The 1153433-nt window shown below is 40.3% G+C and overlaps 9 protein-coding genes across 29 annotated transcripts; 6 read left to right on the forward strand and 3 right to left on the reverse strand.

The window, feature by feature from the left end:
* The first annotated feature begins 18135 nt into the window (after positions 1-18135).
* gcc2 (GRIP and coiled-coil domain containing 2) lies at positions 18136-87412 on the forward strand. The gene is made up of 23 exons (XM_043691765.2): positions 18136-18237; positions 29241-29297; positions 30266-30350; positions 32562-32629; positions 33329-33430; positions 34700-37168; positions 38394-38466; positions 46192-46292; positions 46384-46482; positions 47833-47952; positions 56479-56643; positions 57818-57922; positions 60065-60227; positions 62042-62142; positions 62829-62906; positions 67321-67458; positions 68743-68864; positions 71787-71963; positions 74058-74275; positions 78290-78484; positions 79624-79763; positions 81639-81840; positions 85775-87412. Exons 1-23 carry the CDS (start codon positions 18232-18234, stop codon positions 85840-85842), a joined length of 5052 nt encoding a protein of 1683 aa, XP_043547700.2. The 5' UTR covers positions 18136-18231; the 3' UTR covers positions 85843-87412.
* A 13543-nt stretch (positions 87413-100955) lies between these two features.
* On the forward strand, positions 100956-219379 carry LOC122550677 (LIM and senescent cell antigen-like-containing domain protein 1). 7 transcript variants are annotated; one of them, XM_043691770.2, is made up of 11 exons: positions 100956-101161; positions 172111-172270; positions 178477-178543; positions 181453-181573; positions 203246-203395; positions 205512-205662; positions 214448-214540; positions 215361-215409; positions 215827-215902; positions 216126-216269; positions 217334-219379. In XM_043691770.2, exons 1-11 carry the CDS (start codon positions 101133-101135, stop codon positions 217446-217448), a joined length of 1155 nt encoding a protein of 384 aa, XP_043547705.1. In that variant the 5' UTR covers positions 100956-101132; the 3' UTR covers positions 217449-219379. The 7 variants fall into 7 exon arrangements, with proteins under 7 accessions (XP_043547705.1, XP_043547706.1, XP_043547702.1 ...); XM_043691771.2 differs by lacking the exon at positions 100956-101161 and adding an exon at positions 139170-139263; XM_043691767.2 differs by lacking the exon at positions 100956-101161 and adding an exon at positions 157039-157515.
* Positions 196991-199447, reverse strand: LOC122550678 (uracil nucleotide/cysteinyl leukotriene receptor-like). The gene is made up of 2 exons (XM_043691776.2): positions 199308-199447; positions 196991-198751 (listed from the first exon to the last, which is right to left on the reverse strand). Exon 2 carries the CDS (start codon positions 198727-198729, stop codon positions 197707-197709), a length of 1023 nt encoding a protein of 340 aa, XP_043547711.1. The 5' UTR covers positions 198730-198751; positions 199308-199447; the 3' UTR covers positions 196991-197706.
* Positions 219380-236824: 17445 nt separating the features above from the next.
* ranbp2 (RAN binding protein 2) lies at positions 236825-307909 on the forward strand. 5 transcript variants are annotated; one of them, XM_043691777.2, is made up of 32 exons: positions 236825-236976; positions 237483-237550; positions 239813-239924; positions 243078-243233; positions 245071-245301; positions 245733-245878; positions 249443-249638; positions 249748-249838; positions 249966-250175; positions 250579-250760; positions 250849-251024; positions 251117-251240; positions 253033-253194; positions 257945-258082; positions 258165-258314; positions 260988-261197; positions 263164-263247; positions 264027-264168; positions 267106-267200; positions 267281-272132; positions 278226-278300; positions 287193-287333; positions 290831-290914; positions 290995-291084; positions 291303-291374; positions 292451-292650; positions 293155-293359; positions 298502-298594; positions 300020-300159; positions 300474-300747; positions 301845-302179; positions 306796-307909. In XM_043691777.2, exons 1-32 carry the CDS (start codon positions 236902-236904, stop codon positions 307102-307104), a joined length of 9618 nt encoding a protein of 3205 aa, XP_043547712.2. In that variant the 5' UTR covers positions 236825-236901; the 3' UTR covers positions 307105-307909. The 5 variants fall into 5 exon arrangements, with proteins under 5 accessions (XP_043547712.2, XP_043547714.2, XP_087844252.1 ...); XM_043691779.2 differs by lacking the exon at positions 278226-278300; XM_087988126.1 differs by lacking the exon at positions 278226-278300 and having other exon boundaries at positions 267118-267200.
* A 2040-nt stretch (positions 307910-309949) lies between these two features.
* ccdc138 (coiled-coil domain containing 138) lies at positions 309950-419431 on the forward strand. Its single transcript, XM_043691782.2, has 15 exons — positions 309950-310075; positions 318396-318450; positions 325750-325873; positions 348746-348867; positions 358423-358613; positions 361070-361228; positions 373471-373590; positions 374451-374528; positions 384325-384438; positions 388377-388538; positions 390991-391110; positions 401643-401835; positions 407166-407342; positions 416750-416888; positions 417887-419431. Exons 1-15 carry the CDS (start codon positions 309959-309961, stop codon positions 418065-418067), a joined length of 2052 nt encoding a protein of 683 aa, XP_043547717.2. The 5' UTR covers positions 309950-309958; the 3' UTR covers positions 418068-419431.
* A 10627-nt stretch (positions 419432-430058) lies between these two features.
* On the reverse strand, positions 430059-600817 carry edar (ectodysplasin A receptor). Of its 4 annotated transcripts, none has more exons than XM_087988134.1 (14): positions 600646-600817; positions 527709-527797; positions 490773-490922; positions 489703-489765; positions 477524-477649; positions 471219-471400; positions 452023-452108; positions 450700-450786; positions 449923-450051; positions 449754-449828; positions 443379-443454; positions 441543-441699; positions 436898-436958; positions 430059-434469 (listed from the first exon to the last, which is right to left on the reverse strand). In XM_087988134.1, exons 2-14 carry the CDS (start codon positions 527742-527744, stop codon positions 434135-434137), a joined length of 1563 nt encoding a protein of 520 aa, XP_087844260.1. In that variant the 5' UTR covers positions 527745-527797; positions 600646-600817; the 3' UTR covers positions 430059-434134. The 4 variants fall into 4 exon arrangements, with proteins under 4 accessions (XP_087844260.1, XP_087844261.1, XP_087844259.1 ...); XM_087988135.1 differs by lacking the exon at positions 600646-600817 and adding an exon at positions 531350-531512 and having other exon boundaries at positions 449923-450048; XM_087988133.1 differs by lacking the exon at positions 600646-600817 and adding an exon at positions 531350-531512.
* sh3rf3 (SH3 domain containing ring finger 3) lies at positions 581243-958927 on the forward strand. 4 transcript variants are annotated; one of them, XM_087988131.1, is made up of 11 exons: positions 581646-581744; positions 641420-641516; positions 855280-855555; positions 864912-865007; positions 902238-902591; positions 908789-908895; positions 917063-917233; positions 917690-917934; positions 920044-920369; positions 941119-941459; positions 953010-958927. In XM_087988131.1, exons 2-11 carry the CDS (start codon positions 641511-641513, stop codon positions 953176-953178), a joined length of 2091 nt encoding a protein of 696 aa, XP_087844257.1. In that variant the 5' UTR covers positions 581646-581744; positions 641420-641510; the 3' UTR covers positions 953179-958927. The 4 variants fall into 4 exon arrangements, 3 of the variants coding, with proteins under 3 accessions (XP_043547718.2, XP_087844256.1, XP_087844257.1); XR_015757438.1 differs by lacking the exons at positions 641420-641516; positions 953010-958927 and adding an exon at positions 935088-935233 and having other exon boundaries at positions 581243-581744; positions 941119-941202; XM_043691783.2 differs by lacking the exon at positions 641420-641516 and having other exon boundaries at positions 581244-581744.
* Positions 958928-1015287: 56360 nt separating this feature from the next.
* On the reverse strand, positions 1015288-1111106 carry septin10 (septin 10). Of its 5 annotated transcripts, none has more exons than XM_087988138.1 (11): positions 1110992-1111106; positions 1094185-1094299; positions 1066593-1066788; positions 1058716-1058902; positions 1038614-1038775; positions 1038250-1038346; positions 1036618-1036786; positions 1032928-1033060; positions 1031338-1031528; positions 1024119-1024165; positions 1015288-1016881 (listed from the first exon to the last, which is right to left on the reverse strand). In XM_087988138.1, the coding sequence occupies exons 3-10, from the start codon at positions 1066757-1066759 to the stop codon at positions 1024159-1024161; spliced, it is 1113 nt and encodes a 370-aa protein (XP_087844264.1). In that variant the 5' UTR covers positions 1066760-1066788; positions 1094185-1094299; positions 1110992-1111106; the 3' UTR covers positions 1015288-1016881; positions 1024119-1024158. The 5 variants fall into 5 exon arrangements, with proteins under 5 accessions (XP_087844264.1, XP_087844265.1, XP_043547721.1 ...); XM_087988139.1 differs by lacking the exon at positions 1110992-1111106 and adding an exon at positions 1110776-1110794; XM_043691786.2 differs by lacking the exon at positions 1110992-1111106 and adding an exon at positions 1109132-1109368.
* On the forward strand, positions 1109679-1112261 carry sowahca (sosondowah ankyrin repeat domain family Ca). The gene has a single exon (XM_087988132.1). It carries the CDS (start codon positions 1109845-1109847, stop codon positions 1111828-1111830), a length of 1986 nt encoding a protein of 661 aa, XP_087844258.1. The 5' UTR covers positions 1109679-1109844; the 3' UTR covers positions 1111831-1112261.
* Positions 1112262-1153433: the final 41172 nt, after the last annotated feature.

Consider the following 1153433-nt stretch of genomic DNA (forward strand, 5'->3'; position numbering starts at 1 on the left):
TATAACGTGAATAGTTGTAGTCCCAACCCTGACCCTTGCAGAACTCCACTAGTCACTGGTTGCCATCCTAAAAAAGCCCTGTCTATCCTCATTCTCTGCCTTACACCTGTAAGCCAATCTTTTATCCATGTCAGTACTTTGCCCCTAACACCATGGACTCTTATCTTATCTATCAGCCTCCTATGTGAAATGTTGTCAAAAGCTTCCGAAAAATCAAATAGATCACGCCCACTTGTTCTTTGTCAAACTTGCTCACTACTTTCTCAAAGAATTTTAACAGATTTGTCAGGCATGACCTCCCCTTGATGAAGCTGTGGTGACTCTGAAAAAGTGAGGACTGCAGATGCTGGAGATCAAGTATGGCACGGGAAAAGTATCCAAGGAGCAAGACAGCCAATATTTCGGGCATAAGCCCTTTTCCAGTGCCACACTTTTCGACAGTGATGACTCAGCCCTATTTTACCATTCATTTCAAGTACTCCTCCATCTCATCTTTAATAATGGTCCCTAAAGTCTTACTAACAACTAAGATAAGCCTAACCAGCCTATTATTTCCAATCTTCTGACTCCCTCCCTTCCTTCTTAAACAAAGGTGTAAAATTAGCCATTTTCCAGTCTTCTGGGATTCTCCCTGACTCCAGTGATTCCTGAAAGATCATTATTAATGCCTCTATAATTTCCACAGCTATCTCCTTTTGAACCTTTAGGATTAGTCCAACCAGTCCAGGTGATTTATCTAACTTTAGACATTTCATCTTCCCCGCACCTTCCCCTTAGTGATGGTCACTTCCTCTACCCCTTACTCTCTTGAAGTTCTGATATGCTACTGGTGTCTTCCACTGTGAAAACTCATGCAAAATGCGTATTCAGTTCCTTTGCCATTTCTTTGTTTTCCATTACCACTTCTCCAGCCTAATTTTTCATCAGTCAATATCACTTTTGTCTCTCTTTCTCTTGCCTTTTATAGATCAAAAAAACCTTTATTTTATATTACTAGCAAACTTACCATCGTATTTCATCTTCTCCCCACTACTGCTTCTTTAGATTAGATAAGATTACAGTGTGGAAACAGGCCCTTCGGCCCAACAAGTCCACACCGACCCGCCGAAGCGTAACCCACCCATACCCCTACATTTACCCCTTTCCTAACACTACGGGCAATTTAGCATGGCCAATTCACCTGACCTGCACATCTTTGGACTGTGGGAGGAAACCGGAGCACCCGGAGGAAACCCACGCAGACACGGGGAGAACGTGCAAACTCCACACAGTCAGTCGCCTGAGGCGGGAATAAGTTGTCCTCGACTGGTTTTTAAAGGCTTCTCACTAATCTTCCCTATATTGTGTACTTTCTCTTTTACTTTTATCTGTCCCTGACTTATCTTATCAGCCATGGTTGCCTCAAACTCCCCTTAATGTGTTTTTCTTTCTGGAATGAATTTCTGCCATGCCTCCCACATACTTCCAAAACTTCCTGCCATTGCTAGTCCACCATCTTCTCTTCTATGTCCCCTTGCCCCTTCCAATCAGTCCGCACATATCTTTGTTGTTAACTTTACTCAATTTTAATGACATCTGATTCAAACTTTACTCAATTGTAATAACACCTGATTATCCCTCTCAAACGCAGGGTGAATTCTATCATATAATGCTCACTGTCCCCTTAAGTTTACCTGAAGCTTCTTGATCAAGTATACCTCAATACCTATCACCACATCCAGACCTGCCTGTACCTGACTAGGGTCGACTACAAACTGCTCCAAAACACCCTCTTGTAGACATTCCATGAATTCCTTTTCTCTATGCTATAAACTTGATGTTCTGAGTCCACCTTCATATTGATGCCCCTGCCACGATTATTGTAATAGTGCCTTTCTTACATGCCTTTTCCGTCTTGTGATTTATTTTTTGCCCTTAAATGGATACAGACATAACTTGTCCAACCTTTCCTCATAAAATAATCCCTTCATCCCAGATATTAGTCAAATGAAACAAAACAGAAATCGCTGGGGAATTGCTGAAATTCTGAAGAAGGGTCAGTGAACACGAAACGTTAATGCTGTTTCCTCTCCAGATTCTGTTTGACCTGCTGAGTTTTTAATGCAATTTCTGCTTTTGTTTCATATTTCCTGCATCCACAATTGTTTTGATACTGGGCAAATGAACCTTCTCTGATCTGTTTCTAGTGCATTTTTATCCTTTCTTAAAGAAGGAAACCAAAACTACTCAGACTTCTCCAGATGTGATCTTCCCATCACCCTGTAGAACTGTAAGAAAACATCCCCGTTTTTATATTCCATTCGCTTTGTAATAAATAACATTTCATTTGTTTTAATAAACACTGCTGTATGTCCATATCAACTTTGTATGATTCATTTACCAGTAAACCTAGATCCCCTTGTATCTCAGAGTTCCACAACATCTTTCCATTTAAATAATATACTGTAGTTTTCCATTCATCCTGAACACATTTTCCCACATTGTAGTCCCTATACTAAAATAGTGATCACATTATTTCTGCCTAATTTATGCACACTCACATAACCTATTTCTATCTGTCTGTTACCCAGTGTAATAATCTTTATAATATGCAGCTTCACATTCAGTTTGAGGGAGGTGAAGAGAGATCTAAAACTAAAGCTTTAAACTTATATAAGAGAAATTATGAGTGCAGGAAGACGAAGTTGACTGTTCACAATTTATTTCCACTTTGAGTAATCAGTACATTTAGCAACCATACACTTGGCCCCTTCAGCCTAATCACTGATATAATTTTAAATAGTTGAGGTCCCAGCACTAAACCATATGATACTCCGTTCGTCACACCTTGGCAATCTGAAATGGCCCACTTAGGTCTACTCTCTGTTTCTTGTTAGTTAACCAATTTTGTACCCATGCCAATATGTTGCCCCATACACCATGAACTCTTATTTTGTGAAGTAACCTATGACTGGGGGCGATGATATATATGTTAATGTCACTGGACTAGGATCCAGCATGCCAGACTGATGTATCAGAATGTGGTTTTGAATCCCACCACAATAGATGGTGAAATTTGAATTCACTAGGAAGTCACGAATAAAATGCTAGGCTCCTGGTCACTATCTAACCATTACCAATTATCATAAAGGCCCACCAGGCTCACTAAAGTCATTTTTCAAAGGAATTGTTTCAATCTTATCTGGATTGGACTACATGTGACTCCAAATCCACTGCAATGTGGTTGGCTCTCAACTGTCGTTTGGACTATTAGGGATGGGCACGATATGCTGGCCAGGCCAACTATGCTCCTATGCATGAGTAAAAGAAAGGGGCAAGTCTTCTGCAAATCTAGTCGCAGTACAGTTTTCAGTTCCCCTTTATCCATGTTGCTTGTCACTTCCTCAAAGAGCTCCAATAAAGTAGTCAAACATGATTTCCTTTACATTCCAGCATTTACATCATGACCGATACGAAGGTCACTGGCCTTAAGTTTCTCACTTTCTGCCTCTACCCTTTCTTGAAAATAGGACTCACATATGATATTTTCCAATCTGACAGAGTATTTGCAGAATCTAGGGAATTTTGGAAAATTATCTACTAAAATATTATTTTAGCAGCCAATTAGAGTCATAGAGGCACAGAAATGTAAAGTACAAAAGCAGACCCTTTCGTCCAACTTGTCCATGCCAACCAGCTAGCCTAAAATTAATCTAGTCCCATTTGCCAGCATTTGGCCCATATCCCTCTAGACTCTACCTATTCGAATACCCAACTGAATACCTTTTGAATGTTGGAATGGAATTAATTTCCACTTCCTCTGGCAGCTCATTCCATATACACACCACCCTCTGTGTGAAAAAGTTGCCCCTTTGGTCCCATTTAAATCTTTCCCCTCTCATCTTAAACCTATGTCCTCTGGTTCTGGAAAAGACCTTGTCTATTTACCCTATCCATGCCCCTCATGATTTTATAAACTTCTATAAGGTCACCCTTCAGCCTCCGACACTCCAGGGAAAACAGACCCAGCCTATTCAGCCTCTCCCTGTCGCTCAAATCCTCCAACCCTGGCAACATCCTTGTAAATCTTTTCTGAACCCTTTCACATTTCACAACATCCTATCGAAGGGAGACTAGAATCGCACGCAATATTCCAAAAGTGGTTGAAATATCCTGTAAGCGGCAACATGGCCACCCTTTATTCAATGCTCTGACCATTAAAGGAAACTCCTTCTTCACTATCCTATCTAACTGTGACTCCACTTTCAAGGAAATATGAACCTGCACTCCAAGGTCACTTTGTTCAGCAACATTCCTCAGGACCTTACCATTGTGTATAAGTCCTGCTCTGATTTGCCTTTCTAAAATGCATTGCCTCACATTTATTTAAATTAAACTCCATCTACCATTCCTTGGCCCATTGGCCCATCTGATCAAAATCCCGTTGTACTCTGAGGTAACCTTTTCGCTGTCCACCACACCGCCAATTTTGGTGTGATCTGCAAACTTACTACCATATCTCCTGTGTTCACATCCAAATCATTTATGTAGAAAAACAGTGGACCCAGCACCGATCCTTGTGGTACACCACTGGTCACAGGGCTCCAGTCTGAAAAGCAATTCTCCACCACCACTCTCTTTTGTTTTAAGATTTAGGATGATGTCCACGAAGACCTGAGGATTTGTCAGCTTTTTCGTTCTAATATTTTTCTCAACAAATTGCAATTATTTTAAGCTTCTCCCTCTCTTTCACCTCCTGTTTCACAATTATTTCTGGTATGTTAGTTATATTCTCTGCAGTGAAGGTAGATGAAAAGTCTTTGTTCAATTCAACTGCCTGTTTTTATTTTTATGTTATTAATTCACCAGACACACATTCTAGAGGATCAAGTTAATTTTGCAAATTCTTTTCCTTTTCCAATACTTGTAGAAATTCTTACCATCTGTTGACATACTTTTAGCAAGCTTTCTCCCATACCCTAATATCTTCCTGTTTATTAATCTTGAAGTTATTCTTTGCTGCTTCCTTTATGTTTCCAGTCTTGTGACCTGTCACTAATTTCTGCTGAACACTGATTTTCTTTCAAATTGATTCTAGCTTTAATTTCCTTAGTTGGTGGTGGAAAGCTTATCCTTTCCTTAGAACCTTTCTTTCTCACTGGAATGTAACTTCTCAGTATTCTGAAAAATCTGTTTAAATGTCGGCTGCATCTCTACCATCTTACCTATTATGCTAATTAACCAGCTAACTCTGTCTTCATGCCCTCATTTCTATTTGTAATGTCAGTTTATCAGTTTTCTTATGAATGCTATATGTATGAAGATACAAAACATTTAGTTCTGTCTTTTTTCAGTTTAAAGCATTCTTCTAACTTTAGATTCACTCTGCTCCCCTACAAACTGAATGTGATTTTGAATCATATTAGGATCACTGTTACCTAAGCGATCATCACAGAGAGTTAATTAATTAGTCCTGTCTCAAGCACATTACCAACTCTAATATAGCCTGTGCTCTTTTGTTGGCTGTAGAACATTCTGCTTTGAGAAACTGTCCCAAATCCCTATATAAATTCATCATCCTGGCTACCTTTGACAATCTGATTCATCCAATCTATATTGAATTAAAATCACTCCTGATTATCACCATCCCTCTTGAAAAATCTCCTTTTATTACCTTGTATCACTGTCATATAGTATGGTTACTGTTTGAGGAACTATAAATCAAACTGATAAGTGATTTCTTAGCTTATCCATTTTTCACCTCTACCCGAATCAATTCTACATTTTGACCTCAGAAGCAAGATAGTTGCATTCTATTGTATCAATATCATCCATAATTAACAGATCTACCCATTCATCTTTGCCTATTTCTCAGTCCTTCCTAATTGTCATGGACCCGAGAACATTCAAGGTCCATATTTTGTCATCATCTTGCAGGCATGCCTCTATAATGGATATCAGATCATAAATATTTATTTCTATTTGTAATGTTAATTTATGTGTTTTCTTATGAATGCTATATGTATGAAGATACAAAACGTTTAGTTCTGTCTTTTTACTATTTTTGTAACCTCTATTCTTACCTCTGGGTGCATTCTGTCCCTTTGTGGCATTGATTGATTGTTTCCATTATTGTTACATTGCTCACTTGCCTTGCCTGCTCTATTTCCTACAAGTTCCCAAACTTGATCTTTCGCCCCACTATTTAGTTCTAAGCCCTCCCACCAGGCCTTAGCAGAACAACTGGTCCCTCCAAGGTTCAGGTGATGACTGTCCCAAAGATGCAACTTACACTTGTCCAGTACAAAGTGAGGTAATTACACGGCTTAACCAGTCTCTGATCTGCTCTTACAGCCAGCATGTTATTGGGGGGGATGGGGGGGAGGAAATCACTAATGGTACTGTTGAGCACTGAGTGTAGGTGGGAGGCATGTATTGCTTAGTACATGTGTTGCACAAATATTATTTGCCACTTCTAAGCCCAAGACATTGTAGGAACTTTCAGATTGTTTCTGAAGTGTTGCCATTTGTAGATAGGGTCATAAGAGTCATACAGCATGGAAACATCTGGCAGGGAAATGAGCATTTCATGAGCATTTAGTTTACTTACAATTATACAATCAAATCGCATTAATTGATTAATATAGTATCTTATTCTGCCTAACTGCCTAACTGTAAACAATCTAGATTTTAATACTCCAATATGATGACTCTGCTTAACAAAAGAATGCACCATGAGAATAACACCACACACTGATGTTACTTTCAAAATCAAGGAGTAATGCAAAAGCCCCTGGTTTAATGTATTTCCATTTCATAGAACCAGATTACAAGGATGTGCAATCCTCAATGTTGAATAAGGCAAGTTAACATCCTCCCAGCTCATTAAGTCCATATTGGGCAACAGAGAAAGCAGAAAGTCAGTTACTGGGGAAAGAAAATCATAATAACACTGTACTCTGTACTGGCTTTGTTTTGATTTGTAATAGAGAGTAGCAATTAGATTTGTAAATTAGAGTTAACCTTGAAACAATGTGTGTTTAAGTTTGTAACTACATATTGTTTTGAATTTTATTACTTGCATGTATGTGTTGTCAGAATGTATGAGGATATCTCATTATTTCAGCCTTTTTTAACATACTCTTATATATTTGTTTAGAGCTTTATGATTTCCTATATTTTATATAGTTTTGTAAGTTATTATCAACCTTTTACACTATAATCTTTATCTTTAAAAATCAATAAGAAACTCATTCCTGATATTCACAATCATAGGTTTTAAAAAACATTACCTAACAAATAGCTCCTAAATGCAAATGGTCAAACATTTATTTTAATGAGAAACTTGCAAAAATTGAGATGATGAACTCAAGAGTGTCAATCATGGGGCCTAACAGGATACATCTCTCTATCCTAAGTGAATGGCCTGATCTTAGTAAGGTATTATAAAAGCAGTAATAACTAATTATAATGAAGAGGATGGGCCAATGAATATTTGACACATTAAGGAAACAGTCAGGAGATATTTGGAGATTAGATTAGATTAGATTACTTGCAGTGTGGAAATAGGCCCTTCGGCCCAACAAGTCCACACCGACCCGCCGAAGCGCAACCCACCCATACCACTACATTTACCCCTTACGTAACACTACGGGCAATTTAGCATGGCCAATTCACCTGACCTGCACATCTTTGGACTGTGGGAGGAAACCGGAGCACCCGGAGGAAACCCACGCAGACACGGGGAGAACGTGCAAACTCCACACAGTCAATCACCTGAGTCGGGAATTGAACCCGGGTCTCTGGCACTGTGAGGCAGCAGTGCTAACCACTGTGCCACCGTGCCGCCCTGTGCCACCGTGCCACCCTCTGTGCCACCGTGCCGCCAATGTCTCAAATATAAACAAAATACTGTGGATGCTGGCAATCTTAAATAAAACAAAGTTCTGGAGAACATCAACATTTGTGGAGAGAGAAACACAAGTTTTAAGTAGAGTATGATTCTTCTTCAGAACTAAAACGAACTGGAAATTTATTTTTTAATGCCACTGACAGAGTGGGAAGAGAAGCAAGTGGAATAAATGAGTGCACCCAGTGCAAAAGACAAAAGCACCGATAACAGACTTATCGATCACTCCTTTACCACCATTAGTACTGCATTTATCTTTTACTCTGTGCATGTTCATTATTTGTTCCAATTACTCCTCCATCCCCTCTGTCATTAGAATAAAACCCATAACCCTGAAGATGTCATACATTTGAAACATTAACTCTGGGTGGGTTACTCTTCGGTGTGGACTGGTTGGGCCGAAGGGCCTGTTTCCGCACTGTAGGTAATCTAATCTAATTTTTGTTTCTCTCTCTATGCTAGGCCACAGGCAAACAAGAATTGTCATAGATGTAAAATGTCTTTGAAAAGCTTATTCCATATATCTCTGGATGGTGCCCATTCATTAAACAGGCAACACAAGCTCGGTTCTCCAGCACACTGTGGAGAATTTATTCCAGTTGACGTTTATCACCTTTGAAAGCCATTTAGAGACAGATCAAATACACCAATTTGAAATGAATCTTGTTTACTGAGGTCAATCAAAAAGCAACAACATTATTAATCATGCTATGGATTGTGGTTTGGATGGTGAATAATCTGCAGCTTGGGGTGGTTCATAAATGGAAAAGCACCATGGCTGATTTGGTGATGTTTAATTGTGTGTAAGAGCACTTCTGGACATACTAAAAAAAAGCTGCTGCTTTCAGTGACCAAAGCACATTCCAAGTTGAAGATATTAGAGCCTGCTATTCAATTGAAACTAGAAGACTCCAAGGTGTTGGTGAGGGAACAAAGACCCAATGTCAGCTCCATGTTCAAAGCCGATCTGGGAATCAAGAGGTGCAGTATGCCCATAAGGTCACTGTTTTGCTTTGATAAGTGTTATTTACAATGTAAGTAAAGTTTCCTCAGTTACTGCACCAGATTATCTATTGCCTTGTTGGTGAAATTCTCAAATGAACAAATAAGTATTGAGATTTGAGTTTAAACTGTAATCTAAGATTGACAAAATTAAATTGAACATGATATAATATCACTAAGCAATGTTAGTTTTGACCCCATGATGGATGAAATGTCATTGTTGAAGCAGTTACAATAATGTCCAGGAGATTATATATTTGGCTTCTATCAAACAGAACCTATTTCTCTCGTCTTCAACTTGAAACAATACTATGGTTTTAAGGGGTGTATTCTATCCATTTTTTAAAACTGAGATTTTAAGACAAGAGGCATAAAGCTATCTATTTGAGGCCAATGAAGTAAACAGCTTGTGAGATCTTGCAGTTTGTTTTTGTAAAGTTGGAATAATAGAAGCAGCATGAATGAATGGAGTGAGGCTCTTATAGAAGTAGGGTTTTAGTTTAGCTTTCAGCACTTGCTGGTGTTTTGAAGCTGTCTTTGATAGCTGTTATTTGTCTCTCTGCTCCAGCTAAAAAGCTTGAGTTTTCTCTTTCTCTACTAGAATTGCATGTGACACTATCTATTTTACTAAATTTGTTTTTGTCAAGGATGTTTATGGAATGTTACTATATTGGAACGGTTGCTGTTTAGATTAGATTAGAGTAGATTAGATTCCCTACAGTGTGGAAACAGGCCCTTATTTGTTAAATAATCTATTATTCTGTTAAATTTTTTCATACAGTTAAAGTTATACTAACTCTTCTTTCGTTTGTATTTTAACCTTAGGAGAACAATAAGATGCGATTTGCTTAAAGCAGAGAAGTGTAACCAATCGAATTACATCTGGAAACAGCACCTTATATTTGCTTTTGAATATAAGTTGGAGTCTAGGCTATCTCCTTGATAGAGTTGAATGGGGGTCTGGTCCATAACAAACAATACTAGCAGGACTTGTTGCTACACTGTCAAACACTGCCTTACATTCTCAGCTTGCACCCGGAGTTCAGAGTTCTTTTGTTCTTCTTTGGGCCAAGGCTGTAATGAGGTCTGGAGCAAAATGATTAATTCTGACTTCAAACCAAGCATTGGTGTGCAGATGACTGGTGAACAAGTGCCTGAGTAAGAATACTGTTGATGTCACCTTCCATCACTTTACTGATGATTGAGGATAGATTGATAAGATGGCAATTGGACACATTTGGTTTTTCCTGCTTAATTATGAAAAGTTTTTGACATTATCAATTAAATGATAGTGTTGTAGCTATACTGGAACAGCTTGGCTAGAGGTACAGCTAGTTCTGGACAATAGGTCTTCAGTATTATAACTGGAATGTGATTGGGATCCATAGCCTTTTCTGTATCCACTGGATACAAGCTTTTTTAATTCATGTTCATTCAATTAGATTAAACAATGAATTGCATCTATAATGAAAGGAACCTTTGGAAAAAGATCAGCTGGATCATCCACCTGGCACTTCTGGCTGAACATGATGGCAAACACTTCAGTTTTGTCATTAGCACTCAATTGCTGATCTCTCCACCACTGAAGATAGGATGCACAAAGGGACAGACTAACAAATGACCTTTTGCAGATAACCTGGAGAACCCACTAGCTCCACAACTGCTCTTTTCCTATGTTCTTTAAGGCCCTTATTGCAACAGCAAATACTATTTTTAAAACTCACAATTTATTTTGCCCCTCTACTCTTGGACAGTATGAAGCAGTTATAGATTTAATTAACTGACATAGCTGGAAGCCAACGCTCATAAAATCAACCCATATGGGATTCATGTATGAATGTTTAATTTTATAATGAAGTGCCAGCTGAAATTACATAATGATTGACAAAAGCAATTATATGTGAGAGAACATCAGGCACAGACTTTATCACTGATAAGATTGGAATAGAGGAAAGCTTGGGATGGTGCAACTAGGATGTTACTAAACTTGAGGGAGCGCTCATTTTCTATGTTCAAACTGAAGCTGGACTTCAACCCTTTTGCGTTCTTAATGTCAATTCTAGCTTTCTTTATGATCTTCTGCTGTTTGTCCAGATATACAACATTTACTTTTCTAAAGAAGGCTATTTAAGTTTCAATACATTATCATAGAAATGCAGCTTTGAACAAATGTCAAAAACGAAAGCTCTGAAGTTCACCGTCAATTTGACAGACAGGTAATTTACACAAGAAATGAAGCACTAGTTCTCTGAATGCATATCAAGTGTTTGTCTCATTCACTAATCTTTCGCATGGATTTCATGGCATGTCAATGTGACATATGGGCAAAATACTTTCTGAAACATTTATCCCAAATCATATCAAAATAAAGTTAAATGTCAATAGCCTGATAAGATTTGCAAGTCAAAAAACTTTTGGATTCCATTGCAAATGACAGTTTGTAAAGCAGACTTAAATTTGAAATCTACTTTGGAAATGCCAGTTCTTTTTGTCAATAAATCGAGACTAAAATAGTCCCTTGACTTCCATCATGAACTACAAGAGCTACAGAGATTTTAAGCTGTTACATTTAATAATACGAATGAAGCAATGTGCCCTATTCAGTGCTTTGCACACAGTTCAGTATTGACAGTCTGTTATTGATGAGGATAGATGACAAACTTAATGTGCACTAACAAAGCTCCATTGGTCACAGATAATTAGGAGCATATCATGATGTTTAGCTGATGTCTGAAAGCAACTCCATAGAGGCCAGTATCCTGTCAACAAATCACCCCTTACCTATATGTGGAGAGTTCTTGATACTGATCCAGCTCCCTCAAAGCTAGCTGTCAGAATGAACAGAACCCATAACACTCCTGTTTGTATCTGTCAGCCAGGGCTTCCTGATTTAACTCATATACTATGATTTCCACTTGTCTGATGTCATTACAATCACTACACCTCTCCACTGTGTCCAAGGACATGGGTCGGTTCTTTTGTTTGTAGCTGCTCCTGGAGTTTTAGCACCAGGTCCGGTTCCTCCAACTTTGCTTCTAATATGGACGACGAGTTACGCACAGTAGTTCGATTCCTGCCCCTGCAGAGTCTTGGAAGAAATTCATTCCCCTCTTCAGGTGGCAAGGGATCAAGTCAGCAACATCCACTGTGTCCACCTCAGATTCCAAGGTATTTTCAATGCTTGACACAGCGAGTGAACCCACAGTTTCCAGAACAGTCGGAAAGGAAGTCGAGAAGCCGAGCACATTTTCCTCCACACCATTTGCTAGTTTGCAGCTTTTATATGCTCCACGTGCTTGTTCAGGACCGTCGCACCTGCCCAAATTTTATACATCACTGGACCTGATCTCATGTTGATCGTGCATGTTACTCATGCAAGGCCATTCTCAAGGTCCCTACACCAGATTTCAAACCCTAAATAAACTATCCCTCTCACTTAGCGGAGACTTGTGTCTGGCATTGGCATTCCTAATGCCAATTTACACCCCCCCCAACCCCAGGTCCAGGAAGATCAGATTTAACCTGGTGAGGAGTCTTCTCCCCATTAGCTACTGGAGCTATCCCTGTCGTTGCATGAAAAGTGGTCCTTTAATCAAATGGAATCCAGGAGAATTTGGTGTCTAGTGAAGTCTATGAGATCTATGAGATTCTAACCTCGTTAGAATCACAATACTATCCATTTAGGATCTAGATATGGACTTCACAGGGATTCTTCACTGGTTCCAAAGGCTGCTGTTCAGAATGGCTGGAGGTGGGGACGTGAAGCAGGGGAGATTTTTTCTGGCCTCAGCTCTTCCAGGAGCTATCTGCTATGAAGGGATGAGATTTGTAGAGTTTAGTAGAAATTGGAACACTTAGAACAGCATAGAACAAGAGCAGACCATTCAGCTTTCTCCACCATTTACAACGATTATCACTGATTAAACACATCAATGCCTTTTGCCCACTTCATTCCCATAACCCTTCACACTATTTATCATCAGAAATCCAACAATCTCTAGATTAAATAAACCAAAGGACTGAGCTTCCACAATCCTCTTGGGGTTGGGGGGGGGGGGGGGAGTACTTCTCAAGATTCACAGCCTTGAGAGTAAAAACATTTATCTTTATCTTGGTCCTAAATGACATTTCCTTTATTTCTCAAACCAAGGAACCATCTTACTTGCATTTACCCTATCCAGCCTTTTAAGTATTTAGTAGATTTCAATAAGATGAGAAATGCTCAAGCAAAACCTGTAATATTATTCAAGTAACACAATGTGGAAAGGGTAATGCTCTTTTGCCACCTCAGAATCCAGTAAAGTGTCAGAACTATTCTTGTGGAAAGTTCCTTTCTCTTTTCTGCATTCCAATAATTCAAAAGATATTTAGTTGCACTTGGAATTCTGAATGCTATTACCAGTACAACCTACATACAACATGGTATCAGGATTTCAACACTCACCTTACAGGCTCCATTAGTTTGTTTAGTTTAAAAAATGATAAGCACTACATTGCCGCTTCAGGTGCATCTATTCATCTGTAGCGAATAGAAAACTGTTGACCAAAAATAAAACTAAATGTAAGTATGACTTCTGTGAATGGTAGTTTCCATGACTTTCTGTCATGACTTTCTGAATTTTACAGGATTGTGACATCACATCTGTGAGCTGGGAGCCTGTGATCTCACACATTTGTTTCTATCCAAATATAGGAGCATAAGAGGTACTGGGCAACATAGAGGTCCAGCACAATTAATCAATTCTTTGGAAAACTGAAATCCAAAGCTATCTTTTTTTAAATTATTCACTCATGGGACATGGGCATGTTGGCTGGGTCAGCATTTATTGCCCATCCCTAGTTGCCCTTGAGAAAGTGGTAGCAAGCTGCCTCTTGACTGTTTTGCATATGTTGTAGGTAGACCCACAATGTCATTAGGAAGAGAATTCCTGGATTTTGACGAAGCAGCACTGAAGCAGTGCATCTTGTAAATAACACACACTGGTGCTACTGAGTTTCGGTGGTGGAGGGAGTGGATGTTTGTGCATTTGGTGTCAACCATGTGGGCAGTTTTGTCATGGATGGCATCAAGCTTATAAAGTATTGTTAGAACTGTACTCATCCAGGGAGGTAGTGGGTGTTCCATCATACTCCTGACTTGTGCTGTGTAGGTGGTTCAGGTTTTGGGAGTCAGGATGTAAATTACTCAGTGCAGGATTACTAGCCTCTGACTTACTTTTGTAGCCACTATATTTATATGTTTCATCCTGTTCCATTTCAGGCCAATGGTAACCTCCAGGATTTTGATAGCAAAGGATTCAATGACGGTAACACCACTGAATGTCAAGAGACGGTGGCTAAATTGTCTCTTATTAGACATGGTTATTGCCTGGTATTTGGGTAGGGTGAATGTTACTTGCCACTTTTCAACCCAAGCCTGAAATATTTTCCAGGTCTTGTTCCATTTGAATATGGATTGCTTTAGTTTCTGAGGCGTCATGAATTAAATTAGATTTACAAAAACCACTGAATTAACTTGACACGTGAAATAGGACCAATGTGTTCTATTCACAAAGACACAACTTTACAAACTTTATTTTACTTTGGTAGTTGATAAGTATCTGCTCCTTCCATGAGTGTTCATTTCTTAACTACAAATACATGATGTTTATACTGTATCAAAATAATCACTTATTTTTGGATGGTGTAAAGTTTCTCATAAATCTACATATCTTCTTAACTGTACATGTTTTATGTGGCATGCCTAAGGAAGGAAGACTTAAGACATGCTGGGAGGCAAGTTCTGCCAGTTTTGTCAAACTGTTTAATAACTGTTGAATAATCCCAAGTGTGCAAAGAATTATGTTGATAATCAGTTTAGGATTGTTGGTCAGGCTCACAGTGTGACACACTTGCATGTGGAACTACTGACCTCTGTTCTTTGCAAGCAAAAGGAACATGTGCATGTACTCCATCTGTTTCAACTCAACAAAATAAGTAACTGCCATTTCTAAGACATGTTTCTTTGGAACTCCTTGCCACAGAGAGTTGTGTGGAAGAGTCCTTTTGTACATTTAAGGCAGAGATAGATAGATCCTTGATCAGTAGCGAAATCAAGGATTGGGGAAAGGCAAGGAATGTGGAGGCGAGAAATGTTTAGTCAACCATGATCCTTTTGAATAGCGGAGAGGCTTCAGGAGAAGAAGAAATTCCTCCTCACCTCAGTCTTAAATTGTGCCCCATTATTGTGCAACAATGCCATCTAGTCTAAGACTCTCCAATAATGAGAAACATCCTCTCAGAATTTACCAAGCCCCTGAAGAATCCTCTGATTCAATGCGAAACCTCTCATTCTTCTAAACTCCAATGAGTTCCAATTGTTTAGCCTTTGCTCATTTGACAAATCTCTCCATACCAGGGATTCCTGAAGAAGGGCTTATGCCCGAAACGTCGATTCTCCTGTTCCCTGGATGCTGCCTGACCTGCTGCGCTTTTCCAGCAACACATTTTCAGCTCTGATCTCCAGCATCTGCAGTCCTCACTTTCTCCCCATACCAGGGATCATCATACTGAACCTTCCCTGACTGCTTCCATTGAAATCATATCTTTCCTCATATAAGGAAAGCAAAACTACTCACAGTACCCAGATATGGTCTCACCAGCACCTTGTACAGTTGCTGTAAGACTTTTCCATTTTAGTACTCCAGTCTCCTTGAAATAATGGCCAACATTACATTAGCCTTCCTGATTACCCGCTATACCTGTGTGCTAGCTTTCTGTGTTTCATGCACAATTACTTGCTTTCTCTATTTCTATATTATTCTGTTCTGCCATTTAAGGATGGCATGGTGGCTCAGTGGTTAGCACTGCTGCCTCACAGTGCCAGGGATCCAGATTCTATTCCACTCCACAGTCTGTGTGGAGTTTGCATGTTCTCAGTGTCTGTGTGGATTTCCTCCCAAAGTCCAAAGTTCTGCAGGTTAGGTGGATTGGCCGTGATAAATTGCCCATAGTGTCCAGGGATGTGTAGGTTAGGTGGGGCTAACTATGGGAAATGTGGGGTTACAGGGATGTGTCTGGGTGAGCTGCCCTTCGGAGAGTTGGTGTGGACATGATGGGCCAAATGGCCTGCTTTCACATTGGAGGGATTCTATGGTATTCTCCTTTCCAAAATGAACAATGCCACATTTGGCAACTTTTTTCCATTTATTTAATCTATCAATAACTCTCTGTAACCTGTTTGTATCCCTCTCAAAAATTGTGTTACAATTTTTGTATTGTCTCCAAAATTCACTTCAATCCTTCAGGTCATTAATATATATTGTAAACAGCTGCAGTGCCAGCAATGATCCCTGTGAAACCCCACTGGTCACAGGTCACCCAAAAAAAACTTATCCGCACTCACTGTTTCCTGCCCATGTGCCGATTCTCCATCTAAGCCAAATACAACTTCCAACAGCATACGGTCTTATCTTATGACTTAACCTAATCCATTTCAACATGTCTGGATTAAAATTTTAACAAAACCTGGCAGCTAAGTGAATCAACATTAATGGGCACATTCTTCATGGTAATGCCTCTATCAATTACAGTCAATTTGCTAACCAATCAGCACTCTCCGCTCAGGAAGCATAAATGCTGATTTGCCCTAGAATTGGTATTCTTGCAAATTGTCCTGTTAAGTGCTGGATGAAAATCTTTGACAAAATGCGCCTTTTTTCCAGCGATAAAAAAGTTCAATTTGAGTCAAGGTCTTTTTGGGGAATCCAAAGCTCGGTTTCAGGTGAAAGGAGAGACACTTAAAAGGGATCCTAGACCTAAGGAGTAACTTTTTCACAAGAGGGTGGTGTGGGTATGGAATGAGCTGCAAGAGGACGGGGTGGCGGTTGATACAATTATGTTTCCACACTGTAGGGATTCTATATAAAAAACGTAAAAGGCATTTGGTTGGATGTATGAATAGAAAGAGTTGAGAGGGATATGGGACAAATGCTGGCAAATGGAACTAAATCAGTTTTGGATGTCTGGTTGATGCAGATGAGTTGTACCAAAGGGTGAGTTTCTGTTCTGTATAACTCTCTGTATTAACCATGATTAGGTTACTATAAATATATGGCTTAGTTTGAGGCATTCAGAAGCCTTTAATGATATATTTGTTTCAGTACTTATAATACAATGTTATACTTAACCATTAACTAGCGCAGTGTGTAGTGTAACCCTTGTATGTACGAACAGACAGTGGAAAAGTACTGAGTACATCTGACTTGTAAAGATATGCTGATGTAAACACACAATAGGAATGACTTTTAATAAAGAGCAGTGTGTACTGGCGGCCTTGGTAGCGGCTGGGAGAGCGAGGCAGACAGCGGGGGTGTTGCCGCCCTGTGAGTGCAGATGCAGGACATGTTGTAAGCTGTGGTAAAAAAAACAAGAACTATTTCGCGCCACCTCCTGCAGGAGGTCACATGGGGTCAGATATTCAGGAACGCGAGAAGGCGGAGAATGGAGTCAGGTCAACAGTCAATCAAGACGACAACCACACCTCATTACTTGCACAATGTTCTGTGATTACATGATGTTTTGTACTGTATAAAAGACTGGGTCAGGGGCAGGATAGGGGTCAGACTTCGTGAACTGACACACTCTGCTGTTTGTCAGGGACGGGAAGGTCTAGACCCAGAGCTCTGTATACTTTATCCACTTACTGCTAAAATAAACTAAAAGTGTGAGACCGAATATCTTCTCCTATTGCTTCATTTAAAGAACATGCAGGACTTGGCTCACACATAGAAGAAAGTAAGTTGGTAGATTGAGCCAAAGTCCAACATTACTCAAATTTTCCAGCTGGACAAGTGGAAATACCAAAATTATTCATCCTGGCCTGAAACTATCCATATTCCACAGCAGATGAGAGCTAGAAGATCTGGGTTCAAGCCCTGTTCCAGGATATGTGATAATATTCCTGAGTAGGTTGATTTAAAAAAAACCTACGCCAAATGTTTGATAGTAATTAACTAGGGGGTGTACAGGTTGAGCATCATCTGCGATTGTGCGTGAACCTCAAACGCCAGGGTGTCCGACGACGATCAGTTCAGTGAGCCCCCTCTGACGGAGGCTGGAAACACAGGAATGACAGTCCCACCATGTCATTCGTGCTGCGTTGTTCCATCGCTCCTCCCACCCCCTCAGGCACGGAGAGCAGGCCTCGTTACCATGGGAACTCCCACTTCCGGTCTTCACGTCAGCCGGAAGGGGGTGGTCGCGAGTGCGGGAGTGGGCTGGCGGCGGAATTCAGTGCTCGGCCTCCTTTAACGCAGTTTATTTGTTTACGGTGAGGTGGAGAAGACTGGAGCACTGCGAGCATGGAGGTGAGGGGGACGGGGGTGATAGCCAGTGTCGATGGAAGCGGCTCAGCGTGAGCCAGGGGTGATAGTATTCGAGACCGGTGAAAAATCAGTCATTCAGCTCTTTCATAAATGATGACCCAATGAGGGCTTTGGGTGAGAAGAAACTGAAAAACTAATCAAATAATTTGTCAATACTGTTGGTCTGCGGCAAAACCTCCCACACGAGCTATTTTATTATCGCCATTTAAGACTAGTTGCCAAAGCAGCAGTGTAACAGAGATTTCAAAGTAACTGCTAGTAAATATTTAATTTTTTTATTCATTCAGCCGGATATTTACATAGCAAATCCTGGTGGTTGCAAGCTATCAGATTGGAATAGCTAATCGAGGACTGTAATAAACAGGATGGTGTCACTGTCTTTTGTAGCATCCGAGGTAGTTTCTGCTGGTGATTCTCAAGATAGTTGTACCTCCTAAAACGAACCAAGCAAACCCGAGGATGAAATTATCTGTGGGATACACGTCTGCACTTCACACTGTATTTCACTTCCTGTTCAATTCATATTTCCTGGGCCGTTCAAAAGCCTCAAACTGAAAGAAAGCACTGCGTCTATTTTGCGTGGTTCAACGTGTTTCTGAAGTTTTAGATTAGATTCCCTGAAGTGCAGAAACAGGCCCTTCGGCCCAACCAGTCCATACCGACCGTCTGAAGAGTAATCCACCCAGACCCATTTCCCTCTAACTAATGCACCTAACACAATGGGCAATTTGGCATAGCACATGTTTGGACTGTGGGAGGAAACCGGAGCACCCGGAGGAAACCCACACAGACACTGGGAGAATGCACAAACTCCACACAGACAGTCACCCGAGGCTGGAATCAAACCTGGGACCATGGTGCTGTGAGGCAGCAGTGCTAACCACTGAGTCACCATGCCGCCCATAATAAACAATGATTTTCCCAGCTCTGGAACTGTGGTCATCCTTTACCAATGGTACTTGATTTGTACTAATGTTGCACATTATTGATTTTGGTGTTTACTGTGACCTGATCTCTAATTCTGCATTTAAGTTGTAGTATTAAAAGGAACTTGTATTTACATGATGGCAAAAGTCTAGATTAGAGTGGTGCTGGAAAAGCACAGCAGATCAGGCAGCATCCGAGGAGCAGGAAAATCAATGTTTCGGGCAAAAGCCCTTCGTCTAGGAATGAAGGGAGGGAGCACCAGGGTGGAGAGATAAATGGGAGGGGGGTGGGGCTGAGGAGAAGGTAGCAAAGACTACAATAGGTAGATGGGAGTGGGGATGAAAGTGATAGGTCAGGGAGGAGGGTGGAGCGGATAGATGGGAAGGAAGATTGGCAGGTAGGACAGGTCATTGGGATGGTGCTGAGCTGGAAGGTTGGAACTGGGGTAAGGTGGGAGGAGGGGAATTAGGAAACTGATGAAGTCCACATTGATGCCCTGGGGTTGAAGTGTGCCGAGGTGTTCTTCCTCCAGGTGTCGGGTGGTGAGGGAGTGGCGGAGGAGGAGATCCAGGACCTGCATGTCCTCAGCAGAGTGGGAGGGAGTGTTGAAATGTTGGGCCATGGGGCGGTGGGGTTGATTGGTGTGGGTTTCCTGGAGATTTCCCGAAAGCACTCTGCGAGAAGGTGTCCAGTCTCCCCAATGTAGAGGAGACCGCATCGGGAGCAATGGATACAGTAAATAATATGTGTGGAAATGCAGTTGAAACTTTGATGGATGTGAAAGGCTCCTTTGGGGCCTTGGATGGAGGTGAGTCGGGGGGGGGGGTGTGTGTGGGTGCAGGTTTTGTAATTCCTGCGATGGCAGGGGAAGGTGCCAGGAGGGGAGGGTGGGTTTTTGGGAAGCGTGGACCTGACCAGGTAGTCATGGAGGGAGAGTCTTTGTGGAAAGTGGAAAGGGATGGGGAGGGAAAAATATTCCTGGTGGTGCGGTCCATTTGAAGGTGGTGGAAATGTCGGCGGATGATCCGGTTTATGCAAAGGTTGGTAGGGTGGGCGGTGAGGACAGGGGTGTTCTGTGCTTGTTATTGTTGGAGGGGTGGGGTTTGAGGGCGGAGGTGCGGAATGTGGACAAGATGCGTTGGAGGGCACCTTTAACTACGTGGGAAGGAAAATTGCGGTCTTTAAAGAAGGAGGCCATCTGGTGTGTTCTGTGGTGGAATTGGTCCTCCTGGGAGTAGATGAGGTGGAGGAATTGGAAATACAGGATAGGGTGGGAAGAGATGTAATCCATGTAGTCGGTGGGTTTGTAAAAAATGTCAGTGTCAATTCGGTCGTCATTGATGGGGATGAAGAGGTCCAGGAAGGGGAGGGAGGTATCAGAGATGGTCCAGGTGAACTTAAGGTCAGAATGGAATGTGATGGTGAAGTTGATGAACTGCTCAGCCTCCTCACGGGAGCACGAGGTGGTGCCTATGCAGTCATCAATGTAGTGGAGGAAGAGGTGGGGAGTGGTGCTGATGTAACTACAGAAGATGAACTGTTCTACGTAGCCGACAAAGAGACAGGCATAGCTGGGGCCCATTGCCTTGCATTTACATGATGCCTTATCTTCAGGGCACATAGCACATAGCTAATTGCCTTTGCCTACATATAGTGTGCACTTCAGTCTTGGAGAGATACAGCACGAAATAGATCCTTTGGTACAACCTATCCATGCTGCCTGAGATATCCTAATCAAATGTAGTCTCATTTTCCAGCACTTGGTCCATATCCCTCTATTCATATTCATATTCCCATCCAAATGCCTTTTAAATGTTGTAATTGTACCAACCTCCACTTCCTCTGGCAGCTCATTCCATACACGCACCATCATCTGTGTGAAAAAGTTGCCCCCCAGGTCCCTTTTAAGTGCAGCCACTTGTTTGATATTTCCTTAGGAAAGAATATTATAATACTAGAAGAATTCCCATAGACTATTACTCCTGTTTAACTTTTTGGCCAACATTCATGAGCTGAGGATAATAGATGAGAGTCCTACTGAGGATGACATCAGATTGCTTCCACGGAAGGATACGTTGAATTATTTCTCAGTAGTAGTATTATTCAGATGCATGCTGACGGAGCTGACCTCTCTGGATTGAAGTAAAGGCACCAGTCTGGAAGTGACATTCCAATAGGTCCAGGCTGCTAATGATTGTTCTACAAGCCTTCTCTGGTATTAATGCATGCATAATCAGTGCTGTGTAATTGGCATTGTTGAGTTGCCAGGATTTGATGCAGAACAGTTCTACCACAAACCTATTGAAATGGGCCAGTGTGAGAACTGACACTCTGGCAAACCATCACTGAGAGCTCGTATTCAGTCAGTGTTATTACTAAAATGATATATAACCTACAGTGTTGATAAATCTAAGAGTTTTACAGCATTGAATGACAGATAAAAGCCTTTGCACCATGACTTTGTGTTGGTTTTATCTGCAAATAAGAAGTTCTACTCTCATTTGCTTCAACCTGACCACTAGTTCATTGTCAGTGCAGGGGCTATAATGATAACTCCCAGGATGTTAATAATCAGGGATTCAATTATGATAACTCCTTTAAATGTGAAGGGACGGTGGTTAAATTTCTATTGTTAATTGTCATTGCCTGGCATTTGTGACATGAATGTTAATTGCCACTTTTCAATCCAAGTCGAGATATTGTCTAGGTTTTATTGCATTTGCACACAAACTCCTTCAGTATCTGAGAAGTCATGAATGATGCAGAACATTACAAAATCATCAGCAAACATTCCCACTTCTGACTTAATGATGGAGGCAGCATTATTAATGAAGCAACTGAAGATGGTTAGGCTGAGGACACTACCTGAGGAACTCCTGCAGAGATGTCCTTGGGCTGAGATGGCTGATCCCCAACATCCACAAGCATTTTTATTTGTGCCAGGTATGACTCCAACCAGCAGAGAACTTGCCCGATTGCTAAGGCTCCATATTCTCGACTGAGTGTGGTGCTGGAAAAGCACAGCAGGTCAGGCGGCATCTGAGGAGCAGGAGAATCACCGTTTCGTGCATAAGCCCTTCATCAGGAATGAGGCTTGTGGGTCAGGTTTGAGAGATAAATGGGTGGGGTTGGGGGGGGAGGTAGCTGGGAAAGCAATAGGTGGATGAAGATGAAGGTCAGAAGGGGCAGTGATGGATGGGTCCAGAGGGTAGTGCCGAGTTGGAGGCTTGGGACTGGGATAATGTAGGGGGAGGGGAAATGAAGCTTTGAAATCCACATTTATCCCGTGTGGTTGCAGGGTTCCAAGGCGGAATATGAGGTGTTCCTTCTCCAGGCATCAGGTGGTAATGGTTTGCCGGTGCAGGAGGCCCAGGACCTGCATGCCTTTGACAGAGTGGGAGGGGGAGTTGAAGTGTTCGGCCACAGGGCGGTGGGGTTAGTGGGTGTGAGTTTCCCAGAGATGTTCTCTGAAACTATCCGCAAAGAGGCTTCCTATCTCCCCGATGTAGAGGAGACCACACTGGGTGCAACGGATGCAATAGATGATTCCTGCTCCTCGGATGCTGCCTGACCTGCTGTGCTTTTCTAGTATTAGACTCTCGACTCTGATCTCCAGCATCTGCAGCCTTGATATAAAGAGCTATCACACTCGCCACCTCTGGAATTCCACTCTTTGCCCATGTTTGAACCAAGGCTGTAGTGAGGTCAGCAGCTGAGTGACCCTGGTGAAATCCAAATTGGGCATCAGTGAGCTGATGTTTGATGAACAAGTGCTGCTTGGTTGCACTGTTGATAACTCTTTCCATCGTGTTACTGATGATTGGGATAAAACTGATGGGGTAGTAATTGGCTGGGTTGGATGTGACCTGCTTTTTATGTGCACGATATACCTGGGCAATTTTCCACATTGTTGGTTAATACCAATGTTGCAGCTGTACTGGAACAGCTTGGTTGTGGGTGCTGCAAGTTCTGGAGCACAAGTCTTGTGTATTATTGCTGGAATATGGTCAGGGCCTATAGCCTTTCCAGTATCCTGTGCTTCCAACTGTTTCTTGAGAGAGAGAGAGAGAGTGTCCAACTGTCTGAAGACTAGCATCTGTGATGCTGTAATCTCTGGAGGTCAGCATAACTGGGTGTTGAAGATTATTCAGAATGCTTCAGCCTTTTATTATGCCCTGATGTGATGTGACCTGCCTACTCCATAACTGGATGTGGCAGGACTGCAGACCTTAGATCTGACCCATTGGTTGTGAGATGGCTTAGCTCTGTGAACCATTTGTTCATGCTATTGGCACACAAGTAGTCCTATAACTTCACCAAGTTGACACCTCATTTTTTGGTATTTCTGAGGCTGCTTTTGGCATGCCCTCTTGCATTCTCCACTGAACCGGAGTTGATTACCTAGTTTGATGATAATGGTAGAGTGGGGGATATTCTGAACCATGAGGTTACAGATTGTGTTGAAGTACAGTTCTCCTGCTACTGATGACCCACAGTGCGTCTTGGATGCCAGTGTTGAGTTGCTCGATCTGTTTGAAGTTTAACCCATTTCGTACCACGTATCACAATGGAAAAATAAAATTTGAAGTTGGGACTTGTAACGATCAATTTTAAGACAAGGACTGTGCGGTGGTCACTGTTATAGAACAGATGCGTCTGCAGCAGGCAAATTGATGAGAGTGTGGCCAAGTATGGTTTTCCCTCTTGATTTTCCAGACCCAGTCTAGGAGCATTGTTCTTTAGGACCTGACTAGCTCAATTAGTTGTGCTGCTCCTTCCTATTGGAAAGATATTGTGAAACTTGAAAGGGTTGAGAAAAGATTTACAAGGATGTTGCTAGGATTGGAGGATTTGAGCTATAGGGAGAGGTTGAATAGGCTAGGGCTGTTTTTCCTGGAGCGTCGGAGGCTGAGGGGTGACCTCATAGAGGTTTAGAAAATCATGAGGGGCATGGATAGGATAAATCAATTCCCTGGTTTGGGGGAGTCCAAAATGAGAGGGCATAGGTTTAGGGTGAGAGGGGAAAGATATAAAAAAGACTTAAGGGGCAACTTTTTCATGCAGGGGATGGTACATATGGAATGAGCTGCCAGAGGAAGTGGTGGAGCCTAGTACAATTGCAACATTTAAAAGGGATCTGGATGGGTACATGAATAGGAAAGGTTTGGAGGGATATGGGCTGGGTGCTGGCAGGTGGGACTAGATTGGGTTGGGACATCTGGTCGGCATGGACAAGTTGGACTGAAGGGTCTGTTTCCGTGCTGTACATGTCTATGACTCTATGCTGCCAAGCCAAATACTCCCCACCTAGAGTGCATTCTGTGCCTGTGCCACCCTCACTGCTTTCTCTAAGTGTTCCTCAACTTTGATCAGCATGAGAGACATCCCTCTGAGGGAGGATGGTACGTGGTCATCAGCAAGAGGTATCCTTGCCCATTCTTGGCCTGATGCTATGAGACTTCATGGGGATCTGGAGTTAGTGTTGAGAGCTCCCAGGGTAACACCTCCCAACTGTATAGCTTTGGGCCACCACCTCTGCTCTTTCTATCCTGTGTGTAGGCAGAGTGTATACAGGGATGGTGATGGTACCCTTAGATATTCCGATTCTGTGGGTATGACTGTTTGTCTTTTGCTTGATCAGTCCATGGGTCAGCTGTTCTGATTTTGAAAGTGGTCACCAGAGGTTAGTAAGGAAGATTTCATAGTGTTGACAAGGTCTGTTCTGCCATTGTCATTTCCAGTGCCTCGGTCAGTGGTCTGACCAGTATCATTTGTTTCTTGAGTGTAGCGATTAATACAACTGAGTGGCTTGCTGGTCATTTCAAATGGCACTTGAGAGTCAAACACATTGCTATGGCTCTGGAGACACATAGAGATCAGAACAGGTAAGATTGGCAGTTTTCCTTCCCTGTACATTAGTGTACCAGATGGATTTTTCTGATAATCAACAGCTTTTCTACCACCTTCAACATTTTGCCTCATTGAGCAGGGAACGAAGCTTTATTGAATCTGCAAGTATGTCAAAGTCATTTAGAGTGAACAGTATTTTATAAAATAGAAATGAATGTACGTGACTAAGTGAGCTGTTATCCAGCATTGAATTTTATACGACTGCGCTTACAAGTGAATAAACTGAATTATGGTTGTCAGGGAAAATCTAATCATTTACTGTTTTTGTTAAATTTACAAAAATATAAATGGTATGTTAAATGATTGATGTAACAACTTCATATAAAACACTTAATTTATTAACCTCTGCTCTAACTTAAAATGATATGTTCAGTTTGGTTTCATTATAAAATTTAAGCATGTCTTTTAAAGACTATATTATGTTAAGTTCTGGGCTGAACAGAACTTCCTTGTATTTCCTCTGTAGACACTGCATCATCCTCCACCACTTCCGCCACCTACAAAGGGTCCCCTCCACCATAGTCATACTTCCCTTCCCACCCCTATCAGCGTTCCGGAGAGACCTTTCCCTCTGCAATCCCTCGTCAGATTCATGTCCCCCACCAACTCACATCCTGTTCCCGGCACCTTCCCCTGCCACCACAGGAAGTGCAAAACCTGCACCCACACCTCCACCCTCACCTCAGTCCAAGGCCCTCCAGGATCCTTCCACATCTGACAGAAATTTACCTGTACCTTCACGAATGTCATCTACTGTATCCGATGTGGTCTTCTCTACATCGGGGAGACAGGGTGGATCATTTCAGAGAACATCTCTGGGACACCTGCACCCACCAACCCCACCACCCTGTGGCTGAACACTTCAGATCTCCCTCCCACTTTGCTAAGGACATGCAGGTCATGGGCCTCCTCCATCGCCACCCAATTCCTGGAGGAAGAAAGCCTCATATTCTGCTTTGGGACCCTGCAACCACACAGGATCTATGTGGATTTCACCAGTTTCCTCATTCCCCCTCCCCCCACATTGTCCCAGTTCCAATTGTCCAACTTGGCACCGTCCTCTTGTCCTGTCCATCACCTTCCTATCTATCCACTCCACCCTCCTCTCCAACCTATCACCTTCTTCCCCACCTTCATTGACCTATTGCATTCTCAGCTGCTTTCCCTCCCATTTATCTCTCAGGCTACCCCCCACCCACCCCTCCCCCCAGAAGCCTCATTCCTGATGAAGAGCTTATGCCCAAAGCGTTGATGCTCCCTCTCCTCGGATGATGCCGGACTTGCACTAGCACCCCATACTTGACTTCCTTGTATTTAAAGCCTAGGTACATTTTGGAGCTGCCTAACTAACTTCAGGATGCAGTGTCAGCAATAATCAGATTTATTTCTGTCAGACGAAACCACAGTTAGCTGTACTTGAATCCTCGCAGGAGTTTAAAAAGGCATTTTATAGCCTTGAAGTGTATGGCTGCTTTAATAAACTAAATTATTTCAGGATGTGACAGAGTTGATTGAGGGAAGGGATCTGGATGTCATATACATGGACCTCAGTAAGGCATTTGATAAGGTTCCCTATGGTAGACTGATGGACAAAGTGAGGTCGCATGGTGTCCAGGGTGTACTGGCTAGATGTATGGAGAACTGGTTGGGCAACAGGAGACAGTAGTAGTGGAAAGGAGTTTCTCAAAATGAAGAACTGTGATCAGTGGTGTTCCACAGGGATCCGTGTTGGGATCACTGTTTGTGATATACATAAATGATTTGGAGGAAGGTATAGGTAGTCTGGTTAGTGAGTTTGCAGATGACAGTAAGATTGGTGGAGTAACAGATAGTGAAGGGGACTGTCAGAGAATGCAGCAGAATATTGATAGGTTGGAAAGTTGGGCAGAGAAATGGCAGTTGGAGTTCAATCTGGGCAAATGCGACGTGATGCATTTTGGAAGATCCAATTCAAGAACAAACTATATGTTAAATAGAAAAGCTCTGGGGAAAATTGATGGAGAAAGATCTGGTCCATTGTACCCTGAAGATGGCAGCACAGTTCGATAGAATGGTCAAGAAGGCATATGGCATGCATTCCTTCATCGGATGGGGTATTGAGTACAATAGTTGGCAGGTCATATTGTAGATGTATAGGACTTTGGTTGGCCAGATTTGGAAAACTGCGTACAGTTCTGGTCACCACATTCCCCAAACAATGTGGGTGCTTTGGAGAGAATGCAGAGAAAGTTCATCAGGATGTTGCCTGGTATGGAGGGCACGAGCTACGAAGAGAGGTTGAGTAGATTCCGATTATTTTCATTAGAAAAGTAGAGGTTGGGGGAATCCTGATTGAGGTCTACAAAATCATGAGAGGTATAGACATGGTGAATAGCAAGAAGCTTTTTCCCCAGAGTGGGGAACTTTAATTATTAGGGGTCATGCGTTCAAGGTGAGAGGGGAAAAGTTTAAGGGAAGAAACACATGGAAAGTTCTTTACGCAGAGGGTGGTAGGTGCCTGGAATGTGATGCCCACGGAGGTGGTAGAGGCGGGCACAGTAACATCATTTAAGATGTATCTAGACAGATACATCAATGGGCAGGGAGCAGAGGGACATAGATGCTGAGAAAATAGGCGACAGGTTTAGATAGAGGATCTCGATTGGCACAGGCTTGGAGGGCCAAAGGGTCTGTTCCTGTGCTGTAATTTTCTTTGTTCTAAATCAAATAACAGTACCGAAGGCAGAAAATGGTGTCATAGCAACTATCATTTAAATTTATTTTGCCTGAAATGAGCCATCTAAGTTTGTTTACATTATCAGCAGTAGAATGTATCAGAAAGCTCCTTAAGGTTTGGATCTCACAACAGAACAAAACTACCAGTACCTTCGCCATGATTCTTAATGAATTTTAAATATGCTGTGCAATAGAATGAATGCATTGCAAATGGAGACCCTTGTTGAATGGAGAAGTTTTATTTATTATTATTCAGGTGTCTGATATACATAGAAACTCGTTACCATTTTTAGGTATTTCCGAATAAATCACTGAAAATGCCATAAGTAGAAATTCATTTTGCAAGATAACTAAGTGCACGTTCTCTCTTTACCGAAATCTACATTTAAACCAAGGTTTCAGGGATCCCAGGTTCACATAGGGTAGTTCAGACAACTAACATAGAGTACCATTAACCTTACCAATATCTGTTTGCAGCCATCTCACTATTTTAAAAGTAATATATAAGTATACATTACCTAACCGTGAACCCCTGATCCATGATTACATTGATTTGCATAGTATTTAATTTCCAATGAGAAGAGTATTGTTCTGCTCATCAAGGTTCCATCTGTGAACCAGACTGGTGATTGAACCTGTCCCAGTGAAGATGGATGGAGTTAGTGTTTTTGCTGATGTTTGTTTGTCTTTTAGCAGTATGTCTAGAAAACTAAGGAATGGTATTCAGCAAAACCTGGCACATAGACGGCCTAAGAAGACCTGTTTAGATTTTGATGAATGTGTGGGCCTTGCTCTTGGAAATTTTTAATGAATTTCTTTACATTGGAAGATAGGATGAATTGATTTTTGTTAAAATGAAGAAGGTTAATCAAATTAGAATGTTAAATGTTTCCAGATGTTGTGAATTGTGTCCATTACGGAATTTTACAGCTGTCAAAGTGTGAGCAAAGTTTTCGGAGCAGGTTGTTTCAATGTGAATTGGTCTGGAACTATCTCAGTGAAATAGAAATGCTTAAATTATTTGTTTTCAGCTTCATTGTTATGGAGCATCAACCAAACAGGGAAAAGCTCTAAGGAAGAGCTGCATAAATATAACAATATTATGTGGTGATACTGTGTGCTTGAAGTGTTCTTCACTTGTAAAATATATGTTGGTGTGAGACACTGATCACTGGACAGAAATTAGGTTCTATAACAATTTTGGAGTGATATTTTTATTAGCAGGGAGTTACATTGTGGGGTAATTGAAATAAATATGATTTTTATGTGAATTTAAGTGAGTTATCACATTTGCTAATTATTTATTACTGTTGCAAGATAATGTGTGCACTGCAGTATTCATATTACTGTGGTTATTTTGCGTATTAATACCAAGTTTAAACAGTGCAAATAACTTCTAAATTCCAAAACTTCTGTTTGTTTTTGTTTGACAGGAGAGTGGTCAGGATGGTATGTCTTCACCAGCAGTCCCTGGAACAGGAAAATCTAAGGTTTGCATGAAAACAAATCTTAAATGTTAATTTGTAATTCCTATTGAGACTGATAACTTTTTTCAAAAAAACCAAAATATTTAAATTCCTGTTTAACTATTTAAGAGAATTGTATAAGATTTCAAATTTTAAGACTTCTACTATAACAAGTAAACTAAATAATTAATTGCACCTTACATAGTAGGCAGCTAATACTCTAAACAATAGAGTAGAGAAACCCAAAAAGATTCTTAAAATGACTAGATGGCCCTATATATCAAATGTAACATACACTTCTCAGTTCCATATTTACAGAAAATGGACCAAACCATCTCCCTTGTTCTTATGTTGTAATATCTGGTCACCAATATTCCTGGTCTTCAATATTCCGAGAATTTCTGGTCCATCTTCTAGCTGCAAGGTTTGTTCACATAATTGTTTCTCTTGGATTCATCATGGTAAATTTTCAACTGATATTAAAGCTCTGCAGGACCCTCTTCACTAAGAAGACAAGTTTTCATGAGCATTTTGTCTGGTAACTCACAAAGTGCAGCATTGTTTTTGCAGCAGTTTCCCTGTCTGTCAATAATTTGTTTTCAGGCTGCCTGTGAATCTGTAAGTCTCCATAAAGCAAGAACAGCTGTCTCAGAATTTGCATGCCTATCCATGCCAAAGCCAAATCAGCCATCCTTTTGTTTGCAGGTGTTAAACTCAGTATGTGGTTTTTCAACAATGTTTGACGTGGCTCCATCCCCGAGTTAACCTCGTCACATTGCGTTATCGCAGAAATAACAACAGGTCACACATCTCTTCCTGTTCTGACATTTTTCCTTGAAATTAAAAAGACAGTCTGACACACAATTATCTTGCATGACAAAGTACACCAGTATTTTAGAACTTGCTTTTAAAGAGCACCTATACATTAATCTCATCTAAATTAACAATGGAATATGTTGAATCCATACTCATTTATTTAACTGTGTTTACAGCTGGACACACTACCAAAGGAAGAGCTTATAAAATTTGCGAAGAAACAGGTTATGCTTTTGCAGAAGACAAAGTCAAAATGCACTGGTAATGTATATGACCAAAAGATCTTTAACCTACCAGCACCTTCTTTTAAAAGTAATTATAATGGGCCAGATTTAGAACATAAGACACAGCAGCGGAAGTGGACTACTCAGTCCGTCCAGTCTGCTCTGCCATTCAATGCATTCATGGCTGATCTGATCATCCTTAACTGCACTTTCCTGCCTTTTCCCCATAAGCTTGATTGCCTAACTGATTAAAAATCTATTGATCTTCAGCCTTGAATATACCTAATGACTCAACCTTCTGTGGTAAAGAAATCCACAGATTCACAACCCAATGAGTGATGAAATTCCTCCCCATCTCTGATTTAAATGTGTAATCCCCTATCCTGTGATGATGTCCTCTAGTCCTGGGCTCTTTCACAAGGAGAAACAACCTTTCTGCATTTATCCTGTTATTCTGTAAGAATCTTGTATGTTCAATAAACTTGCCTCTAGTTCTTCTATATTCCAATGAGTACAGGCCAATGGCATGAGAGATGGAAGGGTGTAGTACGTGCGGAGTGGGAGAAGGTGGGGATCAGATTGGGTCCAGAGTGAGGCAGGTACGTTGGCACCCTGGAGGAAGAAAAGGGGAAGCAGATAAGGATCTGGGGAGGATAAGTATGGGGTCAGTTAAATAATTACCCAGGATTTGTACTAAAAAGTCTTAACTTTTTCACCATCATAATTTACTTAATCAGATCTCCCTGAATTCTAACTTTTGGAGACTTTTGGAGCCTTCCAGGCATACCTGAATTGCCCAGCAGAATCTTCAGTTTCCCAGGCAATACCTTCAGAGTCTGCCGCAGGGCACTATGTACAACTCTCAGCTGCAATGCATTAATGACTGTCAAGCCATAGAAAAATCCAGGCTAGTCAGTGTTTTTGACACAAGAATCAGGGTCCTTAGTCAATAAATGTTTTACTCTATACTCCTAATTATGCTATGAATTACGCTGGAAAGCAATTTTAAATTATCAGTAGGTTGACAGTATGATTCGTTTGCATACACCAAAAACCTGTCCTTTGTAGGCAAAAAAGAATATGTCCACACATTGTACCTTTTTCTATGGAGACAGCTAATCCCTGCTACATTCTTCTGTGGTATTACCAAAAGTAATTATTTGTATTGTTTTCTCTATTTGCTTAAGAAAGGATTGTTGAACCCGTACAATACACAATAAGGTCTACTGAACCTGACTGCATGACGAAGTTGAAAATGGTCATTTCTTTTGTACTCATTCCTTTTTATCATATAGTTTAATTGTAAATAAGGAATTGATCATGTCGCTTTGGTCATTGCATCTCACGCCTTTTAACTGTCTTTCGTTTGTCATTGTGGCTGCATTAATAAGTTCAATTCTGTCTGGTAAAGTGCTAAAGTTGTAATGACTGGGGCACTCTAATCAACCTATCCAAAGGTTCATTGAACATCGTCTTGTAATCATTCCCCCCCTCTCGAAAAGCTGATCCTTTCTGAGGTTTTGTTTGCTGTGAGTAGTATCATGTACTGGTGTCTTGCACTTCCATTACTTAAAACATGTTCCATGACTACTGTTAAGGAAGGAAGTTAAAGTAGTTGTTCATGGATATCAATTCTTCCAACTAAGCTGCAGCAATCACTTGCATTTATAAAGCACATTAAAATGCAGACAATTAGAAACAATGAGAGACAATTAGGAGGGTTGACCAAAAGTATGATTAAACATAGGGTTTCAAGCAAAGCCTTAAAGGAAATTCGTTCCTAGATTCTGATTCTGTGAAATGCGTGTACATCCCAAGGCAGTTCACAGAATCAGAATCATGGAACCAATTTCCTTTAAGGGTTTGGTTAAAACCCTATGTTTAATCATACTGTTGGTCAACCCTCCTAATATCTCATTTTTTTGTAAATGTCTGCATTTTATTCAAATAATTATTCCAAAGGACTTTGGGACACTTTACTGCATTAAAACTGAATATAAATATAAGATATTGTGCATTGACATTATCTGACTGAATCATAGACCTTCTAAAATCTATGACAACAACCTGACCTGATACATTGTAGTATTCCAACTCAATTAAATATTATTTATTTCTTAAATTATGAAAAAGATGTAAAATTGTATTTCATTATTATGTATTCTAATTATTAAGTTTGCTTTGGCAAATTTAGATTTAATTGAGCAGTTTATTTTTTAAAGGTTTTATCTTACATATGTCATTTCAGCACTGGAAAATGAAATTGAACAGCTCAGAACAAAACCAGCTGTTGATACTAATGATGCAGTCATCCAGGTAATAGCCATGAAGCAGGTGTTAATCATTTGTAATTTTTGTATCACTTTCACAGATAACATTGCGTGTGCTTAATAATTTGCTTGACAAAAGCTAGCATAACTGAAGGAGTGAGTGCACAATTGTGCAAATATTTTCTTGGGCTCCTGAACACAAACAGAATGATCGTTGATATTTATTTAGTTGTCCAGCTATTACATTGGATTGTAATCCATTGTAACATTTTCTGGGTTATTGTACAAAGTTTAGGACTTCAAATCTGGGAACATTTGCAGAGTGTCTAGGGGAATTTCCCAGACAACTTCCACATAGGCCTGCGTATCATGATTTTAGCAGTCTCCTGCCATGCATTTTCATTGTACGTTGGTGTCCAAGATTTGTCCCACTATCATAGTTGGATGAGTTTAATGTTACTATTTGCATGGCAGTCAAATATATTTTTTGCTTGATGAGGATGAGGCTGATATTTTGAATGGAAGAAAATTTGAGTAATGAAATTGAAATACAACCAATTGTTGATCATATGTTGGTTTTTTTGAAGGTGTAAAATAACTATGTACAAACGTTGTATGTGGATAGTAAATTACTTAAGTTTACATGAACACAATAACAGACCAGAATCTTTATAACATTTTCTAACTTGTTCAAAATTAATTTGACATCTTAATGTAATTTGTACTTTTCTGCTTATTTGACTAGGAACTGACAACCAGGCTGGATTCAGTACTATTGGAAAAAGCAGAAGCTCAGCAAAGTGCACTTTCTCTTAGAAAGGAGCTTGAAAAAAATAAAGAGTTGAAGGTAATGACTAACTTGATTTAAAATAAATCTGCACCAGGTCCTCCCCACCCCAGTCCTATAATCTGCTTTTTGATCAATATTTTAGTTGTCCATTTTTAATGGCATTGCAAGTGTGCGGTACAGGGAACCCTGCCTTGTCAGTGTCCCCTCTTCCTCTTAGCCTGCCATTCTTTAATTCCCCTACCTTTCATTTACTGGTCACTTTATGCTTCAACCTATCAATGTTGCATAGTTAGCTGGTGGTCAAACAACAAATCGGGTCGGAGCAGTCGGATGGTTGAGGGGCTGTTGCATGTTCTATGGGTTGGTACATCGTTAGGTCAGGAGGTGGAGTGATCATTGGTGCTTAAGCTTGGGGGAAATGGGTCAGCTGTGAAATGATCTAACTGTATAACCAGGTATTAATCTAACATTTCCAAGGTAAGTAGGCCAGTAATCCCTTGTATCTAATTTAAGTCTCTACCTTCTCAGGGTTGTGAAATGTTCTGGGCTGCAGGAAATGAAACTACTGGAAGTTTAAACTTAAAAAGCCAGTGTCCACCATCTGCAAGATGCACTGCAGATATTCATCAAAACTCCTTAGAGACCACCTTCCAAATAATGTTCACTTTCATCCAGAAAACAAACTCAGCTGATATATGGGAACACCATCACTTGTAGGTTCCCCTCCAAGCCCATAACCATTCTGACTTTGCAGGAACTGAGATGTATTTCAATGTCATTGGGTCAAAATCTGGAAACTCCCTCCCTGATGGTATTGTTATGTGTATGTATAACAAATAGACCAAAACAGTTCAAAAAGGCAGCTCATCATCACTTTTCAAAGGAAACTAGGCCAAGGGCAATAAATGCTGGTCCAGCCCATGATGCTCACATCCCTTAAATGAATTTAAAAAAAGCTATTCTGCAGGATCCTGACCAGACATCTATGGACATGAGTCCCATCTCCAAAACTTCAGAGATATTAAGATTTATTTTGCCTTAAGGGAAAAAATCTTTACATTTTATTTGCGTTAAAAGCAAAGCTTTTATGCTTCTGATTGACTGTATTCAGAAGTCTACAATTGTTACTGACGTGTTGAAGCTTGTATCCATATTAGGAAGCTCCAATCTAGCGAGGATCATTGTAGCTTCCAAGTAATACTTTTTAAAAAGGCTGTTTTAGTCTTGCTAAGGTTCACCATCTACATTTGTAAACTGTTTCTATTAACATTGGTGTAACTCTTTTTGAGGTAAACAGAGCATTGTAAATTTTTTTTTACTTCTAAGGATGCACTGTCAAGAGAAATAGAATTCCAGGAGGAGATGAAGTTGTTAAAAAACCAGCATTTAAGCCAAATTGAAGCTTTGAATGGGGAATTGGAAGGTGTTCGAGCTAAACACACAAAGGAAGTCACCAGTTTGGAAAATGAACTTCAAGCATCAAATCAGAAACACAGTATCCACATTGGAAAACTAGAGCAGCAGCTTGAAATCTTCTCAGTTCGGCAAACTGAAGCAGAAAGATTAGAAGAAGAATTAAACGCAGTTAAAATTGCCTATGAGGATCAGATATCACAATTGAAACAACAGGTAGAAGCCGGTGTTGAGAAGCAGGAGGAAGAAATTACAAAGCTACAAGAAAGTCATAGGGATACTGTTGCAATAAAGGAAAGTAAAATGAAAGACCTCCAGAAAGAGCTTGAAATAATGGAAATTTCCCATCATGAGGAAGTGACAACATTGAAGCAACAGTTGGAATCTGCAATCAAAACACACGAGAAGGAAATTCAGGAGCTGGAACAAGATTTAACAGAAAAACATTCAATAAAAGAGAGAAGTCTTGAGAATGAACAGATCACTAATAAGACCAACTATGAATGTCAGTTGAATGAATTGAAGGAAGAGTTAAGAAAAATGACAGAAGAGCAAACTAAGGTCCCAAAACAAATCCCCAGTGAAGCTACTATTGAATCAAATGAGCAGATGAAGCATCTAGAGAACTATGTGAAAAAACTGGAATTGCAGGAAAGTTTGTCACAGGATAAACTTCTGTGTATGAAAGATGAAAAAGAAAAGCTGGAGTTAGAACTATACCACACAAAAGAGGAGTTCTTCCATGAGCGAGAGGACTGGGAGTTTAAGATAAATGAACTCCAATTATCCAAGGAAGAGTATATGAATACGGTTGCAAAGCTGACAGATGAACTTCAGTCTACTAATGACCGTTGTGAAATGGCGGTAGTCCAGCATTCCTATGAAATGCAAATCACAACAGAACAAAATAAAAAAGATATTTCAGCGCTCGAGCAAACTTTAAATGCTGCTGCTGAAAAAGAGAAATTGCAATCCCTTCTTGAAATAGATAATCTGAAGAAGCAATGCCAAACATTATTGGAGGAGAAAGAAGAGGTAGTACTTCAATATGAAAATTTGCGTAAAACCATGGAGAGCCTACAGACTGAATTAGGAGAATCTGCTTCAAAGATCAGTTATGAGTTTGAAGTTATGAAGCAGCAACAATCTGATGAAATTCATGACCTACAGCAGAAATTCAGAAAAGTTTTTAATGAAAAAGATTCTCTTCTGGAAACGATCAATAAGCTGCAGGCTGAAGTTGAGGAAGCTAAAGAACTGAAGCAAACTGTCAGCAATTTGCAAGAGATGAATCAAGAATTGGTGTCATCAATGCAGAAGAAGGAGGGAAACTTAAATGACTTGCAAGAACAAATGGGCACTTTAATCCGAGAGAAAGAGGAACTGGTCTCAGCAGTGAATGATTTTGAAGGATCAATAGGTAGTCTGAAACAATCTCTTGTGATAGAGGAAGGTAAATGTGCAGAACTTGAGCAGCAAATACAAGTCCTTGATAAGGACAAATGTGAGTTGAAGCAAAGATTGGATGAAATTGCACATCAATTGCTAACAGCAGTTTCGGAGAAGGAGTCTACTTGTCAAAAACTAAGAGCTATTATAACTGAGAAAGAACATTTAGACACTCAAACAAAAAATCTGAAAGGCTTTATTGCAAAATTAGAAAAAGAAAAGGAAGCTTTACAAAAAGAAACAGCAATGGCCAGTTTACAGAATGAAAATTTGGGAGCAAATGAAGAAAAACTTCAAGATCTCAGTAAACAGTTACAAATTCGGATTCAGGAAAGAGACAGTCTCCAACTAGCAGCGGGAATTGAAAAACAGAAGATTAATGATGTTAGACTTGCAATAAGTAGCATTCTGGAACAGGAAATCTTCAGTTTTACAAATGATGTTCCTGAGTTAGATGTACTTGAGGCAGTGCAATTACTGAAGGAAACTATAACAAAATTCAGAGAGGAAAAGCAGTCTGTAACATTACAGTGCAATGAACGCATACAACAATTGCAACAAGAATTAGAATTACAGTCTAATGCAAATAGAGATCAACAGGCTGAGCTCAGTTCTTTAATAGATGACCTTCAAAAAGAGAGAACCCTTTTGCAGAGGCATCTAGATGAAGCACAGTTTGACAAGGAAGGATTGCAAAGGGATTTGTTAGAGTTGCAGAACCTAAGTGAAAAAATCACTCAGGAAAATGAAGACCTGCTTGTTCAAATTCAGAATGTTACAGAGAAGCTTGAGAATCTGAAGACAGAAAAGCAAGAGCAAAATGAGAAAACTGAAAAAGAAACAACAGAAGAGAAAGAGGAACAATTAAAGTGCCAGCTGAATGAAAAAGAGTCTGAGCTATCAAAGTTTAAAGAGGAGCTTCAAAAATTGAAGGTAACCATTAATTGAAAATGTAAATTTATTAAATGAGATGTACAATTGTAGGCTAAATAGATTTAAATTCTTTCTGTTTCCTGTGAATCTGTGTTTAAGCTGAGCTTCCAGGAAGCGTGTTGAATATTTTTTCTTACATTCACTTCTAGTTCTCAGTGAGATATCATGTATTCACTGATGTCTCAAGAAATCTCCGCCTTGTATATCTATTATTATACTGAAGACCATGATGCAAGTAGATGACATTTGTTTAATTTCTCAATATCATCTAGTTTATTTTCTATGCATAAATTTTGTAGACCTGAAAATCTGCTTTGAAAGTAACATTAGGAAACCATCTTTCTGTACAATAGCCAAATTGACTTGGAATGAATGTTCATTTTTTTCTGTGTTCTTTCTAAAGTTTCAAGGTGAAAGAAATTTAACAGCTCTTCAATGATTCATCTTTGAGCAACAAAAAACTTTTGAATCTATGTCAGTTTCTATTGTTCTGAGAGTTTTTATGCGAGGCCCAAGTCTCCACCTACCCCTGCCACCAGTTTGCTTATCACAATTATATCAAAGAATTTAATCCCTCCAAAGAGGAAAGATGCAGCTTGTTGATAAACTTTAATATGAGCACTGAATTAGACAGGAACAAATTGATTGTAATAACCAGACAAAAGTTTTACAAATTTGTAAAAGAATTAATATCTTTAAGAGCTGTACTGGATTAAGAAGTTGAATTTACTGCAATTTATTATTTGTTTGTCTTCAACTCATTTATTGGTTTAAATACAAATGATCAGTTTTAATTTTTCATATTTGGAAAAAACATAAGCAGTTATTTTTATTTTTTATTTTTAAATTTTTACTTGGATCCTTGCAGTTTTATTGTAAAGGATTTTGTTTTCTGTCTCAAGGAACTTCATAATGTAAATAATACATTAAAATAATACAGAATAAAACATGAAACACCCAAAGATGGTGATAACCTTTGTTTCCTTGAATTAAAGCTGAAAAATGTGTTGCTGGAAAAGTGCAGCAGGTCAGGCAGCATCCAAGGAGCAGGAGAATCGACGTTTCGGGCATAAGCCCTTCTTCAGGAAGGCTTATGCCCGAAACGTCGATTCTCCTGCTCCTTGGATGCTGCCTGACCTGCTACGCTTTTCCAGCAACACATTTTTCAGCTCTGATCTCCAGCATCTGCAGTCCTCACTTTCTCCTTTCCTTGAATTAAATGCAGGATTTGATGCAGAAAACATCCAATGAAGAGAACATTTTACAAGGCACAATTGTGGAACTGAATAACAAAATGGGTATGGTTTACTTTTGGTTATCGTCACTTTAATTGAAATTTAAAGTATAATTATTCACTATTGTATTATATGGGAGTAGAACAACTTTTTTCCAGAAGTATTTTTAATAGATTGTTTTACATTAATAGCGAAGTTGACCTCTGGCAGTTTGTTCTCTAATTTGGCTCTGTGACATTAATTTGTGACAAGCTGCTACTACTGAATCACAGTCAACAATGAATATACCCAATATTGTTAAGGCAGTATTATTTTATCATATTATATGCATATACATTAATGTATTTTATTTTGAATAAAACTCTTTGATAATTTAAGGACTTTTCATAATCAAGTAGAATGCAGTATTTAGCAACTTGGTATGCTTTGTTCCATTTAAATGATGTAAGTCATTTAGTTTAATGCTTATCTTTTAGTTGTGACACTTCATTTCGTTAGGGATTTTTTTCCCCTTTTGAAGCAAGATTGACTTTTATAAAGTAATGTTACAGTTTTAATGCTGAGCTTCAGTATTTGGCTGAGTGATTTTGGATTAGTGGTGCTGGAAGAGCACAGCAATTCAGGCAGCATCCGAGGACAGGCAAAATCGACATTTCGGGCAAAAGCCCTTCATCAGGAATAAAGGCAGAGAGCCTGAAGCATGGAGAGATAAGCTAGAGGAGGGTGGGGGTGGGGAGAGAGTAGCATAGAGTACAATAGGTAGGTGGGGAAGGAGATGAAGGTGATAGGTCAGGGAAGAGAGGGTGGAGTGGATAGGTGGAAAAGGAGCTGGGCAGGTCGGACAAGTCCGGACAGGTCGAGTTACTGGAGGTTAGAAACTAGGATGAGGTGGGGGAAGGGGAAATGAGGAAACTGTTGAAATCCACATTGATGCCCTGGGGTTGAAGTGTTCCGAGGCGGAAGATGAGGCGTTCTTCCTCCAGGCATCTGGTGGTGAGGGAGCGGCGGTGGAGGAGGCCCAGCACCTCCATATCCTCGGCAGAGTGGGAGGGGGAGTTGAAATGTTGAGCCACTGGGCGATTTGGTTGATTGATGCGGGTGTCTCTGAGATGTTCCCTAAAGCGCTCTGCTAGGAGGCGTCCAGACTCCCCAATGTAGAGGAGACCGCATCGGGAGCAACGGATACAATAGATGATATTAGTGGATGTGCAGGTAAAACTTTGATGGATGTGGAAGGCTCCTTTAGGGCCTTGGATGGAGGTGAGGGAGGAGGTGTGGGCACAGGTTTTACAGTTCCTGCGGTGGCAGGGGAAAGTGCCAGGATGGGAGGGTGGGTCGTAGGGGGGCGTGGACCTGACCAGGTAGTCACGGAGGGAACGGTCTTTGCGGAAGGCGGAGAGGGGTGGGGAGGGAAATATATCCCTGGTGGTGGGGTCTGTTTGGAGGTGGCGGAAATGTCGGCGGATGATTTGGTTTATGCGAAGGTTGGTAGGGTGGAAGGTGAGCACCAGGGGCGTTCTGTCCTTGTTGCGGTTGGAGGGGTTGGGTCTGAGGGCGGAGGTGCGGGATGTGGATGAGATGCGTGGGAGGGCATCTTTAACCACGTGGGAAGGGAAATTGCAGTCTCTAAAGAAGGAGGCCATCTGGTGTGTTCTATGGTGGAACCGCTCCTCCTGGGAGCAGATACGGTGGAGGCGGAGGAATTGGGAATACGGGATGGCATTTTTGCAAGAGGTAGGGTGGGAAGAGGTGTAATCCAGGTAGCTGTGGGAATCGGTGGGTTTGTAGAAAATGTCAGTGTCAAGTCGCTGAGTGATTTTGTCTAGTGAGAATCAAACTGGGAAGATACTAGGTCTGTTGTCTAATAATAGCTAAGTCACGCAATAGGATTTCAATCACTTGTGACTGATCAACAACTTTATAAAACTGATAGTGCATTTGTCGGAAAATCATTTTTAAAGCCTAACTCTTAAGCAATCTGTTTTTTCGGCAAGTTCCACATTAAGCATAATTTTCCTGTTCCAGATAACTGTAGTAAAAGTACTTTAAACCTCTATCATGTTGCTTTCAAACTGATTAATTTCTTTTCTCATATTTCATCCATTCTTTCTTCAGCCCATAGTTTTTCATTTCCGTGGTATGTAGATGTTATGACAAAGGCAATATTTTTAGTTGACCTTAATTGCTTTTGACCAGGTGCTGGTGAGCTGCCTTCTTGAACACCTCCAGTCTGTGCGGTGTAGGTACACTGTACTGTTCAGTGGAGAATTCGAGATTGTCATAGGATCAATAATGAATGAATGAATGGTGATAAATTTCCCAGTCAGGATGACATGTGAGACTCGAAGGAGAAATTAAGGGTACTTTGATGCCTTTGTTCTTCTGAATACAGTGGGTTTAGAAAGTGCTGTTCAAGAAGAATTGCTGTAGTGTATCGTGTAAATGGTACATGCCACGGGTGCTGTATGTCATTGGTGGAGGACATGAATGTTTAGCTGATGGATTCTGTGCCAACCACGGAGGCTAATTGGTGTTCAAACCATTTGATTGTTGTTGCAGTTGAACTCAACCAGGCATGTGGAGGGCATTTCATCATATTGCTGATTTGTGTCTGAGTTGATGGAAAAGTGTTAGAATATCAGGAGATCAGTTACCTGCCACATATTGGAGAACCTCTGACTTGTTACAAGATTAATGTGGTAGTCCAGTTAAACTTTAGGCTAATTGTGACCTTTTGGTTGTTGATGGTGTAAGATTTAACAATGATAATTGAATGCCACTAGGAAATGATATGACTTCCTTGTTAGAAGCCATCATTGTCTGATATTTGAGTGCTGCAAATATTATCAGCCCAAGTGAATTTTGTCCCCATTTTGCTGTCTACAGAAAACTGATTTTCTTCAGGCTTACAAATGGAACTGAAAATAGTGTAGTCATCAGTTAACATCTCCTGTTAGATATTAGGAAGGATGGAAGGTCATTGCAGCAACAGAAGGATTTAGGAAACTTTCCTGAGCTGACATTTGACAGTTCCAAACATGGTCCTTTATGCTCTGTATGCTTTCAGTCTGTCAGGTTACACTGATTCCAGTGGACTTCAATTTTACTCGGTCACCTTGAGGCTACACTTGGTTAAATATTGCCTTAATTTAAAGGATAGGTACTCTTGTCTCATCTCCAGAATTCAGATCCTTTTTCCTTGTTTAATCAAAGCTGTAATGAAGTTTGGAACTGAGTGATGATTTTTATGGACCAGGCCAGACCCCTCAAAACATTTTAAGAAAGTAGGCCAGATCCTAACTTTGCTAGTTGTTTTAAGTAGGTGTAGTTTGAATATTCCAGGAGAGATGCAGCTGGCTCAGCTACTTAGTTTTAAATAAAACATAATTTATTTACACGATTACTGAATGAAACACAAAACATTGAGAACAGAATGTAGAATAATAACCTATCTGAAAACCCAACAGATTATCCCAACTTAATAATGCTGTTCCAAATACTTGCAACAATCCCCAGAAGCACCCTTTTGCAAAAAAAAGGAAATATCCAACCGTCAAAGAGAGGGGGGATCATCACGGACCTGTTTCCCTGGGTCCAACAGCTTCACCAATCTGCTTGCTCAAACCAAACCAGAGAAAAGCTGAGCTGGGAGAACTGGCCACTCCCCTTTCATTGTAAAAATGTTGTATTTAAAACTTGAAAGCCTGAGGCAGTATCTGCTAGCTATAATCAAATTGAACCGAACAGCCTTCAAACCTAGACCTCCCGGAGTCTCTATGTTAACACCAAGGACGACATAACCTTGTTAAAGGAGCAGCATCATTGCATGTACAAAATGAAAACTCCCAAGGAGTAGGTTATTAGTAAATGCTCTGGATAATACAGTACTTCAACAGTACCTCAAACTACTTTGTTGATGATTGAGCGTGCAATGTTAGATTTGTTCTCCCTTTTTCTTGGTAAAATGTACTCTAGCTTGATGACAGTAGGTATACTTGAGTTTCATTGAGGCTTTTGGTTGTAGTTTTTTCCTGGAAAAACTGGTCCTGAAAACAGTGAAAATAGGTATTACGATTAGAATAAAAACTTGGCTTGAAAAATCCTATCTTCAGTTTTTGCAATTAGTTACCATGGTGATTAATTACTGAAGCATATTGACATGAGGTTGCAGCTGATCTTTAACAACATAGATTTTTTGAGGGGGAAAAAAAACAAGCTAAATATAAAACAGAAAAACTTTAACACAGCTGCAAAATAAACAACCTGTTTCTCAATACTGTCCTTTCACAGATACTCAAATCTAGAGAAATATCACTCTTACCTCAAGTCCTTTATTTTTTACTTAACTGACTGTTCCCTTTTTTTTCTCCCTTGAACTGCTGAGATGGTTTTATGGTTACTTTCCAAGTCTGCTAGTATGAACTTCTCATGATTCCGAATGCCTAATCCTCTTTGGTTTTAACATTTTGAAGAACTCTCTCAGCTTGGAATCTCCGTGAACTAAAAACGTTTTTGCTAGGATGACTGAAATGAACTGAAAATCTTCATCCTCGTTCTAGTAGGAAGTTGTCAACCTTTGGCACTGAAGCCAAAAGCTAATCTAACAGCCTCAGATCTGCTGTAAAACTCTGCTGTATTACCATTTGATCCATTAATGATAGTGTTCTGCCAGATACTTGGCTAACATCACATGCCATATTGAAAAAGACGTATTTTGTTACATACTTACTCCCTGCATCTGATGTTACTTTGGTTTTCTAATTTTATTCACATCAGTCTTGAATTGCCTTTGTCCTGTGTTGTGCCAAATCTTGTATAGCCATTTACCCCTGTGATTGCTGACCAACACAGACTGTCAGTTAAATAATGTCACTTTTAAAAACACTCATCTTCGATGTCACATTCCTCCATTTCCTGTCTTGCCTCATCTCTGTCATTTATTCTAACCCTCCATAATGTCCGCAATCCTCTAACTTTGGCTGAATAGTCCCACCCCTCCCTCAGCCTCCCATTCTCATGAAGGTCGTAGTTAATGTTTTTCATCCTTCTCTTTTAAACTGATGAACAAATTTCAGTCACAATGTAGCCCAAGGAAAATCCTGGTTCTGGCTCTTTTTAAAGAATTGTTTAACCCTTTGAAGAGAGGCCAAATTAACCAATTTGGTGGCATGGGACAGTGGGCAGAGAGAAAGTGTTTCTTAATGTTCTGAATTTCATCATAAATATGGTGTAGTTTACCACTATCAAAAGATGAGTTTTCTGAGCTTGTTGATGTGTAGATTAATCATCCTTAGAGGAATAGAAATTCTTAATGAATTTTGTATTGTATTTTGTAGTTGAAAAGCATCAACTAGGCAGGGAAAAGCCTCAAGGAAGAATTGCTTTATGATAATAAGTGTGGCAGTATACATGCTGTACTGAATACTCTCTTTCCTTTTACAAATTTGTGGCATTCTAACAATACAAAGGACATTTGATAACCAACAACTAGTCCCGGAATTATATCCTAAGTTTTAAAAAAAGTTGCAGTGTTGTTCATGAGGCTTGCGTGTGATGTTTCTGATCATTTTGTTGATACGACTGTAGTATTATGGTTTTATTAAGTTTAAATTGAGCAGGAATTTCCACTGAAATTTGCTTACTGTTTGGTGTATTTTGGCTGCAGTTTGTCAAGCTGATATCTAACTTCAATATAAACTTAACAAAAACTATTCTAAGCCATTTACATAATCAGCAGTGAGTACCAACCTGAATGTCTATCTTTATCTGTACAGCAAAATGCTATTACAAATTCTTATAAAGAATGACAAATAAGTTCAGTAACTAATTCATCCTGCATCTGAGGGACAGTAGCCTTCACTCTTAATGTATCTCACATAATAATGAAATGAGGAGTGATTCACATCTCCATTGACACTTGTGCTTTCTTGCTCGCATTAAACGTCTTCAAGTTCAGATTTCTTCAAGAAAGATCTGCTCATCATGTACTGTTCCAGCCTGGTTCAGTAACCTCAGGATGTTAAGAATCTGATTCCTAAGACAGCAGTACTTGACAAATCCCCCAAAAGGGCAACCAAGTACAAGAGCTTTCTACTATTGGATCTGTTGGAAAACCTTTTAATATTCTGAAGTAGTATTATATGTATGCCCTTTGGTCAGTGCATCTATATACTCTTCCCTCCAATATAATTTATCATCTACTTTGACATTTAGATACTTACAATTAATAACCATTTCAATGTCCTGGTTGACCTATTCCACCTATTTCAGTTGTGGCTTCAACAGTCTTCATCCTTATCCTAACAGGTAGATCAGTTTTTTTCAATCAGATCAATTTTTGCCAGTCCATTTCTCTAACTCACCTCTACAGTGTATCATATAGATCATAACCAACCCCATTCTGATCCTGCATCTCGCTACAACTTGTGAGCAGCTGTCTGAATGTTTGTTCCCACCCTTTGTGTCAGCCTTTTTCCAACATAAAGCACAGAATGGCAATTCAGTCTCTCAAGCCTGCTCCACCAATCCATACACTCATGGCTCATCTTGTCCTGGCCTCAACTCCACTGTCCATTCCACTCCCCATAGCCCTTCAAAAATCTACCTATTTCCTCAAATTTCCTTGCTGTCTCAACATCCACTAACTCTGGGGTCATGAATTCCACAGATTCACAACCCTTTGAAATAAGTGATTTCTCTTTATTTCTGTTTTTAAAATCTGTTAATCCTTATCCTAAAGCAATGACATCTCATTCTAGATTTGTCCCACAAGAGGAAACATCCTCTCTACGTCTACTTTGTCAATCCCCTTTAGCATCTTATATACATGAATTAGATTTTTACTCATTCTTCTAAACTCTAGAGAGTATGGGCCTAAACTGCTCTCTTCATAAAACAAGTCCCTCATCAGTGAGTATCCATTTTAACTCAAATTTTCTGGGCCAGAGATTTGAGATGGAGACCTCACTACAGGCATATTTATTCAAGCGGTTTCACTGTTCACAAACTCACTCGTGCGACAGTCTAGATATGCAACTTGCTCTGCGATGTAGTCTACGTTCATTAATTATATGTTAAGTTTTTTTAAACTGCGCACTTAATTCCACAAGGGGGAGGCGATGGCCTAGTGGTATTATCGATAGATGGTTAGACCAGCGACCCTGGTAATGATCAGGGATCCCAGGTTTGAATCCCGCCCATGGTAGATGGTGGAATTTGAATTAAATAACAAAAAGAAAAATCTGGAACTCAGAGTCTAATGATGGCTATGAAGCTGTTGTTGACTGTTGGAAAACCCCATCTGATGCACTAACATCTTTGGGGAAAGAAACTGCTATCCTTACCTGGTCTGGCCTACATGTGACTCCAGACCCACAGCAATGTGGTTGATTCTTAAAAACTGTCCTTTAGGCAATCAGGGATAGGTAATAAATGCTGGCCCGGCCAGAGATGCCCTCATCCCACGAATAAATAAAAAGAAGTGATAAAACTCTGGCCAAAAACTTACATACTCACTTCCTCAAGTTTACTTTTTATCTCAAATATTTACATTGTAATATCTTCACCTATTGTAATGAATTCTAACCTCTACCAAGCATCTAACTTTGCATTCTTTTTACACTGCCTCTATATGACCACTCTGTATGAACCAAAGTGGATGTTCTTGAGCACCACCAGTGTTTAATCTGAGCAATGCCATGGAAGTAATATTCAAATAAAAATTTTTAAACATAGAATGGGAAGAAAAATTGGTGGTTGGCTTATTTGTAATGTTTTTATTTTAAACAGTTGCTCTAGAAAAAGTAAACAATGATAAGGAAAATAGAATAAACAAGCTTAAAGCTGTCGCGGTGAAAGCTAAAAAGGAGCTCGATGCCAGCAAGAAACAGGTAAGGTATCCAGCGAGAGTTTTCTCTTTCCATTTAAAAATTGTGCCAGCACATTGTTCTCATTATATAAAGGATATTTATTTTCATTTAGGTGCTACAGTTAACAGAAGAGATGGAGATTATGAAGTCTGAGCGAGACAGATTGTCGTCTTCTATGAAAGATATTATGCAAGGTGCAGAAAGCTACAAGGTACATAATTAAATAAAATTTGGGCGGTGAAAGATGACAAAAGGTCAGCGAAAGTATGACCTCTCTATAACTGTGTGTTCCCTTTTTATGAAAGTATTATTCAGAGTAGGTAATAGAAAGCCATACAATACATTTAACTTATCAGAAAGCTGTCTGTAAAGTTCCATATGTGATGCGTTTATGACAGCTGAAGGAAATCTATAAGTAATACTCTGGAGGTGGTTATGAAATTTACTGAAAAAGAGAAAGCTCAGGTAGTAGTTGGGCTGAGGAATATCTGAGAGGGATGCTCCTATTGCTTTTTAATGTAGATAAATTATGTAATGTTGAAAATTGACTTCATTTTCCCTTTTTAAATATCCCATGCCCTCTGCTGTATTTGAAATAGGAGAAGTTCCTGCTAATTCCATTGTGATAATTAATACAGGTAGATTCTTCTTCAAGATTCAAATCATATTTGGAATCCACATCAGTTAGTATCTCTCAGATGATGGTGATTTGATCCCCTCCTCACTCTATGAAATCTTTACTTGTAATCATTGCCAGGTAGACATTATTCACTATATGGAATCTTATAATAATGGCTAGTTTAATTTTTTTCTCATTTGTGGATAGATTTAATAATTGAGTAAATATCATGTTCATTTGAGCAATGTGGAAGACTCAATGGGCACAAAGTTATCACCTGTTCGAGTTGTTTCATTTAGTTCAATCAATTGAGTATATTTACGTTGTTTCCAAAAAAAACTTGATTTTAGTTTTACCCTGAATTGGATTGAAGGCTGATGATTGGGTTTGCAAATGGTAACACAAATGATCATTTGTTCTGTTTTGTTTTGCTCTTCTCCATTTAATGGAAATAGCATTTACAATTTTCGTTTCCCTGTTTTCACTTGTTCCCCCAATTTCCTTGTTAGTATTGGCTCCTTACTGGGCCACAATCCAACTGTTGCAGTTAGTCTCTGGTACCCCACCTGTATAATTACTAATTGTGTCTAAACCTTGAGTGGTAACTTATGTGAAGGCAGTAATTGCCAAACAGATTCTGTCCTTGTCCAAGTGCATGTCCAATGAAATAAGAAATAAAGTTGGAATGTATGCCTGTTTTTTTTCCCTGTTTGAATTTGTTTTCCCACTCCAGGGTCCTGAGACATTTTACCACTGTCCCACCAGGAAACCACCTTCACTCTGCCTCATCTATATGACTCAGCTACTTGTTAATAAAGCTTATTAAGCAATTAGTTGTATAAAATGGCAGATGAATTGGGAGAAAAAGCATTTATGGGACAGAGTAACATTTAATTTCTTCCAATGTTATAGTTTATTTAAGATCATGTTTCTTTGGTTTAGAATCTTTTGCTAGAATATGAAAAACAAGGAGAAAAACTGGATATGGAAAAATCACGAGCAAGTAACTCTGAACGTCAGGTGGAAGAGCTTACGCAACACTTGCATGCTTGCCTTCAACAGGTACCAAGCTGTCTTCCTGTGCTGCTGCCAACTGAGCAATATTGTTCCATTTATTCACAGTTCATCTTCATTTATTTAAACTGCATAATTACTAAGTTTAAGGAGCTACTGTGAAAATCTTGTAATAAGACCATGTTGAGATTGTGGTGCCAATGCCAATAGTATGCAATTCAATAACACTTTAATAAAGACAATAATGAAAATTAAACCAGAGGGAGCATAGCAATATGGGTTAAGAAAGGTGTCCAAAAGCTTCTTGGATATTTGAGATTTTTCTTAGTGTTTGTAGTTGCGTTCACGATGAAGTGAGTTTTGGATGTATTCTGGAGATTACGTCTTGGCAGGCCAATGTAGTGAGGAGATTTTGAGAAATTAATTCTGTATATAATGTAAACCTTGTATTTGGGTTTCAGTGGTGATCTATTGAGGTAAGAACAGTTGCAGTACATCTTGCATGAATGAAAATAAATGGCCTTTGTGAATGGTAGTCAAAGCTATTTGAAATAATTGGAAGGTTGGGGTCATTCCTATGGATGGAGTGGAGGTGTTTCACAAAGTGGCCACCCAGTCTCTGCCAACTCCAATATTATGCCAATCCCAAACACATATTTCCCTCCTCTATACTGTCAAGGTTTTCCTGGGACTATTCCTTCTGAAACATCCTCATCCACTCCTCCATCACTCCTAACATTTCATTGTTCCCCGTGGAAGTTCCCATGCAATCACAGAAGGTGTAATACCTGCCCACTCACCACTCCACCTTTACTGTCCAAAGCCCCTCCTATTCTTTCAGGTGTAGCAGCTTTTCATTTGTACTTTTTTCATTCTAGTCTACTACATTCACTACTCACAACCTGATCTCCAAAACAATGGAAAAGCCAAGCAAAAACTTAGTGAACTCTGAGGAGCACCTCCACTGTCAAGGAAATACAAGATGAACATAGGACCTTGGGAAGCACCAAGTATCCACTGTTCCCTTGAGGTAGCAGGTAAAATAGATAAAGTAATATAAGAAAGCATATGGGATACTTTCGCTTATTAGCTGAGGTGTAGGGTTTAAGAGCAGGGAGGTTATGCTGGAACTGTGTAAAAGGTTTATTAGGCTACAGCTGGAGTATTGTGTGCAGTTCTGCACAATAGACAGATGTGATTGCACTGGAGACGGTGCAGAGGAGATTTACTGGGATGTTAGCTCTGCCAGTGTTTTAGCTATGAGAGGAATTGGATATGCTAGGGTTGTTTTCCTGGAATGGGAGAGCCAGAAGGGGAGTCTGGACTATGAAGGGCATAGACAGGCTAGACAGGAAGAAACATGTTCCCCTTGGCAGAGGAATCAATGGGTGGGGAGAATATAATTTGAGGGAAGAGGCAGAATATTTAGAAGGGGTGTGAGGGAATGGTTTTTCATTTGAGGGAGGTTGGAATCTGGAACTCTGTCAGTTAGGGTGATACAAGCAGAAACTTTCAATATTTACAAAGTATTTAGATGTACACTGTGATGCCAATGTATACAAGAAGATAGGCCAAATGCTGGAAAACAGGATTAGGATTCTTCGGTGATTGAGCCCACACCAGTCAAAAGCAATGGTCCATTTTCAGTACTGGAGAGCTCCAAGTCCTTTAAAGGAAATCAACAAAATGGCTTTGGTTTTCTCAAAATTAATTGGGGAAGAATTATAATTGTTCGTGAATTAATTTAGATAAGTAACCTGACAACACAAAACAGTCACTAAATCAAGAGTTGTATGGGGAATTCAAGTTTGGTATTAATAGCAAATACCTAGATATCAAGAAAATCCCAACAGATATATTTGCTCAGGGACAGTTGTGGTGAAAGAGGGGTGAGAGGATGGAACCTTGGGATACTTAAATTATTTGAGGCCATGTGTAGATATGTTGACTAAAGTTGCAAGATGAGGGAACAAAGCCTGAATGGCATTGCTGCAGTTATAGGAGGAATGACATACAATTGCAGAAGGGACAGAAAATACAGATCTAAGAGCAAGTCAGCAGATATGACTAGAGATTATAAAAATATTTTTTAAAAATGACAAAACTTAATGTATGGTATTTGAATGCACATAACATACAAGACAAAACTGATGGATCAGTAGTACAAATTGACACAAATAAGCACAATCTAGTGTCATTTCTGAGATGTGGCTGTGGGATCATCTGGATTGGAACTAAAGAGTATGTGGCAGGATGGATAGGAAGCTAGCAAAGGTTGGAGGAGTGGCTCTGTTCAAATAAAGATAATTTCAGCAGAATAGAGAGAGAGATGACCTAAGTTCAGAAAACCAGGATGTAAAAGTCATCTAGTTAGCGATGAGGAATTATTAGCACGGGGGGGATTGTAGAAGTTGTTAGAGGCCCCCTGTCAGTAACCACAGGGGAGGACAAGTATCAAAGAAGGAATGATGGGAGCCAGTACTGCAGTTATCATATGGGATTTTAACATAAATATAGACTGGAAAAATCACGTAGGGGAGAAAGTTAACGAGATAAGGAATTTGTGGATGTTTACAGGACAGTTTCTTAAACCAGCATATTATCGCATCGACCAGAGAGCAGGATATACTAGACCTTGTTTTGACCAATGAGATTAATTACTGACCTCTGTGAAAGGATCCTGGGTAGCAGCAACCTAAACATGATTGAACTGTACAGTTTAGAGAAGTGTGAGTCTAAGGAGACTACTTGATTTTAAACCAGCACAATTGTGAGGGAATGAAAGCAGATCTAGTGAAAACGAGCTGGCAACTTAAGTAAAGGGATAGGTCAATAGGGATGCAGTGCCAAATATTTAGAGGGATATCCAGAAAGTGTATAATAGATACATTCCAACAATTAAGAAAAGTTAGAAATGGTGAACATACTATCAATGGTTAATTAAAGAAGGAAAAGGTACGATCAAAATCAAGCAAAGATATATGATTGCATTAAGTTGGTGGCAGGTTAAAAGATCCTATAGAAAATAGTGGAATTAATAATGGAGACTAAAGACATGCACAAACTGAACAGATAGCTTGCCTTGGTCTTCTTGAGAGAAGATAAAAGTAACATCCTGGGAGCAGCTGTAAATCAGGAGTTGAAATGGAGGGAGAAACTCAAAATCACAATTGCCAGGGAAGTAATACCGAGTAAATTTTGGAACTGCGAGTTGACAAATCCTAGGTCCTCGTGGATTTCATCCTAGGATCTTGAAAGAAGTAGCTAGTCAGCTAATTGTGTTGGTTTAATGTTGTAAAATTCATTGTATTCAGGGGAGGTTCCTTTAGACTGAAAAATAGCTAATGTAACCCCTTTAGTCTATAAGTGAAAGAGGCAAGAATCTGAATGCTACAGACCAGTTAGTTAAACATCTGTCAAAGAGAAAATGTTAGAAGCAATTTTTAAAGCTATTATAACAGGGGCCTTGGAATAGTTCAAAACCTTTTGTTCAAGGAACAGTCAGAACCAGCAAGGTCAAAGGTAAATGATGTTTAACTAATTTATTGGAGTTCTTTGAATAAGTAACTTGTGCTAAGGATAAAGGGAGCCATTAGATGTATTGTACTTAGATTTTGAGAGGGCATTTGATAAGATGCCACATTATTATGGAAAATAAAAACTCATGGTGTTGCGGCTAACACATTGGCGTAGATAGAAGATTGGTTGATTAACAGGAAGCACAGGGTAGGAGTAAATGGAGTTTACAAGCTGGCAAGATGCCATGAGTAGTGTACCACAAAGGTTGGTTTTGGGGCCTCAACTATTTCCAGTTTAGATGAAGGATTTGGAAGTGTGGTAACAAAATTTGTTGATGACGCAGAGCTAAGTAGGAAAGTGAATTGTGAAGTGGACATTAGAAGCCTACAAAGAGATATAGATTGGGTAAGAGATTGAGCAAAGATCTGGAGAATGGAATATAATGTCGAAAATGTGAAATTGACCACTTTGGCAAAAGGAGTAAGAAAGTTGCAAATTGTTTAGGTGGTGATTGAATGTAGAGATATCTGGGTGTCCTAGTACATGAAGATTAGAATGCAGGTACAGCAAGTAATCAGGAAAGTTAATAAAGTGCAATGCTTAATTGCAAGGGGAATTGAATGCTCGAGTAGAGAAGTTATGCTTCAATTATACAGAAGACAGGTGGATTCTTGATTACTAGGGGGATGAAAGATTATCTGGAATGTAGATGTTGAGTTTAAAATCAGATCAATCATGATCTTACTGAATAGTGGAGCAGTCTCGAAAGACTGGGTGGCCTACTCTTGTTCCTTGTTCATATGTTTGTGCAAACGTTTTGGTGACAGGCCACCCATGCCTATTTTTGGAGAGGGGAAATGTAGGGCTATGGTGTCATGATTGGAATCACAAAAGATCTTACTGTTAACTTTGTGCATGATGCTCTCATTGCTGTGGATATAGTAAAAGTCAGGCTTGAGGGATGATAACCAGGAATCATTGCAGCTATGAACATAAGTACAGTGGTAGTGATACATTCTGTGATTTAATGCTGTGGACTATTTAAACAGATCTTTACAAATGGAAAGTTTAGTTCATTTTTATACATTTTCTACTTTATATAATTGATTCATGGTTTTACTTGAAAGTAATCTATTAGGAATTAATGTGGTTCAGCATTTTTAAAACCGGTAACAGCTGTATATATAGTGTGTATAAATAGCAACATATTTGGGCGCATTCAAATTGCTTGTGGAAAAAATGAAAGTTGCCCTTTATTTACAAAAATAGCTGGTTGCTTTAAGTTTGTTTTGATTCATTCAGAATTGCTCTGATTATACCCTACCATCTCCAAATAACACAACTCACAAAAAAATTACTTCTCTCCATGAGACAGTGCAGTGACTTTTAACATTATTTATTTGTACAACTCAAAGAAAAATGTTTTGTGTAACCTCAAAATGATTCACATTTTAAGTGAACATGCCATTTTCATGTTTTTTTAACAGATGACTTGAGTTGTCTCTTTCAAAATGTATATAAATGCTGTAACAGCAGCAAATGTCTCCTGAAATTGTGTAACCACTAGTGAGCAGTTTGGTGCTTCAGTGGTTAGCACTGCTGTCTCACAGGGCCAAGGACCCGGGTTCAATTTCAGCCTCTGGTGACTGTCTGTGTGGAGTTTGCACATTCTCCCTGTGTCTGCGTGAGTTTCCTCCAGGTGCTCCGGTTTCCTTGCACAGTCCAAAGATGTGCTGGTTAGGTGAATTGGCCATGCTAAATTGCCCATAGAGTCCAGGGATGTGTAGGTTAGATGCATTAGTCAGGGGAAATATAGAGTATTATAGTATAGTATATATCTACTATAGAGTAATAGGGAAGGGGAATGGGTCTGGGTGGGTTACTCTTCAGAGTGCCTGTGTGGATTTGTTGGGCTAACTGACCTGTTTCCACACTATAGGAATTCTAGTTAACGGGTGAATAGTAGGATGTCAAAATTTATTATATAATTCCATCTCGATATCAGGAATAAACTATACAGCTTTTGCCAGTTCCCAGTTCTTTGGTTTTTTTGTTTTAGAGGGTGGGTATCTTACTGTTGCTTAAGTTTATAGAGTGAAATGAAGGTTGAAACTCAGTCTCATTCTTGTTTGTAGATACATTTTGTTTTTATTTTTGAGTAAATAGACATGCAGTTAAGATAACCTTTCTGAAAAGGATGTGAAACTGAATTAAGGTAGACAAAGTGATGTTTCTGGAATGATCTTTTCAAGAGCTGGATTATATGACCTCCAAACTTTAGGGAGGTGGGCAGTTCATTGTTTTGTTTCTCTTACACATAGGCAGCAGGTTGTGCAGAGCAGCCTCCCTAAACCTATGACATAAGGCTTGTGCTATGAAAAGGATCCCTCATTTCTTCTTTAAAATCCATGCTTTGATTGGGAGTGTATGCCATGTAACTGCAATTTCAACAGGTTTAGTATTGTTTGGAAAATAGCAAATTCACCATTGGTCACAATAGTTAATTTCTTCCAATTTTTAATTTAAGTCACAGTAATTTATAAATGTTTGAAATGATGAGGGAGGCATTTTTTTTTCTGATATTATGGCATATGATATGAAAATATTGTCCATTATTAGGATTTTCAAGGCCACTTTGCCAAACAAAAAGGATCCTGCTGTGCAACAAATTGATTTTCACACTTTCCTAAATAGTATCTTCTGTTACTGCAAGGAATATCAGTAAATTAGGTAAACTCAGTAAATTGTGTGGATGCTCTAGTACTACTTTGTGGGTAAGAGAAACAAAATATTATACAGCCCTTCTTGACTGAAGTTTGAAGCTATGATATGCAACTCAAGATGACTCCAGATCAGAAGGATCACCAGTGTATTTTAATCCTTCCAAATGACCCTCATCTATAGATTTATTTTTATACTTCTGTTCACTTAATACTTAATACAAAAAAACTGGACAAATCGAGTTTCTTTGAAGTAGCAGTTATATTAGACAGCATTAAAAGATGACGTTGATTTGATTTAAGACTTCCTTATTTAATTCAGTGCATAAAATGCTACTTGAATTAGATATTTTGGCTGCAAAGTGGAAAAATAAGTGGGAGTATTTCAAATGGCAGTTGATAAGAGTTCAAGAGCTCCTGTGAGAGTGAAGGATAGGCATGGCAAATTACGTGAACCTTGGATGACCAGGGATGTTATGAACTTGGTCAGAAAGAAAAGGGAAGCATATATAAGGCCCAGGAGGATGGGAACTGATGAAGCCCTTGAAATATATAAGGAAAATAGGAAAGAACTTAAACAAGGAATTAGAAGGGCTAAAAGGAGTCATGAAAAGTCGTTAGCAAACAGGATTAAGGACAATCCCAAGGCTTTTTGTCCATATATAAAAAGCAAGAGGGTAGCCAGAAAAAGGGTTGGCCCATTCCAAGACAAAGGAGAGAATCTATGTGTGGAACCAGAAGAGGTAGATGAGGTCCTAAATGAATGTTTTGTGTCGGTATTCAGAAAAGAGAAAGATTTGTTGGAGGGGCACATTTCTAAGCAAAGTTGCTATTAAAAAGGAAGAGGTGTTGTCCGTCTTAAAAAGTATTAAGGTTGTTAAGTCCCCAGGTCTTGATGGTATCTATCCTGGAATGTTGAGGGAGACAAGAGAGCAATTGCTGGAACATTGACAGAGATCTTTGTATCCTTTTTGGCCACAGGTGAGGTCCCAGAGGATTGGACAATAGCCAATGTTATCTCATTGTTTAAGAAGAGTAGCAGGGATAATCCAGGAAATTACAGACCCGTGAGTCTCTCATCAGTGGTATGGAAATTATTGGAAAAGATTCTCAGGAACAAGATGTATATGTATTTAGAAGCAAATTGACTTATTAGCGGTAGTTGGCATAGTTTTGTGTGAAGGAGGCCGTGCCTCACTACCTTGATTGTGTATTTTAAGGAGGTGGCGATGATGATTGAAGGAAAAGCAGGTGATGTTGTCTCTATGGACTTCAGTAAAGCCTTTGATAAGGTCCCTCATGGCAGACTGATACAAAAGGTGAAGTCACATGGTATCAGGGTGAGCTGGCAAGATGAATGCAAAACTGGCCCTGTCATTGGAGACAGGACAGAGGTGGAAGGATGCTTTTCGGAATGGAGGGTTGTGACTAGTGGTGTTTCACAGGGATCTGTCCTGAGACTTCTGCTTTTTGTGGTCTACATAAATGTTATGGAGGAAAACCTAGCTGGTCTGCTTAGTAAGTTTGCAGACGGTTCAAAGATTGGTGGATTGAGGATAGTGAGGAGGATATAGCAGGATAAAGGTTCGTTGGAGACATGGGCAGAAAAATGGCAGATGGAATTTAATCCAGACAAATATGATGCATTTTGGAAGGTCAAGTACAGTTGGAAATTATACAGGAACGGCAGAATTCTAAAGAGAATTGATATGTGGAGGGATCTAAAAGTTTAGTTAGGCCATACTTGGAATATTGCATACAGTTGTAGTCACCACACTATCAGAAGGGTGTGGATGCTTTGGAGAGGGTACGGAAAATGTTTACCATGATGTTGCCTCGTATGGGGAATTTTAGCTACGAAGAAAGGTTGGATAGACTGGGTTTGATTTCACTGGAAGGTTGAAGGGCGACCTAATAGAAGTTTATAAGATTGTAGTGAATGGCATGGATAAAGTGGAAAGAATGAGGCTTTTTCCTAGGGTGGAGGGGTCAATTGCTAGGGGACACAGGTTCGAGGTGCAAGAGGGAAGTTTAAAAGAGATATGCAAGGCACGTTTTCATACAAAGCGTGATGAGTGCCTGGAACGTGTTGCCAGAGGAGGTCGTGAAAGCAGATAAAATTGCAGCATTCAAGAAGCAACTGGACGAATATATGAATAGGATGGGAATAGAGAGTTATGGATCCTGTAAATGAAGATACTTTTAGTATGGAAAAGCAAAATGTGGTGGCATAGCCTTGACGGGCGGAAGGACCTGCTCCTGTGTTGTATTGTTCTTTGTTCTTATAACTTCTCTGGATTAATTTATAGTTATATTTCTAATATTTTCCTTTCAGCATAAACAATTGGCTTCAGATAAGGAAGATATGTTTGCTCATTTGGGAACGCTGCAGTCAAATGTAAAACAGCTGGAAGCAAAAGTTTTAGAATCTGAGAAAGCAAAGAATGCTGTTGAAAAGGAGCTTGAGGCCTTAAAACTTCTCAAGGAGCAGGTTTCCAAGGTAATGAACTCATAGAGATGCGTGCTCTGTTTTTAAATGAATTTTCTGGAATTTCTCATGTTTTCTCATTTTTCATTTATTTTTTCAACTTATTTATGTAAGTAAAATATATCTCCGATAGACAGGGTGGTTAAGAAGGCGTTAGCGCACATGCCTTCATTGCTCAGACCATTTGAGCATAGGAGTTGGGACGTCATGTTGCAGTTGTACAAGATGTTGATGAGGACACCTTTTTGGAGTACTGTGTACAGTTCTAATTGCCCTGCTATAGGAAGGATGATAATAAATTGGGGAGGGTTCAGATAATCATTACAAGGATATTGCCAGGACTGGAGGGTTTGAGTTGTCAGGAGAGATTGGATGGGCTAAGACTTCTTTCATTGAAGTGTGGGAGGTTGAGGTGACCTTATGGATGTTTATAAAATCTAAGGGGCAAAGATAAGGTGAATACCAAAAATCTTTTCCCTAGGGTAGGGAATTCAAAACTAGAGGGCATATTTTTAAGTCATAAGTCTCATGACACCATGTTATTGTCCAACAAGTTTGTTTGAAAATCACAAGCTTTCTGAGTGCTGCTCTTTAATCAGGTGACATGGACGGAAGAGCACGAATTCACAGGTTATAAATTGTGTGCCTGTGTGCTTCCCTCCACTTCACTTGATGAAGGAACAGTGCTCTGAAAGCTTGTGATTTCAAATAAACCTGTTAAGCTATAACCTTGTGTCGTATGACTTCTGACTTTGTCCACCCCAATCTTAACACCTGCATCTTCATATCATATTTTTAAGGTGAGAGGAAAAAGACTTAAAGGGGACCTGAGGGACAACTTTTTCCACACCGAAGGTGGTATGTGGAATGAATTGCCAGAGGAATTGATAGATGCTGACACAATTATAACATGTAAAAGACATTTGGACAGGTACATGAAAGTAAAGGTTTAGAGGTATATGGGCCAGACACAGACAAGTGGGACGAGTTTAGTTTGGTAAACTTGGTCAGCATGGACAAGTTAGACCGAAAATTCTGTTTCTGTGCTCTATGACTATCTACATCATATATGTAGCTAGTTCACCAACACCTTTTCAAGGGCAGTTAGGAATAGGGATTAAATGCTGGCTAGCCAGCAACACCTACATTCTGTGAATGAGTAAGTAAAAAAAACTGTATTCTTCAGGAGAATCATGCACTGTTGAAAGATGTTGAAGAACTTAAAAAGCAACTTCAAAATGAGAAACAACAGCTGCAGCAGACAGCACAGGAACTGGAACTTGTAAGAAAGGTAAGAAATTTCAATTGGTACAAATATATTGCTCTTGGTAGATAGACAAAATATTAATTATTTGGCCTTTGCTTGACTGCAGTTGAACTGCCATACTTAAGAGATAGCTTTATACGTGTCTGGGCAAGTGCATAGGTAGAGTTGCCACGCAAAACCTTTAATTGTAAATGTTAACAATGGTTATAATGTGTTTGTGCTTGTGTGTAAATTGAGTCATGTTAACATATTTCCTTTCTCCACACTTGCTACCTGAGTGCTTCCGGTAATTAGATTTCATTTTACAGCATACAGTTCTGTGATGTTCCCTGTCATTATGCCCAAAAGTGATAAATAGATTTAGAATAAAAGTGCATGCTTCCCAAATCTCTACCATGCTAGTCACCATTTAATATGAAACTGAGTGGCGAACCAGGTTTGGGACTGATGTGATTATAAAAGCAATTTGGCCGAAACCCCTGGAAGTAAAAGCTTGGTCGATGTTCAACACTCAACCTATTAGACTGGAACAGTGTCTAGTTTGCACCTTCTCATAAAGGATGATCTTGAGAGATGTTTGAAAGTAATCCAATTGCTAGCTACAACCAAGGGATGCATCTGGTGCAATTTAAAAGCTATACACCTGCTCGGTCACAAATTACAATTAGTTAATGTCCAACATTTGTGGCATAGAGTGTAATTGATATGAATAAAATAAATAGCAAATTGATTTTCATTTTTTTAAAAACCCTTAACTCAACATTACCAGTATTATTATGTATATTCTGACCATAGTGTTGAAAGTCAAATGTCAGGGGAAAAGTACAAATCAAATTTGTGTACTAAACTAAGAATGTGAACTTATGAGGATTGTACTTTGGACCAAACTGCCTACTTCTACTCCTTCAAGCCTGCTCCACCAATCACAAGATCATGGGCTGATTTGATTGTGGCCTCCTCTCCATTTTTCTATCTGTACCCCATAACCCTTGACTCCTGTATTGGGCAAATATCATGCACTTCATGTCCAAAAGAGTTCTCACAGCTGATGAAACTTTTTTTTGAAAATAGACAGTTAAATTAGATGAATTAAGCTGTAAAGGAAGACTTGAAGTTGGACAATCCTTTCCATAATCTAGGGGTATAACACAGTTTTCGTCAATCAAGTACTTTTGCAGGAAAAATGGTTGTCCGTTTTCATTGACCAAGCTTCCACCACAACCAGGAAGTCTATTTGTGATGTTGATCAAGATATTGGACAGGCTTCCAGCCATAACTTGCCTTGCTCCTCATAGAATTCCTACAGTATGGAAGCAAGCCATTCAATCCGTGGAGCCCATACCACCCCTCAAAAGGGCATCCCGCACAGATCCTCCCTGCCCCATCCCCATAATCCTGCACTTCCCATTGCTAATCCACCTAGCCTGCACTCTGAGCAATTTAGCATGGTCAATCCACCTAATCTACATATTTTTGGACTGAGAGGAAACCAGAGCCCTTGAAGAAAACCCACATGGGGAGAATGTGCAAACTTCACACAGATAGTAGCCTGAGGCTAGAATCAAATCCAGGCCCCTGATACTGTGAGGTAGCAGTGATAACCACCGGGTCACCATGTCACCCCTTTGAAATACTTTGTGGGATCTTTTATACCTATGCAAGAGGGCAGATGGGGCCCTGATTAAATGTCTCAAGTGAAAGTCAGCCCCTCCAATACTGCTTCATCTGTACAGCACTGGAATGTCAGCCCTAGTGTTTTATTCACTCATGTAATAAAATGAAACTGGAGTCCGCTGCCTTCTGATATGGAGGCAAGAGTGCGACAAACAGAGACTTGATGTCTATTTAATTTGTCCTTTTTGTGCTTTTGATTAACTAATGTGTAATGCTAAGGCAATGGGTGACTATTGTTCTTCAAGTACTGTAATTGGATCTTTTAAGCTGCGCATCTATTTAATACCTCATTCACAAAATGACACCTCTGGCAATATGGCAGTCCCATAGGCTGCACTAAAATGTTCATCTAGATAATGTGCTGAAATCTACTTGTGAGACAAAATCTAGTTTCACATCACCATTGGTGCATTTGCTTCATTTGAAATCTTAAAAGGCAATGTGGAAATCACATAGTCAAATTAAATATTATTGTCCTAAATGTGGTACTAGGATGCTCAAAAAAGCACGCTGATGGACATGGAGATTGCAGACTATGAACGTCTTGTGAAAGAACTGAACCAGAAAATTACCGATCGGGACAACCGGATTGTAGAAGTGGTAGATGAAATGACATCATGCAAGCAGAAACTAGAAACGATGGATTGTGAAATCAGTAAGTTCAGCAGTTTGAGTACTTGGGACACTTTTTTTGCTAATCAAACCAGGAAGCAGCAAGAAATCTTGAATGACTGCTACATTCCTATATTTTCTTTTGGTTTCCATTTGCAAAACATAGTAGAATACTTTCCCAGCTCTCGGCCATTTACTAGCCATTCCTAGATTGTGGTCCTTAGTAAAGTGATTAAAGCTACTGGTAAAGTCAGCTGTTTTTCACGATGATATCCTCAGAATTGTAGAATGGTTGTAACATAATTTACTCGTCATGTCCATGCTGACAACCTCTGAAATATCAGCTCAACTATTCCCACTTCCCTGCTTTTACCCCTAAAAGTCTTTTCACTTCATACAACTAAGCAATTCCTACTTGAAAACCATATTTGAATCATCTGCAATTAAAAAAAAGCTGTGTTCCAGATCTTAACTACTTCCTACTTTTTAAGAAGTTTTTCATCGTGCTGCCTTTGATTCTTTTGCCAGTTATCTTAAATCATTGTACTCGTGTTCAACCGTATAAAACTGTTCGCAATCTCTATCCAGACCTTTCATGATTTGAATGTATCTTTCAAAGCACCTTTTAACCTGTTCTAACGAGAACTTCCCCAACTTCTTCAATCTGTCCACATAACTGACATCTGTCATCCCTGGAACCATTCTATGAATCATTTCTGTACTGTGTCCAATTCCTTCACAAATAAAGTGTTCAGAATTAGACACTACTCAGATTGAGGCTGATCCTTTAACCACAGCCTTTATTTATAAAGCCCAGAAACCACTGAATTCTTGCTTTCTCAACCTGCCCTGCTACCTGCTCTGATTTCTAGAAGGGTAACTCCAGGAACTTTTGTTCCTGCACCTCCTTTAGAAATATATAAATTAGTTTAAATTGCCTTTCCTCATTTGTCTTGCTAAAATGTATCATTTTACGTTTCTCAGTGCTAAATGTTTTCTTCCATATGTCTTATCCATTCACTTGCCTATCGCTGACCTTTGAAGTCTAACATGATCACCACGGAATTCACAAAACCCCCAAGTTTGAAATTATGTGCCGGACACAATTTCAATGTCATTAATATTGATCAAGAAAAGCAGTGGATCTTGAGGGAACCTAGCTTTATATGTTACTTCAGTACAAGAAACAGCCATTTTCCATTACTTCCTGTTTCTTGTTATGCAGCCTACTTTGTATCCCTGTTTCCAATGTCACTTTTATCCATTAGCTAAAACTTGGACGCCTTTTCAAATGTTTTTTGTAAGCCCATGCTGACACGGGTGCAGCAAGATATTAGGAAGACAAATTGAATGTTACCCTTTATTGCAAAAGGATGAGATTATAAGAGTAGCTTCAATTGTATGGGAGCTTGGTTGGATTACACTTTCAGTAGTATGTGCAGTTTTGATCTCCTGTTCTTAAAAAAGATATTATTGGCTTAGGTGGAGTTAACCAAATTGGTTTTAGGGATTGCGGGATGAAGAGAGATTGGGCAGACCAGAACTCTGTTCTTTGGTGATTTGAAAAGTTGGAGCTGATCTCATTGAAACCTACAAAACATTTAAGGAATTAGACATGATAGACTTTAGCAAAGTCTAGAATATTGTTTTATTTAAGAAAGATGCTAAGATGTATTGTATATGTAATTTGACAGTAGATGTATAGTTTAATCCAAAGATTCTCTTACCTTGAAATTATATTACATAAATATATAGTAAATAAATTGTTGTCTAATAAAGTTCTGTATCAATCTTTTCAACAGATATTGTAACACTACCCTGTAAGAAAAATAACCTGTTTATATGGTTATGTTACAGAATCTCTTCATTTAGCTTTGGAGGAGTACAAAGAGAAAAATACCAAGATGAAACAAATCCTAGTGAAAACTAAGAAGGAGCTTACGGATTCAAAGAGAGCTGTGAGTAACATGAATAAGTCCAAAATTATCTTAACCATTGCAAATATATTTTGAATATAGATATTAATGTTATGAAAATGTATTCATAATTGAGTACAATGTATAAATGGCATATTCATTTCCTGTCAGTCATAGTTCAGGAAACAACACTTATTTCTCTGTAATGAGACCTAGTTGTGACAAATGTTTGTGAGATTTAAATATCTATAGTTCCAAGGGGATTCTTTCTTAAATATTGATTTTATTTTTATTTAAATGGGGTGTTTGAAAGAAATCAAGACTGGTCTTGCAGAAGAGTGAGGGGAAGGTGAGAGATAAGCAAAGGATAACAAAACACTAAGAAGAACCAAAGGGAAAAAATGGCAACAAACATTTTGCTTTTCAATTCAATCATAATTCCAAAATACTCGAACATATTCAAGTTGTCCACTTATTCTGCATCAGCAGTTTCCCTTTGTGTTTAAAAAAAATTTGAAAAAACTTGAGCAGGTTGTGGGGAGGAGTTGATAGAAAGAGGTTTCCACCAGATTTTGTGATCAATGAAATAATGCAGAATATCAAATGCAATAATACAGAATATTATGCAGACTTTACTAGATGCTTACTGATCGAAATATAATTTAACTCCTAAATTTGACCAGTGTCTGGCAGACAGTTTTAGAATTGACTTGATATTATGTTTTCAGGAAGGAGAGCAATTAGCTGTCCAAGCTTCTATCAAGGGAGAACTTGAAGCAAACCAGCAGCAAGTGGAAAATTACAAGGTACCTCTAATCTGTGATTTTTAACTCAATTATTTGAAATACATTCTTTGAAAAAAGTTTGTAATAGATACATACAGCACGGAAACAGACCTTTTGGTCCAACTTGTCCATGCCGACCAGATATCCTAACCTGATCAAGTCCCATTTGTCAGCACTTGGCCCATATCCATCTCAACCCTTCCTGTTCATATACCCACGCAGGTACCTTTTAAAGTGTTGAATGTTAACTAGTTTGGCCTTTTTGGATTTTTGTACGTTGAAATAGTTGATCTGCTTCAGGATTCACCAAGGACTTGGGAAGTGTGAATAACTTTGAACTTCTGTGTGCTGATATTTGTACAGTTCTTTTTGTTATTGTTTGATATTAAGGCTGTTCTTGTTTTTAATTTTTTTAATACAACGGAAAACAAATAATCCAGAGAATTACAGATCTGTTATGGCTAAAGGCCTTGGAAAAAGAACAAAATAAAACCTCTATTGAGATGTGTGACAAAGGCAGTTGGCATGGATTCACGGGAGGAAGTCTTGCCCAGCAGATAATTTGGTGTTCATAATGAAGCTTGGCTGACAGTCTTTTGGATACTGTATCTTTAAACTTCAACAAATGCTTTACTACATTGCAGTACATGCTATTATTATACAAGGCAGGAAACATAGAAGTTGCATATAATTTATGCATTGGATTAAAATACTAAACGAAGCAAAAGGTGATTGTGCATAGACCTACTTTTTTTTGTTCATTCATGGGATGTAGGTGTCACTGGCTGGTCCAGCATTTATTGCCCATTTCTAGATGCCTTCAAGGTGGTGGTGAGCTACGGTCCATTTTTAAAAGGTTTACCCACAGTGCTATAAGGAGGTTGGGGAAGGGTGGAAAGGGATAGAAAGAGTTTCACGATCTTGTCCTCGCGATGCTGAAGGAATAGGGCTGTGTATTTCCAAGTCAGGATGATGAAAGACTTGGAGGGGGTGGTGTTGCCATGTATCTGCTGCCCTTTTATAGATGGAAGTGGTTGCAGGTTGGAAGTTGCTATCTAAGAAGCCTTGATAAGTTTCATCTTGAAGGTGGTACACACTGCTGCTACTGCGCAACAGTGCTGGAGGCGGTGAACTTTTGTGAATGTGCTGAGAGTATGTTGCTGAAAAAGCACAGCAGGTCAAGCAGCATCCAAGGAGCAGGAAAATCGACGTTTCGGGCCGGAGCCCTTCATCAGGACACACTCTCAACTCTGATCTCTGGCATCTGCAGACCTCACTGACTCCCTTGTGAATGTGCTGCCAATCAAGTGAGCTGCTTTGTCCTAGATAGTGTCACACTTTTGATTTGTGCCTTGCATATGGTGGACAGGCTTTGGAGTATCAGGAGGTGAGTTAGTTACTGCCGGCTTCCAAGCATCTGATATGTTCTTAGCCACAGTACTTATATGGCTAGCCCAGTCCAGTTTCCAATCAGTGACAATCCCCTGAATGCTAATAATGGGAATTCAGCAAAGGTAATACCATTTAATATCACAGGATGATGATTAGTTTCTCCCTTGTTGGAGATAATTCTTGCCTGGCTCAGGTGGTCCAAATATTACATGGAAGAAATAGAACTTTGTTTTCTTTGAGGAATTATTGGGTTAAAATCGAGCTGCTAATGATAAAACATGTAGAACATGGTGTTTGTCATTGTTTGATGTGAATTGATCTAAAGTCCAAAACTCATACAGGAGTAGAGATCCATTGTTCTAAAGTTTCTTATCGCAACCAATCATTACTGAATTATTTTCTGGTTATACAGATTTTGTTATTTGCCATTATTCCATTGGCCAACTGTGTCAGCATGCTGTTTGCAGTACAACAAAGTAGCGGTTACTTAAAACTGGGTAGTCTGGTGAGGGATGCTTTGAGAATTTATGGGTAGCTGATGGGCACCTCGCCATATCCCTGGTGACATGTCTGTGGAAAAGATCTCTTTGTGGACTGAAATGCTGAGCACCATGTTCTTATAAGGACCTGCCTGAAAGACCTTGGTGATGCCAATCCCACTTTGGGCCTCCTGGTTGGTTGTTGCTCTGGGGCCTCCTGTTGTTCTAGCAGTGGCCATTGCTCTTAAGACAGTAATAGGAAGAACCAACAGCCTTCTGACACATCCTATCTTAATGGGGCTGAAGCCGTCATTGCAAGGAGTCATAAAATATGGTCACAGCTTTGATTGTCAGCAGAGGTAATGTTGTCATTGAAATTCTGGACAGGGACTTGTGGATCAAATGTGATGACCAATGATATTAATAGACTGGCTTAACTGCAGATTGCTGTCCAGAGAGCAGGATGGTGTCAATAGTTGGGGAACAGAGTTTGGAGCAGGAATGACAACAATGATTTTAATCTGTCTGATATTTAATTGGCAGAAATCCTTGCTCATCCAGTGTTGGATATTGGATAAGCAATCTAATAATTTTAGCAACAGTGGAGGAGTGAGAAAGTTGGTGATGAGATTGTGTTGGACTTCTGCACAGACAAAAATCCTTCAGATATTGTCATCAAAAGGCAGCATGTAGTTAATAAATAGAAAGGGGCCAAGAATAGATCATCTTTGGTGGAGTGGTGTCAGGGAGAACAGTGCAGGAGTAAGGAGAGAAAATTGTAACTAATTCCCTGGCTATGTTTTGTTTAATAAGAATGGAGCCAGGTGAGAGCAGGTCCACTCAGCTGATGAACGTGAAGAAGCTTTGCAGGGGAGATGGTGTGGTTAACTGTATCAAAAACTGTGGACACGTAAAGAACAAAATTTACTTTTGTATAGGATTTTATTGTGACTTTAATGAGAGTTGTTTTAGTATTGTGGCAAGGATGTTAACCTGATTGTATAGATTCATACATGAAGTTCCTGGAAAGATGGGAATGGATTTAGAAGGCGACAATGTGTTGGAATATTTTGGAGAGCAGTTAGACTTTAGAAATGGGCTGCTAGTTTGCAAAGGTGGTAGGGTCAAAGTTTTTTCTGTCAGAAAACCTGTCATAGCAGCCCAGTTTTGCCTGCATATGAATTTGTTACATAACATTGAACCAACTTTTAACTGTTCTTTACAGGAGCAATGCAAGCCAATGTATTGTAGCTAATCAAGAGTGAAACTAGGTGAGGGAAACCAGGGATGGAAAATAAATACTGCCTCACCAGCAATGTCCCATAACAAAAGAATTACTATGGAAGTGGCATTTCAATAAAATCAAGTACAGAGGACCCTCAATTATCTGAACGAGATGGGCGGGCACTATTTCATTCGGATAATCGATTAAATGCCTTTCCTCTGGGGCTTGGAGTTTACGTCTGCTCCCCATTCAGGAGACGAGGCAACAGCATATTTCACACAAGCCCCCCGTCCAACACTGCCTGCCCTCCAACCCCATCCAAAACCGCCCCCCGCCCACAACCCCAAAGCTGTTCAACACCGCCCCCTGTCTGCCCCCAACCCCATCCAACACTGCGCCCCCAACCCCATCCAACACTGCCCCCCCAACCCTGTCCAACACCTCCCCCTAACCATGTTCAACGCTGCCCCCCAACCCCATCCAACCCTGCCCCCCAACCCCATCCGTTGCCTCCCAACCCCGTCCAACATCACCTCCGATCCTCACCACCCTCTCCGTTGCAGCCGGATTGGACACCAACAACAAGACTGCTGCTGTTGCCTTTTTGGGGTAAGTCTCCAAATAGCGCACGCGCGCACACATAGCCCCACACACAACTTTTTACTGCAATTTTTTGACAGGTTTCACCTTTACCTGTACAGGACAATTTGGGAGAGATTATCTGGGGAAGGGGGAGTTTAGGGTACACCCCTCTGTGAAACTCCAGGGAAAGTGTGAGGAGAGAGAGAGGGCAGGAGGTCAGTCATTTGGATTCGGTGCCTGTTTAATCATTGTAAACAAAAGACACGATCACTGTTGGAAACACGTCTTTGATGTAATGTTTCTGTTGGGACCTAGAGATCTCCTTCGGCTAATCTGATTTTTGGATAATTGATATTCAGATAATCAAGGATCCTCTGTATACTCTAATCCAATATCCATATTTATGCAGTCTTAGTAAGCATCACTAAATAGAAATGAAAATTCTTCATCATTTTACTCTTCTCCCATACTCCAGAAGATGCCAGCAAATTCTGCACCTTCCAGGCTTTGACTCTGGAAAATCAATCCAACAATGAAACTCTAATCTTTAGGGTAACAATTCTTTCTCAAAAAACAAAAATTTACATTTTTTTTATTTAACCAGTGTAATTAATGTCGTGACTCTTGATTAAAATGTAATTTTTTTTTAAGTTCCTCTTTGTGCTTATAATTCAAAATACCAAGGCAGTAGTTATAAAATATAAAGATGTTTTTTTTGGAGAATCCATAATTGAGAAATTATTATTAAATGTTACAGATTCAAGTGGCAGAGTTAATCGCTGAAAACCACAAGCTTCAGGAACAATTGCGGCAAACAAATGAGCAGAATCATCGGACAGTGAATGCATTTACACAGAAGATAGCAGCTCTTCAGGAAGAGTGTAATGTTGCTAAGGTATAGTCAGAAGTGTATCTGGAGTAGACGAAACAAATTCAAAATACAATCTTTGTTGAAATGTAGAATAAATTTAAATGTTTCTTTTCAGAAATCAGGTGACTACAGTTTCGATTTGAAAAATAAATACAGCCTCTTTCCTGCCTCTGGCATGGATAATCAAGTGCCCATATCCATAACTATTGGTCGATTCTCAGCTTCTGATTTGCCTGTAGTTACTATAGCGGATTATTTGATGCAAAACTTAAATTGTAAAGATCGATGGATTTTCATTCAAGTTTAGCACCCTAGTTATCCAACGTTTGAAGTTAATGTGCTGAGATTTTCAAGTTGGTTACTGAGAATAGGAAAAGAGACACCTTATGAGAAGATTTAAATTGTTTTTAGGAAAATTAATCAATGAAAAATGAACAATTCCTGTTGTTGAAGACACTGGCCCGGGTTTTTGTAATGACAGAAGGTTTTTCCATCACACACAAAAATACCAAAAATGCCCGCAAATCAAAGTTTCACACTGCATATTTCATTTTCGATGTTCATGGGGCCAAGTTTTCACATCCTGGGCTTCTCCCATGTGGTTCTGAGCCAACTGGCTATGTAAATGACCAACTGTCCCTATTTAAATGGGATCATGTACACCCAACGTCTGGAGCCCCGGAGCAAAGCAGATCATATGCTGGTGGGGCCAGACTAGAAGTAAGTATGCCAGGTGAATGGGGTGGGATTTGCCTTTGGCATTCTATGGGATTGTGAAAAGTAGGCAACAATGTGCTTAAAATGTGCACAAACCCACTGGGCCTGTCAAAGCTATCAAAACAACTATCAAGCTGCCAACATGATCAAACAACTTAGAATGCAAATGTTTCTATTGATAAGAGATTGGTTTTAGTTGAAGGACTTTCAGTGTATTCAATGTTTTTTTAATTTGTGTTGTAATTATGTAATTATGTCATCAATAGATATACAATTTTATTTAATGTCAGTATGGCTCCTGATGCTATGCCATGTTGAGTACTTAGTTAGTTGACGTGGGGAGTAGGGCAAAAGATGATAGGTTGAGGGGTATGAATTGGTAACAAAAAGGTTAGTATAAGGGTTAGGGTGGTGGATGGAAATGCTGTATGGAGTATGAAAGGCCATTTGAGTCACCAAAATTTAATTAATCTTCATCAGAAAAAAAAGAAAAATAATGAGAATTATTTCTGAAAATTACTTATAAATGCTAGAAATTCATTCTTTTTAAATTGCATACTTGCACCAAAGTGATTTCTTGTTCTTTTACAGTCTGAACAGGCTGCAACTTCAATGGATTTTGAAAGTTACAAAGTTCGTGTACATAATGTCCTAAAACAGCAGAAGAGCCGATCGGTTGCTCAGAATGAACATGACTTGACCCAGGAAGAAAAGTGAGTTACAGAGCCTGAGATAATGTTCCTCAATACAGCATCTCTTAGTGCGATTTTTTTTTTGACTTGTAAAATTTACTCTAAGTTTAGTCATGATTTCACACTTATTTAAAATTAGTGGTTTAAGGACGATCAGAAAACTATTAAATACTGTATTCAGTTTATGGCTTAACTAGTTAAACGAATACTCTTTCAATCAGAGTAAATAGTAACAGTAAATACAAGGTATTAGCTGGATCCTTAAACAGGAAATATATTTTTTTCTTCTGGATGGCAATGAGCCCTGTTTCTTACAACTCCCACACATGATTTGGCGATGTCGGTGTTGGACTGGGGTGTACAAAGTTACAAGTCTCACAACACCAGGTTATAGTCCAAAAGGCTTAATTGGAAGCACTAGCTTTTGGAGTGCCACTCCTTCTAGTGCTTCCAGTTAAACCTGTTGGACTATAACCTGGTGTTGTGTGATTTGTAACTCCTACACAATGTGAGAATTTCTGAATGCTTGATAGTTCTTGGGGTTGAGGGCAAGGGGTCAAGTCCGTCTGAAGTGTCTGCACCATTTGAGCTCAAGTCACTGTGGACATCAGAAAGGATGTGAATTTCCTGGATCTTATATTCCAAGAGTAGGTCACCCCATAAGTATCAATATTCAGGGCAGTAGATGGATGGCTACCTGAAAAGTAAGAAGAGGCAGGAGGTGCAGATATATTTATACATGTGCTGCTGTCAAACCAGTTCTTAGCTTCGGAGATGACACCGTGAAGAAATGTAGTTCTGACCCTAATAGCACTGGTAAAGGAATGCACAGGAGGCAACAGGAAAGAGTAGAAAATTCATATTTCATGAACATACAGGTATTTGTGCAGCAATTATCATGAATCCCAAAATTGTTTTGCCTCTCTGATGTCAGAACACAGGACGTCATGGAGAGGGTATAGAAGATTCTACAAAGGCGGCACGGTGGCACAGTGGTTAGCACTGCTGCCTCACAGCGCTAGAGACCCGGGTTCTATTCCCGCCTCAGGCGACTGACTGTGTGGAGTTTGCACGGTTCTCCCCGTGTCTGCGTGGGTTTCCTCCGGGTGCTCCGGTTTCCTCCCACAGTCCAAAGATGTGCAGGTCAGGTGAATTGGCCATGCTAAATTGCCCGTAGTGTTAGGTAAGGGGTAAATGTAGGGGTATGGGTGGGTTGCGCTTCGGCGGGTCAGTGTGGACTTGTTGGGCCGAAGGGCCTGTTTCCACACTGTAAGTAATCTAATCTAAAAAAAAAGGGAGAAGGGAGTGCATCAGAAATTGTGATAACATCAGTACCCATGGCTGTTTGGGTTCAAACCTCATATAAAGGAAGATGTTGTGGTTGTTGGAGATCAGCGATCTCAGCCACAGGACATGATTGCAGAAGTTCTTCAGGGTAGTGCCTTAGGCGAAGCCTTTTTGCCACTTCAGATCTTATGATAATATTCACTGCTGTTGGCCATATGTTTAACACCATTTGCGAACCCTCAGACATTGAAGCCATCAGTTGAATTCTACCAGCTGTATAAATACTGTGGAAATAAGAACAGGTTAGATACTGAATTTTGTGGCAATTAGCTTACCACCTAATTCCATAAAGCTTGCGCATAACATAGAAGGCACCAGGAAAGAGTGTGATGGAATACTCTCCACTTTTTTTGGATGAGTGCAGCTCGAACAACACTCAAGAAGTTTGACACAATCCAAAAAAAGTATTCTGTTTGACTGCTAACCCATTCGGAACCATTAATATTTACTTCCTGCAACACCAATGCATGGTTATGGTTAGCAGCAGTGTGCACTAACTCCCCAATGCTCTTTAAACATTACCTTTCAAATCTGCAACTTCTATCACCTCAAAGGGTAAGGGCAGCAAATAATAGGAGCACTACTATTTGGAAGTTCTGCTTGAATTCCCACACCATCCTGACTTCGAACTATATTATTGTTCTGTTAGAATAGCTATGTCAAAATTAGAGCTCCTTTCCTAACTGACTGAGTGTACCTACAATATGTGCACCTCAGCAGTTCAAGCCTCTACTTGTGTCACTACTTTTTTCAGGATAATAAGGAATAGGCAATAAGCTCTGCAACACCCACCTCCTACAGATTAATTTTTAAAAATTGACAAATGTCAAGTAAGTGGCATGTTGGGGTATACAGTTGAATTATGTTAAGTCAAAGATTATTTTAAAGTAACGTAATGTCAGAGTGTATTTATGATTTTTTTAAATGTTAAATTTGCTACATCAACAAAATTGCATTGGGTTGGGTCCAGTAAAAGGACAACAAAGAATAACTACTTTTTAAGAGAAATAATGAAATAAATGTTTGTTAAATAGTATAGTGCCGAAGGTTATAGTGTATGTAGGAAGGGTATCAAGGTAAACATAGAAGTTGGACATAGAATATTACATAAAGGCGAATTTGACCAGTAAGATCAGAGAAGATAAATGTACTTAAAGTAATTTTAAAAGTTTTTAAAAATTTTCAAAGAGTGAAATCATTTGGAATTACATGTTTATTTTTATTATTTTCCTCTAAAATGACTCATTCGAGCCAATATGGAATAACAATTTGTTCAATTGAATGTATATTTTAAAGAAGTTTAAGATGTTCAAAGGCTAAGTTGTAATGGGCTGAATAGCCAGTTCTTGCCCTTAACTAGTTTGTACTTGTTGGGGAATAAAACTCTGGTGTCAGTTTTTCTCTAGTCGATTACTGTGTTGCCATTTTGAAGCAGTCCCCACTACAATCGCTAACCAAACAAAAAATGAAAATCTAACTCATTCCTCCTTTATGAAATTACATTGCATGCACTGTGGGATTGTTTGGTCATTAACATCCACTGATGTGCTAAAAGCACAGTTGTGCTGAATGAATGTATACATTTTGTCATTTTAGGGAACAGCTTCAAAAGGTGGTTGATCAGCTGAAGGCAAAGTTACAGGAGACTCATTGCAGTCTACAAGCCAATGCGGGTGAGTTACAGGCTCTACAATTGGAGCATGACCTGCTGCTGGAACGGCATAACAAGATTCTCCAAGAAACTGTGTCCAAGGAGGCTGAGATTCGAGAAAAGTATGTTTTCTTTTTGCATTTTCGAGCTTCTAAAACCAACAGCAGAAGATAGCCTTAATTGGTTATAAGTTATTCATTTTCTTAAAAGCAATCTCTTGGTGAATTAGTTTGACTAACTTGACTAACTGTTAAAATTTTATTTGTACTGTTGCCACGTGATATAACAAATATCTAATGTATTATTATGATATTGCATTTTTTCTACACCCTATAAGCCAGACATTTTTCCATTAGTATCATTCAGAACAGAAATTTTGACAACATCCATTCTTTAACCTGGAAAACAAATTGATGTTTTTGCATATTTGATATGAGATGAATGTTGAGTAGGTACATATCTGATAAATCTGGAGTTGCATCAAAGTAATAGTTCTGCAAATTGGGCACACCAAGAGATGTTTTTAAGCATTGAGGTCCTGTTATTCAAGACTTTTAAGATGTTGATTGAAATTTCTTCGTAAAGAATACTGGCTATTTTCACATACTTGATGTAAATAAATTAGAGGTGCTCTCTGAATTTTGTTGTTCACAAAGCAAATATTACATGTTTTCAGAAATAAAATCAGAAATTGCTGGAAAATGACGACAGGTCTGGTAGCATCTGTGGAGAGAAATCACAGTGTGACCCGAAATGTTAACTCTTAAAGGGTCACCGGACCCAAAATGTTAACTCTGATTTCTCTCCACAGATGCTGCTAGACCTGCTGAGATTTTCCAGCAAGCTCGGTTTTTTTGTTTCAGATTTTGAGTATCTGCAGTTTTTTTCAGGTTTTTATTAAATGTTCAGATCTGCTTCATGAAACTAATTTTCAATACATTTTGACGTCGCCCATTTTATTCCACTATAATTAAAATTCTAATAATCTTTGCATATGAATAGTCTGCTTTTAGTTGAAGTACAATGGACCATTTAATGATTTATTTATCTCAAAACATCAGCAACTTCTGTTATACAATCAGAACACCACAAAGCAATTGTGTTACAGAAATATAATTTGTAAATGTGATCTCATTCAGGAATGAGATGTATTATTGTTTACATGTAAGCTTGCACATGTACAGAATGATTTCTGTTGAGGGCAGTTAGTTCACTGTAATTCAGATCATAAATCAAATTGAGATGCTTGGTTAAGATTTTTACCCTCTATGGATTTTATGCTGTTTGACTAATGAAATACCTACCCATACGACAGATAACTTTACTAAACTCCAGACTTATAAATATGCTATATATAGAATAGGAACAGAAGTAGATATTCGGTCAATTAAGTCTGCTCTGCCATTCAGTAAGGTCCCCATGACTGAAGTGTTTGTATCAAATTCCTCATTTCCATCTACTCCTAACAAATCTTGATTCCCTTCATAACAAAAATATCTGTTTTAAAAATAATTTTATGACCCTGTCCCTACCTGAGGCAGAAGTTTCAAACCCTGACAAAAAAGAATTTTTCTCATCTCTGTTTTAAAAGGCAACACTAATTTTAAATTGGTGACCCAAGTTCTGGACTCACCCACAAGAGGCAACATCATTTTCAAGACCCATCAAAGTTTATGTACTTCAATCAAACCACCCCGCTCTTTCAAATGCCCCTGGAATCAAACCCAGTCTCTCCCACCCCTGTCCTCATGACAGTGCCCATTCATTCTAAGTAATTTAATAAACTTCTTCTGAACTGCCTCTGTTTCCATTCACATAAGGAGACTAAAACACTGTTCAATTTTCACCAATATTTTGTGTAACTGAGCAAAACATTCTCACTTTTATCGAGTTGGTGCAGGTATGATGTGCTGAGAGGGTATGAAATGCTGCTATAATCATGTGATATTGGAAAATCCAGATTTGTTGAAATCCTCAATTCAACTGAGTATTTCAAAACTGAACTATTTAATAAAAAGAGAAAACTGAGATGTTGCCATTGATGTAAATCTATTAAAACCAATTGTGGAAGAGCACGAACATAAACTAGCATAGTAATCTCTTATCTATTCACTTAATGCATGGGTGGGAAGGTGGAGTCCAGCATGAAATATTATAAGATTTACATTTTGTTTCATGATTGTGCTAAAATGAAGTTATATTTTTAAATATTGCAGACTTTGCTGTGTGCAGTCTGAAAATGCCTTGCTGAAATCAGAGCATGCTCAGACTGTGAGCCAGATGATTGCCCAGAATGAAGCAGCACAGAAAAGCTTCTGTGAGCAAATTCAGAACCTGCAGGAAGATCACAAGAAGACCGTTGAAATGTTACAGAAACAATTAACTAAAATGGAGGCACAGATCTTCCAGCTTAAAACTGAAAGCAGTTTAGCAAGTAAGTCTCAATGTAGAACCTGTAGAATAACCATCTGTCAGTGAGAGACTAAGTCTTTATACAGGGTATAATTTTAGATGAGGGCTGTTGTGGCATAGTGGTGTAGGGTCTGTCTCTCTTTGGGCTAGAATATCCAAGTTTAGTCGCACCTGCCCAGAGGTGTGACATCACATATGCAAACAAGTTGATTAAAATGACTATAATTTTAGATTTATTTAGATACCATACCACAATTTGTATTCTTGTTATCTCTAATTTATAAAGCACACTACAGTTTTTTATACAAGTTGTTAAAATGTTGTGAAATGTTGCAAATTAGATTAAAAACTGAAAGTACTGGAGAAACTCAACAGGTCTGGCACTATCTGTCTAGAGAGGAACAGAGTTAATGGTTCAAGTCCAATATGACTTCAGAACAGTTCTGTAGTTTTGACAGAGAGTCATATCGGACTCAATATTAATTTGTTTTCTCTGTTTACAAATGCTGCCAAACCTGCTGAGTTTCAGCAGCACTTTGTTTCAGATTTCTAGCATCTGCAGTATTTTGCTTTATTTTGAGTTACAAATTAGAGAGTTGTGTGTGTTCTTTTAAGTTAACAGAAATATATGATGTGTCCCTTTCAGTTTACCTATGGTTGCAATTGAAATAATGCTTCATTAATCTTCTGATTATTCTTAGGATGAGGGCATCGCTGGCTGAGCCAGCATTTGTTGCCCATCATTTAGTTGCCCTTGAAATGGTGGTGATCTTTCACCCACCTTGAATTGTTGCAGTCCATTTATTGTAGGAATCCACATTGGGGAATTCCAGGATTTTGACCCAGTAACACTGAAGGAGTGGTAATTTGTCATTGTTACATGCATTTCAAATTGACACTTCTGTGTCTGATATTTTCCCATTAAGAGTAAAATATTTCTCATTGCATGTAAGTATTTCTTAAAGAATCCTTTTTATTACAGTGTAATTAAATAACAGCATCATACCATCTATTTCAATAATGGTGATTGGGAGATTCTGTTCTTGATCTTATCTGCCATATGTAATGATCCCAGCTATTGTTAACACTGGACAAGTCAGATCACAGAGCAAAACCTGGCTTGACAGACCATAGGCTTTACTTTTGCAATTTAGTTAACTTGGTGGTCAATCACTGAGCAAATTCACAAGAGGCTACCAATGTACTTTTAACAGAACGTTAAAGTTTATACTAAAAAAGGGAAATTCGCAGAAAACAAAAAGAAACAACTTATTTTTGCACCATATAAGAATTATTTGCAACTGTTTTAGTACAAATAGCAGCAATAAAGATGTAACCATTCTTTTTCTCTTCAACAACTACCTTGCAGATACCTAAACCATGGTGAAGGAATACAGTGTTTCCACGCTAAAGTTCCTTCTTCAATTGACACAGCTATATGTGGTTTCTTTCTGACAAACTTAATTCATGTGTTGCTTGCTAGCTTCAATTAACATATCTTCATGAGGTTCTTAAAGTGCTAACACAACTCATTTGCTACTTAACCTATACTTCTTAAATTTATTTTCCATGGTCTTCTGTTCCTGGAGATTATCAGGACTTTTATCTCCTGCCCTGGCTGTTCTAGAGACTGCTAAACTGTATTGCTGCCCCTCCTTTTTCTGTCTCGCTCTGTCTCGCTCTGGGAAACCTTTCACAGTCACTTCAATGTCTTGATGGTTCTCTCTAAAAGAAAACTGTTTGTTTGTGTCCCTATGCTATTGGATATCTTGTCAATAAGCCAATTATACTTTTTGTCCTTCTAAGCAGTAAGCTATTTGCCTCGAGTGTTTTGAAAATCTCATTAAAATGAAAATAAAGTTCAGATAGCCCAACACAACTCAGTTCAAAGTGATATTAAAGCATCTTTCTCAACAAGCGTAATATAGAAATACAATTCAAACTTAAACCTAAAGCTTTCTCTGTCCATTTTAGAACCCAATTTTTCAAATAGTATGTCACAAGCCTTCATTTAAAAGTGATAATATCATAACTCTTCAGAGTGCATCGCAACTGATCAGTTGGAAAACCTAGTAATTCTTCTGGAAGTGAGTTATCTAGTGGGGGAAAGGAAGGTTTGTGGGGAAGACGTTTATTATTTGAGGCCGAAGGTGATCAGACAGTGGTAATGGTGTTAAAGTTAGAAGAAATGTTGAGAAGATTGTAATGCATATGACATAATTCAGTCCAGTTAGCCCATTGCAGTATTCTTGCTCCATAGAAGTCTGCTTCCAATTTCTTCACGTAGCTAAATCCATTCTCCTTTAGATAGTTGTGGTTTCCCTGAAAGGCATCCATAATAGTCTTTGACTGAATGAAATAATATAGTATAGTAGTAAAAGTTGAGGTGAGAATAAGTAGCTCATCAGCATAGCATTTAACCAAGTGTGAGATCAAGGGGAAAAGGAAAATTGATGTCAATAGATATCGGGGAAAACTCCTTGCTGAATGGAGTATTGTCGCAGGAAAAACGGTGATAGTGGTTGGAGACCAATCATCTCAGCTTGTGGACATTGTGCAGAAGTTCCTCATGGCAGTGTCTTGAGCCCAGTTAGCTTCAGATATATCAATTGTCCATCATAAGGTCAAAAATGAGCATGTTCACAAATGAATCCTCTGAAGTAGGGATATTCACTGATGACTACCTAATATTCAGAATCATTCGTAACTCCTCAGGTACTGAACCAATCTATGTTCAAATGTAGCAAGATCTGGACAATAATTTACATTTGTGCCAGAGATGCCTGACAAGACATGAGATAATTGAATCATTGTCCCTTGATGTTCAATGGAATTGCCATCGCTGAGTTCCTACTATCAATCTGCTGGGCTTTATCTTTGATTGAAACTTAACTAGAGCAGCAAAAGAATAGTGTGATTGCAAAAGCATATTAGAGACGAGGAATTCTGTGATGAGTTACTCACCACCTATCTCCTGTAAGCCTTTCCACCATCTGCAAGGCATACTTCAGGATTCCTGAAGAAGGGCCGGTGCCCGAAACGTCGAATCTCCTGTTCCCTGGATGCTGCCTGACCTGCTGTGCTGTTCCAGCAATAAAGTTTCATACTTCAGGATTGTGATGGAATACTGTCCACTTGTTAGATAGATATTACTCCAACAATACTTGAAGCTTAAGACTTGACAGGACAAAGGATTGATTGGTATGCCACTCTCGTCCTTCAACATACATTCCATTCAGCACTGATACTAACCAAGGCTCCTTTGACAGCAGCTTCCAAAGCAGCATCCTCAACCACCAAGAGGGAAAAATGCAGCGGGTACATGGGAACTCCACTACCTGCAAGTTGCTCCCCAAGCCCCACACCATCCTGACTCAGAACTCTACCACTGTTGTTTTATTGTGACTGGATCAAAATCATGGAACAGACTTCCTAACAGCAGTGTGCATGAGTACACAGTCGAAGGACTGCAGCAGTTGAAGAATACAGCTCACCTTCACATTTCCATTTCAATTAGGGATGGGCAATAAGTAATGGTCTCACCTCAACACCCCCATCCCATGAATGAACAAAAAATGCCCTTTTGAATTTTGTACTTAGACTTTGTAAGCACTGCAGTGGTTTCGAAAGGCAGCTCAACACGAGCTTCTTGTGAACAATCAGGGATGGGCAATAAGTGCTGGCTGTGATAGTAATGCTCATAATCCCATGGATGAATATTAAAAAGACAGTATTCAATGTCCAGACCCTGCAGAAAAATTTTACAAATACCATCAGGAAAAGAATGTGTAGTGATAGGTATTTAATATTTAAGTTCATATAAATGAGAATATTTACCCCATTGTTGATGTAGTTTATGATTTTATAAAGCTAATGTATTTTAGTAATATGTCTCTTTTCAAGATTATATGAATAGTTCTGATCAAAGCCTCTACAACACGTTGCATGAATTTCCATAGTATCCATTTACTGTTAAAGCACCAGTTTCATCACCACGAGGAAGTCTTATTTTTGTTTGCTTTTTTAATTGTGTAAGACCCTGCACCACTTGAGCCACCTGGGAAGATCCTACGTGACAGAAGAAATGTGGACACATCTGTGATAGATATCAATTCAATTGACCGTGGAGAAGGAGAAGGAATGGAGATGACTGAAACAGAATCGGTATCTTCTTCCAATACCCAAGTTGCCTCTCTTGAGCAATTACTCACTTCCCCTGAGACAGCATTAGGTTGGTTGAGTTTTAAATTTACAACAGCCTTGGAATGTTTAGCTAATTTGTCTGATATGGAAAGATAATGAAAATATTTGTAAAGCAATAAACTTTTCTTTCTTGGTGATTATTTTAAGAAAACTACTTTATTTTATGGGCAATTAAGGGCAATTATCCTCAAAACATAATAAGTCTTTTTTTTTAAATCTTAAAAATCGTTATTATGTGTTTGCAAAAATTGCTATGAAACATATTTTTGTAGTCTTCCTATTGGAAGGATGTTGTGAAACTTGAAAGGGTTCAGAAAAGATTTACAAAGATGTTGCCAGGGTTGGAGGATTTGAGTTATAGGGAGAGGTTGAATAAGCTGGGGCTGTTTTCCCTCGAGCTTCAAAGACTGACGGGTGACCTTATAGAGGTGTATAAAATCATGGGGGACATGGATAGGATAAATAGATAAAGTCTCTTCCCTGGAGTGGGCGAGTCCAGAATTAGAGGCCAGAGGTTTAGGGTGAGAGGAGAAAGATATAAGAAACCTAAGGGGAAACTTTTTCATGCAGAAGGTGGTACGTGTATGGAATGAGCTGCCAGAGGAAGTGATGGAGGCTAGTACAATTGCAACATTTAAAAGGCATCTGGATGGGTACATGGTTTAGAGGGATATGGGCCGGGTGCTGGCAAGTCGGACTAGATTGGGTTGGGATATCTGGTCAGCATGGACGAGTTGGACCAAAGGGTACATCTCTATGACTCTTGACTCTAAATTGTATTCTTTGTATATTGAAACTGACAAGGAAAATCTTGCAAATTAACAATTTCCCAACAAGGAAAGGCAGACCTGAGCATGAACCATTTTAGGACACCATTTCTATATTTTGTAAGTTTTTGGTTGAGAACAGTATTGTTACATATCTAGAAATACATCAGCTGCATTTCCCCTCAGTGTTGGTGGTTTATTTATGAAGGGAAAGAATTTGGGAAACAATTAAGAATGCAGATTTAAAATGTCTGCTAGTCCAGGAGTTTTTAAAAAAAAAACTAGGGAAGCTACTTTTGACTACTACTTCTAGAAAAAAAGCTTCAGAAAAGCAACTAAAATTCTTCTACACCGAGGTTAACCAGAGAACTGTTCTCCCTATTCCATTGATGATTTGCAGATGTTGCACAATGGCAGCCAGAGCCAACCAAGGAAGAAATAACACAGAAATTAAATACAGCTACGAAGAGTATTGACCATTTGAATGGCCTCTTGCGTGAGACTGAAGCTACTAATGCCATCCTTATGGAACAAATCACAGTAGGTATACGTTCAGTGGATGGAACACTTAATTAAGTAGTGCCAGATCTATTTATTTCTTCAAAGAATATAAGATAAAGTGTAGTTCGTAGTTCTTCAATAAATCTGATTCTTGTTAGATGTTATCTTCCTTGATACCAGGAGTAAGAATCATATGCAACTCATTTGACTTTTAGGATTATGTGATGAAATGTGTAGTCCTATATTGTTAGGTACTATGGTGTGTTACAATAGTCATCTTCTGATGTATGTCACAAGAACAGGTAAGAGGGAGGGAGGCCATCTATATGTTTTAAGCCATTCCTTACAAGGTATTATAGACATCTCTTTCTGTTAACTGAAATTCTGTGCCATATTTTCCTTCCTCCATTCCGTTTTAGTGACAACACGCATTCAGTCCTTCTCCAGCCTTGTCTTTTCTTTCCGGATGTTGCACCTCCTTGTTACCAACATTAGACTCTGTCTGCCTTTTCTAGTAGTTGTACTTTCTCAATTTCCCATTGGTGTCTTCAGGCATTTAGGAAAACCACAGTGAATACATGATTTGACTGATTCTTTTATCAATTATTCAATACAATTTATTAGTATTCTTTTAATCACAGGAAAACTTAATAAATTAAAGAGTCATCTAAACTCAACATTAGCTTGCTCTCTGTCCATGGATGATGCCTGACCCGCTGTGATCTCAGTATTTTTTGTTTTCAGTTCAGATTCCAGCATCTGCAGTAAATTGCTCCTACAAAGTAAATTGTATGTTTCATTACTTCATTTCCATTCACAAAAAATACTTTTCAGCAGTAGCCGTTGTAGCATTCGGGTTGGAAATCCTGTTCAATTCCTTCTGGGCTGTGAGCTTTGCTGGTTTGTCCTTCAGTAGGTGGTGGTGAGCCACTATTTTAATCACCTGTAGTTCATAGTCATTCATAGTGCTGTTGGGTAGGGAGTTGCAGGATTTTGCCTAGTGACCGTGGAGGCACTGCAATACATTTCCAAGTCAGGGTGGTATGTTGCTTGGAGGGGAACTTGCAGGTGATGGTATTCCAATGCATCTCCCACACTTTTCAGTGCTTTGGTCAATGACAGGCTGTATACCTTGATTCATTTAGGCTTTTAAGCAATTTTCAGGCAGTTAAAATCCAAACACAATGTTAAGATGCTATCACTGCATGTAGGTAACACTGTGAGGATAACAGATTTCCTTCTGTAAACAACATTAGTGAACAAGATGGCTCTTTATGACAATTGATAATGGTTTCCTGAATGCTGGTGTATTGGCTTTGTTAATTGAACTTAATTTCCACCAGCTGCATCAGTGAGTTTTAAACATCAGAGCAGTAGCTTGTGCATCTGGATTACAGATGTACCTCGATTACCCGATATTTGATTATCCGAACAAGATCACAAGGTCCTGATGCTTGGCTACATTATGTTATCTGGCATTCAATTAACCAAACAAAATGCTCCCCACCCATGTCCTTCGGATAATCAACGTTCCTCCGTACTAGTTTTGTGATATGACTACTATGTCACCACCTCTCATTTACATGTTCCAATCATTGCCCTGATGCAAATGAGCTGACTCGATTGTTTAATTAGTCACAATGTAAAAAGTTTTTTGTTTTAGTTTGAACTTTGTCCTGAATAAAAGTTGAATTACCCCTTTAAAATAATCAGCGAATAACCCCATTGCTTTCATTATAATTGAATTTCTGCCAATGTGGAAAAAAAAAGTCAGATGTGAAACTTGTGCTGGGGCTATGAAAGATGCCAGGAAATGTTATAACCCATAGAATGCTTAAGTTCAGTATATACTTCTTTCTGATCTTATGTCCTAACTCGATATACAAGTCACAAAGTGTTCTTTTCTCCACATAGCTGCTGAAGAATGAAGTGAGAAGACTAGAGAGAAACCAGGAACGTGAAAAATCTATCGCAAACCTGGAGTATTTGAAGAATGTTATATTGAAGTTCATATTCCTAAATGCAGGTAGTGAGAAGCAAAGCCTCCTTCCAGTAATTGACACAATGTTACAACTGAGCCCAGAGGAGCGAAGCAAGCTATCTGCAATAGCTCAAGGTAAAATTTGAAACTTAAAACTTGAAGCATGGACTTTTGTTCTCTTATTCAGGAATCCAATCAGCTTGTGAGCAATTCTTGAATATTAAGTTAGTGGGTTCCAAACTGTTGTTATTTATAGTGCCATTACAAATATTAGCTTAGTGGGTCTTGTCTAGTGGTAGTGTCCTTACCTCTGAGCCAGAAGATCTGGGTTTATGTCCCACCTGCCTAGGTGTGTCATAACATGTCTGAACAGGTTGACTAAAAAAAACCCATATTTTGGCCTGGACTTCAGTGACTGACTCTGTTCAATACACACATATGCACTCAGGCTCTCTATAGGTTTTTGTAATAGAACTTAAAGTCTGTAAAATAGGTCTCTACAATGGATGCTGTTGCTGTTGTGGCAATGTGGCAAAGGTTATGTTGTCCTTTTTCAAGGCGGGTCATTAAGGCAGAGTTTCCAATATATCTGAAAATATCCACTTGAAAAGGCTTTTAAATTAAAAAAAACACTTGTACAATGAAAGGCCAGTTCTCCCAGCTCAGGTTTCTTTTCTAGTTTGGTTTAGTTTCAGCTGGGGACCTGAAGAAACAGCTGCTGGGAAGAGACGTTCCATGCTGATTCTTTCTCTGACGTCTCTCCTATAAGAACCTGTGTTTGATTTTACCTTTTTTTTTGCCGAGCGGATTTAGCAAGTATTTGGAACAGCGCTAAGTTGCGATAAGAGTCAATTGGGTTTTCAGATAGGTTGTTATTCTAAATTCGGTTCTCCTTTGTTCATGTTTCATTCAGTAGTCTATAAATAAATTCTATTTTGTTTAAAACTGAGTGGTTGGGCAATTGCATCACTGCTGGAATATTCACTTTATACCTGCTTAAAACAACTAGAGAGGTTAGGGTCTGGGCTACCTTCTTGAAGTGTCTTCAGAAGACTGGCCTGGTCAACAATGCTGTGAGACCAGAACAAGCAAAGCTATGTTACTTTAGCCACCCCATAATGTTATCCTCATAATCCTACAAATTAGTGAACTTCAACCATATGCCCAATTGCCATTTGAAAACTCCTGTAGAATCTGATTTCACCATTTCACCTCATGTTTCAGCCCTCTATATAGAAATATGTTTCACTTGCCCTTTACTATTTTATCAGTTATTTAAACAGTGATCTCTGGTTATTGATTCACTTGTTAGAGGAAACAGTTTATCCTCCCACAGCTTGTTATTGGGTTGGAGTTTGAAATCCGCTCTCTTTAGTGAAAAGAGTGCCCCATTGCACTTACAGTTGCCCACAGATTTTCCAAGGGACCTTATACTTGAACTTGCAGTAATGAGAAAGCTGTTTGGATGCAGAACCCTCTACTGGAGATCATGGACCTGTGTGAACATCACAAGCGACTGTCTATCTCCTTCAGCAATCAAATTGAACTCTTATTACTGAGTGCATTTTGCTGCAAAATCAGAAATGGAAAGTATAAGTATGATTAATTTAACATACAAATGCCTTTCAAAAGGGGTATTAGAAAGTGTGGCCCTGAGCTGGGATAGGGCTGACTGCAGGGAGAGTAGGTGGAGAATCATTTCTGGAGGCTTTGTATTTGCCGTCGGTAGTGATTGTCTTGGTCAGGTCCAAATAATGATGGTCTGAATGTAGTCTTGAATCCATATGAGATAATTCTGTTGCATAGACAGATACTGAGGAAGGACATGTGGCTGTAGTAGCGGGTCTGCTTCAGGACATGGCTAAAGAGCTTCAGGGCAGAGGAGACAACATGGGTGGGTGCAGTGAGAGAGAGAGAAACTCGCTATGGTCCTTGTGGAGGGAAGAGGAGAACTTCGTCAAGGTGGGCATCCTTGGAAGGGGCATCGCAGTAAGATTACATTCCTGATGAAGAGCCTATGTCTGAAACGTCGACTCTTCTGCTCCTCGGATGCTACCTGACCTGCTGTGCTTTCCAGCATCACCCTTTTCAACTCTGATCTCCAGCATTTGCAGTCCTCACTTTCTCTTTATTTAGTGACTAGACACAACTACATAGGCTTTCTTATATTGTAATGTCAAGTCTTTCACAAGTTAGTTTATTGAAGCTACAGGAGGAGCAGGGCAATACAGACAGTAACTTTGATTCTCATGTTTGATAGCACAAGTATGGTTGTCACATGTTAATTGACTTACTTTTTTGTCTGAATGCTAACGCTCTTACTAGTCCGCGCACACCAAAAAGACCACTGCCCTGTGACCAACCACTTCATCTCCCTCTCTTACTCCCCCAAGGACATGCAAATCCTGGCTCCCCTCACCCCCCAACTGCCAAATCAAAGCCATCTGCCGACTGGAGGAAGAATGCCTCATCTTCCGCTTTGAGACCTGACAACCGCAAGGCATCAACATTGACTTCACCACTTTCCATATCTCCCCACCCTGCACCTCACCCCAGATCTAATCCTCCAACTCAGCAATGCCCTCTTAACCTGACCTACCTGTCCATCTTCCTTCCCACCTATCTGTTTCATCCTCTCCACTGACTTATCACTGTCATCTGCCTCCTGCTTCCACTTATAACCATACCATCAGCCCTTTTCTCCCCCTCCCCCCACCCACCACTTTCAGCCTCAGCCCCGTTTATTTCTCAGCACCTTCCCCCCCTCCACATTCCTATATGGAGGGCTTATACCTGAAACATTGACTCTACTGCTCCTTAGATGCTGCCTGACCTGTGTTTTTTCCGGGACACACTTTTAAACTCTAATCATGTCCATTAGTACATCATTGTCCAGTCAAATAATGTCAGCTATTACAAATGTTATTCAGAAAATCTGTTTTTATTATTTGTATAGCTTTTGCCCGAAACGTCGATTTTCCTGCTCCTCGGATGCTGCCCGAACTGTTGTGCTTTTCCAGCACCACTCTAATCTAGACTCTGGTTTCCAGCATCTGCAGTCATTGCTTTTACCTAGTATAAAGGAACATCCATATAAGGCAGAAATTTCATCATCCAGGCTCCCTTTGCAAACTCCATAACATTTCTCTTTAATATCTAATGCCTTAAAGGAGGCTGCCTTACAACTAAGCAACATTCTGTGCTTGGACTGATTTCCCAGAAAGTGAATTCCCAGTCTGTTACAGGAGAGATTTTTCTCCAAATGAAAAGTTACGAGAGGGAAATAGGCTTGTACTTTCCTCACCCATTGGCTGCAAGATAGAAGTGGTTCATGGGAGATTTTGGTCATTAGTGCAGCAGATTTGACAGGGAACAGCTAAAATTAAAATTTTTATTTCAAACCTGTACATCAGTAAATATTTTCCAATTTTGTTGCTTGCTCATTACCTTTCTGACATCTGTCAGTGACAGCGAAGCACCAAACATATGCCAGGAGTTTGCCCAAAAGTGTTGGGAGGGACCAGGTTAAAAGTCATTGAGTCCTATTTCTGCGTCTAACTGTGCCGTTTCAATTTGCCAGTATTAAAACAGTATCGGCGGTTTACAAATGTGTTGCTCTCTTGACCAGTCATTTTGCATGATATGGGGAGATGTGCAGTTTTTCTTGTTAGATTAGATTAGATTAATTACAGAGTGGAAACAGGCCCTTCGGCCCAACAAGTCCACACCGTCCCGCCGAAGCGCAACCTTACATTTACCCCTTACCTAACACTACGGGCAATTTAGCATGGCCAATTCACCTGACCTGCACATCTTTGGACTGTGGGAGGAAACCAGAGCACCCGGAGGAAACCCACACAGACACGGGGAGAACGTGCAAACTCCACACAGTCAGTCGCCTGAGGCGGGAATTGAACCCGGGTCTCTGGTGCTGTGAGGCAGCAGTGCTAACCACTGTACCACCGTGCCACCCACTAGTTGTTGAACAAAACAGTACTATGTGAAAGTTGTGCACCAAATTTCAAGGTATTATAATAAAATTCACTTTATTAATTTTGTTTTATTTTAGGAGAAGATGAAAGCACTTCACGGCCATCAGGTTGGGCCTCGTATTTTCACAACTGGTCTGGACTGTGATAAAGATCGATTGGGCAAGATACGTTTGCATTTCAGCCTTTTTAAAAAGAGAAGATGGTTGTTGAATTTATTGAGGAAAACTGCCTTATGACAAACTTGTTCTCAAGCCATTTGTTTAGTGTTTCTTATTTGGTTTGTAAGTTCATTGTATATTTGTTGTCTTGTGCATTGACTTTTTTTCATTCTTCTAAATTGTACAGCATAATTGGGAAGAACTGAAACTGGAAGGCAAAACCTGCACAGATGTTTATTGATCTTTAAATGTAAAGTAAATTTGTAATTAGCTTTATTCCAATAATGTGAAAGCAATGCTAGCATTCAGCTGATGACACTAAACATGACAAAAACCATTTATTTTGTATATTATTGTAAAGGGTCTACAGATGTTTGGTGTTTTCTAATGTAGAATCTACTTATGGATGCGATAATTTAGACATAGCAAGAACTAGTCAACTTAAGTCATAATCTCTAACAAAATATTTTAAAATATTTAAAAGGTGGATGGAATGTAGAATATATTTATATTCAAAATTCAGAGTTTATTGATTTTGTACATAATTGAAATTTGCAAATTTAAGTTTAAGCATTATACAAATGCATGGAAGCATTTATCCAGTAACAATGGAATTCTAGTTGTCATATAAAGCTCCTTAGCAAATCAGTCATGTGTTTATTGAGATTAGATGTATATTTAATTTATTTAACTTTGATGAGCAAATAGTAATCTTTGCAGAATAAATCAACAGCAAAAATAAACCATGCTGAAAAACGTAGAAAAATCAAAGTGATTCACGCTGAAAGACTGAAGGATTTGGACACTCTTAGGAAAGGTGAAGTTGGTTTATGGAACCTTGAATAATGAATATTTTTTTTTAACAAACTACATGATTTCTTTCAGCATTGTTTATGCATTACAGTGTACTGAGTTTTTCAATCAAGGGATCTAAATAATTATTTTACATGTACCATGTACATGCACTTTATTTCTTTGTTTTCTGGAAATATATACCTACGTATTGAGATATGATGATTCTTCTGTAAATTTTTATTTTTTTAAATCTCTGGATACAAAGGACCTTTCTGTTTCCTCCTTCCCTTCTCCAGATTTCCATTAGCCATTCACTAACAGTGACCAAAAGGCTATTTGTTTAGTTTGCTGTCTGCCATCTTCAGCATTACAGAACTTGGAATTGTGTGAGAGTGGTGAGATGATGGATGTCTTGATTTCCCATTCCTTCCTGAGAATATTCCCTAGTTAAATAATTTTTCACTTCTGATGTTCTACTTTTATTGTGACATTATTTACTTGCAGTTTATTACCAATAGCCTTATACTTTGTGATGAGCCCCTGATTATCTTCCACTGGAATAGGAAAAAGGGCTTCTATTTATTCATATAAAATAAGACCCATGAAGGTTAATCTCAAGGATCTGTTGCTTATGCAGGCTTGTAAGTAGATCTTCCACCTGTAATCAGCATCCATATTTTAGACTTATTACCAATAAGCAATCTCTGAGTCCAATTCATTATCAACTATTGCTTCTCTAATAAAACGATATTTCTGTTCTAATATATCAATATTTTTGCTACAGAGATATTTTGTGAAATGTTAGAACTGAATCACGTTTTAGCTTGGTAACAAGTGTTGAATGGAAAAGCGCAGCAGGTCAGGCAGCATCAAAGGAGAAGGAGAATCGACGTTTCGGGCATAAGCCCTTCTTCAGGAATGAGGAGGGTGTGCCAAGCAGGCTAAGATAAAAGGTAGGGAGGAGGGACTTAGGGGAGGGGCATTGGGAATGCGATAGGTGGAAGGAAGTGAGGGTGATAGGCCAGAGAGGGGGGTGGGGGCGGAGAGGTCGGGAAGAAGATTGCAGATCAAGAAGGCGGTGCTGAGTCTGAGGGTTGGGAGTGAGAAAAGGTGGGGGGGAGGGGAAATGAGGAAGCTGGAGAAATCCATATTCATCCCTTGTGGTTGGAGGGTTCCAAGGCGGAAGATGAGTCACTCTTCCTCCAGGTGTTGTGTTGCCATGGTCTGGCGATGGAGGAGGCCAAGGACCTGTATGTCCTTGGCAGAGTGGGAGGGGGAATTAAAGTGTTCAGCCACAGGGCGGTTGGGTTGGTTGGTGCGGGTGTCCCAGCGGTGTTCTCTGAAACGTTCCACAAGTAGGCGGCCTGTCTCCCCAATGTATAGGAGGCCACATCGGGACGTGCAGGTGAATTTCTGATGGATATTGAAGGATCCCTTGGGGCCTTGGAGGGAGGTGTGGGTGCAAGTTTTGCATTTTTTTGCGGTTGCAGGGGAAGGTGCCGCAATTTCCCCTCAGACGTGGTTGACAATGCTCTCCACCGCATCTCCTCCACTTCCCGCTCCTCCGCCCTTGAACCCCGCTCCTCCAATCGCCACCAGGACAGAACCCCACTAGTCCTCACCTACCACCCCACCAACCTCCAGATACATCAGATCATCCTTCGTCATTTCCGCCACCTCCAAACGGACCCCACCACCAAGGATATATTTCCCTCCCCACCCCTATCAGCGTTCCGGAAAGACCACTCCTTTCGCAACTCCCTTGTCAGGTCCACACCCCCCACTAACCTAACCTCCACTCCTGGCACCTTCCCCTGCAACCGCAAAAAATGCAAAACTTGCAGCCACACCTCCCCCCTCACTTCACTCCAACTTGCATTTCTGGACGTCACAGTAGAAAGAAAGGACAAGGGAGAATTACAAACCTGCGTATACAGAAAACCGACAAACACTGACTAAATACTCAACTACACCAGCAACCATCCCAACATACACAAACGAAGCTGTATCAGAACACTATTCCAACGAGCCACCACACACTGCAGCACAGACGAACTTCGAAAAACAGAGGAGAACCACCTATATGACGTATTCAAGAAGAACGGATATTCAAAAAACACTGCGCAGATTCCTCAAGAACAAACCACGACAAGCAGACAAAACACAGCCAGAAACCCTAACCACCTTGCCATATATCAAAGAAGTTTCAGAAATGACAGCCAGACTACTGAGACCCCTTGGAATCCTAGTAGCACACAAACCCACCAACACTCTCAAACAAAAACTAACAAACTTAAAAGACCCAGTACAATTCATGGACAAAACCAACGTCATCTATAAAATTCCATGCAAGGACTGCCACAAACACTACGTAGGACAAACAGGAAGAAAGTTAGCCACCAGGATTCATGAACACCAGCTAGCCACAAAAAGACACGACCCCCTCTCCCTCATTGCCCTACACACGGATGAAAAAAAACACCATTTTGACTGGGACAACACATCTATCCTGGGACAGGCTAAGCAAAGACATGCCAGAGAATTCCGAGAGGACTGGCATTCCAACCACAACGCCATAAACAAGCGCACAGATCTAGATGCCATCTATCAACCCCTCAGAAAACGAACAGGAAATGACATCACAAACCCCAGGAACCCCATCCAGGAGAAAGATATAAATAGAAAGCAGGAGACAACAGTTTCGCTTCACTTGGAGGTCACCACTGATGATGTTACCTAGCCAGGTAATGAAACGTCGGGATATCAAACCTACAGCTCAGCGAGCAAACTTACACCCTAAACCTCAACCTGAGCTACAAACCTTCACAAACCTTGCGACTTATTTGCTTAACTGTAGCATATCCCTCTGAATTCTCCAATTTTAAATGGATACTGTCAGAGGGTTCCCAGCAAAGGGGAGTTGCTCAGGAGAATCTTCAAGTTCCTGGGCATTTCTGCTCCAATGAGAATTTTGCAGGATCCCTATGTGCAACTCCCAACTATACTTTAGAAATTATCTGACCTTTGGAAAATCCAGACCAATGTCTATGAGGAAGATGTAGATAATTGGTCTTATCATTTCAAGATCTTAAACTGGTTTCCCACCAAATTGGTGTGATATATTAATCAGTGGGTGCTGTTTATATATCACTTTTCAGTACTAACCCTTTCAGACACTACACTCCATACAATTCATGTTGTCTGTAATTTGAAAATATTATAACAAGCTGAATATTCAAATCTAAATTCCATTTTTTAAAAGTAAAATTGTGTTTTTAATTAAGTGGTTGATTTGTTGATTGGCTAATAAGTCAAAAGAGAAAGATGGTCTGCAAAAAAGATTTTGTTTTGAGGGAAGACAGAGTTTATTAAACAAGGCAGGATCTGAGGTTCTGGCCAAAGTAGAATGGGAATAGCTATTTGAGAGTAAATCTGTAACAGAAAAGTGGGAGGAGTTCAAAAGGAATTGGGAGATTACAGGACTCATGAGGATCAAGCCCAGAGAACTCTGGATGTCTAGAAATATTCAAACTGGATTAAAGGGAAAGAGAGGCACTAACAGGGACAGAGGGAGCAAATCAACTAGGAACCCTAGTGTGAAAGGATCTTAAGAAAACAATTTCAAGAGCAAAGAGGGAGCAAGATTAGAGAAAATCCCAAAATATATGAAGGTGAAGAGAATAACCAGAGAAAGAGTAGGGACTATTAGAAACAAAGGGGGAAATGTGTGTATGAAACTGGAGAATATTAGTCGAATGTTCACATATTTCACATCTATCTTGGGAGATGTAGGTACAGAATTTCAGAAGATGAACTGAAAGGTTTTGAGCAGATTGATTGTAGGAGTGAGGGGATTTTAGAGGGCTTAAAAGTAGACAAATCCTGAAGTCTGGTGGAGTTATATTCCATCCTGCAGAGGGCGATGAGTCAGGAAATCGCCAGGCCCTAACCTAACCCAATTTTTAATTTGCTGGAAATGTGTTGCTGGAAAAGCGCAGCAGGTCAGGCAGCATCCAGGGAACAGGAGAATCGACGTTTAATTTGTCTCTTGCCACAGAAAATGGCTAGTATGGATCCACTTTTCAAGAACGATGAGAAATAAATGAGGGACTTACATAGCAGTGAATGTCTCATCAGTGGTAGGGGAACTTTTGGAGGAAGTTTTGAAGGAATGACTTAATGTCCATTTAGAGAAGCAAGATTTGATCAGTGATGGGTATGGGTTTATCAGAGGGAGGTTGTGCTTAACAAATTGAATTGAATTTTTTGAAATAACTGCAGAGGAGTGTTGTTCAGGTAATGTAATTTATGGATTTCAGCAAAACTTTTGACAAGTGCCACATGGGAGACTTAAAATAGGTAAGGCACATTGGATCCAGGCTAACTTGGCAAGTTGGATCCAAATTGGCTTTGTGGCAGGGGACAAGATTGTAATGAAAAGGCTGTTTGTGAGACTGGAGGTCAGGGTCCAGTGGCATATGACAGTCCCTTGTTGTTCGTGAAACATATTGATGATATAGATGAGTTTTTTTGGGGGGGTGGGGGTGATAAGATGATTGAGTTTGTTAATGACACAAATTTTGGCTGCGTAGTTGACAATGAGGAAGAAAACCTTTGCTTACAGGAACGTATAAACAGGTTGGTCAAATGGGCAGATGCGTGACAGATGGAATTTAATCCTGCTAAGTGTGAGGTGCTACACATTGGAAGAAGTAACAAGACAAGGGAGTACTCAATGAATGGTAGGACACTCAAGGATTTTGAGGTATTTATAAGCAAATTTCTGAAGGTGGCAGGGTAGGTTAATACAATAGTTAACGTGGGATATTTGTCTTTTATCAGTTGAGACATTTTATAAATATAGAGTGGTTATTTTGGACCTATACAGAACTTTGTTAAGGCCATAGATAATGTTTGAGGAGAAAGTGAGGTCTGCAGATGCTGGAGTCAGAGATGGAAATGTGTTGCTGGAAAAGCGCAGCAGGTCAGGCAGCATCTAGGGAACAGGAGAATCGACGTTTCGGGCATTAGCCCTTCTTCCTGAAGAAGGGCTAATGCCCGAAACGTCGATTCTCCTGTCCCCTAGATGCTGCCTGACCTGCTGCGCTTTTCCAGCAACACATTTCCATCATAGATAATGTTTGCAGTTCGAGTCGCCACGTTATAATGAAAGATTTGGTTGCACTGAAGGACTGCAATGGATATTTACTAAGCTGTTGCCTCAGACGAACTGCTTGAGGTATCGAGAGGGTGGAAATGCTCAGGTCCTTTTGGAACAGAGATGGTCGGGGGGAGTGGTGGAACCTGATAGACAGGTTGGACAGAAAGCAGTGTTCTTAATTAAAGGGTGAGTAATAAGGGGAACATTTTTAAGGTGCACGGCAGAATGTGTAGAGGGGTGGATGGTAAAATTTGAATTCAATTAAAAAGCAAATCTGGAATTAAGAACCTACTCATGACCATGAAATCATTGCCGATTATTGGAAAACTGTCATCCTTGCCTCGTCCGGCCTACGCATGACTGTAGACCCAGAACAATGTGGTTGATTCTCAACTGTCCTCTGAAATGACCTAGCAACTCACTCAGTTCAAGGGCAGCTAGCAATGGGCAATAAATGCTAGCTAGCCAGCAACACACACTTCTCACAAATAAATTTAAAAAGCCAAATTTAATAAGGAGCAGCAATTTATGTTGTGTAAAAACAGTTGCTGATCGGTTAACAAGCCAATTGTGTGGTGTTTAATTGTTTAAATTTTAAAACATGCCCAGTTTTCAAAAAATGCACAGACATGTTCCTTTTGCCTGCCTGTGTATATATTTCATTTCTACAAGTGTAAGTGAGCCATATTGCAAATTCAATTTATAATCTGAAATTTTTTGTATGTAATTATTAGTGCACATTGGATTATTTAGCAAATATTGTCCAACTGTAGAATCACTTATAACATTTGACAAAATTATTTGAGTTCTGCAAGTACTGATTAGTTGAGTGCAGTCAGTACTGTCACCAGTAAACAGGATGTGTTGTTCGATATGATCCGTAGGTTATAGAAACACAAAAACTAGGAGCAGGAGTCAGCAATTCAGCCGTTTAAGCTCTGCTACTCCATACAATCACAATGCTAGATTTCTGCTTTCTTTCTCCCATCTCTAAGTGCCTTGAGAATCTGAAAAGGTACTTACTTCTTGAATATATTCAGTGACTTGGCCACCATAGCTTTCTGCGTTAATGAATTGAATAGATTCAATACCTTTTGGGTGAAAAGATTTTTCTTCATCTCAGTCCTAAATAACTAACTCCACATCCTTAGATATTGACGTCTGGTTCAAGAACCCCAAATCAGAGAAAATATCATCACTGCTTCTGTCAATCAGATTCCTGTCATCTTTCCAGTTGCTGGAAGAATTCCAACTTTTGGAAAAGAGAATTGCACCCTTTTTCCATCCACTAGATGTCTCACAGCTCCTGTTCGTTAAATTTGAGCAACTTGACATACTGTTTGTGATCGAGAGCCATGCATCCAATCAGTGCTGTTGCTACATGATGCCTGAAGAGGACCTTGGACCAAATGATTCTGTTGGAACCATTGCCACCAGACAGGGATAGGAGTGGGAGCTGGCCAAGGTGGGGGTAACAAAAGGCTGAGAGTGGGGCTGGGAGGGAGCAGATGGAGTATGAGTAATTAAGGGAATGGGGCAGGTCTGGAGGAGGGGAAGAGCAGGGGACAGCAGAAGAAAATTATTCATTTTATAGAATCGACAGAAGGACAAAGCAGGAGCACCAATGAGAAATGTGTCTTTTAACACTGCTGCTATTAAAAAGTAGTGATTAGAAAATCAAATATCTACCTTAAAATTCTTGTATATAATGGATACTCTCTGCAGATTGGATCATTCATAATACTTTCCCAGTTTTGGTGCAACTCTTTAATGTACCTGTACCCCCTAATGCAGCTCAGTGGAAACCATGGGAATAGTTTTCAACAAACTAGTGGAGGGGTTGATGATTAATGGGTGATTACTAATGTAGAAAACTTGTGATCAACTTCACACGTGCATATTGCAGAGGATCAGTAGCTCTAACCAGATGATTATTAACATGGTTTGCCTCTCATTCTTCCAGACTGGTGAACTGATGTTTGAAAATAATTTGTATCTTAATTTGTGAAATTGTTTCCAAGTATTTTCTAGAGAATCATGACTATAAGGCAAAACTGTAAGGGGAAATAAAAGCAAAATCCAAAATTTAGATACCTTTTAATTCTAGTTCAGCCTCAGCTGGAGTATTGCATCAATTTCTGTGCTCCGTTTTAGTAAGAACATTTGAGGCGGTGAAGAAAATGCATCAAAAATTCATGAGCATGATTTCATGGATAAGCAACTCCAATTAAGAATATAAGTTGAAGTTAGGATGGTTTTCCTGCAAAAGGCAAGACAACAGTAGGGAGAACTAGCCATTTGGATACAGAACTGGCTCAAAGGTAGAAGACAGAGGGTGGTGGTGGAGGGTTGTTTTTCAGACTGGAGGCCTGTGACCAGTGGAGTGTGCCACAAGGATTAGTGCTGGGCCCTCTACTTTTTTCCATTTACATAAATGATTTGGATGCAAACATAAGAGGTACAGTTAGTAAGTTTGCAGATGACACCAAAATTGGAGGTGTAGTGGACAGCGAAGAGGGTTACCTCAGATTACAACAGGATCTTGAACAGATGGGCCAATGGGCTGAGAAGTGGCAGATGGAGTTTAATTTAGATAAATGTGAGGTGCTGCATTTTGGGAAAGCAAATCTTAGCAGGACTTAGACACTTAATGGTAAGGGCCTAGGGAGTGTTGCTGAACAAAGAGACCTTGGAGTGCAGGTTCATAGCTTCTTGAAAGTGGAGTCGCAGGTAGATAGGATAGTGAAGAAGGCATTTGGTATGCTTTCCTTTATTGGTCAGACTATTGAGTACAGGAGTTGGGAGGTCATGTTGCGGCTGTATAGGACATTGGTTAGGCCACTGTTGGAATATTGCGTGCAATTCTGGTCTCCTTCCTATCGGAAAGATGTTGTGAAACTTGAAAGGGTTTAGAAAAGATTTACAAGGATGTTGCCAGGGTTGGAGGATCTGAGCTACAGGGAGAGGCTGTACAGGCTGTGGCTGCTTTCCCTGGAGCATCGGAAGCTGAGGGGTGACCTTATAGAGGTTTACAAAATTATGAGGGGCATGGATAGGATAAATAAGCAAAGTCTTTTCCCTGGGGTCGGGGAGTCCAGAACTAGAGGGCATAGGTTTAGGGTAAGAGGGGAAAGATATAAAAGAGACCTAAGGGGCAACTTTTTCACGCAGAGGGTGGTATGGAATGAGCTGCCAGAGGATGTGGTGGAGGCTGATACAATTGCAACATTTAAGAGGCATTTGGATGGGTATATGAATAGGAAGGGTTTAGAGGGATATGGGCTAGGTGCTGGCAGGTGGGACTAGATTGGGTTGGGATATCTGGTCGGCATGGATGGGTTGGACCGAAGGGTCTGTTTCCATGCTGTACATTGAGTCTATGACTCAATGACTCTATAACAGTAGGTGGAGGCAGTTATGAGAAATCTGGACTAAATAAGCATGGAGAAACTGTTTCAACTCACGAAAGGAGCAAGAAAGAGAATACACAGGTTTAAATTAATTAGCAAATGATGGAATGGTGATATGAAGAAAGAAGTTTTGAGAAGATTTGGAGCTCAGGTTGAGGTTCTGGATCTAGGTTTGCTCCCTGAGCTGGAAAGTTCATTTTCAGATGTTTCGTCACCATACCAGGTAACATCATCAGTGAACCTTCGGGTGAAGCACTGGTGCTATAGCACGCTTTTTATATCTGTGTTTAGTTTTCCTTGGGTTGGTGACATAATTTCCAGTGGTGATGCCATTTCCTGTTCTTTTTCTCAGGCAGTGGTAAACGGGATCCAAGTCAGTTGTTAATAGAATTCCAGTTGGAATGCCATGCTTCTAGGAATTCGCACCTATGTGTCTGTTTGCCTTGTCCTAGGATGAATGTGTTGTCCTAGTTGAAGTGGTGTCCTTCCTCATCTGTATGTAAGGATACTAGTGAGGGGGGTCATGTCTTTTTGTGCTAGTTGATGTTCATGTGTCCTGGTGGCTAGTTTTCTGCCTGTTCGTCCAATGTAGTGTTTGTAACAAGCACTACATTGAACAAACAGGCAGAAAACTAGCCACTAGGATATATAAACATTAACTACCCATGAAAAGATATGACCCACTCTCACTAGTGCCTTTACATATAGATGAGGAAGGATATCATTTCAACTAGGACAACACATCCATCCTAGGACAAACCAAACAGAGACACACATGAGAATTCCTAGAAGCATGGCATTCCAACCAAAACTCTCAACAAACACATTGACTTGGATCCCATTTACCACCACCTGAGAAAAAGTACAGGAAATGATGTCACCAACCGAAGGAAATCTATTCTCAGAAATAAAAAGTGGGCCATACAACCAGTGCCTCATCTGGAGGCTCACTGATGATGATACCTGGTATGGTGACAAAATGTCTGAACATGAACCTTGCAGCTCAGTGAGCAAACCTACATCCAAAATAAAGCCTTTCTCACACAGTGAGTGGTTAAGGTCTGTAATGTCCTGTCTGAGAGTATGGTTTAGTTAGGCTTGATTGAAGCATTCTAAATGGAATTAGACTATCTGAGGAGGAGGAGGAACATGCAGGGTCGCGGGGAAGCAGGAGAATGGGACGAAGGGAATTAATCATTGAGAGAGCTGTTGCAGACACGTTGGGAGGACTGGTCTCCTCTACACTGTAATAAGGCTGTGCATTAAGAGAGCAGGGCCAAGACCAGCATGTGAGGCGGAAATAGTGATTACTAATGATACAGGATCCCAGAGATAGCAGAAAATATGCATACTAATATTGCATGCAAAGCTTGTTATAAAGGAGATAAAGGTTTATACTATGACTGGATTTTCTGTTATGGTGGATCCTCACTCACATTTTTTTGCATGCCCAATGATATTATCATTTTTTTGCTGCCAAAGTGTTCACATTAAAATTGACAGGTATATTTGGACAATGAAATTATCATGTTCTGTCATACAGCATATCTATGCTCCTTTCTACTCAGCTAATATGTGCATAGATCAGACATTAATTGTTTTATAAGTCCAATGTAAATTTCAACAGTGGAGATACCCTACCTGTTTTAAGTGCACTAACTGCATTGAATGTTGTAATGCTAAACTGACTTTGGTGATTTAATACAAACACATTGCTCCACAGTCTTAATGGTAATAAAACTTAAATAAAGAAAAAGAAAGTTTCTCTCCCCCTGCAGTCTAATAATTACATCCATTTGAAATACCTTAGAATCATTTGCAGTCAATCCAGGTCATGAAAGGTGCTAATAATTACATGATTCTGTATCACAAAATTTTAAGATCTTTTTGTTTTCACACACAACCCTGGTCATTGGAGCATGTAGCCTGCATTCTTGGCATCACACTGGCACTGAAATTTATATACAGTACGACAGTACTCATTTATATGATAGGAAGAACATTGCTTTGGTTTGATGGGAGTATTCTGTTAGTGGAAATATTACTCATGTTGCCACTGCATAACAATAGCATGATATGGCAAGCTTTAGCTGTTGCTCAGATTTCTGAGGTATCTTAGGCTTCCAGGGAAACTTGAAATTGACAGGGCGCTTTTCGGGTCTGAAAGTGGTGGTTTTAGCGTGTGATACATAAAAAGGGGGAGAAAAAGTGTTGCACCTTTATTGAATTAACCAAAAAGATTGGAGACTCCAGTTCGATGTAACCACTGGTTACATGTAACTGCTGTTGGCATCACACTGCTCTGTAAACCAACAATCCAGCCAACTGAGCTAAACTAATTCCCAACCTAAAGGTTAATGTATACAATTCTTTGAAGTTGACTTGTCAATGAATCAGCTCCATTGTCTCATGTGCTGTAGTATAAATTGTTTATGCCTTTAAAATTTGACGCTAATGAGTGCACAATGACAAACTTCAACAGCATGTCTCTTTCTCCAGCAACATTGAAGTTCGGTACCACTTTCCCAAAGAATACTGTACAAATTCTGCTATTGTGTGCCAGTTCTAATTTGTGCTGATTGGCAAGATGGTGTGGCTTTGTAAAATTACTATCATATCTATGACTGCCCACATCTTGCATCCACATTTGATTGTTTTCTAAGCATTTCACAATTGCATTGTCATTTCATAAATTAATCCCCAGAATTACTATTTAGAGTGAAATGTATCATGAACTAAAATTGAGATTTAAATGCATTGCTAGTAATACAAACAATCGTCTTTAAAAATCTGATCTGAGTGTAACAATCAGATCAGCCACAATCTTATTAAGTGGAGGACTTCACGTAACAGACTCAATGACCTATTCTTCGTTATTGTCATTATTCAATTTTTTAAAAAACCATGGTCATAGAATCTTTTCTATTTTCCTATATTCAGTTTCTTCTGAACATAATAATGCATATGGTTCCATTGGTGCTAATAGCATACAATAACTCGTGCAACTGGCTATTTTTTATTGGAGAACCTAAATTGTGAATGTCAGATATCTGCCTGTACTGATCATAGCAGATGAGACCAATTCTGTTTTGTGTAAGTCTATGATTAGTATAAAGGCTTTCTGGAATATCTTAAATAATTAACTACAATTATAGTCACCATATGTGAGTCACTGCAGTCCAAAGATTTAACAAGACATTACAGACAAATGACTCAGTCTCACAACAACAATTTCCTAACCTGTTTACAAGTAAGTTAAACAAACCTAGTGAAACGATACATTTCACTCTGATACTGCTAACTATTCACCAGTATTTAACTACATTTATGCCATACTTGTTGGCATAATTCCAGCTTTAACCAATGAAACTCATCCAGATGTATGACTGGCAAGGCCATGTTATTTAAAGTCAAGCTTCTGATTGGTTGAAGAAGCAGTTTTGAAATGGAATTTAGCCAGTTGATTCTAAGATTACAAAGAGATCTTGATCAATTGGGTCAATGAGCTGCGGAGCAGCAGATGGAGATTAATTTGGATGAATGTGAGGGAAAACATTTTGGTAAAACAAACAAAGGCAGGACGTATACAATTAAAAGTAATGCCTTGGATAGTGTAGAATAGAGTTGTTGTTGTCATCACCATAGTCTGACCAGACCATAGGCGCTGCTCTCTCATGAAAGAGAAGCAGCTGGTGGTGATTTAACCTGAGGGCCATCAGACCTCAGGCAAGGGAAGAGGTTCAGAAGGTGAGTCCTTGTATTTGCGCTGTATTGTACTCATGCTGTTGGCATCACACTGCTTTGAAAACCAACAATCCAGCCAACTGAGCCAAATTGATACCCAACCTAAGGGTTAATGTACATAATTCTTTGAAGTTTGCATCACATGTAGACGAGATGGTTAAGAAGATATTTGGCATGCTTGGCTTCATTGCTCCTTTGAGACTAAGAGCTGGGACGTCATGTTGAAGTTGCACAGGACTTTGGTGAAGCCTTTTCTGGAGTAGTTTGTCCAGTTCTGTTGCCTTTTTAAGGATACTGTCCAGCTGGACAGGTTTCAGAAAAGATTTACCAGGATGTTGTTGGGAATGGAAAATTTGATTTATAGGGAGAAGCTGGATAGGTTGAGACTTTTTTCACAGGAAATTAGGATGTTGAAGCTGGTGTATTTTCCCTATTGTGGGGGATTTAAAGACTAGGGCATTTTTTAAAGGTGAAAAGAGAAATATTTAAAAAGGACATGAGGGACAACCTCTTTTTTTACAGAGTGCTTCATGTGTGGAATGAAGTTCGAGGAAGTGGTGAATGTGGGTCCAGTCACAATGTTTAAAAGACATTTGGATAAATGCATGAATAAGAAAGGTTTGGCTGTATATGGTCCAAACACAGGCAGATGGGACTAATTTAGTTTGGGATTATGGTCGGCATGGAGTGATTGGACCATGATGCATGAATCTATTGACTCTAAATGACCTGATCAAATTAGAAAAACTGTCGGCCAAATACTGATACAATGCTGCTTGTCAGAAAATGGATTTTCCTGAATTCAGGTGCTTTGTTCCAACTTTCTCATTTTCCTTATGCCAAACTTTTTCTATGTAACTGTTATTCATTCCTCTTCAGAACTGAAAACTGGTTATTATCCAACATAAGGCAAAGTCACATAATACACAGGGCTGCTCTCTCATTAGAGGCAACTGGTGGTGGTTTTACCTGATGGTCACTATACCTCAGGAGAGGAGAGAGGTTGGGAAGGAGAGTCCTCCAAGGAAACCTCAGCCTGTGCAGGAGTTTGAACCCACACTTGTTGTCTCATTCTGTATTGCAGTCCATCCAATGTAATATATTGAATTAAGCATCCATTGGATTTTTAAATTCTCTGATAATGACTAAAAGTACAATTTTGAAGTTGCCATGAGGGTCCCATGTTTTCAACCTCACCCCTTCCCTGAGGTGTGTTGACTGTCAGGTTAAACTTTCTCTCGAGACAGTGGGACAAAGGCAACTTTATATTTCCATCCAAATACTGTATGTACTTTTGAATTTTTTCCTACTCCTGTAATTGAAGTTTACATGAAAATATAGTTTTGTTTGCCTTATGTTTATTTCAGAACTTTTATTATGTAAATTAATGTATTTATATGGTTGCAATATTTAACTGTGGATGACAAATTGTGATGAGTGGAGTGGACATTTAACTCTTCGTGCAAGATGACTAAATTTTAGGCACTTTTAATCTGCATTATTCAATACTGCATCAACTTTTCTGAAGCTGCCTATCAATTTAAAAATCCAGGTTTGCAAATGGATACACCGTGGTTTTAACACTAATTTATTGTGCAATGCATCATTGCTCATTACTTAGATTGCCACTATTTACAGTTCTTAGCATCCAAAATAGTCCCTTCGTGTTCAGGCATATAATATTTTGCTCAGTATATATTGATAGTGTACACCCAATTGCGTTCCCAAACACTAATCTGCGAAACATACATTTTTCAGCCAGTTTAACTAATATAAAATTAGAACTGTAACTTTTTTTCCTCCCACTGCAACATAAGGTATTTATCCTTTCCTCTCTGCATCGGTGTTCTGTAGAATAGCCCCTCACGTGTCTGTATGAGCGATTTAGCTCATTGCTACTCCGCCTCCTGTGTGTGTTTGTCGGTGCGTCCAGATACACGTACTTACCAATCACTGTTTCTCCCGCAATTATTGAGCGATGCAAGCAGTGGGAGTAAGCGAGTTTGAGAATGACTGACTGACTGACAGACAGAGAGAGAGAGGCTGGAGCCGAGTGGGAGGGAGTTTACAGCATCGCCATTGCTCCAGCCCGTCGCGGACAGCACTGACCACAGCAGCCGATACTGAGCCAGATACTGGGGTCAGTTTTGCAGCGCTCGAGCGGGTGATGTTCGCCGTCGCTGGAATGACTGGAAGGTGACCAGATTTTTTTTAAAACACTCTCTCTCTCTGTCTCTACTTTCGCATTGACTTGAGACTGTCTTCAGTTTTGCTGCATCCACCCGCCAATCCATGACTTCATTTAGTGTTTTTTTTCATATTCCCTTTTTGTATTTTTTTTGGTCCTCTTCATTCAATAAACAGGACGGGGGGTGGGGGACACTTCCTTCTGTTTGGTACTAAACTACAAGTTCTAGTCCCGGTAGCTCGTAGTTGAACATTTTAAAGTTAATTTTGGCGAGTATGTCAATTGTGCGGTCTGGGCGGGGGATTTGCTGAAAGTTGGCTGGAGCTGCTGAATTTAGGGTTACCCCACCCTGTAATGCCAGATTAGTCATGTTGACTTAAAAAGCTGCAATGTATCAGATTCTGTAACTTGAGGCCTAACTGGTGCAGACCTCGAGTACAATGAACAGCAGCAGGGATCCGCGGTTATTTTCTGTAGAAAGCTCCTTTCCAAAGTCCGGGACGTTGACCTGGGAAGGGAGTTTAACGGGAAGGCGAGGGGAGAGCAGACTGGAAAATGTTAACATAAGGGGCGGGCTGGGGGGGTAACTTGCATATGATGTAGCCAAGAAGTTACTCATCGACTTACCAGCAGTACAATGCAGGTTCTCATTTTCTAAGTTATGACCATATAAGTGTGTTCATTTTCACTTCCGGCTAAAATTCGGGATATGAACCGTTTTGAATTCAATAAATCATTTAATGATTCAACTGTAAATAGATGTATTTAGGAAGGCTGAGTTTATCGTACCCAAATGAAATATTTTGTGTGTTATCCTGTTTTGAGGTGACCATGTATATTAATCTGTAAACCTCATTGACATTTCTGAAAGCTTAAAAATTAGTTTCTAAGGATGAATTCCAATTGTGGCAGCAAAGCTTCAAACCAAAAAGTAAATCAATGTAACTGATTTGTTTACAGTTCAGTTTTAAACTCCGCCAAGGACATGCAGGTCCTTGGCCTCCTCCATCGCCTCCTCCATGGCAACACGACGCCTGGAGGAAGAGCGCCTCATCTTCCACCTAGGAACCCTCCAATCACAAGGGATGAATACAGATTTCTCCAGCTTTCTCATTTTCCCTCTCCCCACCTTTTCTTAGTCCCAACCCTCAGACTCCGCATCGCCTTCTTGACCTGCAATCTTCTTCCTGACCTCTCCACCCTTCCCCCTCTCTGGCCTATCACCCTCGTCTTAACATCCTTCCACCTATCGTATTCCCAACGCCCCTCCCTCAAGTCCCTCCTCCTTACCTTTTATCTTAGCCTGCTTGGCACACCCTCCTCATTCCTGAAGAAGGGCTTATGCCCGAAACGTCAATTCTCCTGTTCCTTTGATGCTGCCTGACCTGTGCTTTTCCAGCAACACATTTTTAAGCTCTGATCCCCAGCATCTGCAGTCCTCACTTTCTTCTAACAACTTAAATTTGTAGAGCATCTTTTATTAAAACATCTCTCAGATCAGTTAGTTTGGATGGCTGGTTTGCAATGCAGATTAATGCCAACAGCGTGGGTTCTGTTCCTGTATTGTTTGAGGTTACCATGAAGGTCTCTCCTTAACCTGAGGTGTGGTGACCCTTAGATTAAACTCACCAACAGTTGTGTCTCTAGTGAGTAAGATTATGGCAACCTTACTGTTTTTAAAATGTCTCTCAAATGTAATCGGACAAAAAAAGATTTACATGAAACCAAGTAAAAGATGTTGGATAGATGTAGGTTTTAAGGAAGCTATTTCAGGAGATCGATAGTTTTGTACTGCAAATTCCAGAACTAAATCTAGACTGCTGAAGGCCAACAGCCGATGAAGAAAGTAGAATGCATAAGGACTACAGTGCTGGAGAAGTGAGGATATGGAGGGAATTTAACATGAGAAAGAGAGGTTTTAAAATCAAGTTAGGGGACCAAGAGAATAGAAGCATGGAAACAGACCATTAGGTCCAACTAGCCCATGCTGACTGTGTTTCCAAAACTAGTCCAACCTGCTTTTGGTCTACATCCCTCCAGACCTTTCCTGTTCATGTACTTATCCAAATGTCTTTTAAACATTGTAACTCTACCTGCATCTGCCACTTCCTCTGGCAGTTCATTCCACACACGAGCCACTGTGTAAAACAAAAAAGTTGCCCCTCATGTTATTCTTAAAACTTTCTCCTCTCCCCTTCAAAATACGCCCTCGAGCTTTGAACTTCCCCACTCTGGGCAAAGACTTTTGCTATTGATCTTATCTATACCCCTTGTGATTTTATGGACCTCTACAAAGTCACCGCTTCACCTTCTACGCTCCAGTTGAAAGAAGTCCCAACCTATTACTATAGCTCAAACTCTACAGTCCCAACAACATTCTGGTACATCTTTTCTGAACCCTCTCCTAGTTTAATAATATCCTTCCTATAATGGGGCAATCAGAACTGGACATGGTACTCCAGAAGAGACCTCACTAAAGTCCTCTTCAACCACAACTTGACCTCCCAACTCCTATACTCAAAAGTGCTGAGCAGTGAAGGCAGGCATGCTGAATGCCACGCAACCGCCCTGTTTACCTGTGACGCAAATTTCAAAGAATTATGTGCCTGAGCCCCTAGGTCTCTCTGTTCTACAGCTCTACTTAGGGCCCTACTATTAATTGTATAGATCACACCCTTGTTGGTTTTTACCAAAATGCAATACCTCCCACTTATACAAATTAAACTCCATCTGCCACCACTCAGCCCATTGACTTAATTGATCAAGATTCCTTTGTAATTTTCAATAACCTTCACTGTATATTATACAACCAATTTGTCCTCTGCAAACTTGCTGACAATGCCACCTATATTCTCATCCAAAACAATTCATATAAACGACAAACAAAAGTGGACCCAGTACCAATCCCTGTGCAACACCGCTGATCACAGGCTTCCAGTCTGCAAAACAACCCAATTAGCAAGCTCACTCCAAGTCCCATGCGATCTAACTTTACCAATTCGTCTACTATGTGGAACCTTGTCGAAGGCTTTACCAAAGTCCAAGTAAACAATGTCTGCTGCTCTGCACTCATTAATCTTCTTTTTTGGGTACTTCAAAAACTCAGTTAAGTTTGAGATACAATCTCCCTCGCACAAAACCATGCTCACCATCACTAATCATCCTTTTGCCTTTCCAAATGCATGTAAATACTGCCTTTCAGAACCACCTTGAACAACTTACCCACTGCCGATGTCAGACTTATAGATCTATAGTTCCCAGGTTTCTCCTTTACAGCCTTTCTTAAAGGCACAACAACAGACATCCTCCAGTCCTCTGGCACCTAACCTGTGATTATAGATGATACAAATATTTCTGCTCTGGGTCCTGTAACTTCCTCCCTAACCTCCCACAGTATTCTGGAATGCACTTGATAAGGTTGTGGAGAGTTTATTGACCTTGATGTCTTCTAAGATCACTAGCAATACCTGTTCTGTAATGGAAACTGTTTTCAAAACATCAGTATTTATTTCCAAGTTGTCTAGCCTCCATTTTTCCACAGTAAAAATTGAAGCAAAATACTCATTATCTCTCCCATCTCTTGAGGTTCAATACAAAGATGACCTTTTGATATTTACACTCGCGTTGCTCTCTTGCTCTTAATATACTTGTAGAATCTCTTTGGATCATCCTTAACTTTATCTGCCAAGGCTATCTCATTTTCTCTCCTTTGCTTCCTGATTTCCCTCCTGAGAATGCTTCTACATTCTTTATGCTCTTCAAGACATTCATTTGGTTCATAGTTGATATGTGAACAGGACTTTGGGCGGGTTAGGATCTGGGTAGGAAAGTTCAAAATGAGATTAAGATCATGGAAGGTAGAAAATGGGAAGTGGGTCAGTGGAGTTCAGTTGAGTTTGAAAGTAAGAACAGCATGAATGAGCGTTTCAGCAGAAGATGGACTGAGGCAAACGCAGGGAGAATTAACTAGATTTACAAGTAGTTTAAACAGCACAACATCAAGTCTTTGTGACTGAGAAGATCGATTGGAAGATGAGTCATGCTCAAGTAGAATACTGAATCTCAATAACTTGCTATAGAAGTTAAATTTTAGGACAGCATCAATTGTTTTTGTTTGATTTCTGCACTTATTGGATATCAGCTGGTGATGCAAGGGTTTTTGGAAACCACTGAGTAAATTTGCTGAGCTCACTATTTGGCTGCCAAGAGAAGTGTCAATTATGAGATGAGCATCTGGAATGAATGTTTCAGTCCATTTACATTTGTAAATGTTTAAAATTTTTAAAATGTTTATGTTTGGATGCTTGTTCCTACAGAGTACTGTAGGTTAAAGTAAAAGTAAAATACTCTGGACGTCGGAGATATGTGACAAAATTGAAGTGCTGGAGAAAGAAAACATCAGATTTGGCAGCATCTTTAGAGTGAGCGTTTTGAGACCAAAGAGCCTTTTTGAACAGCCCCAGCCTGTTCAGCCTCACCTCATAGCTCAAATCCTCCAACCCTGGAAAAGATTTACAAGGATGTTGCCAGGGTTGGAGGATTTGAGCTATGGGGAGAGGCTGAACAGGCTGGGGCTGTTTTCCCTGGAGCGTCGGAGGCTGAGGGGTGACCTTATAGAGGTTTACAAAATCATGAGGGGTATGGATAGGATAAATAGGCAAAGTCTTTTCCCTAGGGTGGGGGAGTCCAGAACAAGAGGGCATAGGTTTAGGGTGAGAGGGGAAAGATATAAAAGAGACCTAAGGGGCAAAACTTTCATGCAGAGGGTAGCAGCATGAGCTGCTAGAGGAATTGGTGGAGGGTGGTACAATTGCGACATTTAAGAGGCATTTGGATGGGTATATGAATAGGAAGGGTTTGGAGGGATATGGACCAGGTGCTGGCGGTTGGGATATCTGGTCGGCATGGACAGGTTGGATCGAAGGGTCTGTTTCCATGCTGTATGAAAAGCTGTGGAAGAGCCACTATTCTTGTACCACGCCCTCTATCACTAAATGTAGAATCATACAATACAGAAGAGACCCTTCAGCCCATCAAGTCTGCACTGACAAAGAGTACTCTAAAACTGCGAGAACCACTTTCCAGCACTTTGCTCTTTAGCCTTGAATGTTCTGATATTTCAAGCGCTAATCCAAGTACGTTTTAAGAGTTGTTCAGATTTCATCCATGTTTGCTTTTAATTAATTGCTGAAGGTTCTGCAATATGCTTTATTTATCTCCATTTTGGTACAGACTTTCTGTGCTCTTATTCTTCCCAAGGGGTTTTTCTAACACTTTGAATAATTACCATGTATCTGCATTAACCCAGTTTCCCTTTTTTTTTTCTGATCACTGCAAGTAAATTTCATGAGCATGTGTTGACCATTACACTATCTGTTGGAAAATACAGTCTGGCTCTATTTAAGTATGACAAACATGTACAGTAACTGTAGAGCACTCTTCCAGCCCACCTAATACCCTAGTGGGACACAACGCCATGTGCAATGTTTTTGTGTTTGTAGTCAATACGTTGTTGGTGAAATTTATAATATGTAGAGAATAGTTGTGAAAACTGAACAGGTAATTGACCATAGTATTATTCTTGAATACCCAAGTCAGATACGTACAAGTGATTTTTTTTTGTATATCACCATTCCTAATATTTATTATGTTTACACAATTTGTATGTGTATTTGAAGTATTTTATTTTTAGTTTGCAATTTTCACATATACTTTACATTTTGATATCCTGTGATATATATGTTGCGAAAAACTGAAGTAGGAGCAATGTGGTAAATTAGAAATGCAAGCAACCAGAAACTCAGGATCTTGCTTGTGGATTGTGTGAAGGAGTTCTACAAAGCAGTCATCCAATCTGCATTTGGTTTTCCAAAGTAGAAGCCACATGTTGTGGAAGTACAATATACTAAATTGGAAGAAGTTCATCATTGTTTTACTAGAAGCCAGGTGAAGGCCCTTCCTGATGAAGGGCTTATGCCTGAAATGTCGATTCTCCTGCTCCTTGGGTGCTGCCTTTTCCAGCACCACACACTCTACTCTGATTTCCAGCATCTGTAGTCCTCACTTTCTCCTTATTAGAAGACATGTTTGGGGTTGGAGGGGCAAACAGAGAGGAGGTAAAAGAGCAGACGTTACACAACCTGTAATTGTGTGGGAAGAGGTTGAAGTGATTGAGGAATAGGGAAGGGTGCCAAGGAGGCAATGATCTCTTTGGAATTTTGATAGAGGGAAAGGAAATGTGTTTGATGGGGGCATTATGCTGGAGGTGGTGCAAATGACAACAAGTAATCCTTCAAATGTGGAGACTTGAGGTGGAAAATGAGCGCAAAGAAATCTGTTACAGTTCACAGGAGGAAAGGCAGGAATGAGAGCAAACATTTAGGAAATGTGTTTGAGGAGCAACACCTATCTTTTGATTAGGCACTGCACTGAGTTCAACATTAAGTTTTACAATTTCAGACCATGAACTTCAGTCATTATTGTGATTTTTTTTTTTGGTCACATGTGATTCTTAATCTTGTTATTTGTTTTTGCTTTCAGATTTAGCTATTCATTATTCTGTTCACATTCTGAGCAAATGTCTTTTTCTTTCCGACAATCATTAGCACTCCCTTTGCTGTGTGTTCCATGACATTTTTGGCATTTGATGTCTCCTACCCTTGACTCATTGGCAGACCTTTCTTTTTGTTGTTCCTCCAAACATCCCCCTCCACAACCAGCAGAAAAGCAGTTCTTCTTTGTTAGTAAGTCAAATTTGCAGTTATGGTGTAATAGTAACATTACATTTTGCTTTGAAAACCAATGTTTTTGTTCCTTCTAATTACATTGATTTATGCTGCGTGCACAAACTGGTAAGTTTGTGTGATATTGCATGAGTGGTGAAGCTGAGGCTTCTGGCCTGTTGTCTCAAGCCCTTGTAAGTGGCATTGCATATCTGTAACTTGCAATATGCCCAGTGCATGGATCACATTCTGAGAACCACCGGGTTAGCTGACTGACTTGTTTTTGTATGTTCTTATGCAATACTCCAATTTTATTATATTTATTTGTTACAGTTGTGAGTTGTAAGGTTTGTCATTTGGAACATGGGGAGAGCAAAAGGTGCTGATGTATTTTGAGTAAGAAACTTTCAAGTGGTTGTTATTTAAAAAAATCTTGAGCAAAATGGTCAATTAGTTATCTAATTAGACTTATTGCCACTATTTTATGATACCATGCATTTTGTTATCTTTCTGGAGTTATGTTTTGAGGAACCATTTCTTAGGCCATTTATGTGCAGTTTGCTGAATCATAATTGTGAATTACATTTAATGACTCACCGACCAGATCTCTGCTAAGGCTAGAGGAGGTGATATGGGTGAGCGTATTGCCACAGTGGTGCACTTTTATACTATGTAAGTAACGTCACCTCAGCTGTACTGATCAGGATTTACCAACTGCACATCCTGTCTTTTGGTTTCCAGTGAAATTCTTGAGTTTTGTGCCACGTGCTGATTATTATTGATCATTATCTGACATTGAATAGTATATTTATGCAGATATTACAAAACCCTGCCAGACTCATTACACACAGTAATCTTGATTCTGTTTGACTACTTTTATGTCCATAACTCTTGGTTTCCCTTTTCCCTGACCACCTGTCTAATTGACTCTTGCACACTGGTATAGTCTCTGCTTCAATTTTGCTAATCTGTTCCACAGTCAAATATTTGTTTATTTTAGTTTTAAATTATGGCTTTCTTAACTCACTTATATATTTGTCTCCCTCATTTTTGATGTCATAAGGAAACAATTTGTTTCTATCAACTCTTGTGTGTACTTTCATAATTTCAAAGACATCAATCAAGTTATCCTTTATTCTATTCTGTTCCAGCAAAAAACAGTCAAAGTATTGCGAATCTGTTTTCGTATTTTTGTTTTCTTGTGCCAGGTAGCATGCTCTTAATTTGTACTGTACACTGTCCCTTGCCTCATCCATGTGTTGCTAACTTGTGTAGGGATGTTGCATCTTTCCATACATCGTTTTCCCCTGAATTTAATCCCTCTCAGGTACACCTTCTCCTGTGATCACTGCATATATGTAAAAACAATGACTGCAGATGCTAGAAACCAGATTCTGGATTAGTAGTGCTGGAAAAGCACAGCAGTTCAGGCAGCATCCAAGGAGCAGTAAAATCGATGTTTTGGGCAAAAGTATTCCTGATGAAGGGCTTTTGCCCAAACGTCAATTTTACTGCTCCTCGATGCTGCCTGAACTGCTGTGCTTGCCAGTACAGTTTATAAAAATGATTTTTGTATACACGGTAACCACTAATCCAGAATCACTGCATGTATACCAAACCACATAATTCAGTGCTGTCAAATCCATGACACAACATAAATTAATTTTTGTGAACCTATTGAAATAGTTTTGCCAATGTAAATGCTCTTAAAGTTTACATTTCATGTTCCCAAATGCTATAATCCATAGAAACCTAACCCTTGAGTGCACAACTTCAATTGTAGACATGGGATGCTAAAGTGTACAATAAGTAACGAACTTGCCAGTACAGTTTATAAAAATGATTTTAGTATACACGGTAACCCTTAACAAGAACTGTCAAAATATTTTTCATACAGTAAACCAAAAAGGATGCTTTATTTCCTCTGTTAGATAAAACACAACTCTTGAGGAGTTGATCTATGCAAGGTACTTTTTTTTGTTGTTCCCAATTTTTTTCCCCTCATTGCTAAAGTCATTTATATCTGTCAGTTTTCTCCAGTATTCCATCAAGCAATCATTTCCATAATCGAATCTCACAATGGAGATATTGTTGCCAAGCCCAGTTCAGTGCTTGTCAAATATGTGTAACGTGCACAGCAATTGGGACTGAAACTTCAATGGTTAGAACTCTCGTTGACATTCCAGATGTGCTTCACCAATTCCTCATCTGTGGAGATGAAAGCTGCAATCTTAATGACTATCAGTGGCAAGAAACAAACAAATTTTGACATTTGAGTGCATATACATATGAACACTCCAGTTTGGAGCAAGAGTAGCCCATTCAGCTTACGTGTTCTGCCATTTAATAAAATCATGGCTGATCAAACCTATATCCCCACCTACCCAGATAAAACATTAATGCAGTTAAGAATTGATTTGCTGCTGACTTGAAAGCCTCCTCCATTGTCTGGGGAAGCGAGTTGAAAACATCTCAAAACCTTCTGAGATTGAAACAGAATCCTCCTCATCCTTTGTCTTCTATGCGAGCCCCCCTTTTTTTTTTACTTTTAAATGGTTTCCACTAGTCCTGGTCTTCCCCACAAGGGGAAAGGTTCTTTCAGCATCCACTCCATCTAATCCCCTTAAGATTTTATAATTTTCTGATAATATCAGCTCCCATTTTTCTAACGTCTGGTGGATAAAGAACCAATTTCTTTAACCTTTCATCACATTGTAACACCCCAACTTAGGTATGAATCAAATGATTCATTTTTGAATCTTTATTGATATTCTTCAATATTTTAAAATAGATAAGTATTCTCATGTATTAGAGACACTACTTGCATTGTCATTTATTCAAAAATGAATTCAAGGAGCACTTTGCTGACCCTTCCTATAAATACCTAGAATTTTAACTGAACAATAAACTACTTGTCAGCAAGCAAAGGCAATAAATAAGATATTTTGAACACATTCATGTTGGAGTCTGAACAGTAGCCATTATTGTGGCCCTCACGTCACATGTTTAGTATTTGGGCATGCCATTGTGAACTTTTTGAGGAATAACTTTGTGATGTTACTTGAAAAATATAATGATTATTATCTTACTGGACTCGTTTTAAACTTGTTAAAAAGTTACTGCAGTGAAAATTGTTTGCTCAGCTTTACATTAAATTGGGTAGCACATATTAAACATGGAATTGTTTTTGTGTTTATTTCTTTCTACAGGTATTAAGAATATATTCTTTATGTCCTGGAAAGTACTTGTATACATCCTGGATTTGATCTAAATAAATTAACTTGATCTTCAATGCCACACTTACCACTCAGTCTATTTGCTCCTATTAGTCACAATGCTGTGTTTTGGCCCAAGGATGATATGTTTCCAACTGAGGACCACATGGGATAGTTGATAGGTGGAGAGATGGTCACAGGCAATGTCTGTAATGATTGTGTCTGACTAGCGCAAAATAACTATCCAAATAAAGACCAAAATGGAATGCTGAACTGTTTGGAGTACAGATCAACTATTGTCCTCACTGGACCTCAGACCTCAAATACTGCATTAAACTCAGGTCACCAAGGTATGTAAGTGACCTTCAAGGATTGGTGATAGTTCAGTCAAGATTGATTTCCACAAGGCAGTCCCATCAGAGAGCTGGTTAGTAGAAAAGCCTGGACAAACTTGGGCTTTTCAGAATTTAAAGGAGGTAACCTTACAGAGATAAAGGACTGTAAATGGTGAAGCAAAGATTGAAAAAAATTGCTTCAAAGTAAACAGAAAATTGGACAAGGAAATACGCATTCAGATAACTAGGCAAATTTAGGACCGATGTTGAGAAATTAGTTACAGAATTAATTCTGGAATTAATTTCTAGATGGAACAGTGAATGTTGAAATCCTTGAATTATTTGAGAAAGCAGAGACCATGATGTGGAGGTGGACATGGAGGAACATATTGGATCTCTCTAAAATGAAGACCTAATCTGGACAGAAATAAGCATCTTTATCTGTGGAATTTGAGAAATTTGAAGTGGCCAATGGTTGTGGATATTCTACAAAGCTGTACAATTAGCTTTGGATTCTAAAAGCCTTTAAGTCAGAGTGTTCAAAGATAGATTGGCGTTCTTTTGCAATTTGACATTTATAATACTGGTGAATTTGTGGTTTCTCTTCACCCCTGCAAAGGTCACAATTTGAGACTAAGTATGCAGTGAGATAGATTATCAAATTGCAGTTACAGATTTGATATGATGCTATATCAGCAAGGCAACCATTACATGGGTAGTAACAACTTACTAAAATGTTCAGTGCACCCAATACTGAAATTCTGACTAAGTTTGTTTTGCTGAGTTTCCACTGAGCACGAAACAAAAACACCACTCAACAGTTTTATTCAAGTACCTGAAAGATGCTTCACTGAAGCTTAAAAAAAATTAATGAGTAGAGCTAGAAATTCTTTGTTGCAATGGATTAATTGATGGAAAATTAGTCTTCAGTATTCAATTACGTAACCATAAAATAGAGGCTTCTTAATGAAATTCTGAACTCATTTTCAAGAGTGGATTGCGATTCTGGTAATTTTCCAATTGTTGGTATTAGATTAAAGTGGGTTTAAATAGCAAATATAGGCTAAAGAGTTGAATTTCACAGTAATGCGAAGGTGACTGTCATTGGTCTTGGCAGCATTGGCCTAATCTGGATTCAAGAATCCCCAGCAGAATTGATATCAGTTGGACCAGATAGTGAGGATGGGTCTTGTGATTGTGGTGGAGGAGAACTGCCTTTGGGTAATACTTAACATGGGCGAATCATCTTAATTATCATGATGTATAGATTTTGATCTGAATGGTTTGCTGGAATGCTTGTCAAGGTGAGGTAAATATACAGTCAAATCTTTTACATATTCATTCCTATAGAATACTCAAATTGGTATCAATGCGACCAAACCTGGTTTAATAGAAGGAAATAACGATCTGCATTAACTAAGAAATTCTACAGTTTTGCGGATTATTGAGGTAAAAATTGAAGTTAACACAGAATTGAAAGGGAAAAACAATTATGTGTGGAGGGGAATTTTGTATTTGGGAGGAACAAAAATTAGACTAGTTCAGTGCTTGCCATAAAATAAAGGGAGACACAGACCTATGAGGGTGATGGAAAGAGAGAAGGATGGAAATTTAAACTAATAGTTGAATCTTTAAGTTGGTCTACTTGACAAAAGAAAAAAAAGAAATAGGAGAAATATTCCGCATGGATTTATTATAGTGAATTGAACTGTTGAAAGAAGTTTTTTTTGTGAAATAGAATGACCAGTTTCTGGAGGGAACTTAGATAGTGAAAAAACATCTTTCTCAGCAGATAATTAAGAATTTCTTAATAATGTCTTAATTAACCAAGCTGTGTCAAAAACCTAGAAAGCAATGGTACTTTGTTTAATTTTGCTTTTGATCTTGATCACTTTAATTTCTGTCACATTGTTGGCAGCAGTAAAATCCAACTTCTACTCCCCAGTGCCTGTGGTCCATTCCAGCATATCCGTTAAGGTGCGTCAAGGGTATCGATGTCTGATTCAGGGCAGAAAACCCTAATTCTGATTCTATAGGATTAAAACTTAGCTTTACATGTATTCTCCTAATATTCCTAAGCCGGGCCCCCCTGTAATGATCCTGTCATGGATTTGTAGATTCCCAATGAAGAAGATCTTTGTAGAAATCATGTTCCCTTTTACAGCAACGTGTGTTCTCTGATTTAAATGTTTAGGTACACAGTCAGCCTCATTCACAGTTCCAGTGAAAAGCTAAATGTATAACTCAAAGTGGAGGTTTAATATGACAGTTGCTTGAGAGTCTTAATGTGCCAGATGATGTTGATAGGGAAAGGTGAATGAAAACCATAAAGTAATAAGAAATGAGAACAGGCATAAGTCATTTGATCCTTCAAGCCTGCTCTGCCATTCAATAGCATCATGGCAGATCCGACATTTGTCACATCCACTTTCCAGCATCTTCCCCCCGTGTTTGGGGGTCTCCAATCTGACAGATGGTAGGTTTCATAACTCTGAGGGTGAGGTGGTGATCGGGAGTTACTGGGTCTTGGGTGACTGTTGCTACCAGTCAGGTGACTGAGTAGGGGATGGTGTGAATAGGTGGGATGGGACATCTGGTGATTGAACCAGGGGTGAAGGGTGTTGGGACCAGTAGGTGGGTGTTGGATAAGGGGTTCCTGTTCAGGGGCCATTTTACAAAGGCGTTGGGCATTGTTTAGTGGAGGATTCAGTGGTGAGTTGGGGTCACTTCAGTAATAATTACTTGAGAGTTAGAGTAGGTTTTTAATGCTGTAACTGCCTGAGTAATTATTGAGCTTAATCAAGTCATAACCTTCCATTTCTGACTTTAACTAGTTTTTATAGAAGGTTCCAGGCGTTAGCTCAGTTGGCTGAAAAGTTGGTTTTTACAAAACAGAATGAAGCCATCCACTTTCGGCTTTACCGGCTGGTGATTCTCAGGTTCAACTTCCACCAGTTGTCTCTAACAAGAGAACAGTCCTATGGACCTTTGGGATTATGGTGACTTTATCTTTTAGTCTCAAAGCTTGTCTTGTCACACAAAAGGGTAAATGGACTTGGAGTACACAAAAAAAATCAGGCAGCAAGTGACCATTTAGCCCAAACGATGCTACTTGTGCTTTCCCATTCAGTTTGAATATTTCTTCAACATCTTGTTCTTCATTCAGCTATCCACTCTAAGTTTGAATGTTGATTTTCCTTTTTTTTGTCTGAACTGCTCACTTGAAAGTTAACTCCATGGACATGTAGAGCTCCACATAAGGTTTCTTTTGCTCTCCATTCTAAAAGTCATGCATGCAATCTTGTAACTTTAACAATCTTATTCTAGACTCTGCTACTGTTTCTCTCTATCCTACTGTGTCCTTTCATAATTTTAAGCATTTGTGTCATATCACTCTGCAAACTCTATGATTGTAACTTTTTTTCACATGTAACTTTGCTTATCAAATACAATGTCCAATCAAATCTGTGCTGTACTTTGGGCTCTGATTAATAAGGAGGATATTTTGGCTCAATGCTGTGCACAGTATTCTGAGATCTTATTGCAGGTTTCTGTAGAATCCTCATTAGCTCATGGTCTTTATATTTACTTAGAATTCTATTGTATTTCTTCCTGCTATTTCAACGAGCTGTTGCCTTGAGTTTCCTATGATTGATCCTGAGCTCCCAAATCCCTTTTTTTTATCCCCAGTCTTGAGTTGACTAAGATTTTGGGGCTCAATTACATCTAGTTAAGTTAACTGTGTATTTCATAACCATCTTCTGCTTTATATTTCATGCCCCTATATGGTTCCTTTTCCTGCTAACCAAATAACTGATCACCCTTGAGGATGAGTCCTGTGGGACATCATTATCAACATATAACCATTTTGAAGACTGTCCAATTTCTCCTACAAACCAACCTTTCAATCTCTGTGCTCCATCTAACTTGCTGTTCTTTATGGTATCTTGTCAAAAGCTATTCAAAAGCCAGTGTGCCCTACATATGTCATATTTTTCCACTCTGAAGTGCTTTTATTCTTCTCCAAGAAGTCTGCATCAAAAGCAATTGTTCTTTTTGAAATGTTAGCAACTTGTAACTGTTTTCCCTTTTATTTAGACACATGGTAATTTCATTTTTAATTAGATACTCTTAAAATATCTCCAGCACAAATGTTAAGCTAACTGGAATGTATGTACCTGGATTAACTCTGTCTATTTACATAGAACATGGAACAATACAGCACAGAACAGACCCTTCGGCCCACGATGTTGTGCCGAACATTTGTCCTAGCTTAAGCACCTATCCAATTGCCGTTTAAAGGTCACCAAAGATTCTGACTCTACCACTCCCACAGGCAGCGCATTCCATGCCCCTACCACTCTCTGGGTAAAGAACCCACCCCTGACATCTCCCCTATACCTTCCACCCTTCACCTTAAATTTATGTCCCCTTGTAACACTCTGTTGTACCCGGGGAAAAAGTTTCTGACTGTCTACTCTATCTATTCCTCTGATCATCTTATAAACCTCTATCAAGTCACCCCTCATCCTTCGCCGTTCCAATGAGAAAAGGCCTAGCACTCTCAACCTATCCTCGTACGACCTATTCTCCATTCCAGGCAACATTCTGGCAAATCTTCTCTGCACCATCTCCAAAGCTTCCACATCTTTCCTAAAGTGAGGCGACCAGAACTGCACACAGTACTCCAAATGTGGCCTAACCAAAGTCCTGTACAGTTGCAACATCACTTCACGACTCTTGAATTCAATCCCTCTGCTAATGAACGCTAATACACCATAGGCCTTCTTACCAAGCTCTATCCACCTGAGTGGCAACTTTCAAAGACCTATGAACATAGACCCCAAGATCCCTCTGTTCCTCCACCTTACTAAGAACCCTACCGTTAACCCTGTATTCCGCATTCTTATTTGTCTTTCCAAAATGGACAACCTCACACTTGGCAGGTTTGAACTCCATCTGTCACTCCTCAGCCCAGCTCTGCATCATATCCAAGTCCCTTTGCAGCCGACAAGAGCCCTCCTCACTATCCACAACTCCACCAATCTTCGTATCATCTGCAAATTTACTGACCCACCCTTCGACTCCCTCATCCAAGTCATTAATAAAAATTACAAACAGCAGAGGACCCAGAACTGATCCCTGCGGAACTCCACTTGTAACTGGGCTCCAGGCTGAATATTTACCATCTACCACCACTCTCTGACTTCGACCGGTTAGCCAGTTTTCCATCCAATTGGCCAAATTTCCCTCTATCCCATGCCTCCTGACTTTCCGCATAAGCCTACCATGGGGAACCTTATCAAATGCCTTACTAAAATCCATGTATACTACATTCACTGCTCTACCCTCATCCACATGCTTGGTCACCTCCTCAAAGAATTCAATCAGACTTGTAAGGCAAGACCTACCCTTCACAAATCCGTGGTGGCTGTCCCTAATCAAGCAGTGCCTTTCCAGATACTCATAAATCCTATCCCTCAGTACCCTTTCCATTACTTTACCTACCACCGAAGTAAGACTAACTGGCCTGTAATTCCCGGGGTTATCCCTATTCCCTTTTTTGAACAGGGGCACAACATTCGCCATTCTCCAGTCCCCTGGTACCACCCCCGTTGACAGTGAAGATCATTGCCAACGGTACTGCAATTTCCTCTCTTGCTTCCCACATAATCCTAGGATATATCCCATCAGGCCCGGGGGACTTGTCTATCCTCAAGTTGTTCAAAATGTCCAACACATCTTCCTTCCTAACATGTATCTCCTCTAGCTTACCAGTCCGTTTCACACTCTCCTCTTCAACAATACGGTTCCTCTCATTCGTAAATATTGAAATAAAAAATAAAAATGGAAGCAACAATGGCCACACTCCAATTCAACAGTTTGCAACTACACTCCACACATGGAATGGCCAGGTTGATCCAAATCAGAGGAACATTTTTCCAGTTAATTGCATTTGTACAAAGAAATGTAAAAGCTGTCTTGCTACCTTACTATCTGTTTGCCAATAAAAAAAGAGGCGAGTGGATTAAAGGGTAAGAATGGGAACTATGCATGGAGATAGGGCATAACTGAGATACTAAATTGGTACTTTATATCTGTGAAGAGGTAAGTAAACTAAGTGGCTTAACTTGAGGGAATGGAGTGTCTTGGAGGTACATGTGCGCCAGTTGTTGAGGGTGGCAGGAAAAATTTTAAAAGTGTTCATTAAGACATATGGAATCCTAGGTTGTATAAATGGAGGCATTGAGTGTAAAAGCAGGAATGTCCATATGAACTTTTATAAATCACAGCAGTGGTCTCAACTGGAATATTGTGTCCAAATCTATGCACTATACCTTTGGAAGGACATGAAGGCCTGAGACAGAATGGAGAAGATTTATGTGAGTCATGCCAAGGACTTTAGTTCTGTGTATAGATTGGAGAAGCTGGGGTTTATCTCATTAGAAAGGTGATTTCATGATGTTTGGAAAATCATGATAGGTGTAAGTAGATTAGACAAAGAATTTCTTTCCTCCATTGGTGCAAGGTCTAGAATTAGTGAATCAGAGTGATGTAAATAGCAAAAGGGCCATTGGTCCTTGTAAAACTGAGAACAAACAGTCTCTGATAAGATTTAATGCTGCAACTGGCCAGCATTTGCTAAACAATGCTGCATGTATGGATAGCTACACTAACCACTAATTTAAGATAATCAGCTGAGTTTGTAACATGGTTCACTTATTACACTTGCTAGAAATGACATACATGCATTTGCAGTGAACAGTTCTCTCCAAACATAAAGAATATGTTCCAGCCTTTTTTTTTAATTACCAGAAGTTTATGGAGACCATAGTTCCCTGTTGCTTTCTCCACGATAATGTCTTGGACAATCGGACTCAATAGTGCTGAAACGTTGGCAAGTTATGGACTCCCCAGAGAGAGAGAGAGAGAGAGAGACACAATGGACCCATTTATTCTCCTCATCTGTCTATAAGCAGAGAGGCCTAATTTTGAATAGGTTGTGATATGTTTCCCAGCCCCCATTTGTGAAATCAATTTTTAAAATGAAATGCAGTAAATTCTCTAGGGTTTAAATCAAGAATGCTATTCATTTACGATCAAACCCAAAGAGTTTTATCAATGAATTTTAAAACCAAAAACGTCGATAAGACTTTGTCCGTTTTTTCAGTCCAATACAAGGTTTCTTAGGAATTAAAGTTCAAAGTGGTTTAGATTAGATTAGATTCTCTACAGTATGGAAACAGGCCCTTCAGCCCAACAAGTCCACACCGATCCTCCAAAGAGTAACCCATTCCCTGACCTTATGTTTATTCCTGACTAATGCATCTAACACTATGGGCAATTTAGCATAGCCAATTCACCTATCCTGCACACCTTTGTGGACTGTGGGAGGAAACCCACGCAAACACGGAGAATGTGCAAACTCCACACAGACAGTCGCCCGAGGCCGGGATCGAACCCGGGTCCCTGGTGCTGTGAGGCAGCAGTGCTAACCACTGAGCCACCATGCCGCCCTCATTTAGGCTTGAAACAGGCTTAGCTGTTAGCCTGTGTTCTGGTTTGTGTATTACCAACATTAGACTTATAGCAGATTGAGACAAGGTTTCTTCAGAAATGTATACATAAGGCTTTTCAAAGAACAGAGGAGTTTTGATCATGTGACAAGTCCATTAAGGATCCAGTTTCAACTTGTCAATTAGTTTCGATCTACCTTGGCCAAACATCAGTAGTTCACCAGGAGATACATGGGGCTATTACTGCTTCCAGAAGTATAACAAAACAAGTATTCTATGCCCTGCTCAAAAATCACTGTTCAATATATAAAATGCATGGGGTTGGGGTGGGGTGATGTTAGCATGTTTCTCAGACACTAATTTTGATAACTTTCAACCCAAATGTGGAATTATGTTTATTGTTCATTGGGTTCCTTGAATGCCCACATGATGCAGGGGTGTGATATTGCAGACAGACAGTGTCTAAGCTCTGTCCTGTTAATACCTTCCAGAGAATGTAGTCATCTTGCATTGTATGATTGCTAGTAACCAAGTCTTAGTCACAAATTATGTATTTTAAGCAATAATATTTAATTTCTCATTGACATGACGTCACCCATTTCTTCTGTAGTGCAAGATTAAAACCTATGGCACCATGTGTCTTTGGTAATATAAAATTTTTCTTTGTGTTTTTTTTATTTAAAAACTCTGGAGTGTACTGCCTGAGCATGTAGAAAAAGGAAATTCAATCAGACCTTCCAAAAAGGAATTGGAAGTGAGGAGAGAGAATTTGCAGGGCTACATGGGAAAGGCAGAGGAGTGAAATTAACTGAGTTGCTGTTGCAGAGAGACCACATAGACATGATGGTCCAAATGTTTGTAACGATCCATGTGAATCCAGCATTCCTCAGTAAAAGTGTTTTCTAACTCAGAGCTGAAAAGATTAATACAAAACATCTTTAAAACACGACTTCTACCAGCATGGTAATTCCATCTTATTTTAAATTTTTAACTAGAAGAACCCATGTATTGAGGTAAGTACATTAGAGCCTGTTTAACTTGTGTTCTTTTATGTCTGATATGTTGGAGAAAAAAAATTTCAAATCTGGTGTAGCTATTATTGACAAGCTGCAACATTCTAAAATCTGAGATACATTACTAACGACTTAGTGTTCGAAATGGTAAATTGTAGCCAGCTGTGGATTAATATGGAACCCTAAGAGAGAAAAAAGGCAGAAAAGATTTAAAGTAAAAGATAACTGCCATTGAGTTGTGAAAATAAAGTAGAAAATGACTAAAATTTTCAGTGTTTTTAACATTGATTCGATTATTAAGAGCGTCAATTAACATATACCAAATCTCAATTATAAAAGTAGGCATCTAAAGAGAGATTGAATTTGCAATAGATTTGGGAATCATTTAATAAAGATAATTTCAAAGTATCTCCACCCAAAATGTAGATCTCGCCATATCCTCAAGCTCTGTTTACAGTCATCATGCTTTCATAGTCTCAAATATAAACACAAACATACCCTTAAGCAAATAAAAAAAATGGAGCTGGTTGATTGGAGGGGGAAAAAGTAAGTAACTAAAATGAGGCCCTTTTTAAAAATTAATATTTCAATTAGTCAGTTACTGCAGAGTATTCAATAAGTAATATTTCAATAGAAGTTTTGCAAAACTGACATTATATAATGTCAACTACTAAAAGGGCTATCTTTGATCTAGTTATTTCGACTGAACTTTTTGCAAGTTTGCTTTTTTTCTTTTGTACACTTTCAACATGTTTTGAATAATTAGCCACAAATTGGATTGAAACTGATTTTTCTACATTTGAATAATGAAATACATAATTAAATGAGAGACATTATTAAACAGGTCAGTTATTAAGAAATTTTATATGCAGTCTTGGGACAAGACCATGCATTTTCTATATTTGGCTTAAAGCATGTTATTTATTGTATCTTAAGTCAGAGTCATACAGCACAGAAACAGGTCCATTGGCCCAACACCTCCATGCCCAACTAGTCCCATTTTCCTGCATTTAGCCAGTATTCCTCTAAACCTTTCCTGTCCATGTACCCGTCCAAATGTCTTTTAAATGTTGTATCCACCTCTACCACTTCCTCTGGCAGTTCATTCTATACACGCACCACCCTCCATATGAAAAGATTGTCTCTCAGGTCCACCTTAAAATCTTTCCTCTCTCACCTTAATATGCCCTCTAGATTTGGACACTCATACCCTGGGGAAAAGATATTGGCTATTCACCTTATCTATGGCCCTCATGATTTTATAAACTTCTACGGAGTCGCCCTTCAGCCTTCTATACTCCAGGGAAAAAAAATTCCAGTCTTCTAGCCTTCCGCTGTAACTCTAATCTTCCTGTCTCAATCGTGTTCACTCTTCAAGTGTAATTGATCGGTGTTTCACATCTGAAGTATTTGGTAGGTATTTATGTGACTGCTTTGGCCAATCTTGCTCAGAAGATACCACTACTAATAAGACAGGATACCACAGATGATTCAGTTTTGGGTGACTTGGTGGCTCAAGGTTTCCTCTCTTTGCACTTTCACTCTGCCTCTGCTGTGCTTTCTTTTGATCAAGGCTACGCCTTTTTGTTTTTATTTGGTTGCAGTGGGTTCTGAGATTCAGATTCTGGATCAGTGGTGCTGGAAGAGCACAGCAGTTCAGGCAGCATCCAACGAGCAGCGAAATCGACGTTTCGGGCAAAAGCCCTTTTTACCTCTGAGATTCAGGCCAGACTTCTCTCGGAATTCAATATCAATGTGAAAACTCCTATTAGAAGCCTTCAGTTTCTCCGTATGCTTCCTTTGACTACCTTAAAAGCATATTCCAGGTTCAAGCTCTCCATAGAACAGCAAGTGTTAACCAGCATGGATAGGTCTATTGCTCTGTTGACTTGCACTCTGGTAGAGAGTCTTACTCCCCTTGAAATCTACACTTGTTATTTAACATATATAGAACAGGGAAAGGAAATGGTACAGAGACCTATTAATGTGATGTATCATTGATGTGCTTAAGCATAAATTTATACTGGGTTCATTTGACAAATTTAACCTTGCTTTTTCTCCTTCTCCCATGACTTTACCCCAACCCCCACACACCAGGCCACTTATTACACACTACTCATTGTTAGCCATTAATAGTCCCCATTAGCAGCCATTCATTCTCCTTGGCTGACCACTATCTACTCCTTTGTCCAACTTCTTTTCTCTCTTTGGGCTCCACAATCTATCTTTTACTCCTTATCTATCCACCCACCCTATCTTCTGCATAAAAAACCAACTTTCTCCTAGCTACCATCAATTGTAAAAGGTCGCTGGACCTGAAATGTTAATTCTGATTCTTCTCCAAAGATGCTACCAGACCTGCTGAGACTTTCCAGCAATTTCAATTTTTGCATCTGCAGTTCTTTTGATTTTTAAATTCCAACTATCTTAAAACTAGTGAAGTTGTAGTTTTGGGACAAATTATATAGAAATAGGAGTAGATCATTTAGCCTTTGAGCCTGTTGGACCATGTCAATGAGTTTTGGAACCTTGATATCCTAGGCAAAAGTGAGGAATGCAGATGCTGGAGAAGCACAGGAGGTCAGGCAGCGTCAGAGGAGCAGGATAATCGACGTTTCTGGCAAAAGCCCTTTATCCGTAAGAATGGCTTTTGCCCAAAACGTCGATTCTCCTGCTCGTGGATGCTGCCTGACCACCTATGCTTTTCCAGCACCCCACACTCTATATACTGCCATTCTTCCATATTTGTTAATACGTTTTGTTAACCAAAGCCCTAGACTTAAAATTTAACAACAGTTGGTCTGCAATCAGCTATTTGTAAAAGAGAGATTTCCAAACATTTCCCATGACCGTGCGTGTGTCTGTGTATAAGTCTTTTCATATTTTTGCATCTGAAAGGTTTGACTGCAATTTTTAGTCCCTGCTCTGTCTTTGAATGAAAAATAGTGAGAAACTATCTATTCCCACCCAAACCCTGAAAACCTCATTCAAATCATGCCTTTTCTGTTTGAATTCCAGGGAATTCAATGTGTAATCTCCCTTTATAATTCGAGCAAATCCAAGTTGTATCCTTCCAAACATAGTATATTTGTTTTGATTTATTATTGTCACATGAACCGAGACACAGTGACAAGTATTGTTTTGCATGCTATCCAGGCATATCATACCTTACATAAGTACATCAGCAGAATACAGAATATGATGTCACAGCTACAGATAAGATGCAGAGCAAGATCAACTTTAATACGAGAAACAAAAACAGAAATTTGTCGAAATGCTCTGCACATCAGGCAGCATCTGTGGAGAGAAATTAGTTGACATTTTAGGTTCAACGGCCCTCCCTCAAACTTTAGTATTTAACTCCCTGCCACATCTAATATAGAACAATACAGCACAGAACTGGCCCATCAGCCCTCTGTTGTGCCAACCTGTGAACTAATCTAAGCCCATCCCCTACACTACCCCATCATCATCCATATGCTTATCCAAGGACTTGAAAGACCCTATTCAGACAATGAGAAAAACGAACAACATCTACAAAATACCGTGCAAGGACTGTAACAAGCACTACATTGGACAAACAGGCAGAAAACTAACCACCAAGATACATGAATACCAAGTAGCCACAAAGACATGACCCTCTCTCAGTAGTATCTTCACATACGGATGAGGAAGGACACCACTTTGACTGGGACTTCACATCCATCCTAGGACATGCCGAACAAAGAGACACACGAGAATTCCTAGAAGCATGGCATTCCATCCGGAACTCTATCAACAAACACATAGAGTTAGACCCCATCTACCACACCCTGAGAAAAGGAACAGGAAGTGACTTCACCACAGGAAATGATACCACCAACCCAAAGAAACCCAAACATATAAATAGAAAGCAGGAATTTTCAGCATTGTTTCTCCTGAGGCCCACTGAAGATGTTACCTCGGAGGGTAACGAAACGTCTGGAAATGAACCTTCCAGCTCAGCGAGCAAACCTACATCTAAAACCTCAACCTGAGCTACAAGTCTTCTCAAAACACGCTTATCCAAGGACTGTTTAAATGCCCCTAAAGTGGCTGAGTTAACAACATTGGCAGGCGGGCATTCCATGCCCTTACCACTCTGAGTAAAGAACCTGCCTCTCCCATCTGTCTTAAATCTATCACTCCTCAATTTGCAGCTATGCCCCCTCATACAAACTGATGCCGTCATCCTAGGAAAAAACTCTCTATGTCCACCCTATCTAATCCTCTGATCATCTTGTATGTCTCTATTTAAATCTAACCCCCCCCCCCCCAAAGCCGCCTTCTCTCCACTGAGAACAGACCCAAGTCTCTCAGCCTTTCATCATAAGACCTTCCCTCCAGACTATGCAACATCCTGGTAAATCTCCTCTGCACCTTTTCCAATGCTTCCACGTCCTACTTGTAATGGGGCGACCAGAACTGTACACAATATTCCAAATGAGGCTGCACTAGCGTTTTGTATAGTTGCAGCATGACATCACGTCTCTGGATGCTGCCTGAACAGCACTATCAACCTGGGTGGCAACTTTCAGGGGTCTATGTACATGGGCACTAAGATCCCTCTGCATATCCACACTACCAAAAACCTTTCCATTGACCCAGTATTCTGCCTTCCTGTTATTCTTCCCGAAGTGAATCACCTCTCACTTATCTGCACTGAACTCCATTTGCCACCTCTCAGCCCAATTCTGCAGTTTATCCAAGTCCCCCTGCAACCTGATGGGTCCATTCAAAAGTCTGATGACAATGGGGAATAAGTAATTTGTTTTTATCGGTAGGTGTTTTCAAACTTTAGTATCTTCTGCCCAATGGAAGAGGGTAGAAGAAAGTATAATTTGGGTGGGAGGGGTCTTTGATTATGTCGGCTGTTTCCCGAGGCAAAGGGAAGTGTAGACTGAGTCAATGGATGGAAGTCTAACCTGGGTCATGCATTGGGGTGCATTCACATCTCTGTAATTTCTGGGAGTCTTGGACAGAGCAGTTGCTATACCAAGCTGTGATATCCAGATAGGTGCTTTCTGTGATGCATCTATAAAAATTGATAAGTGTCATTGTGGATATGTCGAATTTCCTTTGCCTTCTGAGGGCGTAGAGGTGTTGGTGTGCATTCCTGACTGTAGTTCGACATGGTTGGACCAGAACAGATTATTGATGATATTTACTCATGGAACTTGAAACACTTGACAATCGCCACTTCAGCACCATTAATACTGATGAGCATGCCTCCACGCCGCTGCTTGAAATCGATGACCAGCTGCTTCATTTTGCTGATGTTAAGGGAGAGACTATTGTTTTTACATACTGTTCCTGAACTGTGGTATCTGTATACTCATGTTAGTACAGGTATGGTCTAGATAGAATATTATATGGCTCAGCATATCTTAAAGATGAGCATTTTATTAGTCTTGTTTATATTCTGTCCTTGTGTATAATATTTTTTAGAAACTATTGCAAAATGTCCATCAGATCTTTTTATCTCTGACTGACTATTCTGCCTTTCAAACTTCATAAAATCAGTAAGTTGTAATCATAATTTATGTTCATGATTGGCATGGCACTCAGGATATATTGTCATTTGTAAAATGTCGGTATGATATATCATAAGCACTTAACCAAGTACACACCTACTTTTGTGAAATATTTATTTGTACACGTTTTGTGAAAGAAAGAAATTCTTTTAAATGTTCCCTTAAAATTTCACCAGTAATTTGTTAAATATCCCCACAATGTTCCTTTTGTGGGAAGCGCATTACAATCCAGTCAGTTTGATTTAACAATGAGAACCTAGTTTGTTTCAATGAAAGTTGAACTCTCTCAAATGAATGCCAACCTCCCTGTGGAAACTTGAGTTGTATTGTTTCAAAAAAGTACATTTACGTAATCCTGATGATGAGCCAAACTGCCAATGGCTATGAATGGTACAGACTAGTTGGCAGAGTCTGGTTTAGTTGTTTCAATGATGTTCTGCAGAGATTAACTGACTGTAGCGAAGTTTCTGTAGAATTATGCTGAATAGCTTTCTCCAGTTTAATTTTTTCTGCCAACAATAATAATAGAATTTTATCATCTCTCAAGATCTTCATAATCTTATTATGAATGATTGCATCACTATCCTGACTTTTGCTGTAACTTGGCTTGCTAGCACCAATTACGTGCCTTCATTGATGCTTCTTTGCTTATACTTTCCAACAGCTTTCCTGACAAAATGTCATAGGACTGTGACTCAACTCTAAACCACACAATGATCTCTCTCCACTACTGACACATTTTCCTTTGAACACCTAGGGTTTTATTCCTTATTCGCAACACTGCTTCTGTAGTACTTGTCTGACATCCAGGGCTAAATTTTAGTAACCACATGTGAAAATTGGCAGGTGGGCCAGTAAGTGAAGGCATTTTGCAATCCGTGGTCTGCCTGCTGCTCTTCTCCACCATGATATGGGCGATGGGGGAGGCATTGCGTCAGCCACTGCCTGTGGCTCTTTTGAAGCTCTTTAAGTTGCATTTAAGTCCAATTAAATGCCTTAATCTGCCACTGCACTAGTGATGGGAGAACTATATTCAATTTGTAGTCTTTGGTATGTATTAAACCTGTGGGCTGGTTAGTAAGAGTGTGCTGCTTTGTTCTGTCACATGGGACACCCTCTTTCCATGGTTTTGTCTCCTGGATCTCTTCCCTGTGCCGCCCACCCCTGTCTAATATGTCCATCCCAAACATTCTTGCTGGGGCCTGCTATCCTGATCCCAGTCACCCCTAAAATGCCGGGTTCTAGTTCCAGTCAAGAACAAAAATCAAAACTTGAGTTCCAATGCAGTGCAGTGTGTGTTGGACTTTTGGAGGCAGTATCTTTTGAGTGACTCCTTCAGCCTGTTTGGCCATGTTACCCCAAGTTGTATTTTTCCTGTTGAGCAGATCTGCACAGTTGCAATTTCCACTTATGGAAATCAATACATTCGCATGTCAGTTGACACATGGGACCTCTTGGGCAACTGCACAATTATGTGGCTGCACACCTTCGAGGCAACTTTGCTGTTTCGGTGACAGTCAGAGGTCTCTGCCCTATGAAAACTTCTGCATTTTCCTAAATTGCCAAAGTATTTCATAGGCTGTAAAACGCTTTGACACACCAAGCAATTGTGGAAAAATAAAGTCACAATACAAGTCTTTGTTTCCTTCTTTATATAGTTGAATTTATTGTTTTCCCTCCATTATTTCCAGTTGAATCAGAGACTCATGTCTTTGACTATAGAGTCATAGAGATGTACAGCATGGAAACAGACCCTTCGGTCTAACCCATCCATGCCAACCAAATATCCCAACCCAAATAGTCCCACCTGCCAGCACCTGGCCCATATCCCTCCAAACCCTTCCTATTCATATACCCATCCAAATGCCTCTCAAATGTTGCAATTGTACCAGTCTCCACCACTTCCTCTGGCAGCTCATTTCATAAACGTACCACCCTCTGCGAGAAAGTTTCCCCTTGGGTCTCTTCTATATCTTTCCCCTCTCACCCTAAACCTATGCCCTCTAGTTCTGGACTCCCCGACCCCAGGGAAAAGACTTTGCCTATTTACCCTAATCATGCCCCTCATAAATTTGTAAACCTCTGTAAGGTCACCCCTCAGCCTCCGACGCTCCAGAGAAAACAGCCCCAGCCTGTTCAGCCTCTCCCTATAGCTTAAATCTTCCAACCCTGGCAACATCCTTGTAAATCTTTTCTGAACCCTTTCAAGTTTCACAGCATCTTTCCGATAATAAGGAGACCAAAATTGCACGCAATATTCCAACAGTGGCCTAACCAATGTCCTGTACAGCCGCAACATGACCTCCCAAATCTTGTACTCAATACTCTGAACAATAAAGGAAAGCATACCAAATGCCGCTTTCACTATCCTATCTACCTGTGACTCCACTTTCAAGGAGCTATGAAGCTGCACTCCAAGATCTCTTTGTTCAGCAACACTCCGTAGGACCTTACCATTAAGTATATAAGTCCTGCTAAGATTTGTTTTCCCAAAATGCAGCACCTCGCATTTATCTGAATTAAGCTCCATCTGCAACTTCTCAGCCCATTGGCCCATCTGGTCCAGATCCTGTTTTAATCTGAGGTAACCCTCTTCACTGTCCACTATACCTCCAATTTTGGTGTCATCTGCAAACTTACTAACTGTACCTCTTATGCTTGCATCCAAATCATTTATGTAAATGAACATCAAACTTTATTTACTCCATCACCAAGACTGCCTACTTTCACCTCCTGGTATTGGCCATTTCTGCTCCTCTCTCACTTTAGCTGCCGAAGAAATTCATTTATGTTCTTGTTACTTATAGGCTCAACAACATCGGAGTTTTCTTGGCCGGCTTCTAATTTTTTAATGCTTGGAAACTTAAACTCCTACAAAACTACTGCCTGCTTCACAGCTTCTTGTAAGTCCTGCACATCACGCCTAAGTGATCTAAATTATCTGCAGTCCAGCACTGCTTAAGTCCAAATCCTAATTTATTTTTTCAAATCCCTCCATGCCATTGGCCTCCCTATCACGAAAGTCTTGTCCAACTCTTCAGCTTAATCAAAAAACAATCCTTAATGAGTATTCCACGGTCAGCAGATACCATTCAAAACATACATGGCTTCTTGAATTTCTAAAGAAGAATTTTTGGCATTGCAGCAAAAGTATCCAATTTGCAGTTTCACATGATCCTGTTGTGATGCATATTCCTTTTATGCCAAAAAAATATAATCAAGGTGAGCTGCAGGAATTAAAATAGTGGATATTTTCTAATCAGTTGGTTCAGAGGTGTTATTACCCACCTTTTGGGCAGGTGGAGCTTGAACCTGGGCCTCCTGGCTCAGAGGTAGGGATGTTACCACTGTGCCACAAATGCTATAGTTAGAATGATAAACTATACCAGTGTCACATTCTGGATGAAAGATTTTGAATGTGACTCATTACAGCAAAGAATGGCGAACTGGACTGAGCATGATTTATTAAAGAGAATGAACTGGTAAGAATGGACAGAACAAATATGCGCTGCCTCCTGGCAATGGCACAGTGAAGGTAGGCATCTGTACAATCATCCGCCGACATTTCTGCCACCTCCAAACAGACCCCACCACCAGGGATATATTTCCCTCCCCACCCCTCTCCGCCTTCCGCAAAGACCGTTCCCTCCGTGACTACCTGGTCAGGTCCACGCCCCCCTACAACCCACCCTCCCATCCTGGCACTTTCCCCTGCCACCGCAGGAACTGTAAAACCTGCGCCCACACCTCCTCCCTCACCTCTATCCAAGGCCCCAAAGGAGCCTTCCACATCCATCAAAGCTTTACCTGCACATCCACTAATATCATCTATTGTATCCGTTGCTCCCGATGCGGTCTCCTCTACATTGGGGAGACTGGGCACCTCCTAGCAGAGCGCTTTAGGGAACATCTCCGAGACACCCGCACCAATCAACCAAATCGCCCCGTGGCTCAACATTTCAACTCCCCCTCCCACTCTGCCGAGGATATGGAGGTGCTGGGCCTCCTCCACCGCCGCTCCCTCACCACCAGACGCCTGGAGGAAGAACGCCTCATCTTCCGCCTCGGAACACTTCAACCCCAGGGCATCAATGTGGATTTCAACAGTTTCCTCATTTCCCCTTCCCCCACCTCATCCTAGCTTCTAACCTCCAGCAACTCGATCCCCTGACCTGTCCGAACTTGTCCGACCTGCCCAGCTCCTTTTCCACCTATCCACTCCACCCTCTCCTCCCTGACCTATCACCTTCATCTCCTTCCCCACTGACCTATTGTACTCTATGCCACTCTCTCCCCACCCCCACCCTCCTCTAGCTTATCTCTCCACGCTTCAGGCTCTCTGCCTTTATTCCTGATGAAGGGCTTTTGCCCGAAACGTCGATTTTGCCTGTCCTCGGATGCTGCCTGAATTGCTGTGCTCTTCCAGCACCACTGATCCAGAATCTGGTTTCCAGCATCTGCAGTCATTGTTTTTACCTATCTGTACAAACTATAAAGGCTGTTTATTTCCAAGTTGGTGTGTCAGTAGCCTTCTTTCCCAAGGTCAGCCCTGCAATGCTGTTAGGGAGGGAGTGCCAGGATTTTGAATGACACTGAAGCAACAGTGTTGGGTTTCAAAGCCCACGGAGTGTGCCTTGAGATGTTTGTGATTCGTGTCCAAGATGGAGATTTGGAGTTATCAGCATTGCGCTGAAGTTTCTAGCTAGCTGCTCAGACTTCCATGTCTGGAATTCCTTGTGTCTGGTTTCTATCTGATGGGTTGTAGGCTGGGTGAAAACGCATCTTTTTGATCTCGACATAGAGAAGGGCCTTGCTGAGCATTTCTCCTGTTTTTGCAAACTTGTCGCTGTAGCCCACTTTTTTTTTTCAGGGGTTTTGAAGATTTCACCCAATGGATAGAAACATTTTTTAATATAGTGATCCTAAAAGTGAATTAACAATTCTTCAAAAGATTGATTTTTAATGTGCCTTTTTTTCTCTTTCCAGAGCGTAAGAGCATACATTGCATTAGTGAAGGATCTAAATTTAAGATGTCCAGTGTTTGATGCACAGCATAAAATCAAAATCATGCTTCTATTAGTGATGATTGTTTACGATATTTAATTTATCTTCTAGTCTTAATGGTATTGAATTTCAGCTTTGTGCTGTGCACAAATGTCCTCAAAGTGGAGTTGTAAATATCTGCTAATTCTGTTGAGTTCAGATAGAACTTTGCAGTTGTTTATGTTTTTTCTGTTTATACTATGTTGCAGATGGCTTTACATAGCTGCCTGTCAATTATTAGTTCTCATACAAGTTGATTTTTTCACAATTTCAGATGGAATCTAATGCTCACTTTAATTCCATTTTTGGCTTCCTTTTGAGATTTGACATTCATTGTGGTTTCTGACTAATGGACTGATAAAGTTGACATGTTGTCAACTGTAGTATTTAAGCTGGAGAAAGCTTGCAGCTGTTCTAAAACTTCTCCTTTTCAACCACATCATTGTATTGCATATGAACATACAAAATGGAAACACAAGTAGAATATTTGGCCCTTTTAACCTACTGTGCTATTCAATAAAATCATGGATGATCTGTTTGTGTTTCAAATTCTGCATGCCTGTGTGCTCCCTATATATCTTGACTTCCACTGAAACTCTATCCATCTCTGTCTTAAAAATATCTAATGATACCACCTTCTCCACCTTCTGAGATGGAGAGTTTCAAAGATGCACAACGTTGAGGGAGTAGATTTCTCCTCATCTCTATTCTGAAAGGGTGCTCCCTCAGTTTAAAACCAATGCCCCCTTGTTCTGGACTAGTTCACAAGAAGCAGCATACAATCCATGTAGAGACATTTCCTGTTCTTATATTTTAGTCAAGTCATTCCTCACTTTCTTCTGAACTCTAATTGATTAAAAACTCAGCCTCTCCACCTCATAAGTCAACCTGCTCAATCTAGACAGCAATCTAGTAAAGCTTCTCTAAACTGCCTAAAATGCGTTTACATACTTTTGTAAGTAAGGAAGCCAAAACTGCATGTTGTTCAGAATATGGTCTCACCAGTGTCCTGTATAACTAAAGCATAATCTTATTCTTGTGCTTAATTCCTCTCATAATAGAGGAAAGCATCCCATGAGCTGCCTTGATTACATTCTGTACCTGTATGCTAACATTTTGTCTCTTTTTTTTCTTACAAATATTGAATACGCCATAGTTGTGGTGCTGCCCACATGATAGAGGAACCTCGATTATCCGGTAAAAGCACAAGGTCCCGATGCTTGACTAAACTGTTATCCGGCATTCAATTATCCAGAATTTGATTAAATAAACAAAATACTCCCCACCCATGTCCTTTGGATAATCAAGGTTCCTCTGTGTGTAGAAAGTGTCTTTTTTTTAAGTTAGTCTGAACTTAGGGTAACTTATCCCAAGGACAATTAGATTGATGATATAATTTGTTGTGGGATTGACTTGCTGTTGCCCATTTCTCCTTGATATTCTGCACCACAAATTGCTGCAAATGTAAAGTAGTAGTAGTGCAGTGAGGAAAACTAAATTCAGGACCTGAATGAGGAGGGCAAGTTTTCTGGTTTATAAATTTTTAAAAATTTTTCAGATTTTAAAAAAAGACTTTGCAGAAGTGGAACTCCACACTTGTAAAAGTTAACTTTCATGTTGCGAGAGAGGTTCATTGGTTCTAAATAAAATCAGTGCATTCAAATATTCAAGTAGCTAATTGTGTGGAGTTTAAGTAACACCAAATCAGACTAGCTTTTTGCATTGTTTCAGACCAGTTCAGACTTTCTGTAACAAGTATAGTTTGTACCAGGCATGCACAAAAATTTTAAATCACATAATGGATTTCACTGATGAAATGTTGAATCGTAACTTTTTTTTTCAAAGTCTAAGTCAGTACGCCATACCTCCTGAGAAACTGTTGGGTTTCCAACTTTAGTCATGCCCTCACTGTAGCCTTGCTGTTTTTCTGAAAGGAATAATTGAATCCAGTATTTTCTGTTTGCTGCATTTGAATGCTGTCTTGTCTAGCCTTTTCAACTTTTGTGCGTAGAATATGACAATCATTAATGTTTTAGAAACAGAGTCTCTTTGTGTATGATTTTAAAATGGTAATACCTCCCACAGCTTCAACAAGGTTGTGTTGTCCCATCTTGTCCTATGTTCAAACTTGTCGCTCTATTGTAATTTAGAACCCATCTTGATGAGAATCAGTGTTACAACATTTAGAACTTAGTTCTTTACACATTTGACCTTTTTAGATGCTAGAATTTGGCATCCATTCATGGCATTAAATAATTGTGTTTTGATAGCTTAATATTTTGTCTTAGGCACAATTGAAGTATATATATATTTCATAACATTACAACTCTTAGTGTTTAAGAGAAATTTAGTAGATGCTGGAATTCTGAAGCAAAAACAGTATGTTGAGAAACAGGATTTGGCAGCATCTATTGAAAGTAAAACCACTAATGTTCGAGGCCAGTGACTTTGTTTGTCAGACCTGCTGTGTTTCTCCAGCATTTGCTGTTTTTCTACCTTCTTTCACTTTGGCTGGTGAAGGCATTGGATGTGTTTTCCAGGTATTGAGCAATATGTTATTAATGCTAGTCACTAAAATGTACAGTAATGTAGGTTTTAAACTACATATTTGTTGAAGCCCAAGAGAAGCACATGAATGAAAAATTTTAGTTACATTGCTTGCTGATCTAGCACAAAGTGGAATAAAATTTAATCCATTTGGAAATTCCCTTTTCTAATTTATGTTCTTATTGATTATTTCTTTGCCAAAGTTATGCTTCATAATCTGAATCTGGAGTGTTTTACTTTTGACTGGTTTGTGTTCTGTCTTGGAGAAGAGAAAAAAAATTGGGGGCTTGTTAAGCATGTGTGGTTCAAATGGGGTTTCTTAAAAGCAATGGACACTAAACACCTGTCTTCTCCAAAATGTTGGCTTAGGCTAAACATGTTGTAAAATTCCTCCGTATGATCCAAAACTAATAACTTTTCAAGACTGGGAAACGAGGGAGAGACCCATTTAAAATGCTGCAGGCAATGTAAAGAAAACCCACAAGCCAGTATTACCTATTGAAGCTTCAGAGTTATGAAGAGATGTTGGAGATGTTTTGGGGTTGTAACCTAGAAAGGAAACGTCTGGAAATTGGTTAGTGTCAAGATAGTTAGGAGAATGGAAATGATATATCTACAATGTGTACACATTAAATGGTGGATGAGATGGCACAACATTTGTTCAAAACCATGAAACTTGAGATTCTTATTTCTTAAAGAAATCAATATTTCAAATGTAGTTATGAATCTGCAACTATCTTAAAAATCATTCATTACTGCAGTAGGTGTGCTGTGATACTTTTCTGCACAGAAATTAAGGTAGGCATTGCAGTGATTTCAAAACATTGGATATCGTTATCCCAAATCTGCTAAAGCAATACTGTACATTCCGTAGTAGATTCCTGGAAACCACGAATTACATAAATGCAAGTTTTGTAATGTCAGCAGATGTGTTCCCAAACAAAGATTTTGGCCCTAGTGCTTGACATAAACATGAAATAAGCAAAATGCAGTGCAGCTAGATCTTCTGTATTCCTAGAACCAAAAAGAACAGGTTTAAATTTCCTGATGGTTGTGTAACTGTTAACAAACTGCAGGTTACCACCTATGTATGTACTGCCAATCAGGATGTTGATTTCCTTATCCATTACCAGCCTACTTCTAGTCCTCTAACCTTTTTCTTCCTGTAGATCCAGACATTGCTTTCCCAAGTGATGTGAGTGCTGTTCAGTGCCATCTTCTTCTCACATTTTTTTATAACTTTGACATACTACTTGATCCTGAACAGAGTTTCCGATTGCATATCCCCTGTCGTCAAGAACCATAGAATAGAATCTGAGAACAATTAAAACATGGAGGCTATTTGACTCGTCAAATGCATATCAGCTCTCTACAAATTCTTTCCCCGCAAATATTTATCCAGTTCTTCCTTGAAAGCCGCAATTGAATTTGTCTGCACTTTTCTGTTCTGGCACAGCATTCCAGACTTGTAACCAGTTACTGAGGAAAGCACAAAGTCCTCATGTCACCTTTATTTCTTTTTCTATTTCCTTCAAATCTCTGCCCTTTGGTTTTCCAACCTACCTGCTAATGTGAGCAATTCAATTTTGTAATGTGGGCCGGCCTTGGTTCCTGCCTCAGCTCCCCTTCTATTGAAACCCTCACCCATAATAGGAACTCCGATAGATAGAATTCTGATCTCAGTATCTTAACTCACATAAAATATCTTTCTCACAATATCTATATGATCACATTGATTCACAATCTGATGCCTTGCATGTTTTAAAAAATTAATCTTTTGTTTTCAAATTGTACATGTGCCCATCCCCCATCTCTAATCTCCTTCAACCCTACAATCCTCCCTGCTTTTGATCTTTTGCACCTCTACTTTTTTTTAACCCTTTATTATTGGTGATCACGTATTCAGCTGCATTGGTTTTATGCTCTGGGTCTCCCTTGCCGGACCACTCCTTTAGTGGGCTCTGTAAAACCACACCCTGTGATGTGCTGTGTGACATTTTACTGCTTTAAAGGTGTGAGGAGAGTGCAAGTCATGAAAGAACTGAAAATAACAGCTATGAATCACAAAAGGAAATGAATATATGAAGAAGCTAGGAGATTCAGACAAACTGTTTTAATGAGCCTGTGCAGATGTGATGGACCTAATAGTCTCTTTATGGGCTATACTCTATATGTTTTTTAAAATAATATGTAAACTTAGATTAAATGTTTGGAATACTTGAAACAAATTCTCAATCCGCAATCATTGGGGTAAAGTCTTGAGTTCTCTGTCAATTTCAAATTGGATTTGATGTTAGAAATGTTGACATTTATTGTAGGCAGGAACTAAATGTTGGAAGTTGTAGCTTTCATCCTGCTTGAGGCTTATGAATAATAGAAACAGATCATCAGCCATTAGATTTACACTGATTATGTGCGGTAAGCAGTAATCTCCTGTGCTGTTTGTAAAGCTGTAAGCTAATAATATTAAAATGAAAAATATTTTTCTTTAATTGATGGCACTGCTTTTTCAATCAATTCTGTGCTCGGTCTTCAGTTCCGCTTCCACCAACAAGGCATGACTTTAGAATTCATTGCACTCTTCAACCAAGATGGATGTTAGAGCTGTATATCTGCGGAACGATGACCATTTTTACCCTCCACATATAACCAGTACTTGACTAAGTATGGTATGCAGTAATTATTACTTTGAGGCCAAAGGTGGTGTACTGGAAAATACTCTGAAATCTAATTTCTGACACAAAGGAAGATGGTAGTTGGAGAACAGTCTTTAGAACCACATGATAATGTTACAAGAATTTTTCACAATTGTATCTATTGTTTTTATTCATTATTTTCTCCATTGTTGAGTTCAGTTCACCACTTCTCTAACTAAATAGTCCATACCAGTTTTTGTTTTGCAGGACCTGAACTGCATTCATGCTTTGATAGATAACACATGTCATAAGTGTCAAACTATAATTTCTAGTAAAAAAAAAGGGCCAACCACCTATTTTAAAATCTTCAACTGCAAGGATACTACAGGTATCTGCTGTAAAGCACGTTTCGTTGACACATTCGCTATAACGCGATTGACAAATTGGGAACACTGTTTCTACAGCATGTATTGGTTATAATATGATTCCGGCCCATTAGTTTAAATGGTGCTGCTATTACACAATTTTATTATGACACTGATTGCAAGAGAACAGACCTACTGTGTTATGGCAGAGCTGACTATTTATTATATATCTCATCTTTAGCTTTAAGTTTACCTAAACTGACTGTTATTAATACTTGTGGCAAGAATAAAACAGGCACCTGATGCTTTGTAATTTTGTGTACAATGAGTGCAGTATATACTATCTGCAGATGCATTTCACAACTCATCACTGTTATGTTAATAACATTCACTTTGTGACCACTGTCACTAAAGAGGATAAGGATGATAATGTTGTACAAATACCAACATCTTTAAATTATGCATCATATGACATAATCTCGAGACTGGAATATTTGGACTGATATCACAAACTGATAGGAATCCTGGACTATACTATCAGGATCCTGTGGGTGTTTCAATATGCTGACCTGTGTCAGAGTTGTCTATGAAGTTTGAACTTCTAATGGCCAATCTCCTGCTCACTGGGACCCTCCAAGTCTGAGTTGGAGACTTTACACAATTTAAAACATATTTGGATTATTTGGAAGAGTTGGACTGGGACTTCTCTAAGTATTCCTGGTTAGCAATGCAAATGAGCCCCCCCCCCCCCCCCCCCCCACCCAAACTAACTCAGTTGCACTTACTGTCCAACCCCACCCTTGGCCTGACTTGACTAGCTTGCAGCACCTGACATCCCAGATAGACCCCTACCTCACCACTTTTTCCTTTTGTAGTGAGGGAGTTCGTTTTGCTCCTCCAATGGAGTTTGATTTTTTCCTAAAAATTGATCTATTATTATTTTTTTTTGTCCAATTTGTGACTAACATGACTTCCCACTCTACTCGGAAGATTTAGCCATTTTGTTAAATTTGCTCTGAGCTCTAAATTCCTGCCTACACTTTTTAATATGTTAAAAGCGCTATACAAATGTAACTTGTTATTGTGTTGTGAGATACTGTAGCCAGAAACAGAACTGGATTATCTGCATGAGTGCTGTAGTTACAAGAAGTCAGCGAGGAATCTAGCATTGAGTAATTCACTTCCTGACTCCCAAAGCCTGTCGACCGTCTGCAAGAGTCAGGAGTGTGATGGAATGCTTTCCACTTGGCTGGGTGGGTGCAGCTGCAATAACACTCAGGAATGACACCATCCAGGACAAAGGAGCCCACTTGTTTGGCACCTTATCCACAACTTTCAGCTCTTCCACCATTTGATGGTCAGTAAAGCAATGTGCATCATCTATAAGATACACTGCAGAAATTTCACCAAGTTTCCTATTTAGCACCTCCCAAACCATGACCAATTTCATCCAGAAGTACAAGTGCAACTAATACATGGGAACACCACTACCTGCAATTCCCTACATGCCTCTAACCATCCAGACTTGGAAATATATCATTGTTTCTTCAGTGATTGAGTCTATATCTTGGAACTCCCTGTCAGAAAGGTTTGCAGGTGTACGTACATCAAATAGACTGTAGCAGTTAAAGACGGCTCAGCATCAGCTTCTCGAGGGCAAATAGGGATGGACAATAAATGCAGGCAGAGTGAGGCCAACATCCCATCGATGAATTTTAAGATGTTACCAGTACATTAGTTGTAAAGGCTTTTCCATCATGCTGTACTCTGCTCTACCCCAGTAAAAATTGGTTGATGGTTCTTACTTGAAATTTGGCCAGAAACCTGCAGTTCAGAGTTTTGGAGCTCTAACCTGCCATGTTCTATTCCCTGAAAATGCCCAATCCAGCTATGCTTGGGTCTTCATTCCTTCGTCTTGAGTCAAGATGATATTGTCAATGATTGGTCAGATCAGCTATTGAATAGCATGCTGACAGGTACATGAAAGCACCCTGGCGTAACTCCTTTTCTTAAATGAGGTGAAGTGCTATATATGTCTGTGGTACATTTAAAAATATTTGTGTGCGGATTTATACCAAGATCAAGAAATGGCTTATATGGGTTACAGAGGATTTGAAACTGTGGCAATGAAACCAGGAAGCTTCATAGTGACATTATTCTGCCAGAAATAGAGTACCGCTGCTTGCCAATTTGTTCGATTGACAGTTTTGTTTCGCACTATGTGGTTCGCTGCATATTTCACTATGATAAATGCGTGGACATGTACACTTGAAACAAAGTTACTTGGAATAATGGTTTACAGATGAACAAATTCCAAACAGTGTTCTGTACAAAATCTGCACGACTTTCAAAAGAATGGAACCAAAATTTTAATTTTCCTGGTCTTCGCTTGCAATAAATTTCAATACATATATTTGAATTTGTTTAATTATTTGGATGCAGATTGTTGCTCTTCCGCGAATAGAGTGAGCTTGGCTGGTGTGTGATTACCAGCTATTCAATCCTGTATGTCTGTGGCAATAGAGTCTGTACAAGCAGCTGCAACAAAACCAAACATGGTGATGTAGTTCTCCAAGAAATATGTTACCACCATAAAGAGAAATGAAGAAGTGTTTTCATACATTTGTTTAAATAATGTCAAAGTTAGGAATGTGAGCTAAAAGCATAATTTTGGGCCTTGTAAATCGAAATAATGAAATTAAATTTTAAAGTTTTTAGCTTCAGTGAAAAGTTTGTGATCATTCTTGCAAAATGTAAGATATGTTGTTATTCCATGGTTCAGAGTAAAACTTATACACAACAGGAAGAAGATGTTTCTGTGGATAAGCAAATTTATGGTTAGAAGATTGATGTCCGGAAGGTAAAATGGTTTAGATTAAGCTTGTGTTTTTTGGTAGCGATAGTGTGACTTTTTAAATAAATTTGAATTGGGGTGGAGGAACACTCTTAAAGAGTAGATACCAGTTGACATTTTCCTTATTAGGTGGCAATGTCACAGGAGGTGGTGCTCAGTGAAGTAGGAAGTGGTTTGACCCATCAGACACTGAAGTCTTTTTTTTCAAAATAACTATATTAAGTCTCAAGATAAAACATATAAGTAGAGTTGGTACAATCATCAGACAGTGAGGAATTCTACTGATTAAACTTGAGCCTCTTCTTTGGATCGTAAGTAGTAGTATGATTTTCTTGCAACAATTCTGCCTACTTAATACTGTAAACGTGTAAAAGATGCGACAAGGTGAATGTCAGTAGTCTATTTGTTTATTTCTGATCTTAATGTGTTTAGAAATAGTGTTCAATTCTGGCTTCTCAGCCACACCTAACTACCAAGATTTTATGGAGCGTTTTTGAAATAATGTCACCACATTCATGTGGGATGAGAACTCCTGTCCCATGATACCTTGTCCTGAATTTTAATCAGTAGGAGGAACTAGGGCCATAACTGATCCTTTATTTGCAAGGTCGAAGGAAATTTAGAGTTATCCTGGACCCCTCCCTTTGTGCCTTTTAATCATTGCAAGTTTGAAGTGTGGAAAGATGCAACTTTTGCCACATTAACCAATCAGCATGAGGGGTTTTTTTTTGATGCATGATAAGAGTCCTGGAGTAGCCCCTCAAAGAAGGAATGTACGTTCTTGTAAATATTCAAAGATATTTTCTTGATGCAATTGCACTCTTTGAATTTCTACTTCTCATTAAAACAGGAAGCTAATTTTCTTTCTAATTGGAAGAGCACTGTATCCTTGAGAGGAAATCCTCTTATTTGTAAAGCTTATTATTGGTAAGGTCTTATTCGTTGATATAACTGTTTTACACTAATTTGGATTTTAAATTCCCTGCCTCATTAAATATTTTGTAAAGCTGTTCTGCACAATTGTTAGGTTTTCTGGCTGCAGATACTCATTATGTGAAAAAAGACCTTTGCCAAATAAACTTTGTGAGATGAGATATAGTTCCTCTCCTCCATTTTATACTTAAGATTTTCAAACTTTGCTGTTTTGTTTTTCTGCCTTGTGCATTGTATATTGTGGATTTATTAATAACTTCTATTGTATGCAATGGTGTGAACTTCAACTTTTGCTATACAAATTTAACTTGTTTGCCTAAATGTCTTTTTGTGCTTTCCTTAAATGTGGCAAGAAACCTTCTTTACCATCAAAACTTAAGACCTCCATAGACACCTGCATTTCAATACCAACAGACATTTATCCTTCCCCCTTCTAAATTTTAGTGAATGTTTCTTAGTTAAATTTCTTACTGAATTTTTGTTTTTATTAATCATCCTGATCTTTTTGATTATGGGTATTGTCCAAGATTTGAGTGTATCCCACACCTCTAACTGTGAATTGTTACAGCAGCATTATCAGTAAGCTGAATGCCTTAGATATTCATGCATCTTGTCAGAAAGCTTCAAATTTCCTGCTGATATAGAAGCAGAAAAGCAGTAAAATGTTTTGGCAGATTTTGTTTATTGGAGCAACCCAGTAGAGGAAGGAAATGTTAAATTTTTCTTTGATCTTAGAATGGAAGGCCATTTATGTAAAGTATAACATAATTGCTGGGATAGGCAAGATAAAGGATATCTGAATATCATACTCTGAATGTAACTTGTGTGCAAACCACTATATGGCTGTTGGGACTTCAGAAATAGTAGGCTGCCTCATTTTAATTTGATGGCTATTATTGAGGAAACAATCTCTCAAAATGATTTGAAGGAGGAAGAAAACCTTTTTAATATTTATCTAAATTTCAAAAAAGGTATTGAGTAATTATGCCACAGAGGTCATTTTGTGCCCATTGGCTAACTTTAGAGCAATCCAGTCAGTTCCATTGCCCTGCTCTATTCCTATGGCCCTGCTTGTTTATTTCTTTCAAGTGTCCATCCAGTTTCTTTTTGAAGTCATTGAAATATCTTTACTTGCACCACTCTGCATAGACCATTCTGGGTCATTATCACTCACTGTGTACCTGCCCAGACCTTTTAAATTTCTTCTTGTCCCATCTTCTAATGGGAACTGTTTTTTTTGACTGACTAGTAATTAGCAGAAGGGGAGAAAAGCAAGATATTAGTAAAATGGAGCTGGTTAAATATTAGAAAGTTGAATAAAATGTCTATAACAGGATAATAGCTCAATTCAGGATAACAATGTTTTAATTGAGTTTAGGCTTTGCTTAGTAAAGCACAAAAATACTTTTTATCTAGTATAATTGAATACCTTAACTAAATATACAAACACAAGATTTGTCTGAAGTGTTCTGCACTGTGAAGTGTTAGAACAATCAAAACAAAGGGTCCGGAAGAGAAGAGACAGTATGCAAAAAAGGAATGGATGTTATTCTAAACATCTGCCTGGAATCAGGCCTACGTGATCTGGTCATAATGGAGAAGAAACCCAAATTGAGGGTCACTTGATCTGAAATGTAAACTGATTTCTCTCCACAGATGCTGCCAGACCTGCTGAGCTTTTTTTAGCAATTCCTTTTTTTGTTGCATACTGTTCCTGTACCTGAATCTACACTGCTGAAGCAACTGTTCTACTTGCAAGAACTCAGTTATGGCAGTAGACTGCCACAGGAGGATAGCAGAGACACTTCAAGGGTGATCTCAAAGCATTTCTAAAAAGTTCAAAATCTTTGTCAACTTGCAGGAGTCTTGGGTTTGTGACCAGCCAGAATGAAGAAGATTTTATTTGGAAAGACAACCAGCACTTCAAAACATGTGCACAGGCAATGTCAAGTCATTCAATAGAGATAAAAATACTACAGATGCTGGATCCCAAAATAGACAAACAGGAGGCTGAAGCAACATACCAAGCCAGGCAGCATCAGGAGGAGGACATTGTTTTGGGTCATTTAATAGAGCATGCAAATCCTCTTTTTTGGGTTTGATAGTTACTTGTTTAGATGATAATTAGTCCAGTTTAGTTTATGGTCAACATTAATAATGATGTTGATTGTGGGGAGAATTCAGTGATGGTAATACTAGTGAATGTCAGGATGTAATGGCTAGAATATGCTTTTATAGAGATGGTCATTGCTTGGAAATTTTGGTTTTTTTTCCACTTCTCACTGAACTGCCCAAGTCTGAATATTGTCTTGCTGCATATGGACTCAAGACTTACACAGTATCTGATGAGTTGCAAATAGAATTGAACATTGTGCGATGATCATTGAACATCCCTACCTCTGACCATATGACAGTCAGACTTCATCTGATGAAGGGGTAGTTCCCTGAAAGCTTGTGATTTCAAATAAACCTGTAGGACTAAACCTGGGTGTCATGTGAGTTCTGACTTTGTCCATCTCAATCCAACACCAGCATTTCCATATGATGGAGAGAAAGGTCATTGATGGAGTAGCTTTGTTTGGTCCCAGAACACTACTCTGAGGAATTCCCACTCCATGTCCTGAGATTGATGTTCAACAATCACAAACATCTTCCTTTTGAACTTGGTACAATTCCAACCAGTGCAGAGGTTTTACTTTTGATCCCCATTGACTCAACTTTGCTCAGGCTCTTAGATACCACACTCTGTCAAGTGCTGCTTTGATGTTGAGGAGTCTTTCTGTCTTCACCATTAACTCTTTTGGCTATGCTTGGACCCAAGACTGTTGTATGAGCTCAGGAGAAGAGTGGTTTTGGTGGAATCCAAACACTGCATCAGTGAGCAGTTCATTGCTGAGAATGTGAGGCTTAATAGTACTGTCAAAAACCTCTTCCATTGCTTTGCTGATGATCAAGAGAAATTAAGAGGGGAACTGAACTTTTAACTTCTCAATGTTTAATTAGAGGAAATATCAACTTGTCTGAAATTAGATGTCAAATAAGCAGTCTGATTGTTTTGCTACAGTGGATAAGATTTTGCAGGGGAGGAACCTAGGCGGAAGTGGCTGACAGGACATCCTGGATTTTTAGTCCTGTGAATTCCTCCTACTTGAAATTCTTGTTGTACTATCACATGCCTCTCAAGTTTAAGTTTCAAGTTTAGGGAAACTTAATTGTGGAAGAGATAAATAGTGTTTGTAAAGTAATGATTTAAAATTGTGCTGTGTTTTCTGACAGACCATTTTGTTCATCTGTGCAATGTTTCAACAAAAGATCTATAAAAGACCTGAAATTTTAAGAAGGATATTTTTCCTCAATCAATGTTGATGAATGGTTTCACATGGCTTTTCACTCTGAGAATCATTCTCCTCACTAACTGAGGGATGGGAGTGAAAAAAATTATGGCAATGTTGTTGTTATTCCAAATGATTGAACCATCCCAGTCCCTGTGCATTCAAGATTTCTAAATATTTGGTTCCGGTTAATGTGTTGGTCAATAGACTGGTAATCGGGAATAAAACCTCAAGACACTGGAGAAGCTAAGCAGCTCTGGTAGCTTCTATGTCTCCTGTTCTGTTTTCTCTTCAAAGGAATCATATTGAACTCAACATTAACTCTTTCTCTCCCATAGATGTTGCCAGAGCTTTTGAGTTTCTCCAGCATTTCCTGTTTTATTTCCGATATCCAACATTTGCAGTATTTCGCTGTTAGGCCGGTATAATCAGTCTGTCTCTTCATCAGATTAACACATCATTTTCATAATTATTTCACAAACCATTTTAATTTGTTTTCAACTACAGAATGCAACCATTCGTTTTCTTGTTGACTTGTTAGAAAGAAAAACCCAATTTCTTTAATATCCTATCACACAATTTATCCACTACAGAATACTGCATGACAAATTAATTACTTTCTAAATACTTGTATTGTTTCATTGCCTGTGATCTACAAGAAGATTTTGGTTTATTTATACTGGGCTGGTGTGACAAGTGCCACAATTTGTGTCGTATGACATTTCATTCAACTCAATTTTTTTGCTGGAATTGAGTTGATCATCGTATGGAAAGGGCAACAAAACATTTGGGAGTTCTGTAAATTATGGGACAAATGGCATATGTCCTAAAACTGAAGGAAAGTAATCAGGCAATATAAATTGTTGTCATTCTGTGATGGAAAGGTCGCATATCATTGCCATTGCAATTAACATCTTAAAGGGAATTTGCACTTTCAATTGCAACATTATGTTGCCATGGTAAGTTTAATGACTATTTTAATATGGCAATCAAGCAAGTTATTAGGATGAGTGGAAGGCTAAGGATGAGCTGTTGTATGAGTGAAGTGATTTGTGGGGTGGTGTAAATTGACTAGCAATTTATGTAGATTCACAACATGCAGTATATCCCTTTAAAGAGTCTGTATCTGCTGCCTGACCTGTGCCTTACTGACAAGGTGCATTGTCAGATCAGTTATTTCTCAAGCCAAGCCTGGCACATTGAAGTTAGAACGATGTACATTTCATAGTTGTACTAGCACTGGGTATGGACATACTGTGGTTTATACAGCAGAGGGCACCCTGTCACAGTATTATATGCTTGGCTTTCTATTGACCAAGTTGTGTTTAAATAATAGCTGCAATTGTGTACACAGACCTGTTATCTCTTCTCAGAAATGGATGGTTTCTGCTTTGAGGATCAATGAGGATGGATTAATGTTTTCGGAATGGTTGAAGGCCAAGAAGAACTGGAATTAACGCAAAATGAGGATTTAGTTGTAGAACCCCAATGTAGGAACAGGCAAAGATTCAGCAGACAGTCGTGAAGTTGCTTGGTCAGCCATAGCTCAGGGTTTTCAGTCTTATTTTTGAACTAGGAGGTGGTGGTTTCAAATCTCTCTATACACATGTGCATACATAATCAAGGATGCTAACGTTAAAAAAAAAAGCAAATTTATGTGAAAACTTTCATGGGTCACTAATTGGTGGGCCTGAGCTGGGGAAGGGTTGTGTTGGGCTGTGGGGATAAAAGTGTAACAGGGATAATTGGTTTCCTCTTTCGAAAGAACTGGTCCAGGCTGAATGTCCCGTGTGATACTATTCCATCTCGCATTTGTGCAAAACTGAGCATATCCTGCACCGTGGGAGGCAAGAGGCCTTAGTATAAATTTCATTTAAAAACTCTCTGCCCATTTGGGTTCCTATTCAAGATCTTATGGGACTATTTTAAAAAGAGCAAGTGAGTTTTTCCCAGTGCCATAGAAATTATTAACCCATCAGCCGACCAGGTTCTATGTTTTTATCTCATGGTTGTGTGTGGGCTCTTGTTTATTAATAATTGGCTGCCATATTGCTAACTTACAGATGTAACTACGTTTCAAAGTGCTTTACTTAACCATGAAAGACATTCTACAAAAACATTATTTCCTTAAGATGCAAAGAAGCCATTATTTCAAAATCCTACTTGAAGCTTCTTGATTTTTAGAGAGAGTAAAATGAGATGAAATGGCAGCACAAAAATATTAATCCTGATGACCAGATTTTAAAATGAAGAAGGAAAGTGCTGCAGTAGATGCAGTGGCAGATTTTGGAGGGCAGAGGGTAAATCATTGCGCAGTCATTTATTATACTTGTGTTATTTCATGATCTGGCTATGATTAATTGGAATAAAACATCTTTGACAATAATCAGAAAACCTAGCATATAGGTTCAGCAGGTAATAGGGATGGCAAATGTAATGTCAGTCTTTATCTTACAGGGATTGCAGTATAAAAATAGAGAAGTCTCCCTGAAACTATACAAGGCACTAGTCAGGCTCGACGTGCCAGATGCTGTTCCTCCACTTTTGGATGGTCTTGGGCAAGTGATTCCCAGATGTCAATGGGAATGCTGCACTTCGTGAGTGAGGTCCTGAGGGTGTTCTTGAAGCATTTACTGGAATACTATGTACAGTTTTGGGCCACATATCTAAGGAAAGGTATACTGGCATTGGAGTCAAACATACTTCAATATTGATTGAAAGAGATTGTACGAATAATTAAACACTGATTGTATCAAGAAACATAGTTTCTTGGGACATAGTTAGCAATGCAATTATAGTGGCATAAATGTCCTGAACCTTTGAAGGATTGAAAATACTCAAATCCTTGACTTTAAACTCTGTCCCAAGGATGTATATTGTAAAAGTTGCCGTATGGCTATGTTGGCCTACCCTGGGGCTTAAGCTGAAATGTCAAGATGGCACTCCCCTCTGTACAGCACTCTTTCAGATGAATTATTAAACTTTAATCCCATTTGCCTGCTTTGGTACTATTTTGAAGAGGAGCAGGGAAGCTTTCCCTGTTATCCTAGCCAATATTTATCCTTCATTCAAAGATATTAATTGGTAATTTTTACAATGCTGTAAAATTATCCATCAGCATATGCTAACATAAAATAACTAAGTTCTGCACAACTATAAACCATCCATGGGTCAATGTCTTGGCTAGGAAGAAAAAGTTTATCAGTGAAATGTTTGTAATTGTATTTCTTAAAACCCTATCTTCTAACTTATTTAGTATGACTTCATTTAATGATAGAGCAGTATTTTCATACAAACTAAACTTGTTTTCCATGTGGAGCATTTTAAGATTGCAGTGTGGAAAGGTTAATATGATCAGAAATGGGCAAGTTTTAACACAGGGTGAAAATGACAGTAAATTGTATCTTACATATCATTAATTTTTCTTGTAAAAATCTATTGTTTTCCTTTGTTCTGTTATAGTCAAAGTTTAATTATACTGTTTGTTCTGTGAACATGTTGGATTTATGAGCAGATGGTTTATGTCATTAGTTACGTTGTCAATTATGCATTCTTAAGTTGCTTTGGAATGGAACTGACAAGTTTGGGCATAGCCTATATGACTGTTGATTTTGTTACGTTGTGTTTCTTTGGTATGTCAAGCGAAGTTGTACAGTGTTATAGAAGTATTTTAACATGATTAATCTTTTAATTACCTAGTGACAATGCAGGCAGCCGTACCTTTTTTAATGTCTGAAACCCTTTGGCTCCGCTTCAGTTGTGTTCTTGCAGGGTAACATTTGCATTCCATCAATATTTATATGGGCAGTACGAGCTAAACCTTCAGTGGTAGCCCTGATATTTTTTAAAAAACTTTTGAGAATTATCTGGAAATAAAGATTTCAGTAATGGGACAGTGAAAAATTTTTTGGTAGTTTGTTCTATTATGGGATCATTCTTGGAAAGAAAGATTGTTGACGTATTGTTTTGGAGTTTTTGTATTTTGTATTTACCTTTGCATTACAAGAGGCCATTGGGTAGTTTATTTAAGAAGAATTTCAGAAAGTCATCCTGAGGGATTTGAGATGATCTTGCGTTTTCCATGATGCATAGAACAGAGTATTGTCATCTGCATATCGCTAAACTCTACTTTTTAACTTGTTTGAGAGGGTTTATTTATGTCAAGAATAAAGGTCCCAACAGAGATTCTTCGGGAGCTCCCAGAAAGGACACCTTTTTTTAGATGATTCCATTTCTCTCACTATTCTTTGTCTTCTGCTGCTGAAGTAGTGATGAATTCAAATAGTGTAACAAATTGCTCCCCATCCAAACCACAGCCTGGCACTAAGGGAGTCCTAGACAATATGGGGAAAACTAAAATCACCCACCACAACAGCCCTATTATTTTCACATTTTTCCAGAATCTGATGACCTATCCCTTCCTCTGTCTCCTGCTGGCAGCTGAGAGATCTGTAGCACTGTGATTGTCCCCTTCCTGTGCCTGAGTTCCACCCATAATGCCTAACTGCAAGATCCCTCCAGGGTGTCCTCCCTCAACCCAGCTGTGATACACTACCCAACCAGTAAAGCAACTCCCCACCTCTGTTGCTACCTCTATTGTCTCATCTAAAACTTCAATAACCAGAATCATCAAGCTGCCAATCCTGTCGCTCTTTCAACTATGTCTCTGTGATAGCAACAATATCAAAGTTGTTTGCATTAATCTAGGCTCAAATTTCATCTGTTTTATCTGTTTATACTTCTTGCATAGAATCAATACAGTTCAAGCCTCCAGTTCTGCTGAGCTCAGTAACCACTCCCTGACTGCTCTTCCTTTTGGCTATATTTCCCTTCGACCCAAGCTGTTTCCCAATCTGTCTGCTTACTGATGTACAGTTCTGGTTCCCATCCTCTGACCACACTAGTTTAAATCCTCCTGAGTGGCGCTATCAAAACTCCCTGCCAGGATATTGGTGTCCATCAGTTTAGGCGCAACTGTCCTTCTTGTATAGGTTCCACTTTTCCTGGAAGACATGCCAATGATCCACATATCTGAAGCTTCCTCACCCCCCCCCCCCCCCACCCCACCTCAGACTAACTCATTAACCACATGTTCAAATATACATCTTTATTCCTCGCCTTAGTAGCAAATGGCATGGGGAGTAATCCTCAGATTACTACCCTAGAAGTCCTGTCTTTTAGTTTACTACCTAATACCCTGAATTGTCATTGCAGGACCTTGTCAAACTTCTTATCTTTGTCATTTGTGCCAATATGGACAATGACTTCTGTCTACTCTCTCATACAGGCTGCCTGGCACCAGGGAGGCAACTTACTATGCTGGAGTTTCTCTTGTGGCTTCAGATGTACCTATCTATGCCCCTGACTATCAAATCTCCAATTACTGTTGCTCTACTATGCTTTTTCCCTATCCTCTGTATAGCCAGAGCCACAGTGCCATTGTGCTGGCTCCTGCTGCTGTCACCTAATGGGCCTTCTCCACCCCCCACCGCCCCAAATCAGTATTCAAAAAGTAAAACTTGTTTGACAGGGGGTCAGTTGCAGGATGGTTGACTCCTTCATCTGAATTCTCTCAGCACTTTGGAGAACAGTGCAGGAAGGAGACTTATCTGCACGAGTTGTTCACCACATAGCTTGAAGATGCTGCTATGTAGAGAGCAGTTATTAAATGATGAGATTGCTTGATTATTTATTTTTTACTCACTCGTGGGGTGTGGGTGTCAATGAGTTTTGGGTACTGACCAAGGAAGGCTTACTGCAGCTGCACAAGGGCTTGATGAGACTGCATTTTAGAGTCATAGAGATGTACAGCATGGAAACAGACCCTTCGGTCCAACCCGTCCATGCCGACCAGATATCCCAACCCAATCTAGTCCCACCTGCCAGCACCCGGCCCATATCCCTCCAAACCCCTCCCACTCATCCAAATGCCCCTCAAATGTTGCAATTGTACCAGCCTCCACCACTTAGCCTGGCAGCTCATTCCACACATGTACCACCCTCTGCGTGAAAAATTTGACCCTTAGGTCCCTTTTATATCTTTCCCCTCTCGTTCTGGACTCCCAGACCCGAGGGAAAAGACTTTTTGTCTATTTATCCTATCCATGCCCCTCATGATTTTCTAAACCCCTACAAGGTCACCCATTAGCCTCAGACGCTCCAGGGAAAACAGCCCTATCATTGTGTAGCTTTAGTGTCAATAGCTAAAAGAAAATGTGCTTACTGTAGAGAAAATGCAGCAACGTTTCACCAGCCTGATTTTTGGGATAAAAGATTTGTAGTATGAGGAGAAGTTGGGTCACCTGGGTCTACATTCACTGCAGTTTAGAAGAATGAGACAGGATTCATTGAAACATCTAAAATTCTGACTGGGCTGGCCAAACTGGATGTAGCAATGATGTTTCCCTAGTGAGGCATCTAAAAGCAAGGGATCACATTCTCAGAATAAGTGGCATGCCATTATGGACTGACGTGAGAAGGAATTTCTTCACTGAGGGTGGTAAACCTGTGGAATTCTCAACCACAGAAAGCTGTGGAGGCCAATTATACAGTTCTGTGCCATATTTTAGAAGGGGTGCAAACACATTAGAGGGAGTACAGAAGAGGTTTATAACAATGGTTCCAATGATGAGAAATTTTCATTAAAAGGATAGATTGGAGAGGGTGGGATTCCTTGGAGTTAAGTGGAAGTTTTCAAAATCATGGTGGGCATTGACAGAGAATGAGGAGAAATTGTTCCTCGTTGTAAAAAAGATTGAGAACAAGTGGTCATGGTTTTCCAGTGTTTTGCAAAAGAAACAAATTTAATGTGAGAAAAGGCGCTGTCTGAAAATGTGGTGGAGGCAGATTTAACTGAGTCATTCAAGAGGGCATTGTTTCTATTTAAATCACAACTGGTGTGGGGAAGAGGCAGGAGACATGGCAAGAAGTCAATATGTTCAAAGAGCTTGTACACACATGATGGAATTTGAGAGACATAATCACAGCTGATACTGTTGAATGGCTGAGCATGCTCAATGGGTTGAATGGCCTGCTCTTGCTCCTGTTTTCTATGCTTTCTATTCCACCTAAAAATTAGAGATATACAGCATGGAGACAGACCCTTCGGTCCAACTTGTCATGTCGACTTATAGCCTCAATAAATTTAGACCCATTTGCTAGCATTTGGCCCATAACCCTGTAAAACCTTCGTATTCATATGCCTTTTTAAATGTTGTAATTATACTAATCTCTACCACTTCCTGTGGCAGCTCATTCTATACATTTATCACCTGTATATGAAAAAAATACCCCTTAGATCCCTTTTAGGTCTTTCCCTTCTCACCTCCAATCTATGCCCTTTAGTTTTGGACACACTCACCCTGGGGGAAAAAAAACCTTGTCTGTTTACCCTTTCCATGCCCCTCATGATTTTATAAACCTCTATAAAGCAACCCCTCAGCCTCTGTTGCTCCAGGGAAAATAGCCCCAACCTATTCAGCCTCTCCCTATAGCTCAAACCCTCCCAACCCTCGCAACACCTTTTGTAAATCTTTTCTGAGCCCTTCTAAGTTTCATAACGTCCTTCCTAATGCACAGCGACCAGAATTGCACACAATATTCCAAAAGTGGCCTGACCAAAGTTCTGTATAGTCACACCATGACCTCCAAACTTCTATACTCATACACTGACCAATAAAGGCAAGCATACTAAACGCCTCCTTCACTCTCCGATCGACCTGTGACTCCACTTTGAAGCAACTATGAGCCTGCACTTCAAGGTCTATTTGTTCAGCAACACCCCAGGATCTTGCCATTAAATGTTTGAGTAATGTCCTGATTTGCTTTTCCAAAATGCAGCACTTCACATTTATCTAAATTAAACTCCATCTGCCACTCCTTGGATCATTGACCCTTCTGTACTCTGAGGTAACCACTTCGTTGTCCACTACGCCTCATATTTTGGTGTCATCTGCAAACTTACTACCCTACCTCCTATGTTCATGTCCAAATCATTTACATAAATGACAAAAAGCAGTGAACCCAACAGTAATCCTTAAGGCACACCACTAGTCTCAGGTCTCCATTCTGAGAAGCAATACTCCACCACCACCCTCTGTCTTCTACTTTTGAGCCTGTTCTACATCCAAATAGCTAGCTCTTCTTTTATTCCGTATGAAATTTGGATCAATTCAATTTGAAAGTCAAGACAGGCATGAAAAGCAATGACTGCTCTTATGGCGTGGGTTCCGAAGCTCAAATGGCTGTAGAAAATTGCCATGCTGACCAAGTACTTTTTCTGAGATTTTCCCTGATTTATTTTTGATTTTCATAGACTATTCTCTTGGTTTTCAGTGATTCCTTTTTCATTATCTCCTTTGGAGGTGATGCAACCACCCAATAATGGAGGTAATGAAATCTGTTTCTGTGTTGGACATAGGATGTTGAGACATGTCCAGAAGCAGTTTTAGAAGAGTTCATGGATACCTTCAATTATCAGCACTCCATTAAGTTTAAAGCCCCAGCATACAAAAAGGCATTAATCACCCACATGACAGCAGGCATAAAATAAAAACAAAAGGATAATTTTTAAAAACAGTTATATTTCTGTGCAGAAAGAGTCGTAACCCTAAGCATGTTTTTCATGAAGTGGTGAGGTCCTGCCTAATTGCAAGTTTATTTCGAACACCTCCAATAGTAGTATATGAAATCCTTTTAGATGTGACAACAATGCCAATTGTCATGAAATAAAAATGTTCATTATTAAATTTTCTCGTAGATACAATGCTCATTACAATAACACCACAATGTATTAATTCCTATGTACTCTAAAGCTAGAGACTCTGAACTTCGTTTAGAAGGAGTTTGTTATGTCTGACTTCAGGTTTCTCTAGCTCCCTGGATATTTATTTGTTAAGTTTGAAACTATTCATTCCCCTTTGCAGCCCCTTGCCCCCAACCTCAATTTCCATACCCCTCCAGCCTTCAGCTTTGGGAGCCTGGCTTCCTGTCCAATCCCCTCCCCAGCCCTTGCCTTGGTAATCTCATCCTCTGTTTGGCTTCGGGGCCGTCTGGTCTCGATGACTATTCACAGTTGCCACTCACTTTCTCTACCATCACTCAGGCTTATAGTTGACACATGAGAAAGTCAATCAGTAGCAAATGCATCATAGAACCAGCCTGTTATTGGAGGAGAGATCCTCACAAATGCTGTTACTTCTGTTTAGGGGAGGTAACATTTCTCTGCCTCCCTGTTTGAATTTTCCCCAGGATGTTTTGGCATTTGTTAAAGGTGAATTTCGCACCACCCCTGTACAGCACCCTGCAAGAACTTGGTATTAAGAATTTTGTTCTGCCACTTGATGTTGCACGTAAATCTTAAGCAAGAGTGATGGAGTGTATCTAGATACTCTGTGTGACTCCAGTTAGGTGGTCCTTGCCTCATAACCACAGAATAGTAGTAAACTGAGTGCCTGTGGTAGGTAGACATTAATTGTTGTTTTCAAGTAAGCTTTGTATTCACAAATAAAGGCAAATGCAGGGCCTAATTCCTTTTATCAACCTTGATAATAAGCATTAGGTATTGGAATTAAATTTCATTTTTTTGCTAGAAAGGTGTTGTGAAAGATGTAATTGGGCAATCTCCATCTCAGATTTTAGGTACAGGGTTATAGTAACCCACTCTTTCAGTATCTTTCTGAATAAACGTATTTTACAGTTTTATTCAAGGATGCTCCCAGCTTGTAGAAAGCCATGAAAAAAAGAAATATTTATCAGTGGATCATCAGAATGAAACAAATTGAAATTTGCCATTGAAAACATGTGGGTCACTGAAGCAATTCTTTTAAGACACTTTTAAAGCAGACTAAGTGTATTTTCTTTAAAATTTCCTTCTTTGTCCCTCGTTGCATTCCTGTAATCCCTGAGGGAGAAATGTGTACACACAGTACACAAACAGCAATGAATGGCACAATTCTCTTAAAGAATAAATTAACCTTTTTGCTGCTGTTAATCTACCACACTGCCAACATCAAACCAACAATTTAACTGGCAATGAAAATTAGAACTGTTATTTATTGTACTTTAAACACAGCTTCCAGCATTGACTAATTCAACATAATCAGTGTCAATCGGTGGCATGAACCCACTATGTATATCATTCAAGCAGGTTTCCTTTTTACCTATGCCATATGCTTCCTTCAGCTCTAAGTTTTACAACAGAATTGATAAGGGGACTGAGCAATTCATTGAACTTGCCTATTTCAAGTAAACCAAATTTTGCCATCTAATGCATAAAAGGATAACCACCTAATAAGCAAGATAATTATACAGTAGTAAGTATGTAGTTATAATACTGCTCAGGAAGACATGTTAGTATTTCTCGTTGAGGCAAGAGAGAGAATCTGAAGGTATCTTAACTTGCAGCTGTGCAAGAAGGCAGCTCAAAAGCAACTAGGAATAGGAAATATACACTGGCCCAGCTCGCATTGTTAACATTTTCTGTGTGAATGAAACAAAAAATTAAAGTCCATCTTTGCAATGAGAGGCTTGAAATTGTTGATCCTCTGTAGCAGTCTATTCATAACCAGAAACAATCAACACATAGCATGTGATCGTATAAATATGCAATGATTAGAGAGTAATTTTTGCTATCAGCTCCAGATAACTGCAAACATTTGAGATGCTCTTGTGATTGTGGCAATGTCTGTACCTCCAAACCAGGAGGCTTAGGTTCAAATCCTGCCTGTTCCAGAGGTATGTAAAAACCTCTTTGAACAAGGTTGATTTGAAAATCTAACCTCCTTCGTGCAATAGAAAATGAGCAGAAAGCTTGGCAGCAGCCTGCGCTGCAAAGTAGTAAAATGTAAACTAACTGAACTCGAGCTCAGAGCTTCCCAAATTGCTGGGTCATTATCCCAGATGAGATGACAGAAACACTAAACCGGCTCATGAATGTTTTGGGGTTGACATCGTGCAGAACAAAGCAGCACCTGTTTTGTTGAAGCAGTTATTTCTGGATTGGCAGGTTTTTCAAAATTGATAAATAAATAATTTAAGCATCAGCTAGCTGAGTGTGTAGTTTTCAGCATTTCATTTTAATTCTGCCTGCTTCTAGACGGAATCCTCATTGCTCTCGACTGGCACTTCCTTTCTAAAGGCGATCCATAACTACCGAGTGGCTGACCCACTTTCAGTGCTTCTCAAAAGACCTGTTTCAGTATCTGGTAGAAGGGCCCTTCCTCTGAGGAAGACCTGTCAGATCTGCTGAGCTTTTCCATCAATTTCTGTTTTTGTTCCTGATTTACAGCATTTGCAGTTTTTTTTCGGTTTGTACATCTTTCAGTAAGTCAGTACAGACTTGAGCTTTCAGAGTGGAGCTGCCATCAAAGTTAATCTGGTGGGACTATTTGAGCACATGTACTTGAGATCTACACATTCCAAACGAGTCACCTTCATTCACATCCAAACATGCAACCTTGAGAGAGAGCTTAAAACCTGACCAGCAACAATAACTCACTTGAAGAGTCCCCAGATCAACACAAGAAAGAATTGTGATCTTCTGTAACCAGTGATCTGTTATCTGATATTGGTTGCACTGCAGAAGTTTAATTTAAATTTGCAATTCTGATACCAGATCTAGAATTCATTTTCAAAAAAAAAGAAAATGTCCAAATATTTATCAGCAGTGTTGCACAATAGTAAACTTCTGTGTCAATTACATGATTTGTCCATAACTTTCCAAAATTCAAGTTGTGAATTAGCACCTTTTGTCTCCCATTTACATTTAAACCTTTTTAGTTTTTACATAATATTATTCAGTGGCTCTATTACCTCTTATTGAAGCAGTATAGTTATAAAATCAAATAAACTGTCACTCAGTTGGCTGCATTCTCGCCTGAGTTGCGAAGTTGAACTCCCATTCCAGGGCTTTGACAGAAGAGCTCAATGTTGAATCTTCTGTGCAGTACTGAGGGGGTTTTATAGTGTTGGAAGTGGCATCTTTTGGATGAAGTATTAAACTGGGCAACCCTGCCCTTTCAGATGGATGCTGAAGATCCCATGGCAGTATTTATGAAGAGGAGAATGAGGGCCATGTCCTAGCCAATATTTATCCAACAATCAAAATCACAAAACAGATCATCTGGTCCTAACTATATTGGTGTTTGTTCTATCTAAAAAACGTTTCCTACATTACAACAGTGACTATATTTCTGTGAGTACTTCAGTATTAGTTACGCTCTTTCTGGTGATTATGAAAGTTGCAGTACAAGTGCAATGCTTGCCAGCTGAGAGGTAGAAACATTTTCTGGTGCTATAGATAAAGGCAATCCACACACTTGTGTCTGCAATGCTCCCTTCAGAAGACTTTTTTAAAAATGCAGTTCTTTGGTCTAGGATGGGCCTTAGTGCCAAGATAGCTGTAGGCTATGTTGTCTCACTACAACAGACTTCGGTATGTGCCACCATAGTGCCATCATGGATATTCACTTTAGATACAAGCCCAGAGATTGGGATGAGATTTATGCACATGTTTGGAGAAACAAAAGTTCTAATGTCCTGCACTTCTACTGGTGAACTTGAATTTGATGTCTAGCATATTTGTTCTCAAATCTTTTCTGAATATGTAATACTGTTTTCTTCAATATATGCTAATGGGCTTTTTAAGAACTTTTAATAACAGTAGTAGTGGCACACCACAACTGTGTTAATAATCTCAGATATATTTTTGTTTCTAATATGACTTGTGTTAGACAGTATGCTACATCTGACACATGTACAACAGAGCCTGGTTGACCTAAAGGTAGGTTTGTTATTATAACCTGCCATGAGACTAGTTTGGTAACTGTCTTCCAGGACATGTAGTCAGTGGTGGTATAATCAAGCCACTGTTGGATGAAGGACATTGAAGTCTTGCACCAAAGACCCTTTTGTGCCTGTGATACTCAGTCTTTCTACCAACTGGCATTCAACATGGGAGAGCTAGCTATCAGCTGAGAGCTGTGATTAGAACATGTTCAAGTTTGTGATGTCTGATACTTCCTGGGGTCCAGGATCCACACTGAGAAGACCCAAGATCCTATCCATTTTACTGGCTATTACTGGGCTCCTTCTTCTGGTGGATCTAACCTGCTGGTGCAACAGGATGCAAGTAATGATAAGGAGTTTGGATAGTTTGCTGTTAGGTGTGATTCTAGATGTCTGATTGTCACTATGTTGAACTGGGACAGTTCTTCCAATGCTAGCATGAATCTCCTTCAATAAAAGCATATATTATTTGGATGTTATTATCAGAAGTATTATATCTAAAGCTATCTCTCCATCCCCTGTTTTCACAAAAATATATTGAACTGCAATGCATGCTACTTGAATTCTAGTTCATTTTTTATTTGATTATGGTATGAAATCAGAAAGACTTTTTAATTCTCTAACTTTGGATTCTGCATTAAACATTTACAGACGTGTACATCAAACTGAAATCAATTTTGCTAAATGTTGAAAATTCCTCTTGGTAGGAAAAGAGTTAAACAGTGCATACAACACACCTTGGAGAGGGTTAGTCATGCAAAATTAACCTGTTCAGTCTTGTGTGCTTTCGTATTCGATTGGTTTGACCTTAACAAGACAAAGATAGCTGAGATGTAAACAGGACCTGGAGGAACTGAAAAGTTGCACAATGGTCTTGCGCAAAGGTGTTCTTTTGACTGTGTTTACAAATCAAATGCCTGCCAGCTGTGACGTATTCAAACTTGTTCAACTTCATTCAGGAAGGGAGGGGTAAGAGAATCATGTACTACTCGTAACTCCTAGCAGGGTGGAGACTTCTGTTCTTTTGTAACTTTGTTGGGATTGGAGGACTTGGGAGAGAGGTGGAAACTCACTGAATAGGACTATAATTAAAAATGTAGTTATCTATTTTGTGTGCAGATGACAGATTTCCCAGCATTTGTCCTCATTAGTTAAATTGATGCTATGTCCATGCAGTTTTCAAATGAAACGCTGTAACTTTTGAAGGGTGTGGAAAATCCGGAAGCAACTGATTGCATTGTAAAGTATGCCCACAGTATTACAGGTGTAAACGTCTATTAGGAGTTGCTTTTGTGATAACTAGCTCATCAACAACTGGGCTGGGCTCGTCCATATGGTGGTTTATGTAAAGACATACAGATATCGGAAATAACAGCCCTCCACCCTGCACACTGCGAACCTCACTATGAATTTACTGCAGTTGAAGGAACTTTCCCAGTCTGATTTGTATCGACGGCGCCAAGAGCGTCATGACAGCTTTGGATCTGCAGGTTTGGAAAAGAAAAGTTTGAGGTAAGTTTATTATTAACTACAACTATGTTGTATGAACTAGACCAAGAAACTCTTCCAAAAAAAAAATCCTACTTGCATTGATGCAGCTAATTTGGAATTCATGGAATTCATACCTTGAAGGTACAGACTTAAAATATACAAAAGGCATTTCCTTGCAAAGCGCAATTCGGTGTATGCGCATTTTAAAAGGCGTAGAGGTTTTTAAATTATTTTTATAGTCCTAGATTAATAGTCAATAGAAAGTAATGTGACAACTGATTTAAGCTTGATATTAGACTTATGATAGTCTGAGTATTTCAAGCCATGATGCCGCTTGTATATTTTAGTGAAGTACTTAAACTTTAATTCTGTGTATGATTTTAAGAATTAAAATTAAAATGATTTTGTACATGTTTAGACATTCCATTATAATTTTCATTTACTTTGTGGATTGGTGTTTATTGAGCTGAAAATTGTTTTGTTGACATTGGCAGAATCAAGAATACCTCATGACTTTCAACAGAGCACTGTGTTGAGACAGAGAATTAGAAATCTTATTGAAAGCAGCTCTGCCAGCAGAGTAATGAGAGAGTATTTTCTGAGTGTCTCTGCTTTTGTCTTTCACTTTTTTAATAAGCCAGTTCAACATGTACCTGGATACTGAATGTAATGCTTTCTGCAGATGTCCCCATTTCAGTCTTAAGGTGAAGCATGCCTGCAGGGATGTCAGGCAGCGCATAGTTTTCTTTTCTATACATAAGGTTGAAGGTCACTAGTTTATAAGACAATGCCTGATGACACTGAATGACTTGCTCCTCAATGTGATCCTTGGTCATTATAGATGTGCACAGTTTTAAAGTGACTATTAATGGAGGATTCATTTTTTACAACCATGTACACATTTATGAAGATCAATCATAAGAAATTCAACGGCTGCTTTTCTTCTGTCCATGGAATGGATACGTTGCTTAAGTAAAACCAAAAAGTTGCTGAGAATCTAAGCAAGCCAAATTTTGAAGATTGATGTTTCAATTCTGTGTGGTTATCATTCAGTAATTTGAGTGTTTTATCAAGCACTTGTGTTCATATTACCCAGGATTCATATCTCTTACTTTAGTTTCATCTTTTGTATCCTTCTATACAAATAGAAATGATGGAATTATTGTTGGCCTTGTGTGTGTGCCAGCGTAATAGAAGCAGAGATATTCAGAGGTTTTTAACAAACTTTCAAAATGATTTTTGCAAGTGAGCAGTTTGGAGAGCCTATTCTGAACTTCCAGGTTTTTAAGGAAAGTAGTCATTTTCATTTCTAATTTCACCAATGGTCTTGTACTCACGAGGGCTAGAATACAAGAAATTGACTTGGGATGCCATTTCAAATTAGCACTGGCTCATAGTGTGATGCATTCGCATGTAGCACTGCATCTGTTTTATGTAGGTGTAATCATTCAGATGCAGTGCGAATTGTCGATCTCTGCTGCATTCCTGCAGCAACACCCTAATGAATCAGTCTGCCTGCCCGGTCTGAGAGCTAAGATGGACAGTTAAGTCTCTGTTGCATTACCATGACAACAATAGCTCAACCAATCAGCAACCCCTCCTTATGCTGTAAAAATTGGTGGGTTTTTTTCAAATCTCTTTGCATCCTAATCCTAATGAGTGCAAGACAAACTACCGTTGATTTTTAGCAATGTTAATGTTCTCTACTCCCAAATAATAAATTAATCAAAGCCATTTGTAATGGATAGTGACATAAAATTCCTTAAATTAGACAATGAGTGCAACAGCGCATTAGATTTATACCATCCCAAAGTGATGAAACATCCCAAGAGGTGTTATAAAACAAAGTATGACCCTGAAACGCATGAGACATTAGGTCAGGTAACCATAAGTTTGATAGCGATAAGTTTTAAGAATTGTCTTAATGGAGGAAGGTAACTTAGAGAAGTATTGAGAGGGCATTCCAGAATTTTGAACACAGGTAACTTGGCCAACAATGGTGGAGCAACTATACCTGAGAATGCACATGCGCCCAAGGTTAGAGTGTAGATATTTTGAGAATTGTGGGCACTGTAGATTGAGTTAGGAAGGGGCAAAGTACTGGAAGGATTTTGAAAACAAGGATGGAACTTCTAAAATCAAAGCATTACTGGACTGGGAATTTTGAATGTAGGTAATTGAGCATAGGGCTGATAGAGGAATAGAACTTAGTACAAATTAAAACATCGGCAGCAGAATTTTGGAAGAACTTCTGTATATTTAAGGTTAGAATAAGGGAGACTAATCATGAATATATTGGAATAGATAATCTATAGGTTTATTAATTTAGCATGTATGTAATCAAAGAACTAAGCATAGCCCCTCAGTGGCTAGATGGAATTCTTTAATTCTACCATGAAGTTCAGCCAAGTTTAATCCTCAACAATGAATGCAATTTTTGGATTACACCACAGCTGCAACCTAAATGTTATTGGTGACTCCATTGATGCTGAGTGGCTGCATGGGACCTTTGACCAATTCAGAAATAGTTATAAAAGCCCACAATCGCTCTAGGTGATGAAAGCTGAGAGGGCGAGAGTGGGATATACAATAAGATGGCTATTTCAGGTGATTGTTGTTCTGCCAAAGGTCCTCATCTGTTACTTCCTGACATGGTGGCTTGAGCCAAGTAAAATATCATGAGGAAAGACATATTCCTGGGTAGGTGATGTGGTTGTTGAACAATTGGTTTGGTATAAACTTATTCAAGAGCTTGCCAAGGCAGTTATCCTTTTTGATGGGGAGGGATGGGATACAATGTTGCTTAGGACTGGAAATCATGGGAGTTGAGTTGGTCAAAGAATACTTTTATGTGCATTGTTGAGTTGTATATTGATACCAGATTGAAACATGGTATATTGCAGTTGAAACTACAGGATCAGTTAATTTTTAACCTGACAAAGGTAAATATTTGTTAAGTAAAGGTATTAAGGGATATGAACTAAAGACAGATGTATGGAGTTAAGCCACAGATCAGCTGTGAACTCACTGAATGGTAGAACAAGCTTGATGAGCTGAATGGCCTAATTTTTCTATGTTCCTAATATAGTGCGGCACACAAAAGTAATAAATAATCTGTAGTTTAAAATAAAAGACAGTTCTGTCCAAGGGATTTTTGAACCAAAATGATTTATCAAAGCTTTTGCAAATGCACATCCAATTTTGTGAAAAGATTCCTTAGAAGACAACCTTTTAATTTTAAAGTTAGTTCTTTTACATTTTAAATTTTTCCGAAGGAAGGATAGTTTTATGGTTGGTTTGAACATATAGCTCAATGCTAAGTTTACCTTAGTCTTTTGGGGATGTGGGCATTGCTAGCTAGGCCAACATTTGCTCTTTCGGAAGGCGATGGTAAGCTACCTTCCTGAACCATTATAGTTCAAGTGCTGGAGGGAGACCCACAGGAGGGACTTTGAGGTTTTTGACCTAGCGATAGTGAAGGAGCAGTACTTTATTTCCAAGTCAAGATGGTGAGTGGCTGCATTTTCTTGCTGTTTTTCAGCCTGGGCCTAGATATTGTCCAGATCTTTTTGCTTTTGAACATGGACTGCTTCAGTATCTGAGAAGTTGGGAATGGTATTTGAACATAGTACAGTTGTCAGTGAATTTATCCACTTCTGACCTTGTGATGGAAGAAAAGTCATTGAAGCAGCTGAAAATGCATAGGTCTAGGACACTACCCTGAGGAACTCTAGCTGAGATGACTGACCTTTAACAACTGCAACCATTTTGATATGTCTTCAACCACTCTTGTTTTCCCTGATTCCTAGTGACTCCTGTTGTGCTGGGACTCCTTGATGCCAAACTGAGTCAAATGTATCCTTGATGTCAAGGTCTGTCTCATTCACCTCATCCCTTGGTTAATTACATTGTCTGGAATGCCTGATTTGCAATGCAGAGAAATACTAGCAGCATGGGTTCAGTTCACACGCCAGCTGAGGTTACCATGGAAAACCTGTCCTTCTGATCTGTCCCCTTGCCTGGGACATGGAAACCCTCCCGGTTAAATCAACACCTGTCTCTTTATCTCCCTCGAGAGCAAGTCCTATGGTCATCGGAGACTATGGTAACTTTATTATAACCCTCTGAAACTGAATGGCTTGCTAAGCTGTTTCAGAGGGCAGTTGAGAGTCAACCACATTGCTGTGGACCTGGAGTCAGATGTAGACCAGACCAAGTAAGAATGACAGAGTTTATTTTCAGAAGCTGAAGAATCTTCATGAACCAAATGTCTTTTCGCCAATTGATGGTGGTTTCATGCTCTTCATTAGACTCTTCATTCCAGTTATGCCATGAATCCAGGTGCCCAGAATATTACATGAGTTTCCATATTAATAGTCTACTAGTAGTAGTTTCACAAGTCTGTGGCCTCCCCATTTTAACTTGTTCTATTCACATGAGAATATAAGAAGTGGGAGCAGGAGTAGACTGTCCGGCCTGTCAAGCCTGCTCTGCCATTCAATAAGATTATGGTTGATCTTTTTGTGGAATTGGCTCCACTTGCCATCCTGCTCACAACAGTCCTTAATTCCTTTACTGTTCAAAAATCTATATATCTTTGCCTTAAAAACATTTTTAACGAGATAGCCTGAAATGCTTCATTGGGCAGGGAATTTCACAGATTTAAAGCCCTTTGGGTGAAGAAGTTCCTCCTAAACTCAGTCCTAAATCTGCTTTATAATAGGCAAAACATGGTACCATAAGAATTAAAAACAGAAAATGCAACCAGCACTTTGAAGCATCTGGGAAGAGAAGCAGAATTGACATTCCAGATTAATGAGCATTCATCAGACTGGAAACTTTCAAGTTTTAACTGGTCTCAAGTAAACTCAAAGGGAGGGGAAGTGAGGGCAGGTGTGGGGACTGGGCAGAATCAAAAAGGGAATCTGCTGCAAAGCAAGAGTGATCAAATGACCAAAAGGATGATTGTGGGGCTGAATTAGTAGTGACGTGACAAGATAAAAAAGAATCTCGAGGAAGTGTAAATAAGAAAAGCAGATTCATTACCAACATTGGTGTACCAAAAATAAAATGCAATTATTAGGCATAATTGAACACACTTCTGAGATTGGAAGGCTTTAAAGCATCTCTTCAAAAGATAGGATGCTGTTCCTTCAGATCACATTGAGCTTGCTTGAACAGTAAAAGAGGTCAAGATCAAACTGGGATGAAACATTAAAATGACATGTTAATGGAAATTTGGGCTTGTGCAGATTCAACAGATGTTCATAAAACAGCATCATGATCTGTATTTGAATAAACGTAGAACAAACCACATTGAGAACAGTAGAAATGGCTTACAAAATTGATAAAACTACAAATAAATAATTATTCCAAGTATGTGAAGCATTTGGAACTCTCTACAATGAAGAGGTTTGCCACTTTTACCTTTCCCACCATCTGAGACATTTTATTATTTCATCACTTCTGCCTTCTACCCTATCACAGAAACCTCCTTTTGTACTCTCCCTTTCCCTTCCCCTTTCCTTTCCCTGCCTCTGTTTAAACCCTGTTACATTTCTAGTTACATTTCTACCTGCTTTCAGATCTGGCAAAGATCACCAACCTGAAACATTAACTCTGTCTCTGTTCACAAATGCTGTCTGATCTGCTGATCTGCCAACATATTCTGTTTATTCTTCATCACATGGAGTCCTTAGAATTACCAAGATTAGAAATACGAAACCATTTGGAAATGTGCATCTGCATTAGCCAGTATTAAAAACTAAACCTAGTGCAGAATTTATGCCGATATTCACTTCCTACCATTAGGGATTCCTAAAGATTGTTACTTTACTTTGCTTTGTAAAATGTGTTTCTTTCAAGGCTTGCACATCATAGAATTGCATTATTGGTTTGGTTAAAAATTGTTTGTGAGCTTGATGTGTTTAGTTTATTGTGGAAATGTATGAAATAAACTTGTTTTCAACTTATGTCTGAAGGTGTGGACCATGAGATATTTTGTAGTAGAGTGAGATGTTTATTTCCCTCGCGTTTTGCATTTTTTTGATTTGTATTTGCTCTTACGTAACAAAAATGATCCATGAAGCTATCTCCTACTATCAAGCCACTTATATTGCTGATGCTGAATGCAAATACAGAGTCAGGAAGTCTTAGCTTTTCAAACCAGATGGGTCTAGCTTCCACTGTGATATCACCATTCTGAGGAAAAAAGCTCTTATCAGTCCTTGAGTAATCACATTCTGACTGTCTTCGCTATTGACTAACATAAGTAAGCTTAAGATCTGACAAAGGTCTTACTCCAGATAAAAATCAGCAGATATCTGCGCTGCATCTTTCAGGCATAGTCAGAGTCTCAACCAGCATGGTGAAAATTTAAGAAAGGTCATGTCCTCGTGTTTTGATAGGAGGAGCAATGAGTATAGGAAATGAACTTGAAGTATCCCTTTTCTAATCTCTCATTGTTTCTTCCACTTTGCTGCAGTGGCTCTTCCAATCAGAGATTTCCTCTCCCCTGTGGTTTTTTTCCCCTAAATTTTGTCTTTTAACTCTGCACGGATGCCGCAGTTTCTTGGGGAGTATAGTACAGCCTGGAAATTGGGCAGGACACTGTCCTGGGCTTTGGTGAGTCTTGCCAGCAGCTTATTGAGCTCCTCTACATTGCAGATAGGAGGTAGAGAATGGTGTGAACTCCTTTTATTGTCATGGGTTGTATTATCAGGTAGCTTCAGGATCTTGTTGGCAGTGACTGAGATGGAACCTCCAGTCTCAAATGTGGCACACTGACCCTATTCACGAACGGTAACTGGTGCATGTGGCTGATGATGGGGAACTGGAAACTGGTTCTGGAAGATTTGGGTCTTTGCTTTGACCTGAGCTGCTTGTGCTATTTGTCTATCAGTGAAGCTGTGTATCAGGCTCCCTTCACACAATTCTGCTTTTGTTCAGCTGCTGGTGGAAGTTGAGGGGGTCTTGGTTCTGATCCTGTGGGATCTGTATGTAACTTGAGGCCTAGCTTCAACTGGAACAGATTTACAACTTGGGCAGCACTAGTGGGCAGCAGCTCAGACTCTGTATATGTATCACTTTGTGTGTGTGTGGTGGGTGAAGAAAGGTTTTTGAACATTATCTTGAGGTGCTTTTCTCTCAGTTTTGGAACAGTAACCTAGTGCTTTGAGCTGTTTCCAACAAAGTGCCATAAACCAGAATTGCTTTGCAAACATATTTATTCTGCAGACTGAGGAAGCTCAAGTAGAATTGAAAATCTTTATTAGATTACCACATTGAATCACATTCATCATGTTAAACCTTTTGTGGAGTCTTGCATCCATTTTTTTTTCTCCTGGAGCCCTCTGATTTCTGTTGTGATGTCAGATAGCTGAAATTTGAGATCATCTGGTCTTAGTTTATTATTGTAAATTAGGAATTGTGTTTGGAATCCAAAATTGAGCAAAAATATCAATGAAGGATTATATCCTGTGCTCCATGTGTAAAAACAAAAAAGTAGACCCAAAAAAAAACAAAAAAATCTCAAGACTCCTTGGAGTGGTGGAATTATTTAGATTCTTGGATCCAACACAATGAAAATTCATTGTTTCCTTTTAACAGGATACTTTGACAATTAATTTTTGCTGTGGGTTTGTGAAGAATCATTAAGAAAGACAATGAAATTTCCATCTCTTTTATTCTTCAGTATGCCTCATTTTGAGCATCCTGTGATCTCATTGTCCTTGTTTGCAATGATCTGTTTGCACTACTCACAAAACAAAGCTTTTCACTGTACTTCGGTATATGTGACTACAATAAATCAAATTAACACATCTTATTTGTTAATAAATCAGTGTTGTAATTTGTCTAAACGTCTGGTAAAATGTTTCAACTGCCTTTCTCCTTTTCTGTTCAAACCTTCGAAGTGAATATGTGCCACATCATCATTGATCAGAGTTGTTGGGTAAGTCTTTTTACCACTTGGAATTATGTTGTTCATCACATTGGAATGTTTGTGGCACATTTAGAGCCTCTTCACAGTTTCCCAAAGTATCAAGGAGGTGAGGGTTAATTTGCACACCAGCAAGGGATGCAAACGTTTATAACACTTTTTGCAGAATTTTTCTTAAATTAATTGGAACTCTCATTTATTCTTTGGAACTAAATCCTTAATATTTGAGATTTAACAGTTGCTGAAATCTATGTAGTAGTAATTACACAAAAGAATAAGCCTGGTATCTAAAAGCTGATTTCTGTCTTTCTAATGATTAAAGTTGCAGTTGTTTTGTTGCCTTCTCATATTGTCAGTATTCAGCTTATTTCCGCTCATAGATGCTATAATTACTTTTAAATCAGGAATGTAATGAATGGTCTCTACATATTAACTGTGCACTTACATGTGAAATGGTTGGAAAAGTGCTGATAAGTAAAACCATGCAGAGTTCTCAAGATGATTAGAAAACGTCATTTATAATCTCAGTACGTTAATTGAAAGTGCATTCTGCATTTAAACTTTTATGTACTGCATTTGTTGAATTGTGTGCGAGTCATTTAGATATCATCCTGATGAATCCGAATCCTAAGGTTGTGAATATCAATCTAAATCCTGTGATAGGAATGTGCAGGGAACTAGGTTTAGAGTTCTGGAATTTGCAAGTATGAATAGTTTTAAAAGCAGTTGTTATTTTAGCAGGGGCCTGATGTTTATCATCAGTGCAAGAAGAACTAAAGTATTCTCAATGTTTTGTTAGCTATTCAGTGAAATAGTGAGGACTGTTTAGAATGAGGTTGCGTTAGTAGTATGCTAGGTGTCCTGAGGGGAAAATGTGGGGGGTTTTTTGGATGCTGCTGGTATCTATATTTTCTTATAAAACCCAATTTGGATTTTGATTCCTGTAAAGACCACACTCTCAAAAAATGGGTTCTGCTCTTAAATCTAGTCCATATTTTCTGACATCAGTTGCTGTTCAAGTTGAACAGGCATTTTGTTTGCTCTTGGCTACATTATCATTGTGGGTAGAATGCAGCTTGAAACAGGAAGTCGCTGATCTCATTGGTTACACCCTAAATGGATTGATCAGATTTGTTATCAACCATTTAATTGAAACAATGATTCAGTCCCCTCGCCTTTAAAGTGTGGCACATGGCTTGTAAGAAAACAGCAAGAAGTTGTACAAAGTTTAATATTAATCTAGTATGAATTAATAATCAGTTACAATAAAAGTACAATACTTTATGGTATATTTGGATATAAAATTTAGCAAAAGAGAGGCTTCAGACAAGCAACATACTTTCAGATCTATGTCAATGCTATGATTCATTCCAAACATTTTTTAATCATTTATCTATCTTTTTCTCTGTGTATCCCTACAGACTGTATTATCATTTTTTTAAACTACCCTAATTAATAGCAACAGTGTGGGTTTTCATGAAGTCAGAAAGACTCTGTGGAAAGGTGAAAATGGCAACCAGGACGCAGTTCTGGAATTCCTGATCACATTCCTGGAGTTCTCAGGCTGGTTCAGGCCAGGAACCTGCACGAGGCATTTCCAGCCTAGCTGACCAGCTCCATTGCAACGCTCTAGGCCCCCACAATTCTCTTGGAGTTGAGCACTCCCCATCCTGCAGTACCCAACTGTCTCTAAAGGCATCAAGAGTAGAGGTGGGCATCATTTCCAAGGATACTATGGCATAAACATATACGGCTCACAAATTATGTATGTAGCTATTTTCTAATCCACCAGTGCAGAGATATTATGACACACCTGTGGCGCAGATGTAGAGACACTGCCACTGTACCACAAGAACCTTCTAAATTATGTTTCTATTGTCAAAGATATAAGAAACTGCAGCTGAATTCTCTTGTGATTGCTAGGTAAGCAATCTCAAGGAGGTTGAGGGGGTGGGGAAAAGCATAGGAGTGTCTTAGTGTTGGCTTTAAGCCCTAAAGTTGGGGATTTGACAACTCCGCTCAGCAGTCAGTTAGACCCAGGGCCGCTTTGTCAGTGGTCCCCAATCAATTTATCGCTGATTGTTCCCCTATCCACTCCCACAAACTGTTGATCAGAGAGCTGCAATTCAGCAGCGCAGCCAGGTATGCGAGCCCCTAGAATACCTTTACATATACCCGAGGGGCAAATCGGCATGGTCATATGAAGTATTAACCAAAAGACTGCACATTTGACATTTTGATATTTTAACACTGCTTTATACTTCCACATCAGATAACCATCAATTGTACTTCCATGGCTGTTGGGAAGGTTATGCATTGACAAAGAGAACTTCACAGTAACCAATATTTGGTTAATACTATATGGTAGTTCTATTCTAGTGAAGACCATAATGACGCCATATCTGTAAATATCTCTTTAAATCAGACCTGTAGGCAGTCTATTTCCAAATTAAACCATTTCGAGCAGCTGTTGTCATCAAGCACCTTGTTTGGAAATGAGACAACCATGTGTGCCTATTTGTGGAATTGGCGAAAATATTCGGAAGGCACGACTGCTTACATAATTTACTGTGTAAAAGTCCTCCTCCAGCAGAGTTTATAAACGTATGTAGAACTATTTGTAGGCCTCTAAGCGAACTCAAGATTCTGTTTTGTTTTTAAACTGAATGTTACATTGGTGATTAATGGGTGTTATTTTCCTGTGATACTTTCTTTGTATCTCAGAGAGCTCACATTGAATTTGTGATGTAGATATGTTTGTCATTTAAGTTACACTTTATTGTCTGACAATATTTAGAAATTGGACATCTGTTTATATCAGATCTCCAAACTTGCCATGGAAAAATTGTTAATTACTTAGATTTATTTACACCCTTCATTGTTATCAGATTTTAAAACTTATTTTAACTCCTATCGATCCTAAATTAATATTTCAACTTGCGGATAAACTTTTCAGAAGATAAAACTAAGCTTTTGACTGATTGCGTGATAACTTTGAACGTTTTTATTTCCATAAAATACATTTTATTCATAAAAATGCTTTAGTCACTGAAAGCAGTTCACTTCTGTATAGTAGCATATGAAAAAAAACAAGCATTGGTTTGTTTGTTGGATAGAGTCAAATTCCAAAGGCATTTCTTGTACAACATTATATTTACATACATTTTACTGAAGATAGCTTAGAGTTTTGTGGTCAGAAGTCAAATAAGGATGCTTGCTACTTTACAATCTTTAAGACCTAAATTTTCTCTCTATCATCAGTTTGAATCTAGTGCCAAGACTTACTATGCAGTAGCAGTGTTGCCACCAAGCAGAAAAGAGGCTGATTATTTTGAAGTATCCATGTATAGCAAAGTAGGAAGTTAAAAGCATTTTTGTCCTTCATTTTTAATTTAAAATTCAAATGACAAAAAAACTGACTATTGGATTAAGACCGCTAAAATGAACAATGTTTTTTAGAACAGGAGAGATAAGGATGTGGATATTTTCATATTGGACTTGCCACGAATTTCATCAAATTGGACTTGCCACGAATATTAAATTGGCCTCAGTGTCAGTCTTTGTTAAACAGTTAGTTGCACGTCATTCAATAATATACCTTCTCAGTAAGCCTTCAAAGCAATGGACAGTGGATGTCTTTGTCATCATGATTTAACAATAGAATTTGCATCCTATGAAAACTGCTACAGTACATCCCGTGGAGGAGCACAGACTCACCGAGAACAACTTATGGATTTTCTTATTCTGCATGTCTACAGATTTAAAGGTTCAGCAGAGCCATTGCTCAAAACATATCCAGAATTTTATTTTTGCGAGCAAAATATATACACAGGCAATTAAAGAAATCAGTGAAGTCACAGATTATTTATTAAATTTGCTGCACTTTTACAGTAAATTAGGATTTAAAATGTTTTGTACAAAAATGTTGTCTTAATCATCTTAGGTGGGTTTGTGTGGGTTGCTTTTCAGCGGGTTGGTGCAGACTTGATGGGCGAATAGCCTCTTTCTGCTTTGTAGAGATTTGTGATTCTGTGATTGAATGGATATAACAGCCTTTTTCTCATAAAATTGTTCAAACAGCTGTACCAAGCGCATGTGCTACTTTACATGTTTGCTATGAGATCCCATGCATCACATCAGAGAAGTTTTGACCTTTCTACTGGCAGAACTCTTAATTTGAAGCTGTAACTTATCTCCAAAAGGTTATGCTGACACTCCTCTCTCTGGGAGTTGGAAAAGTTTACACAGCTTTGGAAGAATGTGTTGCAGTAATCACCAGACGACTGTTAGTACCTCACAAAGCACAGAGTGTTTGTTCCGATTGTATTCTGTATCGGAGTGTTTGGATCATTTTAGCAATATACTATGGATCTTGGAGAAAAAGCACTGACCTATATTATTCCAGAGACAGAAGTAGTCATCCACAATGCCATCAATGGTGGCCCAGAAACTGTCGAAAACAATGAAGCTCAGAAAGCGGTGGCTAAGTTACAGAGAAGACGGAGTGATATAAAAATATATAAGGAATTCTGTGATTTTTATGCCAGATTGTAAGTTGGTTTCACTTGTTTTGAGTTTTGGTGTCATAATATCTTTTCCTGTATTTTTGCTGTCAGGTATGTTCTGTAGGGTTGCTTCCCTCAACAAAATTGTGTTGAGAGTTTATCAAACTCTTGCAAACTCTCATCTCTTCTGTTTTATGATCAAATTAATACCTTTAGTATGATGATCCCAGGTTTTGTACTTTGACAGGCTATCAATTATCAATATAGACAGCTGTATTTGGTGTAAATATTAGAAAACTGATGAGGCTGTTCGCACCATCTTGAAATGAACCATGCCACCAATTTGTCTAGATACATCTGAAAACAATATAATAAATTCTTGGCCTGGAAAATACCATGTTTGCTGATGTGCTTAGGGGCTTTAAAAGACTGTTACAACTTTTGAGGAAGTGCAGGGGTTTGGCTGAGTAGTTGGAATTTTGGATCTCTTTCACTTGGTATTGCTGAATATTCCAGCATTGTTATGCTACTCTATGATTCTGTGTTATCTTGAGTTTCCAACTATGTTCTCTCCTGCTCTGAATGAGAGCTGGGATTTTGTGCTGAAAATAATATGCTTATGTGGTTTAGGTATCTTCCATGTTTTAAACAAATCAGACCGCTTCACACATGGGCATAAAGGAGGAAATGGCTGCCAGTCAGAAAGGGAGAAATGAGGATTTACTGATTTGTTTTGAGAACAGTTTTTGATGGAGAGAACAAGAAGTATATGATTGAATTCCTATATCTAAGACCCTCCCAGATTGAGGCTCTTATTGCCAGGAGTAGAGCAAGGCATAATGAAATTTGTGCACAGCTTTATTATTTAGGAGAAAGGAAATAGTTAAAAATTGGTATTTTTCACTTCTACCATTTAGCTTGTCATTGCATTCAGATTTTCAGCAGTTATGATGGGTGCTTTGTTCCCCCTCGGATGAGACTCTGGAGAAGAATTTGATGTTGACAGCCTGGTTTTAAGCATTTTCTGGGCAAACAACAGAAAAGGTTTCACAAGGAAAATTGCACACTTGAGATATAATTAATCCTATTTTCCGTGCATTAAAATGAATGAAAAAATAGTCCACAGAGTTCTATAAATGCTGAGCTATCTGTTTTGGTGGATGTTTACTTTAGTCTAGTTCATAGCCTAGGTGGTAAATACCAGATTCTGGATTAGTGGTGCTGGAAGAGCACAGCAGTTCAGGCAGCATCCGAGGAGCAGTAAAATCGACGTTACGGGCAATAGCCCTTCATCAGGAATATACCAGAGTCTATCTTGTCTTTTTGGGGGAAGGAAGAAAAATCTTTTGCAAGTATTTTCATGGTAAAATCTGTGGGTATCTTCTCTCCTGTTATGCTTAATCTCAATTTACAGCCACATCGCTTGGAAATCCATGTATTTTCATAAATGGGAATGTCCATCTCATTCCAAACATTATAATTCACTTGTAACTTGTTTGCTGTATTATAGTTCCTTATTCCAAGGTGCACCAAAGCTCAAAGAACCTGAATTTTTTAATCTTTTCTCCTCAAACCTTCAAATGACCGATAAGCAGTCCTTCCTTGATCAGAGAAGCCAAGTAATTGTCAATTCAGAGAATTCCAGCAACATCAGTTAGGTATATATTAGCTCAACCTTCTTAGACTATCACACCACATAGGGAAAACTTGGGGAATGCCTTTGGCATGTTATTGGCTTAATATTCCAAATGTACACAAGATCTTGGTTTACGTGTGAACAATGTTACAGGACATCAGATTTTTAATTTATTTTTAGCATTGCGTACATTAAATTTTGATTTCATAATTTGCAATGGTGCTTTGAAATTAGCATTAGAAATTGATGCTTCAGATACAGCATTATTTCTGGAATTGATGCCTGTATCACCAGCTGATGAGAAGTAATAAGCTAGCAATGTGATATCGTCCTGTAACATTAATGGCAGGTCCATTGAATATGTGTGAATTCCTTTACACTTAGGAGGGTACAGGTGATTTAAATAAAAATGTAGATCATTCACGTTCAATCTGAAACTTGTTTTAAAATGATGTGCTTGACAAGTTAATTCTGGTGATTTAATGGTGCTTTATGTCAATCTAACTCTTTTTAATATTAAATCTCTTTTATTGCAGCAACATGGCAAATGCTCTGGCTAATGCCATGTGTGAGCGATGTAAAAGTGGCTTTGCACCTGCTGAGAGAATAGTGAACAGTAACGGAGAACTGTATCATGAGCAGTGTTTTGTATGTGCTCAGTGCTTCCAACAATTCCCAGAAGGACTCTTCTATGAGGTGAGTGGACAGTTGTGGGACAGCTGCACAGCCCATTAAGTCTTTGATAAATGAGTTATTCAATGCTGAAGGATGTTTCCTGTTTCATAACTATTTTCACCGATCATGACTTGTCTTTCATAATTTCTCCAGTCTTTACGTCAGGAAAGCTATCTAGGCAGCTTGGAGGAGAAAGTGCCATAAACATGCATCTGTTTGCATTCTTGCACAGCTGGTAATGATCCAGTAGCTGTTGAGCTCGGACACCATCTTACCGGAAAGAAATAAAATATGAATGCAACAATGGCAATGGTTACAAATTATCAGAAGAATTAGGAAAATTCTGCTAAAATCATTAGTTTGAGAAAGTAATGAAAATTAAAAATGATGCATGTTGAGGTATCCAAGTTGTGACTTTTTTGTCATACGTTCTTCTTACTAGGATCTGTATAAACCTATACTTTCCCTCTTTCTTTAGTCTAATTTGCCTTTTTCCAACCCGCATCAACATTCTTGCATCTTCTGTGTACAGTTGATCTTTGGGGAGGGTACTATCTGGCAAAAGCATCCTAAGAGCCAACTATTGGAAAAAGCATAAATTGTGTTTTGGGAGACGAGAAAAACGTGTCACATTATTTTGCCAAACAAAATAAATTGTACGTATGCAGCAACTTTTAACATAGTAAAACTTCTGGATGTAAGTTTGTTCACTGAGCTGGAAGGTTCGTTTTCAGACCTTTTGTCACCATACTAGCTAACATGATCAGTGAGCTCCGGTGAAGCACTGGTGTTAGTGACCCACTTTCTATTTGTGTTTAGGTTTCCTGGGATTGGTGATGTGATTTCCTGTGGTGATGTTGGTTCCTGTTCTTTTTCTTAAAGGGTGGTAAATGGGGTCCAGGTTGATGTGTTTGTTGAATAGAGTTGTGGTTGGAATGTCATGCTTCTAGGAATTCTCGTGCATGTCTCTGTTTGACATCCGAGGATGGATGTGCTGTCCCAATGAAAACGTTTGATAAAGTACCATAATACATATTTAAAATTAAATTAGTTCTTGGGATTGAAAAGGACATGACAATATTGAATTGGCTAAAGGTGTAGAAAACAAGTAATAGTGAATGGTCACTTTCAGATGGGAAAGTGGGATCCTTGTGAGTCTGTATTCAAATGACTGCTGTTTTAACTGTGTATAATGTGGTACTTTATCAAATGTTTTCATAATACACAATATCAATCTTGTTGCTGTCATCAATTCCATTTTTTTACAAAATTGCTTTAATCCAATTTGCCAAAAAGAATTGAAGTTTAGAAAATTTGAGCTGTTTATAATTTTCTGCATGCCAGTTAACTTTGTCTGAAATTATTATCTCAAAGTTTACAAACACCATTAAGCTGACTAAGCACGAATTGCCAAGTTTATTCCTCTTCCTCCTTTTTGAACAGGGGTGTAACATTTGCAAATTTTCTGGCACTTAGCCCATGTTAAGAAGGATTGATACCCTATGACTACAGAATATGTAGTTTCCACCCATGCATCTCAGTAACCGGGGATGCCTCCCATCTGCACCAAGTGACCTTTCTATGTTGACCACTATCAACCTTCTACGTAACTGCTATTTATTTTTATGCGATTAAATTATTGCTGTTACCTTGCGTATAACATTGATAGCAGTCCCTTGAATGAAGTCTGAATTGAGCCCTTTGCCTCCACAAGAAGTTTCTAGATTTCTCCAATGCCTCCTTTGTCCTTTTAGTCATAGAGATGTACAGCATGGAAACAGACCCTTCGGTCCAACCTGTGCATGCCGACCAGATATCCCAACCCAATCTCGTCCCAACTGCCAGCACCTATCCCATATCCCTCCAAACCCTTCCTATTCATATACCCATCTAAATGCCTCTTAAATGTTGCAATTGTACCAGCCTCCACCACTTCCTCTGGCAGCTCATTCCATACACGTACCACCCTCTGCATGAAAAAGTTTCCCCTTAGGTCTCTTTTATATCTTTCCCCTCTCATCCTAAACCTATGCCCTCTAGTTCTGGACTCCCCGACCCCAGGGAAAAGACTTTGTCTATTTATCCTATCCATGCCCCTCATAATTTTGTAAACCTCTATAAGGTCACCCCTCAGCCTCCGACGCTCCAGGGAAAACAGCCCCAGCCTGTTCAGCCTCTCCCTATAGCTCATATCCTCCAACCCTTGTAAATCTTTTCTGAACCCTTTCAAGTTTCACAGCATCTTTCCAATAGGAAGACCAGGATTGCACACAATATTCCAACAGTGGCCTAACCAATGTCCTGTACAGCTGCAACATGACCTGACTCCTGTACTCAATACTCTGACCAATAAAGGAAAGCATACCAAACGCCGCCTTCACTATTCTATCTACCTGCGACTCCACTTTCAAGGAGCTATGAAGCTGCACTCCAAGGTCTCTTTGTTCAGCAACACTCCGTAGGACCTTACCATTAAGTGCATAAGTCCTGCTAAGATTTGCTTTCCCAAAATGCAGCACCTCTCATTTATCTGAATTAAACTCCATCTGCCACTTCTCAGCCCATTGGCCCATTTGGTCTAGATCCTGTTGTAATCTGTGGTAACCCTCTTCGCTGTCCACTACACCTCTAATTTTGGTGTCATCTGCAAACTTACTAACTGTACCTTTTATACTCTCATCCAAGTCATTTATGTAAATTAATCATAAAATAAAAGCAAAGAATTATGAGTACTGAAAATCTGAAACAAAAACGAAGTGCAGGGACAAACTCAGCAAGTCTGGTGGCAACTTAGAGAAAAACAGATTTAACATTAAATCCAGTGACCCTTCGTCTGTGGATTCAATGTGAACTACTTTTCATGCTACAGGTGCTGACAGACCTGACTTTTTCCAGCAATTTAATGTTGACCCTGGTCCCTCTTATCATTCCTTTGTATAGCTTTTCTCTGTAGTTTCTACTTTCCCTGTTGTTTCTGCTAAATTATGCATATCACATTCAACATCAGTCTCTTCCTTTTTTGTTTTAATCTCTAGATGTTCAGTCATGCAGGAAGCCACAGCTTCAGGATTCCTTTCCTTTCCCTTTTCCCTCTCTCTTTTTCCCCACCAAATGGTGATTCTAACCTGTGGGGCTGAGCCCTTTTTCAATTAACTGTGATCATCACCTTTTTAACTTTGGTTTTTGTTACTTTCCTTAACTATTCCAATCCTGACAATGACATGATCACTATTCACCAATGCTTCCCATTGCTTTGTTTCATTTTCGTCAACTAGATCCAACATCACTTCCTTCCTCAATGCATTCAAAGTAAATAATCAAGAATTTTCTCTTGTACATGTTTCAAGAATTTCTCCTCCTCTTCATCCTTCACACTGTTTGTATGCATCTTGCTTCTTTATAACAGCCTACTGAAGTTCTCTTGCTGCTGTCAAAAATCCCTATACATGCAGGGCCAGGTATCTGGGCATGTAACTGTACCATCTGGTTAATGTTACATAGTATGGGGAACTTAGCAGTAAGATTGCCTTTTCTCAGTATTTCTCCAAAAACACATCACTTCTCATGTGTCTGCTCATTCAGCTAGTCGTCTTTCGTATTCTTATTTTTATTGCTAGAATGCAGGCATTACGGGCTAGGGTCTGCGTTTATTTCCCATCTGTAATGAGAAGATGAGTGATTTGTTGCCTTGAACTGCTGCAGTCCATTGATCCACAATGCTATGAGGAAGAGAGTTCTAGGATTTTGACCCAGTAACAGTGAAAGAATAGCAATACTGTTCTAAATCAGTGGCTTGGAGAGAAACATGTACGTGATGTTCCCATGCATTTGCTGCCCTTGTACTTCTAAAATGTTTGAGTTTATAAGATGCTATCAATAAAGCCATGGTGAATAGCTGCAGTGCATCTTTAGGTGATACACACTGTTGCCGTGTGTATTGGTGCTGGCTGTCCTGGATAAGGATGTTAATCCTGAATGTTGTTGGAGTTTCAATCATCCAGGCTGGTGGAGGGTATTCCATCATGTTCCTGGCCTTTGCTTTGTTTTGTTGATGGCTTACAGGCTTTGGGATATCAAAAGTTGAGTTACTTGCCACAAAGTCTTCCTATTCTTGAATGTTACTAGTCCAGTTCAGTTTATAATAAATCGTCAGGTTAGTGATAATGGGTGATTCACCATTGGTAATGCCATTGAATGTCAGAGGTTGTGGTGATTGGATTTTCTGTATTGTTGCAGATGGTTGTTGCCTGGTATTTGTGTGCCACACATCTTAGTTGCTACTTATTAGACTTCAGCTGGATGTTGTTCAAATCTAGCAGGCTAATGAGTAGGATTGGTTCAATATCTGAAGAGGGTGTGAATGGCAGTAAAATTGTGCAATCATCAGTGACCATCCTTTGTGATGGAGTGAAGGTCATCTGTGGCAGTTTAAGATTGTTGGGCCTAGGTCATAGGTGCTATCTTCCTTGCTGTTTATTGCATTTTCCAAAACTTTGATAATTGAAGCCTGCCGTTACTCTAGTTCTGTAATTTGCTTTCAATTTTGGTCCTCTGTCTTCTACCCATTAGGTCTTGGCCTATAGCATTCACCTAGAAATGTCCTATTCCTTGATTTGTTCCTTGGGTCTAACCAAATGGAATCTATTGAAAAACTCCACAACTTTACTATCCCTTTCCAATAGGATATTAGATTGATTAATTATGTTGTCACTGCCTTCACTGCCCACACCAGCCTTTTTTATTATGTTCCCTGCCTTTCTCGATCAAATGTAGTAGGAGAAAGTTCACAAAGATGCCCATCTTTTTACCAGGCCTCTTTTTCTTGTCCCGTTTGTGACAATATACACACTGCCATGTTTCTTACCATCTCAAATACTAGCATCTATATAATTTGATGCACTGTAGAATAATGAAATAATAGGATCCAGTGCAATATTACAATGTCTGATGCAGTAAAATAATAAAATAATTAATAAATCTTGAGTAAAGTATGTAAATAATTTACAAAATATCAGGGAAATAGTTTAAGCGGTTATCTTTCATAATTTGAGTAGTAAAATTGCAATAATATATTTAAAATTATTAAATGAAGTATGATTTATCTTTATTTACATGAATAAATATTTAGGACTGAAGTTATAAGTTAAATGGAGTGGATTAAGTATACTTTTTTTTGAGGATAAACAGTGGTATTGCGGTTGAGTTTTGATTTGAAAACATCCAGGAGGGGACCTTAACAGTCAGGGAAGGTGGGAATGGCCCAAAGAGCCCAGTCTCGGGAATATGTAGACATAAGCATTTCAAGAGATTTTAAACTGGAAATTCAATTTAATTATTGAATATATTACAAATGAATAAAAAGAGATGAATGAAGGAAGTTTGTGGAAGTGTGAAGTTAAGAAAGAGAGCACATTGGGAGCAGTCACATTGGATTCCAAGGCCCGATCTTGAAAAAATTTAAGCTGTAAAAAGCAGCGGAATATCTCTCCAATGTTCAGCGACCATTAATGGTGTAGAACATATGTCACAGTGCAGAGGCGCTACTTCGAAAACCCTCTGATTAATCAGACGAGGATGGAGAGTGCTGCAACAGAAAATGGTGGAAAAGCAGGCCACAAAAATAATTTTGCTGCAGAAATATTAGAGGGACTAAAAGTCAAGATGAGCAAGGGCATTCTACAAATTATACCATTTGAGACACCAGGTCAAGTACATTCAAGGCTCAGCAGGGTTTAGATGTAGTTTCCGTAGGGTGATCTGACATAAGAATTCACCTGGGGTGATTGCAAATCCAACTGATCATTGAGCTTATTCTGTACTGTTTATAAAACAAAGAAGGTAGAACTTTCAATTTAGCAATCATGTACTTCAGAAATTTGTATGTTAAAAGTTTAAATGTTTTAAACAACAATTTTAGTGTTTTAAAGCAAAGGAAGATCATTTTCTTGTATATCACAATATTTTCTGTTCATTATCACTTGCTGTTATTGAAAATTTACTGTGTGAAAATAGCTACTGCATTTCTTACATTACAACAGTGACTATGTTTCAAATGTACTTAATTGACTGTAAAGGGCTTTGTGCCCTCCATATCTTTCTAAATTTTTTTTCCTGTAATCTTGCTTTGTTAGTAAAGTTTAGTGTTTTTATTTGTTGGAAATATGCTTTTAAAATTAGGACTCATGCTTAGTTTAAAATAACTATTTTTCATGTATTTTTACTTACAGTTTGAAGGGAGAAAATACTGTGAGCATGACTTTCAGATGCTTTTTGCACCCTGTTGTCATCAGTGTGGTGAGTATTCAACATTAATTAACAGTTATATATCGAATAAACTCCTGTTTTCTGGTTTACAATTCTATAGCTCTAATTGTATCCTGTTAATCACTTGCTCTCTCTTATTTTAATTATCTCTTTATGCATAATCTTTTCCGTTATACTGCATGATTGGCTTTCCTTCAGTTGCTGCAGGGTACGGTCTTCAATTAGTCATACTGAACTAAGGTGTGAATCACACTCCATTTCTAACTTTGGGAGAGGTTTGCATTTATAAATGGCTTCAAGTTTTTAACATTTTGAAAGAGCTTCCGTTTCCTCTGAATACTTATCCACAAATGATCAGAGAGACTGTTTGTGTACTTATTATAAAAATTAAAGGTACAATGGTGAAAGCATTTTACTTCAATCAGCTTAAGCCTGTAGGGCAAAAGTACAAGTTCAGATGTACAGCTAATTTTAATATAAAGCTAAACTTGGATCACTTGCTCATCTCGTGGGGATGAGATTATTAGTTAGCACAATGGGGCGTCTTTGCTGCTGGTCACTGGGTTTTAATAGTTTTCAAATAGCCAGACTCTTGAATTGTAGGATATTTGAAATTTTACGTATTTTTTCTCAAATATCAGAACAAAATTTATAACAAAATAGTTGCCAAATTAATAATCAGATAAAGTTAGTTTACTGATATCCTTTGTTCTGATATGTGTTCGTAGAATTTAAAAATATCTTTGCTTTACTCCGTCAATGTATTTCAATCAAACGTAGTGGAAAGGTATGTTGGATTGGATAAGTGTGTTGGACACCCATGACGAAATGAACATAATTTGACTTTAGTCCTTTTGATAGCTTCGTAGCAAGTAGCCTCACACAGGATCAACTCCTTTAGTCCTGTGTCAAAATATAAGCACGTATCGATTTTCAGAAAGAATTTCTGGATTTCATGTGGAGAATAGTCAAGGTAATAATTACCACGAGCTGATATGATTTGGTACTGAATAGAGCTCATCCACTTGTACCATTGAAATTATTAGAAATAGTAGCCATTGCTTCATTAATTGAAAAATTGCATACAAAGTTGATGGACTCCCATATAAATAGAGGCTAAGAGTATTGCAGTAACTCGCCTCTTGGCTTCCCAAAGTCTATCCATCATCTAAAAGGCACAAGTGGGGAGTGTGATGAAATTACTTCCAGCTTTGCAGGATTGGTGCAACTTTAGCAACACAAGCTTGACACCATACAGAACAAAGTAGCCTGTTTGATTGGCACCATATCTACAAGCATCCACTTCCTCTGAGCACCAGTGCTCAGTAGCAGTGGTGTGCATTATTTGCAAGATGCACAGCAGAAATTCACCCAAGATCCTTTAGACAGTACCTTCCAAACCCAGGATCACTGTCACCTAGAAAGAAAAGGCATTGATACATGGGAACACCACCACCATCAAGTTCCCCTCCAAGCCACTCATCATCCTGACTTGGAAATATATTGCCATTCCTTTACTGTGACTCCTCCTTTTGTCACTCTTGGTCTTGCTTCCCTCATCCGAACTAAATAATTCTAGTTTTCATTTGCTCTGACTGTGTCTCTGCATTCTGTGATTCTCCTCCCCTTTCTCACTCTTTGCTTCTCTGTCTCTTTGTGTGTTCTTGCACTTTTTTTTTCATAGAGTCACAGAGATGTACAACATGGAAACAGACCCTTCGGTCCAACCTGTCCATGCTGACCAGATATCCCAACCCAATCTAGTCCCACCTGCCAGCACCTGGCCCATATCCCTCCAAACCCTTCCTATTCATATACCCATCCAGATGCCTTTTAAGTGTTGCAATTGTACCAACCTCCACCACTTCCTCTGGCAGCTCATTTCATACACGTACCACCCTCTGCGTGAAAACGTTGCCCCTTAGCTCTCTTTTATATCTTTCCCCTCTCACCCTAAACCTATGCCCTCTAGTTCTGGACTCCCCCATCCCAGAGAAAAGACTTTGTCTATTTATCCTATCCATGCCCCTCATAATTTTGTAAACCTCTTTCAGGTCACCCCTCAGCCTTTTATCCGTAATCAAACAGTTAGGATAAAGTCTGTAATTATCAGAGTCGAGTGCCCCTAGCACTTTTACCATTTTCATTTTTCTCTTTTCTCTACAGGTCTAAGACCTGTCCTCCCATTCCTGTGTGTTACTTTTCCATTTGCAATGCATTATAATCTACCCATTTTTGGTCCAGTAAATCTAACAGGGTTTCTAATGGCCCAAAACACTCCAATCTGCCTTAATTCAGGTCCCTGCTCCTATTTTGCTGTTGTACAGGAATTCAGTCTTAGTCATAACCATGGAAGCACAGCCTGCTAATGATACATTTCCCAGTTTCTACAATACCTGATCAGTTATAACTTATGCTTTCTCATGTTTAGCTGAATGATTTGAATTCTTAGCACAATTGCTTTGAGTCCTATAATATGAGTTTTTCTACTTCATATCGGTATTTTTTTAAAGCGGTGACTTACAGAGGGCAGGGGCTAGTCATCACACTTCGGATCCTTTATTTCAATTGTTGAATAGTTTCACAGTTTAATACAAGCTGTGAATGCTGGGAGTCTGAAAAACTGGCAATGTTTGTGGGACAGAGAAACAATGCTCCTAATGTTTCAGGTTGACCTTTCATCAAAATTAATATGAAGTTTGATATATGTAACATATAAAATGTCTGTCACAAGATTTGGGCTGCCATTTTAAAATCTTGTCTATCTCATAAACATAATCATGTCCTGTATTTCTACAAACTGATTTTTATGTTCTTCAAGACTTGCCCCGTTTAGTGTTCATGTGGTCAATATAACTAGAACCAAAGATCAAGTTAGGGTGAGGGATAGATGTTGTCTCAAAGTAAATTTTTTTTCAAAATGTGGCCTTTTGTTGCAGGTGAGTTCATCATTGGCCGTGTGATTAAAGCTATGAACAATAGCTGGCACCCAGAGTGTTTTTGCTGCGATCTCTGCCAACAGATTCTTGCTGATATTGGATTTGTGAAGAATGCTGGCAGGTTAGTATGTTTGATAGCCCTTTTTATGTTGCAGTGTATGTTTACATCCGGTTTTGCTACGTAGACCTGACTTTAACATGATTGTCACAGAAGTACAGAATTCTGCCACATGAGAAGATCATTTGGACCATCTTGTTATAATTGCTGCAATATTTCAAAATCAATCTTGCAAATTTGCATTCTCAACTTGCTTTGTATTTTCCCCTACTTTAAATATTGATTGGTCTTAACTCAGAGGTAACCCACTCACCTCTGAGTCAGGAGATTGTAAGTGTTCTATAGAAAACCAGATGGTGAACATTAGTACGGAATCTATCTTTGCCTATCTTTTATAAGCATTTATTTAACAATCTCAATTTCAATCTCACTTCTGTTCATCTAAATAGTACCTTCATTTGCATACAATTAATATGCACTGGATAATATATTCGTGACAGAAGTGCTGTTGAGACCCACTGGTAGTATCCCTACCTCTGAGCTTGGTGTTCCAGATTCAAGCCCCACCTGCCTCCAGAGGTATGTAATAACATCTCTGAATAGGTTGATTCAAAAAATCTACAACAATGATTGAACTAATTCTGGAATTGAAAGCTCATTTCATTTAAAAAAGATAGATTACTGGCAAGAGGATGTTTGTGGGTCCTATTCTGTCTCCCCACTAATAGTGTCCCTACCTCTCAGATAGGAAGCATGGGTTCATTTGTTCCCAAAGTATATAATAACAGCATCTCTGAACAGGTTACACAATAAAATGTCTAATAGATTCCTGACCCAACCAGTGATTTGGAGCATACAATCTCCGTTAACATATCCCTGCAATGCTGAAGCAGTGCTTCATTTTTAGAGGAACTATCATCTGGATCCAATGGTTAGCTGAAGCAGTGCATGCCCTCTTAAAACAACTATTTGCTGTATTTGAAAAAAAAGAGTATGGGAGTTCTGCTGGTGTCTTAACCAACACCAATACCACTAAATGAATTTGTCATTTATATTATATGTGTTAGTAGAACTTTGCAATAGTCAATTTTGTATGTAGACAGTTGACTCTACTATAATTCTGAATAGCCATCAAAAGTATTTAATTGGCTGTGAAAGACTTCAGGTTATCACAATGAACTGAAAGCACTGTATAAATGCATATTTCTTTTTCTTGTTTTCACCCTTTTGTGTTAAGTCCTGTTCCTGAGACGACACCATTATCAATGTCAGTGTCAAGCCATCTTGGAATACTCAACTAGCTATGAGGAAGCTATTGGGTGCACTGAACACAATAAAGATTATAGGCCCTGACAGCATGGTAACTGTAGTTCAGAAGATCTAGGAACCAGGTTACCTATTGTCCTTGCCCAGCTTTAGAGTATATTGAAGTGCGTAAAATTAATTTGATAAGATAGCTAGAGAAAAACTTTTCCTCTGGTGGAAGAGCCCAACGCAATTCCTAGATAACAACATAAGATTCCCAGGGTAATCTAACCTGTCCAATTGCAGTGTTTTGAGCCTTCTCTCAATCATCAGTGATGTGATGCAAGTCATCACCAATCGTGGCATGATGCCCTAACATAATAAATCAAACCCTGGTTTAGTGATAGCACTCCCCACCCATATAGAGTGTGGAATCATAGGAACAGAAGTAGGCTATTTAGTTATTTGAGGAGAAAGTGAGGTCTGCAGATGCTGGAGATCAGAGCTGAAAATGTGTTGCTGGAAAAGCACAGCAGGTCAGGCAGCATCCAGGGAACAGGAGAATCGACGTTTCGGGCATAAGCCCTTCTTCAGGAATTTAGTTATTTGAGTTGTTGTCGTCGCCGTCGTCATTATTGTATTTTATCTTGGCTAATCTGTATCTTAACTCCAACTACCTGTTTGCCAAACAGGCGTTAGTCAATCTCAGTTTTGAAGTTTTCAAAAAACCAGCATCTACAACTTTCTGGGGACGTGACTTCAAGACTCTCTTCCCCCAGCAGCTTCCCCCCACCCCCTCCAACTTATACATGGAGAAGTGCTAAATGGCATTATTCTTGAACCGCGTATTTCTAATTTGAAGGTTTTGGAATTCTGCTGGGCTCTTCCACCAAAGGAAAAGTTTCTCTCTAGCTATCTTATCAAAATAATTTTAAGCACTTCAATCTGATCACCTTTTATTCTTCAATATTCAACGTAGCACATTCTAAGTCTATGTAACCATCTGCAATAATTTGAAATGAACTTCAGTTCTGATGAAGTGTTATTGGGCTCTAAATGTTAATACTGTTTCTGTCTTTACAAATGCTGCTAGACATGCTGAGTTTTTTCAGCATTTTGTTTTTATTTTCAGATCTCCCACATTCACAGTATTTTGCTTTATAAGAGTCCTTAAGTTTGCCTGCTCACTGCAGTTACTTGCCATATAGGGAAAACTCTGTTCTCTGCATTCAAAGTGAATAATGTGACACTTTTCCATGTCGAACTCCATCTGCCATGGATCTGTGATCCATGAGCTGACCTTTGCAATTTTCTGCTCCTCTTCCCCCATCCTGTCAATTTGAAAAGTAACTATTGTCTTCCCAGCTAGCCAATTGCCCCTCCAAGCCAATGCAATTAATAAAAAATATTAAATTTAGTTAATATAAAAGTAGGGATTGCCCATTTAGGACAGATCATACGAATGTTTTTTTTCTGTCAGAAGGCAGTGAAGATGCCTGTCAGGCAGGGAGGAAAGGGTCGTGCGAGGGAGCCGTGGTTTAATAAGGAATTGGAATCCCTTGTTAAATGTAAGAGGGCGGCCTATCTTAAGATGAGACGTGAAGGTTCAATTGGGGCGATTGAGAGTTATAGGGTAGCCAGGAAGGACCTGAAGAGAGAGCTAAGAGCAGCAAGGAGGGGACATGAAAGGTCCTTAGTCGGTAGGATTAGGGAAAACCCTAAGGCTTTCTATAGGTATGTTAGGAATAAAAGAATGACTAGGGTAGGAATAGGTCCAGTCAAGGATAGTAGTGGGAAGTTGCGTGTGGAGGCGGAAGAGATTGGGGAGACACTGAATGAATACTTTTCTTCAGTATTTACTCAGGAACAGGGCATTGTCGTCGATGCGAATACTGAGTCACAAATAAGTAGAATGGATGGCTTTGAGGTATGTAGAGAAGAGGTGTTGGAAATCCTGGAAAAGGTGAAAATAGATAAGTCCCCTGGGCCTGATGGCATTTATCCTAGGATTCTCTGGGAAGCAAGGGAGGAGATTGCAGAGCCATTGGCCTTGATTTTTATGTCCTTTTTGTCTACAGGAGTAGTGCCAGAAGACTGGAGGATAGCAAATGTGGTTCCCTTGTTCAAAAAGGGGATTAGGGATAACCCTAGTAACTATAGGCCGGTGAGTCTCACTTCTGTTGTGGGCAAAGTCTTAGAGAGAATTGTAAGGGATAGGATTTATGCACATCTGGATAGGAATAATGTGATCAAGGATAGTCAGCATGGTTTTGTGAAGGGCAGGTCGTGCCTCACAAACCTTATTGAATTCTTTGAAAAGGTGACGAAGGAGGTTGATGAGGGGAAAGCGGTAGATGTGGTATATATGGATTTTAGTAAGGCGTTTGATAAGGTTCCCCATGGTAGGCTACTGCAGAAAATACGGAGATATGGCATTGAGGGTGAGTTGGAGGTTTGGATTAGGAATTGGCTGGATGGAAGAAGACAGAGGGTAGTTGTTGATGGCAAAGTTTCTTCATGGAGTGCCGTCACTAGCGGTGTTCCGCAAGGATCTGTTTTGGGACCAATGCTGTTTGTCATTTTTATAAATGACCTGGAAGAGGGGTTAGAAGGTTGGGTGAGCAAGTTTGCGGATGATACGAAAGTCGGAGGAGTTGTTGACAGTGAGGAAGGATGTGGCAGGTTACAGCAGGATATAGAGAAGCTGCAGAGCTGGGCAGAAAGGTGGCAAATGGAATTCAATGTAGCTAAGTGTGAGGTGATTCACTTTGGGAAGAATAACAAAAAGATGGGGTACTGGGCTAATGTCGGATACTTGGTAGTGTGGATGAGCAGAGGGATCTTGGTGTCCATGTACACAGATCTCTGAAAGTTGCCACCCAGGTAAATAGTGCGGTGAGGAAGGCATATGGCGTACTGGCTTTTATTGGTAGAGGAATTGAGTTCCGGAGTCCTGAGGTCATGATGCAGTTGTATACGACTCTGGTGCGGCCGCATCTGGAATATTGTGTGCAGTTTTGGTCGCCATACTATAGGAAGGATGTGGAGGCACTGGAACGGGTGCAGAGGAGGTTTACCAGGATGTTGCCTGGTATGGAAGGAAGATCGTATGAGGAAAGACTGAGACACTTGGGGCTGTTTTCATTAGAGAAAAGAAGGTTTAGGGGTGACTTGATTGAGGTGTACAAGATGATTAGGGGGTTAGATAGGGTTGACAGTGTGAACCTTTTCCCGCGTATGGAGTCGGGTATTACAAGGGGGCATAGCTTTAAATTAAGGGGGGGTAGATATAGGACTGAAGTTAGGGGTAGGTTCTTCACTCAGCGAGTCGTAAGTTCATGGAATGCCCTGCCAGTAGCAGTGGTGGACTCTCCCTCTTTATGGGCATTTAAGCGGGCATTGGATAGGTATATGGAGGATAGTGGGTTAGTATAGGTTAGGTGGGCTTAGATCGGCGCAACATCGAGGGCCAAAGGGCCTGTACTGCGCTGTATTCTTCTATGTTCTATGTTTTATGTTCTATGATGGGGTCATTGAATATTTATAAGACCGAGACAGGTGGATTTTTGTTAGGTAAGGAAATCAAAGGGGTAGATGGGAATGTGGAATTTGAAAAACTAACAGATCAGCCGAGATCGTATTGAATGGTGGAGTAGGCAAATTGCCACTCTGCCCCTAATTTGTATGTTCGCACATTAATCAGGTTTCACTGATTCAGTGTGCTTTTTTTTTAAGCTTTGTCTTGCCTTCTCAAGATCCATTTAACTAATATTGTTGGACACCCTTTTAATCTCCCACATCCCACTTCAGAAACCAGAGCACAAGATAAGAAACCAGAATATACAAACTAGGCTTTTACACCAGTGCTGCAATATTAAAGATGCAATTACAAGGTTATATTGACCCTTCTCTGGTGACTGAAAGATCCCACAAAATGCTTCAAAGGAGAGAAGAGCAGCTGTCTCTCCCGTGAGATGCATCTCTGACAAGGCTGATGTTTACTGCCCAACCCTGGTTGCCTTGAACTGAACATTCTCTGACCCAGCAAGAAAGATAGAAATTGGTGACGTTGTTTTGGGTCTGGTATCACATGTAGCTCTCTATCCTGTCTGTCAGATGAGCTAAAGATGCAGTTAGTGAATCGGATGTATTTTTACAGCAGTTACCAATGGTTAAGTGTTCATATACTAGCTTTTTTAAGTCCAGATTTTATTGAATTCTAGTTTCATTATCTGTCCGTTTTGGGACTTGAATTCATGTGTTCAGAACTTTATTTCTTACTACTAATCCAGTGGCCTGGTACTGCATTTCCATAATGTCCTGGTCAACATTTATCCTTCAACCAACATGACCAAAATAGCTAATCTATTCATTATTTAATTGCTGATTGTGGGCCAAGACGTGCATATCCTGGCCGCTTTTTGTTTTTAACTTTTTTTTTAAGTGACTACGTTTCAGAAGAGATTTTATTGTTAATGAGGTTTTGGGGGCTTTCGCAAATCAGGAATGGCACTATATAACATCCAAGTCTTTCTTTAACCTTCTCTGTTCAGATTCTGCTCAGACCCAAATGCCATTAAAATCTTGAAACAAATCTAGATGCGAGAGCTGAGGGAAAATGAGGGAAGCTATGCTTTGTATCAAGGCAGTATTTAATTGAGTATCCTCAGTCAGAACATGTTCTGCTGCTTTGTTAATATCCTTCCCTCCTCCTCAGAGTCGAGAGGTGGGAAGTGTTCACAGATGATCCACATTACTAAGTTCCATTCATTCCTTTGACTTGCTTACTTTGCTACGGCTGCAATATTATTTTCTTGGCAAACTTCCAGCAAGAATAAGCCCAGGCTTGAGCTGTTAATTGTCAAGTAATGTTTGCCCCTGAGTGAACTGGGCAACAACTCTGCCAAATAAGTGAAAGCAATGATCAGACTTTTTAGTTATTTTTGTGACAAAAGATTCCTAATCTATCAATAACAATTCTACCTACAATTCTCCACAAGTGTTTTGTCTTAGGTTTATTACATTAAACAATAACAGATCTACAATCTTGAATTAAATCCTAAAATGATTTGGAAGTCATATAATTGGTATTCTAGACCCAAAATAATTCCTCTCAAGGCTGCTACGTGTCTGTGGGTGTCTTTCAGCCTTGAGGTGTTCATCCAACAATGGAGGAAATGTAGTCTGATCTTGTTCTGATATCCTAATGACTTACAACTTAAAAATGGAGAATCTCTACTTTTCTAGGTGCTTATCCAGGCTATAAAGCTTTACTTCTAAGCTATAAGCTTTGTTCATAGCACAGTAACTGTGCAACTTGTCCTTTTATTTTAGAATGGACAATCTCAGAATAGAAACACAATTCTGTGGCTCCTTTAATTCCATGTTGATAGCTTTCCATTCTTATGCCTAAATGAAAAGATTTTGGACCAATTCAACTGTAATCCATAATAAATGATTTAAGTGGCAAGTACTCTTAAAGCATTCAGCAAGAGCCGAACCATTTTCTCTTGGCCTTCAGCTGGAATTAATATGCTGTTCCTCTACTGTCAACATATGTAAGGTCCATTTATCTAACTGCTGTATTCAAGCAGTAATACCAGCACTGTGGGTGCAAGGACAGGGTAGAGTCTGGTTCTTCTGAGTAGCTGTTTGCTGACAAAAACCTAGTTGACAGCAATGTGACGGATTGCATGCCACTCACCTGGATGATAGCACCCACAGCAATGTTTAACAAACCCAATAAGTTAGTTTTTCAGTTGAAACATGCCCTTGCCATTTTGTTTCAGTATCCACTACGACATAATACGGGGTAAATGATCACCAACGTTCCTTTGACAGAATTTTCCTTTTCTGGCACCTCAACCACCAATAATGCCTAAGGCAGCAGTGTTGTGGGGTCACCACCATTTTTTGAATTGCTATTCCAAATTTCTCAAGCATGTATCATTTTGACAGAAATTACTATTTCTTGGTGCTTGGGTGTAATTGTGGGATCCTTCATGGAACATCATTGTAGAAACATCATATCCATAGCTGTAGAAGTTGAAAGAGATCTGACCCACCACCTGCTTTTGGCAACTAAATGGAGACAGTAAATACACATCTCAGAAATTAACAAGTAAAAAAATGTGTTTTGATACCATGGTCCAATTATTGAGAATATAAGTAGACTCTGACCTTCTCCAGTTCAAACAAATCCCAGTTATCCTGATTCTTTGTTTACTGTTTGTCAACCAACTTTCTATCCTATTTTGAAAAAATTGCTTGTGATATTAACATCACTGACAAATCCAGTATTTATTGATCACCAATACCATTGCACTTAATGTGATTTGGTACAGTTTAGGAGGGAATCTCAGGATTTTAACCTGGTGTTAATGCAGGAGTGGCAGTATTGTTCCAAGTAAGAGTAGTGTATGTCTGGGAGAGAAACTTGCTTTGGTGGTATTCCTGTGCATTCTCTTCCTCTGTGACTTCTCTAGAATCTAAGTATTCTTGAGAGATTACAACCAGTTCATCCATTATGGCTGTAGTTAGTTTAATATCAGAGAATGCAGCCCACCAGATTCAGGGGACCTATCAGCCTTGGTTAACCATGTAAGTTAAAGGTAGCAACAGATTGAAAGAAAAAGTGGAAGGTATTATTGATAAGTCAGCAGATTGGGAAAGCTTTAAAAAGCAACAAAAGATGACCAAAAACAAAGAGCAGAAATTAACTTTGAGGGAAACTGGCAGGTAATAACAAAATGGACAGCAAAAGCTTTGTTAATCAAATTAAAAGGGCAGAGCAAGGTTAAAGTGAACTTTGGTCCCTAAAAGAATGAGGCTATGAATCAGTGTGTGTGAGAAGAATGAAATTGCTTAGTGATGAGGGATATTTAGACTTTGAAATAGTTACCATTTTCACATATAATCTATTACTTCAATTATAATTGGGAGTGAACTGCTTTTTGAGTGAGAACATACCTAGGCAATTTTGTATAGTGTTGGGTTACAAATTATGGCTTTGCTTTTAGTGGCTCATAACACGCCCAGGATGCCCAGTTTTGGTTGCTGGATCTGTTGGAAGTCTGACCTTTTGCCTGAAACATGATGGAGGGTATGCTCCATGTGAAGATGGGACTTTGGTCTCTCAAAAAACCTGGACTGCGGTATTCACTCCTACCAATACAGTCATGGACTGATGCATCTGTTCAGAGAGTAAGGCCAAGTGGATTTTTCTCTTGTTGGGAGATGGTGAGGGAACCAATCTAACAGCTGTGACCTTAAAGACTCAATCAGCTTGGTCAATACTGGAGCTGCTACTGTCCCACTCTTAGTGATGGACAAATGAAGTCCTGCGCCAAGAGTAAGTGCTGTGTCTCTGTCACCCTCATTACTTAGTCCAAGTGGTATTCAACATGGAGGAGCACAGATTTGGAGGTGGTGAGGTAATCAACAGGAGGTTCCTTTGCTCATTTTTAGCCTGATGCCATAGACCTCATGGAGTCTGGGTTCAATGTTGAGGATTCCCAGGGCAATCCTCGCCTGACAGCAAACCATTTTTCTGCCGCCACCACTAATGATGTCGGGAGCGTCATTTGTAAGTATCCTTCTGTAAGAATGACTGTGTCAGGCTGTTGTTTGACTAGTCTGTGAAACAGCTGTCCTAAGTTTGGAGCAAATTCGATGATATTAGGAAAGACAGCTTTATAGATTTGACAGAGCAGTGTTTGTGGTCATTGTTTCTGGTGCCTAGATCAATGCCAGGCAGCCCATCCAATTTCATTCATTTGTTTAAATTTTATAGTGATTTGGCATAACTAGGTGGCTTGCTTGGTCATTTCAGAGGGTAGTTATGATTCAATCACATTGCTGTGGGTATGGCATCACATGCAGACCAGACCAGGTGACTGGCAGATTTCCTTCCCTAAAGGACATTAGTCAACCAGAGGTTTTTACAACAATCATCAATAATGCACTTTGCCATTGGCCTAGCTTTTAATTCCAGTTCAAATTTCACCTTCTGTTGTGATGGGATTTGAGCCCATGTCCTTGAAACATTGGGATGGATTACTAGCCCAGTGACTACACCACTACATTACAGGTCCACCTTTTGGATTATTTTCTTCTATCCTTTGCAAGTTACATCCTGAAAGTTATACAGCATTACTTTGATCTCAGTCAGCTCAGAATTTGCTGTAGCATTGAACAGAATTATACCCAATGCGGTTGTTCTGATGCACATAGCCAGATTTGTAATCTGAATCAGTCCAAGACTTGGCATCAAAGGAACAAATTGTTTTAAGAGGCATCTTAGTTTCATCCCTTCCCTAGTTTATTCATTGCTTTTCCTGAAATGATTCATTTATGTTGGGATATAGTTCTGGTTAGCACTAACAATCCTTAACTCCTCAACCAAGAATCATTCTTTATCACCAAGTCTATTTGATGGGCTTTGGCAGACGACTTGACACTGTAGGTATATAACTGTACTTAGTCCTGTTATTGTCTGGTATCCAGCTTTTAATTATCCAGGAGGAGTGTCTGAATGGTAATCAGATATAGAAAATGGTATTAGCATTGTCTTGTCACCAGTTTTGAAATTTGCCTGACAATAAGTCTGAATGAACGGTTTCATTGTTATAGCATGCATATATGAAAGTATGAGTTAGGACATTCAGCCCCTCAATACCTGTCCACCAATCAAAAAGATCACATCTGATCTGATTGTAACATCAAATAAACATTCTCGCATATCCTAATAACCTTTATCCCTTTTCTCGACAAGAAGCTATCTACTTTTTAAAAAAAAAGTCAAGCACTCTCTTCCTTTAAAAGGTGATGGAAGCAGAGTTTCAAAGACTTGTCACCTTTTGAGAGAAAAAAAAAGTCAAAAAAATGTCACATCATCTTCTTTTGAGATGGACAACCCCTGATTTTTAACCATTGGCAGCTAGTTCTGGATTCTCCCAGAAAAGGAAACATCCTCTCCACATTCACCCTGTCAACATCCCTCAGAATTTTGTTTACTTCAATCAAGTTGCTTTTCTAAATTCCAGTGCATACAAGCACTGGAACCTTTCCTCAAAAAAAACCCTCTCATTTCCGGTATTACTCAGATAAACAAGATTCATTCCAGAGAGAAATCTCTTGTCAAATAAGAGATTGTGCAGTTGAGACCTGTACTTGCTAGAGGTCAAAAGGATGAGAGAGATCTAATTGAGGTATATAAGATGCTAAAGGGGATCAACAAAAGGGAAAATTAAAAGCAACCCACCAACTTTGTCACTCTTGCTTCTTTTAAGACTCTAAAATAAAGTCCATCAGTACTTGGGCACTTGTCAGCCTATCGGTCTCAAAAACTTGCTCTCGTAATTGTGATTTTTCTGAGTTCCTCCCCTTTCATTTTTTTGTCTTGTTGCTGCTTCTGGGCTGTAACTTGGATCTTCTATTGTGATGACTGATGCAAAATACCTGTTCAAGTTATATGTAATTTCCTTACTTTCCATTCTTAATTTTCCAGCCTCACTTTCTCCAGTTATTTACTTTGTTAACGCTTAAAATATTTATTAGAAACTCTACTGCCTGTGTTTATATTTCTGGTTGGCATTATTTTGTACACTAATTTCTCCCTCCTTATGATTTTGGTCATTCTTTGCTCTTTCATATTCTGCAAGCTGTCTTTATATGTTTTTAATTTTCATTTGATACTTCCTTTGACATTTCTAATTAATCATGGATGCTGGGTCTATCCCTTGGAATTCTTACTTATTTAAAAGGACCAATGCTGTGTATTCGCAAATAACCATTTTAAGTGACTGCCACTACCCCTCTACTGACTTCTCCTTTAATCTAATTTATCTATTCACTTTTTAGCCAGCTCTGCTTTCCTGTCCTCATAATGCCCCTTATTTAAATATAATAAAATAGTCTTGGACCCACTCCTCTGTCCCTCGAACTGAATTTATAATGCATTCCTATTTTGGAACCTTGGATTTCTTCATTATAATTTCATTCATTAATCATGTCTCTTTGTACATTATCAGGTCTATTATACCCTGCTCTCTGATCAGCTCCAGAATATTTTGTACTAAGAAACTAACCTGAAAATGTTCTTCATTAAGGCTACCTTTGCTCATTTGGCATTTCCAGTCAATATATAGATGAAAATCTCCTATGGTTATTGCTGTGCTATTCATTCAAGCTTTGTTTCTTTCTTTAAGCTGTACTTTACCATGTGGTTATTGCTAGGAGGCCTGTACACCATTCTCTCAACCACTTCTTGCCTTTATCATTACTCATCTGTACATAAACGTCATCCTCATTTTGGGCTCCTGAACTTGGGTCATATCTCTGAACTGCTAATCGTTTTAGTAACTAACCGAGCTACCTATTCACCTTCTCTTACTTTCCTACCATTCCTGGATGTGCTATATCTTTCAGTTCCAGGTCTCAATCCATTACGCAACTTTGTCTCTGTAATGGCTACCAGATCTCTCTCACTCATTTCTATTTGTGCTCTGGGTTCATGTTTGGAATGTTTATATGCATTCAGATACAGAACCTTTAGTTTTATCCTTTTTACCCTTTTTTGAAAACTCTAGCTTTATCTGATAGTTGATTCTTAGTTTTGTAATTTCTGTATTATGACCAAAGTTCCTGCTACAGGACAGATTCCAGGCTGAAAATTGTTCAATAGATCATGATTTATTTTGGTTTTAACAAGATCATCTCTCACTGAGACAGAAGCACTCAATATTGCAGAGTTGGTTTGAATAATAAGACATTTTTTCAGTAACACAAATGAAGATAAGATGGGATAAACCAGTTTATGTGCGAATAATAAAAATTCAAAGCATTTTAACATACAATAAAAGTATAATTCCATTAATTCCAAAGCACCTCTTTACAAGTTCAAACAGTAGCAACACCTTTTGTATAGTACTTGCACCAGAATCATTTTCTGTCACCTCAATATATTTAACTGTGATTTTATCTAGGGTGTAGGTTTGCTCGCTGAGCTGTAGGTTTGATATCCAGACGTTTCATTACCTGGCTAGGTAACATCATCAGTGGCGACCTCCAAGTAAAGCGAAGCTGTTGTCTTTTGCTTTCTATTTATATCTTTCTCCTGGATGGGGTTCCTGGGGTTTGTAGTGATGTCATTTCCTGTTCGTTTTCTGAGGGGTTGATAGATGGCATCTAGATTTATGTGTTTGTTTATGGCGTTGTGGTTGGAGTGCCAGGCCTCTAGGAATTCTCTGGCATACCTTTGCTTAGCTTATCCCAGGACAGATGTGTCGTCCCAGTCGAAATGGTGGCTTTTTTCATCCGTGTGTAGGGCTACGAGGGAGAGAGGGTCATGTCTTTTTGTGGCTAGCTGGTGTTCATGTATCCTGGTGGCTAACTTTCTTCCTGTTTGTCCTATGTAGTGCTTGTGGCAGTCCTTGCATGGAATTTTGCAGATGACATTGGTTTTGTCCATGGGATGTACTGGGTCTTTTAAGTTTTAGTTTTTGTTTGTCATCTACAAAATTCCTGGGACAGGCTAAGCAAAGACATGACAGAGAATTCCTAGAGGCCTGGCACTCCAACCGCAACACCATAAACAAGCACATAGATCTAGATGCCATCTATCAACCCCTCAGAAAATGAACAGGAAATGACATCACCACAAACCCCAGGAACCCCATCCAGGAGAAAGATATAAATAGAAAGCAGGAGACAACAGCTTTGCTTTACTTGGAGGTCGCCACTGATGATGTCACCTAGCCAGGTAATGAAATGTCTAGATATCAAATCTACAGCTCAGCGAGCAAACCTACACCCTAAATCTCAACCTGTGATTTTATCTGCTAGATTTGTACATCTGCTATTCCAGGAGCTATTGTACACTTGAGTTTAAACCAGCTCTGTTTCAAAACCTCTTCAGATAGTATGTCAACACTTTTTTGGTTTGAGACTGTCTAACTTCTCACTCAAATGTAATGTTTCTTTCCCTCCTTCCACATTTCTTAGACTGCCCGCTCTTCACATGTGTTTCCAAGCAATGACTTTACACAACTGCCTAAAACAAAGAGGAACTGAAACAAGCAATGGGCGTTCCCCCGAGTTTTAAAAAAAAAACACCTCCCAGTCCAGAACTTTCTATCAGACACCTTGAGGTATAGTTATCTATCTGCAATGTCATTAAAATCCTATAGCAAACAAAGATCCAGCAAGCTACCCAAAAGGTTCTCACGAACTATTGTAAAAGAAATCGCCATGCTACAGAAATACTTATTAATTTCAGCCACATAGAAAACCCGAACTTAAAATAAATGTCAAAATTATATACAAAATAACCTCAACCATCTGAACGAGGCGAAAGGGGATATTATGTTTGGATAGCGTTTTTACAGGACCTTGAGATCCTGTTTTGGATAATCCGAAATTCGGATAATTGACGTTTGGAAAACCGAGGTTGTTCTGTAAATCATATATAAAGAATATTACTTCTATCCCTTCCTGCTGCAGTCTATCATTTCCTGTACAGGTATTGATACACATTATTTCTCTTTGACATTGACACTACTTGTTGATTTAGCACATCTTCCCAAATTTGATGCCTTATCCCTCTTATTTCATTTATAAGCCCCACTACCTCCCCAATTGAGGTCAGCAAGAGCATGAAATGATTCAGGTGGAAAATATCCCACTTTCTCCAGGACTGAAGCCTATGCTCCACTGACAGGAATCCACTTCTCCCACTATAGTCTTTAAGCCATTTATCTCTCTAATCTAATTTTCGCTCTGCAAGTTTGAATGCGGCATAGGAAATTATGCAGAGATTATGATCTTTGTGGTTTTGCAGATTCCTTAAGTGCATAGCTCTTCATACTGACAAAGTAGAACTGCCTTCTTTCCCCTGCCTATGTTGTTGGTTCCCAGATGGAGGAAAATACAGGTTAAAATGGGCCCTTTTGTTTTACTGGGAGGACATGCAAGACTTTTGTGTTCAGTGACAGTGGAAAGTTTTCATGCTAACAATGGATGAAAATCCCAGAGAAGTGTTGAGAATGACGGATTGCAATGGCAGTGCTTCAAAATGCCAATCTTTCCGAGGTGAAGGAGAATTAGAAATACTTCATCAGCATCATAGAGGTTGTCGATGTGCTGATTCTCAGTCTTTCTTTCACTCGTCGAGGATTCATCCTTTCAGTGTCTCTGAAGGGGATTTTTTCCCCTTGCAACAGAAGGTTTGCAATAAGATCAGCTCAGAGAATGGTGAGGCAGAGTGGCTAACTACTAGGGATTTTCTTTCCCTTTTCCACACATAAGGGATAGAGTGAGAGATGGATGCTTTCTTTTCGCAGACTGGATGTTTCCATCAAATTATTCTCTCTGGTGCTATTTGAAAAGCCAATCAAAGCTTGTTACTGGGCAAAGTGCCTGGAACACACAGAAGCTGTACTATTTCGTCTGCAATTAACCTGCTCACTGCTCCAATAACTGTGTTCTAGTAACTTGTCTGTAAAACTATAAACACCATCTTACACTGCTTTCCTAATTTAGAGCATTATCTTTTCCAGTTCTTTGGTCAACAGTCCAAAAACGCAAGTAGATTTTGCAATGAACTTGGAGATTCGAAGGTTATAGAGAAAGCTGTTGTAATATAATAATATCACAGGCTTTCTTATTTTAAAAAAAACACTGGATGGATTAGGCTGCCATGGTTTGGGGGTGGGGATGAAGAACAGCCGGAGGGTAAAGGTCTCTGTGATTCATTGCGCCAGAATATGTATGGAAGCTCGCTCTGTGTCGGAAAGGACCATATTTGGATGGAGTTGAAACAAGACACCAGATTTGCCTGTCTTCAGTTGTATTTCGCTGTGAAGGACAGATGTGTGTTAGAAAGCTACCAAAAGAACAGTGTAATCTATACTGGATGATGGATTATTTTAAGTTGTGTTAGAAGTATTGTATGATTTAAATAAATGCTTACCTATAAAATAGGGTTTAGTTAGTAATGCCTTTAGTGTTTTTACAATGTACATCTTAAAACATTAAGTCATGTCATCCAGTCATCTATTAATTTCTAAAAAGAAATTTTAATTCCCAGTTGACAGCCACTCTGGGCATATTAAATGTATTAACTTTTTCACTGAAATGAAGTAAATTATTATTTTACATAATTAAGTGTACAAATTCAAAACTAAATTGGAAACCATATTCTGTGACTCAGTATCATAATAAAGAGGTGCACCAAGACATTGAAAGAAGAACGATTTTTAGATTTTTCAAGTGTGATTGAGTTTAAAATTGACCTAGAATATGACCAGATTTTCTATGTTACCCTGAGTAATAAGTTTTCAGGTTACATTTGGTGTTCTTTTTCCCATTTACTTATTTTTGTTATTCTGACTATTTTCTGCAAACTTGCTAATTCCTGCTCACTCCATTCTGCAAGTCAGTCTCAAATCTCCATTACAAATATAGAATGTACTAAAAATATTAGCAGACTTTATCACACAATATATTACAACAAAAAAATAAGTTTTGGAAAATCTGACTTGCGTTAGTCCAAGATTAATTTTGAGTTAGCTAATGTTTACCTCGCTATTAAATGTGGCTGCTCACTCAGAATTTTGAGTGTACGTCGATGAAAGCCTCAAAAAATTAGGTTCTTCCTTCACAGTGAGGAAGGTTGAGGAGCTGGCTTATTTGCCAAATCTTTTGTTTGGGAAGTGGACTGGATTTAATCTGAGAAAATGAAATCATTTGTCTGAGACAACGGTTACTAGTAGCTTGCGGTGATTTAAATTTAGCACGTGGGTATACTGTTTAACGATTTGTTTTTTTTTAAGTAGTTGCTTTCCCAAGCCTACTGCTGTAAATGGAGAGCAGTATCATTTTAGGTGAGGCCATAAAAGACAGCCTTTCCAAAAAATAAAGCTAGTCTCCGAATTTTTGATTAAATACTGTATTTATGTACCATCTATTGCAGTGGTGATAACAGTGGGGCGAGTTTCTCTGCTAATATATTCAGTTGTAGTCTTCCACTCTTCCTCTCTGCAAAGAGACTCCCTAAAATTCTCCCCTACAAAAAAGTAAACCACTGGATCCAAGCAACAGTTAATGCTGGCTAAACAAAAAAAAGCACGGTTAATGATGGCAAGACTCTGAAGTTTGGGCGTAGCCCCCAATTGCTGATTCGCCATAATAATGTACAGTAAGCGGGCAACGTGATATGGTAAGAAACAAACCAGAAAGACCGTTAATACTGTGAAAATCATTCTGGAGGCTTTGTGCTTATGGTCGAGTCTCCTGTATGACTGAAGATGTTTGATTATGCATAGGTAGCAACAGATAATGACTAGAAATGGAAAAAGAAACCCAACTATCAGAGCTCCAGAGGCATAGAGAGATGGCTTTTCTCTGTATAATTGCAGACACACAGTAGTGTTCTCTTGTGCCTGTACAGACTGAGTGGTCACTGCGAGTTGAAAAGTTCCAAGTATAGCAGTAACCCACACTGTTGCACTGATTATTTTTGCATAACGGACTTTTCGAAAGCTGAGTGATCGAACTGGATGCACTATTGCAAGGTAACGATCGATACTGATGCAGGTAAGAAAATAGACACTGCTGTACAAGTCAAGGTGAAAAAGAAAGCCAGTGATTCTGCAGGCCGTCTCACCAAAGGGCCAGTGACTTTGAAGTATATGATACGTAATACGTAATGGCAAGGTCAGAATGAGGCAGAGATCAGCAATTGCAAGATTTAACATATAAATGCTGGTTATAGTTTTTGTCTTCATGCGACTGCAGAAGACCCATACAGAGATGCTATTCTCAATTAGTCCAGCTGTGAATACAGTGCTGTAGATAACAATATAAATCATCCTCTCAATTGCAGCAACAGTTAGGTTGAATTTGGGCCCCGTTACCAACTGCAGCTTTGTCGTTCCTATAGTTGTGTTCGTCCAGTGCAGAGAATCGTAAGCCATGGTTCCGTCTAATGGTTGTAGACTGCAATTAAGAATAAGATTACTTTTATACCTGAAAATTCTAAAATTCATGCATTTTCCTTTTTTAAACTGAAAATGTTTTCCCCTTAATATCTTGCATTAAATGCTGTAAGAAATGGAAGAAGAAAATAGATTAACAAAATGTAGATTAAAAAGTATGTATTATAATTGTATGCATTTACAGGTTGTTCTGCTATGTATTTCGTTAACGTGAGTTTGATTTAACACAATCGATGGATTGGGGACATGGTTTCTAAAGTGTGGACTTTTGGCTGTCTGTTTGCTGTAACGCAATTACATGGCCAACACTAAATGCTGTTTCTAAAGTGCGATGTTTTTATAATGTGGGGTTGCACAAGAATGTAACCATCATGTTATAGAAGAACTACCTGGACATGTTTTCATAACATTTGAAAACATATAATTACATGCAAAATATATTAATCCATTTTACAACAAAACGAACTTCTGACATTATTGACAGTTAAATTTATTTGCAAAAATGATTACAAACATCAACTGAGAGGCTTTTCCCAGCTTTAGCATGATTTACTTACAGTTTTGCTCAGGTGTAGTCTGCAGCTGTATAAAGAGCAATCATTCCAGTAGTGTACAGCTCCTGCCCTTTTCTGTGAAAATAACTCTATCCTTTTATACAGCGGTGGTAAGATACTTAGCAGCTGTGAGATGTTGCACTAACAACTTATTCTGTGTATTATAATAAGGAAGCAATTTCAATGCCACCTTTTAAAAGCTGCTTTACAACAACAGTGTTAATTATGCAGGAAGCACTTCCTCTGGGAATACCGTTCCAAGTGATCCATTCACTGTCTTCACGTAAGAAAATAGAATCTCCGTCAAAAGTCACAAATAGAAGCTTCCTTTTCCTAACTGTAGACTATATCCTATCGCAGTTTGAGAGCATGTATTTTACAATATGTTTCCTTTTCTTTCTTTCTTGCGCAGTACCAAACAAAGCTTCAGGATAAGCTGGTATTTCTGTTGACTAAAATAGCTATTAATTACAAATCCTGTATTTATATTAAGATGAATATTTGGAACTTTTCAGTAAAGGCTATAGTTAAAGCCATATTCAAATTTCTGATCAACTAGTTGTTAATCCCTCGACTTTTCCTGGATAGGAATGAAGTGGGAGAAGCTCCTGAAAATATTACAATGAAATATGGAAAGCACAAACTCAGCCTTAATTTAAATATTTCCCAAAGCTGGAATTTGAGAGGAATAGAAAAGGGCTAAAGCTAAGGTATTTTTTTTTCTCTCAGATGATGCATCTATGTTTGATATGTTTTCCTCGGAGTTCATTAAGATTTATGCTGTAATGTTGTGCCTTAGGCTAACAGGTGTTTGAGGTGTTAATACAGGCGTTTAACATTATAAAATTTTGCTCTAATTTATGGTACTTTTCAGTGGGTATAACCATAATTGAGCCAAGATGTTAGGACACGTCATGACTCAGGAAACCAGATCAACATCATTTGGACTCCGTTATCTCTAGGAGAAAGTGAGGACTGCAGATGCTGGAGATCAGAGTCAAGAGTGTGGTAGGTCAGGCAGCATCCAAGGAACAGGAGAATCAACGTTTATGGCATAAGCCCTTCAGTAGGAATGAGGCTTGGGTCAGGGCTGACAGATAAATGGGAGGGGGGTGGGGTGAGGTAGCTGGGAGAGTGATAGATAAATGGAAGTGAGGTCAGAGGGGGCAGTGATGGACGGGTTCGGAGAGTGGTGCCAAGTTGGAGGCTTGGGACTGGGATAATGTGGAGGGAGGGGAAATGAGGAAGTTGTTGAAATCCACCTTTATTCAGTGTGGTTACAGGGTTCCAAGGCAGAATATGACTCGTTCCTCCTCCGGGCATCGGGTGGTAATGGTTTGGCGGTGGAGGCGGCCCAGGGCCTGCATGTCCTTGATTGTGTGGGAGAGGGAGTTGAAGTGTTCAGCCACAGGCGGCAGGGTTGGTGGGTGCGAGTGTCCCAGACATGTTCTCTGAAATGATCTGCAAGAAGGCGTCCTGTCTCCCTAATATAGAAGAGACCACACCGGGTGCATACCTGCCTGTATGTCGGATATGTGGAACAGTCCATCTTCCACAGTTACACCGGCAGCACTCCCCACCTGCATTGATGACTGTATCGGCACCACCTCATCCTCCCACGAGGAAGTTGAACAGTTCATCAAATGTACTAACGGCTTCCACTCAGACCTCAAATTCACCTGGACCATCTCAGCAATCTCCCTGCCCTTCCTGGACCTTTCCATCACTGTCTGTCGTAACCAACTAACCACAGACATATACTACAAGTCCACAGACTCCCACCGCTACCTACAGTGCACCTTCTCCCACCCCACCTCCTGTAAAAACACCATCCCTTATTCCCAATTCCTCTGCCTCCACCGCATTTGTTCCCAGGATGACCAAGTCCCAGATGGCCTCCTTCCATGACCGCAACTTCCCTTCCCATGTGGTTGATGCCCTCCAGCACTTCTCCTCCACTTCATGCACCACCACCCTTTAACACCACCCCCTCCCAATTCAACAAGGACAGAAGCCCCCCAGTACTCACCTTCCACCCCACCAACCTCCGCATACAACGTATCTTCCTCAGCCACATCCGCTACCTCCAAACGGACCCCACCACCAGAGAGAGATTTCCCTCCCCACCTCTATCAACATTCCGAAAAGACTATTCCTTCCGCAACTCCCTCGTCAGGTCCACACCCCACTCCCGGCACCTTCCCCTGCCATCGCAGGAAGTGCAAAAACTTCCCCCAAACCAAACCACTTCCCTCTCCTTTGTCCAAGGCCCCAAGGAATCCTTCCACATCCATCTGAAATTCACCTGTACCTCCACCGCTGCCATCTACTACATCCATTGCACCCAGTGTGGTCTCCCCTACATTGGGAGACAGGACACCTTCTTGAAGATTGTTTCAGAGAACATCGCTGGGACACCAGCACCCACCAACCCCGCTGCCCATAGCTGAATACTTCAACTCCCCCTCCCACTCCGTCAAGGACATGCAGGTCCTGGGCCGCTTCCACTGCCAAACCATTACCACCCGATTTTGCCTGGAGGAGGAATGCCTTGTTTTTCGCCTTGATCCAGTGTGGTTGCAGGGGTTCCAATGTGGATTCCAACAGCTTCCTCATTTCCCTTCCCCCCACATTATCCTACTCCCAAGCCCCCAACTCGGCACTGCCCTCCGGACCCATCCATCACTGCCCCCTCTGACCTATCACCTTCTCCCTCACTTTCGTCCACCTATCACTTTCCCAACTTCCTCAACCCACCCCACCCCCTTCCCATTTATCTCTCCACCCCAACCCACAAGCCTCCTCCTAGATGAAGGGCTTATGTCTGAAATGTCCTTGGATGCTGCCTGACCTGCTGTACTTTTCCAGCTCCACACTCTCGACTCGGTTATCTCTACACCAGTTCTTTGATTCACATGCTCCCCATTAAAAAGAATCTTTATCAAAAAAGCCTCCAAACACATCCCCACTCGTATTCCCTTGAACTAATTTGTTTTGGTTTGGATTTTTAATTGAAGTGGTTGATTTATGTTAAGCTATTCCTTATACATGTGCTAATGTGGATCTGCTGTACATTGTAATTTAGTCTTCATTTGATGTAATGCTATAAATGTGGAACTGGATTTTACTGCACTCCCTGTAGCAGTTCATACATATAGGTCAATTACACAGACTTTTAAATTTGATTGTGATTTATTTATTTGATTTGATTTATTTATTGTCACATGTATTTTGTTTTAAGTACAGTGAAAAGTGTCACCACTTTCCAGAGCCATCTTAAAACACAAAAATAAACCAAAACATAGAAGATAAATGCAGGAAACTAAAGTAATAGGGAAATAATTGAGAGGTGTGCCAAGTCAAATTCCAGGAGTTAATTTTTGATTTGCTCATTTGAAACCACTCTGATCATCCTAGAAAATGTTATCAACTTAGTAATATTGATTTAAGTTAAATTAATTCATATTTATGATCGTGCATTCAAATCACAAGGTTTCCTTGCAAATAATTTAGTCTTCCCTAAAGCTGTGAATTCAGTGGTACAGTAGGTATCTGATGTGGTTTTCACTTGTGATGGAAGTGTCTTGGAGACTGGGTGAAAATACCTTAGTCTATTTGACTTTCCCATATTCTCCATGCCTAGTTCCATCATGTACAGTCTTGGTGTAATGCCTTAATCACTGTCTTAGTAGAGATCAGCTAACCCAATACTGACTGGAGGTTGAGCTGGATTCTTACTGATCTGTATGCTTCAGCCTCTCAATCACTGTCAGTGGACCAGAGTAGAAATGATTTCAAGACTTAGTCTTTCTGCTTCAAAAACTTGTTATGGCGTCACCATGTTATTCCATTTGAGAAATATACATTTGCTTTGGAAGAGTGAGAGAAAACACTTCATTTCATGAGTAATCCTTTTCTATTTTCTAATTTTCTATTTTCAGACACCTTTGCCGTCCATGTCATAACCGTGAAAAGGCCAGAGGTCTGGGAAAATATATCTGTCAGAAATGTCATGCCATCATTGATGAACAGCCTCTTATATTCAAGAATGATCCTTACCACCCTGATCATTTCAACTGTGCCCATTGCGGGTGAGAAATTTTGAATTACTAATTCATGTTCCTTCAGTATATTTTCGTTTTAATTCTAAACCATGGGTACTTGTCTTGGAGAAATTATCATTCATGATTACAGAAGGAGACCATTCAGCCCATTATGCCTCACTAACTGTCTGAGCGCTTTACCCAAAAATGCATCTTCCTGCCTCCCCCCCCATAAGTCTGCATACTGTGATTGGAGTGTAAATACAAGGAAGTAGGATTTTCAATTGTTTTCAATAAATATACAATTCACATTCATTGATTCAACAATAAACATTTGTGTCTCTCCGTCCATCTTAGTCTGTTTCTCTTTTATATCACTTCCTTTGCATTTTTTTCCATTGCTTTTTTCCCTCAAATTTTATTTCCTTTATCTTTTTGTTTTCCCCTGACTCGCTTTTTTTTGTTTTTGCTTCTGTGTGTAAATTTTGTGTATTTTCTCTCTCTCTCTCTCTCTCTCTCTCTTTCTCTCTTTCTCTTTCTCTCCCCCCTCTCTCTCACTGTCTGTCGGTCTCTCACTTGCGCTGGCTCTGTTGCTGCACTACAGTTCTGGTATATTGTTTAAACTGTCATTCTGAAGTGAACTTACCCTTTGAGCATTGACAGACTATTCAGTCATGGATTGAGCATCACAGTTGATAATCTTTGATCATTTATTCCCTCAAGCAGTCCTTCCATAATCAGGAAATTGTCAATAATAAGCACTTGACTCACCTGGCTACTGGAGCTAACTACGGCATTCTTCCCCAGAATTTAGTTGTTTCTGTTTAGTTAATTAGCATCTCAAAATTTCCAAAGCTATAAGTTAATTGAATGTAGCTGATATTTGTTGCCTATTAACAAAACACTGATCAATATTAGTAAAACAAAACAGGATTTCTGAATTGCTGCAGTACTTATGTCTTTCATTAAAAGTTACATATGAGTCATTGTTGTATTTTGGAAGCGTAAACTTACATTGACTGAGACAGGATGACTCTTGTATGTATATGTATATTATTATAATGCATCTGAATAGCAATGGATCACTTTGGTATAATGTGAAAATGCTAAAAGACAGTTGTGAAAGGTTAGTGCGAAGCTCATATCTAAATACTGAAACTTAGTCTTGTTTCAAAACTTGTATTTTCAAACATGGGCCCAATAAATCAACCTCATGTTTGAAAAGATATTTCAAGGTCACTTTGCAATAGGATGTGGAATTCCATTTCTGCTGCCTTAATGATTCATACTGTGTTTAAACATCATCTGAGACATCAGAGTGAGCTGCTTGGCCTATAGACTGTGCTGGAATGTTATTTCCTAGATTATCTCCTTCGGTCCAGCCTTATCCTGTGCACCTCTGGTATTTCCTGTTCTTCCTTATCCTGTCCTACCTCTGTCATAAAGAAAGATAGGGAAGTGGCCACCTAATCTCATGGTAAGGAATCCATGATAGAAAATGGCAAGCAAAAGCTTTTCTTGCCTGAGGTTGCCGAATAGTCATTTGCCGAATAACTCTTCAGAATGTAGCTAAGAAAACATTTTTTAATATTAATTCAGTCAAACATGATAATTCAGATTTTGTCAATATTTCAAAGCTTCTGAACATAGTCATTCTTTGGTTTGGCATGGTGTACAAGAAACTTGTATAAATTCAGCAAAATTCAGTGAATGGCAGCATTTTGAGGACGGCAGTTTTTATGATGATTATCTTATTAGGAAAGGAGTATTTTTGGCAGGCGGTTGTGAGGGGGGAGAGAGAGAGTCTGCATCATCTGGCAGCACTCCCTTTCACTGTAACTTTGTGTGTATTTTAGAATGACTGTAACCCTGTGGCATTTGGTTTATGGTTCAAATTCAGTTCCTTGTCATAACTACATCTCTTAGGCAGCCCCAAAAAATTGGAATCTCAAGCCTACTGTCTTTTTAGACTGAACAATTAGATTCACTACACCTTCTGAGGTACACTTGGGAATGAGCCATAAATCATGGCCTAATATAAAACCTGTTATATAAAGAGGAAATGTAACTAATCCTTTCTTCAAACTTACTCTGTCATCAGTTGTGCAGAGGATATATGCACAACTGATTATTTAGTATGCTTTTGATATTCCTTTCTAACCAGGAAAGAATTGACTGCTGAAGCTCGAGAGCTGAAAGGAGAATTATACTGCCTGCCGTGCCACGATAAAATGGGTGTCCCTATTTGTGGTGCTTGCCGACGGCCAATTGAAGGACGTGTAGTTAATGCAATGGGAAAGCAGTGGCATGTGGAGGTAAACTAATCAACATCAAGTCAACTTCATTGCTTTGACTTTATATTTTTTTCTTTAAAATTTGGTGATGACTGCAAATATAAGGATTCAATGTTTTTAAAATATGTTTGTTTCTGAAAATTTGTTATTCTTTCCCAGTATTGTAACCGTCACTTTGAGTAGCCAAGATGAAGAAACCTTTGTTTTTTTTTCCGTTTTTTTAATATAGTCCAGAATGCGGTCTTTTCAGCACTGGTTGATGGATTTAAATCAGACGGAGAGTAGAGGGAATTGGGGTCACCTCCCTATAGCTGCTAAATGAGTTAATGTTGATCTATACTCTCCATTACCAATAAATGCAAAGTTATAATGCAAACATATCTTTAGAGTTGGGCAGTGTGGCCCAGATGATCTGATGGGATGATAGTCATTAAAGCAGCATACGTTGGAGTTGCACACCATGACCATGTGGAATTAATAATCTGTAATTCCTGTGTAACTATTAAACTGAAGCCTTGACTCACCACTGACCACCCCCCCTCCCCCCCGCCGTAAGCCATGTGACACTGCCACCTCCACCCCCCAAGCTGACCCTTCAACCAACCCTAAGCAATTATCCACTAGCAAGCCAGCCTACTCCCTTCACCCTACCCTCCTATCACTCTATCGCTCCCTCACCCAATTGGCACTCAACCCTCCTTCACCCACATTATCTGAAGCCCTCACCCACTTACCACTCATCACCAACACCCACCCACATAACTCCACACTTACCTTCTCAATAGCTTTCAAAGTGGTGACCAGATCTTTAAATCCCAGAATATGAAACCCACCACTGAAAAAGGGAGCCTCCCACTCCTGTTTTCCTGGATTTCTTTTGTCCAGTCGGAAAATAGGGTTTTTAATCCTGATTGCAAATTCTAGGCCTGTATGATTCTGAGAGATACGAACAGTTAATTTCACTGGTGAAGTTTCTTTTAGCTTGATGGATTCTTTGGATTGATGCTGAAAAATGGTTAGTGTGTGGCGGGAAACATTGCTCAAGAACAATGAGAGCCAAGAACCTGACTACCTAACCAATACTTGAATATTTATTTGTGCGTCCACAAGGTGTCCAACAAATGTGAAAATCTATCACTATATTTAAGATTATCCAAGTTACTGACAAATCTATAGTCACTGTTAGGGTTTAAATCCTCCATAGTGGAGTGCCCATGGATTCACTGGTACACATCCATTGGTTCAAGACCAGTCTCTGTTTCCTGTTGACCTCATGACATTAGAATAATTATGAAATTTCACAAGCTAAAAGGCAAAACCAGAACATATAATTGATTGACCTTACACTGCTGTCCATCAAAGATCACTATTGTTTTGCAAGAAAGGCTTTAAGTTGGGGAAGAATCTATGCCACTTCCATAAAGCAAGCTGACTAGTCAAAAGTCAGAGTTAAGCGTGTAGTGCTGCAAAAGCACAGCAGGTCAGGCAGTATCTGAGGAGCAGAAAAATTGATGTTCCGGGCAAAAGCTCTTCATTGGGAAAGAGGCCTGTGAGCCGACGGGGTGGAGAGATAAATGGGATGGTTGGTGGGGGGGAGGTGAGCGGTGTGGTGGGTCTAGGGGAAGAAGGTAGCTGAGAATGTGATTGGTAGATGAAGGTGGGGGTAATGGTGATAGGGTGGAGAGCAGGGTGGAGCGGATAGATGGGGAGGAAGATGGACACATCATGAGGGTGGTGCCAAGTTGGAAGGTTGGATCTCGGATAAGGTGGGGAGAGGGGAAATGAGGAAACTGGTGAAATCGAATGTCAGCTCTAATTCAAGTGTCTGCACCATTACCTTAATTTAGTTCCCGATCTCTGCCCAGAGGAGCTCTTTTATGCCCTAACAGACTCTACAATGCAGTCTCTTTTATTATCCCGATTACCAGAATGCGGCAATAATGATCCAACAGCAAAGCACTGCAAATGCTAAAGATCTGAAATACAGGCATTGTTTAAAAAATTCAGCAGGTCTGGCAGCATGTGCAAAACGAGAAACTAGTTAACGTGTCAATATGACTTTTCTCTGAAACACTGAAACTAGTTGACTTTTTTTGATAACTAACTGGCAGGGGTTTGAGTAAAGCACTTGGAAGATCCTTGTCCTTTAATAGTATAGCCAGCAGAATCACCATTCATACTCCTGACAACAGCATGAACACACATCATCCCATTATAATGGTTAGCATCTCTGCAGTCCAGTTGTGGTTGGTGCTGAGCAATGGATACAGAAGTGTGTGTTTCTATGCCTAGCCTCTGGGTGAGATCAGTTAGAAGCTTTGATTCTAAATCTGAAATCCCTCTTCAGCCGTATGCCTTCAGAAAGTTTGCATTGTGTCAATCACTTAGGTATACTAAACATCCAAACACAAGTTTTTTAATTGTTCTTGGATACTGAATAATGTGAACTTGGCCTTTGGCCTACTCGTTAGTACATTTTGGGATCAAATGTAGGCTGGATTGAGTCTCGGTGACCGCATCCGAAGTCCATTTATTTTTACTAAAACATCACTGTTGGCCTCAAGAACTCCCTTTTCACAACCATTTCCCATCATATTTTGTGACAGTTTACCTTGCAGCTTGACTCTAGATTTTGCATGTGGAAAAAACAATTCTATCACAGGGCGTGGGCATTACTGACTAAGGTGGCATTTGTTACCCAACCCTAACATGTATACATGTTTGATCAGATGCTGGTGCATTAAGATGCTCCCTCGAATACTTGTGCTTTGTGTAGTAGCAGCAGACTTGTTGATTATAAGTGGAAATCTTTTACTGGTGATCCACTCCAATCTACAGAAAAGCTTTTTGAAACCCATTATTCCCATTTTATTTCTTAGAGCAATTTTAGCCTCCCAACATGCTGCATCATAATCTAGCCGTGCAATAGCTCCCAACTGCTGCAGAAAGGCTTAAAATATCTTCTGGTTGTTTGTTTTCACAGATAGTTTTCCTTCCTTTTTCAGTTATCTTAATAGGGTGCTTGTAGACAGCAGTTGACATGCTCCAGTGATTTCCTTGACCCGGCAGCTGGAATCATAACAAACTCGTGATTTGAAAAGTGGTCACAATTGTATGTAGTTGTTTGGTCTAGGTATAAGCCTATTTTAAAACATTGCTTTTGCAGCTTGGCAGTCAAATTTTTACAAAATCATTATTATCTCTTGCTGTTTTCAGTTTGTCTCAAGTATTCAATTAATTCATACAATCCTATTTTTGGAATTGAAGAAAACTGTCTAGCAGGCTAATGTTTGTGAAATTCATTATTTGATTACACATTTCACTTCAAATTTTTTTCAACTGTCCTAATGTCACTTTTAATTCAAAGATTATGTAGTTAGAATGTTGTTTGTGTAATAGGGCTAGCTCTTGTACTAATTGAATCCCACAAAAGTAGCTAGAAAACATGTGTGCTATTTATCTTGTCAGGAATGAGAAAAGTGATGGGTGCAATGGCTTTTGAATTTTTTTTGTAATGAATGTACAAATGATTCACTTGTGTTGTAAACTTATGCTGCAGAGAGATTGTAGAAGAAAATATGTTTGAATCTAAATGAATACTGGAATTCTGCCTAAGCAAAAGCAAAGTACTGGAGAAATGTGGCAGCTCCAGCAACTTCTGTGTTGAAGAAAGTGTATTCAGGGAAATTATGATGCATGCAGATCAGCCTGTATATATGATCTCTGGATGGAGACAGTTGCGTTGTCGGAGTACCAGAAAGATGATGTGTCCTGTCCAGCTCTCGAGTCCTTCAGTAATTATGTCTAACAGGTTTGCATAATAGCACTAGGTACAGTTTATGTAATAAAAATCATTTATGTAAAGACTAAGTGCCTCTTAGAATTGTGGATTCATAGAGATGTGGCTGGCACAATGGCACAGTATTTAGCACTGCTGCCTCACAGCGCCAGAGACCCGGCTTCAATTCCCGCCTCAGGCAACTGTCTGTATGGAGTTTGCACGTTCTCCCCGTGTCTGCATGGGTTTCCTCCGGGTGCTCCGGTTTCCTCCCACAGTCCAAAAATGTGTAGGTTAGGTGAATTGGCCATGCTAAATTGCCCGTAGTGTTAGGTGAAGGGGTAAATGTAGGGGAATGGGTCTGGGTGCATTGCTGTTTGGACGGTCATTGTGGACTTGTTGGGCCGAAGGGCCTGTTTCCACACTGTAAGTAATCTAATCTAATCTAATGTATTAAAAAAACAGACCCTGTGGTCCAACTTGTCCTTGCCAATCAAATATCCTAAATAAATCTAGTCACATTTGCCAGCATTTGGTTCATATCCCTCTAAACCTTTTTAAATGTCCCAGCCTCTTCCTCTTCCACTTCCTCTGGCAGCTCATTCCATATATTCACCATCTTTTGCATGAAAAAGTTGCCTCTTAGGTCCCTTTTTAAATATTTTCCCCCCTCACCTTAAACCTATCCCCTCTAGTTTTGGACTCGCCTACCCTGGGGAAAGGACCCTGTCTATTCACCCTATCCGTGGCCCCCATGATTTTATAAACCTCTATAAGGTCACTCCTCAGCCTCTGATGGTCCAGGGAAAACAGCCCCAGTCCATTCAGCTTTTCCCTTTAGCTTAAATCTTCCAACCCTGGCAACACCCTTGTAAATCTTTTTCTGAACCCTTTCAAGTTTCACAACCCCACTTCTATAGCAACAAAATCGGAATTGAACGCAGTATTCCAATAGTGGTCTAACCAATGTTGTGCACAGTTGCAATGTGACCTCCCAACTCCTATACTCAATGCACTGACCAATAACGGGGTGTACCAAATGCTGCATTCACTATCCTATCTACCTGCAATCCCACTTTCAAGAAACTTTGAACCTGCACTCCAAGGTCTCTTTGTTTGGCAACACTCTCCCAGGACTTTACCTAGGCTAATACCGTTGATACAAAAACAGAAATTGCTAGAAAAGCTTAGCAGGTCTAGCAGCATCTGTGGAGAGAAATCAAAGTTAATGTTTTGGTGATGTCGAGGGTTGTTTTCTCTCCACAAATGCTGCCAGCCTGCTGAGCTTTTCCAGAAATTTTTGTTTATTGTTTGATTCACAGCATCTGCAGTTCTTTGCTTTCTCTACCATTTGATAATATGAGCTCTAGCTTCAGCGTAGAAAAAGGATATTGGCAGAAGATGGTAGTGTCATTGGACTAGCAATTCAAAGGCCCAGGCTAATTTTCTAGAGGCAGAGTTTCAAATTCTACCAACTCCTCCATCTGCTGGAATTTAATTAAGGTTTCTTGTGACACAATGATGGTGTCCCTGCCTCTAAGCCAGTAGGCCTGGGTAACGGTCCTCCTGCTGTAAAGGTGTATCATAATACATCTGAACAAATAATTTTTTAAAAATAGGAAAATGAGGATTGAAAACATGTACCATAATGTACCATAGTGATGGTATTTTTAAAATATAATATAGTGCTGGGGATGGTATTGTGAAGACTTTTACAGCCCAGAGACAACACTCCCATCTCCACATCCTGGTGAACCGTGCATTTGCACTGCTAAAGTCCTTTGTAGATCATTGTTGATGGTGGATCAAGGGATGTAACTTTAATCAATATTGAAAGTTATAAAAGGGTTCATCTTATCATGTTTCAAAAAAATCTCAAAATATGTTTTGTAATGTATTAAAATGGCATTCAGTGTGACCCTGAGCATCTTTTTCGCTTGGCCTTGAAAGTGGTGTCTCAGATTAGGATAGCGTGCCTCCAGACTAAAGATTTTATATAATTGTTTTGAATGTTATTTTGACGTTGTAGGAAATATGCTGCAGCACAACTACCCAAGCTTTTGTATTCATAACTATAGATATCTCCAGTTTCTACTAGTAACTGAGCTTTTAGTTGTGATATAAATGTTATCTAAAACTTTGGTGCTGGCGTTTAAAACAGACAGCTGTCACAGCCTTAGTTTTCCATCTGGACGAATAGGCAATTAGGTACAGGATGGGAAGTATGGCAGGCACATTTTTGCACCTGATGTTTTCCTCTTCCTCCCACATAAGTCAGCATGACCGCATTTGACCCAATATGGCATCAAGGAGCTCTATGATGAAATTGGAGCCTGTAGGAATCTGAAGGAAATTCTTTGGTTGTGAGATTAATCAATTCTGAACACTGACCTAGATCCAACTGCTTTCAGATGCTTCATCACTGACATTCCTTCCATTATAAGGTCAGATGTAGATGCTCACTGATAAATCATGCTGAACATTTAGTAGTTATTATTCCTCTGAAGATTGAAGAGTGATAGATGTCTATATGAAATTCAGCAAAGTATTTGACATGGTAGTCTGATTAGCAAGGTTAGATTACATGGGATCCAGGGAGAGTTAGCCAACTGGATACAAAATTGGCTTGAAATAGGAGAGACAAAGTGATGGTAGATGGTTGTTTTTTGGATTGGAAGCCTGTGACCAGCACTGTGCCACAAATATTGGTGCTGTGTTCATTGCCTTTTGTCACTTACATAAATGATTTTGATGTGAATATAGGAGGCATGGTTAGTAAGTTTGCAGGTGACACAGGTGGTGTAGTGGACAGTGAAGAAAATTACCTCAGAGTACAACAGGACCTTGATCAGATGGGCCAATGAGCCGAGGAGTGGCAGATGGAGTTTAATTTTAAAAATGTGAGGTGTTGCATTGAGATAAAGCAAACCATTACAACAGTTAATGGTAGCGTCCTGGGGAGTATTGCTGAACAAAAGGACCTGTAGGTGCAGGTGCGTAGTTCCTTCAGAAGTGGAGTCGCAGGTAGACGTGTTGGTGAAGAAGGCATTTTGCTGCTTGCCTTCATTGGCCAGACGTTGTGTGTAGGAGTTGGGACATCTAATTGTGGCTGCACAGGACATTGATGAGGCCACTTCTAGAATACAATTCTGATCGCCCTTCTGTAGGAAGGATGTTGTTCAACTTGAGAGGATGCAGTAAAGATTTACAAGGATGTTGCTGGGTTTGGAAGGTTTTGAGTATTAGTCAGAGGCTGAATAGACTGGGGCTTTTTCTCCCCGAATGTTGCAGGCGGAGGAGTGACCTTGTAGGAGTTTATAAAGTCATGAGGGGCGTAGAGTGAATAGCCAAGGTCTCTTTCATAGGCTAGTTGAGTCCAGAACTAAAAGGCATAGGTTTAAGGTGGGAGGGGAAAGATTTAAAAAAGATCCAAGGGGTAACTTTTTCACACAGAGAGTGGCGTATGTATGGAGCAAGCTGTCAGGTGGTGGTGGAGGTGGTTACAATTACAATATTTAAAAGACATCTGGAGGGGTATATGAATAAGAAGAGTTTAGAGGGATATGGGCCAAATGCTGGCAAATTGGACTAGGTCAGATTGGGATGTTTGATCTGTGCATGAGTTGGACTGAGAGGTTTGTTTCTTTGCTGTATGACTCTGTCTCAGCTTTTGCGTCAGTCAGGGTTTGGCGCGTGATATTCACATCACACCAGGCGATGACCATCTCCATCGTAAAAGAATCTAACCACTGCCCCTTTAATGTTTAATGGCATTGCCATCACTGAAGCCCCCTTTTCTCAACATCCTGGGGTAAATAATGACAAGAAACTCAACTCTATCAGCCATATAAATACTGCATTTTGGATTAGTGGTGCTGGAAGAGCACAGCAGTTCAGGCAGCATCCAAGGAGCTTCGAAATGCCTAAACTGCTGTGCTCTTCCAGCACCACTAATCCAGAATCTGGTTTCCAGCATCTGCAGTCATTGTTTTTACCATATAAATACTGCAGCAATACGAGCAAGTCAGAGGCTAGAAATTCTACAGTGCAATTCTTCATCTTCTTTCTCCCAAAGCCTGTCTGCCATCTAAGATGCACAGGTCAGGTGCAATGGAACACACTCCATTTCTTTGAGTGACAAGAGCTCCAACAATACTCAAGGAGCTTGGCCCCATCAGAACGAAGCCTCCAGCTTGACTGACAACCCATTCATGATCCTCACCATTTACCACCAAAGTGCAGTGGCTGCAATATGTAATATCTACAAGATGCCCGAAGGTAACTAGCCAAGGTTGCGCTGACAGCACTGTGACCAATACTACCTAGAAGCACTATGGCAGCAAATGCATGGGAACATCACACCAACAAGTGTCTCTCTGAGCTATCCATCCTCACTTTGAAATACATTGCTGTTCCTTCATTGTCACTTGGTCAAACTCCTGGAATGCACTACCAACATGGAGGGTGTCCTGACATCCCAAGGATTGCAACAGTTCAAGCAGACAGCTCATCACCACAACCAGCACCTCCAGGGCATTTAAGGATGAGTAATAAATACTGGGCTGGTCAGCAACACCTACCTGTCATGATTTTTATTTTTAAAACCCTCCTAACAAATTGTTCTAAAGATGTGGAGTAGTGTGCCTTCAAAGTATCCTAGGGACCTATGTAAGTAGCCAAAGTAACAGTGAGAGTTTCAAATGCTAATTTGTATTTTAGTCTGTTTCCCTGCATCACCAACTGGATCTCTCTAATTGTATCAATCAGAATTCTTTGGTTTAGCCCTCTGGCTTCCTTTCTGTATTTGACCCTGTTCAACAGTTTGCATGTAAGTTTGTAAAGTTATTTTTATACTTACTACATTATGAATGACAAGAGTAAAGAAAATACATGTACGTTTCATAATACTTTGCTCTGACAATTTGTTTGTTTATTTTTCCTGATCTTTGATAATCACAGTGATTGCATCTAATTACTTACTGTAGAAGGATCAGTCATCAAACTGAAACTGTTATCATCTAATTGCAGCATTTTGTATGTGCCAAATGCGAGAAACCTTTTCTGGGTCATCGCCACTATGAAAGGAAGGGTTTGGCTTATTGTGAAACTCACTATAATCAGGTAATGCTGCAAAACTCTGAGCACTTAATTTAGAAACAATGTATTTCCTATTTTGCACAATCATGGCAATATTACTTCATTTTAAATTTAATATTTATGTGGCATGTTTCTAATTCCAATGGTAAGAATATCATTTTTTTTGCTACTTTTGGAATACATTCACCTGCCATGTTCAATATTTTATTAATATCTAGGCTAATAGATTAAGTAGCCTTTTATGTTGCTTATCCTTGTTTTGTATTGAATCATAAATTCTGTTTTTTATTATATTTGCGTGTTTTAAAACAGTTATGTAAAATACCTATAGCAGCACTTTTTTTTCTAGTCCTGCATTTATTCGGAATAGATATGCCAAGAAGAAAGGTCCAACTTATGCAGAGCCTTTAGTGAAGTAGGTTATTTTAAAATGTAGACACTATTATTGAAAATAGACTTAGCAAGAAACTTGCAGACAGCGATGTCCCACAAATAGCTATGAGGTAACTGATTTGTCCCTGGCGGTGTTGATTTGAGAAATGAATATCGGTTAGGATATTCATGAACTTTTTTTGCCCACACAAACTGGCAGCACTTTCCTTAACATTTGTAAAGGATAGAACATGTGACTGTGCACTAAAGTGAGGTATTTTAAGTTTTCAAGATGAGTGCTAATTGCACCATGTTGATCTTGGAGGTGAGAATGCTACTGTTTACTTAAGTTGACTCTAACAAAGTTTTGACGGCAGTTTTAAAATAAAAGTTTGCATTGAAGGAGATGTGTTAGTCTTAATTGATATCTTTTGATGTCATGAACATGTTGAACACAAATTATCTTTTTCAGCTATTTGGTGATGTTTGTTACCACTGTAATCGTGTGATTGAAGGAGATGGTAAGTTTTTTAAGTAATTCCATGATTTACTTACTGAAAAATGTATGTGACATTTTTATATAACAAAAAAGCTCAATTTCTTGTGTTTTCTTCTGTTTGCTGACTTGATGCAGTTTCAGTGAAATGTATTATTTATTATTTTAAATGTAGCAAAAAAGGTTATAACCATTTTCTGCATGGTATTGAGTCTTCCTCTTCCTCCCCCTGGTGGCCCTGTACTTATTTAACAAATCTGTAATCCTAAGAATCTGGATTTATATGTTTAGTTTTCATGCCTTTTGAATTTTAAATCTGTCAAATGTTGGACCATTTGCTTTAGAACTGAATGTAATGCATTTCTAATGAATCAAGTGGATAAATAAATAAGATGCTAGTACTGTGATTTTATTATATATTTCACTTTTGTTTTCTGTACAGTTGTATCTGCTTTGAATAAGGCCTGGTGTGTTAACTGTTTTGCCTGTTCAACTTGCAACACCAAGCTGACACTGAAGTAAGCAATTTAATTCTTGTTACCTGATTAGTGTACTTTTTCAAACCATTTAACTTTTAATTAGTTTCTTTTTGTGACTAAGCTTTGGTTGTTTTCATCTTCAAAAATAACTGTCAGAAGTGCAACTCTCAATTTTTTTTCTGTGTGGTTCTATAGTTTCCTTGTTTCAAACATTACTCTATTTGTGTTCTATCCTTTTCTGTCTACTATTAATTATGTGAAGAGACAAATTTGTTGAAATTGATCTGAAACCAGTCTGTAAACATTGTTACGAACGATTGCCTGAAGAGTTAAAACGGCGACTTGCTAAACGAGAAAGAGATGCAAAAGAGAAACAGAAAAAGAAAAAAATGATGGATATCTGCCTGTAAGCAATCCCTCTATCTTCTCTTCTGTCCTTGGTTAGTATCTTTCCACGTGTCTTATATTTACATTAACTCATTCTGTATCGTTGAATCATTGTACTGTTTAACTGACTTCAATCATGTTTATATCTTCAAAATACTCCATTCCCTATGCCTTTCCAAGATCTCCAATACTGACCTCTCTCAGCCCAATTTGTATCATTTGATCAGTGGTGGCCATATGTTCAGCTACTTTGGATTAAAAATAACTGTGCAATTTCATCAATTAACCTCTCCAAGGCTCATCTAACCCTTTCTTTATTGTATTCTTTAAAATGAGTACATTGAGTCTTTACACGACACACATCTCCCACTTTCAAAGCTTTTAATAGAGGACATAGTTACAGAATAAAGGGACAGTTACTTAAAACTGAGATGTGCAGGAATTCCTTCTCCTTGAGGTAGTGAATGTGTGGAATTCTCTACCCCAGAGTTTTGCAGAAGTTAGATCACTGGAATTATTTAACAAAGTGGTCACTAGAGTGTTATGACTACCTATGAGTTGAGCATATGGGAAGCTGGCACAAAAGCTGAGCCAAGGCTTGGCACAGATCACCTATAATCGGGTAGATTGTCAGGTTGCGCTTGAGGAGCTCAATGTCTGTCTTATGTTCCTGTTTCTCATGTTCTTATTTAATTTCACATTTACGTTCAATTAGCAGCAATGATTATAAGATATTTCAAGTTAAAAACTAAATCAGATAGCAAAATAATCAAATTTTATCCATTGAATTATCCCAGATTTTTCGTTGTCATGCTCAGCTTTGTAGCATGAAGGGGTTTTGTTGGAACATGCTGACTGACTTTTCTTGTTATAGCTATGTTTAATTATTACATTTTGGTAATGGTTCCTGTTGAATTCTCATTACTTATATTTTAGTGCAGTTTAAAACCACCTTCATTGAATTGACAGAAAATATTTAAAGCTTCCTTACAAGACTAAAACAGGATAGGATCTGTGACAGAGTGCATGCTCACTGACCTTTTCCATTGAGGCGAATTAAAAAGTTCTTTCTTTGTTCGATAGAAACAAGTTTGTAGAGTTTGATATGAAACCAGTTTGCAAGAAATGCTATGAGAAGTTCCCTCTGGAGCTGAAGAAAAGACTGAAGAAATTGGCAGAAAGTACTGGACGGAAATAAGGAGCCTACTCGTGGTTTACAGTCAATATGTAAAGTAGCTCTTTTAAATTCAAACATTTTTCTAAAATCAAGTCAGCTGAGTACATCTGGAACAATATTCTCAATGCAAGTGATTTAAAGCCAAAAGACAGTGCTAAAGATTAATTTTGGGAACAAAACATGACTTTATCCTTACAGAAGCAGACCTATATGGTCAACATACTATCAAAAAGTAAACCCTATTGGAAAATCTTTGCCCTCGAGATGAAGTTTTCCTTGTTGCTTTTTTATTGCTCTCAACAGCTCGCTACGAGTTATGTCAGAGCAGTATTGTGATTCAGCACGAACAAGGTTTTTGTACATTGTACCTCTTCCTTCCAACAGGGAAGTGCCTTATCAATGGCCTGACTAATTTTGTGAATTCACTCAGAACCCAAATCGCACTATTCTGATGGCATGCTGGTCTGCATGCTACAACAGAGTTCCATCTAAAAGTGGAGAATTGTATAAATCTTTCCTCTAAAATGGTACTGTTTTATTGCATTTTCAGAAACATTTTGGTACATGCTGTTACATCTCCACGTGCACACCAAAATATGAAAATGTGAAGTGACACTGATTTTGTTCAAACCCATTACAACATAGGGAATTAGTGTCTAATCTGCTCATTTGTAGTAACTAAGAGTTTGGCAAATTATATCCTTATCTACTTAATACCTTTACCCACAGCAGTTTTGAGTATCACTCAAAGCTTAATGTTAAAATAGCTTTTACTTAATATGCTTCACGCTAAGCCTACACTACATAAAGTATTCAAGGCAAGGCTTCTTTACTCTTCTCATTGTATATGATTGTGAAGTTAGACACTTACAAAAAATTTAAATCAAAATTCACAGTTTCACATTTCTTCAGTCATTCTAATCTTTTTTCAATATATATGTTCTAATAATCTATATGCATAAACCTTTACTATTTTTATACAGTTTGTAACCACTATAGGGTGTTGATTGTAAGCTGCATTATTGCCAGATAAAATTCCATTAGGTAGAAAAATTGGTTAGGTCAAGCTAAATTACCAGTATCCATTCAAAAATAAAGGATTATAGACTAGGTGACTTTAATTTTTAATACTGTAATAAACTAAAACAGTTAGAGGTAAAGCAGGAAATTCTTACACCAAATGCTATGTGGTAGCTTATTTCTACATTTCTCTATTCATTTCCACCTTTATTCATCTTCACTGTAATAGCTACAATAATTAAATTTGACAAATTAGCTTTGATTGCATGAGCTATTTTTAAAAACCTGGTAAATCAATTTAGTATTGTTTTTCGTAATATATTTAGCATGGTAAATACTGTAATACAACACTTAATATGTGCTATGATTTCCCTACATGTACTTGAAAACAAAATGGATCAACTGCGATATTATTGATAGTCTGTGAAAAGTATAACATTGTCTCGAGAAACTTCTCACATCTTAAAGAAATCTGTGACTTTACAGTTACACCTTACAATTCAGCATAGATATTTTACAAGTCATCAATAACAGATGCAAGTTATGTAGTGTTTTATAAAGTTTAATTTAAATATTAAAACTCTTGGACACATTAATAGTATTCAGTAACGTTTTTTCCGAACAGTTTGCAGTTTAGCATTTTTCTTAATTCTTGTAATAAATGTTGGTGCTAAGTTTTGAGATGGGGTAAAATCTGAAAACAAGTTCATCTCAAATGTCAGTTCTATAATTACCCACTTGTATGTTCTCAAAGTAGTTAAATGGTAACATCTGCATTTAATTTCTTGAAAATTAATGATATTTTCCAGTGCGATGTAATGGGAAACATACTAAATTTGTGTTATCTTATTAAAGAATGTATTTCCCCCTGTATACCATACCTATACAGTACTCCAGTATTACATAATAAAATTTACATTATATGAACTATTCTACTTGGTCATGCCTACAATTTTGTATTTTCTTAGCACAGAACTGATTTTTCAAAATAGGCATGGTACATTCAAATTATTTCAGAGGTTATGTATTAGTAATATTTTCTGTCAAATGTATTCTTAAATATGTATATATTCTGCATATCAAAGGAAAATTTAATTCACAAAGTATTGAGCACTTAGGAAAATTTAATTCACAAAGTATTGAGCACTTAAGCTTCTCAGTTCAAATCTGCATAATTTTAATGATGTATTTCAGAAATCTCCGCTACTCATTCCACCCTCTTTTCATCACTGTTCCCTTGTGTATGTAAGTTTTGAGTGAAGTTACATCTCAGTTGTTTAGTCAAAGCTTAAGCAGTCTGTTGTGATATAGCGTGATAGTTCTGTGCAATCCCGTGTTAAGAAAATCATGTAATAACAGCATAATTTAAACCAATGGGAACAGAATAGTGTTATAGCCAATACAGGGAAGGAAAGTTTGTGTTCTACAAATAATGGTCTAAATTCTTAAATTGCATTATAGCCAATTCGCACTGAAGAAACGTGTGTTATAGCAAATCCAACTGTATTTGACAGAGGGCAGCAATTAATAGTAGCAATTCTCTGGGAATCTATAAATAAGTGTATAAACCTATGGGAGAGGTGATGACCTAGTGTTATTATCACTGGACTGTTATTTCTGAGATCCAGATAATGTTCTAGGAACCCAGATTCTAATCTCACCGTGGTAGAATTTGAATTAAACTTAAAAAATAATCTGGAATTAAGTATCATTTAATGATTACCATGAATCCATTGTCGATTGTTGGGAAAAGCCCATCTGGTTCACCATTGTTCTTTCAGGAAGGAGACTGCCATCCTTACCTGGTCTGTCTGACATGTGACTCCAGACTGACAGCAATGTGGTTGACTCTTAACTGCCAGCTGGGCAATTAGGGTTGGGCAATAAATGCTGGCTTAGCCAGTGACACCTTCATCCCATGATCAGCAAATTGATGGAAGTGATCATTGGCAGTGCTATTAAGTTTGGGTTTAGTCAAGGCCACTCCCTCCTCATTGCAACTTCGATTCAAAATAAACAAAAGAGCTGAATTCCAGAGGTGGTGAGAGAGTCTGCCCTTGATATCCCGACAGCATTTGATCATATTGGGCATCAAGGATCCCTAGCAAAACTAGAAACATTGGGGGTAGGGGGAGGGGTGTTGCTCACTACTGCATGGTTTCATATCTACAACAAAGGAAGATGGTTATGGTTGTTGGAAGCCAGTCCCCTCAGCTTCAGGACTTTACTGCAAGAGCTTCGAAAGGCATTATCTTTGGCCCACCATGTTCAGTTCCTTCATCAATGATCATCCTTCCATTATAAAGTAAGAAGTCGGGACACTCACTGCTGATTGCGTAATGTTCAGCAGCATTTACTAAAGTAGTCCATATTCACCAAGACCTGGACAAAATCCAAGTGTTGGGCTGATAAGTGGTAAGCAATATTCACATCACACAAGTGCCTGGCAATGACCATCTTCAACCAGAGAGAACTTAACCATCTCCCCTTGATATTCAATGGCGTATCGTCATCACTAAATCTCTTACTATTAACAACCTGGGGCTAACTTGACCATAAACTGACTGGACCAGATGTATAGATATTATGGCTACAAGAGCAGGTCAGAGGTGTGGAATTCTGTAACTTGGCTCGCATCTCCACCATCTAAAAGACACAACTTTAGAGAGTGTTAGAAAGTTACTGACTCACCAACGACCCTTAAGCTCAGCATCATGCAGGTCAAAGCATCCTGCTTGATTAACGTTCAATCCACCACTTTAACATACACTCATTTCATTCTCAAATGATTTATGGCAGCAGTGTGTAGAAGATATACTGTAACAACTCACCACGGCCCCTTTAACATCACCTTCCAATCACATAACCTCAACAGCCAGAAGAACAAGGGCAGCAGATTCATAGGTACACCACCTTACCCTCCAAGCCATACATTATACTGACATTGAAATCTATCACTACTACTTCACTGTCACTGAGTCAAAATTATGTAACTGATTCCTTAATGGTATTGAACCTACCCTCCATGGACAATAATAGTTCAAGTAGACATCATTACCACCACCTCATGAAGGATAATTCGGATTGGGCAATAAATGCTGGTCGAGACAGCGATGCCTGCACTTAACTATTTGTTGAAGACATTGAAATGAAAAAGAAGCTTTTAGAATCCTTAAAGTGTGGAAAAAGGCCATGCAGCTAATCAAGTCTGCACTGACCCTCTGAAGAATGTCCCACCCAGACCGTCACCCATAACCTGGCAATTTCCATTGCTAATCTACCTAGCCTACACATCCCTAGACACTATGGAGCAATTTAGCATGGCCAATTAACCCAACCTGTACATCTTTTGACTGTGGGAGGAAACCCATTCAACAGGTGGAGAATGTGCAAACTCCACAGAGTCACCCAACGCTGGAATTGAATCCAGGTGCCTTAGTGAGGTAGCAGTGCTATCCAGCTGTGCGACCATGCCGCCTTTTAAATTTAGACAAAATGTACAAAGTTGACACACAAGATCTTATCCTCTGGATTTTAATGTTTAAATCCTTCCTTTCCACTAAATCCTTATACTCGAATATGGAACCAAGATACACGTGGAGAACACTACAAATGTGGGAGATGCATTCAGTATTGTTAAATATAGTGTTGTCAGTTTCCCTAACTCCAGCCACAAATACAACACTCCCAAAAGCTTGGCCACCATCTACAGGGCACTAGTTTGCAGTGCAGCTCAATGACAGTAACTCAAGAAACTTAACATCCAGGACATGGCAGGCCACAAGGTGACACCCTATCCACTCACCAACTCTCATGTACAGTACTCTTCACCCTGATACACACTGGCAGTAATGTGCTTGAACAAGGTGCATGGCAGCAATTTATCAAGACTTTGCAAACTCTTACCATCTAGGAGAATAAAGGCAGAATGTTATTAGTTTCAATTAGGTCCCCAGCAGATGTCTCATAATTCTGACAATATCAGCATTCCTTCATTGTCACTGCGTCAAAAATTATCTCCCTTGCAGCACTGTGTGCATACTGCCACTACATTAAACCATAAGATGTAGGATTTAGGCCATTCAGCCCATCGAAGCTGCTAGGATTCCTGATACTTGGGAAAACTCAGCTGATCAGAGTTAAAGTTGAAAACTCCTCTGAGAATACCTCATTATAGTATTCAAAGTTGCAACCTATATCTTTGGAGAGAATTGGTTGCTGATACAATTTCCCTGCTCATTTTTGCCCAGAAATGGTTCATTTGGTAGAACAGTTAGATGAACAAACTTTCAGACTTTAACATCCAAACTTGACCCAAACCTTCCTGTTTTCTTTTAGGTTAAAATGTAATGCTAGGAATTTGGCGAATGGAAGGGCAGTCCCTGCAGTAGCTGATTTGTGTTCCTTTCTCATTCATAAAAGCTAATTCAATAGTTTGGCCTTCCACCAACATACTCTAGCTTCTTTCCCAGAACTTCATTATCTCTTCCTGAAGGAAATCAGGCTGTTGGCTGCACAAAATTGAAATGACTGTGTTATTGTGACAGAGAAATCTGGAAAAGGCTTGAAATATTTTCAAACCAATTTAATAAGCGATTCTGTGACTCCTCCCCCCACGACCAACACCTGAGGTGCAATCAAGACAAACTTTTATTTCAGGAAATCAAGAGGTCAGCATGGATTATCGCCCAGTTGTTTTAGGCTTTGCAAACCTACTAGTTTCCTAAGTTTGTCATTATACTGATAACCTTGTATCTCCTTTTAGCAAAATGGGGTTAAATCTTTTTGACCTGCACTTCGATAGCTAAGACACAACAAATAGGCTTGAAAAACCAGTTTGAAAAAGGATACGTTTCCTGACCTTAAGTGCGTTTAGCGCTATTCCTTATGAATTAATGCATGCCCAGATGTGGCTGTGAACAGGGAAGGGGTTGGGGAAGGATTGGATTTGGGGAGTTGGAAGAGATTGTGCAAGGGGATCATATTCAGTTTGGGGGAGAGGGAAAGAAAAAGAGAACAGAGTCTCTTCTCCCTCTACTCTCATGAGCCCAATCATCTCCCCATCCCTGTCTGCTCTCTCTGCTCCTCCTCCCCAGTCTGTCCGCTCTCCTCCAGCCCTGTTCAAATCCTTTTCAAACTTGTGCCTGTTTTGCGTAAGACACAATGACATGTAGGACCTGGAACTGGGCACATGTACGTTGTCAAGTGTAAATGTATCCCAGTCAGCCTAAAGTTCCGGTGTCACCAAATGCTGCCAATTCAAATATCCTTGCATCAGACAGTGTTCACTCAAGTATTGCGCAAGTTAAGAATTACTATGCTGACCAAATTTTTCAAGTGAAAACTGGGGCTTATTGACAATCTCTGTAATATCAAGTTTCAAATTGTAAGCTGAGTCAGTGTGACTGTGCCTCACTATGCTGTAGTCCTGAGCTTTGTCTCCCTGACCACCTTATCAAACACCTTTAGCTCGAGCAATGCTATTTATGCAGATCCTCCATCATTGTGAGCCAAAGACTCATGACCCACTGAGAGAAAAACACTTTGCTGCTTTAAATGGAAGACTTGATTTTTAAGCAGTGACAAATAGTTCCAGTTTCTCCCATAAGTGGAAACACCACTCCATATCTATCCTGTGAAATCCCTCAGATTTTATACAATTCAATCAAGTTGTCTCTTACTTTTCTGAACTCCAGCAGATACAAGCCTAGTTTGTCCGACCTTTCCACCCATTCCAGATATCAGTTGAGTAAACCTTCTGCACTGCTTCCAATACATTTATATCCATCATTAAATAAGATGACCAAGACACTGCACAGATGCAGTCTCGTCACTGTGTTGCATAACTGAAGCATATTTTTGCATTCAGTTTCCTTCACAATAAATAATGGCATTCTATTACCTTTCCTAATTACTTGTATCTGCATAGTAATTCACGAGGACACTCCAATCTTCCTGCATCTCAGAGCTTTGAAATCTTTTTCCCATTAGATAGTATGTCTCCATTTTTATTCTTCTGGCTAAAGTGGAAAATTTCACATTTTCCCACATCATACTTCATTTGCCAGATCTTTGCCTGCTCACTCAAATTTTTTAACATTTTTCAAACTCCCTTTTGTCCCCTTCACAACTTATTTCCCAAAGTATCTGTGTCAACAGCAAATTTGACAGCCACACCTTCTGTCTCTTAAGTGAAGTTATTTATACAAATTATAAACAACTGAAGTTCCAGCACCAGTCCCTGTGGTACACCATACACTACATCTTGCCAACCTTAAAAAAGATCCGTTTACACTTATCTCTATTTCATGTTACCCAATCAATCTTCTATCCTTGCCAATGTGCCATAACCTACACCAATGGTTTTTATTTTCCGCAAGAACCTTTGATGTGCCACCTTGCCAAATGTCTTAAGGAAATCTAAATACAGTGTATCTGCCAGTTCCCTTTTATCCACAGAATGTTTACCTCCTCAAAGAACTCCAACAAATTGGTCAAACATGAAATGCTTTTCACAAAATAATATTGGCTCTGATTATGTTCAACTTATCTAAGTTTCCCGCTACAACTCTTTTACTAATAGCTCTAAACATTTACCCTATGATTGATGTTAAACTAACTGACCAGTGGAATTGTACTTTGTCTTCCTCCCTCCATTTTTGAAAAGGGGAGTTAACATTCGCTATCTTCCAAATCAATGGGAGAGTCCCTCATCAAAAGAATTTTAGAAAATTAAAGCCAGTGTATCAACTTTGAGTAGCTATTTCTTTTAAGACACAAGGATCAAGTCCATCAGGACCCAAGCACTTGACAGATTGCAGCTCCCATGAATCACTCAGTATCACTTCACTACTAATTCTGATTTTCCTGAGATCTTCCCTTCCTTCTATTTCCTGATTTATTGCTGCTTCTGAGGTGTTCCTTGTGTCCTCTATGGTGAAGACTGATCCAAAATACCTATTCAATTCATTTGCCAATTGTTTTATTTTCATTCATTCTTCAGTCTCACTTTCTACATGAACAACACTGTTTTTATTAACTCTTCATTAACAGTTCATAAACGCTTACTTTCTGTGTTTATAATTTTATTAAATAGCTTTAGCTTTAAAAGTCTCATTTTTATGACCTATGGTTGTAGTGTGTGTAGCTACAATACAATTTTATTCTTCATTTCTCTAGTCTGTAACTAAGGATTATACCTAAGATGGCATCATATGTTGGTGACATTGTTATGCTGTAACTAAACTTGTAACTGAAGAAGCTGTACCCGGGTACCTGTACCTAACTAACATGGCGCTGTAAGTGGTGACTTACCAATTTTTCACTCTGCTCATATGATAATAAAGCTGATTCAATTTAAGAAAACCATGAGAGGTGGGTCTGTGCTTTGAAATTTATCATCTTTATTGGAATATATCTATTTTGTATATTCTGAAATAGCCCCTTAAGTGTCTGTGATTGCGTCTCTCTTGACCTAGCCTTCAATTTAATTTACCAATTTGCTTCGCCAGCTCTGCTTTCATGTCCCTGTAATTGACCTTATTTAAGATTTTACTCAAAACCCCTCACACTGAATGTAAAATTCAATCATTTTATGGTCACTGCTTCCTGGTGGCACTTTCACTATGACCTCATTAATTAATCTTCTCTCATTGCACAATACCAAATTTATTATAGTGTGCTCCCTGGTCAGCTCCAAGGTATGCAGGTCTAAGAAACTACCCTGAAAACATTCTATGAACTCCTCGTCTAAGCTACTTTTGCCCATTTGATATTTCTAGCAAACATATAGATTAAAATCTCCCATAATTATCACTGTGCTTTTTAAAACTTATTCATTCATGGGATGCAGGCATCACTGACTAGGACAGCATTTATTGCCCATTCCTAATTACTCAGAGGGCAGTTAAGAGTCAACCACATTGCTGTGGGTATGGAGTCACATGTAGGCCAGACCAGGTAAGGATGGCAGTTTCCTTCTCAAAAGGACATTCATGAACCAGATGAGTATTTTTCCCAACAATCGACAGTGGATGCATGGTCATCATTAGACTCTTAATTCCAGAGGTTTTTCTTTATTGAATTCAAACCACATCATCGTAGGAGGCAAACTGGAGTCCCCAGAATATTATGTGGGTGTGGGTCTCTGGATTAACAATCCAGCAATGATACTACTAGACCATTGCTTCCCCAAATGTGAAATTCTGAAAATCCCTTAAGTTTCTTCTTTTATGTACCACCCGATTGGCTCCTGTTAGGGGGCTTGTACACTATACTCACAAGTAACTTCTTGCCTTTATAATTTATCATCTCTACAAAAGTGTTTCAATATCCTGCTTTCCTCCATCAGGTTGCCCCACTGTACTGAGTTTCATCATCATTAACTAACCGAGCTAGTTGTCCACCTTTTCCTGGCTCCCTATCCTTCCTAACTATCATGTGCTCTTCAATTTTCAGGTATCAATGCAGGACATCCTTCAGCCACGTGTTCCAATGGCTAACAAATCATACTCATTGGTTTATATTTGCATTCTCATTTCGTCAGTTTTGTTTCAATTGTTGCATACATTCAGATACAGAGGCTTCAGTTTATCCTTTTACTCACTTTGTAAATTCTAGTCTTATCTCTTGATTGACTCTTAAATGCATATTTTGCATCCCTTCCTGTCACTATCATTTCCAGTATTAATACTTCGTCATTTGGCTTTGCTACTACGCTTTAATTAATTATTTTCCCAAACTTGATCCTTCAGCCCCAGTTAACAATCCTCTATCTACTTCCCTAATTTGTCAATCAGCAAGATCTTTGGCCTGAACATGGCTTAAGTGGAAACCTTTTTAGTACAGGACCTACTTTCCCCTACTAGTGCCAGCATTCACCTCTCCCACACCAGTCTTTGAGCCATCACTCTAATCTGATGTACTCAATACCAATTCACACGTGACTCAGGTAATAATCCAGAGATTATGGCATTTGAGATTCTACATCTTAAGTTAATGCCTATCTCCTCATACTGACTATGCAGCACCTCCTTCTATATTTTGTCGATGCTGGTACCTACATGGACTATGATGACTGGATCCATACTTTCCACTCCAAGTTCCTCTCCTGTCCTGGGCAATTATCCTAAACCCTGGCACTGACCGAGCAACATCATCTGAACACACACTCGTTTCTGCAGGGAGGTGTCAATTCCCCCTCACTATACTGTCTCCTCCTTGAATGGCTTCCTCTGTCATGGTGCTATCTGTGAGATAATTGCAAAAGCTGAGGCTCCTGCAAGCCTGCTCTTTGGGTCACCTTATGTGTCTCACTCTCAATCACACTCTCTTGTAATTTTAATACTGACCAAATCAGATCATCCAACTCAAAGGAATGGGTGTCTCATGGTACAATAAATCCAGGTAACCTTCCTATCCATGCATTGCAATGTTTTTATTGCCATAAAATCTGAATCAAAGCTTCTCTAACTTCAAACATTTGCCACAGATGAGGATTACTCTGAACCAAACTGATATTTAGGAACTGTGTCCTGTCAACCTTTATGTGGCTGAAGGAACGACTTAATTATTGTATTCAACTTTACATTTTGTCATGTTTTTATGTATTTTATTAACCTCAGTATCAGCTACTATCCTATTTTACAATTTAGGAAGAGAATAAACCTTCATCACTTACTAGATGCCTGCCAATTAACCAACATCTTCTCTCACAGCACAATAACAATTGCTTATTTGAGGCTTAGTAAAAACAATAGAACACCTTTTTTCCTCCATCCCTTTCACACACAGTTTGAAAGGGGTCCTAATATACAAAGGATCTGAATAGAGAATTTTATATTTAAAGAAAAATTGCATGAATGCAATTGTTTTCTTCAGAAGTGGAGCACAACCACCTGATGAAGGGGCAGCACTCTGAAAGCTACTGCTTCCAAAGAAACCTGTTGGATTATAATCTGGTGTTGTGTGATTTGTAATTTTATAAAATTATGAAGATCTTTGTTGGAAAGGAAGAATCTATTTCCCTTAGCATAGAGGTTAGCAGCCAGAAGGCTTGGATGTCCACTGGCTGGTAGAAGAAAGCATCTGGAACATACTATCTAAAATCAAATAGAGGTAGAAATTCTCATTATATGAGGGGCAGCACAGTGGCTAGCCCTACTGTCTCACAATGCCAGGGACCAGGGTTTTGACTCCAGTCTCAGGCAACTGTCTACATGGAGTTTGCACATTCTCCCAGTGTCTGCATGAATTTTCTCCAGGTGCTCTGGTTTCCTCCCAGTCCAAAGATGTGCAGGTTAGGTGGATTGGCCTTGCTAAATTGCCCATAGTGACCAGGGGTGTACAGGCTAGGTGAATTAGCCACAGGAAATATAGGGTAGAGGGGTAGGTCTGGATGAGATGTTCTTCAGAGGGTTAATATCGACTTGATGGGCCAAATGGCCTGTTTCCACACTTTAGGGATTCTATGATTCTATTTAAAAAAGCTAGGTTTATCTGCATAACTTATGTGCCTTTTTTAACTGCTCATAGGATGTGGGCCTCATTGGCTGAGCCAGTATTTATTGCCCATCTTTAATTGGCGGTTGAACTGAATGGATTGTTACAACTATTTCAGAGGGCAGGTTAACAATCAACCACATTGCTGAGGGGCTGGAGTCGTATGTAGGCCAGACCAGGTAACAGTGGTAGATTTTCCTCCCTTAAGGACATCAGTGAACCAAATTGGTTTTACAAACATTCTTACAATAGTTCCATGGTTACCATTAGGCTAGCAATTTAATTAAATTTGTCAGAGTCATATAACTCTTTGGAAAAAAAACTCTTTGGTCCAACTGATCCCAGCTGAACAAGTTTCCCAAACTATACTTACCCCATTTGCCTGCATTTGGCCCACATCCCTCAAAACGTTTCTGATTGATGTTTCTGTCCAAATGTTGTAACGGTACCTGCATCTACCACTTGCTTTGGCAGTTCATTCCACAAAAGCACCACCCTCTGTGTGAACATGCTGCCCGACAGGTCCCTTTTAAATCTTTTTTTTCTCACCTTAAAATTATGCCCACTCGTTTTGAACTTCCCTAGGGAAAAGACCTTTGCTATTCACCTTATCTATGCCCCTCATGGTTTCATAAACCTCTATAAGGTCACTCCAATCTCCTACACTCCATGGAAAATGTCCAAGCCTATGCAGCCTCTAACTCTCACTCTCGAATCCCAGTAACATCCTTGTAAATCTTTTCTCCACCCTCTCCAATTTAATAATATCCTTCCAATAGCAAGGCAACTGAAACTGTATACAGTACTCAAGGTGGCCTCACCAATGCCCTGCACTGCTGCAACATGACATCTCAAATCCTGTAGCCAATGATCTGAGCAATGAAGGTAAGCGTGCCAAACTCTTCCTTTACCACACTGTCTACCTGTGATGCTGCTTTCAAGGAATTAAGTATCTGAACCCAGGATGTCTCTGTTCAACAACAGTCCCCAGGGTCCTACTATTAACTGAGTAAGTCCTGCCCTTGTTTATTGTATCAAAATGCAACACCACATATTTATCCAAATTAAACTCCATCTGCCACTCCTTGCCCAATTGATCAAGATCCCTTTGCAATCTTAGATAGCCTTCTTCAATGTCTTCTATACCACCAATTTTTGTGTCATCCACAAACTTTATTAACCTTTCTTCCTATATTCTCATCTTGAATTCCATGCAAGGACTGCCACAAACACTACGTAGGACAAACAGGAAGAAAGTTAGCACCAGGATACATGAACACCAGCTAGCCACAAAAAGACACGACCCTGTCTCCCTCATAGCCCTACACACGGATGAAAAAAAACCACCATTTCGACTGGGACAACACATCTATCCTGGGACAGGCTAAGCAAAGGCATGGCAGAGAATTCCTAGAGGCCTGGCACTCCAACCACAACGCCATAAACAAGCATATAGATCTAGATGCCGTCTATCAACCCCTCAGAAAACGAACAGGAAATGACATCACCACAAACCCCAGGAACCCCATCCAGGAGAAAGATATAAATAGAAAGCAGGAGACGACAGTTTCGCTTCACTTGGAGGTCGACACTGATGATGTTACCTAGCCAGGTAATGAAACGTCTGGATGTCAAACCTAAGCTCAGCGAGCAAACCTACACCCTAAACCTCAACCTGAGCTACAAACCTTGCGGAAGAATAGTGTTATGACATGGGAGTGAACCCTTCTGTTAATTAAACCAAACACCCAGAAAAGCTCACCTCGCCTCATAATCTATTAAAATATGAGTGACGGAGAACTCACAAATTCCACTATTTAAAGAAAGTAATATCAATTTATTCTTTAACTCTAAAAGTGAACATTAAACAACAACTATTCACCACTCTAAGCCCCCCTTCCTCTTAACTGCTTATTACCCGCCTCATTGGTTCGATGTTGGCAAAACAATAAATTCAAACTCGATTGGGTTTTAGTATCCTGGGGCATAATTTAAACAGTTTGGTTAAATTTGAATTGTCAGAATAGCAACCAACTCGGGTATCTATTTCACAGCCAAATGTTACATATTTTCAATTTTCCAGTACACTCTGCAACTGTTATGCAGTCATATGACAGGTGCTTGTAAGCTCTCAATGGAGAACAGCATTCACTCTCTCTCAAAGGTACAGTACGTGCCTTCAACTTCATAACAACAGGAATGATAGATTCCAGTCTACCCTACAGGTTGCGTACCTGTAAGGAATCCCAAATCAAGCACCAAGCTGCAGTACCAGTGACTCAGATGCAGTGACTGACAATTAACACTTAGAGTTAATTAATACTTAGCCAACATTGTCTATCTTATACGCTGCAGGCAAGGAAGCCCTGAGGCACTGTACTTTGGTGAGACCAAGCAGAGGCTTTGGCAACAGATGAATGAACACCGCACAACAAACAACACAGGAGTGTTCCCTCCAAGTCAGAGAACACTTCAGCGGTCCGGGACATTCAACCTTAGACCTTCGGATGACTGTCCTCCAAGGCGGACTTCAGGACAGGCAACAAGGCAAAGTGGCCGAGCAGAGGACCTTGGTTTCATGTCACACTACAGCTGACCCCACTGCACTACACACAGTCAGATGTACACACACAAACACACACAGGCACAGACATTCCTACACACAGACACACGCACACCTACACACCCATACACTCACGCAGACCCTCTCTCATACACAAGCTCTCTCAAAAGCTCACACATAGCCTCCCATACACTCACACATACACTCCCACAATCACATGCACACACGCACCCTCTCACAGAAGCATATCCCTTTACACTCACTTACACACATACACTCTCTCACAGACACTCAATCCGCCAACCCCCACACACACCCAAATGCACACACACATTTAAGTTTGTGGGGTGAATTTATACTTGCAGAATTACATTTTATTTTGCTCAAAAACTTCATGAATCCATGTAAGATTCTGTAAATCCATTTTTTAGATTAGAATCAGTCTGACCGTTGTGGCACAGATAGTCTCACACAGGGCACTTCACACCTTCAATGCATTATCTGGGCCGACATGACACCAACATTTAAAGTTTACTTGAGAATGTAACTTTAAAAAAGTTCTGTGATTTTCATATGAAAGAACTAAAACCAATATGTTCATTCTAAAAGATGAGAGGCTTAACAAACAATCCAGGTCTTTTTTAATATATAATTTCAGTTACATCACACTGTAAACTTTTGCTGTAAATTCTGTGTCTTATGATCTTATACTCCACAACCCACCTGATGAAGGAGCAATGCTCCGAAAGCTAGGGCTTCCAAATAAATCTGTTGGACTATAAGCTGGTGTTGTGTGATTTTTTAACTTTGTTTTTTGTCGCAACTGAAGTTGGAACAAGTGCTGAGGTTTTCTGTAGTGCTGCACAATTTAGTGAAAATACCGTGGGATTTATATCACAGGATGAGTCAACCTGACCAATTGGGCCTTGATCAACCTTAGACCTTCGGGTGACTGTCCTCCAAGGTGGACTTCAGGACAGGCAACAAGGCAAAGTTGATGCTTGATCAACTGGAACTACACAATCCCATTTCTTACGATTGTGCATATTAAAACACATATCTCAATCAAATTTAAAAGATACTACAGTCATATTGTAAAGCATAATTATTCTCACATATTGTGATACCGGAGTAGAAAATGCATGGAGCTTTGAGTATTTTGTGTATTTGTGCGAGTATAAAATGATCTAATTAAAGATAAAATTGTATTAGGAATAACAGATCCCAAAATGCAAACATGTCCAATAAGAGATGAGAAAGCGATCCAGATGTGCAGAAGCGTGTAGGTTGTAAATCAGCAACTGGACTATTTTCATGGCAAAACAGATAGTCCTTGCAATACGTTGATTGACCTAAGGGCAGTAAGATCATAAACAAAGAATAGGATGCAAATTCAGAATTGCCAGTGTTATATTTAAAAGGCTGTCATGCATCCGTATAAACACTGTTAGTCCAAAGCTGCCCTGTACAGTTCCTGATATTTGCCTGAGAATTAGTAAACAAGAGGAATCTGAGGTCCCACTTTGTGGGCACAACCTGGAGGTCCTGCTTGATGGGGTTGTACAAAGGCAGGATGCCCTCTACCCCCAGGACACATGGTGGAAGTCATGACACCAGACGATGCCAGCTTGATCCAGAGTTGCTTACCACTTCGGTGCAGTCTCAGTCATCTTGATGAATCCATTGCAATGTAGGAAGAAGGTCAGTATTTCTCCAATCCACCAGGATAAGTGCTCTCAAATGACTCTATCTCTATACTGCACCCATCTGCCACTAAGGGATAATAGTAAAATCTGGAATTAAAATCTTGGCTCAGTAGTGACTATGAAACTATCACTGATCATCATCAAAAGTGTAATGTCCTTCAAGGAAGGAAATCAGTTTGCCTTACCTACTCTGGTTTACATGTGATTTCAGACAACAGCAACATGATTCACTCCTTAACTAGCCTCTGGAAGAGCAATTAGGGTTGGGCAACAAACGCTTGCCTTGCTGGCAATGTGTACATCTCTTGGAAGAAAAGCAAATAGATTATAAAAATATTGGATATAGCACTTGGGGTTAAAGGGATCAAAGGATATGGGAAAAAGGAGGAACAGGCTTTTGAGTTAAATGGGTAAAACGAGGACTGCAGATGCTGGAAACCAGAGTCTGGATTAGAGTGGTGCTGGAAAAGCACAGCCGGTCAGGCAGCATCCAAGGAGCAGGAAAACCGACATTTTGGGCAGAATATTCCTGACGAAGGGCTTATGCCCGAAACATCGATTTTCCTGCTCCTTGGATGCTGCCTGACCTGCTGTGCTTTTCCAGCACCACTCTAATCCAGACTATTGAGTTGAATGACCAGCCCAGATCATAATGAATGTCAGTGCGGGCTTGAAGGACCAAATGGCTTCTTCTAGAATTATAGAATCCCTGCAAAGCGGAAAGAGGCCATTCCGACCATCAACTCTGCACCGACCTTCCAAACAACATCCCACCCAGACCTAGCCCGTGACCCTATCCCTATAAGACCTAGCCCATGACCCTATCCCTATAAGCCTGCATTTCCCATGGCGAATCCACTTAGCCTGCAAATTCCTGGACACTATGGGGCAATTTAGCATGGTCAATCCACCTAACCTGCACATCTTTGGACTGTTGGAGGAAACCAAAATATCCGGACGAAACCTACACAGAAACAGAAGAATGTGCAAACTCCACACGGACAGTCGCCCAAGCCTGAATTGCATCCAGATCCCTGGCAGCGCTAACCACTGTGCCGCCCCATACCCATGCTCCTATTTTCTATGTTTCTACGTAAATCAAGCAAATTAAATACACACCCACAACAAATTCCTCAAGAGCAGAAACACAAGTACTGTAAGCATGGAAAGTACTTGAGTTCAAATATGATTGTCCCATTGCACCCAAATTACTCTTCCAATAGCAAAAAACACTACAAGCCAGAATTAATGACAGGTACAGATATGAGTAATGAAATCAAAGTGAAATAGCAGAAAGCCAAATTTAATTTTGACAAGACTACCAAACCATTGCCAGCGTAGAGCATTGCAGCGCCAGAAAACGTTAGCCTAAGCGGTAACCGAGGACTTGCTTAGAGCAGTTGTCATTTCAATTTTGGGAGAAAGTGAGGACTGCAGATGCTGGAGATCAGAGTCGAGAGTGTGGTGCTAGAAGAGCACATCAGGTCAGGCAGCATCCGAGGAGCAGGAGAATCGACGTTTCGATCACTTCAATTGTGTACAGTGAAACTGAATGCCTGAATATACGTTTGAAACCTCAGGAACATGACTTCATACAATGGAGCTGTTCTTTCACTGCAGGTGGCCATTCAAGATTTAACTTTTTGAGTCAAGTTGGCATTAATTAAAATAATTGTGATGGAGAGTCACTGCATGCGAAATGTTAACCGTTTTTCTCTTTACAGATACTGCCAGACCTGCTGAGATTTTCAGCAATTTTTGTTTTCTTTCTGATTTCCAACACTAACTTGATTGTTTTTTGAAGAAGTAACAAAGAGGATTGATGAGGGTAGAGAGGTGGACATGGTCGATATGGTCTTTAGTAAGGCATTCGACAAGGTTTCTCATGGTAGACTGGTTCGCAAGGTTGGATCACATGGAATACAGGGAGAACGAGCCATTTAGATACAGAACTGGTTCGAGGCAGAACACACAGGGTGGTGGTGGAGGGTTGGTTTTCAGACTGATGGGCTGAGGTGTGACAGATGGAGCTTGATTTAGATAAATGTGAGGTGCTACATTTTGGAAAGGCAAATCAGAGCATGACTTATACACTTGATGGTAAGGTCCGGTGAAGTGTTGCTAAGCAAAAAGACCTTGGAGTTCAGGTTCATAGTTCCTTGAAAATGGAGTCACAGGTAGATTATTATGAAGAAGGCATTTGGTGTGCTTGCCTTTATTAGTCAATGCATTGAGTAGAGGAGTTGGGAGGTCATGTTGTGGCTGTTCGCAACATTGGTTAGGTCACTTTTTGGAATGTTATGTGCAATCCTGGTCTCCATCTTATAGGAAGAATGTTGTGAAACTTCAAAGCGTTCAGAAAAAATTAACAAGATAGTTGCCAGAGTCAGAGTATTTGAGCTATAGGGAGAGTCTGAATAGGCTGGTGCTGTTTCTCTGGAGTGTTGGAGGCTGAGGGGTGACCTTATTATAGAGGTTTATAAAATCATGAGGGACATGGATACAGTAAATAGACAAGATCTATTCCCTGGGGTGGGAAGTCAAGAACTAGAGGGCGTAGGTTTAGGGTGAGAGGGGAAAACTTTAAAAGGGACCTAAGGGTCAACTATTTCATGCAGAGAGTGGTGCATGTCTGGTATGAGCTGCCAGAGGAAGTGGTGGAGGCTGGTACAATTACAACATTTAAAAGGCATCTGGGATGGGTATATGAATCAGATGGGTTTAGAGGGATGCAGACCAAGTTCTGGAAAATGGTACTAGATTAGGTTAGGGTATCTGGTGGGCATGGACGAGCTGGACTCAAAGGTCTGTTTCTGTGCTGTACATCTCTATGACTCAAGATTGGGATACAGACACTGTAACCTCACACCTTTAATGCATTGTCTGAGATGTCATCTTTTTAAAATAAAACCTTCAATTATGTAGGGAATATGACTTGAAAGAAGTTCTGGGATTTACATAATAATGAATCAAAACCTGCAACCCATTCTCAAAGATGAAAGACTTAACAGCAATCTAGGTTTGTTCAATATATTGTCTCAGTTACACGAAACTGACTTGTGCTATAAATTCTGTATCTTATGATCCTGCCCCACTATCAACCTGATGAAGGAGCAATGCTCCGAAAGCTAGTGCTTCCAAATAAACCAGTTGGACTATAACCTGGTGTTGTGTGATTTTTTAAAAAACTCTGTCCACCCCAGGCCAACCGGCATCTCCACTTCATGGCCTTCTGAAGAACTGAGTTCACTTATTAACCCTAATTTTTCTCCCCAGATGTTGCCAGACCTGCTGAGATTTTCCAGCATTTTCTCTTTTGGTTCCAGTTTTTCTGTGTGGGTAGATATGCAACAACCTGATTAAACACCATCAGATTAAAAATTTCATATTCGAATCGAAGACTTCAACCTCGCGACGTTTGGACATAATCCCACTTCTCGTTGTTTACGTCATCTGGGGGTTACTTCCTGTGTTCCTTGTGACGTCAGCGGCTGGCCTGTGATTGGAGGCCATCGGGCGAAGGCGCAGGCGCAGTATATGTCATTTTTGTCGTGCAGTGTCGGTGGAACTGGCCCTGAAAGCTCTGAGTTCAGGACGGAAGAGATGGTGTAGGACCGGAACTGGTTTGGGAGGAGGGCGTTTATCAAATCTTGTACACACAGCGGCCTGAGGCCGGCGGTTAGGCATGATGCGCAGTAAGGCCGACGTGGACAGGTACATTGCTTCGGTGCAGGGCGTCACGCCGCTCTCACCCCGCGAGGTGAGTGTCCATCGCCGCGGGCCATGTAGACAAACTGCGGCGACCAGGAAAGCGCGGGCAGTGCAGGTTGCGGCCTTGGTTACTAGGCCTTGCCTCTGTCAGGCCCAACGGTTTGTGTTGTGATTAAGCCAAGAATCTACCGATTTGTCAATCAGTTGCCGTTTAGCGCTGTGTTTCAAAGTGGAGGTGGCGGTGATCTGTATTATAGTTTTGGCGATGCTGGACTCATCATCTAAGCCCATCCAGAATTTCAATTTTGATCTCGTTTTTAAAGAATCGAAACTACTGATGAATGCTTAAGGAGTGATTATGTTACTACTATCGGTGTCACGTGAAATGTACGAATTGCTCTAAGTTATTCATTCTCAATTTTTAATTTGTTTGCAGAAGTAATGATGAATTTAATATAGTGAATTATTAACGTAATTTGTATGTATCCAGGAATTTTTTTGGGATGTCATTTTTAAAAATTTGTCTTTTATGCAACTTCCCAAATTTCTTTTCAGAAATCACTCAAAGGATTTTTATTTGCAAAACTCTATTATGAAGCCAAGGAGTATGAACTTGCGAAGAGGTAAATAATTTGCTCCCAGAATGTGCTGTTTTAAAATGAATCACTTTGGGTTATTCTGAAAGTTTTTCAAGCTTTCTAAACTGACTAAAATTGATTGAGTAATCAAAACAATGAAATCCATGCAGTGGTAATAAACAATATAAATGTGTAAATACTTTTAAATCATCCATTATCCATCTTACTGTATCCTGTTTTAAGCTTTTAACTCTTCAAATGTATTTTATTGCCAGGTTTTTTTTCCTTGATACAGATGCTAGTGTGTATATCACATTCAGAGGAGGAAATCAACCTGTACAGTTCTCCAAAGCAATGAAGTGTTATTTGCTTGAAGAGAGCATTGTAATACAGTATATGACACTGAACAACATGAGATATGAAGCTAGTTAATCAAAAACTTCATCATAGGAGCAGATTGATTGTGTTTTAATGGAGGAGAAAGTGAGGTCTGCAGATGCTGGAGATCAGAGCTGAAAATGTGTTGCTGGAAAAGTGCAGCAGGTCAGGCAGCATCCAGGGAACAGGAGAATTGACGTTTCGGGCATAAGCCCTTCTTCAGGGCTTATGCCCGAAACGTCGATTTTCCTGTTCCCTGGATGCTGCCTGACCTGCTGCGCATTTCCAGCAACACATTTTCAGCTGTGTTTTAATGGAGGAAGGCAAGGTAGAGAGGTATAGGGAAGGTGTTCCAGAGCATGCAAACCGAAAAACTGAAGTGATGGCAGCTAATGCTGGAGCAGTGAAAATTGGTGATTAAGAGCCCAGCATTCTTGACATGCAACTGTGCAATATTGTGGGGCTGGAGGAGATTACACATGGGAGCTGCAAGGCTGTGGTTAGGTTTGAAACGTGGGATTATAATTTTAAAAGCAACTGCTTTTAAAAGAAGTTGATCTGCGAGGAGAACTTTACTGTTTGGTTTCTTTATAAGTTGAAACAGCACCAACTTACTAATCTCGATTCTATTTTGTGTGCATTCTTGAAGATTTGCTTACTTGCTGCTGGTTCGTACAAGTACCAATACTGTTTGAATCATTCAGCACAGATCAAAATAATTTGTGGCACCTTTTGACCTATCCATTTAGGCCCATGTCCCTCTGCCAACTGTGGTTGCCGTTTCCACCTTTCAGAAGTTGTTTTCAAATCCCATTGCAGAATTTGAATGCAAAGTTAAGGCTGACTGAGATAGGACTGATTCTGGATCAATGGTGCTGGAAGAGCACAGCAGTTCAGGCAGCATCCGAGGAGCTTCAGCAACTGCTGTGCTCTTCCAGCACCATTGATCCAGAATCTGGTTTCCAGCATCTGCAGTCATTGTTTTCACCTTGAGGTAGGACTGAGATGAGTAATCCATTCACCTGGAGAATGGTGAACTTGTGGAATTTGCTACTCCAAAAAAAATTCTGGCCAAAACATTGATTTAAATGGTTTGGGAACAACACTTGGGGTTCAAAGTTTGTGAGAAGATTTGTAGCTCGGGTGCTCGTTGTTGTGGTCTGTTCGCCGAGCTGGGAATTTGTGTTGCAGGCGTTTCGTCCCCTGTCTAGGTGATATCCTCAGTGCTTGGGAGCCTCCTGTGAAGGAGCGCTTCACAAGAGGCTCCCAAGCACTGAGGATGCCACCTAGACAGGGGACGAAACGTCTGCAACACAAATTCCCAGCTCGGCGAACAGAACCACAACTTGGGGTTAAAGGGATCAAACGGTATGGGGGGGTAAAAGCAGGAACGGGCTCTTGAGTTGGATGGTCAGCCATTATTATAATGAATGTGGAGCAGGCTGAAAGGACCAAATGGCCTGCTGCTCCTATTTTCATTTTTCTATTCGGGGAGATTTTCTGTTTGCTGCCTTTGACTTTAAACTAGACTCTGTTTGCTGCTTCAGATACCTGTAAGTAGTCTCAGACCAATGAATAAAATGAGCTACTTTTGATCGTGGCTTTTCAAGTCAAAATTTATTCTTTAATATTTCAATTATATTGCTGTTTGTGGAAGTTTTGCGTGCAAGTTAATTGATTTCCAGCAATGCGTCATGACTGCACTTCTTTTGCTGTAAAGCACTTTGGGATGGCCTTTCTTGTGAAAATGCAAGCTATTTATCTTTTGCTGTTTTCCCACAATCATGCAAAGATTGTTCCTACTTTGAGTTGGTCTAACTCCGTGTTCACTGTCTCAACTTTAATTTTGGTATTTTGAAAAAGCACTTGATTAATTAGGAAGCGTGTGCTTTCAGTGGCCCTGCTATAATCTCTTCAGTTTTTTTACAGGCAAATATCCGCTTACATAACCGTACAGGAAAGGGATCCAAAAGCGCACAAGCTTCTTGGCCAGATCTATGAGTCTGAAGGCAACATTGAAAAAGCCATTGGTTGTTATAAGGTAAGGGCAGTTCTGCAAATATGGCAAATTTGAGATGTTTTGTGTTTAAACCAAATCAGCATATTTTTGGATAGCCATTAATTGAAAGCCTACAATGGTAGGTGTAGAATATTCTTAATAATTGACCAGGTAGAGGGCTACAATGCATTTTAAGTAGAAAAGAATGACATATATCATGCTGCCTTGCCAGTTAATTTGGCAGTGAGCATTAATAAAATGTTTCAAGTTAAATAAATTTGATTATAGTTCATCAGGTAAGTCATTTGTTGCTAAGTGCAGTTATTCCCATTGCAGTTATTCTTATTCCTGATGAAGGACTTTTGCCTGAAATAGCAATTTTCCTGCTCCTCGGATGCTGCCTGACCTGCTGTGCTTTTCCAGCACCACTATAATCTTGACTCTGATCTGCAGTCCTCACTTTTGTCTACTATTTTAGTGCCGTTGCTTGGCTTCAGGTGACAGGGCCAACAGGGATCAGGTTACATTGATAAAGCTTCAAGATATCTTGCAATCTCGTTATGATTAATATTATCTTTCAGGGTTTAAATGTTAAGTCAAGCTCTCATTCCATAAAAGAATGCTGCATGGAGGTCTGGAAGATTTTTTCCCTAGATTTCATGAGCAAATCAGCCATAACAACTGAAGTAGACATAGTGCCTTTAATGTAATGTAATTTAATTTAATGTAATAAAATGCCTCAAAGTGTCATAGAATCTTTACCCTTCAGCACAGGCCCTTCAGCACAACAAGTCTACACCGACCCTCTGAAGAGTAACCCACCCAGACCCATTCCCTTACCCTATTACTCTACATTTACCCCTGATGCACCTAACTTACACATCTCTGGATACCTTGGACAATGTAGTACAGCCAATTCATCTAACCTGCACATCTTTGGATTGTAGGAGGAAATCTACACAGACACGGGGAGTATGTGCAAATTCCACACAGACAGTTGCTCGAGGCTGGAATTAAACCCAAGTCTCTGGCACTGTGAGGCAGCAGTGCTAACCACTGAGCCACAGTGCCACCCGAAATGGAGCTTAAAACTTCAAGATCGTTATGAAACAAACAAAAATATGACAGAGCAATAACACATTTACACAAAGATGTGGATGCTGGAAATTTTAACTTAGACAGAAAACGCTGAAAATCCTCAGCCGGACTGGAAGCATCTGTTGAGAGAAAACGTTAGTTTTTTGAGTCTCACTTTTTTCAGAACAGGAAAATGTTTTCAAAAACTAATTCATCTTGATTCAATGAAATGCAGGAGGCAGGGTAAAAGAATAGTATAGTGTGGCAAGGTGGCTCAGTGGTTAACACTGCTGCCTTAGTGCACTAGGGATCTGGATTCCTTCGGGATTTTTTCTTCATTCACTGGATGAGGGCGTCACTGGACAGACCAGCAAGTATTGTTAATTTAAGAGCCATTGATGTTGCTGCAGGCTGAAGTCACACATAAGCCAGACTCGGTCAGAATGGCAATTTTCCGCCCTAAAGGACATCAGTGAACGAAATGGGTTTGGTTAACTGCTTAATTCCAGATTTATGTTGAATTCAAATTCCTCTGCTGTGGCGGGATTCAAATCCAGGTCCCCAGAGCATTATCTGGGTCTCTGGATTAACAGTTCAAAGATAATAACACCAGGTCATTGCCACCATTTGTCTGTGTCAGTTTCTTCCCACAGTCCAAAGAAGTGCGAATTAGGTGTATTAGCCATAGTAAATGCTGGGTTATGGGAATCAGGTGGGATGCTCTTTGAAGGGTTGGTGCAGACTAGGTTGGCTGAATGGACTCTTTCTGGAACGCAGCCATTCTTTGATTCAATTAATTTTTTTATTCATTCATAGGATGAGGATGGCACTAACAAGGCCAGCGTTCATTGCCCATCTGTATTGCCCAGCAGGCAGTTAAGAGTCAACTGTATTGCTTTGGGTTTGGAGTCACAAAAAGGCCAGACCGGGTAAAGATGCAGTTTCCTTCCCTAAAGGACATTAGTGAACCAAATGGGTTTTTCCAATCATCAATAATGGTTTCATGTCCTTTTTCGACTCTTAATTCCAGATATGGAGGACAGGAGAGATTCAGTAAAGTGCTGAAGGGAGTATAAATAGGACAAATAAAGGAATGGTCAGTTTGTGAACATTTGCCTTTCAAAAATAGCTTGTATAGCACCTTTTTAATCTAAAAACATCCAAAGGTGCTTCAAAGGGACATTGAGATAAAGTATGCCACTAAGTCACATTAGGTGATATAGAGTGAGATGTTATAAAGATTTAGTTAGACATTGATTTTAGATCTGTATTAAAGGAGGAAAGTGAGATAGAGTTGGAGATATTCAAAGTAAAGCTCACTGCTAACCGAAGCCCACCCACCTACTGTAAATTGATTTAAATCAGATGTTCAATTCCAAAACACAATGACCATGGATATTGTGGAACGTTGTGGTGTTCATGTGTATTAAAGATAGAGATAGTTGCTTGTCGGTTCAGAAGATACTATTCAACAGTGCAATTTGGGGATGAGACACACTGCTGCCCCTGTGCGTCATCTGGTGAAAGGAGTGAATGTTTAAAGGATGTGGATGATGTTGAAATTACATCGTACTGCTAGTGCTGCCCTCATCCAGTGAAGAGTATCCATCACACTCCTGATTTGTGCCTTGTAGATGGCTAACAAACTTAGGGTAATCAGAAGGGGAATTATTAGCTTCAGAATTCTCAGCCTTTTTACTATAGTAATGTGAGAGTCTTTATTTTGCTTGGCCAGTTCAGTCTCTAGTTGGTTAATCCCAGGATGTTGATATTGGGGTGTTTCATGATGTAATGAAGAGAGGAAAGAGGCATTTCCTGTCTCTTATATTAAACCATACATTCCACAGACAGATGACTGAATCATTTAAAAGGATTCAAAATTCTGTTTAATCATTTCTGATTTGTTCTAACTGCTTTCTCTTTCTCTTTATAAATAATAATTGTATGCTGTCCTTTGTTTAGTGGAAAACTGATGAGTGCAAGCAGTAATCTTCTACTGGAACATAACTCAGCCATTAATTCCAGAATTGCCAAGAGCCCATACAAATATTTACAAAATTGTGCCTGAAATATGTTTTGAAAGTGAAGTTGTCATTAATATTACTTATTGATTCTTAGCGGGTTGTGGAGCTGAATCCTGTTCAGAAAGATATGATCCTGAAAGTAGCTGCTTTGCTGTGTAGTAATGGAGACCTGCTTGATGGAAGAGCTGAATACTGGGTGGAGAAGGCAGCCAAGCATTTTCCTGATAATGGAATAGTTTACAAACTGAAGGTAAGCTAAAAACTTAAAGTACAAGTAAGTCAAAACTTGGGCTCTGATCCATGATGCAGTGTCATTTAAAAATGCAGTAGCTTTGACAGTTGTATCATTTACTTTGGCTGCATTAATGAGGTACAAACCTAACAGTAATAAAAGGTTTTGTTTTTAAAAATACTGATAGCCAAGATATTTATGCATTGTGATTGTAATCATGCTCTCGTGTTTAATATTCCCTCTGCATACAGAGTATTCACTTTGTCACATTCCTGCTATATTTGAATACTAACGTTTGGATTTGTGACCCATGTAAGATATTCTTGTTATTTCTGTAACTATCTGCATTAACTCATCATTTAGGAATATAGACATCTGGTCCAAAGACTGTGGGATATTAGAAAAGACAAGAGATGAGGTACTCATGGGTTTAGCAGCCTTATGTGGATAAATCAGCAGGCCTGCATGAGATACAGCTCAGGCTGTTGAGGGAGGAGATGTCAGCAGCCTTGGGAGTAATTTTCAAATCCCCTTCTGGCTAAAGGTGAGGTGCTAGACGGTTAGAGGACTGAATGTTTTCTCAATCTTCAAAACGGAGAAGAAACTATCAGGACATTTCGGCCAGTCGGTCTAACCTTGGTAATTGGCATTCGGTTCTTGCCAATGTATTACACTTGGAGAGGTGTGGATTTATTAAGGGCAAGTTACATTTTAATAAATTTGGTTGAATTTTTTTTAAGGTGCTGACCAAGAGTGTTGATTGAAGTAATGCGTTTAATGTGGTCTGCGTGGATTTTAACAAAGCTTTTGAGAAGTCTCTCATGGCAGGCTTGTTAAGATAACAGTCCATGGGTTCAAGGCAAAATGGCACAAACTTGGCAAAGAGACAGGAGCAGTGGGTGATGCTAGAGACATATTTCAGCGACTGGAAGTCTTGTATTCAGTAGGCTCAGTACTGAGGCCCTTGTTGTTTATGGTGTACGTTAATGATTTCTGCTTAAATGTCAGATATAATCGATAAGTTCATGGATGACACAAGTTGGCAGGGTGATTATACTTGAAAAGAATAGTCCTGAACTGCATGATGACATCAACAGACTGATCAGGTGGGAAATGCAATTTCAATTGAAATCAACCTGTAAAAGTGAGGTAATGTATTTGAAGAGGGCAAAAGATTGCACTATGAATGGTAGGCCCTGCAAAATACTGAAGATCAGAGGAAGCTTGGTGTGCATCTCCACAGATCCCTGAAGATAGTATGACAGGAAGATAAGGTATTGAGAGGCATGTGGAACACTGTCCTTTCAGCTGAGGCATGGAATGCAAGAGCAGGGAGTTTATGTTGGAACTGCATAAAATGTTGGTTAGCTACAGCAGGAGTACTGTGTGCATTTCTGGTCACAATTTAAAGGAAGGACGTGATTGCACTCGATACAGAGGAGATTTATTAGGATGCTGGAAGGTCTGAGCTATGAAGAAAGATTTGGTGTTCTCTTCCTTGGAGCAGCCAAGGTCGAGAGGGACTTTGATAAAAGTGTATTGGAAATGAGGGACAAAGATAGGGTGAGTATCGAAGCACTTTTTTTTTTCATGAGCGAACTCAATGACTAGGGGCAAAGAGGCTGAGAGAGTTAAAAGAAGTATTTTGCTTAGGTGCTGTTGGAAGTCTGGAAATTGCTGTCTGAACACGTGGTTGAGTCAGAAACTCACATACACAAAGTATTTAGGTGTTCATTAGCCTCTGTGGCTTTGGGCCAAAAACTGGAAAATGGGGTAATGGACCGCATGGATACAATGAACTGAATGCTCTCCTGTATTGTAAATGTCTGTGTGTGTCTCCTTTTCTTTTCTAAAGGAGAAGCTGCTGAGCACAAAAGGACAATTAGACCATTCTCAACTGTTCGACCTTATTCAGTCAGAATTGCATTCAAGGCCCAATGATCCTCATGCTAATATACGTTTGGTGGAATTTTACTGTTCTGTTGGGAAACTTGAAGAAGCAGTGAATTTCTGTATAAGTACAGAAAAGAAAAGAACCCTTTGTAAATGTCTGGAATGGTACACCTGCATGGTACAAACATTGAAGGTATGTAAAAGTTTTATGAATTGACATTGAATTGTTCCTGCAAGCAATATGCACTTTTTTAAAAAAAAATGGTGAAGTAGCAATCTACCAGAGTATGGCATATTAGCTGAATTTCACATTGACCTAAGTTTGTTCTCTAGGATCTGAAATCTTTTTAAATTAACCTTTATCTGCAAAGATAGTTACATATTTTGTAACTAACATATTATTTTGAAGAGACAATTGCTCTTACAATGCTAAATGGTTTTCTATCAGCGAGCGTGTCATTCAGTAAAGGAGGAAGAATTCTTTCCTCCTCAAATTGATTTTAGTGTCCAAAAAGCTGTAGCAGATTGTTACTTGCCCTCACAATATCTGGTATTTAAGAAATTAAAATTTTGAATGTTCTTGGGGAATGTCTGTGACATTCACTGTCTTTGTACTTCCTGCAGAACTATATCAGTTTGTCAAATATTTCATCAGATGATAAAAACAAATGGAGATTTTTGCAGAAGGAATTGCTCCTGGCGTCATCTAATCTTATGTTCCTGACATTATCGGCCAGAAATGTCCAAGATGTTGTTAATGCTCTAATGAGGTAACCTTATTCGAATTTTCTTTTTTTGTTCTTCTGATTACGTTGACTTTAGCTGAACTTCTATTGTTTGAGACCCTGGTCTTATTTCCACTTTTGGTGACTGACTTCCCCCCCTTGGGTCCATATTAGCTGATATTATAAACTCCTATCACATTCATAAATGCTATCCTTTGTTACTTTTACAAAGGTAAAGCTTCTCTTGTGATCCTTCGCAAACTTTTTTCAGCCTTTCACATGACTGACCACACTATCTTCCTCCAATGCTCTTTGTCCAGTTGAATTGGACTGCTGCAACATCGTATTAGCTTATACAATATAACACAGGAACAGAACCTTGTGCCCAATTCTTATTTCTTTCTTCTACCTGGGACTTATTGCGCATATGCTATTCACTTCCCGTTTGTGTCTTATCAAGATGCATCTTAAACATTGCTAACAGGACTGTTCCCACCATCTCCACTGGCAGTGCAATCCAAGCACCCTATGTCTGTATGAACATTTTTTCCCTGCACTTATCCCCTACACTTTCCACCTCTCTCACCTTGAACCTGTGCCCTGTTGTTGTTGACCTTTCCACCCTAGGAAGAAGTCTCTAATTATCCACCCTATCTATGCCTCATAATTTTGTAGATCTCGATAATATCACCCCTTAGCCTCTGTCTTTCCAGGGAAACCAGAGTTTATCCAACGTCTCCTCATAACTAAAACCCTCCAGACCAGGCAACAATGGGCGGCACGGTGGTACAGTGGTTAGCACTGCTGCCTCGCAGCGCCAGAGACCCGGGTTCCATTCCCGCCTCAGGCGACTGACTGTGTGGAGTTTGCACGTTCTCCCCGTGTCTGCGTGGGTTTCCTCCGGCTGGTCCGGTTTCCTCCCACAATCCAAAGATCAGGTGAATTGGCTATGCTAAATTGCCCGTAGTGTTAGATAAGGGTTAAATGTATGGGTGGGTTACGCTTCGGCGGGTCGGTGTGGACTTGTTGGGCCGAAGGGCCTGTTTCCACACTGTAATCTAATCTAAGTAATCTAATCTAATCTAATCCTGGTAAACCTTATCTGTACCCTCTTCAAAGTATCCATGTCCTTCTGGTCACACTATTCCAAATGTGGCCTAACTAAAGTTTGTGTAGAAGTAACATAACTTGCCAACTTTTATATTCAGTACCCCGGCAGATGAAGGCAAGCGTGTGAAGTGCTGCCTTCACTACCTTATACACCTGTGTTGTTACTTTCAGGGATATGTGGACCTGTACACCCAGGTTCCCTCTGTCTGTTAATGTCCCTAAGGCTTCTGCCATGTGTTGTATAATTCGCATCTGAATTTGATCTTCCAAGATGCATCACCTCGCTTTGTGTAGATTAAACTCCATTTGCCATTTTTGCTCAAATCTGTAATCTATCTGTATCCCACTGTATCCAATGACAATCCTCATTATCTCAGATCTTGCTGTAACCATTATCTCTATCCTTGACTGTGCCAGCACACTGGCCAGCACACTTGAAGTCATTTAAAACTCTGCCCATGCTTCAACTCTCACCAATCACATTCTCTTATCCTTATTATTGCTGACCTACATGACTTTTGTCAAATAATTTTTTTTTTAAATCAAAGACTTCCCTGACTCCACACTGTCTCTAGTCACTTCTAGCCCCACAACCCTTTGTATGAATATGCACTCCTTGAATTCTGACCTGTTGTTCATCTATAGTTATAATTACATCACCACCATAAGGTAGTTAGGCCTTCAGTAGGCCAGGCCCCAAGCTCTAGAATGTTTTCTACGCATCTTTTTGCCTCTGTCCTTCACTTTTCTTCTTAATGACACTCCTTGAATGACCTTTTTGTTATTTAACGTGATGCAGCTTAATGTCATACTTCACTTTGTAATGATCCTGTGAAGTTTCTTTATCCCTTTTTACAGTTATAGGTGCTATATAATTTATTTGATTTCACTGGTGTTTCCTTCCGTGTTACCACTTTCTATTTCACCAGTGATTATTGCTGTGTAAACCCAGTTGATTAGGATTGAGTCTCTGAAATTCTCCATCCCAGACTGTTATGGTGCTCCATTGTTTCTTCAAACCTGAGGACTTTTGGATTGTCAGGGAATTCAGTGATATGGGGAGCAGGCAAAAAATTAGAGTTGTGGTTGTGATCTACTCTTGTGAATTCAATGCGAATCAGTAAGGGAGTACTCCAAATTTGATCTGAACTTGAAGTCCTGTGGCTGTTAGGCAATTAAAATGAGACTAGGCAGTAAATCTAGTCAATTTCATTTGTGTGCAGTAGTGCGGGAGGAGGTGGCACAATGATAATGTCATTGGAGAGCAGTCTGGAGCTCTGGACCAATGTTCCTGGGACATCAATTCAATACCATGACAGGTGTGGTAATTGAATTCTATAGAAAAATCGAGATAAAAGCTAATCTGATGGTCACAATGAACTATTGTCAATTATCATTAAAATGCATCTGGTTTGCTTAACATCATTTTAGGGAAGGAAATCTGCTATCCTTAGCTCATCTACTACATGTGACTACAGACTGGTTGACTCTTAACTGCCTTTTGAAATGATCAGACCAATCAGCTCAATGGCAATCAGGAATGTGCAAGAAATGTTGCCATTGCAGTGACACCAACATCCCATGTAAGAATGAAAAGATGTTGACTGATTTCATGGTCAGAGTCAAAAAGTGTGGTGTTGGAAAAGCACAGCCAATCTGGCAGCATCCGAGGAGCATGTGAGTTGCCACTGAGTTAGAAACATCAACCCCTCCTGCTCCTTGGATGCTGTTTGACCAGCTGTATTTTTCCAGCACCACACATTTTGACTGTGATCTCCAACATCTGTGGTCCACACTTTGTCCTGGTTCCATGATCACTCCATTAGACTACCAATCCTGTTGATTTTAGTGCAGTAACACCTCGATTCAGTGGCAGCAGAGAGAGAGAAATTGTGCAGTTGAAATCAAATATACTTGCAGATGTTTTTCTGGAATTTCGTGAAGTAAACACTCCTGTGAAGTAAGTTTTTTGCAGATTATCACATCAAAAATGTTGAATAAGGGCAAGATTATTGGATAAAGTAGGAATGTAACTGAAAGCAGAGAAATAGAAGTTAAGGTAAACTTGGTATTGGCTTACTTTTGTTAGTGATGTTAGAAGATATTTTGCATCCAAAGTCCAAACCAGCGGGATATTATATATTTAGTGATGGGGATTGTGCTAGTTTGGATTAAGCTAAGTAAATAAGAGTCTACATTATTCTGGAGAATGGTAGGTAGTTTATTGTTAAATGTTATTGTAATATAATACTGCGATATTATTCCAACTTTTCTGTACTTTTGTACTTTGTTTTTTCCTTTTCTTTTGGTTTTGTGTTTTTGTGAAAAAAGGTAAAGTTTATTTTTTCCCAGTAAATATATATATTATTAAAATGGGGATATGCAGGTTCTACCAAATGCAAACACATTGGTATTTTAAGCACAAGTTTTTCCATAATGGTCAGTTGTTGTATGAACTCTTGACAATTCATGAATTTTTTTTTGTATGCTTTGCTGTAGCTTTGATTCTACAATGCATATTGCAAAGTCATACTTGACTGCACCAATGGATGATCTTTCGGCTACTTTCACTGAAATGCGAGGGCATTTGTACTTACATGCTGGAACATTACTTCTGAAAATGGCTCAACAGAATGCAATTCAATGGAAAGCAATTGTAGACCTTGCAGCACTGTGCTACTTAATTGCTTATCAGGTAGGCTTCACCAGTGCTTTGCAGTTGTTGATCAGTTGCCATGAAAACGTTGCAACTGAGGTAGTTTTCTCATAATATTGCTGTAGTAAAGAAATGTGTATGTTTTCAGGTTCCAAGACCTAGGCTGAAATGTGTAAAGGCAGAAGACGCAAACCAGGAAATGATTAATTGGTTAGCATCGGATAGGCAAAGTCAGTCAGGTAATATTTGAATGCTGTGTTTTTGTTTTTAAAATTACTCAGATTTGCGCAGCAGAGTTTTTGCTAGCTTTTTATTCCATAGCATTCCTGCTGATTGACATTCTAACAGTTTCCTCTGTTATTGTAGGGCATATGTTAATAAGCTTAATGTCAGGAAAGCCTGACTTTTACAAAGAAGTGGTGGAAACTTTTGCAAACAAAAGTGGCCAGGTTGCATTAATTGAAACATTGTTTGGAAGTCGGATATCTGTTGAGAAGTCTTTTCTTGCCAATGATGATATTAGGAATGTTACAGAAGAGCACCCAGATCGGAATGAACTCATAAAATGGGATGATGGTAAGAGCTTTTGATATTTAATATTCCTTTCTTTTTCATCCTTAAATTGTGCAGTCACTATTGAATGACCTGGTTCATTTATTTGGGGCATGATGTAGCAAAGGTATCTGACTTTTTTTGTGTGGTCTTCTATAGTTTTCTCTTTTGAAATGAAGGAGAATAAGTCATCTTGAATGTGTTCTGTTCGCTGTTCTGATGAGTGTTTGTCTGGCATATGTGTTTATAGAGTAAAAAGTAAACTTCAAATGAATCTGTGTGAAAAAGAAAATATTACAGTCTTCAGTTAAATTAATCCCCCCGTCAGATTTTAATTATCATTTACAGTTTAGACTAAATAATTAAGATGGACCTTGTCTTTAGTATGTAATTAATATGATAAACGTTTTTGGTTTTTGACTTCCAGCTTCTGTTAAACTGCATGGTGGAAATCTGCAGCATCTTGCTTGGCTTGGTTTACACCAGTTTTCAATGGAACAGTTACCTATGGTACGAAATTGGCTGAAGCAGTTGTTTCCTCGACTGCCCCAAGAAACCTCTCGACTTGAAACCAATGCTCCTGAGACTATTTGCATTTTAGATCTTGAGGTGGGAAGAGAGCAGTAATCATCTTTTAAAAGTTTTACCAAAAATGAATGATCTTGACCATATTAAAAAATTTTTTTTTAAATTTCAGGTTTTTCTTCTTGGAGTGATATATTCATGTCATACACAGTTACAGGATAAATCAGATCTTCACTACAGTATGCACCAACCAAAGTGTATGCCACTACCAATTAGTAAATTGCTGTATACAGATCGACAGAGAGCTTGGTGGGATGCTGTTTACAGCCTTGTCTACAAAAAAGCACAGTAAATATGTTCATGTTTTTTCAGTCTAACTGCATTTTTTAGAAAATTACTATTTTAAAGAACATTAAATTACACTGGCTTCTTTTTTTTAGACCGGGTACATCAGCTAAACTAAGACTAATGATTCAACGTGAACTTGGTACATTGAGGGTACTAGAAAAGCATGGACTTCAGCCTGCTCTAATTATACATTGGGCTCAAAGCCTCATTAACATTGTAAGTCTCAATTCCTGTATAATTTAAGGAAATTTGAAACACTGACACATTTTGGATGCTGAATTAGGAAAATATAATCCTTCATGTGACATCTGCACATTCACCTAACTGTCACTTAATTTGCACAGATGGTACATTGTGATTTTTGAGAAGATTCGTAGCTCAGGATGAGGTTCAGGTTGTAAGTTTGCTCACCAAGCTGGTAGGTTTGTTCTCAGCTGATAGTTTTTGTCACCATGCTAGATAACATCAGTGAGCCTCCAGTGAAGCACTTGTGTTCTGTCCCCCTTTCTATTTGCGTCTTGGCCTGTTTAAGGTGGGTGATATTATTTCTTGTTCTTTTTCTCAGAAGTTGGTAAATGGGGACCACATTGATGTGTTTATTGATGGAGTTCTGATTTGAATGCCAGGCCGCTAGGAATTCCCACGTGTCTCTGTTTAGCCTGTCCTAGGATAGTTGTGGTGGCCCAGTCGAAGTAGTGTTCTCCTTCGTCTGTGTGTAAGGATACCAGTGATAGCTGATCTTATCTTTTGGTGGCTAGTGGTGTACATGTATCCTGGTGGCTAGTTTCCTGCCTGAGTATCCGATATAGTGTTTGTTGTAGTCCTTGCAGGCTATTTTGTAAATGATATTTGTTTTGCTGGTTGTTGGTACAGAGTCCTTTAGATTCATCAATAGCTGTTTAAGTGTGTTGGTAGGTTTGTGGGCTCCCATGATGCCAGGCTAAACAGAGACACGCACAGGAATTCCTAGAGGCCTGACATTCAGACCAGAACTCCATCAATAAACACATCGATTTGGACCCCATTTACCAACCTCTTAGAAAAAGAACCAGAAGTGATATCACCCACCTTACAAGATCAAATGGAAAGTGGGGCATAACACCAGCGCTTCACCTGAGGCTAACTGATAATGATACCTAGCATGGTGACAAAATGTCTGAGAACAAACCCACCAGCTCAGCAAGCAAACTTACAACATGGTACATTATTTTGGGATGATTCTTGAACATGTTATTTTCCAACTCCCTTATGTGCTGGCTGGCATTTTCTTCGGGGCACCCTACCCCCTAAGGGCTGACAGTTCAAACCATCAGTCCATCTCCAAACAGTCTGTGTGATGGTTTCTCTCAAATTTATCATTCTTTCTACTCTTGTTCATTGGACAGAGAATCAAATCAGGTTTCTATTCTACCATAATGTTGAAATTATTCAGCAAAATTGTAAGTGACATCTAACACTGGGTTTTGCAGTACTCTTTCCTGAACTTTGTGTCCAGGATCTTCCTGAGGTACTCCTTTTATCTAACTGTCAGACTGCACATTTTTATTTTCACTTCACCGATCCAAACGTAGTGAGGACCTTTCCCAGCTCTATATTCTCTTCCTGCTACATCCATTATCAGTTAGAGTTTTGCTTTCTACCATGGCTCATTTCCATTTATAATCTATATCTGTATTTCAGGACATCACTTTTTGGTTACATCATTTACTGGCTCTTGTACACTACTCTGATCTTGTGTGGATGTGTCTGTATATGCAATTTTCTCTATTAAAATATGGGGGGAGCTGAAGACTTTGCCAGTATGATAGCCAGTTCAGTAATTGCACTTCTCACCTGATAACATTACCTCAGTGGTTGACTCAGTTTGTAGCCTGTGTTGTATTTTCTTTGGAAAGCATTGTTTAAAGTTTTTGTCCTGTTCTATTGTGACTTTATTGTTTCACCATTATAATTTCAAAACTACCGACGTGCAGTTCCTAACAGTTAAATTTTTGTTTTTGCCTTATAGGGAAGTGGATTAGATTCATACTATGATCAAAAAGAATACATTGGACGGAGTGTCTACTATTGGGGGAAAGTCCTGCCCTTATTACACAGCGTCAGAAAGAAAAGGAGCATTCCTGAACCTATTGATCCTTTATTTCAACATTTCCGTAGCAAAGATATCAAGGTAATGTACCTTACATGTAGTTTTATCACCTGGGAATTGGATACATTTATGATTTTGCATTTAACAAGAGATCATTATGGAGTATTTAAGACATTTGTTGCTGTATTAAACTGAACATTTGCAATTACGTTTCCATTGGCCGAATTAGTGCTTAAAAAGCAAATTAAGTTTATGCATTTGTAAGCTGTAATAACACTTGGAAATGACTTGCAGCCGTTTATAATGACTAGAATTTTATATGCATTTGTTTCACTGAAAAATTGCTGCAGATGTAAATACTGCAGAAAATATCTTTTGGAATAACTATTTGACTTTACTCTTTTAATCGATGTTGATTTCACTTTTATATAACTTTTGAAACAGTAAATATAGATTCAAGGTTTATGTAAAGATTTGTAGCTCGGGTGCTGGTTGCCATGATTGTGGGTATGTTTGCCGAGCTGGGAAGTTGATTTGCAGACGTTTCGCCGCCTGTGGAGGTGATGTCTCGATGGGGATGAAATATCTACAAATCCTCTTCCTAGCTCGGTGGACATACTCACAGCTGTGGTTGGTTTTACATTTGTCTGGAGCAGGTGGGATTTGAAGCAGGCCTCCTGTTAGGAATGCTAGTAGCAGGTACATACCATGTATTTTCTAATTTTTTGCAACTATAGTCATCAAGTTCAATATGATACAGCTGAGGAGAAACCAGTGATTAAGGTTTGAGGAGAACTTTGAGCAGGTCTTTGTTTTATCATGTGTTTTTGGCAGTAGCTTTAGATGTACATTTTTGTTTGTACGCAACTCTAACCAGTATTCATAAGCATAATGTTTACTTATTCAATTACGAATAATTTTGAATAATCTCATGGAAACAAAAATTTTCTCTCCTTTTGGTAAAACTAATTGAGGAGGTGTGTTTAAGGAGAAATGTGAACTGAATCACCTTAGCACATGCTTATAGCAAGCTGAAAATGTTTTTGCATATTACATGTAGAATTATATTTCAATTTGGCTATAGCGAATAAGAAAAATCTTCCATAAAATAATTGCATACTGCACTATTTTTTCCAAATTTAAATTAGGATTTTCACCATTCTCATCGCTCATAGTATTATGAGCGTTGCCAAATGTAATCTGTTATTGTTAATGAACCACATGATCTAAGTTTCTAAATTGAACATTTATCTAAAAATCCCATTTGATATCCATGCTTCAGAAGATAACTTTAGGGGCAAGCCATAATCCTTGGAGATGAAGCAAACTAAGTTGCTTACAAGTCCCTAGTGGGGGGGGGGGGGGATAACAGTAATAATGGAATTATGTGAATTCAGTCTGAAGTGTATTCAAAACTTTATTCAGCTGACTCCACAGCTCTTGTAATAAAGAAGTAAAAGTGATGTTTGAATAATTTTCATGGAAAAATGGATGAGTCTCTGAATGCTGTGGGTAAATAATAGTTGGAAGCAAAATTGGCAGAGCACTTAGGGCCTGATAGCTGATGAATAATTGAGAAAATGAGATTAAAGGTGAATTGAAAGGGGAGGGAAAATGAAAAGAAATATTTGACAAGGAAAACCAAGTGGGTTGTTCTATTTCTGTGGCATTATGGAATTCTGGGAACATAGAAACAATGAAAGGAGAGATCCAGATGTGAGGACTTGATGGAATACAACTAAAGAACAGAATGGATGAAGAGCTTCAGTTCTAAGGGAAGGTTGGGGAAAGGGGGACATGGGGGGAAGAAACTAAAATTGTTTCCCTCGGACTGCTGGGCCTCTTGCTGAGATATTTGTATCATTGATAGTCACAGGTGAGGTGCTGGAAGACTGGAGGTTGGCTAATGTGGTGCCACTGTGAAGGGTGGTAAGGACAAGCCAGGGAACTATAGACCAGTGAGCCTGACGTCTGTGGTGGGCAAGTTGTTGGAGGGAATCCTGAGGGACAGGATGTACATGTATTTGGAAAGGCAAGGACTTAGGGATAGTCAACATGGCTTTGTGTGTGGGAAATCATGCCTCACAAACTTGATTGATTTTTTTGAAGAGGTAACAGAGGATTGATGAGGGCAGAGAGGTAGATGTGAACTACATGGACTTAAGTAAAGCATTCAACAAGGTTTCCCATGGGAGACTGAATAGTAAGGTTAGATCTCACGGAATACTAGGAAAACTAGCCATTTGGATACAGAACTGGCTCAAAGGTAGAAGACCGAGGGTGGTGGTGGAGGGTTGTTTTTCAGACTGGAGGCCTATGACCAGTGGAGTGCCACAAGAATCGGTGCTGGGTCCTATACCTTTTGTCATTTAAATAAATGATTTGGATGTGAGCATAAGAGGTACAGTTAGTAAGTTTGCAGATGACACCAAAGTTGGAGGTGTCGTGGACAGCGAAGAGGGTTACCTCAGATTACAACAGGATCTGGACCAGATGGGCCAATGGGCTGAGAAGTGGCAGGTGGAGTTTAATTCCGATAAATGCGAGGTGCTGCATTTTGGGAAAGCAAATCTTAGCAGGATTTATACACTTAATGGTAAGATCCTAGGGAGTGTTGCTGAACAAAGAGACCTTGGTATGTAGGTTCATAGCTTCTTGAAAGTGGAGTCGCAGGTAGATAGGATAGTGAAGAAGGCGTTTGGTATGCTTTCCTTTATTGGTCAGAGTATTGAGTAAAGGAGTTGGGAGGTCATGTTGTGCAGTTCTGGCCTCCTTCCTACCGGAAAGATGTTGTGAAACTTGAAAGGGTTCAGAAAAGATTTACAAGGATGTTGCCAGGGTTGGAGGATTTGAGCTACAGGGAGAGGCTGTACAGGCTGGGGCTGTTTTCCCTGGAGCATCAGAGACTGAGGGGTGACCTTATCGAGGTTTACAAAATTGAGGGGCATGGATGGGGTAAATAGGCAAAGTCTTTTCCCTGGGGTCGAGGAGTCCAGAACTATAGAGCATAGATTTAGGCTGAGGGGGGAAAGATATAAAAGAGACCTAAGGGGCAACGTTTTCAAGCAGAGGGTGGTACGTATGTGTGTGGAATGAGCTGCCAGAGGAAATGATGGAGGCTGGTACAATAGCAATATTTAAGAGGCATTTGGATGGGTATATGAATAGGAAGGGTTTGGAGGGATATCTGGCAGGTGGGACTAGATTGGGTTGGGATATCTGGTCGACATAGCCTGGTTGAACCGAAGGGTCTGTTTTCATGCTGTACATCTGTATGACTAAAATTATTCCCTGATGACTTTAGATTTTCATAAGTTTGGAAAGAATAGAGAAATGTTATTCCCTCTGGCAGCAGATAAATGACAAAGGTCATTTGCAATCATTGGCAAAACTGTACAAGGAAGATAAAAAATTTTTTTTGATTGTTAGGGTCTGGCAAACTCAACTGAAAAATTGGTAGAAACTTTTTGAAATCTTAAAGGAGGTGAGGAATTTAGAGTTACCAGGAACTGGAGGTGTGATGTGCAAGCTAAATAAATGCCTTCTGCATTTTTCTCAGCATTCTTGCTGCAATTTGGCTGGTTTGGTTATGTCCCATCACCCAGTGCCATTTAAAGTGGAATTAAATTTATAATTCATACAGCTCATACTCTCTTCAAATGTAAGACCACACATATGTATTTTTTAAAAAAACTGGAAAATTCAGATTGGGCATTATCAGTGTACTATGTGATTGTTTGCTACCGGAGCTAGAGTTAAGTTGTTTAAAGAGGGAAAAATAAAACAGGAGAGTAAATCAGTCAGAAACATTCAAGCAAGTTGTAACAGTTTTTACAAGTATGCTGAAAAGGAGAGTAGTTCAAGTAAATGTTAATTTTTTGTAACAGAGGCAGCAGAAATTATTAGGAATAAGACAATGATAGAGATATTGGATAAATATGTTGTGTTGCTCTTCGTAAGAGACAACTTAAACAGCATCAATAGAGAGTAAATTAGCGGCTAATAAGTGAGGAAATTAAGGTAATTAATTTTGATAGAGGAAAAAGTATTGGAGAAAGCCAAGGGGTCTCAATTTAACAAAAACCTTGTGGTGTCTAATGGTTTATGCCTGGGTAATCCAAGTGCGGTTCTGATCTGAAATTTTTCGGTCCCACATTCTCAAGTGGCATTTTCCATTCTGGAGCTCTAACAGTGTTATAATAGCTCTGCATCATGTCTAACAAGTCTCTTATTTTCTCAGTTCTCACTGTGGAATCACAATTTTCAAATCTTAATGTGGTCACAGTGGGGAAGAATTTGGGAGGCCCTGGCTTACACCCATTAGTCATGAAAGTTTATGGATGCATTGGCTATAATTCTCCAACGTTCCCTCTCCTCTGTAATGGTCCCACCAGATAGAAAGTTAGCAAATGTAACATTTGTTAAAAGAAGGAGAGGGAAAATGAGGAGCAACAGGCCAGTAAATGTAGTATCGATCTGTTTCTATTACATGGGGTACTTGAATTTTACTTGTGCCGTGCAGTTGCATTTTGTGGCTCAGTTTTACTGTAAATGTCAAAGCTAATACTTTTTTTCAGCAAAAAAAGTGCTTATTCATGACATGTTAACCACAGAACAGAATATTACATGTTATAATTTCAAAACCTTATAGGGAAAGCATGGTTTGCTGTGAATTCACACAAAATATTATTTCTGCTGAATTTTCTGTGACTCTTAATTGGAACATTTAATAGGAGACATTAATGTGCAGAGGTTTTGTTTTGTTTGAAAATTAAACGTATATACTACAGTACTATATTGTAAATGTATGAATGAAGATCGTTTATTTTAGGTCACTGAAGTTGAGGATTATGAAAAGGAAGTGAAAAACGCTTTTGCAACACTTGATGTAGTTGATGGAAAAATTGATGAAGCAATTGCTGCTTTCGAATCTATCAATAATATTGTTGCACATTGGAATCTTGCTTTGGTAAGTTACTGCTATGTCGTTTTTAATCTCTAGGGCAAGTCTGCAAGTGCTGTTGTAACTTTGTTTTAATTGGTTTTGTTAGATATTTCACAGGAGATCGGAGGAATATGAAAATAGCAATGAGATGGCTTCTGATGAGCAAGAACAATGTAAAAATTGTTTGATCAGCAGCAAAGAATACCTCAGAAAGGTCTTAAATGAAGCTGAATCAAACATTGCAGCTATTCATAGTGTAAGTATAAATGAATTAGACAGTAAAAGGAAAGATGCTTTTATTTTGAATAAAATTGAGGTTATTTGAGACAATAATATACAATATCTTTTTATTGTCACGTGTATTCCTTTGCCAGAGTACAGTGAAAACTTTTCAATGTCTGCTGCCTTATGGCGAAGTCTTGGTACAAGTACCGAGGTACAGTTCTTGGAAAACAGCAGAGGAATAAAAGTAGTTGCATTACTAAGAGTTGAAAAATAAGTTAAGAACAACATTAAAGGGTTGATATTACAGTATGGTAGAAAACTTCAAATAAACATTACAGTGTAGCTGTTCAGCGCAGGGCCTCTGCATGTGGTCTGACCACCCGCGCCAAACCCTAGTCCAACAGCCTTCCCCGCTCCAAGACCTAGACCGCTCCTTACTGGCCCTCAGCTGCTCCAAGGTTAGTGCCGGCATTGTCTTCCCCATGTGCCGCTCTGGGGATCACAGCCTACTCGCTGTATCAGGGTTCGCAGCCACGGAACTTGCTGCCTGCTCCTGCTGCTGTGTTAATATTCACCTCCAATGCTGAGGGGAGAGAAGGGGGAAAAAAAAAAGAGGGAAAGGAAAGAAAAAGAACAACAGCGCAGAGGAGCTCTGACAGGAGTGTCCTACTCTGCCATCTCCAGTGTACTCTAAAAATTACAATATTTAGAAACCAATTCATATGAGGTAGACAGAACAATTGCTAAACCATTTTGGGTAAAACTGTGGCTAATTAGAATTTAATTCTGAACTTTATTAGTAATTGACATATGCAGGTTTGATTATTGATTCTGTTGCTCTTAAATTATTTATTCAGTGAAAGCTTGAGCAATACTGTCTTCAATCTGCAAGTTCATCACCTTTTGCTGGAGAAGGTGTCAACATTGATCTCTGCTCCCATAGTTAAAGTGGAAAAAAGTCTTTTAAGAGTTCTATTTTCCCTGTTCAATGACCCCTGCAAGTGTATTACTTGAAAACAAGTTCTGGCAACCTTGTGAATGGTCTACTGAATAGTGGGCAGTGACCTCCAGGCCCATAGAACCAGGGTAGCCTATTTTACTCCTTGAACGTGTTGCATTCTTAATGAGGTCATATGGCTGATTTTTTTAAATAAACCTTATCCTTTCATACCAATGGTTTTTAAAAAAAACCTCCAATTTAAATTAACAATTGAGATTTGAAGACGATTGTTCCAAACTACTACTATTCTTTGTATAGAAATGTTTACTGATCCACTCCTTAAAGATGTGGTTTTAATTTCTTAGACTATAAGTATTCCACCTTTCCCCTACTTATCAAACAGCAAAAATATTTTATGCCATATCCATTCCCTTTAACGTTTTGAACTTCAATAAAATTTCCCCACAAACTTATGAACTGAAGCTTGTATTTACCTTCATAATTTAATCTTGAAATCCAAGTATCATCTGGCTTATCTTTCCTACATTCTGATGCTCAGACTGTTCATAGTACTCTAAGTATGGTCTATGATTCTGAATAACTGATTTCTACCTACTATATTCTAGTCTTCTCAAGAACAACAAAAAATCTATTCGCCTTTTTTGTCTGATCATAACATTTTAAATAAGCTGCATAATTGTGCAGAAATCCTAAAACACCTGTGCAGGCCGTGCAGAATTTAGTCTGTTAATTTGCTGTGTATGCACAACCACACAAATTAAAGGAACTACATGCTTACATCACTTGCTCATGCATGCCCCTAAATTTAAAATAGATTGTTTGGCTCCTGGAGCTCCATGTCACGCTGTCTAGTTTTTTTCAGCAGAAGTACAATATTCCAACATTTGTTTGGGTTCAAAGTGAATGATATATTTGCCATAGATTTGTTTACTTAATCTATTAATTTTTTAAAAATGCTTACGCTGCTGGCTTTGCGTCATTACTGATTGGGAATATGTGACTTTCTCTCCCATCTTTTAAGGGAAAAGATAAGAAACAATGAATAAACCGTGAATAATTGAAGCTACAACACCAGACAATAATGTACCTATTAACTACATTTCAGCTAATTCTATTTATTCTCCTTCCACTCAACAATTTTCATAACCAAGGCAATAGTTTTCTTACATTTCATGAAGTTTAACTTCCGTTGTTTCTTCTTGGAACTCATCAGATGCTTTCTGGAATCTGCCTGGCTAATAGCTTTAACTTTATGGATGCTTTTTGGTAAAATGGAGAAGAAAATTGTTATTTATGCTTGATGTCCAAAAGTACTTGAAATATTAAACTGAGGCCAGATATTTGTGTTCAGCTGTATATCACAAAGACTGAAGACTGCTGTCAGTATTTCTGTCAATGCCATTAATTGTCCATTATCTCAGTTACTGGTCATAGCACCACATTCAGATTGCCTGTGGCTGCAGCTTACATTAGTTATACACTACAAAAGTCAGTGATTTGTCTTTCCTTGGTGTACTTCTGTCAGTTGCTTAAAGGAGGTGAATATATGCAAACTTTCTGAAGTTGCTTTAGGTTGGGCAATACCACTTATTTTGTTTTCAAGTGAGCACTTGGAGGAAGCAGTTATTTAGAAATAGACAGTGTTTAATGTTCATCCTCCGTTTTGAACCAGCTTGCAACTTTTATGGTTAAACAACCTCTTCCCCATTGTCTCAACTAAAAGCTTGCATGTTTTCCTACTAGTTGCCTGTGTCAATAGATACAGTGAAAGAAATGCTGGAGTTAGTAAATCAACATCTTCAAGAATATGATGGAGATGTGCTTGACCATGGAGAAGAAATAAATGACAGTTCTCAAACAGCTGAAAATGGCACCTCTGTGGAGTCATTACAAGTTAAACACTTGACCCCATCTCCAACAAAGCTTACTCCATCACCAACCAAGAGCTACAAGGTAAATTTGATAGTTATAAAGTATTTGATGTACTTGTACGGAAGTAACTTTTGGAGTGTTGATGTTACAACATGTAAATTTTCCTAATTCTCGCTGAGCTTCTTTGAAGATTGAGAACTGTGATCCCCAATCCCCAGCAAGCTGTGTACCAATTTGTATGACAGGCAACTATGTCTACGTTAGCCCTGTTTCCGTTTCCTTTTCCTTTTAAAGGACCCTGCAATCCTGGTCATGTGAGTTGTGCAGATGGTATATAGAGACTAATGGGACTGACTGGTATGAAAATCATACTTAGGATGGGCATAAAAGTCAAGACACATGATGGACAAGCCATGAGAGAGGTGGTTGACAGCAAGAAGAGGCTGCAGTCCAAGCAAGTGCTGCTGTAGCAGAGTCTGAGTCATGGAGTCATACTACATGGAAACAAACCCTTCAGTCCAGTCAATCCACACCAACCATGTTCCCAAACTAATCTTTTCTCTCTTGCCTGCGCTTGACCCATGTTCCTCTAAAACCTTCCTCTTGAACTTATCCAAATGTCTTTTAAATGTTATAATCGCATCTATAAAAGACATTTGGATAAATTAATGTATAGGAAGATTTGGGCTCAAAGAAGCCCTAGATACTGGCAGGTGCTGCTTGGATAATAAAACAAAGAAATGTGGATGCTGGAAACCTGAAAAAACAGAAATTGCTTGTCAAACTCGGCAGATCTGGTAATATCTGTGGTGAGAAAGCATAATTAATGTTTCGGGTCCAGTGACCCTCCTTTAGAGCCATATGCAGTTTGGAGTTAGGTTTTGAGCTCAGCAGAACCCCTGAGAGTTATTTCAGACCATTGGGGACTAGAAGGAAAACTTAGGAACTGGTAATATTCAGTGGAGTGCAATGGCAACCAAGAAAACTCTCAAATGCTAATTGCTTAGTGCGGATGAGATTTGGAACTCTGAGAAACTGGGTAATATCAGCTCAGTGGAACAAATGTCTGGAGGAATTGAAATTATGTCAGTGAGTTAAGTATTGAAATGCCTTCTAGGAAATTTAGTGGAACATGGTCTCTGGAAGAGATCAAATTTGAAGTAGTCTGCAACTGAGCAACCTCAGCATTCTAAAATTAAACCTTCAAAAGTGAAGAATTGGAATCCCTTGTCAGGGAGACAGTTTTTAATCTGAATTGTTGACCCACAGTACCACTACCATCTGGGGAGAAACTTCAGGAAAAAGTCGGATTTGTCTTGATTGCATTTGCTATTTAATATCTTTTATCGGTTGTTCAACCACAGTTTGTCTGTTACTTTGCAACATTAGAGTAAATGAGTTTGATTTTGTTCGTTCTAACATTGCAATGTATTGTTTGTTCAAAACTGAAGAATTTTTTGGCTTTATTATTAGTAACCTCCTGAACTATCAAGCATATTGTCTATTTTAAGTAAACAAGTGTTGCTCCCGAGCGAGATCATAGCATAAGTTTGGCTGCTTTGTGAGGGATTGTAGTAATGTTGATAGAAAAATACTCACTCCTCTCTCTTCTAACCACTTCCCTCTTTGTTTCATGCTGTATATTTTGGTATCAAGTGTTCCCAGATCAGTGATACTTCTGGTTTCTTCATTTATTTGAAGGTGTGAAATCAAATATGCAGTTCACGATTAAAAATTTAGATCAGTTAAAGATTTAAGACCAACTGAAAGCTAAATTGTTGATGCTTTACTCTAAATGACCAAGAAGTTAAATGATTATGCTAATATGAAAATTGTACATTCTTGCAATTGCCTAAAGTCGAAAAACTCCAAGAACAGGATGACTTAGTTTCACAGGAAAACAAAGATGTTACCTTGAATGTAATTTAAACAATGATAAACCAAAATAACAAATGTATGAAGTATTAAAACCATTCCATTCTGCATATTTTACTTTAAGTATTTTTGTATAAGGTGATATAAACCTTAATCCATGATCTCACTTTAGTGGTCTCCAAAGACTCCACCTCGTTGGGCTGAAGATCAGAAGCATTTATTGCAGATGCTTTGCCAGCAAGTAGAACAGCTGAAGGTATGTAATATATAGAAGTGAAGAAATTGTGTGGTTAGTCATGAAAAGTTGGTGCAGTATGTACGTTTTGGCCCTCTTTTATGATTGATGCTATTATTGGTACTTATACATCTCTTCCAGCCTAAGTATTTGTTACTTTTATCTAGTTTGCGTAAAGAATGTTACAATTGTTTTATGGAGACTAACATAATTAACGAATTTATGAAGTAGCAGTGAATTTAAAATTTGTTTAATGTGCTGAGCCACTTGGAGAAAATTATGTTAAACATGAAATCTGAAAATATGCATAGGAGTGGTTCATTAAAAGGATAAGCCAATTTTGTTGGCTGTTGTAATAAGAGAACTTATTGAAGTTCCTCAATTTGTTGCAATAAATGTCACTAATTCAGGTGTCCTATGTTTGGGGGGCGCGGGGGGGGGCGGTGGGTTACCATTGCAGAAACTTCTCATTCACTCTTCTCAGTTGTGATATGATTTTGTTAACTCTTCTTTCAATGAGTGTGAATTACATAATTCGAATGTATAGTCAGAGTACAGGGAGGTGAGCGCATGTTCCTAATAATTTCTTTCAGGTGTCCTTCAAAGCTAGTGGGTTCTCAAAGAAGCAATGCATGGAGTCTTAGTTTCACTATTTTCCTTTGGTTTTGAAACTAGATTTTACAATAAAAGCTGGAATATCAAGATTACAGTGCAAGTTTTAACTACTTACTTTTTAAAACCAATGTATTTATTAAATGTAAAATAAAACTGATTAATGAGTGATTTTCATAATGCTCCAGGATGAAGTGCGTGAACTCAAGCTAAATAATTCAAATACATCGGAATCACCACATCCTCGATGGCACACAGACCGTTATGGTGCAGATACCCATTCAGAAGGTTATCAGAGTGTGCACAATTTTCAGGGAGCACCATTAACGGGTAAGTTGAATGATAAGTGTGACTTCCATCTGTAAAACTTTACTGAAAGGTGAAACGTAGGAATGTATCTGAATTAGAAGCAGAAGTAGGCTGTTCGGATTTGTGAACCTGCTCCACAATTCAACAAAATCACAGCTGATTTTATTGGCGACAGCTACAATTTTCTGCCTAGTCCTGATAATCTTTGACGTCTGTGTTAGTCAAGAATCAGTCTACTTCTGTCTGAAATGTATTCAATAATTCTGCCTTGCCTGCTCTGGAGAAGATAGTTCCAAAGATTCATAACCCTCTCAGAGCAAACATGCTTCTTCAACTCAATTTTAAATGGAAGGTTTTTTTTAAACCCTATCCCCTTGTTTTAGTTTCTCCCACAAAGGGAAGTATCTTTTCAGTATATATAAAACCATCTCATTCATGTCTCTTTCTTTGCTCTGGATATAGACCCACTCTCGATTAAAAATCCACATCCCAGGTATTGGTCAAGTGAACAGTCTCTAAATTGCTTCAGCATTCTATCCTTTCTTACACAAGAGCAAAATTGTTCATTGTACTGTACATGTCTCAGCACAGCCTTGTTCACTGCTAGGGAATAAATTCCACTTGGAATAAATGACTATGTTCAATTTGCATTCTAATCACTGGCTGTACCTACATACTGATTCAAGTCAGAGTATTGAGATCTCTGTACACTTCCGAGTTCTGAAATTGCTCTGCATTTTAATACGCTACTTTTCTGTCTTGCTTTCAAAATAAATTAGGTTCTAATTCTTCTTCAGTGTATTCCATCCGCGAAATGTTTGCCTCCCCTTAACTAACCTATCTATATATCTTCCAAACACTGTATTCTGTTCAAAACTTAATCTCTTTATCTTTATCAACAAAGTTAGCAAGTATACATTCAGTTTTCAATCCTTGTCATGAATATAATCAACAATCAAAGATACCTTGTTCTAATCCACAAAATAACAAAGTTACTTCTATCATAAACTGCTATTGTAGTCAAATGTTCACCTGCATGCATTAATGTTAAATAATATGCATCTTAATTTGTGTTGACCATTTAAAATGGGGGCACTATTAAAATGATAACTCAGTTTGTGAGAAGATTGTAGCTCGGGTGCTCGTTGCTGTGGTTCTGTTCGCCGAGCTGGAAATTTTTGTTGCAAACGTTTCGTCCCCTGTCTAGGTGACATCCTCAGTGCTTGGGAGCCTCCTGTAAAGCGCTTCTGTGGTGTTTCCTCCGGCATTTATAGTGGCCTGTCCCTGCCGCTTCCGGTTGTCAGTTTCAGCTGTCCGCTGTAGTGGCCTGTATATTGGGTCCAGGTCGATGTGTTTGTTGATGGAGTTTGTGGATGAGTGCCATGCTTCTAGGAATTCCCTGGCTGTTCTTTGTTTGGCTTGCCCTATAATGGTAGTGTTGTCCCAGTCGAATTTATGTTGCTTGTCGTCTGCGTGTGTGGCTACTAGGGATAGCTGGTCGTGTCATTTCGTGGCTAGTTGATGTTCGTGGATGCGGATTGTTAGCTGTCTTCCTGTTTGTCCTATATAGTGTTTTGTGCAGTCCTTGCATGGTATTTTGTACACTACATAAGTTTTGCTCATGCTGGGTATCGGGTCCTTCGTTCTGGTGAGTTGTTGTCTGAGGGTGGCTGTTGGTTTGTGTGCTGTTATAAGTCCTAGTGGCTGCAGTGGTCTGGCTGTCATTTCAGAGATGTTCTTGATGTATGGTAGTGTGGCTAGTCCTTTGGGTTGCGGCATGTCCTCGTTCTGTTGTCTTTCCCTTAGGCATCTGTTGATGAAATTGCGAGGATAGCCAAAAACGGATATCCTCGCAATTTCATCAACAGATGCCTAAGGGAAAGACAACGGAACGAGGACATGCCGCAACCCAAAGGACTAGCCACACTACCATACATCAAGAACATCTCTGAAATGACAGCCAGACTACTGCGACCACTAGGACTTATAACAGCACACAAAACAACAGCCACCCTCAGACAACAACTCACCAGAACGAAGGACCCGATACCCAGCATGAGCAAAACTTATGTAGTGTACAAAATACCATGCAAGGACTGCACAAAACACTATATATAGGACAAACAGGAAGACAGCTAACAATCCGCATCCACGAACATCAACTAGCCACGAAATGACACGACCAGCTATCCCTAGTAGCCACACACGCAGACGACAAGCAACATAAATTCGACTGGGACAACACTACCATTATAGGGCAAGCCAAACAAAGAACAGCCAGGGAATTCCTAGAAGCATGGCACTCATCCACAAACTCCATCAACAAACACATCGACCTGGACCCAATATACCGGCCACTACAGCGGACAGCTGAAACTGACAACCGGAAGCGGCAGGGACAGGCCACTATAAATGCCGGAGGAAACAACACCGAAGCGCTTCACAGGAGGCTCCCAAGCACTGAGGATGTCACCTAGACGGGACGAAACGTTTGTAACAAAAATTTCCAGCTCGGCGAACAGAACCACAGTAAAATGATAACTGATCGCATTATATTCTAATTGGTTTACATGTATGCTTTTATTTTGGATATCTTGCAGATTTTTAATCAAAATACGAATTCTAAATAAATTGGTCATATGGCTGCTCTGAGAGTAGATATGAAGACTTAATGCTAATGGAGTAATAGTCATTAAAAATGCTTAGTTACTGAAGTTAAGTTGCCCAATTTTTTTTTTGGGGAACAATAGGTTCCAACTTACTTTGGTTAAAATAATCCCTTCAATATGGTGGTTTTTGGCTCAGGCTAATTTCAAAGACAGCTTATTGGAGTACTTGTATTAAGCTATTTAAAAGTAGTTTTTGTTTTGCTATTCAACTGGATATTTGTGTATTCTGTTAATAGCCATAGAGATATTTATGTTAAAAAAAAAACGAACTAATGTACAAGCTCTTTAGTTTCTACCTCAGGACCTTCTGTGTTCTACAATCAATCCCCAGCATATAACTCCCAATATCTTCTTGGAACAGCAGCCAATGGGACTCCAAACAAGGTACCACATAGCATGATCTCCTGCATTTGGAATGCGTATCTGTTGACTGTCTAATAATTTAGTTATTTTCCTTAAAACAGCCTCCTGCCTATGGAATGGGTCGGGTTCCACCACAACAGTCAATGTATGGTTATCAACAGCAGACTCACACACCACCTGTTCAGACCAAGGCTCCTTGTATGTATTCACAGGATATGTATAGAACACAGTTACGTTTTGAATCTCCTGCAACAGGGTTACTTTCCCCATTTGGTGAAGATTACTACAGTCATAGTGTTCCACAGACGAACACAAACCCACCATTGCCAGAGCCTGGTTACTTCACTAAACCATCAGTGAGAGTGCAAATGACAAAACCTACAGAAATGAAGGGGATAGAATTTGGAAAACTCAACCAACAAATGCAGCATGAAACCACAAAGGGTTCCTTGGGTACTGCCCTAATGCATTCCACTCCAGCAACAGCATTCAAATTTAACTCTAATTTCAAGAATAATGAGGGGGACTTTACATTTTCACCACCCCAGCTGAAGACTCAACCACCACCTTCATCTTCCAGTGATAGTCTTCTGGGCATTTTAACTGCAGGTAGATGTATAAAAAGTGACCAAATCATGGGACGCATGTTTACACAAGAAGCAATACCAAGTCGAGGAAACCTCTTTTCCTTAAAAGGGCAGGGTTCATTTGATGATTCTTCAGTTCAAAAGCAAAATAAGAATTCATTCAATAATATTTTGAGTAACCAGACATTTGGTTTCAAGGATGCTGGTGACATAATTGGAATGAGCGCAGCAGGGGAAAGTGATGGGGATAGTGTTCCTGATGAAGATGGTCCACATTTTGACCCAGTGATACCACTCCCGGATAAAGTAGATGTGAAAACTGGAGAAGAAGATGAGGAAGTGCTATTTTCCAACAGAGCTAAGCTGTTCCGTTTTGATACTGAGACCAAAGAATGGAAGGAACGAGGCATTGGCTATGTCAAGTTACTTCAACACAGGGCATCTGGCAAAATCCGACTCCTAATGAGACGAGATCAGGTTCTTAAAATCTGTGCAAATCATTACATAACAGCAGACATGAAATTGAAGCCAAATGCAGGATCTGATAAATCGTGGGTCTGGTGTGCTTTAGATTATTCTGATGAAAAGCCAAATCATGAGCAGCTTGCTGTTCGATTTAAAACTGCAGATGAGGCTGCATTGTTCAAAACAAAATTTGAAGAAGCTCAAAACTCAGTTAATGGTCAAAAGTTAAAATCGAGTAGCCCACCCAGCCAAGAAAAGAAAACTGGAATCAAAATTAAGACTGAGGACATGCAATTAGGTGCCATTAAATCTACTACTGAACAATCTGGATTTGGTGCTCAGTTTGCTAGGAAAGATGGCGAATGGGACTGTAGCTCATGTCTTATACGAAATTTTGCAGCTGCTTCTGTGTGTGCAGCCTGTCAAAATCCTAAAACCGTTACTGGAAATAACGGTTTTCCCTCCATTTATCGAAACTCTGAGCAAAATGGAAGTGAAGTTGGAACAACTGAGAAGATTGCTACAGCTTTTACTAAAACAATAGGATTTGGTGATAGGTTTCCTAAGGATGCCCAGTGGAATTGCAGTGCATGTTTTCTTCAAAATGAAGCTAACTCATCAAATTGTGTAGCTTGCCAGGCACCAAATTCCAGCAAGAATGACATTAGTTCAACCACCCAGGCATCTGCAAGCTTTCCATTTAGTGCTCAGAAAGACGCTACAAAGCCAAGTACATCTGCTAGTTTTGGTCCACTGTTTGGAAAAATGGATGGTCAATGGGATTGCATTGCATGTAATGTCAGAAATGAAGTGACTGCACAAAAGTGTGCCTCCTGCCAGGCACTATGTCCATCCTGTAAAGATTCTGGTGTGTCATACAACCAACCAGTAACTACCTTTAAGTTTGGTCTTGACTCTGTGTCTGCAAAAACACCAAAAGGATTTGATGCATTTCACAGAAAGGAAGGGCAGTGGGATTGTGAGACTTGTTTGGTAAGAAATGAACCAAATGTGGCAAAATGTGTAGCTTGCCAGATGCCCAAACCTGCTGGCCATGTTATAGTTGCACCCATGAGTCAATCAGCGTCAGCCTTCAAGTATGGTGAGAAAGCATGTGCCCCTGCACAGGCAGGATTTGGAGGATTGTTTGCAAAAAAGGAGGGACAGTGGGATTGCACCACTTGTCTTGTGAGAAATGAACCAAATGTGGCAAAATGTGTAGCTTGCCAGATGCCCAAACCTGCTGGCAATGTTATAGTTGCACCCATGAGTCAATCAGCGTCAGCCTTCAAGTCTGGTGAGAAAGCATGTGCCCCTGCACAGGCAGGATTTGGAGGATTGTTTGCGAAAAAGGAGGGACAGTGGGATTGCACCACTTGTCTTGTGAGAAATGAACCAAATGTGGCAAAATGCATAGCCTGTCAGGCACTTAACCCCAACAGTAAAACTGCTGATATTGCAACTGCTGCTGCCTCATTTGGCCTTGCCAATGCTTATTCTAAATCTGATCCACCTGAATCAGGGTTTAAACTTAATTTTCCAGCATGTGGCTTTAAATTTGGTCACAGTGATAACAACTCAACAGCTGTTGAGGCATCATCATGCCAACCCTCAAGACCATTTTCTAGCACGGCGTTTACATTTTCTTCTAATACAGATGGTGGATTTAAATTTGGACTGTCTGATACGAGCAAAGACTCAATTGATAAAGGTAACCAGCCAATGCAAGAAGGATCAGCTGCACTTTTCTTAAAATCCTTTGCTGAACAGCAAAAAGAGAGGGAGCGAATGAATTCAAAATCTGGTGCAGACACAAATCAAGCAACTGAGACTCCAAATCAAAATGATGATTTTTTTCTGGGCAAGAACTCCAATATTGCTACCTTTGCAGACCTTGCAAAAACTGCAGATAAAGAATTTCAGTTTGGTCACAAAGATCCTAATTTCAAAGGTTTTGAAGGAGTAGGTCAGCAGCTATTTTCATCATGCACTACTTCTGCTTCTGCAGAAAAGGAAGGTGATGAATTGTATAAAACTGAAGAGGGGGATAATATTCATTTTGATCCTGTTGTTCCTCTGCCTGAGAAAGCCGAACTCATTACAGGCGAAGAAGATGAAACAGTACTTTACTCGCAGAGAGTTAAGCTATTTAGGTTTGATACAGAAACCAGCCAGTGGAAGGAACGTGGTGTTGGAAATCTCAAAGTTCTTCAAAATAAAGCTAATGGCCGCCTTCGGATATTAATGCGTCGAGAACAAGTTTTCAAAGTGTGTGCAAATCACTGGATCACGACCACAATGAATCTCAAGCCCTTAATGGGTTCTGATAGAGCATGGATGTGGTTAGCTAGTGACTTTTCAGATGGTGAAGCCAAACCAGAGCAACTGGCAGCAAAGTTTAAAACACCTGAATTGGCTGAAGATTTTAAAGAGAAATTCGAAGAATTTCAAAGGCTGTTGCTAGATATTCCACTGCAGACTCCTCATAAGTTATTAGACAATGGTAGGACGGCTCGGCTAATACAGAAAGCTGAAGAAATGAAAAGTGGTTTAAAAGATTTGAAACATTTTTTGAAAGATGAGTCAGGAAGATTAAATGATGAAGGCAATATAGTAATAAATTCTGCTTCTGAAAGCAACAATGCCTCTGGTTTAGTAATTAAACCACATTCAGAAAGTACTGGCCCCACATTGGAGTGGGATAATTATGATCTCTGTGAAGAGGCATTGGATACAAGTGTATCTAGCACTGCATATGGGACTCCCGATACAAGTAGTCCAGTAAAGAAAAACCTCTTCCGCTTTGGTGATTCAACAACTGGGTTTAACTTTAGTTTCCAGCCAAGCTTGAGTCCATTAAGATCTCCTAAACTAAACCACAGTGGGTTATCAGTGGGTACAGATGAAGATTCTGATTTTGGGCAAGAGGAGGAGAAGGATGTTCAGCATTTTGAGCCAGTTATTCCAATGCCTGATTTAATTGATGTATTGACAGGGGAGGAAAACGAGCAGGTTATCTTTTGTCATAGAGCCAAACTTTATCGATATGACAAAGAATTGAGTCAATGGAAAGAGAGAGGAATAGGAGACCTGAAAATTTTACAAAATTATGATTCTAAAAAAGTTCGAATAGTTATGAGACGGGACCAGGTTTTAAAAATTTGTGCTAATCACTGGTTAACACCAGAGATAAGAATTGAGCCCATGAAAGGAACAGAGAAAGCCTTTATTTGGAGCGTTATGGATTTTGCAGACGATGTGGCAAAGATGGAACAGTTAGCTGTACGGTTCAAGCAGCAAGATATTGCTAACTCTTTCAGGGAGCTCTTTGAAGAAGCTAAGAAGGCTCAAGTGCAGGGAACATTAGTCACACCGTTGTCTTCAAGAGGGAATACACCAAGAGAATCTCCATGTGGTAAAATTGCAATATCATTCCTCGAAGAAACTATTAAGGAATCAACTGAACAAACGAATACATGTGTTGCATCTCCAAACAATGCCCTAAAGTCGCAGAGTACTTTATTGACAGAAACGCCATCATATACCTCAATATCTCCGCCAAAATTTGTATTTGGGTCTGATTCTGTGAAATCCATCTTCAGCAATGAGCAAGAGCGGCCTTTCGCTTTCGGTGGTTCAGCAGCTGGATCATTGTTTGGTTTCAGTTTTAAAAGTACTGATTCTGCATTAAAGGACCCAATACAAACTGGCTCCTCTGTCGTCAAGAACAAATTGCAAGAGTTAACAAGTGGTGGATTTGATTTTCGTAAAGCAGCTGCATCTCTATCAAAGTCTACAACGACTAGCTTGTTGCCTTCAAGCACAACAGCAGAATCTACCGTAACTACCTTTGCAACCAATGATAAACCCAGGCCCACTGCATTTAAAATGCCACAATCTGGTAAGTTGCTATTATATTTTAAAGCTGTTATGTTAGCACACTTACTTGCTTTAACTCATTATGGCTACAGGAAGGTCATTTTACCTCTTTCAAACTCTTCCCTTGTCAAAGCTATCTGACTTGCTTTTCTTCCAACCCCACCCCACCCCACCCGACCCTCAACTTGTATTAACACACACCCTTGTGCATGCGTAAGCTTTATTTTAAATTTCCACCTTGCCCAGTAGTCGTCTGGGATGTTCTCCATCATTTTGCATCTTGCCTCTTTACTCATCAATGCCATTCACTGCAGTAAATTCTCATGGCAATGACATCTTTATAGTCAACACTATAAAGATTCTTTTAGTTGTGACTACCTTGCATTGATACCTCCTTGTTCTGGACTTAACCACAAGTGAAATGAATGTTTCAGCGTTTATCTAACAAACCCCTTAATAACTTGAAAAATATGTCCTATTTCCACTCAGTCTTTTGAAGTGGTGACTCCTAGTTTTTCCTTCAGCTCAGTGCTAGTAACATTCTTGTAAGTGACTATTGCTTAAAAGAAGATACGTTTGAAGGTTTTGATTTTTAATTCACAAGACATGCCAGTATAAAGGGGAAGCAGCATTTAGACTGATGGTGATGATTGGTTGGCAAGTGGGTTCTAATTGTTAGAGCCTTTACCATGGAGAATGAATCAGTTAAATGATGACTAACTATGGAGCTTTATTTAAATTTTGAACCAGGCAGATTGACTCTGGTTGAAGGATTACCCTGAGAAATGAACCAGTAATGGCTATTGTCTCTTTTTCAGAGTTGAAACAGGTGAAATGTTTGTATGCAAAGAACAGGGCCATGTATATTAATATATATAAAGACTGGCATGCACAAGTGTGACAGAGTCTAGCTATCTTAAATTGGTTATGAACACTTTTTCATGTTGTTTTCTCTAAACTTGATATTTCTTGCAGATTGTCTAGAGTGCAAAATTGAAACCTTCACCGTGTTTGTTTTTGCAGCAATGCTGAAGCTCTGTACTGCCAAACAACTATATTTGTAAATCTCACTATTTCTCGTACACCAGTGTGTTTTTAGATTGTAGACCAGTGTTGCATGTAGTAATAAGAGTACAATTTAATCAAGATTTTTAAATTTAATCTTGCCTTTTTTTGTATTGCTCTTTGTCTTGGGGTAAGCCATAATATCTCGCACCTCTTGGTTCTTATCTCACTTAATTTCTTGCTTTACAAGAAATATGACCACCCCATTCCTTCAATCAAACTATCTCACAGTTTGCCTATACTGAAATAATGTTCCTATACTCCACTCATTTATAATTGTCTCCTGAAAACCTAGGTGTTAATGTTTGCGAGTAATACCACAAAAACCACCTCAGTGTTTCAATTATTTTTACTTTTGAATTAGTTTTAATATGCCAAAATCTGACCTGGAATTAATGAGTGAAAAACTGAATGCGGAAATAAAATTAAGCAGTAAATTGGTTAATGTAGCAAGCCATTGGGACCTGATGCTGAAACATATATAGCTTGGGGATTACCTAAGAGTGAGGGAAGGAAACTGCAGGGGTTGGGCACAATAGAAATGTGGAGCTTATTCAAGGACCAGCTACTGCAGCTCCTTGATAAGTATGTACCAATTAGGCAGGGAAGAAATTGTTGAGCGTGGGAGCCGTGGTTTACTAAGGAAGCTGAATCTTTCTTCAAGAGGAAGAAGGTGGCTTATGTTATGATGAGATGTGATGTTAGTTAGGGTGCTTGAGAGTTAAAAGTTAGCGAGTAAAGACCTAAACAGAGCTAAGAAGAGCCAGTGTGAAATCATTGGTAGATAGGATCAAGGAAACTCCCTAAGGCTTTCTATAGTTATATCAGGAATAAAAGAATGACTAGTGAGATTAGGGCCAATCAAGCATAGTAGTGGGATGTTATACGTGGAGTCAGAGGAGGAAGGGAAAGTGCTAAATGAATACTTTTTCATCAGTATTCTCACTAGAAAAAGACACTGGTCGAGGAGAATACTGAGAACAGGCTACTAGACTAGACTAGATTGGATTGAGATGCACAAGGAGAAGGTGTTAGAAATTTTGCAAAATTTAAAATAGATAAATCCCCTGGGCTGGATGGAATTTATCCTGGAATTCTCTGGGATGCCAGGGATGAGGTTGCTGAGCCTTTGGCCTTGATCTTTGTTGTCATTGTCGACAGGAATAGTGCCTGAAGACTGGAAGATAGCAAATGTTGTTCCCTTGTTCAAGAAGGGGAGTAGAGACTGCCTTGGGAATTATAGACCTGTGAGCCTTACTTCGGTTGTGGGTGAAATGTTGGAAAGGGTTGTGAGAGATAGGATTTATAATCATCTGCAAAGGAATAAGTTGATAAGGGATAGTCAGCACGGTTTTGTGAAGGGTAGGTCGTGCCTCACAAACCTTATTGTGTTCTCTGAGAAGGTGACCAAACAGGTGGATGAGAGAAAAGTTGTTGATGTGGTGTATGTGGATTTCAAAAGGCATTTGATAAGGTTTCCCATGTTAGGCTATTGCACAAAATAAGGAGGCAAGGGATTGAGGGTGATTTAGTGGTTTGGATCAGAAATTGGCGAGCTGAAAGAAGATGGTGGTGGTTGATGGGAAATATTCATCCTGGAGTTCATTTACTAGTGGAGTCCTGCAAGGATCTGTTTTGAGTCCACTTTTGTTTGTCATTTAAATGTCCTGGATTAGGACATAGAAGGATGGGTTAGTAAATTTGTGGATGACGCTAGGGTCTGTAGAGGTGTGGATAGTGACAAAGGATGTTGTAGGTTCTGGAGAGAATAGATAAGCTGCAGAACTGGGCTGAGCATTGGCAAATGGAGTCTAATGCAGAAAAATGCGAGGTGATTCATTTTGGAAGGAGTAACAAGAATGCACATTACTGGGCTAATTGTAAGACTCTGTGGATGAGCAGAGAGATCTTGGTGTCCATGTGCATATATCCTTGAAAGTTGCCACCCAGGTTATTAAGAAGGCATATATGGTGTGTTAGCTTTTGTTGGTAGAGGGATTGAGTTTCAGAACCATGACCATGCTGCAGCTGCACAAAACTCTACGGCCACATTCGGAGTATTGCGTACATTTCTGGTCACTGCATTATAAGAAGGGTGTGGAAGCTTTGGGAAGGGTTCAGAGGAGATTTACTAGGATGTTGCCTGGTATGGAGGGAAGGTCTTATGAGGAAGGGCTAAGGGACTTGAGGCTGTCTTTGTTGGAAGAAGGTTGAAAGATTACTTAATTGAGACACAAGATAATTGGAGGGTTAGATAGGGTGGGCACTGAGAGCCTTTTTCCTTCGATAGCGATAGCTAGCACAAGGGGATATAGCTTTAAATTGAGGGGTGATCGGTATAGGACAGATGTCAGATGTAGTTTCTTTATTCAGAGTAGTATGGGCATGGAACGCACTGCCTGTAACAGTAGTAGACTTGCCAACTTTAAGGGCATTTGAATGGTCATTGGATAGGCATATGGAAGAGAATGGAATAGTGTAGGATAGATGAGCTTCAGATTGGTTCTCAGGTCGGCGCAACATCAAGGGCCGAAGGGCGCTGTTATGTTCTATGTAACACAGGTAGAATCCTTTTACACTCACTTGGTAGAGAACTGACCAGAGCAGATTGTTTGCTCCTGCCTGCTTTTTCCCCTTTATATGAATGTTGGAATGTCAAGTCAACAGATGTGATCCCCTCATTTGTTTTACAAGTGCATTAGGTCAACTTCATCATAGATTTTCATATCCTTCACTTCTTCCTTCTCTTATATCTCCTATTTTACTTGACAGTGTTGATTGGAGATGTGTTCAGTTTTAGTTGTGCACCCCCAAAATGTGAACAGTAATCTGTATAAATGCATGATCCTGGCAAATAGGTGGACTGTTTAATAAAAGTTGAGATAATTTAGTCTGTTTAATATATAAATACTTAAATTGTTGTTGATTTACACTTCAAATGTTTGTTTCAAAATTTGAATTTGTAAAAATAAGTCTTAGAACAATAAGTTGTGTGGGAAACCACAACTGTGGCTGCATTGTGAGACTTGGCTCACTTAAAAGAGAAAGGTCAGTGGTACTATTCACAATGTTATATTTACGTTGATTCCAATAAATTGAATATTACCGAAGAGAAAGTAAAGTTCAAAGTTTGTGAGAAGGTTTGTAGCTCGGGTGCTCGTTGTTGTGGTTCTATTCGCCGAGCTGGGAATTTGTGTTGCAGACGTTTCGTCCCCTGTCTAGGTGACATCCTCAGTGCTTGGGTGCCTCCTGTGAAGTTTCCTCCGGCATTTATAGTGGTTTGTCTCTGCTGCTTCCAGTTGTCAGTTCCAGCTGTCCGCTGCGGTGGCCAGTATATTGGGTCCAGGTCGATGTGTTTGTTGATGGAATCTGTGGATGAGGGCCATGCCTCTAGGAATTCCCTGGCTGTTCTCTGTTTGACTTGTCCCATAAAAGTAGTGTTGACCCAGTTGAACTCATGTTGCTTGCCATTTGCGTGCGTGGCTACTAAGGATAGCTGGTCGTGTCGTTTCATGGCTAGTTGGTGTTCATGGATACAGATCGTTAGCTGTCTTCCAGTTTGTCCTATATAGTGTTTTGTGCAGTCCTTGCATGGGATTTTGTACACTACATTGGTTTTGCTCATGCTGGGTATCGGGTCTTTCGTCGTGGTGAGTTGTTGTCTGAGAGTGGCTGTTGCTTTGTGTGCTGTTATGAGTCCTAGTGGTCGTAGTAGTCTGGCTGTCAGTTCAGAAATGTTATTGATGTATGGTAATGTGGCTAGTCCTTTGGGTTGTGGCATGTCCTCATTCCGTTGTCTTTCCCTTAGACATCTGTTGATGAAATTGCGGGGGTATCCGTTTTTGGCGAATACATTGTAGAGGTGTTGTTCTTCCTCTTTTTGCAGTTCTGGTGTGCTGCAGTGTGTTGTGGCCCTTTTGAACAGTGTCTTGATGCAACTTCGTTTGTGTGTGTTGGGGTGGTTGCTTTCATAGAACAGGACTTGGTCTGTGTTTGTGGCTTTCCTGTATCTCCGTTCGGTGTTCTCTGTACCATCACATCTAGAATTGGGAGTTGGTTGTCCTTTTCTTCCTCTCTAGTGAATCTGATTCCTATGAGTGTGGCGTTGATGATCCAGTGTGTGTTTTTCTATTTCTGTGTTTTTAATGATTACAAAGGTGTCATCCACATATCTGACCCAGAGTTTGGGTTGAATTTGAATATATGAACAAATCAACGGCTCACCCATTTCTGGACTCATAGCAGAAGCTGTAATGCAAAGATTAGAACAAACAGTTTTACCGCAAATTCAGTCATTTACCCAGCATGAGCAAAACCAATGTAGTGTACAAAATCCCATGCAAGGACTGCACAAAACACTACATAGGACAAACAGGAAGACAGCTAACAATCCGTATCCATGAACACCAACTAGCCACGAAACGACACGACCAGCTATCCTTAGTAGCCACGCACGCAGATGACAGGCAACATGAGTTTGACTGGGTCAACACTACTATTATAGGACAAGTCAAACAGAGAACAGCCAGGGAATTCCTAGAGCCATGGCACTCATCCACCGATTCTATCAACAAACACATCGACCTGGACCCAATATACCAGCCACTGCAGCAGACAGCTGGAACTGACAACCAGAAGCGGCAGAGACAAACCACTATAAATGCCGGAGGAAACAACACCGAAGCGCTTCACAGGAGGCTCCCAAGCACTGAGGATGTCACCCAGACAGGGGACGAAACATCTGCAACAGAAATTCCCAGCTCGGCGAACAGAACCACAACAGAAAGTAAAGTTGCTAAGCAAATAATGGGATTATATTGGAAATTATCTTAAATCTAAGGAAATGTAGTACTTCTTCTATCAATTGCTTTGTATCCTATTTCTTGATCGCCTAATATTTATTTAAAATTAGCTTGTATGAATTATTAGATTGTAGGAAATTGCAGTCTGCCAGTACTGTTTTAGATTGGTATCTTACATTTGAAAAGGGTCCATTTCTTTGGGCTAACATTTTGCAACTAATTATTGACACCAGAATTCTTATTTTTAGGATTTAATTTTAGCCTTTTCAAATCTAATCCATCGGCTTTTTGGACCAGCACATCTGTCCCACAATCTGATAAAGGTATTTCTGGTATCTTGAGCAGCAACTTTGCATCACAATTGCAAAATGGTACTGCAACAGTGTGCTTTATTTTTTTTAAAGTACTGCTACAGCATTGTCATAACTTCTGCATGCGATACTTTTTTGACCTTTCTTTGCAAAATACCTCAGTGCGCATGTCTTTGAGAAAATGTAGTTCTGTGCTTAAGATGGCCACGGCAGGACAACTTTGCACTTTAGAACCTGTTATCCTTATTTGAATATGCTCAAATCAAATATTTTCTTTCAAATGTGATTCCTCTTTTCTCAAATGTGTCTTAACTTGCAATTTTGGATCAACCCTTTTCTACATTACTAAGATTTACAGGTTTCCCATCTAATATTCTCTGCCTACTATGGAGTAACACCTGGCCAGCTAAGGTAACGTTGCCAAAACTAGTTTAATCTAAATACTTAGAACTGCGAACAATTATGTGCTTAACTCCCCTTTTTCCTGTCTTGTCCATTTGCCTCTTCAATGCTATATTACCTCTGCTCTTCCACCCCTCACTATTCAGTGGTCTGTGTCAGCCACAATTTCCCCCTCAATCTGTTAATAATCAATTTTTGTGCCATGCTTTTAGATCTCTAGATTCTTCATTACTTGATCTCCTTTTGTGAGATTTAATAATTTCCACCATGTTGAGTGTGCAATTTCTGTGTTGCATCCAAGGAATTTTTTTTTTTTTTTTGCCTTACTCATTGTTGCTGGTCCCAGCTCCATGGTACCCCAAACAGTAAACTTGTATTTCCTCACTTGGCACAATTTTTCATTTCTTTATTCAGCAACAAATGTCTGACCCTTTGTCCAATCTGTTCCCTTTTTCTGCCAGTAAACTCCCCATCAGTGGTATCAGCTACCAGTATGGCTTTCACCCCTCAAACACATTTTGGTTGTGCTCCCAAATTCTCCAATCTGTGGTGTTTGTGCATGTAGTACCTTATCAAATGTACTGGCCACTTGTTCATCAAATTACTTCTCCGCTTGTTCTAAACTGTGTAATATAACTTCTCCCGTTTGGTTGTTCCAGTCTTAATCTAAATTGCATTTGGACAAAAATCCCCGACACTCCCTCAGTCATCAGTCTCGTTCATGTTCTCACTCAGAATTGGGCACTTTTTTTGCACACCACAACACAGAACTGCAATAGATTTGTTGGTGAAAAAGCCTGTCGTCCCTTACTCTATCACCATCATTCAGTAAGATCTTGTAAATCAGTTCAACAGATCCAGTCTATTCCTATTTCTTAGTTTTCCTTAACTTTCAAAAGTCTTAACTAAACTCTTTAATATTCTAATTGACTGTATTTCCACAATCCTCTGAAGAAATTTGTCATCTAGGTTCTAAATGACAGACCATCGTATCCTGCATGTACACCTCATTCTGGACTTTTTGCCCAGGGCGATGAGTCTTTCTGAATCTACCCTGTAAACCCTTTTAGAATCTTGTATTGAATCAGTTCACCTCATTCCTATAAATGTCAGTGAATATAAATCATTTTATTTGGTCTCTCTGCACCCACTCCAAGATGATAGATATTTTGTCATCACCCTGTTCAGAGATGGCATTATTAATTGCAGCAAGTACTCCTTGCTGTTTTATCCAACCTTTTTCAATAAAGGTTTAAGTACCATTTGCTTTCTTAGTTGCTTGCAGACTTTGATTCACGTGCAAGCATCACCCTCCCAAAAAGGATCACTTTCTGTAATGTCATTAACTACTGAGATTCTCCTTTTCAAACTAAATATTTTGTCCATCTTTCTATCACAGTTGGTCATTTGCCATTTTCTTGCCTATTATAAAATTTGATTTTTTGATTCAATTTTATCAGGCTATTTCCCATTGCAGCCTCTTTATGAACTTTATTTTCTTTGTAGTTTTGTGCCAGCAAACATGGATATATCCCATTCAGTTTCCTTCTCATGTATAAAAGAAATGTTTGAGTAGTTGTTTCAGTGAAAAAAGACAAAGCACCAGAACCTGAGGAAGATGAAGGAAGCTGCCCATGTCCAGAAATATTTCAGTTTTAATTGAGTCTTTAACAATGTGTAAAAATAATAAATAAAAGAAAATTCTTAAATGTGACCAGCCCGAGATTAAAAGGGAATAACGTTTAGTCAACTTCAGAACCTTTTTGAGGTGGTAACATATCTAGATGGGGAAAATACCTTGACTTTAGAAAGTGCTTTCTCAAAATAACATTGAATTGGCAGAGGATGAAGGAATAGGAGCTTGACATTTAACCCTGTGGACGTACTCGATCTTTCAGTTAGGTCATTGATTCACAAACACTCGAAGTGCCCTTGCTCCATATCCTTAACAAGACTTGTTAATTTCAGCCTGTAAATCTCCAGTTATATTGGAAATCACATCCTTGTCAAGTGCTTACAGTTTCTGTACAAAAGTACACGCTGAATTTTCTCCTAAATTACCTCGTTTAATTTTAAGAAGACATGCCCATGTACTTGTTTTTGTTCCCTCCAACTGAGGAAATAATTGTCTGTATTTATTGTGTTGAATTCAACATTTTAATTTTCTCAATCAGCTCACCATTAAATTGCTATACTTGAGGGAGCACAGCAGGGTGAAATAAACTGGACAGTGTTTTATTGTGTTTTGAATAGCAGGTAGTGATATTCTGTGGGGTTTTGGAGGGCTGAAGTTGGAGCTGATTGCTGAACAATGAATTTCTCAAACTTACCAATGAGATCAGGGTTCAGAGGGAGATGATGGTGTAAGTAACGTAGTCTGTGTTACAGAATCATACAGTGCTGAAGAGGTCTTTCAGCCCATCAACTCTGTACCACCAAAAATATACTGCTCCCTGCTGTAGTCTCACTTTTCCTTGATCTCCTCAATGTTTCCAACCTTATGAGAGATTCTGGTTTACTATTCTGTATCTAAATGTATTCTACCAGAACCAAGAATTTTTAATATGGACATTCTCTTCTTCACCCGCTCCATTTGCCTATCTTTCCCTCTTGCTTCAATGTACTTCTTAAAGTAGACCTCTGTGACCACACTTCTGGTCTCCTATCCCAATATGTACTTGTATGTTGTTTCTTTCATAGAATGTGGGCAACCCTGCCAAGGTCATCATTTGTTGCCTATCCTTGATTGGTTCTTTAGACCATTTCAGAGGGTAGTTATGGGTCAATTGAACCACAGGATCTGGGGTCACTTATCGACCAGGCAAGTGAAGGATTCTGGGTTTTCTTCCCTGAAGGGCAGAAGTAAGCAATTAACTTGATATTAGTTAAATGTTGACCCACTTCTCGATAGAAGCACTTCAGTGATCTGGTTTTATGATTAAAATAGCAAACCGTAAATTTGGATTTTAATTTGCAAAATTAACTACATACAAATTATTATAATTGTATTGACTGTTCAGATACAAGGCTGCCATGATGAAAGGGCAAGATTGCTGTAGCATTAATTATTTCATTCTCCCTTTCTACGTCATGTTCCACACTCTAACAATGTAAACGTTTTTCACTTTTCATACTCTGTATCCAGCATGGCCAAATTTGAAGTAAACCTTACTTTATTCTAATGCAACCTCTGTAATCAATCCCTTGAATGCCAACATGAAGTTCAAATATGTCATTTTTAAATTCCACAGTGAGAATTTGTGCTAAAACAGTTTGAGATGTAGACATGTCCAATAGGATATTTTAGAAATGGCCCATCCTAACTGAATATAGTTGCCCTTCATTTCTGTAGTAGGCATAGATTTATGTTGCACCTTGAATATTTTGAAACTTATAATGCCTGACTAAATAGTTTACAATGCTAAAATTCCATTTCTTGGATAATACGCATCCCATGGCTTAAAAGCTTTTTTATGTGACTGTTCATTTTTGTCCGAAAGACCAGAAGTTTCAAGTATATTGACTGAAATTTTTAAAACCACACTGAGTTAACAGTTGCAAAGATTGTCATGTTTTCAAACTGCTTGTGTGTGGAATGCTTTTGAGTTGGTTGGCTTCAGCTAACTGACTTTTTCTTCCAATTGAAGAATTGCTTCTGAGCTACTAACTAAATTAGATTAGCTCTGGAATTAAATGCACCAAGAATGTATCTTTTAAGTATGGGAAAGGAGTCTCTCAGTCATCCCACATTCCCACGTGGAATCATAGAGCTTGAAAGCTACCCATTGTTCTGTTATGGCTACTTCAATGTCTTAAAATAGTCTTGCCCTTGCGATTCCTTACTAGCTGTGCAAATTTTATTTTCTAATTACCTCTCCTTGAAAGTTACTGTTAAACGTGTTGCAAACACCCTGTCATGCGATACAATACAGAGCATTGAAAATGTGTACACCTCATCATTTTGAGCACCTGTTAAATCTTCCTTTGACCTTCTGAGTCAACAATCCCAGATTCTGTAGACTTGGCATATAGCCAAAATTTGTAATTGGTGAAATTTTGTTCGATCTGTATTCTACGCTTTTAAGAAAACTGCAATTCATTTCCTTTAAGTATGCTGTGCAGAATTGGACACAATTATTGTGGATGAAGTATCATCAGTGGTTTATTAAAGATTGCACACACATACCATTTATAAAATAGTGTTCCACAAGCTCTTTTAACCATTTATTAACTCTTTTCTACCACTTAAAGATTTACATATAAGAGCCCCATGGCCTCTTCCTCCAATCTGTTTTAAATTGTGTAATTTAGTTTATGTTGTCATTTAATGTCATTATTCTTCCTCCAAAAATACATTGACAACATTTGGCTTTACCAGTCTCTGTGACCACAACCTTGCTCTTCCAAGCTTTGTCATTTGCAAACTAATTTTTCTCCATTTCCAAGTCCATCTCAGTATATATCCAAAGAAATGATGATTTTTGTACACTTCATTGTTTTTCCAAATTGCCCATGAGCAAAGCGTAGCACATACTATCTTGAACTGCTGCAGTCTGGAGTCTATTCAGAATGATTGCAGCTCTGGAACAGTGATGGAGCAAAAGTATATTAGGTGTAGCTTTCTACTTTGTCTCCCTTTTGAAAAAGGAGTTACATTCGCTATTTCTCATGGCCCACCCCAACCCTTTATTGCCTCGTATTCTCTGAGATTCTATCCCAGAAATGGAAACAATTAATACTCCCTATGACCCAACTAACATTCTCAGCTACCACTGTGTGAAACCTGGCCCTCAAAATTCGTTTATTTAAAATCTGGTACATTCCTGGTTTCCTTGTCTAGGTGAACAGTCATTGACCTGAAATGTAACTCCAATTCTGTCTCTTGCTTCTTAGTTCTTCTAGCATTATCTTTTTTACTGTCGATAATTTTGTCTTTTTGTTTCCCACACCTTTCTTAAAACTTGTGTCAAATTTACAATCTCCGGTGTAAGTCTAAGAAATACTTTGGAATGTATGACTTTGTGTGTTCATATGATTTGAGCAACACTAACAAGCCAGCTTATCTCTAATAGCCCTTGAGGATATTGGTGAACTACCTTTCTTGAATTGCTGTAGTCTTTCTAGGTCATATGCAATGTTGCTTTAGGGAGAAAGTTCCTAAAGTATCCAGCCACCTAATCAATTTCCTTTTAAAGCCCCGGGAAGGAAGCATCAATTCTGAGGATTTGTTGGTCTTGGTGCAATTACCTATGCTATATTGTTTTTTGTTTCTGTTGGTTGTACTGAGCACAATGTTACTTCAGTTCTGCACGCTTTGCAGTGACACTTAAATCCTAGAACCTTCTAATTTTGAACTGCGATCACAAGTCACAATTAATATATTGCTATTGTGGTCACTGTTTCCCAAATGTTGCATCCCTGACACGTTTCTCTTGTTACACTGGAAATATGGTAACCGAGAAAGTTTCTTTGTGTGCATTGCAGCAATTTCTTACCTGTTCCAAATTGTTTTTGCTAGTTTGTAGTAGCCTTCCATTATCATCATTTACTTATCCTTTTTCAAACTTTGTTCCATTTTCTTCCCCTATTTGGTCTATAACATACAGCCTGTAGAATAAAGTTTTGAGATGTTTAACCTGAATAATCTGTTTTAAATCAATAGATTAAGTTATTGAGTATTGCTGGGGAAAAAACCCTATTCGTCAAAGGTTTTCATCTCTTCCTCGGGTCATTTCATAAGAATATAAATTTAAGTGAAAAATCAACATTTATATGACATGAGAGCAGAGATGCTAATTACTTGTCAAATGAACTCTGCTTGTGTTGCCATGGATTTGCAGTCAAGAGCCAGACTTTGTTAAAATTTAAAACAAGCTAGTTGACCAGAGTAATGCCCTCCGTTGGTGAATGGCTGTCACCTATTTTGAGTTGAAACAGGCACAGTGTATGTTCTTCCTCTCCACGAAGCAAAGAGCCATGTGTATTAATATGTAAGTGGTTGTCAGTGTACTACTTCATACACGTGATTATCCAGGAAATATCGTCCAGTTGCAGAATCAAATTTGAACACTGGTGTGTGTTCTGCAAGTATGGTTTTGTTGGGTAGTCGTACTTTGTGGCAAATAGCTGAAGCGATCTGTACATGATCCACCAGTCTTTGGAATGTATAGTCTAAGTACATGGCATTAGACCAGCGTGCACATTCATTCGTCACGTTACTAATTTGTGTAATAGGCTTAAATATCTTTTTGACTTGATTATTGTTATTGACAAACACCATTTGTGTTGTTACTGCATAGTAGCTCAAACTTTTGAGAAACCTTCCCCTTCTGAGACTCCTATAGTAATGATGAACTCTGAAATAATAATCATAACATAATTAAACCATTTTAATCTTTAATCTGTTTATAAATAATCAGCTCAATTTTAACTTAATCACTAAAATAGCTCCAGTATTGGAAAACATATTCTGCTTGTTTTAGCTTTTTATTGTTGACACAAATAAACTAAAATTGAAACAAAAGTGGAGATTGCTGGGAAAAACTCAACAGTTCTGAAATATTAATTTTAATTCTGCTTTCTCTCCACAGATACTGCTAGACCTGAATTTCTTCAGCAATTTCTGTTTTTGTTTGATTTACAGCATCCACAATTCTTTTCTTTTTTTTTGGATTGGATTAAATTCAGCCAGTATTAAGGATCAAAACTGGGCCTTGATTTTTGACTTTGTTATTACTAACTGCTGTGACTAATTGCAAAATCCACAGCCAGTTTTAACCACGTGAAGTGGGAAGTTATTAGTTTGCCGATATTCTATACAACATAATGTTCATGGGGTCTTTTGGGAGTAAATAACTAGCATCTGGTATGAGTAACCTTTAGTTGTTTGAAAACTATGCTCGAAAACTATAGCTGATATGTTCCTTAAATTACATTTTTAGTCTTACTGGAATTACCTAGATTGTTTTTGAGTTGATGGTCACTTTGGAAAAACCTGCAGAAGCAAAACGATACTACTCTCCCTTCTCCGAACCATAGCTGACATGTGACCAAGCAAAATGACATTTTGTTTCAAAGCTTTTTAAATATTGAACTGATGTTTAAGTAAACCATTATCTTGCAGCACTTTGAAGTGAGACTGGAGAAGTATCTGAGCAGCACATTGCAACTGAGGGAAATTGTAAACAGCGTTCAATTTTCATTCCAGTTTTGAAACATTAAAAAGTGGTGATTTGATTATGAAAATATGCTGTGGATTGGGTCAGCTTTTTGTTTGTAAATCAAACTGGCAGAAAATTTATTCAGGTGTATATGTTGCTTTCCTAGAATATCTTGTACGTTTGCGCTGAAGCCTGAGGGCGAGAAACTCTAGCATACCTAATACCTGACCTCTTGTGGTTTTAACCTCCACCTCCCCTCTCCCATATTTTATCTGTCAAAGTAACAGCCAGAATCACCATCTGGATTATCTTGGAGGGTAAACCCCCCCCCCCCCCCCCCCCCCCCCCCCCCCCAAAAAAGCTCTTCTGAAAACTCATACAAGAAACCTATTGGACTTAGTCTCCAATATTAATGTTTTCTATGAAGCTGTTTCAAAGACCACTGTACTTTCCTCATGTTCTATCACTCTAGTTTCTCCCCTTCCTCTGATCAGCTCATTTTCTTCAATCTTAGGAATGTTACCAAGCACTTGCTTCATTTTCACCCAAGCCAAAGTTGTAATTTATTGTACTAATGACTCTAGATTTCACTTATTAGTGTCTCCCTTGATTTCCCATGTTGTTTTCCATCAAGTTCAGTGTCTGAATTTGTACCCTCTGCACCATCCCCAACATATCACATACCTGCAATGAACTAATTTTCAATATATGTATCTTAATCTGCTCATGTCTTATCCTGTCACTTCAGGCCACCTTTTAGCCTGCTGACTTCCTTTTATTTGTTTATTCTGCCTTTACTTCTGCCCATTTCTCTCCTCCCTACACATTGCTATTGTTTTCAAAATGGCTTTTATGCCAATCTTTGTTTACCTGTCCTAACTTGTGTGCAATTCATTTTAGCTCTAAACTGCTTGGAATCATTTTTGATTTTAAAAGTACTATATAAATTCAAAACTTTGTTGTCTAGTAGTTGGTTATAACCTCATTCTAATTTATGTTTAAGTTAACATCTGAATCATATTAGATTTTAATTTGTTTTGCATTTGCAATTCAATGCTCTCATGCTTTGCTCCTGGATAAAATCATCCTAATTGTAGATGATATGCACAGTCTTTTATTAATAAATGCAAGATTAAATTTGTTTTTGTAGAATTAAAAAGTCAGTGTACATTAATTGTTGTTAAGACGATCTGAGATGAGTAAATATGGGTGAAAATATTGGAGTAAGTAGAAGGATGAGGCTTTTTTAATATAAATCCAAGCTCCTGCTTGTTGATTCAGCTCATTGTCATAAAGATCTTGCACTTGCAAAAACCCATTGACTCAACTGATTATTTTATAGTTGGCGATGAAGATGTGCAGATTGTTTTTGTATTGACACCCACACCTGAACAAGCAGCTCTTGCTAAGCAGCTGCAACTTCCTCAAACATTCTTCTGCTACAAGAACAAGCCTGATTATTTTAGTGATGACGATGAGGATGGTAAGTAATGCTTGGTGATTAAGTCTGTACTGATTGCTGTTTGTTCAGTTTATTTGTGTATCTATAATTTAAGGAAGATTAGCATATGAATTGAAAGATGTAGAATGAAGCAATTAGTTTTGTTTCCTCAAAACTGTCAATCTGGGGACCCCCAACTAGCACAAACTAATAAATTATCAGTTCTTTCAGTCTCTTTTGTTTAGGTTAAGATATGACAGGACAACTTTGTGATATGGTCACTGCTAGGATCCACAATTTCCTACATAAGACCATAAGAATAGGAGTGGAAGTAAGGCCATTCGGCCCATCGAGTCCACTCCGCCATTTAATCATGGCTGATGGGCATTTCAACTCCACTTACCCGCATACTCCCCGTAGCCCTTAATTCCTTGTGACATCAAGAATTTATCAATCTCTGCCTTGAAGACATTTAGCGTCGCAGCCTCCACTGCACTCTGTGGCAATGAATTCCACAGGCCCACCACTCTCTGGCTGAAGAAATGTCTCCGCATTTCTGTTCTGAATTTACCCCCTCTAATTCTAAGGCTGTGCCCACGGGTCCTAGTCTCCTCACCTAACGGAAACAATTTCTTAGCGTCCACCCTTTCCAAGCCATGTATTATCTTGTACGTTTCTATTAGATCTCCCCTTAACCTTCTGAACTCCAATGAGTACAATCCCAGGATCCTCAGCAGTTCCTCGTATGTTAGACCTACCATTCCAGGGATTATCCGTGTGAATCTCTGCTGGACACGCTCCAGTGCCAGTATGTCCCTCCTGTGGTGTGGGGCCCAAAGCTGGACACAGTACTCCAAATGGGGCATAACCAGAGCTTTATAAAGTCTCAGTAGCACAATGGTGCTTTTATATTCCAACCCTCTTGAGATAAATAGAAATTGAGATAGAAACGCTGTGTGTAGGAATTGACAACAACTTAAGAAACTTGAGTTCATGTGGTAGCTGGAGAGGGAAGATCCCTTCTTTCGTTTTGAAACAAAAGGGCTGGAGTGCCACACCTTAGAATATCTGGCCTGTTAAAACGGTGATGATCTTGGTCAAAGTAGATCGGATACTATTACTTGAAGAAAAGTCAGAAACAACTGTGAAAGTCATTTGAAAACAATAATCTACAGAGTAGGCATGTCAACACGGAAAGAGAGAGACTCTGGAGTAGGCTGATTATCCAAAGCATACACAGATGAAGCAGAACAAGCATGCTTCTGACAGCCACTCTGTGCTATTACAAGTCTGGAGGAGTACAGGAAGTGCAGAAGTGAAATAAAAAAAGGAAACTGAGAATGTAAAGTGAGGGAGGATGTGAAGAAAATATTGGCAGGTACAATCTGAAAAATCCCAAAGATGAAAGGTGGCTAACTAAGGAAAGGATAGAACCCAAAAGAGTTGTACAGGGTTATTTGTGTGTAGAAGTGGAAGATATGGACAAGGTTCTTAATGTGTACTTTTCACCTGTCTTCTCAAAGGAGTGGAAGTTGGAGTTATTCTAGTTAAAGAGGTGTGAAATATTAGATGTAAGGTGAGAGGAAGTACTGGAGGGCTGACCTTTTTAAAGCTGGATAAATCCTGAGGCTGGATAGTTTGAATCTGAGGCTGTTCAGGAAAGCCCGGGAGGGAAGAACAGTCCGAGTTCACTTTCTAATCCTCAGTAGATAGCAGGTGAATATCAGGGAACTAAGAGGGTCTGCAGACATTGTACTATTGTTTATAGAATGCAAGGGCTGCTGCACAATATAGAAACTTTGACCTGAAAGTGGCCTTTGTTCCCCATCATTGATCCAATGAGTGATTTTGCAAATGAAAAGCCTTTTCAACTGGCATTCCACAGTACAGTGTCCTGTTTATGTACATATATAAATGTTTTGGACGTAAATGTAGGAGGCATGATTGGGAAGTTTGCAGGTGACAAATTTTTGCCATGCCATTGATAGTGAGCACGATTAATTGTTGACTCCAGAATGATACCACTAGTTTAGTTGAGTTGGTCAAGAAGTGGAAAATGACAGTCAATCAGATTTGAGATAATGCATTTGGGAGGACAAATGAAACTGTAATACAAAATAGCGACTATTGAGAATGTAGGAGTAGTGACAGACTTTGGACTGCAGATCCCAGAGCAGGTGGATAAGATGGCAAAGAAAGCATATGTAATGCCTTTCTTGGATGAGATATAGAATACAAAAGTAGGGATATAAAGCCAGAATTATTTTTTTTTTAAATGGTTAGACCGCAGCTAGAATTCGGTGTACAGTTCTAGCCACTGCATTTCAAAAAAGGACAAAATTGCAGTGGAGAATTTAGGAGAATGTTGCCAGTGTTTGAAAATTGCAACTATTAGGAAAGATTGGACAGGCTGGGGTTGTTTCTCTTGGAACAGAGGATGCTGAGGGGTGATGTAATTGAGGTGCATTAAATTTAAGGGCATTGGGCAGAAAAGAACTGTTTCTCCTTGCAGAGAGGTGAGTTACCGGTGGGTACATAAGATAATTTATAGAGGATTAAAGGGGACACAGTTTAAAAGTCTATTCTGAGGTTAGTGATTTACTAGAATTCCCCAAGAGCAATAAAAAGGAGGAACAGGAGTAGATTATTTGGCTGATCCAATATTCCTCCGTCCACTTGGCTGCCTTGTCTCCATAATCCTTGTCTCCATAACCCTTGATTCTTGCTAAGATACTTAGCAAGAATCTACCTCCGCCTTAAATACACACAAGGACTCTTATTGTCTGTGGCATGAAGTTCCATAGACACTTAACCTTCTGAGAAAAGAAATTCCTCCTCTTCCTCTATCTTAAATTGGTGCCTCTATCTTAAATTGGTAAGATTGCTTTCTAGTCCTTCACTGTCATGTGAGGGGAAACATCTTTTCAGCATTTACCCTGTCAAGCCCCTATTTGTTTCATTGCGATCACCTCTCATTTTTCTAAACTCCAGTGAGTAGAGTCCCAATCTTTGCTCATAAGACATTCTCTCCATAGATCATCCTAGTGATCAGTGTTTGAGCTGCCTCCAATGAAATTTGCTGCCTGTTTGATGCTGAAGGCAGAAACCTTAACCTCAATAAGAAGTGTCAGGATCTGCACTGGAAGTGCTACAATATATAATGTATGCAGCAATGTTTTGGAATTGCAATTAGAAAGGGCAGCTGGTTTATTTTTTCACCCGAGAAATGCACAATGAGCTGAATGGCCACTTTCTGTGTCTTAGTTTTTTTATGCTTCTGTGATTCTCATTCAGCATGTCACATGCTATTTGCCTCATACTTCCCCATGCCACAGATAGAGAATTAAATTATTTGACTTATTTATGTATCTATTAACGGCCTTACTGATTGCATCATTGTATTCTGATCTGTAAAATGTGCTTAAAATTTTGAGGCAGAACAAAGTTTAAAAATAAACTCATAAATACTAGTCTAGCCAACAAGTTGTTTTTATTCTTCTTTGTAAATTACAAGTGTCAAATTAACCTTTCTGTTTAAGATGAAGATTATGAAACTGCTGTTAAAAAACTCCATGGAAAATTGTATGAAGATAAGCGAGAGCAACAGAAAACACCTAAGACAGGTACAGATTTTAAATTGTGGAGACAACTCTTTAGAAATACAATCTTTTGGCAGTTTTATTTAGGAGTCTTGTTATGCTAGGTGAAGTCTTCAGAACTGGTAAAAATTTTGATCCAGGTGAATCAAAGGAGCAATTGTGTCCTAATGAACCAGAAGACTTCTCTGATGCAGGTACATTTTTAATCTAAGCATTAGTTTTGAAACCAAAATAATTTTGTTTTGATTGTGTTTTTTTTTAAAAAAGCTTGAAAGTTCATATCCAGATTACCCAGTAAATATACCAATAAGAGTCATGGCAGCAAGGCTCTGGAATAGATACTGTTATGTACAGAGGATTTTATTGTAACTTAGTGTCAAAACTTTTAAAACCCATTGTTTTCCAATTCGAGGTACATCCTTACATCTTACTGATAGGAAGCTGCATGCAGAAGAACAAAAGAAGCACAAGTCCTGTGCAACAGGTATGCATATTAAAAGATTTAAAATTTTGAAGTTGTCCAGAGGTGTTTGGCACTTGCAAATGGAATTTCATGATTTATGGTTGACTGCAAGTTGGTGGCTTCATTGATCTTTAATCTTTGTGTTCATCTGGTGTTCCTATATTTTGAAATTGCCCAAAACTACATTACAGATGCTAGGTAAGGTTTTTATTCAGAACCTTGTTGCCTGAATAGATTGAAAACTATTTGTACTCAGGATCAAAGTCCAAGTAGATATAGTATTGCATGTGATGTGACCATTCTATTTTGAAGAAAGGCTATTGTAAAATTCTACAGAACAGATACTCAAGCATTTCGTGGAGACATAGTTTTTTTATCATCTTGTTTCATTTGAGGGACCTGGAATTTGTCCGAAGTAGTTTTAGTTATCACTTTGTACTTTGTCCACTCTGCTCCCAATTGAATGAGTAGTGCGTTCCTGTTCTGTCCTTGTCTGCACTGTACCCCCATACTTTACCTAACAATTGTTTATCTGTTGGAAGTAAAACTGCAAACTAAATAGCATGGGAGTCATGTTCAGTGCTATAATTTAACTATTCTAAATGCTTCAAAGTAATCCTTGAAACTATTCAGGGCTAGTTCCGTCACTTTTATTCCTTTGAGCATGACACCTTCTGGATCATTAATTCCAAACTTTACCAAAGCATTTTAAGCGTGGCTACTTGTTGGTATAAACCTTTTAAGCGTCTCAGTTTCTGACTTTTCAGATTACTGCAATGACTGGTGGCAATCATTCCTATGGTTGAAGAATTGATTAGAAAATATTTCTAATCTAATCTAATCTAGAAAAATGTGAATTCCATAATCTTGCAATAATATTTCTAATTGCAAGATTATGGAATTCACATTTTTCTTGGCAGCCTAAGCAAAAGAACAATTAGTCTTTTAGAATATCGTCCTAGTCCCCAGAAGGAACATGAGACTGACAGTTTGGTTATTGAGCTGCAGCTGACGCTGAAACTTTCTTTAAAGATTTGGGCAACTTTTATAATTTTTTTTTCCACGTATCCTTTTCATAAATTTACCTTTCATAATAGATTCCAGTGGGAATAATCCAATGGAAGATGGTGACAAAGACTGTATTCTTGTGTGGGAGAAGGTGCCGACCCCTGAAGAGAAGTCGAAGGCTGAAAAGTTGTTGCTTCCTTCCACGTTTTTTTGTGGTATAAACAGTGATACTGAAGAAGAGAAGGAGGATGACTTTGAAATTGAAGTTAGAAAAATCAAGGAATCACAGGTGAATTAAAAATATCTTTCTTTAACCAGTGGAGTCAAGGACACAGGCGATGTCCTTCAGGCAGTGCACTGTATTTGCAACATACATCGTCCTAATGAGGGTATTCAAGTATTGACCCAATTTGTCACAAAAATTACTGTTTTGAAAGTAGATATTGTTATTTATAATGAAGCAAAATAAAAGCTGACTTTTTTTATGCATTTGAAATTAGCACGTGATATAACTTGCTACTCCTCAAGTTGAGTTGCATTTTCCACCAGGGGCTTTATCAGTTAGTATTTAAATTTTATGCTGTTTGATTTAAAATGGTTTAGCATGTTCTTGTATGATTTAAAACAATTTTTTTCTTATTTTTTCTCTAAATCGATATACTACTGTTGTAGGAAAGTAGTCGGGGGAAGGAGTTGATTAGTTAAAAGGGCAATTACTTCTTTTTTAACATGTCATTTTTGGACTCTGCTTTTATTGCAGTTAATTTAAAATGGTAATTTGTTTTTGTTACAGATAGCACAAGAAGGAATAATCAGCAGCTCAACTTGTGTAGATTCAGCATTCCAGTTGAATGAACCAACAACTGCGCAGGTTAATGTTTCAGAAGCTGAAGCTGACTCGACAACACAATTTGAACTTAAGGAATTTTCAGCAGATGACAGCAGACCCATTGATTTAACAACAAAAAAAGAAATGGAGCTTGATTCTACTACTGAAGGTACTAAAACAGGAAGAATTTTTGTGAAGGTATTCCCATTAGATAATTTTGGTGAAAGTACAATGATTCTTTACTTTTTTGAAAAGGAAGGCTCCAGGGTGTGAATGAAAAGTAGAAGAGTTATGAAAGTCCAATCAGTTGAGCATCATAAGTTGGTATTTTTCCTAAATTTAAAAGATTGCAGTATGTATTGGACATGAGGATGGGTGCCTTCTTCAAAGGAAGTAGTTTTTTTTAAGGGTTTAAGGTCCTTCTTTTCAATTTTTTTTAAAAACACATCTAAGTAAGTTGGAAATTTTTAAAAATTAGCAATTAATGAAAGTGGCCAACTGAAAAGTGCCATGTAGCAAATTTAGATTAGATTAGATTCCCTACTGTGTGGAAACAGGCCCTTCGGCCCAACAACTCCACACCTACCCTCCGAAGATTAACCCATTTCCCTCTAACTAATGCACTTAACACTATGAGCAATTTAACATGACCAATTCACCTGAACTGCACATTTAAGTAATAAAATCCTGTCATTTTGCTTGAGATAACAAGAGACCAATTAATTCCCTAGTTCTAACCACTCAGGAAGGATGAAGAGGGCTGGTGCCATTCTAATGTGTTAGGTTTAACTGAGACTAACCTCTGCCGTACATTTTGAGCTGACGTCGCTGAATTCATGCATCAATTTGGGACAAGCTTGGGTTTTCCCCCTGTGCTAGCTTATGTACACATAGGTTTTCATACAGGGTTTTGAGAGTCCAACTCTCTCCTAGTCCCAGATTTATACTTGCTCATTTCTCACTCTGGCTGTCACATTCCTCCTCTTCTGTATGCATGGTCTCTCGTGGCACATTCTCATTATCCTCCTTCCTGCTTTCTGTCACCCTCCATATTAATGTGGGCTTGGAGGTCCAAGCATAGCAGATTTCCTCCCTTAAAGGACATTAATGAACCAGGTGGATTTAAGTATAGTCAATGATAGTTTCATCTTTACTATCACTGAGACAAGGTATTGATATCAGAATTATTAACTGAATTCAAATTTTACCCGATCCCAATGTGAGATGTGAACCTGTGTCCTTGAGCAATAGACTGGGGTGGTGGGTCATATGTTCAACGATATTATCACTACACCATCCCTAACGATCCCAGAAGTTTTTTTTAATTGAAAGGAGCTTCTGTTTTAGTGGCTAGTTTTAATTAAATAAAGTACAAATGCACTATCCTTTATCTGAAATGCTCTGGTTTTAGGAACCACCTGGTTTTAAGAATTAAGAATTTTACGAATTTCAGAATAAGTGACAATTTGGTGAAGTTTTTAAAAAGACTTCCCAAAGAACAGACTTGCTGTGAGTAAAATGGGCCCTGAAACAGTATTGAGGCCTGCCAGTGCGGGGCCACCACCCACTGCCCCCACCCTGCCCCACACACAGACGCAGAGAGACAGACACAGCCGCGCACACATGTCGCATCTGAGTGGTTCGCATCAAGTGGTGTGGAGTTGGGCTAACTGTTTGCACACCAAGCAACCTTGTTAATGAGAAAAAAAGCTTCACAAAAGAATGTTCGGACTTTGGAGCATTTCGGATAAAGGGTTGTCTACCTGTGCAATAATTCCATCCCCCTTGTCACATTAAATATTTACCAAAAGTACTTGATGTGTACTTTGGGCAATTTAGCATGGCCAATTCACCAAACCTGTACATTTTTGGACTATGGGAGGAAACCGGAGCACCAGGAGGAAACCCACGCAGACACGGGGAGAATGTGCAAACTCCACACTCAGTCGCCTGAGGCAGGAAATGAACCCGGGTCTCTGGCGCTGTGAGGCACCAGTATCATTTTAGGGGCCCACCTGACTCTTAACTACATTCTTTTTATCAGAATATTGATTCCTTTGGTTTTTATATCCCGTGCAAGTCTTTTGTACACCCCTTTTTGCCATTTTGTTATCCATTGTTGTTATCCATTGTTGTTCCTTGCATCTGCTATTCACTAAAATTAGCTACTTTTTGTTGCATTCTTGTATGCATTATTCTTCTCTGCTTCACTGCCATCTCCTACCTTGTTAAATTAAGTCTTCTCAAAGATAAATTGTATCCTTCCCCTTTCACCAATACCCTATACTTATGGACATTGTGATCTAGTATATTCGTTTCCCAGTTCTGGCCCAGTTTCCAATTGGCAGTAATAACTAATTAATGTCTAATTTGTTCAGTTTGTTTCTCATGCTGTTTGCATAAAGAGCTCTTACTTGATCCATAAGCATCAAACACAAATCACGCAAGTAATACAAAAAAAAATTATGTGCCTGTCCCCTTGGTGTTTTTGCATCGCTGAGTACTACATTGTAGTGGCCAAGTTGTGCACAAGTGTGCATGAACATTCAGCTACTGAGCCATTGTAGACATTGGCTGCCTCCCTTAACCTGTTCTTCATTAAAGTATACATTTGCTGTTTGTAGAACTGCACGTCAAAGAAGTAGCACTAAGGAATGTGCAAATGTTGCAAAATATCTTATTGATGCACATTTGTTTTTTATAGTAAACTTTTGGGAAAGGAAATCTGCTGCCTTAGTCCAATATATATGTGGCACCAGGCTCTTAGCAATGCAGTTGATTCAACTTTTTTTTTATTCATTCTGGAGATGTGGGCCTAACTGGGCCAGCATTAATTGCCCATCTCCAGTTCTCCTTAAGGTGATAATGAGCTGCATTTTTGAACCACAGCAGTCCATTTGGTGTAGGTTTGCCAACTATGCTTTAGGGAGGGAGTTTCAGAATTTTGACCTCCTGCCACTGAAGGAGTGGCACTACATTGCCAAGTTGGGATGGTGAGTGGCTGGGAGAAGAACCTGCAGGCAGTGGAGTTCTCATGTAACTGCTGCCTTTGCGATGTTCATTTAGTTTTGAAAAGATCTATCTAAAGAGCTTTGAATATATGCAGTGCAACTTGCTGATGGTAAACACTGCTACTGTTGGGGGTTATGTTGGAGGGAGTGGTTTTGAATTTGATGCCAATTAAATGGGCTGCTTAGTCTTGCATGGCATCAAGCTTCTTGTGTTGGAGGTGTGTTCGTTCAAGAGATGGTCACTACTCGCATGCAATTGCAGCAACTGATTCTGGAGACAAATGGGTGTTGACCTTTTGCAAGGGACATGGAGAGTAAAAGTAGGGGGAGGTCTTGCTATAATTGTATATTAGGTTTCTGACTGCATATAGAGTACCACTTACAATTAAATGTCAATACTTGGATTGAAGCTAGCCCAGAGAAGGTTCACAAGCATTACAATCCCTGTATTGTCACAGCTTTTGAAATTTTCAAGTGCCCAACAGAAATAAGCTGAGACGTTGCATTTTCAAACATTTACTGTTTTTGAGAAAAACAAATACAAATCAAACATTACTCAGCAGGGAATTATTTCAACAAATCAAAGAATAGCTAATTTTGCATTCATTTATTAAGGTGTCTTACCATTCCTTTTGCTGTGCATTGCACTTTTGTCAAATACATAGCAAAGCCAGTGCAGTCATCCTTAGGGGGCCCAAAACTGTTTGCAGTATTGTAAATGTGGCCTGACTAGAACCTTGAACAGCCTCAAGTCATCTCTGCACTTGTATTCTAGCCCCTCGAAATAAATATTAACATTGCATTTGCCTGCCTCACTGCCAACTGAACCTGTATGTTAACCTTAAGAGAATCTTGAACTAGGACTCCCAAGTGTCTTTGTGCTTCAGACTTCTGAAGCGTTTCCCCATTTAGAAAACTGTCTACACCTCTTCTTACCCAAGTACATAACCTCACATTTTCCCACATATTCCATCTGTTATTTCTTTGCCCACTCTCCTAGCCCATCCAAGTCTTTCTGCTGCCTCCATAATACTTCAAAGCCACTACTTGGCTTTCCACCTATCTTTTGTTCTCCATTCCTTCATCCTGATCATTAGTGAATCACATGAATAGTTGTGGTCCCAACACTGAGTGCTGTGGAAGTCTCCTACTCACCAGCTGCCATCCTACCTTCTGCCAGTCAGCCAGTCCTCTATCCTTGCCCCAAACACATGGGGTCTTACCTTATTCCGCAGTCTCTTGTGCAGCACATTATCAAAGGTCTTCTGGAAAATCAAAAAATCATATCACGGCTGGTCTTTATCAAAGTTGCTCATTACCTTCTCAAAGACTTCTAACAGATTTGTCATGCTTGCCCTCCTTGACGGTCATACTAACACACCCCTATTTTACCATGCTGTAATCTCCTCTTTAATAGTTGACTCTAAAGTCTTATCAATGACTGAGGTCAAGTTAACTGGCCTTTTAATTGCTTATCTCCTGTCTCCCTTTCTTCAACAGGGATGTTACATTAGCCATTTTCCATTTGGATCTAACTTGACTTCAGTGATTTCTCTGAAAGCTCACCACTAATGCCGCCACAATCTCCTCAGCCATTTCTTTCAGAATCCCAGGTTGTGGTCTGTCTGGTCCAGGTGATTTATTCACCTTTTAGACCTTTCAGCTTCGCCAGCACCTCCTTACTGATGGCAATTATACTTGTCTCTGGCCACTGACTCTCTTGAAGTTACTCTGAAGTTTTGTTATGCTGCTGATGTCTTCCACCATGAAGTATCTATTTAGTTCTTCCATTAATTTGTTCTCCATGATTACTTCTCCTAGCCTCATTTTTCAGTGGTCCATGTCCACTTCTACCTCTCATCTGTTTTTATAGAACTGATTTTAAAATTGCTATTATAATTATGAAAAGTCTCAGATGAAAATAAGCAGCAAAGAACTTCTATTCCCTCAGCAGCCTGAATGAAGTTCAAACAAAGTTCCAGTTTACAATGTAGTTGATCACATCCTACACTGGAATAATGAAATTGGTTCATTTTGTTCAGAAGGTGACTATGGCACCAATTTTAAGAACTGGTTTTAAGGGGATTCACTTGCAATTTGCTCCATATTTCAAATCTTTCCATACACCTTTTAAATAATTTTAAAATATGATCTAAATTTTTACAAATCGCAGTGAGATGCCGTGCCTTTTTGAGAATATTATTACTCTTGACATTGTTTCATGGTAAAGCTCATGGAAGAATGAGTATTTTGCTCCTAATGAATTTCTGTTTTCTAATACAATGTTTTCCATCTTCCAGTGAATGGCATATTTGGATTTGGTAACTCGAAAACAGTTTCTTTCGCAGATTTGGCTGCTCAGAGCACAGAAGGATATGCGTTTGCACCAAAAGGTAGCATTTGTTTTTTATCTTGCTGCTTGATAACTGAAAATACAATCTATTTTTGGATTAACAAGTTCCTGTTCATCAAGAATGCACAATGACCAACATTAGGTTTTCAAAAAAAAACAAATTTCTCTTTCTAGTCATAATTTACACTTCTGACAGTTGTTAACCACATAGTCAGTCATGCTAAATTAATTCTCTACTGGGTGGGTTGCCCTGTTCTGTACCTGAGTTGTAGCTACAACTTGCCCGTCATAAGCAGAGTCCTGCTTCTCTGTCTCCTATTGCCTTGAGTTGAGCTGTCTTGCTGATCAGTAAGTGTAATCTGAACTTTATTGTTATTTTAGCCATTGACAGTAAATTATTATTGATCCCTGTAGTCTAGTGAGTAGGTCAGGTTGGTTTGCCCATTTCCTTCAGGACAACTATGACCACAAATTGCAAGAAAAAGAACAAATACTAAAAGTAGAACTTGTGTCATCAACCTGAAACATCAGTTCTTATTTCTCTTCACATACACTTCTTGACCTATTGAGTATTTCCTGAAGGTTTGTTGTCATTTTGAATTTTCCTGCATTGGTGCTGTTGTGCTTGTATGTAGTCTGTATATTTGCTCATCTGTGGTGTGTTCCCCATTGCAAAACATTTTGATAGAGTTCAGGTGCCATTATAGCAGTTTGAAATTTAACTTGAATTTAAAAGTAAAAGTAATTATCAGTTAAAGAAGCCATGAAACTGCCAGATTGTTGTCTACTAACTGTTGCCATCTGACTGAGCTGCAAGAGTAAGGAATGAAAATAGGAAATTAAAATTGAATTGTAGATAAAACATTTCATTTTGAAATTAATGTCATTGGATCCTATTGTCTTGTAAATCCTTGGTTTTGACTAAATACCAAGTTCCTTTCTAAACTTGATTATTTACTTAAATATTTGCTTGATTTAGAACGGAAAAAGTAAATTGCTTTACTGAATCAAACCAGTAATAAAGTTTCTGATCATTTTCCCTACTCCAAACAAACAGCGCAACTACAAAAAGAAAACTTAAAAATGTCAATTACTTTTCAGGTTTCTTTAACTGATGAAGGCAACCTTTGAATTTTTAGATAAAGTTTTTAACATAATTCCTATTTTAATTCAGCAACAAATGTTTGAGTGGAATTTGGCCTTTAAAACATAAATAGCTATGTTTAGCTTGAATAGCCTGGGTATTTTGGTGATTTTTGTACTGCTGCAAATAGTGTGTATAGTTTTATCATACTTCAGCTTGGTAATCTCTTTTTTGTGTTTTATGTTTAAAAATGCTATTTTTAGTATTTTTTTGATGTGCTTTTAAAATCTGCAAAATCCCTGAGCGAGTTGTTGGAAGTGATAACCCAATGCTGTTTTATTTCTAATACTGAAAAATTTGACAACTGTTTTAAACCAACAGAAGCTAATTTCACTTGGGCAAATGCAGGAACAGCTGTGTTCACTTCGATGGTGTCCAGAAGTTCATGTGAAGAAGATGATGGCGCTGATGTAGTATCGAGCAATGACATCCACTTTGAGCCAATAGTTTCCTTACCTGAGGTAAATGTACTGTCCAACAATTTTAGCAACAGATAGAAACCTCTATTAAAACTATTTCCTCAAAATCAATATATAAACAATATACACACATTTGTGTAGTTACATTTAAAACTTGATTGTCTGTTTATCTTTTATACCCATCTAATCTGTGAATAGTTTGATCTTTATTGCCTAGAATTTAGTTTGGTAACTGATATTGTGATGCATTACTGGCCAATGTATTTTTTTTAAGTGTAGAAATTTTAAGAAAGTTGACTACTGTTGAATTTCAAATGATTATTCTTAAACTGAATCAATGCAATTCATGTCACTAGGTTAATACAAAATCTGGTGAAGAAGATGAGGAAATCATTTTTAAAGAAAGATGTAAACTGTATCGTTGGGACCGTGATATTTCTCAGTGGAAAGAACGTGGAGTTGGGGACCTAAAAATTCTGTATCACTCCCAAAAGCGATGTTACCGTATTCTGATGAGGCGAGAACAAGTTCTTAAGGTCTGTGCGAATCATGTTATTACTGAAGAAATGGAACTCAAACCGTTGAATACATCAAACAATGCATTTATTTGGACTGCAGCTGACTACACTGGTAAGATTTAAACCTGCATACATTGCATGCTGTTTGTGGGGGGTGGGGGGGGAGAAAGATTCAGTTGTCAATGCTACTGAGTGAAAAATGTTTTGTACTCTGCATAATCTTTAAGTCATTCAGACACCTGATGGAAAAGTCATGAAAAACTTTTTTGTCGTTCTTATTTGCTGAATTGTCATAAGTTACCCATCCCAACTAGGCAGAGAAATATCTTAAAACAGACCCCACCACCAGGGATATATTTCCCTCCCACCTCTACCTGCATTCCGTAGAGGCCATTCCTTCTGCGACATTCTTGTCAGGTCCACCATCCCCCCCCCCAGCACCTTCTCCTGCCACCACAAGATTTGCAAAACCTGTGGCCACAACCCCCCCACCCACCCAAAGGAACCTTCCACTTGCCCCACATGTCATTTACTGTATCGGTTGCTCCTGATGTGGTCTCCTCTACTGGGTGCCTACTTGCGGATCACTTCAGAGAACATCTCTGAGATACACACACTAAACAACCCACTGCCCCGTGGCCAAACACTTTAGCTTCCTCTCCTACTCCCAAGGATATGCAGTTCCTGAGCCGCCTCCATCGCCAAGCCTTTACCACCCGACGCCAGGAAGAAGAATGTTTCATCTTCTGTTTGGGACCTTCCAATCACATGGGATCAATGTGGGTTTCTTTAGTTTCCTGACTGCATCTCTCCCCCACCCCACCCCCCAAAAAAAAGAAAAGCGTTATCCCAGATTTAGCCTTCAAACTCAGCACCATCCTCTTGACCTGTCCACCTTTCTTCCCACCTATCTGCTCCACCCTCTATTCTCCAATGTATCACTTTCACCCCCACCTTCATCTACCTATTGCATTCCCAGCTACCTTGCCCCCAGCACGCTCACACCCCCCCCCCCCCAAAAAAAAGTCTCTCAGCCCTGACCCATAAGCCTCATTCCTGATGAAAGGCTTATGCTCGCAATGTTGATTCACCTGCTCCTCAGGATGTTGCCTGACCAGCTGTGCTTTTCCAGGACCGCACTCTTGACTCTGATGTCCAGATCTGCAGCCTTTTTCTCCCAGAGAAATATTCCTGTTTGTATTTTTTCAGATGGCGAAGCTAAAGTAGAACAGCTTGCAGTGCGATTCAAAACTCCAGAATTGGCGGCTGCCTACAAAAAGAAGTTTGAAGAATGTCGAGATGCATCTTCGCAACTACAGAAATCTGAGGAATCCCAAGTTTTAGCCCTGTCAAATAGCAGTAACCCTGTTGTTTATTTTGATGTGTCAGCTGATAAGGAGAGCATGGGACGAATTACCATGGAACTGCTATCAAATGAAGTTCCACGAACAGCTGAAAACTTTAGGGCCCTCTGCACCGGAGAGCATGGTTTTGGATTTAAAAATTCATTATTTCACAGGGTTATTCCAGAATTTGTTTGCCAGGTAATTATTTGCTTCCATTTGTGCAGTTGTTTTGGTGCATTGCATTTTGCTATGGCAGACATTATGAATTTTGTAACTTGGCAATACCTTCTTGCTTGTGCTAAAAGGTGGCTAAGGAGAGTAGTTGGTGTAGTAAACTGCAGATTGACCTGTACAATATAGCTGCTTCATACTCAGTGGATTCATTGTTCCTGCGGTCGCAGAAAAGCAATTGCTGGTCAGTTTCAAGTGAATTTACCTTCACAATGCAAATTATCACGACTCAACCCAAGGATTATTTCAAGCATATAGCACAGAACAGGCATTTTGGGTCACCCAAGTGTTATTGCTATCTATGGGGGATTCAGTTAGTTTAGTTGGCTGGACCGCTACCTGGCTGGATGTTTGTGATGCAGAGTGATACTAACAGCACGGGTTCAATCCTGTAATGGCTGAGGTTATCGTAAAGGTCCCTTCTTCTAGAACTTACCCCTCGCCTGAGGTGTCATGACCCCCATGTTAATCCACCACCAGTCATCTCTAATGGAAAAACATTTCTATGGTCCTCTGGAACGATAACACCATTACTTTTACTGCACAGTTTCTATACAAGTCACCTCCCATTCTATATACCTCATTCCATTCTTTAAACATTTTTTTTCTATTCATAGGAAGAGTAGTAGACCATTCTGCCCATTGAGTATGGTGACCATTCACTATGATGATGGATTATCAAACATTTTTACTCCCTTTTACTGACCTTGTTGCCATAGCTTTCGCATCTCGTGTAGCTTCCTGATGAAAACATCCAAGCTATTTGTCTCAACAACTGCTTGTGGCTGTAAAGCTCTTGTTTTGAGTACTGTGGCGAGAGAAATGTCTCCTTTTCCTACTGTATGTATTAGTTGTGTTTTGTGGATCCAAGTTTAAGATTTCCCATAAGTGAAAACATTTTTGCCATGTCTATCCTGTCTAACTTATTCCTTTTTAAATTCCTCTCTGCTTATCTAAACGTCTTTTGTCAACACAACAATATTCCAACCTGTTCAGTATTTCCTGGTAGTTCTGTGTCATCCTTGTAAATTCTTTTTTTGCAGTTTTTCTGATGCTTCTATGTCCTTTTTTTATTGTGCAGAGCTTAACTTGTGCACAGTACTGAGTGCATCCTGGTTGGGCCTAGATAAACTTAGCCTCTGCTTTTGAATTCTATAATCACAAATAATAACTTGTAATTTATTTTATTACTTTTATTTTTATTACTGACGTGCCATGCCATTTGTTGATGATTTCATTTTCTCTAATATATTCTGTTCCATTCAGTTTCATATTTTCTAAGATATATAGGCAATGTGTCTATTTTTCAAACAAAATGCATCACCCCCATTTAACAATGGTAATTTCATTTTGCACTTACTGCATCACTTGAAACATGGGCAGTTAAGTGCAAAAGCCAATTTGCACATGGCATTATTCTTGGTTGAGAAACACTGGCCCAGATTTTGAAGGCAGGGCATAAGGTACTCTCTCTGAAACTATGTTGACAGTTGCACACAGACTTGTGTGCATCTGAGCATAGGATAGTTGCCTGCTATGTGACCCAACATTGTACCATCCAGAAGTAGATTTTTCGTGTCTGAACAGGAACAGTTCCAGCAATCAGATTGAAGAATCTTTGAACTATGTGGAACCTGAACCAGGCAATCTATATCAGGGCAAGTCATATAGAAGAAATCAAAGATTTGCTAAGAAATGTGGAATTAAGATAGAAGAAAAAAGTAATAGTTGCTAAAAATTTCCAACACTAAGTTCTGTAGTATTGAGACACTGTGAAATTAAATTTTCACCTCTCAGCCCTGTAGGGTGATTGGCACTAATTAGTACTGATTGCACAATTAAAAATTGATTTGTACCCAAAATGCAGAGGCCCCAAGGTCTTCTGACATTCACACCCTGGCATTAATTTCAAAGCCAAATTGGTGAATAAGTGTCAAAGTATTATGAGGAGAGGGGCAAGTGACTGCTCAGTTCCCACTGCTTCCATCTGCCTTGCTTGTGCACTGCATTAGTCTGTACTCCTGTGCCAATTACAGTAACTTTCATTTGCCACTGCCTTCTCTTCCATTAATCTGCCATGCAGAGTCAGGGGACAGGTGAGTGTAGTGGCCCGCACTAAGGAGAAGCTGAAAAACCTGAAAATAGATAATCACCCACACTGCATGGTTCTAATGGAGATAGCTGAGGAGATTGTGGAGGTATCAATGATGATTTTCCCGGATTCACGAGTTAAAGAGGGATGTAAAGGACCGGAAAATGGTTAATGTAACACCCCTGTTTGCAAACTGGTAGAAATCAAAAGACAGGAAATTATAAGCAGTTAGCCTGATCTGAATTGTTGGTGACATTTAAGAATCCATTATTAATGTTCAGATTACAGAGCAATTGGAAGTGCATGGTAAAATAGGGCGGAGTCAGCATTGTTTATCAAGGTGAGGACATGCCTGACAAATCTCTTCGAATTTTTTGAAGAAATAGGTAGCAACTTTGACAAAGGAGAGGCATTGGACATGATCTATTTGAATTTCTAGAAGCCTTTGACAAGATGCCACACAGGAACCTGCTTACTCAGATAAGTGCGCATGGTCTTAGGGGCAAGGCTAAAGAATTGACTGTCTGGCAGAAGAGGAGTGGGTATATTCATGATAGCAACCAGTGACTAGTGCAGTTTCACAGGGGCCAGTGTTGGGACCACAACTACTCTCATACATTAACAATCTGTACGAAAGAACTTGGGTCACTCGCTGTGTTTGCAAATGAGACAGAGCTGAAGGGACAAGTAGTGTTGGGGAGGCGGAGATGCTGCAGAGGATTTGGGCAAGCTGAGCGAGAGGGCAAAGAAATGGTAGATGGAATGCAGTGGAAAATTTGAGGTTATGCACTTTAGTAGGAGGAATAAGGGGTGTAGACTACTCTCTCAATGGAGAAAGATTTTAGAAATCTGAAGCACCAAGGGACTTTGAGTTCTAGTTCAGGATTCTGTTAAGTTTAATGTGCAGGTTCAGCTGGCAGTTAGGCAGGCAAATGCAATGTTAACATTAATTTTGAGAGGGCTAATACAAGAGCAGGAATGTATTTCTGAGGCTGTATAAGGCTCTGGTCAGGCTGCATTTGGAATATTGTGAGCACTTTTGGGACCCATATCTAAGAAACCATATGCTGGCTTTGGTGCAGGGCCAGATGAAGTTTTCAAAAGTGGTCCCTGTGGTCCAGGGCTTGTCATTGAGTAGTGGTTGAAGATTCTGAAACTGTACTCAGTGGAGTTTAGAAGGATGCGGGGAATCTCATTGAGGCTTCTTAGCATTCTGAAAGCTTGGATAGAATGGATGTGGAGAAGATATTTCCACTAGTAGGAGAAACTAAGACCTGAGGGCACAGCCTCAGAGTGAAGGGATGACCTTTTAGAACTGAAATGAGGAATTTCTTAAGCCAGAGGGAATGTGAATCTTTCCTCAGAAGTATGTGGAGGCCAAATCACTGAGCATATTTAAGATAGATATGGGTCCTTGCTCAGTAGGGGATCACCTCTTAAAGGGAGAAGGCAGGAGAATGTGGTTGAGAGGCAAATCAGCCATTGTAGAATGAAGGAGAAAACTTGATGCACCAATTGGCTAATTCTGCTGCGATATCTTATTGTCTAGCACTTGCTCAAACATTTATTTTTATTCGTTCATGGGTTGTGGGTTTTTCTGGTTAGGGCAACATTTATCCATCCTAATTGCGCGGAAGGCAGTCGAAAATCAACTACATTGTTGTGAGTGGAGTTACCTGTAAGCTAGGCAAGGTAAGGATAGCTTGGAGGATATTAGTGAACAGGTTTTTTAAAAATTTAACCTACTTTTCCAAACAACCAGTTTAGAGAGATTATTACACACCTTGTGTAGGTGGGATTTGAACCTGGGCCTCTCAGAGGGCCCCTAAACACAGGTTGTTAGAAGCTTTGACAGTCATTTACATGGCTGCCAGTAAGACTAACTTTCTATTCAGTTTTTAATTGAGTTAAAATCCCACCATCTGCCACGGTGGGATTTGAACCCATGATCAGACTGGGATTCTGGATTACTAATGCAGACACTCTATTTCTTCATTGGTATACAAGTTTATATTTTAAAATAAATATTTGAGAAATATAGATGTACCATGGGATTTGCATTTAATCATTGTATCCATCTGAATTGCATTGTTTGGTTTAATGATTCCAAAACTATTGCAACTAGTCAGAATCTAAGAACTATTCCAGCACGTCGGCCCATTCAAATTCAGAATCTAAAACATCGGTTGCCTTGTGTTTCCTCCTGATAGAGCAATGTTTTCAACTAAATATCAGAGTCTCTAACAAGCTAGTTCATTTTCAGTTACTAATTTAAAATTTGAACGAGTTTTGAAAAATGGCTGAAGAGTGGCTGAGATTTTAAATCCGTAAGAACTAGTGTTATTTAAATAAGTTATTAAGCAGATGCAAACCGTTAAAATGAAAAAACAGAAGAAAGCATATTTCTGAGAGGGTGATGCTTAAGATTAAGGTGAAGAGTGACTTTGTAATGTTTTGTGTGTTGTGTAACATGAATTTCATTCTCTTTCAGGGTGGTGATATCACAAGCTTTGATGGATCTGGTGGGAAGTCTATTTATGGAGAAAAGTTTGATGATGAAAACTTCATTATACAGCACTCTTGTCCTGGTTTGTTGTCCATGGCAAATAGGGGCCAAAATACTAATAATTCACAGTTCTTCATTACTTTAAAGGAAGCCAAGCATTTAAATATGAAACATGTAGCATTTGGCTATGTAAAAGAAGGCATGGATGTTGTGAGAAAAATTGAAACCTTTGGTTCAAAAAGTGGCACCACCAGTCGAATCATTATGATTACTGATTGTGGGCAGATTAATTAAATGAAGGATGCCCAGTTTCTCTTTGGTCATGCTGTCTATTTAGAATTTGGAATGCTGTAATATTGGATATTGTTGGGATGTTAATTGTACTTGTGTGAACATTGGATGTACAAATTATATTGATGGCTAGTAGCTGTCAAAGTTTTTGGTGTTGAATATTGCATGTTTCAGAATAAAGATTTTGGCAAATAATGAGCAGTGGCATTTATCTTAAATGTAAACAACATGACATTTTGCAGTTCCACCCAAACTGTACAGAGCAGTTTAAATCTGGCAATCAAAGTTCAGAGAAATTGTCATTAAGTTGCAACTGTTCAAAGTGTGTAACATTTCAGAATTAAGGTGAGACTTAGTAACTGTATTCCAGGTCTAAAAGTGGTAATTGCCAAATAGGATTTGGTGATACCAAACAGACCTTCCATGTTTCTGTTTTTGGTTTAGTGCAACCAAAACACTAGATTTTTTTAAAAATCTAAAATCCTGGAATGAGGTTACATTTGTTGGTGATTCTGTTGCTAAGATTAAAGCTCTGCTGTTAAAATTACATATACTGAAACAGATTTGACACTATTGTAAAATGTAAAGTCTTTTTTACAATGATTTTCTAGTATTTGCAAATGTGATTGGCTCTGTAATTTTAAATTGGTAAATTTAATTAGTTAAAACTCAAACTTTATAAATATTTATAATAAAGGTATAATTCATCTACTAGTAGATTTAAGCAATTTCTTTCATTTGTTTCAAATACATACAGACTTGAATTGGAGGTACATGCCTTACCAACAATAAATTTTATTGTATCTTTCTGAATTGTGTATTTATTCTTTATTCATGGGAAGTTTCATTAGGTTACGGGAGACATGGAGTGTTAAAAGAAATGGATTTTTATATAATTCTTGTGTTGTGCTGTACAAGGTCATCCTTTCTCTGCAGCTGTCTTGGTTGCAGTATCAAAATGATTTTTTAATCTGTTTTGGTAACATTCAGAACTCCCATGATCTTTTTAAATTGTGCAACAGGCTCAAGGGGCCAAATGGCTTATTGCTGCTCCTAACTCATTAATTTGAGCTTTCAGCCTTCAGATATTTCTTTACCAGCATGAAGTATATGTTTTCCTTACATACATTCTTTGATAGTTTGCCTTCAGAGTTCTTCATGCCCTTCTCACTGAATGTGGACCTTGCAAGTATGTTTGTATAGTGATTACATTTTTGGGATACTGCCCTAACTTGTGCTTTTATTTTTATTTCTCTCCCTGTTTAAATTCTGTGTTCCCAGCACCACATGGACAAAAAAAAATTTTTGGCTTTTTCTTTTGTTTTCACTATTTATTTTACATCAGTCACCTTCTCCAAGGATGTTTGAAAAGGTCTTTCAAGAGTTTGCAGCAACCATAAAGGAATCTCTACAGTGTAGAAAGAGAACCATTTGGCCCATCATATATGCATCAATCCTGTGAAGAGCATCCTCCAGGTCCCATCCCTGTAATCTTGCAAGACGATTTTACTATTGCTAAAAATGTGTTGCTGGAAAAGCGCAGCAGGTCAGGCAGCATCCAAGGAGCAGGAGAATCGATGTTTCGGGCATACGCCCTTCTTCAGGAATGAGGAAAGTGTGCCAAGCAGGCTAAGATAAAAGGTAGGGAGGGGGGACTTCGGGGAGGGGCGTTGGAAATGCGATAGGTGGAAGGAGGTTAAGGTGAGGGTGATAGGCCGGAGTGGGGGTGGGGGCGGAGAGGTCAGGAAGAAGACTGCAGATTAGGGTTAGGAAGGTGGTGCTGAGTTCGAGGGTTGGGACTGAGACAAGGTGGGGGAAGGGAAATGAGGAAACTGGAGAAATCGGAGTTCATCCCTTGTGGTTGGAGGGTTCTGAGGCGCTCTTCCTCCAGCCGTCGTGTTGCTATGGTCTGGCGATGGAGGAGTCCAAGGACCTGCATGTCCTTGGTGGAGTAGGAGGTGGAGTTGAAGTGTTGAGCCAGGGGTGGTTGGGTTGGTTGGTCCGGGTGTTCTCTGAAACGTTCTGAAACATTTACTATTGCTAATCCAACTAACATACGCACTTTTAGAAACTGCAGGACAATTTGTATATGGCTAATCCACCTAACCTGCTCAGCTTTGGACTGTGGGAGGAAACCCACACAAATATTGTCCATGTGGAGTTGCACATTATCCTGGGTTGGAATTGATCCTGCGTCTCTGCCACTGAGACAGCAATGATAACCACTGTGCTGCCCCGGTCGGCATTTGACTGTAGGGATAAGTGTAGTGTAGTGTTAACTGGTAGTTCTATAGCCATGTTAAAGAATTTCAGATCTGCAAGTGTGCCGTAATTCTGCAGGGAATGATGTAGGTGGTTGTGAGATATACTTTTGCACATCAATGTATTGGTTTAAAGTGAATTTTATTTTTATCGGGATCATTATTTTCCCGTTCATTTTTTTTTAAAATGTTCATTTCTTCTGATTTATGTTGACCTCAATATAAATATGGAAATGTGTTGCTGGAGAAGCGCAGCAGGTCAGGCAGCATCTAGGGCTAATGCCCGAAACGTCGATTCTCCTGTTCCCTAGATGCTGCCTGACCTGCTGCGCTTCTCCAGCAACACATTTCCATCTCTGATCTCCAGCATCTGCAGACCTCATTTTCTCCTCAATATAAATATCTCAACGTAGTTGCTGGTTGTTTCAGAACAACAGACGAGGTTCAGCAGTTAGTGCGGGGTTGGTTAGAGTGCAGTTTGATCGCAACACCTGCACCGAAGCTCGTCGTCGCCATAGAGAGAAGCCTTCCCTTTGACCCGGAAGTTCCGGTAGCAGATTCGAATGGTTACCGCGGTGACGAGGTGCGGCATAGTCATGGCGAATAAGAAGGATTTGGCCCTAGAGTCCATCATCGAGCGTTTAAAACATCGTTATTGCAGAAATACGGAGGTGGAAATCAGGAACGGCGCCGTGGGACACTCTGAAGATCAGGTGAGAGGCTACTGCCCGCTCCAGATAATCTGGGCGGACACGACAGGGCGAAGGTGTTGTTAAATCAAGAATCACCATATCTATTAATGTGCATTAAAAATAACCTAGTTTGAACCGAGAGTCAACATTCCAATCTCAGCCAATAAAGAACATTCAGATTGCTGTTGTTCGTAGGATCTTGCTATGTTTGATAACTTCTACATAAACACTGAAGTCATTGCAGGGGCTAGGGGTGGAATAAAGAATGTTGGAGTGATGGTCATGCCAATGGACATGCAATCCAGAGGACTGTATTAAAACTTTGTATACACAGGTTCAACCCCGCTGTGGCCGCTGATGAAACTTGAATGTGGACAGTGCAGAAGATAAGTGTCTGAATTGGCCGAAGTCCAATTTCAATGACATTAGCATCTGGCAAACATGGACTGTGAGCAGCTAGTTGTAGGTAAATCTATATTTAGAAAGGAGAAGACTTTTGAAAATAGTAGGGTAAGACTTCAAGGCTAGCATACTCATCGAGAATGAAGGGCAGGGACAGCAAGTCCAGGGAATCCTGAATGTCGAGGTTTATTGAGAGTTTGTTTAAGAAAAAGAAATGCTAGGAACTAAAGTATAGAAAGTGTGGAGGGGGGCACTTAAAGAAATTGGAAGTCAAAGAGGGGCTGCAAAATATCTTTGGGAGATAGGATTAAGGAAAACCCCAAGGTATTTCTTTACATGTTTATTAAGTGCAAAAGGATTACCAGAGAAAGAGTAGGATCAATTCGAGACCAAAGGGGCAATCTACGCATGGAGCCAGAGGACATGGGTGAGGTCCAAAACAAAATATTTCTCATTTATATTCACAGGGAGAAAATCATCATAACTGGAGATTTCACTCTGGATGGTTGGGTTCTAGAGCATGTTGTGATTAGTAAGAAGGAGGTAATAGATGTTTAACAGACATAAAGGTGCATGAATGCTCCTGATGAGATGTGTCCCAGACTGCTGTGGGAAGCAAGGGCGGGATTGCTCGGGAAATGGGATGGGATTAATTAACACTTTGAAAGGCAGGGATTGATCAGGGATAGACCGCCCAGATTTGTTTGAAGGAGATCCTGCCTGATTAATTTAGTTGAGTGTTTGAAAAGTTAGTTAAATATATTGATGAGGGTAGTGTAGTTGATGTGGTTTACATGGACTTCGTTGAGGCCTTTGACAAGGTCTCACATGGAAGGCTGATCCAAAAGATAAGAGCCCATGGGATCCAAGGCATGTTGGCAAAAAGGATCCAAAATTGACTTGCAAATGGAATGCAAAGGGTGATGATGGAGTTTGTTTTTGTGATTGTATTTTATATAAAGCTTTGGTTAGTAAGTTTGCAGATAACACCAAAATTAGTGGTGTAGTGGACAGCAATACAAATCATCTCAGAGTACAACGGGACCTTGATCAGTTGGGACAATGGATCGACGAGTGGCTGACTGAGTTTAATTTAGATAAATGTGAAGTGTTGCATTTTGGAAAGGCAAATCAGGGCAGGACTTACACAATTAATGGTAAGGCCCTGGGTGGTGTTGCTGAATAAAGAGACCTTGGAGCACAGGTTCATAGTTTTTTGAAAATGGAGTTGCAGGTAGATAGGATAGTGAAGATGGTGTTTGGTATGCTTATCTTTATAGGTTAGTGCATTGAATATAGGAGTTAGGAGGTCATGTTGTGGCTGTACAAGGCATTAGTTAGGCCACTGTTGGAATACTGTGTGCAGTTCTGGTCTCCCTGCTATGGGAAGGATGTTGTGAAACTTGAAAGGGTTCAGAAAAGATTTACAAGCATGTTTCCAGAGTTGGGAGGTTTGATCTAAAGGGTGAGGCTGAATAGGCTATTTTCCCTGGACCTTCCGAGGCCGAGGGGCGAGCTTATAAAGGTTTATAAAATCATGAGAGACATGAATAAAGTAAATAGATAAGGTCATTACCCAGGATGGGGAAGCCCAAAATTTGAAGACATAGACTTAAGGTGAGAGGGAAAAGATTTGAGGGCCCTAAGGAGCAAAATTTCTCACAGGATGGTGTGTGTATGGAATGAGCTGCCAGAGGAAGTGGTGGAGACCGGTAAAATTTACACTATTTAAAAGGTATCTGAATGGGTATGTGAATAGGAAGGGTTTAGAGGGAATTGGGCCAAATACTGGCAAATGGGATTCGATTAAGTTAGGATATCTGGTCAGCATGGACAAGTTGGACGGGTTGTTTCCTCTACAACTCTGATTGGAAATCTGTTTGGCTGATTGGTGTACCAGTGCTACAACCATTGCTGTTTGTTATATTATGACTTGGATGTGAATGTGGAAGATATAATTAGTAAGTTTGCAGATGACTGAAAAAATGGTGGTGTTGATAGTGAGAAGGATGATCTCAGGCTGTAGTCTGATATTGATCAATTGGTAAATTGGGCCGAGCAATGGAAGATGGAATTTAATCCTGATAAGTACAAGGTGATGCATTTTGGGACGTCAGATAAGGGGAGGACATTAGCAATGAATGGTTAGGTCCCTAGGAAGTACTGAGTAACAAAGGGACCTTGGTCTGTAAGTTCATAGACCCCTGAGGTGTCAGCACAGGTAAACAGGGTGATGAAGAAGGTATATAGGATGCTTGCCTTCATGAGCTGGGGCATAGAATATAGGAGCAAGGGCATTTTATTGCAATTTTATAAAACCTTGCTTGGGCGGCACGGTGGCACAGTGGTTAGCACTGCTGCCTCACAGCGCCTGAGACCCGGGTTCAATTTCCGCCTCAGGCGACTGACTGTGTGGAGTTTGCACTTTCTCCCTGTGTCTGTGTGGGTTTCCTCCGGGTACTCCGGTTTCCTCCCACAGTCCAAAGATGTGCAGGTCAGGTGAATTGGCCATGTTAAGTTGCCCGTAGTGTTAGGTAAGGGGTAAATGTAGGGGTATGGGTGGGTTGCGCTTCGGCGGGTTGGTGTGGACTTGTAGGGCCGAAGGGCCTGTTTCCACACAGTAATGTAATGTAATGTAATGTAATCTAATGCTACAGACGGAATACTGTGTGTAGTTCTGGTCACCGCACAATTGAAGGACGTGAAGCACTGGAGAGGGTGGAGAAGAGATTCACTAGGATGTTGCCTGTGGTGGAATGTCTGTTATGAGGAGAGACAGGCCAGACTTGATGTGTTTTCTGTAGAGCTGAGGGGAGGATCTGACTTAGTAAACAAAATTATGAGAGGTATAGACAGCGTATATTATGGGACTCTTTTCCCCATGACAGCCGTGTCTCATACCAATGGGTATATGTTTATAGTGAGGAGTGAGTGGTTTAGAGGATATCAGGAAAGGCTTTTTCACCCAAGGGTGGTGCAAATGTGCAATGCACTGTCTGAGAGGGTGGTGGAGGCAGGTACTCTTAGAACATTCAAGAAGCATCTGGACTAGCATTTAAAATGCCAGGACAAATACAGGAAAATGTGATTAGAATAATTTGGTGTTTGTTGATCAGCATAGATATAGTGGGCCAAAGGGCCTGTTTCCGCACAGTATGACTCTCTGACTCTTGTTCCTTTTACTAGTTCTGGAATCCACATTATTGGAGGGATGTGAATGCACTAGAGATGGTGCAGAGGAAATTTACTAGAATGTTGCCTAGGATGGTGAATTTGGTCATGAAGAGATGTTCAAATTGTTTTTCTTTGAGTGCTGGAGATTGGGGGAGGCGGGGGGAGAACATAATTGAGATGTATCCAATTATGAGATAGAGTAGACAGAAATTTACTTTTCCCCTTGATGGAGGTATCATTGAACAGGTGCACAGACTTAAGATAGGGAGGAGGATGTTTAGAGGGGTGTGAGAAAGTTTTTTTTTCACCCAGAGTGTGGGAGAATCTGAAATTCACTGCCTGTGAAGGTGGTCGAGGCAGAAACCCTCAAAACACTTGGGAAGTATTTGGATGTGCACCTACAATGCCAAGGCGTGTAGGGCTATGTTCAAAGTTTGTGAGAAGATTTGTAGCTCAGGTGCTCGCTGTTGTGGTTCTGTTCGCTGAGCTGGGAATTTGTGTTGCAGACGTTTCGTCCCCTGTGTAGGTGACATCCTCAGTGCTTGGGAGCCTCCTGTGAAGCTTCACAGGAGGCTCCCAAGCACTGAGGATGTCACCTAGACAGGGGACGAATGTCTGCAACACAAATTCCCAGCTCAGCGAACAGAACCACAACAATATAGGGCTATGGTCCAAGTGTTGGAAAATGGGATTAGAATAGTTAGATGCTTTGTTTTTGACCTGTGTAGACTCAGTGGGTTGAAGGGCATTTTTCTGTACACTGGGCCTCTATGGCATATTAAAAAGAAGTGTAATCAGCCAAAATACATAATTGCCTGGAGCAGGAGTAGGATGTCTGGCATCTCAAGCTTGCTCCATTATTCAATAAGATCATTGCTGATCTGATTGTAATCTTGAATCCACATTCCCATCTACCCCGATTAACATTTCAACCCTTGCCTTACAAGAATCCATCTATCCTTTCTAAAAGTATTCAAGGATTCTGCTTCCAGCACATTTTCAGGGAGAAAGTTCCAAAGACTCAAAGCCCTCGAAGAGCTTTAAATGGGTGACTTACCAATTTTCAAACAGAAGGATTCTGTGTAATCCCAGATGGAGGACGGGAGAAAATTTCTGGCTTTAACTGGCTGCTCTTTTTTGAGGTATTTTAGGTGTTGAAGATGATTTCCTCGAATTCCAGGAGCAGCAATTACACTTTTATATGGTGTTGAATTGTTTTGGAACTTTGGGGGAAAAAAGTGGCACTTTTAAAAGAGAGAGGAACAGACAAAGGCAGCACGTGGTGAGGTCAGCGCAGGAGAGAGAGAGAGAAAGAAACACACACTGCTAACTGAGACAGCAGTGAGCCTGCACAGTTACTGTCTTTGCTGTTGAATCCATGCACTGTTGGATACGGAGTGCATGTGGGAAATTTGACAAACAGTGAAATTCACAACTGATCTTAGAGGAACCTGTCTGGGTGAGGTCACAGCATAGAGACAGATAAGTGAATAATTTTAAGTGTGGCGTTGGGGCCTTGCTGTAAGTCTGCAGTAGTAAATAGAGTGGTTCTTTCTTGATTAAATGTTTTATTGAGATATGTCTCTTGATTAAACTTAAAAATATAAGCCATAAGTATTAAGTTAGCCTGAAGTTTTGTAGAGGATTAAGACAGTGCTATTTCTGGGTCTGCAGATTGGATGAAACAAAAATGGCCCTTAGTAGAGTGATATGCTCTTCTTGTTGGATGTGGGAGTTTCGGGAGAGTTTACCTGTTACTTTGGATTATATCTGCAATAAATGCTGGTGGTCGCGAATCCTATCGGATTGAGTGGAATGGTTGGAGCGAACAGTTAGAGGCAATGAAGAATTTACAACATCAAGGGGATGTGATGTATGGCAGTTATCGGAAGGGAGAAAACTCGCAGATACAGTCACATAGATGGGTTAACTCCAGGCAAAGGAAGAGAGGTAGGCAGCTAGTACAGGAGGCGGAAGTGGGTACTGCAGTTGCTGGAGAGTAGAATCAAGATTAGAGTGGTGCTGGAAAAGCACAGCAGGTCAGGCAGCATCCAAGAAGCAGGAAAATCAACGTATCCGGCAAAAGCCCTTCATCAGGAATGTAGTGCAGGAGTCTTCTGTGGCTATCCCCATTTCAAACAGGTATGCTGTTTTGAAAAATGTAGGGGGTGATGGATTCTCAGGGAACGTAATACGAACAGCCAAGGTTCAGGTATTGAGACTGGCTGTAATGCAATGAAGGATGCGTCGGGTTCCAAGAGATCGATTGTGTTAGGGGACTCTCTAGTCCAAGGTACAGATAGACGTTTCTGTGGCCAGCAGCGAAAAATCAGAATGGTGTGTTGCTTCCCTGGTGCCAGGATCAAGGATGTCTCAGAGAGAATGCAGAATGTTATCAAGGGGAGGGGGCCAGCAGGAGGTCATTGTACACATTGGAACCAACGACATAGGAAGGGAAACGGTTGAGTTTCTGAAGGGACATTAGAGAGTTAGGCAGGAATTTAAAAAGGAGGTCCTTGAGAGTAGTAGTATCTGATTACTCCTGGTGATACAAGCTAGTGAGGGCAGGAATAGGAGGATAGAGCAATTGAATTCATGGCTGAGAAGCTGATGTATGGGAGAAGGATTCACATTTTTGGATCATTGGAATCTCTTTTAGGGTAGAAATGACCTGTACAAATAGGATGGACTGCACCTAAATTGGAAGGGGACTAATGTACTGGCAGGGAGATTTACTAAAGCTGCTCGGGAAGATTTAAATTGATAAGATGGGTGGGGTGCTGGGGGCTGGTGGTGGGACCCAGGGAGACAGTGAGGAAAGAGACCAATCTGAGACTGGTACAGTTGAGAACATAAGTGAGTCAAACAGTCAGGGCAGGCAGGGACAAAGCAGAGAACAAGGTAGGAGTGATAAATTATTTATTTCAATGCAAAAGGCCTAACAGGGAAGGCAGATGAACTCAGGGCATGGTTAGGAACATGGGACTGGGATATCATAGCAATTATAGAAACATGGTTCATGGATGGACAGAACTGGCAGCTTAATGTTCCAGGATACAAATGCTTCAGGAAGGACAGAAATGGAGGCAAGAGAGGAGGGGGAGTGGCATTTTTGAAAAACGATAGAATTACAACTGTACTGATGGAGGGTATTCCCAGAAATACATCGAGGGAAAGGATTTGGCTGGAACTGAGAAATAAGAAAGGGATGATCACCTTATTGGGATTGTATTATCGACCCCCTAATAGTCAGAGGGAAATTGAGAAACAAATTTGTAAGGAGATCTGAATCACCTGGAAGAATAATAGGGTGGTTATGGTAGGAGATTTTAACTTTCCAAACATAGACTGGCACTGCCATCGTGTTAAGGGTTTAGATGGAGAGGATAAGTGTATACAAGACAATTTTCTGATTCAGTATGTCGGCTTAAGAGACAACTTTTTCACACAGAGGGTGGTACGTGTATGGAATGAGCTGCCGGAGGAAGAGGTGGAGGCTAGTACAATTGCAACATTTAAGAGGCATTTGGGTGGATATATGAATAGGAAGAGTTTGGAGGGATATGGGCCAGGTGCTGGCAGGTGGGACTAATCCGTGCTGTACATCTCTGACTCTAAACCCTTAAGTCTAGTTTCTCCTATGCGGAAATGTTCTTTACACGTCTACTTTGTCAACACCTCTCAGGACCCTTTATGTTTCAATCAAGTTGCCTCTTAATCTTCTAAACTTCAGTTTAGACACTTCTACAACATTTTCTCATTCCACAGCCCAGTCATTCCAGGTATTAGCCTGCTGAAACTTTTCTAAACTGCTTTCAAAATATTTACAACTTCCTTTCAGCAAAGTGATTAACACTGTGCACAGTACTCCAGATATGGCCTCACCAGTGCCCTCCATAAGGGAAGCATAACTTCCCTATTTTAGTTGGATTGCAGCTAATATTCTCTTCATCTAACCATCCAATTTCACAATAGAAATCGATATGTTTCTGAAGACTAATTACATTGCATTGAGAGATGTGGAGGTAGTGCAAGAAAATGCAATGAGGATATGATCAGTTATGACTTAGTGGCAGGGCAGGTCTAATAGGCAAGACAGGTCTACTCCTGCTTTGATATTTTTTAACCTTTTTATTTTTGACTAACAAAAATGTAGTAACATCAGCTTTCAGGGAAGAAAGTTCTAGATTTCCACCATACTTTGTATTGGTGCCAGGTGAAGAATTGTATTTTGAGCTTTATTGTATTTCTTTGTTTTTGTTGCAATTGACCCATGAGTATACTGTAATAGTGACTGATTAAAAGCACCTTCTGATGTGAGGAAAATGAATTGAGGAAAAAAAAGGCCAAGAAAAATTAAATCAATTTTAGCCGAATCAGGTGTAACATTAAATATCAAAATAATAGCAAAAGGTGAGTTTCGTGCAATAGAAGATATTGATATTCATAACTATTATTGTACCATTGGTATTTCACCTCAAGTTTGTGTAGCTGGTAAGTTACTCAATGGAGGTTACTGAGGCACTAATTTAAAATATGACAGTATAGTAATGCATTCTAAGAAGTAGCTCCGTTTATGTTTTATGTGAGAGTAAATTACCAATAATCTTTTATTACTTGGCAAATAAATCCAGTGCTATTTTGCTGAGGCGCAGGCAATGTCGTATATATTTTCTCGACATTAAATACCATAAACTTGCCATGTTGTGCAGTATTTACTTTAAAAGTCAGAATGTTCCAATTTCAGAAATTTGTTTTATTTTAGGAGTCTACAATAGCCTCAATCAAAATTAATTCGAAAATCAACTCACCAATTAATGGTAAGGTTATATGTTTTTTAGAATTTTTTTTTGTCAGAATTAAAATAACAATTACACTTAATTTGTGAACTGGTGTATATATAGGTGTAAAAATGTCTCTCTTCTGGTCAGTAAAACATAAGTTTCTGAGATGGAAATATTGGGCTTGGATGTTGTTCAAAATGCTTTACCGAGTTAAAGTTAAACTGTTAGAACATCAACTTGATTCTATTCTTGACCGCTACCTCGTGCTCCCACGAGGAGGTTGAACAGTTCATCCACTACACTAACACCTTCCACCCCGACCTCAAATTCACCTGGACAGTCTCGGACTCCTCCCTCCCCTTCCTAGACCTTTCTGTTTCTATCTCAGGCGACCGAATCAACACGGACATCTACTACAAACCAACCGACTCCCACAGCTACCTGAACTACACCTCCTCCCATCCTGCCCCCTGTAAAAACGCCATCCCATTCTCCCAATTCCTTCGTCTCCGCCGCATCTGCTCCCAGGAGGACCAGTTCAAAATACGTACAACACAGATGGCCTCCTTCTTCAAGGACCGCAATTTCCCCCCCGACATGGTCGACGGTGCCCACCACCGCATCTCCTCCACTTCCCGCTCCTCCGCCCTTGAGCCCCGCCCCTCCAACCGCCACCAGGACAGAACCCCACTGGTCCTCACCTACCACCCCACCAATCTCCATGTACAGCGCATCATCCGCCGTCACTTCCGCCACCTCCAAACAGACCCCAGCACCAAGGATATATTTCCCTCCCCTCCCCTATCAGCTTTCCGTAGAGACCACTCCCTCCGCGACTCCCTTGTCAGATCCACACCCCCCACCGACCCAACCTCCACTCCCGGCACCTTCCCTTGCAACCGCAGGAGGTGCAACACTTGCGCCCACACCTCCCCCCTCACTTCTCTCCAAGGCCCCAAAGGAAACTTCCATATCCGCCACAGATTCACCTGCACCTCCACCCACATCATCTACTGCATCCGCTGCAGCCGGTGTGGCCTCCTCTATATTGGGGAGACAGGCCGCCTACTTGCGGAGCGATTCAGAGAGCACCTCTGGGCCACCCGGACGAACCAACCCAACCATCCTGTAGCACAGCATTTCAACTCCCCCTCCCACTCCACCGAGGATATGCAGGTCATTGGACTCATCCGCCGCCAAACCACAACAACGCGACGGTCGGAGGAGGAGCGTCTTATCTTCCGACTGGGAACCCTCCAACCACAGGGGATGAACTTGGACTTCACCAGTTTCTTCATCCCCCCTCCCCCCACCTTGTCTCAGCCGAATCCCTCCAGCCCGGCACCGCCTTCCTGACCTGCAGTCTTCTTCTTGACCTCTCCGCCTCCATCCTACTCCGACCTATCACCCTCACCTTGACCTCTTTCCACCTATCACATTTCCAACGCCCCTCCTCCAAGTCCCTCCTCCCTACCTTTTATCTTCTCCTGCTGAACACTCTCTGCTCATTCCTGAAGAAGGGCCTGTGCCCGAAACGTCGAATCTCCTGTTCCCTGGATGCTGCCTGACCTGCTGTGCTGTTCCAGCAATAAAGTTTCAACTTTGATCTCCAGCATCTGCAGACCTCACTTTCTCCTCTATTCTTGACCTCCAAGTTTAGAAAGTTAAGAGCTGATTAAGTTGAGATATTTAAAATGATAAAAGTAATTCAGTAGAGTGTAAATAAAGAAGCTATTTCCTCTGATGTGGAAATCCAGAATAAGGGAACATGGAACATGGTCTTTGAGGCAGGGATGGCTTAATGATTTTATCACTAGACTATTAATCCAGGAACTTGTTCTGAGGACCCAGGTTTGAATCCCACCATAGTGGATGATAGAATTTGAATTGAATTAAGAAAGCTGTAATTAAGAATCTACTGATTACCATGAAACTGTTGTCAATTGTTGGAAAAAAACGATCTGGCTGCCAAATTTCCCTTCAGAGTAGAAAAACTGCCATCATCACTTGGTCTGGCCTGCATGTGACTCCAGATCCACAGCAATGTGTTTGACTCTCAATTGCCCTCTGAAATGACCTATGAGCTACTCAGTTGTATCAATTGTTACAAAGTCTCAACAAAGAAATGAAAAAAGACAGACCATCTGGCATCAACCTAGGCACTGGAATGCAGAATGGCAGAAACAGCCCTTTTGACCCTGCAAAGTCATTCTTGTATCTGAAGTCTAGTGCCAAAATTGGAAGAGTTGTCTCAGACTTGTCAAACAACAATCTGACATGATCACGCTCACTGAATCATACATTAGAGACAATGCCCCAGACACCACCATCACCATCCATGGATGTCCTCTCCCACTGGCAGGGACAGACCCAGCAGAGATGGCAGCACGGTGGTATACAGTTGGGAGGGGCTTGTCCTAGGATTTGAGACTCAAATTTGACTCCAGACCCCACAAAGTCTCATGGCTTCACATTAAATGTGTGCAAGGAAACCTCCTGCTGATTACCACATACTGTTCTGTTAGCTGATGAATCAGTACTCGTCTATGTTGAACAACACTTGGAGGAAGTACTGAATGTGATAAGGGTGCAAAATGCACTCTGGGTGAGGGATTTCTTCATCCACCACCAAGAGTGGCTCTGCAGCAGTCCTATGATCAAGCTGGTCACATCCTAAAGGACATTGCTGCTAGACTGGGTCTGCGGCAGATGTTGAGAGAAAAACCTAATTGACCTTATCCTTACCAATCTGCCAGCTGCAGATGCATCTGTCCATGACAGTATTGGTAAGAATGATCACCACACAGTTCTTGTGGAAATGAAGTCCCACTTTCACATTAGATTAGATTCCCTACAGTGTGGAAACAGGCGTTTCGGCCCAACCAGTCCACGCCGACCCTCCGAAGAGTAACCCATTCAGACCCATTTCCCTCTGACTAATGCACCTAACATTATGGACAATTCAGCATGGCCAATTCATCTAACCTGCACATTTTTGGACTGTGGGAGGAAACCGGAGTACCCAGAGGAAACCCACGCAGACACAGGGAGAACGTGCAAATTCCACACAGACAGTTGCCCGAGGCTGGAATTGAACCAGGTCCCTGATGCTGTGAGGCTGCAGTGCTAACCACTGAGCCACCGTGCTGTCCCCATTGACAATATGTCCATTGTGTGATGTGGCAATATCACCATGCTAACTGGGACAGACTTCGAACCGCTCTAGCAACTCAAGACTGGGTATTCATGCATTGCTGTGGACCATCGACAGCAGCAGAATAAAATTCTCACACAATCAGCAACCTCATGACCTGGCATATATCCCACTCAACCATTACCATCAAACCTGGTTGAATGGTGAGTGCAGGAAGGCATGCCAGGAGCAACACCAGGCAATTCTAAAACTGAGGTGTCAAACTGGTGAAGCTACCAAGTAGGACTACTTGTGTGCCAAACAGTATAAGTGGTAAGTGATGGACAGAGCTATGCAATTGTACAACCAACAGATCAGATCTAAGCACTGTAGTGCTCCCACCCACAGTCATGAAAGGTGGTGGATGGTTAAAAAAACTCACTGGAGGAGGAGGTTTCACAAATATCCCCATAATCAATGATGGAAGACACCAACACATAAGGGCAAAAGATAAGGCTGAAGTGTTCGCAGCAGTCTTAAGCCAGAAGTACCAAGTGGATGATTCATCTCCGCCTTCTCTAGTTCATAGCATTGAAGATACCAGTCTTCAGCCAATTTGATTCATGCCATATGATATCAAGAAATGGCTAGAGGCACTGGATTCTGCAAATGCATTGTGCCCTGGCAACATTCCAGCAATAGTAATAAAGACTTGTGCTCCAGAATTGCTGCACCCCTAACCAAACTGTTCCACTGCAGCTACAATACTGACGCCAATGTGGAAAAGTGCCAAGGTATGTCCTGTACACAGAAGCAGGAATCCAACCAGCCAACTGCCCGGTCAACCCAGCCCCATCAATCTACTCTCGATCATCAGTCAAGTGATGGAAGGTATCAACAACAGTGCTATAAAGCAGCATCTGCTCAGCAATAACTGCTCATTGATGCCCAGTTTGTTGTCAACCAGGGTCATTCATTTCCTGACATCATTGCAACCATGGTTCAAACATGGACAAAAGAGCTGAATTCCAGAGATGAGGTGAGGGTGACAGCACTTGACATCAAAGCCATACTTGACCATCTAAATAGGATTCAGGGTACAAACTTTACCCTGTTGAAGTCAGATCTAGTATAGGAAGATGGTTGTGATTGTTGGACATCAGTCATCTCATCTCCAAGCTAACTCTGGAGGAGTTCCTCAGGTAATGGACCTAGACCCAACTATTTCAACTATTTTCAATGTTCTCCCTCCATCATAAGCTGAAAAGTAAAGATGATTGTACAATGTTCACCACATTTGCGACTCCTCGAATACTTTGCTGATGAAGCAATTCATGTTCAAATCAATAAGACTTGGACATTATCCAGACTTGGGCAATGGCCATCTCTAATAAGAGACGATCAAATCAAGTGCCATTTAACATTCCTGTTACTGAATTCCGCACTATCAACATCCTTGGGGATGCTATTAACTGGATTCAGCAATTAAATACAGTGGCTACAAAGGCAGGTCAGTGGCTAGGAATACTGCAGTGAATAACTCACCTCCTGACTCCCCAAATCCAAACCATCATTTACAAGGCACAAGTCAGGAGTATGATGAAGTACTCTGTACTTGCCTGGATAAGTGCAATGCAAAATCAAGAAGCTTAACACCTTCTAGGATAAAGCAGCCTGCTCAATTGGCACCACATCCACAAGCATCCAATCCCTCCACTACTGATAGCCAGGAGCAGCAGAGTGTGGGATCTACAAGATGCACTGCAGAAATTCACCAAAGGTTTTTAGACAGCAGCTTTCAAACCTTCCATCTATAAGGATGAAAGCAGCAGAAGCATGGCAACATCATCACCATGCAAGTTCTTCTCAAAAACCATTCAGTGTTCTGACTTGGAAGTTTTTATTGTTCCTTTATGTCGCTGGGTCAAAATCTTGGAATTCCTTCCCTCAGCGTATTGTGGATCCACCTATGCACATGGACAGCAATCATTCAAAAAGGTATCTCATCACTACCTTCTTAAGGGCAACTAGGGATAAGCAACAAATGATGGCTAGCCAGAAATGCACAAATCCAATGAGAGAATAAAAATAATCAGTTGTGCATGTAAGGCCCTGTCTTTAGCATCTTAGTTGAAACAACTTACTTTCGCATTCCTATTCAGAATCTGGACTTTTTTAGTGGAGTCCAATGGCTTTTTCTTCACTTCTTATTTGGAACGGGACTGGAGAATAGTGGTGAGGAGCAGAGTGGAAAGGCAACAATTTCCCTCCATGAATGTTGTTCAGTTAATTAATATTTACACTACCAGGTAGACCTTTTTCAGACTAGTTCCTATTCATGGTTATGACCAAGTCCAGAGGGGTGAATAATCTCCTCTCTTTTCATAATATAAACTATGAATGCTGGAAATCTGAAACAAAAACAGAATTTTTTGGAGAAACTCAGTATTTCTGGCAGCATCTGTGGATAGAAAGCAGAATTAACATTTTGATTCCAGTGACCCTTCTTCAGAACATTCTGAAGAAGCTGTAAGAATTGCTGAGTTTCTGCAGCAATATCTGTTTTCATTTCCTTCTTTTTCAGTCCTGGGATTTTGGAATAGAATCTGATTTTTTAAATAAAAATTGATTTTCTTCAATTTGGTGCGTATTTGACCATATATAAAACCATGAAAAAAAGCCATTCGGATTTTGAGTTAGCAGGTGAAGTGTCTGTTTTACTTGACACAAAACAGATTAAGAAAAAAGTAACTTCAGTATGTATCAAATATATATTTAATAATTGTTTACAAAATTATTAAGCAGCCCAATCAAGATGGCTGCTATAATTGTGTGACATAGTAATAACCTTCCAGAAGATTCTTGGAAGCCAATGACAGCCAGCCAATTAATGTTGCATGTACCTCCTGATGAGCCATGAAAGCTAACTCTTTGTTATAACCTGTGACAGATCATTGTTCCCAAGAAGGAAGTGATTGCTGACACCGATAACTGTGGGCAATTATATATGCGCACGTGGTTCCAAGCACTGATGTCATCCCTTACATTTTATGATTTTGGGTGATGTCTTGTGCAAATGTATTACTGTGCATGCCCAGGGAAGTGTGCATACATTTGAAGTGTACTTTAGTAATGGGATAGAGATGCTGGATATGGAATGGGAGTGGTGGGCAATTCCTGGTCTGGGAAGGAGAGCCCAGGAGCGGAGGGTGGTGGTGGAGAGACAAGCAGAACCCAAGAGCCAGGGATGGGGAGGAGGAAGCAACAAGGAGAACCTGGGGTACCTGAAGCCCTCTTCCCCTTCTTTTTCCCTTCCATGTTCTCACCTTTCTCTCCGCCCCCCCCAGCTCTGGGGACCTGCTCTGAATGCACATATTTCTCTCTCACCACAAAATATATGCTTTATAATCAAGGAATGAAAATTGAGCTCTTCCTGAGCCATTTTAGAATCTCATAAGAATTTTGCTGAATTTCATATTCCTACTTAAAGTTTCTATATGACAAAATTTTACATACATTTCTTTGGCTCCTTAAACATGGTAACTTACCAACAAACTTAACACTTGACAGACATATATAGTTGACAATGGTAAACAGATGTTCTGGGCTGATATGAGCGCTTCACCCGTCTTTCTCAATTGTAGAATTTGTACAGTGGACCAAAAATTTTTTCATAGCTAAGAGCCAGTGTTGCAAACTAAATCAAGGGCATACACCTCAGTTTGTTCTTGGAAGCAAATTAAATTCACGTGTCTTTTTGTTGATCACCTAAATATTATTTAGTACTCCAGATGCTGATCCACAAGTAAGGTAGCTCTTTCAAGAAATCTGATGGGAGTATGTATTTGATTTTTGTTTTTGTCTTGCATTCCAAATTTGAAAGAAAATTTTAATTATCCTTGCTACAAAAGCTGTATTTTACTTTCCTCCTGTCAACAGTGGTGACATTATGCAAATCTAATTTTTTTCCATTATGAATTAATTGATTAATATGTTCTGTTTATAGTACAGAATCAGTTGATGCATACCAATTGATTTTTTAAAAATGTGATTTGCTGGCCCTTGATGTCAAATTTTAACCATCAAACTGATACTTGCAATTTTTAAACTTGTTATGTAACGATTAGTTATAGTTTTTAGTCTTTGTGGTATACATTTGTCCATTCTATGTAATCTAAAACATGCTTTGTCCTGAATATTAGGTGCTCTGGATATATTGTCACTTCCTACTATGAAGTCACCTATGTCTGGTCTTACATACATTGGGAAAAAGCACTATCACAGAATGTTACGTAACCTGTACAAGACAAATCTTGACTCTGCATGGTAAGGCTGGGACGTATAGAAGTGTGGTTTACCTCACCAATAACTTTCTGCGTCATAATCTTTGTGAAAGAATGCAAATAATTTTAGAAATATTTAATTTATTCCTGTATAGAATTAAGGAGAATCCAAAGAGTTTTTACAAATACATTGAGGACAAAAGGGTAACTAGTGAGAGAATAGGGCCCCTCAAAGATCAGCACGGCGGCCTTTGTGTGGAGCCACGGAAGGTGGGGGAGATACTAAATGAGTATTTTGCATCAATATTTACTGTGGAAAAGGATATGGAAGGTATAGAATGTAGGGAAATAGATGATGACACCTTGCTAAATGTCCATATTACAGAGGAGGAAGTGTTGAATGTCTTGAAATGCATAAAGGTAGATAAATCCCCAGGACCTGATCAGGTGTACCCTAGAACTCTGTGGGAAGCTAGAGAAGTGATTGCTAGGCCTCTTGCTGAGATATTTGTATCATCGATAGTCACCGGTGAGGTGCCAGAAGACTGGAGGTTGGCAAACGTGGTGCCACTGTTTAAGAAAGGTGGTAAGGACAAGACAAGGAACTACAGACCAGTGAGCCTGATGTCGGTGGTGGGCAAATTGTTGGAGGGAATCCTGAGGGACAGGATGTACATGTATTTGGAAAGGAAAGGACTGATTAGGGATAGTCACCATGGCTTTTTGCGTGGGAAATCATGTCTCTCAAACTTGATTGAGTTTTTTGAAGAAGTAACAAAGAGGATTGCTGAGGGCAGAGCAGTAGATGTGATCTATATGGACTTCAGTAAGGCATTTGATAAGGTTCCCCATGAGAGACCCGTTAGCAAGGTTAGATCTCGCGGAATACAGGGAGAACTAGCCATTTGGATACAGAACTGGCTCAAAGGTAGAAGACAGAAGGTGGTGATGGAGAGTTGTTTTTCAGACTGGAGGCCTATGACCAGTGGAGTGCCACAAAGATCGTTGCTGGGTCCACTACTTTTTGTCATTTACATAATTTGGATACGAGCATAAGAGGTATAGTTTGTAAGTTTGCAGATGACACCAAAATTGGAGGTGTAGACAGAGAAGAGGGTTACCTCAGATTACAACAGGATCTTGATCAGAGGGACTGACATGTGGCAGGTGGAGATTAATTCAGAAAAATGCAAAGTGCTGCATTTTGGGAAAGCAAATCTTGGCAGGACTTATAATTTAATGGTAAGGCCCGACGGAGTGTTGCTGAACAAAGAGATCTTGGAGTGCAGGTTCATAGCTCCTTGAAAGTAGAGTCGCAGGTAGATAGGATAGTGAAGAGGTCGTTTGGTATGTTTGCTTTTATTGGTCAGAGTATTCAGTATAGGAGTTGGGAGGTCATGTTGCATCTGTAGAGGACATTGGTTAGGCCACTGTTGGAATATTGCAAGCAATTCTGGTCTCCTTCCTATTGGAAGGATGTTGTGAAACTTGAAAGGGTTCAGAAAAGATTTACAAAGATGTTGCCAGTGTTGGAGGATTTGAGCTATAGGGAGAGGCTGAACAGGCTGGGGCTGTTTTCCCTGGAGCGTCGGGGGCTGAGGGGTGACCTTATAGAGGTTTACAAAATTATGAGGGGCATGGAAAGGGTAAATAGACAGTCTTTTTCCTGGGCTCAGGGAGTCCAGAACTATAGGGCATAGGTTTAGGGTGAGAGGTGAAAGATATAAAAGAGACCTACGGGGCAACATTTTCACCCAGAGGGTGGTACGTGTATGGAATGAGCTGCCAGAGGAAGTTGTGGAGGCTGGTACATTTACGACATTTAAAAGGCATTTGGATGGGTATATGAATAGGAGGGGTTTGGAGGGATATGGGCCGAGTGCTGGCAGGTGGGACTAGATTGGGTTGGTTTATCTGGTCGGTATGGACAGGTTGTACCGAAAGGTCTGTTTCCACGCTGTACATCTCCATGACTCCGACCCTATTCAGCAGCAAACATGGATGAATTTGAAAATGGCAAAGAAAATTGTGCACTAACAAACTTAGCAATGTGAACTGATGAAAATTTGAGAGTCTGTGTGTATATCCAATGAAGTAAGGATGATCGCTTTTGAAAAGAAATGGAATACCTATTCTAATATTAATATTAGGATACAGTCTAAACTTAGTGGTTGCAGTTAAACTGGGGGAATGGATAAATTAAGTATTTACAAATCAATTGGTGTAATGTCACTTTGAGGCAAAATGTTAAAAATTATAATTTTAAAAAGGTGTAAAATCCCGCAAGTTAGTCAAAGTTTGTTGAGAAGTTTTAGACGTGAACTTAACAATAGAAACCCACACGTACAAAAAAAGACCTTGGTGCTGAAAATCTGAAATTAAACAGAAAAGGCAGGAAATACTTAGCAGATTAGGCAGCATCCGTGAAGAGATAAAATAGACACTAACAGGATTTTAATTGGAATGGATTTGAAGCAATATTGGAGATTAAAGTAATATCAGAACTATGTTACAACATACCATTTAACACAATAAAATATGTATTGTTGAAAAAAAAACACATTGTTGAAGCATTTCATGTTGCACCCATCAAGATAATTTGTAAAATACCAATTTAAGGACTAAACCATCATTTATACTTGAGAAGAATGCTGATTGTTTTGCATGTGAACTCGTTAGAGGCATTTCCAAGGAGAATGCTCTCTTTAATGCTGATGGACAGTTAACTTCCAGATCTTTGTTTAAATTTTAAACCAGACCGGTGGACTGATTGATCACAGCATTATCCTGAGAAATTAAACAAGTTGTCACCTATTTTTTGAGTTGAAACAGTTGCATGGTGTTTATTTGTTCTGTATGTGTACAAAGAATAGTGCCTAGTATATTAATATATGTAGCTTTCAACACATGCAAGTGTGCCATGCTTCAAGCCTGACTGATGATCTAAGTTGGTTGTCAACATAGTTCTTCACATTTCAGGATTGTCTAGAAAATGTTGTCCATTTACAGCATCACTTCTAATGTTGAACAGGCATGCAAGGTTGCAAGCATAAGCCTGAAACGTCGATTCTCCTCCTCTTCGGATGCTGCCTGTCCTGCTGTGTTTTTCCAGCACCACATTTTTCAACTCTGGTCTCCAGCAACTGCAGTCCTCACCTTCTCCTGCAAGCATAAGCCACTCGAGTACAGTCAGTACCTTATGTTTTTGGAACAATTCAAAGGATATGCTGTTTCATATGATCTGTTAGTCTTGGGAACATACAGTCTGCATACCTTGCAACACCTTGGCATTGCAACTGATATACCATATTACTCATTTCTGTGATAGGCAGAACACCATTTTGGCTTTTTGGCATTATCCTATTATTGGCAAACACCACTCAGATTGCTACAATAAGGTAGCTGCACAAAACAGTTAATTTCACCTGTCACACAACCTTTTGAGATATTTTATACTTCCTTGGTAATCATAGGTCGGCTGGACATGAGGTACCATTCATGAGTTAGCATGATATACAGCAAGAAATTACTAGATTTGCACGGTGATCAAGTGGCATGGGCCTATTTACAAGATGACTGATAATGCCAGTCTTATAATGAAGCAGTAGGAATCCCACCATTTATGGTTTCCAGCTGTAGGCTTGAAGTAGACAGCAGTAAAAAGCCCCAGGACATTGAAGAAAATCAATTGATAATAAAATTCCCAAGAATTTCACAGAAATTTACACTGGATACATTCTGAGCTTTAGGGCAAAGGCTAAACCTTCCTTGGTCAAAGAAGTAGTTTTAAATATCCTTTTAAAGGAGAGCTTTAGGATGGAAATTCTGGAGATTATGGCCTGGGCACCAGTGATAGAATAGTTGAAAGCAAGGATATTCACATGGCCAGAATTAGATGAGCACAGTTATTTTGGAGGGTCTACCGGAGATTACAGAAAGTCTGAGGTTCAGTAAGGTGAACATGTTTTATGTGTTTGACTTTTAAGGACAAGAGGTGATCGTATTGAAACATACAAAACTCTTAGGGATTTGATAGGATAGATATGGAAAGTTTGTTTCCCCTTGAGGGAGAGCTTAGGACCAGAGGACATAATCTCAGGATAAGCATCGCACATTAAAAACAGAATGTGGAGGATTTCTTTTTCTTTCAGAGCGTAGTAAATCTGTGGAATTCTCTAGGCTGAGTCACTAAATATATTCAAGACTGAGATAGACTGATTTTTAAACAGTATGGGGATCAGGGACATAGTAATGAGATGGGAAGGTTAAGTTAGGGATTATCTAATCAGACATGGTCTCATTGAATGGGCTAAATGACCTCCAGCCGATAAACTGAGCTAAGGATAGACTCGGTGGAGGTGCAAACGTGCTCTTGGCACTTGCGTGGGTATGTACTAGAAAGTCAATCTCGGGGTTAGAGATGACACACGCCATGAACAATCTGGTTTAGCCTCAGGCAGTTGCCTAGGAGAGGGATGAGGTCAATAGCAGAGGATGGAGTTTGTCACGGACTGAAATCAGTGAAAAATGCTCAGAGGTTAGAGATGAACAAAGAACTAGGAGTTCATCTACAGCTGAGTGCATAGTTTGTTCATATCATTATGAAGGTCAACAGCATTTTGGGTTTTGCCGCTGGAGCATATTGTATACTTGTTGACTTTTTGACTGTCCCAGCTTTAGATTCATTGAGGTCATAAGTTGTGAAAAGCAAGAACCATTGGGATGATGGTCAGAATTGGCAATTGTAAGCAGAACCTTAAAGTACTGGATATTTAGCAAGTTGAGCAAAGAATAAAGGTTTTAATTTTTTGTGAAAAATAAGATTTTAATAGATGAATGGAGAAAATACTTTCTCTGGTTTGCAAGTTAGAATTAATGGATTCATTAACTTAAAATGATCGTGAGAAAAGAGAGGTTTGGGAGCCATTGTGTTGTTGGAATAGCCAATGTATTGCTCTAAGAAATAGCTGAGGCAATGACAATGCATTTGTTAAGATAAAAGTTGAGTATATATTTGAAACAGAAGATGCTTTATGGAGAGAGCTAAGCTTGGAATTGATTTTGAATCGCTCTAACCAAGAGGCAGCGCAATAGGTTATATGATCATCATCTGTGCTTCTAAATGTGTTGTTGCACATCTTCCACTTTCACCACTTCCCCTCTCAGAACCATGAAGCATTTCTGTTGTCCTACAATCTCACCACCCTCCATATTCATAGGAACATACTCCCCCACTTTTGCCCATTGCAATGTGATGCCACCACCAAACCCAAATTCCCTCCTCTCTTTTTAGTGTTCTGAGGGGACAATGTTACTGTTTCTGGAGGTATCAAGTCGAGAGGTGTTAAGGGAACTTAATTAAGTGGATATTGATGTATCAGAACCTTGCCATCTATTCGGAATTAAGTTCAGTGTGGGAAGGCTGAAGCCCTACCTTACCTCCCCATTGCCATTAAAGACCCTTAGGATATCAGTTACTTGGACTGTAATTATTTCGACTCCAAATAGGAGGAGAAAGAGTCATCCTATCCAACTGCTTAACCAGTATGTACAAGTTGTCTCGATTTGCACTGATCTATGCATGATTGAATGACTGGATGTAGGGCAAGGAGGTGACTGATGAGAGTCTTCTAGTCTCTCTGACTTCTCTCTTATGAGAACTTTGTCTTTGTCGTTTCCCCATCCAAGAGTCTGGGCATGTTGTATCAGCATCCATTATGTCTCCTCCATGGGATTCAAGAGTTCTGAAGCTGCAGCTTCTGAGTGATCAGCAGTTCTTGGTGGCCATATCTTTGACTACAGGTGTCCTGATACCAGGTGAAAGCCACCGGCCAGAGGTCAGGAGCCTGATTGCTAGGTGATCCGGAAAACATTTGCATCCTGACAGGCAGTGGGTTTCTGTCTTCTAGTCTCTCCGACTTCTGGATTTCGAGATTCCGTCCGAAAATGGGAAGGCACCATCCACAGTTGTGCTTATTGTTTTTCATGTTTCAGTTACTTAAGTTGAAGTGATTATGCAGTTCTGAATCAAGCCAGATGATGGTGCTCTACTCAAATGCCAATACAGTAGTTTCTCACCATAGTTTTCTCAATTAAGTTTGAATGAACATTTGATTGCATATTTGTTTTTTTGATAATTTATTATTTAAATGTGATATTTCAGTATTGTGGGTGTTATATACAAAGAAGGAAATACCTTTTTGGTATTGTTGTCTTAGTTCTCCTGATTCAACTGCATTGGCAGTTAGTCGTAACACCTCGTTGTCTCTCTTGCCAGCTTGATTTCTCCTTCCTGTGTTAATTTAAACTTTAAAAAAAAATTTGCTGTAACTATTATAACTGACAACTTATCCTATCTTTCATGTTCTCTCTACTTTTATCTGTGGCCTCTTACTGCGCCATCTCATGTTTCATTCATTGTATTAATGGGCAAAGGGTATAGTCGGAATTGAAAGAGAACATATGAGAAATGTATATTGAATGTGGATAAAAAAATGGAAATCTACAGAGATATAGAAAGAGCAATTGGGGAAGAAAGTGAGGAGTGGACATGAGACAGATGTCGGGAGATAGGAGGCTCAGCAGAGTGCAAGAAATGTTGAGATAGTGAAGGACAAAGGGAGAGAAGTGCGGAGTGTCAGAGAGAACAGAGTGGCAGGATAGTTTCAAGAGATGCAGCAGGGTATAGTAAAATTGAGGGAGTGGAGAAGCCAATAGACAAGATTGCATCAAGAGATACAGAATGAGAAAGGGCAAGTGCATTTGTTACGCAAATCTGTTTTTCAGTAGGGAGAGCAGTTAATAACAAAGTTGCAGTTTTAATTTTTTTTAGAAATTAAAGTATTGAAGTTGATTTAAAGATGAACTTTGCATAACTGGGAAATGGTGAAGAGCAGTCGTGATATTTTTCCAGCATTGTAGAGCTAGCTGGATTGAGGCTGTGTGTTTCATTTGCCAGCCTGTTGAAAGGTAATTAATAATTTTTGAGAGGAGTCATGGAACTCCCAGACAATCTTTCCTCTATGGAGGAAATGATAATGTAGCAGGAAACCAGTGTGATATTGCTCAGGATGCTCTGTAAGAGGAGGAAGGCTCAGGAATCACCTTATGAATAGTCAAGCAGTGGCCAGTGGAATGTGACCTGCGAAATGGTGGTGTAGTTATGGAGTGGGGAGTGAGACTATGTGGATTGCAGGGACAGTGCATTGGATTTTCAGAAAATCATTACAGTGTAACTGGCATTAAGCACGGCCATTTTGGATATGGGGATTTGCTACTGTGAATTGGAGTTAATCAGCAGTGAGGAACAGCTTCTGGTATATATGCATATCCTTAGCCATGATGTAAGGCAAATGTGAGAAACAAGGGATTGGGAGACAGTGAAGGCAAAATTCTCCCTGTATAATATACCGACAAATAATAAGTTTCCTCGAGATGCCAGAGCCTAAGACTGTTGGGATATTGGCGCCTGCATTATGTGCCCTCATTGAGGATCACCTCAGGCCTCAAAGGCGTTATTGACATACATCACCAGTAGCGGTAAAGAACACAGTAACTCTGACCATCCTTACACTCAGGTCATTCCAATGATTGGCGGCAGGCTAGATAGTATTTCCCAAGTGGATATTCATCATTGCACAAGGCAATTCAGGAATGCACAATTCAGCAAGGCATCATAATGCAACATGGATAGAGTGACGTTAAAATTTGCCTTCATTGCTGAATTCAGGGGCAATTGATTATACTAATATGGCTATCAGGCTAGTGTTGACCAACCAGGGAGATTCCTCAATTGAAAAGGATTTCACTCTTTGTGTCAATCTGCTTTGCAACTGCAAAAACAACTTCATGCAAGCATTGGCACAGTACCCCACAGTTAGAATGACTCCTTCGTTCTTGGGAATTGCAGTTGCTGCAGCTCTCTGAGATCCAGAAGAGTTTGTGGATGGCTTTCAGGGCATGAGGAATAATCCTTTTAAAAGATAACACTGTCTCTTTCACATGACCCAGGAAGGAGGCATAGAGGTTCCTTAACTCATGTGGTCACACTTCAGAAAATGAGCAGTCATGGTGCCTTAAAAAATTTGGAGATACTGAAGACTGCAGGTGCTGGAAAGTTAGAGTTGATAAAATGTGGAGCTGGAAAAAGCACAGCAAATCAAACAGTATCAGAGAGCAGGAGAGTTGACGTTTCGGGCAGGACCCTTCATCAGGACGGGAGGGGGAAGGGGCGTGAGAAATAAATGGTGGAGGGTAGGGCTGGGAGAAAGGTAAGTAGGATGCTGATAGGTGGATGCAGATATGAGGTGAATCAGATTTATCAATGGGAAGAGTGGAGCCGATAGCTGGAAGATGAATGGGTTATGTCAGGTCAAGGAGGTGGGGTGGAGAGGGAACGCTGGACCTGGGATGAGTTGGGGGGTTGGGGAGATTTTGGAAGCTGGTGGATTCGATGCTGAGGCCATAAGGTTGTAAGCTTCTGCAGTGGAAAATGAGGTGTTCTTATTTTGATGGTGGAGGAGGCCCATATTGACATGTTATTGGAGGAGTGGGAGGGCGAGTTGAAATGGCTGGCAACAGGAGGTGAGATTGATTGGGGCGTGCAAACCATAGATGTTCTTTGAACAAGTTTGCGCTTGATCTCTCCGATGTAGAGGAGACCACATCAGGAGCAACGGATGTAGTAAATCAGGCTAGAGGAAATGCTGGCAAATCTATGCCAGACTTGGAATGATTCTTTGGGGCCTTGGATGGAGGTGAGGCGGCAGGTGTTGCATCTCCTGCAGCCGCAGGGAAAGATGCCAGATCTGGAAGAGAGGTTAGTGGGGAGTATGGACCTTACATGCCTTAAAAAAAATCCTCCCTCAAAGTGCTTTCTCAATGTGCTAGTCTGCTGTGCTCTTCATGACATGGCCCTCCTCTGAGGTGTGGGCCTTGAAGAGGCGATGTGCAGGAGTAGCACATTCTCTTGGAAGAAGAGGCAGAGGCAATGGAGGATGGTGCCAATGCTTTAGAAAACATTCCATGGGTCTGGACAAACAGTCGAAATATTAATTAGGCTGGCACGGAAGCTTAGGCAGCTCAAATTCCGGCATCTCATTCTGCAATGCACCGAACTCTGATACCCAGTCTCATCTGAGTGAAAGAGCATGCCCATAAATGCACACAACACAGAATACTTCAATTTTTCACTGCATGGAGTGATAAACGAGTTGCCACTGGTCACAAATATACTCTGAAAACATACCTTTGCATCACTCTCCCACTTCATTTTCCTTGATGACACCAAAAATTGGATTTATACCACGACATTTCCATTGTGTTTTGTCCTCGTTATTTAACTCAAATACAAAGTTTGCAAAAATTTAAATTTTGGTTTATATGATTTAAAATGTAATGTTGGGTTTAAAAAATGTTTTTGAGAAAAGATTTTTTAAATATTACAATAAACCAACAACAACACAACTCAAAACAAAATGCAAACTGAACAAGATTACGTCTATGTGCATATACAAAGAAAACAACAAAGTATATGAGTGGATAGAAGAAAAATGATCTTTGAGAGCATTAACTAATACACATTCATACATTCGTAGTTCTTCCTCTCAAGATATTAGATTCATTAGACAAGATCATCATGGCTACATAAAAGTGGCAGATAAATCTGTATCTAGGTAATCCAAAAAGGGCTGCCATGTCTTATAAAAGTCCTCAGTTTTTTGGTGCACCATACTCGTGAGAAAGTCTAAAGGAATCTGTGTTCTATGACTAGCTTCCGCCAGCCTAATAGACCTGGGGGTGGGGTTTCAGACACCCAGCACAACAGAATATTTTTCCTAGCACAAAAAATAAGGATATTAAAAGAGTTTTGACTATACATGTCTAAGTAAGGTATCCTGGCCAGACCCCGGAGAAGAAAAACTGGGTCCATATGATATTCTCTGTCTCACCTTATACAGCACCCCAATACGTACAAAACCTACAGCAGGCCCACAAGCAATGAGTAAGGGTGCCCATAGTCATTTGCATTTGGGACATATTGAAGATACTCCCACATTGAATTTTGAGAGACGATCTGGGGACAAATGGGCCCTGTGAATAATCTTCAGCTGCACGGTGTGGGTCCTATTATAGATCAAAATCCTTCTTGTTTGTTCACAAACATCCTCCCGTGTTTCCCAAGGAGATCTCAACCCCCAACTCTCTCTTCCAGACCTCACAAAGTCGCCAAGACTCATCTAAGGAGCCACTCTCCAACAAATGATAAAGGGCGCTGACAGACAGTGTTCTTAGCACTAAGCACCCTTTTCTCTGTGGAGACAGTGAGGTCTGCAGATGCTGGAGATCAGAGTGGAGAGTGCTGAAGTAAATTCCAACCTTCCAGCTCAGCAGCATCCTCATGACCTGTCCTACCTGTCCATCTTCCTTCCCACTTATCCGCTCCACCCTCCTCTCTGATCTATCACCTTTACCCCCACCTCCATCCACCTATCGTACTCTCAGCAACCTTCTCCCCAGCCCCACCCCCTCCCATTTATCTCTCCACCCCTCGAGGCTCCCAGCCTCATTCCTGATGAAGGGCTCCAGCCTGAAGTGTCGATTTTCCGGCTCCTCGGATGCTGCCTGACCTGCTGTGCTTTTCCAGCAACACACTCTCAACCCTCTACTCTACATCAGATCTCTAAGGGCCTGTTAAAAGTGTAGTTCTTTTGAATATAATCCATGATCTGAGAATAACGGAATCCCCCGATCAATGGGGCAGTTGCAATTTGGTTAGCTTGATAAGGGGTTGTTTATGGTGCCAAATAAAAGAGCTAAACCAGTCATTAAATATCCTGAATGTCTTTCTGGGAAAGATGAAAGAAAACATTCACATGGGGGATAGCAAACGAGGAAGGACATTCATTTTAATAAGAGCTATGCGACCTATCCAGGATGTAGGAAGTGCTTCCCACCTTCGAAGGTCTTGTTTAATTTTGTCAAACAAATTAACAAAGTTTGATCGAAGATGCGAGTAATGAATATACCAAAATAAAGCCCCCCCCCCCCCCCCCCCCGCGACCATTTAAAAGGAAATCGGGACTCGCCCTTGGCATCAGGTATTTCCCCTAAGACCTCCCATAGGCAAAGCCTCTGACTTTGGCAAATTGCTCTTATAGCCCGAAAAAGTGCCCAATTAATTGATACATTGTATCAGATGAGGTACCGCTGAAACTGCTGGATTTGACAAAAAGATAAGAACATCATCTGCAAACAATGTAATCTTATATGACTTTAATCCAACTTTTGGAACAGATATGCAGGGTCCCTATGGTTGGCCTCTGTCAGTGGCTCAATCGCCAACATAAACAACAGTGGTGAAAGAGGGGACAACCTTGTCAACTGCCGTAGAAATATTAAAATTACTGGATTGCACATCATTGTTAAGAACCACGGCCAGGAGATCGCTATAAAGGACCCTCAACCTATGCCCTCTAGTTCTGGACTCCCCAACCCCAGGGAAAAGACTTTGTTTATTTATCCTATGCATATCCCTCATAATTTTGTAAACCTCTATAAGGTCACCCCTCAGCCTCCGATGCTCCAGGGAAAACAGCCCCAGCCTGTTGAGCCTCTCCCTGTAGCTCAAATCCTCCAACCCTGGCAACATCCTTGTAAATCTTTTCTGAACCGTTTCAAGTTTCACAACATCTTTCCAGTAGGAAGGAGACCAGAATTGCATGCAATCTTCCAACAGTGACCTAACCAATGTCCTGTCCAGCCACAACATGACCTCCCAACTCCTGTACTCAATACTCTGACCAATAAAGGAAAGCATACCAAACGCCGCCTTCACTATCCTATCTACCTGCGACTCCACTTTCAAGGAGCAATGAACCTGCACTCCAAGGTCTCTTTGTTCAGCAACAATATTCATTTAGTGTATAAGTCCTGCTAAGATTTACTTTCCCAAAATGCAGCACCTCCATTTGGATGGGCACATTTATCTAAATTAAACTCCATTTGACACTTCTCAGCCCATTGGTCCATCTGATCAAGATCCTGTTGTAATCTGAGGTAACCTTCTTCGCTGTCTACTACACCTCCAATTTTGGTGTCATCTGCAAACTTACTAACTGTACCTCTTATGCTTGCATCCAAATTATGTAAATGACAAAAAGTATAGGATCCAGCACTGATCGTTGTGGCACTCCACTGGTCACAGGCCTCCAGTCTGAAAAACAACCCTCCACCACCACCGTCTGTCTTCTACCTTTGAGCCAGTTCTGTATCCAAATAGCTAGTTCTCCCCGTATTCCATGAGATCTAACCTTGCTAACCAGTCTCCCATGGGGAACCTTGTCGAACACCTTACTGAAGTCCATTTCAATCACATCTCCCACTCTGCCCTCATCAATCCTCTTTGTTACTTCTTCAAAAAACTCAATCAAGTTTGTGAGACATAATTTCCCATGCGCAAAGCCATGTTGACTATCCCTAATCAGTCCTTGCCTTTCCAAATACATGTACATCCTATCCCTCAGGATTCCCTCCAACAACTTGCCCACCACTGACGTCAGACTCACTGGCTTGACCTTACCACCCTTCTTAAAAAGTGGCACAACGTTAGCCAACCTCCAGTCTTCCGGCACCTCACCTGTGACTTTCGATGATACAAATATCTCAGGAAGGGGCTGAGCAATTACTTCCTTAGCTTCCCACAGAGTTTTACGGTACACCTGATTAGGTCCTGGGGATTTATCCACCTTTATGCGTTTCAAGACATTCAGCACTTCCTCCTCTATAATATGGACATTTTTCAAGATGTCATCATCTATTTCCCTACATTCTGTATCTTCCATGTCGTTATCCATAGTAAATACTGGTGTAAAATACTCGCTTAATATCTCCCCCATTTTCTGTGGCTCCACACAAAGGCTGCCTTGCTGATCTTTGAGGGGCCCTATTCTCTCCCTAGTTACCCTTTTGTTCTTAATGTATTTGTAAAAACTCTTTGGATTCTCCTTAATTCTATTTGCCAAAGCTATCTCATGTCCCCTTTTTGCCCTCCTGATTTCCCTCTTAAGTATACTCCTGCCGGCTTTATATTCTTCTAAGGATTCACTCGATCTCTTCTGTCTATACCTGACATTCTTTCTTCTTTTTCTGAACAAAATCCTCAATTTCTTTAGTCATCCAGCATTCCCTACCAGCCTTTCCTTTCGCCCTAACAGGAATATACTTTCAACAGAAATGGGGATAGCCACAGACGACTCCTGCACTACCTGCCTACCTCTCCTGCCTTTCCTGGAGTTAACCCATCTGTATGACTCTATCTGAGACTTTTCCCCCTTCCTATAACTGCCATCCATCATGTACCGTTGCTATTGCAAATTCCTCATTGCCTCTAACTATCTGTCCATTCGATCTAATAGGATTTGCAACCAACAGCATTTATTACAGATATACTCCGTAGTAACCCGTAAACTCTCCTTAAACTCCCACATCTGACTAGAAGCGCTTATCACGCTACTAAAGGCCATTCTTGCTTCTTCACAATCTACTGACCCAGAAAATAACACCGTCTTATTCCTCTACAAAACACTGCCAAAGGTGTTATTTCTGAAGGCTTCCCATTTTCCAGCTGTCCCTTTACCTGTGAACATCTGCCCCCATCAGCTTTTGAAAGTTCTTGCCTAATACCGTCAAAATTGGCCTTTCTCCAATTTAGAACTTCAACTTTTAGATCTGTCTACCCTTTTCCATCATTATTTTAAATAGAATAGAATTATGGTTACTGGCTCCAAAGTGCTCCTCCACTGACACCTCAGTCACCTGCCCTGCCTTATTTCCCAAGAGTAGGTCAAGTTTTGCACCTTCTCTAGTAGGTACATCCACATACTGAATCAGAAAATATTCTTGTACACACTTAACAAATTCCTCTCCATTCTAAACCCTTAACAGTATGGCAGTGCCAATCTATGTTTGGAAAGTTAAAATCCCCTACCATAACCACCCTGTTATTCTTACAGACAGCTGAGATCTGTAAGCTTACAAGTTTGTTTCTCGATTTCCTTCTTACTATTAGGGGGTCTATAATGCAGTCCCAATAATGTGATCATCCCTTTCTTATTTCTCAATTCCACCCAAATAACTTCCTTGGATGTATTTCCGGGAATATCCTCCCTCAGCACAGTTGTAATGCTCTCCCTTATCAAAAATTTCTCTCCCCCTCCTCTCTTGCCTCCCTTTCTATCCTTCCTGTAGCATTTGTATCCTGGAACATTAAGCTGCCAGTCATGCCCATCCCTGAGCCATGTTTCTGTGATTCCTATGATATCCCAGTCCCATGTTTGTAACCATGCCCTGAGTTTATCTGCTTTCCCTGTTAGGCCCCTTGCATCAAAATAAATGCAGTTTAACTTATTAATCCTACCTTGTCCTTGCCAGCCCTTTCTGTTTGACTCGCTTCTGTTCTCAACTGTACCAGTCTCAGATTGATCTCTTTCCTCACTATCTCCCTGGGTCCCAACCCACCCCCTCCTCCACCTTACTAGTTTAAATCCTCCCAAGCATCTCTCGCAAATTTCCCTGCAAGTATATTAGTCCCCTTCCAATTTAGGTGCAATCCATCCTTCTTGTACAGGTCACTTCTACCCCAAAAGAGATTCCAATGATCCAAAAGTGTGAATCTTTCTCCCATACACCAGCTCCTCAGCCATGCATTCTTCTGCTCTGTCCTCCTATTTCTGTCCTCACTAGCTTGTAGCACCGGGAATAATCCAGATATAACTACTCTCGAGGACCTCCTTTGTAAATTCCTGCCGAACTCTCTATAATCTCCCTTCAGAATCTCAACCTTTTCTCTTCCTATGTCATTGGTTCCAATGTGGACAATGACCTCTTGCTGGCCCCTCTCCCCCTTGAGAACATTCTGCACCCTCTCTGAGACATCCTTGATTCTGGCACCCAGGGAAGTATCACACCACTGCTGGCCACAGAAACATCTGTCTGTACCTCGGACTAGAGAGTCCCCTAACACAACTGATCTCTTGGAACCCAACATACTGCGCGTTGCATTAGAGCCAGTCATAATACCAGAAACTTGGCTGTTCGTGCTACGTTCCCATGTGAATCGATCACCCCCTACATTTTCCAAAACAGCATACTTGTTGAACTGGGAATAGCCACAGACGAGTCCTGCACTACCTGCCTACCTCTCCTGCCTTTCCTGGAGTTAACTCATCTCTATGACTATCTGAGACCCCCCCCCCCATAACTTCCATCCATCACGTACCGTTGCTGTTGCGAATTCCTCATTGCCTGTAACTGTCTGTCCATCCAATCCATTCAATCTGATAGGATTCGCAGCCAACAGCATTTATTGCAGATATACTCTGCAGTAACCCGTAAACTCTCCTTAAACTCCCACATCTGACAAGAAGCGCTTATCACTCTACTAAAGACCATTTTTGCTTCTTCACAATCTACTGACCCAGAAAATAACACTGTCTTATTCCTCTACAAAACACTGCCCCAGGTTAAATTAATAGTTATGGCTTATATTTGAAGTTTAATCAAGAGACATATCTCAAAAAATATATAATTGAGAAAAGAACTCTCTCTGCTCACTACGGCAGACTTTCTGTAGGCCACACTTAAAACAATTCATTTATCTGATTCTGTGCTGCGATTTCGTCCAAGCAGTTCCCTCAAGATCAGTTGTGAATTTCACTGTTTGTTAATTTTCACAGACGCACTCTTATGTCCAGCGATACATGAATTCAAACAGCAAAGGCAGTAACTCTGCAGGTTCACTGTGGTATCAGTTTCTTTCTCTCTCTCCTGCACTGTCCTCACCATGTGCTTCCTTTGTCTGTTCTTCTCCCTTTTAAAACTGCTGTTGTCTTGACTTTGTTTTGGAACTTTGGAAAACAAAATGCAACAGCATATAAAACAGTAATTGCTGCTCCTAGAATTCGAGGAAATCACCTCCAATACCTAAAATACCTCAAAAAAGGAGCAGCTCTTACCACCAGAAATTTTTCCTGTCCTCCATCTTGGATTAACCAGAATTCTGCTGGTCCTTTTTGACCATGGAAGGCAGCACAGTTGCCAGCCTTAATGCAAAGGTCTTAGACTGGATTTTGAAGTCAACATTTAAAAGTGAGATGGGCCTATAGGAAGCACAATCCTCTGGGGTCTTCCCTTTCTAAGAATAAGAGAGCTATTAATCTTGTTTAAGGTTGGTGGAAGGCAGTCGTGGCTGTATGAGTGGTTGAATATATTAACCATTGGCCCTGACAATGTTTATAAATTCTTTATAAAATTCAATAGGAAGGCCATCAGGACCGGGTGCCTTTCTGCTCTGAAACTGCTTCGCAGTGTCCTACACTGACAAAGGGGCATTAAGGCAAGATGCGTGTTCAGGGGTTACCCCTAGAAGATCCAGTTCTTGAAAAAAGACTCCAGCTTAACCCATTTATCCTCAAAACACTCAGTCTGATATAATTCGGAATAAAATCTCTGAAATGCTGCATTTATCTTTTTGGAATTGCAGGTAAGAGACCCAGTCCCTTCTCTGATTGAGGTAATGGCTTGGAGGGTGCTCTTTTTGCTGGCAATGTATGCAGATTACTTCCTCGGCTTATTACCATGCTCAAACAACCTTTGTTTTGCAAAAGCAAGTACCTTCTTGCTGTTTGTGTGAGCATGGAATTCAATGTGGACCAAATTGCTGTGATTCTCTAGCTTAGCCACCAAGGGTCTACTAAAGTATACCCTCTCAGCTGCTCTCAAATGTGTCTCCAGTAAGTATTGCCGCCCTCCCTTCTGTCACTTCCTACTGGTGGAGTAAGAAGTAATTATCCACCTGGCATAAGCTTTAGCAGTTTCCCAAAGAATGGATGGGTTACTGGCTGAATCTGAGTTAATGGCTAAGAAAGATCTGAATTCATTAAAGAAATACTCAATTAACTTACTATCTTTAAGAATAAAAAGAGCCATTCACCAATGTCTCAAACCTGTTATATTGCCCTTAATCTTAACCAATAAGTATACTGCTGCATGATCAGGGATGGTAATATTCCCAATTGTGCAGGATGCCACTGCAGAGGTAAGGAAAAGATCAATCCTAGTGTGGCACTTGTGCAGGTTAGAGAAGAAAGTAAATCCCTACCTGAGGGGTGGAGCTGTCTCCAAACATCCACCAACCCTAGTTCCACACCCAAATCCAGTAATTGCTCAGATTGCAAAGAAGGTATTGGGGAACCTTTGGGCATTCTGTTTACCATGGGATCCAAAAGACAGTTGAAATAATAATGTGCTTCGATGCAGGCTTACTCAATTTGGAAAATGCACCACCTGGGAATTTAAGTGGGTGTGCCAGGGGCAATAAGCATTCAAAATACGATATTCTTCTCCATGTATCAAAGGTTTGAGGATCATGAGCCTCCCATGAGTGTCTTTAGTACAATCTAGTAATTTACATAGAAGATTCTTCCGAACAAGTATGGCCACTCCCCTACTCCTAATATTAAAAGACGAAAAATAAACCCAATCAAACCAACCCTGCTGTAATCTCAAACATTCCTTGTCATTAAGGTGTTTCTTCTGCAATTGGACAATATCCACCCTCTCCTTTTTAAGACTGGAAAGTACCTTTTCCCTCTTGACTGGTGAATGGCTCCCCCTAATGTTCCAGGTACACTAGTTAAGCACATCATTAGCCATAATACTCTGTAACAACATCTGAACTGCAGAGAGGAAGAACTCGAATTACACATCACTGAGCATCAATGGAAAAAGATTCATTAACTAAAACTACTACAACTAACAAGCTCTCAACTTTCCAAACCTACATACATACAAAACCAAAAAGCTAAGCAAAATACAAAGCACCAGTGGCACTCAATAGGGGAATTTGCCCCCCACCCATTGGGTGCACTTACACGTCCCAAAACTTTGTCGTCTGCCCTGCTACCAATATGGCAGTCAGGGCAATTAACCACCAAAACCGGGCTTGAACTGCCCTTAGGTAGGCATTTAGCCATCACAACCACCTTCATAACTCCCTCCAGCTTAAGCTGCACCCAGACACAAGCAAAAATAAGAAAGAAAATAGTAATGTTAACGAAGAAGTTAAAAGTGAGTACTCTACCCATTCCCGAGTATCATGCGGGTAAATAACCGAAACAACAAACTTACTTTAAGAAAAAAGAAAAATTATTATCTATATCCATTAAAGCACCCAGCCTACTTTAATGTGTCCACAAAGTTATTCACTTTCTTTGGAGAGTCAAATCAGTGTGTTGGTCCATTGAAAGAAACTTGGAGCACCACTAGGTACCTCAAAGAATACTGAATTCCAAATTCCCTTAGTCTTCTCTTGATATCAAAAGACTTCCTTTACCAAATCACTGCTGCTGAAAAGTCCTGAAAGAACATAATCCTGGAGCCTTCATGAATTAAAGCCATTGGGTCTTTCCCCTGGGTTCCATAACTCTTTGTGTGTCCCCATAACTATGAAACCCTACAAGGACAGGGCGAGGGCACTGGTCCAAGCCTGACCTGCGCACTGTAACGGATTGAGCTCTCTCAATCTTCACAGGCTCCGCTTCAGCTTGTAAGTGAAGGAATCACGGCAGCCAGTTCTCAAAAAATCTCACTGGCTGACCACTTTCCATCTCCTCCGGCAGACCAACGATACAAATGTTCTTCCTCCTGCCCCTATTCTTGAGGTCGTCAACTTGTTCAGTTAAAATACGGACATGTTTTTCAAGGACTTGGATCTACTCCTTAGAGGAATCGATCATGGTCTCTGCCACTGTGGTTCGATACTTGACCTCATCCGTTCTCTTTCCAAGGCTTTCAAGTTGCTCATGTTTTTGAAGCACGGCTGAAAGCAGGTCCAACCTACTACTAAACTTCAATCATGGCTTCAATTTTTTTTTGCAAATTCGTGAATTCTGCGACCAGGACCTGGTGAGTAACCGGGTCCATTGAAGTAGCAGAGAGGGTCACAGCCGCGGCCTTGGGCATACTTGATGCTTCCGATGGGTGCCCCACATATTTGGACTTATTCGATGCTTTCCCATGTTTTGTCATTTCCACTTGACAAAACAGGATTAATAAACATTCTGTAGCTCTTTTAGTGTTGAACTTTAGATAAATTGCTTAGTTGGGGTGGGCGGGTGTTCACGCGCTTTGTGCTGGGGGTGGTGTTGGACCGGGTTGGGGGGCGGGCGAGGAGCAGTGCTGGACGGGTTTGGGGGGGGGGGCGATGTTGGACAGGTTTGGGGGGCAGGGGGCGGTGTTGGATGGGATTGGGGTCAGGGGGGCAGTGTTGGACAGGTTTAGGGAGCGGGCGGCGGTGTTGGGGGTGGGGGATGTTGGATGAGATTGGGGGTGTGGACGCGGTGTTGGGCGCGGGTGCAGTGTGGGACGGGGTTGGAAGGGTTTAGGGGAGCGGTGTTGGATGGGACTGGGGGGGGGCAGGGCGGTGTTGGGCCGGGGCGGTGTTGGATGGGATTGGGGTCAGGGGGGCAGTGTTGGACAGGTTTAGGGAGCGGGCGGCGGTGTTGGGGGTGGGGGATGTTGGATGAGATTGGGGGTGTGGACGCGGTGTTGGGCGCGGGTGCAGTGTGGGACGGGGTTGGAAGGGTTTAGGGGAGCGGTGTTGGATGGGACTGGGGGGGGCAGGGCGGTGTTGGGCCGGGGCGGTGTTGGATGGGACTGGGGGGTGAGGCATGTTGGGGGCGGGGCCACATGCACTGTGAGCTGCTGCAGTCTCTTGAACGAGGAGCAGACTTTAAAAACTCTAAGCCCCAGAGGAAAAGCATTTAATCGATTATCCGAACGAAATAGTGCCCGCCCATCTCGTTCAGATAATCGAGGTTCCCCTGTATTGGGGGCTCAACTTTTTATAATTTAGATCAATTACCTAAATGAGGGGAGAGAAGGGATAGTGGTTAAATTCACAAACGCCATAAAGGTAGGTTAGGATAGAATGTTGTGAAGAAGACATAAGGAGTTTGCAGATGGATAGAGATTGGAATACTACGTTAGAAACTATGAAGTTGCCTTTTAGACCTTTTGTTTCATATGACCCTTCTCCACCATTTAACAAGATTTTGACTGATCTGATTGTAGCCTTAACTGTATTCTCGCCTACCAGATATCCATTGACTCCCTTCTTAAAAAAAATTAATCTAATTCTGCATTATAAATATTCAATGATCCTGTCTCCAACTCTGGAGAAGAGAGTTCCAAAGACACTCAACCCTCAGAAAAAAATAATCTACACATCTCAGACTGAAATGGGTGATCCTATTTTTTAAATAGTGTCACCTAGTTCTAATCTTTCCACAGGGGGAGCATCCTTTCAGCAACCACCCTGTCAAATTCCCTCAGGGTCTTATATGCTTCATTGAGGTCATACCTCACTCTTCTAAACCCCAAAGGATACGTGAACAGCCTGTCCAACATTTCTGCGTAGGTCACCCATTGCCAGATATTACTTTGTGAACCTTTTGTTTTACTGCCTGTAATGCAGAGCTATTAATAGATTCTTAATTCAACCTGTAATTATAAACGTGAATGGCAGGTGTGGATCATAACAGTCAACAAAGTAAGTGGTGAGGTTGAGTCCTTCAAGCCAAATTAGAGTCGATGAGTTACAGAATGTCAGGCAGAATACTTGAATACAGTCACTCTTTTGCAGTTTTGTGGCATGAATATTACCTGCTAGCTTGATGGTATTACTAATTTCTTTGGCAAATGCAACTTCACAACTTCCTTTCAGAAGTAACAAATTTGCAGTATATTTATATAGTTCTTTTTATGTAGTAAGATGTTCCAAGGTTCTTCAAGGAATAGGATGAAACATAAATTAGATTCATAGTCACATTGGTGATATTAGGGGCTGATGGCTTAAAGCTTGATCAGTTATTCTTAAGGAGCATCTGTCTTAAAGAGAGGCACAGAGTTTTACACAGAATCCAGGGGTGATTTGCTAAAGGAAGCCATTCATTCCATTGTGCCCACAAGACTTGCTAAATGAACATCATTACCTAATGCCAATCTCCTGCTTTATCCCTTGCACATTATTTTTATCCAGTAATCATTCAGTGCTCTCTTAACTGCTTCAATTTTATGAAGGAAATACCAGAGCTTCAGGCCTAGGCAGCTGATCGCATGGTCACCAATGGTGGAATAATTAAAATTGCTCTTGCTTAAGAAGCCAGAATTATTTCAGCATAGACATCTAGGACGGTTTTGAGATGGGAAGGAATTATGAAAGATAGAGAAGGCAATATTATGGAGGGATTTGAAATTCAATTTCCAAATCAAGGTATTGTTTGACCAGGAATCGAAGTAGGTCAGTGATTACAGGAGTGCCTATCACTGCTTGTTCTTGTATGTATCTTATTGTCATGGCACAGTTTTATTTAGGTTATCCATGTGGACTTCATTCCATTCTGCCCAGGAGAAGCAACATCCGGGATCTGAGTAGATGTGTTTGAAACTGGTGACTGATAAATTAGAGAGTGTGTTGGGAAAGATGTCAGTAAGTCTCAAAAGTTGAGCATACCCTAATAAAATCTTGTTGAAATACATAAAATCAGAATATATCAATGGGAAGATTTTCTTCTGGCAATTACCTTCTACAGAAGATGCTGGGTTTGCTCACTGAAAGCTTAACTTAGAACAATTTAAATAATTTACTGCCATCACTGACTTAGTTTCAAACAATTTCCAACTCCCTCCTAAGCAGGACTGATGATGTCCATAGGATAAACATGCCTGATCTTTGGTCTTTGCTTTCTTGCAGTGACTTAGAACAATGTTAAAAATCACACAACACCAGGTGATAGTCCAACAGTTTTATTTGGAAGCACTACCTTTTGGAGAAGGAGCAGTGCCCCGAAAGCTAGTATTTCCAAATAAATCTGTTGCACTATAAGCTGGTGTTGTGTAATTTTTAACTTTGTCCTTCCCAGTCCAACACCGGCTCCTCCACATCTTAGAACAATGTGGCATTGTTTGGGCAGTGGAGATTTCAGAATTTTTTTTTTAGGTTGAGTAGTTTTCCAAATTTATATATTGTTTTTGTAGAGCTACTTAGTGTTAGATGTTAAAATAATATCCCCTTGGTTGTCAATTGCTGCAAACAAGTATGATCAGAGCTCAAAACATTGACAGGAAAACACAACTGGTGTAGTGAACTCCAACTGCAAATCCCAGAGATGGTATACAGATATGCAGAAAGCAGTATTTATAAGACAAATTAATCTAGTTTATGCATTGATTTAGCGATGTCTTTCAAAACTATTTAGTTTCTTTATTAAATCATAAAAGCAACCTATCCACTTGGAATAAATAGAAACAATTTTTTTGAACAAGTTGTTTAGCTATATATGTTTATTTGAAGTAGTTTTGAACAAAACTAATGTTATTGGTCTGGTTATATGCTGCGTTATCATTGTGGATTCGAATCCTTTTCTTTAACACGAACTTGTACATTTGGTCAAATCACATAATCAAAATAATAGATGGTTATTATTTGTTGCCTGACCAAATGTTTAAGTGTGATGCTGTAGATATAACTCTGGAATTCTAAGAACGTAATTTTGATAATGTTATCTTTACGACAAGCGCCATTATGATATTTTGTCAGAACAAATGGTGTGAACCTTCCAAACCACCTGAACAGTTATATAGTTACATTTGGAAGTATGGTCACTGTTATGTAGGCAAAGCAACATTGAATTTTTCCAGTAACTTTTAAACATGGACTCAAATCAGTTGTTGTATACCAAAGTGATACTCTAATTAGATGCACACCTGGTTTTCATGTTTGTCATGTATCAAGAAAATGTTGGCTAAATATTATAATTTGTATTTTAAACAGCTTATAACTTCATTAAATTTACAGGGTTAATGATCGTTATGACCATGCTTATAGCTCAGATCAAGTATTAGAAGGATACTTCAGTGAGGAAGAACCCACATTGCACACAAGACAAGATACTGAAACACTGTTTTTCACAGAAACTGGTTAGTACTGATGAGACATGAACTTGTTTTACATTGATGTCTGTCATGATGCTTTGTTTTTGTTCAGTTCTTGGTTTGGCAGAATGATGGGAACAATATGTTCTCAAAGGGCTTAAAGGAAAATGGCATACAAACAAACAATTTGCCATAAGTTTTTTTCCCTGTATGGTCAAACAATTTTTGTGGTGTACTCGATCTTTAATTCAGTTTCTACTGATTGCCAATGTCATGTTATTGGGTCGGTGTGACTCTAGACTTGATATTGAGCCAATTGCTGAACATGGGTGTGGCCTATATGAAGCAGAACATAGAATAGTTTTGCCAAGCTTCTGCAAACATCAAGAAAATATGTATTTCAAGTCGGTAGAGTAAAAACTTGTTATATCTTATAAGGTGGTCACATTGTGAAGGACATTGAGGAACTGCTGTAGATTCTTCTCTTAATAAATTTAGCCACTAAATTGGTGTGACTTTCATTGAACTTGTTGACATCAAAATAAATTTAAGTTCTGTGGCCTTTATTAGTGCAGGCTACTCATAAAAAGGCAAAGAATGGTCATGGTGCTGGGCCATTTATTTCAGTTTGAAGGAGAGGATCTGAAGCAATTTATAGGGTCAGACCATCTGGTCAGCAGCAGGGGGCGATGACTGTGTTGTAATTTGCACACTAACCATTTTACATTGCAGGCTTTTCCCCTTTGATGCTGAATCCAGCAAGGACTTAGTAACTAACAGTATTGGGATACCAAGTGGTGAGATAATTCCAGTAAATCCATATTCCTCTTTTCTCATGAAATGAAGACATGCTCTGTATTTAAATGGAGCCATTCCATCTGAAAAACAGGACAACCTTCCCTCACCAATTATGTTCACTCCATCTCTGACCTCAATACTCAACTTCTTCAACCCCCTGACAATACACATCCCATTCTCAGATCTGGCACTCTACCCCCATCAATGCGAGCGTTCCTTTAATACCTGACAATACTCTGACCCCTTTCTCACTCCAAAAATGTTAATTCACATCTTTAATCATGCTCACCTTTCGTCATTCCCACAGTTTCAACAATGCTGACTCTTCTGTTATGGGACAGGAGCAATCTGCTCTCAGTCATCTGAAGTGGAAAACCTATGTTGTTTCATGCTCCTATGAGTGTGAGTAGGCATCAGTGGACAGTAGCACATAGTCTGGCACAGTGTGCAGCAAATTATTTATTCTTTCGTGATCTGGAATCAGGGTGTCTCGAGCTGCCCACTAAACTCCAAACTGATGTCAGTCCAGGCTGTCTTTTTTGGTGGCATCCTGTTGGCATCCCTCGGAAACAGTCAGTCCCTTCTGTCCTGGTCAGCATAGAGGAGAACCTCAAGGAAATTAACACTCTAGTTTGGAGTCACTCTTTCTATAATCTCAGACATCTCCGGAGGTTACATGGAGTTGACCAGTAGAGTTGGGTGATGTGCCTGGCTCACAGAGTGAAGTGCTGTCTGGGTATCTTTTAAAAATAGCTCCTGGAAGTTGAAACCTGCAAGGTTCCAGCAGGCATCTGACTTCCAGACCATTTCCTTGTAAGATTGGCACTAATAGCACATCCATACGAAATAAGCTGAGAACAGGATAATTGTGCAAGAATACCTACCAGTTGGAGTGGCATGGTGGCTCAGTACTGCCTCACAGCGCCAGAGACTTGGATTCAGTTCCAGCCTAGGGAGTTTGCATAAACCTGCAGAGTTTGAACATTTTTCCCATGTCTGCATGCGTTTCCTCTGGTGCTCCCGTTTCCTCCCACAGTCCAAAGGTATGCTGGGTAGATGATTTAATCATGCTAAATTGTCCTGTAGTATCCAAGGTAGGTGGATCAGTCATAGTAAATGCAGGGTTACAGCGATAGACTGGCAGGGGCTGAGTCTGGGATGCTCTTTAGAGGGTGGTGTGGACTTGATAGGCCAAATGATCTCTTTCTGCTCTGTAGAAATTCCGATTCAGTGAATGGAGTACCTCTCGCTTTTAAGCCAGATGCCACATCAGGTCTGCAAAATGCAACATTTTACGTAAGGGATCAGAGTCTCAGAATAAGGGGTCAGTTAGGTAAGCCAGAGAAGAGGTTAAGTTCTGTCACTCAGACAATCGGGAATCTTTAGAAGTCAGTACCTCAGACAGCTTACGGGAACTTAGCCAAACTGCGTTGTCATGAAAGAGATGCATGGATTTTTGGATACTAGTGGAATTAAAGGATGTGCAGGAAGATGGAGTTGAGGTAAAAGATCAGTTCTTATTGAATGACAGAGGTGGCTCAAAGGTCAAATGATCAACTCATGCTCCTTTATTTTAATGTTCTTGTTTTGATGTTGTCAGTGATTCTGTGTTCGTTGCATATTGTTAAGAAGTTGAAGGCTTCTTGTGTACCTTTAAAGGAGAATGAATACTGTTCTGTAGGTGAGCAAAGAGAGAGAGAGAAGAAAGAGAGAACTTGAACTTCAGAAGTTGTGAATTAATCAGGAAAGTCGAGTTAACAGGATGGAGATGAAGAGAGAAGGTAATGGTGTATACAAATATGTTAAATCATTGCCACATTTTGATGAGAAAGATGTTGAAGCCTTCTTTATTTAATTTGAAAAATTGGCTAGGCCGATGGAGTTGCCAGAGAACTTGTGGATAATGCTAGTTCAGACTAAACTAGTAGGCAGAGCCAGTGAGGTATTTGCAACACTGTCAAATGAAAGGTCAAGAGATTATGCAGCTGTCAAAAAGACTATTTTGAGTTCTTATGAATTGGTACCGGAAGTGTATAGATAGTGGTTCAGAAACATAAAGAAGGAACCAGGTCAGACTTAAGTTGAGTTCGAAAGAATTAAACATAGTAATTTTGATAGATGGGTGTGGGCCTTAAAAATAGATAAGACCTATGAGGTTCTAAGAGAGATTATTCTGCTGGAGAAGTTTAAAAACTCACTTTCAGAGATGATAATTCATGTGGATGAACAGAAAGTTCAAGAAGTTAGAAGAGTGACAGAGATGGCAGATGAATAAGCATGGGCAAAATTTAGTTTCTGGCAGGAATTTCATCCTGTGAACGATAGAAATTGGGAGAAGAGGAGATCCAATACTACAAATCAAAAAGTAGAGCACACTGGTAATAGTTTACCACAGGTGAAAAAAGAAACCCAAGAAGGTGAAAGGCCTCTGGTGTTTCCACTATGGTAAAGTGGGACATATAAAGTCACAGTGCTGGTCATTGAAGAAAGGCAATGTGGGAAAAGATGTGGTTTAAAAAAAAGGCTAAGCCAGTAGCATGAGTAAAAGTAATAAAGGAAACCCCAAAAAAAGTTGAGGAACTGCAGGAGAGTGCCCAGCCTAGGCAGGGGCTGGGTATTGCGTTCGTTCCTGATCTCTATAAAGACTTCACCTCTGTGAGTAAAGTTTACGCAGGAAGAACAGGGGGAAAAGGAAAAGAAGTTATAATTTTGAGAGATATGGGATCTAATCATTGTCTAATAGTAAGAGATTAACGTATTTGTACTCTTTCTGATATGTTACCCGAGAGAGTGGCAATTTGTGGAATAGATGGACAGAAATTTAGCATTCCCTTGTGTAAGATCAAGTTGGAGAGTCAAATCAAGACTGGGGAAGTAACAGTGGGAGTGATTGACAGACTGTCAGTTCCAGGAGTACAGCTTATTCATGGGAATGGTTTAGCAGGATCCAAGGTAGGAGTGACACCCTTTGTTGTGGAGAAACCAAAGGAACACCAGGGAACTGAGGAGCTAAAAGAAAAATACCCTGGAATTTTTCCAGACTGTGTACTAACAAGATCCCACTGTTATAAGTCACAGCAAAAAGCAAAAACTAAAGAGAAAGATGAAGGAGTTCATGTTCAGTTAGCGGACACCCTGTTTGATGTATTGGTGCAGGAAAAACCTGAACAGGCAGAGGGTCAGGCAGAAGTGTTTCGTTCTGAAAGGCTAATAGACTTGCAATAGAAAGACGTGGCGATAAAAGACACATATATATTGATGCATATTCAGAAAAGGAATCAGAACGAATTCCTGAGGGTTATTATCTTAAACATCGAATCCTAAGATGAAAATGGAGACTATGGCAGGTTAGTGCAGAGGAGGAATTGACAGATGTGCATCAGATGTGTTGCTGGTAGCATACAGACAAGTGGTGTTATAGGTAGCACATGAATTACCAGTAGGAGGTCACCTAGGTGTGAGGAAGACTCAGGCTGAGGTACAAAAGTTTTTCTATTGGCCTGGACTGCACAAGGATGTGGTTAGATTTTTCCATCCATGTCAAAAGTGACAAATGGTGGGTAAGCCACAAACAGTAATAAAACCAGCACTTTTTTAGAACATTTCATGTGGATTATGATTGATTGTGTAGGTCCCCCACCCTAAAACAAAAAGTGAGAACCAGTACTTGCTAACCATAATGGATGTGTCTACCAGATTTCCAGAGACAATTCCATTATGGAGTATTAAGGCAAAAATTGTGGTGGAGGGGTTAGTAGCTTTCTTTACATGGTATGGGCTACCCAGAGAGATTCCTGAAGAAGGGCTTGTGCCCAAAACGTCGATTCTCCTGTTCCCTGGATGCTGCCTGACCTGCTGCGCTTTTCTAGCAACACATTTTCAGCCCAGAGAGATTCAGTCAAACCAAGGGTCTAATTTTACTGCTAGGCTGTTTAAGGACATCATGGACAGCTTAGGCATATAGCACTTTAAATCAAGTGCATACTATCCTGAATCCAAAGAAGGTTTGGAAGGTGGCATCAGACCCTTAGACCATGTTAAGAGTGTACTGTCAAGATTACCTGAATGATTGGGATAAAGGTTGTTTGCCATTAGAGATGCCACAAGCAAATCTATTCAGTTTACTCCCTTCGAGGTAATTTTCAGACAAGTGTGAGGGCCTTTGAAATTATTTAAAGAAAAATTGAAAAGACTGAAGTTGGATATCTCACACTTGGGTTATGTATCTGAAGTGAGGGAGAGATTAAATCAGGTAGGTGAGTTAGCTAAACAGCACCTGAAGAGGGCACAGCATAGAATGAAGCAGGTGGCAGATAAAAACTCTAAAACCTGTTTTCCCGTGGGGATGACATATTGGTATTGTTACCAATGGTGGAGATCCCTTCAAAGCCAGGTTTAGTGGTCCCTATCAAATTGAGAAAAAGTTAAGTCAGGTAAATTAACTAGTAAAGATGCCAAATAGGAAAACAAAGTGTATCAAGTATACCCTGTGAATATGTTGAAACCTTTCCGTAATAGAGACAGGGAACTGGAGAAACCGGTGTTAGTTTCTGCCCCACAGAGTGAGGAATCAAATCCAGATGTCGTGGAGTTTAATGTGCCTCAAAATACTATAAATAATGAAGTCCTTCAGGAGTGGGATAGGTTAGTGAACTATCTGTCTCAGGAGCAAAGAACCCAGGTTTGTTGCAGCAGTATGAGGATATATGCAGAAATACGATAGGGAGGCCAAATGCTGTTGTGCATAAGGTGAAAGTAGGGAATGCTATTCCAATAAAACAGCACCCCTCCAGACTTAATCCTCTAAAAGCCACACTGGTACAGAAGGAATTGGAAGCAATGCTGAACGAAGATATCATTGAACTGAGTCAGAATGAGTGGAGTTTGCCAATCGTGTTAGTTCTCAAACCTGATGGGACTCAAAAATTTTGTGTAGACTATCAAAAGGTCAATACCATAACAAAATTGGACTCCCATCCAATACCAAGATTGGCGGACTGCATAGAGAAAGATGGACAAGCCACTTACATCATAAAGTTGGACTTACTGTGTGGTTATTTGCAGGTACCTTTATCAGAGAAAGTGAAAGGAATTTCTGCATTTGTAACCCCAAATGGATAGGATAAGTAGGCAAAGTCTTTTCCCTGGGGTTTGGGAGTCCAGAACTAGAGAGCATAGGTTTAGGGTGAGAGGGGAAAGAGACTTAAGGGGCAACTTTTTCACGCAGAGGGTGGTAAGTGTATGGAATGAGCTGCCAGAGGATGTGGTGGAGGCTGGTACAATTGCAACATTTAAGAGGCATTTGAATGGGTATATGAATAGGAAGGGTTTGGAGGGATATGGGCCAGGTGCTGGCAGGGGTGGGACTAGATTGGGTTGGGATATCTGTTCGGCATGGACGGGTTGGACCGAAGGGTCTGTTTCCATGCTGTACATCTCTATGACTCTAAATGGGTTCTATCAATTCAAAGCATTTGGAATGAAGAACGTACCAGCCACATTCCAAAGACTCATGAACAGAGTTTTGGTCCGATTAACAAATTGTGCAGTTTATCTAGATGATGTAGTGATCTTTAGCAAATCATGGAAAGATCAGATGGTATAGTTGGCAGAGCTCTTTGAATGATTACGAGAAGCAAAACTGTTAATAAATGTAAAGAAAACAGAATTCGTAAAGGCAGAGGTGACATTCTTGGGGCATAGTATCCATCATGGAAGGTTGACCCCAAGGAACATGAAGATGAAGGCATCGAGGAATTTCCATGACCAAAAAAGAGGTGCTTTGATTTTTGATTTTTGAAACTAAGCGGATTCTACCGGAAGATTGTTCTAAAATTCAGCAGCTGGTGGCACCGCCAACAACTTTACTAAAGAATGTAAAGTTTCGGTGGACAGATCAATGCCAGGAGACAATTGAGAATTTAAAAGCACAATTAACCACCTTACCAGTTTTAGCTTCACCAAATTTTTTGAAACACTTTGAAGTTGCAATCGATGCTCGTGATATAGGAGTTGGAGCTGTACTGCTACTGGAAGATGATGATAGAATTGAATGGTCAGTTGGCTACTTTTCAAAGAAACAATACCTACCAGAGAAAATATTCTACCATCGAAAAAGAATTATTGAGATTGGTACTGGCCTTACAACATTTTAATGTTTATGTGACAAACAATGTATCGGAGACAGTTATGTGCACAGATCACAATCCTCTTACATTCTCGGAAAAATTTAAAGACAAAATTATGAGACTATTTCATTGGAGTTTTATGTTACGGACTTTTAACTTGCAAATTGTACATGTTGCGGGTTATAAAAATGTGATAGCAGATGCGTTATCGCGGATTTAAAGTTGGACAGATTCCAATGTTATATATATGTGTGCAGAAATTAATATGAAAGTATAATTAGATTAATGACCTATGTATTTCATTATAATGGGATTAAGAATTAGAAAAAAAAAGCCATCTTTTCAATATGATGGTTCATTTTTTTCTTAAGGGGGAAGGTGTTATGACGTTGAAGGCATGTACTGTACCTTTAAGAGAGAGTGAATGCTGTTCTGAACTGAGAGATTACAAACACCTGTATATATGACTAGATGGCAATCCCAGTGTGTACTGGAAAGTTGAAAATATGCAATATTTGGCTGTGAAATGGATACCTCAGTTGGTTACTGTTTTGACAACAATTCAAATTTAACCAATCAGATTAAATTATGCCGTAGGATACTAAAACCCAATGAAGTTTAAATTTATTGTTTTGTCAACATTGAACCACTGAGACAATCCAATGTTGGGGATATAAAAATGCGGATACCTTGAAAATTGCAGAGGGAGCAACTGCCCTCGAGAGAGAGAGAGAGACCCAAGAAATTAGGAAACACTGTCTATCCAAGGTACCTTTTCATATGAAACATATCAGCAGTAAAAGTAAAGATGACGACCCAGGGAAATCTTCAGCTGGACAAAGACTGACACCGTAGATGACAGCTGCTGTGTGGTTTTGAAATTAAGTTGATGTAATTTTAATAAGTGTTTTATTGGAACAGCATATTGTTATAGAGTTGGAGGCAGGTAATAAGCAGTTAAGAGAAAGGGAAGCTTAGATTTGTAAATAGTTGTTGTTTAATGTTCTCTTTTAGAGTTAAAAATAAATTGATGTTATTTTCTTTACATAGTGGAATTTAGAGGTTCTCTCACTCATATTTTAACAGATTATGAAGGGAAGTGAGCTTTTGAAATTTCTCAAAAATAGAGATCTTATTGCAATTCTTAATATTACAATTATTTCATAGCTTTAAGTGATGAGTAGCCTGAGAGTTATTACAAAGATGTTTCTGGTTTTTATAAAATTGGGTTAAACACTGGAAGTGTTGAACTTGATTTTCTTGCTAAACTATATGATTGGGATCGTGGGCCTGCTATGTGAATGACATCTTCATCATCACGAAAATGTGACAGACTAGAAGAAATCCACACACACACAAACCATTTCCTTACCATGTAAAGTTAGAATGGTAGAACGAAAAGCTAATGGAGAACTGCAGACCAGTGTTTACAGGAAAGCCACACATGCTGGTCCGATACTCAACTATAGAAACAACCATCCCAACACCCACAAACGGAACTGTATCAGGATACTATTCAAACAAGCCATAACACACTGCAGTACCCTGGAACTACAAGAAGCTGAGGAGGAATGCCTATGCATCATATCCAGGAACAAAAGCTACCTGATGAGCGCAGTCCGCCGATTCCTGCACAATGGACCTAAACAGGAAAACACAACTCACCCAGAGACTCTAGTCAGTCACCATACATCAAAGACATTTCAGAGATTATTACCAGATTACTCCAGCTCCCAGACATCATGGTAGCCCACAAACCTACAATTATGCTAAAACAACTACTGATGAATCTAAAGGACCCTGTACCCACAACCAGCAGAACGTGTAATGTGTAATGAAGGTGTCATTCACATAGCAGGCTCAAGATCTCAATCATATAGTTCAGCAAGAAAATCAAGTTAAACACTTCCAGTGTTGAACCCAATTTTATAAAAACCAGAAACAAAATACCCTGCACGGACTGCAATAAACATTACATTGGACAAACCGGTAGGAAATTAGCCATCAGGATACATGAACACCAACTCACCACCAAAAGACATGACCAACTATCACTGGTATTCATACACACAGATGAAGAAAAACACCAGTTTGACTGGGACAATACATTCAGCCTGGGACCGGTCAAACAAAGACATGTGCGGGAGTTCCAAGAGGCCTGACATTCAAACTGGAACTCCATTAACAAACCTATAGAATTGGACCCCATTTACCACCCTCTCAGAAACAGAATTCAAAATAATATCTCCTACCACAACAAACTAAGGCACATAAATAGCAAACAGGACAGAACACCAGCGCTTCACTGGAGGCTCACTGATGATGTTACCTACCATAGTGACAAAACTTCTGAAAACAAACCCACCAGCTCAATGAACAAACCGACAGCCCAAAATATATGATTTCTGACTTTTTTGAATATTGGTATTTGACCGTCTTGCAGATTGATCTTGATCTTTGACTTTTTCATCCAAATCAAACAATTCATAGCAACAGCAGCAAAGGTTCCTGTGTGACAGTTTAAATGATTAGTTTTCATATTTGATATGGTGACATTGGAATAGTTCATTATATGCTTGTATTTATATATGCATGAGAAATAGTTTACTTGTTACTGTAATATGTTTTTCAAATGTTCCCTGCTGATAGTTTCTTATCTTGATCTTATTTTCAGATGTTACTTTGCCTTCCAATCTAGCTGCTGCCAATTTTACATCAACTTCAGTTCCTCCTTATACAGATGACAACGTTATAGAATCAAAAAGGAAAGAATGCCTTTCAGAATCATGGGAAGATGGCTGCAATTTGCCAACTGATATAATGCAAATTTATAATGAGCTGACATTCGTACGGCAGCACTTACAGGTGCTATTGTATGAAATCATTATGGTGTCAAACTAAGTTAATAGTAAATCACTGCTAAGCAAATTTATAATTCTAAACATATATGGATTATCCAAAATCTTTGCCAAGTAGAGTTTTATTTCAGCTTTTATTTAATCACTTTTTCCTGCCTATGAATCTGTTGAAATATCACTTCCTGTGGGTTGATTTTGAATACTTGCACCAAAGGTTCTGAAGCAGTAACAAATTCTTACTCTACAGGTTCAGTGTACACCAGTAAAACTTTTAGAAATTGGAGGATAAAATACTTGGTTGAATTTAGCTCCTTTGGAGTTAACTTGCATGCGAATGTACATTGTGGTGGCTGCAATTCTGTTTAATGAAAACATGATGTACAGAGCCAAAAAGAATCTATTACGATTATACCAAAGTAGCTCACATTGCAACACACAAAATTAAGTATTTGGGAATATTGTTTAATTTTTAAATCTTTTTGCATATCTATCTGAAATTGCGGCTGCTCTTGGACTTGGATATTAACTAATGGTAAGATAAGATATAATATCAATTTTTTGAGTCTTTGAAACTCTCTTCCTGAAAAGATGGTGGAAGCAGAGTCTGAATACTTTTAAGGCAGATTTGAATGGAATTGTTTTAAACAAATGGATGAAAGGTTATCAGGTATAGACAGAAATGCAGATTTGAGATTCCAATCAGATCAGTAATGATCCTATTGAATGGTGAAGCAGGCTGAAGATGCTGAACGGCCTCCTCCTACTTTCTATTCATATATTCATCAAAAATAAATTATGAATTCAAGTTGACATTTAGTTACATTTTTACAGATTAATTTTTCTTTTGCAAGGTAGAATTGACTTAGAGAGAGATGAAATGCAAACAGTTTTTTTTACACATTCTGGTTTATTTCTTCCTTTCACAAAAGAAAGGACAGAGGGTTAATTTTCAAATAGAAAAGCTTTGAGCAGTGCCAATGTTGGAAAATGTAAACATTATAATTAGTGATAGTCGATTGAGAGAGGGGCACGCACAGAAAAACATCCAGGAAACACTGAATTCAGTATTTGCAGAGATCGCAGAGAAACTTAAAAACTTGTGTGGTCAGTTGGTTTTACCACAAACCCTACCCGCCTTGACTCCCCCACTGCTCAGTCTCCGCTGCTGATAGATCAGAGGAGTTCATCAGTGAATCAAATGCTATAATTCATCCCTCCATTGTGCCAAATCCAAGATCCCAAAATTCCTTTTCCTAAATGCGCTAGACCACAGGATCTCTCTCCATTCTGCCAAGCCCTAGCTACCTCCCACAGCGCAGACAAACTCTGTAACCTTGCACATAAATTCTATGAAATCCCAAGGCCATTCTCCAGTGCTACCAAGTTAATGAAATGACTTAACTTAGCTAAACACTAACAATTTACTAGGATCACGACATACCTATCTCTAACTGATACTATTGAACACCATCTTTCCATGTATGCTCACTTAAAATCGTAAGAAACAAATTAAACAGATTGAAATATGTATGAAACATGGAAAATTCATGTGCAAAAGGGCACCTTTGCAGAATTTGATCCTCAAAGCAGTAAGTTTCTCAAATGATTTTAAAAAGTGCTGTAAATGTGTTGTTAGTTTTTATAACCGAAAGACTAGAATATAAAGGGAGTGCTTTTTTCTGCATTAAAATCTCAATTTGGACCATGCAGAAGCTATGTTGACATTGGAAAGAATGCAGCTCATTCACCAAAATGTTACTAGTGATCCATGGATTAAGTTATGAATAGCAATAACATAAACTAGACAGTATTCCACAGGATAGAGAAGGTTAAAGGTCTTTTGATTGATGTTTTTGGCTTTTGAGAGTGTTTGTTTGAATGGATAGTGAAAAGCTTTTTCTTCCATTATGGACAGTGGTCAGTGAAAGAGGAAAACAACCAGAGCCATTCTGAAAGTAAGATTGGGAAATAGTTCATCCAAAGGATGATAGGCCTAGAACTGTCACAAAAAAATGTGTCAATTAAAAATGTTAAATGTGAGATTGATAAGGAATTTCTTGCCAAGGGTGTTTAGAGACATGGAACCAAGGTAGATTGATAGAGTCAGGATGGTCATTAGATACTATTTTGTTGAATTGTGGAACATGCTCAACGTGATGGTTATTTTCCTCTGTTTCTTTTAAATATCTTTCTCTTACTCTTATTTTTCCCAAAATGAAGCTGGTTATCCTTAAAAAGATTAATTATCAGTAATATTAATATTATATTATTTATTGAACTTGTTTAATCTTATCTTATGTTTGAGGTACTATAAAAGTGCACACATAAGCTTTTTGGTGGAGGGGTAGGACATTTATCTGCTATCTTTTAAGGTTTAATATATACTGATTTAGTGTAATTTTTTGTCTAATTAGTCTTATTGACTAATTGACTAATAAGTAACTTTTTTATATCATCATGCAGAAAGAAAGTATAGCACTACAGGAGTACAGACATCAGCTGCAATCACATGAACAACGCTTAGCAAACCGTGAGACATTGCTGTTCAAACATCAAGATGCATTAACAAAGTTAAGAGGAGTAGAGGAAGAAGTTCTTATTAAATTTCAGATTATGAAGGAGGTACTGTTAACTGTTGCATACTGTACTCAATTGGATAGTTAAAACTTCAATCTTTCTGGTTATCATTTGCCTTTACTGTTTATAAGATGTCCAACTATGTTACTAATATAGGTGTTAATCTCAGAAATATTTTCTTTTCTGTTATTACTTACACAGAATTTAATTTATTTAGTATGAGCATATTTCCTGAAAAAAAAAATCATAAATAATGCATCAGATCAATTAACTTTATGTCCTGTATATTGTGTATTCCCGTTGTCCTCCTCAACTTTCACTCAAGAATGAAAATACATCAATAATATGCAAATTATAGATACAAACTCTTTAATAGTTGGGATAACATATTACCTTGTTGTAAAATACTGCTGAATCCTTCTACTTATTTTAAAATAATGAAGACATAAAATGTCACAATTAGTCTGTCTTTATGCAGATCTGAGCAGATGTTGAATGGGTCATCAGTGAACTGGTAAGGATCTTGGATGCAATCGATGAGTTTATTATTCATTTTTCTCTTGAAAACCAGCCAAAAAAGTTCATAATTTCTGTTTCTTTATTTTGTAAAACGTGGACAGAATTAGCAAGCATTCTGGGAATGATTTTTGGGAATAAATTATTTTTAACATAAACACAATAGCTCAGCTTTAAAGGAGTAAAATGAATCCCTCAGCTATGTCTTATGAAATGAACATGGTGCTTTTCTGAAATGTTGAAAATGTAATTTCCACAGACAGCTCAAAACATATTTGGACGCTATAAATGCTTGCTTAAACAAAAATTTCTGCAGTTATCCCTGATAGAACAGACCCCTATAATGTGAGTAGTTGAGGCAGAACATTTAAATTGGATCTCCGATCAATTTGGAAGTTATTTGATCTCCCTCAAGTTAGTGATAACGATTCTATAAATCACTTTAAAATCCTTACTTTGTAATGATGAAAAAAGTTGTTCAGGAACTCCGTAGTACGTTGGCGTGTGAATACTGAATGAAGATATGTTTGGGCTGTTTTTCATTGGTCAGCTGCATGCCTGCCCGACTGGAAACACATTACTATACTTAATAGCAAATCAGAATAATTGAGTTTTCTTTTTGCTTGCTATGGGGTGCACATTATGACTTTTGAAGAATGCATAGTTCAAAGAGTTTGGTGAATTTAAAGAAAAAGCCAAGGCTAAGGGACACGTCAATGTGCATGGTGATACTTTTAGATTCTAAGTAACTTAAAGTTTACGTTTTACTAATATGGAATTTTTTGCTGTTAATGCAGCATTTTAGTCATTAGTTGAAGGGTTACCTTCAGCTAGGTGGGAAGAATCCAACCCATATTAACAAGGTTGGTCCTCATTGGATTGGCTTATTCCATGTTTCATCAGTAGTTACGCTTCAGCAGAATGCTAATGTGCAAAGACTCTGAAGTTTTATTTAGTTTAACTCTTAACTTTTACAATACTTCATTTCCAATCAACAAGATTTTATTCAACAAAGGAAGTCACCATGTTAGCCTTTCATCTCTGAGATATAATGGTCAGCACGGTGGCTTTGTGGTTAGCACTGCTGTTTTACAGCACCAGGAATCCAGGTTAGATTCCAACCTTGGGTGACTGTGTGGAGTTCCCATGTTCTTCCTGTATCTGCATGGGTTTCTGTCAGGTGCTCCAGTTTCCTTCCACAGTCTAAAGATGTCCAGATTAGGTGGATTGGCCATGTTACATTACCCTATAGTGTCCAGAAATGTGCAGGCTGTGTCTGTTAGCCATGGTATGTGTGGGATTATGGGGATAGGGTGAGATGATGGTTAGATGGTTGGTGCAGACACGATGAGCAGAATGGCCTCTTTCTGAACTGTGTTGGAAGTCTGTGATTCTATGAATGACATGTACATCTCTCTCACGAAACCCTTTTAATAATAAAATAAGTATAGCTGTATTATTCCATGGTAAAATTTCATCCAATCACCTCAATAAGTTGTGCTCGTTCTACTTTAAGAGTGTAGTTTGGTGATGCCTTGTTACACCCATGTAGTATGACATTAGTTTTAATTTTCAAGCTACTGAAATCAGAAATCAGAATCATTTTGTTTTAGCTTCTCTTCAGTCTATGTTAGTAAATTTCTTGAAAAATGACATGTTGTAATATTAATACAGAAATGCTTGTATGTCTAACTGTCATGTAATCAATGGTTATTATTTAAGCCACTTAGGTTTCATGATACCCATTAATAACATTTATAAACATCTTTTTTACGGTATGTTCTCAATGAATTGCAATTTATAACTATAGGTGAGGCGCCAGAGAATTGGAGGGTTGCTAATATTGTGCCTTCATTTAAGAAAGGCTGAAAGGAAAAGCTCGGGAACTATAGATCTGTAAGTTTGACATCAGTGATGAGTAGGTTGTTGGAGGTGATTCTGAAGGGTGAGAGAGGCAAGGAATGATTATGGATTGTCCACATGGGGTTTTGTGCAAGGGAAATAATGTCTCTCAAACTTGATTGTGTTATTTGAGGAAGTAACCAGGAGGATTGATGAAGGTAGAGTGGTAGATGTTATTTACTTGGACTTTAGTAAAGCCTTCGTTAAGGTTCCACGTGGTGGACTAATTAGTAAAGTTAGATCACATGGGATTCAGGGTGAGCTTGCCAGTTGGATACACAATTGGCTTAACTGGCGCCATTACAAATGCGGCTGCTACATCGCCCGCGGCAATAGCTGCCGCCGATGACGACGATGACGTCACTTCCGCCCCCACCGACTTCGCAGCCTCCGCGATCACCGCCCAAACAACCGCCTCCGCGATCGCCGCCCAGACAACCGCCTCCGCGATTGCCATGAAGACAATCGCCAACAGATTCGCGACCTCCGCGGCTATGGGGAATAACTCTGTCTCTGTGGTCGCCGCAGCCACTTCCGCCCCCAGTGACGTCACTAACCTACACGCCCACAACGCCGCATGTGTCTCCGCCCCCACGCCGATCTCCACGCCTATCTCCACGCCTAACCCCACCCCCCCCGGCGAGTTCTGTCACCACGCCTAACCCCGCCCCTTCGCCGATCTCCGACTGCATGCCTAACCCCGTCCCCACACCTATTTCCGTCACCACTTCTAACCCCACCCCTTCGCCATCACCACGCCCAACCCCGCCCCCACGCCGATCCCCGTCCCCGCCCCCAGACCTAACCCCGCCCCCACACCCAGCTCCAGCCCCACACCAGGTCCTAGCTCCCAGCCCTGCCGTGTTTTCACTATCCCTCCAGACCTACCCCTCTCTGAGGATGAAAGATCAGTCCTCAGCAGAGGCCTCACCTTCATTCCCCTACGCTCTCGGATTAATGAGTTCAACACGAGGCGTGACATCGAACAATTCTTCCGCCGCTTCGCCTCCGTGTCTACTTCTTTAACCAAGATTCTCGCCCACCCTCTGACGACCCCTTCTCCCGCCTCCAACACACCCCATCCACCTGGACACCCCGTGCTGGCCTCCTACCTGCCCTCGACCTCTTCATAGCCAACTGCCACCGCGATATTAACCGCCACCTGAACTCCCCCACCCCTCTCACCCACTCCAACCTCTCACCCTCGGAACGCGCAGCCCTCCACTCCCTCCGTTGCAACCCCAACCTCACTATCAAACCAGCAGACAAGGGAGGCGCGGTAGTAGTTTGGCGCACCGACCTCTACACCGCTGAGGCCAAACGCCAGCTCGTAGATACCTCCTCCTACTGCCCCCTTGACCATGACCCCACCACCAAACCATCATCTCCCAGACCATCCATAACCTCATCACCTCGGGGGATCTCCCATCCACCGCCTCCAACCTCATAGTCCCACAACCCCGCACCGCCCGCTTCTACCTCCTGCCCAAAATCCACAAACCTGACTGCCCCGGCCGACCTATTGTCTCCGCCTGCTCCTGCCCCACCGAACTCATCTCCGCATACCTTGACACCGTCCTTTCCCCCTTAGTCCAAGAACTCCCCACCTTCGGGACACCACCCATGCCCTCCACCTCCTCCATGATTTTCGCTTCCCCGGTCCCCAACGCCTTATTTTCACCATGGACATCCAGTCCCTGTACACCTCCATCCCCCATCACGAAGGACTCAAAGCCCTCCGCTTCTTTCTTTCCCGCCATACCGACCAGTACCCTTCCACCGACACCCTCCTTCGACTGACTGAACTGGTCCTCACCCTGAACAACTTCTCTTTCCAATCCTCCCACTTCCTCCAAACGAACGGAGTAGCCATGGGCACCCGCATGGGCCCCAGCTATGCCTGCCTCTTCGTAGGATATGTGGAACAATCCATCTTCCGCAACTACACTGGCCCCACCCCCCACCTTTTCCTCCGCTACATCGATGACTGTATCGGCGCCGCCTCGTGCTCCCACGAGGAGGTTGAACAGTTCATCCACTTCACCAACACCTTCCACCCTGACCTCAAATTCACCTGGACAGTCTCAGATTCCTCCCTCCCCTTCCTCGACCTTTCTATTTCTATCTCAGGCGACCGAATCAACACGGACATCTACTACAAACCGACCGACTCCCCCAGCTACCTGGACTACACCTCCTCCCATCCTGCCCCCTGTAAAAACGCCATCCCATTCTCCCAATTCCTTCGACTCCGCCGCATCTGCTCCCAGGAGGACCAGTTCCAAAAACGCACAACCCAGATGGCCTCCTTCTTCAAGGACCGCAATTTCCCCCCCGACGTGGTCGACGATGCCCTCCACCGCATCTCTTCCACTTCCCGCTCCTCCGCCCTTGAACCCTGCCCCTCCAACCGCCACAAGGACAGAACCCCACTGGTCCTCACCTACCACCCCACCAATCTCCATGTACAGCGCATCATCCGCCATCATTTCCGCCACCTCCAAACGGACCCCACCACCAAGGATATATTTCCCTCCCCTCCCCTATCAGCATTCCGTAAATACCACTCCCTCCGTGACTCCCTCGTCAGATCCACACTCCCCACCAACCCACCCTCCACTCCCGGCACCTTCCCCTGCAACCGCAGGAGGTGCAAGACTTGCGTCCACACCTCCCCCCCCACCTCTCTCCAAGGCCCCAAAGGAAACTTCCATATCCGCCACAGATTCACCTGCACCTCCACACACATTATCTATTGCATCCTCTGCACCCGATGTGGCCTCCTCTATATTGGGGAGACAGGCCGGCTACTTGCGGAGCATTTCAGAGAACACCTCTGGGACACCCGGACCAACCAACCAAACCACCCTGTGGCTCAACATTTCAATTCCCCCTCCTACTCCACCAAGGATATGCAGGTCTTTGGACTCCTCCATCGTCAGACCACAACAAAACGACGGTTGGAGAAAGAATGCCTCATCTTCCGCCTAGGAACCCTCCAACCACAAGGGATGAACTCGGATTTCACCAGTTTCCTCATTTCCCCTCTCCCCACCCTGTCTCAGTTAAATCCATCGAATTCAGCACCGCCTTCCTTATCTGCAATCTTCTTCCCGACCTCTCCGCCCCCACCCCAGTCTGACCTATCACCCTCACCTTGACCTCTTTCCACCTATCACATTTCCGACGCCCCTCCCCCAAGTCCCTCCTCCCTACCTTTTATCTTAGCCTGCTGGACAAACTTTCCTCATTCCTGAAGAAGGGCTTATGCCCGAAACGTCGATTCTCCTGTTCCCTGGATGCTGCCTGACCTGCTGCGCTTTTCCCGCAACACATTTTCAGCAGTTAACGATAAGAGCCAGTGTAATGGTAGAAGGTTGTTTTTCGGCCTAGAGGCCTGTTACCAGCAGTTTTCCACAGGAATCAGTGCTGGGTCTACTTTTGTTTGTTATTTATATAAATGATTTGGACGAGAATATAGGAGGCATGGTTGGTCAGTTTGCAGATGACACCAAAATTGGAGGCATAGTGGACAGTGAAAAAGGTTATCTAACATTTGAAAGAGATCAATTGAGTCAATGGGCTGAGGAATGACAGCTGGAGTTTAATTTGGATAAATGCGAGGGGTGACCTTATAGGGGTTTAGAAAATCATGAGGGTCATAGGTAAGGTGAATGGCAAAGATCTCTTCCCTAACATGGGGGAGTTCAAAACTAGGGGGCATATTTTTAAGGTGAGAGGAGAAAGGTTTAAAAATGGCTTGAGGGGCAACAGTTTTACACAGAGAGTGGTTGTTATGAGGAATGAACTACTGGAGGAAGTGGTGGATGCCGGTACAGTTATAACATTGAAAAGAGCACATGAATAGGAAAGGTCTGGGGGATATGGGCCAAGGGCAGGCAGGTATGACTAGTTTAGTTTGGGAACATGGTCGGCATGGACTGGTCAGACAAAAGGGCCTGTTGCCATGCTGTATGATTCCATGACACTCTAAATGACGACAAAACATATTTGTGCATCTTCTCTCTGCATATATTGTGTTTTCATGCATTATGCAGTCTTCCCCTGAACAAAAGACACACCCTGCCCAGGCAGTCCTGCAGAGTCCTCTAGGGTGTACAGACTCCTGCCAAAATTGGACGAACTGTCAAGACTAGTCAAGTAACATCCAAACATATTCATACTCACTGTTCGGTACAGTCAATGTCCAAGACTAATTCATCATCTTCCTTGGATATGTCATGTCCGACCAGCAGATTACACACAGTGGTGTACAGACAAGTGGAAATGGCTCTGGGAGACCTGGGAGAAATGTAATCAGGAAGGTCACTTAATAATTTTCCTGAAAGGAGGTTTTGGAAACAGTGATATAATCTGACATATTTTCACATTTAAATACTAATGTGATATAATCTGCCCTGAATTTAGAGTCTTAAAGTAGAATAAAGGTTACTATAAAGGTATGAGGTGCAAATGGCAATGGTGGATTCTGAGAAGTAGTAAAAAATTTGATGATTGTCAAACAATGGCTGTAAATACATGTTACATTGTCTGCACCAGGTATACATTCCCTTATGACACAAATACCCAATGATCAAGGTGAGTTAACCATGCCTGTCAAAAGATGTATCACATCTTCATTTACACTAATTTCACATCTCTATCATATCTTTATCACCATTAGTACTCCCTTTGTCTTTCTCTCTTGGCATGCTCACAACCTGTTCCACTTGGACATCCTTTCCCCAGTCAACAACATAGAAACCACAATTTCCAGCCCTTTTCAGTTGTGAAAAAGAATCATAGCAGACTTGTTTTTTTTATATAAAAGAAGTTAAAGATTATTTTAGCTCAGTTATATTAGTTATTACATAACTATTCATCAGGATGCCAACTGAAACGAGTATCATTTGTTGTTGAACACAAAATAGAGCCACTACTTACGGCATATAAAAGCTAGTTCCAGCCCTAGACTAGTGTTGCAGACCTACCTTTGGGTCTACTTTTTTTAACTTTTCCCTTTTGTTTTATTTTATCCAAAAGTGTTCGTGCACACAACTGAACGTTTTTTATTCTCATCACCAAATCACTGTGGTACTTTTATCCTCTATTAGTGATCACCAATAAATCCCCTGTCTAGGTCTGCTTTAACTTTGCTTTTTTAAATTAGCCTGTTCAGAGACATTTTTATACACCTCGGGAACAGGTGGAAGTTGGACAGAGGCCTCCACAGCCCAGAGGTAGGGACACTACTTCCCCACAAGGGCCCTGGGTCTGCATTATATTTTCTAGCCCTCCCAATTGAGACCACGCCGGTGTTAACTTTGAGGCCGAGAGCCCAAGTCCGTGCTGAGGCTGGGAGTCTGTGCTGGCTTTCACATTGGACATGGCCAATGCCACCTAAGGACGGGAGGTAAAAAAGAGAAGAAAAAATTGTGGAAAGAGAGAAAAGAAGTGGACAGAGTGGATGAACTTCAGTTCAGAAATCTTATTCCACTGCCATCTACCACTGCACCACAAGACCCCCAGGTCTGCTTTATTTTTGTCCACCCAGAAGTGCTACTACAAACAACTAAGCAATTTTCCCATCACCAAAATCGCTGGCACTTCTTTCATTTTTGAAAATATCACCAGTAATCATCTATGCAACCAATCAAACATTTACAAGCAAAACCCATTCCTGGGTCTTTTTTTGTTCACTACTATATTGCACAGCTGAGTGACTTTCCTACCACCAAGATTACTGTGGCATAGTTTTGTGTCCTGAAAATTAGTAAATTAGTAAAGATCTAAAGCTAAAACTTGTGGGAAACCACTATGAACCTCTGAGGAGAATTAAGCCACCATCACCTTTTGCTTCTAGTCACTGAATCAATTTTCTAACATATTCCCCTTAATCCCAAAGACTTCCATCTTTTCAGTAAGCCTCATTTTTGGCATTTTTGTTCAGTGCTTGCTGAAGTTCATACACACATCTATTAAACTACTTACTGAATCTTCTTTGTAACTTTGTCAACGATGTCAGTAAAGTTAGACCTGATTTCCCTTTAATAATTCGAAAAAATTGTTTGCAGTTTATATGCCCATGCAATATTTTGGCATTGATTTTAATTTTGCCTTTTCACATAATGTTTCTTTGCATCCTGTATTGATTTTTTTATTTCAATTTCCTCCTGTACTTCTCTAATCTTCCTAGTTATTAACTAAATCCATCTTCTAGTTTTCTGTTTTAGGAGTATAGAAAAGTTATAGCATGGAAAGAGATGATTCAGCCCACTCTGTCTGCACTAGCTGAATAAACTCGCCACCCACTTTAATCCCAACACCTGGTCTGTAGCCTTTTAGGTGCGATTCATGTTCTTTTTAAATGAGTAAAGGGTTTCCACGAATCTGGATAATGAATATCAGACACTCACTCACCCTTTGGGTGAAAATGTTTTTCCTCATGCCCCTGCTAATCCTTCTACAGTTCTCTTTAACTTTGTGTGTCCCGGTAGGTGATCTTTCTGATGGTGGAAGCCAGTATTCCCTGTCCACTTTATCCAAGCTGCTCATCATATATTGTCCCTTTCTGTAAAGATGCTAAACCTAACTCTATTATGATTATTGTCTCCAAAATGGTCACACACTGCTCCTTCATCCACTTGTCTCGCTTTATTTCATAAGACTACATCTAAAATTGAGCCCTCTCATTGGGTTTGTTACATGCTGGCTAAAAATAAGTTCCCATGAATGCAGTCCAAGAATTTTGCACACACTGTCCCCAACTATTATTGCAGTATTATTTTTGCTCTCAGAAATTTGCCAACATTTGTGCTCTTCTAACTCATTCACTGTTTAAGTTGTGTAGTATATAGTAGTGTGGTTGCCCTGTTTTCATTTGAACTCAACTCATATAGCCTCATTTGATGTTTATGATATTATCTTTTCTCTTAGCTGTTAATGATTCTTTAAACAATAATATTATGCCTGCACCTTTTTATCCCTTTCCCAACCCTGATTGAAAATTCTAGAGATGTTGAGTTGCCATTCTTGTCACTCTTCAATTCAAGTTTCCAGTATAGCAGTAGTATCATGCATTCTCTCTGGGTCGTAGTCCTCCAGGGTGTATGGATGCTCCTAAACTATCTTTCTTCCAAATGTTTTCCATTTCTCCCTTATTGGTTTGCCAGATAGTCAACTTTTACAATCTGCCAGTTCTTGGTGCACAGATATTATAAATAAAGTCCTTCCCAATTTATCATGTTCACTTATATTATTTAGTCTCTTTTCTTCAGTTTTTTTAAGCAAATTACATTGTAGCCACAGTTAACTAAATGATCACTGACTTTAATATACTACATGTGTCCTTTTCATTTTGAGAACCATTGTGTTCCTTGAGCCGGAGACATATGTATTGAAAATGTTTTCCACACAAGTCAGAGAAATTCTACTCTCTCTGTACACTTAGCACTGTGTCTTTCCTGGCAAGGTTATTGAGTAACTAATGTCTCCTAATAATACCAATCTCGTACTTTAGACCTTAGAAATTTGTTGACCAAAATGCCCATTTTTCTCCTTCTCAAGGTTGCACCTCACAATTTACTAATATTCTTTAAGATATTTCATGTTATTCCTGTTTATATTTATCTGTACTCTGATCTTAATTCTTAATGGTCTGCTCCATTTGCAAAATTACTTTAAGTTGAAACTTTATTGCTGGAACAGCAATTACTTTAAGCCCTAACTAACAGTTCTAGTTAACCTGTTATGCAGAGATATAAGAATAAATGACAGGAAGCTTAATCAAAAAATGAAGACTGTGGTGAGATTCAATATTATTTAGAAAATTGGATTCTAAAGCAAAGGTAAATGTTTTTTGATTGTTAGGGCTGTGAAGATGTTTTTAAGGAAATTTGTTTGAAACAGTGAACTAAAGACAACCTTTACAAGAAAATATGCGACAAATTAAATGATTCAACATGCTACCTGCTAAAGTAATTTCTGCTTATTGTTGAGTTGGTATGATCAGAGAGGCCATGGACTACAAGCAGGTTGAGTTCAGAATAAAAGATCCATTCCAATAGAGGGTTAGATTTTAGTTTGTCAAAGTCTTCAGACCATTGGATCTGGAAAGAAATCTTGAACTCTGGAACAGACTAAGAGGATCATATTTGGTGAATATACAAAATGTTACTGAAAGCAACTGCTTCTGGTCTCATCAGTTGAATAAGAACTTAAAGATTCAAAACAGGAATATAAGGTTTCTTTCTGTTTATTTATAGCTTTGCTTTTATTTCTATTTTGTGCAATACACTTCTGTTGTTTTGGTAAAGGTATATCGACATTCTTATGTGAATATGTTCAGTGACTGGCTACCATGGTAACTAAATAGGCAAAAATAAACCTTAAGGTACATTAAGCTAGATTTCCCTCTGGACTCTGACCTGTCCAGTAGTACTATCTGCTGGGATCGTAACTCCATACTTCAGAGTGTTTAGATATCTGCAAAGTGCTTTGGACCATCATGAGGCGTAAAAGGACTATATAAGTAAACATTCATTCCAACAGTCACATTTTTTTCTTTCTGCTGGAATCATTTACTTGATACTAAGTGAAGGATGAAAATCCTGAATGTCCTTCAATTTTTTGGGACCTGGAGAATTATCAGAATGAATAGGAACAACCGATTGGAAATCAGGAAGGGACCTGTAAATTTCAGATTGAATTTTCTTTGTCAGTTTTCTAAATGGAAGGTAAACATACACTTTCTGCATTCACATCTTTTCCCCCTCCCTCTTCACATCCATTCCCTTTGCTCATGGTGGAGACAAGTTTGCTGTGGCATAATGCAGTCTGATGGAATTGTCTCCATTTCTGTATTTGGTACTCTTTATCTACTATATTTGTATAATATAGACACATAGTTCTGTCAACTGGTAGAATTAATGTACGGTCCATTTGGGAAAGTTAATTTCTTCAAAGCAAAGTGACATCAGTCTTTTGCTAAAAGAACTACATTGTATTTCATATTTTTCTGTTCGCATATGTGTCCTCCATTGTTTTTCCTGCTACTAATATTCTGCATGCCATCAGGTGTTGGATCAGCAGTGCTGACTCTATAATGCTCCTCAGAAACAAACAAAAATCGCTGGAAAAGTTCAGCAGGTCTGAACTTGAACAGAGCACATAAGGAAATAGCATATGTGGAGAGAAATCAGAGTTAACGTTTCAGGTCAAGTGGCCCTTCCTCTGAACCATTCCGAGGAAGGGCCGCTGGACCCGAAACATTAAGTCTGAGTTCTCTCCAGAAATGTTGGCAGACCTGTTGAGCTTTTCTAGCAATTTCTGCTTTGGTTTCTGATTTACAGCATCCACTGTTCTTTCAATTTCTATAATTCTCTTCCTCTGCCATTTTACTGAATGCCCTCATCCTGGAGCGCAGAGGACTTGGGATGCTGGATTTAAGCCCCATTGCATGATGTTTATCGCAGTGAAGTATAAATGGGTCTTTTTTCTTTTTCAGCCATATTGTGGTCTGACTTAAATATCAAGAACAAGAGACTGAACTTGAACAGAGCACATAAGGAAATAGTTTTGGGAAAGTGAAAATTATGGAAACATACAATTGTTGCTATATACCTAAATTGAAAAGATTAGCATCATGCCATTTAGCATTACTGAAAATGTTCATACTTGGAGAGTTAGCTAATGAATTCAATGGAAGGTGGTTTCCATTTTCCGAAGTGGTAAAATTGAAACATTGAATTGGTCAACTAAATTGAAATAGGTGGAAATTAGGTGAGTTTTGCAATATCGGCTAATTCACAATGTCAACTTTGCATCAGGATGGTGATATGAAAACCTATCCCTTTTTTTGTTTTCCACAGCAACACGGTGCAGAAGTCAATCAACTCACAAATGCCTTAAAGGAGAAGATAAAAGAAAACAAGAGACTTAAATCCTCCTTTGACACATTAAAGGAATCAAATGACTCCTTGAAAAAACAGGCAAGAACAATTTTCTATAGCTTATTGTGCCATAATATGGTTGTGTCTCAACTAGTACAGCTGTGGAGAGTTACTTGCTCCAGGTCATTGAATAAAATAACTATTTCCTGAGCATGGAAAATCTTCAGTGTGCATTGAAATTGCAATCAAGTTAGAGAGATCTATCACAAGTCAGAACAGCATGTGAATAAAGCTTTTTAATGTCCTTTAAACTTAATTAGCCTTGTACTTTACGACAGTGCAATATTCTAAATTCAGAGGAAAAGCATGAACGTCTGTTAGAAGCTATGTCCTGTCGGAAGTTAAAATACAACAACATAGCTATAATTTACCTTTTTTCCTTTATAATATCTTGCGGAAAGAACAAATATAGTCAAATCGAAAAAAATCAGTAATATGTATTTCATTCATTATATGTGAAATCCTTCCCTGGTTAGTTGCTCCAACTGGACTAAATCATTGAAAAATGAATCTTCCAAACCATCAAATCCATCCACTTATTTTAACTTGCACTACCTCACCCTCCACTTTTTACTCACCTTCCAATGCTGATTCTTTGTGTTTGAAATACATCTTGTGCAGTTGAATGTATTTGTTCCAGACAAATTTAGTTGTACTTCATGCATACTTCTAATTAAAATGAAAGACCAGATTCAAGAGCAATATACGAAGTGGAAATTCTCGCCTTACTCCACAACACCTGCCATTGATATGCACTTTGTGTGGATTTAGTTGTTTCAAAACTAAGCATTACAAAGGAATGTTATCCACTCCAAAACTGCATAACCTTCGCTTCCAAAGCATTGTTATTTGTTTTGCACATATCTGTTAATGCAGTTGCTTCTGGTGATATTTTTCAGATTAATGATATAAAGCAGCACAATAAGAAGTTGGAAACTCAGGCCAAAAAGGTGCAAAATCGTTTAGAAAATCTACAAGTGAGTTTAAGATGATTATTAGAAAATATTACAAAATCAATGGAGGATATAAAGTATTAAAGAAAACATTCCGTCCTCTTTTCCCTCCGCTTTTTATTCTCTTTCCTTTTCCTGTTCCCTTACCCCAAACTACAAAGTCCTATTCTTTGAATAGTCAAAAGGAACTGTTATCTATGTTATCTGTCAAGTTATATGATATTAAAATTGTAACTAACATTTCATTGAGCGAGATCTCATCGGGTTTTGAGAGACGTGGGCTGTGATGAGATTTGTGGCAATATCGCATGAGAAATCGATCAAAGTCTAACTTGACATTGGGAGAAAGTCTGAGCTGGATGCAGAAGACCATTATGAGTTTTAGTCACTGGTAATGATGACAGCATTTGGTCTTAATTGTGTGTCATGTTTCCCAACTGGACAATATCACGATGCAGGTGTTCAGGGGGCATTGGGAACAGAGTAATTCGGATGTAGAGAGTGTTTAGATGGGATGTAGCAAAAGAAAGGTAAACTGTGATCATTTTATTTTTTCATTCATGGGTTTGGAGATTGCTGGCGAGTCAGTATTTATTGTCCATCCCTGCTAGCCCTTGAGAAGGTAGTAATGAAGTGCCTCTTGAACTGCTGCAGTCTACGAGCTGACATGGTTGTTAAACAGTGATGGGGGGGATAGAATTTGGTTATATGAGCAAGAGAGCATTAGTCATGAGCAGCATGGCTTTGTGGTTGCTTAGCCATGACTTAACCGGGGCTAGGGGGCAAAGCTAATTTGCCAACAGTTGTCTGGGTGTACAGCAGCACTTGAAAGGTGTCTGCGCAAAGGCTACTAATCTTTCGGTGGGTATTTACTGAGTGTCAATTTATTCTGGAATGGCACGTGGTAAAATGGCACTAGAATCAGACCTGAGGGATGCCATAGTGGTGGGGTATATAGTTAATGAGTCACGTTTGGTAAGATATGGCAAGGAATCCCGCTGGATCATGCAGCAAGATCCCTCTAAAAAAGCTCAATGGAATTCACACCTCGTCAATAAAGTGTAAAGTTCACCACGAACATTGTCTCTATTATTGGTTATTACAACACTTTTTTTCAACATTGTTCTTGACTGTAACTTGCTCTCAGAATTCAGCAAAATGGAAGAAATTGCCTGATCTCTGAACACTAATGTGTATGGTTTCATATTTATATATAATGCCCATAATATTTTTATTCAGAATAATAAAATGACACTGTTCCCCTATATAGCATTATGGATACAAAGGGGAAAATATTGAATCTCATCGAAATGTACAGACTTTAATCTGTGAGATGAACAGAGGGCAGTATTTTACAAATAAAATTCTTCTCTGCCTAGTTAGCTATTGACTAATCCATTACCTTTGCCCCTTTTCTGGGCTGAGCCAGTCAGATCGCTTGCCCCAGCTACTACAGGTTGTTAGGGTCACACCAGATGGAGCCAAGAATGTGGCAGGTGCAGGGGTTCCAGCATGTAGAACTAGCCCTTTGCTGGAGCTGAGTCTGGGCCAGAGAGATTCTACTCATCCGATCCTTGCATGTTGGGAAGCAGCTGCTGCTTCTAGCGACTGAGCTTCCTGTCCATGACTGGGCTGCATAGCAACCTCCACAGGATGGGCACATGTTGTGAGAGATGGCTAGATGGATGGTGGGCGGAGAGTGACGACACCATGGGAAGCCTCATTGATAATTGGTGTTTCCATTCCTACTATGCCACAGTAAATGCAAGTAAATATGGCAATCAATTCAGCTAAATAAGTGGGTGTGTCTTGGAATTGTTTCTGTTTGAAGTGTGCCTTGATACTGAAAAGGTTGGGAACTCAGTAGACAACTCAGTCTATCTTCCATAGTGAGGACTGACACTAAGTAATGTTTTAAAAGTTAACAATAAAAGATTCCCACAAAATTCATCTTGAAGAATTTTTCAATGCAATCTTTAATGGCCCTCTGACTGTTAAAAATCTAGCCCTTCGTGACTACTCTTCAAAAGCACTTAATTGACTGTAAAGATTTTGGGATATTCGGAGAACATAAAAGGTGCTGTATAATCATCAGCTCCAGTGTTCTGTTGGTTTTTTAATAATGACTTGACTCGTTACAGTTTAGTAGGCCTGATGCTTCTGTAAGAAGGAACCATTCACCTAGTGGCATTCCCCTGACTTTACCCCATAATGCTGCAATTATTTTTCTTTTCAGATAATAATCCAGTCCCCTTTAGAAAGACTCACTTGACCGTTACTCCACCACATTATCAGGCAATGTATTCTTCATCTTAACCGTAACTGCATGAAAACATTTTTCCTCCTGTTGCCATTGCCTCTCTCACTATGTTTTTCTTAATTTACTCATGAAATGTAATTATCAATGGATGGGCCACATTTTATTGCCCGTCCCTAGTTGTCCATAAGAAGGTAGTGGTAAACTGCCTTTTTGAAGCACTGTAATCCATGTGCTGTTGGTGTATCTACGGTGTCATTCAGGAGGGAATTTTGATCCGAAGGCACTGAAAAAATGACAATACTTTTTCAAATTGGGAAGATTACAGGGGAACTTGTAGGTGGCATGTTCCCAAAGTACTTGCTGCCTTTGTGTTTTGTGATGGAAGTGGTCATGAGTTTGAAAGTGCTGTCAAAGAAGCTTTGGTGAATTTCTCCGGTTCAGCTTGCAGACAGCACACGTTGCTGCTACTGAGCGTGGAGTGACTAAATGTTGTGGATATGATGCAGTCAAGCAGGCTGCTTTGTCCTGGATGATGTCAAGCTCCTTGAGTATTAGGGGAGCTGTAGTCATCCAGATAAGTGGGGAGTATTCCATCATGCTCCTGACTTGTGCCTTCTCGATGGTGGACAGTCTTTGGTGAGTCAGGAGGTGTGTTACGCACTGCAGGATTCCTTGCCCCTGACTTGGTCTTGTAGCCATTGTAGTTATGTGGCTAGTCAAATTCAGTTTCTGGTCAATGGTTAATCTCAGGATGTTTTGGTAGAGGATTCGGTGATGATAACACCCTTACATTTCAAGAGGTGATGGTTAAATTATCTCGTATTGGAGATTGTCATTGCCTAGCCTTTGTGTGGTGCAAATATAACTTGCCACTTTTCATCCCAAGCCTGGAAATTGTTCAGGTCTTGTTGCATTTGGACAAGGACTGCTCCAACATCTGAGGAATCAGGAATGTGCTGAATGTTGTGCAATCATCAGCTAACATCCCCACTTCTGATCTTACAATGGAGAGAAGATCATTGTTGAAACAGCTCAAAATTGTTTGGCCTCGGTCACTACCCTAAGTAACTCCTGCAGAGATGTCTTGGATCTGAGATGACTGCACTCCAATAACCACAATCTTTGCGTCAGGTATGACTGCAACTAGTGGAGAGTGTTCCTCCTGATATACATTGATTATATTTTTGTGAGGACTCCTTGATACCATACTCAATCAGATGAGGTCTTGATGTCAGTTACCTTAAATCTGTGCCCTCAATTGCTCCATGCATCCACCAATGGGAAGAGATTCGTTCAATCTACTCTGCTTAGACCTCAAGATTTCTGGCCCAATTTCCTCTTCTCGAGATCAGTCCCAATTTCTCCAATCTTTCAACCACACTGAAGTTCTCACCCAGTAACCACTCTTACGAATATTTTCTGCACCCTCGCCAATGCTTACACAAATTTTTCCTAAAGTATGATGCCCAGAATTAGACATTTGGACTTAATTTATTTTAGTTAACTGGGTCTTGTGTTAAGTTTTATGGAAGGATTCTTGCTTTGATACTCACCAAGATTTCTTGCCATATCTGAACAAATGCACCTTGTTAACTATCTACTCTGCCCCTGTGAAGTTTATCACATCTGATTCTAGTCTCATTTTAGCACATAACAATCCATGAACAAACATCATTCACTGGATATTTGCTGAACAACTGGCATCCTGTGCACCTACCTGGACACGCATTCTCAGTGCCTTAGACATGGCAGACGGAGAGAAAGTGGTCGCCTGCTTTCCAGACAAGGACTTGGAGGTCTTGCTGGACAGTTAGTGCAGACATGGGATGTCCTCTTCCCACAGGAACAGCAGTGGAGACCATAATACCAGACTATGGTTGCCTAGGCTGAAATTGTCACCTGGGTTCTTGCAGTCTCAGCCATCTGGAGGAATGACGAGCAATATAGGAAGAATCTCAATGAGCTTCCCCATTCTGCCACCAAACGTGCCACTGTCTTCTCTCTGATATGCTCATTCTACCGTACCTACCATCCACCAAGGCCCAAGCTCTACCACTCTCACGATGTAACATCTACAAAATTTTCATTCAGTCACTGTAACCCATCCCAACCCCTGACATGACTAACCCGGCATACCTTCTACAGTGCCTACTCACTTGCTTGGGGCAATCCCCTAACTGTACCAAAAACATCAGCTGTGTCACCTACTTTCATCTCCATCTGCCTAACTCAATCTCAATCTAGGAAGAAAACAGCGCACTGGAGAGCAGAAATAAGACAGTTGATGGGCTGCCACACATTTGACTCCTCAGGCCTTATGAGGAGAGTATTCTGATTGTGACCGCCCTGAGCAGCTGACTGACTGCATCCAAATCCTTGGGCTGGTTTTGGAGACTGCCTTTGGCTTACTGTGCTGGGATATCATGAGTGCCATCTGTCTGCCTTGACTGAGGGATGCAGTCCCGTCCATGAGCTGCGTGTATGTCCCTGAATACACAGTGTCCTTACAGCAGCTTTGCAATGATAGTTGCCAATGCAGTCTGAGGTGGAGTATTGAAGTTCAAAACATATGGTAAGCGGAGCAGAGATGTGGCATGAGGACTTCTGAAGCTTGGCACATGCTAGACACCACCGTCTCTCGATGTAGAGTGTGTATGGCCTGTCCATAGAGTATGCCTTTAAAGAACAGTATTCTCCACAGTGTGAAAACAGGCCATTCAGCCCAACAAGTCCACATCAGTACCATCCCACCGAGACCAATTCACCAACTCTGTCCCTGCATTTGTCATGGCTAATACATCTAACCCACACACCCCTGAACATTAAGGGTAATTTAGCATAGCCAATCCACCTAACTACATCTTTGGACAATGGGAGGAAACTGGAGCAACTGGCAGAAACCCACACAGATACAGGGAACATGCAAACTCCACCCAGACAGTCACCCAAGGCTGGAATTGAACCCGGGTCCCTGGCACTGTGAGGCAGCAGTGCTAACTACTGAGCCACCATGCCACCCTGAGATTTTGGTGTCTGGTGTCCAACATGAAAGATCATTACAGCCAGCAGCAAGCTGAAGTCATCAGCTGCCTGCTCTGACTTCCATGTTGAGAATTCTTCACACTGACTTGTTCGGTAAGAGGGTAGCTAGATATTAATAAGCTGCAGTGTTATTAACAAGCAATAATCCCCCTTAATTGGCATTTTGCCACTGCCTAGCAAAAACCTTACTGCACTACTCGGCAAAACCAGAAAAATGCTTTTAGATGCTCCCAGTATTGAAACATTTGTGCCAAACTTCTCATCCAATTCTGCCACAAATCCCACATAGTCCATGTTGCTCTCTGGCTCCTGTAAGATTCCACTCAGTACACCAGTTAAACCGAAGCAGTATTGTAAGTTTAAGATAACTTCTTTGCTTTAGTAGTGTATGCCTCTGATGATAAATGGTGCATGGATAATTAAAATATTATTATGATTAATATAAACATTTTTTCTTTGTGAAAAACTACCTGCCATCACTATTCTTTGTTTACTATCATTCAGCCAATTACGTATCCATGTTCCTACTCTCTCAGCCTGTCCTGCCACCTTTAATGATTTATTTACATGCCCATTCCAAATCCATTTTAGAATTGTGCTCTTCATTTTATGTTGCGTCCCTGTGTTCATCCAACCAAAGTGATTCACTTCTCAGTTCTCTGCACTAAATTTCATATGCTACTTGTCTGTTCATCATATCATCCTGTCATAGAGTCATAGAGATGTACAGCATGGAAACAGACCCTTCGGTCCAACCTGTCCATGCCGACAAGATATCCCAACTCAATCTAGTCCCACCTGCCAGCAACCGGCCCATATCCCTCCAAACCCTTCCTATTCATATACCCATCCAAATGCCTCTTAAATGTTGCAATTATACCAGCCCCTTAGGTCTCTTTTATATCTTTCCCCTCTCACCCTAAACCTATGCCATCTAGATCTGGATTCCCTGAACCCAGGGAAAAGACTTTGTCTATTTATCCTATCCATGCCTCTCATAATTTTCTAAACGTCTATAAGGTCACCCCTCAGCTTCCGACGCTCCAGGGAAAACAGCCCCCAAGCCTGTTCAGCCTCTCCCTGTAGCTCAAATCCTCCAACCCTGGCAACATCCTTGTAAATCTTTTCTGAACCCTTTCCTGTTTCACAACATCTTTCCGATAGTAAGGAGACCAGAATTGCATGCAATATTCCAACAGTGGCCGAACCAATGTCCTGTACAGCCGCAACATGACCTCCCAACTCCTGTACTCAATACTCTGACCAATAAAGGAAAGCATACCAAACGCCTTCTTCATTATCCTATCTACCTGCGACTCCACTTTCAAGGAGCTATGAACCTGCACTCCAAGGTCTCTTTGTTCAGCAACAGTTCCTAGGACCTTACCATTAAGTGTAGAAGTCCTGCTAAGATTTGCTTTCTCAACATGCAGCACCTCGCATTTATCTGAATTAAACTCCATCTGCCACTTCTCAGCCCATTGGCCCATCTGTTCACGATCCTGTTGTAATCTGAGGTAACCCTCTTCGCTGTCCACTGCACCTCCAATTTTGGTGTCATCTGCAAACTTACTAACTGTACCTCTTATGCTCGCCTCCAAATCATTTATGTAAATGACAAAAAGTAGAGGGCCCAGCACCGATCCTTGTGGCACTCCAATGGTCACAGGCCTCCAGTCTGAAAAACAACCCTCCACCACCACCCTATGTCTTCCAACTTGGAGCCACTTCTGTATCCAAATGGCTAGTTCTCCCTGTATTCCATGAGATCTAACCTTGCTAATCAGTCTCCCATGGGGAACCTTGTTGAACGCCTTACTGAAGTCCATATAGATCACATCACCTTTTGGCATTCTACAGTATTTTCTTTAAAGTTCAGTGTTTCCAAGTTTTGTATCATCCAAACACTTTGAAATTGTGCCTCTTACACCAGGGTCTAGGTTATTAGTATATTTCAAGAAAAGCGGGAGTCAGCACCAATCCTGGATAACCTACTATAAACCTTTCTCTATTGAATAAACTACCCTACACTGCTATTCTTTGTTTACTGTTATTCAGCCAATTTTGTATTCATGTTGCAACTGTCCTTTCCATACCATAAATTCTGATTTTTCTCACAAGTCAGTTGTGTAGCAATTTTATCAAATGGCTTTTGAAAATGTACAGGACATAAACACCCTTTTTTGAACTGGGTATAACATTTGGAATTCTTCAATCTTCTGAACTCATCTCTGCCTGAATATGAGCAAAGAATTCATCCATGCTGATCACAGGCACTTCTGATGCAAACATCCATTGTAGATGGAACTTCTGCACCCTCAGTCAGACAGAAGTCGTATGGTATTTTGAGTCATAGCTAGAACTGGAATTGCGAGTAGTCACCAGATGCTAAATCCTGGACCAGATTACCACATATTGCAGGGCTTTTATTTTATTTATTTTGTTCTGTTTGTTCGTGAGATATGGATGTGACTAGATATCATTAAGAATCTCTACTTATTTCAGTTAAGAGTCATTGTTGTGGGGTTGGGTTCACATGTAGGCCAGTCCAGGTAAAAATGGCAGACGTCCTTTCCTCAAGGACATGAGTGAAGCAGATGGGCGTTTACAACAATTGAAAGTGATTACGTGGTCACTATTACACTAGCTCTCCATTCCACATTTAAATTGAATTCAAATTTTAATATCTGCCATGTTGAACCCATGTCTGTAGAACATCAGCCTGGAGTTCTGCATTACTAATTCATTGTTGACATTACCACCACCTCCCCAGCTCATCGTGTGGAAGGGAGCTGAGACCTGGCAGTTGTGAGGGTCTTGATAGAGACACTGGAGTGAGGGGTGGAGTGCGGATTCCTATCTTGAGAAGGTGATCATGCAATATAGAAAGGATGCTGTCGGGAGAGGCATGCACAAGACCTAATAAGAGTGAATTGCTAGTTTGAACTCTTTCTTCCAGCTTCAAAATTGAGACAGTGTAGGAAGCAGCACACATGGCCAATATAAAATTGCAGACAGGTTGGATGAGAATGCCTGAGAGAGGAAGACCATGAGGGAATTTTACAACCACCCCTTGTCCCTCCCCAGCCATCTGCAAACTTGTTGGGAAATAGTAAACTTCTTCTCTTGTTAACATGCTGTTCTTTTAATTTGAATTATATGGCTTGCTTTATCAAGGGACGCAGAAGACAGTGTTTTACAGTATGTTAGCTACTAGGCACGTAATCCAAGTAATTTTTTTGATAAAGTTCATTCCACATCTGTAGAAAAGTTAACTGCATTATGTTAATGTATTTAAAGCATTTTTAAAATGAAATTAAAGGGTCTGGAATTATTCCCAAACTCCCAACAAACCATTTTGTGACAACTGCTGTGCATTACTGAAGCAGATTTAATGCACAAAGGAGTTGGCCCAAAATTGATGATTGGAACCTGTCATAAGCCTTCAATTCAAGTTTCACTGTGATGAGGCATAAGTTGATTGGCTAAACTACAAATTGAGTACTAATACCAGCTTTAAACACTTTCTACTTATTAATAATAGGGACATTGGAATGGTGTCATTGTTGCCATATTTGTGCCTAATTAGCATTTTTATTGGACAACATTAGTGAATGGATTTTTAAAACATCTTTCAAGAGATGTGGTATGTTGCGAGTTTTAAAGGTGTTGCCAAAGTGAACTTGCTAATTTGCTGTGCTGCATCTTGAATGTGGTATGTACACACTGGTTGGTAGTGAATGGGATGCGCATCAAGTGGACTGTGTTGTCCCCTGTATGGTTTTGAGCTCCATGAGTAATGGAGCTGTACTCATCCAGGCAATGAACAACATTCCAATATTTCCTGACTTATACCTTGTATGTGGTTTGATGAAGCTTTGATGAGTCAGAAAGTGAGTTACAGGCTGCAAAATTTCCAATCTCTGACCTGTTGTTGTAGCCACAGGATATATATGTGTGGTTTGATGAGTCAGGAGATGAGTTAGAAACTGCTAAATTTCCAGTCTCACACCTGTTGTAGCCACAATATGTATATGGGTGGTTGTAAAGACTTTTGAATTTATTCCAATGTCCCTATTATTTATAACTGGAAGGATTATGTATCCATTTAGTTCAATCACTTCTCAGGTTTAAAGCCTGGTACTAATACTCAATTTGTAGTTTAGCCAATCAACTTATGTCTCATCACAGTGAAACTTGAATTGAGGGCAAATGACAAGTTCCAGTCGTCAGTTTTAGGCCAACTCCTTTGTGCATTAAATCTGTTTCAGTAATGCATAGCAGTTGTCACAAAATGGTTTGTTGGGAGTTTGGGAATAATTCCATGATTGACAACTGGTGCTGAGTCTAATTTTGTAACATCTCTAAAGAAATTGAATTCATCAATGAATCTACACCCAGCATTTTTTCCTTAATCATAATTGATGAAACAGCTTTGTGTTATTTAATGTTCTGTTTTATCTCACTGTAATTTGTCATTATACTTTTAAAAACACCTCAAATGTTACCCTTTTGCAGAGAAAGCATGAGCTATGTGTGGCGCAGAAACATCATGAAAATGTTTCCACAGACATGAAAGAGATAAGTTTGGAAAAACAGGAAAAAATTCAGCCTCTTCGTAGAACCAATCGAGTAAGATATTTTGCTGCATTTGCTGGCTTCTTATGTGAAATTGTGCACAGATTGTATTTTACTGATTTTAAAATTCAATCATTTGTATCCTATCCATCATTACTCAGACCCCATCCTTTTTTCCAATAGCAGTACATTTTGAATAAATAATACAGCTACGTCATTTACTGCATTTTTCTCATCCTTACCATTTTTACAATTCTCGCCCTTGTTCTGAATTTATCCACAGCTTTCTTCATAAACCACCTAGCAGGCTTATCTCTGTGGGAAATATCGCAATCTCCTTTATCTCTTGAATATTCAAATATTTTAACATAATTATTAACTCCCATTAATAGGCACCATTCCCATCCTATTGAAATCTCATCATCAAGATCTCTCAAAATTCCAACCCTGCTACCATCTTATATCTAGACACCATCTCAATTCTAAGCTCTGTAATGCTGGTCCTAAAACTCCTTGTAACGTAGCTTCTGTTCTCGAACTTTTACTAATTGATAGGCACCAATGGCATCATTTTTATTAACTGTGGTGTGCTATACCTCCTGGTCATCAGTCTAGTGTTCAGTGTGATCAGTCACTCACTACTCTTTCACCTTCTTGTATCTGAGATCTAACTCTGTTGTGTGTTATAGATTGGTTTCACTGTTAGTTATCTCAATGATGCTAGTTTATCTTTAGTAATGACTTCTGCAATTAACTCACATAATAACATCTGGGATCCCCAAAATTTCCACCTTAGCTCACGTATTTTTTTCATTGATGTGGTATCCCTTGGAAACATTATTCAAACATATGGCTATTTTATAAAATACATTTTGATTTTTTTAATAGTCCTTCATTAAAATTTATTCTTAGCTTTCCTTTTTTTCAGTGGAACAAAGAATCTCAAGTCTCTCTATACAAGCCTAATATCCTATTTTTAACATAACTGTGGTTCCTGTAAATTGGTATATTAACCCATTTTCTGTGCACATGAACACCAATACAGTGTTTGTTTATTAGGACCAGGGATTTTTGAGAGAGGCAATAGGAATGAGTGAAATAATTAATAAGATGTCAGACTAATACACTATTCTGTTTTCTCAATGTTTTAATGAAAATCATTCTAGAAATATGTATCATATGTCAAGACTTGATCCTTAAGAATTATGTATTGGTGTTAATGTCACTTACTCCAAGAACAAAATTCAAATCAAACTTGGAAACTAGCATATACTTTCTGATGAAATCCTTTGCCAAAATCTGGGAGAATGTAATACATTTGGATCAAGTTGAAAATCACATGACACCAGTTTGTAGTCCACCAAGTTTATTTAAAAGTACAAGCTTTCGGACCGCTGTATTTTCAAATAAATCTGTTGGACTATAACCTGCTGTTGTGTGATTTTCCACTTTGTCCATCACAGTCCAACACCAGCACCTCCAAATTTGGATCAAGCAGTTCCAGAGTTGCTAGGTAGCAACATTCAATTCTGCCCATCAGAACCTTATTGCATTTTTTTCATAGATCACTGAGGACAGTTTGAGGGTCACTGGAAAGCAGTTCCAGGGGTGAATTTAAAAAAAAAAAACTGGCTCATTGCAGTAAATTGCAGTTCCAGGATCACAAGCAGTGAGAAAAAGACAGAGACTGGGCAGACTCATGTTCGAAGTGTGAACTTTTAGCTGTCCTGCAGGGAAGGTATCATGAGTAGTTGGATGGCTTGTATTGTTAGGACAAATTTAGGAGAAAGTTCCAGGAATTAGTAAGCAGCAAGAATTTGGAGTCAGGACTCGGAAGAAGTCCTGAGGAGCTGTGAAAGCGGGAAGATTGTTTCGTGTGTGTTGGAAGATGCTATGAAAGACTCCAAAAAAGCCTTTGAGCCTTCAAGTTTCAGTGTAGCTAAGAAGGTAAAGACTTTGGACAGACATACAAACATACGAAATTGGAGCACAAGAGAACCCATTCATTCCAGATGTAAATCTAGTCAACCTTCTCTGAATCATGTCCAATACATTTACATCCTTCCTTACATATGGAGACCATAACTGCATACAGTATTTGTGATTTAGTCTCACAAATGCCCTATGTAATGTAAGTGTATCATCATTACATGCTGCACTCACATACAAATGTTTTGTGACTTATGCTGTTGATACCTACACCATTCTACGCCTCAAAACTCTTTCTGCTAAAGTGAACAAATTCACATTTTTCCACATTATACTCCATCTGCCAGATTTTTATCTGCTCACTCAATATATCTGTACTCATCTGCAACTTCCTTATGTTGCTTCACAACATTCTTTACTACCAATGTTGGTGCTGTCTGCAAATTTACCATGCCTTTGTGTCCCTCGGCCAAGTCAATGATATAAATTAGCATCAGAGAGATGTAGAGCACAGAAACAGACCCTTCAATCCAACTCATCCATGCTAACCAGATATCCTAAATTAATCTAGTCCCATTTGCCAGCACTTGGCCCATATCCCTCCTAACCCTTCCTATTCATAAACCCATCCAGATGCCTTTTAAATGCTGTAATTGTACCAGCCTCCACCACTTCCTCTGGCAGTTCATTCCATACACGCACCACCCTCTCTGTGAAAAAATTGCCCCTTAAGTCCCTTTTAAATGTTTCCCCTCTCAACTTAAACCTACACTCTCTAGTTCTGGGCTCCCCCACCCCAGCGAAAAAATCTATTTACCCTATCTATGTCCCTCATGATTTTATAAACCTTTATAAGGTCACCCCTCAGCCTCTAGGGAAAATAGCCCCAGACTATTCAGCCTCTCCCTATAGTTCAAACCCTCCAATCCTGGCAACATGCTTGTAAATCTTTTATGAACTCTTCCAAGTTTCACAACATCTTTCCAATAGAAAGGAGACGAGAATTGCATACAATATTCCATACGTGGCCTAACCAATCTCCTGTACAGCACCAACTTTACCTCCCAACTCCAATACTCAATGCTCTGACCAATAAAGGCAAGAATACCATATGCTTTCTTCACTATCCTACCTACCTGTGACTCCACTTTCAAGAAACTATGAACCTGCACTCCAAGGTCACTTTGTTCAGCAACACTTCCTAAGGCCTTACCATTAAGTGTATAAGTCCTGCCTTGATTGCCTTTCCAAAATGCAGCACCTCACATAATTGAGCCCCCAGAATAGACATTTAGAGGAGTCCGCTAATCACATTCTGCTCATTGGAACCATTTATGCATCTGTTTTCTATTATTTATACTAGCCCACAAAACAGCATTTGACTGATGAAGCTGAGCAACATTGGGGCTCAGGGAATGGCCAGGAACAGATCTAGTTTAGTGAAGTTGACTATGGGTGAATAGCTGGAGTTGTGCCTGTGAGCAATTGCTGGAGTGCAGTTTTCAGAGTCCTCGGGGAGCAGGCATTGTGGTAGACCAGTACGGAACAGCTCTTGAGAAGGAGTTTCAAGGATGGATCATCAAGTGTAGAGAATTGAAATCCCTTGTGAAACTTAATACGATTTGATGACCCACCATGGTAATAATATCTGGTGGGGAGTTACCAAGAAATCCATGAGATCTGTTTTGATCATACTTATTATTTAATATGTGCTGTAGGGTTCAATTATAGTACGTTGCCCATCCTCAGCACATATTAATTCTGGGTGCTAGAAAAAGTTGTGTATTGTAGATTATTTTACACTTCTATTTTGTGTATTCAAGCATTGTTGTTTGTTCAAAGTTGTGAAATCGTATGGCTTTTTTTTAGTCGGCCTCCTGAATCTCACTTTCATCCATTTTAAAAGTTGATGTTAATCAGATCAAAATGTAATTTCATGATATCAAACAGGATCATAACAATAATGTGCATGGGTCTGACCTGAGATCATATCACAATGTAATTTCATGATATGTTGTTTAGTTCTTTAACTGTTTGTTTGATATTGCTTCTTTATTTTCTAGCCACCTTTAAATAACAATTTCTGTGAATTGTTTGGTATGCTGCTGGACTGGATCTCTGATGGTTACCTTTGTTATTTGACTCCAGAAGATGAAAATGATGTTCAGAAATCATTGGGTCCCAATTGTTTACCTAAAAAATCTATTCAAGAGAAGTGTGTAAAGGTATGCATTTTTCCCTTCTCAAATGTTTTTAGTGTTCCTTGGTATTAAATTATTTTGTGATAAAACTGCAAGCAGGAAATGGCAGTAATATTCAGCAGATCTTGGCAAAGGAGAATAACATTAACAATGAATCACGTATTTAAAAATCCTATGTTTATTATTTACTCACTATATAACTACGATGGTTTCAAGAGCAGGTCAGAGTCTAGAAATATTGCAGCAAGTGACTCACCTCCTGACTCCCCAAAGCCAGTCCACCATGTACAAGGCACAAATCAGGATTGTGTTGAAATATTCCCCACTTGCCTATAAGAGTCTTCTCAGTTGTCCTGCCTTCAAGGAGAACAGCCCCAACTTCTTCAATCTATCCTTGTAACTGAAATTTCTCCTTCCTGGAACCATTCTTGTCAATTGCTGTGCACTCTATGGTGCCCAGAACTATACACAATACACCAGCTAAGGCCTAGCCAGAGTTTTATAGAAGTTCAGCATTACCTCTTTACTCTTATACTCCATGTCTCTATTAATAAGGCTGAGAACACTGTATGCCTAATGAGCTGCTCTTACCACCTTCAATGGTCTATGTGCATGTACACCCAGGTGCCTGCGCTCCTGCACCTTATTTAGAATTGTTGTCTTATTTTCTATTGTCATGCAACCAGAATGCATCACTTCACACTTCTCCGTCTTGTGTCATCTGCAAATTTTGAAATTCTCCAACATGCACCAAGATCTAGATCATTAATATATATTGGGGAAAGCAAGGTTCCCAATGCTGACCCCTGAGGAACTCCAGTACAAATATTCCTGAAACCCAAAAAATGTCCATTGACCATTACTCTCTGTTTCTATCTTAGCCAATTTTGTATCCACATTGCTCTTGTCCCTTTTAAACCTTGACCTATAATTTCACATGCAGGTTTATTGTGTAGCATGAGAGCATACATCTGGAAATGTATGTATAATGAATCAGTGCTGTTATCCTGTCAACCCTTTCTGTTAGTTTTCAAAAAACTCCAGTGCACCAGCAAGACATGACAGAGTAGTGGTTAGATGTGGTGTACAATAAATGACAGCAAGGTTAAGTTGAGAGTTGTAGTGGAATGAAGAGTGTAACTGCATTAAGGGGAGTTGGATCTCTCTGCATTCCCATTGGAGTAGTCCCAGTCTACTCCAGTAAGGGCCAGGATTCGTTCCCCTTAGGGAGGTAAGGAGCCTAATGTCAGGCAACCCTTTACCCTAATAAAAGGGCTTCTATTTAATTTATTCATGGGTTGTGGACATCACTGGCTGGGCCAACAGGAAATCTCTAGTTGCCCCAGAAGGCAGTCCAGAGTCAACCACATTGCTGTGGTCTGCAATTACATAGGCCAGACTGAATAAATAGATAAGATTCCTGTCTAAAACCAGTAATTTTTCCGACAATCAAGAATGGTTTCATGGTCATCATTATTCTCTTAAATCAAGAGTTTTTTTTGTATTGAGTTTCCACCATCTGCATGGCAGTATTCAAAACCAGGTCCCCAGACATTAACTAGGCCTCTGAATTAGTAATCTAGCGATATTAGCACCAGACCATGGTGAAAGTGAGTGGCACAGTTGTTAGTCCTGGTGGTCAAAAGATGGTGTGGTGTTTGGAGGAAGTGAGGAGGCAGTGCAGGGTTAATGGTGAGGGGATTTTGTGTGGGTCAGAGCAAGTAAGCAAAGATGTTGCAGGCAATAGTGATAGTAGCAGAGATAACAGCAGATATCCAGGTCCCTGTTGAAGAATTGTGACGCCATCTTTGCTTTTTCCGACATCTTCCAGAAACATCTTTAGCTGAGCAGCCTCAGTATGCCAGTGCTTGTTCGCTTCTATAACAATCATTTAAAGAGTGCAAAAGCAAAAAGAATGCCAGTCTTTTGGCAGATATCTACCGAGCGGTGAGTTGTTTGAATGTGTGGCAAGGTGGAGCTGGAATTGAGCATGAGATATGCCATAGGGGTGGGTGAGCTATTTCGTGTGGCAAGTTTGCTAAGATATGTCAAAAACACTTGCATCATCTTACAGCCAAAAGCTCTCCAAAAACTCAACACAACTCGGACTTACCTTAAAAAAAATAAGATTCAGCTGCAGATAACAAAAAAACTGGAGGGATTTGAGGGGGGTAAATATATGGTTGTAGAGGTGGTGGAAGCAGAATCAAGAATGAGTTATAAAAGAGAACTGGTAAATACCTGTAAGTGAAAATGTTTCTGTGCGATGGGGAATGGGGCTCATTGAATAGAGCTTGCAAAGGTCTGGCACAGCAGTTTGGGCTGATCAGCCTCTTGTGTTATTATTTTATATTTCTAACTTAAGTGATTTTGAATGTACTTTAAATTGAATTGTATACTAAATTGCTCATTGCTTTGACAAAACAATGGTTGATTTTTTTTCCTTACCATACCTTCTGAATGTAATGTTTTTCAGATCTTACCCCTCATCACCACACAAATTCACTTGATCCCATCTGGGGATATCAAATTGCAGCTCTCACTGGTAAAGTTCATTTACTGGGCTTTAATTCATATAGACAGAGAAGGGATGCAAGTAAGTACAAAGACCTTTTCCTTCCCTTTCAGGGATTCAAGGTGGGCTTCAATATGTTCAATAAATGTGAGGCTTGAAAACAATATATTTAGAAATAAAACCTCAAAATAGCATGCCCTTCTGGAGATAGCAACATTTTATAAATCAATATTTATTGAAATACTTACTTCAAACATTAAGAATCATAATTAACTTTTCTTGCCATCTCTTATATGAAGCTAGTGTTCCAGGATTTTTTTAGTTTATTATCAGAGATTCGGTTTGAGTAAATAAGCAGAAACAGTTTATAGTGACAAAATAGCTTATTGATTAAAAGAACCAAACAGTATTGCAGTTACTTTGTGACTGTTGTGGTTCTGTTCGCTGAGCTGGGAATTTGTGTTGCAGACGTTTCGTCCCCTGTCCAGATGACATCCTCAGTGCTCGGGAGCCTCCTGTGAAACGCTTCTGTGATGTTTCCTCTGGCATTTATAGTGGTTTGTCTCTGCCGCTTCTCGTTGTCAGTTCCAGCTGTCCGCTGCAGTGGCCAGTATATTGGGTCCAGGTCGATGTGTTTGTTGATGGAATCTGTGGATGAGTGCTATGCCTCTAGGAATTCCCTGGCTGTTCTCTGTTTGGCTTGTCCTATAATAGTAGTGTTGTCCCAGTCAAACTCATGTTACTTATCATCTGCGTGTGTGGCTACTAAGAATAGCTGGTTGTGTCGTTTCGTGGCTAGTTGGTATTCATGGATATGGATCGTTAGCTGTCTTCCTGTTTGTTCTATGTAGTGTTTTGTGCAGTTCTTGCATGGGATTTTGTACACTACATTAGTTTTGCACATGCTGGGTATCAGGTCCTTTGTCCTGGTGAATTGCTGTCTGGACAACGGACCTGATACCCAGCATGAGCAAAACCAACGTAGTGTACAAAATCTCATGCAAGGACTGTACAAGACAAACAGGAAGACAGCTAACGATCCGCATCCATGAACACCAACTAGCCACGAAACGACACAACCAGCTATCCTTAGTAGCCACACACGCAGATGACAAGCAACATGAGTTCGACTGGGTCAACACTACTATTATAGGACAAGCCAAACAGAGAACAGCCAGGGAATTCCTGGAGGCATGGTACTCATCAACAGATTCCATCAACAAACGCATCGACCTGGACCCAATATACCGGCCACTACAGCGGACAGCTGGAACTGACAACCAGAAGCGGCAGAGACAAACCACTATGAGGAAACATCACAGAAGCACTTCACAGGAGGCTCCCAAGCACTGAGGATGTCACCTAGACAGGGGACGAAACGTCTGCAACACAAATTCCCAGCTTGGCGAACAGAACCACAACAAAGAGCACCCGAGCTACAAATTTTCTCACAAACTTTGAAAACTTACTTTGTGACTAGAATGCTTACTTAAACATTTACTTTTTAATTTCTGACTTATTTGCAAAATTTGTTGGTTTAAAAAAAAACCTGGTTCCATAGGTATTACATGACTTACACATAAAACTAAAGGTTGGAGCTCGAGCCTTTGCAATTGTCCAACAAATTTGGGATTCTTTCAGCTTTTCTGAATGAAACGGGAGGATGATATAGGCTGCTGCAGGATGGTAAAGGAAACCATTCAAATGGAGGAAGAGAAAAGGAATATAGTGCTAATAGGGGACAGTATAGTTAAAGGGATTGACTGTTCTCTGCAGTAAAGTGTATTATTCCACCTGGCTAAGTTGTCTGTGGTTCAGGACATCTGCTTAGAGCTGGAAAAGAACTTGTTTAGGAAGGGAAAGTTCCAGTTCTGGTGGTCCACTTGGTTAACAATGACATCGGCAGATCAAAGCAAAAAGGTTGTGCACAATCAGTTTGAGGAGCTAAACACCAAGTTACGAAGCAGAATCTCATCATCTCTGGATTATTACCTAAACCATGTGTAAACTTAACTTAGGGCAAATTAGAATGCATGGCTCGAAGACGGGAGAAGTTGGTTTTGATTTGTGGGTCACTGGCACCAGTATTGTGAAAAATGTGATCAGTACTATTGGAATGGTCTACACCTGGACTGTGCTGAGGCCAATGTCCTTGTGAGCCATATAACTAGAAAAGTAGAGAGAATTTTAAACTGAATAGTGGGAACAAGGGATCAAATTTGAGAACATGTGATAAACCAGAGTGGAACCACAACCAACGAGAAAGATCTTAATATGGGAATGTTAAAACGGACCATGAAAAAAGGGTTGGAGAGTAGACCAACAGATAAAATTCAAACAAATATTAGACTATGTATCTGAATGCATATAGCATTCGACAAAAAACGGACAAACTGAGAATGTAAAAAGAAATAAACAAATACTATCTGGAAACCATTACAGAGAAGTGGCTACACGATGAAATGGATTGGAACAGGGTATTTAGAGAGTACAGGGTGCTACATAGGAATATGTGGAAGGATGGCTCTGTTATTTAGTGATGGTATTAGCACAATAGAGAGGGATCACCTTAGTTCAGGAAACCAGGATTGGGGACAGTTTGAACATAGACAAGAAATGATAAAAGAAAGAAGTCATATGTGGAAGTAGTGTACTCTCTAACAGCAACAACTTGGTAGAGTGGAGCATACTGATTAGCAAGGTTAAATCTCACAGAATACAGGGAGAACTAGCCTTTTGGATACAGAACTGGCTCAAAGGTAGAAGACAGAGGGTAGTGGTGGAGGGTTGTTTTTCAGACTGGAGGCCTGTGACCAGTGGAGTGCCACAAGGATTGGTGCTGGGTCCTCTATTTTTTGTCATTTACATAAATGATTTGGATGCGAGCATAAGAGGTACATTTAGTAAGTTTGCAGATGACACCAAAATTGGAGATGTAGTGGACAGCGAAGAGGGTTACCTCAGATTACAACAGGATCTTGACCAGATGGGCCAATAGGCTGAGAAGTGGCAGATGGAGTTTAATTCAGATAAATGCCAGGTGCTGAACTTTGGGAAAGCAAATCCTAGCAAGACTTATACACTTAATGGTAAGGTCCCAGGGAGTGTTGCTGAACAAAATGGCCTTGGAGTGCAGGTTCATAGCTCTTTGAAAGTGGAGTCACAGGTAGATAGGATAGTGAAGAAGGGGTTTGGTATGCTTTCAGAGTATTGAGTACAGGAGTTGGGAGGTCATGTTGCGGCTGTACAGGACATTGGTTAGGCCACTGTTGGAATATTGCGTGCAGTTCTGGTCTCCTTCCTATCGGAAAGATGTTGTGAAACAGGAAAGGGTTCAGAAAAGATTTACAAGGATGTTGCCAGGGTTGGAGGATTTGAGCTATAGGGGCTATAGGGAGAGGCTGAACAGGCTTGGGGCTGTTTTCCGTGGAGCATCGGAGGCTGAGAGGTGACCTTATAGAGGTTTACAAAATTATGAGGGACATGGAAAGGGTAAATAGGCAAAGTCTTTTCCCTGGGGTCAGGGAGTCCAGAACTAGAGGGCATAGGTTTAGGGTGAGAGGGGAAAGATATAAAAGAGACCTACGGGGCAACCTTTTCACACAGAGAGTGGTACATGTATGGAATGAGCTGCCAGAGAAAGTGGTGGAGGCTGGTACAGTTGCAACATTAAAGAGGCATTGGGATGGGTATATGAATAGGAAGGATTTGGAGGGATATGGGCCGGGTGCTGGCAGGTGGGACTAGATTGGGTTGGGATATCTGGTCGGCATGGACGGGTTGGACCAAAGGGTCTGTTTCCATGCTGTATGTCTCTATAACTCTATAAAGGAATAAGTAATTAGACCTTGTCAGAAGGGCAATAATCATGGAAAATTTTAATTTATATATAGGTCAAAAAAGTGAAATGGGCAAAGATAACCTACACAAGGATTTTATATTTCCCTATAACTATTGCATTCCACACATTTTATACCTCCCCTGTGCAGCAGAGCCAACTGTGGTGCAACAAATTGGGCTGTTGCTTTCCTCTCAAGAGGGCATTCGCTTTAACAATAACAAAAGCGGTATATCTGTTTGCAGAGTAATAGCTACAGAGGACTCCCTCTCTGCCTGCCTAGCCATCTTGCTCTGTGTTGTGGTCACCACTCCCTGTAAAGTCTTAGCCTGCAGTGTGACATCTTTCTATATATTGGATTAGTGGTGCTGGAAGAGCACAGCAGTTCAGGCAGCATCCGAGGAGCAGCAAAATCGACGTTTCGGGCAAAAGCCCTTCATCACCTTTTACCATATTTCTATGTATCCTATCCCCAGAACTTTCTGTCTCATGGATGCTCCACAGTGTCCCCAGCTACTGCTCCCACTCTGAAACCCAGGTTTCAAAGAACTGCAACAAGGGACATTTCTTGAAATCATGCTCACCCTGGATAGTGGAAAGGTTCCCAGTTTCCCACAAAGAGTAGGAAGAGCACACAATGCCTTAGAGTTCTCCTACCATAACTTACTCCTTTAAAATTAAACATTTTAGAAGGTGCTTAATATCAAATAATATTAAACCCTGCACAGAATAATTTGAGAAAAAGTTTTATATCTCAGAGAACTAAAGTGAAATGAGCTTGAGAAGGTTCAATCCAATTCTTAGTGAACATGTTGAATCTGCTGCAGAAAACTGCACAAAATGCCACTGAAGCTAAGTCTTATTTAGACCATAATATTTCTGGAGCACTGCACTTTTTAGTATGAATTTCAGTGTTCTCTTTTCACATTTTCCCTTAAGTGTCCAACACATGTTAAGAGTCTAAGAAGTATGAGAACCAAATGAATGTCAGGTTTCAGAATCCAAAATGCATTAATCTTGTAAGGTTATGTTTCTGTACATTAAACAGAAAACCACATTTTGCAATTTTATTAATATATGCCTTTGATCTTTATGTTAATCCATTTAATTAATATCAACTTCCTTGTTGCTAAGATCAGAATGTCTACCTGCATCACTTGCTCTGGTAACATTTCTGAAAAGGCTGAAGTTGTCCTGTTACTGGTTGGCATGCTACTGGTATTGCAACTGTTAGTTGCTGGAAGGACTCCAGATCAGAATTGATGATCTGGAATCTGAGCTTCAAACACTATGGCACATCTGGGAGGGGGTGAGTTACCTGGATGCTTTGTTTCAAGAGGCAATCGCACCCGGTACATTAAGTAATTCAAATTCAGTTTGTGATCAGGAACAACAGGATGAGTGTAAGTGAGGCAGGTAGGGGAATTCTGAGTTCAGGAGTGGAGGAGCCTCAGCCCTTGACCTTGTCCAACAGGTATGAGATGTTTGCTCCCTGTAAGGATGAAAAAAAGGGCTGTGGACAGGATGAGCCAACTGACCACGGCACCATGGTGCAGAAGGCCATTAAAGAGGTCGGAGCAAAAAGATAAGTAGTTGTTATCGGGGATTCTATAATTAGGGGGAGAGATAGTATCCATTTTGAGCTGGATTGGGAGACCCGCATGATGTGTTGCCTGCCCAGTGCCAGGGTGCAGGACATCTCCGACCGACTTGAAAGCATATTGGAGCTGGAGGGAGAAGATCCAGTTGTTGTGGTCCACGTTGGTACAAACAACATAGGCAAGGCTGGGAAGGAGGACCTGTTTGGGGAGTATCAAGCAAATAGAGTGGTCAGTAGGACTTTAAACTTGTGAGTCAGGGGAAGGGAAAGGGAAAGCAACAGGGAGTATGGAGTCAAGTATAAAGATAAGCAGCAGGTTAGCCAGTGTGCAGGGCTTAAGTTCAAGACATACTAGGAATGAAGCAAAAAGGAAGCATAGCTTAGGACATATTACTAGAGATGTTGAAATCATGAGGATAAGACAATTAGCATTAAGGTGCTTTACCTGAATGCTTGTAGTATTCCTAACAAAGTAGATGAATTAACAGCACAAATCATCTTGAATGATTATGATGTGGTAGGCATCACAGAGACATGGTTGCAGGGGGTTCAGGACTGGTAGTTAAACATCCAAGGATTGAGAACCTATGAAAAAGGGAGGTGGGCAGAGGCGGTGGGGTTGCCTTATTAGTTAAGAATGAAGTTAAATCTAAATGACATCGGGTCAGATGATGTGGAGTCTGTGTGGATGGAGTTGAGGAACCACAAAGGCAAAAAAAACACAAAATAGGAGTTATGTACAGACCTCCCAGCAGTGGTCAGGACCAAGGGTGCAAGTGTACCATGAAATAGATAGGGCATGCCAGAAAGACAAGGTCACTGTGATCATGGAGGACTTCAATATGCAAATAGACTGGGTAAATAATGTTGCTGGTGGAACCAAAGAAAGGGAATTCATGGAGTATTTACAGCATGGCCTTTTTGGAACAGCTTGTGATAGAGCCCACAAGGGAGCAGGCTATTTTGGACGTAATGCTATATAATGAGCCAGACTTTATAAAAGATCTTAAAGTAAATGAACATCTAGGAGGCAGCGATCATAATATGATAGAGTTCAGTTTGCAGTTTGAAAGAGAGAACGCAAGATCTGATGTAATGGCGTTACAGTTAAAGAAAGGTAATTACAGGGGCATAAGAGAGGAACTGATGGAAATCTACTGGAAGCAGATCCTAGTGGGGAAGACAGTAAAGCAACAATGGCAGGAGTTTCTGGGTGTAATTGAGGACACAGTGCAGAGGTTCATCCCAAAGAAAAGAAAGATTATCTGGATGTGGCAGATTAGACAACCATGGTTGACAAAGGAAGTCAGGAAATATATCAAAAAAAAAAGAGAGAGCCTATAAAGTGGCTAAGGGCACTGGGAAATCAGAAGATTGGGAAGACTACAAAAACAAACAGAGGTTAACAGAGAAAGAAATACGGAAGGAGAGGATCAAATATGAAGGTAAGCTAGCCAGTAATATTCAAAATGATAGTAAAAGTTTCTTTCAATACATAAGAAACAGATGAGAGGCAAAATTAGAAATTGGGCTGCTTCAAATTGATGCAGGAAGGCTAGTGATGGGAGATAAGGAAATAGCTGGAGAATTTAATAAGAACTTTGCATCAGTCTTCACAGTGGAAGGCATGAGTAAAATCCCATCAATTAAGGAGAGTCAAGGAGCAGAGTTGAGTATGGTAGCCATTTCAAAAGAGAAAGTACTCGAAAAGCTAAAAGGTCTAAAAATTGATAAATCTCCTGGCCCAGATGGGCTACATCCTAGAGTTCTGAGGGGGGTGGCTGAAGAAATAGCAGAGGCATTGGTTGTAATCTTTCAAAGATCACTGGAGTCGGGGAAAGTTGCAGTTGTTGCTGTTGTAATCCCCTTGTTCAAGAAAGGGTCAAGACAAAAGATGGAAAATAATAGGCCATTTAGCCTAACCTCAGTTATAGGTAAAATTCTAGAATCCATCATTAAAGATGAGATTTCTAAATTCTTGGAAGCGCAGGGTCAGATTAGAACAAGTCAGCAGGGATTTAGTAATGGGAGGTCATGCCTGACAAACCTGTTAGAATTCTTTGAAGAGATAACAAGTAGGTTAGACCAGGGAAACCCAGTGGATGTTATCTATCTAGACTTCCAAAAGGCCTTTGATAAGGTGCCTCACAGGAGGGTGCTGAGCAAGGTGAGGGCCCATGGTGTTCAAGGTGAGCTACTGGCATGGATTGGGGATTGGCTGTCTGACAGAAGGCAGAGAGTTGGGATAAAAGGTTCTTTTTCGGAGTGGCAGCTGGTGACAAGTGGTGTCCCGCAGGGTTCAGTGTTGGGGCCACAGCTGTTCACTTTATATATTAGTGATCTTGATGAAGGGACTGGGGACATTCTGGCAAAATTCGCCGATGATACGAAGTTAGGTGGACAAGCAGGTAGTACTGAGGAGGTGGGGAGACTGCAGAAAGATTTAGACAGTTTAAGAGAGTGGTCCAGGAAATGGCTGATGAAATTCAATGTGAGCAAATGCGAGGTCTTGCACTTTGGAAAAAAGAAAACAGGCATGGACTATTTTCTAAACAATAAGAAAATTCATAAAGCCAAAGTACAAAGGAATCTGGGAGTGCTGGTCCAGAATTCTCTCAAGGTTGACTTGCAGGTTGAGTCTATGAAGAAAGCAAATGTAATGTTGTCATTTATATCAAGAGGGTTGAATATAAAAGCAGCAATGTACTTCTGAGACTTTATAAAGCTTTAGTTAGGCCCCATTTAGCATACTATGTCCAATTTTGGGCCCCACACCTCAGGAAGGACATAGTGACACTGGAACGTATCCAGCGGAGATTCACACGGATGATCCCTGGAATGGTAGGCCTAACATACAATGAAGGGTTGAGGGTCCTGGGATTGTATTCATTAGAGTTTAGAAGGTTGAGGGGCGATCTAATAAAAACACAAGACAATGCATGGATTAGAAAGGGTGGACGCTAGGAATATGTTTCCATTAGGCGGGGAGACTAGGACCCATGGGTACAGTCTTAGAATTAGTGGGGGTAAATTTAGAACGGAAATGAGGAGACATTTCTTCAGCCAGAGAGTGGTTGGCCTGTGGAATTCATTGCCGTGGAGTGCAGTGGACGCCGGGCGTTAAATGTCTTCAAGACAGAGATTGATAAATTCTTGATCTCGCAAGGAATTAAGGGCTTACGGTGAGAGTGCAGGTAAGTGGAGTTGAAATGCCCATCAGCCATGATTAAATGGTGGAGTGGACTTGATGGGCCGAATGGCCTTACTTCCACTCCTATGTCTTATGGTCTTGAGTACCAAATGTGAAAAGTATTTTAATCTTTGACATTGTGTTCCAAGTGAGTTGTTTAAAATATCATTATGTTTTGAGACGGTATTTATTTTAGGGTAAAATGAATGGGATCAAGAGACTTTTGAACCCTCTCTGACAAAAATGTCTACCAGTACTACCTTGCTTCCTTGCAAGAAAGGACTCCTGCAATGATGTCAACATTACCCATCATCTTGGCATTGGTTCACATATCCAGTGGACACTGAGTATGGTATTCCTGGCACATCCTGGCAATTGCCAAACTACCCATTGAGGCAGCCAGTGCTTACTTGGCAGAGGTAGAATATTACAGATAGCACTGACGGCTTCTTCCAACCTTAGAGTCAGTTTGCCCAGTAGCTCCAACAAATCTGCATGCTGCTCCTGTGTCTGCTTGTGCACATGCATGAAGTTTCTCATGACTAGCACCATGGGGTTACCTCCTGCCTGGGGTTGAGCAGCTGCCTGGTTTCCAGCTGTCCTCTGAGAACCAATGCCTTGGAATGTTACTTCCTTGACCACCTGTGGAGATATAATAGTGATGTGCTCACCAGACTCTCGTTCAGCTAAAGTAGCCATTGTCATTATCTGATCTGTTAGAGGGAGTCTTGCCAGTGAATCCTCGAAGGAATCTCTGGTTTCGTCCTCAGAGGTGTGAAAAATAATGAGGCCTTGTGGGCTGCTAACCTGAGAGCAGAGACTGTCCAGATGCTACTGGTATCAGCAGGAAATAAAAGAGAGAATGATTGGCACATTATGAGTAGACATTCATGCATGTTAAGAATACATTCACAGTGGCAGTAATGGGCAAACAGCTCAGCACTTGACAAAGAATGTTACTCGGTTACTGAGACCCGGAGGTTTTGGCATTACCACATGAGCAATCCTCTCCCACTGCGGCAAGGGAGCTCGACGGGAATAGGGTGAGGAAGAGGCTGTCAGACGTCCCACTACCTGTCTTGGTTCTCTCTGCCCTATTATGAGCCATTTTTTCCTGCAATGAGAAAAAAAATGAAGGGATTGAGTAAGATGAAAGTGACTGGCAGTGCAGTTAGTACGAGCACAGGTCAGGCCAAGTTGATTAGGTGGCCTGAGTGATTGAGTAAGCACTGCAAAGCGCATGCAGGATTATTAGTTGGGCAGAGAGAGAGAGAGAGAGTGCAGAAAGATGTTGCTGCAATAGTGAGAATGGTGGTCTGAGAACCTTGGTGAGAGCAGCATTAGAGTGAGTATAAAGTAGCAGAGAGAAGATGGTAGCACCTACCATCATGGAGCACAGAAAGTCATTCATGTTTTTGGCACATTGCTGAACATTTCCCAAAACTGTGGAAACAGCATTTATATGGATGGTATGTAGAGATACTGCTGGCATGATCTGGTGCCATGGTCTTCTCTGGCAGTCCTGAGAAAAGATGACATCCCTCCTCTTCACCACCTGATTCACCAGGGCCTCCAAGTCCTTGTCATCAAAGTGGAGAGCTAACTTGCTTTCCCCAGCCACCACTGGGTTAGTTCTCCATCCAAAGGAAATATGAACAGTAGCTTCACACTGACAGCATTTGACTGGCACACAATTGCATTTTAAATCTCTTGGCAGCGGCAGGAGATCCTGACAGGAGTAAGTACTTCCATTACTGGTGAGCAGACCACAGTCCAAGTGGGGTGCCATAGAAACATGGTGCATACCTAATGAGGAAAGCTGCAGAGAAGAGCATGAATTATGCTCACAATGAGAAATGCTCCATGAAACTCCTCAAAATTGACACAGCTAATTTCCAGTTGACATTTCGTCCATTGTTACTAACATTAATATTGGAATGTTTAATGTTTAACAGTGATTTGTAACAACTGCACCTTTACTCTAGAAGAGGATGATTCCTTCAACTTTGCGAAGAGTAGGAGAAGAATTATTCCGAGGAACAGTAACTCAGATAGAGCTGGAGGGTTTTTTGGAGTCTGCTGCAGAACCCAAACCTAAGGCTTCTGCTTTCTTCAGGAGCTCTGACCTTAATGTTCGATTTTTATCAGCCCTCAGCATCCTCAAAACAATTACTCAAGGTTTGCAGAAGCTTTTAATGACAGTGAAATTTGTTTTATTCTTATAACTTGGGAATCACAAATCAAAACATTGTTTTTGTCTTCTTTCATGGACAGCTGGATGATCCATAATACAGAGACAACGCTAGGAAGTTCAGGGTCTAATTTATTGTTATCATGCAAGACTTCATAAACTAATTTAAATTCAATGTTTAGAATATAATAGAAAAAAAATCACTTGGAACCATAAACATTTATAGTTTAGACAGGACGTGTCAAGTTTTTGCATGAGTAATCCAAAACAAATTCTCCCTTTCCACATAAATATGGATTTTTTTTCTGCTTCAAATATACATTACATTTTCTCTTAAAAATTGCAAACATCTCTGCCACAACCAGCCCCTGTGGAAAGAGTACTTTATGCTCAAACCACCTTCTACAGAAAGAAATTTGTCCCAACTCCTCTCCTCTCATTTTCTTTTAGTGATAGTTTTAAATTGATGATCCTTTGTTACTGGCTCCCAATTAAAGGAAATAGCCTTTTTTTATTCACTGCATAATTATTCATCATATCTTAAAAACCTACTCTAAAGCTTCTCAGCTCCAGTGAAAAAAACTTTCAATTTCTTCTGACGAAAGGTCACAGGACTTGAAGCATTAACTCTGTTTCTCTCTCTACAGGTATTGCCAGACCTGCTGAGTTTCTCCACTAATTTCTATTTTTGCTCCAGTATCATAAGTCTCTCTTAAAAAATACAGTTTCCCAATGACTTTGCTTCATGGCTTTAATGTCCTTTCAATCATAGGGTGCCCAAAACTGGACATTGCCCTTTAGTTGTGGCCTAACCAACTTTTGTGCATGAATATTGTGGGCAGGGAGCAGAAGCATACAGATCCATAGAAAATAGGCGACAGGTTTAGATAGAGGATCTGGATTGGCACAGGCTTGGAAGAACAAAGGGCCTGTTCCTGTGCTGTAATTTTCTTTGTTCTTTGTTGTATTATTATTTTACTCGTGTAGTCTGTGCTACTATTTGTTATATCTAAAATGTTACAGGCCTGCTGGCCTTTTTTATAGCTTTATTTATTTGCACATTCAAACCAATACAACAGCTGTTTGTCTTCATACAGTGTCTTTAGCTTAGAAACATCCTGCGAGTTGCTTTGTTAACATGGAAGAGAAATGAGCAGACTCAATAAAATTGAAATAAGAGATCTTGATGAAAGATTTGGGTTTTAAGGGACATTTTAAAAGAAGAGCATGAGGCACTATCATTTGTAAATAAATTTAAATAATTTTTTCAAGTTTTCTGTTACATCTTGCTATGACCTTTTCTGTTAATTAAATCAAACAACCAGAAAAACTCGCCTTGCCTCAACTCGTAATCTGTTAAAATATGAATGACAGAGAATTCCCAAATTCCACTATTTAAAGAACATAACATCAATTTATTTTCTAACTCTAAACGTGTACATTAAATAAAAACTATTCTTAAATCTAAGTCCCTCTTTCTCTTAACTGCTTACTATCTGTCTCCAACTCAATAACAACAATAAGCGGTTCCAAGAAGAACATAAGATCAGGGAGCAGGAGTAGACCACCTGGCCCTTCAAGCCTACTCTGCCATTCAATAAATTCATGACTGATCTTTTCGTGGCCTCAGCTCCATCACCCACCCTCTCACCATAACCCTTAATTCCTTAATTATTAAAAAAAAAATCTACCTTAGCTTTAAAGACATTTACTAAAGTAGCGTCAACTACTTCACTGGGCAGGGAATTCCATAGATTCACAACACTCTGAATGAGGAAATTCCTTTTCAATTCTCTAAATCTGGTCCCCCTAATTTTCAGGCCATGTCCTCGTGTCCCAGTTTCACCTGCCAGTGGAAGCATCCTCTCTACATCTATCTTATCTCTTCCTTTCATAATTTTGTACGTTTCTTTAAGATCCCCTCTCATTCTTCTAAATTCCAACAAATTGAATCCCAGTCTACTCAGTCTCTCCTCATAAGCCAACCCCCTCAACTCCAGAATCAACCTAGGGAACCTCCTCTGCATCCCCTCCAGGGCCAGTACTTCCTTTCTCAAGTAAGGAGATCAAAAGTGCACACAGTACTCCAGGCGTAGCTTCACTAGCACCTTATACAGCTGCAACATAAATTCCTTGCTTTTAAATTCAATCCCTTTAGCAGTGAAGGACAAAATTCCTTTTGCCTTCCTAATTACCTGTTGTATCTGCAGACACAGGTTCCTCTGCATAGCAGCATGCTGCAACTCTTTACCATTCAAGTAAAAGTCCATTTTACTATTACTTCTACGAAAATGGATGACTTCACATTTATTAACATTGTATTCCTTCTGCCAGATCTTTGCCCACTCGCTTAAAGCATCTATGTTCTTCTGCAAGGTTTCAAAGTCCTCTGCCACTCATCTTAGTGTCATCTGCAAACTTTGACACACTACATGTGTCAAATCATCTATGTAAATTGTGAATAGTTGTGATCCCAACACTGATACCTGAGGCACACCACTAGTTACTGATTGTCAACCAGAATACCACTCACTTCGCCCCACCCTTTGCTTCCTGTTAGTCAACCAATCCTCTGTTCATGCTAATACTTTACCTGTAACGCCATGAATCTTTATCTTATGTAGCAGTCTCTTGTGCGCGCCTTGTTGAAGGCCTGTTGGAAATCTAGGTACACCACATCTACTGGGTCCCCGTTGTCCACAGTGCTCGTAATGTCTTCATAGAATTCCAAAAGATTAGTTAAGCATGACCTGCTCAACAGCATAATTGCTATCTAGATGCTTTGCTATTTCTTCCTTGATAATATACTCAAGCATCTTCCCCACTACAGAAGTTAAAGTAATTGGTCTGTAATTCCCCATCTTTTATCTATCTCCCTTTTTAAACAGTGGCATCATATTTGCTGTTTTTAAATCTGCTGGAACTGCCCCAGAGGCCACCGAATTTTGGAAAATTACCACAAGTGCACTTGCTATTTCTCCCACCATCTCTTTTAGTATCTTGGATGCATTCCATCAGGGCCTGGAGACTTGTGTACTCTTAGCTCCATTAGCTTGCCCAACACTACCTCTTCCATAATTATGATTGTTTTCAGGTCCTCACCTACTTTCGTCTGCTTGGCAATTTCTGGCATGTTATTAATGTCCTCCACTGTGAAGACCGACACAAAATACCTTTTCAATGCCTCAGCCATTTCATCACATCCCATGACTAAATACCCCTTCTCATCCTCTGAAATAACAAAGTTTAGTTTGGCTACTATTTTTCATTTTATATATTTATGGAAACTTTTGATATCTGTGTTTATATTCTGTGCTAGTTTTTTTCTCATGTTGAATTTTACTTTTCTTTATAGTTCTTTTTATGGCTTTCTGTTTACATTTAAAGCTTTCCCAACCTTCTAGTTTCTGGCTAATCTTGGCCACTTTGTATGCCTTCTCTTTCAATCTGATAGCCTCTGTTATTTCGTTAGACATTCATGGCAGATTAGCTCTTTTTTTACAGTCCTTCCTTTTCACTGGAATATACTTTTGCTGGGCACTTTGAAAAATTGCTTTGAAAGTCCTCCACTGTTTGTCAACTGTCCCACCATAAAGTTTTTGTTTCCAGTCTATTTCATCCAAGTCCTCCTCATCTTAATGTTGTCTTCCTTGTTTAAACACAACACCCTGGGATTGGATTTTATCTTCACACTCTCCATCTGTATTCTAAAATAAATCATACTGTGATCACTCCTTCCAGGAGGATCCCTAACTATGAGGTCATTAATTATTCCTGTTTCATTACATAGGACCAGTTCTGGGATAGCTTGCTCCCTCGTCAGTTCCATTACATACTGTTCAAGAAAACTATCACGGATACACTCAATGAACTCCTCCTTAAGGGTACCCTGACCAATCTGGTTCGACCAATCGACATGTAAATTAAAATCCCCCATGATAATTGCCATACCATTTTTACAGGCATTAGTTATTTGTTTGTTTATTGCTCACCCCAATGTGATTTTGTTATTTGGTAGGCTACAGACTATGTCTATCAGTGACTTTTTCTTCTTAGAATTTCTAAATTCCACACAAATGGATTCAGCCTTATTCTCCATAGAACCTATATCATCTCTCAGCACCACCCTGATGTCCTTGCATATCAGAATGACACCACCTCCCTTACCTTCCTGTCTGTCCTTCCAAATATTCTGATACCCCTGGATATTTAACTCCCTGTCATGACCATCCTATAACCATGCCTCCATAATGGCTACTAAATCATATTCATTTGTGAATATTTGTACTGTTAACTCATCAACCATGTTACGAATGCGACAAGCATTCAGGTAAAGTGCCCTTCTGCTAGTTTTAATACCCTCATAAGATACATTAAAATTACATCAACTTAAATTCAAAATCACAGTCACGTCTTCTTCTGTGTCTTCACTCTTCCAGCTGTGGATCTCCCAGGGTTGGCTGCTTCGTTTTTAGTATGAGTATGTTTCATAGCTGATAGACAGTGTTTTGCTAATTTCTTGGTGAGCAAGATGTTAGATGGGCAATTAGCTCTCTCTCTCTCTCTCTCTCTCTGCAGCAGTTGCTTTCTGACCAATTTTCAAAATGTCCACATCTCTATACCCCTCAACACCGGATCATCTTGTTAGTTTGATGTTGGCAAAACAATAAATTGAAACTCAATTCAGTTTTAGTATCCTGGAGCATACGTTAAACTGATTAGTTAAATTTGAATTGTTGTCGGAACAGCAACCAAAGTTCAGGGATCCATTTCCCAGCCAGATGTTACATATTTTCAATTTTCCAGTACACTCTGGGACTGCCATCTAGTCATATACACAGCGTATAAGCTCTCAGTTCAGAACAGCATTTATTCTCACTTAAAGGTACAGTACACACCTTCAACTTTATAACAATTTTCATTTTCACTGTCAGACTTCCTCCTTCGTCCCTCAGCTGTTGCACCTTCTTTGACTTTAATCTACTTAAAAAAGCTGTTTTCTCAGTTGGAATCCTCTCATGTTCCCTATCAGTTCTTCTAATCTCATTTCTCCACTGTACTTTGCATTCCCTAATGATTTTCTTTGTTATCATTAGCCCTTTAATAATGCAACAGCCTTGAAGATTCAATGGTTAAACTGTTTACAGCAAAGGCAAGCTTATTCATCTGTGATATATTATTTTAGTTCACTTCATATTTGCTTTACTTTATTTATTTGTGTAATATTTCAGGTAGAGTACTTTTTTTCTAACAAATAATTTTCACCGGCATCGTAGGTAGAGAATAATATTTTTAATTAATATGTTTCTATTACTAGTTGATTATCTGGCTCAAGCATTTGACGTTATTTTTAACGACCTGAAGACAGATGATGGCAAAGCTTTGTTCTTGAAGTACCGGGCTATGCAGATTATTCTTTGTTACTTGAAACCTTCTAATAAGAGCCTGTTATACAATGCTGTTGATATCATTCTACAGATGACAGTGGAGTCAAGTGAGTATTTATATTTGAACATAAGACCTGCAGGTCTGTATTCTTTCTCTCTCCACAGATGATGGCATATTTGCTGAGTTTCACCAGCAGTCTTTTTTTTAATGTGTTTTTATTTAATAACATCTTCCACATAAAATTCAGAATAGATACCACAATATAAGGTATTTTAATAGATTTTCTGTCTCTCTTAGATATTTGCATTTAACAGTGCTGTCATTCCCCAAGTCTCGCGAGTCTTGTATTCAGGAATAGACACTTGTCTTGTGTGATAACATACTCTGGTTGTAACCTGAATTAGATATTGTTCCTTTTGTGTGTGTCTTTAAGTGTTATCTTTAATTATTTGTTCATGGGCTTTGCTGGCTGGACCAGCATTTATTGCCCACCCTTTCTGTGCCCATTGATCTGTGTGGCTTGCATTCTCAATTAAGAGTCAACCACATTTCTGTGGTCTGGAATCACATGTGGCTCAGACCTGGTAAAGATAAAAAGGTTTCATTCCCTAAAGGGGCTTAAATGAACCAGATAGGTTTTTGCAAAATCAACATTGGTTACAAGGTCACCATTGCTTTTTAATTTCAGATTTTTATTGAATTAGATTTCACCATCTACCATGATAGGATTTGAACCCATGTTCCCAGAGCATTAGCTTGAGACTTTGGACTGTTAGCCCAGTGAATGTAGCATAGTGCCACTGCCTCTCCAAATTGTTCTTCAATCTTTTGGTAGGCAATCTAATTACACCTGACCAGATATCAAAACTATCTGTGTTCCTTTGTTTTTACCCTTCCTTGTGAATAATAGCAAGGATCAACCATATTTCTTTGTCCTAGCTAGTAGGCAGAAAAATTTCAATTTTAGTCCATTGCAACCTACTGTCATGTTGAAAGATGAGACACTTGATGTACTAAAAAAAAGGCAACAAGATGGTAGAAAAGTGGTTGCATTTACAGCTTGTAAGTTTGCAGAATGAACTGGGATGTATCAAACAATATTTAGAGAAGTAAGAGAAGAAATTGAAGAGGCACTGGCCATAATCTTTGAATTCTCCTTAGATACAGGACTGGTGCCTGAAGATTGGAGAATTGCAAAGTTACACCCTGGTCAAAATAAGGTCTAAAGTTAGCTCATCAACCAAACGCCTGTCAATTTTGCCAGTTGAGGGGAAAGTTTTCAGAAATGCTGATGCAGGGCAAAGCATTCTAGCTGCATTTAGAACATACTCAAACTGAAACTGAAATTATGGAAAACCACCATGAAAATAATCAGCACTCTGACAATACACAGAATGCTGAAGTAATAAATCCAGATCTCAGGAAGGTTATACCATCTGAGAAGATTAGTAAGCAATCTCATATGGACGTTTACATCTCTGTTCATCATTTAAGAGTTCATATTTCACATAACTCAAAAACTGTTATGTCAATTTCAGAGAAGATGCAAACGTTTGCACATGTCATTGAGAAATCAGAATGTAAGGAAGCATGTGGTTAGCAGTCTACTAGGTGTAGATATTGTTAGACTGAGTTATTGAGCTGTACTGTATATTGAATTATCTTGTATAGGTAGCCCCCGCTATCCAAAAGTAGAGCATTCCCAGAAATCCTTTTGTAAGTCAAAAATAGCATCAAGCGGAAGTGTATGATTTATATGGGAAAACGTATCGCTGTTTTTCATAAAAGCAAAGATCCTCTTCGGATTTGTGAAAACAGGTACTAATGTAGATCTTTCATAAAAGCGAATTTGCGGAAAGTGAACGTTCGAAAAGCAGGGGATACCTGTATACGAATGTATATAAATTGCAGTTCTCAAAGTAATCAACCTACATAAAGTTTATTGTGCTTGTTTTGGATTGGCCTGTTTGCATAAAGAAGCTAGAAACGCAACAGATGTGTTCACAATCACAGGATTTGTAAATGTAAAGATCATGTCGCTAAAAAGCTAATGGAAGAACCCCACAGAATCTTAGCTTGGAGGAATAACTGGAATATGAAGGAAAAGTAAAGTAACTTCCAAATTGGGCATACTTTTTTGTGTTATTCCCAGGAAAAGTGAATTAACTTCAACATTTTGAAAGATAAGGGAACTCGTGAAAGGGAGGTAAGAAATAAAACGAGTGAAAACACAAGTCTTTTTAAGTTAATTTGTTAAGTTACTGGTATCTGCTTGTTTACTTTTTTCTATACAGTGAAGATTTTTAATTAAAAGTGTGAAATTGGGTGATATTGTTCTGCCGGTTAATTGCAGGATGTTTGGACTTTCTCTTTGTACTTCAATAGTCTGTAACAGGATCACAGCACTTTATGAAATGGAAGCGTAGAATACAAAAACCAGGAACTTGCACTAAACTTTGTTTCACTGCATAAGCTTCAGCTAGTGTCCCATTCTGTGCAGTATACTTTAGGGAAGATGTGAAGGCGTTGGATAGAGTACAGAGGAGATTTATCAGATACCAGGGAAGAGTTAATTGAAGCGGCTCGAGAAGCTGAGATTGTCTTTGAGGAGAAAAGATTGTGGAGGATTTGATAGTGTTCAAAATTAATTAAATGTTTTGTTAAAGTAAATAAGTAGCTGTTTGCAGAAAGGTTCATTGCCAGAGGGTATTATTTCAGATATTGAAAAAAACTACCAGAAAATTAATGATTATCTTTCAGAATATCCACTATCTGAATGCATGGTCAAGTAGATTAGTTTATAACTTTCAAAAGGGAATTGGAGAAATACTTGAAAGGGAGAAAGTTGTAAGCCATGGGGGAAGGGGAAAACCAATTAGATGACCCTTTCAAATATGATGGTAACCAAAATCTGAATAGCTGACATTATGGTTGAACAATGTGGGTAACCACCCACAGTGCCATCGCTTGGGAGAGTTTTGTGGTGAAAATGAGGTTTCGTGAAAAAGATTCCAAGTAGGAAATATAAATTTTGATGATCTTCGAATCTTCCCACTTCCTTCAAACCAAATGGGTAGGCACAGGTACCTGCATGAGCCACAGCTATGCCTACCTCTTGTCAGATACATGAAACGGTCCATCTTCCGCAGTTACACTGGCACCATCCCCACCTTTTTCTCTACTACATTGCTGACTGTATCAGGGCTACCTTATGCTCCCACGAGGAACTTGAGCAGTTCATGAATATCACAAGGACCTTCCACCCTGATGTCAAGTTCACCTGGACCATCTCGGACAACTCCCTCCCTTTCCTGGACCTCTAAGTCTCCTTCTCCGGCAACTGACTCAACACGGCCATCTCCTTCAAACCCACTGACTCCCACAGCTACCTGGACAACACCTCCTCCCCCAACTCTCACTCCCCCTCCGTAAAATCGCTATTCCTTGCTCCCATTTCATCCGCCTTCACTGCTCCCAGGAGGAGCAATTCTACTCCAGGACATCTCAGATGGCCTCCTTTTTCAACAAGAGCAATTTCCTCTCCCACATGATCAGCAATGCCCGCCGGTGCACCCCCCTCCACTTCCTGCATCTCCACCCTTGAACCCCACCCCTCCAACCGCACAAGGATAGATTACCCCTGGCCCTCACCTTCCACCCTCCAACCTCCAGATACATCGCATCATCCTCCTCCATTTCCGGCACCTCCAAACAGACCCCATCACCGGGGATATATTTCCTTCCCCACCCCTACCTATGATCCGGAGAGACCATTGCCTCAGCGACTCCCTTGTTAGGTCCACACCTCCCACCACCCCACTCTCCACTCCCAGCATCTTCACCTGCCACTGCAAGAAGTGCAAAACTTGTACCCACACCTCCCCCCTCCCCTCCGAGCAACACCCCAAAGGATCCTTCCACATCCAACTAAGATTTACCTGCACCTCCACACACGTTATCTTCTGTGTCTGTTGCTCTTGATGTGGTCTCCTGTACATTGGGGAGACAAGATGCCAACTTGCAGAACATTTCAGGGAACATCTCTGGGACACACACAAAACAACCCCACCGCCCTGTGGCTGAACACTTTAACTCCCTCTCCCACTCCGTCAAGGACATGCAAGTCCTGGGCCGCCTCCACCGCCAAACTCTAGCCACCCAACGCCTGGGGGAGGAATGCCTCATCTTCCGCCTTGGAACCCTCCAACCACATGGGATCAATGTGAATTTTACGAGTTTCCCTATTCCCCTCCCCCTATTTTTTCCCAGATCCAACCTTCCAATTTGGCACCACCCTCTGGAACTGTCCTACCTGTCCATCTTCCTTTCTACCTTTCTGCTCCACCCTCCTCTCCAACCTATCACCTTCACCCCCAGCTTCATCTACCTATCGCATACCAAGCTCCCTTCCCCCAGCCCCATCCACTTTCCATTTATCTCTCATCCCCCTTGGGGACCCACAAATTCCCGATGAAGGGCTTATTTTCAAAACGTCAACTCTCCTGCTTCTTAGATGCTGCCTGATTGGCTGTGCTTTTCCAGCTGAAAATGTGTTGCTGGAAAAGCGCAGCAGGTCAGGCAGCATCCAGGGAACAGGAGAATCGACGTTTCGGGCATAAGCCCTTCTTCAGGCATAAGCCCTTTTCCAGCACCACACTCTTCGACTCCGATCTCCAGCATCTGCAGTCCTCACTTTCTCCTCACCATGCTGGATGTCTGCTTCTGCCACACATCTCACTATAGGTCATATCACTCAGACCTCTAAAAGAATCAGCCCTACAAGTCTATTTTGTGAAATTTCCACAAATATAATCCTTGGAATCCAGGTAATACTTTGTTAAATCTACCTTCATTCCATCCAAGGCCAATATATCTTTCCTAAGGCGTGGTGCCCGGAACTGCTTACGAAACTTTAGATGCATGAAATCCAAATCCTCTTTGCAGCTTCAATGATTCCAACTCTTCACCATTTAAAAAGTACTCTGTTCTGATGATCACATTTGCCTGCACTGAAATCCACTTGTCACAGTTTTACCATTCTCCTAATCTTTTGCAATTTTATGCTCCCATATATATTGCTTACATTTTAAAGAGGCGTATAATTCATCATTTAAAAATAGCATGATTTTCCAAGCTCATCTGGCAGACTTCTCATAGTGAAGAACAAGAAGGTCCTGGGTTTGATGAAGTCACTGGCAAAAACATCAAAGTAGTGAAGGAACATTTGCAATGCATACTTTCCAGGGAGGTGACTGATCACCACTACAGAAGTACAATCCAGAATGAGGTAATTGCATTATTGGCAAAGGAAGTGCAGCAAGACATTCTTATAAGGGTGGGGATAGCCAAGAACAGTTCCTTGCATTAGACAGCATTCCTGATGTGAGCCATTCTAAAAAGATATCTTTCACTGTAAGGTTCCCTGACACTTTGAAGGCATGGTGATTATTAGAATTTACTGATTTCAAAACAGGGCATAAGTCCATGAGAGAAAGTTTCTGCAACAGTTCTGTTTTCTGCCTGAATTTACTGTTGGAAGATTCTTACCAGATCGTGTGAATTTCACATAAGTCATTATTTGATACATGCTGCAAGTGCAGAACTGACAGCATTAAAGCTCTTTTTACATGCAACAACAAGGTTTACAATGCCTTTGTTGCATTGACTGAATCAGAGAAAGTGGATGTTGATATACATCATGAAGTGCGCACCCTTGTATGTCAATTGACTGAATTCAAGTTTCTTATCATCAATGTGGTATGGTATGGTATGGAATCATTTTATTAGACAATGTGGCAAACAGAAGCATACAATACTGGAAAAATGCTGCAATTATTGTAGGAACCCACTTTAAAAATTTGCCTCGCAGCCGTAATGTAAACTGCAGAGAAGTTTAGAAAGCAGGAGCTCTGATGTTAACTAAGAAATACCTAAAAACCTTGGTGTTGGAAAAAAAAAGTCAAGAATATGCAGATGAAACAATTAAGAATCCAGAAATTAAGTTCAAAATTATTTTGTTGACTAGCTTATAAACATTCTGGGTATGTCCAGTGAAGAACAGTTTACACAAGTGAATCAATATGTGAACCTTTGAGGCCTTCGATATAACATGCACAATTTCCTGACAAACTTTAATCATGTATTGTAAGATCCTTGGTTGTGCATTGACATATGGCTCAAGCTTTGATAATGCTTTGACCTCGCAGGAAAACTTGGCTATCTCAACTGTGCCTCTAACAGGCATTTGATATGGTAGGCTCATTCAGAAATTTGGCTGTCTGGATATAGAATTGGCTGGCCGAAAGAAAACAGCAAGTAGTAGTGGATGGAAAGTATTCCGCCTGGAGATCGGTGACCAGTGGTGTCCCGCAGGGGTCTGTTCTTGGGCGCCTGCTCTTTATAGTTCTTATAAATGACTTGGATGAAGTAGTGGAAGGGTAGGTTAGTATGTTTGCCAATGATACAAAGGTCGGTGGTGTTGTAGATAGTGTTGAGGGCTGTTACAGGCTACAACACGACATTGGCAGGATGCAGAGCTGGGCTGAGAAGTGGCAAATGGAGTTCAATCTGGACAAATGCAAAGTGATTCATTTTGGAAGGTTGAATTTGGAAGCTGAATACAGGATTAAAGACAAGGTTCTTGGCAGTGTGGAGGAACAGTGAGATCTAGGGGTCCATGTACACAGATCCCTCAAAGTTGCTCCTCAAGTTGATAGGGTTATTAAGAAGGCTTATGGTGTTTTGGCTTTCATTAATAGGGGGATTGAGTTTAAGAGCCGCAAAGTTTTGCTGGAATTCAAACTGGACAAATGCGAAGTAAGTAATTTTGGAAGGTCAAATTTGAATGCTGGATACAGGGTTATAGACAGGATTCTTACGCAGAGAGTAGTGGGTGCTTAGAACGGATTGCCAGCAGTGGTAGTAGAGTCAGAGACATTAGGGACATTTAAGCGACTGCTGAACAAGCAAATGGATGGCAATAAATTGAGGGATGGGCAAGTTAGATTGATCTTAGATTGAGATAAATGCTGATCACAACATCGTGGGCCCAAGGGCTTGTACTGCGCTATACTGTCTAACAAATTCAGTTTTGCTCAAGAAGACCAACAGTGCCTGAACAACAACTAAATTAATTACAATTTCTGAAACATACACCACACATCTTGTTGGCAGCAGCAACCCAGTCCTTTCTAAGTTGATGTTCCATTTGCAGTTGACATGGGAGACAACAGGCTATCATTGCTGATCATGTTGTTGATCAAGAATGATGTTGGTGGAAATATAGATTTGTTACAAGCAATGTCAAAGTTTGTGGCAGCAAAGACTCACAAAGTCACCTCCTGTATTCTGAAACCTAGGTGAAACAAAGTACCATATATACTTGAGTAATAGTTAATTTTTTAAACTATTTTTTTAAAGTTAAATTTATGGGGTTGACTATTACATGGATACTACTTTTGAGGGGCTGAAATTCGTGCCCGTCAAAATTCATACCGTATCATTAGCAGAAGCCCAATTGACCTCTAAACGAATAAAGAAAAAGAAATAAATATGCTAATTCTGAAAACCCAGAGCAGAACACAACAGTCAGCAGACTGGAAGACCGGGAATGGAGCAGAACAACCGGAAGACTGGAAAGCTAGAGCAGGATGTGATGGCCGGCGCACTGGTTAATAAACGTTGATCTGTTATCTGTGAAGGACTAGTGTCAACTTTTACACAAGATATATGGAAAATTCCAGGTTATTTGGCCAAAACTAGGGTGTCGGGTTTTATGTGAGATCGACTATTACTTGAGTATAGATGGTATTTCATGTGTTATTTATTTAGTGTTTAATGTTCATGTTTTTTGTAACTTTGTGTTAAATTGTTATTTTGCTTAATGTCATATTAATGTTATTTAATGTTATTTTGTTGAATTCTATTGTTAATTATTAGTATAAAACTGAATTTTGTGCCTTTCCAACTTTTGCAATTTTTTTTAGTAATTATAAACAAAATTTCGAGAAAACATAAGTTCTGAAATTTTCGGTAATGCTGTAAGCTCACCGAAATGGCACCACAATACAATTTTTGTCCATAGTGGCACTTCTGTAAGTGTGGTCACGGCTGCTGACCTTTGATCATAGATACAGTTTTATTGTGGCTCTTGTGTTCATGTTTTTTTTTCTCTGTATAGCCTGGATCTCTTTCAGTTATGAAGGTGTCTTCACTACCAGTCTAGCTGATGCTACTTAATTCCTGATTTGTGCTAAATTAATTTCAGGAGAGTCATGAATCAATACCATTTACCCATTGAGATGTCAAATTTTTGAATTGTTAATAGGCTAGATTTTATGGAAGTGGCAGAGAACAAAAGCTGGAGGCAAACCTGCTGCAGTAGTCTGCAAACCAGCATTGCATTAATTAAGTGGCTGCTGCTGTGGCTGCCACCCCTATTAAGGACAGCCACGTTCCTCTGCTCCAAAACCTGTCAAAAATAGATCTGGTCACGCAGCAGTGCACTATTAGTGGTGACCATGGTTGGGCTGCATCTTCAGGAAGAGGTAAGTATGGTTTGTCACACTGGGGCAAGTCAATGCCTCAATATGTGGCAGTGATGGGCATCATTGAGGACAGAAGATGCTGCTCTGTGGAAGTAGCCATGGCTGATATTAGGCTTCATGAGACAGAGTGCTGAAAGACATCTGCTTGTTGGTCTCCCAATAGGCCACCCGAAGCACTGATAAAATGCCATTAGATGTTGGAAGGGGTAATGAATTGGCTGGTTAAATGGTTCAGTTAGTTTGGGTAGGTGGGCTATCTGCCACTTTTCCCAGACTGACAATATATGTGGCGAAAGGAAGATGCTGGGCATTCCACCCATTACCTACCCCTGTCCATTCCCAGCCTTCACAGCTCCTTGAAAGGGTCCGACCTGAAAAGTTGACTCCCCTGCTTCTCTGATGCTGCTTGACGTGCTGTGCTTTTTCTATCTCCACACTTTATCAATGCCAACAGTACCAAGAAAGGCCCATGACCTTAACTATTAACTCCCATTTCTTCTTCACAGATGTTGCCAGATTTGATGAGTACTTCCAGCATTTTCTCTTTAATTCAGATTTCCAGCATTTGCAGTACTTTGTTTTTAAATCTGGTTTAAGTTGGTTTGTAATATTTTACAGATGTACCAGAATCTTCGTAAGAACACTTGCAATACATTCAGCTATTTCCCTTCAATTATAAATCAAGTTTTTAAAATTATTTTGAATTCATGCAAATGCCATGCTTAATTTCATGGCAGACAGAAGAATTCAATTATGTACCATAAACCCAAAATAAGGAACTGGCACTAAATAGAAGCAGATGATTTAGCTGAAATAGTCAACTTGCACTACAAAAGAGAGAAGAAAGTTTTTGCAGATTTGCACAATTGAAAAATTGTAGAATCACTGCAACTAGAAATATTTGATGAAATGAAACAAGAAATGTGTTTCATTATTTAAATATCACATTCTCTTTGTTTTCACGCAGGGTATTTGCAGCATTTTCTTCAGGCATGCAGCAATGAAACCTGGTTCCTCACTTGTTCTATGCTTCTGAGAAACTCTAAACTGGAGGTACAATTAATAGAGAAACTCAGCGTCATCCTACAGAAACTCTCTAAAATAAAGTACGGAAAACTACATCCTGCTGACTTAACTGAAATGTTGCCAATGTACAAAATATAATTTCAAAATTAACTTTGGATGATTTAACTTGACTTTTATTTGTTCTTGAATACTTTTGAGATACTTAGCACTAACACTTAAATCTACGTCACTATAAATGAATTGCTTCTTGAATCCCCATGTGTGAAACAGCTTAGATATCTTGCTGCAGTTCGAGCCAACTCTGCCATTCAATATGATAATGGCTCATACTCTAACTCAATGTAATATTCTCACTTTGTCTCCATACCCCTTGATACATTTAAAATCTGAAAGACTATCTGTCTCTTCAATATGTTCAGTGACTTGGCCTCCACAGAGAATTCTACAGGTTTCCTCATCTCAGTCCTAAATGGTCTACCCCACATCCTGAGTCTGCGTCCCCAGGTGCTAGACTCACCAGTTAGGGAAACATTGCCTCAATGGCAAACATATCCTTTCTTATGTAGGCAGACCAAAATTTCATGCAGTATCCAGGTATGATCCTGCACTGGCTGAGTTTACCATGAAGGACTCTTCTTATCCTCTCCCCTTGCCTGTGGCAGAGTGACCCTCAGGTTAAGCTCACCACCAGTTCTCTCTCCCTCTCTCTCTGTGTAATGATAGAGCAGCTCTATGGACCTCTAAGACTATGGCAATTTTACCTTATATAACTGCAATAAGTCGTCCCTTGTTCTGAACTCAAGTCCTCTTGAAATGAAAACCAATATGCCGTTCACCTTTCTAATTGCTGCTTCACCTGCCCAGCTGCTTTCATTGACTGGTGTACAAATTTCTTTGTACCTCCACACTTCCCAATATTTCATCACTTAAATAATACTCTTTCTATTTGTCACACCAAAGTATATAATTTTGCACTTATTCATGTTGTATTCCATCTGCTATGTGTTTGCCCACTCACACAACTTGCTTAAATACTGTTAGACAGAGTGACTAATTGAAATGTATACTTTTTTTACAGGAGCAATAAGAAACTATTTGAATTGTTTACAATCCACATCCTGATTCAAGAGTTACATAGGACGACAGATCCAAAGCATACTTTCCTGGCTGTCAACTTGCAGTCCATTCTGTTTAACCTAGGCATGACTAAAGGCACTGCTTTAAGCAGTGATCTGGGCAACAGCCAATCAAATCAGTAAATAATTATCAATATAGTCTTAAAAACTGCTGATTTTTGTACTTTTATCATCATTCGTAAGTACTGTGGTTCTAAATTATCAATAAGTTACAAATATCGTAGTCAACATTTGACAAAACTATACTTTAGAGTAAGTTAGAGGTGGTTGGTTAGCTCAATTGGTTGGATGGCTGGTTTGCGATGCAGAGTAATACAAACAACCTGGTTTAATTTCCCACTCTGGCTGAGGTTACCAAGTAAGATTGTACTTCTGAACCTCTTCCCCTTGTCTGAGGTGTGGTGATCCCCAGGTTAAACCACTACCAGTCGACCCTCAAATAAGAGAGGAGCCCTGAGGTCCTGTAAGGCTTTGGCAACTTTACCTTTACCTTTATGTTAGAGTATGTATTTTTTAATGCAACTAAATCAGTAGGAAAAATTCTATTTTCCTGGGACAATGAAAACTTTACAACAAAGCCTTTGGAATGCAGCCCTTCTGTCTCAATTCTGCCCCAGTAAGAAAGTTGTTATCATTTATACCTCTTGAGTTCAACTGTAGATTTGATTCTCATTAGAAACACATCTGTGCTGACATGCAGTACCCACCAAATGAAGAGTTGTTACCTTTTCCATAGGGCATTAAATCACATTTCTGTTTGCCTGTTGAGGATGGAGGAGAGCATAATATTATCCTTGTCTACTGACCAACATGTCTCCCTCAACTAATGCAACAAAAACAAAAGTTTGATTATTTGTCAATGTTGCTGATGCAAAATGGCAGCTACATTAGTCTACATTATAGCCGTTATGATGCAACATGGTTCATATGTCGAACACATTAAAATGTTTCTGAAAGACATAGGAAGGCACATCACGGTATATGCGCATCACTAGCAAGGCAGCCATTTGTTGCACTTGAGAAAGTAAAAGTGAGCCACCTTCTTGAACTATTACAGTCAAAAGTAAAATCACTTCTTATTTCATTGCTCAAAATGTTTTAGTTAAATGTAGTTGCTGCATTAGGTTATTGTGTGTGAAATAAATTCTCAATATTGTATTAAAATTGGGGAATACATTTAAATTTTATTTTCCTGCTCTCCCTCTGGTTTTCATCATTTATGCCAGTTCACAGCTGCTTGAACAACAAAGAGCAATGTTTCATTGCTTTCCAGGCTAAAATCAGTTAACCAAATGCCAATCAAGAACTGGAAGTTTCTCCTTTTCAAAATCTATGTAATCAATGCTCTATTTGATGCAATTGCACTCTGAACCATTGGGAAGTTCAAAATAGATTTGCTTTTCAATTGTTTTCCAACCCAAAGTTTATAGATTTTTTAAATTGTAAAACACACAGTGTATTTTCAGTATCAATAAAAGTAAATTGGAAATATTTTGAATGTTTGTTTTTTTTGCTACAAATTTAAAATCAGTAAACAGCTGTCTAATTTGTCCCTCTGTCATTTTATGAAAGAAGACATGGTACATGTCTTGCTAATAATGTCAGCACTTCAATAGATGTAAAGTTTTGTAGGATGACTGTGAGAGAACATGTCTGCTTTGACATTATTTGCATTCACTTAATGCTGGTACTGCTGCCAAGATGATTCAGAACAGAATATGTTTGTAATTGTGCTCAGAAGTATTGTTGAGGAAAAAGTCAAGTTGTAATTTTCAGTCATGATTTCCAGGAATAAAATTTACAGCGACATTTAATCAAATTTGAATTAGGAGTTGAAACAGTCCGTAAACAAACTATAATTGTAATCTTGGATACAGATTTTATTCCAATATTCCAAGGTGCAAAGTAGCGTATCAGCAAACAGAAATAGTGGAAGTAAATATCATAAAGTGCTGTCTGAGAGTCATAATTTAAACATATGTTTATGCATGGCTGTCACATTCATCATGATTAACTAGCCACCTAACTCATAGAGTCATAGAGATGTATAGCATGGAAACAGACCCTTTGGTCCAACCCGTCCATGCCGACCAGATATCCCAACACAATCTAGTCCCACCTGCCAGCACCCGGCCCATATCCCTCCAAACTCTTCCTATTCATGTACCCATCCAAATGCCTTTTAAATGTTGCAGTTGTACCAGCCTCCACCACTTACTCTGGCAGCTCATTCCATACACGTACCACCCTCTGTGTGAAAAAGTTGCCCCTTAAGTCCCTTTTATATCTTTCCCCTCTCACCCTAAACCTATGCCCTCTAGTTCTGGATTCCCGCAACCCAGGGAAAAGACTTTGTCTATTTATCCTATCCATGCCCCTCATAATTTTGTAAACCTCTATAAGGTCACCTCTCAGCCTCCGACGCTCCAGGGAAAACAGCCCCAAGCCTGTTCAGCCTCTCCCTATAGCTCAAATGCTCCAACCCTGGCAACATCCTTGTAAATCTTTTCTGAACCCTTTCAAGTTTATAAACATCTTTCCGATAGGTAGGGGACTAGAATTGCACACAATATTCCAAAAGTGGCCTAACCAATGTCCTGTACAGCCACAACATGACCTCCCAACTCCTGTACTCAATACTCTGACCAATAAAGGAAAGCATACCAAACGCCTTCTTCACTATCCTATCTACCTGCAACTCTACTTTCAAGGAACTATGAACCTGTACTCCAAGGTCTCTTTGTTCAGCAAAACTCTCTAGGACCTTACCATTAAGTGTATAAGTCCTGCTAAGATTTGCTTTTCCAAAGTGCAGCACCTCGCATTTATCTGAATTAAACTCCATCTGCCACTTTTCAGCCCATTGGCCCATCTGTTCACGATCCTGTTGTAATCTGAGGTAATCTTCTTCGCTGAAAATGTGTTGCTGGAAAAGCACAGCAGGTCAGGCAGCATCCAAGGAACAGGAGAATCGACGTTTAGGGCAATCCTGAAGAAGGGCTTATGCCCGAAACGTCGATTCTCCTGTTCCTTGGATGCTGCCTGACCTGCGCTTTTCCAGCAACACATTTTCAGCTCTGATCTCCAGCATCTGCAGCCCTCACTTTCTCTCAAATAATCTTCTTCGCTGTCCACTAACTGTACCTCTTATGCTTGCATCCAAATAATTTATGTAAATGACAAAAAGTAGAGGACCCAGCACTGAACCTTGTGGCACTCCACTTGTCACAGGCCTCCAGTCTGAAAAACAACCCTCCACCACCACCCTCAGTATTCTACCTTTGAGCCAGTTCTGTATCCAAATGGCTAGTTCTCGCTTTATTCCGTGCGATCTAACCTTGCTAACCAGTCTCCCATGGGGAACCTTGTCGAACGCCTGACTGAAGTCCATATAGATCACATCTACCGCTCTGTCCTCATCAATCTTCTTTGTTACTTCTTCAAAAACTCAATCAAGTTTGTGAGACATGATTTTCCACGCACAAAGCCATGTTGACTATCCCTAATCAGTCCTTGCCTTTCCAAATACATGTACATCCTGTCCCTCAGGATTCCCTCCAACAACTTGCCCACCACTGACATCAGACTCACTGGTATAAAGCTCCCTGGCTTGACCTTACCACCCTTCTTAAACAGTGACACCACGTTAGCCAACCTCCAGTCTTCTGGCACTTCACCGTTGACTATCGATGATATAACTATCTCTGCAAGAGGCCCAGCAATCACTTCTCTAGCTTCCCACAAAGTTCTACAGTACACCTGATCAGGTCCTGGGGATTTATTCACCTTTATGCATTTTAAGACATCCAGCACTTCTTCCTCTGTAATATGGACATTTTGCAAGATGTAACCATCTATTTCGCTACTTTCTATATCTTCCAGATCCTTTTCCACAGTAAATACTGATGCAAAGTACTTGTTTAGTATCTCCCCATTTTCTGCGGCTCCACACAAAAGCAGCCTTGCTGATCTTTGAGGGGCCCTATTCTCTCTCTAGTTATCCTTTTGTCCTTAATGTCTTTGTAAAAACCCTTTAGATTCTCCTTGAGCATATTTGCCGAAGCTATCACATGTCCCCTGTTTTGCCCTCCTGATTTCCCTTTTAAGTATACTCCTACTGCCTTTATATTCTTCTAAGGATTCACTCGATCTATCCTGCCTATACCTGACTTATGCTTCCTTTTTCTTAACCAATCCCTCAATTTCTTTAGTCATCCAGCATTCCCTATACCTACCAGCCTTTCCTTTCACCCTAACAAGAATATACTTTCTCTGGATTCTCGTTATCTCATTTCTGAAGGCTTCCCATTTTCCAGCCGTCCCTTTGCCTGTGAACTTCTGCTCCCAATCAGCTTTTGAAAGTTCTTGCCTAAAACCGTCAAAATTCGCCTTTCTCCAATTTAGAACTTCAACTTTTAGATTTGGTCTATCCTTTTCCATCACTATTTTAAATCTAATAGAATTATGGTCGCTGGCCCTAAAGTGCTCTCCCATTGATATCTCAGTCACCTGCCCTGCCTTATTTCCCAAGTGTAGGTCAAGTTTAGCGCATTCTCTAGGAGGTACATCCACATACTGAATCAGAAAATTGTTTTGTACGCACTTAACAAATTCCTCTCCGTCTAAACCTTTAACACTATGGCAGTCCCAATCTATGTTTGGAAAGTTAAAATCCCCTACCACAAACACCCTATTATTCTTAGAGATAGCTGAGATCTCCTTACAAGTTTGTTTCTCAATTTCCTTCTGACTATTTGGGGGTCTATAATACAATCCCAATAAGGTGATCATCCCTTTCTTATTTCTCAGTTCCACCCAAATAACTTCCCTGGATGTATTTCCAGGAATATCCTCCCTCAGCACAGCTGTGATGCTATCCTTTATCAAAAATGCCACCCGCCCCCTCCTCTCTTGCCTCCCTTTCTATCCTTCCTGTAGGGGGAAGATGAGGTGGTGTTCCTCCAATTTGTGGTCTGATTCTGGGTAATCCAAGATGGAGGACGGGAAAAATTTCTGGCTGTATCAGCTGCTCCTTTATTGAGGTATTTTAGGTGTTGGAGGTTATTTCCTCGAATTCCAGACACAGCAATTACTGTTTTATACACTGTTGCATTGTTTTGGAACTTTGGCAAAAAAAAGTCAAAACAACAGCAGTTTTAAAAGGGAGAAAAACAGACAAAGGAAGCACATGGTGAGGTCAGTGCAGGAGAGAGAAAGAAACTGCACAGGTACTGCCTTTGCTGTTTGAATTCATGTATCGCTGGACATCGGAGTGCGTCTGGGAAAATTAACAAACAGTGAAATTCACAACTGATCTTGGAGGAACTGTTTGGGCGAAGTTCACAACACAGAAGCAGATAAATGTATTGTTTTTAAGTGGGACCTACGGAAAGTCTGCAGTAGTGAGTAGAGTGGTTCTTTCTTGATTTTTTTTGAGATATGTCTTTTGTTTAAACTTAAAATATAAGCCATAACTATTCATTTAACCTGGGGCAGTGTTATTTTCTGGGTCTGTAAATTGTGAAGGAGCAAAAATGGCCTTTAGTAGATGATATGCACTCTTTGTCAAATGTGGGAGTTTAAAGAGAGTTTAAGGGTTACTGCAGATTATATCTGCAATAAATGCTGTTGGTTGCGAATCTTATCAGATCGAATGGATCAGTTGGAGAGACAGTTTGAAGCGATGAGGAATTTGCCACAGCAACAGTATGTGATGGATGGCATTATAGGAAGGGGGAAAAGTCTCAGATACAGTCACATAGATGGGTTAACTCCAGGAAAGGTAAGACAGGTAGGCAGCTAGTGCAGGAGCCTCCTGTGGCTATACCCATTTCAAACAAGTATGCTGTTTTGGAAATTGTGGGGTGGGGGGGCGGGTGATGGATTCTCAGGGGAACATAGCACGAACAGCCAAGTTTGTGGTATTGTGACTGGCTCTACTACAATGAGGGTTACGTCGGGTTCCAAGAGATCAATTGTGCTAGGGGACTCTCTAGTCTGAGGCACAGACAAACGTTTCTGTGACCAGCAGCGAAAAGTCAGAATGGTGTGTTGCTTCCTGGTGCCAGGATCAAGGATGTCTCAGAGAGGGTGCAGAGTATTCTCAAGGGGGAAAGGGTCCAGAAAGAGGTCATTGTCCACATTGGAACCAACAGCATAAGAAGGGGAAAGATTGAGATTCTGAAGGGAGATTTCAGAGAGTTAGGCAGGAATTTAAAAAGAAGGTCCTCGAGAGTAGTAATATCTGGATATCTCCCGGTGCTGCGAGCTAGTGAGGGCAGGAATAGGAGGATAGAGCAGATGAATGCATGGCTGTGGAGCTGGTGTATGGGAGAAGGATTCACATTTTTGGACCATTGGAATCTCTTTTGGGGTAGAAGTGACCTGTATAAGAAGGACAGATTGCACCTAAATTGGAAGGGGACTAATATACTGGCAGGGAAATTTGCTAGAGCTGCTCAGGAGGATTTAAACTAGTAAAGAGGGAGGGTGGGACACTCGGAGGTAGTGAGAAAAGAAATCAATCTGAGTCTGGTACAGCTGAGAACAGAAGCGAGTCAAACAGTCAGGGCAGGCAGGGACAAAGCAGACAACAAGGTAAGACTGATGCATTGAAATAAATGCAATGTAATTTAAGGGGCCTAACAGGGAAGGCAGATGAACTCAGGGCATGGTTAGGAACTTGGGACTGGGATATCATAACAATTACAGAAACATGGCTCAGGGATGGGCAGGACTGGCAACTCACTAGGTAATCTGACATTTGAAGAAAGGTCAATGATATGATGCAGCATTCAAAGTTCTAACTGAATAAGTGAAATTGACTCTAAACAAGAGGCCTGGCCCAAGATTTTCATTTTTCACCTTTTGTCACATTCTGCCCAAACTACTTTTGTTCCATAATCTTCCCAGCCTCTGAATATCGTGGGTTTGTACAAGAAAATTGGGAAAGTCATATGAGATGTCCAGCATTAAGAGCAAAACATTCCTTCTTCCAACCAAATGTTGAATAGTGAAGAAGGGCCTATTTGCATGAATTATCACTTATAAACAGTTTTTTTTTATTATTACCTAATCTTGGCTCATTAATATGTAGTTTCTTTTTCTTACACCTACCAGATAGAAAGTCGATAATTTCTGATGTAAATGTCAGAGTGGCTACCTGGTGACTCCAGCTCAATGCTTGCACCTCTGGGCCTTCGTCGTTTGAGGCAGCCACTGTTAGGGTCCTATCCTCAGAGCCGGTGAGGAGCTGAATATCAAGTACTTCACAACCAGTCATGGTTCTTCCTGCCCTAATGTGAGCTCCTATGAGACAAAGGGAGAGATTGAGTGAAATGAAAGTGGCTGGCACAACTTAGTGCCAGCGCAGATGGGGGAAAGGAGAGGTGTTCAGAATGAGTGGTGTTCTATCTGGCAGGTGTTCAGAATGAGTGAGTAAAAGGTGCAAGAGACCATACAGTGTTAGTAGTCTATGGGGATTGGGTGGATGAGAGCAAATGAGGGAAGGTGTTACATGTGACCGGAGAACATGAGTATGGCTGCAGAATCAGAAAAATTGAGCATGAGGCAGAGAGAGAAAGGATGTGGTACTTACCCTGGCAGAGTCAATTAAGTTGTATTGCTGAGCATTTCTTCAGTTGATTGGCACCACTCTAACATGGGGGCAACCCCATATCAGGCTGGCAAAGTTTGGTCTCGTTTGCCAATTCTAGGGCTAAGGACAGCCCTTCACTGCACCAATCTGTCCACCAGGGTCCTGTCCATAAAGTGGGGCACCGATTTCCCCTTACTGGCCATAATGTCAAAAGAATCACAAACCATGCAGGGCTGCTCCAGACTACCAGTACTTGTTCAAGTGCACAACAGCTGTTTGAATATGGCATTGGTGCTAAGGATGTCCTGGACAGTGAAGAATGTTTCCATTTACAAGTAACTGAGAGTTATGGGTATCACCAAATTGACAAACATTCACTCTGTCCACCACCAGCACACAATTACGGTAGTGTATATCACCTACAAAAATGCACTAAAGCTGCTTAGACAAGACTTTCTAAATCCAAGATGATCACCATATGAAATGACAAAGGCAAAAGATACAACGCCATTCCTCACTGTCTCTGGGTCAGAATCCTGGAATTCCAGGAATGTTGGGGAGATTGTGACATAGTGATGTTGGTGTACTAGTGGTCCAGAGACACGCATAATGCTTTTGCAATTTATGTTCATGGTGAAATTTGAATTGTGAACAAATCTGAAATTAACAGTTAATGATGACAATAAAGCAACTGTCAATTGTGTAAAATCCCACCTAGCTGGCTGATGTCCTTTAGGGAGGAAACTCTGCCAACCTTACCCGGATACCTTACATATGACTGCAGACCCACTACAATGTGTTTGACCTTTAGTTGTCCTATGGACAGTTAAGGTTGAGCAATAAATGCTGGCCAAGCCAGCGATGCCTACATCCAGTGAATTTAAAAAGAACTGAACTGGTCCACCTATAAATACAAATAAGAGCAGGTCAGAGATTGCAAATTCTGTCGCAAGTAACTCACTTGCTGAATTCCCATAACCTGTCTGGACTGTGGAATGTTCTCCACTTTCCTGGATGAATTTAGCTCCAACAACAAGATACCTATTCAGCCTCTTCACCGTTCACTTCCTCCACCACTGACACAAAGTAGCAGCAGTGTGTACCATCTATAATGCAATGCAACAGCTCACCAATCCTCCATTCAATAGCATCTTCCAAACCTGGGTCTTCTATCATTTAGAAAGGTCAAAGGGAGCAGATAAATGGGAACACCATCACCTGCAAGTTCCCCTCCAAGTTGCTCATCATTCTGACTTGCAAATATGTCATTGTTTCTTCACTGTTACTGGATCAAATTTCTGGAGTTTGCAATTTTCCTCCTTATTGGTGTTATTTCACATAGTGCTAGAAATGTCTGAGGCATAGGGTTCATTTTCTTTTTATCCTGGAGTGGGAGTGTGATCCAGAGGCTTGCATAGAAATTCATCAAGGTTTGTTAATGTTGTGAGCTGGCATCGTTAGCCAGGTTTTTATTTTGCTGTGTGTTAGTGCTTGATGTGCAGCTGGGAGTAGCAGATTGGAGGCTTTTTCTCCTAGTGACTGTCGATCCATTCTCCTTTACAGCACAGCCATATTATCCTTGGTCTCCTGCCAACTCAGCAGAACTCCTCATGTAGAATCTTGATGTCAGAATTCTCTTTCCTCTCCCATCCTCACCTCTTTTCCTGCAGGAGAGGCATTATTGACATTATCATGTTCATAAGTGTGTGTGTGTGTTACTACTAAGAAAAATATGACATTGGGTGTAGAGTTAAATGGTTCTGAATGAATGGTAGATCATGTCATCAAAGAAGTACTGTGGATGAAAAGAAATAAAGCATCTTATGGTGCGTGTGCCTGAGATGCCTGTGAGATATTCATCCCAAAGTCATCCTTTATGGTTGTGTCCTTGTCCCACACAAGCCTTTGGTGAAAAGCTATCAGGTGGGCATATTCCTCATGGTTGTGAATGGTCAGTGAGCTGATCACGTGTAGCTGCTGAATGGGTGTCACTTCTATATATTAAGAGTACCCCTGGCAGATATGTGTGGTGCTGTACCACTGGGGTTAAAGTGGTGCTACATTGGTAGCAGCAATCATAAGATTATGCAAGTCATCAGTTGCACTGATTTCCTGTTGCCATCCCTCGGAAAAATAACTTCTTTTCTCTCTTGTACAGTCTTAAGGAGAACTTCGAGAGGGACTTTGCTAAAATGTGGCACTACTTGTTACTGGTCTCTGACATCTCCTGGGGTGGATGAAGGTAATGTGCAGAGATTGAATGATGGGTCTTGGGTTGCAGGCAGTGCAGTGCTGTCCAGGTGCCTTTTAAATATGGCACCCAGAAGTTGGAAGGCCCCTATGGAGAGTAGACCACCTGCCTGCCAGCCTACCGTTCAATTTTGTCAATTTACTTGCACATGCAGTTGCAATTAGATGAGAAGAATATCATCATTTAAGAAAATTTGACTCAGTCCTAAATAGAAGTTCCTCTCACATTTAGGCCTGATCCACACTTAATCTCAAATAAAAGATTCCCTTAGTGGTTTCCTTCACCTTCCTTTTGTAGATGGTGTGGCAACAGCAATTTTTCAGTCCGTTGTTACTAAGTGAACTCAAAATATTATGATTAATGCTTCTACAATTTGCTCTTCTATTCCTTTAAATGCCCAGTGGTGGAAAGCATCAGGAACTGGAGATTTGTCTATCCTAATTATCATTATATTCTCCCCCACCATTTTCTTCACTTAAATTGTACACAATCATTTGCTCTGCTTGATTGGCTTTTCAGTCTCCCTTGCATCACTTATATTTTAATCACTTCCTCTACTATCGAAAATGTTTTCAAAGTACTCGATAAATTATTATGGCTTACCTTTTATCTATTATCATACCAGCTGCAGCTGTCTTTAATAGGCCTACACCTCCTATAACCGTTGTCATACTTTTAATATATTTTTAGAACCTTTACAATGAACCTTCATATAAGTTGATTTTGCTTTGTATTCCCATTTTGAATTTTCATTCGCTGAAGCTGTTTTCTATATTTTCCCAATTCTGTATTTCTTAGCATTGATCTGAGTCACTTCTTTTAGCTTTATACTGTGCCTCAGCTGATCACCATGGTTGCTTGGATGAACGTGGAATACATACTCTTGTTGTGCACATGTGTGTCTTGTAATGAGGTGTTTCTTTGAATATCACCAATTGGTTTCCTTCAGGCCCATGCTGCTATTCTATAAGATCATGACCTCAGATCTCAACTCCTCTTTCATGCCAACTCCTCTTAAACCTCAACTCAATATTTCAAAAATAAATCTACTTTTGTGATCTACTCCTCCACAAGTTTCAGGAGTAGTGTTTAGTGCTTACTGTTTGAGAGTTCTATCCATAACAGGAGATTGCATCTTTATTCAGTACTGTGTGGTAGCTGAAAGTCTCAAGTCTTTAACATAAATATAGAGGTCAGGGTTAAGGTTCAGCTTGAATCATGAGTTAGTTATCATCCAAATCCCTTCAGTTTTGCAAAAGGTAGAATCAGATTTGTCTCAGCATATCTTACACTAGTGCACTACTTTTGGTTTAAACTGTAATAAGAAGAGAAAATGTTTTGCTTCTAAGTAAAACTGCACAGAACTTGAAAGTTCCCATGTAGGCTGAGCACAAGCCAGTCTCTTTTGTTTCCAAATTTTTTAAGGAGGCTGCACTCTGAAACAAATAAAGCTTTCAAATTCCAAAAGAAAAATCATCTATGTTAACAAGGAGTGAAAGATTAACAAGATTTGCATAGTATAGGCATGCAACTGTAAAACAATAACAAGATTTTCAGGAATCTAACTAACCTGTCTCGTTTTCACCATTTGTATGCCTAACGCTGTTTGGACTAACTTAGCAAATCAAGGCACTGAATGTTTAACTGGACCGACCTCAATATTTGTACTGTCGTATGTGGATTTGTCTGTCATCATTTCTCAACTAGCTATTCTCTGTTCCCTATGTCTTCCTTCATAAACTAATGTCCTGAATTTTGGAATCACCTTTATCACTCATTTGTAAGTCATCTTCAAATTGCCCATTCGTTTTGGAAGATACAAACGACCCAGAATATATAACAATGTAAATAGAAATTTCTGGTTGGATGTAAGTATTTAAAATATCCAATTTTGACTGAAATGTTCACTTTCAAAATTCTTCCCATTCCTCAAATGAATGGAAGGCAAGAATCCCAGGCAAATAATCACAAGAAGGAAACAACCAGTCTAAAATGTTAATCTTCTGCTTTCTTTTGTAATCTCAGTCATTTCAAGTTCATTACAGCTTTGCTTTGTTTAAAAATGTTAATATTACAAGCAGGTAAAGATTCAACTTATTATTACCATTATAAGATCACGTGAAACAAAGCAGCAAAGTTGGATTTTTTTGTGTGTGATTTGATTACTTCAGTGGTGATACTGAAATTAATTTTATTGGTTGACAGCCTGTTTCTATATTATCCAGGCAGCAATTGGAGATGGAATAAAAGATTAACCATTTGAATATTTATTTGGAAAATTTTATTACTGTTTCATAATACAATTTATGTACATTTGAATAAATTATAAATACAGTTCATTCCCAAAAAAACACGTTAAAATAAACATTAAGTATGTCTGCAGAATGTATTCCCCACTTACGTGGTTTACAAGAGACCAGCACATAAACTTCATCTCTATGGAATTTTCTACTGATAAAAAGGACTGGGAAAAAGTAAGAAAAATTAAATGTGTAATACTGATTGGTCCCTATGTAATGACAGGGGAAAAACAAAAGAAATTGCAACCTTGGTTTCAAATATACACTCTAATAATTGATAATAGATTTGTCCTATCTGTCATGTTTGAAATAGTATTTTAATGTACTTTATCTTAAAAATAAAACCAGTTTTATGAGTTTGACAACTGCCTACGAGTTTTTGATTAGTTTTCCCTCCTAACATTTCTTGGATAGCCTGTTCTGTTGATAGGTTTTGCCAGCTGACATATATTGAAATTTTGTATCCTCCTAAAATATTTGTGAATTTTCCAACATTTTTCAATTTGCATGCCCAAAACATAATTGAAGGGTGAAAAGACAAACACTACCATGCTGAGCTTAACACTAACTTTACAGCAACATTTGTAGTTTTAAATGAAATCTTTTACTTTGACTTTTCTTTTAATTGTATTTTGTTAAGAAGGCTTCAATATTATAAAGTAATGCTCCAGATTTGTGCTTTCCCAAATGATCTGATGCAAACTTTCATCACGTTGACCACACTTTCTTGCATATAACTTTTGTTGCTGTTACTTGAAATACAAAATTAATATAATTATTTATTCTATTTGATTATTATTCTATGAAACAAAGTAATGGTCAGTGAATATTTTTTGAGCTGCAGGAAGGTTTGTACTGGAGTTACCCGGGGTCAGTACTGGGACCCTTGCTTTTCCCAATATATATTAATGATCTGGATCACGGTGTGTAGGAGGAAATCTTAAGTTTGCAGATGACATGGAAATTTGAAGAATTGTAAACTGTTAGGTGGATAGTGTGGAACTCCAAAAAGGGTGGTGAGTGGTGGACAGTTGGTAGATGAGGTTCAATGCAGAGATGTGTGCAGTGACGCATTTTTGTCAGAAGAACATTTAAAAAACAGTATAAAATAAGGGGTACAACTCAAAAGGAATACAGGAGCAGAGGATATACATGTGTACAGATCACTGACGGTGGCAGGTCAGGTGGGGAGTGCAGTTCATAAAGTATACAGTGTTCTCAATTTTATTAATAGGGTCATGGTGTGGAAGAGTCCAGAAATTATGTTGAACATATGTAATACATTTATTAGACTTCAGCTGGAATATTTTATAAAGTTGTGGGCACCAACATTATAGGAAAAACATGAATGCATTGGAGAGAGTGCAGAAATGATTTACTAGAATGCTACCAGGAATGGGAAACTTCAGTTATTGATGAAGTTAGGACTGTTCATCTTGGAGGGATGAAGGCTGACAGGAAACTTGATAGAGGTTTTCAAAATGCTGAGTGTATTGTATGATGCAGATAGGGAGAAGCTGCTGCTGCTCCTTGTAAAAGAATGACCACCTTCTCAAGGGCAACTAGGGACAGGCAATAATTCCTGGCCCAGCCAGCAACACCTACATCCCACAAATGAATGAAACAGAGACAAGAGTGAGAGGGCAGACTTAAAGTGATGTGCAAACAAAGCAAGGGTGATGTAAGAATTTGTCTTCACACAGCCTGTCTGGAAATGTAAAAGCAGATTCAATTGAGGCATTCAAGGAGGGTTTGGAGTGGTTAATTGGGTAGAAATGACGTGCAGGAATATGGGGATAAGTCAGGAGATTGGCACCAGGTAATGGAGGTGGACTAGATAACAGAACTGTTGTGGGCACAATGGGCAGCACCATGTTAATGCTGTGATTTTGGTATTCATCAGTACTAAGGGAAAAAATTAAAACCTAGCATGCAGTGTTTCTATGGCCTTTCTATTGCATTAATTTAATGGAATGGGGGGCACAACAATTTGCTTTAGGGGTAGCCCATGAATAGAAGTCAAAGAATCATTTCATTATCATATATACCTCTCATTACTTTATAAACCTTCATAAGGTCACCTCTGAACCTCCTACACTGCAGTGAAAAAAGTCCTATCCTATCCAGCCTCTCATTCTAACTCAAACCCTCCATTCCCAGCAACATAATGGCAAATCTCTTCTGAACCCTCTCTAGCCTAATAATATCCTTCCTGTAACAGAGAGACCAGAAATAGATACAGTATTCCAGAAGAGGCCTCATCAATCTCCTGTACAACTTCAACATAATGTCTCCAATTCGTATATTCAAAGGTTTGAGTAATGAAGGCAAGCATGCTAAATGTCTTCTTAACTACTCTGTCTATATATGATGCAAATTTCACAGAATTATGTACCTGAACCCCTCGGTCTCTCTGTTCTACAACACTGTCCAAGACCCTATTTTTAATTGTATAAGTCTTACCTTTATTTGTTTTACCAAAATGCAATACCTCGCATTTATCCAAATGAACTCCTTTTGCCACACTTTAGCACATTAATCCAATTGATCAAGATCTCTTTGTAATTTTCAGCACCTTTTTCACTGTCCACTACACCACTAATCTTAATGTCATCCACATAATTACTAACCATGCTTTCTATATTGTCATCTAAATCATTTATATAAATGACAAACAAAAGTAGATCCAGCACTGATCCCTGTGGAACACTGCTGGGTAACAGGCCTCCTGTCTGAAAAAATATCCACCACCATTTTTCTCTGTCTCCAGCCACTAAGCCAATTTTGTATCCAACTGGAAAACTCACCCTGAGTGCCATGTGATCTAACTTTACTAATTGCTATGTGGGAACTTGTCATAGGCTTTACTAAAGTCCAAGTAAACAATGTCTAACCCTGTCTTCTTAGTTACTTGCTCAAGAAAACTCAGTCAAGTTTGTCAGACATGATTTCACTCGCATGCAACCATGCTGACTATCCCTAAACATTCCTTACCTCTCCAAATGCATAGAAATCCTATCTTTCAGAATCACTCCCAACAACTAACCTACCACTGAAGTCAGACTCACAGGTTTCTCCTCACATCCTTTCTTAAACAAAGGCACACCATTAGCCACTCTCCAGTCATTTGGCACCTCACCTGTAGTTATAGATGATACAAATATTTCTGCAAGGGGCCCCACAATTTCCTCCCTAACTTCCCACAAAGTCCTGGAATACACTAGATCAGATCCCGGAGATTTATACACCTTTATGTTTTCTAAGACCTCCAGCATTTCCTCTTCTGTAATGTGAACTGTTTTCAAAACACCAGTATTTATTTCTCTTAGTTCTCTAACCCCCATTTCTTTCTCCATGTTAAAAACTGATGCAAAATATTCATTTAGTATCTTTCCCATCTCATAGGTTTGCCAAACTGATTTCCCTCTTAGGAATGCCCTACACTCTTTTCACTCTTCAAGAGATTCATTTGAACACAGTTGTTTATATCTAATAATTTTTTTATTCTTGACTAGAGCCTCAATATCTTTATTCATCCATTGTTCTCTAATCTGAGCATCCTTATCTTTCACTCTAATAGGAACATAGTAACTTTGAACTCTCGTTACCACACTTTTGAAAGTCTCCCAGTTATCAGATGTCCCTTAATCTGCAAACAATCTAGGACCAGGTCAGGATGTTTGATAGTTCGATAATATTTGTATGTCAGCATGCTTCTGCTTAATTTTCATGTGTTTCATGGTTATTGCAGTACAAAATGAATAGGTATAAGTCTGCCATTTTGGTATTCTAAAGCTAACTTGTTCAAATTACTGCTGGTTGTTAACATTGTCCCTTAGCATAATGTCTCCTGAAAACAGGATACAACAAAGCATAACAGTCAGGATCCTGAATTAAAACTGAGAGGCATGAGTACAGAGCCTCCTTCTATAGTTTCACTATTATGTTTTGCCTCATTGGTCTTAGAACACTTAGTAAGCACTGACAAATTACATATTCTGGACTCAAACAATACTTCATGGTATTTGTTACAAGATGCTGACTACACATTTGCACATTTGGGTAAGATAACAGGATTAGCTATTGGTGCACATTGTGTGCACTCTAGAACATCCATACACAAGGCTTCTACAGCATCCATCCTTTCAATATGCACAAGTCTGGTAAGCAGTTCAGGGATGCTATAACCTGCTGTGCTTATACGATCAAAGAGTTGCATTCCATCTGTCATTCCACCTATTTCATCCCTCTTCAGCCCAAAGCTCTCTGCCAGATGACGCCATGTTTTCACAATAGCTTTATCCGTGCTGTAGGTAGAGCTCAGCATTCTGCTGGTTTTCTCAAGACAGTCAAAAGGTAGTTCTGTCGGGCTGAGCCCTGAAATTATAGATTATAGTAATCGATTAAAATAAAACATCACTTGTTACCATCAGGAACAAAGTATTGTTCTGCCACCCTCTCCTAAATCTAACATTGCTATTTTCTAGTACTTCAAGATGCGCACAAGCAGTTTGCAAAATTATTAAGTGATCCATAGAATTAAATGAAACAACCCTAAACATCAGAACCTCTCTTAAAGAAATAAAATTGTATCAAATAAAACTACTAGAGGGCAAACAAGAGTGTGGTGTTTTGCACTGAAAACAAAACGCTCAAAATCACAGTCGGTCAGGCAGCATCCGTGGAGAGAGAGCAACCTAACGTTTCAAGTCTACATGACTGGGATATCTGGTTGGCATGGATGGGTTGGACTGAAGGGTCTGTTTCCATGCTGTACATCTCTATGACTCTTCATCAGAGCTTTTCACTCCATGGATGCTATCTGACCCACTGTGATTTCCAGCACTTTTTGTTTTCAGTCCAGATTCCAGCATCTGCAGTAATTTGCTCCAATTCTGTTTTGTAACATGTTTAATTGTATACAAGATTCCTTTGCATGTCACTTCCCTTCAGAGAATGGGAGCACAAAAAGCAAACAATGAGGAAGGAATGTGATGAACTGTAACTTGGGAATTTAGTAGAATTGGGAATGAGGTGTGGAGGAGAAAGGAGATGTTTTTCAGTTTTCAGTAGTTGGTGAGTATTCAAAGGTATTAATTAGCTCAGCAGATTTGAGAGTTTTTGTTTAAAAAATCCCTCTCAAAGGTGGCAATAATTTAAACTAGTACCGGGGAGATTTAAGAATTACATTAAACTTATAGCATTACTTGTTAAAGTACGAGACGTTAGGCCACTTCTGGAATCTTGCGAGCAGTTATGGTCTCCTTCCTATCAGAAGGATGTTGTGAAACACGAAAGGGCTCAGAAAAGATTTACAAGGATATTGCCGGGGTTGGAAGATTTGAGCTATAAGGAGAGGTTGAATAGTCTGGGGCTGTTTTCCCTGGAGCATTGGAGGCTGAGGGGTGACTTTATAGAGATGTATAAAATTATTTGAATGTGAGCATAAGAGGTATAGTTAGTAAGTTTGCAGATGACACCAAAATTGGAGGTGAAGTGGACAGCGAAGAAGGTTACCTCAGGTTACAACGGGATCTTGATCAGATGGGCCAATGGGCTGAGAGGTGGCAGATGGAGTTTAATTGAGGTAAATGCGAGGTACTGCATTTTGGGAAAGCAAATCTTAGCAGGACTTATACACTTATGGTAAGGTCCTAGGGAGTGTTTCTGAACAAAGAGACCTTGGAGTGCAAGTTCATAGCTCCTTGAAAGTGGAATCGCAGGTAGATAGGATAGTGAAGAAGGCATTTGGTATGCTTTCCTTTATTGGTCAGAGTATTGAGTACAGGGGTTGGGAGGTCATGTTGCGCCTGTAGAGGACATTGGTTAGGCCACTGTTGGAATATTGCATGCAATTCTAGTCTCCTTCCTATTGGAAAGATGTTGTGAAACTTGAAAGGGTTCAGAAAAGATTTACAAGGATGTTGCTAGGGTTGGAGCATTTGAGCTAAAGAGAGAGGTTGAACAGGCTAGGGCTGTTTCCCCTGGAGCGTCGGAGGCTGAGGGGTGACCTTTATAGCGGTTTATAAAATCATGAGGGTCATGGATAGGATAAATAGACAAAGCCTCTTCCCTGGGGTGGGGGAGTCCAGAACTAGAGGGCATAGGTTTAGGGTGAGAGGGGAAAGATATAAAAGAGACCTAAGGGGCAACTTTTCACGTAGAGGTACGTGTATGGAATGAGCTGCCAGAGGAAGTGGTGGAGGCTGGTACAATTGCAACATTTAAAAGGCATCTGGATGGGTATATGAATAGGAAGGGTTTGGAGGGATATGGGCCGGGTGCTGGCAGGTGGGACTAGATTGGGTTGGGATATCTGGTCGGCATGGACGGGTTGGACCGAAGGGTCTGTTTCCATGCTGTAGGTCTCTGTGACTCTACTTAATATAAACCAGGACCTATATTCTAATATATTTGTATGGGTTATTGAAAGTTTCAGTTGTCAAAACTTTTCATCTCCGCCTATCTGCATGTGAATTTTTTTGTGACATGGAGAGGCTGTTGGACCACAGTGATCAGATGGTTCTGGCTGACCTAGAAAGGCCCTGCTCTTATCACATTGCACAGGAAAACAAGAAGGATTTACAGATTGAAAATCAATGCATTGGGCAATGTTATGTTACAGCTTCTGTGGCCATCAAGTCCTGAAGTGGGACTTCAATCTGAAGCTTCAGGCTTAGAGGTGCCCCCACCGTACCACAAAACCCCCTCTTAAATGGAAGCAGATTGGGTTTGGAAAGTTCACAGGCTAAAAATTATTTATTACTTGAAAAGGTTAGGAAACAGTAGATTCCTGATACATTACCTTCTGTGTAACTGCACACTTTCTTGCATAGCTCAAGTATCTTCTCCCTCCGCGTCTGTATCTGGAAAATTTACAAAATCCACATTCAACTTTTTAAAAAATCATTTTGATTAAGAATCAGATACTGGTCACATTTGTCTATATATGAAAGTACTATTCATCCTTGGCGGTGGTATAAAAGTGTTCGAGGAGTAAGTGAGGACTGCAGATGCTGGAGATCAGAGCTGAAAATGTGTTGCTGGAAAAGCGCAGCAGGTCAGGCAGCATCCAAGGAGCAGGAGAATCAACATTTCGGGCTCATGCCCGAAACGTCGATTCTCCTGCTCCTTGGATGCTGCCTGACCTGCTGCGCTTTTCCAGCAACACATTTTCAGCAGTGGTATAAAAGTGGTCAAGTTTGCATCACAGAGGCTTTTATGCAATAGTAGTCAATGCATCCCTTTATGCAATCTTAGTTGCCACACTACAGTAAGTGTCAAGCTTTTGCAGGCAATGCAGATAAGTCAACCAAACATATTCACATCATCGAAACTGTGAAGAATTTGGGATTCTTTACTTTGAAGAAAGTGACTCAGTAAAAATATTCAAGGTCCTTAAAAGAATGCAATAATCGAACCTCAATAATATGTTTGAATGCATCAAGTCCATTAACATTTTTTGAGGTAACAAGGGTTGGGTGACACATCGTTCATATCCTGAGATCTAATATATTTGAATAAGAGTCAAGGTTTCAGCCTTTCTTTAAATAATGCCTTGGAATCTTTAGATTCCACCTGAACTACAGAAATCCATTTGTTTTAATATGTCATCTGAAGGACAAAACCTCTGAGCATATATTATGCTCAAGTGGGGCTGATAAGGAACGTATAACTGATGCTAATAAAACACAAATAAGACAGCCTATTCAGGGCATTGCAACTGAACAGAAAACTAAGGAATTTAATTGAAATGGCGGTAGTGAGAGAAATAATGCACGCCCGTGATTCCAACAAATCATGAAAAGCTCTACACGTTTCTGCAGAGAGAGATAGCTGGTGAGTTTACCCTAAGGGTTAAAGTAAGGTTGAGTTGGCAGGACCTTCACAATGACCTAAGCTCATACAAGAGTTGAACCCATGCTGTTAGCATTATTCTGCATGTCAAACCAGCATCTAGGCTGAATATGTGTTGCTGGAAAAGCGCAGCAGGTCAGGCAGCATCCAGGGAACAGGAGAATCGACGTTTCGGGCATAAGCCCTTCTTCAGGAATGAGGAAAGTTTGTCCAGCAGGCTAAGATAAAAGGTAGGGAGGAGGGACTTGGGGGAGGGGCGTCGGAAATGTGATAGGTGGAAAGAGGTCAAGGTGAGGGTGATAGGTCAGACTGGGGTGGGGGCGGAGAGGTCAGGAAGAAGATTGCAGGTTAGGAAGGCGGTGCTGAATTCGATGGATTTGACTGAGACAAGGTGGGAGGAGGGGAAATGAGGAAACTGGTGAAATCGGAGTTCATCCCTTGTGGTTGGAGGGTTCCTAGGCGGAAGATGAGGCGCTCTTCCTCCAACCGTCGTGTTGTTGTTGTGATCTGGCGATGGAGGAGTCCAAAGACCTGCATATCCTTGGTGGAGTGGGTGGGGGAGTTGAAGTGTTGAGCCACAGGGTGGTTGGGTTGGTTGGTCCGGGTGTCCCAGAGGTGTTCTCTGAAACGGTCCGCAAGTAGGCGGCCTGTCTCCCCATATAGAGGAGGCCACATCGGGTGCAGAGGATGCAATAGATGATGTGTGTGGAGGTGCAGGTGAATCTGTGGCGGATATGGAAGTTTCCTTTGGGGCCTTGGAGGGAGGTGAGGGGGGAGGTGTGGGCGCAAGTCTTGCACCTTCTGCGGTTGCAGGGGAAGGTGCCGGGAGTGGAGGTTGGGTTGGTGGGGGGTGTGGATCTGACGAGGGAGTCACGGAGGGAGTGGTCTTTACGGAATGCTGATAGGGGAGGGAGGGAAATATATCCTTGGTGGTGGGGTCCGTTTGGAGGTGGAACAGCATCTAGCCAACTGAGCTCTATACAGATTTGTGTCCAATTGACTAATCAATACTCAACATGTATTTACCTTATTACATTCAATGATCAGGTACTTAATATCATCAAAAGAATCTGTAGATACTAATGTTAATATCAGGAAAAGTGCCTGTCATAAAAATCAATGCAGTTAGTAATGTCCTCAAGGGAAGGAAAGGTACAGTATTTACCAAAGCAATTTTACATATTTTGGTGTAGAAGGCCAATCAGTCCTTTTTATCTGTGCTATCTGTGCAAATTTTAACATTACGCCAGTCCTACCATAGTCCTGCATATTGTTTCCTTTTGGATAATCATTCAATATGGTCTGGAATGCTTCCACCACACTTCCATAGTGCATTCCAGACCCTAATTAGATGCTATGTTAAAATATTTTTCTTAATTATTTGCTTCTTTTACAAACATTAAAACTGTACTTTCTGGTTCTTGAACATTTATGAGTGGCAATAGTTTCACCCTATCTATTCTGTCCACAACTCTCAAGAATTTGAAAACTTCTATTCAACCTCCCTTTAGCGTCTCCTTCCCAATAAAAAACAGTCCCAATTTCTCCAATGTTTCTTCATTAGAAGTATCACATTCCTGGAACCATTTGCATAAAAAACTCCTCTGCACTATCTCCAATAAATTCACATCCTTATTATAACATGGCCAGGTTTGTACACAAAATTGTCACAACTTAACTGGGAAGAATGTACCAATGAACATGCCACTCTATTCCACAAGCCATCGCAGAATGTATAAAATTGCAAGAGCAATAAAAGACAAATAGATAATACATATATTATGAGTGGAAAAAAAATATAGACAGGGTAAACAAAATTGCAAAGATCAAAAGTCCAGACTTTCTCATGGTTGTTTTGAATTATGGAATGATGATAAACCATTGTCTGTAGGTTACTGGTTGTTCTTTGATTTGATGGTTTATCAGGTGCCCTTAGCTCTTTTCTTGTATGAATTGTTTCTTTTATGCTTTCTTGGTTTGTCTGTCTTTCCTCACATGGGAAGAGAGAGAGCTGGATGTTACTTCCACTCTATGTTCTTGACACCTTCAGCTTTTTAAAGTTCTGCAGCTCAACCAGTCTGAGAGCTGCTGTCAGGTGGAATTTTATTAACTCAAGAATTCTCAATGCCATTTAACCTCATATTCTCTGCCTTACTAGTTCCAAAATGAAACTTCCAATTGTGCAGCTCAGTAATATGCAACAACTGATTTTCAAATTGCAAAAACCTCCTGATATATCACTTATAACAATCCAGCTTCCAGTTCAGCTTACAGTCCCAAACATGAAAAATATGTAGTCACTTACAATATACCACATAAGGTCCAACCAGTGTTTCATATATGTTCATGATAACCTCCCTGCTCTAAGTCCCTGTTAATGAAGTCAAGAATACTGTATGGTTTATTTATAGCTTTCTCTACCTGTACTGGTAGCTTTAGCGTCCTAAGCATAAGTCTCTTTGTCCCTGTACATCCATTACTTTAGCACCTATGCTATACTTGCTCTCCATATTCTTTGTACCAAAATTTGTCACCTCACATTTCTTCACATTGACCTTCATCTGACATCTATCTATCAACTCACCAACTGTTATTGTCCTTCTGAAGTTCAACATTGTTCTCCTGACACATTACAATTCTGTCAAGTTTCGTGACATCTGCAATCTTTGAGTTATGAAAAGTCCGCAGAAAGTGAAAAAAAAAGGGTTGTATCTGGATAGAGGAATCTTGCATTGTCACCAGTAGGACAAAGAGGAGGGGTTGTAACTTACACAGGAGGGAAATCCAAACTTGATACGACCATTTCAATTTAATGCTGAGGTCAAACAGCATTATGAATAGAAGTCTGTTTGTATAAGCAATTTAAATGTTTTGAACAAGCTTTCACAAATGTAATGGTTTTTAGCATTTTTACCATAGTAAAGCCATAATACATATTTAGGCCTTATTCATTTCTTTCATCTTCATATGACTCACAAAGTCTGCTCATGGTGGAAATCGTTGAGTTAGGTTGCAGAGTTTAGACAAGGTCTTTTCCCCAGCCTCACGGGAGGTGAGAGGACAAAGATTTAAAAGGGACCTAAGGGGCAACTTTTTTATGCAGAGCATGGTGTGTGTATGGAATGAGCTGCCAGAGGAAGTGGTGGATGCTGGTACAATGACAACATTCAAAAGGCCGATATGTGAATGGGAAGGGGTTAGAGGGATCTGGGCCAAATGCTGGCAAATGGGATTAAATTACTTTAGCATGTCATGGGCAAGTTGTACTAAAGGGTCTGTTTCATGCTGTACATCTCTATGATTATGATTATCAGGGTTATTGATATGGTGGGGATTGAATGGCCGCCTCTTGTAATGCAAAAATTCTATGATTCCATCAGCAGTCAAGCTTCAGTATACAGTATCTATTGCCTGACAAAGATTAATGAGGCTTTCATCTTGTAGCTGATGAATGATTATAAGACAATTAGTCAGCCTGTTCAGATGATTGTTTTTACTGCTGTATTTTTTTCATAGATACTGTATATGAATCTAGAGTACTGCACAAGATTTTCAGATCCCACATACATTTTTTTTCTTGTAGAAAGTCTTACCCCACTTGCTTTGTTGTTTGCTGATTTATCTCTTGTTAAAGGAACCAATGATAAGAGGCATAAATCGGACATTCCCCGCTTGTCTAATGCAGCTTCCTCATCACTGTCCATGCTTCGACTCAAAAGCTGCTCATTTTCTGAGGAAGCATCATTTTCACTGGAAAACACATTGTTAACATGAATACAACTGGAAATACTGGAGCAAATACATATTTTCCATTCAGGCTTATCTGCGAACTGAAAATATTATTTAATCTGGACCTCAGTGTAGAAATTATGTACTATTCTTCAAAACAGCAACCTTCAAATGTATTCAAGTAGTGATAAAAGGAGAGTCAAGGCTAAAATATTGGAATTCTTCAAAATAGACTTAGATTCTAGCATGGAAGAGCTAGTGCAGTATGGTACTGAGCATAACTATGCCAGTTGAACTTCTCTCATTCATGAATAATGTTGTTACACCATTGTACGGCTAAAGACATATTAAGGGTCTTACAAAAGTTCCACCTCCACAGTTTTCATATATCCCAAATTGTGACTTACTCTTATAAATAATTAGTAGTTCTGACATTTTCATAATTATTGAATGCTCAATTATCTGAGTAGAAATATATGAAGGATGTAAATATTCAATGTTTCTTTATAGAAATATATTAACATTTATTTCACATGTTCAGGCAACATTGAAATTTCCCTTGCATTGGGGCCTACTTGTGGTGATATTGGATGAATACTAAATAAGCCTATGCACAAATGAACTGATCTCCCTATTAATGGGATTTCAGAGCATTCATCTCCAAAATGCTCATCAAGGGTTCATCCCCTTCAGATCTCAGCCACAAGACATCTATGCAGGAGTTCCTCAGGATAGTGTCCTAGCCCCATTACCTTCAGTTGCTTCATCAATTATTTTCACTCCATCATAAGATCAGAACTGGGAATGCTCACCGATAATTACTCATTGTTTAGCACCATTTGCAATGCGTCAGATACTGAAGTGGTCCATGTCCAAATGCAGCAAGAGATGGACAATATTCACACTTGGGCTGACAAATGATAAGTACAATTTGTATTACACCAGTTCCAGGTAAAGCCATTTCCAACAAAAGTGGATCTGAGTTGCTCCCTGACATCCAATGTCAGTACTACTGCTGAAACCCCACTATCAATATTCTGGGTGTTACTATTGACCAAAGATTAAAATGGATCTTCATTATAAATACATTATAAATATAAATATAAAACTGCAGGTCAGAGGTTAGTAATCCTGCAAGTAGTTCACCTCTTGATTCCCCAGTTTCTGTACACCATCTACAAAGCACAAGTTACTAGTGTGATGGAATACTCTCCACGTGTAAGGATGGATGTAGTTCCAAACTTATACAAGAAGTTTGGCACCATCCAGGACAAAACGGACAGCTTCACTGGCAACCCCTCCACCACCTTCAGCACTCACTCCCCTTACCAACATGTAGATGTACATATTGCAACTGTGCACATCTACAAGATATACTGCAGTTACTCACCAAGGCTCCTTCAACTGCACCTTAAAAACCCCCCACCTCTAAGCACAGGGGCAATAGATGCATAGGAACATTGCTCCCTGCAAGTTGCCTTCTAAATCACATACCATACTAACTTCTGTCACTTTTAAATTGGCATTTTATAATTGTTGATCAGTCAAAATCCCATATCTCCCTGTCACTCAGGTACTGCAGCAGTTCAAGAAGACAGCTCATCATCACCTTCTAGCCAAAGTTGCCAATAACCGATGAACAAATAAAGAAAATACTAATAAAAAGTACAGATCACAAAAATCAAAGCAAATTAACTTACTTTTTTTCAGTCTTAGGTGGAACTGCATTGAGTTTGTTATCAAATTCATCTTTCTCGGAGAATATTACAACATTTTCTGTGAAAAAAAATAAAACTTAAATTGATTGAAGATCTTAAAGATAACATATGAATGTAAATAATTAAAAAACAGAGAGCAAACTTTCTGCACAATTGTCAATCTAGACACAAAACTTATCACCAATATTATGCTTGTTTTACGAAGTAGATCTTTCACTTAAACCTTTGCTCAAATTCATTCCACATATCCCCAAAAGTCTGATGTACATTATTGTAATTTGGCATTGTTTTAGAACATACCATTTTTAAAAAGTATGTTTTAAGAATTATTCTTGTTCAGCAATGGTAACTTGCAGCAGTTTGATTAGTATTCATTTTTTTTAATCAAAGTCCTCCATCCCTGAGTAACCTGATTTTAAACAATTGAAAATGACCAGCATCAGTGGTGGTAAGAGTATGAGTCAAGATTAGAGTGGTGCTGGAAAAGTACAGCAGGTCAGGCAGCATCCGAGGAGCAGGAAAATCGACGTTTCAGGCAGGAGCCCTTCTTCACAGCAGGTCAGGCAGCATCCGAGGAGCAGGAAAATCGATGTTTCAGGCAGGAGCCCTTCATCAGGAATCTGATTTTCCTGCTCCTCGGATGCTGCCAGACCTGCTGTGCTTTTCCAGCACCACTCTAATCTTGACTCTAATCTCCAGCATCTGCAGTCCTCACTTTCACCCCATAAGTGTGTGAGCCAATCCAGGGATAAAAAGGAATGGTAAAGAAGAGAAAGTAGAATGAACGGCTGGTATATTTACTAATATTACAGAGCTCAAGAAAGAATATGGACTGACGAGGTAATGGGTAGAATATTTTTAACCACGAAGCAGTACAATTACTTTGCTGGCTTTGTCCAAGAGGCTGTCAGCTACTGGAAAAAACATGGAGGAGCAAAGCACAGAAAATGACAAATTCTAATAAACCTGATAATGTGACTTTAGTTATCCTAAAATAGACTGGGATAGTACTACCACAAAAGGAAAATAGAGGGAAGAGCTTCTGAGGAAATTTCTACATTGGTATGTTTCAGGCCCACTTAAGGAATGAGACATTGCTGGATCTGATTCTGGGGAATGAGGTAATTTATGGGTCATTAGGACAGCAAATATGATTTAGTGATGATTCTATGATTAAGTATGAAAAAGGCTGAGGAACAATCTAAAGTTAAAATACTCAATTTCAGTGGATCAGAATGGGTCAGTCTCAGTTCACTGGAATCAAATATTAGAAGGCAAAACTGGAATAAAACAATAGTTGAACTTTAAAGACCATAAGACCATAAGACACAGGAGCAGAAATTAGACAATTCAGCCCCTCTAATCTGCTCCACCATTCAATCATGGCTGCTAAGTTTCTCAACCCCATTCTCCCACTTCTACCGGTAAGCCCTGATCCCCTTGATACTCAAGAACCTATCTAATTCAGTCTTAAATAAATTCAATGACCTGGCCTCCACAACCTTCTGTGGCAATGAATTCCATAGATTCACCATAGAAGAGGTTTCTCCTTATCTTCATTCTGAAAAGTCTTCCCTTTAATCTAAGGCTTTGCCTTCAGGTCCTAGACTCTCCTACCAATGGAAACATCTTCCCAATATCTACTCTGTCCAGGCCATTCAGTATTCTGTATGTTTCATTTAGCTCCCCCAATCCTTCTAAATTCCATCGAGTATAAACCCAGAGTCCTCAAACATTCCTCATATGTTAAGCTTTTCATTCCTGATACGATTCTCATCATGCAGGCAATCATTCACATACAATCAAATGACAATCCCACAAAGAGGAAAGGTATGGTAAGCAGAGGCAGAGATACCTTCCTTATGAGTGATAGACAATAAGATGAAGAAGGCAAAGGAGGCATATGACATATGTCGGATTGGTAATGTAAATAAGAACCAGGCTATATAATTAAAGTTTAGAGGGTAAGCAAAAAGGAAATAAGAAAGGCAAAGAGAGATAGAGACTGGCAGCTAACATAAAAGGGAAAATAAAGAGTCTTTACATGCATACAAACAGTAAAAGGGTGGTAATAGATTAGGTAGGGTCTATTAACAATCAGATAGAGAATCGATACTTGATAAATGGAGAGTTACAAATGTTACATGTTGTTTGAAAATGGTATAAGGATCATGACAGCGACTAAATACCAACAAGTGTAACCCCAGTATTTACATATAACTTCAGAGATGGAAAACTTCCAGAGATAGTAATTTAGAAAAAAAAAAGGAGAAATTTGGAGAAATTAATTAAGGAGACCCAGCAAAAATTTGTTAAAGTCAAATTGCATTATTTTTAAAAGTTTACAGAAAGTGGATGATGATGGTTATACAGTTGATCTGCACGTGGGCATGCAAAGTATACTTGACTAAATTGCTCCTAATAGGGTTGACAGTACAGTTGAATCCTATGAAATAATAGGGAGCTTGTAAACAAAGGTGGAAGAGTGACTGGGACAGAATAGTGGTTGTCAGACTGGAAGATGGGATTCCTTTGGGATTGGTACTAATATCAATATTTTCCTTGATATATATTAAGAACATAGATTTAGATGTATAAGCATATTCCAAAATCTGCAAATGTCACAAAACCTGGAAGGATTATGAACTGTGACCTCGAGAATGATAGTCTATGACAACTGTTAAGGTAGTTGGTGAAATGGGTGGACCATGGTGGATGGAATTTAATGCAGAGAAATGTGAATTAATACATTGACTCTGGACCTGAAACGTTTGGCGTAGAGATGATTGGGGCTTAGGTATAGGCCTGCCAAGAATACAGAGTAGGATGTTTTGCAAAGATTGAGGATTATAAATGACTTCAAGGAGTCACAAAGAGACAAACTGAATGGGTAAACAGATAATGTATACCATACGCTCTCAAACAGGCCTCTGCAGCCTCCTAGACCAGTATGAGAATTAGTTAAGGAGGTCCATTCGCCAATGGCCTGTCTTAACACCCATTAACATCACCATTACCAACTGTTAATTGATGACTATTAAAGCCAACATTGTACTAGTCAGGTCACCCATCTGACCTCTCACATCTGTCATGAATTGCAGAATCAACTCCAAAGTTGAACAAAACTTTTTGAAATTTGCACGTACTTTCAGTGCGATTTCAGTGCAAGTGTGATGCTATATTTGTAGACTTTGTGGCAAACGATTAGCCAATCAATTTAAATAGCATATTCTTTCAGCTATTCACAACTAGTACTGATTACACACAACAAGCTTGCACTTGCAAAGATCACAATACAGTGTCCAACATTAGATATAATAAAACATTTGCTATTCAATCCAAGGGTGCTCATAATTAAACTGACAACTTGTGATTGCCAATTGGGCTTCCACCTGCTCATATTGGAAACTATACCTTGCTCTTTGAAACCAGAAAGAAAATGTATACCTATTGCATGTGTTTCAATTCAACAAAATCAGTGACACCCATTCTCTGGTTGATCTCTCAGGTCAATGCTTTGACTAACCAGTTAATCTGCCTGGTTTGAATTTAAACAGAGGTTAGAAGTTAACTGTCAGTCATCTAACTGGTATATTCTCCATGGCAACAGCTCCACAATCAAAGTATATTTTCCAATCAATCAGTACTGTCCACTCATAAAGTATAAATATGGTTTTCCATTTACACTGCTTTTTCTTGCAAATTGAGCTGATGAGTGCAAAGAATTTGACAAAATATGTCCTTTTTCAGTAAAAGTCGAGTTATGTATAACCAAATTTTGGTCATTTTTCACTTTGAAAACAGACTCACAAATCTCCAATTACCTGTTAGTCGAGGAGGTGACTATCTCAAGCCATCCCATGGGAAAATACACCGTGAAAGAAACAAATAAAATAATATAGAAGAGAAATTTAAGAGGTAATGCTTTAAAACTGTACTGTCCCACTCTTATGAAAAGTGCATCAGTGCAAGGTGCAGAGGTGTACAGCCATTTGCAAAATGTCATCAAGGAGACAGAAGCAAAGAGGTTCAAGGTCACAGTGACTTTGATGCTTATTGGCAAGGCATGGTGAGCAGTCTCAATTTTGTGCAGTCTTCAACAACAAGAGCACAAATAACTCTTTTTGACTGTCATAGTCTCCTACAGCACAGATTCAGTCATATATTGGAGAAAGAATCCTGTGATCAGATTAAAGTAGAGGTTCAGGTCTGTAAGGGAAGCCAGTAAGGTTTAGTTGAATACTTAGCCTGGTAATAAGAAAGGACCAAAAGAGGGTGTGCTAAATGGGTCACTGTGCCTTACTATTTCCATTATAACAAGAAGAAACTGAAATTAGTTTGTTGCCATAATTGTTATGTAAGTGCGGTACTAAGTATATTAGGTGCTCATACCCTTCCGAACTTTCTGACTATAGCAACGGTGGATGACCTTGTTGTGAGAGTTCCGACTAAGTTTTTTTTCTTAAAAAAACCCAATAAAACTTAAAAAAAGGTTGTCTGACAGAAGGCAGAAAGTGGTTGTAGATGGAAAGTATTCTGCCAGTGTTGAGTGGTGTTCCACAGGGCTGTGTTCTTGGGCTTCTGCTCTTTGTAGTTTTTATAAGTGACTTGGATGAGGAGGTTGAGGGGTGGGTTAGTAAATTTGTAGATAACACAAAGGTTGAAGGAGCCATCAATAGTATTGCGGGCTATTGCAGGCTGCAACGCGACATAGACAGGATGCAGACCTGGACTGAGAAATGGCAGATGGAGTTCAACCTGGATAAATGCAAAGTGATGCTTTTGGAAGGTCAAACTTGAAGGCTGAATAGAGGATTAAAGGCAGGATTCTTGGCAGTGTGGAGGAACAGAGGAATCTGGGTGTGCAAGTACATAGATCCCTCAAAGTTGCCACCCAAGTGGATAGGGTTGTTAAGAAAGCATATGGTGTTTTGGCTTTCATTACAGGGGGATCGAGTTGAAGAGCCGTGAGGTTTTGCTACAAAAGGTTGAATAAGCTCAGACTTTTCTCTCTGGAGAGAAGGAGGAAGAGAGGAGACCTGATCGAGGTATACAAAATAATGAATGGAATAGATAGAGTTAATAGCCATAGACTTTTCCCCAGGGCAGGATTGACTGGTACGAGGGGTCATAGTTTTAATATATTAGGAGAAAGGTATAAAGGAGACATCAGAGGTAGGTTTTTTACGTAGAGAATTGTGAATGCATGGAATGCGTTGCCAGCTGTGGCGGTGGAAGCAGAGTCCTTGGGGACATTTAAGCAACTGCTGCTAATGCACATGGATAGTGGTGAGTTAAGGGGTGCTGAGGTTAAGTTATGATATTTTACATTAGGATTAAACCTCAGCCCAACATTGTGGGCCAAAGGGCCTGTTCTGTGCTGTACTTTTCCGTGTTCTATGTTCTAAAACACAATGCTTGTACAGATATGAATTGATGCTTAATTTTAAAAAGTGGAAAACCAAGCCATGTCAAGATTTATAGACATTGTATAATTATAAATGACAGTATGCTGTTAGGAGATGGGTTGTCAAATACCTGTCTAGGAAATCAACATTATCCAAGCTTTCCTTTGAAGTTTCAAATTAGAATAGGATTTAATAATTGTAACTTTATACTTGTGTGCCCCTTAGATATTAAATTGTGAAACTAATGCAGGTGCTGACATGCTCTATACTCTATACCTATACTCTAGCTGGGATTGGATGCTTTTAAGACAGGTCTTAGACAAAATAAGCAGGCAGGTGCAGCAGGTGAAGAAGGAAAATGGTATGTTGGTCTTCACAGCAAGAGGATTTGAGTCAAGCAGCAGGGATGTCTTGCCACAAATGTGCAGGCCTTGGTGAGACCATACCTGAAATAGTATGGACAGTTCTGGTCTGCTTATCTGAGAAAGGATATTTTGACTATGGAGGGAATGCAATTGAGGTTTACCAGACTGATTCTTGAGGTGGGAGGACTGACATATGAATCAAGGTTGAATTGGTTAAACCTATATTCATTGGAGTTCAGAAGAATTGGGAGGGTTTGATGGGGAGAAACCTAACATAAAACTATAAAATTCCAAGGGGACTAGACAGGGTGAATGCAGAAAGAAAGTTCCTGATGACCATGGAATCCAGAACAAGGAGTCACAGTGTAAAGATATTGGGTAGGCCATTTAGAGCCAAGATGAGAAAAGGTTTCTTTACTCAGAGAGCAGTGAGCCTGTGGAATGATCTGCCTTGGAAAGCAGTTGAGAGTGAAACATTTAATGCTTTCAAGGAGTTGTTGTTTGGGGAGAAAGCCGATACAGGGTACTGAGATGTTCCTATTTTCTTTCTTATGTCTTCATGTAGATATTGAACACTTTTTCACCTTGTACTTCCTTCTTGTCTTCTTGGGTATTGATCTGAGCTTCAATATGTTTTACAGAATTGCCGCTGCAACAAGCTAAAAAAAACAAGAATGATTTACTTAACTTCTGACAAAATAGGAATAACATTGAGAAAAAAGATATTCCTTCCTGAGTGCAATTCATACTCACCTTGAGTAGAAGACTTTGTCTTTAAAATGTAGAAAAGAACAATTAAAACAATGGCTATGGCCATTATGAATATGGTGGACATGGCAATTATCAAAGCAGTGCCAAGGTGTCCTTGCCCAGCATGATCTACTAAGGAAAGATAGAAATGACAAAATAAATACTGACATAGGTTTAAATTTTCCATGCTAGTTATGAATTTCACAAACATGTAAGACATGAAGTAGAAAGTTGAGAATATTGAGCTCAATTCAGATATCAATGGCTAATGTGACCAATGATAATATTTTTGGTGACAATTAACAACAGAGATACCATCCTGGCATGGGTGCACAATCTCATGTCTGTCATCTGGGGCATCTCAATGACTATACTTGAAAAAGGAGACAAGTCTGATTGTGGAAACTACAAAGGAGAGTCTCTGCTTCCTGTCACAGGGAAGATCAGAGTAAGGATCCTCATCAAACAACCATGGGCAAGGCCAAGGAACTTCTTTCAGCATTGCAGTGTGTTTTATTTCTACCAAGAGACATCACAGATTATAAATGCCACTGCATGGCAATGTTAGGAAAAAAAAAGGAATAGTCCTTGAGAAAGTGGTAGTAAACTACCTTCTTGAACTGCTGTAGTCCTGGGGGAGTAGACCAAGTCAGGTTGTTACATATAATTCCAAGTTAGGTTGTTACACATTTATATATCTACACAGAATGTGCATGTTTTAAAATGTTTCAAACTCAAAAGTGTTGTTATTAGATACTTAAACATCCTTATACCTCATACCTTTGTGAGTTTCCTGTAGAACTGGAGAGTTTCCAGTGACAGCTGAGCTACTGCTTGAAAAGCTTGAAGACAAAGTAATGCCCAAACCTGTGAAACAATCAGAGGGGAAGTTAAAATCAGGACAAAAGTACAGGGTCCAACTATTTCATGTATTTTTCTCACAATCATTTTTAGAACATAAAATCATTCATACAAGTTGGAAATTTCTGTGTCTTTATTAACTTATTTGAATCAGGGTACCTTTATTTGATTACAATACCTCTTAAGGCCACGTTTCTGAGTCTCCCCTCTACTGGCAGTCAAATTTGAGAAATGTAAATTTTCTTTATACATAAGATGAAAGTACTAATGGAGTTGTAGGTCATTCATATGCTTGTGTATATGATGCACCAAACAGAAGGGCATAATTATTTGTCCCCTCACATCTCTGTTTAGACAATTGCAGAGGCTTGGAAGGAGGTATATCTCTCTTTTTTGACAAAGGTCTGATATATGCACCACAGTAGGGATAGGTTGGGTAACTGACTGTCTGCTCTATCTATTCCCCGATCATCTTATAAACCTCTATCAAGTCATCCCTCATCAGTTTACTGATTTCGATATGTACTTCATTTTTGACTTGCTCTTTCTGCAGACTTCACGGCCACTTTATTTTTCACATGTTCAATTTCTCAGATTTTTCATTCTGTAGGTCACTACGACGTCTTTCAGCTTCAAATAACAGCACATCTTTTTAAAAACATTTTCAGCAATTTTTCATATTGTCCAACAGTTTTCAACTAAGCAGCTTGCTAATAATTCAATACATTTTATGTCTATTTGTGAATTAGTGTCTGGTCTTTCTCTTTAAATTCATTCCATTTGTGTGTATATTAATAGTTAGAAAGAGGCTTATATCTCAAAGTTAATGATTCTTTGCTCTATTTAGGAGTTGACTGACTTTCTGTGAATTTTAACTTTTGTTTCAGATTTCGACCATTCTTTCTTTAACCTTTGAGATTGATTCATTTCAAATCCTGGCTCCTAATTTATAAGAAGAACTTTCTAATCCTTGATGTATTATTGAACCATTGAATTAAGGAAGATTCTGATTTGAATCTTGCTTTGTGGGGATTCAGCTAACCAGGCTAGCATTGAGATAATTCTCTGTAGCCTCAGGTCCACACTATACAGCTTTGGCCTTTGATTGGACTAGATGAATCTGTAATGTGAACATTCATCATATCGTTGACAAAATTCCAGCTTATTGTAAAATAACAGTAAAGGGGGATATTGTGTTGAAATTATGTTTTTAATGTATATGTACACTTGAGAGTTACTCACATTCTTTTGTGTTTGGAGGTGCCAGTAAACAGGAATGGCAAACCTTTGTGTAGGTGTTTCTGGATCTATTGTCTAGGATGTAGTAACTGAAAATAAAGATCACATATATAAGTTAGCAAAACAGTCTCAGCACAAATAACAGTCAATAGTAACAGTGGACAAATTAAAGATAGTGTCATAAGTACTACATAAGTACTCCGTCCTTTGTCAGTGCACACCAATCTCAAATCAACATCATTACAGTATGCAAGTATTATGGGTTCCATTATTTTAGTACTAATAGAGTCATACAGCATTGAAACAAATCCTTTCATCCAACTATTCCATACTGACCAAGTTTCCTAAACTGAACGAACTGCACTTGCCTGTATTTGGCCCATATGGCTCTAAACCTGTTCTATTCTATAACTAGAGTCAGAGATTTACAGCACAGGAACAGACGCTTTGGTCCAACTTATTCATGCTGATCAGATCTCCTAAATTAATCCAGCCCTATTTGCCAGCATTTGGCCCATATCCCTCCAAACGCTTCCATGTACCCATCCAGATGCCTTTTAAATGCTGTAATTGTACCAGCCTCCACCACTTCCTCTGGCAGCTCATTGCATATATGCATCACCCTTTGCATGAAAAAGTTGCCCCTTAGATCCCTTTAAAATCTTTCCGCTCTCACCTTATGCCCTGTTTTTGGCAGATTTAAAAATATAAATGCCCAAAAACTAATATTGCAAAATATCAATTAAAACAAAAACGAGGGAATGTTCAGCATGAATAAATTTTGCACAAACTCAGCTATGTGCCCTGAAGTTCTAAGACACTGTTTGGAACTGCCTTTGTACAAAAGTGAATACAGTTTTCTGACATTGGTCTTTGAGGTAACAGCATACTAGGTGAATGCCCAGCTCACCACTGAACCAGTGCGTCACATTAATTTAATTACTGTTTGGTGTTTGTCAGCTATGGAGTTAAAATTTCATCATATATTATTGCGTTTCATACACGACCAGATCAACAGCCAGGAGAAAAAGCAAATGATAATGAGGAAAATTGAAATAATGTTTTAACATATATGTTAAGCTAAGTTCTATTCATAATAGTGCAATATTAACCAGAATCGATAGAACACATGGAATTTGTTATGAAAACAAAATACTATGGATACTGAAGATCTCAAATAAAAACAGGAAGTTCTGGAGAATTTCGACAGGTCTGGCAGCATTTGTGGAGGGAGAGACAGAGTTAACATCTTGAGTCTGCTATAACTCTTCCTGGATCTATGTTTTAAACTGCATGTTAATTGTTTCTCTCCACATATGCTGCCATACCTGCTGAGTTTCTCCAGCACCTTCAGTTTTTATTTATAATTTGTTATACTATGTGTATCACTTCATTCTTAATTACCCCCCAGTGCCTGGCCCAACATGACACCACTGTCAACTAGCTTTGATCGATGAAAGGACAGATAATTCCGTGTTGCTGCTAAATAATTGTTTGAATTTTAACCTTGCAAATCAAAACAAATGCTATTCCTTCTGGTGCCAGAAACAATTGCACAGTCTCACAAGGCCTGTACTGTAGTTGTCGCTGCATGTTCATTTGTTACCATAAAGGTAGTGGGAACAATCTTGGCCTTGCACCAGTTTAATACAATGTCCTTAAACATGAAAATGATATGTCAATTGTCAAAGGTCTTCTGAAAATCCAGACAAAATTACCATCTACTGCATTAGTGCAAGAGTGGTGGAGTTGTGGATAGTGAGGAGGGCTGTTGTCGGCTGAAAGGGACTTAGATATGATGCAGAGCTGGGCTGAGGAGTGGCAGATGGAGTTCAACCCTGTCAAGTGTGAGGTTGTCCATTTTGGAAGGACAAATAAGAATGTGGAATACAGGGTTAACGGTAGGGTTCTTAGTAAGGTGGAGGAACAGAGGGATCTTGGGGTCTATGTTCATAGATCTTTGAAAGTTGCCACTCAGGTGGATAGAGCTTGTAAGAAGGCCTATGGTGTATTAGTGTTCATTAGCAGAGGGATTGAATTCAAGTGTCGTGAAGTGATGTTGCAGCTGTATAGGACCTTGGTAAGGCCACATTTGGAGTACAGTGTGCAGTTCTGGTCACCTCATTTTATGAAAGATGTGGAAGCTTTGGAGAGGGTGCAGAGGAGATTTACCAGGATGTTGCCTGGAATGGAGAATACGTCGTACGAGGATAGGTTGAGAGTGCTAGGCCTTTTCTCATTGGAACGGCGAAGGATGAGGGATGACTTGATAGAGGTTTATAAGATGATCGGGGAATAGATAGAGTAGACAGTCAGAGACTTTTTCCCCGGGTACAACAGAGTGTTACAAGGGGACATAAATTTAAGGTGAAGGGTGGAAGGTATGGAGGGATGTCAGGGGTAGATTCTTTACCCAGAGAGTGGTGGGGGCATGGAATGCGCTGCCTGTGGGAGTGGCAGAGTCAGAATCATTGGTGACCTTTAAGCGGCAATTGGATAGGTACACGGATTGGTGCTTAAGCTAGGACAAATGTTCGGCACAACATCGTGGGCCGAAGGGCCTGGTCTGTGCTGTATTGTTCTATGTTCTATGTTCTATGTATGTATTACCATTGTCTACATACCCTGTTATCTCTTCAAAACATTCAAATTGTGCTGGTCAAGGATAGTTTTACCTTTTGAAAAATTGACCAAAGATTTTTTTTAATTCTCGATGTTCTTCTATTCTCTTCTTTGGTTGGAATACCATTAATTTTCCTGATGACTGTATTTTGCTGTATTTCTCTTAATGTGGAATTACATTAGCTATTGAGGAGAAAGTGAGGACTGCAGATGCTGGAGATCAGAGCTGAAAATGTGTTGCTGGAAAAGCACAGCAGGTCAGGCAGCATCCAAGGAGCAGGAGAATTGACGTTTTGGGCATGAGCCCTTCTTCAGGAGCCCTTTCCTGAAGAAGGGCTCATGCCCGAAACGTCAATTCTCCTGCTCCTTGGATGCTGCCTGACTTGCTGTGCTTTTCCAGCAACACATTTTCAGCTTACATTAGCTATCCTCTAGCACTATGGTTTGGGCTTTTACCAAGTCTGAATGACTTGTAAGCCTCATAAAATAGTGAACAGGTCCTAATTATGGGATTCCAGACTCCAGTCCCAAACTTTCCAATTTTCTTCAAAGACTCTTTAGAATAAGCACTGGTTTGGGTTTGAGCCTGCATCCTGCAATCCCAACTCCGGCCATTTTCATTGCACAGATCAACTTGTACAAGTAATCCACAACTTCCATGGAGTCTGACCAGTTTCTTAAAGCACTATGATTCACAGTTCCTCAGAAGGTAGTGGGAATCTTTTGTAAAGGGCTACCACCAGCTGGGAATTGGCTCCCAGATTTATATTATCTTGTAATATGCAGCCATATCTCACTGCAATTCAGATGTAGTTTGCTCATTCAACAGAATGAAGTAAGGAATCAATTGTAAGGTTTTACTAAGAGAAAGAAAAAAGTGATTTTATTACCTGCTGGCCCAAGAAACCTAGTAAAGACATTGCAATAAACACACACACAAGCACCAACACAGATAGGAAGTTTAAAATGGAGAGTGTGCATGGTACAGACAAGAAAATAAATTAATATGCAATTTGAAAACTTTTAGAGCATCCTTAAGGGTTAGATCTTCACCTGCTACCACAATTATTTCATCGAGTTCCCTGCAGCAGCAGTGAATATTTCAGCTTGTATTTGTTGGAACAGTGAAGTTTAAGAAGAGATCTGAATTATGAGGGGCACAGGTAGAATGCATAGGAAGATACTTTGCCCATTAGTAGATGAATCAACAACGGCGGGGGCAGGGGCAGAGATTTAAGGTCAGAGGTAGAAGGCTAGGAGGAAGGTTGAGGAGGTTTATTTTCACCCAGAGGGTGCGAGTCTGAAACTCAATACCTGAAAGACTAATTGAGTCAAAAACTCTGATAACATTTATACAATATTTAAATATTCATTCCCTTTGCCATAGCCTCCAGGAGTATGGGCCAAGAGCTGGGAAATGGAATTAATGTGTGAGATCTTTGTTAAATGACTTGGCACCATGGACCAAATGACCTTCTCTATCCTACACATTTCTATGAATATTGCAAAACTCGTTGAGGTTTCAGTGAAGGGATATTTTTCTATTTTGCTATATTACTAGGTTGTTGCCCTTCAGAGAGTCTGAAAGAGACAAGAAACAAGAGAGCAAGCTTTCTCCAGTTCCAGTTACAGATCTCTATTTTCTCTCTAACGCTTTGTGAGAGCTTATTTGTGTATTCCCATGTCTGGGCTCATTGTTTTCCAAGTTGAAAAATTTCCAGGTGGATAATTTGCAGATAACCTTTTCATTTCCAATATGTGAAACTTATCCATAGTTGTGTAAATCAACTAGGAGATAAGATCTGAAATTCAGTGTGTTTGGAAAACATTAATTTCGGCTCAGACTGTCTTTTTTTTCCTCTAACATTAATTTCATGAAGCTGGACTGTCTTATGGTCAGCTATTTGCCAGGGCCTTTTATTTGTTTTTTAAAACCATTTGAATGCACGAAGACCCCAGGTATTAAAATCAGGATGTTGCAAGTCAAAAATAGAAAGTCCATATTTTCCCACTGTCGTGACCAAGATAAAATCAAACGGTTTTCCTCATGCTCCATATGTCAGGTTCTGCCCTTCCACCCACTCATGGCCCCTCAAGTCTCCTATGCCAACCTGTGCACCTTCAACCACTTCCTCTGGCCAATGTTACACCACCTATGCTACATGATAGCACTTCCAAGGCTCACTGAACAAGTGTAAACTGTATACAACTAGTGAATCCCACAGGATCATCTGGGGAGCAGCATTCAGTGCTGGATGTTTGTTCTATTTGAATGTTTCCCAGTCTCCCATTGCTCTTCCTAACACAGTGTCTATCCCAGGCTATGTCGCAGCAGAGTGGAGTCAGGGGTGGGGGGAAAGACAAGACACATCGGCTGCTCTATGGGCATGTTTTTAAATGTCATGGGTAAATTTGAGTGTGGGGGGGTACTTGCTCGAACTGGTAAGTGGATGGGATCCGTATGCTGGGAGGTTGGTGAGGTGTTAGGGTGGGTAGATTACAGATGGGTGAGACTCAGGTGGGCGTGGTGGCAGGCAGTCAGAGGCAACTTGGTAGACTGGCAGGTGGGTACAGTGGCAGGTGGTTGAGGTTACAGATGGGAGGGCGATTGGTGGGTGAGGTTGATAGGGAGCTTGGAGGAAGTCAGCACAGGCATCAGGTCGGGGATTAGTTGGTTCAGAGATCAGGGACATAGTTAAAGGATCATAGACTAACCTAGTTATGTTGGATCGATTAGTAGTAAGGGTTCCGGGGAATAGATAAGGGATTGGGAGTAGTCTAGGGGAGTGCTGCTGTAGGCAGGAGCATCAGTCTGGGTGACAGAGGCACCAGTTCTGTAGTTACTCAGGATTTAGTCAAGCAAGTATGCATCTGACATTTTCTAAGTAACAATTCATTTACATCCTATGGAACAATCCAAATTCTTGACTCTACCTCAGAGCAAAGGTTTTTGCAGACAGTCTCAGGGAATTCCTCATTGGAAGTTGAAATTCCCAGGGCAATTCCCTTGGGTGTCAGAGGTCCAGGACTTTCATGGAGTCCTGAAACACATCTCAGTCTACACCTGGTCACTGATGATCCAGAGATGGGAAGATCCACACCAATATTTCACAACTAATGAATGCTGTCAAATCTGCATTTTTATTTTTATTTCAGTTAAGAGAAATTGCTTGGGGTCACATAATTATCAATATTTTTTCAATGAAGTAAGCATCAGAATGTTTATGGGATCCATTACATGTTGTCTGAATTTAAAAACACATTTTCGTCAGTAAAACTCATTTATGAACAATTAGCTGACTTAAATTAAAATAAATTACGGCAATCATTTGAGTAATGAACCTTTTTCAATAATTACCAAAATTCAGTTACTGCAACAATTTAACTCAACCAATAGAAAATTCTTGCATAGCGTGAACGATAGTGAAGTGGTATTGGGATTGTTCAGATTAAGATTTTTTTTGTGTAATTTATAGCAATTTAGCTTTGATGATACTATCTGCACATGAAGATGGTATAGAGTTCCAGAACCTAAGATTTTAATTGCCAGTGCTATTCCAATCTTATACAGGAGACAATATTTAATTACTTATAAGATTAATTTCGCTCTACAAGATTATTTTATCACAGCTGTTTCCATAATACCCTTGACCAAAAATCTGTTCCATGGCAATAATCAAATTTGAACAGTTGATTAAAAGTCAAAATTGCTGAATTGAAATGATTCTTCTGTTCCCAACTCTTCAATGTATCGAGATCAGTATAAATAACTGAAATAAGAAACATTACGAGCCCCTTGTGGTTAGTGGTATTAGAGCTGACGCCAGACCACAAATGTGTGGAAGGCCAAAGCTGGTGGTGTTACTTTTCTGCTTCACAGAGCAATTTATAAACAGTCCAACTCCCAAAACAACTTGTGACTACTGACCTAATCACATTCATGACAGGGACAGGATAGAAGAAGATTGAGCATTCATTGAAAACTGTTTATTAAATATGAACTCGTTGCAAATAATGCTTAACAATATAGAAACAAAATCCACTGAAGCCTTTATATGCATTTATTCCAGGAAAGCCGAATTTTGCAAATTTTGAGCAGAATAAGTTACTAAGATAATTCAAGGAAATGCTGTGTGCAATGCAAACATACAAAAAGCGAGATGTACTTCTGGACAATAAATCCTGAAAATGATGAAAGATCCATGCCAAGATATCCCTAAACTAAAACAGAACTTGAAAAGTGAAGGAAAGAATGTGGTTAAATAGTACTGGTAAAGAATGAGGCCTCGGGGACAGTACAGCAGAAGGATGCCAAACAGGCTAAGCTATCAAGAGTCAGAGAAAAGAAGAGCAACGAAAATGCAACAGAGAGTATGACAGCAGGATCAGGAAAATGTAGGACTATCAGAAGAAACAACATGGCCTATATTTTGCTGCCCAGGTCGATTGGGTTTGGAGGATAGGAGGAGTTGGTTTGACATGGCTCCTTGGCAAAGTTCTGTGTCTGGGGAGTTTCCCAAGGAGGAGTCGGAAATTAAGTCAGCAGTCAACTTCTTCAGCATGAACTTCTAATGATGCCATGTAAGGGCGCAATCCAGAACCATTTTGGGAATGGTGGGATCTTATACTTTGGGCGCTGACTCCATGTTATGCAGAGTGTGTTGGCTGTCTGGAAATGGCTTGCAACAGTAGTTTGATGGGTCATTGATGCTTTTATTAAATGCCCCTCTTCACAAAGTTGGAAACTAACTTATTTTAAAAAGCTTTAGAAGTCTTCAAAAAGTAGCTCCATCTAATTGGATGGGCTTCTGGGAATGAGCATTAACAGCTACAGTTGCCTTTGGAAAGATCACATAGGCAGCTAGCACTTGGACACATCTGCATCCCATGTACACTCAATGCTTGCTGAAATTGACAAAGTCTGAAGACAAAGAACATAGTTGCAACACTGAAAGCATTAGCCTGCCAGGAATCAAGCTAACTGTGCAAGTAGCTGTCAGACCTCCCGCTTTCTCTGAAGTTTGCTGCTCTTTGGTCCTCAACTGATAAAACCTGAGCATATCTATGACGACTCATACCAATGGTCATGTGGCATGTGGATATTGTTATATGCCTCAAAACTAACCACTACCACTTATGGTAGAACATACATAAGAACATAAGAATTAGGAGCAAGAGTAGGCCATCTGGCCCTTCGAGCCTACTCTGCCATTCAATAAGATCATGGGTGATCTTTTTGTGGCCTCAGCTCCACTTACCCGCCCTCTCACCGTAACCCTTAATTCTTTTATTGTTCAAAAAAATTATCTATCTTAGCTTTAAAAACTGAAGTAACGTCAACTACTTCACTGGGCAGGGAATTCCAGAGATTCACAACCCTGTGGGTGAAGAAGTTCTTTCTCAGTCTACTCCCCCTAATTTTGAGGCTACGCCCTCTTGTCCTACTTTCATCCTCTCTACGTCTACCTTTTCTATTCCCTTCATAATTTTATACATTTCTATAAGATCCCCCCTCATTCTTCTAAATTCCAATGATTATAATCCCAGTCAACTCAGTCTCTCCTCATAAACCAACCCCCTCAACTCCAGAATCAACCTCGTGTCACAAAGCTAGTCCTTTTTTCCCTAAAAACTGTTCCTTGGCTCAATGATACTCTGTCCTTGATTTTTTTAGTCCATAACAGATTGGGGGCTCTTTGAGGGATTTTAAACAGCGAGTGGTAGATGCTAGTGTCTTTATTCCGGGTATTGGTTTGGTCGGGTAGACAATGCTTGGGATAGTAATGGCTCTTTCAGTCGCCAAAAGTTTTCCAGATGTGAATGCGGTGACTTTGGAAGTTTTGCGAAAAGAGAATAAGACCAAGCTGCAGGGATTAGCAGAGAAGCTGCAATTGGAACTGCCTGCTTCTGTGAGGAAAGGAGAGAGAATTACAGCATTTAAACTTGCTGGAGAAACCATCAGAATCTATAGAGATGGCAAGAATTCAATTGCAGATGAAGCAGCTTGCATTAGAGATGAGAGATAAGGAAAGGGCAGCAGAAATGAAACAGTTTGAGTTACAATTAAAAGCAGAAGAAAGGGAAAAAGAGAGAGTTTTTGAACTTCAAAAACTGACGCTTAAAAAGGAAAGTTAGCTTAAAAGGTTGGAGGTAACGGCTGAGGGTAGGCTTAGTGAGGAAGAGAGTGAGGATGAGCAAGCCCCTGGTCGTCAAACGTCTGGTGAGAAACTGTTTAAGCATGTTCAAGCATTGCCTAAATTTGATGAGAATGATGTGGAAGCCTTTTTTGTCTCATTTGAAAAGATGGCTAAACAAATGCAGTGGCCAGTGGCAATGTGGGTTTTGTTGATCCAAATGAAACTTGTAGGTAGGGCTAGTGAGGTATTCACATCACTATCAGAGGAGGTATCTGGGGAGAATGAGGAGGTGAAAAAAGCCATTTTAAGTGTATATGAGCTTGTACCAGAAGCCCATAGACAACGTTTCAGGAATCTAAGGAGGGACCCTGGTCAAACCTATATTGAGTTTGAAAAGATCAAACAGAGTAACTTCAATAAATTAATAAGAGCTTTAAAAATCGAGCAAACCTATGACGTCCTTAGAGAGGTAATTATTTTGGAGGAATTCAAAAATTCACTGCTTGAAGTACTGTGAAATCATGTAGAAGAGCAGAAAATTAAATCAGCAAGGTTAGCAGCTGAAGTGGTGGATGAATATGAGCTGGTCCATAAAACACGGTATGGCTTTCAAAATCAATTTCAGGCCATGAGGGATAGAAACTGGGGTAAAGTGAAATCCTCACATGGAAAGGGAAAGGTAGATCTCAGTGAAGATCATAAGGATAACTTACCACAGGGTAAAAAAGAAACTGTTGAGGGGGACAAAGAAGTTAAAAAACTCTGGTGCTTTCATTGTAGTAAAGTGGGCCACACGAAATCACAGTGCTGGTGGGCTAGAAGAAAGCCAGATGTAGGAAAAACGGGCAAATTTGGAAGTTTTGTTGGACTAGTAACAAAAAGCAGAAGGGAAGTTAGACAACTGCCTCAGAGTGTACAAGATGATCAGAGTTTCATTAAGGAGGAAGTGACAATCTGCTTAAAAAATATATACATACAAGGGTAAGGTTTATTCTCATAGGCCAGGGGTAAAGAGATTACAATATTAAGGGACACAGGATCCTCTCAGTCTGCAATGCTGAAGGATGAGGAAATATGTGCTCCTGAGAGACTATTTCCAGAAAAGGTACTGGTAACAGAAATTCATGGTGAGACAAAAAGTGCTCAATTGTATAAAGTAAGGCTAGAAAGTCCAGAGAAGATTGGAAAAGCTGTGGTAGGAGTACTGGACAAACTCTTAGCTTCAGGAATATAATTTGTCCTTGCAAATAATATAGTTGATTCACCAGTAGGCGTGCTGCATACTGTAGTTGAAAAGTTAGTGGAGACGCGGGCAACTGAAGACATGGAGAATGTTTATCCAGGAATTTTCCCTGATTATGTGATCACAAGATCACAGAGGCACAAGCTGATACAGGAGGGATCAAAAGGCACAAATAAGGAAGCTGGAATAGTGTTATCTGATTTTTTTTTGATCAGATACGTGGCACAGAGAAGGAGCAAATGAGTAAACATGCAAGTATCTTTATCTCTGCTAAGCTGATTGAATTACAGCAGAAAGATGATAACTTGTTATATCAAAGGGCATTTACAAAGGAGAGTGAATGCATTCCTGTGTGTTATTACTGAACAAATGATGTCTTAATGAGGAAATGGAGGCCATCACAAATTCAAGCAGATGAGAAATGGGTGGAGATTCATCAAATTGTTTTGCCAGTAGGGTAGAGAGAAAGAAGGTGCTGTGAGTAGCGCATGAGCTACTACTTGGTGGTCATTTAGAGGAAAATACAGGCTAAAATACAAAGACATTTTTACTGACCTGGACTACACAAAGATGTACTTGAATTTTGCCTGATGTGTCATACATGTCAGCTAATCAGAAAACTACAGGCAAAAACCCTGCAATTTTAATACCTATTCCAGCATTTGAGGAATCTTTCACAAGAGTTTTCATTGACTGCATAGGTCCCTTACCACGAACAAAATTGGGAATAAGTATTTATTAACAATAATGGATGTGTCGACTTCCAGAGGCAATCCCATGATGCAACATCACAGCAAAAAGGGTTGTAGAAGAATTACTTTATATTTTTACTAGATACAGACTGCCAATAGAGATCCAGTCAGATCAAGGTTCAAACTTCACATCCAAACTATTCAAGGAGGTTATGGATAACTTGGGAATAAAGTAATTAAAATCTACTGCGTACTATCCGGAATCACAGACAGCGCTAGATTGTACTTTTTGCAATCAAAGATGCACTGAATGAATTGACCAAATTCAGTCCATTTGAATTAATTTTGGGGCATGAAGTAAAAGGACTGTTAAAATTGATTAAGGTGAAATTAGTAAGTTAGAATTCAGAGACCACTCATTTGACTATGTATCACATTTTAGAAAATGACTAAATAAAGCTGGAGAGTTGTCTAGACAGCATTTAAAAGAATTGCAGCATACAATGAAACAGAAAGCGGATAAGAAATCACATATTCACAATTTTGCAACTGGGGATAAGGTATTGGTGTTACTTCCAGTAACACGTGAGCCTTTAAAAGCAAGTGGACTATATCGAATTGAGAAGAAATTGAGTGAGGTGAACTACTTGTTAAGGACTTCAGGAAGCAATCTCACAGAGTGTGCCACATGAATATGCTCAAAAGGTATTTTGATAGAGAGGGAAAGCAAGGGGAGAAGGTGTTAATGTTTACAACACAGAAGGAAGAACCAAGTTCAGAGAATTCTGAATTGGACTTTCCTCATATTAAATTGGACAATGAGGAAGTTGTCAAAAATTGGGATAAATTATTGCATTACCTTCTACAAGAAAATCAAAATGACCTAAAAGAGTTATTACTATCACATGGGGAGATATACAGAAATAAACTGGGAAGTACTAACCTAATTGTGCATGATGTAGAGATAGGAGATGCTGTTCTGATTAAGTAACCTCTTTATAGGCATAACCCTCTAAAGTTGGCACTGGTTTAGATAGAGCGCATGCTCCAAGATGGCATAATCGAATTGAGTTACAGTGACTGGAGCTCACCCGTAGTCATGATGCCAAAGCCCAATGGTACCCAACAGTTATGTGTGGACTATCGCAAAGTCAACGCTGTTATAAAGACTGATGCATATCCAATTCTATGGTTGGAAGACTATGTCAAAAAATGGGACAAGCAACTTATATTTCTAACTGGGACTTGCTCAGAGGCTACTGGCAAGTACCTCTGTCAGAGAGAGCAAAGGCAATTTCGGCTTTTGTAACAGCAAATGGGCTATATCAGTTCAAAGTCATGCCATTTGGCATGAAAAATGCTCTGGAGCACATTTCAGAGCTGACTGATAAGGTCATTGCCGGATTACCCAATTGTGTGATGTATATTGATGACTTGGTAATTTTTTAGTCACTCATGAAAGGAACAATTACAGCATTTATCAGATTTGTTTGTTTGACCTGGGAAGGCTGGCTTGGTGGTAAACATTGCTAAAAGTGAATTTTCCAAAGCCCAAGTGACCTTCCTGGGCCATGTTATTGGACATGGACAAATGGCCCCACAGGATGCGAAAACAAAAGTAATTGGAGAATCTCCCCCACCATTGACTAAAAAAATAGTTCTACGGTCCATGGGGTTGAATGGATTTTACCAAAAGCTTGTGCCAAAATTTAGCAGTGTAGCTGCACCACTCACCAAATTGTTAAAAAAAGGCAAAACGTTTCAGCGGACAGTGGACTGTCAAAAGGCATTTGACAGCCTAAAAACTGAGTTAACCACTGTCCCACTATTAGCCACTCCAAATTACATGAAGCCTTTCAAGGTGGCTATTGATGTCAGTGATGTGGATGTCGGTGCGGTTCTCCTGCAGGAGGACGATGTGGGAATAGAAAGATTCATCAGGTATTTTTCCAGGAAGTTGAATGTTCATCAACAGAAATATTCAACAGTGGAGAAAGAGACTTTAAGTTTGATGTTGGCATTACAACATTTCAGCATTTCTATTATCAGCAAAACATCTGACAGAATCGTATGCACTGATTACAACTACAAATTGACATTTGTGGAAACATTTAAGGACAAAAATACCAGACCGTTTAGATGGACCTTGTTATTACAGCCATTCAATGTGACAATTGTGCATGTGGCAGGTCGCCAAAACATTCGGTTGTGGGGGGGGGGGGGGGGGGGGGGGTACCGCTGCCTGAATTTGCATGTGGTTGTGTGTGTTTGCATGTTTATACTTAGTATAGTGTATATGTGTGTATATTTTAGACTACTAACTGGGTTTTTGAAGGGTTAAAAATGAGGCCATCTTTTGGTATTGATGGTTCATTTTTTTAAGGGGGGAGGTGTCACAAAGCTAATTCTTATTTTTCTAACAGCCGTTCCTTGGCTCAGTGATACTTTGTCCTTGATTGTTTTCAGAGGGGTAATAAACCAGGCTGGGCTCCGTTCAGATGGGGTTTGGTGCAGAGACGAAAAGGATTTTGAGGGGATTTTTGTTTATATGTAAACAGATGAGATTCCAGGCCAAAATGGTCATGCTTTAGAAGTGACCTGTAGAATGAAAGGGGAGTGGTCATCTCTTTAGCTGAGCAGTTTATTTTTGTCCAGGACTGGTTGGGAGTTCAACAGTGAGCTGTGTGGAAACTCTCTTCTCTCACTTCTAACTTCAACCTGTAAGCATCTGACCCTTTTCTGTACTGCATTTTAAAAGGGTTTGCTCATTGGGACTGTTGTCTATATTTGGAACAGCATACTTAAGGCTAGTTTGGTTAGACTGGGTTCTGTAGGGGTTCTTTATTCTGTTCTTTGTGTTTCATTGTGTAATTTTGTGAATATATTTTTTGTCTGTTTTAAACCCGGTAGTTAACCTCGCTAACTTAATCCAGGTAATTTTCACTGTACATTTACTGAAACAAATTGCAAAATTATGGTTTGGGCTGCCTGCTCGAGGATGTTTTGAAAGGCCTGGCCTAGTCCATAACACTATTGAATCTCCTCTGCACCCATCTAGTGACAGTACATCCTTTCTCAAGTAAGGTGACCAAAACTGCATGCAGTACTCCAGGTGTGACCTCACCAGCACCCTGTACAGCTGCAACATAACCTCCCTGCTTTTAACTTAATCCCTTTAGTTAAAAATCACACAACACCAGGTTATAGTCAAACAGATTTAATTGGAAGCACACTAGCTTTCAGAGCGCCACTCCTTCATCAGGTGATTGTGGAGGACACAATTGTAAGGCACAGAATTTAAAGCAAAAGTTTACAGTGTGATGTAACTGAAATTATATATTGAAAAATACCTAAATTGTCTGTTGAGTCTTTCATCTGTTCAAATATCATGATAGTTTCATTTCTTTCATGTGTAAAGCACAAAATATTTTTTTAAAAGTTGCATTCTCAGGTTAGCTGTAACAATTGATGTTAGCTAAACATTATGTTGAAGGTGTTAGCCCCCTGTGTTCTCTGTCTGTGCCATGATGTTTAGATTGATTCTAATCTAAAAAGTGAGATAATAGGGTTTTACATGAATCCATGCAGTTTTTGAGCAAAGTACAATGTAACTCTGCAAATACAAATTCACCCCACAAAATATATGTGTACATGTGGGTCTTTGTGTCTGTCTGTGTGTGTCTGTCAGTCTGGGTTGGGGGTTGTGAGTGTGAGAGAGAGTGTATATGTGTGTGTATAGTGAGTGTAGAGTGTCTTAAGTCTGTGAGGGGGTGCATGTGAGTGTGGGAGTGTGCGTGTGTGTCTGAGGTGGGGGCTTGTGAGTGTCTGTGAGAGAGAGTGTATATGTGTGTACATGAGTATAGAGTGGTCTAAGTTTCTGAGAGGATATGGGGTATGCCATTTAGGACTGAGATGAGGAGAAATGTTTCCACACTGCAAGTGGTGAGCCTGTGCGAGTCTGTGCCAGAGAAAGTAGCTGAGGCCAGAAGATTTACTATTTACATTAATGACTTTAACTGATGGGACAAAGGTAATGTATTGAAGTTTAATGTCAATACAAAGTTAGATGGGAAAATAAACAGTGAGCAGATGCAAAGGGATTGCAAAATGAGCACAGGAGATTCGGGAACATGATTGAAATGTATAAAATTATGGAGGGCACAGTTAGAGTAGACAGGAAGGAACTTTTTTCCTTGATGGACAGATCAATGACTAGAAGGCATAGGTTTAAGGTAAAGGGTAGGAGGTTTATAGGGAATGTGAGGAAAACCTTTCTCAACCCCAGAGGGTGGCGGGAATCTGGAACTCATGGCCTGTAAGGGTGGTAGAGACAGAAACCCTCATAACTGTTGAAGAAGGGTGGTAAGGGAACTATAGACCAGTGAGCCTGATGTCAGTGGTGGGCAAGTAGTTGGAGGGAATCCTGAGGGACAGGATGTACATGTATTTCGAAAGGCAAGGACTGATTAAGGATAGTCAACATGGTTTGCGCGCAGGAAATCATGTCTCACAAATTTGATTGAGTTTTTTGAGGAAGTAACAAAGAGGATTGATGAGGGCAGAGCAGTAGATGTGATCTATATGTACTTCAGTAAGGAATTCGACAAGGTTCCCCATGGGAGACTGGTTAGCAAGGTTAGATATCATGGAATAAAGGGAGAACTAGCCATTTGGATACAGAACTGGCTCAAAGGTAGAAGACAGAGGTTGGTAGTGGAGGGTTGTTTTTCAGACTGGAGGCCTGGGACCAGTGGAGTGCCACAAGGAGCAGTGCTGGGTCCTCTACTTTTCGTTATTTACATAAATGATTTGGGTGCGAGCATAAGAGGTACAGTTAGTAAGTTTGCAGATGACACCAAAATTGGAGGTGTAGTGGACAGCGAAAAAGGTTACCTCAGATTACAACAGGATCTTGACCAGATCGGCCAATGGGCTGAGAGGTGGCAGATGGAGTTTAATTCAGAAAAATGCGAGGTGCTGCATTTTAGGAAAGCAAATCTTAGCAGGACTTATACACTTAATGGTAAGGTCCTAGGGAGTATTGCTGAACAAAGAGACTTTGGAGTGCAGGTTCATAGCTCCTTGAAAGTGGAGTCGCAGGAAGATAGGATAGAGAAGGCGTTTGGTATGCTTTCCTTTATTGGCCAGAGTATTAAGTACAGGAGTTAGGCTGTCATGTTGCAGTTGTACAGGACATTGGTTAGGCCACTGTTGGAATATTGCATGCAATTCTGGTCTCCTTCCTATCGGAAAGATGTTGTGAAACTTGAAAGGGTTCAGAAAAGATTTACAAGGATGTTGCCAGGTTTGGAGGATTTGAGCTATAGGGAGAGGCTGAGCAGGCTGGGGCTGTTTTCCCTGGAGTGTCGGAGGTTGAGGGGTGACCTTATAGAGGTTTACAAAATCATGAGGGGAATGGATAGAATAAATATATATTCTTTTCCCTGGGTTCGGGGAGTCCAGAACTAGAGGGCATAGCTCTAGGGTGAGAGGGGAAAGATATAAAAAAAGACCTAAGGGGCAACCCTTTCACACACAGGGTGGTACGTGTATGTAATGAGCTGCCAGAGGATGTGGTGGAGGCTGGTACAACTGCAACATTTAAAAGGCAATGGGATGGGTATATGAATAGGAAGGGTTTGGAGGGATATGGGCCAGATGCTGGCAGGTGGGACTAGATTGGGTTGGGATAATGGGTTGGACTGAAGGGTCTGTTTCCATGCTGTACATCTCTATGACTCTAAGTATCTAGATGTGCGCTTGTGATGCCAAAGAATACATTGCTGTGGGCCAAGTATTGGGAAATGGGATTAGAATAGATAGGTGGTTGTTTCTGACCAGTGAGGAATCAATGGGCCCAACAGTATTTTTCTGTGCTGTAGATCTTGATTAGTAAGTAGACAAGAATGCAAATATAACGCAGAAGAATGTGGAGCTTTCTACTTTGGGAGGAAAATGGAAAAGCAGAAAATCTTTTAAATGGTGAGAGACTGGGAAATCTTGGTATATGGAAATAGCTTGTACTTGAGTTACAGACCGTGCAAAAACAGCAAACAATTGGGAAGGAAAACGATACGTTAATAGTTTCTTCAATCGAACCTTAACTTTCACTGTTTGATTGGCAGTGTTATGAGAATGTAAGCAGGCCAAGGCTCTTCAAGGGAAACATTGAATGTCTGATTTTTTTTTAAACTTTTATGAGGATTTCAAAAACTTCCCAAGTTACTGAAGCTGTTTTGTTTCTGCACCTTGTTAATAATGGAAAATACATAGAGGCAGCAAAATGGCAGGGGGTGGGGTGGGTCTGGGGGTTGGTGGTGGTGGATATGTGCATATTCCTTGTGTGATTAAAAGCAACTAATGTTAATTGGAGCACGTATTTCTTTACGGTTGGATTTACACTGGGTATGAAGGAAGGAGGTACTGTTGATCTGTAGAAGAGAACAATGGCTTTTCATGCGGATTGAGGAATTTAAATCAACCTACATGTGAAGTGAACCAGCTTCTGCTGTCTCCTTTTCTAGATGAATATTTCCCAGGTTAACATGGGATGGCGGGGTCATGGGTGGTGTGGAAGAGGAATGGGTCACATGGTGGTATGTGGAGGCAGCATGGGATTCATATTGGGGAAGGTTGAGGATATGTTTTTCAGTGTTCATGGTGCTAACAACATCTCTGGGGACTGGGTCAATCAGAGTTCGTGGCGGCAGGGTGGCTCGGTGGTCAGCACAGCTGCCTCCCAGGGCCACTGCCTCCGAGCACCAGAGAGCTGGGATCGATTCCAGCCTCAGGCAACTGTCTGTGTGGAGTTTGCACATTCTCCCCAAGTCTGTGTGGGCTTCCTCCCACAGTTCAAAGATATTCAGGCTAGGTGGGAAATGTAGGGATACAGGAATGGGGTGGGTCTGCGTGGGATGCTCTTCGGAGGGTTAGTGTGCACTTGATGGGCTGAATGGCCTGCTTCCATACAGCGGGGATTCTATGAGATATTCAGGATTCTGAAACTGTAAAAAACCCCAAAATTCAATAGAAGACAAAAATAAAGTTCAAGGACCAGTCCATGCAACTTAGCGGAGTGATGCTGGGAGGATGTTTCACCTGACTGGAGAGCCTGGAACACAGGATCTCTGTCTCAGTATCAGGGGGAAACCAAATCTTTGGAATTCTGGAACTCAGAATTATGGGTCCTCAATGGAGTCAGATGTTCAATTCAAATGCTGATAGATTTTTGGCACCAAAAGGAATGAAGGGATATATAGGTACAGCAGGCGGGTGCAGTTGAGGTAAAAGATCAGCCAGGATCTAATATAATGGCTTGGAACAGGCTCTAAGGGTTGGAAGTAAAATTGGTTGCTGATTTGTTCTGCTTAAGACAAATTTGATCCCTGTTAGTTCTCATGCCATCCTTGAAGTGGATCTCACAATTTGGATTTACCAGTAGCCATCAGTACTGACCCATTTATAAGGATGGTATCTCTATTGCAAAGTAGCAGGTGGAAATATCTATGTCAAATGTAGAAAACAGGATATGTTTTTCAGTGTTCATGGATGCATTCAACTTAGATACTGGTTATATTCCTGAAGCACACCCAATCTGATTTATTAAAGTGTTCTTCTATCAATACTTGGCCTGTCCTATATGTGACTCCTCACATTCAGCAAAGTGGTTGACCAGCCTCTGAAATGGCCACCCAAGCAATTCAGTTATTTCTCAGAACTCAGTTCATTTACATATAAACATAGAGATTAGGAGCAAGAGTAGGCCATTCAGCCCTTCAAATGTGCTCCACCATTTAATATGATCGTGGCTGATCTATCTCATTTTCTCCCCATTTCCTTTGATATATTTAAAATCTAAAATAAAAATATCTCTATCTTAATTTCCACTCTCCCAAAGGTAAACAGAATTGGCATTAATGTTGGCCTTGCTATGAATGAGTAAACAAAAGGAAAGCTACTTTTGGGATTGCTGCAAATTTTAGGTGGACATGAATCCAATAACAAGAGAAAAGGCAAATCTTTGACATATCTGATCACGTATTCAAACGGTTTACTGTTCTTTTTTCAAGATTTATGTGAAAAATGACATACAGCTGAAACTAAATTTTTCCAGCAACTACTGCATATCTCTCAATATTCCTCTGTGGTCACCATAATGATGTGGTAGCCTACTTTGCACTTGCAATATCTTACTTCAAGAATCTGAAATTGCACCAGCCATTGTCCCAAATAATATTTAATGTTTACATGAAAGATAGAATAATTAAATATATGCCATATACATGGTGAAAAGATTAACAACCTGTGGCTAATAAAACCAACTGAAATTCCTGACAAGAATGTGTAGCAAATTATATAACCACCCACTGTAAACCCATCAAATGTGGCTTTCTGAAATTTCTTTGTCTATAATGAATCTCAGAATTTTAAAATGATATCAGTATTTGTCTGGTTTGGGCTGCAAACCTCCAGGAAAAACAGCATGTTTTAATAAACTATACTTACCCTGGGATACAAGGCCCACATTCTGCATCGGTCTCTACAGTGCCTGGTGTCAAGACAGTAGCCCGAAAGAATCCCTCACAATCTTTGTGTCTTCTGCAGATCTGATATACACCCTTTGAGAATTTGCCATTCTGGCAAGGTTGGCAGCCATAGGAATCATCCTTAACTCCATATCCACAGTTCTAAAAAGAATTCACACACATTAGAACTGTAGATGATTGGAATTAGAAAATTTGACTGGCCAAGGTCTGTATACGAGGAATGCAACTTAAGAAATAGGCCACCAATTTTACCAGTAACAACTCTCCCCTCCCGCCCCATACTGTAATACACTCACTCATTCCACTTGTTCGCTACTGATGATTATGAAATTGAATAAAGAAGTTTTGATTTTTCTTTACATCACAGACGTACTAGGAAGAAGTGAAGTAGAATATTGTTAAAGATTATTTAATTTGATGTTGAGTATTGTTTAATTAGATTCAATACAGGTATACTCAGTATATACATTTCTGGTACACTGTTTCAACATTGCTTTTTTGTTAAAGGCTGTAGCAACATTAAGTTTTATGGGACCATTCTACCTGAGTAGAATGGATCCTGATTCTTCTGAAATGCAACTCTGTTTTCAAAAGGAGGGTACCAGGTGTGAATCTAGGAATTCACTTTCAAACAATGACTGATGAAGCTCTTTGAGTATCTTATTATTGGATTAAGGAGGGCTCAAAAGCAATTTTCAAATTGGATATTGCCACATCCTACTGGTCTGAAATTTAATGGTGTAGAGATATCAGGTTTATTGCAGGAGCTGGAATATTTCTGTTCAGCCTGAGTTTTTTTTGGCACCACGAGTTGCGCCGTAAGATTGGGCACAGTACCATCCAACTCCTCTGAAATCCAGCTTCTTTTCTCGAATATGACAATGGTAGGTTCAATGATGACTGCTAGCTACCTTTTGATGCTCTAACTAGTATAACTACCTCCCAGCAGTGCTCAGCACCCCTAATTGGTAATAAGCTGACATTGAGCATAATTACGTCTTAATATTTAAAGATAGTGTCACATGAGGCAGCACGGTGGCTCAGTGGTTAGCCCTGCTGCCTCACAGCAGCAGTGACCCCGGTTTGATTCCACCCTCGGTGTCTGTGTGTGTGAAGTTTGCACATTCTCCTTGTGCCTGTATGAGTTTCCTCTGGATGCTGTAGTTTCCTCCCACAGTCCAAAGATGTGCAGGCTAGGTGGATTAGCCATGGGAAATGCAGGTATAGGGTAGGGGACTGGGTCTGGGTGAGATGATCTTCGTGGGGTGGTGGAATCGATGAGACAAATGGCCTGCTTCCACACTGTAGGCATTCTATAATTCTATAAGCGACATTGACCCAGCATGGTTTTCAAACCAGAAATCATCCAGGCATTATTTTCAAATTGGGGTGGGGGGAATCTAAAGTCCCGAAACATTACAAACATATCCAGAAGTTGGTATTGAAAAGCTGGAAAATGAATCAAGCCCTTCATGATATCAGAGCCTGTTAGGTGCTAAGGCAAATTCATAGGTGATTGTGGCGCTCCCAACTCATTGCTAATCAATAGGATCAGAGAGAATTAAATTTTTTGGCCTTTGTTACACATTATTGAAGAGTAGCAATAAAACTATTCACATGGTTTCATACAGTTACCTACTTCTATGTAAAAGGCATAACAACTAAAGTGATGAGCTGGATTCAATGTGAATATTCTAAAATTGCGCTCAGTTATTCTACACCACTCTTTTACAGAAGTATCTCATTGTCTGCTTTACAGTTGGCATTTATTGAATATTGTGAAATTTCAGTATTTGCATGCTGACACAAGCAAAAACTACCGGACACTTTTACAGTACAAGTACATGTACTGTTTTAATGCAATGACAAGTGTTAATGGCTGTCAATCAACACCTTTTGCACTAAAATTGAACAACTTCAACTACAGAGTCTGATTTGTTTAAGTTGTGATTTATTTTAGGAAATGAAAAAAGTCAAACGTTTTTTCTTCCATTTCCTTCTCATCTTTTCTCTCTTAATCTAATTTTGCTTTCACTTTATGTAGCCTTTTTTAATGTAAGTGGCTTGATGTAGAAATCAACTCTTTTACTTCACCTTCCTTGATCCCCGATATCAATTTCACAGTCATTCAAGCTCATTAGTTAAAGAGATACATTTGTGCTTGTATTATTCATTCACATCCCAGATGACCTCTTTCCCTCACTGTGCTGCTACGAACGACCTAGCACAGTAAACTTAGACCCACTGCCTCATGTTTAACTAATTTCTTCCCTTCTGGTGTAATCCTTGTACCATGTTCTTGGACTATGCACTATTCATTGGCTGTTACTAGTCTTTAGTCTATTATTCCCTCTTTCAACTTCCTGGATTCCTGTTGTCACTGCCATAAAAGGCAATGACTGGCAATTCATGTGGAAAAATTCATGAAAATGAATCCACAACCTCTCATTCCAGAAAAGTGCAGGATATTCCAAATGTGCTGCTCAGTGCATTATGCCAGCTGATGATCTTCATAAGAAAATATTTTCCAATTTTTCTTGATTCATGTTCCCAAAATTATGTGAATGTATTTGCCTCTTCATGAAGATAAATCATTGAAATTCTATCATGAAAATCTCACTGCCATAGATAAAGTAGGAACAGAGGAGGTCCTTTAAGCTGAATTCAATAACATTGTGGCTAATTTGATTGTGCTTTCAGATCCACTTCCTCTCTGCCTGTATAACCTTGACTCCCTTGTCTATCAAAAATCTACTTAACTTGACAAAATACCATGACCCCATGTCAAGTGCTGTTTGAGGAAGAGAATTCCACTGACTAATAACCCTCTGAGAGACAAGTAAATCTCCTTATCTCCAAATTCTTTTTTAAACTTCTGGTTCAAATCTCCCGCACATGAAGAAACATTATCTTGATATCCACACTGTCAAGTTCCATCAGTATCTTCTATGTTTCAATGTGATCTTTTCTCATCTAGTAACTTATATGTTCCTTTTCTAAATACAATTAATCTGTTAGAGTGAATATAATCATGGTAACTTAGCAACAGTATGCCTGTGATTGACAAAGAATATTAAATATATTCAATCTAGAACAGACTTCAGCTTAAAAAAAAGTTGAATATGTTTAATTACCAATTGAACAAGCAAGAAGGAAGCAAATATGTCAAAGTACATGCACAAAATAGAAAAAAAACTGAATTCAAGCATGGATTAAAAATTGCACAAAACCATGCATTTGTTACATTTTTAAAATTATATCTTCACACTATGTTCACACATTTGACTTTTGTTCTTTTTTCAAATGGAGAAGTAGTTCATTGCATTTTTATTTTAAACTAATAAAAGTTCTTACATTAACTCAAATGGAAATGTACAAAAATACCTAAATAATTACAATCCACACTTTAATAAATCAGCCAAAGGCAGCTCCTTATTTTGCTTTGGGAAGCTTAAATGCATCTTTCACTATCTTTGAAAGTATATTTAAAAGCGAGATAAATCGGTTCTTGACTGTCAAGAGGATCAAAGGTTATGGGGGGACAGTGGAAGAACAGGGTTGAAAAACATATCAGCCATGATTGAATGGCGGAGCACACTCAATGGGCAGAATGGCCTAATTTCTGCTTCTATGTCTTATGGTCAATATCACTGTAATTGTAATAGAGATATCGTTCAGGGAATGCAAGATTCACAGGGCCAGCATTTTTCGTTTATCATTAGTTGCACAGGAGAAACTTATGGTGATCTACCTTTTTAAACTATTGCAGTAAAACAAAAATCAATCACAATTCATCTCAATGCCATTTACACGATCTTGCTATATAGAAAAGAATGCTGGATTTATTAGTTCTGAGCTTGTTTTGGATATGAAAGGCTCTATATTAATACAAACTGGTCTTACCTTTCAAAAAATTCAATTATGCTAGCAAAGGAAATTGTTGGTCATTACAAAATAATAGTTTGGAAGTAGCTTTAAAAGACTTAAATAGTAAAGTTCTTTTCAAATAACACTATTGATGAATTATCACAATTCACAAGACATGGGCATTAGGAAGAATTTTCTGTTGTACTTCTTTCATTTTGTACTTTAGGAGGAAAACATTGTGCGTTGCACACAATTGTTCACCAAGACTCTGTAATTTCAGACAATGCAGTCCTTGTTCTTGTAAGCAAAATACAGTACAGGATAGCCACAATTAATTCTGGGGTTTCTGAAATAAGGAATTTTGTTCTGTAAACATTTCAGATCATTGTTTTCCAGAGTTTAACAAGAAGTCTGTGTTAGTGAATTCTATGACAGAAATGTGATAAAACTGAAATCTGGAATTCATTATAATGATTCCAATCTGAGAGAACAAATACAGTTAATTGTAATGTGAGTCAAGCTTGTTAAGTTGTAAATGAGGCCCATGACCACTGATATTCCTCATAATAACCAAAATAGGTAACATTACAAACAGTGAATCGTAAAACAGAGCTACGGCAATAGTCTGTTGTTCATATCAAAATGGATTTGAAGGGATTAATTTTAAAATGACATGGTAATTTTCTAACCTTGGCAAATGGAATTGTAAAGTGAAGGTCCGGTATTCCTAATAGCAGAGCGGGAGGCATTGGTGTAATGGTATTGTTACTAGTTTAGCCATCCTAAACCCTTGGCTAATATTTTGGGGACATGGATTTGACTATGTTAGATGCTGAAATTTGAACTCACTCACCTTTTAATTACATTTTAATGAATTTTAATTATAGCTCATTAGCAGGTATGCAATTCTTGTCAATTATGAGAAAAAAATCCATCCAATTTTAATTGTCTCATTACCCTGATAGAAAGGATGTGCTGAAAATCAAACTTTACTATTCCACAAGTCATCACAAAAATGAAGTATGGGTAATTTAATCTCTAGGATTGTTAATTTGCCTAAGTGTGACCACTGTCTAAAATATAAAGAAACATGCATCAGGTTTTAACATAAACAAGAAAACAAAAAGCAAAATTATTGTAACAAACACTCTAACTTGTAGCAAAATGGATTATTAATTACTACTTTACAAACATTAACCACACCCCATTAAAATCCACACACGTATGCATTCATTCACAAATAGGTCAGACACAATAGACTAAATAACAGCTGGGCCCCTGAGGATGGTGGGCCCACAGGAGGATCAGTTTTTTTGGCCATGACTCCATTTCCTGGGGATGAGTGAGTCTCAGTGTCAATGCAGGCATCATATGTCCCAGAACACTGTGATGTGACTGTGAAAGCTGTATGGTCAGGACCTCAGTAATGCAGGAGTAGGCCATCCTCTCCCAGTGGTTATGAAGGTGACAACTGCTTTGAATTTGTATGGTGACATGCTCCTTCCAGGGGGTGACCTGCTTGGGACCTATCAATTATCCACCAACAAATGCGTCAGGACAGTGACCAATGTTGTGAAGAAGTGTCACTGGATCTGAAATGTTAACTCTGCTTTCTCTCCACAAATGCTGCCATTTTTCAAGCAATTTCTGTTTTTGTTTCTGATTTTCAACATTCGCAGTTATTTTGGGCTTCTTTTGTTTGCTAACCAGAAACCTGGCCATTAATAACTAGCTTCTTGACAAAAAGATGCAATTACTTCCTTACCCAACCCAAAAACCTAGTTGTTAACTCACACCTGGAAAGAGGTTTTCAAAATCACTGTCAGTTACACCATTACCTTCAGACTGAAATTAATTACTGATGGCATCGACATGATGATGGGGTGTAAAGGTTGGACTTAGAATCTGTTGTCAAGGAAATCACTGATGGGTTTTTATTTCATGACTTTTTGCACTTATGTGGGTCAAGGGTTCATGATACCAAAGGATTAATCTGGCCCAAATTTTATGATTGTGATATCAAAATTGCAAGTCAATAACAAGAAAACAATCAGAGGAATTACTATTCGCAACATTACTTGAATTCAACGTAACCCTTGAATTTTAGAAACTCCTTTATGTTCTAACGAGATGGGAGTACAAATCTGTTAATCAATGCTGGGAAAATCAGGAGCCAATCACATAAATTTATTCCCATATTTGATTCGCAGATTTGTGTTTGCTCTAGTTAAATTCCATAGGAGCTCTCAATTTCAAGACTCTTGCTTACTGTCCTGTTTAGTCAAATGCAAAATTATATATTTCTGATAATTTTCTAAGTGCAATGCAAGTTTTATGTGAAAGGATCAAGAAAAATAGTTTTAAGTAAAACTTATCTTATTTCTAAATGTAACTTACCGAAACAGGTTCTTCACCTGAGTGACATTGAGGACAGGCATGGCAAGACCCAGTTGTTTGGTTAAAATATTCATTCTCCCCACATTCTGAGGAGTAGTCAGCAATAACTAAAGAGATCAGGGATACCTGACATTCAAGAATAGATTGTTATCAGATTGCTAAACATTCCCACTACTAAAATATTCACATTTATTTCAATAAATATTCCTGAAGCAAATAAACTTTAAGACACAAAGTAAAATGACTTCACCATAAGAGTGCTGGGTTATTACTCATCGATGTGATAGATGTTAGGGCTGGTTATATCTATTCTTATGACTAATTCTGGAATCACAAAGCACCAAAGTTTAAAATCAGACATTACTTATAATTTACAGACAAGTGAGACTTTGCTAAAACACTTGCCTCAGGGGATAGACAAGATTCCTTGCAGATGCTCAGCTCATCCTGTTAATTTTGTATTTATGTGACTATAAACCTGGCTATAAATTATTGAGTTTGAGACTCATGTTAGTAAATTCCTGGCAAATATCTTGTGACTGCTGTGTCTAAGGTAAAATAAGCCAGTGGTCTGACTTGAGAGTTCACTAGAACTATTTAAAGAACATTGCAAAATAATTGATAAAATCTGAAAACTGTGTTGAAGCCATTACTGCATCTCAAAAACACCAGTGAAATTGTACCACTAAGATGGTAAGATAAACATTCAATTTACAATGCTTTTAACACAGAAAAAGAAAGACTTGCATTTATGTGATGTTTTCATGCCTACTTGACAACTCAAAGTATTGTTATAAGTCAATGGTTTACTTTTGAATCAGAGTCATGGCTGTAATGTAGAAAATGCAGCAGGCAACTAGAACAAATTCTCATAAGCAGCAAGGTGATGGTGGCTAGATTTTTCAATTTTCTTTGTGATGTTCATTTAGAGATGTATAAAAGTCATGACATCTATGTCAACTCACTTGTCTTTCTTCAAAACAATGCCAGGTGTTGGCTGTTGCAGGTTCCAGGGTTTAAATGTTTTAGTAGGGTCAGAGGTGGGGGTAAAAGAGGGGGAGGTGTGGCATTGCTTGTCAAAGATAGTATTACAGCGGTGGAAAGGACGATGGATGAAGACTCGCCATCTGAGGTAGTTTGGGCTGAGGTTAGGAATAGGAAAGGTGAGGTCACCCTGTTAGGAGTTTTCTGCAGGCCTCCTAATAGTCCTAGAGACATAGATGAAAGGATTGCGAGGATGATTCAGGAGAAGAGTGAAAGTAATAGGGTGGTTGTTATGGGGGACTTTAACTTTCCTGATATTGACTGGGAAAGCTATAGCTCGAGTTCGTTAGATGGGTCGGTGTTTGTCCAATGTGTGCAGGAGGGTTTCCTGACACAATATGTAGACAGGCCAACAAGAGGTGAGGCCATACTGGATTTGGTTCTGGGTAACGAACCAGGCCAGGTGTTAGAATTGGAGGTAGGTGAGCACTTTGGGGACAATGACCACAATTCGGTGACTTTTACTCTAGTGATGGGGAGGGATAAGTGTGCACTGCAGGGCAAGAGTTATAGCTGGGGCAGGGAAATTATGATGCGGTGAGGCACGACTTAGGATGCGTGGCTTGGAAAAGTAGGCTTCAAGGCATGGGCACAATTGATATGTGGAGCTTGTTCAAGGAGCAACTATTGAGTGTCCTTGATAAGTATATACCTGTCAGGCAGGGAGGAAAGGGTCGTGTGAGGGAGCCGTGGTTTAATAAGGAATTGGAATCCCTTGTTAAATAGAAGAGGGCGGCCTATGTAAAGATGAGGCATGAAGGTTCAATTGGGCCGATTGAGAGTTATAAGGTAGCCAGGAAGGACCTGAAGAGAGAGCTAAGAGCAGCAAGGAGGGGACATGAAAAGTCCTTAGTTGGTTGGATTAGGGAAAACCCTAAGGCTTTCTATAGATATGTCAGGAATAAAAGAATGACTAGGGTAGGAATAGGTCCAGTCAAGGATAGTAGTGGGAAGTTGCGTGTGGAGGCTGAAGAGATTGGGGAGGCACTAAATGAATACTTTTCGTCAGTATTCACTCAGGAACAGGACATTGTTGCCGATGTGAATATTGAGTCACAATTAATTAGAATGGACGGCTTTGAGGTATACAGGGAAGAGGTGTTGGAAATTCTGGAAAGGGTGAAAATAGATAAGTCCCCTGGGCCTTATGGCATTTATCCTAGGATTCTCTGGGAAGCAAGGGAGGAGATTGCAGAGCCATTGGCCTTGATTTTTATGTCCTCGTTGTCTACAGGAATAGTGCCAGAAGACTGGAGGATAACAAATGTGGTTCCCTTGTTCAAGAAGGGGAGTAGGGATAACCCTAATAACTATAGGCCGGTGAGTCTCACTTCTGTTGTGGGCAAAGTCTTAGAGAGAATTGTAAGGGATAGGATTTATGAACATCTGGATAGGAATAATGTGATCAAGGATAGTCAGCATGGTTTTGTGAGGGGCAGGTCGTGCCTCACAAACCTTATTGAATTCTTTCAGAAGGTGACTAAGGAGGTAGACGAGGGTAAAGCGGTAGATGTGGTGTATATGGATTTTAGTAAGGCATTTGATAAGGTTCCCCATGGTAGGCTACTGCAAAAAATACGGAGGTATGGCATTGAGGGTGAGTTGGAGGTTTGGATTAGGAATTGGCTGGCTGGAAGAAGACAGAGGGTAGTAGTTGATGGTAAAGGTTCATCTTGGAGTGCAGTTACTAGCGGTGTTCTGCAAGGATCTGTTTTGGGACCATTGCTGTTTGTCATTTTTATAAATGACCTGGAGGAGGGGCTAGAAGGTTGGGTGAGCAAGTTTGCGGATGATATGAAAGTCAGTGGAGTTGTTGACAGTGAGGAAGGATGTGTCAGGTTACAGCGGGATATAGATAAGTTGCAGAGCTGGACAGAAAGATGGCAAATGGAGTTCAATGTAGGTAAGTGTGAGGTGATTCACTTTGCTAAGAGTAACAAAAAGATGGGGTACTGGGCTAATGGTCGGATACTTAGTAGTGTGGATGAGCAGAGGGATCTTGGTGTCCATGTACACAGATCTCTGAAAGTTGCCACCCAGGTAAATAGTGCGGTGAAGAAAGCATATGGCGTACTGGCTTTTATTGGTCGAGGAATTGAGTTTGTTGATGGAGTTTGTGGATGAGTGCCATGCTTCTAGGAATTCCCTGGCTGTTCTTTGTTTGGCTTGCCCTATAATGGTAGTGTTGTCCCAGTAAAATTCATGTTGCTTGTCGTCTGCGTGTGTGGCTACTAGGGATAGCTGGTCATGTCGTTACATGGCTAGTTGATGTTCATGGATGCGGATCGTTAGCTGTCTTCCTGTTTGTCCAAACAGGACAAAAGGAAGACAGCTAATGATCCGCATCCACGAACATCAACTAGCCAAGGACAAACAGGAAGACAGCTAACATCAACTAGCCACGTAACGACACGACCAGCTATCCCTAGTAGCCACACACGCAGACGACAAGCAACATGAATTTGACTGGGACAACACGACCATTATAGGGCAAGCGAAACAAAGAACAGCCATGGAATTCCTAGAAGCATGGCACTCATCCACAAACTCCATCAACAAACACATAGACCTGGACCTAATATACCGGCCACTACAGCGGACAGCTGAAACTGAAACCAGAAGCGGCAGGGACAGGCCACTATAAATGCCGGAGGAAACACCACAGAAGCGCTTCACAGGAGGCTCCAAAAAACTGAGGATGTCACCTAGACGGGGACGAAACGTTTGCAACAAAAACTTCCAGCTCGGCGAACAAAACCACAGCAACGAGCACCCGAGCTACAAATTAGATTAGATTAGATTAGATTAGATTAGATTACATTACTTACAGTGTGGAAACAGGCCCTTCGGCCCAACAAGTCCACACCGCCCTGCCGAAGCGCAACCCACCCATTCCCCTACATTTACCCCTTACCTAACACTACGGGCAATTTAGCATGGCCAATTCACCTGACCTGCACATCTTTGGACTGTGGGAGGAAACCGGAGCACCTGGAGGAAACCCACGCAGACACGGAGAGAACGTGCAAACTCCACACAGTCAGTCGCCTGAGGCGGGAAATGAACCCGGGTCTCTGGCACTGTGAGACAGCAGTGCCATCCACTGTGCCACCGTGCTGCCCACTATCTTCTCACAAACTTTGAATTGGATAAGCATATGGAGGATAGTGGACTAGTGTAGGTTAGGTGGGCTTGGATCGGCACAACATCGAGAGCCAAAGGGCCTGTTCTGCGCTGTATTTTTCTATGTTCTATGTTCTATAAAAGTGGGTTTGCCATCTCCTGCAAAAGAAGGCACTCCTACTGAGAAAATGCTGTGATGGAGAATTAGCTATGATTTTGTGCTCAAGTCCTGGAGAAGGCTTTAATATACAACTTGCTGATCATATATTTCCGTTTTGCCAGGACGGATCTTTCTGTGACCAAAGTCTGATATTGTCAGCTGCGACTGGAAGTGCGTCCAGAAAATTTAAAACCATTACGGACTCTTCCATTGGTGGTAGCACCGGTGATGTATCTGGCAGCAGGAGGCGACTAATTGCATCCCCAGTCACTAATTGGCCTCCGGAAGAGTGTTTCAATTTGTACTTATACACACTTAATATTGGAGCTCAGTGCTGAATTCAGCCTGAAGCTATGGGAGGTACTGCCTTGTCTTCTTTAAGTAGATCTAACAGGAGTTTATGGTGTATTATTATTAAAAATTTAAGTCTGTAAAGGAATTGGTGGAACTTCCTGAGTCCAAGTATGACCACTGAACCTTCCTATTCTATCTGGATGTATTTATCCTCTACATTAGCCAAAGTCCCAGATGCATACACTATTGGGCATTCCTCTCCACTGGGCCACTTATGAGCTAATATTATCCCAATGCCTTACAGGGAGGCATCACATGTTAATACCAGATCTCGCTTGGGATCATAGTATGCCAACACCTTACTGGATGATAACTGTTTCTTCACTTCCCTTGGAAATGGTCATGTAGGCAAGCCTACATGACCATTTCCAAGGCTGACCATTTTTTTAAGAGTTGATGCAAAGGTGCCAGGATGGAGGACAGGTTATGTCTGAACTTTCCATAATAGGACACCAGCCCAAGGAAAGACCTAAGTTCCAGTACAGATGTGGGAACTGGGGCACCTTTGATCACCCTCACTTTTTGTTCAAACCCACCTCGGGCTACTGTCTGTGTGGAGTTTGCACATTCTCCCTGTGTCTGCGTGGGTTTCCTCTGGGTACTCCGGTTTCCTCCCACAGTCTAAAGATGTGCAGGTTAAGTGAATTGGCCATGCTAAATTGCTTGTAGTGTTAGTTGAAGGGGTAAATGTAGGGGAATGGGTCTGGGTGGGTTGCTCTTTGGAGGATCGATGTGGACTTGTTGGGCTGTAGGGCCTGTTTCCACACTGTAAGTAATCTAATCTAATCTACCAAGGTGTAACTTAGACTTATGGATTCTGCAGCCCAAGTAAGTCATTTTGGAGTGCATGGGGCACACATTTTCCCCTTCTAAGGCATATGCCCCCCTGGAAGAAACATCTAAGGAATATACCCCAATTCTCTAACTTCTCCTTATTGGTTTTCCCTGTTATTAGCATGTCACTTAGATAATCCATCGTCCACTGAAATATTACAATACCCAAAAGGCAAACTCGTATATTGGTACAAACCCTTATGAGTATTAATTGTAGCATACTTCTGGGAATCCTTATCTAACCACATTTTCAAGTTCACATGGTTCTAGGCAGCACAGTGGCTCAGTGGTTAGCACTGCTGCCTCACAGCACTAAGGACTCAGGTTTGATACCAGCTTTGGGTGACTGTATGTGTGGAGTTTGCACATTCTCCCTGTGTCTGCATGCGTTTCCTCTGGGTGGTCTGGTTTCTTCCCACAGTCCAAAAGATGTGCAGGTCAAGTGAATTGGTCATGCTAAATTGCCCATAGTGTAGGTGCATTAGTTAGAGGGAAATGGAGCTGAGTGGGTTACTCTTCAGACGATCGGTGTGGACTTGTTGGGCCGAAGGGCCTATTTCCACACTGTAGAGAATCTAATCTCTGTCCAGCTTCATGAAGGCAGCCCCCTTCCAACTGTGTGTCTAAATCCTCTGTGCGAAGGACTGGGTATTTATCCAGCTGCGAGAAGCAGTTTATAATTTGATTAAAATCCCCACAAAGGCGAATCACCCCACTTAGCTTCGCAATCACTACATCCATTCCATAATGTGTACTGGCTTGATGATTCCTTCACTTTCCAGCTTTTCAATTTCTGCCTTTACTTTTTACAGTAAATGGCACTGGGTGGACCTTGCAGAAGGATTCCTGGTCAACATGCAAGATGGCCTTGGCTCTTTGACAGTCCCTGGTCTTTCCTGAAAAACTTTCAGGTATTTAATTAGGATTTCACTCAGGCAGCCATTTTCTATTCAAAAAATGTTAAGCCAATCTGGGTGAATCTTTCTCAATCAATTTTGCCCTGTCAACATTGGGCCCAAGCCTTTGACTATAAACAATGGTAACTCAACCAGCTACTTCTCATAAGAGACTGAAACCGAAGTTGTATCCTTAATCTGTAAAGGTTCCTTGGTAATAACTTCTCAACCTAGCTGAGGTCTTGCACAAGCTTAAGGGTTGGAATCCAGAGTGAGTTTGTGATCACTGAGACTGTTGTGCTGGTATCGAGCTACATTAGAACCAGGTAACCATTTCACAGGATATTTGATTCAATTGGTTCTGGTTTGGATGCTGTTAAGCAAATTAACTGTTTCAAATCAGATGTAGGTGGATTTTCCAAGGTGCACACTCTCCTGGATACTGGCCTATGAATTTAGGTCCAGTGGGACTCTTTTGCTTTCTTCAGTCCACAAACCACAAACTACAATGGCTTTCAGCCTGGTTCCTGCAGAAAATTGTACCCATTTGGTTGAGGTCTGGCTTTGTTTTTTGCTGTGGGCTGACCTAAAGTCCATCTGCTCAGGATATGTCCTAAGTGTGGCTTTGCAATTGCCTTCACTGAAGGAGTGTTCCCCAAACTCAGTCAGATAGGTAAGGGTATCCACTTCCATCAGAATACCCTGCAATGATGTGCTCCACTTGGTACATTTTCCAATGATAAAGCCAGTTGTAGTGCCTGCTTGAAGTCCAGTTGGGCTTCAGCAAGTAGATGCTTTTGCATGATTACATTATTAATCCCACTCTCGGTGCCACTGAACTAACTCCACAGAGGCCGGTATCCCGTCAGCAATCACCCTTTTATTTAAATGTGGAGAGTCCTTGATCCTGATCCAGTTCCCTCAGAGCTAGCTCTCAGAGTGACACTCCTGTTCTTAAATGTCAGCCAGGGCTCCCTGATTGAACAAGATTAACAGCCCCCGTCAGGGAACTCAATGTCTATGTCTGATCTCGTTATAATCACTACAAGTAGCGATTACTTTTGTAACAGTATATTTGATAAATACACAACGCCAATTATAGAGACGCCTAGTGTAAAGCAAAATCAGGTCACCTCTTCTCAATTAAACCAGCTAAAATAACCATTATTGAAGCAAAACCCTAACATATTCTATTTGTACCACATGTTTCTTTTCTGGCATGTGGTTTTGAAAAATGCTGTTTTTATTAAAAAAATATTTTTCCTATGAGAGCGTGGAGTCCTGGAAAACTATCAAATGGCATTGAAGGTGGTAATGACCTGCCTGGAGAAAGCATGGTAGCTGTATAGAATTATAGGGCAAATTACCAATATGAAATTGGTCTGCAAATTAAAATAGGCACAGATAGCAGCAGCGAAGAGCAAAAAGAGAGAGAAGTCAGAATTTGTAGGGAGATAAAAGACCATTGTCCTAATTTATAGTGGGATTTTTGCAGCATTAAAAGAAATGATTGTTTTTCTGGGTATTAAAAGGGCATTTTTACCAACTCTTTGCCAGCTGAGAGTGTTATGGGGAATTCTGATGCAGCGGTCAGCTGGATCTGGAGGATTTTCCATCCATTTAAAGAAAATAACCTGCTGAACATGATTCCTGGCACAGTGTGTGCTTCTGACAGGTGCAACATTGAGTTGGGAGGCTGACTTCACAACATTTCTCTTGTATAGCAGTTAGGAGAACAGTTAAACTGAGTTCAGAAGCCAAAGTAATGAAATTAAGCTGTTATAGACCAAAGTGCAGATAATTATGTTTTTACACTCACTTTTGGGACTTTATATCCTCTCCAAAACTCTTCTCTATTGACTTTAATGGGAAACAACTTGCTGTGTGGTGTGAAATGAACTGCTAGTTTACCATCAATCTGTGCTACTGGCAAATATCAAGTTTATCTCCTTTGACTTTTGTTTATAATGGGTGAGCACGGTGATTTTGCATCTCTTTTTTTCTGGACACGATATACCAGTCTGCGTAACTAAAGCACATTGATACTCTTACAAACCAACTTGGTTTTGCAAATATTTAAATTGAATTCTTTCAACGTTTTATTTAGAGGAAATTCACTTTTTGATTTGTTTTCTGTTGAATAGATAGAGCATGAAAAGTCAAGATCTGATATGAGAAAAGACTTGCATTTATGGAGTATGTCCCATAACCTCAAGTTGCCCCAAAGCAATTTATAGCCAATGAAATGGTTTTTGAAATTAGGGTAGGTTACAGTTAATAGAAGGGCAAAATTACAAATGCTATTTCTGGAAGATGAAACTCCAAACAAGTTATATGATTCGGTAAAAAAACACACACACATTAAACCCATGTTTAAGAGCCTAATTTTTCATTGCCTTAAGTTGTATTCAGGAATGTATTTTTTCCTTCAAACCTACTAGTTGTGTTGTGCATTACTGAGGAAGCATTGGCATACTGGTAATTAACATCTCACAGCATAATTCAAAGGTGTTCAGACCAGCATTCGCCTCTCCAAAGAGACCATTGAAATGAATTAGTTAGTACAGTAATATATTTAATTGCTGCTTGTGGAATCTTGCTGCATACAAAGTGAATCCATCCTTGTATACAAAATAAGAATGTAACACTTCAAAAGTAGCATCAGTCATGAATGTTGATTGGGATTTTAAGTTTGGGAAAAACTTTATATAGGAAACAAATATTTCTCCTTTTCTTTCTACTTTACAACTACAATTCTGGTTGGTGTGATTCATGCACTGAATTTTAAGGGCCTCCCAAAGATGGGAATTTCTAGACCCAATCCAGCACCAGCAATGAGAAGCATTTGGAGACATCAAGGTGGGACATGAATCCAAAGCAGGCAAATTAAGATATTTGACAAACTTGTTAAGAGCTTGTCAGGGGTAGGAGGTTAGAGTTTCAAAGTTGCACATAATGGATATGCAGCTTCTCAAACAGGTCAGCTGGGGAAGGCAGGTAAAGTGTGGGGAGCCATCATATCTGCTTTTGACACCACCCTAAGGTTAAGTGGGGCAAAGGGGCACTCGATTCTTTGTGAGGAGATGCCTGGGTGGCAGCACAGATACCAAACAGTGGCCACACTGCCTGCCTGCACTTTGGAAGAGGTCAGCACCCTCTGGCATTATGGGTGCAAAAGAACAAAGACTGTCAAGTTCACCTGGGTCGATAGCTTTTTATTGGAATCATTCTCAGAATATGGGCATCGCTGGCTAGATCAGTATTTATTGCCCACCTGTAATTACCCAGAGGAAAGTTGAGTTACCCACATTGTTGTGGGTCTAGAATCACACAAAAGTGCAACCAGGTGGTTAAAGATAGCAGTTTCCTTCCCAAAAAGGGCATCAGTGAACCAGATGGGTTGTTTCTCCCCCTAACAATTGTCAATGGGTTCATGAAGAAGGGCTTATGCTCGAAACGTCGATTCTCCTGTTCCCTGGATGCTGCCTGACCTGCTGCGCTTTTCCAGCAACACATTTCCAGCTCTGACCTCCAGCATCTGCAGACCTCACTTTCTCCTCAATGGGTTCATGGTCAGCATTAGATTCTTAATTTCAGATTATTATTGAATTCAAATTCCACTGTGAGCCATGGTGGGATTCAAACCAAGATTCTCAGAACTTTACCCGGGTCACTGGATTGTCAGTTCAACAATAATACCATTAGGCCATCACCTCCCCACATATCTGCCCTGAAGAAATGCTCCAGATGGAAATGGGGGCACCACTCTTTCAATTTAAACACAATTGTAATAAGGGGAAACAGCATCCACATAAAAGATAGAGCACTAAGTATCAAAAGGATACAGTAGAGCGGGATATAGGAAAGATATAGGGCCCATATCTTCATTGTTGGATCTCCAGCACAAGTTGTGCTGGCTGGTAATGACGGGGAAGCAGTTTTGCAGGAAGAGGATTATACTTCAGGTACAGGATAACATCACCAAAACCTGACACTTCACACCATTGCTCCTCATGCCCTGCCAATGGCTATCAAAGACATTGCAGCATTCTTTATTTCTGGGTCCCTCCAAGAACCAGTAGTGACTTCAAGGACATCTCAAGAAGCGTGCACACCGTTGCATCTCATTGCCAGAATTAGATTGCACATTAATTGAATGAAAGCTGGAATATTGCAACAATGAGGGCATTGAGTTTTTATCTTCCTTCACTGGATTCCTTTAGATGTGGAGTATCATTGACTGCACCAGTTGGACCATTAAGGCATCCAGCGAGCTAACCATTTGGTTCAACAGCTGGGCGAGCTCCCACTCCCTGAATATCCAACTGGTGTACAAGCACTAGCTGAGCTTCCTTCATTTTCCTGGCCACTGCCATTGAATATTTCATCCTCTGCTAATCCAGGCTGGTTGAGATCTTCACTTCAACTTCCAAAGTGCACAAATGGATCCTATAGGGTTTGAGGTGACTGCTGTTGGCCCTTCCACAGGAACCTCGGAGAGGAGCATACAGCTGATATCACCTCTACCATCTGCTCAACTGGTCAGTCATTAAGCAGGCCATTGAGCTTCTGAAGTTGGGTTTACAGTGGCTAGATGAGACAGATAGTGCCTTAAATACTTTTTGGAAAGTATTCTGGTCATTGTGATGACCTGCTCCTCTATCCTGAACATTACCTCCACAGTGATACTGACCTTGAGAACAATGAGGTCCTGGAAGGAAAAGCTCAACATAGGAGAGCAGCAGCGAATGTAGACAAGAGAAAGAGAGATATGAAATGAAGAGAGAAGGTGCTGAACAGAAAGATTAATTCCTGCTGCATGACAAGGATAGTCTCCATCTGCCAGGCTCCTACCCTCTATGATTGTACCTCCTTTATCTTCTTTCTGGCCTCAAGCATTGTATTCAGGCCAGTATCAATGAAGTGAGGCTCAGTTCTGTCCCAGGTGGCAGGCATCTTGCTCTACCCTGGTGAAGTAGGAAGCTTTGCTGTGAACCATAGATCTTTCCCACTGCACAATCTAGCCATGGCTGCTGTAAATGAGCCTCATGTTTCATCTGACCCACCTCTAGCTCCCCATTCAAGGAATTGCAATGAACAGTATGTCTTTCTCCATATCAATTAAGAGCTCTGACTTGTGAAAGCTGGAACATTAGTCAGCCTCCTACTGGGAACGCTTTCTCAATAGAAAACAAAATCGGGAAAAATTTAAGTGTTATAGAACCTGGAATGTGATTTCTAACTCCACAGTCATGTTTCAGTTTAAATTCAAGGTTAATTTGTCCATTTTATTGCTATCGCAACACATCACTGGTCTGACACAAGTTAAAAATACTACATTAAAAAATGATGTTGAAATATAAGGGCTGCACAGACATATTATTTGTAATATTTAAATATTAAGCATTTTTGTTGATTTTTAAAGTGTTATCTTACTAACCATTTGTATTGTCAGTTGTTACATTACACAATGGAAATGATCTGTATGTTAGCTGCACTTATTATGATAGATTTGGAGGTACAATAGCATGACTTCTTAAACAACCAAGATTATCAACTGTCCTAGGTTTCAATATTTCAGTTCTATTGCTAATTACATTTATAAGGATCCACCAATTAACTGGTATTTGATAAGATTGAATTCTGAATCATAGAATTCTAGAATTTATAGCCTGACACATTCTTTGAAGTCATGCCTGAAATTATTGCCCATCATACAAATGTCATTCTCACATTTGAACATTCTTAAATTGAGCTTCCGTACTCACCAATAGTAAAGGGAAAACGTATGCCCGCCATAGCGTCTTGCAGTGCAACATCTTTTTATTTGCCTGTAACATATTTATTAAAATATGTGAATAAAAATATCACTTCAAGCCCTTTACAGTTTGAACTGTACGCATTTTCTATTCATTCAGCAAGTTTGTAATTGAACAAGTTGGGCTGGGTGAAATTTGTGCAAAAGGAAACTAATAGGAGATCTTTTAGAATTTTATGGCCTAATTTGGCTCATCTGAACCAGTATTAGTTGAGAGGCAGAAGGCCACTGATAGTCAAAGGGTGTTTTTGTGACTGGAAACCTGTGTCCAGTGGGGTTCTGCAGGGATCAGTTTTGGGGCCCTTGTTCTTTGGGGTATATATAAATGGTTTAGACATGAATGTAGGATGGTTGATAAGTAAGTCCATGGATGATGCCAACAACCAGTGTGATGGTAAATAGTGAGGAGGATGGTCTTAGATTGCAGGAAGATATAGATGGGCTGGTCAGATGAGTTATCAATGGCAAATAGAATTCATTCTGCGTAAGTGTGAGGTGATGCAATTGGGCAGTACAAACAAGGCAAGGGATTACATGATCAATGATAGGACCTTGGGAAGACTGAGGATCAAAAGGATCTGGGTGTGCATGTATACAGGTCCCTTAAGTAGCGGGTTGGGAAGATAAAGTGGTTAAGAAGGCATATGGTTTACTTGTCTTTATTTGTCGAAGCCTAGAGCAGGAAGGTGATACTGGATCTGCTTAAAACATTGGTTAGGCTACGGTGCAGGTGTCGTGTGTACTTCCGGAATCCATATTGTCAGAGGATGTGATTGCACTGTAGAGGGTGCAGAGGAGTTTTATCAAGATGTTTCCTGGGCTGGGGAGTTTTGATTATGAAAAGAGGCTGGGTATTTCGAGGTTGTTTTTCTTGGAGCAGAGGAGACTGAAGAGAATATGATTGAGATGTATAACATTACAAGGGGCATAGACAAGGTAGACATGAAAGAATATCTTCCCTTGACGAGGGGATCACTGACCAGAGGGACATAAATTTAATGTAAGGAGCAGTTACCACACCTTAGGCAAGGGAAGAGATTGAGAAGGAGAGTCCATCATGGTCACTGCAGCCAGTGCAGGAATTGAACACATCACTCTGCATTGCACTTCAGCTGTCCAGCCAATTGAGCTCGCTAACCTGCAAAGGCAGAGAAGGCTATGTGCCAAGCACTGGGAAATAGAATTAGAATAGGTGGTTGTTTTTGACCAGTGTAAACTTGATGCGCCAAAAGGGCTTTTTTCTAGGCTGTAGACCCCAATGGTTCTATGACTATGAATGTCTTTTCCTCCTTAAAACTGGTCATGTTTAAAAAGTATTTCCACTTTTTTTTAATTGCTCAAACATTATTTCAACTAATGTGTAAAATGTAATGCACTTGAAGTGATATGCATTACATTCAGTAATAAAAACTGAGAAAAACCTTTTTAATCATGGTTTTTCTGGTCAGTATTGCTTGGAGCTGGTGTGTGGATGACATGGTTGATAGAACAAATATAGGCCCAAATGTGATCCAGGTGCTGGGAGCCTCCCTGGCTGGATGGAGAGCTGGCATGAGCTCTGAATTGCCTCTGTTGGTGAAGGCCCAATATATTTAAGTAGCCACTATTGGACTTTCCCCAGGATTCAGAATCCCAAAGGCAGAAATCCCACTGACCTGAGAACCAATCCAAAGCCAGCAGCTTTCCATTGCCGACAGCACCATTGGCAGTAGCAGCAGTTTCCTGCAATGCACATCCCCAGAGGTTCAGGATCAGTGAGGTGTCAGGCCAAAGGTGTTTGAATGCAGAGAGTTGCTGGTGGGTGTCAAAGGCACGCATAGGGCTTGACTTTCAAAAGACAATCCCAATCTCTCCATTGCTCTCTACTCGATGCCGAGTTCCTCAATCATTCACTAAGTGCTTTGAATGAGGGAGCATCCTGAAATCCTCCAAGCAACTTTGCTAAGGGTTTGCTGCGCAGGTATCCTGAGTGGTGATTCCCTGCTGCTGGTTGAATGCCAGTTACAGCAGGATGAGGCCCTTCAGAAGGCATTAATTGCTTTAACGAGTATCTGGGTGGGAAGACTTTTCACAAGCCTTCCTGCACAGTGCATAATTAAGTTAAGGCAGGAAGCTGGGGGTTGTCCACCTGGCATACCCCTTGCAACCCTTGACGACTGAATGCCTCCACTTCCAAACTCAGACCTGAGAGAGGGAGAGCAATAAATTCAGATATTTAAGTGCTGTCATCAGAACCTCCTCAGGATACAGGACCCCAGTGGGTGGAAATGTTGCTTATAGTTAGCTGGTGGTCATTCAGAGGCTAGCAACTCTGCACTGCACATCACTCCCATCAACAACAGTGACAGCTGCCGATAGTACATCTGCTAGAGGCTGAGGGTCATTGAGGGACCCAATGCAACAGTCTAGATTAAAATTCTGCCCGTGGTATTGTGTCTTTGGTGAAGTGTTGCCACCTTTGTCATTTATGGGAGAGCACAATAACAGCTTCGGGGAAGCAATGGCATTGATTCATCGGGTAATCAAAACAACGGGACATTTTTCATTCCTAAGTGTTAATTACAACAAAAATAAATACAAGTGCCATTTCGAAGCCTGCCCACCATCTACAAGGCACAAATCAGCAGCTAGATGGAATATTCCCCATTTGCCTGGATGGGGGGGGAACTCCAACAATACTCCAGAAGCTTGACACCATCCAGGGCAAAGCAGCCAATCAATTGTCACTACATCCACCAGCATCCACTCCCTTCACCACTGATACTCAGCAATGTAGAAATTCACCAAAAATCCTTAGACATGATCTTCTAAACCCACATGGCTGCTAGCTGGAAGGACAAGGGCAGCAGATACATGGGAACACTACAATCAATGCCAACATTCCATGGATGAAATAAAAAAAAAGGATAATAAGAACAACAGGAAGCAGTAATTGGACTTTTCTTCAATTTTTGCCATGTTGTTGATTCTAAAATGTCTAAACAGCATTGTTTGTTTTTTCACTGCTGTTAAGATTTTTTTAAAAGCAAAACAGGGAAAATAGCATGTATAGTCACAGATTAAAAATTATAGCTAAGATTGTTGCCAAAAAACAAGAGTTTGAAATATTACGATATGTTCTGCACAATATCATACTCCCAGCTTCACATTCTGGCAAGCACTTGAAAAAGAAATGTAACTTTTCTTGGCATTCCCCAAAAGCCTTCAAAGGCCACTGGCTAGTTCATGTGTGGACGTGTTTTTATCTGTAAGTAGCAGGCTGATGTCAGCTACATTTAGGACAGCCAAATTTTATATTATGCAGAAAGCATCAAAGAGGATTGGGACATCCTATTTGTTTCTTCAAATGGTTTAACGCCTATTGAAAATGCAGGCAATGGACACCACTTCTTATTTTGCCTTTACCAATACACTGGGTGGCTCACTTGCACTATGAGTCTATACACCTTCCAGCATTCTGGATGCTATTCTTCCATTTTACACAGCTCTGCCAACATGAATGTCAATGCTTTCAAATCGAATAAGATAGTGCTTTGTTTGTAAATTATCTGCTTCTCACCATCAATTAAAAGCAGTAATTGCTCATTACAAAAATGTAAACGCAATTACTGTAATTGCACTCTGGAAGGAATAGCTGTCAAAAGTCATGGTCCGTTTCTGCTGAACTATTTCCAGTTGTCTAGTGTCCCTGCAACTCCTCGAGAACTTAAGGAGACAGACAAACACATATTTAACATACCAATAGTTACCAACTTATTAACATGTCTCAATTTTCTTGTACAATCATGCAACATCTAAATATCACAAGGAAATTGGCAGCATATAGAGTAAGAGGCCTCTCTATACATAATTATTACTGGATTTAGAGGTTAATTCAATATAATTAAGTGTATTAGACATTAATCATTGCCAGGTTCATTATCCTTGCTGCAGTGTGAACAAACATGCCAGAATACCATAAGGAGTTCTTGCTAACCACTGGATTCCAAGCATCCTGTATATCTCAGTCTGAAAAATGTCTGTTTGCAGTGAACAAAGGAAAGAAGAGTCATTGTGAACAAAATTGGTGTTCATTGTTAAAAATTATTTCATTCTACAATTAAAAATTGTTATGCATTGACCTCAGAATTCATTCAATCCGAACACATTTTTGTGAATTGCAGGTGTTTTAAAATGGTGAGTAAGAGCCATCATAGCCCACAACACTGTTTACCTCATTTAGTTCATTTTCCAGAATGTCTTGAAGTGAGTTATTTTTAGTGGAGTTGAAATTATGAAATACTGCACAAATATCATAGTTAAGTGCTTCACCAACACAACCATAATTACAATTATATTTTCAAATATTTTTCCAGTATCTTTAAGTTCCATAATAAATTATTATACAATTCTCTTTTTCTTGCACATACTGGAAAATGATGATTAATATAAGAAAGAATTAGAAACATATTCCAACTGCTGTACTATGTTTCATGGTCAGTATGTCGCTAAGTCTTTAAGAGACATGCTTTTGATGTCATCGTTGTACTATAAGATGTGAGCTGGGGGGTAGAAAAATCTCATACTCAATCTTGAAGCATGACACTTTACTGGAAGTGTGTGCTACTCTCTTGAACTGAATAGCTTAATATTAGCACAGGCACCTGTGTGCATGTGGAATTTAATGTTAGTACTTAAGAGTTAATTGTAACTAATGTTGAAATCTTTACCATCACCATAAGATTTGCCACCACTCCCACTTCCTTATCTTCCAGGAGATAGCATTAGCATTTCCCCACCAGTAAAACATTTGGTGGAGGCAAACTCACACCATTCTACAAACTAAATATGCTGTCTTTTTTTTTAAGAAGTCCTACAGTGTAGAAACAGGCCTTTCAGCCCAACAAGTCCACGCCAACCCTCCGAACAGCAACCTACCCAGACCCATTCCCCTCCCCTATCAATCTATACTTATGCCTAACTAATGCACCTAACCTACACATCCCTGAACACTATGGGCAATTTAGCATGGCCAATTCACCTAACCTGCACATCTTTGGACTGTGGGAGGAAACCAGAGCACCCAGATAAAACAGACACAGATGCGGGGAGAACGTACAAACTCCACACAGTCCTCGAGGCTGGAATCGAACCTGGGTCCCTGGTGCTGTTAGGCGCAGTGCTAACCCCCACTGAGCCACCGCGCCACCTATTTATTCCAGATGATTCCTCCCTGAGAATGGTTTAATTAAGCTTTAATTATAGCTAATGCAGGAAATTCAATATTTCCCAGCTATTGCTTTTGGTAAGGATTGACTCTTTGCTGAATTTGGCAAACCATTTGTTCTTTTCATCCAACTAAGCCAGCCAATTCAAACTTCCTGTGTACCAGATAGCTACTCCACAGTCACCGCAGCTTCCTGCAGTGTAGAAAATTGCAATTGTTTTCATCCACCCAGTTGCAAAACTCAAGAACGGTGCCAGCCAGCGAGCTCTTACAAGTAGCCCACCCTGGTTGAATCAAAAGCAATTAGTTGTGGCTTATTGCCAAAATTGCAGAACTGGAATGATGAATATGCCAGAGAATTTTAATGCCCATGATTGATGAGCTTGGGTCAGGTGGAGTGTTAAAATATTAAAAATCGCAAACCCAAACTCAACCTGCAATGAACCCTTGTGGTTTAATGGAGGCCAGACTAGGAGGCCAGTAAGCAAAGTGCTATCAAATGGTGCATCACTCAGTTAAATATTCTAGTCATGCTGCTTGCCCTCAGATCTTATACTCTATCAAAATTTTCTGTTCCATGAGCAGCTAAAGGGGAATATAATCAATTCAGTGGGAAGGTGAATTTCCAGTGCTATATCCACCTACAGCAGTGAGTATGCTTTCCACCAACTCAATAAACTCATTCATCTTGGTTTTCTCCTGAGAACCCAGCAACAGCAATCCAGTCTTCAACCAATTCAATTGAATCCATATGCTATCAAGAGGTGGTTGAAGACTTCTGCTCCAGAACTAGCTACACCATTGTTGTTAGTAGCTGACCCCTGCCCATCATGACCTCTCCTCAGTAAACCATTGCAATCTTGATGCATTTCTTGATCTATATCAATGGCACAGACTCAGGTGGACGAAACACATTTTTTGACACAAAAGAACTTGATAGTATTATGCATATGAGGGGAGTTGTGATAGACTTCAAAAGGACATAGACTGCTAATGTAACGGGTGAACATGTGGCAGAATACATTTAATGCACAAAAATGTGAAGGCATAATTTTGGTAGGATGAACAAAGAAAGGTAATACAAGGATAGAATTCTAAAAGTCTTCAAGAGTAGAGAGACTTGGGCATATATGTGCATAAAACATTAAAGGTGGCAAAATAGGTTAAGAAAATGGTTAATTATGCTTATGAGATCCTAAGCTTTATATTGGAAATATGGAGTTCAAAAATAAGGTAATTATTCTGAACCTTGATAAAATACCTAATCAGCTGGAATAGTGAGCCCAGCTTTGGGTATAATACATCAGGAAGGCTGGAAAAGCAATGAATAGGTTGTGAAAAATATTTACAAGAATGGTTTCAGGGATGACAGACTTTAGTTACAGGTGTAAATGAGTAAACCTGCCACTATTTTCCTGAGTGAAAATGAGCAAGAAAAGATCTAATAAAGGTGTGTCGCAACAACATCAGTAAGAATGGCTAGCACATAGTCATTGGACAGAACAAGTTCAATCTTTACATTGAGGATCCTCTCTGTGTGCTGAGTGGCACTATTATTGTGCTAACTGGGACAGACTTTGAACAGATCTAGCCATTTAAAACAAGACACCTGTGACGCATTGCTAGCCATCAGCAGAACCATATTAAAGCACAATCTGTTTCTTCATTGTCTGACATAGTCCCCATTCGACCAATGCCATCAATCCAAGAGATTGACTCTGATTCAACAAAAAGTGCAAGAAGGCACTCCAGAAGCAGCACTAGATATGACCAAGAATTGAGGTGCCAACCCGATAAGATTACCAGGACTACTTGCATGCCAAACAACTTAAGCAGTATGCAATAGACAGGGGTAGGCAATTCTGCAACCAATGAATCATAGTTGTACTGTATCTAGTTATGAATAGTGGTGAATAAAGAAACAACTAATAGGATTTGGAAGCCTCACAAGCATCCCCATTCTCAATGACTGGGGAACATAGCTCATTAGTGCAAAACACAAGTCTGAAGGATTTACATCCATCTTCAACTTGAAATATCAAGTGGATGATCCATGTTGGTTTGCTCCTGACAACCCATCATAGATCCAATCTTCAACCAGTTTGATTCACTCCACACGTTATCAAGAGGTGGCCAAAGACAGTAAAGTCTGCAAAAGCTATGGGCTCTGCCAACATTCCAGAAACAATACTGAAGACTTAATAGACCAGAACTAGCCCTACGCCAAAGCATACTGCCCCAGTACGGCTACAATATTGGCATTTACTCAACAATGTGGAAAAGTGATCAGGTATTTGATGTGGCACAAAAAACAGGGAAAATCCAACCCAATCAATTACCACCTCTTAGTCAACTCTCAATAATCAGTGAAGTGATAGTCGGGGTCATTGACAGTACTATTAGTTGTTCACTGTCACTCCAGGACTAATCAGCACCTAGCTACCTTCAACTGCTTCATTAGTGACTTTTCCTCCACCATATGGTCAGAGTGGGGGTGCTGGCTGATGACTGCATGATGTTCAGCACCATTTACGTTGCTTCAGACATTGAAGCAGTCTGCATCTATATGAGGCAAGACCTGAACAGTATCCACGCTTGGGCTGATAGGAAGCAAGTCACGTTCATGTGATACTGGGTCAGACAATAACTATCTCCAACAAGATACAACCTAAATATATCCCCTTAATGTTCAATGGCTTTACCATAGTGAATCTCCTACTATCTACACCTTAGGACTTACCATTGAACAGAAACTAAATGAAACTAGTCATACAAATACAGTGGATGCAGTTCCTCTCTAGGTCACGCATTATTCTAAGTTGGAACTCCATTGTTGTCCCTACACTGATGCGAGGTCAAAATCTTAGCACTTAGTTCCTAACAATGCTTTGAGTATTCCTTTTCCTCAAGAACTGCAATGGTTTAAGAAAGCAACTCACTAACACCTTCTCCAGAGCAATTAGGGAGGGGAATAAATGTTGGTCCAACCAATGATGCTCATATTCCATAAATAAAGAAATGTAAGGACAAAATGAAGCTACAGATTTAGGGAGCATGGCAAAGGTTCATTCAGAGGTGAGAACAGCTGTAACTGCCATCATTGAAACTAGCTCAGACCCTGTCTCAGTGAAGACTGGGGTCAAACAAGGCTGTGCCACTGCACCGTTCCTCTTATTGTGCCTCACCACCAGTAAATTATCCATAGGCATGGAAATAATTTACAGAATGGATGGAAAAAATGTTTAACTGACTCCTCCTTAAATCCCAAATCAAAAGTTCTCCAACTTCAGTCATACAAAAGGTAATTAGCTTGTTATCTTAAAATAAAGAATATACAGGTTTATAGGGAGAAGACAGGAGAATGGCACAAGGTGAGTTACTCATTGGGAGAACTGGTACAAATACAAGGGCCAAATTGGGACACTTACTGCACTGTAAAAATTCTGTGATTAGGTCATTGAGGTTCAGTAGGTAGTTGAAATTTGTGCTCCAGATCATTTTCTGAATCATTTGTGCAAGTGGACCTTTCAATAGATACCTAGAAAATTAAGTTCCTCTTCCAACCAGCACCCACAGTAAAACATCTAACCCCTTGTTTAAGATCAATACTAAGAGCTAGAAAAATGTAGCCATTTTCAATGACAAGGGAGCCTCTGCATGATGACAACAAGCATTGAGGAGAAAATATATAATTGCCTCCTATTTAACAGCTCAGCTTTTGGATAATTGAGGAAGGAGTATGTAAGGACCAGGATGTCCAACCCTGGCCTAAGCTCATGATCTACCAGTCAGATTGGATTCTTGCACCCCAGTGTAACTGTGGAAGTTTTCAAACTGAGAGGAGCACAGATAGCTTGGAGGAATGTAGGGCTGGAAGAGATTAAAATGATAGAAAGGAGCAAGATCACATCAAGATTTGAAAACAATCATAAGCATTTTAAAATGGTGGCTTGGCTTAACCCAGAACCAATGTAGGTTAGCAAACACACGAGTAATGCAAGAATGGGACTCAGTGCAAATGACAACGGTGGAAGAGATTTAAATAACCTGAAATTTACAAAGAGTCGAATGTGACAGGCCAGCTAAGAATGCATTTGGATAATCAGGTGTAGAGGTGGTAAAGGTGAATGAGGTTTCCAGCAGCAGATGATCTGGGACAGACTCAGGCCACATTACAGGGGAAGAAATTGATTATCTTACTGACAGCTTGGATATATGCTCCGATGCTCAACTCAGAACAATTTTACCACATTTTAATTTTACCCTAACTTAGCAATGTAAGACTGGACAAGGAAAATGTTTTCAAAGCATGTATAAATGGCATGTGCCAACATGCTGCATGCAGGTGCATATACTCTATCTGCTGTAGGTGCCAAAAGAAATATTATTCCATCCTATATCAAAGGTAGCTGTCATCTGGTGAAACAGAGTTCACTCTCCTCCCTTATTTCTATTTAAACATGACTGCACCAATTAACATTAACACAGAAATTTGAAAGGGAAGTCATCATAGTATTAAAGCAGGTTTAAAATATGCAGTATTTCAGACCCATGAGGCAGTATGGCAACATTAGGAGTTCATGCCAATTTTAATGGTTGGGTCTCTTAACACGGTGCTATCCAGTTTCCCGGCCATCTGCTTTGGACAGAGGAAGTTAAATAAACATCAACATAAAGACTAATCCAAGCAAGCAAAACTTTAGCAATTCTTTCTTTTTATATGCTCACAGGATGTTGCTGGCCAAGCTATGGCAGTAGGGGGGGGAGGGGCACGGAAGTCACTGAGCATGTGACTTCAGGCTCTCTCCTGTATTCCTGATGAAGGGCTTTTGCCCAAAACGTCAATTTTGCTGCTCCTCAGATGCTACCTGAACTGCTGTGCTTTTCCAGCACAACTCTAATCTAGAATCTGGTTTCCAGCATCTGCAGTCATTGTTTTTACCTAACATTTATTGCCCAGAGGGCAGTTAAGAATCAACCACATTGCTGTGGGTCTGGAGTTACATGTAGTCCAGACCAGATAAGGATGGCAGTTTCCTTCCCTAAAGGACATTAGTGAACCAGATGGGGTTTGCCCAACAATTGACAGCGGATTCATGGTCATCATTAGACTCTTAATTCCAGATTCTCATTGAATTCAAATGCCACCATCTCCAACAGCAGGATTTGAACCCAGTCCCCAGAACATTACCTGGGTCTATGGATTAATAATCAAGCAATAATACCACTAGGCCACCCCCCTGTGATTCATCAGATCCCAGAAGGCATACATGCTGTTGTTACTTTGAAACTAAACTTTGATCGTTTGATAACAAAAACTGACCTAAAAGGTGGTAATGAATTACCTTTGCAGCACTAATCCGCTATGATCAATATATACATTTGTAGATAAAGCTTGGTGGCCCTCTTCCTACTGATCAGTAACTATCAATACTCAGTACAACAGATATATGGGAACACCACCATCTGCAAGTCCTCTTCAAACTTCTCACCATCCTGACTTGGAAATATATTGCTATTCCTTCACTGTTGCTAAGTGAAAAATCCAGGAATTCCCTGAAATACAGTGGTTCAAGGAGAGAACTCACTATCATATTGCTCTCAAGAAGATGATGAAGAAAATAAAGAAATAAAATGGTTGAACTGATGATGCAAATAAAAATAAATCAGTATGATCTGTTAGCTGTTAAGAAACATGGTAGCAGGATGACTTGGATTGTCACCCAAATCTTGAAGGGTACCAGACATTTAGTAAGGACAGGAAGCTAGGAAAGGTGGTGAGTGGCTCTGTTAGTTAATGATAGTATTAACACAATAAATAGGAATGTCCTAAGGTTGGGAAACCAGGTTATGGAAATAACTTGGGCAGAGATAAGTAATGATAAAGGCAAGAAGTCACTTTTGGGAGTGAGCCTATAAGTCCTTTAACTTTATCCAAATGAAAGGGTGGAATATAAAGAAAGAAACAATCCTAGCTTGTCAGAAAGACACAGCAGTGATCATGAGAGATTTACATATAAACTGGAAAAATCAGATGGGCAAAGGTGGCCTAGATCAGAAGCTTGCAGAATTCTTTCATGATAGCTTCTTAGAATAACATGTTCTGCAGCTGACTCAAGAGCAGTTTATACTAGACCTGATAATGTGAGATAGTATTGATTAATGATCTCAAAGCAAAGGTTCCTTTAGATGGCAGTGATCAAAATATGATTGAATTTTATATTCAGTCTGTGAGAGAGAGAGGGGCTCACAGTAGTTTATAAACTTTTAAAAGAAGGGTAATTATGAGGGTATGAAAGCAGAGTTGGCCAAAGTAATTGACCAATTAGATTATATGCTAATTACAGAAGTAATGGCAGCCATTTAAGGTAATATTTAAGAACACACAGAATAGATACATTTCAAAGAGTAAGAAACATTTCAAGGAAAGAACATACCATCGGGAGTGAAGTCAAAATGTTAAAGATAAATACAAGTAGCAGGTGAGAACTTTAAAAAAACCAAATGACTAAAAAAATTAACAAGAATGAAAAATATTAAGACTGCAAGAGAAAGCTAGCTAGAAATATAAAACCAAATAATAAGAGAAAGGGGTTAACAAAGTCAGTGGTGGTTCTCTAGAAAATTTATCTGGTGAATTAAAATGATAAATAGGGTGAAGGCAGATGAGTCGAATAGATATTTTGTATTAGGATTAGAGGATACAAATAACATCTCAGAATTAGCAATAAATCAAGAAATCAGGGAGAAATTTAAAAATCACAATCTCCAGAGAAATGGTAAACAGTAATTGCCTCAGACCAATGGACCTCATCCTAGAGTCTTAAAAGATGTGACTGATGAGATTGTCGTTGCATTGCTTTTAATTTTCCAAACTCTGTCAATCTGAAGGTGATTGGAAGACAGGAAATGTCACTCTTTATTAAAGAAGGGAGGGTGACAGAAATCAGGAAATTATGGTCAGTTAGCATAACATTTGTCAAAGGGAAAATTTTGAAACAATCATTAAAGAAGTTTTACAGCAAGGCACTTATATTAAAGGTAATTAAACACAGTCAATATATGAAGCAGCATCATATTTGACCAGTCTATTGGAGTTGGTTGAGGGGATAACACATTTGTGGATAAAGGGGAACCAGTGGATGTACTGTACTTAGATTTCCAGAAGGCATTGGATACAATGCTACATCAAAAGTTACTTTTATGGTTTAGGGATTGCATATTGGCATGGATAGAAGATTGTCTGTCTACCAGGAAGCAAAGAGACAGCATAAATGTGTCCATTTCAGATTGATCGGATTTAATGAGTGGTGTTCCACAGGGATCAGTGCTAAGAATTTATACACATTCTTAAAATTTGTACAAATGATTTGGTTGAAGGGATGAAGGGATTGTTGCCAAATTTACAACAACTTACAAATAGGTTGTGAACATTATTCCCTTTCATGATTGTTACATTGTGCAGACATTAGAGGGAGAGGTAGATAGACTAAGCGAGTGGGTAAAGATCTAGAGTATACTGTGAGAAAATGTGAGTTTGAATAAAGGAAAAGTATGTTATCTAAACAGTATGAGAATACTTGTCTCTAAGTTACAGAGGGATTTGGTGCACCTTTCATAGAGTCATAGAATCTTAGAGATGTACAGCACGGAAACAGACCCTTCAGTGCAATTCATCTAGGCCGACCAGATATTCCAAGCCAATCTAGTCTCACATGCCAGCACCTGGCCCATATCCCTCCAAACCCTTCCTATTCATATACCCATCCAGATGTCTTTTTAAATGTTGCAATCGAACTAGCCTCCACCACTTCCTCTAGCAGCTCATTCCACACATGTACCACCCTCTGTGTGAAAAAGTTGCCCCTTAGGTCTCTTTTATATCCTTTTCCTCTCACCTTAAACCTATGCGCTCTAGTTCTGGACTCCCCCACCCCGGGGAAAGACCTTGTCTATTTATCCTATCTATGCCCCTCATGATTTTATACACCTCTGTAAGGTCACCCATCAGCTTCCAATGCTCCAGGGAAAACAACCCCAGATTATTCAGCCTCTCCCAGTAGCTCAAATCCTCCAACCTTGGCAACAGCTTTGTACGTCTTTTCTGAACCCTTTCAAGTTTCACAATATCTTTCTGATAGGAAGGAGACCAGAATTGCACACAATGTTCCAACAGTGGCCTAACCAATATCCTGTACAGCTGCAACATGGCCTCCCAACTCCTGTACTCAATACTCTGACCAAGAAAGGAAAATATACCAAATGCCTTCTTCACTATCCTATCTACCCGTGATTCCACTTTCAAGGAGCTATGAACCTGCACTCCAAGGTCTCTTTGTTCAGCAATACACCCTAGGACCACACCATTAAGTGCATAAGTCCTGCTAACATTTGCTTTCCCAAAATGCAGCACCTCACATTTATCTAAATTAAACTCCACTTCTCAGCTCATTGGCTATGAATCATAAAAAGTTAATACAAATGTAGAGTAAATAGTTAGAAAAGCCAATAGAAGATTTATTAACAAGGGATATTGAATACCTAAGTAGTGAGGTTCTGCTTTAGTTACACAGGACACTGATGGGACAACATTTGGAGTACTATGCACAGTATTCTTTACTTATTTAAAGAAGAATGTACAAGCATTCAAAGCAGTTCAGAAAAGGTCTCATAGACTAAAACCCAGAATGAGCGGGTTGTCCAACAAGCAGACATTGGAGAAGCCAGACTTGTATCAGCTGGAGGTTAGAAGAGTAAAAAGAGACTTGATTTAATCATAAGATCCTGAGGAGCCTTGACAGGGTAAATGTGGGGAGGATAGTTCTGCTTATGGGAGAATCTAGACCCAAAGGTCAACCATTTAAAATGGAGATGAAGTGAAATGTTTCTTTCAGAAAGGAGTGAGGTTTTGGAACTTTTTCTGAAAAAGTGGTGGAAGCATAGTCCTTTAATAGTTTTAAGGCAGCAATAGATAAATCCTTATCAAACAAGGGTTCAGGAGTAAGACGGAATGTGGACATAAAGTTACAATCATATCAGCCATTATCTTATTGAATGCACAGCAGGCTCGAGAGGCTAATTGGTCTACTTCTGTTCCATGTTTGTATACAAATACATGATTCATTCAGAAAGGATCTCTGCACATTCATTGAGAAAAAAACATATTGTCCTTATTATTTATGTAAAATTACATTTATGGCTTTAATTATTCAGAGCACTTTGTGACATTTCTGCAGTAATGGTTTAACATTCAATCCCTTGTCAGGGATTAACTCTGTGCATTGGTTTATTTGGAATAGTAAACACATTATAAATTATGAAGCAGACATCACAGCAATCAAATGACTTGTATTTTGTAACTTGCAAACAAAAAGCAGACTAAACTGCCAGGCTGAGGTGCTGTTATATCCACATAATACATACTGTCGTTAAAAGTGAACTATCTTAAAGACAAGGTACAAATACAACAACCTGCTGTTTTCCAAAAGGAATTTCAACTGCTTTCAACAAGAAATGAGCCTATGAGTCTCAAAAATGTATAGGTAATTTGCTAGCACATCCAGATGTTGTGATAGTCACTGTGTCTGGAGTTTTCTTACATGGGCTGCTGTTGCTGTACCAGAATTTGCTTATGTTGATACAGTACACCCACATTTGTTTCCAAATTAGCCGCTGATTGAGCTTGTTCCTCAAGTTGTTTTGAATGGCAACTACTGTTCCATTGTAGGGTGTCATGATGGCTCAGTGGTTAGCACTGCTGCCTCACAGCACCAGAGACACAGGTTCAATTCCGGCCTCAGGCAACCGTCTGTGTGGAGTTTGCACATTCTCCCTGTGTCTGCGTGGGTTTGCTCTGGTTTCCTCCCACAGTCTAAAGAGGTGCAGGTCAGGTGAATTGGCCCTGCTAAATTGCCCGTAGTGTTAGGTGCATTAGTCAGAGAGAAGTGGGTCTGGGTGGGTTACTCTTCAGAGGGTAGGTGTGGACCTGTTGGACCAAAGGGCCTGTTTCCACACTGTAGGGAATCATAACTAATAGCTGTAAAACAAGTCTCTAGAAAACGATTGATTTATGTTTTGAATATGCTCAATGAGTTTCCACAGCTCTCTGGCATAAATAATTCCAAAGATTCAATACTCTGAGTGTGAAGAAATTCTTCTCTTTCAGTATTAAATTATACTATTATTAGTATTAAATGCTCTATATCCAAAGTTATGCATTATTCTCTTCAGTTGCTAATATCAAATTTTAATATAGAGCAGAATAACTATTGCAGATTAAGCATTAAGTATAATTTGATTTAATGTTTTATGCTATGGCACAGTAAGAAATATGAAACCACAAAACCACAAATTTGAAAAATGGTCATATTTGAAATACTTTGTTAAATAACCACTGAAAAACTTTTCATTTTGCTGACTGAGCATGTGCTGAAAGTTAGCACCATTTATTCAATCTCACTTTCTTTTCTTTCCTCTCTGACTATCTTCCTTCCTTTCTTGGGGGTGATATTTTGGGCTCAAAAATGGTGGGCCATCACTCACTCAAAGCAAAGTTGAGACACTAGTACCATTTTTGGGTTCAGATCTCAGGTATATTTTGCGTGTGAGCTGCTATCACCAAATGGACAACATCAAGGGGACCTGCAGTAAAACCTTTGCTGGATTGTTCATGAAGCCCAATGGCACAGGAGTGGATCCCAGGGTAAGTGAGAACATGCTGACAACAGGTTAGAAAGTGTTGCTGGAGTTAGGAGAAACATGAACTTTACTTTTAAGAAACAAAAGCTTGTCTCTCATGAGCAGGCCCAGCAGTAACTCAGTGCTTACACATTGTTAGCCCTGGTAACGAATTTACTGTCATTTCACATGGGTCTATTGCAGAGCTGCTGAAGCATCTGCCTAGAACATGTTGTGGGCCCATTTCCCATACACGTTGGGTTTCCAGTCACATAATACCATATTGACATAATAGGGGTATTAACTTTCAAATTTCAATGTCCAACTTTATACCTGGAACATTCATGGGCTGACGTTTTAAAAATGGACCAAAGGCATTAACTGAAAATGGTCACAGGTATCAGCTGACCACACAGCTAAGCACATCTCATTGTGGATTAGACAAAAGTTTCATTTCCTCCTAGAAGTGGGGAGAGTTTGGGAAAAGAGAAATGTAGGTTTACAAAGCAAAATGATATTGCAGCATTAGGAACAGTCATTTGGATAATAGTACCCAGAGTGGGGCAGAAAGGGACAGTGTACAAATATAGAAAAATAGACAGCGCTATGAATCAAGGGGAAAGAAATGGGGGATCCAAGATGGCAGCGACCCAGCAAGTCTGAGTCTATAGTGCTCCTCCCAAGACTTGGGCAAAGTGGGCCACCCACCCCCACCACACTCACCAAATCATTTAAAATTGCTGTTTAATTTAATTAGTTGCTTAGTATTAAATTTAAACAATTTAATCTTTATTAAAAATGACCAAAGGGAAGGGAGCCCGCAGCTCTCAGCAAGCAGGAACCCCTCCCCCACCCTCTCCAGCTGCTGCAGAGGCGTCCGCAGCCGCCCCAGGGGATTTACCTACGGTGGTGAGCCTTGTGGAAATCATCTCTAAACTGGATGCGAAGATCGACGCTTTTATTGAAGAATCCCGAAGCCGATGGGACTCACTCTCGGCCACGCTGCAAAAGCACGACCGAGACATTAAAGAAATTGAGCACCGAGTCGGAGGGGCGGAGCTAAAGGCCACAACCTCCGAAACTACAGCGCAATCGGCCGTGGATCGGGTCTGGACTCTCGAACAGCGAGTCCGGACCTTAGAGAATCATATTGATGACCTCAATAATCGAGGTCGTCGAAAAAATATTAGTTTGCTGGGCCTTTCCGAACGGGAAGAGGAAGGCCAGCTTACAGCGTTCCTCGAGCAGTGGCTGCCACAGCTTTTACATCTGGAGGCTGGATCAGGCCAGGTAAGGGTAGAATGGGCCTACCGGGTAGCAATACGTGGGCCCGGCTCGAACCAGCGCCCCCACCCGGTCCTGTTCCGGCTGCAGAGCTATAAGGAGTGGCAGATACTCCTAGAAGCCTCTAGAAATCTTGGAAAAGATTCCCAAGCCATGATCTATAAAGGATCCAAGATCATGTTATTTCAGGACTTTTCCCCAGCTCTGGTCCAAAAGAGGAAGGCATTCGATGAGGCGAAGAAGGGACTTAAATATTCAGTACTCCTTACGCTACCCAGCTACGCTACGCTTTAACCATGAAGGATCCGTATATAATTTCGGATCGCCAGAAAAGGCTAAAGAATTTTTAGACTCTCTTAGATAAATTGTAAGAGATAATGGATGTTGGTTTGCCTTCCCCCTCCACTGCGGTTTATATCCCCCCCTTTTTTCTTTTTTCTTACCTTACTGTTTAATATTATCTTGGGGTGTGGGGAGAGGGATTTATTTATTTGTTCTCTATTTAACAATTTTCTCCCCCCCTTGGGTTTTTTTTTATTATTCTATGTATGCATGTGTGTATGTATATATATGTATATACATATGTATGTATGTATATATATCTATATCTATATATATATATATATATAAGCCAGGGGGTCTAGTTAATGTTGATGGGGGGAGGTGGTTACCTTATTCTATTTTACCTCTGTCTCTAGGAGTGGGGTTGTTTTCCCTTGTTATTTTGTATTATTATATTTAATTATTATTTGTTGGTTTTCAAGCTGAATTCTATAAAGAATTTACAGAAATATTGGCTGGTCCACTTATGGACATGTATAACTATGCATATAGTCAGGGCTGTCTCCCGCTTTCGCTGAAGGAGGCAAATATCTCTCTTATCCTTAAAAAAGGAAAGGATCCAGAAGATTGTGCGTCATACAGACCAATATCCTTGCTAAATGTAGATTTTAAAATCCTTTCTAAAACATTAGCATTGAGACTAGAAAGGGTACTGCCACATATCACAAAAGAGGATCAGACGGGGTTTATTCAGGGCCGTAGATCATCCAATAATATTAAAAGGGTTTTGAATATGAGCCAAGCCTGCCATCAGGGAAAGATACCAGGAGTAGTAGTTTCATTAGACGGGGAAAAGGCATTCGATAGGGTTGAATGGTCATATTTGTTTTACACATTGGAAAGGTTTGGCATTGGAAAGGTGTTTACCAAATGGGTCTTAACATTGTATAGTGATCCCAAAGCAGTTGTGGTTACCAATGGATTAGGTTCAGATAGCTTTAGTGTGGGTAGGGGCTGCCGTCAGGGATGTCCTCTCTCGCCATTGTTATTTACGCTAATAACTGAACCACTAGCAGAAGCTATACGGGCTGATCCTAATACAACGGCCCTGAGGATTAGTACAGGTAAACATAAAATTACCCTTTATGCAGATGATGTTCTTCTATTCCTCAGTAATCCTCTGATGTCCGTGCCTCGCTTAATCCAAGTTATTAATACATTTAACGCATTCTCAGGCTGTAAAATTAATTTCTCAAAATCGGAAGCTATGCCAATGGGTGGCCTTGCTATGATACCCCACTTAGTGGACGGATCCCATTTTCCCTTTCGTTGGTCCCTGGAGGGTTTCTTATATTGAGGCATTTTTATTATCCCAGTATTTGGTCAGTTATATAAGGCTAACTTTGTGCATTTCTGGAGAGGATAAGGCAGGACCTCCAGCAATGGGGAGACCTTACAATTTCCTGGCTGGGTAGAATAGCACTAATTAAAATGAATGTCCTGCCCCGTCTCCTATACCCTATGAGAATGCTTCCGGTGATGCTGCCGAGGCTGGCACTACGTAAATGATATGGCTGGTTTGGTTCCCTTATCTGGAATCATAGACGGCCCCTCATTAAGCTGAAGAAGCTACAGCTGCCACAGGCAAGGGGAGGATTGGACTTCCCAGATTTTAGGAAATATCAGTTAAGTTCCCTATTAAGTTACATAGCTGATTGGGTCTTGTCTGATCCACAATCAATCGGGCTGGACATCGAGGCTTCTCAAGTAAAATGCCCACTTATTAACCTTTTATTTTCAGACAAGAGGAAAATCATTACGGTTCACTGTAAAAACCCTATAATACTAAACACAATTAAAGCTTGGAATATAATACGGCAAAATGAGGGCAACTCACATAAAACATCCCCCTATGCCGATAGTGGGAGCATGGGGATTCCAACCGGGGTTTACTGACACCACTTTTAAATTCTGGAGATCCAGGGGTATCTCATGTTTAGGGGACCTAGTTAAAGATGGGGTCCTGATGTCTTTTGAACAGCTGCGTCAGAAATTCGGATTACCAAATGGAGACCTCTATCGATACTTCCAAATTCGAGATTATATACAGAAGAAGACTACGTTATTAGATAGTCTTTATAAATCAGATAGAGAATGTAGAGTACTACGACCAATGGGGGTATCCTCCATCAGTACTATTTATCATTTACTACATGAATACAGATATTTCGGCTATCCTAACAAGAGCTTTTATTTAATTGAGATTATGAACCTGGCTGGTCCGGGGCCCCTTGGGAGAGAAATCCCGCACCAATACGGGTTTTGTTACATTTGATGTTAACACATTCCGAGCATATATCTCACTACCCAATTTCTATGTTATCCATTGTTTTTTTTTTTGTTTTTTTTTTCTCTTCTCTTATTTGAATAATGTAAGAGACTTAAATATACATTCTGGTTAGTTGTAGGTTAGATTAGTAGTTAGCTGAGTTTTTTTTTCTTGGTATTTTTCTTTAGTTAAATTTTGGTTATTATATATTTAAGATTTAATTGTATATCAATGTTTGTACTTGAGAGTTTTGTTTATTTTTGTAAACTTGTAAAAATGTTAAATTTCTAATAAAAACATCTATAAAAAAGGGGAAAGAAATGATAAAAAGGAAAAATTAAAGGCTCTTTACTTAAATACATGTAGCATTTGGAACAAAATAAATGAACTAACTGCACAAATAGAGATTAAAGGGTCTGATTTTAGAGCCATAATGGAGACATGGTTATAAGGAAATCCAAGTTGGGAACTAAATATTCAGAGGCATGAGGTTTTTCTAGAGGACAGGCAGGAAGGACAAGGTATTGGGGTAGCTTTGTTAATACGGGATGGAATATGTAACTTAGCAAGAAATGATCTTGTAGCGAAAGAAGTAGAATCCATATAGGTAGAGGTAAGAAATAACAAGGGGAAGAAGGCACTGATAGAAGTAGTCTATAGGCCCTCTAACAATAGTCATGTTGTAGGACAGAATAAATCTGAAGGATTTGGAAACAAAAGACAGTACATTAATCATGGGTGACTTTAATCTTTATGTAGATACTGAAGTCAGATTAGCAGAGGTATCCAACAGAAAGGATTCATAGAATGTATTTGGGACAGTTTCCTACAACAATATGTTGTGGATCCAGCCATAAATTGGGCTATTTTAGATTTGGTTATGTATAATGAGGCAGGTTTAATAAATAATATCAGACTAAAAGATCCTCCAGAAAGCAGCAAACATAACATGGTAGAATCGAGCATTCAATTTGAGTGGGAGAAATTTGGGAGAGAAACAACTGTGCAAAACTTAACTTAGGGCAATTACAAAGGAATGAGGGTAGAGCTTGTGGAGTGGACTGGGAAAGGAGTTTAGCAGCAAAGACAGTTAAGGGACAAAGGCAAACATTTAAGAAAATAGTTAATGGTTTGTAATAAAGAATAGCCCAGTGAGAAAGAGGAATTCCACAAAGGGGACAAACCAATGATGGTTAACCAGACAAGTTAAGGAAACTGTAGTATCAAATGGAAAGAGAATGCTACATTGTGGCAAAGAATAGTGCTAAGCCAAACAATTAGAAACATTTTTAAAACAATAAGAAGATGACTATAAAGAAATAGAGGGAGAAGATAAATATTGAGAATAAACTTACAAGTAATATCAAGATAAACAGTAAGAGCTTCTTTCAACATATGAAAAATAAGACCGAGGCCAAAATGAACATACATCCCTCAGAGAACAAGGTTATGGAAATAATAATGGGGAATCCAGAAATGCAGAGCAGTTGGATAAATACTTTACATCAGTCTTCACAATAGAAGACACTAATCGTAAGACCAAAAAGTGCTTGGGAAAATAATAGGGCTAAATGTAAGTTCTCTGGACCCGTTGGGATGTATCCGAGGAAACAGCTACAGAGATAGTGGATGAATTGGTAGCAATTATCTGAGAATCCTTAGATTCTGGAAAAGTTCCAGACAATTGGAAAGCTGCCAATATAGCACTTTTATTTAAAAAGGAGAGACAGGAAAAAAGGTAACAATAGACCAGTTAACATAACATCTGTTGTTTAGAAAATGCTAAAGTCTAATATAAAGGATCTAATAGCAAAGCATTTATAAATACATAATATGATCAAGGACAGTCAGCGTGGCTTCATGAAAGAGAAATTATATCTGAGGAGTTTATTAGAGTTCTTTGAGGAGGTGACAAGTAAGATAGATAAAGAGAAAGCCAAGCATGTAACATATTTGGATTTTCAGAAGTCATTAGATAGGATACCACACATTAGTTTACTTAATAAGGGAAGAGCCTATAGTGTTGGAGGTAGGACATTGGCATGGATTGAAGATTGTCTAACTCATAGAAGACAAAGACTTTGAATAAGGGGGCATTTTCAAGATGGCAATCTATAACTAGTGGAGTACCATAGGGATTGGTGCTCGGGCGCAATGATTTACAATGTATAATAGTGAAATGAATGAGAAAAGTGAATGCATTACAGCCAAGCTTTGTAGATGACTCAACAATTGTTGGGAAGTCAAGTGCTGACAATGACAGTAAGAGTTTGCAGTGGGATAGAGAGAGGTTAACTTGGTGGTAAAAACTTGGCCAATGCAATATGATGTGGGAAATGTCGGGTTATACATTTTGGCAGGAAAAATAGATGAGCTGAATATTATTTAAATGGAGAAAGAAATGGAAAAGTACAACACAGAGGGATTTAATAATTCTCATACATTAATCACAAAAATGCTAGAATACAAGTTCAACAGAGAATAGGAAAGATAAATAGAATGTTGGCCATTATTTCAAAGGTAATGGAGTATAAAAAATAGGGAAGCCTTCCTAAAACTATACAAGTCACCAGTTAGATCACACTTAGATTGCTGTGAACAGTTTTGGTTCCCTTATTCAAGAAAAGACATACTGTCATTGGAGGCAGTCGAGGAACAGTTCACTGAGTTGGTCCCAGGTAGGAGGACTGTGATATGAGGAGAGATTAATTTGGGCCTGCATTGGATTTTAAACAACTGGAAGGAGACTTTATTGAAATATACAAGATTCTTAGGGTTTTGACAGATTATGTGTGGAAAAATTGTTAAAATTAAAGTGGTGCTGGAAAAGCACAGCAGGTCAGGCAGCATCCGAGAAGCAGGAAAATTGACGTTTCGGGCAAAAGCCCTTCTTTCCTGATGAAGGGCTTTTGCCTGAAACATCAATTTTCCTGCTCCTTGGTAGCTGCCTGACCTGATGTGCTTTTCCAGCACCACTCTAATCTTGACTCTGATGTCCAGCATCTACAGTCCTCACTTTTGCCTAGTGGAAAAGTTGTTTCTGCTTCTTGAAGAGTCTAGGAGCTGAGGGCATGATCTCAGAGCAGGGGGGGTCACCCATTTAAGGCAGGGGTGAAAGGGAATTTCTTCCCTTAGAGGTTGGTGAATGTTTGGAATGTTTTAGCGCAGAGGTCATTGAGTTTGCTTTGTTAAGGGCTTTCAAGGCTGAGATAGACAGGTTTTTAAACAGTAAGGAAATCATTCCTGCTTAGCTTTGTATCACCTGCAACTTTGGAAATAGTACATTTGGTGCCCATCTCCAAATGATTGCTATGTAATAAGAATAACTGCAGTCCCAAGTACTGAAACATGTAGTACACCACCAGTCACAATCTGCCAATGCGAGAATGGTCCATTTGTTTTTGTTCTCTATTTTCTGCCTGTTTGCCAAGCTTTAATTCTTGCTAATACATTACCTCCAATTGCAAGTGCTTAATTTCATGAACCAATCTCCTGTGAGGGACCTTATCAAAAGCTTTCTGAAAATTTAAATATACTACATCGATCGACTTGCTTCCCTGGGATGCCACGACCAACATGTGAAGAGAGACTGGATTAGTGAGGATTTTATTTAGAAGATTGAGGGAGCATCCTACAGAAACCTATAAATTCTAACAGAACCAACAAAGCAAATGGAGGAAGGATGTTCCCAATGACTGGTGAATCCAGAACTAGGGTCACCGATTCTGGATTTGGGGGAGGCCATTCAGGACTGAGATGAGGAGAAAGTTCTTCATCGAGACAGGGTTTTTTTTTTAGATTAGATTACTTACAGTGTGGAAACAGGCCCTTCGGCCCAACAAGTCCACACCGACCCGCCGAAGCGCAACCCACCCATACCCCTACATTTACTCCTTACCTAACACTACGGGCAATTTAGCATGGCCAATTCACCTGACTTGCACATCTTTGGACTGTGGGAGGAAACCGGAGCACCCGGAGGAAACCCACGCAGACACGGGGAGAACATGCAAACTCCACACAGTCAGTCGCCTGAGGCGGGAATTGAACCCGGGTCTCTGGCGCTGTGAGGCAGCAGCGCTAACCACTGTGCCACCGTGCCGCCCACTAATGGGCGGCACGGTGAGACAATGGAATTCTCTGCATCAGGAAGGAGGCCAAACCAGTGAATGTTTTCAAGAAGGAGTTAAATATAGTTCTTAGGGATAAAGGGATCAAAGGTATGGGGACAGGGCACTGAGTTGGATGATCAACCATTATCATATTGAATGGTGGAACAGGCTTGAGCTCCACCTCCTATTTTTTAAGCTTCTGTTTATCAATTCTGTTAACAACATCCTCAAAAACTCTAACAATGTCATCAAGCATGATTTTACATTTGCAAATCCATGCTGACTACACACAATCAGGTCATTTTTAATCTAAGTGTCTGTTTATCATGGCCCCTTTGATAGTTTCTAGCATTTTCCCTGCAAGTGATGTAAAGCGAATGGGTTTGTAGTTCTCTGTTTTTCTCTCTTGCTCCTTTCTTAAATAATAGGGTGAAATATAGATGTATATGGGTGTCTGGGTGAGAAGACAGATCACTGCAGGACCAAAATAAAAGAGTTGGACGAGAAAGTGTGGTCTGTGGGGATCCGCAGGGGTTTATGCTGAAGCTGCTTTCACTAAATGTATATAGTGCGTGCATTTTATATAGATAGAAAAAGCCAGAGAGAAATGACCTAATCATCTAATAAACAAAGCAAGAACAGAGCTGGGAGAATTAACTAAATCAAAAAGTTGGCAGAAAACACAGCAACTGAACAATACGCCATCTTCAATGAGCATTTGGCTTAAGTACAGTTGAGGTACATTCCTTCAAATAGGAAGGGTAAGGCAAACGTACCCGAGAGTTCCCTGGATAACAAAATTAACATTACAAAGAAAAAAACAGGTGTTATAGATAAAATTGAGAATGAAGAGGAATACTAAAGGTTTTGAAGGGAGGTGAGAAAGCACAATAGAGAAACAAAGAGAAATTATGAGATAAGACTAGCAGTTAACATAAAAGGGAATCCTAAAGTCTCCTATAAGCATATGAATAGTTAAAGAGCAGTTGAAGGAAACGTAGGGCTGTTTAGAGACCAAAAGGGCATTTACATATGGAGCATGGCTGAGGTGTTAAATGAATACTTTGCATCTATTTTTTTCAAAAGAGGAAACTACTGCTAAAGCGATGGTGACAGAGGATAAATTCTGTCACTAGAAGGGTTCAAAGTTAATATGGAAGAAGTTTTGGTAGACTGTTGACAATTAAAGTTGACAAACACCCTGGGATCAGATAAGAAACATCTAAGGAATGTGAAGGAAGTAAGAATAGAAATTGTAGAGGCACCGACCATGATATTTAAATCTTTCCTAGATATTTAAATCTTCCCTCGATGAAGTGCCAGAAGATTGGAGAATTGCAAACATTATGGCCTGTCCAAGAAAGGTTTTATGGATAATTCCAGCAATTACAGACCAGTTTTAACTTTGGTGTTGAGGAAGCTTATTTGAGATTAAATTAGCAGTTGCACGAAAAAGGTGGGTTTATTAAAAAAAGCCAGCATGGATTTCTAAAGGGGAAATCACATTTATGAAACTTACTGGAAATGTTTGAAGAGATAACAGAAGAACACAATGAGGGTAATGCTGTTGATATAGGAGACATTGATTTCCAGAAGACATTTGATACAATGCCACACTTAACAGGAAAGTTATAAGTCATGCTACAAAACAGACAGTAGCAATGTGCAACTAGAGTTGGGTGATTGTTAGGAAACAGACAGTAATGGTAAATCGAGATTTACTGGGCTGGATGTGGGTTTGGAGTGGTGTTCCCCAGGGGCCAATATAGTTTTCCTGAGAGATATTAATGATCTGGTTCTTGGTGTGCAAGGAACAACTTCAAAGTGTGCAGATGTCACAAAACTTGGAAGAATTGTAAACTGTGAAGAGGACAGTACGGAACTAAGGACACTGACAAGTTATTAGAGTAGATGGATAGGTGACTGATAAGTTTCAAAGCAGGGATGTGTGAGGTGATACACTTTGATTCGAAGAACACTGAAAGACAATACAAATAGGGGGTACAATTCTAAAGGGGATACGGAAGCAGAGAGACCTGGGTGCATAAGTGCACGGATCATTGAAGGTGGCAAGATGGTTGGAGAGAGTAGTTAATGATGCATAAAATGTCCACAGCTTTTACAATAGCGGCATAGAGTACAAGAGCAAGGAGATGGTGTTGAATTTGTACAAGACAATTGTTAGATCTCAGCTGGAGTATTGTGTACACCACATTATAGAAAAGATGTGAATGCATTGGCAAAAGCGCAGAACTGATTTAGAAGAATACTTCCAGGAATGAGAAATTTCACTTACAAGGATAGATTGAAGAAATTGGGTCTGTTCTCATTAGACAGTAGAAGGCTGAGATGCAATTCGATAGGAGTTTTCAAAAGCATGAATGGGCTGGATAGAATAGACCAGGAGAAGCTGTTCCCATTTTAAAAGGAAACAAAAAACAAGAGGACGTACATTTAAATTGATGTGAAAGAGAAGCAAGAGTAATCTGAGAAAAACCTTTTTCACACTGAGTAATAGGGAAATGCACTGCCTGGAAATTTGATGGAGGCAGATTCCATTGAGATATTTAAAAGGGGAGAAAACAGGAGATTAGCACTAAGGTGCTCATTTGAAGAGCTGATCCAGGCACAATGGTCTCTTTCTGCACTGCATCAATTCTGCGATGCATATATATTAATTTTATAAAATGTATTAAAAATGTGCTGGAGACACTACTTTGAGAATCATGGCACATTGTAAAAAGTATTGTGAGAAACTGCATAACTTTAAAGGGCTATCAAGACAGGCAGTTATTTGGAGATGTACACAGTTCAGAACTTGGAATGTAGTTTACATAATGCTGAACAAGCAGAATCCATTAATTATTTTAAAAGTTATCTGAAATTTGCTTGAAAAGGATGAATAATTATCAAAGGATGTGAGAAACAGACAGTAACGAGACAGTAAACTAGCTGGCTGATGGGAAGAAAAATGCCAACGCAGGCTTGATGGGCACAAACTCGCCTGCTACTGTTGAGTAACATTGTGTGATCTTATCATGGCATAACTCGCATAGTTGCTACAAACTGGCACGATACTGTTTAGTTTAATAAGCAACAGCCAACAGGGATTTTTAGACAAATTGTGTCGAACTAACTTTATTAAGTTTTTTTTGATGAATTTAAAGAGATTGTGTGATAGACATTCTATGTATGAACTTTATAAAGGCATTTGATACATTACGCCATAAGGGATTTATTTATCAAATAAAAGCTCGCAGCATTGACAGTTAGATGCACAATTGCTAGGGAATAGGAGGTAGAAATTATTTGTGAGATTGTATTCTTTTAAATAAAGATTGTAAAAGCTGCCACTGTTCTGAAAGTAGCGTAAGTTAACAGAAAACCAAGAGAAGTATTAAAAACTATGAGGAGCTTCAATCGAGCAACTATTGAGAAACTGTGTGTTCTGGTTGGTAATCAAAGACAATAGGTTTTAAATAATTGGCAGAGGAATTAGAGAGGAAATGAAAAGAAATTTCTGCACAGAGCAGGTTGTAAAGATCTGGAATGCACCAATAAACAGAGTAATGTAAACAAACTTTACAATAACTATTAAAAGATTATCAGATATGCAAAAATCAAAGATAATTTGCATGGCTATTTACAATTCATCCTTTGACATGATTGGGCATCACTTGTGAGGCCTGCACCTGTTCATTATATCCCGACAGTATGGAAGGAGGTCATTTGGTCGATCGAGTCCACACCAACCCTCCAAAGAGCATTCCACTCAGACCCATGCTCCCACCCTATCCCTCTAACCCTGCATTTACCACGCTAATCCATCCAGACTGCACATCTCTGGATACCATGGGTAATTTAGCTTGGCCAATCCACCTAACCTGCACATCTTTGGACTGTGAGAGGAAACTGGAAAACCCAGAAGAAACCCACGCAGACACAAGGAGAATGTGTAAACAGTCACCACAGAATAGAATCGAACCTGGGTCCCTGACACTGTGAATCAGCAGTGCTAACCATTGTACTGCCCTTTTATCTGTCTCTAATTGCTGTTCAGAGGATGATGATGTGCTGCCTTTTTGAATTACTCTGACTTGTTTGCTCTATGTGTTGTAATTAAGTTTAAAAATGGGTAAAAGTGTTAATACTAAGGAGAGGCATAAACACCACTCACTATGATGATGTCATATGGACTTGCAGGCAGAACAGTTTAGGATCTTCGAAGTATAAAACTCAACATCCAGGTTCTCCTCAAAGTCTCTGTTACAAGGTTTATCATATCAACATGACCTGTTGCTGACATGCAATAAACTACTTCTACTTTAATATGACAGCCTGTTCTAGTTAGACCATGAAATATTCTTCTATCACCACTCAAGACCAAGCAGGCCCTGTAGGTCCCTACATTTAAAGAGATTGGTGGTAGCAGACTTTCCACTGGGTGAGAATCAGACTCAGTTTAGCTGCATATATAACCATAGGTATACCCAGTGCCGTTTTGGAAGGGCTTTCCAGGATTTCGACCCAGTAACAGAAGAAGAATGGTGAGATTGTACCAAGTCAGGATGGTATGTGGCTTGCTGGTGAACTTGCAGGTGCATTCACCTGTATCTATTGTACTTGTCCTGCTTGATGTAGAGGTCATGGCTTTGGAAGGTCCTGTTGGAGGAGAATGGGTGATTTTCTGCAGTGCATTTTATGCAGCCTGCTGCGACTTTACCTTAGTGGTTTGAATGTTGAAGGCAGTGACAGGTTGCCAGTCAAGCAGCTGCTTCATCTGGGGTTCTGCTGAACTTCTTGAGTGTTGTCAAAACTGCACTCATTCAAGCAAATGAATGGTACTCCACTACACTCCTGACTTGTGCCTTGGAGATGGTGGACAGCCTCTGAAGAGTTATAAGATGAATCAACAGTGCAAAATTTCCAATTTCTGACCATTTCCTGTAGCCACAACATTTATGTAACTTGTTCTGTTTCTAGTCAATGGTAATCCCAGAATGTTGATAGTGAGGTATTCAGCGATGATAAAGCCATTCAACTTCAAGGGGTGATGGTTAGACGGTTTCCTGAAAATGAGTCATTCCCTGGCACTTGTGTGGCATGAATATTATTTACCACTAATCAGCCCAAGCCTAGGATAACCAGACTTGCTGGATATGCATTTAGACCAGTTCATTAACTGAAGGAGTCACAAATGGTGCTGAACATTGTGCAATCATCAGTGAACATCTTCATCTCTGACCTTACGATGGAAGAATGCCATTGATGAAGCAGCTGCAGCAAAGGACACTACCCTGAGTTACTCTTGGACTGATGTCTCAGGAGAGATTGACCACAACAATCATAGCCATCTTCTTTTGTGCTAAGTATGACTCCTATCAGTGGAGAGATATCCCCCAATTCCCACTGATTACAGTTTTATTAGAGCTCCTTGATAGTGCACTCAAGTCAATGGCTGCTTTGGTGTTAAGTGCAGTTATTCTCAGTTCATATCTTGACATCATCTCTTTTGTCTATTATTGAACCAAGCTGTATAAGACCAGGAACCAAGTTTTCTAATGGAACCTAAACTGAGCATCTGTGAACAAATTATTTCTTTGGTGGACTAGGCATAGTTATGCAATTTTCCACACTGTAGGGTACATGCCAGCATTGTAGCTCTACTGTAGCAATTTAGGTTCATTCAGGAGCACAAGACTTCAATACATCTGCTAAGACAGCCCCACAGCCACTGCAGTTCCTTCACCATTTCATGTTTTTTTTAAAATATCTGGTCATGTGATGTGGGCATTACTGTCTGAGACAGCAATTAATACCCATCTCTAATTGTCCTTGAGAGGATAATGGCCCACCTTCCTGAACTGCTGCAGCCCACATGCAGACATTACAAACACAGTGGACAACAGGGATCCAGTAGATGCGGTGTACCTAGATTTCCAAAAGGCACAAAAGGCTGCTGCGTAAGATAAAGATGCATAATGTTTCAGGTAAAGTATGGGCATGAAGAGAGGATTGGTTGACTAACTGGAAGCAAAGAGTGGGGATACAAGAGTGCTATTCTGGTTGGCAATCAGTATCTAGTGGTGTGCCTCAGGGATCAGTGTTAGGACCATAAATATCCCCAATTTAAATAGATGATTTAATTGGTCTACAGGTAATCAGGAAGGCAAATGGAATGTTGTCCTTCATTGCTAAAGGGATTGAGTTAAAAAGCAGGGAGATTATGTTGCAGCTGTGAGATCACACCTGCAGTACTACATGCAGTTTTGGTGTCCTTACTTGAGAAAAGGATGTACTGGCACTAGAGGGGGTGCAGAGGAGGTTCACTAGGTTGATCCCAGAGTTGAGGGGGTTGACTTACGAAGACAGACTGAGTAGATTGTGATTATATTTAGAAGGGAGGGGGGGGGGGAATCTTATAGAAACAAATAAAATTGTGAAGGGAATAGAAAAGATAGATGTATAAAGGAAGTTTTCACTGGCAGGTGAAACTAGAACAAGCCTCAAAATTAGGGGGAAACAGATTTAGGTCTGAATTGAGAAGGAACTTCTTCACCCAGAGGATTGTGAATCTCTGGAATTCCCTGCCTAGTAAAGTAGTTGATGTCACTTCAGTAAATGTTTTTAAAGCTAAGATGGATTTTTTTTTTGAACAATAAAGGAATTAAGGGTTATGGTCAGAGGGTGAAATGGAGCTGAGGTCCTGAAAAGATCAGCCATGATCTTATTGAATGGCAGAGTGGGCTCAAAGGACCAGATAGCCTACTCCTGCACCTAGTTCTTATGTTCTTATATTGTGTAGGCTTTTCTATAATGTGGTTTGGAAGGAAGTTCCAGGACATTGACAATAGTAAAGAAACAGCAATGTAATTCCAAGTTAAGATGCTGTGTTGTTTGGTGGGGGAGTTGAAGGCAGTGGTGGTATCCAGCATCTGCTGCCCTTATTCATCTGGATGGTAAGGTTTGCAGGTTTCTCCAGGTTATGGTAGGCAGATCAATGGAGTGAGGAAGATCTGTCATGTAGGGTTAAACTACAAAGATCTTTCAAAGAGCTGCCATAGGGGTAATAGGCAGAATGACCTCCTCTGTGCTGTAGTATAGTTTGCTTCCATAGAGGTTTATTCCTTACAGTATGCTCCAAATTATAACTAAGTTGATATTGTTAGAGTGAGGACTATTGCATTTTTTCCTCATGTATTGCTGTTGTGCTGTCTCCCATCTGGATAGTAAATGACTTACAATGTTATTTTGACATGTTAAGCCATTGCATCCCTGGCAACTTGTTGCACTGATTAAACTACCAATTTCCATAAATCATGAAAGATAAATTCATTTGTGTGGGTTCCAGGCACAATATGCATTTTTAGAAAGAAAGCTGTTGCTCAAGATCTCATTGCACTTCTTGGAAAAAATTACATTGTTTATTTACCTAAACATACCAACTATGTTAAAGCACAGCACTGAAATCAGTAGTTTTTTCCAGGGTCTGTGAAACCTAAAACTTTTGGATAGAACTAAGATTTCTTTTAGCCCTAAAGGAAAAAGTGAAATTGTTTGATGTCTGGAGAACCTTAAAGATACATTATAAAGACACTCTGCCAAGTTGGGAAGCTGTAATTAAAAGGAATTTCTTTGATGTGGTGGAAGCAATGTCGACAAAATTTAACAAACAGGTAACTGAAATACTCTAGGTTTGATTTTTTTTAAATCAAGAAATTTGGAAAGCCCATCAAGTTTTTTATTTAAAGGATGTGGACTTGTTTTTGCTAAATTAAAATGTGAAATACTTAACAGTCCACTTGAAGTACAATTCTTGCATCGGTGTTTTACAAAACCAGCTGTATTACTTTTAGCAGTATTTGTTATAAAAATTTTAGCCACAATGTATAATTTTAACCGCATAAGTATGATAGTATAACCTATTCTTTGCAAGTCTGTCTTTTGAACTTAATAATTGAGGAAATGCATGAAGCACAATCACACATGAAAGAAATTGGTTTGTCAACATTATTTTTGATTATTAATTACAGACATGACTAAGTATTCAAAGATTCTTTACCTCTTTAAAGTGTGTATAATTATCTGTTAGATGTCTTCTTGAAATGAACCACAAATTTCAAGTAGAACTGTTTTCTTAAAAGAGAGCCCTCAGCGCTTTTACAATGTCATAGGAAGTGTGGCTTTGGTCAAATGCTCTAATGCAAGCCTCTGCCTCATTATCAGACTAAATGTATACACCCCCTAGACTTTAATCATATTCTAGTCTGCAAATTTATGCACAAAGGTACTTGCTTGCAAGTCTGGAATGTGTGTTAGTGTTTGAAGATGAGGAGATTGATGGTTTTGCAAACTGAGAGTTGGTTGTGATTGTTCAAGCTGTTTGCAGGGGCATGCCTTTTTCTATTCAACCACAGACTTGTTGCCTCTGGAAATAAATGGTAAGACATCTGAAATTGTAATGATGAACTGAAATGTGTAGACATGGAGTATCTTCACACTGTGATTGAGGAGATCAAAAATCTACTCCATACAGGGAAAGTAATGTCTAGGAACTAGATCAACATAGGCATCACTATAATCAATAATAAACTAGAGAAACCATTTTGTATAATTATCCTTTTAATGCTACTGTGCAGGGTTAGCTTTTAAATTAGAGGCTGAGATTCTCCTGCAGGTCTGAAGGTGGAAGTGTTTCTTAAAGAGAAACTCAAAGCATATCATGTTCAGAAAGCCCACCAAATCTTCTGGAAATCAGGTAACTGATTGAGTGAAAGTGGGCTTTCTGCTGGAATTATGACCCCTGAGTTTGACATCCTGCTCACCAGGAGGCCAACATCTGACCAACTTTGCAGTGCGACTGATATACCCTCCCCTCCCTGAGCCCCATCGGCCTGTCTGAGTTTGGGGTTTGCAGGGAAAGGGGGACGGGTGAGTCAAAAATGAGTTCGGGGTGGCTCTCAGATAATGATTGACTGATTTTGTTTTGAGTTCCTTGTTTCCCATTTATCCCTGCTGACCATTGATTCCTATGCCTAACAAGTCTTTCCCCCCTCTTCCCCCCCCACCCCATCCCAATCTTGTCATGACTATAAATACCACTTTTTCCTGGATATCCGTTCTGATGAAGAGTCATGGAGATGTACAGCATGGAAACAGACCCTTCGGTCCAACCCGTCCATGCTGAACAGATATCCCAACCCAATCTAGTCCCACCTGCCAGCACCCGGCCCCATATCCCACCAAACCCTTCCTATTCATATACCCATCCAAATGCCTCTTAAATATTGCAATTGTACCAGCCTCCATCACTTCCTCTGGTAGCTCATCCCATACCCGTACCACCCTCTGTGTGAAAATGTTTCCCCTTAGGTCTCTTTTATGTCTTTCCCCTCTCACGATAAGCCTATGCCCTCTAGTTCTGGACTCCCCGACCCCAGGGAAAAGACTTTGTCTATTTATCCTATCCACGCCCCTCATTTTGTAAACCTCTATAAGGTCACCCCTGACGTTCCAGGGAAAACAGCCCCAGCCTGTTCAGCCTCTCCCTATAGCTCAAATCCTCCAACCCTGGCAACATCCTTGTAGATCTTTTCTGAATCATTTCAAGTTTCACAACGTCTTTCCGATAGGAAGGAGACCAGAATTGCACGCAGTATTCCCACAGTGGCCTAACCAATGTCCTGTACAGTTGCAAACTGACCTCCCAATCCTGTAGTCAATACTTTGACCAATAAAGGAAAGCAAATCAAACGCCTTCTTCCTTAACTTTGCTTTCTTCCCACTGATGCTGCCAGACCTGCTGAGTTTTTCCAGCCATTTCTGTTTGATTGTTTACTTCAATGTTCAATTCCCCTCATTATGAGGAATAGCATTCCATTAGCCGCCTTGATTATGTGATGTACCTGTATACTAACTTTTCGTGAGTCTTGCACCAAAATGCCTATATCCCTTTGCTGTTTGGAATGGTCATGTTTACCATTCCTAAAAATGTATGAGAATTAGTTGCAAAATAATACCATATGTGATTGCTGATGGCATAAAGTACAATATGATTTCTTGGATGTCATTGATTCAACGTAGGATTCTCTTGATTTGTCTCCCACTCTTGCTGCCTTACTATTTAGAATAATAAATATAAAATTTCTATGATGGTTTCATCAATCTTCTGACATAACCTCAGCAAGTAAAATTTAAATTCTTGTAAAATGGAAAGAAATCAGCACGAGTCCTATTGCAATTTTATTCCTGAGAATTCTACTATCTAGCAGAGTGCAACTTGGTTCAATGTGCCACTCAACTTAATTTCATTAACCCTCCTTTGCAGACCTTCTTTAATTTTGATTTTTAAAATTATTTTCCCTATATTCTCTGCTTAAACATTTTTTCAGAAATGGAAGTGAAACACTTTATATGTATGAAAACACACAAAAAATGTCAATTCTTTACAGATTTTTACTTTTAAGTATATCTTTCCTGTGTATTCTTGTATTATCCACATTTCTTTTTGTTTGGAAGAATTATAAGGTTTGAACCCACTTGAAATTAATACTTAATATGTGTTCCCATCCAAAGCTGATTGAAGTTAATTTGAAGCATATTTTCAGACAAAGTGACAATGTCGGAAAGTGTAGCACTTGAAAAAGCACAGCAGGTCAGGCAGCATCCGAGGAGCAGAAGAATCGACATTACAGGCATAACTCCTTCACTGGGAATATGGAGGGGGAAAGGGGCTGAGAGATAAATGGGGGGCGGGGGGGGGGGGGTGATGGTGGGGCTGGGGGCAAAGTATTGGGAAGGCAATAGGTGGATGCAGGTAGGTGATTGTGATAGGTCGGTGGGGAGGGTGTTGGGGATAGGTGGGAAGGAAGATGGACAAGTAGGTCAGGTCAAGAGGGCAGTGATGAGCTGAAGGGTTGGATCTGGAATGAGGTGGGTGGAGGGGAGATTTAGAAATGGGTGATCTCAATGTTGATGCCGTGTGGTCGTAGGGTCCCGAGGCAGAAGATGAGGTGGGTGGCTTTGATTGGGCAGTGGAGGAGGCCCATGATAGGGTGTGGAGGGAATATATTCTTGGTGGTGGGGTCTGACTGTTGGTGGCGAAAATGGTGGAGGATAATGCGCTGTATCCAGAGATTCGTGGGGTGGAATATGAGGACCAGGGAGGTTCTATCCTTGTTGTGATTGGGGGTATGGGGCTCGAGGGCAGAGGTATGGGAAATGAAGGAGATTTAATGATTAGATTAGATTCCCTACAGTGTGGAAACAGGCCCTTCAGCCCAACCAGTCCACACTGACCCTCTGAAGAGGAACCAACCCAGACCCATTTCCCTCTGACTAATGCAGCTAACATTATGGGTAATTTAACATGGCCAATTCACCTGACCTGCACATCTTTGGACTGTGGGAGGAAACCGGATCACCCAGAGGAAACCCATGCAGACACAGGAAAGACGTGCAAACTCCACACAGACAGTCGCCTGAGACTGGAATCGAACCTGGGACCCTGGTGCTGTGAGGCAGCAGTGCTAACCACTAAGCCACTGTGCTGCCCTGAATGGAGGACATTGTTGATCATGTGGGAGGGGAAATTGCTGTTCTTGAAAATAGGAGGAGATCTGGGAAGTCCTGGAATGGAATTGCTCCTCCTAGGAGCAGATATGTGACAAAGATGGTGGATATATGGCAAAGACAGGATTATTGGAGTAAGGGATCATGTCTTTACAGGAGGGGGAATGGGGTGGAGGTGGAAGGAGGTGTGGTCAAGGTTACGGTGAGAGTCGGTGGGTTTGAAATAGATGTCCAGGTTGGGTCAGTTGCAACAGTCAGAGACGGAAAGATCCACAAATAGGAGGAAGGTGTCAGAGATGGTCCATGTGAACTTCAGGACAGGTAGAAGGTGTTGGTGAAGTCTATGGCTCTCATACAGTCATCAGTGTAGCAGAGGAAAAGGTGGGGGATGCTGCCAGTGTAGCTACAGAAGAGGGACTGTTCCATGTATCCTACGAAGGGGCAGGCATCGCTGGGCCCCATGCAAGTGTCCATGGCTATCCAGCTTGCTTGTAGAAAGCGGGAGGAGTCGCGGGACCATCTCTGACACTTCACTCCCCCTCCTGGACCTCTTCGTCTCCAGCGACTGACTCAGCACGGACATCTATTTCAAACTCACTCCAGGACTTCCCAGATGTCGTCCTATTTCAAGTACTGTAATTTTCCCTCCGATGTGATCACCAATACCCTCCATTACATTTCCTCCAATTCCTGCACCTCCACCCTCAAACCCCAAACCCCTAACCACAACCAGGATAGAACCCCCCGCTTCTTACACTCCATCCCAACAGTCTCTGGATCCAGTGCATTATCCTCTGCTATTTTCGCCACTTACAGTCAGACCCCACCACTAAAAATATATTTCCCTCCCCACCTCTATCTGCGTTCTGCAGAGACCATTCCCTCCGTGACTCCCTTGTTAGGTTCACACCACCCACCAACCCACCCTACATACTGGCACCTTCCCTCACTGCCACACCAGATGCTAAACCTGTGCTCACACCTCCCCACTCACCTCCACTCAAGGCCCTAAAGGATTATTTCAAATCTGGCAGAGATTTTCCTGCACATCTTCCCACTTCACTTACTGTATCCTTTGCTCTTGATGTGGTCTCCTCTACATTGGGGAAATGGAGGCCAATTTGTGGAGCGGTTCAGGGAACATCTCTGGGACACATGCACCAAACATCCCCACCGTCCTGTGGCCCACCTCCCCCTCCCACAAGGACATGCAAGTCCTGGCCTCCTCATTCACCAAATCAAAGGCACCTGTCAACTGGAGGAAGAACACCGCATCTTTCACCTCTGGACCCTACTACCACCAGGCATCAAGTTCGACTTCACCAGTTTCAAAATCTCCCCTCCCCCCACCTCATCCCAGATCCAAACTTCCAACTCGGCACCACCCTCTTGACCTGTCCTAGTTGCCCATCTTCCTACCCACCTCTCTGCTCCACCCTCCCCACTTACCTATCACAATCACCTCCTACTAGCATTCACCTATCGCCATTCCAGCCACCTTTGTCCCCCTCCCCTCCCTCCCCCATCCCAGATCCACCTGCGCATTAATCTCTCGGCCCACTTTACCCCCTCTACATTCCTAGTGAAGGGTTTATGCCCAAAATGTTAACTCTCCTGCTCCTTGGATGCTGCCAGACCAGCTGTGCTTTTTCCAGCGACACACTTTTCAACTCTGACTCATCAGCATCTGCAGTCCTCACTTTCTCCTACTGTGGAAAATGGCCATCCTCTGACAGTTCACCCAAAACTCCTATTATTTATGAGTGAGATTTAACTGTGACTATTAACAGTAGACTCTTTGACTATGCAATATATTGCAGTAGTCCTCATATGATTGTCCACACACCATTACTTCCAATTAAATTGCTGAACAATGTTCACAAACGGGATCCTAACCAATTTTCCCACCCTAACCTAGAGATACTGACATCAGTTATTGTGCCTTTACTGTACACCAGACAGTGACTGGTGATATTCTAGATGTATCGGGAGAGATCAGATGAAGTTTTATGGAATTTGCTTGACTGTAATAAAAGGTTTAATTTCATTGAGAAGGAAACAACACTGATTAAAAATTCAACTTTGACAAGGTTACAAAACTGGAGGCAGAAGACTGGTCACCTATTATACGCATTTTTCAATTTTCTCTCCATCGACTCTGTTTCCTCTAAATCATTCCTTCCAAAGTCTTCATAGGATCAGTCTGCCCAGTTTCAACTGGACTAGTCACATACATTGCTACTTATTCATGATAACATCCAACTTCATATTAACAGTACACTCCCTTGTCCAAGTGTTAAAGTTGTGGACCATGAGGGAAGAAGCATCACACTGAAAATTTTTCTAAAGCAAATTGCTTTTAATGGGGAAGGTAATCTGTGCAGTTAGGCTGGCAAATCATTCTTGACACACGCATTAATTAAACCGTGACAGTGATGAGTTCAAAGGAGTAAACATTGTTTCATTCCATTTTGATAAAAACTGAAAAAAAATACCTTTAGGTGTTTTGCTGTTGAGAAATCAAAAATCATAGCCTTCAGGAATTTTACATTGTAGATCGTCCAAGGGATTAACAGGAACAAATCTGCAAAATGTTTAATATTACATTAATGTAAAATGGTATCTTTCTGAATAAAACCTCTTAAAATGCATTCTATAGCCATATTAAAGGCAGGATTCAAATAACTGGCAGTGATTAAGTTATAAATATCACTGTTGTGTTTCTATTGAATGATAACTTCTTAATTGTTTAACGAGCTGGAATGCATTAACACCCAAGATATTACCAAAACTGTGTTTATTTAATTGTGGTTTGTCACCTCATTCTGACTAACAGCAGAATTTTAAAAATGACAGACATAGTCACTCTTTCATGGACTGAACAGACAATTTGGAACTCTAGGATTATTATCAATGTCTTGGAAATACAATCTGGAATTCTGTCACTGATTAATTTTGATTGAGAAAGTCTACTTAAAGTTTATTTTACAAAGAGCTCTAAGATTTGTTTTTTTAATGGATTACATATCCTGTGACTTTCCCTATCACTCTATGAAAGCAACTCTAGCAATTAAATACAAACTTGATTAATACAAATGAGCAAAAAAATACACAAGTACTCAAAATCCTACTTCCAAAATAAAAGCCTAACTTCTATTGTCAGCAGTTTGGCTTCCTCATGATCTGGTTGTGGCCAGCAGGTATGGTTTGAATATTTAACTTTCTCTGCATACATCAGTATATTGAACTTTGGTCAGGTGAACAGTTCTACCTTGGGGACACATTTGAAAGATCTCGTTCTCATATTTCTCTCCTAAAATCAGCCTCCTCTCATGAAGTGACATTAAAGAAATTACAGAAATGCTTTTGATCCCAAATGTTCTCACTCACAGCTAACTGGGATTTGTGCTGCATTGGGGATCAATTAGAAATAATATATGCAGGAAAAAGGCCAGGAAAGTTTTCTTTTTCTAAAACACAGAGAACATACAGATCATCTCCTCCTCCTCACCAAAGTACAGTACTAAAAATGCCTACAGGGAGATGTGTTGGCAGTTTTGCAACTTCATTTCTGTGATTTTGTTAGTTTTATTAGTTAGCCTGGACTACTCCTTTGTTGAAAGCTGTACAGTTCCTTTAATTAATTGCAATTCACTAACTATAAATTCTACTTGAAGGATGATGAAGTAAATGTGACATAAAATGCTTTGCCTTAGACTTGCATAATTAAGTTTGTTAGTAGGAAGAAAATAGCAATAAACCAGCATATTAACCACTTCCTCATAAATGTGTATCTGGCATATTTGTTAAAATTAAATTTTCAAATTCTGAGAGAACATTAACATTTAGCACTTGATGTGAAATTCTGAAATGTAAACAGTTTAGGATATCTAACTACAGAGTTTTAAAATAGCGTGGGAATTTGTATTCAGTTTCCTGGTTCATTTCAATCTGGATTCAAGATAAATGTTATAAATGCTAACAATCATGATACAGGTTATAATAAAAGTAGATATGGAGTCAGCAGTCCTATAATTTCATTTGTAATACCATGTGGAATAAATGTGAATTTACTCAAGTTACAGTGACTTATTAATTGGGTTGTAGAAATGCTCTTCTGCTTTCTATTATCCTTCTGGAAATGGTTACACTTGGATGCTGCATCTCCAAATAAAGACAGTAGTTAATAATCTGTTACATATGAAGGAAAAAAAGTGTGACTGGTACATTGTTCAACAGTAATTGACATAAATTTGGTCCTGCTTCATGACTTGCAGTGAACATCATGTCTTGGATACTTTTTTCAAATTCCTCAGCTTCTCCTATGACTTAATAGTTGCAAGACTTGCAAAGAATTTTTGATTCGGTAACTCTGATACTCTCTCTTGATGGTTTAGAACTTAAATACATCTGTAAGCGGGATATGGTGTTGAAGCTCTTTGTCTTGTACTCATCAGGACAGATGCAAGAACGTCAAATTTCAAAGGAAGCAACAATGTATACTGCATGAGAAGCATGCACTATAAATTGTTGTTCCCTTTGAAATTTGGTTTTCTTGTATCTGTCCTGATGAGTGCAATTCAACAGCATGTCTCTTTTTTTTTAAATCAGAAATCAATTTAAATCAATTGTATTCTTTACATTCAGAACAACTGACAGTTTTTTTCCTTAAGATGGTAATCTTTAGTCCAAATTTTTTTCCTACTTCTAATTCCTTTGGTTCACTATAGTTCAGCCTAGATCCCTGACTTTTGTCTAAGTCACTATCAAACAGCCATTGAGAGTCATATGAGTGAAAACAATCCCTTTTGTTTCTTACTCATCCCCTGTTCAAAACAGAATAACTTTATTTGTAATTAATATCTCCCAAAGTGATATGGCTGAAATTGAAAACTTATTGGAATAAAGAATAAAATTCCCATCATCATGATTCATACAAGTTAGATTTTGGGTCCATTTTAAAAATTTAATTATGGTAGGATCTCTTGAAATCAAGACATAATAATTGGGAAAGAAATTACACTGGGCAATTAAAAAGAAATACCATTCATAAACTGAACATCATTAGCATATCCATTTTACTGTTTTTCATAAACAGTTTAATAATTTTTAAAATATGAAAATCTTGAATGAGAAGCTTCTTATCTTTGGCAGTATTCTTGTTTAACATACCCTTCCATTATTCTTAGTTGACCCCTCTGCCCCCCACATTTTCTTGGCCTTCAGGTTACTGTTTCAGTTATGTCAGCTGGATAATCTTTTCATTTACACCAGGTAGAACAAAAGCAATATTTCTGCCTCTGCAGCAGTCCAGTGAGTCTCTTCACCAAGGTATTCATAATTAATAGTAAAGTAGGAGTTGTATTTATATCTCAGTGAGATGCTTTGAGGTGGGAAACTCAAATCTATTTTCTGATGGATTTCAAACTTGAGGTCAAATCAATTTACTACAAACAAAAGTTGTCCACTGTTTATTTGAAATAACTACATCGTCCTTGCAAGCAGTACCCTTTTAATTTAACACTTTTTGGTGAGGTTTTTTATGCTCACAATTATCTTAAGCAAACAACTGTCAGTTAAGAACTTGTGTTGGATTTTGCAGAGCATTATGAATTTAGAAATATATTGTAGGTATTTAAATGTGCGATTACATAGAATATTGGGATAGTAGAATTTCCTGTTCCTTGGATGCTGCCTGACCTGCTGCGCTTTTCCAACACATTTTCAGCTCTGATCTCCAGCATCTGCAGCCCTTACTTTCTCCCCATAGTAAAATTTTAAGTTGGTATGTAAATAGTTAAGTGCATTTTCTCTACGGTTAAGCTAGATTATTTTTAAAACTGTAACAAAATAAAACTACATATAAATTGTGAAACTCTGTTAAAACTGTTCTTGTACAACACTTTTTCTTATTCAAGCAAACACAATAAGCCTGCCTCGTTAAATATTCTTAAATTGTTGGAGAATAAGCAATACAATAATGCTGAAACAGCTGCCAGTTTAACACAACTTGCATTTTTGAAGTGACCTCCAATTCTCACCGCCTGAACACGCTTATAATAATTGGATACTGAGACTGGACATGCACCTATTTGGAACTCATTCCGTGCAAAGCCAGGGGACAGGAGAAACTTACCTGAAACAATAATAACTTCAGGACGGCGGCAAAAACCCTTCTTCCTTCAATAGCACTGAGCAACACAGATAAACCTGAAGTAAATGTTGAGCTGTTGAGAATAATGTGTGCAGCCTCTTTCCCCGGGTAATTGTCACTTTTGCTGAACCATCTTTGTGCTCCGGTCGAATTTCAGCTTCTCTCCCTGAATCTTCAAGTTTGAGTGAATTCACCCCACCTCCTTCTCCTGACGTAAGGTGCAACATCTGGAGGCTCGGCTTCTAACAGCTGGAGAGTGGCGACTAACCTGCGCCCTCTGTAGGGTCGGGGCTAATACTTCAGCACTTTCACTGAAATAAGACAATGTAAGAATTCTGAGTGTTATGTATCCCCAGCCAAGAGTATGAGGAGAGAAAAATACGAGATTCATTGTGTGCCATTGACTAAAAAGAAATTTGGAGCGTGGATCAAAGTAATTATTTACTCCAGTTTTTCTCTAGCTTTGTTCTGCCATTGCGTGCTCTTGAAGTGAATTGGTAATGGTGTTCTAACCCTCTGTGTTAGAATGGTATGAGTTCAAATTCCACCTACCTTGGATAGGTAACATGCCTGTACAGGCTGATTTTAATAAAACAAAATCTAGTTCTTTTTACTGTTGGCCTCTTCTTTGTTGTATTTTGTAGCTTCCGTTGATTCTCTCACCGTGCCTCCCACATCCTTTATCAATATATTTGTGTCTCATTGTCAACAATGCTTTCACACTGATTGTTTCTGTAACAATTCCTTCCTTTTCTTGGAGGGATGTGATAGCAAGATGGCTTAACCAATAACACCCCTGAGGGAATGTTAAAAGTGCTTTCCCCTTTCCCTACTACAAGTCTGCCTCTATCTTTACCCTCCTGAACTGATCTTTATTAGCCTCATTTGGAAGAGTATCTTTTTCCTCACTGTTTCAGAGGGTCTCGCACCACTCTCATCCCTATAGTACCCCTACCTCTCAGTCTTCGCCTCTCAACTAGGTTTCCCTCCCTCTCTATTTCCATCTCCCTCATACACTCTCATTTACAATGGAATTTCTATGAAGTTATAAGTTAACTTGTGTGTCCTTCTGTTTGGTGGTTGTTTCTACTCTCCTGCTTTGTTCATTTGTTTGGTCTTCTTCTGTCTGACTTTGTTGTTTGCCTTCCACATTGCGTGGTTGAAAAGATGGGGATCTGGTTCATAAGTGGCTAAAAATATGAGCAAAACATCACATGAGACATTTTGACTCAACCTTTACTATCCAGGAGCAGCATTTATTAACTCATCCACATAGTCATAAAATAGCTTCGTTCTTGCTTGCATTTCAAAGGGAGGCCCACATCAGCTGTGTCTCTATTCACAGAACATCTGCCTCAGTATCACAGGTTCCAGGTTCATATCTTACTCAAGAGCAGAAAAAATTTTAAGACTGACGCTCCTGATCAGCACTGCGTGCATTGCACTATAGAAGATGCTATCTTTGGGGTTTGGTGCTAGGTGAATCACTCTTGCAAAGAGCTAGTGTGTCATAGCAGGCTAAATGGCCTCCCTCTGTGCTGTAACCATTCTATGATTCCGGAAGATTCATTATTTTCTGCAGAATTTTCAGCCTCTGACCTGGTCTTGTACTTTAGTTAATGGAGTGGTATTCAAAGGTGGCGATGTTTTCAATTGTGAAGAGAGGATGATTACATTCTACATTATTGAAGATTGTCAATGTCTGGCACTTGTGTGGTACGAATGTTTCTTGTCATTTATCAGCCAAGTCTGAATTGTCTTCAGATCTCGCTGCATGTGGACTTAATCTGTTTCAGTATCTGAGAAGTTATGAATGCATACACTAAACAAAGTGCAATCATTAGTGAACATCCCCAATTCGCACTTTAAGATGGACAGAAGGTGTTGACAAAGGAGTTAAAGACAGTTTGCCCTTGGATTTTACCTTCAGCAATTCCTGCAGTGATGTCCCTGAAACATAATTCAGTGTGCTAGGTATGACTTCAGTCAGCGAATAACTTTCTGTTATTCCATTATACAACTATCCATGGATTTCAGTTTTACTGAAACTCCTTGATGACACACCTACCAGAGCACCCAGAGGAAACCCATGCAGACACAGGAAGACTGCAAACTCCAAACACAGTCATACAAGGGTGCAATTGAACCCAGGTCCCTTGCACTGTGAAGCAGCAATGCTAACAACTGAGAATACTGCCCTATTGTCAAGAAAAGACATTCTCCTCTCCCCACTTAAATTCAGTTCTTTGCCTGTGTTTGAACTAAGGCTAAAATGAGTGCTTAGTGGTCCTACTAGAATCCAGGCTGAACACTGGAATTAGGTTGTTGCTGTATAAGTCCTGCTTGGCAGCACTGCTAATGACCTCTTCCTTCACTTTGTTGATGACTGAGAATATACTGACGAGGTTGTAATTAGCTGGGTCAGACTGTCAGAACTTTAGAATTTTACAATACAGAAGGAGGCCATTTGATCCATTGTGTCTATACCGAATTCCAAAAAAAGCTACACAGTTAGTCTCATCCTTCAGGCCTATCTCCGTGCCCTCTCAATTCATCACTTTCAAATATATACCCAGTTCTCTTTAGAAACCTCAGATGGAATCCAACTTCACCACTCTCCCATGCAGCACATTTCAAATTTGAACAATTCTCTGAATAAAAATACTTTCTCCTCATCTCACTCCTAGCTTCTTTGCTGGCAGTCTTGAAATTGTGACCCCCTAGTTACTAACGTACCAACTGGTGGAAACAAAATGTCCTTCTTACCCTGTCAAAATTGTTGATAATTTTGGATACCTCTGCTCCAAGTAGAATAAGCCCAATTTCATATAATCCCTGTGGAAGCAGACGTTTCAGCCCATACTGACCCTCTGCAAAAGTCTCAGCCAGACCCATCCCCCTATATTTCCCATGGCTAATCCACCTGGCCTGCACACTATGTTCAATTTAGCATGACCAATCCACCTAACCAGCACACCTTTGAACTGTGGGAGGAAACCCATGCAGACATGGGGAGACTGTGCAAACTCCAAACAGACAGTCATACAAGGGTGGAATTGAACCCAGGTCCCTTGCGCTGTGAGGCAGCAGTGCTAACAACTGAGCAACCAAACCATCCTAATTGCTCCAAACTTTCTTTGTATTTAAAATCTCTTATTCCTGGTATCATTCTAGTAAATCTCCTTTGCAATTTCTCCAATGCTTTAAAATCTTTCCTTAAATAAGCTACCCAGAACTGAGCACAATATTCCAAATATGGTCTGACCAATGTTTTGTAGAGGTGTAGCATCCTAGGATCCTATAAGTCTTTTTAACGACTGTTTTAACTTGCTTTCCCACCTTCCGAGAATTATGCACTTGAACCCTGAAGTCCCTCTGCTCCTGTACTCATAGAAAATCTGGAAGGACATCTAGTTGGTGCTCCTAGTTTAAGATGGATGCAAGTGATTCAACTTTTTTTTTGTATTGATATGTGGAGCCGCCTCCTCCTGTTAGTTCTTTAATTGTCCACTGCCATTCTTGACTGGATGTGGCAGGCCTGCAGAGTTTTGATCTGATGCACTGATTTTTGAGATTTTCTAGCCCTGTTATTGCTTGTTGCTTCTGCCGTTTGAGATACATGTATCATTTTCTGATGCTGCTTTTTTGGCACACTTTCCTGCACAGCTCATTAAGCCGGTGTCAATTTCTCAACTTGATATTAGAGAAGTAGACTGAGGCATACGCAGGGCTATGAGATGATGTCAGTACTTCATAGGTACTCAGTTTTGAGTCTGTAATGCGTAAATGTTTCAGAAAAGTCTTCATTGTGCTGTGCACCATTTTCACCACCTTCCTTTCAGTAAGGAAATGTAAGTTGCCTATATGTTGCAATAATGAGATTTATAAGATTATTATGTTTTAGGATTGTGGCTTAAACATTGGGTAAATTAAGAGAGGGCATGTGATCTGTTTGACAGAATGCCTGTTCGCACGTCTGGCAAGTTTGATTGTTAGAAATCAATGAAAGGCCTAGATTGTTTCCCTGAAAAGGAAGTGCTAGGTACTTACTTTTGGATGTAATGGCAGTGGCCTTTAAGATCATAATGCATAGACTCTGATTCCAAAAGTCCCAAGAAGATGATGGAAGTGTGAGGTTCCAACAGGAAGAAGAGTTATGTTCAAGGATAACAAATTAGAATTTCTACTTGAATGCAAGGTGTTTCATATTGCCATGGAGAAAAGGCGGAGGAAGCCATTTTTGAGAACAGGTTACAGACTTCCCTATTAATCCACAAATAACACAGATAGCAGTTCTGTGTGGTCAGCAGAAAGACAAGGCTATTTCGCTTTGTGTGAGTACCAAGTTCAATACAGGAGAAAAACCTTCCAGGTTCAGACACACATACAACCATCTAAGCATTCCAGGAGGTACTGACAAGGCTGAGAAAAATGAAATCTTCAGGACAGGTTTTACTACTGCTGGTGATTTAAGGAACTCTCTGAAATTTGAAGGAAGTGCTTGGAGGTGGTCACTCAAGCTTGCTTTTCAGTGAGATAGTGAGACAAATATTCTTTGAAAACTGGGAATAATTGTGGACTATTTGCTATAAGAATCGTAATTCTACAGGGAGTATGATAGGTGTTGGTTGTAAATGGGGAATGTTACTATATGTAGCTAAAGTATAAATTGCCAGCAAAATGAATTACTGCTTCATCAATGTGTTTTAATCATTCATTCCTGTAAAAATTTATATTTGTGAGATTTTGTCAAGTTTCTTTCAGTTAGTAAATAGAAATTCAAATTTCTTCTTCAAAGTTATTAGTCTCTGATAACATTGGGACAAAGAATTCTCACCCATGTGAAGGTTGTATCTTATAACTTCAATAGAATATATGACCAGAGTTTTGCATTGGGATTGTATCAAACCACACATCCAGCTCTGCCTACAGATTATTGGATCTTATCCTGGATTCTGGGCTGTCATTGGAGAAAAGTGCATGGAATTTATTAGAAAGAAAGACAGACTGGCAAGGCCTAGAGAAGAATTATGGATCAAGAGTTTATGTATTTCTGGGTCTCTCACTCTACTCTCACTGCCCCAGTGCCCCACCCCTAACTTTTGCCCTCAGTCATTCATAATTTATTTCTTAATTGTCTTCAGTTAATGTTTGACATCTTAACCTGAAATTAGTGGATCTAAAAGGCAATTGATTTCTGTGTTAAGCCAGTTTCAACAAGCTAAAGGGAATCAATTTTACGTGTCATTTAGAGCATTCTGGTTTAATGCATATTGTCCATGTTTCCTTACAGACTTTATATTCTGAGGTGAGATATATTGGCACCTGAGCCTCCTTGACATTTACACCCTGCAATAATCATTGTGCAGGATTGACAGATTAAGTTCCAATGTGTAAAATTATCTTGAAGATTCTTAATTGTACTTTTGACCTGCTACATGAACTCTGTTTATGTCTTTGTTTCCAACAGGCTATAACAGAGAGTTTTCTAGAAGAGTCACGTTCGAACTTCTAGTTCAGAAGCTGGGTCACTGGACTCAAAATGTTAACTCTGTTTTCTCTCCACAGATACTATCAGACCTGCTGGGTTTCTCCTAAAATTTCTGTCTTTGTCTATTTCCGATCTCTTGCATTTCTTTGTATCATTTTGTTGAATCGAAAAGATATCTAACAAAAAAAAATCCATATTTAACTCAGGGACTTTGGGTGCAGTAATAATATTCCCACCTTTGAGCCAGGAAGCATGGGTTCATGACTCACCTATACTAGAGGCGTTTCATAATACATCTGAATAGGTTAATTCGAGGAAAATATCCACATTTCACTCATGCATAGTTTTTTTTACAGTGTTTTCCCCCTCTCTCAATTAAGCATAGTCTCCTCATCACTAACTATACCAAGAGGCATTCACAGTGGGTCTTCAACTTACAGTCAGTTCAATAAAGATCCAGTACAAACCAGAGTGGTTTCCTGTGAGCCTGTATCAAGGTTTCAAAGTGGAGTTGATTTGGTATATTTAAGAGCTGTATGGAAGCATAGTTACTAAAAGAAGATCACTGGAGTGTTCAGAGCTGCTAAACACTGTTAATCCACGAAAACAGTTGTGTGCATCATGGATTAGCAGGGAGCAATCATAGTGAAAATTATTATGTGTGAAATCTTTTTCTATGAAAAGGAATTTTGAGATAGAAATGCAATAATGTACTTAAGTGCATTCATTGCAGGCCTCCATTTCACATTGCGTATAATAAGATAGTACAAGCTAAATTTTTCTACTCTGAGTTTGCATCAGAAGGGTGAAATAACTCCACGGAGGCCAGTATCCTGTCACCAAGTCACCCTTTACTTACTCGTGCATATTCGCCCAACTGGCTCAGAGCCAGCTCCTAGAGTCAACAGAATCCCAGTTGCGTGTGTGCAGGTGTGAGACACAGTGAGAGACACAAGGTGCACATAACTTTATTCAGTTTCCACCACCAGGAAAAAAGGAAACACTCGAGTGGCCAGTGACAAGCAGTGCCCTTCACATCAAAGGGCAATGCTGTGTGATCAAATAGTGAAGGGGAGGGCAGGGGTTAAATCAAAATAGAATTGGACAGGGAAATAATACACCCCACTCCCTGCGACACCCACCTCTCCCTGAACAACTCCAGGGTGTTGGTGGACCCCGTGTGCTCCTTCTCCAGAGACACCCGGGCTCTAACGTAATCCCAGAAGAGGGGCAGGCAGTCGGCCCTTACGACCCCCTCCACGGCCCGCTGCCTGGACCAATTTTTGGCCACTTTGGCCAGGCCCAGGAGCAGACCCACGAGGAGGTCCTCAGACCTGCCTTCCCCCCTCGGTACCGGGTGTCCAAAGATCAGGAACGTGGGACTGCAGTGCAACCAAAAGCAGAGGAGAAGGTTTTTGAGAAAATCAAAAAGAGAGTGCAAACACCTACACCCGATATACACATGGTCCACGGACTCCACAGCACCACAGCACTCCTGTTTTATTTTCTTTTTCTCAGAGTGTCAGGCCATTTGCCACTCCTGTTTATTTCTTTTTTCTAACCCCCACACTCCCGCCTAACTGCGGTAGTGCTTATTTTTTTCCCCAGCACCCATGTTGTGTGTGTGTGCAGGTGTGAGACACAGTGAGAGACACAAGGTGCACGAATCTTTATTCAATTTCCACCACCAGGAAGATAGGAAAACACCCGGGTGGCCAGTGACAAGCAGTGCCCTTCACATTAAAGGGCAGTGCTGTGTGATCAAACAGTGAAGGGGAGGGCAGGGATTAAATCAAAATAGAGTTGGAGGGGGAAATAATGCACCCCACTCCCTGCGACACCCACCTCTTCCTGAACAACTCCAGGGTGTTGGTGGACACCGTGTGCTCCTTCTCCAAGGACACCCGGGCTCTAACATAACCGCGGAAGAGGGACAGGCAGTCGGCACTAATGCCCCCTCCACGTCCCGCTGCCTGGACCTGTTTATGGCCAGTTTGGCCAGGCCCAGGAACAGACCCACGAGGAGGTCTTCAGGCCTGCCCTCCCTCCTCCGTGTCGGGTGCCCCAAGATCAGGAGCGTGGGGCTGAAGTGCAACCAAAAGCAGAGGAGGAGGTTTTTAAGCAAATCAAAAAGGGAGTGCAAACGCCCACACCCGATATACACATGGTCCACAGACTCCACAGCACCACAGCACTCCTGTTTATTTTTTTTTTCTCTCTCTTCTTTTTTTTCCTTATATTAAACCCCCACACTCCCGCCTAACTGCAGTAGTGCTTATTTTTCCCCAGCACCCATGGTGTGTGTGTGTAGGTGTGAGACACAGTGAGAGACACAAGGTGCACGAATCTTTATTCAATTTCCACCACCAGGAAGATAGGAAAACACCCGAGTGGCCAGTGACAAGCAGTGCCCTTCACACCAAAGGGCAGTGCTGTGTGATCAAACAGTGAAGGGGAGGGCAGGGATTAAATCAAAATAGAGTTGGAGGGGGAAATAATGCACTCCACTCCCTGCGGCGCCCACCTCTCCCTGAACAACTCCAGGGTGTTGGTGGACACCGTGTGCTCCTTCTCCAAGGACACCCGGGCTCTAACGTAACCGCGGAAGAGGGACAGGCAGTCGGCACTAATGCCCCCTCCACGTCCCGCTGCCTGGACCTATTGATGGTCAGTTTGGCCAGGCCTTAGGAACAACCCACGAGGAGGTCTTCAGGCCTGCCCTCCCTCCTCCGTACCGGGTGCCCCAAGATAAGGAGCGTGGGACTGAAGTGCAACCAAAAGCAGAGGAGGAGGTTTTTAAAAAAATCAAAAAGGGAGTGCAAATGCCCACACCCGATATACACATGGTCCACAGACTCCACAGCACCATAGCACTCCTGTTTATTTATTTTTTTCTTTTTTTCTTTTATTTTTTTCTTTTTTAACCCCCACACTACCACCTAAGTGTGGTAGTGCTTATTTTTTCCCCAGCACCCATGGTGTGTGTGTATACGTGTGAGACACAGTGAAAGACACAAAGTGCACGAATCTTTATTCAATTTCCACCACCAGGAAGATAGGAAAACACCCGAGTGGCCAGTGACAAGCAGTGCCCTTCACATCAAAGGGCAGAGCTGTGTGATCGAACAGTGAAGGGGAGGGTAGGGACTAAATCAAAATAGAGTTGGAGGGGGAAATAATGCACTCCACTCCCCGCGGCACCCACCTCTTCCTGAACAACTCCAGGGTGTTGGTGGACACCACGTGTTCCTTCTCCATGGACACCCGGACCCTAACGTAACCGCGGAAGAAGGACAGGCAGTCGGCCCTAACGATCCCCTCCACGTCCCGCTGCCTGGACCTGTTTATGGCCAGTTTGGCCAGGCCCAGGAACAGACCCATGCGGAGGTCTTCAGGCCTGCCCTCCCTCCTCCGTGCCGGGTGCCCCAAGATCAGGAGCGTGGGACTGAAGTGCAACCAAAAGCAGAGGAGGAGGTTTTTAAGAAAATCAAAAAGGGAGTGAAAACGCCCACACCCGATATACACATGGTCCACAGACTCCACAGCTCCATAGCACTCCTGTTTATTTTTTTATATAGAGTTGGAGGGGGAACACTCCTGTTTATTTTTTTCTTTTTTTTCAGTGCACGAATCTTACACTCTTGTTTTTCTTTACACTACAGGCAACTTAGTATGGCCAATCCACCTAACCTGCACATCTTTGGACTGTGGGAGGAAACCGGAGCAGCCGGAGGAAACCCACGCAGACACGGGGAGAACGTGCAACACTCTTGTTTATTTTTTTTCTTCTTTTTTTCTTTTTTCTTTTCTTCCCCAGCACCCATGGTTTGTGTGTGCAGGTGTGAGACACAGTGAAGAACACAAAGTGCACGAATCTTTATTCAAATTCCACCACCAGGAAGATAGGAAAACACCCGAGTGGCCAGTGACAAACACTGCCCTTCACATCAAAGGGCAGTGCTGCGTGATCAAAACAGTGAAGGGGAGGGTAGGGACTAAATCAAAATAGAGTTGGAGGGAGTTACAGTTACAAAATAGAGTTACAGTTACAGTTAGAAGACGCCAGCAGGAAGAAGGACATTTCTCTTCACTGGAAGCAAGTTCTCCAGGTCAGGGGCTTTGTGTAAGTGGGCAGAAATGGCAAAACTGATGAGCAGCAGAAGCATTGGAGGGAATCTTCAGGTCTTTGAATAATTTAGGGCTTATTTCCATTTCAAGTCTCAGCCTGCATTGGGTTAGAGATATGTTGACAAATCCTATCTTCCTGGAAGCAACAAAATTAACTGGCCACCTCCAAACTTTTTGACATTCAGTATGGGCACGTTGAAGCGACAGGCTAAATCAGATGGCCCACATTGGGAGATATGAGACATTGTTGAAACGGATAGGAGATCAGAAGGGTACCTCAAAAGGACACTTTCTGAAGCATGATGAAAACTTAAAAATGAGGAATGCCCATGGCTGAAAGGGCCATCTTTGTGGAAAGTGGGGAGGCCGCTATCACTACTTGCTAAAATTCTACACTGAGAAACATGCTGTACTATCTATTCCTGATGTTTCTCACAGTGAATGGAGCAATGTGGAACAGTACGCTGTGGGGCAAAGGCACAAGGCGAAAGTAAGGGGAGTTCCTGGATAAGGGAATGAAATGCAAGCATTTTTCCCAGTAAAGATTCTCCAGAGGCTGAAAATGGATCATTAATTGAACTGGAAAACAAACTGTAAAGCATTATGACTTATATCATGCAATGGACGGTGTCTTGAAGCTGAGTCCCAGCTGTACACTGATTCCTCCATGTTAAAAAAAAGGGTATCATATTGATGGGGCAAAAGCAGAACAGATTGTCATAAATACTCTTAGCAAGTTAGGCTAGAATCTGAACCGAAACGTTCTAAGTCATATCACCATTCCCCTCCTTTCTCTTGATTGCAATGGTCCCCTCTAATAAAAGAAATAGCATATCTACCATATTTACTTACTGTGTTATACTGGCAAAATAAAAGGAAGTACATCCAAACTGCTAAAAGTTTCTGAACAGTCATCTGAATCAGTTGAGATTGTGCAGAACCTGTTCTGAGAGCTCTGTAGTAGGAAGGATTGGAGTTTCTACGAGTGTCAGCTTTTTAAGCAGATAATTCCAGTGGCAAGTTTTGAATTCATCATTCTGCAATACTTTTGTAAGGACTTTTAAAACCTTGTGGGATAGTAGTAATGTCTCTAACTCTGGACTGGGAGGCCCAGGTTCAAGATCTACTTGTGCCAGAGGTGTCTCCTAATATCTCTGATCAGGTGGATGAGGAAAATAGATCAATTAAATAAAAACAAAAATCTTGTTACTAACTTCATGGTGTCAACAATGTATCAGTGCAGGTCTGCGTGAGCTAGATGTTGACACAGATGATGTAGTTCACTTGTCTTCATTGACAGTACAGAGTCTAAAGCCCAACGTTTATAGTTTGTTGACCTAGAGTTGGTTGAGCTCACCAAACATTTGATACATGTTCATTGTCCTTGGGAAAAAGCTGTGAGTCGTAATTTGAAAGTATGGCCTGAGTTCTCTCACACTTCAGCAGTATCAATTGTGCCAATTATTAGTGAATACTCTTTATGATAAGTGAAGAGCAGCATGGGAGGTGATAATAAAACTGTCAGTAGAGCTGTTGTCACAATCTACCTAATGCTCTTAGTCAACTTGTTCCCTGTGTTTGAAGAAACCAAAGCTACAGCATATGCAAACAGCTATACGTGAGATGTATGATGCAATTCAGCACTTACATAGTAAGCTATGCAAATATTCAATGGATTATTTCCTTGGCTACCAAACACAGATTAGCTTCCTGATCACAAAAACAGAGAAATAGAAAGCAACACCATCACCCACACCAAGGAAACAAGTTTATATCCTGAGAAGTGGTTTAGCCTGACAACTAGCAATCCACTGTTTTCACTAAGATGTCTGAACTTGGTCGGTGAAAACTTTTGACTCCCTAATTGAGTGAGTGGAAAGTTTCCAGCTTCAAGACACATTGCCAGTTGATAAGTGATCAATATGTGTAGTTATGTCATTGTTAAAGGATGTTGATTAGGAGAAATCAGTTCCAGAGGAAGGAGGCAGCTGGTTTGATCCTGGGTGGATTTGAGAAACCTAAACACACTGATGTCATTTACTTTGAGCATATCTCCACAAAATGAATATTAAGAGATCATTCTCATTGATGGGACAGAGGTGAGATGGTTATAGAAATTAGCAGGATGTCAACCTCATAAAAGTTGAATATCATTAAAATGTAATCACTAAATGTCATGGAGTGAGTCTGTACATCATGCATGATGCAATGGGTTAGTGAGGTTCTTGAGCAATGAGTTGAGCCACTTTTGTGAGTCAGTGCAGTCTATGTGGAATATAATCCACAGTGCTGTTAGAAAGGGAAATTAAGAATTTTGAGCCGTGACAATGAAGGAATAGCAATATAGTTCAAATCAGGATAGAGTGATAGAATCATACAGCCTGGAAACAGAGCCTTCAGTCCAACTATTTCATGCTAACCATATTCCCAAATTAAACTAGTCCCACTTGCTTGCATCTGGCCCATATCCCTGCAAACCTTGCCTGTTCACGTACTTATCCAAATGTCCTTTAAATGTTATAACTGTACCTGCATCCACCACTTCCTCTGACAGTTCATTCCACACATGAACCACTCTCTGTGTAAAAATGTTGCCCCTCATATACTTTTTAAAACTTTCTCCTCTACCTAAAAATATGTCCCCTAGTTTTGAACTATGCTACCCTAAGGAAAAGACCCTTGCTATTCACCTTATCTATACCCCTCATGATTCTGTAAACCTCTATAAGGTCATCCCTCAACCTCCTACACTCCAGTGAAAAATGTCCCAGCCTTTCCAGCCTATTTTTATAACTCCAACCCTCCATTCCTGGCAACATCCTGGTAAGTCTTTTCTGAATCCTCTCCAACTTAATAATATCCCCATGTGATCAGGTAGAAAACATATAATGGGGCTCTTTCCATGCATTTGTTACCCTTGTCCTTCTATATGAATTTACTCAGTACTGTTGTGAATCTCAAGTCTCCTTGATAGAGAATTCCAAAGATTCACAAGCCTTTAAGTGAAAAGATTTTTCCTTATCAATTTTTGAGAAGATTAGTTGCTCAGGTTGATGATAAGTCTGTAGGTTAGTTCACTGAGCTTAAAGGCTTGTTTTCAGATGTTTCGTCACCATACAGGGTTACATAATCAGTGAGACTCTCTGGTGAAGCTCTGATGGTATGTCCTATCTCTCTATTTGTAGGTCAGTTTCTTAAGGTGGGTGATGTCATTTCCGTTTTTTTTTAAGGGAAGGTAGATAGGATCTAAGTCAATATGTTTATTGATGGAGTTCTGGTTCTCATGCGTGACACTGATTTTCATGCATGTCTTTGTTCCGCCTGTCCTAGGATGTATGTGTTGTCCCAGTCAAAGTGGTGTCCTTCTTTGTCTATATGTATGGAAAGTATTGAAAGTGGGTCATGTTTTTTGGTGGCTAGTTGGTGTTCATGTATCCTGGTGGCAAGTTTCCTGCTAGTTTTTCCAATGTAGTGTTTTTTACAATTCTTGCATGGTATCTTGTAAATGATGTTAGTTTACAAGCTGGTGGTATCCAATGGATTCTTAAGGTTTACTAGTTGCTGTTTAAGTGTGTTGTAGGTTGTGTGCTACCATGATGCCAAGGGGTCTGAGTAGTCTGGAAGTCATTTCTGATATATCTTTGATGTAAGGTAATGTGGCTATAGGTTTTGGTTGGGTTGTGTCTGCTTGTTTGGGTTTGTTTCTGAGGAATCAACGGATTGTGCTTATTGGGTACCCGCTTTTCTTGAAACTGTTGTGTAAATATTTTTCTTCTGCTTTTTGTAGTTCTTGAGTGCTGCAGTGTGATGTAACTCATTAAAATAATGTCTTAATGCAGCTCCACTTGTGGGTGTTGGGGTGATTGCTTCTGAAATTAGGCAGAAGAAAAATATCTACATTTTGCAGTTTTTCAGGATTTGAAAAACAGGTATCCAATAAACATATCAGAAAAAAACATATCAGAAATGACTTCCAGACTACTCAGAACCCTTGGCATCATGTTAACCCACAAACCTACAACATACTTAAACAGCGACTAATGAACCCTAAGGATCCATTAGATACTACCAGCAAAACTAACATCATTTACAAGATACCATGCCAAGAACTGTAAAAAAACACTACATCGGACAACAAGCAGGAAACTTGCCACCAGGATACATGAACACCAACTAGCCACCAAAAGACATGACCCACTATCTCTAGTTTCTATACATACAGACAAAGAAGGACACCACTTTGACTGGGACAACACACACACACATCCTAGGACAGGCGAAACAAAGACACGCATGAGAATTCTTAGAGGCATGGCATTCTAACCAGAACTCCATCAATAAACCCTATCAGACCCTATCTACCTTCCCTTGAAAAAAATAACCGGAGATGAGATCACCCACCTTAAGAAACCAAGACCTATAAGTAGAGAGGTGGGACTTACCACCAGCGCTTCACCAGAGATTCTCACTGATGATGTTACCCTGTATGGTGACGAAATGTCTGAAAACAAACCTTCAAGCTCAATGAGCTAACTTACAGACTTATTTCTCCTTATCCTTGCTCTGCATAGCCAATGCATTATTTCGAGACTGTGACCCTGTATTCTGGATTCCCCAACACATGGAAAGATCATCCCAGCATCTATGTCATCAACCCCCTTAAGAATTTTATTTGTTTCCAAAACCATCACCTTTCATTCTTCCAAATTCTGGGGAATAATGGCCAAGTCTACTCAATCTCTTCTCATAGGGTAAGCTCTGAACTCAGGAATGTGTCTAATGAATTGTTGCACTCTTTCTAAGGCAGGTATATGCTTTCTTAATTAAGGCGATCAACATTGTACTGGGGATTCTTCCCTGAAATCAATAAGTGCACAAAGGGAAGGATCTGAAACTTCTGGGGCCAGACAGTCTTTCGGTTACAAGATGTATCATATAAATATTTTTTGTCATAGTGGAGGCTGAGAAATCCAGTGCCAGCAGGCCAAGAACATTGGCTCAAATATAAAGCAGGACAGGACATGTATGTTTAGCCCAGTGGTCCATTTATCGAATTAAAGGACCCAGTTTTCAGGTCAATGGAAATGAACTGATCTGGTGTGAAAGGCAGGTGTTACAGGTCTAAATGATGGGCCAATTTCCTATTGAAGCCAATTAAACAAGTTAAAAACGTTTAAAAAATTTATTGGATGAATATTGTAGAATATTTAAAGAGTTAGATCTAGATTAGAGCCAATGTACTAAGAGTAGCACTGATCTGGGTGCCAGACCTCTGGATCTGCAACAGGAGATTTCTCCCTCAAGACAACCAGGTACCTCAGTGACAGCTGCCATAGGGATTCAATGCTTCATCTGATCAGCTTCTGTTCCTGCCCCTGCTAGTTTTCGCTGGACAGGAAACCTATCTCCGTACTAGTTAGAAATTGACTCATATGAAATCCTTAACTCCAAACAATTCCCCACTGGACGTGGGATTCTGGGAGTCACAAATGTGGTTTCACTAAGACCCTATATAATTTCAGCATATCTTCTGTAATCATAAACACTAATCCCTTTGTAATAAACATGAATGTACCATTTGGCTCCCTGATTGCTTGCTTTACCTGTATGTTAACTTTCTGTATGACACCCATGTCCTTCTAAATATGAACATTTTGCAGTCTTTCAGGATTTGAAAAAGTATTCTGCTTTTGTATCTTTTCTACGAAAGTCAATAACTTCACATTTCTCCACATTATAATTTATCTGCTGCATTCCTGCTCACTCCCTTAACTTATCCATACTCCATTGCAGCCTGTTTGTGTTCACATCACTGCTCACTTACCCATCGAAGTTTATTCCGTTGTCAAACAAACTTTGTTCCCTCATCTAAATCATTTATTCCCTCATCTAAATCATTAGTGAGTTATTGTTATGTGTAATAGACTGCCTGAAAAGATGGTGGAAACACGTTCAATAATATCAGCCAAAAGAGAATAATAAATGCAAAATGGAGAAATATAACAAGTCTACGGAGGTGGGCTAAAGAACCCATTCAGACACAATGGACCAAGGGGCCTCATTTTGTTCGGCATTATTCTACATTTGCATGAGCATATTACCTGAATAATACTAAATGGAATATCAATCCTACTCTGTCTCAGCCATTTTATCAGGTTTTAGAACATTTATAGCTACTTGTTAACGGAAAAGTGGCAATCATATGCAGATATGTTACTCTGCTCCTTTATCACAATAAAAAAAAGCTCTGCATTTCTTACAGGAGATTCCGATCAGAGCTCATTCAGAAATCTGGGGCTTAGTTTAATTCCGACAAGTTCTTTGAAGTGCAGAACAGTTGGGTGAAGGCAAACAATGTCCCCTTTATCACAGAAGCCAGTTACTAGGTTCTGTGACTTAATGTTAAGAGTGTGTTGCTGGAAAAGCACAGCAGGTCAGGCAGCATCCGATGAGAAGGAAAATCGACATTTCAGGCAAAAGCCCTTCATCAGGAATGAGGCTGGGAGCCTCAGGGGTGGAGAGATAAATGGGGGGGGGGTGTTGGGGGAGGCTGGGGGGAAGGTAGCTGAGAGTGCGATTGGTGGATGGAGGTGGGGTAATGGTGATAGGTCGGAGAGGAGGGTGGAGCGGATAGGTGGGAAGGAAGATGGACAGGTAGGACAGGTCATGAGGGCGGTGCTGAGCTGGAAGGTTAGAACTAGAATAAGATGGGGGAGAGGAAATGAGGAAACTGGTGAAATCCACATTGATGCCCTGGGGTTGGAGGGTCCCAAGGCGGAAGATGAGGTGATCTTCTACCAGGTGTTGGGTGGTTAGGGAGTGGCAGTGGAGGAGGCCCAGGACCTGCATGTCCTCAGTGGAGTGGGGTGGGGGGAGTCAAAGTGTTCTGCCAAGGGGCGATGGGGTTGGTTGGTGCAGGTGTCCTGGAGATGTTGCCTGAAGCAAGTAGGCGTCTTGTCTCCCTAATGCAGAGGACACCGCATCAGGAGCAACGGATGCAGTAAGTGAAATGTGCGGAAGTGCAGGTAAAGTTCTGACGGATGTGGAAGGCTCCTTTGGGGCCTTGGACGGAGATAAGGGAGGAGGTGTGGGAGCAGGTTTTACAATTCCTGCAGTGGCAGGGAAAAGTGCTGGAAGGGGAGGGTGAGTTGTTGAGGGCGTGGATGAGGTAGTCGCGGAGGGAACAGCCGCTGCAACCGCCAGCCAGGCTACCGCTGCCACAACTGTTATGTCATCCGCTACCACTGAGACCAACACAAGGCCCAACCAGAACAACACTTTCACCCTCTCTGTTGCCGCTGCCACAATCACTTCCATCCCCTCCAATATCACCTATGCCATGTGTTCTGCCACTTTATTTCCAACTGCCGCTGGGCCATTGACCACCTCAACCTGCCCACCCCTCCCCCACTCCAACCTCTCACCCACACAACGTGCAGCTCTCCACTCCCTCTGCTCCAATCCCAACCTCACCATCAAACCAGCAGATAAAGGGGGTGCAGTGGTAGTTTGGCACACTGACCTGTACACCGCTGAAGCCAGGCACCAACTTAAAGAAACCACCTCCTGCTGCCCCCTCTTCCACAAACTCTCTCCCCCCATTTCCCAGACCATACACAACCTCATCACCTCAGGGGATCTCCCACCTACAGCTTCCAACCTCATAGCTCGGGAACCCCGCACTGCCCGATTTTACATCCTTCCCAAGGTCCATAAGCCTGACTACCCCGGCCAACCTATCGTCTCAGCCTGCTCCTGCCCCACCTAACTCATCTCCACCTACCTCAGTACTGTCCAATCCCCACCAGTCCAGGAACAACCTACAAACATTCGGGGCACCACCCACACCCTCCACCACCTCCAAGATTTTTGTTTCCCTGGCCCCCAACACCTCATCTTCAGCATGGACATTCAGTCCCTATACACCTCCATCCACCATGACCAGGGCCTCCAAGCCCTGCATTTCTTCCTTTCCTGACGTCCTCACCAGTACCCTTCCACTGACGCTGTCATTCGTTTGGATGAACTGGTCCTCACCCTCAATAATTTCTCCTTCGAATCCTCCCACTTCCTCCAGATGAAAGGGGTAACCATGGGCACCCCTGTCTCTTTGTTGGCTACATGGACCAGTCTATCTTCTGCAGTTACATGAGCAGCACTCCCCACCTTTTCCTCTGCTATATTGATTACTGCATCGGCGCCACCTCGTGCTCTCACGAGGAGGTTGAATAGTTCATCAACTTCACCAACACATTCCACCCCAACCTTAAATTCACCTGGATCATCTCAGACACCTCCTTTTTCTTCCTGGACCTCTCCATCTCCATCAATGGTGACTGACTCATCACTGACATTTTCTACAAACCCACCGACTTCCACAGCTACCTGGATTACACCTTCTCCCATCCTGCCTCCTGTAAAAATGCTATCCCTTATTTCCAATTCTTCCGCCTCCACCCCATCTGCTCCCAAGAGGACCACTTCTACCACAGAACACACTAGATGGCCCCCTTCTTTAAAGACCGCAATTTCCCCTCCCACATGGCTGAAGTTGCCCTCCAGCACATCTCATTCACTTCCCACACCTCCACCCTCAAACCCCAACCCTCCAACTGCAACAAGGACAGAACCCCCCTGTCCTCACCTTCCACCCCACCAACCTTCACACACATCACATCATCCTCCACCATTTCTGCCACCTACAAACAGACCCCACCACCAGAGATATATTTCCCTCCCCACCCCATCTGCTTTCTGTAAAGACCGTTCCCTCCACGGCTACCACGTCAGGCTCACGCCACCTAACAACCCACTCCCCCCTTCCGACACCTTCCCCTGTCACCACAGGAATTGCAAAACCTGTGCCCACACCTCCCCCCCTCACCTCCTTCCAAGGCCCCACAGGAGCCTTCTCCATCTATCAAAATTTCACCTGCACTTCCACACATGTCATTTACTGTATCCGTTGTTCCTAATGTGGTCATCCTCTACACTGGGGAGAAAGGAATGCCTACTCACAGAGTGCTTCAGAGAACATCTCCGGTACACCTGCACCAACCAACCTCACTACCCCATGGCTGAACATTTCAAATCCCCCTCCCACTCCACCGTGGACATGCAGATTCTGGGCTCCTCCATCACCACTTCCTTACCACCGGACGCCTGGAGGAAAGACACCTCATCATCCGCCTCCGGATGCTCCAACCCCACAGCATCAATGTGGATTTCACCAGTTTCTTCATTTCCCCTCCCCCCACTTTACCCCAGTTCCAACCTTCCAGCTCAGCACCACCCTCATGACCTGTCCTGCCTGTCCATCCTCCTTCCCGCCTACCTGCTCCACCCTCCTCTCTGACCTATCACCACTACCCCCACCTCATCCACCTATTGCACTCTCAGCTACCTTCCCTCCAGCCCATCCCTCCCATTTATCTCTCCACCCCCAAGGCTCTCAGCCTCATTCGACTTTCCTGCTCATCAGATGCTGCCTGACCTGCTATGCTTTTCCAGCACCACACTCTTGACTCTAACCTCCAGCATTTGCAGTCTTCACTTTCACCTCTGTGACTTAATGGTCCAACATCACAGACTTCGACAGCTCCTATGAAAGGATGAGTATGTAAGGTAAGTGTGAGGTTTCATGCCAAGAGTGTGTGGTGCCAGATCAGTCAGCTTCCGGGTTATGTAAGGGGCAGGTTATTAGGGGTACAGCGCCAAGTAAGTATGGTACTCTGTAGAGTGCCGGGGTGTCAGGTGGATAGGGTGTCAGAGCACAATGTGATAAGGGAGTCAGTTAAGTGATGGAGTGTTCATGGCAGGTTAGAGTAGGTAGATGATATTGGATTTGGTGGGGATGGGATTGCTATGTGGGATGGAAGACAGTGACTATGACAGTCCTAGGGCAGGATAGTCTAGGAGATTAGTAAATCCAAGGGTGGAAATGGTTCCAGTCCAGGGTGGGAGGAAGAAGGTTCAGGTCCTTGGAGATATAGAGAGGTGGAGTTGGTGGAATGTCAGGTCAGCAAGGGGAAGGGTTTCAGGTACTGGAGGAGGGGCAGTGTTTGTTGAGTCTCAGAAAAGAAGATATTGTTGGATTCCAGGGGTAGTCAGGGGTTCGGCTCCGAGGATTAAAGGAGAGTTTCTGCTCAGAGTGTGGAAAATGTAACGGGTGTGGAGGAAGTATAAATGGTGTGTGTGTGTGTGTGGAGTTGGGAGTCACTTAAATAGTTACCTGTGAATTTATCTAGATTTTAAACAGTCTAACTTTTCTTGAGTAACCAGTTAATTAGCCCTGAATTCTCTGATTAAATGGATGCTTAAGGGAATTGGCATCAAAAACTTCAATTTCTCCAGCTATTCTCTCAGAGTCTGATACATCGTGGATTCCTCACAGTCTCCAAACACAGCTCCCAACTATGCTGCATAAGCAATTGTCTGGCCATCAGAAAATCTGGGCTTGATTCATATTAGCCAGCCAAGATAAGTCCACACATAGCATACTCAATCTTTCTTTAATTTGGAAACAAGTCTGAAGTTTACTATATCTTTAGTTGGAAAACTATGTGTCCATTTTAATGTTGTTGATGCCTTTGCTTAATCCATGTTGCCTCTAACTAATTAATTTAAGACAATGTCCCAAATAAAAGAATCTATCATTTTCCCAACTACTACTGTAAGGCTTATGGCCTATGTTTCAACACTTCTTTCTGTCTCCATTTTTGAAAAGGAAAATGACCATTCCTGGCGTCCATTTTAGAATCTTGAACCAACCAGAAGATGAAAACCATTGGAAAACCATCTGGAGCCACCTTTTTAAAAACTCTACATTGCAGGCCAATAGGTTCAGAGATGTGTTGACTTGTGCTCCCAATAAGTTCTTGAGTAGTTCTTTACTTTTCATGATTTCTTTAAGATCTTCTTTCTTGCTCAACTTCATTCCTCACTGTTTCCAAAATGTTTTCCCTCTGATTTATTATAAAGTCAGATGCAAATGTCAATTCTTTTTTATTTGGAGGCAGGAATTAGGTGTCAGGTAATTTCCCAACATCACAATCCTACTTCCTATATGACAATATCTCTGCATGTAATTGTTACGGCTGAGATAGAGGTGGGCTGATGCCATGGTGGCCTAAGTAAAAAGGCCCATTTCCTTTTTCCCGGACATTACCACAGATGGGTTTAGCCCTCTATCTTCCCCACACCTCTCCCCTACTCCACACCTCATATCCCTCTCCTCAATCCCCTACTCCACACCTCATACCCTCAAACCTCCTATTATTTTGCACCCATCAAACTTAATATATCCCTCATCCCCTCAATTCCATCATTCCCACTGAGTCAAATGTACAAAAAGCCTTTAAAGTCAGTCAGAATATCAGTGAAAGCTTTGATTAAGCCAAATTAATGGCTGAGCTTTAGTTAAATGACAATGAAAGCTCAGCCATCTGTTAAAGATGGGGCAGCAAGGAGGCTCAATGGTTAGCACTGCTGCCTCACAGCACTAGGGAGACCTGAGTTTGATTCCTGCCTTGGGCGACTGCTTGTGTAGAGTTTGCACATTCTCCCTGTGTCTGCGTGGGTTTCCTCCCGCAATCCAAAGATGTGCAGGTCAGGTGAATTGGCCATGCCAAATTGCCCATAGTGTTAGGTGTATTAGTCAGGATAGGGGAATGGATCTGGGTGGGTTACTGTTTGGAGGGTCGGTGTGGACTTGTTGGACTGAAGGGCCTGTTTCCATACTGTAGGGAAACTAATCTAAAATAACCAGAAAGATGGCCAAGCTGAACTTCAAGGAACACATGAATGCAAAGGGGATAATTCAGACTGTCAACTCCTAATTTCATTATTGCACTATGCAGAACACCACTTTAGCTAGGTCACAATGTACCCTAACACATCTGAAGGCTTCATCACTTTCACAAGGCTATCCAACTTAATGATTACTTACCTTATCAAGATAAAACTCCATTATCAATCACTGGACTAAACTCAAAACGTTTATGATACAGCCTTTCATTATGGCATTAAAGCTGATAAGCCCTTTAGAGTATAAAATTTTAAATTGCAAATCATGGTTTCCCCTTTGCTTAGCTCTTAGCTGTGTGAAGTATATCATCCTCCAAAGCCAGCCCAGCTCCTTGGAAGTTACATGGTGTCTGAAATGCCCACTTCTACAAGCTGGTAACACTGAGAAATCTGCACACAGTGTCCTGATACGCCTTCTATCCAATGCCAGTCAAAATTGATGGTGTCTGGATAGGAGTTGGAATTGCAGAATTGGGACCTCCTCGCTCAGTGCATGTCAGACAACACAAACTTGTGACTTAAAGTATTTGCTTAATGCTCTTGACACTTCTTTATTCCTCATTAAAATTGCTCCTGTCTCTGCCTCTAATAGGCCCACATTTATTTTTGCTAATCTCTTCTGATTTACATACCTATAGAAACATTTTTTTTAGGAGTTTGACACCTTGCTATAGGAAATCAAGCAAAATAGACACATTCAATTTGCTTCCATTTTGATAGATTTCTCATTTTTCCTTCAGGCAGCTATACTGAAATCTCCCAAAAACAGATTTAGATTGCTTCTTTTTATGTGTGATAAAACACAGCTTTATGTTTCTGCTGCACTCATGCAGTTTTTTTTATGGAAACCCATTTGAAATCTTATATTCCTTGCGGAGCTTTTACTGTTGGCTTCACATTTAGTATTTTGTTTTCAGGAGACAGTAGGAGAGACTGCAGTAGCTATGATGAATTTTTAAAAAAGCTTTTGTTAAACATTTACTGGTCTTAAGAGAAAACTATACTTTAGATGCCAATCAGTGTTTGTTATAAACGTTATGATTACAGTGCAAACATGTAAATTTCCAAATATTGCTGAAGTTAGTTTAAGTCATGTTGTATTGAAGGGCACTTAGGTACATATATAATTTACATTTTAATCTTTGTGCATATTTTCTAAGATGGGAGGGAGTGCAATATAAGGCAAAATTACAACATTTTGTTATGCTGCCTCCATACAGTCCTCTTTGTTGGGAGATGTAAATAAAGTTGGTTCAATAATGGCTACCTGCAGGTTGTCACATACCCAGTGCAATATACAAGAAGCGGGAAGGTTAAAGGCTGCATGCCAAATTTGCTACCAAATTAAATCATCTAGAGTTGTTTCTCCTGAGACTGGTGCACCTGACAATTATAGCCCTATCCTCTTGCAAGCTTTTCAGATCATTGGGTGAGCAGTTCCAGCTTGTGGTACTCTGTCACTCTATCATCTCTCACCTTTCCCAAAGGGGCTGTGGGTCAGTCCTGCCTTTAGCCCTTCATATTTATCCTCCTTCCATGTTCTGCCTACTGTCCCTAGCTGGATGGTGAATGACAATGCACTTACTGATTGGCCACCTCCTGTAAAATTAAGTCGATGTGTGTACTATTGAAACATGCACTCTCAACTCCCAGAAAAAAAAAAGCCTGTTATCGGATTCCCGATATCCATAGGAAATTTTGGCCAGTTGGTGTTGAGGTGACTTTGAAAGCAGAAGAAGAAGAAAAGAAAGAGATTTAGGGAGCAAGTTAGGCAAAGTATAGGATAGTTGTACAAATGGCAAGCAATTATGGATTTACAGGGTTAGAGGAGCAAAACGTCACTTAGGGAGAGACAATGCCATTTTGCAAGAAAAAGGAAATTTACAAATTAAGCCAAAACTTTAAATAACACACTGAGGTTAAGGAGCCAATGAAAATTGGTCAGTTTGGGTACTGTTTGAGAGGGATCTTGTCCAAAGCAGATTGCAGGTTACAGGACTAGATTCTGAAGGCATTTGAAGAATGTGTTGCAGAAACTTGAAGCACTAATTTGTGTAAAAGCAGTGATATGTTGAAGTAAGAGTGAAAACAGTGCACAGGCGTTTAAGTAAATGGCCTGGGTGTTAAAATAAGAATGTCATTAACTTTCAAAGTTGATCTATTTTCCCACAGCACAGCTTCAAGCAGACATTTTCAGTGGGAAATCTTAAAGGAAGGTTGAATTTGGATTTGAAGGCAAAGTTTTCCTTTCAAGCTGTCATTTGAAAACTGTCTGCTCCTACAATGTTAAAAATCACTCAGCACCAGGTTATAGTCCAACAGGTTGTTTGAAAGTACTAGCTTTCAGAGCACTGCTCCATCATCACGTAGCAAGTGAGGCAGGATCATAGGACACAGAATTTATAGTAAAAGGTCGAAGTGTCATGCAACTGCTATGATGTATTGAACAAACCTAGATTTATGTTGAGTCTTTTAGACTTATAATAGAGATGCAGATTTCAATTGATTAATATGTAACTCCCAGAATTTCTTTTAAGTCACAGCCCCGAGATAACTTAAAGTTTTATTAGTATATAAAAAAGTGACATCCCAACTCAGACAATGCATTAAAGGTGTGAGTTTAGAGTCTATCTGTATTCCAACCTTGAGTCAGACTGGTTCTATTTCCAAAGTAGGAATTCATAAAATGTCACATTGACTGACTGTGACAGATTGTGTGCTTTTTGAACAAAATAGAATGTATCTGCAAATATAAATCTGTAAATGCAAATTCACCACATAGTCATATATGGGTGTGTGCATGTGAGGGAGAGGGAAAGTGTATATGTGTGAGTGTGTGTGTGTTTGATAGAATTGTGCACGAGTGTGGTGGGGTATATGCCTTTGAGAGGATGAATGCGTGAGTGTGAGTATGTGTATGTGAGAGAGCGTCTCACATATACACTTTCCCTCTCCCTTACATGCACGCACACATATAGGTCTCTGGAGTGAATTTGCATTTGCAAATTTATATTTGCAGATACATCTTATTTTGCTCAAAAAGCACACAATCTGTAGGCAGTCAGTCAATGTGACTTTTATAAATTCCTACTTTGGAAATAGAACCAGTCTGACTCAAGGTTGGGATACAGACAAACTCTAACCTCATACATTTATTGCATTGTCTGAGCTGTTATGTCACCTTGTTTTTATACTAATAAAACTTTGTTATCTCGGGGCTGTGACTTGAAAGAAATTCTGGGATTTACATATTAGTCAATCGAAACGTGCATTCCCATTCTAAGTGATTAAAGACTTAACAGCAATGTAGGTTTGCTCAATTCATGGCTGAAAATGTGTTGCTGGAAAAGCGCAGCAGGTCAGGCAGCATCCAGGGAACAGGAGAATCGACGTTTCGGGCATAAGCCCTTGTTTAGAAACGTCGATTCTCCTGTTCCCTGGATGCTGCCTGACCTGCTGCGCTTTTCCAGCAACACATTTTCAGCTCTGATCTCCAGCAGACCTCACTTTCTCCTCAATTCATGGCATCAGTCGTATGACACTTTGATTTTTTACCATAATTTCTGTATCCTATTATCCTGCTCCATTAGTTACCTTATGAAGGGGCAGCACTCCAAAAGCCTGTACTATCAAATAAACCTGTTGGACTATTACCTGGTGTGCAATTTTTAACCTTGTCCACCCCAGTCCAACACTAGCACCTCCACATCATCGATCCTACAATATACTTATAACTGAACTATTTAATGTGTAGCTATGTAAGACACCACAGGCAGTTCAAATATTTAAATTTAAATTAAATTCTCAAAATTCAGAATGATGTTAAGAATTGGTCATAATCACTGGAGTATGAGACTCTGATGGGCTATGAGTCATCAATAATAACACAACACAGCAAGCTCAAGCAATGCTAAAATGGTATTCTCGTTAATGTTCTTTGTAGATAATTAGTGAAGTTTTAAGGAACTGACTCACAGCCAAGCGGAAACCCTGAAGTACCACCTGTGGTTGTGTCTATTTGATATAATTGTTTCTACTTGTATTCTTAACAGCTTTGTAAAACAGAACTGGTATTCTTATGAAAGAGTGGAATTGTGTTTACTGAATCAAAAGCATCATTGCTGGAAAAGCAAATTTTTTTACCATTTAATGATCCTTTGAACATAAAGATCCTTTCTGTACCCTGTTTTTTTGTGGGAATAACTGCTGGCTGCTATGTGTAGAGACTGTGAAAGTACACTCAAAATGAAGGTGCTTATGGTTTGGTTAAATATGGCAATAAAAGCAATTCTTTCCCCACTGTGTCTTAATCTTGACTTCAAAGGAGCATTCCAACTGGAAGCAGTGTGACATTTTCATTTCTCATCCTGGACTCACTCGATGAGACTGTCAATTTAATATTAAATCACAGGTACAAAACATTAGTGTGCTAACCAAGTCTCCTATTTATAGTTTGCTTTTAAATAATTATGTGTGTTTTCTACACTAATTATCATTAAGTGACAGGCATGCTGAGGAGAGTAAAGGCAAATATATGGCTAATGAAGGTAATAGTGATGTAGGACTGGCAAATCGCACCATGGGAACGATGCAATCCAATAGTGGTGCCATGTTATGTATTTTGGAGCTGTGATGGATTACTGGAAAGTTTTAAAAATGACAATATATATTATACTCCCTAAACACCACTCTTTGATATTTAATAGGCTTGCCATCTCTGAATACTCTATTATCAACATGCTATGGGTAACCATTGACCAGATACTGAACACAGTGGCTACAACAGAAGGTCAGAGGCTAGAACTACTACAGTGAGTAACTCATTTCTTGACTCCACAAAGCCTATCCATCATCTGCAAGGCACAAGTCAGGGAAATGACGGACAACCCCAAGAAGCTTGACACTATCCATGACCAAGCAGCCTGCTTGATTGGCACCTCATCCACAAACAATCATTCCCTCAACCTTTGATGCTCAGTAGCCTTCTAAAAGATGCACTCTAGAAATTCTCCAAAGATCCTTAGACAGCACCTTCCAAATCCATGACCGCTACCACCTAGAAAGAAAAGGGCAGTAGGCATGTGAGAGCAATGCCACCTGCAGGTTTCCTCACCATCCTGACTTGGAAATATATCACCATTTCTTCAGTATTGTTGGATCAAAATCCTGGAATTTGCTCCCTAATGGCATTGCACATCCCTCTACAGCACATGGACTGCGGCAGTTCAAGAAAACAGCTCACCACCACTTTCTCAGGGGCAACTAAGGATGGGTAATAAATACTGGCCCAGCTAGCAATGGCCATATCCCAGGAGTGTGTTAAAAAATATATATAAAATTATTATGAACTTACTTTGTCTGAAAAATAACCTCTAATGGAAGAAAATATTTTTACTGTACTTATGCTTTCAAAATGATCAGTTATAAAAACATAGATCCAAGGATCCAGATTTATGGAAAATCAGCATATATTTTAGGTTTTGTAATCGCCTTCAATTTTTCTGGAGAAGAGGACAGAGATAAATTGAATTATTTTACTGTTCTCCTCTTCTGTCCACAAGCAGGGCTGCATTTATTCTCATCTGTTCCTTTTGAAATAGACGGTGGAGTATATCCTACTCAATCCATTGTTTGTGAAATCGTGTTTAAAAATATAGTTTTGTCATGGTTTCAAACCCAAGGGATTGTTGAAACCCGTACAAACAGATCATATCCCTCCAAACCCTCCCTGTTCATATACCCAGCCAAATGCCTCTTAAATGTTGCAATTGTATCAGCCTCCACCACTTCAAAAAAAGTGGGAAAGGAAAGAGTTACAATTAAGAGTAATTTTAAAAATGTATCAATCTATTAATTTAGTGAAACAAAAACTGAAATTGTTAGAAAATCTCAGCAGGTCTGCCACCACCTACAGGGAGAAAGCTGAGTTCCAGTTTGAGTCTGATGAACAGTCACCAGACTCAAAACATCAACTTTGCTTTCTTCCCACAGATGCGGCCAGAGTTGCTGAATTTCTCCAGCAATTTCTATTTTTATTTCACCTTTCCAGCATTGATAGTTCTTTGTTTTAGTTTAGTGATCAATTCAGGTGATTTTGTCTGAGCCCAGAATGTCAGTGAGAGTTCATTACGGTTGGTTTTGGATTGAGGTGGATGCAGTTGGCTGAAGTTGCAGCATAGAGAATGTGAGGGGCAAACTCAATGTTAACAAATCAAATGGATGTTAACAGAAAACTGGATTCTTAGCAGATTGTAATGTGAACAGTAGATTAAAATTTTACCTGGCTACAGGAAGGGATCAGAAATAAACAATTAAAGCTTTTCTTTGAAGGCCAAACAAGCTTTAGTCATGTGATGGGCTCATCGTTCATTGTATGAGATGAATATTACGCCATTAGTCCCTCTTTTGGCAAAGTGGGTTTCAACAGTTCAATTTTGTTTTCAGTCCCTGCTGGGAAAACACAACATCCACCAGCAAACAGTTACCACCCGACACCTGGAGAAAGAACACCTCATATTCTGCTTTGGGACCCTGCAACCACACAGGATGATTGTGGATTTCAACAATCTCCTCATTTCCCCTTCCCCCACAATATCCCAGTCCCAAGCCTCCAACTCAGCACCTCCCTCCTGACCTGTCCATCACCTTTCCCATCTATCCGCTCCACCCACCCGCACCTATCACCTTTTTCTTCACCTTCATCTACCTATCACTTTTTCAGCTGCTTTCCTCTCAACTCCACCCCCCCCCTCCCATTTATTTCTCAGCCCCCCAGCCCACAAGCCTCATTCCTGATGAAGGGCTTATGCTCAAAACGTCGATTCTCCTGCTCCTCGGATGCTGCCTGACCTGCTGTGCTTTTCCAGCACCACTCTTTCAACTCTGATGTTGCAACATTCCTTTTGAAGTTAACAAAGACATAGCAAGATGATATTAGTGTGAAGACTTTGTCCCCATTTCAGGCAACAGCTGGAATCTTCCGGAGATCTAAGCTTCAAGGTGGTATTTGATTTGAGAAGGACACAGCTCAGCTTTAACAGCAGTTTTCTATAGACAGTCGTGCAGGGGCAAACGCAATGTTAACAAATCAAATCGACATTAGCAGAAAACTTAATTCTTACCAGGTTGTAATGTGAACAATAGATTAATTTTTTACCTAATTATAGGAAGGGATCAGAAATAAACAATTAAAGCTTTTTTTCGAAGAGCAAACAAGCTTTGGTCATGTGATGGGCTCATCGTTCATTGCATGAGATAAATGTTAGGCCATTAGTCCCTGTTTCAGCAAAGTGTACAAAGTTAAAAATCACACAACACCAGGTTATAGTCCAACAGGTTTAATTGGAAGCACACTAGCTTTGGAGCGACGCTCCTTCATCAGGTAAATTGACTGAGACAAAACCCTTGGTCAGATTGATGAAGGCAATTTAGAATAGTGTTGCTGTTCCTATTATTCCACTTGGACTTGTTGAGCAGTGAAAAATCACCTGATGAAGGAGCGTTGCTCCGAAAGCTAGTGCTTCCAATTAAACCTGTTGGACTATAACCTGGTGTTGTGTGATTTTTAACTTTGTACACCCCAGTCCAACACCGGCATCTCTGAATCATTTCAGCAAAGTGGGTTTTGACATCTCAATTTTGTTTTCAGTCCCTGCTTGGGAAACACAACATCTACTGTTCCTTTGTGTTTGTTCACTGAGAGGTCCCCACTTACAAAGCTGTGAAATTCCAGGAGGATAATGCTTGAACTCTTTCCTGGTAACTGCTGATTGGAACTTTCCACAAATTGTGATCAACTCACATCGTGTGATTCGCAGCAAGCACTAAAAGTTTAGCAAAGTTAAAAATAAAATGTAAACAAGGAACTACAGCTTTTAAATAACTTATCTCTCTTTGTGTCAGGTGGACCTAACAAATGTCTAATCCAATTTTTTGGAGCAGAGGTAGAGGACAGTTTCTGTCACACAATGGCATTTTCAGCATGGTGGCTTTACAAATCTTTCAGAATGAGCTAGCTAAGGTAATATGTCAGATTAACTTTCTCTTTGTGTTATTGGCAGAAAGTTCAACCAGATCTTGGCTGATTTTATGCACATATTCTGCTTTTGCCCACCCAAAAAAGCCCTGTTGGCCTTTGAACTTGTTTGTCTTAAGATGCATCTACACCTGCCTAATCCGATACTATCCTAGCTGGTCTTCAACTTCTTCATAAACTTGATGTCTTCCAAAACTCTGCCATCTCTGTCTTGACTCATACTAAGTCCATCACTGTTATAGTCACGGATGTTATATCAACTTCCAATCAGTCAGTACCTCAACTTTCAAATGCCCCCCTGCACTCACAATTCCTTATCATTATAATCTCCACAATGCTTCAGTCTATTTGAGCCCCCTTAATCCTGGCATCGTGAATATTTTCAACTTTAAATGCTCCACCCTTGCAATCTTCAGCTTCCTACATCTTGAACTTTAGAATTTCATTCCTTAACCTCTGAATCTCACCATCTCTCTCTTTCTCTCTCCACCTTAAAGATCGCCGTTCAAACCTACTTCTTTGATCAGGCATTTGACCATGTGCTATAATGTCTCTGCATGTGGTTTAGTGTCAAATTTTGCTTTATAATTGTCCTAAGCTGTGCCTTGGAACATCTTATTTCATTAATGGTGCTATATGATGACAAGTAATTGTTGTGATGCTGATGGGAATGAAAGCTGAAACATCAGAGGCCATGTCAGAATAGTCTCCAACTTTTTGACTCATTGTAGAATACAGGAAACAAAGTATCTGTTGAAAGTGCAAAAATCATACTGATGCGAAGGCAGGACTCAACATTGTTAAATGGGTATATCATTATTGGATGGTTTCCGCAAAATCAACGATTTGAAAGCATCTGCAAAATGTAAATTTAAACCTGACAACATTAGAGAAAAATCAATTCATCATTATCAGTCTACAGAGGCAGAAAAACACATAACCATTAACTTGAAGTACAAGCAATTGAAATCACTTCACAATGTCATTAATGAAGTCCTGATAGCTTAATGGGGATTAAAAGATGGGGCGAGTGAGATAGTTGATGTATTGGCTTTAGTTACCAAACTTCCCTTGATTTGGAGAGGTTGCCATTAGATTGTAAAATAGCAAATGTAACTCATATATTCAAAAAGGGGAGACAGTAGGAGACTACAGGCCACTCATCTATCGGGGGAAGATATAATAAGAAGCTATAACAAGACATTAGAGTGGGGCATTCAGATAAGTTTAAGGTGATCGAGGAGAGTTTGAGTTTTGTGAAATGAAAATCATGTTTAATCAATTTATTGGAATTCTTTGAAGAAGTGACATGTGCTGTGGATAAGAACGGGGTGAAAAGCTATTAAGGCTAGACAGGAATTTGGAATAATCAAATCAGCCATGTTCTTAGCAGGTTCAAGGGACGAAGTGGCCGATTCCTGCTCCTAATTCATATGTTTGTATCTTTTGTAACTCCTTCTCCTAGACTGTGTAGAGTCTCAATAAGAGTTTGCAATTCACAAGCCTTTCATATTGTAAAAAAATGACCCATGGTCCTTCATGAAGAGGAGAGACATTAATAGTTAGAATGTAGCTGAATGCATAATGAAACATAATGATTGTGAAGTCTTTAAAAGACAGGAACAGATCAAGAGTTATTTAGGTGTGATCAATCAGTATAAGTCAGCAAAGATTGGCATGATTTTCAGAAAAAGATGTAATTCAATACCTCCTTTAATTTTTATTTATTATGCGCTGCCAGTTTGCTGCATTGTGTGTTCCCTTTAAGGGTGCCGCAGGTCTCCATATGCGCCTGTGTGTTGTTTGCACAGTACCTCTTAAATTGCTGTGTAGCCACATAGCTTAGAATGAACAATAACACAATGAGCTTGACTTTGGACAAGGTGGAGTTTGTATAAGTGGAGCTTTGGAGACCAGAAACCATTGCTAACTTTGAACCTTGGGATAGTTAAAGTGCTACAAAGGGTGTTACAAATTGTGCATAGTCCGGGTGTCTTTTCTTATGTCCAAAGAAGGCACTTTACCTGGTAACAAGTCTATGCTCCTCATGTACTGAAATCTGACATTCTGCATAAAATAATGTTGGATTGCTAAAATTTAATTGAATAATAAATCTTTTCCCCATTTATCTATATACTGAAATGGTATGAATTGTAAGCTCGAGTCTTTCCAATTAATTACAAGTAACACCCTGACAGAAATAATCTCTCAGGCCGACAGACTGGAACCTTGTTTATTGAGAAATAGAATTAGATTATGAGAAAGTAAAGATTTTGGATGTCTGTAACCAATTTAAGGTTCATTTATGTGTATGTTATTATTAAATCAGCACAACATCAAAAATCTTTAATTCCATCATTCACACATTAGGATCTGTCAATCTGTTCATAGTTTTACTCACTTTTGCCAAATTAGTTTTGTTCTTCGTTTTGAAGGCTCCTGGTTTTTCCCTCAGTACTTCGGAGTTAGAAAAGGTATATGTCGCACTCAGTTTTTCAGGTGAAATGAATGATAGAATCCTACAGGGTGGAAGTAGGCCACTCAGCCCATACTGACCATCCCTATAACCCCACATTTACTATGGTTAATCCAACTAGTCTGCACATCCTTGGACACTGGGCAATTTATTATGCCCCAATCTACCCATCCTGCTCATCTCTGGACTGAGGGAGGAAGCTCACACAGACACAATGTGCAAACTCCACACAGGCAGTTGCCCAAGGCTAGAGTTGAACCTGCATTCTCTGGCACTGCAAGGCAGCAGTACTAACCACTGAGCCACCATACCATTCAAGTGAGCTGCCTATGGATGCAACTAGCAGCTTGCGCCAAATATATCGGCAAGAGTTGAGGTCTAATTTTCGGCATTCTGAGGGCCTCAATTCCATCTTTTTGCAATGCTGAATCTTGGGATCAAAACAGATTCTAACCTTATTTCTTATTTGTGAAATCTTCCTAAAAGATAGCATACAGAAGATCTGAACCTTTCCAAAGATACCAAACTGCCAAGGTGCTCAGATGCAAAAGTCAAGGAACAAATCTTATCGAGATTTGAGCGATATGGGCTACAGTGAGATTTGTGGCAGAAATGGACAGATCTGGCAGCATCCACAGGGTGAGAAACAGAGTTGATGTTTCAAGCCCAGTCACCTGCCTAGAATGAGAGGTCATTGTTTTTGGATAATGAAGTCCATGAATCCATTGTCGACTGTTGGGAAAACCCACATGGTTCACCAATGTCCTTTAGGAAAGGAAACTACCATCCTTACCTAGTCTGGCCTATGTATGACTCCAGACCCACAGCAATTGATAGACTCTTACCTGCCCTCTGGGGCATCTGGAGATGGGTAATCAATGCTGCCCTAGACAGGGACATTCTCATCCCATGAATGAATATGAAGAAAAAAACAATATTTGTGGCAGATTTAAAACAGAGGTAAGGAGAAATTACCATTCCAAATCTGTGGAATTCATTACCCCAGAGTATGATGGAAGCTGGGACATCGAGTAAATTTAAGGAGATAGACACATTTTCAATTAGTAATGGATTGAAAGGTTATGGAGAGTAGGCAGGAAAGTGGAGTTGAGGCTGAGATGAGGTCAGCCATGGTCATACTAAATGGTGGAGCAGGTTTGTGAGGCTGAATTATTTTCTCCTGTTTCTACTTCTTATGACCCTTTGTCCTGACGAATGCAGGGTAGGTCATTAATGAAGTGAGTTTGGTGAGATAAAATGAGAAATCCTGCTGGGCCTCGCATGAGAAACTCTCCAAAATACTTGACTCAACTTGATGCAACTAGCACTTGGCCAAAAAAAAAAGATTCAGCCCAATATGTTCATTCAGTTGTGTTTAGATCAGAGTGGTGCTGGAAAAGCACAGCAGGTCAGGCAGCATCCAAGGAGCAGGAAAATCAATGTTTTGGGCTTTTGCAGATGCTGCCAGACCTGCTGAGATTTTCCAGCATTTTCTCTTTTGGTTTCAGATTCCAGCATCCACAGTAATTTGCTTTTATTTATGAGTTGTGGATGGAAGCAGCTTTCTGTCCCGTCAGATCACGCTTTGTACCAGCTGGTCAGTTGTGTGTTAAGAATAAGCTGGTATGGACTGGTATGACAGAGTCTGCCACCTTTGATTTAGAAGAAAAATTAGGCTGAATTTGCTGACTTTTTTTGGGAGGGGGAGCTCTTCTGGTCTTTTCAGGTTCGGCTCATCTGTTGGGAGGCTCTTCAAAACAGACAGGCAGGCAGGTATTGGTCATGGGGCAAAAGTGAGGACTGCAGATGCTGGAGATCAGAGTCTTGATTAGAGTGGTGCTGGAAAAGCATAGTAGGTCAGACAGCATCCAAGGAACAGGAAAATCGACGTTTCAGACAAAAGCCATTCCTGATGAAAGGCTTTTGCCCGAAACCTCGATTTTCCTGCTTCTCGGATGCTGCCTGACCTGCTGTGCTTTTCCAGCACCACTCTGATCTAATCTCTGGTTTCCAGCATCTGCAGTCCTTACTTTGCCTCATTCAGTTATGTACCTAACATAGGTAGCAGTCTCACATAATTTCTCCCAACATTTTGTTCCTACAAGCTATCTTTTAAGACAACATTATCTCCAGAGTTGGATATGGGGCAGGACACCTGCATTCACATCCTATCTGCGCTTTTGGAAGTGGAGTCTCCATGACACAGTGAAAATCCTAGTCAGAGAATCATAGAATCCCTATAGTGTGGAAGCAGCCCATCAAATCTCTGAAGAGCATCCCACCTAGACCCAACCCCATAACCTGCATTTCCCATGGCTAACCATCTTGCCTGCACATTCCTGGGCGCTATAGCATGGCCAATCCACCCAACCTGCACATCTTTGAACTATGGGAGGAAACCCATACAGACACAGGGAAAATGTGCAAACTCTACACAGGCTGTCACCTGAAGTGGGAATTGAACCCAGGTCCCCGGCATTGTGAGGCAGTGCTAACCATTGTGTCCCAAGGTCTTGACTGCAAAGAGGATACATCCATTCTGATCTTTGCCTGTTAGTACTTTGTGAACAGAGGAAAATAACAAATCTACATCCTACAACATAACCATCCTTAAAAGAATACAAATGCAAAAGACTATGAATGCTGGAACTTTGAAAAGAAATACATAAAATGCTGGAAATACTGATCAGGTTTGGCAGCAATGGGGGAGAGAAAATAAGAGCTAACACCTCAGGTTAATGACCTTTCATCAGAACTCCCAAAAATATTACTTAAGTTTCATTTGCATTGCTTTGTCAATGCTGCTCTCTCCTTTTTTTAAGATTACTCACAGTGTGGGAACAGGCCCTTCAGCCCAACAGGTCCACACCAACCTGCCGAAGTGCAACCCACCCCAGACCCATTCCCCTACCTCTAACACTACAGGCAATTTAGCATGGTCAATTCACCTAACCTGCACATTTTTGGACTGTGGGAGGAAACCGGAGCAAACCCACACAGACACGGGGAGAATGTGCAAACTCCACGCAGTCAGTCACCTGAGGCGGGAATTGAACCCAGGTCTCTAGCATTATGAGACAGCAGTGCTAACCACTGTGCCACTGTGCCACCCATAATCTGCCCTCTGTGGGAGTTGTATGTACATTTTCTTCCTTGACAAAATGATGCTTGTTATTGTCAATCACATGCATTTTAATTTGACAATTATTTGAAAATTCTCGCCAGCTTTCTTCAAGAATTCCCGCTGAGATAGCAAACTTTCAGTTTCTACATGCGCAATGTGGGATGCTTATTTATTTAATTGAAATCTTCCATGATTAGACAATGCTGCAGATTGCCATTCCCTTTTAAGGAATAATCTCGTGATGTGACTAAACCTTATTCAGTGTTGGAAAGCGGGATCCAAAATTAAAGAACTGCCGTCACTATGTGTGTTACTTTCTTTGAAACATTCACACGTCTGGTAGCATCTTTGAAGAGAGAAACAAAGTGAATCTTAGGGGCCAGTGGTTTGAGCAGTGTGGGCTATGGTGAAGTGTGTGGCAGAATTAGACAAGAAGTTCAGTGAGGCCCATTTTGACATCAAAATCATCTCACTCCATCTTTTAAGCTTTTCACAAGTTACATGGTGAGATTCTCACTAGGCAGTAGCAGGATGCCAATTGATGTCATGACTGATTGTTAAACGCCTTGTTAGCTGTCAGAAAAATACAACAAAGAAACCAGAGTAGACAGATGGTTGCATTGATGCAGCTTCTGGACAATGAGAGCCAAAGTACTCCATATGCCTGTCTGCGTTGCTCCCTATGCATTTGGTTGAACTCCCTGGTTGCCATAACCACTGGATCACGTACTGCCTGATCCTGATCAAGTGGCTGGTCTCTGTCAGTGTCTGAGAGCTCGTAGACTGGGGTAGCTCTACCTTGACCAACTGCAGAGCTGTCACAGTGAGGTGTTCACTAGCTTGTGGATCTACACTCTCTATGTGTATGGTTCCCACCAAAGTGTCGGTATTTGGCTGGTGGTGGTAGTCTTGCCAAAGCTTCCTCTGAGGTGTAAATAGTCTTATTCTCAGAGGTGCGGGAGGGCAGTTTTCTGTAAATGTTCCTTCTCTGCAGGGATCACCAGGAAGCGTACGAAATTTGCATGAGAGAGAAGATATTGCAGCCAGAGTGCAGTATGATGATTGAAAGTTATAGCGGGGGTAATGGGAGAATGAGCAGCATGTATGGCACAGTGGTTAACACTGCTACCTCATAACGCTGATAACCCAGGTTTGATTTTAGCCATGGGTGACTGTCTGTGTAGAGTTTGCATGTTCTCTCTGTATCTGCATGGGTTTCCTCCTACAGTCCAAAGATGTGCAGTTGAAGTGGATTGGTCATGCTAAGTTGTTTACAGTATCTGAGGATGTGCAGGCTACGTGGAATGCTGGGGTAGGCATCTGGGTAGGATGCTTTCTAGAGGGTTGGGCTGAATAGCCTCTTTCTGCACTGGAGTGATTCTAATGGTATTGAGATAAGGACTGACTGTTCAGTGAAACATGAATGTCTCTGCATTCCCTCAGGAGTCATCTTGAGGTGGATGAGGGCCAAGATTCTCTCCTCTTCAGCATCTCAAGAAGGGTCACTGGACTCAAATGTTAACTTTGTTTGTTTCTCCACAGATGCTGCCAGACATGCTGAGTTTTTCCAGCATTTTCTGTTATTATTTCAGATCTCTGACATCTGTAGTATTTGGCATTTAATTCATTTGAAACATTTCCGGTTGCTGTTTGGCTGACTTTCTATTATTCCAAATTCTATTATTCTATCCTCTGCCAAGCACATCATTTTATTTAAATCGACATTTACAACATTCTACAGGATGTTTCAGCTTCTTTTCATACCTCACCTCTCCCGATCTCTCTAATTTCTTTTAGATCCATAAACCACTGAGATAATTTTATCATTGCTGACTTCATTGTCATTGAACAAAGATATACTATAAATTCGTAGTTTACAACCTTTTAATGTGCTCCTAAAGGGCATTATTCAATCTAAAGCAGACACCCATTAAAACCTCCAGGCCATAAATGAGTTTGAAATTAGGCCAGATGCTTCCACCTTGGATGTCTGATTACAATCATAGAAATTCTACGTTGGTGTTATGTTGCTATTTAACCATGGGAAACTAGCTTTACCTTCAGGAAATGACCCCAACATAGAGCTTTATTTGGCTATCATCAGCACTTGCCCCGCTATGTAGCTGTACTGTTGATATGGGTGGTCCAGTTAAGTTTCTATGATTCTGATCAATAGTGACTCCAGGAAATTCTTGATGGAGGATTCTAAGATGTTGATGTCATGAAGGGGCATCTGAGCCATTTTCATTTGTAAATTATCATTTTCATTTCAAATGTATTGCCTGCTATTATAAACCTAAACCTCAATATTTAATACTTTCTTTATTATTGAAAGAATTGTATTTAGAACTTCACTTCCGACCTTAGAGAGGAGGTATTTGATAAAATAGCTGATGAAAATTGAGTTGTAGATACTTGCCTGAGGAACCTTTATAGTACTGGGGCTAGAATGGTTGGCTACTCAAACATTGCATCCTCCCTCTGCCATATATGACTGTAACCAATGGAGAATATTAAGCCAGGGGTGATAGAGGTTTAGAACTTGCCTCCATAAATGTTGGATGATGCTGGTTCAATTTGCAATTTTAAATCTGAGACTGGAAAACTTAAATTAGCCAAAGGTAATAAGGGACTTAACACAAAAATGAGTACATGGAATTAGGTTACAGATCAGTCATGACTTTATTAAATGCTGGAACATGTTTAAAAAACTAAATGGTCAACTACTCCAGAGATCACCAATTACATAGATACCAGTCTTCAATTTGATTTGCATGATAGCAAGAAATGGCTAAACTCACTGAATAGAACAATTACTGCTGGCCCTGACAATATCTTGACTGTAGTGCCAAAGATTTGTGCTCCAGAACTACCTCTACCTTCAGACAAGCTGCTCCAGAACAGGTATAGTCTTGATATCTGCCCAGCAAAGAGGAAAATTATCCAGATGTATTATTCATCTTGATACCCCCACTGTCCCAATCTATCTGCTCTTTTAAGTGATATAAGGTGACATTACTAGTACTATCAAGGGAGCATATTCACCAATAATCTGCTCACTGACAATTTAACCAAACTGGACCTCTTGACTCCAGGCCTCATTACTGCATTAGTTCAAACACGAAAGCTGAATTCCAGACGGCACCTTGAATGACTGCCTCGAGGCAGCATTTGACCAAGTCTGGTATCAACAAGTTCAAGTAAAGTTGAAATCATTGGAAATGAACGGAAACTTTCTATTCTTTGGATTCATACTTGGCTCAAAAAAATAGATGATTGTGGTTGTTAGATACCAGTCAGCTTAGACCCAGGAGTTCCTCAGGATAATGACTTTAGCCCAACAATCTCCAACTGCTTCATCAATGATCTTCCTTTCATCATAAAGTCAGAAGTGTGATGTTCACTGATGACTGCACAATGCTTTGTTCTGTTTTCAATAACTCAAATAGTTGAAACAAGACTTTTGAAATATTCTAACCTCATTTATTAAGTGACAAGAAACATTTGCTATTCAAAAGTGCTAAGCAATGGCCATCTTCAAGAGTGAATCTAATCAACTCCCCTTGACATTCAATAACACTATCATCTATGAATAATGTTTTATTGTATGTATGGGTCAAAACAGCTTGAGTTGTCAAGTTCTTCTTGAGTTCAAAATGCTTTATTTAAAACCCTATATTTACAGCATTTGCAGCATAATAAATAAGCACATTATCATAAATTTTGATAGAGCTTCTTTCCCCTTAATCATGTGACAGTGGCATTATACATCATTAAACCCCACCATCATTATACATTCCACAACTTTCTCATTACTCAGCACTTCCCCCAAATCTGTAACTCTCTTATGAACATTTTCCTCCAAGATTTCATATTTCACAGCTTTCGCTAAATGGTGTGCTTTGCCCAATCTCCCTAATTTAGTTTTGATCTCATTCTGAAGTCCTGGATACACTACATTTGTCCTTTCCTTGATCTGAGAGTTTCCTTCTTGGGTGGTTGCAGAATTTTGTAGTTCCTCTTTTGCTTCTGAGAAATAATCCCATATTTCACACTTCAATGACATCAAAGCATTATAATTTCTCATCATCCCTTTATCGATTCTAACACTATACGACCTTGGCTGATTGAATTTTTTTATACGATCATTCTTTCTCTCTGTGTGATCTCTTTTTCATGTTTTACGACTACTGACATGTAGGCTTTAGCCTCTCCTTTGAAGTCTAAATTTCTCTCTGTTTAGAATAGTGGATATTTAACTTGAATAAAATTGCATTCAGGTTCAAATGTCTTGAATGACTTATTTGAAATTTGCTGTCCATTGCCTTGAACTACAACATCTGGTGTGCCATGCACTGAGAAGATTTTCTTGAGTGATTCTATCACTGCTTTTGCTCTGATCTTGAGTAGCAGTCGATGGCGGTAATGATGACCTTGCTTTTCAACTTGAATAAAGCCACTCCCTAATGGTCCATGATCTTGATGGAAAAAGTGAAGATAAAAGTGGTTTGTTCTTCTCTTCACCATACATGAAATGCAATTGTTCATCATTTCTTGCATGGAGTTTGAAATCCTTTGCCACCAGACTGACTGCTGCACCCTAGCACAAGATTTTATAATGCCCAAAGAATCCAGATAATGTCTCTGAATAATTTCAATCTAAATGCTCCTTGCATCACAAATCTCTCTTAGAAAACTAGCAAGTCTTTGATAACAGTAAGGTGTCTATGCTGCTCAAAGTGCTGATGTAGTGTACTAATCTTCATGTCTAGTCTGGGCAGCTTCTAAACATGATTTTCTTATCCAGCGAGATTCTACATCACACTTTTGTATTCCCAGATTTTTTTCAGTTTCTCTCTGTAGCCAATAAATAATTTATGACTTATGACATATGAGCTTCAAACTGTTCTGTGAAGTCTAAGTCTGCTTTCTCTGTTGCATTTATTGGTATTCTTCACAGTGTGCTGTCATCTGGTGCTTCCATTCAGTATTTTCAGTTACTGAGATGTACCTCATTCAGCCCAAAATCCTAGATAGCATCCTGGTTATTCCTTTTGCATTCAGAAGGGCAGCCAATGGTCTACAATTTGTTTCTATTTTAAACTGAAGGGCTATTGCATAATCTGAAAAATGTTTGCTTGCCCATATTCCTGTTCAAGCTTCTTTTTCACTCGGTGCATGCCAATATTCCATCTTGGTGAGTAATTTAGAAGCATTGATGTATACTTTCCACTTGAAATCTTACTGCCCCCATTCCTGTTGAAACTTGATCAGCTGCAATTATTACTATAAACATTTACTATAAACCGACCGACTCCCACAGCTACTTAGACTACACCTCCTCCCACCCTACCCCCTGTAAAAACGCCATCCCATATTCCCAATTCCTTCGTCTCCGCCGCATCTGCTCCCAGGAGGACCAGTTCCAAATCCGTACAATCCAGATGCCTCCTTCTTCAAGGACCGCAATTTCCCCCCAGACGTGGTCGACGATGCCCTCCACCACATCTCCTCCACTTCCCGCTCCTCCGCCCTTGAGCCCCGCCCCTCCAACCGCCACCAGGACAGTACCCCACTGATCCTCACCTACCACCCGACCAACCTCCATATACAGCGTATCGTCCGCCGTCATTTCCGCCACCTCCAAACGGATCCCACCACCAAGGATATATTTCCCTCCCCTCCCCTATCAGCGTTCCGAAAAGACCACTCCCTCCATGACTCCCTCGTCAGGTCCACACCCCCTACCAACCCAACCTCCACTCCCGGCACCTTCCCCTGCAACCGCAAGAAATGCAAAACTTGCACCCACACCTCCCCCCTTACTTCCCTCCAAGGGATACTTCCATATCCGCCACAAATTCACCTGCACCTCCACACATATCATCTATTGCATCCGCTGCACCCGATGTGGTCTCCTCTATATTGGGGAGACAGGTCGCCTACTTGCGGAACGGTTCAGAGAACACCTCTGGGACACCCGGACCAACCAACTCAACCACGCCATGGCTCAACACTTCAACTCCCCCTCCCACTCCACCAAGGACATGCAGGTCCTTGGACTCCTCCATTGCCAGACCATAGCAACACGACGGTTGAGGAAGAGCGCCTTATCTTCAGCCTAGGAACCCTCCAACCACAAGGGATGAACTCAGATTTCTCCAGTTTCCTCAATTCCCCTCCCCCCACCTTGTCACAGTCAAATCCCTCGAACTCAGCACCGCCTTCCTAACCTGCAATCTTCTTTCTGACCTCTCCGCCCCCACCCCACTCCGGCCTATCACCCTCACCTTGACCTCCTTCCACGTATCGCATTTCCAACACCCCTCCCCCAAGTCCCTCCTCCCTACCTTTTATCTTAGCCTGCTGGGCACACTTTCCTCATTCCTGAAGAAGGGCTTAGCCCGAAACGTTGATTCTCTTGTTCCTTGGATGCTGCCTGACCTGCTGCACTTTTCCAGCAACACATTTTCAGCTGCAATTATGGTTGGTAATGCAAATCAAAATCTATTAGGGTTTGTGATGAGAACAGAAGTTGTTGGATTTTGTCAAATGCTCTTTCCTGGTCAAAGTTCCAATGTCATTGTTGACTGTCATGATTTGGAGGTGCTGGCGTTGGACTGGGGTGTACAAAGTTAAAAATACCAGGCTATAGTCCAACAGGTTTAATTGGAAGCACCAGCTTTCGGAGTGCTGCTCCTTCATCTGGAGCAGTGCTCTAAAAGCTAGTGCTTCCAAGTAAACCTGTTGGACTATAACCTGGTGTTGTGTGATTTTTAACATTGTGGTAAAAACAATGACTGCAGATGCTGGAAACCAGATTCTGGATCAGTGGTGCTGGAAGAGCACAGCAATTCAGGCAGCATCCGATGAGCAGCAAAATCGACGTTTCGGGCAAAAGCCCTTCATCAGGAATTTTTAACATTGTTGACTGTGGATTAGAAGCTGTCTCATTTACTTTCTCTAAGTTTGTCAAAAACTTTCACATTGGTTTACCATTCCAAGGAATCTTTGAAGCTTGGTGATGGAAATTGTCTAATGGTCTTGATTTTCTGCGATAACAACAGCTTGAATCATATGCTTAAGAGATTTTATTTTCAATTATATGGAATCATATTTCTTAGTCAATCTTAATCCTGCATTCTGATGTACTTGCATTACTGTTCTAACTCTTCAGTGAGATTCTTCTTTTGTGACTCCATGTATTAGTATGTGATTCCTGTGACATATTATCCCATGTCTGCCTTCCATTGTGTTTGATATTGTTGTTTTAAAAAATTCTGGCACAGATACTATTTCAAAGGGAACTTGTTAAGCAATGTGCCAAATATAATAAAGGTAAGATAATTTCCAGCATTCCCTATTTGCATCCAGTTTGGTGATTAGGGTACTCGGAGATATTTCTACAGGACTTTCATCTACTGAAGTCATTAGGTGAATCTCACATTCCACTGCTTTATTCAATGTTGTTCGATCCATGTCGATTCTTACTGAATCATTCAGTTTTCATTTTGCAACCCTTCCTGAACACGATCTCGTTGGTACTCTATGTAATGAACTTATTTTATGCCTGAGCATTGAGTGTATTTCTTCTTTAATCTTCTGCAACAGTGGGTGTAGCTCTTCTTGATTGGTAAAGGCAAATTGACCATCCAATCTACCCTCCAGCAAACGTGCTGCCCTGCCTCGAGTGATCTACTAGCCTAGCAATGCATACTGCTTCTTCCAGCATCAAATCCTCACAGATGTTACCATAAATAGTGGAAATATGCAAGGGATTGAAGGTTAGGGATGATATTTCCAATACACAGGTGACATGTTTGCAATATTTTGAATCCCCAGCTGTATCAAAGAATTTATTTACAAGACTTAACAGACTTCAAATTTACATTTGAAACGGAGCAATCAAATGAACTCCTTTCATCGATTTATTAGTTGAGATATCTGCCAATGTGTTCTCTACTTCTGTCCAGAAAAAGTTTCCATTTACTGGTCAGTTTAAGTGTTGAAATTCCCTTTAGTTCCATGCTGTACAAAATCAATCTTATTGACAACCGAATGATTATTTGCCAGGACCTCCACCAGAAGGGGCTGATGGTGAGGGTGGACAGCTGGAGCAGTGGAATGGACTCTCACTGGAAACGAAAGCTGTCATTTATGGAATAAGGGATGATGGAAAAGGGAAGGATTACTCAATCCAATGTATCCTACAGAGATTTTTCCACAAATATTTAGTAAACAGCTTCATGTTTATTCTTAATTCTCTTCATGTTTGTAATGACCTAATACCAGTAGAATAAAGAACCCTTGCTTCATTTCCTTTGGGGCTTCCATGTGTTCAAAGCTCATGTTACAATAGGGTCCTAGTCATCTGTTCATGGTGTGAGAAGATGCTGAGAGAGAGCATTTCAAAACTTTCTTTCATGATAATGGCTACTCTGATTCCCACACCGACTGAGGTTATTATGAGGAACTCTATCTCAACAGCCCCCCTTACCTGACGTATGGTGACCCTCAGGTTAAACCCTCCAACAGTTGTCTCATTCTAATGAGAGCAAGGCCAAATGGTCCTCTGGTACTACAGTAACTTTATTGTTTACCTTGACCCTGAGCATCATTCACTGCATATCCTAAAAACTTGTGAAAACAGCCTGTGACCATCACTTTAACTCTGAGTATTACCCGGTCTATATGAGATTACCCTGGGAGGAGAAAGTGTGTCAAAAATTTACACAAAAATTGAAGCTAGCTGTTTCACATTGCTAATTTGTAGTAGACACTCAAGTGGTTTCCTCCACCAATAGGCTGCTGTCATCAAGCTAAAAACATGGTTTGCTGACCACACAAAGGAATGACATGATATTCCTGTTTCAGTGCCCAGGTTGACACTAGAAGTGTTGACCCTATGTCCCAGTGACTGACGGACCTTAGTAAACAGCATGCCATGTTGACCATTTGCAGTGTGCCATTCAAGCTTAACCAGCCTGTGCTTGCAAGCTTCATTCTACACAGACTATAGCTAGGCAGTGACACTGGACATTCAATGCTGTGTTGTTGATGCTCTCACCTGTTGCTGCGCTCAGTGGTGGCATTCACAATACATTTGGCCAAGATGAAACAGCGTTTAATGCAGAGGCAGGAAAAGCAGGCAAGTGAGGAGAGAACAAGAGGAGGGGGTTTGACTGGATAGGAGATATTAAAACACAAAAGGGATGCCTCTGCAAGGCTAAGGAGGCTAACAGTGCACCAGGAACAAAAGATGCATTCAGAGGATGTGCAAATGATAACAGCAAAATCATTACCAATATCTAGGGTTGAATTTTGCCCTCTTTGGTGTGGCACAATTAATGGCAAGAAAATGCAATGAGATTGGAAAAATCACATTCCAGAAGTTGAGAAAGGTTTTTTTTCTGGTGTTCCCCTCAAGACTTGAATGGCAACTTCTGAATTTTATCATTGAGGAGCATCTACTTTAGTTCCATGTAATTGCATATCATTAAAGCCCCATATGCTGAAATTCCTGGCATGTAACTCAAAATTAATAATCTGGAATTAAGAGTCTAACGATGACCATGAATCCATTGTCGATTGTTGGAAAATCCTACCTGGTTCACTAATGTCCTTCAGGGAAGGAAACTGCCATCTTTACCTGGTCTGGCCTCAGCAATGTTGTTAACTCATAGCTGTTAGCTGGGCAATTAGGGATGGGCAGTAAATGCTGGCCTAGCCAGTGACACCCTCATCCTGTGAATGAATAATAAAACAAAACCTGCCTTCTGTAACTTTTCAATTGCCTATCAAGGCTATTGTCATCCAACTGCTTCTTTAAAACAATGTTGTTGCATGGCAACCATCCTCCTTGACTCTTTGTCACAAACCAGCAGCCTCACCACATCATCATGCCTACTGTCAGACGAACTCAGATACACCTTTAATCCTTCATTTTAGAGTTCAGGGACACCTATGGTTTGCCTGCTTCTGCTAGGTCACTTTGAATGCAGAAGCAGTCACAGATTTCATGCATTTACAAAAGATGCTTTTGTGTTGACATGGACATGCATCTCACGGCTCTTAGCTTGTTTTTTCAGCACTCACTAAGTTTGCCACTTACTTGGAGGATCGTAGCTTCTGTATACTTCACATTGTATGCGCAGTATATGCGCCAACACATGGCATTTGTATCAAACAAATGACCATGTGTGAAAGTCAAGAGCAGCTGTCCTTAGTCGGATGCAGGATGATTGTAGTCAATCAGGGAACTCCACTACACTCAGTGAAAGGGCATGTCCAATTCTGACAGTTGACGACAGATTGAAGACAGTCAGACACTTGATCCTACTAGAGTCTGGGATCCACGTCCTTACCATGCATGATTAGCTCAGCAGGTCAGTGCAAACAAACCAGGAATTACAGGCTTGTCAGTCAGGGTTTCTACACTGTAATGTAATCTAATCTAATCATTTGCTGAAGCTTGCAACTTTTCTGGACTCAAGCACCTTGTGACTGCCACAGCTAAAGCCAAACCAGAAAAACCTGAACTGGGAGAACTCACCACTCCAATGTTACACGAGGCACTTCATGGGTCCCTTGGCACTTCTGTTTTTATTATCTCTCATAAAAAAGCTAAGGAGAAAATAACCTTGCTAAATTGACAGCACCATCACACAATTGAATGAACAGTACTGACTGAGATATCAGGAAAATTCACAATTCTGCTTTCTGGATGTAGGTTTGCTCGCTGAGCTGGAAGGTTCATTTACAGATGTTTCACCACCATACTAGGTAACATCTTTAGTGAGCCTCCAGACAAAACACTGCTGATGATTCCTGTTTTCTATTTACATGTTTGGGTTTCTTTGGGTTGGTAATGTCATTTCCTGTGGTGATGTCATTTCCTGTTCTTTTTCTCAGGGGTGGTAAATTGGGTCCAAGTCAATGTGTTTGTTCATAGAGTTCTGGTTGGAATGCCATGCTTCCAGGAATTCTCGCGTGTGTCTCTGTTTGGCTTGTCCTAAGGTGGGTGTGTTGTCCCAGTCGAAGTGATGTCCTTCCTCATTTGCTGAGATGCAAGTCTGGGTTTGGACCAATTTTTCCTGCAAGGAGACAATGGGATTGACTACGATGGAAGAATGGTTACTGATGGTACTTGAGCTGGAGAGGTTATAAGGTGTCCCCAGTGAGGGAGTAAGAAGTACAGAGAGCAGAAAGAGTTAATAGGTTTGATGATAAAGTGTGAGCTGTATGTCGGCACTTTGAACAACTTCTCCTTTAACCCCTCTCACTTTCTTCAGATCAAAGGTGTTACTATGAGTATCCATATGGGCCCCAGCTATGCCCCGCTTCTGTGGGGTACATTGAACATTTCTTTTCCTAGTCTGACTTGCATCCCTCCACACAACTCTTTCTCCAGTCCATCAATGACATCATTAGGGCTACTTCTGTCTCTCATCTAGAATTGGAAAACTTCATCAATATTACTTTCAAATTCTATTCCTTTCTCATTTTCACCTGATCCATCCAGCACTGACACCTCCCTACCCTTCATTGACATCTCTATCTCCATTTCTGGGGATAGGCAGGCCATCAGTATTAATTACAAACTCACCGAATCCAACAGTTATTTGGACTATACATCTTCACACCCTGCAACCTGTAAAGACTTTATTCCATTCTCCTAGTTCCTCCATCTCTGTTGCATATATTCTGATTATACCAACTTCAGTAAGGGGGCCTCTGAAATGTCCATCTTTTCCTAAAGTGAGGATTCCCTGTTACTATGGTTGATAGAGCCCTCAGGTGGGTCTGACCCATTTCCTTCCCTCCCTCAACAGCAATAGAGTCCCCTGTTATCCTTGCTTATCACCCCACCAAACTCTACATCCAAAGGATCATAAGCCACCATTTCTGCCACCTCCAGTGTGATGCCACAATCAGACACATATTCCGCTCCCCCCTCCCTTGTCAGCCTTCCACAGGGACTGTTGCCTTCAGGACACCCTGGCCCAATGCTTTTTCACTCCCAACACATCCTCGCAGCCCCATTGCACCTTCCCCTGCAACCACAGAAGGTGTAACACCCTGCCCACTTACTTCCTCCCTCTCAGTGTCCATCAGCCCAAACACACCTTCGAGGTGAAGCAGTGATTTTCCTGCCCCTCACTCAATCTAGTTTTCTGTATTAATTGCTCACAACGTACTCTCCTCTACACCGGGGAGACAAAACGCAGACTGGGTGATCACCTTGCCCTCTTTATCTGTAAAAATGACCCAGAGCTTCCTGCCGGCCACTTCAATACGCCATTGTGTTCCCATGGTAACATTTCTGCCTCAGGCAGTGTTCCAGCAAAGATCAATGGAAACAGAAGGAACAACACCTCACCTTACAGCCTTCACAAGTCAACACCAAGTTAAACTATTGCAGAACACTCCATTCCTTGTCCATTACCTATCTCCACAACTTTTGGTCCTGTCATTATGGCTAACCCATTTTCAACTCTTCATATTGCTCACTATCAGCTGCCTAGTTTCTCTGTCCTGAAGAAGGGCTTATGCTCGAAACGTCAATTCTCCTGTTTCTTGGATGCTGTCTGACCCGCTGCGCTTTTCCAGCAACACATTTTTAAGCTCTGATCTCCAGCATCTGCAGTCCTCACTTTGTCCTGGTTTACTGTCAGCATTTCCTTTCTCCACATTCTTTTCTCCCTCTTCCTCTGTCTCTGTCTCTCTCTTTCTTTGGGTTCCCTCTCTACCTGTCTACTTAGTTTTCCCTGTTCCCTCCACCCCATCAGCAGTAATACCTCCTTCTCCTAACTGCTTCTGCTTCTGAAGAAGGATCATCTGACTTTAAATGTTTCCCTGTTTTCTCTTCACAAATGCTGCCAGACCTGCTGAGGTTCTCCAAACAAATTCTGTTTTTGTTTGTATCAGGACCCAAATAACTTCCTTACTGTGAACTGGTCACTGGATCATCAGCTCCTGGGCATTGACACCCTGTAGTAAGGGGTGACCATCACTGTTGGCCATGACCAATACCTAGATTAGAGTGGTGCTGGAAAAGTACAGTAGGTCAGGCAGGAATGGCTTTTGTCTGAAACGTCGATTTTCCTGTTCCTTGGATGCTGCCTGACCTACTATGCTTTTCCAGCACCACTCTAATCAAGACTCTGATCTCCAGCATCTGCAGTCCTCACTTTTGCCCCATGACCAATACCTGCCTGCCTGTCTGTTTTGAAGAGCCTCCCAACAGATGAGCCGAACCTGAAAAGACCAGAAGAGCTCCCCCTCCCAAAAAAAGTCAGCAAATTCAGCCTAATTTTTCTTCTAAAACAAAGGTGGCAGACTCTGTCATACCAGTCCATACCAGCTTATTCTTAACACACAACTGACCAGCTGGTACAAAGCGTGATCTGACAGGATAGAAAGCTGCTTCCATCCACAACTCATAAATAAAAGCAAATTACTGTGGATGCTGGAATCTGAAACCAAAAGAGAAAATGCTGGAAAATCTCAGCAGGTCTGGCAGCATCTGTAAGGAGAGAAAAGAGCTGACGTTTCGAGTCTAACTGACCCTTTGTCAAAGCCAGTTAGACTCGAAACGTCAGCTCTTTTGTCTCCTTACAGATGCTGCCAGACCTGCTGAGATTTTCCAGCATTTTCTCTTTTGGTTCCATCCACAACTCGTTTGCTCAGTCTGTAGTGTAGCATGCTGCGGTTGATCAAATGACCACCACATTTGGTGAATGAATGAATGAACAGTGAATGAATGAATGAATGAATGAACGAACCTATTTCGGCGCTGTCTTTGTGAGTGTGTGTGTGGTGCCAATTGGAGTGCAGGAGGTTTTGCTGAGCTAAAGTCTCCCCTGAAGAGGGCGACGTGGTCAAACATTTCCCTGGTCTTGCAGCAGCCTGTCTGAGTGGCACGCATTTCCGTCCCTCACTGACGCTGTCTGCGGGGCTGGGGAGAAAGGAACCGACACGGCGGAGGCTGGGGGCAGGGGAGGGGGGAGGGGGGAAAAGGAGGAGGGAAGGGAGAGAGGAATTGACAGATTGAAGGGAGCTGCGCTCCTCACAGCCGCTCTGTGGACAGGTTTCCTGCTCAGCCCCCAGGAGTGGCGAGTCCGCTGAAGTACTTTGAAGTGAGCGGGATCGCTGTGTGCTCGTCCCCCTGAACCGCAGGTCCCAGCAGCTCGACCGGGGGCTTGGCTGGATGCGGCTCCCAGCCTGTGGTCATGGGCAGAACCTTCCCTCGCATGGCAACTGTTCTCTCGGTGTTGTTGTCAGGATCTGCCGTCTTCTTGAAGTGAGGGGGAGGCAAAGATTTCAGAATTAACTCGTTTCGGTGGAGGGTTCAAGTGCCTTGGAAATGGGCAGCCGCTGTTTGATCATGCTGAGCTTTCCCCTTGCAATGTAGACACAAACTTCTCGTCTGGAGTCAGAGGGAAGGGGCGGGGTGGGGGGGTGGGGGGGCAGTTTTATTTCTGTTAGAAACGTGAATCCTGACCAGGCAAGAGTGTGGGAAGAGTGAGGTCAGGTCAGATCTGAAAGTGTCAAGGAAGAGGTTGGGAGGAGGACAGCTAAGTCAGATGCTTTTGTTTCATTTCTCTTTCCATTTGTATTTATGTTGCAGCCGCCTGGTCTGAGCCCTGGGAGTTCAGGAGGGGGTTCAGTCTGCATGGGGAGACTTTCAAGGCTGTGTCAGTCGGAGATGGGGATGCGCTGGCAGCCCGCACTCAGTTAGATAGATGCAGCACATTGCTGCTGCTGTTGGGTTCTGACTTTTATTTCCAAAAGAGGGGGGAGGGGAAGGGGGTGGGGGGAGGAATGCAGCGTGTCAGTCAACAGCTGGTTAGGTGGGGGGGTGGAATGTAAGTAAGGGAGAGCACTGTCCCCATTCTCTCCCCCCTCTCCCCTGCCCTCTCCCCTGACCCATGCTTGAAGATGGACGAGTCTTCCCTGCTGGACTTGCTGGAGTGCTCGGTGTGTTTGGAAAGGCTGGACGCTACTGCTAGGGTGCTGCCCTGTCAGCACACCTTCTGCAAGCGCTGCCTGGAGAAGATTGTCAGCTCCAGGAGCGAGCTGCGCTGTCCCGAGTGCCGGATCCTGGTGGACTGTGGCGTGGACGAGCTGCCCGCCAACATCCTGCTGGTGAGGCTGTTGGATGGCATTAAACAGAGGCCGAGGAACGGCAGGTCGACCCCTACCTCTGGCCCTGCGTCTTTCCCCTCCGGAGGGAGTGCCGCGTGTCCTGCTCCAGCAGCTCTGGGGACAACAACGAGAGAGCATCCCACAGCCAGTAACCGGAGCTCTCCAGGGAAGGTAATGTGCTGGCTTTATATTTCTGTCACTCCAGTCTACATTATCTGCTGTGTCATTTACTGTTTTGAGACCATGACAGGCGTAAATCTGGGGCTTCATCTGCTCATTAAACCCTTTGAAAGGAGCACCTTCCAATTTGGGATTATTCACTATTGTCACGGACTTTATACAATCTCCCAGACCAGCTCACAGGATTTGTCTAATTCATGTAAAGGTTCTTGATTTCGCTCCCCTTTTGATATTCCAGTCTCATTCTTCCCCTTGCAAGTGGTCCAATGTTAATTTTCAGTATGTTCTTCTGGACTGTCAGGAAAGCGATTGTATTCGTGTCTGCGACGATATCTCTGCATGTCCATGTTTCAAAGAATAGCAGACAGTTATAAAATGTGAACCTGCATCAGCCTGTGTCAAAGTGACATAAATGGATTCCCCTACTCAAGAGTTAGACAGCTTTCTGGGCAAGTGCCAGAAAGTTTCACTGAGGTGGATGAAGGCTTCCTGTGAAATGGGATATAACCGACTGACTCTTAAAAAATGTGCTAAGGTTATCAGGTCCCTGAGGGAGGGCCCCACCGCCAAAGCCTGTTCCTTTAGAGAAACAGGAACTCGGGTGACAAACAGGTGGATCAATGAGTGGCTCAGTTTATGCTGCAGTTACTGTATCACCTGAAGCTTTCAACTCTAGGTCAGTTTATTTGCAGAGGTTTAGGAAAAAAACAAGGTATTATATTATCAACTACCTTTTTGGCAGCTTGAAGAATAGATGCAATGTGTGGGTAAGTGGCAGCATGTATTGAGGAAAGTGGCAGCACACTTGAGTGAAGACGAATATTGCAATCCCTGAAAAGGTCAGGCAGCATCTGTGGAGAAGGAAATGGTGTTAGCCTTTCCAGTTTCATATAACGAAAAGATATCTTGCCGAAACATGGAGAGGAATTTTCCCAGACTGGTGGAGGAGGATTTATGTTTGGAAAATTGCAGGAAGTAAATTACATTGGGAATCCCAATGTGGCTTTCCCAGAACTGAATTGGCACTGTAGCAGGAAGCCAGTTGAGACACTTAGGTGTGGCGTTGAAAGGTCAGGAGCAGTCAGATGCTGATGCTGAAAGGAATAGATCCCTCAGGCTAAACTCGATTTTGTATGAGGATAGCAACTTGATATCACATCTCTGAAGTGGCTCAGACGCCACTGAGGGACAAGTGGCCCCTATCTTATTTGTGAGATTGTGCAGCCATGTGCCTGTGCATAGAAGAAAGGCGATTGTGTAGCCTGTCCCAGGATGGATGTATTGTCTCGGTTGAACTGGTGTCCCTCCTTATCTGTGTGTAAGGATACTAGTGATGGTTGTGTCTTTTGATGGCTAGTTGAAGAAAAAGACAGAACCAACTATAACTAGTATCCTTACACACAGACAACGAGGGACACCAGTTCGACTGGGACAATACATCCATCCTGGGATAATACATCCATCCTGGGACAGGTTAAACAAAGACATGCACAGGAATTCCTTTGAGGCCTGGCTATCAAACTGGAACACCATTGATATGGACCCCATTTACCAACTTCTCAGAAAAAGAACCAGAAATGATATCACCCACCACAACAGACACATAATTAGAAAGTGGGACAGTACATCAGTGCTTCAACAGAGGCTCACAGATGATGTTACCTAGCATGGTGACGAAACATCTGAGAACAAACCTTCCAGCTCAGTGAGCAAACTTACAACCTGAACCACAACCTGAGCTACAAATCACTGAAGTATCACACTCAGTACAGGGTCTCTAGGCTAAGGGTCAGCTTCCTGGACCTCTCTTAGTCAAAGTGCCCCAATGATTCCCACAGCTTGTGGTCACAGACCTCTGCACGCTGTCAAAGGAAGAGGCACCAGTAGACGCCCACTGCCCAAGCCTATCAAAATGACCAAAGCCCTCAATTACTTTCAAGTCATCGAGTTTTTACAGTATGAGAAAAGACCCTTCAGCCTATCATGCACATAGCAGTCATCCATTTTCCAGCGCTTCGCCTGTAATCTTGTATGCTATGGTGTTTCAAGTGCTTAAGGGTGGGAACCTTCCAGATACCCACAATGCTCTGGGTGAAAAGCTTTATCTTCAAACTTCCTCTAACCCCTGTGCTCTTTTCATTAAAACTGTGCGCCCTGGTTATTGACACCTCCACTATTGGGGAAAGTTTCTCCCTATCTACTCTGTCAATGCCGCTCAGATCTTGGTACATCTCTATCACATTCCCCCCCTCGACCCTCTTTGTTGTAAGGAAAAAGAAACAGCCTATCTGGTGTCTTTTCATAGCTAATCACCCCAGCCCTGACAACATCCTGGTGAACCTTCCCTGCATTCCCTCTAGTGAAATCACAACCTTCTTATAGCATCGCTACTAGAACTGCTTGCAGTACTCTAGCTGTGGCCTATGTAGTGTTACATCCAGCTCCATCATAGCCTCATTATTCTTGTATTCCATACCTTGACTAATAAATGTAAGTATTCCATATGCTTTCTTAGCCACCTTGTCTACTTGTTCTGTGCCTTCAAGGATTGCACATCAAGATCCCTTTGATCCTCTGTGCTTCCTAGTGACCTACTATTCAACTTATACTCCCTTGCTTTGTTAGCTAAAGTCACTGGGATAACCTTGCTTTCTCAATCTCATCCTCTCCCAAGGTATGATTCTCAAGTTAAAGGCACCACCAGTTACCTCTTCCTATTGAAAGAGGAGTCTATGGTCCTCTGGTACTCTCTCTCACTTGCACTTCCCTGGCTCATATGTTCTGTTTCACTCTGTGTCACTCTCTCTGTCTTTTTAGAGCTGGACCAGTAGAGGTGTGTGTATCTGTGCTGGTGGGAGGTTTTTTATGGTTCGCGTGATGGCGCTTTCTCAGACTGATGCTCTTCCTCTGAGGAATACTTTTCTTTCTCCCTGATCTCTTGGTGCATCGCCATCAATACATTTGTGGGTAATGAAAGACAAATTAGTGCTGCATGCAGATAAAGACCTATGCAGGTCACGGTCGTGGGTGGGAGGGGCATGTCAACCTAATGCAGTAATAAAGGATCTGAGTTGTGCCAAGACTCATTAGACATCCTTCATTGTTGCATTAAATTGACAACTCCTTCCCTCCCACCACAAAAACTCTCCTAACTGGACAGCAAATCTAGAGCTGTTAATTGGATAACTTTAGGAAAGAACAACTGGAAGATCTGCCAACTGATGGCTTAGGTAATGCCCACCAACCCCAAACGATTAAAGCAGTAAAATACTACCCATGAGCTCAGTTTCTCTTTCCATGGATGATTAGATTAGATTCCCTACAGTGTGGAAACAGGCCCTTCGGCCCAACTGCTTGGGACATATTGAGTATCTCTAGAATTTCAGTATTTTGAAACTGCAGTATTTTGTTTTAATGTTTGTTTTGTTTTTTCTTTCAATTCATTTATATTCAACTGATAGCTAAAATGGATAGTAATGTGAAAAACCGGGTACTGGTATTTCTGTATATTTCAACATGGATTCCAGATGCTGTAATGCATGACATGTAGAAATGACATACAAATTTAAACCTTGATGTTTTCAGAATTAAGTTATTTTTAATCTTAATTACATATGATTTAATTATTATTGTGTTCAATTTCGTTTGATGGATAGTGTAGAGAGAACGTCCAGGTATTAATCTCGGTAATACAATTAAAAGTGCACACAGTGGATTGTCTCAAGGTTACAGGGCATATGATTTATTACTTAGTGGTGGAGCTGTCACCATCTGCTCCTAGTGATTGTGCTGTGTGTGACACAGGAATAATGGGCCCGGTTCATTATTTGCATCATTTGAGTCACACGGAGGGCAAGTTGTCTTATTTGCTGGCATGTGTGAACACCTGATTTTGTATTTCATCATATTAATTAATTTGAAGCTTTCCATTGTGCTTTTTGAGAATAGTTTGGAAACTCACTATCTCCCTTGTTACCAACCATCATTCCCACTACCTATATCACCTGATACTGTACTGCAGTGGCGTACAAAAATCTACTTTTAACTCACTGGCCAAACTTGTAAAATTTATTTCAGTATTTAAGGATGAAATCAATTTATGTAGTATGGAGCCTTCTTTGTTCATTGTTACTCAGTTTGAAATAATGTTTTATTCTGGAGAAATGCCTTACAAAATTGCTTGACATTAGTATATGCACCAGACCATTTCTACATTTCAGAGCATATTGCTGAACTGTGTCCTGTAAATTTTCTGAAGAGATTGCACAGAATACTATTATTTCTCATCAGGAATTTCCTTAAACATTTTGACATATAGTTTAAATGGATCGTAAAATTTCTAAGAGATAGCTTTGTTACCGTAAGCATTTATAGATAAAATACAGGATTGCCGTAGGGAAGTAGCTTTACTCTGCCAGTTGCACAGATGTCAAATGCTCTCAGGCACTTTTCCCAATGTCATATTAGGTTAGGTACTAATTGTCAGCAAGCTATTTGATCTCAGGGAATTTTGTGGTGAAACGTGAGCCTACCTATACTTGGATAACTGTCCATCCATGTTTTGAGCACCAGTCGTTGGTTAACGATCTGCAGTAGGAACCTAATAATTTCCTGTACATACCTTGGGACACAGGAATTAACTATAGCATTGCTGCTCCCTCTGAGATTAACTAATCTAAACTTTGAGAATCTGGCTAATTATGATTCAATTACTTCTGGGATAAGTTGGCTGAACTATTGCATGAGAGTTTTCAACTGATGTTACGAAGTACAGTTATGCAGGGCAGACGAGAAGAGGCTGTTTAAACCCTTAACCAATTCATGATGAGATTTAAATTCAATGGTGCATTTTTCCACCCTGGGTCAGAGGATTGGCACCATTGTTCATGAAAAAATTGAAAACTATTCTCCCTACCAGAATGTAAGTTAGTCATTTTGCAACATTATTTGGCCATTTCTTGATTATTTTGAGTGAGATATTTTGAAATTTACCCATAAATACCCATTAATTTGAAATGTGTCCTGTGAACAATTCTATTGTTTGCTATCATGCCACTGTTATTATGTAACATCCCTCCTGACTGTCGTCAGCAGGCTGATTTTGATTCATACGTCGTTATTGCTTCATATTTAATTATTCTCAGGCAGCCAAAAAAAAGCTTTCCAACAGTCCTCTTCATCCTTCCACTGGGTGCTTCTTATTAAACACTTTAGGCTGACTGTTTTCTAAGTCTGAATCTGACTTGAGATGCCCATCTCCCTGGCTCCAGCATCCCCTCTCCACCCATTGGAGCAGACTGGCATTGCTCCTGTTTGAATGTGATTGATAAGTCTGCACTGTTAGAGTAATATTGCTTTGACTGAGGCTTTCTACAATGCTGCAATTGATAGTAAAATCCATATTTTATTGTTGTTTGGATGCACTTACACCAGCTGAATACACTGCTGATACAAATAGTTATAAATTGTAATAATGTCAGGGAATAGGATGTACACTGTACATGATTTTAGACAAAAGCATCATCATCCTGGGCTGTATTTAGGTCAAGGTTTGGGAGCAGGACACACAAATGCTGCTAATAAAACTGAAAGACATTCTCCCTGTCCTACAGTTGCCACCTCCGCCACCCCCCCCCCCCCTCCCCCCTCCCCCCCACCCCGCTCGCCATGCTGTTCTTTGTTAGGTTGCCATCATACTTCCAACAATCCCGTGTAGAATGTTGAAAGTATGCTGGAAGGATAATGCTAGTTAATATTCAACAAGAAATTTTTGGATGTCGAATGAAAAGCTATCCCAACTTAAAGAACATTCTTGTTTACTTTGCTAGTATTTTTGTAAAACCTTATGTCAAGTTTTCTGAAAGGTTTTCAATCCTGCAGGTACTGGACATTTGGTATTTTGATTTAATACTTCCATAAATGAAAATTATATGACTATTGTATCTAAATGTCTTTAACTGCCTTTTATTTTTAAGAATTATGCATGTCATGTAGGGGTAAAACTGAAGTCCCAGAGGACCATACAGACAACTGATGGTGAGTTTAAGCTGAGGATCACTATGCAAGGGGCAAAGTTGAGAAAGTGGAACCTTCATGGTAACCTCAGCTTGTGTGGTAACTGAACCTGCATTATTGGCATCAATCTGCATCACAAAACAGTTGTCCAGCCAACTGACTCCTTATTAAGAGGTTGCTTGAATTTATTGACCTCAATGTCCAAGTACAGTATGTGCAGAATGATTGAATAATGAGTCTCAGTTTTATTTTTATTACGTGTTTTTGTACTGACAAAATGATTGAAAGTCATTTAACAGCCCAGATACATTGCCAAAATGAAACTGTTTTGGAACTCAGCTATAGTTATATATGTAGTGATGGAACTCAGATCAATAGAGTGGCTGCAAAACCACTCACGTTTTTAAGGACAGTTCAGAATTGCAATGTGGATGCCTTTTAAAAAACAGGAATACAGTTTTCACTCTTGCATGCTATTTATGTAAATCCAGCCAAGAACATTGTAAAGTGACGTTGATGGTCCTCACATAACCCATTACTCTTTCTACTTCCAGTTTCTTCTGTGCTCCCCTAAGAAATGTCATTATAAACTTCTTCTCATTTCTCAGCGTTGTAATTTTGGGTCTTTCACTGACCGCAACACTTATACAGATTTTGGACCGCTGGGCCACTCTTTTCCTCCACCATTGCTTGATCATAATGTTTCCAAGAGCCATTCCTTCTGTTATGGGTCTTACCTTTGCTTACCCTCCACCCTAATCTCCAACAAGTGAGGAGCCTATAGACTTTATCAGTAAGATTAACAAAAACACTGCACCCTATACCTTCTCTAATTTCTTTCCTACCTTCCAACATGCCCTCTCCAAGCTCATCTTGTCTGAGTGACTACTTTCTGCTTCCTTCATCTGAATCCCATTAAAATGCTAGCCAACTAACTGCTGGGTGCATGGAATGCACTGCCAGCAGTGGTAGTAGAGTCAAATACATGTTGGAATTGATTCACCAGTCAGACTGGTAAGCCTCTGGAGGCCTCTGCCACAGAAAGTGATTGAGGGAAAGCATTGAAAACTTTCAAGAAAGAGTTAAATATAGTTCTTAGGGCTAAAGGGATCAAAGGTTATGAGGGGAAAAAGGGAAGAGAGTACTGGATTCAGCCATGTATACAGTGAGTGGCTGAGCAGGCTTGAAGGAGCAAATGACCTAGTTCTGCACCTATTTCTTTTGTCACTCTGTTTCTGTGATTCACAATCCCTGGCACAGTATCCATCCAGCCTTGCTGTCATTAGAATTTGGAACAGGTCACACAGTGCCCTTCATTTCTCCATTTTACCCTAAATTAAGTACACAGTCTCAATATATAACAATTTTGTAAAACTTCTGTTTTGTAACTTCTCCCCTCAAAAAGGAAAAGTTATTACCAAAGCGATAAGATTTCAAAAATACTATCCAAATTATAACCTTCCAAAAAGTCGATCACTATCTTGTTATATTCAATAAAATATATATTAAACAATCTATCTTGGCAGTGCCACAGTAGTTAACTCATATCAACCAAACACATGTAGCACTTAGGACCCCAAATACAATTTACGTAGAATTTTACCATTCCTTCACTCATAAATAAACGTTTGCTTCACTACTAATGGCTTTGCCCTCTGTGATGTGTTGTGGTAAATCTCCTTTTTCATGTTGAGTAAATTTCACTGGGTTTGCATGTTAAAAGATGGCACAGTTGATTCATAACCAAAGGAGTAGCCATGGGCACCCGCATGGGCCCCAGCTATGCCTGCCTCTTCGTAGGATATGTGGAACAGTCCATCTTCCGCAGCTACACTGACACCACCCCCCACCTTTTCCTCCGCTACATCGATGACTGTATCGGTGCTGCCTCGTGCTCCCATGAGGAGGTTGAACAGTTCATCCACTTTACCAACACCTTCCACCCTGACCTCAAATTCACCTGGACCGTCTCAGGCTCCTCCCTCCCCTTCCTAGACCTTTCCATTTCTATCTTGGGCGACCGAATCAACACGGACATTTACTATAAACCGACCGACTCCCACAGCTACTTAGACTACACCTCCTCCCACCCTGCCCCCTGTAAAAGCGCCATCCCGTATTCCCAATTCCTTCGTCTCCGCCGCATCTGCTCCCAGGAGGACCAGTTCCAAAACCGTACAACCCAGATGGCCTCCTTCTTCAAAGACCGCAAATTCCCCCCAGACGTGGTCGATGATGCCCTCCACCGCATCTCCTCCACTTCCCGCTCCTCCACCCTTGAACCCTGCCCCTCCCACTGCCACTAGGACAGAACCCCACTGATCCTCACCTACCACCCCACCAACTCCATATACAGTGTATCATCTGCCGTCATTTCCGCCACCTCCAAACGGACCCCACCACCAAGGATATATTTCCCTCCCCTCCCCTATCAGCGTTCCGAAAAGACCACTCCCTCCGTGACTCCCTCGTCAGGTCCACACCCCCCACCAACCCAACCTCCAATCCCGGCACCTTCCCCTGCAACCGCAAGAAATGTAAAACTTGCGCCCACACCTCCCCCCTTACTTCCCTCCAAGGGATACTTCCATATCCGCCACAAATTCACCTGCACCTCCACATACATCATTTATTGCATCCGCTGCACCCGATGTGGTCTCCTCTATATTGGGGAGACAGGCCGCCTACTTGCAGAACGGTTCAGAGAACACCTCTGGGACACCCGGACAAACCAATCCAAGCACCCCGTGGCTCAACACTTCAACTCCCCCTCCCACTCCACCAAGGACATGCAGGTCCTTGGACTCCTCCATCGCCAGACAATAGCAACACGACGGTTGGAGGAAGAGCGCCTTATCTTCCGCCTAGGAACCCTCCAACCACAAGGAATGAACTCAGATTTCTCCAGTTTCCTCATCTCCCCTCCCCCACCTTGTCTCAGTCAAATCCCTCGAACTCAGCACCGCCTTCCTAACCTGCAATCTTCTTCCTGACCTCTCCGCCCCCATCCCCACTCCGGCCTATCACCCTCACCTTGACCTCCTTCCACGTATCGCATATCCAATGCCCCTCCCCCAAGTCCCTCCTCCCTACCTTTTATCTTAGCCTGCTGGGCACACTTTCCTCATTCCTGAAGAAGGGCTTATGCCTGAAATCTCGATTCTTCTGCTCCTTGGATGCTGCCTGACCTGCTGCGCTTTTCCAGCAACACATTTTCAGCTCTGATCTCCAGCATCTGAAGTCCTCACTTTCTCAAAGTAAAGAAAGAACCTTGCTTGTTGACAAGTCTTGTGATTTTTGAATTTCTTTATCTGAAGGCTGTAAATTGAGATGAAATCCTTTGTCACCACGCCACTTCTCATGTAGCTACAACATATTCTTTTGTGCTTCCTTTAAATTGGTCTTTGAATCACATGGTCCAATTTCTTAAGCCTGACCTCCATTTTTTTGAATAGCTGTGAGTTTTTTTTTCTCTTCCTAGCCAGCAACAAGCCTTAATAATATTTGTCTTGGTTCTTCCATGGCTATGGGTGTTATCTGTTTTCTACTTTTGCTTCCTCACATCTCTCCTCTGTACTTCCACCCCCCCATCTCAAACAAGTGAGGGGTTTGTAGGTTTTATCACTAAGGTTACCAAATTCATCCCATTACTCCCAGCCCCAATTTTCTCTGACTAAGTTTTGGAATGGTCAAAGCCATTACCCTTGTCACATATGCCACATCCTCATTGCCAGCTTCATGTCCCTCCTGTGTTAGATTGAACCTGACTATTCATTTGCGTTCTGAATATCCACTAAACTCTGAAGTAAGCTTCCCATTCTCCAATGCTAAAAAATGGTATCTCATTCAAAAAAGATGTCACTGTATCCCATTATCTGTATCCCACTCCACACCAAGCTTCACTTATCCAGCATCCCTGTCCTCACTAAATTGCAGTAGTTTCATGTCTATTAATTCCTCTAATTTATTTCTCTCATCTCATTTTCTCTGGTGCATTCAAAGCTCCAGGACTATGTGATGAGGTATGCACTAAAGCTTGAGGCTGCTGCCATCAAGGTGCAGTGGTGAAAGGCCAATATTTAAGGCCTTTGTGCCATGATAGTTTGAGGGTCTGTTAACTTATAGAATCCATCAGAGCTTGTATCCAATCTTTGAATCTGGTTTGAGTCACCTAAGAGTGCAGATAATTAAATGTGAAATGTGATATTTTAACTGTATTTATTACATCTTACACAATGCACTATTACATCTATCTCTTATTTCTTCTCCACTCCCAGAAAGCTATTTAGCTTAAAACCCCAATATTCATAAACAGTCATCTGGTACCAATGCAGTGTAACATGCAACAGTGAAAAAAATTGGTTCAAAAAGGCCTTGTTTCAGAAGTCAACAAACCACTTGGAACCAAAATGCTATATGATTGCAAATATATTTCTGTTAAGCGTTCTGAACTTAATTGTCATTCTTAGTAGAATTATGTCGTCAATTAGTTGATGGTTTGACTATTGGATTTTTTAAAAAAATGGCTTCAAAGGTGGCTCACCTTGACCCAACAAAGCATGTAACTTTTAGTGCAGTGATACATTCTGTTTGACTTGGTTTTGATGTTTTCCTTTCTGTGTGATAAGTGTTAAAACTGATGGTTTGCCAGACTTACAGTATGGGAATCTGAATGAGGCTTGAAGTGTTAGAAAACACAGTTTCTGATTTATTGCTCACTTGAAGCATGGCCATTTGAGGAAGTATGACGGTCTGTAATAGTTTCATTGCTGTAGTTATTGCTTTTCTTTGTGCTAATGACAGTTTGAAAGGAGGAGGTTGGCTGCCCATAGGTGCTAGAAATGCGGGCTGCTATCATGATTGAAATTGATGAAACATTTCTGATCCTTACAAGGTTCATTACAATGAAAGAAAGTCTGCACTAATCTGCTTTTCCAAAGCAGCAAAGGAGAATAATCCTGTACATGAGCTGCTGGTACAGCTGTTACGAACCAGCCTTTGCATGGTTATACAAGGATTCAGACAAGGAGAAGTTTCATGTTTTATTCCAGTTCAGTACTGTGTTCCCAGCTTGTTGTACAGGTATGATAATTGGTCGCAGCATATTTTGACTTGAAAGAACATAAAAAATAGGAGCAGAACATGATGTTCCCACCAAACAGAGAATTTTGAACTATGGGACACAGTTACAGAATAAAGGGACAATCATTTAAAACCAAGATGCAAAGGATTTTTTTTCTCCCAGAGGCTAGTGAATGTCTGTAATTCTTTACCCCAGAAAGTTGTGGAGATTAGATCATTGGATGTATCTATAGAGGAGCTTGATAAGTTTTGAGATATGAGGACATTAACAGGTGTGCTGAGCTGGCATGAAAGAGGAGTTCAGCATGGGGCAAATCAGGCACGATCCTGTTTAATTGGCAGGGCAAGTTGAGGGTCTTAATGGCATATTCAGCATCTTTCCTGTGAAATTCCCTTAGAATGTTGAATAGTTTAATATGATCACCTCTCATTCACTCTAATGAATAAAGGCATAACCAGATTAGCCAGTCTCAATAAGTCAGGCCCTTTTTGCCAGGGGTTAACCAAGTAAATTGCTTTTGATCTGTCTCCAGCTGTATCCGGTTTTAAATGTGGGGACCAAAACTACACGTTATACCAGATGCAACTCACCAACATCCTGTACGGTTGTAACAAGACTCCCCTCTTTTTCAACTCTCCAGCAATAAAGGCCAGAATTCTATTTGTTTTTTTAAGTACGTGCTGCACCTATATGCTAACCTTTTGAGTTTTATGCATAAGAACACCCAGATCCCTCTATGCAACATTTTTTTCGGAATATCTCTCAACTTCAAAAATAGTCTGCTTTTTGATTCTTCCTACCAAAGAGCATGACCTCACACTTACTCATGTTAAACTCCATCTGTAAAGTTTTTGCTCACTCATTCAACCTTTACATGCATTTATAGACTTCTCACGTCCTCATCATAACATGCCCTCCCACCTATTTTTGTAACATAAGTAAATTTGAATACATTACATTCTGCCTCCTCTGAGTTATTAATATTGATAGTAAAATAATTGAGACCCTGGGACTAATTCTTGTGACAGTCCACTACTTACATCTTTTCAACTTGACTAGGATCTGTTAATTCAGAATCTGTCTTCTGTCTGTTAACAAATCTTCAATCCATGCTAATACCATCAATAATGTGAACTCCTACATTGTGCAATAACCTATGTGGCACCTTATCAGATACCTCTGGAAATACAAATACACTACATCTACTAGTTCCCCTTTATCAAATTTGCTTCTTGTATCCTTACAGAGATCTAGCAAGACTTACACACTTAGTGGTAAGGTCCTGGGGAATGTTGCTAAACAGAGACCTTGGAGTGCAGGTTCATAGTTACTTGAAAGTGGAGGCACAGGTGGATAGGATAGTGAAGAAGGAGTTTGATATGCTTGCCTTTATTGGTCAGTGCATTGAGTATAGGAGTTGAGAGGCCATGTTTGTGGCTGTACAGGACATTGGCTGGGTCATTTTTGGAATACGGCGTGCAATTCTGGTCTTCCTGCTACAGGCAGATTGTTGTGAAACTTGAAAGGATTCAGAAAAGATTTAAAAAGGATGTTGTTAGAGTTGGAAGGTTTGAGCTATAGGAAGAGGCTGAACAGGCTGGGGCTGTTTTCCATGAAGCGTCAGAGGCTAAGGGGTGAACTTATACACGTTGATAAAATCATAAGGGGCATGTATAGGGTGAATAGCCAAGGTCCTTTCCCTGGGGTTGGGGAGGTCCAAACCTAGAGGGTCTAGGTTTAAGTTGAGAGGGGAAAGATTTAAAAGGGACCTAAGGGGCAACTGTTTCATGCAGAGGGTGGTGTGTGTCTGCAGTGAGCTGCCAGTGGAAGTGGTGGAGGCTGGTACAATTACGACAATTAAAAGGCATCTGGATAGGTACATGAATAGGAAGGAGTTAGGGGAAATAGGCCAAATGCTAGCAAATGGTACGAGATTTATTTAGGATATCTGATCGGCATTGGACTGAAGGGTCTGTGCTGTACATCTCTATGACTCTATGACTCTCGGGCATCTTCTCCTGTCTTCCAGGATTTTCTCCCTGCTCCCTAGTTTTCTCCTCATTTACAATGAGAATCATGTCCCCCTTTTTCAAGATTTCCAAACCCCCCTATCCCCAACTGGAATGTGGTTCCCCCCCCACCACCACCGATCCATGCTTTCCAAATGATCTCCTCCTCCCATGTGATCTACTCATTGGGTCTCTTCACCCAATTCCCTTCCGAATGAGATTTTCTACTGTAGTTAGAGCTCCATGTTCCCTGTACTTCTAACTATTGTTTCTGCTGTCTCTTCTGGCCCCGTAAATATTGGGGCCAATCAATCTTAAACTGGATCTGCCATCAGGAATTTAAAGTCATAGAATCATACAGCACGGAAACAGACCCTTCAGTCTATGCCGATCAGATTTTCTAAAACAAGCTGGTCCCATTTGACTGAATTTGACCCAGATCCCTCTAAACCATTCCTATTCATGTATCTGTCCAAATGTCTTTTAAATTTTTAAACTGTACCTGCATCTATCAGTTCATTCCACATACGCATCATGCTCTGTGTGAAAAAGTTGGCCCTCAGGTCCACTTCAGATCTTTCCATGTTCACCTTAAACCTATGCTGTCGAGTTTTGAACTCCCCTATCCTAGGGAAGACTTCTGCTATTCACCTTGTCTATGCGAATCATGATTTTATAAACCTCCATAAGGTCACCGCTCAGTCTACAGTCCAGACAAAAAATGTTCCAGTCTATCTAGCCTCTCCTTATAACACTTTGGTCAACATAAGTTGGTGTGATCAGTCACAGCTTGCAATGTAAGATATATTGCTTAGTGATTGTCAATAGTCTTGGACCTAGCAGTTGAGATCAAGGGCTCTTACTCTCATCCAGTATTAAAATCATTGGTGCTATTTAAACCAGCCATCATCAATTTTAGCTTGTCTTCTTAAAGGGTGGATGATCTGTTTTTAAATGATTCAGCGCAGCAGGACAGTCAAGTCCAAGTCTAGTTCCATAAATGCAATTTCCTACCTTTGGTGCAGAGTAAGTAACCTCACTATCACACCTTAGATTATTTACTCACATATCTTCTTGGCATCTCACATGAAGTTTCACACCAGACTGATTTGAATTGCTTCTCTTAAGTTGATTCCTATCTTTCATAAGGTTCATAATGATGGATGCTTTAATTAGCACAAAGTGGGATGGTGGTTATTACCATTGTTATGACACGGAGATAAACCCCTCTGTTACTTAAACCCAAACACCCAGAGAAGCTCGCCTCGCTTTGTAATCTGTTAAAATGGGAGTGACAGCAAACTCCCAAATTCCACTATTTAAAGAAAGTAACATCAATTTATTTTTTAACTCTAAAAGTGAACATTAAACAATTATAAAACCATAAGACCATAAGACATAGGAGCGGAAGTAAGGCCATTCGGCCCATCGAGTCCACTCCGCCATTCAGTCATGGCTGATGGGCATTTCAACTCCACTTACCCGCATTCTCCCCGTAGCCCTTAATTCCTTGTGACATCAAGAATTTATCAATCTCTGCCTTGAAGACATTTAGCGTCCCAACCTCCACTGCACTCTGCGGCAATGAATTCCACAGGCCCACCACTCTCTGGCTAAAGAAATGTCTCCGCATTTCTGTTCTGAATTTACCCCCTCTAATTCTAAGGCTGTGTCCACGGGTCCTAGTCTCCTCGCCTAACGGAAACAATTTCCTAGCGTCCACCCTCTCCAAGCCATGTATTATCTTGTAAGTTTCTATTAGATCTCCCCTTAATCTTCTAAACTCCAATGAATACAATCCCAGGATCCTCAGCTGTTCCTCATATGTTAGACCTACCATTCCAGGGATCATCCGTGTGAATCTCCGCTGGACACGCTCCAGTGCCAGTATGTCCTTCCTGAGGTGTGGGGACCAAAACTGGACACAGTACTCCAAATGGGGCCTAACCAGAGCTTTATAAAGTCTCAGCAGCACAATGGTGCTTTTATATTCCAACCCTCTTGAGATAAATGACAAGATGGCATTCGCTTTCTTAATCATGGACTCAACCTGCATGTTTACCTTTAGAGAATCCTCAACTAGCACTCCCAGATCCCTTTGTACTTTGGCTTTATGAATTTTCTCACCGTTTAGAAAGTAGTCCATGCTTGTATTCTTTTTTCCAAAGTGCAAGACCTCGCATTTGCTCACTTTGAATTCCATCAGCCATTTCCTGGACCACTCTTCCAAACTGTCTAGATCCTTCTGCAGCCTCCCCACTTCCTCAGTACTACCTGCCTGTCAACCTAACTTTGTATCATCGGCAAACTTCGCTAGAATGCCCCCAGTCCCTTCATCCAGATCGTTAATATATAATGTGAACAGCTGCGGCCCCAACACTGAACCCTGCGGGACACCGCTTGTCACCGGCTGCCATTCCGAAAAAGAACCTTTTATCCCAACTCTCTGCCTTCTGTCAGACAGCCAATCCTCAATCCATACCAGTGGCTCACCTCGAACACCATGGACCCTCACCTTGCTCAGCAGCCTCCCGTGTGGCACCTTATCAAAGGCCTTTTGGAAGTCTAGGTAGACCACATCCAATGGGTTTCCCTGGTCTAACCTACTTGTTATCTCTTCAAAGAATTCCAACAGGTTTGTCAGGCACGACCTCCCCTTACTAAATCCATGTTGACTTGTTCTAATCCGACCCTGCTCTTCCAAGAATTTAGAAACCTCATCCTTAATGATGGATTCTAGAATTTTACCAACAACCGAGGTTAGGCTAATTGGCCTATAATTTTCCATCTTTTGTCTTGATCCTTTCTTGAACAAGGGGGTTACAACAGCGATCTTCCAGTCATCCGGGACTTTCCCTGACTCCAGTGACTTTTGAAAGATCTCAACCAATGCCTCCGCTATTTCCCCAACCACCTCCCTTGGAACTCTAGGATGTAGCCCATCGGGGCCAGGAGATTTATCAATTTTAAGCCCTTTTAGCTTTTCTAGCACTTTCTCTTTTGTAATGGCAACCATACTCAACTCAGCCCCCTGACTCCCTTTAATTGTTGGGATAATACTCATGTCTTCCACTGTGAAGACTGATGCAAAGTACTTATTAAGTTCTCCTGCTATTTCCTTATCTCCCATCACTAGGCTTCCAGCATCAGTTTGAAGTGGCCCAATGTCTACTTTTGCCTGTCGTTTGTTTCCTGTCGTTTGTTTCTTATGTATTGAAAGAAACTTTTACTACCATTTCTAATATTACTGGCTAGCCTACCTTCATATTTGATCCTCTCCTTCCTTATTTCTCTCTTTGTTATCCTCTGTTTGTTTTTGTAGCCTTCCAAATCTTCTGATTTCCCAATGCTCTTGGCCACTTTATAGGATCTCTCTTTTTCTTTGATAGATTTCCTGACTTCCTTTGTCAGCCATGGCTGTCTAATCCCTCCCCGGATAATCTTTCTTTTCTTGGGGATGAACCTCTGTACAGTGTCCTCAATTATACCCACAAACTCCTGCCATTTTTGCTCTACTGTCTTCCCCGCTAGGCTCTGCTTCCAGTCTATTTTCGTCAGTTCCTCTCTCATGCCCTCATAATTACCTTTATTTAACTGTAACACCATTACATCCGATTTTGCCTTCTCTCTTTCAAACTGCAGACTGAACTCTACCATATTATAATCGCTGCCTCCTAAGTGTTCCCTTACTTTAAGATTTTTTATAAAGTCTGGTTCATTGCATAGCACTAGGTCCAGAATAGCCTGCTCCCTTGTGGGCTCCATGACAAGCTGTTCCAAAAAGCCATCCTGTAAGCATTCCATGAATTCCCTTTCTTTGGATCCAGTGGCAACATTATTTACCCAGTCCACCTGCATATTGAAGTCTCCCATGATCACCGTGACCTTGCCTTTCTGACATGCCTCCTCTATTTCCCGGTACATGTTGCGCCCCTGGTCCTGACCACTGTTAGGAGGTCTGTACATAACTCCCACTATGGGTTTTTTGCCTTTGTGGTTCCTCAATTCCACCCACATTATCCGACGCTATGTCATTCAGTGCCATAGATTTAATTTTGTTCTTAACTAACAAGGCAACCCCGCCCCCTCTGCCTGCCTCCCTGTCTTTTCGATAAGTTGAAAACCCTTGGATGTTTAACTGCCAGTCCTGACCCCACTGTAACCACGTCTCTGTGATGCCTACCACATCATAATCATTCACGATGATCTGTGCCATTAATTCATCTGCTTTGTTACGAATGTTACAAGCATTCAGGTAAAGTGTCTTAATGCTAACTTTCTTATCATTAGAGATATTGGAAGTCATAAGATGTCCTAAGTTATCCTTCCTTTTTGCTGCATTCCCAGTTGTCTCAAGGTTAAATCCGCCTGCACATATGCTATCCTGCTGCTTATCTTTCCATTTAACTCCATACTCCCTGTCGCTTTCACTTTCCCTTCCCCCCAACTCAGAAGTTTAAAGTCCTACTGACCACACTATTTATCCTCTTCGTTAGAACATTGGTACCTGATCGGTTCAGGTGGAGACCGTCCCAACGGTACAGATCCTCCCGGTTCCAAAACTGATGCCAATGCCCCATGAAGTGGAATCCCTCTTTCCCACACCAATCCCTTAGCCACGTGTTTACTTCCCTAATTTTCTCATCCCTATGCCAATTGGCACGTGGCTCGGGCAGTAATCCGGAGATTATGACCCTTGAGGACCTGTACTTCAATTTCCTTCCTAGTGCTCGATAATCCCCAAACAGGTCCTCCACCCTAGCTTTGCCTATGTTGTTAGTCCCAGCGTGGACCACAACAACTGGATCCTCCCCCTTCCGCTCCAATATCCTTTCAAGCCGGTCAGAGATGTCCCACACCCTGGCACCGGGCAGGCAACACACCATGCGAGACTCCCGATCCGGCTTGCAAAGGATACTATCTGTCCCCCTAACTATAGAATCCCCTATAACAACTATTTGTCTTTTTGCTCCCCCCTCTTGATGCCTTCTGCATCATGGTGCCATGGTCAGCTGGCTCATCCTGTCCAGAGCCCTTTTCCTCATCCGTACAGAGAGCAAGAATCTCATACCTATTGGACAAGGTCAAGGGCTGAGGCTCCTGCACTCCTGAACTCAGGTTCCCCCTAGAGGCCTCACTTACAGTCACATTCTGATGTCCCTGATCACTAACTGAATGTGAATTACTTAATCTCCCAGGTGTGACTGCCTCCTGAAACAAAGCGTCCAGGTAACTCTCCCCCTCCCGGATGTGCCGCAGTGTTTGAAGCTCAGATTCCAGATCATCAACTTTGATCCGGAGTTCTTCCAGCAACCAACACTTGCTGCAGATGTGGTCACTGCTGTTCACAATGGGATCAGCCATCTCCCACATCATACAGCTACAGCACCTCACCTGCCCAGCCATCTCTGCTTAGTTAATTACTTTATTACTTTGTACAGGTTTGAGTTTAAATACTTTCTAATAGCTCTCTGCTTTTTTTCTAAAAACCAATTAATAGATAAACAAAAAAAGTAATTTCTTTAACTAGTCACTGATAAAGAAATAGAAAATCCTTACCTTAAAAAATTATTCACAATTCTAAGCCCCCCTTTCTCTTAACTGTTTATTATCTACCTCCAAATCTATAAAATATGCATTTCCAATAAGACACATTAAAATTATATCAACTTAATTTCAAAACCACACAGTGCTATCATCTTCTGTGTCTTTCTTGTTCTGACTGTAGATCTCCCTGGGTCATTGTCTTTTTTTTACTGTGAGTATGTTTAATATGAAAAAGTACCTTTGATAGAGAGTGCTTCCTTATTTCTTGGAGAGCAAGATGTTAGATCTCTAGGCGTTTCTGTCTTGATGGCAGTTGCTTTCTCTCCAATTTTCAACTTGTCCTCATTTTTATATCCCCAACATCGGATTGCGTCATTCGTTCAACGTTGGCAAAACAATAAATTCAAGCTCAATTGGATTTTAGTATCCTGGGGCATAATTTAAATTGCTTAAATTTTAATTGTTGTCAAAACAGCATCCAAAACTCAGTTATCTCTTTCACAGCCAATTGTTACATATTTTCAATTTTCCAGTATACTCTGTGACTGCCATCTAGTCATATCACAAAGTGCTTGTAATCTCACAGTTCAGAACAACATTCACACTCTTAAAGGTACAGTACATGCCTGTAATTTCATAAAACCATGCACTAGGTAAACTGGAAGGAACTCTACCCCTTAGTGAAGGGACCAATTGTCAAGGTAAAGGTAGGATGTTTAGAGGGGATGTGAGGAAAGATTTGTTTTCCTCTTAGAGGGTGGTGGGAATTTGAAACTCACCACCTCTAGGTGTTTGGTGGAGGCAGAAACCCTCATAATGTTTAAGAAATATTTAGTTGTGTATTTATGATGCCAAATCATACAAGTTTATGGGCCAAGTTCCAGAAAATGGGATTAGAGTAGTTTGTTGGTTGTTTTTGGCTGGCACAGACTTACAGGGTTTCTGTGCTGTCATCATCTATGACTCTGTGTTAGTTTGCCATCTAGAAATATATATATGGAAAAGAGCTCTGATATTGCTCTGTATCTAATGGGAAATATTAATCCATTTACAGTAAAATATCTCTTGGGGGTCCTTTGGGACTGAGGAAGTTTGGTTGCATGCTGCTCTGATAGCTGGCTAATACGTCCATAAATGATAAAGGGCACTTTCGACAAATTTTGCCGCAGGAAGGGCAGATTTCTTCTTATTCATTCAAGGCATGTGTCTGTCATTGGCTTGGCCAGCCTTTAATAGCCATTCCTAATTGCCCAGAGGGCAGACAGGAGTCAACCATGTTGACCAGAGCCAGACCAGGTAAGAACAGCAGTTTCCTTCCCTAAAAGTCAGTAGTGAACCAGGTGAGATTTTCTGACAAACACTCACAGCGTCATGGTTATCTTAATTCCAATTTTTACTGAATTCCAACTCTATCACTGACCATGGCAGGATTTGAACCCAGGTTCCCAGAATGTTGCCTGGTTCTCTGGATTAATGGGTAGGTGGGGTGTTGGAAGTTTGTGTGCTTTCTCCAGCACCTTTACCTTTGTGCGTTGTTAATGATGACTCTACATGTGCTTGGTAATTTCTCAAATATCAGCTTTCTCCATTTTAGTCAATCACAGGTCATGGTCTGCCATGTGTTGACGGATACAACTGGTCTCTTTAGGGTGCTTTGAGGATAGCCTCAACGCATTTCCACTATTCTCCTCTGATTCTGCTTTCTTCTCTGATTCTGCTTTCATGCCTGAATTTTGAATAGAGAAGTCACTTCAGAAATTTGGTGTCCAACATGTGAATGATATGTACTGTCTGTGGAGTTGGTTTGAAATGTTTGTAGCTTGATGCTGGACAAATTGAACAAGGGAGCATCATTTGAAAAATACTGACAAAATTTATGCATGATAGTGTTTCTCAATCAGGTATTGATGTAAGAAATTGGAGGTTAATTAGATCTCAATTTTTCACATATTGGTGCAAAGCAGGTGATAGCATAAAGACAACCTTTTCAGACCTGTCTGATTTATTCTTTTCCCACTGAAGTTGGAAACTAATTCTACTGCCAATAACTTTTAATAATTCCAAATATTTTCTGATCTGCTGAGTCTGTCAACAGATCACCCTTGCAGCGTTCTGCTTAAAAATGAAACTATCTGCTTTTTATATTCCTGTGTTGACAATCAAGAATAAGGTTTATGTTAGACAGTCCTTGTTGAGTTAAAATTCCCAACAAGGACTCTCCCAGCACATTGGGTGTGATGTGTCTCCTGAGACTGGTGAGTAAATTGCTTATCCTTTATAATATTTAAGTAAAGAACTTCAAAGCCTGTGTCATTTACATTTCTAACACCGTTCATCTCGATGCCTTTCTTGAAATGTGCATATAAGAATTTGCTTTTAAACACAATCTTTAAACATATCTTTTTATTTGAAATTCTTTCTGTGAATCAAAAACAATCAAATCTCAAATGTCGTGCAGTTCCATTTCTAAACAAGGCTTGCATTTATGTAATATTTTCAAGACTAGATATCCCAAATCACTTTACAGTCAATAAAGTACATACCATGTTTAATCACTGTTGTAATTCAGGATAAGCAACAGCCAATTTGTGCACAGAAAAGTCCTAAAAACAGAAATGCAATGATAACCAGATAATCTATTTCTGTGACTTTGACTGAGAGATAAACATTTATTGGAACAGAAGGGATAACTCCCCATTTGTCTTCAAAGTAGTGCTGTGGGATCATTTACAGGTACCTGAGATGGCAGATAGAGATTCGATTTAATGACAGACAACACCGTTAACAGTGCAGCCTCTCAGGATTATGAGGATAGATTGGAGAGCTTGAGACTGCTCTCCTCTGAGAGAAAAAGGCTAAGAGGAGATGGGATTGAAATTTTCAAAATCAATAGAAGTCTGGATAGAGTAGATATGGAGTAACTGTTCCTGCTCATAAAAGAATCAAGAACGAGGAGGCAACCAATTTAAAGTGATCTGTAAACAAAGCAAAATGTGAGAAAAGTCTTTTTCACATAATGATTGGTTCAGGCCTTGAATGCATTGCCTGAAAGTGTGTGGAGACAATTGCATAGGTATGGGGAAAAGGCAGGCAAATGGCACTAAATCATAATGCTCGCTGGAGGGCCAGTACAGACACATGTGCTGAATGGCCTCCTCTGCATCATAGTAATTCTGTGTTTCAGGCAAGTTAGTGACAAATATCATTCTCCCCATACAATCCCATGTAATGAACATCTCCAATAACTGTGCTTACATTCCAATCCTTAATTTTTAGCAGGATTTGCCACAATTGAATTCCAACCATCGAAATTCCCTTTGACTGGACACCTAACTAGACTAGCTGTATAAATACAGTGGCTGCAAGAGCAGGTCAAAGGCTGGGAATTGTGCAACAAATTAGTCTCTGCCTTAGTCCCAAAAACCTTTCCACTATGTACAAGTTACAACTCAGGAGTGTGATGGAATACTGAACTAGTGGATGAGTACAGCTCCAGCAACACTGAAGAAGCTCAGTGCAATCCAGGACAAAGCAGCCCACTTGATTAACTTTGCATATTCATGTCCTCTATCAGTGCTGCACAGTGGCAGCATTGTGCACCAGATTACTGCAGTAACTCACCATGGTTTCTTTTTTCCTCATCCATAATCTCCACCATTAAAAGAACAAAGGCAGAAAATGAATGGGAACATCACCAGCTGCTAATTCACCTTAAATTCTTGATTACAAAGGATGAAAGAATATTAGGGTTTGCAGAAATGTAAAGTTTAAAATTAGATTAGCCATGATCTTATTTAATGATAGACCAGGCTCGAAGGACCGAGTGGTCCACTCTTGCTCCTTGTTCTGAAGTTTGGGAGTTAAATGTCTTCTCAATCTTTCACTGGGTCAAAATCCTGAAGTGTTCTCCAAATCAACACTGTGGGTGTTCCTTTCCCACAGGGACTTCAGTTTAAGAAGGCAGCTCACCATCCATCTTCTCAAGAGCATCTAGAGCTGGATAATTAATGTTGTCTTGGCTAGTGCTGCTGGCATCACATAAACAAACAGTGGAAAATCCCAGACACTCATCTGATTCAGAAAATAGGTTTCCATGATGCAAGCGGAATGTAGTTGTCATTTTGGGGGAGAAATGGATGGAGTGTGCAATATTGCTGAAGAGAAGCCAAAACTGCATGCTTGAAATTATTTGTGTGGGGCCAGGAGCAGCAGTACTGAAATTATGTTGCTGCTCTCGATGTGGAATCATAGCCCTTCACTTCTGGAATTGTGCCCTAATAGATTTCCCTTGCTGGTAACTGGGTCTTTTTCCAGGCTGAGCGATATCATAGCAGCTTGGACCTGGAAAGTTGCCATTAGTACCTTAATGGTGCCCAAAGCCTGTGGGTGGCATAGTACACAACGCATGCTGCACTGAGGACAAGTGGAGTGATTTTGTGTGTGATTTTTGCAAGTTTGTGTTTAAATAATGAAGTGAATTGAAAAATGCAGCCTGTGACATTGGAAATTAGTAAGGAATGCTGAGAATGGTTGACGATAATTAAATGCAAGGAACAGTGACCTGACACTGTAATGATTCAGCAGCTAACATTGTGACTAAGCTTTGATGTTATTTTTGACTAGTATTTGGGGTTGGTTGGGGTGAGGCCTGCCATTGTGGCACAGTCATGGTGAGCCCAATATTTTCTATTGTCCATTTAGCACCGTTGTAGAGCAGGAAAAGCATGGTTTTCAGCAGAATAATCCTTGTTTGTCCCAATCTCTTCTGAAATGATCATCCATCTGTTGAATCAGAATTTCCTTTTAAATATCCAAATTAGAAGCAGTGGCAGAATCCCAAAGATTGCAATTTATGCAGACCAACAATCTGTCACATAAAAATGGAAAATTAGAGCCCTGTTAAATGTTTCAAGTAATTTAGCCTTTTGCTGCTCTTTCTGTTATTTGGCAGATGGGGAAAGAAGCGGGTGGTGATTGAGCAGATTATCTTTATGTTCACGCCAACTATCAGCCTGTTTATCAGGCAATGATAGATAGGTTAGACTGATATTGCATTGCAAGGTGGCAGGACAGATCTAGATCTGTCATTTAACTTTAAAAACAGCAGATCTATATGTTTTGTGCCTTTGAATGATTATCTGCAATAATTCCTCTTGTTTTACTGAGGAACGCTCTTCCTTGAAAAGGAATTATGGACTGATCAATTTGAAATTAATATGAGGTTGATGAAAGAATTCAGAATTTGTTTAGAACCTGAGCCTGGGATCCTTCCTGTAAACCACACAATTTCTGAAGCAGCTATTACTGCAGGGTCTTTCAGTTTATCCTATACAACCAAATGCTGTTGCAATGAAGGTCCAAGCCTGGACTCATTTACAAAGATGCTAATAGATAGATTGAGTTCTGCTGCCGTTTTACAAGAAACCTTATGTTCAGTAAACTTGCCATGTGCATTTTCATCTAGTTGTGCTGTGACAAAATCCTGCTGTCGAGTCTGTTTGGAGCAATTCTTATTGTAAAATCACAGTGGAATTGATCAGCCTGCATATGTTCAGTGCTGAATGTCAGATGTTCAGGGTCTGCAATGCCCCCTTTAAGCAGATACTCTGGCAGATGATGAATTCCAGGTTTGTGTTCTCTGAAATACTGCTAAGAAACTTCAACAGACAGCTAGTGTAAATCTACACTTTTGACATAGACTGTCGTGATGTGTGATGCTGATTGGGCAGTGCATACACAGTTCCATCAGAGTTTAGGCTGGGCGTAAAACAAATTTAAACCAGAACATGTATGTGACTGAAATGTTTGAACAGCAGAGCCAAAGTGAAACTTACTGAACCTAGAAAACCGCGCTGTTCTGCTTTGTTTTCGCGCATTTTTTAAAAAACAATTTTACGATACAGCACATACAATATCATGGCAGATGGCCTAAAGTAACACCATTATTGAAGAATGGATGGAGATAGAAATGGGGAACTGGAGACCTAATGTCAGCCATCGGGAAAATGCTAAAATCTATTATTAAGGAACTGGTAACAGGGCACTTAGAAAATCATTATGGGATTAGGCAGAGTGAATGTGACCTTATGAAAGGGAAATCATGTTTCACAAATCTGTGACATTTATTTAGAACAGGCCATCTGCCGGTCATCTTGGTCATTATATTCTGTCTGCAAAAATCTGTTGAGTGTTTTTTTAGGATGCATCTAGAAGGGGAAATGTGAATTAGTGAACGTGGTACATATGGATTTTTAAATGGACGTTAGTAAGGTGCTGCAGTGAAGGTTGATGCACGAAGTAAGTGCTAAGTATTTTGAGGATAGCTAGAGGATTAATTGAAGAACAGAAAACAGGTTAGAAGTAAATTGAACATTTTCAGATTGGCAAGCACTATTAGTTGGATCTGCAAAAGAACATGGACAGGTTAAGTGAATGGACAAGAAGCTGTAATATGTAATATGAGGTTATTCGCTTTGGGAAAAAGAATTGAAAAGCTGAATACTATTGAAATGGTGAGAAGCTATTAGATGCTGTTGTCCAGTTGGATTTGAGTGTCCTTGTACATGTAAAAGAACATGCAAATACAGCAAACAACTGGGAAAGCAAATGGTTCGTTGGCTTTAATGTGAGGAAGTTTTGTTAGAATTGTTCAGGACTTTAGTGAGATTACACCTTGAATATTGTGTATAGTTTTGCTCTATATGGATAGAGTCTTGGCCAAGCAGCAAGTTGGGATAGGAGTTCTTTTCATGTCAGCAGCCTGTAACTAGTTGGGTTTCACAGGGATCAATGCGAGGATGGCAACTGTTTACAAAATATACTAGTGACTTGGAGGAAGGGAGCAAATTTACTGCGGCTGAATTTGCAGACAACATAAAAATAGGTGGAAAGGCAAATTGCGAGAGTGATACAAATAGTTTAAGAGAGACGCTGATAGGTCAAATAAGAGTTAGCAAATGGAGTACCATGTGAGAAAATGTTCTTCATTTTGGAAGGGAGAACAAAAGAACAGTATTATTTAGATTGAGAAAAACTGCAGAAAGTTGCAACACAGAGGGACTTGGCAGTAGTTGTATATGAAACACAGAAAGAATGCACACAGGTGCAGCTGGTAGTCAGGAGGCTAATGGAATGTTGGCCCTTATTTCAAAGGAGTTGGAATATGAATCCTGACTGCAACTGTACAAGGTGCTGGTGAGACCACATCAGGAGTACTGTGAGCAGTTTTAATCCCCTTATTGAAGAAACAATGTAATTTTATTGGAAACAGTTCAGGGAAGGTTCACAAGGATGTTCACAGGTATGGACAAAGGCTAAACAGGTTGGGGCTCTGCTCACTGGAGTTTAGAATGAGAAATGATCGCATTGAAACATTTAGGATTCTTAAGGGGCTTGACAGATAAATGTTGAGAGAATGCTTCTTCTCATGGGAGAGTCCAAGATCAGAGGGCATAATCTCAGAATAAAGATGCACCAGTTCAAGACTGAGATAACAAGGAATTTCTTCTCATTGAGAGTTGCGAATCCTTGGAGCTCCTTACCACAGAGAGCTGTAGGGGCAAAGTCCTTGTGTATATTTAAGAATGAGATGGACAGAATCTTGCTTGATGAGTCAGAGAATCAAAGGTTACAGGAAATGCAAGAAAGTGAAAGTGATGAATGACAGATCAGCCATAATCCATTTGAATGGCAGAGCATGCTCGAGGAACCAAATGGCCCTGTGCTGTTCTTATTTCTTGTGGTCTTATATCTAAGGAAAGATATGCTCGTCTTTGGGGGTTCTGTGTAGGGGAGTGCAATGAATGTTCACTTGGTTGATTCTTCAAATGAGAGTGTCCTGTCACTACAGATTGAATAGGAGGGCAATACGTCCTGGAGTTTGAAGAATGAAAAGCGCTCTCACTGAAACATGAGAGGATTTGGCATGTTCGATGTCGAGAGTGCCACTCTGTAGCTGTTGCTAGCTTACAGGTCAGAAATATAGGGATAACCACCACCATGTTATAGCAGTCCCCTCCAAAATCTCTGTCTAACCTCAAATACTTGACTATTTGTCAGTGGCAAAACAACTGTGCTCACTGCTGACTTTAAAGAAAGCTCCCTTAAAGATACTGTGATTTCTGTAACAGATTATCCATTTTCTGACAGCAATTTAAATCAGGCACTGAGATAAGGCGATGTCTTTGCGTACAGCAGCAATGATCTTCGTGAATGATTATAGAGGAGTTTGGCAAGCCATGTGTCTAAAATTAGCTTTTTCCGGTGAGTGAGTGTTTAGCAGTAATTATGAAGCTTAAAAATCTAGTTACACCTCATTCAATCCAAATGTTGAAGAATGGTTACTGTCTGTGAGATAACCAATTAAGAAAGAGTACAGTATTTTCCGCACTGGCAGCAGAACGTTGAAAATAACCATTTTAGTAGGATTAAAGCTCAGGTTATGAGGAAGCAGTTTACTGTCTCGTGTAAAAAACATTAGTACATAAATTATTCAGTGGTGGTGTCATTGTCTGAGATTGAGGCAGCACTTTGTACATAGTGGCTGAGTGATTCGCATTTACATTGAACTGCACATCACAACTCTCGGCCAATAAACCACTGAGTAATAACAAAGTATCAGCAGTTTTGCTGTTGGTGATCAATTTCTACCTAACAGCTGTCATGTTAGTTAACATTATTGACTTAAAAAATTGCCAGTTTTCACAGGAACACAGGAAGAGGAGTAAGCTGTTTAGCCCCATGAGCCTGCTTCACCATTCAATGCGATTGTTGCTGTTTAGTGGCCCCACTCCATATACTTGCCTTTGGTCTATATTCCTTCATACCTTTGCTTAACAAACATTTATCTCAGATTTTAAGTTAATAACTAATCCAGCATCCACTGCTGTTCCGGAAGAGTGTTCCAAACCTCTACCACCCTTTCAACATCTCTCCTGAATGGTTTGGCCCTAAGTCTCAGTGTAAGCCCCCTCGTTCTCGAATTGCCAACCAGTGGAATAAGTTTATCTTTATCTACCCTTATCTTTTGAAGTTAATATCTTAAAGACTTTAACCAGATTGCTCCTTAACCTTCTAAATTCTCTTGTGACTTAACCACCAAGATCCAGGTATCGATCTTGTCAACCTACATTATAGTCCTTCCAAGACCATTATACCCCTTCCTAAGGTGTTATGCCCAGATGTACTCAAAGTACTCCAAGTGGGATCTAACCAGGGTTTTGCATAACTGCAGCATAACTATAGCCACAGCGATAATAACATAATGATAATACTTGAGTACTTGAATACATTTTGAATGTTTGGACCTTGTTTATTTATGGTCTGCTAAAAATACACATACTCCCAACAAAAAATAATGGATAGAGTTCTATTCAGCCTGAACCACATGGGCTATGGTGAGATTTGTGGCAGAGTAACACACAAATAATGGCAAGGCTTACCTCAACGTTGGGAGCAATTCACTGCATATTTTATGCAGCCACAAGGCCAGTGTCTCGCTAGGCAGCCACGAGTCGCCACTTAAGGAGGATTAAAGCTTGTTAAGCACCGTATGACTAACCTCATTAATATTCAGCTTCTTCTCTTACCTGCAATGCTACAGCAAGGACACGACATGCAGGGACATGCACCCAGCTCACAGACTAGACCAGGCTGCATCACTGGTGTGTTTATTTGTTGTCAGACAGCGCAGTCACTTTGACCTGACCTAGATGTTTGCAGCATTCCTGCCTTGGTTTGCATTTTTGTACTTGCCCCCATCACACAGAAGTACCGGGTTCATTGTACTGCGGTATTGCTATGCTGTTTAGCACAGACACAAAGCCAAGAAACTTGTCATGATCATCAGCAGTACTCTGTCAAGTCAAGGGAGTTGGCCTTTGATCAGGGGAGAAAGTGAGGACTGCAGATGCTGGAGATCAGAGCTGAAAAATGTGTTGCTGGAAAAGCGCAGCAGGTCAGACAGCATCCAAGGAGCAGGAGAATCGACGTTTCGGACATAAGCCCTTCTTCAGAATGAGGAAGGTGTGCCAAGCAGGCTAAGATCACAGCCTTGATTCTCCTGCTCCTTTGATCAGGGGCTAAGTCAAGGGTAGCATATGATACCAACAAAAATGTAAATTGTTGGAGAAACTCCGTAGCCCCAGCAACATCTGTGGAGAGAAGTCAGTGTAACATTTTAAATCCAGTGACCCTTCTTCAGAACTGAAGGTATCTGTGGAAGTGTAGTATTTATCTTGATGACAAGGGATAACATGGGCTGGAAAGGAGTGATCTGGTAGGTGGAGATGATGGAGGCCAGAGAGAGAGAGAGAAGAACAAAAGTATTGTAAATAGCAAACCTCTCTCTCCTTCTCTCTTTCAGGTCGTCAAAATGGATTTTGATTTTCTTTAACAGTTAATCAATAAACTATTTTCTGTATGAAATGTTACGTTGTTTTCTCCCATGTATGCGAGGAAATAAGAGATCCAAGGAGAAAAATGTTTTTCTAATGTAGTTTCACCATTGCACTCCCCTCCTCTAACCACTTCATGAAATTTACCTGTCATACTGAATGGCTAATCCATGGAAGTAGCGGTCATCCAGTACCTCATCTCAGTGACCCGTGTTTGTGAGAGTCCCAGTGATGGAGAGTTGGTTTTTGGACTAGGTGGAGGTCTGATCAAAAGTGGGGGCAATGTGAACTGAGTACCCTCAAAAACTAGTGTGCTAAGCCAGCACATCGTTTAGTTTGGAGAGCAGCTGAATATTTAGAGACCAAAATCCTTTTTAATCTTGTAGAAAGTGATAATATACAGTTGCAATATATAATACCTCACTACCTTTCAGAATACTGTCATTTGGCCAAGTAGCATGTACATTTAATCCAATTGTCCATTAAGAAAAAGTAATAAATTAGTTGTTCAAGGAAAGAAGGCATTTATCATTGACTTTACATATTTATGCCCTCTAGAATGACAAATGTAGGTGATGTTTACCAAGGGCAGGGATGTCTTGTGTGACAGTGGGTAGCATCACTGGCTCTGTGCCAGAATCTGCAGGTTCAAGTCCTCCTTCAGAACACAAGGCCAAGGAAGCTGGATGACTTAACAAGTGGAGCATCGATCTGCCTTGCAGCATACACAGCTGGTGAGAGCAGGAGAGATTCATTGTCAGCCCAAGTGAATGAAAGAAATTTGGAGCCTGTACCATCACTATTCATAGCTCCAGAATGCTACATGCATATAGCCACTGCGGCTTGGACTCATGATTTGATTGTGTGGATTCAAGACCTGCCTTGCCTCATGCAGCGTGATGCAGATCATGGCATTGTAGCTCGGACTTGCAGAGGACTGAAGAATTTGTTTACAGTGACAGCTTTTGATCCAAAAGCATGCCCCTTTAAACGACAGTGTGGATGGTCTTTGCTGCAAGTCACATTGCAGGACGTAACACAACTCAACCTCAGTATGAATCACATTCTGCTAAAACATTGATGTTCTAACTTCTGTGCTGAGTAGGCACTTGGGTCTCAATGGTTGTACATAAGAGGGGCACAGCCTGATCACATTTGTAACGTCTGACTGGAAGGCTTTTGTGGCACAGTGATCTGTAACTTCCGATTGATCATGTGTTTCCACTAAACATTAAAGGGCAAGAAAATTCAAATTGGAAAACCTATTGCACTCCATTGATCAAGATAAAAATATGGCACTGAGCTAATTGTTGCTGCAAAGATTCCTGAATAACTAAATGTAAGAATTAATATATATTAACTATATACCAAAACATGGAGCCTGTACCATCACTATTCATAGCTCCTGAATGCTACATGCATATAGCCACTGCGGCTTGGATGAATAAATTCCTCTTGTAGCCTTCAGAAAGGGTACTTTAAACTGTTGCAATCGAGTACTCTGCTTTTAACAAATACGTATGCTTATTTTGCAATGGTTAATGAAGCAGTTATGTGCTTGTGGAATCCCCAGAAAATTATGTGAAGGTCCATAATACATTAAGATGCCCTTACTGAAATGGTGGATGCTCTGACACCAGATGAAAATACCGTCAGAAATATGATTGAGCGCCAAGTGACTTGAGAACTGATGTGACAGTTCATTAGTCTAATTTCAAACGTACTGCAGGCAATTCGCATTTATTTTTGACTCATCTTGAATATCAGCAGATTTCTGGACCATCAAGAAACACCGCTACCAAGACTTGCCTTGCCCTCTCTCACACACATGCATTTTCCAACACTCAATAGTGAACAAGAAACACTGTCAGATATGGAAACCTAGGGCAATTATAACATCCCTGCCACCAGCAGTTTTTGTTTAAATTATTGTACTTTCAAAGCTTGGACTGACTTGGTGGTCAATCTTTCAGTTCAGTGATATTTACAAGCCTGACAGTCATCCCTTTATTAAAAAGGTCAAAACAAAGTCTGGGTCAGCCATAACATTCAATTGTGCCTCATTGAAACTGTTATTCTGCTGTGTTTGAATTTCTTCTTTAACTACCGATTGAACATGTCAACAAAATAACCAAAGTCACCTTGTGGTTTTGTCATTATAACCTTGGTTTAGTCATTATAACCTTGTGGTTATAATGAACATTCCAGCATGACTTATGACTCAATTGGAGATGATTTTCTGAATGCTTTCATGTGCCAGAGATTCTGATTCCAACACTGTCTATAGATGGGTAATTCCCATAATCACTGAGTTGTAACATAGAAGGTTGTTTTAGGTGCCTGTCGTTTACTTCATTTGGTAGGAGGTGTGAGTAATTTGTCCACAAGTGCATTCTAGTTTATTCCAGATCACTATGGCATGAAATCTACTTTAGGTGTATGTGCAGAAAATGTTAACAAATACAACTTAAAAGGTTTATTTTTAAAGGAGGCTGTTTGTCTGTATAACAAAGATCACTGTGCATTACTTCAAAAGTTAATTATGTAATTAGTTTGAATTGTTTTAACATGCACTGTGTTGTATGAATTGGAAATAAAGATTGTTCAATCTTACTTTAGGTATTGCCACAGAGCTGTTTCTGCTGAATTTAAAAGGCCATAAGTGACAGGAGCAGAAATTAGGCCATTCAGCCCATCCAGTCTGTACCACCATTCAATCATGGCTGATAAGTTTCTCAACCCCATTCTCCTGCTTTCTCCCCATAACCCTTGATCCCCTTGATACTCAAGAACCTATCTATTTCAGTCTTAAATATACTCAATGACCTGGCTTCCATAGCCTTCTGTGGCAATGAGTTCCATAGATTCACCACTCTCTGGCTGCAGAAGTTTCTCCTTATCTCTGTTCTAAAAGGTCTTCCTTTAGCCTAAGGCTGTAGCCTTGGGTCCTAGTCTCTCCTACCAATGGAAACCATCTTCCCGACATCTCCAGTTTAGTATTCTGTATGTTTCAATTAGATCCCCCCTCATCCTTCTAAACTCCATTGAGTATAAACCCAGATTCCTCAAACGTTCTTCGTCTGTTGAACAACGTTCTGCTAAAGTCCTCTAATGATTCAGATATTCTGAACAAGTATCTTGAGAACTGGAAATGCCCTAAATGTTGGTTTGACAGTGGTGTGCAAAGTTGGATGAAGCAGAATTGCATTGTTATCGAAACTGTGTTTTCTCTATGTCTGCAGTTCTTGAGTTGGCTGTAGTTGGGTCAATTGGAATGTTCAAGACAGGGATTTTTACCAAGGAAAGGCACAGAGGGATATAGATCAACAATAGATAAAGGGAATTGAGGCAAAATCATTTATGAGTTAATACAGTAGTAGCAGAACAGACTCAAAGCATTCCAATGAATTACACATTGTAACAAAACAAAATAAGACAACTACAATGACAGGTAGTGAGGCTTTGCATTCTTGGATCATTTTAAGATACAGGAAGCCAATTGTGGATATTAATAGAATAGAATAGAAACCCTACAGTGTGGAAACAGGCCCTTAATTCCAACAAGTCCACACTGACCCTCTGAAGAGTAATCCACCCAGAACCATTCCCCTACCCTATTATCCTATATTTACCCCTGACTAATGCACCTAACCTACACATCCCTGAACATTATGGACAATTTAGCATGGCCAATTCACCTAACATGCACATCTTTGGATTGTGGGAGGAAACCCACGCAGACACAGGGAGAATGTGCAAATTCCACACAGACAATCGCCTGAGGTTTAAATTGAACCCGGGTCCCTAGCGCTGTGAGGCAGCAGTGCAGTTGCTAACCACTGCAACACCATGGTAATATACTTTGGTATTCCTCACTTCTGCCATAGAATCATAGTACCATTATAACACACACAAACACACACAAAGCTAAGAATTGGCATTGAGGATACCTTTTTATGGCAGATTTCCCAACAGGATTATCCCCTTTGCCTCAACTTCATACATTTTTGTTATTATTCCTCTAGGTAACTTAGCCAGCGATGCAGAGCAAGGTTGCATCCTCTTTGACTTCAATCTGATAAGCATATTCTACTACCAACTGACTGGAGATCTATGACCAGTGGTGTTCCTCAAGGTCCTCAAGGGTCAGTTCTGGGACTGTTGTTTGTGATACATTTTAGTGATTTGGAGAAGAGTGTAGGGGGCATAATTAATAAAGTTTGGATGATACAAAAATTGGGGAAGTGGTGGATAGTGAGGAGGATTGCCAGAGGATACATCAGAATATAGCTAGGTGAGAGAATTGCATGGAGAAGTGGCAGGGAGAGTTTAATCCGGACAAATGCAAGGTGATGCTTTTTGGGAGATCCAGTACAGGAGGGAAGTATACTGTAAATGGCAGAACCCACTGTAATATTAACATACAGAAGGATGGAGGCATGCAGGTCCACAGTTCCTAGAAAGTGGCAACGCAAGTGAATAAGGTAGTCAAAAAGGCACATGGCGTGCTTGTCTTCATTGATTGGGTTATAGAGCCCCAATCGATGTTGTAGCTACGTTTGGAATATTGTGTACTGTTCTGGTCATCATGCCACCTTAAGATTGTGGAGACGTTGGAGAAGGTACAGAAATAGGCGGCACGATGGCTCAGTGGTTAGCATTGCTGCCTTACAGCACCAGGGACCTGGGTTCGACTCCCCCCTCGGCTGACTGCCTATGTGGAATTTGCACGTTCTCCCCATGTCTGCGTGGGTTTCCTCTGGGTACTCTGGTTTCCTCGCACACTCCAAAGATGTGCAGGTCAGGCGAATTGTCCATGCTAAATTGGCCATACTGTTAGGTGCATTAGTCAGAGGGAAATATAGAGTAAAGGAATGGGTCTGGGTAGGTTACTCTTTGGAGGGTCAGTGTGGACATGTTGGGCTGAAGGGCCTGTTTCCATACTGTAGGGAATACAAAATGGTTTCCCAGGATGTTGCCTGGTTTAAAGGGTATTAGCTATGAGGAGAAATTGGACAAACATCATTTGTCTTCACTTGAACATCGAAGGTTGGGCATGACTTGATAAAGGTTTACAAAATTATGATAAGCATGGCTAGAGTAAATAGTTGGTGTCTTTTTCCCAATGTAGAAATGTGAATTACTAGGGGACATGGGTTTAAAGTAAAAGGAGGTAAGTTTATACGAGATGTTAGAGGCAAGGTTTTTACACAGAAGGTGGTAAGTGCCTAGAATGTACTGCCCGATGAAGTGGTGAAGCCAGATATTGACTACCTACAGGCAAAAGGTCTTTAGTTTAGAAAGGTGTCATGTGGTGTTGTGGTCTTGGAGGGCCAAAGGGCCTGTTTCTGTGCTGTATTGTTCTTTTTTCATAGATATCAAATCATTGTATAATGAACACTATGTAATTATGTAGTAGACAACCGAAAAGAGATTTAGAAAGGAACGTAAATGTAACATGTTTCTTTCACGTACATTCCAGTTTAATTAAAAAATGTACAATGGGCGGCATGGGTTCAATCAATAGGAAAAGATTTGGTGCTGAATCTTACATTGTTTTAGCCAAGTGTCTGTCTCGCTGAATTTCAAGATGAGTCTCTTGCTATGAGGTCTACTGTGTTTCCTCACTGTATCTTTACCAAACTCACCTCATAACAACCTGCCCCACTGCTATGGCATCCCTCTTATATGATTGTAGTCCCTTTCTACCACTCACTGTACCTGGTAAAACTCGCCAGGGCTTGGATATCCCAGAATGGACTGGTAATGCTGGCACAGATGCCACCTTTGAAAGGCCATTTTGCAACTGGAAACCACCTTCAGTCTGGAACTGCCTTGTACAGTTCCTGACCTTTCCCTGGACATGGCAGGCCAGGGAAAATTTGCATCTACTCCATGGACAAGGACTTGGATGTCCTGGGGAACATTTGAAAGTCATGTTGAGCCCCTTTCTCTTTTGCCTTAAAATTGTAAATAATTATCTCTTTCAGATGAGGAAGGTTTTGTATTACATTTTGAAATATCTAAATTGAACAATTTTTTGAGAAGATTATGGCAATGTTAGAACTTTAGTTATGAATTGGATTTTGAAGGTGTCTTTTTTTCAAAATAACTAACAGTGGAATGGAACTGTGGGGTTGAATTTTCAATTGAATTTCTGTGCACTTTGATTAGACTGCAATATCGTGGCTTATGTGTGCAAGGTCTATGTTGGCATTATTAAATCCTATCATTTCAATCCAAAATGTATAATTATATTTTTGTTGTTGACAGGAGTTCTGCAGATTTTATTTCCTTAAGACTGTTTTATTTCAATCAAAAAGATTTAAAGTCACAGTTCACTGGAGGAGTTGAATTTCATGAATAATGGCTAGGCTAGTCCAGGGATAGGAAAAAAATTCAAACCAGCTCCTATTGGGTTTAACTTGGAATTGTGCAATGCACATGACACACTTAATTTAAATTGGGATTCTTCCTTCTCTAGCTCACTTAGGTGTCATGGCCTGTACCTTTAGCAGCCTTAAAATTGCAACTGCACATTGAGTATTCATTTCTCTGGTCAGAAGTGGAATCGATAATGGTGTCATTTGTAACATATAAGTGCACTGAGAGGATCAGTTTTGCAGTAAGAGGCTGGGGGCATATTTCTGGTTTGTACTCATTGGTATTCTGTTGTCTGATTAGTTGAATGTTTCTGAATATTGGAGCATTTTATCTTCTTTCAGCTTTTTCCATAACACAGCCAGTTTCTAACAATTAATATTGTAGAATGAAATGTACAAAAATATGTTACTTGCAGAAATGACTTTTTGTATTTTCTGTTTTCTTCATGACTTCAGATGAGAGGAACATAGGGATAGGAGTAGATCATGCAGTCAGTCGAGTCTGCCTCACCATTCAATATAATCATGGCTGATTGAACACATCCACCAAATTGCCATACCATTGGTAATCAAAATTTATCAATCTCTATCTTTAAACAGACTCAAAGACTGAACACCTATCACTGCAATAGCGAATTCTAAAGGTTTACAACTCATTAAATAAAAAGATTTCTCCTCATCTCGGTGCTAGGTGACATCTCTTTACTTTTAAATTGTGCCCCTTGGTTCTAGACTTCCAAAAAGGGGAAACATCTTACCTGATATATCTTGTCTATCCCTTTAAATATTTTCAAAGTTTCAATGAGATTGCCTCTCATTCTTTGAAACCCTAGAGAGTACAGGCCTAGTTTACCGAATGTTTCTCTTCATAGGATGGTCTTGCCATCCTGGCAATAAGTCTGGTGTACCTTTGTTGTACTCCCTTTTTGTAATTATATCTTTCTAGGGATAAAGTTAAAAATCACACAACACCAGGTTATAGTCTAACAGGTTTATTTGGAAGTACTAGCTTTCAGAGTGCTGCTCCTTCACCTGGTAGCTAGTGGGGCAGGGTCATAGGGCACAGAGTTTATAGCAGAAGATCATTGTGTCATGCAACTGATATGATATATTGAACAAACCTAAATTGTTGTTAAGTCTTTCATCTTTTAGAATGGTTTGCAGGTTTTGATTCATTAATATGTAAATCACAGAACTTTCAAGTCAAATTTCCAAGATAACTTAAGGTTTTATAAAAAACCGTGACATCTGAGCTCAGGCAATGCATTAAATGTGTGAAGTTAGAGTCTGTCTGTATTCCAATCTTAAGTCTGACTTGTTCTATTTCCAAAGTAGGAATTTATAAAACGTCACATGTCAGTGTCTTATGATCCTGCCCCACTAGCTTCCTGATGAAGGAGCAGCACTCCGAAAGATAGTACTTTCAAATAAACCTGTTGGACTATAACCTGGTGTTGTGTGATTTTTAACTTTGTCCACCGCAGTCCAACACTGGCACCTCCTCATCATGGTTTTCAGAGATAAGGAGATCAAAACTACATATGGTACTATGGGTGTGTTATAACCAAGCTTGTATATCATTGAAGCAAGGCTTCATTACTCTTGTACTCAAATCCTTTTGCAATAAAGGCTAACATTACATTAGCCTTCCTAAGAGCTTGCTGCACCTTGAAGGTGATGTTACCATTAGGACATGTTGGTCCTTCTGTACTTTTAAAAATTAATTTGTGGGATGTGGATATTGATGGCCGGCCAGCATTTATTGCCTGTTCCTAGTTGCCCTTGAGATGGTGATGAGCTCTTTGAATTGCTGCAGTCCACCTGCTATGGGTTGACCCACAATGGCATGAGGGAGGGAATTCCATTCCACATTCTAACCTATTAACATGTAATAAATAGTCTGCATGTCTTTCTTCCAAAGTAGATAATCTCACATTTTTCCCCCATTATATTCCACCTGTAATGTTCTAGCCATTTATGAACCATATCTTCCTGAAGCTATTTTACATCTTCCTCAAAGTACACATTCTCCTTTAGTTTTCTGCAGTAATCTGCAAATTTGGAAATATTACCTTTGGTCCCCACATCCACATCACTGAACAAAATGATTGTGTTTTTGCCTAATTATTTTCTGTCTGTTAACCAATCCTTAATACATACCACCTAGCTCATGTGCTTTAACTTTTCTAACCAGCCTCCTGAGGGGATTGTGGTTTTGCCATTCATGTATGTTGTGATTCCCAGAAGTTCAAAATCATCACAATATTTGACACCGTTAAAGGAGTAGATATTGAATGTATTTCTGAGATCTTGCCATGTGTTGGTGAGCAATGCTTTATTACACTAACTGTTATGCACTAGTAAATGAATGACATTCTGGATTCACAATGAAATCTTTGTTATCTGGCATACTGATGGAGTGGATTGTGCCAATTAATTAAAAATGCCAATTATCAGGGAGTTGCATTACTCTGCACCACAACCAGGTGCTGCTCTGTTTTTTGCAGGCAGAGGAGAAACAGCACTGGGCTGCTTCAGTTAATCCTCTACAACCGAAGACAAGGTTGACACCAACCTTCAGACCAGTTTTTAACAGGAAATTGAACTGTCAGTTTCATCAACAGTTGGTCATTATATCAGTGCTCAGGCACAATAACAAAAACTGATCCAATAATGTTAAAAATTATACAACACTAGGTTATAATCCAACAGGTTTAATTGGAAGCACTAGCTTTCGGAGCGCTGCTCCTTCATCAGGTGGTTGTGGAGTACACAATTGTAAGATACAGAATTTATAGCAAAAGTTTATAGTAATGTAACTGAAATTATACATTGAAAAATACCTTGATTGTTTGTTAAGTCTCTCATCTGTTAGAATGACCATGATAGTTTCACTTTCTCATATGTAAATCACAAACCTTTTTTAAAAGTTACATTCTCAGGTTAACTGTAACAATTGGTGTCAGCCCAGATAAGATCCAATAAGGTAAGAGTATCAATGTAAAGCCTAAAACAGCTGCACATTTAAAAGCTACAATCATATAACTTTTTAAAGAATGCGCATGTGAACACTAAAAGTGACTTTTTTCTAAAAATGAAAAGTAAAATTGGTGAAATTCTAGTTACTAGAAAATTCTGGAGGCTATAGTACTGGATGACACCACATTCATTCTTTCTATACATGAGTATAGCAATATAGTTACAATAGTTTCAACTAATACAGCAATATAACACCAAATAAATTATGTGCTCTGAAATTTATCATGTGCTTTTTCACTTATTATTTAAATAATCATTTGGTGATCCACAGGTTAGTGACGCCAATAATATGGGCAATAATTATGGGAATCTATTTCTCTTTTGTGGTTCTCCAATATATCTGTAGTTTCTTTTTAACTTTCAGTTCACCTATTGAGATGGAGAGGTGTTCTTTCAGGCCCTATATTTAGGAATAACTGCTTGTTGAACCAGAAATGAACTCTGGAAACGTTAGAAAAGGCAAAATGAAGAACTCTTATGACCTGTTATGGATCGGATACTTTTCAGATGACTGATATTGTTTCAAGTCACATTTTCATAGTTCCTGATGTAACACAATCCCCACATCTGTATTTTAATTATGTCATTTTCCGAGAGAAACTTATTCTTGTTAAAATTGACATAAGTCATGGATTTTGACAGCTATCTTGAGAGTTGGCTTTTATGAAATAACTTTAGTGATATACCATGTCAAGAGAGATATTTTGAGTGGATGCTTGTGAGATTTAACAGGTCAGATTATAAAATGAACATGACCTACATGATGCTAAATTATTCATTTTAGTAATGCAGCTGGGGTTGAGGGTATGGTAGGGAAAGACCTTTTATTGTCCTATCCAATTTGTTAGAAAAAATGTAAAGAGAGAGAAATAAATTAAGAAAACAATATAGCTGATAAATAAACTTATACCACATTATTTAATTGCTGGTCCTGGTTTCAGGAGATGGTACAAGAATGATTGGCCATTATATATGTGTAGATTCAAAAAGGGAGTGGCAGCATTCTGAGGTGCACTGTGCAAATGACCTGCCTTGGTTCTTCAGGGCTTTGTCTTTGTTGATTTATTAAATGTTTGGCACTCTAGCTTTAATTTTTCCCACTCCCCATGCATTGCCAACGTGTTTTTATACCATCTATGGCCATTCATATCTCTTCCTTCCCTCATGACACCCTCTAGCCTCCATGCCAATTTAATACTAACTCATATCCCCCACCTTATGACCCTTTGCCTTTACACCTTCCATGTCAATCACCTGGAATTCACCATGGGCAGACCTCTAAAAGCTTCATGGCAATGAAATAAAATTGAGATCTAAGTATCTATCACAAATCATCCATCACTATAAATAAACACATTTTCTCATTCATAAAAGCCCATTTAAAATTTAAAAATTCCCTCAAATACTCAATGCCTCTTCAAAACAGATCTGCATTTATAACTTTGCATCAAAGACTTTTAATAAACTCTTTGACCTGTCAATCAAACTGTGAACATACAACTCCTGCAGTAACAATGGTTGGTCATGGAAAGGAGCAAACCATGAATAATATAATGATATTTGTTGGGGTAAAATTAGCAATCAGCAGTTGAATCTCCTTGAACAATTTGTTTCAGCTCTTACTGATACAGGCAAGCTTTTAAAAAGTTTATTTTAAAGGATTGGGGATTTAACTAAATTGACAGATCTGCATAACTTATCCACCCTTCCTTACATCACCTTATATCAAAAAAGGTTGAAACTTTCAATGCAGGATAAAGTCCAAATGGCCTTGCTGAGTTTAGCTTTTCCTTGTGTGGGTCATGTTATGCCCTTCCTTCCCCTACCACTGAAAATGGGAGTTGCACTTCTGAATCATGATCCCATCAGCCATCTTCAAAAGTTTGAAGAATCACCAAGGTCCTTCAGAAAGTTGGTCCTAACAGATTCACTTGGAAAGTAAATAATTTCATATTGAGAATGCAAAACAACATTATTTGGAGTTTCGGCTAAATTCCTCTGGACCTAATGGCTTGCATCTTATGGTACTAAAAGAGATAGCTACAGTGGTAGTGGTAACGGATGCATTGGTTGTAATTTACCAAAAAATCATTGGATTCTGGAAAAATACCAGTTTGGAAAAAAGTCTGTTTGGAAAATACCAGTCTGTTCAAAAAAGGGGGGAGGCAAACAAAATAGCCTAACCAATTATTTTTGGAAAAGTGTTAGAATCAATTACTGTACTAAGAAAGTAATAGCAGCACATTTAGAAAACCATAATCAAATCAAGGAAAGTTTGCATGGCTTCATGAAAGGGAAATTGTGTCTGACTAATTTCTTGGAGTTTTTATGATGGAGTCTCAGCCAGAGTAGATAGTGGGGTATTATATTTGGAGGTATTATATTTGGATTTCTAGAAGACTTTCGACAAGATACAACTCAAAAGGTTAAGTAACAGGATAAGACCCCAGGGTGTTTGAGGAAACAGAGAGTGTGGATGAGTTCTTTTTCAGGTTGGTGACCTGTAACCAGTGGGGTTCCACGGAATCCGTGCTACGGCTGCAGTTATCTATATTGTATATTAATAGAGGAAGAAAGCAAATGTATTTTAGCCAAATTTGCAGACAACACAAAACTAGGTGGAAAGTCAAGTTGTGAGAAGGATATGTTTTATAGAGAGGTACTGAGAGGTTAAGTAAGTGGGCAAAAAGTTGACAAATGGAGTATGGACAAATGTGGGAAAATGCAATGGTGTTCGTTTTGGGAAGGAAATGAAAGATTAGAATATTATTTAAAGGGAGAAAAGCTGTAGAAAGCTGCAACGCAAAGAGACTTAGGGGTACTTGTGCGTGAAATGTAGACAGATGCAACAGGTTATCAGAATCTTGTCTCTTATTTCAAGGGGGTTGAAATGTAAAAGTAGGGAGGTCTTACAGCAATTATGCAAGATGCTGGTAAGATTACATCTCGAGCACTGAACAGTTTTGGTCCCCTTTACTTAAGGAGGGATATCATTTCATTCGAGTCAGTTTAGAGAAGGTTCACCAGGATGATCCCCAGTATTAAGGGATTGTCCAATGAATGGACGCTAAACAGGTTGGGTCTACTCACTGTTTTGAAGAATAAGAGGTGATCTCATTGAAATGTATGGAATTGTTAAGGGGCTTCACAGGGTAAATGTTGAGAGGATGCTTCCCCTCACAGGAGAGTTTAGGATCAGAGAGCAAAGTCTCAGAATAAAGGGGCATCAATTTAATACTGAGAAAAGGAGGAATTTCTTCTCTGAGGGTTGTGAGTTTTTGGAACTCCTTGCCACAGAGAGCTGTGGGGTAGAGTCCTTTTCTATATTTAAGGCTGTGATAGATTCTCGATCAGTGTAAGAATCAGTGGTTATGGTGAAAGGGCATGAAAGTGGATAAGAAGTTGGTTGGAACAGACTTGAAGGGCTGAAGGACCTACTCTGTCCCTATTTCCTATCATCTTATGGATTTCTTTACCCCCATGTGGCAGGCTAATACACTCAAGGGAAGTTTGAAGTGTTTTAAATGAATGACTTGAAATAGACCCATACACCAGTAAGCAATACCACTTTGTGACTTGCTATGATTAAATCAATTTTGATATGCACGATCAATGTGCTTTTACTGTCATTATAGTGTCAAATTGAAGCATGTATGTGGAAAAAATTAATTTTCTCTTCATGACAGATTGTCATATGTTGCAGTATAAATAAGCTGCTGTCTGACACTGAGGAATTACAGCATCTCCTCAAACTGAACTTGCCTAATGACCATTGTCAGGATAAAAAAGGTGGTTTGTCCAAAAATGAATGATGTTGCTGGGGGTGATCAGTGCACTTTCTGCTGCAGAATGTTGTGGGAGTGGCTTGGGAAAACACTTCAGATGTCTCCACTTGATCGCCATAGCTGTGAGAACGATTAAGAAGAGACCTCTTCATTTTATTTGACAGTCACAAGTGCAAATTCTCATTCATACAATCATGAAAATGTAGTTTGGGAATTTGAGGGTTAAAGCTACTCAACTGCAATATTAGAGTATCAGATGCATGTGCAGCTGTATTATATAAACATATGATGGTCAACAACAAATATTGAACTCTGATTTGAACAGAGCAATCAATTTTACACCATGTTTAAAAATAGATATGAGTTTAAAAAAAATTGAGCTGATTTCTGAACTGGCAGAAAATGCTTGAAAGACAGAAGTATATGGGTGTCTACTCTGAGTGTATTCAAATTAGGGCAGCATGATGGCTCAGTGGTTAGCTTGGGAAATAAATCCCTGCAGTTAAAGGCAGCATCTTTGATCAAAGTGAAACATCATGACCGATGTCAATATTCAAATACTTTACCTGACGGCTCCAGTCATTAACCTGTGTGCCTTCAAACTGTCCTGAATGAAACCTGGCAGAGACGGGATCATGACAGAATCTACTGATATGTTACTTTTGAAGGATTTAGCTCCCTGCGGGCAGGTCAAAGCTGCCTCCTCTTGCCTTGCAAGGTTTAGCTCTATATCATTGATACTTTCTGACTGTGTTGAGAAGTTTCATTCTCTGTATTTTGAGACACAAGGCATGTAGTATGGGCATTCCTAATGAATGCAGTTCCAGTTAATTTGCTTTCCTAAATATCCAAACTATGTCTTCCCCTCTCTTAAAAGATGTGAGTAAAACTTCCTTTCTACCCTCTGCCCAGATGATTTTTCCCTACAATTTGCATCCTTTATTGGCTGAGCGAGTCTGTGAGTAAGCCATTCCTGGATCTTTGCAGAGCACCTCTGAAACTTTTCACAGGGATGATTTTCATGCCTCTTTGTAGCAAAGCTTGTGGTATGTCCATAGGTCTACCCCACCAGTTCACTGTGTGAAAAATCACATCGGAGTCTGTGCTTAATGCAGCGTCACACGGGCTTTCTGCTAAGTCTTTAAACTAATGAGGTGTGGAGACAACAGCCCGATTATATTAAGTATTTTTCAAAATAAGGCAAGAGCCTATCATTCATCCTTTCTCGGTCCATTCAGAGTGAAAACATATTGCGGTCAAAAATTTGAGAGGATTTTCTTTGTGAATTGGAAGGTATAAAATAATTTTATTTCAGCTTTGCAGATGAGGTAGTCCGTATTACAAGATGCCTGGGAAATGGTGAGCTGATTATTCTCAAGTAAGGAAGTGGTTTATGATGGAAAGAGACTGGAGAGCAGAAAAAAAACATAAATGGATTTAAAGCAACAAAAAAAGCGAGAAAGATAACATTCCTTTTTAACAGTATACCAGATGTAACTGTGAATACTGTATTTAAAAAGAAAACAGAGCAGCTATTATTCAGATCTGGCAGCTGCAAAATGGAAAAAGTGAGGAGTTTTTGGGAAATGTTTCAAAATATTGCATCTCTATTCCATTTACATGTTAACAAAGCAGGTACTTGGTTACTCAAACTAAGGAATGCATGATCTAGGAACAGGAGTAGGCCACTCAACTCTTTAAAGCTGTTTTGTCATTCACTAAGACCACGGCTGATCTGATTATCCCACATTACTGCTGTTGTGTAAGGATTTTCAATCCTGGCGCAACATTGATATTATCAGGGAGGTGATCCGCATTGGGTGTAAATAGCACAGTGTGGATAGAGTTGGTCGGTTAATTAGAATGTTGAATGAGAAATAAAATGAGAATGGATTAGATAGACAGAAACACACACAGGAGATTGTGTTTCAATAACATAACAATAATATTAGGACCTGCTAATCCTACATTTTATACCTGATTACCATGTAAAGTTTTAATTAACATGAATATGCAATAAACAGATTTCTAAAGAAGGCTAAGTCTGAAGATAGTTGTCCACCTCCTTAATCAGTCTGCCTTGAATCCAAACTCTGATACTTGAGTTTAAAACAACGCAACTAAAGATAGTGGCAGTGACAGCATCTATTGCTGAGAAAACTGTTTCATTAATGAAGATCTAGAAGCAGATCTGAAGTCATCTGGAGAACAGAAAAACTGAAAAATGGCACTTCTGTTAAAAAAAAAAGTTGGTACATAATTTAAGACCAGTTAACAGGCAGAAGAGTCACCGAAATGAACAGAAAGCTACTGCGGAGAAACCACCAAAGACAACTGTAAGTCAATAAAAGCCTTCTGCAACCAGTATTAGGGGAAGCAAACTCCTAGGGGAAAAGGCTGTGAGAGGAGTAAAAGTCTACTTTCAGTGTAGAGGATAAATTTAGATTGAGCACTCACTCACAAATGAGACCAATTACTGGATATTCAGAGCAGATTTAATCTGAGAGGAAAAGCTTGAACTCTACCTCTTAGCTTTGTTTAGAGATTTCTGACAGTGATTTAGCAGGATTAGACTGTTTACTCAATGACAAATTTAACAGTAAGCAAATTCATTAGAAAGAGGCTTAAAATAAACTAACTGGAAAAAAATCAGGAATAAGAATTGTTTCTGGAAATGCAAAGTTTCAGAGCCATAACAGTGAAGTTAAATCTTTATTATTTCAGTGGTTTGGGTAAAATATAAATTTTATTCAGTAACTCAAAGTTTTATGATTTTCTACTTGTTTATTAAAAGCATCATAGTTGAAAGAAAGAGTACACATTTGATTATATAGTAATGAATTTTGTGCAAAAATAACATAATGGTAGCCATGTTTGATAGTCAAACATCTTAGATTAGATTAGATTAGATTACAGTGTGGAAACAGGCCCTTCGGCCCAACAAGTCCACACCGACCGGCCGAAGCGAAACCCACCCATACCCTACCCCTACATTTACCCCTTACCTAACACTACAGACAATTTAGTATGGCCAATTCACCTGACCCTGCACATCTTTGGATGGTGGGAGGAAACCGGAGCACCCGGAGAAAACCCACGCAGACACGGGGAGAACGTGCAAACTCCACACAGTCAGTCGCCTGAGGCGGGAATTGAACCCAGGTCTCTGGTGCTGTGAGGCAGCAGTGCTAACCACTGTGCCACCGTGCCGCCCTCATTGAATCTTATTGATTCAAGCTACTTTGAGAAGATTTCTATGGACAGATCTTTTGGAAATACTCTACCGTTTTACAAAAGGTATATCGTAATTTCATATCTAGTGAGGCATCATAATGGTAATAAAAAACAAACTTCATATTGAAACAATATTTAAACCAATAGAAACGTTAACAGTCTTCGGATTTAGCACCATTAACAATCTTTATAGCAGCAAGGATTCAACAACTTAAAAATACAAGGCTAAACAATGGGTATCATCAAAGGAAAGCAAAATCCTAACAATCATTATCCAAATTTTCTCTTAAAGTATATACCAACAGTCACTCAATGTAACAAGATTTGCCAATACTGATCTTTCCACCAGAGAAATTCCAGCTATCAGAACCATTTGATAGATAAGCAAATTTATGAATGGGCAAAACACAATTCCTGAGGTTTCATACAGCTTCTGGATTGGAGACTAAATCAAATACGGAACAGGTCAGCATGCTTTTCTGTGACATGCAAAGAGCATCACAGCACATGTTACATAGATAATAGATCAATGAGAAACAAATTACATTTGACAACTTTTATAAGAGTTTTTGGTCAATATTTCAAGAATACCTAAGGTGTTGGTGAGATCACAGTTCAAAAGTGTTCCTGGAAGAATCTGTAGATAACTTCATTAACAACCTGTATGTACTATCTTAACCATGCAATTGTGAAATCTTACAGCAGCAGCTCATTTGTAACAGACTTGTCATTAGTTTGTAGGATAAAATCAGTCACTGCACTACTTCAGTCAAACGAGGACCTAACTCACTAGAACGAGCAGATCAAAATCCAGTGGATACTAAATTTATGAAATTGTTCAAGAAGCATTATGCAACATAAATTCTATTTTCATGTGGAATATTCTACAATGTTGATTACTTAATTTGACTAGACAGACCTGTCATCTGAAAAATATACCACATGTAATGACACCAAAGTGAATTCCTAAACAATGTAAGTACCAATTGTGTTTAGAATCCAAATACCACCAGTGAAATCCAAACTTCCCGGTCTTACTCCAACAATATTTTCATTTAGGTCACTTAGTGAAGATATGCTACAGTCAACAGAACATATCAAACTAAATTGTTTTCAAGATAACATATACATTTATGCATTGGAACTGAACATTGAACAGGTCAATACTCTAAAGGCAAGTTTTGGTTGAAAAACAACTAGCTATGTGCATTTGAACAATACCACTCTTTTCTTGGAAGTTATGCCATCACATGATCCAACTGCTGTTGGTAGAGAAAAATAAGCAACATAATTTCCTCATGCACTCCTACAGCTACAACAGTACAACACATCTCCACAAGTACTGCACATTCAGGGTGTGGGATCTGGCTGCCAGACTAATTAAATCTCTCAGCTAAAGGAAATCAGGAGGGTTAAAAAGCTCACCAACTTTGTTTCAAGTGTTTATATTTCTTGTCCTATATTCCTTAGCAACCCATTGACACAGATGAAACAAGTCAATTATTTGGAAAGGACAGGAGAGATGAGCATACAATTGGATAGTAAATGTTTTACAAAGAAGTAATCTAAGTAACCCATCTGAGAATGATTAACATTTGTATACAAATGTGGAAGGGGTCATATTGCATAGATATTTAAGACCTTGAGCAATCTAGGGATAATATCACAGTGCTGCTCCCCAATGGGCATAAATAGCACAATGCAGGCAATGTTAGATAGCTAGATAAGAGATTGATTGATAGAGAGAAAGAAGAGTGTATTAGAGAGAAATATATGTAGAGAATAGTCTTTAAATAATGTAACAGTAAGATTAAAGCCTGGTACATCTGTGATTACCATGTATAGTTATATTTTGTAATAATATGCAGTAAACAGATCTAAGGAAGCCTAAACTTGAAGATCATCCTTGACCTTGCTTTCTACTTGACTAATATGGCTTGAACTCAGTCTTTATTGGCATAAAACATATTGCAAGAGACCTACCTACTCCCAGTGAACTTTCATCCTGTTGTTTATCAAGGACTTCTGCCTTAAATATACTCAAATGTTTTGCCCCACTTCTTTTGAGAAAGGGAGCCCCAAAACCTCATGACCCTGAAACAAAATGTTTCACCTCATCTCTTATTTGAAAGAGTGAACTTTAGTTCAAAGTTCTCCCGCAAGACAGATCCTCTACACATCGAACCATCAAGACTCCTTAGGAATTTGTACCAAATTGCCTCATACAATTGTAAACTCCAGTGGTTGCAAGTCTACCCTGTTCAACCTTTACTCATTACAAAACCCTCACATTCCAGCCATTAATCTAATACATTATCTCTGCAATTCTTCCAATACATTTACATTCTTTTGAAATAAGGAAACTGATGAGGTACACAATATTCTGGATGTGATCTCACCAGTGACATGTATAATTAAAGTATTGCCTTCTGAGCTTTGTATTAAATTCCCCTCCTAATAAATAATATTTTATTTGCTTGCTTAATTTCTTGATGTACCTACATTTAACCTTTTGTGATTTATGCATTCGCATATCCAGATCTCTCTACATCTCAGAGCTCTCTACATCTCAGAGCTCTGTCATCTCTCACTGTTTAGAGATTATGCTTTTATGTTTTTCCTGTCAAAATGAACAATTTAACTTTTGCCACATTATAGTCTGTTTACTACATTTTTGTCCATCTCTTTAACTTGCCTGTGTGCTTTTGTAACCTTATTATGTCCTATTCACAATTTACTGCCTATCTTTATGCTATCAGCAAATTTAGTAACCATATCTTCACTCTCTTCATCCGAATCATTTACATATATAAATCATTAGAAGTTGAGAGCCCAGCACTGGTCGCCGTGGGATACTACTCATTACAGTTTGCTAATCAGAAGAATATTTATGCTTCCTGTCTGGCTCGCTAACAGGAAACAATATTCTATTTATTTCAGCATGTTATCCCTTATACCAGGAGCTATTATTTTTGACAATAAACTTTGAGGTACTTTATCCAATACCTTCTGGAAGTACAAATACATTATGTCCATTGGTTCCCCTTTATCCTCAGCATGTGTTAATCGCTCAAAAAACTCCAATATATTGGTTAAATGTGATTTACCTTTCAAAACCCATGTTGACTCTGGTTAACTACCTTGAATCTATCCAAATGCTTTGCCATAATATCTTTAGAAGTTCAAACATATTTCCTCTGGCATTTGTTAATGTGCAGTTTCCTGCTTTCTGTCTCCATTCCTTTTTTGAGTTAGAGTTGCATTCACTTCTTTCCAACCTAATAGAGCCTTCACTGAATTTAGTGAATGGTTTTAATATTTCAAAATGCATTAACTATGTCACTGGTGACTATTTTTTATACTCTTACAATAAAGCCCATGAGAACGCAGTCAGCCCCCAGCTCTAACAATTTGCTCTGTTCCACTTCCCTGATGATTGTGATTTTTCTGAATTTCAGTCTCTCTTCCATTTCCTGATTTCCAGCTATTTCTGTGATGTAACATATTCTCTGTAAGTAAGATTGATGCAGAATACCTGTTCCATTCAGCTGCCACCTTGTTTCGAATTCTCATTCCCCAAACTCATTTTCTATAAAACCAATGCTCACTTTAACTCTTTTATAAAAACACACTCTTTCCTATACATTTTTATTGTGAGCTTTCTCTTGTACTCTACATTTCTTTCCTTCCTTATTAAACTTAAATCATGCTTTGCTTTTCATATCATATCCAATCTTCTGACCTGCCATCAGTAATTTGCACAATTATATGCTTTTCCTTTTCTGTCTAATACTATCTTTAACATCTGTTTTAGTAACCAAGAACGATGTTTTTTGTTGGAATATATTCTGTGTATTCTAGAATATTCTCTTAAATCCATGCCACTACATCTCTCTTAACCTATCCCTTAACCTAATTTTCCAGTTCATCTTTAGCTAGTGTTGCTTCTATGCCTTAATAATTGCCCTTATGTATATTTAAATACTTGAACCCACTCTCTTTCTAGACCTAAATCATCATATGATTGTTGCGACCTTCACTGTGATATCATTCATTAAGTGAATCTTATTACAGAATACCACACTTAGTTTACAGTTGACTATAGAAAGTGCTACTCTAAGAAATTTGCAAAACCATTTTATGAACTCCTCACTTAGGTTGCTTTTGCCTATATGATATCTTTCCAGTCTATATGTAGATTTAAAACACCCATGATGATTATGTGCCTTTCTGATTAGCTCCCATTATGTCTTCCCTTAACCACACAGCAAGGCACAGTATATTCTTATGGGTCCCCTACATCATGTTTACAAGAGATTTTATGTCTTTATAATTTCATAACCTGTAGCTGACACTTTCTGAGTGCTTGTTCAGAACATCTTGCTACTAGATTTAATATTTCTTACAGTGAGACAAAGAGAAACTGATGAATGTTTACTGCTGAGAATGTCAGAAATGACCTGTGCTGCATTTACGTTAAAAATCACCAGGCGGAATGTGTCAGAGGGAAAGAACTCTGCATATTTGTATAGTAACTGAAACATTTTGACCTGTGAATACGTAAGATTGTCAGTAAAGAAAAGGAAACAGTCTTTGGATGGCACACCAGTGTGGCAGCTCGTTCTAGCTTCAGTATCATTTCATAGGCATTGGAAATGACTTTCCCAAATGTTCTATTGTTCATGTGTAGATATTGACTATCAGTGAGCTATTTGATGGTGTGGAAAATATCGTCTTTGCATATTCACTTCACGACAATATTCAATGGATACCCATCAGCAGGAGAAACCTTGGCCATTTTATTCTCTCTCTCCAAAAAGTGAAATGCTGAACACCAAATCTTTGTAGTTGTCTCCAGGTAGAAGGAGATGCCAGAGGTGTGATGGGGAGAGAGACTACATCATATCTTGGTTTCGTATTTATTGAGCTTGATTCGTGAGTCCAAGTTCAATTATTTTTCAGATTTCTCCAGGTTTACATGAGAGTTTCTTTAAGTGTAAGTGTGAATGCGACATTAGTTTATTGTTGACCTTAAATTCTAATAGGAGCCTAGTTTTAATGTGCTAGAGGGATGTTAACATAGCACTCCTTTAATTCTTCCAGGAGATAGTCTTCTTATATCTTGATAGTGGCTTGGATCCATTCTGACACAAAGACTGACTGATATGAAAATAATTCTGAGAAAATACGATACTGTGAGTTCCCACATAATACTGCACTGTTTAAAAAACACATTTTCACCATTGATATTGGTGGGATGCTGTGCAGATTTTAATGTCATTCTCTCTGAAAGTTACCTTGATGGTACTGAATAAAAACCATTTCATGTTACTGAAATGGATTACTTTTAGGAAGTTGTCATGACCATGACCTGTTTAGTCTATTCAACCTCTACGCTAGTGAAATCTGTGTTTATGTGAAGTTGTATGTGTCACACTTCCTGTCTAATCCACATTACTAAAGATGACAACATATGATTTAAAAGCCCATTTTTCACAATCTGAATCCTTCCAAACTATTACTCCTGTATTTTCCTTCACTGGGAATCATTACATTGTATACTTTGCTGTTAGTAATGACCTTAAGACATATTTCTTGGGTTATCTTCCTGCCAGGCTGTAGCTACCAGTGTTTCTCTCGGAGGGTCAAGTGGAAAGCTTCTTCTCCTGGGATTTAGTGCATTGTCTTTGAGAAAATCATTAAAATAATTCCACAGAGGCCGGTATCCTGTCACCAAGTCACCCTTTATTTACACATGCATAGTACTTGAGACTGGTTTGGCTTTGTCAGAACCAGCTGTCAGAATGAACAGAACTTCTGCCACTCCTGTTTATATCTGTCAGCCAGGGCTCCCTGATTGGATGGGGTTAACAGCCTCAATCAGGGAACTCATTCAATGAGGTCCACCTTCAGTCTTGTTCATTAATGCAGCTTGTGACTGATGGACTTGTATTAAAAGTTTTAAATGTAGTGCTTACAAAGTATTTGAAGTGCAGCATTCTTTATATTATGTATTCCACTAAATTCCACTATCAAACAGAAGGACAGGATGTGCTTGAGTGTCAAATTACTGCTGCAGAGTTAGGGTTAGATGATTTTCTCTCCCAATTACCCTGAAAAGGTTGACTCTTGCCGCAGCTCAATTCTGCAGCTTCTGAATGGCCTGTGCTGTTTTCTCTGAGTGGCCATTGGAAGTTAGTGCTGAGAATGAATAGTCAAATAAATGGTTTTGAGCTGAAGTCATTTTGTTTTGTGGGCATATAGTGGAAACCAATTGCAGAAATCTGTCAGGAAAATGTGGCTAATTCAAAGAACTATACTTTTAAATAGAGTTATTTCACACACATTGAATCTTTCAGATGCAAATAGCTGTTGGATATAAACTTGGCCTAGATTATTTCAAGCTATAAGAAAGAAACTCTGTAAAGTAGTTGTTTAGGAAGAGACCAGTTAATAAATAAAAAGGGATTTTCAATTACATAGTACTCTACATGACTTTAGAAGATCTAAAAGCATAATATAGCCAATGAAGTATCCAGATCATGATACATTAGGCTGGAAATTACTGGATGATGGTTCCTTACCTCCACCCCACTGGGAGAAAAATCAGCAGCTAGTTAGAAGCCTGCCCTACAGCCAGAATGCACTCTGGGCAGGCTAAACAAGCACTGAGTAGGACCTCTGCCCCTCAGAGGTGGAGTGGTGGGAGGGTGGGGTGGGGTGGGGGGTGAATGCATGTGTAGTGTGGCGTGGGTACCCTCCCTATATTACGTAACCCCTCCTGCAAAAAATGCACAAGGTATGGACACACAACATCCGGCCTGTTACTAATCCGAAAACATATAATACTTTCATTTCGGGGAATGGGAAACCACATTTTACAAATCAAATAAATTCAAGAAAATGAAACATCATATTGAAAGCAGATAAAATGACCAACTCAGAGCCCTGAGGTAATCTTTGTTGACACCTGAGTGAGAGGATTCCAGATAAAACTGCGAGGTATCTTTGCTAGAATATTAAAGTTGCCAGAATCCATTATTCTGGCAGACATCCACCTCTCAACATTAAAAATCAATTTAACTCAATATTTAGCTACTGCCGATTTGAATTTATTCATGGAATGTGGGCATTGCTGGCTGGGTCAGCAATTATTGTCAATTCCTGATTGCCCTTGAGAAGAAATGAAAGCCAAAATTGCTGGAAAGGCTCAACAGCATCTTGGAGAGAAACCAGAGTTAATGTTTCAGGTTCAGTGACCCTTGCTCAGAACTGATAGTATCTGGGAATTGAAAAGACGATGGTGAGCAATACACACCTTAACTCTTTTCACTGTGTGGATCTATGGTATAGCAGTGAGATCTGAATTTGGAGAAATCTTAGGAGCTACACAACTTTGGAGACCTGTCTTCTTGAACTGCTGCAGTCCCTGAGGTGTAGGTACATTCACTGTGCTGTTTGGAAGGGATCCTACAACAATTGAAGGAATGGCAATCTGGTTCCACATCAGGTGTGTGCCTCATTTTGGATTTTCATGCTGTTGCTCAAGAAACAAATGTTGGACTCAAAAATAAATCTCCAGTATTTCATGAAGATATCCTGGGATCTTTTCAATTGGGCCCATGTTTAACATCTCATAAGAAATTCATTTAAGTGATCAGGTAGGGCCTGATCAACCCTGCCGCTCCTCCTCCCCTCCCCACACCCCTCACCTTCCAGAATTAGAGAGTGTAATATTGTCAAATTTAAGCATTATTTCTGGGCGCTGGAGTGCAAAGACAATGCAGCACTATCACTCAAAACTGAATTGTCTTTCTAAAAGATCTTTGCACAGGCTTTGCCAGTTGCATTTACAGTTTTTATTGAATCCTGGATGTTGATTCTATTTTTCCTGATCAATAAAGCACATTATGGGCAGCAGAAAATATCATAGATATCTGTGAATATGAGAAAGATACGTTTTTGGTGTAATTCATTTTAAGATGTTCCACAGAAGTTCTGCTTGATAACTTCTGTCTATCCCCAGGAAATCCAAATATTCCATTAATTCTCAAATTGGAACAACAATAAGTCAGTTCGGGGAAATTGCAACTTGAAAATCTTCAAACCTGAACCAAGGTAGAACTGCACTTGGAAGCAGGAAAGAAATGACAGAAAACAATTTTGTGTTTTGTGAGTGCCATCAACTGTAAGTTCTTGCGTGCTCCTCAGTAAATTACCATGTTAAGCCAATTTAGTTCAACTGTGTGAATTGTGCATTGTGCTGAAGATGATTTATGTGAATTGCCCTTTGCCTTAACTCTCTCCTGTAAATACTGGATTCGGAGATGCCGGTGTTGGACTGGGGTGTACACCTGATGAAGGAGCGTCGCTCCGAAAGCTAGTGTGCTTCCAATTAAACCTGTTGGACTATAACCTGGTGTTGTGTGATTTTTAACTTTGTAAATACTGGAGGCTGTTTCAGAAAAGTGGGAAGGGTACATGGACTGAAGTCTCTATTAATGATTTTCTCAATCGTTCATCAATGAGTGCATCTTTGAATGGAGACAAGATATTGATTTGGTGACCCATCCAACAAATGTAAAATGACCTTGAGGGAATCTATATCATCCTCAGGACAATGCCTTTGTTTGGTAGCTACAGGGTAACAATGTCCAGGAAAGTACCAATGAAATTTGAGAACTTAACACTATTCAGTTGTTTGTAGAACCTTAAGAAAGAATTAAGTAATCAACATTGGTCAACGAACAAATTATTTGAGCTGTGTTTCTGGCATTTACCAAATTCAAATGAAAATACTTGGAGGATGCAGGATGCTTTTTCAAACTATTGAGTGAACTCCTAAACCTATTTCATACAATACAAGATAATGATTTAGGCCTTGACCTACATAGTTATATTGTACTCCTTCTAAAGTCTGCTTAGAGGAGCTTACAATGGTGAATGTTGACTACAAATCTGGCTAACACCATTTCATGTTGTCTGCTTGGACAATTAATAACAAATGGGAGCATGCCAATCTGTCACCATGAGCAAAAAAGCAGTGGTTTTTAAAAGGTGCAAGGGATGAGTGTTTTCATGCTGCAGCTACTAATGCAGTTTGACTGAATCCAGCAGGGTGTGAAAAGGCTCTCATTCTTATTTTAGCAAATTCCTAATCTTCATGGTCCTAGGAGCTGGTACCTAAAGTGGTGAGTGAATTAACATCAGGCTTCAGTGCTTGACATATGAGATCTTGGCAATCTTTGAATATATGTTTTATTAATTTATTCTTCACGTGTTCTGCCAGAAACTACTACTTCCTATTTTAATCACACTTTCTCACACTAGGCCCATAGCCTTAATGTTATGAACTTCTCAAGTGCTCATCCAGGTACTTGTTAAAGGTTTTGAGATTTCCAGGCTCAACTATCCTCCCAGGCAGTGCACCCCAGACCCCCAACATCGCCTGGATGAAAAAGCGTTTCCTCAAATCCCCTCAAACCTTTTGCCTTTCACTTGAAAATTATGCCCCCTTGTTATTAGCCTTGTGACTAAAGGAAATCACTACTTTCTATATGCCTTGGCCATATTCCTCATAATCAACTACACCTCTGTCTGGCCCCCCACTAAACTTCCCTGTTCCAAAGGAAAAGACAACTCGAGCTTCATTTCAGCTGAAATGCTCCATCCAATGCAACATCCTGGTGAAACTCCTTTGCACCCCCTCCAGTGCAATCACATCCTTCCTATAGTATAGTGACCAGAACTGCATTCAGTGCTTTATCTGTGGCCTAACCAAAGTCTATATTGCTCTAACATGATCTCCCTTCTCTTATAATGTATGCTGTGACCAATAAAGGCAAGCATCCTATATGCCTTCTTAACTACCTATTAACCTGTCCAACCACTTTGATGGATCTGTGGACAAGTATCCCCAGACCCTCCCGAGCATCCTAGTGTCTTGCCAGTCATTGAATACTCCCATGTCTTGTTCCTTCTTCCAAAGTGAATCAGCTCACATCATGTATTGCTATATATGGGGTACTGGGTGGAGGAGGAGATGAGGTGAAATAGAAAAAGGGCTAGGGAACCTAGTGAAGGGACTAAAAAAATTATGGCCTAATGTAATTTCATAGCAGTGATTCAGTTTCTACCCATTTTGTATTCATGTTGCTACTGTCCCTTTTATTTCATGAACCATGAGTATGTTCACATATATATTGTGCAACACCTTATGACATACCTCTTGAAAGTCAGTGTACACCCCAGAAACAGTGCTATCCTCATCAACCTTCTCAATTTCCTCACCAGAAAATTGCACTGAGTTAAACATAATATGTAAAGCCATGCTGGCTCTCCTTAATTAACCCATCTATACCAAATAAATATTCACTTTGTCCTGAATTATTATTTCTTGCAATATCCTCACCACAAATGTTTAAACTGCCTGGCTTTAGTTGTTGAGCTTGTCTTTATATCTTTTTCATACAGGGGTGTAAGATTTGTAATTTTCCAGTTCTCTGACACCATCCTAAAATTTAAGAGGTTGGAAAATGTCCCTAATTTCCATCCTTATTTCTCTCAGTATCCTTGATATACCTCAATCAATCTTAGTGATTATTTACTCTAGGTACAGACTCTAGGTACTCTAGGCACTCTAGGTACAGCTTATTCCCTACCACCTCCGAAACAATGTTAAACACTTCAAGTGGTTAAATTACTTCCTTGATTTTTTACCAGGATCTGAGTAGTATCTTCTTTGGTAAAGACATTTGCAAAGTATTCATTTAAAACAATGCCTCCGATTCCACAGAAAGTTCCTTTTTGTTTGTTCCCTTATCAGCTCCACTCCTCCTTTTTCCACCTTTTCTTTAATTTATATGTTCATAGAAGCCCTTGGGATTCCCTTTTATGTTGGCCACCACTCTCTTTTCATACTGTCTCTTTGATTCTCCTAGTTGGTTTTTCCCTTTCCCTCTGAATCTTGAAAATCACACAACACCAGGTTATAGTCCAACAGGTTTATTTGGAAGCACTAGCTTTTGGAGCGCTGCTCCTTCATCAGGTGGTTGTGGAGTATGGGTGATAAAGGAGCAGCAACCCAAAAGCTAATGCTTCCAAATAAGCCTGTTGGACTATAACCTGGTGTTGTGTGATTTTTTAACCTTGTACACCCCAGTCCAACACCGGCACCTCCAAATCACCTCTAAGTCTTGCCTACTGAGACTGGTTCTCAGTTCTATTATCTACCTGGCATCTGTCATAAGCACACTATTCCTACTTCAACCTATTCTCTCTTTCTTTCAATATCCAGGGAATGCTGAATTTGTTTGTGTCACATTTTTCTTTCTTTGGAATATACCTTGACTGTGCCTAAATTCCCTCACACATCCCATTACAGACAGCCCCTTGTTCAATTACAGTTTAGCTTGATTCCAGTTTATCTCTCCCAGATTCATTTTCATCTCTTTGAATTTGGTTTTCCTCCCTTTAATTACTTTAACTGTAGATTGTTGCTTCTTCTTTTCCATAACCAACTAAACCTCATGATTGCTGTCAACCCCTATATTTATCCTACTGACTCACTTACCTCAGCTCATTCTGAAGAAATAGGCCCAGCAGTGCTTCCTTTTTAGTTGGACTGCTGTAGCAAATTTTCTTGAACACATTCTAGGAACTCTTCTCCCTCTCTGCCCTTTACACTACCACCACCCAATTCTCTATTCAGATGGAACAACATAGGAACATAGGAATTAGGAGTGGGAGTAGGCAATTCAGCCCTTCGAACCTGTTCTGCCATTTAACATGATCATGGCTGATCTTATCCTGGTCTCACCTCCACTTTCCTGCCTGCTCCCTGTAGTCCTTTATCCCGCTTTTCATCAGAAACATATCTATTTCTTTCTTGAGTCTGTTGATTGATTCTGCCTGCACTGCACTCTTGGTGGCAGTGAGTTCCACAGATTCACAACCCTCTCAGAGAAGTAATTTCTCCTCATCTTAGTTTGAATCCAACTCCTTTCACACTATATATGTATGATCTCTTTGAGACTGTTTGAGACTGTCCCATAAGGGGGAACATCTGTTCAATATCCACCCTATCAATCCCCTTTAGCATTTTATAAACCTCAAATAGATCCCTTTGCTCATTCTTCTGAACTCCAGTGAGTACAAGCCCAAGATAATTGAAGTCCTCCATTATAACTATTCTATAGTTCTTGAGCCTCACTAATTTCCTTACAACTTTGTTCCCTTACATTATTGTCACTAATTGGTGGCTGTAGATTACACTGAGCAAGGTAATTACAGCCTTTTGTTTCTGGGCTCTGGCCAAATAGATTCTGCCTCGACATATCTGCAACATTCTCATGTATGTTCAGTAACCCCATTCAGACTTTATTACTTTTTCCCTTCTGAACACACTTTCTATGACGTTGCTGACTTGTTCGCTGAGCTGGTCAGTTTGTTCGCAGACATTTCGTCACCACGCAAGGTAACATCATCAATGCGATGAAGCATTGGGGTTCTGTCCCACTTGCTATTTATGTGTCTGGTTCTGCTGGGGTTAGTGCTGTCATTTCCAGTTTTGTTGTTGGTATACGGGGTTCAAATCTACTTGTTTGTTAATGGAATTCCAGGTTGAGTGCCAGGCTTCCAGGAATTCCCATGCATGTCTCTGTTTGGCTTGTCCTTGGATAGATTTGTTGTCCCAGTCGAACTGGTGTCCTTCGCTGTCTGTGTGAAGTGACAAACGTGATAGCTGGTCATATCTCTTCGTGGCTAGTTGGTGTTCATGTACCCTGTTGGCTAATTTCCTTCCTGTTTGCCCTATGTAGTGTTTTGGCTAAGAAGAAAATTAGCCAACGGGGTGCACAAACACCAACTAGCCACCAAAAGACATGACCAGCTATCACTTGCATCATTTTACATAGACAATGAAGGACACCAATTCGACTGGGACAACAAATCCATCCGAGGACAAGCCAAACAGAGGCATGCATGGGAATTCCTGGAAGCCTCGCACTCAACCTGGAACACCATTAACAAACATATAGGTTTGGACCCCATATACCAACAACAAACTGGAAATGACACCACGAACCCCAGCAGAACCAGACACACAAACAGCAAGTGGGACAGGACACCAACGCTTCACCAGGGGCACACTGATGATGTTACCTTGCATGGTAATGAAATGTCTACAAACAAACTTACCAGCTCAGCGAACAAGTCAACAAATGCATCCACAACCTGAGCTACAAATCTTCTCATACTCTAAACACCTTATATCTTAATATTTTCAAGTCTCATGCCATGGGTCTCAACCAATATTCTATATTCACCTTGGTGCTCCTTGATTATATCCCCCCTGGGTTCATACAGCACTGACATGTTATTTTCAACTCTCCCTAACAGCACTCGCAAATTACACCAAAAAGAAATCAATCCTGGCACATATTTTGGTGCAACCAAGCTGACCAGCACAGGTCCCATCTCCTCCAGGGAAATCTAAAGTTCTTCTTCCTGCATCACCTTTCCAGCAGCAGATTTCCCAGCCTTGTAACTGCATCATTTATTTGGCAGCTGCTTTTATTGTTGACTGCCAGGAACAAAGATGGTGAAGCCCATATAATCACACTGCAGGTCAGGGTCAAACTCCTGAAATCAACCTTTCAGCCTGTCATAACAATATGGCAGAAAGGAAATCCCAATGCTATAACATAAGCTGAGGATTTATACTGGGATAAAATGTAATTGAGTGAATTCTGGCAAAGCAGGAGGTTAGAAATCCACTAGAATTCTGGCAGCAGTGGTGGGGGCAAAGGGGAGGTGGTTGTTGGTGGTTGTAGCAAATTTGAAGTGTTGTCGAAATTTGTACAGAAGCACAGACTGGGTGAGTCGAGGGCCCCACAGACTGGGTGATCTAGGAGCATCATGCAAACATAGACTGCAGAACTTGAATTATCAATAGGAGCTGCTTAGATGTTCACTTGTTCAGAATGATCAATGCCTGGCACTTGCATGACATGAATGTCAAGTACCATTTATTAGCCATAACCTGTATTTTGCCCAGGTCTTGTGGCATGTGGGCATGGACTATTTCAGTAACTGAGATGTCTGTTGCATTTTGTGTCTTTGTTGCCGAGTCAACAAAGAGTACCTCCTTCTAAATCCTCTTCCATTCATTTTTTTAGATTTGCCATGTTTGTGCTGCCACCAGTAGCAGCTAACATTGGACAATTAAATATTGTGTTCATATCTTGAAGGAGCTTGCCTCACTTTAATATGAAGGTAGGTTCAGTAAAAAGTATTAAGGCAGTTGAAATCTTAAGCTGACAATGAGCCAGAAATTCAATTTACTTTAATACACAGCAGCAATATAATATAAATTTGGAGTTAAGCTATCCTGAGTCAAAAGAAAAAAAAAGAAAATAGGCCAATTTTTCAGTTCAGTAGAGGAACAGTATAGTTACTGCAACAGATTGTGTTTAGAACTGGATGCAAATGTGAAGTTGGCTGAGGTATTGAAATTGGAGAGCTTGCCTTGAAGTTGGCCAAGTTAGTGTCTGCACTCATTACTTAGTGTCTGAACTCGACTTTTATGAGCAGGAAAGGAAGCAATCAAACCAATGCTTAATTTCTTTTGGATTTCAGTTAAATATTTTCAAAAGGATTATCTGTTCAAGCACACCAAACAAAATCAAAGAGTAAATGCATTGGAAGCAGTTCAGAGAAGGTTTACTAGACTAATACCTGGAACAGGAATATTGCCTTATGATGAAGGATCAGGCAGGCTAAACTTGGAATTCAGAGGAGTAAAAGATTACTAACTGAAACATGTCAGATCCCAAGAGGTCTTGACAGGATAAATGTTTCTTCATGGGAGAATCCAGAACTCTAGAGGTCATTGTCTAAACATCAAGGATCATCCATTTAGAACAGATGGAGTAAAATTCTTTCTCTCATTGTGTCATAAATCTTTGGAACTCTCTTCCTGAAAAGTTGCTGGATGCAGAATCATTGATGTTTTAAGGTAGAGGTAGTTAGATTCTTGTTAAGAAAGGAGTTGAAAGGTTATCAAGCGTAGTTAAAAATGTGGCTTTGAAATTACAGATAGTTTAGCCATGATCCTTTTGAATGATGGATCCAGCTTAAGGGGATGAATGGCTTAATTCTAATTTTCTTGTTTATATCATAATTTCATTGTATTAGTACCAATAGAATAAGGCTTGTAGTGTGTTTTAAAATTGAACCTTTTAGTAATTCAAATTATAGCAATTTGATATTATGTATTTAAATACAAAAGGATACCCTTGCATATTGAATTATCCAGCCACCTATTTATAGCAAAACATCAAGTGTATAGATATCATTCAGAATGTGGTTACATTAGAGTCTGCAGAATGATTCAATAATGTAATCAACTGTTAAAGTTTCCCCTTGAAATGTTAACTGTCCATTGACTTTAACGTCTGGGAATTAGCTGTTCAGTCACATTGTCAGAGATATCCCACATGATCTGTATTTTTTAATACCTAATGTTGTTAAAGTTATAATTTGTCATATATTTCTGGTAGTGGTGGTGTCAGGAAAAACTATTCCCTTTGTCTATTATTCTAAATAATGTCTCCTTGCAGAGACTTCAAGGTTACTGAAACTCCTCATGTGATTCTGACTACTGGTACTCAACATCTCTCACATCAGAAATCAAAGGTTTGCTGTCTGTATAATTTTCATTTACATGAAGTACGAAAGGAGTCATACACTGAATCAAACCATGCTGCTCTCCCTTGTAACTTGGAGCTTCCATTTCAGCAATAACTGTGATATTTTCAGAAGTCAGCTTTATTCCGTTGGATACCTAAGAACTGGCATTAGCTCGTCTTAACAACATATTTATCTGTGCATAGTTTTGTCCATTTTCTTTGTTCTCTCTATGGCTTCATGTAGATGCAAATCATGGTCTTGTTCATTCATCCCGAAGACCTTGGTATCATCAGCTATGCTGACTGTTCATTTTCATCCTTATATGTCTCATCAATTTTTTGTTGGAACACATTCTGGCTTACTTCAATGCCAAAGTGTGGATACAGAAATTTGTCACATCCAAAGGGTGTGTTCAGTGTTGCCAACAATTAAGATTCTTCATCTAACGTTTCGTTCCAGTATATTTTTCTGGCATTAAGTTTGCTGAGAACCTTTTTATTGCCACTGCATGCATGATCCCTTCCAGTGGTGGAAGGTGATATAGTGATTCCTTTTTATTGCCTGATGAAGATCTTCGTGATCCAGGCAGATTTGTAGGCTATCATTTTGCTTCTCTCACTCACAACCTTTCACTCACAATCTGTAACCAAACAGTTGGCTCTGTGACTCTAATCATCATTATCTTCCATCTCTTGGAGCTCTGATACTTTTTTGTATCCAGATTATAGCACAGTAATGACTGATGTCCCACACTGGATACCTTTCTTTAACTTATGCATGTACATTTATTTCCTAAACCCTATTGCAATAATATAACAATATAACAACACTTAACATTCCATTATAGCAAGATTGTTGTTAAAATGTGGAATGGTGACAGTGATTATGTTCTGAAGAAGTTATTTTGAATTTGAAACATAAACTCTTTCTCTCCCCATAGATGTTCCCTAACCTGCTGAGTTTCTCCAACATTTTCAGCTTTTATTTTAGTGTTAAAGTTATGCTGGTTATTATTCCTGCTATGGGACGATAGTGGAGACACCAGGGATTGAGGAGTCAAATAAAAAAATAAAATGGGCAAATAAAAACAAAGGAGTTTCTTCAGCATTATCACTAACACTTCTTTGTTTTATATCTAGCTATATATGTGCAATTTAAAAAAAATCTTTAATTCATGTGCAGTTCAATTTTTTAATCTCAGTTATAAATTCCTCATCAACATAGAGTCATAAGAGATATACAGCACGGGAACAGACAATTTGGTCCAACTCGACTATGCCAACCAGGTATCCTAAATAAATCTCGTCCCATTTCCCAACATTTGGCCCATATCCCTCTAAACCTTTCCTATTTATATATGCATCCAGATGCCTTTTAAATGTTGTAATTGTACCAGCCTCCATCACTTCCTCTGGCAGCTCATTCCATACACGCACCACCCTCTGCGTGAAAAAGTTGTCCCTTAGGTCCCTTTTAAATCTTTCCCCTCTCAAACCTATGCCCTCTGGTACTGGACTCCCCCAACCCAGGGAAAAGACCTTGCCCATTTATCCTATCCATTCCCCTCATGATTTTATAAACTTATATAAGGTCAACTTCAGTCTTTGATGTTCCAAGGAAAACAGACCCAGTCTACTCAATATCTTCCTATAGCTCAAACCCTCCAACCCTGGCAACATCCTTGTAAATCTTTTCTGAACCCTTTCAAGTTTCACAACATCCTTCCCATAGCAGGAGACCAGAATTTCAGACTGTATTCCAAAAGTGGCCTAACTAATGTCCTTCACAGCCACAGCATGACCTCCCAATTCCTACACTCACTGCATTGACCAATAAAGACATGCATATCAAATGCCTTCTTCACTATCCTATCTACCTGTGACTCTACATTCAAGGAACTATGAACCTACATTCCAAGGTCTCTTTGTTCAGCAACACTCCCCAGGACCTTACTGCTAAATGTATAAATCCTGTCTAGATTTGTCTTTCCAAAATGCTGCAGCTCACATATATTAAACTCCATCTGCCACTCCTTGGCCCTTTGGCCCATTTGATCAAGATCCCGATGTACTCTGAGGTAACCTTTTTTGCTGTTTACTTCACCTCTAATTTTGGTGTCATCTGCAAACGTCTAACTATACCTCCTATGTTCACATATGAATCATTTAACATAAATGACGAAACACAGTGGAACCAGCACTGCTTCTTGCGGCACACCACTGGTCACAGGTCTCCATTCTGAAAAGCAACCCTCCACCACCACCACCATCTGTCTTCTACCTTCAAGCCAGTTCTGTATTTAAATAGCTAGTTCTCCCTGTATTTCATGTGATCGAACCTTGCTAACCATGAGGAACCTTGTTGAACGCCTTACTGAAGTCCATACAGATCACATCCACCACTGTGCTCTCATCAATCCGCTTTGTTACTCCTTCAAAAACTCAATAAATTAAGATTCAAAATGTTATCATGCCACAACTGTAACTACGTCTGCCCCCCAGCAGAACTGCCAATTCTCTACAATAAAGACAATATAATCACAATGTGATAAGCTTACAATGAAAATTTTATTATTATAAATGTGGACATTGAAGGTTATAAGAGGAAGATAAAACCAAGGACAGATTTATAGGGCAAAAATTCAAATTCAGCCCCTGTTGCGTCTTCAGCATGGGCCAGAAAGAGCCACAAAATGGTGCAAAGCCTAGTTCAGTTGATTAAGAGGAGGGAATCTTTTTAGTGCTGAAAGCAAAAATTACAGATGGAAATCACAGCGGGTCAGGAAGCATCCATAGCGAGAGGGGAAGCTAATGTTTCAAGTCTAGATGACTTCTTCAGAGCAGATGTGAAGTGTAGAGGGGACAGTATTTACGCAATAGTGGGAGGTGGGGGTGTGGATTGCTGGGGGAGAAATGGTATTCGCAAAGCAGATTAAGTGAAAGCAACAAAGATGTACACGGTGAAAGAAACAGTTGGACTTCCTGTCGGAGGGAAAACAAAAAATGCTAGAAAGCACAGTAAGTCAGACAGCATCCATGGAGAAACAGCAAGCTAACTATTCAAGTTTAGTTTTTTGTAATTCATTCACATGATGTGGGTATTACTAGCTAAGCCAGCATTCATTCTCCATCTCAAATTACTCAGAGTGCACTTAAGAGTTATCCACATAGCTATGAGTCTGGAGACATATGGGCCAGAACAGATAAGGGTGGTAAATTTCCTTCCCTACATGGAATTAGTGAATCAGGTGGGATCCCATATTCCGGGAGGTGTTCCTACTATCTTCTACTATGAAGTGGTGCAGTTAAATTTTGCAAAGTTTTTTATGATACCCTTAGGTAATGCATTCATTGTTGCAGTGCTTAGGTACATAGACTAAGTCTGGATCAGCTGTAACCTCCTTGGGTTCATTGATCCATTTAGACTTACTCGCTGCTGGCTGAGAAAGTAGAAAGGACACTACATGTAGTGTCAGTGGCTCTGGGCAATGGAGGAAGAAAGATCAAGCAGGATTTTTTCACTTGATCACTGATTAAAGAGTGCTGCTTGAACATGTAAATTTCAGATAAAAACAGGCTTTGTCCCAGCAGGAACTCTGGAAAACAATCTGATTACATGAGAAGCATAGCTATTAGGGTGTTAGAGAACTACCTTTATCTGTAAATTGTATCAAAGTAAAAAGTCACTACATTCACTGAAAAGTGGTTCAAAACTTCATAAAACATAATTTTCTGTCAGTGAATATTCCCTGTATGTATTACTGCCAGTTAAGCAGGACAGATTAAGTGTAATGCTGTTTTAACCAAGATGTAGCTCACAAAATCACTCTAGTGATGTCAGGCTGCAGTTTCTATCTGAACTGTTTCTTTGGCAATAACAATAACTTGCAATTAGATAGTGAAAGCACCTTAAAGCACTTCACAGGAATGTTAACAAATAAAATTTGACACCAGAGATATTTAGTCAACAGCTGGACTTTAAGGAGTGTTGTGAGGAGGAGAGAGGTAGTGAGATATAAGAGGGATTTCCACTGTTCAGGATCTAAATAGCTGCAAGCATGACTTTTAATAGTGAAAAATAGTGGAGGTGCTGGTGTTGGACTGGGGTGGGCAAAATTGTTGGACTATAACTTGGTGTTGTGTGATTTTTAACATTAGTAGTGAAGTGATGAATACTGATAATGAGCAAGATAGAATTGGATGAAGGCAGTGTAGGGCTGGGAGGTAAAGAGATAGGATAAAACAAAGACATGCAGTAGTACCTTTCACAACTCCCACACATAAAAATATGATAACCAGATAATCTGCTTGCTGTAATGTTGATTTGAAGGATAAGTATATGCAAGCACACTGGAAATAACTCCCTTATTCTTCATTAAAATAGTGCCTTGGGATCTTTTATTTCCAACTGAGAGGGCAGATGTAACATAGTATCCAAAAGCTGGCATCTCCAAGAATGTAGCACTCTCTGAATAAGAGGCTGCAATGTCAACCTAAATTTTGGTGCTCATATTGGAGTAGAGCCATGAACCTAGAACTTTCTGACTTTGAGGCTAATGGTCTTACAAATCAACCACTGGTTACACTAAAATGTTTCAAAACAGACGTGGAATTTAATGCTTGCTTGCACTGGAAGTGCCAGTGTAATGGAGTGGGAGGGTACTGAGTGAAGATCCCATAGCACTCCTGACCCTTGGTTCTAATTAGGTCAGCTCTTTTTTTAAATCAGAAGGCTCAGGGTTTAGAACAGATGAGATTTGAACTTGGATCACCTGACTCACGACAAGAGCTCTTTAAATCCTAGTCTAAGTTTTAAAAAGCAATTATTTGATCTATTTTTCTAAACAACCTGATTGCTACTATTCTTTCGCACCTCTGGAACAGGTGCGACTATGAACCTGGGTTCCCAGGTCCAGGAATAGGGACACTACCACTGTGCCATAAGAGGGCCCAAGGGTTAACCAGAATGCCTCCAAGGTTGAAAACATTGTGCTTTGTATTCAGTTCTTGCCCTTAACAGATTTTGCATGTCGATATTTAATTGATGGTGGTTAGTAGTTTATAAAAGAAACCAGTCACAGTGATTTTGATGGTGACAATGTCACTTAGTTGTGTGTGATGACACTTCTGGGTTAAAGACAAGCTCAGAAAAGCTTTGACTGTAAATGTTTGATTGGCTACACGGATGATTACTGGTGGTTAAAGGGGGATAAAATGAAAAAAGAAGCCAGGGTGATTTTGGTGGTGGGAAAGTCGCTCGCATATAAATAAAGAGCTCAGTTCTAAAGGGCTATTTTGGTATCTCTGAGCCAGAAGGCCCAGGTTCAAGCCCACCATCTACTCCAGGAGTGTGTCATAACATTTCCTCACTGCTGGTTGGTAAATAGTGGACGAAAATAAAGCAGTCCCAGCTACCAAAAGGAAGAAAGAAATTCTATTCTAAAGAGTTCTTGTGGTGCAGTGGTAGTGGTCCTACTTCTGAGTCAGGAGGCTCATGTTCAAAACCTATCTAATCCAGAGTTGTGTAATAACATCTTGGTAACCAGTTGATTAGAAAATAGGTATTTTTTTTAAAAAAGCTGAATTTTATGCCCTAGGAATCCTTCTGTCAGGCACAGAGGTGCTTTTTTTGTACAAGCTGCTGCACACCATTCACTTAGTGTGGGGGCAGGCCATTTGGCCCATTGAGTCCACACCGACCCTCCGAACAGAATCCCACCCCTACCCTAGCCCTGTAACCCCACGTTTCCCCATGGCTAATCCACCTAGCTTGCATAACCCTGGACATTATGGATAATTTACCAGGACTGATCTACCTAACCTGTACATGTTTGGACAGTGGGAGGAAACTGGAGCACCCAGAGAAACCCATGCAGACACAGGGAGAACATGCAAACTCCACACAGATAGGCTGCCAAGGATGGAATCAAATCTAGGTCCCTGGTACTATGAGGCAGCAGTGCTAACCAGTGAGCCACCATGACACTCATATAATGCTTAATCCGTCACCTGACATGCCTTGCCATGCGTAATTATCAGCAGGTGGCAAGGATCCCCAGCGAATCCTTCCACTTTCCAGCAGGGTCCTGGGGTGCAGGGTTATTGCGGCAGGTAACCGCAGATTGCTGAAGTTCACGGACTCCAAACCAGCTATTTATTTTGGGATGCTGTGGAATCCATGGATCAATATATATAGGTCATAGGCAATCACACTCCCTTTTTACTGGTTTGAAAAGTCTTTTATTGTGCTTTTGGTTGCACTTCAATCTCACGCTCCTGATCAGAGGATCTCCCAATGGATCTGCTCGTGGGCCTGACCAAGTTGGCCATTAACAGGCTCAGGGAGTCACGGCTGCTGATTGTCAGACTGCAGCTAAATTTGTGCCCGGGTGCCCTTGGAGAGGGAGCATGTACAAATGCTCTCAATGCCTTTAGAGAGAGGTGGGCAGGGTAGAGTGCTTTATGTCTCCTTCCAACTCCATTTTGATTTAGCCCGCTCTCTCTGTCCCTAACTCTCCCTTAACCTTTAATGGTTTGCATTTAACAGGCGTTGCATGGACATTGTTCAGTTGGAAAACATGGGTTATTTACTGGTGGTGGTTAATAAAAGGAAATGGCAGGCCACGGGTGAGGTGGAGGGAAGAAAGAAATGCTCAGCAGTGTGTAAGATACTACCGGATATAAAAAGGTAAAATAAGCAAATAAAAGAGTTCAGTTCTCTATCTCTCCTTCTCTCCCTCACCTTTGATACTCTGCATCCATTCTTATGAGCATTGAATGTAGTTTAATCAGTTGGAAAACACAAATGATTTACTGGTGGTGTTTATTCGATAAAAAAGCCAAGGATGATGGGAGAAAAAGGTTTGGTTGCATGTAAGAGCACTTCTGAATACAAAAAACAGAGTTTGGTTCTCCTGTCTCATCTTTGGTGTTATTGCAATGCCCGTAATGGATTCTTTATGTAAATCGACTAACTAGAGGATTTACTGGTGATTATTAATAAATGAAAACTGGCGCCTTCTTGTGGTTCAGTGATAATGTCCAGGTGGTTCAGATTCAAATCCCACTGGCTCCACAGCTCTGTAATAACATCTTTGAACAGGTTGATTAGAAAATTGATTTAAATTTAGAAAATTAATAATGTCACAGGTGATTTGGTTTGGGAAAAGCCTTGGCACTTCCAGATGTAAAAATAAAGAGCTCAATTCTCACATAATTTAATTAATTGGACACACAGATGATTTACGTGGTGAGGGATATTTGATGAAAAAAAATACGGGTGATTTGGTGTGAGGAACTAAACAATTCAGTTGTATGTGTTAACATTTCTAGATTATTTTTAATAAGTGCTGAGTTTGTCTAGGGTCATGTAGTGCAGTGGTAGTGACCCTACCTCAGGGCCAGTAGATCTGGGTTTACCTGTTTAGGTGAAATGTCATATTCTGTCTGAGCAGGTTGATTGAAAGACCAAGTTCTTTACAACTTTATATTGATTTAGTCCCTTCATTTTCTCTCCATCCTCTTCCCTCACCTTTGGTGTTATTGCACTGCCCCTGATGGGATTTGCAGGTAAATTGGTCATTAATTGGGAACACGAGTGATTCAGAAGTGGGGTAAAAACCATTTATTGGTGTGTGAAAGCATTCCTGGACATAATAAAGAAAAGACCTTGATCCTCACAGCGGTGATTTCGTGATAAATTTTTTTTAAATTCTAAAGGTATTCTTGGAAGCCCTTTAGTGTAGTGACAGTGTCTATATCTCAGGGCCACAAGGCCCAGGGTCAGGCTCCACCTGCTCCAGACATGTTTCATAGCACACCTATGCAGATTGATATAAATAAAAGTAAATATCAACCATTTTTTGATATCTTGATATATAGAGTGGACAGCACAGTGGCTCAGTGGTTAGCACTGCTGCCGCACAGCGCCAGGTACCCAGGTTCAATTCCAGCCTCAGGTGACTGTATGGAGTTTGCACATCCTCCCTTGTTTCTGCGTGGGTTTCCTCCGGGTGCTCCAGTTTCCTTTCACAGTCCAAAGATGTGCAAGTTAGGTGAATTGGCTGTGCTAAATTGCCCATAGTGTTCAGGGATGTGTAGGTTAGCTGCATTAGTCATGGGAAATATAGAGCAATATGGTAGGGGAATGGGTCTGGGTGGGATACTCTTTGGAGGGTCAGTGTGGACTTGTTGGGCTGAATGGTTTGTTTACACCTTGTAGGGATTCTACATTTCTATGGGATTCTTATGATTCTAAAAGCTTGGCTCAGTTTACTGGTTTGGACTTATCAGATGTCTCTGTTCATCGTTTTGGTGTGTTTTTCCAATGAAAGAGAATTGTAGTGATTGTAATGAAATCAGTCAGTTGAACCTAATAGAAAATGAATTCCCTGATTGGGACTATTAATCTGGCCCAATTAGGGACCTTTGTCTCTTATAAAAGGATAAATGTCAGGGATATTGGGGCCATGAATGGTTGACTCAGTGCTATTGTCAAAGGCTATGCATTTATAAATAAAGGGTGGTTAGTAATGGGATGCTAGCCTCTGAAAAGTTATTTCAAGAATGAGTTTTTTTTAAATTTGAACAACAACAAAGATAAGAGTTTGGTTCTCATCTCCTTCCAACCCCATTTTGATTGCGTTTCCTCCTTCTCTTCCTATCCTTCCCCAGTTCCGATCGTTGTACACCCCCTGTTGAGCAGAGCTTGTGACTTGGTATTTTATTCGACAGGTGATTTGGTGAAGGAGGTTGGTTCCTACCTGGCACTAATGGGATTGTGTGTGTGTAGGCTGGTTAGAGAACTTCTTCATGGGCCTACTAATGGGCTTGGCTAATGTAGCATCAAACAGCCCAAAGAGCAGGCCATAGAGGGGGTGGCAATTCTTGATGGCCTGCCTCATTTCTGCAGGTCCGTGCAAGCCAGGTGTCCTCGGAAAGGGAGAACACATAATCTCCCCACCTAACAACATTTTTATTTAGTTCCCTCCCTTGTTCCCCCAAATTTGGTTGGATCTTTGTCATTGTTACACTGTTGCAGGTGGTCAGTACTTGTAATTTGTTCACATTGGTAAATATGGTGGTGTGTTTCTTTATGGATTAATAAAAAGAGCTCAGTTCTTCCCCAGTTAGAAGTTGACTTCCAGATAGGGAAAGAGTTCAGAAGGGAGAGGTGGAAACTGGTTTGTTCAAAACATAGATTTACAATAAAACCTTTGTAAATCACTGAAAGTCTTTGATGCTTTATTCAACATCTGTATATCAGTCTTGAACAGCCAATCTGCCAGATATGACTCCTTCTCATGTAACATGCATCCAATGGAGGGACTTCCAGAAGAGAGACTCTCATGAAGCCATTCCAAGTTCTGAAACTGACTCTCCTATAGGTTTGGAGCCTCCATTGATGATCCTTTTACAAGCCCTACTGCAGCACCACTCCCACCACTCCCAGTACCATTGCTGGTATTAGAGAGAGTGGCACCACCCTGATCCAGAAAGTGCTGCCAGAAATTGCCCCTGCTGAAACTAGGAACCCATAATTGTCCCAACTGGTCTCTTGAAATTGGCTGTGATGGGGTTACCAATGGCACGCCAATCAATAGACAGGCAAATAGTGCGATTATTAAATCCTGTCCATAGATAAAGGGCAGAGTTTACTGCCCTCTCTGTGGTGAGCTTTGTAGTAGACCACATTTCCAGTGCTTCCTGCCATTGCCTTGATTCTATCCATTGTGGTAAGGCCATTGGACAACCTTTCTGCACTACTGCCAATTGAGAACCTAAGTGGAAAACTAATGTCCACAAGGGCTTCATTCTGCTGGAGCTATGTTCACCTTGTGGCAGCTAGGAGGCTTGTGGCAAATCCAAAGTTGCTTGGGGGTTTCCAGGAGGCACATTCAAAGGCATGTGGTACCTGATTGTGGCACTGATATTGGAAAGATGCTGCCAACACACTCCTGCCTGGTTCTGTTAGCCATCCAAGGCCTCTGGTGGGGGGAGGAGGGGGGTGGGGTGAGGGGGGGCAGTACCAGCAGCTGCCTAGTGCCACTGCAGAGCAAACAAGAACTGCCTGTGACTGGCTGGTAGCTCTCATTAGTGGGTCTTCCATCTTCCATGGGGTTTTTGATCTCAGCGATAATTATTAATTATGGTGACCCTTCCTGAAGAGACTCTTGGTAACTTTTCAGTTAATGGTCAGACCCTGAGCACTGCAATTAACTTCCATCCAAGCATTTTAAAATTGAGGCATTGCTGTGAGCCACTGCAGGTCAATGTAAATACATTGTTGGATGAATGGGGCATAGTATAAGTTATGAAAAGGTAGCAGTGTTTGTTTGACAATTAGTATAAAGAGGATTCAAGGCAGGTGGTCAGCCAGACGAGCATTGGAATTGAGAGCTAACAAAGGGTTGAGGATTTCAACAAACTTCAGAGAACTATTTTGCAAGAAACTATTGAAATGTAAACCTTTTTTTTGGAATATAATTACAGTATCCTTTTGAACTTAAAAGCTTTCTTGGTCATGAAATTATTCTATCTTCTAAGTTAATTTTTACAAGGTGAAAAGAACCTCATCAGGCTTTGCATACTGTGATCAATAAGCCATTAAACCAGAAGAAGACTTAAAATTAATGATTGAAGGTCAGTTGTGTTTCCCCATAATGTGTACTAGTCTCAATGATGTAAAGTTTTCATTTGCAGCATAACATACTCGTTTATAGTTACTGTAGGCTTTCAAATCTGATTACGAAACATGTGTTGTTTGCCCTCAAGTTATTAAAAGTAATATATTCTTTTAACAAGCATATTTAATTAAAATTCAGCAAAACAGAATGAGAATCAAGGAGCCATGAGAATCCTGTTGAACAGGTCTAGTCAACTAAAGTAAAACTTCAGGTTTTATCTGAAGTAAAGCTTGACAGTGTATTGGGAGTTTCTTAAAATGTAGGCAAGCCAGATGATTACAGAAGTATTAGCCTGTTTTGTCCAGTAACTCGTAACCACGGAGCATCCATAGGAAGAAGGCATCTCATCACAACAATTACCAAGATGAGCAGGTCAATCAGCAGATTCTGCTGCTGAGTCACCTTAATCTGGCCTAATCGCAACCTGTAATCTTAGGTGATGCCAAAAATAATTTGTCCACTCTACTGCATGAAAAAATCCTCTCCACTGTGCCATGAGCCAAAACGCATTTGATTTCTATTAATTTGTGTCAGGATCTGGGCATTGCTGACTGAGCTAGCATTTATTGCCCATACCTTGAGAAGGTGTTGGTGAGTGCCACTTTAAGCCATTGCAATCCATGTGGTATAGAAACACCCAGTGTGCTGTTAGGGAGAAAAATCCAGGATTTTGATCCAAATTCAATGAAGGAAGAGTGTTATAGTTGCAAGGCAGAACGCCGTGTGGCTTGGAAGGAAAATTGCCAGATGATGGTGTTCCATGTATCTGCTGCACTTGGCCTTCTATATGGTAGAGTTTCGGGTTTTAGAAAATGTTGCCAAAAGAACCTTTATGAGTTGTACAGAGTACACAATGCTGCTGCTGTGAGCCGATGCTGGAGTGAATGAATGTTAAAAGTGATGGTTGGGGTGCCAGTCAAGCAGACTGTTTTGTTCTGGATGGTGTGAAGCTTCCTAGGTGTTGTCAGAGTTTCACCTATTCACGCAATGGACAGTATTCCATCACACTGCTGACTTGTGCTTGACTTTGAGGAGACAGGAAGTAAGTTACTCTGCAGAATCCTCAGCTTCAAAACTTTTCTTGTATATCCGTATTTACATGGCTTGTCAAGTTCACTTTCTAGTCAGTGGTAATCCCTAGGATGCTTTAGCTAGAAATAAATTATCAAAAATCCTATTCTCATCACCTATTGATACTTTATCCAGCTATACATAGACTGTTCAGTACAAACAGACGGATGAACTTGGAGCCTGGATTAATGCATGCAATTATGATATTGTTGATATCACAGAGCTATGTTTGGAAGAGGGACAGGATTGGCAGCTAAACACTCCAGGATATCGATGTTTTAGACAAGACAGAGGAAGAAGCAAAAAAGATGGGGAGTTGCATTACTGGCTAGGGAGTGTATCACAGCTGTATTGAGGGATGATACCCTGGAGGGATCTTGTACTGAGGCATTATGGGTAGAACTCAGGAATGGGATTGTGCTGGAGACCTCACAGCTGCCAGTGGGAGACTGAGGAAGGTATATATAGACAGATTCCGGAAAGATGTGAAAATAACATGGTTGTTGTGATGAGTTATTTTAACTTCCCCATGTTGACTGGGACTCTGTTAATGCCAGGAGTTTGGGTGGGGAGCATTTTGTTAGGTGTGCCCAGGAATGTTTTTAAAACAGTATATGGATAGTTCAACAAGGGAGGGGTACCCATACTGGATCTGGTGTTGGGAAATGAGCCCAGCCAGGTAATTAGAGTTCAGTAGGGAGCATTTTGGGAATAGTGATCATAATTCCATTGGGCTTTTGGATAATTATGGATAAAAACAAGCGTGGACCTTGGATGAAAGTGTTAAATTGGGGGAAGGCCAACTGTTACATAATTAGACAAGAATTGGAGAATGTGTTTTGGGATCAGCTGTGTAATGGTAAATTCACATCTGATATGTCGGAGTCTTTTAAAGACCAGTTGATTAGATGCAGATCAGGTATGTGACAGGAGTGGTAGGATTTGGAAAACTTGGATGACAGGGGAAATTATCAGCTTAGCCAAAAAACAGGAAGGTATAGGTAACTAAAAACAGACAAAGTCCTTGAAGAATATGGAAAAAGTAGGAAGGAGTTCAAATAGAAAATTAGGAGAGTGAAGATGTATCCCAAGCATTGTAAACCTATATTAGGAGCAAGAAAGTAACTCGGGAAAAACTAGGCCCACTCAAGTAGGTTATGTGTGGAGCCAGAGGAAATGGGTGAGATCCCTAATGAGTATGGTACACCTGTATGGGGGAGGGATGTTGAGGTTAAGGAAAGGTGTGTGAATACGTCCAGGCAGGTCACCTTAATGAAGGAGGAAGTATTGGGTGTCTCCAAATGTATTAAGGTATAAAAGTCACCAAGACCAGGTGGGATCTATCCTAAGATACTGTGGGAGGCAAGGGAGGGGATAACTGGGCCTTAACAGATATCTTTGCATCCTCTTTGGCCTCAGGCGAGGTACCAGAGGAGTGTAGATAGGCAAATGTTGTTCCATTGTTTAAGAGGAAACAGAGATAATCTAGGTAATTACAGGGCGATGAGCCTGATGTCAGTGTGGGGAAGCTGTTGGCAAAGGTACTGAGAGACAGCATTTATTCACATTTGGAAGCAAATGGACCTGTTAGTGATAGGCAGCATGGGTTTGTGTGGGGAAAGTATGTCTCACCAACTTGAGGAGGGCACAAGAACGATGATGAGAAAAGGCAGTGGATGTTGTCTACACAGACTTTATGAAGGCATTTCGTAAGTTACTTCATGGCACACTGATACAAAAGGTAGAATCTCATGGAACCTGGGGTGAGCTAGCTAGATGGATATAAAATTGGCTTAGTCACAGAAGATGAAGAGTAGTGGTGGAAGGTGCTTTTTTGGAATGGAGATCAGTAACTAGTGGTGTTCTGCAAGGATCAGTGTTGGAACCCTTGTTGTTTGTAATATATATAAATGATCTGGAGGAAAATGTAGGTGGTCTGATAAGTAAGTTTGAAGATGAGGAAAGCATTTTTTCTGTTATGGAAAAATCTGGAACTGGGGTCACTGTTTAAATTGGAAACCAAAATAAGGAGAGAATTTTTTTCTTGGACAGTGTTGAGAGTCTTTAGCATTTTCTTCCTCAAAAAGCTTGAGTCCTTGAATATTTTTAAAGCTGATGTAGATAGATTTTTGATTAGCAAGGGGGTAGAGGTTATCTGACAGATGGGAATGTGGAATAATCAGATCAGCCAACATGTTACTGAATGGTATAGTAGGCTTGAGTGGCTGAGTGGCCTGTCCCTGCTCCTAATTTGTAAGTTCATAATAGAGGGGATAATGCATTAGTGTCATGCTGTGCTTGACCGGGAAGTATATGCATAGGACATTAGATGCAAAAGTGGAAAAGTATTGCATTTCTCTGCTGTGACATGGATAAAGAAATTCACCTTGCTCAACTCTTCCTCTCATTCCAAAATAAGCCATTGAGGATAGTGTACCTGGAAGACCAGTCAAGAATAACTGAGAAGATCTGAATCAATTATTTCTGGCAAGACTGTAATTTGAAGCCCAAAATGCCAATCTTTAAAACAAGTCTTAACCATTTGTCTGTAGAATGTACAATAAGGATGATGAGAGAAATAAAAACAGTACACACTCACTGACATATTTTTGGTTTGCATAATTTACTCGTGAAGAGATAAAATGGTCACCATTGCTGGCAGACACTGGCATGATCTCATTATAATAAAGGGTGCATGTTCATTTTCAGGACACATCAGCCAAGGGTTACCTTGGATTACATAAAATGCTGTTGCCAGTCTGCATGAGTTCAGATTTAAGCTTTTGCAAGAGGTTCATACAGGGATGTTTCTCTACCCATATAAATAATGGATATAATTTCTGTATAGAACATTTTATTCCACAACTGCTTAAAATACAAGTTATAATTGAAACATATTTTGTTATATGTTTTTTCATTATATTGTCTACAAAGATACTTAGTTATTGCATGCCAAGTGGATTTGTGCAGCATCCCTATAGTCTGCAAACTCCTCCCTGTACTACATTTCTGATGCTGTTGTGTATGTTAATGGAATACACATGATCCTCTCGTTATAGACTACCTTTCACTTTTCACATCCTCTATTTAGCAAAAAAACCCATTAGGGGTTCAACTGTAAATCATTCTACATAAGCAGTTATAAAATCAATTCTCCATGTTTATTGTTTGGGCCACTATATATTATGTGGTGTTCTGAAACTTCTCAGGAATACAGACATTTATGACATATTAATGATTACTCCTGTGGCTAGCTGGGAACTTGTTTTAATTAGTCTCTGTACTAATCCTGAATCCAGAAGCAACCAGCAACAATTTCAGAATAATGATGATGATTTGCAGAACCGACATTGCAGTGATGTCTGTGTAGTCTGTGGCCAACTAGTGGGTAATTAGTTGTTATGTCATGTGTGGCATGAGCAGTTTGTACCAGCAGCCCACATTGTATCTGTATAACCAGACTCCTCATTGTCTGGCTGCCAAGCAAAGTTTGACACTTTAATATTGGCAGGTTTCTCTCCTAAGCCTCTGGTCTGGCACTAGTCTGACAAACTATTCAAGCATCTGACTGAACACAAAATGTTTCCTCCACAGGGACTATGGACTGAATATCAAATAACCGTTCTGTCCATAACCTTGATGTGTATTGAGCAGTGTGTATATTCCCTATTCAAATTCTTAAATATTTGTAAAAACATAGCATACAATCAAGTTATTTTGCATTCTATTTGTGTTACTTGTACCACATCATACAGATGGATCTTCTAAAGCATTCCTAGGTGTTGAGAAGAGGTTGTTGAGACCACTGCCATCTGGAAAGTAAGACCAATCAGAAATGGGATGCTGTCCAATAATTCTAACTCTTCTTTAGACTTTGTTTAAACATAGTTGTCACCTACCTATAGACAGATAGGTGTTGTAGTACATGTGATCTCTTTCTGTTCTGTCCTTGCTGTTTCAGATGTCTCATCAAGCACTCAGTGAACAGACTGTGCTGAAAACCCATTGAGCATAATGCATTTAATATTTTGTTTGAACTTTGTTTCTTCTCTCTACTTTTTCTGTATTTATTTTTCGTCATTTTGCCATGAACAACCCAAAAACCGATGAAAATTCAAATCGATTCCAGTGGGGAATTATCCAAACTTACCCAAAGCTGTCCTGATTTTCTTCAGTTACATAAGGGTGCATATGATTGTAAATTATTGGAACTAATAAACTAACTGATCTGCCATTTTGATAATTCAACCAGTTCTGTTTATTAAAATGCCTGGGTTTCACAATTTGGAATTGTCAACAGGAACAGGAATAACTTTTGAAGTGCTTCAGGTGATTAAGAATAAAATCTATGGAATGGTTCCTTTAAGGAAAAGTTGGATCAAGAAATAAATGTTGCAAGGGACAGGATACAGGGCTATTACTTCTCAAGCAGAGCAATTAGCTTTGAAGCTGCCTTTCCCTTGGAATTCTAATCCTTGGAGCTTAGTGTGCTGATTTGAAATGGTTGTTGTACTGTACTCTGGTGGAGCTGTTAGGGCTCCCAGCACATGTTTAAGCAGTGAACCTGGGTTTTTGATTGTAATCTATACTAAGCTACTTTAAGTCCGTGTATCCCATTGAAACTAAATGTGAATCGCTAATGTAAAACAGTCTATACTGTTCAGAACTGAGACTCTGGTATCCATGGAAATTTCATCTGAAATCAGACTGTGGTCCTGAGTTTGCATTTAACATGTCTTCCTGTTCTTACAAATGATGTTTATCTTCAAATGCACTTTGAAAAAGATCAATGAGAAAAGACGCAGAATTCCCTACACAGCAATTAAAGATGTTGGAGTTTATCAATAATTGCCTTATGAATATTTCAAAATCTGGACATTCTTAAAACAATTAAGAACAACAGGGTGATTCCATGCAGAAATGAATAATGGGAAGGTGCCAGTAATAATACATTTACATTTAAACCCCCCCCCCCCCCCCACACACACACGCACACATATTCAGTTCAAAATGTAAAATTGTATGTATAAGGGGGAAGTAATTTGTTCACTTAGCACCACAGTCTACACAGATTTACCTTGCTTCCTCATGGCAGGCAGTACAATGGTCTGCTGTGTGTGTCCACATGTCACAGTGATACCTTTGAAGAATTGCATCATGGGTTGTGCAGATAGTGGCCAGCAGCATTGCTTACTTCTAGAAAATTGAAGAAGGCTATGAGTACAAATTTCTCCACTTAAAAGTTTTGCATGACACGCGCATTTCTGGGAAATGTCGCACCTTTTCATTATTGTATGTCACACTGACTGACGCACTAAAACCAGCTACTCATTATACTTACTCATCATTCTCGCTCCATCTCTTGAACAATTGGCATAGTAATATTGCATTGGATAACCATTCAGGGAACTCAAACACCATGCAATGCAGCATTTGAACACTGGAGCATTTTCTGAAGCTACAAAAGAGGTGCGATGGTAGCTGCTTTAATAAAGATTTTCATTTTTGTTTCCTTACCTAACGAAAACTGAACATGTGTATCCTTACCATTCAACCGTCACTATTTTTCTGTCACTCAGTTCAGAGAAGTCTACTGGGAGGTGTGGACATTTCTGATATGAGATTAGGTAACTAGCAGAGACCCACTGAGAGTGATATAGTTCATGAGAATACCAGAGGATTTAGGAGTAAGTATGGAGTCTTGGCATTAGTGAATGCTCTATCGAAGACAATCCAGATTGCAGCAACCACAGACACCAGTGTGATAAATATGGATGAGCATCATTCTGCTGAAGGCTTTCAAGACCATACAAAGACAAATCGAATGCAAGATTATGATAGGGTTCCGTTTGATGCCCAGTGCCAATGTCTAAAAATGGTTTAACCCTTTCTAACAATCCCTGAGTGAGAGGACCAAGAACATCTGACACTGTCCTACCTCTCACCCACTATCCACTCTCCTAAACAGCCATTTGGAATAATAGCTGCTGATTTTGATCACTGATTATTTGGTCTGGAACCTATTTGGGAAGTTTGGTATCAATTGGTTTTCAAAAGCTCTGGAACGAAATTTCTCTGGTACTCAGATCTAAGATTTAGTAGAAGTGGTAAATTTGGAATCTATCACATGAGGCCAGTTTCTCTCTTCACATTGACTCTATGGAGTTTTTTCAGTCAGCGTCTTCAAATATACACTCATATCAAGGTAGTGCTGCCCATGCAATTACACTAGCACTATTGTCTGCTGACACAAATCCTTCTGGGATTTATAAGAGGACTACCTCAGCTCCACAGAACTCATGAAACCACAAGGCAGCCGCACTGGCCTTCAGGCATCACTTCAGCGTAGCACCAGGATTCAATTAAGAAAACTACAGAGAGGCCTCAAGGGTGGGTACTGAGTTAACAAGCACAAACTGTAAATATAAATGTGCGCTGTTTAAACAATTTTGTGGTATTAAATCCATTATTCCAATATTAATTTGTTGTTGCTTTTTTGTGCTTTAGAATGTGTTTATGAGCTTATTTATAATAGGATCTACTTCCTTCCGTGCCTCCTGACTGAAACATTGCTTCTCCTATTTCATTGCAAGGAAAGAACATATTTTGTAGATCCTACTTTAAGGTATAAGTTTAAGGTAATACTGTTTAGAAAGAAAAGACTTGAATGTGTCACCCCTTTCATGACCTTGGGAGTACTTTTCAAGTGTGATGACTATTACAATGCAAACAAATATAGCAACAATTTGGCAATAACAAGGTCCCACGAACAGTAATAAAAGCAACATGTAATCTGTGTGAGTGATGTTTGTTGAGATATAAAGATTGGGCACAACACTGGGGACAGTTTTCTTCCTGATCTTATTTGAGTGGTGTCATGGGATTTCATAGCTGTTATGTTCACCAGAGATAGCAAGCAGGACCATTGTGTTATATTGCTTTCAAAACCTCTGACAACACAGTACTCTTCCAGCACTGTGCTGAAATATCCACTAGATTATTCAAAGTATGACGGAAAAACAAGATTTTCTGACTCAGAGGTGAGAATATGCCACCATGCCAAATCTGTCAGCTAAGTTCAGCATCTTCTCTTTTTACGTAGTCAGTTCTCATGCAGTGTTGTAACACTTCTCTTTAGCTTCTTACTGTTTCTGATTAAGACCTTTTGTATGCATATGGGCACAATTTCAACATTTGCAGATGATACAAAGCTGAGAAGCAATGTGAACTGGGGAGGATAATATGGAACTTCAAAAGGATAAATGTTGGAATGGGCAGAGAAGTGGCAGATGAAATTAATGCACAGATGTGGGTAGGGATTCATATTAGTAGGAAGAAAGTAAAGAGATATTGCAAACCAAATGGTACAATTCTGAAGGGAGCGAGGAAGCAGCAGAACCTGGCCTAATGGTATTATCACTGGATTGTTAATCCAGAGACCCAAGTAACATTCTGGGAACCTGGGTTCGAAACCTGCCATTGCAGATGATGGAAAATGATTTCAATAAAAAAAAATCTGAAATTAAATATCTAATGATAACCATAAATTGATTGTCAGGAAAAACCCATCCTAACCTGGTCTGGTTTGCATGTGACTCCAGACCCACTGCAATGTGGGTGACTCTTAAATGCACTTGGGGCAATTAGGGATGGACAATAAATGCAGCAACTTCCTCATCCCATGAATGAATAAATAAAAATGAAAAAGCTGCTTTCCTTCAAAAAGAGATGTTTGAGAGGAGATGTCATGGTATTCAAAATCTTGGTATTCAAAACCTGTTCAGAGTAATGGGAAGACATTGTGGCAATTGGGAAAAGCATCGATAGTGACATGGAGGAAACCATTTTCATGCAGCAAGTGGTTTGAGTCTGAAACACATTGACTGAGAGTGTGGACAGCACAGGATTATTGGAAGTGTTGAAAAGAGAATTGGATTTTTATCTGAAAAGAAAGAATATGCAGAGCTATGGAGAGAGCTGCTACCACGTTGAACTGATTCAAAGATGGCAGGTCATTGGCCACCCTCTGTGCTGTAGGAATGCTATGATTGTGTGAAATTAATTCAGCAAAATGTTTGTGTAAAATTAATACTGAGTATTTAAAAAGTAAGTGCATTGTTTTTCAAAATAGGCCACATTGTTGGTATTTATGAATATGTTTAAATGATCATATACACTCTAATATCTTTTAAATTGTACATCCAACACAAAATGTCAAGTTCATAGTTATAAAGAGTTTGATTTCCAATCTGTCCATACCCTACAACTTGTCCCAACAGTGTTCAAGCTTTAAACTAAAGGGGAGTGTGTCCCCAGGTAGCCTTGGTGGGTAATGAGGTAATGTCCTGAGTCGTTGTGAGCCTGATTTACATTTAATCAATATTGCTGGAATAGTGATCAAGAAACCTGACAGCAAAATGAACAATGGAGCTATTGACTTCAGAGGTCAGTGTTTTTTACAGGAGTCTTTGTGGGCCAGGAGAAGGAGGGATGCTTCATCCAGGCCCTCAGAAAGGCTTCATCCCTCTCCCTATCATTGTCAATCCATCCCCAAGATCCAAGGAATGACCTACGTCCTGCTTTACAATCTGATCAAGACCTGTTGCTTATTTTCCGAACAATTTAGCTAGCTGCTGAGCTAGCAAATGTAAGGAGGAAAGTGAGAAATGAAGAAATTTAAGGAAAATATGAGCTCTTTCTGTTAAATTGGACACATGCATTCCCATCTGTGGCATTGCTGGGATTTCCCTTGCATTATGTGCTGCCCCTCCCCCCCCTCCTAACCCTGCACTCTTCCCATTGCCCTGTGAATGATTGAGGGGGCGGAGTATTTCTGCTCATTGTAATTGAATAAAAAATCTCTAACAATCACCTTGTTGGATTTAACAGAATGGTCTTCTAATTATTGGGCTGTATGCACACAAATTTGTCAGAAGACCACAGAGAGGAATGTCTGGTTGGGTGAATAAGAGCTGATCAGTCCACAATCTTACCAAACTTCACAGCGGTTGTTTTGTTTTCCCCCTGAATTAGTTTATTTTTCAAAATTTTGGAAGCTATAACTATTGTCTCTGTTTTGTTGATAGTGGTAGAATGGTAATATTCGTTATGTTAGTAATCCATAGCCCTGATGTTATCTTCTCTGTGGCATGAAAACTTGCAGATCTAAGACAGACACCCTGCTGACTCACGATGAGCAATGTCATGGGAGATATGCTGTCAATTTAATAAAATTTCATGTGACCTTTAGCATGCTTCCCTATTACAGCTCAGCATCACACTCATATTATCATTTTTACATACAATTTCTCTGTGTCATTTTGCAGACTTTCAATTTCTTCCCAAGTAATTTATTCAAGCTCAGTGCAAATTTCTCGCAGTTAATTGGCTAGTATGCAAATGTATTAATTATGCTTTCTGTTTGATAAATCAATCTTACGTGCAGCTTTTCGGAAAGGAGATAATGACCTATATGAAGCAGTTAAAGTTTGAACTACTTTTTGACACCATTTTGTCTACCATTCTGTTCCCATGAGCCAATCTATTAAAATAAAATTTCCAACCTAATAGAAAAACACATTTCAGAGTAAAGATAACATAATTGCACTTCATATTGTCTTTTGTGTATTTGTCTAGCATCGTTAGATTATTTATATAAGGTGGAATTTCAGAGAGCTGCTGTCTTTGCAGAATTTCTCACTTTGCCTCAGGATTAGTTTCTCAGTGCATCTGAAAGTGGCAGCTGGCATCTTGTCATGGTGTAAAAAGATTTTTCAGTTTCTTTTCTTTCGAAAGCAATATGAGAATAAATTTTCAATTTTTCACTGACAAGCTTACGTTTAATTAATTATGGATTCCTTCACCTTCACTCGAACAGGGCTTGGTCTGGAGACAGAAAAGCAGAAATATTAGTGCCTAATAACACGTTAGTTCATTATTTATATTTTCATTTTTGTCAAAAAATTTCTTTGTTCAATATAGGAAGCTACAGTTGAATTATAAGCTCCGGCTTTGATCATTTCTGTTGCCAGTATCTTAGCTCCTTCTGATGCATTGCTATCCATGTCAATCACCATAAGTCCCTCTGTCTTTATTTTGGCTCCAAAGATAATAAGGGATCTTTCTGTTTCACAGTTACACTGTCTGATCCTTTGCAGTTGACTTGAAAGAAAAGTACGTTTCCTTATTAAAGAAGAATGCTTTTAAAGCCAGACTCTTCCAGAGTCAGAGACGCAGAGGCAGAAGCGCACAAGATGAACTATAAAATTGAGTTATTTTACTTTAGTTAAGTAGAATACTCTACTTTCCCCAAGGAACCAATCAAAAATAATTGATATTTAATATCTATATGCAGTCCTTCTATAAAATGGCAAATCAGTGCTTCCAGACTTTTTACATAATATTTAGCAATTACAGGCTATCCCAGTTCTGCCAAAGACACAGCTATAAAATCGCGTGACCCCCTCTGTTCATAATCCCAGACTCCACCACTCAGTCCAGATCAGTAGTGAACTTAAAAGCCACACTATCTTTGCTGAATCTCATACCTTCCTACAGTGATACAAAACCTCAGGAATCAGTTAGCATTCTCATCCCAGACCACCCCTCGTATTTCAAAAATGTTTAACCCTTTCCTATTGCAGTTAAACACCAAGGAAGTGCCCCCAGCCCCACATCTTCCCTTGTTTCCACGTGCTGCTAAACATTTTCAACTTGAAATGGGAAGGTGTTTATCATCTATTTCCCAAACCAGCAGGCATAAATTTCACCAACATTACATATCAAAGTAATTATCCAGGATTTGTTTATAGTTTCCTTGCTTATGTTTTGAAAACTTTTTGACAACTGTCTGATTTTCAAGTTTTGACTCAGTGCTTGCACATGACCAACCTGTACATGACCAACCTAGAACCATGTTTGAATAATACTGGCAGTCAGTATAACTATTCTGCTGTAGATAGAGTAGACTTGAATAATCCCCCTTCAGCTAACCACATACTTAAGACTTGTTCGTGCAGAAATTTAACTGGTATTTTGCAAACTGTTGCTTTCAAGTACTCCAACACCAGGAAAGTGGAAACTTGAAATCCAATTTATCAAGGTCTTGACATAGTGATATTATGAGCAGTTTTTAAAAAAAATCTGTATATTATTTAGCACCAGTATTTAAAAGATTCAATTGTTTCACATCCTACTTCCTTTTATGAAGGACAAAATGTTTCTTTATAATTTGAAGATTGTCTCTTTGGGAAGATTTTAACTCCTTCAAAAGCTATCCATTGGCGCGGAGTTAAAAATTAGGTTCTTCGTTTTCCTACTTTTTAATTACTTCAATTGTGCACCTTTCTTTGAAGATCTGTCCCTTTTATTTCTCTTTTGAACTATCTGTGTTGCACATTTTCTTTTATTAAACAAAAGGACCATAAATAATCCTGCCCTAGTCAGTACTTGACGAAACCAGACATACTTTAGGAGACCTCTTTTTCCTCAGGCATGTATGTTATGAGATGATACTCTTTTAGACTGTGTTCAGTCACATATCACTGAGTTATGCATAACCCGTGTTTGACATGCCTTACTTCTGTCATCCTCCTTGTATTACAAAAAAATGCAGATTTGAAGTCTACATTTTTTCTTTACCTTTCAAGGCAGTCAGGCAACTACTGTGGTTAGTGCAAGGGTGTTTTCAGTTTTGTTGTAATAAAGAAAACAATCTTTTTGTTACAATTGTGTAATCCTCATGGAGGTCTTAACTTTCAGATGTCAATATATGTAGAGTCCGCAAGTGATTATTTTTGAAAATATACATATTCATCTAAGATCATTGAGGTTGTTCAACAACCTTTGATTTTCCTCGGGTCTTAGGCAGTCCCTCAATCAATAAGATTTGGAGACGCCAATGTTGGACCAGGCTGTACAAAGTTAAAAATCACACAACACCAGGTTATAGTCCAACAGGTTTATTTGGAAGCACTAGCTTTCGGAGCGCTGTTCCTTCATCAGGTGGTTGTGGTGAATACATGAAGGAGCAGCACTCTGAAAGCTGGTGCTTCCAAATAAACCTGTTGGACTATAATCTGGTATTGTGTGATTATTAACCTCAATCAACAATGATTCACTTCCAACCTAGGTCAGTGTGTTCTGAGATGGCTGAGAAGCCCAATACTCAATCTGCCGAGTCTGCCTTATGTGGGGAAGGTGGAGTTTGAAGGGGAGCTTCATTGTTTGGAACATCACTTGGAAGATAATCTTAGGGTGACAAGGTTAAAAGAATGCAGTCTGGGTGGGGGACTATCTTTTCCCTGCTCAGCAAAGCTCCGACGTTCCTGCACAGTAGTGACTTCCAAAGTCAGTGTCGGGATGGCTGATCAGTGGGTCCAGAACCTTTGAGCAGTGGCTGCGCAGCTTAGAGGGAATATTGATTGGTTGAAGGTCCATAATTTCAGCTCAAGGACATCGCCGCAGGAACTCCTCAGAGGAGTGGCTTGTACTAAGTCTTCTTCGGCTGCTTCATCGATGATCTTCCCTCCATCATAAGGTCAGAAGTGGGGATATTCTCTGATGACTACACAATGTTCAGCTCCATTCATGACTCCTCCGGCACTGAAGCAGTCTATGTGAAGCAAGACTAGGACAATACTAGGTTTGGTCAGATAGGTGGCAAGTATCAATGGTGCCACACAGCTCCCATCCCAACAAGAGAGAATCTAACTATTGTCCTCTGATATTTGATGGTATTACCATTGCTGAATTCCCTCACTATTGATATCCAGTGAGTTCTTATTGAGCAAAAGAGCAGCATGGTGACTTAAGTGGTTAGTACTGCTGCCTCACAGCGCCAGGGACCTGGGTTTGGTTCCAACCTCTGTGCAAACTCCACACAGACATTCTCCCTATGTCTTGCATGGGTTTCCTCCAGGCGCTCCCATATCGTCCCGTATTCCAAAGAAGTGCAGGTTAGATGAATTAGCCTTGGTAAATATGGGGTTACAGAGATAGGATGGGGTGCTGGGTCTGGGTGGGATGCTCTTCAGTGGGTCATTTATTCAACTCAATGGGTTGAATGGCCTCTTTCTGCACTTTGGAGATTCTGTGATGCCATGAGTAACTCACCTGACTCCCTAAAGTCTGTTACCATTTATAAAAGACAGGTCAGGTGATGGAATATACCATACTAACCTGAATGAATGTGTTCCAACAACACTGGAAACTTGACACAATCCAAGACAAAGTAGCCTGTTTGATTGGCACCCACCCACGCTCTCCATCACTGATGTACGATAGGATAGTATGTACTATGCACAAAATGCACTGCAGAAATTCATTAAGGCTCCATAGATAGCACCTTCCAAACCTTCAATGTTACTATCAACAAAGACAAGGGCAGCAGACACATAGGAACACCACTATCTGAAAGTTCCCCTCCAACCCCCTCACCATCCTGAAATCTTGGAAATCTCTCAATGTTCTTTTAGTTTTCCTAGATTGAAACTGTGTAACTGCCTCCCTGATGGTTTTGTGGATCTCCCAACACTAAATACACTGGAGCAGTCCAAGAAGGCAGTTTATTTCCACCTTCTCGAGGGATGCTAGGGATGGACAATAAAAGTTATGCCCATTTCCCATGAGCTACTAAAATATAACCTGCTCATTGATGCTTAGTTTGAGTTGACTGCCCTTGACTTCAAGGCAGCATTTGACTGAGTATGGCATAATGGTGTTCTGAAGAAGTGTCTTATTGGACTTGAAATATTAACCCTGGCAGCGTTTGTGGGAATAGAAGCAGACCTGGTGAATTTCTCAAGCACTATGTTTTTATTTCAGATCAACAGCATCCATAGTACTTTGCTTTTATGTTGCATTAAGGAGTCATAACAAAACTGGAGTCAAATTATGGAGAACCCTCTTCTGGTTGCAGTCATACTTAGCACTAAGGAAGAATGCTGGAGGTCAATCAATCCATGCCAGGCCATCACTCCTGGAGATCCTCAGGTTAGCATCCCAAACCCAGGGTCAGAGGTGGGGATCTTTGCTCATGATTGCATGATGTTCCAGACCATTCCTATTTCCTCAGATATTGTAAATGTGTGACCATATGCCATAAGACCTACATAGAGTTCAGTCTTCGTTTGATGTGTGATGTCACACAAATGCAGGGCAATTATTTTCTCCAATAAGGGAAAATCTAAACATCTCCCTTTGACATTTAATAACATTATTATTGTTGAATCCTCCAGGATTGGCCACAAACTGAACTGGACTCGCCATATAAAAACAATGGCTACAAGAGCAGGTCAGAGGCAAGGGATTTGTTTGTTTTACTATTTTGGAGGTCTGTGACCAGAGTGTTCCACAGGAATCAGTACTGGCTCCATTTTTGTTTGTCATTTATATAACTGATTTTGGATGAGCATATAGGAGGTGTGGTTGGTCAGTAAGCTTGTGGATGTCTCCAAAATTGGTGGTATAATGGACAGTTAAGAAAGTTATCTAGGATTACAAAGAGATCTTGATTAATTGGGTCAATGGGCTGAGGAGTGGCAGATGGAGTTTAATTTCGATAAATGCGAGGTATTACATTTTGGTAAAACAAACAAGGGCAGGACTTATACAATTAATGATAGGCCTCTGGGTAGTGTTATAGAATAGAGAGACGTAGGGGTTCAGGTACATAATTCTTTGAAATTTGCACCACGGGTAGGTAGGGTGGTACAGAAGGTGTTTAGCACGCTTATCTTCATTGCTCAGAGTATTGGGTATACTAGTTGGGATGTCATGTTGAGGTTGTACAGGATGTTGGTGAGGCCTCTTCTGGTGTATGGTGAGCAGTTCTGGTTGCCCTGTTACAGAATGGATATTATTAAATTGGAGATGGTTCAGAAAAGATTTACCAGAATGTTGCTGGGAATGGAAGGTTTGAGCTATAGGCTGGGACTTTTTTCAGTGGAGGAGGTTGAGGGGTGGCCTTATCGAGTTTTATAAAATCATGAAGAGCATGTATAAGGTGAATAGCAAGGGTATTTTTTCCTTAGGATAAGGAAGTTTGAAATTATGGAGCATATTTTTAAGATGAAAAGAGAAAGGTTTAGAAAAGACATGAGGATCAACTTTTTTACACAGAGAGTGGTTCGTGTGTATGAACTGCCAGAGGAGGTGGTGGAGGCAGGCACTGTTAGAACGTTTGATAGATATTGGGATAAGTACATGAATAGGAAAGGTTTGGAGGGACATGGGCCAAATGCAGGCAAGTGGGATTAGTTTGGTTTGGGGACATGGTTGGCTTGGACTAGTTGGACCAAAGTATCTGTTTCCATGCTGCATGATTTAGTGACTCTATGAATCATGCAACAATTTACTCACTAATCTCCTGACTCCTCAAGACCTATCCACTGTCTGGAATAGTATTACCATATTTCTGGCTCACTAAATTGCTTCAGACAGCCCCATTTCTGCTCTAATTTACAGCTCATTCATAGATTTTGCAAGGAGCTGCTAACCGAAACAGAGGCCCTTTCTCTCTGGTGTGCGCTGCTACATGCTTACTGCTGGCTGCATCAGGGGCTGGGGAAGGAGCCTCTCACCCAGATTGCCTTTGCCCTTATTCCAGGGCACCTTCCTGATGACATTGTTGAGAGCCAGGTTGTGGCAGATTGAGTTCTGCCAGCCTGCAATGACCTACTTGGAGGCAATTCCTTTGCCACAAACTGAGAAATCTTGTTGATGGTTAGCACCTTACAGGGAGCATTCTGGATGGCTATGGCCGAGAGAACAGGGATGGATTAATTTCAGCAGCTCCTCTTGGGTTCGTCAAGGACAGCTAGCCCAGGTCATTGTGGCTGCCAAAAAGTTACAGAGGAGGCAGATAGGAACTGCTTCTGAATACAGTGCAAAGGTGGTGGGGAGTGACCCTATCTCTGGCCACATAGAAAAGCTGCCAGGGAACCACTGACCTTGTAGAGCCAGTAGTAAGGATGAGGCAGCTCCTGGGGACTCCCCGGGCAGGTAGCTGGCCTAGTGGTACATGCTGATGTCCTGGCAGTGGACTGCCATTCTTGAAAACCTGTGGTGTTGCCTTGGCACCAGTCTGGGGTTATAATTCATTTTCAACAACTTCCGGAAGCAGTTTTGCTGTTTCAGGTCATTCATTTTCCTGATGAGTATTTTTGTTAGAAGTTATGTTCAAGAAGGGGGTATCTTTAATCAAAAAGGCAAAACATTGGTTTAATTATTAAATTATTAAACTTGGCTACTTGGCACTTTTAATGGTGATTTCTATTAATTACTCATTTAAATTATCATTTTATTGATTTGAATTTTTTTGATGAAGTTTATATTTACTACTGTGGCCCTTAAGGATGATAAACGTCGCCGTTTCACAACCCATGTGAAAAATATGGTCACCACTGACCTACAAGGCACAAGTCAGGTGTGTGATGGAATACTCTCCACTTGCTTGGATGAATGTGTGCTAACAACAGTCAAGTTTTACATCATCCAGGACAAAGCTGTATTAAAGCTTGATTGACACCCTATCTAGAAGAAAGTGAGGACTGCAGATGCTGGAGATTAGAGTCAAGATTAGAATGGATCCGAGGAGCAGGAAAATGGATGTTTTGGCCAAAAGCCTTCCTCCTCCTCGGATGTTGCCTGACCTGCTGTGCTTTTCCAGCACCACTCTAATCTTAACCCTATCTACCCTATTCACTCCCTCCATCACTGATGCATGGTGGCAGCAGTGTGTATTATCTATAATTTGCAGTGGAGCACTCATCAAAGCTTCAGCACTTTCCAACCCATAACCTCTACTACCTAGAAGGGCAAGGGCAACAGATATGTGGGAACATCACTAATTGCAAGTTCCTCTCACGACCTATCCTGACTTGGGACTAAATCAGCAATTTTCTTTTTTGGGCTGTCACTGGTCAGAATCCTGGAACTGCATGCCTAACAGCATTGTGTATCTGTACCACATGAACTGCAACAGTTCAAGAAGGCAGATCACCCCAACCCTCTCCAGGACAGGGACAATTCGGGATGGTCAGTAAATGCTGGCCAATAATACTCGTGATACCTTGAGAGAAGAAATTTGAAAAAAAAGGTTCCTTTGCAATATATCCACATTTTTAAAGGGAGGAGTATGCCAGAAGTCCAAGATCTCCGCAGTATCATCTGTCGAAGGTCTGAATCATTTCAAAGGTTGAGAGGCTGAGGATTTTCATTGCATATAGACAGCTTATCTGGGGACTGGGGGAAACAGGAAATCCAGAACCAATTAGTCTATTTGGTTCCAAATTAAAAGGAAGCCTTCCCTAATCGTAATCAGAGCTAAAATTATGGAGATTTAAAAAATTATGTAAATAGCTGCTGTAAAATGCTCCAAAACTTTGCACCATCTCTTTTGATCTCAGGTCCCTCACAATCCCATTCTACATGCTGATTTGCATGTGTTGCTAGGATGCAGTGGGATCTGCTTGCACCATTTAACACATCACAAATTCATTGGGAAATTAGTTCTGTCATAGGATCTTAATTTTCATTTTAGTAAGGTGACTGTTCATGTACATATATTATTTATGCATTATGCAAGTTATTCTTATGATTTAATGAATTGGACCTCATTTTTGTTTCATCTATCAGTCTCCCTGTGAAATAACTGATTCATAACAGCCAGTGATCTGAATGTGAGTCATAGAATCATAGAGATGTACAGCATGGAAACAGACCTTTTGGTCCAACTCGTCCACACTGACCAGACATCCCAAACAAATCTAGTCCCATTTACTAGCACTTGACCCATATCCCTCTAAACTCATCCTTTTCATATACCCAAAATTCCCAGGATGTATAGGTGGAAAGTTAATGGAAGACTGATGTGATACTATGGAGTCAGGGGAATAACACTCTTATGACTTGTTTCAGAGTGACAACTTTGCAATTTCATTTTTTTTAACCTTTAGGAGTAGTCACCCAGCAACCACTTTGCAACCCAAGTGAAGAAGAGTCAACTCTAACTATAATCCATTATCTTAAATATTGCAGAAAGGGCCCAAGACAAGAATTAGGCTCTTTGGTTATATGTGCTGAAAATGTGTTGCTGGAAAAGCGCAGCAGGTCAGGCAGCATCCAAGGAACAGGGGAATCGAAGTTTCGGGCATAAACGTCGATTCTCCTGTTCCTTGGATGCTGCCTGACCTGCTGCGCTTTTCCAGCAACATATTTTCAGCTCTGATCTCCAGCATCTGCAGTCCTCACTTTCTCCTCTTTGGTTATATGTGTATGGCACGTAACAGTAGTGAGATGCATGGCTGGGGGCTAAAGAAAATTGCAGGACGCTGTAAAAGGTTGAACAACATGAGTCCGTAAAATTGTCTGTGAGGCCAATTGTACCTCAAGAGGTCAAATTCATGTAATCTTTGATGTTCGATGTAATACCAGGGTACATTCTGTTTGTAGGATGATCATTTGGTAACTAAAGTGATACTTGAGATTTTCCCTCAAAGCTATTGATGATTAGAGTCGATGCTTTGGCTATAGAATGCTGAAAAATTGGCTGTAAATTTTAGTTATTCAAAGCCCATAACTCTCTCTGTTCTATTTTGGGCCCTCATTTCATATGGAGGTTGGAGGTTGGATTCAATGCACTAAATATCATTTATAATACATAATAGAGTTGTGAATGCAGTCCAGTCCATCATGAAATCCACCCTTCAATCTATTGACTCAGTCTACACTTCCCTTTGCCTTGGAAAAGCAACCAATAGCATCAAGGACTCTTCCCACCCCAGTTATACTCTCTTCCACCCTCTTCCATTGGGTGAAAGACACAAAGTTTGAAAACATATACTGACAGATTTAAGAACAGCTTTTTCCCCATTTCTATAAGAGTTTTGAATGGATCTCTCATATTAGAGTTGACCTTTCTCTGCACCTTCTCTGTAGCCGTAACAGTATATGCTGCATACTGTTCTATTACCCTGATGTACTCAAATAAGGTATGATTTGTCTGGTTAGCACACAAAACTATACTTGCATTGTATTTCAGTCCATATATAGAATTTATAGATATAATCCCTACAGTGTAGAAACTGGCCCTTCTGCTCAACAAGTTCACACCGACCCTCTGAACAGTAACCCAACCAGACCCATTCTCCCACCCTATCATTCTACACTTACCCCTGATGTACGCACCCTGCCTCCACATTCTTGAACACTATGGGCAATTTAACTTGGCCAGTTCACCTAACCTGTGCATCTTTGGAGGAAACCAGAGCACCCAGAGGAAACCCATGCAGACATGGGGAGAATGTGTAAACCCCACAAATACAGTCACCACAGACTGGGATCGAACCTGGGTCCCTGGCACAGTGAGCCACCATGCCGCCATGTGACAATAATAAATCAAATCAAATAATAGGCAGTCGGTTCAATTCCACCAGGTTAGAATAATGGCCTACTGGAGACAAATTCAATCTCCAAATTATTTTAAGGAACATGTGACTACTCAAAGCATAATATTTATATGGGGCAGTTAAAGCCCTTTCTAATAAGGAACAAGACTGTACAGTAATACAATAGGTAATCTTATGTCTTACCAAATTCCTGAGTATGTTACAGATTATTAAAGCACTAAACTGGCTTTTTATGTCATTGTAACCCATTCAATATAAATAATGACTATCTCCCACAACTGATGCCTATGCTGTTAGCTGAGGTCTGGATAATGAGCCGCAGTGCCCAGAATCCCATGTTGAAGCATGTTTTGGTGCATTGATCCACAGGAATGAAATAATAATAGGAATATATTTTCTGCCTCTAAGACAGTCATTGGGGAAGAATATTGGAAAATTATTTAGGTTATGGACCATAATTGTAAAAATTATATTATGTAATTGATATTTGGAAGTATTCCTGGATGTGAGCAATTCACCCAGGTTAATTGCAAAAACATAATTACAAAAATCTTTGAGCATAATTGTCATGCTGGGGAGCAATGTATGACTTTTAAGATTAGATGTAAAGCCAAAGTCTTGTCTGTCCTCTGTGGTGGATGTAAACTATCCAACTGCAGATAGCCCATGGAGTAGAGTAGGGACATTAACCCAGTTAACGTTAGTAAAACGGGTTATCTGGTCATTAACACATTGCTGTTGGCGATTTGGCTGCTGAGGTGCCCCGCATTATACTGGGCCTACATGTGTGAAAGCACTTCATGGGCAATGAAGTGTTTTGGAATATCAAAGTTGTGAAATCTTTTGAATACGCTGAGTTTATTTGACAATGGATTAAGTGTCGCCTCTGAGCTAAGAACGACTTGCCTACATATATGTAAGACCCTCAGGGTCAATTCTAGGTTTATCTCATTATGTGCCACAATTCATGTTTAGAGTTCCTCCTCCACTACAACTTCATCCAAGGCTGACCCTGACTAGCCAATCAGAGTGCAAAGCTGAATGACTAATTGAGATTCACAAAAGCTGTTCTATTTTGAGGGGGGTAAAGAAATTCATGTCTCAACATGCATCTCCCCTTGACACTTGCTCTGGCTGCCTCAGAGCCAGTGACCACAAATGATCAGACCATGATTTAGAAACCTCTGCCCTATATGTACTGCATGTCTAGTCTCTAGACTTGGAAAAACAACAATTACTTCCAGCCAGTAAAGCTATTTTGTTTAGCTCTCCCCTAGTCCATAACCCTTGCCATCTGTGCTATACCACATGCAGTCATTGTTGCAGATGGAAGCAGACTATTTGTGACCTTGGCATCTGTTCAATGCTCAGCCTCATCATTTTCATTTCTCGTTTGTAAGATTGGCCATCTCTGCTTAGGAGAGAAAGTGAGGACTACAGGTGCTGGAGATCAGAGTCAAAACGTATGGTGCTGGTAAAGCACAGTTGGTCAGGCAGCATCGAGGAGCAGAAGAGTCAACCTTTCAAACATAAACAGGGTACCTGTGGCCAAACACTTCAACTCCCCCTCCCACTCCCCCAAGGACATGCAAGTCCTCGGCCACCTCCACCGCCAAATCCTCGCCACCCGATGCCTGGAGGAAGAGCGCCTCATCTTCCCCCTTGGGAACCTCCAACCACATGGCATCAACGTCAATTTCACCAGTTTCCTGATCTCCCCTTCCCACACCTTATGCCAGATCCAACTCTCCAACTCAGCACCACCCTCTTGAACTGTCCTACCTGTCCATCTATCTTCCCAATTATCCATTCCACCCTCCACTCCGATCTATCACCATTAACCCTCACTTTCATCTACTTATTACATTCCCAGCTACCTTCCCTCCAGCTCCACTCCCCTCCCATTTATCTCTCAGCCCCCTTAGGCTCCCTCTCATATTCATGATGAAGAGCTTATGCTTGAAACGTCAACTCTCCTTAGGTGCTGCCTGACCGGCTGTGTTTTTCCAGCACCACAGCTTTTGACTCCTCTTTGCTTGTATTTCAGCTGATCTCTTGAATTTCTCCTTCATCCACTTATTACCTCCAAATTCAATCATTTCAGTGCTGCCCTCACTAATTTCCCATTGTGCCCCCTCCTTAAGACCAAATGCATTTGACTATGTCCTGTCTTGTACCAAGTTCCAAGCATTGAGCAGGGGCAGCCAAAAATGCCTTTATGAGCCAGTTCCTCCTTTTGAGATCATGGGCCAGATTTACATTGAGTCAGGCTAACTCTGGAGCCAGTTAAAAATGTTGGGTAGGGCTCCATTCCTGCACTGGCAAATCTCATTGGTGTGTGACAGTGGTGAAAGTTATGAGCCCACTCTCAAACTGACTAGTTATATTCTAGGGACATCTCCTAGTCTTCTATCAGTGGAATCGTTTTAGGTAGTTCCTGAAGCCTTGAAGGGAAATAGAGCAGTGAACTTGCTTTTGTGGACAATTCCGTGAAGTATTAAATAAGGTAATGGATGTGAAAAAGTTAATCTAAGCTGAAACTTTGAAATATTACATAGCCTCTGGGAGGAGCAAGACGCACTTTGGGCAGATAGCAGTTGGGTAGTCTCCTGATGGATATGAGTCCAGCTTATTTCTAATTAGAAATAATAAGTATATCTACAATTGATGCAAACTTCAGCTGGATGGCCACCAAAAACGAAAACTCTGATGGAAGGCTAGGAGATCTCTTCAGAATTGAACCAGTCAGTTTGGTTCATTGCAAACTGACACCAACTGTGTGGGGTCAATTCCCACACTGGCTAAAGTTACAACGAACAACTCTCCTTTTAAAGCTCTCCCCTTGTCTCTCTCGCTCACTCTCACTCTCTCACTCTCACTCTCAGCCCTATGGTCCTCTGGGACTATGTTGATTTGACTTTTGCTGAGTTGTAATGAACTACATCTTGTTGTCTCGGATAAACACCTCTTCTGTTGAGACATATTTGTGGCCCATCCTCCACCACAAACTATGGAACAGCCTCCACCACAAACTATGGAACAGCCTCCTAGACGAGCAGAGGAAGGAGGATTGGTGGCAATACTTTACACCAACCACAAACTACCAATAGTTGATACCTAGACATACCACCATATTTATAAAGTAGAGTGGGAGCACTGTGACTCACTGATTAGTTTTCAATGGTGGTCAAAGGGAATGGGTAATAATAGTGACCAGTGTCAGTGCAACTTTCCAGATAATGTGTTTGCTATCCTTCTAATTGAATCCGTATTGTCACTTGTTTCTGTCAACAAAAATGCTGCATCTTCTGATTTTTTTAAATTTGATTTTATTGTAGTCACTTGTATCTAAGTACAGTGAAAAGTTTTGTTTGTGTGCAGTACAGGCAGATCACAGCAAACAAGGACAAATAGATCAAAGGGTGCTCAGGCAGAGTGAGGCAAGGTTATGGCTGCACAGGAGGTGTACAAAACAAGATCAACATTATTTGAAGTTAGAGAGGTCCATTCAGCAGTCTAATAACAGCAGGGAAGATGCTGTTCTTGAACCTGTTGATGCTTGTGTTCAAGCTTCTGTATCTTCTGCCTGATGGAAGAGATTGGAAGAGAGCATTACCAGGCTGGGAGGGTCTTTGGTGATGTTGGCAGTCTTTCCGCGGCAACGAGACATGTAAATAGAGTCCATGGATGGGAGGTTGGTTTCTGTGATGGTTTGGGCTGTGCACACAACATTCTGTAGTTTCTTATGGTCATGGGCAGAATAGTTACCATACCAGGCCGTTACGTACCCGGATAGTATGCTTTCAATGGTGCATCTGTCCAAGTTGGTGAGGTCCTTATGGACATGCTGAATTTACTAAGCTGCCCAAGGAAGAAGAGGCATTGTTGTGCCTTCTTCTTGGGAGGTCCGGGATGGATTGTTGGTTATTGTCATTCTTAGGATTTTGACGCGCCTCTTCACCTCGGCTCCATTGATGTAGATAGGGATGTGTCACCCCCCTTTCCTCCTGAAGTCAATGATCAGTTATTTTATATTGCCGACATTGTGGGAGATGTTATTATCATTGCACACACGACACCAAGCCCTCTATTTTCTTGCTGTATTCCGACTCATCATTGTTTGATATTACAGAGGTGTCATCAGCAAACTTGTAGATGCCGTTTGTTTGGAATTTGGCCACACATTCGTGAGTGTACAGGGAGTACAGTAGGGGGCTGAGATCGCATCCTTGAGGGGGCTGTAGTGTTGAGGATTATTATGTAGGAGGTGCAGTTGTCTACCTTCACTGATTGCGGTCTGTGTGTGAGGATGCTGAGGATCTAGTTGCAGAGGGCAGAGCTGAGATTTGAGATTAGTCTGGTAGGGATTATGATGTTGAAGGCAGGGCTGTAGTCTGTGAGTAGGAGCCTGATATAGATGTCCTTGTTACCCAGATGTTCCAGGGATGAGTGTGTGGCTAGCGAAATAGCGTCCACTGTGGACTGGTTTTGCCGGTAGGCAAATTGCAGGGGGTTGAGGGAGGCCAGGAAGCTAGAGTTGATGTGGCCATGACCACTCACTTGAATAATTTCATGATTATGGAGGCCAGAGCGTCTGGGTAGTAGTCATTAAGGCACATTACATGTGTTTTCTTTGGTACTGGAATGGTGGTGGGGACTTCAGATTGTAATAAGGAGAGGTTAAAGATATTGGTGAATACCTCCACCAGCTGGTCAGCACAGGATCTAAGTGCATGCCCAGGGACTCCGTCAGGGCCCGTCGCTTTCCTGGGTTGACTCCCAGGAACACCGATCTGACAGCTGCAGCGCTGACTGAGGGAACATGCGTCTGGGGCTCTCAGGGCAGGTGACACCACGCCACTGGCATTCTGCTCGAACCGAGCATAGAAAGCGACTAAGAGAAAGTGAGGACTGCACATGCTGGAGATCAGAGTAGATAAGTGTGGTGCTGGTCCTTCTCCTGATGAAGGCCTTATGCCTGAAACATCAACTCTTCTGCTCCTCAGATGCTGCCTGACCGGCTGTGCTTTTGCAGCACCACAATTTTTGACTCGAGCATAGAAAGCATCCAGCACATCAGAGAGGGATGTGGTCAAAACCAGTAGCAAATATTTTGAGCATTAGAATAGTGATTGGCTCCTGCTGAACCTGCAGGGTTAGCGCCACATTGAATCCAATGTATAAGCTCTGAAGTTCTGCACCTATGAATAAACCACTTCAATTTGAATCACAATTTTTAAAGTACTGCAATTATCTACTGTCTCTTGCTGAAATAGCAGCCAAAATAGATCACTCCAGAGGTCAAGTAATTTATTTCAGAGCACGAAAGGCTTTAATGCTGAGTACATAACAGTGGCATCAACTGCTATTTATTACTGTGACTTAACGAAAATTACCAACAACTTAGACCAGCAAAGCCTGTGCAATATATGAAGTAGGGTTGGGTAAGTACAATGGATCTTTGTGTAGATGTGTCTGATTTACTGTATTTCCATTCACTGGCATGGAATACTAACAAATTTCAGCAGTTTGATTTCCTTTTGCATCTCAGAGTGTTTTCTTTGAGTCCTGTTAAATGTACCTGTCTTTCTACATTGAGAGAGTCCCAAATCAGGCTACCAGTCCACTGTTGTTAATCTCTATTGGCTGTTTCACACATTACCAATTCTTTGTGAAAAAACCCAACTTCAATTAGCCTTTCCAAAAAGAAAATCCCAATATTAGAATCATTGACTTCTATGAAAAAAATGTTTGGCTTTTTAAGAACATAAGCCTAAGTAGACGATTCAATCCTCAAGAGTCACTGTCAGTCACCAAAATCATTGCTGATCTTCTACCTCAGATAAACCTTAGTACATAATCCTGTCCTTTGATCTCCTTGCCTTGACTGTATTATTGATTTCTGTCTGGAATATGCTGAATGAGATCATCTACATCTGAGGTAGAGAATTGTCACAAACCCTTTGAGGGAAGAATTCCTCCCGTCCTCTCTCGAAAAATGCTCCATTCCTTATTCAGAAACTGCCCATATCCTATACCAGTGGTTTGCAGAATTTGTGGTCATACACCTGTATTCAAATTTACTTTGAGCTTATCTTCATGGACAGCTTCTTTTTAACTACGACACATTGTAATTACAATTCCCAATCTCCCTCCCCATCATCCTCTCAACAGTCTTCCCAACCCCTTGACCAATCCCCAGTCCCAACCCTCCTTCTCCCAAAACGCTCACTCAGTGGCCCTATTTCCCAGTGCTCTGCCCTCAATTACCCCTCTGTACCTTTGTCAGAATCATGGAATAATCTGTATGGCCAAAAATATACTACTACCTACACTAGCTCCAACTACCCGCAAAAGGTCCATAGCCTTGAATATTATGACACTTCAAGTGTTCATCCAAGTAATTCTTAAATGTTTTGAGGTTTCTGATCTCAATTAACCTCAGGTTCCTTCTAAACCACCTGCCTTTCACTTGAAAATTATGTCCCTTTGTGACTGACTTATTGACTAAGGGGAACAGCTGCTTTCCACCGCCCCCCCCACCTTGTAATCATATACATGTCTAATAGCAACCTCCCCCACCACAAAGCCTCTCCGCTCCAAGGAAAGCAACCCAAGCTGATCCAGCCTTTCTTCATAGCTAAACTGGTCCATCCCAGGAAACATCCCAGTGAATCTCCCCTGCAGCCAATCCACTGCAATCATACCCTCCCTTTAGTGTGGTAACCAGAACTCCAGATTGTACTTCAGCTGTGGCCTATGCAAAGTTCCAACATAACCTCCCTGCTCTTGTAATTTATGCACAACTGATAAAAGTTCCATATGCCTTCTTAATTGCTGTATTAATCTGCCCACCACCTTCAGGGACCTGTGGACAAGCACCCCAGGATCACTGTATTCCCCTCAGCTCCCTGGTCTCCTGCCAGTCATTGAGTACTCCCTGGGCTTGTAACTTCTTCCAAAGTACATCACCTTGCACTTGCCAGGATTAAATTCCATCCGCCACTGATCTACCCATCTGACCAATCTGTTTATATCCTTTAATGACGAGCTTGGAGGCTGCTAAATCCAACAGTTCTGCTGTTTTGGACATTATTTTCTCGGAATGGGGCTGTTTCTGCCCCTCTCTGAGTAGTGAAGCTAAAGCCAGCAAGAACATTAGCAGTAATTCCCCTGGGGATTTACCAGTCGTTTCGCCAAAATCACACAATTTCTTGGGAATCCTGTTTTTAGCTCATTGTTTAAAAAAGCTTTCTGAACTTCTTTTTAGAAAGAACCTTTGGTCAGACCTTCATAGAATTGAAATCAAAGTCCATTTTTCCCCACTTGAAACCCAAGTTTACATTATATATTTTGACTCTTCACCACACTTTGCTGTTATATCCACTGTGACAACTCACGCAAAATTTAAGATTTTCGCACTGACGAGACAAAAATAAATTCCATAAAATTTTGTTATGGAATCCCTACAGTGTGGAAGCAAGCCATTTGGCCCATCAAGTTCACACCAGCCCTTTGAAGGGCATCCCACCTAGACCCATTCCCCCTACCCTATAACCCCACATTCTCCCAAGGCTAATCCACTGGCCAGCACATCCCTGGACACTGTGGACAATTTAGCATGGACAATCCACCTAACCTGCATATCTTTGGACTGTGGGAGGAAATCGGAACACTCAGAAGAAATCCATGCACACACAGGAAGAATGTGCAAACTCCACACAATTAATCGCCCAAGGGTGGAATCCAATTTGGGTCCCTGGCACTGTGAGACAGCAGTGCTAACCACTTTTTCACTGTGCTGGCCCAGCATTGTACACATCATCTATATTGGAGAAAACACTCTCATTTTCATTCATTATGTAATAATATATGCTTATAACAACAAATATTTCATCCAAATGCACACTCTGTCATAACAACAAACATTGGAATTTATGGTCCCACATTGAAGAATCTATAAGCATTTATGGCTGTCAATCAAACTGAGAAATGGCCAGCACCCTTCCATGATAATGGATGGTTTTCAAATCAGCCATGCAATGCTAGTCTGTAAGGGAAACCCTGGAGCTCATATCACCAGAATGAATTAGCAAACAATCAGTTCTCCATAACTCTCCAGAGAGTTTTATTTTCAGCGACTTCGTGATCAGGATTTTTAATTGTCTCTGTCAGGGACTGATGACATTTTTGACAGAATCTTTAATAGGTCTCTTTTGGCAGGGGGTTCCTGACAATGAGAGGAGGAGAAATGTCTTCACCCAAAGAGCGGTGAGCCTGGGAAATTATCTGCCACAGAAAGCAGTTGAGGCCAAAACATTCAATGTTTTCAAGGAGTTTGATCCCTTTAGTGTTAAGAACTTTATGCAAGGGTATGGGGAGAAAGCAGGAAGAGGGTTTATATTGAATGGTTGAGTGGGGCTGAATGGCCTACACTTATTTTCTATCTTTGTGTCATTTTTACAGTTGAATTAGGCAGGTCTATTGGTCATTCTAATGATCTTGGCAGTATTGAGTTTATACACTTTTGAGGCAAATTTATGCATTATTTTTAACAATTCCACACCACAGGCACCAGAACCACTCCTAACCGCCCAAAACACCAAAAACATCCTGCTTCAGTGGAAGCATTTGATGATTTAATCAGGCCATGACATCTGTGCAATGCATATTTGCAAAGTGTTCTCAGCCCCATGATAATCAGAAGTGCTGCATTTGAGGGCAGAATTTAAGACATTTAGCTTCTTCTCCCATTTTTTCAATCATGCAGAGCCTCTCACTTGTGATGACAATGTGCGCTATACTATTCATGAGTAACATTAGTAGGGGATTCAAAGTGAGCCATCATGGCCTTCAGAATTTCACAAGTCTGGCTTTTCAGCTGCCAGAGGTCTAGGGAGAGTATGGTTTGTAGCACTGCTGCTTCATCTCTGGTATCAGAGATGCTACTCTTATCAGTTCAACCGTTTTTTTCTTGAATTCTGTTTCAATAGTCATAATTCTGCCATCGAGTGTGGAAGTATTGCCAGTTGCCCCTCGAATCTTCCTTTATCCACCTCAGCAGGTAAGGAGATATTTGAAGTCAGATTGACATACTGAACTGTTGATATCCTGTACAATGTTTTAATTGATTTCTGCTGTTGTTTACATCTGCTGGCTATCTTGCAGTCATCAAAATCCACTCACTTCCAGCTGCATGCTTCCGTCACTGTGTTCCATATGTTGGATAAAATAGTTGCTGCCCCAAACCTTTTATTTATGATGTGAGTGCTCATTTGAGCATAGCAAGCCACTGTACACAAAGGAATTTTCCAAACACAGATGCACTTAATAAATTTTCAGGCTTCCGACATTGAATGTTGTAAGCCCCCTTACAACAACCCCCTGTCACCCCCCACTGCTCCAAGCATGTTTGCACATTAAAATGCAGTCCATACTTTCTTCCCCTGCCATTGCCATTTAATATTCTCCTTTAGTGAGTTCCCACTGGATTGTTGCTATACAATAAAAGTTAGTGTAATTTAATTTCATTGATTTGCAACTACCTTTGTATTGGTGCCTGGCAATAGAAGTTTTCATACTGTGAGATCTGATTGAAAGATTCCACCTCAATCAGATTGGCACTTTCACTGTAGCAGTTGTAACCTCACAAATAATTCATGTTTCACAGGCCTTGTGGCAAATGAGCTTATCGTTCCTGTGAAATGAGATGAAATGACCGAACCTTGACACAAGAATGTTGTGAAACTTGAAAGGGTTCAGAAAAGATTTATACGGATGTTGCCAGGGTTGGAGGGTTTGATCAATATGGAGAAGCTGAATAGGCTGGGGCTGTTTTCCCTGGAGAGTTGGAGGCTGAGGGGACTTTGCAGAGGTTTATAAAATCATGAGGGACATGGGTAGGACAAATAGACGAGGTCTTTTAACTGGGATGGGGGAGCCCAGAACTAGAAGACATAGGTTTAGGGTGAGAGGGAAAAATTTAAAAGAAAACTAAAGGGCAACTGTTTCACGCAGAGGGTGGTTCGTGCATGGAATGAGCTGCCAGAGGAAGTGGTGGAGGCTGGTATAATTTAAAAGGTGCCTGGATGGGTATATGAAATGGGTCCAGGACGTCTCCGATCGGGTGTATAAGGTTCTAAAACAGCCAGAAATCGTGTTACATATTGGCACTAATGATTTGGCCAGAAAAAGGATTGAGGATATAAAAAGTGATTTCAGGGAGTTAGGATGGAAGCTGCAAAGCAGGACGAACAGAGTAGTGTTCTCTAGTTTACTACTGGTGCCACGAGATAGCGAGTCGAGGAACAGGGAGCGGGCGCAGCTTAACACGTGGCTGCGCAGCTGATGTAGGAGGGAGGGCTTCAGATATGTAGATAATTGGGATGCCTTCTGAGGAAGGTGGGACCTGGACAAGAAGGACGGGTTGCATCTGAACTGGAAGGGGACCAATGTCCTGAGTGGAAGGTTTGCTTGAGTAGTTCGAGAGGGTTTAAACTAGTATGGCAGGGGGGTGGGAACCTGAGCTGTATACCGGAGGTGAGAGTTGATGCAGATGAGGCAATAGCAAGAGGTAGTGGGAAGATTTTCCTGGGAAGGAACCAAAAGATCAGTTAAAGTGTGTTTGCTTTAACGCAAGGAGTATCAGGAATAAAAGTGATGAAGTTAGAGCATGGATCAGTACCTGGTGCTCTGATGTTGTGGCCATAACAGAGACATCGGTTTCTCAGGGGCAGGAATGGTTGCTGGATGTTCCAGGGTTTAGAGCATTTAAAAAGAATAGGGAGGGGGGAAAAAGAGTAGGGGGTGTAGCACTACTAATCAGAGAGGGTATCACAGCTACAGAAGCTTCCATTGTCGAGGAAGATCTGTCTACCGAGTCAGTACGGGTGAAAATTAGGAACAGCAAGGGAGCAGTCACCTCGTTAGGGGTTTACTACAGGCCCCCCAATAGCATCAGGGAGATTGAAGAAAGCATAGGTCAGCAGATTTTGAAAAAGTGTGGACGTAGTAGGGTTGTTGTAATGGGTGACTTTAACTTTCCCAATATTGATTGGAACCTCCTTTGAGCAGAAGATTTGAATGGAGCTGTTTTTGTAAGGTGTGTTCAGGAGGGTTTCCTAACTCAGTACGTTGACAGGCCGACGAGGGGAGAGGCCATTCCAGACTTGGTGCTCGGAAACGAGCCAGGGCAGGTATCAGATCTTGTGGTGGGAGAGCATTTTGGTGATAGTGACCACAACTGCCTCACATTCTACAAAGCTATGGAGAAGGAGAGGTTTAGGCAAAATGGGAGGATATTTAATTGGGGAAGAGGAAACTATAATGTGATTAGACATGAATTAGGAAGCATGGATTGGGAGCAATTGTTCCATGGTAAAGGCACTATAGACATGTGGAGACTGTTTAAGGAACAGTTGTTGCGAGTGATGAATAAATATGTCCCTCTGAGACAGGCAAGAAGTGGTAAGATAAAGGAACCTTGGATGACGAGAGCGGTGGAGCTTCTCGTCAAAAGGAAGAAGGTAGCTTACATAAGGTGGAGGAAGCTGGGGTCAAGCTCAGCTCTAGACGATTACAGGCAGGCGAGGAAGGAGCTCAAAAATGGTCTGAGGAGAGCCAGGAGGGGGCACGAGAAAGGCATGGCAGAACGGATTAGGGAGAACACAAAAGCATTTTACACTTATGTGAGGAATAAAAGAATGGTCAAAGAAAGAGTAGGGCCGATCAAGGATAGCATAGGGAATTTGTGTGTGGAGTCTGAGGAGGTAGGGGAAGCCCTAAGTGAGTTTTTTGCTTCTGTCTTTACGAAAGAAACGAACTTTGTAGTGAATGAAACCTTTGAAGAGCAGGTGTGCATGCTGGAATAGATAGAGATAGAGGAAGCTGATGTGCTGAAAAATTTGTCAAACATTAAGATTAACAAGTCGCCAGGCCCGGACCGGATTTGTCCTCGGCTGCTTTGGGAAACGAGAAATGCGATTGCTTCGCCACTTGTGAAGATCTTTGCATCCTCGCTCTCCACTGGAGTCGTACCCGAGGACTGGAGAGAGGCAAATGTAATTCCTCTCTTCAAGAAAGGAAATAGGGAAATCCCCGGCAATTACAGACCAGTAAGTCTCACGTCTATCGTCTGCAAGGTGTTAAAAAGGATTCTGAGGGATAGGATTTATGACCATCTGGAAGAGCATGACTTGATTAAATGCAGTCAACATGGCTTTGTGAGGGGCAGGTCATGCCTCACAAACCTTATTGAGTTCTTTGAGGATGTGACTAGAAAAGTTGATGGGGGTCGAGCTGTGGATGTGGTGTATATGAACTTCAGCAAGGCATTTGATAAGGTTCCACATGGTAGGCTCATTCAGAAGATCAGGAGGAATGGGATACAGGGGAACTTAGCTGTCTGGATACAGAATTGGCTGGCCAACAGAAGACAGTGAGTGGTAGTAGAAGGAAAATATTCTGCCTGGAAGTCAGTGGTGAGTGGTGTTCCACAGGGCTCTGTCCTTGGGCCTCTACTGTTTGTAATTTTTATTAATGACTTAGATGAGGGGATTGAAGGATGAGTCAGCAAGTTTACAGACGACACAAAGGTTGGAGGTGTCATTGACAGTATAGAGGGCTGTTGTAGGCCGCAGCGGGACATTGACAGGATGCAGAGATGGGCTGAGAGGTGGCAGATGGAGTTCAACCTGGACACTGCGAGGTGATGCATTTTGGAAGGTCAAATATGAAAGCTGAGTACAGGATTAAGGATAGGATTCTTGGCAGTGTGGAGGAACAGAGAGATCTTGGTGTGCAGGTACATAGATCCCTTAAAATGGCCACCCAAGTGGACAGGGTTGTTAAGAAAGCATATCGTGTTTTGGCTTTCATTAACAGGGGGATTGAGTTTAAGAGTCGTGAGATCTTGTTGCAGCTCTATAAAACTTTGGTTAGACCACACTTGGAATACTGCATCCAGTTCTGGTCACCCTATTATAGGAAAAATGTTGATGCTTTGGAGAGGGTTCAGAGGAGGTTTACGAGGATGCTGCCTGGACTGGAGGGCTTATCTTATGAAGAGAGGTTGACTGAGCTCTGACTTTTTTCATTGGAGAAAAGGAGGAGGAGAGGGGACCTAATTGAGGTATACAAGATAATGAGAGGCATAAATAGAGTCGATAGCCAGAGACTATTTCCCAGGGCAGAAATGCCTAACATGAGGGGTCATAGTTTTAACCTGGTTGGAGGAAAGTATAGAGGGGATGTCAGAGGCGGATTCTTTACACAGAGAGTTGTGAGAGCATGGAATGCGTTGCCAGCAGCAGTTGTGGAAGCAAGGTCATTGGGGACATTTAAGAGACTGCTGGACATGCATATGGTCACAGAAATTTGAGGGTGCATACATGAGGATTAATGGTTGGCACAACATCGTGGACTGAAGGGCCTGTTCTGTGCTGTACTGTTCTATGTTCTATGGCTGTAAGAGAGTTTGCTACCACTTGTAGAGTTTTTACTCACTCACCAGCTGCATTTAGTTTGACCTAGTCAATCAACCTGTCAGGAAAAGCTAATATTTGGAGAAGTAATTGTCCATAAATCTTACAGAGATTAGTGACTCTTGTGACAGAATACAGTGGAATATGGTTTGTTCTTGTACAAGATAGTTTCTTCTTGTTTTGCAAAGCTCAAGAGTTGATCTATCTGACACTTGGGATCTTTCCAAGAAGCCATGAGACTGTCCAGAATCGTTTCCATCATTTTCACTGGTTATAGGTTTCACAGTGTAGATTTCTTGGCAGCTCATTTGTTTATATCATTTTTGATTGTGGCATAGATATGTTATGAACATCACTTGTTTTTGTCTCAGTTTAGCTAATGGCCGCCTAATATCCAGTTTCACTCCCTCATTCCACACGCAAATTGAAAAAAGTTAGATCCTAGTGCCAAGCTGATAAGAAACGGAAGTTCAGGCTGTGTAATATGGAGGTAAAAGTTTTATTGGTGACTGTTCCTCATAAAATTTGTTTCAAAAATAGCTTTTAAGTGATTTCAGATTGGTACCTTTTGCAGCATTTGTCTATTAGCAGGCATAATCCTGACACAAGAATAAGCAGACTTAATAACCAATTATCTTTAATAAAAATTGAAAATGCTGGAGAAATCCAGCAGATCCAGTAGCACCTATGGAGAAAGAAACAGACTTTGTTTTAAGTCCATTACAATACTTCTTCAGAACTGAAAGGGACTGGAAACTGAAAAAAAAAGTCATCCATGGTGGACTGCTTAGATTGTTGTGCACTGACATTTCCAGATACGTCAGCCTAAAAATTCAGATATTTTTGTGGTCAGTTGATTATAATGTACCAAGACTCTCCAAATTGTTTCGGTAAGGGAAGATTAAAGCAGTGTTGCATCTTTTTGTTGTTCCTTTCTTTGTTGCTGAATTGTTTTGCATTGGTCCACAAATTCTGATTTCATCTCATTATCCAGTTTTTCTTTTCATCTCGATGACAACTCAGTTTGGAAGCATATAACTTTTTTTCTGTAAAAGTCACATTAGAAGATTTTTTTTCTCTCCATGAACGTTTGGGTGCGTCCTGGGTTAAATGAATCGGGTATTGGGGATGTTAGGGGTTACTCACGTGATAGCACTTTCATTGAGAAAATTTGATTAGTGAATGAAAACTGGGAAAGGGGAATAAGCCTATTAATTGGTGAGGAGGGAAAATTAATCTGATATGGATGCAGTCTTTTAGTAAGTGAGAGAACTCTTATTTAGATGCTGTGAATAATCTTATTCAGTGAGCTAGAGGTATTAAAATAAATTCTGGATTAGTGGTGCTGGATGAGCACAGCAGTTCAGGCAGCATCTGAGGAGCAGTAAAATCGACGTTTTGGGCACAAGCCCTTCATCAGGAATAAAGGCAGAGAGCCTGAAGGGTGGAGAGATAAGCTAGAGGAGGGTGGGGGTGGGGAGAAAGTAGCATAGAGTACAATAGATGAGTGGGGGAGGGGATGAAGGTGATAGGTCAGGGAGGAGGGTGGAGTGGATAGGTGGAAAAGAAGATAGGCAGGTAGGACAAGTCATGGGGACAGTGCTGAGCTGGAAGTTTGAACTAGGGTGAGGTGGGGGAAGGGGAAATGAGGAAACTGTTGAAGTCCACATTGATGCCCTGGGGTTGAAGTGTTCCGAGGCGGAAGATGAGGCGTTCTTCCTCTACCGTATTAAAATAAACATTATCTCTATTTAGCGTTCACCTCATTTTTAAGCTGCTGCAGCCCCTGGCAGATCATGCACTTTGGTCATTCAGACTATGAATCATTGTTCAAACATCTAAATCTAATTATCACCGCTATGAAATGCACTTTCTCCTTCACTCCTATTCAGGGGAATAATGGAAGATGCTACAGCTGAACTTCTAGATGATGAGTACTTAACAATTTTCAGTCATGCACCCATCAATCTGCCTAGCTAAATTTCTTTCCTCCTATACCCTTTTTCTGTTTTTACTTTCCTGAATTAGCTGAGTAACAAGGTAACCTTTCAGAAAAATTCATTCACAATGCCTGGTGATTAAATTTAAAAGCATTGCTATTGGAGTCCATTTTAAAAGAATAAAACAAGCTGACACCAGAGATTTTCTTTTTCAAAGATTGCAGTGAAACAAATGAGTCACACAGTTTATAGGATAGTGTATGGTTAGTGTTATTAGAAGTCCTGAAGACAGAGGGAGAGTTAAATATGGTAGCCAGAAAGATATCTTGATAATAAGGTGGATTGGATGTGATGAGGGCTTCTCAGTGAAAATACTGTCATGAACAACCTCCATAATATCTCCAATTCCCAATTCATTTAACACATCACACAGAATATTCATCAAAGCAATGATTGTGACATAGTAAAGTAGAAACTACTCAAAATTAAATGAGCAAATTAAATATTAAAAATTATGTGGGAAGCACAATTTTTCTTCTCATTATTTAAATGTAGTGCAAAACATGAAAAGAAACTTCTAAATTTTGCCATCAAACTCTTGGAAGGTTCCTCCCTTCCTTGTTTTCTCCTTCCTTTTCCTCAAGCTGTTGACAAGGGGTCAGTGACATTTCTGCAGGAGTGAGCAGTGCTCTATTGCTTTACCAAATGTCCTTGTCTTTGAGCCAAATTTTCCTAAGGGGAAATATGCTTCTAAGATTAATTTTATCATCCACATTGGAATGTTTGTTTTACGGTGGGGTCAATACAGAAATTTCAAATGACAACCTTGCTTGCTTTTTCTGTTCTTAATGTTGGTGACTTTAGGATCAATAATTTACATTCTCCCTACTGCTGTCTACAAGTTGCTGTCAGCTAACTGAAGCACAAGCCAGTCATTGAACCTGGGTGATTGCACAAATTCTATTTCTCAAAATTCAGCAAAGTACACACCAAATCGAAATTTGGTAGAACTTTCACATGCATTTCCACAGATCAGAAGGACCAACTGAGAAATAGTTTCTATTTGTTTTCGGAATGGGGCACTTTGGAAGAGTCTGCCTTTGTTTTTAGCTCTTCCGGAAGCACAGATGAGTTTGTGCAATGGCCATGAAAGCACTCAGTGAAAAAGCATTTCTGATTACAAAGGTAGCCTGCATGGTATTTGTCGACAAACTTCATCAATTCTGCAAAATTGAAACATTATTGATTGGATAGATCAAGCAAATGTCACAGAGGTCAGCCCTGATTGTAGCCAGGGGGTGAAAGACGAATATGGGACTGATGTCAAGTGTTCACTTTGATTTGCCACTATGAGGCCTACTCTGTTTTTCTTCCTGGACCTGATTACAGAAAGAAAATGACTGAAGCTGAGTTAGGTATCTTCATACCAGAATGTCACATGTCATGATGTCATTTAATTATCTTAAAGATACAATGTCTATTTGGTCTGGAAGTAGTGTCACAATACAACAGGGAACACAACTTGAAATTTGGTGATGAACTTTAAAGGAAGATGATATGATGTTTGGAAAACATTAAGGAGGTATTGTCAAAGAGTTGAGGAAGATAGAGTGGCTGATGGAATTTAGAAAGGCAGTAAATTACGAGTGAAAGAAGCACTGAATAGAAGGATGTTGGATGTGGATCAAAAAGATTCCTTGGAATTTAAATATATAATTCTGTAAAACTGTTACTGAAGATTGTTACCACGAAGGACTGTCCTCCTCAACCTCTCCCCTTGCCTATGGCGCAATGACCCTCAAGTTAAACTACTACCAGTCATCTCTGTCTAATAAGAGGGCAGCCCTTTGATTCATTAGGACTATGGGACTTTACATTTGACTGTAGATTAATAAAGTGATACAATACATCGATAGCATTTGATGTTTTATAAATGTACACAAAGTACAAGGTGAACTTATACAAAATAGTGGTCAGGACAGAGTTGAATTTGAGTTGCTCCAATCTCAGAAGTTCATTAAGGTCTTAAAGAGCATTTAGCCAAGGTACACCTGAATAATGCTGCCACAGAGAATGGCAGCCTGTAACTCAATGCTAAAGACTCAGGTACGAAGAAACTGATGTGAGCCACACAGATGCTAACAGCCTATAAATCAGTTGTGTATGCTATGGGCAGCACGGTGGCACAGTGGTTAGCACTGCTACCTCATAGAGCCAGGGTCCCAGATTTGATTCCAGCCTTGGACGACTGTCTGTGTGGAGTTTACACATTCTCCTCGTGTCTGTTTAGGTTTCCTCTGGGTGCTCTGATTTCCTCCCACAGTCCAAAGATGTGTGGGTCAGGTGAATTGGCCATGCTGAGTTGCCCATAATGTTAGGTGCATTAGTCAGAGGGAAATGGGTCTGGGTGGGTAACTCTTCAGAGGGTCGGTATGGACTGGTTGGGCCGAAGGGCCTGTTCCACATTGTAGGGAATCTAATTTAATCTAATCTAAATAAACAATGCAAAGCATTCGGAGATTAGCAGCATCCAAGTAAGCGATAACATGAGTGAGTATTGAGAAAGCAAACTAAAAAACATAAAATGTGCTCTGTGCGGAGGCACATCATTTGAGTTTGCCCCTTCATCACTTGGCAGCAGCAAGTCATTGATGTTCTTAAGCTCCGAAGTAAAATATTAAAGGGCTGAATTGTTGTGCGAGTTGGTTCAACAGCAGGCATGGTGTGGTGGTTTGCTGGTGATACCTTGTGTGGATAAAGAGTTGTGGAAGCTGGTGAGCATGGAAAATGCAAGAATATTGTTCTGAAGAAACAGTTGTATGATAATCCAAAGATGTGCAGGTTAAGTGGATTGGCCATGCTAAATTGTCTGTAATGTCCAGGGATGTGCAGGCTATATGGGTTAGCCTTAGGAAATGCAGGGTTAAAGGGATGAGAATGGGGTTTGGTTGGGATGCTCTTCATAGGGTCAGTGTGACCTCGATGGGCTGAATGGCCGACTCCCACACTGTAGGGAATCTATGATTCTATAACAGGGCCAAACATTTGTCAAACTACAGCCGCCAGGTACCTGCTCTGATTGCTATGTTGGCAGTTAACACTGTCTGTCTAATTTCTTAGGGTAGAGAGGAAACAAAGCGAGTTGGAGCATTAACATAATGTAAATGTTTGGAAGTAAGGTAGTTGCCACTCCATAATGAAATTCTAAAGTTGTCATTTAAGCCTTGAGGAAAAACGTTGGGAAAATTTTCAAGACATAAAGAATGATTTTGTATTTCCCACCTTTCTCTCCACAGGAGGAGGAGGATAAAATTCCACCTGTTATTTTGGCAAGTGATGAGAGGTCAACTTTGCCATTAAGAGAGTGAAGGCAAGTTTGAGAGCGATTACTTTACATTGAGGAATGTTGGAGCACAGCATGCTGTGTTGGAGATGAATGAATGTTAGAGAAAGAGAGTACTGTGTTTATTGAGGAAAAATGGGTCATTATTTGAAGCAGAGAAAGATGGAAATAAATGGGGAGAAAACAGAACAATGGAACTTGTATTGGGCTTCTCTGGTAAGAGCCAGGAGAGAGAAGGTGGACCAAACAGCTTCTTTGTTTGATGTAAATGTTTCTGCTGTTCTAACATCTTTCTCTGGGATGGATTTCAATGCTCAAGACAATTCAACAGGTTTCTATGCTATAGATTGATTATAAGTCTCTGAGATACATTTGAGATTTTTCATCTTTGGAAGGGACAAAGAAAGAAACAAATGAAGGCTTGCATTTATATTTCATGTTCATGACTGCAAACAGTGGGGCTGAATGTGATGTGTAGTCACGGCTGTAATTATAAGAATACATCAGTCAATTTACACTGAGCCAACTCCCACAATCAATAATATGATAATGGGCAGATAATCTATTTTTGTGATGGTGATTGAGAGATAAATATTGCCCAGTGAGGACAGCTTTTGGCAGCAGTGATGTTCTGGGTCAGGTCAGCAGTGGTAGTGGGGTCTGCATCAGCGCACTTCCTTCTGGTGTCGTATCCTCAGGGACAACTTGGGCAGCATCCGGTAACCACTCAGGAAATCAAGGAAGCTATTTATGGAAAAAAAAATGAAATTTGTCCTAACATCGTATAATTTATTTCTTTGTATAATTTATGGAATTAAAATGGTGCCAGCATTATGGCAGCTTATATACATTTTATTGTATTTTCATAAGTACACGTAACAATAAACTGCTATTATATTATTTTATTACCATAAATTTCCTGCTTTCCTTCAAAATGCTGTCCATCTGGAAAGGCAGATGGGACCCCACTTTTATCAATACTAATATCTTCTTTAAAATATCACTTACTATCAATTTGAAGATATATTTTACAGCATGACCATTCTTGATCTTTTAACACACATTCTGTTTTTCCCAATGTCATGTATTATGTGGAGAGTTACTTTACTGGATGCAAAATCAATTCAAATATAAAGAACTGTCGTTCACTGTGTGGGCAGCCAAAATCATTACTCTGCATTTCAGTTCAGTATTGCAGTCATATTGCATTACCATTTATTTTGTCTTTCAACACCAACATGAAGCTATAAAAATACCCTTGATGATTAAGTGTGTTAATGCATTACCAAGTTGTGGTACAGAATCATAAAGAAAGCTATAAAAGTTTATATACATATACATAATCTGGGCCAAAATAGCTGCTTCAAATTGGATAGTGGAGTCTGTATTGTAACAGGCCTGGGAAAGAGGGAAAGATTGTCCACAAGGTTCCAGCTCCACGATTTAGCTCTGCTGATGTGTGTGGATGCCTGGAGAGGACAGGAACAGGTTTGCCTATGATGTGACCCAATTATGGCTGAGGAGTCAGCCAGTGTACACTGCCTAGGCTAACATTTAAAGAATTGCCTGGTATCTGTGGCCTGCTGAAACTATACTACAACATGGGTCAGCATCTTCTAGAGGTAAGGGTAGTGTTACGACACAGAGTAAATCCCCCTGCTAATTTAAACCTGTAACACAAAAAAATTTACCTTGTGCCATAAGTTGTGAAAATTCGAGAGGCCAACAACTATTTAAAGTAAAAATTAACAATTTTATTTTTTAAAGTATAACAGAGAATAATTAACTAACAACTATTTACAACTCCTTCCTCTAACCTATCTTTTACTTCTTCTTCAATAATTTTAGTCCGATAAAACTCCCCATTAAGATTTACCAAAATTCAACTTTTCAAAACCAGCCAGATGTCAAATCTTCTCATGATGTCTTTTGTCTTCTTTTCTTCTTCTTAGGGATTTCTGCTTCACAGGTTACTGATTGATCAAAGTACCTTTAAGACAGCTATTCTCCAGGCAATCTGCAGATGCTGGTGGCTTGGCAGTTCTCTTTTCGACTGTTCAATTTTCCCTGGTCTTTTACCCCCAAAGCATTGGATTGTGCCATTGCCTTTTAAGATTGTCAATATACTAAATTCAAACTTGTTTGGAGTTTGATACTTCGCGGGGTAAAACTTAAACTGGGCCTAATTCGAATTTGTTTTGTCATCTCCAGGCAACCAGCTAATCGAGTTGTTCAACCAAATGTTACATTATATCTTGTTCAGAGCACTTGTTGCTGTGTCAGCTAGTTTTTAACTCTCTTAAAGGTACAGTACATCCATATCTTCATAACTGTAGGAATCCAATCATTTTGTTTGGTATTAAAGATTTTATTTCTGAACTGAAAGATTAGAATAAGGGAAAGCCATCCTAGAAAAAGAGTCAATCAAACCAGGTGAGGTCAACTTCACGGAGCACTTCTGCCAGGCTGGGATTCATAACAAGAATTTTTTTTTTGGAAGAGGTAAAAGGGCAGAATCTTCCCCGGCCCTGAATGATATAAGCAACAGTGAATTGTCAAACCAGGCCTCACTTAATGTCAGGACCAAAAAATAGCATTTCCCAACCAAATCCTGAATATTGAGATGGAATTTCTCACCAGTGAATAGAGAGAGCCAATTAATGGGAAATACTGCCTCTAGTCACCTGCATTACTGCAACCCCGATTATACTCTCTTCCATCCGTCTTCCGTTGGGCAGAAGATATAAAAGTTTGTACAAGCAGATTCAAGAGCAGCTTCTTCCCCAGAATGAGCCTCTTTAATGTTAATGTTGATCTCTCTCTGCATCTTCTCAGCAGCTGTAATATTGTATCCTGCACTCTGTTCTGTTATCCTGATATAGTATGATCTTCCTGTAAAGCATGGAAGTCAACACTTTTTGTTGTACCTTGGTACACATGACAGCAATAGATCAAATCAAATAATCTTACCTCATCAATATGCAAGTTCTTATTCTCCTGTCCACCAGGTAGAAGTTAAATGCTGAGAATTCCCAACATGAATACCTGAGCGGATACCTGGCGACTCCTGTTCCGTGCTTGCATTCCCCCTTCTCCGTATCCCTGTCTTGCCTTGTCTTGCCTTTTTGTGTTTGCTCCATCAACAGAAGTAGTACTTCTATTGGAAATACTTCAGATGGAAAGAGAGGCAGTCATCAGTCAAGGGGGTGAACAGTTTGCTGTACAGCACTGTACTCTCTCAATGGCACACTCGCAGCATGCATGAGCAGCATACAAACACACTTTATGTGCATCAACCAAACGGTCAGGTCTCAAAGTCAAAAGGGAGTTGTCAGTTATATCCATGGAGGCTGGATGTTTCTATACAGTCAGTCAAGGGCTTTATCCAGTATCAGCCCAGGGGTGTGGGTATGGTCAATCAGTCATGTCAGGATCCTCTCCTTGTAGGTCTGATGAGCCAAATGTTGGGCACCCCATTATCCATCTGGCCTCCTTTTCCCCAACTCTGGATCATTTTCTCCTGGAGAGAGACAAAGGGAGGGATTGAATGGGATGAAAGTGTTAGCCCAACTATTAGTGTTGGTTCAGGCAAGGGAGGAAAATGACATTACCCAAATAAGTGAGTAATAGGTGCAGAGGGCATGGTTAGTATTCTGGTTGGGGGGAGTGAGAAGAGGGGCTTGGGATTGGGTGGGTGAAAGCAGGAGGGGAAAGATGTTGTATGCAATAGTGAGCATGGTAGACCATGAACCTTGACAAGAATTGTGTTCAGTAACAGTGTGAGAGAGAGGGGTAGCAGAGACAAGATGGCGGCATTTATCTTGTTGGAGTAGAGGGCACATTGCTGCACATTTCTCCAGGCAGTTGTGACCTCACTGACCCTGGAGGCAACCTCGGACAATGATGGCTAAGGCTGATGTCATGGCCTCCCTTACTAGACCTAAGGAAGAAGATGACTCCTGTCTATACCACACTAGCCTCTAAGATCTCCAGGACCTTGTCCACAAAGCAGGGCCTCAATTTTCTCTTATCTGCCATTGCCAGGGCAAAGGTCATTAACTGTCTAGGGCAGCTCCAGACTGCCAACACTTGACTGGGTGCACAGCTGCCTTTTAAAGATGGAATTCTTGGAGAACTGGCAATGGTGAGTGCTTCCCACAACAACAAGTGGGAGGAGAATCAGGCCAGCATCAGACTAAATGTGTGCCATAGAGGCATGGTGCATGTTTGATGAGGCAGCTTTGGGAAGGTTGCGTGAGAAACTTCACCAGGGAGAAACCCTCCCTGAAACTTGATGAAAATTTCACTATGCCAAAATATGGGAAGAATCAGTCCATAGTATCTTTTATCAGCAGCAGTATTAAACCTGTCATCTGGGGAAAATCCAAACATAGTTTTGTGATTCATCTAAGATCAACCTTCAGGTTGACATGACACTGAACAACATTTAGCTAGGTGCAATTAATCGATTAATTCAAATGTTCTATTAATTTGCCACATTTCTAAATGTCATTTGGCTACTGGCCAATCTGTTGATCTGCCTTGGCTGAAAGACGTGATTTGAATGTATTTGTTTGGGATCACTATGAGGCATCTAATGCATTTATGCTATGTTTGCCTGCGTGCTCATCAAACAGATCCTGCTGATTAAAGGGTGACTAACGTTTGCTTAACACTTTCTGAACCAAAACCTCGTAGATTCTGCACATTTTAAAATTTATTCTCTCTGAATGGAGCAATTTCTCTTTCCATAAAGTTTTCGTCACCAATGCCGAAATTCCTCTGAAGAGCAAATTTTTGTTAGTGATTTCCAAATGATGTCCTGTATGAATCTTTACCCTGAATACCCCCAGACTAATTGAAATGTCACTGCCACCTTTGCAGTTCAGAAATTCAGAAACACTAACTGTTTGGATTTTCTTTTGAATGGGTCCACAGAACACTAAGGCATGGCACTGTCAGTGCTGCAACAAATTATGAAATAGTTCATGTGACAGTCCTTATAGTTATTCTAATAATCCTACATTTACAAATGGTCAGAGCTGTATCAGTAACAAGACTACTGGATAGAGACAGGGTTGATGTCAGAGCTAATTCGGCAAGAATTACTTTTAAAATCAAAGTGAGACAGTAATCTGAGACCCGATCTGCATTCTCAGGTTTACCCAAAAAGTCCCAAGAGCAATGTTTCAACAAAATGTAGTGAAATTAACTTTAGTGTTCTGATCAAAATGTATCCATGAATCAGTATTATTTAAACGAATTATCTGGTCATTTTCACATTGCTGTTTATGGGAGATTAGTCCGTACAAATTGGCAGGTGTGGTTTCCTACATTACACTTGTAACTACTCGCCACTATACCACTATATTGTAAAGTGGTACATGACATCGTGATGTTGAGAGTGCAGCAACAACCTTCATGTTCATGGAGCAGATTCATAGACTTTGCTATAAAAGGTAAGTGAACATCAAATTAACTAGTACTGTGAAGTATTCAGATTAATTAAAATATTTCATCCAATGGCTAGTGTGCTCTTCTGCATTTAACAGAATTTGGCTTCATATTTTAATACATCAGTTTCTCTCTATGATTTAATCTTTCTTTGGCTGATAGAACAGTCAGCACGTGCGGTCCACTACTTCAAAAGGCTTTGATGTATTCAACTGGAGAGCTTTTGTTTGCAAAGCTGTGTTTGGAATGCTTGTTGATACATGTGTCAAGATAATTATGAGCTTTTCTTTGATAGCTTAATGAGCAGACAACAGTAATATGGTTTTTTGAAGAAGTGTTTTGAATGAATGATTATTTTTAAAGTTGCATGAACATCACTTGAACAATGGGCTACCTTTCAAGAAGAGAGAGTAGTCAAGATATATTCCTATAAAGGGGAAAGACAGGGTAAACAAATTCAGATATCCCTGAATAGTGAAAGAGTTCAGAGATTAGCATGATGAATAATTAGTTTTATGTTAGATGATTGATACAATAAAACATAGAATGTTCAGAGGGGAACTGAAAAGAAAACCAGAGAAACAAAGAGAAAATATGAAAAGAGATTGGCAACTAACAAGAAAGTAAATCGTCTTCTAGACATGCATTTCAACACTAAAATGGTAATAATAGCAGAAGTGGGACTGATTAAGGAATGAAAATGGAGTTGATACATTAATGTAAAGGTCATAGATGAGGCCGTAAATTAATATTTTGCATTTTTATCAAGATAGAAGCTCATTCAGTGTCAGGATGTGTGTGTATCTTAGAAGGGAGAGTGGCAAATACTGATGCTCATAGGGTTTAATGTTCAAAGTTTGGGTGAAGATTTGTAGCTCGGGTGCTCGTTGTTGTGGTTCTGTTCGCCGAGCTGGAAATTTTTGTTGCAAACGTTTCATCCCCTGTCTAGGTGACATCATCAGTGCTTGGGAGCCTCCTGTGAAGCGCTTCTGTGGTGTTTCCTCCGGCATTTATAGTGGCCTGTCCCTGCCGCTTCCGGTTGTCAGTTTCAGCTGTCCGCTGTAATGGCCGGTATATTGGGTCCAGGTCGATGTGTTTGTTGATGGAGTTTGTGGATGAGTGGCATGCTTCTAGGAATTCCCTGGCTGTTCTTTGTTTGGCTTGCCCTATAATGGTAGTGTTGTCCCAGTCGAACTCATGTTGCTTGTCGTCTGCGTGTGTGGCTACTAAGGATAGCTGGTCGTGGCGTTTCGTGGCTAGTTGATGTTCATGGATGCGGATCGTTAGCTGTCTTCCTGTTTGTCCTATATAGTGCTTTGTGCAGTCCTTGCATGGGATTTTGTACACTAAAAAATGTTGATGCGGTTTGATGAGATATTGAAAAGGTGTCTGTGCTTGAAGTTAACAAGGTACGAGGAGCAGTTGAGACGCATCCAAGGTTATTGAGGAAAGTGAGAGTGAAAATTGCTCTCAATTCACAAACAACTTAAAAATCACGTGGGCAATTGTGTGTTAATTAAGAAAAGCCAACAAGATTTGTTAAAGGGTAATCATGTTTAACTAATGTTTAACTTTTCAAAGAAGTAAAAGAGAGGATTTATGAGGGCATTGCTGTTGATGTGGTGTGCATCAACGTGGTTAGAGACTGTATAGGCTGGACTATTATGTCCTGTGCTGGATGCTATACATAATGAAAAATGCGAAGGTATTAGAGAGTGCATAAAAAAACTCATAAGAATGGTTCCAGAGTTGAGGAGCTACACTTACTTATAAAAATTCAGAACATTAGGACTGTTTGCCCTGAGGATTGCTAAAAGGGGATTTGGTGGAAATAATCAAAAATGGTGAGGTTCTGAAGAATAAATAGGGAGAAACCATTCCCATTAGTGGAAGGTTCGAAAAGGAGAATACACAGATCTAAGGTAATTGGCAAAAAACAGAATTAGAAATGAAATATTTTCAGGCAGCAAGTAATTAAGGTCTGGAAGTGTAAAGATGAAATTAGATTATTATCTGACAAAATTGAGTGTATAAAGTTACAGTGAGGAGGCAGGTAAGAAGAGCTGGTGCTGATGAGACAGAGTAATGGCCTCCTTTAAGAATGATGTAAAAGAGAAAACTGAAAACTACAGATCTGTTAGTCCAACTTAGAAAACCATAAAAATAGGAGCCAGAGTAGGCCATTTGACCATCAGAGTCTGCTCTACCATTCAAAATGATCATGGCTGATCATTCAACTCAGTACCTGTTCCTGCTTTCTCCCCATATTCTTTGATACCTTTAGCTTTAAGAACTAGATCTAACTCCCCCTTGAAAACATTCAACATTTTGGCATCTGCTTTCTGAGGCAGGGAATTCCGTAGGCTTACCACTCTCTCGGTGAACAAATTTCTCCTACTCTCAGTCCTAGTTGGCCTACCCTATATCCATAATCTGTGATTCCCTGATAATCGGGAACATCTTTCCTACATTTTCCCTGTCTATCCTGTTAGGGGTTTCTATAAGATTCCCAGAACATTCTTCTGAACTCGACTGAATATGGTTCTAACTGATCGGTCCTGCCATCCCAGGTGGCTCAGTGGTTAGCACTGCTGCCTCAGTGCCAGGAAACTGGGTTTGATTCCAGCCTCAGGCGATTGTGTGGAGTTTGCACATTCTCCCTGTGTCTGCATGGGTTTCCTCCACATGTTTGGGTTTCTCCCACAGTCAAAAGATGTGCAGATGGGAAATGCACGGTTACAGGGATAGGGTAGGGGAGTGGTTCTGGGTGGGATGTTCTTTGGTGGGTCAGTGTGGACTTGATAGGCCAAATGGCCTGCTTCCATACTGCCAGCATTCTATGGATCAGCCTGGTAAATATATATTGAGCTTCCTCCATACCGGCATCATTCCTCTGGTAATGGAGACCAAAATTGCACATAATACTTTGGGTGTGGTCTCACCAACATTTCTGTGCAATTGCAGGAAGGCATCCCTGTTTTTGTACTCAAATTCTCTCACTTGCTGTCTTCACTATCTGCTACAACTGCATGCTTACTTTCAATGGCTGAGTACAAGGACTCCCAGGTCTTGTTGCATCTCCCCTTTTCCTAATCAGATAATAATTTGCTGTCATGCTTTTGATACCAAAGAGAATAACCTCATGTTTATTCACATTGTACTTTACTATCTGCCATATATTTACCCATTCATTCAACCTATCCAAATCACACTGAAGCACCTCCACGTCCTTTATATGGACCATCTACCCATCCAGTCAATTTATCAAGCATCATTTCCCTTTCGTAAATCTATGTTGACTCTGTGCATTCCTGTTACTGTGTTCAAATACTCTCCTATTAAATCTTTTATACTGGACTTTAGTATTTTACCCACTACCGATGTCATGCTAACTGGTTTGTAATTCCCTGAGTTCTCTCTACCTCCATTTTAAAACAGTTACATCAGCTAGCCTCTAATCCATAGGGATTATAGATTTCAGTCTTCTCTTTTCTCACTGATTTCTCCCCCTCCTTTTATTCCCCTTACCCTCCCCTTTTCTTATGGTACGTGTTTCTATTTTCTGTTCTCTTATTCTGCCCTTATTCTCACTCTCTTCATCTCTTCTTTCCCATTTGCATTGTGCATACAGATAACTATATTCATCCAAAGCAGGCTACCTGGAAATGAAAGCAATCTGATCAAAACTTTGTTTTGTCAACGTCACATTTGCAGTCACTTTAGAAAGAGCATTACATCTATAATTCTGAAGCTTTTCCCGAAATAACTTCCCTTTGAAGATAAGAACTTTGATTCTCTTTAATTACTGAGGTGCAGCAATTTAAAGCTGCAAGATTTGATTTAATTCTACTCTATCCTCCAAGGTAACAATTTAAACAGAATTAGAGGCTGAATGTCTGATGATTGAGAGATGACAATTAGATGTTTGTTGTGTTAACCACATGCCTTACTAATATTAGTAAAAATAATGTCTGTGAAACTGAATGGAGGGGCTGAATTCGGGAACATTTTTGAGAAAAAATCTTCTCTTTCCATCTAGGAGTTCAAGGCCAGCAGTTGTCTTTGGATTGTATGATTTATTGTGATCACTGAGAGAAAATAGCTCTCTTAATTAAAAACCAAATTGCAATCAAAATTGTAATTTGAACAAGTGACTCAAGGGCTTCAAACATTGCCAAATAATCCCTTTTCTGTTACTAATTTAGTGGCAAATAAATTATCAGTAATGAGCATTTAATACTTTATTGAAACTTTATGGATTTAAATTTGTTGTTCATTGAGTATAGATTTTAATGGAGGCAGATTTATGGATTCCTGGAATAAATGGATTTACCTTGTAAGTAAAGGTTGTGATGGTTGGGCTATAGCCATTGGAGTAGTGAAGAACAGGAGGTGACCTCATTTAAATATACAAGATTCTCAGTAGGGAATGTGGTTAAGAGGGTAGTTGTTGAGAGGATGTTTCCTTTTTGACAGGACTCTTGAACTGAATCGCACAGTTTTAAAATATATGTTGCCCATTTAAGGTGGATGTGTGGAAGAAGTTATTCTCTCAGGGGGTCATTGGCCTGTTGGTTCCCTTTTCACGGAAATCAGTGGAGGCTGGGTCATGGAACATATTCAAAGCTGATCTTTGATTGACAAGGGAGGCAGGACAGTGGAGTTAAGGCTAGTCAGATCAGCCATGATCATACAGAATGGCACAACAGGTTTAACAGGATGAATGGCCTTCTCCCATGCCTGATTCCTATATTCTAATGACAATAAGGGAAACGACAGTGCAATGACATTACGAAATGGTAGTAAGGATTTTGCACAAGCAGGTTAAAAGTTGGAAAAAAGCTTGTTTCGCAGCTTTGGAAAAATGGGACAAATTTCGCAAAAATGGAACAAATCCAAACCAGCCAATTACTGTGGCTTAAATCTAGGAACATATGAACATTTGAACAAAGAAGGAGGAGAAAGTGAGGACTGCAGATGCTGGAGCCCGAAACGTTGATTCTCCTGCTCCTCGGATGCTGCCTGGCCTGCTGTGTTTTTCCAGCACTACATTATTTGAACAAAGATCTAGAGTAAGCCATCCAGCCGCTCAAATCCGCTCTGTCATTCAATAAGATCGTGGCTCATTTGATTCTAACCACAAGTCCACATTCCCTCCTGTCCCAGATAACTTTTACTTCCTTATTATTTAACAAGAATCTATCTACCTCTGTGTTAAAAAAAAATTCAATTACACAAATCCCACCAGCTTCATAGGAAGAGATTTCCAAAAACCCGTGACCCCATTAGAGAATAAAATTTGTTTTATCTCTATTTTAAATGGACGATCTCTGATTTTTACAGTGTGATGTCTATTTCTACAGTCTCCCATAAGAGGAAACATTCTCTCCATAACTACCCTGTCAAAATCCCTCTGGATCTTATATATTTGAATCAAGTCATCTATTACTCTTTTCAATTACAGTGGATACAAGCCTCATCTATCCAACCTTTTCCTCGTGAAACAAAGGAGAAAGTGAGGTCTGCAGATGCTGGAGATCAAAGTTGAAACTTTATTGCTGGAACAGCACAGCAGGTCAGGCAGCATCCAGGGAACAGGAGATTCGACGTTTCGGGCACAGGCCTGAACATTCCTGAAGAAGGGCTTGTGCCCGAAACGTCGAATCTCCTGTTCCCTGGATGCTGCCTGACCTGCTGTGCTGTTCCAGCAATAAAGTTTCAACTCGTGAAACAACCCAATCATTCCAACTATTAATCTGGTAAATCTTGTCTGAACGGTTTCCAAAGCATTTCCATCCTTCCTTAAATAAGATGACCAGTACTGAGCACAGTACTCCAGATGTGGCCTCACTGCTGCCCTGTATAACTGAGGCATAACTTCACTACTTTTGTGTTCAAATTCCAGTGCAATAAATGGTAACATTCTACTACCTTTTGTAATTCTTCTTGGACCTGCATACTAATCTTTAGAGATTCATGCACTCGGACATCCTGCCCCCTCTGAATCTCAGAGCTCTACAGCCTGTTACCATTTAGATAACATGTTTGATTTTTTTTATTCTGCCAGCGAAAATGGATAATTTCCAACATTATGCTGTGTTTGCCACATTTGTGCCCACTTAGTTACCCTATCTATGTCCTCATCATAATTTATTTTCTTACTGTCTTTGTGTCATCAGTAAATTTGACAACCATGTCCTCCATCCCATCTTGCAAGTCATTTATATAAATTGTACACAGTTGTGGTTGCAGCATCAGTCCCAAATATGGCTCGCCATTCATTACATCTTACTAAGCTTAGAAATACCTATTTAAAGCTACTCTCTGCTTTCTGTTTGTGAGCTAATCTTCTATCCATGTTAATTTGCCATGAACTTTAATTTTCTCCAATAACTTATGATGTTGTGCCTTCTAGAAATGTAACTATAGTACATCTACACATTTCCCTTTATCCACAGCACATGTTACCTCCTCAAAGAACTCCAATTGATTGTTCAAATATAACATTACTATAACAAAATAATATTGTCTCTGTCTGACAACCATAAAGTTATCTTAGTACCCTTAATAATAGGCTTTGAGTCTACTCTCCACTGTTAGCAAAATGATTGAAGACGTCATTGACAGTGCTATTAAGTAGCATTTATGCAATAATACTCTTTTGTCTGGTCAGTTTAGGTTCTGCCAGGGGTACTCCGCTCTCAACCTCAGTAGGACATTAAACCAAACATGAACAACAACAGCATCCCATGACATCAATTTTGCTAAAGATCCTCAATGCCACACTCAATGAAATGCTGCCTTGCTGTCACCCTAGTTTCCCATATCTCAAATCTGTTGTTCACGGTTAGTTTAATGTTCAAATGAGGCCAAAAGCTAGTTGTCGGGGGTCAATCATCTCAGCCCCAGGATATATCTGCAGGCATTCTTCAGGATCGTGTCCTAGGCTTCACAAACATTTGCTGTTTCAACAATGACTCTCCCTCCATCATAAGGTCAGGAGTCAGAGAGATGTACAGCATGGAAACAGACCCTTCAGTCCAACTCTTCCATGCTGACCATAATGGGGATGTTTTCTGACAAGTACTCAATGTTCAGCACCATTCATATAACATCTCACATACTGAAGCGGTCAATACCCATATGCAGCAAGACTGAGACAACATTCACTCCTGGGTTGATAAGGAGCAAGTAATATTTCTTCCATATAAGTGCCAGGCACTGATCAACTCGAGTAAGACAGAATCCAATCATCACTCCTTAGCAATCAATGGGATTGCTATCATTGAATCTCCTGTTTTCAACATCCTGGGAGTTTACCTTCGATTGGAAATTGAATGGGATCAGTGATATACATGATGTGGCTACATAAGCTGGTCAGAGAATGGGAATTATGCAGTAAGTATCTCTCCACTTGACTGGGTGAATGCAGCTCCAACAACCCATGAGAAATTTGTCACCATCCAAGGCAAAACAGCCCACATAATTGGTACCCCATCAACCACCTTCAGCATTAACTTCTTTCACCACTGGTGCACATTGGCAGTAGTGTGTACTGGACAAATAAATATCAGGAAGATGTATAATACCGTGTGTCCATTGCTCTATGTTGCTGCAATAACTTTGTTTTATTATCGTGAGGCATAAATTTGGATGCTGTTATATTTTGCCAGTGATGAAACAACAGGAAACTTCAGAAGCTGCTGTCATATATGGTGGTAATTAGCTTATTTTCCCAGCAATATATACATTTCAAAACTTACTCTTTGTAACAGCTGCAAAGCAATTATGGTTATCTGTGTCCAAAAGCATTGCAAGTAATTTCCCAAGGTATTTATTTGATTAAAAGAACTTTTAATACATTTTTACCAATATAGCTTGGTGGTTGATGTGCCCCCAACAATGTTCTAACTTATACTAGCTCCCATAATGTTAGACACTAGGCAGGGATATTGTGGAATTGAATAATTCAACTGACATTTTATTACAACTAGTGAGTATTATGTACAGACATTATATTTCTCAGGCACAAAAATATATGGACTAATATTAAAGCTATTAGTTTACAACAAAAAAGCATGTTTTTAACTGAATGCTATGTTTCAAGTGAGCTGAGGTAAGATGGAGATTTTTATACCCTCAGATGATACAGTCATAATGTCATGAGCATAACTATTAAAGATATGCTGACAGTGAGACTGAACACAACATCTATTTGGTAACAGCTGTTACATGCATACATTGTTTGGGGTAGCTACATTTTCAGGTTCCAACGTTGTGAAGAACAAGGAAAAATCTAACCCGAGTGTCCTATCTTCAGAACAATGATGACTGCTAACAAACCACTTCATTAGGCCCTCACAAATTCTAAATTCAGGCTGCCTTATTGTGAAGTCTGTAAAAATACACAGCCCTGTGTATAAGCTTATATTTTTCTGCAAGTATCTCCCGTATTCTGTTCTTTTTTAAATAAAAATTCTTTTTTTAGGATGTGAGCATGGTTAGCAAGGTATCATTTATTACCCATCCCCAATTTCCCTTGAACTAAATTATTTAATAGACCATTTCAGAGGACAAGTGAGTAGCAACTGATTATTTCTTTACTTGGGCTGTTTGGTGGTGTACTGGTGGCTACATAGGTGAATGATCAGGTCAATCCATGGCTAGAAAGTCTATTGCAGACAATTGTGTTTTGGCCATTGGAACTTTCTTTTGTTTCATCTCTACATCTGATTTGTATTTGCTTTCAAAGGAGGAAACCTGGTTGATAAAAGTAAGTAATATTTCATCCACATAAGTGCAGGAACTGATCATCTCAAACATGAAAGAATTCAACCATCACTCCTTAGCAATCAAAGGGATTACCATCATGAATCCACCACTTTGAACAACATGGGATATGGGTAACCAGGGCTATTTTGCAGCTGTTACAAAGAATAAAATTTTAAATTTATATATTGCTGGGAAAATAAGCTAATTATCACTATAAACTTGGTTGTGTCAGGTGCGGCATACCCTGTGCAAACTTCTTCAAAGACCTAAAGCTAACATCTAAACTCATAAGTAAAGAGCTTTCTCTGACTGGCGTGTGAGCACATCGTAGAATCAATCTATCCATAGAAGTTTTACTTTGGCAAGCAAGTGACAGATATTCGGGCAACATGACCAGCATGACTGGCTCAGCAGAGTGTGGATACTTGGCATGATACCTCAGTCTCTAGTATCTTGTCCTGCCATCTGATCTTCAGGAGCTTCTGAAGGCAATGCAAGTAAAAGCGATTGAGATCCATGGCATGATATACTGGTGCACAGCCAAGTCTTGCATGTGTAATGCAAAGTGGGCAGGACTATTGCTCTATCATCTATGAATCTGCCTGGCGGGCTAACTCCATTTCCTGGGGAAAGTGAGGACTGCAGATGCTGGAGATCAGAGCTGAAAATGTGTTGCTGGAAAAGTGCAGCAGGTCAGGCAGCATCCAAGGAACAGGAGAATCGACGTTTCGGGCATAAGCCCTTCTTCCTTTCCTCATTCCTGAAGAAGGGCTTATGCCCGAAACATCGATTCTCCTGTTCCTTGGATGCTGCCTGACCTGCTGCGCTTTTCCAGCAACACATTTTCAGCTTTTAACTCCATTTCCTGCCCAGACTAGTGTCCAGTGTCTGCAGAAGGCTACACTTGTTTTAGCCATTCATGTGTGTATCTGAACATCAATATGGACAGCTCAGGAGAGAATCGTGCCAAACTAAGTGAACATATCCACTGCTGATAGATTTTAGCCTATCATCAGAATTTTATACTTGAGATCACACTTTGCTGGAGCAGGCTCACACATTACTTCAGTTTTGTTTCAAGTTGATTTTAAGGCCATAGTTAGCTCACGTTTTAGAAATTGAGTGGATGCTATATTGCATGTCAAGCTCTGAACCAGTCTCAAGTTATTGACAAACAGGAAATCGTCAAGTTTTTATTTGGCCTTTTCCTGGAGTTGTCCAGGAGATATCAGATTTCAATGCCAGGCTCACTATAATGGAAGATGTCGGGAAGATGGCAGACGGTTGGCACAAACACAGACCTGATTAAATCCGTGCGATGGGTCAGAAGAGTCACCATTATCCAAGGCGCATGTGAGCATGCCATTATGGAAGTGTCGAACTATTGTGATGAATTTCTCAGGAAAGCCAAATTTCTCCATTACCCTCGAAAGGTCCTCATAGCTGACTTGTGTCAAAGCTCTTGATCAGATCAACAAACAAGGTGTAAAGCTCACTGTTCTCCTTTCTCATTTCTCCTGAAGACGTCTAACTGCAAACACCATGGGCAATATTTTACATGCACCCGCTGCATGTGTTTTCACTGAGGAGACACCATTGAAAACAAATCCCATGGCTAGCCAATTATTTTGATGCCCATGCTGATCCCTGTAGAACAGCAGAAGCCAACATTTACAGCTGACCCACATATTTATTTAAATGTTTAAAGTTCAATTAAGTTTGTTAGCAAAACTATTCACATGGATAATAGAGTCATAGAGATGTACAGCATGGAAACAGACCCTTCAGTCCAACCCGTCCATGCTGACTAGATATCCCAACCCAATCTAGTCCCACCTACCAGCACCCGGTGATAAGAAGGCTAGTGTGGACAGGTTGGCAGGGTCGGGTAGGCCATTTTTGTATGGCCCAGATAGAAAAGTGTATTGGGGGTGCGGAGGAAGCACCTCAGTAATGAGGGAGTGCCAGAGATAGGCCTTGATTAACTTTAAAATGGTGAGATGGTGTTCCGTCCAGAAATCAGCATTGCAAGTTGCATTCATCATACACATTCTGCCTGGTGATATTCGATTATTTGGAGACAGAAAACTGTGTTAGTGATGAAGTGCTCAATCTCAGTAACCATTTTCAACAAGGAGAGATACAACTGCCAACCTCAGTTCTTCTGATGACCCTTTCTGTGGTTGGTTTTCTGCATCAGTTCTTGCATTTATGTGACTAGAGTGATTCATTTGTCTGACTGTGGCACGGTAATAATTAAGGGGTGAAGGTCATCATATTTGTCCATAACTTCTTCAGAATTAGTCATAGTAGGGTGTAGACATTGAGCACTGCTTACCTCTTATTGTATGGGGAATTTACACACCACTGGACAATCATTAATATCTTGGGAAGGCAGACTTAATGATGTATTTATTTATGACAGCAGGGCTTGTAGCAGCTCATTCTTCCTCATACATCATTCTCCCTCCATGGCCAATTCAAAGGAACATGTAACTTATGTCACTTTCCTAAAGTCCATCCTCCTTGGGTCGAAGAATCTCACTGATGACAGGGATCTAGGTGGTGCACCTATTCAGTTCTCTACCACCAAGAGCAGTTCTTCTGAGTTCTGTCAGCTATAGTGTTGCCCATGAAGGTGTGCAAAATTGCTGTCACATTTATTTTTTTTATTTTGAGATTGGCATGGTAGTTCAGTGGTTAGCACTGATGCTTCACAGTTACAGAGACCTGGATTTGATTCCACCCTTGGGCAACTGACTAGGTGGAGTTTACGCATTCTCCCCGTGTCTGTGTGGATTTCCTCTGGCTGTTCCAGTTTCATCCTACAGTTCATCGTGTCCAGAGTTGTGCATGCTGGGGGATTGGTTAGTCATGGGAAATGCAGGGTTGCAGAGATAAGGTGGGGTGGATGGGGGTGGTGTTTGGGATGCCGTTTAGATGGTCAGTAAGGGCTGAATAGCCTATTTCCACATTTGTTGGGATTCTCTGATTCTCTGACCACATTGCCATGATCCTTGCCTGTGGCTCCAAGTATTTGTTAGTGTGCGACAGTGGTCATTCTCCAGCAAGTCACTTTGATGGGCAGGTCAAAGAAGGTGAGTGTAGCCTTCTGATCTCCTACCCCATGATGACTTAGGGATTTGTCTGTCCTGTCATGTAAAGACTAATGATGGATTGGGTGTATGAAACTAATCTAAGTTCCAACAGTCTTGAAGGGAGGCCAGCACTGTGTTTGCAGCATTAAGACATTGACTGGAAACAAAAGACATCACCAGGTCCAGTCCAAGGTGAACTATGTGTACGTTATTTAACCCTGTCTGTGAGAGATGCTACCCACTCCTTATTCCTTGTAACAGCAATAGATAGGCAGAGGTTTGCAATAAATTACATAAAATGGGATAGCTTTTCAACTTATGTAATACCAATTTCATTCCCAAGCTATCAGCTGTTTAAATATAAAAATTGCCTGATTTTCATTCTCTTTATAACAGGTAACTAATGCTGCAGCAACAGTTTCATGTTTGACTAGAAAGGTGTGAATTAGTTGCAAGTTTCTTTTTAAAGGAGGAAATGAAAATATGATTACTCGATCATTACCAGGCCATTGATCATTTTACATAGGTTTTCTGTTTGAATCAAAGCAAAATAGAATTGACAATAAATGGTAGCCTTGCCAGTGACATCTACTGAATGAAAAAAAAATCAGTTTTAATGTGATGCATGTAGATATATCATCTCTATAATTGTGTTTTAGATGACATAATAGTCAATCCATTGCTGACAATTTAAGGTATTAAACTGACTACTGTATTGCACACACCCTCCCCGAAGGACCAAAGACAAAATCCCACTCTCCCAAAATTACTGTAAAGTAATCCAATGTCTGCATTATTAGATTAGATTCCCTACAGGGTGGAAACAGGCCCTTCGGCCCAACCAGTCCACACCGACCCTCCAAAGAGTAACCCACCCAGACCCATTTCCCTCTGACTAATGCACCTAACACTATGGACAATTTAGCGTGGTAAAAACAATGACTGCAGATGCTGGAAACCAGATTCTGGATCAGTGGTGCTGGAAGAGCACAGCAATTCAGGCAGCATCCGAGGACAGGCAAAATCGACGTTTCGGGCAAAAGCCCTTCATCAGGAATAAAGCTGACCTGCACATCTTTGGACTGTGGGAGGAAACCGGAACACCTGGGGGAAACCCACACAGACAGGGGGAGAATGTGCAAGCTCCACACAGTCGCCTGAGGCTGGCGCTGTGAGGATGCAGTGTTATCCACTGAGCCCATTGGTTCAACTATAATGGAATCACAGCATGTCATTCTGTTTTTGATTCTCTATCCATGTTTTGTCAAATTATCTTCAGTTTTACTTTTAATCAGACATCTTGCAGCTCCTTTTCAAAGAACTCAATTATCATAGTTTTAACTACCAGTAGTTTACAGCTGAATTACATAACCTTTTTTATGCCTGTATAATGCAAACCTTTCAGCAATATTTGGATTATGATATCTCTTTTCTCTAAGGGAAACTAGTTATGCCAGATGTGTCAGATTTGAAGTGACAATAATCATTTTTTTCTGGTCAAAAGCAGCTCAATAAGTCCCATTTAATCCTCCAGTTGGACAGAAAAACAGCCTGTGTACTATTTCAAGAAGAACAGAGTTTTCCCAGTACACTGGTCAATATTTAACCTCAAACAGTATCAGATCTGGTTAAATACCTCATTTTTTGTGGGTTGTGACACTCCAAATATTATTTGCTAAGCTTTTGCTATAGCAGGGACAACATTGTCAAAAAAAATCATCTTCATTGCGAAATGCTTTAGGGTCTCCTAAATTTGATGAAAAGCACTTTAATATAAATTTTGGGAGACAAAACATTTCTTAGGTATAAATGTGAGGGACAGAATCAGGTCCACAGCATTGGGGTCCTACTTCTGACTGATGTTTATATTGAGAAGATGATGTGCAAAAGCTTTACAAATGCTGCTGTCATCTATTTAAAATTGTATGCAATCAATTTCACAAACTAATTATAACCCCTATTATTAGCATTTTAAAATTCTTCATTTCATGTAACCCCCCCCCCCGCCCATTGTTCTCCTTAGACCTAAAACCATTAGTTAGTTTAATACATTACATAAGGATAAAATAGCTTGTTTCAATGTACTCAGATGCCCTTGAGATACATTTGCAATATTTTGTTTGCCTGGTACATACTAGTCATAGACTGATTGCATATTTTTAGTTTTAGTAAATAATAACACAAAAATACTTTTACATTTTCTGGTCAATTTATCCATTATAGAAGCATGTTTCCTCAACTGACTTACATTAGTTTAGATTTATACCTCCAATGAATTCCAGCTCACTTACCTTGTCCAGGACTGATTGAACGTCATCAGTCTTCTTGCTTCTGCCTTGAAAAGGCCATTTACATCTATTGATTAGTTTATTGACTACTCTTGAATTCACATCTAATTTGGAAATTTCCAAACATTGAAACAGCTACATGAAATGCTATTATTAGTGATTTAATGCCATGGAAACCAGGTTTACATTGCTTTGAATTTAAGGTGATGACAGTAACATCTGGGGTTACCTATAACATTGACTAAGGCACTGTTAAAGAGGATATGAGATAAACTTGTGGGGCTATGGTGATAGGTTGGGGGAGGGATATTGACTAGATTGCTCCATAGAATGGACTTGTTCGGCCAAATAGGTTGAACAGTTCATCCATACAACTTTACTGCTGTTTCAATTCTAGTTAAAATTTTAGTTTCAATTTGGTGGCAAATTGTCAAAGGGACCTCTCTCTGCTCACGTGGAACTATTTCACTGGAATGGATACTGAGTGGCATATTCCAGGACCCAGCTGAATCATTTTATAGTTTGTAAGGTTCCATTTTTGGTTGGATGTGGAGAAAGATTGACTCAACTCTGTGGCCGTGTACTTTTGACAGAGTTTGCAATATTTCCACTAATGCCAGCAAACCACTTTGATGGGCAGGTATTCAATAGTGACTCAGCTGCACTGACAGTTTTACCACTGTCTGTGTGGAGTGAACCCATCAAGGTCTTCAGCTGTCGAGAATCACACCTTTTTAACAGTTAATAAATGTATGGGGGAGAGGTTTATCAGTTAAATTGTCCCAAGAAAAGAAAAGGTGACAAATCTTTAGATAAATTACGAAGAAATGCTCTTGCCCTTGTTGTGCTAATGTGTCATCAAGGTCTTTAGCACAAACCAACCTCAACATTAATGTGCAGCAGCTGCAGTAAAGACAAGTGGACTGTTAGCCAAGTCTTTTTAGGAGGCTTTGTGCCAAGCTACGCTTGTCTTCATCTGGTTGTAGACTGAGAAACACGAGTTGATGTGGTGTTGGTATAGGCTTGAAGTTTTGGTTTTCTCTTTCTGTCCTGGAATATCTGAGACTGAAACTCAAGTGCAAGTCTTCATCACATCAGGCTGAGGAGCAGGGAAAAAGCAAGGCTCATTAAGTTGTTCCATACATGGGCAAAAAGAACATTCAGAAATATTTAACAAGGTGAACAGCCAGACAATACGTGACTCGGTTCCATTACTGATGAGCTGGCTGCTTGAAATCAATTTTCAGTTTGCCCATCTGTTTGTGGGATGATTCTTTTTCTCTGTGTGAGCCCCTCACCTGACAATGTGGCAACATTTGGAGAGCCATCATATGAGAAACAACCTGTGCATTTCAACTCTTAAAAAAAGCTGGACACAACTCAATGATGTAACTTAAAATAAGTTAAAGAAAAGTTTCAACTGAAAATGGTAAACAATGATTTCAAATGACATCAGAAGAGTTTCTATTAACTGATGGTTCTATGCATGCACAATGTGCTATGAGGTAATTGGATGATGTTCTTAAGTGAAATTGCTTTTTTATAAACCTTTGTCCCTGCCTTAGACATTTTGTTTTTTTAGTAAAATGCCAAGTTACTTCCTGTCTAAAGTTCAGTTGATGTGCAACAATCCAACTCCATGTGAGAGTTCATCTAACTTGTCTGGACAGTAATTAACCTGAGATCTCACTGATCTGCACAGCTCATGATGCATTGACCTACTGAGAATTTGAGACAATATGAGACATTATTTCCTTTGCTACGAACTTAGATTTAAACACAATTGCCACATTGATGTAATCAAGGTAGTTATAGTACATTTTCTTCATTTGCAATTTGAAAGGTTGCATGGAATAACTATTATGAAGTGAAATAAGCAATACTTCTGATATCTTTGGAATTATTTTCAAATTTAAGGACAGAAATCAGGAAATTAGCATTTACATTTATGTGGGCATTAAATAAATATTTGATTCCCTACAGTGTGGAAACAGGCCCTTCAGCCCAACAACTCCACACCGACCCTCCGAAGAGTAACCTACCCAGACCCATTTCCCTCTGACTAATGCACCTAACGCTATGGGCAATTTAACTTGGCCAATTCACCTGATCTGCACATCTTTGGACTGTGGGTGGAAACCCACACAGATACGGGGAGAATGTGCAAACTCCACACACAGTCACCCGAGGCTGGAGTCGAACCTGGGACCCTGGTGCTGTGAGGCAGCAGTGCTAACCACTGAGCCACCATGCTGCCCTGCTTTATAATAAGCTAAATTCAAGATGTTTTTTTTGTATTAACCCAGTCTTCTGGACATCAATTGTGCTGGATAATTTATGAGTAAATTCAAAGGTGAACTCTCTGAGGACTAAACCACCCCAGGCCATATGTCAACAATCTATATAGCAGTGAAGAGGTGGGGATTTTAGTATGATACAAAGCTTTGTTGAATTAGTGCTGACTTGAAATTTATTGTAACATAGGTGCATAAAAACAGATCAGAAATAGGTCAATTTGCTTTTTAACCTGTCTTGCTATTCAGTAAGGCGATAGCTGATCCATGACATAACACCATATTTCTGAACATGTGCCATTTCCTGAAGAGAATTCCAAACTCTACCACATTAGTCTTTCCAGGTATCAACATTCAAAGCATCACTCTACTCAAGATAGTTATATCCTGAGCGTGGCTATACAGAGCATAATTTGAAAGATTGTAGATGATGTAAAACTCAAACATGTATTAAACAAATAAGACAGTAACAGATTTCATAAAGACTGACACTGGGGAAAGGGGCAGATGTAGCAGAAAAAAACACATTTGTGAGCATTGATGCATTCTCGTAACTACATATTACTATAAGTAAGTGGATAAGGGTAGTACAGTTCATGTTAATTACATGGACTTTGGTAAGGCTTTTGGCCAGGTATCACTTGGGAGACTAGTCAAGAAGGCAAGAGCCCACAGGATCCAGTATCATTTGACAAATTAGATCTAAAATTGGTTTAGTGGCAATTGGCAGAGGGCAATGGCCAAAGTTTGTTTTTGTAACTGGAAGCCTGTGTCAAGTGGTATACCACAGGGTTTGGTGCTGACTCACTTCTGTTTGTTGTGTGCATTAACAACCTAGACATAAATGTAGGTGGTTTGATCGCTAAGTTCACAGATGTCACAAAAAATTGGTGGTGTCATAAATAGCAAGGAGGAATATCTTCGACTACAGACTAAAATACATGACGGGTCAGATGGAAAACAAACAGTAGCAACTGGAATTTAATCTGGAAAAATGTGAGGTGATGAACTCTAGGAAGATGTACAAGGTAAGAGAGTACACAATGATTGTAGGACGCCAGAAAGTACAGAGAATCAGAGGGACCTTTGTGTGCATGTCCACAGATCATTTGAAGACAGCAAATCAGGTATATAAAGTGGTTAGAAAGGTATATGAGACATTTGCCTTTATTAGTTGGGGCATTTGGTACAAGAACAGGGAAGTTATTATGAAGCTGTATTAGGTAAACTACAGCTGGAGTATTATGTACAGTTCTGGTCACCACATGATAGGAAGATTGTATTTGCTCTGTTGAGGGTGAAAAGCTGATTCAGAGTTTATTATGAATAGAGACTAGATTAGCTCGGATATCTTTCCTGGGAGCAGAGGAATGGGATCTAATTGCCATAATGAAGAGTGTAGGTAGGAAGAAGCTTTTTTCCTTCAGTAGGGTGGTCAATAAGTGAGAGGTGTTGATTTAAGATAAGGGTCAAAAGGTTTCAAGGCAATTCCGAGGACTATTTTCACCTAAATGGTGGTAAAAATGTGGAACTCACTGCCATTCACAATTGGATGAGGCAGGACTGCAGAACATAGATTTGACCTGAATCTGATCTGAATCTTATATGTTTCACGGAGAGGACCTCTCAACCCAATCTAGAGACCATTTAACATACCATCTCCGATACTAGTGTACCCTTTCCTAGATATAGAGATGAAAATGTGTACAATACTCCAGGTGTGGTCTCTAGAAAACTTCATACAGTTTGGCAGGAACTTTTTTTATTGTATCTCAGTCCTGTTGCAATAAAGATCAACATGTGATATGTCTTCATAATTGCTTGCTATACCACTATTTTAGCATTTTTTAGTATGACTAAATTCAAATCTCTCTGATCATTAACATTAAAAGTCTAACACCTTTATTTAAAAATATCTATTTTTCTGTTCTTACTACCAAAACAACTAACTTTACTTGTTTTTCTTGTCCTATGCTCTGACTGCTCTATCATTTATTAACTTATGCAGCTTCTCTGTGTCCTCATCACAGCTTACATTCCCAGCTGACTTTCTGTCATCTGAACACTTAGCTACGTTATTCCCAGTTTTTCTGTCTCAGTTATGAATAAAGATCAATGATAACTGAAGCCCCAGGCACTGATCTTCATCACACTCCACTAGTCACGGCCTGTCAACTTGGAAATGCCCATTTATTCCTATTTACTGCTTCCTGTTGGTTAACCAATTCCCCATCCATTTTAAAACTTCACCTCCAACTCCATGAGCTCTTTTCTATGGTGCTTCATCAAATGCTTTTGGAAATACAAGTTTACTATATTTACTGGTTCCCCTTTGACTACCCTTTATCTTTACCTGGGACTTTGACTAGGTTTTTTTCTGTGATGTTTTTAATTATAATTGAGGGAATTATGCAGGGTCATAGAAAGCTAGAGGAGACAGCATGCCCACCTTTTAGACTTTAGCCCAAAAGTTAAGGCTGACAATCTAGTGACTTATTGAGGTGGACTCATTTGACAACATTTAACTGAGACCCCTTCTGCCCTCTCATTGCACTCTTTTGAAAAGGGCAATGGAGATGGAGTGCTAGAATTTTCTAAGAACCTAATGGATGTTGAAATGTTTTAACATTAGGATCATTCTTGACAGATGAACTCAGAATGTCCTCTATCATCCATAAATATCTTTCGACCTTGTGAAGATAAATGCAATTCTCAACACTCAATTTATTGCACTAACGATTTGCAGATCTTTTAATACATTTGGATAAAGGCTTGTGTTGGTGTCTTCATTTAAAGGATGACAGTAAAATTAATCGCATTCAGTCCATTTTATATAGACTTAGCACCAAGCAAGCCTGCAGTACAGGATATATCAGAACTAATTATGTTGCAATAGCATTTATTGATGTCCTTGTGGTTATTGTAAGCACTAAGCCCCCCCCCCCCCCCACCCCCGCCAAACCCTGAGGATATTTTTATACATTGTCAGTAAAAAAAGCAATTTTCCAGTTATCAAGAATTTGTTATGAGGTTGTAAAGTTAAAAAATAAAATGGCTAAATAAAATGCTGACAATGTAATCTTCACTTTTTGAATATGTTAGAACCAATAAGTGATGGAGGGAAAGATTAACATGCTTTAGTCTTGTGAAATATATTCTTGATTAAATATGGTTATAATTTCAAGCCAAAAATGTGCTTTTAATTAACAAGTACAATACAGATCATGTAATAATGCTGTTAAGAGCTTTGAATAATTATGTGTAATTGACACGGCACTGAAGTAACCTATTGCTTAAGGCTCTGTTCATAAAATCTTTTGTTGTAGTTAATCTGTGAGTGCTGAGATAATGGATATAGTCCATTGATGCTGGCCTTAAGCGGGAAAGGGAAACAGCCCCTTTGTAAAACTATTTGTAAAAGAAGACTGACAATAGATCACAAGTGTAAACATAATGCAATCATATTTTTGCTGATGAAACAAAGCATGAATGTGCATTTACATAGCACCTTTTACAGCCTCAGGCCATTTCGAAGCATTTTAGATCCAGTGAAATATTTTAAAAATGCAGTTCATATTGTAATGCAGCAGCTAAGCTGCACATTGCAAGGTGACACAAGTAGCAATGAAATAAATAATGGACTGTTTGGTTTTCATGATGTCAATTGGGCAATGAACCTGCTAGAATATTCTGCTCTCCTTTCGAAAGCAGAGAGCAGGTTTAACAGCATCCTAAAACATGACATAGAAGGAAGCCATTTGGCCTATCATGTCAATACTGGCTCTCCGAATGAGTGACTTTGCACCATTTTTCCTGCCTTTTCCCCGTAATTCTGGCCTATTTATTTATTTGAATAATCATCTGATGCCCTCATGCATTGCCCAATGGAGCCTGCCACCATCACACTTCAAGGCCACACTTTTCAATGATGCAAAAGCCACCGCTGCGAATGGACATTGGAGGTTCCCACAGCAGCAGGATAGAAGAGAGGGCATGTAACTCCCAGGCAGTGCAGCCAGAGCCTAACTACTCACCGTGTGAAAACAAATTTTCCCTCATGGAATTTGCTTCTTTTGCAAATTATTTTACATTTGTGTCTACTCATCCCCATTCATTTTATGAAAGGAACAGTTTCTCCCTATCAACCATGTCCACGCCCTGCATGATTTTGAAAACCTGTGTTAAATCTCCTCTTAACCTTCTCCTCTCCAAGGAAAATTTGAGGCACTGGGAGTATATGTGCACAAATGTTGAAGATGGCAGGTGGAGAAAGTTATTAAAATAACATATGGGGTCCTAGATATCATAACTGAGACAAAGAGTACAAAATCAAACAAGTTATGATGAACCTTTATAGATAAGGATGTGGCCTCAGTTAGAGTATTGTTTCCAGTTCTGTCCTTCTCAGCAGGATTTAAAGGCTTTAGAAATGGTGCAGAAAATATTTAAAATAAATAGTTCCAGACATGAGGGATTTCATGTTTGTGGCTATATGGAAGAAACTGTACTTCTATCCCTAGAGAAGAGATGCTCTGAGGATAATTAACAGAGGTGTTCATGATCAAAAGGGACCCAGACAGAATAGTGGAAAAACTATTCTTTGGTGGAAGGGTTGGAAATTAGGAATCTTAGGTATAAAAAGTAATTACCAAAAACATCAAAAAAAATTCTTTAAGTGGTGAGTGGTTATGGTCCAGAATGGTTTTGGCCTAATAATGTGGGTGGAGTATGAATACAGCTAGTTTAATGGGAAAATTGGAGATTGCCTGAAGAAAGAAAGTTCATCGGACTATAGGGCCGGATGTGGACCTTGCTCAGTTATTTTTGCAGTTTTATTTTCTGCAGCAGTAATCTTATCAAGTGCCTCTAGAAATATAAGTACTGTACATCCACTCACTCCCCCTTATGCACAACACATACTACCTCCTCAAAGAACTCCAATAACTTCACTAAATGTGATTTCCTTTTCACAAAACCATGTTGACTTTGCCCGTTTACCATAAACCTTTCTAATTACCTTGCTATAACTTCTTTAATAATAGCTTCCAACGTCTTCCATATGACAGACATTAATCCAATGGACCTGTTGTTTCCTGCCTTCTGTTTCCCTTGCTTTTTGAATAAAAGAGTTTCATTCGCTCGCTTCCGTTTCAGTGGAACCTTCTCCAGACAGAGGGATTTTTTTTAAATTTATGCATCATCACTTCTTTTAAGATCCTAGAATGAAGCCCATCAGGATACAGGCACTGGTCAATCTGCAACATCAAACATTTACTCAGCACCACTTCTCTGTGAAGTGATTTTTAAAAAAATTGTAATTACATTTGTAGTTTTCTTAAGTTCCTCATTATTTCATTGACCAATGCAGGAATGTAATGTAAAATATCTCAACTTACAAGGTACAATGTTGTAAGTTTTTTTGTGTAATACGAAAGATCCTTTTTTAACCAAATAAAAATAAAACATTGTTGATGCTAAAAATTTGAAATAAAAACAGAGAATGCTGGGGAGAAAATCAGCAGGTCAGCAGCACTCGTGGAGAAAATTTCAAGTCCAAAGACTTTTCTTTGGAATTTTATTTCAGATTTTCAGCATCCTAAAGAACCTATTTCAGTTTTAACATTGATTCTTACGGGGACCGGTGTTTCATTTCATGTTGTTCCACTTAAAACTGTGTTTTTTCAAGAATGGAACCACAACTTTAGATGGGGACTTGCTGTGACTTAAATGGATATTTAAAGGTGTAGAAAATAAAGTAATATGGAAAATAGGTGGTCATATGGCAGTTAAATCTTTTTTATAGATATTTTTATTGGAAATTTAACATTTTTACAAGTTTACAAAAATAAACAAAACTCTCAAGTACAAACATTGATATACAATTAAATCTTAAATAAATAATAACCAAAATTTAACAAAAGAAAAATACCGAGAAAAAAAACTACTCAACTAACTACTAATCTAACCTACAACTAACCAGAGTGCATAATTAAGTCTCTTACATTATTCAAATAAGAGAAAGAAAAAAAACAACGGATAACACAGAAATTGGGTAGTGAGATACATGCTCGGAATGTGTTAACATCAAATGTAACAAAACCCGTATTCGTGCGGGATTCCTCTCCCAAGGGGCCCCTGACCAGCCAGGTTCGCTATCTCAATTAAATAAAAGCCCTTGTTAGGATAGCCGAAATATCTGTATTTATATAATTCAAGAAGGGCTGCCATATTTTATGAAATAATTCAGTCTTTCGGTGCACCATATTTGTAAGGAAGTCAAGGGGAATACATTCCATAATTAATCTGTGCCAATTTCAAAGTCCAGGGGGGCCCTCAGACACCCAGTTTACCAAAATATTTTTCCTTGCACAGAAAGAGAGAATAGAAAATAATTTCTTCCCGTGCATATCCAGGGAGGGTAAGTTCGAAAAGCCCAAAAAGAGAGATACAGGGTCCACTTTAATTTCCGTTCCTAAAATTTCTGTCAGGGTACTTGCTACTTTAGTCCAGTATCTACGGATCTTATGACAGGTTCATAGGCAATGTACAAGAGTTAAAAACAATGACTGCAGATGCTGGAAACCAGATTCTGGATTAGTGGTGCTGGAAGAGCACAGCAGTTCAGGCAGCATCCAAGGAGCTTCTAAATCGACGTTTCGGGCAAAAGCCCTTCATCAGGAATAAAGATGAAGGGCTTTTGCCCGAAACGTCGATTTTAAAGCTACTTGGATGCTGCCTGAACTGCTGTGCTCTTCCAGCACCACTAATCCAGAATGTACAAGAGTGCCCACCTCTATTTTACATTTGGGACACATTGGAGATGCTCCTGCCTTAAATTTTGCCAATTGATCTGGTGCTATATGGGGCCTATGAAGCATCTTCAGCTGGATAGCCTGAGTTCTGTTGCAGATGGTGATTCTTCTGGCGTTTTCCCAAATGTCATTCCTCGTTTCTATAGAGATTTCTAGTCCCAAATCCTGATCCCATGTTTTAAGCAGATTGTCCATATCTCCCAATACTTCATCATGTAGTGAATGATAAATAGTACTGACGGAAGATACTCCCATTGGTTGTAGTACTCTACATTCTCTATCTGATTTATAAAGACTATCTAATAACGTAGTCTTCTTCTGTATATAATCTCGAATTTGGAAGTATCGAAAGAGGTCTCCATTAGGTCATCCGAATTTCTGACGCAGCTGTTCAAAAGACGTCAGGACCCCTTCTTTAAATAGGTCCCCTAAACATGAGATACCCCTGGATCTCCAGAGTTTAAAAGTGGCATCTGTAAACCCCGGTTGAAATCCCCATGCTCCCACTATCGGAGCATAGGGGGATGTTTTATGTGGGTTGCCCTCATTTTGCCGCATTATATTCCAAGCTTTAATTGCGTTTAGTATTATAGGGTTTTTACAGTGATCCGTAATGATTTTCCGCTTGTTTGAAAATAAAAGGTTAATAAGTGGGCATTTTACTTGAGAAGCCTCGATGTCCAGCCAGATTGATTGCGGATTAGACAAGACCCAATCGGCTATGGACTTAATAGGGAACTTAACTGATTTTTCCTAAAATCTGGGAAATCCAATCCTCTCCTTGCCTGTGGAAGCTGTAGCTTCTTCAGCTTAATGAGGGGCCGTCTATGATTCCAGATAAGGGAACCAAACCAGCCATATAATTTACGTAGTGCCAGCCTCGGCAGCATCACCGGAAGCATTCTCATAGGGTATAGGAGACGGGGCAGGACATTCATTAGTGCTATTCTACCCAGCCAGGAAATTGGAAGGTCTCCCCATCGCTGGAGGTCCTGCTTTATCCTCTCCAGTAAATGCACAAAGTTAGCCTTGTATAACTGACCAAATACTGGGGTAATAAAAATGCCTAAATATAAGATACCCTGCAGGGACCACCGAAAGGGAAAGTGGGATCCGTCCACTAAGTGGGGTATCATAGCAAGGCCACCCATTGGCATAGCCTCCGATTTTGAGACATTAATTTTATAGCCTGAGAATGCGTTAAATGTATTAATAACTTGGATTAAGCGAGGCACGGACATCAGAGGATTACTGAGGAATAGAAGAACATCATCTGCATAAAGGGTGATTTTATGTTTACCTGTACCAATCCTCAGGGCCGTTATATTAGGATCAGCTCGTATAGCTTCTGCTAGTGGTTCAATTATTAGCGTAAATAACAATGGCGAGAGAGGACATCCCTGACAGCAGCCCCTATCCACACTAAAGCTATCCGAACCTAATCCATTGGTAACCACAAGTGCTTTGGGATCACTATACAATGTTAAGACCCATTTGGTAAACACCTTTCCAACACCAAACCATTCCAATGTGTAAAACAAATATGACCATTCAACCCTATCGAATGACTTTTCCACGTCTAATGAGACTACTACTCCTGGTATCTTTCCCTGATGGCAGGCTTGAATCATATTCAAAACCCTTCTAATATTATTGGATGATCTACGGCCCTTAATAAACCCCGTCTGATCCTCCTTTATGATATGTGGCAGTACCCTTTCTAGTCTCAATGCTAATGTTTTAGAAAGGATTTTAAAATCTACATTTAGCAAGGATATTGGTCTGTATGGCGCACAATCTTCTGGGTCCTTTCCTTTTTTAAGGATAAGAGAGATATTTGCCTCTTTCAACGAAGGCGGGAGACAACCCTGGCTGTATGCGTAGTTATACATGTCCATAAGTGGACCAGCCAATATTCCTGTAAATTCTTTATAGAATTCAGCTTGAAAACCATCTGGGCCAGGTGCCTTACCGCTCTGAAGTTGCCTGATTGTGTCAAGTATTTCTTGGACTGCTAGGGGAGCATTTAAGACCGATACCTGTTCCGGAGTTAGGTCCAGAAAGGTCAAATTTTTTAAAAATGATTGCATCCTCCTAGTCCTGTCTTCACAATCCTGCGATTTATATAAATCAGAATAAAATTTTCTAAAGATTGCGTTAATCCTTTTATGATCATGAGTCAAAATACCCATACTTTCCTTGATAGACGTGATAGTTTGTGGGGCCTTTTTTTTCTTTGCAAGAAATGTTAAGTATCTACCCGGTTTGTCGCCAAATTCATATAACCTTTGTTTTGCAAATAATATTTCCCTCTTAGCCGTTTGGGTAAGCGTGGTGTTTAGAGCTGTCCTAAGGGCTGTAATCCTTTGCAATTTGATAATAGAAGGTCTGTCAGCGTATGCTGTTTCAGCTGCTTTTAAGTGAGCGTCGAGCAGACGCTGTTGTTCTCCCTTTAATTTTTTCTGGGTCGCTGAGTATGAGATGATCAAACCTCGCGCGTAAGCTTTGATGGTCTCCCACATCATTGATGGGTTGCTAGCCGTACCTAAATTAATTTCTAAAAAAGTTTTAAATTCTTGAGAGAAGTACTTTACAAATTTACTATCTTTCATCAGGAAGGGGTCCATACGCCAATGCCGGGGGATGTCCCATTGTTCCTCGTCTTGATTTCCATATATACAGCAGCGTGATCGGAAATTGCTATACTACCTATTTTACAGGATGATATGGAATTTTAAAAAATCAAGGGGGCAAAAAACATATCAATTCTGGTATGACATTTATGTGGATTGGAGTAAAAAGAAAAATCTCTGCCCTGTCGATGAAGACATCTCCATACATCTACTAATCCTAATTCTTTGTTCAGATCCACCAATTCTCTAGATCTGGGAGATACTCCTGCAGTACTCTTCGGAATCCTATCTATTTCCGGATCCATAATACAATTAAAGTCTCCCCCTATAATTGTATGACGGGCACCGAGAGCCATCAATTTTGAGAAGGCTTCTGTTATAAATTTAAAAGGATGTGCCGGGGGGGCAATACAAATTTAAAATCCCATATTCCTCTCCATTTATAAGGGCTTTAATCAGAATATATTGTCCAGATTCATCTTTTATCTGTTTTAGGATTTTGAGAAGGAAATTCTTCCGAATAAGAATAACAACTCCCCTGCTTTTTAAGTTAAAAGAAGAAAAAAAGGCCTTATCAAATCCACACTGTCGTAATTTCAAGTGTTCTTTATCCAACAAGTGTGTCTCCTGTAGGAGAGCTATATCAACCCTTTCTTTCTTGAGATTTGATAATATTTTCTTCCTTTTGACTGGCGAATTACTCCCCTTGACATTCCAGGCGCACCACTTAACCGACTGATCAACCATAATCGTCCGGGCAAATCCGAGACCCCTCAGGAGGGGAAACCCTATCCAGAACATCCCGAGAATAGAGCATATACAATTCACAAAAATAAAGGCTCTCTAATACACTCACAACAGTATAATAAAAAACTATTTCTAAATAAAAAAAATATAAAAAGTATTTAAATGGAGATTTTCCCCCTTGTTCCCAGGGGGTATCACTTCCTTTCCAAAGGTCCATCATGTCCTCTCCCAACCAGTGCCCCACCCTTGACCCAGGCACTCCTCAATAGGATGAGGAAAATTCAAATATACTGCAGAGCTAGAGTTAACAGTAAGCACCCTACCCCCCCCCCCCCCCCCCCACCCACACCAACACCTGGATATATTTGGTAATGTTAATACCATGTGTAAACGTATATAACTATAAAATTACAACCTCAACAAATAATGATTAAATATAATAATACAAAATAACAAGGGAAAACAACCCTGCTTCTAGAGACAGAGGTAAAATAGAATAAGGTAACCACCTCCCCCCACCAACATTAACTAGACCCCCCCGGCCTATATATATATATATATATATAGAATAATAAAAAAAAACCAAGGTGGGGGGAGAAAATTGTTAGGTGGAGTACAAATAAATAAATCCCTCTCCCCACACCCCAAGATAATATTAAACAGTAAGGTAAAAAAAAGGGGGGATATAAACCGGAGTGGGGGGAAGGCAAACCAACATCAATTATCTCTTACAATTTATCTAAGAGAGTCCAAAAATTCCTTAGCTTTTTCCGGCGATCCGAAGTTATACACGGATCCTTCATGGTTAAACAGTAGCGTCGCTGGGTAGCGTAAGGAGTACTGAATATTTAAGTCCCTTAAACACTTCTTCGCCTCATCGAATGCCTTCCTCTTTCAGACCAGAGCTGGGGAAAAGTCCTGGGATAACATGATCTTGGAACCTTTATAGATCATGGCTTGGGGATCTTTTCCAAGATTTCTAGAGGCTTCTAGGAGTATCTGCCTCTCCTTATAGCTCTGCAGTCGGAACAGGACCGGGTGGGGGCACTGGTTCGAGCCGGGCCCGCGTATTGCAACCCGGTAGGCCCATTCCACCCTTACCCAGCCTGATCCAGCCTCCAGATTTAAAAGCTGTGGCAGCCACTGCTCGAGGAACGCTGTAAGCTGGCCTTCCTCTTCCCGTTTGGGAAGGCCCAGCAAAGGAATACTTTTTCGACGACCTCAATTCTCGAGGTCGTCAATGTGATTCTCTAAGGTCCGGACTCTGATCCATGGCCGATTGCGCTGTAGTTTCGGAGGTCGCGGCCTTTAGCTCCGCCCCTCCGACTCGGCGCTCAATTTCCTTAATGTTTCGGTCGTGCTTTTGCAACGCAGCCGAGAGTGAGTCCCATCGACTTCAGGATTCTTCAATAAAAGCGTCGATCTTCGCATCCAGTTTGGAGATGATTTCCAAAAGGCTCGCCACTGTAGGTAAGTCCCCCAGGGCAGCTGCGGACGCCTCTGCTGCAGCTGGAGAGGTTGGGGGGGAGTTCCTGCTTGCTGAGAGCTGTGGTCTCCCTTCCCTTTTGTCATTTTTACTGAAGATTAAATTGTTTAAATTCAATACTAAATAACTAATGAAATTAAACATCTATTTTAAATTATTTGGTGAGTGCGGTGGGGGTGGTGACCCACTTTGCTAAAGTCTTGGGAGGAGCACTGTAGACTCAGACTTGCTGGGTCGCCGCCATCTTGGATTCCCCCCGGCAGTAAAATTTAATAAAGAAAGCTGGTTTGATTCACTTGTAGACGATTCCAAATGCCTTGAAAATAATTCCCTTAAATGGCTTGCTATGCACAATCTAAGCACTTAGATAAAAAAAAGTAACTTCCATGATTCTGTACATAATTTTCTTTTAATGAAGTACGTTTCTGTGTGTTACAATAGACTGAGTGTATCAGAAATAATTGAAGATACTGCAGTGTGATAGTAGCTGCTGACCATAGTCTAAAATCTGTGTGTGTAGGTATGAATGGGGAACTGTCGCCCTTGGATTTTCACACTATAAAAACACCCCAGTGACTGGCAGCTGGACTAATAAAGATAATTGGCTTTACTTCAGAACAATCTAAGACACTGTGATTAGTGTTTTTTCTAATCCTTTGAACACAGACTTCAAAGATGCAGCATCTGTCATATTGTGTTTAAACCACGCTCGGCCCCGTTTACATAGACAACTCACTTCTGGTCATTGGCCAAGATCTGGCACCAATGGAATTTTACTGCAACAACGTTCTGTATTACATATGCAAATTTAAGGGTATCATGCCTCCTCTGCAATTTGTGATCAACGTTTTTTGTAGAAAACATATTATAGATTCAAATTGTTTTAGCATACACCAGAGGTTTGTAGAGGCATAATTCTATGCACAAATGAAAGTAGCTCAATTTTGCTGGATAAATAATCTCCATGGCAAAGTCATCTGCATCTGTGTGAGGTGGGGAAGGAGGCAAGGGACTTGGAAAACTAATAGGTAATTGTTGGGATAGGCACCTGATGTCTCCACCCAAGCCTGCTCTTAAGACCTTTAAACTATTGATTAACAACCACTTGAGTGTCTATTCCCACCTTGGCTATAATTTTTTCTGCTTCAGCCAAATCAAAAGTACAGGCTTCCCACTTGACAGGTAAACCTTTTAGGATGTCTCTCAGTTGAATGGGGTGCCCTCAATTTGCACTAATTTGTGCCTGCTTGAGGGTCTTCCAGGTCCATAGACAGCACTCAATGATGAGGAAGAACATGGATTTCTAAAGAGGAAATCACAGAATCCCTACAGTGTGGAAGCAGGCCATTAAGCCCAGTGAGTCTTCGCTGGCCTTCCAAAGAGCATCGCACCCACATCCATCTCATCCCTACACTTCCCATGGCTCATCTACCTAGCCTCCACATCCCTGGACCATTTAGCATGGCCAGTCTACCTAATCTGTACATCTCTGGACTGTGAGAGGAAACTGGAGCACTCAGAGGAAACCCACACCGACACTGACAGAATGGGCACACAGACAGTTACTGAGAGTGGAATCGAACCTACATTCCTGGTGCTGAGAGGCAGCAGTGGTAACCACTGAGCCACCATACAGTCCTGTTTAATTGACTTGCTGGAGTCTTTTGAAAAGAAAGATTTGATGATGCAACACTATTGACGTGGTGTATGTGGACCTTGAGATGGTGTTTGATACAAAGCTACACAACCTGTGAGGAACGTTATAGATCATAAATTAAAAAGGACGGTTGCAACGAGGACACAACATTGGCTGAATCATAGGAAGCAGAGTAGTGGCCAATGTATATTTTTGGACCAGAACAGGTTTTGTAGCGGAGTTGCTGAGAGGTCAGTATTATAAACCTTGCTTTTCTTGATACATTTTAATGGTCTAGATCTCGATGTTCAGGGGACAGTTTCAAAGTTTGCCAATGACGCGAAACTTGGAAGAAAACAGTGTGGAATTGAAAAAGACAAGTTGGTGGAATGGGTGGATAGGTGAGAGATGGGGTTCAATACAAAGAAATGTGAAGTGAGACTTTTTGATCAGAAAGCCAATGTACCATAGATGTATAATTCTAAACAGAATGCAGGAGCAGAGGGAGATGAATGAATCTGTACACAAATCACTGAAGGTGGCAGGGTAGGTTGACAGAACAAATAAAAAAGCATATAGTATCCTCAGCTTTATTAATAGGAGTACAAGAGTTTCACTTGTCGCATTACAATTTCATTGTTCTGAAAAGGTTTGAAAGATGCTCATCCACTTAACCCCTCCACTCCAAACCACCCTTCCTCCACCCGGCATCCATGACGTGCTTCCTGCATTATAGCGGTTTCATGTGAGCCTGGAGTTAAACTGCACTTGGTGCAAACTCTAATGAGGTGGGGCAACCTCTACTGTTTCAGTAAAAGTGGGTCAGCCCATTGGCCTGTATTTTCTACCATTAAAGGATCTCTTACAGTCTCTGGTGTCATTCACAGGTGTTGGTCGACAGTGTAAAAATCATCAGTATGCTTTACGTTTAGAGTCAGAAAGCAAAGGATTGTATTAGTTACCTATAATTCTTGCTACAAACTTCCCCAATGGCCAAATGAAAGGGATAATTTTAAGAACAGGTACTTATTAGTCTCCCTCATGGTTTTCTTCCATTAAAAATAATTGCTCTGTCACATTCTGAAAACAACCAGTCCCATTTAAAAGGTTTTAAGCTTTCATTCATTCTCTACCTTTCATTGATCTTTTAAGATGCTCCTTCAAATCTACCTCTTTGACTAAGTGTTTGATCATTCGTCTTACTATCTCCTTTTGTGACTCTGTCAATTTAATTTAAACATTCCTGTAAAGTGCTTGATGATTTTCTTTTACTCTGTAAAGGATGCTGTATAAATGCAAATAGCTGTTGTTATGATTAAAAATCTCTCTCCGATAGTATTCTTCATATTGATGGCTTACTCTATCCAATCTGTTATGATGCAATCCAGTGGGATGAATACATTTCTCACTTTCTACTCCTGAAGTCGGTTACAACAGAGTTTGAATGTTAAATAGATGTGATTTCTCAATTTACAATGTAATTGGCACATGTAAAGCTATTTGAAGAAATAAGTCAGACACATCTCTTGAGTCACCACAATTAAGGAATTGTTTTGTTATGCATTTGATTAAATAAAGTAAACAACTGATTCCTAAGGTAAAACTTTTCTTGAATCTCACATTATCATGTGTTACTATGTGAGATTCAAGGTGAAGAAGTTTCTTTCTGAGAACCTGTTCATCTCTATTTGTTTCGATGTACAAAGACAAGATTGATCAAGGACCTATACCTAAGTGTGAAACGATGCAGGCAGCAAAGATTTGAATGATTTGTAGATTGGAGTCCAGTAGGGCAACAGTGAATACGTCAGAGAAGTCGAACTTTGAAACTTTGGGACCTTAGTATTTTTAATCAAACTTAATTCAAGGCACATATAAGATTTTTATTGCAAACTGCAGGGTATCTTTACACTCCCATTTATTAAATCTGGCAGGTTACTCTCTACTATCAATCACTTGTATCTCAACATATTACTCAGCCAATCCCTGGTGTTGCTCTGCATATCAGTATTTAATTTTTGTTTTATGCACCACAGAGTCATAAGTGATATATATCCACAACAACGAGCACCCGAGCTACAAATCTTCTCACAGATATATATCTATCTATATTGCTGATGCAGGTCTTGGAACATGATCTATATTCTATTAATCTGATAAGTGTTTTGATGAAGTAAAGTGAGATGTAAAGACTGACAAACAGCCAAATATCCTGTTTCCATGCTGTAAAATCGATGTATTATTGAGCTTTCCAGATTGTATATTTGATAGTTATGCTTATCATGACAATTTTAATAAAAGAAAGAAAGCTATGCTTTTAGAAAATATAATTTATATACTTTGACTTTATATGATTTGTCTGGACACCAACAAACTGTTATGAACTTGTTTTTCCACAAAGATGAAATTTAATTAACTGCATTAACTTGTCAGCATTGTTTGGATTAGATTTCTGGTACACCTATAAATAGGCATTTTCAAAGCAGTTTATAGTTTGGTCTGAACACCCCAAAGGGAAGCATCAGTCTGTCATCGTTCCAGCAGCACATTAAATCAAAGGGGATACCAAGTTCCATCGGAATTTTGAAGGGAAACCACAAAGGAGATGTGTCAGAAATGTTTCTTCTTTGAACTGTCAAATAATAAAAGAAAGGGTAGACCAATGCAATAATTTCTTGATGTACACGCTACAGTGAAAGAGAATACCATTAGCTTTGTTAGAAATAGAAAATACATACATCATATATGCTACCTATTTTTATGCTCCCAACTGATGGTAATAGGATAAATCAGATTGCAGATTGAAACTCAGCTTGGTAGACCGTAAGTGTTTTTTTGCTATTTGGGATCAGTTGTTGAATAAATACACATGAGGCTGTCAGTGTACTTTTAATAAAAGAATGTAAGTTGATTACACAAATGAAAAAAATTGGCAAGATCTTAAACAGAAAAAAGAAAGATTTTAACGGTTTTTCCAAGCAATATCCATAACAGATATTCAACCTTCGTGAAGAATCACCTATCTTCATTTCAAAATTTCGTGCTCAACATTTCATGCTTAAAAGCATTTCCTTTCAGTGACTTTGTATACATTCACCAATGATATTTAGTTCTGTCTCTCCCAGAGATATACGGACAAGCAAAATCACTTTTTGCTGCTTTGAGACTGCTAAACAGTATATCTTCTGATATGGATCTTCTTTTCTGAACCAAACCTACTTTTGGTCTATGACTCTCTTTCTGTAAACTACTCTGAATTCTTCCTTTTGGCAACCTCTGCCAATTTGATTTTCCCACCACTAAAGCCACCTATCATTAATGTACTGGCTGTTACACATGCCCTCGTTACGTCTTGATTTATTCTCTGTCCTACAGTATTGCTAAGTTGGGGGATCGGGCGAAAAACTGTGCAAATGCTTGGGAGGGGTGAGGGAGAAGGAGTTGCGCTCAATAAAGGAGCTTAGGCAAGTGGGGGAGGGAGGCATTTCTGAGTCTTGTTGCAGCCATTTTTGCAAGGGGCTGCCTTGTGGTCGAGGTGTTGCTGGTTAGACCTAAGAGCGGGCCTAGTGAATACCAGGCTTTGTTGAGGAGGGTAAGCAGCAACAATGTAAGGGCAAGACCTTTTTTTCCCCCCTAAGTTTGCTATTTATTAAAGGGACAGAAATGATAGTGGAGTGGCATGCTCCTGGCTGTCAGATGTGGGAGATCAGGGAGTAGTTGACTTTCCCTGGTGACAATGTCTACAGGAAGTGTGTCTAACTGCAGCTCATCTCAGACTGCATGGATTGGTTGGAGCAACAGTTGGACAAGCTAAGGAGCATACAGGAAGCAGAGAATGTGACAGACTATAGCTTCAGGAAGGTGGTCACACCACAGGTTCAGTTAGGTAGATGGGTGACTACCAGGAGAATAGACAGGTAGTGCAGGAGTCTTCTGTGGCTGTCCTCCTCTTAAACAGATTTTGGATGCTGTTGGGGCGGGATAACTTTTCAGGGGAAAATAACAGCAACAGCCAGGACTTTGTAAGCAGGGTATGGCAAGTCCAAGAGAGCAATTATGGTAGAGGACTCTCTAGTCAGGGGCATTTCTGTGGCTGTGAGCGAGACATCAGAATGGTGTGTTGCCTTCTTGGTGCCAGGGTCAAGAACATCTCGGAGCAGTTGCAGCAAGTTCTAAAGGGGAACATGAACAGCCAGAGGGAATGTAGGGAATTAGGCAGGAGGTTAAGAAGCAAGACCTCAAAGGGAATACATAGAACATAGAACATATAAGAATACAGCACAGTACAGGCCCTTCGGCCCTCGATGTTGCGCCGATCCAAGCCCACCTAACCTACACTAGCCCACTATCCTCCATATGCCTATCCAATGCCCACTTAAATGCCCATAATGAGGGAGAGTCCACCACTGCTACTGGCAGGGCATTCCATGAACTCACGACTCGCTGAGTAAAGAACCTACCCCTAACATCTGTCCTATACCTACCCCCCCTTAATTTAAAGCTATGCCCCCTTGTAATAGCTGACTCCATACGTGGAAAAAGATTCTCACTGTCGACCCTATCTAAACCCCTAATCATCTTATACACCTCTATCAAGTCACCCCTAAACCTTCTTTTCTCCAATGAAAACAACCCCAAGTGCCTCAGCCTTTCCTCATACGATCTTTCTACCATACCAGGCAACATCCTGGTAAACCTCCTCTGCACCCGTTCCAGTGCCTCCACATCCTTCCTATAGTATGGCGACCAAAACTGCACACAATACTCCAGATGCGGCCCCACCAGAGTCTTATACAACTGCAACATAACCTCAGTACTCCGGAACTCAATTCCTCTACCAATAAAAGCCAGTACGCCATATGCCTTCTTCACCGCACTATTTACCTGGGTGGCAACTTTCAAAGATTTGTGTACATGGACACCAAGATCCCTCTGCTCATCCACACTACCAAGTATCCGACCGTTAGCCCAGTACCCCATCTTTTTATTACTCTTACCAAAGTGAATCACCTCACACTTAGCTACATTGAACTCCATTTGCCACCTTTCTGCCCAGTTCTGCAGCTTATCTATATCCCGCTGTAACCTGCCACATCCTTCCTCACTGTCTACAACTCCTCCGACTTTCGTATCATCCGCAAACTTGCTCACCCAACCTTCTAACCCCTCCTCCAGGTCATTTATAAAAATGACAAACAGCAATGGTCCCAAAACAGATCCTTGCAGAACACCGCTAGTAACTGCACTCCAAGATGAACCTTTACCATCAACTACTACCCTCTGTCTTCTTCCAGCCAGCCAATTCCTAATCCAAACCTCCAACTCACCCTCAATGCCATACCTCCGTATTTTTTGCAGTAGCCTACCATGGGGAACCTTATCAAACGCCTTACTAAAATCCATATACACCACATCTACTGCTTTCCCCTCGTCCACCTCTTTAGTCACCTTCTCAAAGAATTCAATAAGGTTTGTGAGGCACGACCTGCCCTTCACAAAACCATGCTGACTATCCTTGATCACATTATTCCTGTCCAGATGTTCATAAATCCTATCCCTTACAATTCTCTCTAAGATTTTGCCCACAACAGAAGTGAGACTCACCGGCCTATAGTTACTAGGGTTATCCCTACTCCCCTTCTTGAACAAGGGAACCACATTTGCTAGCCTCCAATCTTCTGGCACTATTCCTGTAGACAACGAGGACATAAAAATCAAGGCCAATGGCTCTGCAATCTCCTCCATTGCTTCCCAGAGAATCCTAGGATAAATGCCATCAGGCCCAGGGGACTTATCTATTTTCACCCTTTCCAGAATTTCTAACACCTCTTCTCTACATACCTCAAAGCCATCCATTCTACTTAATAGTGACTCAGTACTCACATTATCAACAATGTCCTGTTCCTGATTGAATACTGACGAAAAGTATTCATTCAGTGTCTCCCCAATCTCTTCAGTCTCCACACGCAACTTCCCACTACTATCCTTGACTGGACCTATTCCTACCCTAGTCATTCTTTTATTCCTGACCTACCTATAGAATGCCTTAGGGTTTTCCCTAATCCTACCAACTAAGGACCTTTCATGTCCCTTCCTTGCTGCTCTTAGCTCTCTCTTCAGGTCCTTCCTGGCTACCTTATAACTCTCAATCGCCCCAATTGAACCTTCACGCCTCATCTTTACACAGGCCGCCCTCTTCCATTTAACAAGGGATTCCAATTCCTTATTAAACCACGGCTCCCTCACACGACCCTTTCCTCCCTGCCTAACGGGCACATACTTATCAAGGACACTCAATAGTTGCTCCTTGAACAAGCTCCACATATCAATTACACCCTTGCCTTGAAGCTTACTTTTCCAGGCCACACATCCTAAGTCATGCCTCACAGCATCATAATTTCCCTGCCCCCATCTATAACTCTTGCCCTGTAGTGCACACTTATCCCTCTCCATCACTAGAGTAAAAGTCACCGAATTGTGGTCACTGTCCCCAAAGTGCTCACCTACCTCTAATTCTAACACCTGGCCTGGTTCATTACCCAGAACCAAATCCAGTATGGCCTCACCTCTTGTTGGCCTGTCTACATATTGTGTCAGGAAACCCTCCTGCACACATTGGAGAAACACTGACCCATCTAACGAACTTGAGCTATAGCTTTCCCAATCAATATCAGGAAAGTTAAAGTCCCCCATAACAACCACCCTATTACTTTCACTCTTCTCTTGAATCATCCTCGCAATCCTTTCTTCTACGTTTCTAGGACTATTAGGAGGCCTGTAAAAAACTCCTAACAGGGTGACCTCACCTTTCCTATTCCTAACCTCAGCCCAAACTACCTCAGATGGCGAGTCTTCATCCATCGTCCTTTCCACAGCTGTAATACTATCTTTGACAAGCAATGCCACACCTCCCCCTCTTTTACCCCCACCTCTGACCCTACTAAAACATTTAAACCCTGGAACCTGCAACAGCCAATCCTTTTCCTTTTTCTACCCATGTCTCCGTAATAGCCACAACATCGAAGTCCCAGGTACCAACCCACGCTGCAAGTTCACCTACCTTATTTCGTATACTTCTTGCATTGAAGTATACACACTTCAAACCACTTTCCTGTTTACAGGCACCCTCCTTTGAGATTGATGCCATGTTCCTAATCTCCCTACACTCCAGGTCCTGCACTCTGAAGCTACAGTCTGGGTTCCCATGCCCCTGCAGAGTTAGTTTAAACCCCCCCCCCCCCAAGAGCACTAGCAAACCTCCCACCAAGGATACTGGTGCCCCTCAGGTTCAGGTGTAGACCATCCTGTTTATAGAGGTCCCACCTTCCCCAGAAAGAACCCCAGTTATCCAAATACCGGAATCCCTCCCTCCTGCACCATCCCTGTAGCCACGCATTTAACTGTTCTCTCTCCCTATTCCTCGACTCTCTATCACGTGGCACGGGTAACAAACCAGAGACAACAACTCTGTTCGTTCTAACTCTGAGCTTCCAACCTAGCTCCCTGAAAGCCTGCCTAACATCCTCAGCGCTCCTCCTACCTATGTCATTGGTGCCAATGTGGACCACGACTTCGGGCTGCTCCCCCTCCCCCTTAAGGACCCGGAAAACACGATCAGAGACATCACGTACCCTTGCACCTGGGAGGCAACATACCAAACGTGAGTCTCTCTCGTTCCCACAAAACCTCCTATCTGTGCCCCGAACTATCGAGTCCCCAATTACTATTGCTCTGCTCTTCTCCATCCTTCCCTTCTGAGTAACGGGGACAGACTCCGTGCCAGAGGCCTGAGCCCCGTTACTTGCCCCTGGTAAGTCGTCCCCCCCACAAGTATCCAAAACGGTATACTTGTTCTTGAGGGGAACGGCCGCAGGGGGTCCCTGCACTGGCTGTTTCCTCCCAGTCCCCCTCACTGTCACCCATCTATCTGCCATCTTTGGAGTTACTACTTCCCTAAAGCTCCGATCTATGACCCCCTCTGCCTCCCGAATGATCCTAAGTTCATCCAACTCCAGCTCCAGTTCCCTAACACGGTCTTGGAGGAGCTGGAGATGGGTGCACTTCCTGCAAGTGTTATCAGCAGGGACGACCATGGCATCCCTCACCTCAAACATGTTGCAAGAGGAACATTGCACTGCCTTCACTGCCATCCCTCTAAAAGTAACATTTTATAAAAAAAACTGGGTCTAAAGAATACAACAAGCAAAATGCAGCACTTACCTACTTACCACAACGGGTCTTATTATTGAGGTTAGAGGAGGAGGGCGGGTGGGAGACACTACCTCTGTAGTGCCTCGGGTTCTTCTCCTGCCCGCTTTTAAAGGGAAAAAACCTACACGGCTGCCCCTCCGGTCTTCGTCACTTCCCCCTGCTGCTCCCGCTCTTTCTGTAAAGAGAGAAAAAAAAACACCGCTGCCCGCTACCGGTAAGTAATTTTAAAACAAACTGTCTTACCTTAGCTGCTGCTCGCACTCAAAGTGACCGTTGGCGTCGAAGGGTGAGTATTTATACTCACTGCTTTCCTTCCCGGCTGCCCCTCCGGTCTTCGTCACTTCCCCCTGCTGCTCCCGCTCTTTCTGTAAAGAGAGAGAAAAAAAACACTGCTGCCCGCTACCGGTAAGTAATTTTAAAACAAACTGTCTTACCTTAGCTGCTGCTCGCACTCAAAGTGACCGTTGGCGTCGAAGGGTGAGTATTTATACTCACTGCTGGATTACTCCCAGTGCCACGTGTTAATGAGAGTAGGAGTAGGAGGATAGGGCAGATGAATGTGTGGTTGAAGAGCTGGTGCAGGGGGCAGGGATTCAGATTTTTGGATCACTGGGATCTCTTTCTGGATAGAGGTGACCTGTACAAGAGGAACAGGTTAATCTTGAACTGGAGGGGGACCATATCCTGGCAGGGAGATTTGCCAGACCAAGTTGGTCGGGTTTAAACTAGTCTGGCAGGTGGGTGGGACCCTAAGCTGTAGTAAGGCAAAGAGAAGGTTGAGGCTGGTACAGAAATTAAAGAGAGCAGGTTAAATAGATAAGGCAGGCAAGAGCACAGCAGAGAATGGGGCAAGTCTGATGAATTAAACTACATTACTTTCAATGCAAGAGACCCGACAGATAAACTCAGGGCATGGATGGGAACATGGGACTGGGATGTCATAACTATTATAGAAACATGGCTGAGGAAGGGATAGGACTGACAGTTCAATGTTCCTTGTCTCCATAATGACTATAAGATCACAGCCAGTATTTGTGCCGGTAATCCATTTATTTTGTTAAAAATACTATGATAGATAAAGATGCTATAGGAAGGATAGAAGGGGAGGCAAGAGAGAAGAAGGAGTGGCCTTTTTGATGAGGGAAAACATCATGGCAGTACTCAGGATATTCCTGGGTGATCGTCCAGTGAAGCTGTACAGGCAGAACTGATAAATGAGAGGGTGATCACTTTGAAAGGGATTGTACTATGGACCCCCCAATAGTCAGTGGGAAATTGATGAGGAAATTTGTAGGGAGATCCCAGAGAGCTGTAAGAATAACAGGATTGTAATAGTAAGGGATTTCAACTTTACAAACATAGTCTGGGACTGCCATAGTGTTAAGGGCTTGGTTGGAGAGGAATCTGTTAGTGTGAACAAGAAAAGTTTACTTATTCAATATGTGGAGTACATACTAGACAAGGAGCAAATCTTGACCTCCTCTTGGGAAATAAGGCAGGGCAAGTGATTGGAGTGTTAGTGAATGAACACTTTGGGACTAATGAACCATAATTATTAGTTTTAAAATAGTTATGGAAAAGGAATCACTTGGTCCACAAGTTAAAGTTCTAAATCGAAGTAAGGCCATTTTTAATGGTATTAGACAGGAAATTTCAAAAGTTGATTAGGGATCGCTGTTCGCAGGTAAAGGGACATCTGGCATGTGGGAAGCTTTCAAAAATGAGGCAACGAAAGTTCAGCGACAGTATGTTCCCGTTAGTGTGAACACCAAGGCTATAGGTGTAGGGAGGAACATTGGATGACTGGAGATGTTGACACTCTGGTCAAGAAAAGGAAAAAGGCATATGTCAGTTATAGACAGCTGGGATCAAGTGAATCCCTTGAGGAGTACACTTACGAGGAAAATTAGGAGGGTGAAAAGGGGCTTGAGATTGGATTCTCCTTAACCTTATCTGCCAAAGCAAAGAGATTCTACAAGTATATTACTGGCAAAATAATAACAAGGGAGAGAATAGGGCCTTTGAAAGATCAATAAGGCCATCTATGTGTGGAACCACAGGAGATGGGTGAGATCCTAAATGAATATTTCACATCAGTATTTACTGTGGAGAAAGATATGGAAGCTAGGGAACGCAGGGAAACTTGACAAGAGTTCACATCACAGAAGAAAAGGTGCTCGAGGTCTTAAAATGCAGAAAACATATATAATTCCCTGAGACCTGATCAAATGTTTCCCAGGACATTGTGTGAAGGTAGGGGAGAAATTGCAGAGCCCCAGTAGAGATATTTGTATCATCGATAGCCATGGGTGAAGTGCTTGAAGCCTGGAGATTGGCTAACATTGTGACACTATTTCAGAAAGGCTGCAATGACAAACCAGTGAACTACAGACCGGTGAGCCTGATGTCAGTGGTGGGTGAGTTGTTGAAGAGTTTTTGAGAAATTGGATCTACATGCATTTGGAAAAGCAATGACTGATTAGGGATAGTATGGCTTTGTGCATGGGAAACTGTGTCTCACAAACTTGATTCAATTTTTTGAAGAGATGACCTAAAAGATAAATGAAAGCAGATCAATAGATGTTGTCTACATGGACTTAAGCAAGGTTTTCAACAATGTTTGCATGGGTAGATTGGTTAGAAAAGTTAGATCACATGGGATCAAGGGAGAGCTATCCAATTGGATACAAAATTGGCTTGACGATAGGATGTGAAAGGGTGAAAATAGAGGGAAGTTGTTCAGACTGGAGTCCTGTGACCAGTGATATGCCACAAGGATCGGTGATGAGTCCACAGTTGTTTGTCATTTCTATAAAAGATTTGGAAAGAATATTGAAGGCATGGTTAGTAATTTTGCGAATTACGCCATAATTGGTGGCATAGTGGACAGTGAAGAAAGTAATCTAAGTGCACAACAGGGTCTTGATCAACTGGGCCAGTGGGCCAAGGAATGGCAGATGGAGTTTAATTTAGATAAATGCAAAATAAGACAAACCAGGGCAAGACTTACACAGTCAATGGTAGGACTCTGGGGAGTGTTGTCGAACAGAGAGGGGTGCAGGTACATAGTTCCTTGAAAGTCGCAGCACAGATATAAAGAATGGTGAAGAAGGCATTTGGCATGCTTGGCTTCATCGGTCAGAGCATTGAGTACAGGAGTTGGGATGTCATGTTACACTGTATAAGACATTGGTAAGGCAACATTTGGAGTACTGTGTACAATTCTGATCGCCCTCCTGTATGAAGGATGTTATTAAACTAGAAAGGGTGTAAAAAAGATTTACAACGTTGTTACCAAGACTAGAGGGTTTGAGTTATAAGGTGAGGCTGAATAGGCTGTGACTTTCTTCCCTGGAGCACAGGAGGCTGAGGAGTGACCTTATAGAAATTTATAAAATCAAGAGAGGCATAGATAATGTGAATTGCCAAGGTCATTTCCCCACGGAAGGGAAGTCTAAAACTCAATGGCAGAAACTTAAAGTGGGAAGGGAAAGATTTAAAAGGGTCCTGAGGGGCAATTTTTTCACATGGAAATGGTGCAGAAATGGAACAAGCTGTCAGAGGAAGTGGTAGAGGCAGGTACAATTACAACATTTAAAAGACATTTGGATAGGTACATGGATAGGAATGGTTGAGAGGGATATTGGCCAAATGCAGGAAATCCACTTTCCCAGTTCAGTTTAGGAAAACTGGTCAGCATGGATGAGTTGGGCTGAAGGGTCTGTTTCTGCTCTATCACTCTATAACTCTCATTTCCGGCTATCGTACTTATTCTAACCCATAATAACAAAGCTGCTCAACCACACTTTCCTTTCTGTCTGTCCTTCCAAAAAGAAATCACCTATCCCTGAATGTTTAGTTCCCAGTTTTAACCTCCTTGTAACCTTGTTTCCATAATGACTATAAGATCACAGTCAGTAATCTCTATTTGTGCCAATAATCCATTTATTTTGTTCAAAATAATCAAGTAAAAAGCTACCAATTTTGTATTTTTCCCATATTTTCCTGCTTTGAGCCGAATTGCTGCTATTTTGACTGAAAACATTTGCAGTGAGGTTGCCTTACACCAGATTAGGCACTCTATATTTTAGCCGGTCATTCAGCCACTTTCGGACTTAGTGAGGCTGCTGGGCTTCTGCCTCCTGTTCTGCATTAGAGAGAACAGCAAAGATAAATCCAGATGTTAGAAAAGACTTACAAAGTTGCACATATTTTCTCTAGAGTATCAGATTTAAAGTGAAGGGATATGATTCATGTTTACAATTAGTAAAAGATGAGTGTAAAGAAGCATCTTGTGGAAAACCAGGACAACAGATCATTACAGACTGAAGTAAAGAAATTGACCTATTTCATTTTGAAATAACCTCCTCAGATGCAGTGTGTGGAAATTTAATTACTGTGTAATTCAGTTGTGGCCATGTGATCTGATGGTAGCAATATGATTATCTTAGTGGTATCATAAAGGCACTTATAGACTCTGAATGTAATTAAACCTGTACTTGTAAATGCTTTAAACCAATGATTAAACTGAAATGAATTGAAACAAAATGCATCAGATCTTCCCAAACAAAATGCTTCGCTCCTTGTCAATCTAAATAAAACATTATGATAGTATCCAGCAACTCTGTGTAACTCAATGTACGGCAGCTTTTTAAATTTAGTTACAAAATGTTATGTCACCTGATTCCTTCTATTGAAATATGTCGCATAAAATCACACTGTTTGTCATCAGTGATGATTGATGAAATCTTCTGTTCTCGCTGGTGGTGAGCTTATGAGCAACAAAAGCACATAAGTAGGTGGGTTCATAGTGTACCTGAAACATGCTGGCTTTCTGCTTGAGCCAGAATTCAGTGCAGCATGGAGAGACCTGATCTACTTTCCTACTATACTTGCTAAGAGAGGACTTTAAGTGGCCAATTAATAGCAGCTCACTGCTATTGGCATTAGCTCAGTGGAGGGCAGACCTATCACTGAGCAGTGTGCCAGGCAGCAAAAACATCACAGTGACCCTTCTACAGCACTCTCCCTATGGCTCCCACCTCTGACCAGTATTTTTCTTGCAGCAGCCAGTGCTTCGCTTTGGAGCTGCTGAGCTCAAAAGCTGCAGGTTTCTGATTGACCAGCAACTCTCAGTAGGAAAGACTTCTGCTCCAGATATTGATTCCAGGAGAAGGCGAGGCAATAACTGATTGGTTTGTGGTTCCAAGGACCTTGCTGAAAATGAGGAGTGTGGTTTCTCACTGACTGTCCAGCCATAAAACAAGACCCCTGATGCCTCAAGATGATTCTGCATTTAAAGGATATTATACTGGATTACACATCCATCTGATAATCAATATTTGTAATGTAGAATAAAGGTAAAATATTGTAATTTGTCCATTTTTTTCATAAACTCAGATGTGTAAATTTCTGTGCTTATGAAAACGAGTAATGCCAGCCAATCTAATTAGATGCAGGGTAAGTCTCCTGCTGCATTGACCCAATATTGCACCTTAAATCCAACTTGGAAATAGCTCTTCCTCCATACCAGTGTTGTGACAATTTGATTTCCTATACCAACCATTTTTGTCGTTGCTCCTCAACAAGGCTTTATGTTCAGTGGCAGTTTGTGGCTCACAGACAATAGGAACTGACTTGAAATTGCCCAAGTCCATTTCATTTACATTAGAGAGTGAGGGAAATTTCATTTCATTAGTCTAGCCTGGATTTAGAGTTAACTTTCGATGGTGACATAACATAATTCTGAGAAAGCCAGTGAAAAAGACAGTTTTAGTTTACAGAGGATATAAGGGGGTTGGTCAGGTAGCAGACCTGCGGCAGATGGGATTTAACTCTGATAAGTGTGAGGTGGTGTACTTTGGAAGAAGTGACGAGGCAAGGGAGTACTCCATGAATGGCTGGATCCTAGAAGGCTCAGAGGGATCTGGGGGTGCTTATCCACAAATCCCTGATGGTGACAGGACAGGTTAGTAGAGTAGTTTAGAAGGCATACGGGACACTGGCCTTTATCAGTTGAAGCATTAATTATCGAGCAGGGAGGCTATGATGGAGCTATATAAAATTTTGGTTAGGCCACTGCACATTATAGGAAGGATGCGATTGCACTGGAGGGGATACAGACGAGATTCATCAGACGTTGTCTGGGATAGAGCAATTTAGCTATGAAGAGAGGCTGAATAAGCTCAGGTTGTTTCCTTTGGAGCAGACAAGGTTGACAGGAGACCTGATAGAGGTGTACAGAGGAACCTCGATTATCCAAAGGACATGGGTGGGGAGTATTTCATTTGGTTAATCAAATTCTGGATAATCGAATGCAGGATAACTTAGTTTAGCGAAGCATCGGGACCTTGCAATCTTGCCAGATAATCTGATATTCGGACAATCTAATGCCAGATAATCGAGGTTCCTCTGTATAAGAAGATGAGGGACATGGACAGAGTGAATAGAAAGCAGCTATTCCCCTTAGACGAAGGGTCAATAAAGAGGGGGCACACTTTGAAGGTGAAAGGCAGATGGTTTAGCGGGGATTTGAGGAAAAATCTTTCGAGCAGAAGATTGTGGGATCCGAAATGCACTGCCTGGGAGGGCAGTTGAGGTGGTAAACCTCACAGCTATAAAGTATTTGGATGAGCATTTGGAATGTCATAATAGTCAAGGCTATGGACCTAGTGCTGGAAAGTGAGACCGGTGTAGATTTAGTGTAGCTTTGATGGTAGAGTTGATATTTTGAACGGCTTCTTCTGTACCGTATGATTCTAGATACTGGATTGTGGCACCAACCATTTCTCTTCCCTCATCCAGAGCACCAGTTAGCAACCCCCCCTCCCATTGCCATTCAAATCCCCTACCAGCCCAATCCTCAATCATATTGCATTCTGACTGTATTTGCTGTTGTGGTTGAGATATAGCACAGCTTTCCACAATATTTAGTTCATCATGTTACACTTAAGTATTCAGATATCTTATCCAATAATAAGGCACCAATAATATTTATTTTCATAAGAATACCAAGAGCTTACCGGTTCCAAAAAAAAAGAGCTAACATTTTGAACTATGTTAAAAATCACACAACACCAGGTTATAGTCCAACAGGTTTATTTGGAAGCACTAGCTTTTGGAGCGCTGCTCCTTCAGGTGGTTGTGGAGTATAAGATCGTAGGACACAGAATTTATAGCAAACATTTACAGTGTGGTGTAACTGAAGTTATATATTGAAAAAGATCTGGATTGTTTAAGCCTCTCATCTTTTAGAAGGAACATGTTGGTTTCAGTTCTTTCATATGAAAATTCCAGAACTTTCTTAAAGTTACATTCTCAAGTGAACTTCAACAATAGGTGCCATGTTGGCCCAGATAATGCATTGAAGGAATGAGGTGCCCTGTGTGAGGCTGTCTGTGCCCCAATGTTTGCACTAATTCTAATCTAAAAGAGGGAATTACAGAATCTTACATGGATTTAAGCAGTTTTTGAACAAAGTAAAATGTAATTCTGCAAGTAAAAGCTCACCCCACAAACTTATATGTGTGTGTTTGCACGGGGAGGGATGGGGATATGAGTATCTGTCAGAGAGTGTGTGTATGTGTGTGAGTGTAAAGGGGTGTAAGGGTGAGAGGGTACTTGTGTGAGTGTGGGAGAGTATGTGTGAGCGCATGAGAGAGGGTCTGTGTGAGTGTATGGATCTTTATGTGTAAGTGTGTCATATGGATGAATGGACATGGCACAATGATAAACAGACAGGAGTGTTCCCTCCCAGTCAGAGAATACTTCAGCAGTCCGGGACATTCAACCTCGGGCCTTCAGGTGACCATCCTCCAAGGTGCATTTCAGGACAGGCAACAATGCAAAGTGACCGAGCAGAGGCTGATAGCCACGTTCAGTAACAATAGGGATGGCCTCAACTGGGACCTTGGGTTCACTCCCAGCTTCAGTCCCACACCAGGTCCTAGCTCCCAGCCCTGCCGTATTTTCACCATCCCTCCAGACCTCCCACTCTCTGAGGATGAAGGATCAGTCCTCAGCAGAGGCCTCACCTTCATCCCCCTACGCTCCCGGATTAACGAATTCAACACGCGGCGAGACATCGAGCATTTCTTCCGCCGCCTTCGCCTCCGCGTCTAGTTCTTCAACCAGGACTCCCGCCAACCCTCTGACAACCCCTTCTCCCGGCTCCAACACACCCCATCCACCTGGACACCCCGTGCTGGCCTCTTACCCGCCCACGATCTCCTTATAGCCAAGTGCCGCCGTGACATTGACCGCCTCAACCTGTCCAACCCTCTCACCCACTCCAACCTCTCACCCTCGCAACGTGCAGCCCTCCACTCCCTCCGCTCCAACCCCAATCTCACCATCAAACCGGCAGACAAGGGAGGCGTGGTGGTAGTTTGACGCACCGATCTTTATATTGCTGAGGCTAAATGCCAGCTCGCGGACACCTCCTCCTACTGCCCCCTTGACAATGACCCCACCTCCCACCACCAAACCATCATCTCCCAGATCATCCATAACCTCATCACCTCAAGGGATCTCCCATCCACCGCCTCCAACCTCATAGTCCCACAACCCCGCACCGCCCGTTTCTATTTCCTGCCCAAAATCCACAAACCTGACTGCCCCGGCTGACCCATTGTCTCAGCCTGCTCCTGCCCCACCGAACTCATTTCTGCATACCTTGACACGGTCCTGTCCCCCTTAGTCCAAAAACTCCCCACCTACGTTTGGGACACCACCCACATCCTCTACCTCCTCCATGATTTTCGCTTCCCCGGCCCCCACGCCTTATCTTCACCATGGACATCCAGTCCCTATACACCTCCACCCCCCATCATGAAGGCCTCAAAGCCCTCCGCTTCTTCCTTTCCCGCCGAACCAACCAGTACCCTTCCACTGACACCCTCCTTCGACTGACTGAACTGGTCCTCACTCTGAACAACTTCTCTTTCCAATCCTCCCACTTCCTCCAAACCAAAGGGCACCCGCATGGGCCCCAGCTATGTCTGCCTCTTCATTGGATATGTGGAACAGTCCATCTTCCGCAGCTACATTGGCACCACCCCCCACCTTTTCCTCCGCTACATCGATGACTGTATCGGCGCTACCTCGTGCTCCCATGAGGAGGTTGAACAGTTCATCCACTTTACTAACACCTTCCACCCTGACCTCAAATTTACCTGGACCGTCTCAGACTCCTCCCTCCCCTTCCTAGACCTCTCCATTTCTATCTCGGACGACCGACTCAACACGGACGTTTACTATAAACCGACTGACTCCCACAGCTACCTAGATTACACCTCCTCCCACCCTGCCCCCTGTAAAAACACCATCCCATATTCCCAATTCCTTTGCCTTCGCCGCATCTGCTCCCAGGAGGACCAATTCCAATACTGAACAACCCAGATGGCCTCCTTATTCAAAAACCGCAATTTCCCCTCAGATGTGGTTGACGATGCTCTCCACCGCATCTCCTCCACTTCCCGCTCCTCCGCCCTTGAACCCCGCCCCTCCAATCGCCACCAGGACAGAACCCACTGGTCCTCACCTACCACCCTACCAACCTCCAAATACATCGTACCATCCTTCGTCATTTCCACCACCTCCAAACAGACCCCACCACCAGGGATATATTTCCCTCCCCACCCCTATCAGCGTTCCGGAAAGACCACTCCCTCCGCAACCCCCCCCGTCAGATCCACACACCCCACCAACCCAACCTCACTCCCAGCACCTTCCCCTGCAACCGCAAGAAATGCAAAACTTGTGCCCACACCTCCCCCCTCACTTTCCTCCAAGGTCCCAAGGGATCCTTCCATATCCGTCAAAAATTCACCTGCACCTCCACACACATCATTTACTGCATCCGCTGCACCTGATGTGGCCTCCTATAAATTGGGGAGCCAGGCCGCCTACTTGCGGAACGTTTCAGAGAACACCTCTGGGACACCCGCACCAACCAACCCAACCGCCCCGTGGCTGAACACTTTAACTGCCCCTCCCACTCCGCCAAAGACATGCAGGTCCTTGGCCTCCTCCATCACCAGATCATGGCAACATGACGCCTGGAGGAAGAGCGCCTCATCTTCCGCCTAGGAACCCTCCAACCACAAGGATGAATGCAGATTTCTCCAGCTTTCTCATTTCCCCTCCCCCCCACCTTTTCTCAGTCCCAACCCTCAGACTCAGCACCGCCTTCTTGACCTGCAATCTTCTTCCCGATCTCTCCGCCCCCACCTCCTCTCCGGCCTATCACCCTCACCTTAACCTCCTTCCACCTATCGTATTCCCAATGCCCCTCCCCTCAGTCCCTCCTACCTACCTTTTATCTTAGCCTGCTTGGCATACCCTCCTCATTCCTGAAGAAGGGATTATGCCCGAAACGTCAATTCTCCTGCTCCTTTGATGCTGCCTGACCTGCTGCACTTTTCCAGCAACACATTTTTAAACCTTGGGTTCATGTCACACTACAAGTGACCCCACTGCAGTCTATACATGCATGCGCACACACACACGCACACATAATTCTACACACACATACACACTCCTACAGACCCATACACCAAAGTTTACTATTTTCTAAAGTGCACCTCTGAAGGAACAGCTCTACCTTGCAACACTTTGAGACAACATTTTTAAGCTAATATTCAAATGAACATTGAGAGTGGTTTTGGGTCCCATATCTAAGGAAGGATCTTCTGGCATTGGTGGGCCTGCACAGGGGGTTTACAGTGATAATCAGGGATGGAGGGCTTGTCATATGAGGAGTGGTTGAGGACTCTGGGTCTGTACTGAATGGAGTTTAGAAGGATAAAGAGGAATCTGGTTGCAGCTTACAGAATACTGAGAGGCCAAAATAGGATGGGCACGGAGAAAATGTTTTTACTAGTAGGAGAGATTACGACCCAAACGCACAGCCTCCAAGTGAAGGGATGCCCGTTTAGAACTGAGATGAGTAGTAATTCCTTAAGCCAGAGGGTGGCAAATTTGTAGAACTTTTTGTCACAGAGGGCTGTAGAGGCCTTTAAGATGCAGATTATTCCGTTTTTGATTAGTAAGAGGATCAAAGATTACAGAGAGAAGGTAGGGGATGGGGTTGAGAAACATATCAGCCATGATTGAATGGAGGAGTAAACTTGATGGATTTAAATGGCCTAATCCTGCTGCTGTATCTTATGTGTTACATGTTGGTCAACACAGCTCTGACAACTATATCGTACTTTTTTCAAGTGTTAACTCGCAAAACTTTCTGTGTTGATGGATACCAAGCTATTTACATATTAAGCAATATGTTAATCAGCATGTTAAAGGACAGATAGCACGAAGGGCTGTCACAAAACATATGTTCCATGTAGCTGGCATTTCTACAGTAAGGAATGCAAAATCAGAAACGACATTTAATATAATTGCGGTATTTGTCTTGTTTTATGAAATATAAGGGTCTTGCTCCTGATTGCTATTCTGTGGCCTATGCTGGTAAGTGCCTGTTGGCTGTGGACAGAACACAATGAATGCTGTCCTTCATCATTGACAGATTGAGTCTTTCCACATCTAAAGTTGCAAATCCAAGGTAATCAGCCCATTGCTGTAAATAGGTATAAAGTTGCTGGCTAGGGAAAGGAGAAATAGAACAAGCCAGGCCTCACCATCTGGAATCATATCTGAATAAATGGTCATTCAACCCATCTGTTCAAATTGTTGTTTAATCTCCTGCGTAGATTCTGTGCAAGCCATTTTCATTATCTTTTCACTGTTTCAGAGAACAGGTTGCTTTGAGGGAAAGGAATAACTTGCATTTAGTAAGCAATTTATCTTCACTTTAAAGTGCTTCACAACTAATGATTTATTTTCAGTGTAGTAACTTAGTTTGCAGATAGGAAACTGTGACCAAAAGAATAGCATTTAAATGTAAAAAAAAATTAAGAACTCCTTAACAATGGACTTAACATCTGATTAGATATAACATTTAACTCCTGTAAAAATAGGTCATTTTTAAATATCCCTCCCTGCTCCCTTACTTTTCCCAATAGTGTGTTTTTTGTTGGGTTACTGTTCCAGAGACTGCTGGAGTGATTTCATACCAGTTGTCCCTTCTAAGATACATGGATATGCAGGAATCTGGAAGGTATCAGGCAGACCCTTTCACGCTGTACACTAGGAGTTAATTCTTATCAAATATTTAAAGGTTCCATACATTTAAATTAACAGGCCACATATAGCCAAAATCAAATAGAGAACGTAGCTCATGTGTACTTTATTTGTAAATCAAATCCCCACATATTCACAGGTTGTTCAAATTGGATCAATCAGCTCAACCCTGGCTTCAAACATTATTCCCTATTTTGCAAACAAGGATCATCATATAGTAATCAGAAGCAGGAATCTTGGCTCAGTTCTCCACTTTCTAACGTAGCTAAATCAACAGCAGCCACAATCCAACCTCGGGCATATTAATGCCTAAGTTAAATATGTACCACAGCTGGTGATGCCATTACCACCTAGGCCATTAGGGGAGCTGGAGGCAATGTTTTTTTATAAAACTGTTCCACATTACAGGCATAATCAAGACCTTTGCTGAAAGAAGTGCTGAATAATTCAAATTGATCTTTGGACTTTCCGTCTTTTTTCTCTCTCTTCCCTTTGTCACCCCTCGTGCTGACAACCCACCACCTGATCTTTCACACTGGGATAACAACAGGGTCTTCTGATGCCACCAGTTCTAATGGAGAGTGGAACCACACATACAGACTTTCTCTTCTTTGAAGTGTTAATCCATTGAGCAACCTTACTGCTCAGCCTTGGCGTTAATGAGAGCTGAGGTCTCAATTACTGGGGCCATTTAAAAATCTCCAGAAAAAGTATCTAAAATGTTACAGCAATGCAGTCAGCATGTGCCCTCCACCAGATCTGTAGATATTGAATAATTACGTGACGTTGGTTTTATGCAGTTTGGTGTCTCTGTGCCTTCTTCTCTGTCCCAAAAACTTCTTTAATTCCAAGCTGTTTGTTTGTGTTCAACTATAAAAGGATGTTGTGTGATTTCACAAATTAATAAATGTGGATGAAAATGCACACTTGCTGTTTGTTTTTGCAATTTGATTTTCCTTCAACTAAAACTGTGTCTCTGCATTAACAATGGATGAAATAACTAATTCTGGAAACAGAGCCACGGCCCTGATTACTTCCAGCTGCTCTTGGGTTCCTGTGACCCTGTTTGTTGTCCAGCAATATTCTTCTGTTGCAACGAGCAAGTTTTATTCTATCTCGTCCAAGTTTTGAAGTAAGAATGATTGCCAAAACCCATTCAGTTGTAACTGTCAGGAGGCAGTTTGCAGGAAATAGCTCCTTTGTTTTGACATTTGTGATCCCATTCTGGCTGTGGATTCTCAACTGGAATTTTCACTGAAGCAATCCAAGGGGGATGATGACAAACATTCCCATCATAAAAACTAAATTCATAATTTCAGGGTAAGCAATTGTACTATGTCGTGGGGATGTAGTTTAATCGTCTAAAATCTGGGAGAGTCTTTTACAAGAGCCTTTCTGTTTTGTTTTTCCCATCATTTTACAAATCCAGATAGTCAAGTGATGATCCATGAACTTATTGAAGAATGGTAAAGCAGGTGTTATTCAGATCAACATAACACATTAAATAAAAATACATTGTAAGAATTGCTCTACAAACACACATGCAAACCAGGCAAATACTTCATTTTTCACAATATGTTTTTAATCACTCAACGTGGTTTAGATTTTTTAGATTTAGATTACATTACAGTGTGGAAACAGGCCCTTCGGCCCAACAAGTCCACACCGACCCGCCAAAGTGCAACCCACCCATACCCCTACATTTGCCCCTTACCTAACACTACGGGCAATTTCCCATGGCCAATTCACCTGACCTGCACATTTTTGGACTGTGGGAGGAAACCGGAGCACCCGGAGGAAACCCACGCAGACACGGGGAGAATGTGCAAACTCCACACAGTCAGTCGCCTGAGGCGGGAATTGAACCCGGGTCTCAGGCGCTGTGAGGCAGCAGTGCTAACCACTGTGCCACTGTGCCGCCCACCTGGATGTTACCATAACTAGAAACAAAACAGAAATTGCTGGAAAAGCACAACAGGCCTGGCAGCATTTGTGCAGAGAAATCAGACTTAATGTTTGGTGTCCAGTGACCCTTCCTCAGAACCGATGCTACTAGACCTGCTTTTGTTTCTGATTTCCAGCATCCACAGTTCTTTCTGTTTGTATTACTACAACTAGATTTTGTTCTTCCTTACCTAGCTCCTAATGATTCAATAAGAGGGCCATTTTTATATCGGAAGCACATGAGCATCAACGGTCATATACTATAACTCAAACAAAAAAGATGTTGTAGTTTTCCTGACTCAACATGCGCCAGAAGGATACTGTATTTGAATCAACCTGATCACTTCTAACTGTGTTCTTTCTCTTTATAATCAGAGTTGTGGCAGCTTAGCTTTCTTCAGAAAAGAATTCAATTTGAAACTACCTATAAAGCACAATGATCTACTGTTATGGTCAAATAGGTGCATTGGGCAAATGTTATGTTTTCTCATCTGTTAGATGATAATTCTGACTGACCTTGCACATGGCTGGTGAAAAGAATACTGTTTTTAAATTATACATGATCATAATTTTATAGCTGTTTTTATGTACTTTTAAAATTTGTTAAAAATTTGTGATCATTTAGAATCAAAGTAAGTTTCCATTTTTATTGAATACTTTGTTCTAGTTTATTTATCTGACTGTACAGGCAAGCGTTGTTAATGAACAGCTTGGGACTTGGTTCTTGTGAAAACCTGGAAGGGGAGCTAGTAGTCTGTCCTCAGGGGGAGAAAAGAGACCTAGTCATATCACTTTCCTTGTTTAAAATCATAAAAAATATCCCTTCCGAAATCCATAATAGCTACTGTTGAATTTTTTGTGTCTGCTGATATCAGAGCAATAAAATCTGATAACATCATTATTATTTGCGGCTGTGGAAGTTTAATCTGTAATGAGATCCCATTATCAGAAATGAATTATGCTGAGGGAGTCAGACAGCACTGTAAGTTTCTATAACAAAAACAGAAGTTCCTGGAAAAGCTCAGCAAGTCTGGCAGCATCCGTGGAGAGAAATCAGAGTTAGCATTTCGGGTTTGATGACCCTTCCACAGAACTGTAAGTTTCTGTGCTTTATTTAGCTGGGTATACATTCCTTCTTCTTATAGACTGTTTTCCCCTATTTCTTCTTTTCCACATGCTAATTGCACAAAATAGAATGATTGAGTACTCAACCCTCAATACTACTCTAGGAACAAGATCATTAGGAGCTGTGCAAGAGTTCACTGAGTCTTGTTCTCATTTCCCTTCCACTCCATACTCAGAGCAAAACAATTGATCTCTGCCTTCATAGAGTGGTGCTGAGATTGACAGATCATCAGTGCAGGAACTGCGACTCAGGGTTAAGAGTTTTAAATCAGTCCACCAAAATATTGTCCTATATTCCTGGGTGTCATTCATATTTTTGGTTGCATTTGTATTTGTGCTTATTGTTTTGAACTAGATATGCTTCCCCCTGAGATGTTTATTTTTAAAACCCCACATCCACCCAGCTCCAAAGCTTGCATCCATGTCCAGAATATTTGCTCATTTTTTAATCGTGACTGAGCCACTTTCCTGCTCATACTTCCTTCCACATTTCCATCAACACAAATTTCTCAAATTCTTTTCTACCGGGCCTTTACTCCTCTAGCTTGCACAAATTTCAGCTCACGTCAAATCCATAGGGTGAATCATTGCCCATGCAAAAGGCAATATATCTATCAATTTATTTTATCTCCAGCTTCAGTTACAGCCTATGTCCCTGACAGCTTAGTACCAGATTTTTACATTTTTTGTACTCTATTTGGGTAATGTTCTCCAGACTTGCGTTCCAACCCTCTACTCTGTTCCCCTGACTAATATCATTGCTGCTCAATCTTTGAGCCATTATACCTTTGGGACACTGGAAACCATTTGCCCTTACCCCTCCCCCACCTCTAATAATGTGTGTCTCTGCACCTTCAATCTCTGTCCTTTAATATTTATTTCCAGTGTAATGCCTAGAACTGCCCTTAGAAAGCAGCCTGAGACATCAAAGCTGCTTTTAAATTATGTACAGTCCACACTAGTGCTTCTGGTGTGGTTTTCGTGCATTTGGATCTGAGCCAAGTAAAAAATTGCCAGGATTTGTTAAAACCAGTCATGGGAAGTACAGCTGTTTCTGGCTTTTCGTGAATCCCAGCCATTTTGCATTGATTTTCAAGAGTCATGCTTCTACAAACTGGCTGAGCTAGTGAAGGTCTGCACACATTAAAAATAATCTCTGTCATCTGAAAACGCAGCAACTCAAGTGAGAAGCTGCTGTGATTGTGTTACTAGTTATGATTGTAGTTTACAGTTCTGTTTATTCATGGCGTTTATAGTTTCTGTGTGAGCTGTCTGCATTTCCTTTTGGTACTGATTGTGCTTTCAGATTGTGATTACTTGCTGCTTCATAATTTTTATATAATGGTGTATGCTGTGGAATAAAATGTCACTATCTAAGCACTTTCAGTGATACAGTTTTGAATACAAAGTGAACATATAAACTCAACTGTTTTATTGGGATGAAATTTGGATGTATATTCCATGCAATGTTATGGACAGCATTTAAAAATATTTATGCATGATTTATCACCTGCAACATAACCATGATAGTGAGGCCAAGTTAGGGCAACAGTTTGCGAAACAGTTTTTAAACAATAAACCTTTGGCCCCTCTGGCTCAAGGTGGTCTGTCTTTCAGCCACTTTTACACTCACCAGTTTGACCTGCCTTTTCGGTCAACCATTGATTTATGCCTGGGATTAGCAAAATAAGATTCCACAAAAAGCCTTTGTGAAGAAATAGAATGTATTGAACTACGCTGTAAACCAACCTTTATGAACACTCAGACAATTTTGGACGTATTCCCTGTTCCATAGAACCATAGAAAATAGGAGCATGACTAGGCCAACTCTGTTATTTACTATAATCATCCAACTTAGATGCTATTCACACTTTCTCCCCATATCCTTTTGTCTCTTTAGCTCAAGAACCACGTCTAATTCCTTCCTGAAAATATTCAATGTTTTTTTCTCATCCACTTTCTGTCGCAAAGAATGCCACAGACTCACCACTCTCTGGATGATGAATCAATCTAGCTCTACATGTTTCAGGTTTGAGTAAAATCAATAGCTAAGGCTAGGAAAATTCTAAATGTGAGCTTTGATACAGGTCACATTTCTCGATGTTACATTATGTGAGAAGTGTAAAACTTTTTAAAAGTGAAAAGGCAACATGAATTTTAGGAAATGATCTAAAAGCTTTATCATTTAAGTTTGCTGACTTACTACTGCTTAACAAGTTGCTTTAAGTCACTGATTTTTTCCTATTTTTATAATAGTATTTAATTGCCTTTTTTGGGAACTTAAAAAAAAATACACTGTTAACTATCACGAAGATCCAAAATCCCACCAGGAGAAGGTTGTCTTACAGTCTGTAAAAGATTGACATCTGTTATAGTGTACATGTGGCTTGCGTTAAATTCCACCTGAAATAATCCAAGTAACTTTACAATTAAAGCAACCTGGTTAAGTTCCATTCATAAAAATGTGAGAACTAGAACATAAGCTATTCACCCACTCAAATCTGCTCAATTATTCAATAAAATAATTGCTGACATTTTGCCTCAGATACACAATCCTATACCATCTCGATTTCCCTTAATTCTCCTAATATCCAGAAATACATCAATTTTTGACTTGAATATTCTCACCTACTGAGCAACCACTGCTCTCTGTGGTAGTGAGTTGGAAGGATTTGCAATATTCTACATGAAGAAATTCCTTTACATCTCATTCCTAAACGGACAACCAGTTATTCTCAAACTGTGGTTGTGTTCTAGACTCGTTCATCAGGAGAAATATCTTTCAGTCATCTATTTCCCTAATCCCCGTAAGAATTTTAAATGCTTGAACGAGATCACCAATCATTCTTCTAAACGGTGGGGAATAAAGACCTAATGTATTCAATCTCCCCCAACCGTACAATCTTCTCAACTCAGGAATCAGCCTAGGGAATATTTGTCGCAGTCCATGTCAGATAAGTATTTCCTTCCTGTGCAGGAAAGAACAATATGCTAACAGCAAGGGTAAGGGAAAAAGGAAGAAGAATGGCACTGAGTCACAATGCTCATTTGGAGAGTGGTTCAGACATAATGAACCAAATGGCCTCCTTCTGGACCATATCAATTCTGTGATCCATTATGTAGGGAGACCAAAACAGTAGAGTATTCAGAGTCAGTCTCCCTAAGCCGCTATGTAATTCACAGAATTGTTACAGCATGGAAAGTGTCCATTTGGCCTGTTATCTCTGTGCTGACTCTCCACATCAGCAGTTTACCTACTGCCACTCCCCTACCTACTCTCCACAGCCCTGCACATTTTTCATTTTCAGATAGCAATTTAACTTCTCCTTAAGTATTTTGTTTGGACCTGCCTCCAGCACAGTCCCATGTAGTGCCTTCCAGATCTGAACTACTTGTGAGTGAAGTGACTTTTCTTCATGTCGCCCTTGGTTCTTTTGCCAGTTGCTTTAATCTGTGCCCTTTCATTCCTGATTTTCCCATCAATGAGAACATGTTTACCCCATTTTCTCTTCCAGACTGTTCTTGATTTTTAATTAGTCCTGTTAAATCCCCTCACATGCTTCACTTTTGCAAGGAAAATTGTTTTCTATATCCATGTAACTGATTTTCTCATCCCTGGGACGACACTCATAAACCTCTGTTTGCATGTCTTTTCCTGAAGAAATTGTCCCAAATGATCAGTCCTATTTCCTGCTCTGCCTTGCTTCTCTGATATTGTGTTCATTTCCCATTTGAATTTCTTATACCATGGTTCATGGTTGTATTGTTCACCTGGCACTTTTCTTTTTCACCTTAATTTTTATCTCTTCTGAAATCCCAGGAGCTACAGATTTATTTGTCTTCCCTTTTTTCTTTGTGGTCAGTTCTTGTGAACTCACTCCTGTTAGACAGCCCATTGTTCAGTTACCAACTGCTATCCTTTGATTCTAATCAAAGACTAAATTTGAAGTTGGCTTTCCCCAGGTTAATTATTCTTACTCTGGATTGTTCCTTGTCCAGTTCCATTACAGACCTAAACTTTAGAGTATGATAATTACTGTCCTCTAAATGTTCCTCACTGACACTCAATCCACCTCATTCTGAAAAACCAGGATCTGGTGATGTTTTCTTCTTGAGGTGGATCTATGTAAAAAAAAAACTCCTGAATGCACTCCAAAAACTCTTCTCACTCTTTCCGAAACAGGTTGTATCTGTTAAACCTCAAGCCCTTCCTTCTGCTCCTGGTTTCAAGCTACATGATCCTTGCTATCTTAGTTCTACTTTTGCTAGTGCCTGACATTGGGAGTAATCCAGCGATTACTACCGCAAGTCCTTCTTTTGAACATGTCCCTCGCTCTAGAAATTCTGACTTTAGAACCACGATGCCCATTCTCTCAGTGTCACTGATATCAACTTGGACTATTACCTTTGGCTAACTCCCCTTCCAATGCAGAATATTCTTCACCCTCTTCTTGATGTCTTTCACCCTTGCACCAGCGAGGCGACATAACATGCACAATAATGGTTACGGAAATGCCTGATTGTTGCCCGACTATGAAATTTCCTGTAACAACTGCATTTCTACAATTTGCTGCTCCACTCTGTACAGTGACTTCGCTTTGGTGCCACAGTCTGCACTCTTTCATGGTAACATTACCTTCATTAGTCTCCAACACGTCTAAGACATATATATTTTCTGTCTCTTCCATCTCTGCAACAGGACCATCCTGACCTCTAACTACCTTGTAGGGTGGCTGCTTCTTTAGCTAAGCCATTGCAATAGTATCCTGTCTCCAGGTTTCTTGAGCAATCATGGTGGTCAGGGAGGATGATGTGGGCTGTTATGATGTGTGGACAGGATGCAGCAGATGTGAGTGGAACTTACTAAACAAATGCGTAACACCTATGTGATGCCTCCAACCTAGGGACGATTCACTGAAATTATCCTGAATATGAGGGGGCAGCAAAGAGGAGGGGAAAGGGTCTTCAGTGCCAAGCATTTCCCCGCATTCCTTTCATAGAACAATTTTAAAGAGATGCAAAGTAATAAAGATGTAGAAACATTATGATGTGATGGATGAAAAGCAATAACAAGACCTGCCACAAGCAGATTTTATGTTAGCAACCCGAATACCCCACCTCTTCTGCTATGGTTGTACATCAGTTCCTGACTCCAAATGTACAATTTGGTACATTACCCAAGATAAGGATGCAATGGCAGGCACCTTCCAATGAAAGATGTTTCTTTCTGGAACTCTTTTTAATTTTGAGGCTAAAGTTTAAAAATTACAATGGGAAATATTAGTGGATGTTTGAAATATTCAGAAATATTTAAAGACTTCACTAAAGTGTTTCAGTTGAGGTGACTGTGAGCGATTTAGAGCCATGATGCTGGGCATTTTGTCTTGGGGAAGACTTTGCTGTTGCATCATCACCTTTCTTGTCATTGGACTTTGAGAATATTTTGAAGACCCTTCTAGTTCTGAATTGAAGGTGGCATGCATCAGCGATATCCTGATGAATTAATGAGTCAAAGGGACTTGAAAATTTCAAAAGGACTGTTGGATAGTTTTTTTTTTATTTTCCTGGTGGATCTCCTTGTCACAGTCAATGGCATCATTTATCCTTTGGTTGCTGAGGAACTGGGTTGTCTATTCAGGCGAATCACCACAAATATTTCCATCACCTCATCCATCTCTTGGCAGTTGTTTCTTTGACAAAAATCAAGTGGATACTGTTTCAGCACAGCCTTCCTTCTCAATTTGTTGAGTCAACAGCTGCCTTAAGACTTCATTGGACAGTTTCTCTCCTTGGGATTCAAACAAATCTATCATGTCAGCTTCTTCTATCATCAAAGCTAGTTTCCTTTTGCCAAGGTCATGATTTCATACTAAGCCTCAGAGAGTGTCACAAGTTGCTTCTTGGCTGCTGACACAGTCTCCACCATATGCATGTTGACATGACTTCATCCTATGAATCAGCAATATTGTCAATGCTCTTGAGGCTGTTATTGCCACACCTAAATTCCTTGAACGGATGGTGCATTCTTACCATCTGTTGCCCTGATGAAATGGAAGAGGTTATCATGGAGATAATACTCAAGTGCTGCTACTAGTCTCTGATTCATAGGGTATATCAATGAAGTCATATTGGCTGCCAGGAAAAGCACGTTAATATTTTCAGAGACTTTATGAAGACTGATGGGATGACCTGGATCATTATCCAATGGGAGAAATAATTTGAGTGCAATATCTTCTCTGGCACAACATATCCCCAAGGGAGAAATGGCACACAGAAAGAATCATTCCTGAAGGGGTGTTCTTGTCATCCAGACTTATATTATTGAGCACCCATTGACATGCCAATACTCCTTGGAGTAACCTTGCAGTACCCACAATCTCAGACAGATATACCTCTATGGGCTTAAACTTAAAATCTCCTATAGCATTCCCACCAAGCAAAATAGTCAGGTGATCTTTGACAGTTTTAAATTCTGATATTACCATCTTCACTTGCAAAATCTATGTTCGTTGGGGGTATACATTTCCCAAAAAATGCATCATTTCTTCAGCACTGAGACCTGACTATGATCCTTCTTTAAGAACTCTCTTCAAAGGGACAGGAAATTCATCAGCTACTTTTATATCAGCCCCAGATGTACAGACCCTTAAGTCCAACTCATCATTGCCGACCAGGTATCTTAAATAAATCTAGTCCCATTTGCCAGCACTTGGCCCATATCCCTCTAACCTCTTCCTATTCAGAAACCATCCAGATGCCTTTTAAATGTTGCAATTGTACCAGCCTCCACCACTTTTCTCTGGCAATTCATTCCATTCACGCACCACCATCCTCTGCGTGAAAACATTGCCCTTGGATCCCTTTTAAATCTTTCCTTTCTCACCCTAAACCTATCCCCTCTAGTTCTGGACTCCCCCACCCGTGGGAAAAGACTTTGTCTATTTATCCTATCCATGCCCCTCAAGATTTAATAAACCACATAAAGTTACCTCTCAGTTTCTAACACTCCAGGGAAAACAACCCCAGCCTATTCAGCCTCTCCCTATAGCTCAAACCTTGCAACTCAGGCAACATCCTTGTAAATCTTTTCTGAACCCTTTCAAGTTTCACAACATTCTTCCTATAGCAGGCAGACCAGATTTGCACGCAGTATTCCTAAAGTGGCCTAACCCAACGTCCTGTACAGCTACAACATGACCTCCCAATTCCTATATTCAATGTACTGACCGATAATGGCAAGCGTACCAAATGCCTTCTTCGCTATCCTGTCTACCTGCGGCTCTACTTTTAAGGAACTATGTATCTGCACTCCAAGGTCTCTTTGTTCAGCGTCACTCCCCAGGTCCTTACTATTAAGTTCGTAAGTCCTGCTCTGATTTGCCTTTCCAAAATGCAGCACCTCACATTTGTCTAAATTAAACTTCATATGCATTCTTTGGCCCATTGGCCCATCTGATCAAGATCCTGGTGTGTCTGAGGTAACCTTCTTCGCTATCCACTACACCTCCAATTTTGGTGTCATCTGCAAACTACTAACTGTACCACCTGTGTTCACATCCAAATCATTTATATAAATGACAAAAAGCAGTGGACCCAGCATCGATTCTTGTGGCACACTGCTGATCACAGGCCTCAAGTCTGAAAAACAACCCTCCACCATCTCCCTCTGTCATGTACCTTCGAGCCAGTTCTGTATCCAAATGGCTAGTTCTTCCTTTCTTAAAACAGTTCTAGAATCCCTAATGTGTGGAAACAGGCCCTTCATCCCAACAAGTTCATACCGACACTCCGAAGACTAACACACCCAGATCCATTCCCGTACCCTATATTTGCCCTGACTAATAACCTACAGTATGAGCAATTTAGCATGGCCAATTCACTTAACCTGCATATCTTTGGATTGTGGGAGTTAACCAGAGTACCCGGAGAAAACCCATGCAGACACGGAGAGAATGTGCAAACTCCACACAGTTGCCCGAGGCTAGAATCGAAACTGGGTCACTGGCGCTAAGAGGCAGCAGTGCTAACCACTGAGCCACCGTATTGCCAACCACAACCAAGTTCAACCATCCACAACTAGCATTTAAACTTTCTGACGTGAGCTCTCACCCTGCTTATTCTGTACCACCTCATATAGGTCTCTGACCTTTTTTCATGGGTTAGAATCAATCTAAGAGTCCACTGGTTCTTATCCTCAATTAGGAAGCCAGACTTTGAGGTCTTTCCATATTCGCCATGATGCTAGATCCTACTCACCTAATCAGCACTAATCATAGAATCCCTACAGTGCAGAAAGAAGCCATTCAGTCCATTGAGTCTGTATCAACCCTGTAAAGAACATCCAACCCAGATCCACCTTCCACTCTATCCCCATAATCCAGCATTTCCCATGGCTAACCCACTTAGTCTACACATCACTGGACACTAGAGGGCAATTTAGCATGGCCACTCCACCTAACCTGCACATTGGACTGTGGGAGGAAAATGGAGCACCTGACAGAAACCCATAGAGACATGGGGAGAACTTGCAAATTCCACACAGAACGTCACCCAAGGCTAGAATTGAACTCAGGACCCCAGCGCCACGCAGCTACGATGCACTGTGTACTTAATCTGACTTTGTCAGCATTATTGTGGATTATTCTCACTGTCAAAGCAGTCTAGCAAGATCCCACGATACCCTTGGGAAGGTGGTGGTGAGCTGCCAGTTTCTCAAGGTCAACTAGCTGGACAGTAAATGCTGGCCCAGCCGGTAAAGCTCTCATCTCAGAAATTATTACTTTCAAAAACTGTATAACGTCTTGCTGCCAAAAATTCTGTGGAACAGAAGAAGCAACTAATGGAGTCCCAGGCATCTTGCTGGCAGCAAGATCTCCAAAGATTTCATAGACCTTTCCTATCTTTTGCAAACAATGTTCCTTCAACCTCAGTATAATGGTGCCTGGGCCTGTTAGGACGTTGATAACATACAGATGTGTATTTCCCAACTTCGATCTGCTGGAGTGGATGGCATGATGAAAATTAAAGCCCCTGTCACATTGAAGTGGGAACCATAATTTTAATTGTGGAAATGGGATCTAAAAACAATGTTAAAATGAAACAGTACTAAATATAGCAATATTAAACACCAAGTATCTGTGATTTTCCAGTTATGTGTCAATCACACTTAACATTCCTTGTTTAAACTGATCCAATCTAATTCCCACTTTGCTCACTGCACCAAGACTAGCCTGGCTAAAATATCAAACAATATGGTCTACCCTTTGGTAGAACTGGATTTATTCAAGAGCTACTTTGGTTCACTGCATAGGCTTAAACTTCAGACCACTATTAAAGGAGTGCTGCATTATAGGAGTTGCTGTTATTCAAGTTTGATGATAAGTAGAGGCATTATTTGCCTATTCAGATGGATATCAACAGACATATGGCACAGTTTAACAGAGAAATATGAGTTCTCCAGTGATCTGGTCAATATCCATCCCTTAGCTAACATCTCCATTAAAATGTTGAGACCTTGCTTTACCTATAAACTAATTGCACAATTAATTAATTGCTTAGGTTATTCTTGAGGATTTGAAAGGGGATACAAAACTCTTTTCAAACCTGATTGATTTTGTGACCAGGATTTTGATTGATATCTCCAGTCCAACACCCCCTGCCATCACATTCCCCAAGATTCTGTGGCTGATTTCTAAGTCTACCTCCAACTGCAAGTGCTTGGGAATCATGTTTTTGAATCAGAGACTCTATATAAATACAAGTTATTGTTGGTGAACGTGTGTAGTCCAGGAGCTTTGCTACACCCCTAGTACATTTGAGTAAAGGAAGCAGTCCCTGTGGAATGCCATCTGTGAAATCGATCACCCTTTCTGTGAAACCTTGCACTTTAGTTATGCACTGATGGGGGTGGGGCTGAATGTGAAATTACATTCTAATACTTCCCACTTCATGTGTCTTGGCATGTAAATCGATTCTCAGCAGTGAGGAACGGGCTACAGGTAATGATTTGAACTGCTTTACACGTTTTGCATCCCTAATATGCTCTACAGTAGATGCTTGCATTCTTAGCAGTGTACTACATTATAGAATTACCTCCAATTTATTAAAAACAAAGCCTCAGAAAATATTTTATCTTTTCCAAATCCTGAGACAACACATAGATTACCAAGTCATGGTGCTGAGCCCACAATAGTGACTCAAAAGTGAGAAGCATTAGGTAGACCAGAAGTCATTGAAATTAGAAATAAAACAAAGAACTGTGGATGCTGGAGATGTGAAGCAAAATCAGAAATTGTTGGGTGAAACTCAGCAGATCCGGCAGCATCTGTGGGAAGAAAGCAGAGTTAATATTTCAAGTGTGGTGACAGCTGGCCAAGGCAAATCTAAGTCATTTTTAAAAAAATGTGTTTACTGTTTTATCAACATTAGTGAGCAGCTAAAGGAGGCTTCGCAATTACATTTAAAATGCTTGGCACAAAGCAACCAGAGGAATTCATAACCCATTGTGTATCATCATGTTATCTCAGAAAGTCTGGTCCCAGACATTTTGATTTCCTGCACCGAGTAACAACAAATTTCTTGCACTAGCTGATAATATCTCAGAGACTTGCAGTTATATTCCAATGCTACACTGTACACACATCCTTTCAAAATGGGATTAAGATGGGAAACAAAATCAGAAAATGTTAGAAAAGTTCAACAGGTATTGCAGCATCTGTGGGGAGAGAAATAGAGTTTACATTTTGAGCTTGATATGACCTCTTTGGACCTGAAAGAAAGTTCAATCTTGAATTCTAAGAGGGAAAAGGACAGTTTTTCTTTAAACCATTTGGTACTAAAAATAAATAATTGTTAGATGTACTCCTTTAGTAAAGTTTAAACTGCTAAAGGATCAAATATTGGGCAAATTTCACAATTTGTACAGTATTGAGGATCAGTTTTTAGTAATCAGTGCAGCTACAAATAGATAAATTTATCCTCAGCATTATCTGTAGTACAATATCAAATCACTTATAAAATTGAACCTTTTTAATAACCTCTGGTACCCCCTGGAAAGCAAAGTATCCAGTTTGCTGCTCCAGTAGTTTATCTTTCTGACCATTTTCATGCAATGGTGCTGAGATGAATGGCAAGCTGTCGTTTTCATACTCCCTCGGGAACCAAAGTATGAGCTGGCTCTTAATGAGTCGGAATAATTAAAGAACTGTGTGATTGAATACTGATGCAAAATTATGTGACATTATTCAGGTACTTGCTTTCGTAAAGGGTTTGTCACCGGCAATATTTCTGTGTGTTTCTTAGAACAATAGCAACTAAAAACTGAAAGGTAGTTTTTAACATTGATTGTCAAGAGTTAATTAGAAATGTTCAGTTTATGCCCTAAGAAATAATGTGTTTGTATTGCTTGCATCTTAAAAGTAAAAAAAAACAGTAAATGTGCTGAGATGGGCTGAATTCACAACAATTTTAAACTTAGAAGATTTATTCTAAGTGTGGTATACATGCAACTATTCCAGTAAAACCAAAAGAAATCAGGTAAGCATCGGGTGATAAAAGTCAACGTAAACAAATTATATGCTAATAAGTTAATTGAGTGATATCAAGTTGAGTGAATAACAACATATCCAGTGTAAGAGGCTGTAAACAACTCTTTATGTACACGTGTTCCTATCTGGTTAGAGAAGACTGACACTGATTCTGAAATTCACCAGCGACACAGTAATTCATTTCATTGAGAACCTCCTGTGAGGAGCTATAAGGCATGTTACAGGATATCAGAGAAGATCAGATAACTGTGTGCAAGTGATTCAATGACTCTGACTTCAGCTTCAACAAACTTGCATGCTATCATAGGAAAGAGGCTTGCTTTTCTAGCAGGCATCTCTTATGCTTTCAGGAATCCTAGAATGTTGCTTAGAGAAAAATGAGGGAGAAAGGCGTTCTACCAAATCCCGTCACAAAATTGACCACTGACCATTTCCATTTCCCACTGTCGCTGAATGTGGCTGCTCATAAATTCCCTCTCTTCCATCACCAAACCCCCCCTACCCTAATGGCAATTAATTGTTAGGTTCATTCAGATCAAATGGTAAGACCATTTAAGACTGCTAAAAGCACCAATTTCAGTTTGTTGTAGTGGATGTCCATAACTTATCCCTCCTTGGCAGAGACAATCTCCTTCTTGAAAATTCTGATGCCATCAGGAGTCTGGCCTTGACACACAATTACCTCTGAACCAGGAGAATAAGCTAGAGACATGATGATATTTGACCAAAGGTCAGAAATCCAGCACTGTCAATGTCTGATAGCAATACAGCCCATAAGGAAAATTTCTCTAAGGTTTCAAGATCCTTGGAAAGAATGAGATAAAGTGCTATAATGTAACAGTGCAACAACTGATTTTCAATTGGTGATTCCGTAGTGACACTGTGAAATAGGAATCTAATGCTCTGTGTTATCCAACAGCAGCAAAGTCAAGGCAGGAGTGTCACATCCAGTGAAGTGAGTGCAGGTGCAAACAGGCACTTAAATTCATGATGCTGCTGGAGTTCAGATGATGGTTAGCAAAACTACCCACCTTCGAGTGCCCGAAGTTAAGTAACAGAATAAATGCCCTAAAAAAGGCCCACTGTTAGTGGCCAACATTAATTTCCCAGTCGACCTGCAATCTCTTGAGGCAGTGGAGACTAAACTAATTTCCTGAAGGCAGCCTCCCAACTGAAGAAGGGCCTGTGCCCGAAACGTCGAATCTCCTGTTCCCTGGATGCTGCCTGACCTGCTGTGCTGTTCCAGCAATAAAGTTTCAACTCCCAACTTACAGCAAACTAGAGGAGGGGTAATTCTCCAGGTAGTGTGTTTGAGGGCATCCTCACCTGCGTGATCCCAGCTGCAGCCAAAGGTCCCCTCAACAATGGTGCTCTTACTGCTGAAGGTATTTTAATTTAAAGTTTTATAAAGTAGGAGAGAGGGATGAAGGTGCCTTCTCTCTTCTGCCCTGGAATGCAGGTTGTGCTCTCCAGCTTGGAGACCCTATCTTCCATATTTAATTAGACGGTGAATCCATCCTCTAGCCAATAGCAGTGATTCTAGAAAAATTATCATTGTCATCTCTGGCAGAGATCCTTGAGACTAAATAGGAACCATGGAGCAGGAGATAGTTATATTTTTGATGTTTTGGTGAGACGTTGACTTTCTATGATTCATTAATCTGCTTTTTGACTTCTCATTTTCCTGTATGAACCCAAAATATTCATTGTCAGTTCTAAGCAAGTACTGCATTGACAGAGGTGGGGCAAATTCTGAATGGAACAGACCTGCAAGTAGCAAGACAGGGACCAGTTTGCAATTGAAACGGATTATGCCCTTTAACACAACCTTGGCATTATCAGCTCCTTTCCAAATTTCCTGGCGAGTTAGAGAGCAGGGCCCTTAAATTGAACCAAATCCACCAAGACCAGGATTCCTAGTTAAGGAACTCCAATAAGAGTGGAATTAGCTAAAGAGTGCATTGCTTCCTGTGACTTCAATAACCACAAAAAATGGAAGGAAACTTCAGAAAGCTGTTGTTCCTGGCCTCAGACTGTCACCCAGAGTCGGCTTTGAACCTGAAGAACTGAAATGTGTGGACGTTTACCAAGTCTGGGAGAAAGAGGCCAGGCTCTCCAACTAACTAGATTTGAGCAATATTGGCCCGTTCTGACATTTCAGCATTCTCCTACATATGATTACTCAGAGCAAAATATCTTGCAGCTCCACTCATTCCTCTCTCCAGGCACCATCTCACTTGACCTTCTGTGAGGATCTGAACATCCTAGGGCACTGGAGCTCATACGTGTCAAGACAGCTGACCCTCTGGCTGTAGCCCTGTGTTTGGGTCTTGCCTTCCTTGCTGCTGAATGCCTGTCCCCATCCCGTCTGCCAGCTACTTCCCGTTGCTAGAGCAGCTGCTGTTGCTGTGTCTCTTGTCCTTCATCAGTGGTGCAAGGTGAAACTGCGTAAGCTTCTCCAATCTCCTGGGGAAGGTTTGCAGAAGGGAGATGTAGCTGGAGGTGAGTGAAGTGCAAAACAGATGCAAGTAACTTCCAAGAAGTTGGAAATCACTTGTCAAGCAGTAAGAGCACATTCTTGGTGAACAGTAGCCTCTTACCATTCTGCAGTTTCAAAGGCTGTTGGTTTCACTAAATAAGTACTCCCTCTTGTCACTCCCCTCAATAACTCTGGCAGATTGCCGAGCAAACACTGGAAAGAATGTCATAATCAGAGTGTAGGGTTCAATTCATAGTTAATTTTTAGCATTTGTGATTTGCCCTACAGTGAGAAGAGCATTCCTGTCCCCTTGAAAGCCTTTAATGTCAAACCTGAAAATGGGTTGGATAATGCGCTTCCACTTCTCCTTGACAGTTAAAATACTGCCCATAATGTCTGGTTTGAGCTTTCTCTCGTGTGTCAGGTTCATAGCATCTGCCACATTTGACTTTTATTCACACACAACTCTCCCAGTCATCAGATTTGGCAGATGAGCATTACTGTTATGCTCATACTGGACTTCCAATTATGTGAAGAATTTTCATCAAGAAATAAACAGGATAAAGGACAGGATTAAAAATGTGTATCTCAGAAGCGGTAACATTGCTCTATATTAATCAGGATCCATGAATTGAGAGGGAGCAGCAGAGAAGTGAATAACATCACCAATTGTTTTTGTAGTTGTTTCTTAATAGGGTTGCAGGCTTTTTAATAACAACATGCAAAAAACAGATTAAATCTCTGGGAAAGTGATGCAGGGTGATACCTATGAAGAGTTCATTGATGGACCGGGACAGAAACTTACTGGTAAGACAGCATTTGATTAGTTTTTCAATCATTGCGGTCAGCTATTGGCAAAACAGCTGTAACACTGTAACAGATTTGATCAAAGTTGAAATATTGCTAAATCTTTCTCACCATTGAATGAAGAGATCAAGACTGATGTAATCTAGGTTGAGGGGTGAAGTGAATTTACTACCAAAATGTGAGTAGCAGCCATTAAGATTGAAGTGTTTGTAGTTCTCTGCTCAGTTGAATAATTCCAGGCTGCAAATCAATTTCCTTGGTTGCATGGTGCTATCTAAAATGCTTGATGATTTAAAGAGGTGCATAGCATCCAAACAATGATTACAGAGAAACTGGAGTTAGACAAACATAACCCTGCTGTGACAGAAAATAGAAGTTTTGCTCCATTTCTGCATCTAGTTCTGGTTGCTAAGAAGTAAGAGAGACATTCAGGCGTTGGAGAAAATGTAGAGAAAAGGTTAAAAGTCAATCCCCAATGTGAGGGGTCTAAATTAAGAGGAAAAGTTGAAGAAATCTAGGGATAGAAGTTCATTTAATAGAAGTAACTTCAAGATTTATACCAGGAAATACCCCATTCAGACAGTGATTATGAGGAGGAAACTTCATGTAGGTTAGTGACGCCAACATTCCAGAATCATTTGAGAACAATCTGTTGCTTAATTGGACAAGCTAAGGTCTCAGTGTGCTTGAGTAGCCAAATGTTGAAAATGAGATTTCATTCATTCTCTGCATGATCTGCCTAAAGGCATAGAATTCCTTGAACAATTACCAAATGAACAATCACATTTAACTTTAGGACTGCACATAAAGATATATATATTAGCATTGGGATTAAAGCAAAACTCGCATTTTGTGTCATGTAGGGCTGATGGCTTGTGCTAGTTTTTCATGTGCTTAGCTAAATGATGGGTAAGATGGGATTTCAGTCACAAGATTCAATAAAGTTTCACTGTACTACTGACATGGACACCTTTGACTCTGCTGGGGAAAAGTGCTCGCTCAAAATTTCAGTGATTGCAGTATCAAGGCGTTACCTGATGGATTTGAGTTATGTTTGTGTGAATGATACAGTTGCATATACATATAGAAGATAGGAGAGTATGGATTCATATAGCTTAATTTACGATATTAATATGTTGCATGGTCACACAGAAAAACTCAAGTGGTACTGTGGACCAGCTTATTATTGTATCCGTTGCTCCCGATGCGGTCTCCTCTACATTGGGGAGACTGGGCGCCTCCTAGCAGAGCGCTTTAGGGAACATCTCCGAGACACCCGCACCAATCAACCAAATCGCCCCGTGGCTCAACATTTCAACTCCCCCTCCCAGTCTGCCGAGGATATGGAGGTGCTGGGCCTCCTCCACCGCCGCTCCCTCACCACCAGACGCATGGAAGAAGAACGCCTCATCTTCCGCCTCGGAACACTTCAACCCCAGGGCATCAATGTGGACTTCAACAGCTTCCTCATTTCCCCTTCCCCCACCTCATCCTAGTTTCTAACCTCCAGCAACACGATCCCCTGACTTGTCCGGACTTGTCCGACCTGCCCAGCTCCTTTTCCACCTATCCACTCCACCCTCTCCTCCCTGACCTATCACCTTCATCTCCTTCCCCACTGACCTATTGTACTCTATGCTACTCTATCCCCACCCCCACCCTCCTCTAGCTTATCTCTCCACGCTTCAGGCTCTCTGCCTTTATTCCTGATGAAGGGCTTTTGCCCGAAACGTCGATTTTGCCTGTCCTCGGATGCTGCCTGAATTGCTGTGCTCTTCCAGCACCACTGATCCAGAATTTTACCAGCTTATTGCAGAGTTGAGAAGACTGTGGATTTTGTGATTGTGTGACTGTGTGGACTTTTAAAAATGGAATGTGGGAGCAAGGTTTGGAAATCCCCACCCCAATGCTGACAGGTCCCATTTTCATCAGTAGATTACAGTGAAAATATTGTGTGCAGTCTTGGTTGCCACATAATGGAAAGGATGTGATTACACCGGAGAGGATGCAGAGGAGATTGACCTAGATGATGCCTCGGCTCAAGTGTTTCAGATATCAAGAGAGATACATAGACTGGAGTTGTTTCTTTCGAACAGGGAAGACTCAGAGGGGGGAGCCAGACTGAGGTCGTATGATGGGGAGCATTGAAATAAATCTAACCCCACAGGAGGCAAATACCAGGGCACATAAATTTATGGTCAGGGGCAAAAGATTTAGTGGTGATTTAAGTGGGGAAAAAATAACCCAGAAAGTAAGTTATCTGGACCTCACTACTTGAAAGGGTGGCAGAGGTGGGAATCATCACAACATTTAAGGAGTATTTAGATGATTACTTGAAAATCCATAACATATAGGGCTATGGGCCAGGTCTGGGAAATGGGGTTAGAGTGGAAAGGTACTTAATGACCAACATTGACGTGTTGGGTCAAAAGTCCTCTTAGTTGCTGTAATACTCCATTACTATGATTCTATAGCACTGCAGCCCTTGTTCTAATGATATTGAGAATGGTTGTGGACTTTTACCTGCGGTGACAGATGAATGGTAATAAATGATTACATCAGGATGGTGATAATGTACCCAAGATGATGCTGCACTTGATCTTCTAAATTGTAATGTTTCTGGACTTGAGAGATACTGTTAAAGTGAGCTTAATAAGTTGCACCGGGGCATTTTACTGACAATCCGTACTGTAGCCATTGACACACTGATGGTGGAAATGGTTAGTACTGAATTTGAAGGCTGCAATTGGAAAGAGCTTACTATTTTATTTCTATCTTCCCTTGATTTGAGGGAGGTGCCAAAGGATCACAGAATGGCAAATATTACACCCTTATTCCAGAAAGGGTGCAGGAAACATCCTAGTAAAATATGTCAGATAGTTTAACATCAGGGGTGGATAAGGGTTTAGAAACAATAATCAAGGAAATAAAGAATATGAGCCATTAGGAAAGAATTGAGTTAATTAAGAATAATCAGCCTGGATTTACAGCATTACTCTGAGGTAAGAGCAACTGCTCTTGATATCAAGGCTGCATTTAACTGGGTGTGGCATCAAGGAGCCCCAGCAAAACTGGAGTTCATAGGAATCAGGGAAAACCTCTCCAACGATTGGAGTCATTCCTGGCACATAGGAAGATGGTTGTGGTTGTTGGAAGTCTTTCATCTCAGCTCCAGGATATCTCTGCAGGAGTTCTTCAAGGTAGATATTTTTCATAAATCTGTTCAGGGATGTTATTATGGACCTGTGCGCCAGGTGGGACTTGAACCTGGTTCAGTGGTAGGGACACTACAGTCATCCCGTTCCCCCGTCAGTCAAAGCAAAACATTCAGAGACACAGTATAGTTTTACTTCCTTCATCTTTATTCTGGGCCCTGGAGAGAGAGAGAACGATTGCCAATGTGCACAGGGGCATGAGTTCACGATTTTCTTTGGAACAGCAGTTTCGCATTGATAAAGCAACATACATATTGATTGGGTGACCGTTACAATCAGCGAGTGTCAATAGTAAAGGTTAAGCCATCTGCTGTTACAGAATGAAAAACTGGCTTCATATAATGAATACTTTTCATCTTGTTAAACTGACCTTACATACTGAATACTACTTCATATTGTTAAGTAGCTCTACATAATGAATGCTTTTCCATCTTGTTAACCCATTACCCTTTCCTCCAGCACCCCATTGTTAACTGCAAGTTCTTATCTGATCTGAGTCATGTTCAGCTGAACCTCTTGTTTCACAAAACTCAGACGTTAACTCTTTCCCTGCTTGCTTATATCCTATACACATTCTCACTACCAGTGCGCCAAAAAAAATTAACTAAGTATAGATAAGTATTAATGTTTGCTTTGAGATATTTTCCAATCAACCTGTTAAAGAAGTAATTACATGCCTCCGGAGCAAGCGGGAGTTGAACTGAAGCCTCCCATCTCAGAGTTAGGTACCTTGCTACTGCACCACAAAAGACCTAATGTGAGATCCTCAGGAAGGGATCCTATGTCCAGCTATTTTTCATCAATGACCTTCCCTACATCATACATTTACAGCTGGGTTCAACAGGAATTTGGTCTCAAGGAATGTAGGGATTGATTAGAAAAGTGGAGTTGAAGCCTAAAGTCAGCCACGGTTGGACTGAATGGCAAAGCAGTCTTAATGAACCAGATGGTCTACTCCTGCTTCTGTTTCTTGTGTCATTATGTTCTTGTTTGGTGAGCCCCACACATAACTGGGTTAATACCAGTAACAATATGCCGAGGTCCTTAAATGGGTATGATTCCACTTTGGCCTCAATTGACAGTGTCCATGGGCAGTTCCACAACAGGCTTAATCTGGGGAGAGCTGGGAATGTGATGGTAGTCCCACTTTCTGCTGCCTGATTAAATGCTCAGTCATCACCCCCTCACCACCAATATCAAGCTCTGAAATAGGCAGGAGATAAGATCCCACCCTATGACTCTGTGGTTTTGAAGGTCAGAGGACATTGAACTTTTTGAGTGATGTTGCAGATTTATCCAGTGGGACAAGTGTTTCATCTGTCTTGAGCCTTGTACATGATGTAGGTACTTAACAAGAGTTTCCGAAGGTGAATTACTGATTATAGAGCATCCAGCTACTGCTCTGCTCTTCCTTGATTAGGTCAGTGGTGACCCGAATGTTGGTTTTATTTTAATCTGTTTCTGACCTACTTATGGCATCCGGAAGCTAAGTGTATTAATTATTTACAAGTTAGTTGTGCTGCGCGATGGTTGAATTTTTCTGAATAAGATTCCAGTGTTGCTGTTCAGTCAATACTGTGAACCTCCTCACATCAAATAAATGATCAATGACGGTGGTGGGCTACCTGACCTTGGACTAAATATACTCATCCTCAGGAATAAGTAATACGCTCTGCCTGACTTCCCTTTGGCTGCCTAGAACCAGTAGAAACCTGTTAATGACCAATGCCTGTGATAAATGACAGTTCCAACCTACTTGAAAGATTTATCCTTCTGAAATGAATGGATTACATCGAGGGAAAGCTTAAATTGGCTGTACTGTGTCCTTTCTTGTCAGCAGCAGATAAAATATGAAGATACATCCTTAGAATGCACTGTGGTGGACTGTGCTGAGAGTATGTGTGTGTATCAGCTTGATAGAATTTGTATATGCATCTGCATTTGACTGTGACTTTATAATATGTAGAGTTCATTATTAACTTTACAGCAAGGAAATAACTTAGCGTGTAAGTCATTATAGCCTGAAGAACAATGGCACAGTTACTATTGGCAGAATATTATATTGGCCTGAATGATGTGCATTATCGTGAGATTTGTTGTAGAATCATAAGAAGTTCAATGAGGCCTATCCTGAAATTGGAAGCAACTGACTGCTTTTATACAACAGCCAACTGTTGAGGCAAGTTTTTCGCTGGGTAACGATGATTTGCTCATGAAGGGGGATTATTGGTTGTTAAAGGCAGAGTTAACTGCTCATCTCGTCTCATTAACCACTTCCAACCGTACGAAACACACCGAACAAACAAGACATGGAGAATTCTCGACATGGAAGCCTGAGCAGTTACCTGTCAACTTCAGTTCACCATCAGTTATTTGCTCAGAACCAAATAACATGTCAGGGCATAATCTGTGGGCACAATCACACACACTCACATCCATGGATGTTTCCAGCCAAATTTACCAGGTCTCAGGATCTTTATGGCATGTCTCAGATCCACTTGCTTTGGAAGCACAGACCTGCATGACAGGCCGCACCAGCAACTAGCAAGGAGACGCTGCTGCAAATACACTTTACACACTTGGACAGGCACCCAACTCATGAACTCAGGATTGAAAACTGAAAATGTGTTGCTGGAAAAGTGCAGCAGGTCAGGCAGCATCCAAGGAGCAGGAGAATCGACGTTTCGGGCATGAGCCCTTCTTCAGGATTCTCCTGCTCCTTGGATGCTGCCTGACCTGCTGCGCTTTTCCAGCAACACATTTTCAGCTCTGATCTCCAGCATCTACAGTCCTCACTTTCTCCTGCATCTCAGGATTGCTTGCTTTCTCTTTTAGTGTTAATTTACTTAGTGCATACATGCTTGCTTACAGCATCAATGCCTTGCCTTGCCATACCTTGCCTAGTAACACAGTCACAAACCAGGCACCTCACCATGCTGAAACAAACAAAAACAGAAATTGCTGGAAAAACTCAGCAAATTTGGCAGCATCTGTGAAGATAAAACAGCATTAAAATTTCAAGTGTATTGAACTTTCTTCAGAATGGCAAGTACCTAGTCAAACAGTAGGAGCAAAAACAAAAGCAATGGTGAATATGAAGATGGCATTATTACAAAGGTGTGCTTTAGGGAAGTAAGAAGCACTTCCTAACAAAAAGTACCCTCCCATGTGTTGGCTCTAAATTCTAATGAGAATTCTCCCTGCAGAGCTATTATTAATCCACTGCTGATGTTTCACTCTAAGCTCCAGTAGTTATTTGCCATGAAATTAGCAGATTCAGATCCAAATCTTTGCAAATCTGCCTCCACATTCTGCTCTGGGAAGTTTAAAGGTGAAATTATTTTGCAGAGACCTGACAAAAGATAGTTTTGCTTTTCTACAGCTAGGACTTTCATAGAATCCCGACAGTGTGGAAACAAGTAATTAGGCCCAACAAGTCCACACCAACCCTCTGAAGAGTAACCCATCCAGATCTATTCCCCTACCCTGTTACTCTATATTTCCCCTAACACACCTAACCTTCACATCTCTGAACACTATGGGCAATTTAGCATGGCCAGTTCACCTAACCTGCACATCTTTAGGTTGTGGGAGGAAACCCATGCAGACATGGGGAGAATACGCAAACTCCACACAAACAGTCACCCAAGGCTGGAATCAAACCCTTCTCCTAGGTGCTGTGCCGTCCCAGATTTTAACCAGTGTTTTTAGAGGATCATATTCCACGGTTTAATTTATTCATTATACAGGACAAAAACAAAAAAAAAATTTTCTGACAGTGATATCTCCAAAGAAGATTAATCATATTTAATTCAAAAAATGAATGTCCACGGTATTTTGCTTTTATGTTTTTATTCCATGGGCTTAAGGGATTTTCATTTCTCCTTGAGGAAGGGCTGGGGCAAATTCAACTTCATTTTTTATGAACATCGCAAATCAGTGACTTGATTAAAGTCACATGTGCTGATGTCTTCAAGAAAAATGAGATGCAATTCTGTTAGCGCTAGTGGGTTTTCAGTAGTTTGTAACTGAAAAATATAATTTTTGACACATTTTAAGCTATTAATCCCTGGCACAGTAGCAACAGGGATTCTTAACCCAACATTTTTGGGCTAGGGAGAGGAATGCCATCCAGGAATGTCACTCTTAATTATTGTGCATTTATTTAGCTAGTATTTGTCACTGAGAAAAGGATTATGGTGCATCAATATTCACCATGAACAAGTATGTCAAAAGGAATGTGAAATTTCAGTGCCATAAGCCTTAAACTGGCTATTCTAGTGGCAGTGCTTCAACTTCTTTGAATACTGGATCTAAACAATATCAGTCCTTAACTCAAGCATAAACATCAGATAAATCAGGTTCTGAATTGGACCGAGAGAGTTGGATTTCAATTAATTTGCAGTTTGAACATAGCTTCCTTCTTGTTCAGTTAACAGCTTATAACTCAGTACCTTACAGAGGAAACGGGCTGTTCAAATTGGCAGCAATGGTGCATGGTCCAAGTTTATTACTTTTTTTCTCTGTGTTGTGAAAGATTTTGATAAGATATAAAATAAGAATGAATCAGCGATAGAACTGTTGCATTGTCTTCAAATATGAGTCTGCACTTTCCTCAGGATTGGTCAACAAGTTGCCAACAATTGGAGGTACTTGAGAAATTCTCCAATAAACAGTTTCTAACATGTACCATCGTTGCATATTAACCCATGGGGTGCAACTGAAGCAACGTCAAATTGCTACAGCAGCATTTAACAAATTTGACAGTGTACTAATTGCTTTAAATGATTTTTTAAAAATCCAATTAAACTGACAGCATATCATGGCCTTCAGTGATATGATGAATGCTTTCACAAATTGTTCGACTAGATAGTGACAAGGTCAGTTTCATTAGTTAAGCTTATTATAATTCCCTGCTTCCCATAAATGAATGTTTCATAATTTGCAGTGAGTTTTGTAAACCAGTTTATGCAGCTATTCCTGTGCATAGACATTCAAAAGTTCCCAGTGATGCACTTGCTAATTGTATGTCCCTATATGCAGCAGAGCCATACACATAGGAGGGAAACTATTCACCCATTCAGTTCATTCCTCCATAGAAACACACATTCCTTCCATTTCAATGCCCAGATGCCTCTTAAATGATTGCTAAAGATTTTGGCAGCAATATCCTACCTGGAGAACTATTCCAGCAATTCATCATTCAATGTGTAAAGATGTCCTTCCACTGTCATTCCATTTATCAGCTTATTCCTATTTCCCCTTGCCATTCTATCACCCTTTCATTGAGCAGGAATTTTGGGTGTCAGGGTCTCCTGGCCCAGCACTGCAAAAAGCATTAATTGACTGGAGATAGGTCTTGCATTCTTGTTCAGGCAGAAATCCTGCCTAACAGAACTATTCTGTAGCACCAGTGACAACAGTGGCCAGAACTGCATCCATAGCAATACCAGATCCTAAGCCCAGAAACAAGTCATTGCAAGGGATCTTACAGTGGGAGTGGAGGAAAGACCTGTTGCATAAGGCAACAGTTCTGAAAGAATTCACATTGAAAATGCTTTAGTTGTACCCAACCTGATGATGTAAAATGGGTGGCACAGTGGTTAGCACTGTTGCCTTACAGTGCCAGAGACCAGGGTTCAATTCCCGCCTCAGGCAACTGACTGTGTGGAGTTTGCACATTCTCCCTGTGTCTGCATGGGTTTCCTCCGGTTTCCTCCCACAGTCCAGAAATGTGCAGGTTCGGCAAACTGGCCATGCTAAATTGCCCGTAGTTTTAGGTGAAGGGGTAAAATGTAGGGGTTGTGGGTCGGTGTGGACTTGTTGGGCCGAAGGGCCTGTTTCCACACTGTAAGTAATCTAATCTAAACATAGACTTTGAATGGAGAATCAGGTAGTTGAACACAAGGCCTCTTGGAGATAAATGTATCATCTCTGGCCGCTGATGGTTGTAATTAGGTCTAACTAGTTAATTGTTTCTGTTACTATCAGACAATAGCCTATGCCTTGTTATATGAGACAAATACCTCTTCTTGTTAAGACTCTGTAGCAGTTGATCCTTTAACACTGACATTTCAGGCTTTCGATATATAGAAAGGAGGTTTCATGGCAGTGAACTACTTCAACCGTGTCACTGGTGGGTGCTATCCAGAGCCCAGTAATGATAAGCCTGGGACTGTTGGGGAGACGATGGATGGGGGTCTTGACGGAAAAGCTGTGATGGGTGAGAGAGCAGGAGCACCCACAGGGGCCAGACTTCAAGCTTGCATCTAATGTGGAGGGGTTGTTTTAAGGGAAGTGCCTTGCTGCTCGCCCTTCCCAATCCATGCCAAGGCCTTGTTTTTACCTTCCAGCTTTAAGATTAGATTACCTACAGTGTGAAAACAGGCCCTTCGGCCCAACATGTCCACATTGACCCTCTGGAGAGTAACCCACCCAGACCCATTTTCCTCTGACTAATGCACCTAACACTATGGGCAATTTAGCATGGCCAGTTCACCTGACCTGCACATCTTTGGACTGTTACTGGAAACTGGAGCACCTAGAGGAAACCCACGCAGGCACGGGGAGAATGTGCAAACTCCACACAGTCGGTCGCCCGAGGCTGGAATCGAACCCGTGTCCCTGGCGCTGTGAGGCTGCATGGAGACTTGGCAAGAATAACCTGTTAAGAGGACAAGAGCGTAAAATTATGGATCAGACATGAGTGGGAGGGAAGTCTTCTCTTGAATATTGTTGAGGATTAACTGGCTTTATTTCAGTTAGTATCTTAGACAGTTCCATCAGGGCTGAAGAGACCTACACTTTTCTCATGATTCAGGCTTCCAATGGTGAAAATCAGTTTGTCTGTATCACTTACAGGAAACCTATTATACAAGTGTCAAAGTTTGCTTGTCATCTGTGCTGAAATAACTGTATTTCATTCAGAGCAATGTTAAAATTGACCTCAGCTCTTCCACGTCAAGGCAATTAAAGACTGCTCCTCCCATCATTCAATTTCTAATCTGTCCATTTCTGGATGGCAGGTGAGGACAGTAATAGGCCTGAACGGGAGATCCTGTACAAAGTAGGCTGTCCACATTCACTCTCTAGGTTTACCATGGGAGAATGGCATGAGATAATGTGGGTTATCATTCATGGAGAAATAGGACTCCATCTCCTGTCAGTGTCATAATGAGAAATTGTGGGATGGAGTGAGAGAGAAATAAAATGAGATATACACTGAGAGAGTGGAAGGGAGTACCATTACAATGGCAGTAATTCTGCTATCAGATTGGAAGAAACTTTATGATCAAATGAACTGGAAAATATAGCACTGGCAGAGTGAAGAAACAGAAGCATTTTGGTGGAATGTAAATGTTGAATGGTGCAGACCTGTGGTTTCGTTGTGGTTGAGCATGGGGATCTATAACTGTCAATGAAGTGGCTGAATTATTTACAGAAATGTGAGATGGAAAAGAAAGGGATTATAGCATATTACAATCCAAACTTAAGTCATGGCACTATTTCATCACCACTTTTGGCAATCAACTGTATCTCTAACTTAGTAAATCTCAATAACTTCCTGTTTTAAAAATTATTATTGGGTAATTTGGGAGTTAAAACAGATCAGGGTTATGCTTTACAGTGAAATTCTGGTTATACACTGAAGCTCTGATTCTGCAAATCCAGACATTGTTCCAGTGCACATGTGCTGGCACTGTTGGGACGGGGGGCTGGCTTTATGCACCTTTTCAAGGCAAACTCCTTCCCCCCCCACCCATCCCAGTCAATTAAGCATACTTTCTAAATGTGGAGAATGAGTTTAAGAGGCAGGTTGGCTGGGAAGTATGCTGTTTAGCACAAGCATGGAGGTTATAATACCAGGCTAACAATGTAGTGGCTACATTTAAATACCACAATGCTAAGCTGTGCAATTGAATTCATTAATTCTGATCATTTGAGTGCTACCACTGGCACATGACCCTGAAAGCTACAGTTTTTGTTGTAAAATCTCATTTATTAATGTCCAACAGAGTAAGGGGCATATCCACTTCATTCAACCTGGCTACATGTGACTCCATTTCCACACTTGGGCTGGAACCTTGTTGAAGCATCGGATTTCACCTACCAGGTAGAGAGCGTGCAACACCTATGTTGCCTCTTCCAGGGAAGAACTGCCAAACCTCAAGACGATTGGGCCTTGTGACAAGGATACCTACGGAGATTCCCCTGGGATCAAGAGGCAGAGGAAATGGTTTTGAGTATTGAGTATTTGTTGGCAAATCCGATGTAATCAGGACTTGCACTCAGCAGCGCCATAGGGTAGGCTGTTGAAAGAGCAGGAAATGTGTTGCTGGAAAAGCGCAGCAGGTCAGGCAGCATCCAGGGAACAGGAGAATCGACGTTTCGGAATCCTGAAGAAGGGCTTATGCCCGAAATGTCGATTCTCCTGTTCCCTGGATGCTGCCTGACCTGCTGCGCTTTTCCAGCAACACATTTCCAGCTCTGTTCTCCAGCATCTACAGACCTCACTTTCTCCTGTTGAAAGAGCATCCCTGGAATCCTCAGATTACAAAGAACACCAGGGAAATATAGTGGCTCAATGGTTAGCACAGCTGCCTTACAGCACCAGGGACCCAGGTTCGATTCCAGCCTCAGGCCGACTGTCTATGTGAAGTTTGCACATTGTCTGCATGGGTTTTCTCCGAGTGCTTTGGGTGACCGCCTACAGTCCATAGATGTGCAGATTAGGTGGGTTAGCCATGGGAAATCAAGGGCTACAGGTTTAGGGTAGGGGGTTTGGGACTGGGTGGGATATTTATAGCAGGATCAGTATGGGCTGAATGGCTGCTTCCACACTGTAGGGATTCTATGATAAAGAAGGGGAAATAAGTCTTGGGTTTGGATTGAAGGGTCAAGCAGGTTACAAACAAGCACAGATCCCAATGAGCACCTTCTTTTTGATGCTCAGCCCCTCAATGATGCTCAGCCCCTTAATGTCCAACAGAGCAAGGGGCATATCCACTTCATTCAACCTGACTGATTACCTTTGATCAGGGTGACAACCCCATCAGCAGGGTAGTACCAATTATTAATGCTATAGGGTGATAGGCCCAGTGTAGAGTGTGAAGAAGATGCAAGGAGCCTTCAGGCAGATTTGTACAGGCCAAGTGAATGAACAAAAACATAGCAGATGGAATATAATGTTAATGTGTGGGGAGTTATTCACTTTGATAGAAAAACAAATAGATAAAATCTTTCTTAAATGGTGAGAAGGTATTATGCTTTAGTGTCCAAAGGGACCTGGGTGTCTTTGTTTGTGAGTTACTGAATGTTAGTATGCCAATTGCACCGATGAAAAAGGAAAGATAATGGTATATTGGCTATGATGATGGCTTGCTGCAATTATATAGAGCATTGGAGAGACTGCAGTTTGATTATTGTTACGGTTTCGGTCTTCTCAAAGGAAAGATACATTTGTCGTAGAGTGCTAACCACTGAGCCACCATGCTGCCCCACAATAAAGGAAACAAAAAACATGACTACCTCATAGTCAACTTTCAGCAAATTATCAGTATCCTATTAAACCTGTCTGCAAATGGACGTTAATGTAGAAGCAGCCTTTTATGATCCTACTTCAAATTCACACATTCAGCTTTCTGTAACTCGTGGAACTGTAGAGCACTGAACCTCGACGATTACTGCAGTCCTTCGAGAGGAATTCTAGAAATATAAATGATATCATGGAGAAAATGGTATAATTTGCTCCAAAGCAGTGAAAAACTATGCAGTGTCCAAAATTCATTTATGGATGCTGTGAATGGTGTTATACATAATGGGACAAGAGTCTGTTGAACCCTAAATTTGTCTAGTTGTGAAATTGCTTGATGAAGGTAGTATTGGGGACATTCATACACCAGATATCCCTATTTGATTTTTTGATCATCTATTTGGTGCACTAACAAGGCAGGAGAAGGACCAGATGACGTGTTTCCCTTTTCTTTTGTCTGTATATCATCCCAATATAGCCAGGCCCTAGATAGGGGACAGTTTTTGGGCATGGGCATGGATTGATGAGGGAAGAGCGGTAGATGTGATCTATATGGACTTCAGTAAGGCGTTTGACAAGGTTCCCCATGGGAGACTGGTTAGCAAGGTTAGATCTCACAGAATACAGGGAGAACTAGTCATTTGGATACAGAACTGGCTCAGAGGTAGAAGACAGAGGGTGGTGGTGGAGGGTTGTTTTACAGACTGGAGGCGTGTGACCAGTGGAGTGCCACAAGGATCGGTGCTGGGTCCTCGACTTTTTGTCATTTACATAAATGATTTGGATGCGAGCATCGGAGGTACAGTTAGTACGTTTGCAGATGACACCAAAATTGGAGGTGTAGTGGACAGCGAAGAGGGTTACCTCAGATTACAACAGGATCTGGACAAGATGAGCCAATGGGCTGAGAAGTGGCAGATGGAGTTTAATTCAGATAAATGCGAGGGAAAGCAAATCTTAGCAGGACTTATATACTTAATGGTAAGGTCCTAGGGAGTGTTGTTGAACAAAGAGACCTTGGAATGCAGGTTCATAGCTCCTTGAAGGTGGAGTCGCAGGTAGATAGGATAGTGAAGAAGGTGTTTGGTATGCTTTCCTTTATTGGTCAGAGTATTGAGTCCAGGAGTTGGGTGGTCAAGTTGCGACTGTACAGGACATTGGTTAGGCCACTGTTGGAATATTGCGTGCCATTCTGGTCTCCTTCCTATCAGAAAGATGTTGTGAAACTTGAACGGGTTCAGGAAAGATTTACAAGGATGTTGCCATGGTTGGAGGACTTGAGCTATAGGGAGAGGCTGAACAGGCTGGGGCTGTTTTCTCTGGAGCATCAGAGGCTGAGGAGTGACCTTATAGAGGTTTACAAAATTATGAGGGGCATGGATAGAGTAAATAGGCAAAGTCTTTTCCCTATGGTCGGGGAGTCCAGAACTAGAGGGCATAGGTTTAGGATGAGAGGGGAAAGATATAAAAGAGACCTATGGGGCAACGTTTTCACACAGAGGGTGGTACATGTATGGAATGAGCTGCCAGAGGAAATGGTGGAAGCTGGTACAATTGCAACATTTAAGAGGCATTTGGATGGATATATGAATAGGAAGAGTTTAGAGGGATATGGGCCAGGTGCTGACAGGTGGGACTAGATTGGGTTGGGATATCTGGTCGGTCTGGACAGGTTGGACCGAAAAGTCTGTTTCCATGCTGTACATCTCTATGACTCTGTGACTCTATGACATGTCTGTAGCACGTGGACATTCAGTGCCACAGTTGTTATGACTGAGGATAGAAGTGTGCACCATCAGTCCAGTTACATTACACCATGGGTAACAACATAAATAAATTTTCAGTTACTAAGACAGCCTTACCTAACAAGGACAAAGAACATTACAGCACAAGAACAGGCCCTTCGGCCTTCCAAGCCTGCGCCGATCCAGATCCTCCATCTAAATCTGCTGCCTATTCTCTAAGATCTGTATCTCTTTGCTCCCTGCCCATTCATGTATCTATCTAGATACATCTTAAATGATGCTATTGTTCCTGCCCCTACCACCTCTGCTGGCAATGCATTCCAGGCCCCCACCACCCTCTGCGTGAAGGACTTTCCAAGTATATCTCCCCTAAACTTTTCCCCTCTCACTTTGAACTTGTGACCCCTAGTAACTGAGTTCTCCACTCTGGGAAAAACGTCTTGCTATCCACCGTCAATAAACATCTCATGACTTTGTAGGCCTCATTCAGGTCCCCCCTCAACCTCCTTCTTTCCAATGAAAATAATCCTAATCTACACAACCTCTCCTCATAGCTAGCACCCTCCATACCAGGCAACATCCTGGCGAACCTCCTCTGCACCCTCTTCAAAGCATCTGGTGATGTGGCAACCAGAACTGTATTCCAAATGTGGCCGAACCAAAGTCTTATACAACTGTAACATGGCAGGCCAACCCTTGTACTCTACCCTGCCCGATGAAGGAAAGCATGCCGTATGCCTTCTTGACCACTCTACCCCCTGCGTTGCCACCTTCAGGTAACAATGGACCTGAACACCCAGATCTCTCTGTACATCAATTTTCCCCAGGACTTTTCCATTTACTGTATAGTTTATTCTGGAATTACATCTTGCAAAATGCATCACCTCACATGTGTCTGGATTGAACTGCATCTGCCATTTTCTCTGTCCAACTCTCGAATCTATCTATATTCTGCTGTATTCTCTGACAGTCCCCTTCACTATCTGCTACTCCACCAATCTTACGGCATCTGCAAACTTGCTAATGAGGCAACCTACACCTTCCTCCAAATCATTTATATATATCACAAGCAAGATTTTAATCATATTTTAACTAAGATCTGTCAACCAAGTTTCTTAATAGACACAATTATCTATTTTCAAATCAAAACGTATTTGTTTATAATCATATAAGAGCGTACAGAGTCAGTAATAAATAAGTGTAAATGTTTATCCATTTAAATAGTCTGAAAACACAAGCACACCCTTCAGAGAAAGAGAAAAACACAGATATCTCTGCAACGATTGGCTCTCTAAAAGACTAAATATATTAATCAATGGGTTATTCTAGAAGGCAAAAGGATAACATGAACTCAAGGGTTTTCTTTTCAGACTTGAGAGATCAGCTGGGCAGCTTGTTCTTAACAGATTTCTATCCAACAGAGCCAGATAAAACCAGCACCTCTCCAAACCACTCACTGATTTCAAACAACTCCAACAGTGGTCTACAACTAAACAAGCAGTTATCACCAGTCATACAGTTTACAGGAAGACTCCAATTTCCACAGAGACTTTTGAGTGACCTTTCTTTAAAGACACCACACCAGATTTTTTTTATTCATAAGTGGGATGTGGGCATTGATGGCTGTCTCGTATTTGTTGCCTGACCCTAGTTATCCTTCAGAAGATGGTGATGAGCTGCCTTCTTGAACTGCTGCAATCCTTTTATTATGGGTTGACCAACAATGCTGTTAGGGAAGGAATTTCAGGGTTTTGTTGCAGTGATAGTGAAGGGACAAAATGTTTCAAACTCAAGATGGTAAGTGGCTTGGAGGGGAACTTGAAGGCGGTGGTTTCCCATGTATCTGCCCTTAATCCTGCTACATGGAAGTAGTCGTGTGTTTGGAAGGTGCTGTCTGAGGACCTTGGTGAATTTATGCAGTGCATCTTGTAGATAGTATACACTGCTGCTAATGAGCAATAGTGGCGGAGGGAGTGGATGCTTGTAGATGCAGTGCCAATGAAATGGGCAGCTTTGTCCTGAATGGTGTTAAGCTTCTTGTGTATTGTTGGAGCTGCACGTAGGGAGTAATCACATTCCTGACTTATGTTTTATAGATGATGGACAGGCTTTGGGAGGTAAGGAGGTGAGTTACCCACTGCAATATTCCTAGCCTCCGACCTGCTCTTGTAGCCTCTGTGTTCATGTGGCAAGTTCAGCTGAGTTTCTGGTCAATGTTAACCCTCAGGATATTGACAATGGGGATTCAATGATGGTAACACCATTCATACTGGACCCGGTGATGGGGAAGGAGCCCGTATTAAAGCAGCAAGATTTGTCCTTTTTTTATGCACAAGGCATACCTGTGCAATTTTCCACATTGTTGGGTAAATGTCAGTGTTGTAACGACTGCAACAGCTTGGCTCGGGGAGCAGTATGCCTGGAGCACAAGTCTTCAGTACTATTGCCAGAATATTGCCAGGGCCAATAGCCTTTGCACTATCCACCATTTCTTGATATCTTGATGTATAGAGTGGGTGGCATGCTGGCTCAGTGGTACATATTGACATGTACCTAAATAGAACATAGAACATAGAACAATACCGCACAGAACAGGCCCTTCGGCCCACGATGTTGTGCCGAACATTTGTCCTAGCTTAAGCACCCATCCATGTACCTATCAATTGCCGCTTAAAGGTCACCAAAGATTCTGACTCTACCACTCCCACAGGCAGCGCATTCCATGCCCCCACCACTCTCTGGGTAAAGAACCCACCCCTGACATCTCCCCTATACCTTCCACCCTTCACTTTAAATTTATGTCCCCTCTGTTGTACCCGGGGAAAAAGTTTCTGACTGTCTACTCTATCTATTCCTCTGATCATCTTATAAACCTCTATCAAGTCACCCCTCATCCTTCGCCGTTCCAATGAGAAAAGGCCTAGCACTCTCAACCTATCCTCGTACGACCTATTCTCCATTCCAGGCAGCATCCTGGTAAATCTTCTCTGCACCCTTTCCAAAGCTTCCACATCTTTCCTAAAGTGAGGCGACCAGAACTGCACACAGTACTCCAAATGTGGCCTAACCAAAGTCCTGTACAGTTGCAACATCACTTCACGACTCTTGAATTCAATCCCTCTGCTAATGAACGCTAATACACGTAGGCCTTCTTACAAGCTCTATCCACCTGAGTGGCAACTTTCAAAGATCTATGAACATAGACCCCAAGATCCCTCTGTTCCTCCACCTTACTAAGAACCCTACCATTAACCCTGTATTCCGCATTCTTATTTGTCTTTCCAAAATGGACAACCTCACACTTGGCAGGGTTGAACTCCATCTGCCACTCCTCAGCCCAGCTCTGCATCATATCTAAATCCCTTTGCAGCCGACAACAGCCCTCCTCACTATCCACAACTCCACCAATCTTCGTGAAAAACTCCACCAATATAGTGAAAAATTTTGTTTTGCGAGCAGATCAGGGAGCTCAAAACATACAAAAGTCATAGTGTGATAGAACAGAGCGATAAATACAAATTACACTGCAAAGGGGTGGCACAGTGGCTCAGTAGTTAGCACTGCTGCCTCACAGTGCCAGGGACCCAGGTTCAATTCCAGCCTTGGGTGACTGTGTAAAGTTTGCACGTTCACCCCGTTTCTGCCTAGGTTTCCTCCCACGATATTTGCAGGTTAGGTGAAGTGGCCATGCTACATTGCCCATAGTGTTCAAGGATGTATAGATGAAGTGCATTAGCCAGGGTAGATATAGAGTGGTTGGGGAAGGGGTCAGGGTGGGTTGCTCTTTGAAGTGTCAGTGTGGACTTGTTGGGCCAAATGTCCTGTTTCCACACTGTTGGGATTCTACATAAAATTCTACATAATTGAATTGGCTGAAGATTGGTATGTGTAATGCTGTGGACCACTGCAGGAGGCTGAGATTTACACAAAAATTGGAATAAATCCATTTTCCTTAATACTTCAACTCTTAAGTTCTCAAAGCAATATTAAATATGATGTCTTCATATGACTTTCAGCACTAACGTGGTAGCCCAGTTCCATTTGTGGAAGACTTCTGAAATCTGAGATTATCTCAGCTTTTGAAGAAGCATGGCAGTATTAGTAAAATTTTTAAATCAAGAATTGGTGAGATCAGAAGCATTAGAGACATTACAGGATATATTTGGGTAGAGTCCAAGCCATGGTCAAAATGCTGACTAGTTACATTACATCTGTTTTCACGACTGGAGATGATACTGAAGTACCAGAAGTAGGAAATAAATATAATGTAAACGCCAAGTACTTTGAAGTTGATGCAGAACAATTCTTTAATAGAATTTGGCCCTTAAGACCTATTGGTTCCATCCTAGAATATTAAAGGAAATGAGAGCTGTATCATCTCAGCCACTGGTTCAAATATTTGTCAAATTCTTAAGTCTGGGAATGTTCAAATGAGCTGGAGGGAGGTCCATATGGGGCCTTTATTTAAGAAAGGAAACCAGTCATAATCTGGTAATTATAGATCCATTAGCATGATGTTATTCCTGAGGAAATCATTAGGAATTAAACTTCAGTATTATACGATTGTTAGAGTATTTTAAAAATGACTTTTAGAAACTCAGTTTGTGCACTACCAGCTTGGTTGAATTTTTTGGAAAAGGTCAGAAAATTGGTTGATCTTTTTTGTTTTTGAATTTCTGAAAAAATGCTTGTTAATGTGCTGCGCAGATGGCTGTTAAGTAAAATTGTGTCCTATGGGATTGGCTGTCAAATTTTAAGATGGATTACAAATTCACTGTGTTCATGCAGGCAGAGAGTGGTTATTAATGTAAGTAACTCTGCAAGGGGGCCATAGAATCCTGTAGGGATCTATTTTGGTCCACTCTTCACCAACCTTATTAATGATTTGGCTGATGCCTGTGGGAGTGCAGCTCTTAAGCTTGTTGATCATACAGAGGTTCATGCAGAAGTTGGGACTTGTGGGAAATGAGTTCAGCTATGGCACATGCCATTCAATATTGATAATTGCCATAACCTTACGCTGTCCTAATAGGAACATATAAACCACTCAGGATGACCCTGTAAAGGGACAGAGCCAGGAGCAGGAGAGAGAACTACTAGCTGTAGTTCAGCAAACACATTTTCAAGAACAGAGTCGCAAGACTGTAGAGAGTGCATTGGTTGTGAGGCTGTCTGATAACATAAGAAAAATGGAAGTGCAGGAATTACCCCATCTGGCCATCAATGATGGAACATTGAAAATGGGGATATGTAAGACTAGATTTAGAGGATCTCAGTAGATTGTTGGAGGAGGTTATCGAGATGGGGTAGGGTGAGGCCATGAAGAGATTTGAAGAGACAAATGAGAATTTTGAAATTGAGCCTTGCTGCTTAGAAGCCAGTTTAGGTCAGTGAGCACAGTGGTGAAGGCAACTTGGAGAGAGTTCAGGTAGAGTTTTGGATGATCTCAAATTACCGAGCATGCTGGGATTATCATTATAAATTAGGGAATCATAGATTTAGATTAGAACAAAATAAATATTTATTTTAACTCTGGTTCAAATTAAAATTTACAGAAGCTGTAGTGAGTATGGATTCACTGCAGGAATTTGAAAGGAGAATTATTATATTTTCTTTCTGCTAAAAAAGAGGCAGGTAAGATTTAGAGTGATTAAAATATTAGTTATTATAATGTTCTGCACTTCCCTTGTGACTTCTGGAGCAAGGGGTAGCATTTAGATTGCAATGTAAGCAGAGTTTCCCACAACTGCACAATGAAGTTATAATGCAAAGTGGGATCAGCTCCAAGAAAGTCCTAAGGCCTGGTCTCCAAAATAATCTGTTCATCCTTTTTGAAATTTTTAAATATTGTTGGACTGTAGTGGAATGAAAGATATTCACCAGAGAATAGACATGAACATGTAAGATCACTTTTTCTGTGACCTGTAACTCCCCAAATATTAAAACATTGGCAACCATTCTTTTTGATGTACAATATAAATTCAAACTGACAAGTGGAGCTCTGATATCCAGGTGATATCCTTAATATCTCATCTGGTCTCTTGGGGAGCATGCTTAATGTAAAATGTCTCTGCTTTCCACCAGTGGTATCCCCATTCAAAGTCAGAAATATGAAGAAGAACTGTACAATACCTAATCACATCTCAATATGCATTGCAATTTTTGAAGTGTGTTCTCAGTTTTTACAGAGGCAAATGCAGTAGCCAATTTGAACATGGCAAGCTGTAAAAAGAACATGGTGTTGACAAATGTTGATTATCACATCAAGAGAATCCAATCTAAATGGCACAATGTTTTGTAGATATTTAAGCAGGCAGATGACACTATTGACAATGTAGCAATTTCTCAGAAGTGTCAACCAAAATTAGATGCTGAAATCTGTAGGTGGACTTCAACCCACAACCTGCAAATTCAAACAAGCCAAAAATTGCATTTATGTACCATCTTTCAAAAATCTAGGACACTACAAAACACTCTACAGCAAATGAAATGCTTTAAGTGTCAATGTTGTAATGTAGGACATGTGGCAACCAATTCATACATAGCAAGCTCCCCCAAACAACAATATAGCAATGACCAGAGAATCTGCTTCTGTGATGTTGTTTGAGTGATAAATATTGGCTGGGACACTGTGTGTAACTCCACTGTCACAGTACTCTACTGGAGTCTCAACATTTCATCCTCAAGATCTGAACAAAACTTGAACGTGCAACTTCCTGACTTGGATGAAAGTATGACCAGTTGAGTCAAGGTGACTGAGGGATGGTGTTAACCACTGGCAGGTTGCACCTTTTGTTCTAGAGCAGCACGTTTCTGCCAGTCTTGTATCCAGATTATCCTAGGAACTGCTGCTGTTGACATGACCAGCTGGGGAAAACAATATCAAACACAGGGCAGGTTTGTGAAGAGGATGATTACAGAAAGATCTTATTTGTAGGTTGACAGAAATGGAAGTTTTATCATTGAGGAGCCAGTTTGACATTCCCTGGAATGGCTTGCAAACATCCTCTTGGATAGTTGCTCCCATTATAAGAAGAGAACGAGAGGTGGAATAGCTTGCCTCTTTTCCTAATCTTCACTTTTCTGAAACAGGTTTTCATGCAAAGGATATGCTTACCAATTTTGAGAGTATTTAGCTGTCTATGTGCTTTCTGATCAAAGTACCATCAGAGGTTTCTTTGGAGTGTTTAAGAAAGGAAAAAGATGGTATTTATTATATTCAACACAAACTAAGAAATATAACAAAAATACTCCAATTTTAAAACACACATTTAGGTTTCAGAGTGCAATGATAGGTTAAGCAGTTTTGAATTCAGCAAAGTTGGAAGATTATATATCTCTGCAAGTTTGGGGATTTGGCTAAAATTGGTGGTCTTTCTGCAGCATTGAGGCAGATAAGGAGGTAGATGTGAATTATCTGTTCTTCTGGAGACAGCAGCTGCTCCATTAAATTCTTCATAAAAGCTTTCTGCCTGTAGTACATGGGCAGTCAAAAATCAGCAGATGGGGTTCAAAACTTGCTTACTGGTGGAGAGAGGCAATCCACTGGAAGAACTATAATGGGGACAGTGAGCTGACACCTTTAATGTAAATTTGTTGATTCATTGACTATTTGTTTATATTGATAGCCAAAAGAAACGTGACCCTCGCTCTCCAACTGACCACTGATTCCAATTCAGTTATGGTTTCTGGATTACAATTGCCTGGTTTACATTTGTTTCACAACCAGAGTTGAATTGGACAAGTGATTATGTCTAATTATTTGTCCCCTCCCAATTGAGCATCCAGTTGATTGTCTGAATGCTTTGCTAATGACCCCAATTTGAGCTCCTTTAAAGCAATTATTACCATTTGAGGCTTCGCACAGGTTGTCTTGATTTCAATGATGTTTTAATGTTGAAGGTTTTGGATTGAGCCATTTCTTGACTATGATTTCAAAGCTTTGTGGCTTTTCGCTGTTTTATTAAAAATTTGCTTAGTGGTTTCTAGCCAGTAAAGTCTTTTCTTAAATTTAAAACATGACCCTTAATGTATAATGCCCTTCATAGGTTCAGGATGAGTTCGCTCTTGAGATTGTCAATAAATTGGCCTGCAGTAGATAATAACTCACTCGTTGTCTCTGTGGTAAAGTGAAAAGAGTTGATAGAGACAAGGCCCTTGCGGCATACACGACTGCAAGTGACAGTCTGCAAATGAATATTTTGGGAAAATGCAAACTTTGGGCAATATCTGATCAACCACCCATATATTTGACTTCAATAGAAATGAAAAGCAGGAACAGTCAATAGCAGGTAGCTGATTCAATATTTTACATAATCATCCAAAGTCAATTTAACCCACACCCCCCAACCACGAACACCACCACCACTTTATCTTGATAACAGGGCACTTCTATTTGTTGGTAACGTGGCATCTATAGATGCCCTTAGTGTATTGATCCTCCTCAGACAGTTCATGAATCCCTTTGGAATATATAAAAAACAATTCCTGTCCTGCCAACATTATTACCATGCAATGTATACTGTAGCACTGACTGGCAAAATGTCAGGAAAATGTGGTTTTATAAACTGAAGGCTTCAGCAAAACAAAATCCAGAAATATCAAAAGATATAAAAATATGCAGTATGTTCAATGCAGTGGATGACTAGAAACTGCCAAAATAGAGTTTAATAGCAACTGAAATATCAGAATATTTGCTTTGAGAATTATTGATCAGCTTTGGCACCTATTTTATCCAGAGAAAGTGAAAACTGGGAGCAGGACTTTACCCAAAGTTATGACATTTAGCAAGGGAAACTCAGGAGTTTATGTACTGAGGTTACCTTTTGTTCTAGAACAGCTCCATTAAATCCTTAATTGGGCACATTGCAAGTTGACTAAGTTGAGCTGTCAAAAAAAATTGCACTACCATTTTAGGTTAATGAAACCGCAATGAAAAAGAATAATTTTATTCCTCCAATTCCCTCCTTTGATGGACACAGATTTTGTTGCAGTTTAGTGGGAAGTGGGAGGTGAGTGCTGTGGTTTCAGCAAAGGGAGTGATTGAGCTCGCGCAGACACATTAATGTTTAATAATTAAGGTCGTGCCAAGTGTACTCATGTTTTGTTACTGTGACATTGACGGACTTGATATGAGGGCTTTGCATGAGCATGATTGAAAGATGGTGGCTGGTTTTCTACCCAAAGGCAGAGGACAAGGGTACAACTTAGCAGGTTGATAGTGAGTGAAACCAATGCTTTATGTACTCCCTTTATGTACTTTTGGCACTTTGAAGTATGAAATCAGAAGAATAACAAACTCTCCATCAAAATCAAGACTCTTACATATGTACAGCAATGAATGAATTCCAAATTACTTTTCTACTAATAGCTATAAAACAGTAATATTGGATCAACATAACTCGCATGTTGAGCACCAAAGCAATGAAGAACAGGAGGAACTGATATGACTGGGATGAATTATATATTGAATATACTAATTGTCTAATTATGAAAAGCTTTTTAGCAGCAATTAATAAAAGGCTTTGAAAGGTCTAATGTAACTGATACATATGGGTAAGATAATGTAATGAAGGATCTATGTAATGGATTTCAAAATGTCCAATGAATTGAAAATCTGATAATTACTTGTGAGGCAGTGATATTGTGGTAATGTCACTGGACTGGTAATCCAGAACAATGGTTCAAATCCCATCATGGCAGATGGTGAAATTTTGTTTTCAGTAAAATTTAGAATAAAGAGCCTGCCAAATGGCGACCGTGAATCCATTTTCAATTGTCATAAAAGCCCATCTTGTTCACAGATGTATATAGGGAAAGAAATCTGTCGTCCTTACCTGGTCTGGCCCAGGTGTAACTCCAGACCCAGTGTAATATGGTTGACTCTCAATTGCTTTCTGGAATGGGCCTAGCCAGTGAAACCCACATCCCATGAACAAATAAACAGAATCTGCATAACCAGATTCAAAAACCCTGTATAATTTAAATGTAATGTTATATGAAGAAATGCATGGCACATTGCTATTGTATTTCAATGACCTAGATTCTAATCCAGCCTTGACTTTTGGTTTATGTTTCTGTTGGCTTTGCATTAAATGAGATTTATGTCATTTCAATTTATTTCCAACCTGATAAACAAAAATGCCCACAATTTAGCTCCAAATTGAGAACTTATTTAACAGGGTCAGTAAAATCGTTGTGGGCTGTGGAAAATATTTCCTCGGGCTACTTCTGTCAGATCGAGATTGAATGTAAACAGTATGTTATTCAGGCGGAATAAAGAAAATTTGACAGAGTAGCAAACCTCTGCTACAACTATCTGATGAAAGTTGGTATCAATGAGAATTATGTTTTCCATGTATCTACATAATAGTCTTGTGCTCCAGAAATCATTTACCGTGTGTAATGTTCTGAAATGCTTCAACAATGTGTATGACATTATGTCACCTTATTTTCCTTCCTTTCAGTTCTTGTGTAATGTGTGTAGAAATTACATACAGAAAGTATCAATTGCTAATACAGATTCAGAAGAATTTGATCCCAAAAAATATATAGAATAGACTAAATTGTTCAAGCAATGAGCTGTAATACCAACAAATATTTAAGGCAGACATGATTCTTTACTAAATGAAAGGCAAAAGTAAAAATGATTTTTAAGTTTACAGCCCCTACATGTGTTTATAGAATGGCATTTACTATGTGTGAGGAATATGTTGGGTTTCTACCAATTATGGACTTGGACCCCCAGGATCCCTCTCCATATCAGTGCTCCTAAGAGTCCTGCCATTAACTTTCCTTTTGTATTTTATATACCACTATAAGGTCGCCCCTTAGCCTCCAGTACTACAGATAAAATAGCCCCAGCCTATTCAGCCTCTCCCTATAGCTCAAACTCTCCAACCCTGGCAGCATCACTTTCTGAACCCTTTCAAGTTTCGTAACATCTTTCCTGTAGCAGGGAGACCAGAATTGCCTACAGTATTCCAATATTGGCCCAATCAATGTCATGTACAGCCACAACATGACCTCCCAACACCTATACTCAATGTATGACCAATAAAAGCAAGTATACCAAACGCTTTTTATACTATCCTATCTAACTCTGACTCTACTTTCAAGGTACTATGTACCTGCACTCCAAAGTCTCTTTGTTCAGCAACACTCCCCAGGACCTTATCATTAAGTCTATAAGTCCTGCCCTGATTTGCCTTTCCAAAATGCACTTCATTTATCTAAATTAAACTCCTCAGCCCATTGGCCCATCTGATCAACATCCTGTGTTACTTGGAGATAACCTTATTCGCTGTCCACTCTACCACCTGTTTTGATGTCATGGCAAACCTATTAACCATACCTTCTATGTTCACATCCGAATCATTTATATAAATGAAAATAAGCAGTGGACCCATCAACAATCCTTGTGTCACACTGCTGATCAAAGGCATCCAGCCTAAAAAGCAATCCTCTACCACCACCCTCTGTCTTCTACCTTTGAGTCAGTTCTATATCCAAATGTGTAGTTCTCCCTGTATTCCATGTGATCTAACCTTGCTAACCAGTCTACAATGAGGAACCTTGTCGAAAGCCTTACTGAAGTCCATCTAAATCACGTCCACTGCTCTGCCCTCATCAATCCTCTTTGTTACTTCTTCAAGAAACTTAGTCAAGTTCATGAGACGTGATTTCCAATGCACAAAGCCCAGTTGACTATCCTTAATCAGTACTTGCCCTTCCAAATGTATGTAAATCCTATCCCTCAGGATTCCTTCCAACAACTTGCCCACCACCGATACCAGGCTCACCAGTCTATAGTTCCCTGGCTTTTCCATACCACCTTTTTTTAAATAGTGGCACTACTTTAGCCAATCTCCAGACTTTCAGCCCCTCACCTATGACTATCGATGATACAAATATCTCAGCAATCACTTCTCTAGCTTCCCACAGAGTTTGAGGATACATCTCAAGTCCTGGGGATTTATCCGCCTTTATGCGATTTAAGAGGTCCAGCTCCACTTCCTTTGTAATATGGATATTTTTTAAGATGTTGTTATGTATTTCCCAATTCTCTCTCTTTCATATCCTCCTCCACAGTAAACACTGATGCAAAATATTAATTTAGTATCTATGACAAACACCAGAGGTCCCAGCACTGCTCCTTGCAGAACACCACTAGTCATAGAGCCCCAGTTAGAAAATCATCTCTCCACAAGTACCCTCTGTCTCCTATGATCAAGCCAATTTTGTATGCAAATTGCCACTTACAGTGGATCCCATGAAACCCAAGCTTCAGGACCAACCTGCTTTAAAGGGCCTTGTCAAATGATGTGCAAGGTAGCTGGTTAGTTTGTGATCAGGTCATCTCAGTACCAAGAATGCTTTTGTTGTTCAGACAAGAAAAGTGGGACATTAATATTATTATATCCAAATTCAAATGGTAGCAATTCTGATCATCCATAATTTGTGACTGTTGGTCAAATGCTACTTACAATTTGGTCATGGGTCATATAGTCTTTCATACAGCATGGAAACAGACACTCCCCTTCATTACTTCTCTACTTAACTTCAGACATTTCCTCAAAACAGACTTTTCCAGCAACAACATGAGTTTATATAATTGGCTCTCAATTAAGCAACACATTGATTTTAAAAATTCCAATTCATGCAATTTTCTCCCTAAAGCTCTCTACCTCTCTCTACCTTTTTAAGACATTCCCTAAAACTTACATCTTTGACAAGATTTTGACCATCCGTCCTGATAACATTGTATGTGGCTTGATGCTCAATTTTGGTGTTTTATTACATTAAAAGTGCTGTATAACTTCATGTTGTTGGAAAACTCTGTTTTGAGGAAATGTCTGAAGTTAAGGAGAGAAGTAACAAAGGGGAGTGGGTTAGGGAGAGAATTTCAGACAGTATAGTTAAGATAGCAGAAAGCTGTCTGTTGGTGAAGCAGCAATAAGTGAGGAATTGTGGAAAGCTGGAATTGGAGGACTTTCTGGAAGGAGTTGTGAAAAACTTTCTGACAGAAAACGGATTTTTTTTTGGGACAGGCTAACAATGATTTAGAAAGTGACTAAGACCAATTCACACAAAAATTAGTCTCTGAGGATGTTCAATCTATTTGCATTGATTGCTATGCATGTTGTTTCACTATAATGAATACAAACTGTAAAGGAACCATTTTGATAAAGTTTTCATGCGTGTCAAAGAATTGTGCCAAACAGCATGGCTACCTGCAAGAATGAGGTTCTGTTGCAAATGGCTTGAGCGAGTGCCCTATCTTCTTTCTTGTATCATTGAAATGTGAATTGGGCTCTAAAATTTATTAAATTTAACTGAAGTAGATGCCAAATGAATTACCTCATAAAACCTATTAACTCTATGTTGTGACAGATTAATATTTCAAAGTAATAATAACATTGTTCTTGAATATAATCTAGATTTAAAATTAATTGAGGTTCTTTCAAAAAGATATACTTGCCAGAGATTAAACACTGGAGTCCATGAGCTAGTTGGGAGGTCTCTCAATGCTTGTGTAAGGCGTTCTCCATGGCTGGTAACTCTATGAAACATGAGCTTCTGTGGATTACTCTGTTGTAGAATTGAAAACAGAATAAGGGGCTCTGGAGAACTTCACAATAGTAACAGAGTTGTCAAAATAAATCCCTAATTATTGTTCAAACTAAACTGTTGTAGTGTAAAACCTAAAGATAAATTATCCTGAACTTGTAGGTGAAACTGGTGTGTCTGAGACTCACCTGCATTTTAGTCTTGCATCCTTACTATGAATTGAGTTCTTTGATGGAGCTTGCTAATCTTATCTGTAAAGGTTGTGGTAGGCGTGGGGTAGACAGGCAGACATAACTGAGGTGAGGAATCATTCTAGAAACACTTTGAGCTTTATCAATGTTTTCCAGTCTGTTAAGGGCTTGAGGCAGATTGTGGAGATATTCTGATAGTGATATGAACTGATGATTGAAATATTTAATCAGAGGTTTGTGTCGTTAAACCCTAGCACCAGACCAAAACAAAATGAATGTAAAATCTGATAATGCTGATGTAATACGGGTGGAAAGTCTTAAATGGATCAAATATGAGTGTGTGCAAAAAACAAAGCATTATCAACATAAGAATGAGATATGCATGAAACACTTTTATTTACCACTGGCAGAACTGTTTCAATTTCCCAACAGACTGTTCACTGCTTTTTACTTTCTCTCCCAATTCTAGTGTATATACCGCCATCCATTCTATACCCAATGGCAGAGCTTTCAAACTTCTTGGTGCCTCCCACCAGTGCACCCCCACTCAATGCAATGTTCTTAGCCACTTCACCAATTTTCTGATTTGAACCCTGAATGTGAAATGTGGAGTACATTACGTTAAAGAACAAATGCCTGTGAATTTTGTTTTGAAAACACTAAAGTACACATTTTAGCATTTATAAATACATTTGACAGAAGTGTAACAACAAAGAAACTAAGCCAGAGAAGGATAGTTCCGTTTCCATTTCTGAGGAAAGACTGGCCACCAATATCCACCCCAAACCAAGTGGCGCTCACTTGACTATACATCCTCACACTCCACTGCCTGTAATGACTCTATTCCATTCTTCCAGTTCCTTCATATCTGTTGCATCTGTTCTGATGATGCCAACTTTGACAAAGGGGTCTCTGAAATGTACACCTTCTCCCTCAGTCAAGGATTCCCTCACACTGTAGTTGACAGGGCCCTCAGCTGGGTCCGACTCATCTCCCACACTTCAAACCTCACCCCCTCACTTCCCCCACACAATAGCGATAGTGTTCTCCTTGTTCTCACCTACCATCCCAACAGCATTCACACATATTTCCCTCCCCTCCCTTGTCAGCTTTCCACAAGGACTGTTCCTTCTGGGATACCCTGGTCCACTCTCCCTTCATTCCCAACAACCCCCTACAGCCTCATGCCACCTTCCCTCGCAACCGCAGAAGGTATAACACCTGCCCGTTTACTTCCTCCCTCCTCAGTATCTGAGGGCCCAAACGCACCTTTCAAGTGAAGCAGCGCTTTACCTGCACTTCCCACAATCTCATTTACTGCATTCGCTGCAAACAATGTGGTCTCTTCTACGTTAGGGAAACAAAGCATAGACTGGGTGACTGCTTCGCCGAGCACCTATGTCCTGTCTGCAAAAAATACCCTGAGCTTCCAGTCGCCTGACTCTTCAACAAACCACTTTATTCCCTGGCCAACCTCTCTGTCTAAAGCTTGCTGCAATGCTCCAGCAAAGCTCAGTACAAGCTGGAAGAGCAACACTTCATTTTCCACTTGGGAACTCTACAGCCTTCTTAACTCAATATCGAGTTCACCAATTTTAGGGCTTGAGGCATCTTCTCCCATGTCCTTACACCAATCCCCACATACCAGGCCTTGTCATCACATGGACTACTATTACACATTACCCATTGTTAGCCATTAACAGTCCCCATTAGCAACGGTCTCCTAGGCTGACCGTTATCCATGCCTTTGTCTGTCCAACTGTACTTTGCTCTCTTTGGTTTCTATCTTCACCCATTGTTTACTCCTTATCTCTTACCCTTACCCTACCTTCTGCACATTAAAAAAACATTTTCCTAGCTACCATCAGCACTGAAGAGGGGTCACTGGACCCGAAATGTTAACTCTGATTTCTCTCCATGGATGTTGCCAGACCTGCTGAGAATTTCCAGCAATTTCTGTTTAAGTTTCCGAAGAAGGATCTCTTAGGAATGATAACCCAAACCAACGTCAAAGAAGTAGGATTTTGAGGAGGAAAAAGGTGGTGATGTTCCAGAGCATTTGTGTTAGGTAGGTATAGTCACCAGTGGTGGAGAAGAAACGGTGCACAAGTAAACTTTTGAGTTTATCTATGCACAACGGTGCATAGATAAACTCAAAAGCAAAGCTGCTTTGGAAAGCCTGATAATGATCAACTCTGGAGTGTTAAATACATGACTGAAAGTTTCAGTAATAAATAAGTTAGGATGAGATGGAGATGTGTCATACTATAAAAGTTAGATCAACGGAGCTTTGTGATAGAGAGAAGATTAAATTGAAAACTCAACCTAGGGTTGAATAGGATGTTAGGAACAATGAAAATATTAGATTCTGTAGCTGGCAAACAGTTCAGACAGTATGTGGAAGGGCAGACTTTTTATTGGCAAAATTCGTGATGCTTCCTTTTTGCTATTTTGCTCTATAGACCTTAAGGGTGAGAGACAAACTGATCCCACTGTGAGTGGTTGGGGCTACAGGAGCAGATCAGAGACTGGGAATTCTGTGGCAAGTTTAACTCCTGATTCCTTAAAGCTTGTCCAACATTCCTTAAGCATGGGTGAGGAATGTTATGGAATACTCACTGCTTTTCAGGATGAGTGCAGCTCCAAAAACACTGAAGAAACTTGACACCATCCACAACAAGACAGCCTGCTTATTGGTGCCCTGTCCACCAACTTAAACATTCACTTCTTTTGTGACTGACACATTGCACTTGTGCATGCCAGCTACCAGATACACTGCACTAGTGCCTTCAGCAGCACCTATCAACTGTGACTTCTGCCATCTCAGAAGAACAAGGGCAGCAGGCTCATGGGAACAGCACCACCTACAGGTTTCCATCCAAGGCACACATCATCTCGAGTTGGAACTATATCTCTGGGATAAAATCCTAGAACTCTCTCCTTAAAGCACCTTGGGAGCACAGACACAACATAGATTGAGTTCAGGAAGGCAGTTCAACATTATCCCCTCAATGGCAATTAGGGATAGGCAATAAATGCTCACCTTGCCAGTAATGCTCACACTCCATGACTGAATAAATACAATGTAAATGAATAAGTATTTGGCATGCAATAGATCCTTACCTGTTTAACTGAACCAATGAAATCTCTTGCTGAGAAATAACAGTGCAAATTGTATACTCAGTTCTCGATTGAAAACTATAATGCACAGTTGAATCCCATTGGATTGCCACCTTTCATATGTCAAAAACCAACGTGCAGTTACCAGGGGCTGATCTGTCAGCCATACAACAGAGATATAAGTGGGCCCTTAGATGTATTTTCTCTGGCTGGTTGACATTGCTGAATGTTCACCAAATTGTCGCATACATCTCTGAACTAAGAAAACTATGTGGGATTGAAGGGCAAGTTGGTTCAAGTGGATTGGGGAATTGCATTAACAAATTTGATGTTAGACAGGCAGTGGCTGGTTTGTAAAAAAGTTACAATTTCTACAGCAAATAAATATTTCTCCAAGGTTTGCTTTGGTAGAAAAAAACAGAAGGGTAAAATATTTCCAAAATAGTGAGAAGTTGGCAAGTGTGAGTATCCAAACGGATCTCGGTGTCCTTGTACATGAATCATTGAGAGTTAGCATTCAGTTGCAGCAAGCAATTAGAAAGCAAATGGTACTTTTGAGGGAATTTGAGGACAGAAGTAAAGCTGTCACTGCAGTTGGAGAGAACCTTGGTGATACCTTGCCTGGAATATTGTGTTTAGTTTTGAGTTCAGGACCGTAGGAAATATATACTTGCCATAGAGGGACGTTAATGGAGGTTCGTCAGCTTACTGCCTCGGATGGTAGGATTCTCTGATGAGAAGAGACGAAAGAAACTGAGTCTTTACTCTTTAGGTTTTTAAAGATTGAGAAGTGATTTCTTTAAAATATACAAAAATTCTCATAGGGCATGATAGAGCAGATAGGGAGAGGAGGCTACTCCTGGCTGTTAACTCTATAACCAGGAAACAGTCTCAAGAAAAGGAGTAGGCCATTTAATACTGAGATTAAGAGACATATCTTCACTCAGAGGCTGGTGAATCTTTGGATTTCTCCATCAAAAAGAAGGCTGTGGAAGCTCAATCTTTGAGCAGGTTCAAGATAGAAATTGATGGGCTTCTGGAGACTAATAACATTAAGGCAGATGAAGATAGTATGAGAAAATTGCATTGAAGAGATGATTACCATCAACAAAAATGGTGGATATTGTTTTATGTGAATGGCCTATTCCTGTTACTATATTCCTAATTGGCATTCGAGCTGGTCAAAAACTCTGTCTACTTAATGCTGTCCTTTATTCAAGTCAACTCAGTCTTGCAACATTTTGCTTTTTGAGACTGAGTTAAGTTTTGAGTATCTATAGGAACTGGGCCTGTTGTCCTGTTTTGTCTTATACTGTACAATCTTCATTCTGACATTTAACCCAAGAATCTTTAGCAGAATGTCAGCCTATCAATGGGAAGTAGGGTTATTTATCTCCCACTTTGCCGCATTATTGGAAAGAATGATGGGAAATCAACAATGTGCAACCAATGAACGTCAATTTTCATAAGGGTGCAGCGCTGGGGCAGTCAATCAGCTGCCTATGATACATTATGTTGAATTCTTCTTTCTACTGAAATTTAATGGAACAAAAAACTTAGCAGCGTGAAAAATGGCCATTCTTCAGTCTACCTGAATCAAGCAAGCAGAGAATTTATTCAAGCATTTGCAAGGAAGAAGTTCATCTCCGTGACTGGAAAATCTTCTCAAAAAATAGAGTTTTCAGCACACATCGATAATTCTTATCCTCATGTCGGGCCCAGTTATTCTCAACCTTCAGCTTTGAGTCTGTTAGTTTCCATGGCAACTCAGCCATCATAACTGGATTCTCAGTTCCTTTATCTCCTTGCTTTGTGTAGCAATGAAGCATTTGCTTACAATGTTATAACATGGAAGATAGCAAGCATAACTATAGCACTTATTCCAAGGCTAACATGCACTTTAATTTTAACCTGACTAATATTAACCCTTTTGTCTCTACTTTGTTGCTGATCTGCTTCCTTCAGATTTGCACTTGGAAAGAAATTGAATTTGATATCATATACAAATATATAAAAGCAAAATACTGTGGATGCTGGAGAACAGAAGTGTTAGAAAAGCTTCAAAGAAGAGTTTTGAGTTCTTATTTGGTATTGTATATGTTTTGGTATATTTTCCAAACGCATCAATGTGGAATATCTGTAATCTTAGAGAGAGATATATAATCTGAAGAGAAAGTAGTGTACGCTGTATTTGAGATTGGCACTCTTGCCACTTTGGGCACCCTTATGAACCCTTTTCATTTATATATTATAAAATAAATGCTAATTCAAATTTTAAAAATGTAAAATACTGTAGACGTTAGAAGCCAGAAATAAAACAGGAAAGAAAAGAATTCTCAGCAGCGCTGGATGCATCTGGGTTAACATTTCAAGTTGAGTATGACACAGCAACAATTAATTAAAGCTCCCTGGCTTTGCCCTCCTGTATACTTTCATGTTAACAATCTAAAGATGACAATATTGCAGCAGCATGAATTTTCCATTGCCTTTACAACTTATGAGGTTTCTGGGTGTGTTGGGAATTTGTGTCAAATTTTGAGCTAAGTAAACCAATGTGAAACTGTGCAGTATATTAGATTCCCTACAGGCCATTTGACCCAATGAGTCCACATTGACCCTCTGAAAAGTAATCCACCCGGACCCATTTTCCGCTGACTAGTGCACCTAACACTATGGGTATTTTAGCAAGGCCAATCCACCTGGCCTGCACATCTTTGGATTGTGGGGGAAAACCGGAGCACCCGGAGGAAACCCACGCTGACACGGGGGAAATGTTCAAACTCCATAGAGACAGTCGCCCAAGGCTGAACTTGAACCCAGGTCCCTGGCGCTGTGAGGTAGCAGTGCTAACCACTGAGCTACCGTGCCACCCCATAACTGTTGGTAAAGCACTTTGAAAAGTTCTGAGCTCATGAAAGACAATATCCAAATGCATAGTTTCTCTGATTTTTCACATAGAATTTTACCACCAGTGGAAATTTAAACAAGTTGTATTAGTTTGGGCTTAACTTGGAATCAGGCACCTGAGGTAAAGAGCATTGAAATAGTCTTTCTGTTTGAGCCCCCAGCAATGTGTGTCAGTAGACACTGAGCAGAGCATTCTGCAACTTCAAAAAAAATGAACAATTTCTAATTGAAGTGAAATCTAGTGATTGGGAGCAGGGACCCTGAGGGATTTAGGGGCAAAACAAAATTCTAAAATGGCACCTTTTTGTTTTGCACAAACAAGGAAAACAACAAATGACAATTACTTAAAAATGAACTGTAGATGCTAGAAATCAGAAACAGAAACAGAAATTGCTTAGAAAACTCAGCAGATTTGGCAGCATCTGTGAAGAGAACGCAGAGTTAATGCTTCGGGCCCAGTGACCCTTCTTCAGAACTGATTGTAGTTATGAACAGGTTCATATATATGCTGAAAATAGGACGGGGGACTTGGGAGGAGTAAATAAAAGGTAGAGAGAGAGAGACCAGAAGTTGGACAGACAAAAGAATGGATAAAGCCTGGGACAATGGATTGTTTGTGGTAGCAACCAATGTGATGGCAAAGCTTAGAGTATTGGGGGTGGGGTAAGGACATGGGACAAGATGCTCAGGCCCTAAAATTGTTGAACACAATTTTGAGTCTTAAGGCTGCAGGATACCCAAGTAGAAAATGAGATGCTACTCCTTCTACTTTAACTCCTCTCACTTCCTTCAGATCAAAGGTATGGCCATGGGTACCCACGTGAGCCTCAGTTATGCCTGCTTCTCTTTGTGTGGTTCAGAGGAACTTCGATTATCCGAAAGACACAGGTGGGGGGAGTATTTTGTTTGGTTAATCAAATTCCGGTTAATCAAATGCCAGATAACATAGTTTAGCCAAGCATCGAGACATTGCGATCTTGCCGGATAATCTGATATTCGGATAATCAAATGCTGGATAATTGAGGTTCCTCTGTATATGGAAATTCCTTGTTCCAGTCTTACTTGGGAACCTTGACACAACTTGTTCTCTGGTACATCAATAACACCATTGGTGCCCTTTCCCTGTCTCGACTGGAATTGAAAAAGTTTATCAGTTTCCCTTCCAATTTCCACCCTACCCTCACCTTCATCTCGTCCATCTTTGACTCCTCCCTTCCCTTTCTTGACATCTCTGTTTCTATTTCTGGAATAGGCTGGCCACTAATATTCACTACAAACTCAATGATTCCCACAGTTACCTTGACGACACATCCTCACACCCTGCTTCCTGTAAGGACTCTATTCCATTCTCCCAGATTCTCTGTCTCCATCACATCTGATCCAATGATTCTAGCTTCTACAAGGGGCCTCCAAAATATCCCACCTTCTTCTTAATTGAGGGTCCATGTGCCTTACGAGGCTTGTTGCTGGGTGTCAAGAGATACTCATTGTGATAACAGTTGAATGCATGATTGTGCAACACACTGACTGATGCAGAGTGCAGATACAATACTGCTCATGATTCGACCAGAGCCATGATGGAACAGCCAGTAGGGCTGCTGAAAGTGCAGTTCTGTACTTGGACCAGAACTGGGGAGCTTTTGCTGGGTATAAGTAAATGCCCAACTTTTTGAATTGTCCAATTGTTTATCTGTATGTGATGTTCCCTGACTTGACAATGACAAGATCTGGGTCTCCAGTGGGCACTGGGGACAGAGTTGCAGTGATTTAGAGAAGGTGACAGATATAGCTAAGGATGTAAACTGTGTGGCTTGGTGGTGAATTGGACTAGCATAAGAGATGGGAGGGTTGGCCAAGCTGTGTGCCTTGGAGCAGGGTGTGTTAGTGGCTGCTGTGCCAGTACCAGGGGCAACAGTGGATTACCAATGATTGCCCAGGTACAGAGCGGCCATCCTTTCAGCAGGTATCCTGTGAGTGGTGGGTTTTTCTGGTCCCAGTGGATGGCAGAACGGAGCTAGAATTAAGCAAGAGGGCTGCGATCGAGGTGGTGTAGTTAATGAGGTGAGTTTGGTAAGATGTGATCAGAGATTGCACTCAGACACACAAAGAGAAACTTCTGTGAAATTCATCAAAATTGACACTCAGCCAAAGAAGCATAAGCTTCAGCCCAGAGTTCTGAATCAAACAAGATGTAATTCAAATTCTGTTTCATATTTCATTCTTTCCAGTCAAAGTATTTAAAAAGCATGTTTCTGAATCAATAGAGCATACTCTTGTATTTTTGTGGGATGATGTCATTAGTATATGCACAGATAAAAAATCCCCCTGCTGTTGAAATAATATACACTTACACATAAATACCACATTGACTGGCAGCAGGTATATTGTAGGCGCCAGTCTGGAAATTTGACAAGTTTCATCTTGGGTTCTGCAATTCCGTGTTCATTTTCACTTTTTTTAGGAAGTGGAATTAATTAATTCTGTTCCAAAGACTGATCGTGCATGTGTTGTTCCATTCTTGAAGTTCAATTTACAGCCTAAGGGAAGTTCTTGTGAAAGCTTTACTGATAGTCTCTGCAATCAAACTGTGATACTTCAGGTTACCGCATACCAGGAAATACAAACTCAAGCGATATCAAGTGAACCCTCAATTCAAAGGTTAACTGCTGACCTGTGTCCTGAATCGTGCTGCGCAGGGTAAAGTATCTAACAACAGAAAAGTTGTATTTATTTCCACAAGCAGATTAAAAAGTCTCTGCTTATAAATCAGTTGTTTAGGAAATTCAGGAAGCATAGTTGTATTCCTGCTCCTATTTTGCCATCTATGGGAAGAGTTAGAGTGTGTGGTCCACATATGCATTCTTTAAGTAAACACCTGAAGTACCAGCATTAAATAATTTCCAAGCACCTTCAAGGTGGAGGGTATGACATGGCATTATTAAACAGGAATGTTGAAGTAGGTTATTCATTCCTTTGTGGCTGATCCACCATTCTAATATGTAGCTGACCATCTATTTCATCTCCATTTTCCCATGCTATCCCTTGATTTCATTGGTATCTAAAAATCTATCAATCTGTCTTGGATCAGCTCAGTGACTCAGCTTCCACAACTCTCCAGGATAGAAAACACCAAACATTCATTTCCCTCTGAGTGAAGAAATTCCTTGTTTTCCAAATGCAGCCTACTCCTCCTTCTAAGACAGGCTCCCTTGGCTCTAACCCATTCCTAACCAAGGGAAAACTTGTTTCAGGCTTAACTGGACCTTTAAATATTTTGTAAGTTTGAAAGTCTTCACCTCTCATTCTTCTAAATGCTAGAGAATACATACCCAATCAGTGTCCCATAGGGGATTGTGCAGGAATCAGCCTGGTGAATCTCTATGGTAAGCATATCCTTCCCTTGGGCAGAGGGACTAAAATTGCACTCCATATCTTAGTTGTGGTCTCACCAAGGTTCTTTACAGTTGAAGAAAAACATCCTGTACTCAAAAGAACTTCTTCGTCATCAATATCTCAAATGTGCAATATCATAATCTGAGACTCCCCCCTCAGGAGACAGAATGCTGGGATTAATTAGTCTTTTTTGTGTTAATGAGATGTAATTGGTGGAGTACCACCAGGATTGGTTCAAGGCCCTCAATTGTTTACCATCCATATTAATTACTCAGAGGAGGGACAGAGTGTGATGTATCTAAATTTGCTGCCAGCACAAAAATAGGTGAGAAAGCATGTTGTGATGAGAACATAAGGAACCTGTAAGGGAAAATAGATAGATTGAGTGAGAGTACAAAAACTTGACAGATGGAGTTGAAGTAAGGAAAGTGTGAGGTTGTGCATTTTTATGAAAATACATTATTATTTAAATGGAGGGAGACTCCAGAACAAATGTAGCACAGAATAACCTGGCTGTACTTGTGCATGGCATGCAGGTGTAGCAAGAAATGAAGAAGGCCAATGAAATGTGAAGTTTTATAGCAAGAGGGTTGAAGTTAAAAAATTGGGAGGTTTTGTTATAAATGTACAGGATACTGGTGAGGAGCTCTGTGTACAGTTTTGGTCCCTGCGTCTAAGAAAGGATGTACTGGCATTGCAGGTGGTTCAGAAAATATTCACTAGGTTGATTCCCAGGATGGCAGGGCTGACTTATCAAGAATGGCTCAACAGGTTAGACCTTTATTCATTAGAGTTTAGTAGAATGAGGGATGATCTTATTAATATATGCAAAATTCTGATTGAGCTTGAAGGATAGACGTTGGAAGAGGTTTCTCCCAGTGGGGGGATATCTTGAATGAGAGAATACAGCTACTGAATAAGGGAACACTCTTTTACAACTGAGATGCAAAGGAATGTTTTTTTCTCCCACACGATAGTGAATGTCTGGAATTCTCTACCCCAGAGCATTTTGGGGACTAGATCACTGAAAGTATTTAAATAGGTTCAGATTTTTGAAATATCAGAGAGTTGAGGGCAATCATGAGCTGGCACGAAAGAGAACTTGAGGCCCATGGCATCTGGATGGGTGTATGAATAGGAAGGATTTGGAGGGATATAGATTGCGTTGGGATATCTGAATGGCATGGACGGGTTGCACCAAGGGGTCTGTTTCCGTGCTGTACATCTCTATAACTCTATGACTCTATAACTGTGATCTTGTTGAATGACAGGTTTGAGGTGGGACAGGTTTGAGGGGCCAAATGACTCAAATGTCTTATCTTCTTATGGCCCAGTTTCATGAGCTGGCTTCAGTGCAAAGTCTCCTGACTGCAGCAGTACAGTGATAGCTGCCATTACTTTCCAAGGTGCAGCATTGAAGTGCAGAAGTGTACTGTATGAAGTTGGATGAACATGAACATGGATCATGAAGTTTCTTAGAGGCCGGCAAATCTCTGATGCCAGTGTCCGTGGACATGTAGTGCCTATGACCAATGCCCATGGAATGTACCCTGAGGTATTTGTGCCTGGTATCCAACATCGAGGTTGTTTGGAGCAAGCAGAAAACTAAAGTCTCCTGGTATCCACTCGGAACTTCCATTTGAAATATTCTCAGCACCTAGTTGGTTCACAACAAATAGTATAATAGAAGATGGCACATCAATGAGATGAGATCTGAAATTAATGATGCTGATGAGCAATTACTCCCTTAATAGGTAACTCGGGCTGCCTAGCAACAATCTCACCTTAAGGTCCAGTCCTTAGTTAAAAGATACTGTGAGCTGTTCTCAAAATTGCGATAGGCCTTGCTGGACTTCCTGCCCGATTCTACTACATTTCTTACGTCGTTCAGACCTCTATGGTATTCTACATATAATCTTTGTCTGTTCCAGCTTTCTCTAACTCCCATGCACTTAGGCGAAGGCTTGCCTTAAATAATATTATCACTAAACTGTTAACCCAGAGACCTAGGTAATTTTCTGGGAGATGGTGGAATTTTGATTTCAGTAAAAATCTGGAATTAGAGTCTAATGATCACCATGAATTCATTGTTAATTATTGGAAGAAACCATCTGGTTCACTAATGTCCTTTCAGGAAGGAAACTGGCATCCTTATCTGGTCTGGCCTACGTGTGACTCCAGATCACAGCAATATAGTTGACTCTTAACTGTTCTATAGGCAATTAGGGATGGGCAGTAACTGCTGGCCTAGCCAATGACGCCTACATCCCATGAATGAATTAAGAAAAAAAATCCCTAAATTTGTTAGCTATATTGCTAATGAGGTTTTATGATTTCTGTTTTAAAGCAAAATAGCATTGGATAAAGAGCATCAGCCACATTTTTTGAACGTAAACTTTTTTCTATGTGGCAACATGAATTCTGTAGTTAGAACTGAACACCACTAAATTAGCTTCAGGCTTAATATGTAAGACTTTGCAAACAACCAAATTTTTGACATCTTCATGATGGAGACTGGAGGCAGCACCTTTGTTACCAGAGACTTGTATTCTTAAAGCAGGATAAAAGTGAGCGTTGTCAGCAGAATCAATTATCTGATATTCAACACAATTGTGATCTACAATACTGTCATGATCTGTACAAATAAATTGCTTTTTGAAAATAGCACATTGTGTAAAGGCTCTCCAAGTCAATATTATTGGAATGATTGTATATCTGTGATAAATATGTCTTTTGGACTGTAGGCAGTTTACATTAGTTGCCATTTCCAAACTCTGCATATCTGGGTGAATCAGGGCACTTATGCAGTCACATGATGTTTTTGCAAAGGGTTGGCAAAGTTGGGGAGGTTGGAACATGTGAAAAGCGGAGAGTATCAGTTTGAGCTTTTTGATGATATTTGGGTTTTTTACATTGTCTTTCTCCTTCAAACTTTCCCTTCCTCAATTCGGAGAAGCAGTGAGAGTTTATAGGAAAATTGAGTGGAGTGTAATGATGGATTTCCTGGTTTTAATTTGACTTTAAGAAGACAATATTATTTATTTCTGAAGCAGAAGTGTTCTAGCGAGTGTCTAACTTTGATTTAGCAAGACTGCACAAATGTATGAACTTATGATCTTGCTGAGACATGTGTTGGTGAGGCTACTAAGCTCCCTCACCTGTAACCCTTGCACTTGAACTAGGTGGGCAAACTGTGTGTGCAACATGTGTGCCTTTCTGTATAACCTCTTTGAATCTGACATGTTTGATTTAATGTGAACTGTTAAACCTTTTTGCCAAGTTAAATTGTCCTTCAAGAAGGAGTATTTCCCTAATTTGTGAGAATGAAGGCTTTTCAATTTTACAAATTAGTTCATTGGTTAATATTCCAAATTTATAATTGTGACCAATTGCTCCAAGTCTGCCACCCATTGTTTAACGGGCTCACCATTTCGCCTGACTTTCTCTGGTGGCATGTTTTCAGCAGAGATTATTTTTGAGAGCACTTACTGCCCTATCAAATTTCACATATCTTAAGTGAGCTGCTCAAATATTTATTGGCCTGCAATCCCTAGGCACTGTATGAGAATCATCTCCTTGCGAGCTACTGCTGAATCAGACTGTCCCTTGAGCTCGTCAGCCATTGATCCCATGCCATGTTTGGATCTTGGGAGGTTGGGAGCTTGTATAATTCAACTTTTCTCTACCATTCTTGTCATTACATTTGTTATATGTTCTAGATTTCAGAGTTATGCAGAGATGACACTGATTTCTGTTTGTAACAGATTTTAATCACAATTTCTTTGAAATGTCTGCTCTATCCTTACAGCTCTAGCTCTTAACACACTCCAGAATTTGCTTAATTTTCTCTGAGTCCACACCAAGGTATAATTTGTCAAGTACAGTGAGCCTTATTAGTGAACAGACTCTACTAATCAAATAAAATGACTGGATTCTACTTGATCAGTACAGAAATTAAATTAAAGGGCAAGTATTTGTACTTTTTGAGAGGGGCGTGAATAATAGAATCATAGAACCCAGTGCAGAAACAGGCCATTTAGCCCAAAATGTCCACACTGACCCTCCAAAGAGTATCCCACTCAGATCCATTCCCCTACCCTATTATTCTACATTTACCCCTAACTAATACACCTAACCCACACTTCCCTGAACACTCTGGGCGATTTAGCATGGCCAATTCACCTAACCTACAAACCTTTGGACGATGGAAAGAAACCAGAGCACCTGGAGGAAAACCACACAGACACGGGTAGAAGGTGTCTGCGTGGGTTTCTTCCTGGTGCTCTGGTTTCCTCCCACAGTCGGAAGATGTGCAGGTTAGGTGAATTGGCCATGCTAAATTGCCCCAAGTGTTCAGGGATGTGTATGTTAGGTGCATTAGTCAAGGGTAAATGTAGGGGAATGAGTCTGGGTGAATTTATGTGACTGATATTTATATGTGTAAAATGTGAGAGTAAGAATTTCAGTCACTGCTACAAAATATTAAGGATTTCAGCAAGTTTAGCAATTAAAGTGTATTACTTTATCTACTGAGAACCCACTCCCTCTTTTTGACAGTGTTCGGACACCTGCCTCCAATATTTCTGCAGCTTGACTTGTTAACACCTGGATGCCTATGGGCTCCAGGTTCCTCTTTCATGAGAGGTTGTTTTGTGGCGAGAACACCTACTTACCTAATTTTTACTTCAAAATCGCAGGCATATGTGAAAAAGCCATTTCATCTGTTAATGGGAAAAATGCACAATCTCCACAAAAACTCTGATACCATTGGGGCGAACTAATCAGTCTAGGTCAGGAAATACAAAAGAACCAGATTGAACTATTTTGAAGTTGAACCAGTTGATTTGAGCATTAACCTACGTTTGTACTCAACTTTTTGAAACAATGTTTGTATTACAATTGCACAGTTCTCCATGAACAAGTCCTAACTTATATCAAGTCAGCATCACAGGATCAATCCTAAACACACAGCATGTGTAAAGGTTGATATGGTTATGTCTCTTCTTTTAAATATATTGGCTGGGATTTTGCATTGGTAACAACAGTGAGTTTAAATGCACTGCACTGAACCACACTGCGTCAGCTGCCCGCAAGATAACAGAGGACTCAGTAATGCTCAGTATAAATTCCAAGCCAATGTCTTATTTAAGTCTTTGTTAGAAGACAGAGAACCAACAAGTATATACATGGAACAGTGTAGTGAAGCTTTGAATTCCCGTTCTACTGACTACTTGATGCTAAGTGTCCATGTGAAGCTGAATGAAGACTACCTGTCAACTTGCTGGGGAAGTAAAGTTTGACAAAGAAGGCTGTTTTCAGGCTTCTTTCTTATCAAAAAATGGAATTAAAAATCATCCTTACACCATTAAATCAGATCAGAAGTTTATTCATAGATACATGTATTCTGAAATGCATGCATTTTAAATATCTGTGACTATAATTTGTTACTAATTTCTATTCTAAAATCTTGTGCTTCATTCCCCCATATAACCAGCTTAGTATTATTCTAATACATCATGGAAATAGTTTATTCTTTGTGTTCAAAGAGTTAACATTTTTTTGGCACAGTGATTTTGAACAGCAGTGTCCAAATCTGTTTCATTGCCATTGCAGATTACAGACACTTAGGACCTGTGCAGCATTGAATGAAATTCAAAGTAAAGTGTGTGCCAGCCTGGGCTTTGCTATTGAAGTAACTAGAAGGATTACAGGCAGAGTGAGGCTGAAAAGAATGAAAGAGTGTGGCAACCAGATGACATAAGCTGGTTTCTTGTGATTCACGTCTTGCTTGCTCATTCAGTCAGGCAAGCTGATTAATTTGGCTGCCTAATGTAGCCCTCAGAAATTGTGTTGATTGACTGTGAAACACATGAACAAATGTAAATAGATCCAATCGATAAGAAATAATTTAAGAGATTGACATCTCAGGTCAATAATATATTACAACTACTTGTTGCACTGCAATTTAACTGGCTAGGTACAATATAGCATGTAATAATTTGAATGAGTTCAGTTAGTCTTTCTTGCCTCCTGATTTAAGTCAACATGTTCAGGGAAACTTTAACCTACCAAAGCAGGTGGAAGACAACCAGCAATAGGGAGACGCTAAATCAATCAAAATTCCTTACCTGACCCAAACCAATCATGGATACATGTACATCCGGTTTAACTATGACACGGTAGTGGTCAAGCAAGTAACTTGATCTTGAGGGTTCATCATGATATGCTGATGACTGTTTATGCTTTAGATTTTAGGATCCATTTGGACTTAAGACTGCTGGCTGGATTTTCCTGGATTCGGGAAGTCTGACTGCTTGAGAGAGAAAAAGATATATTGAATTTAGATAGCACCTTTCATGACCCCCTCTTGACTTCTCAAAGTACTTTGCAGCCAATGAGCGCTTTTTCGAAGTTCTGTCACTGTTGTAGTACAGGAACTGTCTGGAAAAGCTAGACATTGTGTTTCCAAAACTGCTTACATTTATTCTTTGCCAAGAAATTTGGATTAATGCCCATATCTCTTTAAAATGGCTCCAAATTTCCTAAATATAGATTCAGAAAATTAAATAAATAACAAGAACAATCAATACTGTAAAATGTGTTGACAATTTTCATCAGAAACATACTCATTTAAAATAGGTAGATTAATTTTTGCATTAAAATAGATAAAAATATGTAATATGAATTCATTACTGCTTGTTGCAATACCAGTGATCATTTCTAGCTTTATATTTTCCACATCATTTGTTTTAAAGAAAGATCTTGCTAGTTAGGAGTAACCCTTTTATCAATTGAGTGCCCTGCAATGAAGGCAATCACACCCTACTAACCCCAGACACAGGAAGCCTTGATGAGTTTGTTCTCAGTTGGGAAGATCACTGTCATCCACATCAAAACATATACAATCAGGGCTAATGTTGTGGTCAACTTTGCAGAACAGAGCCCAAATATCAATCAATGCATTAAAACACTCCCACATGCAACATATAGTAGTGACATTTGAAGGTGTCAAATCACCTCATACTGACCAGTTAGAATGTCCCAGACTCCTTAGTAGGTTTGCCCAATGGTCACAGAGTCTCAAACCTGGCTTTTTTACCAGGCTTCCAAAACCCAGACTAGTCACTGAAAAATAGTGTAGGGAGGGAAATGCAGATTTCCAAGGGTGCTCACGATGATCTCAGGGTGTTTTGCAGTCTAGGTGTTCCTGACACTTAAAAAGGTCACACAAAAATATTGTGAATTATTTGCTTTCTCAACTTTTGAGAGATGGAAATTTGACCCTGGCTTGCCCTCCCTAAATCTCTCCACCTCTCTACCCCTTCTTATCTTTTATGATCCTTTGTAAAATCTACTGCTTTGACCAAGTTTTCTGATACCCTAATATGTCTTTACGTAGTTTTATGAAATATAACATTCCGTAATGTTCCTGTGAAGCATCTTAGATTGTATCATTAAGTTAAAGGCACTGCATAAATCCAAGATGATGATGTAGTATGTTGAGGCACTGGCTGACCACTGGTATCTCACCCAATTGGTCATTCTTTGTCTGTGACCCCAAAAGGTGAGTCCAACGGTTTGTTGACTTATAGGTGGCATCACAACCAAACACAATTCTGCAATCCCATGATATCAGCATAAGCACACTTCTTAGTTAGGTCACTGCTTAAAAACTCGCTTTCAGTTCATTTCTGGCACTCCCCAGTTCTCACTAGTAACAGAGATTAACAGCAACATTTGCACATGTTTTGAGTGATGGCGAGAAATGTGGGAAAATATGGTGCAAATGGAAAACCTGATTCTTGACACCAAAATAAGGGTTCAGAATTTTCCTTTAAGGTTTTAAGAATGAGAACAGAATCTCACTGAGAAGCGGTGGCTGACTCTGTTTACTTGTGTTTACAGCCCATTAATATTCCAAGTTTGCAATTCTCCTCTTTCTTGAGAAACTGCATAGCAATAATTCCTGCCTTGAATGGCACCACTTGCTTCTCTGGGTTTCTATTGCCATGTCCCTTCACTGATGCATCTTTGAATGCTTCATGAGCAGCGTTCTCCTGCACCCTTGGTGCCCAAATCAGCATTGACAGATCATCTGCCTCACCACATTTTGATGGCAATCCTGAAGTAACTCAGAAACCACTTCAACTCTTCAGGAACAGCACTTTGGAGTCAGGAACATATTTGACTTGTGTGATCCCGCCAGTCAGTTTGTGAACAGGAGCACACATCCAACTCATGTATCTCCACAAGATGAATCTTATGGCTCTTAGCTTAGTTTCTTACAACTTCCTCACCTTATGCTTACTTGGAGGCTGCCAGATTGCATGGCATTTTAGTCAGGGGACAGTTAGAGTTAGTAGTTGTGGAGGATAGGGTTGATTGAATGGAGATGCTGCATGCAACAGTGAGATTGGTGATCTGTGAGCTTTGGTGAAGTTTGTGTGCAGTGACAGAGTTGGAGTGAGTGTGAGGTAGAAGAGAGAAGATGATGGTGCTTGCTCTTGCAGAGTGCAGTAGTCATTGACATTTTTCCTGCGCTACTATGCATTCCTTCTGATGGAGACAGACTGACTCTGGGTTCAAACCTCTCTGTTTGGTGTCTTGGCTATCACTGGTGGTCCCTTGGGTAGAAGATGGCCCTCATTTTGACAACCCAGTCCACTAAGACCTCCAGATCCCTATCTGGAAAGTGGGCAGTGGTCTTCCCTTTCTGAGATATTTCAGTTTCCAAATAGGACCTTGGCTGTCAACATCTGAAGTGGTGTGTAGCATGGCTTTAAAAATGTGCCTGTTGTTTGTACACCAGCAGGTCTGGCTATTGGCAGGAATTATGCCTCCCCTCAGAATTACAGAATATTATGGAGCAGAAGGAGGCCATTCAGGCTATTGTGCCTGGTCAGATTTAGTCTGGCTCTACTATCCAATGCCAATCTCTGCCTTTCTGTATATCCCTGTACACCATTAGGATCCAAAAGCCAGCCAATGAGCCACCATACTTCCAGACAGTCAACTTAACGACTCGCTGCTTAAGTGTTTTTTTTTCTTCATATGCCATATGAAGGATGCCAAAGAGACCGGTTGCATAATTAATTGTGGTCCTTCTGAGCTGTGATGAGGCACGCAGCATATAACTCTCTCAAATGACGCTGAACCTAAAAATGGGAAAATCCAGCCAGTAAGTCTAATTGGCACACTTTCATCACAGACCAGAAATCAAAGCTGGAATATTACTAGTGTCTTGTATGCCATCAGCACCCACAATGAATGTAAATGCTAACCTACTAGAAGATACTGATATGTGTCTCTTTGTTCTAGGAAGTTCCTGCATTCACCCAGGACAATTATATGGGCAGCAATTTAAATGTGATTGAATGCAATTTATTAATTTTCAGATAATCAAGCACTTATCCCTGTAATATAACTAGGTGATTATAACATTTTTCACAATCATCAATTCTGAATATTGCAACCTTCACAAAAACGAGGGTAGCCTGTGCTATCATTAGAAAATGTATACTTCAAGATGACGTGGAGAACACAGGGATGAAAGAAAGACTTACAGTTATATAGCACTCCACAAAAACTGAGTGTCTTAAAACACTTTCCAGCTGTTGACGTATTACTGCAGCAATGTTGGAAATGTAGAATCCCTACAACCTGTGAAGAAGTCATTCAGCACATTGAGTCCACACTGACCCTTTAAAGAGCATCCCACCAGTCTCAGCCCACCAACTCTATCCTTTCCCCATCTTTGCCCTGACCATCCCACACACTACAGACAATTTAGCATGACCAATCCACCTAACCTGCACATCCTTGGACTATGGAAACCGGAGCATCCAGCAGAAACCCGTACAGACACAGAGAGAATGTGCAAGCTCCATGTAGACACACCCAAGGCTGGAACTGAGTCCACGTCCCCGATGCTAGAAAAGCAGGGATAACTCCCCTGCTTTCATTTGCAATATTGGATCTTATGCATCCATCCAAGCAGGCAGATGTGTTGTCTTAGTTTAATGTCTCATGTGAGAGACAACATTTTGGACAGTATAATGCTCTCTCACAGAAGTGTCAGACCTTTTGCATTCAAGCCTTGGGGTGGGACTTGAACTTGGAACCTTTTAATTAAGAGTGTGCTGCCAATGGAGCCATGGCAGGTGTGCAGGATGCACCTATAAGTGGACAGCAGACGCATATGCATATTCTGAAATATTCTTTCCATCCCTGTACCATGTTCTTCCCATCAAAATGTTCCTCTCAGGATTTATATACATATGGATTCACAGACAAGATTAGTGTGTGTGTGTTTGTGTGTATGTAATTCTATAGCTGTCATGGAGATCAATTGAATGCCCCTGTGAAACGCATTTTTCAAATGGATGCAAATAATCTTTTACCACAATTCCCTCTAAGGTTTCTCTTTGTAGTTGTTTGTTCTCTACTGCAAATATTTAATTAATAAAAAGATACATACATTTACAGATATAAAACATGTGGAAAAAATGATTAACGCTCTTGGATGTAACAATCTAGCACGCTGAACAAAAACGTACAAGGCTGATTTCCTGTGAGAATTTATGTCAGCTTTTGAACTCTTAAAAACTCATTGCCCAGAGAAATAATTTGCATTTAAAAGATACCAAATCCCTTTTGGCATTGGTTTGCATCAGTTAACTTTAAAAATATATATGCTGCATTCTCTGGGTTCTTTCAAGATCATGTTTTGCACCAAACTGTACTTTTTAAAAGTAAGGTTATTTATTTAAGAGTTGCAGGTTGAAGATTATGGCTGTTTTTCTGATCTACATTACATAGGTTTACTAACTGAGTCAAGTACGTGTTGCAGTAGAATCCTATAAGAGTGGGTGTTAAACGTGTAGGAAGTGAGTGGGCAATTTAAAATGTTGATCAATTTATCCTGTAGCCTTTTAAGGTGTGTTCAGACTGTTTCTCCTTTGTGACTTATTTCAACCTCATCTCAGAAATTATAAAACAAAGCAAGAACTAATTCCAAGGCACCTAAAAATGAAAGTAGAAGATTTGTTACCAATTGCTATTGTCAGCAGGATTTGGAGATGAAAGCTAATTTTAATTGCTTTTTGAAGACAAATGTTTGTCAGCAGATTGAAAACTCTGTGCGCCTATACTTGTGATGAAAGATATATAATATATTGAAGGATCTGGATTTCACAATAGAGGCAGATGGATGTGGGTCAGATCTGTGAAGGTAATTTTTTTTCAAAAAAAAGGTCAGAAACTTCTTTGTATCAGTGACCTAAGTGCATAATTTCTAAGAAAGTATTGACTTCAGTCAAGTTCCTGGGAGAAGCTGTGTAGTGGTAATAGATGATATGTTTATATTGCTGAGTTTACAACAGAGCACAAAGCCATTTCCTTTTCTTTTTTGTTTTCAGACCAAAGTTTGCAGGTCTCAGTTCAGAAAGAATCGGGCTTTCTGTTCAGAGGGGAGAGTAGTTTCTCCTTCCCACTATTGATGAGTCAATAGTTCCCTGTTTCTTGCGGAGCCTACTTGCCGCCTACTTGCGGAGCGATTCAGGGAGCACCTCTGGGCCACCCGGACGAACCAACCCAACCAACCTGTGGCACAGCATTTCAACTCCCCCTCCCACTCCACCGAGGATATGCAGGTCATTGGACTCATCCACCGCCAAACCACAACAACCCGACGGTCGGAGGAAGAGCGTCTTATCTTCCGACTGGGAACCCTCCAACCGCAGGGGATGAACTTGGACTTCACCAGTTTCTTCATCCCCCCTCCCCCCACCTTGTCTCAGCCGGATCCTTCCAGCCCGGCACCGCCTTCCTGACCTGCAGTCTTCTTCTTGACCTCTCCGCCTCCACCCTACTCCGACCTATCACCCTCACCTTGACCTCTTTCCACCTATCACATTTCCAACTCCCCTCCTCCAAGTCCCTCCTCCCTACCTTTTATCTTCTCCTGCTGAACACTCTCTGCTCATTCCTGAAGAAGGGCCTGTGCCCGAAACGTCGAATCTCCTGTTCCCTGGATGCTGCCTGACCTGCTGTGCTGTTCCAGCAATAAAGTTTCAACCAGTTCCCTGTTTCTCTCTTGTTTCTTTCACAGATAATATAATGACATTTGCAAGCTTCTGATCTGCTGGAATCATGCCAAAATTTACAGAATTTTGGAAGATGACTACTAAGGCACAGGCTTTCTCTGTGGCCATCACCTTCAAGACTCTGACTGTAGATTATCAGCCCCAAGGGAATTAACACCTTTCAACTTTCCTATTTTGTCCATTTTGTACTATTTCTCAATACTAATTCCCTTCAGCACCTTGTTCTCTCAGTCACGTGGATCTCTAATTCTGGGAGATTTCTAATATCTTCCTCAGTGAAAACAGATACAAAGCAATCATTTAGCTTCGGTGCTGTTTTCCAATCCCTCAATTTACATTCTCCTGACTCTCCCTGTAGTGGACTCACGTTTGTTTTAGCCACATGTTTCCTTTTTATGTAGCCAAAACATTAGGTTTGGATTCTAGATTACTAGTCTTGTGATATTACCACCATCTTCCCTGAATGAAGTGGAGATATGTAGGGAGGGTGTTCAGGAGCTATGAAGGGAGCTGTAGGTGAGGGGTAGGTAAGTCCAGGCATGGTCATCAATGATGGAGAAATTACAACTGAGATCCTCAAGAACCCAGAATTAGAGCAGTGTAGATTTCCTGTAGGATTTTAGAGCTAGACAAGATGATAGAAATAGAGCGGGACCAGGCTATGGAGTGATGTTTGGTTCCATTTCCCACTAGGTTAAGCCAATGGCAAAGCTAAAGGAATGTACTGGGGTTATGTCAAACTAGTGGGGATTGACAGTAACATTGCAAGAGTCCAATCTGCATCATAAATTGAAGTGATTAGATTAGATTAGATTAGATTAGATTAGATTAGATTACAGTGTGGAAACAGGCCCTTCGGCCCAACAAGTCCACACCGACCCGCCGAAGCGTAACCCACCCATACCCCTACATTTACCCCTTACCTAACACTAGGTGCAATTTAGCATGGCCAATTCACCTGACCTGCACATCTTTGGACTGTGGGAGGAAACCGGAGCACCCGGAGGAAACCCACGCAGACACGGGGAGAACGTGCAAACTCCACACAGTCAGTCGCCTGAGGCGGGGAATGAACCCGGGTCTCTGGCGCTGTGAGGCAGCAGTGCTAACCACTGTGCCACCGTGCCGCCCACCGTGCCACCGTGATACCCACGCCTCTCCCCCATACTCATCCCTTTACCCCATAGCCATCATCCTCAGGTACCAGTGTGTGCCCTTTTCACCTACAGAGAAGAACAGGTTAAAACTAAAGCCATCAACAAGAGGTTTGGGTTGTTGGCATGTGCGATTCCCAGTAAATTGTAACTGTAAGGCTACCTGGATTAAAATCCCTGCAAACTTGCTGCATAATGGCCTTCTCCCTGTAGAATTAAGTACTTGTAGAATCAAGTAACAACTCAGAAGGCGGCCATAATCTGGAGTTACCGTGAGAATAAAACTACAGTGGACATGTGACTGTGCACATTTCAAAATGTCACTGTACCTACAAGAGAATGTTAATGCATTAGAGCATTCAGAAGTTTACTGGACTAATACCTGGAATGAACAGTTTGACTTATGAGGAAAGGCTGGACAAGCTAGCCCTGAATCCTCTCAAGTTTGGAAGAGTCACAGGTGACTTATTTGAAACATGTAAAGGGGGAGGTGATAGCATAGTGGTATTATTGTTGAAACTGTTGATCCAGAGACCCAGTTAAGGTCTGGAGACCTGAGTTTGAATCCCACCACAGCAGATTGTGAAATTAAGAGTCGAATGATGACCGTGAATCTATTGTTGGAAAAACCCAATGGTTCACAAATGTCGCCTAGAGAAGGAAATGCAATCCTTACCTAGTCTGGGTTACATGTGACTCCACACCTACAGCAATGTGGTTCACTCTTAACTGCCCCCAGATAAATATGGATGGGCAATAAATGCTGGACTAGCCAGCAATGCCCATATCCCATAAATGCTTAAAAAATGTATGAGATTCTCGTGGATTTGATTGATGGATGATAAAAGGATGGTTCCTCTTGTAGGTGAATCTAGAACTAGGGGTTTCAAATTAAAAATAAGGAGAACCTCATTTAAAACAGAGATGAGGAAATTAGCTCTCTGAGCATTGAGAGTCTTTGGAACTTCCTTCCTGACAAAGCAGTGAATGCAAAATCTTTAAACATTTTTAAGGCAGTGGTAAACAGATTCTTGATTTCCAAGGAGATAGATGATTATCACATGGTATTCAGGAATGTAGAGTTGAGGTTAAAATCTTGCTAGTATGCCAGTCTAATTTGTGTCCCAGTTGGATTAAACAAGGAAACATGTTATATTGATTTTACATGCTTGATTTGGAGTTAAAAGGGCAGTAATGGTCTAAAAATTGAATCGATAGATTTACTGGCCAATTGAATCCCAGTGTACCATTGGCGGGCAATGTGTCTGGCTGAATCAGAGATAGAACTTCTTTTTAATACACAAGTCGGGCATCTATGAAGACATAGAACCCCAGTTGCCATTTTAAGATGAAACTAGGTATCTGTGTGCCCTCTAACAGATTTCACCAGCGATGCCTTAGATACATTTGAAATTATTTTAATCAGTCTGGGAAGATCAGTGCACCCTACACCATCCTTACCCGGCCCCTCATCGTACCACTATCTACCCCTGGGCCACTATATATTGGGCCTGCCCAAATCCAGCCAGCTGCTTCTGGATCCTGTAGGAGACCAGTTCTATGTAAATAACGTCCAGACTTAAAAAGCTCTGGCCCGTTTGTGGCCAGAGTAGGCTGGCTGCTAATACATTCTACTGGGATGCACTGGTTACTGTTGTGCTCTGCTGGGAGAAGCTGGCCGTCAGTGTTTGTTCCCGGGATCAGCTAGCTGCTGACCTCTGTGCTGGGGCAGACTGGCACTGTCTTTTATGATGATCTAATGCAGACCAGTCTGCTGATCAACCACCCTAACAATGATCTTGCTTTTTCGTAGAAGCATAGAATCCCTACAGTGTGGAAACAGATCCTTCAATCCAACAGGTCCACACTGATCCTCCGAAGAGTATCCAACCTAAACCTATTCACCTACCCTATTATTTTACATTTACCTCTGACTAACCTACACATTCCTGAACACTGCGGGCAATTTAGCATTGCCAATTCACCTAATCTGCACATCTTTGGATTGTGGGAGGTAACCAGAGCACCTGGAGGAAACCCACGCAGACAGGGGGAGAATGTGCAAACCCCACACAGACAATCCCCCGAGGGTGGAATCGAACGTGGGCATTGTGAGGTGGCAGTGCTAACCACTGAGTCACCGTGCTGCTCCTTTGCAGCTGTAATTTTGTACTCCTCACTCTGTTCTATCATACTATGATCTTTGTATGTTATGATCTCCCTGAACTGAATGCAAAACAAAACTTTTCACTATGCTTAGGTACATGTGCCAATAATAAATCAACTCAATTGAGCCTATTGTTCTGAAAACAGCAATACTAAAAACTGTAAAACCGATAGTCTTTGTTTGAAAAACAATCTTGTCAGCACAGTTAGAGACGAGAAAAAACATTCTGGTCCTCTCAGCTCATACTTCCTTGATCCTAGCTTGCTTATTCTATCACTAACACTAAGTTTAAAACACTGTCTACCAGAAAATGCATTCCAGACATTAATACTTTGCAGCCAGTTACTTCACAGTGCCGTGTTTCTGATTTTATTTGTGGTTCTGTGGAGTAGTTCCCAACAGACATCAAGTATTTCTCCGTAATGTCTGAGTGATGAAAGGGAAAGTGTGAACTTTGGATGCCCCTCTTGCATTTGGGCAACATAGTTCAGAGAAATACTATGTTCCATATAGGTTTTATAATCTGATGTAAATACATGGCATAGAGGGATAATTCTGAACAGAGAAAAAGCCGGATAATTTAATACCAAATTGAGGCAAATTTTGGCAACGTTCAGAGCCTTCACTACTTAAGTAAAAAATAATTCAAAACAAGAAAAGTAACCTCCCTAGCAGAGTTTAGTTCAACCTGTGATTTACGAGGTATTGTCGTTAACCAGCAATATTTCATGTAATTGTCCCATGTTTGGAGCATGGGAACCAGCCTGTCTTTGGATTTGAAATTGAAATCAGGAAGCAGCTGTTACTGCACAAAAATCTTTTTCTATTTCTCATCTGAAAAAGTGCTCCTTATTGGAACAGTAACAACTTGTATTTGTATCTTCTCAGTACAAACTCTGGTCGTAAGGAGAAGATTTTTCACATTCAGTGTGAATGGATGTAATTTGACAGTACAATTCTGTGTTCTGTGGAGAACCATTTTCTGAGTAAAATCTATTTGTAACTAATCTATTTGTCATTCTTTTCATGTATTCTGCTGTGGATATTATAAGGTGAATTTTGTAAGGTTATTTTTATACTGTTCCATTATCTCAAGGAAGGAGATGATGTTTTCATTGTAATATTTTCTGTTAGTTTAAATTACCCAAATGTAATTTACCTGACCACTTACAATAAATCCATATGATGTGCTTAAGGCTCAAACAATGTCAACTTTGGGGAGACTGATATTTGAGTTTGTTGAGGCAGGTGGCAGCATTTTTGACTGCCTTTTTGGAAAAGAATTAAAAATACTGTATTGAATTTAAGAGGAACTTTGCTTTAGAGGAAGACCAAGCAAGCCTAATAAATGAACTATAAAAGAAAATTAAAATGTCATTTTAAAAATGTAATCTTTTTTAAAAAATTCATTCTGCAATTAATTTCTAGTCTGAGTTTGAATAATATGGAGATGAGTATTAATTCCTGCTTCTTCACTTCCTACACCAAGTTACACCATGGCTCAGTAGCAAAAGACTGGATTTTAAATTTGAAGGTAGGAATTGGGAGATGGAATTAATTCTGCCATTGTATTCCCATATTCGTCACCAGGCTACCAGAGAAATGGAATTTTCTAGCAGTCATGGCCTTGAATGGGGCTGGCGATGGCAGAGGTCAAAGCAGGATGATTAAGGAGTGCACAGATTGATAAAGCCCTGCCTCCACTCCAATAGAATCACTGTAAAAGTTGTTATGCATCAGAAAGTCCTCACAATCATGAATTAAACCTTGAATTCTGATTGATTTTACACACCCCTGACCCACCTTATCCATCATTCACTTTATGAACAGAATTCACAAGCAATTGAAAGCTATTGGAAACTCACAGTTAGAAGCTGTTGAATAACTATAAAACTTCACAAATAAACAGACTGTGACTCTAGCTGGCTGTGTAAATGTTTGTAAAATAATCATACAATTGGATTGCAGTCAAGAGCCCATAAAACTCCCCAAGTAAACAAACTGACATGAGAACTGCTATTTTAGCAACTGTCTAAAATGAAAACGTTGAACAATAGGAAAGGTGAAGCAATTATAATTGATTTTCATACTAGGCCATCTTTATCAGTAATGTGAAATGTACATTTCATGCATTAGTTCCATATTTTAACTCATTGGGAGACATTGCAAATGTGGCAATGTGATGGCATAACAATCGTATTGGCCTGGAATTTGTAATGATAGACAGCCTCTTTGCTGTTGTGAAACTGGTGGAGGAGGCCAAAACTCAGAAGTCCTGCCATCCTTCTGAACACAACATCTTACATTTTCACAGGGGCAGATTGAATTTCTCACACATGTGTTTGTGGAGGTAGTTTCCCATATAAGTCAGCAACTGCACTTCTGATCTTGTTCGACTAAATTTTGAAATGAAATGCATGTGAATTAGACTTGGTCATAGCATGTCTGAAACTGGTTGTTTGATTTGGACAGGCAGGGTACCCTTATGTGGAAGTAAGGTACTCTGCGCATATGATTGCAGGTCATTTTTGAAATAAGTAATGTGCACTTTGGAATTTTTAAAAGTAGACTTGATTAGGTGTAAAAGTGCATAAACTCATTAATTTTCAAGCTCATTAAAACAGTCAAAAGGACCTGTCAAAAATTGTGAAAACCATTTAAGTCTTTAAAGTTTAAATCGTTGAAAAATTGTTTGCTATTGCACTCTGTTTACATAAACGCAAGGATTATCATTATTGAATTAGTGTTTTATGACCAAATTCACAACCTTGCATATTACGTAGGGTACCTGTTATTTCACAGTTTGATTAATATCTCCAAATGATGGTGAAATAATTGAAGTGGGACTATGAATTCCAGAACCGAAGGGCTTAAGCATTTCAGTGAAATGTTTGTTGTTATAAGGAACTATGGAGATGACAAAATCTAAAGGTAGTGCTCCTTTTATGAATAAGAGTACTTGTGTGACCTCAACTCTGCACTTAACTTTGACCCATCTCAGCAAGGGTCCTGAAATCTGCATAAAGTAGATACTGGGTGAATTGTTATGATAGGTGTAAGTATAAAGGATGGGTAGGAGAATGGATTGGCATGCATTTGCACTCAGTTTGCAAAGGAGCTATAAAATGGTCTGGGCTGGTTAGAGGGCATAGGTTGGCATGGAAGTTTTAAATTCATTCACTGTGGACATCGCTAGCTAGGCCAGCAAATATTACTTATTACTAATTGCCGTTGAGAAGGTGGTGATGAGCTGCACTCTTCAATCACTGCAGTCCATTTGATGTAGGTGCACCAACATTGCTGTTAGATGGGGAATTCCAGGAATTTTACTCAGCAAGTCAGATTGGTAAGTGCTTGGTAGGGAACTTGTAGGTGGTGGTGTTCCCCATGTATATGCTGCCCCAGTCCTTCTAGATAGACGGGGTGACAGATTTGAAATGTGCTATCTAAGAAGGCTTTGTGAATTTCTACAGTACATCTTATGCACAGTGCTGCTGTTACTGGACATTGTTGGGGGAGGATGTAAATGTTTATGATTATGATGCCAATCAAGCAGGTTCCTTTATCTTGGATGGTTTAAAGTATCTTGAGTGTTGTTGCCTCTGCACTGATCCAGGAAAGTGGGCAGTATTCCATCACACCTCTGACTTGTGCCTTGTAGATGGTGGACAGGCTTTGGGGAGACAGGATGTGAGTTATCTACTGCGTATTCCTAGCCTTTAACCTGCTCTTGTAGCTACAGTACTTATCTGACTACTCCAGTTCAGTTTCTCGTCAGTAACAATCCTCAGGATATTGATAGGGAGGCATTCAGCTCTGGTAATACATTGAATTTGGAATTTGGGGGTCAAGGACGGGAGAACTCTTACATCATTTTCTTTCGAAATGCATTTAGACCATGATGCTGGAGCACCAAGGCTAGCCTTCCACCCAGCATGCCTCCGGAAAAAATTCCATACTTCCAGGGCAATATTTTCCAGGTGGGGTTTTCATAGCTAGGAAATGCCCTGACCATGCTCCAGATTCCTGGGCAAAAATCAGGCCATTGTTTAATGGGTAGTTCCATTTTCCAATCACTGCAATAGCACACTTTAATGAACACAAATGCAAATCATGCTATAGCATTTAATGATGAAGTGCAAAGAAGGCAGACCACTTTACTTGCCTTTAAAACACTTTCCACCTCCAACATGTGCCCCGATGCAGCTGATGTAAATCGCCCCGCCTCCCTGAAAAAAAACTAATGAGCCCAGAAAGATGACAAGTGGGCCTTTCATAAATTCGGTTCTGGTTTCTGCCACTCCATTTTCCAGCTACTCAAAATGGCACTGGGCAGAAACAGAAATGAGATTGCCAGTTGCCATATTTATCGTCCCTTTGTTTGTTGATGTCCCACTTCCATTACACAAAATTTGATTCACAAAGTTCAGCACTGAGGCAGCAAGGATTCATTGCTCACAGTTAAGGGCTCAAGACTGAAACGTAGAGCCCTCCTGTCTCCTGAAGAATTCTTCATTTACATTTTAGAAATAAAAAAGATTTTTTTTAAATTTCCTTGGCTGAAGATTGCTGAGCAGAATAAGGCAAGCTCATGGTCTATGGTCACAAAAACAATTCCTATAAAGAAGTGTAAAACAGGTAGCCACCAGCAATACCTAACAGCTGTGCCAACTCAACATTTAATCTGCATATAGAGTGGAAAACTCAGATGGGCACAGGTAGCCTTGATCAGGATCTCAAAGAATGTTTTTGGAGTTTTAGAACAACTTGTTATGGTTCCAAAAGGAGCATCAAATCAAACTGAAGACTTGCTATTGTATAATGAGATAGCATTCATTAATGATCCTATAGTCAATGAGTCCCTAGGTAGCACTGATCATTTTATGATTGAATTAAGACTAATTATTTAAACTTAAGGACATTCATGAGGACAAGTAAATAGAACTAGATAAAGTGAACTGACAAATTTGGTTTGAGGGATATGTCAACAGTGATGATGTGACAAACATTTAGGGGATATTACATAGTACACAGAATAGATACATTCCAATATGAAAGAAAAAAATCCAAGGGGAGGAAATCCTGCCCATGGCTAACTAAAAAGTTTAAAATAGTATAAGAATTAAATAAAAACCACATAATTGCATAAAGATCAATGGCAAGTGAAAAGATTGGATTGAATGTAAAAGAAGTAAATCATAATTAAGAAGGAATGAATAATTAGAGTACAAGAGAAAGCTGGCTAGAAATATAAAATATAGATTGTAAGATTTCTTCTAGATAGTGTTAACAAACAGTTGGGTATATAGAAAGTGAGCTTGGAGATTTAATAATAGAAAATAAGAAAATGGCAGATGAATTTTGCATTTAACTGCATTTCATTTCTTTTTACTCCATTGATTTTTATTATAGAGAATTCAAATAATATCTCAGAAATTACTGTAAAGCAGGAAATGGAAAGGAGGGAGGAGCTGAGCAAAAATTGCAATCACTGGAGAAGTGGTACTGAGCAAATAGTTGGAGTTTCGTGATGACAAGTCCCTGGGTCTTGATAGACTTCGTCCTAAGTTCTTAAAAGAAATAACTGGTGAGATTATGATTGCGTTGGTGTTAATTTACCGAAATTCATCTGATTTGTGGAAAATTCCATTGAATTGGAAAATAGTGAATATATTCAAAAAGGAAGGGAGGGAAAAAAAACAAGGAAGTACAGGCCATTTCGCTTAATGCCCATCAAGAAAAAGATGGTAAAAGGAATTCTGAAAAATGTTATTGAAGAGCACTTAGCTCAGTTCAAGGTCATCAGGCAGATTAATTGTGGTTTTGTGAAAGAAACGTCATGTTTAACAAATTTATTGGAGCCCTTTGAGGAAGTAATATGTGTTGTGTATAAAGGCTTAGATGTACTTAGATTTCCAGAAAGGAAAGTGTTGCATAAAAGTTAGTTCCAGACCCATAGTAATATGATTGATACTGAACTGGCTTGTAGGCAACTAGGGCTGGACAATAAATGCTGGCCTAGTTAATGGCAGCAGCACGTCATAAATGAATAAAAAGAAAGATTATTGTGGAAGGTAAAACACACGCAATAGATGTAACATATTGTCATGAGTAGATGACTGGCTGGCCAACAGAAAATAGAGAATAGGCATAAAATGAGCCATTTTCCGATTGGCAAGATGTAATAAGTGGTGTGCCGCAGGAAGCAGTGCTGAAGCCTCAAATTTTTACAATTCATGTGAATGACTCGGTAGAAAGGACGTTAAGTATGGTTGTGAAATTCACTAATGACACTAAAATAGATAGGAAAGTAATTTGTAAAGAGGAGCTAAGGAGGCTACAAAAGGACGTAGGTTAAGTGAGTGGGCAAAGATGTAGCAGGAAGAATAGAGAAGAAGCATGTTACCTAAACAGTGAGTGATTGAAGGGTACTGAGATGCAGATGAATGTAGATCTCTTAGTACATGAATGGCAAAAGGCTAAAATTCAGGTACACAAAGCTATTAGGAAAGCTAATAAAATAATATTGTTTATGTGAGAGGAATTAAGTACAAAAATAGGGAGGTTATGTTTCCGATACACAGACCATACCTAGAGTAATGTGTACTGTATTGGTTTCCTTAATTATGAAGGATGTAGACTTATAGAAAACAGTTCAGAGATTGTTTACTGGACAAATACTTGGAAAGGATGTTTAATGATGTTTGTTTAATACTTGTTTAATGATGAAGCATTGGAAAGGCCGAGCTTGTACCTGCTGGAGTTTAGAAGTGTAAAAGATGACGTATTTGAAACATGTGATCCTCACACATCTTGACAGACTGGCTGTTGAAACGATGTGTCCTTTTGTGGGGAAATCTGGATCTAGCAGATCACTGACAAAAAGGGGTTGCCATTTAAGACAGGGATGAGGATTGTTTTTCTCAAGTGCAGTGGAATCAGAGCCTTTGAATATTTGAAGATTCCTAATTAGGAAAGGAATGAGAGGTTATCAGGGACGCCCAGAAATGTGGAATCATCAAATCAGTGATGATTTGTTGAATGTTGAAACAGGTTTGAAGGACCAAATAGCTTACTCCTGTTCATACCTCACATGTTCAATACCTCACATGTTCAATCCTCCACAAAGTGCACAAAGTGAACACTGGCCTCAGAATGGACTTTCTTGTGCCTGTTTTATGTCCATAAAAGGGAACAATGCCATCTACTGTATATCCGTGGTTTCAGAGAGAAGGAAAGTAAGGGATCTGTAATTTCCTTACACAATGTTGCAGGTTTTATAAGGGGTAGAAAGTTTATCCTTATAAAACGATCGTTTTCAGAGTGCAGTATGGAGACAATTGGTGGTCCATGACAGTCCTCCAGGGTCTGGTCCAAAATTACGTCAGTGATTCCCAAGCCCATGTGAGACCCTACAAGTGAAAGGGCCAGAAACCTCATCCTTACCACTCAAGAGATATCCGCCAAGCACACCATTTTCTGCATGTGAAGTCTGCAGTAAGTTTCCAATTTTTTTTATTACCATTGCACATGTGTTGTGAAGGTAAAAACAATGACTGCAGATGCTGGAAACCAGATTCTATATTAGTGGTGCTGGAAGAGCACAGCAGTTCCGGCAGCATCCAAGGAATTTCGAAATCGACGTTTCGGGCAAAAGCCCTTCATCAGGAATAAAGGCAGTGAGCCTGAAGCGTGGAGAGATAAGCTAGAGGAGGGTGGGGGTGGGGAGAAAGTAGCATAGAGTACAATGGGTGAGTGGGGGAGGGGATGAAGGTGATAGGTCAGGGAGGAGAGGGTGGAGTGGATAGGTGGAAAAGAAGATAGGCATCCATTGTACTCTATGCTACTTTCTCCCCACCCCCACCCTCCTCTAGCTTATCTCTCCATGCTTCAGGCTCACTGCCTTTATTCCTGATGAAGGGCTTTTGCCCGAAACGTCGATTTTGAAGCTCCTTGGATGCTGCCTGAACTGCTGTGCTCTTCCAGCACCACTAATCCAGCAGATGTTGTGAAAGTATGTTTATTTTTGTTATGTAGTTTATCTCATGGTAAGCTACCAGTCTTGGTGCAATATATTAAGCATAGATGAAATGGTCATCATGATGACAGAGGCTGAATTAGACAGTCAGTCACCTTATGCTCATTCTATGTAACTTTGGCATGATGGCCTACTACTATCTTTGTGAGGTGACATGTTACAAGAAGACTTTTTGGGAAAAGGACAGACATAGGTAATTAAACGAAATAACTAAATAATAAGCATTCTGACATCCATAAATTACAAACCTTGCTCTTGTTACTAACGGCATTGCAATGTGCGATCTGGAAAATATTTTCCCGCAATGAACTATCTTATTTGTGCAAATGGAGGGATATGGGTCAAATGCAGGCAGGTGGGACTAATCTGTTTTGGGAATGTGTTGGGTACAGTATATGGACCGTATTCTGTTCCATGAATGACAAAGACCGTGTGGCAGAAATCCTCGTAAGTTTGAGCAGCAACAATATTGTTTTGTAACCAAGTTTTATGTCACTGTTGATATGTTTTGATTAATGTAGGTGTAAGCTAAATATTACTTTCTCAGAAGATGATTGTTATGATAATTTTATGCTCATGTAAGAATGTATCAAACAATCATTTCCTTGCAATAATAATGTGTGCAATATGAAAATTCCTGCACTTCTGGCATGATTTAAGAATTTAATTATGATATTTAATTAGTCACTTAGTAGTACACATATCAGAACAGCTTCAAGATTTCAAGGAAACAATGATATTTTAAATGCTACATGAGGAAAGGAGTGCTTATTGTTTGACATGTTGGCTGTGATGAGTTGAGAGGAAAATGCACCAGGGAGTGTTATGTTTGCCTACAGAAGATGGTTCCTGCATAAAATATTGTCAGCCCCCATACCAGCATCTCATATTATCAACTTCAAACTAAATTCACTTATTTTTAAAGAAAGGCTAGAGAAGATGGCCTCACAATATCACTTGAATTCTTTTGTAGATTGGAATCACTCCCCTCTCCACGGGGAATAAATGAACATTTCAGACTGCTGTGAGTTAATGCCTTTTCCTGAAACCACTCAAAAGGGTAGCATATGATTTTAATAGGTCATTCTAAAACAAAGATATGACTCCCCTCAAACATTCAGATGAATTAATCCACAACACAGGATGTGGAATCAACATGGACATGACCCCTTTAGAAAATACATTGAACTTCTGAAAAGTCATGTGATGAGACATTTAGCTTTTCTTGATCTTGCCTGCAGTTAGTTTTACCAAAACCATCAGAAGCATCAGTTCAGCCAGTGAACCTGACTTGGAAGCAAGTTGTGATACATAAAGTACAGAGCATGCAACCCGTTTCAACTTACAACATCAGCTGAGAACCAACTTACTAGCCAAGTCACTATATTGAATTATCACCTCATGCAAATCTCCTTGCTCATTTATGCTGCTCCTGAGATATACTTACCAAAATGCTGCTTTTCATTTACATAGCTCCTCTCGAGACAAACTCCTGTGTTAGTGTAGAATTATGCAGAGTTGGAGTCATACAGCACCGAAACAGACCTTTCAGTCCAACTCATTCAGGCCTACCAAGTTTCCCAAACAAAACTAGTCCCACTTGCCTGCATTTGACCCATATCCCTCTAAACCTTTCCTATCCATGTACCTGTCCAAATATCTCTTAAATATTGTAACTGTACCTGCATCTACCACTTCCTCTGGAAGTTCATTCCACAACGGGCTTTTGCCCGAAACGTCGATTTTGCTGAAGCTCCTCGATGCTGCCTGAACTGCTGTGCTCTTCCAGCACCATTGATCCAGAATCTGGTTTCCAGCATCTGCAGTCATTGTTTTTACCAAGTTCATTCCACATACAATCTACCATCTGTGTGAAAAAAATTGCCCCTCAGGTCCCTTTTGAAATCTTTCTCCTCTCATATAAAAAATATGTCCTTTAATTTTGAACTCCCCTACCCTAGGGAAAAGATCCTTGCTGTTCACCTTAACTATGTGCCTTATGATTTGATAAACCATTTTATAAGGTCACTCCTCAACCTCCTACAGTCCAGTGAAAAAGGTATCAGCCTATCCGGCCTCTCCCTATAACTCAAACCCTCTATTCCTGGCAATATCCTTCTGAATCTTTTCTGAACCCTCTCCAATTTAATAAATCTTTTCTATAGCAGGGCGATCAGAACTGTACACAGTACTCCTAAAGTGGCGCCACCAATGTCCTGTACAACCACATTGGTGATATTCCAACTTTTATACACAGTGGTCCAAGTAATGAGGGCAAACATGCTAAGTGCCTTCTTAAAGACCTCATCTATGTGTGTCACACAAGTTTCAAAGAAGTATATACCTGAACCGCTATGTGTTGGTGTTCAACAACACTATCCAGGACCCTACTGTTAACTGTGTAAGTCCTGCCCTTGTTTGTTTTATTAAAATGTAGTACCTTGCATTTGTCCAAATTAAACTCTGCCGTTCCTCAGCTCATCGGCCAAGTAGGTTAGGATCCCTTAGTAATCTTAGATAGCCTTCTTCACTGTCCACTATACCACCAATTTTGGTGTCATTCACAAACTGACTAACCATGCTTCCTAAACCTCAGAAGTCACATAATCTCATTCAGAATGGAGTGACTTCACCTGACAAAGGAGCAGCACTCTGAAAGCTTGTGATTTAAAGTAAACCTGTTGGACTATAACCTGGAATTGTGTGGCTGCTGACCTTGTCCACCCCAGTCCAACACCAGCACCTCCACATCCTAAATCACAGGAGACAAAACACTATTCAGCATCATCGAGGAAAAAGGTCTGCAGCTGAGGTTCAAGGCTTTTAAGTGAGGCACTGTGACCCACTCGCTATTACCCCAAACCCTGAAGTATGTACAGATAGTCAGTATCATGTCAGGATCAGTCTGGAGAGTATTCTCCAGAAGCCATCAGCCATCTACATTACAATCTGCTGGAATAGAGTAGGGGAATAGATCTTTGTAGGTAACAGAACAGGTTGTTAAATACAGCATAGATGCATACAGTACGAAAGCAAGGAGGTTACTCTGAAATTTTATTTAACAATTGCTTGGGCCCCATCTGGAATATTTCATTCAATTCTGGAACCAACTTTAAGAAGGATGCCAAGGCATTTGAGAGGGTGGGGAGGAGATTTAACAGAATGATACCAGTGATGCAAGATTTAATTCTGTGGAAACACTGGAAAAATTGAGGTAGTTCTGCTGAAAAGCAAGAAAGTTAAGAGAAGAATCGATAGAGATGTTCCAAATTATGAACAGCTTTGTCATATTAAATAAAGAAATGTTGTTGCCAGTGGCAAAATAGTTGGTAACCAGGAGAGACCAGTTTTAGGTGATTGGTTATAGTTCTTTTGCCAATGTATTTTTCATTTACGCAGTGAGTTGTTATGGTCTGGAATGCATTGACTGAAGTGGTGGCAGATGGTCCTGAGAATAGAAGCATAGACATTTGGATTGCAAGCACCACCCTTCTACTCAATTCCGGATAACTGGCCTCATTCATGAGTCATATTTGATAGCAGCCACTAATCCTCAAATCACTGGTTTCATTACCTTAACCAGAGGCTGTAAGGCATGATCTGAGATTCCCAACACTCTTGAAAACTGATGCTGCAAAAGCTGCAGCCTGAACTTCCATAGAATGGGTATCAATTGTTGTGTGGTTCAGATTTGATATTAAGATGATCCCTTAGCTGAGAGCAGTCTTAAGTGTGAGTCATGTGACTGCTATTTTAAAAATGCTGGAGTGGGGTGGTTGTAGATTGGCAAGGAGGAAAGGGGATTGTATGTGTGTCTTATCCTGCCAGCTCTAGTAACTTTTTTTCTGCACTTTTCAAAGTCCTGCATGGTTAGGGCTGGTTTGGCCTTGCTGACCCCGAAAGGTCTGATCTGACCTTTATCTCCTCAGAGGGACTGAAAAGTCACATGTCCTCCTCCTGCTGGCATTGCTACTTCCCATTCATTTTTTTAGTGGACATGTCTCAGTGAAATAATGGTACTCTTTAGGCATTGGCAACACACTGAACAAAGCATTTAAGGAATAACAGAAACGAGAGCATGATTAAGAAGCTAGCAGATGGTATAAAAATCAACTGTGTGGCACATTGTGAGGAAGAGAAATGTTGACTGGAAGAAGAAAACTGTAGACTCTAGGGAGATAACAATAAGCAGCAAAGTGATAAATGGAGGTAAATAGAGGGAACTGTGAAACTCTGCTTGGCAGAGCAGACAAAATAATGAGATTCAAAAAATTGTAGAGAAACAGAGGGACCTTGGAGCTTATGTTCACAGATTCCGGAACATAGGAGGACAGGCAATTGAAGTGGTTATGTCGATGTAGGATACTTTCCTTTAATGGCCAAAGAATACAATATTAGTCAGAAATCATGTGACAACAGGTTATAGTCCAACACATTTATTTGAAATCACAAGCTTTCAGAGTGCTGCTCCTTCATCAGGTGAGATCGTTCTCCATCCCAGTCCAACACCAGCATCTCCACTTCGCACAATTTTAGAGCAAGGAAATATGCTAAAACTGTATAAAACACTTGATAAACCACTGCTGAAGGATTGCATACCATTCTGGACACTGCATGACACAAAGTATGTGATCGCACTAACAAATGTTGTCGACAAGATTTGGAGGACTGGAAAAGGCAGAGGCAAAGGCGTGATTTAACTGCGATGTACAAAATTATGAGAGACTTAGATAGAGTTAATGGAAAGGACCTATCTCTGTTAGCAAAGAGGCCAGGGAACAAAGAGTCAAAATAATTATTAGAAAGACTGGAGGCCAGTTGGAAAGAAATCTTTTCAACCAGAGCATGGTGGGATTGGGCTGGCGTCTGGAACTCTCTGCCTGCAGATGTGGGAGAGGCAGAAGCCCTCATTAAAAAATAAATATTTGGATATGCTCAAAAACTACAAGAGTATGGAATTAGGACCAAGCTCTCCCTCAGCCAGCAAACCTATCGGTCTTGCTAAATCTTCACTGGCTTTAGACACATTTTTACATTCCAGAGTAGCCATTCAATTTTGCAGGAAATTCCAGTGCAAATGTCCAATAGCAAGATTGGCAATAAAACTGCTGTAAACCTTGGTGTAGTAGAATCTAGGAAATTTTAGCGCCTATATTTCTAACTTTACAATGGAATCCTTATGGAGCGATCTTCCTAATGATTTCACTGAATATTAGTCTTGGATGGCTGATGTGAAGATAAACTGCTTGGGGGCAAGTTGTTGGAGCATGCAATCAAACTGTACATCAATATCATACTGTTCAGGCTCTTGTGGGGATAAACAAACAGCTGGCCACCTGGTTGAAATTAAGACAATAAGCATGTAAAGTCCAAGTTTAAATTAATAGTCTCTCTTAGAAGTTTTGTTTCTAGCCATCAGGCTGCCAATCCCAGATTTCTGCCTTCTATGTCCCTCTGAGTCAAGGGTGGTGCCATGATTTAACATGACAGAAAGCTGAATTAATTCCAAGACAACGTCACAAGATATCATCGTTGTTTTTTAACCTTTTCTCGAAAGAGATTTCAAATGTTGTCATGTTGAAGAAGTAGTTTCCTATGGTATGAAAGTGTTGCAAGCTGAAAATGTACATTTTTGTTCTGACATTATATCTTTGGATGAACTTTGAGCATTGGTATGCCCATCCAAACATCAAAGGAAATCTGTGCAAATGTGTATAGGCAAGCTAAACCCTACTCAATCGACCAAGTTGAAAGGTCGCTTCTTGTTTGTCTGAACCTTTCTGTTAACACGTTGACAAAGCTCCACCAGTGTCTTAGGTTGAAAGCATGTTAAATTATACTGGCTGGTTAGCTTGGCTTCTGAGTAACACAGATGCTCCTCATCCAGCATATTTCTGAAGGTAGTTACATGAAAATTTGTCCGAGCTGATATAGTCTTTGGCACTGTCACCTTGGTTCTGTCATTCACAGGTTGTCTCACTGCACGTATCCTGGCAAATTGATCTTCACTTCAAATTATTGAAGTTAGCTACTGGGATCAATCAAGTCCATGTTACCTACTCCTGGACTTATGAAGATTTATATACTTATCAATCACTTGACACTGAAACAAAAGGCTCATTCCCTGTTTCTTCTCGTTCACCCTCTCCTAAATCATGCATTTCATCTCAACCAATGCAATATGATGAAAACTATGTCAGAAAGATCTTTGATCATCTGAGAATAATTGAAATTGCTGGTAAAATGTGACTAATGTTACACCTTGGCAAGCACCAACAAAGCTAGAATGTTAACTGCATTCATCTTTGTGTCCATTTAGGGTATGATAGATGATGTGTGTTCTCATAATTCATGAGAATTAATTAAGTCTGATCTGCTAAAATATTAAAACAATGTATCTCTTTCATCATGATTTGGAAAAGGTTGTGATGGCATACTGCAGATAACTGGTGTACATCATTATTACCATTTATTAAAACTTAGTCCTAAAAACAGATACCACTGAACCAATGCGTTGATGTAGATGTTGAACAATTGTAAATGTTTGTTCATGGTATAGATCCATTTAAATGAATTATTTTCATCCTACCAGTTTCCCCATTGTAACTTCAACACAACACCAGGAGAAACAAAAGAAAAATTGACTTTTTACATATTTTCTTTATTGTTTCTGTGATGTTCTTGGACAGGTGAGAGTTTCCTTGCACTTGGGAAAAGGTTACAGACCAACTCATTTTATCACTTGTTTTTTCTTCTCACAACTTCATCGATTGATGTTCTTCTTTAGGAACATATAATGAATGTTGTATACAAATTCCTACTTTAAAATAGTATCACACTACAATTTCTACTGAAGTCATGCAGGAAAAGTGAACACTGTGGATGTTCTCCACACTCACCATCCCATTTCTCTGCACAGTAGCAGTGGTGTGTACGATGTACCCAATAAATGAAAACATAAGTGGCTTGGTGGTTAGCTCAGCTCACAGTGTAGGGACCCGCATTTGATTTAGCCTTGGGTGATTGTCTGTCTGTGTGGTATCTGCACATTCTCCCTGGGTTTGCGTGGATTTCCACAAGGTAGTCTGGCTTCCTTCCACAGTCCAAAATGTTCAGGTTAGATGGACTGGTCATGCTAAATTGCCCCATTGTTTCCACAGATGTAGAGTAACTGGATTAGCCACAGGGAATGCAGGTTTATGGAGATAGAGTGGGAGGTGGGTCTGAGTGGGATGCTCTTAGGAGGGATGGTGCAGACTAAATGACCTGAATGACCTCTGTCTAATTGTAGGGATTCTATGATTCTAACAACAGACCAATACTCCTCTGAAAGCATCTGCCAAACCCCATGACCTCTATGATCTAGAAGGACAAGGGAAGCAGATACATGGGAATACCACCGCCTGCATGTTCCCTTCTAGGCCCACATCCAACCTGACTTGGAACTAAAGCACCATTCCTCCACTGTTGCTGCATGAAATTCTTGGAAATCCCTCCCTAACAGTGCTGTGAGTGTACCTAAACCCGAAGGATTACAGTGGTTCAAAGGCATAGCTCACCAACACTTTCTCCAGGGCATTTGGGATGGGCAGTCATTGCTGGCTTGATACATGAATAAATTGAAAAATTCAAAATTTCTAAAATTGAGCCAAATTAGAAGTTTTGTAGTATCAGCCAGACTGATTCAATTGGAATCTGTACAGATTAGCAATTGAAATTGGCACTTCTCTGCAATAAGAGAAATCGCTAAAATTTGCTTTGGTGTTTATTTGTGATCTTTTCATTGAGCTCCCCGTTCTTAAGGCTTTGCTTTTTGTCTCGTATCAGTGAGAACCGAGCATTGAGACTTATCAGAAATCTTTGCCTACCTCTGTTTACCTGGCATATGATTTTATATTGGACATATATTCCCAATTCATTAAATGCAAACTAAAATAATTGGATAATTCTATTCATCTATGATCCTGAAAATACAAATAATAACATTTCCTTGTTCTCAGCAGCCTGGAAACTCAGCTGAGTCCCAGAAATTATTACACACTAACTCAGACAATAATTACAGTTCCAGCCACAAAATACACTTTTAGCCAAATAATTATCATTATTTCAATGAATACAATATTCTAAAAAATCCACTACATGGTGGGAAAGATTTCTTTTAATCACTAGTCTTGGTCTGTGTCTTGTAAATTTTGCAGTTATCTTTGCTTCTACAAGTTCAGAATATAGGTTAAATACCCTGTGGATATTATGTTATCTTCTTCATCTGTTCTCAAATTATAATACATTTACTTCTGTGAAACTGTCCTAGCAATTTAGACTATAATCAATGTAGTCACTTTTAAATTTTTTTTCAATGCATCAATGTCCTCAATGTTATAAAAGATACAACACTGCACATGATATTCTAATTGCAACCTCATCAAACCACAGGGTGTTAAATTAATATGGTGCTGCTGTCACATTAGTTATGATGTTTTTCTACTGTTTGCCTGAAGAAGATAACATTGTCGGAAGCCACATTTAGTTTGTAGCATACTGAGCCAATTTGCATTGATGCTTAACCATACTGTGTACTGCTCTTTAACAATGAACTGTTGTACCTGGAATGGACAATCCACGATTGCACCACTGAAGGTGGCTGTCTCTATGAGCAGGGTAGCTGGCAGTGCCTGAAAGGCTATTGACATTGACTTGTTTTTAGAAGACAGAATGGAATTGTGAAGTTAATTTAAAAAATAAAAATATACTTACATAACATTGTAATGAGGCAGTGATTCTCAGTTGTCCATCAACAGCATTCTCCTGCCATGATCTGCTTTAAAACTATTGTACTGCCAAAACATAATTACTCTCAAATTGTGGGCCCCAGTTTATTTCAGTAGGAAATGGAGTGCTGTGAATTTCTACATAACTGCTGTAGCCTGTTCATAATTTTTTAATGGTTTTTTGTGTTGTGTAGATTTTTCAGATTCGATGGTCAACCCAGGCAATTCTCATGGCTATAATCGTCTTTTTTTGAGGAACTATACTCTCCATTTTCATAGAAGAATTGTAGAATCATAGAATCCCTATACTGTGGAAAGAGGCCATTTGGCCCATCATGTCCACACTGACCCTCTGAAGAACATCCAACCCAGCCCCAGCCCCATCCCTGTAACCCCACATATTAACATGGCTAATCCACCCCTGGAGACAACAGACAATTTAGAATGGCAAGTCCGCCTAACCTGCATATCTTTGGGTTGTGGAAGGAAACCAGAACACCCAGAGGAAACCCACGCAAACACTGGGAGAATGTACAAACTCCACACAGTCACCTAAGGGGAAAGTCGAATCCAGATCCCTGGCGCTGTGAGGCAACAGTGCTAACAACTGGGCCACCGTGCTGTCCCCATTGTGGATGCTTGATCCCCGTTGAATTTTTTTGAACAATTAAATGTCAAATATTCCTGCCCTTTGCATCTGCATTCTGAAACTTGTTGTTTGAGTCCTTTTAGAAACAGATTCAATGAATAACTCAGGCCTTTCAGCTGTAACCTTTTTTGTTATAATTTCATGGTTGTGGGCATTAGAATGTAAGCCAGTCCCCCAAGTGCCTATCCCAAATTGCCTTTGAGAAGATAGTCGTGAACTGTCGTCTTGAAGTGCTACAGTCCATAATGTGTACACACATTCTCAATGTTGTTAATAAGGAAATTCCAGGGACCAGGGTTTGATTCCACACTTGGGTGACTGTCTGTGTGGAGTTTGCACATCCTCCCTGTCTCTGCATGGGTTTCCTCAGGGTGCTCCAGTTTCCTCCCACAGTCCAAAGATGTGCAGGTTAGGTGAATTGGCCATGCTAAATTGCTCATAGTGTTCAGGGGTATGTAAGGTTAGGTGTATTAGTCAGGATAAATGTAGATTAATAGGGTAGGGGACTGGGTCTGGGGGAGTTACTCTTCGGAGGGTTGGTGTGGACTTGTTGGGCCAAAGGGCCTGTTTCCATACTTTAGGGATTCTATGAACAGGTGAAGGAAAAATGGCATAATTTTAAATTAGGATGCTATGTGGTTTGGAGGAAAATTTGTATGTGGTGATGTTCCCATACATCTGCTGCTCTTCTCTTTCTAGTTAGGAGCTGTTTAGCTCAGTTGGCTGGATGGCTGGTTTGTAATGCAGAGTGATGACAATGTCTGGGTTCAATTCCTGCACTGGCTGTGGTTATAATGAACCACTCCTCTTCTCAACCTCTCCCCTTGTCTGAGACATGGTGACCGTCAGGTTAAACCACCATCAGTTGTCACTCTCTAATGAGAGAGCAGACTTTATGGTCCAGTATGACTACGGCAACTACCTTATGTTCTAGGTGGTAGGATTTGCATATTGGGAAGGTTCTCTTGAAGGAGACTTGGTGAGTTGTGGATTTGCAAATGATACACACTGCTGCTACTGGGCATAAGTATTGGAGAAAAGGAATGTTAAAGGTGATGACAGGGTGCTAATCAAGCAGAATGCTTTATCCAAGATATTTTCAGGCTTCTTTTAATGCAACTCTAATCCAGGCAAGTACACGTTCCTGATTTATGCTTTCTAGATGATGTCATACACTAGGAATTAAGGAGGTGAGTTACTGACCACAAAATTCCCAACCTTTGACTTGCTCTTGGAGCCACCTCATTTTTCTGGCTGAACTAATTCAGTTTCTAGTCAAAATTAAACTCCTGTACGCTGATTGTGGAGGATTCAGTGATACTAATGACATTGAATGTCAATGGAAGATGGTTGATTTCCTCCTTGATTATATTCTGGCACTTATGTGATGTGAGCCCTAATTGCCCCCTTTTAGCCCAAGTAGAAGGTTGTTGCATTTGAGCATGAGCTCCCTTGGTCACTGAGGAGTCAGAAATGAACATTGTGTAGTCATGCCCAGTTTTGACATTTTAATGGAGGGAGGATCATTGATGATGCAGCTGAAGATGATTTGGCCTATGATATTACGCTGAGGAATCTATTTTATTCCTTCCTACCTTCATAAAGCTATTGTGTATGATATTCACCTCATATCCACAGGTCTTGCATCCTATTATTACACACTGTCTTTTAGTAAGGTTTTACGGCAAGTCTTATAATTACATTGTCTGTCACTATGCAGTTATGACTGTCTCATCACTGCAATGTCCATCACCATGTCCAGTTGCTGAAGCTACCTCAAAACAGTGCCCCTCTGCCTTCCAAGGCAAATTCATTAAATATCTTTAGATGTTTCTCTTATCTTTGTGCCTAATTTCTTCACGTAATCTTGAGACATTTGATCATGCAGTAACTGTCCTTCTTTACTGACCATTGGTGTCTTAATGTTGCAGACCATTTTGCTTTCTTAACATTGTTGGTACTTCAAACAGTTTAAGGACAATTTTAGTTTACTCTGCAGCCAACCACTCCTTTTCCATTAGCTCTTATAGGCCTTAAAGATTTGTTTCACGCTATTGGCTTTACACCCTCCACACCTCGGCCACCTTCTCTGGTTCTAAGAATAAGTTTTGTTGTATAAGTTAATGGGTATGAAAGGGTTAATCCATAAGCTAAATTGAAGCTCTACACATTCTGATAGAAAACCCAGACGTCAGTGAACCAGATAGGTTGTAATGACAATAGATAGTGAATGCCATTAAGCCAACTCTTTATCCCAGAGTTTTGTTGTATTTAAATTTCATAATCTACTGCTGTGGGATTTGAACATAGAATATTAGCTTGCATTTCCGGATTGTTAGGAGAAATTGAGGACTGCAGTTGGATTATTAAATCAGTAACGTTGCCATTTCACAACTGCCTCTTCCTAAAGATTGTCTTATCTACGGTTTATCCTTCACCACAGACTACAGTACTACCATCGGAAAAATAATTGGTGAGCACTTTATCCAAGGAATGGAGGCCTTACCATCTTTACATTTTCTCGAAACATCTGCTCTCACAATTATGCTGCCAGTTTACATTTTAAGTTCAGCTCTGATGGAAAGTCATCTAGTCTCAATATTAGCTTGGTCCCTCTCAGGATGCTGCCTGATCCACTGTGATTTCCAGCATTTTTTGTTTTCAGCACAGATTCCACATCTGCATTAATTTGCTCCTACATATTACGTTAGTGTGGCTGATAACATTACAGTGCTTATTGTGAAGGTAAATTCCTATTTGAACAAAATAGAGTTCATTGGGTTGCAGTGAGGTATGGTGGTGGTGATGATGGCTACTGCAAAAGATAATAAGGTGACATAGAGGATGCCTTAAGCCCCTGGATGAAGAGAGAAACTGGAGAATTTAGAGGGATGGATGATAAAAAGCGAGAAGAAGATGGGGCACAAATAAATGAAGATGAGATGAAGCAGATTAAACAGCAAAGTTTTAACAAAAGAGTCAGAAGCGGGAAGAGAAGAGGAGACGTAAATATAAAAAAAAGTGAGGATAGCTGAAAAGGGATATGACCAGATGGGACACAGATCAGTGCCAGAAAAGCATCGATCATGAGCAGGCAGAGAAAGTGATAGAAATGTAGGAACAAAAGTAGATCAGTCAGCCCCATAATCCCCATTCAATCAAGGCTGTTTTACTCTGCAACTCTATTGCCCTACCTTTGATCTACATTCTTTAAAAACAAACAAAAATCTCTTGATTTTGGCCTTGAAAAGTTCCAATTGAACACCAGCATGCAAAGGAGAGACAGTTCCACTGCTTTGTTTTGTGGAAAAAAGTGGTTTCTGATTTCACTCCTGAATGGCTGATGCTGATTTTACATTTATGCACTCTTATTCTAGGGGGAGAAAACCACCAGACAAAATAAGATTTATTTTGTATCCAGCCTGTTGAGCACCTTCATTTTAACGATTCAGTCAAATCACCTTTCATCCTTCAAGGCTTGGTACTATTCTGTGCTGTATCCTGCCCAAGGCTGATATATCTTAGCCCCTCACCCCCCCTCCCCAGAGCTGAATGCAGCTAAACTGATGTATAGTGTACACCATTCCTGTTTCAACTTTCCTGACATAAAGAGCAGCATTCTATTAGATTATTAGATTACATTACAGTGTGGAAACAGGCTCTTCGGCCCAACAAGTCTACACTGACCCGCCGAAGCGCAACCCACCCATACCCCTGCATTTACCCCTTACCTAACACTACGGAAAATTTAGCATGGCCAATTCACCTGACCTGCACATCATTGGACTGTGGGAGGAAACCGGAGCACCCGGAGGAAACCCACGCAGACACGGGGAGAACGTGCAAACTCCACACAGTCAGTCTCCTGAGGCGGGAATTGAACCCAGGTCTCTGGCGCTGTGAGGCAGCAGTGCTAACCACTGTGCCACCATGCCGCCCTATTCTTGGTTACCTTCTGAATTGTGCACTACTTTGATTTGTTTATGAACATGAACACCCAGAATCCTTTGCACATCCACAACTGTTAGTCATTCATCTTTGAGGAAGTACTCATGTTTGCCTTCCTTACAGGCAAAGTGGCTGTTCACACTTCCCTAGACGAAACTTCATTTGCCGCAATTTTGCCCATTCATTTTGTCTTGACATCGAAGAAATAGTTGAGAATATATTGAGAACACCCAAGCAATGTGACTAAGAGCCTGAAGTAGGGAAAATTACCACCAGAATACTGAGATTGGTAGAAGAAGGCAGTGATTGTATGTAAGAGGAAGAAAAATTGCACAAACATATCGAGGGAACAGCAAATTAGAGGGATTATGGACTGAAGTAAAACACTGTGGCTAGTCAGGTATACGGAAAGGAGAGAATCAATGATATGCAAAGAACTAGGCTATGAGGCTCTGATCGATGTCACAGGAGATTTATGAGTGAAAAACTCATTGCTTAATTTATAACCCATGTTTTTACTGATTTTAAGTTATATGGAAAATGATTGAAATGAAAACAGAAAATGCTGGATACTCTGCAGGTCTAGCAACTCTGATTAGCCTGAGAATTGGCCTGAGAAATGAACTAGCGAATGGCTGTCATCTATCTTGTTGAGTTGAAAGATGCACAGTATGTGTATATGTTTGGTAAAGCCCAGGGCCCTGCATATTTAATGTATGGAATATCCTCTGTAGTTTTCAGTACACCAGATTGTGAGCTTGATTAACAATCTGAAATTGGTTGTAGTGTTGTTCTTAGCATACATGCAGATAAAGATAGTGGTTTTTGGCACCAACTGATTGTCTTCACTACACGTGTAAATTTGATTGTGAAGTTATCAAAGTGGGAGCACATGCCAAAGCTCAAAAAGTTCAAAACTGAACTGTGCATGTTCAGAGTGAAGTTCTTGAATACTCCACACAAAGTTCAGATTGCCATCGGTGAGGAGTCTGTGGCCTAATTCCACTTCAATTCTAATTCTCTGCACTGCAACTCTGAGACTAGCAGTGAAACCGGTTCACAGCCAAGGCCAGCCTGCATCACCCTGCAGGATACTTGTATTTCTTAAAGGAACTGCTAACAGTACTGCTGCTATTAGCTGGACACATCTGCAGTCCACTCCGGACCAGGCACTCAGCCCAGTGATCTAATATGCGGTAATGGCAAATACAAAATCATGTACACACTGTTTGTATTCAGCAGCTCCCCTCACGGCTCGAGATCAAGCATTGATTTGAACTCACACAGTGTCCCTTTGTAAGAGTATTATTTACTGGAGAAAATGGGAGGGCCTTTGTAAATCAGAAGCTGGCATTTCTATTATCAATCAGCAATTGCATCACTGACTGTTTATGGCTGTGTCCAATGATTAAGCATTAGGTGCTGGGGAGAGAAGGAGAGCTAATTCTGCAAGCTGACTGTTCAATGATTGGTTGGTTCAGGCAACTTAATGTTGTTGATGTCACCGGAGCTGCACAGGTGCAGGATTCCTTGCTCACAAGTTGCAGTGTAAGCAAATACAGCTGAGAGAAAAAAACAAACCAGCAAAGAAAAAGTAAACAAAAATGCAAATAGAAGTTACGATCTAAAATTGTTGAGCTAAAATGAAAAGACTTGCATTTATATAGAATATTTCATGGCCAGCAGACATAGACATGAAGAGCTATGTAACTGTTATGGACCAGACCAAACCCCCTCAAAGTATGTTAAGAAAATAGTTTAGACCCTAATTTTTTCTTATTCTCAAAGTAAGTGTAAGGTGTGGTGTTCCAATGCACACACTTTGTTCATACACTATAATTTAAAATACAGGCAAAATAAAAGTAAAATAAAAGTAAAGTAAAGTAAGATAAAGGAACCTTGGATGACGAGAGTGGTGGAGCTTCTCATCAAAAGGAAGAAGGTAGCTTACATAAGGTGGAGGTAGCTAGGGTCGAGCTTAGCTCTACAGGATTACAGGTAGGCGAGGAAGGAGCTCAAAAATGGTCTGAGGAGAGCCAGGAGGGGGCACGAGAAAGGCTTGGCAGAACGGATTAGGGAGAACACAAAAGCATTTTACACTTACGTGAGGAATAAGAGAATGGTCAAAGAAAGAGTAGGGCCGATCAAGGATAGCATAGGGAATTTGTGTGTGGAGTCTGAGGAGGTAGGGGAAGCCCTAAATGAATTTTTTGCTTCTGCCTTTACGAAAGAAACTAACTTTGTAGTGAATGAAACCTTTGAAGAGCAGGTGTGCATGCTGAAATGCATAGAGATAGAGGAAGCTGATGTGCTGAAAATTTTGTCAAACATTAAGACTGACAAGTCGCCAGGCCCGGACCAGATTTGTCCTCGGCTGCTTTGGGAAACGAGAAATGCAATTGCTTCGCCACTTGCGAAGATCTTTTCATCCTCGCTCACCACTGGAGTTGTACCTGAGGACTGGAGAGAGGCAAATGTAATTCCTCTCTTCAAGAAAGGAAATAGGGAAATCCCCGGCAATTACAGACCAGTAAGTCTCACGTCTGTCGTCTGCAAGGTGTTAGAAAGGATTCTGAGGGATAGGATTTATGATTATCTGGAAGTGCATGACTTGATTAAATGCAGTCAACACGGCTTTGTGAGGGGCAGGTCATGCCTCACAAACCTTATCGAGTTCTTTGAGGATGTGACTAGAAAAGTTGATGAGGGTTGAGCTGTGGATGTGGTGTATATGGACTTCAGCAAGGCATTTGATAAGGTTCCCCATGGTAGGCTTATTCAGAAGGTCAGGAGGAATGGGATTCAGGGGAACATACCTGTCTGGATACAGAATTGGCTGGCCAGCAGAAGACAGCGAGTGGTAGTAGAAGGAAAATAATCTGCCTGGAAGTCTGTGGTATGTGGTGTTCCACAAGGCTCTGTCCTTGGGCCTCTATTGTTTGTCATTTTTATTAATGACTTGGATGAGGGGATTTAAGGATGAATCAGCAAGTTTGCAGATGACACAAAGGTTGGAGGTGGCGTTGACAGTATAGAGGGCTGTTGTAGGCTGCAGCAGGACATTGACAGGATGCAGAGATGGGCTGAGAGGTGGCAGATGGAGTTCAACCTGGATAAATGTGAGGTGATGCATTTTGAAAAGTCGAATTTGAAAGCTGAGTACAGGATTAAGGATAGGATTCTTGGCAGTGTGGAGGAACAGAGGGATCTTGATGTGCAGGTGCATAGATCCCTTAAAATGGCCACCAAGTGAACAGGGTTGTTAAGAAAGCATATGATGCTTTGGCTTTCATTAACAGGGGGATTGAATTTATGAGTCGTGAGATCTTGTTGCAGCTCTATAAAACTTTGGTTAGACTGCACTTGGAATACTGCATCCAGTTCTGGTCGCCCTATTATAAGAAAGATGTGGATGCTTTGGAGAAGGTTCAGAGGAGGTTTACCAGGATGCTGCCTGGACTGGAGGGCTTATCTTATGGGGAGAGGTTGACTGAGCTCGGACATTTTTCATTGGAGAAAAGGAGGAGGAGAGGGGACCTAATTGAGGTATACAAGATAATGAGAGGCATAGATAGAGTCGATAGCCAGAGACTATTTCCCAGGGCAGAAATGACTAATACGAGGGGTCATAGTTTTAAGCTGGTTGGAGGAAAGTATAGAGGAGATGTCAGAGGCGGGTTCTTTACACAGAGAGTTGTGAGAGCATGGAATGCGTTGCCAGCAGCAGTTGTGGAGGCAGGGTCATTAGGGACATTTAAGAGACTCCTGGACATGCATATGGTCACAGAAATTTGAGGGTGCATACATGAGGACCAGTGGTCGGCACAACATCGTGGGCTGAAGGGCCTGTTCTGTGCTGTACTGTTCTATGTTCTATGTTCTAAACCAATTGGTTTCACTGTAACTCTATCGAAGTACTTAACATCATCATACTACTACTAATTAATTGTTCCAATATAGTAACATCCCAAACCTACCCTTGGCAAAGGTAAATTCAGTAAAATAGATTATCTCGCATGCAATTCGAGCAGAAGGATGAGAACCCCAGCTTTTAGCTGTAACAGAGAGCAGAATAATAGCTTCCATTTCAAGCGTCAAGACCCCAGCAACTGCTACTGAAAGCTAATTTTAAAAATCCTGGTTATGTGGGAGCCTGACTCCACCTATTCAGGCTGCTTCTATTGTTCCAACCTCTTTTTAAAAAAAGCCAAAGTTTCACAAGCTGTTTGTAGAATCCCCACAGTGTAGAAACAAGCCCTTTGACCCAACAAGTCCATACCAACCCTCTGAAGAGTAACTCACCCAGACCCAGTCCCCTACTCTATAACTGTATGTTTACCCTGACTAATACACCCAACCTTCCACATCCCTGAATACTATGGGCAACTTAGCTTGGCCAATTCACCTTACCTACACATCTTTGGACTGTGGAGGAAACCCATGCAGACATGGAGAGAATGTGCAGACTCTACACAGACAGTCGCCAAAGGCTGGAATCACACCCGGGTCCCTGGTGTGTGAGACAGCAGTGCTAACCACTGTGCTGCCCCAACTTTATTATTTACATCATTGGCTTTGGAGCAACAGCCTGGCACCTCTGTCTCAACCTTTCTTATTTTAAAAAACAGGACAAAATATACCTCTTAAAGCTATAGTGTCAACAAAATAACCAACTAAGATTTTTTAAAATATCGTCATTGTAATTCACGAAACTTGGCAACCAACTTGTGCTCAGTGAGCTCACAAAAACAATAATGACCAGATAACTTTTTTTGTGTTGTTTGGCAGATAAATATTAACAGAAAACTGAGGGCAGCTCTTTTACTTTTCTTTGAAATAGTGCCATGTGAGTTTTACATCTAAGAGGGAGTTTAACCTCGCATCTCAATGACAGTGTCTACGATATGGCAGTACTTCCTCAGGACTGTACTGATGTGTCGGCTCAAACTTTGGAGTAGGCCTTGAACTCAGAACTTTATAAGCCAGAGTCAAGAATGCTAGCAGCTAAACCATGGTTGAGATTCACATTCAGCAGAGTCCCGGAGGACTATAAAGTACCTTGTTGAAGGTTGAAGTTTCGTTCCTTGAGCTTATACTGAGTCACATTAGAACACTGCACAAGGCCAAGTGGAAACACGATGGAGAATTAAAATGGCAGGCGATTGAAAGCTCAGGATTACGTTGATGGATTGAATAGAGACAGATGAGGAGAAATTTCTTCACCCAGAGAGTGATAAGCCTGTGGAATTCATTACTGCAGAAAGTAGTTAAGGCCAAAACCTTGTGTTTTAAATGAGGTAAATATAGCTCTTGTTGCTAAAGGGATCAAGAGATATTGGGGGAGGGCAGGACTAGAGTACTGAGCTTGATGATCAGCTATGATCATGTTGAATGGCGGAGCAGGCTCAAGAGGTCAAATGACCAGTACCTGCTCCTACCTTCTGTGTTTTTGTGTTGAAAAAAACCATCCCGGACTTTGATTATTCTCCTTGTATATGAGAATATTGTGAATAAATTTCATAGAGGTATTGAAAACCATGAGGAGTTTGATCAGTGTAGATTTGGTGAAACTATTCTCATTGCTTGTGGATTGAAAACAAGAGGTGATTGGCAAAAGAGGCAAAAGAAGCAATAGTGGCATGAACCACTTGCTGTGTAGAAAAGCTTTTAGAATCTAGAATACATTGTGTGAAAGTGTGGCGCAGGCAGGTTAAATCATGGTTTTCAAAAGCAGATCAGATCATTATCTGAACTGGAAAAATTTGCAGAACTGTGGGGGAAAAGGCAGAGAGTGGCAGTAAGTCAGTTGCTCTTGCAGAGAGCTGACACAGATGCAGAGGGCCAAATGATCTCGAGCAATGACGTAACCATTGTAAGTTCAATGTAGAGGAGATCACATTGTAAGCAGTGAATATGGCATGCTAAATTGAAAGATGTATATGTAAGTTCCCTTTTCACTTGGAAGGAGTGTTTGAAGCTTTGGATGATTAGAAAGAATCAGGTAAAGGGCAGATGTTCTATCTCCTGCACTCGCATTGAAAAGGAGTATGCATTAGGTGTGACTGCAAATTGGACAGGGCATCATGTAAAGTAAGGGATGTGTTCAGTTATGGCAGAATATTGATCCATTGAAGCTGGTGGGGTGGAAGGTGATGATCAGGGAAACCCTATTGTTATTCTGGAAGTAGGACAAAGGGGTGAGAAATGCATTAAAAGTTTGGATATGGGAGAAGGCTCAGTCACAGCAGAAAGAATCCACAGCTGAAGAAAATTAATGGAATATTGGAAATGCTGGGATGTAGTGTTGCGGCTTCCAACTAAATGGAATGAAAACCGAAAAGCTAGGAGAATGGAAGAGAATGCTTACAGAACACAAGCTGATGAGAAAGCGTTGTCAATGTAGCTGTGGGAATGAGTAGTCCTTAAGTGAATGTTGCTGAATAGCCTAAATGCTGAAATGGAGACAGTTAAATCAAGACAGGGAATAGTCAAAAAAAACTTATGTGAAGGCAAGAGAGTGGTGGCAGTTGAAAGCAGTCAATGAAATTTTCGAATTCAAGACAAGAGCAGCAACCATCACCAATACGGTCATCAATGAAGTTGTTAAAGAAGTGAGGGAATGGACTGAGTAGGACTGGAACAAAGGATAGTCCACATGTCGCTCAAAACATAATAGGCAGGTCTGGTTGGCAGTCAGACGATAGGCATAGCAACATCTTTTCCTTTGGCGGATGTGAATAGTGTTGAAGAAGTAATTCAATGTGAGAACCTGCCTGTTCAGTCTGGTCAGGGAAGTTGGAAGCAGAATGGTATTGTCTGTTTCTCCTTTCAAGGAAACACTGGAGAGCTTGTGGACTATCCTGATAAAAGATGAAGGGGAAGAGGATTCACTATCCATGGTGAAAGTAATAAATAATATTGTAATAATCCATTGCTTCTGTGTAACAACGTGCAAGGTTACAGGGGAAAGGCAGGAAAAGGGTATTAGGTCATATTGCTCATTTGAAAAGCAAGAAATAGTGGGCTGACTGGCCTCCTTCTGCACCATAGCAATTCTGTGATCAGCCTCTGAATTGTCAACAACTCTGGTTATACTGTACATCCTAAGAAACTGGCTGAATGTTTACACTCATAAAATGTTATTGAAGACTATGTACCAGCACACATTCACAATGTTTAAGTTGTTGTATTACAAGTCATTTGTCAAGGCCTGAAAAATATACTGGTCTTACGTAGGGAATCAATAAATATTAATGGAATCCTCAGGAGAGTGCAATAAAAATTCATTACTTCGACTCTATATTAATTAAATGAAGAGTTAAAGCCCATCCACCTGTCACTATTTCCAAAAGCATGAGAAGTGAAATAATTAACGCTTCAGGGACCAATTTTAATCATTTGTACAGTACAGTTTTAGGATGGGGCATTGGAATGTTATGGTTCACATTATGGTGAAAATAAATTACTGTTGTGTAGCCCTTGAGTTCAGTGCCTTGAAGAAAATCTGCAAGAGAATTAGAAAATGCTGGAAATGTAGACCAGGTCAATTCACCTCTGAGAAAGAAAATAAAGATGAATTGCATCAGCTAGCACTCTTAATAACGTTTTCAGGTGAAAGCTCCCTCACAAAATATTTTCAGGTGCTGATTGAATTAATGTGTATGGTTTATTATTTATATGTCGTAACCCATGATGCTGGATCTTCATCACCCTAAACTGTTGGAAATAGTGTAGGAATTATAAAAGTTAGAGGTATGGGACTATTTTTACATTTTCTCCTTAAAAAGAGCAGCACACACAGGAAAAGGTCCACATTAGGCTGGAGCCATGGCACCACACAGCATTTCGTGATATTGGAGTCATTATCGTGAGGGGCCAGGGGAAGTTTGTTTCCAACTCCAACCATCAGATTGTGCAGCTTTCAGAAGCCTCTTTAAAACCCACCTTCATTGAGTCGGGAACATTTTGGCAGGTATATAGGAGAGACTAGCAGCAATTGTCACTGAAGTCTGCAGTTGTTTGCAAACCCACAAATTCTCTGCCAGAACAGGAGAAAGAGTCGCCGAGTAACTAGAAACCAAACCCAGCCCAGCCACATTCCTGCCAGCAACAGGGCTAAACTACTGTGTGAGCCTTTGACAATCCTTGTAATCAAGCAGAAGTGGTCATGGGAGCTGCATGAGGTCACCTTCAAGTGGTAGAGGCTCACCAGCAGAAGCAGAGTGAAGTATCTCATGTCACAAGCTTAGGTCTTCAGACAGAAGGAAATTCAACATAGTTTGCCCGTGACATTAAAATTCAGGCAGTATCCAAAACAAAGGGTGTACAGAGGCAGACTCAGCCGGCTATAACTGAGCAAGACTATAGGAGGAGGTTGTTTTTCTCCAGAGAGGTCATGTCCAAGATTTTCAGCCTTCTCAATGAAGCTAATGTCACTGTCTTTGGCATTGAAGGCCACTGCAACCCTCAGCTTATTTGCAACCAGCTTCTTCAAAGGCTCCATAGCCAACTTACGTTGCACTTTCCAGTCAGCTGCACAGTGGTATATATCCACTGTAAGTGATGGTGTTTTCATTGGAGTTGAACAGTTCATCATCTATGATACAAACACAGTATTTCAAAGACAGGAAGTGGTATGGTTTGCCTCAGTAGCTTTTCACAGGTTCAGGGTGCAGTCAACTATACTCATGTCACAGTGAGGGCTCTGGAAGTGGTTGAACAGAAAGGACTACCACTCTTTAAATGTGCATCTGCTGTGTGACCACCTGAGAGGTTCTTTCATATCTGTGTCTATTACTCTGGCAGTTTCCATGACTCTCTTACCATCTGGAATTCAGTGCTGCTTCAATTATTCATACAAATCCCACAAGCAGTGTGGAAGCATCCTCAAGTAGAGGAGGCTGCCTACACCCCTGCTGCAGACTCTTATAAACAGCCAGAGAAGATACCATGAAAACCACCTTCAAACAAGGACTCTCACTCAAGAAGTGTTTCAGATGTGTTGACAACATTGGCAGTCTCTACAGTATGAACCTGCCAGTGTATAACTTGTTGCATGCGACATACCTCCATGCAACAAAGGGGCCTGGAATTTGAATTGGTGGAGGGCACCTTAAGGCCTCTACTCATCGATGAGGAAGTAAAGGCTGAGGAAGAATTGTAGGGGGAACAGAAAAGTGAAGAAGGTGATCGGGATAGACAGAACAGTAAGACTACCAGAGGCTCAATGTAGACAAGGTGTGGTAGGGCTGTTGAGCAGCAGATGGGTCCATGCTGAAAATCATTGTGGCCACAGATCTGATCACCCAGCATCTCTTCACATTATGGGTGCCTTTGGAAAGGTATGGAACAGGTTTGAATCACTGAGGGCATGGCCTTATTGCCATTGTGCATCTAATGTTCTGGATGGAAGTGCACCAACCGGTGCTACATTGGGAGAAAAACAAAATTGTGCTCCTCCAATTTCCTCATATTAAGGTTTGTTAATTCTCCCAGATTCACTGAGAGACTACAGGATTTGCCTTCAGTTTCCCAGTGACTATTAAAGGCAGCTGGGTGATTTTAACATTGGAGGATTCTGCTAATTGATTTTTGGCAGCTACAATGATCATTTAACTGAACGGGAAGGATGACATGCAATTGCAGACTACACTCCCGTATAGGTGCAGTGGAATGACATGTAGTGTTCACATTGCAGTCCTGCACGTGTACTGCTCTCTCAGCACTCGGCCCTGCCTGTTCTTTTCAACTGTTGGTAGCCAGTATTGAATCAGAGGACAGCATTGAGCAAGTCTCGAGTCATGAAGTTGGGAACAATGAGCTAGCCATAACCCAACCAACCAAGGGTAGCGTACTAAAGGAGTGAGCTCTTAAACCAAGTATGACTGCTGGAACCTGCCCCTGCTTGCCTGTAAAATTCACATGTTTTATAGTACAGCAGCTTGAAAGCTTTGATGTGTCCCCAGATCAAATCCCAGCTGGAAAAATCCCACAACAGCCCTAAGTTAGATTTTATAAGACGGAATGTTGGTCTCAGCTTCCTGCATTTTGCAGCTGGGCTAGAAAAATTGCATTGATAAGGCCTAAAAACCAAACTTAGAAAGCTTTCCTCAGGATACTGGAAGTCATAGAGTCATGCAGCACAGAAACAGACCCTTCAGTCCATCTCATCCATGCTGACCAAGTTTCCCAAATGAAACTAGTCCCTCTGCCTGCATTTGGCTTATATCCCTCTAAACCTTTCCTATTCATGTATCTATCCAAATGTCTTTTAAATGTTGTAACTGTACCTGCATCTCCACTTTCTTTGGCAGTTTATTCTAAACACGAACCACCATCAGTTTGAAAACGTTGCCCCTCAGGTCTGTTTTAAATCTTTCTCCTCTCACCTTAAAAATATGCCCTTCAGTTTTGAACTCACCCACCCTATGGAAACAAACTTTGCCTTTCACCTTATGTATGCCCGTCATGATTTTGTAAACCCCAATAAGGTCATCCCTCAACCTCCTACACTCCAGTGAGAAAAGTCCCAACCTATTCAGCCTCTCCTTATAACTCAAATCCACCAATCCTGGTAACATCCTGGTAAATCTTTACTGAACTCTCTCCAATTTAGTCATATCCTTCCTGTAGCAGGGTGACTAGAACTGTACACAGTACTTCAAAAATGGCCTCACTAATGTCCTGTGCAACCTCAACATGATGTCCAAACTCCTATACTCAATTGTCTGAGCAACAAGGCAATTGTGTCAGATGCCTCTTAACCACCCTGTCTACCTGCAATGCAACTTTCAAAGAACTATGTACCTGAACCCCTAGATCTCACTGTTCAACGACACACCCAGTATCCTGCCATTCAATATCTCAGACTGAAGCCAAGGTCACTTGATAAAAGGAGAGCTGTTGCTTTTATACATCTAGCTTAGAAAGAAGCCAGCCTGTTATCCATTTAAACTATTAGCGTAGGTCAAAAATAAGGCTAACATTTTTCAAAAAGGCTTTATTATGCACAATTTGGAAATGACAGGTCAATAAATTATGTCACATTTGAAGAAAAACATTTCATGGAACAGCTGCACTCGGAGTTGGCTGCCCCAATGTCTTATTGAATTATCATAAAAGAATTATCCCAGAAAGTTGAGTTTGTAATTTGGGCTGCCATAGACATATGAACGTAATGTTTCATTGCACCCAATTGTATAAATGCCTAGCATGAATTGATCAAATGGTTGACCTAATTAGGACAGGCAGTGAGTTTACCAATTGCACACTGAAGGATTTCTTCACTTGCTTGAAGACGATATGTAACTTTGACATTGATGGCAATGCCTTGTCAATGTGTCAAGCTTATTGACTAAAATTTCACTGAAAGAAGCCATTGACACCTGCACAGACTCATCGCTATATAACAGCGATATAGATGAATCTTTATTTATTGAATTTATGTAGTTAGCAATTCATGCATTCATGTTCTGTTTTAATGACGGATGTTCATAAACTTTGAATCTGCAGCTGTATGTAAGGATTTCCAAACATACTTTAATTCACCGAACCTTTGAGCGTAAGTGCTCAAATTCACCTATGAGGTGGAGCTGTCTAATGCCCTCTCAATTCTCTCTGTACTAGTTGGTAAGACTTCAATGGGTTCTCCACTGCTGATCTATGCAGACCTGCCTTCACCAGTCAATGTTGCTGCTAGAATTTATACATCTCTACACAGTATGAGATTGACCTTATCAGCAGTCTTGCAAGTAGGGCCCTTGCTATTTGCTGACATTACAAGCTTGATGTAGAAATAGAATGCATCAAGGTTATTCTATAGGACAATGGCTATCCTGTTCAGATCATTATATACTGTGAATGGTGCAAGCTCACAAATGGGCAAAAGATCACCACTTTTAAACCTGTAAAATGCCTGGTCTTACTCAAACTACATGGGAAAAGAAGTATTTTAAAGGAGATCATTATTCCTCGCCTCAGTGCAGACATACAAAGATAGCTGAAGCATGTTTCTTATCGTTATTCAATTATGGCAATAATGAAAGTACCATGTAATTTATGCAGTTCATGACAACTGCAGAGTGTGGCCACTATTAAGATCTGTGAAGCCTACAACAAGAAATCCAGTTTTATTTCAGTTCCTTGAAAGAAACTCAAATACTTAATTTTCTGGTTTACCGTTGGTTACTATGATAAATGTTTGTTGCAAACTGTGTGGCCAGGTTAAGTTGCTGCTGCTGCTGGAGGGCAGCCTCACAAAACATGAAGTAAACAACGCATGCACTCAAAATGAATCGGCCCCACACTATAACGTTAAAAAAAAAGAGGACATGTTGATTATGTTTTAAACAGAGGTCTGGAGTCAGATTTAAAGCTCCCTTGCTGGGAGTGAGGTGGAAGGCATATTAAATCCAGCGACAGGAGTGGTGCTGCATGGCTCATTGAGGCCCTAATGTGGGCAAGTAGCAGTTAGAGAGGCCAATGCCAAATGAGCTGCCTGGAAGGTTTCCTGCACGGGCTGGTGGTGGACCATAACCAACCCTCTGGCCCAATCAAAGGAGCTACCCCCCACCCAACTCAAAGGTGCTACCATACCAGGTTCCCCATGCCACACAGGTGTCTGAAATCTGCCCCCTCACTGACCCTTGGCCCCAACACCCTGAACAAAATCCAAACCCAACACTGTATGCCTCCTCAATTCCCACGTGCAGCCTTGCCTTGACAACAGTGGCGATCCTGGCAATTGAGAGAAATTGAGGACTGTGTGCCTGGAAAAAGCAGGTCAGGCAGCATCGAAGGAGCAGGAGAGTCGACGTTTCAGGCGTAAGCCCTTCAGCAGGAATATGGAGGGGGAAGAGGGCTGAGAGATAAATAGGAGAGTGGGGTTGGGGCTGGGACTGGGGGGAAAGTAGCTGGGAAGGTAATAGATGGATGGAGGTGGGAGGTTATTGTGGTAGGTCGGTGAGGAGGGTGGAGCAGATAGGTGGGAAGGAAAATGGACTGGTAAGTCAGGTCAGGTGATTGGTAATTGGTACTGTCAGCCTCTGATTGGCCAGCAACTCACTGAGGAGGGATTTTTTTTTAATTCACTCATGAGACATGGGTGTCCCATTTGCAGGCCAGTGTTTATTTCTCATGCCTAGTTGCCCTTGAGAAGGTGGTGATGAGCTGCCTTCTTGAGCTGCTGCTGGTGTTTTATGTGCCCGAGAGGCTCAAACTCTGCATCTAGCCTAATGAGTACCTGGGCGATCATCCTGTACCCCTGACCGTTTAGTTGGGGATTGCTGGATCACAGCACTTTGTACAACTCAGCTGCTGATTTCAGAATCTAGATTGGCTCCAGTTTTAGGTTTGAATCTCCATAACACATGTAGACATTGTGATCATACTGATGCTCATGCCACCGATGCCGTGTAATGTTTTGGTTCAGCCCATGATTCATTTAGGACACATTTTAGAAGAGCAATCATGTTGAGGATACAAAATGAAATATGAGAAAATGCTGAAAATACACAGCAAGATAGGTCAGCAACTGAAAAGAGAAAATAAAGGGTTAATATTTAAAAGTTGTTACCTTTCGATTTATTTCAGTTAGCAATGGACTTGGTATGTATTTCCAGCATTTTCTCTGTTCCAATTTCAGGATTTCTTATATATGTATAATGAAATAAGACCATAAGACCATAAGAAATAGGAGTGGAAGTAAGGCCATTCGGCCCATCAAGTCCACTCCACCATTCAATCATGACTGATGGGCATTTCAACGCACTCTCCCCGTATCCCTTAATTCCTTGCGAGATTAAGAATTTATCAATCTCCAGCTTGAAGACATTTAACATCCCAGCCTCCACTGCGTTCCGTGACAGTGAATTCCACAGGCCCACCACTCGCTGGCTAAAGAAATGTCTCCTCATTTCCGTTCTAAGTAATAGGTCTGAGAGAAATATCAGACAGAAAGAAACATGGAGCAGCTATTTCCTTTCTTGTATTTTGTTATACTTCAGAGGTAGCTGACAGTAGATTGCACATTGAGAACTGCATTGCAAGTGACTCCAGCCTCTTCTGCTATTTAATGACACAAATAAGCTTCATTTCTCCGTGATTGGTTTAAAATACAAACTTAGAATAAGTAGAATCCAATTTACTTCACTTCCGTATGTGTTGAATTGGAGCCAAACAACCTGTGTGAGTGACCCATTATTTTAAGTAGAAATTATTTAGTGGAGATTCAAGGCTGATCATAATTTTGAGTAAACTGAGACCCTCATGATAAAGTAAAATCTACTGAGGTGTAGGTACCAATTTAATCACATTCTGGTTAAATGGAAATAATGCTTCCATTTGAAAACTGCAATTATCTGTACAAAGTATGAAAACCTAGTGTGAATGTATCAATTCACTGTGCACAGATAGTAAACATTAATCATTGCTGTGCTTTGGATTTCAGAGTGTTCCACAGTTACCATGTGCTAAAGCTCTCTACAACTATGAAGGGAAGGAACCTGGCGATCTTAGGTTCTGCAAAGGTGATCTCATCATTCTACGACGTAAGGTGGATGAGAACTGGTATCATGGCGAGCTTAATGGTACCCATGGCTTTTTCCCAGCTAGTTATATTCAATGCATCAAGCCTCTTCCACAGCCACCTCCTCAGGGCAAAGCACTTTATGACTTTGAAGTAAAAGATAAAGAGCAAGACAAGGACTGTTTGACTTTCTCAAAGGTAAAATAGTTATTGAACAAAGATACCAAATATTAGTTTTTAAGCAACAAATGTTTTATATTTACTCGCTTAGTGTATTATCATGAAATGAGTTTTCCACTCATCTCTGCCATCTAGCAGTATTGGAAAACACTATACAGGGGAACCTCAATTATCCAAATACCAATTATCTGAAAATTGGATTATTCAAAGGAGATCTCGAGGTCCCGATAGAAACATTACAGCAAAGGCATGTTTCCAGCAGTGATCGCGTCTTTTGTTTACAGTGATTAAACAGGCACCGTCTCCAAATGACTGACCTCCTGCCCTCTCTTTCTCCCCATATATTCCCTGGAGTTCTACAGAGGGGTGTACCCTAAACTGGACGGGGTTGGGCGGCACGGGGGCAGTGTTGGATGGGGTTGGGAGGCAGCGGGTCGGGGTCGGACGGGGTTGGGGTGGGGGGTGGAGTTGGATGGGGTTGGGAGCGTGGCGGGGTTTGGTGTTGGACGGGGTTGGAAGGCGGGGAGGCAGAGTTGGACTGGGTTGGGGACAGGGGAGGAGTGGTACGGGGGCAGGGACAGGCTGGGAGTGGGGCCTCATGTGCTGTGTGCTGCTGCAGTTTCCTGAACAGGGAGCAGACTTTAAAAACTCCGAGCCCCAGAGGAAAGGCATTTAATTGATTAACCAAATAATTAATTATCCGAATGAAATAGTGCCCGCCCATCTCATTCGGATAATCGAGCTTCCTCTGTATAAGAAAGTATTAGAACTTCTGTAACTATCTAACAATAATGTTGCATTGATAAGGTAGATGCTTATGTTCCTTCAAAAGCAAGATAAATAAGTGCTCATCCTCCTGAAATTCACAGAAGTTATGGCAATAGTAAAAATGTTCCATATCAATTTCCTTACATCCGTACTAGGTGCTCCATTTACCCACATCTATCCCAATGTCCATTTTTGTTCTTCAGTTCAGATGTTCCTCTGACACTGGAAAGGTTTGTCAGGTAACAGATTAATATTATATAAATAACTTTTCAATAACTGCAGATTCAGTTGTAAAACAGAAATTGCTGGAAACACTCAGTAGGTCTAGCAACATCTGTGGTGAGAAATCAGAGTTAACACATAAATCGAGTGACCCTTCCCATCCGAACGTTGACTCTGATTTCTCTCCACGGATTTACAGCATCCACAGTTCTTTTGTATTTGGGTTGCCACTAGTGTTGCAAGATATTTATTATAAGCTGAGAAAATGTGGAGCTTTAGCTTTCACTCATGATGGAACAAATTTTGAAAGCTACATCACTTTATGTTGAATAGGAAGGGTTTGGAGGGATATGGGCCGGGTGCTGGCAGGTGGGACTAGATTGGGTTGGGACATCTGGTCGGCATGGACGGGTTGGACTGAAGGGTCTGTTTCCATGCTGTACATCTCTATGACTCTATGCTAAAGTGCACTTACAGACGTAGATTTCAGCTAGCTGTAGTAGTGGGCAAAAGTCAGGTCCAATGGGAGCATAATTGTCAGCTTAAATAAAATAATGGTTTGCACACAGTAGAAAATACATAAATGACTAGATTGGTTTCTAAAGACAACATCAATTGTTGAACAATCTACAGAGATAATTCATAATCACTTTGCATTTACTTCAAACTATCTGAATGCATTTCTGTCTCAATTTGTTGCACATTCTGTAGACATAACTCATAATGCCTTGTTCTAATACTGACAAAATGTTAAAGTGGTATTGAGGGCACATCATCCTTCTTTTGGTTTTGTTGTTGGGTGTGCACAGAATCCCAGAAGTTCTGGTTTAACCCAAGTTTCATGTCACTCCATGAGAAGCTTTTATGCTTCACCCTTGGATCAATTGAGAATACGTTGTGCACCAGTATAATGACACATGATTGTGCCATATATTTATGAATCTTAATCAAAATTGGTGTGAAGTCATACTGCAACCAGATGTTGGGCAGATCGTACAGGAACCAGCTGGTGACTAATTTCAAATTAAATCATATGAGTTATAGATTGCCAATTTAATATCATCAGTTAAAAAAATTCTAAGATTGTTATTTGGTCTCACCATTGTGCTTGATTTATTTTAACGTCTCTATGGGGGGAAAATGATTTCCACTGTTCTGTTGTTAATTGCAACATATAATGCTGTCTATCGCCTGTCTGTCCCTCTTTCCTGGCTGTCTTCAAACTGTTCTTGATTTCTAAAACAACTTGATAGGCAAATAGAAATTGCATTTACAAAGAAAATAACTGGTTTAGATTCTATTGTGAATTTAGATTTAAGGCTAGAAATGAAACTTTGTATTAGGTGTGGAATTTCCTCCATTGGAAAAGAATACCAGAAAAACACTATTACGTTCACCCCTTTAAGTTAAAAGAACAGCAAGTCCATTTCCTAATTATGTTTACTGGGGCTCTAAGAAAGAAAACAAAAACTCAGCTAATTCAGTAAAATTCCTCACTAATTCCCTAAGGCAATCAAGCAAGTTCTAGGAGACAGGTAGCACGATAACATCACAAAATCAAAAGTAATTAGCAGTTTTCCTCTTCTCTGTAACAGAAATGCCCTCCTTTCATGATTGTGTTAAAATTCTTTGAATTTACTCAACGTCTGAGCATCTACAACCCTCTGGGCAGAGAATTCCAAAGATTCACAAGCTACTTTAGTGAAAAAAGATCCTCTCATCTCAAGCCAATCTGGTACCCTGTAGCTTTCTAAACTCCTCTCAGAATCTGTCTTGTTTACCGATGCTACCATTCAGCTGCTTAGAATCTTATGTGTTTCAGTGAAACTATCTCTCATTCTTCTATACTACAGAGAAGAGAGCACGACTCTACTCAGTCTGGCCACAAAGGGCAATCTACTCATACAAGGAATCAGTATGGTGAAAGTTCACTGCACCCCCTCCAAGGCAAGGACATCCCTAAATCTCCTACTTCTACTGCAAGAGAAATGTAACAGCACTCCAGGAATATGTGAAAGTTGTAGCATAGTACTGAAAAACAATGGCCCTCAGGGCAGGACATCAGCAAAGCACAAAAGACACAAAGTAAATAAGGAAGTAGTTTTTAGGGGAGATTTGTTTAAAAGCCCAAAGGAGGGAAAGATTAGCACAGAGTCTCATAGTTCGGAAGAATGAGAGAATCAGAAACTGCACTGATGTGGGTGTCATTGGCTAGGCCAGCATTTATCATCCATCTCTAATTAATCTTATAGCAAGTGGCCAATTAGCAGGCTGTCTGCATATTTGCCTATTAGGGATGACGCCAGGATCTGGAGACAGAGATATGGCTCATTGTAACAGAGACAGCAGACCTCATTGTGTCACCAGTGTGAACATTAAGGAAATCTCCCCTAAACACTACTTGCTTATTTTATGGCTTTTAAGCCATGCTGATGTCCTGCCCTGAAGGCCATTGCTTATAAGTAAAATGCTGCAATTTTCACATGGTAGTGGAGTGGTGCAACATATGTCTTGCAATAAAAATATGATATTGAGGAATATACTTGCCTTAGAGGCTGTGTAGTGAAGTTTCATAAAACTGATTCCTGATATGACATAATTGCCATATGTGGCCAGACTGAATAGAATGGATTCTCCCTTCTGAGCATTGCTGAGAGGCAAGAAACTGTGAAGTAATGGTGGGTTTTGTTATATTAATTCATAGGAAATGGCTGTGAATTGCAAGACAGTTTGTTGCCCGTCTCTAAATTGCCCTTGGAAAAGGTGGTGCTAGCTACCTTTTTAAATTGCTACAGTTCATGGAGATTAGGTGCTGTCAGGAAGGAATTCCAGGATTTTGACCCAGCAAGTGAGGAAACAGCAATATATTTCCAAGTCAGGATGATGAGTGGCTTGGAGGGGAACTTACAGGTGATGGTGTTCCCATGTATCTGCTGCCCTTGTTCTGATAGGTAGCACAGGCTTGGAAAATGCTATCAAAAGAGCATTGGTGAGTTGCTGCATTTTGTAAAATGTGTGCTCGGATTGGGTGCCAATTAAAGTGGACTAACGTTTCCTGGATGTTACCAAGCTTTTTAGTGTTATTTAAATTGTACCCATCTGGGCAAGTGTGGAGCATTCCATCACACTCCTGACTTATCTTTGTAGTGGAGAAATGGGTGTCTAGGAGATTGTAGCCTACAGTCAATCACCGGAAAGAAGGAGATTGGTTATATGGCCATTACCCATCTGCTGAATGTGACCAAGCCATTCCAGATGTTGTTGACTAAATGTTGCGTGTGTGTGTGTGTTGATGGAATTAGCATCGTCCCAGGGTCTGTGAATTGGTGACCCTGTCCTGCCAAGAGGTATGAAGGATATGTCTGACAGTGATGATGGAAACTGCTCAGCCTTTTCTTCTGCCTAACTTGTGTGTTCCAGATCGCACCACTGTAGAGGGATGCAGGGTAATAGACCCATGGTGTTCTCAATTGGTTGTTGTTATTCCACACACTTTTCTTCAGATTGGATATAACAACTGCAGCTTCAACAATACATTGTGGATTTCAGCATCAAATGACAGATTGATGTGAATGTGTAGTCTGGGTATGTGTGAAGCTATCTACAAACCCCCAAAACACATAGTTAGTTCTGTTAAATGGCAGTATGGCTACATTCTCAACTATGGCATTCATCTTACTGTTGCTGATAGTCAAGCCAAACTGTGGCTTTGATAGAGTCTGGCAACTGCTGCTGAAGATGTGCATCTGTCTAGAATGGTCTTGCAGGATCACCAACCCACTAATAAGGACATAGAGTCATACAGATGTACAGCATGGAAACAGACCCTTCGGTCCAACCCGTCCATGCCGACCAGACATCCCAACCCAACCTAGTCCCACCTGCCAGCACCTGGCCCATATCCCACCAAACCCTTCCTCTTCATATACCCATCCAAATGCCTCTTAAATGTTGCAATTGTACCAGCCTCTCTTGGATGTCATTTAAAGAAGGCTTGACAGCTTTCCATCAGTTCTGATGTGAAAACAGACATTCTTTGTAGATGAGCCCAAAATTTCATTGTCATTATCAGTCACTCACTAATGAATATGATTGTCTACCTAGGAAATGCTGTGTCATTGGTCATGGGTTCTGTGGCTTTTTGTGTCGTTAATAAATCTGATCCCAGAGCCGCATGTCTGACCAAACATCTAGCAGGTGTTTTTGGAAGGTGGAATTGGTCCTTGGCCTTGAGATTGTTGGTATTTCTTTCTCTGGTTTCTTCTCCATACATCCTCTTGCCAAATGCTGTTGTCAAAGAACTGAATCCCTTGCTACAGGAGTTTCTTCCAAGTCCTTCTGAATGAGGGCTTCCCATACATTGGCATCTATGCTCCATTTCTTGAGAGAAGCCTTCAGGTAAACTTCGAAGTGCTTCCTTTGTCCTCCTCTCGATCGAATGCCTTCCTTGAGCTGGGTGAAGAAGATCTGCTTTGGTAGTTGGAACTCAGGCATCTTAAGCACATGGCTAGCCCAGCGGAGTTGGTTTCGGATGATCAAGGCCTCAATGCTGGTGGTACTGTCTACTTCAAGGACATTGATGTTAGTACATCTGTCCTCCCAACTGATGCGGAGAATCCATCTCAAACAGCATTAATGGAACTTCTCAAGGATTTTGAGATGACATCTGACCATTGTCTGTGCTCCAGAGCCTTAAAGAAGAGTTGGAAGGAAGACTGCCTTAGACACAAGGATTTTGGTATACAAATGGATGTTAAGGTCACTGGAAATTTTCATCCTTAGTCATCCAAATGCCTCTTAAATGTTGCAATTGTACCCTCTAAACCCTTCTTATTCATGTACCCATCTGGATGTCTTTTAAATATTGTAATTGTACCATCCTTCATCACTTCCTCTGGCCGCTCATTCCATACATGTACCAACCTCTGCATGAAAATGTTGCCCCTTAGGCTCCTTTTAAATCTTTCCCCTCTCACCTTAAACCTATGCCATCTAGTTTTGGCCTCTCCCACCGCATGGAAAAGACCTTGTCTATTTAACCTATCCATGCCCCTCATGATGTTATAAACCCCTATAGGGTCACCCCTCAGCCTCTGACACTCCATGGGAAAATAATCTCCCCTATTCAGCCTCTCCCTGTAGCTCAAACCCTCCAATTCTGGCAACATCCTTGGAAATATTTTCTGAACCCTTTCAAGTTTCACAACATCATTCCTGTAGCAGGAGGACCAGAAATACACTCAATATTCCAAAAGTGGCCTAAGCAATGTACTGTGCAGCCACAACATGAACTCCCAACTCCTATACTCAGTGCACTGACCAATAAAGGAAAGAATCTTCATCACTATCCTATCTTCTTGGGACTCCACTTTCAAGGAACTATGAACCTGCATTCCAAGGTCTCTTTGTTCAGCAACACTTTCCAGGACCTTACTATTTAGTGTATACGTCCTGCCCTGATTTGCCTTTCCAAATGCAACACTTCACATTTATCTAAGTTAAACTCCGTCTGGCAATATTCAGCCCATTGGCCCATCTGATCAAGATCCTGTCGTGCCCTCAGGTCATGATCATTTCAATTGTAGATCAACTAGTTCTGAAACCACATGCAGACTCATGGAAGATGTGTCCAGCCAGAATTTACACTCTGACAGGGAGCAACAGAAAGAAACATTTAACCCAAGGTACTCCACAGGGAGATGTCTTAACAGTTGTTGTAATTACAATGGTTGGTTCTTGTATAGAGTCTTTACTTCATTTGTGCTGTAGTACTGCTCCAACCCTACAGTGGAATTAGAGAGATTTGATTACTATGATTGAAGAATTCGGGTCATGTCGCATCAGTCTCTGAAGTTTTGTCATAACAAGTGAGTCAAAAGCTCTTTTACTACTCTGGGTTCAATGTCCAGCTCTTCTGTGACGGGCTGTCCATGATTTCTAGAGTTTCCTTGATTACAGTTTTCAGCCGAGTGTACAACTCAAGGTCATGTTCCAGCTTCTCTTCCAATATTTATTACAGTCAGTAATGACCTAATGTATCTTTATTTTCAGTGGAGCCATCTTCTTTCCTGACAGACCTGTTGCCTTTTCGACCATGCCATTCCAAGTATAGAAGGACCTCTGGATATTCTGGCGAAGTTGTAACTGGTTGTCGTTGGCACATTGCCCAGCAGTCTGTTGGACTTTACTTTGACTTGTTCTTTATGTGGTCAGAAGCTTCTTGCTTGGGTCTCTCTTGTGATTAATGGAGCAGCCCATTTGGCTTCAATAACCGGTTCCATCACAGTGATGTTAGCCTCAAACCCATCAGAACTTTTCCATTCTTGCTTGACATTTTTTTGACAGTGCATTATTGTAAATGGTGTCTTCAAGTATGGTCTATTTTGCCTCTTCAGTATTTGTGGACATACCAGAGATTGCCTGTTCATTTATGGCATCCTAGAATCCTTACAGTGTGGAAGCCCATCAAGTCCACACTGACCCTCCAAAGAGCATCCCACCCAGACCCACCTCCCCACCCATTCCCTGCATTCCCCATGACTAATCAACATAGCCTGCACATCCCTGGTCACTGTGAGCAATTTAGCATGGCCAATCCACCTAACCTGCACATCTTTGTACTGTGGGAGGAACGCGGAGCATCTGGTGGAAACCCACATAGACACAGGGAGAACATGCGAACCCACACAGTCACACAAATTTGGAATCGAACTCAGGTTCCTGCCGCTGTGAGGCAGCAGTACTAAACTTTGAGCCTTGTTTCATTTGAGGATCTGTTTGCTTTTATCACAGACTGTATGGCTGCTGTTGCTCTGAGGATGGCATTTCAGCATTGAATGAGAAAGCTTCAAGTGTTGAACCATAATAATAGTGCACACCAGGGAATGGTGTGTATCACAGTTAAAGTTATGTGTTTTGAGAATGCTGTTCAGTGTCATGACAGGTGATGATCAACTTGAGCTAGTGACAATGCCCTGATTTTGGTTGTCTCCAAGCTATATGGTCACATGGTTTTTTCTGAAAGAAGTTGATAGTTACACATAAGTCATGGTATCAACAAAGCTCAAGTTGTTTCCATTTCATCTCATTTATCTTTCCCACATCATGATGTCGGAGGCAGGAGGACCATACTTCATGCATAGCGTCCACTCTTGCTTTGAAAATCCTCAGCATAAATATGTTCTAACTTAGGGATTTTGCTGACTTGATGGTGCCAAACTCCTCATAGAATTTGTCTTTTGTTTCTATAGTGGAACATAGCCCTGGCAAGTGGATACTCATGACGTTACTTGGCCCTCTTTGAGTTGTGCATTTTAAGAGAGGAAACGTGTTCTATCGTCTTTCTAGGTGCTTGTAACATTGAGAATAACAAATTCCTTATATCCAAGACTCCCCTGGCCTACAGCCCTGTGGACTTTCTCTGCTAGAGCCTGATCATTTGATGGGAAGCTATATTAATGTTAAATCTATCAATTTCAGTTTAGAATTATGGCTGTTTCATACACATGATCAACCAACAGCAAATCATCGGCCAGTCTACTGCACGTAGGCATGGATTCCATTGACCTGGAATCCAATACCCATTAAGCAGATGAACTGTCAGCACCTTAATAATCAAGGGCAGCCTGATTTAAGGTGGATGGTGAATAGCCAGTGGAATACACTGGCTCCTCCTACTGTCGGTAGCAACTGTTCATTACAGCAGTTGAGCTGGGCTTCTCATTCATAACTGCTGACTCCTGAAAATGAATCATTCAGTGACCTTACTAGTATCATAGCTTGAACATGTGGATTGCTGTCAGAGGACTCCACCTGCCCCTGGGAAAGAGCTTAGAATCCCAAGGCAGGAAATCAGTAGTGCTCTTCTTTCAGAATTTGCTTACATGTCACCCTCTCCAAACATGCTCCCCCATCACCTGCTACCCTTCCATGACTCCACATTCACCTGTGAGATCCTCAGAAAATTCAACCCATAAAGTGTGAAAGGAGCTATCTATCAAATGAAAATCTTGCCCTAGTGACCTGTTCAGAAAAAAAAGCATTTGTACAGTTTGTTGGAGAGCATTGAACTCTTTGTTTGGCTTGGGCTTCATCGAGATAAAAGTTACGGAGAGAACAAAGTAATAGTTTCCGGTTTAATAAAGCAAGGCAAGGTTTAGGAATTGATCAGAGATTCCTTGGGAATCAGAAGAGATAGTGAGGGTTAACAATATCGATTGATTAAGAAGAATTGCTTATTAGACAAGTGAATGACATAAAGAAATGTCTTTGAAGCTTCGAAAGAAACGGGTTTCAGCATAATTGGTCCTCATTTACATTATTTTCTTTGTTATTGTGAATTGCAGCTGATTTCTTTTAACATTTACATCCTTTCTCCTTTTTAGGATGAAATTTTGACTGTCATAAGGAGGGTGGACGACAACTGGGCAGAAGGAATGTTAGGAGATAAGATTGGCATATTTCCACTCTTGTATGTTGAGGTGAGTCTATTAAAGCAACAGAAACCTATATTGTGTTTCAAAGTGTCTGATTTGTAATGCTTCTTTATGTCGAATTATCTATATGTTTGTGCATCAGAGTCAATATAGACAATAATTTCCATTAGTTTACAATGTAATGCTTATTGAAACATACACAGAGAAAGCCAGAGAAACTCTTGTGCTGAAGCAGTAGATGTATTCTGAAGAAGTGTATTATTGGACTTGAAGCATTAATTCGCTTTCTCTCTCCACAGATGCTTCCAGACCCACTGAATTTCTCCAGCCTTCTCTGTGTTTGTGTCAGATTTCCATTATTTTGATTTTATTAATGATTATTGAGGTTTATTGTGCTTTTTGACTTTGTAGGAAGTTGAAAGGTGAGGTTGAAGATCAAATATCATGTTGCTCAACTAATGTGTTAACTGGGAGGCGTTAGTGAGATTTTTTTTTTGGATTTCAGATGAGGGTGTCATCAACTGGTCTGTTCTAACTCCCTAGAACTCATTTTCATTCTACCAACCTGCTGCCCAAGATGGTTTGCTCTGAGTAGAACAAAAGTGCCGAGTCTGGAGTTACTACTGAAACCAAAGTGTGTTGTGACATTCCAGGACGTTTTGTTGGTGTGAATGGGTCTGCTCAGATCTCCAGTTGCTGGAGTGCGTTTATAATGGGCTCCCCTCTAGACTGTACCGTTGTGGTATCTGTAGTGAATGATCTTTAGGCCATTCTCATATATTCATGGTCCGGATACCAATTAGAGCTCCAATTTGCATGTAACTCTACAGTGAAGTAGGCACCTAAAGAGAGACCTGAGCCTGCAGGAGGCAGCCAGGAGTTGAGTGGCAATAAGACACCTTGTGAGGCTGTTCAAACCACAAACCATTCCACTCAGTAGAACCATTTAGCCTTACTTTGACAGAAAGAGAATGTTAATTAAAGCTTTTCTATTTAGGATAATATATTACATAAATTAGATAGAAAATGCAGTACAAAATGAACCAAAGTATTTTGTGCCCCCCACATTCTATCTTCTTTATTTTATCTTTTCAACCAATCTATCCCTTTTTCTCTCATGGACTTATTGCATTTACTTTGAGAGAATCTAAGCAATTTCTATCCATCTCATCGTTTGATAGCTTATTTTACATTCTAACCAATCTGTGCAAAGAGATTTCTCCTATTTCCCTGTTGGACATTTTAGTAACTACCTTTTGTGTTTGCCGCTCCTGTTTCATTTTATAAAGGGGCTGCTTTTTTGGTTGAACTTCAGCCGAGCTCTCCTGATGGGGCAGGGCTTGCATGGGGACTGGGCAGGTTGAACAGCCTCCTCTTGGGCCTGGCTGATGTGTCCACCAACAGGTCCAGGCTTTGGGCTATGGAGGGGCTTGTTGTACCTGACTGTCAGGCCCTCTTCTCCGCACACGGGTGCCCATCGAGAGAGTCTGGAGTGGCCACAAGCTTAATAGAGGCCTTTAGGGAGTGGTGGGCACAGCATCACCCCGAATAACAATATTGTGATTTGATTTTATATGTTTCCACTTAATTTCTGTAAGTTTCTATTGAGCGTTTGGTTTTCATTTTGTTACAGTGCCCAGAGCAGGGGTTGCCTAAACTGATTAACATGTTTTGTGTTAAAAATGTAGAAAGGATGATTTACCTCTTGATTTTTTAATTACAGTGCCCCACCAGGGCTGTCTGTTATTGCTCATTTAAAAAAAGTAAAAAGGAGTCATAGAGTCATACAACACAGAAACAGACCCTTCGGTCCAACTAGTCCATGCCAAACATAATCCCAAACTAAACTAGTTCCACCTGCCTGCTCTTGGCTCATTTCCCTCTAAACCTTTCCTATTCATGTATCAATCCAAATGTCTTTTAAATGTTGCAATTGTACTCACATCTACCACTTCATCATGAAATTCATTCCACACTCAAACCACCCTCTGTGTAAAAAAATTCCCATTTATAACTTTTTAAAATCTCTCTCCTCTCATCTTAAAATGTGCCCCCTAGACTTGAAATCCCCCGTCCTAGGGAAAATACAACAATTATTAATTCTATCTATACCTCTCACGATTTTGTGAACTTCTTTCAGGTCACCTCTCAACCTCCTGCACTCCAGTGAAAAAAGTTCCAGCCTATCCAAACTTTCTTTATTCTTGTTAATGTCCTTCCTATAAGGAGGAGTGCATCTTCACACCCAGAAATGACTCCTTCATTTGATTTTCATAAATTTCCTCTAAGTTTTCATTGAACCTTTGATTTTTTTTTACAAGTCCAATCAGGGGCTGTCTAAACCATTACTGTTTATTTTTAAAAAGAGGTTTGATGGCAGCAGTCTACCCCCGCCATACCCCACCATTGATTAGTACAGCTCCATATGTCAACTCCAGCTCTCTGACTTTTACCTTCAAATGATTGTCAGGCTTTCCAAGACATAACATTCATTCTTACTCTTGAGTCATTGTATGTGACTGTCAAATGTTAGTCTTTAAACATTGTTGTGGACCAGGCCAGACCGCCTCAAAACATTTCACGAAAATAGCCCAGACCTTAGGTTTGCTAATTGCTTTAAGCAGGTGTACAGTGGATATTTCAGGAGAGATGCAGCTGGTCGAACCACTTAGTTTTTAAACAAAACAGAATTTATTTACAAGATTACCAAATGAAACGCAAAGAGAAGAGAACAGAATACTGAATAACTTAACCAATATGAAAACCCAATAGATTATCCCAACGTAATGATGCTGTTCCCAAGGTTTGCAACCTTGTTAAAGGAGCAGCATTGTGATAACATGCATAGTTCTTTGCCACGTGTGCAAGTAAGTTCAAAATCTTCAAACAGCACCAAATTACTATTGAACTGATGAAGATTGTACCAATAAGTATGTAACATCTAGAAAAAGCTGTTAATAAAGAAGCAGCAGCCAGTACATCACTTCCAGTAAATCAACTCGCAAGGTGGAGAGGGTGTTAACCAACAAATTCACTCAATGTAGCATATGAAAATTATAATAATCGCCACCATGTTTTCTGAGTAACCAGAAAGCATAGTGCTACAGATTTTCTAATAAAATAAATAGATTTAAAGTTATGTAATTCACAAAATAATTCAATTATTTATATAGTTGCCTTTTATTTGAAATCTTTCACACGTTGCTCTTCTTCTGCCTTTACAGTGCTGCTAATATACAGTGGCCTGTGGAAATCATCTCCCGTGGTGTGTTTTGGGTTCACACGGCTGTTATGGGAGAGAATGACCTTCCACATTCCAATCCAACTGTGAAATTGCATAGCGTAGGCCTGCCAGGAATCGTGAGATGCAGCAGACTGCTGAAGTGTAAATGTTGTGACAGTGTTGCTGCACTGTGACCAGATGGTGGGAACAAGTAATAAATCAAGTGTAATTAATATTTTAAAATATTACTGGAGCGATCTCAAGATTGAGTGATTCATTCAGTTCAAGTGGCAAAGTTTCCTACTGCTGGGAGAGTGAGGAAGAGACAGTAGCTCAGTGGAAGTGCCCTGAATACATCTTCATCATACTAAAGGTTACAGGGAGGAACTGAATTGCAACAATATAGAGTCTTCTCTCTTATTGAAGTTAGTGATCATTTACGCTCAGTAAACAAATAACTGAGCGGGGTAACAGAAAGCTTGAGAAGTTGGTATTGAAGTACCAAATATTAAAAATCATTTGTTTGATTTAAAAAGCCACTGTTGGTGAGAGCAGTAAAACACTCTGTCATGATGCTGTTGTTTGATAGAGTTGTGGCCACTTAGACCATCTTATAATTTAAACTTTATCCAGTTTTACTTCGATTTAAACTGCAAACGTTAATGATGGGAGACCCAGGAGAATCTGTGCAGTTTACTGGAGCTCTTCCACCCTGTTGTGTTTCTCATTTTCCTCTTTAAGGGGCTGTGACAGGCTTATGACAAGCAGCTGTCCCACCAAGACGGTCACCTGCCTAGAAGAAGCTCCTGTTTTATTTAAATGAAGCACAACAACTGAATTGAAATTGGTCAGGTCCCCCACTGGTTTGATTAGGCAGTGGGAATTTGTCATCTGTCAAATATCACTCAAAGTAAAAACTGATTCCATGATCTCTAAGATTTACTGAGATTTAACCTGCAATTAATTATCATGAAATTCTATGTCCATTGCATACAGTATTTCTGATACGTTTGATAACTTTGTTCCCATCCTCGAAGACAGAGGCATTTAGTCTTATGAAAAAATGAGAATTACAGCAACACGCAATTTGGCATGGAAATGAAAAGGAAAAGGGTGGGAAAGCTAAAATCCATTTCCTGTTCATAATGATTTGTGTATCAATTAAAGCCATAGTCTTTCACATTCTTACTTTTTGAAGTGTTTGCCAAGTTCAGCATTTACACAGGATTTTTTTTGACGATCAAACTATGTTTAGATTAGCATATTTAAGACATACACAGTTTACTCTTCATGTGAATTGTGAAATGCTGATTTTACAATTCATATTTTATTCAGCTTTAAATTCAGACATTGTGTTATTTGCATTCCTTAATTTAAATCATCACCAGTTTGATTTCTGTTGCTCACAGTGATTTTGAATTTTAGGAATAGACTGTGTAATGAAACCTAAGTTTTCAGTCTGTCCTACACAATGTTTATGACATGCTGTTGGGTAGTACTGTAAATCATAAGCATCTATTATAATTTTGGAAAACGTCCAGCTCCCTCAGTTTGTAAAGCTGTGCCCACCTCTTCAGACTGTTTGGGAGTCTGGCAGGAAATGTACTGACTCCACTTTTCTCAATGCTTTGAATGAAAATAATACTTTGAAATATGCTCCACCCTATGGTCTCAACACGAAGCTGGGAATTAAATAGTGGTGGAATAGATCCTACATCTTGACTATCATATTGAGTCCTTTGCTGTGGTACCATTTGGCAGCAGCTGAATATTTTCTGGTATCTTGCCCAATTGTCCATTACCTATGTGTGAGCTTTGACCAAGAGCATTAGCAAGCTGTGTAATAGCATGAAAATTACCATGATCCTCTCTTCACCAACTGTCTGCACCTGGAATCACAGCAGGGGAAGTTGGATAGTGATCAGTTGTCAATTTTCCTTTTACTCAGCCAAGCCAATTATATCACCCTTAATGTATCTCAGCTGAAACAAGCTAACTTAGCGTGGACAGTGGATTAAACAGAAATCCCACTCCACAACTCATTTACTTGCTGAATAGAGTTGTTGAACTTTGGAGAGTCACAGTTTGAGTCTTTTAAAGGGTTTTGGCATGTTAACAACTCCTTCTGACTGTTTCATCATTTTGTGAGATATTTACATTTTAATGGGTCCAGAAAACCCAAAATGGGACTCTGCATTCATTTTCCTCTATTTATACTCACCTTCTCCTCAGAAGGAAAGTATATCAGAAGTTACTGGTTTATCTATATGTGCAAGTCAGAAGGAAATAAAAAATACACAGGGACAGGTGATACAACTGATAAATCTGGGGATAAACTCAACTCAAGAGTTTTGATCCTGACTGCTTTCTGGTGATGTGAACAGGAAGTGTACAAAGCTGTATGTTGGGTGGGGACAGGATAAGGCTTAACTCACAATGCTGCTGGCACATTTGGATAGTTGCCACTGGTTGTAGAACCATACCCCAACATTTTCCATTATCTTCAGGGGGGGAAGTGAGAGAACAAGATTGAAAATGAAAATTCAAAGCAAATATTAATGTAAGTCGTGCACCTATCAGTTATCTGGTACATTTCAAAGTTGAGCACTTTCTTATAAATGTTAATCAACGTGGAAGAAGAAAGAAAGCCTGTGTTTTGTTGCTTTTGATAACGTGGCCTTTCCCATGGGGAAGCTGCAGGGGATATGTGAGCAGCCGCAAGTCTGCAGAAAGTTCTTTCCACTATTAGTTTGTAATAGTATGTCACTTCAGGTCAGTGATGTTGTTTTGTCTTTGAGTCAGAAATTGTGGATTCCACCTCCATTTGAGACTTTCAGCACAAAATCTAAAGTGACACTTAAGTGTCAGAAATGAAGCAGTTCAGATGAGACAGTGAATTGGAGCTTAGTCTACCCGTCCTTTCTCTGACCTTATAATCAAGACGATGATTGGTGAATCCTCAGAAAGTGATTGGGTTAAAACCTTGAACTCGTTACTTGTCGAAAAGGTGAATAATCCTAGAACGTTTTGTAATGATCTTTTCTTGCCTCTTTTCAAAGATTCACCTCTCATCTGCTTCTTCTTCCCAATAAGTAATACTTGATTGAGAACAAGAGGAAATTATTTTCTTGGCTAACACATAACCTATCACTTAAGACAATAAGCAACATAATTAGCACAATGACATTATTAAAAGGTGCATAAAAGGAGAAGTAGGTCAATCAGCCCATCAAGTCTTCTCGACTATTCACTGAGGCCATGACTGATCTGATAATCCTCAACTCCATTTCCTGCCTTTTCCTCATAACCCTTGATCCCTTTATGGATTAAAAATGTGTCTCTCTTAATCTTGAGTATAATTAACAACCCAGCCTCTGCAGCCCTCTGTGATAAAGAATTCTGCAGATTCACCACCTTCTGAGAGAAGAAATTCCCCCTTATCACTGGGTTAACGGGACAATCCCTTATTCTGAGATTATACCTTCAGGTCCTAAACTCCCTCCCAGAAGCAGAAATAATCTCTCCACTTCTACCCTGTCAAATGCCTTAAGAATCCAACACATTTCAATAAGGTTGCCCATCATTCTTCTAAGCACCAATGAGTACAGGCACAACCTACTCAGCCTCTCCCCATAAAACAATCCCTTATACCTGAGACCAAGTTAGCAATCCTTCTCTGGACTACTTCCAATGCCAGTATATCATTTTTTAGATAAAGGGATCAAAGCTCTTGTATTCCAGATGTGGCCTGACTGCCTTGATATAGTTTAACAAATATTTCCCTATTTTATACTGCATTTCCCTGAGAACTAAACAACTTCACCCCACTTGTCTTCTCTATTATTGCTGATTTATAGTCATGGAGTCGACCAGACATCCCAATCTGACCTTGTCCCATTTGCCAGCATTTGGCCCATATTCCTCTAAACCCTTTCTGTTCATATACCCATCCAGATGACTTTTAAATACTGTAATTTTACCAGCCTCCACTATTTCTTCTGGCAGCTCATTCCATACACGTACCACCCTCTGCTTGAAAAAGTTACCACTCATGTCCTTTTTGAATCTTTCCCTGCTCACCTTAAACCTAAGCCCTCTAGTTTTGGACTCCCCAAGTCTAGGAAAAAGACCTTGGTTATTCACTTTATCCAAGTCCCTCATGATTTCATAAACCTCTAAAAGGTCACCCCTCAGCCAATGACGTTCTATGGGAGAAAAGTCCCGGCCTATCCAGTCTCTCCCTATAACACAAACTCTGCAGTCCCAACAACATCCTTAACAATCTTTTCTGCACCCTATTAAGTTTAACAATATCCTTCCTGTAGAAGGGCAGCCAGAATTGCATGCAGTATTCTAAAAGTGGCCTGACCAATGTCCTGAACGGCTGCAACATGACATCCCAATTCCTATACTCAATGTACTGACCAATGAAGGCAAACATGCCAAATACCTTCACCACCCTGTCTACCTTCAACTCCACTTTCAAGGAACTGTGCATCTGCACCATTAGGTCTCTTTGTTCAGCAACAGTCCTCAGAGCCCTACCACTAATTGTATAAGTCCAGTCATTGTTTGCCTTACTAAAATGCAACACCTCACATTTGTCTAAATTAAACTCCATCTGCCTCTCCTCGATCCATTGGCTCATCTGATCAAAGTCCTGTTGTACTCTGAGTTAACCTTCTTCACTGTCCACTACAGCAATTTTGGTGTCATCTACAAGCTTACTAAACATGCCTCCTATATTCACATCCAAATCCTTTACATAAATGACAAAAAGCTGTGAACCCAGCACTGTTCCTTGTGGCACACCACTGATCACAGGCCTCCAGTCTGAAAAGCAACCCTCCACTACCACCCTCAATCTCCTACCTTCAAGTCAATTTTGTATCAAATTGGATAGCTCACCAGACCTCATGTGATCTAACCTTACTGATGAAGAGCTTATGCCTGAAATGCCAATTCTCCTGCTCCTTGGATGCTGCCTGACCTGCTGTGCTTTTCCGGCACCACACTTTTTGACTCTGATCTCCAGCATCTGCAGTCCTCACTTTCTCCTTACTCACCAGTCTACCATGAGGGATCTTATCAAATGCTTTATTGAAATCCATGTAGGGAATGTCTACCACTCTGCCTTCATCATTCTTCTTTGTCATATCTTCAAAAAACTAAATCAAGTTAAGTGAGACACAATTTCCCATGCACAAAGCCATGTTGACTATCCCTAATAAGTCCTTACCTTTCCAAATGCATGTAAATTCAGTTCCTCAGAATCCTTTCCAACAACCTGCCCACCACTGATGTAATGCTCACCAGTCTATAGTTCCCTGGCTTTTCCTTACCCCCTTTCTTAAATAATTACACCACGTTTGCCAACCTCCAGTCTTCCGGCACCTCACCCATGACTGTCAATGATACAAATATCTCAGCAACAGGCCCAGCAATCTCTTCCCTAGCTTCCCACTATGTTCTGGGAAATAACTGATCAGGTCCCAGGGACGTATCTACCTTTATGTGTTCTAAGACTTCCAGCCTCCTCCTCTTCGGTAATATGAATGCTTTTCAAGACATCATTATCTATTTCCACAGTTCCCTAGCTTTCATATCCATCTCCATAGTAAATACTGATGTGAAATATTCGTTTAGTATCTCACACATCTCCTGTGGTTCCACACGTAGACAGCCACATTGATTTTTTAAGGGGCCCTATTATCTCCCTAGTTATCCTTTTGCCCTTAATGTCCTTATAGAATCTTTTTGGATTCTCCTTATTCTATCTGCCAAAGCTATTGCATGCCCCATTTTTTGTCTTCCTGGTTTCCCTCTTAAGTTTCCCTATACTGCCTTTAAACTCTTCTAGGGATTCACTTGATCCCAACTGTCTATACCTGACAGATGCCTCCTTCTTTTTCTTGACCAAGCACCAATTTCTATAGTCATCCAACATTCCCTACACCTCCCAGCCATGCCCTTCCCACTAACAAGAACAAACTGTGGCTGAGCTCTCATTATTTCATTTTTAAAGGACTCCCAGTCACCCCTTTACCTGCGAATGCCTTCCCACAATCAACTTTTGAAAGTTCCTGTCTCATGCCGTCAAAATTGGCCTTACTCCAATTTAGAGCTTTAACTTTTTGATCAGGTCTATCCTTTTCCATAACTATTATAAAACTAATAGAATTATGGATCACTGGCCCCAAAGTGCTTCCCACCTCAGCCACTTGCCTTGCCTTATTTCTGAACAGAAGGACAGGTTTTGCTCCTTCTCTAGTAGATACATTAATATATTGAATGAGAAATCTTTCTTGTACACACTTAACAAATTCCTCCCCATTCCAAGCCCTTAACACTATGGCAGTGCCATTTCCATGGTCGAAAAGTTAAAATCCCCTACAATTACAACCCCATCATTCTTACAGATATCTGAGATCTCCTTATATATTTGCTTCTCTATTTCCCACCAACAATTGGAGGGCCGATAATACAATCCCTATAAGGTGATCATACCTTTCTATTTCTCAGTTCCATCCATATAACTTCAATAGACAATCTTTTACAATTATCTTCCCTAAGTACAGCCATGATGTTACTGATTGACCAAAACCTCCACCACCCCTCCCATTGCCTCCCCCTCTAACCTTCCCATAGCATCTATACCCCAGAACATTAAGGCACCAGTCCTGTCCATCCCTGAGCCATGTTTCTGCAATAACTATGATATCCCAGTCCCATGTTCTCAACCATGTTGTAAGTTCATCTGCCTTACTTTTCAGGCTTCTTGCATTCAAGTAAATGCAGTTTAATTTATCAGTCTTACTTTGTCCTCTGCCAAGCTCTTGTCTGCCGTGACTATTTAACTTGTATGCTAGCTTTTTGTGATTTATGCATGAGAGCTCCCAAATCTCTCTATAGTTTTCTGCAGTCTGTTGCCATTTAAAGAATAATCAGGTCCTCTATTCTTCCTGTTAAAGTGCATAACGATTCATATTCCCACATTTTATTTCATCTGTCAAAATTTAGCCCACTCGCTTTATCTGTTTATGTCACTCTGTAGACTCTTTGAGTGATCCTCACCACTTCTATCCCTACCAGTTTTGAGTTTCCCACAAAACTGCCTATTAGTACATTCAGTCATCCAAGTCATTAATATTGTGGTCCCAGCCCTGATCCCTGTGGCACTCCATGTATAATTAGGTTGCAATCCTGAAAATGCCCCTCCCCCTTATCCTATCTCTCTGTTCTATTAGTTATCTGATCCTCTATCGATGTTCATTATATTATCTCTGATACCATAGGCTTTTATCTTATGAAGTAGACTCACGTATAGTGCCTTATTGAATTTCTTTTGGAAACTCAATTTATTACATCTACTACTTCCCTTTGATCCTTCTTCCTTGTGTCTTCAAAGGTTTCTAATGACACTGCTTGATCATATTATTATCTTTAGTCCTGTTCGTTGGTTCATACCTGTATTTGAGGCATGAAGTAGACTAATCTTGTGCTAAAGTTACTCCATGGTTAGTTTTTTCCTGGAACAGGTCTCCAGACGGTCACTATAGAAGCTATAGTTTGAGGAGCCTCATTCCGCATCAGGTATGGCCGACCATGAGATGCTCCTGAACTTAGTTACAAATGTACCTTCTGTGGCTATCAAGTCCTGGAGTGGGACTGAAACACGGAGTTTCTGGCTCAGAGGCAGACTTCCTTTAAGAATAACATACTACTGAATAAAATTACAATATTGAAAGTTGCTAACCCCTTTAGCTCAGTGAATAACATCTGCTTGTTTGCTGCTAGTACAAAGAGTAGTAGAATCTAAATCTGATTTTCGAGTGTTTCAATACAAATCAGCCTCAACACAAATCAGTCTCAACATTAAACTGGCTTCTATGCTCATTTTGATGTAAGTAAGCAAAGCTAATTCCACCCATTTCAGATATGATGAGCCAAAGTGACCACCTTGCAATGGCTTTTATGGACAAACTAACAGACACTATTTGAATTGACAATCAAAACCGATCATTGGGCTTAGCTTTAGAATCATTGCTGAATAATCGCCAGCAAATTAGTCGAATTCTCTTGACCTATTCAGCAATGTCTCCAGAAAACCCAGACAAAATCCTGAAATTCATACCAACCCTAGGAACAGGAGTAGGCCATTCAGCCCATTGAGATTGCCCCACTGTTCAATGAGATCTGTGGCTTGAATCCACATACTTACCTTTGGCCCACATCCCTTAGTGCCTTTGTTTAATAAAAAAATATCTATATCAGGTTTCAAACTGACAACGGTTCAAGCATCTATTGCTGTTTGGGGAAGAGAGTTCCAATCATCCACCAACCTCTATAGGAAAATGTGATGTTATTCATTTTGAAAGGGAGAACAAAAGAACAGTGTATTATTTAAATGGACAAAAACTGCAGAAAGCTGCAATACAAAGGGACTTGGAATACTTGTGTGTGAAACACAGAAAGCTGGTACACAGGTACAGCAAATATTCAAGGAGGTTAATGCAATGTTTGCCCTTATTTCAAAGGGACTGGAGTGTAAGAGTAAGGAAGTCTTCCTACAACTATACAAGATGCTGATGAGACCAGATCTGGACCTCTGTGAACAGTTTTGGTCTTCATATGCAAAGGAAGATATTATTGCATTGAAGGCAGTTCAGAGAAGATTCACTAGGATGATCTCTGGTGTACAGGGATTGCCTTATGAGCAAAGGCTGGGACTCATCAGAGTTTAGAAAAAGGAGCGGTGATCTCATTTCAACATATGGAATCCTTAAGATGCTTGACAAGGTAAATGCTAAGAGGATATTTCCCCTCATGGGAGAATCTAGGACTAGAGGGCATAGTCTCAGAATAGAGGAGTGCCAATTTAAGGCTAAGCTAAGGAGGAATTTCTTCTTTCAGAGCCTTGTGAGTCTTTGGAACTCCTTGCCACAGACAGCTGAGGAGGCAGAGTCTTTGTGTATATTTAAGGCTGAGATAGATTCTTGATCAATAAGGGAACCAAGGGTTATGGAAAAAAGGCAGGAGAATGGATGTGAAGAATGTTGGATCAGCCAGGTACCCATTGAATGACAGAGCAGGCTCAAAGGGTCAAATAGCCTACTCCTGTTCCTGTCTCTATTGATTTTATGGACTTATGTCTTTGTGTGTAGCAGTGCTTCTAATATCTCCCTGAACAATCTGGCCCTAATTCTCAGACTTTGCTCCCGAATTCTAGAATCCCCAACCAGTGGAAATAGTTGATCACCCTTTAAGGCTAATTAGTATAATTTGTCTTCATAACTTAATTCCTGAAGTTAGGTAGCATTCCTATAAACCTTCCTCCAAGATTAGCATATTCTTCTTATAGTGTAATGCCCAGATCTGCTCACAGCACTCCCGAGTGGGATCTAACCAGTTTTGTATAACTGCAGCTTAACTTCTGCATCCTTATACTCCAGCTCTCTAGATATAAAGGCCAGCACTCCATTTGCTTTCTTGATCATTATCTGCACCTTTTGTGACATTTTAAAAATCTATGCACCTGAATCTCCAGGTTTCTTTGGACATTCACTGTATTTTATGATCTAGAAAGTACCCCAATCTAGCCTTAATTTGGTCCAAAATGGATAACCTCACATTGCTTACATTGAAGTCCATCTGTCACTGTTTTGTCTATTCAGCTAATCTATTAATATCCCTTTTAATTTTATGCTATCTACACTGCTTACGGGGCTGCGTAAGTATATGTCATCAGTAAATTTGGATATACAATTTTCTGTGCCATTATCCAAGTGGTTAGTAGATAATATGAATAATTGAGGCCCTGACACAGCTCTGTTTGGTACACCACTGGTCACATCCTGCCAATCCATTATCTGTACTTTCTGAATTGAATTGAATCAAATTTATTTATTGTCACGTACCGAGACACAGTGAAAAACTTTGTCTTGCGGGCAACACAGGCAGATCACATTGTTAAGTAGTATAGATAAGTAAATAATAGGTAAGCAGTGGTAAAAACAAAAACATGGGTACAGGCGAATGTTAAGAGTTTGTGAGTCCATTCAGTATTCTAACAACAGTAGGGTAGAAACTGTTTCGAAACTGGCTGCTGCGTGTGTTCAGGTTTCTGATGGTAGAGGTTGTAGAGGTTCTGTCGCCTGCCAGTCAATCAATTTCCCAAATTCATTTAACTGTCTTTCAGAAAATTATTTGCTGAACGTAATACCTATACCAAAATGAAACAGTCCTGCAGAATACCTTCTTTAACTTCTAAAGACTGACTTATCACAGTTTATAATAACAGAGGGTAACATGAAGAACATACTTGTATTGTCTTAGAATATATTGGTTTCTCAATAAGAAAAGATAAAAGTCCCTTTGTACAAGATGAAAAAATTTCAGATCTTACCTCATGAAGTTCACGGCGCCTGTCAAAAATGGCTACAAACCAGCCCAGTAAAACCGGGAAGCACTTAACAAAGAAATAGTGATAAGCCGATACTTCCAAAACATGAAACATTCACTGAATTCACAAATTCTTACCAAAGCTGAGACAACCATTGAACGTCTTTGATTATCTTCAACCGTCTTTTTGGCTGCAAGAGCAAATATTGGAGGAAGAAATTAATGACATATCCTTGAGGGCAAGATATTTGATATCCAATTAATTTGTTGTTTTGTCCTATACTGAGAAAAACCCTCAGCACAGAAACCTGAGTTGAAAATTCACACCAGGACCATGAATGTGAATCCTGATTTCAATTTATAAAGATCTTATTGCCCAGTTTCTCTTTTTCAATTCTACTTATGCTTTATATGGGATCCATATGCCCAATTCTCTGCTTTAAAAAAGCACTCCATTCCTTCACAAATGTTGAACAGTACATGTCACAGTCTCATTAGTTATATAACACATATTTTTACTACTATTACATTTGAACACTTTAATTTGAAGTTGCAAATCAGTCAATGTATCATTTAAGGTAAGAATCAACAGGACTATTATTAGGATTAAACACGACTTATATTGGTACAGGAGGTCCTCAGGATAGAGTCCTTGGCCCAACAATATTCAGTATTACATCAACTTCCCTATGACATAAGGTCAGAAGTGAGGATACTTCCTGATGCTTGCGCAGTGTTCAATCTGCAACTCCTCTGATACTGAAGCTGTCCATGATTACATGCAGCAACAGATGGGCTGGTCTCAGGTATGGTCTCAGAGGTACAAGTAACATTCGCATCACACAAGGCAGGCAATGACCATTTCCAACAAAAGAGATTCAACCGCTGCTTATTTGCATTTCAGTCACTGCATTCCGTCACCATCAATAATGTGTCAGGTTACCAAATACTCAAATGGACCAGACACATAAATACAGTGTCTACAAGAACAGGTAAGAGGCTAGCAATTCTGCAGTGAATAACCCCTCCTCTTGATTTCCCAAAGTTTCTCTCATCATCTACAAGGTGTACGTTAGAATAGATACTTCCCATTTGCCTAGATTAGTGCAGCTCCAACGAAACTCATACAGGATAAAGTAGCCCACATGATCTGCATTACATCCACCATGTTAAACTCTCAGTCTTTCTGCCACTGGCACACAGTGGCAGCTTTAACAACTGTTTGCAAGATCCACTGCAGTAATTCACTGAGGCTTCTTAGACAGCACCCTCCAAACATATGACCTCTACTCTAAAGGTCACTGATGGAAGGGAATAAATGTAAACCCCTCGGCTCCCTGTCTTATCCCCACCTAAAAACAACCCCGCGCTCTAGTCACACATTTTCCTGATTTGAAACGACATCACCATTTATTATTCACCGTCGCTGGGTCAAAGTCCTGAACCTCCTACCCTAATAGCACAGTAGGTGTAACTTCACTGCACAAACTGTAAAGGTTCAAGAAGATGGTTCACCATGATCTTCTTAAGGGCAATTAAGAATGGGAAATATATGCTGGCCTTGCCAGTGTCACCCACATTAATTTTTTTTTTTTATTGGCCCTAATGCAGCCTCACCCCTCTATTGTATTTTCTATCTTAATGCAAACATAGGATTACATGAATATATACCACACATCCTGTCTGGTGATACCACAAGGAATGCCACAAAACCCCTTTTTGTCTAACTTAAAATTGCACACTTTAGTAATCAGGACACTCTAACTTGCACCAAATAATTGATGTATGTTTCAATATACCTTTAATCAAAGTGATACATTTATAATTCCTTGAAGCACAATGATGATTTGCTGATAGACCCAGGTTTTGTTATTGTGATGTCGATTTGAGATCGCTGATGTTCTGACAATTGACTGTTCACGTATTTTGCTTGAATTGTGTCTCAAGCTGTCTTCTATTTGTGGTAAAGTTACTTGGTGAGTCCTGTTCTGGTGCTTCACTAATTTGGCATTGGTTTCTTTGCAATGTCATGTTTGAACTTGAGATTATTATGGTCTGGTTAGGGGTCAGTGATTTTGACTGTACAGGGACAGATCCCAGACTGTGAAACCCCAAAGCAGACTGCTGACCGTGACAAAGCCCTGGACTATGTGGGGACTATGCCCCTGATTGACAGTACCAGAACCCCATGACTGACAGCAGGCTGGACTGAGGACTGTCCTTACTAATTTCTGACATGTTCACTTGGCTGACTGAACATGCATGCCCATTCCTGGTGAAAGGCTCCTGCCCGAAACATCGATTTTTTTGTTCCTTGGATGCTGCCTGACCTGCTGTGCTTTTCCAGCATCACTCTAAACCTGAACATGCAGTGTGTTTGCCATGCAGGCAGCTTGCATATGTTGTAAGTGTTACACTGTTACATCAGTGTGCATTTTACCAAAATGTCCCCCTGACTATCTAGTACTGACCAGCTTGACAAGCAGCCTGACTGTGTGTCTGCACTCAATAGCCCCTTAAAACAGCAGTAATGGAAGCCTTTATTTCTGGCTGAAGTACCAATTTGCTAACAGGTATGGCACAGCACGACTTGGCATGCAGGTAGGTGAAAATTGAGTGAGTGTTAAGTGAGCAGCCTGGTCCAATCCTTGAGCAGGGTCCTGACCTTGTGCACAAAGTATCCTGCTGCAGCCTTCTTAATGGTAGTTCCTTATGTTTCCTACAATGTAAGTCTGTGCCTGATGAGCAAGCTGCTGGTGTAATGGGGGGTGTCAGGATGGTTGTGGTGGGTTGGCAGATGCTGGATACCAATGTCCATAGAAAAAGGGTGCTTTAGGCTGGTACCCATGGATCCTACTCTAAGGTATTGCCAGTGTCTTAACATGTCATAGTCAAAGCAAACAGTGAGACTGAGGTGAGAGATTTTTCACGCAGAGTGATTCACTGCCACAGAGAGCAATCAAGATGAAAACACTGTATGATTTCAGGAAGAAGAGGCTATATAGCACTTGGGACTAAAGGAATCAAAGGGAATGGGGAAAGCAGGAACAAACTGTTGAGTTGGATGATCAGCCTTGGTCATAATGAACAGCAGAGCAAGCTCAAAAGGCTGAATGGCCCTCGGCACACTTGTTCATTCACACATCTCAATGTAGCCCATCTCGCTCAGACCCCTATAGGATTGCACCCAATGTATCTGCGATGTCTGCAGTGTAATTGAATTATCATGGGACATTTCAAGAAAAAGTAAATTTGAGGATTTTGTTTAAGGTATTGGGAGTCACAGGTTATCCAAAAGATGTGTTTCAGAATCCATAAATAATCCATAAAGAAGCAAAATTTTACATTTAACATTTAAACTAAATAAGCAAAAAAAACCTAGGACTCATAGTAGAGGAGAATGGTTTACTTGTCCCACTTTGAACAAATGCTGATCTGCATGGCTGCCATTGGCAGTCTCCTCAGAACACTTTAGCAGTCCTGGATTGGGTGAAATTGATCTCCTTGGCTGAAAGTAACAGTTTATTCTGTTTTCTTCAGTCTTCTTGAGCTGGCGAAGTGTTATCCTGATGCCAACATGGATCACTTTGAAAAGCTGTCATCTGTCCGAAGCTATCTTGAGCAAAACAATATATTCAATTGGAACCAGCTCTTCTCCATCTTGAGAACACTCTTCTGTCTGAAGTTTTCTTTTGTCAAGAATAAAAGTAGTATCTATTTTGAGTGTAAATTTGGAGAAAAAAAAGGCATTCACAAACACGTGGTTTAATTCCTCAAGCATGGGATATCTATGTGAGTATTGTTGAAGTCCAGATTTTGATACTTTGTGTCTAAACAAACTCATATTTAGTTATTTATGTCAAAAAGAATGAAATCTGTGATGGAGATACATCTATCATTCCAGTATTTGACATAATGGGCTGTGCCACCTCTCTCCATCTAATCACAGAATCCATCGAGTGCGGAAACAGGTCGTTCGGCCCAACAAGTCCACACTGATCATCCAAAAAGTAACCCACCCAGACGCCTTCTCCTACATTTAACCCCTGACTAATACACCCAGCCTACACATCCCTGAACACTTTGGACAATTTAGCATGGCTAATTTACCTAACCTGCACATCCTTGGATTTTGGAATAAAACCGGAGTGCCCAGAGAAAACCCATGTAATCACAGGGAGGATGTGCAAAGTCCACACAGCCAGTCACCCAAGGCTGGAATCAAACCTGGTTCCCTGGCACTGTGAGGCAGCAGTGCTAACCACTGAGACACTGTACCACCCATTCTGCAGTCAACCTCCGCTGGACCCAGACACTACACATGCAGAATATTGATAGAAGGAATAGTTTCTGACAGTAGTTCTGATTCTGCATCACTTTTGAACTTGCTATCCTATAAAATGATAAATTTAATTCATCTATAGAGGTGATACAATTGTCCTTGTTGTCTGTTGTCTTTGCGATTCTATAAATGGTAGCTAAAGTCAATTCTCTATATACTTGCAATCATTGGACCTGTGGTGCCTACAATATAGAATATCTGGAATGACCATAGTGAGTTATTGTAGCGACAACATCTAATTATGTTGCATCCCAGAGATGGAATACCTGAACCACTGCAGGCTGTAAACTTGGCAGCAGTTAATTGAGCCATCATCATAGTTACATGCTTTTCAGTTTAAGACGTGGAAGAATGTTAGCTCTTACACTTCCATCAATTACTTTCCATAGTGTATGTTTCCCAGGCTTCTGTGGTCATACAATTTGAATTGTGGCAAATGCTTTGTGTAGCAGTATCAATACTTTCTGTGATGTTTATTCTATGGTGTGCAATGCCTGCTCATTGTTTGTCTAAGTTTGCTAGAATATTGCACTGTCTTTCATCTCACTGTGTCTTGTCAGGTATCAAGCCATCTTTTCTGATTTTGGCTTCCTACATGGTATTTCCAATGTTCACTGGTGCCAAATGCCTTGCATATTTTTTGGAAACTGCTTTCTCGGTACTGTACCTCCAACAGTGCAGCTCTCCCTCAGTACAGCAATAAAATTTGTTGAGCATTTGGACTCTTAGTACATTCCCGTTGTTGTTTTATCGCACCCACACTGTTAGAAGAATGTGTGATGCTCCTGACTACGCAAATCTCATTCGTACTGGATGCCTACACTGTTGCAGAATCACTCACAAATAGAGTTGCCCATATGTAGCTCGGGTGCTTGTTGTTGTGGTTCTGTTCGCCAAGCTGGGAATTTATGTTGCACACGTTTTGTCCCCTGTCTAGATGACATCCTCAGTGCTTGGGAGCCTCCTGTGAAGCCCGTAGGTGTTCAAAGTTTGTGAGAGGATTTGTAGCTCGGGTGCTCGTTGTTGTGGTTCTGTTCGCCGAGCTGGGAATTTGTGTTGCAGACGTTTCGTCCCCTGTCTAGGTGACATTCTCAGTGCTTGGAAGCCTCACAGGAGACTCCCAAGCACTGAGGATGTCACCTAGACAGGGGATGAAACGTCTGCAACACAAATTCCCAGCTCGGCGAACAGAACCACAACAACAGAGTTGCCCATAGCTGTCAGTACTGCAGTTATACCTGTTTGGTTGTTAGACTGCCTCACATTGGAATTCTGTTGCTTATGAACAAGTTTAGTGTTGTAGGTTCTGCAAAACTCTCCAATTCAATGCCACCAGTTGCTACAATGTTGTGTTTTCTGCCTTACATAAACAGAGGAATCAAAAAACAGAATATTGGCAGCTGAATTAGTTGGTTTGCTTATTGGAGGAATGAAACTAAATGCAGTTATATCTGGAAGGTTAGTTAACAGTTCTGGCTTCTATGACTCATCCTATATTGTGCCTGATACATAAGTATATACATCACATCCTGTCCAATGAAGCACATTAATTTTAAATATGTCTTTTAAAGGTATACCACAATACCTACCTCCATGCCTTACTATGGTAAACTAGCAGTCCCAATGTCTGTCTTTAAAATTTAAAGAAATTCACTGAGCAAATTTAAAATCTAAGAGAAAGTATATACTGAAACAGCCTTATATAGAGTGATCTCGGAACTGCACACAAAATGTTTGAAATCCAGTCAATTCACAATGTTGCCAATCCATCCAATGCACAGGGACCAATTCCTCAAATTGCTTGATCCCTCAGTGGTTCCCTTTAGTGACCAGTCTAACCTCACACCCAAACCCCAGCTCCTTATTTGCTGCTTTTGAAAATCTTTGCTCCAGACGAGATATCTAATTTTGAAGTTGGATTTGATCGAATTCAAATCCAGACATCAGCAATAACATCTGTATTTTCTGCCAAGTAATCACAGAGAGAGAGAGTGAAATCTCAGTGTCAAGGTCACTTTGATTGCTGTATTCGCTAATTTATATCATAGAAGAATACAAAATAAAGCATATTAAAATGTGGAGTTAAAAGACAACACTAAGAAATACCCACATGAGCTATCAAACATCAAATGATAAAAGCACAGAGAAGTGGAATGAAAGCTATTCCCATGGTTAAAGCAAATCACACAGCAGAGTATAAATGATGCATTAATTCCCATGAATCACCACAAGCCTTCCGAAAATTTGGGCAAATAATCAGAAACACACGAGAAAATGTAATTTAATTCCTTTGGAAGTACATATGGAGAGCATTATGCAGCGACTCCTCAAACGTTTGTTCACCTTAAAAATCCAAGAAATTCCTTGGATTTCTTCTCTAAGTACAAATCCTTATAAACTACCAGAATACATTTTTAAAATATATGTTTAGAGAAATATTTACAGAATCATGTGTTTGCAGGAACTTAATTATGTTTTTCCACATCCTGTAATTTAATATGGCATTGACTTGATTTTTTTTCCCACTTCCAAACAACATGCTGTGGAAATATTCCTGATACTAATTATTCAATTGCATGTAGTAAAATGACTTTATGCTATAAAGAGAATCAGATTTACAATTGTTTAAGGGTTGCTTCTGGCATCATATGTTATTTAATGGCAGTTCTGACCTCCTGCACCTCTAGTGTTGTGAATGTTGCCACTGGGACAATAGCATTTTAATGTTCATTCTTGAAGCTATCTTAACAACTTTGTGTGACGTTGGTTGCACTTTATTACTTTTTTTGTCATGGCACTACAAATTTGAACAATGACCTACTGAAGAGCCACCTTAACTGTTGTTTATTGCTTACAATGAGATGGTTTGTACATCAAATTTTCACCCATCATTATTAATAGCTAAGTATATTCATCAATAAAGTTTGGTCAGTTTTTCTAATATTTGAAGACCATACCGTTCAGTATAAATTTTCTCAGTATAGGTAAAACATCTTAAAGAAACAACCAGTCTGTGGGTCATGTCTCAAGGAATTACCTTGACCAATCAAAGTCAATCTGCTTGGTTTAGAATTTTTAAACAAAGCTTGGGATTTAACTGTCAGTCATCAGTAACTGATGCATTCTCAGTAGCAATGCCTGTACAAGTCACCAACCATTCACCAATCCATCAGCACCCTCCTTTCACATCGTATAAATGTTATTTCCCTTTTTCTTTGCTAAATTATTGAGAATTACTTGAATGAGTGCAAGATGAAAGCTTCAAGAAAATGTGTCCGTTTCTCCCAGGACTCAAGTTCTATACTACCAAATGACTATTACTTCTTATTTATGTGAGGAATTGAGATCTTGCCTCAAGTAGCTAATTCTGTGCTACACCTATGTTCAGTATCGTAGAGCTGACTATACTGAGTAATTTTGAAAAGCTGTTTAATATTTTTTCTTTCTCTTGTTAAACAGTCTCTCCTTTTCTCTTTTTAAAAAAATTTCTCCTCATTCCCATACCACCATTCTGCAGAATTGCCCATTCTCATTGACAAATTTGTTCACCCACTCGTCAGCCCTGTTGGACTGGGTGCTGAAAATCAAATCTTTTAGTCAATGTGAAACATTACTATCAGAAGATTACAGCTAATACTCCCACCTTCTGGCTCAAAAATGACTGTACAGACAGTGGCAGTAACTCTCAGGCCATTAAGTTAGATATGATATTTGCTGCATCTTTATCATGTCCTCATTTTGTATCACATCAAAATAATTTCATCAACATTCCTATCCTTTCAACTTTAATGGTATTCAATACTTATCATATTACACAAATAGACCTTGTGGCATTCTCATTGTGAGGAGAAAGTGAGGGCTGCAGATGCTGGAGATCAGAGCTGAAAATGTGTTGCTGGAAAAGCGCAGCAGGTCAGGCAGCATCCAAGGAGCAGGAGAATCGACGTTTCAGGCAAGAGCCCTTCTTCAGGAGCCATTCCTGAAGAAGGGCTCATGCCCGAAACGTCGATTCTCCTGCTCCTTGGATGCTGCATGACCTGCTGCGCTTTTCCAGCAACACATTTTCAGCTGCATTCTCATTGTGAGTCAGGACCAAGCTATGAAGTGAGTTGTCATAAACGAAGAGGTATAATATTCTGTCAGAAAGCTAGCTAGTAATATAAAAATAGATATTAAGAGTGTTTACAGATATTTAAAAAGAATAAGTGTAAGTATAATCCATGTTGATTATCAGAAAGTGAGTCTGGGGAATTAATAATAGAAAATAAGGAAATGGGAAATGAAATGAGCAGATATGTTATATCTTTCTTTACTTCCCAGAAATAATTATGAATCGAGAACTGAGGACAGGAGGAGCTTAAAATAAATATATTCATATGGGAAAGAATACTGATAAAATTAATGAAAGTAAAAGCTGACAAATACCCAGGCTCAGCTGGTCTTCACCCTAAGATCTTAAAAGAAGTGGCTGCTGAAATGCATTGGCTTTAATTGTCGAAAATTCCCAAGATTCTGGTGAGGTCGATCAGACCAGAAAATAGTGAATATGACTCCTCTATTCAAGAACAGGGAAAGACGGAAGGTAGAAAATGACATGTCAGTTAGCTTAACATTTTCATTTGAAAAACGATAGAACTTTTTATAATGCAAGATCTTGCTAGGCATTTGGAAAAAGCTAAATGCAATTGAGCAGAGCCCCTCTGGTTTTGTGGAAGGGAAATCATGTTTGACCAACTTATTAGAATTTTTTAATGGTGTAACACAGTGTCACAGCAAAGGTTCCTGTGCAAAATGAGATCTTATGATGCTGAGATGACAGATTGGTGTGGCCAGACAATTTGTTAGTGAATAGGAAACAGAAAGCAGGCATAAATGGATAATTTTCAGGTTGACAAGATGTGATGAATGGAGTACCATAGGGATTAATGCTGGGACCTCAGTAATTTACAATTTAGTTAATGACTTGGATGCAGGTCAGTCATCACAGTTAGTTTAATGGCTGCTTTTTGAAGCACTGATCCCAACGACATGGGTTCAATTCCCATACTGGCTAAGGTAACTATGAAGGTTACACCTTCTCCTGAGGCAAAGTGGCCCTTGGGTGTATCAATTGTATCAGTTGTATCTCTCTAACGAGAGAGCAGTCCTATGGTCCTCAGGGATTATGGCAACTTTATATTACTGCATTGGCTGAAGTAACCAAATATGTGATTGCAAAGTTTGCTGATAACACAAAGATTATAAGCAATGAAGAGGATATAAGAAATCTGCAAAGGGACAAAAATACAGTAAGGGCATTGACAAAAACTTGACAGATGGAGAAATAATAGGAAGTACAACTTCTTTCCATTAACAGGAAGAAAAGAAAAACAGCAAACTATTTAAATGGAGAGAAATTGCATAACTCTAGAGAGGGTTCAGGTGTCCTGAAACAAGAATTACATCAACTTTGCTTGCAGGTATGGCAAGTGGAAGGAAAATGAAATGTCGTTCATTGAAACGGAAATAGAAACTTAAAAAAGGAATGTTTTGCTATAATTGTGCAATGGTTTGATGAGATTACATCTGAAGTATGATTTGCAGCTGCAGTCTCCTTATTTAAGAAAGGATGTAAATGAATTGAAAGCAGTTCATAGAAAGTCCACTCAGCTCTTATGAAGAAATGTTGGTCCAGTTTGGCCTGTATCCACCTGAGTTCAAAAGAATAAAAAGTGATCTTAGTGAGACAGAAGAAGCAGAATTGATAAAGGAGAACCAGTAGATGTAGTATATTTGGACTTCTAAAAGGCGGTTGATAAAGTGCCACATAAAAGTGTATTGCACAAGGTAGGAGCTCATGGTCTTAGAAGTAGTATATTGTGTGGATTGATGATTGGTTCATACGCAAAGAAGACAAAGTTGGGATTAATGGGGGTCTTTTTCAGGTTTGAAAGATGTAACCAGTCCTGGAGTCTCAATAATTTACTTTTTATATTAATAACTTGGAAGAAGCAGAGTGTAATCTATCCAAAAGTGCTGATGATTCAAAAATAGGTGGGAGGGCATGTTGTGATGAGGACATAAGAAGTCTGCAAAAAGTTATAGATAGGGTTGAGTTGGACACAATTTGTCAGATGGAATTTAATGTAGGAAAGTGAGCTGGTGCACTCTGGTCAGAAGAATCAAAAGGCACAACATGTTAACGTATAAACAAGGCCACTTTACTCTTTCAGCCTGTTCTGCCATTCAATAAGAACATACGTGACCTGATTTTAACCTCAACTGTACATTCTTATCCTTGATAATCTTTCATCCCCTTTGGTAATCAAGAAACTAGCTACTTCTGCATTAAATAGATTTACAGATTCTGCATCCACTGCCGTTTGAAGAAAGGAATTCCAAAGACTAACAACCCTCTGAGAGGAAAAATGTTTTACCATCTGTGCTTTGAGTGAGCGCCCCCTCATTTTTAAACTATGACCCCTAGTTCTAGATTCTCCAACAGAGGAAACATGCTTTCAACATTCACCTGATCAAGTCCCCTCAAGGTCTTACATGCTTTAATTAATCCACCTTTGTCTCTTCTAAACTTTAGATGGTACAGTGCTGGCCTGTCCAGCCTTTCCTCATAAGGCAATCTGCTAATTCCAGGTATGAGTCTAGTAGACCTTTTCTAGATTGTTTCTAGAGCATTAACATCCATCTTTTCAACACAATAACCAGTACTGTACACACTACTCCAGATGCATCTTTTATTTAAATGGAGAGTGTCTCCAAAACGAAATGCAGTATGGAGGGATCTGGATGTCCTTGTACATGAAAGACAATGAGATATGCAGTAGCACCAGTTAATAAGAAGGCAATGGAATTTTGGCCTTTATTGCTTGGGTATTGTAATTTTAAAATGGTAAAGTTTGTTACAACTACTTGTATTAGTGAGGCTCCTCCTGGAGGTTCATGTACAGTTTTGGTGCCCATGCATAAAGAAAAGAAATACTGGCAGTGGAGGAAATTGAAAAGAGATCTACTAGATTGATTCCTGGGATGAATGTAATGACTCATCAAGACCAGCTAAAGAGGTTTGGCTGTTTTTCATTAAAGCTGAAAATGTTGCTGGAAAAGCGCAGCAGGTCAGGCAGCATCCAGGGAACAGGAGAATCGATGTTTCGGGCATAAGCCCTTCTTCAGGAAGGGCTTCATTAAAGTTGAGAAAGATGAGGGATGGTCTTAATGAAACATGCAAGATTCTGAGAGAGCTTGATCGGGTAGACACAGTCAGTTCTGCTATAATGCGATCTTTTCCATTCTTGAGCAACCCCATGTTATAAGAAAATTGCATAATAGCAGCACTGTTTGATTAAATTGAGCCAGAACTGCATTATAACCAATACACACTTTAAAACTTCACACTTTAGAAACCGTGTTCCTAACTCGTTAATGATGTTATAGAAAGTTTGCATTAACGAAATGTACATTATAGCAGAACAGTCTGTACTGAGAAGATATCTCCACTAATGGGGGAATGTCAAACCAGGAGACATAGCTACAGAATAAGGCAGTGCTCATTTGAAACAGATGCAATGAATTTCTTCTCTTAGGGGATAGTGAATGTCTAGAATTCTCCACTCCACAGAGTTCTGGATGCTAAAACACTGAAATGATTTAAAGAAGAAGTTAATGCATTTTGAAGGGGAGTTGAGGCTTGAAGAAGATCAACTATGTTCTTATTGAATGGCAGGCAGGCTTGAGGGGCCAAATGGCATGCTCATGGTGCTATTTATGTTCTTCTCCATGTTAGGTCCGAGAGGACATGACAAGATCAATGCTAAAAGGATATTTTCCATCATGTTTCTCTCAGTAGTTTCATGAATATTTGGAAATCTCTTCTTCAGAGAGCAAAGGAGGCAGAGATAGATTGATTCTTGGCTAACAAGGGATTTAAAGGTTATCAAAGGAATGTGGAGTCGAGGCCCCAGTTGGATCAGCCGTGATCTCACTGAACAGCAGAGCAGACTCAAGGGGTCAAGACGCCTAATCTGCCTGTCATATGTCCTTATATATATTTTTAGCGAATTGTACTGCTCGCCTTACCAACATGACAGAGCTTTTGATATTTGAAGTTATGTCCAGAAAATTCAAATTTTCATTGGTGTAATTATTAATTAGTGATGGTCTGTGTGTGTGATGGCACCATGCAGGTCATTCATGGAAATATCCTCTTTCTCCTGTAGGGAGTATCTGATATCAGTTTTGTGGTTTCCCGTGTTGAAAGCAGTAACTCAGCAAGTGTAGGATCATCATGTAATCCTACATCTTGCCACTTTGTAGTGTCACCTTGCACATCTCCATCTCATTATATCCAGAGCAAAATATTAAAACATTCTTTTGGAAGTAGTCAGCTCTTTAATGCTTGAAATTAAATATGGTTATAGAATAAAGGTTTTATTTCCAAGACTGTACAGTGGAGGCTATGACAATGATAATGTCATGTAAACATGATGATATAGATACCATGGAAGTAGGAGCAACAGCTCAGACGTTGTATTTAAGTAGAATGTACATAGTTAATAGTGAGTGAATGAAGTATCACTTTAAAATGTTCTCAGTCTCCAGCTGGATCTGTACCCTTGAGTAGTACACCTCAAACGTCCTCTAGGACACCACACAACATCAATAGAGAGATTACCAATTCAAAAGGATCCATAAATACAACTGAAATGTAAATTAGATATCCTGTCTGCTGTACTGTTCACTGCCTGAGGAGATTTTGTCACCCTTTCAAGTATAAATCAATGGACAGTTTGTTGTTGTAAGAAGAAACTTTGTGAATACTGTGGTATAGCGTTTAAGTGCTGGTGAAACCTTTCAGTTTATTTTCTTTAACATTAAGAAGAGATTCCTTAAGACCTATTTCTTTGATCAATCTTTTGATCATTGGTCCTAACCTCTTTTTATGCAGCTTGGTATCAAATATTGTTTGATGATGACTTCTGTGAAGCTACTTGCACTGCCATATGAGTGCTAGTTGTTGTTGAAATTCAGAGAAACCCCCGAATTGCATTGAGGTATTCTTCCTTAGAATTAATATGTAATCTTTCCCACATAAGGTCTATGGCATTATATTTTATTGATCATGTAGAAATATGTTATGCAAATGAGATGAGAGTACTACCATTGGTTTCTGAAGGTTGATATCATTTGGAGGTGTGTCTTTTCAGTGATCTCATAGAGTCATAGAGATGTACAGCATGGAAACAGACCTTTCGGTCCAACACATCCATGCCGACCAGATATCCCAACCCAATCTAGTCCCACCCGCCAGTACCTAGCCGTCCCTCCAAACCCTTCCTATTCATATACCCATCTAGATGCCTTTTAAATGTTGCAAATGTACCAGCCTCCACCACTTCCTCTGGCAGCTCATTCCATACCACCCTCTGAGTGAAAAAGTTGCCTCTTATGTCTCTTTTATATCTTTCCCCTCTCACCCTAAACCTATGTCTTCTAGTTTTGGACTCTCCCACCGCAGGTAAAAGACTTTGCCTATTTATCCTATCCATGCCCCTCATGACTTTATAAACCTCTATAAGGTCATCCCTCAGCCTCCGATGCTCCAGGGAAAACAGCCCCAGCCTATTCAACTTCTCCCTATAGCTCAAATCGTCCAACCGTGGCAACATCCTCGTAAATCTTTTCTGAACCCTTTCAAGTTTCACAATATCTTTCCAATAGGAAGGAGACCAAAATTGCATGCAATAGTGGTCTAACCATGTTTCCAGTTTTTTAGCTATTCCTGTTGTTTATAGTGAGTAACGACATTGTCTCTCACCAAAGCCATATATGTCAATTTAACATCCAGAGAAAAAGAAATGGTTAGGTGAATTCAGGAATTTGTTTGTGACAGTCCACTCTTTTCCTTTCAGTGGCAGAAATTGGCATATTTCCCAGCAATAGATTTTCCTTTGTGGAATGATAATGCAGAATTTGGATGTTATGAATGTTGATCCATCATGCAGGGATTTAGATATAAAGTAGCTGTTTCTACTAATATTATTGTGAAAAACTCGCCAAAATAAGTGGTACCTTTCTATTAAACTATCATTCTTCAATGACAAATGAAAATAAATTTTGAGGCTGAGTTTATTTGATATATTCAGTTGAAGAATCATGGCTAATTATTAAAGATTCAACCGAGGAGGTCGCAGTGAAACGAACTTTCTGTGTTTTTTTTTCTTAAAGTGTATACTCCAGCTCAGTTAGTGCTATAAACTATAGGCTTTTAAACTGGGCTTGCTGGGTCCCACTGGGTATGGAAGGCAATCTCAGGAAATCAAAATTGTCAGATTTTTGTCATAGAATCATAGAGATGTGCAGCATTGGAACAGACCCTTCGGTCCAACCCGTCCATGCCAACCAGATATCCCAACCCAATCTAGTCCCACCTGCCAGCACCCGGCCCATATCCCTCCAAGCTCTGCCTATTTATATACCTATCCAAATGCCTTTTAAATGTTGCAATTGTACCAGCCACCACCACTTCCTCTGGCAGCTCATTCCACACATGTACCACCCTCTGCGTGTACAAGTTGCCCCTGAGGTCCCTTTTATATCTTTCCCCTCTCAAACTAAACCTATGCCCTCTAGTTCTGGATTCCCTAATCCCAGGGAAAAGACTTTGTCTATTTATCCTATCCATGCCCCTCATAATTTTGTAAACCTCTATAAGGACACCTCTCAGCCTCCGATGCTCCAGGGAAAACAGTCTTAGCCTATTCAGTCTCCCCCTATAGTTCAAATCCTCCAACTCTGGCAACATCCTTCTAAATCTTTTCTGAACCCTTTCAAGTTTCACAACATCTTTCCGATAGGCAGGAGACCAGAATTGCACGCAATATTCCAACAGTGGCCTAACCAATGTCCTGTACAGCCGCAACATGACATCCCAACTCCTGTACTCAATACTCTGACCAATAAAAGAAAGCATACCAAATACCTTCTCCACTATTCTATCTACCTGCGACTCCACTTTCAAGGAGCTATGAATGTGGGCGGTACAGTGGCACAGTGGATGGCACTGCTGCCTCACAGCGCTAGAGACCTGGGTTCAATTCCTGCCTCGGGCAACTGTCTGTGTGGAATTTGCACATTCTCCCTGTGTCTGCGTGGGTTTCCTCCGGGTACTCCAGTTTCCTCCCACAGTCCAAAGATGTGCAGGTTATGTGAACTGGCCATGCTAAATTGCCCGTAGTGTCAGGTGAAGGGGTAAATGTAGGGGAATGGGTCTGGGTGGGTTGCTCTTCGGAGGGTCAGTGTGGACTTGTTGGGCTGAAGGGCCTATTTCCACACTGACAATAGACAATAGGTGCAGGAGTAGGCCATTCTGCCCTTCGAGCCTGCACCACCATTCATTATGATCATGGCTGATCATCCTCAATCAATGTTCTGTTCCTACCTTATCTCCATAACTCTTGATTCCACTATCCTTGAGACTCTATCCAACTCTTTCTTAAACGAATCCAGAGACTGGGTCTCCACTGCCTTCTGGGGCAGAGCATTCCACACACCCACCACTCTCTGGGTGAAGAAGTTTCTCCTCATCTCTGTCCTAAATGGCCTACCCCTTATTTTTAAGCTGTGTCCTCTGCTTCGGAACTCACCCATCAGCGGAAACATGTTTCCTGCCCCCAGAGTGTCCAATCCTTTAATAATCTTATACGTCTCAATCAGATCCCCTCTCAGTCTTCTAAACTCAAGGGTATACAAGTCCAGTCGCTCCAATCTTTCAACATAAGATAGTCCCCCCAATCCAGGAATTGACCTCGTGAACCTACACTGCACTCCCTCAATAGCCAGAATGTCTTTCCTCAAATTTGGAAACCAGAACTGCACACAATATTCCAGGTGTGGTCTCACCAGGGCCCTGTACAGCTGCAGAAGAACCTCTTTGCTTCTATACTCAATCCCTCTTGTTATGAAGGCCAGCATGCTATTAGCTTTCTTCACTACCTGCTGTACCTGCATGCTTGCCTTCATTAACTGGTGTACAAGAACACCCAGATCTCTTTGTACTGCCCCTTTACCTGACTTGACTCCATTTAGGTAGTAATCTGCCTTCCTGTTCTTGCCACCAAAGTGGATAACCATACATTTATCCACATTAAACTGCATCTGCCATGCATCTGTCCACTCACCAAACCTGTCCAGGTCACCCTGTAATCTCCTAACATTCTCCTCACATTTCACCCTGCCACCCAGCTTTGTATCATCAGCAAATTTGCTAATGTTACTATTAATACCATCTTCTATATCATTAATATATATTGTAAAAAGCTGCGGTGCCAGCACTGATCTCCGCGGTACCCCACTGGTCACCGCCTGCCTTTCCGAAAGGGAGCCGTTTATCACTACTCTTTGTTTCCTGTCAGCCAACCAATTTTCAATCCAAGTCAGTACTTTGCCCCAATACCATGCACCCTAATTTTGCTCACTAACTTCCTATGTGGGACTTTATCAAAGGCTTTCTGAAAGTCCAGGTACACTACATCCACTGGATCTCCCTTGTCCATCTTCAGAGTTACATGCTCAAAAAATTCCAAAAGATTAAACAAGCATGATTTCCCCTTCATAAATTCATGCTGAGTCTGACCTATCCTGTTACTGCTATCCAGATGTGTCATAATTTCATCCTTTATAATTGACTCCAGCATCTTTCCCACCACTGAGGTCAGACTAACTGGTCTATAATTTCCTGCTTTCTTTCTCGTTCCTTTCTTAAAAGGTGGCACAACATTAGCAACTCTCCAATCCGCAGGAACTGATCCTAAATCTATCGAACTCTGGAAAATAATCACCAACGCATCCACGATTTCTAGAGCCACCTCCTTCAGTACCCTGGGATGTAGACCATCAGGCCCCGGGGACTTATCAACCTTCAGACCTAACAGTCTCCCCAACACCAATTCCTGGCAAATATAAATTCCCTTCAGTTCAGGTCCCTCAGCCACTGTTACCTCTGGGAGATTGCTTGTGTCTTCCCCAGTGAACACAGCTCTGAAGTACCGATTCAACTCTTCTGCCATTTCTTTGTTCCCTGTAATATATTCTCCTGTTTCTGTCTTCAAAAGCCCAATTTTAGTCTGAACCATTTTTTTCCCTTTCACATACCTAAAAAAGCTTTTACTACCCTCCTTTATATTTTTGGCCAGTTTACCTTTGTACCTCATTTTTTTCTCTGTGTATTTCCTTCTTAGTAATCCTCTGTTGTTCTTTAAAAGTTTCTCAGTCCTCCGTTTTCCCACTTATCTTTGCTATGTTATCCTTTTTCTCTTTTGACTTTATACTTTTCTTAATTTCCCTCGTCAGCCACGGCCACCCCTGCCTCCTCATAAGTATCTTTCTTCCTTTTTGGAATGAACTGGTTTAGGGTGAGAGGGGAAAGATATAAGAGACCTAAGGGGCAACTTTTTCATGCAGAGGATGGTACGTGTATGGAATGAGCTGCCAGAGGATGTGGTGGAGGCTGGTAGAATTGCAACATTTAAGAGGCATTTGGATGGGTATATGAAGAGGAAGGATTTGGAGTGATATGGGCCAGGTGCTGGCAGGGGGGACTAGATTTGTTGGGATATCTGGTTGGCATGGATGGATTGGACCGAAGGGTCTGTTTCCATGCTGTACATCTCTATGACTCTATACTTGTTCACATTAAATTCCATCTGCCATGTTCTAGACCATTCACTTAGACCATTCAAGTCTTCTTGAAGCCTTCTTACATCTTCCTCACTGCTTATGTTTCCATGCAGTCTAGTGTCACCAGCACATTTGGAAATATTACAGTTAGTCCCCACAAAATTACCTGTATGGATTGTGAACGGTTGCAGCACCCCACTAATATTGGCCTGCTGTCCTGAGAATTATGTGTTTCTTCCTACTCTCTTTTCTGTCTGTTAACCAATTCTTGATCCATATTAATAAAGGCAAAATACTGAAGTTCTATTGAACACAAAACATGAACTCTATTTCTCTGTGGCTATCAGACCTGCTGGGATTTTTCAGCATTCTATGTGTTTGTTTCAGATTTCCAGTAACCAGTCTTCTGTGTTTATTCAAGCCATTTTCATTTACTTCCTCCAGTTTCTCTTAAATCTTCTCATTGGGAATCCTGTGCTGTATTATTTCATTTATTTAACATACTTCTACATATCTTTTGTTTCTTTTCTTTTCCCGATTCATTTTTCAATCCATCCCTCATCCAAAATTCACAGATACATTTTCCAGCCAATATTGCTGGATAAACATGAGTTGCTGGATTTTCAGTCAGCATGCGGTGAGTTGTGTGATTTGAGGGAGTTGTTATTGTTGCTATTCTTGCTAATCACTAACTCAGACCCAGTCTTAAACTGTGTAACATTTCCTGGGAAAGTATTCAGATGAGTCCTGCATATAGAATCCCTACAGTGCAGAAAGAAGCCATTCGACCCATTGTGTTCGCACAGACCTTCCAAAAAACACCAGATGCTTACCTATCCCCCTCTTTACTATGGCCAATCTGCTTAACTGCACATCTTTAGACTGGGAGGAAACCATAGAACCCAACAACAGACACAGACATGTGCAAACTCCAAACAGATAGGACCCAAGACTGGAATTGAACCCAGGTCCCTGATGCTGTGAGGAGGCAGTGCTGACCACTGAGCCATCATTAATATTTGGGCAGGTTTCTGACGCTGATCTCAGAATTGGAGAATTCTGTGAGAGTCATGGACAGAGGAAATCAGTTCATCAAAAATTTAAACTTCCTGGGCAATCTTAGCAGGTGCATGTCTGTCAGGACTTCCTGATGCACATCTTCAAACTTAAATCCCAATTTCAACAGGACAGATTTCCTGCATCCATATCAACTCCACAGTAATACTGATTTATAGACTGATATGTAGAGAGCTGGTTTCCAGACACTTGCAGTACCACCTTTTTGGAACTAAATGTAGCAAAAGGTAAGTTCAACCCATACAAAACCTTGTACCTGGCCATAGAGGTTTCAAATTTGGCATTCCAAGTAGTGCAGTGAAAATGGTTCCAACCTCTGTGTGAGAAAGCAATTAGAAATAGAAAACAGACATGACATACTGACGCACTTATTCAAACTGAAGATATTGCACCGTGATCATGAAAACATGAGGTTCAGGGTCAAAAGCTGTGCTGTCCATGGTGAGCCTTCAATCCCATTTGTTTCATCATTTTAAAGTGCCACCAGGTTCTTTCTAACAGCCTGAACTGCTCCTTATGGAGCTCCTCAGAGTATGTGAAGATAAGCTGGGTGAGCAGATTCTTGCCATGTTCTCAGCTGGAATTGACATGCAAACAGTCTGAACAGGGAGAGGGATGTGACAGTTTAAAAGAGAAATGATGCAAATAGTACTCACATTTTTTGCAAATACTTCCAGCAGAGGCATGAATTGATTCCCACGTTAACTCTTCCTGGGTATATTACACACTCATAAAAATCTCCACTGCCTTAAAGCTTGAGGTTACAGATAGCATCAGCTGCATAAGATAATGCTGGCAGCTATAATTTGCTCCATTGACTCTGATAATGACTTCACGTTGCAGACACCAGCTGGTGTAAATGGGCCTTTAATTGAATATCAGCTGGGTTGGACTGTGGTCTCCTCCTGCATTTACTAGACATGACTGATTACAGCATGTCAGTTTGATTTGCAAGCTTCATACTGTTAGTTTTTATCACAATGATATGTGGAGTTACAGACTCCTCTGCTGAATCCTTGCCAAGTTAAGCTTCAAATCACTGGAACTGAGTGAAATAATTTTTTTTTTTCGTTAAGTCTATAGGAGCAACCAGAGTTTAAATTTTGTACTTCATTCTACCAAGTTGTGTCATTACACAGCTAGGGATAAACAGTGACAGGCAAGTAACTGTGGCCAACATTTAATATAGTTTTATCTCACCAAATAATTTAAATCATCCTCCACCCTTTTTGTTACTGCAGGAGAGTTAAAGCCAATTTAATTTTGGCAAATAAACTAATCTCCAAAAAGATCTCTATAAGTCATGAAGCACTGTGCATCTGGAAAAGTCTTTGATAACTTATCTTGAGATTTTTTTTGCCTCTAATGGTAACAGTGATGTCAGAATTGGAACTCCTGTGAATGACGCTGTAATGCAAATGGATCGTAAATTAGACTGTAAACATTTAGTTAGTGAATAAAGTCACCAAAGCATAACTTAATTACACTCTGACCCATTATTGGGAATATATGAGTTTAAACTTAATTTACGAATCATTTTAATCATCAATCATCATTGCTCAGTCAACTGCACTCACTCCTTTCATTCTACTCACTTTCCCCTGGTTCTCTTTCATCCATCCAGCACCACCTGCCTCTCTTATCACTATTCTCTGGGCCACATTGCCACTGGAAAAAAAATGAAGTAGTGTTCAAAGTTTGTGCGAAGATTTGTAGCTCGGGTGCTCGTTGCTGTGGTTCTGTTCGCCGAGCTGGAAGTTTTTGTTGCAAACGTTTCGTCCCCTGGCTAGGCGACATCATCAGTGCTTGGGAGCCTCCTGCGAAGCGCTTCTTTGATGTTTCCTCCGGTGTTTATAGTAGTGTGTTCATCCATCAGATGTCTAAGCATGTGTGCACAGGATTTTCAAAGCCATTTGCACTCCTCTAGCTATGAAGATTCGTGCAGCTGAAACAAAAGCTCTCCCGCTATTTATTTCTCTCTCTACCCAAGTTTTGTTACTTGCTTGCTCTTGTTTACTTCTGATTTGTTCAGCCTCTTGCTTTACTTGGCCACTTGTGCATTCACAGTCCTTTGGCCCCATTACAGTCATCACTAGGATCCTACTTCCTGAAATTCCCTCCACTGTCCTCCTTAAAACCTGACTTAAAGTCTAACCTTTTGAACAAATTTATTTTTGTACTTCCTAATATCTCCTCCTTTCAATCATTCATCCCTCTATTTCTGATTAATGTGACTTTAGGCTCCTTAAGCATCTTCCAAACCCACAAGCACTTTTATCTAGAAGGACAAAGTCGGCAGATACATGGAAAGACCACTACCTGCAAGCTCCTTTCCAAACCTGTTACCATCCTGACTTGGAAAATGGCACAGTTTGTTCAGTATCACTGTGTCAAAATCCTGGAAGCTCCTCCTTGTTAGAATTGTGAGTCTACCAGGCATATGGACTGCAGCAATCCAAGAAGGCAGCTCACCACCACCTTCCCAAGGGTAACGGGTTCACTAATGTCCTTTGGGGAAGGAAACTGCAATCCTTACTTGATTTGGCCTATATGTGACTCTCAACCCCTGCATTGTAGTTGACTCTCAACAGCCCTCTGTGCAGTTACGGATGGCCAGTGAATATTGGCTTGCCCAGCAATGCACACATCCTGTGATTGAGGAATAAAAATCTAGCACTGGGCAATAATACTGGCCCATCCAGCAATGCCCACACTCCATGAATGTCTAAACAAAAATTCTTACAATGACTTTCTACTTCAAAAGCATTATAAAAATATAATTAGCTGTTAATCAAAAAGAAAGTAAATAATTAGAAAATAAAAGATAAACATAAAAGAATGTTCATGATCATGGAATCATTGGTAAATGTACCATTGAAGTTTTGCTGCAGTGAGCTATAAATGTTTTTTTGCGTAGAGGAAAGTCAGTTTGATCCATTGACCCTGCTATTTAGTGAGCTGTGTGTTGAAGTCCAGCTGAGAAGTTACAAATCCCAAGCATAAAGGTTTTCTGAGTGTCCCAAGGATTTTAATTGAAGAAAGTTTTTTAAACCTTTTTCCTTGAAGTTTCCTGACAGACCGACAGATCCCAATCAGATCAGGATACCTCCTGCAGAGGAGTACATAGGGAGAGACTGCCCTCTGGGGATGAGGCAAGATGGTGTTCATGGCCAGGAGGATCAGGAGATAGTGATCAACAGGGAGCGATCATGGTGGGAGTTGGTGAGCAATGGTAGAGAGCACACTGAGGTCATTGTACCATGAAGTTACAATTTAGCTTGTTCGGTTGGAGGAAACTTTGTTGTTCTTCCTGGCCTGCAAGCTGCCATGACGGCCCCAACATCATAGGTCAACAATTTCCATTTAAATAGCAACTTTAACGTAGCAAAGCATTCCAGATGTTGTGCAGTGGTTTATCAAAAACAAATTCACATTAACTGCATGAAATGATTTTAGAACCAATATCAAAATGTTGTCAGAGGTCAGTTTTAAGAAGTCTCTTAAATCAGGAGATGGACATGTAGAGAGGTTTAGAAAGGGAATTTCAAATCTTAGAGCTTTTGGCAGTTAAAGTCACAGCTACAAATGTTGGAGCAAATCTATATCAGAGCTGCATGAAAGACCTGATTTGGAGAAGTGCAGAAATTTTGAAGGATTTAGTTTACAAAGATAGGGAGGGGGTGATTTAAAAGATGAAGAAGGAAGTATTTAAATCATGGAGATGCTGAATCAAGAACCAATGTAGTTCAGTGAGTTCGGAAGTGTTGGGGGAATTGGAAGTGGTTCAATCCAGGAAGTGGGAAGAGAGTTTTGGATGAATTCAAGTTTAAGTAGGCTAGAAGTCTGGAGGTAACAAAGACAAGGATGAGTTTCATCAACTGGTGTGTTGATGGAGAAGATGGATGATATTACATGTAGAAATATGTGGTTTTGGTGATTCCATGGATGAATGGCAGAAAGTTCATCTCAGAGTCAAATACAATACTAAAGGGTCTAATGCAAAAGAGGCATGTGTCTGGGCAGAAGGATACAGCTGGTGGTTGATACTGGGGCTTGTGGTGGGAACTGAAGACAATGGTTTCTGCTTTTCCTAGTATTTAGTTAAGAAACTTTCTGTTCATTCAATACAGTGTGATAAAGCAGAGATAGTGGATTGATTTCTCCTTGTTTCCTTTGATATTCCAGGTTATCTGAGACTTGAAAAACCAAGCCAGCATTGCTTAAAAATAAAAAAAAACATTAAAACGTTTTACTGGCTGGCTTGCTTCTTGCCAAAGGAATGATCATCCATCCTAAGCCCCACTTTCATTCAAACCAGAATTAATAGGGATTTGAAATTAAAAGGTTCAACTATCAACTATCTTTGGGGAGTTGTTATCCTCATTGTATTGTATTATTGCCAGAGCAATCCAAGATTATTCCCATTTCTTCTTATTTGCTTCGTTACTCTAACTTCATTTCCTTTTCTTCCAGCATTTGCTTCAAATGAATGAAGAAGAAAACTGACTTGTTAATAATACATTTTGATAATCTTTAATGATTTTTGTTTTATTTTTACCCACAGCTAAATTCGACTGCAAAGCAGCTGATTGAAATGGATAAACTGTGCCTGGCAGTTACACAGAATGCTGATGCAGCTCCATCAGCTGCTACCAATGCAGGAGCCAGCTCAGCATCCAGCTCTCCTGTAAATAGTGGGGGAGCTGTCAGTGCCATCCACAGACGCATTGATGGCAAGAAAAATGCCAAGAAGCGACATTCCTTCACTTCGTTCAGCATGTCACACAAGTCTTCCCAAGCCATCACCAACAGGCACTCGATGGAAATCAGTGCACCAGTTCTCATCAGTTCCAGTGACCCCAGAGCAGTTGCCAGGATTGGGGAAGTACCACATCTATCATCTAGTGCACCATCCCAGGTAAAGTAGCATGAGCAAAGCAAACAAGTCAAAAGTAACATGACCCCTAATACACACAATACTTTATACAGAGGGGAATTTATCTTCAAAGTGTGTTTTATTTGAAGCCTTGTATTTTCTGGAAAGCTACACTTGGTAATCAGGAAGGTGTAGCATGGTAATAGTCTGATGATTCATGGATGCCTATAACTGCATGAAATAAAACATCTACAAAAAACCTACATGAGGCTCAGTGGTTAGCACTGCTGCCTCACAGCACCAGGGACCCATGTTCGATTCCACTCTCAGGTAGCTGTCTGTGTGGAGGTTGCACAATCTCCCTGTGTCTGCGTGGATTTCCTCCAGGTACTCTGGTTTCCTCCCACAGTCCAAAGATGTGGAAGTTAGGTGGATTAGCTATGCTATATTGCCCATAGTGTCCAGGGATGTGTAGGCTAGATGGATTAACCAAGGGAAACGAAGGGTTACAGGGATAGGGTGAGGTGGGTTGGAAGTTCTTCAGAGGGTCAGCATGGACTCAATGGGCTGAAAGACCTATTTCCACACTATAGGCATTCTATGAAAGTTAAGTCATTTAGAATTAATTTACTGTCTCTGGGAAATCACAAAAATAGCTCCAGTAGAAAGTAAGGGCTGTCATGCTGCCATAGAATAAATGTTCTTCTGAGCCTTCAGCTAAACTAATTGTTAGGATACAGGAGAGAAGGTTTTATTGGCAATTTACTTGTGAATACTCACTACTTGAAATGGCAAAATGTTCCATTCACAATTACTGACATCCTTCACTTTAATGAATGAAATTTATAAATGTGGCTTGAAAATGTTTAGCTAAATGAGAACACATGCTCAGTTTACCCAATCATTTTACTCCTATGGCAGTTATATCTTTCCCAAGATAAAGGGAACAATATTGCATTTAATACTGCAGGCATGGTGTAGCTAAGTTCCTATACATTTGAAGCTAGACCTGATACTACTATACTGAAAACGTCTTGCAATAATAGCTAATATTCCATTATCCCCTAATAGCTTGCTGCACCTGCATGTTAGCCTTCAGGGATTTGTCACAAGGACACCTAATTCCCTTTTTACATCTACACTTCCAATCTCTTACTATGTAACCATGGGTTGGTTAGCTCAGTTGGCTGGACAGTTGATTGATGATGCAGTGATGCCAAGTGTCAGTTAAATTCCTGCACCTGCTGAGGTTACCATGACAGACTTCCCTTTCCAACCTCTCCCCTCACCTGAGGCATGGTGACCCTCAGGATAACTCACCACCAGTTGCCTGTCTCTAATGAGAGAGCAGACCTGTGGTCTTCTGGAACGAAAGTGACTCTACCTTTATTTCAGAAATACTCTGCATCTTTGTTATTCCTGCCAAATTGGATAATCTCACATTTTTCTACATTATGTTCCATCTGCCATGTTCTTGCTGATATACTAAGCCTGTCCAATCCTCCTGAAGTTACTTTACATCTTCTTCATAACATGTATTCCCACTTAGCTTTGTGTATTCACATATTTGGAAATACAGTATTACATTTGGTGCCCATCTTCAAGTCATTTATATATGGAGTTCAAGTACTGATCCTTGAGGTAGCCCACTGGTCATAGGCTGGCAATGATAGAAAGGCGTGTTCATTCCTGATGTCTGTTTCCTGTCTGTAAGCCAATCATTAATCCTTGCTAATACATTACCACCTGTCTTATGTGCTTTCATTTTTCTAACCAGCCTCCTGTGGGGACTTTACCAAAAGCCTTCTGAAAATATAAACATAGCAATATCTGTCATCTCTCCTTTATCAATTTTGTTTGTAACATTTTCAAGAAAATTCCAACAAGTTCATCAAATACAATTTCTCATTCTCAAATCCAAACTATGCCCAATCATAGTTATCAACCAGGTATTTACTTACCTAGCATTTTCCCTACCACTGAAGTAAGGCTCACAGGTCTGTAGTTGCCTGTTTCTCTCTTACTGTCTTCTTAAATAATGCAGTGACCTTTGCTACCTTTCAATCTTCAGGAAACATTCTAAGTTCTTTGGAATTTTGGAAGATGATTAACAATGCTTTGACTATCTTTGTAGCCACCTCCTTCAACACTTTGGGGATTTATCAACTTTCAACTGCATTAATTTCCCCAGTACATCCTTCTTACTAATGCTAGTTTCCTTCAATTCCTCATCCTCCCTTGGTACTTAAATCTCTAGTTCTGGGAAATTTCTGATATCTCCGTGGATGAAATCAGATGAAAAAAACATTTAGTTTCTCTGCCATTTCTCTATTCCCTATTATAAATTATTCTGATTCTGTAATAGATTCACAAAAGCTTTTTCAGTCATTTTTTATGTTCTTTGCTAGGTTGCATTTGTATTCTATTCTACATTTCTTTATCAGTTTCTAACTCCTCATTTGTTGTATTCTACAAGCCTCCCAATCTTGAGAATTTTTGCCATTTTTGACAACATTATAGGCCTTTTCTTTTAATCTTTTACAATTCTGAATTTTTTTTAGCCACAGTTCACACACCTTTTTTGAGTTTTTTCAACTTGAAGGAATGTATTATTGCTATAAATCATGTAATAGTTCTGTAAAGACTATCCATTGTCCATGTAGAGTCAGGCCTTTTTCCGAATCCACCTCAGCCAATTAGTGGTTCCTTCATAATTTCCTTTATTCAACTTTAACACGCTTGCTTTAGAATGAACAAACTCAGTTTCAACCTTAATGCAAAATTTGATCATATTGTGATAACTCATATTGAAAGGTTCTCTTATGACCAAGCTGTTACTTAGACCTTTTTCATCACGTAATGCCAGAACTAAAATAGCACATCCTCCAGTTGGTTTCTTTTTATATTGCTCTGGAAAACCATCTCTAACACACTCCAGAAACTCATCCTCTACAGTTTTAGCACTCAATTGGTTTATGCAGTCCATATGCAGATTAAAGTCACCTATGGTAACTGTATTGCCCATGCTATAAGCTTCCCTCATCTCCTGATTAGTTCCATGCCCCACACAACTGTTACTATTTGATGGCCTATAAATAACCATGATCAATGTGTGCTGCCCTTTGGTGTTTCTTAATTCCACGCAAACAGATTCCAGATTGTTCTTCCAATCTGAGATTGTTCCTTATTGATGTTCTCTTCCCATTCCTTATTATCAACACAACTCCATCTCTTTTCCCTTCTTGACTGTCCTGCTTAAGCATCAAATGTCCTTGAATATTCAATTCCCAGATTCAGTCACCATGCAGACATGTTTCTCTAGTGGCAATCAGGTCATATCCATGTTTCTCTATTTGTGCCTTTAGATCACCTACCTTTTTGTGAATGCTGAGTGCATTCAGATAGAGTGCCCTTGACTTTATTTTTTTTTGACACTATTCCACATCTTCTGAGAGAAGTAATTCCTCCTCATCTCAGCCTTAAGTTGATATGCCCTCTGGGATACCCTAGAGTCTCCCATGAGGAACGCATCCTCTTAGCATTTACCCTGTAAAGTCCCCTAAGAATCCTGGAATTCTGTAAAGTCCAAACCTGCTTAGCCTTTGCTCATAAAACAATCCCTCCATTCTAGGAATCATCTTGGTGAACTTTCTCTGAACTGCCTCCAATGAGATATCTTTCCTTAAATAAGAAGACTAAAACTACTTACAGTATTCCAGATGTGGTCTCACCAGCAGATGCATTAAGATTTCCCTTCCTTTATACTCCAAATCCTTGAAATAAGGGCCAACATTCCCTTAGCCTTCCTGGTTACTTGCTGCCCTGTGTGCTGGCTTTCTGTATTTCATGCATAAGGACCCCAAAGACCCTATGTGTTGCAGTTTCCTGCAGATTGTAACCATTTACATAGCACTCTGTTCTTTTGTTCTCCTTTCCAAAACATGATTGTACACTACAGCTTCTGAATGAAGAAACCTCTCTTTATCTCACTCTGAAATGGCCTACATTCAAGATTAGCTGCGGTGGTGTTGGTCGATGCAATGCTTTTGACTTTCCTGAATGTCCTAGATTCTCAAACAGTCCCTCTGACTTACAAGGAAGCAAAAGTAAAGCAAGAAGGAAAAAAGCAAGAAAATAGGAACTACACACCGGCTAGCCTGTCATCAGTAGTAGGAAAAATGATAGTGCCTGTTTTTAGGAACATGATAGTAGGGGACTTGGAAAATGATAATATGATTAAACTGAATCAATATCGATTTATGAAATGTCAAATCTTTGAGAAGTAACCAGAAGAGTGAGTAAGTGGGAATAGTTGAGTGGGAATCATTGGATGTTCAAAAAAATTGATACGGTGCTATTTGGGTTGTTACACAATTAGGTCTCATGGCATAAGGAGTAACACGTTAAGTAAGAATTGCTAATTGAGCAGGAGTAAACAGGTTGTGTTTGGATTACTAGGATAGTGGACAACCCTGAGGATCAATACTTGACCTTGTACTCAGAGGCTTGCAAGGGAAGAGTCACAAGGAGGACTGGGCTGACTGTTAGCTACTACACCTCTGCACTGTATCCATGTCTCCGATCATGCATCTCGGGCTGATCTGTTGCCTGTTATTTGTCACAACTGGAGCTAAGGAAATTACAGCCTAGGCAGGAAGAGCCAGTTACATGGTTCTGAAATTATTTTTCATTGATCACTTAAGGATATTAAGTGGAGACAGGACAGGATTCTCCATCCAAGTAAGTTTCAGAAGGGGTAGGAACATGTCAGGTATGCCTGGCTAATTTTCCAAATCTCCCACCTCCTTTCTGGCTTTATGTAGGCTGAAAGATGCTGGTTGAGAAAATGTTTGTATTCAGCAGGACTTGTGTGTCCTTATACATGAAGTACAGAATAATAACTTGCTGATATGCAAGCAATTAGGTAAACAAATGGTATATTACCCTTGCTTACAGAAGACTGATAAGAGTAAACAGGTTTTTCTACAATTATATGGAGCATTGATAAGGGAGTAGAAGTAGTATTTGTAGTAAAAGCGGGTTGGATAGGGAGCTCCACGTTATCCTGAAGTTCTGCTTAATGCAAATTTGTAGGCGTACCCCCACTAATTGACTTATTACAGGAGCCCTTACAGAATATGCTCCACAATTCTATAAGATCATGGCTGATGTAGTTGTTTTTTCAGCTCCAATTACCTGTCCACATTCCACAAAGTCTTGATGCCCTTGTCCAGGGAGCCTATAAACTAGTTCCTCTTACTTTCACTATTTATTTTATTTGCCCAAACTAATTCTACATCTTAAGGTTTTAGGTTGAAACTACCTCTCAATCCTGAACTAATGCCATCCTTAATTAATAGAGCAACACTATTCCTAACTTTCTGTCATTCCAATATGTCAAATACCTGTCCAGCTTTGGTCACCTTTCCACTTTGTCACTGCAATACTTGTTAGGTCATATTTACGTACCTCTCTGTCTCTCTATGGTACCTACTCATTTTTTCCTTACAAACAACCTGATTTTAAAATTTAAAAAAAGACAAAGACAAAGATGCTGGAAATGAGAAATGAAAACAGGAATTGCTGGAAAAACTGAAGAAGTTCTGAAGAAGGGTGACTGGACTTAAAACGTTAACTCTGCTTTCTCTCCGTAGATTCTGCCAGACTTGCTGTGTTTTTTCAGCAATTTCTGTTTTTTATTTCAAAATTCCTTTTTTTTTTCAAAGGCCTTGCGGCTTTGTCCTCTGTGTCTCTGTACTCTCCACAACCTCAGTGCATCCTTTAAGTCACTTCTTAAAAACTATATAGGTTTTGGTCTTCTGACGTAATATTTCCTTAAGTGATCTGAGGTCTGTTTTGTGATGCCTCTATGAAGTGCCTTGGGGTCTTTCGTCATGCTAAAGGTGGTGTATAAGTATAAGTTGATATTTAAATAAAAAGGTATAGGTTAAGTTACCATAGTCCCAGAGGACCATAGAACTGCTGTCTCATTAGAGAGTGACAACTGGCGGTGGTTTAACCTGAGGGTCACTACACCTCAGGTGAAGGGAGAGGTTGAGAAGGAGAGTCCTTCATGTTAATCTCAGCCGATGCAGGTATTGGACCCACACTATTGGCATTACTCTGCATTGCAATCCAGCTGTCCAGCCAGCTGAACTAGCTCAAGCCAATTCAGATTTGAAAGTGCAACCTCATCAATGTTTTTTGCATTAACTTCACCCTTTTTTTATTTTTCATAGGCTTCATCTCTTAATGCTAGCACAGCTGCTGGTGCAGTTGGACCCAGACCAGGGACAACCACAGGGGACCAGAGCACAGCATCAAAACCCCAGCTACCACTCAATATGTAAGTGATCATTTCTGATTAAACTATGCCAGCCTGGATATTGCACACCCAGAGCTTTGCAAGTATGTAGTGAACTTGTGTCAAACTCACTCAGGAGTTGGTTTCACCCATGCATCACCGTTCTGTCTTTTCTGTGGCCCCTTGGGAAGATTGCAAACACAACAGACACAGCAAATCTGTAATATAAACTACACCAATGAGGACCAAATGAGATAATCCACCAATTTTCTCAGAAACCCCCACCATTTTGTTAAGCTCAAATAGAAATTTAGAAAGCATGAGCAGGAGTAGGCCAATCAGTGTGTTCATGCCTAATCCTCGGTCTCAATGCCATAATTTTGCTCTCTCTGCATCCCCCTTGGTGACATTAATGTGGAGAAATCTAGCTATTGTTTTCAAAATGTATTCAGTGACTTGACTTCTGCCACCTTAGGTGGAAAAGAGTTCACCACTCTCTGAGTGAAGATGTTTCTTCTCATCTCAGTTCTAAATGACCTATCCCATTTCCTGAGACTATAACTCCTAGTTTTAGGACCCCCAAACATAGGAAACACCATCTAGCATTAACAACTCTCTTCTCCTGTAAAGTGCTCTTCGAACCGACCTTTCTGACTCTGGCAGCAGTATCTTGGTGTCGAAGTGCTCCTGTGAAGCATCATGGGAGATTTACTATGATCAAGGTGAGATTATAAGTGCAAGTTGTTGTTGTCCAGAAGACAAGTTGCCATTGCAACAGGAAAAGATACTGCCTCATCAGAAGAACATAAGGAATTACCCAGAAAGCAGACAAAACAAAACTCTTACGACAGCTTCCAAAGTAACAATGTGTGAGAAAGTTCTGGTGGAATCATCATCAACCTCAGTCGCAAATGTGCTAGTCTTGGGAGGTCAAAATCAATTTCTGATTCAAATCTTTCCTGAATGTAGTCAGCAAGGTATCAGGCACTCTGCTGAAGCCCCCATTGTGGGATGGTCAACCAGAACTCGGAGTGGGTGATCTGATCCCAGAGTGGGGTAAGCGTGGAACAGCAGTACTTTTCTTGTCCTTTGCAGTGGGTACTTGCGCAGACATTTCCTTAATCCTCATACCTTCTATAGAATAGGAACTCTGAACAGATTAAACATACAGTTCTGTGACACATAAAAATAGATCCGGTGGTAGGTACAGAGACAGATTTGAACTCCTATTTTCCCTTTCAAACAGAGCAAATCAGTAGAGGATTATGTTAAAGATGAACATGTGAGGAAAAATTGTAATCTTATTTCACAACAGCTTACTTATATCAGCATACAGCACATGTGTTCTGCCAAATTATCAAACAATTCTGTTTCTGCTGGTCAATCAAGTACAGTTGAGTTTTATTTCTCTTGAATTACATGGTGAATCACACAAAAACACTTTGAACTAAGCACGCCCAGAGGGACTTCCTAAAGTATTCTAATTTCAAGTACATGTCAATGAAAGTCACTGCTAGTGAAATGTCAGATCACAGAACTCCAAGGCAACAGCTAAAATACATAAACCGGCATTCTACAATCTATTTTTTTTCTGATATTGATTAAGTTGGGGGCAATATGTTGTGGTTAAGGATATTTGTAGTTCAAGGTCATGTTGGTTAATGCTACTAAATCCTACCATTGTCTAAATTCTACTACATTTAGGCACCTTTGTCTTTGTAGAATTAATGAGCACACAGAGCTAAGTTTAAAAAAAAATTAATGCAAGTTAATTAGATATTAAATCTGCTTCTATTCTAATCCAAAATGTTGGAATACAATTTTGAAGCCTGAAAAAATATTGGATTTATATAATGATTTCTACAACCTCAAGTTGCCTCGATGCATTTCACAGTCAATTAATTCTTTTGAAATGCAGTCACTGTTGTGCTGGCAAAGCCAACTGTCAATTTGCATAAAGAATTAGGAGTCAGTGATGTAACTAGCTGAGATTTTAGCATACAGACATGTGCCTGCAGTGAACTATATAGATATTTTCCGGAGAGAAAGAAAGATTTGCATTTATATAGCATCTTTCATAACTTCAGGACTTCCTAAAGCACTTTACAGTCACTAAGGTCCTTATTTTGTAAGTGTAGTCACTATTGTAACATAAAAATATGCAGTAGCCAATCTGTGCACACAAACTCCCACAAAGTGAAGTGTGTCAATATTTAGGAGAAAGTGAGGACTGCAGATGCTTGAAAAATGTGGTGCTGGAAACACACACCAGGTCAGGCAGCATCCAAGGAGCAGGAGAGTCGACATTTCAGGCATAAGCCCTTTATCAAGAATGTGGGGAGAGGGGTCTAAGAGATAAATAGGAGGGGAAGTGGGGCTCGTGAGAAGGTGGCTGGGAAGGCAATGGATGAATCCAGGTGGCGGGGTTGATGGTGATAGGTCAGAGCAGAGGATGGAACAGATATGTGGGAAGGAAGATGGACTGGTGGGACAGTTCAAGTGGGGCGGTGTCGAGTTGGAGGGTTGGATCTGGGGTGAGTTGGGGGGAGGGGAGATGACGAAACTGGTGAAATTGATGTTGATGTATTATGGTTGGAGAGTCCCAAGGTGGAAGATGAGATGTTCTTCCTCCAGGCATCAGGTGGCTAGGATTTGGCAGTAGAAGAAGCCCAGGACTTGCATGTCCTTGGGAGAGTGGGAGGGGGAGTTGAAGCGGTTGGCCACAGGCCAGTGGGGTTGTTTGGCGCTTGTTCCAGAGATGTTCCCTGAAACGTTCCATGAGTTGGCGTCCTGTCTCTCTAATGTAGAGGAGACCACACCGACACAGCAACGGACGCAGTAGGAAAGCATTTGTAGAGTTATAGATCCTTCTCAAAATGAAGGACAGCAGAGTTCCTTTGCAGGTCTGGAGAGTGTGGCCCTGAGCCGGGAGAATAGGTTGCGGAGCATGGCTGCGAGGGTGAAGCAGAGAATCCGGAGGGAGAAGTGTTTCTGGAGGCTTTGGATTTGCTGTAAGCAGTGGGTGTCCTGGTCAGGTCCAAACAATGATGGTCTGAATGTAGTGCTCAGTCCATGCAGGTAGAGTCGGTTGCGTAGGCAGATGCTCAGGAAGGTGATGTGACTGTAGTCAAAAGAGAAAATGCTGGAAAATCTCAGCAGGTCTTGCAGCATCTGTAAGGAGAGAAAAGAGCTGATGTTTCGAATCTAACTGACCCTTTGTAAAAGCTAAAAAAAGGGGAGAAATAGGGAGGTATTTATACGAGGCTGAGAGAAGGTGAGTCATGGCTCCAGAAGCAAAGGTAGCAATAAAGAGATGATGATGACAGTGCATAGAGAGATTATAGGGAGATTAGGAGCTGGGAATGACCAAGGCTGAAGCCAGTGCTGTGTGACAAAATATGTGGGGGATGGGGGGGAGGGATGAAGCAGAGGCAAAATGGAAAGTCGGAGGCAAAGACAGCCACTGAGAAAGGAAATATGGCTGTGGAAGCGAGTCTTAGTAAATACCTTGAGTAACACTGAGAGAGAAAAAGAAAGCAGTGAAGGTGGACAGGGGGAGAGAGACAAATGAAAATCCTGTCAGAGAGAAGAGCAGTACTTCTTCAGGGTCGGCATTCCTGGAAGAGAGGTGGCTGTGGGTTAAACACTGGATAAAAGCAAATTACTGCGGATGCTGGAATCTGAAACCAAAAGAGAAAATGCTGGAAAATCTCAGCAGGTCTGGCAGCATCTGTAAGGAGAGAAAAGAGCTGACATTTCGAGTCTAACTGACCATCCCCATCCCCCACATATTTTGTCACACAGCACTGGCTTCAGCCTTGGTCATTCCCAGCTCCTAATCTCCCTATAATCTCTCTATGCACTGTCATTATCATCTCTTTATTGCTACCTTTGCTTCTGGAGCCATGACTCACCTTCTCTCAGCCTCGTATAAATACCTCCTTATTTCTCCCCTTTTTTTTAGCTTTGACAAAGGGTCAGTTAGACTCAAAACGTCAGCTCTTTTCTCTCCTTACAGATGCTGCCAGACCTGCTGAGATTTTCCAGCATTTTCTCTTTTGGTTTCAGATTCCAGTATCCGCAGTAATTTGCTATTATCTATATGATGTGACTGTCATGGTTGGTCAGCTTCAGTATACGGCTGAAGAGCTTCAGGGCAGAGGAGACAACCTGGGGGTGGGGATGGGGAGATGGTTGGTGTGGGGGAGGGGTTGCAGTGAGAGAGAAACTCACTGAGATCCTTGTAGAGAGAGGAGGAGAACTTCTTCAAGGTGGGCATCCTTGGAAGAGGCTTCGCAGTAAAATTACAGCGATTCGAAGAAAGTGAGCACTGCAGATGCTGGAGATCAGAGTTGAAAAGTGTGGAGCTGGCAAAGTACAGCAAGTCTGGCAGCATCCGAGGAGCAAGAAAGAATCAACGTTTCAGACATAAGCCCTTCATCAGGAATGTTGGGGGACGCAGTGAGGAAAGGGGCTGAGACATAAATAGGAGGGAGTGTGGGCTTGGGGGAAGGTAGCTGGGAAGGCAGTAGGTGGATGCAGGTTGATGACCCGGTCTATCACCATCACCCCCTACCTGTGTCCACCTATTTACTGCCTTTCCCCCAGCTCCCCCCCACCCCCCTCACATTTATCTCTGTCTCCAACTCCACATTCCTGATGAAGGGTTATGCCTGAAACGTCGATTCACCTGTTCCTCGGATGCTGCCTGACCCGTTATGCTTTTCCAGCATCACATTTTTTCACTGTCAGTGATTAGATAATCTGCTTTTTTGTGGTATTTTAGGGTTCAGTATTGGTGAGGTCAATATTCTCCAATATTGTAAAAGATCAGCTTCAGAAGGCATATTGAACTTGGGGAGAAAGTGAGGACTGCAGATGCTGGAGATCAGAGCTGAAAATGTGTTGCTGGAAAAGCGCAGCAGGTCAGGCAGCATCCAGGGAACAGGAGAATCGACGTTTCGGGCATAAGCCTTCCTGAAGAAGGGCTTATGCCCAAAACGTCGATTCTCCTGTTCCCTGGATGCTGCCTGACCTGCTGCGCTTTTCCAGCAACACATTTTCATATTGAACTTGGGCCTCAGTTTATCATCTCGCAACATTTATCTCAAGAGGGTTGGAATATAAAAGCACCGTTGTGCTACTGAGACTTTATAAAGCTCTGGTTAGGCCCCACTTGGAGTACTGTGTCCAGTTTTGGTCCCCACACCTCAGGAAGGACACACTGGCACTGGAGCATGTCCAGCGGAGATTTACACGGATGATCCCTAGAATGGTATGAGGAACGGCTGAGGATCCTGGGATTGTATTCATTGGAGTTTAGAAGATTAAGGGGAGATCTATAGAAACTTACAAGATAATACATGGCTTGGAGAGGGTGGACGCTAGGAAATTGTTTCCGTTAGGCGAGGAGACTAGGACCCGTGGACACAGCCTTAGAATTAGAGAGGGTAAATTATGAACAGAAATGCGGAGACATTTCTTCAGCCAGAGAGTGGTGGGCCTGTGGAATTCATTGCCGCAGAATGCAGTGGAGGCTGCGACGCGAAATGTCTTCAAGGCAGAGATTGATAAATTCTTGATGTCACAAGGAATTAAGGGCTACGGGGAGAATGCGGGTAAGTGGAGTTGAAATGCCCATCAGCCATGATTGAATGGCAGAGTGGACTTGATGGGCCGAATGGCCTTACTTCCGCTCCTATGTCTTATGGTCTTAACATTGTAGCAGTTCCTCAGTACCATATTAAAGTGTCTGACTATATATAGGTTATTGCTTTATTTTTATTCAGGTCATGGAATGAGACTTGAACCCAGATTCTTCTGAGAAGCAAGAATTCTGTGATAAAATTATGTTGGCATATGACTTAAGTGTTAAGTAGGCCCATCCTACTCATTAAATTGCCGTTATTTAACCATCATGTTCCAAAGATAGTACTTCATTCCCAGAGCAAAGAGGGCGGTCTCTTTTACTCCTGAAACTGTGGGCTTGTTAGTGAAGGCCATTTAATTAAACGTGGCAGTGGTGCAGTACCCAATCCTGATAATTTCTTGCTCCACCAGAATTAAGTCAACCTTCCCACCTACCACCGTCTGACAGCCTTTAGCAGTCAACGAAGCAACACATTAGAGCTTCAGCTCACTTCTGCAGTAGGCAGGCCTGTCACCATGGTGAACGCACAATTTCCTGCTATCTACCAGCAGCTTGTAGGGAAGGGGAATCAATGCCAGGTGAAAGGACTGGGCAGTGGGCAAGAGAGTGCCCATCAAGAGCCACCTTCCTGTGACTGTTTCTTATTGAATTGAATTAGCTTTAAAGTCACATGCACTTGAATGAGTGCAGTGAAAGGTTTATGGCACAATCTTTGGTACAAGATACCTCAGTACAGACACTTAAGAATTTTGTATAAAATTGAATGAATAATAAATAAAAGTCCAGCATAAGAATAAAAGTACTCAATTTACACGCCAATCTGTACCAGTACCTAGACTCTAGCTGCTCTTTCACCTCCTCCATTTGAAATGTCCAAGGCCCCAAGCATTCATACCAGCTGAAACAGTTACACTTGGTACTTCTTTCAGTTCAGTACCCTATATACTCACTGCTCATGATGTGATCTTCTGGACAATGGGATACCAAACACAGAAGGGTGACCTTGAACTTCAAGTGACTGTCCTTTTAATTCTTCACCTTGTCCTACCTTCCTGTCCTCGATTCATACAATGAGGCTCAAAACAACTTTGAAGAGCAAGACATTTTGAACTCAACACTGAGTTGAACATTTATGGAGTATAACCAGTGCCTCATTTTGTTTCCTTATTCTTTATCGTTTGTTTTTTTCTCTCTCTTGGTCCCTTTTATCTTTCCTCTGTTTTTATTCAGCAACTGTCCATGATTGTGCCATTCACACCTCCTCCAGACATACCTTTTGTTTCTTAACTTGATCCAACAGCACTCACTTTGGCCTTCAACCTTGAACCCTTCTGTCATTTTATCTCTCTTAGTGCCCTCCACCTCATCAAAGACCTGCCCAATTGCTCTCTTTCACTTGCTCAAAATCAAATACGTTTATCACTTTTCCCTGTTCTGATGAAAGATTACAAATCTGAAACATTAACTCCGTCTTTCTCCACGGATTGCTGTCACACTTGCTGAGTATTTCCAGTTTGCTCTGCTTTTATTTCAGGCTTCCAACTGCCAGAGTATTCTCCTTTTGAGCCCAAGCTCTGGAATTCTTCTCCACTTGTCTCTCTTTCTTACTTCTTAAAATCTACCTCTTGGATCTATTCTGTTGGATCTTTATGTGACTCAGTGTAAAGCTTTGCTTGTTGATAGAATTTAGATCAGAGTGGTGCTGGAAAGGCACAGCAGGTCAGGCAGCATCCGAGGAGCAGGAAAATCGACATTTTGGGCAAAAGCCCTTCATCAAACGTCGATTTTCCTGCTCCTCAGATGCTGTCTGACCTGTTGTGCTTTTCCAGCACCACTCTGATCTAAACTCTGGTTTCCAGCATCTGCAGTCCTCATTTTTGCCCTTTGCTTGTTGATAGTCCTATTAAGCATTTTGGAATGTTTATCATTGCTATTGACACTAGATCAATGCAAGTTGTTGTTTTGCACATCTGGAAGCGCTTGCAAAGATGTGAGTATTACAAGACATTCATTATCGATTCGCCAGGAATTTATTCAGGGTCATTCTGTTGCTACAACATTGCTGGAAGTGCAGTGAAAACCCCACCAAACATATGTAATTCACAATGAGGCAGCAGTTCTTGAGTGACGTGTGGAAGAATTGTTCATATTTTTAGTTCAGCGTCTCACATTGCAGGAATAAACGAGCGGGGAAAGCATTTCTTCATTCACTAATTATGTTTAATTTCCACCAGAACAGTACAGATGACAAAACAGCTCTGTACTTCCCATATTTGGAAGCGTGAGAATTAAAAACCCAGAGTCCATTGAAATGTAACATCCCTCATTGAATGAAATTTTGACAAGTCTCCATCAGGTCACTATTTGACTCACTGCTTCATCTTTGTGGAGTGGGAGTATCAGAAGCAGCAGCCGCCTGCCATCGATCCACAGAAGCATACCCCCCAACCTGAGCATAGACATTGTCTTAATTATTAATGTACAATGTAAAGATCAATATAGAAAGCAGATTGGAGATTGTGTGTTTTAATCTTCCAAGCGTCTCATTTGTAACTCCAGATATATGGCCATGTATGCGTACAAGCCACAGAAAGCAGATGAGCTGGAACTACGAAAAGGAGAGATGTATCGAGTCATTGAGAAATGTCAGGATGGATGGTTCAAAGGCACTTCACTGAAAACTGGAATGTCTGGTGTCTTTCCTGGAAATTATGTGACTCCTGTCTCCAGGTGGGTACACGAGAAGATCCCAACATTAGGAACAGCCACTTACATTCATGGCCCAAGTTGTGTTGTCTAAAGGAGACTGTAATAATAATCGGGATTAAACACAGAAGAAGTTAATTTCCTCTTTTTCTATAAAACACAAAATGTGGAGGCTGGTACAATTGCAACATTTAAGAGGCATTTGGATGGGTATATGAATAGAAAGGGTTTGGAGGGATATGGGCCGGGTGTTGGCAGGTGGGACTAGATTGGGTTGGGATATCTGGTCGGCATGGGCGGGTTGGACCGAAGAGTCTGTTTCCATGCTGTACATCTCTATGACTCTATGACTCTATTTATATACTATAATATTTTACTGTATTATAATATAATATATTATTCTATTATGTGTTATACCATAAAGATAAAGTCATCAAGTAAGTTCAACAGTTCAATACCATGTGCTACCTTTGGTTTTAGGGCTCCCTTTGCAACAGCTCAGACAAAAACCACAATGCCAGGAGCAGCTGTCCAAACTGTAAAAGGAAGCTCCCCGTCGAGCCATTCTGCATCCAGTCTCGTGAATAACGGCATAAAGCCCATTCCTCCTGTTGCCATTTCACCTGTTCCGCCACAGCTTCACACATCTGGTCCGCAGATCAGCAATTGTTTACGTTACTCAGGACAGCAAACTGTCAACCAGGCCCGCAGTGCAATGCAAATGGGTAAGTAATGCACAGTGCTGAAGCTCCCTTCTGAATCTAATGCATGTTGCTCTTGCAATTAACACCCTCGGTACGGGAGTACAAAAACAGGTCATCTCACCCAATAGATTCTTGCTGGTTCTTCCTTGTCTTGTTTAACTTTATCAGAATACTCCTTTCTCCCACGTATTTCCCCAGCTTTCCCTTAAATGTAATAAAAGCAAAATACTGTGGATGCTGGAAATTGAAATAATTGCAGAAATTGCTGGAGAAACCCAGCAGATCTGACACCATCTGTCAAGAGAGAAAAACAGTTAATGTTTCGAATCCAGCATGACTCTTCTTCCTAAGAAGTGTTCGAATCATACCATACTTGCAAAATTAAGCCTGTTTCCCTCTCCAAGATGCTACCACACCTGAGTTTCTCCAGCATTCTCTGTATTTATGTATTATGTATTAAATGTATCCATGTTATATATGTCAACTACTTAACGGTGGAATTTCTATCTTAAACAACCCAATAGGTGATACATGAAATAGCGTTCCCTTGAGATGACTCAAGCAACTTTGGAACTGTGGATAAATGTGCATAATATCAGGGACTATCCATATGAGGGTCTTGTATCCCACAATATTTGGCTTCAAGTTTGAAATTCAATTGAGTACATTTCAAATATGAGTTGAAAACTTTGGATGACATTAATTGTAATATCACAATGCTAAACTTCATTTTTAAACAAAAGACTTAATGGAAGGTGCCAATCTCTGCTTTTTATACTTCAGGAAGCAATGAACGAGTAGTGCATGCCAACTTTGTGAGGCAAAATTTGGCAAACAATTTTTTCATTGAAGAGAACCTTGTATTTTTTATTTCAAAATTAGTGATGAGATCCAGTACATAGCACCTTCATGTTACACTTATGGCACAAATCCTTTCTTTTTCCAGAAGCTATCTGAATATTGTACACTTCTATCATATCCTGGTGGAGTGACATAAAATTTGGGGTTTTTACCAACATTTTTGGAGATTGAATCTTGTGTTTTCATCCACTTATAATAACCGTCTCTGATTTTACTGACAGATTAAATCATTTTCTATTACTCTATCTTCAGACAGCTCAAAGATGTGAAGTGAAGCAACATTTAATAGAATGGTGCCCGACATCAAAATCAAAGTTCAGGTCTTAATTTGTGCCTTGACATAGAAAATAATTGAGATTTTCTTCCTTCTGGCATAATTTAAATTTATGAAAAATTTCCTTCCAGCAAGGGATACAATTCTAGAAGTACAGAGGGAAAATGATATTTATAGTGTTGTGTGATTACTGTTCAGCTTTTATATCATTACATTACATTGTTTGTAGTTTTGTTTTGAGAAAGTGGATAGGAAAGGATGAATAGTAATGCTGTCTACCTAGGTCTTTGAAATGACTCCCAGCTCCAGGCTATGGCACAGCACTAGGGAACTGTAAATGAAAATTGAGAAGGAGATGAATGCAGGAATCGGGTTTTGTTTGCTCGTGGGAGAAACAGTCATTCTTTTGCCTTTTGGTTGTTACTTTTACTCTTTAAATCTTAATTGTGAATGTCGTTGATGTGACGCCGTTGTCATCTACTACTAATGACTCTCGCTTTCATGAAAAACATTACCGAGTGACACACTTGAGATTCCCTTCTTAACATCCCTGTTTTCCAGCAGTAGCTATAAATCTTCATTGTATGGCATTTTATGATGCTCTTTTAGGCTTGGATGGTTTTATAAGACCCAAAACATATAATGAGAGAATTTTGAAAGCCTATATGTAAGATTGCTTTTTTTCATTGTCAAAGTGTTAAAGGGTTTAAGGACAATGCTACAATTTAAGCATTTTGGTCGACATCATCAAGGTATCATTAGGTACCTTGAATCAAATTCATAGTGGGAGGTTGAATTATGTTGTGTCTTCCATTTTGCTTTCTGTGTTTTGAGAAGCTGTTTTATTTTCAAATGGTGCTCACTGGTAGGATTAACAAGGCTGTTATCTTTATTTGGAAATAACTTGAGGAGACAGCATCCTCTATTATCTATCCTAGGGGCTCACAGACTCACCAGTCTAAACCTTTTGCTATCTCTTGCATTTACTTTTGCAGTTCATCCTGCTGTTCAAGCACTTGACCGTCCTACAGCAACTGTACCACCGTTAAGGACACAAAGTCCTCCCGCCCGTATCCCTGCCACTGTAGTGCGACCACAGCCAATGACCTCACCACAGCATGTCCTTCAATTCTCTGGAGCTCCTGGTGCTAGATCGACCATTTCACTCACCTCTGCAGCTTGCGCCATTACGCCACCAAACGTCAATGCAGCCAACTTGAATGGGGATGCCATGAGTGGATCAGCAAGTACCTCACTGACTTCCAGTCCTTCAAATCCCGTACCTGCTGTGCCCAAAATGGAGGACCGGAAAACTGAGAGGGTGAGAGTTACCAGAAGGTTGTTCACTGTGTGGGTTCCTTTTAAAGTCCAGTCTTTTATCCTTCTACCTTATATTTTTCATGTGATAATTAAAGAATCTCCAACAGATTGTACTGAATCTTTTCACAGTCAGATCTGATTGCCTAACTCACTGACTGACAATGAAGTCACTCAGCACATGTTCAGCCTCTTTGCTCGATGTATTTTTTTGTTTCTTTACTGATCATGCTATTTCTAATGTCTAATAACTATATTTTTTGTGTTTTGCTGCTAAACTATCACAATGACTTCTATTTGGATAGCATTCTGCCACCTATCTACAAAGCTATTCTTCATGGTTAGACCTATTCAATGAATGACAGCCAACCATTTAATCAATTGGCCTGATCCTACTCATCTGTCCTTGTATCACATTGTCAGTGATTACCATTGGATGGTTATCAGGAGAAAGCATCCAGGTTGTTTTTGTCATTTGCTATTTTGAAGCTACTGGGCCAACTGGAAACTTCTCATTGTCACTTTCTTATTTAATGTAGCACAAACTCCAAGTTAAATGTTAATTTATCACATTCTGTATGACAAAGTATGAATACTTTCTTCTGCTAATACATTAAGGATCTCTGAAAACAGCTATTTTACTGATCGTTTTATGGAATTTTAGTCTTCAGAAAATCTTTTGGTTCCACCTTAGGAAATTCTTGGTCACTCCTAGAAATACAATGTCTCCTCACTGATGACCCAACACAAGTGTGATATAGTCATGTACTAAAACCAGACGGTGGCTCAGCGGTTTAGCACAACTGCCTCACAGTGCTAGGGTCCTGGGTTCGATTTCAGCTTCGTGTTCCTCTATGTGGAGTTTGTATGTTGTGTCTGTGTGGGTTTCCTTCAGGTTTCCTCCCACAATCCAAAGGTGTACAGGTTAAGTAAATTGGCCATGCTAAATTGCCTTTAGTTAGGGATAAATGTTGGGGAATGGTCTGGGTAGGATACCCATTATAGAGCTGGTGTGGGCTTGCTGGGCCAAAGGGCCTGTTTCCACATGGTAGGGATTCTATGGTGCACCTTATAATTTACATTATCTGTTACTTTGGTGACTTTCTGCTGACATTCTATGTTGATTCAAAATCATTCAGCCTTTTCACTACTTATAATTTATTGTATATTCTTCTACATGCATCAGAAATAAAGATTACTGTTTGGTTATTTTTGAACTATTTTATATATCCTGTGTTTGCCCAAAGTGTGAACACAATGCATACTGGAAAATAATTGGATTCAAGTTTACCTTAGCTATTAGTTCTTTGAGGAGGTGTCAAGACAGGTCGACGAAGGTTGAGCAGTGGATGTGGTGTATATGCTAAGGTTCCCCATGGTAGACTCATTCATAAAGTCAGGAAGTATGTGATAAAGGGAGATTTGGCTATCTGGATTCAGAATTGGGTGGCTGACAGAAGGCAGAGAGTGGTTGTAGATGGAAAGTATTCTGTCTGGAGGTCAGTGTTGAGTGGGGTCCCGCAGGGCTCTGTTCTTGGGCCTCTGCTCTTTGTAGTTTTTATAAATGACTTGGATGAGGAGGTTGAAGGGTGGGTTAGTAAGTTTGCGGATGACACAAAAGTTGGAGATGTCATCGATAGTATAGAGAGCTACTGCAGGCTGCAGCGCGACATAGACAGGATGCAGAGCTGGCAGATGGAGTTCAACCTGGATAAATATGAAGTGATGCATTTTGAAAGGTCGAATTCGAATGCTGAATAGAGGATTAAAGACTTAATTCTTGGCAGTGTGGAGGAGCAGAGGGATCTGGGTGTGCAAGTACATAGATCCCTCAAAGTTGCCACTCACGTGGATAGGGTTGTTAAGAAAGTATATGGTGTTTTGGCTTTCATTAACAAGGGGAACGAGTTTAAGAGCCGTGAAGTTTTGCTACAGCTCTACAAGACCCTGGTGAGACCGCACTTGGAATGTTGTGTATAGTTCTGGTTGCCCTACTGTAGAAAAGATACAGAGGCTTTGGAGAGGGTGCAAAGAAGATTTACCAGGATGCTGCCTGGACTGGAGGGCTTGCCTTATGAAGAAAGGTTGAATAAGCTCGGACTTTTCTCTCTGAAGCTGTGCTGTACTTTTCTATGTTCTATGAGTAACATCACAAGTTCATAACATTAGTGCTGATCCTGGAACAATGACGGGGACCCACTATCTTCCGCACAGTTCATTGCCTTTCCATTTTAAAATCAAAATTACGGTGTTCTACACATGGTGCTCGACTATGTCCCTGATTCTGAATCCAGTTGCTGCTTGTATCCTTGATTTTCTGAGCATGCTGACAGGTTGATGAGAATATTAAAAGTACATTTAACCCTTTTTAACCAGAGAGTATGCTCTGAAAGGCTATAGCACATCTCAGTCTTAGTTCAGAAGGCAAGTTACATTTCAAGCCTTTCCAGGCTGCCCCCAGTGCTCTTAATGGCTGATTTGCTAATAAATAAGACCATAAGAAATAGGAGTGGAGGTAAGGCCATTCGGCCCATCGAGTCCACTCCGCCATTCAATCATGGCTGATGGGCATTTCAACACCATTTACCCACACTCTCCCCATATCCCTTAATTCCTTGCGAGATTAAGAATGTATCAATCTCTGCCTTGAAGTCATTTAACATCCTGGCCTCTACTGCGCTCCATGTCAATGAATTCCACAGGCCCACCACTCTCTGGCTGAAGAAATGTCTCCCCATTTCCATTCTAAATTGACGCCCTCTAATTCTGAGGCTGTGCCAACGGATTCTAGTGTCCACACCTGATGGAAACAATTTCCCAGTGCCCACTTTTTCTAAGCCATGAATTATCTTGTAAGTTCCTATTATATCTCCTCTTAATCTTCTAAACTCTAACAAATACAATCCCAAGATCCTCAGTCATTCATTGTATGTTAGGCTTACTATTCTCGGGATCATCCGTTGAATCTCTGCTGGACACGCTCCAGTGCCAGTATGTCCTTCCTGAGGTGTGGGGCCCAAAACTGGACACAGTATTCTAAATGGGGCCTAACCAGAGCTTTATAAAGTCTCAGTAGCACATCACTGCTTTTATATAAGGTGAGGCACCTTATCAAAGGCTTTTTGGAAGTCTAGATAGATAACATCCATTGGGTTTCCCTGGTCTAACCTACTTGTTACCTCTTTTAAGAATTCTAACCAGTTTGTCAGGCATGACCTCCCCTTACTAAATCCATGCTGACTTGTTCTAATCCAACCCTGCACTTCCAAGAATTTAGAAATCTAATCTTTAATGATGGATTCTAGAATTTTACCTACAACCGAGGTTAGGCCAATTGGCCTATAATTTTCCATCTTTTGTCTTGACCCTTTCTTGAACAAGGGGATTACAACGGCAACAACTGGGACTTTCCCCGACTCCAGTGATTTTTGAAAGATTAAAATGCCTCTGCTATTTCTTCAGCCACCTCCCTCAGAACTCTAGGATGTAGCCCATCTGAGCCAGGAGATTTATCAATTTTTAGACCATTTAGTTTTTCAAGTACTTTCTCTTTTGTAATGGTTACCATACTCAACTCTGCCCCTTGACTCTCCTTAATTGTTGGGATATTACTCATGTCTTTCACTGTGAAGACTGATGCAAAGTATTAATTGAGTTCTTCAGCTATTTCCATATCTCCCATCACTAGCCTTCTTGCATCAACTTAGAGTGGCCCAATCTCTACTTTTGCCTCTCGTTTGTTTCTTATGTATTGAAAGAAACTTTTACTATCATTTCTAATATTACTGGCTAACCTACCTTTGCATTTGCTCCTCTCCTTCCTTACTACTCTCTTTGTTTTTGTAGTCTTCCCAATCTTCTGATTTCCCAGTGCTCTTGGCCACTTTATAGGCTCTCTCTTTTTCTATGAATATCCTAACTTCCTTTGTGAGCCATGGTTGTCTAATTCCATCCCTCCCCCACCCCCACCGGGTAATCTTTCTTTTCTTTGGAATGAACCTCTCTACTGTGTCCTCAATTATACCCAGAAACACCTGCCATTGTTGCTGTACTGCCTTCCCCACTAGGCTCTGGTGCCAGTCGATTTTCATCAGTTCCTCTCTCATGCCCCTGTAATTACCTTTATTTAACTGTAACGCCATTATATCCGATTTTGCCTTTGCTCTTTCAAACTGCACACTGAACTCTACCATATTATGATCGCTGTCTCCTAAGTGTTCCCTGACTTTAAAATCTTTTGTAAAGTCTGGCTCGTTAAATAGTTCTAAGTCCAGAATAGCCTGCTCCCTTGTGGGCTCCATCACAAGTTGTTCCAAAAAGCCACCCTGTAAGCATTCCATGAATTCCCTTTCTTTGGATCTACCGGCAGAAGTTCCCCATGATCACCGTGAACTTGCTTTTCTGACATGCCCTATCTATTTCCTGGTACATCTTGCGCCCCTGGTCCTGACCACTGCTGGGAGATCTGTACATAACTCCCATTATGTTTTTTTTTTGCTTTCATGGTTCCTCAGCTCCACCCACACTCCACATCATCTGACCCAATGTCGTTCAGTGTCATAGATTTAATTTCATTCTTAACTAACAAGGCAACCCTGCCCCCCCTGCCCATCTCTCTGTCTTTTTGATAGATTCTCAATCCTTGGATGTTTAACTGCCAGTCCTGAATCCCCTGCAACCATGTCTCTGTGATGACTACCACATCATAATCATGTACGATGATTTGTGCTGTTATTTTCATCTACTTTGTTATAAATACTACAAGCATTCAGGTAAAGCACCTTAATGCTAATTTTCTTATCCTCATGATTTCCATCACCTTTAGTAATAGGTCCTAAATTATCCTTCCTTTTGCTTTATTCCAAGTGTACCTTGAACTTAAGCCCAGAACACATGCTAACCTGCTGCTTACCTTTCTACTTGACTCCATACTCCCTGTTGCTTTTGCTTTCCCTTGCCCCTGACTCACAAGTTTAAAGTCCTACTGACCACTCTATTTATCCTTTTTGCCAGAACACTGGTTCCAGATTGGTTCAGGTGGAGTCCATCCCATTGGTACAGATTGCCCCAGTTCCAAAATTGATGCCAATATCCCAAGAAATAGAATCCCTCTTTCCCACACCAATCTCTCTGCTACATGTTAACTTCCCTAATTTTCTTATCCCTATGCCAGTTAGCACATGGCTCGGGCAGTATTCCAGAGAGTATGACCTTTGAGGACCTGTTCTTCAATTTCCTTCCTAGTGCTTGATACTCCCCAAACAGATTCTCCTTCCTAGCCTTGCCTATGTTGTTATGCCAACATGGACCACAACAACTGGATCCTTTCCCTCCCGCTCCAATATCCTTTCAAGCCGGTCGGACTTGTCCTGCACCCTGGCACCGGGCAGGCAACACACCATGCAGGACTCCCGATCCGACTCACAATGGATACTATCTGTCCCCCTAATTATAGAATCCCCGATAACAACTACTTGTCTTTTTGCTGCCCCCCTCTTTAATGGCCTTCTGCACCATGGTGCTGTGGTCAGTTGGCTCATCCTGTCCACAGCCCTTTTCCTCATTATTACACGGAGCAAACATCTCATACCTGTTGGAAAACGTCAAGGGCTGAGGCTCCTCCACTCCTGAACTCAGAATCCCCCTGCCCACGTCACTTACAGTCACACCCTGTTGTTCCTGATCACTAACTGAATTTGAATTACTTAATGTACCAGGTGTGACTGGACTATTACTGAACAAAGAGACCTTGGAGTGCAGGTTCATAGCTCCTTGAAAGTCGAGTCGCAGGTAGATAGGATAGTGAAGAAGGCATTTGGTATGCTTTTCTTTATTGATCAGAGTACTGAGTACAGGAGTTGGGAGGTCATGTTGCGGCTGTACAGGCTGTAACAGTGGTTAGGCCACTGTTGGAATATCGCATGCAATTCTGGTCTCCTTCCTATCAGAAAGATGTTGTGAAACTTGAAAGGGTTCAGAAAAGATTTACAAGGATGTTGCCAGGGTTGGAGGATCTGAGCTACATGGAGAGGCTGAACAGGCTGGGGCTATTTTCCCTCGAGCGTCAGAGTCTGAGGGGTGACCTTATAGAGGTTTACAAAATTATGAGGGGCATGGATAGGATAAATAAACAAAGTTTTTTCCCTAGGGTCGGGGAGTCCAGAACTAGAGGGCATAGGTTTGGGGTGAGAGGTGAAAGATATAAAAGAGACCTAAGGGGCAGCTTTTTCACGCAGAGAGTGGTACATGTACGGAATGAGCTGCCAGAGGTTGTGGTGGAGGCTGGTACAATTGCAACATTTAAGAGGCATTTGGATGGGTATATAAATAGGAAGGGTTTGGAGGGATTTGGGCCGGGTGCTGGCAAGTGGGACTAGATTGGGTTGGGATATCTGGTCAGCATGGACGGGTTGGACCGAAGGGTCTGTTTCCATGCTGTACATCTCTATGATGCTATGACTGCCTCCTGAAACAAAGCTTCTAGGTAACTCATCCCCTCCCAGATGTGCCGCAGTGTTTGAAGCTCAGATTCCAGATCATCAATTCTGATCTAGAGTTCTTCCAGCAACCAACCCTTGCTGCAGATATGGTCACTGCTGTTCACAATGGGATCAGCCAGCTCCCACATCATACAGCTACAGCACATCACTTGTCCAGCCATCTCTACTTATTTAGTGAATTTATACAAATTCATGAGTTAAATAATTTCTAGTACTTCTGTTATCTTATTCAATTAGCCAACTAATAGTAAAGTATTAATCAATCACACAACACACAAGAAATATCAATTGAAACACCTTACTTTAGCAACACTACACGTGTAGTGTCTCAGGATTCGGCCACTGCTAAAATATATATCTGAAACTCCCGAGGTAAGTTTATATATTTAAAAATTACCTTCCCATCGGGCCACTGGTCCTCGCAGTCACTCCTCCCACTCCAACTGCCGCTGAATAAGTGAAGACTGATAAGTCCCGATGTAAGTTTATATATTTAAAAATGCAGGCAATTCAGCTGTTTTATGGCAGAAGTGGGATTGATCTGGGGATCCAGGTTTGAGTTACGTAGTTTTAGGAAAACCAGTTGTGTTTTACATAAAACAAAGCAGAATTTTTATGAAATAATTTGTTTGAGTTATCTCCCAGGCAGTGCCATTTCCAATGAGAATAGGTTATATTCTACAGCTTTTCTAATGAAAACAATTTATATCAATAAAGTCTTATAATATTTATTTTGGTTAATTGTCTTGTAGTTCACACCCACAAATGGATAGATTTCAGCAACTCCCTCAGTTGCACCCCCTAGTGGTGAGGAAACAGGCAACTCTGTACCAGCGCGTTCTCACGGGATTTGAAACATTGACTCTGCTTTCTTTTTTCAGATGTTGCCAGGCCTGCTGAGCAATTTCTGTTTTTATTTGTTTATACACCAACTGTTTCATTGTTCCATACACATAAAATGAAACCAATCAATACAAAATGGCTGTATTAGCTTTATGAAAGAGTTGTTCAATTTAGTGTCATAAACAGCACTTTTTCCCCAAAGTCCTGTAAATTGGTCTTCTTGAAGTGCTTGTCCAGTTCCATTTAAAACTTCACAGGATTCTATTTCTGCCGCCCTTTCAGTTTTACGTTCAAGATCCTACAAGCCCAATATAAAGAAACGTTTTCCTGTTTTCTCCTCTAATTCTTTTCCCAATCCTTTAAAATCTATAATGTTAAATTATCATAGCACTTGCCAGCAGAAATTTCAATTCTTTCACACAAGCTGAGTGTTGCTGGAAATGTCAATATATGTTGCCCAACATAATTGCCCAAGTGACAGCAGTGTCACAATTTTGAAGGTCACCATTAGATACTTTCCCCTTAACCTTCCCCAATTTCTCTTCATGAGTGAATTGCCCTTTTCCTGATATCAGGCTGATTAATCTTCTCCATATTCTCCCCAAAGCCTTGAGTTCTTTATGAATGATGGTCTTCAATCCTGTAATTGAAACCAAACCAGAAATCTTAATGTTTTGGTGACACCTTGTTCACAATATCCCCTATTTACAATGAGAAGATTCTCATTCACTTTCTTAATTACCTGATCAACTCTCTCTGCCACCTTTGAAGATTTATAATTATGCGGTCTGTTCTATAAAAGAGTACCATTTAGAGGAGACTGCTTTTCCATGTTGTTTCTCCCAACATGTGTCACTTGGGAAAGATGATGGCCTCGTGATATTATTGCTGGACTATTAATCTAGAGACCCAAGTAATATTCTGGGGACCTGGGTTCAAATCCTGCCATGGTAGGTAGTGGTATTTGAATTCAATAGAAGAAAAAAATCTGGAATTAAAAGTCTAATGATGGCTATGAATCAATTGTTGGGAAAAACCCATCTGGTTCACTAACGTCCTCTGGGGAAGGAAACTGCCATCCTTACTTGGTTTTGCCTACATGATGCCAGACCCCACAACAATGTGATTGACATTTACCTGCCCTCTGGACAATTATGGATGGGCGATAAATGCTGGTCTAGCCAGTGATGCCCACATCCCATGAATGAATTTAAAAATAAACTTTATTAAATTAAATTGCACTTATCATGTATCTATTTGTTTCATCAGTTTGTCTCAGTCCTTCTGAAATCTGCTACTGTTATCCTCGCTATTCATAAAGTTACAAACTATTGTATCATCTGTCAGCTTCCAAGCTGCATTCCATGAACCCAAAATCTAATTCACTTATATATGGTGTATCATAGAACCATAACCAAAATCTTGATACAGTAAGGTCCAAAGATACACAAAACCAGGTTATGGTCCAACAGGGTTATTTGAAATAAACTTGTTGGACTATAACATGGTGTCATTGTAACTTCTGACCTTGTTCAATACCGACACCTACATATCATTGATAGAGAATTAAATAGAAAATGCATAAAATTATTTAATAATAAATAAAGACTTGGATAGTTTGTTTTTGTACCTCTAACTACATCAGAAGTGGATTTTCAGAAAAACGAATGTTATGACTTTGTGAACATGAATTAAATCTCTCATTTCTGTACCCTTTGCAATGATTCACTGCTGCTATCTTAACAGCTCATTCAGCAACTCTCTTTAAATGATAAAGAAAAACAAAAGACAAGAAAATCATAAATCAATCCAGACTACTGGCCACGTTCCAAAACTTAGTGCAAATTATTAATGCAAAAAAAAGGGCCTATTGAAATTTGTGTTAGTCTCATGACAGTTTCTGTGCTTAAACTCTTAATGTATTTGCACACATGTAAGCTGTTGTTGGTTTTATTTAATTCCTTCACCTGTCCTCTAGTTAATATCTAGGGAAAATACCAGCTGTCGGATAAATAACATCACCTCTATAACTGTGACTCTTTGTTAAAAACAAAAGTCAATTAAATCGCAACAACTGAAAGTTTTGTGCAAGAGGATCTCAGTTATAAGACAAAAGGAAGAATAGGTTTGACCCAGAATCTTTGATCTGAGTTGTTTTGCTGAAAGTATGGGCTAGTAAAAGCCTTTCAAGATTATTTAAAAAGTGAAGAAGATAGAAATAAAAAGAAAATATGGTAATGTTGGAAAACAAGATTAGTTATAATGATGAAGATTAGATGAACACAGTTTAGAATGGCTCTACTCTGCCCGCAATAATGATTCTACTTCTCTGCCTTGCCATTTCAATGATGTGGAGATGCCGGTGTTGGACTGGAGTGAGCAAAGTTAAAAATCACAGTGCAATAGGTTATAGTCCAACAGGTTTATTTGGAAGTACTAGCTTTCAGAGCTAGCTACCTGACAAGGGAGTAATGCTCGGAAAGCTTGTACTTCTAAATAAACCTGTCGGACTATAACCAGTTGTTGTGTGATTTTTAACTTTGCCATTTCAATGCACTGTCCTCTTCACCTTCTGATGCCCTTGCCTCAGTGCATCATCTAGAATCACTCAGATTTCAGAGGCAGTGCCTCAACTTCCTTTTAGGATTCTGTCCTCTGAGTTGAGTGTTGATTAGTTTCAGAGTTTAGCTGGTTCCCTGATTTATTGGCCAAACCTTCCTGTTTACATTTCAAAATAAGCTCTCCCATCTTGGACCTGTTTCTGTCAAATTCTGCCTTTGTAAAGCTTTTCATGGCTAAGCTGAGAAGACCTTTCAGCAACTTTTAGCTCCTTTAAAAAATACTGCCATATTAAGCTGTTTCTTGTTTCAGCAACCTTTCTTAGGACCCTCTTGGTCTTCACTGATCCTACAAAGGCGATATGCTAGATTTTTGGTTTCCTCTGAAAAATATTCTATGTCGAAGTATTAAGCCATCATTTCTCCGCTGCTGACAGGCCTTGTAAAATTTTCAGAAGTTGCATTCCTTTTGGACCAGCTCTGGACTTCAGCACTAAGTCAGGCTGTCATGTGTTATTGCCATGGGAAATTGGCAGGGCCGGGCTACATTGAGCCCCGGCAGTTTCTGTCAGGATATGGCTGATGCTTAACCTTCATCGACCTGTCCTTGGGAGGCATGAGGTCATTGGATGATTTTCTAGATGAAGTGTTTCCTTAGCCTTCTAATGCTTCCAGACTAGAGCCTGCACTGAGGCTAATATACACATGTTTTTTTCAGAGCAAGGGAAATGAAACCCATCTGGGAATGTAATGCCTGGGATCATTAGTCAAAATTTCAGCAGTGTGATTTCTTTTCAGAGTTTGTTTTACTAAAGGGGATTGATAGGACTCAATTGAAGTACTTTATTAGTCAGTTACATTAGCATCTCTTAAGCAGCAGAACAGTTTCATTAAAAAGACACTTACCCCTTCTTTTGGCAAATGTTCAAAATGTTCTCATTGTGGTGGGGATGCCTAACACTGGTATGAGAATTAACTGACCTCCCAGTAATTCTTGAGAGGCAAGGCACAGGGACTGAAGATACTATTATTCTTCAGACTAGATGGATGTAACAAAATAAAATGAGTTCCAGTCCAGTCCCGAGTTCTGCCCAAAAATTCTCATCATTGATTCAGAATATTCTGTGTTCATGTCTCACTCCAGGACTTGTTCACAGGATCTAGGCTGCCACTCCAGTGCAGCAATGAGCAAGCACTCTATTGCTGAATGTGCTGTTTTTTGGATGCGACATTAAATTGAATCCCCATTAAAAAGAAACTTTAAATGTAGATTTTTGTTTAAAATTGACCTTGGCAGCAGTTTGAGAGCATCTGCAGACCTGAGAGTTCTATTGCCTGATTTAAAGTATCCGAGAAAGTGTGCAAATAAATCAAGGTGATAGAAAATATTCATAGAACTTCCAACAAAATCAAGCACATGGTCACAAATGTTCTCTGTTTCTTGGGATCCCCGAGCTCATGGAAGAGTTGGTATCAGTATTGATGGTTAGACCTCTAGGTATCCTTCAGGTATTCGTAAGAAATGTGTTAGGAGGGCAGTACAGTTGCCATATAACTGAATTTTGTCACACTGTTAGCAGAATCCCATGGGACTATTGCTGAGTGCACCCCACCATTGGATATGCATTCTTGCAAATGATTCTCAGTACAGCATTCTAGCTTAAACAGCAGTGTTGCAATTTTCTTTTCCTTCCATACTTAAAGTGGTGATGATTGAAGCAATTCAGAAACCAATTACAAAATGCTTTATGTTTTGATCCTTTGCGTTTACTTTGTGAATTGCCGATGCTTTCTCATAGACACCATTCTTTAGCTAAGAGGGAGGAACGGTTTACTTTACCCTTCTCTGTATTTAATATTGTAAAGCTATTCAGTTGAGACAAGGCACATTTCTATCTCAAGTGGCCCCATCCAAATGCCTGACAGAAAACTGGCAAAATCCAATTATTAGGAAGCAGTGATGCTGAAATCTCAGATTAGGCCCCTGGCTTGACATTTCAACAATCTTCTGCTATCCAGCAGCCCTTAATTAACTCCATTAGTGAGTTGTAAATTGTCATTCAGGCTCAGTAGACACGTTTGGCTGAATTTCATCTACCCTGGCCAGGCTACAGTTTGAACAGTATCCTTCCAGAAAGAAAGAGATAGCTGAAATTCACTTGCTTTGTTTGAATAGTGCCACAAATGAGCAGAGATATGTAAACAGATCAGGTTCAGGAAATGTGAAATCCTTCACTTAAATTCTAGGAATTAAACTCATTCTGAAACGCTAATATGAAAATTTAGAAATAGGTTTTTCTTTAAAAGACTCATCATCTCAGATATCTGCGAAGAATAAAAGATTTTTGGTACAGTTTTATATAGCTGGAGCCCAATGGAATAGACATGACAATTGTTCCAGTGGGTAAGACCATGTGAGAAATTGCAATGTTTCTTTAACAGACCTTTTTCTTGTACAGATTGTATGTCAATTTCCCAAAGAAGATTTTGAATTAAAAGTACATGTTCTGCCACTATGGCCATCAAGATTAGTTGTGGAGTTTCGCAGTTTAATTAAAGAAAAGGAAGATTTTTTTTAATGGAACACAGTGTTAAAATGTATCTGAGGACAGGAAGGAAAATGTTTTACTATAGAATAATCAATTGAGGTTCATTGAATCATTCTCTAAATCCTGTCCAACAGTCTGAGCCATGAAATTATGCAAGACTTTTATAGAAAGCATAGCCTTTCCGAAAGGAATCTTTGCACCTTTATGAGGTTATCAAGTTAATTGAAAGCCAAATGTGTGACTTAATTTCTGTAAAATGAAACACAATTCTGCTGCTTAAACACATTGGGCTGAATCTTCCCAGCCCCTAAATAAGATGGGCAGTGGTGTGTCTATTGGGGAAATAGGTGAGAGGTACAGAAATTAAATTCTTGACCTCAAGGAAAAAATGTCCAATTCTCCAAACGAGATGAGAATCTCATGGGAGGTCTACTGAATGCTGTTAAAATTGACTTGTTGATGTGCAGTTTCCTATTTGCCCACCTGCCAGTTGGCAACGAGATGGTGACAGTTCCCCACAAGAAAGTCAGAGTGGGGAAATGCCAATCCCAGTTTGCCACTCACTTCTCCAGGACTCCAACTTGAAAGCAGTTACAGACATCTCAGAGCTGTGTAAGTGTAACACGATGTAAATGCAATTTACGCTTGAAGGGTTTCACATCATCCACAAGTACAGCCCGCATGCTCAGGCAGATTAAAAATAAACTGAGTGTGGTCACAGCTCCTACTTGCATCCCTTCTGTGTGGACATTGGCATTGGACACATACCAGCTCCTGGCACATTTCTGACCCACGTTCAATATGGTTCTGCACTTCACTGCTGCACTTTGGAGTTCACTGGCACGTTTTATCATAATGCCACTGCCAGAGTCAGATAGATTGTACCAGGGTGAATCTCAGGGCTCCTTGCTTACTGTCTTCGCACTGACCCAATATGTAGCTATATTGGTGCTCCCAGCACCTCCACTTTGCCTGAACATTTTGTGCTTTGCCCCCTCAGCCATAACTGAAAGGCTCAGTCTACTCCTGTCTTGCCATGGTTTTATTGCAGATACAAAGCCAGATAACAGTTTATCGTGGTTATCAGCAGTCATTAGTCTTTGTCAACCTCACGCCTTCACAATGTGCCAGTAGGACATGTTACAAAACACAGCACATACATCAACCAAATGGCCATGTCTCAATGTCTAAGGGGAGTAGTCTTCAGGCAGAATAAGGGAGACAGCATTCAGTCCTGGTACAGTAAGTAGGGCATTGTCTGATATCAGTCCAGTATCAGGGCTTGGTATGATCAGTTGGCCACTTGAATGTTCAGGGTTAGGGGTTCCATATCACTATTGTCCAGGAAGTAGACCACACCAATCCTGCAGGTCCAGTGCAACCCGTCTGTAGAATTATGTTGATTCATGGAGGAAATGGACAGAGATCATTCTGGGATCCTGTCACACATCAATCGAAGCAGTCTATCCAAGGTGCTCAGTAACATTGGGCCAAGGACAGTCCTAGGGGTCAACTCAATGAAAATCAATGGGGTTGTCAAGGACTACTGCTGCAGTAGGCAAGTTAGGGAAATCAGTTCTGTGGATTGGAGCCAATATGCGGGGATGCAGAAGGGATAATAATCGTGAAGGAGAGATATACTTTATATTAGTGGGGGAGATGCTAATGTGTTAGAAGGCATGGGTGATTGCAGGAGGAGTTTGTAAATGTTCAGAACCAACTTAGCGTCAATGAAGGGATGGTGCAGCACAAATGGTTGGCGTGACTAAGCTGTCAGGCCAGGACTTAGCAATGATGTTGGGAAATGTAGTCATAATTCAAAGAGATGTGTAGGTATGTTTGGAAGCTCAGTATTGATGGGCTGAACAGGGAGTGCAAGGAAGAAAGAAACATAGAGGTTCAGGGTGGGGTAAGAGCTGCCTTGATTACCAGGCTGAGTGTGGTGCTAACCGCGATCTGCATTGCTATCCAACCTCTCAAAATGGAAAATAGAATTGGCAGAGTAAGTTTATTTTTAATCTGTCTGAGCATGCAGGCTGTACTTGTGAATGATGCAAAACCCTTCAAGGGGAAATTACATTTACATAGTTACACTTACACAATACAGGTTGATGTCGTCAGTAATCATAGTACCCTGCATGTAAAATACATGCAGTGTCCAACTGGATACAAATCCTATCCACAAGCAGCCTTGACTATGTAATTAGTCACTGCAGATTAGAAATAATGGACTCTGAAACACAAATAATCACCCTAACAATCTCACTTTTAGGCCACAATTCACAATGACATTCCAAATCTCGTATGCTGCGCAAGCTGTGAAGCTGATTTCCTCACGCCTTGAACTACATGTATTTGTCATCATGCGTTTATCTTCAATGCTGCCTTTCTGAGGTGATGTGGGAGTGGAAAGATGAGGTATTATTACTCATGTAACACTTACAATCCCCTACTTTATTTGCATGACTTGGTTTGTGCTGAATTCATTGAAATGAGGTCCCAACAACAGAGGTCCATGCAGAGATGCTGCCTGGCCCTCCTTGTCGGAATCCTCCATGTACCAGTGTATGTGAGGATTTGTAATTGATGTGACTGCTGTCTGCTAACATTACTAAAGACCTGTCTACTATTTGTGTACTCCTTGTGGGTTCATTGAAATTGGATCCAGCCCCGGGAGGGGGGTGGGGTGGAGGTAATGAAGGCATAGAGAAATTGAGGAGCAACAATTGCATGAGCAATCCAGGACCAGTCGACCATCCAGTGGCTGCTTAGCAGCCTCTAAGTGAATGGATTTCAGCAGAACATTCCCTCAGGATCTGCAGGAGGTACAGAAGGCCCAAAATCTATGCTGCCCAATGCCTTTTCCACCAGCTGAGTGAGTTTCAATGTTATGTCACACTGCGGATATCATAGAACTGTGCAAACTGCTGGAATGGCACCTGCAATCTGAAGGAGTGGGTGGTCATTTTATCCTGGGAATTCCTGAAGAAGGGCTCATGCCCGAAACATCGATTCTCCTGCTCCTTTGATGCTGCCTGACCTGCTGCGCTTTTCCAGCAACACATTTTCAGCTCTGATCTCCAGCATCTGCAGTCCTCACTTTCTCCTATCCTGGGGATGTCCAGGTGAAAGTTCTGCAAAACCTTTGACCAAATAGTTGCTTCCTTTGTGAGATCTTTCAATCCACAAATGTATCAAGGCCATTTGTAGTAGATCACAGTTCTTCCCCTGTTTCCCAGTGACAAGGTCAGTGCTGCAACTTGGGCTTTGCAAATGTAGCTGGCTTGCTGAGATGCAGGGTACTATAGACAGTGCGTACTTCACAATGAGAGCACTATATTACACAACTATCTTCATCAGTAGAAAAAGGTTCCATTCCATTAATGTGCAAGTCATATGTGATTGTCAGTACCACATTTTAGAAATCTGAGCAAGGCATTCTGGAAGCTGCTGTGATGCCTATCAGGTTGATAATTATCATATTCCTGCTTTGTTTCCAGGCCTTACCAGGGTCACTACTGGGACACTAAGATAAATGTAGTTGCTTAATTTTGAAAAGGCAAATCAGTGCAGGACTTATGGACTTAATGGTAAGGTCCTGGGGAGTGTTGCTGAACAAAGAGACCTTGGAGTGCAGGTTCATAATTCCTTGAAAGTGAACTCTCAGATAGATAAAATAGTGAAGAAAGCGTTTGCTATACTTTCCTTTTTCAGACCGAGCATTGAGTATAGGGGTTAGGAGGTCATGTTGCAGCTGTACAGGAGATTGGTTCAGCCGCTTTTGGAATATTGTGTGTAATTTTGATCTCCCTTCTGTTGGAAAGATGTAAAAATTGAAAGAGTTCAGAAAAGACTTACAAGGATGTTGCCAGGGTTGGAAGATTTGAGCTATAGGGAGAAGCTGAATTGGCTGGGGCTGTTTTCCCTGAGCTTCGGGAGCTGAGGGGTGAATTTGTAGAGGTTTATAAAATCATGTGGGGCATGGATACACAAGGTCTTTTCCTTGGGGTGGGGGAGTCCAGAACTAGAGGGCATAGGTTTAGGGTGAGAGGGGAAAAATTTAAAAGGGATCAAAGGGACAACTTTATAACACAGATGGTGGTACGTGCATGGAATGAGCTGCCAGAGGAAGTGGTGGAGGCTAGTACAATTACAATATTTAAAAGGCATCTGCATGGGTATATGAATATTAAGAGTTTGGAGGGATATGGGCCAAGTGCTGGCAAATGAACTAGATTAGGCTGGAATATCTGGTCAGCATGGACGAGTTGGACCAAAGGGTCTGTTTCCATTCTCTACATCTCCATGATTCTATGACTAAAGACTACTCTCTGTAACCATGACTATGATGTATTATGCAAGCCCCTAACTGAGGCCATGCATAGCTTCAGTGCGGCCCATTCTTCACCACCATTCTTCTGGTGGAGCAGATGATAGGCCTAGTGCAGGTGAGGTTCCAGTCTTTGGATCAATCTGGGGAGGAGATTGGAGTTTATATTCTAATCCAGACAGAGTGTGCCACATAATCCTAGTATACTAAATTCTGCAGAACTGCAGCAGGCAAAGAGAGGAGGTGATGATGCTGTAGAGCTGGGAGAGCAGAGGCAGTCTTCCAAGGAGGAGAAAGAACATCACCTTCTGCACAGTAAAGTGATGCAACATCAGGCACTACAAGCTGGACAGGAGTTGATTGACACTCAGTTCCAGTAGCTGGGAGCTGGATGTGTTCATTGATCAGTGATCATGCATTAATGGTAAATTTGTTGCTGCTAATAAGGCAAAAGGTCCCTGTTTGTTGCCAGATGCAAATACTGCCTCATTGTGTTAGATTTTTTTCTTCTCTTATGCTATTGTTGAATAAAAGCAATCATTTTCAAACAACATTTGAAGACTTTCATAGTTCTACATTGAACAATGAGAAGATGTTAGGCTACAATGAGCATTGGGAAGAGTACCACTTCCTTAAACTAGGTTCTAGATGGGATGATACTAAAGATGTGTGGCTTGCTTCTTAAATAGCAATTCTTAAAAAGATTTATCAATGTGTGCTTTTATGTGCAATGAACCATGTCACCTAATGTGCCCTAAGAAGCATTTTACTTTGGTTCTCCTCCTATGTGCACTTCGAAAGACAGTTCCTGGCTAATAGCGGCTTGGTGTGTGGCTGGGCATTACAAATGGCACTGGTACCAGGAACGTCAGAAAGTTCCAGCAATGGTGAGAATTCCCATCTCTGGTGAGGGATAAGGGACCATTTACCAGGATGCTGCAGAGGCCTGGGTAATGTCGTGTGTTTTGGGAAATAGCATGAAAAATCTTGCTAGGGATCACGGAGAGGAACCATCCATGAAACTTGCCAAAATGGACAGTTAGGCTAGCAAAATTCAGCCCAATGTCATCATGCATGAAAAGGACATTTGAAACAGAATAATTTAATCCCCTGCTTTTTGTTTATTCATTCACAGTAAGGTCAACCTTAATAGCCCATTCCAAATAAGAGGTACAGTTAGTAAATTTGCAGATGACACCAAAATTGGGGGTGTAGTGGACAGCGAAGAGGGTTACCTCAGATTACAACAAGATCTGGACCAGATGGGCCAATGGGCTGAGAAGTGGCAGATGGAGTTTAATTCAGATAAATGCGAGGTGCTGCATTTTGGGAAAGCAAATCTTAGATACTTAATGGTAAGGTCCTAGGGAGTGTTGCTGAACAAAGAGACCTCAGAATGCAGGTTCATAGCTCCGTGAAAGTGGAGTCGCAGGTAGATAAGATAGTGAAGAAGGCGTTTGGTATGCTTTCCTTTATTGGTCAGAGTATTGAGTACAGGAATTGGGAGGTCATGTTGTGGCTGTACAGGACATTGGTTGGGCATGGACAGGTTGGACCGAAGGGTCTGTTTCCATGCTGTACATCTCTATGACTCTATAAATTGCCCAAAAGGTAGTTAAGAGTTCACTTTGTTGTGAATCTGGGGTCCTGTAAAAGCCAGATCAGGTAATGATGGCAGTTTCTTTCCCTAAAGGGCATTAGTGAACAAGATGGATTTTCCGACAATTGACATTGGATTTGTGGAAATCATTGAACAGCAGGGTGGCACTCTAGCCCAGTGGTTAGCACTGCTGCCTCAGAGCACCAGGAACCGGGTTCAGTTCCAGCCTTGGGCGACTGTCTGTATGGAGCCTGCATGCCCTCCCTGTGACTGCGTAGATTTCCTGTGAATACTTCAGTTTGCTCCCACAGTTCAAAGATGTGTAGGTTAGGTAAATTGGCCATGTTAAATTGCCCATAGTGCTCAGGGATGTGTAGGTTAGGAGGTTAGCCGTGGGAAATGCAGGGATGGGGGGGTGGGGTGGGCGTGGCGAGTCTGAGTTGGATGCTCTTCAGAGTCGACTTGTTGGACTGAATGACCTGTTTCCACACTGTAGGGATTCTAGTATTCTTTGGTGATGATTAGAATCTTCATTTCAATTTTTATCGAATTCAAATTCCATCTTCTACATTATCTGCTCTCTGGATTAATAGTCTAGCAATAATACAACAAGTCTACAACTTCAGCTGTACTCACAACTACAGCAATGTTCCTTCCAGGCTGGATCAGGTGATATTTGCAACATTTCCTAGTTCATTGAAACCATCATCTAAAGGTGTATTTCAACAAAGCTGAATACATGGCCTATTCTCTTCAAAATGAAGTGAGCACATCAGATTGCAATGATTTCAGGAGTTTCTGTGATGTAGAGTGTTATTGACTAGAACTCAACTTGCAGGCTCTACAGATGGCAAAGAGTATGGTGCTGGAAAAGCACAGCTGGTCAAGCAGCATCTGAGGAGCAGGAGAGTTGACATTTCGAGCATAAACTTTTAATCCGGAATTCTCAATGAACAGCTTATGCTTGAAATGTCGACTCTCCTCCTCCTCGGATGCTGCCTGACCAGCTGTGCTTTTCTAGCACCACATTGTTCGACTCTGATCTCCAGCATCTGCAGCCCTCATTTACTCCTAGGCACAACAAATGTGTCGTATATGAAAAGAATTATGCACACTCAACGTCCACCTGGTATGTAACTATAGGCTGTAGATACTTCTGAATCAGTCTGTTCAGAGATGATATGATGCACTTTTGGAGCAGGTGATTTGAACCTTGGCCTCCTGGACCAGAAAAAGGGACACTACCACTGTGCCACAAGAGCCTTTGAATTATAAGCTGTATATCACTTAGGTAAACTGACATCATTATGAACCAATCTGCTTTTGAACCACCATACTATCTGCTTTTGAACCACCAGACTAAAGCAGAGAGAGGGTCTACCAGGAAACAACATCTATTGCTGAGCACATAGTGCATAACTTCAGGGCACAATCCATACATGCACAATATCTATATAACAAAAATCCTTCTATCACCAAATGTGATTGAGCAGGCTAGTGGATTATTTAAATATGGACTACCCTGGAAGAGCCCTGGTGGACTTCACAGTTATATTTTGATACCACTGTCCTTTAGCAACTGCAATACATTATCAGTGTGACAATATAGTGCATCAATTTTGTCCCAGTTGCTAAGCTCTGCACTTTTAGATATTAAATTTTGGTTGAAATTATTAGGTCTGGTGTATACATGCAATCTTGCAGTCAGATGCAGGAATTAGAAAGTGTTCCAAACAATTTGCCTGAGCAACTGATATTAAACCTCGTTCTGTTGAAGTGTTTAGTTATAGCTGGATAGAAGAAAAAAAGATAAGCAAGTGATAATATCTGAATATAAGATGATAATATTTGTTTGTCTCCTAACTGTGAGCTATAAGCAGCTATTAACTCTTCCCATGGAACAGGTTTCAGATACATGAGCACAAGTGTTTGGTTAATAACATCAAGATATATATTCATAATTTTGATAATGCAAGATCCAAGTTGTACCTTACTGTTTTACATGTTTTCATGCATTTTACATCCAGGAAAGTAATTTATAAGTAACAGTTTGACATACCCAGGTTGAATAATGCCTATCTTTGTTACAGCTGGTTATATATTTAAGCTAGAATTAAACAGTTTAAGTGTATAATATACACAATAGGCTACAAGAGTACTGATCACAATATTTGTTTTGATTGCATATTACTCCAAGTTCATGGTAGCAGAACAGCCATGTATGAAAAGACTGCTGTGGGATTTCAAACTGCCTAGAATTGAGTATAATTGACCAAACAGAAGTACAAATTCGCAAAGAGCAGGCTCAAAAATAAAACTGATATCTTGTCTTGGTTAGTTTAAAGAAACAAAATGGTACTTTTTAATTTGCAGAAAGAGAAGAAAAGTGGACTTTTAAAACTTCTGTCAGGAGCATCAGGAAAGAAGAAATCCCGCTCACCTCCATCTGTATCTCCAACTCACGATTCCCCACAGGCAGCAGCAGAGAATACTCTGCAAGGGGCCATGGGTCCTGAAGTTCCTCCAGTGTCAAGCCATGGCAGAGCTGGCTCTTGCCCTTTAGAAAGTGAGATGCAAGGCACTATGGGAATGGAGCCACTCCACAGGAAAACTGGCTCCTTAGATTCCAACTTTTCCATTTCTCCACCTACTCGGCAAATGTGCTCTTCCATGGTTGCAATCCGTCCAGATCTCAAACCACTTCCTTGTGAAAGGTAGGTGTACTATAGATTAAAACAACAGAAATATTATTGAATGTTCATCTGCCCTTAATGAAATAATATGTGTAGTGTGATGATTGTTATGTTATTATTTCTCCATTTATATGGAAAATTTATGTAAGAACATTGTTTAATCCTTTATAACCTTTCTCTGCTGCATTATTAATCACGTGTCATGTATGCAGATTCTTTCTTCAAAAACATATCTTATTATATTATATTTAAGAGTTTGAAAATTAAAAAGTTTACGCGGTCAATGAAGAGTTCAGGAGGGCATGTCAGGAGCAGCACCATGCCTACCAGAAAATAAGGATGGAATCTTCCCAGGCCCAGAAAGACATGAGCAATGGCGAGTCAGTTTGGAAAATATGGCAAGATTGGCAGAAATTAGATTCTCGACATGTAGAAAAGAAATCCAATCTGCAATCACATTTTGAATGACAAGACAGGAAGTACAAAGTTAAAAATCACACAACACCAGGTTATAGTCCAACAGGTTAATTTGGAAACAATCACCTGATGAAGAAGCAGCGCTCTGAAAGCTAATGCTTTCAAATAAACCTGTTGGACTATAACCTGGTGTTGTGTGATTTTTAACTTTGTACACCCCAGTCCAACACCAGCATCTCCAAATCAAGACAGGAAGTGGGTAGTGAACGGTCTATTTGCATGTATTTGCATGCCATTAGTAGCTAATCTTATCTCATTGATACTTTCCTATTCTCACCTGGGTGGGATAGAAATTAGATAGTGACTATTCCTGACATGAATACCTTAGCAGGTACCTGGCAACTCCAGCTCACCACTTCTCCAGAACTCGATCTTGGACAGTCATCCTCAAAATTGCCAGGTACATTCCATGGGCAATAGCAGGCGAAACCCCAAATCCATGGAGATTGGCATTCAATAAATAACATCCTCACCATGGTATATCTCCTACCCAATTACAATGTAGGTTTTCACTTCATTGCTACATATTGGAATACTTTGGCACCTTTCACTATAATGCTGCTGTCAGGACACTTTGTGGGCGGCACGGTGGCACAGTGGTTAGCACTGCTGCCTCACAGCACCAGAGACCCGGGTTCAATTCCCGCCTCAGGCGACTGACTGTGTGGAGTTTGCATGTTCTCCCCGTGTCTGCGTGGGTTTCCTCCGGGTGCTCCGGTTTCCTCTCACAGTCCAAAGATGTGCAGGTCAGGTGAATTGGCCATGCTAAATTGCCCGTAGTGTTAGGTAAGGGGTAAATGTAGGGGTATGGGTGGGTTGTGCTTTGGCGGGTCGGTGTGGACTTGTTGGGCCGAAGGGCCTGTTTCCACACTGTAAGTAATCTAATCTAATCTAATCTAAAGAGAGACAAGTATCCATCTCAGCAATCTGACCAGGGCCCCCACTTATTCTCCAGGCAATATCCGCATTATCTTAGCATTTCTGTCTTGCCTTGCCTTGTAGTGCAGAAACACCATTGTGTGAGCAATGGATATGGTGCTATATCACTGTCAGGCCTGCAACCTGACTGCACATACCTCAACCAAATGGTCACATCTCAAATTCTAAAGTGAGTCATTTTCAGCCAGGTCAAGAGAGACAGCATTCAGTCAGGTGGTACTGGTGCAGAAAGACAAGGGCAGATTTCAATATCAGTCCAGTGGCTTGGATACAGTCAGTTAGCTGCTTGGGTAGTCAGGATCTGTATCCCTATAGTCTGGGGAATGGGCCATGGCCAGTCCTGCTGGTCCAGCGCAATCAGGAATTTGCAGTAACTCCCCCAGGGAGCATTTGAGCAATCAGTCAGGGTTCAGCAGGGGCTCTATGTCCAAGGCAGTCAGAAAGATGGGCCATGGTCAATCCTGGGGGTCAGCTCATTGAAGGTTAAGGAGGGTAATCAGGGGCCGCTGCTGTGCTAGGGAAGTTAAAGTCAATTCTAGCATTGGAAGCAGCATGCTGGAATGCAGCAGGGATAATAATTGTGAAGAGGGACAACTCAGAACAGTTGATATGGCATTGAAGAACATGGGTTGCTGCTGTGGAGGAGGGCTATCAATCATCACGCAACCTTGACTTCCACATTGGGACAGTGCAGCATAATGGTTGGCATAACTAAGCTGTAGGCCTGGGGATCAGAGCATAACATTGAGAGATGAGGATGTAATTCGGAGAGGTTTGCAGAAACATGTGGAAGCTCAGTAGTGCTGAGCTTAATAAAGAAGTGTTTAGGAGTAGCCCTTGATTACCAGGCTGAGCCTGAGACTCACTTTTTCAAGTATGACCTGCACTGCCTTCCATTCTCACATGAATGACAAGCGCAATGGAAATGGAACATAGCTGCAACCATGTCCAAAGTGGACGGAGTAAGTGGTTGATTTTCTGTTTGAGCAGGTGGGCTGACCTTGTGAGCGACATGAGGCCTTTCAAGGGGCAATTGCATTACTCAGGCACTTACACAGTACAGATTGAAAACAGCAGTAATCATAGAAACCTGCATATAACCGTCCGACTGGGTGGGATACAAGTCCTAGTCACAAGCAATCATGACTGTATCATTGGTCATCACAGATTGATAATAGCCATTTCTGTGAAGCCACAATTTACAAATAGAAATTCCAAGATCTCATAGGTCATGGAACTGATTCCCTCTTACCTTGAACTGTGAGTATTGACCCACCTGCTCTTATATGCGTTGCTGCTTTTCTTGAGTGATGAGCTGGGGAGGGATTGGGATGGCAAAGTATCAGGAATCACTTACTGTAATGTATTATCATGACATGACTTATGCTGCATTCATCGAAATGAGGTTCTCCATGTCAAAGATCCATGAGAGACACTCCCGTGTTGGAGTTTTCTATGTTTGACTGCATCAAAGACTTTGCTAAACCATCATTTGTGAATGAAGCAAAAGCTAATCTCTCACATCTTTAAGAACCACTTCTGTTTCTGATATTCCTCACCTGAGTTCATTTGAATCTTAACCAATGGATTATGGCAGGAGTCAATGTTGTTGTGGCCACAGTGGAACAAACTTGCTGAGAAATTGAGGAGGAACAGATGTGTAAGCAAGCCTAGGACCAGTAGGAACTTCCAGAGGCTTCTGAGTGGCCTTCACTTGAAAAGATTACTGCCTAAGCTCCTCTCAGGATGCAGATTTCAGCCCAAAGTCTATCATTCTCAGTGCCATTTCCCCCAGTGTTGTTGCAGACTGGTAATTCTCTGCAATACTACCACAGAACACTACCACCCACTGGAGTTGCACCTGCAACCGGAAAGGGTGGGTAGCCATCTTATTCCAGCAGTTGTCAAGGTGATAACTGCACCAAATCCTTGAGCAACTGGCTGCTTCCAAGGTTCCACTACAGACCTATGTGGGACCTCTCAATCCTGAACCCACAAATATATCAAAGCTGTTATTAATACAATTTGTGCTGAGTCCTGGCGCTTCATGTTGTCTTCCTGTGACCAGCTCAGGGCTGTCACCTGGGCAATAGGCTTTGCTAACAAATTTAGCATCTTCCAGGGACAAGGTGCTATAGACTTTACACATTTTCTGTTGAAACATATCAAAATGCAGCAGTCTTCATCAACAGAAGAGGCTTCATTCCATTCATGTGCAAGTCATTTGCGATTATCAGTACCACATTTTAAAAGTCTACACCAGTTACCCTGGGAGTTGCCAAAGTGCCCATATCCTTGAGAAGTCTTTTTGTTTAATTTCAAGGGCTGGATGTCTCACAAGGATGGTTATTGGAGACAAGGGTTACCTCAGCAACCATGGCAGCTGACTCCATTACACACCCTCCTGACTGAAGTGGAGTCAATAGAATGTGACATGTTCTTGCACTAGGACCAATGTGGAACAGACAGTAGGCTGTGGACGATGAGATTCTAATGCTTGGATTGATCTATGGCGACCTTGCAGTATACAGAGTGTGTCACATAATGCTAGCATGCTGGAGCAAGCAGAGAGGGGATGTGGTGAACAAGGAGAAACACTGCAAGAGAAAAATCACCTTCATCATGACAACCAGTTCAGCGTCAGACACAACAAGCCAGACAGGACTTGATAGATACTGGCTTCCAAAAGTTGTTAGCTGGGTGCAGTGATCATTCACTGATTGCAAGTTTGTTGTCTGGCCAGAATATCACCATTCCTTTAGTGTCGCTGGGTCAAAATCTTGGAACTTCCTCCCTAATGCATTGTGGATCTACCTATACCAAATAGATTGCAGCAGTCCAAGAAAGCAGCTCACCACCACCTTATTAAGAGCAATTAGGGATGGATAACAAATGCTGGCCCAGTCAGCAATGTCCATGTCCCATAAGTGTATATAAAACCTTCTTGAAAGTCACACTTTGCCAATTTCAGTCCAAGATATCAACCCAGTGAAGGCAAAACACAAGATCGTTTACATAACAAGCAGCAGAAGCAGCATGCAGTAGAGAGGCTGAAACAATCCCACCACCTATTAATCAGATCTAAGCTCTGCAGAGATCCAGTCACATTCAGTTGTGTATGGTGATGCAAGTCAAACAAACAGGAGATAGAGGCCTCATAACTATCCCCATCTTCAACAGTAGGGGAGCCCAGCACATCAGTACAGAAGATAAGGCTAAAATCAGCTAATTCAATTTACTCCATGTGATATTAAGAAACAGCTGAAGACACTTGATATGCAAATGTTGACAATGATCCAGCAGTACTGCTGAAGACCTGTCCTTCATACCTAGCCACAGCTGCTGCCAAGCTGTTCCAATACAGTTATAACAATGCCATCAGAAAAATATAAAAAATAAATAACAATGCCATCAACCCACCTATGTGGATAAATGTCTGGTATGTCCTTTCATTAAAAAAAAGGACAAATCTAACCTGGTCAATTACCATACTGTCAGTCTGTTCTCAATCATCAACAACAGTGATGGAATGGGTCATTGACACCACACTATCAAGCAGTACTTGCAAGGGAAGCATCTGCGCATTGACGCTCAGTTCAGGTTCTGCCAGTGACATTTGGTTCTTGACCTCATTCCACCCTTTGTCAGAACGTGAACAAAAGAGCGGAACCCCAGAAGTGAGGTGCAAGTGACTAATCTTGACATGAGCAAAAACAGAATTTGCTGGAGAAACCCAGTAGGACTGGCAGCAGAAGTCTCTAGCCATGATGTCAGTAGACTGTAATGTTAAGTAACACCCTCTCATATGGTAAAGCATGGGACACTGAAACTGAAATCTCCTTTTCGAAAGAAGTCCACATAAGTATCAAAACTCAATTAAGACTTATATTAAAGCACTTTGTCTTGAAGGTAAATGTATTCTGAATTGTAATAACTTTTATTTCCCCTTGTGGATTGCTTATATGGGTCCCATTTCCTATATGTTCAAAAGAAACAAAACACTCTGTATTGTCTTGGTAGTAGTCCTAAAGCACTCCATACTGCATTTCAGATGTCATGATTGTCCTTTGTTTTGTGATTAGAAATGCACAGATTGAATTGGTTAAAATAAGGTCTTATTAGGGAAGTTACTTGACCTGCTGTACCTCTGCTGCTAATATCACGGCACATTTTCCCATTTGTCTGAAGTTACATTATCCATTGTCTCCTTTGAATTATTATGATAAGCAGTTATCTCAATTGCTGCCATTACTTTCCAATTACACTCAAGTTACAAAGGGCGACCCAGCAGAAATGCTATCAGGAAGTAGTTAATTATGTAGACTAGTGGAATGAGGTCAGCATGGTAGCATATTGACTCCAGTAATAATTGCATTGCACTGCCTCAGAAGGTAACCAGACTTTAGTCCTCATGTACTTAATTTGTGTAATTGTTCATATCTGGCTGGTGCCTCATTAGAATAAGAACAGTGTTGTAAGATGTCTGATAATATGATACTAGCTTCCACTGCTGCCCCTTCAAATGAATTCCAGGCTTTGTTCTCAGTTCACCAAGGGGCTAACAATTGATTTCACCATTGACAGTGAAGCATGATCGATTCACCGCTTTAGGGACCCTGATGTATCATTTGCAAATGTAACTTCAAGAGAACAGGTCAATAACATGAGATGTATTACCTCAAATGAAATGGAACAGTCACAGCTGGGAGGAAATGGATCAGCTCATTTTTTTTAACAATGCCTCCATATTTATTAAACCTATAGAATGCTGCAGCTGGTGAAGTGAAAGGGATTGTTCACTATGCCATTGATTCATGTTGACAGTATCCTTAGGACATTCATAGTTGTCATTTTTATAGAATCTATCCTGAGGGAATTTGTTCAGTGTGAGTAAGATGTGATAGCCAAGGCACGTTAATATCTCCTGTAAGACATCATATCTTCTATCCTTTCATATTATTCTCTTAAATAAGGGAAGAACAAGACGTGCCTAAAACAGTGACCTGGCCAAAGGTTGATTATTGTTCTTGCATCTCATGATTTTATAATGTTACATAATGCCCGTGGAACACAAGACAGATATTTGTACACACCACCTGAACCTCTTCTCCATTGAAGTTGAATTTGACCGTCTGTTGTTTGGCAGTAAAGTGGTTCTGTTATTTTCCAACAATTTCCAGAGAATCCGAGTGTAGCATTCTTCACTGACACCTCGGTTATCTCACTTAGCCAAACAGTTTTGGAAAAAAACATTTAGGCTAATGTGTTAAATTGTGTGAGTACAGCACAAGTGTATCAAATCAAACAGCACAGAGTTGTTAGTTCAATTTTCTCAAATCACAGAGCACTCAACCTTGGCTATGCTGTATGGGGAAGAGTTGCGGAGAAAGTCAGAAAGCTTCTATCACAATTAGGGTTCCTGAAATGACCAGGAGTTTCCTGCTAATTGGAACTGACCCAAGCTGCAGACACTTATGTGTAGACCAAGGTCCCAGAGGAACCTTCCACATCCATCAGAGCTTTACCTGCACTTCCACACGTTACTGTATCTGCTGCTCCCTATGTGGTCTCCTCTACATTAGGGAGACAGGATGCCTATATACAGAGTGCTTCAGAGAACATCTCTGGGGCACCCGCACCAATCAACCCCACCACCCCGTGGCCAAACACTTCAACTTCCCCCTCCCACTCCGCCAAGGACGTGCATGTCCTGGGCCTTCTCCATCGCCACACCCTAACTACCAGTCACCTGGAGGAAGAACGCCTCATCTTCCACCTTGGGACCCTCCAACCACACGGCATCAATGTAGATTTCACCAGTTTCCTAATTTCCCCTCCCCCCCCCCCCCCTTATCCCAGGTCCAACCTTCCAACTTGGCACTGCCCTCATGATCTGTCCTACCTGTGGATCTTCCTTCCCACTTATCCGTTCCAACCTCCTCTCTGACCTATCACCATTATCCCCACCTCCATCTTCCTATCACACTCTCAGCTATCTTCCTCACAGCCCCACCCCCCTCCCATTTATCTCTCTACCCTTTGACTCACAAGCCTCATTTCTGATGAAGGGCTCTTGCCCAAAATATTAATTCTCCTGCTCATCCAATGCTGCCTGACCTGACGTGCTTTTCCAGCATCTCACTCTCAACTTATGTGTAGTAATTGTGTGGGAGGCTAAGGGGTGACCTTTCAGAGGTTTATAAAATCATGAGGGGCATGGATAAGGTGAATAGTCAAGGTCTTTTACCCAGGTAGTGGAGCCCAAAACTAGAGAGCATAGATTTAATGTGAGAGGGGAAAGATTTAAAAGGGACCTAAGGGGCAGCTTTTTCATGCAGTGGGTGGAGCATGTATGGAGAGAGCTGCCAGAGGAAGTGGTAGAGGCTGGTACAGTTACAGCATTTAAAAGACATTTGGACAGGTACATAGATAGGAACAGTTTGGAGGGATATGGGTCTAACAAATACGACTAGTTCAGTTTAGGAAACCTGGTCGGCATGAACGAGTTAGGCCAAAGGGTCTGTTTCCTTGCTGTATGACTCAAGAATCATAATTAGTTATGAATGATTAGTCTGGTATCAATAATCAGAAGGAGGTTAAAGGATTTAATTTTAAACAGAATAATTTCTCAACGTTTACTTGGAACTGATGGTCACTGATTTAGAAAAATCTAAAGGACAGGTTCTAATTGTCATTCCCAAAATGAAATTGGACAAGCACCTGAAAGAAGACAACTTGTAGGACTGAGGGGAAAGTGCTGAGGAATGAAACTAGTTAAATTGCTTTTGCAGAAATCCACCATAAAGACGACAGGAGAATTGACCTCCTTCTACGCTATAACTTAGTATGCTGTAATTCCTGGATTCTGCGATGACAACAGTGGTAGATAAATAAGCTTCCCTCATTTAATTAATCTATAAGCAAATTTGAACACAAATTTGAACACAAACACAGTCAAGGAAGTCAATATAAAAGGAACAAAAAAGTTGTTATAGAATTATGTTTTTCAACCTTCAGGCTTTCAGTAGCATCAGTTGATTAATCATTTCCATATCTTGTAGAGAACTAGCACAGAGAAAAGGCCATAATAACAGTAGGGGTCAAGAAGAGATGATGAATTCATAATATTCAAGTGTTATGTGTACACGGTCGAAAAGTGTGGCACTGGAAAAGCACAGCCGGTAAGGTAGCATCTAAGCAGCTGGAGAATTGACATTCCAAGCATAAGCCTTTCATCAGGAATGTGGGAGAGTCTTGTTGAAGGGCTTATGCCCAAAACATTGATTCTCCTGCTCCTCGGAAGCTGCCTGACCTGCTGTGCTTTTCCAGCGCCACACTTTTCGACTCTGATCTCCAGCATCCACAGATCTTACTTTCTCCTCTTCCCAGTATTGTGTACACACCTGATTATAGTAACATTGTGGTTAAATAACCTAGTCAGTAGCCCGTGTTTATTATTACTGGTAGCCTAGAGTTATGAAATGTTCCTTTAAGATTTTCCTTTTCATGGGGAAGCAGAAGCTTCTGTTTGGTTTAATGTTCTGGCCTGAATTCTCCTTCCCTATCCTCCTTCCTACCCTCCCCAAACCTTGACAACTTAAAGCTAATTATTGCAAAAGTACTGAACCTGGCTTTTTAAAATTTTATTCACGCTTTCCACCCCTCACCCACCTTCTCTAATCACATGTTTGAAATCCTGATTTCACATTAATGCCCACAGCCCATTCTATCGCACATACACCAGAATGTATAGCTTCCCATGGTAAGTGGATCTCCTGCATGGCTATTACACCGAATGCCAACAAATGGTGACATGAGAACCAAGACATCAACAGAAGGAACATTTAGGCAGTGTGTATAATAGGTGGTTAGTCCAGCAAACCCCATTATGTGCCCTCTTCAAGATATGTTTTGTACAATAAAGTGTAAGATATGTGTGGTATTGGTACTTTTACTGGCATTAATGGATGAGATGAGAAAGGTAAGAAAAGATAGAATTAAGAAAAAGATGGAAGATTTTCGATATTATTGCCATGCAAAGGAGGTAGCTTTAGAGAGCATAGGAGTGTGGGGATTTTTGAAGATGAGTTGATATTATTAATCATTGTAAATGAACAATCATAGGTCAATGTAGTAGACAGGAAAACATTAGATACTGAGAATGATCTTTTCAAGGTTTTATTTTAAATAGAACTAGGAAATGACATGTTGGCAGCAAACATTAAATGGTTGTGCAACCTGGAACTATGGGTTTCACTGAAGTCGTATCAAATTGAATGCATGTTAATATTTGTCCTGACCATGGACAGGTTGAAAAATTGGCTGGCTGTTGGATGGGTAGACCAAAGCTGGGCTGGCAATTGGAAGTCATGAGGGGGGAGGCTGATAATTGGCAAGAGGAGTTGGACAATGTGGAGGATCCCATTAAGAAGATAGAAGCAGGTGAAGTTGCTGAAATAGATTGAAACACCCCCACTCTTTTTGGTCCACAATCCAGTACTGTGTTGTTCCATTAAGACATTCTCCATTCGCCAATTAGTGTTAAATCTGGGACAGTGATCAATTATTAGGCAAACCAAAACAAAAGCAAAATACTGCAGTAAAATCAGAAAATGCTGCAGAAATCCAGCAGATCTGGCAGTATCTCTGGACAGAGAAACATTTTGACCCCATTATGACTCTTCTAAGGATCCTGAACTCTTAGGTGTGGAGCCTCATTGAATTATTTTTGTTCCCCCTGCAACAACCAATGCATCGTCAATCAAGTCAAAAGTTGGAGGCTGGTTGCCTTTTTTTAAATTTATTAAGCCTTCCCTCAAGTTTCTGAGAAGTGTATAGTTATATAAATAGTAAATGGCTTGTAAAATTATAATCTGGAATGCTACATAAACTTCTTTTTAAATCAGATTATAGACTTCAGAGTTCCTGTCATTCAGTCAGTAGATTGGAGATTTAAGAGTCATATAAAACAGTCATATTGCTGGGAAAAGTGCATAATACAGCAAGACATGCCATCTCTAAGAAAATGGAGGAGGGTGATAGCAATATGCTCATCTCCTTTCGGAACGAGTTAATTGCAGGTTAAAGCTTTATACAGCATTGGCTCAGTAATTCTATAATTGTTAACTTTATTCTTTCTTGCCAGCTGGCTAACTGAATCATAGCTACATAGATGGAAAGTAGTCAACATCTCCAGATCAGGGCTCTGGTTAAATGGCATTCTAAATTCCTTCTGATAAAGCTCCAGAAACATATATCATTTCTAACATCACAAGTAGATATGAGCCAAAAAAGGCATGACTTTTTTTGTGAGTTTATTTATCTCTGATTTTAGAGATATGAATTAGTGATATATTTCCCTTCATAACAACTGACAGGGCCATTCAAGAATGTACATGAAGTGATTTGAGATGTTTATTGACAGTTGTGGTAAAATGGTGTATAGATACAAGTTTCTCCTACACTTGGTGCCAGATATACATTTGGAATGTGGTTACTATCAATTGGAAAATATTACAAATTTGTGAATACCAGAGGCTTTTCAATTTGGATTCTTCAGAATTATCATTAAAAACATCAACTCAAGAGAATTGAATCTGTATCCAGACTACAGAGGTGAATGATACAAGGTGTAATGATGTTGAATTGATGAGTGGTTTTTCTGTTCACAAGCTTTGCAGTTCTGTATATCACAATATTTTATTCTTGTGACTTTATCAGTCATTTGATTTGGTAAATAACATCAGGATTCTGCTCAAAATGTTGTATCTGCAAGACATGCAAATGGATTCCCCAACAAATTGACTGAGTTCTTCCAACTAGTTTAAAGAATCGTGAAATATACTGTTCTTCATGACATGTGAGCCTACAGTTATATAGTCTGGAAATTAAAAGAAAATTATGAAATCTTCCGGTTCAGAAGGTGTTAGGAGACTAAGTTAAGCAGTAGAAGAAGCTTTCCTTGGATGCTCTTTGACCTGCTGTGATCTCCAGCATTTGTTGTTTTCAGAACAGATTCCAGCATCTGCAATAATTTGCTCCTAAGTTGTTAAAGGTGCTCGTTTATTTAAATGCAGGAATGTAAGACAACTAGTATGAATGCTGCAGTATGGCCAAAGCGATTCATAATCAAAGTTTATTCTCTTCTTTTGATAGATTTCGAGTGCTGGTCCCATATCCCCCTCAGAGTGAGGCTGAGATTGAACTTAAAGAAGGTGACATAGTGTTTGTTCACAAGAAGCGGGAAGATGGATGGTTCAAAGGCACGTTACAGCGAAATGGAAAAACTGGTTTATTTCCAGGAAGTTTTGTCGAAAGCTTCTAAGAAGCCTGATGTTTATGGACATCTGATCTTTTTATCATCTGAATATCATGGCTATTTGACATTATATAAATGTAGATAAACATTCAAGCACAACGTCACAGCAATCAACAATTTACATCCACTGCCATCATCACTTCCAAAGAAATCAAAAAGACCCTATCTGCAGTAATGGTTCATTGACAATACCATTATTATATAAAAGATGTACATACAGAGGTATGTTGAAGCAGTGCCTTCCCATGAAGCCACCGACTGAGAGACAAGTACATTTGCTTTTAAACTATACTGAACTACATTTATTCTCTACTGTGTAAATTATAAATTTGAACTTTTTTTAAATAGAATTTTGATATATCACCATAACTTATTTGGTAAGGTTAGCACAAATAATGAATGATTGTATGTGAGGTGCTTTCTCAGACAAGGTAAATAATTTTTCTTCTTTCAGTCTAATAATCAGAAAGTAATTGGATTAGATTGGAGCTGTCAACAAACTGGAGAAAAATTGCAATTCAAAACCAGTCAAATAATTTGTTGCTTGTAGTTTAATTAAAATAGTACGGTGACTTTGGCTAATTCAGACAAAGCAGCTATAAAACCATTATCAAGTTGTAGGAATTAGCTGACCATATTAGATATCGGAAAGTGATTCAGTCATGTTATGACAATCAATTTGGTCTGACTACACAGAAAGGTTTGGCCTGAATATACAAAAGGTAAGTTCACAAATGAGAGAAAATGTCGTGAAAGTATTGGCAGTGTTTGTTAAATAGAATTCTGTGTTTTTTTCTCAAGTTGCACAATATTAATGCAAGTTATCACTACTGAAGACAAGCAAGCATGTTCTGATTGAACAATTATAATGGAGAACAGAAGACAAATAATAGGCTTATCGCCTATTTCATTATTCACTGAACAACATTTGTATCTAAAGAATGTCAGTTAGCAACTACCAAGGTGACAAGGACATATAGTTTCCAATACAATTTTTTTCCTAACTCCATTACACTTAGAGACTGGTACTACAAGCATCTCTGTGGCTGAGTAATATGCCATTTGCTGAGTTCCATTATTGCAGTAAAAGAATGGGATCACTTTTTTCTGTAGTAACTCCAGCACTTACACCAAAACATGCAGGTTTGCCATTGTAATTTATGGCCATCAGGTTGTCCATATAGCATGCTTGATGCCATCAAACTAACACAACAGCTGATAGAGCAAATGGCAATGACTTTTTTTTTAGATTAGATTACTTACAGTGTGGAAACAGGCCCTTCGGCCCAACAAGTCCACACCGACCCGCCGAAGCGCAACCCACCCATACCCCTACATTTACCCCTTTAACCTAACACTACGGGCAATTTAGCATGGCCAATTCACCTGACCCGCACATCTTTGGACTGTGGGAGGAAACCCACGCAGATACGGGGAGAACGTGCAAACTCCACACAGTCAGTCGCCTGAGTCGGGAATTGAACCCGGGTCTCTGGCGCTGTGAGGCAGCAGTGCTAACCACTGTGCCACCGTGCCGACTTCTGCTACTCAACCCATTTCTGAATGTTTCCTTATAAATAATCAGTAAATTCCATACTTCTCAAGTTTTGTTTTTGGGATTAAGGACCCCCGGTAACAGAAGTTGCTTTATTACAATAAATCACTTAAAATCCCCTTCTCAGCTAACTTGTTGCCTGTAAAGGGAATGGTTGGAATGCATTAACCAGATTCATGTCTTGGCTGGAAGAAAGTTTGCCAGGATTTCTGTTTTTTGACCGATGGCTGCTGCTGGATTATGTTCATGTACATTTTGGGTGCCGGACTTCAACACTTTCAATCTAGTTTTTCACAGAAATGTTGACCGCTTTGTTAGATATTTAAGGGCAGTTGGCACCTATAGAACTGGACACCAAAAAGAAAGAAACATTTCAGGAGGGAGTTTAATAGATATAATTATTTGCATTCTTTAATGCTGCCCTGAAAATAAACCCATTTCGAGTTGTGAAATGATGGCACCAAAGAAGGACATTTGGTCCATCAAGTTTGTGTAAGCTCTTTCAAAGATAATTTCAACAAGGAGAGTCCTATGCTCTTTCCTCTGGTCCATGCAATATTTTCTGCTAGCTCTTTCTATCCAACTCTCTTTTGAAAGTTAACATCAAATCTGTATCTACCACTCCGTCAAGCAGCACATTCCAAATTCTGACCAATCAGATTTTTCCGATTCATATTGATTTTAGTTAGCTAATCTATTTGGTTAGTCTTAATTTATTTCACTTTATATACATATTGATCTTGCTTGCCCAGAATTTTGCCTTCCAAGCTTTCTCTTCCCCTGTAATGATGTGCTGTTGAACAAACTTCACCAACCTATTAATTTTCATGGTCATGGCTGTGATACTTCTGACAACTTGCCAAGTAGCAGTCATAATATAATATTAGATTTGTTTTATGACATTGGAATCTCTTAGTATCTTCTTGAAGTTAAATCACATCAGGTAGTGTCTAAATAGTGTAGAAACTATTCCAATATTTACATTGTGGTTTTCTGGAGCTAAGCAGCATAGGTTTTGTTGGTGATAACACCTAAAATTGTTCTTCCACCATGAGCAGGTAGAGGGTTTACATGATCAGAAAATAATTCTGTCCAATTTTAAACCATTATAATTCATGTACAGTAGAATCCTATTTTGCCAAATACAGAGTTTAATTTCATAATGAGACTTCTGGCTGAACATGATAAATATTTCAATAATGTCACTTCCATTGATCCTTACCTCAGCTGACAATAAGACTGACAAATGACAAAGTCAGGCAACAAGTAAGTTAGTGGTCACATTATCCCAACCTGTTGTTTACCAGCCTATTCCCTTATGGTCAGGGATGAGAAGTGAATCAAAACTGAAATGATTGCAGAAGTCAAAGTAAACCTTTAGCACCTGCAATGGTACCAATTCCTGATATTATTCATAAGAAACATGGTCTTTAGGGAATGTCAGAGTCTGTGGAGTGTTTTTGGATCTGGAATTCAGACTAAATGAAACGAAAGGATGGTTCATATTGGATAATCTGGCATCTGTACATCTCTGGTTGCTTGCATTATTATACCTTCAAGATGGTTTGTAATGTACTTTATATTTACACTAACCTCCAAGAGAATGTTCAAGGTCTGATTTGCCAAAGTCACACAGTTCACATTTATTCCTGTGCCTCTTACATGTTTCTGTAAGCTGAGCTGCTTTATCACTGTTATTTTATGAGACTCATTGAATGTATGGTTTAAATTAGGGTCTTCTATTTATACTTGGCTTATCATCAATGAAGAATAAGGGTTTTTAAAATGTAGGAATAGATATAGGAGCTTAATTCGAGATAAATCTAATACGCTATTTTGTTTGTGATTATGTGAACACAGACACAGTGGTTGCATTGCTTGCAATGAATTACATGCCCTATCCTTAAGTAGTGAAATAATAATGATCTCTCAACAACGAATTGATTCTAAATTTCATAAAACTGATCAAGACAAAACCAGAGGAAATATCCTTTCTTTCCATAAGGGATAAAAAGTGTCTGAAATTATCATTTGATTTATTAGACTAGTTCACATGCTGAAGAATACATTATACATTGCCAGAGATAGATCCAGCATAGGAGCGTTCTGATTTTAAAGGAGCATTCAACTGGAACCATCATGCAAGGATGTACACCAAGTTGATTCTTTCTGTCAGCCTGGCGAAACTGATGAATTGCAGCTCTGAATATTTTCCTGCCCAAAGATATTTACTAAATCCTTCTTCTTCAAGACAGTTCTCCTTCATATAGACTTTTGCATACTCATTACAGATGTGAGATGAGATAAAATATATGTGAAAACAGCCAAGAGGATAAGATTCACATGATTCACAATATCTTTCTTCCAGTTCCATATCAACAACTCACCAGTAAAGTTGATCTCAGCTAAAGTTAGATAGACTGTGGAATAACAGTAATTAAGCATTAAGGGTTTTCCCTGTAAATATTACATTGCTTTCATTCCTGTAATTATAATGTCCTAGACTTTTTAAAAATGTTTTGGCAAAATGGTATTTATGATATCTTGCATGGACTATTAAGACTACTATTTTACATACAACTAGTCTCTTTTACAGCATACATGGCTTACTTAAATACCTAGTCATCTTGCCACATGATCCAAGTACAACAAAGTTTAAAAGTAAGATATGATGACAATACATATTAAGAATTAGTTATCCCTATGCTATAAATATCTAAATGGACAATAAAAAAAATCAATTATTTTCCTCTCTGAATCCTACAGGATAACAGAATCAAAGTAGATCCTGTAAATTCTATGCTGTATCAGGTCATCTTGATCAGTTTGCTCCCTTGATGAACAACTTTTGCCATAAGGCAACTAATCAAGATTTTCCAGTGAAGTATAGTTCATTCTTTACACAGTGCGATGAATATAGGAAATGTAATGGGAAGAAATGGCAACTATTATGCATTGAAATTCTGACTCATTTTAAGTAGGAAAGAGCTCATAACTGTTCAAAAATTAAAATTTGAGCTATCTTGCCATTTTCCTTCAAACCAGATCACTTACTGCCACAATTAGAATCCTTCCATTAAGGATGTCGAGACAATCTGTACAAAACCTACACCTTATAAAAAACATGAGCATTAGTAAAGAAATAATCTTCATTATTCTTTGTTTCTCTTGATTTGTTTTAGCATTTTTGTTTACGTAAGCACATGTGGTCACATCATGAGCAATCTGGATTGAAGGAGTTACTGAAGTGGGGGTAACATCAGCAGAGATCCATTCTCATTATCCCAAGATCATCTAATAGAATTGTCTCATTAACTTTGCATGTTTTAATTCATGTGTCTCAAATGGTTAAACTCAATGGTTTACAATTATGATCCCCTCCTTCAGAAGTCTTTAACATTTCATTCACCCGAAGAACCAAAATTACTCTCACAAAACACAAGCATTTTTTTCAGTGCTTTGCTTTTTACAAACATACAAGGGCTACTTGATAAACTTCATGAAATGCAAATATGAAACTAACTGCTAAATTAGTAAACTGTGTCATCTCAGTATCATAATACTTTCGGTTGTTGCTCATTATAGTGTATTCTGTTGTAGAAGAAATTTCTGTGTTGTATTTGGTTCAGATAGCACTAAACTCTGCCCACACAGACATACTATGCAGCAAAGTCACTCTTTGCCTGCTGTGAAATATCTTACATTTTACCATTTGGAATGATGGCTCCTAGAAGAGACATTATTTTCTGTTTCAGCATCACTTGAAAGGAAACAAAATTATTTCATGGTTAGAGCCAAGCATTGGAAGGACAATACTGACATTAAACATGTAACAATTTCTTTACCAAGTATTTCCTCTTTATTCTACAAGGAACTTGCTCTTTATACAAATCATTTAAATTATCTTGTTTTGCTGAAAGTTCTATTGCAGGTAACTGAAAAAGTCATGATATGTTTGTAAATACATTTCAAAAAATGCTCTGAGTTATTAAAAAAAGTGTTTGATGTACATTTGTCCAAGTCATCTTATGACTTTTAAATAGTTACATTTAATTTCCAAACTAACTATTGCATAACTGTTACACTCTTATTTGAGGGAACAAAGTACATTTATCCATTTTTACAAAATGCTTTTTTTTACATACATTTGTGTGACTTTTTGTCCAAAAGTAATAAAGTGTTAAATATGATTAAATCTCCCTCAAGTGTGGATTGAATGGTATTAATTCCATGTGGATCACCACTTATTATTTCTCCTGGGTGAAGTCCTTTACAATATTGATATCAAAAATACAAGAACATTTCCAACTATGTTTAAAGCAACAGAAAAATAAACCTTTTCATTATTGTCTTTCTTTTAAAAACATAACTAAATTAAAAGTATGTAAAAGATTTTACAGTTTGGATGATAAGTATCAGAAAACAAACGTTTAACCTCATTATAGTTCACTCTTTCAGTACCAAGCATTTTTCACAAAATCATGCCATTGAGATTGCTGTATTTAATGCTGATTACTATAGAACAAAAAACTGAGTTACGGATCGCCAGCATTTTGGTGTAACTGTCAATTATTTATTGGTTGACCAATCAGGGCAGGACTTATACAGTTAATGGTAAGATACTGGGGAATCAAAGAGACCTAAGGGTGCAAATGCATAGTTCCTTGAAAGTAGAGTCACAGGTGGGTAGGGTAGTGAAGAAGGTGTTTGGCTCGCTTGCCTTCATTGGTCAGTATATTGAGTATAGGAGTTGAGAGGTCCTGTTGCAGCTGTACAGGACATTGGTGAGGCCACTTTTGGAATACCGCATTCAATTATGGTCTCCCTGCTGTAGGAAAGATGTTATTAAACTTGAAAGGGTTCAGAAAAGTTTTATAAGGAGAGGGTTTGAGCTATGTTGCCACCCAGGTTGATAAAGTTGTTAAGAAGGCTTAATAAATGTGTTGGCGTTTATTGGTAGGGAGATTGAGTTTCGGAGCCACGAGGTCATGCTTCAGCTGTACAAGACACTAGTAAGGCCACACTGGACTATTGCGTTTAGTTCTGCATTATAGGAAGGATGTGGACACTTTGGAAAGGGTTCAGAGGAGATTTACTGGGATGTTGCAGTGTATGGAAGGAAGATCTTATGAGGAAAGCCTGAAGGAACTGAGGCTGTTTTTGTTGGAGAGAATAAGGTTGAGAGGTGACTTAATCGAGACGTATAAGATAATCAGAGGGTTAGATAAGGTGGACCGTGAGAGCCTTTTTCCTTGGATGGTGATGGCTAACGAGGAGACATTGCTTTAAAATGAGGAGTGATAGATTTAGGACCGGTATCAGAAGTAGTTTCTTCACTCAGAGTAGTAGGGGCATGGAATGGCCTGCCAACATTAGTAGTAGACTCACAAAAATTAAGGGCATTTAAATAGGCATTGGACATACATATGGATAATAATGAAACAGTGTAGGTTAGATGGGCATCAGATTAATTTCACAGGTCGACGCAACATCAAGGGCCAAAGCGCTTGTACTATGCTGTAACATTCTGTGTTCTATAGGGAGAGGCTGAATAGGCTGGAACTTTTTTCCCGGAGCGTCGGACACTGAGGCGTGATCTTATAGAGGTTTATAATATCGTGAGGGGATGGAAAGAGCGATTAGCCAAGGTTTTTTTTCCAGAGTAGGGGAGTTTAAAATTAGAGGGCATAGGTTTAAAGGTGAGTGAGAAAAGAGTCAAAAGGGATCTGAGGGTCAACTTTTTCAAGCAGAAGGTGGGTTTGTGTATGGAGCGAAGTGGCGGAGGTGGGTACAGTTACAACATTTAAAAGAATCTAGCTGGGTATATGAATAGGAAGGGTTTAGAGGGATATTAGCTAAATGTTGGCAAATGGGACTAGGTCAGTTGAGGATATTTGATTGGCGTGGACAAGTTGGACCAAAGGGTCTCTTTCCATGCTGTATTACTCTGTGACTCTACGATTTATGTACATGAAAAAATTCTCCAAATTGAGAATAAATGAAACAATTTTGGAGTGCAAATTGTGGCAAATTAAACACAGAAAACTTATTAGCTGAACAAATATTAAATTACCGATTTTTCCAGGTAGTTGGCACATACAAGTTGAAGTCTTCCTTCATCGTTGCCAGGTTCCAGTTCTGTTGAAAAGTCATCAACTGTAACCATTAACTCTGCTTCTCTGTCCACAGAGGCAGTCAGAACAGTTAAGTATTTTCAGAATTTTCTGTTTTTATTTGTCTTAAGATTCTTACACTTTCCAACTGTGATGCTTCTCAGATGCAAAATAAAGGGGGAGATTGTACTTGAGTGATTTGCAAGGAGCAGATTGGTCAGAAAATGTTAGGAAATTACAATTTGAAATTCCATTAACTGGCTTTCAGTCAGACAGCGCAAGCTGCTCAGTGAGGGTCACAGCAGTGGATTGTTCCATGTACAGAGTAGGGGTTATCAACTGGGTTTGGGGGAAGTGGTTGTGCAGGTATTACATGCTGTGGGGAGAAGCTGAAGGAAAAAATGGGACAGAGAAATGGTATGGATTGTTGAGTCACACATTGGGGAAGAAGTCAGGGAATTGATGGTGGTGTAAAGGTGAGAGGCTTGGTTGCTGGGGGGGCAGTTAATATTGAGAAATTCAAGTTGGTGGGAGCCTCAGAAACAAGACCCAGTGGGACTGAGGTGTTCAATCATGGAGGCTTCTCTGGCCAGCACTTAATCCAGGACAGGGTGGGGGGGGGGAGTTGGGAAGGTACATGTCTCCTGAATACATCAAGAACAGGCTTTGATTAAGTTGCCAGCTACCCCAAATGCCAGGCAAACCTGACCAAACAAAATTAAAGTTGAAAACTTCCAAAGTTCATAGCCTCATGATCAGAATTCAAGTTCCAGCCAATCTTACTGGGAGTGAGTGACTCCCTAACCAACCTCTGGCCTCTGTTGGAGCTGGGAATGTGCAGGTTGGATATTGGTTTGAGTTGGGAAACAGGTTTAACCTCCACCTGCCCCTTCCCAAACCTGCCAAGTCTTAAGTTCAGATTAATTTCAAAAAGTCAGACAATTAACTTCCCATTTAAACCTATTACTATAATAACTGGAAAGTTCTGACAGATTTCAACAGAAAGATGCTCATGACCATGCAATCAAACTTGCCAATTGGGCAAGCAGGATTCTTTACAAATTCCAAGCAAAGTTTTGGTACTCCTTTATACATTTTACTGGTCTTGAATCATTTGTGAAGCCCAAGTTTTATTAAGGATTACAAAGGAGCAGAATCCGTGAAACTGCTTTTGACTTAACCAGAAATGTAGCATTTCTGTTAAGTGCCAATTTCAGAGTCTTACATTGGAGGGTTTCTATCCATTAGGCCTAAGGGCTTTTCTCACACAATTGTATGTTGCTTACCTCAGTAAGTATGCACTATGCCTCCATGGTGTTAGTCTCATGCTATCTTGCAGTCAGTAGCAGTGAATTGCTCACAAGTGCCTGGAACATCCATCAGGCATTATATTTAAACCCCACCTAAGCACTATGTAAAATGCTGCCAGCCTGATCTGAAGTCACCCATCCATGACAATGTGGCCCTGGGTAGTGCTGTAGAACAGAGGGACATGAGGTGTCGGTACATAATTCTTTGAAGTTTGCGTCATGTATAATAAGGTGGTTAAAAAGCAATTTGACAATTGCCTTTATCGTTCAATCTATTAAGTATAGGAGTGGAAAGTCATGTTGAGGTTATACAGGACATTGGTCATAGAGTCATAGAATCATAGAGATGTGCAGCACTGAAACAGAGCCTTTGGTCCAACTTGTCCTTGCCGACCAGCTATCCCAACTCAACCTAGTCCCACCTGCCAGCACCTGGCCCATATCCCTACAAACCCTTCCTATTCATATACCCATCCAGATGCCTTTTAAATGTTGTAATTGTACAGCCTCCACTACTTCCTCTGGCAGCTCATTCCATAAATGTACCACCCTCTGTGTGAAAAAGTTGCCCCTCTGGTCTGTTTTACATCTTTCCCCTCTCACCCTAAACCTATGCCCTCTAGTTCTGGAGTCCCCCACCCCAGGGAAAAGACTCTGTCTACTTATCCTACCCATGTCCCTCATGATTTTATAAACCTCTATAAGGTCACCCCTCAGCCTCTGACGATCCAGGGAAAACAGCCCAAGGCCATTCAACCTCACCTCTAAGACGAGGTGAGGCCTCTTCTGGAATATTGTGTCCAGTTCTGGTCACCCAATTATAGAAAGGATGTTATCAAGTTGGAGAGGGTTCAGAGAAGATTTACCGGGATGTTGCCAAGTATGGAAAGTTTGAGTTATAAAAAAAGGCTGGATAGGCTGGGATTTTTTTCCACTGAAATCTAGGAGGTTGAGAAACATCCTGATAGAAATTTACAAAATAATGAGGAGTATAGATAGAGTTAATGATTGTTGTCTTTTCCCTAGGATGGGGAATTTCAAAATTAGGGGCACATTTTTAAGATGAGAGAGATTTGAAAAAGACTGGGTAATCCAAGATGGAGGACAGGACAAATGTCTGGCTGTATTTTGAGGTATTTTAGGTGCTGGAGGTAACTTCCTCGAATTCCAGGAGCAGCAATTACTGTTTTATATGCTGTCGCATTGTTTTGGAACTTTGGAAAAAAAAAGTCAAAACAACAGCAGTTTTAAAAGGGAGAAGAACAAAGGAAGCACATGGTGAGGTCATTGCAGGAGAGAAAGAGAGAGAGAGAGAGAGAGAGAACCTGCACAGTTACTGCCTTTGCTGTTTGAATTCATGTATCGTTAGACATTGGAGTGCATCTGGGAAAATTAGCAAACAGTGAAATTCACAACAGATCTTGGAGAAACTGTTCGGTGAAGTTCACAGCACAAAATCAGTTAAGTTAATCGTTGTTTTAAGTGTGGCCTACAGAGAATCTGCAGTAGTGAGTAGAGTGAGTTCTTTCTTGATTATATGCTTTTGGAGATATGTCTCTTGATTAAACTTAAAATATAAGCCATAACTATTAATTTAACCTAGGACAGTGTTTTGTAGAGGAATAAGACGGTGTTAATTTCTGGGTTGGTAGAATTATGAAAGAGCAAAAATGGTCTTTAATAGAAAGATATGTACTTCTTGTCAGATGTGGGAGTTTAAAGAGAGTTTGAGGGTTATTGCGGATTATATCTGCCATAAATGCTGTTGGCTGCGAATCTTATCAGATCGAATGGATCGGTTGGAGAGACAGTTAGAAGCAATGAGAAATTTGCAACAGCAACAGTATATGATGGATGGCAGTTATAGGAAGGGGGGGAACAATGGCCAATATGGAGACCCAGAGAAGACATCAGTGAGGTGCAGCTATCTGGTACCCATGTGCGGAATCATTGGCATCTAATTTCTCTCCAATGCCTGGGAAAGTAGCAACCTGCATATAAGTGAGGTAAGCTTAAGCCATTATGAGATGTTAATGAAAGGTGTGGATTAATTATTATTAATATAATTTATTTTTGAATTTAGACTTCTGAATTTTGAATAAGTAGCACATGAGTTTTCTGTTTGCCAGAAGGGGTTCAAAGATTAATATGTAACATTACTGGAGCCATGGTGATTACTTTTTAAATAGTTTGAAAGATATAACTTCCCAAAACTAATGGGTATCTGTTTACATTGACTGGACATTTGTTTACTTTGGGAAAATTTATATAAGCCAACAAAGTACACAGTGTAGTACATAGGTTTAGGAATGGAAGATTCAGAATCCTTTTTAAACCTTGACAGAGGCAACAGCCATGCCTTAGAGACAAACCTTTCAGTAATAGTTTCAGTTTCTGCAGTTCCACAGGGATCTTCACTGAAAATAGATGTGTATAGCAGTTACTCCTAAGAAAGGGAGATGATAGCTTAGATTTGTTTTCAAAAATAGGTGACTTCAGAATAAAGAGTTCAGTAATAGTTCCAGACCAGAAGCCTATGTGTCAAACCCTGAAGGGATTATTTGAAGTTGACAGAAGTTAAGGTCAGGTGTATGAAGGCTCCAGGAAAAGTCTCTCAGATTACACAGACTGGGAGTTGCAGTCACAATCAAATTAAGCTAATAAAAGTAATAGGGAAAGAGATTGTCTCTGTCTCTGTCTCTGGTGTGAGTACTGTAAAGGAATGTTTTTGGGATTAATGACATTGTGCTTTTACTCTGTTTAAGAATTGTTAAATGTCTGTCTGTATTTTTAATTAGTTTGGTTTATTCTATTTTATCTCAATTCCTTTCATAAGATAAACTTCTGTTTTACTGTTAAAACCAAAGCGGCAATATTGCCTGCTTGAGTTTCGGTAAGAGGCCACTTCAATAAAAACTAAACAAGATATCTATCAAGTCAGATGTCAGTCTGGGATCTGACATGTCCTGTAATAACATGTCCTGGGATCATAACAATGCATGCAGATTAAGATCTGGACCCCAGGAGAGTCACTCGGTTCTGTGATTGGTCAATAAACACACCTGTAAACAACTCTTTGTCAATCACACAAGCAATCGTTTATTCTTTGATACGGCCGGGTCGGTAGACTCTGATCAGCCCAGAAGTATGAGTACTCCTAGACCACCAAAAGAATCCAATGACTTACAGAGTTTGTATAGGGTTTATGTGCATTGTTCATAGTCAGACATGGAGCATGATAACAATCAATCAAATTCTCCGAGGTCTTCGGGCATTTTTGCCTTAGCCTATCACGATTCCTTGTAAACAACTTGTTCTTAAAACCATATTTGTCCTTCCTTGTATTTAGGGTTAAACCATTACTTCTGAAATTAATGGTTAGAGTCGTATTGTTACTTCTGCATTATAATTTTTCACCGGATTTATGCCAGTCTGTGTTTCTTGTCTCTGTCTGGTTCAGTGCAATCTAATTTAGCAATGCAGAAGCCATTTTATGCAGCTTCTTCAGCCATTTTGTCCTACCTCCCAGATGCCCATATTCTCACAAATAAGCTTTTCCATGGTCACAAGCGAGATTCTCATCTCACTGTTAAAATCTTGGATGGAAAATTAGACTTTTTTGTTCTCACGTCAAGAATTTTCTGGTATTACAATATTGTCCACTTGGCTTGCCATTGCCCACTTCATTCAGGGGCTGGGAAAATTCAGCTCAGTGTCAAGTGAAAGGAAAGGTTATATATGTGATAGCATTTATACACCATTAAACTATTAACACTGTAATTCATTGACCAATTTCAGTTTTAAGAAGTGTTCACATTCTTCAATCACTAATTTTCAGCAGAATCTTGTCAGAATTGGTATAGTTCATCTCATTGGATTTTCATAGAATCGGTACAGTGTGGAAACAGGCTATTTGGCCCATGAAGTCTACACCAACCCTCTGAAGGGCATCCCACCCAGACCTAGATCCCCCCAACCCTAAATTTCCCATGGCTAATCCACCTGGTCTGCATACTATGAGGCAATTTAGCATGGCCAATCCACATAACTGTCACATCTTTAGACTATGGGAGGAAACCCACACAGAAACAGTGAGATTGTGCAAATTCCACAGTCAATCAACGGTGGAATCGAACCCAGGTCCCTGGTGCAATGAGGTAGCAGTGCTAACCAGTGAGCCACCATGCCATTCAGATTTTCTATCCTTCTCTGCAGGTTTTTATAGTACAAGATGAGTTGGAAAGATTAGCAAATATAGGGCCAGTTGGGTTAGAGTTATGTGAACAATGGTTTTGCAAATATATTTTACTTATTTCTTGAATTTGATTCATTGGTCCCTCTTGGAGGAGTGGGAAATAGTTGGATAAATTATCTTGTAAGGAAATATTGATAACACATTACAATGATTGCATTCCCTTAAAAGATTTTGCATCAAAATTTCACAGCTCTTAATGACCAAGGTTTATTTTGGTCACTTATAAGAGGCAGTGAGTATCTCCAGGAACTGTATGTTTTGACCATGTAAAGGGCATTAAGTGTGTAGTTGACAATCAAAATAATTAATCTGCATGATGGCTAGGCCTCACTATGAAAGACAAAATGCTACAAGCAGCTAATCAGTCACTGGTGACAGTGAGAAAATGTGATTCTGAAGAAACAAGAATTTTGACTTCCAAAGTTGTTGAATTGTGTGCCACTTGGATGCTGCTAAATCTCCGCACTTACTGCACTTGTTTGATTGTAAACGGCCTGAAGATGCAACTGAATTGTAATCCCCTCACAAGTTACCTTGTGTTTAAGAAATGATGCACACTCAAAAGTAGATAATTCAATTTCTACTCTTTCTAGTTTCCATGATTTTCCTTATTACATAATTGTTAAGACATTGTTGAGTGTGCTTGAGGCTGTCTTGCATACAACAGGGTTATTATTTGAATAATCAATACTCAGCATGTACATTGCCTGGTATGGGACTTAGCCACACACACAGAGACCAGGACAATTCCTAAGATTTGACACCTGGCTTTAATAAATGGACTAATATCAGTCATATAGTAATAATGTTAACTTGGTTTTTGGTGTTTTGACCAATGAGGTAAGTGTGATTATTGTCAGATGATCATTAAATAGTGTAAGTAGATGTAATTGGATGCTATTGCAATGGGCATGGTAGTGCAATAATATTTACATCTAAGGATCACACATTCAGAAAGTTCATCCGTGTGAAAGGGCCAGTTAGTTTTCAACTGAAGTATGGGTTGGTGCGAAGCGATAGAGTTAACATAGGTTTCTTTTATCTCTGTATGTGATTGTATCCTTTGAAAGCCTCCTCTTTTCTGGCTTTAAGGCTCCATCATAAAAATTAACTTCAGCTCTTCTCAAGCAGTTGCCAGGGTTGGAGGGTTTGAGCTATATGGAGAGGCTGAATAGGCTGGGGCTGTTGTCCCTGGAGTGTCAGAGGGGTGACCTTATAGACCTTATAAAATCATGAGGGGCATGGATAGGATAAATCGACAAAGTCTTCTCCCTGGGGTGGGGAGTCCAAACGAGAGAGCAAAGGTTTAGGGTGAGAAGGGAAAGATTTAAAAGGGACCTAAGGGGCAACTTTTTCACGCAGAGGGTGGTACGTGTATAGAATGAGCTGCCAGAGGAAGTAGTGGAGGCTGGTACAATTACAACATTTAAAAGACATCTAGATGGGTATATGAATAGGAAAGGTTTAGAGGGATACAGGCTAAGTGCTGGCAAATGGGACTAGATTAGGTTAGGATATCTGGTCAGCATGGATGCGCTGGACTGAAGAGTCTGACTCTATGTGTCTGAAGAGATCTAAGACAGTAGAGTTCCTACACACTAGAAAAGATGCAAGAAAAGAACAAAGCAATAAGAAAGTAATAAGAACTGCAAAAGAGATTGCAAGAGAAATAAACTTGCATGATTTTAAGAATAACAGGATATTGAAAGATTATTAAGTGCAAGGAAGTGAGGCCAAGATACTGCCCTTAAAAGACAACTACAAATTACATTATAATTGAAAATCAAAAGCTGGCAGATTTGCCAAATATTTGCTTTATCTTGATCGCCACAATTAATAAGGATGCAAAATTGTAGATGCTCAACCAAAATAGTTCCTTATAAATGTATTGTCTTTTTGGATAAATTCTTGATAAGTAGGAGGATCAAGGATTATGGGGGGGATGGTAGGAGAATGGGAAAATGGGATTGAGGAACATATCAGCCATGCTAAAGTGCTTCGTTGGACCAAAAGGCCTTATTCTTCTCCTATATCTTATGATCATATGGAAAGAAAAGTTGGCGGTGTCACTCATTGTTTAAGGTAGAAGAGGTAACTTAGGAATATAGTCTGACAACTATTGTGGGAAAGTAAATAGAATCTATTATTAGGGCCAGTGTGACCGAATGCTAAAGTAACAATGAATCAGAATAGTAAACCTGGTTATTTAGAAACTATGTTTATTGAATCTAGTAGAAGTTCTTGATGAATTAACTAACATGGTAGATAAACAAGTAAATAGAAATTATTTATACTGACTCCCAGAAGGCATGTGATACATTGTCATATAAGAGACATGGCAAAGATTAGAGCACATGGATTTGGATGCATCCTATTAACATGGGAAATGAATTCGGAGGTAGAAGGCTGAGTAGAGATGTAGGATATGTACTCAGATTGACAGAATGGAATTCGTGTCCACTGTGATCTGTACTGTGGCCTCAGCTTTTCAGTCTATTTATAATATGACAGATGAAGGAGTAGAGAGTTCTTGATATTAGTGAGTTAGGTGGCATAGTAAATAGTTTAGATGAAAGCACAAATTTGTGAATAAAAATTGATAAATTAGGTGAGTGAAGGAATGCATAACGTGGAACTTGATATAGGACATGTGAGCTCATCTGTTTTAGAGTCAAGAAAACTAGTTCAACATGTAACACTGTGGAGGAGAAGAGATATTTAGTGGTCTGTTCAGAAATCAGAAATCTGACAGAGCTGCAGACGTAAAAACCACATATTTTCATTTTTTCTGCATTTCTGATTGTAGACTGAAATAGGAAAAAGATTGTTTTAAAAACCAAGGATTATTGCAAAATGGATTATTAATTACTAATTTGCCAAATTAAACTATATCCCTTTTAAATTCAAACAGACGCACACACACATATTCATTCATAAATAGGATGGACAAGACAAATGAGACAGACAGTTTTGCAGCAATATTGTGGCAGGAAGTATGGAGGCAAAATGAAAAATTCTGTAGGTCAAGAGTCCAAACTACAAAGGGAAATAAGTCACATTCTCACATGTATTTTGGGTTTTGGCAAAGATATCACTTTGATGTCAACTGCCAATTCTTAATTTAGTAGTTGGACCGAGGTCCTTTGCTTGAGTTGGAAGTTAGAGTCCTATTTGCTCTTTTCTCAGTTCTGTGACAAAGTTGCTGCTCAAGATGAAACCAAATATTATTGTCGGACAGTTTCTTGTTTTTCAAATAAAGTACCTGTCTCTCAAAAGTATCAAACCCAGTTGCAGCAGAAGTTACACAATCTGGTGTAGCCAATCAGTAAACACTACACATTTCCATTTTTGCTTTGAGTTGTTCTTTCTCTGCACCATGGGAAATCAAAACTTCTATTTTCCAATGTGTATTTCAAATATAGTTGGTTCACTATGAGCGTGATAAAAGGGTAGGGTGGCAGAATGGTTAAGTAGCAGTTGTGTACAGGGAAGGTGGATGTGGTCGTAAGTAGATAGGGTTAGAAGGTGAGAAAAATGGTTAGTAGCAAGTTGGCTATGGGCAGGATGGTGGAATGCTACAGTAGGTAGGGTGGCAGAGATGGTAAGGTGGCAGATAGATGAATGAGGACTTAGGATAGGCCAGGTGAGTCAAGTCATGTCAGGGTGCAGTTGTGGCCATTGGAACAGCTTGAGCTCGACACAGGTCAGTGCTCTCAGGAGGGTTGGAGGGGTAGTTGAGAGGGTGAAGTTTTATAGTCACCTGTGTGTTAAAGTAGATTCTAATTCCTTTAACATTTCCGAGATAACCAGTTGGCTAAGTTTGTCAAACATACAAGGCTCTTAACTCAGAGTTAACGACTTTATTGAAGGGTTTCGGATTCAGGGAATTGCCTCTAAGAAGTTTCAAAAACCTTGGTAATTCATATAGAGGCAACTGCATCAGGATAACAGAGGTATGGCATTCATCTGCTCACTGTTTGGACCTGTCTTCCAAAGGAAAATCCACAGAATGGGAATAAGATAAATTTGAATTGGCATTTTCTTTAAAAAAATAACAGAAGTGAGGTGAAGTAAATGTATTAGTGGAAGGGTCAAGAAATTGTTCATGCGCCTCTCCTGTGCATTTTTGGTGTGATGAATATTAATGTGTTTTTTGGAAAGGGAGATAAATCCTATTAAACTGGAGAATGAACAATGCCTTCCAGACTTGCAATTCACCTGAAAAGCAGATGAAATTGTGAGTAAAACCAGGGGAGAAGGTTGGGACAACTTGATATTTGTAAATTGTGTGTCATGCTTTGAATAAATGTAAATGCTCCTTAGTAAACAGAGACACCACATGTTGGGTATTGTCAGATACCATTGCTGCCTACCTGCAGTACTCTGGTTTGGTTGGTTCACTATTACCAATCTTACTTTCTCTTTGCTGAATCTGGGGCCTATCTAAATAACAATGGTAGAGAATAGACCATTCATGAGTCTAAACTGAAGAACAACCTTTCCTAGATAACAAGGTATGTGTTTTTTTTTATTAATTCATGAAATGTGGGCTTTGCTGGCCGAGCATTTCAACTCCCCCTCCCACTCTGCCGAGGACATGCCACTCCCTCACCACCCGATGCCTGGAGGAAGAACGCCTTATCTTCCACCTTGGGACTCTTCAATCCCAAGGCATCAATGTGGACTTCACCAGTTTTCTCATTTCCCCTCACCCCACCTTACTCCAGTTCCAACCTTCCAGCTCAGCACTGCCCTCATGACCTGTCCCACCTGTCAATCTTCCTTCCCACCTATCTGCTCCACCCTCCTCTCCGACCTATCACCCATACCCCCACCTCCATCCATCTATTGCACTCTCAGCTACCTTCCCCCAGCCCACCCCCTCCAATTTTATCTCTCCACCCCCGAGGCTCGATTTTCCTGCTCCTCTTGTGCTGCCTGACCTGCTGTGCTTTTCCAGCAACACACCCTCAACTCTGATCTCCAGCATCTGCAGACCTCACTGTCTCCATGCCAGTATTTATTGTCCACCTGTAATTGTCCTTCAGGAGAAAAGGTGGTGAGATGCCATCTTGATCCCTTAAAGTCCATTTAGTGTAGGTGAACCCACAATATTGTTAGGGAAGGAGTTCCAGTATTTGAATCCAATGACAGTGAAGGAACAGCGTTATATTTTTAAGCCTGGAGGTGAGTGGCTTGGAGGAGATCTTACTGTTGGTGGTGTGCAATGTATCTGCTGCCCTTGCCCTTCTACATGGGGGTGCCTGTGGATTTGGAGGGGGCTGTCCAAAAAATCTTGGTAAATTTCTGCAGTGCACTTTGTAGATGGTACAACCTGCTGCTACTGTACATCAAAATATTCCTGATGAAGGGCTTTTGCCTGAAACGTCGATTTCGCTGCTCCTTGGATGCTGCCTGAACTGCTGTGCTCTTCCAGCACCACTAATCCAGAATCTGGTTTCCAGCATCTGCAGTCATTGTTTTTACCACCTTGAAGGGATGGGATACCAGTCAAGCGAGATGCTTTGTCCAGGATAGTGTTAAGCTTCTTAAATGTTATTAGTGCTGCACTCATCCAGACAAGTAAGGAGTATTCCATCACACTCCTGCCCTTTGCCTTGTAGTTGATGAACAAGATTTTGAGGAGTCAGGAAATGAATTCCTTGTTACGAGTTCCTACTTTTTGACCAAATCTTGTAGCTGCAATATTTGTATGGCAAGTGCAGTTTAGTTTCTGGTCAATGGTTAATGTTAAGATGTTGATGGTGGAGAGATTCAGAAATGGTTATGCCATTGAACGTCAAGGGATGATGGTTAGATTCTCTCTTGTTGGTGACTATCATTGCCTGGCAATTGTATGGCATAATATTACATGATAGCAATAGGTACAGTTAAATTAGTTTGCTAGATTTAATTACAAAGAACTTCCTGGATACATCTGCTTCCTTTGAATACTCACACAGAATTTAACTATTTCCATCCAAAGATTGGGTAAAACTATCAGGTTGAGTGGAGGTTAATATAGTTCAACATTAGCTTTTTCAGAACTGATATCTTATACAAAGTGCATTACACAATGCATTCTGGCATACAGATTGACAGAGGAGTGGCTAGTATTACTGAATTTCATTATCAGCCACGCTATGTCCTACTCCTATGTTCTTTCTGTACTCCACACAAGTGGAAAATGATAGAGCAGAAAACACAGTGTGCAAACTGAAGTTTCCCATTTTCCAGTCAGCCATAAGACGAGGATTCCATCTCACACGAATTTTGTCCAAGCCCCATTCAATATTATAGGTTCTTTTATGATTTAATTTCTTTGCAAAATAAGGCAGCAAGGTCTAAAACAAAATAGGTTTGAAGGGAGATTTGACAGAGAGTTCTCAAATGTTTGCTCAGAACGCAGGATTGCAAGCCTAAAGGTGAACACAAAAATGAGTAAGATACTTGAGTTTCAATGATGGTCCAGTAATGCTATTAGTTGATGTTTAGATATTACACTATTGACTGTGCACATACCTACTGACTGTGTGACAATGTATAACAGTGTATATAATTGACACAAAAAAACTAAATAGGTCAAAGATGTGGTGCTCCTCAGATATATTAGTGCATCTGGAATTTTTCAACAGAAAATAGTGAAATTCTGTTCAAGTTGCTCCACTCCACACCTCTCAAAAGCAGCTGCAAAACTATGACCTACATTGATATTTAAATATAGCAACCAAAATCAGCAATAAAGAACTAGTACATCTACAGTCTGAATCACGACACTGTTTTTGAGTTTTCAAGATATATTGCATTGTGAAAGATAAGTTGGATCAGAGAATGACTTCTAAAATTATTATAATGTCCACATGTATATGCAAAATATGTAAATGTATTCAGTCTATTTTTATGGTTGAGCTGATTCTATTAATTTTCATTGAATTCCAGAGAAAAGTCCGTTCACTGCAAATTAGTATCCTCCATCTTTATTTTTGAAATGAGTGGTCTATTCTGTCACATACACCTCATGTAATGAGTTAGGTAATATTTTGGGATGTACAAGGAAAGTATAAATTGTCACAATTCATTACAATTATATACAAAAGCCTGTTTATCCACATCCTCCAGGCAACTTCCAATATTTGACAGAAGGCCAATATGTTTAACATGAAACTGCTGTCATGTGAAACATTGCTATCCAGAGAGCCAGCATATTGACTTAGCATGAAGAGTTGCAGCAGATAATGTAATCAACAAAATAAGTAATTTAAAGGCATATCTTACTTTGATAGCTAGCATAATTTTTTTAATTTTGTGTAGCATAGAGTAAATTACAATTTGGAACTATTTCAGCATGACATTCCAAATGATAATTTCATTTGACAAACTCACAATATTAAGCACGCTTTTCAAAGCTGGAAATTTTCAGTTGATGCCATCGAATTGCTGAGTAATCACTTGCTCTCTGGAGATGAGCTGAAAGTTTAAATTATATTCACTGATGTCATTTTGTTCTCCCCTCTGTATTGATCTCTCTTTCCTCTAGCCTGAATTCTCTATCCCCTGTCCTGATCTCCCTTGCGCTGTGTAGTGTTGCCCTGAAATTTGCACACGTGCAATTTAAAGCTGCACATAGCATGCATATGTCTGTGTCAGAAATTATGGGCAAAAGTCTAGAAGGTGCCAATTCCTGATCTGAAATTCCGAGTGGGCACCTGATGTCCTTAGCTCACCAACATTTTTTCTGGGTATCCACCTTAGCCATCATCCTACAACATTTCAGGGCATGCTTCATTGGTAACAACTGCCTGCAACGCCCATCTGCGTGCTGGCATTAGCAAAGCACCAGCCTCATCAGATCATCATGGCACATCTCAGAATCACTTATAAGACCATAAGACATAGGAGCGGAAGTAAGGCCATTCGGCCCATCAAGTCCACTCCGCCATTCAATCATGGCTGTTGGGCATTTCAACTCCACTTACCCGCATTCTCCCCGTAGCCCTTAGTTCCTTGTGACATCAAGAATTTATCAATCTCTGCCTTGAAGACATTTAGCGTCCCAGCCTCCACTGCACTCTGCGGCAATGAATTCCACAGGCCCACCACTCTCTGGCTGAAGAAATGTCTCCACATTTCTGTTCTGAATTTACCCCCTCTAATTTTAAGGCTGTGTCCACGGATCCTAGTCTCCTCACCTAACGGAAACAATTTCCTAGCGTCCACCCTCTCCAAGCCATGTATTATCTTGTAAGTTTCTATTAGATCTCCCCTTAATCTTCTAAACTCCAATGAATACAATCCCAGGATCCTCAGCCGTTCCTCGTATGTTAGACCTACCATTCCAGGGATCATCCGTGTGAATCTCTGCTGGACACGCTCCAGTGCCAGTATGTCCTTCCTGAGGTGTGGGGAACAAAACTGGACACAGTACTCCAAGTGGGGCCTAACCAGAGCTTTATAAAGTCTCAGTAGCACAACGGTGCTTTTATATTCCAACCTTCTTGAGATAAATGACAACATAGCATTCGCTTTCTTAATCACGGACTCAACCTGCATGTTTACCTTTAGAGAATCCTCAACTAGCACTCCCAGATCCCTTTGTACTTTGGCTTTACGAATTTTCTCACAGTTTGGAAAGTAGTCCATGCTTGTATTCTTTTTTCCAAAGTGCAAGACCTCGCATTTGCTCACATTGAATTCCATCAGCCATTTCCCGGACCACTCTCCCAAACTATCTAGATCCTTCTGCAGCCTCCCCACTTCCTCAGTACTACCTGCCTGTCCACCTAACTGTGTATCATCTGCAAACTTCACTAGAATGCCCCCAGTCCATTCATCCAGATCGTTAATATATAATGTGAACAGCTGTGGCCCCAGCACCGAACCCTGCGGGACACCGCTTGTCACCGTCTGCCATTCTGAAAAATAACCTTTTATCACAACTCTCTGCCTTCTGTCAGACAGCCAATCCTCAATCCATACCAGTAGCTCACCTCAAACACCATGGGCCCTCACCTTGCTTAGCAGCCTCCCGTGTGGCACCTTATCAATGGCCTTTTGGAAGTCTAGGTAGACCACATCCACTGGGTTTCTCTGGTCTAACCTACTTGTCATCTCTTCAAAGAATTCCAACAGGCTTGTCAGGCACGACCTCCCCTTACTAAATCTATGTTGACTTGTTCTAATCCGACCTTGCTCTTCCAAGAATTTAGAAACCTCATCCTTAATGATGGATTCTAGAATTTTACCAACAACCGAGGTTAGGCTAATTGGCCTATAATTTTCCATCTTTTGTCTTGATCCTTTCTTGAACAAGGGGGTTACAACAGCGATTTTCCAATCATCCGGGACTTTCCCTGACTCCAGTGACTTTTGAAAGATCTCAACCAACGTCTCCGCTATTTCCTCAGCCACCTTACTTATAATGCAGCTCAGTACTTCAATACTACAATTTGGTGCTCACTGACACCTGTCATTGCAGTATTGCTGCCAGGCCATTTTTCATGAACAATCAGGATCCCATGTTATGCATGGCAGGACTCTTAGCTTGTTTTCTGAGTGCTCCTTCACTTTGTATCTACTTGGATGCTCATAGCATGACTTGACATGCCTTGCCTTCTTGCGCATTCCAACCTCATTCTGAAATTACAGCCTCACAATATGTCTTGCCTTTTAGCACAAAGTCAGGCAGCTTGTCATATTTGCCAGCAGTGATCAATCAAGGGAGTGGAAATATTGCTGTACTGCCCCATACCAGGCCAATGTCACATATACAGCATGTTTGAACAACTTACACATCATACATAAGGGCCACGTCCACCCTCTCTATGGCTGATGACTCCAATGCACAAACCTGTGACTGAGGTCAAGCGAACATACAAAGCAACATCTTCTTCCACTGTGGCCAATGAAGCCATATACTGTCTCCTCAGGATGAAGTTCCCAAACCTAGACAGGTCTAGGGGTTTCTTGCAGTACAGTACAGTACAGAGAGAGGGCACTGCTGTCCTGTGGACAACTGGAGCACACAAACAGTGGAAGTGATAGATGCTGAAGAGCTGTAGGCCAGGAACATTCTTCTGAAGAAGGAGGTGAGGATGATGATCAGGACAACATCATCTTTGCGATGACAGAGCATAGCAATATCAGGCACAACAAGCCAGACAGGATTTATTTGGCAAAAAACTAAAAGAATTGTGGATGCTGTAAATCAGGAACAAAAACAAAGATTGCTAAAAGCATTCAGTAGGTCTGGCAGCATCTCTTGCAAGAAAACAGCTTCTAATGTTTCTGGTCCAGCAGAGCCTTCTCCAGAACTGATGATAGCTATGCAATAGTATTTATGCAGAAGATGGGGTTGGGGGAGGGAGAGAGTAAATGATAGGTTGAGATAGAGCCCAAAGAGAGAGAAAAACAGTTGGACGGACAAAGAAGTGGGTAAAGATCAGTCTGGGGGAATGAATAGCTGCTGATGGAGATGATTAGGAACAGGCAATGGGTTGCATGTGGTAGCAGCCTGTGTAGTGGTTCCTGGGAGTTGGGGTAAGGACATGGGAGAGGGTGCCTCAAGCCCTAAAATTGTTGAACTCAATATTAAGTCCAGAAGGCTTAAGGGTTCACAAGCAAATAATGTGGTCAGTTCTTCCAGCTTGCGCAGAGCTTCATTGAGATGTTGGCCAGGGAACAGGGTGGTGTGTTGAAGTGGCAGATAACTGGAAGTTCAGGGTCATGCAAAGTGGTCACCCAGTCTGTGCATCGTTTCCCCAATGTAGAGAAGGCAACATTGTGAGCAGTGAATACAGTATATTAGATTAAGTGAAATGCAGATAAATTGCTGCTTCACTTGGAAGATGTGTTTGGGGCCTTGGATAGTGAGAGGGGAGGAAGTAAAAGGACAGATGTTAGACCTTCTGTGATGGCAGGGGAAAGTGCCGTGGGGCTGTGGGGATGTGTTGGAAGTGGAAGGGGAATGGACCAGGGTGTCCCGGGGGGAACAGTCCTTGCGGTAAGTTGACTAATTTCTCATTGTATTACTCTTAAAACAGAATCATGGTATTGCAATCAGAATTTTAGGAACTGAAATTATATTTTTCAATTTTAGAAAAGCTGACCAACAGCAAAAGTATTGATTTAACCCAAAAGCACACTTAAAAATAATCTCTTCAGCCATGTCCAGACATCTTAGATTAAAGGTGCAGCAAGCCAATTATCTCAAAATTTAAGATGCATTGCAAATTTCAATCCACCCTAGCTTGGTTTTGGAGTAGCATAGCAAGATATAGGTGTCAGGTTTCCCATCGGTGGTGGAGTTCCTAGCATTTCAGAGCCCTCCATAATTCTACTTTACAAAAGTAAAGTAAATTGCTGATATCTCAAATATGAAAACAATGCATTTTAAAGGATTTCAGTAAAGTTTAATAATGCCCAATTCTTTTCACTGAGAATTTAAATCTAGATAATGACAATGTATGAACTGAATCCTTTTATAAGTGGACTCCTTTGTAAATTGGCAGAAGCAATCTGGTTTTCATCTGTTCTTGCCCTGTAATTGTGGTAGTCCACTGATAAGTGGGGGTTTACCCAGATAGCAGCTACATTGATGTAACTACTTTAAAATTTATTTTTAGGAGATTTAAGGGAAAGGTATAAATGAATACAACACCTTAAACTTTATTTCCAATAAAGGATCTCACTAAAATGTTGATCAGCTTTCATTTCATATCTCTTTTCTTGCCTTAAGTGCCAGAATTTGTTATTGGTTGTAACAGTGGACAACTCTTCCCGCTTTACCCTCTAACTTAATGGAGACATTTAAAATAAATTGATTAATGCCTCAACATAGAGGAGTGTCTTGCAAATGGATGTTTTTGTGAATAAATACTCAATTAACAATAATATTTGGTATATAGAGCTGCTTTAAGACCCAGAAAATCCTCATAAAAGAAACAGATACATTAAATATTGCATTTTTTTAATATACACGTGAATGGAGTAACAGTCGATGGGAGATAAGTAGACGAAAGTGAGGACTGCAGATGCTGAAAACCAGAGTCTAGATTAGAGTGGTGCTGGAAAAGAGCAGCAGGTCAGGCAGCATCCGAGGAGCAGGACTGATTTCTGATGAAGGACTTTTGCCTGAAACGTCGATTTTCCTGCTTCTCGGATGCTGCCTGACCTGCTGTGCTTTTCCAGCACCACTCTAATCTAGAATGGGAGATAAGTGTTTGTCTTTAGATAGACTGAAAGGGATGGTCTCCACTGAAATTTGCAAACGTTAAAATTTTAGTTGATATGGTCATTCTTTCATATTTCCTCATGTTATTGATAGCTCTAGGTGGAATGGAGTAACCACTACTCAACTTTCCCATGACAAGGACTTCCACCTGGAATATGAAACTAAAGTAAAAAAAATACTGCCATCAAAAAAAACTGCAATTCAATACCTGGACTTTACACTGTGCCTGGTAACTTGAAAAGGCCTTGTATGTAGAGCACAAAGATGTACTGTTCCAATTTTACTTGTGGCAATAGCCTTTTTTACTTTCAGCAAAACTCCATCATTTCATCTCCATTTCCTGTTATTCTGAGCATGTACAAATTTATAGGTCAGCAACAGAAGTGTTCAATTGGGTTCAATCTGGGAAATAGTCCTCTTTATCTCAAAAATTAACTGAAGTCAGTCTTAAAAGATAAACAAAGGACACCCAGGTATATCCAAGAAGTGAAGTTAAATAAACCCTGGAATTACCACAGAATTTCATACCATAACTTTGCTGGAAGATTAGTAGGAACTCCAGAGAAACAGCAGAAGCAATCATCGATGCAATTTTGACAGGGCGTTTTGTCAATCTCTCAGGTCACAGAAGGAAATTCAATCCCAAAATGCCTGAAACTGCATCTTAAATGACTAATTTGTTCAATTAAAGCCATCATTTTATATTAAAGCTTTCCTGCCTCAAGTTTGTAGGCAATCAGAAACAGGAGAAAGTTACACTGGAATGTCAGAACCAATTTCTTGTCCTACACTCCATAATATCTGATGAATATTCAATCAAGAGAGTTAATTATTTATGAATGTTTAGGAACATTAACATTATGGATCAATGTAAAATTACATTGGTTAGTGCCATGCTTGTAAGGGTCATCAAAATTAAGGGACAGGCAAGTTGATTAATAGATTTACTCAGTCAAGCAGATTATTTTCACTTTGGTACAATACAAACACATCTGTTGTTACTAAACTCATGTTGATTTAATCCAAACTGACAGCCTCATTGAAGAACTTGAAGTTTGTGTAGTCTAAAATTCTGCTTACACATGCAGGAAAAGACTATTTAACTTTGATTATTTTGATCTGCAATTGAGCAATTTCATTTCAAATTCTATTTAATTGTATTTGAGTGCATAGGCTGGAGATGGATGTGGGGTGGCTGGTGGATGAGAGGCAGGGTTAGAAGCATGAACAAATAGCAATGTGACATTGCACACATTAGGTGAATAATGAAGACTTCAGGCATCCCATGGCTCTATCTGAGGGTAACATGGGGTTTCTACTTTAGATTGTTGTATTGTTCATTTGACACATTAAACATTAGAATTCAATAATACAGTTTGATGTGTTATCCATCCCAGGCAAAGCTTACTCCTCCCTGGTGTGGCAAGTTAATGGTAATGATGGTGGCAAAATAGGATGAGAATCAAAGAAAAATCACTGGAAGGTGGCAAATGTGACCCCTACCCCACCCCCTGTAGGAAGGAAGGAAGAGGAGGAATTGAAAACTGTGAGCTCAATGTCAACAGTACGGAAAACTTTAGAATCTATAATAAATAATATGATAGCTAAACATGTGGAAAAGAATAGCAAAACGGGGCAGTCGTCATTGATTTACGGAAAGGAAATCATGTTTGCCAAAATTGTTGGAGTTATTTGAGGATGTTACTTGAAAGATAGACAGAGGAAAACAAGTGGATGTGATGTATTTGGATTTTCGGAAGTCTTTGATGAAGTATAATACAAAAGATTAGTAAATAATTTGGAGCATATGGGTTTGGTGGGAATATACTAGTATGGATTGAGAATTGATTAATATACAAAGCAGAGTGTAGAACTAAACAGGTCATTCCCAGGATAACATGCTGCTACTAGTGGGGTACCATAGGGGTCAATGCTAGGTCTACAACTCTTCCCAATTTATGTAAATGATTTAGATGTGCAAACTAATTGCAATATTTCTAAATTTGATGATAATAAAACTGGGTGGGATTGCAAGTTGCAAAAAGGATAAAAGAAGACCTCAAGAGGATTTGGATGGTCTCAATGAACAAACTAGAACATTGCAGATGAAATGCATAAGTAAATATGAAATTATTCACTTTAGTAGAAAAAAACAGAAAGGAAGCATATTTCTTAAGTGATAAGAAGCTAAGGAATATGGATATCTGAAAGGATCTGGGTATCTTTGTCCATGAGTCACTGAAAAGTGATTCACACATGCAGCAAGTAATGTAAAAGACCATAGTAGGTTGCCCATTGTTTCAATGATATTTGAGTACAGAAATAAACATCTCTTGCTGCAGTTGGAGACAGCCTCACTGGGAGTGCAGTTGGAACATTGTGTGTATCTTTGGTCTCCTTATCTGTCACCCCTGCATTTGGGTGTATGCTGATGACATTCTGCCTCCCTGACAGGGAAGGCCCCTGTCAAAGCCCCTCTCACATTGCCATTGATGCTGAGCACCTATGGCTAAAGCAATGGAGTACAAGGCCAAGTGCGTATTTAGCAGACCCCGAGTGCTCTGGAAGTTTTGGATATCCACAGCAATCACTGATCTGTCCACAGAGCCAGCTAGGTCCATGTATGATAAAAACAGCACTGGACTGAGAAGTTGATGTTCTCTCCTATTCTTTGATCCAGTTTAACAACGGCATTTGCAAACCCATATGATGTTCCTGTATCTGTCTCTACAGTTTGACAAAGTCACTAATAGTCAAGAGTTGGGGTTCACCTTCTGTCTGAGACTAAATAGGAGCCTGATCTCTGGCTATTCTTTCAGTGGCAGAGACAGAAAATCATTTATTATTGAACAACAAGAAAACTTGAGCGTTCCAACATACTGGACAATTTTAAAAAGGACTGTATGAAATTAAACATCTATCAGACCCAATACAATCCTTGAGCTTGTGCTTTTCTGCAAGTTTCATGATATCGGGCTCCAAATTAGGTTAGGCTTTGATATTTCATTGGTTCTGTTACCAGGCTCCCCTTCTCACAGTTTTCAGTCTGTGGTCCCTTTCAAATGTGCCAGGCCCCTAAGGGGGCTTTATGGCCCCCATTGAGAATCACTGGTGTAGATGCAACAGCGAGGGTGTTTACCAGATTGCGCCCCTGCCCCTAACCTAGATAGAATACCCAGTAAGGGGTAAGTCCCTGAGCTGCTGGAGGGGTCCTTGCTGGATTCCTCCCTTGAAGCAATGGTGAAGCCGATGGTCTCCAGCATTGGCCACTTCCTTGCAGGATACTGCCTGCATAAAGGAAGAGAGGAAATTAGTCATAAGATAGCTATTCCCGACTCAGGCGACTGACTGTGTGGAGTTTGCACGTTCTCCCCGTGTCTGCGTGGGTTTCCTCCGGGTGCTCCGGTTTCCTCCCACAGTCACAAAGATGTGCAGGTTAGGTGAATTGGCCATACTAAATTGCCCGTAGTGTTAGGTAATAAGGGGTATTACCTAGGTAATAAGGGGTAAATGTCGGGGTATGGGTGGGTTTCGCTTCGGCGGGTCGGTGTGGACTTGTTGGGCCGAAGGGCCTGTTTCCACACTGTAATCTAATCTAATCTAATCTAAGAGTTTGCGATTAGATTTGAATGAGTTTGCACTGGAGGTAATGGGGAATGCCATATTACAATGAAGCTGACTGGGTTAGTTGCCCGGTGGTATTTATCCATCCCATTGTGAGCAATGTCCAGTATTTTCTTATCTGATGTCCATGGCCCCCTTTCCCCATTAGAGTAGTTAGTGCTGATACTGTGATGTGACGAAATAGCAGAAGATAAGAACGGTTTGTAGTTTGGAATGATGAGGTGGATAAGAGCTCTTGTGTGGACACGATACTTGCAATATTGGGAATGGTAGTTCATGAGGCTTAAGGAGATGCACGTGCACTGGCTGATTTAAAGTGAGTGGTGACCCTGTGAATGTTTTATTTTTAATTCACTGTAGGTGTCACTGGCTAAGTCAGCATTTATTGCCCATCCCAATTTGCCCAAAGTACAAATAAGAGTCAACGTCGTTGCTGTGGATCTGGAGTTACATGTAATCAGGACCAGGTAATGATGGCAGTTACCTTCCCTAAACAACATTCATGAACCAGGTAGGCTTTTCTGACAATCACCAATGATTGCCTGGTGAGCATTAAACTCCTAATTCTAGATTTTAAAAAAATTGAATTCAAATTCATTATCCGCTATGCTGGGATCCAAACTCGGGTTCCCTGAACACTATCTGAGTTTCTACATTAATAAGCTACTGATAATAACCCTAATCCAATGTCTCGCCAAGTGAGGTAGCACTTACATTAATGGAGTTCAAGAGATTGATCTGCTTTCTACAGTTTCCTGCAATTATCTAACCCTATGGGTTTCCTTTCTCACATGGGATGTAGCACCCACTCCTGATGCTACTTGGGTCCAGGCTGGCTTGGTCTGTTGGTGTGGTCTACTTTGATGGTCACTGTGCCTTCCTCTACACCAACCCATCCACCAGCATATCCAGATCCCTGTCTCAGGGAACAAGCTTGCCTTTCCTCTGTGACACAGCAACACAGTTTGAAAGGTAGTTCTTGGCTTGCAGTGTCTGAAGTAGTGTGCAGCTGCACTTTAACTATGGCAGTAGAGGCTGGGAGACCTTAGCAGTGGCCAATACTTCTGCCTGTCTGTCCATGCAATTCCTGAGATGTGGCTTGGTTGCATAATTAACGAGATAAAAAGCAGACAATTGTGTGAGAAATGCAATATAACTCACTTGCCCCCATACTTTGACTTCACATGAGAAATTGCAGTTTCCTATATTATGGTACTACATTTTAATGTGCATTTTTTCCAAGACTGATTCACGAATTTGTATTTTCTTCAGTTTCATGCTACCTTTTCAATTAGTTCATCGAATTAGTAAGACAGAACTCTCTCTAATGTGAATATTTGGGTTAGTACTAACATTATGAGTACATATTAAATTTTAGGCATATGGATTCATGCATGATTTTTCAAAATCAAAAGAATAACCACGAGATCATAATTTCTGCCATTGATGGATAAGGCTCCACTCTGGCATCTTGCACTCAGTTATCATTTAGGGTCTGTATATTTTGAAAGTTCTGAGCACCATAACCTTTATTGCAAGTCACCCTAATTACCCTGAAAATGGTATAGCTTTCATATGGAAAAGACTCCCCAGCATTCTCTATAATTAAATAACTAAAATGTTCACAGTCCTAAGAAGCTGGCAATGTTCAGAGGAGAAAGAACTCTGCGCTTGTTTCAATTTATTCTTTAGTTTGTAAAATGTAAATCAGCTGATGTGAAGGTGGACTTTGAAGCAAAGAGAAGCAGAATACTGTACTTCTCTAAAATTAATGTTAGTCACTTCAATAATTGCTGATTGGTAAAATGGAGCCAGACCTGTTTCAAAAGGTTGAGTTGATTAATTTTGACGTCATCTGGAATGACAGCAATAAATTGAATTTTACTGAAGATCACTGTTCTGCCCAGTCATGCATTTTGAGTAGAATAATAACAACTTATGTTTATAAGACACCTTGTAATGATGTAATTGTAGTGATAACGCAATGATACATGCCAAGATATTTCACAGGAGAATTAGAGTAAAAATGATACCAAACTAGATACAAAGTTATTGGCCCAGAAGTTCTAATAACCATCAGAAGTGATCAGTCCAAAAGTAATCAGTTAAAAACTATTGATAGAATGTGAGGTCCGCAGATGCTGGAGATCAGCGTTGAGAGTGTGTCACTGGAAGAGCACAGCAGGTCAGGCAGCATCCGAGGAGCTGGAAAATTGACGTTTCAGGCAGGAGCCCTTCATCAGAAATTAAAAACTATTACCCTCCGACGTGTTTTATGTCTAGCCTTCAGGGTGTGGTCAATCCTGTATGCCTCTATCACAGTATGCTGTGGAGAGGCATAGTGCTTCAGGGGCTCAGCGGTTAGCAATGCTGCCTGATAGCATTAGGGACCTGGATTCAATTCCACCTTCAGGCAACTGTCTATGTAGAGTTTACACATTCTCCTCATATTTGTGTGGGTTCCTTTGGACTGCTAGAGAAAACTGGAGCATCCAAAGATGTGCAGGTTAAGTGGAGTTGCCATGATAAATTGAACGTAGCATCCAGTAGATGTGCAGGCTATGTACATGAGCTATGGGAAATGCAGGGTTACAGGGGGGTTTGACTCTAAGTGGGATGCTCTTTGGAGGGTCAGTGTGGACTTGATGGGCTGAATGGCCTGCTTCCACACTGTAAGGATGCTTTGATTCTATGCTGTCTAAGTAACAGCTGGGTAAAGTGGCCAGTAGGATGAGCGCTAAGGGCCGCTTAGAGAGAGTTGGGAAATATTTGGGCACTTCTGGTTGGGGAATTGGGGTGTCATACATGCGAAGGAGTTGGCTGAGTCAAATCAGTTCAGTGGGTTTATTGTCCACTGGGGATGTTAATACTTAATCAGGAATTAGAAAAGGTTTAAATCCTCTAACTTTACTTAGGTGACTAGTAAAGTAAGGCAGCCCCTGAAGTATCTGATTCTATCTCAGAGCTGAGAGATTTAGCAGAGTTCAAGATGCTGATTAATTACCCACTGGAAGCTTCAACTTTGGGGACAATAGCCTCAGTTAGCTGAGAACTTCTCCATATCCTGATGCACACATTAACTCCAGCCTTCCAGACTGCCTTGATCCACTACAATTTATCTACTATTGCAATAGATCCAATAGACGTCATGTCCTTGGCCCGACACTCATCTCTGGAACATCTGAATAACAAGAACACCTACATTAGACTCCTATTTATTGACTTTAGCTCTGCCTTCAACACCATAATTCCAACCAAACTAATCTCCAACACCACAATGAATTACAAAGAGTCATGAATGCAGCCCAGTCCATCATGAAAACCAGCCTTCCTTCCATTGGTTCCAGCTACCCTTCCCACTGCCTTGGGAAAGCCACCAACATAATCAAGGACCCCTCCCATCCCACTAATACTCTCTTCCACCCTCTTCTTCCCGGCTGTTATCAGACTCATATATTAAAGTTGATCTTTCACTGCACCTCCTCTGTAGCTGTAACACTATATTCTGCATTCTGTTCAATTACCCTGATGTACTAAAGTAAGATATGATTTGTCTGGTTAGCATGCCAAACAATACTTTTCATTATATCTCAGTGCACGTGGTAATAATTAAATGCACAACTTCTGTTTATGTTGTTATAACAATCTCCCTATTAGAAGATCTGGGCCAATAGGTTAGATATCCAAACACTTGGTCAAAAAAATAGATTTTAAGGAAGATTAAAGGAGGGAAGTGAATGGCAGTGAGTTGTAAGATGTGCACTCCAGAGTTTAGAGCTAGATCACTAAGAACTAGCCCACTAATGAAGCAATTACAATTGAAAGTGCACAACAGGTTAGAATTAAAGGAGATACCTGGGCTCAGATTCTCCACTGTTAGTCAGATGGAAGGTGCATGAGGGGACCCTGCAGAATCTCTTTTTTGTAGCCCTCTCCAAAGGAAATGTCTGGGAAGTTGAATTTCTGCTAGAATCCCCCTGTGCTTGGAACCCTCCAAAACTCTCCATTTAAGTCAGAGAATTCAGAGGGTTTTGTTTAAATTAAGTAAATAGTTACTCAGAAAAAGTTAGACTCTTAAATACATAGTCTAGCTCCTGAGTAACTATTCAACTGACTACACACTTATTTAAAATACTCACCAACTCCACACTCTCGGTTTTCCACCCATGGCACCCAGCACAGCTGTGACCCTGGCCCTGCCGTGGACCAGACATCTCTTTCTTTCACTCTGGACCCACTCACTCCTTTCCCCACTGCTGGAACCACTGGACTGGACAACACCACCCCCACCTCCAATCAAGGCCCACTGGCCCATTCACCACACCAGGACTCAAACTCCTTTCCCCACCTCTGGACATAACCCCACCTTCTACCAGTCAGATCAGAGCACTCTTCATCCTCTGGATTTGGACTCCTACTTCTTCAGCTCCACATATATTCTCCTGGCATTCAAACCCCTTTTTCTACTATTGAACCAGACACCTTTCACCCCATAACAGATGACTAATCCTTATCCTGCCTCAGACCCATAAACCCCCTCCCCCTGCTGTTAAACCAGGCTCCCTCTCCCTGCTTTCAGATTTAGACACCTTCCCCCTTCCACCAGACAAAACACCTCCATCACTCACCCAACTCAGTTTCTTCCATCCAACCCAACCTGCTTTGAACACTGCAACACTTATCTTGCATCATGCCTCCTACCCACTTACCAACCTGGAACCCTATCCCTGGTACCCTAAAACCCATTCACTTGGCATTGCACCCTACCCAGTAGGCAGGCTACTTACCTGGTACCCTACCCACTCCTACCATCAGGCACCCTAAATTCATACTTCGCCAGCTGCTAGCATAAGTAAGTTGAGTGGCTTTCTATAATTCTAGACCTTCATATTTCAGAACATTTCAGCAGTTGGACTGCTGTGCAAAGGGTGTGCGGTTTGCCTTCCCCCCACGAGTAGAAGTGCGACTCCATATTCCTGAAGAAGCTTCAACTGTAATCTCCTGTCAGAAATGTGCGAGTTCTGTCCTTTCTGAAAAAAAGTGATTTCTGTGTGAGATCACTACTGCTTGGAAAAGTCCAACCCATGATATTTATGGGGATGGAGGAGATTATGTGGATGGGGAGGGATCTGTAAACAAGAATGAGAACTTTAAAATTAAGAAATTGCTTGACAGGGAGCCAATATCTGTCAGCAGAGCTTTTGGATGACCTAACATTTATGATGGGCAAAAGGTGGAAAACCAGCCGAAAGTGAATTGGAAGAGTCAGGTCTGGAGGTAATGCAGGCAGAAATGAGGACTTTAGCAGCAGATGAGCTGAGACAGGGGTGAAATTGGGCAATGTTATAAAAGTGAAAATAGGCAATCTTAGTGATAGAACAAACATGAAGGCAGAAGCTCATTTTGGGATCAAATGTGGCACCAAAATGGGGAGCAGACAGACTTAGTATCAGACTGTTGCCAGGACGGTGGAGGGAGATCACTAGCTGGAGAACAGTGTTTGAAGTTGAGACCAATGGCTTCAGTCTTCCTAATATTTAATTGGAGGACATTCCTGCTCATTCAGCACTAAATATTGGTTAGGTGTCTGATGATCTAGCACTCTGAATCAGACGAAAGAAATAGTGGTGAGGTCAAGTTGCTTGCTGTCAGAGTTTGTATGGAAATTTGTGTGTTTTTGGATGATTGCATGGAGCAATAGGAAGGGGCCAATGATCAGGGGACAGTGGTGTTGGTGCAGGAACAGGAACATACATAGAGTCATAGAGATGTACAACATGGAAACAGATCCCTCAGTCCAACTTGTCCATGTTGACCAGATATTCTAAATTAATCTAGTCCCATTTGCCAGTAATTGGCCCAAACCCTTCTAAACCTTTCCTATTCATATACCCAACCAGATGCCTTTTAAATGTTGTAACTGTACCAGCCTCCACCACTTCCTCTGGCAGCTCATTCCATACACGCACCACTCTCTCTGTGAAAAGGTTGTCCCTTAGGTCCCTTTTAAATCTTTCCCCTTTCACCCTAAACCTAGCTCTCTAGTTCTGGACTCCCCCACCCCAGGGCAAAGCTCTTGTCTACTTACCCAATCCATGCCCTTCATGATTTTATAAACCTCTAAGGTCACCCCTCTGACATTCCAGCCTATTTAACCTCTCCCTGTAGCTCAAATTCTCCAACCCAGGCAACATCCTTGTAAATCTTTTCTGAACCCTTTCGAGCTTCACAACATCCTTCCAATAGGAGGAAGACCAGAATTGCATACAATATTCCAAAAGTGGCCTAACCAATGTCCCGTTCAGCTGCAATATGACCTTCCAACTCCTGTACTCAATATTCTGTCCAATAAAAGAAAGCATACCAAATGCCTTCTTCACTATCCTATCTACCTATGACTCCACTTTGAACGAACTATGAATCTGCACTCCAAGGTCTCTTTGTTCAGCAACACCCCCCATTAAGTGTATAGGTCCTGTCGTGATTTGCCTTTCCAGAATGCTGCACCTCACATTATCTAAATTAAACTCCATCTGCCACTTCTCAGCCCATTGGCCCATCTGATCAAGATTCTGTTGTACTCTGAGGTAACCTTCTTTGCTGTCCACTACACCTGCAATTTTGATGTCATCTGCAAACTTACTAACTATACCTGTTATGTTCACATCCAAATTATTTATATAAATAATGAAAAGCAGTGGACCCAGCACCGATCCCTAGGCAGTCAATGATTTGAGATTTATTCCTCCTCTATACCAGGGCAGTTATTTAAACCAGTACCAGAGAGCTACAAGTATTTTAAATTTATAGTGTAACTAGTTAAAGTCCATAATATATCTACAAATTCACTAACGTCCTTTAGGGAAGGAATCTGCTGTGCTTGCCCAATCTGTCCTACATGTGACTCCAGACCCATAGCAATGTGATTGACTCTTAACTGCCCTCTGGGTAATTAGAGATGGGCAATAAATGCTGGCCTAGTCAGTGACACCCTCATTCTGTGAATGAATATTTTAAAAAATCATTGAGTGCTAACAGGAAACCCAATTAAATAAAACAAAACAACAGAACAGAACAAGTGATATATTGCAGTGGTTGGGTGGATGAATATCTGTGAGAGCCATATCCTAAACAAACTGTTCAGAGATGTTATTCCAGACTGCAGGAGTGGGTGAGCCTGTAATCAAGCCTCCTGGCTCAGACATCTGGACACTACCACTATGCCACAAAAACCCTCATGACCCATGGGGATCACATCTGCAATAAGTGCCTGCTGCTTGAGTAGCGTCAACTCCAAAGCGATGGGCTTGAGGCTGAGATTTGAACATTCAACATTCCACAGAGGGGGATATTACCTGGACACTTGCTCCAGGAAGCAGTCACATCCCATCAGCAAGGTACATCAGATTCGGTCCAGAATCAAGGTGGAAGATGAGACTGTAAAAGAGGCAGATCAGGTGACCCAGAAGGCGCACCAGAGGAGCCTCAGCTTTTACAATTCATAGAATCCCTACAATGGGGAAGCAGGCCATTTGGCCCATCAAGTCCACACCAACCCTCTGAAGAGCATCCCACCCAGACCCACACCATCCATGCAACTTTACATTTTCCAAAGCCAATCCACCTAACCTACACACCTTGGTTATTATGGGCAATTTAGCCTGGCCAATCCACCTAACTTGCACATCTTTGGACTGTGGGAGGAAATCGGAGCACCCAGAGGAAACCAACGCAGACATAGAGAGAACGTGCAAACTCCACACAGACAGTCACCCAAGGGTGGAACTGAACCTGGGCTCCTGGCACTGTGAGGAAGCAGTGCTAACCACTGAGCTGCCCGTTTTTATCCCCCTCCATCCCCTCCCCCACTGTTCTTCTGTTTCACAGATTCTGGGTTCTTGCAGGTTTTGTGGTTAAGCAGCAAATGCCAGGAATTGTCAAGTTGTCAAGGGAACGATTAAACTCATTGAAACTATCAAGGCATTTTAATTTCCAAGCCTTTAAAGATTTAGAATAAAAATACTTTACAGTTTCAAAAATTATCAATACTTGATTTTGCTGTCTGTTGACGTATGCCTGAAGGCTATTATTATAAACTGTGTATTATGTGACTGATTTTGCAATCTATCTTTATTATAGTGAGATGTCAATCAGTGTTTGATTGACAGTTCTAACTGGTTATAAAGAACTTGCTAGATAGTATCAATACAAATACCTTAAATTCCTTCTTAAAAAATCCTTAATAAATTAAATGCAATGAGTTGGGTACTTATTAGTGACCAAATTCCTAGTCTCTGACCTGGCTCATGTAATCATGGTATTTATATCCGAATCGAGCACAGTTTTGCAGTTAGGAATGCATACATTTATATATGATAAGAATTGGAACATGGACAGGTTTTACATCAGTGTTTACTGTGGAGAAGGGCATGGAAGATATAGAACGAGGGAAAAAAAATGGTGACATCTTGAAAAATGTCCATATGACACAGGAGGTGGTGCTAGATGTCTTAAAACTTATAAAAGTGGATAAATCTTCAGGACCTGATCAGATGTACCCTAGAACTGTGAGGGAAGCTAGGGAAGTGATTGCTGGGCCTCTTGCTGAGATATTTGTATTATTGATAGTCACAGGCGAGGTGCCAGAAGACGGGAGGTTGGCTAACGTGTGCCACTATTTAAGAAAGGTGGTAAGGAGAAGCCGGGGAATAATAGACCAGTGAGCCTGACGTCAGTGGTGGGCAAGTTGTTGGAGGGAATCCTGAGGGACAGGGTTTACATGCATTTAGAATGGCAAGGACTGATTAGGGATAGTCAACATGGCTTTGTGGATGGGAAATCATGTCTCACAAACTTGATTTGAGTTTTTTGAAGAAGTAACAAAGAGGATTGATGAGGGCAGAGTGGTGAATGAGATCTATATGGACTTTCGCATTGCGTTCAATGCAGTTCCTCATGGTAGACTGGTTAGCAAGGTTAGATCACATGGATTGCAGGGAGAACTAGCCATTTGGATACAGAACTGGCTCAAAGGTAGAAGATGGAGGGTGGTAGTGGAGGGTTGCTTTTCAGACAGGAGGCCTGTGAACAGAGGTGTGCCACTAGGATTGGTACTGGATCCACTGCTTTTCATCATTTATATAAATAATTTGGATGTGAACATAGGAAGTGTAGCTAGTAAGTTTGCAGATGACACCAACATTGGAGGTGTAGTGGACATTGAAGAAACTTACCTCAGAGTACAACAGGCCAAAGATCAGATGGGCCAATGGGCTGGGGAGTGGCAGATGGAGTTTAATTTAGATAAATGGGAGGTGCTGCATTTTGGAAAGATAATCTTAGCAGGACTTATACTCTTAATGGTTAGGTCCTAGGGAGTGTTGCTGAACAAAGAGACCTTGGAGTGCAGGTTCATAGTTTCTTTGAAAGTGGAGTGGCAGGTAGATTGGATAATGAAGGAGGCTTTTGGTATGCTTTCCTTTATTGGACAGAGCATTGAGTATAGGTGTTGGGAGGTCATGTTGCGGCTGTACAGTACATTGGTTAGGCCACTTTTGGAATATTGAGTGCAATTTTGCTTTCCCTGACATTGGAAGGAAGTGAAACTTGAAAGGGTTCAGAAAAGATACAAGGATGTTGCTTGGATTGGAGGATTTGAGCTACAGAGGAGAGGCTAAATAGGCTGAGTTGTTTTCCCTGGAATGTCAGAAGCTGAGGGGTGACCTTATAGAGGCTTACAAAATCATGAGAGGCATGGATAGGGTAGATACACAAGATCTTTTCCCTGCGGTGGGGGTGTCCAGAGGAGAACACAATTTAGGGTGAGAGGGGTAAGATTTAAAAGGGACCTAAAGGGCAATTCTTTCACACAAAGAATGTACATGTATGGAATGGGCTGCCAGAGGAAGTGGTGGAGGCTAGTACAATTGCAACATTTGAAAGGGATGGGTATATGAATAGGAAGGGTTTAGAGGGATATGGGTCAAGTGCTGGCAAATTGGACTGGATTAAGTTGGGATATCTGGCTGGCATGGACTAATTGTACAGAACTGTCTGTTTCCATGCTGTACATCTTTTTGACTCTATTTGAGCTTTTCATATGACTTGTGGAGCAGTGAAGCTTGATTTCCAATGCACTCCTCCCATCAGAGTCTTAATACTGGTCCCACTGGTAACCTGCAGGATGTCGATAGCTAAAGTTTCACTCATTGAATGGCAATAGGCATTGCTGGTTATAGTCTTTGCCTGGCACAAATGTTTCATCAGTCCATGCCTGACTGACCTCTAACACCTACAACTATGTCCGTTTGTGTTACGAATGACTTCAACCAGCAGAGTTTTTCCCAATTCCCATTGACTCCAGTTTTGTTAAGATTATCCGATGCCATTCTTGGTCAAATACTGCCTTGATGCCAATGGTAGTCATTTGCATGCCAGCCTTATTGATTTCTCTCAAGGACATGGACCAAATCCACTTCACAAAACACTGGCCAAGCACAAGGTTGGAGATGCGGTACTAGAATCAGGTTCATCAGCCACAGAACGTAGGACCAGTGACATGGAATTGTCTGGGTGGATAATCATACCCAGTTAGTGAGTACAGTAGTTTACCGTACCCACAGGGGGATATGTTCCACCACCCACTGCGGAAGCCTGAAACCTCGGATAGGAGCGAACTCATTCATTTCAATAGGTAATTTACTTTCCAGTCAGACTCCTGGTCCCTGGCTCCGGAAGGTTCCCTATAATGTGTTCTGGCCACAGTAATCCACAGGTAACTGAAACCATGGAAAACGATTCCATGGATAAAGGGGCCACCCTGTAATTGATGGTGAGATAGGGACACTACCACTGTGAGACCTTTATGAACCAACAGATGAGACTATAAAAGAAGAAAAGGAGTACAAGAGAAAACTAATAAAATCGTGTATGGGACACATTAAAAATAAGACAGTTTTTAAAAAAAAAATTCTCCCCTCAACTGTTAGCTATTCTTCAGAATTCTCTTAGCTAGAGATCAGCAGTTGGATCACGGAGTATACTCAAAGCTGAGTTAGACAGATTTCAACTAACAAGATTGGATCAAAATCCTGGAATTCCCCTCCGAACAATTCTGTGGGTGTCCTTACATCCCAACGATTGCAGCACTGCCATATTCTCCAAGGCTGAAGTTAATGAATGCTGGCCTAACTAGTAACACTTACATTCCATATGCAAATAAATGGAAGAGAATCAAGGGACATTGGGGGATAGGTAAGAAAATGGAGTTAAGGACACAATCATTTCAGTCATGATCTTATTGAATAGCAAAACAGCTGTATGGCCCTGATCTTATTACTTGGAATTTTTATGATCATATCAAAGGTTTGGCAGGGTAAGTGATGGAAACTGTAGCACGATGGGAAGGATTTAGTTGGATTTCCAAAGGCTACAGTATCAATGCACAATAAAGTTGGTTTGTTGTCTGCAACATGTCAAAGAAGTCTTTCTGCAGTTTAGGAGGATGCAGACAACATATTTTATCTGGATAGTGAACTGGTTAGCATTGTAGAAGTAAGCTTGATACTAATCATATTGCTACCAGCTTTGTTGCTGAACAGCTGTACATATTGAAGTATGATTTAGGTAAGATGCATGGAAGAAGTCTGGTGATGATAAAGAAAGAAATTTCAGTTACTCTGACATGAACCTGTTGGAGATCATGGATTACTGGAGTGATGCCTGGAGAGCAGAATGGCCGATGTCCCTCCTATTGTGGGTAAAGTTTGAGAAAATCTTTTTGAAGATAGATTGAGCACCCACAAAGAAAGAGTGTAATTAAAAAAAACAATATTGAGCTAAAATGGTAAGGTTTCATTATTATGATCACAGTAGAATGCTATATACGACTTTGTTATATATTCAAGAAAATATTTCCTATTAGAATAGGAACAAGTTGCACTTTAAGAAACATTTAAAAATTCAGATCTTATTTCTGTATCAAAACATACTTATATACAAAGTGATTTGGTCTATCAACTCTATCAGTTTTTTTTTCATGGAACTACTAGTCTAATCCCATTCATTGCTTTACATGTCCTTTAGTTTTCATCTTGAAGCAACTATCTAGTTGCCTTTTAAAGAACCATATGAAGTCAATTCTCAGAATACTTTATGGCAAAGAATTTGATATTTTAACCATACTTTGGTGGTACTAAACATATCTAATCGGACATTTTTATGTTCATTTCAAATTTGCAGCCTTTTATTACAGAGCTGCAGACCAGTGGAAATAGTCAATTATGGTTGTTCCAAAATTATGATAGCAATTATCAGGTCATCACTCCCATACAATGTTTGGAAACATCCTCATTGTTGTACATTTTAAAATTGTCTGTTACTCATCTATTCTTCGCCTAATGGAATGCCTAACATTGTAAACAATATTCCAATTGTGGCTTAAAATTCTGTTCCTTGACCTAAAACACTAAAAATGTTGTCCTCCATATTATGATCTTACCTACTTAATTATCAATTCCACATCAAGGTTTCATGATTCTCTGTCTTTACCATTTAAGGTGTATTTCTATTCCTGGCCAACAAATGTATTATTTATTTTTTTTTACAACTTTAAGTAGCATCTGCTACCCCAGTGAATCAGAAATAGCTGTGCACCCTCGACACCAACTTGTCAATCAGTGGGTTACTTGTCAGATCAGAGGAGTGAGAATCCCCACCCCCCAACTCTAGCTAATACTCCCAATAAATAGATAGATACCTAGCTCCATTAAAAAGGTTCCTGTTGGATAATAAAGCAGTGAAAGAAATCAGTTCTCATATGCTGTTGGGCATAAAAGAGAAGACACCAAAAGTTTATCTCCTACGTATATATCAGTTCTTCTAGTTATGCATACAGGCTGCAGCAATTTAAAAAAAATTGACAGTGAGAAGCAATTGGGAAATCATGAAGTCATAAACTCATAAAAGTACAAGGTTTTTCTCCATGTAAAAGTAATACTGACACAGAGCCCTGTGGAGCTTCCCTCACATCTTCACTGGCCAAGAAGCTTTTTTGACTTGATTATAGACCATGTGCCCATATCTTGTAGGTTAGAATTGGTTAAGAACCCCAAGTGAAATGTGATAGATATCAACTGCCTCACATAGATCATATTAGTAAGGCCATGTTCGGTCTGATATTTTATATTTTCTGCCCTCCCAATCATCTCTCGATCCATGGTGCCATATGCCTCTTGATATATTTCTCGTTCTTACAATTAGTCTATTATATATTGTTTTATCAAATGAACAAGTAGTAAGTAAATTGTGGTTGTATTTGGAAGAGTTTTCAAGATGCATATAAAAACAACATATATTGTAAATTATAACAGCAAACCACTGAAAAATCTACACAATTCATTCTTGCTAGTAGTCAGTTTCAAATATTTCTCATAAAACAAAATGAAAAAGTATTATTTTTTAAAATATTCAGGATGCCTCAGAATTTAAGATACATTTCTATTCATTTTATATACTTCAATGAAAAATGCCACACCAGCCCCTTCCCCAAAGGTGGTTATGATACCATAGCATCCTCTAGTGCCAAATTTGTGCATAACCTTAAGAATGATTGAAAAGACCATTGTAACTCTAAACATTGCACAATTAGAATAAGAAACAGAAATGGTCTGGCTACATCACTGCACCAATTCGAAATATTGTTTTCTCACTGCATCATGCCGAAACATCAATTTACTCTTTCTGTATAAAAGACACCATACCTGCTGATCATTTTCAGCATTTCTATTTTTATTTCAGTTTTGCAGCATCCTCAGTCATTTATGCTTTCATCAAATAATTTTATTTTTCCAATTCAATAAAACTGAGGACAGTTACTTTAGAAACACCTGTACTGCACCAAGGGTGGCAGTCACACTTTGCAAAACACAAACATTAACATTTCTTCAACTCTGAGCCATGTTATTATTACAATGGGGGAATAGGGATTCAGGAAGTGGTTAATGTGGAGAGGCAAGGTATCTATCTGCATTACAATTGCTTTCAACTCTCGAATAGCACACAATCTAATTCATGAAACCTGCTATAGAGGTAGTGATAAACAATCTTGGAGGAAGACACTTACAACTTTGTGCCCGTCAGGCAGGGAGGAAAGGGTCGTGTGAGGGAGCCGTGGTTTAATAAGGAATTGGAATCCCTTGTTAAATGGAAGAGGGCGGCCTATGTAAAGATGAGGCGTGAAGGTTCAATTGGGGCGATTGAGAGTTATAAGGTAGCCAGGAAGGATCTGAAAAGAGAACTAAGAGCAGCAAGGAGGGGACATGAAAGGTCCTTAGTTGGTAGGATTAGGGAAAACCCTAAGGCTTTCTATAGGTATGTCAAGAATAAAAGAATGACTAGGGTAGGAATAGGTCCAGTCAAGGATAGTAGTGGGAAGTTGCGTGTGGAGGCTGAAGAGATTGGGGAGACACTGAATGAATACTTTTTGTCAGTATTCAATCAGGAACAGGACATTGTTGTCAATGTGAGTACTGAGTCACAATTAAGTAGAATGGATGGCTTTGAGGTATGTAGAGAAGAGGTGTTGGAAATTCTGGAAAGGGTGAAAATAGATAAGTCCCCTGGGCCTGATGGCATTTATCCCAGGATTCTCAGGGAAGCAAGGGAGGAGATTGCAGAGCCATTGGCCTTGATTTTTATGTCCTCATTATCTACAGGAGTAGTGCCAGAAGATTGGAGGCTAGCAAATGTGGTTCCCTTGTTCAAGAAGGGGAGTAGGGATAACCCTAGTAACTATAGGCCGGTGAGTCTCACTTCTGTTGTGGGCAAAATCTTAGAGAGAATTGTAAGGGATAGGATTTATGAACATCTGGATAGGAATAATGTGATCAAGGATAGTCAGCATGGTTTTGTGAAGGGCAGGTCGTGCCTCACAAACCTTATTGAATTCTTTGAGAAGGTGACTAAGGAGGTGGACGAGGGGAAAGCAGTAGATGTGGTGTATATGGATTTTAGTAAGGCGTTTGATAAGGTTCCCCATGGTAGACTACTGCAAAAAATACGGAGGTATGGCATTGAGGGTGAGTTGGAGGTTTGGATTAGGAGTTGGCTGGCTGGAAGAAGACAGATGGTAGTAATTGATGGCAAAGGTTCATCTTGGAGTGCCGTCACTAGCGGTGTTCCGCAAGGATCTGTTTTGGGACCATTGCTGTTTGTCATTTTTATAAATGACCTGGAGGAGGGGTTAGAAAGTTGGGTGAGCAAGTTTGCGGATGATACGAAAGTCGGAGGAGTTGTAGACAGTGAGGAAGGATGTGGCAGGTCACAGCGGGATATAGATAAGCTGCAGAACTGGGCAGAAAGGTGGCAAATGGAGTTCAATTCACTTTGGTAAGAGTAATAAAAAGATGGGGTACTGGGCTAACGGTCGGATACTTGGTAGTGTGGATGAGCAGAGGGATCTTGGTGTCTATGTACACAAATCTTTGAAAGTTGCCACCCAGGTAAATAGTGCGGTGAAGAAGGCATATGGCGTACTGGCTTTTATTGGTAGAGGAATTGAGTTCCGGAGTACTGAGGTCATGTTGCAGTTGTATAAGACTCTGGTGCGGCCACATCTGGAGTATTGTGTGCAGTTTTGGTCGCCATACTATAGGAAGGATGTGGAGGCACTGGAACGGGTGCAGAGGAGGTTTACCAGGATGTTGCCTGGTATGGTAGAAAGATCGTATGAAAAAAGGCTGAGGCACTTGGGGTTGTTTTCATTGGAGAAAAGAAGGTTTAGGGGTGACTTGATAGAGGTGTATAAGATGATTAGGGGTTTAGATAGGGTCGACAGTGAGAATCTTTTTCCTCGTATGGAGTCAGCTATTACAAGGGGGCATAGCTTTAAATTAAGGGGGGGTAGGTATAGGACAGATGTTAGGGGTAGGTTCTTTACTCAGCGAGTCGTGAGTTCATGGAATGCCCTGCCAGTAGCAGTGGTGGACTCTCCCTCATTATGGGCATTTAAGTGGGCATTGGATAGGCATATGGAGGATAGTGGGCTAGTGTAGGTTAGGTGAGTTTGGATCAGCGCAACATCGAGGGCCGAAGGGCCTGTACTGCGCTGCATTCTTCTATGTTCTATGTTCTATAATACTGGTCGCTGGCCAGTAACAAACTTGGGCCCTCACTCAATATATCAGCTTTGGATCATTGGAGAAAGGTAAGCAATGATGCAATGGAATCACCAGCAAGACCAAGGAAGAAGAAACCTGGAGAAAAGAATAGAGATAATTAACCCTCCCAATGCTGGGTTCCTCAACAGGCATCAATTGCCATTGACGACAAACCCATCTGTGGACTCACTTGTCTGTCTTCCTACATGAACGAGTGCCCCCTCAAGGAGAAATTAAAAATATCCTCAAATAGTTTCAATCGGCTGGCAGGTACAGCGCAAGAAAAGAACGAATAGGGAAGAAATTTAAGTCGTCATTGGACAAGCATATGGACGTACATGGAATAGCGTAGGTTAGGTGGGCTTCAGATTGGTATGACAGGTCGGCGCAACATCGAGGGCCGAAGGGCCTGTACTGTGCTGTAATGTTCTATGTTCTATGTTCTAACTATTGTTAACATTCTTATAGAACAGAGGTTGCAAGCTGAAATCATGGGCAAGCATCTGGACAGTTATTAGGTTTTTGTTCACACTATCTACTTGACTGTCAACATTGATTCACAAAATTTCCTGATAAACACTAAACCTCTTGACCTAGAATACCAACATCTGAATTCTGCATAATTTATTCCTTCAAATAGCACCTTTCAAACCTATGACCACTACCATCTAGAAGGACAAGGACCAATGGAAATATCACCATCTGCAAGCTCCCTTCCAAGCCACTCATCATTCTAACTTATAAAGTATGGGAGCAAGAAATAATCTCGGATTGAAAGATGTAAAATCAAATGGATGGAAGCAAGAAATAACAAGGGGAATTTGCGCTCATGGAAATAGTCTGTAAGCTCCCTACCAGTAGAAAACAGAAAAAGAAAATCAGGAGATAATGAGGTCATGTTAAAAAAGGCAGTATATTAATCATGGGTTTAGATGATTAGATTAGATTACTTACAGTGTGGAAACAGGCCGATCGGCCCAACAAGTCCACACCAACCCGCTGAAGCGAAACCCACCCAGACCCATTCCCCTACACCTAACACTACGGGCAATTTGGCATGGCCAATTCACCTAACCTGCCCATTTTTGGATTGTGGGAGGAAACCCACGCAGACACAGGGAGAGTGTGCAAACTCTACACAGAGTTGCCTGAGGCAGGAATTGAACCTAGGTCTCTGGCGCTGAAGCAGCAGTGCTAACCACTGTGCCACCGTACCGCCCACGAGTGACTGTCACTTTCATGTAATTCAGGAAAATGCAACTGTCAGAGCTAGCTACAAAGAAGAATTCATAGAACATATTTGAGCAATTTCCTAGAACAATAGATTGTGAATCCAAGAGCAGTGCATGCTCTTTTAGATCTGATAATGTTTAATGAGGCTGATTTAAATGATCCCCTAGGAAGCAATGACCATAACATGGTTGAATTTAGTATTTAGTTTGAGAATGAGAAACAGGTCAGAAACAACTGCATGTGACTTCAATTAAGGCAAGACGGCTGGCATGGACTGGGAACTGAGTTTTGCAGAGAAGACGATTGATGAACAACAACAGGTGTATAAGAAAATACTTCATGATGTGCAACTAAGATATACTCCAGTGAGAGCAAAGGATTCTAGGAAGTGGATTGAAGGAGCTGAATCAGCATCAGTTAGTTAAGCGTTAAAGTTTCAGTTGTATTTTCAAAGTATACGAGAACCACAGATTTATGAAGACAGGCTAAAAGTACAGGAGCTGCTCTCTCAGCAAGATAGAGCCACCCTTAGGTAAAAGAACAGACAATGTCCTGGAAAGACTGTGGGGCAGCACATATGAGACATATGGATGTTGAAGTGTGGGAAGTGTAATTTGCCTGATGTCATTGTATGAAGCTTAAAGATGCACAAGAGTGAGCAGTACACTTTAGTGTTGAGCATTCTTTTCCATACATACATATGAATAAACAATAATTGCTCTGTTTTCCTGAAGGCCTCTTATCAATTTGTCAAGTCAACCCCATAAAAGCATGGCATAGTTGGCAGGATATTGTGTCACATCCTGGCATCGCCACTGCATTTGGCTGGTAAATCTTAATTTAACACGTATGGTTAGAACAGAGAGCCATAACAGACAGATGTGGATGGGATCCAAAGAATCTGGAGGATGATTTAGGACAGGAAGTACTGGGTGAGAAGGTAGAGCCATGTGGGTAGAGGAGAGTGGGAGGAGAAAGACAAAACTTTCGCAGAAAGGCCAGACCCCTCTGAAGTTGTTTGCAGAACTGGAAGGCTGAAGCCATGTGCCCAGTACTGGGCATAAACTTGGACGAAATAAATTAGTCATGTCAAAATTGGGCAAGATCAGGTTAGAAGCCAAAATGAGACACTTTCCTTTGTTCCTCATTCCTGGAGGACAGCAGGATTCCTGGAAAGGAGCCAGAGAAAATTACAGCAGAGCCAAAGCATGAAGTGAAATAACATACACACAGTAGTTTCTATGGAGACAAACAGCAATATTTTTCAGAAAGTAATTTAGATTTAAAGGGAACCCATCAGTTTGTTTGAAACTGGAATTGTAAAATATCTCAAGGTCAAAATGTAAAGGATGAACATTTTCAAAGATGTTAGTGCCTGTGATCAAATTGAATTGTTTGACTTCAGTTAGAGTCGTAGAGTCATACAACACAGAAACAGATGCTTCAGTCCAACTCGTCCATGCTGACCAAGTATGCCAAACTGAACCAGTCCCATTTACCTGCATTTGGCTCATATCCTTCTAAACCTCTTCTATCCATGTACCTGTCCAAAAAGTCTTTTAAATGTTGTAATTAGACCCTCTCTACCACTTCCTTTGGCAACACATTCCATATATGCACCTTCTGTGTGAGACATTTGCCTCTCAGAACCCTTTTAAATTTTTCCCCTCTCATCTTAATCCTAAGCCCTCTAGGCGGAAGTGAAGGTAAAGTGCAAAGCTGGTCCGGAAGGTAAGTGATTGTTATTTGAGTGGGTGTGTTCTAGACCCCAAGTCCTATAAAGTAGGGCCTCCTCCTCTAACCTAAATTAAAAGTCCACAGACCTGCCCCAAAAAGAGGTCCAAGGAAGTTCATGTGGATTCAAGAGTGAGGCTTTAGCTCAGGAGTCTTTGACAAGGAGGTTGAGTGAAGTGATTATGCCACAGTTGAAGAGGGTGAAGACATGACTGCCAAGCTGGCTCAGTGTGCTACGTGCTTGATATGTGAGGTCAACGACTCTGGTGTGTCTGGCTCGTATAAGTGTGGCAAGTGTGTGCACATTCAGCTACTGACAGAGCATATTGCAGCACTGATGAAAGAACTCGAAGACCTTAGACTCATCCAAGAGAACGAGATCTTTCTGGACAAGACCTTCAGCGAGATTATTACACCAATCGTACCAGAAGAGAGCAGAAGAGAGCAGACGATGAGGAAGGCAGAGAGGAGACAGGTGAAAGAGACCCCGGGGGAAGTACATGTCAGGAACAAGTTGAATCTTTTGGAAACAGTAGAGATAGATGACACTGCCAGTCCGCGAGGCGGCCAGGTCTGTCAATCAAAAGTTGGCGTGGAGACAGAGCGGAAGGGTCGGACATCGCACAGAGCCGTGATAATAGGGGACTCCCTAGTGAGAGGAACTGACCGGGTTTTTTGTGGCAGCAGGCGGGACTTAAGGATGGTGTGTTGCCTTCCTGGTGCCAGGGTTAAAGACATCACAGACAGAGTGCAGGAAATCCTCAAGGACGAAGGTGAAGAGCCAGAGGTGGTGGTACATATTGGCACAAATGATGTCAGGAAGAAGAGGAGGAACATACTCCAACAGGACGTCGGAGAACTAGGAAAAACGGCTGAAAAGCAGGACGCCCAAGGTGGTTATCTCCGGTTTGCTTCCAGTTCCTCGTGCTGGTGAGGCCAGAAACAGGGAGATAATGGACTTGAATGTGTGGCTGGGGAACTGGTGCAGGAAGCAAGGATTTAAATTCTTGGATCACTGGGGTATGTTTTGTGGTAAGCATAAATTCTACAAGAGAGACGGTTTGCACCTTAATGGGTTAGGGACCAGCATTCTGGCAGGTAGGTTTTGCTACTGCAACACAGCTACGTTTAAACTAAGTAGCGGGGGGGGGGGGGGGGGGGGGGGGGGGGGGAACAAACTGGATGTTTAAGAAGGAAATTGAAGGGAAAGTTAGAACAAGGGAAGTCAAGAAAGACAACTGTATCAATAAGACGGAAAACTCAGAAAGGGATCATGCTATAAGGTTGAGTGAAATAGGAGTTGATGGGAAGGGTGAGGGCAGTAACAAATTAAAAATACTATACATGAATGCACGAAGCATTAGAAATAAGATGGATGAGCTTGAGGCTCTTTTGGAAATTGGCAGATACGATATTGTGGGGATAACTGAGACGTGGCTTCAAGTGGACAGGGCCTGGGAAATGAATATTCAAGGCTACACGTGCTATCATAAGGACAGACTGACGTGCAGAGGGGGTGGGGTGGCCATGTTGGTAAGGGATGATATTCAGTCCCTTGCGCGGGGGGACCTAGAATCAGGGGATGTAGAGTCAGTGTGGATAGAGCTGAGAAATACGAAGGGCAAAAAGACCCACTTGGAAGTTATTTAGAGGCCCCCAAACAGTAGTCTGGATGTCGGATGTAAGTTAAATCAGGAGCTGAAATAGGCCTGTCGCAAAGATGTTACTACAGTTGTTATGGGGGATTTCAACATGCAGGTAGACTGGGAGAATCAGGATGGTATTGGACCTCAAGAAAGAGACTTTGTGCAGTGCCTCAGAGATGGATTCTTAGAACAGCTGGTGCTGGAGCCGACCAGGGAGAAGGCAATTCTGGATCTGGTATTGTGCAACAAGCCAGAATTGGTCTAGGACCTCGAAGTGAAGGAGCCATTGGGAAGTAGTGACCATAATACAATAAGCTTCAATCTGCAATTTGAGAGGGAGAGGGTACAATCGGAAGTGACAATATTTGTGTTGAATAAAGGGAACTATGGAGCTATGAGGGAGGAGCTGGCCAAAGTTCAATGGTGCAATACCTTAGCAGGGATGACAGTGGAGAAACAATGGCGGATATTTCTGTGTATAATGCAGAAGTTGCAGGATCGGTTCATTCCAAAAAGGAAGAAAGATCCTAGGAGGAGGCATGGGTGGCTGTGGCTGACGAGGGAAGTTAAGAAACAAAGTTAAAAGAGAAAAAGTATAACATAACAAAGATAAGTGGGAAAACGGAGGACTGGGAAGCTTTTAAAGAACAACAGAGGATTACTAAGAAGGAAATATGCAGAGAAAAAATGAGGTACAAAGGTAAACTGGCCAATAATATAAAGGAGGATATTAAAAGTTTTTTTTGGTATGTGAAAGGCAAAAAAATGGTTAAGACTAAAATTGGGCCCTTGAAGACAGAAACAGGGGAATATATTACTGAGAACAAAGAAATGGCAGAAGAATTGAATTGGTACTTCAGATCGGTGTTCACTGGGGAAGACACAAGCAATCTCCCTGAGGTAACAGTGGCTGAAGGACCTGAACTTAAGGGAATTTATATTTGCCAGGAATTGGTGCTGGGGAGACTGTTAGGTCTGAAGGTTGATAAGTCCCCAGGGCCTGATGGTCTACATCCCAGGGTACTGAAGGAGGTGGCTCGAGAAATCGTGGATGCGTGGAGTTCGATAGATTCGGGATCAGTTCCTTCGGATTGGAGGGTGGCTAATGTTGTACCACTTTTTAAGAAAGGTGGGAGAGAGAAAACAGGAAATTATAGACCAGTTAGTCTGACCTCAGTGGTGGGAAAGATGCTGGAGTCTATTATAATGGATGAAATTACGACACAGCTGGATAGGAGTAACAGGATAGGTCAGAGTCAGCATGGATTTATGAAGGGGAATCATGCTTGACTAATCTTCTGGAATTTTGTAACTCTGAAGATGGACGAGGGAGATCCAGTAGATGTAGTGTACCTGGACTTTCAGAAAGCTTTTGATAAAGTCCCACATAGGAGGTTAGTGAGCAAAATTAGGGTGCATGGTATTGGGGCAAAGTATTAACTTGGATTGAAAGTTGGTTGGCTGATAGGAAACAAAGTAGTGATAAACGGCTCCATTTCAGAATGGCAGGCAGTGACCAGTGGGGTACCGCAGAGATCAGTACTGGGACCGCAGCTTTTTACAATATATGTTAATGATATTGAAGATGGTATTAGTAATAACATTAGCAAATTTGCTGATGATACTAAGCTGGGTGGCAGGGTGAAATGTGAGAAGGATGTTAGGAGATTACAGGGTGACCTGGACAAGTTAGGTGAGTGGTCAGATGCATGGCAGATGCAGTTTAATGTGGATAAATGTATGGGTATCCACTTTGGTGGCAATAACAGGCAGGCAGATTACTACCTAAATGGAATCAATTTAGGTAAAGGGGCAGTACGGAGAGATCTGGGTGTTCTTGTACAGCAGTCAATGAAGGTAAGCATGCAGGTACAGCAGGTAGTGAAGAAGGCTAATTGCATGCTGGCCTTCATAACAAGAGGGATTGAGTATAGAAGCAAAGAAGTTCTTCTTCAGCTGTACAGGGCCCTGGTGAGACCACACCTGGAGTACTGTGTGCAGTTCTGGTCTCCAAATTTGAGAAAAGACATTCTGGCTATTGAGGGAGTGCAGCATAGTTTCATGAGGTCAATTCCTGGAATGGCGGGACTACCTTACGCTGAAAGACTGGAGCGACTGGGCTTGTATACCCTTGAGTTTAGAGGACTGAGAGGGGATCTGATTGAGACATATAAGATTATTAAAGGATTGGACACTCTGGAGGCAGGAAACATGTTTCCGCTGATGGATGAATGCCGAACCAGAAGACACAGCTTAAAAATACGGGATAGACCATTTAGGACAGAGATGAGGAGAAACCTCTTCACCCAGAGAGTGGTGGCTGTGTGGAATGCTCTGCCCCAGAGGGCAGTGGAGGCCCAGTCTCTGGATTCATTTAAGAAAGAGTTGGATAGAGCTCTCAAGGATTGTGGAATCAAGGGTTATGGAAATAAGGCAGGAACAGGATACTGATTAAGGATGATCAGCCATGATCATATTGAATGGTGGTGCAGGCTCAAAGGGCAGAATGGCCTACTCCTGCACCTATTGTCTAGTTTTGCATTCCCCCACCCCAGGGAAAAGACCTTGGCTATTCATCTTATGTATGCCCCTCATAATTTTATAAACCTCTAAGTTCACTCCTCAGTCTCTGATGCACCTTGTAAAGAATGGCGGAAGTATGTTCCTAAGACTCATGACAAGATGGAAATAGTAAACTTGCATTGCTTTGAGTACATGGGACAATTAATGGAAACAATAAGGAATATCCACAAGTTGGAATCATGATGTAGCTTAAGTGCAAGAGTGCTATAGGATCTTTAATTTGATCATTTGATTTGACATTTAAAGTATTTGCAGAAATTCACAACAATTTCTGTTAGAGAATGTTACTAAGCAAAATAATCTTCAGTTTGGCAAGACCAAACAAATAGATCATGACCATTCACATTTCAAATGTGATGGACAGATAAAATAGGACCTTTGAAAGCAAATTAAAATGTTGGGTACAGATTGGTGCATAATCTAGTTTGGCAATCAATATCCTAACATTTATATAGACTATACAAAGGTAAGGCTTTGGAGTTTTGTATGATTATATGGTAACATGGAGATGATTTTTGGCACATCACCTCAGAAGAAGGCTGTAATAAGGGAATTAATGGGAGCTGTTAGACTACTAATAGAGGCAGCGGGGATAAATAATAAAGTACATCAGATAGGAATGGGCCACATTCTATTCAGTAACTGATGCTCAGCTAAATAGACAGCCGTAAGAAACCACAGCAAGTCGCAACAATGGCGATTGGTTTGGAGGAAATAAACATGGTATATTTACACAGAGATATAGAAGAGGAAGTGATGGGAGTAAGTAGTGGTAAAAGTACCAATTACATCTGGTGAAGAAAAGAAAGGTTAGTAGCACCACACTGCACTCAGAATAACCTCAAAATATACTACAAATGTACACATCATTGGGAGGGAGGCCATAGTATGGAGGATGGGCAGATGCTCATGATGGGAAGGAACAGGAAGAGGTGTAGCAAAACAATGCCTGGCATGTGCCCAATATAACCCAGGAAGACCAATATAGGTACCTATGGATCTGGGCTAGTGTGACAAAGGGCCATGGGAGCAGTCACAAATAGATTTCACAGGACTCCACCCACTGAGTCAGGGAAAGAAAACATATTGTTTAGTCATTATTGACCAATCTAAAGGGTGTGCAGAAACCCATCCCATACAAGACTGTTCAGTGACAAATGCTGCTTGAATAATAGTGGAAGAGGTAAGCCAAAGATGAGGAACTCGATTACAAATTAATTAATATTAAGGAACACCTCTTACAGGATGAATGATTAAGGACTGATTAAATTGCAGCAAGTAATTAAGGCGGCAAACAGAATTCAGGGAATTCGAGAACAGGGAAGCCTTTTTACAACTATACAGGGTGCTGGTGAGGCCACACCCACTGTACTGTGTTCAGTTTTAGTCCTTTATTTTAGGAAAAGGACATACTTGAGACTGTTCAAACAAGATTCAATTGGCTAATTCCCTGGATGAGGGGGTTAAATTAGAGAACTGCTGAACAGTTTAGACTTTTATGTATTACAATTTTGAAGGAGGAGGATCTATTAGGTTCTGTAAGGACTTGACAGCGTAGATGTTTCCACTTGAGAGAAAATTTTGAGCTGGCACATAGTTCCATGATAAGGAATACTCATTTAAAACAGAGATACGAGGGAATGTCTCTCAGAGGGTAGTGAATGTCTGGAATTCTCTAGCCCAGAGAGTTGGGGAGGCTAGATCACAAAGTATTTAAGGAGACAAAAGATTTTTTAAAAATTGAGGAGTTGAGGCCGAGGGCAGGCTTGAGGGGAGTCAAATGGCGGATTCCTGCTCTTATTTCTTGTTTTTAGAAAGTTTGTAAGTAGCTGGGAATCAAACAAACTTTCATGTCCCCTACCACTCAGAGCTTAGGCATGGTGGAGTGGATGAATAGGACACTAAAGAGGGAAGTAACTAAAGCCATCCAGGAAACAGCACGAGGATGGGCAGCTAACGCTGACAGAAATCAAACAGAAGTGACCAGGTTATTACTAAGTAAATGCTGCTTGACAGCATCATTGATAATCCGTTCAATCACTTTACTAATGATTGTCAGTATACTAGGGCAGTTACTGACCAGGTTGAATTTATCCTGCTTTTAGTGTGTGGGACATATCTGGGAAACTTTCCACATCATTGGGTAGACGCCAGTAACACAGCTGTGCGGGAACAGCTTGACTAGTGAAAAGTTCTAAAACATATCTTCAGTATTTTTGCTGGAATATTGTCAGAGCCCATAACCATTTCAGTACCAGTGCCTTCAGCGTTTTCTTGATATCACATGAAGTGAATCTAATTGGCTGAAGACTGGCATCTGTGAAGCAGGGAACACTCCCTCCCAAGAGGAGTCCAAGGTAGATCAGCCCTTTAACATTCACAATAATCTTCAGCTGGAAATGCCAATCTATCTTTTGCACTGCTATGCTGTGCTGTGTTCTCCCATGGTGCATGGTGATAATTGTGGAATCACATCCTCCCATGAGTTGTTTAGTTGTCCACCAACATTCATAACTAAATGTGGAAAGACAGCAGATCCTAAGTTTGATCTGTTGGTTGTCAAATCACTTAGGTCTCTCTATCACTCTGCTTATGCTGTTTGATACACAATTGGGTCATAATCATACAGATGGAAACACACCCACATCAACCAGGTTTCCCAGACTGAACTAATCTCATTTGTCTGCGTTTGGTCTCTCTCTCAAACCCTTTTCTAGCAACTTACGTGTCCAAACGTCTTTTAAATTTTGTAATTGTACCCATCTTTACCACTTCACCTAGCAGTTTGTTCCAATATACACAACACCCTGTGAAAATGTTGTCCCGAAGGTCTCTTTTAAAATCTTTCCCCTCTCACTTAAAATTGCCCTCTAGATTCAGACTCCCCTACTTTGCAGAAAAAGACTTTTGCTAGTCACCCTATCCATGCATCTCATGATTTTATAAACCTCTACACGGTCACCCCGAGCCTTCTATACTCCAGGGAAAAACTCCAGCCTCTCCTTATAACTCAAACCCTTCAATCCTGGCAACATCCTGGTAAATCTTTTCTGTACCCTCTCCAGTTTAATAAGATCCTTCCTATAGTAAGGCAACCAAAATTGTAGTCCTTCAAAAGTGGCCTCAGCAATGTCTTGTATAGCCATGACATTCCAACTCCTATAAATCAATACTCTGACCAATGAAAAAAAGCATGCCAAATGCTTTCTTCACCACCTGTCAACTCCTGATACTACTTTCAAGGAACTATGCACTTGCACCCCAGGTCTTCGTCTGTTCAACAACATTCCCCTGGCCCTACTATTAAATGTATAAGCCCCACCCCAGGCTGCCTCACCAAACGCCTTATCGGCTACTCCTCAGACCAATGGCCCAGCTGATCGAGATCTCATTGTACTTAGGTAATCTTCTTCACCAAACCAATTTTGGTGTCATCCATAAACTTACTAACCATGCCCACTATATTCTCATGCAACTCATTGATATAAGTGAGCCTAGCAATAATCCTTGCAGCAAGCCGCTAGTTACATGCTTCCAGTGCAAACCTCCTCTACCACCAGCCAGTCTCCTACCATCAAGCCGATTTTATACCCAATTATCTCTCTCTCTCTCTCTCTCTCTGCACCCATAAGACTTAACCTTATTAACCAGTCTACCATGTGGACCCTTGTAAAAGGCTAAAATCCATGTACTGCTCTGTCTTCATCCATCTTCTTGGTCATCTGTTCAAAAAAGTCAAATCAAATTTGAAAGACACAATTTCTCACACGATGCCACATTGATTATACCTAATTGGTCCTTTGTTTTTCCAAAAGCATGTAAATCCTGTCTCTCAGAATCCTCGCCAACAACGTGGCACGGATATCAGGACTTACTGGTGTATACTTGCCCGGCTTTCCTTACAGCCATCTTAAATAAAAGCATAACATTAGCCTTCCTCCAGTTTTCCAGTACCTCACCTGTGGCTGATACAAGTACTTCTACTCGGGGTCCCGTATTATTTTCCTTAAGTTCCCAAAATGTTCTGGGATATACCTGATCAAGTCCTGTGGATTTATCTACCTTTGTGCATTTTAAGGCCCCCAACACCACCTCTTTTCAAGACATGGACTCTTTTCAAGACTTGGAGACGCCAGTGTTAGACTGGGGTGTACAAAGTTAAAAATCTCACAACACCGGGTTATATTCCAACCTCTTACAGACTTAAATCACTTTACACTCTCTGTCTCACAGACACTCATAACCACCACCCCCCCCCCCCCCCCACACTCTCTCACCCACATGCACATAAGTTTGTGGGGTGAATTTGTACAGCAGAATTACATTTTACTTGACTCAAAAACTGCATGAATCCATGTAAGATTCTGTAAATCGGTTTTTTAGATTAGAATCATTGTGGCACAGAGTCTCATACAGGAAGCTTACACTTTCAATGCATGATCTGGACCGACATGACATCAATTGTTAAAGTTCAGTTGAGAATGTAACTTGTTAAAACAGTTTTGGGATTTACATATGAGAGAACTGAAACCAACATGGTCATTCTTAAGAGAAACTTAAACAATCCAGGTCCTTTTCAAAATATAATTTCAGTTATATCAGATTGTAAACTTTGCTATAAATTGTGTCTTACAATCTTATTCTCCACAACCACCTGAAGGAGCAGCACTCCGAAAGCTAGTGCTTCCAAATAAACCTGTTGGACTATAAGATGGTGTTGTGTGATTTATTTTTAAACTCTTTTCAAGACATCACTATTTATTTCCCCAAGTTCCCTAGCTTCCATGTCTGTTTGTAGCTTCACCAGGTTGACACCTAATTTTAAAATGGCATATGTGCTCTTCCAGGTATGCTAGTTGGCCAACTTTATGGGACCAAGGTTGACTCCCTGGCCTGGTAGCAAGAGGGTCTTAAGTGGGGTAGTCCTAAATTTCAGCAACTATGCCCTCTGGTACTATGCCATGTTGCATAGTTTTCTTGCACCCCAGGACTGACAATGGGTTTGACCTCCATAATATTTATTTGGAAGAACTCTGTTCATCTAGCTCTGCGTATTAGACAACATGTTCCCGATGATGGGGATCAAGAGATGGGGAGTTAAAACTGCATATCATTGGTATATATCTAGGTGATTACAGCTGTGTTTTTTTGATGAAGTCACTGGGGGCAGACTGTAGATGAGAACTAAGAAGCTGCCAAGGTGAGATCGCCTAGGAGGAGATAACACAGCAGGAGTGCGAGGAGAGGCCATGGTAGGTGATTACAACTGGATAATGATGTAATCAGGTGAGAACAACTTCATCAAACAGGTCAACATTGAGAAGGTATTGAGGATTGTGTGGTCAACTGCACCAATGACCACAGACAGGTCGAGAAAGATCAAGATCGGTAGTTTACCATGACACAGGCACATAGGATATAATGTGACTTTCATAAAAGTAATTTTAATATTAGTGGCAAAAAATCTCTTTTGAAGCTATTCAAACAGAGTCTGGGGAAAAGAGAGCACAAATTTGGAATTCTCAATTATTCCAAAGATCGGACTCTCAAAGCAGAAACGTTTGAATAGCACCATAAGAGTTTTGACCATTTTTAATTGTGCCCTCACCTATAAATCACTATCAACGAGGTCTCTCACCAACACTGACATTAAGAGCAGCTACTTTCAGGTTGATAACTTCTATTTCCTGACTGTGCTTTGCAGCACTTCATAACTGTCATGACATAAATAGGAGTTAATAAATGATATGTCAAATCTCAATTGTTAGTACTATCTAACAGAGTTTATTTACTAAACATCAGTTACTCTCAGAATATGCTCTTTGGAGATTCTAATTCCTCTCATTCTTCGATTTAGTCCCAATGTTAATATTTAAAATATAACAGTGAAAGGAGGAAGAAGGGATAAGAGAACTGTCTGGAAACGTGGGATTTAGGTTGGTGCTCATGTGGAAGATAATAGGTTGAATGGTCTGAATTTCTACACTCAATTTCCTTCCAATTCTATCTCAAGGTGTAAACTAGATTTAAAACTTCAATTTAACTGATCAGTTTTTCTACTCTAGCCACTGGTTTATAACTTCATAAAGTTTATGCACTTCATAAAGAACTTAAGCGTATTCAAAATATCCCTTGTTTATACCTTTTTGGTCATTTAAAATTAATCTGTGAAGTTACTAATTGGAACTAATATGGGAGTACGGTTGGTGCATTTGTTGGCAGAAATTATCTTAAACTTCTTGCTGCTGATTATTATTCACTGTCCCTGTGAGCCACTGGTTATAAACCAGTGGCTCACAGGGACAGTGAATAATAATCAGCAGCAAGAAGTTTAAGATAATTTCTGCCAACAAATGCACCAACCGTACTCCCATATTAGTTCCAATTAGTAACTTCACAGATTAATTTTAAATGACCAAAAAGGTATAAACAAGGGATATTTTGAATACGCTTAAGTTCTTTATGAAGTGCATTACTTTCACTTCAGGTGAGGAGTAGTCCTTTTATTCAGTCAGAGATGTACAGCACAGAAACAGATCCTTCTGTACAACTCATCCATGCCAACCAGATATCCTAAATTGATTTAGTCCCATTTGCCAGCATATCCCTCTAAACCCTTCCTACTCATATACCCATCCAGATGCCTTTTAGCCTCCACAACTTCCTTAGGTAGCTCATTCCATACATATACCACCCTCTGCATGAAAAAGTTGCCCCTTAGGGCCCTTTTAAAACGTTCTCCTCTCACCTTAAACCCAAGTCCTGAATAGTTTGGAGCTGTTTTCCCTGGAGCATTAGACTAAGGAGTGACCTGATAGACATTTATAAACTTATGGAGGCATGGATAGGACAAATGTACAAAGTCTTTTCTCTGGGGTAAGGGAATCCAGAACTACAGTTTAAGGTGAGGGGGAATAGATTTTAAAAAGGGAACTCAGGGGCAACTTTTTTACTCAGAGGGTGGTGCGTTTCCATGACTTTATAAGGGTGTCACTGGATAGGCTAACATTTATTAACCATTCTGAATTGCCAAGAGGGCCAATTAAAAGTCAACCACATGGTTGTGGGTCTGGAGTCACATGTAACCCAGACCAGTTAAGAATAGCAGTTCCCTACCCGAAAGGACAAGATGGATTTTTCCCAATAAATCAACAATGAATTAATGACCATTATTAGACTCTTCGTTATAGATTTTTTTTCCTCCCTCTGCCATGGCGGGATCTGAACCCAGGTCTCTAGAACATTGCCTGGGTCACATACAAAAACAAAATTGCTGGAAATGCTCAGCAGGTCTGGCAGCACCTATGAGAAGAAATCAGTTAATATTTAGAGTCGAGTGACGCTTCCTCATAACTCCTTTTATAGGAAGGATGAAACTTGAGTTTGAAACCATATGGGATGAGTCTGGGCCGGAGGCATGGAAGAATGTGATGTGGTTGAGGAAACAAGTTTTAGCAAATACCTGGTGAAACACTAGGAGCCACAGCGAAATTAATTATGGCGGTCAAGACAAAAAATTGAAACGAAATCTCATCGGAGACAGGAGCAGAGATCTTCTTCAAGGTGGGCATACCTAAATGCGAAGTGGTAGAGTTAAATATGATGCAAAGACTGCAGACGCTGTTAAAGCTGGGTCTCTGGATTAATAGTTCAGCAATAATACTACTAAGCCATCATCTCCCCATATGGGTGAATTGAAAGCCAAATCACATACAAAAACATAAATAAAGAAACAGAAAGCTTTCAGTGAGGGAGATGAATTGGCAGTATTGGATTCCAACATTGTTAAAAAGGATACTTAAACTGGAATAGACAAAATTTCACTTTTTGCAGCAAGGTTAGTTTGCAACTACTCTCAAATACAGTTGCTTCATACCATTCAACATATTTCAATTAGGAGTCAGTGTTGACTAATGGGATGTCTGCAAAGGAGCAATGATCGGAATGTCAGAAATACAGAGCTCTTCCTCGATGTAAAACAGGAGTGGAGTAGCAACCGGAGTGTGACTGCCATTCCTTGGAAAATCCAACCCAACATTCTGGAGTCCACTACTGGTTCCTCTTTTTCCTCATTTACATACTTCACCTTAGCAAACTGACATGCAACCAGACTCCTTTGGCTCAATTTCCACCCCTCGTGCTAAAATGAGGATATGCGTACATTCCCACTCAATCACCCCATAGTTATTTAAAGTGCATTGGGAACCATTGAGGAGAAAGTGAGGTCTGCAGATGCTGGAGATCAGAGATGGAAATGTGTTGCTGGAAAAGCGCAGCAGGTCAGGCAGCATCTAAGGAACAGGAGAATCGACGTTTCGGGCATTAGCCCTTCTTCAGGAATGAGGAAAGTTGGTCCAGCAGGCTAAGATAAAAGATAGGGAGGAGGGACTTGGGGGAGGGGCGTCGGAAATGTGATAGGTGGAAAGAGGTCAAGGTGAGGGTGATAGGTCAGACTGGGGTGGGGGCGGAGAGGTCGGGAAGAAGATTGCAGGTTAGGAAGGCGGTGCTGAATTTGATGGATTTGACTGAGACAGGCTGGGAGGAGGGGAAATGAGGAAACTGGTGAAATCCGAGTTCATCCCTTGTGGTTGGAGGGTTCCTAGCCGGAAGATGAAGCGTTCTTCCTCCAACCGTCATTTCGCTGTGGTCTGACGATGGAGGAGTCCAAAGACCTGCATATCCTTGGTAGAGTGGGAGGGGGAATTGAAATGTTGAGCTACAGGGTGGTTGGGTTGGTTGGTCCGGGTGTCCCAGAGGTGTTCTCTGAAACGCTCCGCAAGTAGGCGGCCTGTCTCCCCAATACAGAGGAGGCCACATCGGGTGCAAAGGATGCAATAGATGATATGTGTGGAGGTACAGGTGAATCTGTGGCGGATATGGAAGTTTCCTTTGGGGCCTTGGAGGGAGGTGAGGGGGGAGGTGTGGGCGCAAGTCTTGCACCTCCTGCGGTTGCAGGGGGTGTGGATCTGACGAGGGAGTCACGGAGGGAGTGGTCTTTACGGAATGCTGATAGGGGAGGGAACCATTGGGTTGTTAATTGGGTAGTGGTGAAAGGGAAGGATGCTGTGATGAAGCCAGACTTGAAGCCTCTGGTCTTCTCAGGATCAAGATGGCAGACCCAATTGGGTGAGGCTAGGTGAGGGGGTCAAATTCACTGCTGCTATGACATCCCATTTCCTCAATTTGCTAACCTGGCCGACAGAGGCTATAAAAGTTGCAGTCCACAGGTACACAGATAATACTGAACTCTTACAAACAACCTCTCTTTGCACACTCTCCTGACCTCTCCCCCCCCCCCCCCAACCCCGTACCATCATTGTCAGATTGCCAATATTGGATGAATTAGTTTTCTCCAGTTAAACACGAAAAGAACTGAAGTTAGTGTTTTTCTTTGTATCCTCACTCACCTATATCAGGTCGAATGCAACCATAAGCGCTGAACACTTTCTTATTCCAGAGTACAGGCACTTGAGGCCAACTGCATTTTACTTCCTGTCTTGTTGTCAGGTCAGCGGAACTCAGTAACCTCAACATAAACTAAGGAATGGAGTTAGAGATACTGCTTTCTGAACATTCAATCTGCCATGCCTTACAATTATAAGCAAAGTCATAGGGAAGAAGCCACAATTTTCACCCATAGGCTTGATTGAAATACAAATAAAACCAAGCATCCAACTTTCTTTTCAATGTTAAGTTTAATAATTAAAGAAGTTACATTACAGATGAAACAAAAAGCTGAAATCAAAGTTTTTTTTGTGCAGACTCTCTTCTAAAGTAAGAGAAGCACAGCCAATAACAATACAAGAGCACGTGGTTTCATCCAAGATGTGTGTTTGGGGAAAGAGGTTTGCAGATCAAATACCTCCCCTAAAAGGGTAGGAAACAATTTTACTTAGTTATTCTCTTTCAGTATTCAAATTATGTCCAAAAGCCGATGCATTCAATGCACTTTTAGAGCAACACTGACTGGCACTGTGGTGAGAGAGGTTTTGAGAACCGTGCTTAGAGGTATTAGCAACTGATTATAGTATTGTCTGAAAGAAAAGCCTGCATGCAATCTAAAACTACATCAATATTTTGTCACAACTACAGATTGCTATATGGTATTATTGCCAAGTTATAAATAAGAAATGCAAAGATCTCTAAAATGCAACTAAAGTTATGTAGTTGCAATTGCATTACACAATATATTTCTTATACTTGTACCAAAAGATAAGAAATATTACGTTTTAAACATTATCCAAAATTTCATCTCAACTATAAATGATAAATATGCATTATGTAACATTAATACAAATTTCCTATGTTAAAATTCAATCCATGTCAAGCTGAGCCAGCATTTCACCATAATGTTTTTATTTAAACTTACAGAATATGCAATAGCTGGGCACATTTGCTCTTTCATATTCATCCATTTTGCCAGTGGTTATCTGTCAGTTGCATTTGAAATTTCAAATCCATTTCATATAAATAATTTCAAGATTTGACCAATTAATAGTAGCACAGTAAGCTTCAACATCACCACTAGCAAAACAATAGGCAAGACTGGTTTAAGAATTTAAGAAACAAAAAGTGTATGCACCACCAATTTACTCCTATGAGGTAACCCCATCTAGCATTCATATTGTAAACCATTGAAACCATTGTCTTTATATGCAATCACCCGCTAATATTAAATTGGTCCTGCAGAAACCTAATAAAACTGAAGACTTTCTCGAACCTACTGAAGTGACACATGTGCATTTATACGTTTGGTTTAGAAACATTACTTGATTGTGCATGCTCAAGTATATTTAAATGTCAAAATGTTCCTCCCTTCTAGGGGATAGGAAATTTGGCATAGTACCAGCTTAATTCAATTACAAAATTTAAAGAAAATCTTCAAAAGAGATTATAAAAAGGTCTCCAATATATTCAATAAAAAAAACTTAGTATTTAGTAATTTTCAGGCACATTAACAAAAAGCAGACAGAGATATACTGAAATCAAGTGATAAATACAAAATTTCCCTGAAAGAGACACTTATTAATTAGGCAAAGTCTTGTGTCAACAACCAGGATTATCACCCTTGCTGTTTAAATATATGGCTTATTATACAGCTATGCAGGCAGTGTGTTTGGCACCAACTGGATTATTCATGGGTTAATGCACTGTTTTCATCAATTCAAGCAATCCAGAGGGAAATGGCAGCAAGTAGTAGGATAAAAGTGATCAACTGCACTCAGGCGTGATGCTCTCGAAAACAATTCAATATATGAAAACTGACTGACCTAAAAGTGAAAAAATAAATTAGTTTCTCAGAGCAATGAAAGTATAGACTTGTAACATTACAAGTTGACTATTCACTCATTGTAAATATCTATGTCTGGATTGTGTGAAGCTTCAGCATAATTAACAAAAGACAACTGCTAGATTAATTACATGATGTGACAAATAAAGGTGCATGGAAGATGATAGAAAGACTAACATGGGTGATGGATTCTGTGGTAACTGACAACAAAATTTAAGCTTCAATGACTAGATCAGAAACCTTTGCTCTTCGTGGGTGGCACGGTGGTTAGCACTGCTGCCTCACAGCGCCAGAGACCCGGGTTCAATTCCCGCCTCTGGCGACTCTGTGTGGAGTTTGCACATTCTCCCAGTGTCTGCGTGGGTTTCCTCTGGGTGCTCCGGTTTCCTCCCACAATCCAAAAATGTGCAGTTTAGGTGAATTGGCCATGCTAAATTGCCCGTAGTCTTAGGTGAAGAGGTAAATGTAGGGGAATGGGTCTGGGTGGGTTGCGCTTCAGCGGGTCGGTGTGGACTTGTTGGGCCGAAGGGCCTGTTTCCACACTGTAAGTAATCTAATCTAATCAAGAGTTTTCAGATACTGTGCATTTGAATATGTATTTTGCTTAGAAACATATATTTACATCTTCCATTACTACTACTGAACCACAATCACAAGTTGAAGGTAGAATCAGATGTAATGATATTACAGTTGAACAAAAGCAACTACAGAGGCATAAGCTGACCAGAATTGACAGAGAGGAGCCTAACAGGAAAGACAGTGGAACAGCAATGGCAGGAGTTTTGGGAGTAATTTGAAAGACACAGCAAAAAAAATCATCCCCTCGAAAAAGAAGCATACTAAAGGGAGGATGAGGCAGCCCTGGCTGACCAGGGAAGTCAGGGACAGCATAAAAGCAAAAGAGAAAGCATATGATGTTGCGAATGTCAGTGGGAAGCCAGAGGATTGGGAAGCCTTCAAAAGGTCAGAGGACAACCAGCTGGTAATATTAGGAAAGATTGTAAAAGTTTCTTCAGATATATAAAAGGGAAAAAGAGAGACAGAAGTGAACATTGGGCTGCTGGAGAAGTAGTAATGGGGAACCAAGAAATGGCTGAGAACTGAATAAGAACTTTGCATCAGTCTTCACTGTAGAAGACACAATTAATATCCCTTAAAATTCAAGAGAGTTGGATGGCAGAGATACGTATGCTGGCCAACACCAAGACGGTGCTAGAAAAACCTGAAAGATCTGAAAGTGGATAAATTGCCTGGGCTAGATGGGCTACACCCTAGAGGTCTGAAGGAGATAATGGAGGCTTTAGTGGCAACTTTCAGGTATCACTGGAGTCAGGGAGGGTCTCAGAGGACTCTAAAATCACTAATGTAACCTCCCGTTTAAGAAGGGAATAAGCCAAAGACTGGAAATCATAGGCCGATTAAGCCTGACTCCAGTTATAAGATTTTGAGTCCATTGTGAAGGAGAAGATTTCTGAATACTTGCAGTGTATGGTAAACAGGGCAAACTCAGCATGGTTTCATCAAGGGGAGGTCATGCCTGATAAATCTGTTAGAATTCTTAGAGGAGGTAATCAGCAGGTTAGAACTAGGAGAGGAGAGTCAATGGACGTTATCTATCTGGACTTCCAGAAGGCCTTAATAAGGTGCCGCATAGGACGCTGCTGAGTAAGATAAGAGCCCATGTGTTAGAGGCCAGGTAGTAGCACGGATAGCAGCCTGGCTGCCTGGCAAAAGGCAGAGAGTGGGCATAAAAGTATCCTTCTCAAGATGGAAGTTGGTGACTAGTGGTGTTCCACAAGGGTCACTGTTAGGACCACAACTTTTCACATTACACTTTAATGGTGTAGATGAAGGAAATGAGGGCCTTCTGGCTACATTTGCAGATGATACAAAGATAGATGGAGGAGCAGGTAGTTTGAGGTGGCGGGGAGGCTGCAGAAAGACTTAGACAGGTTAAACAAGTTAGGAAAGTGGGCTAGGTGGCAGATGAAATACAACATGGGAAGCTGTGAGGCTATGCACTTTGGTAGGAAAAAATAGAGGTATGGACGATTATCTAAATGGGAAGAAAATTCAGAAATCTGAAGTGCAAAGGGATGTGGGAGTCCTCGTCCAAGTTTCTCTTAAGGTAAACTTGCAGGTTGAGACAGTAGTTAGGAAGACAGATACAATATTGTCATTCATCTTGAGAGGACTAGAATATAAAAGCAGGGATGTACTTCTGAGGCTTTATAAGGCTCTGGTCAGACCACATTCAGAATATTATGAGCAATTCTGGGCTCCATAGCTCATTAAGGATGTATTGGCCTGGGAGGTTCACGATAATGATTCCAGGAATAAAAGGCTTAACATTAGGAACGTTTGAGGCCTCTGGGACTATACTTGGAGTTAGAAGGATGACAGGGGACCTAGTTGAAGCTTACAGAATACTGAACGGTCTGGACAGAGTGGACGTTGAGAAGACGTTTCCAATGGCAGGAGAGGACCCTAGGCACAGCCTCAGAATAAAGGGAAGACCCTTTAGAATGGAGATAAGAAGAAACTTCTTCAGCCAGAGAATCTATGGAATTCATTGCCACAGAAGGCTGTGGAGACCAGGTCATAGAGTGCATTTCAAACAAAGATAAATAAGTTCTTGATTGCCAAGGGGATCAATGGTTACAGGGAGAAAGTGGAAAAATGTAATTGAAAACCTACCAGCCATGATTGAATGGCAGAGCAGACTTGATGGGCTGAATGGCCTAATTTCTGTTCCTTTGTCTTAAAGTTTTCCACTGTCCTGTACCACCATTAACTCTGCTGTTTCTGTTGTGCAGCTTGTTGAAGTGATTTTGTGGGCTCAAAGAACTTGACATAGGAGGAAGAGAAGAAGGAATTCTAAAGAATACTTTGTGACGAAGCACATTCTTACAGAACACAATCGCACAATACAACTTTACATTTACAATAACACAGAAGTGTTATTGCATAGAAGGAAGCCTTATGGTCCATCATGTCTACATTACCAAAGACTAATCCTCTACTTTGTCCCCCATACCCTTGCACATTATTTCTAACCAAATAATCAGCCAATACCACTTGAAAGCCTCAATTGAACCTGCTCCCACCAGGCTTCCAGTGCATTCCATACCCTAACTTTTCATTGTCTAGAATGTTTCTCACCTTGCATTTGCTTCTTTTGAAAATCACTTCAAATCTGTATCCTCTGGTTCTTGATTCTTTGCTCCTGTACCCCTTTAGAATTATACCTTATTTTACATTGAATTTCAATGGTCTTCCTACCAAATCACCTTATACTTCACAGAATTGAGCACCAGATGCCACCTATTCTCTCACTCCAACTTTTCTATGTCCTTCAGGAATTCTATCCTGTGCGCCTCAGTTCACAATTCTGCCCAGCTGCGTTTCATCTGCAAACTTCAAAACTGTCCCCTCTACATCAAGATCTATATGATTAATATATCAGGAAAAGCAAATGTCCTAATATCAACCCCTGGGAACACCACACACCTTCCACCAGCTTGAAAAACATCAAATGACCATTATTCTTGTTTCATATCACCCAGTCAATTTTCTATCCATGTTTCTGCTGTGTCTTTTATGCCATAACCTATAAAATTTTCATCAAAAGTCTGTTGTGTGGCACCGTCTGGATGCCCACATACACTACATCAGTGTTGCTCATACCAAGCCTTTCTATTCCCTCTTCAAAAGCTCCAACAAGTTAGTTAATAACAATCTTTCTTTTTAAAGGTGAAATTGTGATGTGGAGAGACCAGCGTAGGACTGGAACAAGGAATAGTCCACATACTCCACAGTGACAGGCATAACTGGGAGCCCATGTAGGGATCCATGGCCACATCTTTAATCTGAGGAAAGTGGGAGGAGTTAACGACACAGTTATCCAAATCGAGGATGAGCTCAGCCAGATCTTTTGGTGGGGGGGGGAGGAGGAGAAAAGAGTGGTGAATGGGGACAGCTCAGGCCTTCTTTCCGAGAAGAAGCAGACAGCCTGGAGACCAATTTGATGGGGGATCCACATGTAAAGGGCTTGGACGTCCATGGTGAAGAGGAAGCAGTTACAGCCCATGAACTGGTGGAAAGCTTCAGAAGAATTGCAGATGCAAGCGGACAGGGAATGCACAAGTGCAGAAAAAATAGAATTGCAGTAGGAAGAAATAAGTTTTATGGGCAGGAACAGGCAGAAACAGTGGGTCTGCTCAGGCAATTCTGTTTGTGGATTACAGGGTTAGGGTGGAGTGGGGACAGTGGTACATGTAGGCTGTATGCAACTGAGGGACCATCAGCTGGGATGCTGTGTAACTCCATCCTGACTGACTGACTGTTTCTAGAAGTTCCACCACCACTGATGTTAAACTGACCAGTTTGTAATTGCTGGTCTTTCTTTAAAAAGGCTGTGATGTTTGCAAGTTTCCAGTTTTCTGGTACCTCTAAGTCGAGGCAAGATTGAAAGATTATGGCCAGTCTCCCTACATCCAAGGATTTTGGAGATTGCATCTCATCTGTTCCTGGTTCCATGTCAATGTTTTGTGCCAACTGCATCCAATTTTCCTGATCAAATCTGAACCTTTCCAGTGACAAAATAATACAGCATCTCTTTACCAGAGAGAGAAAGTATTCAACCAGCATCTCAAAAATGTCTACTGACTCCATTTTGTAAATCCCCTTTCTGGTTGCTAACCAGGCCTCCCCTTTTTAACCTTTATTTTACAATTTATAAAAAGTCAGAAAATTAATGTGAGAAACAAGTAAATTATTTTGAAATTTATGGATTATCCTAAAAGGTAACTGCTTACCTCCTGAAAACCTATTATTAGAAGAATGTGGTTTGAAGAAAGTTAGAGATGAAATAGAAGAAAAACACACAAAAAAAATGTCAGACTTAGATTTCTAAAAAAATATACACATATTTTCTTCCTGAGAGGGTTATATTTAGAGCAAGTTGTGGAAAATATCTTTGCATCAAGAGTGCACTTGATACTTTTAAGGGACTTCTCTGCATATTGACAGGCCACAAGAAAATACTTTGAACATTAATCCCAACTTTTAAAAATTCATTTTCAATGTTGATTGGAGACAATAAATTTTTATTCTTCAATAAAATTCAATTTAGAAAACTCTATAGACACAAATATTTTAGATTTGAAAATAATACTTTGCATGTTTATGTGTTCATTTTGACATTTCTTAGGTCAGAAAATGAAATAAAAACTGAGGAATGAATTTAAATAAGGTGAGTACTGGCATTCTGAAAGTTTATAACATCCACTATACATTCCTCCCTGTAAACAAACATTTCCTTCAATATTCACAATTTTATTCTTTCCTTCGCTTTGCCCATGGTTCTTAGTTAACATAAAATGGCTGCCTATAGTTTTTAGTTGATATAAAAAATGCTAATTGTTAGCTGAAGCAGCCATTTACAGTCAAAATCATAGCAACCAGCTAAGATATAGGGTCTTGTAAAAAAAAAAATCACACAACGGGATCATAAGACGCAAAAATGTAGCCAACCACTGCTTATGCAGAGACAGTTTTGCCACGAGATATCAGTCAGAAGCAAACAGAAGCCCTTTTCTCAAGCTAATTCAAAGTTTACTAATTAATATGAGGTAGAAGAGAAAAAAAAACTTGACTCACATTAGTGTTAAGATCTTTCAGATGATTGTAATCACATATGCCTATATAAATAATTAAGTTTTAAATATAATAGACACTAAAAGGATTTAACTGAATTCCTATGGAGCAACAGCATTTAAGAAGAGGGAGAAGCCCCTAGCCTGTTACCAGGGAGGAATAAATAGTAGGTACAGAAGTCAGTAGTATTGAAATTTGGTTGAATAAGATGCATTGTGAAAGCCAAAGAATAAGTGATAATGTCTGGTAAACATCAAACTCATGGAAGACCTATAACTGTCCATCAACTGATCATGCAATCACATGATTGAACTGATTGCGTTATTGACAGAATGCATATGTAATCACTTTACAATTGTTTGTAATTGCTAAGGTGGGATTTATTCAGCCATGAGGAGAAACTTCATGGAGTTCTCCAACCAATCTGGCTAATGGTCATTGCTCTCCTAACATCATGAAATAAAAGAACACTTGGTCATATATTTCATAGTCAGTACTGGAATCTTACTTTATACAAAATTGGCTAATATGTTTCTCTATAGCAATGACAACAATGAAGTACATGTAGAAACATGAAACGCTTCAGCAAATTTAAGATCTAGAATTGCCCTATATAAACTATTTCCTCCCTCTGCCGATGTCCAGGCTAATATCCTTCTCAAGTCATACCATTACCAAAACATTATTTAATTATTATTAGATCTTGCTGTGTGTGAGGTGTTTGCCACATTCATCCAGATAGGACAGTATGATGCAGTAGTTGAGTTGTTCTTTACGTGCAAAACTTTGGCTATTCAGAAACTTTTCATGAAAGAGGGTGTCACGATGGCACAGTGGTCAGCACTGCTGCCTCACAGTGCTGCGGTCCCAGGTTAGATTCCAGCCTCGGGAGACTGTCTGTGTGGAGTTTGCACATTCTCCTCGTGTCTGCGTGGGTTTCCTCCCACAGTCCAAAGATGTGCAAGTCAGGTGAATTGGCCATGTTAAATTGCCCATAGTGTTAGGTACATTAGTCAGAGGGAAATGGGTCTGGGTGGGTTACTCTTCGGAGGGTCGGTGTGGACTGGTTGGGCTGAAGGATCTGTTTCCACATTGTAGGGAATCTAATCTAATCAATTGTGACTAGCAATACATAACTAAAGTGCAACTTTTCTTGTTGTATAGTTGATTGAAGCGTGACAAATCCTTAAACGCCGTAGCTAAGGAATTTGAAATCTGTGTTTAGATATTAAATATCAATTTACTGGTGGATTGAGTATTATCTGGAACTAGAGAAACAAACTGGATTCATATATAGATCTTAACAGATGAAGGTGGAAGCCAGTCTGTGCAGAATGTGAAGAGGTAGGTTGTGACCCCAAAGATGGAAACCATTTCTCTTTATAATTAAAAATATCTCTATCTTAGAAAATAAATGTTCAGCTCATTATTAAAATTCATACCTGCCATACAGTATTTTCCATGTAACACCAATCAGATATATTTGAAAAAGTGAGAAAAATACAATTAAATAACTGGTGCGTTTGTAGCTACCAGAGTAGTTATTCTAGTCTGCTTACCGTACTGAGCAAGATGAAGCACCACGAAGCAATCAAAAATTTAATAGCTGAGAAAAGAAAGCAAAAAGAAAAATAATTATTAGTATATATTTTGACAAATTGATTTTAATAAGACATTCAAATCAATTTCTAGTTTCACAGACATTGGAAAGGGCTTTATCTATTGCCCCATTGTTTAGTTGAAAGTAAAAGGTGACGCAGTAATTCAAAACAAAACCACAAAATAATAGAACAGGATGGTGATAACCAGAGGTGTGTCAGGATTGGACAAAGCATACAAACTTCAAACTGCATCAGCAGAGTAGGTCAGAGATTACAAAAATGATAAAAAGACAGAACTAAAAAGTATGTATCTGAATGCACACAGCATTCGTATCAAACTGAATGAACTGTTAGAAGATATTTTGAATCCATCTGTTCAGACAGACCTCTGGGACAGGTGGAACTTGAACTAGGGCTTTCAGGCTCAGAAGTAGAATCACAAGAGGCCCCTCTGAATTGGGGACAGTGAGGTCTGCAGATGCTGCCTGATCTGCTGTGCTTTTCCAGCAACACACTCTCAGCCCTTCTGGATTGTTAGTCTAGACAGAAATGAATACATCACCTGACAGCCATAACAGGTAAATGGCTGTCGAGAGACCAAGGCTGGCACCTAAATATTTAAGGGTATGTGGCACTTTGAGAAGTTTGCAATCTTGGGAAAGATGGTATGGTAGATAGCTCTGTTGATTAAGGATGTCATCGTGCAGTACTAAATTGTGATCTTAGCTTGAAAGAGCAAAATGAGGAATCAATTTGGACAGAAATAAGAAACAGGTAAGTTAAAATACCACTAGTGTAAGTAATTTATCAGCCCTAACAGTAGTTATATTATGGAGACAGTACATAGGAAAAAGTAAATGGTTCATGTAAGAATAGGCTACTTTCACTTACATATAGATTGTGCAAATCAGACAGGCAAAGATACCCTAAAAAAATGAAAAGGACAATTTCTTACAAAGATCAAAGAGCTAACCAGGGAGCAGGTTTTCTCACCCTGGTAATGCATAATGAGATAGATTAATCAATAACCGCATCATGAAGAACTCTCTAGTGATAGTGACCATGATAGACATTTACATCTAGCTTGAAGGGGAGAAGTGCGGATCTATGAGCTTAAAGGCCCCAGGACCAGATGACCCGCTTTCAAGGATCATAAAAATGGATGCAGAAAGCATAGATGTATTGATAAGCTTCCAAAATTGGTCAGATTTTGGAAAAAAGGATCACAGCATGTTAGAAAATAGGTCATGCAAAAAAAAGGTAGAAATCAATAAGCCAGTTCACCAAATATCAGTCATACAGAAATTGTTAGAATTCATTATTAAAGGAAATTATAGACAAATACTTAGGAATCATAATGTGGTCAAGAAGAGTTAGCATGGTTTCGTAAAGGTCTTGGGTGTTTAACAAGAATTCTTCGAGGGTGTTAAGATGCAAGGTAGATAAAGTGTAATCTGTAGATCAAAGATTACCACACAGGATAACAGCATACAGTGTAGGGGACAACAAAGGCTAAAGCTTGATTAGCTTTCAGTAAGCATCAGATCAGGATGAATCTGTTTTATTCAGATTAGGAAGCTGTAATTAGTGAAATTCCACAAGAATCAGTGCTGGGACTCAGCTATTTCCAATGTACATGAATCCTTTGGATGAAAGGACCTGATGTATAGTGGATGAATTTGTCAATGACATCAAAATAGATAGGAACGTGGTCAAGAAGATATAAAGAGCCTAGGGATGAAGACAGTTTAAACTAATAGACATAAATTTGGAAAATTCAGTATAATGTGAAGAAATGTGAACTTGTTACTTTGACAGGAAGACTTATCATTGGTGAGAGAAGAGAGAAGATTGAGGCTGGTAAAGAACTTAAACAGAGCAAATTAAAATAGACGTGGCAGCCAAGACAGATGAATTAAACTACATTTATTTCAATGCAACAGGCCTAACGGGTAAGGCAGAAGTACAGAGGGAACAAGTAAGAACATATCATAGCTATGACAGAAACATGACTGAGTGAGGAACAAAACTGGCAGCTCAATGTTCTGAGGTATAGATGCTATAGAAAGGATAGTGTGAGGAAAGAGAGGAGGGGGAATGGCATTTTACGGAAAACATCATGGTAGTGCTAAGGATATTACTGGAGAATCGTCCAGTGAAGTTGTATGGAACTGACAAATAAGAAGGGGAGATCACTTTGATGGGATTGTACTACTATAGGCCTCCAAATAGTCAGCAGGAATTTGGGGAGCAAATATGTAGGAAAATAGCAGATATCTATAAGAATGTTATAGTAGGGTATTTCACCTTGCGTAACATAGACTGGGACTGTCATAGTGTTAAGGTTTGGAGGGGGAGGAATTTGCTAAGTGCATTCAAGAAAACTCTCAATCAATATGCTGATGGACCTACTAGAGAAGGTGCAAAACTCTCTCCTTTTGGGAAATAAGGCAGGGCAAGTAACTGAGGTGTTAATGGGGGAGCACTGTGGGTCTAGTTACCGTAATTCTATTAGTTTTAAAATACTTATGGAAAAGGGTAGACCTGATCCACAAGTTAAAGTTCTAAATTGGGCAAGACCAATTTTGATAGTATTAGACAGGAGTTTTCAAAATCTGATTGGGGAGGATGTTTGCAGGTAAAGGGCATCTGGCAGGTAGGAAGCTTTTCAAAGCAAGATAATGAGAGTTCAGGGATAGCATGTTCCTGTTAGTGTGAAAAGCAAGGCTGGCAAGAGTAGGGAACACGAGATGATAAGAGATACTGAGGTTCTGCACAAGAAAAGGAGGCAGCTGGGATCAAGTGAATTCCTTAAGGACGGAAAGGGGACATGAGAAAGCATTAACAGATAAAGCTGAGAATCCAAAGACTTTCTACAGGTATATGAAGGGCAAAAGAATAACTAGGGAGAGGATAGGGCCCCTTAAAAGTCAATGAGACCATCTATGCATGGAACCACAGGAGATAGGCGAGATCCTAAACTAATATTTGTATCAGTATTTACTGTGGAGAAAGACACTAAGCTAAGGCAGCACAGTTGCTAGCACTATTGCCTCACAGCACCAGGGACCCAGGTTCGATTCCAGCCTCGGGCGACATTGTGTGGAGTGTGCACATTCTCCCAGTGTCTGCATGGGTTTCCTCCGTGTGCTCTAGTTTCCTCCCACAATCCAAAGATGTGCAGGTTAGGTGAATCGACCATGTTAAGTTTCCCATTGCATTTAGGGATGTGTAGGTTAGGTGGATTAGTAAGGGGTAAATGTACTGTTTGGGGAAATGGGTCTGGGTGGGTTACTCTTTGGAGGGTCAATGCAGATGTTTTGGGCTGAAGAGCCTGTTTCCACACAGTAGGGATACCCTGCCCTACCCTACCCTCTTCTAGGGAATGCAGGGAAATAAATAGTGATGCTTTGAAAAAGAGTCCATATTACAGAAGAGGTTGGCGCTAGATGTCTTAAAACACAAAAAAGGTGGGTAAATTCCTGGGACCTAATCAAGTGTGTCCCAGTACACAGTGGGAAGATAGGGAAGAAATCACAGCCTCTAGCAGAGATTCTTGTATCATTGACAACCACTGGTAAGGTGCCAAAAGACTAGAGGGGGCTAATGTGCCATTATTTAAGAAAAACTGCAAAGAAAAGCCAAAGAACTGCAGACTGGTGAGCCTGATGTCAGTGGCGAGTATTGGAAAGGATTGACAGAGTCAGGATCTGTGTACATTTGGAAAGACAAGGACTGATTAGGGATAGTCAGCATGACTTTGTGTGTAGGATATAGTGTCTCAGAGACTTGATTGAAATTTTTGAAGAGTTATACAGTCAGTCATAGAGACATACAGCACGGAAACAGACCCTTCAGTCCAACTCGTCCATGCCGACCAGATATCCTAACCTAATCTAGTCCCATTTGTCAGCACTTGGCCCATATCCCCCTAAACCGTTACTATTCATATACCCATCCAGATGACTTTTAAATGCTGTAATTGTACCAGCCTCCACCACTTCCTCTGGCAGCTCATTCCATACACTTAACATCCTATTCGAGAAAAAGTTGCCCCTTAGGTCCCTTTCAAATTTTTCCCCTCTCATCCTAAACCTATGCCCTCTAGTTTTGGACTCCCCCTACCCCAGGGAAAAGACCTTGTATATCTACCCGATTCATGCCCCTAATGATTTTATAAACCTCAATAAATAAGTTCACCCCTCAGCCTCCAACACTCCAGGGAAATTAGCCCCAGCCCATTCAGCCTCTCCCTATAACTCAAATCCTTCAACCCTGGCAACATCTTTGTAAATCTTTTCTGAACCTTTTCAAGTTTCACAACATCCTTCCGATAGGAAGGAGACCAGAATTGCACACAATATTCCAAAAGTGGCCTAACCAACGTCCTATACTCAATGCTCTGACCAATAAAGGAAAGCATGCCAAATGCCTTCTTCACTATCCTATATACCTGTGACTCCACTTGAAAGGAACTATGAACCTATACTCCATGGTCCCTTTGTTCAGCAACACTCCCCAGGACCTTACCATTAAAGGTACACAAGTCCTGCTCTGATTTGCTTTTCCAAAATGCAGCACCTCACATTTATCTAAATTAAACTCCATCTGCCACCCCTCAGCCCACTGACCCATCTGATCAAGATCCCGTTGTACTTTGTGGTAACTTCCTTCGCTGTCCATTACACCTCCAATTTTGGTGTCATCTACATACTTACTATCTATACCTCCTATGTTCACATCGAAATAATTTATCTAAATGACGAAAAGCAGCAGATCCAGCACCAATCCTTGTGGCACACCATTGGTCACAGGCCTGAAGATAGATGAAGGTAGAGCAGTAGACATTAGCTCCATGGACTTTAGCAAGATCTTCAACAAGGTTGCATATGGTGGATTGATTAGTAAGCTTAGATTGCATGGGATTCAGGAGAGCTAGCCAATTGGATACAAAATTGGTTTAACAGTAAGAGACAGAGTTTGGCGGTAAAAGGTTGTCGCTCAGACTGGAGGCCTGTGACTATCAGTGTGCCACAAGGATCGGTGTTGCTCGTCATTTATGTAAATAATTTGACTAAAATTACAGGATTAGTAAGCAGACGATATCAAACTTGGTGGTGGAGTGGGAGTGAAGAAAGTACTTCAGTGTTCAACAGGATCTTGATCAACTGGGCCAGGGGGCTGAAGAATGGTAGATGAAATTTAATTCATTTAAATGGGAGGTGTTGCATTTTGGGAAGACAAACTAGGACAGGACTTATACAATTAATGGTACATTTGTGGGGAGTGTTGTTGAACAAAGAACTAGGGGTTCAGGTACATAGTTCCTGGAAAGTCATATCACAGGTGTACAGGGTGCTGAAGGTGGTTTTTAGCATGCTTACCTTCATCAGTCAGAGCACTGAGTACAAGAATTGGGATGTCATGTTATGGCTGTACAAGACATTGGTAAGGCAACATTTGGAGTATGATGTACAATTCTGATTGCCTTGCAATAGGAAGGATGTTATTGAACTGGAAAGGGTGCAAAAAAAGATTTACAAGGATGTTATTGACACTTGGAAGGTTTGAATTATAAGGAGAGGCTGGGACTTCTTCCCCTGGAGCATTAGAGGCTAAGGGGTGACCTTATAGAAGTTTATAAAATAGTGAGAGGTATAGATAAGGTGAATAGTCAAGGTCTTATTCCCAAGCAGAACAAAGCTAGAAGGTATAGGTTTTAAGGTGAGAGGGGACAGATATAAAGGAAACCTGTCGGGCAGTATTTTCACAGAGGGTGATGCATGTATGGAAGAGCTGCCTGAGGAAGTGACAGAGGTGAGCTATATTACATTTAAAAATCATTTGGACAGGTATGTGGATTGGAAATGTTTGGGAGGGATATGATACAAATACAGGCAAATGGGACGAGTTCAGCATAGACGAGTTGATCAGAGGGTCTGTTTCCGTGTTGTATGACTATCACTAGAAAAAGCAGTCTACTGTTTAAAGGAAGAGAAAATGTGCAACTCTGATACGTAAGATAGGGATGTCCTGCTATACAAATTGCAAAGCTGCAGGTATACAAATTGATTGGAAAGGCAAAAAAGAACATTGTGATTCATTACAAGGGGTTGGAAAGTTTTACTTGTGGGACTTTAGTAAGACCAGTTATGCAACACTATGTACAATATTAAAAATCACACAACACCAGGTTATAGTCCAACAGGTTTAATTGGAAGCACACTAGCTTTCGGAGCGACGCTCCTTCATCAGGTGATAGTGGAGGGATCGATCGTAACACAGAATTTATAGCAAAAATTTGCAGTGTGATGTAACTGAAATTATACATTGAAAAATCGATTGTCTGTTAAGCCTTTCATATGTTAGAATACAGTGATAGTTTCACTTCTTTCATGTGTAAATCACAAAACCTTTTTTTTAAAGTTGCATTCTCGGGTACAATATGGTCTACTTATTTAAAAACTGATGTATTTGTGTAAGAAGCAATTCACAGAAGATTTTGCATGACTCATTCTTGGAATGAAAGTCTTATCTTATGAAGAAATGCTGGACAGGCTGTGCCAATATCCACTGGCAGTTTAGTAGAATGAGAAGTGATTTTAATGAAATATACAAGATACTGAAGAGACTTAACAGGGTGAGGCTAAAACTAGGGGCCAGGACTTTTCAATTTTTGACAGAGCTGAGGACAAATTTTAATTTCAGAGGTCACTAGTCTGTGGATTATTTTCTCAAGTAAGGCATGGGAGGCTGGGTCATTGAATTTATGAAAATTTTGCCTTACTCTGTCTTGAATAAGACAATGAACTCAAGTGTTATGATATTAGTTGGAAAGGTGGAGTTAGACCACAACTAAGGGTCACAAATTCAAGATTGTCAGCAAAAGAGCTAGGAACAAGTTGAGGAGAAACTTCTTTATTCAGACAGTATTTAGGATTCGGATTGTGCTGTCTAAGAGAGTGAAGGAAGTAGATTCCACAGGACAGCTGGATATATATTTGAAAGTGATCAACACCAGAGAGTGGGACTAGCAAGGTAGCTCTTTTGGGAGCTGGTACATGGGCCGAATGTCCATGTTCTCCAAATGTAAAATTGCATGATCTTATTGAATGGTAATCTTGAAGGACCAATGATATGTTTAAAAATTCTGATTTTACATCAAAACTGTACTTACTTTTTGCGATCCTTGTCTTTCTTGAGGTTCATTTGTGGTGCAGTCTGAAATGCCTGACCTTGAAGCAGTTCAGTTGCAGCCTTTCTTTTATTGAATACACTCATCTCTTCATCCAAGACACTTTTCTTTTCATCCAGTTTCTTTCTCTCTTCCTGGTGCATTTTCTTTAAGTTTTCAAACTTATCTTGCAACTGCCAATGTGATTTTTAAAAAATGTTATTAAATTCAAGCTTCATAAGATGGTATCAAATCTGCAAAGCTTTTCTTAGTACAGTGTCTTGCTTATAAAGTTAAAAACCACAGGCAATACACAAATACATTGTTTGCAGGGTGTGCATTACAATCCTAGACTTCCTTTTAATTGCATGAGTAGATAGTTATCCTGTCTCCTTTAAATTTGTTTAAATTAGTTCATTCTGCAGTGATATTGTACCTTAAATGGTTAGTTTTCTTTCCTTAAGATTTTAGCAAACACATCTTCATTTCTCAGTTACGTAAAATTAAAAATGCAAATTGATTCTTTATTATTTGTATTAACTTCCTTTAAACCCACAAGTTGCATTGCCTTCAGTGCAAATATCAGATAGAAAACATTAAGACGATGTTGCTTGTCAATCTAAATCCAAGCTATCTTTCTCGGTTAGGAATAATTTTTTAAAAACTAAATTTAAAAATTAGCAATGGGGTTTCTTTTGCTAAGAATTTTCCTGGGTTCACCCAACTGGCTGCTAACATTAGCAGAAAATTAGATTCACTTGTAAATGGATTTCCAGCAACATTCTGACTGAACGCCTACAAAAGTTGTAGCAATATGAAAGGTGAACACTGAAGGAAGTACCAGTATATTTGTCTTGCAAATACCTAAATCAGGGAAGTAACACAATGTTGTTGCTTAACAAAGTACCATAACACTTTACAAAATACAACAGCATAATGCTTAACTTTATTAGCATAGTAATAAAAGGTAGGCAATGACTTAAAACAAAGTCTGTTTAAATCAACTTTCTGGCAGTGTTTAAACTTTGTGTGCAGTATTTTTTACCATCAATATTTCTTGAATGTGGCATATCATGGTGCATCTATACCAGGTACATTCTCCACATCCTTACTTGGTTTCCTAATTCCCAACTAATTATTACAGTCCTTGTCAAAACGGTCTCACAACAATTCCAAGATTGTTTCTCAGCATCAAACAGCAGTCATATGTGTCCAAGTCAGGATGGTCTTCATTTGGAGGTGAAGAGTTCATGGCCTTCTCAAAAGAGGTTACAGGGGTTGGCAATGTTTCTATAGCCAGAATATTGTGGTCTAATTTGATAAATAGAAATATATAAAAGTTGGTACTAAGTTTTTCTGGATGAATAATCTGTTCCAACACAACCAATTCCATAAAGAGGAAAACAAAAGAAAGATTTTCAGAAATAACTAAGACTTCACATAATGCTTGTCAAGCCCCTTTTGCTAACTAATCATTATTAAATTTACTTAAACTACTGCCTTCATTACTTGGATATTACACTGTTATTGTGCATAAGGTGGAATGAGAGTTTGTGTAAGCTTACATGTTATAGCAATCAATTACTTCAGTACCTCTCTCTCTGCCTCCTTTAACTGAGACTCTTTTTCTTTAACTCTCATCACAAACATTTGCCTCATTTCCTCTTCCTTCCTCTGAAGTTCACCAAGAAATTCATTCCTCTTAGCTTCATACGTTTCTTGAAGGCTGGAAGAAAGTATTAACTAATTGTTTCAAAAAACCCTGGACACAGATGTCAAACTTATAACCTTAACATAAAAGTGTTGATGTTAGTAAAATTATTTATTCATATTTCAGGGATCTATGTACATCTAGAGGACGAATGAAGTATTTGGAAATGTGAAAACTTTATCAACAGTACACTTTTCATAAAAAGGCTAACATTATTTCTACAGTTGGTACACCAAACAATAACATTTTTCTGCCATCGATTTTCTTCTGGTAGCTGACAAGTTTTTAAAAGCTAGCACAGCAGTAGATCGATATTCTTCTCCAGGACATGGTACACAAAAATGTTTTAAAAACAACATTCTATAGGGGTTTCAGCAACATGGACAATGGTGAGATTTGTGGCAGAATCAGATGAAAGGTCTGGGGAGGCATATATAATCAGGAGTAATTCAATGCATTTTTCATGCATTTATCAAGCAGCAATGGGAGTTCCTCAGTAGACAGAGCCACTTGCCAATTAAAGATGGAATTATAGATGGTTAAATGCTTATTAACGCCACAACTCACCTCATTAAGGAAGAGGGAGATGGCAGAGGGCAGGGTGACACTAGGCACATTGACACACAAGATGACCGCTGAGCCATAAGCTGGCCAACTTGACACATAAGATGGCCGCCGGATCACAACATGGAGAGAAACAGCAGAGCAGGTACAGACACTGCCTGAGACCACCAGAATGCCAGCACAATGCACTTGATTAGTTTAAGGTGGCTGGGGGAGAGATACACGAATAACAAACACTTCTCTCCGAAGTGTCTGGGTCCAACCAGCACCTCTTATAGAAATGCTAACAACTTGATACAGATTAAATATGAAATGTTAATGTTAATGGCCAGGGCTGCAGTAATGGTCCTTCTCAGGAAGAGCAATTAGCACCTATTACTACAGCAATGGAATTCCATGCAGACATTGAAACTGACATCGTCAGTTTCAGGATAGACATGACTGTATCTAAACGATCAATGATTCTGCAACGTTTACTATAAACAAACCATGTACAAAGACAATAATCTCATCACTGACCTATTGTATCACAAGATGTATAAAAAATTCTCGACATGTGCTCCAGGTTGAGAGAAGACTCGCAGCTGACCTCTATGCTGTTGGGGTCTCTCTCTCTCTGGAGCTCCAGTATTTCCTTGTGCAATAAACTCTGTCATTGAACCCCGACTCTGACTCAGACTGGTGCTTTTCCCCACGACATTAACATTCAGCTTTCTATCTTAGCTCGCACAATAAAGAGGCGAGACATCGAGAATTTACTACATAAAACTCAGTGGATACCCAGCAACTTCAGCTCTATGCTAGCTACAACCAGCCTCAATGATGCTCAGTACCAAAGATTATCTTATAGCATGATCAATGGGCACCAGCCAAAGCCACCCCTTAACCACAGGCATTGGCACCAGATATTTGTCAATCCCTCACACAGCACCCCTCCAATCTATCTGCAAAACACTCATGCAGCTCACAACAACCAGGTGCAAGGACATTTTGTGCGCTGGGACAGGATTAGACCAAGCTGCATCTCAGAGCTGCTTGTTTGCTCACTTATAATTGGTTCACTTCATAAATAGGTGGCTAAATGAGTGGTGCAGGAAAGAAGGGTTCCATTACGTAGGCACTGGCAACAGTACCGCAACAGGAAGGAACTGTACCATTGGGATGGGCTCTATCTCAATCAATCTCCATGCTGTAGCAGGATTACAGCAAAAGGCAAAATTGAGTAGTCACAAAGATTTCAACATAGTTAAAAGGGGGTGGGAGGGCTCAGGAGTGGTTACTAACATTTCCAGAATGAGTAATAGGATAGAGAGTATGGAAACGATCAGGAATCTAAATTCAAGGACAGCAGATAAGGGTACAACTATGGGAAGGGAGCCAATCAACACAGGACTGAGGATGTTGCACTTAATGTGCACAGTATAGGAAATAAAGTAAATGAACTTGTAGCACAGATTGAGAATTGGCAACTATGATGCTGTGAGCATTAGAGATGTAGCTGCAAGCAGATTAGGGGTGGAAACTAAATATCTAAAGGATGGGCATCCTATCAAAAGGACATGCAGATGGGCAGAGTGGTTGGGGTCGACACTGTTAGCAAGAAGTGAAATTAAATCAATAGTGAGAAATGATATAGGGTTGGAAGGCATACAATATGCCTGGTCAGATTTAAGGAACCATAAAAGAAAAAAGGACCTGATAGGAGCCTTGGAGGGGGTTCAGAGGAGATTTAGTGAATGATCCTGGGGATGCCATGTGAGCTTATAGGAACTTATGATATGAGGAGTGGTTGAGGACTTTTATACTTGACGGAAGTTAAAAGGATGAGGGGGCTTCTCATTGAAACTTACGAAATATTGAATGGCCTGGACAGAGTGAACATGGAGAACATGCTTCAACTAGGAGAATCCAAGACCGGAGGGCACAGCCTCAGAGTGAAGGGACGACCTTCTAAAACTGAAATGAGGAGTAATTTCTTCAGCCAGAGGATGGCTGAACCTGTGGAAGTACTTACCACAGAATGTTGTGGAGGCCAAGTCATCATGTCTCTAACACAGAGATAAATAGGCTTTCATTGCTAAGGGGAACAAGGGTTATGGAGAAAGCAGGAGAATGAAGTTGAGAAACGTATCAGCCACAATCAAATGGTAGTGCAGTTTCAAATGGGGCAAATGGCCTAATTCTGTTCCTATATCTTATGGTCTTCCTGAATGCTTGCAACGTCCCTGCCTTGCCTTCCCTGCCCTTGCTGTGCCACTTAGCTCAGTTACAAAACCAGGCAGCTTGCCTTGCTGCTCAGCAATCCTACTTAAAAGGAGGTGTACACCTTATTGTGTGGCAGTGTGTCATGCCAATTTCACACATGCATCATTTGGCAACAGTTTACGTTGCAAAAATAACAAATGTGCAACAACAAGCAGCCGAGTCTCAAAGTGCCCAGGAAGCTATTGGCAGTCATATTTCCATATGTCTAAAGCATATTTACTATATTAAATGTTTAATTGACTATATAGCACTTTGGGGTGTCCTGAAATCATGAAAACCACTACATAAATTAAACCCCTCTCCTTTAACAGCAGTGGATTTTCCCATTAACATTCTGGCCAGTGTTCATTCCATACTCAAGAGAATTAAAATTTTTAATTGGTAATTTCTTATATTGCTTTTTATGGGATATTACTGCACACAGTTTGGCTTACACATTTGCCTGCATTACAATTGTAACAACAACATTTCAAATGTAACTCATTTTTCTGAGGAGTACTTTGGAACATACATACGCACTATAAACATGTAAATTCTCATTACGTTCACTAGAAAAGTTTAAAAGGAAACTTAAATAAAGCTTTAAAATTATGGAAATTTGGATAGTGAGTAGAGCAGGGCTTGCATCTGATTTGGCAGTGACGATGGATCACCAGTGTAAAATTAACAAAAAAGGGAAGCAGTAAAATTTGCACCTTTTAAGCTGAAAGCTGAATATTCGAACAAAGGAATATGCCTAGTACCTGACTGGCTTGTTATTTGGATCTGTATCTTTGAATCCCATCTCTTCTAACTTGCAGCGACGATACAGCTCATAATGCCGAGTGTGCGTCTGCTCTCTCAAGTCTTCCATGTTGACACAGACAAGCATCTCCCGCAGTTTCACAAAGTCACTGTGGTTCTCATTTTCAACTAAGATAAATTTAGACAAAATAAAAGTGTGCACAAAGAATTGATGATTGACAATTACTATTGATCAGCCATGATCATATTGAATGGTGATGCAGGCTCGAAGGGCAGAATGGCCTACTCCTGCACCTATTGTCTAGATGAAATATTGTTGAGGCAGTATTATACTGTCACATTCCATGTTAAAGCCAGTACCTTGATGGCAGATGTACAAACAATAAGATAAATTGTTTAAGCATTATTAGAATGAATTTATCCTTTTTTTTGGCCTAATGGTTTATGTGATGTACAAAGATATAGTGCAACATAATAGATTTGCAGCTAAATTGGCACTATTGGACTATAGTTTACTGCACGTTTTGAAATCTTTCCCAGAATTTCTTACGATACTTTGTAGTCTATTAACACTAAACCATAGCCATCTCTCCCCCAACACCCATGCAATTGGTCTTGTTTAGATTTAAAATTTTTATTGGAACTAGTACACAAACACTTAATATGCTTATCCTTTCTCCCTGCTGCACAGGATCACTTCATTATATACAAGATTCCTAGAAGCCTATCCTCAATTAGTTTTTCACATTTTCTTTCAGAAAAGTGAAAGTATTGTACAAAATAGCCTTAAAGACTACTCAGACCAATTTCATCTGTTAGTCTATATCAAGTTGAAAAATCCCTCACCATTTTTGTTATAAGGTCAAAATTATTTACTGATTAATACCTTTTCTAATGATATAACTATGGTGAGAGTGCCTATTAACCACTTTGAGGAGAAAGTGAGGGCTGCAGATGCTGGAGATCAGAGCTGAAAATGTGTTGCTGGGAAAGCGCAGCAGGTCAGGCAGCATCCAAGGAACAGGAGAATCAACGTTTCGGGCATAAGCCCTTCTTCGTCTTATGCCCGAAACGTCGATTCTCCTGTTCCTTGGATGCTGCCTGACCTGCTGCGCTTTTCCAGGACCACATTTTCAGCTGCCTATTAACCACACCTATCTCAGTTTTGTGTCCCTTGTGGTTGTAATGTCCATCCATATGGATTCTACTTTCTCACCTTTTTAGGCAAGATCATTCCATATCACGATCCGTGTGTATCTCTTCTCATCATGGACTACACTTCCCTTTCCATTCTGAGAGTCTTATAGAAATGTTACTATCCCTGAAATATTTACTTCCAACTTTGATCACTTTATAACTATGTCTCTAACTCTTATTAAATCGAAACAATTTGTCCGTAGGGCTGATAGTTTATCAATCTTTTTACAAGTTCTCTGCTCTCTAATCTGCATTTATTTGCTCTTTCATTTCCCATCTAATCTTCAGAACATCCAAATCAAACCTCAGCAGAAATCATGCAATTATATTAGTCTAAATAATTGATGAAGCAGTCAGCTTCCTCCTTTTCTCTGAAGTTGTGCCAGCCAAACGTACTATAAAAGTCACTGCAATTTTGTGTCTGTTCTTTTTACCTTGCACAACTCCCCATGGATACTGTCGAGCTTTAACCATTTTGTTCCCAACTTTCACTTCTTCTGTACTTCCAATTACAGCAAATGGTAGATGGCCCTAAAGTTCAAGATTTTAAAAACTTCCATTTTAGCCAGTAGCATAAAAGCTTAGAGCTACCATTTAACAAACAATTTACTCAAACAGTTAACTCAGTTTAATCAGTCCTGAATGTGGGTACATATTTTTGCATCATTAGTCAAAAAACCAAAATTTCTCTTTCAACTCTAAATTCAAACATGCAGATAGTTGAGTTTTTTAAGATAGTTGATTTACTTTAATTAATCTACCTTTATAGAAGAGTGCAATTAGTGTTAAAATACTTACATTCATTGTTGAATTAATTTTCGCTACTGTCTCATCATCTATTGGAAATTGATAGATCTGTACCCCATTGCTAACCAGTTCACCCATTATTTTGATTTTAAATTTATGAAGCTCATTTTTGGCAACAGTGTCTGCCTTTGCAATAACTGGAATGATGTTCACCTGTGCAAACAAAATTCACAACATTAGAATTCATTGTCCCATTTTAAAAAAAATCTCAATTTATGATTCAGTAATGTTAAGTAATCCACAGAACAAAAACAACTTCTGCAACTGTGCAAAATCTCAAATGATAGTGATGGTTATATATTGCAATCAAGTTGTATTTGACTTCATAGCATTCAAAGCTTTCTTCTTAATGTTTTTGCAGGATGTGAGCATTTCTGGCAAAGCAAACATTATTGCTGGCTAAGCAAACAATTTAATTGTAAGAAGTGGCTAAAGGCAGGGAATCTGTTTGGCCTGATGTTTAAACAGTAATTGGAGTATAGCTGTACAGGTATGTGTTTATGGAAGTGTCATCCGTGCCACTTGTGTCATGAGAAGCATTGGCTTGTGGTAGCTTCACCACTACATAGATGGTATAGGGCAATATGAGACTACCACCACTTGACTGGGTGCACGGCTAGGGCTCTAAAATGAAGCTAGTGATATCTTAGTAGTGATGAGTGCTATTGCCTATGGAGAGTGGGACAACCCAATTAGCATTGGACAAGAGGGACACTATTGGGGACGTGGTACATACTTAATGAGGTGAGCTTGAGATGATAGCATAGGAAAACTTGCTAGGCCTCATGGAGAGAAACTCTAACATGAAACTCAATGAAAATTCACTTAGATGATTCCTTACATTCATCCCAGTATTTTCTGTAGCGAATGAATAGCAGCAGCACCAACAACAATAACATGACGACTGATAACAGTGTTGACAGAACATTTATGCAGTAAAATGGTAAACTTTTCTTCCATTTTCAAGGTTGTGGAATGAATGTGTTATGGGAGGAAAGCCTCAGAGTAAAAAGTTCAGAACCTCTGATCTATGCAATCTTTCCTTACAGCTTAACTTCTTGATACAAGCACAGAGTTATTTTGGAGAGAAATATGATAAGTGAAACATGAAGAATACAAATTCTTAACATCTGGTGGTAAATCTAAGACACTGTTTTGAGTAAGCAAAATTAAAGACACTCTTCACTCATGGATACATTTGCCTTTTTCCCTGTAAGGATGACTTCTAAAAGAGGGAATTCTTAATAAATCCTAAATATAAGATTCAAGTATTAGACCAAAGTCTAAAACTTTCCCAGGATTTCTACGACAGAACAGTTTTATGTTTGTGGACAGCTTACACTGCGGCTGCAGCCTGAACAGCCAGCATGTCACCAATGCAGCCATTTACATTTTGTTTTGCATCCCACCACTACAATGTCACTATCTTTTCTGATTAATTACTGCAAGTGTTTCGTTATCCCCCTCAAGCATGCAGGATAGACTTAAGCAGAACTGTTGAAGTTTATTTTAAATGATAGATTAAGGAACTTCAATGTTGTTTCAGTTAAAGGCTAAAGGGTAACCAAAACAGCTGCAGGTCCACGTTGCTGTCATTAGGCTGTTGATAGAGGCTCCCATGGACTTAATACAAAAGGAGCAAAATGTGAAAGCTGCTAAATTATCATGTGAATATGAATCACCTACATATAAATTGGGGAAATTCAGAATTAAATATATACCTCACATTTAAAAAAAAAGTCCATTTTATGCAGTGCAAAGAGTTTCTAGGCTCAATAGGAGAAATAGAGATGAAATGAAGAAGAACACATAAATGTTCCTAAAACATCAGACAACAATTTATGGAATACATTTTCATCAGTGCTTCTGACACTTATGGCTTTGCCGTATATTTTAGCTTGTGTACTATGATTTTAACATGGGCATACTTGTATTAAGTTACATAATACCTCACTGTAACATTTATATTGGTCCTCAAGTTGCTAATGGAGACAATGTAAAAAATTACTATCAATAGTGGTATAAAAGCTAAACACCTCACATGACTGTCAGCAGTTGCTTTTGATATTACAGTCATGCAATAAACAGTTGAGCATTCCAGCTTCACTGTTACCTCAAAATTACAGTGGTTGATACACCAGTGTCTTCAATGAGTCACAGAATCACAAAATTGTTACAGTGCACGCGGCCATTTGGCCCATTGGATCTGAAACAGCTCAGTTATCTGCTTAAGTACAAATATCAATTAGGGCACATGAACAAATACATTAAAAAAACATAAGCATGGAGTCTGGATTCTAAGTTAAATTCCAATCAGTAAGTTAAATTGAGTAGCCCTGCACAAAACAGGTCCTTGTTTTGGCTGCTTTTCCTAATGGAATAGAACTTTTCTAGACATTTTCCAATGACACCCACATCCCATGAATGAATAAAAATTAGAAATTGTGCGAGTTAAATTTCATAAGAACGCAGACCACATTTTCATCTAATCAGTACGAATACCCTCCCTAATAGTGAGATCTTAGTATTCAAAAACACTGGCAATAAATCTTTCCTACCAAAAGGTTGAACAGACAAAAACAAATACTCATCCAGTCTGGATTTATAAGGAAAAGTTATACTTTGAGAAAGAGTTCCGAATCATATGCAGTAAGATCTCAAGCTGAGGTTGCAGTGAAAATCTACATACAAGAGATAGGTCATTCAGTTAATAGCAAATGACACAGTTGACTCTAAGTTTTGATTGAATTGATTGTTCCCTTAAGCTCCATTTGTCTATGTTTCACAATTCCAAACAACTTCATTGTTTATCAAAAATCTATCCAACTCCTTGAATATATTCAATGACACATCTTATACTGCTGTCTTTTAAAGAGAATTCTAAAATCCAATGATTCTGAGAAAAGAATGTCTTCCTCGTTGGTCTTCTTGACTCAGAATTTAGTTTTTTCTTCATTTCCATTTCTTCATATGATGGTCTTTGCATACCTTTGGAGTTCACATTTACCAGTGCTAGTACTATTCTATGGCTTCATAATGCTGCAGCTTTAATTGCTCAAAAACTTCAATTCCAGAAGAAACCTCATTCAGAATTAGATTATACATAAGAACAAGCCATTTAAGCAAACTAAATGTTTATGCTTAACACTAGCTTCTTTCCAACATTTTTAATCACATGAAATCACCACATTCTTCTACTTCCTTGCGTTTCTCTAGATTTCATTTAAACGCATCGCATATTATTCACCTTAACTATTGCCAGCGATAGCAACTTCCAAATATTACCATTCTCTAGATGAATACATTTTTCCTAAAATCTACTGGCTTCCTTAGATTTAGGGTATCTGATTATGTTTCTTTCCGCAAATTGAAAAATCTTTATTTGAAGCAATTAAAGCTTTTTAGATATCTACGGATCCTTTCTGAATAGATATAGGCTCCATATTCTTCATAAGAAAGCTGTTATATCTTTTTTTTACAATTTGGAGAGTAGAACTTTAAATCAACTTCAAGACAATTAGTTCCTTAACCTTTAAAAGTCTCCACAACCTTTTAGTTTTACATGGTCACTCATATCTTAGTTATCTAACATTTTAATCCTTGAGCCTCATCCTTTTCACTCTGCCATTGGAATGATCTCAAAAGATCTCTTTATCGTTCAGTGGAGTTGGAAACTTCAGTCTTTTTTAAAACTCTAGAAATCATTCTATAGCTTTGTTTGAACCTTTACAGCACTGTGCCATCCATGAATGGGCAAGGACTAAAACTGGATGCAGAACTGTAAATGCAGTTCAAGTAAGAATCTGTGTAATGATGAATAATGGTGTCTTTTGATTTGTATTAAATGATTCTATTCCCAATGCATCGCTGACTGTGGTTATAGTTTCACTTACACTATCAATAAACTTGGAACCATCAGTGCACAACAGTACCTAGATCCTTTTTGCCTTACTATAAAAGATATTTAAAGTGGTTGAATGAGCTAAGTTATTCTGTACTGATCCGATCCAACTGTACAACATTTACTTACATTAACTGCAATGTCATTGTTTGATCCATTCCGTTAGCCCATCTAAACTTTCATGCAGAAAACTGTACTATCCCAGTCGTAATAAGTGCACAAATTTGAATTATGTATTGTCATTTCTTTTAAACAAAAAAACTAGCATTAATTTCCTTCCCTTAGTTTTCCTCTAGTGGGTAGTCGTGAGTGCCTTCTTGAACCACAACAGTCCATTTGGGATGGGTAGACCCTCAATACTGTTGGACAGAAAATTCCACAAGTTTTGATTCAAAGACAGTAAGGAAGAATGGTCTACTTTCAAGTCAGGATTGGGTGTGGCTTGGAAGGGAACTTGAAGGTGGTGACATTCCTATGTATCTGCAATCCTTGTCCTTTTAGATGGCAGTAGTCATGGGTTTTGGGACAATATCTAAAGAGCGTTAGTGAATTTCATGTAGTTGGTATATACTGCTGCGATTTGAGATTCTTTGGTGGAAGGACTGAACGTCTGTGGATGTGGCGCCAATGAAGTGGGCTACTTTCTTCCAATGGCATCAAGCTTTTCTAGCCAAGTTAGGAGTATTCCAACATATCTACAGTGGGCAGGGTTTGGGGAGTCAGGAGGGGAGTTCCTCACTGCAGGATTCTTAGCCTCTGACCTGCTTTTGTAGTCATACTATTTATATTGTTAGTCCAATTCAACTTCCCCTCAAGGGAAACACCCCCAAGATGTTCAAAGTGGGGGAATTCAGCCATTATAACCCTACTGAACGTCAAGGTGTGAATGTTAGATTCTCTCTTGTTGGACATGGTCATTACCTGAATGTGTGGCACAAATGTTCTTTGCCACTTGTCAGCTTGTACTTGGATTTTATCCATGCTATACTCCATTTGGACATGGACTACTTCAGTATCTCAGGAATTGCAAATGATGTTGAATATTGTTCACTGATGATTGCATGTCCCCACTTCTTATTTTATAATGGAGAGAAGGTAATTGATGAAGCAGCTGAAGATGGTCTGCAGTCACCGTCTATAATCTCATTCTATGGTCTTTGGAAGATGCAAGAGGCAAAAAGCTACATCACAAACTAAAAAACTGAAAATTATGTGACCTACAAAGATCAAGGGTGAATAAAAGACAGTTCTCAAAAAGGTTACAAATGACAATGGCATGTGGCAGCTGGAAAGCAACACTTGGCAATTAAAAGTACTTTTCAGGAACAGAAATGAGAGTAATGAAGGTGTGTGGAAGGGAGACAAAGTAGACACTTCTTCTTTCACAGGATGTCAACATCGTTGGCTCGCCCAGTATTTGCTGTCCATCCCAAATTTGCAAATACCAGTCAGTTACTTCTTGAAACACTTCAATACAAGTAGTTTAGGTACATCCGTAGTGTTGTTAGGAAAAAGCTTAAAAAATCTGATCAAGTGGCAGTAAAAGAATAGTGATATAATTCCAAGTCTGGATGGTGTATGACTTGGAGGTAAATTTGCAGACACTAATGTTCCCATGCATTCATCACCCTCAACATTCGAGGTGATAAATGTCATGGGTTTGGAAAATGCTATTGAAAAAGCAGTGCCAAGTTGCTGCAATGCATCTTGTAGAAGATACATAATACTGTCACTTTGCATCGCAGATGAAGACAGCAAATATTTAGATGTAGGTTGAGGTGGTAATCCAGTGGACTGTTTTGTTCTGGATGGTACTGAGCTTTGAGTGTTGAAGGAACTGCAGTCTTTCAAGTAAGAATGCATGTAGATGGTTGACTGTTGTTTAAGAGTCACTCTGCTGAATTCCCAGCCTCTGACTACTTCTTTGGCCACATTATTTATGTGAGAGGCCCAGTTTTGGTCAATAATAATTTAACCATGTTGATGGAAGGAACAAGAACAGAGTATGGTAGAAGGAGAAGAAAGGTATTTTGGAAGAAAGCTGCAGCGGGAGCCAGGCAATAATTTAGCTAGAAAAAGCAACTTTTAGCTTCAAAATAAACATAAAACATCAAAACTGAGGAATCCAGATCTAATGAGAGGAGTGACTAATTAAGACAAGTACCCAAGGACAAGGCCCAATCACTGAGAAGCCCAAAGCTTGAATTAATGGGGTTTGCAAAAATTATGAAGCAAAGAAAATGTTATCTTCAGCATATTGTGTATTCACATCAAAAAATTTTGTGGAGATGTACAAAAGGTGCCTCATGTTTTAAAGAAAAACTGCAAATTTTTTTGCTGTCCATATGCCAAAATTTAAATATACAAGTCCCAATCCATTCTGAGAATGACACCAATAAGTCAGAAGTTTTTCTGAAGCAGCAATTGTTTGCATGATGATTTGTTGGGTGCACCATAGAGTCATAGAGATGTACAGCATGGAAACAGACCCTTCGGTCCAACCCATCCATGCCAACCAGATATCCCAACCCAATCTAGTCCCACCTGCCAGCACCCGGCCCATATCCCTCCAAACCCTTCCTATTCATATACCCATCCAAATGCCTTTTAAAATGTTGCAATTGTACCAGTCTCCACCACTTCCTCTGGTAGCTCATTCCATACACATACCACCTCTGCGTGAAAAAGTTGCCCCTTAGGTCTTTTATATCTTTCCTTTCTCACCCTAAACCTATGCCCTCTAGTTCTGGACTGCCCAACCCCAGGAAAAAGACTTTGCCTATTTACCCTCTTCATGCCCCTCATAATTTTGTAAACCTCTATAAGGTCACCCCTCAGCCTCTCCCTATAGCTCAGATCCTCCAACCCTGGCAACATCCTTGTAAATCTTTTCTGAACCCTTTCAAGCTTCACAACATCTTTCAGATAGGAAGGAGACCAGAATTGCACGCAATATTCCAACAGTGGCCTAACCAATGTCCTGTACAGCCGCAACATGACCTCCAAACTCCTATACTCAATACTCTGACCAAGAAAGGAAAGCATACCAAACGCCTTCTTCATTATCCTATCTACCTGCGACTCCACTTTCAAGGAGCTATGAACCTGCACTCCAAGGTCTCTTTGTTCAGCAACACTCCATAGGACCTTACCATTACATGTATAAGTTCTGCTAAGATTTGCTTTCCCAAAATGCAACACCTCACATTTATCCGAATTAAACTCCATCTTCCACTTCTCAGATAAAACAAATTTCTTTTAAAAAAACTATATTCAAGGTGCTGTACAATTACAGTCAGTAGGTGTACTCCCTCAAAATCAAGGTATATTCCCATCAAAGGAAAAGGTAGGACAAATAAATCTAGAGCTCCAGAGATGACAAAGCAAATAGAAACTTAGGTAAAGAAAGGAAAAATGTGCTTATGACAGGCTTCAGGTAATGGAGACAATTGAGAATCAAGTTGAAGACAGCAGGGTGTTAAGAAAACAAATATGAGATGCAATTAGAATATATGAAAATAAAGGCAGTTAACATAAAAGAATTTTTTTTTAAATCTTCTATAAGCACATCAATAGTTATAAAAAAAAAGTGGTAAAAGTTGAGTAGAAGATTTACACTCAGAGGCAGGAAGCACAGCCGAGATGTTAACTGAAAACTTTGCATCTGACCCTATCTATAAAAGCATATGCTCTCCAGGCCAGTGATAGAGGCAGAAACTCGGTCACTAGAAGAGTTTAAAAATCAACGAAGTGGCATTGGATCAGCTATTGATATTTAAAAGTTAATGAGGTACCAGAACCACAATATACTAGGAAAATGCCCAAATACACAATGAATTCTAATTCATAGGCCAGTTGAAGGTGGAAATTGACACTTGCCATTGGGTAACCACAGGGGCTCTATTTTACTACTTTACTGCAGAAACTAAAAAAAAAATAATCAATAAATCAAGATCCTACATATTTCATCCAGGATACAACCTGGATTTCAAACATGGAATTTTAGCTTAAGCAAACTGAGATCAGGGTGAAGGGAATAAGAGTGTTAGTTTCCAATTACAATGAAAAGCACTCAGTATTGTTTCAAAATGTAGAATTCATGAGTGCATCGTAATGACAATGCAGTATTTTTGAGAATCATGTGTCATGCAGAAACAAATGCTGTTCCAGAATTAGTTTAGCCATTTGTACATATCTAAAGTTGATGTTTTCAATTAAAAACAGTCTAGACCAGCAATCACTCTGCATATGTAGGCAGAAACCAATCTATAATTCAGATAACCAAATTTGTTCTGAATTAAAGCAAAGGGTCATCAATATTGTCACTACAAACAGACTTGCTTACGAAGAAACCTATATTTAATTCAAATAACTTGCGCTGGTAACAAGGAGACTATACAAGTTTTCTTCGAGGAGAAAGTGAGGTCTGCAGACGCTGGAGATCAAAGCTGAAACTTTATTGCTGGAACAGCACAGCAGGTCAGGCAGCATCTAGGGAACAGAAGATTCGACGTTTCGGGCACATGCCCTTCTTCAACAAGTTTTCTGCTAATCTTCACATCTATTCAAATCCTGTTTACAAAACTTATATCCTTTTCACATATACCTTAAACGAACCAATATTAACTGTTTCAGCAACTCTGATCACAATATTAATAATGATTCTTTTCATTTTTTTATTTAATCTGCTAGTGACTATATTTTACCCCCTTCACATAAGTGGAAAAAGTAATTCAAAATCAGGCTTCTTCATAATTGTGAAGGCTTGTATTACATATCAATATCACTTCAAGGAGGAAAAAACCATACATTTTTCAACCTTTCCTGATAATTACACATCTTAGTTCTATTGAAATATTTTCCACACTTTATAGAGTTAGAAGAGTCCATGATACAACTACAAAAATAAATTACTTTTTAAAAAGGCAGAGTCCAACAATGTCAATTGAATATTATGGCTGTTTGTGTGTTCTATTCTATAAGTGGTGAAAGAAAAAATGGAGATCAATTTTGTTCACATACATTTCAATAGGTTTTCCAACATTAACAAAAAATACTTGCCTAGCGACAACAGTCCAATGACAGAAAAACAGAATAATCCAGAAAGTATATATGTGGCTTTGCCACAGCATAGAAGCAAGACAGCTGGACAGCTGAGTTGAGAAAACTCATCTGACTTGGTTCTGAAATTAAGAGTGATCTTGCTGAAAAAAAAAGTTCTGCAGATGCTTTTTGTATTGCACTTATTTGGACAATTCATAAAAACACCAATTTAGGACAAACTGACATTTATTTATTTTTTTCTCTTTTTTTTCCACACTACCACCTAACTGCGGTAGTGCTCATTTTTTCCCCAGCACCCATGTTGTGTGTGTGCAGGTGTGAGACAAAGTGAGAGACACAAGGTGTACAAATCTTTATTCGATTTCCACCACCAGAAAGAAAGGAAACACCCGAGTGGCCAGTGACAAGCAGTGCCCTTCACAAACGGCAATGCTGTGATCAAACAGTGAAGGGGAGGGCAGGGACTAAATCAAAATAGAGTTGGAGGGGGAAATAATGCACTCCACTCCCTGCGGTGCCCACCTTTCCCTGAACAACTCCAGGGTGTTGGTGAACACCGCGTGCTCCTTCTCCAAGGACAGCCGGGCTCTAACATAACCGCGGAAGAGGGGCAGACAGTCGGCCCTACTGTATGACAGGAGAGTACTGATTGGTTAGCAAGAGGAGTCAGAGGTGTTTCCATGGATAATGCACCAATTAATAATGACCGATAGTTAATTACCAGTTTGTGCTTGAAGTTTAAACCAGGTGAGACTCTGATTGGTCAAGGCATTGTCCTGAGAATGTATCAGCAAATGGCTGTTTCCAATTTTGGTGAAATAAATCAGATGTTGTACATGCATGTTCTGGCTATCTGGAAAGAAATAGACCCTGAGTATTACATACCATGTGAAGCTTCCAGTCTATGCAAGTTCACCACAATGAGAGATCAACTGAGAATCTTAAGTTGATTGACAGCATAATTCTTCACATGCTCAGGGCAATCCAACAAACGTTGCCTATTCATGGAATCACATCTAATGTTGGTCACTGGTGAGAGTTTTGCAAGTGCACGATGTTTGAGCACAGTCAGTACCTTACTTGGTGTGAACAGCTGAAGGGATATCTTACTTAATACAATCCAAAAGTCTATGTGACATACAGTCTGCACATCTGGCATCATACCTGCGCTAAAACTCATTCCACAATTAAGATAGGTAGAACGTCTTTCTAGCTTGATGGCAACATCCTATTAGTGACGAATACCATTTGTACTGCCTGTGTTAAGGATAGGATTTTCCAGATGGTTGGAATTCCCACCCTGCCATCCAAAGAGAGTTAGCAGGGAATACACCCCTGATCTCAGCAGCCACACTCATTTAATTCTGTGAAGTGTTAACAGGCCAGATACAGAACTTCCACTCAAATCACGCCTCCGAGAGCTGCTCACCAATGTGATTGATTGCAATCACTGTAGTTCCAGCAACTCCAGTGGCCAGGACTGGAACTAAAAGCAAACACCAGATTGTAAATCATGAAGTCCAAAACCAGGTATGTACGAGACATCACATGACAATGGTGGGGGAAGAGGAGAGAGGTGAGGTGGGCTGTGGGTACTGATGGAAAAAGAATGAAGGGGAAAAAAACCACCATAGTGTTAGGTGTATTAGTCAGAGTAGGGTGGCTTACTCTTCAGAGGGTCGGCGTGGACTTGTTGCGCCGAAGAGCCTGTTTCCACACAGTAGGGAATCAAACCCAATAAAACACCTACAGAAAAAAAACTGCTTCCTTTCAGGAACAATATCTAGAGAAAGTGGACATAATCTTTAGAGTCAGATCAGTTAGTGAAATCTGGGAGCATTTCTTCCACAAGGCATAATAGGAAATGGAAGTTATACAAAATTAAATACTAAATAACTCTTAGCAGGACGACAAATTTGCTTTTCTTGTAACACATTAATGTAATCCTGAAAACTAATTCAAAGATTAAAATTATGCATAATATGCATATGAACTCAAACTCAGAGGTAGGATAAAAATTATCCCATTACAGCAACTGTTCTCATGACACCTCAGATAACATTAGCCTTTGTTAATTAGTTTGATGGAATGGTCATATTTGGGAAATCTTTAGCCTTTTACGGCAAAGCATGTGATGGTGAGGGTGGTTCAGGGGAGTGCGACTTCAATACTTTATGAGGAACTTATTTTTCTTCACTCATGCATGGAGTGTGTGCATCACTGGCTAGGTAACACTTCATTACCCTTTCCTAATTGCTCTCACAAAGTGGTGGTGAGCTGCTTTCTTGAACCATTACTTGGATGGGAACTTGCAAGTGGTGATGCATCCATTGTCTTTGTCATTCCAAGTGGCAGAGATCACAGGTTTGGAAGGTACTCAGAAGCCTTGGCGACCACCCTGGCCGACCCATCGTCTCAGCATGCTCCTGCCCCACTGAACTCATCTCTACCTACCTTGACACTGTCCTATTCCATCCTAATCCAAACACTCCCCACATACGTTCGAGGCATCACCCATGCCCTCCACCTCCTCCAAGACTTCTGTTTCCCCGGCCCCCAACGCCTCATCTTCACCATGGATATCCAATCCCTCTACACCTCCATCCGCCATGACCAGGGCCTCCAAGCCCTCCATTTCTTCCTCTCCTGACTCCCCAACTGTATCCTTCCACTGACACTCTCATTCGTTTGGCCGAACTGGTCCTCACCCTTAACAATTTCTCCTTCGAATCCTCCCACTTCCTCCAGACTAAAGACCGTATGGGCCCCAGCTATGTCTGTCTCTTTGTTGGCTATGTAGAACAGTCCATCTTCCATAGTTACAGCGGCACCACTCCCCACCTCTTCCTCCGCTACATTGATGACTGCATTGGCGCCACCTCGTGCTCCCGCGAGGAAGTTGAGCAATTCATCTACTTCAACACATTCCACCCTGACCTGAAATTTACCTGGACCATCTCTGACACCTCCCTCCCCTTCGTGGACCTATCTCCATTAATGACGACTGACTTGTCACCGACTTTTTTTTTTTACAAACCCACCGACTCCCACAGCTACCTGGATTACACCTCTTCCCATCCTACCTCTTGCAAAAATGCCATCCCGTATTCTCAATTCCTCCGCCTCCGCCATATCTGCTCCCAGGAGGACCAGTTCCACCACAGAACACACCAGATGGCCTCCTTCTTTAGACACCGCAATTTCCCTTTCCATGTGGTTAAAGATGGCCTCCAACGCATCTCATCCACATCCCACAGCTCAGCCATCAGACCCCACCCCTCCAACCGTAACAAGTGCTCACCTTCCACCCTACCAGCCTTTGCATAAACCAAATCATCTGCCGACATTTCTGCCACCTCCAAACGGACCCTACCACCAGGGATATATTTCGGTCCCCACCCCTTTCCGCCTTCCGCAAAGACCGTTCCCTCCGTGTCTACCTGATCAGGTCCACGCCCCCCCCAACAACCCACCCTCCTGTCCTGGCACCTTCCCCTGTCACCGCAGGAATTGCAAAACCTGGGCCCATACCTCCTCCCTCACTTCCATCCAAGGCCCTAAAGGAGCATTCCACATCCATCAAAGTTTTACCTGCACATCCACCAATATCATTTATTGTATCTGTTGCTCCCAATGCGGTCTCCTCTACATTGGGGAGACTGGATGTCTCCTAGCAGAGCGCTTTAGGGAACATCTCAGGGACACCTGCACCAATCAACCACACCGCCCTGTGGCCAAACCTTTCAACTCCCCCTCCCACTCAGCCGAGGACATGGAGGCCCTGGGCCTCCTTCACCGCCGCTCCCTCACCACCCGACGCCTGGAGGAAGAACGCCTCATCATCCGCCTCGGAACACTTCAACCCCAGGGCATCAATGTGGAGTTCACCAGTTTCCTCATTTCCCCTTCCCCCACCTAACCCCAGTTCCAAACTTCCAGATCAGCACTGCCCCCATGACTTGTTGTACCTGCCTATCTTCTTTTCCACCTATCCACTCCACCCTCCTCTCTGACCTATCACCTTCATCCCACCCCCATCCACCCACTGTACTCTTTGCTACCTTCCCCTACCCTCCTCCCTGACCTATCATCTTCATCCCCACCCCCACTCACCCATTGTACTCTATGCTACTTTCTCCCCATCCCCACCCTCCTCTCATTTATCTCGCCACCCTTTAGGCACTCTGTCTGTATTCCTGATGAAGGGCTTTTGCCCGAAACGTCGATTTTCCTGCTCCTTGGATGCTGCCTGAATTGCTGTACTTTTCTAGCACCACTCTACTCCAGAGTTATAGAGGGCTGTCACACACATTGGTGGAGAAATATGTGAATGTTGAAGATAGTGGCTAGGATACCAATCAAGTCAACTGTTTTGCCTTGACTGGTATCAACCTTCAAATGTTGCTGGAGCTGCATTCACCCAGGCAAGTGAACAGTATTCCACCAAACTTCTGACCTGTACTACCTTGGCAAATGGACAGCTTTGAGGTGTCAGGCAGGTAAATTACTCACTACAGAATTCCCAGCCCTCAACCTGCTCTTGTAGTATATGTGTGGGGCTGATCCAGTTCTCCTTCAGTTTCAAAGAAAGAACAGAGATTCAGTGATAATGCTACTGAATGACATTGGTTGAATTACCTCTTGTTGAAGATGATCATAGACTGGCCTATGTGGTACAAATGTTACTCCCCACTTCTTGGTATAAATTTGCATGTTTTTCAAGTCATTTTTCCATGGACTGTCTCAGTATCTGAGGAGTTGAGTGGTACTGAGCATTGCACAGTGAGCACTCCCACTCTGACCTTATGCAGGAGGGAAGCAGTGGAGGATGATTGGACCCTTAAGACACTACCGTGAGAAATTCCTGCAGTAATGATTCACCTCTGGAATCCATGCCATCTTCCTGTGTTAGGTAATGCTCCAACCGGTGGAAAGTATATTTCCCTTCCCCCAATTACTGTTGACACATTTAGCTAGGGCTTCCCAATGTGAAGTGCAACTTTCTTTCAAATTCAGCTTATTGTACATCTTTGAACCAAGGTTGTAACAAGGTCAGGAGCTCAGTGGACGTGATGGAACCCAAATCAATGTCAGTGACCAGGTCATTGTTGAGTAAGTGCCATCCATGAGCATTGCTGATGACTTCTTCCATTACCTTCCTTATGATCATGGGTAGATTGATGGGATAAATGATTTGTCAGGCTGGCAATATCTGCTTCTTGATGTATAGGAGATATTGTAGAAATTGCCTGCATTTGGGATAAATGTCAGTTATAATAAAACAACTTGGCTAAGGATGTAGCAAGGTCTGGAGTACTCATCTTTACTACTGTTGGCATGTTATCTAGGCCATTTTTACTACTGTTGGCATGTTATCTTTGCTAATGCCTACAGCCATTTCTCAATATCAGAGTGAACCAAATTCACTGAAGACAGCATTGATGGTGGAAATCTCTGGTGGAAACCGAGATGAGCCTCCCACATAGCACTTCAACTTGCTGCACTGATTGTGTCTACCCCAGCATTCAGCATGGGGATATTTGTGCAACTTTTAGCAGTTGAGATGCTAACATATCTCTGATAACAACTAGTAGTTAGGTTGTTTTGGTAATCGATAAACACTTCAAACCTAATTGCTTGGAGTGTCAATGGCTCAAGGCCCTGGCAGCGTTTATGTATTCCAAGGGAGTTAACACAGACCTGGAAGCTTTAACAACCACCTACAAAACACCAAACCCCATTAAAACATTAAACTAAATATAAAATGCAAGAAAAATTAGGAAGTCACTGTTAATGTCAAGTATGATAATCCACGATATTTCACAAAGTCAGTTATCAAATTAATTTATAGATCTTAATTATTGCTCAGTATGTTCACCTACTGAAATGGAGCAGTTTAAAATGATTCAACTCAAACATTATTTCAACAAGTGTTTGCTTGGTATACCTTTGAAGATTTCAGTGCACGCGCAAATGGTACAAAAATCCAGATCAAGACACGAGGGGATTCTATTATTAAACATTATCTTACAAATATAAATGGGCCAGTTTGAAAATAAAATAATCCCAAAATAAAGTCCCAAAACTTAGATCGCTTTTATGATCGAGTGACACTACAAATCTGGGTCAGATGCTACAAAGGGCACTATTGGCGAGAATGTTAAATCAAAATGAGAGTTAAAGTTTTAATTTTGTTTTGAAGAAATTACTTGAAGAGTAATAGATTTTTAAACATTTTCTGAAAAATTGTAGTTAATGCAGCACAGAAGTACTTTTTTTCTTTTTGTTCATGTGTTATAGGTGTCAGTTAGGCTAGCATTTGAGCCCTGCTCATCCCCAATCATGGAAAGTTGCCTTCTTTAACGACCGTAGTCCACATTGCTAATTGCTCCAGTGAAGCTCAGTGCAAACTAAAGGAACAGCACCTCATTTTCTGCTTGGGAACTCTGCAGCCTTCTGGACTCATGACTGAGATACTTGAGGCACCTTCTCCCATGTCCTTAACCCAACTCCCATACGCCAGGCCTTGTCATCCCATGGGCTGCTACCGCACAACCCATTATCAGCTACTAATAGTCCCTATTAATAGTCCCAGTTCATTCCCCCAGACTGATCTTTACCCACTCCTTTGTCTGTCCAACAGCTTTTGTCTTTGCACTGAGCTTCACTGGAGCAATTAGCAAGCCTGAAATAGATGTTCACCAGGAAACATGGTGGCATGTTGAAGTGGCAGGTAACTGGAAGCTCAGGGTTTTTTTTTGCAGGCATAATGTAGGTATTCTGCTATGTGGTCACTCAGTCAGCATTTTATTTTCCCAATAGATAGGGCACCATATTGTGAACAGCTAATTCAGCAGACTCCCTGGAATACAGGGAGAACTAGCCATTTGGATACAGAACTGGCTCAAAGGTAGAAGACAGAGGATGGTGGTGGAGGATTGTTTTTCAGACTGGAGGCCTGTGACCAGTGGAATGCCACAAGGATCAGTGCTGGGCCCTCTACTTTTTGTCATTTACATAAATGATTTGGATGCGAGCATAAGAGGTACAGTTAGTAAGTTTGCAGATGACACCAAAATTGGAGGTGTAGTGAACTGCGAAGGAGGTTACCTCAGATTACAACAGGATCTGGACCAGATGGGCCAATGGGCTGAGAAGTGGTAGATGGAGTTTATTTCAGATAAATGCGAGGTGCTGCATTTTGGGAAAGCAAATCTTAGCAGGACTTATACATGTAATGGTAATGTCCTAGGGAGTACTGCTGAACAATGAGACCTTGGAGTGCAGGTTCATAGCTCCTTGAAAGTCGAGTCGCAGGTAGATAGGATAGTGAAGAAGGCATTTGGTATGCTTTCCTTTATTGGTCAGAGTATTGAGTACAGGAGTTGGGAGGTCATGTTGCGGCTGTACAGGACATTGGTTAGGCCACTATTGGAATATGGCATGCAATTCTGGTCTCCTTCCTATCAGAAAGATGTTGTGAAACTTGAAAGATTTCAGAAAAGATTTACAAGGATGTTGCCAGGGTTAGAAGATCTGAGCTACAGGGGGAGGCTGAACAAGCTGGGGCTGTTTTCCCTGGAGCATCGGAGGCTGAGGGGTGACCTTATAGAGGTTTACAAAATTATGAGGGGCATGAATAGGATAAATAGACAAAGTCTTTTTCCTGGGGTCAGGGAGTCCAGAACTAGAGGGCATAGGTTTATGGTGAGAGGGGAAAGATATAAAAGAGACCCAAGGGGCAACTTTTTCACGCAGAGGGTGGTACGCGTATGGAATGAGCTGCCAGAGGATGTGGTACAATTGCAACGTTTAAGAGGCATTTGGATGGGTTTATGAATGGGAAGGATTTGAAGGGATATGGGCCGGGTGCTGGCAGGTGGGACTAGATTGGGTTGGGATATCTCGTCGGCATAGATGGGTTGGACCGAACGGTCTGTTTCCATGCTGTACATCTCTATGACTCTATTTGATTGCTGCTACACCTTGAAGATTTGTTTGGGGCCTTTGGTGGTAAGGAGGGAGCAAGTAAATGAACAGGGGATGGTGCAGTGGGATTGTGGGGACATGTTGGGAATGAAAGAGTGAACCAGGGCATCCGGAGGGAATTATCCCTCAGGAAGTCTGACATGGGAGGAAAGGGATATGCGTGTCTAGTGGTGGCATCCCAATGGAGGTGGTTAATGGCAGCTAATGATCCTATGGATGTAGATACTGATTGGATGGTTGGTGAGGATAAGAGGGAACCCTATAGCTGTTGTGGACGGGAAGAGAGGGGGTGAGGGTTAAGTCCAGGAGACGGGTCATCACAGCTTAGGGTCTTATTAAGTATGATGCAGAGGAATCCTCAGTTAAGGAAATAGGTGGACATTTTAAGTGCCCCTTGTCGAAGTTGGCATAATCAGAACAGATGTGATAGAGATGGAGGAACTGAGAGAATAAAATAGAGTTTCTACAGGAAGCACAATGTGAGGATGTATTATCAAGGTAACTGTGAGTTGGTGAGTTTGTATTGTATTGGATTCCTGGTGAAAGGCTCCTGCCCGAAACATCGATTTTCCTGTTCCTCGGATGCTGCCTGACCTGCTGTGCTTTTCCAGCACCACTCTAATCTGAACTCTGATCTCCAGCATCTGCAGTCCTCACTTTTGCCAGGTTTGTATTGGATATTGGTGGCCAGCCTATCCCCAGAAATGGAAACAGAAATATCGATGAAGAGGAAAGGAGGAATCAGATATGGACCAGGTGAAGGTGAAAGCGAGGTGGAAATTGGAAGTTAAATAGACAAACTTTTGCAATTCTGTATGAGATAGGGAGCCTTCTTCTTCCTCAACCAAGGATTTCCCAGCACCGCATTTGACAGAGCCCACAGCCAGCTCTGACCCAACTGCACTTCGACCTGTACTCCTCTCTTCCCTCCCACACAGGAATCGGGTTACCCTTGTCCTCACTTACCATCCCACCAGCACCCACATCCACAGCTGCCAGTTCTGCCACCTCCAGCAAGATGTCACCATAGAATCATATAGAGTTGTACAGCATGGAAACAGACCCTTCGGTCCAACCAGTCTACCAGATATCCCAACCCAATCTCGTCCCACCTGCCAGCACCCGGCCCATTTCCCTCCAAACCCTTCCTAATCATATGCCCATCCAAATGCATCTTAAAATGTTGCAATTGTACCAGTCTCCACTTCCTCTGGCAGCTCATTCCATACATGTATCATCCTCTGTGTGAAAAGGTTGCCCCATAAGTCCCTTTTATATCTTTCCCCTCTCACCCTAAAACCTATGCCCTCTAGTTCTGGACTCCCCAAACCCTAGGGAAAAGACTTTGCCTATTTACCCTATCCATGTCCCTCATAATTTTGTAAACCTCTATAAGGTCACCCCTCAGCCTCTGATGCTCCGGGGAAAACAGCCCCAGCCTGTTCAGCCTCTCCCTATAGCTCAAAGCCTCCAACGCTGGCAACATCCTTGTAAATCTTTTCTGAACCCTTTCAAGTTTCACAACATCTTTCCGATAGGAAGGAGACCAGAATTACACGCAATATTCCAACAGTGGCCTAACCAATGTCCTGTACAGCTGCAACACGACCTCCCAATCAGCAGACACCCATTCCCCTTCTCACCCTTGTCAGTCTTCCGCAGAAACTATTCCTTCCAGGACATCCTGGTCCACTCCTCCTTCACTCCTCACATGTCCTCATAACCCCACTCTACTGTCTCCTGCTATCGCAGAAGGTTTAACACCTGCCAGTTTACTTTCCCCCCACCTGCTTCACTATCCAAGACCCCACAATGAGTCAAATGCTGATGCCAAGGGCAGTCATTCTCAACTACCTCCAGTTTTTCATCTGTTAACAAGGATCCAACTTAAAAGCAAAGTTTTAGGCACTACACAATTACTTAGATACAACAATGAAATGGCTATTACAAATAAAACTCATTACTATATATGTAAAGTTAAATTTGTAGGTGGCTTTCTTATCAATTAGGTTTTCAAATAGAATGGAGCTGTTAGCTACTAACACATTTAAACCTTATGCGACTTCTGGGAAATGATGAATAAAATAAAATCGCTATGCAACAATTTTGCCTTATAAATATACCATTCATAAAATGACAAGTTATTAGAGTACATTGCACTAATATTTTGTACAAAGGACTTATCAAATAGTCAATACCAAAAGTTAGAGAAGATGATTTGATAAGCTAAAATAAGAGAAACACAGAAAGCAGACAAGATATGTTAACACAGTAACTTTCTGAAAATAATGCGGCATGGTGGCACAGTGGTTAGCACTGCTGCCTCACAGGGCCAGAGACCCGGGTTCAATTCCCACCTCAGGCGACTGTGTGTGGAGTTTGCACATTCTCCCAGTGCCTGCGTGGGGTTGGTCCGGTTTCCTCCCATAGTCCAAAAATGTGCAGGTTAGGTGAATTGGCCAAATTAAATTCCCGTAGTGTTGGGTGAAGGGGTAAATGGAGGGGAATGGGTCTGGGTGGGTTGCGCTTCGGCGAGTCAGTGTGGACTTGTTGGGCCGAAGGGCCTGTTTCCACACTAAGTAATCTAAAAAAAAGTCTAAAAAAAAACAAGGTGTTGAGGTTGAGAAACAAAAATTCTGCAAAAGCATCTGGAAGTATTTTACAAAAAGTAAGAGTAATCAATAAATGAAATCGTTTTGCAAGAATGACAATTGAGGTCAGTACACAAACAATGCAACAATTAACTTTTTTTTTTAAAAGTGATAATTGGGGGATAGATATTATCCAGGATGCTGACAATAAATCCACTGCTCATCTACAAAATAGAACATTTTATGCACACCTGATACTTCAGAAAAAAACCCACAATTCAATGCATCATTCAAAAACTGCACATCAGATATAGCACATTAGAACCACACTGCAGAAGTACAAGTAGGAACTTAAACCCACAAACTTCTGACTCAGATGCTACCTGTTAACACCTGGAACAGTTGGGTTGTGTAATCAATTTTCCAATCTTTTATATTAAAAATAGAAAGTGCAAATGTAAAAATAAATGAGTAACATCACTTTCAAATGATGATCAACAAGAATTTCACCCTCTCAGAACTTCATTCTAAAACTAAATTTGACCTACCTTGCTATCCAGCTTTTTCATTGTCACTAAATCTAGTGACTTAAGAGAATGGCCGGTGGGAGAAATGAAGTACAGACAAACATGGATACGGGAATCATGATAATTGTGCAATGAACGTTTAATCTTCAATTCTTCTTGCAGATAGGCCTCAAACTGTGCATCAATGTAGTCAATGATAGGTTTATAACTATGAAAACCCAAAACAAACAAGTGAAAGACAGGACACTTAACAACAATGAAAATCAGGTTATAAATGGTTTATTGCTATTGCTTGCTGATTGTGCCACCTAATCCAAATTGCACAAGCAATAAAATATTGTCATTTGAACACTAGTATTTAAACTTAGTACACCATTAGTAGTATAGCTAACTGCTCAGTATTGACAGTGGTTACCCAAGGTGTCCTGTTTTCCACAACTTCAAACATTTAATCAGGACAAAATTTGACTCTTTTAAACTGAGAACATAAAGAGTTAAATGCCAGATAATCAGTTGTATTTTCACTTGTGGTTGAAACTTAACTTTAATTCAAGGATTCCAGCAAAAACAATTGCACAGGAAATACACTACTAAAAATCATTTAAGAGGGCACCTAAGATGAAAGCTCTTTCGTTCTGACTTAGCATTCTAGGAGGCAGAAAGGACTGAGTGAAGGCAGATGACAGGCAAAGGAAAGGAAAACATTGCTAGAAGAGATTTTTTTTGGAAGTTGGACAAGTATTGACCTTTGAGTCTAGGATCAGAATGAAACAGGCAACTGTGCAATTTTCAATAACAAGTTTTTAAACATGCTTTTTTAAAGGCACATATAGAGTGTGGAACTGGAATCTCCATCATTCAACAAAGCAGATATAATGCAATGATTAGAAAAGAAGAACCTCCTGTACACCTTCTAAAGGTGCAACAACAAATATTGTGATAAATATCAGCTAGTCTTGATTGGATGCATCCTAGATTATTGTGGATATAGGAGAAACTCTGCCTACAATCTCTTTATCCTCCACCAATATAGGGTGAGTCCAGAAGACTGGATGCTTCTAAGTGTTACAACACCAATAAAAACAGCGGCACAAGGATCAACCTGATAGCTGTCAAATATTAAATGGTGGGCAAACTACAACAGACCATTGTTGAGACCAAAATTAATTCTTATCTTGGAAAGCAGGAGTAAAAAAAAAATCCCTGCCCTCTACCTCTAGAATAGCAGAACTGTAGGTATACAGGAATAGTACCACCGCAAAATATCCTACATGCTACCTATCCTGACTCAGAACTATGCTGTCATTCTCTTTCTACCACTAAGTCAAAATCTTAGAAATCCTCCTTAACAGCACTTTCGGCTTACTTAAAGAGATGAATTACAGCAGTTCAAGATGTTAAACAGCTCCATTTTCTAGGACATTTAGGGGTGAGCAACAAATGCTGGCCTTACTTACTGAAAAGACGAATAAAAGGCAGCCAGTAAAAATTTATTCAAGGCAACTACCGTGGGACAGCACGGTGGCTCAGTGGTTAGCACTGCCTCCTCAGAGCACCAGGGACCCGGGTTCGATTCCTGCCTCGGGCGACTGTCTATGTGGAGTTTGCACATTCTCCTTGTGTCTGTGTGGGTTTCCTCCGGGCGCTCTGGTTTCCTCCCACAATCCAAAGATGTGCAGGTGAATTGGCTATGATAAATTGCCCATAGTGCTAGTCAGGGGTAAATATAGGATAGGGGAATGGGTCTGGGTGGGTTACTCTTCGGAGGGTCAGTGTGGACTTGTTGGGTCGTATGTCCTGTTTCCATACTGTAGGGAATCTAATCTAATCACTGTCTGACTAATCAGAGTTATCTGAAGTAGCAGAAAGCATTGATATAGGTTATGTAATAGATGGCGTACCTGTACATGAGGACGTTAATGACCGAGAGTCATACAGCATGGAAACAGATTCATCAGTTCAACTCGTCCAGGCTGACCGGATTTCCTAAACTGAACTAGTCCCATGTGTCTGTGTTGGGCTCATATACGCCTAAACTTTTCCTACTCATGCACCTATCCAAACATCTTGTAAATGTTGTAATTTTACCCATGTTTATGATTTCCTCTGGCAACTCATTCCATACACACATCACTCTCTGAAAAATTGCATCTCAGGTCCCTTTTAAATCTTTCCCCTCTCACCTTACAGCTGTAAATCTCTAGCTTGGGACTCCTCTACACTTGGAAAAAGATATAGGCTATTCACCTTATCCATGCCCATGACGAGGCAGAAAGCTGTGGAGAATTGATTTGATTTTGGATTGGAATGAACAAGATAAGGTTTCCTTTTGGTAGGGGAGGGGGTGTTGCTTTTCTCTTTATATACAAAATGACCTACACATGGGTATTGGATGACTAATTCAAAGTTGGATGATGATACAAATATGAAAACCGAGAGAACGACTGCAAAAATGTCTAATTTTATGATTTGCATGCTTTGTTGTACAGGGACTGAATTCTATTTTAGGTGTAATTAATGGAAGTATCTCGTATCAGAAGGTGGTAAACAGACCCAAACTGAATTCAATCTCAAGTGTGGTATATGTTCTTTTAGTAAGGACAGAGTTGGAAATAGGAAACAAATAGTACATTGTCTTCTTAATTATGGAGCCAGTGAAACTGATAAAACTGCAGTGATCCCTGTTAGAGATATAATTTACTCATTTAATTTTCCCAGATCAGAAAATAAAAAATGGAAAGCAACTATTACACAAAGAAAAGGTCTGAAAGTATCCATATACGTTTAAAGCCAAAAGGTAGATTAACAATGGGAGATAAGTAGTTTAAATTTCTATGTGGAACATTCCAGGTATGCCACATTTTCATATGGATATATTGTAAAGATTGTTTTGTTAGGGTTGACCGGCAATGGGGAGAGTGCAAGAGCATGTGAGAAAGAACAAACTTGCATAATTCTTTCAGCAAGTAGCTGAGTTTGAATTTCTTTTTTAAAGTTATTGTTCTCCACGGAAGTCACAGCCAAATATAAAGTTGGCTTGGGGAAAGGGGGCATTGCACAAGACCCAAAGATATTGCTGAGATATTTGTATTATCAATAGTCACAGGTAAGGCGCTGAAAGACTGGAGGTTGGCTAACGTGGTGCCACTGTTTAAGAAAAGTGGTAAGGGCAAGCCAGGAAACGATAGACCGGTGAGCATGACATCAGTGGTGGGCAACTTGTTGAACAGAATTTACATGCATTTGGAAAGGCAAGAACTGATTAGGGATAATCATCATGGCTTTGTGCGTGGAAAATCACGTCTCACGAGCTTGATTGAGTTTTTTGAAGAAGTAGTAACAAAGAAGATTGTTGAGGGCAGAGTGGTAGACATGATCTATATTGACTTCAGTAAGGTATTCGACAAGGCTCCTCATGGTAGACTGGTTAGCAAGGTTAGATCTCAAGGAATACAGGGAAAACTAGCCACTTGGATACAGAACTGGCTCAAAGGTAGAAGACAGAGGGTGGTGGTGGAGGGTTGCTTTTCAGACTGGAGGCCTGTGACCAAATGGTGTGCTACGAGGATTGGTGCTGGGTCCACTGTTTTTTTTGTCATGCATATAAATGATTTGGATGTGAACATAGGAGGTATAGCTAGTAAGTTTGCAGATGACACCAAAATTGAAGGTCTAGTGGACAGCGAAGTAGTTACCTCAGAGTACAATGGGATCTTGATCAGATGGGCCAATGGGCTGAGGAGTGGCAGATGGAGTTTAATTTACATAAACGAGAGATGCTGCATTTTCGAAAAACAAATCAGGGCAGGACTTAATGGTAAGGTCCTGGGGAATGTTGCTGAACAAAGAGACCTTGGAATGCAGTTTCTTGAAAGTAGACTCGCAGGTAGATAGGATAATGAAGGCGGCATTTGGTATGCTTTCCTTCATTGAGTATTGGAGTTGGGAAGTTTTGTTGCGGATGTACAGGACATTAGTTAGGCCACTTTTGGAATACTGCGTGCAATTTTGGCCGCCTTCCTATCAGAAAGATGTTGTGAAACTCGAAAGGGTTCAGAAAAGATTTAAGGATTTGTCAGGGTTGGAGGATTTGAGCTATAGGAAGAGGTCGAATAGGCTGGGTTGTTTTCCCTGGAGGGTTGGAGGCTAAGGGGTGAGCTTATAGAGGTTTATAAACTTATGGAGGGGCATAGATAGGGTAAATAGACAAGGTCTTTTCCCTGGGGTGGGAGAGTCCAGAATTAAACGGCATAGGTTTAGGGTGAGAGGGATAGGATATAAAAAGGGACCTAAGGGGCAACTTTTTCACGCAGAGGGTGTGTGTATATAGAATGAGCTATCAAAGGAGGCTGATATAATTACAGCATTTAAAATGGATTGGTATATGAATAGGAAGGGTTTAGCGGGATATGGGCCACATGCTGGCAAATGGGACTAGATTAGGTTAGGATATCTGGTCGGCATGGACACGGTGGACTGAAGGGTCCATTTCCTTGTTGTATATCTCTATAATTCTATGACTCTATACCTAAATAAACCCTTGAAGGGGAGAAGGCTAGCTGACAGTGTTTGAGAAAGCTCACAAATGTGCATAGTTTAATTAACAGCTTCAGCTGGAACACTGGTACGTAGAATTCTGTACACTACATCTTTGGAAGGATTTCTAAGGAAGAGAGGAGACAAATGCAGAGCAAACACGAATGCAGTACAAGGCTCCTACTGGAGGATGAGAGACTTCAGTTCTGCAAAGAGATTGCAGAAAGTGAGATTGCAGTATTGAAATATTTAAGGCTTCTGATGGTTCCTTCCACAGTCTTCTCTGGCAAATTGTCAGTGATCAGAGACGGAAAGCAATTAAGGCAAATAGAAAAGAAAATAACTTTTTTTTTAAGTTGATAAGCAGTGAACCCTCAGGGCCCCTCATGTTTGTGTTGATTGTCACCATTGAGATGGATACAGACAGCACAATAATTACATTTGCAAGGTCAGTAAATTGTGAGGAAAAAAGTCAATCATCTGAAAAAGCAAAATTAGTGTAACTGATTTTGGTCATGTTGAGGAGGGCGGGTTCAAGAGTTGCAAAATATGTTTCAAATGTACAAAAAAAAAGTACCATTACATAGCTATAGGTCAAAGGAGAAATTTTGAATCATTGCAAGTACAAGTGAGTGAAATGGGGAAAGATGTAGAAGTAGAGAACCATGTGTTGGAATTGAAGCAAATAAGATCCCAATGCCGAGCCAATTCATTAAAATAAGATATCAGGTCTCAGGAACACATATGAAGTACTGATTCCAATTTTAACATCTTCAAGGGCAACTAGGGATGAGCAACAAATGCTGACCCAGCCAGCAACACCCACATCTCGTAATCGAATTGTTTAAAACCCCAGCTTCACAAGAAGCATTAGATTCTGGAAAAGATGCAACTGAGTGTAAAGAGAATTCCATAGTATAGATCACTATACTATGAAAATGCCTTGGGCTTGCTCTCAGGAGAGAAAATCTGAACAAAAAGATTACAAAAGCATGAATATCATGTCATTAGATTGTACCAGAGCTGAAAACATTAAGTAGGACAAGTGGCAATGCAAAGTGTTTGAAAAGGTAGTTAGGAATTCCTTAAGCTGAACTAATTGATTGTTCTCTTTTTATGTTCCTCCTGGGAGATATAGGGCGAGGAGGAATGGATAGCTGATGACAGTGACTTGAACCAGAAATCAAAGAGAGGGATTGGATGTTTTTGATGTCATTTTCCTCAACTAGATACATTATAACAAAACAAAGAAATTACAAATAGCAGTGAGCATTTATAATGGTTTGTCTCTGCTGCTTCCGGTTGTCAGTTCCAGCTATCCGCTGCAGTGGCCGGTATATTGGGTCCAGGTCGATGCGTTTCTTGATAGAATCTGTGGATGAGGGCCATGCCTCTAGGAATTCCCTGGTTGTTGTCTGTTTGGCTTGTCCTATAATAGTAGTGTTGTCCCAGTCGAACTGGCCGTGTCGTTTCGTGGCTAGTTGGTGTTCATGGATACGGATCGTTAGCGGTCTTCCTGTTTGTCCTATGTAGTGTTTTGTGCACTCCTTGTATGGGATTTTGTACACTACATTGGTTTTGCTCATGCTGGGTATCGGGTCCTTTGTCCTGGTGAGTTGTTGTCTGAGAGTGGCTGTTGATTTGTGTGCTGTTATGAGTCCTAGTGGTCGTAGTAGTCTGGATGTCAGATCAGAAATGTTCTTGATGTATGGTAATGTGGCTAGTCCTTTGGATTGTGGCATGTCCTCATTCCATTGTCTTTCCCTTAGGCATCTGTTGATGAAATTGCGGGGGTATCTGTTTTTGGCAAATACATTGTAGAGGTGTTCTTCTTCCTCTTTTTGCAGTTCTGGTGTGCTGCATCGACCTGGACTCAATATACCGGCCACTGCAGCAGACAGCTGGAACTGACAACCGGAAGTGGCAGAGACAAACCACTATAAATGCCGGAGGAAACAATACAGAAGTGCTTCACAGGAGGCTCCCAAGCATGTCATCTAGACAGGGGACAAAACGTCTGCAACACAAATTCCCAGCTTGGCGAACAGAACCACAACAGCAGTGAGCAAGTTAAGTATGATGACTGCTTAAACAAAAATGAGTTTGGAGTACGTGAAGAAATAAAAAAGCAGGGGATTTCATGAAGTGATGAGAGTATATCTAAGGCCATGCAAGAATTTACCATCAACTTCTATGCTTCAATTGAGTGAGAATACAAAGCCTGATGTGATTAGGCATATAATGTGGAGCACAAGTGTTGATTCCTTTGAAGTCAAAAACTAAGTTTAATACGAGTAAGCAGGATAATGTATAGGTGGCAGATACTTGGACAAATCAGTATTTAATAGAAGATAGAAAGACAATAAACAGGACAATAAAGGAATTGAACTTAAGTGATAAATGATAAGTTTGTAAACGCTGGGAAAGAGATGAAGAATGTTATGAAGTATGAAACAAATGACTTAGATGGCCTGGATATGTGGTTTGAAGAGTTGAAAAATGTGGTGCTGGAAAAACACAGCAGGCCAGGCAGCATCCGAGGAGCAGGAGAATCGACATTTCGGGCATAAGCCCTTCTTCAGGAAATGCCTAGGTTTATGCCCGAAACATCGATTCTCCTGCTCCGTGGATGCTGCCTAGCCTGTTGTGTTTATCCAGCACCACATTTTTCAACTCTGGTACTCCAGCATCTGCAGTCCTCACATTCTCCTATGTGGTTTGAAGCTCAGTTTTGGGTCAAGCAGGGTGCCAAAAATGTCTTGTTCAGCCTGACCCAAAGGGAGACACAACTATGTTGAAGGCAGAAAATAACCATCACAACGTTCTATGAAGATCCTAAATCACTGTTCTTGCATATTGTTTGGATTAACTTGGTGTAAACATTTCTTGCCTTAGGATTTCTGCAGTGCAGCTGCAAGAAATTTTGACTTGTCCACATAAATGTAGCTCAGGCAAATAACTCCACTTCTCCAACCCCATGTTGGTTATGTTATGCCTGACTGCATGCAAAAATTATCCCTGTGCCATTAGATGACATTACTAGGGGAGACTAAATGAGGAAAAAGGAGAAAGGAGAAAACTAAAAAGTCTATGTTTAAGGGTTACCAGAGCCAGAGAGCAAATAATAAAGCTATTGGTAAGACAAGTACTCTGTCTTTGGACAGCTACAAGTGAAAACACATGGAGCTAGGCAATGAAGGACAGGTGTCTGATGAGGATGGAATGGTTACGTGACCGTGGACCAAAATGATTTTGCAATATTTCTGGCAGTACAGTCTCCAGCATTTAATAAAATTACAAAATTAAAATTAGCTCTGACAAATTGTTCCCAAAAGTTTGAGGATTTTGCACAAATCACTTACCTGTCTTCTTTATTAATCTGGTCTCCGAAACCGACTGAGTTTACAATGGTTAGCTTTAAGCGAGCAGTACTCTCTTGTAGTTCGTAGGTCTGAGCCTTCAATTTTACTCTGCTTTCATAATGTGTTGATTGGGTATTCTCAAAATTGGTGTTAAACAAGGTGTCCATAAGGGTGGATTTTCCAATGCCAGTTTCTCCTGAAATTGCAGAATAAAGAAAAGTTAACAAACAGATATCCTTGTATACATTTTGACATAATCTTTCCGATTTGTTAAAATTATTTTTTATTAAATGTTATTAAATATTATTAAAAAATGCACTAGTGGCCAAAAATGGACTTAAGTAAAAGGAAACCATATTCATTTTAGACTAAAAGTTGTTTCAAGACACATTTGTACAACTTGAAATCAGTGTACATAACAAAAGAATAAGGCAAAAAGCTACAGCCAAATTAATTCAAAGTGCTAAGACTGACCACTGTTTTAAAATAGCCAAAAGAAAACAAAAAACATCCCTGAAGATAATCTCCAAAATATTCTAAAAACTTTCTTTTGGAATTTATGATCCCTGTAGGCACCGCCAAATCCAAAGAACGGAGTTTACCAAATAACCCCAAAGAGCAATCCAATGGGCAAGATTTTACTTTTTATAACTTTTCACTTCATTCATCAAAACAGTCATAAATTAAGCATGCATTAACAAGCAAATTAAGTAAAATAAGTGAAATCTCAATGAGCCAAACACTGATGATATGAAATTGTGCTTGAGTCAAAGTTATCAACCATTCCCATCAGTAAAATAGCAATAGATCAATCACTGTGATTAGCTTAAATTCAAAGTGGCTTATTTGGTTTAGACCACCTTTGTTCAGTTCAAACAACAAAAAATTCTTCACAAAGAAAAGTTTCCACTATGCTGCCACTCTGACCTCTTCTGACAAGGCTATTATGACCGCTTTGATTATAGTAGAGGAGTTAGACCAATTGACCTTAAATATGACTTGTTGTACAAGTCATCATTTTATCGAGACTGTTAACCACATTACATTGAAATACACACATGCAGCACATTAAGCCTTGGAAGGTGTCATGAACCTCTGCTAAAGCCAAACTTCAAGGCTGTTCCTCTGTGATTTGACTCAATGATTTTCATGGTAGTCCACTCAGCATACGTGGCACCAACTTTAGTTCCATGTGCTTCAAAATCCTTAACTTCAAAGATTTAGCCACCAATTTTCACCTGACAGCAGCTTCCAAATAAACAAAGTTCTATGAGTTAGTCTTCACCAAAATACCACATTCCTGCCTTCTCAGTTGTACTCATAAAATAGTCTTTATAGCATGGATATGCCAGAAATAGACTTGATTATCTATAATGGGCGAAGGGGAGGACTGCAGATGCTGGAGGTTAGAGTAGAAAGTGTGGTGTTGGAAAAGCACAGCAGGTCAGGCAGCAGCTGAGGAAGGGCTTTTGTTCAAAATGTTGATTTTCCTGCTCCTCGGATGCTACCTGACCTGCTGTGCTTTTCCAGCATCACACTCTCGACTCTGATTGTCTATAATGTCTAGTAAAACCGTTCCATATGCGTATGTGTTCAAACATGTAAGCTGGCTACAACTTGCCACACAAATGAATTGGAGGAAGGTGTAGGTTGCCTCATTAGAAAGTTTGCAGATGACACCAAGATTGATGGAGTAGCAGATTGTGAAGTGGACTGTCAAAGAATACAGCAGAATATAGAAAGGTTGGAGAGACAGGCAGAAAAATGGCAGATGGACCTCAATCCGGACAAATGTGAGGTGGTGCATTTTGGAAGATCCAATTCAAGAGCGAACTGTACAGTAAATGGAAAAGTCCTGGGAAAATTGAGGTGCAGAGAGATCCGAGTGTTCAGAGCCATTGTTCCCTGAAGGTGGCAATGCAGGTCAGTAGAGTGGTCAAGAAGGCAGACTGCTTGATTTTCTTCCTTGGACAGGGTATCGAGTACAAGATGTGGCAGGTCATGTTATGGTTGTATAAGACTTTGGCTAGGCCATATTTGGAATACTGTTTACAGTTCTGGTCACACCTTACCAAAAGGATGTGGATGCTTCGGAGAGGGTGCTGAGGAGGTTCAGCAGGATGTTGCCTGGTATGAAGGGTGCTAGCTATGAGGAGAGGTTGAGTAGATTAGGATTATTTTCATTGGAAAGGGGGGAAACCTGATTTCAGGCCTACAAAATCATGAGAGGTGTAGACAGGGTGGATAACAAGAAACTTTTTCCCAGATGGAGGACTCAATTATTAGGGGTCATGCGTTCTATTTGAGAGGGTAAAGGTTTAGGGGAGATACAAGTGGCAAGTTCCTTATGCAGAGGGTGGTGGATGCCTGGAACATGTTGCCAGTGGAGGTCGTAGGGGCAGGAATGATAGCAACATTTAAGATGTATCTAGACATATACGTGAATGGGCAGGGAGCAAAGGGATACAGATCCTTAGAAAATAAGTGGCAGGTTTTGATAGAGGATCTGGATCAACACAGGCTTTGAGGGCCAAAGGGCCTGTTCCTGTGCTGTAATTTTCTTTGTTCTTCTTTGACATTACCAGAAGGGGGATAAGTGGAACAGGGAAGCTCGGAGTAAAGTTTGGAAGAGGCGAAGCTCAGCTTACCTATCCCGGTGAGTCTACGGAATAGCTCTCTTTGGCCACTGCTTCTTTGCTGCAATCACCCTGCTGCTATTGCCTGGCCCACTCCAGCCACTGTGCTACAGGGGAGGATTCCAGAGATGGGGAGGCCATGACCAGGAGCCAGGGCTGCTCCAATGCCTGTCCACCACCAGCACCTCTTGATTCCCATTATTAACTGTTCCCCTTGCCTTTATCCACTTCCTTAGCTCCTCACATCAGTTAAATAATATGTTATGTTGTGTTCCTGTGCTTATGTACTTATTGTTTCCCCTGGTGGTGGCATTCACAATGAATCAGTGACCCACCTAAAAACACCTTCACACAAACCCTGGGAACAATCAAGTACTTCGTGGTTGATACTCAAACAGATCCTTTAAAAGTGAGCTGTTGCATACCCATTTTCCTCACCTTTGCTCCCAGATCTATCCTTTGCATGAGCTTTTATAACTGTGTCAGAACTTCTCTCAGACATCAAATTGGCCTGTTTTTGCCCTGCAGCTCAGTTCACAGAATTTACTGTTGGCACATCTGACCACCAGAATCCAATTACTTAATTCCCTGCAAATACACTCTCCATAATTGGGAAACAAGATACAACTACCCACATAAGGTACCATACAGAAAACAAACTCTAGCTGAGCTTCAGCTCAGTGCTGCACAATGGCACATGGATCTTTAGCATCTCCAGCCAATAGGCTGGTACCAAATAGGCCTACAGTGGCCCTGAACTCCATCACACATAACTAGACCTTTTCAATCCTGCACTCAAATTGTAAACCAATGAAAATGATGGAAGATGATCCCTCAAACACTTGGTGAAAATAATATAAAATTCATGAAATGGAAATTCATTTAGTCATAACAAAATTCCAGGTTGAGCAAGAATCCTGAGAAAACGATTCAACTTTTATGGGAACTACCAGCAAATAATGATGCACCCTGGAGGGCTCTCCTACTTCTAATAGTGAAGACCTTGAGATACAGGAGAAGTACACTATCGAGTGTGCTCTACCATCCAATGCAATCATGGCTGACCTAATAATCCTTAACTCCAATACCAGTATATCATTCCTTAGACAAGAGGTCCAAAACTATTTGCAGTAATCCAGCTGTGGTCTGACTAGCGCCTTGTATAGTTTTAGCAAAGCCTCGCCCTAAGTTTATACTCTTTGAAACAAAAGGGACTAACATTCTATTTGCCTTTCCCAACATTCACTGAAGTTGGATGCTGGCTTTGAGATTAGTGAAAGAGGAGTCCTAAATCCCGCTGTTCTGCAGACTTTCTCCATTTAAATTTTAGCTCCTTTACTCTTCCTGCCCAAGTGCATATTCTCACATTTTCCAACGTTATATTCCATCTAATAAAATCATAAAGGGCATGAATAGGATAAATAGACAAAGTATTTTCCCTGGAGTGGGGGAGTCCAGAACTAGAGGGCATAGGGTGAGAGGGAAAAAAGGAAGATTATTGTGGTTGTTGGAGGCCAGTCACCTCATTATAGAACATCACTGCAGTAATTCCTTAGGACAGTATCTTTCATTCAACCGTCTTCAGCAGCTTCATCAATAACATTTCCTCCAAACAAAGTCAAAACTTCTTCACTAATTCTTCAGACACTGAAGCAGCCCAAGTCCATATACAGATAAACCTGGACAACATCCCAAGCTAACAAGAGGCAAGTAACACTAGTGCCCCACAGGAGTACCAGGCAATGACCAGTTCCAGCAAAAAAATCTAACCATCATCCCTTGACATTTAATAGCATTATCATTGTTGAACAGTCCACTGTCAATATTCTGTGTTATTGTTGACCAGAAAGCGATTTAGCTATTCAGATCAGATACAGAGGAGGAAATCAAAGGGACCTAGATGTTTATGTACACCAGTCCTTTAAGGCAACAGGACTGTAGTTAAGACAGCATTTGGTATACTTGTCTTTATTAGTCAAGATATAGAGGTTAAGAGATTTACCAAGATGATCCCTGGGATGGAGGTCTGAGCTATGAGGAAAAATTGGATCAATAAAAGGTGAGGGGTGACCCGAGAGGTGGAGAAGATTATCAGGGGAATAGATAGGGTGGATAAGATGGCACATTTTAAGGGTTTTAATTAGTAGGGAGGTCAATGACCAAGGGGCATAGATTTAATAGAAGAGAAAGAAGGCCACAAAGAAAGTTCAGGAGAAATGCTTTCATCCAGAGAATGATGGGAGTCAAAGCTCACAACCTGAAACAGTGGTTCAGTCAGAAACTCTCATAACATTTAAACTGTATTTAAACATTTACTTATATTGCCACAACTTGTCTGAACTTAAGTTGTCAGACTTTTGTGGGATTATTGGTGGAACTTGATGAGCCAAATATCCTCCTTTGGAACTGTAAAATTCTATGCATCTATGGTCCAACCATATACATACTCTGGCTACAACAACAGGTCAGGGCTTAGGGATTCTGAGTTAGATAAATTATCCCCTGTCCACCATCTACAAGGTGCAAGTCCAGAGAGCGTGATGGAATACTCTTCTGGTCCGAATGGGTATAGCTCCAACAACACAAGCAGCTCGACAGCATTGACTGGCACTGCATCAACCGCCAATATCAAATCCCTTTACCAGTAATGCAGTGGCAGTAGTATGCATCATCTACAAGATGTATTGCAGTAACTCACCAAAGTTCCTTCAACATCACTTTCTAAGCACATGACTTTTACTACCGAAAACAAGTCCAAGCAGATATATGGAAACAACACCTCAAGGACTGGAGTTGTTCTCAAAGACAATAAATGCTGGTCCAGCCATCATTTTCCTTCCTTTTCTAGGATTGTTTGGAGGATAATAAGGGAATATTAGAAGACTAAAATAAAAAGAACTATGTAAAGAGCAGGGAATAGAAGTGCAAGTAGAAATGAAGTAAAATATTTCTCAGTGATCTGAAGTAGGTTCAAGTATCGCACAAAAATCTCTCAGTGCATTTGCTCAACACCTAATCTCTCATAGGGATATGCAAGATTACATGATCATTTTGCTAGAGTAGATACTAGAATAAAAGACAGTATGAATACTTGTGTATCAAAGCAACAGAGAAAGTTGGTATCCATAATGGAACATGAATAAAAGAATTTTTTTTTTAAATTGTAATTCGTGGGAATGTGAATGTGATAAAGTCAGTATTTGTTGCCCATTCCCATTTACCCTTGGCATGCTAAGCTAATTTCTGGAGCTGCTGCAGGCCATCTGGGGTAGATGCAGAGTGCTAAGTTCTTTGATCTGTTTCAAAGAAGGAATAATGATATAGCTCAGGATAGTGTGTAGTTTGGAGGGAACCCACACATGGTGTTCTCACGTCTCCTCTGCTCGTGTTCTTCTAGGTGGTGGAATTTATGGCTTTGAAGATGCCTTTTAAGAGATCTTATGGTTTGTCTTATGGATCTTATCATCATCTTGTCAATGATATACACTACTATCAATATTTGCCATTGGCAGATAGAGTGAATGTTAAGACAGTGAATGGTGTAACAAAGAGTATGCTTTGTTTCAGCACAATAACCCATATTTTGGAAAGCATGCATTTGCTATCTGTCCAATATCCCTTTAAGACTATACTAAAGAAAGTATTTTGAAAGTCAATGAATTGACTCAATTAATTAATTTCCAGTTGGTACATCATTCAGTTCCAAGAACCACCCATGTGATCTGCAAGAAATCACAGTTTAAATATTTTATAATACTCAAATTGCTTAGAATTTTTTAAGAACCGCGCTCTCTTGAAAAGAAAACTCCCATAGCAGCTTCCAGCAGAAAAGACAGTTATCTCCTGCCAAGGAGATGTGTCCAGAGAAATAAGACATTGCCAATTCAACTTGAACAGAATATTCTAACATATAATGAACCACAAGATTCATTAGCTTTCAATGGAAATAGAAAGGATTGCCTTTAATATATGCCCCTTCTCAATGGACAATTAACATAACTGGCAAAAGCCTCCTAGTAATAAAGATACATAAACTGTTAAAAGAAAAATATTTCAGACATAGGACAGCTCCTCACAGAAGACCTATGCTGGCTCGAGTGAGGAAGTTAGAAAACCACAAAGGAATCAGTTCATGTTTTACTTCTCTTTCAAGGTATACTGGGGACTCAAGGGTTAAACATTCCACTACCAAAGAGACTCACCACAGTATCAATTGCATGTCTGTCCTCTTACAGAATAGACAGAACATCTCAGTAGGGTGGAGGCTGACTGCATCTTAGAAAAATAATCCATTGGAGTTGCACATGTGAATTCCTCTGCAGCCTCAGGCAAAGGTAATTGTCCTCTTCAGACAAGACCGATAGCCTTGGCCACAACTCTGTTAAACTGCCTCCTGCTCCCATTATCTTGCTTCCCCTCCATATGAGTATAGGTATGTGAATCCCCCATTGAGAACACACAAAACCCTCTCATTTTAGTCTCTTCCCACCAGCACATGGTCATGAAGAATACGATAATCAGTCCCTGTAATCCATTCACTCGTTATCACAGGACACCGACATTCACCGGGCCTTGTAAAATTATAAATCGCCCATCTTAAACAATGTAATGACAATCAACCATGTGACTTAGACCTTTTGTATTATTCCTATAAAAAGTACTGCTTTTGTGTGTAGAACAGAGATTCGTGGAGATGTGTCACCACAAGTAGACACATGACTACTTTTGGGGACATTGAGAATGTCTAGCTGGCTGTCCAATAATAAAGCATCTACCACTGTACTGAAACTTGTATCGTCCAGATTTGTGGAACAAAATATATATCAACACTAGCCTAATATCTTGGAAGCCCAAGATAACGTGAGAAAATAGGAAGAAACTGCCACTTCCAACCCTTGATTAGAAGAATTTCTTGGGCAACTCGGAGGCAAAAAAAAACAGAGAAAAGTGACAGGTATGAGCAAATAGGCAAAGAACCCTCACTTTCAGCCATGAAGATCAGTTTCATCCATCCACTTGGCCGATTAGACATCAGTAAACTATTCTGAGGAGACTGTCATCAGCTATGGAAATCAATAACCCTGTGTCCCTCACTTATTGCGTCAATTCAGGAGCAGTTTACTGTTCTGTTAGACCTCTATCTTTTCTGACTATTCAAATTATGTGCCATGTCGGAACTGGATGTGATTTATATGGACTTCAGTAAGGGACTCCATGTGGTAGACTCGTTAACTAGGTAGGATCACATGGAATACAGGGAGAACTAGCCATTTGGATACAGAATGGCTCAAAAGTAGGAGACAGAGGATGGTGATGGAGGATTGCTTTTCAGTCTGGAGGCCTGTGACCAGTGTCCCACAAGGATCGGTGCTGGGTCCACTGCTTTTTGTCATTTATATAAATGGTTTGGATATGAACATAGGAGGTATAGTTATTAAATTTGCAGATGACACCAAATTGGAGGTGTAATGGTCAGCCAAGAAGGTTACCTCAGAGTACAACAGGACCTTGATCAGATAGGCCAATGAGCCAAGGAGTGGCATTTAATTTAGATAAATGCGAGATGCTGCATTTGAGAAAGGCAAATCAGGGCAGGATTTATACACTTACTAGTAAGGTCCTGGGGAGTGTGCTGAACAAAGGAGAACTTAAGTGCAGGTTCATAGTGGTAGACAGGATAGTGAAGGTGGCATTTGGTATATTTGCCTTTATTGGTCAGTGCACTGATTATAGGAGTTGGGAGGCTGTACAGGACATTAGTTAGGCCACTTTTGGAATACAGCTTTCAATTCTGGTTTCCCTGCTAAAGGAAGGATATTGTGAAATTTGAAAGTGTTCAGAAAAGATTTAGAAGGATGTTGCCAGGGTTAGACAGTTTGAGCTACAGGGAGAGACTTAATAGACTGGGGATATTTTCCCTGAAACGGTGAAGGCTGAAGGGTGACCTTATACAAGTTCATAACATTGTGAGGGTGAATAGTCATGGTCTTTTCCCCCCAGATTAGCAGAGTCCAAAACTAGAGGGCACAGGTTTAAGGTGAGAGGGGAAAGATTTAAAAGGAACCCAAAAGGGCAACTTTTTCATGCAAAGGGTGGTGAATATATGGAATGAGCTGCCAGAGAAAGTGGTGGAGGCTGGTACAATTACAGACACGTAAAAGGCATCTGGATGGGTAGTTGAATAAAAAGGGCTTGCAAGGATATAGGCTAAATGCTGGCAAATAGGACTAATTAATTTAGATTATCTGGTTGGCATTGACCAAAGGGACTGTTTCCATGCTATACAGCTCTATGACTATGTTGCTTCTTAATAAACTGCCTTAAAATTACTTATGAATTCTTAAAAGCATGTTTGGGGTAAAATGTCTCCTGAACTGTAAATCTTACAGACTTGATATTGTCAGGAGACAGCTAGTTAATAAAGAAAAAGTGTAAACAGAAAGCTAACTGCAGTGGGGTTCAGTTTCAGTCACCTATTGCCAATTAGCAAATCAGAACATGGAGAACTTGGTGAGAGAAATCAAGGTTCGTTGAACGGAACAATTTTCTGTTTGACAATTTTGGTAGTTGGCATTGAAACCAGGCTCTCAGAGTAACTGGAAAAGGACCGAAAATGACAATTATGAGAACATGAAGTTAGAGCTGGCTGAAGTGAAACGGGTTACAGGAGATATCAGTACAAATGCAGTGGCAAACGTTTAAAGGAGATATTTCAAAATACTCAGACAAAAGTATATTTCAGTGAAAAGCAAAAATTTAAAGGAACATATACACCACCTGTAACTAGGAAGGTTAAAGAGTGTGACTAAAAGATTAATAAGGAGGGATAAACAAAGAGTATAAAAGCTAGACAGAAACAAAATAAAGTACTTCGAGCTACTTAAAAAGGGAAAAGTGAGCACGTAAACTTCATATTGATCTTTTATAAAGTCTGATGAATCAATATTGAAAATTAAGCCTATAGGAGATTAACTGAACAGGTATTTTGCACCTGTCTTCACTGCAAAGATCAGATTCCAAAAATATTCTTAATCAGTTGGTGAAAAAGAACAGGAGGAACCTAAAGCAATTACAAAATCACCTGGGCAACAAAAGTCTATTACTAGAACCAAAAGTTGACAGGTCCCCAGGGTCCAAATGGACCTCATAGTAGTGTCTTAAAATAAGTGGCTACTGAGATAGTAAATCAGCTGATTTTAATTTTCCAAAGTCTCAACAGAAAGGGACCATGACTCTTCTATTCAGGGGTGGGAGAAAGAGAGATAGAGATACAGACACAGGGAGGGAGAGTGTGCAAGTTGGTTAGCTTAATATCTGCCAAAAGGAAAATGTGGGGATCTTTTATTCGGGAGGATATAGCAGGACATAAAATGTGAATACCATTAGGCAGGGTCAACATGATGTGTGTAAGAGAAATCATTTGACTAAGTTGCTGGGAGTTACTGAAGGAAGAGACGAGCAAAATAGACACAAGGGGAAATCAGTGGACACGCTGCACTTAAATTTACATTTAGCATTTGACAAGTGCTCATGGAATAGGAGACAGTAAAAGCTCCAGACCATAGGGCGATTCTCTCTCATGAGAGAGAGAGGCAAATGATGGATCGTTTAACCCAAGGGTCACTATACCTCGGTTAAGGAGAGTCCTCCATGGTAGCCTCAGTGGTGTAAGAAGTGAACCCACATTGTTAACAGTGTGGATGCTGAAAGGATGTTACTTGTTGTGGAAGAAACTAGAACTAGGAGAAATTGTTACACACACACACACGATTAAAAAAGGGAAAGTGTTAATTGTAGAGTTGAAACCACAATCCGAACAGCCTTTTTTAAAAAGATTATGCATACATGGGATGTGGATATCTCAGGCCAGGCTAGCATTTATTGTCAAACCCAAATCTGGACATGCTGGTGGTGACTTGCCTTCTTGAACTGCTTCATTCTTTGGAGTGTAGGTAAACCAAGTGCTGTTAGAAAGGAGGTTAAGATTTTGACCCAGTGAAAGCGAAGAAACAGTGATTTACTTCCAAGTGAAGACTGTGTGCAGCTTGGACAGGAACCTTCAAGTAATGATATTCCCATGCACCGACTATACATTTATTAGATGGTAGTGGTAGTGGATTGGAAGTGTTGTGGAATGAGGTTTGGTGAGTTTCTGCAATCACTAGTGTCAGTGATGAAATAGGTGAATGTTAAAGCTACTAGATAGAGTACCAATCAAACAGACTGCTTAGTCCAGAATGTTATTAAGCTTCTTGTGTTGCTGTTGAAGGACCTTATTTTTGGACTGTGCACTAAAACATGGGAAAAGATACTGTTTAAATCTTAAAAAAATGAAACTGTGGAAATATTGTAGTTTAAAAATTATTTGTGAACTCATTGACGTTTGCATATACAGGGCGATCGCTATATCTGCGGAATCATTTTTCACAGTTTTCCATTTAAATGAATGGGTTCACTCCTATCTGCAGGTCTGGGCTTCCAAGGTAGGTCTTGGAATGTATCCCCCACGGGTATGGCAGGACTACTGTACAGTGCTGCCTTATTAAAGCAGTGAGGAGAGAATGGTATCTAGGTGTACACATTCAGGATATTTTTGACCAAAGGCAGTCTTTTAATTAGTTTTTCAACTAACTAGTTGTGTGGGTTAGGGAAATTCTACATAGCAACATCATTTGATTGGTTCTTGGGCAAGTGCCTAAATGCTATGTGTGGACTAAATGGGTTAAGTTATTTAGGGGTAAAAACTTTAGTCATATTGTCAGTAATATGAAAGCACATATGTTGTTGTTATATCCAAAATGCAGAACTCGGTAAAAGCGAAGAGAACAGATCTGTGGAATTGGAATCATACATGTAGATCAATACGCTCATGAATCAGGTCCTTCTTCCATGTTTTAGTTACCTCCAGTAGGTAGTCATATCTAGCCGATTTGTTTCACAAAATCAAAACTACACACAAGAAACGAAAAGGAGTATGAAAGTTAGAGAATGTCGGCTCAGAATGTATGAGGCAAGTGCCAAGTGTATTGTGCCAAACTGTATAGATTGTAAAGTTAAATAACTGTACAACACTAAGCATGATACCTGGCCTGTAGCCTGTGAGTGGTGGAGTAGAAAGGGAAAAATACTAGATTGGCTACACTGGACTAGGCCAAGGGCAAGCCAGGAGATGAACGACTTTTAATCATATTGTCAGTAATAGTGAAGCAAATGGGTTTCACAGATGTATAAAGAATAGATGACAAAATGAGACAACACAACAGTCAAGAAGCATTATCAGCAGAATACTATCAGCCATTGGTAAAATACCAACCGCCTCTACAACTGGGAAGACAGATAATGTAAGACATCGGGACAGAGGAACGCAGGAATTGTAATATGTATACTATAATGTTTTGTATAAAGATTAGAGGAGTCTGAAACCCACCAGAATTGGTTTTTACAGTGATAAGGTCGACTCTGCTTACTTATGCATGAAATAAACCATTGTTAACTTGTTCCCTAGAGTTTTTTTGAAAATCCTTTCACAGGATGTAGGGGAGGTCACTGGTTAGACCAGCATTTATTGCCCATCCATAATTGAGAGTTAAGAGTTAACCACGTTTGCCTGGTCTGGCCTACATGTGACAGTGCCCTTCGCTAAGAGGATATTAGTGACCAAAGGCAGTTACTCCTACAACTGAATGGTTTCATGGTCACCATTAGGCTCCTAATTATTATGGAGTTTTACTGAATTCAAATTCATGGCAAGATTCACAGCCAGGTTCCCAAATCATTCCCCAATCACTGGATTAATAAATAGTCCATGACAGATTTATTTTATAAATACACAGTATATGGGGATCTTTTCCACAATCAGGTAAGACACCAATGTCTTAAGTACTACAGCTGATGTACTGTCATAGCCTAGAACCTTTGCTGTACCTGGTGCCTTCAGTTGTTTCTCCATTCTGTGTGCAGTGAATCCAGTAGGCAAAAGGCTGACACTGGTGACATTTCAAACTTGGCTGCCTCCTCAAGCCCTAAGCATAACGTTAATAAATGTCAGGTGGTTAAACTGTAAATATATAATTTCTTCAAATCCAAAGTAAGAAAGAGTCAGAGTCATAGAGATGTACAGCATATTTAGAAAGTTTGAAATGAATCCTCATATTTTCATGTTTATTGTTAACATGAAATTCAAAAATGTAAGCAATCAGGAGGACAGTAATAGACTTCAGGATGACAAGCAAATGAAACTTAATATTAAGAAATGTGATGATATATCCTGTATTTTGGTAGAAAGAACATAGGAAGGCAACATAAACCTCTTTAATATTGCATAATTTCATTTAAGAGAAGAGAGACGTACAATTATGTGCTCAGGGTTTTAAGGCAGTCAAGTTCAGACGGTTAAAATAAAGTATAAACGTACCCTTGACATTATTAAATAACATCATGCACAAAAACAAGACAGCAATGCTAAATCTTTATAAGACAGTACTTAGACCTTTGAAAGAATGTCAAGGCCTTTATTTTAAAAACGTGTAGGGGAAAACTGCCGATCTAAGATAAAGAGGACATCTGATTGAAAGATCTGCATCACAAAAGGCTTTGTTAAGATTTCCTTAAATACTCAGAGTAGCAGAAGGGTTTGTAACAAGGATACACTGATTTGAGGTGTTTGGCAAAAGAACCAAATAGTGACAGGAAGAAGTAAAAAAAATATAAAAACAGATACTACATTCTAGAATCGAGAGTGTGGTGCTGGAAAAGCACAGCAGGTCAGGCATCACTCAAGGAGCAAGAGAATAGACGTTTTGGGCATAAGCCCTTTTGCAGCACCACAGTCTCAACTCTGATCTCCAGCATCTGCAGTCCTCACTTTCTGCTACATATGAAAATGGAGTGTCTGAAAAGGGTGGTGAAATTCAATAGCAACTTTCAAAAGGGAATTGGATAGATAAATTACAGGAAAAGATTTGAAAGGATGTGGGGGAAAGGTGGGGAGCAGAACTTGGTGGAAAACTCTTTGGTAGAGCCACACAAGCACAATGGGCCAAATGGCTTCCCTCTGTGCTAGGTTCATAGCTCCTTGAAAGTAGAGTCGCAGGTAGATATGATAGTGAAGAAGGCGCTTGGTATGCTTTCCTTTATTGGTCAGAGTATTGAGTATAGGAGTTCGGAGGTCATGTTGCGGCTGTACAGGACATTGGTTACACCACTATTGGAATATTGCATGTAATTTTGGTCTCCTTCCTATCGAAAAGATATTGTGAAACTTGAAAGGGTTCAGAAAAGATTTACAAGGATGTTGCCAGGGTTGGAGGATCTGAGCTACAGGGAGAGGCTGAACGAGCTGGGGCTGTTTTCCCTGGAGCGTCAGAGGCTGAGGGGTGACCTTATAGAGGTTTACAAAATCGAGGGGCATGGATAGGATAAATAGACAAAGTCTTTTCTCTGGGATTGGGGAGTCCAGAACTAGAGGGCATAGGTTTAGGGTGAGAGGGGAAAGATATAAAAGAGACCCAAGAGGCAACTTTTTCACGCAGAGTGGTACGTGTATGGAATGAGCAGCCAGAGGCTGTGGTGGAGGCTGGTACAATTGCAACATTTAAAAAGGCATCTGGATGCGTATATGAATAGGAAGGGTTTGGAGGGATATGGACCAGGTACTGGCAGGTGGGACTAGATTGGGTTGGGATATCTGGTCGGCATGAACGGGTTGGACCGAAGGATCTGTTTCCTTGCTGTACATCTCTATGACTCTATTTATGAAATCTCAACTAAGATCACTTAAAACATTAATCGAATGGTGTTTATAACAAAACGCACAAAATATGCAATATATGTATTTACACACACAAACTGGTGCATTCACCAGAAGAAGGAAACAAAGACAATAGCATTGCACATGCCATGGTCAACAAACAAAGCTAAGGGCCAAATGGTGGAAAACAGAATTAAGATAGTTAGGTATTCACCAGTGCGGAAGTGAAGAACCAAAAAGGGCAGTTTTCTGTGCTGTGGATCTAAGCCTCTGACAAGGAAAAGCATTAACATTATGGCACAATATGACAGATTGAAACAGACAGCTTCTAGCTTTTCCTGAGATCTCGCTGAAGTGCAGGAATCAAGGCAGAAGTGTGTAATGGAAAAGAAAAACTTGAAGGACAGCTGAGACAAGACAGCACACACAAAGCTCAGAGAAAAAATGTACCAAACAATGAAAGTAGGGTATTAGGAGGCAGACAAGCAAGCACAAGTTGGATGAAGGTGGGTGGAAGTGGGCAGCGGTTAGTAGCACAAGGAGCAGTACAGATCTTACAGTCAAAGAATCTACAAACTCCTTACTCTTGGGAGCAGGTATGGGAAAGGCATTAAAAAAGGCATTTTAAGAAAAAAGTCTACCTGGGTCCAGTTCCACTTGGAGGAGCAGCAGCACAGGGCAAAATTTTAGTTTCTTGATGTTGCTCAGCCAGCTAGTGTAATAAATGACTTTATGTTTCGCATGCATTGAGGCTTGTAGCCCTCAAATGCAAGGGAGTGAGCATGGTTGGTGACAAAACTAGAGAGAGGAGTTGGAGGCGATTTCCTCTTGGGTGGGTGGGGGGGGGGGGAAAGGAAAGGAAAAAGGAAAAAGGAAAAAGGAAAAAGGAAAAAGGAAAAAGGAAAAAGGAAAAAGGAAAAAGGAAAAAGGAAAAAGGAAAAAGGAAAAAGGAAAAAGGAAAAAGGAAAAAGGAAAAAGGAAAAAGGAAGGCCTACACAGTTACTGCCTTTGCTGTTTGAATTTGTTCGCCAATGATTCTGACTCTGCCACTCCCACAGGCGGCGCATTCCATGCCCCCACCACTCTCTGGGTAAAGAACCTACCCCTGACATCTCCCCTATACCTTCCACCCTTCACCTTAAATTTATGTCCCCTTGTAACACTCTGTTGTACCCGGGGAAAAAGTTTCTGACTGTCTACTCTATCTATTCCCCTGATCATCTTATAAACCTCTATCAAGTCACCCCTCATCCTTCTCCATTCCAATGAGAAAAGGCCTAGCACGCTCAACCTATCCTCGTACGACCTATTCTCCATTCCAGGCAACATCCTGGTAAATCTCCTCTGCACCCTCTCCAAAGCTTCCACATCTTTCATAAAATGAGGCGACCAGAACTGCACACAGTACTCCAAGTGTGGCCTAACCAAAGTCCTGTACAGCTGTAACATCACTTCACGACTCTTGAATTCAATCCCTCTGCTAATGAACGCTAATACACCATAGGCCTTCTTACAAGCTCTATCCACCTGAGTGGCAACTTTCAAAAATCTATGAACATAGACCCCAAGATCCCTCTGCTCCTCCACCTTACTAAGAACCCTACCCTTAACCCTGTATTCCGCATTCTTATTTATCCTTCCAAAATGGACAACCTCACACTTGGCAGGGTTGAACTCCATCTGCCACTCCTCAGCCCAGCTCTGCATCATATCTAAGTCCCTTTGCAGCCGACAACAGCCCTCCTCACTATCCACAACTCCACCAATCTTCGTATCATCTGCAAATTTACTGACCCACCCTTCGACTCCCTCTTCCAAGTCATTAATAAAAATTACAAACAGCAGAGGACCCAGAACTGATCCCTGCGGAACTCCACTTGTAACTGGGCTCCAGGCTGAATATTTACCATCTACCACCACTCTCTGACTTCGACCGGTTAGCCAGTTTTCTATCCAACTGGCCAAATTTCCCTCCATCCCATGCCTCCTGACTTTCCGCATAAGCCTACCGCATGGGGAACCTTATCAAATGCCTTACTAAAATCCATGTATACTCTATCCACTGCTCTACCCTCATCCATATGCTTGGTCACCTCCTCAAAGAATTCAATCAGACTTGTAAGGCAAGACCTACCCTTCACAAATCCGTGCTGGCTGTCCCTAATCAAGCAGTTGAAACTTTATTGCTGGAACAGCACAGCAGGTCAGGCAGCATCCAGGGAACAGGAGATTCGACGTTTCGGGCACAGGCCCTTCTTCAGGATTCCTGAAGAAGGGCCTGTGCCCGAAACGTCGAATCTCCTGTTCCCTGGATGCTGCCTGACCTGCTGTGCTGTTCCAGCAATAAAGTTTCAACTTTGATCTCCAGCATCTGCAGACCTCACTTTCTCCCCTAATCAAGCAGTGTCTTTCTAGATACTCATAAATCCTATCCCTCAGTACCCTTTCCATTACTTTGCCTACCACTGAAGTAAGACTAACTGGCCTGTAATTCCCGAGGTTATCCCTATTCCCTTTTTTGAACAGGGGCACAACATTCGCCACTCTCCAGTCCCCTGGAACCACCCCTGTTGACAGTGAAGACGAAAAGATCATTGCCAATGGTTCTGCAATTTCCTCTCTTGCTTCCCACATAATCCTAGGATATATCCCGTCAGGCCCGGGGGACTTGTCTATCCTCAAGTTATTCAAAATGTCCAACACATCTTCCTTCCTAACAAGTATCTCCTCTAGCTTACCAGTCCATTTCACTCTCCTCTTCAACAATACGATTCCTCTCGTTTGTAAATACTTAAGAAAAGTACTCATTCAAGACCCCACTTATCTCTTCCGACTCAATACACAGTGTCCCACTACTGTCCTTGATCGGACCTACCCTCGTTCTCGTCATTCTCATGTTTCTCACATACGCATAAAATGCCTTGGGGTTATCCTTGATCCTATCCGCCAAAGATTTTTCATGCCCTCTCTTAGCTCTCCTAATCCCTTTCTTCAGCTCCCTTCTGGCAATCCTGTATCCCTCCAATGCTCTGTCTGAACCTTGTTTCCTCAACCTTATGTAAGCCCCCTTCTTCCTCTTTACAAGACATTCAACCTCCCTCGTCAACCAAGGTTCCCTCACACGACCATCTCTTTCCTGCCTGACAGGTACATACATATCAAGGTCACGTCGTATCTGTTCTTTGAAAAAGTTCCACAATTCCACGACATCCTTCCCTGACAGCCTATGCTCCCAATTTATGCTCCTCAGATCCTGTCTTACAGCATCATATTTACCCTTCCCCCAATTGTAAAACCTACCCTGTTGCACGCACCTATCTCTCTCCATAACCAAGGTGAAAGTCACAGAATTGTGGTCACCATCACCAAAATGTTCACCCACTAACAAGCCCATCACTTGTCCCGGTTCGTTACCAAGTACCAAATCCAATATGGCCTCCCCTCTGGTCGGGCAATCTACATACTGAGTTAGAAAAGCTCCTGTACACACTGCACAAACACCGCCCCATCCAATCTACTTGATCTAAAGAGTTTCCAATCAATGTTTGGGAAGTTGAAATCACCCATGACGACTACCCTGTGGCTTCTGCACCTTTCCAAAATCTGTTTCCCAATCTGTTTCTCCACATCTCTGCTGCTATTGGGCGGCCTATAGTAAACACCCAACAAGGTGACTGCACCTTTCCTATTTCTGACTTCAGCCCATACTACCTCCAAAGGCAGATCCCCCTCGAACTGCCTTTCTGCAGCCGTTATACCATTTCTAATTAGCAACGCCACCCCCCCTCCTTTTTTTACCACCCTCCCTAATCTTACTGAAATATCTGTAACCAGGAACCTTCAACAACCATTCCTGTCCCTCTTCTATCCACGTTTCCGTGATGGCCACAACATCGTAGTCCCAGGTACCAATCCACACCTTAAGTTCACCCACCTTATTTCTGATACTCCTTGCATTGAAGTATACACACTTGAGCCTATCTCTGTGTCCGCAAGTACTCCCTGTCAGTGCTACCTTCTCCACAGCCTCCCTACATTCTTGGACATCCTGACAAACAGCTAGCCTACTTGCTGGACTACAAGTCCGGATCCCATCCCCCTGCCAAATTAGTTTAAACCCCCCCCCCCCGAAGAGTGCTAGCAAACCTACCTCCCAGGATATTGGTGCCCTTCTGGTTCAGGTGCAACCCATCCTGCTTGTACAGGTCCCACCTTCCCCAGAATGCAGTCCAATTGTCCAAATACCTGAAGCCCTCCCTCCTACACCATCCTTGCAGCCACGTGTTCAACTGCACTCTCTCCCTATTCCTTGCCTCACTGTCACGTGGCACCGGCAACAACCCAGAGATGGCGACTCTGTCCGTCCTAGCTTTTAGCTTCCAGCCTAACTCCCTGAGCTCCTGAATGACCTCCCCACCCCTCTTCCTACCTATGTCGTTGGTGCCAACGTGCACCACGACTTCTGGCTGCACACCCTCCCCCTTAAGGATTCTGAAGATACGGTCCGAGACGTCTCGGACCCTGGCACCCGGGAGGCAACAAACCATCCGAGAGTCTCGCCCATGTCCACAGAACCGCCTGTCCGTCCCTCTAACTAAAGAGTCTCCTATAACGAGCGCTCTCCTCCTATCCCCCTTTCCTTTCTGAGCCTCAGAGCTGGACCTCGTGCCAGAGACCCAGTCACTGCAGCTTACCCCTGCTAATCTTGTAGGAACTATTGGGCGAAGTTCACAGCACAGAATCAGATAAGTGAATTGTTGTTTTAAGTCTGTCCAAGAGAAAGGCTGCAGTAGTGAGTATAGTGGATTCTTTCTTGATTCTGTGTTTTTGGAGATAAGTCTCTTGTTTGAATTAAATACGTGAGCCATAGCTATTAATTTAACCTGGGGCAGTGTTTGTAGAGGAATAAGACAGTGTTATTTTCTGGGTCTGTAGATTGTGAAGGAGCAAAAATGGCCTTTGCAATGATATGTACTTCTTGTCAGATGTGGGAGTTTAAAGAGAGTTTAAGGGTTACTGCGGATTATATCTGCCATAAATGCTACTGGATGCGAATCTTATCAGATCGAGTGGATCGGTTGGAGAGACAGATAGAAGCAATGAGGAATTTGCAACAGCAACAGTATGTGATAGATGGCAGTTATAGGAAGGGGGGAAAAGTCTCAGATACAGTCACAAAGATGGGTTAATTCCAGGAAGGGTAAGAGAGGTAGGCAGCTAGTGCAGGAGTCTTTTGTGGATATACCCATTTCAAACAGGTATGCTGTTTGGAAAATGTAGGGGGTGATGGATTCTCAGGGGAACATAGCACGAACAGCCAAGTTTCTGGTATGGAGACTGGCTCTAATGCAACGAGGGGTATGTCGGCTTCCAAGAGATCAATTGTGTTAGGGGATTCTGTAGTCAGAGGTACAGACAGACGTTTCTGTGGCCAGGAGAGAAAAAGCAGAATGGTGTGTTGTTTCCCTGGTGCAAGGATCAAGGATGTCTCAGAGAGGGTGCAGAATGTTTTCACGGGGGAGAAGGGCCAGCAGTAGGTCATTGTCCACATTGGAACCAATGACATTGTAATCTCCCTTCAGAATCTCAACCTTTTCCATTCCAGAGAGTTAGGCAGAAATTTAAAAAGGAAGTCCTCAAGGGTAGTAATATCTGGATTACTCCCAGTGCTAAGAGCTAGTGAGGGCAGGAATAGCAGGATAGAGCAGATGAATGCATGGCTGAGGAGTTGGTGTATGGGAGAAGGATTCACATTTTTGGATCATTGGAGTCTCTTTTGGGGTAGAAGTGTCCTGTACAAGAAGGACGGATTGCACCTAAATTGGAAGGGGACGAATATACTGGCAGGGAGATTTGCTTGAACTGCTTGGGAGGATCGGGAATGTGTTGCTGGAAAAGCGCAGCAGGTCAGGCAGCATCCAGGGAACAGGAGAATCGACGTTTCGGGCATAAGGCTCTGATCTCCAGCATCTGCAGACCTCACTTTCTCCTGCTTGGGAGGATGTAAACTAGTAAGGTGGGGGATGGGACCCAGGGAGATAGTGAGGAAAGAGATTGGTCTGAGACAGGTACAGCTGAGAACAGACGTGAGTCAAACAGTCAGGGCAGGCAGGGACAAGGTAGGACTAATAAATTAAACTGCATTTATTTCAATGCAAGGGGCCTAAACAGGGAAGGCAGATGAACTCAGGGCATGGTTAGGAACATGGGACTGGGATATCATAGCAATTACGGAAACATGGTTCAGGGGTGGGCAGGACTGGCAGCTTAATGTTCCAGGATACAAATGCTACAGGGAGGATAGAAAGGGAGGCAAGTGAGGAGGGGGAGTGGCATTTTTGATAAGGGATAGCATTACAGCTGTGCTGAGGGAGGATATTCCCAGAAATACATCCAGTGAAGTTATTTGGGTGGAACTGAGAAATAAGAAAGGGTTGATCACCTTATTGGGATTGTATTATAGACCCCCCCCAATAGTCAGAGGGAAATTGAGAAACAAACTTGTAGGGAGACCTCAGCTATCTGTAAGAATAATAGGGTAGTTATGGTAGGGGATTTTAACTTTCCAAACATCGACTGGGACTGCCAGAGTGTTAAAGGGTTAGATGGAGAGGAATTTCTTAAGTGTGTACAAGACAATTTTCTTGTACCTATGTGGATGTACCTATAAGAGAAGGTACAAAACTTGACCTACTCTTGGGAAATAAGGCAGGGCAGGTGATTGAGGTGTCAGTGGGGGAGCATTTTGGGGCCAGCGACCATAATTCTACTCGTTTTAAAATAGTGATGGAAAAGGATAGATCAGATCTAAAAGTTGAAGTTCTAAATTGGAGAAAGGCCGATTTTGACGGTATTAGGCAAGAACTTTTGAAAGCTGATTGGAGGCAGATGTTTGCAGGTAAAGGGACGGCTGGAAAATGGGAAGCCTTCAGAAATGAGATAACAAGAATCCAGAGAAAGTATATTCCTGTCAGGGTGAATGGGAAGGCTGGTAGGTATAGGGAATGCTGGATGACTAAAGGAATTGAGGGTTTGGTTAAGAAAAAGAAAGAAGCATATGTCAGGTATCGACAGGATAGATCGAGTGAATCCTTAGAAGAGTATAAAAAAAAGGAGTATACTTAAAAGGGAAATCAGGAGGGCAAAACGGGGACATGAGATACCGTTGGCAAACACAATTAAGGAGAATCCAAAGAGTTTTTACAAATATATTAAGGACAAAAGGGTAACTAGGGAGAGAATAGGGCCCCTCAAAGATCAGCAAGGCGGCCTTTGTGTGGAGCCACAGAAAATGGGGGAGATACTAAATGAATATTTTGCATCAGTATTTACTGTGGAAAAGGATATGGAAGATATAGACTGTAGGGAAATAGATGGTGACATCTTGCAAAATGTCCAGATTACAGAGCAGGAAGTGCTGGAAGTCTTGAAACGGTTAAAAGGTGGATAAGTCCCCAGGACCTGATCAGGTGTACCCTAGAACTCTGTGGGAAGCTAGATAAGTGATTGCTGGGCCTCTTGCTGAGATATTTGAATCATCGATAGTCACAGGTGAGGTGCTGTAAGACTGGAGGTTGGCAAATGTGGTGCCACGGTTTAAGAAGGGCAGTAAAGACAAGTCAGGGAACTATAGTCCGGTCAGCCTGACCGTTGTTGGAGGGAATCCTGAGGGACAGGATGTACATGTATTTGGAAAGGCGAGGACTGATTCAGGATAGTCAACATGGCTTTGTGCGTGGGAAATCATGTCTCACAAACTTGATTGAGTTTTTTGAAGTAACAAAGAAGATTGATGAAGGCAGAGCAGTAGATGTGATCTATATGGACTTCAGTAAGGCATTCGACAAGGTTCCCCATGGGAGACTGATTAGCAAGGTTAGATCTCATGGAATACAGGGAGAACTAGCCATTTGGATACAGAACTGGCTCAAAGGTAGAAGTCAGAGGATGGTGGTGGAGAGTTGTTTTTCAGACTGGAGGCCTGTGACCAGTGGAGTGCCACAAGGATCGGTGCTGGGCCCTCTACTTTTTGTCATCTACATAAATGATTTGGATGCGAGCATAAGAGGTACAGTTAGTAAGTTTGCAGATGACACCAAAATTGGAGGTGTAGTGGACAGCAAAGAGGGTTACCTCAGATTACAACAGGATCTGGACGAGGTAGGCCAATGGGCTGAGAGGTGGCAGATGGAGTTTAATTCAGATAAATGCGAGGTGCTCCATTTTGGGAAAGCAAATCTTAGCAGGACTTATGCACTTAATGGTAAGGGCCTAGGGAGTGTTGCTGAACAAAGAGACCTTGGAGTGCAGGTTCATAGCTCCTTGAAAGTGGAGTCGCAGGTAGATAGGATAGTGAAGAAGGCGTTTGGTATGCTTAGCTTTATTGGTCAGAGTATTGACTATAGGAGTTGGGAGGTCATGTTGCGGCTGTACAGGACATTGGTTACGCCACTGTTGGAATATTGCGTGCAATTCTGGTCTCCTTCCAATCGGAAAGATGTTGTGAAACTTGAAAGGGTTCAGAAAAGATTTACAAGGATGTTGCCAGGGTTGGAGGATCTGAGCTACAGGGAGAGGCTGAACAGGCTGGGACTGTTTTCCCTGGAGCGTCAGAGGCTTGGGGTGACCTTATAGAGGTTTACAAAGTTATGAGGGGCATTGATAGGATAAACAGACAAAGTCTTTTCCCTGGGATCAGGGAGTCCAGAACTAGAGGGCATAGGTTTAGGGTGAGAGGGGAAAGATATAAAAGAGACCTAAGGGGCAACATTTTCATGCAGAGGGTGGTACGTGTATGGAATGAGCTGCCAGGGGATGTGGTGGAGGCTGGTACAATTGCAACATATGAATAGGAAGGGTTTGGAGGGATATGGGCCGGGTGCTGGCAGGTGGGACTAGATTGGGTTGGGATATCTGGTCAGCATGGACGGGTCGGACCGGACCGAAGGGTCTATTTCCATGCTGTACATCTCTATGACTCTAATAGATTAACATGAGAGTGAGAAACAAAAAAAAGGCAAATAGAAGACCATAAGGGGAATCAAAATGCAGAATGAAATCACTGAAAGAGTTGCTTAGTGCAGAAGCTAGCAAGAGAAAGGATCTCAGGTGAGGAAATCAAGATAAAATGGCAAAAGTTAAGTGAAAAGGTGCCAGACAAGGGACAAAGAGAATAAGGTACAACTTAGCAATGTGCCTTTACCACTATCATGCTATGTCAGGAGGTCGTGTTGTGCAACGTGCAGCAAGGCTTCAATGAAGACAAAGGGGCAAGGAACCAAAGGTTCTGAAGGAACAAACTGGTGGTTAGAAGTGGACGAGCAAACCTTAAATAGAAACTAGTTTAAAATAATAAATCATTTAATATCATAGAATCCCTATAGTGCATATAGAGTCCATTCAGCCCATCAAGTATGCACCAACCCTCCGAATAGCATCCCCACAATCCCACATTTACCATAGTTAATCCACTTAGTCTGCACATGCCTGAACACCATAAAAGTAATAATGGCCAATCCACCAAACTTGCATATATTTGGCCAGTGGGAGGAAACTGAAGGAGCTGGGAAACCTACGTAGACACAGGGAAAATGTGGAAACTCCACACAGACAGTTGTCTAAAGCTGGAATTGAACCTTGGTCCCTGGTGCTGTGACGCATTAGGCATCAGTGTGAACCACTGAGCTACCATATCGATTAAATAAATTAAATTTGGCAGAACCATAGAACGTTCCATACAGGAGGTAGCTATTTGGCTCACTAGCTCTTTGTCTGTACCCTTGAAGCACAAGTGAATATCCTAGTTATTTTAAATGTAAAGAAGGTTTCTGCCCTGCAATTCAGTCAATGTGTCGTGTTTGAACTTCAAGGAGGCATTTGACAAAGGACCTCATGAAAGGTCATTCATTAGATCCCATGGTTTTGGAAGTAGCATATTGGCATGGATAGAGAATTGGCTAATGGGCAGGAAAACAGTGAGGAAAATGGAATTCCTTTTCAGGTTTGGCGACCTGTGGCCAGTAGGGTTCAACTCGGATCAGAGGGATCACAGTGCTGAGGCTGCAACTGTTTATAATATATAGTAATGACTTGGAGGAAGTCAGTGTACTGTAGCTAAATTTGCAGTTCACAAAAATAGATGGAAAGTTGGATTGTGAAAGGGGTACAAAGTTGACATAGATACTGTCAGGTTAAGTAAGTGGGCAAAAAGTTGGCAAATGGACTATACATTGGGAAAATGTGAAATTGTTCATTTTAAAAAGGGAGAAAAGAAAGAACAGATTCAAATGGAGAAAAAATGTAGAAAGCTTGAAGGCAAAGGGACTTGGGGTACTTGTGCACAAGACACAGAAAGCTAGCACACAGGTACAGCAGGTAATTAGGAAGGAAAATGCATTTTTTGGTCCTTATTTCATGGGGGTTTGGAGGGGAGGGGAGGGGAGGGAAGAAGTTGTAAAGGAAAGACCTGGATATAATCAAAGTTTCATTGCACAATTCCAACAGAAAAACATACAGAAAAAAAAATGGCAAATGGAAATTACTTATACATCTATTGAGGACAGTCTTGTAATTACTAAATGTACATCCTTACTGCATTGCTTTCTTTAGAGTAATGCCTTGTGCAGGGTTGACAACAATATACTTAAAGCAGATCATGAGGAAATACTAAAAGTTCCAGAGCACTGGAATTCTTTTCTTCAGACTTGTAACAACCTACATCCCCAATGGACAATGCCTCATTAATGTTCTCATCAATGCTTTATTATATGGGAATTTCAACATTTGATTACTGGAAGGAAATTGCACAGTTCAATTGAAGATGACATTTGCAGTGAGTTTATCAATATTTTAGATGTGCGCACATGTGGTATATTGCAGTAACTAAGGCAAAGAACTGTCCATATCTGCCAACCCACAAATGATGTTTTACTTTATGTAAATCTTTTTCGGTCTGTCTCAGGAACTTTAAACATTCAAAGAATTTAGGATGCTTGTATTGATGAGGAGAAGAGTATCTCAATTTCTCATGAGGTATAGCTACATAACTCAAAATAAATATCAGACTTAATTTATTATTTACTATTACTTTACATATATCAATTATTGCATCAATATTCTGGGCAAGATTACTTTTGGCAAGGTTGTATTCATTACCCAGCTCAACAAAATCCTGTGGATAGAGAGAGTTAGAGTCAATAGCATTGCACGGGACTGGAATCCTGGTAGCAGATTCCCATCCTTGAAAAATGAGTCAAAGTGACAACCTGGCAACATCTACAATCATTTTCTGATCCCAATCCATAAAAGGAACACAAGATTGAATTTGAGTTCAGAGATTTACATGGTGAAAACTGAACAGTTTGCATTGTTAATTCAGCACCATGTTATGATAGGCAAATATACATAGTTTAAACATTCTCCCAGTTCAGCACGTAAGTTCAAATTTCATATTAAAACAAAATTTCAGACTTTGCACCATTAAGTATTTCACATTAGAAAAGTCTCCAGCATGAGCCACAGACAACAAATGATTCTGAGCTGTTATAATTCTGGAATTCATTGGCAAACGTGCTTATACAGCACCAGCATTGGATAAAGGCAGTATCTTCACAATTTAGCCATACATCATTGATTTACAAAAAGACCTTGAAATTGTGTAGCTTTAACAATAAACATTCGAATTTCACTTATGGCACCTTCTCTTGGATAACAATGCAAATCAACCATTATCTCCACTCTTTCATGTGTGTGCGCCTTTAACTGCAAAATCCAAAGCAATTACAATTCTAGACAAAGCTGGAGAAAGCTCATCTAAATGTTTACTAGTTCTGATTAGATCGAACGCCCAATCCAGGTATAAATATGTTTTACAAAATTTATAAATACAAAAACAATAAATTAAGAAAGCAATGATTTTCAATTGATCTACTCAGGATTCAGTTCCTAAATCTGGTCGATTGGGCACGGATTTCTTGCTCTCTTCTATTGACTGAAATTCTGTTCTGCCTTTGGCCTTCTTTCCTGTACACTGAACTACAAAGAATCACTACTTATTGACTCATTCTAGCCACTAGCCCTGTGGATGATCAGAGACATCCTGAACTCCAATTGGCTTACTACTTAGCCCACAGTTCATGGTGAATTTTGGATTGGCAAGGCAACGTCTGCCCAATTCCTGTTGGGTTTCTTTAGTGACATCACTTTCTGTCTCCTAATTCATTCTTCAACATGTCAATCGCTTAATAGGACAGTGTCTTTATAACAGCTCCTCGTTTACCAACTTCATAAGATCTTTCCCAGTGGCACCAGTCGGATACTTCAAACAGATGCATGAAGTAAGAGTGTCACCCCAAATGTCCCTCCCACCATACGTTTATGAATGTTGTCCAAAACCTAGCAATCTTAATTTAAAAGAACGAAATGAAACTCCACAATAACTGTTAATACCCAAAATAAATTAAATCCTAAAATAATCTTATAAAGACTAATATACATAAATCTGCTACAAACTCCAAGTTACTCAACTAAAATCTGTCTCAGTGCAAAAAGTCTTTTGCCCCAAAGCATTTTCAGTTTACTTTAGCTTGAGTGATAAAAACCACCAAAAAAACCATATACACCATGACCTTTTAATTGGCCTGAGCCATATGGCTTTCCTCGTAACAAAATTTTTAAAAATTAACTCAAACTGAACAAAATAAAATTTAAATTTCTAATTTGTTTAATCAAGTGAAAGTGATTATTGAAAAATAAATCAATCCCATAGAGATCCTTTCTTCAATTGTTTAAATTATTGTAGTTTTGTTTCAAAACTATGCCTTTCGTTTCTCATTACTGCCAGTGTGTTTTGAACACTATTGACTCAATAGAGTAGGAAGAGGAGGTGGGAAGGGTGGTGAGAAAGAATGATGAAGCAGTCTCATGGCACTATCAGACCATAACTGTGCATTAGCTCCATTTACCCAGACATGGCTGATGCACTTATCTACAGTTTTGAAAAGGAGTTCATAATCACGATGTGAACAGAGGTTGACTTTGTTCATTATCTTGAAGTTAGAACAAAGCAATTTGTCCCCCTTTTCTGGATTCTTCAAAGTAAATAACATGTCTATAGTTGCCTAATTGAATCACTATCATTTAAACACTATTGGTGTTCACTCACCACCATTTAACCACAAAATTGGAATAAAAATATTCAAGTACTTACCAACACAAAGAATATTAAAGCAAAACCCCTGGGAGGTAGATTTATTAACTAGTTGATCTGGTAAACTGTCAAATCCAACATGCCCTGACAAGGAAAGTGGGCGGACATTTTCACCCTGCAATAAAAAGCAATAGTACATACAATAGCTGGTCAACCTTTAAAATACATTCTTATAGGTTCTAACCATTTTCCTAACTTTCAAAAAGAATGGAATCACAATTTGTATAAGTATCTATACCAGAAATAATTCATTCACAGCTTAATTATTCCTGAACATTGTTATAAAGAATGTAAAGTTAGATACAAAAAGAATCAAAACCTTTATATGTATTTTTTTTTTTTTAAAACATCCTTACTTTGAAAAAGGCATTCAGTTTCTTTCACGAAGGAATATTGTTAGTATCTAGAATTCTCAATTCTTCTCCAGAGAAATCAACAGTTCTAACTAGGGGTCATTTAATTGGAAATCTATTCTTCATATTCACTACCCTAAGGGGTGGGTTAGAGTTGAAAATTGCAGCTTCAAAATTTGCAGAAAGTTTGACTGTTGTGTGGTGTCTAGTCCTATAGTAATTGTATCAATTAGAAAACATTCACAAGTCAACACCACAGAAAGACATCATCTCTCCTGCAAAATTTGTTTATCCCATTTTACATGCACCAACTACTCCAAAACAGCCAGTCTAAGACGACAGCAACATAACAGGGAGTGCTTTAAACCATTCTCCATGACCTAAGCTGCAATTAAGGTTCTTCTCAGCATCTTGTGTAATGGTACGTATATTTTCCACCTTCACCCTAAAATACAGAAACTTGCCTATGAACTCATTCGTACTTAATATTAGAACTATATTTGCAATCTTCTAGCGTGCTGCTTTTATCGATTCACAGGTTTCAAGTATTTAATTTGTTGCTATATATTTTTTAAAAAGCATTATTTAGGAGTATACAGAAACATGTAATTAGAAGGAAAAACAAGACTACTGCAAATCTGCTTCTAGGTCCACTTGAATGATTTCAAAAAGAAATTGATGGGTATTTCAGCAAAATGAAAGGTTACAGAAATAGAGCAGGTGAATGGGACTGACTGAATTATTCTACAGAGAGTTGGCATAGACCTTTATGTAAAAAATAGCCTAATGTGGCATAATAACCACAGCTTAGAGCTTATGGGCGGCATGGTGGCTCGGTGGTTAGCACTGCTGCCTCACAGTGCCAAGGACCTGGGTTCAATTCCTACCTCGGGCAACTATGTATGAGTTTGCACATTCTCCCAGTGTCTACATGGGCTTCCTCCCACAGTCCAAAGATGTGCAGGTTAGGTGAATTGGCCATGCTAAATTGCCCATAGTGTTAGATGCAGGGGTAAATGAAGGGGAATGGGTCTGGGTGGGCTGCTCTTCGGAGGGTCGGTGTGGACTTGTTGGGCCGAAGGGCCTGTTTCCACAATGTAGGGAATCTAATAAAACAAACAAACGAAGTTGTTAACGAATGCCCTCTTAGGTAGTGAGATAGATTGATCCATTACAAAAACAATGTAGAATTCTCTTTGTTTGCTTAGTTTATTGAGTCATAGAGATGTACAGGACGAAAACAGACCCTTCGGTCCAAACTGTCCATGCTGATCAGATATCCCAACCCAATGTAGTCCCACCTGCCAGCACTGGCCCATATCCCTCCAAACCCTTCCTATTCATATACCCATCCAGACGCATATATCCGGTACCTAATCTTTGGAGGACATCAACTTAGTTCAATGGATGGTACTCTTGCCTGAATTTGTAAGTAGAACGTGAGTTCCCAAACTAATCTTGCATTACAATGCAATGCTAAGGGACTCTTTTCGAACCTTGGAGGTGTCATCTTTTGGAAACCTTTTAACCAAAATTCCTGACTGCTTGGACTGAAACAGGATCTCTCGACACCACCAACCCTTTTGTAAAATCATTCAACATAATGTATTGATTTTCAAATTAATTATATCATATGCACTCAGCCAAAATAATCGATTTGAAATGCAGATTTCAAATAAAAGGAATTGATGATCATGTAGACAATGTACATTCTTTACTACACATGCTCACAGACTGATAAAGCAGTATATTAAAAAAATGTTGGTAGCACTTTTCATTTTTCTAACAAAGTCATAGAGCATGGAAACAGATTTTTAAACCAACTTGCCCATGCCAACCAGTTTTCCCAAACTAAACTAGTCCCACTTGCCTGCATTTGGCTAATGTCCCTGTACACCTTTCCTATTCATATACCTGCCCAAATGAGTTTTCAATGTTGTAATTGTACCTGCATCTACCACTTGCTCCAGCAGTTCATTCCACACATCTTCTGGGTGAAAAAGTTGCCTCTCAGGTCCGTTACAAATCTTTCTCCTCTCACCTGAAAAATGTGCGCCCTAGTTTTGAAATCACCCACCTGAGGAAAAAATCTTAGGCTACTAACTTACTTATGTCCCTCCTGATTGTATAAACCTCTAAAAAGGTCACCCCCAACCTCCTATGCTTCAGTGACAAATCTCCCAGCCTTTCTTTATAATTCAAAGCCTCCAGTCCTGGCAACATCCTGGTTTGAACCATCTCCAATTTAATAATAATCTTTACTATATTACTCCAATGTACTATACAACCTTAGCATGATGTCCCAAATCCTATACTCAAAGGTCTAAGCAACGATGGCAAGCATGCTTAACAGCTTCTTAACCATTGTACCTGTGATGCAACTTTCAAAGAACTAGGTAACTGAACCATTAAGTCTCTGTTTGACAACATTACCTATAGCCCTACCACTAACTGTTAAGTCCTGCCTTGTTTGTTTTACCAAAATGCAATATCTTGCAAATATCCAAACTAAACTCCATCTGCTACTCCTAACCCCATAGGCTCCATAGATCAAGATCCATTTGTAATCTTACAGCATCTTCACTGTCAACTATACCACCAGTTTTGGTATCATCCACAAACTTAATAACCATGCCTCCTAAATTATCATCCAAATAGTTTACATAAATTGCAAATAAAAAAGTGAACTCAGCACCTGTAAAACTGCTATTCACTGGCCTCTAGTCTGAAAAATAACTCTCCACTACCACCACCTTGTATCTTCAAGTCAAGCCAATTTTGTATCCAATTGACTAGCTCTCCCTGAATTCCATGTGATCTAACTTTACTAATCAGTCTAAGTGGAACCTTGACAAAGGCTTTACAAAAGTCACAAACAATGTATATCTCTTTGCCCTCAATCTTCTTAGTTCTGTCCTTAAAAAAAAACTCAATCAAGTTTGAGATACACAATTTCCCATGCACAAACCCACGCTGACTTTCCCTAATCAACCCTTGCCTCTCCAAATACATGTAAATCCTATCTCTCAGATTCCCTACTGAGATTGTGTATAGGGTATGAGCAGTTAGGGAAGAGTTAAGTTCTGAGTTTTGGTGAACAGGAGGTTCAGCTGAACATGACTCAGATCAGATAAAAAACTTGCAGTTAACAATGGTAATGGGTTAACAAGGTAGAACAGCATTCATTATGTAGAGCCATTTAACAATATTGGAAGCATTCAGTATGCAAGGTCAATTTAACAAGCTGAAAAGTATTCATTATGTGAAGCCAGTTAAGGTTAAGAACATTCATTGTGTAACAGCAGATGGCTTAATCTTTACTATTGACAATCACTGATTGTAATGGTCACCCAATCAATATGTCTGTTGCTTTATCTGGAAGCTTCTCCCTGTAAAATGACTATATAATTCATCAAGAAACTGCTATTCCAGAGAAGACCGAGAACTCATGTCTCTGTGCACACGGACAAACGTTCTCTCCCTCCAGGGCCTGGAATAAAAGATGAAGGAGGTAAAGCCATGCTGTGTCTCTAAGCATTTTGCTTTGAATGATATGGGGATAGGGAAACGTAGTTGGCAGGATCTAAATGAATAGATACAATCGTACGGTGTCAGCAATCACCCAGAACTTGGTATCTCAAGACGGATGGGCCCACAAGGTAAAACTTTAAACCTTGGTCTTTTGATCTTTCTGTGTGCTGCAGACAGTTCCCTCGCTCGATTGCTCTCTATTTTACGGACTCCTTGAACGGTAATTAGTTCAGTTGAGAGACTGTCAGTGCGCTTGTGAAACTGAGGTTCAAGTCCTCTGTGCTGTATTTTGGGGGTGGGGTGTTAATTGGGGTTCGGCTCCCCTACGTTTAAATTGAGGTTTGAGTCCTCAATGCTGAGTTGGAGTTACGGTCCCCCGGGTGAGTTAAACTGAGATTCGAGTCCTCCGTGCTGTATTGGGGTTCGGGTTCTGTGTTCAAATGGGATTAGAGTCCCTGTGAGGAGTAAAGTGAGAAAGGGGTTAAAGTCCCCTAAGGGTGACATTTGAGTCACTGACAGTCTTTGTTCTGGGGGAAAGAGTGTGGCTTGGAGTGCGGCACCATGTGGTCCGCTGCGAGGGCTGTTTCTTTTTATAAGTGTAATTTCAGTGAGAGGACGCAAAAAAGTAAAAATGAGAAATGTTGAAATTAAGGTTGTACTGATACTTGGGTTGAAAATGTAAATTGTGCCATACTGAGAGTGTTTGGTGTTTAAAAATTTTGGTTTGTTAAAATACTGGTTTAGAAAATCTTTTAAGTAATGTTTTGCCTTGTTTGAATCAGGATCTCAATTCAATGTGTTTTGTGCGCTATGTAATAGGGCAGATTTTGATTTTACATTGAAATTGTACAACATTATGCCCTTTTTAAAATTATGAAACTTGTAACCTTAAATCAAATTGATCGAGTGTCTTGAGCCCCCTGATTTGTTTGAAATTGTACAATGCCTGCTTAAAAAGAACAGTTGGGTCAGTGGTCATGCTTTAGCCAGATGAGAATATTGTTTTAAAGTATCTTTTTTGCTGTGTTTTTAATGCAGACTGCTCACAAGAAGAAGAGCGCATTTTGAGTTTGCTGTTTTGTTAAGATTTTAGAGAACATTAGAACTGGAGGCTGAGCTGTTTAAGTTCTGTTAATTATTGTTAAGACATCATTGGCCCCCTTCATATCACAAATTCAAAGAATGTTGATCTCTACCGAAGTTGTTACTGTAACTGATTGTTTTATTTAGAAATTTCATTTGGAGAACATATTTTAAAATATTCTGCATTTATTTCCAAAAAATATTTGAGATTTAAATCTGAACTGAAAATGCCTCTTCAATTGCTAAAGCACAGGAAACATTTTGTTGTTTACTTGCTGTTCCAGACTTTTGAAATACCTTTCTTGACAGCTTTCACATTAGCCAAGTATCAGTTGTTAAAGGAAAATAATTTTTGAAAAACCTGAATGAGGTCTCCGAAGGGTTTGATTTTAGGACTACTGATTGTTGTTTATAATTGACTGGATTGTTTAGGCAGTACAAATTCAAAGTTTATGGATTGTATAAAAGGTGATAATATCATAAGTGATGAACAGAGTAAGAGACTTCAAGAATTCAAAGAATATTGAAATAGGCAGATACAACTTAGTGTAGTTAAATGTGAGAGTGTCTTCATACTGATAACTACCTTGGCAAGGAAGGAATGAGAGAGAAAATGCAAAGGTACCTTCAGCAGCAACATCTCCTGTCAAGTTTCTCCTTTCACAGGTAAAGCACATGTTCGGACTACCGCCCACCCCTCCACAACCTGATCCAACCAGCTTCCCAGTCATGAGCACAAAAAGTGAAGAAACCATCAACAATGATGAGGAGGTCAGTAAGCTTGTTACCAGTGGCCTTCTTATGAATATTAAAACACATGAGCTTTACCTGGTCTTTTGATCATTTAAGGGATATGAATCAAGCTAACATCATAACAGCCAGTTGGCTTTGTTATATTTGACAGCACAGCGTGAGCAGAAACAGCAAAGGCTGCTGCATTCACCCAGACTGCAGCTGCTGCAGCGCATACTCAGATGTACTTGTATCTTCCACTTGAAGCATCTCTGGAAGAATGGAAGTCTCGTCAGAGTCATAGAGATGTACAGCATCGAAACAGACCTTTTGCTCCAACCCGTCCACGGCTTTGTGAAGTATTTAACTGCCCTTATCCAAGGATTCAGATTTCTCAGAGGAGTGATGCAAGGGCAGACAGAATTTTTTGTTTTCAGGTTGGACTTCACTGAAGGAGATTTGGGAGAACTGGCTAGTTTCCATTCAACTTGGAGGGGATGGAGTGGTCACAAAGGACTGTGGATTTAAGAACTTTACTGGTGAACCTTTTCCCACATAGGATGATTCTTCAAATTCTATTTACTGCAACTAGTAATTTTTGTTGTTATAATCATTGTATGCTGTGTCAATAACTTGCTTAAACACTGGCTGTCAGTCTTATGAAAGCTGGTAGTGCCATCATGAAATGATAAAGGAGGGAATGAGAACGTATATACGGTATGAGCAGTTAAGGAAAGAGTCAAGTTCTGAGTTTTGCGAAACAAGAGGTTCAGCTGAACATGACTCAGATCAGATAAGAACTTATAGTTCCACCAACACACTTAAGCTGTTCAGGGAGAGGTGGACACCACAGGGAGCAGAGTGTATTATTTCCCCCTCCCACTCTATTTTGATTTAATCCCTGCCCTCCCCTTCACTGCTTGATCATGCAGCATTGCCCTTTGATGTGAAGAGCACTGCTTGTCACTGGCCACTTGGGTGTTTCTTTTCTTCCTAATGGTGGAAATTGGATAAAGATTTGTACACCTTGTGTATTTCACGGTGTCACACACCTGCACACACACACATGGGTGCTGGGAAAAAAAGAAAAACAAAGATCTTGCAGTTAACAATGGGGTGCTCTAGGCAAGGGTAATGGGTTAACAAGGTGGAAAAGCAATCATTATGTAGAGCCATTTAATATTAAAAGTATTCAATATATAAGGTCAGTTTAACAAGGTGAAAATTTTCATTATGTGAAGCCAGTTAAGGTTAAGTCCATTCATTATGTAACAGCAGATGGTTTAATCTTTACTATTGACACTCACTGATTGTAACTGTCACCCAATCAATATGTATGTTGCCTTATCTGGATGCTCCTCCCTGTAAAATGACTATATAATTCATCAGGAAACTGCTATTCCAGAGAAGACCAAGAACTCATGTCTCTGTGCACACAGACAAACATTCTCTCTCCCTCAAGGGCCTGGAACAAAGATGGAGGTAAAGCCATACTGTGTCTCTGATATGGGGAGGGAAATGGGACAACACCACCAACAATGTATCCACCACTGATGTCAGACTCGCAGGTCTATAGTTGTCAGGCTTCTCCTGACAGCCTTTCTTAAAGGCACAACATCCAATCCTCCGACAGTTCACCCGAGGCTGTAGACGATATAAGGGGCCCCACAATTTCTTCCCTAACTTCCTACAATGCCCTGGTATACACTTGATCAGGTCCTGGAGATTTATCCATCTTTATGTTTTCTAAGACCTCCAGCAATTCCTCTTCTGTAATGTATACTGCTCTCAAGACCTCAATATTTATTTCCCAGAGCTCCTTTGCCTCCATTTCTTTCCTCCACTGTAAAAAAAACTGATGCAAAATATTTGTTTTGTATATCTCTTCCATCTCTTGTGGTTCCTTGTTAATCTTTAAAAGGGGTCATTTTCTCTCACTAGTTACTCTCTTGTTCTTAAATGCATTTCTGGAATCTCTTTGGATTATCCTTAACGCTATCTGCCAAGGTTCTCTCATATTACCTTTCTGCCTCTCCTAACCTGCCGCTTAAGAATGCCCCTACACTCAAATTCACTTGATCTCTCCAGCCATTTATTCCTTAATTTCTCTTTCACTACTGGAAGGCCTATAGTATAATCCCATCAAAGCGATCATCCTGTTAATTCTGAGTTCCACCCATATAGCTTCAAATGAAATTTCTGAGGATCGTACAAAGCACAGCAGTAATGTTTTCCTTAATCAAAGATGCCACCCCTCCACTTCTCTCTTGCCTTCCTTTCTATCCTTCCTAGATCATCTAAACCCCACAGCACTGAGTTGCAAGTCCTGTCCCTCCCTCTGCCATGTTTCTGTAATTGCTATGATGTGAAGGTGTGGATTCATTCGCTGAGCTGGTGTGTTTTTCTTCAAATATTTTGTTGCCTCGCTAGGGGATATCATCAGTACATCTTTGATAAGGTATTGATGCTCTGTCCTGCCTGGTAATTATGTGTCTCTGTTTGTTGGTACTTCCAGTTCTGTACCTGAGTGATTTATATACAAAGTCTAGTTCAACGTGTCTATTGATTGAGTTCCAATTGGAGTGCTAGACTTCAATGATTGTTTCATTGGTGCTAGGATGGTCACATTATCCCAGTTGATATTATGTCCTTCGTTGTCTGTGTGGTTGGAAATTAGAGTGTACTGCTCATGTCTGGCAGTGGCAAGCTGATGTTCATGCACTCATATGGTCAGTTTTATTCCTGCTTGTCTTATGTAGTATTTTTCCCAGTCTTTGCAGAGTATCTTGTGAATAACATTTGCCCTGTTGGATGTGGGTGTCAGGTCTTTAATTTTTGTGAGGAGCTGGTGGATAGTGTTTACTGGTTTGTGGGCCACTAAGTTTTGCTGGGGTCTGAGTAGTAGGGTGGTTATCTCTGGTATGTCTTTGATGTATGGTATGGTCACTATCATGTCTGGTCTTGTAGTGTTTTCTTCTTTGGGTTAATCCCATAAGTACCAGAGGATAGTGCTCTTGGGGTACCCATTTTGTTTAAATCCTTTGAATAGGTGTTCCTGTTCTGCCTTCTGGAATTCTGGGTTGCTGCAGTGTATCCTTGCCCATTTAAATGTCCTAATGCTGTTCCATTATGGATGCTGGGGTGGTTGCTGTTATAGTTCAGTATCTAGTCCCCTGATATTACCCTTGTAAATCTTTTCTACACCCTCTCCAATTTAATAATATCCTTCCTATAGCAGGCAATCAAAACCATACACAGGATTTTACCTTCCCCTGTCTCCACAATTGAAAAATCATAAGAATTAACAGATGCACATCTATGAAAAAGTGAGGACTACAGGTGCTGGAGTGTCAAATGTGTGACACTGAAAAAGCCCAGCAGGTCTGGCAGCATCGGAGGAGAAGGAGAGTCAACGTGGGCGGCACGGTGGCACAGTGGTTAGCACTGCTGCCTCACAGCGCCAGAGACCCGGGTTCAATTCCCGCCTCAGGCAACTGACTGTGTGGAGTTTGCACGTTCTCCCTGTGTCTGCGTGGGTTTCCTCCGGGTGCTCCGGTTTCCTCCCACAGTCCAAAAATGTGCAGGTCAGATGAATTGGCCATGCTAAATTGTCTGTAGTGTTAGGTAAAGGGTAAATGTAGGGGTATGCGTGGGTTGCGCTTCGGCAGGGCGGTGTGGACTTGTTGGGCCGAAGGGCCTGTTTCCACACTGTAAGTAATCTAATCTAAAGTTTCGGACATTTCAGGGCTTAAGCCCGAAACGTTGACTCTCCTACTCCTCGGATACTGCCTGACCTGTTGCGCTTTTCCAGCACCACCCTTTCGACATATGCACATCTATGCTTCATTTAAACTGCACTACTGTTTGTCCAAATAAAGCAAGGGTTATCAAGAGGGCAAACTCTTTTGTGAAGCCTGCATCCATCAAATCATCATCAGTATCAAACACCAGTATGCTTATGAGCTAGAACCCAACTTCTATGTTTTCAATTATTTGTTAGAGTCCAAAAAGTAAGGACTAGGCCACAGGTAATTGTAAATGGCTACTAAGTCTCTTAAAGTCAGTCATAAATTGTTTTATTATTCTTAAACTATTCAAATGGCACTAGCGTCACTGTGACAGTAGAAGCTATTCAATGCATTTTACCGTATTTTTCACTATCAAATACAGAGGACAATAAAATCATTCATTCATACAATACAGAGACAGGCCCACATCTTGTCTATGTGATTAGGTTTTCCAAACTGAACTAGTCTTTTTTGTCTATAGAGTCATACAGCACAAAAACAATTGAGGGGGGCCTGAACAGGGAGTTGAACTCTGAACCCTCAGATTAAAAGTCTGATGCTCTACCAAATGATCGATCAGAGCTCATTTAGAAAAAGTGCCTTTCGAGTCAGAAAGAAATTAGAAGTACACTCCATAGTGAGTAAAGCTGGATCCTATTAGAGACAGAAAGAGGTTTAATAGAAGATTCCAAAGAACTACACAAAAAAAATTCATTTGCTGTTTGCACAACTTGCTACACATACATTAGTCAACACATTGGTCTATGAATACCACCATCTGCAAGCTCCCTTCCAAGCTACACACCATCCTACCTTGGAGGTCGAATAAGCTGAGGCTGTTTTCCCTGGAGCGTCAGAGGCTGAGGGGTGACCTTATACAGGTTTATAAAATCATGAAGGGTATGGATAGGACAAATAGATAAAGTCATTTGCCTGGGGTGGGGGAGTCCAGAACTAGATGGCACAGGTTCAGGGTGAGAAGGGCAAGATACAAAAAGAAACCTAAGGGGTAATGTTTTCACACAGGGTGGTGTGTGTATGGAATGAGCTGCCAGAGGAAGTGGTGGAGGCTGGTACAATTGCAACGTTTAAAAGGCATTTGGATGGGATATGAATAGGAGAATAGGAAGGGTTTGGAGGCATCTGGGCCACATGCTGGCAAGTAGATTAGGTTGGGATATCTGGTCAGCATGGACGAGTTGGAGGGTCTGTTTCCGTGCTATGACTCTATATTGCTGCTCTTTCAAGCCCTGGGTCAAAATCTAGAAGCTCCCTTCTTAACAGCACTGTTGATGTACCTGCTCCACAATGGCTACAGGAATTCAAGATGCAATGTTCCAAGTTGGTGGGTTGTTCTCAGGAGCAATTAGGAAATGGTAATGCTGGCTTTGACAATAACTCCCATACCATTAATGAATGAAAATCCATTAGAATATTGAACATAGAACAGTACAGAACAGAAACAGGCCCTTTGATCTACCATGTTGCCGTTTTAAACTAATTCCATCTGCCTGTACATGTTCCATATCCCTCTAATAACTGCAGGATCATGCGTTAAAAAAAACTATTTTAAATTACCAGCATTCTCCTACATAAAATGTACATATTACAAGAACATCTTTTTAAGACATTCACCCCTTAAAGGACAAACATATTCATTTTCTGAAGTGCCTGATAAGCTTCCAGTGACTACTAAGATCAAATTGCATACAAGGTTCTGCAAATAGGGCAAGATATCACAAAGTTTTGGAGAAATGCTGGCTCCAGTTTTCTAGTAAGTTTGCGACTATTTGCATTTTCATTTGAAGAAGGCTGTATAATGTTCAATTTTGTTGCACCAGGTGCAGCGAGCCTGTGCAATCTTCTCTCAGAACTCAAAGTTGATACCAAGACTGAAAAGTGATATGACTGCGCTTTAGCACTTCGCTTAAGTGACAAGTGTACCCTATACTCAATCTGTCCACAAAAGACTTGCTTTGGTGAGTGTCAAGCATTCAGGATACATGACCAACCCAACTCAATTGTGACTGTCTCAATACAGCAAGGAAGACAGCTTGACACCTGATCTTCAGATTCTTCCAGAGAAAACTTAAACAGAAGTGGTTGCGATTCTTAACTAGTAAATCTTTTGCATCATGAAAAGTGGATAATATTATTGCTTTATAGACTTTCAGTTTGAGAGGCAGTCTTACTCCTCTTCGTGAAGCTTGAAATCTGCCAAAAGCTACGTATTTGCTTTGTTGCAATACAGGCAACTCAACAGTGTGCTGTTCATATAAGTGACAGTATCCACTATTGATAATGTTTTGATTCGAGCTGATTGGGATCTGAATTTTCCAGAGTTGAAAAATGTGGTGCTGAAAAAACACAGCAGGCCAGGCAGCATCCGAGGAGCAGGAGAATCGACGTTTCGGACATAAGCCCTTCTTAACCTATCTGAATTTTCCAGTATGACAGAGTAAAACTTGGCATGACAGACTAAGTTTTCATTTTCTCTTTGTTTATCATGGAGGTTAGACATTAAGTACGTTCACAAGAAGCTGCCAATTTGCTTTTAACATAATATAGCTGTTGTTTTATGTTAGATGACTATTCTAACAATCTCATTACAAATAGCAGAAAGAAAGATTTGTTCTTATTAATGCAATATCTTTACAGACACAAGCTTCAGTGAAGCATCAACCTATCTCACAAAGGTCATGCTCAGTTGGCAGTTGTAATCTATTTCCTTTCGACATAATGCTATGCATTCATTATATTCTATTTTCTTCAGTTAATATCTCTCTCCCCCACTAAGAGTCTTAAAATAAACTTCTAACTCAGCTCACTATTACTTAGCATGCTAAACTCATGTGTTCAATGGCCTTGTATGATGCCTTCCTCTCAATATTCTTGCAACATCCTATTATTGGAACTTTCCCAGTCCTAAATCCTTGCAGACTGCTAATAATAGTAATTGCTTCTGGACCCCTGTCACCCCCTCTTGTGGTCCTAAAACTCAAGTCAGCACAGAACACAGCAATTATCACCTCAGGCAGCTTAGTTGAAATCACAGGATTTCTTGTAAACGCTAATTTGAACTCAACTACTTTGTGACCTGTAAAACAAAGTCAGATCTTCACAGAATTGAAAAAAAGACCATTGAGTGTAGGAGTTGGGATGTCATATTGAGATTCTACAGGAAGTTGTTGAGGCCATTTTGGAGTACTGTTCAGTTCTGGTCACCCTGCTGTAGGAAGGATATTATTAAACCAGAAAAGATTCAAAAAAGATTTAGATTAGATTAGATTCTCTATAGTGTGGAAACAGACCCTCCGACCCAACAAGCCCACACCAACCCTCCGAACAGTAACCCACCCAGACCCATTTCCCTCTGACTAATGCACCTAACACAATGGGCAATTTAGCATGGCCAATTCACCTGACCTGCATATCTTTGGACTGTGGGAGGAAACACGCAAACTCCACGCAGACTGTCACCCGAGGGTGGAATCGAACCGGGGACTCTGGTGCTGTGAGGGAGCAGTGCTAACTACTGAGCCACTTGTACCATAATGTTCAAGTCTGGAGGGTTTGAGTTATAAAGAGAGGCTGGTTAGGCTGGGAGTTTTCCCACTATAGAGTAGGATGATCTTATAAAAAGCTTTATAAAATCATGACAGGCATAGATAGGGAAAAGACTTTTGCTATTCACCTTAAGATGGGGGGAATTTCAAACCTAGGGGGCATATTTTTTAAGGTGAAAGGAGAAAGACTTAAATGGGACCGGTGGGACAACTTCTTCCACAAGGAGAGGTTCATGTGTGGAATGAACTGCCAGAGGAAGTGGTAGATGCAGGAATGCTGCAACATTTCAAAGACATGAGTCAAAGAATGTGGTGCTGGAAAAGCACAGCCTGTCAGGCAACATCCAAGGAGCAGGAGAGTTGATGTTTTGGGCAGAAGGCCTTCATCAGGAATGAGCACTGCTGACCAGCTGTGCTTTTCCAGCACCCCACACTTTGACTCTTGATCTCCAGCATCTGCAGTCCTCACTTTCTCCTATTTTAAAAGACATGTACACAAATACAAAAGGTTTAAGAGGGATACGGACCAAACTCTGGCACATGAGACTAGTTTAGTTTAGGAAACTTGGTTGGCATGGACGATTTGGACTAAAGGGTTTGTTTCAATACTATATGACTCTATATCTAAAACACAATGTTTCTTGCACTTTAGAACTCAAGCTCTCAAATAACAATACTATGTACTATTACATCTATAGCTTCTGGGAATAGACTGAAACCTTTGCCTCAAGATAGGGCTGTTCTGGCATAGTACTTGGCTTTCGTCCTGATAAAGGGCCCTAGCACGTGCATGGATCAGACAAGAAGTCCATGCTACAGGGTATCTTCTGTTTCTATGTGGCTACTGCTTCAGAACTGGAGTAGGCCGTTCGGCCAGAATCGCGAGCCTGTTCCATCACTTCTTGAGAACAGGCTTACTGTGGCCTACCTGCCTTCGGCCCATAGCTCGCAGGATCATTGACACCATTAACCATATTGTCAACAATAAATAATTTAAGATAAAAAAATTGATGTGCACACGAGCAACTGTCCATACTGTGGGTCTGCACATTAGTTAGCGATAGTCAAATTCCGAGCAAAGGCCAATACAAACATGTCAAAACGGGGGATAAGTGGAGTTGTGAAGCAAACCACGTTGACTGAAAAGAAATACACAATGTTACTTTCCATTAACAGGTTCGATCCTGTAATATGATGACAACGAACCCGTAACATTCTGCTAAAAGACCCATCAACCGACTAACTTGAAGACTGGAGACGAAGCCTCACCCCATTCCCCCCACAGAGCCACATTCCTCTGTGGAATAGCAGCACCGCCTCAGCCAGGAATTGACGGAAACATTCCGATCATTATCAGGAAACATGAACATTGGTTGGTTAATGACTGATTTGTTTCCGCCACCGATCCCACAAAGTAACTTAATTTCACTACTCACATGGAAAGGAATCTCGTGTAAAATTGCTCAGGAAATCTAAACAAGTGCAGATTCAATGAAAAGTATCTCCTCCCTCGCTCCATTTCACTGGAAGGACTGAGTACATTTCCCAGAGCTTTATAGCATGACATTCCTCTCCCTGTGGAATGCCCTGTGCCGGGACGCCGATCACAAACTCTTTTTACAAAACTCGTCCCCTGGGTTTTGAACAACAGGGGCGACCTTAGCTGCATCTTCGACAACTAAATCATTATCACCACCGGGAACCGACTCAGAAACGAAAACCAAAAAAGGTTAAACAACCCAGTCACAACCACTTTTTTTTTAAACTCACCCGGATTGGTGACAACTCCCAGTCAAGGACCTGGGTAAAACTAACTTGTTTCGTTAATCCTACGACGAAAGCGAACGAGCGACATCGCAAACAAAAATGAAAACTTGGAAGAGAATGTGCTCACCATTTGGCGGACGATGTCTGCCGAAGCCATCACGGGGCTGGAGCCGGTCGGAGCGGCCGGCGGTGACGATAATGCCTGGAGTGGGGGGGGGGAAGAGAGGAGCGGATGAGACTCGAGCGATCGAAGGTAACGGTTGGAACCGGGAAGTCGGGAGAGGAACGGGTGGTGATTGGGAATGGAAGCGGCTGATGGTGACAGTTCGAACCGGGCGAGGTTGGATCGGCTCGCGCTGACGGTTAGGACTGGAACGCGGATGCTCCGTTTCAATCAGGGCACAATACAGGACCATACCAAACACATTAGGGAATGGAGCGCACACACACGTGTGTGCAATAAGTTAATTGTAACTCGCAAAAACACACAGCTATGATCCACTCTGGTTTAGTTACATATATTCTATTTAAAAGGCACACTAGAAACTGTCCACTTATTTAATATTTTGCCTTGGCATTTGTTCTCTTCCTTAAGTCCCCTATTATACTGTAGCCCGATGGTTGGTGCTTGATTGACAGCTAGACGGTGTGGGACCGGAAGTAATTGGTTGCTATGGGATAATGGGGTGGGAGACTGTTTGCTTCTGACCACAAGGAAACTCAGCAGCAGCTTGGAAATAGGCTCGTTAGTGAAAGAAAAAAAGAGGCGGATACAGTGATGCCGCTCAAAGGTTGTGCCGGTCGGTTGAAAAAACGCTGCTAATACAAAATAATTTCGTAATGGCAGCGGAATTGAGCGTGAACGCCGTGTGGCAGTTTCTTTCGGACAGAGGAGGGAAAGTGCCGAGTGCTGTGCTGCTGGAACATTTCACAGTTTTTCTGAACAACCCCAAGAAGAGGGCAGACGCTCGAGGGCTGTTCAAAGAGTTCGTGAACAAAGTGGGGCTGGTGGTCCAAGAAGATGGGGTGAAATACGTGTGTTTGAAGAAGAAGTACCGACATCAGATTAACTGGTCCGAGGTATCTGCAGATGGTAAGGGGCATGGCTGGAAAGACAGTGATGGTGCTGCCGGCGGTGTGGAAAAACGTGACAGACAGTCTGAAAGAATCGGCAACAGTTCGTCTACAGAAGGGAGAAAACAAAGCCTAGATGGAGGAGCTTTGACAGATCCGCCTAAATCGGTACTTTCCGCATCAGTCGTTAATGGTGGGTGTTTGGACAACTCGTATGATGAGGGATGCAATGAAAGCCAACAGACTGTGCTGTTGGACCAGCGCAGTGCTGAAGAAGACGGGCGAGTTGCAAGGCACTCCCATGTAAATGGGGCGAACGAACAAGTTGCTTCGTCAAATGGAACTCCAACAGTATCAAATATGACCACAGAAATGGAGAATCAAGCCCAAACCGAGCATAATCAAGCAACGAAATTGGTGACGGAATCCAGACAATTAGCTAATGATTTGGGCGAAACATTGCTACATCAAGACACCAGTAAGACTGTTCAGAAAACGAAAAATGGTGGCGATCTACTCGCCAATTTATTCAATTCGGGCGATGATAGAAAAAGCACTCTAACCTGGAATTTTTCTGAAAGTACCGCAAAACAGGCGCCAGAATCCGAAAAAATAGAAAACATTGACTCCACAGAACGTGATATTAAGTCAAAGAATGAAAGTAAAATGTTAATTACACCTTATTGCAACTTTTCACCTGCTGAAGTCAAGATAAGTCCAGACGTTAATGTCCGAAGACCTTCCCGAAAGCGTTTACAACGAAGCCTGGCAGTTAGTCGATCAAGCAGCCTTTTTGATGATGGAAACACAATTGAGGTCTCGACCAATGCATCCAGTTCAGCCAGTGAAAGCTTGTTAAGTACACCCAGGTCGAGTAGGAAAAATTTTAGGGAACTAATGATTAGCAGCTCACCTCAGCTGAGACATAGTGTTGCTTACAGTAACTCTGCTGCCTTTCTAAATGTTAAACAAGGAGATTTGGGATCTGATAGAAACGAAAGTGACTCCTCTTTGACTTCAAAATTGAGTGATGAAGATACAGGGTCAGTAGCACTTGATCCCTTGGAACATGAATGGATGTTGCATGCCTCGGAAGGAAGATGGGATAGCCTCAAAGCATTACTGACAACTGATCCCAGTCTGATCACTTGGAAAGATTTTGTCACTGGGTTTACATGTCTTCATTGGGCAGCAAAACATGGTAAACCGGAATTACTGGCAATGCTAGTCAATTATGCAGCTAAATATGACATTCCAATCAATATTAATATTCGGTCTAGTGGTGGTTACACCCCTCTGCATTTGGCTGCTATGCATGGGCACACGGAAGTAGTGAAACTGTTGTCTGGTGCCTATGACGCTGATGTTGATATTAGAGATTATAGTGGTAAGAAGGCATGGCAATACCTCAGCCAAGATACTTCTGAAGAGTTGAGGAGTCTTATCGGTGCATCTAGAAACTTGGACTCTGAAAGCATGTTACAGAATGAAAGTGGACGTTGGAGACTGTCAAAGGTTCTTCCTTCCAATCTGACCCACAAAGTGTCCAGTGCTCTTGAAGAAGACGCTTATACAGATGGCTCAATCATAAAACCAGTCAGCCGGAAAACCTCGATTAACAAGATGAAATTCAATCGAATAAGATTTAAAACACAAGTCATTCAGTCTACACCTTCCCTGCAAGGAACAGGTGATCATAAAGACCCAAAAAATGCATTGAAACTCAGACCAAAGTCAACTATTTTTGGATAAAAACATCATTAGAGTTTATAGGATTCCTGAGATGAGCCGAATGTAGTATAAAACAGTTTATTTTGACTACACTTAATAAAATTATTAAATCAATATTGCCAACTTGAACATTTTCACTCTCGGTAAAGAAAATATTTGGTGCATATTTGTTAGGTGCCTTCTAATGAATTATGCTAATTATCTGTATATATGTCCTACTCTAAGTATCCTTTTAGTTCCAAATTGCACTTTTCCACTAGAGTTGGCACTTATATTTGACAGAAACAGTCTTCTATTTTAATTCATTGCTGTAGAATTTAGAAATACAATACATTCACTAGATAACTGGAGAACATTGAGATAGGACAAAAACCCTGTAGACTGTTGTTCTAATAAAATTGTTGTCATAGTCATGTAATACTGATGGAATACCAAGTAAAATATTGAGAGACCTGGCGCATTCCGATTCACATTCATGGTGACGTTATAATGCCTCCAAATGTTAATCTGATAGTTCAATTGCAAATACCTGTGAACAACATTGGAAGTAACTTCAGTGATTTTTAAAAAAGTAGAAGCATTTCGTTTTTGAAAGTCAGCCTTGACTTCATCAAATAGTTACCACAAGTTTAAATCTATGTTATGTAAGTTATGACCAAATGTGCTGCTCTTAATTGTGATCGGTTATGCTTGACAAGATAGCTAGAATGAAAAAGGTTCTAAGGGGGGACATTCTTTCTCTAAGTAATGTAACACATGAATATTATGAAATAGCATTTGTAAACTTAAGATGCTAATTAACTAAACATATCTGTAATAGAATTTTTCATCCTTCTCTAAAGAAGAAAATATATTATGTCTGAACCTTATTATGTCCTCCCACCCCTCCCCACAAGCGCGCGCGCACACACACATACACACACGACAGTATAAAATCTAAGATTTATGTTATATAAATTATACAAATTAATTTGGTTTCAGGTATCTGTTGTAAGAGGTGAAATAGGAAAGTTAGTGCACTGAGAAACTATATTCAGGCTGGTCTTTTTAAGTTTTTGCTGTCAGATTCCAGATAAGTCCTTTTGTTTTACAATATTTGCAAAATATACTGCCAATAAACGGCTGAACTTTTAGTTACCCTTAGTACAGCTTCTGAAAAATGAAATGAAGCTCGTTAAGGTATTGAACGAAATATTGGCTCAGTACATCTTGTTCATACTGTCCTGAAGATACCAGCAATTCTTCTTTCAAAGCTGAAATGCTGCTTAAATTAAGGTGGACATTAATTTCAATAATTAAATAAAAGCGTAGGTGCTATTGTGAGAGGAATTAACTGTGAATGTTTTCAAAAACATCTCAATATGCCTTGAGCCATTTATTATGGAAACTTATAAACATTTCTCTCATTGCTAAAGTGTAATATAGTTTCCTGAATCCCATGACAAGTCTGTAATTTTCTTCCTTCAGATTAAATAACTTGATTTGTATTAACAAGCTATTGTGTGTTAAAATTGTTACCCCATTTCCAAACAATACAAAAGGTGGCTTAGTATATTGAATTTTGTGGATTTTAAGTGTTTCTACAGGTGTACAGAATGTCAGATAGGCTGTGTTGCATTTGAATTATTGCTTAGTTAGGATATTAAAGGATATTACAGTTTTAAGTTGTGACAAGCTGTTAACTCTGTTCAGAATTATTGAATGTATAGTATTGAACTGCACAAATCACAAAAACTGAACTGAGCAAAACTCTATGTTTAATGTAAAATAATTAATTAATTGTTTTCTTAAACATCTGTCAGATATTTGTTTTCCAGTATAAGCCATTTTGCTTTAGTGGCCCTTTAAATGTCTTTTGGAACATGTATATTTTATAAAATATTTCATTGGTCACTTAGTCCTTATATGTCTTAAAATTTGGTCTGGAAAAATATTACATTTAACCTCTATTATACTTTTCCTCTCCCTATAAATTTCCCACAGAAAGGGGTTTTGAGGCTGAGATAAACTTAACTGAACTCATAATCGCTGTGTGTTCATGGCATAGAATTATATGCGATTTGGCAAAGATTGACAGTGTTATTCAGAGGTCTGCAAAGATGGCTGATGTGAGAGACTTGTAATGCTTGCTGTCTACAATGCTTTCTAATTTTGGAGATATTTGTTTGGAAAGAGTAGTTTATGTTCTATTGCTGACTTTTGCCATAAATGACAAGTATTTTCAATGTTGACAAGTAGTAAAAATGGAAAAAGACTGTTCTAGTTCCTTTCACTGATTTCCTCGGGTACAATGAATACAAAACCACTTCTGGTACTGTGGCTGAAAAGGTCAAACCAGTGTGCCTGGCACAACTTGAACTGGAGTGACAGCCCATTCTCTGGCAGCCAGTAAGAGACACCGATGTCGTGTAAAGGCAAGAGAGAAAAGGGGGAAGGCTATAACAGAGTCTGATGATAATTAAGCAAAGGGATTCTACTTAAAAGAATAGGCAAGTTGTCATGAAATCAGAAATTACTGGAACAACTCAACAAATCTGGCAGCATCAGTAGAGACAAAGCAGAGTTAATGTTTCAGGTCCAGGTGATCCTCCTTCTGTACCAGAACTGGAAGAAGCATCACTGAATTCAAAATGTTAACTCTGCTTTCCCGCCACAGATGCTGCCAGACCTACTGAGTTATTCCAGCAATTTTTGATTTTGTTTCTGATTTCTAGTATCCGAAATTCTTTGGTTTTTCAGGGTAAAATCAGCTTTTTTTAAAATCAGCTTTTTTTTTGGATGTTCTCCTGATTGCTTCATGTTACAAGCATGGATCAAACTACAATTTGAGGACCAACATAATACTACAGCACTACATCATACATTGCAACTTTCACAAAACTGCTAATAATATTAGAAAAATGTGAATGTTTCAAATTTATTGATATTTTAACCATTTCTGCTACAAGATTAGTGGTAAAGAAAACTATGATGTAACAAGACTGAATGATAAAATTACTTTTAAAAATGTCTTTATTTGTTTCAGTGGATGCTGTGTAATTTTTGTGTTTGGATGCCTTTTGTATGTTTTTGCTTTGAAAACACATAGCACTTTATACTTTGTGAATGTGACTAAACAAAAGAATGGTTCATCTCTTTTTGTTGAAGTATAATATAGTTTGTTTACTAACATTATGTAATTAAACATAAAACAAAAACAAGTCATTTGTAAATCATGATTAACATTAAATCATTTTTCATTTTGGGAGATCAAAAATGCATTGCATTGGCACCTGTGTACATGTTTAAATTCAGCCTTCATTAATTAGTCAAATTTTTCTTGTCTTTGCATTTTGTTTAAGAATGTGAAATGAGAGGAACAGCAAATTTCCACTGAGACAGGACAACAAAACAAAGCAACACTACATTGGCATTCTCATTCAGAGAAGACATATGGCTGGTGTGAGAAATGAATACCTTCGCATTACTGCTATGAGTGATAATATGAGGCTAGAATTCACAGCACGGGAGGAAGCTAGTAAGATTATTGTGCATGTACCAGTTGCTTCTCTGAATTAATAATTAAAGGAAAGCTGAGTGTGATGTATCTATCTTTATGTTCAAAGTAATTCCTGTTTCATAAAATAACTTTACACTTTCAATTTGCTTAATGATTTAGACTTTATTGTTATGTGTACTCAAGTATAGGAATAAGATTGTGAAAAGTTTGTGTCATCACACATGCTGCCATCTTAGATACAAGTACCTAGGTACAAAAACGTAAGAACAACGTTAAACATTAAAGTCTTTCTTAGTATTAAGTTGAAAAATAAAGAACTAAAGATAAACATTCAAACTTTGCCATCTTTCTTAACTACTTAGCCATGCTGGGACCACGCTATCTATAAGGGCTCCACCTCCCCATCTCCTCAGCTTTGACACGCTGTCCCCGGGCTGGCTCCATCTCCCCTACTTGTTGCTGCAGATGTCAGGGAAACCTCCATCGCTGTGTTGGATCTCAGACTGCCAAAGCCTTGGCCTCGCCTTCCATCTGCAAACTAATCCTCGGCCTCAACTTTGGACCGGGTGCTGGGCATCGGGAACTCACTAAGAGTCCTGGGTTTGGCCCCTAGTTGCTGCCTCACACTGGACATCTTGCCACCCGCCAAAATCAACAAGCCCAATACCGCTGCTCTCCAGAAGGTAAATAAAAGAAAAAAAGGCACAGCTTGACATCTAGTATACAAAACCTATAATGTTAGTAAAGCAACCAGCATGGGGGAATTAAGACAATAAGAAATAGGAGCAGGGGTAGCCCATTCAATCTCATGCCTACTCTGCCATTCGAGAGGATCACGGCTGGTCCAACATTCCTCACTTCCACTTTCCTGCATTTTCCTGTATCCCTTGATTTCCCCCTACTGATCATGAATTTATCTCAGCTGTAAATATACATAAGGGCTCTGTCCCCACAGTTCTTTGTTGCAAAGTGTTCCAAAGACACTGAATCCTTTGAGAGAAGAAATTCTCCCTCACCTCAGTCTTAAATTGACACTCCTTTATTCTGAGACTGTTCTCTCTGGTCTCAGACTCTCTATTGAATGGAAACATCCTCTCAGCATTTACTCTATCAAGTTCCTTAAGAATTCTGTACGTTTCAATAGATCGCCTCTCATTCATTTAAACTTCAGTGAGTAGAGTCCCCACCTGTTTAGTCTTTGCTCATAAGACAATCCTTCCATACCAGGGATCATCGAGTGAACCTTCTCTGAACTGCCTCCAATGAAATAATATACTAACATCCAATTCACATTTTCAATATTAGAATAACCTATTGCTGTTTTTAAAGAAGTACCTAAGAAATTTAGTGTTTTTTTAAATTGAAAAGGTAGAACTTGGAACATAAGAAATAGAAGCATGGATAGACTTTTCAGCCCTCAAGCCTGGCCAGTCAATATCTCTGATACTTCTCCGCCTCCCTGATGCATTGTACTGTCCACAGCTCAAATTCCAGCTCATCAACTCTGAGTGAAGTTTCTCAAGCAGCCAACATTTCCTGTAGACATAGTCACAGTGGATTGCACCAACTCCAATGTATAACAGCTACAACTCATCATTTGCCCAGCCATCCCCATTCTATTCAGTGAATTAATTTGAGCCTTAAACATTTCAAAAATGAATTTCTTAACTGTGCTTTTCACCTTTAGATTTAAACCAATCGGCCAAATGAGAGATGCAGAAAAAATATCCACCAAACAACTATCTGTTTTTTTTTTGTCACATTTTAGCTCTGCAGGTAGAAACAAGTTAAGACACTCTCTGTTGCTGTTTTTTATCGGCTGCTGTCACTGCCTTTCTTGTGCAGGTCTGCTCTTCTCTTTATGAAGCTATTGTCCCTGGTATCTCACATTGTTTGAGAAGCTGCTGACTCTGCTGTCTCTCTTGTGTCTATTTAGCTGTTGTCTCCACTCTGACTTGGAACAAAAGATGTTTCCCCTTGACTTGCCTTCAACTTTAATACATTGAATAGCAACAAAGTAGGTTTTAAATTCTGCATTTGGCCATGTTAATGCCAACCTGCAAGCCAGAGATCTTGGGACTGGATGAGAAATGGTAGCAATTATCTTTGTTATCTTGATGGAAACAAGCACAAAACTTTCAGGTTAAAGTTATCCAGCAGAATATCAATATAATATAACCAAACTTTTTTTGCCAAATAAAAACTTTTTATTCCAAAAGTTTATATTTCAGGATGTGTACGTCACTGGCTAAGTATCTGTTACGTATCAGAAATTACCTTGAGAAGGTGGTGCTAATGTATTCCCTGTGGGTTTGGGTACAACCGCTAGGGTATCAGAAAAAAACGTTCTTGGATTTTGACCCATCAATAGTGAAAGAACAATGATATTGCTCTAAGTCAGTATGGTTCATAGATTAAAGAGGAACCTGCAGATGGTGATGTTCCCCAGTGCCTGCTACCTTTTGATGGTTTGAGTGGTAGAAGCTACAGTTTGAAAGGTACTGGTGAGTGGAGCAATGTAATTTATATAGATGAATATCGCTGCTACTGCCAGTGGAGGGAGTGAATGCTGCTTTGTCCTGGATATTTTTGAATTTCTTGAGTTTTGCTTGAGTTACACTCATTTAGCCAAGTGAAGAATATTCAATTACACTTTTAACTTGTACCTTATAGTTGATGAACAGACTTTTGCAAGTTAGAAGGTGATTTACTCAACACAGAATTTCTAGCCTCCAACCTGCTCTTGTAGTCACACTAATTATATGGCTGGTTGAATTCAGTTTCTGGTCAATGGTCTCTCCAGGATATGAATTTTATGGGATTCAGTGTTCCCAATTCCACTGAATGTCAAGAAAAGGTGGCTAGATTCTCTCTTGGCAGAGATGACAATTGCCTTGCATTTGTATGACACATATATTACTTACCATTTGTTAGCCCAAACGTGAATATTGTTGAGGCTTTTCTGCATGTGAGCGTGGACTGGTTTGATATCTGAGAAAGCATGAATGGTGTTGAACATTGGTGATTTTGTGCAATGAACTTCCCCAGTAGTGACCAAAAAGTGGAAACATCATTGATGAAGCAGCTGAGGATGAAAGCTAGGGAACAACCCTCTGGAATACCAGGAGTAACATCCTAGATCTAAGACAATTGATCTCCCAACAACCAGAGCACTTTTACATTGTACTAGGCATGAATTCAACCAATTCCCATTAACTTCAGTTTATTAGGGCTCCATAATGTGACACTTAATCAAATGCTGTTGTGATGACAAGGGCAGTTACATTCACCTCACTTAATGAGTTCTAGACTAAAATTGCCATCAGGAGTTTTGCTTTCAAAAAAGCAGGCTTCATACCTTTATTCACAGATGAAAAATTGATCCATTTCCTCTATTCACATTAAACTAAAGGATAACAATATTAATTATATCTGCAATTTGTTTGCACTTTTTGACGCATAAGTAATCCTTCCTAGGGCAGCATGATGGCTCAGTGCTTAACACTGCTGCCTCACAGCACCATGGTCTCCAGGTTCAATTCCACCCTCGGGTGACTGTCTGTGTGGAGTTTGCACATTCTCCCCATGTCTGCATGAGTTTCCTCCCACAGGCCAAAGATGTGCAGGTCAATTGAATTGGCCATGCTAAATTGCCCATAGTGTTAGGTCCATTAGTCAGAGGGAAATGGGTCTGGGTGGGTTACTCTTCAGAGGGTCGGTGTGGACTGGTTGGGCTGAAGGGCCTGTTTCCACACTGTAAGTAATCTAATCTATTTATGTATATTTGAGGCCAAGAAAATCCCATATCCCATGTTGATCTTAATCTATTGCTCCTCAGTAAAAAAAAGTGGACAATGGCCAGGGTTCTGATTCCTGATTATTAACCATTAACATAGGCATTCAAGCATAGATTTTGAAATCTGGAAGATGGTCTTGGCTGTAATGACATGTACAATTATGTAGCTTACCAGTACTTATTGTCATTATTCACATGAATAAATTTAATTCTTGATTGGAATGTAGTGGCTAATACTGTTTTGTAGAGCAATGATTCAGATAAACTAAGAACAAGGAGCAGGAATAGGCAATTCAGCTCCTCATGTCTGCACCACCATTTGATAAAATTCTGGCTGATCTCATCTCGGCCTCAACTTTATTTTCTTGCCCACTGTCCATCACCCTTCAGCTCATTACTAACTAAAAAGTTGTCTTTCTCCTCAACATCCAACATCTCTCTCCCAAATCCACCACACTCTGGCGTCATGAATTCCACAGATTTATGACCCTTTGAGAGAAGTAATTTCTCATCATCTCTTTTTAATCTGGTCCCCATTGTCCTAAAACTATGATGTCTTGTTCTAGATTGCCCACATACGGAAACATCTTTTCTACGTCTACTTTGTCTATCCCCTTTTGCATCTATATACCTCAATTAGATCTCCTCTCATTCTTCTAAACTCCAAAGAGCATAGGCCCTAACTGCTCTATTGCTCTTCATGATACAAGCCCTTTATCTCTGGAATCAATCTAGTGAACCTCCTCTAAACTGCCTCCAATGCCACTACACACTCTTTAAATAGGTGAACCAAAATTGTACACCATACTCCAGGTGTGGTCTCACTAAAGCTTTGTACGGTTGCAGGAACATTTCCCTAGTTTAATACCATATTCCTTTAGCAATAAAGGCCAACATTCTATTTTCCTTCCTCATCCACCTGCTATACCTGGATACTGGTTTTCTGCAATTCATGTATGAGGACACCCAGATCCCTCTGCACCGTAGCACTCTGAACTTTCTCTCCATTTAGATAGCAAGTTACCTTTCTATTCCTCAAATTTCACACTTATCCACATTAAACTTTACCTGCCAAATTTTGGCCCATTGATTTAACCTACCTAGATCCATTTAAAAATTTCTAGTTCTTCATTGCAACTAACTTTCCCACCTATTTTAGTGTTATCTGCAAATCTAGGTATACTTTCTGCATTTTTAAACTCTTTTAAGTTTTCTATCTCCACATCCAAGTCTTTAACATAGATTGTAAATTGTTGGGGCCCAAGAACTGAACCCTATGGCATCACAATAGTTACATCTTGTCAACGAGTAAAAGACCCATTTATCCTGACTCTGTTTTCTGTTGGTTGACCAATTCTCAATCCAAGCTAATAAGTTACCCTTAACCGCATGTGATCTTACTTTGTATTTACTTTTGGTGTGGCACTTTATCAAATGCCTTCTGGAAGTCCAGATACACTACATCTGCAGGTATCCACTTTGTTACATCTTCAAAAACCTCTGGCAAATTTGTCAAGCCTGATTTACCCTTCTTAAACCTGTGCTGACTCTGGAATCAAGAATCAGAGCTTGTAGCAGAGGAAGGAAAGATAATATGATAAGTAAAATTACAGAACACCATTAGATCAAGTTCAAAGGTGACTTGTTACAAATAAGTTTTATTGGTAACATTACGTGTGTTTCCAAATCAATCTCCCACATGTGATTTCAGTTTTTAATGTAAATTTAACGTTAGGTTGGGATATTGACAAATACCTGTCCTGTATCTATTTTAATTGTTATGAATATGTAGAATATGTAAACATTTAATTACTCATGGGTTGAGGGTATCACTGATGAGGCCAACAAGTATTGCCTATCTTAAATTTCCCTTACAAAATTAGTGGTGAGCTGCCTTCTGAAACCCATGCTGTCTCTCTGTTGTCATTGCTGTTAGGAATAATGTTACAGAATATTGACCCAGTGACAGCAAAAGGAATGGCTGTCTAGTTGTAAGTTAAAATGCTATATGCTTGATCTTCTTGGTGGTAGAGATTGTGAGTAGGCACAGTGTGCTGATGGTGGAGGGAATAAGTGTTTAAGATGATGGAAGGAATGCAGAAAACAAGTTCCTTTGTCCTGGATAATGTTCAACTTCTTGACTGTTGGCGCTGCATTTATACAGCAGTTGGAAAGTGCTCCACCAACCTCCTGAATTGTTTCTTGAAGATAGTGGACAGAAAGAAGTTTAGTTAGTGTAGAATACAAACTTGTGAATCAGGAGCACTACTAGGCATTCAGCCCCTCAACATGGAGATAGTGATGACTGCAGGAAAAACACAGCAGGTCAAGCAGCATCAGAGGAGCAGGGGAGTCGACAGCCCAGTCCTGATAAATGGTTCCGACCTGAAACACCGACTCTCCTGCTCCTCTGATGCTGCTGGACCTGCTGTGAAGTTTTCCAGCTCCACACTTTATCGATTCAGCCCCTCAAGCCCACTCCATCGTTCAATGAAATGATCAGTGATCTGATTGTGGCCTCAACTCCAATATTTCGACTTACTTCTAATAACGTTTGACTTCCCTCTTGTTCAATAATTTATCTACCTCTGTCTAAAAGGTACACAATGCATCTGTTTCCACTGCTCTCTGGGGAAGAGAGTTCCAAAGATTCATGATCTTCGAAGAGAAAAAAAACTCCTCCATTTTAAATGGAAGTTCCCTTATTTTTAAGCTGTAGTTCTACATATTCATAACAATTAAAATAAAAGGGGAAACATTTCTTTCAGTATTCAATTTGCCAAATCCTCTCAATATCTTAAATGTCCCAATAAAATCATCTTTTATTTTTCTAAACTCCAATGAATCCAGACCCAGCCTGTCCAAACATTCTTTATAAGATAATTGCTGCCAAAACCAAGCCTATGTATCAGTCCAGTGAACCTTTTCTGAACTGCCATTAACATACTGATCTCATTTGATAAATAAGATGACTTAAATTGTGCACAGCACTCCAAATGGGCCTCACCAGTGTTCTATACAACTGCAGTAGAACACCCCAATTTTAAGTTACATTCCCTTCCAATTAATTCCCAGCTTTTAATCTGTTTTTGTAAGTCATAATATTTTGATGTTGAAGGTGACCTTTTAATGCATTAATCAATTATGTTTAACAGTTTTTCACAGAATTCTTATAATTGTTGCAGTATAGGCAGAAGTAGCCTAAGTTATTACTATCCTTAGTTGCTCAGAAATAAATTGAAATAAGATTTCAAAAAAACAGTGCAAACCTAATGAAAAATAATGTATAATTTTGTACTATGGTGACATAATGTTATTTCAGAATCAATTCCAGAAATGACAAATTTCAGAATGCCCCTATAAAAATAAACAAGACTCAAACTTTGTGTATTTATTAAAGTAAATAGTTTTATTATTATTTTTCTGCTAATGTTTTCATCAGAGTGTTAACTGATTTAATGAAAGTCCCAGAACATACCTGTAGTTTGATTAATCATTGTTGTTAGTTTCTTAACAAGCTTGACATAATGTATTTTCTGTCTGATTAACATGCTGACCAGCTGTTTCACAACACAATCTGGGTCTGAGATTAAAGTTTCCATAGTTATTCCATTTGCTGCCAATACTTAACAGAAAACAAGCCTAATCTTCTCCCCTAGAAAGTTTATTTTGAAGTATGTACCTATCTTCCTCAGTAGATTTGAAACCCTATTATTTTCCAGAGATTAAAATAATAATTACTTGATCTACACTAAAATATTATTTCCTTATTTCAAGAAAGAATAGAAATAAAACATACTTCAACACCACATGGTTTCTTCCTGATTTCTTTCTCTGAGAGTGTTTTAGAATCATACTGCATGGAAACAGACCCTTCGTCCAGCCAGTTTGTGCTGAACATAACCCCAAACTAAACTAGTCCCACCTGCCTGCTCCTGGTCGATGACCCTCCAAACCTTTCTTATTCATGTATCTATCCAAATGTCTTTTAAACATTGTAATTGTACCTACCTTCACCACTTCCTCAGGAAGTTCATTCCACAGCCAACCACCCTTTGTTTTAAATAATTGCCTCTTATGTCTTTTTTTAAAATGTCTCTCCTCTCGCCTAAAAAATATGCACCCTAGTTTTGAAATTCCCTTTCCTGGAGAAAGGACAACTACCATTAACTCTATCGATCCCACTCATTATTTTGTAAACTTCTATCAGATCGCCTCTCAACCTTATGCTCCAATGAAAAAGTCCCAGTCTATCCAGTCTTTCTTTGTAACGCAAGCCTTCCATATGTGGGAACATCTTGGTAAATCTCTTCTGAGCCCTCTCCAGCAATAATATCCTTCCTATAACTGGGTGACACAGTATTCCAGAAGTGGTCTCACCAATATCCTATACAATCTCAACATGTTTTCCCAACTCCTATACTCAAAGGACTGAGCAATGAAAGCAAGCAAGCCAAACCCTTTTGTACCACGCTGTCTATATGTGACACAAACTTCACCGCTAGGACCCTCTGTTCAACAACACTACCCAAAGTCCTATCATAAGCCCTACCCTTGTTTGCTGTACTAAAAGGCAATACATTTTGAACTTCATCTGCCATTTTCAGCTGATTGATCTATTTGATCAAGGTCCCTTTGTAATCTTAGAAAACCTTCTTCACTGTCTACAGTGCCAACAATTTTGGTGTTGTCCACAAACTTACTAACCATACCTTCTATATTCTCATTCAAATCACTTCTTCTATAAATGACAAACAAACGAGGACCCAGAACCGATCCCTGTGGAACAGGGTTGGTCACAGGCCTCCAGTCCGAAAAGCAACCCTCCACCGTTTCTTTCTGTCTCTTGCCATTAAGCCAGATTCATGCCGATAAATGGACATAAACTGGAATAGAAATGAAGTGATTTAATTAAAATGAGGCTGTGCTCAGTTTCTCAAAACTCATCTTTCATGTGAATCTCCAGCAGGAGAATTAGGGATGAAAGTGTATCCAATTAGCACCAGCAACCTTTAGATACTTCACCAAGTGGCCGTTCTAATGAGAGTCTTAGTTGTGAAACTGCTCTAAACCATGCATTCAGGAACAAGATTGATTTTCTTCTTTATAGGCAGGAATGCTGAATGCACCTGTCTGCCAACACTATCCTTGTGCAATCAAGTAACATGGTTTAGTGCGGGGGAGATCGTGCCTTACCAACCTGATAGAGTTCTTCGAGGAAGTGACCAAGTTGTTAGATGAAGGAAGGGCTGCTGATGTCATATACATGGACTTTAGTAAGGCATTTGATAAGGTTCCCCATGGTAGACTAATGGAGAAAGTGAACTCACATGGTGTGCAAGGTGTTCTAGCTAGGTGGATAAAGAACTGGTTGAGCAACAACAGCCAGAGAGTAGTAGTTGAAGGGGGTTTCTCGAAATGGAGAAAGGTGACCAGTGATGTTCCACAGGGGTCAGTATTGGGGCCACTGTTGTTTGTAATATACATAAATGATCTAGAAGAGGGCACTGTTGGTATGATCAGCAAGTTTGCAGATGACACAAAGATTGGTGGAGTGGCAGAAAGCACAAGGGACTGTCAGAGAATACAGGAGGATATACATAGACTGGAGAGTTGGGCGGAAAAGTGGCAGATGGCTTTCAATCCAGACAAATGTGAGGTGATGCATTTGGGCAAGTCTAATTCTAGAGCGAATTATACAATGAATGGAAGAGCCTTGGGAAAAGTTGATGGGCAGAGAGATCTGGGAATGCAGGTCCATTGTACCCTGAAGGTTGTTGTACAGGTGGAGAGAGTGGTCAAGGAGGCATATAGTATGCTTGCCTTCATCGGACGGGGTATTGAATGTAAGGGCTTGCAAGTCATGTTAAATTGTACAAGACATTGGTTTGGCCGCATTTAGAATGCTGTGTACAGTTCTGGGCGCCGCATTACCAAAAGGACGTGGATGCTTTGGAGAGGGTGCAGAGAAGGTTTGCAAAGATGTTACCTGGCATGGAAGGTGCTAGTTCTGAAGACAGGTTGAGTAGGTTAGGTTTATTTTTACTAGAAAAAAGGAGATTGAGGGGGACCTGATTTGAGGTTTACAAAATCATAAAGGGTATAGACAGGGTGGATAGAGACAAGCTTTTTTCCCAGGGTGAAGGATTCAATAATGAGAGGTCATGCTTTCAAAGTGAGAGGTGGAAAGTTTAAGGGGGATACACATGGCAAGTACTTCACACAGAGGGTGGTGGGTGTTTGGAACGCGTTGCCAGCAGAGGTGGTAGAGGCAGGCACAGTATAGAGTCATAGAGATGTACAGCATGGAAACAGACTCTTCGGTCCAACCTGCCCATGCCGACCAGATATCCCAACCCAATCTAGTCCCACCTGCCAGCACCCGGCCCATATCCCTCCAAATCCTTCCTATTCATATACCCATCCAAATGCCTCTTAAATGTTGCAATTGTACCAGCCTCCACCACATCCTCTGACAGCTTATTCAATACACCTACCACCCTCTGCGTGAAAACGTTGCCCCTTAGGTCTCTTTTATATCTTTCCCCTCTCACCCTAAACCTATGCCCTCTAGTTCTGGACTTCCTGACCCCAGGGAAAAGACTTTGTCTATTTATCCGATCCATAGATTCATTTAAGATGCGTTTGGACAAATGCATGAGTAGGTGGGGAGCAGAGGGATACAGATGCTTAGGAATTGACCGACAGGTTTAGACATTACGTTTGGATCGGCTCAGGCTTGGAGGGCCGAAGGGCCTGTTCCTGGCTGTAAATTTTCTTTGTTCTTTGTTCTAACTCATGAAATGGTCTGAAAGTAGAACTTTTTCTGATATATATAACTCAACATTATTTTATACATTTATTATACTAGGTATCAGGGAAATTCTGAAACATTAGAACATAAAACAGTACAACACACCCCTCAGTTTACTGCCTTCCATGTCCTTGTCCAGCAGTTGCTTAAATATCCCTAATGTCTCTGACTCTACTACCACTGTTGACAGTGAATTCCACACACCCATCTGCGAAAAGAACCTGCCTCTGACATCTCCCCTACACCTTCCTCCAATCACCTTAAATATATGAACTCTCATGACAGTCATTTCTGCCCTGGGGAAAAGTCTCTGGCTATCTACTCTATCTATGCCTCTCATTACCTTGTACACCTCTATAAAGTCACCTCTCTTCCTTCTTCTCCCCAGTGTGAAAAGCCCGAGCTCACTCAACCTCTCTTCATAAGACAAGCCCTCCAATCCAGGAAGCATCCTGGTAAATCTCCTCTGCACCCTCTCTAAAGCATTGCAGTTTAATATTCATTCAAATATGTTTTTCCTGTTTGTCTTGAAATTCTACACTATTATACAAATTAGAAAGCAAAACAGCACATTCAGCTAGAAGTAAGCAGACAGCTTGCAAATAAAGTATAGTAGTGCTCAGGTGGCAAGAGACAATTGCCAACTGTATGTATCAGCACTGCATGTGTGAAGATTCAAATAATGATTGAATATTGAATGAGCGGTTTGGGATTTTATTTCAAATTCCCACCTACCGCATGACAATTGGGTTGAATAGTTTATGTGGAAGACCGCTGGGATTTTAATCAAACATTTGTGAGTTTGAATACTGCATTCCCATTTATAGTTTTTGGGAACTGGATTTAGGAGCTAGGTCTTGTTCCATATTGCCATAGTCTTTGCTCAAAGCATGAAAATTGACATTGGAGCAGGGCAGGTCCTTAAGAAATAAATAACATTGGAAAGGTAAATACACATTTTATTATGATACAATAGTTTTATGAAGGTGTGTTATTTGAAATGTTAATTTATAATATTGGCTGGATGTTTTTATTGCACCTTTTGAAACAAACACTTTTCAAGCAAAGGACACTGGGTACAGCAACAAAAATCTTGTATTGCACAGAAAGGAAGGTAAAAACAATGACTGCAGATGCTGGATACCAGATTCTGGATTAGTGATGCTGGAAGAGCACAGCCCAGCACCACTAATACAGAAAGGAAGGTGCTTGCCTGGAGTCAGAGTCAAAAACAATTGCAGAGAGGGGTATGATGTTTCAGTTTGTAGGAAGAAAATATATTGTTTTAAATACAGACAGTAAGAGATAAATTGTCACAGGCAATGGCCTCTGCATCCGCATATATATATATATATATATATATATATATATATAAACACACACACACACACACACACATTCCTGAAGAAGGACTTATGCCCAAAACGTCGATTCTCTTGTTCCCTGGATGCTGCCTGACCTGCTGCGCTGTTCCAGCAACACATTTTCAGCTCTGATCTCCAGCATCTGCAGACCTCACTTTCTCCACACACACACACACACACACGTACAAACACACACACACACAAAGACTGATTCTACACCACTGTCTCCAGGTTTTAAAAAAAAAGAACCAGGCTTAACTGATCCAGGAAAGTACTCCAGCGCAAATGGATTGTGTAGAAAATGACTGTCCACAGACTAGAGATTCAGACAATTTTTTTGTTCTATCTCTGAATTTAGCTTTTACTTGGCTAAGGTGCTTATGAAATAACACACTGCAAAGTTATTTTTCAAGCTTGTCGGAAATGTGCACATGCATGCTTTCATTCTTACTTTTCAACAAAGGTAATTGGATATATTTACATATTAATCCCATTGTTAATCATTTCTTTTTATGGGACATGGCTGGTTAGCATTTGTTAACAGTCCCTATTTACCCTTGAGAAAGTGGTGATGAGCTACCTCTTGAACACAGCAGTCCACATGTTGTAGATAGACTCACAAAGCCATCAAAGAGGGAAATCTGGGATTTTGATCCAGTGATCCTGAATGAACAGCAATATATTTCCAAGACAGGATAGTCAGTACCTTGGAAGGAACTTTCACGTGGTCATGTCCCATGTATCTGTTGCCCTTGCTCCCTAGATGGAAGTGATCCTGGGTTTGGAAGGAGCTATCTGAGGATCTTTGGTGAATTTCTGCAGTGCATCTTGCAGATAGTACATACTGTTGCTATTGGGAATTTGTGGTGGAGGAAGTGGATGCCTATGGATGTGATGCCTAAAGTGTGCTGCTTTGTCCTGGATGGTGTCAAGCTTCTTGTGTGTTGTTGGAGTTACACCCATCCAGGCAAGTGGACAGTATTCCATGACACTCCTGACTTGTAGCTTGTAGATGATAGACAGGCTTTGGGGAATCAGGAGATGAGTTACTTGCTGCAGTATTCCTCACCTCTGACCTGCTCTTGTAGACACTGAGTTTATGTGGTGACTCCAGTTGAGTTTCAGGTCAATGGAGACCCCCGGGATGTTGATAGTTTTGGATTCAGTGATGGTAACATGATTGAATATCAAGGGACGGGTGGTTAGATTGTCTCTAATTGGAGATGGTCATTGCCTGGCATTTGTGTGACGCAAATGTTACTTACCACTTGTCAGCCCAATTCCAGATATTGTCCAAATCTTGTTGCAGTTGAAGTATCTGAGGAGTCATGAATAATGCTGAGTATTGTGCAATCATCAGCCAACATGCTCACATCTGACCTTATAATGGAGCGAAGGTCATTGATGAAGCAGCTGAAGATGGTTACGCCTTGGACACTACCCTGATAGACTCCTGCAGAAATGTTCTGCAGCCGAGATGACTGACCTCCAACAAGCAAACCACCTTCCTATGTACCAGGTATGATACCAACTACAGGTGAGTTTGTACCCTGATACCCATTGACTCCAGTTTTGCTAAGGGTCCTTGATGTCCACACTTGCTCGAATGTGGCCTTGATGTCAAGGACTGTCACTCGCACCTCACCTCTGCAATTCAACTCTTTTGTCCATGTTTGAAACAAGGCTGTCATGAGATCAAGAGCTGATTGTTCACAGCAGAATCCAAACTGTACTTCATTGTGCAGGTTATTGCTGAGCAGGTGCTGGTAATAGCAATGTTGATGACACCTTCCATCACTTTTCTGACAATTGAGAGTAGACTGATGGGGTCTGCAATCTTTGCGACTTTGCTTCAATATGTTTTTTTTTGCAATAAGCCAGTTCTTTACCTATTAATTTAAGAAACCTGGCTGAATTGTTTTTGATAGTTGACAATACCATCTTCCTTTCTACTTTATTGTGACCAACAGAGAAGTGGGAAAGGAAACAAATTAGTCTTCCAATTGGATTATATCAATGTCCATAAACCACCTCAATCACATGGTTTAGAAAATAGACAGTTGTTTTGATTTTCAAATATTGAAAGAAATGTAAGTAACTGAAGCTTTCCAAAGCAAGTTTTGGCTATACTGTTATTCCAAAACTGAATTTATTGGTTAGTTTTCCAATTTTTGTCAAAAACAAAACAAAACAAAATTATTTAATAAGTGTTTAAAAGTTCACCAGTCAGTAAACTTGCAAAACTATTTTTTTGATGAAATGTAATGGTGAAACCAAGGCATTTTGGGTTGGGATGTCAGTACCAGGGTTAAATGCAGCCACGGGCTCTCTACTATCTTGGGAGCATTCACACAACGTTGATATTGGTGGATTTACCAATTAGTGGTCAGAGGAGAAAAGACATGCACTCTAAACTGGGAGGGACACTGGGAGCTTTCAGCATTAAAGGAGCTCCAGTTTACAGACACAGGGAATCAAGGAAGAACGTGATTCCATTTTGAGGCATTGTCTCATTTGAGACAATCGAAACCACATTTGTGAAAGGGGAACTCCTCTATTGGCTGTAGCCTGTGGCTACAGCTGTAACAAAGTATACAAGCAATGCCCAAGTGATCCCCTGGAACACAAGCCACTCCACTGCCCTGATGTGCCTCAGAGAAGTAATCTCTAGACAACTGCCATATCAGGGATGAAAGCAGGAGGCACATACAGATCGGAAAGCAGGAGGCACATACAGATCCAATCAGTCTTTGACCATGGCTTTGTTGGTCAGTCAATTACTTGGTAATCTGTCCACCCCTGAGAATTAATAACCATTCCGCACCCAATCCAGCCTTTTCCAAACAGACTGGGATGATGCGCGCGGTGGCATAAAATTACACACTCACCCAACACTCCCCTCACATTGCACTTTGAAAATCCTGCCCCAGATATTGCAAGTTTCAAACACAATAATTCATAGACTAGCCCAACCGAGAAGGTGAGTCATTCTATTTGTGTTCTCTCACTGAAAAGATTTGACAGTCATTTTGTTTCATAAACAAGTTGTTCCTTAATAAATTTTACCAATGTTTTTGGAAACCTATTCTATTTGTTGACCACCTTTTTCTGTAAGCTTTCTAGGATTTTCAGTTTCTTCATTTCCATTTCCCTTGGAACTCAACTTTGAAACTGGGACAATTCTTTTGGTTCTTGTCTGCATTTTCACCTATAATTATCTAAGCCCCTATCCTACACTAACCAGAATGGGATGCAGTACTCATGCTGAGATCTCTTAGGTAAATGCAGTTTCATTATATCTTACTTTGATTTGACATCTGCTGTTCTGGCCAATAACTTTGCATTCTGTTAGTTTTATTGCTTGTTGGTGTGCATTGGTTGAACGTGTTGAAGATTGAGTTACTAATACTTTGAAGTAACCTTAACATCATCATAGCTAGCTCAAGACCATTCATGGGGCTTATGGCCAATGTTTTCCCAATACATAAGCAACTGAGCAATGGCAACAAATTTGAGAAAAAAGTGCTGAGAGTGAAAGAAATTTGTTCTTGACGTTGAAAGAGAAGACTTCAGATTTTCCCCTTCAGGCTTCAAAAGCTGGATGAGATGTTAAGTGGCAAGCGCTTTTTTTCGCGCATTTGTATTTCATCATTAGATAATCTCAGCTCACACACATTCAGTTTCTGATTCTTCCTGGCACTGATGAGGAACTAGATGGTGCCTATTCCGAACTTTAAAATGAGAGTGGTTACCTGCAGAAGCAGCTCGCCAGTTGCTTCTCTGGACATCCATGTCTATTTATCAACATCTCATGGAACATTCCATGGGCAATGACTGCTTACAACTTTCTCCCACCAAAGTTGGTATCGGCAAACTGCCAGTTTCACCAAGTCATCAAGGCTGATCTCAGACCCACTCGGAATCCACTTCATGATGTTTTGCACACAGACACATGCTGCCATCTCATTATTTTTCATAAGATTCATCATATAGCTTGTATCTTCATTTTTTTTAGTGCTAATTCAGTTTGTGCTCACTTGGAGGCTGCCAGCCTTCATGGATGCTTAGCTTTTTAGTCAGAGGGAAGGGTGGCTTAGTTGGAGGCTGAGGTGGATGAGAACCATTGAGTGGAGAAGCTGCATGAATAGCAAGAGCCCCTTGGTGGAAGCTGTGTGCAGTGACAGAGTTAAAGTGAGAGTGAAATAGTAGAGAGAAAATCTTGGCACTTACCTTTGCAGAGCATGAACGATCATCATCCTTCTTGAGGTGGTACTGTGCATTCCATGAAACTGTACAGATCTGGGCTGCTACCTCAGTCCATGCTGGCTGGGTCTGTTGTCATGGTCTTTGTTGTTGGTCCACAGGAAAGAGCATGGCTTTCCTCTGTATTACCCGTTCATCAGCATTTCCAGGACCCTCTCTGCAAAGCAGAGTGTCAGCTCCAGTGAAAAATGTTGCAGCCACAGACAATGAAGATCAGTTCCTAGCTTGCAGCATTTGAAATGGTGCACAGCTGGGGTTTGAGTATGGTATCCACAGTACGTGGGGCACAGGACCCTAGCAATGCCAAGTGTTTCCACCTCTGCTGATCACATGACTGAATGAGACGGGCACCATGGAGCTCAACTGTATAATTCATGAGATGAGTCGCAGAAATTGCTCATGAAAAATTGTTATGGACTATGAAGAGGAAACCCCCCCCCCCCCCCCCTAACATGTAACTTGGCAAAAATAATGGGGCAATTTAGCTGTATTTAGTCTCTGATTAGTTTCTTTTCCTATGCATAGTACTTTACAGGGTTCAGTTAGCTCAGTGGGCTGGAGAGCTGGTTTGCAATGCAAAATGACATCAACAACAGCAGGGGTTCAATTGCTGCATGCGCTGAGGTTAGCCATGAAGGTGCCACCTACTTAACCTCTCCCTTTGCCTGAGGTGTGGCAACCCTCAGGTAAGACTACCACTGATTATCTCTAATGAAAGAATAGCCTTCTGGGACTATGTGGACTTTACATCTGTCTGCATTGGTTAACCTACATTTACTATGATCCTTCATATTGTGCCTTACACAGTCCTCGTAGAGCTATACTTATTGATAATTTACATGACACATTGAAGCTGTATCAACTTGCCTTTCTCAAAACTCTGTGTTTCCTGTCCTCCATAACATTGCTCACCTAAGGAGGTGGAGGGAGTGACAATATGAGTCAGACAATTTCACAGCATGTTACAACAAGGACTACAATTGTTTTCAATATCAACACAGTCATCAGCAGCCCAGAGAGAAGTGTTTGAGGAAGGAGAACTTAAAATCTATTGGGCCTGCTATCAGAAGAGAATACATCGATTTTTGTGGCAACATTCAAGTTGACAATCAGCAGCCTATAGCATCTATCAGAAATTGCCACTAATATCTTAAAGAATACTGGAGTTCTGCTTGAGGGATTCTATTTTTCAAAAGCAAAGTGCCCTGGAGTGAGTGACATCATCAGCGCTATTTTCATGGAAGCCCCAAAACAGGACAAGCCTGATACAAAATGATCTCACAAGGGCATTGATCATCCAGCTGGCATTTGTTCCAATTGATCATTTGGAAAGAATATTCTTGGCGGCATTCACACAGATACGATACACATGACAAACAGTTTCACGCAGATTTTGGATCGTCCAGCTGAAAGGTCCAACTTTGTTTGGGCCTGGGATGCATCACATGATATTATGAACTTTCCAGGACTTTATACTAGTTCCTCCTTTGGTTCTCAAAAAGGACTGAGTTGCTAAAAATCAATCCCTTTAGAAGCTTGGCTAGATTGGGGCCTGGCTAGATTGGGGCCTGGCCAGATTCCTGCCTACCCACAATAGTCTGTAATATCATATCTACCTCTGCCTTAAAAATATTCAATGACCTCACGACACCACTCTCTGGGAAAGCAAATTCCATAGACTTTACTCATCTCCAATCTAAATGGGAGACCCTTTATTTTTTGAACTGATTCCAGCTTGTTTAACAAGAGGAAACATCCATTCTGCCAAGTCCCGCAGGATCTAAAATGTCTCAATAAGATCGCTTTCTTTTCAACTCCAATGGCTACAAGCCCGAGCTGTCTAACCTTTCCTCAAAAGGTAACCATCTCATCTCAGGATTCAGTCGAGTGAACATTCTCTGCACCGCTTCTTATGCAATTATGTGCTTACTTAAATAAGGTGACCAAAACGGGACTTGGTACTTGAGAATATAGTTTCACCATGCCCTGTTCAACTGTGGCAAAACTTCCCTACTTATATGTTCCATTCTGCTTGCAATAAATAACATTCCATTTGTATTCCTAGTCACTTGCTGTACCTTCATGCTAATGTTTTATGGTTCGTATACCAGAACACCCAGGTCACTCTATACCTCAAAACTTTGCAATCGCTCTATTTAAATAATATGCTCCTTTTCTAATTTACTTGCCCTAGGGAACAAGTTCACATTTTCCCACATTATACTTCATCTGTTAACCTTTTATCTTTCAGATTCCTCATGTTCTCTTCATAACTAACCCAAACCTTTATACCCTTCTTTGGGCCATCAACAAATTTGTAAACCAGACATTTGGTCCTTCATCTAAATCACTGTTATAGATTGTAAATAGTTGAAGCCCTTATTTGATCGCACATATATCACTCCACTCCACCTCTAGCCAAAATTGATCCATATATGTCTACTATGTTTACTATCAGCTAATCAATCCTCTATTAACCCTAATATATTAACAACTACATTATTAGTTCTTAATTTGTTTCGCAACCTTTAATATAGCACCTTGTCAAATATCTTCCAGAAATTCAAATACAGCACATCATATGGTCCTCCTTTGACGTGTTGCTTGTCACTATCTGAAAAAATTCTATTAAATTAGTCAGGCATGACTTTCCTTTCATAAAATCATATCGACTCTGCTTGAATGTGTTGGCTTTACCAAAGCGCTCTGCTTTAATCTCTTCAATAATAGATTCAGCATCTTATCTCTGACAGATTTTAAGTTAACTGATCTGTAATTTCCTGCTTTCTAACTCACTTCTTGTTTGTATAGAAGGAGTTACATTTGCTATTTTACATTCTCATGAGACCTTTCCGATTAGAATGTTAACATTGATGTAACTATTATCTCAGCAGCCAATTCTTTTAATATGCTAGAGTAAAGTCCGATTAGAAACTGGAGACTTGCCAGCTTTTAGTACTAATAGTTTTTTTAAAGTACACATTCCCTTGCGAATGTAATTGTTCTAAATTCCTCTCTTTCACTTCTTGAATTACAAGTATATATGGGATGTTATTTGTATCCTCTGCAATGGAAACATGCAAAATGTTTGTTTAATACATTTGCCACTTCCTGGTTCACCATTAATTCCCAGACTCACTCAAGAGTAGCACGACTCGCTTTGCTTTTCTTTCTTGTCAAGATGAGTATAACCTTTGTACATTTAAAAGATCTCTGTGGAAATTTTTAAACAATGTATGTGTCAACAAAACAAGGCAGAAGATTTTAATATTTTGGGGAGGGCAGTGATTGAAATATGAACTGTTACGTTGAGTCTTATTTCAGTAAGATGTATTAATTAAATTGAACTTATGACACAAACACAGGCGATTGGACCCAACCAGTATACGTCTATGGTTATGTTAGATTTGAGCCATTTTCTTGCTTTTCCTGGTGCATTGGTAAGAAAGAACTTAGATATTGGTGAGAAAAAGAACAACTTGCCAAAGCATTTCATCTCCCAAAAAGCATTTGGTAATGTACCAGACATTAGGCTACTCTATAAAATAACAGTCCACGGTGCTGGAGGTAGTGTATCAACATGGATGGGCTAACATGGATAGCAGAGAATTGGCTAACTGATAGCCAATTGGGACAAGCAGGGCACATTCAGGACAACAGCCAGTAACTAGTGGTGTGTCACAGGGATCAGTGCTGGGACCACAATTATTCATAAGTTATATTAATGATTTGGGTGAGGAAAGTGAAAATTCTATAGCCAAGTTTGCAGATGATACAAGATGGGAAATTAAATAATGAGGATGGAGAGTCTACAGAGGGACATAGTCAAGTTAAGTGAGTGGGCAAAATTTGACAGATGGAATATAATGTGGGAAAAAATTAGATTATGCAATTTCTTTGGTCAAAATAATAGAAGAGACATATATTATTTAAATGGGGAGAGACTGAAGAAGGCTGCAGCACAGAGGTATTCTTGCGTCCTTGTGCATGAATCACAAAAAGAAGGCATCCAAGTTCAGCAGGTAATGGGAAATGTAAGTGGAGTCTTTGGCCTTTATTTCAAAGGGCATGGATTATTAAAAAAAAAGGAAGATCTTGCTAAAACCAGATACGGAACTTGTCAGACAACACCTGGAACATTATGAGCAAAAACAAAAACCGAAGTTGCTGGTAAAATTCAGCAGGTCTGGTATCATCTGTGGAAAGAAAGTAGATGAAATGTTTCGGGTTCAGTGAATCTTCTTCAGAACAGTCTTAGAACATGGCTGAAGAGATGTGCTGTTTGATATGATTCATCAGTCTTTGGGACTTATGGCCTACATTCTAACATCACAGGCATTGAAATTTACATACAACACTACTCATTCGTTTGATAGGTAGAGTGTCTTACTGACTTGATTACAGCATCCTGTTAGTGGCAAACATCTGTCCCTCAAAGTTTTGAGTTACCTTGCCCTCACAGAGTAATCTAAGATTCACTTGACACTTTTTGAGACAAAGAGTGGCAACCATAGGCCCGACCATGAATGTAAGTAAACTATAATTTGTCTAGCCTCCTCTTAAATGCATCTATAGTATTTGTTATAACCACTCCATTTGGTAGCAAGTTTCACATTTCAATACTTTCTTAGTGAAAGTGTTTGTTTGGAATTCACCTTTTGTATTTGTACTCTCAGATCTAATTCTAGTTCTTTTCCCACCCTTCCTTGACTTGCACCTTCCAAATAATAAGTGATCTCCCTACTTATCCAACCAAACTCTACCACCTCACATTTATCTGTATTGAAATTAATTTGCAAAGAATTTCCACCATCCTACAAGTTTGTTAATGTCCTTGTGTCGCAGTTCTCTTCAGTCTTGACTTTCTCCCACAATTTGGTGAAATCCACAAATTTAGAAATGATGTGTTGAGCTCCAGGTTCAAATCATTAATGTAAATTGTGAACAGCAGTGATCCCAGCTTGACCCTTATGGAACACCACTTCCCATTTCTAGTCATTGTGAATAATCATATTTTTAATTCCACTCTCTGCTTTGTCTTGAATCCAAGTAGCAATTCGTTTTGCTACTTGTCCCACAATTTTTGATCATTTTAATTTATTATGTGATATATTTTCAAAGGCCTTAGGAAAATTCTGATAAATTACATTTATTGAACTAGCATTATGTACTACACTGTACCTTCTCAAGACATTCAGTGAGGTTAGTCAACACAAATGTTTTTTGAAATCCAGGCTAAGTGTTCTTTATATTATTTCTATTCTAGATATTTTTTTGATTTTCTTCTTTCCTAGGAATTACATTATTTTTCCCACTGTTGATGTTGCGCAGACTGTTCCATAGTTCCTGGACATGTTCTGTCTTCCTTCTTAAATATGAAAATTATGTTAGCCATAAGATGGCCATCTGACACTACACATTTTCCTGATGAATTATTAAATATTTGTAATAATGCCATCTATTCCACTTTTGTTTAGGTATGTTTAAAATTTGTCATTTTAATTATGAACAGAGATTGGATCAACAGAGATTATTTTTCAGGAGAGTTATGGAGGGCATAGACAGTGTAGACAGGAAAACACATTTCTGCTTTGTGGCAGAATTAACGATTGGAAGCACAGATTTAAATTAAGGGTGAGGAGGTTTAGAGAGGATGTGTTTTCACCCAGAGGGTAGTGGGACTGACTGCCTGTAAGGATGATGGAGACAAAAAACATAACATTTAAGATATATTTAGATGTAGACTTGCAATGCCAAGGTAAGGCCATGATGCAAGAGCTGGAAAATGGGATAAGAATAGTTAAGTAGTTTTTTTGGATAGGTGCAGACTTGATGGGCTGATGCACATTTTTATGGCTCTATGACTGTAATCCATCTGGACCAGATTTTTATCCTCCTACAAATGGGTGCCATGGTGGCTCAGTGGTTAGCACTGCTGCCTCACAGCACCAGGGTCACTGGTTCAATTCTAGCCTCAGGTGACTGTCTGTGTGGAGTTTGCACATTCTCCCCATGTCTGCATGGATTACCTCCCACAGTCTAAAGATGTGCAGGTCAGTTGAATTGGCCATGCTAAATTGCCCATAGTATTCGGTCCATTAGTCAGAGGGAAATGGGTCTGGGTGGGTTACTCTTTGGAGGGTTGGGTTGGGCCAAAGGGCCTGTTTTCAAACTGTAGAGAATCTAATCTAAACTTGTTCAGCTTATCAAAACACCCCTGTCTTTACTAATAAGTGTAATTATCTTGCACATCTCATAATTCAGTGTCATATCTGCTTGTTTTATTTCCTTGGTAAATAGCAAAGCAAAAGAATTATTTAATTTTTCTATCCTCTCTCTATCGTTATCCTTCTTGCACTATCAGATCTAGGACCCTTGGTGGTCCTATTCCCACACAATTGATGTGCCTGTAAAATATTTTACTATGCAGTTTTACATTCCTTAATAATTTATTTTAATTTATTATTCTACTTTGCTTTCCTAATGTTTTTTAGACTTGTTTCCTAATCCCTTTGTATTGTCTCTCATGCACTCCTTTGCTGTCTATGTTCTTAATACACACTTCTTTTCTAAAGATCTGATGTTCCCTAATGTCGATCTTCATCCACGGAGTTTTATTCCTTGCAGGAACTTAATATTTTCCTGTTGAAAATAGTATTGGAGTATAGCTTTAAAAATTCAAATAAAATTCTTTCCCTCCAGAATTATTACAGAAACAACTTATTGTCTTGCAATTTCAGTGAATTTTACACAGTGAATTCTTTGACTTAGAACTTGTCCCAGACAAAGTAGTCCATTAAATCATGCATGCATTTCTCACGCCCTTTGCTCTAACCAGACATTAAAGTAAACTTGTTGAACATTCCAGATAATTTTCTGCTTCATATCAAGTTTGTCCTTGTCAGAAGGGCCCACACTTCAAATGTTCAGCTGAACATATTTCCTTCTGACATTCCAGATGGATTGTATAGTTTTAAAATGTTTTACAAAACAAATGCCTGACTTCCAAAACATGACTGTTTATTTCTTATCCTTCCTTTATTAAATCTCTTGCTGAAATTCTACAGGGAAAGAAAACCTGAAGTTTAACATAACATTCATTTGCTTCACATATAGCAACTGACAATGAATATATTAAACTAGTAGAGTAATGAACTACATATGTTTAGAAGCCTGATACTGATGAACAGTGCAAACATAGCTACAGTATTGCTGACTTTGCAACACACGAAGTGAGGTCACCACTGAAACTGTTCAAATAACAAAACACTCTTTGTACCACATGAGTGCAGCTTTCTCTTTGTACACATAACATCACTGTTTAATGGCATGTTTACAATATAAACTTTGGTTATCTTGTAGTTTGACTTAGAAAAAAGTTGAAAATCATTACACAGCTGGCCTACGTTACGATTAATATCCAAATGCTTGGAGGAGTTTTAAATGTACTCATTTAGTGCTATAACACAGATTTAATTTGTTAACCATTTAGAAATATAATTTGTAACCATAATCTGGAAAGCCTACAGATGTTCCTTCATCCATTTTGCTTTTATTTGCCTGTAATCAATCACAGATGTTATTGTTTAGCAAAATATTTTTCTCTTCAATTCCCCTCAAGATATTTTATAATTAGTTATGTTATTAAAAATACATAAATGTTTGGATGTTTATATAATTTTATCTTCCTTAGGATGTACAGTTTCTATTAGGAGTCCTGAAGTAACAGGGATAGGGATTTTAATATGCCAGTTTCTGAAATAGAGATCACACCACAGACATGAATGTGAGTCAGTGGCCATTGCTTCTCCCAGGACTTATTTCCAGGTGTTCAATGGAAATACTTTAAGAATTACTGACCATTTCAAATAAAAAAAAGCCATATCCACCACGAATCAATAAATCTGCTGCTAAAGCTCTGTACAGGATTTGTCAATAAAATAGATACTTTTTCCATTTTATAAATGTTTTACCTTATGACAGAAAGTTGAATACGTTTTCATTTCTGTCACATTGATTCGCAATGCACTTGTTATGGAAGTCAATGTCAGCAATTCTAAGTTCAACAACATTCAATCAATAAAAATGGTGTGATTCCTTTTTTGGTAATATGTGATTTCCTTTTAACCTGGCAACAAAAATGTTGGAGTTTTTAATTTAGATACATTTCAAAATTAAAACATTTCTAAACATTTCCTTGGGGATATTGTCATGACAAATTCCAAATTGTGAAATGAGAAACAGATTGTGGGAGTGAAAAAAACTATCTGCTTGAAAAGACTAATTGAGTTAAACAATAAATGACCCTGGGGTTTCAAAAATTCAGCACACAGTACACTGCCCAATTTCTAGACAAACACTCAAAAAATCTTCTCATATCAGCCAGTAAATGAGAACAGATGTCAGTTTTTCATTCTGCACAAGAAAGAGGGAGATTTTGCCTTCATTAGTCTAGCGTGAATAGTGGTGAGAAAGGTGTGAAAATATGGAATGAATAGAAATATCTGATTCATGAGATCGAGAGAAATGTTCCCAATTGACCCCTTCAAGTCATAAATTGTGAATTCAGAATCTTGCCATTGAATTGCAATTACCTTTTTTCTATGTATTTCCACATCCATTATAACCCCAACTTCCCTGTCCAATGCTCTTCTTTGAGAAACTAGACTGTGAATTCTTGAAATGTAAATCAGAACAGGTAGTTGATAGCTTCTCCTGGCTATAATTCAACTGCTTTTTCACAACAAAATCACTGCATGCTCCATGGCCTCAATCTTCCTCGACCCTTTATTCACACAAGTCAGCAGTGACAAGCCACAGCCATACCACATCACCACGCTTCTTGGACTAGTTCAACAAACATTTCATCCCTTCCATGCTTTACTTTAAAACTCAGGAACATCAATGACTTGCATGATTCTGCCAGGTCACTTTGCATACAAGAATGCACAGGCCTCTCATGTTTTACACAGTTTGTTTTCAGTTTGTTTTCTTAGCACTTGATCACAATACTACTTACTTGAAGACTGACAGCCCCTGTACATTTCATTTTGGTTTTCTGGTTCCCACTCACTGACATCAGCCCTGACTGAGAGCCTACCAGATTCTGTGGCACACATTGCCTTTTAACAACGAAACACTTAGTTTGGGGAGCACTGAATAGTCAATCTAACAGTTAAATAGTAGGTGAACATTTGCTGTGCAGCACCAGGCTACATCAGCAGACAGACCTGCAGAATAAGCCAATGATGTGTGAAGGTTAAGGCGGAGTCATCCATTATGGTCAGTCCAGAGGTACCTCCACAGTCATTCAACGGGCTCACCAATTACATTACAGAGGATTGGTCATGGTCAGTCAGGCATGGTCTTACCAGTATCTGGGATCTATGTCCATGCAGTCAGGGAACTGGGCCATGGCCAGTCCTTCAGCTCAATTGCAAGCAGTCCAGGGATTACAGATAGATCACCTGAGTGCTGCTGAGACATCAGTGTGGGGAACGGGCCATTTTTTCCTGTATTGAGTATGATGGGAGAGCAAATAGTGATGATGAAGAGAAGAGATGGTGACACATCCCCAGTGAGTGAGTAGAGGGAAGGAAGGGTTAAGAGTTGAAAAGTGTGGCACTGGAAAAGCACAACAGGTCAGGCAGCATCAGAGGAGCAAGAGAATCAACATTTTGGGTAGAAGCCGTTCATCAGGATGCCCACCTTGAAGAAGTTCTCCTCCATTTCTCAGTCCTTACTTTCTCTCAGGAAGGGTTGGGTGAGAGCTATTGAATGGACATGATGCAGACAATTCCTAGGGTGGTATTCTATGAGATGTGTGTACACTGGCAGAGTTAGGGACAGTGTATGTCATGTAAGTGTGATGTAACAGAAAGAATATAGTAACAGAGAGAAGATGGAAGCTCATTGCGTAACACAGAACATAATTGATCGGCTGTTCCTTTTGCTTGGGACATAGGAGGTCACATCACCATACACAAACTGCTGAGGCAGTCAACTGCAAAGAGGACAGCCCTCCTCTCCACCACTCTGCCCACCAGCACCTCTTCTCCATGCTCTCAAAAAACAGGAGAACGTTCTTTCCTCTGGGTTACATGCTCAATAATAACAGTTGAGCTTCACAGTGTGAGAGACAGTTTCTTGCTTGTAGTGTCTGAAGTAGTGTGCAGCCGGACTTTAAATATGGTGCTATGGACAAGTACATTGGATGGGCCCAGCAGAGGCCCTTTGGCTGCTCAGTTCCCCAAAAACGATGGCACTCAAGATCCTGTGCATTATTAATAAGGTGAAGGAGGGAGATTTGTGTGAGAAAGGTTGCTCTGAGCCATGGTGAACCAGGGACCATGAATCGCACACTTTAATTGCAAACAGAAAAATTCCATCCAAACGTTTCATTTTTGATACATAAGAATTGAACCACATAAATCAAACCGTGTTGTTCTCAGCTTGTATTGGAATGACCATCCAGTCTTGTACTCTCTTCTGGCCCTGCTCACTACAGGAATTGCAAATTTTGATGTCAACTGAGCCCTGAAACACACAAGATGAAAAATACATACCATGGTTATCACCCGTTATTAATCGTTCAAATCTAGTCACTGGTTGCAGTTTTATCAGCACTTTTGAGTTGGTACAAAGCTATTTAAAGAATGCCATATTACATTTATATGTCAGGCACATTCTCATTTGATCCCAGAATGCACAAAATCAATCAATTTAAAACACCACCATGATACCTTCTTATGATTCTTGGATTTTCTGTGAATGCAGGAATCTCCAAGATGGTGCTAAACCAAGATTCAGAAGTACTCAGGTAGTTTATTGAATCTTCTGAATAGCTTAACAGTTTGTTGTGGAGTTAACTTATACTTACGAGAAAATAGAAACTGTCACCTGCTTCATCTGAACAACATTATAGGTAGATTTCTTGAAGTGGTCCCAGATGAGGTAAAACCATAGATGTTATTGTCATAGAGATCTACAGCATAGAAAAAGGTCCTTGATCTCATCATGTCTAATCTGGTCAAAAACAACCTGATATATAAGTTGGTCTTTGAAGCCTAGAAAAATCTCTGCCAAGAATGGTGTTCAACTTATTCACTAAGTACATGCAGAACATTATTTTGGAACCATCTTATACATCACATTTTATAGTGAAGATATTTTTAAATCAACCTGTTTAAATGGCTTATTACACCTTTGGGTCTTCTGACTCAGATAAGGACATTACCACTACAGTACAAGAGTTCAATATTCTATGGCACGTGTTTGCTTGACAAGCATGTACAATCTCAAACAGTTAGGCAAACACAGGAATAGAAAACATCATTTATGCCCTTTCACTATTTAATGAGATCATCACTGATTGATATCCTAATTTCCTAATAAAGAACATTGTGCCTTTGACCCATATTCCTTAGGACTATCAATCCATCAAAGCTCCATCAATCTCAGTATTAAAATTAGCAATTGCTCTATTAGTAACTGTTGCTTGTGGAAAATAATTTCAAACTTCTAATACGCTTTGCAAGAACTTTCCCTAATTTCACTAAAAAAAGGGACTGACTTTAACTTTTAGTCACAAGATTAACATCTTCCTAACTCTATGGAACAGCCCAGAAGACCATATAAGATCTTTATATGATGATAATAGAATTAGAAAAGGTCTCTTGTTATCTGTACTTGAACACAATAAATGATGCAGACATAGTATTTCTTCATTATAAATCATCCACGATAGGTACTTGATCACCACTATGAGAAGGGAAGAGTTACTAACATTTGGGATTTTGGGAAACCAGAGGGCAGCAGCTGGATGAAAGCCAGTTAGAGAGATTCTGTTCTCATCAACCATGAATGTGAGCTGCTTGATGAAGCCAGGGCTAGGAAAAGAAAACAATACATCGATTTTCCAAACTAGTTAGCTGTGGGAATCAATCTTAATGTGAAAGAAAGTCATGGGCTTCTCACATTTGAACAGAAACGCAAACTTGTGCAATTTCAGGCAGATAGTGGATCATCTTTTAACACAGTCAAGGCTTAAAGATTGGCTCAGCATGCCATGAAAGTTATGAGTGAAATTATTCCAGCTATTTAACTGTCCTGAGAGCTTAGGCAAAACAAAGCAGATTGGATAGAAAGAGGTACACTGTATCCCACCTGATGAATTGGAGAAAGCTAAAAAGTTCACATATACTGTATGACGTGAATTTGAAATACAGGCATTTAATCCAGGAAAAAATAAGTCCTTGTCTTTGTGGAGTGCCTAAGAGAAACAGGAAATCATTCAACGCCACATCCCTATCTGATCAAGGGATCTTTTACAAGCTGAAAAGTAATGTAACAAATTGGACTTTTCATAAAAAAAGTGGGAAATTTTAGACATTCTTACTGAATTGAGCAGCATCTTTGTTAGTAAACCAATTTGATGCGGCCAATTTGCAATCAAATGGGAGGTGAGTGCGTGCCAAAATTGGAACGCTGCCTGCCCATTTGAAAGAATAAACAACTTGTTGGGCTTGTTAAGAAAGACCAATCAACTACAATTTTTCATTGCCCACTCCATTTTTTACTAGTTGCATGGAAAAATGTTAAGAGTGAATTATGCCAAGTACGTTCATGCGGTCCAAGGACAAATGAAAAAGCCAGCAAACAGTTCTATGGCTGCAAGTAGCAGCAAAGTCTGCCATTAAAGATGGCAGTGTTTGCTTGTTAATAGACTTTCTTTGTTCAAGTACTCAATGCTTGATTCAATGTGTTGAAATGATAGGAAATACAAGCAGACCAAACACTTTTCATTCCACCTTCTTTACCAACCAGAAGCTGTAAAAGCGAAACCCTAAATCTGTTTTCTCTTATGTGCTACTCCAACTGAGTACTTCCAGCATTTTCACTTTTATTTCAAATTTTCAGCATCCACAGTATTCTCCCTGAGTGTTTAAGTTGAATTTTTATAAAACGATTAATGGTTTTGACTTTACTGCTCTTTCTTGTTCCCAGGACTAAACATTGTAATCACTGAACTTAATTGCACCATTATTTAACAATATAATGCATGCAGCAAGAAAATGCATGGAATTTTTGTTTTGAATTGGGTCATCCTCACACTATCAATTTTACAGGTTTCCAGCAATGGTTCAAATGAGCAGGTCAAAAGTCCCAGGAAATTATACCGTTGCTAGAATAGCAGCTTGAATGTGCAGGTTTTTAGTAGGATAGTTCAATTGTAGACATGGAAATGTTGTTCTTTCTAACTTTTATAACTAACAGCAGCTCTGAACAGTGGGAAGACTCCGAAATGGAAGAGATGAAATATAATTTCAGATATTAATATCAGCAAGAAACTGTTTTGTCTTTATTAAGAAATAGGGGTGGCATTGTGGCTCAAAGTGCCTAGAACCCAGCTTCGATTCTAGCTTCGGACGACTATCTGTGTGGAGTTTGCACATTCTCCCCATGTCTACATGGGTTTCCTCCAGTGCTCTGGTTTCCTCCCACAGTCCAAAGATGTGCAGGTTAGGTGGATTAGCCATGCTAAATTGCCCATAGTGTCAGGGATGTGCAGGCTAGGTAGATTAGCCATGGTAAATGTGGAATTACAGGGATGGGTTAGGAGGGTGTGTCTGGGTGGATTGCCTTTCGGAGGGGTGGTGTGCACTCAGTGGGCTGAATGGTCTGCTTCCATACAGTAGAGTTTCAATGATTCTAATTGCAAAATAGTTTTTCTGTGTTAACAGTCTACACATTGTTCTAAGGGCTGTCTTACTCTCCCTCAGAGCTCAATTTTGTAATTTATCGGACAGCAATAACATGTTGCCCTTTTGGTTAAACTAGTGAATGTCAACTCATATTCAAAGAGAAAATAATTGGTATCTACCAGGTATTTTAATGTTCATAACCAAGGAAACGTAGAAAATGTACATTCTTACTGTCGAAGCTGGATATCTTATATTAATAAACCAATTAGTGTTCTGAAGATGCGCACTTTCACTTGACAATTGATATTTTTACATGAGCTTTCCATTTAATTAAAAGTAAATTCACAAGACATATTCTATTCTCCAGTATCTGACATATGGACTAAGGTTTCACTAATGCAATCCTATCATAATTAGATTTTTTGGCAGAAAAGATGATCTCTGAAATGTAGAATATGTGGGATCTATTTGTAGGAAAGATCATTAGTACCAAAAAAAATGAAGTTATAAGTTGGTGTGCTGTCCCAAAGGGTAAAAGCAGTTTTTCAAAAAGAATAATAATAATTGAAAATGAACTGATCTTACTGAGCCCTCATTTTGAAGTTTACAAGCTGAGTCAGAGCAGCATGATTCTTTTGCCAGTTTCATTGTTTTTCCTCCTGGAATATTTTAATGACAAATTACTTCTCTAGTAAGTAAAGCACATGGACATTCCAAACCACTTTGGGTGATTTCATTTTATTTTCTGTGCGTATATTCACATAAAGATATGTATTCGTAATCATTGGCACAAATCAGAAAGACAGCCAGCAGTTATTTTCTTTGGCTGGGAATCTTTTGCCTTATGCCAAGTACTGATCATACATGTTAATTTACATATTATACAAGTTTTAACTTGAGAACAAGTCAAAAGGTCTGCTAGTGCAAAATATTGTAACTTTAGATGTTGGTCTCTTACTTTGAGCACACCAGAGGCTTGAAAAATAGAACAAAATGCTCAAAAATGTAAAATTGGAAGGAACACTATAGTAATGACGGTGAGTTTCAAATTCCCATGACTTTTTTGTACAGATGTTTCTTCCTGATTGCCCATTAATGTTCCACCTCTAACTTTAAGGTTCTGCTCCCTTCTTCTGGTTCCTTAGCAAAGGAAGTAACTTCTTTGTTTAAATGCTATAAAATATTTGTATCATTTTCAATACCTTGATTTAGTTAACCGTCAACCTTAGCTCAAGAAAAAATACAGGTTTATGAAATGTGCCATCGTAATTCAACCAGTTTAGCCCCACCCAGCATTTGTGTGTGTGTGTGTGTGTGTATGGCTACGGCAATGGATAAATGGGCACCGCACAACAATCAACAGAGAGGAGTGTTCCCTCCCAGTTGGAGAACACTTCAGTGGTCCGGGAAATTCGACATCGGACCTTTGGGTGACCATCCTCCAAGGCAGACTTCGGGACAGGCAACAGCGAAAAGTGGCCGAGCAGCGGCTGATAGCTAAGTTCAGTATGCATAAGAATGGCCTCAACCGGGACCTTGGGTTCATGTCACACTACAGGTGACCCCATTGCACTATACACACACACAGACACTTCAAAATATACACTCACACAGAGATACTCCTACACACACACACACACACACACTCCCAAACTCACACATGCACCCTTTCAGAGACTTATAGCCCTTTACACTCACATACACACATACACTCTCTCACAGACACTCACAATCACTCCCCACCCCCCCACTCATACACATACCCACATGCATATGTAAGTTTGTGGGGTGAATTTGTACTTGCAGAGTTACATTGTACTTTGCTCAAAAACTGCATGAATCCATGTAAGATTCTGTTAATTCATTGTTAAGATTAGAATCAGTCTAAACATTATGGCACAGACAGCAGCACGCAGGGGTGCTAACACCTTCAATACATTATCTGGGCTAACAATAATTGTTAAAGTTAACCTGAGAATGTAACTTTTTTAAAAAGTTTTGCAAATGACACATGAAAGAAGTGAAACTAACATGGTCATTCTAACAGATGTCAGACTTAACAAACAATCAAGGTATTTTTCTATGTATAATTTCAGTTTCATCACACTGTAAACTTTTGCTATAAATTCTGTGTCTTACAATTGTATACTCCACAACCACCTGATGAAGGAGCAGCACTCCAAAAGCTAGTGTTTCCAATTAAACCTGTTGGACTATAACCTGCTGTTGTGTGATTTTTAACTTTGTACACCCCAGTCCAACACCGGCATCTCCAAATCATTGCATTTCTATTGTAGCTTTGATATACTAATGCATCATAAGGCATTCCACATGTGAGGTAGGAGGCAAAAATTTGACATCACGCAAATTGGCCAATGTAGGGTGCCTGGGATTTATGAACAGTTCAAGACAGATCATGGACTAATATTGCACCAACCAACCAGATGGATTCTTTATTGAAAGGAGACTATTTCTTAGGCTTTGCCTACTTCTTCTTACAGAGCCACCTAACGGTGTTGTTCAGCATGACAGCTTTAAGTGAACTCATACAGCTTTGAAATTCAAAATATTACAGCACTGAATCCCTCCCTTCTTAGTAAATGAGACATATGGCATGTTTCAGTGACTTGTCTCCATATGTTCTCCATTATATACAAGGAGATGAAAGATTTGCCCACTGTGATAAAGCTGTGTAATATATTATAATCATCATTTGGACCTTTGCATTTTAAAAATAGAGGTACGTGTTTATTTTCAATTCAATGAAAATAATGTTTTTTTACAAGTCAGAAGGTCATTTGGAAAAGTGACCTAATTTCAAATAAAGCACATGACTTAGTAATTACCAGATATCTGTGACATTAGTTGATGACGTGTTTACACTATTGAGTTTACAACTTATAGATAAACAAATGACCAGGAACTAATAGTATTTTATTTGAGGTAAAAACAATGACTGCAGATGCTGGAAACCAGATTCTGGATTAGTGGTGCTGGAAGAGCACAGCAGTTCAGGCAGCATCCGAGGAGCAGCGAAATCGACGTTTCGGGCAAAAGCCCTTCATCAGCCCTTCCTGATGAAGGGCTTTTGCCCGAAACGTCGATTTCGCTGCTCCTCGGATGCTGCTTGAATTGCTGTGCTCTTCCAGCACTACTAATCCAGTATTTTATTTGAGTTCAGTTCACAAGAATCAGGTTTAGCTTCGTGCTATCAGAAGAACAGAATACTGTAATACAGTTTCAGTTCAGGAGAGCAGTATCCTTCTTGCAGAAGGACAGGTTAGTCTGTGAAACCTCCATACTGAAAGAGATTGTAATAACCTTTTGAGCTGTCAGAAGTGAAAAGAGATACATTTCAGAACTGAATGGAGTTTCAAGCCATCAGAACTGAAAAGAACCTTAAAGATGTACAAAAAGGAAAACTGAAATTCGTCAGTTAAATAAGGAATTAAAGACTTAAGTGATCTGTCTTTGGGATTCAGTATCGGAAAATGACATTGCACAGAAAAACATGGAGCACATGTTTGCTGTTTATGTTGACATCCTTTCAGATTAACCTGCAAATGCACATATGCAGCTTTTTTCTGTGTAAAAAGATCTTTGTTGAAAATCATTTGCAGCCTTGTATGAATATGTTTAGTAACTAACCACTATGGTAACTGGAAAAGGTAAAATCTTAATTTTTTTCCAAGCTTCCTTCTTGAAAGAAGACTTGAACTGTCCTCATCCACCACCAACCTTCTCTGCCTCGCTGAGCTTATCTGCACTTTTAACAACTTTTCTTTTTATTTTCTTCAGGTTAAAGGTATGGCTATGGTGTACATACACTGGCCATAATTATGCCTGTCTCTTTGTGGGATACATGGAAAATTTCTTGTTCCAGTTCTACTCAGGTTTCTCCGATACATCGATGACATCAGTGGTGCTGCATCCCTCTCTATCTGGAATTGAAATCATCAAAGATAGAATCACAGTCAATCAATCATAGAACCCCTACAGTGTGGAAACAGGCCATTTGACCCAACAAGTCCACACCGATCCTCCGAAGAGTAACCCACTCACCCCCATAACCCTACTCTGTTACTGTACATTGACCCCTGACTAATGCACTTTACCCACACATCCATGAAAACTATGAGCAATTCAGCATAGTCAATTAGCCTAACCTGCACATCTTTAGATTGTGGGAGGAAATCAGATCACCCGGAGGAAACCCACGCAGACATGGGGAGAATGTGCAAACTCCACACAGGCAGTCACCTGAAGCTGGAATCGAACCCAGATCCCTGGCACTGTGAAGCAGCAGTGCTAACCTTGTCACTGTGCTTCCAATTTCCATCCTTCCCTCATTTTCACCTGGTTCACCTCTAACTCCCCACTTTCCTTCTTCAATATCTCTCTCTAAATGAATAAATGATTTATTGTCACATATATCAGAAGGGACAATGAAATGTGTTCTACCACCATATTTGTCGTCAGTTTGAGTTACAAAAGAATAAAAATAATGTACTTACATAGAGTTCATCTTCATCATCTGGGGCTCCAATCACGGTTCTAGGACTTTTGCAAGGTCTCAGCTCCAGGTTCTCGCTCCAGGTCTACCACAGCCAGGAGACTCCGCTCTGCCATTGCTGCATCTAATGCCTCACTGCCAATTCCAGGAGTCCATGCATTGGGCCTACGAAGCTAGGAGACCCCACCACAGTCACGCTGACATCGCTCCAGCTTCTCTGCGACATAAGGAAGATGAAGAAAAGAATAAGAAAAAGAAAAAAGATCAAAAGGCGAGAGAGAGAGAGAAAAATAAGAATGAAGTTGGTCTGGACCAGACAGGTCTTTTCATTTCACCAGTATACAATCAGCAACCCCTTTGTATGCTTCCCTTTTTTTTCTCTCTTTTTTTCTGGTCACTGCCTCCATCTATTCATCTCATTCCTTTCTACCATCCCACCCCCCTCCACCCCACTCATTTCAAAAGCAAAAATATCACCATTTCTCAGCTGTTTTCAGTTCTGACAAAGGGTCACTGGACTTGAAACGCTGAGTCTGATTTCTTTTCACAGATGCTGTCAGACTTGCTGAGTTTTCTCCAGCAATTTCTGTTTTCGTTCCTTATCGGTTGAGCCCAGAATAAAATCAAGCTCAGTTGGAAACAGATATTCAGTAAGATTGATTTTCCTAGCAGCTAGAGTTCATCAGTATCGTTAGTAGTTAAACCAGGTGAAGTAACCAGATTCTTCACAGATTACGGAAAGGTAAATATGCAGTGACAGAAAAACAGATTCATACCAAATTCCATGGTTAGAAGACTATTGATTGGGTTGGCAGTGCCTTATTCTTTCTTAAGGTTAATTTATTGAGGGGGTACTGGCAAGTGTCATTCACATTAAGGGTTAAGGAGCCCTACTTTTGTCGTACCAAATGGGTTGGCTATATCATTTTTTAAAAATAATGCCTGAAGTACCTTCCAAAGGCTCATGAATCAAGTCATAGCTGAAGTCTGTGCCTGGTTTATTTGGGTAATATTGAAATGTATAGTAAGACATGGAAAGTGCATGTGAGACAAGTAGAAGATCTGTGCAAGCAATTACATTTGGATGACATAGTATTAAATTTAGTCAACAGTGAATTTGCAGAAGCAAGGGTAGCTTAACTTGGACAAATCATAGGACAAGGACAGGTATTGCCAAGAACAGTAAAAGTGAAAGTTCTAATAGAATTCCCTGTTCCTAAAACTAAATGAGAAATCATTAGGTTTTTTAGCAATTTTGGGATTTTAATGGAAATTTGTGTGCAATTACAGCACAATAATTGTACCTTTAACAAAAATTGTTAAGGAAATAAGCAAAAGTGGTATGGTCAGAAGAGTGACAGACAGTCTTTGAGAATCCTAATCATAGAGTCATACATAGAAACAGGTCCTTTGGTCCACCATCTCTATGCCAACCAACAAACACCAAATTACACTAATCCCATTTACCTGCACAGTCCAAAGCTTATGATGCCCTGGCATTTTAAGTGCTCATCCAGATGTTTCTTAAATGTTGCAAGAGTACCTGCCTCCAGTATCCACTCAGGCAGTATGTTCTATATTTCTTTCACCCTCCGGATGAAAAAATTATTTTCCTCAGATCTCTTCTAAACCATATACTTCACACTGTGAACTTGTGCCCTCCAGTCTTAGATACATCTGCTATGGGGAAAAGATTTTCACGATCTACCCTGTCTATGCCTTCATAATTTTATATACCTCAGTCAGATCCACTCTCAGCCTTCTCTGCTCCAAGAAAAACCATCCCAGCCTATCCATGTATTTCCTCATAACTGAGACCTTTAATCCCAGGCAACATCCTGGTGAATCTCTTCTGCACTCTATCCAGTGCAATCACATCCTTCTAATAGTGTGGCCACTAGAACTGCATACTGCATTCCATCTGTGGCCTAATTAATGTTTTATAAAGTTAGAATAAGACGTCCTTGCATCTGTATTTTACGCCCCATCTAATGAAGGCAAACATCCTGCATGCCTTCTTCATCACCCTCTCCATTTGTGCTGACACCTTCAGGGATCTGTGGTCTTGTTCGTTGGTAGTTCCTAGAGACCTACCATTCATTGTGTATATCCTTCCCTTATTAGACGTCCCAAAATGCATCATCTTGCACATATCAGGATTAAATTCCATCTGCAATTGCTCTACCCAATTTACCAGCTGATCAATATCAGACTGTAGCCTGAGACCATTCTCCTCACTATTAACAACACCACTAAATTTCATACCATCTGCAAATTTACTAATTAAATCTCCAGATTAACTGAACCAGAATTGGCTGCCTCTAATTTTTCTGGACTTTTAAAATGGCAATTGATGCTGGTGACTTGGGGTAGGTGCAATCTTGTTTCAGCATGGTGAATGAGGAATACAGAAGTCAGTAAGGTTTTTCAAAGAAATTAGATCACTTTTAGAAGAAGTCCTCAATTATAGAAAAGACGATTTTGAGATTATTATTGGCTGTTCAGCACTTTGAAGTTTATGCCCACCACCTAAAGAAAGAAACAAAGTAGACCATAATTCACTAGCATTCATTGAACCATTTAAAACTCAAAATGCAAGACTATTCAGATGGAGTCTGTTGTTTCAAGATTATTCATAATTCTGAAACTGCTCTGGAGTGTAAAATTATGGTATAAATTAGATTTAAGAAATGTTGAAATATTGTATAGAATATTATGGGGAGGATGTGAGAAAGAAGAACAAATGTATGGTTCATAGTTAGTCATTTGTATGTCACCTTGTGATAAAACATGTTTATGAAATGGTGATTCATCTCTTATAGGGTGGAGGCATGTAAAGACAGTAGAATTTTATTTTGTGTTTTTGATTGCAAACTAATGCAGAGAAAGAACTGATTTAAAATTAAGGACTGTGGAAGCAACTGTTCTGCTTTTAAAACAAGTTGCTGAAAGAGTCATTTACGGTATTTTCACTCATGCTTTGTTCAATCAATGGAGGAAGATGTTTGTAGACAGCACAATACTGGTAGCCCATTGGTTAGTACAATTGTGACAAATCATGGATGGCAAAGGTCATCAGTCTGACAACAACTCTCTAATTGCTTCCTGGGTGGCTGTACGGTTTGTCCCTGTGAATGATACAGAGGAGACGTCTTTGAACTGCAGGAAAAGAAGGTCAGGTGAGTCATCTACTCTGCAGAAAAATACCTGAAACAGGTAGAAACCCAGTTATCTTCTCCCCCAGTTGTAGTTAGTTGTTGCCATTAACCAGTTACTAACGGACTTTGTGTTAGTATTCCAAATGCCCTTAGCCTCCTGCAAAGAAGAGAAAGAACCTGGAGAAAGAAGACTGAAGAGCTGAAAATCTTGACAAGCCAAAAGAAACAGCCCAATAAACCCTGTGAACCAATGCATTTAACTGTGTTCCTCTGTTTATTTCCCTCCGCCTATAAAACCAATATTTGTTTTTTTCTCTGTTCTGTCTATATATATATATGTATAAAGTTAAAAATCACACGACACCAGGTTATACTCCAACAGTTTTATTTGGAAGTACAAGCTTTCAGAGCGCTGCTCCTTCATCAGGTAGCAAGTGGAGTAGGATCATTGGACACAGAATTTATAGCAGAAGATCATAGTGTCATACACTGATGCAATATATTGAAAAAACCT

This window comes from Chiloscyllium plagiosum, unplaced genomic scaffold (genome assembly GCF_037043375.1).
Source record: "Chiloscyllium plagiosum isolate Xiang-an unplaced genomic scaffold, Cpla_swu_hap1 HiC_scaffold_6, whole genome shotgun sequence".
NCBI lineage: Eukaryota > Metazoa > Chordata > Chondrichthyes > Orectolobiformes > Hemiscylliidae > Chiloscyllium > Chiloscyllium plagiosum.

What these genes read in the sequence shown, in the direction of transcription:
- ccdc138 (XM_043691782.2), top strand. Translation starts at nt 309,959, where the DNA reads ATGGCGAATAAGAAGGATTTGGCCCTAGAGTCCATCATCGAGCGTTTA. An exon ending in TGGGACACTCTGAAGATCAG is followed by an intron (nt 310,076 to 318,395) that starts GTGAGAGGCTAC and finishes GTTTTATTTTAG; the next exon opens with GAGTCTACAATAGCCTCAAT. An exon ending in TTCAAGAGAAGTGTGTAAAG is followed by an intron (nt 388,539 to 390,990) that starts GTATGCATTTTT and finishes AATGTTTTTCAG; the next exon opens with ATCTTACCCCTCATCACCAC.
- ranbp2 (XM_043691777.2), top strand. Translation starts at nt 236,902, where the DNA reads ATGATGCGCAGTAAGGCCGACGTGGACAGGTACATTGCTTCGGTGCAG. An exon ending in GAGTATGAACTTGCGAAGAG is followed by an intron (nt 237,551 to 239,812) that starts GTAAATAATTTG and finishes GTTTTTTTACAG; the next exon opens with GCAAATATCCGCTTACATAA. An exon ending in GCTTGATTCTACTACTGAAG is followed by an intron (nt 293,360 to 298,501) that starts GTACTAAAACAG and finishes TCCATCTTCCAG; the next exon opens with TGAATGGCATATTTGGATTT.
- sh3rf3 (XM_043691783.2), top strand. Translation starts at nt 581,367, where the DNA reads ATGGACGAGTCTTCCCTGCTGGACTTGCTGGAGTGCTCGGTGTGTTTG. An exon ending in ACTGTTTGACTTTCTCAAAG is followed by an intron (nt 855,556 to 864,911) that starts GTAAAATAGTTA and finishes TCTCCTTTTTAG; the next exon opens with GATGAAATTTTGACTGTCAT. An exon ending in CCGCAGTGCAATGCAAATGG is followed by an intron (nt 917,935 to 920,043) that starts GTAAGTAATGCA and finishes TTACTTTTGCAG; the next exon opens with TTCATCCTGCTGTTCAAGCA.
- LOC122550677 (XM_043691766.2), top strand. Translation starts at nt 169,799, where the DNA reads ATGGATCTTGGAGAAAAAGCACTGACCTATATTATTCCAGAGACAGAA. An exon ending in GTGAAACTCACTATAATCAG is followed by an intron (nt 214,541 to 215,360) that starts GTAATGCTGCAA and finishes TATCTTTTTCAG; the next exon opens with CTATTTGGTGATGTTTGTTA. An exon ending in AACACCAAGCTGACACTGAA is followed by an intron (nt 215,903 to 216,125) that starts GTAAGCAATTTA and finishes AATTATGTGAAG; the next exon opens with AGACAAATTTGTTGAAATTG.
- sowahca (XM_087988132.1), top strand. Translation starts at nt 1,109,845, where the DNA reads ATGGCAGCGGAATTGAGCGTGAACGCCGTGTGGCAGTTTCTTTCGGAC.
- edar (XM_087988134.1), bottom strand. Translation starts at nt 527,744, where the DNA reads ATGATTTTTGATTTCTCAACAGCAAAACACCTAAAG. An exon ending in AATCTCTTCCCTTGCCTAAG is followed by an intron (nt 489,766 to 490,772) that starts GTGTGGTAACTG and finishes AATATGTTACAG; the next exon opens with GCAAATAAAAAGATGTTGCA. An exon ending in ACCTCCAAACACAAAAGAAT is followed by an intron (nt 450,787 to 452,022) that starts GTGAGTAACTCT and finishes ATTGTTTCACAG; the next exon opens with GTTTGGGCATTACTTTGTCT.
- gcc2 (XM_043691765.2), top strand. An exon ending in AGGAGCTTCAAAAATTGAAG is followed by an intron (nt 37,169 to 38,393) that starts GTAACCATTAAT and finishes AATTAAATGCAG; the next exon opens with GATTTGATGCAGAAAACATC. An exon ending in AACGATGGATTGTGAAATCA is followed by an intron (nt 60,228 to 62,041) that starts GTAAGTTCAGCA and finishes GTTATGTTACAG; the next exon opens with AATCTCTTCATTTAGCTTTG.
- septin10 (XM_043691786.2), bottom strand. Translation starts at nt 1,109,161, where the DNA reads ATGGCTTCGGCAGACATCGTCCGCCAAATG. An exon ending in TCCATGGGGAGTTGTGCAAG is followed by an intron (nt 1,036,787 to 1,038,249) that starts GTAAAAAGAACA and finishes AATTTATCTTAG; the next exon opens with TTGAAAATGAGAACCACAGT. An exon ending in TAAAGGAGGCAGAGAGAGAG is followed by an intron (nt 1,031,529 to 1,032,927) that starts GTACTGAAGTAA and finishes TCACATTGGCAG; the next exon opens with TTGCAAGATAAGTTTGAAAA.
- LOC122550678 (XM_043691776.2), bottom strand. Translation starts at nt 198,729, where the DNA reads ATGGCTTACGATTCTCTGCACTGGACGAACACAACTATAGGAACGACA.